At 42.7% G+C, this 1,153,433-nt stretch overlaps 1 protein-coding gene and 1 non-coding gene across 2 annotated transcripts; both read left to right on the plus strand.

The window, feature by feature from the left end:
- Positions 1–25,055: 25,055 nt before the first annotated feature.
- On the plus strand, positions 25,056–645,471 carry LOC126278918 (dipeptidase 1-like). The gene is made up of 13 exons (XM_049979193.1): positions 25,056–25,406; positions 73,025–73,153; positions 181,312–181,447; positions 289,963–290,128; positions 300,094–300,250; positions 308,040–308,169; positions 332,020–332,170; positions 397,658–397,727; positions 438,290–438,466; positions 468,635–468,719; positions 624,073–624,148; positions 639,866–640,004; positions 644,591–645,471. Exons 1-13 carry the CDS (start codon positions 25,056–25,058, stop codon positions 644,690–644,692), a joined length of 1,869 nt encoding a protein of 622 aa, XP_049835150.1. The 3' UTR covers positions 644,693–645,471.
- Trnas-cga (transfer RNA serine (anticodon CGA)) lies at positions 611,436–611,510 on the plus strand. The gene has a single exon. It is a non-coding gene; the product is annotated as a tRNA-Ser (tRNA).
- Positions 645,472–1,153,433: the final 507,962 nt, after the last annotated feature.

Genomic DNA, 1,153,433 nt, shown 5'->3' on the forward strand with positions numbered 1-1,153,433 from the left:
GGCCTGGCCAAACAACGCACGGCGGAGATTTCCTTGCTGCTCCAAGCCAACCGACCAACTGCCCAGGCCTGGAAACGATGAAAGGACCAAATGTACATCGGCTGGTGAGATGACCATCCGAACGACCAACAAACGGTCGTTCCTGCTCCAGTCTCCTTCCGTCGGACTGTAGATGTGTGTGTCGCCAGTGGTCGGCGAGCAGTGACTGTTGGCGCCTCACCGGCCCTTCGTCCCCAACTTCACTGCTGCTGCGTCCCGACTGCACTGCTGGTCCGTCTCCAAACTGACTGCCAGACACACAACGACCCGGAAATTTTGTAGTTAGTTCCAGAGACAGTACGACAGTGCTGCTTCTGCCGCTGACGGGCAAGTAAGGCGGAACTTAGTGTCTCCAGTAAATGGAATAAGAAAACGAGGCGGCAGTACCGTAATAGAACATGACAAACAATAAAAGGGATAAACGCTAGCCGTACAATGCTCAAGAAGACATCTGAAAGAATTACGCAATGAGATGAATAGAAATGTAACTTCTATTCAAAGATAATAACGTCACTGAAGCCATCACGATTCACAACGGCTCCCTTAATACTGCAAAAGTCGGGACATTGTTTTTAAAAGGATGCTATATCACCACGGACAGTAATACATGGTCTGTAACGTGCTCCCTTCTGATCACAGGTTGGTAAGAAAATCTTGTGGCAGGGCGTTTCGTTCCCCCACCAGCATGGTTGACAACTACTTCATGCCTGTTGGTGCCTATGGAAGTGGTGAAATACGTCTCATAACAGAATTTCACAAGTGCACGATGCATTTTAGGTCGGGGATTGGACTGTCCAACGCAATCGCCTAGTATTCTCTCGTTCCAAGAGCTCCTCTTCCTTTCACTCTTCGGTTCGTTGGTGCATCTTCATCCCTAAAAATTAAGTAAGGGCCGAATGCACTCCAGTAAAGATGCAACATGGGGAAGCAGTACACTCTTACAATAACACTGGCCACTGAGTGTGCAGTATTCACAGATTTTCATGTCAATGCACCAGTACAACAGTATGGCTCCCCCACAACGCAACGAGTTGATCTCCAAAAAGATCATGTTCGACAATTTCCCCACCTCTCGCCGTGTTGAGATATGTCCAGAATCACTGCTCCAATTGAATCTCCTCTCACCCGAGATGAGAAGATGACCACCCTACTTGTCGGTCCACGGCCTCTGCTAGTGACACCGTCACAGTCGATACCGCCGATGAGGAGATGTCAACGGAACACAACGTAGTGGTCGTCGGGCAAAGAGACCACACACACGCAGTCGCCGTCCCTCTGTGAAGCGTGAGATAGCGTGGCTTGCAGTCCTCTTTAATGGGCATGCAATTTGCACCCGATGTTTGAACGCGTCATTTCTTGCATTTTCCCCAATGTATCATCTGCTGCTGTAATTGACCGTCATCTCCTACCTCCTCTTCCTTGCACAGCAACGCCTGTCGCTCTGATCCACATGCACGTGAGGCAACGCTCCGAGCAATATCAAATGAAGCGGTAGGGAGCTGGTTAGGGGATGGAAAGGTACTGCGACCACCAAATAAACCATCAGTTAGCAACACTTTATTAAAAACAATCAAACTCCTTACAATGAGAAAAATGAATCGATAAGAGGACCCCAGTAAGCAAAAAATATTTTCAAACCTGAAAACCCTGCGGCACCAGTAGATAACAACGAGTAGGGGTCAAGAACAACTAACTAAAACGACTTAAAGTCAAAGGGAAGCCCAAAAACGCGTAATGGCAGGCAACGACGATGGGATTACAGATTTGCTTCAAACTTTGTGGGCCCTTTGTAGACAAAACAACATAATGTGCAATTAGTAAGGTGCACTACTCTGACAATTTCGAGAAACTCAGAAGTTAAGCTTTACTCGTCTGTTATGCGACTTATGTATCTGTGCGTAGGTGTCGGATGATACAGTTGCTGCTAGTCCAGTGATTAACATCAAGCTTCGTAAGACGAACGCGAATTAAGCGACGGTTTTACTCCCTCTAACACTTTTAATGGGAAGTAATATAATGAAAAAAAAACCATGAAGTATTCGCATGAAGTTTCAATTTATGTTTTCCATGTCTGTGTGGCATGTACCATCCTGTTTGATTGTCGACAGCATATCCGACGAGCAATGTACATTACTCTTGGAACATTGTGACATACTACATTATTGATTGTGAGTAATGTCATTACTAGCGAGGTTTGTCTTGGGCTTTCCAAGCCTGTTCGTCGTCCTCGAAAATTTAATTACAAATAGTAGGTAGTCAAATAACATGCGAAATTCACTACAACTTCATGAAAATGCATATTTTTTTTTCTCAGTATATTACCTCTGAAATGTCATATAAATGCAACAATGTGATCAGTGATGAAAAAATATAGATTAAAAAGTGAGCGCGAGCGTGATTAAATCCGTTGACTTGTCCATGAACATCTTACAAAACTCGAACGCTAACACCTTGACCACAATGACTTCTTACAGCCAGCACCTTCGAACCGATATACGAGTTACATAATAGACGCGTATAACTTCTATTGCGATTTTCTCGGTATTGCCAGAATAGTGCACCTCATTACTTACATTATGCTGTTTTAATGGTCTGCTAAACGTCTACAACGTTTGAAGTAAATCCATGATCCCAACGTCGTGACCTCCCCTTCTTAGTTCTGAATTTCAGTAATACAATGACTTACGATATAAGCCGAATTAAATTACAACCAAAGTACACGATAGTTGCTGCTAAACAGTTGTTCACCTTGCGATTTTGTTCCTATACTGAAAATGTAATAAAATCGGATAACAAATTTAGCAACTGCAAAACTGGCTTAAGGCAAAAAAAAGGTATGTTTCATGCCTAAGCTAAAATAATTTAAGTTACAAATAGGAGCAGTACTGTGCAGTTAACAATGTAATAGTGCAACGCTAGTCCAAATTTACGAAATTTAATTTCAGCAGCTGCACCAACGACTTAAGGAACAAAGATAAAAGCTTGTCATAACAGGTTACGCAAAAATAGAGAGCAAGTACAGATTAATAACACAAATGCTGGAACTAATCATTATACACTCCTGGAAATTGAAATAAGAACACCGTGAATTCATTGTTCCAGGAAGGGGAAACATTATTGACACATTCCTGGGGTCAGATACATCACATGATCACACTGACAGAACCACAGGCACATAGACACAGGCAACAGAGCATGCACAATGTCGGCACTAGTACAGTGTATACCCACCTTTCGCAGCAATGCAGGCTGCTATTCTCCCATGGAGACGATCGTAGAGATGCTGGATGTAGTCCTGTGGAACGGCTTGCCATGCCATATCCACCTGGCGCCTCAGTTGGACCAGCGTTCGTGCTGGACGTGCAGACCGCGTGAGACGACGCTTCATCCAGTCCCAAACATGCTCAATGGGGGACAGATCCGGAGATCTTGCTGGCCAGGGTAGTTGACTTACACCTTCTAGAGCACGTTGGGCGGCACGGGATACATGCGGACGTGCATTGTCCTGTTGGATCATCAAGTTCCCTGGCCGGTCTAGGAATGGTAGAACGATGGGTTCTATGACGATTTGGATGTACCGTGCACTATTCAGTGTCCCCTCGACGATCACCAGAGGTGTACGGCCAGTGTAGGAGATCGCTCCCCACACCATGATGCCGGGTGTTGGCCCTGTGTGCCTCGGTCGTATGCAGTCCTGATTGTGGCGCTCACGTGCACGGCGCCAAACACGCATACGACCATCATTGGCACCAAGGCAGAAGCGACACTCATCGCTGAAGACGACACGTCTCCATTTGTCCCTCAATTCACGCTTGTCGCGACACCACTGGTGGCGGGCTGCATGATGTTGGGGCGTGAGCGGAAGACGGCCTAACGGTGTGCAGGACCGTAGACCAGCTTCATGCCAGTCTACATTTTATATCCTTTCTACTTCGACCATCATCAGTTATTTTGCTCCCCAAAGAGCAGAACACCTTCATTACTTTAAGTGTCTCATTTCCTAATCTAATTTCCTCAGCATAACCCGACTTAATTCGACTACATTCCATTATCCTCGTTTTGCGGCGTTGATGTTCATCTTATGTCCTCCTTTCAAGATATAGTCCATACCTTTCATCTGGTCTTCCAAGTCCTTTGCTGTCTCTGACAGAATTAAAATGTCATCGGCAATTCTCAAAGTTTTCTTTTGTTTGATTTATTGCTTGCTCAACATACAGATTGAATAACATCGGGGATAGGCTACAACCCTGTCTCACTCCCTTCCCAACCACTGCTTCCCTTTCATGTCCCTCGACTCTTATAAGTGCCATCTGTTTTCTGTACAAATTGTAAATAGCCTTTCGCTCTCTATATTTTACCCCTACCACCTTCAGAATTTGAAAGAGAGTATTCCAACCAACATTGTCATAATATCTCTCTAAGTCTACAAATGATAGAAACGTAGTTTGCCTTTTCTTAGTCTTTCTTCTAAGATCAGTCGTAGTGTCAGTATTGCCTCACGTGTTCCTACATTACTACTGAATCTAAACTGATCTTTCCGAGGTCGACTTCTATCAGTTTTTCCATTCGTCTGCAAAGTATTCGCGTTAGTATTTTGCAGCTGTGACTTATTAAACTGATAGTTCGATAATTTTCACATCTGTCAACACCTGCTTTCTTTGGGATTGGAATTATTATATTCTTCTTGAAGCCTGAGGGTATTTGGCTGTCTCATACATCTTGCTCATCAGATGGTAGAGTTTTGTCAGGATTGGCTCTCCAAAGGCTGTCAGTAGTTCTAATGGAATGTTGTCTACTCCCGGGGCCTTGTTTCGACTCAGAGCTTTCAGTGCTCTGTCAAACTCTTTACGCAGTATCATATCTCCCATTTCATAAAGTGTCTAGGTTAATTGAATCAAAGTCTGGTGGCCATATGAAAAAATTTTACAACTGATGAAGGCGCTTTAAGGTTGACCAGAAATTCGCTTACAGCGCAAGAAATTCGTCAGTATGTAGTGAGATTTACAGCACCATACCCAAGGAAACATTAGTCTGCACTTACGTTGCAGATCGCCTCTAGGTGGCAGTTCTTCAATTTACTTAAACATTTGAGAAACATTTATGTGATTAGACATAGAGTCTAGATGACTGACAAATTCTGAGGTCAAATTCCATCGTCGGGCCACAGGGAAGCAAACAACGGCAGCAGCCGATCAAGTACACAAATAAAGTGGGCGAGGCCCGGCGGGCAACAAGGTAAATAAAGGCTTGACAAATAATATCACACAGGTTGCTTGTTCAACATGCTAGAAAATGACAAGCAGTGCAGACTTGATGTTATCGGCTGGTCAGCTGCCTTATCAAAACAGATACCTTTTAGCAGTCGTATTAGAACAAAGTTTCGTGAATGTCACAGTTAAATCGCTGAAAAACCATTGATTCAATAATAACTAATCTGTCCTACAACACACACGTATAAATAGACTTACACATATCGTAGCGAATACACAATAAACCTGAAGCACGTTCGCCACAATTTGCGAAAACGTGCGTTACATGAAACACAAATAAGCGACTTTGGCTTACAAAAGCAGACAGGCGTAATGACACAAATATGAAGAAGACTCGAAAAACAAACAGGATACATCTACAGAGCACAAAATCAATGGCTGCTATAAAAATGAAAAAGGCTGCACTGTTGTTCACGTCACGGCCAGACAACAGTCCACCCCACCCCCCTCCCCCAGCTAACTAGCTTCGTACAGTGCTTGAGAAGCTACCACTTAAATTCCCAATCGGCGTGACGGTGGCAGAAAAAAGCCATTGGCCAAGCCGCTGCCTTCCAGCAATGTTCGATAAAAAACCGAGCCTTCTGACGTCCCTGGTAAACGCAGACCAGTTCCCAATGTTGCCGCCGGCCGGTCACTTCCCCGTAAAGGAAAGTTTGTAGGCGTGTAACTACGTCTGGAAGATGATGGCTATTCAAACATCGAGCCAGTGGCATAATAGTGACGCAGATAGCGTCATTATGAGGATGAAAATAAGGTTTTCTTTAAATACATGCTGTCACCGTCATGAGCGTTAGTTAACTTTGAGACATCTTGGTGAGTTGATGATAGTCGAGATTGCCAATAAGGTGACAAAGACGCCATTATGAACCTGTCACTGTGTCTGAACGAAGTTGTGAAATAGGAGAAGCTTGATGTTCCTACTGCGATATTGCAGAAAGACTTGACACGAATGTAGCCATTGTTCATGACTGCTGACAGCGGCGATCAAGAGAATATACGGTCACAGGAACACCGGACCCCGATGGCACTATCGAGAAGAAAGACCATCGTACTGCATCTGCAGCAGCAATTTGAGCAGCGGCTGGCATCACAGTGACCCAACGAAATGTTACAAAACGGTTCGGTTACTTAAATCACTGCTCCGAGCCAGACGCAATGTATCGTGCATTCCATGACCGCAAGTCACCGCCTTTTGTGACATCAGTGGTGTCATGCAAGATCTCACTGGAGTGCACGGTGGATATCTGTTGTGTTTTCTAACAAATGTTGTTTCGGTCCCAGTGATGGCTGTTTGGTTAGAAGCAGGCCAGTTGGGAACCTGTAACTAGTTTGTCTGTGTGCTGGACGCAGTGGACCTAAGCTTGGAATTATGGTCTGTGGTGCGATTTAGTATGACATAAGGAGCACTCTCGTGGTTTTGTCACTATTCCCGACTACAAATTCGTACGTCAGTGTGGTGATTCGATCTGCTGTGCTGCCATTCATGAACAGCATTCCAAAGGAGTCTCACAACAAGATTACGCCCCGCCCACACACTGCTGTTGTGACCCAACATACTCTACAGAGTGATGACATGTTGCCTTGGCCTGCTCGGTTACCATACCTGTGCCCAATGGATCATGTATGGGGCATCATCGGACAATAACATAAGCATCATCCACAATCAGCATTAACCGTCCCTGTAATGACCGACGAAGTGCAACAGAAACCCTATAAACAGACAACACGATCCATGCACGTCTGCATACTTACATTCAACATTCTGGCGGTTATTATATTACCAGTGTTTCACATTTGCATAGCTTATCTTACGTTTTCACTAACCTTGCAATGTTAATCACTTAAATATGTTACTTAGACAACTGTATTCCTGAAATTTCCGTACTCTACGTTCATTACTTTTTGGTGTTGCGATTTTTTTCGCGTCAGTGGATATCGATGCTTTGTAGAAAATCGGCAGGTTAGCCGTATTCTTCCTCAAATGAGAAAATAGTGTATCTCATTTTGTTGTTCGGACACTCTGTACAACATACAAATTTCTATCTTTTGCACTGCCAATTCTATATGCTTATAACATTTTTCAAGATCAGTACTCCGTTGTACTAATTCTCATATAATTTGTCAGTCCTCTATGAACCATGGACGTTGCCGTTGATGCGGAGACTTGTGTGCCTCAGCGATACAGATAGCCGTACCGTAGGTACAACCACAACGCACAGGTATCTGTTGACAGGGCAGACAAGTATTTGGTTCCTGAATACGGGCAGCTGCCTTTTCAGTAGTTACAGCAGGCCGGCCGGGGTGGCCGAGCGGTTCTAGGCGCTACAGTCTGGACCCGCGCGACCACTAGGGTCGCAGGTTCGAATCCTGCCTAGGGCACGGATGTGTGATGTCCTTAGGTTAGTTAGGTGTAGGTAGTTCTAGGGTCTTGGGGACTGATGACCTCAGAAGTTAAGGCCCATAGTGCTCAGAGCCATTTGAATCATTTTTAGCTACAGTGGCAACAGTCTGGGTGATTGACTGATGTGGCCTTGTAACATTGAACAACATAGGCTGGTACTGCGAAATTTTGAAAGAAAAGGGAAACAGCAGCCACAATTTTTCATGAGGATATGCAGCTTTACTGTATGGTTGAATGATGATGGCGTCCTCTTGATTAAAATATTCCGGAGGTAAAATTGTCACCCATTCGGATCTCCAAGCGAGGACTCCAAGAAGGACGTCATCGGGAGAAATAAAACTGGTGTTGTGCTGATCGAAGGTGGAATGTCGGATGCCGTAATAGGGCAGGTGGGTTAGAAAATTTGAAATGGTAAATGGATAGATAAAAGTTAAATAAATTGGGAATTAGTGCAATTCGATGGCACGAGGAACAAGACTGGTCAGGTGAATGCAGGGTTATAAATACAAAATCAAATAGGGGCAGCTGAGGAGTAGTTTTAATAATGAATGATAAAATACGAACAGCATAGTGAACGCATTATTGTAGCCAAGATAGACACGAAGCCCACGTCTACTACAGTAGTACAAGTTTATATGCCAACTAGCTCTGTGAATTCTACTGCGACATTAAAGTTGGCTGCTTATACGTCCCATTTAGTGGAAAACCTCTACAATGGATACTACTACCGTCTCGAAACAGAAAGTATCTGCGTCTAACAGTGTTTGTTTACATCTATGATTTCAATGCGGTAGCCTACAGAGTGTCGGCAGCGGGGGTGCGGAGAGCTACAAAAACACGAAATTCTCAACTTCCAGGTCTCCACCAACCCTCCAAAAGCAGGAATCGGTGTGGAAGAAGAGAAGGAAGGAATCGTTATCGTGGCAGCGCACCACTGAGTTAAGAACTCCGCCGGAAGAAGGGCGGACACCGCGGATATGAAGACAAAAAGAGGAACACCCGGAGATCCATTATAGTCGACACGCTCCACCCCCAGCTGATGTAGTGGGGCGGAAAAACTGAGTTTGCTGCGTTGCATTATCGAAGCAGCTACTCGCTCTCACACTCACAGTCTTCGCTCGTTATAAACCGCACTAACAGCTTCCCTTTCCAAGACCTCAATTTTTTTTACTACCCGCCAGCTGCGCCAGTATACTGAGGTATCCGTCGCAGCATTCAGCGGCCACACCGTGAAATGCCCGGATAATTCAGAGATATCGTTGGTATTTCGTTGTTAGAAAATAATCTTCCACATTTAGGCAGCCTAAAAAGTAAACTGGAGCTTACGTTATTTATTTAGGGATAGGACCCTTTCTTTTCACCCAGTCAGCTTTTGTTTCACTCGTAATTCCTCTTCTCGTCCAAGAATAGCGACCAGAAAATTCTGAAACTAAATCCAACGCGGTTCCACAAATTTATTTATCACTGAGACACAGGCCGAAAATTTTTAAAAAATTAAACTCTTTTTCACGTTATACGACAGTAGACTTCTACGAAAAAAAATTAGTAACTTTCTGATGGATATGAAAAAAAATAATTAAGAAACACGGACAAAAATTATATGAGATATTCGCATTTTTTGTTTGGTGCGTTCTGCCACGAGTCCGTCTTTTTTGCCAACCTTTTCGTCTCACAGTAGTAATTGCAACCTACGTCATCAATTATTTGGAGGATGTATTCCACTCTCTGTGTCCCTCTATAAATTCCTCTAGTATCGTAGAAGCTGTTCCGTAGTTCCCGACAGATATCTTATCATCCTGTCCCTACTTCATCTTCTCACCATTTTCCATACATTCCTTTGCTCGCCGAACCCGTGGAGATCCCGCTCATTCCTTGTCTTGCAGCCCATCTTATTTTCTATTTTCAGCATTTGTCTGTAGCATCACCCCTCAAATGCTTTGATTCTCTTCTGCTCCCGTTTTCCCACATTCTGTGTTTTACTGCGTATAATGCTGAGCTGCAAACGCAATTTCACAGAAACTTCCTCCTAAAATTAAGGCCTATGTTTAATACCAGTGGACTACTCTTGTCCGGGAGTGCCCTTCTTGCTAGTGATAGCCTGCTATATAGGTCCCCCTTGCATCCGTCCGTTATGGGTTATTTTGCTGCCTCTCTTAGCGTGATGTACTCAGTGTTCGCCAATTCTGATGTTAAGTTTAAGACGTAAAAACATTTACGTTACCCATTTTGTCTCAATAGTTCTGCTACATTAATACAAAAACCGTCATAATTCCATTTGATAAAACAATGTTGATACTTGGGTGTTGCTGATTACACAGGGGAATTACGTTGTCGCTATTCATATGGGTGGAAAAGTCACTACAACTGCCGCTAATCAGTTAAAATTTATATTGGTTTAAAATTATGCCTCAACTTACATAACGTCAAAAGCCCTTCACATGTAATGAGCTATAATCTACTTCTCTAAAAAAAAAAAAACTACGAAATTCATTTCTTTGTGGATAACGTCACGGGAATTTGCAGCAAATACTTTAAAGTACTTTTGTTGCATCAAGGGTTGGGAAACAAATCTATTTTTCATTTTTTTTTCTTATTTCGGCCAGTTTACGTCCTTCAAGCGTGGGACGACACACTATAACTTTTACAATGAGGACAAGATAGCTCTACAGGAATTAATGTCAGTACATTACAGTACGGAAACGATTTACGTTGTAATAAGTACACTGATGAGTCAGAACTTCAGACCATTGCCCATCACATGGTGCTGCTGCGACCACATGAGGCGGTAAGGAGAGTGTTAAAGCGGAACAAAGACGTATGGGGAATAAATCTAGCGACGATACGGGGTTACAAGAGGAAATCCATCAACATAAGTGACTATGACTAAGGACATATTATTGCTCGGCGCCTTACAAACGAAGAAGCTGTTCGGCCTTTCCCGTGCTGCTATCGTGAGCGTCAATGTAAAGAGGTTGGAGACGCCATGAGTGGGCGACAAAGTTTTGGACCTCTACGTCTCATCACAAAATGTGGAGATTGGAAGCTTACCCGTTCTGTAAAGCAGGATAGGCGGCGATCTGTACCAGATGTTATGACAGTTACAATGCTGGGGCAGGCACACGTGTAGTTCAGCGTCTTAAGCATATTGTATGGCACAGGGCTCGCAGATGGCGATATCTACTTGACCCCTTGCTGACACAACCAAATCGTTATTTTCGACTGCAGTGAAGTTGGGGGCCATCGAGATTGGACCGTCCATCATTGAAGTACACCACATTAATGCTCGTGTCTAGATAAGCCTTCATCGTTGGGAATGGCTACTCTATTCCACGGGTCCATAACAATGCGAGCAGTATTATGTACCTGATCTTAGATGAGGCCTGTGGTACTTATCGAAGGTACCATGACAGCTGTGGAGTTAGTGAACTATTTCAGACCAGCCGCATCCCTCCCTGAAATCGATACAATCTTATAGCGCGGTAAGTGTCCATCACACAAGGCCGTAATCGTGCTACAGTGGTTTGAGGAACACGATAGTGAACTCGTGTTAATGGCCTGGTCAACACATTCGCGTAAGCGAACACGGTTTAACACTATCGGGCACCAGCTCCGCCCCCAAAACCAGCCAAATCGTATTTACGACAATTACAAGACCTGTGCATAGACGCCTGGTGCTATATACCACAAGTAAACTACCAGGATGTTGTGGGATCACTGCTTTATTGCATCTCAGACGCGGACCCATACACCTTTACCAGGGCTGTCATAATATTTCAGCCTACCACTTTGTTACTTACAGTGTAATACACCCATAAAAAAGTCCCGCATCACCCCAGTTCCCAGAACTCCTGAAGATAGACGTTGATTGTGGATACTATATCACAGACACAGTCCCACAGTCCGTTTGACTGTTCAGAGATGTCACTTAACCCACACAAAGATGTAAACAGCCATGCATGAGCAGCGCCTATTAGACGGAGGGCGTCCGACAGCCGATGAGTTCCAGTCATTCCACCAGGAAGGAGGTACACGACTCGTGTTGTCTGTAGTTCAACCATGCCCAGACGGTCAATACCGCCGTTCAATCCCGTCCGCACTGTTACTTTGTACCAGGAAGGGCTCTGAACAAGGAAAGTGTCCAGGCGTCTAAGAGTGAACCAAAGCGATGTTGTTCGAACATGAAGGAGATACAGAGAGACAGGAACTGTCGATGACATGCCTCACCGAGCCCGCCAAAGGGCTACTACTGCAGTGGATGACCCTTTACCTACTATGTTTCGGAGGAATCCTGCCAGCTCCGCCACCATGTTGAATAATGCTTTTCTTGCAGCCACATGGCACAAAGAACCTTACGTGTTGACAGGATGTCACCTACAAAACAGCCCAAGCAATCTATTTCTATGCTAATTGATCATATTTTTTTAGAATAACTTAGCTTTTAGTCGTGTTGTACGCACATGGTGCTTTTCGTGACATGTATTTTTTTGCAGTGTTGATCCATGTTTTTCGCAGCTCCACTGTCATCTTGTTTCAATAACGAAAGGAATGGCACAACAGTCTTCAAGTTAACTTGTTCATAGTGGTGATTATGTCTTTGAGGCGATAATTTTGGATGTCTGGTGCGAGTGTACACACCGAGAGTAAAAGTAATCGCATCTCTACATCTACATGTACGTAGTGTTTCGCAGTTCCCAGTATGGGCTTCTAGAGGCCTTAGACAGGACGTACTAGATAAAATTCTGTTAAGAAACCCATGTCCAGATACATATAGTCCCGATACAACATTAACTTGAAGATCGGATTACTTTCAAATCTCACGCTGCACTGTACAGTTCGTAATAGTAGTTGATAACTAGGAATTCTGGCTGGAACGTTTGGAATCAGATCATCTTAATGGAGGGACTGCGGTCCCTACATAACCTCTTAAATTTTCATCATCTTAATACATAATTTACACTCATTAAAGTCAAACGAGTAGTAAAAACAACAAATATTCAATTTGACTGAGCTGACTTCAGAGAAATGACATTTAAACAGTTGCCACTAATTATGACCCACCAGTCATTAACTCTACCTCAGTAATACGAAACTGTAAAAACAGATAACTACAGTTAAAAAATTCACTACGCAGAATTTTTTTAACTAAAAGACCTTTATACAGGTGCCTTTAATTCTGAAACCACTGTCTCTTGGCAGACAGCAAAGGTGTAAATTTTTAAAAACAGCTAACAGCTGCTGAATAATCATATTCAATTAACCAAAGTTCCCTTATCATATTTTAAGCAAACGATTTTTAAAAGACTGTTATTAATTATGAACCCACTGTCATTCATCAGATAGCAAAAACGGAATTTAAAAAATAATTACAGCCACCTAATAAGCAACTGCAGTAAGCTGGAATTCACGAATCAGATTTTAAGCAAATTATTTGCAAACAGCTGCCATTAATTATGAACCCACTGCCTTTCAGTGGACAGCAAAATACAAGGTGAAAGAACTAAAAAAACTATTATAAAAGCAGTTAACTGCCACGGATTATTCAGGTACAATTAACCAAAATTCACTGATGAGTTTTAACCATATTTCTTTTAAGTTGCTGCTATTAATTATGGGTGATGGTTGTATAAGCTCCACTGTGGAAAGGAGGGGGAAGGGAAGTGGGAAGAGGGCACGGAATGGAAGAGCGAGAGATAAGGACAGACACGGAACTTGCTTAACTTCGACAGGATAGCTGCCGTCCGTCCAGTCCTTAAGCCTGCAGGAGATCGGACCGCAGACACTACCGTCGGATCGCCCAAGTAACCTCCAAGTCGCTGGTATGTTTCCCAAAAAACACACATCAAAAAAAGATTTACATGAGATTGTTTCCGAGAGTTCCATAACCTGTGCAGAAAATTGGAACAGAGATCAACCTAAACGTCATTTCCGCCTTTTTTATTGCTCATGAAAACCACGCATTGAATGTTGTACCACCATACAGCGAGATCTACAGATGTGGTGGTGCTGATTGCTCTACACACCGGTACCTCTTATACTCAGTAGCACGTCCTCGTTCATCGATGCATGCCGATATTCGTCGTAGCATACAATCCACAAGTTCATCAAGGCACTGTTGGTGCATTTTGTCCCACTCCTCAACGGCGATTCGGCGTAGATCCCTCAGAGTGTATTGTCGTCTATAAACAGCCCTTTTTAGTCTATCCCAGGCATGTGCGACAGGGTTCATGTCTAGAGAACATATTGCCCCTCTAGTCGAGCGATGTCGATATCCTGAAGGAAGTTATTTACAAAATGTGCACGACGGGGGCGCGAATTGCGTCCATGAAGACGTCCATATGCTGCCAATATGGTTGTACTATCGGTCAGAGGATGGCACTGACGTATCGTACAGCCGTTACAGAGCATTCCATGACCACCAGTGGCGTACGTCGGCGCCACATAATGCCACCCCAAAACAGCAAGGTACCTGTACCTTGCTGTAGTGGCTGGAAAGTGTTTCTAAGGCTTTCAGCCCGACAGGGCTGCCTCCAAACACGTCTCCGACGATTTTTTGGTTAAAATCATATGCGACACTCATCGGTGAAGAGAACATGAAGCCAATCCTGAGCGGTCCATTCGGCATGTTGTTGGGCCCATCTTCACCGCGCTGCATGGTGTCGTGGTTGCAAAGATTGACCTCACCGTGGACGTCTGGAGTGAAGTGGCGCATCATGCAGCCTATTGCACATAGTTTTAATCGTAACACGACATCGTGTGGCTGTACGAAAAGCTTTATTGAACATGGTGGCGTTGCTGTCAGGGTTCCTTCGAGCCATAATCTGTAGGTATCTGTCATCCACTGCGGTAGTAGCCCTTGGGCGGCCTGAGCGAGGCATCTCATCGACAGTTCCTGTTTCTCCTCCATGAACGAACAAACATTTCTTCGGTTCAGTCTGAGAAACCTGGAGACTTTCCTTGTCGGGAGGCTTTCCTGGCACAAAGTAAAAATCCCGACGCTATCGAACCGCGGTATTGAGCGACTAGGCATGGTTGGACTACAGACAACACGAGCCGTGTACCTCCTTCCTGGTGGAATGACTGGAACTGAACGGGTGTCGGACCTCCTCCACTTAACAGGTGCTGTTCATTCATGGTTGTTTACATCTTTGGGCGAGTTTAGTGAGATCTCTGAACAGTCAAAGGGACTGTGTCTCTGAAAAAAAAAGGTTCAAATGGCTTTGAGCACTATGGGACTTAACTTCTAAGGTCATCAGTCCCCTAGAACTTAGAACTACTTAAACCTAATTAACCTAAGGACATCACACACATCCATGCCCGAGGCAGGATTCGAACCTGCGACCGTAGCGGTCGCGCGGTTCCAGACTGTAGCGCCTATAACCACTCGTCCACCCCAGCTGGCTGTGTCTTTGAAAGAATATTCACAGCCAACGTCTATCTTCAGGAGTTCTGGGAACTGGGGTGATGCGAAACATTAATTAATTTGTATATCATGCCCAGTAACGGAAACCGCTTTGCAGGGCAGGCGACAACAGTCAAAAACAGCCTTCACAGGAGCCAACGCATTCTCTTCTGTGCACATCTAGATCTCCAAATCTCTTGCTCCCCCGGCCGATAAGCCCCGCACACCACACACTCTTTGCTCAAAACCTTCCCGCTACTCGGCTGTTGTCCCAACGGATGGCGCTACCGGCGTACCTCCAGGCAAAGATCGCCAACAAGGGCCGAAATCGAGAGAAGGCCGCGCCCGCAAGGCTCAGTAGAGTTGCACAACGCGTGTACAGAGAACAATTTGCAGATCGGCTCTTTCCATCACATACTATATTCGTCCGAGTACAACCGAAATCGAGAGAAGGCCGCGCCCGCAAGGCTCAGTAGAGTTGCACAACGCGTGTACAGAGAACAATTTGCAGATCGGCTCTTTCCATCACATACTATATTCGTCCGAGTACAACAGTGCTTGTAAGAAACTGGTCGTTCGCAATTAGCATGGTTGACTGTGTTACTCCACGGATACGCACTGAAGTTTGTGAGGTTTCTGTATGATACCATGTTTCGCTGACATATCTTGTGTAACAAACAGCAGCCTCCCCACTTGGAGCAACTCCTATAGAACATACAGGCCACAGCTTTTTCTCTCTGTGCTCGTTCCGTCAAGAAGGAGACTTGAAAATCATCTGATCTTCAAACCTACGTTACATCCACACTGTACCTTTACGGACATGTGTTCCCTATCAAAATTCTATCAGTTAACTCCTCTCTACATAAACATCATGTACACTCCATGCGCTACTGTACAGTGTTTGGATACTTCATAAGAATATTATAGATTTTTTGACCTATTTCATTCGCCCTAAGAGCGAGGGAAAAATTACTGCCTAACGCTTCTGTCAAAGTCGTTACCGAAATGGACCATAGTGGTAGAAGAATGATCGTACAGCTTACATCTACTCAACAGCGAATGGCAAGATCAAAGTCATCCTTCCTCGAAAAATTTATGTTTTGAACACTTACGTTAGGTGACCCTCAACAGCCGTCAAGTAACTCATGGACTGCATATTTGACCATAAGTGTTTTATTGAAGAACTGGAGCATCCAGTTTCAGTCTTAGACCATTTTCAACGGAAATAAGGCAAGAAACAGTTCAATGGCTCTGAGCACTATGGGACTTAACATCTGAGGTAAACAGTCCCCTAGAACTTAGACATTACACGCTTCCATGCCCGAGGCAGGATTCGAACCTGCGACCATAGCGGTCGCGCGGTTCAAGACCGAAGAGCCTAGAACCTCTCGGCCACACAGGCCGGCAGAAACAGTTCAAATAAATACATCTGTCAAATCACCACTGGACTGTTTCTAACCATTTGTCCGTTCATGGTGGTCTAAGATCGAAACCGCTTCATGCTCCAGCTTTTCAACAAAACTGTCTATGGTAAAATATCCTTTTGATGAACCGAGCGAGGCGCGCAATGGTTAGGACACCTGACTCCATTCGGGGGGACAACTGTTCAAATACGCATCCGGCCATCCAGATTTAAAATTTCGATGATTTCCCTAAATCACTCCAGGAAAATGCCGGGATGGTTCCTTTGAAAAGGGCTCAGCTGATATCCTTCCACCTCCTTCCGTAATCCGTGCTTCTGCTTCGTCACTAGCCACCTCGCTTCGACCAGACGTTTAACTATAGTCTACTCCTCTTCTTCCTCCACCTAAATTTAATCAATTCCTACTTTAGATTCCCAAGCACCTGTTTTACAACTTCTTAGGGCCTGTACCTACCTACTACAACAGTTCCAGCACCTCTCTGAATTTGTTCATTGTCGGTTATTAGTCCTTCTTGAAAAGGAACCCAAACACTAATTCGTGTTCCTCAGTGTTGTGTGGCTTATTTTGCTTCAGCAGTAATCTGAAGAAAGACATGTAGCTCAGCCGAAATAATTCATGCCAATAGTAAAACACCAAATTTTAGATCTTTTAGCAAAGGAATAATTTATTTTCTTCAAACATTTGAAAATACGGTATGGAATAATGACAATATTATGAAAAGAACCGATTACCAGTCACCATATAATAGAAATGTTGACTTGCAGATAGGCACAACAAAAAGATGTATGATTTCGGCCATAAGGACTTCATCTGAATTAGACTACACACACACACACACACACACACACACCTTCACACATTCACGCACACGCAAATCACTCACACAAGACCACTGTCTCTTTTCTCGGAAGTATGTGTGTGTGTGTGTGTGTGTGCGCGCGTGTATGTGTGTGTGTGTGTGTGTGTGTGTGTGTGTGTGTGCGCGCGTGTATGTGTGTGTGTGTGTGTGTGTGTGTGTGTGTGTGTGTGTTCAGCATTATTTTTGTTGTGCCTGCCTGCAACTCAACACCTCCGCTACATGGTGAGTAACAATGTATCCTTTTCGTAATATATTTTCCTGAGATACGCTCTGCAACACACCTTTTATGCTGTATTTAAAAAAACTCCTATTGCCTCTATATAATTGAATTCATGCGTCCTTTTCACGATTGTAGACGAACTTATATGTAACAAACGATGTTCTAGTAGGATGCACTTCTCATGCGTTTTCGAGAATAGGAGGCAGGAAATTGTACGAGGCGGTTTACACCATACGAGATCGACAGCTACTGAGCAGTGACGTTATCGCAATCGGCTGAGTCTTCAGACTAGAAGCCAGGCCGTACTCCGTTCGAGCCTGGGCTTTTATTCGGACCATGCAGAAGACACTCGTGTGACGATCGTAAGAAAGCAAACTTATATTTGAAGTTATCTACAAAACATCATTTAGGAAAGAAGGCAACCCAGACCCATTCACAAACAGGATTCATAGCTGCTTGCTATAGGTGCTCCAGTAGCAGTACATATATGATGTACATAATTCGAAACAGATATAGCCCAGTACAACATCACTGAGGTACAAGCAAGAATATATCGATAAATAACTCTTCATTTCCTACGATTCTTTATCATACCCTACCACGAGTGCATTGCCATTGTTATCGCTTTTATTTACAGCTTTCTTTTCCGAAGGAAGAAGGTTCGTTGTAGCGATACAATTTGATTTAATATCGGAGAAAAAAATCGAAAGGTTCGAACGCAGTACAGTCGCATTTGTAGCCAGTCACTTTACTTTCATTTCACACTTGTCCGGCAGCTGTCTGAACGCCACCCACACAGAACGTCGCTGCCGTACTGTCACATTCATCCGGTTGCTGTTCCGCACGGTAGCTTCCGCTATTTTGTTACTTCCCCGTATCTTAGCACAGTCCCAACGAAATGGCTAGTGAACAAACGCAAGCATGGGTCTTAGTTCATCGACGCTTAAAATGGAGAAACAGGATACATTGCATTCCTGTAGTTAATGTAAAAAAAAAACGAATGCGAGCGTTCCCCTATTTCAAGAACTCCATCGTGATCGTGAGAAATTTTTCAGTACGTTAGAACGAGTATATTATGAGTCGATGAACTGCATGTGTTCCAGAGGAACTAACATCTTGTTCACTGACACTATTCAGCCTATAAAAAATGTTGGCGGTCGCCATCAGGCAAAGGAAGTACAATTACTATCGCAGTGTATGGTTCAAATGGCTCTGAGCACTATGGGACTTAACATCTATGGTCATCAGTCCCCGAGAACTGAGAACTACTTAAACGTAACTAACCTAAGGACATCACACAACACCCAGCCATCACGAGGCAGAGAAAATCCCTGACCCCGCCGGGAATGGAACCCGGGAACCCGGGAACCCGGACGTGGGAAGCGAGAACTCTACCGCATGACCACGAGATGCGGGCATCGCAGCTTATAACAGAGTCTTTATGATTTGTGTTTGGCACATCATAATTCATTGTTAACCTCCGTAGCTGAGCGGTGAGTGTAGACGTCTGCAATGAGGTGGATCAGAGTTCAGTTACCAGTAATAAGGAGTTTTTCTTGCTGGGAGAACTGGTACAGGGATGCACTCAGCCTTGTGATGCTAGGTTAGAGGCTGCTGAATAAGAAGTAGAAGCTTCGCGGTCTGGAAATTCGGCAAAACTGCCGGAAGAACGATATGCTGACCCCTTGCCCCTCCATACTGCATACGCACAACGTTGAAAAGTAGAGGAAGACACGGCGGCCGGTCGACACCCCTAGGACCTTCGAAACCTCGGCAAAGAACTCATAAAATGCCACAATTCATTACGTAAGTACTGCAGGAATAGAGGAATAAGGAATACGAGTAGTTTGAAAAGCTATTTGTTGATTTTTTATACTTACTGTTGAGTAATAAATTGAGAAATTTTAAATCAATGGTGTTCGTTCTTTTCGAGCGGGCTATACGAGATTGGAAAAATTGAGAATCGTGTAGCTTTGCATCACTTCTCTGCGTGACAAAAGTCGGCTTTGAGGTGGTTGACACTCTGCCGCTGGATTACTTTAATTATTGTAGACAGCTAGATAAGTACGAGGGGGAATATCAGCAAATAATATGAGATACATAACCATGTATTAATTTTTGACTTCAACCGGTTATGTAAACTGGCAGTTTTCTCAAATACACTCCTGGAAATTGAAATAAGAACACCGTGAATTCATTGTCCCAGGAAGGGGAAACATTATTGACACATTCCTGGGGTCATATACATCACATGATCACACTGACAGAACCACAGGCAAATAGACACAGGCAACAGAGCATGCAATGTCGGCATTAGTACAGTGTATATCCTCCTTTCGCAGCAATGCAGGCTGCTATTCTCCCATGGAGACGATCGTACAGATGCTGGATGTAGTCCTGTGGAACGGCTTGCCATGCCATTTCCACCTGGCGCCTCAGTTGGACCAGCGTTCGTGCTGGACGTGCAGACCGCGTGAGACGACGCTTCATCCAGTCCCAAACATGCTCAATGGGGGACAGATCCGGAGATCTTGCTGGCCAGGGTAGTTGACTTACACCTTCTAGAGCACGTTGGGTGGCACGGGATACATGCGGACGTGCATTGTCCTGTTGGAACAGCGAGTTCCCTTGCCGGTCTAGGAATGGTAGAACGATGGGTTCGATGACGGTTTGGATATACCGTACACTATTCAGTGTCCCCTCGACGATCACCAGAGGTGTACGGCCAGCGTAGGAGATCGCTCCCCACACCATGATGCCGGGTGTTGGCCCTGTGTGCCTTGGTCGTATGCAGTCCTGATTGTGGCGCTCACCTGCACGGCGCCAAACACGCAAAGACTGCGATGGAGCTCCGTATGCCTCGGCAAACTGGCTGACACTGACGGCGGCGGTGCACAAATGCTGCGCAGCTAGCGCCATTCGACGGCCAACACCGCGGTTCCTGGTGTGTCCGCTGTGCCGTGCGTGCGATCATTGCTTGTACAGCCCTCTCGCAGTGTCTGGAGCAAGTATGGTGGGTCTGACACACCGGTGTCAATGTGTTCTTTTTTTCATTTCCAGGAGTGTATAATCTGTGGAAAGTCTGTTATTGCTACATTCATTGAAAATTCATTTTAAAGTTGTGTAGTGTGACCTCTTCTAGGAAAATGAGAAAGTACTTACCGTATTCATCTTTCCCTTGTCGTCGTTGGTAATTTTTTTTTCTTTTTTGTAATGATCAACTCAGTTCCTTCAATACATCTATCCTTGCGTGTTTTGTATGAATCCTGTCCTTTATAAATTTCTAGAGTACTGTTGCACGAACCTAACCGTTCATCAGGTGAAGAAATTAATTGCCTATTGCCTGCTTCCAAATCACATGTGGACCTAAGACAAGAAAACAAAAAGGAACGGGAATACCCGTCATCGAATTAACTGATGTACACGCTGTTGTTGCCTCGAAGAATGCTGTGGCGTGCATCAACGCTGCGAAGGCGCCAATATTTACTTAGCCCCTAAGCCAATACCGTGCTAATGCCACGCCAGGTGTCTAGTGCTTCGGAATTCTCCGGCAGAGCCTCGGCTGCCGTGTGTCCTTTAGGTGACGCGTGGATGTGAAAACCGTTCTATGGGTCTCCATAGCATGGCCGTGTGCACGGTTCCGTATGGATGGCTACTGTACAAGTCCAAATTGAACCTTATGCTCTTGGAGCCCTCGTAGATCTGTCAAAAGCCCCTATAACACTGAATCGCGCCTTCTTGAAAATGTGTACAAGTGCGACATGCTATTAATTCATTATGTTGATCTATGGAATGTTCCTGTCGTGACACATTACTGCATCGGACATGCTAACAGCGCATGTGGAAGGCTACATTTCCCAAAGTGGTCTCCTCGCGATGAATGGGAGGGATATGTTTAACTCATATCTTCTACAGCAGTCTCATTGTCCCTACTGTATTCCTTCTCCGTCGATTGCTGGTTCTAACTTCCACTCATTAAATTGCGGATATTTGGAGTAGCATAGGGGAATGCTCAATCTACGGTAATTAAAGTTTAAAATATTACAATTCCACCTGGATTTATTATCTCTCTGTCCCAAAAATACTAACCAAAGCATACTGCTCATTTTTAAGAGGCAGTCTGGCGTCACCGTTCGCGTGAGATCATGGCATCTAATTATTACTCCTCGAGCAACGTAAAAAAATGTCACAACATTCATCACACGAGTTTGTCGATATGTGGAAACCACCGAAAATGTTCCCGAGGTAATTTTAACTAACAGTTCACTTTTGTGCTACATAATTGCTTCCTCCACACACAAGTACTGCCTATCGAAATAATGGCTACAGACCGTGTTGACGTGTTACGACTCTGGCTTAAACTAACTTCTAAGTGCATGATACCACAACTCGTAACACACACATACTATCAGAATGAATGCTAGTCTGAAGCTGCGTGACGTGCTACATTCACCGGACACTCATTTTGCTTCTATGATAAATGTTCTAGACTGCAGAAGTGATTAGGCCTACAGTTTCGCGACTGCCTGTTGAATGCGCGCTAGTGGTAGATCGGTTCAGTTCAACGTTGACAGATGTCGTCGTGTGACTATGGCCTCCCGTCGGGTAGACCGTTCGCCGTTCCAAGTCTTTCGATTTGACTCCAATTCGGTGACTTGCGCGTCGATGGGGATGAAATGATGATGATTACGACAGCACAACACCCAGTCCATAAGCGGACAAGATCTCTGACCAAGCCGGGAATCGAGCCCGGGCTCTTAGGATTGACACTCTGTCGCGCTGACCTCTGAGCTACCAGGGGCCAACACCGGTGACAGATGACATTAAATAAAAGCTTGAGCTAATTTTGGAGTGACAAAGTACAGCCACTGAAATCATAATAGTAAAGCAGCATTGTGGATGAGATCATGAGTCTAGTTGGGATCCTACACAAACATTTAAAAGGTGAATACAAGTCATTAGAAACACGCACCTGGCTGACAGGTGAATCACTGGCTTCTCTGTGTACGCATCATCACGGCACGACATCGCTGCCACGCCTTCCAAGCATTCGTTGTTTGCGAGCTGCCTGGCAGCAATGAGGGACTTTATGAATTTTACTACAAAATATAACAAAATGTCGGCTCGTGTGAGGCATACAGTGTCACACAATGAACTATTTGCTGTCTGCTTCCGCTGTCGTTATCGCCTCCATGTATTTGATTGATGTTGCAGACTGAGATACTGGCAAGATCTCTCTCTTTACCATGTACTATGACTTGCATATTTCTGGTTCCCGTTGTAGCTAGTACACGGCAGGAGCTACAGTTTGAAGCTTTTCCTAAGGGCGCCTACAAGCAAGGCCAACGAACCATAGATAATGGATTCGGCCGAACGTTGGTCGCCAACGCATTGGCGTTTGTCTCTCATCCTCGCCAAACAATGTGGTTGGGACAGCCGAGGGATTAAGGTGTGTCGAATCGCCGTTGGCTCCGATAAACTGCTGAGGTTGCTCCCATCTTCTTATTGTTCTTAAGTGGCGTTTTAATTACAATTTCTTGGCCAATATCACGAAGGTAGAAGAGCATTTAGGAATCATCGCACTTGCAGAATATATTTTACTACTAGAAGCTTTTCATCAGAAGGAGGAACGAAACTGGAAGACCTCTCTTTTAAAATTAGGCTGCTGTGTCATGGGAGTTGGCTTGTGGGCTATTTCATAATTTTTTTCCAAATGAAAGCTGCAGGTTTGAGTCGTTATTGAAATGTGTGAGCCCGAAAACTGCCAAATATGACAACCATTTTGCGAGAACTGTACATGCAGCAGAAAATATTGAGGTATTTAGCTACTCGGGATTAAAGTACACATTTAAAATATTAAAAGAAATCATCTGCAAGACAGTCACTGAAGTTTGTTCAGTTGTACTTAAAACTCTACAGCAATGTAATCAGGTAACTTCAACATGAAAAACCTTTCTCGCGACGTGCATTTCACTTTCTAACATCTCATTCACTTCCCTGTAAGTGATTAATCTTTTCAAATTGTTTCTGTAACCACAGTTCGTAGGGTCGCACAAGGATTTCCTTTGACGAAGGAACTCTCCCAGCTTTAATCCTGCCTGTGTATTCCACTCAATGAACACACACCTACCTACTCGCCTTCGTGATTTAACAACCCTACCACAACAAGGGTCAAAAATTAATTATGATTGTAGTGTTGCTCACGCTGATAAATATTACATTTTCGGGCAAAAATAAAGTTATATTATGTGGCAGGTGTCATTAGAGCACAGTTAATAAAGTAATTTCTTGAAATAATGGATAAACTAGGCACTCATCTTTTCGTGTTTCTCAAGCTGGTCTCGTTGTGAACTCATGACTCAATAGTCGAAAATCTAGGTAGTGATGATTCCAAGCTTGGATGTAGAGTCCTAGGTGTTATTCTGCAATATTCTAAAGTCTTACAGATGTGTTTGATAAACCATTCTTGAAGATTAAACTTTTGCAACTTAGGACAATCGTGCTGTAAAAAATGTAATCAGCACTCAGAATTTAAGTTACACTTCTTTATTTATTACTTTTGTTGCAATATCACGTAACTCGTTCCAAAACATCACTTCACAATATAAAACATACTTGAAAATATCTTCCTCACTGGTAAAGTTCACATTTCATCAACTCACTACAATTTGCGTCTATTTAACATGAAGACCAAAGCTTGACTCTCTAATAACCGCTTACGCCCCCAAAAATCGGAGTTACAAGTACGTCAATGATCATAGTGACAAAAGAAAGAAAACTCATAAGAATAATATCATTGCAATATATACATATCGATGTATCGAAGTACCTAAACATTAATGAAGTCAAATCTGAATGTTGTCAGAGAAATATGTTCACTATTTTACAGAAATACAGTATAATATTGCTGGTATTGAGAGGTTGAGGTGAGTTTCCGTAATGGTTACGCAATGCAAGTACCATTACATTGAGGACGACGGTTCGAACCTGCGTCCGGCCATCTGGTTTAGGTTTCCCGTGATTTCCCGAAATCGCTTCAGGCAAATGCTGGGAAAGTTCCCTTGAAATGGCATGGAAAATTTCCTTGCCCATCCTTCCTTCATCCGTTGGGACCGATGACCTCGCTGTTTGTTCCCTTTCCCCAAACACCCACACACATCTGTTCAACACGCTAGGAGAGAGGTCCACAACAGGAAAGAAGTCTCAAGGCCGATTCACTGCCAATGCTTTGATGTCACCACCGACTGTCATAATTGGATCCAAGCCCAGCCACTTCGTTGGCTTCGATTTGCTGTTTATATATACTAAGTAAATCTTGGCCATCGAAGCATATGGTTGTCATTCATTGGCCTGGTTTGTAGGCGCGTTAAGCTGCGCACTCCTATCAAAAGTGGCCGTAAGGGTGCAGCGGGTTGTTATGCATGTTGGCAGGAGGCAGTGGCGATGCCGTCGCCGTGCGAGCCCGGGCCGTCGGCGGCCGCGCTGGTGTGCACGTGCGAGCGCCGGCGCAGCCAGCCGCTGCCGCTGCCGCCGCGCGCGCCGCCCGCCCCCGCCGCCGCCGCCACCTCCGCCCCCGCGCCACCCCCGCACAAGGCGCCGCCGGCCCCCGTGCGCGGCCTGTGGTACGAGCGCCGCGGCTGCCCGCGCTCGCTGCTGCTCAAAGACGTGGCCGGGCCGGCCGGCGGCTCGGCGCCCTCGTCGGCGGCGGCGCCCGCGCTGCGCATCGAGACGTACCGCGCCGCCCCCGACGCCAAGAAGAAGCGCCGCCGCTGCTCCAAGGGCAAGTCCAAGCAGGTCAGTCGCCAGACCTCACCAGCTGTACTCACTACAGCAGTGTAACCGACTGTAGACGCAATTCAGTTCCCATTACCTGCCCTTAAGAAGGCTGACGACATGACATTTCGTAATGGCGTTAGTTCATACCTATACATTGCCCTTTAGTACTACAAGGATGACCTGTTGACACCCGTGGTCTTTGTAATCTACAAGGAGTGGCGGTGCCAGGTTGATAGGTGTACACAAAACATTCCAAGAAAACTAACATTCTAGGCACCAACATCTGCACAAAAGCACGCACTCAAAACAAAACCCAGCCAAGACAGTTAGCCTTACAATTTTATTACCACAAATAGCTCAGTACCTGACGTTGCCATGGTACAGGCCAACAATTATTGAACTGCACAAAACACACGTAAATTAGTTACAAAATACGGTGTGCACACGCTTTATTCAACATGTAAACGTCACTACAGATATTCTTACACTACTGGCCGTTAAAATTTCTACAGAAAGAACAAATGGAGATAATAAACGGGTATTCTTTGGACAAATATATTATACTAGAACTAACATGTGATTACATTTTCACGCAGTTTGGGTGCATAGATCCTAAGAAATCAGTATCCAGAATAACCACCTCTGGCCATAATAACGACCTTGATACGCCTGGGCATTGAGTCAAACAGAGTTTGGATGGCGTGTACAGGTACAGATGCCCATGCAGCTTCAACACGATACCACTTTTCATCAAGAGTACTGACCGGCGTATTGTGACGAGTCAGTTTCTCGCCCACCACTGACCAGACGTTTTTAATTGGTGAGACATCTGGAGAACGTGCTGACCAGGGCAGAAGTCCAACATTTGCTGTACCCAGAAAGGCCCGAACAGGACCTGCCACATGCGGTCGTTCATTATCCTGCTGAAATGTAGAGTTTCGCAGAGATCGTATGAAGGGTAGAGCCACGGTTCGTAACACATCTGAAATGTAACGTCCACTGTTCAAAGTGCCGTCAATGCGAACAAGAGGTGTCCGAGAAGTGTAACCAGTGGCACCCCATACCATCACGCCGGGTGATACGCCAGTATGGCGACGACGAATACAAGCTTCCAATGTGCGTTCACCGCGATGTTGCCAAACACGGATGCGACCATCGTGGTGCTGTAAACACAACCTTGATTCATCCGCAAAAACAACGTTTTTGCCATTCGTGCACGTTCGTCGTTGAGTACAACATCGCAGGCGTTCCTATTTGTGATGCAGCGTCAACGGTAATCGCAGCCATGGTCTCCGAGCTGGCAGTTCAAACTGCTGAAAAGATCGTCAAACTGTTAGTGTAGATGGTTGTTGACTCAGGGATCGGGACGTGGCTGCACGATCCGATACAACCATGCGGATAAGATGCCTGTCATCTCTACTGCTAGTGATACGAGGCCGTTGGCATCCAGCACAGCGTTCCGTATTACCCTCCTGAACCCACCGATACCATATTCTGCTAACAGTCATTGGATGTCGACCAACGCGAGCAGCAATGTCGCGATACGATAAACTGCAATAGCGATGGGCTACAATTCGTCCTTTATCAAAGTCGGCAACGTGATGGTACGCATTTCTCCTCCTTACACGACGCAACACAACAATTTTCACCAGGCAACGCCGGTCAACTGCTGTTTGTGTCCGAGAAATCGGTTGGAAATTTTCCTCCTGCCAGCACGTTGTAGGTGTCGCCACGGGCGACAGCCTTTTTAGAATGCTCTGAAAAGCTAATCATTTGCATATCGGTTAAATTTCGCGTCTGTAGCACTTCATCTTCGTGGTGTAGCAATTTTAATGGCCAGTGGTGTATTTACGAGTGGGTTATGACATGTTCGATATGCCTGGCATCATTGGCGATTATATGGTGCAGACGAATACCGGAATTCTGCATGACTCGCTGAAGTGCCGGAACACCGATGCTGTCGACGATCTCCTGAATGCCTTTTTTCAGCTCCGCAACGGTTTTGGAGCTATTGCTGTACACCTTGTCCTTACTATAGGGTGCTCAAAACGTAGTCACATGTGTTCAGATGCGGAGAATGTGCTGGCCAATCGAGGCTCATGCCAGTGACCTTTCGGTATCGGAGAGCCCGAGTTCAGTCCCCAAAGTGCTCCTCCATGACATGAAAAACTCTCCTGCTTCGACGGGGTCGAGCTCCGTCTCGCATGAACCACACCTTATAAAAATCGGAGATATTTAGAATAATGGGGATAAAACCGTCTTCCAAAACCTGCACGTACTGTTTAGCTATCACCATGCCACCAAAAGTATCGCATTCGTTATTCCGTGGCTGCACACTGACGCCACACAGTGCTGAGGGTGAAGAGACTTTTCGATCGCGAAATGCGGATTCTCTGTCCCCCAAATGCGCCCATCTAAATTAAAGTGTGCTTCGTCACTACATCAGGTCATATTCACATCACTGTCCGGTTCGTCAATTCTGTGGACAATAGTGTTGGTGAAACACAACCGCTCTTCGAGGGCCCTATGGCTGATGAGTTTGAATTTTGCACGGGACGAGGTGCACGTCTTCAACAACAATTTGTCGTAGTGCCTCCCGTTTCATTCGCACCTCTTATGAATCTCGTCTGATCGATTTCCTAGGGCTGGTTTGAAACACATGTCTTCTCTATGTTTTCAGTCGTTTTCAGCCTTTTTTGACGACCGATATTGCCTACACTGTCATCACCAATGCTACCCTTTCTTTCAGACTGGCTGATCAAATTCTTGATTTTCAGCACACTTGGACCCCCTGTCTTCAGCTTGAATTCAGTGGCACACTTGGTTTGAGCCTCAGTTGGGCTGTTATTGGTCGCATATTATGCTTTCACAAGAGCTATACGCTCACGCACGTTGTATCGTAACATTTTCACATGCATTCCGACAATTCTCATCGTGACCAGCGGCCCACCGTGCAATCTGAACGTCCTAATGCAAACGGTTCAGAAGTTACGAGATTTTATTTCATATAGTTTAAGAATTGTCGCCCTGTACCTATTTATTCCTGTCTTCTATTACTCCAACTCCTCCTCCTCCCTCTCTCTACCTCTGTCCACTTCCCGCACCCCTTCTCTCTGTCCACCTCCTCCAGCCACCACTCTCTATTCATCTCCTCCTACCCTTCTGTGCTCCAGCCCCCCTCTCTCTGTCTATCTGCTCCTCCCCCTCTGTCATTTGCTCATCTCCCCTCCGCCAATCTGCTCCTTTCCCCTCTGTAAATAACCACCCTCCACCCTTTTGATTCCATTCAATCCTCTACTCTCTCTCCATATGCTCTCCTCCCACTCACTCTGCTCGTCTCTATCTCCTCCTCTTTCCTTTTTATGACTGTCCGCTCCTCCTATCTTACTCTCTCCATCTCTTGCTCTCTTCTCTCTCCCCGTCCATTTCCTCTCACCCTTCTATAGCTTCTCCGTGCACCTATCAGTCTGTCCATATCCTCCTCCCCCTTACTCTCTCCATAGTGATCCTCATCCCAATATGAAGCTGGCAGTTCTTACCACTTTACTTTCGTTTTTCATATTTTGTACCAAATTTGGATGAAATCATTGCAAGACTTTAAGATGAGCTTTCTACGCATAGCTTCGACCGCAGACACACGTCAAATATATCATCATCATCATTTAAGACCGATTATGCCTTTCAGCGTTCAGTGTGGAACATAGACCTATTACAAAATTCCTCCATGATCCACTATTCAGTGCCTCTTCTGATGTTAAGCCTATTACTTCAAAATTATTCTTAACCGAATCCAAGTACCTTTTCCTTGGTCTTCCCCGACTCCTCCTACCCTCTACTGCTGAACCCTTGTGTCTCTTGGGTAACCTTGCTTCTCCAATGCGTGTGAAATGACCCCACTATCTAAGCCTGACTGCTACATCTATAGAATTCATTCCCAGTTTTTCTTTGTTTCCTCATTGTGGACACCCTCCTGCCATTGTTCCCATCTACTAGTACCTGCAATCATCCTAGCTACTTTCATATCCGTAACCTCAACCATGTTGATAAGGTAACCTGAATCCACCCAGCTTTCGCTCCCATACAACAAAGTTGGTCGAAAGATTGAACGGTGCTCAGATAAATAAGTCTTGGTACTGACTTCCTTCTTACAGAAGAGAGTAGATCGTAGCTGAGCGCTCACTGCATTAGCTTTGCTACACCTCGCTTCCAGTTCTTTCACTACTTTGCCATCCTATGAGAATATACATCCTAAGTACTCGAAGCCGGCGACCTGTTCTAACTTCGTTTCTAGTATTTGGCACTCACTCCTTTTATATCTGTTTCCCACTGACATTACTTTCGTTTGGGAGATGCTAATCTTCATACCACAGTCCTTACATTTCTGATCTAACTCTGAAATATTACTTTGCAAACTTTCAATCGAATCTGACATCACAACTAAGTCATCAGCATATGCGAGACCGCTTATTTTGTGTTCACATATCTTAATCTCACCCAGACAGTCTATTGTTTTCAACATACAATCCATAAATAGTATGAACAACAGTCGAGACAGGTTATAGCCTTGTCTTACCAATGAAATTACTCTGAACCATGAACTCAATTTACTGTCAACTCTAACTTCTGCCTGACTGTCATTGTAAAGACCTTTAATTGCTTGCAAAGTTGCCTCCTATTCCATAATCACGAAGAACAGACAATAACTTCCTCCTACGAAACCGGTCATATGCCTTTTCTAGATCTATAAACCATAGATAAAATTCCCTGTTCCACACGTAACACTTCTCCATTATTTGCTGTAACCTTAAGATCTATTCCTGACAACCTCTAAGATGCCTAAACCCACAATGATTTTCATCCAATTTGTCCTCAACTAATACTCCCACATTTCTTTCAACAATACCTGAGCAGATTTTCCCCACAGAGCTGATTAAAGAGATACCTCTGTAATTGTTATAATCTTTTCTGTTTCCATGTTTAAAGATTGGTGTGATTACTGCTTTCATGCAATCTGATGGAACCTGTCCCGACTCCCACGACATTTTAATTATCCTGTGTAGCCATTCAAGACCTGGCATTCCACTGTATTTGATGAGTTCCGACTTAATTCCATCCACCCCAGCCTCTTTATTGCACTGCCATATATTGGTCATTTTCTGCACTTCCTCAAATGTGATCCTAGTTCCATCATCATTCGCATCCCATTATACATCGAAATCTGAAACATTACTAATGGTATTTTCACCTACATTGAGCAACTCTTCAAGATATACCCTCCATTTGCCAAAGGCATCAACAGGATTCACCAGCAGTGTTCCTGACCTGTCCAAATACTTGTCATTTCCTTCTTACCTCCCTTTCTAAGACTGCTAATTACACTCCAGAATGATTTTCCAGCAGCTTGACCCAAAGTCTCCAACCTGTTTCCAAAGTCTTCCCCAGTTTTCCTCTTGGAAGCTGCAATTATCTGTTTGGCTTTGTTTCTTTCTTCAACAAAACTTTCTCTGTCTACCTGAGTTTTAGTATTTAGCCATTTTTGACACGCCTTCTCTTTCCTTTTTCAGGCTGCCTTGACTGTGTCATTCTGCCAAACTGTTTGCTTCATCCTACCTTTACACATTACTGTTCCAAGACATTATTTAGTCACTTCTAGTACTGTGTCTCTGTACCTTGTTCATTCCTTTTCCAATGACTGTAACTGACTACATTCAACTAACTGGTACCTTTCTAAGATCACTGTTATGTACTTGTGCCTGATTTCCTTATCCTGAAGTTTCTCCACTCTTATCCTCCTACAAATGGACCTGGCCGCTTGCACTTTCGGCCTCACAATACCAATTTCACTGCCGATTAAATAGTGATCAGCGTCATCAAAGAATCCCCTGGATACACGTGTGTCCCTCACAGCCTTCCTGAATTGCTGATCTGTTATTATATAGTCAATGACAGATCTGGTTCCCGTGCCTTCCGAAGTATACTGGAGAATCTTCTTACGTTTGAAAAAGGAGTTTGTGATTACTAAGCACATACTGGCACAGAAATCCCAGAGTTGTTTCCTGTTCCTGTTGGTCGCATAACCTCTCCAAATTTACCCATAACCTTTTCATAACCTTCTGTTCGATTTCCAATCCTGGCATTAAAATCACACACGAGTAGAGCACTGTGCTTGTTCTTTACTCTAACAAATACATCACTGTGTGCGTCATAAAAACTATCCATCTATTTTTATCTGTCCATCCTTAATGCGAATATACTGACACAATCCTTATTTTCTGGCTAGACACTGTCAAATCTATCCACATCAGTCGTTCGTTCACATACCTTATTGCAACTACGTTGGGTTCCATATCTTTCCTGATGTAAAGCCCTGCACCCCATTGTGCAATTGACTCCTGACAGCTAGACCTTGTATTTTCCCACTTCCTCTTCTCTCTCACCCCTTACCCGAATGTCACTAACAGCTAAAACGTCCAACCCCATCTTACTTGCTGCCTCTGCCAGCTCTACCATCTTCTTAGAGTAGCCCCCATTGATATTAATAGCTCCCTATCTCGTTACCATTCGTTTGCCGAGTCGTATCTTAGGAGTCCCTGGTTTGTCAATTAGAGGTGGGACTCCGTCATCTCCAAAGGTCCGAGGCATTTTGCTCTGACTGCTGCCAGCATCATATTTAAAGTACCAGGGAAGCAGGTTGCTAGCCTTACTTGCCCTGGGTCCCACTGAGTCAAATATATTTCACATATATTTAATATATTTTACACTGATCTCTACAGAATTTCACCCTGTTTCCTTGCCACGACGTACAATGTTTATGACGTCGCATCTCCTGACCTAAGAGCTACACAACGGAATTTTTCTGGTACAGTCAGTAGTATATGCGAATACTTTCGGAAAAACGTGTCACGGAAACATTTAGTAGTAAAGAAGTATTAAACTGAAAAGTCATGCTTCATGTGGCAGTTTTACTACATGAACAGCGCAACTGTAGTAAGTGATAAACATTATTGTGTCGGGACTATCAGTAAAAAATATTTCGTAAATATTTGAAATTATATGTAAAGTTTGTTGCAAGCTACTAAGTGCTCTCTTTCGCAAATACTACATGACTAAAGTACAGGTATTCACGCGGCTTGGGATACACTAGTTTTTCAGCCCAATTCCTGTTCAGGCCTTTCATCTCCAGTTTTATTCTATTCACGTATTAAATTCGCATATGAGACTATCTTGCTTCGTTTACTTTCCGATTCTGTTTCTTCTTGTCATTGTTTCACCGGTAATGCACGCTGATTACATGAATGGTAAGGGGTTGCTTGTAGCAACGTGGGGTACCCACCTCTCTATACCTAAAACATTTCCTCTTGTAGTAATTCCTTCCCATTAAATGTATCTCGGGAGAAAACTGGAGGAGATTTCACACGCTTTGGAAGAGATGGCGGTCACTCAGAAGGCAGCTCCTACGCTAGCAGGCCACACAGACACGCGAGGCTTGTAGGAATTATCTTCCTGCTCAGCCTCCACAGAGAAAGAGCGGCGGAATTAAACACTGATATCCTCTATAGCAGACCTGGAAACTACTGCCGGAAGGGGTGTGAGCTCTGCATGTTAGTAGCCTTTGGGTGTAGGCCTCAGCTCTCCACTATCCGCTATCCTCCTGTGTATGATCTCCAGGATTGTCTATTCAAGCAAACTAAACAGCCGCTCGTGAGTCTGCAAATTTCCAAACTTTTCCATTTCCGTGGAAATGATCCGCAAACAAAGTTTCCTGCCGACAAACAAGTTCATACACGGGAACGGGGGGACCTCGTTTCCCATTTCTTTATAAGAGTATCCCATTGTCCGATACGTGCTTACCTTGACGCTGGGAACTTTGGAACGGACTTTCAGAACACAGTTCATCATTTCTGGGATTGGCTAGAAAAAATGTTCGGTGTGTTTTTCCGGGGTCTAAAGGAAATGTGCCTAACAGTTCAGAGGGGCATTAGGATTCGTATTCGGATTGGCACGGGTTTTCTGATTCGAGTAATGAAGAAGGTGATGAGTTCTGCTATACGCAATGACATAAAATCTGCTCAGTCAGTAACAGCTAGCAGCGGCCGATTTTTGTGCATCCCAACTTGTCGGAAACCACCTCAATGGCGATCACGGTAAGATAACACCTGCAATGCAGGCTTCAGACTTTGGAAATCGTGACATATTGAAGAAAGAGAAGCTCATTCCTGGTTGTTGTTGTTTGATCTTCCTTTCATGATATACACGCTCCACGCACTGCTATGCAAGTTTTTCTGCGGTCTGATTCTTGCTTCAAAGGGGACCCCTTGCGTAACCCTTCATCTTTTATTTCGTAATCGAGTTAGCTCATTGGACCTCACCCGCCTAGTGACGTTTCTTTCTTAGTCTTCCTTCATTCTTTGATCTGTTGTGTGTTTATGTTCGAATTAATACTTTTTCGTTTAATTACATAATTTTACAATGATGGTTTAAAGCGTAATTTAGGCCATACATGTAGCTGGGAACCATCTCGGTTGTAAGCGTCCAGTATCATGACTGGTTGCGACGCTAATAACCATTACTTTTCTTATCATTGCTCTATTTTAATTGTGTAACCTCGACATTTAAGTGTCCTGAGTGATTTTTGCAAGCTGTTTCAATAAATATTACTTTAACAGACCAATCTGTATCCTGTAGCAACCATTAGACTAAATTGTTCTACTGAAATTCCCAGTTTCTCCAACCACAGGCAATAGACGAGGCCCTCGAAGAGAGAAATTTCCTATTAAACTTAAATTGAAGTTATGAAATGTAGCGTATGGCAAAGCGACAGAGGACCAAATCAATACGTGAAATCAGTGGTGCGTACTTAACAACTAACGGAAGAGGGGATACTGTCCTAAAGACTCAGGAAATGACATCAAAATTAATCTGTACGGGAAACAAGCTTATAACAAAAACAAGCTTATCTATTATACAGAGAAAAATGTTGCCTCAGACACCACAGAAATTTTGGGGGGCTAAGCTCATGTACATCTTTCGCAGAAAAGTGCTAGCATCGAATAAGCATTGTGTTTAACATGGAATGTTTAGTAAATGGTGTGGTTACTAGTTGCGTCAAGCATAAGTTTAAAACATTAGCTTGGAGTGCAAACGGTGTTAAAGTCAAGTACGAACGTTTACACGCGATATGTGAGGTTCGCTTGGCATATAAATCCAAGAATTACGCTGGGGCTACGCATATATGAGGGAAATAAATCTGAAAATCGTCAAGTGATCAATATGAGTAATACAGGGTTAGTCACCTAACGTTACCGCTGGATATATTTCGTAAACCACATCAAATACTGACGAACCGAATCCACAGACCGAACGTGAGGAGAGGGGCTAGTGTAACTGTTTAATACAAACCACACAAAAATGCACGGAAGTATGTTTCTTAACACAAACCTACGTTTTTTAAAAATGGAACCACGTTAGTTTTGTTAGCACATCTGAACATATAAACAAATACGTAATCAGTGCAGTTTGTTGCATTGAAAAATGTTAATTACATCCGGAGATATTGTAACCTAAAGTTGAAGCTTGAAACCTCCGACGTTCAGTTGCGTGTTCTAACAAATATGGACACGGTCGGCGAGCAGCATCTGCAGGAACATGTTTACGATGACGACCGTGTTTACGAGTGTGGCTGTAGCGTACTGTTGTGGTTTGGTCTAGCTGTCGCAGTGTCAGCATGTAGCGCTTGCTGCTACTGTTATTCTGCATTCGTCTCCGCACGCAGATCAACTGTAGTACACCGTGTTACCAGATGTCTGTGATAGTGTAGTGTTGTAGGAACTGTGACCAAGGTGTATTCGAACTCTGAAAAGGCGGAGATGATACTCATCTACGGCGAGTGTCGACGAAATGCTGCTGAAGCCTGCAGGGTGTATGCACAACGCTACCCGGACAGAGAGCATACAACGTGCCGCACATTGCAAAACATCTACCACCAACTGTATGCAACAGGTATGGTCGTAGCACGCAAACGGGTTTGTAACAGGCCCGTCACAGGAGAAGCGGGTGCAGTTGGTGTGTTAGCTGCTATTGCCATGAACCCACACATGAGTACATGGGACATTGCGACAGTCGGTGGAATGAGTCAAAGTAGTGTCATGCGCATACTGCATCGTCACGGCTTTCAGCCGTTTCATTTGTCGCTACATCAGCAATTACTTGGTGATGGCTTTAATCATCGAGTGCAGTTCTATCAACAGAGATTGCGTTGCAGTTCTACCTTTTTACTGATGAAGCGGGTTTCACAAACCATGGGGCAGTGATTCTACGGAACATGCATTACTGGTCCGTGGACAATCCTCGCTGGCTCAGACAGGTAGAGCGACATCGACCGTGGACTGTAAATGTATGGTGCGGAATCATTGGCGAACACCTCATTGGTTCTCACTTCATTGCAGGGGCCCAAACAGCTGCAACATACATCGCGTTTCTACAGAATGATATGCCAACGTTGCTCGGAAATGTCCCACTGGAAACGCGTCGACGTATGTGGTATTAGCATGATGGTGCACCTGCACATTCCACAATTAACACTAGGCTGACCCTTTACAGGATGTTCGACGAGCGTTTCATAGGACGTGGAGGACGCATAGATTGGCCAGCCCCTTCTCCTGATCTTACACCTCTGGACTTCTTTCTGTGGGGTACGTTGAAGGAGAATGTGAAACGTCCCCTTAGAAAAATTATACAAGACTGTGCTTACACTGACACGCAATATTTTTAACGCAACGCAATCGGACTTTCAAAAATCCCTAAAAAAGAATGGCCCTGACTAACAATAACCTATACGTTTCACATATCACTTACCTCACAAAAATCTTGGTTACTCGAACTACTGCAATACAGCGAGCGCCACTACTGCCAATTAAATAAAAGATTCAAACTACTGAAGGCACTAACTACTGATAGGCACAGTTAGCAAATGAAAGATTTTGATAGAGAACAAACAATGTATTTACCTTAATAGTCATAATATATATAGCAGTTCATGACATCCAGTCTTACAAATGTATTGTTTCTGATGGACACCAATAAAAATGTGTTAGCATGAGGACGTAATGTGCTGTTCCAGTCTCTTCTGTACCTAAGGTCCATCACCGTTCGCTTGGGATCCCTATGTAATTCGGTGCTCTCCGAGACACACGATCAAACAGCCGAGGAGTGGTACTCAAGCGTCAACTTTAGGTTACAATATCTCCGGATGTAATTAACTTTTTACAATCCAACAAACGGCACTGATTACGTATTTGTTTATGTGTTCAGATGTGCTAAGAAACGTAACGCGGTTGCATTTAAAAAACGTAGGTTTGTGTTAAAAAACATACTTCAGTGAATTTTGTTATGGTTTGTATTAACCAATTACACTAGCCCCTCTCCTCTCGTTCGGTCTGTGGAATCGATTCGTCAGTATTTGATGTAGTTTACGAAATACACGACACTGCCTTACTCTTTCCGAGACCTACTCAACTGTCATACAGTGAAATAAAGATTAGCCGTGAAAAACCTGTGCTATATTGCAGTTCAGAACCCCGCAGGTGATACCATCAGATAATATGGAATACTTGCCCTGGTATGTAAGGGGCTCGAAGACTGAACCCAGTACTCTGTCCTAGAAGGAAAGGGTTCATCAGAGACAAGAGTGTCGTCTGGAGTGCTCCAGATAAGTGTAGCAGCACCGCTGTTAGATTCTAAATACATAAATGATCTACCAGACAGGTAAGCAACAGTCTGTGGTTTTTTGCTGATGATGCTGTGGCGTATGGCTGCAGAATTATACAAGACAGACAAAACTTCTACTTAGTGTGATGAATGACAGCTACTTCTAAATGTAGAAAAATGCAAGTTAACGTAGATGATTGGTAGAAGGTAACCCCCAATGATCGAGTGCAGCATTACTGGTGCGCTAAATGACAGAGTCGCGTCGATTAAATATCTAGGCCTAACGTTCAATGCAATATGAAATGGAATGAGCACGTAAGGATTATAGTAGGGTACGTGAATCCTCGACTTCGGTTTATGGTGCGAATTTTAGGGAAGTGTGGTTCATCTATAAAGGAGGCTGCGCGTAGGACAGTGCTGCGACACATTCTTGAGTATGAAACTTCCTGGCAGATTAAAACTGTGTGCCCGACCGAGACTCGAACTCGGGAACTTTGCCTTTTGCGGGCAAGTGGTAGAGCACTTGCCCGCGAAACGCAAAGGTCCCGAGGTCGAGTCTCGGTCGGGCACACAGTTTTAATCAGCCAGGAAGTTTCATATCAGCGCACACTCCGCTGCAGAGTGAAAAACTCATTCTGATTGTTGAGTATGTTCCTCTGCCGGCCATTGGTGGCCGAGTGGTTCAAGGTGCTTCAGTCTGGAGCCACGCGTCCACTACGGTCGCAGGTTCGAATCCTGCCTCGTGCATGGATGTGTGTGGGGTCCTTAGGATAGTTAGGTTTAAGTAGTTCTAAGTTCTAGGGGACTGATGACCTCAGATATTAAGTCCCATAGTTGTCAGAGCCATTTGAAACATTTTTGAACCGTTCCTCTGTTTGCGATCCCTTCCATGTCTGATTAAAGAAAGACATCGAAGCAATTCAGAGACGGGCTGCAAGATTTATCATCGGTAGGTTCTAACAACCCGCAGTCACCCAATTGAGGAGTTCCTAGATAACAGAACGCTGCATGTTATTCTCAATGGAGAGAAGTCTTCCGAAGTAAGAGTGGTTTCAGGTGTGCCGCAGGGGAGTGTCATAGGACCGTTGCTATTCACAATATACATAAATGACCTGTTGGATGACGTCGGAAGTTCACTGAGGCTTTTTGCAGATGATGCTATGGTGTATTGAGAGGTTTTAACAATGGGAAATTGTACTGAAATGCAGGAGGATCTGCAGCGAATTGACGCATGGTGCAGGGAATGGTAATTGAATCTCAATGTGGACAAGCGTAATGTGCTGCGAATACATACAAAGAGAGATCCCTTATCATTTAGCTGCAATGTAGCAGGTCAGCAACTGGAAGCAGTTAATTCCACAAATTATCTGGCAGTAAGCATTAAGAGTGATTTAAAATGCAATGATCATATAAAGTTGATCGTTGGTAAAGCAGATGCCAGACTGAGATGCATTGGAAGAATCGTAAGGAAATGCAATCCGAAAACAAAGGAAGTAGGTTACAGTACGCTTGTTCGCCCACTGATTGAATACTGCTCAGCAGTGTGGGATCCGTAGCAGATAGGGTTGATAGAAGAGATAGAGAAGATCCAACGGAGAGCAGCGCGCTTCGTTACAGGATCATTTAGTAGTCGCGAAAGCGTTACGGAGATGATAGATAAACTCCAGTGGAAGACTCTGCAGGAGAGACACTCAGTAGCTCGGTGCGGGCATTTGTTAAAGTTTCGAGAACATACCTTCACCGAAGAGTCAAGCAGTATATTGCTCCCTCCTACGTATATCTCACGAAAAGGCCATGAGGATAAAATCAGAGAGATTAGAGCCCACACAGAAGCATACCGACAATCTTTTTTTCCAAGAACAATACGAGACTGGAATAGAAGGGAGAACCGATAGAGGTACTCAGTATACCCTCCGCTTGCGGAGTATGGATGTAGATGTAGATGTAAATGTTTCGGAAACTCAAATTGGAATCACTGGAGGGAAAGCGACGTTCTCTTCGAGGAGCAGTCTTAAGAAAATTTTGGGAGTTGACATTTGAGACTGAATGCAGAACGATTCTACTGCTGCCAAGATACATTTAGCGTTATGACCATCAAGATAAGATTAGAGAGATTAGGGCTTGTACGGAGGCATGTTGACAATTTTTCCTTCGTTCTGCTTGCGAGTAGAAAATGAAATACAACGACTGGTAGTGGTACCATATAGTGACTTGTGGAGTATGTATATAGATGAAGATGTAGATATAGGTCACTTGAAACGAACAAAACCCGAAGTGAAAAGGTCGTTGCTGCGATATATCTAAGTTAACCGATGAATTTTTTAAGAGGCTACACTGATTTTGGATGAACATCTGGAAATGTGGAACTGTTCCACAGGAATGGAAATTTGCACGGATACTCAGCGCATATGCAAATTAACAACCTAAACAATAACGACTAAAGAGGCATATTTATATTGTCATACACATAAAAATGCTTTAAAAACTCTCGTAAGCCGTTTGGACAACAGAGTGTTCATCTGAGTAAGGATTGACAAGTGAGAAGGGTCAATCTTGTTATGAACGGCACTAAGGATACGCCGATTTGCAAGCACATTTGCAACCCTCGTGGACTTCATATCTATGGCAGGGTGACTGATAGCCTGTTCGGAGACTGAAAGAGCTCAACGCGAAAAAGAATACCGCAGAACTTATCTACCAGTTTCTCATAAATACAACATCGATAGTAAAATTATTTGTTGAATTGTGTGACATGTTTGGGTAGGTAGAGATGTTTGACGAGGAGACGGTCGCCCTCTCTGGTATTTAACACAGATCAGAACAGACTAGACGCATTTTTGGTCCATAAATTCATAGTGAGGAAATCCTCAACTATCGGCACTCGTCGTAAAACAAAAATAAACATTCACGAAGAAAGACATATATCACTTCCATCGATGCGAAGTGAAATAAGTGGCCTCCATGGATGTGGGAAACAGTTATGAAAATGTTAGACATATATTCTTTGCATAAGGTACTAAATATGTAAATGGACACTAAACTGAAGTGTAGATGACACTTTTTTGCGTATTAAATCTACGCATGATCGAAGATAAAATCAGTTTAAACACGTATTTACATTGATCAAATTAATGAAACGATGATGCGTAGACGTCAGAATTTACAAAATTCGCTTTCCTTTATATTACCAATAATGTGTCCTGCTTCGATATAAGTCAAAGGAGAAGGATTTAACCAACAATAAATCCATTGGGTGCCTCCTGTTGTTAAGCTTTCTATGGGTGCTGGCAAGTTGTTGAAAATGTGTGCTGTTTTTTTTAAATCCAGCACTTTTTCCAAGACAGAACTGTTAACCGCAAAAGAAATTTATTGTTTACGACAAAGGAATAAATATTTTGGGAAACTGTTCCTGAACAGCCCTCTGCAGGATGTTCTTGGATTCACAACACAAAATGGTTCAAATGGCTCTGAACACTATAGGACTTAACATCAGTGGTCTTCAGTCCCCCAGAACTTAGCACTACTTAAACCTAACTAACTTAAGGATATCACACACATCCATGCCCCAGGCAGGATTTGAACCTGCGACCGTAGCTGTCGCGCGGTTCCAGACTGAAGCGCCTAGAGCCGCTCGGCCACACCGGCCGGCGATTAACAACACAAATAACTTGTATATCCGTTTCTGACTCGGAAATCTTTAGCTTGGCTTGACGAGTTAACCTAAAAGTGATCCCATACGACATTGTATGTTGAAAGTGAGCGCAGTATGCTAGTCGTTTAATTGTTATATCACCTACGGCTGACAACATTTGCGTTGAAAATAAAGATTTCTTCAGGAGCTGCAGCAGTTCAGCAGTTCACTGGTGCGCGGTATTAGCAAGCGGTCAGGCCATGAAAACAATATTCTTAACTTTTTCGCTGTACTTTTCGTTATATTTTAGGCACATACTTTGAGGAAAAGTGTCACAATTTCTGAACTACATACTGTGTATCTACCCACAGTTTAGTGACGAATAAGTGGCTTGGAAATATATATTAACATTCAGAAAAATGTCATTACCACTGTTTCTAAAAGTACGTTGCATTCGCTACTTCTTGATGTGTTTCTATCATCTACATACAACACGCCTCCGTAGCAGTGGTCGCTTACGTTTGCGTTTGCGGAGGCGCTCAAACCGTGGGTAAGCCGCTTCGAATCGTGGTGATGGATGAAACTTTTACCAGGAGTATTTGGTTGGCAAGTGTGGCTGTGAGGAGGGGGTGGAGGGGTAGAGATGGTGGCATGAAGGCCATGATCCATGATCACTAGTATTTGCACCAGCGTCGTGGATAAATTCAAAAACCTCTGCGCAGTGCCTCATGAAGTGAGAGTGTGTTACACTATTGATGATCCGTTCTTCGGATAGGGACGTTAAGCTCTGAAAGCGGTCCCCTTGCTGCCTTTCGAGAGGAGTGCGCCGTATGTCGCCACCGGGTTTCAGCCTCTCCCTTCGCTCATCATCTCCAATACGAACATGCCACTGCACTCCACATAAGCACACAATGAAGTTTCCTTCACTTAACAGATAAACGTATCACACAAATCTCATACTTCACGAAGGATTGGAGAAACCTTTCCAATTAGGGGGCTGTACCTGACCTTCGGAGTCTCCGAGCCATTCATGCCATACGACTTCATTATTAATCTGCAAACAAAACAAACTTCGGTTCTCGTAATGATACTGATGGAAGGTCATTAGTATACAGAAGAAAAAGTAACAGCACTAAACTGGAATCTTCTGGGACTCCATAAGTAATTAGCTTGGACTTGGATTATGACTGCTTCATACAGGTCTCCTCCTTATTTACGCCCTCCGTTTCCTCCCAGAGATACGATCTGAATGATTTTTCAGCATTTTATAGTACACAGTCATATTCTAAGACATTTAAAAGAATATTTTGATTACATAGTCGTAAGAATATGACAAAAAGGCATCAAAAGTTTAATTATAGAAGGCTGCTTTGGATTCAAAATTAATGTCAAATGTAATTATATTGGCCATTAATGCTCTTACTGAATGCGCTACCCTACTTTTTATTTCCTTTCTTCCGTCTAGTGTTATATTTTTTACAGTTTCCTTCCTTCGTCTGCTTAGTGGTCCTCAATATTGATGTTAAGTTCATCAATAATCTCATTTCTATCACTCCTTATTACTTCAGTCTTTCTTCGGTCTACTCTCTGTATTTGTCAGACTGTTCATTTCACGCAACAGTTCTAGTAAATCCATTCCCTTTCGTTGTCGATTGCAAAAGTCATTAGTGAATCTTGTCATTGGTATTCTTTCGCCCTAAATTTTAATCCCACTATTTTATTTCCATCATTGCTTAGTCGATGCATAGACTGAACAGCGTCTTATGCTCTTTTTACTCCGAGAACTTCTTTCGAGATCTCATTGTTTCCTCTTGTCTCTTGTATATATTGTATTTTGTTTGTGCTTCTGTGTAGTTTACTTATCTACTCATTCTCACAATTTAGAAAATCCTTCAACCCTTCAATCGTCGAAAGCTTTTTCGCTGTCGACAAATAATGTGGTCTGCCTTGAGTTTTCTTAATTACCGCATTCCATTATCAAGTGCAACATCAGGACCGAATCTATCCTGATTTTAACTGTAAGAAAGCCAAATTTCTTCATTTAATTTATCGTCTGTTTCCTTTCCCATTATTGTGTACAGCGTTCTTGACAGCAACCTGGACGAATGGGTCATTAAGCTGATTAGTTCTCTCATTTATCTGCTCTTACTATCTTCGCGATTCTGTGGATGTTATTCTTCTAAAGTCTTAGGTTATGTCTCCAGATTCATAGATTCTACACTCCTACATGAAGTCACATGGTTGCCACTTCTCACAACGAATTCAGAAATTCCGAAAGGTTGTTATCCATCCCTTATGCCTTTTTTGAATACCAGCCCTCCTTGGCTCTATTATATTTTGACCCTAACACTGGATCCACTATGTTTTCCATTTCTGTATTACTGAATTTCTCTCGACTTGTTTTTTACTTCCTCCTTCCGTGGCTCTCTTGAAGTATTTCTTCTTTTAATGTTTAATCTCATTTGTCTTCCTTGTACCTACGTGTGTCTGTTCAACTTCGGTTGCCTATTTTGTAGACGTCCATTTCTCTTCAACTCAACTGCCTAGCGTCGCATTCGTTACCGCAATATCTACAACCTTAGAGAACTTCACACACATCCCGTCATTTCGGAGAACTTCAGTATGCCACTTATTTGCTCACTGATTCTTTCGGACGATTTTCTTAAATTTCAGAATACTCTTCATCATTATTAAATCTTGATGTGAGTCCATATCTGTTCCTGGGTACACCTTAAAATACAGTATCTTATTCCAGAAACTCTGACTATGACGTAATCGACTAGGAATCTTCCAATATCTCCAAGCCATTTATTATGGCTCCGAACCCCGTGTGTTCACCTAATAGTGTACGCACTATTAATAGCTGAAATTTAGTTATAGAATTCGATAAGTCTTTCTGTCATTTCTGCTACTCAACCATAGCCTCTCTCAACTGTCTTCTGTTCCTTCCTGTACTACCACGTTCTAATTCCACGTGATTATTAGGTTATTATCTCCCATCACATATTGATTACACGTTGTACATATTCGTATACTTCGTTTTTATCCTTTTCGTGTACCTGTAACATCAGCACATTTAGATGAACTACTAGTACTATTGTTGGCATTCGTTTGCTGTCGAATTTGAAGAGAACAATCCTGTCACTGTTTGCAGTAACATATTCTTTGCCCTACCTTCCAGTTCTCATTATACCATTTTCTACTACTCTTGATATTAACCCTATATTCATCTGACCAGAAACTCTTATTTCCTTTCCATTTCACTTCACTTTCCCCACTATGTCTAGATTGAGCCTTTGCATTTTCCCTTTTGGATTTTCTAGTTCTCCTAAAATTTTCAAGCTCCTGATACTTTATACTCCGAGTAGTAGTATGTTATTCTTTCGTTGGTTACTGAGACTTTTCCTGATGCACACTTTCCCCTTGGCAGTGCCCCACCGGACATCCGAATGGGGGACTAAAGGGAAATCTTTTACCGCTGGAGATATCATCGTTATAACAGCACATTTACATGTCACATACTCTTTGGATACACCTTGCTCTTCTTTGATGGTGTGGTTTCCATTAGCTTCTGATGCTGTTGATCATTGTTGATTCATCTGCCTTTTAGAGACGGTTCCCACACCAAAAGCAATTGCTACAGTCGCAGGTTCGAATCCTGCCTCGGGCATGGCTGTGTGTGATGTCCTTAGGTTAGTTAGGTGTAAGTAGTTCTAAGTTCTAGGGGACTGATGACCACAGCAGTTGAGTCCCATAGTGCTCAGATCCATTTGAACCATTTTGAACCAAAAGCAAGAGGTTGCTCTAAAACTCTGACCACGCCTTCGCTCTCTCTTTCGGGACCGTTCTCAAAGTTTAAAGTGTCGTTGGATTCGAATCGAGGACACGGGAGCTTTAATTAGTAGTCAAATGCACTGGTTCTGTATCACTTACGTTAAGATATGCCATAGAAAAGCCTTACAAGGCAACTTCTTGATATAAGAAAATAAACTAAAAGGGTAGTCTGCTTCAAAAGAGATCTTCAACTGCTGACGTAATATGAGCTTCTGATAATGTACCCTCTTTCAGATAGCTTGGAGAGATCATATTGCCATCTGGGTTGAACAACTGTGTCAACAGGAAGACAGACCCAAACTTCCATATGCGATCAACCGTGTACCTGTTACCTGTTCACGTACATCCATTACGAATATTCGCATACAGGGAGATGACCTTGATTCGTGCTACGATAGCCTAATGGTCAGTTTGCTTTCGGCTGCGGTGGGGCGAGGACGTCCGCTGCGCCCCGCCGTGCGCGACCGTTAGCGCTTGCTTGTGTTTACCTTCTCGCTACGCGAGTTGTATTAGTTCCAAGTTCAGTGCGACTATGGCACACACATGGCGCCACGATACGATCAAAATTACTTTCCAACCTGATCACGCGCGTCCTCGAGCCTATGAAATAGAACAGTTCATACGCGATGATCTACGTTTAGATCCCGCGACTGTCGTCGGAATACATTTTTGTATAACGGCGAGCGTAGTTTATGTTAAAATGACCAGTGCAGACGTCTGCGCGACAGTGGTGTCTAAATACTTCACCTCACTCAGATTAAGTCCGCCCCCGGTAGCTGAGTGGTCAGCGCGACAGACTGTCAATCCAAAGGGCCAGGGTTTGATTCCCGGCTGGTTCGGAGATTTTCTCCGCTCAGGGACTGGGTGTTGTGCTGTCCTAATCATCATCATTTCATCCCCATAGACGCGCAAATCGCCGAAGTGGCGTCAAATCGAAAGACTTGCACCAGACGAACGGTCTACCCGACGGGAGGCCCTCGTCACACGACATTTCATTTTCACTCAGATTCAAACATTCTGACGGGCATATCGGTGCAGTGACGGTGGATCATGCAGGCGTGGGCCTAAGGACTGTAAGGGTTAATGAACTCCCCTTCGAGGTCCCAGAGAAAGTGGTCAAGGAATCCTTCCGACTATATGGCAATGTTATCAGCCACGTTGCAGAGAAGTGGCAAACTTTCTCGTCGTATAAGGTCTACAATGGTGTGCGCCAAATTAAACTTGAGCTCAAGAAACACGTGCCGTCCTATTTGAACATCGGTGGCCGTCGTGCAGTCATCATGTACGACGGTCAACCGCATAGCTGTTCTGGATGTGGGCAGGAAGGCCATGTTCGATCGAGCTGCTTACAACGTCGAATTACGCAGACACCAGTGGGAGACTCCGTTTCCCCGACGGGGACGAGAATCCTGCTCCTCACGTACGCTCAAACGACGATGCGCACCATAGATGAGGACGAAACGGGCGATCAGACACATCCATCGACGTCAGAAGTAGCAAGTGAGGAAGACGAAGGACCCCCGATGCCAACCCATATGTCGCCCCCTCCACACCAACAACAGCAGCAACAGTCCCACAGAATCCAGACGCAACATAACATTCAAAACGCGATGGATGTGGACGCGAACATTGTCCCGACCTCGGATTTCCTAGCGGAAGGTGATACGACGCTGGATTGCCTCCCGCATTCGGATACGGATGTTCACGTTCGAAAGCAACGTTCGCCTCTACGACGCAAGCGACGTCGGAGGGCCCCTTCTGACGATTGACTTCTACACACTGCTGGTCAAGAAGGTAGCATCTCATCAGACTGCATGGATGCTGCGCCTGCTGAGGATCTGAGTGGGGTAGACGGTTCACTTGCCCATACTACGACTGCCCAGTTACTTCTAGCACCACAGACGCAGAAGGTCGTGTCGATGGATGGCGCTCCGTCTACCTCTACCAAAGACGACGTACGTGAGAGCTTTAGGTGCCGATCAGCTACACAGCATCGTGTTGCACCCACTGTGGTCGGACGTTGTTGAGGAAATTCCTGAAGAGGGCACGGGTGGCAGGGGAGGCGATGGCATTCGGGATGCCACTCCTAGCGTGGAAGACTCATAATTTGTAACGGGTTCAGTGGGTCCGGCATCTCTTGCGGTTAGCTTTGATTGCCATGGCGTCTATCCTAGGTGAAGAGGCTAGACAGCACACCTTTCGCCTTGCCACAATCAATATCAACGCGATAAGGACAGCACACAAACTGACAATGCTACATGTTTGGTGTGGTGGACATCGACGTGGCCCTCTTAGAGGAAGTATTTGTCGCTAGTTTCCCTGACTTCTACCGATATACCGCCCATATCTTTCACGCCTCTTCTACCGATTGTGTTGTGGCTGTCCTGCTACGGGACGGCTTGGCGGCTACGGACGTGCAGTACTTACCGAGTGCAAGAGCCATGGCAGTCACTATCGACGGTGTACGACTCATCAATGTATAAGCCCCTTCAGGATCAGGGAGACGGAGAGATCGGGCCCGCTTTTTTTCGGAAGATATTACGCGTCTCTTTATGGGCCGCCTAGACGATAAGGTGATCGGAGGAGATTTTAACTGTACATTATCTCCGTCTGATCAGCAGGCACATCACGTCCCGTGTGAGGAGTTGGAAATGCTAGTGCGTGACCTCCACCTGATCGACACGTGGCGCCACGTCCATGGCTCAGCTCCTGGCTACACCGATTATACAAGTCATTCGTCAAGTTATTCATCAAGTCGGTTAGACAGGATTTACGTCACAAGCACCATTTCGACGGCGACGAGAGGAGCAGAGCTCTGGCCCACTGCATTCACTGACCACACAGCCTATATTTGAACCATTGCCCTCCAACCTGCACTTGTGTGGCGCAGTAGGCCCCCCTGGAAACTGAACGTCGCCCATCTGGGCGAGCCGGCATGTAAAGGTGCTATCGAAGAGTCGTGGAACGCGTCCTTACAGCGTCGTGATCGACCCTCAGTTGGTGGATTGACTGTGCGCAGACTGCTCTTAGGCGCACCTTCATGCGTTACGGCCGGGAAGCGGCGGCATGGAGGAGGAGCACGGAAAATATTTATTACACCGTCCTATGGGAATGTCTTGCTTCGGAGCCCTCCCCTGACAGGCAATCGATCGAAAGCGCAGCTCGTCTCCTTAGCACGCCATTATTTACAGGGAGCTGTTATACGCTCGCGTGCCCCAGACATGATACAATCAGAAAGGCCATCTATGCACCACATGCTCCTAGAACGCAGGAGGCGCAGTAGGGCACAGGTAACCGACATGATAACGGGCGACGGACGACACGTGGTAGAAGAAGCAGATATATCAGAAGCCTTCTATGGGCATTACGCTCAACTTTATTCAGCAGTGCTCCCTGATATGGCGACGGTAGACACCGTTTCAGCACATATCCACGATACAGTTACATCAGACATGATACCGACTTTACTGGGAGAAGTGACAGAAGAGGGAGTGCTCGACACCATTGGTAAAGGTGCTCCCCATAAATCATCAGGAATCGATGGATTACCATTAGAGTTCTATCGAGCATTTAAACAACTGTTGGTACCGTGCTGGGTTGACATTTGTCAGGAATTGATGTCCCCGGGTATAACGTTGCCTGCACCGTTCTTGGAAGGACTGATTGTCGCCATCCATAAGCCGAAGGGACGGAATCATGTGCGCGATTATCGCCCCTTAACGTTACTGAACAGCGACTTCAAGATCTTTTCGAGGCTGCTATCAGGACGTCTTCGCGGCACACTATTGCACGTCGTGTCCAGCGATCAGACGTCCTTGGGGGGACCCAACAACATCAGAACTGCTTAATGTCGTTACAGAGATCTCATCTCCCTTGCACGGGTGAGACGTTTGCCGGCAGCCCTGGCGTCTATCGACTTTAGCCAGGCTTTTGACCGTGTGGGCGACACTTTCCTCACGGCCGTTCTACGGCGCATGGAATACCTCGACCTCTTTATCACAGTGTTGATACGCCATCTGCATGGGGCTACTTCTCGAGCTCTTGTTAATGGAAGACTGCCGATCCGCCGACCAGTACGACAGGGATGTCCATTATCAACAATGTTATTTGCATTGGCCTTAGAACCTTTGTTGCGTGGTCTCCAAGACAGGCTCACTGGGATACAGTTTGGCGGCTCCATCTATCGCTCCACCGCATATGCGGATGACTTGATGATCGTCATACGTGGAGCTGACGATATGCCCGCGGCTTTGGACTGGATTGCAACCTACGATACAGCTTCTGGTAGCCAAATCAACGTTGACAAGTCTGTCGCCTTGAGCATCGGGATTGGGCTACCGCAGGAACACATTGCCTCCTTACGCTTCAGTGATACTGTCCGCTGCTTGGGCTTAGATTTCATGAACGACATGCGACGCGCGACGACGCTCAATTATCGACGCCTTCTTAACCACATTAGGGCCGGAACTGCAAATCAGCGCTTGCGATCCCTCAACATCGTTCAGCGGGCGTATTATGCCAATGTATATCTTGCGTCCCGCATACCGCATGTCGCCCCAACGCCACCCATTCCGAAACCCTTGGCTCGTAGCATTATGACAGCGCTGGGATACTTCGTCACCGCTGGTATGTTACTGAAGATCAGATACGTATCTCTTACCTTCCCCAAGGTAAAAGGTGGTCTCGGCCTAGTCAACGTCCATGATAGGGCCATTGCCCTCTATGTTAGTTCACATTTATGTCTGCCGCGCCGTTGTCCTACGAGCCTCACAAGTCTGCTTCTGACGGCGCTACGACCTGCTTCACTAAGAGCTCCGGTGCCACTACGGGACATCCCAGCGCCCCTCTTTTATATAGGACGTTTCTATTTAGAGCAAAGTTATTGCAGTGTAGCTCTCACGACACCACTAATGGCTATAACTCGACGGCTATATCATGACATGTTCCAACGCCGTCCCCTAAATGTGGCCGAACTAAAATATCCTGACGTACGGTGCCGCTTGGTGTGGAAGACTGTACACGATGCCATGCTTGATTCCGATGTCGTTTCCCAATGGTACGTAGCCGTTAATGGGAAGCTGGTGACGTAAGAACGTCTCAACAATATCCACAAGGCAGAATCTCCCAATGGTGTGGGTTGTAATACCGTAGTTTCTGACGAGCACCGCCTCAGCTGTGGAGAGGCGGAACCGGTTTGGCACCTAGTGCGACAGATGCTGGCTTATCTCTTGCGAGTTAGGCCGGAGCATGTATCTGCACACGTGTTATTGTTTCCGGATGAGACATTTTACCCCAAGACTCGAACCAACTCCGTCACCTAGATACGTGGACATGCGGTCCATTACCTCTGTCGTGACGGACACAAGAATTTCCTTGGCTTCTGGCTCTCTTTTGCAAGAAAGACATCATGCTATTTCCGGACATACCAGATATTGAGAATGCTTCGCAAACTACCTGTGGAGTGCCTTTCACAGCCCGCCGTGTAGCTGGAATGTTTCAGGCAATGACAGGTGAGGTCAGAGCGAACTTCAAACGAGCATATATTGAACAATCTTTAACAGTGGGCGCAGTCGCTGGGAAGCCTAACTACGAAGTGGTAGCTATATTTTCATGTTATTTATGTTCACTACCTTCGATGGTGTCCTCATTCTGTTTTAGTTATCCAGGCTTGATTGACTATGACGGTTCACACGATGATATCTATATTTAAAAAAGTGAGCATTAGACCTGCGTTCGAATCCAAATAAATACACAGGAACAAAATAAGAACAAAATGAGCGCCAATAGAAAAGTATTATACTCTTTCCTCTCTTCCTTTATTTTTCAATGAAATGTTTGGAGTCATATTTAATTTTTGTTCGTGGGCGGAACCTGAAGTGGTGGCGAACGGCTGTCCTAGTTAGCTTCAGGATGAAAGTGGCGGTGGCAGTAGCTTTGCTTTTGTTTTCAGGCTAGATAGGTTTTTGGGGTAGTATGGGTGATAGGGACCAACGCATGAAGTGGAAGAGGTAATTTTCTTTATATATATATATATATATATATATATATATATATATATATATATATATATATATATATATAAGTGGTTAGAAAAAAAATTAAAATAAAAAAATGGTCAGGCGACCGCTCTCAGTAAACGGGAAATACGTGTTCGAGTCCCGGTGCGTCACAAATTTTCATGGTCATCATCCCATTATACAGCTGATGCAGTTCTACATTCGCAAATGCGAATTAATTTCGCGTACTTCATAACGGTTGTAGTCGCTGAAGTGCCTGTTCCTTCGGACATGCATTATACATTTAGAAAATCATTTATGGAGCACAAATCAATCATAAACCAGCACCATACCATATGATTATAAACCTTTTTTTGTCTATCAACACATTATATGTAAAATTGAGATGGTAAAATGTTTTTAATCTGCAAATATTTTTCTTCTTTGTCTGATAAGATTATTCTGTTGATAGGAGAGGCTGATTTTGTCCCTTCTATTACTTCTGTTACAATTGTTCAAATCTTTTAGTAATTGTAAATGGCTCTTCTCAGCGAAATGCAAAAGCAAGTGAAGATCTTTTGCTAGGATGCATAGTATTCCAGACAATTCCCTTAATTATATTAAAACATGGTCAGTGGATCTTTTGCCTTACAATATGTTCCTAAGCTACATATACCTCGTTTCTGTGGAATTGGCCCCGAAAATTATACCTGTGACATCGATGAATGACAGTATTCAGAGTCAGATTTCTTCTGGTTTCATCACAAAGTGAGATGTGGCTTGCAGCGCAAATGTTGCTGAATTCCTGCGTTTGATGAGAATGATACTGATTTACAGTTCATGTTTTCATCAATATTCGCATTCAGAAATTCTGAACGATAAATTTAGCATATTATCTTTCCTTCGTACTGTACTGTTGGAATAAAGTTATCATATTTTTTTCTGAGAATAATGTTTCATAATAAAATGAGAGAAACACGACGTACGTGTTGTGCACCTATCTTACTCCTTTGTTAGAAACGACAACTGAAATTGTTCACAGATGTTGAGAAAATTAACGTCCCTAATTGCTGAATTGCAGTGTCCGCAATTTATTGTTTACAAGTTGAGAGCAGCCGCTCTGAGGATTCCTCACCCAGAGTTTCAGAGTCAACACAAAAGCAGAGATTCTCCCCTCCCACTACTCCCACTCCCTTCCACCCCCATCTGGTTAGACTATTAACGTCGGATTTTCCGACTCTCTGTGTGGAGAGCAAACGAATGGACTTCAGTGCCTTCGTCGGCCGTAGCCCCGCAGAAAGTACACGCTACTAACGGGCTCTTGCAAATACAGCTGGTCGTCGTCTGTGACGCCTCTAAAAAAACCTCTGGAAACATTAGCAGCACTTCGTTTAGTTGATGGCTTTGTATTTCTTTTGTCATTTGAAACATCGTACCGAGGTCAATAAAACCTGCAAATTGCGAAATTTAATCAACGTTAAAGGTTTCTGAGAAAAGTAACGCTCTGCACCAAGGTTAATTAAATTAAATAATGAAGATAAAAACTTATTGGGGTCCGTCGATACCTGCGTCCTTTGTACCTCAACGAGTAGTACGGAAACATTCATAACTGAATATATTTGACATTACTATCTATCAATGTGTTAAGTGAAATAATTACACTTGACACTTTGGTTATATAGAAATTATTTATTGGATCCCTTCCAGGGAAATTGAAAAAACGAAAGACGTTATAAATCTTATTCTTGAAATACTCTCCTAGGGAAAAATCACGCACGACGAAGTAGTTATCCGAAGGAAGGCTGGAAACTGGTGGATATGACGTCCTAGTACAGGCAAATAAAAGATTAATGTTTCAGAAAAACTGGAATATTTATTCAAGAGCAAGAGCGTCAGAAACTGAGCAAGTCAATAACTCGTTGCTCCACCTCTGGCCCTTATGCAACAGTTTGCATCTTGGCATTGATTGAAACAGTTGTTGGATATCCTGCTGATAGATAAAATGATGAATTCTCTCCAATTGATGCTTTAGGTTGTAAAATTTCCAAGCTGGTAAGCCCTGCCCTTAATCATCAAAACGTTCTCAATTGGAAAGAGATCCGGCGACCTTGCTGGTCAATTTATGGTTTAACAGTCACGAAGACAAGCAGTAGAAACTCTCGATGAAAATGAGCGGTCATTATCTTGCTGAAATGTAAGCCCAGGATGGCTTGCCATCAAGGGCAACCAAACGGGGCGTATAATATCGTCGACGTACCGCTGTTCTGTAAGGGAGCAGTGGAGACCAAAAGGTGCCCTGCTATTAAAGAAAACCACTGGTCATCGTGACTCCGTCCGAAGCAGAACTCCAACTGAAGGCAGCTCTACTCCACTGAATACCGACGACGTGTCTGGAGACATCGCGGACAGTGGTGGGATGCCAACCGGGCTGGCGTCCGCCGTATGGCCTGAAAACCAGGACAATCGATCTGGGAACCATTTAATTTCTTAGCAAGATCCCTTTGGTTGTCATCCGTGGCTGTATTACAGCACAGCGTCGACAATATTGTACGCCTCGTTTTGTTGCCCTACAAGACAAGCCACACTGGAATTACATTTCAGCAAGATAATGTCCAACCGTACACGGCGAGCGCTCCTACAGATTATCTTCATGCCTACCAAACCCCATTTTGACCACCATGTCGACGGATATCTATTGAAAGGACAACGTTCGGAGCACTACCATAGGATCCTCCATCCGTCTCGGGACTCTGAACATGTAACGCGCCAATGAGGACAGAATTTGGCATATTATCCCTCAAACTCATGGCTCAATCGTCGAAAATCTAGGTAGTGATGATTCCAAGCTCGAGTGCAAAGAGGCCTAGGTATTATTCTGCGATATTCAAAAGTTTTGTAGAATGTGTTTCATAAACCATTATTGAAGATTAAATTTTGCAACCGCTACGCGGTCGGAGGTTCGAATCCAGCCTCGGGCATGGATGTGTGTGATGTCTTTAGGTTAGTTAGGTTTAAGTAGTTCTAAGTTCTAGGGGACTGGTGACCTCGGACGTTAAGTCCTTTAGGGCTCAGACCCATTTGGTACCTCAACTCATTGGTGCCTCAGGATATGTTCTACTAACCTATCCGCTGGAGATACTACAAGGTATCAAATAGATTATATAATGGTAAGACAGAGATTTAGGAACCAGGATTTAATTTGTAAGACATTTTCAGGGGCAGATGTGGACTCTGACCACAATCTATTGGTTATGAACTGTAAATTAAAACTGAACAAAGCTGCAGAAAGGTGGGAATTTAAGGCGATGAGACTTGGATAATCTGAAAGAACCCGACGTTGTACAGAGTTTTGGGAAGAGCATAAGGGAGCAATTGACAGGAGTGGGGGAAAGAACTACAATAGAAGAAGAATAGGTAGCTCTGAGAGATGAAGTAGTGAAGGCAGCAGAGAATCAAGTAGGTAAAAAGACGAGGGCTAGTAGAAATCCTTGGGTAACAGAAGAAATATTGAATTTAATTGATGAAAGGAGAAAATATAAAAAATGCAATAAATGAAGCAGGCAAAAGGAATACAAACGTCTCAAATATCAGACCGACAGGAAGTGCAAGAAGGCTAAGCAGGGAGGACTAGAGGACAAATGTAAGGATGTAGAGGCTTATCTCACTAGAGGTAAGATAGATACTGCCAACAGGAAAAAGAAAGAGACCTTTGGAGAAAAGAGAATCACTTGTATGACTATCAAGAGCTCAGATGGAAACTCAGTTCTAAGCAAAGAAGGGAAAGCAGCAAGGTACAAGGAGCATATAGAGGGTCTATACAAGGGCGATGTACTTGAGGACAATATTATGGAAAAGGAAGAGGATGTAGATGAAGATGAAATTTGAAATAGGATACTGCGTGAAGAGTTTGACAGAGCACTGAAAGACCTGGGTCGAAACAAGGCCCCGGGAGTATACAATATTCCATTAGAAATACTGACAGCCTTGGGAGAGCCAGTCCTGACAAAACTCTACCATTTAATGAGCAAGATGTATCAGACAGGCGAAATACCCTCAGAATTCAAGAAAAATGTACTAATTCCAATCCCAAAGAGAGAAGGTGTTGGCAGATGTGAAAATTACCGAACTATCAGTTTAATAAGTCAGAGAGGCAAAATAATAACACGAATTCATTACAGATGAATGGAAAAACAGGTAGAAGCCGACCTCGGGGAAGATCAGTTTGGATTCCATAGAAATATTGGAACACGTGAGGCAATACTGACCTTACGACTTGTCTTAGAAGAAAGATTAAGGAAAGGCAAAAATACGTTTGTAGCATTTGTAAACTTAGAGAAAGCGTTTGACAGTGTTGACTGGAATACTCTCTTTCAAATTATAAAGGTGGGAGGGGTAAAAATCAGCGAGCGAAAGGCTATTTACAATTTTTATAGAAACCAGATGGCGGTTATACGAGTCGAGGGACATAAAAGGGAAGCAATGATTGGGAAGGGAGCGAGACAGGGTTGTAGCCTGTCCCCAATGTTATTCAATCTGTATACTGATCAAGCAGTAAAGGAAACAAAAAAAAATTTGGAGTAAGTACTAAAACTCATGGAGAAATAAAAACTTCGAGGTTCGCTGATGACATTGTAATTCTATCAGAGACAGCAAAGAACATGGAAGAGCAGTTAAACGGAATGTACAGATTTTTGAAAGGAGGGTATAAGATGAACATCAATAAAAGCAGAACGAGGATAATGGAATGTAGCCTAATTAAGTCGGTTGATGCTCAGGGAATTAGATAAGGAAATGAAACACTAAAAGTAGTAAAGGAGTTTTGCTATTTGGGGAGAAAAATAACTGATGATGGTCGAAGTAGAGAGGTTATAAAATGTAGACGGTCAATGGCAAGGAAAGCGTTTCTGAAGAAGAGAAATTTGTTAACATCGAGTATAGACTTAAGTGTCAGGAAGTCGTTTCTGAAAGTATTTGTATGGAGTGTAGCCATGTATGGAAGTGAAACATGGACGATAAATAGTTTGGACAAGAAGAGAATAAATGCTTTCGAAATGTGGTGCTGCAGAAAAATGCTGAAGATTAGAAGGGTAGATCACATAACTAATGATGAAGTATTCAATAGAATCGGAGAGAAGACAAGTCTGTAGCACAACTTGACAAAAAGAAGGGACCGGTTAGTAGAACATGTGTTGAGGCATCAAGGGATCACAAATTTAGCATTGGAGGGCAGCGTGGAGGATAAAAATCGTAGAGGTAGGTCGAGAGGTGAATACAGTAAGCAGATTGAGAAGGATATTGGTTGCAGTAACTACTGGGAGATTAAGAAGCTTGCACGTATAGGGTGGCATGGAGAGCTGCATCAAACCAGTCTCAGGACTGAACACCACAATACCAACATACGCTATTTTAGTTGAGGGGGCAGCCCTCTTTGAACAAATGAAAAATAGGCGATTTTCATGATTTTTTTAAGTACAATAAAAGGTAATGCTAAATATGCTGAGGTAGTTTTATTTTTACCAGTTATTTTTATTTACATTTATTTATTTATTATTTATTCGTTTATTGAGTGATCCGTCTTGAGAGGTTTGAAGCAGCTCACTATGAACTCCTCTGTATTGCCTATGTTTTCATCTCAGAATTCATTTTCTGTCTACATCGGACGCTCCCTGTACCAGCCGCACAAGGTGGAAGGGTCACTTGCAGCTATAAGATTGGTCATTGGCGAAAATTCCCGAAACTCTCCTATTGGACCTGTACCAAAATAATTTTATGTAAGTCATTTTCAATATATTTTTATTAGTATACATACGAGCAGTGAAAAATATTAAGTTCCAACAAAATGGCGATGAGTTTAAGGAAATTCCATTTTTCTCGTTCTCAAAATCTAGGTAAAAGCGAGCACCGAAAGTAGACTTGAATATATCGCAAAAAGGCTACGTACGCCGATAGAGATACTAATTCAGAATGCTAGCATCAAGTCCCGATGATAATTGTATTTACTATTCTGAAGCCGGCCGTTGTGACCGAGCGGTTCTAGACGCTTCAGTTTAGAACCTTGCAACCACTACGGTCGCAGGTTCGAATCCTGCCTCGGGTATGGATGTGTGTGATGTACTTAGGTTAGTTATGTTTAAGTAGTTCTAAGTTCTAGGGGACTGATGACCTTAGATGTTGTGTCCCATACTGCTCAGAGCCATCTGAACCACTTGAACTAATAAAAGTAGTAAATCATATGAATTGAATTAATCGTAAATAACGGTACATACCAGGATCTCCGGAATCCATGTTGATTATTTCCGCACTTCAAGTACAACACACACTTTAACACATTCACAAACGCAAAGTTCAGGCCAATAGAGAAGCTTCAGATGCATTGCAAGCGAGACGTAAATGTAGACTAGCTCTACCACGTATCAGATCAGAATAAGCAAATGAAACACGGCATCAGCAATACCCCATCTATCAGACTGTCTCAAGGAAGTTATGCGTTGCGGGAATTCAAAAATGGTTTAAATGGCTCTGAGCACTATGGGACTTAACTGCTGTGGTCATCAGTCCCCTAGAACTTATAACCACTTAAACCTCACCAACCTAAGGACATGGCACACATCCGTGCCCAAGGCAGGGTTCAAACCTGCGACCGTAACGGTCGCTCGGCTCCAGACTGAAGCGCCTAGAACCGCTCGGCCACAGCAGCCGGCTTGCGGTAATTTTTCACATCCGAAAAGTTGACTTTTAGGGCAAAATATCGCTATTTGCACCACCCTTCCAGTTCTTCCCACATCACTCATCAACTCCTTTCGCGCCAGAGACCCTCCGGAGCTTTCCAGGCAGAATAGAGGCCATTGCCGCTTGATAGTCTATACATAAGTGCCAACGTGGCACCTACATTATTCTAAATCACTCACTGAATGCGAATCTCATGACATCGGGAACAGTGGGTATAGATGTGTTGCCCAGTTGTGACACATGAAAATTTGTGCCGAATTGGGTCTCGAACTCGGATTTCCCACTTATCGTGAGTGGTCGCGTTAATCACTTGGGCTATCAATGCACGCTTCCCTACCCGATCCGTATGTCACCGTCCACTTCATTGTGTAGTAGTCTTTTCAAAAATAATTACGTACGTCTCCCATTAAGCTTGAAACATTACCTGATTCCCGCTCAGGGACAATGACACCACTAGGCATCTAGAACTTTTTTATTATATTTATTCTTGTATGCTGCTCGTCCTAGCTAATGATACTCATATATGATTTGATGATCAGCAGCTTCATGAAATGTTATTCCAAATTATTCACTATATACGAATTTCGTGACGCCAGCTGTGACCGGCGTAGATGTACTACATAGGTGAGACACATGAAAATTTGTTGGAAACCATTCAAGAGCCATGATCGCATTAAATATTTCTTTATTTAAGACAACCGATTTCAACAGGCTTTGCTGTCATCTTCACGTCTGAAACTTTCTGTCGTAAAACATAGTAATTTTACGCTGAACTTCGAGCACAAGACAAGCGGATAAAAGCCAGCAGGTTACATAAACTATTTAAAAAAAATAAACGATCTTTTGTAAAATGTCATGTGCATATACACATTGCTCACATATGCTCCAATGTATATGCAGTATCTGTGTCAGTATGTACACTGGTGTCAAAATTAAAGCAACAAACCGATATTTCCCCGTCTTGTGGTTAATTCACGGTACAATCACACAAAATGTTAGCGGATCTCCTTACAACCATGTTCTTCACGGAAGATTTCATTTCGATTAACGGAAAACCACGTCGACGATGACGTCAGGGCACCTACCAAACAGGTAGTGTTTGTTGGGCAGTCCACATCCACTGTCGCTGTGTATACGGTCACAGATGGTGCGGTATGGCACAAAGAAGATTCCTACCAGAATCTCTGCGGAAGTGGTCCATAAGATGAATGGAAGCAGTGCTGTCACATACTGACGTGGCCCGATGACTTAATGTGAATTTTTCTGTTGTTTCTCGGATGTGGCGACAATTTATAGAGACCGAAACAGTATACCGAAGATCAGGGCATGGCCGACCAATAGTGATATTAAAAGGAGAGGACCGTTATTTCACCGTAAGGGCATTATGGCAAGTGTCATCTGACCTCGTAGCATCCACTGGACATGTTGTATCGAGACAAACTGTGTACAGAAGGCTTCCGCAGAGCAGCCTTTATTGTCGGAGGCCATCTGCATGTTTACCTCTGCTGCGAATTCACGAAAGGGACCGCCCAGAGGGGAGTAGTCAACATGCCACCTGGACGGTCAAACAGTGTGCCAATGTTCTTTTCGCAGATGAATCCCGATTTGGTCTGCGGGTGATTCTCAACGCATTCGAATCTGTAGGTAACGTGCAATACAATTTCGGAATCTAAACAAAAGAGGTCGATATCGAGTAGGACGCTTAACGTTGTGGGCAGAAATTATGCTGACAACACCAACACCTCTTCATGAAATTGTACGGGTAAATCGACAGGGTTTAACTACTGTCAGGTATCGAGACGGGATCTTGGGTTCTTAGGTGTGGTTGTAGCGAGGTGGTGTGGACCCAAACGTCGCATTGATGGATGATAATGCTCGACCTCGTACATCGCGCGTGGTTGATGTTTTCCTGTAAACGGAAGATGTTGTACACATGGCGTGGCCTGCTCGGTCTCCCTGTCTGAATCCCATAGATCCTGTGTGGGATGTACTAGGGTGACAGGTTGCATCTCGTCTACATCCACCAACTAGTCTCCTAGACTTGTGAGCAGCTTTGCAGGAAGAATGGGCGTTATTGCCTCAACATGAGACTGTTGACATGATTCACACAACGCTCCGTCGTTGTCAGACCTGTACTGATGCGGAGAGGTTGTCACACCCCATAACGAGCACATTAAACAGTTACCGGAATATACGTGCAAATCCGTTAAGTTGGAAAACACGAAGAACATTTTTGTCTGCCTTTATGTACATTGCCGCTGTTTCGGTTCTGTATCTTTCACATTGTTTCTGCTTTACTATCTCCTGTTTAAACTGTTTTTTGGCGAAATAAACCCAACGTTCCTGAATTTCCATTTCTTGCTTTAATTTTGGACACGAGTGTATACCAACATGCCCTTATGCACAAGGTGATTTACATTTTTAAATAGTTTAGTGATGACAAATCTTAATAATGTGCCCGTTTTATCCACGACGGCTTTTGCGTGAGGTTTAGCGTAAAATGGACTTGTTTTGCAACAAAAAGATTCAGAGCTGGAGATAACAGCAAAGTCTGTTGAAAGCTGCTGTCTTTAATAAAGAAATGTTTTATGCCACGTTGACTGTTGAATAATTTTTAATAATTAAAACTAATCGCCCGTCAGTACTCTCAAAATGAGTAAATTCAACGAACGTTTGTGCCGAAACGGGACTCGATACCGACGAAAGACCCAATACCTTTATATATGAATAATGTTAAACTTGTTTCAAGATACTTAAAATCGTTCATATCCATATTTGTTACTTAAGTGATGTACTGTTAATAAAGATGATTAAACAGCTACAGCAAATAAAACGAAATAGTTTCTAACAATATTCACATTGGAAACAATGGTTTCATAATTCTATCCTAGATATTACAACGCATCGTGCGCTGCAATAACCAACCAGTATTTCGGTCTTCGTTCCAAGTGACTTTTATCACAATATGTACTAAAATATAATGTCCATACACCAGAAGAATTTTATGGAATCTCACTCCTCCTAGAGTCTACTAACGTATTTGTTTAGTCGTTCCAGCAGTTCTGGGGTCAGCTCCTCCCAATAATTTCGCTGTTTGAAGACGATCTAGATGAAGAATTCTTGAATAAATACATTAAGATGTCCGTCTGATCACCATAACTTAGTTTTTCAGTTGTTCTACGGTTTATTCCTTTTAATATCGATACAGAACCGAGATTTTTCTCCATCTCTCATGATCTCTAAGTCTACGGGTCGTTGCACTCAATCCTCGCTGTATCAGATTAGTTTTAGTGAACACTATGGAAACTAGATAGCAGCATTTCGTCACAAAGTTTGCTGAGCGAAAGCGTCTAAACTTCATTAGCTCCTGCGCTTTTACAGATATGAACAAACAATGTGGGAAGGAGTCAGACAGGAAATGGTAAATTCGCGCCGTTTGAACATGAAACTTAAGTGGAAACTACGAAACTTCTCTTTAAGAGGATCATCTATTTGGACAGTAGCCCACAGGAAACTTCAGCGCGGAGCTTTGAATTTAATGTACTTTTGTCTCGCAAGCGCGAATAAATTGCTCCACGTAATATTTACGAGAACAAAGCCAGAGCGCAATTAGAATTATCGTCGCGCGTCGACGCTTTGCGCTTTGTGAAGAACTTGCTAGATGAATGTGGTGCTGTTTGTACGTCACCATCCAGACAGACAACAATGAATAACCGCGTTAGTAAGTACAGATGTAGGCTATCTGTCTCAATAGAACCCCGTGTTGTTCTGGGGTAAAACTGGATTGTATTAGTGCACTGTGTGAGAATCTGGGCGCTAGTTATTCAGCCTCAAATGTAAGCCATTCTGTTTGTTTTTTGTCCACAGTAAATTTAACTCTCAGGGTCACCCATTTATCATGTTGCGGCTTACGTTACATATTATTTTCATCTCAGCACAACTCATAAGCGCTTAATTCCTTCAATTCTTAGTAACGTAACGGTGGAACACGTTTCCTTCTGCGAACTCCATCAGTACCAAATTTTCTGTTTCCTCCAGTTTCATGTCCATGCATTGAAGATCTTGTGCAAAAGATCCTTTCCATATGTTGCGAGGTTGTATCCATTTGATGGTTTCCACAACAGTGTAGATTTGGGAAAACTGCCGTTTCTCATGAGTAGAACGCGCCCCGCAAGCAGCAATGGTTTTGTACAGGATGTTTAACTTCTTCTCAGCGCTTCAACATTTGAAAGTGTTCGCGATAATTGATCATCAAAATTTGCCTCACCTATCATTGGAGGAAAATCATTGGGTATATATGCTAATTCACTGGCATTTTCCGGAATTCGCGTGCGTATATGAGCATCGTGGAGGTGACAGAGGAGTACAGTTGAAGCTTTGTGGACATACTTGCAGAGTGTAGCTGCCATATTGATCGCATTCCTTGGAAGACAGAGGGAGCGTTGCCAGTTCTGCTCATAATGTCTGCACCGAGAGAGGTAACGCAGTGATTAGCACACACGACTCGCATCCGGGAAGAAGATGGTTCAAACCCACGTCGTGTCATCCTCACATAGGTTTTCCGTGACTTCCCGAAATCACTTAAGACGAATGCCGGCATGGTTCCTTCGACAGGGCACGGCCGCGGTCGTTCTCCATCTTTCTCTATTCCTGGATTGTGTTCTGTATCTAATGACATCGCTGTAGACGGGACGTTAAACACTAACCTCTTTATTCTACTAATTTTTGCATCTATTTTTTGGTTACTTTTTATAAGGCTGCAGAGATAAGGTAATCAGTCAGCACCATGTCGTACTTTCCAATGGAGCGCAGTAGATGGTATAAAATTGTACCATTCAGTCTTTCTCTATTCCTGGATTGTGTTCTGTATCTAATGACATCGCTGTAGACGGGACGTTAAACACTAACCTCTTTATTCTACTAATTTTTGCATCTATTTTTTGGTTACTTTTTGTAAGGCTGCAGAGATAAGGTAATCAGTCAGCACCATGTCGTACTTTCCAATGGAGCGCAGTAGATGGTATAAAATTGTACCATTCAGTCATTTGATCCACCCATCAAAGGCCACCCACACCTCGCCCAACCACCAACCTACACCTAAGTCATGGGAGTGAAAAGGTGTATAAGGATCAGTGGGTTGTTTCGCAAGGAGCATAATAAAATGTGTCTACGTCGAAGCATAACAGAATGATACATGTGAGCTGACCTCTTTGAATGCGCCCAAGACCACATTGTGAATGAGTTTGCCATTATTTCATGCATTAATGTGGATTGTACAACTGTCTGGAATGAATGATGTATCACACAAAACTATGTAACATGTAAGTGGTCGTAATAACGTCTAAACTCGCAGATGTTAGCGACGAGTGTACGCCGCATAAACGACAGTCAGTTTCAACCCCGATATGAATTGCTCCAGTCAGTGAATGTAGGTCCATCTGAGCTAGTTGCCGGTCGAACGTTGTGAAGGGGACTACATCAAATGGGTATATGAAGTTCCTATCAAAACGCCGTTGCCCACAACGTCACATAAAGCTGCATATTTTCAATGGGGTATCAGCAAAGAGAACTGACAATATCTGTGTGGAGGCACGTAGTATGGTCGTGCGAAATGTGATTTTTCCGCTTATCAAATGACGTAAAGAGTTGAGTTTGGCGACGACTCAATGAAGCGTTTAGCACGCAGTGTGTTGGGTGAGGAGGGGATACCTGTGTTCTGGCAGAAGATGGTTCTGTGATACTTTCAGGACGTCAGTAGTATCAGGAAAAACGATTATACAAAAGATTACAAGGTCATTATTGCTACGAGCCATGATCCCTCACCAGTACTGATTTAGAACAGGCTGTTAATAAGATATGTCGCTGACGACAGCCGTTCATTCTATTTATGCTCTAGCGATGATCATTGACAATACAGGTGCTTTTTATAATCTGTGGTGGCTGTCTTTCTTAGGTGTCATTAGGGAGAGAGACTGCTCAGGGGTGCTGTACGATTCCCTGATATTCTATTGCGTGGGAGGCATACATCTTCAGTGGTAGCCCGGAAAGAAAGCGACAAAGATGATGTGTAGGCTGTTCGCAGGATACAGCGTGTCATCCAGAGTTTTGAAATGTACCAGTGGAGTCCATTCTGTAGAAGTAACATGACAGCGCTAACGTAAGCCGGCTGGTAACCCTTGCAGCAGAAATGTTAGTCGTCGTAAGCGGTATCTCCAGCAGAATTATAGAAGACAAGTTTAGTGCAGCGCTCCAGTAACTACATAATGTCGGATGTCAGAGTGTCATTAGCACCTCAAAACACTATGATCTTATTGCTGAAAGGGAACCTAGCAACATATCTTAAAATTAAGTGATGTAACGATTACAATAAACTTATTAACGACGACATATCTAAGGGTGTGTCGGGAGGAATGTCGTAATTTTGTGCAGAAACGTACAAAATTATTGCATAAAATTATAACCATCGCAAATCCGCATCTTCGACTTACGATCGAAGCATACCGCCAATGTGTTTTGTTTTGGGTTGTAGGATATGGTGGAGGCGTTTGGGCTCATAGAGTGCATCTTTTGGGGTCCACCTCAGTAGTCAGAAGAGATCAACGAGGGGTGTTACTAAGATCAACGGACGCTTACTGACTGCTCCGAATGTTAGTAATTCATGGACATGCTCCTTAGACATAGAAATAAGGAGTCCGTCACTGGCTAAAGAATGAAATTCAAAATGAAGTACACAGGATACATGTAGCAGAAGCGAATATTATAAAGGTAATACAGGGCCGCACATCAAAATTGAGGTAAATGAATGGGACACTTCAGGCACAGGTAGGGTAATACGCATTTCTCCATGGCGCCAATGAGAGACTTAAAATGAGATTTCTTCACCCATAGAGCGTAGTGATACATGACCTGACTGGTATTGACCTGTATCGTACACATCTTATCAAAGACAAAGAAGAATCATAACCGCGCCTGCAGCGATGGGGCCACTCCAAAGCAAAAGCTGTGGGATAATGTGTCTACGACGTTGAGCTATTTTTGGAAATTCTGCACATAAGGGGGTGAAATAGTGTCATACCGTTTTACTGACTCGTCATCGCCCAAGAGCAAGCGCTAAGGATAGGTGGTTCAAATGGATCTAAGCACTATGAACCTTAACGTCTGAGGTCATCAGTCCCCTAGACTTAGAACTACCTATACCTAACTAACGTAGGGACATCACACACATCCGTGCCCGAGGCGCGATTCGAACCTACGACCGTAGCAGGCTAAGGATATAAACTTGGAGTCTAAAGAGTGTGTGGATCATATATTGTAGGTATCGTTGGGATTGTCCAAAATTCCACACTGTAATGGGTAAAACTGTTGATGAAAGGCGTTTTGAAAGTATGTCACTATTGATAGAATTTTGAAGCTAGAGCAACGAAAACTGGTATTTGGTTTCTTACTCATCAAATAAAAAAAATACGTGTTTCACTATTTTTGCTAATTCAACCATTAAGGGGGTAAAAGAGTGGGTGAAAGTATTTTTGAAAATAAATAATTACTAAAGAACTGCTAAAGCATTTTTAAGACCACATCTTGGTTTTTGAACTTCTCGGTTACAAATTCAAAAAAATACGTATTTCAGTATTTCTGGAAATTCAGTCTGAAAGGGAGTGCTATAGGGAATGAGTCTTCTTTTTTAAATAATTTTTCGTTGCTTGAAAGAAACATTAAATTAAATTTATCAAAACTGGTATTTTAGTTCCCGGTTAGATATGAGGAAGTATTTGTTTGGGTATGAAAGATGCTCCAGAAATATCTCCAAAAGAACGCAAAAGACACGATAAATAAAATCCTTGTACTCAAGCTACCAAAATCGCTGTTTAATCGGAAATAAATTCGGAAAAGACCATGTATGTATGGCCATAATTAGGAAGAAAAGCTTAGAAGGTGTTGCAGGTTGTGAACAACATAAAGATTCGAGTACGTAAAAACAAACAAAAAAATCTGTGCACGTCATACAGTCTACGCGAGCGAATCAGCGGGCTCTGAGCTAGTAAATCAATAAAATAAACCTCACGACTCATCTCCACTCATTCTGCTTACCGCGAACATTAACCAGAATGGCTGTTTCGACTGTATAAATGCTGTCACTTGTTGTACAACTTCCTGATGAGTATACTGGGACACTTGCATTTTCCAAGATGACAGCAGCGGTTTCTATAGCGCTGCTACCAACAAACTTGGTTTAAAAAAGATTTCGGTTTCCCATTGTGCTTCATGCAGCCCTTTATTTCACCTAACTTTAATCCCATAGAATCTGTTTGGGACTGTTTGGAAAAGGAAGTAATGCGTAGTACCTAACAACCACGGGTTCTGGTAGCCCTACGGATCTAATCAGCAATGGACAGCATCCGCTAAATATTTCATACCTAAAAAACTTAAAGATTGTCTTCCTCGCCGAGATGAGGCAACTATTAAGGCCCTCGAGGAGATGTTACACCGTTAGGACTAGTTGCAGCCATTAGCGAAACAGCTAGTAGAGGCAGCGTCGAGCAATAGTTCAGGGTGGATGAGCCACATCAGGCATGTGACTGGCGTGAAGTACTTTGCACTGCTGACTGCGGGTAAAGAAAGCTACTGCGTAGCGGGAGTAGAGAGTACGTATTTCTCGCTGCTCAACCCGGCCCTTTGGTGACAGAACGTCATTTCTGATCGATCAGACCACAGAAGCAATGCAGAACAGGACCAGGCATGGTGTAATTTAAGGCATCACTGAGGCTGTCTGTCCCTCTCAACAGTGTTCCAACGCCAACAGCAGGCAGTGAGGTTCGACTCATGGGAACAAAATTCGCGTTGGTGTCAGTTCGGAGACTTCAGTCGTGTCGTCTCTGCCACTTTACAACTTATGGCAGAAAGCACAGGGACAGCATTCTGCCCGTGTGGTCTCAGGTTTGGACACCAACGTAGTGCTCTAACGACAGATGAAGTACTATCTTATAAAGCAAAGGTGAGCCACACCCGGATAGAATCCGTGCATTGAGTTACTGCGTTTACCCTTGCTGAGGGCAGTGCTTTCACTGACTGGACTCTCTGGGCCTAATTACTTTCTGTCCTCACGGCATCACTTGGGAAAGTGGTACAGAGGTAATCACAGAATTCAAACTACGTTCGTAACTGTACTGTTGAGTCAGTAAGTGAAGTGCTCCAGCAGATTAATACAGTTTTAATTTAGGAAACCAGATCAGTTTACTCGCCGATGCAGTGTGAAAGATTAATTCCATATTGAGCTTTTCGCAGAAATGGCCATTACGGGGCACCAAAGGACATTTTAATTTCCACTGTCTCTACTTTTACAAATAAATTCATACAACTCAGCATGACCAGGAAGGATTCAGGATTCACACTCGTAGCAGTGGATTTTCTAAAACATAACAAAATAAGTTTTTTATATATTATATTTCATCATTTTTTCATTACTATTTGCTGCATTTGTTACTATATGTACAATTTTCTTCATAAGTAAGAGAGATTATTGGATGTACTTTTTACAGCATACAAACCATACTTACAGGTGTATGAAACTCTAGAATTTATTTAATTTATGAGAAAATGAATGAACTATTACATTTTAAACTTCATGTTCTGAAAAAACTCAAATTTTATAGTTAATTATCTCAGTTTTTGCAACAGTTTTTAATAGATTCGGAAAGTTCTAGAGAGTCATACACCTCTAAGTGTGGTTTGCGTGCTGTGCAAAATTCATCGAAGAATCTCTCTTACTTACGAAGAACATTGTACCTATAGCAACAAATGCAGCCAACACTAAGTGAAAAAATATTCAAATTTCAACAGAGAAAAATTATTTTGTTATGTTTTTCAACTTTCACTGCTATGAGTGTGATCCTGAATCTTTCCTGTTCATGCTGACAAACGTTCATGAATTAATTTGTAAAAGTAGAAGCAGTGGAAATTAAAACGTCCTGTAGTACCTCTCCTGCTCTTCTGCCCGTTTGACGTCTTACCCCCCCCCCCCACCCCCTGCCCATAAACTGGGTATCTTTAATTGTGAGAACCCAGGCTCCAAAATGTGTTGAGAAATTAACAAGTAACTTCAGTATTTTACGTAATCATTGCGACTATGGGCTTTTAATGTATCTGTAGATAATCTGTTTCAACATATGACCCACAAAACGAAAAGAAAAAGAAATGGAGGACATTTTTGGGCTTATGATGTACTTCCATAAACAGCAACAAGTAAGTGATCCTTGCATCCGCCAGGCCAACACACCACCACATTTGCGTCATAACTAATTGAGGCACATTGCACGGACGTGAGGAGAATATCAGTCAGGCTTTCGAAAGCACCATAGTACAGCAACTGCATTAATCAAAGTAACTGATCACATTAAACATGCTATGGACAGACGTGTAGCTACTATCCTAACACTGCTTGACTTTAGCAAGGCTTTTGACACAGTTGACTTCGATATATTACTAATTAAAATGAAACAGCTGAATTTCTCAAACAGCGCAATACACTGGTTCGACAGCTACCTCAAAAACAGAAGTCAACAAGTCATTTGTGTGGCGGAAAAGTCATCATGGAAAAATGTGCGCTCTGGAGTTCCCCAAGGCTCCGTCCTTGGTCCACTACTCTTCTCACTCTACATTAATGATATTTCTTCAGTGATTCACTCCTGCAACTACCATCTCTATGCCGACGACATCCAACTGTACATAAGCGCAAGCCCCAAAAACATTGCTGACGCAGTAGCGAGTATGAACGCAGATCTTTGCTCTGTTTCTCGATGGGCAAAGAATCTAGGTCTGAAACTAAACCCCAAGAAATCCCAGGTCATACTTATATCTCATCCCAAGTTAATCAGCCGGTACTTTCGCGAAACAGTCCCTCAAATATTCCTCAATGGTACCCAACTACCATACCAAAAAACAGTAAAAGACCTTGGAATAATCTAGGATGAACACCTAAACTGGGAAGAACAAACAGTAACAGCTTGCCGGAAATCGCTCTCCTCCCTACATGCAATTCAAAAATTTAGAAAAATATTCCCAATCCATGTTAAACAAAAATTAGTCCAAACACTAGTCTTGCCTAATCTTTACTACTGTGATGTACTTCAACACGGCACAACTAGTAAAAATTCTAGATGCCTCGAGCTAGTGATGAATGCTTGTGTTAGATACGTGTGCAATATTCGGTTGTATGATCATATCAGTCCTTCACACTCCCAGCTAGGTTGGATACGCCCACATAAGGCACGCGATCTCCACATGATGTGCTTACATCATCGATTTCTTAGCCACTGGTGTCCCCAATACTTATCTTCTCATATTAAACACCTATCATCATTCCACAATCGCAATACCAGATCGGATACGTCTAGCATCTTAGCTGTACCTTTACATAACACAAAATCTTTCTCCGTGTCATTCTCCATCTCAGCCATTCGACTATGGAACGCGCTCCCCTGTGATCTGCGTCTTATCCAGAACTACTCAACATTCAAGAGGGAACTCTAAACTCACATATTAGGGACGGTATAGCCACCATTGTTGTGCCCCTCTCATCTCTTTCTTTCTCATCACAGCTTAGAATTTTCCCATTCTATTTCTCTTTCTCTAACCTATCTACCTCTTATATATCTCTTTTACCTCATTCTATCGTCTTATGTCTCTGCTCGATGAGAATAACTCACAAGCTACAAGAACATAACGAGAAAATTCCCAACTAACAATAGGACTGAGATTCACAAAAGAAAAGTATGTTTACTTTCATACACATAGTCTTTATTATTATTATTATTATTATTATTATTATTCTTGATTGTTATAATTATTTTTTATTGTTATAGTTATCATTCTACTACTGTTATAATCTCTATTTTTTTCTTTAACAGCAATACTGCATAACACATTATATGTCCTTAATGTTCTGTAGAAACTGTAACTCGTTCAATCTGAGTATGCCTGGTTAGGTGTAAGAGACGGCCTGAAGGCCCTAATCTTGCCAGGTAAAATAAATGCATAAATAAATAAATAAATAAATAAGGGGAATTCGATAAACATAGCTTTGGATTAATCAGTTGCATATTTGCATGCGAATAATCCAGCAAACATTTTAGAAGTTCCACCATTTTATTGAATTAAATACCAATTTCGCGATGCAAACGTAGTAGTCTGCGACAGAAATTCTTCGAATACTGGGCACAACCGACAGAAGGGAAAGGTGGGAGCAATGGATATTCATGGAGCAATCTGTGTCGTCACATTGGCTAAAGAGATCCATTGCGGGCCAGACAGGCAACTTTGATATGTTTCGCTCTGTTGAGCGGGCGCCTATTAACAGGAACCTTCAACCGCTTGTCCCGCTTATCAGCTAGAAACACATGGCGATGGAGATTCCCATACTGCGACAGTACTACCGGTATGAGAGGTACTAATTAGAATAATTAATCGGCTTTCATGATTGTCAAATAAAACAAGAAAATTTTGAGCTGTTGGGTATCCAAACCAATAAATCTTGTTTCGCATTACTAGCGTCTTCAAAAGAGCATGTAGCTTCTCTTCACTAATTCTGACACAGTTAAAGTCGCTTCTTTATTTTAGTTTTCGGTTTTCGGTGTTGGTTATACGATATTCTGACCAGAGTGTTTTTGAAGTGGCAGTGGAGGCAGCTATGAAGTGGTATTGACCTCGCCCGGTCACCAGTCGGCTGTGGAAACTAAAGAACTTGTACTATAAGGCAATCCTATTTCGATGTTGAATAATATTTTGGTCTAAAGATGTTACAGCTGTCATCGGTAATCAGAAAAATAAACAAAGCCACTTTGATCCATCAAAGATTAGTGTTTATTGATAAGTCGCTGAAGATCCAAATACGGCATACTGAAGAAACACATAGGATATGGTATTCTGCTGACTGATATCGAAAAAGAAAACAAGATTCAGTCTACTATTTCATACTCACATGTAGGATAGGATTTCGCTGTCACACTCTAGGGTATATACTGTCGTGTGAACTTAGACGGAAGTGTCTAACATGATTTTTTTTCTTACCACCAATAATTGTAATGATGGCGTGGGTGGTGGAATGCTAGAGATACTTCAAGACTTCAAGTTACATATACATGATTTTCTCCTGCGTTTATTTACCTCATTTAGCAGCAAAAATTCATCTTTTCCTCATTGTATACAGTAATTTCTTAGATTAATAATTTTATTCCATGTCTCGGGATTGTATTCATCATCTAGTAGGACATTTAACTTCCTTCCACTATTTTGTTAATGTTATTAAATATCATAAAAACCTATTTATTCATTATAATTCATTTATTTAAATTAATTATGTAATCAGCTAATTAATAATTACCTAAAAACTGTTCTGGAGGCTACCTTTGCAAATTCCCTTTGCAATTTCCATAGAACCTCCATATTGTGTGTAAAATAGGGGCTCTTGATGAATGTTATTCAGTATTTGAAGCTGGCATACTTGCAGGAAACTTTCTCTTCCAGCTTTATTTCATACGCTGCAGTTGAAGCTCTGGGAAACTGAACACATTTTTGTGGATGAAGATACTGATAAAGCATTATTCCAACAGTATTTAAGTATCTACATATCTTAGAGCTTTTATTGTTTACCCGATCATAAGTTATAAGTTGAATTTATCGAGCACTTCCGTTTTCGGGCAAGAACAGAATCATTAGTAACTGTAATACGTAGTTGTATATTTGAAGGACACCTTTGAAATTGTTAAATCTCCTTTATGTTGATTGTGGAAAGCTGGTTAACACATCACACATGATTTGTTGCCTTTATCGCTATCCGTTTTAATCTGAAAATCTTGTTGTATACTCTACTCCTGTTAATTCTTTTTTTTTTAAATTTTACTCCTGCTAATTTTTTTTCCGCTTCACCCCCATGATAATTTTGTTGTCCTGTTAATTGATGCTAAGTTTTTTGTCCCTGTTGTGGTATGCTTTATTCATTTCGGGAAAGTTGATTGCTAAAACCATAGCAAGAGCTTTTTACCAGCCTGTTTCATGTTACAGAATATATTCGTCGAAGAACAGTCATAGAAAAGACTGTAAATGACGAATAACCTTTAGTGTAAAATACAGATACACACAATGCCTGTCAGTTTTAAAGAATATTTCATTTTGGGAACAAGTATATGCTTTTCTTCCTAAAAAGTTGTTTAAAATGGAGGTATAGCATTAGGCATTTCCTCATAGCCTATCTTCATACCACTTTCCTTCAATAGAGTCTTACCTGATCAAAACTGATTGGACATCCATATGTAATACGGAGACGACCAACAGATGTCATCACGAGAGGCGGGCCCTTCGTCATAGAGGGTATCGGGGAGGGGGTGGGAGGGAGGGATATTGTGTTGTTAGTAGAGATCAGAACAGCAGATTGCGTAGGTTAGAAGAGCTCAGCGACTTCGGACTTGGACGCGTTATTGAATTTCACTACAATAACAGGTTCACAGAAACTTTTCAACTCTTCCAACGGTGCCAAGGTTGACTGTTGTTGCTACGAATGTGTAGTGCGAATGGAAAGGGAAAGCCACAGTGAAGATAAGGTGGACCTGAAGACGTGCCAGATAGGGAACGTGAGCATTACGTAGGGTCCTTCTAAGTAATCACCCGAAAGTTGAAGAATGCAGTCACTCATGAGTTCCAAGCCACTTACATCAGCCCAGCTACAACAGTCAGTGCGCAGGGAGTTAAAAATAATGAGGTAGAGTCGTCGAATGCCTCCTCATGAGCTGCACTTTTCTGTGGTTAGTGCTGAGCTGGAATGAAGTGGTTCAAAAAGTGACGTCGTAGGGGAGTGGAACACACCAAACGAGAGATTTAGAGTAATGAATCACGCCACACGCTGTGACAATCTGATGGAAGGTTTGTGGATTCCTGGAGAGCGTTACTTGTCATATGTAGTGCCAACAGTGAAGTACGGAAGTGGTATTACAATGTGAGAGTGGTTATTGTAGGCCCCTTGTTCAACTTACGAAAACGCTAATTACGGAATGCCGTGAATACGTTTTTACAGCACTTTGTGCCTCGTACAGTGAAGGAGACCTTCACTGTATCGGTATGACAGTGCGCCCTGTCATAAAGCGTCATCTGGGAATCATTGGTTTTTTTCATTTCTAAAATGGACTATCCTGCCCTGAGTCCCGACCTGAAACCAGTGGCTCACATTTCGGGTGAGATAGAACGTATACTTCGCTCATGGACACAGCATCTATAACATCTTCTATCACTTATTCTCTTGAGTCAGTGTGGTTTGTCATTCTTCCACAGACATTCAGACATCTGCAAACTTCCAGCATGCTGGAGTAGCTTGGGTCAGTAACTTCTGGTAATCAGTAGAATGGAAAACCAGTTCAAATTGCAAATTTTTAAATTTTATTCGCTCGATGACTAGTTTCGGGCTGAAGCGTATTTTCGAATCATCTAATAAGGTCGTCAGTGGCATTTGCGAAGATTTCAAAAAAGTGCAAAAAAGCATTTACAGTAATAGTTTGCAACTTGGACTGGTTTTTAGTTCTACTGTTTCAGACGTCTGTTTTAAATCATTCTCAGCATTGTTCATGGCTTCTTGAAAGCGAAGGTTGTACACTCCGTGGATTAATATCCATCAGCAGGTGTCCAGACTCTGTAGGTGAGATTATGTATGTTTGTACACGTGCCTTGCAGTGTGACACTAGTGTTTCGTGTGTCGCCAGGCGGACTGGGAGCCATGGGAGGGGGACGAGGAGATGGTGCTTAAGCACATACGCGACTGCCGCTGCGCCTGCAACCACCTCGGCTACGGCAACTACCTCGACCTGGCCAATGACCGGGATTGGACCAAGGTAACAACAGCCTCTCACCTTTTATCAGCCTGGTACGATATTTTAGAAATGACATCAATTTCCACTTTTACAGCTATTAAAACCATTTATTCACCACGACCAAGATTGTCCGTATTATAATTAGAGAAACTTGTCGACTTTTACTCATCTTTTGAACAAATAACGACTGCAAGTATCAGATATCGAAAAATCTCTCACGATCGTGCATAATGTATGTAGAGGCAGAACGATTAATACACTCCTGGAAATTGAAATAAGAACACCGTGAATTCATTGTCCCAGGAAGGGGAAACTTTATTGACACATTCCTGGGGTCAGATACATCACATGATCACACTGACAGAACCACAGGCACATAGACACAGGCAACAGAGCATGCACAATGTCGGCACTAGTATAGTGTATATCCACCTTTCGCAGCAATGCAGGCTGCTATTCTCCCATGGAGACGATCGTAGAGATGTTGGATGTAGTCCTGTGGGACGGCTTGCCATGCCATTTCCGCCTGGCACCTCAGTTGGACCAACGTTCGTGCTGGACGTGCAGACCGCGTGAGACGACGCTTCATCCAGTCCCAAACATGCTCAATGGGGGACAGATCCGGAGATCTTGCTGGCCAGGGTAGTTGACTTACACCTTCTAGAGCACGTTGAGTGGCACAAGATACATGCGGACGTGCATTGTCCTGTTGGAACAGCAAGTTCCCTTGCCGGTCTAGGAATGGTAGAATGATGGGTTCGATGACGGTTTGGATGTACCGTGCACTATTCAGTGTCCCCTCGACGAACACCAGAGATGTACGGCCAGTGTAGGAGATCGCTCCCCACACCATGATGCCGGGTGTTGGCCCTGTGTGCCTCGGTCGTATGCAGTCCTGATTGTGGCGCTCACCTGCACGGCGCCAAACACGCATAGAACCATCATTGGCTCCAAGGCAGAAGCGTCTCTCATCGCTGAAGACGACACGTCTCCATTCGTCCCTCCATTCACGCCTGTCGCGACACCACTGGAGGCGGGCTGCACGATGTTGGGGCGTGAGCGGAAGACGGCCTAACGGTGTGCGGGACCGTAGCCCATCTTCATGGGGACGGTTGCGAATTGTCCTCGCCGATACCCCAGGAGCAACAGTGTCCCTAATTTGCTGGGAAATGGCGGTGCGGTCCCCTACGGCACTGCGTAGGATCCTACGGTCTTGGCGTGCATCCGTGCGTCGCTGCGGTCCGGTCCCAGGTCGACGGGCACGTGCACCTTCCGCCGACCACTGGCGACAACATCGATGTACTGTGGAGACCTCACGCCCCACGTGTTCAGCAATTCGGCGGTACGTCCACCCGGCCTCCCGCATGCCCACTATACGCCCTCGCTCAAAGTCCGTCAACTGCACATACGGTTCACGTCCACGCTGTCGCGGCATGCTACCAGTGTTAAAGACTGCGATGGAGCTCCGTATGCCACGGCAAACTGGCTGACACTGACGGCGGCGGTGCACAAATGCTGCGCAGCTAGCGCCATTCGACGGCCAACACCGCGGTTCCTGGTGTGTCCGCTGTGCCGTGCGTGTGATCATTGCTTGTACAGCCCTCTCGCAGTGTCCGGAGCAAGAATGGTGGGTCTGACACACCGGTGTCAATGTGTTCTTTTTTCCACTTCCAGGAGTGTATTTTGAAGCAAATACACACTGTTGGTCATCGCAGGAAGAAGGTAGACAAAGCTTTAATCCAAAATAAAGTACTAGTTAACAGTTCAAAGGAAAATTTTCGTCGTGTTTTTAAAGAGACAGCTGCGGCTGAGGAATACTCCGACTGTAATTTCAACTTGGGGTACCACATATCTGGTCTCGTCTGTAAAAGCGGACAAAGAAAATACTGTAAGCGACGCAGGTACTTTAACGGTACAAAATATTTTGTTTTAGTTTTAAGAACGGTTTGTACTACTATATATAAGATTTTACTTCGTAACGAATCATCTGTATTTAAATTGACAGTTTTTAGTACCGAGTTTGTTGCTGAGGTATAATGTCATAAATAAGGTGTGAAATGGTGCTGCTTATAACAATATATACAAAACACAGAAAAGTGTGTAAGTACAAATCATTGGTGCTATTAGTTCTGTAAAATTTTCATCCTATAATAAACACCATCGTCCTTACTTCTTCGTTGAAGTACGATAACTTTGGAGTTAATTAAAAGGTAAATTTAAGGAAAAATTGAAGTTTTTGTTAGTTAAGTTACTATGGAGCCTATACGTTAATTTATCTCTGAATAGAGACAGGATCTTTGGTAGTAGCACGAAACACGTTTGTACAACTTCAGTTTTCAGATGCCACGCCCACGTGAAGGAGGCACAGTGAGAGTGAAGTACGCAGATTATAACAACTCGATAGTAATTATTATAGTAAGTACTACGATGAGCCAATTAATGTTTAGGCACCTGATTTGACATAGTTTTCTCATTTTACTGAAGTATGACGAACACCGCTGTTTTATTATTCATACGTACATAACATGCAAGTGGGGTTGTTGACGCAACTTGTTTGATCCAAAGATGATACAGAATGACCGCAACATTAATCTAACTTAAATGTGCAGCTGAGATGGAAAAATGAGTTATAATTATGTGGAATATTTAAACGTGCCTGACGCGAGAAATCGTTTAATTAAAAACGACTATCATTCATTGATGCGCTTCTTAGTGAGTTACAAGAAGTTATATATCTTCAAAACAACGTTTTCGTTAAAAAATCGCAGTAAGACATAAAATTTGAGTGTGCTAATAGTCGGTTTTGGCTGATTAAAAATCGTTCTTAGAGCAGGAATCTGTGGCATGTATGATTTGTTGTACAATTCAGCAACGTTACAATAAAACTAGTTACTTATTACAAGTGTAACATGAGGTTTCATTTAATCATTGATTTTCCTGGCTGGTGATCGTTATTTTGCTAAAGAAATCTCCGTCTGGGAACGTATAGAGATTTTGTCCGTCAAGCAGTGTAAATGGCACTAAGCTCAAGCACAAAAGTAATCATACACAACCAGCAAATAAGCTAAATGTGTGATAAGTAATCTGAACTTAACAATAATAATGAGTTTTAGTAATTTTCAATGTTGTTGCATAATAGACTTATTACCGCTTGGAGATTGCTTACCGAATTTAACGCTTTTGTTATTAGAGGTGGCGACACTTTCGTTTAAGCAACATGAACTGTTTTGTCACAAAATACCACACTAATGTATTTTTTCCTGTAAAAATATTTCATAAAAGTTGTTACGAAATAACCAGGCTTCATAGATCAGCAGATAAGAATTTATATCACGTAAGATGCTGTTCGCATACATAGAAGTTCACTGTATTCAAAGTCTAACTTGAATTTATTACGTCAGAGTGGGTTCTGGGCCATCAATACACAACTATCATAGCAATTATAACCAACAGCATTTATGTCTGTATAGAAAATCAGTTTCAAACTGCCGCTTCTGTATTTCACTGAGTTGGCGGCTAACATGACAATGATTTATCGATTCTGCTTCAGGTCCTATTTTACTACTAACAAATAATATATACTAAATCTTTTTGTACCTTCACTATATGCATTAAGATTTGAAAATATTTCACAATGGTAATCGCTTGTTATTTAGCTTTATCAATAAACCGCGCTGTAGATCAATAGCGCTAATTGCTAAGCTTTTTCGTAGCTGAGCAGAAAACTTAACGCTTAATTAGGACGAGAATTGCAATGAAATAACACACCAAAAAAAGAAGCTTCATTTGAATGACCCATAAACTCTATTTTTCAAATATTAAATTTTCAATATAATACATTATACACTTCTATGTTACGAGACATCAATCAGATCCTATTTGTGCAACAGTTCGAACAGGAAGGATTTTACTAGAAGAATCATAGATAACAAAAGATTGATATTTTCATTATCTTTTTCCATGGATAATGCCTGAGATACAATTTGTTACAACAGTTATGTCATTAACAATAATAATTTATTGTTTTACTAACGATGAAGTCCTCTTTATTGATGTCACGAGAATACGATTAATGTTTATGCACACTTCACACACAACGCTGTCGTGAATATAATTCTGAATAAAATGTTGGCGTGGATATTACAACTCAGTGTCTGTGTACAAAGTTGGCAAGAACACCCTCGTTATTAAGTACAGCTCATAATATGCTTACAAAAGAATCACTGCCTAAATCATAACTTCATCTCTGTTGGGAAAAGCACACGAAGGTTTTATAATTTCATTTTATTTCTTTACTCGTGATGTATGGCGTCAGTATTATCCACTGATGTAACACATCCTGACTTTTTTCGTATTTAGTGTGCTTCATTCTTGAAAACGAATATTTTTGTAATGATCCATTTCTACTACAGTAAACAGAAAGGCACTTAATGTTCCTAGGCTATGTTCTAATACGACTCTGCGCCGTTCAAAAATTTAGTGGACAACGAGATATTGCATTGTATACGTCTTATTTTTAAGCACGATGTCAAAATGCGAGAGAGTTCAAGAGGAGAAACTTCACTCAGTGGTCTAAGGGTTATTATAGTTATCGTATGGAAATACACATGCAATTTACAGCTGTATTTACACAACACAAAAGAAATATTTATACATAACGAAAGGAATGTACCAGAGTTATGGTCGCTAATTATATTACAAACTGATATCCAGAGTGTCTATTCAATCCAGTGTTGGTGGCGAGGAGTTGATTATGTCGTTCCAGCGTCCATTAAAACATGTATTGGAAAATTCGTCTACAATTTGTTCAACAGACTGTTCTACTCCTCGACAGTCACACATCGGAGAGTCTGAGAGTCCCAATTTGTTCTTAAACGACTTAGTTCTTCCATATCCACATCGGATTCTGTCGAGTACACACCAGGTTCTTATAGATAGTTGGAAGCCTAACATGTACGTAGGGCCTTCGAGGCCACGGCGAAGCATGCTGGTGTCGTTTTCTCATTTCTCCTTTCACACATCTACAATCTTGAATGGTTCGGGTTCTCGAGCTGTCCAGAATGCTTTTCTTGATTTGAGACTCGTGCAGGGTGGATTGAGCAGTATTTACTGGGCTGGTAGCTTCTGGGTAAGCTTTTCGTTATTAATCTTTTCCCATTCGCGGGCCGTTGCTTCTTGTCGTTTCAGATGTCGTGGGGCGACGCTACTGAGAACAGACAGCCAAGGTAGTGGGGTTGATCCCAGGGTGCCCGTTACAACTCTCATGGTGTCATTGAGCTGAACGTCAACCTTACTGGCATTCACCCTCCTGTACCAGCCAAGGGCGCAGTATTCAACCACAGGATATACGACAGATAAGGCTGCTGTACGGAGAGTGTCAGTTTGTGCACCCCAGGAAGGCCCATCAAGTTTCCGGATAATGTTGTTCCTGGTCTTTAACTTTGATGCTAGTGATGTGAGGTGGGTCCTGTACGTAAGTGATCGGTCCAGTGTGATTCCGAGGTACTTCGGTTGTTTATAACTGATTTGTTACAGAAAATGATGTTTAGTGGCTGGTTTGCTAATCGGTTATTGACGTGGAAAGCTGTCGCTTCAGTTTTTGTATGGTTAGGGCAGAGCCTCCAATTTCTGTAATAGTCACGAGTACTCAAAGGTCCTGTGTGAGCACATTTTCTCCCTCCTCTATGTGCTTGCTTTGATACGCATTGGCGGTATCGGCAGCGTAGCAGTAGTCCCTAGATATAGGAATGGCATGTGACGTATGTACAGGTTGAAAAATAGTGGGGCAAGGACAGATCCTTGTGGTAGGCCGTTCTTAAGTTTTCATGACTTGCTCGTTTTGCCATGAAGACGTACTCTGAAATGTCGGTTTTTCAGCATGTAGGACAGCAGTGTTGTTAGTCTTTCAGGGATGAAAATAAGGGACGACGTAACTCAGGTTATCAGCAGGTTACTGAGAAAACGACTATCAGAGTTTTCCAAGTACTTTATGTTGCATTTAAGGAATGAATACTATTATTAGACTTGGGAGCAACAGATTCAAAAATTCAAGCTTAAGTTGAAACGTCCCCTTAGAAAAATTAATGCATGACTGTGCTGATAAACCTCTTACATTATTTGTTTATCAAACAGCTGAGCAAAACTGAACGTACTCAGACATTACTCTCTACTTATTCTGATCAACACTGATCTGACAAGCAATATTTTAAGCGCAACGCAATCTGACTTTCAAAAATCCCTACAAAAGGGTGGCCCTGACTAACAATAACCTATACCTTTCATGAATCACTTACCTCACAAAAATCTTCGTTACTCGAACTACTGCAATATAGCGAGAGCCACTACTGCCAGCTTAATAAAAGATTTTAACTACTGAAGGGACTAACTCCTGATAGGGATAGTTAGCAAATGAAAGATTTTGATAAAGAACAAACAATGTATTTACCTTAATAGTGTTCAAAAGTCATTATATATATATTATCAGTTCATGACATCCAATCTTACAAATTTACTGTCTCTGATGGACACACGTCCCGATCATCCGCTCTCAGAACTCCGCCATCTCACTCCCCACATCCACCACTGCTGGCGGCTCACCTACAACTGCACAAAGCTACGCCCTGTTATCAGCCAACTGCCCAACACTACAATAGCGAATATTACAAGAATGCTAACCAGCCACAGACTGCACAAAGCACAGCCAGTGATTTTCTCACAGAGCGCTACGTGGCGGTGGCTTTACCAATATAAGAACCTAAACAGCCTACTTACAAAGTCTTCTCAGTTTTAAGAACTCAGTCGAAGCGGTGAAATAATGGCTAGCGTCGCGTCTTAACAAGTTTGGCCCCCGTGTTCAAAACCAGATTATTATATTTATTTTGAAGAACACTTGGTCTTTATTCGTCTACTAATTGCATGTCTGGTGAATGAATTAGAACTTAATAAGTAAATGAATGAATAAGGAAATTATTTGAAATTGTTTCCGGTGAAATTTCTTTAGTGCCTCTGGATTCATAATTAGTTACAAGCACAAGTTCTCCACAAAGTGACCCGTTATGCTTGGTTTGCAGCTAAATTACCGCCAACACGTGAAATTTGTAGCAACGTTAACGAAATTTCTTTGACGATTGTGATTCATACGAAGAAGTGTGACTGGTTCCAACCTACCTTCACACGATGATCGTTGGGTTCGAAAACTGAAGCTTTCGAATCTTCCTACGATCACCGTCATCCAAGGGAACACACCACATCTTCATGAATAACAAAAGGGGAATAGAATATAAGAATTTATATAATAATCGATATAAGAATGAAATATGAAAGTACGAGGATTCATAAACATTGTAAGCAATGGAAATCCATATACAAACATGTATTATATAACAAACGTATGACAATTACTGTAAAAACCAGCTGTAATTATACACTTAATATAACGCCCTTGTTTTTCCTACATATCATCATGCGCCAGAACGTCGGCCAGGAAGTAATAGTGGAGAAGGCCTGTAGTACGTTGACTAGGACCGTACCTTGTCAGGAGCGGCCCATCCACGAAGAATACAAGCACCGCTGCGCATTGCCTCCGCACTCTAGAAGATCCCCACTAGACGAGCCGTGATTTGTGATCTATATTAATAATTTGCATGGGAATTGTATATATCGAACGACTTTGATTATTTGCATGTTGCCAATTGCCTGCGACCTCTCTTTGAAAAAAGGAAAAGTGTTGTTGAGCTGTGGTAAAGATTGCTATTTTGAAGAGCGGGCCGCAGCGCGTAGTGTGAAGCAGTCGCCCTCCGTTTCTGGCGGTGGCGCCGCTGTGGCAGTCGCAGCTTTCATGTCTCCATCTGGTGGGAAAGGGGAAAGGTTGCGTGTTCACGTGCATTTAAGAGGCGCTGTGAGCTAACTAGGGAGTCAGTCTGGAGTCAGTCTGGGTCAGTCTCTCCTCCCCAGCTTCCTAGTCTGTCTCTCGTCTGCATTTGTCAGGCAGTGTCTCACGACTGAATTTCTGCGCTGTACGTGGAGGAACAGGCTTGTTCGGATGAAAAAGCGATGTCAAAAGTTTGTGGCCTGCGATTATGGTAAAGTGACGACCATACAAGAAGTCATGAAACTTTGTAACACCAAATACGAGAGCCTATGTTTCTTTCTCGATCTGTGAATACACTCCTGGAAATTGAAATAAGAACACCGTGAATTCATTGTCCCAGGAAGGGGAAACTTTATTGACACATTCCTGGGGTCAGATACATCACATGATCACACTGACAGAACCACAGGCACATAGACACAGGCTACAGAGCATGCACAATGTCGGCACTAGTACAGTGTATATCCACCTTTCGCAGCAATGCAGGCTGCTATTCTCCCATGGAGACGATCGTAGAGATGCTGGATGTAGTCCTGTGGAACGGATTGCCATGCCATTTCCACCTGGCGCCTCAGTTGGACCAGCGTTCGTGCTGGACGTGCAGACCGCGTGAGACGACGCTTCATCCAGTCCCAAACATGCTCAATGGGGAACAGATCCGGAGATCTTGCTGGCCAGGGTAGTTGACTTACACCTTCTAGAGCACGTTGGGTGGAACGGGATACATGCGGACGTGCATTGTCCTGTTGGAACAGCAAGTTCCCTTGCCGGTCTAGGAATGGTAGAACGATGGGTTCGATGACGGTTTGGATGTACCGTGCACTATTCAGTGTCCCCTCGACGATCACCAGAGGTGTACGGCCAGTGTAGGAGATCGCTCCCCACACCATGATGCCCGGTGTTGGCCCTGTGTGCCTCGGTCGTATGCAGTCCTGATTGTGGCGCTCACCTGCACGGCGCCAAACACGCATACGACCATCATTGGCACCAAGGCAGAAGTGACTCTCATCGCTGAAGACGGCACGTCTCCATTCGTCCCTCCATTCACGCCTGTCGCGACACCACTGGAGGCGGGCTGCACTTTGCTGGGGCGTGAGCGGAAGACGGCATAACGGTGTGCGGGACCGTAGCCCAGCTTCATGGAGACGGTTGCGAATGGTCCTCGCCGATATCCCAGGAGCAACAGTGTCCCTAATTAGCTGGGAAGTGGCGGTGCGGTCCCCTACGGCACTGCGTAGGATCCTACGGTCTTGGCGTGCATCCGTGCGTCGCTGCGGTCCGGTCCCAAGTCGACGGCCACGTGCACCTTCCGCCGACCACTGGCGACAACATCTACGTACTGTGGAGACCTCACGCCTCACGTGTTGAGCAATTCGGTGGTACGTCCACCCGGCCTCCCGCATGCCCACTATACGTCCTCACTCAAAGTCCGTCAACTGCACATACGGTTCACGTCCACGCTGTCGCAGCATGCTACCAGTGTTAAAGACTGCGATGGAGCTTCGTATGCCACGGCAAACTGGCTGACACTGACGGCAGCGGTGCACAAATGCTGCGCAGCTAGCGCCATTCGACGACCAACACCGCGGTTCCTGGTGTGTCCGCTGTGCCGTGCGTGTGATCATTGCTTGTACAGCCCTCTCGCAGTGTCCGGAGCAAGTATGGTGGGTCTGACACACCGGTGTCAATGTGTTCTTTTTTCCATTTCCAGGAGTGTAATTTCTTTGCGCAGACGAGAGCAATTTTGACGCAAAGGCAATAGGGCGATCGTGCGAGCCATCTTTGTTCGCAAGCACAGCACCGATCCCGAAATCCGATGCATCCACCATCAACAAAAGGGGCTTCTGGTGATCGAATGGCGTAAGGCAAGTATTGGAAAGAAACGCTGATTACAACCGGCGAAAGGTGCGTCCGCTTTCCGTCGTGCAGACGAACGGAACTCCTTTACGGCGTAAGCGATGAAGCGGAGTTGAAATGGAAGTGGCATGCGGCACATATCTGTGATAATAGTTGATTTTTCCCAGCACACTCTGTAGCTGCTTCAAATTCTGCGAAGAAGGCTTGTATGGCACGGAGGTGCGTGGGACTGGGATGTATGCCTTGGGCATTGAGTACATGGCAAGTCATGAGCAAAAAACACACATTTGTCATTCCGTAAGCGAAGACCATTTTGTCGCAAGACGTGAAATAATGTTTGAGATTGGCTAAATTTTCTTCTTCCGTCTTTCCGGAGATCACAATATCGTCCTGGTAGTTTGATGCAGTAGGGACCTACGCTCAAACAGTTTGTAGATATTGCTGAAAGAATGCAGGGGCCGATGCACACCCGAATGACAATCATTTGAATTGATACAAACCAAGGTGTGTGTAAACCAACAAAAAGCGCTGGCATCCTTTGTCCACTGACATTTTCAAGTACGCATCTGCTAGGTCCAATTTCGCAAAATATGTGCGTGGGGACAGTTTGTCAAAAAGACCTTCCGGGCGGGGTAAAGGAAAAGTTGCAATCTCGAGTTGTGGATTCACTGTTGCCTTGAAGTCCACACAGAGTCTCAATTTCTGAATGCTAGTATGTCTGTAGTTCGGATCAACCTTTAAAGCCGGCAAAATGAGAGTCTTCCCATTACGCCAGTGAGAGAACTCAGCGAGTGGTCGCTCGGCCGGGGCTTAGTTTCTGCATCTGAATCTGCGCGTTAGGCCACCAGTCTGCTCGAGTTTGCTCAGGCAAACGTCATTGGCGGCTGGATCGATTGGTTGGTCGGTCGCGCACTGAGACACAAGATGACTTGTCCATCTTGAGCGTGAGCGTCGGCGCATGTGAGGTGGCCTCGTGAGTCCAGTGGGCCGCGCCGTATTGCAAGGGGTAGGTGGCTTCGCGGTCGACACGAGAGCAACATAAGTCAACCCACGACATCCGTCTGGCCGGTGCGATCTGCGACGCTGTGAGACGCGCCTTCCTGCGCCAGTTGAAGCGGCTGGCAGCGGACGGTTCGGGAGAGCTATTTGGGGGTGCTGCGCCAGGTGTTATCGAAAAATCACAGTTTATCAGAAGTTAAGTTCAAAAATGGCTCTGAGCACTATGAGACTTAACTTCTGAGGTCATCAGTCCCCTAGAACTTAGAACTACTTAAACCTTACTAACCTAAGGACATCACACTCATCCAGGCCCGAGGCAGGATTCGAACCTGCGACCGTAGCGGTCACGCGGTTCCAGACTGTAGCGCCTATAACCGCTAGGTCACTTTGGCCTTCAGAAGTTAAGCGATTGGTGATATTTCGTGTGATTTACTCTTGTTAAAATCTATTTGTTTATCTTGGTCAGTCTCTCGTCCCAAGCTTGCTCGTCTGTCTCTCGTCCGCATTTGTTAGTGAGTTAGTTTATGTCTATCGTTCGGAGCTGCCCTAGTCATGTATGTCGGATTTGGTGTGTTAACGAATTTATTGCTTGGAGTGTAACGGCCTAATTCCTGAAACATGTTTTGATCTAGCCTATGATTTTGGGAGGCAGTATCTGTGTACTGTAGAGCATCTTAACTTGTTTGGCCAACCCTGTAGAATTTTATATAAGATTTTCATGGGCTTTTATTTAAATGATCATTTTAGTATATAAAGTTGCCACCCTTTCACCGTAAGACTTTCTTAGAAGTTAAAATCAAGTAGCTCCTTGGGTGGTAAAGATAATATTTTAAATTTCAGTGTTTTGTACCATTTCCATCTCTCCTACGGGGGTGCATAGTTTGTATGCTTTTGTAAATTATTAAAACTTTTAGTTTAAAGGAATCTGGTGTGTTGCTGATTTGCACCATTGTAGTCGAAAGGCTACGGCCATGTCAAAAGGTAGTGGCAAGGTTCTCTGCCTGAAAGCTCATACAGTCAAAACTTGTTTCTTTCTGTCTCTGAATAAATTGTAACTTGATATTTAGAGGGTGCTTTCTGATTATAATTTTTAATCTGTTTCTTTAAAAAAATGCTTTTAGGCATTAGTAAAGTGAATAAAACTCCCATTTGTTAAAAGCAATTTGGTTATGATTTCATCAGTTACTCCTTGGCAGCTACTTCCATGCTTACATAGTGTGATTAAGTGTGTTAATGTTATTCTTCATACTTTCCCGGCGATCTGTTGACATCTTGGATATTCGGGAATCCAGCCGGATGTTCGCGTCGTTCTCGCACGATATTTCAACAGCGTGCCTCGCTATCTTCTTCAGGTGCTACCTGAGACTGGTCCTTGGGTCGATCGAGTCCAGTATTTATGCCTGGGAGGAGCTGGGCGTTCCCTAATGTTCTTGATGAATCTCTAGTAAATAAATTAAATTCTGAAGAATATTCTTTGAAAATAAATCACAGTTCAATTGTCAATTTACTTCACTGTAATAAACTCCATTATTAAGATTTGCTTGATAGTTTTCTAGATATCGGAGAAAACAGTTTCCGAGGCACCTTATGTTAGACGTGTGGGCAGGGTCTCACACTTGTATCCATTAACTTCATACGAAACATTTGTGTAGTAACATTCTGTAGACATGGGTACAAAAAGGAAAAATGAACTGAAATGAGAGCATAAATAATAAACGACTATTAAACAAGCGGCGCAAAACTGAGGAAGGCGACGCTAGTCACTGTGCCACACAAAAAGGCATCTGAGTCGACTATCTACGGAGAAGCCAATGTCTTCGCTTATTTTGATTTATCTTCCACTGAGCGAACTTTCTGGGAAATCAGGTTATGACACTTGGCTTTTTCTCCACGTCAGTGCTTTCTAAGCGAGCGTAATTGTTGCACATCGACATCGTGAAATTCTACAATGTGACGTCACAAAACTGGACCTGTTTCATACTCGCGTTATGTTTTGCATCCAGTCTGAGGGCACATTAGCAAAGTCAGACGGAGACAGTGAGAGGAACAGTACTGTGAGACGTGGTGCCAAACGGGAAGGAACAGCGTTGCAGTGAATGGTGCCTAAATTCGTGGAAACAGTCTGTCGCGGCAGAGCGGACTTTCGTCTCAGAGGACCGGCGTCTTGCGAAGCTCAAGCCTTAGCAGACCTCTGTGGTCACATCTGGGAGGCCTTCCCCGTCGCATTAACTCGTCACGCCAGATGCCGCCTAATTCACTTCTCGCAGGCGACCCTCTCGAGGCTTATCTTGGAGGGTGCAGCGACCCGAGCTGACGGATTTCGCTGCTAGTCAGAACTACGAATATGTCTCGGGGATGAAGAGACTGGGGAATCCAGCCAACAACCAACCATACCCCGAATGGGCGAATTATCAGATAAGGTGCTATTATTATGGTGCGAAGTCCGATTCCAGTTTGGCTTATATGCTTTTTGAGATCAACCAATGAATTGTTCCCTTTTTTCCAATGACGTCGCAGTAATAATATGGCATCCAAGCAAATCCCAGTCCACGGCTGCAAACGTGAGTATAACTTTGTAGATAACAAGGGATAGATAAGGTCCCATCAGAATTTCTAAAACTGATAGGGGAAAATTACACCAAGAACTGCTATTCATGTTGGTGTATAGCATGCACGAGCCTGGCTGTATACCATCTGCCTTTCGGAAAACATTATCCAGACATTACTGACGATAGCAAGAGCGGTCATGTACGACAGTTATCGCACAATCATTTTAACTACTCGTGCATCCAAGTTGGTTACAAGAGTAATGCACACAAGAATGAAACAGAAAATTGATGATGTTATAGATTATTACTTTGGCTTTAGGGAAGGTAAAGTGGTTGTCCATTTTTCTGCTGTGTGACAAGGTACCTGACCATTGGATGGTAGTGCGGCAATCACGACCTCGACCTTAACCTTAAATAGTAGCTCAAATACTGTGACAGTGTGTGTGTGTGTGTGTGTGTGTGTGTGTGTGTGTGTGTGTGTGGACATGTCCATACCCGTCAGTTTTAATCAGTGCTCTGTCGTTACAATCAGTGTCGGTAATTCCTTTATGTTTCAAGACGTTTTGTCCTTGTACTTCGATTGAAATACCCTACTTCCTTCAAAAGGCTTTTCTGATATCATATCTGGCGTTGCATAGCTGGTTCATAGAAGTTATCTCCCACAATAACTATTGTGTGATCATCAATAAGGGGTGGTCCAGTACACGTTGGTTAGCATTGGGAGGATTTCTAAAAGACAAATGAAGTACGAAAGCTTGAACTACTCGAAGAAAGGTGGTAAAGTAAATGCTAACTATCCTCATCAGTCATAGAGAAAGATACATGTTCCACGGATGGAAATTCCAAAGAAAGGTATTGAGTTAATATGATAAACCGTCATGTTTTTCCTCACCATTGAAATTGTTTCTCTTATTGCGGGTAAAAAACAACGCCAGACCTGACAACGTCATACAGGTAGTTTGAATTTGTGCCGAAAATGAATTACAATAAGCCTAAAGTACCAATAAAGCAAATGAAAGCAGTTGCTGTGTACAAGTGGCCGACAGCACATTCAGTAAAATAAACATGGTTTCCAAAATAAGCCTCCAGCAACTCAGAAAAGGTAAATGTGCAGCTAGTTGAAACAGTTAGTTTTGATTTATGGCAGTGTCACATTGCCATTAACGCGAAAATTATTCAAAACTGAGCGTTCAGTTGAGAGATGCATGTTGATAAATCCTATGGGATTCATCTAATCAACCTAATGAATCAGTTAACTGATTAGTATGGTATGCATAATCATGACAACAACAAAACTGAACTAAAAGTTTGTGGTGTTTGTAGCCAGACGAACTGATAAGAGATGTGCCAAGAAAATTCTTTATCGGATTGAAAGAGGTAAAAGAAAGGAAGACGCAAGAGGAATCTATTTGTGTACAGAAAATTAGGACTTCGTGTAGTATTATACGTTGAAGTGTCGATAATGGTTCTCCTAGTGGTGGTTGTGGTAGCGGTGGTGATAATGGCAGTTTATTAGTCAGGTTGTAATGTATCGTTCCTCATTGGTATTATAAAATTTCGAAAAGAATGCAACTGTTACCAAAATATATGCAGTGCATTTAAGAAACGTTACCTCGTGAAAGACACATGAGAAGTGCGATGATACGATGCGGTTTTTAGTTTAACACACAAAATACCCTCCTGGAAATTGAAATAAGAACACCGTGAATTCACTGTCCCAGGACGGGGAAACTTTATTGACACATTCCTGGGGTCAGATACATCACATGATCACACTGACAGAACCACAGGCACATAGACACAGGCTACAGAGCATGCACAATGTCGGCACTACTACAGTGTATATCCACCTTTCGCAGCAATGCAGGCTGCTATTCTCCCATGGAGACGATCGTAGAGATGCTGGATGTAGTCCTGTGGAACGGCTTGCCATGCCATTTCCACCTGGCGCCTCAGTTGGACCAACGTTCGTGCTGGACGTGCAGACCGCGTGAGACGACGCTTCATCCAGTCCCAAACATGCTCAATGGGGGACAGATCCGGAGATCTTGCTGGCCAGGGTAGTTGACTTACACCTTCTAGAGCACGTTGGGTGGCACGGGATACATGCGGACGTGCATTGTCCTGTTGGAACAGCAAGTTCCCTTGCCGGTCTAGGAATGGTAGAACGATGGGTTCGATGACGGTTTGGATGTACCGTGCACTATTCAGTGTCCCCTCGACGATCACCAGAGGTGTACGGCCAGTGTAGGAGATCGCTCCCTACACCATGATGCCGGGTGTTGGCCCTGTGTGCCTCGGTCGTATGCAGTCCTGATTGTGGCGCTCACCTGCTCGGCGCCAAACACGCATACGACCATCATTGGCACTAAGGTAGAAGCGACTCTCATCGCTGAAGACGACACGTCTCCATTCGTCCCTCCATTCACGCGTGGTAGAAAAGTAATAAAAAGGTTCGACTTTTATGTACACAGTCGTGAAACGACTAGCTACCGTCAGTTTTGCTCCCAAACAATGCATGATCAGTCCTGATACACAGATGTGAAATATTAAATAAACCAGATTAGCGTATGTGATCCTAAAGGATTCTACTAAAAAAAACTGAGTCAAGGAATCAACTTGAACGCAAGAAGGAACAAAATGGAAAAAGAAAATGTCACCGCGACAGAATGTCAATGTTAAGGGACCGTGTTAGATTCCCGGTTGGGTCGGAGATTTTCTCCGCTCAGTCACTGGGTGTGGTGTTGTCCTAATCATCATCGTTTCATCATCCCCATCGACACGCAATTCGCCGAAGTGGCTTCAAATCGAAACACTTGCAGCAGGCGACAGGTCTACACGACAGGAGGCCCTATTGACCCGACATTTATTAAATCAACATCAACTTTGTCCGTTTCAGAGTAAACCCCCTCAGATATAATACACATGTGCCGGGGTTTTTTCAGCCTTCGGAGTACTTCTGGAACTCACGTTTCGTTACGGTGTGCAGTTCCCTCATTTATTCAGTTTTTACCTCAACAATGGCACCAAAACAAAGGCCTTTTATGGTTCTCTTCATCCTAAGGAATAAGAAGAAGACGCAGATGGCAATGTCCGCTTAATGCGGCGGGTGAGGCAACATAATGGTTTTGTCTTTTGCCAAAAATCACGAGGAGGCATTGAGGAGTGAACAGGAGCATCATCGTGATAGTGCGGTTTTGCCACAAAGTTCTTTTCTTGAGACTGCTTGATGCAGACGGCACATAGCTACCAGGTAACATTCCTTCTTCCAGTACCACCATGATGCAGGAGCACATGATGCAATATCCCACTGTAATCGAAGAAAACTGTGAGAAGAACCTTCACATGTGACAGAACTTGCTGATTTTTTCCCTTTTTTTCGGTCTTGGTTATTCAGGCAGTTTGCATTAGGACAATTGGGCGCTGATTTTGACGTCATACCCGTATACTCATGTTCCGTCACTTGTTGTAACATTCTTTAGAAGTGCTGCATTGTTATCGACTTCATCCAGCAATTCTTGAGCGTTGTCAACGCGACGTCATTTTTGATCGAAATTCGCTAATTTCGGAACAGCGTTTCTGCTATGCGTTTCATGACCTAAACATCGGAACAAAAAAAAATGCTTGGCATGAGCGAAAGAATACGCCGACCCATGTGAAATATCACGGACGTTGATTCGGTGACTTTCCAGAATCATTTTCTTTACTTTTTCTACATTGTCGTCAGCAGCTGGCATACAAAAGTGCTCAAAGCGGTCGTCGTCTTCAATGTCTTCCCTGTTCTCTTTGAAACGTGCATACCACTTGTTAACTCTTGTCTTACTCACAGTACATTCGCCAAAAGCCACAGTCAACATATCTCAATGCGATGCCGCACTTTATTTCATGTTGCAAGCAAAATTTAATTCAAATTCTTTGAGCCTTCTTTCTCGACAGTAAGAATCCGCCGAACTCCTGAAAACATGTATAGCCTTGTCGATTGTCGACAATAAACTAAATACTCAAAACAGCTGAAAATGCAAACATACATCAAAAATATTTGTACCAACGAGATAAAAAAAAAATGAGTATTGGCTGTAAAAGGCTTGCTGAATTAAATAATTGCTTCACTAAGGAAAAACAAGGAGTGAAGAAAATGTCAGAAGAGGAAGAACTCATTTCCCTATTTCTTTAAAGTGGGTAATATTTAGATATAATCTCTGCTGGTTTCCGCTATACAACAATCTGTGAATTAAAGTCATCCCCTAAGCTGAGAGGCCAGTGCGTCTGCTATGCAGCGAGCCCGGTTTAGATTTCCGGCAGTGTCGGAGATTTTTTATCTTGGGAACTGGGTGCTGTGTTGTGCTCATCATCATTTCATCACCATCGACACGCAAGTCGCTTAGTGTGGCGTCACTAGGGGACTGATGACCTCAGATGTTAAATTCCATAGTGCTCAGAGCCATTTTGTGGCGTCACTGAAAAGACTTGCAACTCGGCGGCCGAACTTCTCCACTAGGGACTCCGGGACATCAGTGCCATGCGATCACTGTGAGATAAATCCACTCTCCTCTCAATAACATTACATTTATCCCTTGTAATACAGCTGTCATAATGTATCATCATTTCATTATAATATAGATAAGAAAGGAATCTATAACAAACGTGTAAAATTCGTGAAGATATTATAACTGAGGTCTTAAGCAAAGACACTCAATACTTCGTTCATAAGAAAAGTTGTTTAGGAAGTCGAAGGTACTCAGATTAAAAAGTTGCCTTCGTGGACCTGACTTGCTTTCAATTAGGGGTCGGCTAGTGTAGCACGAAGCAAATTGCAAATGCTCGTTGGGATGGCGGCGATAGCAGCCCACATGACGTGTGGCGCCCAGTTCGCGAACGGCAGGGGGCACAGATGTCGCTGGCAGCGCTGTCATGGCGGGCGTGGTCGGCCATTAATCTTGGCATTGCAATTGCATCACCGCGGCTAATCGCTCGCCAAATAAAAGTAGCCGCGCAGCGCTATAGCCCATTGCAAGTGAATTAGCAATCAAATGGCCGTTTTTCGTCAGCCTGCGCGGCGATCCGGTCACGCCATTTCTCACACTGTGAAGTGAACGTCACTGGAATCGTTCAACCAAACACTCAGAAAAACGTTAAAAGTAAAGCGAACGACCAGCGTCGTGTTAGTTAGCTGCTTTTTTAATCAGAAATTAATTAGTGAAAAAGGCACCGGGAGAACTGAAGAAATGCTCACAATACCTCTTGAAATGTGTCCATAGCATGTGAACGTATTTTCTCGCAACGGAACGATGAATAAAATATTTTCGGCGTTCTTACTGCGTCAAATTAGCATAAGACCTCAATTTATCATGTCTAACATAATTTTCATCAGGGATAACCGACTTGCCATGCCCACAGAGACTGAGTCGAATTCTGTAATATTGTAACACACGTACGTACATACGTAAAACAACATCAACAAATCCGCTGTAAACACTCAGCGCTGAGAATTTGCTTCGTTGTTCCACTAAAAGAGTCCAATATCGAAGAGTCTCTTTGATGACAGAGTCCTAATAGTTTTTTCTCTGCCTCGTGATGACTGACTGTTGTGTGATGTCCTTGGGTTAGTCAGGTTTAAGTAGTTCTAAGTTCTAGGGGACTGATGACCATAGCTGTTACGTCCCATAGTGCTCAGAGTCATTTGAACCATCCTAATAGTTTGGTGTACGCGGGAATATTTTCGATTTATCGACACTAACGATGTTTACTGGAACTGCTGCGCTCGGCAAATTTTAATGTGACGTTGGTGTCCTCAAAATTAAAAAAAAATTGTAGTTTGTTCGATGATGTTTAGCTCCCACCAAGAAGCCACACGAGCACGATTTTTAAAACGTTGGTTTGCAGAGCTGTCTGATACTGACAAGTGCCACTAAGATTTCGACACAATACAACTAACGTATGTGCTCCTGGAAGATCGCTCTGGACAGGGATACCACGTTCGGTCTCCGTCGCAATACACAGAGATAGTTCGCACGTGTTGTCCCGGCGGACAGTCCACTTTATGTACAATTTAAACGTCTCAATAATTTCACACAGTTTATACTGTTTGTTAATATTCTATAAAACAAAATGGAAAAAATCTAAAAATCAGCAGAATAGCCCGACATTTTTTCATTATCTCTGTGTATTGCGAAGGAGGCCGAACGTGGTCTCCCTGTCCAGAGCGATCTTCCAGGAGCACATACGTTAGTTGTATTGTGTCGAAATCTTAGTGGCACTTGACAGTATCAGCCCTAAATGAATAGGCACATAGGGAAGACACACGGCACAGATCTGTAAGTCCACAGTATTGTTGATAAGTTGAGAAAACTGTCCCCAAACACATGTGCTACAAAACGCCACTAATTCCTACGTATGTACCCCGACATCAGTATGGGATATGATCGCCATGCACACCTACACAGGCTGGAAATCGAGTTGGCATACTCTGGATCAGGTGGTGGGGCAGCTGCTGCGGTATAGCCTCGCATTCTGGCACCAGTACCTGTCGGAGCTCCTGAAGTGTCGTAGGGGTTGGAAGACGTGCAGTGATACTTCGACCGAGAGCATCCCAGACGTACTCGATGGGGATTAGGTCTGGAGAACAGGTAGGTCACTCCATTCGCCTGATATCCTCTGTTTCAAGGTACTCCTCCATGACGACAGCTGGGTGGGGCCGTGCATTATCATCCATCAGGAGGAAGATGGGACCTACGCACCCCTGAAAAGGCGGACATACTGGTGCAAAACGACGTCCCGAAACACCTGACCTGTTACAGTTCCTCTGCCAAAGACATGCAGGGGTGTATGTTCACCAATCATATTCCCACCCAACACCTTAAAATCACGAGCTCCATACAGGTCCCTTTCAAGAACATTAAGGGTTTGATATTTGATTCCTGGTTCAGACTATACCTGGAGTCTTCTGTGAACATAACGTGTCACCACTGTTCCAGTGACCATATACTGTGTTCTTGACACCAGGCTTAATGGGCTCTCCTGTGACCAAGAGTCAGTGGAATGGACCTTGCAAGTCTCCGGGCGAATAAACCATGTCTGTGCAGTCGTCTCTAGACTGTGTGACTGGACGCAAATGTTCCAGTGGCTGCGGTAAGGTCACGAGCAAGGCTACCTGCAGTACTCCGCGGACGTCTGCGGGCACTGATGGTTAGATATCGCTCGTCTTGTGGTGTTGTGCACTACGGACGTCCCGCACTGTAGCGCCTGGACACGTTCCCTGACTACTGGAACCGTCAGCATAATCTTGATATCATACTTTGTGTCACACGGGAGGCCCGTGCTACGACCTGCTGTGTTTGACCAGCCTCCAGTCGCGCTAGTATTCTATCCCTCATAACTTCATCAATATATGCCCTTTGAGCCATTTTCAACACACAGTCTGAAAATGTCTGCACACTTACGCTCTACGCCATACTCTGACATGCTTATGGGGACTGTTGCCCGCGCAACCGTGCGACGACCGCAGGTCAAATGCACCGCATAGCCATAACCCGAGATGATTTAATCCCGCAAACCACCCGCCAGAGCGTTGTTTCACCATGTATCAGCATTATGTTTAATTGATGAGCATATATATATATATATATATATATATATATATATATATATATATATATATATATATATATATATATCACATAGGAGGCCCTCCAGGTGAAAAATATTGATGTGCAATCACCATCAATAACAAACAAATAAAAAGGGAATTACAGAAATGAAAGAAAGCGCCCTCCCGGTGGAACGAACATAATGGCATCCGCGTCCCGGCAACTTGTGGGTAGACACACACTGAATTCCAAGGGAGTCAGACAAGTACCAGGCAGGTCTTCATGAAGAATATTGCATTTCGCCGGTACATTGGACCGAGTCTCACTGAAATCACCTTCTCATAACTGGGACACTCCAGTTACAGGGGGATCGATGAACGCTTTACCTAAAAAGTTGCATAGTACTGACGGTTTCGCGGAGGGTGCACGAGAAATGTAAAGAGATCTTGCAGGAAAGTCCAAAAATCAAGAATACTTTTATCACCTTCGTGGAACAAATAAGAGATAGAGAGAGCTTTTATCCCGATCATAGCGTTGATCTTCATACGTGGCAAATATGTATCATCTGGGAACAGAAGAGATTTCGGCGTAATGGCATGAGGACCATTAGGCAGAAGAAAGGCAAGCATCTTCTGAATCAGCTGCCACACCTCTACAGAAGATCCACACATCAGTCCATGTTCGTCCGTATCAAGCGTGTGACAGCGAGGACAAAGCGGCGAATCTGTCATTTTTATGGCTTGTAGACAAAGTTGTGTCATGTATTTCCCATTAACGACCAGATACCAGGTCGCACGAGCAGTCGTGTCGTGGAGGATATGATGCACAGAACGCCAAACCACGGGCGATGCGATCGTAGGATATCGGCTTTCCACAACATTCTCAGTATGATTTCTCATTATTAGACAGAAACATCACGTGCCATTTGGCTCTTGGTACTAGGAAAGTCGACATGGACATGACTGTATTCGATGAAAAAGGTCCTGACATGTGAGAGAGAGGAAGAAATGTGGGCTACTGCAACAGGTGCCACTCGAGAGGGAGGGGATAGTTCGTCAATGAGGCTTCCCGATAATCCGGTTCGGCGGCGGGTTCACGATTTATCCATCGTACTTAGATGAAGGGCAGCTGCTCTCGCTTGGACTTTGACAAGGCCGAGACCACCGTCTCGAGGAGGAAGTGTCAGCGTGTGTTAGTGCTGCGGCGCAGTTCTTTCCGTCCCTTTACAACGAACCTGCTCCTACCTGTGAACATTGTCTCAGCATATCATCAGTAGGAAAGCCGAGCGAAATCTACTGTACTTCGACGTGAACCAGGCTGAAATTACAGTCACTAATCTACGTTTCGGGAGAAACACGAAATTAAAGGTTGGAAATTTTGTCGTCAATGAATATTTTCTGAAACTTAGGTGAACAAGATCGCTGCTAAGCCCGTGCTAGTCTTAACACAGTCACTCATAATCCCTTTCACTCACGGTAGCAAGTTTATGGTGTTGGATTTCCCGAAAACGTAATAGCTACAAAAATACTGATTGTTTTTTATTGAGAATGCTCGCCAAATATTAAGTCTGTCGGTACCAAATGCAGTCACAGCTTTTAGCCACCGACCTGCTCAATACGCCACGCGAAATATGTGTCTTATCTCGTCACAAAATTCACTTAAAAAATTCCGAAATTTCTACACACACATCGGAATAATTACGCCGTCACCTTCCAACACTTTTGATGTATGAAACACTGCTAGATCCGGCAACTTATCATTTCCATCGGAACTACTACTGCACACGTCCGATCTCTTTCATGGTTAGCCTTCGGCTCCTCTCTAGAACACTAAGTCTTCTCTACCAGCAGAGAAAGGTGCGCGAAGAATATTGCTTTACCATTGGTCAGTTTACTTAACAGCCAATAGCAAAACAACATTCTCCCACGCCAGCCCACGCTTTTCATCGACAACCAATCGCAAAATAGTAAACCTCACGACTTCACTTTTTGTCGACGTAATTATCTAATATGCTGAAGTTTTGTTCATGCATTAAGTTATTTACTATTGTTATTTATCCCTGAATTAACTTTCCCTTTACCATAAACTTACTTAACAAACCTTTTCCACAAAAATCCCCTTTGTTCATATCCATACTTGTTCGAAATTTTCCCACACTAGATCCTACTACATAATTCGCTAAACAGTTATCTTCATATTAACCTTGAACCACACTCACGCATCATTTATACTGCTAAACACCCTTATAACATTTTACATACACAAAAGAAGTAATAACACTTTATGAAAATCCTAGAACAGTTTATGGAAAAGATTCTATTAGTTTAGTGCACTCTAGTGGGCACAATCGAAACTAAAATCACAGTCCCCTTTTCCAATATTGTCCTCTATCGGTTGATACATAAACTACGTGCGCGTCCAGTCTCGCGTCACCATCTGTCACTCTCCAGCTCTAAGTCACATCTCCCACTTAACTGCTTCCAAGGCAGCATCGTTATAAGGCGCTACACCTCAGTAGCCAAATTGAAGATAAGACCCCTGACTTTGAAGATAAGACCCGCGTTTACATAGTAGCCAAAGTAGCCATTACCTTTGGCATCGGTAAAATCTGTGCTAAATGGGGTAAACGCGAGACTAGATGAGTGTTAACAAAATCCACCCTTTGTAACATGTCCAGCGCTCTCTGGAGGTTGCCCCGAACGTTCGTGTGGATAGCTTGAAGAGGCGTTTATAGTTAAATGAGATTTTGTGCTGTAAATCACGCGCGAAGATGATCCCCAAAACATTGAGCTTGTCCACTAATCTCAATGAAGCCAAACTCTCCGCCGGAAGACCTCTATCGACGGACATAACACTAGTTTTCGTGAGGTTCACACGGCTGCCCGCAGCAGTCCCATACTGGTTGATCCATGTCAGTGCCTCTCGCACTTCATCCTCCGATATGACCAAGAACACAACGTCATCTGCATAGGCGCGGCAGACGAAAGCAAGCTCCCTCAGTGTGATCCCTGTCAGCCGGCTTCTCAAACCGTGTAACATGGGCTCAAGGGCGATGGCGAACAGCAGCATCGACAGCGGACATCCTTGACGAACCGACCGCATGACATTAATAGGGTTCGCCACACGTCCACTGACCAGCATTCGCGACGTGGCACCTCGTAGGAGCCGCAAGACGATGTGTATAAACCAGTGGATGAAGGCCATCCGTCGGAGTACGTCTCCTAGACGGACTCACTCTATCAAAGGCGCGTTCGAAGTCCACTAAAGCACCGCGACTGCGGCAGGCCGTGACCATGGCTAAGACGTCACGGTAATCGCTGACTGCCGTCTGCTTGTTACTGGTACCACCAAAGGACATTTGATCCAGAGAAATGACTTGAGGGATGACGTGCCGAAGGCGAGTGGCAAATATCCGGGTAAAAATCCTGAAGTCACAATTTAACATGGTCACCCGCCGATATTGTTCAATTCCACGACCTCCCGATTGCTTGGGGACCGGGATAAATCTACCAATTCTCAGTGGGAAGGGAATGTCAGGGTTCATCAGTTCGTCGTAGATCACAGTCCAGTCTGGGTCAATGATGTCGTGGAATGTGTGGTAAAACTCCAGCGGAAACACGTCGGAACCTGGGACTCTGTAAACCGCACTCTTATGAAGAGCGACAGCAACGTCATCTGTCGTAATTGTCGCTGTGAGAATCTTCTCAGCAGCCCCGTCAAGGGTGCCCGTCAAGGTACGGAGGACATCAGTCGTTACCAACATGTTCTGATCCTCTGCTGCATAAAACTGGTTGTAGTGATCAACAAAGGTTTTTACGATGACATTCTGGGACGTCAATGGACGACCGTCTGGCGTGTCGAGGGCGTTGGCCAGCTTTCTCAGACACCGCTTCTTCCCTCGGATAATACACTCCTGGAAATTGAAATAAGAACACCGTGAATTCATTGTCCCAGGAAGGGGAAACTTTATTGACACATTCCTGGGGACAGATACATCACATGATCACACTGACAGAACCACAGGCACATAGACACAGGCAACAGAGCATACACAATGTCGGAACTAGTACAGTGTATATCCATCTTTCGCAGCAATGCAGGCTGCTATTTTCCCATGGAGACGATGGTAGAGATGCTGGATGTAGTCCTGTGGAACGGCGTGCCATGCCATTTCCACCTGGCGCCTCAGTTGGACCAGCGTTCGTGCAGGACGTGCACACCGCGAGAGACGACGCTTCATCCAGTCGCAAACATGGTCAATGGGGGACAGATCCGGAGATCTTGCTGGCCAGGGTAGTTGACTTACACCTTCTAGAGCACGTTGGGTGGCACGGGATACGTGCGGACGTGTATTGTCCTGTTGGAACAGCAAGTTCCCTTGCCGGTCTAGGAATGGTAGAACGATGGGTTCGATGACGGTTTGGATGTACCGTGCACTATTCAGTGTCCCCTCGACGATCACCAGACGTGTACGGCCAGTGTAGGAGATCGCTCCCCACACTATGATGCCGGGTGTTGGCCCTGTGTGCTTCGGTCGTATGCAGTCCTGATTGTGGCGCTCACCTGCACGGCGCCAATCACGCAAACGACCATCATTGGCACCAAGGCAGAAGCGACTCTCATCGCTGAAGACGACACGTCTCCATTCGTCCCTCCATTCACGCCTGTCGCGACACCACTGGAGGCGGGCTGCACGATGTTGGGGCGTGAGCGGAAGACGGCCTAACGGTGTGCGGGACCGTAGCCCAGCTTCATGGAGACGGTTGCGAATGGTCCTCGACGATACCCCAGGAGCAACAGTGTCCCTAATTTGCTGGGAAGTGGCGGTGCGGTCCCCTACGGCACTGCGTAGGATCCTACGGTCTTGGCGTGCATCCGTGCGTCGCTGCGGTCCGGTCCCAGGTCGACGGGCACGTGTACCTTCCGCCGACCACTGGCGACAACATGGATGTACTGTGGAGACCTCACGCCCCACGTGTTGAGCAATTCGGCGGTACGTCCACCCGGCCTCCCGCATTCCCACTATATGCCCTCGCTCAAAGTCCGTCAACTGCACATACGGTTCGCGTCCACGCTGTCGCGGCATGCTACCAGTGTTAAAGACTGCGATGGAGCTCCGTATGCCACGGCAAACTGGCTGTCACTGACGGCGGCGGTGCACAAATGCTGCGCAGCTAGCGCCATTCGACGGCCAATACCGCGGTTCCTGGAGTGTCCGCTGTGCCGTGCGTGTGATCATTGCTTGTACAGCCCTCTCGCAGTGTCCGGAGCAAGTATGGTGGGTCTGACACACCGGTGTCAATGTGTTCTTTTTTCCATTTCAAGGAGTGAGGGAGCTCTCCCAGTATACAATCGTGACATCTTGCGAGTACTATTGTGTCTTCAAGGGAGTGACGCATAAGAAAAATTATTCCGGCTTAATCCGTTGAATTTCAACCTGTCGTTGAACAGAGGGGCATGATTATAGAGTTCCCAGAGAATTGTGATATATTATTCCATGGTGTGTCGTTGCCACAGCATTTTGTCGCGACTGTAATTCATCATCGAACGACGTAAAGAAGACTTGGTGCAGTCAATCCCCCACCGGAGTGTTGAAGGATACCCTGGATGACGTCTCACACAGTTGTTGCACGTCGTTTCTACGACCTGCCTGCATTCCGGATTCTTGAGATGGGCGACATTCAGCTTCCACAGGCCTCGACCGAGCCACATCTTCTGCCTCTGGAGCGAAACAGCTCAAATGTGGGCGATGTGGTCGAAAAATGCTGTAGGCCATAATTCTGTGTCAATTGTGGCAGTTACGATTCCTTGGGAAACGTAGACACGGTCAAGACGATTTGCTGAATGTCTGTTGACGTACGTATATCCAGGTGGATCACCATGATCGGGGTCCCCAGTGAGGTTCAGTTGATGCACCATCAGCCTGAATTCCTCGCATGTGGTGCAATGGGGATGTTCCTTCTGGGATAACAGGAGGAGGAGGAGGAGGAGATTAGTGTTTAACGTCCCGTCGACAACGAGGTCATTAGAGACGGAGCGCAAGCTCGGGTGAGGGAAGGATGGGGAAGGAAATCGGCCGTGCCCTTTCAAAGGAACCATCCCGGCATTTTCCTGAAGCGATTTAGGGAAATCACGGAAAACCTAAATCAGGATGGCCGGAGTCGGGATTGAACCGTCGTCCTCCCGAATGCGAGTCCAGTGTGCTAACCACTGCGCCATCTCGCTCGGTATTCTGGGATAACACACAATTGAAGTCGCCGCCAAGAATAATATGGTCTAGCGGCCTACAAACAAAGTAGCGAACTGTTCTGAATAGAAGCGCGACTGTTCCCGTCGCTTGGCCGTGCCCGAGGATACGGACAATGTGAAAAGTCACACCAAGACTCCTAGCTGATGGATAAATCACGTCGTCTACCTCAATGCCTTCCATTAAAAGAATAGGTCCCACTGCCACCGTACGCACATGGCGTGAGGTAGGAAACATAGCCATATATATTAGGAAACCTCGCCAGGCGAACTTCCCGCAGAAGGGCAACATCGAGGTCCGACGTTCTCAACATTTCACGGAGCAATAGTAGTTCGACAGGGGTGACGATGGTGTTGACACTGATGGAGCTAATCGTGTAAGCCTGTCGTAGAATTGTGACTTCTGGGACGGTCATGAAGACACGAAGAGCAGCAGCGAACAGGAACTTTGTCCCAGTAGGCTGCACATCCCCATCCAGTAACCCTGTTGATTAGCAGTTGTGGGCTGGCGCAGCAGCATTCGCTGTTGTCTCAACGATGGACCTTCCGTCGGCTACATCGTCAGACCACGCAAAAGGTGCGTGGATGGTGTGCGCCCAGTGGAGTACCTGTGGAGTCCAAAGGCGGCGTCACGTCGGCGGTGGAAGAGTGGCGCTGGCTCAGCTGCTGTTCATGGGTACAGCGCCTGTACATGTAAAGGTGGTTGTACCTCCGACAGGGTGCAAACTGGTACTTCCACCACGAAATCGTCCATCGGGGGAACAGTTTAATGGGTGTCATCCTCATCGTCTTGAGACTGCATCCTGCAGGGTTCAGACGGGGCTATCCTCCGTTTCCGCCGTCTCTTCGGTGACCGTAGCTTGCGCAGGTGATCTTCAGTGTCCGAAGACGCCTGGGGATCCGGATTGTAAGGCACAAAAGCGTCGGTAGGCACAACCATGGAGTCAAGGGCCAACTCCTGCCCTAGAGATTGCTCACCACTGCACATATCGGGAGGCGGAGGCAAGGGTGTCAGTCAGTCCGCAGCAGAGGAGCCAGCGGTGATCGTGGTCGGGGCTCGCTATGGAAAATTCGACAAACGTCAGCGGGAGCATCGTCGAAGCTGTCGTGGCCAGCAGGTCCCCAGACGGTAACTGTGTGACCCTGCGTTGCAGACAGCTGGAATTGAGGTGTCCTTTTTTGCCACATCCCGAGCTGGCCATCATATATTATAATTGCACGGTAGCCACCAATATATAAGTAGGACTGCACATGTTTGGTTAGCTCAGTGCGGATCTGTCGCACTCCATTGAGAACCGGGTATTTAGTGAAATGTATCCGCTTTCCAGCTCTAAGATAGCACTGCCTGTGAAGGCACCTCAAAATACAGGTATCGGCCGCAGTCCAAGTCTCGCATGTTCCGCAGTTACGTCACCGAACTATCCATCAGAGTGACGGAACTTAGACCATATCGAGTTGCATTTAGATACTTGTAACAAAAGTCTTCGCTAACCAATTTTAGGTATACCACACTGCTCACTATTGACAGGTGGACACCAACAAGATCGTTGCAATCAATCTTGACTTCATCTCTGATAAACTGTTGAATTTCGATTGCTTTTGGTCTGGAATATTCAGGTGCGAGGCCCATCTTCAGTGTCGATTTTCTATGGGCATAAGCTATTACCTTTTGAGAGAAATATAGCGTGCTAGGACGGCAGAATCACGTAAACAACTCCGCGACGTTTATGGGAATTCTCGATCTGAAAAAAAGCGTTCGATAATGTAAAATGGAGGAAGGTTTTCGAAATTTAGAGGAAAAGAGCGGCAAACTATAGGGAGAGACGGTTTATATACGATATGTAGAAGAACCAAGAGGGAATAATGTGAGTGGACGACCGAGAAGTAAGAACTCGAATTAAAAAGGGTGTACTATAGGAATGTAGCCTTTCGCCACTAGCGTTCAGTCTGTATCATCGAAGGAGCAATGATGGAAATAAAAGAAAGTTTCAGGAGTGGACTTAAAATTCAAGGTGAAACAATATCACTGATACGGTTCACTGATGATATTGCTATGCTGAGTGAAAATGAAGAGGAATTATGTCATCTGCTGAATGGAATGAACAGTGTAATGTGCACAAATATGGACTGGTCGTAACTCGAACAAAGGCGAATGTAATGAGAAATAACAGAGATGAGAAGAGTGAAAAACTTAACATCAGGACTGAAGGTTACGAAATTGATAAAATTAATGTATTACACTGCCTAGGCAGCAAAATAACCAATGATGGGCGGAGCAATGAGGACATCACAGGTAGACTATCACTCGCAAAAAGAAGAAATTTCTGAGAAGTACGTTTGGAGCACAATATTGGATGGTACTGGAAATTGGACTGTGCGAAAACCGGAACACAAGAGAATCGATGCTACAGACGAATGCTGAAAATTAGGTGAACAGCTAAGTCCATAGCAGCCCGTCCCAGAGTTCCGCATGAGGAATTAGTCAGGAATTTTTTGCTAATGGAGAAATAATCATTACATTTTTCAGTTGCAGATACGTGTTAACCCTATTGAAGTAACAGCGAGTGAAGTATACATGTCCTAAGAGTTTAAGTGGCTTGCTTAGATTTGTTCTTTGCAAGGTCAATGGTACAAATTTGTGTCTCGTAAGACTTAGAACAAGTGAAGTGTGTAGAGTACTTTGTTCTCGATACTGAAACCTCTTTTACTCAATACTTCTCAAATGATGCTTCTACCCACACCAGTACTTCACGTCAGGTATCTCATTGTATGAACCTACTAATGATTTCATGACTTTTTATTATTTACTCTAAATTTTGGCCGCATGCCTATGTTACAACAGTTTCAGCAATTAAACGAATGAGCTCAAACAGGCCACCAAGTGGACGAGCAGCGTATTGGTGAACGAAGAGTGAGGGTACGAATATGTTCGGTGTTGTAAGCCTAGGGCCAATTCGAGAACATTGATCCATAACAGAGAACGATCATTGGGCACCCATCCGCTAACCATCTCTCCCCTCCACCATCAATTTGCCCTCGTACACTTTTACCAGTGTCAGTGTTTGCCACTAATTGTCGTATGCACCATAAACTAATCATATATTCCTGTTTCGCGGATGGGACACATTCTGTATACGAGCTTTATAGTTGCTGCTGCTTGTGTTGCTTATGCTTCAAACCGGACCTGGCCTCGCCAACATGGGTAGCGTTTCGGTCTCACTTCGTGAACGTGGAATCTCATAGTTTTCAAGATTTCGCTTACCTCCTTGTTTTTGTGTTATTGTTCGAAACAGTTTAAATGCATGATTTACTGAGTCAACAGAGAGAATTGTGTCTCCAAAAAGTGAAACATAGCACTATTTTGGTAAACTGCCTAATAAAGAAATAGGTTGCAAAATTTGTGTTTCAGACATATGAAATCTTCGGTAAGTACAATCTGAAACAAAATAATCGACTGACCACGGAGGAATTACCCAATGCCAATATCGTTAAAGTCGATATGCAGCAGGATTTTAGAACATACATTGTGTTCGAACATTATGAATTACATCGAAGAATACGGTCTATTGACACACAGTCAACATGGGTTTAAAAACATCGTTCCTGTGAAACACACCGAGCTCTTTATTCCCACGAAGTGTTGAGTGCTATTGACAAGGGATTTCTGATCTATTGCGTATTTCTGGATTTCCGAACGACTTTTGCCACTGTACCACACAAGTGGCTCGTAGTGAAGTTGCATGTTTATAGAATATCGTCTCAGTGATTGGATTTGTGATTTTCTGTCAGAGAGATCACAGTTCGTAGTACTTGACGGAATGTCATCGAGTAAAACAAAAGTGATTTCTGGCGTTCCCCAAGGTAGTGTTATAGGCCCTTTGGTGTTCCTTTTCTATAAAAACGATTTGGGAGACAACCTGAGCAACCGTCTTCGGTTGTTTGCAGATGACGCTGTCGTTTATCGACTAATAAAGTCATCAGAAGATCAAAACAAACTTCAAAACGATTAAGAAAAAATATCTGGATAGTGCGAAAAGTGGCAGCTGACCATATATAATGAAAAGGGTGAGGTCATCCACATGAGTGCTAAAAGGAACATTTTGGTTACACGATCATTAGGTCAAATATAAAATATGTAAATTCAACTAAATTCCTAGGTATTACAATTGCGGACAACTTAAATTGGAAGGAACACATAGAAAATGTTGTGGGGAAGGCTAACCAAGGACTGCTTTTTATTGGAAGGACACTTAGAAAATGTAACAGATCTATTGAGGGGACTGCCTACACTACGCTTGTCCGTCCTCTTCTAGAATACTGCTGCGCGGTGTGGGATCCTTACCATATAGGACTGACTGAGTACATCGAAAAAGTTCAAAGAAAGGCAGCACGTTTTGTATCATCGCGTAATATGGGATGGAGTGTGACTGAAATGATACAGGATTTAGGCTGGAAATCATTAAGAGAAAGGCATTTTTCATTGCGACGGAATCTCCTCACGAAATTCCAATCACCAACTTTATCCTCAGAATGCGAAACTATTTTTTTGACACCGACCTACATAGGGAGGAACGATCACCACTATAAAGTAAGGGAAATCAGAGCTCGTACGGAAAGATATAGGTGTTCATTCTTTCCGCGCGCTACACGAGTTTGGAATAGTAGAGAATTGTGAAGGTGGTTCGTTGAACCGTCTGCGAGGCACTTAAATGTGATCTGCAGAGTATCCATGTAGGTGTAGATGGAACGGAAACCATTAGCTGTGATGTACATCTACAGACAAACGAATGAATACAGTTCTAGAGAAATTGGATGATTGATTCAAGTGAAAGAGCATCACAAATTGAGTAAGTCAATATCCTGTTGGTCCACTTCTGCTCCTGATCAAACAGGTATTCTGTTTCGCTTTGATTGACAGATCTGTTGGGTGTCCTGATGGATAACGTACCAAAATGTATCCAATTTGCTTATTAGACAGTGACAGTTACGAGCAATCTGGAGGACCCTGCACATAATTCTCAAAACATTCTAAAATGGGGAGATATATGACGACCTTGTTGGCCATCGAGACTCTCCAGTCAATGAAATTTCAAGTCTAAGACGCCCTAGATAGCGGTGGGACTCCAACTTGTTTCTTGTTCACCTTATTTCCCGACAACCTGGAGTGATGGTCTGGGGTGTCATTTCATTTCATAGGAGGACCCCTTTGGTTGCCATCCGGAGCACCTTTCAGCACAGTGGCACGTGGACTATTTTCTGCGCAGCGTTTTGTTGCTCATCATGGCAAGTCATCCTGCGCTCACATTTGAGCAAGGTAATGCCCCTCCACAATCCCCCTCCCCCCCTACACACACACACACACACACACACACACACACACACACACACACACACACACATGGTGAGAGTTTCTACTGCATGTCTGCGTGCTTGCCAAACCATGCCTTGGGCAACACGGTCGCTAAACTTCTCGCCGAATGAGAACGTTTGTAGCATTACGGGCAGAGCCCTCCAACAAGCTCGAGAGTCTCACGATCTAACGCCCGAATTGAACAGCATTTGGCACGATATCCCTCAAGAGGACACGCGTCAACTCTATTAAACAATGAAAGCCGAGTAACTACTAGCATAAGAGCGAGAAGTGGTCCAACGCCTTACTGACTTGCGCAATTTATGAAGCTGTTTCCTTTGAATTAATCGTCCATTTTTATCTGAAATGTTAACATTTAAATCATAAAGCCGATTTCCGCTCTATTCGGAGAGTTCTTTTGTGGTGCTACGTCCCTTTTTTTGTTTTTTTTTAAGTGTAGTTCGTACACAGCATTTAAAAAGTAAGTTCAAAATTTTGTAAAATTGTAATCCGTGATGAAAATAAAAACACTGCTTGATTTAACGCTTGTATTATTCTGTAAAACTTGTGGAAGTCGGCTCCCTCTCCCCCCCCCCCCCCCTCTCTCTCTCTCTCTCCAAATTATACACAGATTTTAAAAAGAATGATGGTGCAACTGGAGACGATAGAAAATATCTATTGAGGTCTGTTTTAAAAATTAGTATTTTCTGTTTGCGCCAACCTCTCATCCCTACCACCATAAGACTCACAAATAGTCTACTCAATCCACCAATAGTTACGTCATCTGCCAGAGAGGGCGCTGACGTGAGGGATGGTTCACATGGTTCATATGGCTCTGAGCACTATGAGACTTAGCATCTGCGGTCATCAGTCCCCTAGAACTCAGAACTACTTAAACCTAACTAACCTAGGGACATCACACACATCCATGCCCGAGGCAAAATTCGAACCTGCGACCGTAGCGGTCGTGCGATTCCAGACTGTAGCGCCTAGAACCGCTCGGCCGTCCCGGCCGGCTGAGGCATCTACTTATTGTGATTGTTGCCTTAAGGAACGTCGGGCGCATAGTGTGTTCTACTGCAGCAAATTGTACCCTGCTTTCGTCAAGTAACATCGATGTCCTGAACCCTGTTCCGAATGACGGATATTCACTGCATGATACCGTCTGTTAGATGCATTAAACATCTGGAATGCGCTGCAGTCTGTTATTCTACGATTACTAGTTTCGTTTCTGGGATATTCGTTAACCTACGGAAGTTATTAGTACGCAGCTGTTATTTTCCACAGAATCTTTTGACTGGATAGTTATAACGTCCTCCCCAGTTTACGGAACGTATTTTCTGTTCACCACGTGGTGAGATGTTTGTGCAGCTGTGTGACATTATCGGCATGTAGGTGCGCTGGTTACTCAACAACCTGATAACCTTTTTTCTTTTTTGTAAATACCCACCTCCCCCAGAGTAGTTCTATGTTGGGGGTGCTATGAATTGTAATTTATAAGCTGCCATGTTAAGCAGGGCTTGCCTGATAAGTTCTTACTGGTTTGAATGTTAAATCATACAGGAGATATCAGCTGTGTACCCTACAGTCCACTTCCTGTGAGAACTGACAAGAATAACAAATGTATACTATCACTGCGTGGTGTTATTACCGTTCATTTTCAGACTGCCATCTAAATATTAAACTGCCTTGGCTTTGGTTAGAGATGCGTTGCTGATGGACTTATAATCAGGTATCTGAATGGTATTTTGGGTCTAACTAAAGCCTTTAGCGGTATCCCTTAAATGGTAGTGGTCATGATTTGCTTATATTTATATGCATGGAGCCCACAACGAAGATGTCCGAGCATCTCGGTCATTGAAACTTCCTGGCAGATTAAAACTCTGTGCCGGACCGAGACTCGAACTCGGGACCTTATCCTTTCGCGGCAATTAATGTGCCACGAAGTTTCATATGAGCGCACACTCCACTGCAGAATGAAAATCTCATTCTGGAAGCATTCCCCAGGCTGTGGCTAAGCCATGTCCCCGCAATGTCCTTTCTTTCAGGAGTGCTAGTTCTGCAAGGATCGCAGGAGAGCTTCTGTTAAGTTTGGAAAGTAGGAGAAGAGGTACTGGCAGAAGTAAAGCTGTGATCACGAGGCGTGAGTCGTGCTTGGTTAGCTCAGTTGGCAGAGCACTTGCCCGCGAAAGGCAAAGGTCCCGCGCTCGAATCCTGTCCGCCACACAGTTTTAATCCACTGCAGAGTGAAAATCTCATCTCGGTCATTTTTGACGTAATTTGAAGCCCTAGAAGAATTTGACCTTTCAAAGATTTTAATAATTGCTTTTAACTAGACGTTGTGCAGGGGTTATGACTGCTGTGCTAAATTTTCAAACTATTTCATGTAAATTACTATTATGATTTTAAGAGCTTGTGTTTTCATAACTGACTCTTGATTGGCTTTAATTGAGCAGACGTTAGATGTATGGGGTGCTGTTCGCAAATTAAGCTATTGCTATGTTATGACTAGAGAACAAAAACGTATTTATCAGAACTGTCCTCTAGTTTATGTAATTTCTGTGTTTGGAAATAACTGTGTAAAGGAAAGTACAGCCTGTATGTAAATTAGCACAGAATACCGCACCATTTCTTCCTAGTAAGTTTTACACATTGTCGTATTGTTGTCCGTCGCAAAAAGAGAGGGAGTGTGGTAGGTCACAGCTTTTCCTTTATGCGCTCTTTGTACGATACTATTTTTATGACGCTACTCATCCCTAAGTCTTATACTGACTACAGTGATATACAGCGATGTAGGAGGAAATAGGGAGATAATGTCTTCCTGTTGCGTTTACGAGCTACCTTGTGACTATCGTATAGCAACGGCGTAATGCATGTGAGCGTGGAAACCTTGCAGTACGGCTGCGGTCACGATAGGAACAGACGCCAACCTGACCCGTGGACCGGGCAGAGTCCCACAATGGCGTTCTCTGGGGAGAAGTAGGCAGCAGGTGGAGGGGAGCTGTGCTCCGGTAATGAAACACAAACACCGTCCCCGCCTCTCTGTTATAACCTCTGCTGAACTGGCGGTACCAATGGAGCCCAGGAAACTGCAGTTCCGCGGTCGTGCTGTTCCGGTCCCGCGTTCTGTTTCTGCGTCTATGTTAACAGGATCTTTCAGGAAGAGCGTGGATTGTTTGTCACATCTGTCTTCGTTTTCGTTGCCTGCCATATACTGTATTTACGTATTGTGCACAAAATATAATCTGCATCTAAATAGTATTTTTATGTTTATAATAAATGAGTTTTCGAGCAAGTTGTGGTATCGCACAAAGATCGCGCTACCATGAATGCCGGACATTTGCCACTCCGGCCCCTTCACCAGGTAGCAGTAGTAGCGATCCCTCAGGTAAGGGACGCCCTTCCTCGTACTTCTCCTGACCGCTTTCAAACCGCCGTCTCCACATCTTACTCGATTTACTCGATACAACCAATACGTAAGGGCCCTTCCACTTCGACATCTTGCCGAAATACAGAGCTTCTTTTCCGAAATCGAAATATTTGTAACTTTTGGAATACTAAAGGAATACCATCGATTATGGCAGTATGTACTTAGTTCTGCCAAGTATAAATATAGATCCCTCTGTCTATAGGGTAGTTTCCTTTCACGCTTACTGATTGCGATAGAAACAGTCAATCGGCATTGGAGCAACAAGAAAGCAACGATGTAAAGAGAGTTCGAATGTACGCTAATCATTTCTTTTTGGTCACTGCATTTGTGCCTACTCTGATTACTACAACTACATGCCGAAAAGACAGTAAGGAAAGAAAAAAATGGGAATGTGAATGTTTGAAAAGAAGGACGATATACTCCATATTACATTACTCTCTAAAAGCCGATATCTCTAGCGGCGAAACATTAGTTAAGAAAGTGTAGCGGGACGATCAAAAAATGGCTGAAAACACGTTCACTAAATAGAGATAAGAACATCTATGGTTGACATGTCATTTAAAGTCGACGTAGAAATTGAAAATGTTGGAAGTAAGGAAATGAAGTAATACATAATGCTATGATTGAAACGTACGTCTTTGTTCTACATTGCTTACCTCTGGTATTTACAGGGTCGCAGAGAAAGCATCCTATGTTTTGGAGGGAAAAGCCGTAATTGTAATGATCTGCACTACAACAGAAACACGAAGCACAACTTAAGGAAAAATAGTGTTATGTGTTTTTCAGCTCACAAGCGACATTGAAGCAGATAGTTCCTGTGACTTAGTATGGGCAGAGATTATATTCGACAACCGGAATAAATTAATAACTGGCTCCTTTTACCGCACCCCGGTCTCAGATGTAACAGTTGCTGAAGAGTTCAAAGAAAACTTGAGTCTCACCACAAATCGATACGCTACTCATACCATTATAGTAGGCAGTGACTTCAATCTACCTTCCGTATGTTGACAAAGGTACAATTTCAGATCTTATTGTAGATAGAAAACAACTTCCGTAATTGTTCTAAATGATTTTGTAAAATTATTTTGAACAATTACTTCACGAGGCCATTCAAATTGTAAATGGTTACGAAAACACAGTTGACCTGTTAGCCACAAATAATCCTGAGCATCACGACAAATACAGGGATTAGAGAACACGCAGCCGTAGCGAGACTCAATTCCGTAACAAAAAAGTTCACAAAAACTGAACGCGAAATGTATCTATTTATAAAAGCAGCTACAAATTCTGTTGACGTCTTTCTAAGAGACAGTCTCCAATCCTTCCAAACTACGTAGGTGAAGACCATATGTGGCGTAAGTTCAAAGAAATGGTATCAACAGCACTCGAGAGAGTCGTACCAAATAAATTAATAAGAGACAGAACTGATCCCCCATGGTACACAAAACACGACAGAAAGCTGCTGCATGAGCACCGAAAAAGGCACGTATATTTTAGACGAGCGCAAAATCTACACGACTAGTGACGTTTTACTGAGGCTCGAAATTTGGTGCGGGTTTCAATGGGAGATGCATTTAATAGTTTCCACAACGAAAGCCTCTCTAGAAATGTGGTAGAAAATCCAAAGAGATTCTGGTCCTATGTTAAGTAAACCAGCGGAAAGGCTCAGTAAGTACCTTTACTGCGCAAGACCGATGAGGAGGAGGAGAGGGACACAAGGGCCCCAACCGTTCGGAGCAGGGAAAATGGTGGCCAATGTCCAGCGTGGCAAAGGTCCGGTGCGGCAAATGTCGGCACACCACTAACACACCAAACTTGACTTTGCGAATCGATACCACAGACATTAGCCTCAGAGCTATCTGCAGTCCGCAAAGGCACATGGGAGCCGCTCCTGAAGACCAAGTCGGCCTTCTCAGTATAGCAGTGCCATCACTTACAGGTCAATATAGTGTCGACTCCATTTCAAGAAATCAGCTACAACAGTCAACATCAGTAGATGACCAACGTGAAAGTTAGTTTCTGAAGGTTGTATTTATTCAAATGTGGAACATTGTACTGCAAGACAACTTATGTTGATCTGTGTATCAAGTGATAATTTCCTAGTCAGTGACAGCTGTAAGATATACAGTACACTTGTGGCAAAGAAGTGTCTCAAAGTCATGTAAATCTTTTATTCATTTATGTAATAAAATGAATTAATATTTCATGGGTCCTAGTGTGTCGGGTCTTCTCCCAGAGCAATCAAAGAATTCACAACGCAGGTAATAGAAAGGTGTGAACTGAAATACTACTGTGAGCAAACCATTGTGAAATTCGCAGAACCTTTCGATTCCACTGAGTATTGTGCAAGTACTTATAAGTGTATCTTGTCCGACACTTATCAGCTTGCGTATGAAGGAAGTGGAGTATTATAAACTGTAAGGATTAGGCGAAAAGAAAAGATGTTTCAGTTAGTTATCGCGTGATTACCATGGATATTTCGAAGCTTTCTTGTGAAAAATTGGCCTAAGATATATCAGTCAAATTGAATTTTATGCTATGAAGTATAGTCTGTTACTGCAAATTAAAATTAGACTGAACATTTTTCAATTCTTATGCACAATTTTACGGCAGTACATACACAAAGTGTTCGGAAATTGAGCCGCCGCTGTGGCGGAGCGGTTCTAGCCTCTTCAGTCCGGAACCACGCGGCTGCTACGGTCGCAGGTTTGAATCTTGCCTCGGGCATGGTTGTGTGTGATGCCCTTAGGTTAGTTAGGTTTAAGTAGGTTAGGTTTAAGTAGTTCTAAGTCTAGGGGACTGATGACCTTAGATGTTAAGTCCCGTAGTGCTTAGAGCCATTTGAACCATTTTTTGTTCGGAAATTCCCGCTACAAACTTCTAGGACGTGTACCGGGAAATTAGTACGTAATATTTTGAATAGGAACCCACGCACAGAAACTTGGTATTCCGTTCTAGGACGGTTTAGATAAAGATGTGTAACACGTCCACGTCTGCTGAGGGAGAGAGAAAAGTCTCAGAGTTACTTGTCCTCGTATACAGTAGGATAGACACGTGGACGTGCCTTAGGTCAGACGTTCATCTGATCTCACTTAACGTCTGCCTTGCAACGATACTCCTGTAGAGACAGAGGAAAATCCTAAGACGAGATGTGGCAACTGCACTAGAAACTGAAGAGTCACCAAATGGTATGGAGATGGTGTACCAAAATGTGCTGTAAAAACATTGGGGTCGCCACATCTAGCCGCTGCTGTAATGCATCAATACTGTTCTGTGCGTAGGGTATGCTGTGTTCTTTCGTGTTTTGGAATAACGTATAAGACGAAATTTTTAAGTTTTAATACAAACAAATGTCCTTAGGTGATAAATGGATGTTTAGTTGTTTCCTTTCGAATTGTTAAATAATAATTGTATTGCATCACGCGTGTTTAATTCCTCAAGCAGAGATGGATGAGGTAGCATCTGGGCATAGTTTTCTATTCATCTCCCTTCTACAAGTCATGGAAGTTAGTAACGGGAATTTCCCGACCCCTGTATACAGGTTGTTACAAAAAGGTACGGCCAAACTTTCAGGAAACATTCATCACACAAAAAGAAAGAAGATATGTTATGTGGCCATGTGTCCAGAAACGCTTACTTTCCATATTAGAGCTCATTTTATTACTTCTCTTCAAAATGTTCAAAATGTCCTCCGTTAGCGAGGTTACATGCATTCACCCTCCGTCGCATGGAATCCCTGATGCGCTGATGCAGCCCTGGAGAATGGCATATTGTATCACAGCCGTCCACAATACGAGCACGAAGAGTGTCTATATTTGGTACCGGGGTTGCTTAGACAAGAGCTTTCATATCCTCCCATAAATGAAAGTCACGAGGTTTGAGATCAGGAGAACGTGGAGGCCATGGAATTGGTCCGTTTCTACCAATCAATCGGTCACCGAATCTGTTGTTGAGAAGCGTACGAACACTTCGACTGAAATGTGCAGGAGCTTCATCGTGGATGAACCACGTGTTGTGTCGTACTTCTAAAGGCACATGTTCTAGCAGCACAGGTAGAGTATCCCGTATGAAATCATGATAACGTGCTCCATTGAGCGTAGGTGGAAGAACATGGGGCCCAATCAAGACATCACCAACAATACCTCCGCCGGCCGCTGGTGGCCGAGCTGTTCTAGGCGCTTAAGTCTGGAACCGTGTGACCGCTACGGTCACAGGTTCGAATCCTGCCTCGGGCAAGGATGTGTGTGATGTCCTTAGGTTAGATAGGTTTAAGTAGTTCTAAGTTCTACGGGACTGATGACCTGAGATGTTAAGTCCCATAGTGCTCCCCAAACGTTCACAGAAATGTCGCATGTCAACAGAAGCACCGAAGTCAACATTACCTTCCTTCAATTCGGCCAACTGGCGGTGAATCGAGGAAGTACAGTACATACTGACGAAACTAAAATGAGCTCCAACATGGAAATTAAGCGTTTCCGGACACATGTCCACATAACATCTTTTCTTTATTTGTGTGTGAGGAATGTTTCCTGAAAGTTTGGCCGTACCTTTTTGTAACACCCTGTAGATGTAGGCTAACGGCTTGCCGCTGTGGTATTACCGGTTTCCATGAGCTCACCGAAGTTAAGTACTGCCGAGCTTGACTCGCACTTGAATGGGTCACGTCCAAGTCTGCCATTGCTTTGGCGAGCGGGGTGCACTCAGCCCGTGGGACGCCAATTGAGGAGCTAATCGACTAAAAAGTAGCGGCACCTGTCACGATAACTAAGAGCGGTGTGCTGGCCACATACCCCTCTGTATCCATAACCGGTGACACCTAAGGGCTGAGGAAGACATGGCGGCCAGTTGGTACCGTTGGACCTTTAAGACCTATTGTTTGTTTCGTATAGATGTAAATTTTATTTATGGTGGAAATAATTTATGTAAGGAAAGGAAAGAAGCATTAATAACAAAAAATATGATTAATTGGCTCTGAGCACTATGGAACTTAACATCGGAAGTCATCAGTGCCCTAGAACTTACAACTACTTAAACCTAACTAACCTAAGGACATCACACACAACCATGCCCGAGGCAGGATTCGAACCTGCCACAGCAGCAGCCGCGCGGTTCCGGACTGAAGAGCCTAGAACCAGTCGACCACCGCGGACGGCTAGATTAATTCAATAAATGATTTTCATCCTCAATTACCTCTTAAAACATTCATATCTAAATGGTAAGCGTATCTGTTTTTCTAAGTTATAAGAGAACGTACATTTTGAATATCACGATTAAACAATCGTACACGGTCCCGCGTATACAGGGTGGTCTACTGATCGTGACTGGGCCAAATATCTCACGAAATAAGTGTCAAACGAAAAAACACCAAAGAACGAAACTTGTCTAGCTTGAAGCGGGAAACCAGATGGCGCTGTGGTTGGCCAGCTGGATGGCGCTGCCATACGTCAAACGGATATCAACTGGTTTTTTTTTTTTTTTCAAGTAGGAAACTGGATTCGGTTAAGAGTGATTTTGAAGTAAGAGGTTTAACATCACAACAGGCACCAATGTTAGCACTGAATAGGGGATCGTGGAGGAATTTTATAACGGGGCTATGCTTCAGACTGAACGCTGAAAGGCATAATCAGTCTTCAATGATGATGATGATGAGGAACCCTCATTTATTATTACATATTCGTGTAGTACGTAAAGAAATATGAATGCTTTCGTTGGACCAGTTTTTTCGATGGCGCTGTTATAATCACAAACGTATGGCTCACAATTTTAGAAGAGCAATTGGTAATAGGTAGGTTTTTTAAATTAAAATACAAAACATACGTACGTTTGAACATTTTATTTCGGTTGCTCCAATTTCATAAAGGTACCTTTTGAACTTATCATTTCTGAGAACGCATGCTGTTACAGCGTGATTACCCGTAACTACCACATTAATGCAATAAACGCTCAAAATGATGTCCGTCAACCTCAATGCATTTGGCAACACATGTAACGACGTGCAACGTTACCGTTGTTCGTTAATGACGCTTCGTCGCTAAATAGAACGCCTGCAAAAAATCGGTCATCATCCCATAATTTCTCTTGTGCCCAGTGGCACAACTGTACACGGTGTTCAAAGTCGTCGCCATGCAATACCTGGTGCATAGATATATGGTACGTGTGCAATCGATGTTGATGTAGCATTCTCAACACCGATGTTTTTGAGATTCCCGATTCTCGCGCCATTTGTCTGCTACTGCTGTGCGGATTAGCCGCGACAGCAGCTAAAATACCTACTTGGGCATCATCATTTGTTGCACGTCGTGGTTGACGTTTCACATGTGGCTGAACACTTCCTGTTTCCTTAAATAACGTAACTATCCGGCGAACGGACCCGACACTTGAATGATGTCGTTCAGGATACCGAGCAGCATACTTCACATTGAGCATTTTCATCACAATAGCCATATATCAACACGATATCGACCTTTCCCACAATTGGTAAGCGGTCCATTTTAAAACGGGTAATCTATCACGAAACAAATACCGTCTGCATTGCCGGAATGTTACGTGACACCACGTACTTATACGTGTGTGACTATTACGGCGCCATCTATAACAAAGCGAAAAAAGTGGTCCTACTAAGACATTCATATTTCTTTACGTACTACACGAATATGTAATATAATGGGGGTTCATATTTTAAAAAACCCAGTTGATATCCGTTTGACCTATGACAGCGCCATTTAGCGGGACAACCATAGCACCATCAGGTTTACCCCTTCAAGCTAGACGACTTTCGTTCTTTGTAGTTTTCCGTTTTATGCTTATTTCGTGAGATACTTGCCCCGGTCACGATCAATGGAACACTCTGTATATGTGTGCCTCAGTAGTATTCGAGTATGCTTTTCCGTGTACAGGCCGTTTTATGTAGATAATCTTCAGAGTTAATTCAATCTCCCTAATTGATATGTCGCTCACAGGTTGCAGTCCCGGCACTGAAGGAATCACTTTTTGATATCCTTCTAATCTGAAGTTAATGGCCAGTTAATTTCGGGTGAATGTTAAAAGTGTTCTCTAGAAATTACTGGAAGATGATCAGTATATTGATATAGGATTGTCACCAACGTTAAATTAACTCCATTAGTACAGACCTTGGAAGCCCCAGGGGTACCAGCCGGCCGCCGTGTCATTCTGAGCCGATAGGCGTCACTGGATGCGGATATGGAGGTGATCGGAGCCCCTGCTTCTCTGTTAGGTAGCTCCTCAATTGGTCTGACAAGGGCTGAGTCACACCCTCCCTTCCCCTCCCCTCCCCCCCCCCCCCCCTTGAAACAGCGCTCGACGGACCCCAATGATCACCCATCCAAGCGCTGCCCACACACATCAGCGATTAATTTCGGTAATCTAATGGGAAACGTTGTTACCGCTGCGGCCAAGTTGTTGGCACAACATTCAATTAGATCGAGAAACTTTATCTGCTACGATTGTTTGATGCTTGCAAATACACTCCTGGAAATTAAAATAAGAACACCGTGAATTCATTGTCCCAGGAAGGCGAAACTTTATTGACACATTCCTGGGGGTGAGATACATCACATGATCACACTGACAGAACCATTGGCACATAGACACAGGCAACAGAGCATGCACAATGTCGCCACTAGTACAGTGTATATCCACCTTTTGCAGCAATGCAGGCTGCTATTCTCCCATGGAGACGATCGTAGAGATGCTGGATGTAGTCCTGTGGAACGGCTTGTCATGCCATTTCCAAAAGGCGCCTCAGTTGGACCGGCGTTCGTGCTGGACGTGCAGACCGCGTAAGACGACGCTTCATCCAGTCCCAAACATGCTCAATGGGGGACATATCCGGAGATTTTGCTGGCCAGGGTAGTTGACTTACACCTTCTAGAGCACGTTGGGTGGCACGGGATACATGCGGACGTGCATTGTCCTGATGGAACAGCAAGTTCCCTTGCCGGTCTAGGAATGGTAGAACGATGGGTTCGATGACGGTTTGGATGTAAAGTACACTATTCAGTGTCCCCTCGACGATCACTAGAGGTGTTCGGCAAGTGTAGGAGATCGCTCCCCACACACCACTGGTGGCGGGCTGCACGATGTTGGGGCGTGAGCGGAAGACGGCCTAACGGTGTGCGGGATCGTAGCCCAGCTTCATGGAGACGGTTGCGAATGGTCCTCGACGATACCCCAGGAGCAACAGTGTCCCTAATTTGCTGGGAAGTGGCGGTGCGGTCCCCTACGGCACTGCGTAGGATCCTACGGTCTTGGCGTGCATCCGTGCGTCGCTGCGGTCCGGTCGACGGGCACGTGCACCTTCCGCCGACCACTGGCGACAACATCGATGTACTGTGGAGACCTCACGCCCCACGTGTTGAGCAATTCGGCGGTACGTCCACCCAGCCTCCCGCATGCCCACTATACGCCCTCGCTCAAATTCCGTCAACTGCACATACGGTTCACGTCCACGCTGTCGCGGCATGCTACCAGTGTTAAAGACTGCGATGGAGCTCGGTATGCGGTGCACAAATGCTGCGCAGCTAGCTCCATTCGACGGCCAACACCGCTGTTCCTGGTGTGTCCGCTGTGCCGTGCGTGTGATCATTGCTTGTGCAGCCCTCTTGCAGTGTCCGGAGCAAGTATGGTGGGTCTGACACACCGGTGTCAATGTGTTCTTTTTTCCATTTCCAGGAGTGTATATTGCCTAATACGCATGATATGGAAAGTCGGAAAGGTAGAGAACCGAAGCGTTTGCGAAGTGGTGCTACAGAAGATGGTTAGTTGGTGGAAAAATAAAATAAATAATGAGGGTGGAAGTTGGTGTTCCTCAGAGGGATCGGAGAGGAGAGAGATACTGGGAAAAAACTGACTCAGAGTCTGTAACGACGGCACAATATGCGTTAAGTTATCGGGGAATAAGTACTACTATAGGAAGCTGTAGCGGCTATACAGAGGGAAGACAAGGATTGGAATGCACTCAAGGAATAACTGAGGATATAGGGTATAAATACTACTCTGCGATGGAGAGTTTGGGACAAGAGAGCGGAATTCATGTCAGGCGGCAACAGATCAGTCAAAAACTCTTCCCTCGTAAAAGCGATGTAATTGTAAACATAATATCCATGGAACTACATCTGTTTGAGTGCAAAACAGAATCTCACTCGCATTCATATCTTGCCGCTGTTGAATTACGACACGTAATAATCAACGTCAGCATCTATCTGATTATTCTACCTCAGACAGGATTCGTCAAACCACTTTCAACTTTTTCTCCACGTTTTCTGTCACGAATATGGGCAGGTAAAACGATCACTTAAATGTGTCTGTGCGAGCGCCGATCCCTCGTACTTTATTACGTAACCCGTGGTCCAAAGATAGAGCCTTTGATTAGAAATGGAAACATACTACTTTCGACTTCGAAACACACCACCACTGAAATTTTAATTAATAATTAGCGTTGTCGGCCGAAGACATCCGGCATCCCTTATCCTGCCAATGGACTTGTCAAAGAGGGCGGAGGAGCGGACATAGGTTTAGGGCATTCACCTGTCCTTGGGGTGAGAAACTACCGCTATAGGCGGAAGAATCAGCAATGATAAACAGCATGAGGATGCAGAAGGTAATGGAAACCACTGCATTAAAGACACGTGGCATGTATCCAAAGAATATTTGACCTGTAATTGAAATAGTATCATGGTGATCCCTCCATTGGCCAAAGATAGCGGAATAGTCCCCCATTCGGATCACCGGAAGGGGAATGCCAACGGGGAGGTGAGCATAAGAAAAAGATCGAACAACCAACGAAAGGATGGTCTACGAGACAGGCGGAGGAATGTCAGGAGTTCGAACGTGGTAACAAAGATATAAAATCTGAAGAGATAAATGCAGACTCAGTGTAGATAGAGTAGAGGTCAGTGAAGTGAAATAGAAAGAAAACAAGGATTTGTGGTCGGATGGGTATAGGCTAATACCAACAGCAGCAGAAAATGGTATAATAGAACTAGGATATGTTATGAATAGGAAGGTAGGGCTGAATGTGTGTTACTGTGAACAGTTCAGTGATAGGGTCGTTCTTATCAGAAACGACGGCAAACCATCACCAACAACCATTATTCAGGTATACAAACCGACATCGCAAGCTGAATGTGAGGAGGTATAGAAAATATATGACGATACTGAAACGGAAAGACAGCACGTAAATGGAGATGAAAATCTAATGATCTTGAGGAATGGATTGCAGTTTTAGGGGAAGAAGTAGAAGAAAAAGCTACATGAGAATATGGGCATGGGACAAGGAATGAGAGAGGAGAAAGACTAACTGAGTCCTGTAATAAATTGCAGTCAGTAATAATGGATACTCTGTTCAAGAATCACAAGAGGATATAGACTCAGATCACAATGAAGTAATGTTGTAGAGTGGTCTCCTGTTTGAGAGATTAGTCAGGAAGAATCAATCCGTAAAGAAGTGGGATAGGAGAGTACTAAGGAATAACAATATACGCTTGAAGTTCTCTAAGGCTATAAATATAGCATCAAGGAACAGCTTAGCACGCAGTACAGGTGAAGAGGAATGGACATCTCTAAGAAAGACAGTCGGGAAGTTAGAAAGAAAAACGTAGCTGTAAAGACGGTAACTGCTGAGAAACCATGAGAAACAGAAGAAATACTTTAAGTGGCTGATGAAAGAAGGAGGTACAAAATCATTCAGAGAAATCCATGAATACAGAAATACAAGTCGATGAGTAATGAAATAAATAGGAAGTGCAGGGAAGCTTAGACGAAATGGCGGCTTGCGAAAGGTGAAGAAATCGGAAAAGAAATAATTGTTGGAAGGACTGTCTCAGCACATAGCAAAGCCAAAACAGCGTTCGGTGAAATTAACACCAAGGATAGTAACATTAAGTGTACACTGGTAATTACACTGTTAAATTCAGAGGAGAGAGCGGATAGGTGGAAAGAGTACATTCAAGGCCTCTGAATGGGAATATATGTCTGATGTGGTAGAAGAAGAAACAGACGTCGATTTAGAAGATATATGGCATCCAGATTACAATCAGAGCTTAAAAGTTTTGGTGGACTTAAGGTCCAATAAGGAAGAAGCGACAGCTAACATTCCATCAGAATTCCTCGACTTGCGCCATAGGGTGGTGGGGTTTCGGGTTCCGCTGGATAGGTCAGGAGTCCACTACACGCAGCAAGCGGCTACACGGGTAGCAGGGGCTGTGTGGCGTGGACTAGGCGGTTTTTTAGGTTAGATGGCCTCGGGCAAGTTCAGAAACGGCAACAGCTTCAAAGGGTGCAGGGCAAAGTCAGGACATGCGGGGAACAAGCAGCAATCGGTATTGTAATTGTAAACTGTGGAAGCAGCATTGGTAAAGTACCGGAACTTCAAGCGCTGACACAAAGCACCGAAGCTGAAATCGTTATAGGTACAGAAAGCTGGCTGAAGCCAGAGATAAATTCAGCCGAAATTTTTACAAAGGCACAGACGGTGTTTAGAAAGGATAGATTGCATGCAACCGGTGGTGGCGTGTTTGTCGCTGTTAGTAGTAGTTTATCCTGTAGTGAAGTGGAAGTGGATAGTTCCTGTGAATTATTATGGATGGAGGTTACACTCAACAACCGAGCTAGGTTAATAATTGGCTCCTTTTACCGACCTCCCGAGTCAGCCACATTAGAGGCAGAACAACTGAGAGAAAATTTGGAATACATTTCACATAAATTTTCTCACCATGTTATAGACTTAGGTGGAGATTTAAATTTACGACATATAGACTGGGACACTCAGATGTTTAGGACGGGTGGTAGGGACAGAGCATCGAGTGACATTACACTGAGTGTACTATGCGAAAATTACATCGAGCAGTTATACAGAGAACCGACTCGTGGTGATAACATCTTGGACCTACTGATAACAAACAGACCCGTACTTTCGACTCTGTAAGTGCAGAACAGGGAATCAGTTATCATAAGACCGTTGCAGCATCCCTGAATATGGAAGTTAATAGGAATATAAAAAAAGCGAGGAAGGTTTATCTGTTTTGCAGTAACAGAAGGCAGATTTCAGACTACCTAGCAAATCAAAACGAAAATTTCTGTTCCGACACTGACAATGTTGAGTGTTTATGGAAAAACGTCAAGGCAATCGTGAAATGCATTTTACACAGGTACGTGCATAGTGAAACTGTGAGGGACGGGAAAAACCCACCGTGGTTCAACAACAAAATTAGGAAACTACTGCGAAAGCAAAGAGAGATTCACTCCAAGTTTAAACGCAGCCAAAACCTCCCAGACAAACAGAAGCTAAACGACGTCAAAGTTAGCGTAAGGAGGGCTATGCGTGAAGCGTTCAGTGAATTCGAAAGTAAAATTCTATGTACCGACTTGGCAGAAAATCCTAGGAAGGTCTGGTCTTACGTTAAATCGGTAAGTGGCTCGAAACAGCATATCCAGACACTCCGGGATGATGATGGCATTGAATCAGAGGATGACACGCGTAAAGCTGAAATACTAAACACCTTTTTCCAAAGCTGTTTCTCAGAGAAAGACCGCACTGCAGTTCCTTCTCTAAATCCTCGCACAAACGAAAAATGGCTGACATCGAAATAAGTGTCCAAGGAATAGAAAAGCAACTGGAATCACTCAACAGAGGAAAGTCCACTGGACCAATTCGATTCTACACAGAGTACGCGAAAGAACTTGCCCCCCTTCTAACAGCCGTGTACCGCAACTCTCTAAAGGAACGGAAGGTTTCAAATGATTGGAAAAGAGCACAGGTAGTCCCAGTCTTCAAGAAGGGTCGTCGAGCAGATGCGCAAAACTATAGACTTATATCTCTGACGTCGATCAGTTGTAGAATTTTAGAACATGTTATTTTCTCGAGTATTACGTCGTTTTTGGAAACCCAGAATCTACTCTGTAGGAATCAACATGGATTCCGGAAACAGCGATCGTGTGAGACCCAACTCGCTTTATTTTTTCATGAGACCCAGAAATTATTAGATACAGGCTCCCAGGTAGATGCTATTTTCCTACACTTCCGGAAGGCATTGCTTTGATAACGGAAGCAAGGCTACAGAAAAATCAAAACACTTTCGTATAATTTTTCGACCTACAAAAAACGCCCGACAATGTAAAATTTGTAAGATGTTCGAAATTATGGAAAAAAAGAGGAGTAAACTATAGGGGGAGACGGGTAGCATACAGTATGTACAAGAGCCAAGAGACAGTAATAAGAGCGGACGACAAGAACGAAGTGCTACGATTTAAAAGTGTGTAAGACAGGGCTGTAGTCTTTCGCCCCTGATGTTCAATCTGTACATCGAAAAAGCAATGATGGAAATAAAAAAAGGTTCAGGAGTGGAATTAAAATTCAAAGTTAAAGGATATCAATGATACGATTCGCTGAACACATTTCTATCCTCACTGAAAGTGAAGAACAATTCCAAGATGTGAAGAATGGAATTAGCAGTCCAAAACAGCGCAGAGTGGCAGCGCAATTTAAGGCGCCATGCCACAGATTGCGCGGCCCCTCTCTCCGGAGTACGAGTCCTCCCTCGGGCACGGGTGTGTGTGTTGTTCTTAGCGTGAGATAGTTTAAGTAGTGTGTAACTATAGGGGCCGATGACCTCAGTAGTGTCGTCCCTTAGGAATTCACACACATTTGAACACTTTTGAACAGTCTAATGGGTACAAAACCGGGGCTGGGAATATAGCGAAGAAAGACGAAAGTAATAAGAAATAGCAGAAAGGAGAATAGAGAGAAATTTAGCACTAGGATTGATGGTCACGAAGTAGATCAAATTAAGAAATTTTGCTAAGTAGGCAGCAAAATAACCAGTAATGGACGGAGCAAGACGAAGATCGAAAGCAGTCTAGCACTGTCTAAAAGGGTTCCTGGCCAAGAAAAGTCTACATAGGCCTTAGTTTGAGGAGGAACTTTTTGAGAACGTTTGTTTGAAGCACAGTATTGTATGTTAGTCAATCATGGACTTTGGGAAACCGGAACGGGGGAGAATCGAAATATTTGAGAAGACTGTAGAAAATTAGGTGGATTGGTAAGGAATGAGAAGGTTCTGCGCAGAATTCGAAAGGAATATGTAGTAATCACTGACAAGGAGAAATAATGGGATGATTAGGACATGTGTTAAAACATCGGGGAATAGCTTGCATGGCACCAGAGGGAGTAGTAGAGGTCAAAAACTGTAGAGGAAGACAGAGATTGGAATACATACAGTAAATAATTGAGGAAGTAGGTTGCAAGTGCTACTCTCAGAAAAAGAGGTTGACAGAGGAGTGGATGTTGTGGAGGGCCACATCAAACTATTCCGCAGACTGATGACCCCAAAAAAAAAGAAAATAAATAAATAGATAATAAATTCACATTGATCTTTTCTTCCTATGTTCATGGTCATGAACAGGATATACTCACATTCGGAGGAGAAAATTTACGACAGAAATTTCATGGGCAGTTATCGCTGCAACGAAAAACGCGTATTGTTGATGTCCTCAGTCAGTTCTATTTGGCAAGGATACCACACCACACAGCAGTAATCTAGCAGAGGACGGGCGAGCGTGGTGTGGGCAGTGTACTTAGTACCAAATTTTTTTGAGTCTTCCAAGTGTTCCGCCAATGAAGTGCCGTTTTTGGTTCGCCCTACCCACAACATTATAGATCTCAAATTCAGATTTCAATAGTTTTTTGTAATTTAATTTATTTAGTTGAATTGATAATATTTATGGCATAACCGAAATTCAAGAGTTTTCTTTTAGCACTAACGTGGATCACCTCGTTCTTTTCGTTATCCAGCGTTAATATCTAGTTTTCGCAACATACAGATATCTTGTGCAAATCATTTTGCAATTAGTTTTGATCTTCTGATGTCTTTTTAGACGATAAATAACAGCACCATGTGCAAACAGTGTAATTGTCTCTTATATCATTTAAGCAGTGTGTCTCAGAAGGAAAAGACAGTGACAGGAACTATCATTCGAGAAGAAAAGAGATCTACTAAATACGGGCTCCAAAATGCTCAACCTAAAAGGTATGAGCATTTATTGAGTAAAAGAGACTTGTTCCACATTTGCGAAGATGAGGAAATGGTCACAGCTCTTAATGTAAGCAATATTGAACCCATGTTTATTGGACATGTTTGGCTTTTTTGGTCTGTCTGTCCCTTCCCAAAATATTGAAAGGAAAGAGCTTGCACTAGATATTTGCTTCATATTATAGAAGATGAAGAACTTCTCATAGCTGCCGAGGTACGCATCCACACATCATGTTTCTTAGACATTTCCGCTTCGAATGATCGTTCCTGTCATATCCGTGAATATTTACCATTCCTCCTAGTACATCCTGTGTAAATAAGGAAACAGAAGGAAATGTTCAAATGTGTGTGAAATCTGATGGGACTTAACTGCTAAGGTCATCAGTCCCTAAGCTTACACACTACTTAACCGAAATTATCCTAAGGACAAACACACACAGCCATGCCCGAGAGAGGACTCGAACCTCCGCCGGGACGAGCCGCACAGTCCGTAACTGCAGCAGAAGGCATATAATATTTCCTTGGAGAACCCCAGACCCCCTACTGTTTTACTTGATGACTTTAAGTCAGTTGCTATGACCTGCGTCCTTTTGACAGGAAATCGCACAACTTGAACTGTACTTCATAGATATGTAATTTAATTACAATACCCTTTTGAGAAATGGTTTCGAAAGCCTTCTTTAAATCTAAACACATTTAATCAGTTTTCGTAAAACAGTCATAACACGACATTCACCCAAACCACTATGAAACGTGATGCTTGAATGAAAAAATCGGCCTCACAATCTTTCCTTGTGGACTCAATGTCGGTTGCTTTACACCTGCCAACCACACGTGTGGTATACTTCAGCTTGGCGTTCGTTGTAGGCTGTCTGATGTTTTAGTCGTGAGATGCACATAAAATACTAAAACGATAAACGAATAACACAATACATCCCACAGCCTTATAGTGGCTCAGGAACGACAGATGTTTCTGTCCGTAAAAAATATTTGCCCACTCAACGAATGTATTGAAGTACAAATCATGGTACACTAATAAACTAAAACAAAGTAACCAACTACTTAATATGGTCTTTGTCCACCTTTGGAACGCAGGACACTAGTAAATCTGCGTGGCAAATAATTTGAGAAGTTCTTGAGCACGTTTGCCGAACTATGTGGAAAAGGATGTATAAATACAGGTCCTGCAATTCCAATGAATTATGGGCTGGTGGTTACTGAGCGCGAAGCTGTGCCCGTTAATGTCTCATAGACATGGTAATTTAGCTGCCACGTCTGAAGGTCACTTTCGTACGTTTTAGTTCAATTTAGTTCAATAACTAAACAATTATGGTCTCTAGTGAAAAGTTATCTTACTTACTTATTCAATGGTCATACCGGACTCGAGAGTCCATTACCATAGCAACGTATTTTAGCCATCTGTCCCTGTCTTGGGCTGTTTCCTTCCATTCACCTTCAATACCTAGGCTCCTCAAATCAGCCTTCACATTGTCCTCCCATGTAAGGCTCGGTGTCCCCACAGGGTGTTTTCCCTCTAGGTGCCCAACCAGTACTCTGCACGCTTACGTGCCCTCATCCATTCGAGCTGCGTACCCCGCCCATCGCAGCCTGCGTGATTTAATAACACTGATTATGTCGGGGCTTGATTAGAGTCTGTGAACCTCTTCGTTATGCAGTTTTCGTCACTCTCCGCTAATGTCATCCCTTTTTGCTCCAAAAATTTTCCTCAAAACTTTGTTTTCGAATACTCGAAACGGCTTTTCATTTTGCACAGTGAGAGGCCAAGTCTCACACCCATACAGCATAACAGGTAGAATAATAGTTTTGAATAATTTAACCTTTAAATTCCTAGACTATATTTGTGATGAATATAATCTATTCAGTGAGAAGTAGAACGCATTTCCCGCCCGTAATCTCTTCTTCAGTTCGACTTCAATCTCATTTCTCGAAGTGATGTCATCGCCTAGATACTTAAATGTGTTCACTTTTTCAAACTGCATGTCTCCAACTCTTAACATTTCCTGATCTACTGCTCTTGGCATTCTAGTAGTAACCAGGTATTGAGTTTTGTATTCACTTACCCTTAGACCTACATCTTCACTAGCCTTGATTAATGCATTCGCATTTGCTTTTACAGATTCTTTCCTATCGCTAATGATGTTTAGATCATCTGCATACTCAGATATCTTAATATTTCCATTTAACTCTACACCATCTGAATTATCTGCTACCATTCGTAAAACATATTCTAGGACTAAATTAAAAAGTAGCGGAGACACGGCATCTCCTTGTTTAAGTCTTCTTTATTACAAATTCTTCTGACTCCAATTTCCGCAGGCGTACTCTACCTTTTGTGTTTCTCAAACTCGCTTCTATAAGTCTAACATACTTCATTGGCATTCCAAGTTCCAAAATAATTCTGTACAATTTTGACTGATACTGAATCATTTGCTTTAGCCTCCATCGTTTTGTTGAATAATAATGTACGGTAAGTCCTAATTGAGAGCAAACAATTATTTATGAATAAAGGAGACGACTTACTCAAAGGAAGAAGCACTGTGTCGGCGAAAGATACACATATGAAAAGTAAACTTGGCTATGCTAGCTTTCAGAATGAAATTCCCTTCTCAAGTTGTAGGAGAAACTTGCGCGCACACACACACACACACACACACACACACACACACACACACACACACAGGCATATTGCAGGGACACATGCGCGTCCATGTGAGTGGAGCTCCCAACTACCAATAATCCCATCGTCTGTGACTGCCTGGATCTTGCGGGTCGAGATGTTTCCTCTGAACCATCAAAAGCAACTGCATCTAGTTGAGGGACAGATTCAGACACAGATAGCAACTAGAATCTAGAATAAAATAAGTTAGGCATAATAATTTGTTTTATATGGAAACGACTCTAGTTCATTAAGGTTCTTAGGAGCTGGTAGGTTTGTGGCTGCTTACACATGATTCTCTGTTGGTGTGATCCCATCTTTCCTTAATATATATTCCAAATACACTAAACTTCCTTCAAATAAACTATATTTCTCGAGGTGATAACCAGGCCATTCGCTTGGATCCTTTGAAACAACATCTGTAGTCTGCGCAGATGCTGTTCCCGCATGGCCCCAGTAAGTAACAAGTCATTTAAATAATTATTACGGTTGAGGATACCTTGAATGAGTTGCTACAGGTATCTCTGGAATAACGTGGGAGCGCCTCCGACCAAAAGTTACAACTTGTTACAACAATGTGTGCTGAAAAGAGTATTAAATGGTAAAGCCTATATTGAGTGATCATCTGCAGACAGCTGAAAGCAGGCACAAGTGAGATCTATGTTTGAAAGATAATGGCTCGAGCTAATTTTCTCAACAATTGCTCTGACCTAGAAACTGGATACAGATCGATGTTCGCTTGAGAATTAAAGATAGACTTAAAATAGTAAAAATTCTAAGTGATCCACTGGGCTTCTTCACTATGAAAAATTGGGTACTGTTCGATGTTAGATGAGCATTAGTGATAAGCTTAAAATCATCACAGATTTCTAAGTTATCCATTGGGCTTCTTAACTATGACAATGGGTGTGCCAACTGGCTGGACGATACTTGTGGATATTACTCTCATACATTTCGGTCTGTATAGATCCACTTCAAATTGATCACGCACTAGATGTACCCTAATAAATGTAGACACTGTTCGTTGATATAAGCAGACGTGTGCCTTGCGAACCGTTGTGCAACCTAATATAGATTCAAATAGTTCCTTATTTTGCGTAAATAGAGTATCAAGTTCTGTGAATGGAATCACAGCTGGAACTAGATTAACTTGTTCTTGAAACTGTAAATCAAAAGCCCAAAAACATCTAAGCCAAATATGTTAAATGTTGTGTTAGAGTTGACTACCATCAGGGTTATTTGTGGAGCTGCATTTATGTAGGTAACTCGGACGATGACGATCTGACGATACAACGGGGTCACTTGCCCACTTTACGTCACCACTGTGTGCTGAAGGCGCTGTAGTTGTGTTGAGCCAATATGTGGGTATGTGTCCACATTAGTCGGAAACATGGCCACTCCCATGTCCTATGGGGAATCTGCCGTCACTCCATTAATATACAGTGCAACAAGAGGATCTGAATCCGTCTGGTGCTGCTGATAATGGCACTGTCGATGTAGTTAGACTGCACTGACAGCCTTTTCTTGTTGCATGCCGGCCAAGCCAATTGCTACTTAGATATGCCGAATTACGGAATGCAAAACACCCGACTCACGGAAAGAGTAGTGATGCTACTGATACGGTGGACCACAATCTGGACACAATTTGATGTCACGGACTTTTCTAGAGCACAGTAAAAATGTCAGGAAGGAAAATGTTGTGTGAGTGTCCACTTGATTTGAGACACGCCTACAACGAATTGAGCAGTTGTGTTTTTGTGCGTGAGGGCCGGTAGATCACTAACTGGGGCATTAACTGGTGAACCTCATATCGCTGGAATACCGGACGAATGGTGCTAGGTAAATTGGATGATGACAAGTATTGGATGTCATCAGTTGATCGTAGAACACAACTATTACTAAGAAAATCGAGGCAAGAAGTATCATGAAGATTAAGAAATTTTTTGCACATCGCAAAAGATTGGATGAGGTGATCCTTTACATTAATTACCTTATCAGGAGTTAGATGTATAACTTCATTATGGATTGATAATTCCATATATGATGTGCTTCACTGTTGTGTACCAAGTCTTGCAAGCCAGCAACCCATACCGCTTAACCTCCTCAATCCTGACCTGATAGCCAGTCGTGGTGGCCGAGCGGCTCTAGGCGCTTCAGTTCAGAACCACGTGACTGCTACGGTTGCAGTTTCGAATCCTGCCTTGGGCATGGATGTGTTTGATGTCGACAGGTTAGTTAGGTTTAAGTAGTTCTAAGTTCTGGGCGACTGATGACCTCAGATGTTATGTCCCATAGTGCTCAGAGCCATTTGAATCATTTTTGAACGTGACCTGATATTATTTGAAAAAAATATTTGTGTTGATGGTCAGGGCACTGGGTCAAAATAGAGGAAAAATACCCTATTAGAAAGAAATGGCGTGGGACAGTTCAGTTTTAGGACTTGGTCGCAGTGAATACTATTTATGACAGAAAATACCTAGAAAACTCTGAATTATACACTTACGAGTTATGCAAACAAACCATGGTGATATGTGAAGCAGCCGAATGTAAACACAATGTAGCGTTATAGTGTTCTTATGAAATACACAAACACATATTCGATAATGTAGGTATGTTACGATATTACGGCAAATTATAAGGACATTCTGTTTCAAAATTACTGAAAACAGACTGCTTTCTTCAAGCAGATACTGCCAACTACTGGGGAGATGCGGAAACGAAAATAAGTGGTGCACAAAAAACACACGGTGTAAAGTGTATAATACAGTCAGCCACAGAGACTTTAGTTTATTCCCTGAGATTGAAAAAAAAAGTTAGCAGTGCTATATATGCTACATAAGGAGTGAGGAGGTTAACACACTGATTAAATTGGTGTCTAGTTGCAGATACTTGCACTTCGTCACGCTAATATTATTTTAGCAAACCTCAAACATCACAAAAATTTCAAAGTAATGGCGGTGCGAGAATGAGCGGAGCTTCTGCACCAACCCATATGTTTTATAACTAGAAGAGCGCATTGTGCGTCCGTTATTTGAATTGCAGCGCAGCAAAGAACAAAGCAACATAAACAGAGCTCCCAGCTCGTTTATCTAGTGAAAGCAAGCGAATGCCGGAGGGGTAGGCGATGAAGCGGCAGCTGCAGACTGTTGGGTTTTCTGCAGTTATAACAGCAATTTCCCCTATTGTTGTTGGAATTCCCACTGCTGTTCTAGCTGTTTCTGCTGTTCCGCTGCTACAACTGCTGAAATTCTCACTGTAATTCTTGCTGACGCTATTGCTGCAGCCGTTGTTGATGTTGCAGCTGCATCTGCTGCTGCAGCAACCTCGGTAACTCGGGAACCATGCTTCTCAGGAGTAGTGGCAAGATGAGAAATTACTCACCACCACCTTTCTGTTCTGCTCTGCATAGACAGAACACAGTTTATGACCACTCCCACTGGCAGTAACGATGTGACTAGGGCAACAAACAGGCGGCTCCCGTTCCGCGGTTCACGGAAATTTTTCTATCCTCCTCTGCGTACATGGAACACAGTTTACGATTGCTCGCACTGGCGGCAACCGAGAGATTGGTGGAACATAAATGCGCTTCTCATCATAAGCTCACAAAATATCTCCAGGGAGCAATCGGAATAAGAAACGTAATACTAACAATACTAATTAATTGTACTCATTTAAGGATTCAATGAACTAGCAAGACCAAGGCCTTCTTCATACTGAGCCATCGAAAATCACTTCCCAGCGGAGCTTCCGCAGGCAAAGCAGTGGTTTAAATAGGAGCCTTCTCACGTGGGGCGCTACAGGTCTTGTGCGGCTCTCAGTTGCGGATTACCGCCCCTCGGCCACAGTTGGAGGAACATAGCTTCCAGGCAGGGAAGGTAGCGGCCACGGTATTTTACAGTACTCTCCCGTCAGTGGACGATACCACGTGGCCCACTCGCGACTGCAGTGGCTTCGCATCTGGGAGAAATTTGCGACCGATGTACGTAGCATAACTTTTCCTCAATATTGATATACGGTTTGCGCGGGGAACCCGAATCACTGTCGGACACAAGAAAGGAACGATTGCTGTCAAGCCTTCGCACGAACTCGAAACTCCCTAATCTAGCATGTATGCGAAATATGATTAGGAGGAGGCTACGTTCCTTTCCTCGTCGAGAATCGTACACTCTAGGAATTTTAACAGTGGAGTGAGGTGATACGTAACTTCTTCGTATCGTGTAGTGTGGCCAGAATCTCCATGAAGCTTTCGCGGTTATTAAAAGTATCCGTGACCGAATGTGCTGTTCTTCCTTCGATCTTCTCTATTTCCTCGATCAGTCCTCCCGGGCAAAGGATTCCAGAATCACGAACTGCCTTAAAACAAACGTTGAACGACATTCTACTAAGATACATCCTATAAGAATGGTCTATACAGTCCGAGGATTCCTTCAGTGAATTCCAATTAGGCATCTGCCTACTCAGCGACGAGTTTTATATAGTCCTCCAATTTAAAGCATTCCATAACCTTTCTCCAGTTCGTAACCAGTGATCTAGGGAAGCGTCTTTGACTAGTAATCAAAACGCCCTGGTTCCTGGTTTCAAACCAAGCCACTGCTTAAAGTTGGAATGTAAATAATCAGCAAAGGAGGCCGAGGCCTTCCGGCACAAGAGGTCACCCCGCCCTTTCATAGGCCATTTCAAAGAAGGTGAGTGGAGCGGACAGAGCCCAAGGGCAATCTATGGCCCATCGGGATGGGAAATTGCTCCTAAAGGCGGAAGAATGAGTAACGATCAATTAAAAAAAGTGGTTCTAGGCACTATGGGTCTTAACTTCTGAGGTTATCGGTCTCCTAGACTTAGAACTACTTAAACCTAACTAACCTAAGAACATTACACGCATCCATGCCCAAGGCAGGATTCGAACCTGCGACCGTAGCAGCCGTGTGGCTCCGGACTGAAGAACCTAGAACCGCTCGGCCACAGTGGCCGGCGATCGACCAATTCCTTGTGGATACACAAGGCAATGGAAACCATTACATTAGAGACACAAAATGTGTGACCTGCGACTGAAAAAAGCCTTATCATAATCTCCCCGTTGGCAAAATATTCGGAGTTAGTCCCCGATTCGGATGCCAGAGAGGGGACTGCCAAGAGGGAGGTGACCAGGAGAAAAAGATGGAATTTTCAACTGAGAAAAAGATGGAATAACCAACTAGTGTTTGCATTCTACGAGCTGGAGCATGGAACTCAGGAGTTAGAACGTAATAGGGAAGCTAGAAAATCATAAAAGGGAAATGAAAAATATCGCTCTAGACAAAGTGAGGGTCAGTGAAGTGAACTGGGAGAAAAGGTAAGTTTTTTATGAGGTTACCTTCCATTAGGAACGTGGGAGCTCTCAGCGATTGTGATCTTATTTATATATGGTGAAACTCAGTCGTCCACCTCATTACCGTAGCGGTAGCGTTAGCTCCTACCACGCAAGGGGGTCTGGGTTCGATTCCAGGCAGGGAACTGAGTGTTGTGTGTTCTCCGTCATTGTTTTCATCATCAGTGACACGAAAGTCGGCGAAGTTGCGGCAGCTAAAAGGGTTCGCAATACGGCGGTCGAACCCCGAAAGGAATATCTCGCCGAATAAATGCTATACAATTATTTCATTTACAGCAATCAGCCGTCAATTCTTGCAGGTTTTATATTGCAAATCCAGATTTCGGCAAGTAACGAGCCATTATCAATGCACTGTTTCATAATCTCAACGCAAGTCAGTTCTCTGTTGTTCGTACGTCTGTCACAGGTCTTTCAATATTGCTAGTACTGTGACAGACGCCCGAAGAACAGGGAACTGACATGCATTGAGACTATGATATAGTGTATTGATAATGGTTAGGCACTAGCCAAATTCTGGATTTGTTAAATAAAACCTTTAGAAAAGGACGACTGATCGCTGTGCTCTGTCATTTATATATAAGCGTTTCAGGTTGGAGGAACACAAAACAAGATCAACAGCAGCAGAGGATGATACAACAGGAGCAGGAATTTATATGAATTGAAAAATAAGGCAGAAGCCGTGCTGCTATAAACAGTTCAGTGATAGGTTCCTTCTCACTGGATTCGACAGAAAACCAACGCCGTCAACGATAGTATAGGTATACATACTGACGTCGTAAGCTGAAAAAGAGATACAGAAAGAATATGGTATTATTAAAAGAGTAATTTAGTACGTAAGGGGAGATGAAAATCTAATAATATTGGTGGATTAGAACAAGGTCTTAGCGAAAGAGTACAAGAGAGGGTTACGCGAGAATGTCGGCTACGCAGTTGGAAATCATAGAAGAAAGGCTAGCACATATCTGCAATAAATTGAAGCCAGTAAGAGCAAATATTGTCTTCAAAAATAACAAGGGGATGAGACGTACTTGGAAAAGTTCCGGAGACACGAGTATTTTGCAGCTGGAATGCATCATGGCGTTACAATGATTCCGGAATCAGATATTGTACTGTGAGGTGTACCCAGGTGCAGATGTAGACTCAAGTCACAATTTTGTATTGACGTAAAGTGTAACGAAGTTTAAGACAGGCGTACGGAAGAGTCGAAATGGAAGGGTGTGGGATACAGTAGTAACGAGGAATGACGAGACGCGTTTGAAGTTCCCTAAGGATGTGGATGCTGCGATAAGGAACATAGCAGTAGGCAGCTCTGTGGAGGCTTACTGGAAATTCCTAAAAAAGGCAACTACAAATGTTAGAAATATAAAAATAGATACAAGGACTGTAGCTGCAAAGAAATACTTCAACACATCGAAGATAGGAGGAAGTACAAAAATTTTCGGAAAAAGACAGGAGTGCTGCAACAGTCCACTTAGGAAGCGCTAGGGAGCGAAGGTGAAATGGCTGCACAAAAATGTAGGGGAAACATTCGGCGAACTGGAAAACAAGGATTGCAACGCTAAAAGTCCAATTGGAATCCCACTGTTAAGCGCAGAGGATGGAGAGGATAGGTGAAAAGAGTACTTTGGTGGCCTCTGTTAGAAGGAGGACTTGTCTGATGATGCTATACAAGGCGAAACTAGAACCGGTAATAAACATATATTGGTCCTCTATTATGGCGGGAATTTACAAGTGCTCTGGAAGACTTGATACCAAATAAAGCCAAAGGGGTAGATAATATTCCATCGGAATATAAAAATCATTGGGGGAAGTGGCAACAAAATGAATATTCAGGTTGGTGTGTGGAAAGAAGAGAGAGAGAGCGGATAGGCGGAAAGATTGCATTGAAGGGCTCTGTGTGGAGGAGGACTTGCCTGATGACGTATTAGAAGAAGAAATTGTAGTCGATACAGGTGACATAGAGGATCCAGTATTAGAATCAGAATTTAAAAGAACTCTCGAAGTCTTGAAGTAAGATAAGGCAGAAGAAAATAAATAACATTCCATCGGTATTTCTAAAACCATTTGGGGAAGTTTCAAGAATCCATGACACTGGCCATGTACCATCAGACATTCGGGAAATACAATCATAGCTATATCGAACATAGTAAAGGCGGGTAAATGGGAAAACAATAGCACCTTCAACTTAACATCTCATGCATCCAACCTGTTGACAAGAATAATATACAGAAGAATGGAAAACAAAACTAAGGATTTGTTTGATAACGATCAGTAGGGCTTTAGGAAAGGTAAAGGGACAAAACAGGCAGTTCTGACGTTGCGCTTGATAATGGGAACGAGAAACACATTCGACATCACGAAATGCTGAAAGATGTTCGAAATTCGGCGAAAAATAAGAGTAAGCTGCAAGGAAAGATGGGCGATATAGACTCTGCGCAAAAACTAAGAGGTGACCTTACTATTATTCAGTTCGTGACACGGTTGGTACAGAAACCAGTATGTGTGATATGATAATAATAATAAATAACTTAACAGTCTAATGAGTACAGAACATGAACTGAGGATAAATCGGAAAAGACCAAATTAATGAGAATTAGCAGAAATGACAGTAGCGAGAAACTTAACATCAGTGTTGGTGATAATTAAGTACACAAAAATAAAGACATTTGCTACGTTGGAAGGAAAGTAACCCATGGCAGACGAAGGAAGGGGACATAAAAACAACTTAGCACAGGCAAAGAGGGCATTATCTTCAACAGAAACATATTGGTATCAAATTAACTTGCGGAATACATTTCTGAGAATGTACTTTTGGAGCACAGCATTGTATGGTAGTAAATCATAGACTTTTTGAGAACCGGGAAAGAAGAGACTAGAAGAGTTGGGAGGAGGTGCTACAGAAGAATACTGAGTTTGAATGATAAGATAAAGGATGGGGAGGTTCTCCGCAGAATCGGCAAGGATAGGAACATAGGGAAAAGGCTGACAAGAATAAGAGAGAATATGGTACGGTATAAGACATCAGAGAATAGCCTGCATGACACTAAAGGGAACTGTAGAGGGTAAAACTGTATGGTAGGATCAAGATTGTATTACACGCAGCAAGCAATTGAGGACGTAGGGCGCAGGTGCTCCTCTGAAATGAAGAAATTAGCACAGATCAGTAATGAGGGCCATCTCCAACACCTTCACCAAGTGTCGATCCTCTGTAGCTCGTCTTTCCGCATTTATTTACATTTTTTTCTATCTTCCCCAAATATCATTCGCGACCAGCTTCACGGAGCATCAGCTAGGCTAACTTGTCTGATACCTTATTTGTACAGGATGAAAGCTATTTAAATCAACTGACTTTGGGAGGCTGGGAGATTGCATGAGATACCAAATAAACAGTTTCCTGTAATATTATAGTTACCTGTCAGCTTTTTTAATCCGGTGGAGAGCATAATAGTTCTCAGCACTCGTGCAATTGTTCGTATTGTGGGGACGAATCAGACGAATGTAAGAAACGTGCTTCGTGGCCAATTATTCATCCATTTAACTTAAAGAGAGTGCGTGACCTGGAACCACATGAATATCCACTCAGAGCAAAGTTTCGCAGTGGTACCTGGAACGGTGTCAAATGCATCCAACACTTCCGTCCTCTATTCTGTTTACTGTTGAAGCAACGTTCGTGCGACATGGGGGTCTTCAACGTCCCCAATTTGCATCTTTTGAGTGATATTAACACAAATGCCAGGTTTACTTCTGTTAATCAGGAGCAGTTCTGTATATATGCGTGGGAAGGTGTTGTTGATGCCTGTTTAAATGGCCCATATCTCCTGCCTAGGTCATTAATTGACACACATCACTACAATTGTCTCGCCAGAGCATTGGCAGACTTGCAGGAGTTGATACAAGAAGGCAGATGTGGTTCTAGCGTAAAGGGCCCCCGGCACATTCCAAAAAACCAGTGCGTCGATTCTTGAACCGACAGTTTCTACAAAAGAGGAATCTCAGTAGTGGTCTTGTACCATGGCCTCCTCGAGCCCCTGATTTGACCCTTCTGGACTTTTTGCGTGAGGAGAGATTGTTTACAAACTCCTGTTGAATCAGAACAGCATCTGATTGTCTTGATATTAACAGCAGCAGTAAGAACTAAAGACACTCCTGCTCACTTTCATCATGTTAGACAGAACATGACCCACCATTGTAAACTCCATTTATGTCCTTGGAGGCATTTTGGGACCTGTAGTGTACAACAGAAATTGTATTGTGGTGATAAAGAAACAAGAGTTGTTTATGTTATTTTTTTTCATCACAGGAAAACACATCATAAAAAGTATTTTTACTGTCACGTGTAACCTCTGTACAGTTTGTAAGATTAAATAATTTTCATCCAGAGAAAACTCCCGCTACCCGTTTAAAAAATCCTTACATAAAATGGGACATTGTGGTTTCTTCTCTTCCTCTGACCAAACACGCTGCCGGCATTCGGTCCAGAGACTGCTTTGATGCAGCTCTCCATGCTGCTCTATCCTGTGCAATCTTCTTCGTCTCCCGGTACCTACTGCAACATACATCCTTCTGAATCTCCTTAGTGTATTCATCTCTTCGTCTCCCTCTATGATTTGTAGCCTCCAGTACTAAATTGGTGATCCCTTGATGTCTCAGAACATGTCCTACCAACAGTTCCCTTTTTCTAATCAAGTTGTGCCACAAATTTCTCTCCTCCCCAATTCTATTTAGTACCTCCTCATTAGTTACGTGATATACCCATATAATCTTCAGCAATCTGCTGTAGCACAACATTTCGAAAGCTTCTATTCTCTTCTTGTCTAAGGTATTTATCATCCATGTTTCACTTCCATACATGGCTATACTCCATACAAATGCTTTCAGAAACGACTTCCTGACACTTAAATCTGTAATCGATATTAACAAATTCCTCTTCTTCAGAAACGCTTTCCTTGCCATTGCCAGTCTACATTTTATATCCTCTCTGCTTCGACCATCAAAAGTTACTTTGCTCCCCAAATAGCAAAACTCATTTACCACTTTACGTGTCTCATTTCCAAATCTATTTCCCTCATGATCACCTGACTTAATTAGACTGCAATCCATTATCTTCATTCTGCTTTTGTTGATGTTGATCTTATATCCTCCTTTCAAGACACTGTCCATTCCGTTCAACAGCTCTTCCTGGTCCTTTACTGTCTCTGACAGAATTACAATGTCATCGGCGAATCTAAAAGTTTTTCTTTCTTCTCCATGGATTTTATTACCTACTCCAAAGTTTTCTTTGGTTTCTTTTGCTGCTTGCTCAATATACAGATTGAATAATATCGGGGATAGGCTACAAGTCTGTCTCACTCCTTTCTCAACCACTGCTTCCCTTTCATGCCCCTCTACTCTTATAACTGCCATCTGGTTTCTGTACAAATTGTAAATAACCTTTCGCTCACTGTATTTGACTCCTGCCAACTTCAGAATTTCAAAGAGGCCATTCCAGTCAACATTTTGAAAAGCCTTCTCTAAGTCTAAAAATGCTAGAAACACATTTTTGACTTTCCTTAAACTGTCTTCTAAGATACTTCGTAGGGTCAGCATTGCCTCACACGTTACAGCAATTCTATGGAATCCAAACTGATTGTCCCCGAGGTCGGTTTCTACCAGTTTTTCCTTATGAAAAAAATGGTTCAAATGACTATGAGCACTATGGGACTTAACTTCTGAGGTCATCAGTCCCCTAGAACTTAGAACTACTGAAACCTAACCAGCCTAAGGACATCACACACATCTATGCCCGACGCAGGATCGAACCTGTGACCGATGGCGGTCACGCGGTTCCAGACTGAAGCGCCTACTACGGCTCGGCCACTCCCGCCAGCCTTTTCCATATGATATTAGAAAGATATTTATTTTGGTGTCCCGTGCTACCGCCCAGAGTTTCTCGGTTTAATTAATTTTCGCCCTGCTTATGTCGTGAACTGGAATAATGGTCGTGTAATAGTTCAGTGGCGTAGCTTTAATTCTGTAGAATTTCCTTTATTGAAATGACGTGTTATTGCTATTGCTGTTGCTAAGAACTCTTCAATCCAATAACACATTCATATTCCGTACGTAGGTATTTTCCACTTTAGGCGACAGTGGGAAACTGTACCGACAGCATTCTGCGCAGAGAGCGAGCGACGAACGCGTGCAACGCTGTCGGAAACACCGCTTATCCTCGCAGGTCGCAGAGTGCCTCTAACCATTTCAGCCGCAGAAAGCGGTGCGTATTACGTTCTTCCATTAGCCGATCCCGCCTCTGAAATCTGCGGAGCCGTTTTTCTTTCTTAATCTTTATTATTCCGCCCGCCTTGCCCCTGCACTAATGGCCCCGTTTTAATTTCTTCGCGCCATGAGTAATACCGCCTGCCTGTGTCCACCGACGTGACGTCATTAGTGCAGCTCTGTGCTGACAGATCGTTCCAGCTACCGAGAGCCACTAAGTACGTGTCACCCGCCGGTGTAGCAGTACTACCACGCTCTTGATGTACCTGCGGCGCAGAGCGGAACTACAGCACGACGACACCGATGATGTCATTTCACGGAGAAGCCGTAGAAACCTATCTGATGACAGGACTAAAGGTGCACTTCTACGTAAATATAAAGGGGTAATAATATTTGGTAGCGATGTGAAAAAACGAAGAAGCGAATACTTTATTTTGTCCTGTGGCCTACAAACGCGAGTGAGATTCGTGGTAAGATAGTTGGGCCTAAACAATGAGTGCGATCCTGCTTCTTGGTACCTAGTGATTATAATTAAAGCGCAGCTACTCACAGAGGTTGAGTGTGGACTGTAATTATCATGTGTCAGTGAAACATGGTAGATATGCTAATGTGTCAGTTCGCAAGCGATTTACAATTGTGCAGCATCTCGTCGACAACAGAATTTATGGCTGGAAAACATATTTTCGACCTGCTTGCCATACAGTCAGTTGATGTTGTACTTACCTACAAGCTTGGACACCCATTTCAATCAATCTGGATGATGACTTCACTTTACGAATCTAAATACACCCAACATTGTTGAACTTGGTAATAGCTTAAGGCTGAAATCATGACAGTAATGTAAAATATAAAAATTGTGTAGTTAAATGTCGGAAATACCTTTCAAACGCTCGGCAACGTGTTTTCTGACAAAAATGCGACGGAAACGAATCGGTACTCAGAACAGACAATTATCAAAGGAAATACAAAAAATAACATTGATAAGACAATGAACCCTGTCAGAAATAATGCAACAAAAATACACTTTGCATCATGCATAATTGTGGCTCAGATAAAAAAGACAAAAAATCAGACCTGCTGGTCCAGAAGGCCCTCAAGGAAACAGCAATATTCAGGAAAACTATTCCATTGAAAATATTTTGGCAAATCACTATGTTTTCGCGTTTTACAAATAATTATATGAGTTAAAAGATGGATAAATTACGTAAGGTCACGCTTCTGATTAAGTGTTTGAATGAGAATCTCGACTAAATATAATGGAAGTAGAACATCATGATCGATCAATAATTAATAACAATTAAGGAACGCATGTCTTATAAACAAATTAATCTTTCGAAGAGGGTGTAAACTAGTGAGTCAGCATCGGGCTGTTGCCATAATTTTAAAATACACTCTTGTTCAGGAAACGATAGAACAGATTTTGATTACAGTTCATTTATAAGTGACGTGATGGACTGACTGAAGGACACACTTTGTATATGTATAATTGGTATTCTTCGCTGAAAATGTTTGTAACTTAAGTTGAAAATGGAACAAAAGGTGTACGGACAGTTTGTTTTAATGAAAAAATATGCCGGATCATTTTGTTATGGCGAAAAAAAAAGATAAGGGTTTTCCTGTCATAAGGAAGAAACAGAGTTTCACCACGTCCAGACATTAAATAGCCGAAGCATTATTAGAGAATATGCCGTCACAAATTTGGGCAAGACGAGGACCATAATCGCTCGGAGATAATATCAATGAGATGACTAAACGCGCAACATTGGGATCAGTTTCCTAAACCTGCAGATTTCACGCAAAAGAAAAATCATCCAACAAGAGCTTGAAGAGTACGTACAAAATAAGAAACGGAGTGAAACGACGTGGGAATGTAAGAAGTTCCGAGATACTGTAGATGTACCTCAATGTTTCTAAAAATACCACGTAGGTGAACTATTTGTCCAATTATAATTAATTTAAACCAAGTATTTATTTCCAAATTGTTACTGAAATATTATCCATTCTCAAATAAATCATTTCATCCCACTGACTAATCGATAACATTTACTTCCCAGATACCTTAAAAATATTGTCTGTGCCCAACCGTTATTTGATATTTCCCTACGCTGCCCCGGAATACAGTGTACATTTCAAACGATTCATTCATACTGAGCAGGTTCGACCAAACGGCTAAACGGCTCATTGGCTTGACACGAGGTCAGTCTACTTTGTTATTACGACCCAAGCAAGCGGGAGATACATCTACATCTTCATCAACCCTCCGAAAGCCAGCTGACGGTGTGTGGTGGAGGGATTTTTTTATATAGGATGGGGCCCCTCAACGCCCGCACCAACGTGATGACCAAACCAAAAGTTCTACTGTCACCTCCGTATAACAAGTTAGTTTTAGAATCAGAAGTCACAGGCTACAGGCTGTGATGTTATCCATGCGTCTGGGTAAGATTACTCATTTAGATGGTCCATCAGGAGATAGAAGTGGTCGAAAATGATTGAAGGGTAGCGGTTGTCAGGGAAGAGGGAAAAAAGTGCCAAGGCAAGCGCCAAGGGAAAAAAACCTCTGCGATAGTAGGACGGGTAGTAAGGGCAGTAGCGGATTGCTAGCTGTGACAGCGCATGCAAGGTGTGGTTATGTTAGTGCGAGGTATCGTGCATCGTTACCGTTGTCGTTGCTGGCGCTCGTTCCAGGATCTGCTGCTGCTGCGTCCCTGAAACATTTCATTGTCATCATATATTAGTGGGCGATCGGTCATAGATCAGCTCACAGTGTAGGGGGTGTGTGTGGCTGGTTTGCGTGCTGTGTGCAGTACGGTTTCCCTGCGATTGCCGGTATTTCGGCGGGTTAAGCATCTGGGGTTGCCAGTAGTAGCTGAGTTGCAGGGGCTCGCCAGTACTGTCATGTTAGCGTGCTATGGACCATAGATGTTCAGTTTCGTGCTAATAGTGTTTTTGGTCTATTATGTTTCCATCTATAGTTGTGGTCGTAGTTGCCCAGAGAAAGGATAAACGGGTTACGCGAGTGTCTCGTGTTTCTGTACAGTCGTGAGGAGAGTTTTTGGAATACCTGCGAGATGGTATCTAGCCGATATTCCCGGTGAAGGTCCGCGGTGCGCGTGTAGCGCGGAGCGTTGCTTATGATTCTGAGTACTTTGTTTTGTATGAGCTGCAGACGGCGCACACGTGTGGGCGCAGCGTATCCCCAAACGGGAGCAGCATACGTCATCAGAGGTCTGATAAGTGTGGTGTACATGGACCTGGACACCCTCCTATTCAGTGTGCTACGCCTGTTAAGCATAGGGTAGAGTTGTTTGAGCCTCGCGTTTGCTTTGTTGGTCACGTGTTGGATGTGGTCCCCCCAGAGTAGTTTCCGGTCCAGCCAGACACCGAGGTATTTGACCTTCTCTCGGAAACGTATTGGGCTTGCGTGTAGTGTTATTTGATTGCAGTGTTGATGTTTACGCAGTAGTTTCGGTCTTCTGGTGAACAGAACGGCTTCGCACTTGTCGACGTTTACTCTAACACGCCACTTCACCAACCAGGGCTCTGCCGTTCTGAGTGCGGTCTGTGGTCGTGAGTTTATGTTAGACGTCTTCCAATCTTGCGCTAGGATGGAAGTGTCATCCGCGTAGATTGCCATCGTCGTGTTATGTGTATCTGGGAGGTCGTTAATGTAGAGGTTAAACAGTAAGGGCCCTAGGATGCTTCCTTGGGGTACCCCTGCCTGTATACCATGTCGTGTTGATTGTTTGCCCTGCACGTCAGTGTTGAAACTCCTGTCCGTGAGATATGAGTGTATGAGACGTACGAGCCCGTCGGGGAACCCTGCGTCGATTAGTTTGCGTATGAGGCCGTTGTGCCATAGACGATCGAAAGCCTTCTCGATGTCCAGGAACACCACAACAGTTGCTTTGTTCATGTTGTATCCGTGTGTGATGTATTCGACGACGCGGAGGAGTTGTTGTGTTGTCTAGTGGTGATTCCTGAACCCGAATTGCTCCGGCCTCAGGGTGTCATTTGTAATGCAGTGTCTAGTGAGTCGTTTTAGTATTACCTTCTCAACAATCTTGGTGAGCGCGCTCAGCAGGCTGATGGGTCGGTAATTTTGTGGGAGGGAGTGGTCTTTCCCCGGCTTCCTGAACATCAGGACCTTGGCCGTCTTCCAAAAGGCGGGGAAGTGTTGGTGTTTGATTATGGCATTCGTGATGTGCGTGAGATAGGTGGAGGGATCATCTGGTATCACTAACTGATGTCCCCTTCCCGCTCCACTAACGAGTCCAGCGTTGGATGGATGTTTATGTTAGCTCCATTTCACGAATTTTCTCGTCGTGTTCATTTCGCTAGGATGTGTGGGAGGAAGTAATATGTTGGGCGATTGTTCCCAGAAAGTACTCTCTCGATACGTCGATGGTAAATCTCTCTGTGAGCCGCAACGCCTCTCTTGCAGCGTCTGCCACTGAAGTCTTTAGAGCATCTCCGTAACGCTCACGTGCCGACCAAACGATCCCGTGACGAAACGTGGCGCTCTTCGTTGGATCTTCTCTGTCTGTTACACCTGGTAAGGATCTCACGTTGATGAAAATTGCTGAAGAATCGGGCGAACAACTGCCTTGTAAGCCACTTCTTTCGTGGATGATTTACTTTGCCGCAAGATTCTTCCTATGAATCTCAGCTTGGCATCTGCCTTTCCTGCTATTTGCTTTATGTGCCCATGACACTTAGGATCTCTGCGGATAGATACTCCTAGATATTTTACGGTGGTTACTGTTTCCAGAAATTTGTCATCAAGAGTGTGGCAGTACAGCAATAGATTTCCCGGGTTATGTATGGGCAATAAATTGATGTTTACCGTCAACTGCCATAGCCTGCAACATTCATAAATCTGGATAGGTCATTATGTAAATCGATCCTGCCTTCTGGCGTAGCTGTTTTCTTGTAGACTTTCGCATCATCTACGAACAGTGTCATAAACTTTCTGTGCTTTCTATAGTGCGTTTATATAGATTGTATACAGCAACCGTCCTATCGATCTAACATTTTTTTAACTAACCTGCAGTGCGGGACGGTGCGAGGCCTCAATCTGGTCGCCGTTGTTTATAGCGCTATGGATTTCCTGGAGGAACAGAGCGAACTGAGTTTCAAAAGATTTCAGTTCGTGGAATTCATATTGATTTTTATGGAGGAGATTTTCGTTGTCCAAAACAGCAACAATTCTTGAGCATAAAACATACTTCATATCTGCAACAGATTGACGTCAACGATATGGGCCTATAATTTTGTGCGTCTGTCTTACCATTCTTCTTGAAAACTGAAATGACCTGCATTTTATTCCAGTCTCTAGATACCCCTCGTTGCTCCAGCGATCTACAATAAGCTGTTGCTAGAACGGAAGCCAGTTCTTTCCCAATTTTTTTTTAAATCTTACAGCTAACCCATTTGTAGTGCTGCTCTTCCACTCCTAATCGATTGTAGGTGCTTTTCTACTTCTTGCTTCTTGACCATCTATTTCAAGATCTGAGATTTCAATGTTCGTACAGTGGAGGAAAGGAGGGACCGTTTACGACCTTCTGCGGCGAAATAATTTCAGAAATCTGAATTCAGCATTTTGGCCATCCTTTTTGGTGTCAGTATGAGGAAATTTTACTTTCAGTGTTACTGAACGATTCCTTCATTGCTCTCCTTACCCTTATTTTTGCTTCGTTCAGATTTTGTGTTTCAACTGGATTTTGACTTCTCTTTAGTCTGTGATGACGTTCGCGTATCACATTTCTAGCACGGCTATTAAACCACGATGGGTCTTTCACATTTCTTAAGACCTTGCTCGTAACGTACTTTTCTGCCGCATAGTGAACGATGCTATTGAAGTTTTCTATCTGTGCGTCACATCTTCGTCCTCAGCACTGAGTATTTGTCGTTGAGTACTCAGATATTCTGCAGTTAGTGTCCTATCACTTTTGCTAGGCAATAATATTTTCATAACTTTCTTCACATTCCTTGTAATACTCGAAATAATAGATGCTATCACAGCCATATTACCACTAATACCTTCCTCTAGGTGAAGTGGTTCGATAACTTCAGATCTGTTTGTTGCTAGGAGGTCCAACCAGTTGTTTCTCTCATTATCTGTTCTAATTAATTTTCGAACAAGACTTTCAGAATAATGTCAGAAGAATCCCTGTCTGTGGCATCAGTTTCGATGGCATTATTCTCCCTTTCTATAACTGGCGATTTGAAGAGTCTCGCTTTCTATACCTGGCAAGTTTAAGTCTCCTCTCTTTAGACAGAGAGACCAGGGAAGTTATTAACAATATTATGCAAGATCTCTCTGAAGCACTCTACCACTAGAGCTCAAGACCCAAGCGGCGTGGAAGCATCCGATTACCATTTTTGACAAACATTTGATACTCAACATCTGTGATAACTGATTTTTAAAAATATCTTCTTCAACTGAACTGCATACTGTGATATTCCTTATGGCTGTAGCCAAATCCTTAGCCAACTTCAAAACTGTCTTATAGTTCCTCAATATTTCAGCTGCCACTTCCTTCCAAATCGATTGTTGCGGGTGATTCTTTAAACTTAAGTCTACTCTTTCCTAAGACTTTCCTAAGACTTTCCTAGACCGTTTAGTTTCTCTACAATGTTCGTGTCCCATTTCATACAATTTTGCAACACAAAATAAAGTCTGGATACTCAGTCGATATTAATGTGTAAAGCAGCACACATTAATACTGTATTCGAACATTGTACTATTGTTTTTCCTAATTATCTTCATTAATTTAAATTTTTCTACATTTAGAGCAATTACCATTCATCAGAACAACTAGAAATTAAGTCTAAGTCATCTTCTACCCTTCTACAGTAACTCAACTATGATACTCTCTTGTATTCTATATTTTATGGTACTGAGGAAACAATATTCTGGAGTCAAGAAATTTTGTTTCTCCAGCTTTAATATAACATTTACGTGTAATCTTGTTAGTAGCATCTGCTAAGATTTCTCAAATACTTTGAACGTCTTGCCTTGGCCTCAGTTGTCTAGAAGGTTTACTTATACACCCATCAACTTTTGGATATTCTTATTGCCACAGTAGGCAAATGGTAGAACGCAATAAAAGCAACAGAGCAGCTAGTCAGTAAGCTATCTCCTCATTTACAAGATGTACAAATAATTGGCGCAGAGTACAGGGGGCAGATTGTAAACATTTTTTATTGGTATTTCAAACACTTATGCAGTCTTCAACAGCGTCAAACACCTCATCCGTTCCTTAGTTATATATCATGGCTTGGATTCTAGTATTACTATGTTCTTTATCCGAGCGATATGCATCTGAGGATCATTTATAAAATCGGTAAGTTGGTTACCAATACGATTGTTTGCTGCTGGGACTATGATATGATATATGAATTTTCTATGTATCTTCAGCGTACAGATGGAGATCATCAATGTTATAAATCTATTCCAACTGTCTTACAGTTGTCTGTAATCTCATCGTTACTTTATTGGTAGTCTTCCTGCACACATCTCCAAGTAGTTAAAAATCCCAGCAAATTTTGTGCTATATCGTGTTCCATAATGTCATAGTCGTTTACTTGAAGCTGCTCATTCATTAGTATAGCAATTTTAATATTGGGCAATTCAATTTTAAATGGTATAGCTACAGGATTTTCTTATACTTTCTTGATACGGTTTCCAGTGCTTGATTGCCAGTTCTTTCCATTGTGTCTCTTGCTGTCACATTGATATTTCCGTGTTTGAGATATGTAGGTATTCTTTTAACTGGGCGTCTCGCAGAGACGAACTTGGAGAATTTACCATGTAGGTAATAGTTAAACACAACATAAATTTTCCTCTTTAACATTAGAGACCTACCATCTCTAATTGTTTTGGCAGCCCACCTGATCAGAGATTTTAACCACAATAATGTAGCGACAAAGCAGTTCTTTAATATGAGTTTGCCCAATTCAATTCTTCTTGCTATGAAGCGTGCCATTTTTGTGTAATTTACGTTATCAATGTCAGTAACATTGGTAGGTTCTCCAATACCAGCAACAAATAAAGGCATAAGTTGATTGGTCTGATCGTCTTCACTAATATCTGAGCGATATTTGCCACTTGGGAGCGAGATATCTTGACACTTTCTGCTGTCACATAATACAGATCAGTTACATACCCTGGAGATCAAAGATGATGACACTTCCAATAAAGTAATCAAAGCATCACTCCTTGTTATATGTCTTAAATTTAGAATTCTGCTGTGTGCTATCCCCTAGCTTTTCACAGCTAAAAATGGTTGCATAGTTTATCTATAGATAAAATGTGTGGAAAAACAATTATTTTTCAAAACATTTTATGATTTTTGTAATGTGTGCTTTAACTAAAATAACACCATAAATTTAACCTTAAACAGTTTTTTGGGGGTAAAGAGAAACAGTACGCATACAAAACATAAGCAGGTTGCTTATTGCAATGCACAACTTTGATTAATGATTTCTTATTGCAAATGGAAAAAAATAAAATCTTTTGTCCAATATCAAATTTTCTGTTATGTATCAAAATACACAAGTTACTAAATGAAAAAATGAGTGACAATTATCCCATAATTTTTGTAGCGATCAAAAAACACACATGTGTCATATATTGGAACATAGGTTAAACCGCATTTCTCTGGTCTTATTTGAGAGCTTGTGTGTTTACATATTTTATTTCATCTACGCAGTGCGAATCAAGTACGATTTACAATGTTTTATTCTTCCTCTACTAAATTATAGATATATGCTCTCATGTCCCCCTTTTATTGCAGTTTAAGACGCAGCTTTTATGTTTATGCTCCACAGATTCTGTTGTAAATTCTGATTAGTTCCTGAGTATACTGTTTTGCTAAGTGTATCTATTCCATGCGTAAATAAGTGCGTTACTACTAAGGTGAGAACTGTAAAGTATTCTGGAATATATGTGTAGACAGCTTGAATCACCTCAGTTGCTATGTTAGTATTCCAGGAACAAAGAAATATAATAATGAAATTATGGAGGGTTTGTGTGGCTAATGCCATCGTTTATTTTCTGTGGTATACATTAGATAAATTCCTGTACCCTTGAGGCGTTTTTATTATCGATGTTATTTTAATGTGACTGCCTCAGATATGCTTGAACTGAATTCTGAGTGCAGTACTATTCTTTCTCAATGCCAGCGAGCTGTGACTCATACATATTTGGAATATCTCACACGGCAAGGCACTTGTTTACAGATACCAGCGCAGCCCGTGAATTTGTTCTTATTGTCTTCAGTCCTGAGACTGGTTTGATGCAGCTCTCCATGATACTCTACCCTGTGCAAGCTTCTTCATCTCACAGTACCTACTGCAGCCTACATCCTTCTGAATCTGCTTAGTGTATTCATCTCCTGGTCTCTCTCTACTATTTTTACCTTTCACGCTGCCCTCCAATTCTACATTGGTGATCGCTTGATATGCTCTACCAACCGATCCCTTCTCCTAGTCAAGTTGTGCCACAACGAGAAACTTGTTAAATGCAACATAAATTTTCCTCTTTGACATTACAGACCTAACCTTCTCTAATTGTTCTTGGCAGTCCAATTGATCAGAGATTTTAACCACCATAATGTCGCGACAAAGCAGTGCTATAGTAGGAGAAAGCACATTTCAATTCTTCTGCTATGAATCATGCTATTTCGGTGAAATTTATATCAATGTCAGTAATATTAACTGCACAAAACTAGAGGACAGCACAAAGCAGTCTTCTAAATTTGCGACCTATAACCATTAGTGATGCCATGATTGTTTCATTGGCAGTGTCTCCGTCTTCAGGGTATAGAAGGAAGCTTGATCTGTATTATATGATAGCAGAAAGTGTCAACATATCTAGTTTTCAAGTGGCAAATATCAGTCAGATATTAGTGGAGAAGATCAGACCAACCAACTAATGCTTTGGTTTGTTGCTATTACTGGAGAAACGCTTTCCTTGCCATTGCCAGTCTACATTTTATGTCCTCTCTACTTCGACCATCATCAGTTATTTTGCTCCCAAAATAGCAAAACTCCTTTACAACTTTAAGTGTCTCATTCCTTAATCTAATTCCCTCAGCATCACCTTAGTTAACTCGACTACATTCCATTATCCTCGTTTTGCTTTTGTTGATGTTCATCTTATATCCTCCTTTCAAGACACTATCAATTCCGTTAAACTGCCCTTCCAAGTCCTTTGCTGTCTCTGAGAGAATTACAATATCATCGGCGAACCTTAAAGTTTTTATTTCTGCTCCCTGGACTTTAATACCAATTCCGAATTTTTCTTTTGTTTCCTTTACTGCTTGCTCAATATACAGATTGAATAACATCGGGGAGAGGCTACAACCCTGTCTCACTCCCTCGCAACTACTGCTTCCCTTTCATGTCCCTCGACTCTTATAACAGCCATCTCGTTTCTGTGCAATTTGTAAATAGCCACCTCGTGACTGCTACGGTCGCAGGTTCGAATCCAGCCTCGGGCATGGTTGTGTGTGATGTCCTTAGGTTAGTTAGGTTTAAGTAGTTCTAAGTTCTAGGGGACTCATGACCACAGATGTTAAGTACCATAGTGCTCAGAGCCACTTGAACAATTTTTTTGTAAATAGCCTTTCGCTCCCTGTATTTTACCACTGTCACCTTCAGAATTTGAAAGAGAGTATTCCAGTCAACATTACCAAAAGCTTTCTCTAAGTCTACAAATGCTAGAAACTTAGCTTTGCATTTTCTTATACAGCTTTTAAGATAAGTCGTAGGGTCAGAATTGCCTCACCTGTTCCAGTAATTCTACGGAATCCAAACTGATCTTCCACGAGGACGGCTTCTACAAGTTTTTCCATTCGTCTGTAAAGAATTCGCGTTAGCTTTTTGCAGCCGTGACTCATTAAACTGATAGTTCGGTAATTTTCACATCTGTCAACACCTGCTTTCTTTGGGATTGGAATTGTTATTTTATTCTTGAAGTCTGAGGGTATTTGACCTGTCTCATACATCTTGCTCACCAGATGGTAGAGTTTTGTCAGGACTGGTCCTCCCAAGGCCGTCAGTAGTTCTAATGGAATGTTGTCTACTCCGGGGGCTTTGTTTCGACTCAGGTCTCTGTCAAACTCTTCACGCAGTATCATATCTCCCATTTCATCTTGATCTACATCCTCTTCCATTTCATATTCTCCTCAAGTATCTCGCCGTAGTACAGACCTTTATATACTTCTTCCATCTTCCTGCTTTTCCTTCTTTTCTTAGAAGTGGGTTTCCATCTGAGCTCTTGATATTCATGCACGTGGTTCTCTTTCCCAAAGGGCTCTTTTATTTTCCTGTAGGCGGTATCTATCTTACCCCTACTGATATGCGCTTCTACATTCATACATTTGTTCTCTAGCCATGCCTGTTTAGACATTTAGCCTTCCTATCGATCCTATTTTTTAGACGTTTGTATTTCTTTTTGCCTGCTTCATTTACTCCATTTTTATATATTGCCCTCCCATCAATTAAATTCAATATTTCTTCAGTCCCCCAAGGATTTCTACTAGCCCTCGTATTTTTACCTACTTGATCCTCAGCTATCTTCACTACTTCATCCCTCAAAGCTACCTATTCTTCCTCTACTGTATTTATTTCCCCCATTCTTGTCAATTGTTCCCTTATGCAATCCCTGAAACTCTGTACAACCTCAGGTTTTGTCAGTTTATCCAGGTCCCATCTCCTTAAATTACCACCTTTTTCCAGTTCCTTCAGTTTTAATCTACAGTTCATAACCAATAGATTGTGGTTAGAGTCCACATATGACCCTGGAAATGCCTTACAATTTGAAACCTGGTTCCTAAATCTCTGTCTTATGAATATAAAATCTATCTGAAACCTGTGAGTATCTCCAGGCTTCCTCCATGTATACAACCTTCTTTTATGACTCTTGAACCAAGTGTTAGCTATGATTAAATTATGCTCTGTGCAGAGTTCTACCATGCTGCTTCCTCTTTCATTCCTTAACCCCATTCCATATTCACCAACTATGGTTCCTTATCTTTCTTTTTCTACTCTCGATTTCCAGTCACCCATGAATATTAAATTTTCGTCTCCCTTCACTATCTGAATAATTTCTTTTATCTCATACATTTCTTCAAATTCTTTGTCATCTGCAGACCTAGTTGGCATATAAACTTGTACTACTGTAGTAGGCGTGGGCTTCGTGTCTATCTTGGCTACAATAATGCGTTCACTATGCTGTTTGTTGTAGCTTACCTGCACTCCTATTTTTTATTCATTATTAAACCTATTCCTGCATTAGCCCTATTTGATTTTGTATTTGTAACCCTGTATTCACCTAACCAAAAGTTATGTTTCTCCTGCCACCGAACTTCGCTAATTCCCACTATATCTAACATTAACCTACCCATTTCCCTTTTTCAATTTTCTAACCTACCTACCAGACTAAAGGATCTGACATTCTACGCTCCGATCAGTATAACGCCAGTTTTCTTTCTGCTGATAAAGACGTTCTCTTGAGTAGTCTCCGCCCGGAGACCAGAATACTGCCCCTCTTCATTAACCACACATTTGTCTGGCCTCTCAATAGATACCACTCCGTTCTGGTTGCACCTACAGTACCGCTATCTGTATCGCTGAGGCACGCAAGCCTCCTCACCAATGGCAAGGTCTGTGGTTCATGGGGGGGGGGGGGGGGGGGGGAATCAAATGAGTATGCTATAGGAATTCTCATACGGCTGAAGAGTTATTATAGAGTCAGTAAAAAAAATTACAGCTAAGTCGTTTATGCAGTACTTTAGTTCCATGTGTTTCTGAGGTGTAGCAACTGTACAATGAATAAATTTAGGGATACTCCGATAAGACACGATTTATTCAAAATATTAACCACCGTTCTAGAAGCACTGATACTCATTTCCTAATTGCCGAGTGGTTTTCTGTAGGTATGGGTGTTATTAATAGTTCTGCATAAAAAGTATGTGCTTATTGGATCCACGATAAACAGCTTGTTCCACAATTGATCGAAGTGGTTTTGGGGTCCCGTTCAGAATGTGTTGCGCAGTGCGTGCCTTTAGAGCAGCAAAATTTGCACTCGGAACACTGAACACAACATCTTTCAGATATCCCCACAGCCAGAATTCACACGGGTTAAGATCAGGTGACCGGGATGGCCAGGGTATAGGGAAAGGTGCGGCTGATAATTCTAACTTTTCCCAAATGCCACTTCAGCAAGTGCTTAACTGGATTTTCAGTATGCGGAGGTGCGCCATCTTGCATCACATTGATCACATCCACACATCCACGCTGTTGGAGAGCTGGAATGACGGGTGGCGCAAAAGACCCTCATAGCACTTACCAGTATCTGTACAGGTAACAGGACGGGAAGCACCTCTGTCTTCAAAAAAATATCGCCCTATGGTATGTGATGCCGTAAACCCGCGCCACACAGTGTTTCAGGATGAAGTCATACAGGTTGATTCGCATGTGGATTTCTGTTGCCCATATTCGTGAATTCTGCGTAGTGACATATCCTGTTAGATGGAAGTGGGCTTCGTCTGTTCAGAAAATCTTCCACGGCCAATAATTGTCCGCTTCCATTCGAGCAAGAAATTATAAAACAAAGGTCTCTCTTAGCGTCTTGTCACGGTTCGAGCTGCTTTCCCCGTCCGAGGTCCGAGTCCTCTCTCGGGCATAGGTGTGTGTGTGTGACCTGAGCAATTTGGTCCCATAGTCCTTACCACACATTTCCTGTTTCTTAAATGGTCTCTCTTGCTGGCAGGTCAGCAGGAAGCAACTCATTCACATGGTTAATTTTGAATAGATACAAAGAAGGGTGCTTCGTAGGATTTTATGCACCGTGCTCACGGGTATGTTCCAATGTTCGGTCAATTCTCCGTTCACTACACGTTTGCACACCACCACTCGTCACCTCCTACATTACTGTGGTCACTGCTTCTACTGACGTCGAATCAATTCGTTCCCTCCCTCTACTAGGTTGCACACCAGAAGAACCCGTCTTTTCGAATTTCCGAATCATTTTCTGCAGATCAACGGAAGTCATGGGACCAACGCCTTTTTCTAACCCTTCAGTGTCCGAAACGTCTGCAGAGCGACGTGTGCACAGTCATCATCCCTGTAATACGGCTTTAGAAGCACAGAGCGATCCTGCATTGTGACAGTCATGGAGAACGTCACAGATGCGAAAGAAGGAAAAGCCGTGTACCTGACATGTTTATAACAACTCCAATGCGTCGTGCGCATGACAGCTGTTTTCATTTCGTGTGCTGACACATACAGCCCCATATATTGTTCAATTTTAACACTACATTTTTCTTCTCCTCTACGTTTTTCTTTCTCTTATAATATTCGGTTGGAATTTGACGTCATATTGACAAATGGTGTTATTTCTACAGCGTTATTTAAGTTTAACTTTAACTGTTATCACCCTCCACTTCAATACATGAGCTGGGCCTCAGCCAGAATGAAAAAACTGAAAATTCAAACGTTAGAAACATTTTTCGGAGATAATCGTAGGTGATCTTCGGTGTCTGTAGGCTGTGGTGGTCCAAGGCTTGTGAGATCTTTCCTTCACATATGGAGTCCGCAGCTCGTGGTCTCGTGGCCTCGCGGTCGCATTATCACTTCCCAAGCACGAGGTCCCTGTTTCGATTCCCGGCGGGGTCAGGGATTTTCACCTGCCTCGAGATGACTGGATGTTTGTGTTGTCCTCATCATTTCATCATTATTCATGAAAGTGGCGGGGTTGGACAGAGAAAAGGTTGGGATTTTGTACGGGCGCTGATAACAACTCAGTTGAGCGCCCCACAAACCAAACATAATCATCATCATAGTTTCACAAATGGAAGCAATAACTTGGAATGCAGTGTCATGCCCAGTGCACTTTCGGTCAACCACAATTGCAGCAAGTTGTAGCAGCTACTGTTGTCACATCAGGTATCACCAGCTGGCAGACATAATGGTAAGGCGCACTGTAGTAACAAATGTTCCTAAATGTTTAAGGAAAGAGACCATGCGATTCGCAATCTCTTCGTTAAGTTGCGAGAATTAAATGCTACTACACAGGTGCCCTTTAGTGGTAGCATAAGCTACGCTGCTCGAAACATTCTTAAATGTTTAAATATATAGCACATGCTATACGCAACTGCTTAAAACAAGATATCTCACCATTTTAAACGTGTTTTCCCAACATTTTTCAATATACTGTGTCCGCTGAGATGTTATAATGGCAGTGATGATTCACATACTTATCCATCTTGCATTTTAACGTAAATGAGGCATCCATCTCGAACTTGAGGGACTCAGTGGAATAACTGCCCTGTGTAAATAGAAAGTAATGGATGCCTCAACTTCCTTAACCGGAAGGTTAAAGGGGAAGGTACATGTTTCTAAGTTTACCACTACAAACATAACGTCACTTATACAAATGAGCACATTTTTCATGGAACGATGCAACATTTTATAAACTTAATTAAGTAAACCTTGATGAGGTTTTCGTACGTAAGGGAAGTGATGTTACTGTGCAAATAGGTATGGACAACGGGTATGCAAAAGAGTTTTTTCTGAACACACACAAAGCTGTTTTTGATAAACAGGCCTTCCGTTCTCTTTCAATTGATAACAGCATTTAGTATGCTTGCCTTTGATATTCAGATGAATTGTAGGAAAGAATCGCTACAGTTTTCAGGAAACCAAAAGTAAAGATTGGCTTCCATACCTGGGAGAAACTCAGTTCCGTCTTAAGCACTTAAGTAAACCAAACGGAAGATAAGTTTTACAAGTCATGCGTTTCGAAAATTACATGCGGATCATGTGATCTTACATACCTCGGCAACACTGGTCGTGACTTTAAGACAGGTTTAGAGAGCGTAATTATAGGAGCGCTGCTGCCCTCGGCTGTCATTTAGCTAGCGGGAATCATTCCCTCGGACGAACTGAAAGCGCGATGTCCAGCTCATGCTTTCAATCGAAAGGTACAGATTTGGATTTACTTAGAGAACTTTACATTTGCAGACTTCGTATGAAGAATTCACACAACTTGCTGAACGAGCAAATCAACTCGAATCGTAAATGATTATTAGATATTTATAGTGATTTATTGGATGTATGGCCCTGGTTTCGCTTTTATTTCTATCAGTCTCTCGCTTCTCTCTTGTGTTTGCTTGTGAAGATATTATTTCTAACGCCCCTCTCCCCTCACAACATCCACCCACTTAAAACCTACCCGCATCTCATTTTTTATTTCATTATTTACTCTTTGCAGGTACATTCGTAACAGCTAATAGTTATGTTTACGCTTTTAATTTTAGTCTCGGCTAAAGACCGCCGGTCTTTTTAACACTGTTTTGTCTGTTAGAAATAAAATATTACACATGGTCTGTTCTTGCTATAATGCTAGATAGCTCCACAGCACTTATTGATTTCAGTTACACATGTTACTATAAACATTTCTTTTATTTTGGTCTGCTAATATGACGGCACTAAACGTTTAACTGATAAAACATAATTACGTCGTGCGGTATGTAGCTGTATTAGCGCTTTTGCGCGCTACATTTCATTCAGAACAGACAAAGAATTGTGTTGTTCAGGTAATTTGTTTTGCGCTTGTCATCTGTAAGCTGTGCTTTTTATTATATTTTTTCCCATGTTTTATATTTATATGTATCACAAGCTAAAATGTGTGACAGTGAACCGTGACGCTTGCATGTACAACGCTATCTGCCGCCGAACACTATCACACTCGTCAATATTCGTGCTAAGAACATTGTGAATTACAGTGTGTAAATTATTTTGCACCGTGCCTATCTTCTGTACACTATCCTCACATTTATTGTAAACTTCTTCATACTCTGGCGCTATAGAGAGCCATATCCACCTTGGCAACACCATCTAGTTTTCAAAATTTTTGTCCTAGCATAATGTCAGTAGCCTTATAGCAATCTCCTTACATATGTTACCTCTAAAACAAGTAACTATTTGGTCTACTGATTACTTGAAGTTAAGGAGTACGTGTTATTGCATGTCTATGTTGATTATATAATCATATTTCTCATATGTGGTTATGTGATTTATTTCATTTTAACAGATACAGGGTGAAAATTATTAAACTATATGAATAAAACACAAAATTGTTACAAACTACTGCGTGCACGCACTTTATTCAACACGTTATCACATGTTCGATACGCCTGCCATCATTGGCGATCATGTGGCGAAGACGAATAGCGAAGTTATCCTTGACCCGCTGCAGTGTCGGAACGTCGATGACTTCGCCGGTCGGTGTGGCCGTGCGGTTCTGGGCGCTTCAGTCTGGAACCGCGTGACCACCATGGTCGCAGGTTGGAACAAGCCTCTGGCATGGATGTGTGTGACGTCCTTAGGTTAGTTCGGTTTACGTAGTTCTATTTTCTAGGGGACTGATGACCACAGATGTTAAGTCCCATAGTGCTCAGATCCATTTGTCGATGATTTCCTGGATGGTTGTTTTCAGATCAGCAACGATTTTGTGGTTATTGCTGTACACTTCGTCTTTAATACAGACCTAGTAAAAGGAGTCACATGTGTGCAGATCGAGAGAATATGGTGGCCAATCAAGGCCCCTGTCAGTGGCAAATACCTTTATTGCTTGCATACAAGAAAGCAGCAACCCCATCTTCTGATGGAAGTAGTGGTAGCCCTTGTGTACAAAAGAGGAAGTACTAATGATTTGAAGAATTACCGTCCCCTCAGTTTTCTCCCTGTTTTTTACAAAGTTTTGCCTTACGTCTTGACAGAACACATCAATACTACTGTGAAGAACAAGCTAAAGCATGGATTTCGTGTATGTTATAGCACAAATGACATTATACACCCGTTCCATGAATTAATTAGACGAGCAAATGAATAAGAAATTGCCATTATGTACAGCTTTTAGAGATTTTCAAAAATGGTTCAAATGACTCTGAACACTATGGGACTCAACATCTATAGTCATCAGTCCCCTAGAACTTAGAACTACTTTAACCTAACTAACCTAAGGACATCACACAACACCCAGCCATCACGACGCAGAGAAAATCCCTGACCCCGCCGGGAATCGAAACCGGGAACCCGGGCGTGGGAAGCGAGAACGCTACCGCACGACCACGAGATGCGGGCTTAGAGGTTTTGAAAAGGTTTGATATTCTGTCGGCCACACGACAGTTATATGAGCACTGTCCGAACAAGATGAAGAAACGAGGTACATAAATGCATTACGTATCATCTACGATATTTCGGTGGTTTCTATCAGTATAGAAAAACACACTAGGGAATTTCCATTGGATGACGATATTTTTCGAAGCTATTTACAGCAATCCTTGAGATGGCTATGCCCAGAAATTATCTGGAAAGGAAGGGACATGATAGTAGATGGGAAAAAGACTCACTAACTAGAGATTTGCAACTTCCTGGCAGATTAAAACTGTGTGCCGGACCGAAACTCGAACTCAGGACCTTTGCCTTTCTCGGGAAAGTGCTTGCTAGAGAACTTCCCCCGAAAGGCAAAGGTCCCGAGTTCGAGTCTCGGTCCGGCACACAGTTTTAAACTGCCAGGAAGTTTCATATCAGCGCGCACTCCGCGGGAGAGTGAAAATCTCATTCTAGAGATCTGCAGACGATATAGTGGTCCCAGACAACAATGTCATATAATTTTAGTGCTCTATAAAGGATTTATCACATAGCTGCAAAAATGAGGATTAGGATATCTATGTCCAATACAAATATTATGCAAAATAGGTGGACAACTGCAAGACAAAATAATATTGGACGCGAGTGTCGCATAAATGGTAATGAATATGCTTATCTGGGACAATTAACTGGAATCTTGAGAGATTTTCAGCCGAATGTTACTACGTTCAAGTATTTAAGAAAATGGCTCTGAGCACTATGGGACTTAATATCTGCGGTCATCAGTCCTCTATAACTTAGAACTACTTAAACCTAAGTAACGTAAGGACATCACACAACACCCAGTCATCACGAGGCAGAGAAAATCCCTGACCCCGCCGGGAATCTAACCCGGGCAAGTATTTAAGAAAGCAACGCAACAATTTCTAGATATTATAAGACAATATATTAAAAACGTTTCTTCAAACTGTATGATGTTCTTGTACTAACATATTAACAAATGGTTGCGAAACTTGGGCTTTAGACGAGTGCTTTCAGAGAAAATGTCCAACTGCTCTGAGAGCTACGGGAAGTTTACTCTTACGTCCGAGCAGGATCGTAGAGAACGAGAAGACATAAAACGAGATGAGGATATTTTCGAAAATCGGAAAGCCTCTAAAATAGAGTGGGGCAGGACATAAGGCACGAAAAAAGGGGAAATACGAAAAATCACTGTTCTAGAGTGAGGTCCAGGAGAAAGACGAAGATCACCGCTGGCATTAAAAATCGAAGAAAGTCGCAAGTTTCAACAGGTGGACAGCAGGAGACAGAGAGGCAGGCAAACAGCGATGCAATTTATATTTGTTAGCTAAAGATTCGTAAGGAGGCTACAGTATGTAAAGTTTGGATTAGCTGAACAATAAATAACTGTGCGTAACTTCCTTACTACTTTCTTCGCGATGCTAATATTTCGACGTAACATTGAATCCGCAACACTTGTACAACATTTACCCAAATATACCGCATTTAAGCATGCATACCTTTGTACTGAAGTGCCAAACAAACTGGTATAGGCATGTCTATTGAAATACAGAGATATGTAAACAGGTAGAATACAGCGCTGCGGTCGGCAACGCCTATATAACACCACAAGTGTCTGGTGCAGTTGTTAGATCGATTACTGCTCATAAAATGGCAGGTTATCAGGATTTAAGTGAGTTTGAATGTGGTGTTATTGTCGGCGAACGACTGATGGGACAAAGAATCTCCGAGGTTGCGATGAAGTGAGGATTGTCCCGTACCACCATTTGATGAGTGTACTGTGAATAGCAGAAATCCGGTAAAACATCAAATCTGTGACATCGATGCGGCCTGAAAAAGGTCCTGCAAGAACAGGACCATCAACACCTGAAGAGAATCATTCAACGTGACAGAAGTGCAACCCTTCCGCAAATTGCTGCAGATTTCAATACTTGATGACTGCACAACACAAAGCTTTACGCCTTTGTGTGATTGGATTGAAGAGTTCCTAGATAACAGAACGTAGCATGTCATTCTCAATGGAGAGAAGTCTACCGAAGTAAGAGTGATTTCAGGTGTGCCGCAGGGGAGTGTCGGAGGACCGTTGCTATTCACAATACACATAAATGACTTTGTGGATGACATCGTAAGTTCACTGAGGCTTTTTGCGGGTGATACTGTTGTGTATCGAGAGGTTGTAAGAATGGAAAATTGTACTGAAATGCAGGGGGATCTACAGCGAATTGAAGCGTGGTGCAGGGAATGGCAATTTAGTCTCAATGTAGACAAGTGTAATGTGCTGCGAATACATAGAAAGAAAGATCCCTTAATGCCATAAATTATCTGTGAGTACGCATTAGGAGTGATTTAAAATGGAATAATCATGTAAAGTTGATCGTCGGTAAAGCAGATGCCAGACTGAGTTTCATTGGAGGAATCCTAAGGAAATGCAATCCGAAAACAAAGGAAGTAGGTTACAGTACGCTTGTTCGCCCGCTGCTTGAATACTGCTAAGCAGTATGGGATCCGTTCCAGATAGGGTTGATAGAAGAGATACAGAAAATCCAACGGAGAGCAGCGCGCTTCGTTACAGGATCATTCAGTAATCGTGAAAGCGTTACGGAGTTGATAGATAAACTCCAGTGGAAGACTCTGCAGGAGAGACACTCAGTAGCTCGGTACGGGCTTTTGTTGAAGTTTCGAGAACATACCTTCACCGAAGAGTCAAGCAATATATTGCTCTCTCCTACGTATATGTCGCGAAGAGACCATGAGGATAAAACCAGAGAGATTAGAGCCCACACAGAGGCATACCGACAATCCATCTTTCCACGAACAATAAGAGACTAGAATAGAAGGGAGAACCGATAGAGGTACTCGAGGTAGCCTCCGCCACACACCGTCACGTGGATTGCGGAGTATGGGTGTAGATGTAGATGTAGATAGAGTCTACCTAGTGTTAGTCATCTGGGCTACCTAATATTTCCTGCTGGCCATGGGACTGAGATTGCCCACACATCAGGTACAAAAATCCAAGGATTTATTCTGGAAACCTTCTTTATAACACTAAAATCTTGGTTGCACCCCATACAGTTTCAATATGTGTATTTTGGGTAGTGTAATGCCACAACACCACATTGTATTTACTTTTATTTTGACCCAAACTTCTCACTAACAGCTTTGATGTGTTTAACTGACTTGGAAAATCTACTTATACAGTGTAAAAATAAGGAAGCAATTGCTTGGCATCCACAAGCAGATTGACCTTCATGGCAGCTGTACATTGTTACAACTCCAGAGGCTAAACCGTATCTACAAAATTTGTAAGCTCACAACTTTCTTGCATAAGATGCTCGGCTTCAAGAAAGAGCAGGTGTCGCGAATGTCTCCTGTAGGTCAAAGCATAATGCTAATTGCCAACTCTCAAATTTTGAACATTCTTTTGCCATGTCTTTTGCTTCTCCAGCTGTCTGTGTCTAACACCTCTTGAATAGTCAGTGTCTGAACATTTTTTGGTCTCCATGAGCTATCAAAATCTACAAACTGTCGCACGCCACACAAGCATCAGTGCAAGGTGTATGGAAACCCAGCATGGGCCCTGAATTGAAGACAAGTAGGTAGTTGCCTCTCTTTAGCAAGTGGTACATTATTTTCTGCACAAATAAATCTCTCAAGAGTCCAGACATTTGTCACAGATGTGAACTTGTTTTTTATAGTTCAAAAACATATATAACATCAACGAATTATGTAGGAAATATAATAACAGAAATAACTCACGAAGAACCAATATAATAATTTTAAATTAAATTTCTTCTGTTAAAGACTCTGACAGGAAAACAAAGAGATGTTTATAATAATTTGAATTCACTTTGTAGTTAAGAGATACAATTCACTTACAGCCTTTGACTTCCAAAAAAAATTATACTGTCTTCGCGGCTTTCTGTTTACCAAATTCATGTCAGCATCAGACTACTTGTTGCTTGAACCTATTTGTCACGTAGAGTTGTGTCTGCTTTATCTACTGAAATCTACATTTATCTCCAAAATAAAAAAATTGGTCACTTATACCCCTTGGCTCCTAAAGGTCACATATATATTAACTTATTACCATAAATCTCGTTATTTTTTTAAATTTTGAAATTTTGATACAAAATTTGCATTCAAATACGCGCGTGTTTCTATATCTTTCATCAGCGCCAAGTGGTATATAAGTATATTTATTATAATGTTGTTCTACCAAGAACCGACCGAAGATTCTGTTAAAATTATATTTATTATTTGTATTACGTTATCATTTTGCGCGTACACACACACCCACACCCACCCACATGTAAGGTGTCAGGCAAATCCAACACCTTACATGAAAACCGTGACATGATAAGCAAATCCAGTAGTATGTCACATAGATCCGAATAAATCGTGACATTAAATTAACCAAAGTAATACGAGTAAGAGTGAGCAAATGTAATACCACAGACTAACACAAGAATGCATAAATGCATGCCGTACCTTCCCACCGTGAGGCAGACGCAGTTCCGAGGGGAGAAACGAGAACAGAAGCAGAGAGCAGAACCGTGTTAAGCTAGGAAAGAGAGGGGCTGGGCACCCACGCCGCGAGACTACCTGTACAACTATACAACCCGCACGTTTTAGCGTCAGGCTTTTTCGCGTCTCAGGTATGTCAAGGACAACCCCCAGCCCATGTTAAAAGCTAGAGCCCTCCAGAAAAGCAGTATAGATCTTACGATAACACAAAAAGAACCACTACCACCCGCAAGTTTTAGCGTGAGACTTTTTCGCGTGTCTGTTACATTAGAATCACTCCCCAGCCCATGTTAAAAGATAGAGCGTGAGACTTTTGAGCGTCTCTGTTACGTTGCAAACTTTAAAAACATTGCCCCACCACGAAAAGTATAACGTTTCCCATTGGATAGATAGAATTTTTGTAGGCGGAGCGTAAGGTTAACATTGAGACCCTGATTGGTCAGATGAAAACACAGCCAGATAGCTTTTTTAAACTAACTTCGGTAAATTGTAGTAAGGAGAAGTTAGAGGAGAGTTGGTTCCGAGACGGCGAGCTGGATGGCTACCGCGCCGGCCGCTGCCGCCCTGACGCTGCCTAAACACCGACAAGGTAATGAACGCACGCGATGCCGCATTTTTGAGCGCATAAGGCTTCACTCAGAACTGCAGAAGTCTCATCTGTTACAACCCCTTTTTGCGTAATACTAGTGTCGATCGTTAATTAAAACTCATGGTGTTCACATTCGCCACTTGAAGAAAAGATCTGAAACGCGATGATTTTTCTTTTATATAGTTATTGAGAAGCTACATCAGCCACTGTAATTTACGACAAGTTAGATAAGTAATTAAAGATAATTGAGTGTCACTGTAGACCATTTTGATAGTTTTCTCTTTTGTGAAACTTAATTTAAACCTAGATTATAGATGTGATATGGCATAGGTCATCCTTCGATCGATTGTAGAACTTGGAAACCCATTTAGGGAATATTCGTTCACATTTTTGTTGAACGCAGTTGGTTTTTACCATCCTGTATTAAAACATTTCCTTTTATCAATAGAGCAATTTATAAACGATGTTTTGTGATTAGAATAAATTTCCAATGGTAAACTTAACTGCTTTTTCCACGTTATTTTACCAGCTAACTAAAAATAGGAAAGCCTTGAACCCTTTGCACTAAATTTAGTTAGTATTAAGATTCTTTTACAGAGAGTGCAGTGGAGCTGACGCTGAGATCATTTAGTATTTGGTTATATCATCGCTAGTCTCACTGAACTCTTCTGAATTCTACATGTCATGTGTGGTCTGGCGTCTCCTTACCAGCAACAGGTCCCAGGTTCAAACTAGTTAATTCCCTAAAAAACACGCTCAGAGCGTCGTTGCGCGAAAGTGGTAGGGAGACACGATATAGTACAAACAGACACCACCATGAATGTTTAGACACATACACACACACACACACACACACACACACACACGCACACAAGTTGTTGTGGTCTTCAGTCCAAAGACTGGTTTGATAGATCTCTCCATGCTACTCTATCCTGTGCCAGCCTCTTCGTCCACATCTTTATGAAACTGCTTATTGTATTCATCTCTTGGTCTTTCTCTACGATTGTTACCCCCCACACTTCCCATCAGGACTAAATTGGTGATCCCTTGATGTCTCGGTATGTGCCGTATCAACTAATCCCTTCTTTTGGTCAGGTTGTGACACAAATTCCTGGTCTCCCCAATTCTATTCAGTATCTCCCCATTAGTTACGTGATCTACCGGTCTAATCAACATTCCTCTATAGCACCACATTTCGAAAGCTTCTGTTCTCTTTATGTCTAACTTGTCTACTGTCCATTTTCACTTCCATACGTGGCTACACTCCATACAAATATTTTCAGAAAAGACTTCCTAACATTTATAGCTATAACCGAAGTTAACAAATTTCTCCTCTTCAGAAATGCCTTCCTAGCCACTGTCAGTCTACATTCTATATCCTCTCTACTTCTGTCATCATCTGTTATTTTGTTGCCCAAATAGCAGAACTTCTCTACTACTTTATGTGCCCCACTTCCTAATCTAATTTACCCATGATTTACTTCTGTTACAATCCCCTATTTTTGTTTCTATACACAATTTACCATACGCCGCTCCCATACATAACAAATGCACATATTATAATGGAATGTTGTGTGAAAATTTCAAAGGAACCGGTGAATTCTGATATTTAAGATTCTGAGTAAGCTAATTATATGTTTGCTAACAACGTATCTTCTTCAAATACGTAGTGTGTGGCGCTCCACTAGGCATATGAAATCACGTTCGTGTTCGAATGTTGTTTTGCATAAAAATTTCAAAGCAGTCGGTGAAGAACTTTCGGAGAGTTATTATTTTCTGCATTTACATCTATATACATAAATATTGTGTAAATACTCATTCCTACAAAATTGTAAATCTCCAAAAATTCTTCACCGACTGCTTAGAAATTTTGACACAAGGTTGTGTTCGAATACGTGCTTGTGTTTATGTGCAAATTCCTTTAATATGCGTAGTAAGAAATATGATACATAAAGGGGAAACGTTATTATCAAAAAGCTGGGAAGTTTCTTGATTGATTTCTTAAAATTTCACACAATACCTTAATGAACGTCCGGACGGTCGTAGGCTATACACATAATATGCAAATAGCCTATATAACAATGAAACTTTATTAACAGTCACAAATGTTCTACTGATGGTTTATCGGTTTTTGATTTGAATACTGCTTCAGAATCGAATTTGCAGTAACAATAAACAACGCTCATGATCAGCGAGAGGGTCAAGAGGAGATGGACAGAGGGGCGGGAGGAAATGGACATAGTACCCCGGAATTGGGGGATGGACAGAGAAAGGTAGGGGGTGGTAGTCGAGAGAGGGAGGAAAGAGAGCGAGAGAGGAGAAGGAGTAGATGGAAAGAGTTGCGGACACAGTGGTATAAACACCAAAATTCTTCACAAGTTGCCCGAATCTACGTCTCCTTGTCTGCCCTGCACTAACTATTTATTAAATTATTGATTGGTTTATATTGATGTATTCTTGTTTTTACCTAAACGTGTTCGACCTTCCTCCGCTCGTCGATCAATTATAGTATTTCTGCTGTTACGCTAGGTTTTGTCGGAGTTACCTTCCTTGTACATATGTCTGACTGCCTAGTATCCGTGATTGTCCTTTTTTTTAGATATCCGCTCCTTTTCAACTGAACTGTCTAGTATGGTTTTTAGTACTACCTTATCAACATCCTTAATGATCTTCAAACTCGCCTCATTATTTCTCATTTCTTGAGAATGTGACTTCCTTTTACACTGATTCTACTGTACTGTTCTCTTAAACTTCAGTCCACTCGTCACCGCCACTCAATTGTATCTGACCCTATATTTGCTTCTGGGTACAGTTTACAATTCAGAATCTGGTATTTGAATCCCTGTCGGACCATGATATAACACGGCTGGACTCTTCCTGTGTCTACAGTTTTCTTCCAAGTATACACCCTGCTCTTGTGATTCTTGAATAGCATGTGTGCTATTGCCATCTGCATTTATTAGCGAACTTCGAAGTCTTTCTTCTTTTTCTTTCCTACTGCAATACCCGTATTCTCCCATAATCGTTTCTCCTATCCCTTCCCAAACAACCACGTTCCTATCTTCCAATATTATAGACTCTTATCTGCGTTTACATACTGAATTACCCTTTCAGTATCCTCATACACTTTATCTTCATCTCCTGCTTTCGACTACATCATGTATGTCTCTGTACGAGTATATGCGAACTTTCGTTTCCTGTGTTGGTTTCCTGTCAAATCTGATGACAGCAGCCGTATCAATGAAATGTTGAAAGCAGTTCTCTCTTTTCCCTACTTACGTTATACTCCTGTTATGTAATGTTCTCTACTGTTGATATTACGTTATACTCGACTGATGAGAAACACTTATCTTCTCTACCTTTGTCTTCACGGACCCCAGCATATCTACATTGAGTTTTTGCGTTTCTTCATGTTTTCTAGATTTCGCACTACGTTCAGACCTCTTACATTCCATGTTTTGTTTCGCAGAACCTTATCCCTTATTTGGTTATTCATTCTTTTTCTCAGTTATCTCCAGGAGATCCAAATAGGGGACTAATATGGAATCTTTTGCCAACGGAGAAATCATCATGACGCATAGGAATGAGGGGGAAGTTACTCCCTCCTTGACTCTGGATACAGTCTTTTATTCAGTAGATAGTTCTTTAGAATTTATAGCAATTACTGTCTGCGACTCCACTAAATTGTACATTGATTCTGCAGCCCACGTGGGAAAATACTGCTGTGCTAGTTATCGCTATACATCTTACGATTTCTTAGTTTTCAATCAGTCTGTGGGAAATTGTGAGGGCTCTCTCGTGCAACTGCAGGTTTAGGCTGTGTTCTGCACTCAAAAAGCTGGATCCAAACGTTTACAGAACAGTGCCGAAACAGTGATTTCAATCTTTCTCTGTCATTTCGTCAGTCAGCCCTCACCGAACTATAGAAAGTAGCTAGTTCTACTTCCTGGCGTATGGATTCCCAACACACCATAAACGTGGCCGCAATGAACACGACAGTCATCCGTCTACTTCTTGCACAATGAGACCACAACTGTAGTTTATCATTTGTCTGTGGACAAGACTAACATGTGATGACTTACTGATTCTATATTCAGTTCTGTCTGTGGACAAGAGAATGCGTGATGGCTTACTGATTCTACATTCAGTTCTACACGACCAAAACTATTAATTACACTCCAAAGGATCAAAGCCATGTTATACTGTGGGTCTGCACATGTAGATTGTGAATCACATAAAACTTGCAGCTCAAATATTTCTTGAATGGAAGGTGGAACTGATATGCGAAATTCACAGACTGGAATAGTTGGCAGGGATCCGGCTTGCAGACCGTACACTGAGTTTTATCGGTTCCCCGTGTGTATTTATTTACGAAAGGTAATAATAATTCAATGGTACAATGCCTATTGACAGTACACAATCAAAGTAGACTAAATTTGAATACCAGTGGTGTTTGTTGCAGGAGTCTATTGCAAGTAGTTCACGAGAAAACGTAGTCTGCACATGTGAAACACCAACATGTCTTTGTTCCATCTGGTAGGACAAACGAATGTGAACTAGACATGGGTGCTTGTGCAGCGCTATACAGGTTTAATAAGTCACCACATGTCTCGTGTTGTTATATGGGACATTGCCTAGGGCAAATGAAAGACAACCAATGGTGACTACAGTACATCTGTGGGATCTGACAAATAAGAAGCAATGTACTCTCAAAGCCTGTGCTCAAAATAACCACAAGCAGCGTTAATGTATACTTGCAGTTTATATGTTGGAACAGGTAACGTCACTACCATGTAAGCAACAAGAGGGAACAAACAACTGCCTGTGTTTACAATGTTCACAATACGATAGCTTGTATACTACTTGTACTATGTGCAAATACGAGCCCTTGCCAAGAATTAAATTATGCGGAAACCACATTTCGATAGCACCTTCCATGTCCGAAATATCTGTAGAACAACTGGTAGGTGCTTCAGCTATATATTTTATGTGTGGTTCGAAATAAATCAATCAAAAAATTCTAATACCATTTCTCGCAGTAAGGGAGGGAGGAGAGAATGCACCCTTAAGATCTAGAAAACGTCCTCTTCAGGACTAGGAGCCTCGGAAAGCTCATAGGTGAAATAGAGTGTCACATTCAATCACACAGCTACATTCCGCGTTCCTTTTGGCATGCTGCACAGTAATGCGACAACCTAAGCGACGAGGATTGGTAGGTGCTCGGTGCTAGGTTGACAGGAGTTGTTTCTGCCATTTCAGGAGGTCTACCACATTCATCTTGTCGTTTGACTGTCTACATTTTAACTACTAGCCATAAAAAGTAGCTTCGAAACTCCTTCAGTTATGACAGTTCACACTAGAAAATAGGAATGTAAAATGTATACAGTTTTATTGCAAATCCTAATACATGGCATCAAAGTTGACCAAGCCTTTTTGTAAAGTTTTAAAATTTAGTCAGTGTTTCTCCGTCGAGGGGTATTTATCTGGAACTTCCGTTGACATCGAGCAGGATTTTCTCAATCACTCTGGCAGCTTTTTCCCCCGTTTCAGAGTTTTAATTTTCAATTTCAACCTAACATTTAATTACTTTTCGAATATTTCCAGCTTTATTTTATGACTCCTTGCATACCCTCGATTTCATAGTATAAGTACTTAATTTAAAATCGTCGACTCGAGAAGGTGACATCCTTGCTCACATTAATAATATAAAAACCTGTACTCTACATATCTTGTGTAATATGCTTACCAGTTGGGTACCATAGTAATATACTTTAAAAATACTAAGTAGGTAACTATCACTCTTGAGACATACAATAATGTGGTGTTGGACTATTTCTTACCAAATCTAGTTTATGAGAAAAGACGAGTTTTCAGATGTACAGTGACATATCAACACTGGCAACCTTTAAATCTTGCCCTCTGTTAGAAAAATTTCTGCGGACACGCATGACACATTTTCTATTACAAAATAAAAGCCGAGGGCATACACAATATGCAGTGGTTACCATTGCCTTCTTCATCCTAATGCCATTAATCATTGCTACTTCCCCTTTCTTTCCAGCCCATGGCCAAGAGAATGTCCTGAACACTATCCTTTCCTCTGCCCTCTTTGATAATGCCAGTGTCTGAGCGATGATGACTTCGTATGCCGGACGTCTTAGGCCACCATTGCTAACGATTTTTATTCTATAATTTAAGCACACAACTGGTTTCGATCTCAGAACCCGGAACATTTTGACTGATAGTCAAAGACACTACCCATAGACAAGTCTATACGCACCAAATACATCGTATGACACAAATCTAATATATCAGCCCGGAAAAAGACCATTGTGTGAAGAGGAAGAAACACCCTTTGCTACTAGGTGGTTGAACCTGTCCCTTGGGCTCTCGCAGCCAACAGTGCCTTGCGACGTCGTGTCAGTACGATCTCAAAGACCACCATCCAACACAGATGAACGTTACTGTGTAGCTCCTAGGAGATTGGGAAACATTTTGCTATAGGTAACAAACAACTAATGCGCGCCAACTAATTTCACAGCAAGATTAGGTGGCCAATCCTGCTTGGGTGCCTAGCAAAACACCCCGGAGAAATGGAACAGGAAATTCGATATAGACAAAAATTCATGTGTCATGTTTAAATGTAATTAGACATCTCGAACACATTTATCGGATGTTTTTACAGACCACCCGATTGCGCAGTGACAGTTTTAGAATTTCTCAAAGGAAGTCCACATTCAGTAGCGAGGAAATACCCAATTCATGCAATATTAGTTGGATGACTTTCACCGAGTGTAAACAGGAACGTATACTGATACACTGCAGGTAGTACGGACAGGCAGTATAGTGAAATACATCTGAACATGTTTTCCGGATATTGTGTTGGAGGAGTAAATTGTGAATCCTCTGTAAAGGAGACCAAGTATTGAACACTAGTCAGGCCCATTCTTGAGTACTGCTCGTGTATTTGGAATCCCCATCTGGTCGGACTAAAGCAATTGAGAGGCGGTGTAAATTTGTTACCAAAAGGTTCTATCAGCGCGCGACTCTTACAGAGTTGGTGGTTCGTGAAAGGAAATGGAAATCCTTGGATGGAAGACGACGTCTTTTTCTCCGAACACTATTGAAAATTCTGGCTATTGAAAATGTTTGGAGAACCTGCATTTGAAGCTAACTGGAACGATTCTATTGCCGCCAACGTTCCACGAAGGTAAGATAAAGCTGTCGTTTCTTCTTCGCTCTGTTTGTGAGTGGAAATAACTAGTAATGACACTAGGTATCCACCAACTCGCAGTATCAAGTGTATATAGGTAGATGTAAATGTAAATGTAGAATGATATCCTACATTTCAACTAGCATTGATACCGAAAACATCGGTTATATGTAACTCAAGTAGCGCCTTCCTCACACATGAAATCCAGTAAGTCACAGATCAAGTCAATCGCATACGACCAGCATTTCTTGACCTCCGAAAAACATTTGACTTCACATCACACCGACGGGTATTGAAGAGGTGCGATTGTGTGGGGTATGAAGCAATATTAATGAGTGAACTGATGATTTCTTTGTAGGGGGTTGCAAAGTTTTATTTTGGTTGGAGAGCTACGTAAACGTGTCGTCTGCCGTGCTTCACTATAGAGTATTGGCAGCTTTTCTATTTTTGATCCGTATTATTGACATATTAGGCACTATTAATAGTAACCTAAGATTTATCGCTGATGATCTTATCTACACTGAAGCGCCAAATAAACTAATATAGGAATGCGTATTCAAATACAGTGATATGAAAGCAGGCAGAATACGGCGTTACGGTCGGCAACGCCTATATAATACAACAGTTGTTAGTTCGGTTACTGCTGCTACAACGGCAGGTTATCAAGAATTATGTGAGATTGAACGTAATATACAGGGTTTTACAAAAAGGTACGGCCAAACTTTCAGGAAACATTTCTCACACACAAATAAGGAAAAGATGTTATGTGGACATGTGTCCGGAAACGCTTAATTACCATGTTAGAGCTCATTTTAGTGTTGTTCCACCTACCCTCAATGGAGCACGTTATCATGATTTCGTACGGGATACTCTACCTGTGCTGCTAGAACATGTGCCTTTACAATTACCACACAACATGTGGTTCATGCACGATGGAGCTCCTGCACATTTCAGTCCAAGTGTTCGTACGCTTCTCAACAACAAATTCGGTGACCGATGGATTGGTAGAGGCGGACCAATTCCATGGTCTCCACGCTCTCCTGACTTCAACCCTCTTGACTTTCATTTATGGGGGCATTTGAAAGTTCTTGTCTACGCAATCCCGGTACCAAATGTAGAGACTCTTCGTGCTCGTATTGTGGACGTCTGTGATACAATACGCCATTCTCCCGCCATGTTTCGCGGGAAGAACGACTGCCGTAAAGGCTCCGTGAGCGCTCGAATCTCTCTAATTTTACATTCGTGATCTCCTCGGGAGGTATAAGTAGGGGGAAGCAGTATATTCGATACCTCATCCAGAAACGCACCCTCTCGAAACCTGGCGAGCAAGGTACACCGCGATGCAGAGCGCCTCTCTTGTAGAGTCTGCCACTTCAGTTTGCTAAACATTTCCGTAACGCTGTCACGCTTACCAAATAACCCTGTGACGAAAAACGCCGCTCTCCTTTGGATCTTCTCTATCTCCTCTGTCAACCCGACCTGCTGCGAATACCAGACTGATGAGCAAAACTCAAGTATAGGTCGAACGAGTGTTTTGTAAGCAACCTCCTTTGTTGGTGGACTACATTTTCTAAGGACTCTCCCAATGAATCTCAACCTGGCACCCGCCTTACCAACAAATAATTTTATATGATCGTTGCACTTCAAGTCGTTCCGCACGCATACTCCCAGATATTTTACAGAAGTAACTGCTACTAAGTGTTTGTTCCGCTATCAAACATACATACATGTGTAGCGTGTGATGATAACACTACGAATAGGTATAGATTCTTTTATTGTTTCCTATTTTTCTTGTACTTATTTCCAGTTTTATTTTCATCATTCGCTGAGAAGGTGATTTTCTAAATGTAACTAGTGGTACAATTAAATTTCTGTAAATATGAGGTTGCAGTGTCTGTATTGTGAACAAATACTATCCGGTATTCCTTCTGACATGCATGTATGTTCAATGCAAAAAGCACTGCGTGGACTATAACTGCCATGAGAGACGTAAGATGTGTTCGCACTTGCGAATATGAACAACATCTAGCTGTATAGTGGAATGACAACAACGAAAGTTTGAACAGCTCCGGGACTCGAACTCTGATTTCCCGCTGTACGTGACTGGTCGCCCTAACTGCTTCTATTTTTGTACTGTGTATCACGATAAAAATATCTTTCAGTGCAATGTAATGTACTATTTTAATTATTAATCACACCTCCCAATTTTTAACATTAAAAAATTCAAAGAAAAGTATTCCGATTATCAGATACACCGACAAAAATATTGAATGAAAAAATCCTCAACCAAGGTGCGAACACGGACCAGCAGATTGATAGTCTAATGCCAACGCCTAAAGGGAGGGCGGGGGCAAAACGGGCAGGTGTTACAACCCGAGGCCTGAGAACCACGTCCCATTCCCTCTCCAAGACACCAAGGAAAGCATAGAGAAACAGCAGTAGGCATACAAAGCAAATTAATTACATAAAGATAATTTAAAAATAAAGAAAAAAACAGCAGCAAGTACAACGAGAAACCGACATTGCGAGGAGCAGGACGTGTCAATTCGCTACACTCAGTGGGGTATAGTTTCTCGGAGAAGAACATTCCAATGGTCAAAGAATAACCGGTACTAGGAAAGGAGTGGGTCAGCTTCTCATTGCAGTAATACCGTAACTCAGGGATGGGATAAGAAGCAACTACGAAGAAAATCAGAAAATATTGTCCATATCTGGGATTGTGGGAAAGTGCAAAATGTCGTTCATGAAGGAAGCGACAAAAATCAAGGACATTAATGGTATTACCGTAGAGGGGAGATATTTTGTTTGCAAATCACGTGTCCGGTATCGGCCGATAAATACGGAATTGTCGTCGTTCCATTATACAGCTGGAAGTGGATCATACTCGCAACTGTAAATACATTTGATTTCTTTAATTTATATTTTTATTTACTTAATATGTCTGTTATGAATACGATAGTCATTTTCATTTATTATGATACTGTACGCTTTCTTGTTAACATGTTATTTGGTTTCATTTTGTGCAGACAGAGTAATATAAAATTGAGGTTTTGTGTTTCAATGTAAATCGATCTACTCACAAGGGAATATCACCATCTGACCCCCTCAGATTTACTTATAAGTTGGCACAGTGGAAAGGCCTTGAAAAACTGAACACAGGTCAATCGAGAAAACTGGAACAAGTTGTGTGGAACTATGAAAAGAATAACCAAAATATACAAACTGAGTACTCCATGCGCAAGATAGGCAACATCAAGGACTCTGTTAACTCAGGAGCGCCGTGGTCCCGTGGTTAGCGTGAGCAGCTGCAGAACTAGAGGTCTTTGGTTCAAGTCTTCCCTCCAATGAGTAGTTTACTAAATTCATTTTCGCAAAGTTATGATCTGTAGGTTCGTTCATTGACGTCTCTGTTCACTGTAATAAGTTTTGTGTCTGTATTTTGCGACCGCACCGCAAAACCGTGCGATTAGTAGACGAAAGCACGTGTCTTCCCAATGGGAACCGAAAACATTTGATCGCAAGGTCATAGGTCAACCGATTCCTCCACAGGACAACACGTCTGATATATGCTATACGACACTCGTGACGGCATGTGCATCACATGACAGGAATATGTTGTCGACCTACCTAACTTGTACACTTGGCGAATGGGTAAAAAGATTCTTCTACCTTGCCCGATTTAGGTTTTCTTGTGGATGTGATAATCACTCCCTAAAAAGTGATGAAAACGTAAGAGTTTGTCACATCAACTGCAACAAATGAATGCAACAGTCTCACAGTCTCATAGTTTTCCCTGTGCTCTGTCAAAAATATGTTTTTAACGTTTTCAAATATTTCCGCGTGTAGACCGTCGTGTATTTCGATGTTTGTTTAGGTGTAACGTCTCCATACTACGACGCAGTTACCTCGCATCGAACGGACGGACGGACAGATAATAACTGTCTGAAAATAAAAAATTAAACTTCACATCCGAGGGAAGATTTGAACCAAGGACATCTCGTTCCGTAGCTGCTCACGCTAACCACGAGACCACGGCCCTCTTGGACTCGTACTCTACTTCATGTTTGCTATGTTGCACATAGACTACTCAGTTGGTATATTTTGCTTATTTATTTCACAGTTCCACACAACTTCTTCCTGTTTTCTCGATTGATCTGTGTTCAGTTTTTCAAGACCTATCCACTCTGAGGGTGGTGCGATGGAGAGGTTCCCTTGTTAGTGTCTCCGAAAGTTTTATGTGAAGAGGGAAGTACGAACAGTGTGAAGTTATAACGACAGATCGACAGAGGAAGGAACCAACAAAAATCCTAGAGCAGGGGGAACATAGAGAGTGAAGGTGATTCCATGCCACGCGTGTGTTCCTGACCTGTGAAAAATATCGGTGTTTGAATAGTGCTACATTTGTGATATCGACGAGTACACCGATTAAAAATTTAGTAATTTAACGTGCCCCGTTGCTCATTAGCCGCAAACGCAGTTTGTCTCATTATGCTTAAAACTTTTATGTGCACACTGGTGCACGCAGTTAATATATCGTTTTCGACTGTAGGTAGTACGGAATACTTACTGCGTACCACAAACTGTGAAACCAAACACAAAATACAGTAACAACTATTCTTGTCGCATGTTGACACAAAGCACTTAAAAAATGGTTCAAATGGCTATGAGCACTATTCGGCTTAACTTCTGAGGTCATCAGTCCCCTAGAACTCAGAACTAATTAAACCTAACCAACCTAAGGACATCACACACATCCAAGCCCGAGGCAGGATTCGAACCTGCGACCGTAGCGGTCGCTCGGTTCCAGACTGTAACGCCTAGAACTGCACGGCCACTGCGGCCGGCAAAGCACTTAAACTGTGAACACCCATGTATGGGGTGCTGACTGCCGCGTAATTGAAGTGATTACATAGACAATACAATTGTGTACGGCCTCGATTGTTTGCTATAAACGGCGGATTAATTATTCACGGTACAATTAACTTCCGGTGGACGGATATACTGTGAAAACTGCCGCGCAGCCATCTAACAGTAAAACTCAAACCTGAAAGCTGTGGCTAAGCTGTCAAACAAACACTATGACGTCGGGTTACGTCTTGCGCTAATGAAAAGAAACATGTCTCATAATCGTCGTTGCATGGAGATACGCATAATGGAATTAATTCTACGGGCATCGAGTTTTCCTATTATTCCCAAAAGGCACTCACAATCAAAGATACCAGCAAGACGACACTAATTATAGGAATGCACGCTCAAGGATCATGCACTAACGACGCGGACGTCGCCAACTCGCCGGCAGCGTCAGCTAAGTGAAGATTATTTTGCAGGAACAATGGCTGTTCTTCGGATGTCCTCTCTTCATCCTATCTGATATGGACCCCAGACTGTAGGGAGACATTCAAACATCTATTTAACGCCTATTATATAAGGTACCACCATTGTGAGTGGGCTACACTTTCTGAGAATTCTTTCATGTGGCTCATCAGCGATTAGTTTTATATAGTCTTTCCTCTTTAAACCACTCGTTAAGCAGATATTTAATGGATGTGACTGCCTCCAGTGGTTGTTACGCAATTTTGCAGCCATACAAGCAACATTACGCCAATTGGTGTAATAATACAATAACTGGTATTTCTGCCTGTTTATAGTCCTCTGAAGGTGTTTCGACATTTTGCTGTATTGTGTACAACACAATCATCCAGGAAGACTATCAGTGCTATCCACTAGGTCATTTACACATCTTCTAACGGACCCTTGGGGGCCGCAGTAGGCATATGTTACGTCTGAGGATTATTCTCCGTTTGCTAGAAACTATTTAGACCTTTTATATTACTGTTATAATATTCTTTATGTTTGTATTTTGTTCATTAAGCGGCAGTGCAAAATCTTATTGAATGTCTTGTCAAAGTTAAGGAACACATCATCTATCTGGGCGACGGTATCCATTGCTTCCCAGGTTTGGTGGGCGAACAGATACGCCGGATTCCACACGATGATACTTTGCGATAATCATCATTGTTCCTACACATCATATTTTCAGCCTCCAAAATTGTCTTAAATTACGAACAGAAATCATGTTTCAACATTCTAACATACTGACGTTAATAATGTAGGACTTCAATTTTCTGTTACAACACAGTTGTGCCTTCTGTGCTGGGCTGAAGGTCGAGTGTGAGGGATTCTTACTATACACGAGGGCTATTAGGAGCCGGCCGGTGTGGCCGAGTGGTTCTAGGCGCTTCAGTCTGGAACCGAGCTACCGCTATGGTCACGGGTTCGAGTCCTGCCTCGGGCATGGATGTGTGTGATGTCCTTAGGTTAGTTAGGTTTAAGTAGTTCTAAGTTCTAGGGGACTGATGACATCAGCTGTTAAGTCCCACAGTGCTCAGAGCCACTTGAACCATTTTTTGGGTATTAAGAAAGTGAAATCACTGTTTGAATCGGACGAGTATTTTCATAGATGTTTTGGACAGTGTCTCTAGTATGTCTCGATCACATCAAGACTCTCTTTTCAGTTGTGAGCGCACTGTGACTAAGTAAAGGTGCCTAGAACAACGATGTCTCCCTCCAAGTAGAAGGTCCCGCTGAGAGTCTTCGCCTTAATGATTGCAGCCCACCTAACACTACTGCCACGCACTTCCTTCTTGATGGCTATTTTCAATCGCACTGTGCAAGGGCGGTGTAGACGCTCATGCATCCTTTTCGATGGGAAGTGTTCACCCACAACACAGCCCTAATTGTATCGTACTGAGTATCATCTCTGTTCACATGAAACGCTGGATACGAAGACGACACTTGGGCGCAGGCTACTTGCTATAGACCAGCGTAGAGAGTTATCGGAAAGCACAGGTTGCTGCCTTCTATGACGATGGTGTTGGAAATTTGGTATAACGCTCCGACAAATGTCTAAGTCGGAGCGGCGGCTATGTAGAGAAGTACCTGGAAGGTGTAGCTAAATGTGCAAAGAAAACAGCTCTGATTTTCATTGTGGTTTCCATTTCGCTACCTATCGTTCCTTACTTTCCGCACAACCGTCGTATATCATTAATGTCCCTTGGGATATTTCTCTTTTCTCAAAAAGACTGAAAATCATAAATACAAAAAATACAGAACTAGGACCATAAACATCTACAAAGTCTTCAAGGCCTTAGATTAGTAATGTTCTTAATACACTCCTGTAAATTGAAATAAGAACACCGTGAATTCATTGTCCCAGGAAGGGGAAACTTTATTGACACATTCCTGGGGTCAGATACATCACACAATCACACTGACAGAACCACAGGCACATAGACACAGGCCTCAGAGCATGCACAATGTCGGCACTAGTACAGTGCATATCCACCTTTCGCAGCAATGCAGGCTGCTATTCTCCCATGGAGACGATCGTAGAGATGCTGGATGTAGTCCTGTGGAACGGCTTGCCAAGCCATTTCCACCTGGCCCCTCAGTTGGACCAGCGTTCGTGCTGGACGTGCAGACCGCGTGAGACGACGCTTCATCCAGTCCCAAACATGCTCAATGGGGGACAGATCCGGAGATCTTGCTGGCCAGGGTAGTTGACTTACACCTTCTAGAGCACGTTGGGTGGCACGGGATACATGCGTACGTGCATTGTCCTGTTGGAACAGCAAGTTCCCTTGCCGGTCTAGGAATGGTAGAACGATGGGTTCGATGACGGTTTGGATGTACCGTGCACTATTCAGTGTCCCCTCGACGATCACCAGAGGTGTACGGCCAGTGTAGGAGATCGCTCCCCACACCATGATGCCGGGTGTTGGCCCTGTGTGCCTCGGTCGTATGCAGTCCTGATTGTGGCGCTCACCTGCACGGCGCCAAACACGCATACGACCATCATTGGCACCAAGGCAGAAGCGACTCTCATCGCTGAAGACGACACGTCTCCATTCGTCCCTCCATTCACGCCTGTCACGACGCCACTGGAGGCGGGCTGCACGATGTTGGGGCGTGAGCGGAAGACGGCCTAACGGTGTGCGGGACCGCAGCCCAGCTTCATGGAGACAGTTGCGAATGGTCCTCGCCGTTACCCCAGGAGCAACAGTGTCCCTAATTTGCTGGGAAGTGGCGGTGCGGTCCCCTACGGCACTGCGTAGGATCCTACGGTCTTGGCGTGCATCCGTGCGTCGCTGCGGTCCGGTCCCAGGTCGACGGGCACGTGCACCTTCCGCCGACCACTGGCGACAACATCGATGTACTGTGGAGACCTCACGCCCCACGTGTTGAGCAATTCGGCGATACGTCCATCCGGCCTCCCGCATGCCCACTATACGCCCTCGCTCAAAGTCCGTCAACTGCACATACGGTTCACGTCCACGCTGTCGCGGAATGCTACCAGTGTTAAAGACTGCGATGGAGCTCCGTATGCCACGGCAAACTGGCTGACACTGACGGCGGCGGTGCACAAATGCTGCGCAGCTAGCGCCATTCGACGGCCAACACCGCGGTTCCTGGTGTGTCCGCTGTGCCGTGCGTGTGATCATTGCTTGTACAGCCCTCTCGCAGTGTCCGGAGCAAGTATGGTGGGTCTGACACACAGGTGTCAATGTGTTCTTTTTTCCATTTCCAGGGGTGTATATTTGTATTCATGTATTCGACACCTGAAACAACATGTAAAATTAAAGTACTGTTGAACAGTTGTAAAGATCTCCTGCCACTTATAATTTATTTTTACTGTATATTTTAACATCAGGTTACTCAAATGGCATCGTTTCTAGTTTCAACTTATTATTATGTTATAGCAACTACTTTTTAGCTCTTCTCTTGTAGTGCTTTGTGTTTTTATTACAATTTTAGTGCATTTCACTAAATGAGATAGGGTGCTTGTTAGTCTGAGCATGCGTGAAGCTCAGAGGAAGTGAGTGTGTTTCTGTATATTTACTCCTCATTGTTCGAGGAAACTTTAGCCATTTTAATCTTATTCTTTCCCAATTATTTTTAGTATGGGCACCGTTAACCATGCCATTGAGCAGCCATACAGTAAAATTCACACACACGCACACACACACACACACACACACACACACACACACACACACATAGCAAAACTACAATAAAAATTTACTGGAAGTCACTGTCTTTCCCTATGGCATTTTGCCAAGTCTGCTTAAAATTAATATTGTCAATTATTTTGCAATTATTTCTAACTAAGCAATACAATCATATTTCATAATACTTCGGTATTTAATTGAACTCCCCTTAGGTAAAATGTACATATCTGGTTTCTTCTCACATCTGGCGCAGTTTGTAGTTACACGCTCTGAGGCGGAGCCACCCCAAAAAATATATTAAAAGACATCAACAATCATTTCGAATATTTCCGTAACGAATTTACGTAATGACAGTCAACGGCTTTGTATCTAGTGATATCAAACGATGTTTTTCGAACAGTTAGTACCTACTAGGTAAGAGATGTGTCCATGTAGAGGCGTTATTCGGGCGTGGCTGCTAAACAGTGCAGCCACAGAATAGAGAACGGGAACTCGGCTGCAATCTATGAGCCAAAATTTTGTGACCATGCGTAAAGTCGGCAGTACTGAAACCGAGTAACAGACCACCCCTGAAGTCAAAGGCAAAAGATTACGTTTTGTTTATTTCATTAATTGTGTATTTTAGCGGCTTGGCTTGGCTACAGATAAACAGCTCTTTGATATACCGTTAAAGTTAAAAATACATAATGAACACTAATGGGAAAGAAAGTCACACAGGGGAGTGACGAGTGGTTCACACTAAGCGTCAGATGGCAGTACTCGTCAAAATCTAGCTTTCTGGTTTTCGTGCTGTAAACAATAATATCTCATTAAATCGTAACAACACTGTTTTTTAAATGATTCAGAGGTTCATCAACTATTACAGCAAATTTTTCGGTAGGGGTTCTCGATTTCCTTTGAGAAATTAAAAACGAATTCTTTCGAATTTGCGGATTTTCTTCACGACCTTACGTAATACTTCTAATACGATTGTGAGGAAACTAATGGGCGCACAGAATTGATTTTTTTCGTATCTTACGGTTTCATGTCACTGTTAGATGATGAATTGTGAACTTCTTCGGTACGTATCATAGTTATTGCCTTAATTAATTTGCTAATAGTCTGTACCATAAAATTTCAAGTGTTTGCAGTGCAAAATTTGGTGTTTGGGTACTTAACGTTCAGTTCATTTTAGCTGATGTGGTGTTGTGAACTAAACGTAGCTGACATGCTGAAATTGTCTGCAGTATGCAGAAAATTTATTTGAGCGCGCTGCCTGTCAGCATTACTTGCACGTAGTCTGCAGCTGTGTACTGAACTGATCGTTTAAATAGACCCACATTTCTCAAATTAGCGATAGCGATTTATTGATGTACCGGAAGAAAATGATGAAGACATTCCACACCAACAGTAACTTAATGTAAAAGCTGGAGCAGATATCACATTAAAGACAAAGCATGACAGAATGTTCCTTGCGACACTTATCAATCGCAATTTATTAAAGAAATGTGATTCTCATTGCGTAACATGTTACAGTGGATTTATGGGGCTTGGCTAATTCAAAACATTGTATAAATTAAATTTTAATGTGGGTTACTATCATACATATGTAAATTAGAAATAAATTCGTTTATCCTCAATATCTTGGCATCATTAGTCTTAGGTACGAAAATTTGTGCTGGACCGGGACTCGAACCCGGATTTCCCGCTTATAGCGAACGTAAACAAAAACATCAAGAAGTGAAATAAAATTTCTGCAAAGAAAAGAAACGATATTTACAAAACAATGTACCTCATTTTCATCTAAAGTTAAGAGTAGCGGCAATTCACAGTTAGCACACGTGAACAGTAAAGAATTTAAAAGCTTTAGTGATCAGATTTCAATAAAGATTTATTACAACTTTACTAGCGTTTCCTTTCGTAATTTTTTTTTATTTGGTGGGTTAGATTAATTACCCTTCGTAAGAAGTCCATTGTGTTTCTCGCAGGCCTCGTACATCATGTATACGACACAGGCAGAACTTAGGAAACGCCATACTGAGTTTCGTCTTAATGAGTTGAAGCCCGTATTTGGTGGACTTTCGTCATATGAACATACGCTTCTTCAAAGCGGCGGCACATTGAAGATATCTTGTAAACGAGTCGTTGTTGGTACATTTTGCTGTAAAAAAAATGACAGGAAATGTCATATTGGTGGTTAAAGAATAGTACTATTTTGTTGTTTTCGTATTATAAATTGCATGTTAAGAAAGTATAATGTTTCAATTTAGTGGCGCATTGAAGATGAATCAAAACCAGGTCGTTCTTGGTACGATTCGTTATAATTAACTGCAGTTAATGGCACATCGGTGATCCTACAGTATAAGACACTTGGGCGCTGTTGCTTCCACAAGCGTAGCAGAGTTTCGGTTGGTTTGTTGCTGTCTGTTTCTTCCCATCTTGTGATAATAATTCCTTGTACTTCCTGTGGAGCTTGTTTCACTGTTATACGCCAGACATACGCTTCCAGGAAATTATTTCTCATTTTCACACTAATATCTCATTACCAGTAGATCTGTTTTAATGAAGAAAGCCATCATCGCGAATGCTAATTTACTCCTGTTACCATCTTTGCTTCGAACAGTGTATGTAGTGTTAATTCCACAGTAGGAGAATCCGTTGACTACAGTGTCGTCTTCAACGCTGATGCGTTTGGTGAAATGGAAAATAGTATTTGTTACTCGTAGTCAGGCTCTGATATTATGCTCGTACCAGCAACAATGTGCTTTGTACAGTCGAAGTAACTATACCGCGTAACTGACACTGTGTAGATTTAATGCCTAAATGTAAAAGCGCTTTCAAACACAGCACATTTTCACTGCTTGTTTCATATCTGTCCGAGTTGGAAAGGCATTCACGAGTCAAAGTTCCAGTTGGCGTTAATCGACAGTTGTTCACAAAATGTTGTTTTATCCGAGAAAGAAATCGTTGCTCGCTTCAAAGCAACGTATGGTTTGATATCTACTTCTGAGATGGATTAGAAGCTGCTGCTCACTGCACAAGTCGCCTGCAGTCTTCGAGCACTGTAGCCTGCAAACTGCAAACAACCCGAACTTCTAACGCTCCAGTTACGTGGTATGTGTTTCTTTTACAGTTATGCAGAAGTTTGTTTTTACCTTATTCGTCTTACACGGTATTTCTTGAGCTGCATTTTCATTATATGTAACTGAAAGGTCGTCACTGCCGCCAGAACAGCAGGTGCAGCGGCTCAAGTACGAAACTTAGCCAAATTTGGGTACTAGGAAAAATCAGTTACGTGGAACTGTTTCTTCAACGACGGCGTGTCTTATACCTTTTCTAGTCATCTGATATAGCAGACACATAACAGGTTTACTGCCTGTATGAGCGATGTGTTGGTAACATGTTGCTTCGCAGCACCTACGTTGCCATGGAAACGGTTGCGCTTGTTGCAGGTGCCGAGCGCGGCAGGCGTACCCCCGGCGCCCCGCCGACCCAGCTACGGCGCATGCGCAGCTCCCCTCAAGGCGAAGACGCCTCCGGACGCCAGCAGCCTCCACTCGCCAGATCTGGACGACGCCTCCGACAAAGGTCAGCAAGGGAAAAGTTAAAGCTCTAACTCTGGTCGCATGAAATCCGACACTAGACATTATGAGGCAACATGCTTCACAAAAGCTATTAACAAACCGTCAAATTTGATTATACTGTCAGACCTTTCGCACTTCTGTGGAGGCTTTTATGCTGAGATTATGCTGAGAGTAACGACACTCTAGAAAACCTTTTAGTTTTTACATTTCTTTTCACAAGAATTCATTTAATTACTCTTGCTCTAAAGAAAACAATGATAACAAAATACTGCAACTTAATTTAGCTACAAGCTATATTTTCAGCAGTGAACTTGAATTTTTCTTCCACCATTCGTAGAAAGCGTGAAAAGCATTTACTTACAAACAGAAATGGATGTAAGTAGATCCTAGTTATAAATTAAGCTTGTGAAGTTCAATTAGCTTTCAGCACGATATCTTTACTTTTGCGAACTACCATTTATGAAACTTCCTGGCAGATTAAAACTGTGTGTCGGGCCGAGACTCGAACTCGGGACCTTTACCTGCCGGGAAGTTTCATATCAGTGCACACTCCGTTGCAGAGTGAAAATCGCATTCATTAAACATCCCCCAGGCTGTGGCTAAGCCATGTCTCCGCAATATCCTTTCTTTCAGGAGTGCTAGTCCTGCTAGGTTAGCAGGAGAGCTTCTGTAAAGTTTGGAAGGTAGGAGACGATGTACTGGCGGAAGTAAGGCTGTGAAGACGTGGCGTGAGTCGTTCTTGGGTAGCTTAGTTGGTAGAGCACTTGCCCGCGGGAGACAAAGGTCCCGAGTTCGAATCTCGGTCCGGCACACAGTTTTAATCTGACAGGAAATTTCGTATCAGCGCACACTCCGCTGCAGAGTGAAAATCTCATTCTGGTACCATTTATGATTCGAACTGTCAGCTCCTTAATTCCTAGTCTATAATGCTGTAATGCAACTCGTCTTTGGGCTTCAGACAAGATATTAATGCCTCGTTTGTGTTACGAAAAGAAACATCCAAATATTCCTATGTGGAAGACCAGTCTAGATTTGACGCTCGTTTACACCTTTTCTCTTAGAATCAATGAAGTTCTGGTACGTTCTTATCAGTTTGTTAATGAAACAAGGACCATTCCATGGTCAGGAAACACAGTACCAGAAGGCAGGTGGACACTTCTATTTCTTTTACGTAAAAGTAAGTATTTTACTCGTGAATAGAACACGCTTTCTTCATAATGAAGTCTTTTCCTAATTTTAAGTTTTATAGCTATATGATGTCAGAAAAAATAGTAATTATACAACGAAGAAACACAGCATTATAAGCACTGCTACCGCATGATTGAAGGCCCCCTAGTGGTGTTACGGTTAAGTGACACGATACGTAACTTACAAGGTGACAGTTATTGAAACATATGAAATAAAATGGTTCTAACTTCTGAACGCTTTGCGTCATGATGTTCAAACTCCACGGCTGGCCGCGGGGCATGAAGGAAATTAGTATTCGCTGTATGGTTTGAAGCCCTCTTACATCTGTATGGATTCATGAATAACCAAATTTGGCGTAATTGGGTGACTGAGAAGCCGCATTTCGCGTTGGAGAAGTCTTTTCACTCTCGCGGACGACTGCGTTGTGTGCCATGTCTACTGATACCAAACGATGTCTTCCGGAATAATCTGTGCGATATTCTTTGTATGGCATTTTGACTGAAGAACGGTACGTGAAGGTTTTGGAAGATGATTTCGTCCCCATTAGCTAAAGTGACCCTTATTCAGACAATATGTGATTCATGCAAGATGGAGTTCGAATCCATCGAAACAGGAGAGTGTTTGATGTCCTGGAGGAGCACTTTGGGGACCACATTGCGACTCTCGGGTACCTAGAGGTCACTGGAGTGGGCCGCGATTGGCCTCAATATTGTTCGGATCTGAACACATGCGATTCCTTTTAGTGGGGCTATATTAAAGACAAGGTGTACAGCAATAACCCCAAGAATACTGCTTAGCTAAAAATAGTCATTCAGAAGGTGCACGACAACATCGATGTTCCGATATTTTAGTGGGTCATGCAGAATTTTGGTATTCGTCTGGGCCACATCATCGCCTATGATGACAGGCATATCGAACATGTCATAACCTAAAAGCCCATATCTGTAGTGACTTTTATATGTTGAATAAATCTTGTGCGCGTCGTAGTTTGCAACTATTTTACGTTTTTTCTATATATTTCAATAATTTTCACTCTGTCTATAAAAGGGACAAAGACAAATTGACGGTCATTCTAGCGACGATATGGCATGCTGCAATAAAGGAAGAAGCCAACGGGAAGATCTAAGTAAACACCCAGAAAGCTTTTATCGTCTCCATCCTCAAAGACTTTCTCTGATAGAGTGAATTCAAGTAATAGGTTATCAGAAGAGACACCTAATATTTTCAAAATGTGGTAAGATCGTAGCGAAACCTTTACGTTGAATATTGTAGATTAAGTCCACCACAAATATTATTAATATCAATCGGAAGGGACAAATGACTAATGAGTCGCTTGTTTTGAGTTTCTCGCTGCGGTTTGTGGGATTATATCTCCCTCATCACAATCTGTGAATAATCTGTGCACTGTGTGGTAGCAGTAAACGTAGAGATAACTATTTATTACGTGATAATACACATACCTCTAAATATCCACAAATTGTAATATATTTCACCATTGTGGCAACGTCATTACATTAAACGTTCGTAACATTTGTCACGCCCTGTAGTTACTTCAGCTCATAAAAAGTGAAGCATGTGAAAAAAATTCAATTTCGAGAAGGATGTTTTGACCAGTCTAACGAAACAAATCACTTACAGAGCACTGTAGCACAGTGGTAGCACACTGTAGCTACGTTTCACAAGACGATGGACCAAAACACAGTCTTGTAGTCAACATTTAGGTTTCTGAGGCTCCTGTAAATCGCTCAACGGAAATACTAAACAAGCTTCTTTGATAAAAATTGGATTCTTCATTCACTGTCCTTTCTCAAGCTATCTTATGCTTTGTTCCTAGCATCCTTTTGTACCGATGGGATGTTCAACCCAAATGTTTTACATATAAAAATAATCAATTCCGACGGAGAGATAATCTTAATAACCTTATAACCTTATGTCGGATTGTAGCGTCCCAGTCCACTAACCCTGCCCAATAGTCTACCCTTCTGTCACGACTGTGCATCAGCGTGCCTACAGAGGTGTGTGTGTGTGTGTGTGTGTGTGTGTGTGTGTATGTGTGTGTGAAACGTTATTGGACTTAACTGCTAACCGAGTGAGGTGGCGCAGTGGTTAGCACACTGGACTCGCATTCGGAAGGACGACGGTTCAATCCCGTCTCCGGCCATCCTGATTTAGGTTTTCTGTGATTTCCCTAAATCGTTTCACGCAAATGCCGGGATGGTTCCTTTGAAAGGGCACGGCCGATTTCCTTCGCAATCCTTCCCTAACCCGAGCTTGCACTCCGTCTCTAATGACCTCGTTGTCGACGGGACGTTAAACACTAACCACCACCACCACCACTTAACTGCTAAGATCATCAGTCCCTAAGCTTACACGCTACTTACCTACATTATGCTAAGGACAAACACACACACCCATGCCCGAGAGAGGACTCGAAACATCGCCGGGACCTACAGCGAGGTGAGCCCAAAAGCGGTGAGCATTTCGGCCATTGTCCAGGGCTCAACAGTGGCTCGCACGTAATTTCTCCAATCCACGACATGGACACCAATTGGGCTAGACTATTATATCAGCCCGCTTGGGCAGCCTAGGAGCAATGTACCCGTCTTATCGCCATCGGGCTCAGCCAATCACGACTATTACATGTATCAATCCGTGCGCCCTCAAAACTTGGGCCAAGAGAGTCAGTGCAAAGTTTATCAGCCAGTGGAGTGAAGAGTTCGCCTTCAGCACTACTTCAAATCTTCGCTGACGGTAATGGAATTTTTTCAAGAGCGCATGAGCCATACCGTCCAGGGTTCACTGTTTGCAGCCGCCAGTGGGAATTTGTCTGCTTACGGTAAACAGCTCACGAGGAAGTTGGTAATAGACTTGGCCTCTGGCCGGGTGTCTGCTTCTGGAAGTAAGTATTTTGTTAAAGAAATAAGTTCCAAACGTGGATAGAGTCATATATGTGACAAACCCGAACTAAATGTTATGGTTCACGCGTGTGTTGCAATAATTAAGTATTCAGTTATATTAAACTAGTTAATTATTTCATGGTGTTCTAGAAACTAACCATGACTGGCTTGAAAACGCGCATACAGCACAATTAATTCGATAACAAATCATTTTATATCCCAAACAATTATACGTAGTTAGCCAGGAAGGGATAAAAAAAGTACTGTTACAATTACCTGGTTTTAGTGCGATAAATGCTTAGAAAAGAAATGAATGATCGATGGGTATGAAGTCAATAAATATGCAGTGACATATGACATACTGCATACGGATTTAATACATTGAAGCTGCAGTGACATATATATGTCTTGAGAATTACCCTCATCTTAGCGTCTGTAATAGTACTGTCCAGAAAAATAGGTGGAAACGTCAGTGCTGAGGAAACTTTGAAACTGGCTCACAGGCGTGCCCAGATCCTTCCGTGTCCATTTTCAAATCCATAGTACCATAGTAAAACGCTTCTTACTTCAAGACCAAACAGTCATTTCGAATTAGAGAACGAAGCGTCACTCTATCAAGATACCGCATTTGCTGCACCCGGATTACGAATTCTTCTTACATACCAAACACTAAAGTTACGATCGTCTGGCCGATAATTTCGTATGCTCTGCCCTGCGGAAGGTAAACTCACCTTAGATGCCTCAGGTCATTTAACAGTATCTAGTGAAGTGTTTGCGGAGCAAGTACAAACTTGCCTTTCATAATTTCATTCTAATATTCATATATGGACCCACGACGAAGCAGCCTTACCATCCCAATTCTCTTTCGAAAACTCACTCATCTCTTGTACAGAGGACTAAAGTTATTATTGAGTTTTCCGTTTAATTTTATGATTAATTCCGTTGTATTCTCAGTGCGTGAGACAGGTTTGTTTCTTTGGCGGGAGAACTGTAGGGGGTCCACTCAGCGTTGTGACGCAACTGAGGAGCTATCTGAATGTGCAGTAGTGGCTCCAACTTCAGAAGTGTCGATATGACCGGTTTGATGACTCCACGCTATTGCGTGCCGCATCCAAATCACGCAATGGGTTTTGGACGACACGATGCTCGGTTGATCCCTGCATGAGGCCAGAAGGGCAGAGCTTCTCTTTTTGATGAGCGACAGGCCAGGGACTCCATCAGAAATATGAGGTCACTCCAAAAGAAATGAACACTATTTTTTGCAAAAATACGGTTTTCATTCTGCACGTGTGAAAGTTTTACAGTGTGTAGACACATCATTCCTGCTTGTTTTCAAACTTAGTTCAACATGTTCCCATGACTGGCGCCGCCAAAGCATGTCTTCAAGATGGCTGCTACACTGGGCGTACGTCAGAGGCAACATGTTTTCATAGAATTCCCGTGCTGTGAAAACGAGACAGTGGGAAACATCCACAAGAGGTTGAACAAGGTATATGGTGATGGTTTTGTCGATCGCAGTACAATTAGTTGGTGGGCAAGCAGGTTAAGTGATGAAAGCGGGCATGGCTATATTGAAGATTGTCCTCGCAGCGACAGGCCCCGTACAGCATACATTCCACACAATGTGCAGAGAGTTAACGAATTGGTGACAGCTGACAGACGCATCAAGTGAACGAATTGTCACGCTACGTTGGGATAGGGGTAGGAAGCGTTTGCAGAATACTGAAAGTGTTGGCGTTAAAAAAGGTTTGTGCCAGGTGGGTTCCCAGGATGTTGACAGTGTCTCACAAAGAAATAAGAAAAACGGTATGCAGCGAACTTTTGGAACCGTACGAGAATGGTGGAGATGAATTTCTTGATATAATTTTGACAGGTGATAAAACATGGCAGGTAATAAAACATGGCTCCATCATTTTTCACCAGAGACGAAGAGGCCATGAATCGAGTGGCATCACGCAAATTCATCCGAGAAAAAGAAATTCAAGACAACACCTTCTGCCGGAAAAGTTACGGCTACGGTGTTTTAAGATTCCGAAGGACTCTTGCTTGTGGACATCATTCGAAGCGGAACCACCATAAATTCTGTTGTACATGTGACGACACTGAAGGAACTTCAAGCTCGACTGAGTCGTGTTCGACCACATCGGCAAAGGCAGGATGTTTTGCTGTTGCACGACAACGCACGGCCACATGTCAGTCAAAAATCCATGGAAGCGATCACAAAACTCAGATGGACAACACTGAAACACGCGCCTTACAGTCCTGACCTGGCTCCATGTGACTATCATCTCTCTGGGAAACTGAAAGACTTTCTTCGTGGAACAAGGTTTGAAGATGATTACTCCCTTGTGCACGCTGCCAAACATTGGCTCCAACAGCATGGTCCAGAATTTTACCGTGCGGCTATACTGGCGCTGGTTCCAAGATGGCCTAAGGCAGTTGAGAGGGATGGAAATCATGTGGAGAAATGAAAATATTATTCCTAAAGAATGTATCTACACACTGTAAAACTTTCAAACATGTGGAATAAAAGATGGATTTTTAAAAAAAGAATAGCGTGCATTTCTTTTGGAGTGACCCTTCGTAGCTGTGCATCGCGTATTTGATTTTCACGAGGTAGATGAGTTATTTAGCATTTATCTAGTTAAGATATACAACTGTTGTTTCATTTTTGTGTAGCAGAATACTCTTTCGATTTCAACACACCGTATCAAGTCGGAAAGCACTCACTTCGACAGTAGTGGAAAAGATTTCCGTGATGATGAGGACTTAGTACATCTACCCTTCCAGAGTTCAAATACTCTGATGAAACAAAAACACCAGCCATGAAATTTATGATGAAATTAAGCCGGCGATGTAGAGCGACCCCCATCGAGTCACTGTAGTTGTGATTCGAGCTCGTTTCTGGCAGGAATTTTTATTTGTTCTGACGTATTTCGTTATTCGTTTATTTCAAAGGACATACGAGCAAGGCAACTGACAGATTTGTCCTTTCGGCTTTATGCAGCGACGAAGCTGCCAGTGGTAGGCACCAGACACGCGGCAGGTGTGGGGAAGCCAGTTAAATTGACTCGATGGCGCCTTGGAGGGAGCCGCGAGTTACTCAGCTCTCGCAGGCCGGAAGATTGGGTGATAATTAAAGCGCAACAGCGCCGCTCTCACAGCTCGTTAAACTTTGAGCCGCGCTGGCAGCTGCGCTGGGCGGAGATTAGCCCTGCTTCAGCCTCCTCCTCCCCCTCCCTACCTCTCTCCTTCTGCCGCCTTCTTAGCGTAAACAAGGCACACAGCCGATTAGAAAGAACAAGAAACTGTGGAAGAGTAATGGGCACCTCCAGCGCACACCAGAAGAGGGGGCGGAAGTTGCTGGAGTGGGGGGGAGTGAGGGGTGGTTTCTGGTTAAGCCGCCACTTGAAAGGACGGAGACGATCAGCGAATATTCAGTGGATTCGCGCAAGCGAGTGGCAACACACCAATCGTCTGGACATGAGGACGTAACACTGATCAACTTCATCTACAGAGTCCGGCCCTGATCCTAGGGTAAAACTGGACGAAGTGTTAGTTTTGACTCATATACACACAGAAAAAATTGGATGTTTTAATCGAGAAGAGGTGCTTGACAAATTGAGCTAGCCAACAAAGCCCTGGTCCACCTCTGACCCTTACGTAGGCAGGTATTAGGCTCGACAATGATGGACAGAGTTGTTGGATGGCCTCCTGAGGAGAACCCTCGCCGTGTGCGGACAGGCATTACCTTGCTGAAACGGAACCACTGGATTGCTTTTCATGAAGGGCACAGAAACGAGGCGTAGAACATCTTTGTGCTATAAGGGTGTTACAGATGACAGCCAGTGTGATCCTGCTATAAAAAGAACTTCCTCCCCCCCAACCCCCCACACCCCCCCTTAGACCGTTACTCTTGGTTCTCGGGCCTTATAGTCGGCAACAATCAGGTTGGTATCCCACTGCAGTCCTTAGAGTCCCCAAGCATGTCTTCAGGTCTGCCTGGTTTGCAGTTTGCAAAGCATGATGCCCAAATGTATAAAGTCCGTTACCAGTTCTGTTATTGTATTATTCTCTTCATTGGTTGCTGTTGAAAATTTTTTTCAGTTATAGTCTATGTTTATACTTGGCTTTCAGAAATTTTCATTTTTTGTATTGTGAAAATATTTTGAATATTATTTGCTTACCCTTGTAGTTAACTGTGTAGGACATAGTGGTTACGTTTCTTGCACTTACTGTGTGTCTACGCTTCAGTAATGAATCATGAATATACACTCCTGGAAATGGAAAAAAGAACACATTGACACCGGTGAGTCACACCCACCATACTTGCTCCGGACACTGCGAGAGGGCTGTACAAGCAATGATCACACGCACGGCACAGCGGACACACCAGGAACCGCGGTGTTGGCCGTCGAATGGCGCTAGCTGCGCACCATTTGTGCACCGCCGCCGTCAGTGTCAGCCAGTTTGCCTTGGCATACGGAGCTCCATCGCAGTCTTTAACACTGGTAGCATGCCGCGACAGCGTGGACGTGAACCATATGTGCAGTTGACGGACTTTGAGCGAGGGCATATAGTGGGCATTCGGGAGGCCGGGTGGACGTACCGCCGAATTGCTCAACACGTGGGGCGTGAGGTCTCCACAGTACATCGATGTTGTCCCCAGTGGTCGGCGGAAGGTGCACGTGCCCGTCGACCAGGCACCGGACCGCCGCGACGCACGGATGCACGCCAAGACCGTAGGATCCTACGCAGTGCCGTAGGGGACCGCACCGCCACTTCCCAGCAAATTAGGGACACTGTTGCTCCTGGGGTATCGGTGAGGACCATTCGCAACCGTCTCCATGAAGCTGGGCTACGGTCCCGCACACCGTTAGGCCGTCTTCCGCTCACGCCCCAACATCGTGCAGCCCGCCTCCAGTGGTGTCGCGACAGGCGTGAATGGAGGGACGAATGGAGACGTGTCGTCTTCAGCGATGAGAGTCGCTTCTGCCTTGGTGCCAATGATGGTCGTATGCGTGTTTGGCGCCGTGCAGGTGAGCGCCACAATCAGGACTGCATACGACCGAGACACACAGGGCCAACACCTGGCATCATGGTGTGGGGAGCGATCTCCTACACTGGTGATCGTCGAGGGGACACTGAATAGTGCACGGTACATCCAAACCGTCATCGAACCCATCGTTCTACCATTCCTCGACCGGCAAGGGAACTTGCTGTTCCAACAGGACAATGCACGTCCGCATGTATCCCGTGCCACCCAACGTGCTCTAGCAGGTGTAAGTCAACTACCCTGGCCAACAAGATCTCCGGATCTGTCCCCCATTGAGCTTGTTTGGGACTGGATGAAGCGTCGTCTCACGCGGTCTGCACGTCCAGCACGAACGCTGGTCCAACTGAGGCGCCAGGTGGAAATGGCATGGCAAGCCGTTCCACAGGACTACATCCAGCATCTCTACGATCGTCTCCATGGGAGAATAGCAGCCTGCAAGGCTGCGAAAAGTGGATATACACTGTACTAGTGCCGACATTGTGCATGCTCTGTTGCCTGTGTCTATATGCCTGTGGTTCTGTCAGTGTGATCATGTGATGTATCTGACCCCAGGAATGTGTCAATAAAGTTTCCCCTTCCTGGGACCATGAATTCACGGTGTTCTTATTTCAATTTCCAGGAGTGTAGTTTCCACGCTCGATAATAACGAATATGGTAAATATATCGGTGGTAGTAACTTATGCTTAATAATAATTGTATAAGTCTCGCCAAAGCTACAGTAAATTCCTTATTGGCTATTGAACGAAGCGGAAAACACTCGATCGTCAATGCCAAGTCGGGCTGCACTGTTAAACTGAAACACAGTGTCGGGAATACTTTGAATCAGTGCAACACCAAATATTGGTATCGTATCTTCATACGCTAAAGCTGTAACGGTTGGTCACACACAAACAGGTTATTTCACTTTATTATCAGGCCACACCAAACGTCAACGTAGGGATTATTTTGTTGGAAATCATAGGTGACATTAGGAGTCTTCGAGTCCCATATTCTCCACTTGGATTTACGGTGTTCTTATTTCAATTTCCAGGAGTGTAGTTTCCACGCTCGATAATAACGAATATGGTAAATATTAGAGAAACAAATGGGGTTCAGATCATTTGAGAGCGCATGGCAGCAGAAAATAATGTCCGAAAAAGTGCTTACTTTTGTTGAATCCATTGATGTGCCTGGAATTTACGAGGATTACCTGGAAAACATTTGCGGGGCCTTCTATGCATTGTTATTTGTGGAATGCTGCAGGTACAAATTTTCTTCTTGGTCCTCCACACAAAGGCCTTCTCAAAATTAATCCAACCAAAACTCAGCCAATAACTGTAATACGAACCACCCGCATTTTCAACTCCGTGACTTCCACATTATCATCTATGATCGACCATCTGTTCAATTAACCAACGTAGTAAATAATCTTCAAGTAACCCTTGATCGTACATTAACATGGAAAAGCAACCCAATATCCACCCAACAGGGAGCCAATCGGTGAACTTGGGGATTGTACCCCTCTGACACCCTTCACACCTTCAAAGTCTTGATCACACTTGTCCTCTCCTATGCATGGATATCTGCCTCACCGACGTTCTGTCAATCCTTCCAAATCCTTGAACGCCACGCTTTTCTCCTTAATTTCACAATCCACTTACGTTCCCCTGCAAGAATCCTATACCTCTTCATCACTTTTCGGAACCTCTTTGCCCACATTTCCATATATCCTATACTTCGAAGAAACTTGTTTCCCACAATTTCATCGCTTTCACCCAAATCAAAAATTCTGGAGCCCTGATGCGCCTATGTTAACACATTCCCCGCTGTATGCTACATATTCTTCCAGCGCCGTTTTGAAAAACTTCGTGGTATTCACTTGGTATCACACATATAAAAGTAGTAGTGAAAAAAGTTCCTTGCCACTGAAATCCGTTACTGTTACGAGGTGGCTAGTTTGCATGCACCAACTATGCCACCTCCTCAGAAAGCCCAACAGGACTGGGAAACAACCAAAGGGAAAATATGGCAGTATTGATTATCAAAAATTTACAATAATTCTTTAATAGAAATTTTACAGTACTTGATTGAAGGTAGTGTGTCGCACTAGTTCAGTTTTCACTTGTACTGATGTCTTCAACTCTGGTTGGTCCTGAATACAGTGAACCGTAACTACAAGCAGTTGCAGAACTTCCAGTTTCACTCTCCTTGTGGCGACAGTAGACTAGGTCTTGAGGTACTGCTCATACTATCGCTGGTACTAACTGCTGAGTGAGCCACATGTCGACTTATACTCAGCATTTGGCAGTTGGATCTACATCTGCAAACTATTTGAGTAACAGATGGCGTATGAGTAGAACAGTCTTCGCCTTATACGCCCTTTGTTGGAGGCTACCGTTTACTCATTTGCGTCTGATTAATAGGCAGCTCTGCATTCTTCTGTGTATGGCTGTGTTCCATATCTTCCAGAAGACACAGTGGATACTCACATTCCTGACAACCAAATGCATCCTGATATCTATCCATCCTACGAGATTTAACCTGCTCCTCCATATACCTTTCCGGTCTCAGGACTCCCTTCCCTTCCCACCTTCCCGTTCTTACCTCTTCTTCATGATTTGTCCAGTAACGGCGAATCAAAAAAGGCCCTCCCTTAAAAGAGATGGCGTAGAAGATTTCAGTGTTTTAGTTTGTCTATGTAGGTGAGAGTAAGTGGAATCCAAGTTTTCGACCTTCAGAACCATCGGGACCACTGTTTGTGGCCAAAATGAAACAGCATTAAATTTTGCTTCGAAGAACCTACTTCAACGTTATAATTGATGCAGCCTTTTGGGCGCAATAAGTTGTCAAAATTTTACTAGCTTGGCTGAAAAGCCGGCTTCAATGCCTTAACTCAGAAATCTCTACTCCAAATGGAAAATTTCGAGCTATCGAAGCTGTAGAGCATGAAATTTGACGTTACGATACCATCTGGTTTTTCAGTTGTAGGCATTGTTGAGCGTTCACACATTCGAAAGCTAAAGTAATTTCATTTTGTTATTTTTTCTTACTTGAACAATGAAATGAAATTTCAAATAGGAAGACATAAGCCTGCCTCACCTTCGGTTGTAATGGTATCAATTGATATCCCTCGTCTGACATGTCGTAGACAGAAGACGCTGCCATCCCCTCCGTTCGTTTATTATTGCTTCCATTGTTAGCCTTGTCCAGTCTATCTGTGTTGGGAGAGAGACGCATTCGAAACTCCTAGTGTCTTACAACTTTCTCATTTTCTCTTTTGAGTTTACTTTCATTGTGCGGTCAGTGCATTTAACGTAAGGCTCCAGATTATACGGAGGTGTTTTTTATATGCGACGGCAATTTGGCAAATGGTGATATGGTTAATGTGAAATAGGCAGGGCTGGAAACACTACCACAGTCCAATAGGGATAGGATAATGGCAGCACATCGGAAGTTGATAAGTGGTCTGGCTGAAGATGAAGTGCACAGTGTTTGTCAGAAGATGGTTCAAATGGTTCAAATGGCTCTGAACATCTGTGGTCATCAGTCCCCTAGAACTTAGAACTACTTAAACCTAACTAACCTAAGGACATCACACACATCCATGCCCGAGGCAGGATTCGAACCTGCGACCGTAACAGTCGCGCGGTTCCGGACTGAGCGCCTGAATTTGTCAGAAGAAGAAATCCCAAAACTAATAAGACAGTCTTTGACTAAAGGCCCTGCACCTTCAACGCCGAATCTTCGACATACAAGAAGATATTTGATTTTACTAAACACTGCTTTTATACTAGCGGCGAAATTTATGCTAATTGAGAGAAACTTAGCAGACTTCCCTACGCAAAGCGAAATGTTGTTCATCAAATGATGAAACCTGAATTAAGAGATGCTGTTATGGCGGTAGTTGAAAGGCGAAGTGACTGGCCTCGCGAATCCGTGATGAGCACCTTTGTACTAAAGAGCTCACTACCACAGGTTTTGTCCGTGAGATTTTTACCGGGAAATGAAGGGTGGAGGAAAACAAGGAAGCTCTAAATCCACGCAGACAGATTAAGCGATGGAAATGATTTCTTCGTACATCGAACAATCAGATGAAACTCACAGATAGAGCAGTGGAAACGATTTCTTCTACCTATAACAACCAGATGAATGCCAGTTTACTTCGCAGGAGTTAAAGGACCAAATAATTTATGGCTGGAAGGCAGATGAAAGGACCATAAAAATCCGACTCTTCCGAAAGTATGTTGAAAAAATACGAATTGTTAACAGACATGAAAAGACCACAATGGAATGTTTCAAAAGTACAGGCTATAAGATACTGGTTGTTTCTATCACAGCCAACTATCAGATCCACGAGAAGGGTGTCTGAGATTTGTATGCGCTGCTACAGATATACTTCGTGAGGACACGCGTACACAGGTCTATGATACGTCGCAATACTCGCCACCTGATGATATCTTGTCACATGTCCAATCAGTGATCCCTGAATCATTCTTCCATTTCCTAGACTCGCTGGTTATGAAACACAAACGAGGAATTCTATATTAATAGAAAAAGAAGTGCGTTGCTTTGTCACATGCAGTGATTTCTTCAGGAAGGTCACAGACATTTCTATCTTCAGTATTGACTGGAATCACTTCATTCACGCGTAAAAGAGTCTGATCTATATTTCTTGCCCTTAGTGCAATTCCGTACATAGCTCCATGTGTGGAAACTTCCCTGTTTGAGATGTCCCCTATGATACGACGTGAACAGCCCAAGATAACAAGTGACGAGTTCATATAGTTCAGCTTTGAAGACACCAGTTTTAACATCTGCACAATTGACTGGTTGAATACTTACCATTACGTGGGAGGAATCATGGCAGTCACTTCCTACACAGCAGTGGAGTCTGACAAGAACATTGATCGGCATAGAAGACGTTCAGAATCTGAATTTTAGCCTCCAGTTGGTGTATCTATACTGGCCACATGCCAAAAACGAACTGATGTTGGCTTAAACAGTATTATTATAAAGAATCTCAGTTTCGACAACTCTGAGTGATTGACGGTTTCGCTGTCTGGATATGAGATTCCATAGCTTTATGGAAAATGGAAGAAATTTGCTGAGGTACAAGGGTGGAATGACACTGACTCTTTCAGAAACAGTGTGACACCCATTTTTAATTGTCTTCCCACTTTGTACGAGACAATGTGAACATCTCTTTTAACAGCATTGAAAAAAGCATAAAACATGGCCAAAAGTGGTGTTTTGTCTCTTTCAATCAGCCACTTTATCTGTAGGCGACAGAAGCGAAGGCAGTGATTTACAACATGTCACTGTGGGAGCAGGTGGGTTCCACCTTATAACGTCCTTATAAGGGTGCATCGGTATAACAATGTCAGGAAGCGGGTTGAGAGGCTTACTATCCGCAATAATTGCTGAATGGGCATATGTACGCTCGAGCAATGAGACCTCGTACACTGTTTCACATTCAATTGTCATATTACATCTTTCACGAGACAGAGCTCAAAGAAGGTGAAGTGAAAATAACTGATGAACTCTTGCTGTCCCATAACATTGTTCAATTGCCATGAAAATGGAAGTTACATGAAGGTCATAAATAAGATTGAAAATGCGATTTTTAGCATTGAAGGAGGAGGTAAAAGAGCTAAATTCTGGGTGCAGTATTATCGCATGGTTACGCTCAGAGAACAGTTCATTGAGGCTGAGTGATCTGGAAACGGAATCTACATGTCAACACCATGCTACTGGTCATCTCCTGTACCCTAAAAGTGCTACCTTTACTTAAAAGAGAGGTTCACATTAGCAGACCGAATGGACGCTGCTGAATTCGACAAATTTACAACTGAAGGCTACTTCACCATTAGGCAAAGTGATACATTTTGGTGTGGTGTATGGTCTGATACGACAATAGAGCTAACTTTAATGAAGATAATGAAAGTTGGCTTAACTAACTGAAGAGGGTTTCGGAATCTGTTCTCAGAAAGTGCACTTCAGGGATAGCATCCTTACAGGATGTTAGTCATAAAACGTAAATTCTGTGTTATATCATCAGGAACAGGCAGGCAACAAGTGTATTTAAGAGGTTCATGCATAGATCAAAATACAACAGACAGTAAGTAACTGAATGATTGGATTTTAAAGTATCCACTTCTCCAAGATGTTATCCGCTTATATCAATAAGCAACGTAATAATTGATGATGAATCGGTTAACTGTAATGATGCATTAGTAGAAGGAATTACGGGGATCACCAGAATTAAAGGATACAACTTAAAGACTCTCAAGATAGAAAAGAACTGAATTCCTACCATGAACCACTTAATATTGTCTCATAGACTGTGTTATCAAGCAGTCTGATAAGAACTTGAAGTTAAGTTTTGCTTCTCAATGGAATTTTTCCCATTCCCCACGTCGTTGTTTCAAAAAGACGGTCTCAATAAGGGTACAAAGTCTTCTCTCTATGATACATTCACACGTCCCCAACAGAATGAACTACCCAAAGCTTTGGGGTGGATGGAGGACACCTGCTCAATAAGGTTGATGGCACATGAAAGAAAAGTCTTGAACCATCTGTATGAATTATGAAATCTATTGGAGAAAGCAGTGTTGATCCAAAATCAGAACTATATTCGGCGGTTACCCAAAGGTGCTTCACAAAGAGGAAGAAAGTCTTCCAGAGGTCTCGTCATTTAAAGACCCCGGGTTCTTCAAAAGATATCATTTTCCATTATGGTAAAAATGCTGCAGTTACACCGGAGCAGTTTCTCGCAATTGAGGGCAGCACGAACCACTTGATTTTTATGCACATGCGGAAATTTAAAGATAGAGGCAGTCTAGTGCCACAGGAAGAAGAAGATGTTGATATTGCTGCGGTCTTCAGTCCTGAGACTGGTTTGATGCAGCTCTCAATACTACTCTATCCTGTGCAAGCTTCTTCATCTCCCAGTACCAACTGCAGCCTACATCCTTCTGAATCTGCTTAGTGTATTAATCTCTTGGTCTCCCTCTACGATTTTTACCCTCCACGCTGCCCCCCAATACTAAATTGGTGATCCCTCGATGTCTCAAAACATGTCCTACCAACCGATCCCATCTTCTAGTCAAGTTGTGCCACAAGCTCCTCTTCTCCCCAATTCTATTCAAAACCTCATCATTAGTTATGTGATCTACCCATCTAATCTTCAGCATTCTTCTGTAGCACCACATTTAGAAAGCTTCTATTCTCTTCTCGAATAAACTATTTATCGTCCACGTTTCATTTCCATACATGGTTACACGGCATACAAATACTTTCACTAACGATTTCCTGACATTTAAATCTACACTCGATGTTAACAAATTTTTCTTCTTCAGAGACGCTTTCCTTGCCATCGCCAGTCTGCATTTTATATCGTCTCTACTTCGACCATCATCAGTTATTTTGCTCCCCAAATAGCAAAACTCCTTTACTACTTTAAGTGTCTCATTTCCTAATCTAATTCCCTCAGCATCAGCTGACTTAATTCGACTACATTCCATTATCCTCGTTTTATTTTTGTTGATGTTCATCTTATACCCTTATTTCAAGACATTGTCCATTCCGTTCAGCTGCTCTTCTAAGTCCTTTGTTGTCTCCGACAGAATTACAATGTCATCGGCAAACCTCAACGTTTTTATTCCTTCTCCATAGATTTTAATACCTACACCGAATTTTTCTTTTGTTTCCTTTATTGCTTGCTCAACATACAGATTGAATAACATTGGTAAAATGCTACAACCCTGTCTCAATCCCTCCCCACCACTGCTTCCCTTTCATGCCCCTCGACTCTTATAACTGCCATCTGGTTTCTGTACAAATTTTAAATAGTCTTTCGCTCCCTGTATTTTACCCCTGCCACCTTCAGAATTTGAAAGAGAGTATTCCAACCAACATTGTCAAAAGCTCTCTCTAAGTCTACAAATGATAGAAACGTAGTTTGCCTTTTCTTAATCTTTCTTCTAAGATGAGTCGTAGGGTCAGTATTGCCTCACGTGTTCCTACATTACTACGGAATCTAAACTGATCTTCCCGAGGTCGACTTCTATCAGTTTTTCCATTCGTCTGTAAAGAATTCGCGTTAGTATTTTGCAGCTGTGGCTCATTAAACTGATTTTTCGATAATTTTCACATGTGTCAACACCTGCTTTCTTAGGGATTGAAATTATTATATTCTTCTTGAAGTCTGAGGGCATTTCTCCTGTTTTACACAGCTTGCTCACCAGATGGCAGAATTTTGTCAGGACTGGCTCTCCCAAGGAAGTCAGTAGTCCTAATGGAATGTTGTCTACTCCGGGGGCCTTGTTTCGACTCAGGTCTTTCTGTGCTCTGTCAAACTCTTCACGCAGTACTGTATCTCCCATGTCATCTTCTTCTACATCCTCTTCCATTCCCATAATATTGTCCTCAAGTACGTCGCCCTTGTATAGACCCTTTAGATACCCCTTCCACCTTTCTGCTTTCCCTTCTTTGTTTAGAACTGGGTTTCCATCAAAGCTCTTGATATTCATACAAGTGGTTCACTTTTCTTCAAAGGTCTCTTTAATTTTCCTGTAGGCAGTATCTATTTTACCCCTAGTGAGATAACTCTCTACATCCTTACATTTTCCCTCTAGCCATCCCTGCCATGCCACTTTGCACCTCCTGTCGATTTCATTTTTGAGACGTTTGTATTCCTTTTTGCCTGCTTCATTTATTGCATTTTTATACACTCCTGGAAATTGAAATAAGAACACCATGAATTCATTGTCCCAGGAAGGGGAAACTTTATTGACACATTCCTGGGGTTAGATACATCACATGATCACACTGACAGAACCACAGGCACATAGACACAGGCAACAGAGCATGCACAATGTCGGCACTAGTACAGTGTATATCCACCTTTCGCAGCAATGCAGGCTGCTATTCTCCCATGGAGACGATCGTAGAGATGCTGGATGTAGTCCTGTGGAACGGCTTGCCATGCCATTTCCACCTGGAGCCTCAGCTGGACCAGCGTTCGTGCTGGACGTGCAGACCGCGTGAGACGACGCTTCATTCAGTCCCAAACATGCGCAATGGGGGACAGATCCGGAGATCTTGCTGGCCAGCGTAGTTGACTTACACCTTCTAGAGCACGTTGGGTGGCACGGGATACATGCGGACGTGCATTGTCCTGTTGGAACAGCAAGTTCCCTAGCCGGTCGAGGAATGGTAGAACGATGGGTTCTATGACGGTTTGGATGTACCGTGCACTATTCAGTGTCCCCTCGACGATCACCAGAGGTGTACGGCCAGTGTAGGAGATCGCTCCCCACACCATGATGCCGGGTGTTGGCCCTGTGTGCCTCGGTCGTATGCAGTCCTGATTGTGGCGCTCACCTGCACGGTGCCAAACACGCATACGACCATCATTGGCACCAAGGCAGAAGCAACTCTCATCGCTGAAGACGACACGTCTCCATTCGTCCCTCCATTCACGCCTGTCGCGACACCACTGGAGGGGGGCTGCACGATGTTGGGGCGTGAGCGGAAGACGGCCTAACGGTGTGCGAGACCGTAGCCCAGCTTCATGGAGACGGTTGCGAATGGGCCTCGTCGATACCCCAGGAGCAACAGTGTCCCTAATTTGCTGGGAAGTGGCGGTGCGGTCCCCTACGGCACTGCGTAGGATCCTACGGTCTTGGCGTGCATCCGTGCGTCGCTGCGGTCCGGTCCCAGGTCGACGGGCACGTGCACCTTCCGCCGACCACTGGCGACAACATCGATGTACTGTGGAGACCTCACGCCCCACGTGTTGAGCAATTCGGCGGTACGTCCACCCGGCCTCCCGCATGCCCACTATACGCCCTCGCTCAAAGTCCGTCAACTGCACATACGGTTCACGTCCACGCTGTTGCGGCATGCTACCAGTGTTAAAGACTGCGATGGAGCTCCGTATGCCACGGCAAACTGGCTGACACTGGCGGCGGCGGTGCACAAATGCTGCGAGCTAGCGCCATTCGACGGCCAACACAACGGTTCCTGGTGTGTCCGCTGTGCCGTGCGTGGGATCATTGCTTGTACAGCCCTCTCGCAGTGTCCGGAGCAAGTATGGTGGGTCTGACACACCGGTGTCAATGTGTTCTTTTTTCCATTTGCTGGAGTGTATTTTCTCCTTTCGTCAATTAAATTCAATATTTCTTCTCTTACCCAAGGGTTTCTACGAGCTCACTTCTTTTTACTTTTTTCATCCTTGGCTGCCTGCACTACTTCATCCCTCAAAGCTACCCATTCTTCTTCTACTGTATTTCTTTCCCCCAATCCTGTCAATTGTTCCCTTATGCTCTCCCTGAAACTCTGTACAACATCTGGTACTTTCAGTTTATCCAGGTCCCATCTCCTTAAATTCCTACCTTTTTCCAGTTTCTTCAGTTTTAATCTACAGTTCATAACCAACAGATTGTAGTGAGAGTCCACATCTGCCTCTGGAGATATCTTACAATTTAAAACCTGGTTGCTAAATCTCTGTCTTACCATTATACTATGCTCTGTGCAAAATTCTACCAGACGGCTTCCTCTTTCATTTCTTAGCCCCAATCCATATTCACCTATTATGTTTCCTTTTCCCACTGACGTATTCCAGTCACCCATGACTATTAAATTTTCGTGTCCCTTTACTACCTGAATAATTTCTTTTATCTCATCATACATTTCATCAATTTCTTCGTCGTCTGCAGAGCTAGTTGTCATATAAACTTGTACTACTGTAGTATGCGTAGGCTTTGTATCTATATTGGCCACAGTAATGCGTTCACTATGCTGTTTGTAGTAGCTTACCCGGACTCCTATTTTTTATTCATTATTAAACCTACTCCTGCATTACCCCTATTTGATTTTGTATTTATAACCCTGTATTCACTTGACCAAAAGTCTTGTTACTCCTGCCACCGAACTCCACTAATTCCTACTATATTTAACTTTAACATATCCATATCCCTTTTTAAATTTTCTAACCTACCTATCCGATTAAGGGATCTGACATCCATGCTCCGATCCGTAGAACGCCAGTTTTCTTTCTCCTGATAACGGCATCCTCTTGAATAGTCCCCGTCCGGAGATCCGAATGGAGGATTATTTTACCTCCGGAATATTTTACCCAAAAGGACGCCATCATCATTTAATCATACAGTAAAGCTGCATACCCTCGGGAAAAATGACGGCTGTAGTTTCCCCTTGCTTTCAGCCGTTCTCAGTACCAGAGCAGCAAGGCCATTTTGGTTAGTGTTACAAGGCCAGATCAGTCAATCTTCCAGACTGTTGCCCCTGCAACTACTGATAAGGTTGCTGCCCCTCTTTAGGAACCACACGTTTGTCTGGCCTCTCAACAGATACCCCTCCGTTGTGGTTGCACCTACGTTACGGCCATCTGTATGGCTGAGGCACGCAAGCCTCCCCACCAACGGCAAGGTCCATGGTTCATGGGGGGAGGAAGAAGAAGATGTGGATTCATTAACTGTGACTGTTTCTGCAGTTGGTCAGTCTGACAGTGTCGCATTGGTGAGCGTTGACGTGCTTGGTCTCTTAAAGGGCCGAGAAGACAACAACTTGTACTTCAAAAACGGGGAAGAGAGAATTCAGCATAAGTGTGATACTCCAATAATTCTTTCAATTTCCATTCTGCATTTGCCCTTTTCAACCATGCTTCATAGAATGTGATACCACAACCTCTTTCTTTGGCCAACGAAAAGGGAAATTACTAAATGTTATGGAGGAGCAGCCTCACCTCAAGGTGCAAGTTGCTCAATTTGTTAAACCTTCAATCTCCCAAAGTGGAATAACACTGGCAGAAAAACAGCTGATGTTAGCAGTGTACGAAAATTCCAGCTGCGCAACTTTGGACGAGCTCAGATACAAACATTTTGTGAAGTCTGACCCGAAGTCCTCGGAACTCGAAAGGCTACAGCCGACATAGGACGGAGCAAGGTGGCTCTCATTGCAATTCTACTATCAAGTGCAGTATTTGTTGGGGAAGAAAATCGATCCATACCAGTGAGGCTCGAAGGAAAACTTAACAGGCTTGTTTCCCGTGACGATTATGAAAGATGCGGCACCACACACGCTACTGAATATCGTTTCCTGAACCTGCTAAACGGGATGCACAGCAGTACGTGGATGTCGCAAATCTGGATTGATCTGCACACCGACGTGCAATGAGTGTTGTGACGCATCTTGCGAGAACTCCCCAGAGTTGAAATCGACGAGGATGATGAAGAGATCGAAAATATGTACGAGGACAAGGAAGTTCGTGAAGGCGGAGCAATGGATGCTGAAGATCGGATGGTGGACCGGGACCTGCCGCAGTCTCCAAGACGAACACGATGAACACAATGGAACCGACATTTGATAAAATGATACTTAAATTGTGTTTTTTTAATCTTTTCACCACCTTTTACTTATTTATTCCTACAATTTTTTTGGCTATTACTATTTTCTTGGTTTTCATTTTAGCAACGCACTCAAACCAATTAAGGCATTGATAAAAATGAATAAAAATACAAGTTAATGAAGAAAATTTAAAAAAATAGTATACGTAGAAAGAACATATGTACACGTTAAAGAGCAGTCACCCTAACTTTGACTTACAAAAATAAAAATTCAATGAAATGGAATTACTTTGGTTTTCCAGTGTATGAACGCTTTCTGAGATAAAATTTCATGTTCTAAAACATTGATAACGACATTTTTCATTTGGAGTGGCCGTCTTTGAGTTACAGCCATTGTACATGACTTTTCAGCGAAGTTGGTAAAAATGACCGTACATTGAAAACTGATTGCGGCCAAACGGCTGCACCGATTTTGACATTTAAGTAGGTCATTCGATACAAAATTTAATGCTCTTTCATTTTGGTAAGAGTAAAATTTTCAGTACGATGCAAAAATTCCGAGTAATAGGCGAAATGCTGAAAAAGTGTCAATATTTCTTTTTTTTGGCATACTCTCAACTAAATGCAGTAGATACAAAAATAAAATCTTCCATCCCTTTTTTGCAAGCAAAATATAGCCTGTTGATTGACTACATTTCCTGGCTCCATCGTAGTCATCCAAGCCCCAGGTCGTACGTTTTCCTACCAATAATCCTCACACATTACAGGCTACGCAGGTTGCTGAGTATGTGTAACGTGCGCACAATGTTTCTTTCACATTAGGAGACCCTCCATCCAATCCAGATAACGATAGCCGTATGAAACCAAGAAATATTTCTGTAATGTCTAAAGAACTCTCTCCGCAGGTAAGAAAATCCCGAAGCATATGTAAGAATGTACCATTGTTGGAGGCGCTCCTAAAAGTGAGTCGTACTTTGGTAGCTCAGATGGTAGAGCACTTGCCCACGAAAGGCAAAGGTCCCAAGTTCGAGTCTCGGTCGGGCACACAGTTTTAATCTGCCAGGAAGTTTCATATCAGCGCACACTCCGCTGCAGAGTGAAAATCTCATTCTGGAAACATCCCCCAGGCTGTGGCTAAGCCATGTCTCCGCAATATCCTTTCTTTCAGGAGTGCTAGTTCTGCAAGGTTCGCAGGAGAGCTTCTGTAAAGTTTGGAATGTAGGAGACGAGGTACTGGCAGAAGTAAAGCTGTGAGTACCGGGCGTGATTCGTGCTTCGGTAGGTCAGATGGTAGAGCACTTGCCCGCGAAAGACACAGGTCCCGAGTTCAAGTCTCGGTCGGGCACACAGTTTCAATCTGTCAGGAAGTTTCAAATGATTTTTTGCAGGAGAGAATTAATACTGCCTTCTCACAACTAACTGGTAGAATGCACGTTTGTTGTTTACAGTAGTTGCTTCCAGCAGCCACGGCACCTTCACGGTGACATCTGTTACGCGCCTGAAATAAAATCAGTGCCAGAAATTAGTGGATGGGTAGTGTATTTCCTTTGTTGTGTGAGGAACTCACACGTATAGGACGTCGTAGATCTCCGAGACGACCTGGAGGAGAACGAGTGCAAGCGAGGACAGTTACATTCAACGTCGCGCACATACAGGAATTTCATTTATCCATTCCAAGACGACTGCAGGATGCTTTGAATAGCAAAGGGTTTCCTACACGGCAATAGTCACTCGAACTTTTCTTGTATTTTGTTGTTTTCATAATTCTATCTGTGAATGGATCAAGCTTCCCCACCAACGGCGCGATGAAGGACTCGAATCTCCGGCATGGGCGTGTGTATTGTTCTTAGCATAAGTTAGTTCAAGAGGTGTGTAAGTCTAGGGATCAGTGACCTCGGCAATTTGGTCCCTTAGGAATCCACCCATGAACCATCGGCCTTGCCGTTGGTGGGGAAGCTTGCGTGCCTCAACGATACAGATAGCCGTACCGTAGGTACAACCACAACGGAGGGGTACCTGTTGAGAGGCCAAACAAACTTGTGGTTCCTGAAGAGGGGCAACAGACTTTTCAGTCGTTGCAGGGGCAACAGTCCGGATGATTGACTGATCTGGCCTTGTAACACTAATCAAAACGGCCTTTCTGTGCTGGTACTGCGAACGGCTGAAAGCAAGGGGAAACTACAGCCGTCATTTTTTCCGAGGGCATGCGGCTTTACTCTATGGTTAATTGTTGGCGTCCTCTTGGGTAAAATAGTCCGGAGGTAAAATAGTACCCCATTCGGATCTCCGGGCGGGGACTACTCAAGAGGACGACGTTATAAGGAGAAAGAAAACTGGCTTTCTACGGATAGGAGCATGGAATGTCAGATCCCTTAATCCGGCAGTTAGGTTAGAAAATTTAAAAAGGGAAATGGATAGGTTAAAGTTAGATATAGTGGGAATTAGAGAAGTTCGGGGCAGGAGGAACACGACTTCTGGTGAGGTGACTACAGGTTTATAAATACAAAATTAAATAGGGGTAATGCAGGAATGGGTTTAATGATGAATAAAAAATAGGAGTGCGGGTAAGCTACTACAAACTGCTTAGTGAACGTATTATAGTGGCCAAGATAGACACGAAGCCCACGCCTACTACAGTACTACAAGTTTATATGCCAACTAGCTCTGCAGATGACGAGGAAATTGAAAAAAATCAATGATGAGATATAAGAAATTATTCAGGTAGTGAAGGGATACGAAAATTTAATAGTCATGGGTGACGGGAATTCGAGATTAGGAAAAGGGAGAGAAGGAAACATAGTAGGTCAATATGGATGGGGGGTAACAAATGAAAGAGGAAGCCGTCTGGTAGAATTTTGCACAGAGCGTAACATAATCATAGCTAAAACTTGGTTCAAGAATCATAAAAGAAGGTCGTATACATGGAAATATCCTGGAGATACTGAAAGGTATCAGATAGACTATTTAATGTTAAGACAGAGATTTAGGAACCGGGCAGTTGTGGACATTGACCACAATCTATTGGTTATGAACTGTAGATCAAAACTGAAGAAACTACAAAAAGGTGGGAATTTAAGGAGATGGGACCTGGATAAACTGAAAGAACCAGAGGTTGTATAGAGTTTCAGGGAGAGCATAATGGACAAATTCACAGCATTGGGGGAAAGAAATACAGCAGAAGAAGAATGGGTAGCTTTTTGGGATGAAATAGTGAAAGCAGCAGAGGATCAAATAGGTAAAAAGACGAGGGCTAATAGAAACCCTTGGGTAACAGTAGAAATATTGAATTTAACTGGTAAAGGAGAAAATATAAAAATGCAGTAAATGAAGCAGGCAAAAAGGAATACAAACGTCTCAACAATGAGATCGCCAGGAAGTGCAAAATGGCAAAGCAGGCATGGCTAGAGGACAAATGTCAGGATGTAAGAGGCTTATCTTATTAGGGGTAATATAGATACTACCTACTGGAATATTAAAGAGACCTTTGAAGAAAAGAGAGCCACTTGTATGAGTATCAAGAGCTTTGATGGAAACCCAGTTCTAAGCAAAGAAAGGAAAGCAGAAAAGTGGATGGAGTATATAGAGGGTATATACAAGGGCGATGAACTTGAGGACAACATTATGGAAATGGAAGACTATGCAGATGAAGATGAAATGGGAGATACGATACTGCGTGAAGAGTTTGTCAGAGCAATGAAAGACCTGAGTCGAAACAAGGCCCCTGGAGTAGAAAACATTCCATTAGAATTACTGACGGCCTTGGGAGAGCCAGTCGTGACAAAACTCTACAATCTGGTGAGCAAGATGTACGAGACAGGCGAAATACCCTCAGACTTCTAGAAGAATATAATAATTCCAATCCCAAAGAAAGCAGGTGTTGACAGATGTGAAAATTACCGAACTGTCGGTTTAATAAGTCACAGCTGCAAAATACTAACGCGCATTCCTTACGGACGAATAGACAAACTGGTAGAAGCCGACCACGGCGAAGGTCAGTTTGGATTCCGCAGAAATGTTGGAACATGTGAGGCAATATTGACCCTAGATTAAGGAAAGGCAGACCTACGTTTCTAGCATTTGTAAACTTGGAGAAAGCTTTTGACAATGTTGACTGGAATACTCTCTTTCAAATTCGAAAGTTGGCACGGGTATAATACAGGGAGCGAAAGGCTATTTAAAATTTGTACAGACACCAGTTGGCAGTTATAAGAGTCGAGTGACATGAAAGGGAAGCAGCGGTTGGGAAGGGAATGAGACAGGGTTGTAGCCTCTCCCCGATGTTATTCAATCGGTATGTTGAGCAAGCAGTAAGGGAAACAAGAGAAAAATTCGGCGTATGCATTAAAATCCATGGAGAAGAAATAAAAACTTTGAGATTCGCTGATGACATTGTAATTCTCTCAGAGGCAGCAAAGGGACTTGGGAGGGTGGTTGAATGGAATGGACAGTGTCTTGAAAAGAGGATATAAGATGAACATCAACAAAGACAAAACTAGGATAAAGGAATGTAGTCGAATTAAGTCGGGTGATGCTGAGGGAATTAGATTAGGAATTGAGACACTTAAAGTAGTAAAGGAGTTTTGCTATTTGGGAAGCAAAATAACTGATGATGGTAGAAGTAGAGAGGATAAAAAGTGTTGACGGGCAATGGCAAGGAAAGCGTTTCTGAAGAAGAGGAATTTGTTAATTTCGAGTACAGATTTAAGGGTCAGGAAGTCGTTTCTGAAAGTATTTGTATGGAGTGTAGCCATGTATGGAAGTGAAACATGGACAGTAAATAGATTAGACAAGACGAGAATAGAAGCTTTCGAAATGTGGTGCTACAGAAGAATGTTGAGGATTAGGTGGGTAGATCACGTAACGTATTGGCTAGGATTGGGGAGAAGAGAAGTTTGTGGCACAACTTGACTAGAAGAAGGAACCGGTTGGTAGGGCATGCTCTGAGGCACCAAATGATCACAAATTTAGCATTGGAGGGTAGCGTGGAGGGTAAGAATCGTAGATGGAGACCAAGAGTTTAATACACTAAGCAGATTCAGAAGGATGTAAGTCGCATTAGGTACTGGGACATGAAGGAGCTTACACAGGATAGAGTAGCATGGAGAGCTGGATCAAACCAGTCTAAGGACTGAAGACCACAACAACAACATCAACAGGAATCCACACACATTTGAACAATTTTTGCAGTATGTCTTATAGGCCGACATACCTTACCCGTCAGGGCATTTATAGTAAACATCTTGATCAGCAATGACCATGGCACACTGAGATACGGCAGAATTAATCATCTTTTATGACAGTTCGAACGACATAATATATTCTGTTCGCTGAGAAGTCCTTAAAATATGTGGTACTCTTATAAAGTTTTCAGCTGCCAAAATTCATATGACAGAGAATGACAACAGCCGTTTTAGTGGAACTAAGACGCATCGAATAAATCGATAAGTAAGTCTATGAATCTGATTACGTTCCAACGTAATCTTTTTCCGAGTAAACAACGCATATATGTAATATAATCATATATTTGAGCAGATCAGCGTAACACTCGGATATGGAAGTTTTGGTAGAACAAGCAAGTGCCCAGTGCGTAAGATCACGAACAACCGGGTTCCACAAAATACCGCTCCTTCACTTTCAAGTTCTGCATATACTAGCATATTCTGAAATGCAAATATGGGCTACTCCCGCGTTAATTGAGTACTTCTGCGCCAGAGCACTGTTAATTATTCCTAAGGGCCCCTTAATTAAATGTACGTATAACTGTAGCAGTTACGTGAAAGCATTCCATAGGTACTTAGTCTGGCGCACTCTTATACGTCGTATAGTTATGTTGAAAACGCTTTCATTCAACAAAGTTTGTCCTTTCCACTCAATATTACTTGATCAAAGGTTTTGAGGACACTGCACTGACTTTATTACTCGCTTTGTTCTGTTCCGCGTCGTTTATTCTCATTCCTAAGCCATACTTTCACGGATTTCTCAGACCTTTTGGTATTTCATCCACAAGCTCCATCTTGGACGGCAGATATAATTTCTGGTGTGGCTTATTTGAATGTAAATGCTTTACTGTTCCTTCTTAGCCTTAGCACTTTGTTAATTTCCTTTATACAGCGTCTTCCAGACATTCGGGAACGTTTTAAACATTTTTTTCTGTGGCCGATTGAGCAGCATTATAGAGTACCAATATATATAATTCGAAAGAGTTATCTCGTAAGTCTTTAACAACATTCACTTCGCATACACCTCATGTGGTAACCATATGTGATCCTAGAAACACTGACGCGATATTCGAACTCCTGCCACACACGGGCCAAAATATCTTCCGAGACTGTGGTTCTTGCTCGTTCAATTCTCCTTTTCTATTCCACAACATCATCTGGAAGAGGAGGGACATAAACAAGGTTCGTTATGTAACCCCATCAAAAGAAATCCCACGGGATTATATTCGGGGACCTAAGGGGCCATTTTAGCACACGTCGGTCACTTGCTCCACTGCGACCATCCAAGGACTGGCCAGCGCTGTGTTCTGATATGCCCTAACCTCACGATGCGAATCTGAGGGTGAGCATCTAACTGAAGGATAAAGTTCCCTGATTCTCTTTGCAACAATGGCGTGAAACATTTCTGCAACATTTGAAGGACGATCGCGTTCCACAATATTACACGTGTTATCTGATCCCCAAATCCTGCAATTGTGTGTGTTTACCTTCCCATTTGCATGAAACGTTACCTCCTCTGAAAAAAAATCAGCCAATTCCCAGAACGATCATCTTCTACCTGCAATGCATAACAAAACTCGAACCGATGGTCTTCGTCTTTAGGATATAGCTTTCGCACAAACTGTAGTCTACGTGGTTCCACGTTTAATTTTGTACTCAAAACACCTCACACAGTCGTTGTTGACTTTTCCATCTGCCTTGAAACTCTACGTCAACATTTTCCCGGACTATTTGTTAAAGCTTTTCTCACTCGTTTAGTGTCCTTTACATTCACATTTGACAGACAAATTCTCTTTTCATCATACCAGGAACCAGCCAACGTACGTTACATGCCAGCTGTTGGCTGCCTTTCTGATTGGTGCTGCTTTCAAGCACTTCATCCTAAATTTTCGTAGGACATCTCCTGACCTCTTTTCCTTTTTTCCTAGAACTCAGAAAGCCTAATTAACACCAAATAGCGCTACCTTCATTATTATACCACCTACAAACCATACATGCTCTTACATGTCAAACTGCAGTGAGAGAAAAGAAGTTTTACTCTTTCAAATTATATATGTTGTTACTTTGTAATGGTACTCATTCGGCTACAATAATTGTTTTAAAATATTCCCGGACTTTTGCTGCATTCTATGGTTTACTCTGTTTAAGAAGATGGTGTGTAGTAGTTTGAGAAGCGCAGTGATGATTCATTGTGATTATTCTGGTGATTGTAGTTCCTACGGACTATAAACTTTATGTAACATCCGTGTCTTTGTCTCTTTCCTACTTTGACTCCATCGTACTCTATTATAATTGTTGAGGGTATCTTACAACGAAGGTTATAAGTGAAATAATTTATTATTTATACTGTATTCCTACTGAGTCAATTGACTTCGATAAATTAGTGGCAAGCAACCTTTGTGCTTGACATTCTTCTTCTGAAGTATGATACTTCCGTTAAGTAACTGCTAGTTTGTGATTTAGTTCACCTGACTTAAGTATCTCATGAACATCAGATAACTAAACCACAAAACTGTTAAACCTACACTGACCGATAGTCTTTTGTTTAAAAAAAAGGATAAAAGGAAAAATACTTTTGAACTGTGATACAACTGCAAAGAACAGAACTGATATATCCCATCCCATCCCATAACCATGCATTGAGGGTAGGACAGCAGATGCAGGAATCCTGCGTGGCATTTCTAACTAAGGTCCTAGTGGAGTGGCTTGCCGTCTCATTCCTCCGACCTGTTATGGTGTGCAGACTGTCTTATTCGGACGATTGTGATGGCAGCTTGCAGAGAGTAGTTTAACGATTTTGTTCACGAACGGGTGGGACAGAGTGAAACCCAGATAAGGTACATATCTCGAATCCGAGCTTAACAACCGCATCCGACGTACGGATCACATCAATAAAATGAAATGAAATGTCGTGTGACGAGGGCCTCCCGTCGGGTAGACCGTTCGCCTGGTGCAAGTGTTTCGATTTGACGCCACTTCGGCGACTTGCTCGTCGATGGGGATGAAATGATGATGATTAGGACAACACAACACCCAGTCCCTAAGCGGAGAAAATCTCCGACCCAGCCGGGAATCGAACCCGGGCCCTTTGGATTGACAGTCTGTCGCGCTGACCACTTTTTTTTAATCTTTTTTTTCACCCTTTTTTTTAGTACAAAATTTATTTTTTAATACAAATGAGATTCAATTACAAAATAGTACACAAGAAAACAACTTATTGGGAAAAGTCTTACAAAGCTTCACCTTTGTGGTGCAGTACATAACAATTAAGCTCAAATTTTACACTTCAAATGGAAAATAAAAATATTTCAAAAAAAGAAAAGAAAAAATCAGTCTGTGCATAAAATAACCTCCCATCTTTTTGGTTACTTTCATGGAAATGCGATGACAAAGCCACAAAACTGAAGTTGTACTAAGGCACTTATGCAAATAACATGTACAGAAATATGTCAATGAATACTTAAAGAAAATGGTGTTTCTACACACACTAATTATTAAGCTCAACAAAAATATAATCACAGCCTACAATGCTTATTTCACAAACTACTAACTAAATTTTTTTTTGAGAATGCATAAAAAAGCAAGGCAGCCATGCGCAAAAAGTTGCCAATAAAGTGAACTAAAAAGGGCCATCTTGCTTGCCGCGGTCATATTGCTAGGCGGGCGGCCAGGAACGGGCGGTCGTCATTGCATTGCGCATCACCAGACACCAATCGTTGGAGCGCCCGGGGCCGCTGCACACAGTCAGAGACTGTTTCTGTTACCATAGGGGAATCGTGGAAAGATCACATCTACAAGTTAATGTCTTCTCACACCCGGCACACCCCAGCTGGGTGGTGGGTCCATGAATGACGAACCCAAATAGTTCGCAAAAAGGTTCCGGTAATCCTGTCTGTTCGTTAAGACCAGAAACTCGTCGATCATATAGTACCATAAATCGAGGACGTCTTTGTCTCCATCGCGGTATATGTAGTGTATCGCCATTCCTCGTACCCAATTAACCGCATTCATCCGGGTCATAGGGAAATAGACAGCGTCGGGATGAAAGAGTTCTTGGGGTAAAATCGAAACGTAGGGGCGGCGGAGTAGGAAAGCCAGGATCTGGCGGATCAGTGTCCAGCACTCACGCGCGGGGCCACAGTTCAGTCTATGTTCGTCCGTGTCTAACGTCGTGCAACGGGGGCACACAGGGTCGTCAATTAGGGGAATGGCATGCAGCCGTTGTCGGGTTGGAAGTTTCTCGTTAACGACCACATACCACGTCGACCGCACGAAAGTAGACAGGAACGGCGCGTGGATGGCTCGCCATACTCGTGGCCAGTCGACCGTAGGGTGGCGCCGTACAATGTCGTTATCCGGAGTCCAGTGCTGGAGAGCACTATAATAAGTCTTCGCTGTCGGATTCCGTGTCTCCGATATAACCCGCAACACATAGCTATGCTCTACGAAAAACGTTCTAATGTGTAACAGCGAGGGCGATAAATGTCCAACTGGTACCGGTGGGTACAGCGTACGTGGGGCCACTTCTTCAATCAGTAGGCCTGGGAGACTGGCTGTTGGTGAAAGCCAGAGTCGCCTCATGGAACGGAGATACAGTGCCAGCGCTCTGTGCTTGACGTGAGTGAGTCCAACACCGCCTTTGTCGAAGGGTAAAGTAAGCGTAACAAAACGGATCTTGAAAACAGCACCATCGTTCACCACGTGTCCAAACACTGCCTGTATCCTGGAAGCCATCGTGTCCGTTATCGGCAGTACATGGGCGTAATGGTTAAGGTGAGAAGCCATGTACACATTAACGTATTGGGCGCGTTGCAAAATGTTCAATGATCTGAATTTATTGAGACGAGCCTCTAAACGGAGTCGTCGTAAGATCATACGATACGTAAAGGCCGCCGTGCGTTGTATTTGTCGATGGAGTGATATCCCTAAACACTTGAGCATCGGGACCTTTGTCAGAGGTACGGCCAGACCTGCAGGCATTCCTCGTCCTACCTCCATGTAGCGTGATTTCCGAAGGTTGAGCACACTGCCTGCCACCGCCCCATACTGGTGGAGCCAGGAAAACGCCGTGTGTATTTTGTCACCAGACCGTGCTAAGAACATCACATCGTCGGCGTATGCACCACATCGAAAGGTTACGGAACGGAGGGTAAGTCCTTCTAAGCGTCGCCGTAGTCCGTGAAGAGCTGGTTCGAGGGCAACGGCGAAGAGCATGGCAGAAAGAGGACAACCCTGCCGGACGGACCTGTTGACACGGACGGGGGCGGACCGACAGCCGTTGATCATAATCCTCGTGACAGCCCCATGGATCAATCGAAGCACAACAGACGTCGTCAGACGCGGGACACCGATGTGTTCCATAACAGTACGCAGGAAACCATGGTTAACGCGGTCGAAAGCATGGTCGAAGTCCAGCGCAACAAGAGCGCCTTGGAGGCGGCAAGTTTGCATGAGCGCCACCACGTCTCTATAGGTGCTTAAAGTCGTAAACACATTAGTGTCGCCCCCGAGGCAGGTTTGATCAGTGTGAATGGCCGTCATTACCGTTGGTTTGAGCCTCTCACGGAGCATGCGTGTCAACAGCTTATAGTCAGTGTTTAGCATTGTCAACGGGCGAAAATCAAGAGGGCGACGGCCTCCGCCGGGTTTGGGCACAGGGATCAAGAGACCCTCAGTAAAGTCAGATGGTACCTGAAAATCGGCGTCCAGGAGTTCACTGTACATCCTGACCCACATTGGGCCCATGAGATCAAAGAACCTCTTGTAAAATTCAAGAGGGAGGCCGTCAGGGCCAGGCGTTTTGTTGGGAGAGCCACGCAACAGAGCCTCTCGCAGTTCTTCAAAAGTCACCGCCGACAAGAGCGTAGCATCATCTTGTAGGTTCCGAGAGACTGGTAGGTCAGATAGGATTTCCCTGACCCCTACATTCATGTGGGACTCCCTCTCGTAAAGAAGTTTATATGACTGTGTGAACGCTCGGACGATATCCATTTGTGCGTCAACGCGTCGCCCGTCCTCCGTCTCAACCTCGGTAATGAGCTGCCTCTTGCGTCTTCGGCGTTCTTGAATGATATGGTGGAGGGAAGGTCGTTCACCACGAACATCATCAGTCGTCCTCGCTCGCACCCGCACACCCGCAAGACGTACGGCGTTGATACGAAGCAATCGTGCCTTGACGCGTTGTACTGCTGATTGTCGCTCTGGCGACGGCGGTTGTACAGCCAGTTCGCGGAGCGCAGTATAGTAAAAATCAGTAGTCGCAGTATACCAGCGCGCTCGGTCGCGTCCATAGCTGACTAATGTTCGGCACAGTGCGGGTTTTGCACACCGTAACCACCATTGAAGTACAGAACGGTAGGCGGGTAAACGCCGGTGGCAATTGCTCCATGTGGACTCGCCTGCGCGTCTGCAATTTATCTCATCAAGAAGGGCCACATTGAGGCGCCACGGACCCCTACTGCGGCGGGCGCGCTGGCGGGGAAGGGTGAGAGTACACACATATGCGAGGTGATCCGTGAACGCTGCCGGCCACATCTCAGCGTCGACAACGGCCGATCGTAGGCCGCGGGTGACGTAGACTCGATCCAAACGGCTCGCGGAGTGACTAGTAAAGTAGGTGTGTGCTCGACGGTCGCCGTGTTGGATGATCCAGGTGTCCAACAAGGCCAAGTCCTGTACAAGTGCCTGGAGTGCCGGGCAGGTGGTATAGTGTGGCTCCTGGTCGGATGGGCGGAGCACACAATTAAAATCGCCGCCTGCTACCAAGTGGTCGGTATTGCCCTGGAAGAGCGGGGCTATATCTTCGGCAAAAAAGGTGCGCCGTTCTCTCCTTTTGCCGGTGCCTGAAGGAGCATATAAGTTCACCAGACGTACTATACCAATCGTGAGTGCGACCCCCCGGGCCGACGGTAAATAGGAGACATCAGTGGCCATTATCCCTTCCCGCAGTAGAATCGCCGTACCTCCGCCGCACACATCTGCAGGCATAGTGTAGGCGTCATATCCGTAGGCATCGAGACAGAGTCCTGATCGGACTTCTTGAAGGAAAACAACGTCCAGATCCGCAGCGCGTAACGTATCCTTCAGCATACGGGTCTTGACATCAGATGTAATGCCATTGACGTTGATCGTGGCGAGGCGGTATGCCTGGTCCATCAAGTCTCGGGAGGTGACCATGGTATGACAGGAGGGCAGTAGTCGTGACGTGGAGCGCCGGTCTTGCGAAGTGCTAGGCAGCGACAAGAGGTGCTCATGCCGTCCTAGGCGTCTGTCGCCGGCCGCGTAGACGCTGCCATCGGCATCGGTGCATCGTCTTGGTTCTGAAACGCATCCTGCAACTCCATCTCCTGCGCCCAGTCGCCCAGGGACGTTGACACCACTGGATCTCGAGAGGCAGACGGAGGCAAGGGTGCATCCCCGGTGTCGGAGCTGCGGTGATCTCCCGCATCCCCATGTGGTCCAGACCCAGCGGTAGTGGGAGAAGACGTCGAACCGTGTGAGACGGTAGGGTCGCCTGTATCGGCGCGGTGGAGCGGTTGAGGCACCTCGTCATCCATCGGTGTCGCCTCGGGCTGTTCTACGTCGTCGGTTGTCTTGCGCCGCTTCTTATGACGCTTGGGTGATTTCTGCTTACGCTGCCGCGCCTCTGTTTCCGACGTAGGGCAAGGGGAGGACGCTGCATCCTGTGCTTCAACTTCCATCGCACCGTCGGCGAGCCGTTGTGACGGTGCGCCGGGGTCCGACGAAAGGACATCAGTAGCATCAGCACTGAAAGACGCTTGGGGCTCCGTGGAAGCTACTGCAGGGTCCTCCAAAGCTCGCACCAATACAGTGGGGTCGTCATATACAGCTGGCGTCTCCCGTCTCGCCGCCGCAACATACGTAATCGGCAGAGAGGTCGGTGTCGACGGACGAATCTGGTCGGTCGAGGGTGTCTGCGCGAGACGGCGTTGCAGGCATTCGGTACGCATGTGTCCCGTCTGGCCACAACCGGAGCAGGTTCTCGGCTGACCGTCGTAAATAATTATTGCCCTGCAACCAGCGATCGTGAGATACGAAGGAATATGGCGATGCAGGTCAATACGGACTTGTCGCACCCCGTTAAGGACAGGGTAGGTGTCGAAGGTCTTCCATTTTTCGGCCGTGTGGCCGAGAACTGTTCCATAGGGTCGAAGAGCAAGGGTGACCAAATCCGCTGGAACTTCAAAAGGGAGCTCAAACACGCGCACATTTTGGATTCCCAATCCAGCACGTTCAAGCGTCACCACACCCACGTTTCCGTCTGAGTGGCAGAACCGATAACCTGCCGTCGAGCGTCTGAGAAGTTTGTCACATGCTTCGTCGTCAGTGAACTTAAGATATACGACGCTGGAAACAATAGATAAGTGGATACCGATCAGCTCGTTAGGATCAACATGTACCACATCGCGTAAAAAACGCTCTACTTCGTGGGCCTTGGGTCTAGAGTACGTAGTGTCGAACTGCAGCTTGATCGTGGCTTTGCGATACGAAAGAGCCATCGTGTGTCAGGAACGTGACGGCAATACGTAACACTAGAGCGCCGGCGCGGTAAACAACAACACACCCGGAAACGCGACACGGAGCGGCCGGGACGTACCGCACCGCTCCACAGCCAAAGGCCGACTGGCCACTCAGCCACCGGGGGGCGGACATCACATCAATATTGTCATGCAATGGAACAGCCCACAGCTGCAGCCCATTGTCGTATACAGGGCAGTCTCAGCAAAATCAGACCACTTATATGGTTCAGGTTACTACCGTGTAGCAACAGCTGGGCCTAGAACGCTGTACCCCGGCTCAACACACCTCTGCAGGACCTAGAAATGTGGCTCTTTCCACTAGGTCAGCCCATGACAACAGCATTTAAGCTCCTTGGGGCCAGCCTTTCGTGGTCGAGCAGCTGGGCTTTCCCATGACGTCCAGTCTGTGCCAGGCATTGCCGTAGCAGTGACGCAGCAGCCACCACCATCGCTGAGCCTAGAATGTTCGACCGCCGCCTGCAGCTCTACGCTGCCAGTTCCAATGGACTAAGCCACTGGGATCCAGCCATCTCTGCATGTGCCAAATTTCACACTGCCCTATGCCGCTGGTGACGCGACGCAGCCTGCCGTATTCTCGGTGACAGCAGACGCCGCCGCTTCGAGCCGCCTACGGGTAATAACACGAAACTTACACGGACGCAGAGCCGGTGGGCACAGTACGTGCATTAGGAGATAACCACAACGTGAGACCCTGTGATGGTGTAATTTCCATGCGCGCCATTACACTAGCAATATCAAAGACTGAATGAACGAAAATGAATAGCAGTAAAGTGTACCTTGTAGCCACGAGCAGCCTTATTCTACTGCACCAACATCCATCTCCGTTAGAGAAACACTGTCCACGTGGAGCCATAGTTAAACACTTAATTTTAGTCGTACACTTTCCGATCTTGTGACGCAGCAGTGAAGTTTAGTATTTAATCAAAGACATCGGCACAAATTCTGGTGAACGGAAGACTTGCGCCACCATATCTCCTCTCCTTGCCCGCATTGGAAATTTTCCATCACCAGGTTTCGAAGTAGCGTTGCACGGAGTCGACCACCGGCTGATAGGTGTTCTTAGCGACCTTAGCTACCGAGACGAATGTGAGCAGAGCTGACAAAAGTCATCGGGTAGTAGTATGCACATACACAGACTGCAGTAGTGTCGCGTAAGTTAGCTATAAAAGGGTAGTGCATTGTCGGAGCTGTCATTTGTACTCGGGTAACTCACGTGAACAGCTTTCCGACGTGATTGTGGCCGCACGACGGGAATTAACAGAGGCTGAACGCGCAGTGGTAGTAAGAGCTACATGTATGGGACATTTCATTTCGGAAATCGTTGGCGAATTCTATATTCTGAGATCCACAGTGTGAAGAGTGTCTCGAGAGTTCCAAATTTTAGGCATTACCTCTCGCCACGGACAACGCAGTGGCCGACGGTCTCCACTTAACGACCGAGAGCGGCTCCGTTTCATTAGGGTTGTCAGTACTCACAGACAAGGAATACTGCGTGAAATAACAGCAGACGTCATTGTGAGACGTAGGACCAATAGGTCCGTCAGGACAGTGCGCCGAAACTTCGCTTAACGGGCTATGGCAACAAACAAAAGAAGCGAGTGTCTTTCCTGACAGCACGACATCGCCTATAGCGCATCTCCTGGGCTCCTGCCCATATCGGTCGGGTCGGTGGGACCCTATACGACTGGATAACCGTGGCTTCGTCAGATGATTCCCAGTAGCAGTTGGTAAGAGCAGATGCTAGAGCTGGAGTGTGGCGGTTACCCACGAAACCATGATCCCAAGTTGTCAACAAGGAGGTTGCACAGCCCCACGAAGCCATGGATCCAAGTTTTCAACAAGACTTTGTGCAAACTGATTCTGGCTCCAGGATGGGGCCAGCAGATGTGGTCGAGCGGTTCTAGGCGCTTCAGTCTGGAACTGCGCGACCGCTAGGGTCGCAGGTTCGAATCTTGCCTCGGACATGGATGTGTGTGATGTCCTTAGGTTAGTTAGGTTTAAGCAGTTCTAAGTTCTAGGGGCTGATGACCATAGTGCTCTGAGCCATTTAAATCCAGAATGGGGTGGTCTGTGTTTGCACTGGAATGGAGTGAGTTCTCTCCTCCAAATGAGCCTATCGTTGACTAGAAATGGTTACGTTCGGCTACTTGGAGACGATTTTCAGCCATTCTTGGACTTCCCAAACAACGATATAATATTTTAGGGTGACAATGATCTCAGTCACTGAGCCACAATTGTTCGCTATTGCTTTCAAGAACATTTTGCACATTTCTCTGCCTCGTCATGACTAGGGATTGTGTGATGTCCTTAGGTTAGTTAGGTTTAAGTAGTTCTAGGTTCTAGGGGACTGATGACAATAGATGTTAAGTCCCTTAGTGCTCAGAGCCATTTGAACCATTGTGCACAATTCGAGCGGATGATTTGTCCACTCAGATTGTCCGAGTGGTTCAAATTGCTCTGAGCACTGTGGGAGTGAACATCGGAGGTCATCAGTCCCCTAGAACTTAGAACTACTTAAACCTAACTAACCTAAGAACATCACACACTTCCATGCCCGAGGCAGGATTCGAACCTGCGGCCGTAGCAGTCGCGATGTTCCAATCTAGATTGTTCGACATAAATCCCATCGAACATTTATAGGACGTAACCGAGAGGTCAGGTCGTGCACAAAATACTGCTCCGACATCCATTCCGCAAATATGGTGAGATGTAGACGCCGCGTGGCTCGATAATAGGAAGTAGGGCTTTCGCCATCTCATTGTATCAGGGCGAGCCTTGTGAAATGGATTGGATCTTTTATAAGCAACCTGCGTGACTGGTGGCGGGGCATATGGCTAGGCGACTGGATGTTAGATTGACTAAGGGAGTTCATTGTTCGATTCCCTATATAGGAAAGCACTGTGACGATGACCTAATACTTGGAGGATAGCTGATATTAGAAGCGTATCACTGAAGAAAGTAATGCACTTAAAAGCCCATATGAGGCTTTTATTCAGCAGGGGTTGTCGAATTACTGATAAAGTTAGTAGCTTTGTGCCATTCCACAAGCATTCATTCTACTGTCAATATTCACACGATAAAAGGTTGACGTACGTGCTGCTGGCAGCTCAACACCGCATCCAGCAAGTCCAACAACGCTGGGCGGTTACTAGCAGCGGCGACCTAGCCCGCTTGCTCGTTGCTGGAGGGGCTGATCAAAAAACCGTGAAAGATTAAAAAGGCTTTTAAGCGACGAGAGAACCCATTAAGTCGTGGTAATGTACGACGACCGCGCCGCCAGGTCGTTCATAGCGCTGCTTGAATTGGAACAGTGATTTGGCCGGAAAATTTAATGCGAGATTTGCATCGAGCGGAGCAGAGCACGGTGCTGGCTGGGAATAACGAGCGGACCGCCCCCTGGCCCGGATTACGCGCCGAGCACAAACTTGCCGCCGTGGACAGCTCGGCCTCTGGCAGTGTCAACAGTCGGCTGCAGTCCGGTTTAGCCCGTGCATGTAGCAAGTGGCTCGCCCTCCACAATTTCCTCTCTAGCCTTAAGTTTACACCTAAGGATAGCTTGGATTCTCTGCGTAGACACGAATGATATACAGTCATCTTACTGGTTTTGAAAACTCCTGTTATCGGGTTTTCTCATATTTATGAAGTAAGTTTGGCTCTTTATAACTCTCCATTCTGTCAAACACATTGTCTTTCCTTTTTGAATCTCTACAAAAACTTGTTTCCACACCAACGAGTTGTTTTCCGCAAGACTCCTTTTATTTCTATCAAGTATTATTAAAGTAATTGGTTGTCAATTCTACGCCTGAAAGCAATAACGGGCGAATTTAAGTTTTATGACTGTACTTTGTTCAGGTCAACATTCTTCTCAGTACGTTGGAGATCACATACTGTCACGCCACAAAATCCCTAAGAGCAGCCGAACCTGTACAGTGTCGTATTTACAAATGAGGTACTTCCACATCAGCAATCACATCCACCAAATATGCATCAGTTATTCTCAAGCTGCGACAGTATCGTGAATGAAACAGAGACCCTTCTATAGAATAAGTCACCTTTACTTTACGCCTATGGACAAAAAGTTTTTTCAACAGGTGACCGGTCTCGACCTGTAATGACGATCTTAAGTTCTGTAGCAAAATATGGGAACCATAAATACATTAGCAGACTGTCTACAGCTTAAAACAATAAGTAGACCATAATAAAAGTGCTACTGACATAGATATTGATTTTTGCGCTTTATGTCTGGAGGGGCATGACTCGTATATATATATATATATATATATATATATATATATATATATATATATATATATATATATATATATAGGGTGTTTCAAAAATGACCGGTATATTGGACACGGCAATACAAACTAAACGAGCAGCGATAGAAATACACCGTTTGTTGCAATATGCTTGGGAACAGTACATTTTCAGGCAGACAAACTTTCGAAATTACAGTAGTTACAATTGTCAACAACAGATGGCGCTGCGGTATGGGAAACTCTATAGTACGATATTTTTCACATATCCACCATGCGTAGCAATAATATGGCGTAGTCTCTGAATGATATTACCCGAAACTTTTTACAACGGGTCTGGCGGAATGGCTTCACATGCAGATGAGATGTACTGCTTCAGCTGTTCAATTGTTTCTGGATTGTGGCGGTACTCCTGGTCTTTCAAGTGTCCCCACAGAAAGAAGTCACAGGGGTTCATGTCTGGTGAATAGGGAGGCCAATCCACGCCGCCTCTTGTATGTTTTGGATAGCCCAAAGCAATCACACGATCATCGAAATATTCATTCAGGAAATTAAAGACGTCGGCCGTGCGATGTGGCCGGGCACCATCTTGCATAAACCACGAGGTGTTCGCAGTGACGTCAAAGGCAGTTTGTACTGCCACAAATTCACGAATAATGTCCATATAACGTGATGCAGTAATCGTTTCTGATCTGAAAAATGGGCCAATGATTCCTTTGGAAGAAACAGCGGCCCAGACCAGTACTTTGTGAGGATGCAGGAACGATGGGACTGCAACATAGGGCTTTTCGGTTCCCCATATGCGCCAGTTCTGTTTATTGACGAAGCTGTCCAGGTAAAAATAAGCTTCGTCAGTAAACCAAATGCTGCCCACGTGCATATCGCCGTCATCAATCCTGTGCACTATATCGTTAGCGAATGTCTCTCGTGCAGCAATGGTAGCGGCGCTGAGGGGTTGCTGCGTCTGAGTTTTGTTTGGATAGAGGTGTAAACTCTGGCGCATGAGACGATACGTGGACGTTGGCGTCATTTGGACCGCAGCTGCAACACGGCGAACGGAAACCCGAGGCCGCTGTTGGATCACCTGCTGCACTAGCTGCGCGTTGCCCTCTGTGGTTGCCGTATGCGGTCGCCCTACCTTTCCAGCACGTTCATCCGTCACGTTCCCAGTCCGTTGAAATTTTTCAAACAGATCCTTTATTGTATCGCTTTTCGGTCCTATGGTTACATTAAAACTCCGTTGAAAACTTCGTCTTGTTGCAACAACACTGTGTTCTAGGCGGTGGAATTCCAACACCAGAAAAATCCTCTGTTCTAAGGAATAAACCATGTTGTCCACAGCACACTTGCACGTTGTGAACAGCACACACTTACATCAGAAAGATCACGTACAGACTGGCGCACCCACAGACTGCTTTGTCTTCTATATCTTTCACATCACTTGCAGCGCCATCTGTTGTTGAAAATTGTAACTAATGTAATTTCGAAAGTTTGTCCACCTGAAAATGTACTGTTGTCCCAAGCATATTGCAACAAACGGTGTATTTCTATCGCTGCTCGTTTAGTTTTTATTGCCGTTTCAAATATACCGGTCATTTTTGAAACACCCCATATATGACAATGCTGGTGCTGATTTTGCATTTAACTTTTGACGATGCCACTATGTCTGCAGTACATTAGTACATTCTTTTTATAAAATAGGTGTGCCTCTTCATACTTAAAGCTCACAAATGCAAAGGTATGTCAGTAGTACTTTTCATTATGGTCTGTTTATTGTTTTAAACTTTAGACAATCTGCTAAGGTATTTGTGTTTCCCATATTTTGCTGCAGATCTGAAGATGGTCATTACAGACCTGGTCGTGCGGTTCTAGGCGCTCAGTCCGGAACCGCGCGACTGCTACGGCCGCAGGTTCGAATCCTGCCTAGGGCATGGATGTTTGTGATGTTCTTAGGTTAGTTAGGTTTAATTAGTTCTACGTTCTAGGCGACTGATGACCTCAGAAGTTAAGTCGCATAGTGGTCAAAGCCATTTGAACCAACCAACCATTACATACCGAAACCGGTAATCTGTTGACAAAAAAATTTGTGACCTTAGACATAAAGAAACCAAAATTTCCAGAATGAGATTTTCACTCTGCAGCGGAATGTGCGCTGATATGAAACTTCATGGCAGATAAAAACTGTGCTGCACAGGGACCAGTTATTCTCGGTCTGGCACAGAGTTTTAATCTTCCAGAAAGTTTCTAACTGAAATTTATTTTACACTACTTATTGTTTTCAGGTCTTAAATAGGATAACAATCAGATGTTTCATATAATATTTTACGGAAGTAAGACGAGACCCATTGAAGACATCAAACTGGTGGTGACATTACGAATAAGGCAGATGATGGACTGAGATCCATTATAAGTAATCCTGAGGAAACAGCCCATTGAAAAAGGAAGCAGCTTACAAATTGTTATGATGTGAGTCGGTAACAGTTAAGTTCCGAGGTGCCAAATGCTATGGTTCAAATGGCTCTGAGCACTGTGGGACTTAACATCTGAGGTCATCAGTTGCCTTGTACTTAGAACAACTTAAACCTAACCCACCGAAGGACACTCACATCCATGCCCGAGGCAGGATTCGAACCTGCGACCGTAGCAGTCGCGCGGTTCCGGACTGAGCGCCTAGAACCGCATCGCCACCGCGGTCGGCGCCAAATGCTATGTCCTCGTTGCTTGTGATAAATGTGTGGAGGATTGTCAAAGGGATCTGTCGCAGTAGGAACTTTGGCAAACAAGCATCCACATTTACATCTACATCTACATGATTAGTCTGCGTTCACAACTAAGTGCCTGGCAGAGTGTTTACCGAACCACCTCATGATATATCTCTGTTTGTACACTCTCGAAAATCGAGTGGGAAAAACGAACGCTTACATCTTTCTGTTGGTGTACTTACTGCTCTTATTTTATTATGATCATCGTTCCTCCCTAGGTAAATGCGCTCCAACAAAATATTTTCAGACTCTGAGGTCAAAGTTGGTGATTGAAATTTCTCGAGAATATGCTGCCGCTATAAAAACTCCTTTATTTTAATGATTGGCACCGTAGTCCAGTTATCATATCCGGGCGCTCTTTCCCCTATTTCCTGATATTACAAAACGAACTGCTATTATTTGAAATTTTTCAATGTCCTCCGTCGATGCGGACCCCACACCACACAACAATACCCCAATCGCAACGTTGGCAGTCTATTTAGTACAAATTTTATTGCATTTTGTCAGTGTCTTGCCAATAAATCGTGGTATTTTATTTTCTACCAACAACATCGGCTATGTGATCATTCCAACTTAGTGGCCCCTCGCGCCGGAGGTTCGAGTCCTCCATCACGCATGGGCGTTTGTGTTGTTCTTAGCATAAGTAAGTTTAAGTTATTTTAAGTAGTGTGTAAGTCTATGGACCGATGACCTCAGCAGTTTGATTCCTTAGGAGTTCACACACGCATTCCAACTTAGGTTACTCGTGATTGTAATCTCTAAGTATTTAGGTGAATTTACAGCCATTAGACTTCTGTGATTTATCGTTTAACCTAAATTTAGTGGATTCCTTTTGATAATCGTTTTGTTATTTATAGTCTGTTGCCACTTTTCGCTAATTCCTTTTTCCAATTTGTTTTGATTGTGTGATGACTTTTTAAGATGGTAAATGACAGCATCATGTGCAAACGCTCGAGTGCTTCTCAAATTGTCTCCTTTATCGTTTATGTAGCCCATAATCAGTAGAGGGCCTATTGCATTTCCTTTGGGTAAAGTCAGCCGTACGAGGAAGCCGCGTGGTCTTATGCATCTTGCCACGGTTCGCGCGGCTCCTCCCGTAGGAGGTTTGAGTCCTCCCTCAAGCATGGGTGTGTTGTGTTGTCCTTAGTGTAAGTTGGATGTCAGATATTACTACTGTTTCACTTGATGACATTCCGCTAGTTACTATAAACTGTGACCTTTCTTGAGGAAATGTCAAATACAGTCTCACACACCGAGCGAGGTGGCGCAGTGGTTAGCACACTGGACTCGCATTCGGGAGGACGACGGTTCAATCCCGTCTCCGGCCATCCTGATTTAGGTTTTCCGTGATTTCCCTAAATAGCTTCAGGCAAATGCCGGGATGGTTCCTCTGAAAGGGCAAGCCGATTTCCTTCCCAACCCTTCCCTAACCCGAGCTTGCGTTCCGTCTCTAATGACCTCGTTGTCGACGGGACGTTAAACACTAACCACCACCACCAGTCTCACAACTGAGACGACAGTCCATAGGCAAGCAATTTGATTAGAAGTCGATTATAAGGTATGTCAAATGCCTTCTGGAAATCTAAAGACATAGAATCAATTTTGCATCGCCCGTTAATAGCACTGTTTGATTCCTGAGAATAAAGGGCTAGTTGTCTTTCATAAGAACGATATTTTCCTGAATCTGAGTTGGCTGTTCGTCAGTAAATCGTTTTATTAGAGATACATGGTTTGTATGCAAAGGAATGAGAGTGATGATTTGCTAACGCGACTGTCTTCGCAGCACGCGCTCACCGTTGTGATTGGTGGTGGGGGTGTCGGGCCGAAAATGCGCAGCGTCTCAGTCGCCTGCGGGCTTTTGTCGTGGCAGCATCGTGTGTCGAGTGGACACGTTGCAAAGTCGTCAGTCGAGGCGCAACATGCAGCCATCGATCGAGCAAAGTTATGCCATCACGTTTTTCTGTGAATCTAGGAAAATAGGGTACGGAAACGTTGGATATGTGTCGGCAAGCCTATGGCGATGGTCGCCTGCCAAAAGCCCATGTTTTCAGGTGGGTGAAGAGCTTTAAAGAGGGCCAGGGCAGCGGTGGGGCAAGGATAGCTCCTGAAGCCCGTAAACCAGCAAAATTGACGAATACATGACCCGTGTGTGCGTTGCATTAGACACCGACTGTCGGATGAGTGTGAGGATGGTAGCAGACTAACTCGAACTCGATATAGGTCAGTACACAACATCATCACCGATGAACTTTCCATGAGGGAGATCTGCTCCAAGATGGTCCCGAAGATGTTGAGAAATGTTCAAAAACAAGCACGTGTGGTCGCATGCCAAGACAATCTCCACAGCCTTGTAGCGGATCCGCAATTTTTAGATAATGTTATCACCAGGACGAAACCTGGATGTTTCAGTAGGACCCTGATACAAAGTTCCCGGGTGCCGAATGGCACACCGCTGCATCCCCACTCCCCAAAAAGGCTCGCATGAGCAAATCGAAGGTGAAAGCCAAGATGATTGTTTCTTTCGGCATCAGGGAAGTGGTTCATCATGATTTTGTGCTCCAAGGCCAATATGTCAATGGTGCTTTTTTTTGCGAGCTGCTCAATAGAGTGAGAGCCAGGGTCCATCCCATGAAGCCAGCCATTGCCGATGATTGAAAGCTGAATCATGACAACGCTCCTTGTAACACCTGTTTCTTGGTGGCGGGATAGCTGGCGAAGAAAGGGATTCCAATAATTCCCCAGTGTTCCTACCGTCCCGACATGGCCCCGCCAGACTTTTTTTTTGTTCCCCAAACTAAAACCTTCCCTGACGTGGCCCCGCCAGCCTTTTTTTTTTTTTGTTCCCCGAACTAAAAACTTCCCTGAAAGGACACCGCTTGGAACCCTGAGGGAGGTTAACCCCTCCATGAGGAGGGCTTTGAAGGCCATCACAGACTCAGCGTTCACGACAGCATTTGAAGCTTGGAAATTTAGCATGCAGCGTGTTGTTGATTCTCAAGGATCATACATTGAAGAGTACTAAGTGGTTGTAGCGATATCTACAATAAATTTTGATTCAGAAGTTCAGTCTCATTACTTTTCCAATATCCTACTGCAAGACAACTTTAGCGATATGGGTCTGTAATTAAGCGTTTTATCCTATTTCCTTTGTTGGGTATTGGTGTAACTTGCGCAACTTTCCAATCTTTGGATATGAATCTTTCAATGAGCTATCGGTAGTATATGACTGCTAAATATGGATTAAATGTATCAGCATACTCTGAGAGGATCCTGACTGGGATACAATCAGAACCGGAGGCTTTTAAGTTATTTAAGCTGATTTGCTGCATCGAGGAAATCTTTACTATTCATGTTGGCAGTAGGTTTTGTTTCGAATTCTGAAATATTTACTTCGTCTTGTTTGGTGAATGAATTTCGGAAAACCGTATTTACTAACTCTGCTTTAGTGGCACTGCCGTCACTAACATCATCATTGTTATGTCGAAGTGAAGGTATTGATTGTATCTTTCCGCTGATGTACTTTGCATACAAGGATCCCTTTGGATCTTCCACCAGTTTCGTTGTGGAAAGCATTAGGAGTTTCTCGTATTGACGTTCGCGCTACATTTCGAGCTTCTGTAAAAATTCGTCTTTGTAGAGGGCTTTGCATTCTTTTATATTTGGCATACTCGCAGCAGTGTTCTGACCATGAAGGATCATTACTATCTGTTATTAATTTATTCGGCACATGTTTCTTAACAGCTGTCGACACTATTTCTTATGTTTAACCACATCTGGATGGAGTGGATACTGTCCCTTAGGAAGGTCTCAAGCGAATTTTTCTCTGCTTTTGTAAATAGATGTATTTTGCGTTTAACATAGGTGGGTTTTAATGTTATGGTATTCAGTGTCGCTACGACAACCTTGTGGTCACTAATCCCTTTATCTGTCACGATACTGCCTATTTACTCAGAATTGTTTGTTGGTAAGGGACAAAACACGATTTCTCAATCATTTACACTTCGAGTGGGCTTTGTTCAAAATAATTTTTCTGAGAAAGTATTCACACGGCGTTTTATGCCAACCACCATCTTCAAACATATATTTTCGCCAACATGTCGGGAGTGGATTGAAGTCACCACCGATTATCACTGTATGAGTGAAGTAACTATTTGAATTAGTCACAAGTTTTCTTTGAACCGTTCAACAGACAGAGCGTTGTTAGTGAAAGAGGTTTTCTGAGCAAGAAGAAACTCTACGGAACATGTGAGGCGTCAATTTAAATTGCGTTTTCCTGTTTTAAGGTGTCCTCGTCGTGATACTGTACGTGATTTAACATGCAAATTACAGACAACAGATTCCGTTCATGTTGTTGTGGTCTTCAGTCCTGAGACTAGTTTGATGCAGCTCTCCATGCTACTCTATCCTGTGAAAGCCTCTTCATCTCCCAGTACCCATTGCAACCTACATCCTTCTGAATCTGCGTAGTGCAGTCATCTGTTGGTTTCCCTCTACGATTTTTACCCTCCACGCTGCCCTCCAATACTAAATTGGTGATTTCTTGATGCCTCAGGACATGTCCTACCAACCGATCCCTTCTTCTCCCCAGTACTATTCAACACTTCCTCTTTAGTTATGTGATCTACCCATCTAAACTTCAGCATTCTTCTATAGCACCACATTTCGAAAGCTTGTATTCTCTTCTTGTCCAAACTATTTATCGTCCATGTTTCACTTCCATACATGGCTACACTACATACAAATACTTTCAGAAATGTCTTCCTGACACTTAAATCTATACTCGATGTTAACAAATTTCTCTTCTTCAGAAACGCTTTCCTTGCCATTGCCAGTCTACATTTTATATCCTCTCTACTTCGACCATCGTCAGTTATTTTGCTCCCCAAATAGCAAAACTCCTTTACTACTTTAAGTGTCTCATTTCCTAAGCTAACGCCCTCAACATCACCCGACTGAATTCGACTACATTCCATTATCCTCGTTTTACTTTTGTTGATGTTCATCTTATAACCTCCTTTCAAGACGCTATCCATTCCGTTCAACTGCTCTTCCAAGTCCTTTGCTGTCTCTGAGAGAATTACAATGTCATCCGCGAACCTCAAAGATTTTATTTCTTCTCCATGGATTTTAATACCTACTCTGAACTTTTCTTTTGTTTCCTTCACTGCTTGCTCAATATACAGATTGAATAACATCGTGGAGAGGCTACAACCCTGTCTCACTCCCTTCCCAACCACTTCTTCCCTTTCATGTCCCTCGACTCTTATAACTGCCATCTGGTTTCTGTACAAATTGTAAATAGCCTTTCGCTCCCTGTATTTTACCCCTGCCACCTTCAGAGTTTGAAAGAGAGTATCCGTTCATGATGCACTACAAACTGGCAGGCCCACAACGTGAACAGAACGGAAGCTTAACGACATTTCGGATATCATGTCGCGGAATCCAGGAAAGTCAGTGAGGAGATAGGCACAATAGGCTAAAGTCTCTCGTACAAGTGCACATAAGGGAATACCCAAAGGCCTGAGGATCCATTCGTATAAAACTACTACCGTTCAACAGTTACATTCTATGTACCATACACAACGAATAGTAAATTATGAATGGTTTTACCGATTCATAATCCACATGAATTTGGAGTTTAGATCGAAAGGTTTTCACTGATGATGCTTGGTTTCTTCTATCTGTCTACGTTAATTCCAAAAGTTCACGAATCTGGTGATAAGAAAATCTGTATACCTTAACGGAAAATCTGATTGCGGGTTGCCATAACGCGAGCGCGAATTATAGGGCCTATCTCCTCGTACTACCGTCACATCCGATGTCCATTGTCCCCAGATAATTTATCCATTTATTTCCCTTCTGAGTGAAAATGAGATCAATGATTAATTTTTTACTACACGATAACCCTACTGTAACCCTACTGCTCATACGGCATACCAATCGCGACATTTTTGGATACAGACTACTAAACGTAAGTCTGTAGCCGCCGTGCCCACAGATCTGTCTCCTCCCGGCCATTTCCTTTGGGGTGCAGCTGAAGCATTTGTGTATCAATATAATGCCAGTAGATAAATTAAAGACAACGATAATTGATTTCCTGCATTCATTTAAATGTAAAATATTGCTAAAGGTGTTCGAAAATAAATGTAAACGTGTTTAACTATGCCTTCAAGAATGTGGAAAGTTTTCCCATCACTTACTGTGATACTGGTGAGCACAGTGTTTCTAACTTTAATAAAATAAATAAATTAAATTCATTGTTTTAATAGCAATAATGTTGAATCCATCTCCCAATATAACTGCAGCTAATAGCAGTGACTCCCCACCGCTAGCTTACATACAGCGGCAAGTGTGTAGTGTCAACCTTTCGCGCCCCGTAAGGTTAAACACACGGAGCTCGCCGCTGAGAAGAGACTTTGCGGATGCACCATACTTCCTGACGGTAACAAACACTAACTGTATTTTATACATCCTTTCTGAACACAGGTAATTCCTTTGTAAAAATTTCGGCCGAACTTATTTGGGCATTTAATCTGCATTCCAAAGCTATTATAAGCTTCAGTACTGTTTATTAGCGCTTCGAGCTCTGGTTCTTTTCCAACCCAGCTGTATTAGTTTACTACAATACTGATTGTTTCTAGGACTGTTTTGGAGTGTTGGTGCCTCCCTTTTTAGTCTGACACCATTTCTGTAGTTTCCTGAGATCCTCTAATCTAAAACACTACCAAGTACCCTCCACACAGTCCCCATTACCCGTGTAGCCGCTTCCTGTGTGTAGCTGACCTGTAACCTATTAAGCAGAACCTGGCAAGCCACTAACATTTGGCGCAAGTTGAGGAGTCTGCAGCTTACAGTGTAGCAGAACGTTCTGAGCCTATAATTCAGACCCTTCAGTCGGTTCTACACGAAAGGACCACAGTCTGTACTCGACGATGCTGCAGAGCTTCGCCTTCATCTTTCAAGCAAGATTGGCAGTCTTAACTACTTCATTTAGCTCACCAAAACCAGAGATAATAGCTTGTCACACAAAGTGGCACACATCGTTAGTTCCAATATCAGCCACCACCAGCCGTTGGCTGCACCCTTTCCACATCTGCAATGAACACTCTTGGTATGCACACAGAGTGGACTTTAAATTTCTTCCCCTCCTTGGCAGCCATATCCCTAAGGGACCCCATTACGCACATAATGTTGAAGCTCGTAACTACAGTAAATTCACCCTCTGCGAATTCCCAGATCTTGTGGGCTGAGGGACTTCCTCTGGTACTGGGCGAGCGACTTCACCTGGCTCAGAGACTTCGTCAGCCACAGATAGCGGTCAAAACTTGTTTGTCAGATGAGCCGGGGCAGAACACCGACTGCCCCCCTCCCCCCCCCCCCCCCCCCCCCCGGAAAGTCCTTCACTACCTGCCTCTACTTTAGTGCGGACATTACCCACGATGGCCACAGTAGTGGACCGACTGGCGGACAAAGTGATGTGCTGGCCATCCCCTCTCAAGCTGTATGACCAAAGCCAACACCACCCTGGAGCTGCGAACAAAGGGTCACCACCTCAAATTGCATCTGAAACTAGTAATTACAGTCGCTATCCATACTAAATATTTTAAAACTGTATACTACAAACTTAATAGAGAGCTAGACTGTACCTGGTAAGCATTCACAAACACACAAAAAATTAAGTGAGTATTCACAGAGATAACTGAAAATAAGTCGCTCTTGTTTGAAGCTCGTAAATATGATTCGAAGCCGGACGTAGTGGCCGAGCGGCTCTAGGTGCTTCAGTCTGGAACCGCGCGACCGCTACGATCGCAGGTTGGAATCCTGCCTCCGGCATGGATGTCTGTGATGTTCTTAGGTTAGTTAGGTTTAAGAAGTTCTAAGTTCTAGGGTAGTGATGACTTCAGACGTTAAGTCCCATAGCGCTCAGAGCCATTTGAACCATTTTGTTATGATTCGAAGAAACGTTGTACTCGCCTTATCTGGGACTCCTCGCTGACGGTCCAACTGACACTGACCTGATTAAAGCAAAATAAACAAACCAAAGCCTGTATGATACAGGGATCGACACAAGCGTTAATACTGCTATTAACGAGAAAGATTGTGCCTGATAAGCTTTCGAATAAGAAAAAAATTAAGAAAGTAGACTAGTATCCACACAGATAACTTATTAATTTACACGACTGCACTTTAACTATATATATTTTAATCAACTTGTTGCTGACGAATTGCTACACTGTTGACAACGAGTGGCAGCCATGCCCAACTGTAAGAAGAGGCCTGACAAGGGTCTGCGTCTATGTAAAACGAATGTTTGCAGGTATAACTTTCGACACAAACTAGCAACACAGACTTAATTACCTTCAGGGGATTGTAGGTCCACAGTCTCCTTATAGAATGATTGAATCGTCGAGGGGTGTAAGTAGTGTCAAAAGTTGTCAAGAATGTCATCTTGCTGCTCTTCGTATTGAAAACTGTTGTTATAGACCAAGAAATATCTGGGAATCAACGCCCCAGAGGGAATGGGTGGCTCCATTGACGCCCTTTATGCCACCCGAAGGACTTTTCGTGTCGATTCTGAGCGGAAGTGTCTGGAAAGTTTTCCTCGTCCACCCATAAGGCAATCGCGTGATTTTATCACTGGGCGTCGCGGTTGTGACCTAAATCGCAGAGGCTCCAACGGAAGGAATTATATGTAGGTAAGACAGGGTGTGATGAACTTTTCCTCGTGTGACACTTCCACTGTGGTGTTAGACAGAATTGTGGGGAAATTTGGCGCCAATGTGACATCACTAATCCATCTTACACCTCACATGAATTTCTGAAGCGTCACCCAGTCCTTTGCTGACCTAGCAGGGATTCCGCGTTTTTGTACCTTTGCTGAGGAACGCTTGACTCAGTTTTGAGCCAATTTTTGAACTTCTCTGTCAGAAAAGTAGACAGTTAAGCACTTTCGAAAAAATTAACCTTCATTGTGTTGAGTAGTGTAGACCGTAATTCTCTGCATTCATGCCGTAACCGAAAAAGTATATAACCAAATTTCCAAAGGATGGAAAGTGAAGTTTCCATATATAATAGCGAAGTCGTCCAAAGTAGTAACACGTTTTCAGATCCACGGGCAACGGCATGTTTCCGCAGATGAGGTGATGTCATTGGCTGCTGTAAGACCTGACGTCTTGTTACACAGCCGTGTTGTCAGTTGTCATCGTAGCGTGTGCCAGCGACTCGTATTTTTAAAATATAGACTATCGAGCACGATAAGTAGTGTAAGGAAGCTAAGTGACGGACAAAATAGGATGAGAAAGTGAGAGATGCCATTCCAGTTCAAACATGAAAATTTAAAATTGTAACGCTCGATCTGTAGTAATAACATTAACCACGAAGACGAAATGTTAGCGTTCAGTAAAAGTGTCCACAGCTGTGAACTTGTAGCTAAAAAGACGTTAAGGGTTAAGAGTGGAAGCGACTTTGTTGTCGGTTTTGTTGCTGATGCTGTGTACGATTTCGTACACAACAGTAAGATGAGTTAGGCTACAAAGTTTGTATGAGGTCCACAACTAAAGAATTTATTACTAGCGCACTCGAGCAGATGCACTTTCGATGGATTGCTCACGCGCTGCCTGCGATATGTATGCTACAATAGAATCGCAGACCAGAGAGCTGTGTCGGCTGTAGTAGGAGCAGTATGGGCTGCAGTAGTAGGAGTAGTAACTCGCAGTCGGGCGTGCTACCGATATCTGTATATGTGCGTACAGCTAGCCATGGACTTCTGTCACCTAAGTGGAAATTTTTATGCCGATTTTGATAGAAGCTGCTAAGAGAATTTCAATGACGTAGCATGTATGAAACGTGATCAAATATCGTCAAGGTAAATGTGTCGGAAACAAATGTCCAACCCTCGGGAGAAGAGGTTCCACAAATGTCTGTCTTATTACACCAAATGTAAGCTAGCATGTAACTCATCTGTCATACCAAGTGCTCAAAATGTTGATGTTGGGCTGTGGAGAAACAATAGTGCACATTGAATTTCATGTGAAATTAGCGGCAGCACAAGCCCGTCTTGTATGGGATTTCATGCTTTCGGAGTTCGTCCGTGTTTCCTAATAGCACACTTGTTTTGATTTTCACCACAAATAACGGTATACAAATGTTTAGTTTGGTGAGTGTGCTGTCCATTTTGTCTTTACTGAACGACCATTCCAATGCTCTCGAAATGTTCACTGAAGAGTGTCTCTCATTCCGTGTGTAGAAAGGAAGCGACGTCTATCGTGTTGGTAACAATCATTGCCTTACATCCGGCGGGATGCCTTCCAATAACTTAGGAACTCGAGATACTTCAGAGCATTTAAATTCCCATCAGTAAAACAGGAACCAATGAAGTGGGACTTCAAAAGCATACATCAAACTTCGATAGACCAAGAGCGTTGTTTTTATCCGCCCCTTTGAGTCAGCGTGGATTTTCAGTTGACGAATACTCTATATTGATAAGATTGATTTACCCATAGTTTGTAAACAATATTACATCATTAAAGTATATTTGGAATCTATAAGCCGCAACACTATCAAATTTTCGTAGATCACATTCGGAGAACTGTAACCAATTTTGAAACTCATTGACATGAACCTGTAGATTGAGCGAAATTTGTAGAGAATGAAATGCGATGGAATGCATTGTTAGATGAATACTCGTTTAATTAATCCGTCTCGTACTATCTAAATGCCTCTTGTTGACATCAGCGTGTGTGTTACACATCTAAAGTGTTAGTTCATTTTCCTCATGATTTGCTTTCAACTTTCCTGGGCTTATTTCATGTCCCGCATTCCAGTTACTGCAACTTATTTAATTGTGTTTGCAAAGATAGAACGTAGGTGCTTGGCACCATATGGATACTCTTCAACATATAATGGAGCAGCTGCTCTAATAGTTTGGTGACATTAGCTATAAATAATGTACACTTTTTGGTTCAAATGGCTCTGAGCACTATGAGATGTAACATATGAGGTCATCAGTCTCCTAGGACTTAGAACTACTGAAACCTAACTAAACTAAGAACATCAAACACATCCATGCCCGAGGCAGAATTCGAATCTGCGACCGTAGCGGTCGCGCGGTTGCAGACTAAAGCACCTACAACTGCTCGGCGACAACGGCCGGCTGTTCACTTTCTCGTCTGTCGTATACATTCTGAATGTCTCAATAGCTTTGCGAGCAAGTTATCTGATTACTACAACCGCAGAACACAGACCGATGTCCATCAAGCAGACAGGTAAACACAAAAATCACTGATGAGATGTGTGTTTGCATGCATTTGGTATAAGAGTGCAACGTCTGTAGCCTCTCGTTCTTGCAGTGGGATAGTTGCTTGTGACGATGTTATCTTGATACTATTTGTCACGTCCCGCACTTGTTATGTCGCTGAAGTTCTCCTAAAAGCTCCTTTAAAACGCTACAGAAAAATGTAAATAATTTCATTATAGAAAATTTGGCCGCTACAAATGATAGAAATTACCTGCAAACGCCAGGGAATTCACCCCATTGTCCCCTATAAATTGGCGAAAACTGCAACTCGGTACATTTATTCATCCTGGATATATTTGGTGAGGCCTGTCTTAGTTTCGCACCCTTTATAGGCACTTTCTTGCTAAAGTGAACGTATGGAACTGTTATTTGTGCAAAGAAAGAATAAAAAGATGGGCGATACTAAAAGAAAAGATGAACATTTACATCAAATTTGTTTCATTCTCTTCAAGGAGTTCCAAAACGAAAAGTTAAACAGTCAGCAACTCTCTTCATTAGGTGTGTGGACTATCGGGGGCAGTTTGTGCTGCACGTGAATAGGAAATAGCTATGTGCGGACAACGTGAATATTATGATGTACAAAAATGTTCTTCCTGAGCAAAATCATACACAAAATGTAGTCAAGCTGTAGATTCATCCAGCCGAGGGCAGGTTAGCTGCACGTAGCGCTCGGAGACACTAGTACCTGCTTCAGAGTCACGATCGGCTGGAACAACCGCAAGAGACTCACTACGTGACAGGTCACAGGGTCCTATTGTGCATGAAGGCCATTGTGTACATCCTCCAAACTACTGTGTGACAGACAGCTCTCCCCAGGCATGTGGCAACAGCAGGTGTCCACATGTGAGAGAGAGAAGGGGAATGGATTGAGAGACTAGAGGTACGTGTAAATGGAATTGCAACCGAACTTTTCAATGTTATACAGATTAAATATTAATCTATAATTTGATGCAACATGACTCTCTTCTTACCTCCCACTCTTCTTGTGGATCTCTTTTCGCCTATACATTTCGCTATCTCTTTCTCTCTCTCTATCTCAGACACACACACACACATTCCCTTTTTCCTTTGTATGCTCTTTTATTGAAATATTTCCTAATCTTCTTGTTGTTGTTGTCTTCAGTCCAGAGACTGGTTTGATGTATCTCTCCATGCTACTCTGTCCTGTGCAAGCTTCTTCATCTCCCAGTACTTACTGCAACCTACATAATTCTGAATCTGCTTAGTGTCTCCCTCTACGATTTTTACCCTCCACGCTGCCCTCCAATGCTAAATTTGTGATCCCTTGATGCCTCAGAACATGTCCTACCAACCGTCCCTTCTTCTTGTCAAGTTGTGCCATAAACTCCTCTTCTCTCCAATTCTATTCAATAACTCCTCATTAGTTATGTGATCTACCCATCTAATCTTCAGCATTCTTATGTAGCACCACATTTCAAAAGCTTCTATTCCCTTCTTGTCCAAACTATTTATGGTCCATGTTTCACTTCCATACATGGCTACACTCGATACAAATACTTTCAGAAACGACTTCCTGACACTTAAATCTATACTCGATGTTAACAAATTTCTCTTCTTCAGAAACGGTTTCCTTACCATTGCCAATCTACATTTTATATCCTCTCTACTTCGATCAACATCAGTTATTTTGCTTCCCAAATAGCAAAACTCCTTCACTACTTTCAGCGTCTCATTTCCTAGTCTAATTCCCTCAGCATCACTTGACTTACTTTGACTACATTTCATTATCCTCGTCTTGCTTTTTTTGACGTTCATCTTATATCCTCCTTTAAAGACACTGTCCATTCGGTTCAACTGCTCTTCCAAGTCTTTCACTGTCTCTGACAGAATTACAATGTCATCGGTGAACCTCAAAGTTCTTATTTCTCCTCCCTGGACTTAAATACCCACTCCGAATTTTTGTTTCCTTTACTGCTTGCTCAGTATACAGATTGAATAACATCGGGGACCAGCTACAACCCTGTCTCACTCCCTTCCCAACCGCTGCTTCCCTTTCATGCCCCTCGACTCTTATAACTGACATCTGGTTTCTGTACAAATTGTAAATAGCCTTTCGCTTCCTGTATTTTACTTCTGCCACCTTCAGAATTTGAAAGACTGTATTCCAGTCAACATTGTCAAAAGCTTTCTCTAAGTCCACAAATGATAGAAATGTAGGTTTGCCTTTCCTTAATCTATTTTCTAAGATAAGTCGTAGGGTCAGTATTGCCTCACATGTTCCAACATTTCTGCGGAATCCAAACTGACCTTCGCCGAGGTCTTCTTCTACCAGTTTTTCCATTCGTCTGTAAAGAATTCGCGTTAGTATTTTGCAGCTGTGACTTATTAAAATGATAGTTTGGTAATTTTGACATCTGCCAACACCTGCTTTCTTTGGGATTGGATTTATTATATTCTTCTTGAAGTCTGAGGGTATTTCACCTGTCTCATACATCTTGCTCACCAGATGGTAGAGTTTAGTCAGGACTGGCTCTCCCAAGGCCCTCAGTAGTTCCAATGGAATGTTGTCTACTCCCGGGACCTTGTTTCGACTGAGGTCTTTCAGTGCTCTGTCAAACTCTTCACGCAGTATTGTATCTCCCATTTCATCTTCTTCTACATCCTCTTCCATTTCCATAATATTGTCCTCAAGTACATCATCCTTGTATAGACCCTCTATATACTCCTTCCACCTTTCTGCTTTCCCTTCTTTGCTTAGAACTGAGTTTCAGTCTAAGCTCTTGATCTTCATACAAGTGGCTCTCTTTTCTCCAAAGGTCTCTATAATTTTCCTGTAGGCAGTATCTATCTTACCCCTCGTGAGAGAAGCCTCCACATCCTTACATTTGTCCTCTAGCCATCCCTGCTTAGCCATTTTGCACTTCCTGTCGATGTCATTTTTGAGACGTTTGTATTCCCTTTTGCCTGCTTCATTTACTGCGTTTTTGTTAGTAGCGTCTTGTTAATAGATAGATAATATACAACCGCTTTCGGCTGTAATGAGTCGTCATCAGAGCTAAAAATCTGTATTCTGTTACCGAAGTAACACATTGTGGTCTCTTAAAATCAACTGCAGTTCATTCCTAAATAAGTCCACATTTATCGTTCCGATACTCTACCTAGCAAGTGATCGTGTAAATTGGTTGTATTTCATTGTGAACTTGACTGCAACGTAACTCGGTCGGAGGTGAAGTGATTCCTCTCCCAGTCTTATCGTAGGGCCTTCACTGGCGTATAACGTATCGCGATGATAAATATCTTTATTGCTTTATACAGAAGCAGTAAACACCCACCCCTTCAGCCCACCTGATTCCTTACAGAAAATCGAACTTCCAATGGCAAACGTCCGAGTAATTTGAAAACGAATTAATGTGTCAGATATTTGACGCTAAGCATGTTAACCAGAAAAAGGTTGGAAAAGGTTTGTGATTATGTATCAAGTCTGTTCGAATTTACTAAACACTTGATGAGTATTGTGCTGGTAAGTTGCGCTCCGTTTTAAGTATAATACAGTTTTTGACGCATCTCATTGTCCATTGTGTCATACCTCTGAATTATGTGTCGTATAGTGTTATAATTTTGCAGATAGATACCGTCTGCATAAATACCGTATGCATGGTACGGTGGGAGTAGAGTTGGTGGTAAAGAAGTAATACATTGAAACGTCGTGTCTGATGCTGATGTTTCACTGCATGAATAGCGAAAATGCAATAAGTGATAAACTTTTCCCTTTCATCATTTTGCGGAAGGTGTCACTAAGAGAAAGGATCGTCAAGGTTTCAAATTAAGTGTAAAGTTGTAAAGTTAGTTGAAAGTCGCTAAGTGCACTCATCCTCAAATAGTGACTGAATATTGTGGTGGTAATTTGCGCATTGTGAGTTATACTGTTTCGAGATGAATATTAACAGAGTCCCTGACTTATATTTCTCTTAGTGTGTTACACCTCTTAATAAGTAAATTATTACAGGATTTTTAATTTTTTTGCGCGGCGAATAACCTCAAGAAATATTGATAGTCAAATTTTTGTTGGTCTGGCAACAGGTTGGCAACCACAACTAGTACAGTGCATCGCTCACCGAATAAAAGATTTATCAATATTGATTCTGTGAAACTTTAATAGTGTGGTCGAGTTTGCAGATTCGAATCAGACACGACCGTAACCCACAAAGGGGTGAATCAGCCCTCAGTAAATACTTAAAGTCATGTTGGTATTGGCAGCTCTCACTCCCCACGCCCAGGTAGCGCCCCACAGAATGTGACTCGACACAACGTCAAAGAATATCAAGTTGCAGCCGTAGCTCAGTACTTCCGGGAGGGGGATAGTATTACCAGGCAACAAAGTAGCTATTTCAGCAACTCCCATCCAACAGCGTGTTCAGTCACTGCAAGTCGTAAATAACTGCTACGACCGAAGGTGATACAGATCACGCGTATTACTGGAAATAAGAGACAACTGTTTACTCATATCTTTTTCCATATGGGTAGCACACACACATTGCGTACATAGTGTCCATGATGTTTGGTGCATTTCCGAGTGGTCTCAAAGGCTTTTAATCTGGTTGAAACAACATCTACATCTGTACTTCGCAAACCACCATAAAGTGTGTGTTATGGTGCGTAGAACACTAATATCAATACGTCTCCTCCCTCCTCCAACCCTTCCAGTTCTTATTTATCTTGCAGATGGTAAACAGACACAAAAGTATTTGTATCTCGCTGTATGAACAGGAATTGCGCAAATCTAGCGCTCTGTCGTTACGCTGGATGCTGGATGCACTAGAGGATGCAGAAACATTTTTAACTCATTTTGTGAGGGAAAGATACCAGTCCCACACAAACGTTACCTCGTAAAGCAGCGCCGTCTAAGAATTCGGCTCGCGAGCTGCTCCCTGGCATCAGTCCCATAGCTCTCCGTCTGGCTGTACACTTTCCCCGTCGCAACGTCACACCGTCTGAGTGGGAGCAGGTGGAAAAAGGGAGACTGCAACATGTCGCATTTTGACTGCAGTGCTGTCACACTGCATATGACTTGCTTTCATGTCTCATATTTTTCACAATATAGATGACAGACGAACATGTTTTCAGTGTTATTTAATTTTTTTCCCGACACACTGAAGACATGATATAATTTTCATCTAGTACAAACTGTCGGAATACGGACATATGCCGACAGTTTCACAGATTTTCGCAGTCATGAGTAATTTAATTCGTAATAAAAAAATGACTCTGAGCACTATGGGACTTAACTGCTGAGGTCATCAGTCCCCTAGAACTTATAACTACTTAAACTAACCTAAGGACACCACACACATCCATGCCCGAGGAAGAATTCGAACGTGCGACCGTAGCGGTCACGCGGTTTCACACTGTAGTGCCTAGAACCGCTCGGCCACCGCGGCCGGCTCGTAATCTAAATCAGGTCTTTCACACACACACATTGATCGAAGTATTATAGCACATTTGCAGCCTAGTCACGGGGACGTGGAAACTCTACCTGAGGAAAATAATATAGACGTCATTGACAGTTTTAACGTAAAGGAATTACACTGCGGTTAAATTAGCTGCATCTTGATGTGCACAGGGACGCTTTGAACTGAAACGGCAAATCGTCTCAAAAACAGCTCAAAAACACGTTTAAGATTGACAGTGTCCTCAGAACGTTTAGAAAACTACCCTTGTAATTCATTCACTGACACAATGAACTCTTGAAATCACGTTTTTTCTTTAACGGCAGTGAAATTGGAGAATTTATCCCTTCCACAGGACGACTATCTTTTCAAATGCATCCCCATTAAACCATAAATACGTGGTTTCTTACCGTGCAATATCTTACTGTAGGCAGTGTGCAGCCAAGTCCATGTGAAATATCTGCAAACCATTCCAGATGTTCTAATTTTATGTCCTGCAATTCTCTTTCGTTCATTATTGAACGATAGCGGGTTTTATAGTGAAAAAAACATTCCAGATGTGCCACTTGACTTAACGTACTATGCAGGGATATATATATATATATATATATATATATATATATATATATATATATATATATATATATATATATATATACTCCTGGAAATTGAAATAAGAACACCGTGAATTCATTGTCCCAGGAAGCGGAAACTTTATTGACACATTCCTGAGGTCAGATACATTACATGATCACACTGACAGAACCACAGGCACATAGACACAGGCAACAGAGCATGCACAATGTCGGCACTAGTACACTGTATATCCACCTTTCGCAGCAATGCAGGCTGCTATTCTCCCATGGAGACGATCGTAGAGATGCTGGATGTAGTCCTGTGGAACGGCTTGCCATGCCATTTCCACCTGGCGCCTCAGTTGGACCAGCGTTCGTGCTGGACGACGCTTCATCCAGTCCCAAAGATGCTCAATGGGGGACAGATCCGGAGATCTTGCTGGCCAGGGTAGTTGACTTACACCTTCTAGAGCACGTTGGGTGGCACGGGATACATGCGGACGTGCATTGTCCTGTTGAAACAGCAACTTCTCTTGCCCGTCTAGGAATGGTAGAACGATGGGTTAGATGACGGTTTGGATGTACCGTGCAGTATTCAGTGTCCCCTCGACGATCACCAGAGGTGTACGGCCAGTGTAGGAGATCGCTCCCCACACCATGATGCCAGGTGTTGGCACTGTGTGCCTCGGTCGTATGCAGTCCTGATTGTGGCGCTCACCTACACGGCGCCAAACACGCATACGACCATCATTGGCACCAAGGCAGAAGCGACTCTCATCGCTGAAGACGACACGTCTCCATTCGTCCCTCCATTCACGCATGTCGCGACACCACTGGAGGCGGGCTGCACGATGTTGGGGCGTGAGCGGAAGACGGCCTAACGGTGTGCGGGACCGTAGCCCAGCTTCATGGTGACGGTTGCGAATGGTCATCGCCGATACCCCAGGAGCAACAGTGTCCCTAATTTGCTGGGAAGTGGCGGTGCGGTCCCCTACGGCACTGCGTAGGATCCTACGGTCGTGGCGTGCATCCGTGCGTCGCTGCGGTCCGGTCCCTGGTCGACGGGCACGTGCACCTTCCGCCGAGCAACTTCCGCCGACCACTGGCGACAACATCGATGTACTGTGGAGACCTCACGCCCCACGTGTTGAGCAATTCGGCGGTACGTCCACCCAGCCTCCCGCATGCCCACTATACGCCCTCCGTCAACTGCACATACGGTTCACGTCCACGCTGTCGCGGCATGATACCAGTGTTAAAGACTGCGATGGAGCTCCGTATGCCACGGCAAACTGGCTGACACTGACGGCGGCGGTGCACAAATGCTGCGCAGCTAGCGCCATTCGACGGCCAACACCGCGGTTCCTGGTGTGTGCGCTGTGCCGTGCGTGTGATCATTGCTTGTACAGCCCTCTCGCAGTCTCGCAGTGTCCGGAGCAAGTATGGTGGGTCTGACGCACCGATGTCAATGTGTTCTTTTTTCCATTTCCAGGAGTATATATATATCCTATTTTTCATCCACTTCCATCGAAAATTGTTTCACCTAATAGTGGAATAACGCGTACGAGTTCCGAAATTTTACTATTCATTCCACCAATTTTATTATGTGCTCCATGGTTTCAAATTTAGGACAAAGTACTTCTCGATGTACAGAATGATAAATCCCGTGTTTCAATGTATGTGAATTTTTTGCTCTTTCATTATCAACTAAATCTTTAAATTCCTTCATCATGGTATTGTAGTTGCTCTTCGTAGCCAGTTCCTAATTTGCGACGATTATACGACTGCCGGCCGAAGTGACCGAGCGGTTCTAGGCGCTACAGTCTGGAACCGCTCGACCGCTACGGTTGCAGGTTCGAATCCTGCCTCGGCAATGGATGTGTTTGATGTCCTTAGGTTAGTCAGGTTTAAGTAGTTCTAAGTTCTAGGGGACTGATGACCTCAGAAGTTAAGTCCCACAGTGCTCAGAGCGGTTTTTTATTTATTTTACGACTGCATGGCGGTACTGAGAATTCTCATCCCTCTCTTTCGTCATTCCCAATCATTTTTAAAAGACCTTTGAAAACATATCGCTAAAGTGCCTCTTTTTGTGCAAGCAGCCACTTGACCTGTCGAATTCTGTCATATCACGAACAAATAGCGAAGGATAAGCGGTGCTAATACCACGATTCTGCCAAACTAGGGAGAGTGGTAAGGATCCCAGACTGACAACAGTGCTCAAGAAATCGTCTTAGGATGCTTCTTGCCGACTTTATCCGTGCCTAAATTATGCGTTCACATGTTTATTGGAGTAATTGTGCATCTGGAACCTACCATCTGAATGGCTAGATTAGTGTAGTCACTCCTTATTACATCATTTTGAATACACCTCCAAAGATTGTGACTGCTATCGTTGACTGATCCCTGACTGCGTAGTAAAACAATATACCACCGTTTCCCCAATGTACACGCGTCATACTACTTTTATGGTTACAGTATAAAATTTTCACTCTGCAGTGGAGCGTGCGCCGATATGAAACTTTCTGGCAGATTAAAACTGGATGCCGGACCGAGACTCGAAATCTGAACCTTTTCCTTTCGCGGGCAAGTTCTCTACCTACTGAGCCACTGTGACGTCCCCTCTCCCCTTTCTGTTGTCGCTGTTGATGTTGAGCCGCTACTGCTACAGCTCGGACGGTTGAATGGAGACGCGACGTAAAGTGATGGTTGTCCCCGTGGGATAACTTGGAACAGCACCTGAAAATCTCTAAAGAAAATTGTTCCTCGCGTAATGTATGAAAGTCCTTTTTCGAGTCCGCACAGTCTTCTCAGCGATTCTAACTGCTGATTTTAATAGTATATTATGGTTTTATGGTAATTTGTTATGCGTGGTTATTTATTTATTGCAGTATATTATGGTTTTAAGGTAATTTGTAATGCATGGTTATTTGTTTATTGCAGTATTGAGTGAATCATTCATTACCGGCGTCGTTTCACCCCACTGAAGCGAGGAAAACATCATTTGCGGTTCAGTCTCAGTAGCTGTCGATACGTTGCTAGGCACAATTGTTCACTACGGCATGACACAAACCCAGAAATAATCTATAATGCTATGTTGCTTTCGTACGTCGTGATATTATTTCGGCAAAACACGCCTTTCTGTGCTCAATGATCATAAAGTCACTCTTTCAATTAAAATGTTCACAATTAATTAATTTTGATTATCAACTATCACACAGTTCAATTAGTGATGGAACCAAAATGTGAGATTTCCATTAGTGACGAACAATTCTATTTTTCCTTCTTAGCAATTAGTTTATAATCATCACACCACACGCAACCCCATGGATCAGATCAATTACGATTCTTTTCAGTTCGGTGATCGTGACAATCAATACTACTTTTACAATCGGCGTGTTTGTATTATCTTCGTGGGGTCGTATTTATGTTTCCTACTCAAGGCTAATCGGGTATTGCAGTCTTCGATACTATGCCCATTCTTCGTGTAACTGTTTACTTTGATGAAGGTTGAGTCCCAAAATAATATCTCCAGTGATTAGAGTTCATTAACTCATCGTACACTAACAGAATATCACTTCCATTCAAGTTCTCAAGTCAGAATAACTGAGAACAAAGTGCGCGCATCTCTATCACACAACATTACTTTTTTTTTTTAAAGAAACAATCTCGTAGCGTTCCGTTTGTAGTACTATAACAAACGGTGTTCTCTCTCGACTTGATAACAAGCAAGCTAGCAAGCGACTAACATTTCCATGATGGAGTATTGTAGAGGCATTGAATTTCCTTTTCGCCGCGTTTGCAACCCTTTTTCACAGTAAATGTTTTCTCTGACCGACATATTACTTTGGACTTAACTTTCGTCGACTGATTTGCAGTTATTACTAGTAACCTTACTTTCTTTCCAGCTTTATATCACGACAGACTCAGTAATTATTGAAATTGGTGTTCATCAAAACTTTAAAGTGTTATATTATTGTCGAAGTTGTTGTACCTGTCAGGATAACACTGTTCCCTACATTAAGTTATCATGACATTCTAATCTGGGTTTTCGGGTTTCTTGTTACACTATCCAAGCATGACTCACTCGTCGGCCTCACAGCTTTACTTCTGCCAGTACCTCGTCTCCTACCTTCCAAACGTCACAGAAGCTTTGTGCTGCGAACCTTGCAGAACTAGCACTGATGGAAGAAAGGATATTGCGGAGACATGGCTTAACCACAGCCTGGGGGATGTTTCCAGAATGAAATTTTCACTGTGTGGTGGATCGTGCGCTGATATGAAAATCGCTGGCAGATTAACACTGTGTGCCAGTCAGAGACTCGAACTAGGGACCTTTGCCTTTCGCGGGCAAGTGCTCTGCCATCTGAACTACCCAAGCACGACTCACGCCCCGTCCTTACAGCTCTACTTCTGCCAGTACCGCGTCTCCCCTTATTTTCGAAGTGGGAGATGAGGTACGGGCAGAAGTACAGCTGTCAGTCTTGCTCGGGTAGCTCAGATGGTAGACCACTCGCCCGCGAAAGGCAAACGTCCTGATTCCGAGTCTCGGTTCGGCACACAGTTTTAGTTTGCAAGGAAGTTTCATATCAGCGCACACTTCGCTGCAGAGTGACAGTCCCACTCTGGAATAGTGAGGGTTATACGTTTCTCTTGCGTTCCAGTGAAAACGCTCTATCTGTGTGTTGGCGGTATGAGTTACTACGTACTACGGCGACATATTTCGTCGGTTCCCATTTGTTACTTGGAAATTTCCCCAAACCCAGAATTACAAGCTCCTAATGTATTTCATGGTGTTAAATCCGTATGTCCATTGGGCTTTAGGGTGTATTGCCCATCATATCACGTAGGATAGTAATTTGTTTTTAAACAGTTTGTCTGTATGTCCAGTTTCGTTGTGTTAGTTCAAGCGGTTTGAGTAACACGTTTAAAATCACCACGTTTTGTGATCCTAGCTCTCCGAAAAGTCACTAAAGGTCCTTAATTGTACGGGGTGAATCAAAGATAAACGGAATGATATTTTAAAAGATTGCTGAAAAACAAAAGGTAGCTGCAATTTATTTTTCCGCATAGCTTCGCGTCCTAGAAATACATTTTTACCAGTGATATGGAAGGCATCATCGAATAATGAAGCTAATTACAATCGGGAGCCAATTGCACACGAAATCCTCCACGCCCTCGTCATATTCAAATCGATGCTCTCTTAGATCTTCTTTAAGTGCTCCAGACAAATGGAAATCGTAGGCGGGTAGGTCCTGGCTGTAGAGTGGATGAGCTAGTTGAGTCTAGAGCATTCTATAGTTTAGAGACCATTAGAGCTGCAATATGGGGCCTGCCATTCTCGTGGATGAGGAAGACCTGTCGAATCGGTTGGTCTTACCTTCTGCGGCGATATTCATCTCTCACCTTCTTCAGCAGCCCGCAGTAGCAGGCAGCACTGATCGGCCGTTGCTCGTGCAAGAAAATCAACGAGCAAAACCCGTCGAAAAAAAGGGTTGACAGCACCTTGCCAGCTGACAGTTGGATCTTGGCTTTTAGAGGGTTCGTACCCCTTTCCTAACTGGCTTGTTTGATTTAGGGAGTGTATTGGTGTACGCACGTTTCGTCGCAAATGACGATTCGACTCACGTATGCAGCATATTCTTTCGAAAACATTGCTGTAAACTTCTTAAAGACCTGCAAATGTCTCTTCTTCTGATTTTCGGTCAAAAGGCGAGGGACCCATCTGGAACACACTTTATGGAACTGTGGATCATTTGTGACCATCACTTGACAGCTCCCATAGATTTTTTCCGACCTGCTCTCCGACGTATGACATTCTCATCCGTCGATCACCTACAAGAATGGATAGAATCGCACGAATGTTTTCGTCTGCAATTATGGTCCGGGGACGACGATCGTTTTGCCGATTTTCTACACGTTCTCGTTCTTCCTTTAACCCTTTATGCCAGGAAACACACGCGTCCTTAACAACTTTTGATGATACAACTGTGCAGTCAGCCTCTGCAAAATTTCCTTCACTTGTACTTCTTCATGAGCAAGATATTTTTTGCGCGTTTCACAGTGGAAGGTTGCACTTGTTCCGAAATCGTCAGTGTTACTGACGAAGCTGTTGGAAGTATGTAACAGCTCGCTGTCCCCACTTCTAACGACCCTGCGCAGCAATACTAGATGCGTGGGTGCGGTCCTACCAACTATTGACGCTCAGGAATAAAAATCCCGTTTGTTTCTGATTCACACTCGTATACACATTACCCCAGTTATTAATCACAAGGACTTCGCACCCACTAGTTTATAATAAGGAAATTTTATTAAACAGAGTACCATACGTGAAATCACTTCTTTTTCTTTTAATCTAGCTCTCTCAAACATCGCAATAGGCGCTAGATTGTATGTGTTAATCTAATTACCTTGTGGACAGATTTCGCGTCCATGTATCAAAGAGACGCTATGTATTGTCATCGAAGACAGTTCAACAGATCTAGTAATGGAGAACGACAGTCTTCGAAAATTTTCGTGTTTATTACAGCCGGCCGCGGTGGTCTCGCGGTTCTAGACGCGCAGTCCGGAACCGTGAGACTGCTACGGTCGCAGGTTCGAATCCTGCCTCGGGCATGGATGTGTGTGATGTCCTTAGGTTAGTTAGGTTTAAGTAGTTCTAAGTTCTAGAGGACTGATGACCACAGCAGTTGAGTCCCATAGTGATCAGAGCCATCTGAACCATTTTTTTGTTTATTACAACAGTTGCATCAATTTGTAAATAAATAGGTGTCGCCTTTTTAGTTACGTTTTCACTTCTGCAGTTATTATTTTGATGGATTCTGTAAAACGAACAAAGAGCCGTAACTATTTAAAACTGTATTCCATATTTTTTTTATGGATGGGTCACATGCAGTAACCTCTCTTCTAAGCGTATGTGTGAGATGTATTAAATCCAGCCTATTCGTATCTTATCCACTCTAGTCCAATCTAGTGAATTCTAATACTGTTACCGAGCGAGGTGGCGCAGTGGTTAGCACACTGGACTCGCATTCGGGAGAACGACGGTTCAATCCCGTCTCCAGCCATCCTGATTTAGGTTTTCCCTGATTTCCCTAAATCGTTTCAGGCAAATGCCGGGATGGTTCCTCTGAAAGGGCACGGCCGATTTCCTTCCCAATCCTTCCCTAACCCGAGCTTGCGCTCCATCTCTAATGACCTCGTTGTGGACGGGACGTTAAACACTAACCACCACCATCTAATACTGTTAATCTAGTCTAATCTTATCCATCAGAACTGGAATACTAAGTAGACTTTTAGTTCCAGAATGCAAAGCCGATTCGGGGAGCAATGTTGTTTTCTCATTACACGAAAACGAATGTTTTATCACTTGTTGAATAAATTAATACTTTCAAATATTTCAGTACAATGTGTTCTCACGCGAACCAAATCTGTGTTTCCCTTCAATTTTCTTAATTATTGGCCATCAGACAATTTATCAACAGAATAAACTACATAGTCAGAAAAACAAGAAACTATTTTCAGACAAAATATGAAGAGGAAACTTTTGAGCAACCATAAGGAACTCTTCTGCGTACTAGGAGTTTACTATGAAGAAATATTTAAGGCTTTTCAGTTCTAGTGATAGCTCACTGAAAAAGAAATCCTGTTGAATAGCCCACACCAATCTGTATAATGCTTAAGGAAGTGCTATCCCATTTGGTCTATTGTTCACTGAATGTAGATGTAAAGAGATAGCAGAGGGCTCCAATAAATCTTAACAACAACTTACACGAATTTTCTGAACAGGCAATAGAACTTTGGTTGGTCGCACTGTTCTTGGTTGAAAATAATTTTGATAGAACAGAGAAATGCCCTAAAATATACCTTTGAAGAATGAGATTTTCACTCTGCAGTGGAGTGTGCGCTGATATGATACTTCGTGGCAGATTAAAACTGTGTTCCCGACCATTGAAGTTTACAGATCAAACGGAAGCAAAGTAAGCAAGTCGGCATGTTTTAGTGTCGGAGGCAGTGGAGACTATTCTTATAGTGGTAATAGTTTTTGCAGAAGCTACCTTCCATGAAAGCCTTCCATCTAGCATCACCCATAAGAATCCACACTGAGGTGACAAAAGTCATGGGATTCACCTAATACCATGTTGGATCTCCTTCTGCCTGGCGTAGTCCAGCAACTCGGCATGGACTCAACAAGTTGTTTGAAGTCCCCTGCAGAAACATTGAGCTATGTTGCTTCTATATCCATCCGTAGCTGCGAAAGTGTTACAGGTGCGGGATTTTGTGCAATAACTGAACTCTCGATTATACCCCATGAATGTTCGATTCATGTCGGCCAATCCGGGTGGCCATGCCATTTGCTCTAATTCTTCAGAACGTTCATCAAACAAATCGCCAACAATTGTGGCCCAGTGACATGATATCATTGTTTAGGAACCTGTTGTGTATGAATGGCTGTAAATGATCTCCAAGTACCCGGACGCAACCATTTCCAGTTAATGATCAGTTCCGTACGATGAGGATCCAGTCAATTTCATGTAAACACAGATCACATCATTTCAGAGCCAACACCAGCTTGAAGAGCGCCTTGTTGAAAGCGTGGTTCCATGGCTTCCTGGGATCTGTTCCAGTGCTTTGTTGAGAACTTGGGTCCATGGTTTCGTGGGGTCTGGGTCACATTCGGACCCTGCCACAGCTCATACCAAAAGAAATCGGAACTCATCTGACCAGACCATCGTTTTTAAGTATCCTACGGTCCAACAGATATGGTCACGACTCCGGCACTGAAAACCCTGTGGAAACGATGCTGCTCTAGGTCGTTAAGTGGAGGCTGCCTTCCATTGTGTTGTCTTTGGTGAGAGGTTGTGCTTAAAATTTGGTATTCTCGGCACACTCTTGTCACTGTGGATCTTGGAATGTTGAATTCCATAATGATTTCCTAAGTGGAATGTCGCATTTGTGTAGCTCCTATTACCATTCCGCGTGTGGCCATAACCAAGTCGCATGCCTTTCACACGAATTATCTAAGTACAAATGTCAGCGCCGCCAGCACACTGCCATTTTTCACTTTGTGTACGCGATACTATCGCCATATATATATATATATATTTTTGGTCACGTCAGTGTCCAAAATGTTCAAATGTGTGTGAAACCCTGTGGGTCTTAACTGCTAAGGTCATCAGTCCCTAAGCTTACACACTACTTAACCTAAATTATCCTAATGACAAACACACACGATCATGTCCGATGCAGGACGCGAACCTCCGCCGGGATCAGCCGCACAGTCCATGCTGCAGCGCCTCAGACCGGTCGGCTAATCCCGCACGGCACGACAGTGTGAAACAGCAAACTTCACCGATTGCTCGACCACCACAGGACAATAAAATTTCGTTTTCACATGAGTGCATTTCTGTTTTTCAGCGTTAATGTGTTCCTAAAAGCCACGTTGTGATGATGTTACTACTTTACTGTCTCCATCATTTACATTACCATCCACGTCTTTCTCATGCACAGTTCTTTATTCTATTGTGCAAAATGTAACAGTCCCCCTACACACAACAAAATGTCAGCTGGTAGGTTGATTAACTAATTATGGAGCGCTTCAACTGACTACCGTGATTCTACGCCTGTTGTAACAGGACAACAGTGTAATGACAACGGTCACGTTGATGCTGCTCATGGCGATAACTGAGAGCATGTTTCGTGGACGCAGCTAGATGCCGTGTTTCGCGGAAGGACAGCCGCGCTAATTGGGGTGCCGTCGGCAACAACCGGAAAGGAGGCTCCGTTATTGCGCTGCGTGGCCGCGTGTAATTTAACCTGCAAATCCAAACACCGGCGCTTGTTTGCCTAACCGACTGCGTTTGTGTTGCCGCGAGAATAACTGATTCAGTTTGCGAACAGTCCGACCGCCGATCAGAGGCGACCGAGCAAAGGGGTAGCACTGGCCGGACAAAAAGCATCAACTGGTGCGCTACCTGCCTGCCTGGGTCAGAGGGTGGGAAAATTGGTGTGAGAGGAGTGGGGGGTGGAGGGGGGGAGGGTAAAGCATTCGCTGAACGGACGCGGAGCGGCGGCAGAGACACGCAAACAGTGCGGCTGAGCTGCGTAGCCCGAGTGCGCCCGAACAGCGTCATGGGATCGAACAGACGGTCGTCCACTGCCAGGTGCCTGTATTCTCGCCCCTTCCAGCCTATCCCCTGTCGCCAGTGTATCTACTAATTTAGCTGATCCGCAGTGTCAGGGGACGCAATTGTTCTGGAAATAAGATTTTAGTAGCATTGAACACGATATAGTACCTTAGGAAAGTGGTTTGCTAACTGGGAGTAATTATAGGAGCTTGGAAACATATTCTGACAGGTAAAAGATTCACAAAGGTTTACTCTGGACGATAAATAACTAAAATGAATCTCTGTTGTCAGTATTTTGACAGACCAATATTTATTACAATGGGCGTTCAATAAATAATACAACGCAGCCAGTTTCACATTAAAAATGCGTTGCTTCTTATGGGACATCGTGCAATATTTCTCTTCAACCTCTATACTTTCATGAAGGTTCGATAGCTGGCGGCGCTATATGCAGCCTTCGAAACGGCGTCGCTAAATGAGGTGCGTCCCAAGCAGAGAGCTCTCACTGAATTCCTCTTCTCGAAAAACCAGAGATCACAGATAGTCACAGGTGGTCGCAGAATGTCTGTGCCGACCTGGAGGTCAGACTTTGGGCGAGGCATATGTCATCATAGCTGGAGACCTAGCAGTGAACAAAAGCACGGTGAGTCGTTGGACGAGGCGTCTGTCGTCATCGCAACAAGGTCGCGCAAACCTGTCTGATCTCCCGCCTGCCAGCCGACCAAACACGCTCTCACCAAACTGAAGAAACGACTTTAGCCTGTTCGTAGCTACATAAATACAAACGAACCTTCTCCACGATCTCCACGATAACCCAAAGCTTAGCACAAGTCTGCCAGCCAGAGAGGTGCTCACAAAACCTTCACTGGACTGTTCTACCTCATCCACCATCCACCCTACAGCCCGGACTCGCACCTTCTGCCTTCCATGTGTTTGGCCCGCGGGAAACAGTACGTGGACGATGAGCACTTTCTCGATGTCTCAAAACGTTAGCTGCGGCATCGAGAAGTGGAGTTGTATAATGCGGGAATGCAGGCTCTTGCATAAGGTGGAGTAAGGCCGTCCCATTGAATGGAGATTACGTTGAAAAAAAAAGGGTTTTGCAGCCAGAAGGGTGGTGTATAATATGGTGCACGGGGATCCTGACATTCGCTGCCGGATAATTCTTGCTTCACCTCTTAATACAAAAATTCCATGTTTAGGGTTGAATAACAAGTAAACTGCTTTTGTTCCACGGAATTATGTTTACTTATAACTTGATTTCCGCTTATTACGTCATCTTCAAAAAACAACTGACTATCGTCCAAGAGAAACTCTAGTTCTTAGGTAACCAAATGCTATAAGAAGGATACACTGTGTGATAAATAGTATCTGAACACCTAGCTGAAAATGATGGTCAAGTCTGTGGCAACCTTCAACGATAATGCTAGAATATGGTGTTGCCCCACCCTTAGATTTGATGACAGTTTCCACTCTAGCAGGCATACGTTCATTCAGGTTCTGGAAGGTTTCGTGGGGAATGGCAGTCCATCCTTCACGGAGTCCTGCACTGAGGAGGGGTATCGATGTCGCTAGGCCAGTGTATTACACGGATGGTATTGTCATGTAATCACTCCACCACAGGCCGTGAACTACGAACAGGTGCTCGATCGTGTTGAAAGATGCAGTAGCCACCCCCCAAATTGCTCTTCAACAGTGGGAATCAAGAAGGTGCTTAAAACATCAACTTAGGCCTGTTATATGATAGTGCTACGCAAAACAACAAGGGGGGAAAGGCTCCTCCATGAAAAACATGATCACACCGTAACACCACCGCCTCAAAATTTTTCTGTTGGCACTACACACGCTGGCAGATGACATTCACCATACCCACATTCTGCCATCGAATCGCCACATTGTGTACCGTGATACTCCACACAACGTTCCTTGTTCCTTGCTAAGGTTCATGAGTCTACGTCAACCGGAAGTATCCTGCACGTTTTCTTGAGTGTGTCTGCGAGTCACAAAGTATGTGACATAAATGGCCGTATCTTTTTATTACATTGACTTGGAATATCCACTATTTTTCACAGCCAAAAGTTCGTAAACCTTAATATTTGACACAAATGTCATTATGATATGTCGTCCCACTGTTGAGAAAAAGGGATTTTAACACTCGTTCAGACACAGAGGGATGGAAGGATAAAAAAGATGTACTATGATGTTCTATCTTTAAGCGTACCGTCTGAAGTAGGGGCCATAAAAAATGCAGCTCTCCACTGTGTAGCTCCAACTGAACGGACTGATTCATGTTAGCCACGACGTTGCCTCTTGTTCCGACACAACGTCTTACACTTTCACTGAATTCCTTAAAGAAAATGTTAGACTTGGAAATTCATTGCAAAATCGCTCTATTGGCAAAATAAACTGCAAACTAACTTCCAAAGCAATTATTTCTAAATTTGTAGGGAATTTATAAAGTAAATAAATGGGACAGTTTGAAATCGAAACTTGGAAGTACCACTGCAGCAAAAAGTCGGACGCATGAGTAAATCGAGCGAGGAATACGAGACAGTCGTCATGTGTAGATATTCATAATTCAAGATAAAAAGATACGATCATAAACTATTCAACGAACGTATGGATGTTAGAATCATTGGCTAAAGTTACAAATTTCTAGAAGAACACCATGATGATTATTTGGGTCTGTGAAATCTCATCAAGAGTACAACACAATCAAACAAAAATCAAACTCAGTGATTGAGAAATTCCTGAGAAGAAATAAATAAATGCAATTGTTAGCATTTGGAGAACAAAAAAACAACTTAAGAACATATCTTTGTTGTAAAATTGTGAAAGCACTCTGAGCCGAAGGAAGAGGAACTGACAATCGTTCTAGGAAAAATGTGGCATTTGGAGAAGAACTAAAGGTATGGGGACAACTGTACATGTCGAGGGTAATAAAGCAGTTTTGAGCAGCTACAGAGATAACCCCAGTTCGGCATTCATTAATATGAATATACCCAAAGATTTTGAAACTAAGATAGATACAGCAGCTGACAAAGAAGTATGGAAATGTCAGTGCGTACCCATATAAGTACAGCTCTGTCCAATTCAGACTATACCTGTAATCTTGTGAAAAAGGAATATGAACTTAAAAAGAAATTGCGTCACAAATATTAAATAAGCATATGACTCAGAACGAAGAGTGTATTCATGTGATGTCCATGATGTGTTCAAAGTTGACTGAAAGAGAATCATTATAATCAAATAATCGCAGACACCAAATAAAATACAATGTTAACACGAGAGATGGAGGGGGAGACTGTTGTTTAATGTCCCGACAACAACGAAGTCGTTAGAGACGGGGCACAAACACAGAGTAGGGAGAGCGGGTAAGGAAACGGGTGTGCCCTTTCAAACAAAGTATACCGGCATTTGCTTTAAGCGATTTACGGAAATCACGGGAAACCTAAATCTGAATGACCGGAGGCGGGTTTGAACCATCGTCCTGCCCGATGCGAGGCCAGTGTGTTAAGCACTCTGATATCTCGGTCAGTTACACATGAGATCATAGAAATTTCACTAATAAGACCAGCGACAGGGAGCAACCCTCACAGTGGTTAAGAAAAGCAGCAAAAATGTGGTGAATAATGGCTGCATTATGATATGAGACTACAGATATAATTCAAGAATGTGGACACAAACTGGTTTGTCTTTCCCACCATTGTAGCAACGGTGGGAAAGACGTTTCCTAAAATTTTGGTGCTATTTCTCCATTATGATAAGCTACGTAGAAAATGTGACTTCAGTGTTTTCAGAGGAACCTCTTATAGAAACCTTCTTTCAGTGACTTTAAAAAACAATAGGTCATTCACAGTACTTACTATTTGTCGTCAAGGATTGGTACTTTAAGTGATATAAGAAGAGACAGAAATGAGAGATACAAGAAATTAAAGTTTTTAAGAATTAGGACTATTTCAATTTTTAGGAATCTGCTATCAGTATCAAGTGAAAAAAAATAACCGATTTTTCTCAGAGAAGGTCATGTTGCTTCGTTTACCATGGAGTGGGGATGGACAGTAGCAGATTTCTCAAATGAATCTTTGCTTATGTATACGACATCCAAAAAGCAGTAATTTAAATAAATAATCAAACACATAATATAAAAATGGTATAATGAAAGAGAAGACAGATAAATAAACACATTTGGATGTTGACGCCAAATCACAAAGATTTCATCGAAAAGAACACGAAAGTTATTACCGCCAAACGGACGGTAGGAAGGAACATTAACTGATATAATGACCGCTTAAAGGAATATAGTGTTAGTATTCTGGACATACATTACTAGAATCAGAATATTATATACCGGGTGATCCAAAAGTCAGTATAAATTTGAAAACTGAATAAATCACTGAATAATGTAGATAGAAAGGTACAAATTGACACACATGCTTGGAAAGATGTGGGGTTTTATTAGAAAATAAGAAATACAAAAGTTCAAAAAATATGCGACAGATAGCGCTTAATCTGATCAGAATAGCAATAATTAGCAGAACAAACTAAGACAAAGCAAAGATGTTCTTTACAGGAAATGCTCAATATGTCCGCCATCATTCCTCAACAATAGCTGCAGTCGGGGAATAATGTTGTGAACAGCACTGTAAAGAAAGTCCGGAGTTATGGTGACGCATTGGCATCGGATGTTGTCTTTCAGCATCTTTAGAGATGTCGGTCGATCACGATACACTTGAAACTTCAGGTAACCCCAAGGCCAATAATCGCACGGACTGAGGTCTGGAGACCTGGGAGGCCAAGCATGACAAAAGAGGCGGCTGAGCACACGATCATCACCAAACGACGCGCGCAAGAGATCTTCCACGCGTCTATCAATATGGGATAGAGCGCCATCCTGCATAAACATCGTAGGTTCGAGCAGGTGTTTATCAGCCAGGCTGGTGATGATGCGATTCTGTAACACATCGGCGTACTTTTTACCCGTCACGGTAGCGGTATTGCTGTCCAGCGCCATCTGTTGGACGTTTTGTGAACTTTTTTCTTGTTCTAATAAAACCCCATGTCATTCCAAGCATGTGTGTCAATTTTTACCTCTCTATCTACATTATTCCGTGTTTTATTAAGTTTTCAAATTTATCATGACTTTTTGATAACCCGGTATATACAAAATCATATTCCACCTTAAATTCATAAATTGTCACTGGAATTTAAAAGAAAAGTAGAGGATTCGTATGGTAGTTGATTTGTCTGTTTTTCTGCCGAAAGTAGCTTTTGTACCACTAAAGAGCCAGTTGAGCATCGAGAGCGCCGATACCTGACTCGGCGAGCGAGGAGTGCTCTTCCCTACACATAAAGCGATGGCTGCAGAAGGGCGGATACGCGGGGATTAAACTGAAGCGCTGTATCGCGCAGTCCGTGCGTGATTTATCGGGGCTTGGCTCTCGAGCGGACACGAACTGCCCCGCAAAATCGAGCAGATGACATGGTTTTTGGAGAACTGTCCAGCAGTCTGACTGAGGTACGGTAACGCCAGAACAGCGATCTACCTCTGAATCCAATACTACTCGGCATGTGACGCTACCATTTGACATTGTCCCGATGTTACTGGGATTTTTCGCATCGAGAAATCTGTTTCAACATATCTTTTATAATAAATGAAATGCACTATACTTCGTATGTTCTACAGAATTAATTTATTCAGTTCACCACTATTCCGCATAAAAGGGCACCATCAGACTTTGACATTAGTCGTCACATAAATTACAATGCTTTTTAAAAACACTGGTGAAGATATTAGTCATCTATACTGAGGGCCAAATACACAGTAAACGTCATCTTTGAGTGTGCGGTGGTAATTCGATTCAAAAGGTGAGAAGCTAAACAGCAAATGAACTTTAGGGGACCAAGAAAGGAAAAAAAAGCATTAAATTCGAGGAACAGTTAGTTTACAACAGTTCACACATACCTAATACAATAAAATTAAATTAGTATTTGAGAAGACTTCTTCAAAAGGCATTACACATAGAAAGTGATACAGAATCCAAGTAAAAGAAAGAATTAACAAAAAAATGGTTCAAATAACTCTAAGTACTGTGCAGTTTAACATCTGAGGTCATCAGTCCCCTAGACTTATAACTACTTAAGCCTGACTAGCTTAAGGACATCACACACATCCATGCCCGAGGCAGGATTCGAACCTGCGACCGCAGCAGCCGCGTGTATCCGGGCTGAAGCGCTCGAACAAGAATTAACAGTTATAACAACAAAATATAAGGAGTACATAGACAATCACACTGAAATAAAAATAAATCAATAAATACAAAAAAGGAGAGATATGTGAAGGATCAGAGTGTGGGAAGTAACGGAAAGTTTAGTAGAGAGGCAATATTAAGCTGCGTTTGGTCATTTAATACAAAGGGAACTAAATATGTGAAGCTATTCCAGGCAAGTTTCTACGTTTGCCGAAGTTACTACGGCGAGAAGATGACGGAAACAAGGAGAAATTTTCAAACTATTGACTGGATAAAAATCTACAGGGAGAAGGTTAGATGATGATGACGAGTTTTGCCGTTTAGGCACAACCATCACTGCAAAATCATCATTTTTCAGGCCTCCCGCTTTTCCATAACACTTTTTGTGTACCTTGATGTTGACAATTAACTGGCATCTTCTTCTGTTACTAGTTCTCTTTCCAGTCGCCGTTCATGCGTGCATGCTAGTGCATCCTCTGTCATCCAGTCTCTTCTAATCCAGTGTTCTAACCAACTTCTTCTTCTCCACTTAATTGGTTACAATATTTATGTTTTGACGATCACTATTTGTAACTTAGTTTCTTTCCTTTTTTTAATTATTCATTTCACATCTTCCATTCTCCTCCTGATCCACACGTCAAAAGACTCTATCATTGTTCTCTCCTGTTTCAATGGAAATAACATTCGACTGAGCTAAGTACATCTAGCCTGAGTAGTAATGTTTGCCACACTGTCACTGGATAAAACATTATTGTCATTCTTGCACACTTCCTACCGTGAAGCAACGAACGAACGTATGTCAGAAGTTGAAGATTTCTGGCCGTATGACACAAGTATACATATTATAATACCATATAACGTAAATGTTCCGTTCTAATTTATTTCGATAGTACAAAGTGTTTTTGGTTCATTTTTTAACAGTGTGTCATTTATACGTATTCGAGACTTCCCAGCCGAACTTGTTCAGAAATTGACAGACAATAAAGTTTTACCTTATTCACTGTCACTTGTCGGACAATCTGAGTGGGTATTGAAACTGTCGTAAATAAAATAAGTCGATATATTTTGATTGTCATCAAAGTGCAACAAACGGAAACATGCGGAAGTACAAAATATTTTTAAAATACGATCCCGTAGTCTTTTCCTGAGAGCTTAAGTAATATAGAGTTCTCACGTGTCGATTACGGTGAATTCGTGTAAACTGCGCTACATTTAGATCGGTGGAATTAAAATCATCTCAAACAGAAGCAGGCATAAAATACTGAAAATCTACGCATAGCACTATGTCGAAAAGAAGCAGTATCAAGACATACCATAAAATATTTAGTAATAACATCCGAAACCAACCTCATGTAAAAGACAAACCATTACAGAACTTATCAAGAAGGCTAGAAAAGGACTTGGACCCTTGAGACATATTAGAAGAAAATTCAATGGCGCAACCATCTCAGCACATACTTGCACATATTGCAGCTTCATATGGCCGGTTTGTAGTAAGCAACACCAATACGTATAACATCTAAATTACAACACCCAAGACCTTTAGTACAGACAGAATGCTATGAATAACCGTTAAACCAATCCAAGCACCAGTGTGAGAGACTTACACCACCAACTCGACGTAAGCCACCGAAAAAAAAAAAAAAACCTTGTAACATTTTTAGCAGTATACGGGATATCCAGACTAACAAACTTGCTCAAAAGACCCGCTATTAGACTTAACTTTCCAAGGTTCAAATACCCATAAACTCGCACCGCCATTACGCAGGTAATATCCTGCATTCTCTAATTCTGAAGAAATCCTACAGAAATCAGACCTACTTCCACACCTCAGAGAACAAAATGAGTCTAATGATTGACACCAACACCAACTGAGGTTTTTAGTTATGTTTTTCCTCAGTAGCTATGAGGGTGCCGGCGTTGTAGACATCGCTCCCGACTGAAAAAAGCAAAGAATTGGCAACAGAAGACAACAGTACAACCGCAAAATTTAAATAATAAAGTGTGCCACTACAGAAGAACAAAGTCACTTGGTCCGAAACAAATGGATCGATTACAAAAATCGGCCCGCCATCGTAATCTGGAATGAAATGAAAATTGAAGCAAGTCCGTGCCAAGCGAACTCTCGAACAGCCAGAAAGGAAGATGAGAGATTGTGAAACTGACATGCCATCGACGATATGTTTGTTAGAGATCTAACTTATACTCGAGTAGATTAACGGTGAAGTGTGGGTGTGGAAATAAGCCTTTTGCTTTTTGTTGGAAAGGTCACAGAACTTTCTTTAAACGATTTAATGGGAAGTTACGAAAAACTTCAATCTGAATGAACAGAAGAGCAACTAAACCGCCGCCAAGGAGAACGCTAATTAGCCGCTCACTCAGCAACCCAACAAGAGCTCTATTCGATAGTACGAAGTTCCTTTTGCGGTTTCCTTTCTGTTGCATATAGACGTCGCCCACTGAGGTGAACTCGGTGAGACTGGAGGGGGCTTGCACCAGTCGACGAAGCACCTCACCTGCTGTGGCTTCTCGTTTCTGCTTTGATCAGCCGCTGCTACGTGACTTGCACAGTGGGTGTCACTAACCTAGCGAGGCCAAAGCAAGCGGCCCCAAAAGATTTAATTCAATGTAACCTCCAGCGACGCACTTGAACGGATTCTACGTAAAATAGGTTGCTTTCTGTTACGTCGCCTCCGCGTCGAAATCGCCAATAGTAATCAGAGTTTGGATATCAGAATAGCTGCTGTGTCGTCATAGCTATTTATACACTTTCTGAGCATATGGCAACATCTGAACATGATATAGTCACAGCAGTGAAGAGGCTTTGTGACTTATCAAAGGCAGCTGATTGTGACAATAATTTTATTCAAATAGAGAAATTAAATTTTTATGTGATGTATTGTTTAGTCACCTATTATAGTTCATATTTAATAAAAAGAATGCTGGATGATTAGATAATATGAAAAGTGTCACCAAATCATTCGCATGGAGAGGGAACATAAAGGGAGTTCCAAAGGATACGATCATCGGTCCATTAGTGTTCTTCCTCTAATTTAATGATCTGACATTTCATTATAATATACGGATATACGAGGTGTGTGACAAAAGTATTGAGACTTGGACGATCTCGCAACACTGTGCTGTTCTACTTGTGTAGATCTGTTGGTTCCAGATACTCAGCTCGAGTTTTGGTTCCGTACAGCCATCACGTAACTTTTGCGAGAGTCATCAGTGAGGCTTTGATTTTGTTGTGTGTTATGAAAATGGAACAACAGAATTTAGAAGTACGTCATGTTATCAAGTTGTGTCTTAAGCATAGGGAATCTTTTGAGAAGTTGAAAGAGGCCTGTGGGGAAAATTTCTAATCGAAAGTGCAAGTGTTTCTCTTGCACAAATAAGTTTTGGAAGGCTGAGAAGCTGGCCGCTGTGGTCTAGCGGTTCAGGCGCTCACTCCGGAACCATGCGACTGCTACGGTCGCAGGTTCGAATCCTGCCTCTGGCATGGGTGTGTGTGATGTCCTTAGGTTAGTTAGGTTTAGGTAGTTCTAAGTTCTAGGGGACTGATGACCACAGATGTTAAGTCCCATAGTCCTCAGAGCCATTTTCCATTTTGAAGGCTGAGAACATATTTATGAGGAACCTTGCTCAAGGAGACCCCCAACGTTAAACACCGACGACCATGAGGATGATGCGTTACCTGTTAAACCCTTTCACCGAAGATTTGCACATCGAAAGGTTTATTTTAAATTGGTGCCGAAACCTCTCACAACTGTGCAGAAGGACAATCGAAGGAACGTGTATATTGATATTGTTCAGAGGACTGTCAATGACCACGAGTGGTTCAGTCGCGTGATCACAGGTAATCAGTCATGGATTTTTGAATATGACCCTGAGAGAGGAGTGGTAAGCTGAGACACTTCCTCAACCGAAGGAAACTCGATAAACAAATCAAAGACCAAAACAATGCTGCTTTTTGACAGTTAGCCTATCGTGCATAAATAATTTGTTCCTCCAGGGCACTCTGTCAGTCAAGTGCTTTTGAAGATAAACTTGAAAGGCTCAGGGAAAAGAATGAATCGAGTGAGACAGGATATTGAAGAAAAGTGGATGCTTCAGCATGACAACGCGCAACTTCCATCACAGAATTTTTGACATCGAAAGGCATGCCTGTTGTTCCACAGACCCCCCCCCCCCCCCCCCCCCTCTGTTCACCTGATCTGAGTCCTTGTGCCTCTTTCCTTTTCCCGAAATTGAAAACTGTCTAAATAGGACGCCATTTAGGCACTCTTGAGAATATTCAAAAGAATGTGACCGACATGTTAGAGGCCCTACCAGTTGAAGCCTTTCAGCGCTCCTACCGAGACAGGGAACAAAGACTCCACCAGAGTATAGCTGTCGAAGGGAATTACATTGAAGGTATGAATATGGTATCTCTTCTTTTGGACATGGCCAGATACCATCTTCATACAGAAATAGCTTACCGGCCAATGATCTTCATCAGTGCGGATGCACTCTCATGGCCCGAACTCTTACGGAAATCGGTAGATTGACTGCCGCGAATAATGAGTATAGTGGGCAGCGCCACTAAAAATGGTAGTGTGTTGATAGTAAGTTTGAAACGTGGGTCTCACGGGAAGCGTGTCTGAGATAAGAACCTGTAGTCACATTATCCTCTATGTCATCGATAGCTGAAACGGACAGAGCATCTCCCATGTAAGCAGGAGATCCTGGGAGGGAGTCCCGATCGGAGCACACATTTTCAACTGCCGACATTGATATTTATCAACGCCTGTAAGCAACTAGAGGTCTATATTTCAATGTAATTTCATTATATTGAAGGGTACACTAATGTTATTTTAAAGAAAATTAAAACTTTGGTACACAAAAAAATCAATCTCATTACTTTTCTCTCACACTCCGTACTTAGCCCTTTTTAGGAGGTACTGTTTTCATGTCCAGTAAAGAAGCAAAACAAGAGAAAACAGTGTGTAATTTTTTTGTTGAGGTTATTTTGTTTTGAACATATAGACAAGCACAGAACGCGTTTACATGACAAAATTGTTTCAAATGGCTTTGAGCACTATGGGACTTAACTTCTGAGGTCATCAGTCCCGTATAACTTAGAAGTACTTAAACCTAGCTAACCTAAGGACCACACACACTGATGCCCGAGGCAGGATTCGAACCTGTGACCATAGCCTAGAACCGCTCGGGCACACCAGCCTGAGTTTACATGACAAACAGTGTACAAACGAAGGCGTTGAATAGAAGGAGAAGGGTGAATGACACTCGTCATGAAAAGTGTAGTTAGGAAAGTTTCATTATGCAAGTATAATAAGGTATTATGACGGAACATTAGTACTTCAGCTCGTATTATGCTGAAAAGAATCATTTTCTAAACCCAACAAGAAATTGAAAGCATGAGCTACAAAGTAACAAATAGTTTCCGTTTCCAACAAACCAACGAAATTCGTTTCCAATTAACTCCTCGACGGTTCTAAGATGACCACACTTACCTTGTCACGAGCACAACGCACCCCATAACAACAGCCAGCTAGATAGAGCGATGGGTATTCACCCCTTAGATGCAAGCACCAAGTAATGATACAACTGTTGTCGTGATTTATTGCAGATAAATTCATGCTTATATCGCCAGCCGGAAGTTGGCGGTCTAACGCGCTGCTTCCCGGGTGGTAAGGCGTGCCGGTCTCTGGCACGAATGCGCCCTGCGAATTCGTGTCGAAGTCCGGTGTGTCGGCCAGCCTTTGAATGCTTTTTAAGGCGGTTTTCCATGTGCTTCCGCGAATGCGGGCTGGTTCCCCTTATTCCGCCTCAGTTACACTATGACGGCGATTGATGCGCCAGCAGTGTCCACGTACGCGTACACCATAACTAAGCTACCACACAATCATTTGCGGTTACACTCGTCTGATATGAGACGTTCCCAGCGGGTGGGTTGGGGGGTGGGGGGGGGGGAGGAGAAGGTTCCACACTGGTGGACTGGGGGCCCTACCGCATCATAACCCTGGGTCATTGTTGGGCGGAATGCTATGGCCTGTAGTGGGCTTGTGTACCACTGAGGGCTACGGCGGGATGAAGCCTCTCCGTCGCTTTTACGTCCCATACTCAGTACACGACATACACAATGCTGGCGATAGTGTTCTATTACTACTTGGCACTTGCAACTAAGAAATCAAAACCCCTCGTTCTCGTTGCCTGCTGTTATGGTGATCTCAGTCTTCACGTTCAGGTAACTCTTTACGACTCACGAGGAGAACACTGCAAGTGCCATAACCCGATTTCCCAGGTGCGCTCAGTGGAAGAGGATCAGAATAAGAGATCACAAGTTTCGGCTTGTCCGTATATATTCTGTTCGAAATCCTATTACTGTGTTTATTTATTTCATTTTTTCATTGACTTACACATTTCCATAGAACGTTGTGGGGCGAATTTTTCATAACAAGATTGGGGAATATAAGTACGTTATATTAATTGTAAAATTACCACTCGATTGCACTAAGGGTGTCCTAAGGACTGACCTTTATCCAAATAGGCCTCGAATGGGCCAGCGGTACGCCTTACTATCCTCAGCGGATTGGCGTCAGTGGATGCAGATATGGAGGGGCATGTGGTCAGCACACCGCTCTCCCGGCAGTTGTCGGTTTACGAGATAAGAGACGCTACTTCTCAGTCAAGTATCTCCTCAGTTTGCCTCACAATGGCTGAGTGCACCCTGCTTGCCACCAGTGCTCGAAAGATCGGGCGGTCACCCATCCAATTGATAGCCAAGCCCGACTGAGCTTAAATTCGGTGATCTGAAGAGCACCGGTTGTAACCACTGCGGTAAGGCCGTTGGCACTGAGCGTTTCATACATTTATTATATATGTGTGTATGACATTTTCATAGTTTATAATCTTCTTAAATTCTAATATCTACATCTACATCTACATCTACATCCGTACTCCGCAAGCCACCTGACGGTGTGTGGCGGAGGGTACCCTGAGTACCTCTATCGGTTCTCCCTTCTATTCCAGTCTCGTATTGTACGTGGAAAGAAGGATTGTCGGTATGCTTCTGTGTGGGCTCTAATCTCTCTGATTTTATCCTCATGGTCTCTTCGCGAGATATACGTAGGAGGGAGCAATATACTGCTTGACTCTTCGGTGAAGGTATGTTCTCGAAACTTTAACAAAAGCCCGTACCGAGCTACTGAGCGTCTCTCCTGCAGAGTCTTCCACTGGAGTTTATCTATCATCTCCGTAACGCTTTCGCAATTACTAAATGATCCTGTAACGAAGCGCGCTGCTCTCCGTTGGATCTTCTCTATCTCTTCTATCAACCCTACCTGGTGCGGATCCCACACTGCTGAGCAGTATTCAAGCATTGGGCGAACAAGTGTACTGTAACCTACTTCCTTTGTTGTCGGATTGCATTTCCTTACGATTCTTCCAATGAATCTCAGTCTGGCATCTGCTTTACCGACGATCAACTTTATATGATCATTCCATTTTAAATCACTCCTAATGCGTACTCACAGATAATTTATGGAATTAACTGCTTCCAGTTGCTGACCTGCTATTTTGTAGCTAAATGATAAGGGACCTATCTTTCTATGTATTCGCATCACATTACACTTCGCTACATTGAGATTCAATTGCCATTCCGTGCACCATGCGTCAATTCGCTGCAGATCCTCCTGCATTTCAGTACAATTTTCCATTGTTGCAACCTCTCGATACACCACAGCATCATCTGCAAAAAGCCTCAGTGAACTTCCGATGTCATCCACCAGGTCATTTATGTATATTGTGAACAGCAACGGTCCTATGACACTCCCCTGCGGCACACCTGAAATCACTCTTACTTCGGAAGACTTCTCTCCATTGAGAATGACGTGCTGCGTTCTGTTATCTAGGAACTCCTCAATCCAATCACACAATTGACCTGATAGTCCGTATGCTCTTACATTGTTCATTAAACGACTGTGGGGAACTGTGTCAAACGCCTTGCGGAAATCAAGAAACACGGCATCCCCTTGTGAACCCGTGTCTAAGGCCCTCTGAGTCTCGTGGACGAATAGCGCGAGCTGGGTTTCACACGATCGTCTTTTTCGAAACCCATGCTGATTCCTACAGAGTAGATTTCTAGTCTCCAGAAAAGACATTATACTCGAACATATATCTTTCGTGTATCAATTCTTAATTCATATATTTGTATTTTATTCTTACATTCATTCTTCAGGAAGTCATACAGCATCCAGTTGGATGATACCGGTGGCAGAAACATTCAAAACACAAAATTCTGAATACCACCAGCAGCGCGCAAAGGCAGGTACGCTGCAGAGACATTTATTCGTACGGATGTTACTCGGAAAGAAGCTTCGTTAACACTACTGAAGATTTCACGAGTTGGTCATAATGTAACGCAAACCACGCATAAAGTATCACTTTTCAGAAAACGTTCGCTGGCAACTGATTGTGGATCAAGTTACACTGCAGGAATATCAGCGAAAACAATTTCTAATTGTTTTTCCATTCATTTATTGGGTTTCTTTATTAATTCATCGTACAAACAATTAGTAGAACAATACGGACGAAGTTATTGCAACACACGTTGGTAAACATTTGTTTAGTGAACCTCTACAGATAGACAAACAAGAAACAAATATTTTAAAAATCTGGTTTCCATCAAGGGGTACGATAATGTTAAGCCGAGGTGTCACTGGTCTCGCTGAACTGTCTGCTCGCTAAAAGGCGTATAAAGTACCTCGGAAACTTTCACTATCAGTTTCTCAGAATCTGTCGAGTATCTGTGGTAATAAAGGCAGGTATTAGCTCATTTGAAACCCTCTTCCACTGAGTGAAGTTTCTCGGAAATCGGGTTAAGACACGTGTCGTGTTCTCCTGGTTAGTAACGGAATAGTGGTCGTTGAAACGGAATTTCGTTTCAGGGGTTTGTTGGAAGTGAAAACGGTTTGCTGCTTCGCAGCACATACAGCGTGACAATTTTGGAACTATATATATTTTTAAGAAAACGTAAATTAGTTGCAAACCACGGGGTACACACGCTTTATTCAACATGTAAATGCCACAACAGATATTCCGCTTTTACGTTATGACATCTTCGATATCACTGCCATCATTGGCGATGATGTGGCGCACACGAATAGCGAAATTCAACATGACCCGCTGAAGTGTCGGAACATCAATGCTTTCGATGACCTCCTGAATGGCTGGTTTCAGCTCAGAAAGTGTTTTTGGGTCATTGCTGTACACCTTGTCTTTAATACAGCCCCACAAAAAGCAGTCGCTTGTGTCCGGATCCGGGGACTACGGCTGCCAATCGAGAACCCATGCCAGTGGCCTCTGGATACCCCAGAGCCAGAATGCAATCCCCAAAGTACCCTTCCAGGACATCAAATACTCTCATGGTTAGAGGGGTCTAGCTCCGTCTTGCCTGAACCACATATAGTCCACATAAGGGTCACTATGAGTAATGGGAATGAAATCATCTCCCGAAACCCCCACGTACACTTCGGTTGTCACCGTACCATCAAGGAACATCACAGCTATACCAAGATTGTACATTTCAAAACACACAGTTGAGGGAGAAGAGACATCTCGATCGCAAAATGCGGTTTCTCAGTCCCACAAATGCGCCAGTTTAGCTCATCGACAGACCCATGCAGATGAAAGTGGGCTTTGCGTGCTCATCCGCATACCAATTCCCATCACATCCTGCGGCCAACAGTGCGGTTTCAACGTCCTTAGCCTAACCGTTCAGAAGTTATGATGGTTTTGTTTCATATACACTCCTGGAAACTGAAATGAGAACACCGTGAATTCATTGTCCCAGGAAGGGGAAACTTTATTGACACATTCTTGGGGTCAGATACATCACATTATCACACTGACAGAACCACAGGCACATAGACACTGGCAACAGAGCATGCACAATGTCGGCACTAGTACAGTGTATATCCACCTTTCGCAGCAATGCAGGGTGCTATTCTCCCATGGAGACGATCGTAGAGATGCTGGATGTAGTCCTGTGGAACGGCTTGCCATGCCATTTCCACCTGGCGCCTCAGTTGGACCAGCGTTCGTGCTGGACGTGCAGACCGCGTGAGACGACGCTTCATCCAGTCCCAAACATGCTCAATGGGGGACAGATCCGGAGATCTTGCTGGCCAGGGTGGTTGACTTACACCTTCTAGAGCACGTTGGGTGGCACGGGATACATGCGGACGTGCATTGTCCTGTTGGAACAGCAAGTTCCCTTGCCGGTCTAGGAATGGCAGAACGATGAGTTCGATGACGGTTTGGATGTACCGTGCATTATTCAGTGTCCCCTCGACGATCACCAGAGGTGTACGGCCAGTGTAGGAGATCGATCCCCACACCATGATGCCGGGTGTTGGCCCTGTGTGCCTCGGTCGTATGCAGTCCTGATTGTGGCGCTCACCTGCACGGCGCCAAACACGCATACGACCATCATTGGCACCAAGGCAGAAGCGACTCTCATCGCTGAAGACGACACGTCTCCATTCGTCCCTTCATTCACGCCTGTCGCGACACCACTGGAGGCGGGCTGCACGATGTTGGGGCGTGAGCGGAAGACGGCCTAACGGTGTGCGGGACCGTAGCCCAGCTTCATGGAGACGGTTGCGAATGGTCCTCGGCTATACCCCAGGGGTAACAGTGTCCCTAATTTGCTGGGAAGTGGCGGTGCGGTCCCCTACGGCACTGCGTAGGATCCTACGTCCTTGGCGTGCATCTGTGCGTCGCTGCGGTCCGGTCCCAGGTCGACGGGTACGTGCACCTTCCGCCGACCACTGGCGACAACATCGATGTACTGTGGAGACCTCACGCCCCACGTGTTGAGCAATTCGGCGGTACGTCCACCCGGCCTCCCGCATGCCCACTATACGCCCTCGCTCAAAGTCCGTCAACTGCACATACGGTTCACGTCCACGCTGTCGTGGCATGCTACCTGTGTTAAAGACTGCGATGGAGCTCCGTATGCCACGGCAAACTGGCTGACACTGACGGCGGCGGTGCACAAATGCTGCGCAGCTAGCGCCATTCGACGGCCAACACCGCGGTTCCTGGTGTGTCCGCTGTGCCGTGCGTGTGATCATTGCTTGTACAGCCCTCTCGCAGTGTCCGGAGAAAGTATGGTGGGTCTAACACACCGGTGTCAATGTGTTCTTTTTTCCATTTCCAGGAGTGTAGTCCAACAACAGTGAACCTGTACTTTCAGTTCCTGGTTGTTGTTTAGAAATTAATCGTTCTGGGCACCCATCGGACTCCAAAAAATATTCGGCACATTATTTGTACCAGTTCAGATGGTAAAGGATCCTGTAATTTATTGTTGTTTAACACAATCACAATATTTAGAGAAACCTCAGGTACAGTTTATTACTCTTTACTACCCTTAGAGAGAGCTACGATTTTTTAATTCGAATTCAGAATTAAGTAACCTTTTTTACTATTTAACTATTGATGAGTTATTTCTCAAATTTGATGATCCCTTAACCCGTTTACTTGATTTAACTCTGAGTTTACCTATTGTCACTTCATACTAATAAATAAACATTGACGTACCACGTTCTCAATATCTGCACCGTCTCTTCTTGTCACTGTTTATTTGCGTCAAAGACGAGAGCTATGTCAGAGAAGTAGCTTACATTGGGATAACGTTATCTCACAAACATCGAAATAAAATCTGCAACTGCTGCTATGCAATGAGAAAATGGACGATACTGGTACTGGCGTACCGCCAAACTGTCATATTCTTGAATCGGAAAATAAAATTGATATTGGTGCAGTTGCTCACTGGTAGTCCACCTCTAAGGCAGAGACGCTAGTGAAGGAGAGTGAAGTCCAATCAGAGCAAAACTCAGTTAATAATGAACAAGGCACGTCCGTTCCAAGTTTATTTAATCAGCGTGTTGAAATGTATCTTATTCCTCACACAAAACACGCTAAATGAGCCAACGTCAGGTACAATCGGTCACCTTCTGTCTGTTTAAACTTCAGTCCACTGATTGAAATTCCTCATATTCAGAGAATGGGAGAAGTGATCTGCATTTAACTTGAAAAATGTTTTTATAGCCAAGATCGCATTAATTAATAAGTACTATTGACTGACGGTTTTGATGGCTGACGCTGTCATCTTCTGAGCTTCAGACAATGGTTCGATTATGAGTTTATCGCTGAGGCTATGTCGTCATTATGGTGGAGAATACACAACATATTATACATAAGTCCTTTCAAAGTAAAACCTTATGCAGAAGAAAACCACCTTGTGCAAATGGACGTGATCACACACGCAGCTCATCACTGAGGCTTGATGGTTCTCAAAATGCTCAATATGTAGTAAAAATTCACATTTATAGAAATGTTTACGTTTACATGGCATGTTATATAAGCATGAGTCCGTTTATAATTACTCTATGTTCTCCACCATAAACTAATAACGAAATACTATTTACAACCAAAATATTGTTCAAAGATGAGAAGATGACACTTTCAACCATCGAAAGCGTTCGTCAGTAATAAATATTAATTAAAGTGACCTAGACTCTGAACAGTTTTTTTCAGTCTTTAATACAACACTGAGAACAGAACACAGTACGATATTCTTCAGCACCACAGAACATGGTTCACAGTTATTGTCAGCAATTCTCACTTATCAGACTTCCACCTCCCACACAGTTGTAATGCACGAGTGAAACGATAAATAATCTCCGGTTTAAACAAAACCCTAACCTCCATACACATAAAAATGCGGCGCAGGGAATTAGTCTCTTTCACACGTTCCATGACGTATTACAACCGAAGTCACTGCGGAACCAAAACTGTTCGCTGTCCAGACTCAAATTCGTGTCCAAACTATCTCCCACTCATATCAAAAATGTAGCTGCTCCTTAATGGTCGTGAGCATCTTCGCCCCTTCAGCAATAAAATCTCCTTAATCCTCCAAAGTTTTACATAAGTTAAATAACACATCACCTTGGCAATCACATTACCTTAGCCGGCCGCGGTGGTCTCGCGGTTCTAGGCGCGCAGTCCGGAACCGTGCGATTGCTACGGTCGCAGGTTCGAATCCTGCCTCGGGCATGGATGTGTGTGATGTCCTTAGGTTAGTTAGGTTTAAGTAGTTCTAGGTTCTAGGGGACTGATAACCACAGCAGTTAAGTCCCATAGTGCTCAGAGCCATTTGAACCATATTTGAACATTACCTTAGATGCAGTACAATATTTACAGTTCACATAATAATTACATTCTAGAAAATGTAAGCATAGGCTTCCGTGGTCACTGTCACAGTCAATCAAATTCTTCTGGGTATGCGACATCATAATCAATGTTTAAAAATTTCCCACGTTTCCGCCACTATTAAAAATGGCCTTCCCCAGGATCAATGTTAAAAAATATATCGGCTCAACCACTTGTTTATAGTGTAAAACACTAACATTGACGCGTTTCGGGGTCCATAAAATTCAGTGTAACACGTGCAAGGCAAGCTATGTAGGCCAAACAGGTAGGTCCTTTAAAGTGCTTTATAAAGAACATAGCGATGCTTTCCGGCTTAATAATCTCGAAAAGTCAGCTGCAGCCACGCATATTTGGGAAACGGGACACCCCATGTTGGGAACAGATCAGGATTTCGTTATTTTGCATAGACAGGAGAAAGGCAAAAAGCTTGATCTACTAGAAGAGCTGGAAATTACGATACGTAGCGTGGAGAATCAGAACACACTGAATGAACAGCTAACTGGAGATACAAATAACGTTTTCTAACATTTCACTGGTTTCTTTTAGTAACATCATTTTTAGCAATTGGCAGGATACCATCGTTTCATGGGTCCTTGGAACATGTATACGTTATCTGTTTGTGCAGACATCTCTGTGACTTCCTTGTTTACTTGTGCGTGAGCTCACTCGCGTTTCAGTGTCGTGTTTGGCTACGTGGTGTGTGGTATCAACTAATACACACGGGCGGTTTACGACGATAGAGGAGAGAGCCATGTCGTTAGATGTTGAACACCATAGGCGACACCATTTTAGAGTTTTTATATTCTAACGACTATGTAGAGATTCACCTTGGAAGACACGGCTGCAACAAGGGAAGTAGCCACGATGTTTTAATTTTATTATCAATTTTATTGTGCGTGGTGCATGTCCCATTTTAGCGAATTCTAACAGGCTCTTTTACTTTTTATTATTCTGACGATGGAAGCTTGACTTCCGAAACGCGTGAAGCTTAGTGTTTTACACTATAAACAAGTGGTTGAGATGATATATTTTTTAACATTGACATTCACAACCACGACCTCTCATCCAGTATGGATAAAACAAACTTCTTCAGGGTGTTTTTGCTTACTGTTGAATGTGAGAAGTTTTGGTTCTTCTATACTTGCGGGAGACGCTGTTGTCGCAATTTGGTAAGGCATTGGAAATGAGGAGAGGGGTATTACACTGTCTTTATTTCGTGTTTGCGTTATTTCTTTTCATTGGTGAAAACTGACGTTCTTGGTTGGTGTTCGCTTAATTGTTTGCCAGTGGTAGAAACAGGCGAATGGGAAACCGGCAGACGTTGTGACGTAGCCCCGTGTACTTGCTGCCTAATGCCGGGTAAGGCGTGCCGGTCCTGCGTGTACCTGCGGCCGCTGTGATTCCCCGCGCGCCGTGTGTGTTGCTGCGTGTGCGCTGCCGTTCCGCACTTCTGTTCACTGCTGGCAGCCAGGCCGCCGGACGTCGGTATCCGTCATTTTGGCGGGACGTTTGGCTGTTTCGGTTGCCCCTCCATTCTTTCTGGATTAGATTTTGTTAGATTAGATTTACTTTCATTCCAACTGATCCGTAGTGAGGAGGTCCTCCAGGATGTGGAACATGTCAGAAAAACAACAATACATGACAAATATTTACAACTAAAAGAAGTACGCTAATGTACCATTCCACAGGTCCCAAGTGGAATGATAGTCATTTTTTTTATGAACACTATATGAACGAGTCATTTCACAAATACTACTACACTGAATTTAAAGTAAAAAAGTTTTATTTATTTATTTATAAGGTAATAAACATATAATACAACTACTATAATACTTATTTACAAAAACACATTACTCCACTGAAATGGTGGAGAAGTTAAATTGTACTTACACACACACACACACACACACACACACACATACACTCCTGGAAATGGAATAAAGAACACACTGACACCGGTGTGTCAGACCCACCATACTTGCTCCGGACTCGGCGAGAGGGCTGTACAAGCACTGACCACACGCACGGCACAGCGGACACACCAGGAACCGCGGTGTTGGCCGTCGAATGGCGCTAGCTGCGCAGCATTTGTGCACCGCCGCCGTCAGTGTCAGCCAGTTTGCCGTGGCATACGGAGCTCCATCGCAGTCTTTAACACTGGTAGCATGCCGCGACAGCGTGGACGTGAACCGTATGTGCAGTTGACGGACTTTGAGCGAGGGCGTATAGTGGGCAAGCGGGAGGCCGGGTGGACGTACCGCCGAATTGCTCAACACGTGGGGCGTGAGGTCTCCATAGTACATCGATGTTGTCGCCAGTGGTCGGCGGAAGGTGCACGTGCCCCTCGACCTGGGACCGGACCGCAGCGACGCACGGAGGCACGCCAAGACCGTAGGATCCTACGCAGTGCCGTAGGGGACCGCACCGCCACTTCCCAGCAAATTAGGGACACTGTTGCTATTGCGGTATCGCCAAGGACCATTCGCAACCGTTTCCATGAAGCTGGGCTACGGTCCCGCACACCGTTAGGCCTAACGGTGTGCGGGACCGTAGCCCACCTTCAACACATAGTAGTAGGGCGATGTTTTGTGCTTGCTTCTACATTTACATATTGACTCCCAGCCTTCGTCGCCTTAGTTTTGCCCATCGTCTTCATCCCATAACCACTGACTTGACGTTTTGTAATCGAAGTGTCAGATGTTCTTCATCCCTAATCCCCTGAGCCCTCTTGGGTAAAATGTTTTGGCTGGATTTCTTCTGCGTAGGGTGATGGTTGACTTTCTGTATACTCTCTGGCCAAGTTTACCATCAGGCTTTCGGTAAACTTCCTCGTCGTGGAAAGGTAGCGCCACATTGTTTTCTAACGAGAACGGGATTTTGTTGTAGTGTTTACTGAGGTGTTGGTGGACTTTCTGTAGCTCTACTTTACCACGTGGTCAGCTAAAGGAAGTGTCGAAAACGAAACAATCAATGCCTTCTTTGCGCGACAGCAATGGAGATACTATCGAACACAGTGCTGCCAAAACAGAGTTACTAAACGCAGTCTTTCGAAATGTCTTTACAAAAGATGACGAAGTAAATACTCCAAAATTCGAATCAAGGACAGCTGCAAAATGAGTAACGTAGAAGTAAATATTCTCGGAGCAGTGAAGCAACGTAAATCACTTAATAAAAGCAAATCCTCTGGTCCAGACTGTATACCAGTTAGGTTCCTTTCAGAGAATGCTGATGCATTAGGTCCATACTTAACAACCATATACAACCGTTCGCTCGACGAAAGATCCGTACCCAAAGACTGGAAAGTAGCACAGGTCACACCAATACTTCAGGAAGGTAGTAGGAGTAATCCACTTAATTACAGGTCCATATCATGAACGTCGATATGCAGCAGGATCCTGGAACATATACTGTGTTCTAACATTATGAATTATCTCGTGAAAAGCGGTCTATTGGCTCTTAGCACTATGAGACTTAACATCTGAGGTCATGAGTCCCCTAGACATAGAACTACTTAAACCTAACTAACTGAGGACATCACACACATCCATGCCCGAGGAAGGATTCGAACCTGCGACCGTATAGGTCGCGCGGTTCCAGACTGAAGCGCCTGGAACCGCTCCGCCTCAATGGCCGACGAAAACGGCCTATTGACACACAGTCAACATGAGTTTAGAAAACATCGTTCTTGTGAAACACAACTAGCTCTTCATTCGCATGAAGTATTAAGTGCTATTGACAAGGGATTTCAGATCGATTCCTTATTTCTGTATTTCCGGAAGTCTTTTGACACTGTACAAAGCAAGCGGCTTGTAGTGAAATTGCGTGCTTATGGAATATCGTCTCAGTTATGTGACTTGATTTGTGACTTCCTGTCAGAGAGGTCACACAGTTCGTAGTAACTGAAGGGAAGTCATCGAGTAAAACAGAAGGGATTTCTGGCGTTCTCCAAGGTTGTGTTATAGGCCCTTTCCTATTCCTTACCTACATAAGCGATTTGGGAGACAATCATAACAGCTGTCTTAGGTTATTTGCAGATGACGCTGTCGTTTAGAGACTAGTAAAGTCATCAGAAGACCAAAACAAATTGCAAAACGATTTATATAAGATATATGTATTTTGCGACAGTTGGCAGTCGACCCTAAATAACGAAAAGTGTGAGACCATCCACATGAGTGCTAAAAGGAAATCGTTAAACTTCGGTTACAAGATAAATCAGTCAAATCTAAAGGGAGTAAATTCAACTAAATACCTTGGAATTACAGTTACGAACATCTTAAATTTGAAGGAACTCATAGAAAATGTTGTGAAGAAGGCTAACCAAAGACTGCGTTTTAGTGGCAGGACAGTTAGAAATTATAACAGATTTCCTAACGAGACTGCCTACACTACGCTTGTCCGTCCTCTTTTATAATACTGCTGCGCGGTGTGGGATCCTTACCAGATAGGACTGACGGAGTACATCGAAAAAGTTCAAAGAAGGGCTGTATGTTTTGTATTATCGCTAAATATGGGAGACTGTGTCACTGAAATGATTCAGGATTTGGGCTGGACATCATTAAAAGAAAGGCGTTTTTCGTTACGACGGAATCTTCTCACGAAATTCCAATCACCAACTTTCTGCACCGGATGCGAATATCTTTTGTTGACTCCGACCTACATAGGGAGAAACGATCATTAAGATCACCTGACCACGACATTGGGTGTCATGCGTTCCTCTATGATGTTCACGAAGTCTGACACGGCTTAATGCAAATTGACCATGCGGGACATACCCTGAACAATATTATCAATTTAAACAATATTTTACATACGTAAAAACAGAATTTCAAGGTTTTTCCTCATCCTATAATTCACTTCCATACAACGCTGCTGTCAAGATGTAGATTGTGAGGTGTGCATGCCTCCTTGGTCATTACGGAATTGTTAACTTCTTGCTTCCGTATATCAATAAGCATTCCACATTCATCCACTATCTTTGGTTGTATTGTTACACCGTCTTTCCCTGAGGACGCACACAGAAAGAGTTTAGTCGAGATATGTTGAGAAGCAGACGTGGAACTGAATGATCAAGAAATCTGTATCTGGAATTGAGCTTCTAAATATTGCACACATATTTTCTGGAAATGATTGAACAAGCAATGATGAGTGTATTTATCGATTTTGAAAAGTTTTGCCAAGAACTGATTTAAGGTAAATTTGGCGCTTTGGAAACTTACAAGTGCCGGCCCCTGTGACCGAATGGTTCTAGGCGCTTCAGTCTGGAATCGCGTTACTGCTACGGTCGTAGGTTCGAATCCAGCCTTGGGCATGAATGTGCGTGATGCCCTTAGGTTTGTTAGGTTTAAATAGTTCTAAGTCTAGGGGACTAAAGACCTCCGATGTTAAGTCCCATAATGCTCAGAACCATTTGAACCTTTTTTAATACTTGCAAGTAATTAGCACTCTGTTGTAACATTAATTGTCGTACCGAAATTTGGTGGGAACATAACTCATGGATTCCTGCGAGCTACGAAAGTTAGTTCTCCTCCCCCACACGCACATGCCGTGAAAGAATAGAGGTCTTTATAGGTAGGTTAATTTTTTCTGTGGGTAAAGTTTCTATTTAAATTATACATCTGATACAAATGTTCCTAAAATCAGTCATTTTTGTATAAAATTGGTCTTGTTCGGACTCTTGGAAGTCAAGTTATAAAGTAATTGTCCGCTATAAGACTGTTACAGAAAAACCATTTGTAGAACATAGCCACCTTATATTATTCCCATGCAAGAAATACTATGGTGCTAGTATCCGCTTTGAACGTGGCGGTATGCAGGCTTTTGAATGTCATTTTTAGCTGACCATTTTAATTTAGCTTTTCTTGCTGCGTTGCTTCGAGTTTAACTTTCTGTATCGTGGATGGGACCCGTGATCTAGGGGTAGCGTCTTTGATTCGTAATCAAAACGTCTTCGGTCCAGGGATCGATCCCCGCCACGAAAGGATAATGTTCTACGAGTCGAGTCGTGGAATGTCAGAAGCTTGAACGTGATAGGGAAACTAGAAAATCTGAAAAGGGAAATGCAAAGGCTCAATCTAGATATAGTAGGGGTCAGTGAAGTGAAGTGGAAGGAAGACAAGGATTTCTGGTCAGATGAGTTTCGGGTAATATCAACAGCAGCAGGAAATGGTATAACAGGTGTAGGATTCGTTATGAATAGGAAGGTAGGGCAGAGGGTGTGTTACTGTGAACAGTTCAGCGACCGGGTTGTTCTAATCAGAATCTACAGGAGACCAACACCGACAACGATAGTTCAGGTATACATGCCGACGTCGCAAGCTGAAGATGAAGATGATATTGAAAGTGTAATGCAGTATGTAAAGATGGACGAAAATCTAATAGTTATGGGCTACTGGAATGCAGTTGTAGGGGAAGGAGTAGAAGAAAAGGTTACAGGAGAATATGGGCTTGGGACAAGGAATGAAAGAGGAGAAAGACTAACTGAGTTCTGTAACAAGTTTCAGATAGTAATAATGAATACCCTGTTAAAGAATGACAAGAGGAGGAGGTATACTTGGAAAAGGATGGGAGATACGGGAAGTTTTCAATTAGTTTACATCATGGTCAGACAGAGATTCCGAAATCAGATACTGGATTGGAAGGCGTACCCAGGAGGAGATATAGACACAGATCACAATATAGTAGTGATGAAGGAATGACGAGATACGTTTGAAGTTCTCTAACGCTATAGATACAACAATAAGGAATAGCGCAGTAGGTAGCATAGTTGAAGAGGAATGGACATCTCTAAAAAGGGCCATCACAGACGATTGGAACGCAGACATAGGTACAAAGAAGGTAGCTGCGAAGAAACCATGGGTAACAGAAGAAATACTTCAGCTGATGGATGAAAGGAGGAAGTACCAACATGTTCCGGGAAAATCAGGAATACAGAAATACAAGTCGCTGAGGAATGAAATAAACAGGAGGTGCAGGGAAGCTAAGACGAAATGGCTGCAGGGAAAATGTGAAGACATCGAAAAAGATATGATTGTCGGAAGAACAAACTCAGCATACAGGAAAGTCAAAACAGCCTTTGGTGACATTAAAAGCAAGTGTGGTAACATTTAGAGTGCAACGGGAATTCCACTGTTAAATGCAGAGGAGAGAGCAGATAGGAGGAAAGAATACATTGAAAGCCTCTATGAGTTTGAAGATATGTCTGATGTGGTAGAAGAAGAAACAGGAATCGATTTAGAAGAGATAGGGGATCCAGTATTAGAATCGGAATTTAAAGAGCTTTGGAGGACTTACGGTCAAATAAGGCAGTAGGGATAGATAACATTCCATCAGAATTTCTAAAATTATTAGGCGAAGTGGCAACAAAACGACTATTCACGTTGGTGTGTAGAATATATGAGTCTGGCGACATACCATCTGACTTTCGGAAAAGCATCATCCACACAGTTCCGAAGACGGCAAGAGCTGACAAGTGCGAGAATTATCGCACAATCAGCTTAACAGCTCATGCATCGAAGCTGCTTACAAGAATAGTATACAGAAGAATGGAAAAGAAAATTGAGAATGCGCTAGGTGACGATCAGTTTGCCTTTAGAAAAAGTAAAGGCACGAGGGAGGCAATTCTGACGTTACGGCTAGTAGTGGAAGCAAGGCTAAAGAAAAATCAAGACACGTTCATAGGATTTGTCGACCTGGCAAAAGCGTTCGACAATATAAAATGGTGCAAGCTGTTCGAGATTTTGAAAAAGTAGGGATAAGCTATAGGGAGAGACGGGTCATATACAATATGTACAACAACCAAGACGGAATAATAAGAGTGGGCGATCAAGAACGAAGTGCTAGTATTAAGAAGGGTGTAAGACAAGGCTGTAGCCTTTCGCCCCTACTCTTCAACCTGTACATCGAGGAAGCAATGATGGAAATAAAAGAAAAGTTCGGGAGTGGAATTAAAATGCAAGGTGAAAGGATATCAGTGATATGATTCGCTGATGACATTGCTATCCTGAGTGAAAGTGAAGAAGAATTGAATGATCTGCTGAACGGAATGAACAGTCTAATGAGTACACAGTATGGTTTGAGAGTAAATCGGAGAAAGATGAAGGTAATGAGAAGTAGTAGAAATGAGAAGAGCGAGAAAGTTAACATCAGGATTGTTGGTCACGAAGTCAATGAAGTTAAGGAATTCTGCTACCTAGGCAGTAAAATAACCAATGACGGACGGAGCAAGGAAGACATCAAAAGCAGACTCGCTATGGCAAAAAAGGCATTTCTGGCCAAGAGAAGTCTCCTAATATCAAATATCGGCCTTAATTTGAGGAAGAAATTTCTGAGGATGTACGTCTGGAGTACAGCATTGTATGGTAGTGAAATATGGGCTGTGGGAAAACCGGAACAGAAGAGAATCGAAGCATTTGAGATGTGGTGCTATAGACGAATGTTGAATATTAGGTGGACTGATAAGGTAAGGAATGAGGAGGTTCTACGCAGAATCGGAGAGGAAAGGAATATGTGGAAAACACTGATAAGGAGAAGGGACAGGACGATAGGACATCTGCTAAGACATGAGGGAATGAGTTCCACGGTACTAGAGGGAGCTGTAGAGGGCAAAAACTGTAGAGGAAGACAGAGATAGGAATCCGTCAAGCAAATAATTGAGGTCGTAGGTGGCAAGTGCTACTCTGAGATGAAGAGGTTAGCACAAAAAATGGTTCAAATGGCTCTGAGCACTATGGGACTCAACTGCTGTGGTCATTAGTCCCCTAGAACTTAGAACTACTTAAACCTAACTAACCTAAGGACATCACACACATCCATGCCCGAGGCAGGATTCGAACCTGCGACCGTAGCAGTCGCACGGTTCCGGACTGCGCGCCTAGAACCGCGAGACCACCGCGGCCGGCGAGGTTAGCACAGGAAAGGAATTCGTGGCGGGCCGCATCAAACCAGTCAGTAGACTAATGACAAAAAAAAAAAAAAGAAACCGTTGTAAGTGCAAGGATAGTTGACGGCCATAGTCATTCAGTTACACTATACATACAGAACAATGTCAATACGCAATTAATCAGTGATTCGTTCAGATAGCTTACATTCCGTATGGAGGTTAATTTCTAGTTTTACAAAGTACATTTCAGTGAAGAGTGTGATACATTCATGTGGGAAACAGTTTACTTACTCTGAGATTTGTTTCGCTATTTAGCTACGTAAATCAGCAGTGGACTTTTATTAAAGTAATTTGGGTAATTTATTTAGAGGTGAATTAATAGTTGATTTGATGTGTTATTTTATTGGTTTTGTTTTCGGAGTAGCTTTGAGGTGCTGAAAACTGTCCACTGTAGTTTTAGGCAACACACCACTGTTCACTCGAGTGCGCAATACAGGGCGTAAGTAATCACATTTTTCAGGAATTAATTTCTTGCACTTATACTCTACATTACACGCAAAGCCATAAATAAGAAAAGTTAAAACATTCTCAGAAAGTTCTGCTTCCAATTAGGGGTAAATTCGATACCAGTAGATTCCTTTGGCGAGAACCAACCTCTTTGCCTGTAGTTGATCAGTTCTAATGAAATAAGCAGAAATAAAGAGTCCACCACGTTGAAGGGTGGGAGAGCTAGTGAAAGTTTGTTGGCTCCTTCTCTAGTGTGGAGCAGGAAGAAATTCGCCAAAGATGACTTTGGAACCATATACCTTTATTGGCGTTGTCATGGTACAGCGAAGATTCAGGATGAGCATCTGCCATCGTTGGAGGCGGTGTGCTTACAGTATCCAACCCATAGCTTTTAACAAAGGCACGGCTCAGGGATGGAGCGAATCCGTCAGTAGGGCTTCGCTGCCAGCGTCCGGGACCATCGCCTTGGACTAGGCAGGTACAAAACAATACTGCGTCTAATTCAACGGAGCGTACTTACGAGGCTTACCAGTGTCTTTCGCACTACACTCGTCGAGTCATTACTGGAGATTCTCGGGATATGTCCGGTGGATATGGTGGTATGTGACTCCATATCGCTTAGACATGGAGAAAACGATCATGTGGATGAGATCACAACAACTAATATTACTGTTAAAAGACGTTTACGAATCTGAAAGATTGATAAATGGCAGTCTGTCTTAAGCACTTGAAGCACTGCAATGCGGGTACACAATACATTCCAAAGCATGAGCACCAGACGCAAACTGCGTGACATTGCCCCAACTCGAGTTACGGTGCTCCTACTAACAGGTAATGGTGCATATACCAAACGTTTGTATCGAGTGGGTTGCAGCAACACACCAGTCCGTGAATGTGAAGCAAGGCTCCACTGATCAAATCGTTTTCAGCTGCTCCCTTTTCAAGGTAGAGAGAGACTAAAGGTAAATGGACTGTGATCTGCAAACTATAAACAGTAACCGATACTTGCGGACTGCAGCAAATATGACTGCACACCGAATATCTAAATCGCAGCTTCTCAACTTTCAGTCTAAAAGTGGATGCTGCGAATATCAAAATTACGGCGGCGTCAGGGATTGACTGGGTGTTGTTGTGTCGTCTTCATCATCATCATTCATCCCCATTACGGTCGGAGGAAGGCAATGGCAAACCACCTCCACTAGGACCTTGCCTAGCACGGCGGTGCTGGTCTCCTACATCGTTCTCCTGCGCTCTGTCAAGAAGCATGGGACTTCGTTTCAATATATATGTATAAGATATATTTAAAAAAGACGTACGCGTACACTCGAGGATTGCCGGGGCAAACACACACAAGTGTGGGCCATGTAGAATAGTGTAGCAATAATATGTTTAGAAGTAGGTACAGTTGCAGGTAGTCGGCAAACATCCAATTATTTCGAGGCTGCCTGTAACATATCTGGTAATATAGGCTGAAAGTCATTCACTTCGAACCTCAATCATTTACTTTCATTTTGCGTTCTCTTATTGATTCTTATTTGCAATTATCTGTTTTATTTCTACATTAAAATTACCAGTGCATGCTGTTAACATAATTTATTACTACACATATCAAAAAGTTTTGCATCACCTCGGTTCCGATAGTTCCGGAACCTCTGCAGAATATTGGAATAGAGATCATCATAAACATCATTTCCACCCATTTTATTGCTCATGAAAATCACTCATTGCATGTTGTACCACCATACACCGAGACCTTCAGAGGTGGTGGCCTAGATTGCTGTACACAACGGTATCTCTAATATCGAGTATCACGTACTCTTTCATTGATGAATGCCTGTATTCGTCGTGGCATAAAGGTATTGTTGGTCCAGATTGTCCCAATGCTTAAGGGCAATTCGGCGTAGATCCCTCAGTGGTTGGTGGTTCACATCGTCCATAAACAGCCCTTTTCAATCTATCCCAAGTATGTTCGATGGGGTTCATGTCTGTAGAACACGCTGGCCACTCTAGTCAAGTGATATCCTTATTCTGAAGGAAGTTATCCACAAGGTGTACACGATGGGGGCGTGAATTGTCGTCCGTGAAGACGAATGTCTCCTCAATATGCTACCGATATGGTTTCACTATCGGTCCGAAGATGGCATTCACTATCGTACAGCTGTTACGCCGCTTTCCATGACCACCAGCGGCGTACGTCGGCCCCACATGATGCCACCCCAAAACAGCAGGGAACCTCCAGCTTGCTGCAGTCGCTGTTCAGTGTGTCTAAGGCCTTCGGGTTGCCTGCAAACACGTCTCCGACGATTGTTTGGTTGAAGGCAATGCGGCACTCATTGGTGAAGAGAAAGTGACGCCAATCCTGAGCGGTCCATTAGGCATGTTGTAGGGCCCATCTGTACCGATCTGCGTGTAGTCGTCGTTGCAAAGATAGACTTCGCCAGGGACGTCGGGAATGATGCTACGGATCATGCAACCTGTTGCGCACAGTTTTAGTCGTAACACGACGTCCTGTGGCTGCACGGAAGCACTATTCAATATGATAGCGTTTATGTCAGGGTTCCTCCGAGCCATAATCCGTCGGTAGCGGTCATCCAGTGCACTAGTGGCTTTTCGGTGGTCTAATCGAGACATGTCATCGACAGTTCCTGTCTCTCTCTATCTCCTCCATATCATTAGAACATCGCCTTGGTTCACTCCGAGACGCCTGGACACTTTCCTTGTTGAGAGCCCTGCCTGGCACAATAAGAATGCGACGCGATGGAACGGCGGTGCTGGCCGTCTAGGCATGGTTGAGCTACTGACAACACGAGCCATGTACCTTCTTCCTGGTAGAATGACAGGAAAAGACGGACTCTCGGACCACCTCAGTCAAGTAGGCGCTTCACATGCTTGGTTGTTTACATCTTGGAGCGGGTTTAGTGACATCTTTGAATAGTCAGACGGACTGTGTCTTCGGGAGTACTGGGAACCTGGGTGATGCAAAACATTTTATGATGTGTTTATATGCAAATCACTCTATGTCACGATATTTATTGAATATGTATGACCTGTTTAGAGTTTCCGGATAACAGGTAAAAAACTCGTGGCCATGAAGTGAAATTAAAAATGAAGTGGCTGATGCTGTGTCAGTACTTGGATATGCAGTCGTGCCTCACGGCCGAACGACGGGTGAGTGAAGTTGCTGGCCCATCCAGTAGCAGCCTGCTACGGAGACTGTGTCATCCAGGGAGAGTCTCCTCGACATCTAACTGCTGACATTCGCTAAGCGCCTCTTGGTTAGTAGAGTCCCAGTTTCAGTTTCAGGGCCATTAGTGTCAGACTCTGGACCATACGCCAAATGGTGCCATTAAATGATGCTGACTTCCACTGATGCTTATACCAGTGGTCGGTTATGATTATTTTTTGCATTAAGCTTTCATAGGCTGGACCAGCATACATTAATGACAATTGACAGCCGCATGGAATTCTTTTGAAGTAACTTTACTGAAAGCGTATATCTGGCATCGTCTTTCTTAGATATAGACGCACTACCTATTAGTGATATGTGAAATGTGTGGGGACCAGGCATCCAACACGGATTTACAACTAATCGCACGTCTCCCAGGCCGACCTAAATTTCCGTGTCACACTGTCTACATCCGTATACCATAGTCTGCTACAGTCATCACTTAATTGGAGTAGCTTTGCTCTGCATTTCCGTACCTGTGAGAACGAGAGTATAAGGAACTGAGACCTGTGATATTATCGTCTTGTCCATATACTGGCATGTAATGTTTACTTCGATAGCTGGATGAACAGACATTAAATTAATTCGAAATAGAGTCGTTGAATGCGGTCATTTCGCCTTAATCTCTGTTAGGTATGTGTGTTTTACCTATTAGTGACAGGGAAATTTTGGCCTGACTGGGACTCGAACCCGGATTTCTCGCTAATCACGAGCGGTCTCCTTAACGAGTTCGGCAATCTGTGCATGCCTTCTGGACCTGCTCGATAGGTGGTATATCTATGCCTAACATAGCAAATGCGAAGATATTTCCATTCAGCGAATATATTTAGAACTTATGTAATTTAACTGAACTAGATGGAACAGATGAAATTAATCAGAGACTTTTCTTTTTATGGACGTCATCTTTACGTCAGTGACTGTTATAAGTTTTCATTGTAATAAAAACTTATAACAGTCACCGGCGTGAAGATGATATCCTTAAAAAAATTTTGTGACTGTGAATCCCAGCTACAACAACTGTAATCTGAAACGGTTGGCCCGAAAGAATCGGGAGTCATGGATTAACCATCTAGTGATATTTGTAATGAATATCAAGGATATTACCTATTTTTTAGTGAAACAGGATGCCAAATTAATTTGATTTCATTAGAATTTGCATTTAGAAAGTATTAACTTTAATTTAGTCGTAAGATCTGATTGTGGATCAGAAATGGTTAGTTCACGGGCTGAATGATGGTTTATCAAGACTGATACAACTGTCTTGGCAGGGACAGGAATGTAAGGGGATATGCGAGGTCACCATATCATTAATCAACTGTGACAATACGAACTCGCTGTGCCTATTCAGTAGCTGTGAGGTTACGCCGAAAGAATGATTAACTTAAACAAGCATGCTACATCAAAGAATGAATCGAATATTCCCTAAAACTTTACATGATATAATAAGATTGGAAACAGCTACTTGCTTCTATCGTAAATTTTCAATCCTTCATCCCTTTGAAAAAGTTCGGATAATTTGACCTAACTTGGCAACTCGATGAGTAGAAGCCTTCGTCTGCTAATACGTGCTGCTGCTAGAAGTCTGCTATTGTCGGCTAATAGGGAAGAAGTCTCTCTTCGACACCCTCCCTCGGAAGAAATCTATACTTCATCCCTCACAATGGAGAAGTCAGTTCTACTTGCTCTCCAGAGTAAGTCTCACTAATGCATCTGCCCGACTTTCTGTGCGCCAGTGGTACGATTTTACAATATGTTGCCCAAGACACGGCCATAAATAAATGAACATTTTCCGAGTTTGCGATGTTAACCTGTGGAAGCACTCAGTTGTTAATAAGTTGGACTGATGACGACTGTCTGCTGTCGAGTTGCCTCCCCAGCCGGCAGCTGGCTACCGGTTTCGGATTTTCTGGAAACCAGCTCTTGACTCCTACACTCTGCTAAACTGCTGCTTTTAATCAGCAGGGAATGTCGTTCCAAAATCCGCAACAAGTGGCTGGCCTGTCCCTTCTGAAGAGCAGAACCACTCCGTTTCTCATGGAACCGCAAGAAGCCTGCCGCCTCACACCATTCACGTCCGGGACGGCTTTCTCAACTTGAAACCAAACTCCTTTTGTCAAACAGTTTCGCTCGGCTGCAAACCTCCACGAGCAGGCCAAGACTGAAGAGTTCTTCCGTCTGTTATCTGATGTATTAAGGGGAGTACAAAAGGTGGTATGGGTATGAAATGTCGATTTATTATCTTATACAAAAATTGTGCTCTTAGTTTCCTGTTTAATTTGATGTATGTTTCGTTGACTTTAGATGACTTTTAGTATTTTCAATTTACTTTGAAATAATTTACTGCGCAAGTAATTTCTTCAGGTTCCATGACCACTGTTTAGTAACGACACATTTCTTGGGAACTCTTTGCTCTAAAGGGGATAGTTGATTTGTAGTAACCATCCTGCTGTGTATGTCGGCTATACTGGTTGCAGTGGTATCTCATCTGCTTGTGGTATAATGCATCACATCTTCAGTGATTTTTAATGTGTATTATACCTTTCGTTGTATACATTTGGAGTTGTTGCTCATTGAGTTGTGTTTCTCTCCGTAATATGACACCACCAATGAGAAATTTTAGAAGAGAAAAATACGCAAATAGAGTCTACATAACATGACCTGTTGGATGCTTATAACCAGAGAATGACGTAAGGACAAGCAACACTGAACAAAGTAGCTCACCACCAAGTGGTTCCAAGAACAAACTTGTGAGCGATAGTAAAGTGAACAGTGAAACCAGTTCCAGTAATATAAGTATAATATTATGTTTAAGTGCACTATAACAATGTCTAGCTGCTTAAAAACCTTTCTGTATGTAAGGTCGTGGTCCAAGAAACTCTTCTGTTGCAGAAGCTTAATCAAACTGCAGACTGTAACTTCTGTGTGGAGAGATTTTTAAAACGTCTTCAAAAGAAGAGTTTGGAAATCTCTTCTTCGCGTTGTTAGAGTAAGAACGAATTTTGGACATTTGAAAAATGTAGAAGCAATAAAATATTTCTATGAGCAGAGATGCATTGCTAAACACCCTTTGGCTGAATAACTTCGTGTGCTGTTGTGAATCTGCACGTCCCCATATTTCAAGGCACCCAGATGCTTTAGGGAAATAGTAAAAGTGATAGCAGAATAATCAATGAAATCTATAACTGTGGAAACAGTTGAAGAAAATGATAGTAGCAATGAAAACTGCATAGAATGTGACGGATGTCAGTCTAGAATTTCTTGGCAGCTGCAATAAATATTGTTACCGGGAAGGTGCTTGATGCTGGAGTGTTGCCAAAACATTCCCATGAATGCAGTCGTTATCAATAACAAAAAAAACAATTTTTTAACGCAACTACTGGAAAATATATGACGGGTCCACTGGAAGTATCGACCTGTCAGCTGTGAAGACTTTGCAGCGCCCTCAAGAGCAAGATGGAATTCGTTGTTCTACATTCATTGTTGTGGTGATTTCATTTCATTCAAATCAATAAGCGACAACAGGACCTATGATGATCTAAAACCGCATAAATTTGTATGTGGCTACCATGTGCAGAAATAAATGGCTACCTTACTGTGTAAAATGAGGCAGAAATTTCCTAGTAGAAAGCCTGAAGATGGACAGACCATTAGAGGACGTTTGAAAAGCAGAACAACCACCTAAGAAAATATTGTGGCCAAACCACTACACAGAATACAATCAACCTGAAAGGAATGAGAAAAATAGTATGGCCAACGTTTTTCTACAAGTGACAAGGAGCCACTAGATAATTTGTATTCAATACACTGGTTAAATACCGCAAATCTGCGACAGCAGGAACCTAATATACTCGTTGAAAAACCATCTGTGAAGCTGTTGGAGCAGTAAGAAAGCCACTATATAGAAGTCTAGCACATACAAATCTTAAGAAGAAATACCTCACAGGAAAAAATCAAAATGAATATGGACAAGGGTGACCAAAACTGTATTAGTTGGCCTCAGGACATTGAAGACAGGGATCAGTGAACTGTAATCACCTCCAGTGATGTAAACGGGGGCAGAATAAAGGATCTGAAGCAATTTAGAAGTACGCCTAGCCATAACACAGAAGCAGCCCTACAAGAACTGAATAGACAGTGAATCTACTAGCCAGAAATAATGATCAAAAAACATAATAAATGGCAAGTTTCTTTGGACAGAAGAGTGACTGAATTGATTGATCCTCTAGAAGGTTATGGTTACAAAGCTGGAGAATCTCAGGCTGTCCCTTCATTCTATAGTGAGGTCCCCTTTTACTTCAACTTTCAGGTTCGATTTCTGGAAAATGACATTTTTTAAACGTTTCCTATTACCTAAGAATTTATTTAAGGTCAAGCTCTGAAATTTTTACTTCTTATTGATAGCAGTATTATGTCTTCGTGGATCTGCAACGGCACAGAAAGGTCTCATAGTTTGATTATGAAAGTATTATAAAAATTATGTAAATTTCTAAGACATTCATTAAAAGATTCGTATCTTGATTCCCAACAAAGTTATATACTTGATAGCAGATAAGTGAATGTGCAGGATATGACTCTATATCCTGGCAAAGGTTTGTTTTATTACTTTGGGTAGCTCCTAAGAAAACGGAGTATAAGTATGTCACATTTAAGATCATCAGGATAGGCCATTGATACTCCCCTTAAGCCACTCACTCACAGCGCGACTGGTTGGCAGAATCCCCCGCACCAGCGGAGTCCTTCTCCTTCTCTTTCCTGCAGAGCGAATTGCCGACCAGTCTGACTGTGTGTGGACACACTGTGACAAAATGGTCGACCGTACCGACCTGTGCTGACGGAATGTATTACGGTACATAGCGGTCAGGACAACCATGTAGGAGTCTGCCAACGAAATGACTAACCTGCACCTTCGATCCAACATCTGTAAAGTCGTTCACACAAAAATAAACAGATGGTGCCAGACCCCCGTGGCAAAGCGTGTCAGGCGACTGGTCGAATGGTGTATGGGCGCCTTTAAAGGCGCCCATTTACAGCCTGTGTGCTCCATCGGCCTGTCCACTGACACACTTCCCAAACTGTGTGACTACGTGTTGACTGGTGGCGACAGGTGGGGCTCCTTTCCTGTCTCCACCGATGGCTTGTGGGCTGGCAGGTAGCGTGCGGGGAAGCAGGTTGAGGTCCGTCGGTCAAAAAGCCGGACTTGGACACAGATCTGACCATAGACCCATCATCTGCACACAGGGGAACTGGTCGGGACAGACACAGTCGGTGGACGGCTCAGTGATCTCGTCTGCCTGTGTATGTGGGCCTAGAAATGCTACCAGACCGAACATAGCATAGAATATCCTCCAAAGACCATAATGATCTTAACGGCAGGAAATACTGTGGTGTCACCACCAGACACCATACTTGCTAGGTGGTAGCCTTTAAATCGGCCGCGGTCCGTTAGTATACGTCGGACCCGCGTGTTGCCACTATCAGTGATTTCAGACCGAGCGCCGCCACATGACAGGTATAGTCTAGAGAGACTCCATAGCACTCGCCCCAGTTGTACAGCCGACTTTTCTAGCGATGGTTCACTGACTAAATACGCTCTCATTTGCAGAGACGACAGTTTAGCATAGCCTTCAGCTGCGTTATTTGCTACAACCTAGCAAGGTGCCATATTCAGTTACTATAATGACTATCTTCAAGAGTGTATTCAGAACAGATAATAGTGTGAATAATGTCCCGTCAAGACTGATGTTCATCATTAATGGATTGAAGTTAAGTACCAAACTAATTACTTCCGCTTTCTGAATTCTCATTCCTTGTCATGTTCCAGTCCTCACGTCAGTATAGTTCTTCCCTCCTCACGTCAGCCTGCGTGAGCTACGACGCGTGCATTTCGGCCTCCACTCGTAACACTGTGTTGGCTCTTCTGCTAACACAAAAAGTACACAAGACCCCCAAACAATACAGCAGGACACGTGGATTAGCTGCTTGGTCACAGGGGAGTATCTGCTGCCTGACCCTTTACCTTTGAGTACTATATGGTACTTTGCTTCACTGTTCACAAACGATCTTGCCAAGATGACCCAGTATAGAATTCACTACTGAACAAAGATACAGAGAGATCTGCATGCAATTGCCACAAGTGTAATGAGAGACGTAAGAAATATATTTCCGAACTAAATTCTGCATATACAGAAGGTTTATTGATATAGCTGTCTGGATTCATCAACTACCATCGATCGAACTCAAACTAAACGAATTACTCAAGTATGACAATAAATATGAGACCTGTCAATCCAGCAATAGACTGTTATGTATCAGTTGCCCCTGTAGCTGACGTTTGAGCAACTATGCCTCTCTGGATCCTATGGCAGTTGTACACTGACAGCTGTCACCTACTCCATGTCCTTTGCTGATTGTATGGAGGCTATATATATTTCCTGGACCCCCTGTGTTGTTGGTCCCAAGTACCATAACTCTGAGGTTGCATCCTGGATTTTGCTGACGACGCTGGTTGATGAATAGTGGCCATACCGACGTACTCTGAACGGAAGAGTGGGATAAATCAGAAATCACAGCTTGCAGCAGTAAGTGTCGGTTATAGAGTGACCAGGCACTGACTTGCAAGAGCAGACCAGCTTGTGACTGCCCGACGGTTCGCTCCTGTCAGCAGGTGTTGTGACGGTGTTGCAGGCGCCAGCCAGCGCACGTGGTGCGTGGCGTGCCTGCTGGTGCTGCTGTTGGCGCTGACGGGCCTGGGCGTCATCATCCCGCTGACGGCGCGCCTGCGCCACACCTCGCACACCGACCACCTCGCCGCAGTGCGGCGCATGCTGCTCGACCACCCGCTCGTCGACGGGTGAGTCGTCCTCATCTGTCTCGAGATAGGGATAACCGTACAAAACACACTTCCTAAAAAGAAATGGCCAAGAGCAAGTCGGGGAGCCGAATAAATTTTACCTCACTATACATAAAAAGAAATGTTCCGGCTAGCCGACTTACGGAGCCACCATAGCCTAGTCTAAATCTCTAAAGACAGAAACTTGAAATTTGGAGAGGATGTTGTTCTTATGCTGTAGACGTCGTTCAAGAAGGGATTATTCGAAATTCCATCTTTAATGTGGTGAAATACGAGACGAAATGCTTTTCTGAAATATTTCCTTATGAAGGCATTTTCAAAGGTAAAGCTAAATGTGTGAAAATTTGCATTGGGATTTACTACTTCGCTGTGTTAATGTTTTCGGAAATTCAACCCGCAATAGGTTGCAATAGTGGTCGAGAATTTTTCAAAAACATATTTCTGTACAAAAATAAAAATTTAGAGATAAATCTATGAGACGTGATACTTCACTTTTCGCTTCGATATAATGGATTAGGAGATGGAAGTTTCCATTGAAATATCTCCACAAGAACACAACAGGCATGATCAACAAAAACCGTGAAATCCACCTAACAGAATCGGTTTCTGTTGAGAACTACATTCCGAAAATTCGATGCTTCTATAGACACAATTAGAGGCGAAAAATTTAGATGCTACAGCCTGTGAAGAACATTAAATTTCCATTAAAGAAAAACAAATAGTCTATGTAGACTAGACAGATTATGAACGCGTACCTGCGGACGCTAATCTAGTTATGTGTATGTGTGCATTACCGTTCGTTAAAATTGCTAAACCAAGAAGAAATGCAGATGATAAACGCGTATTCATTGGACAAATATATTATACTAGAACTGATACGTGATTACATTTTCACGCAATTTAGGTGCATAGGTCCAGAGAGAAGGAGTACCCGTGATCTAGGGGTCAGTGTGCTTTCGACCGGTGAGCGGCGAGGACGTTTGTTTATGTCCCGTCCGCTGAGTCGCCAGCGCCCGTAGTTTGTTTACTTCCTCGCCGTAGCTAATACTCGCGTCCGTTAACACTGAGTCGCCATGGCTCATTCGTACAGAAAAGCTACCATCAAGATCACCTTCCAGCCCGACTACGCACGACCACGAGCCTTTGAAGTCGAACGATTCATCCGTGACGAGTTCAAATACCAACACGGCACATCATCGGTATCGACCTATCCATCACAAGTAGCGCCGTTTACTTCAAGATGGTCGATGACGAGTTATGTCACGCAGTTGTGAACAGATGCGCGAATACGGACACATCGGAGAGGTTACTGTTGACCATGCTGGACTAGGATTACGCACACTAAGACCCTTCGAACTCCCTTTCGAAGTACCACCGGACGTCGTTACCTCAGCTTTCCGCCCTTATGGGACGGTAATTAGTCACGTGGCCGAAAAATGGAACACCTTCGAGACGTACCAGGTCCTCAACGGCGTCCGTCAAGTGAAAATTGAATTAAAGAAACATGTGCCGTCCTACTTAGTCATAGGTGGCTGTCGAGCAATAGTAATGTACGACGGACAACCTCGTACTTGTTCTGGTTGCGGCCAGGAGGGTCATGTGCGCTCGGCGTGTATTCAACGTCGTGTTACACAACTTCCATTGTATGACACGATACCACCTCCTACGCTCACGGCCCTCCCCCTCAATTACGCAGAGGTGACACGATCGACTGTCATGACAGACGACAACCCCCCAGGAAGACAGGAAGCGTCAGAATGCGCGCCTGTCGCCGGTCCTGGATTGACCAACACCATTACGGTGTCTGCAGAGGTTGCAGAACGCCGCCCATCGACTCCACATGAAGATTCGGACGAGAGAATGGAACTCGACGCTAGGGTTGTACCAACCTCTGCCTTTCTACTTGAGGGGGATGCTCTACGGGAGCCACAAGCTCTTTCGGACACAGAAACCCACGTCCGCAAACAAAGGTCACCGAGAAAACATAAAAAGCGACGTCGCACACCCTCAGACGACTGCCTCCAGCGGACGTCTTCTCCAGTTGACGACCGGACGGCCGACGAAACGACGAGGAAAATGGATGACACGAGATCGCCCTCACCGGTCACTTTGTCTGATTTTGATAAACCCGATTCCGCTCTCTCGGGCAAATGGATGGCCAACACATCACCCGCCGTTGGTACACAACCGGAAACAACTGCGGATTCACCCTTAGTCAGTCAGCCCACAAGTGTTCTACCGCAGCCACCGTTAACTTACGGACCTTGGGCGGATGACATTGAAGACGATTCTACGGCTGCTGTGGTGGATGAGGAGAGGGGTCTCTCCTCCCACAACCCGGCCCCTCCCGAGTAGCAACAGATGACGGCGCGGACGCGGCCAGCAGATCACCGGCCCCACATTTTACTGCGACACTGACGGCGGTCCCCACCGCAGGAGACGATCTACAGACTTATCGCTTAACGACCATCAACATTAATACCATTCGGACACGTACGAAGTTGTCGCTGCTCCAATACATGCTCAGTGCAGCAGACGTTGACATTGTCCTTCTCCAAGAAGTCTTCGTCGCCGATTTCCCGGGTATGTATGGTTATACGGCTCATGTGTCCCACGCCTCGCCAACTAACAGTGGAGTCGCAATTCTCCTCAGAGAGGGCCTCGAGGTGGACGAAGTCCGATATCTCCCCGACGCTAGAGGAATGGCCGTAACGGTGCAAGGCGTCCGCTTTATCAATGTGTACGCCCCTTCCGGAACGAATCGCCGTCGTGACCGATTGCTCTCCTTCGCAGAAGGAATAGCACCCCTTTTTCACGGTAGGCACGATGACTTGATATTAGGGGCGATTTCAATTGCACCCAAGCATCTAAAGATCAGCTGCCACGCCATTCACCGTGCCCCGAACTTGGGACACTCATCGACGATCTCCAGCTGGTAGATACATAGGAACATGTTCGAAGAAATGGACCTGGATACACCCATTTCACGAGTCACTCGTCTAGTCTCATCGATAGGATTTACGTCTCCCGTTCTCTCGCGGCAACGGTGAGTGACGTGGAGGTGTGGCCAGTAGCCTTTTCTGATCACGAAGCCTATATATGTGCCGTCACCCTTCGTCGCCAACGGGTGTGGTGTAGCCGACATCCCTGGAAATTAAAACTTGCTCATCTCGCTTCTCCGGATTGTGGACACGCCATCGAAGACACGTGGAGTTTGTGCGTCCGCCGCCTCCCAAAGTATCCTACGTCGATTAGCTGGTGGTTAACCTGCACCAAGCCGGCCCTACTGCGAACCTTTATTACGTATGGTCATGAGACTGCTGCTTGGAGGCGGCAGTCCTTCGCGAATGCGCCTCCTTGCCACCCACACCGGAACGACATTTGGACAGTTCAGCGTGCGAAAGCACAGATCGTAGCCCATATGCGCCGCCACCTCGAAAGGACGATCGTCCGAGCGCGAACACAAGACAGACTCGCAACGGAACGACCCACCATGTACCACGTCATCCGAGAACGTACACTGCGAAGACGGGCGCTTATACATGCCGTCACCACTGAGGACGGCCTTCGTCACACCACACAACGCGATATTGCTGCAGCCTTCTTCGACCGTTACGCACGACTTTATTCTGGTCAATGTTCTGACCCAACGACGGTGACAGCAGTCTCACAACTAGTTTATGGCGTTGTCCCACAGGATTTACAAACTGAATTATTGAACGACATTACGGAAGACGAAGTTATCGACGCCATCGGTAAAGGAGCGGCGAATAAATCTCCTGGCCCGGAGGGCTCCCTGTGGAGTTTTATAGAACTTTCCATTATTTATTGGCTCCCAAGTTAACAGACATCTGTCGGGAACTTATGTCCCCCGCGGTGCCGCTCCCTGCGACCTTCGTAGAAGGAATAATTATACCGGTTCACAAACCTAAAGGTGGGGCTCGAATACAAGATTACCGCCCGCTAACACTCGTCAACTGCGACATGAAGATATTCACCAGACTGTTAGCAAACCGTCTACGACCGACCCTACCTTAAATCATCTCGCCAGATCAGACTTCCCTAGGGGGTATCAACAACATCCACACAGCACTGTGTTGATACCGTGACTTAATAGCCCTAGCCAGGGCACGCCGCATCCCGGGAGCGCTGGCATCACTAGATTTTAGCCAAGCTTTTGATTTAGTGGATCAGGCGTACCTAACGTCCGTTCTCCAACACGTGCAGTACCCACAGCAATTCACAGACGTCGTGATGCGCCTCCTCCGAGGGGCGACATCCAAACTGCTCGTTAACAGGCGTCCCTCGCAGTCCCTCCCGATTTTTCGCTCCGTGCGTTAAGGCTGCCCCTTGTCGACGTTACTATATGCTCTGGCACTGGAACCGCTCCTCTGTGGCCTCCGTCAACGCCTCACTAGTCTTACCCTACGTGACGTCACATTTCGCTGTACAGCATATGCAGACGACCTGGTCCTCGTGTTCCGCAATCGCGAGGATGTCAACAGAGCACTATAATGGATTACCACGTACGGTGTGGCTTCCGGCAGCTGTCTCAACGTCGCCAAATCCGTCGCCATGGCCATAGGAGACGGGTTGACCCCAGCGTGTGTCGAACCCCTACAGCTTCGTGGCACTTTCAAATGTCTCGGAATAGAGTTTCACAACGACATACGGCGCACTGCGGCTCTTAACTACCACCGCTTATTACAACAAATTCGGGTCCAGATCTTCAACCTTCGTCTGCGGACCCTGGACATTCTCCAAAGGACACACTTCGTCAATGTTTACCTCCCATCGCGCCTTCCACACATAGCGCGTGTTCTCCCAATACCGTTACTGATGGTTCGACGTCTATTAGCGGCATTCGGAGCCTACGTCAGTACAGGCATGCTCTTCAAATTCAGTTATGAGTCACTGACCCTTCCCCCAGAAAGGGGAGGTCTTGGTCTAGTCCATGTCCACGACAGAGCTGTGGCCCTCTATGTCAGCTCACACATCAAGCTGTGGCGTCACCACCCGGAAAGTTTGACAGGTTTGCTGTTGGAGTCCTTAGCTCCGCCCTCCCTTATGCCCCCACTGACTACGCAAGACATACCCCCACCCTTCTATTACTTCGGGAACTTTTACATTGAACAGAGCTATGTCCGTATCGCAGTAGCACCGACGAAACAGGCGTCGGCGCGGGATATATATCATGTCCTACAGCAGAGGCGCCCACCAAACATCGTGGAGACCAAAAGCCCTCAGATTAATTGGAAGGTGGTGTGGAAGACGATTCACGCGGTTACACTGGACACAGCTGTCCGATCCAGAAGGTATATCACAGTCAATGGTAAACAGATCACCCGACCACGCCTCCACAAGATAAACATAGCGGAATCGCCTCTCTGCGTAGACTGCGGGATACCAGACACGGACGAACACCGTCTCACATGTGGCGCGGCAGAAGACGTATGGCGCTTGGTGCGACAAATTTTGTCGTATTTTCTACGAGTGACACCTCAGTTTCTACTATTTCCGGATCAACAGTATTTCCCGCGCGCCAAGACCAACGCTGTTACGTGGATCCGTGCGCATGCGGTACACTACTTATTTCACGATGGACCTAAAGATGTATTCGACTTTTGGAACTACCTACAAGAACGTCATTGCAAGATCGTACGGAAACCAAAATACAGACAGTATTTTCCTAATTACTTAGGGAGTGCCCTACGCGACCCTCCACGCAGCTGGATCATCAACAGGTAGGAGAAGACACCCATTGAGTGAGCTGACAAGACTAAGTTCGATTCTCGGTGGAATAACATGATATACGTGAAGACGTACCTGGTTGATGAAGCGTAAGGAGAGTTGCGACACACCCTTCTACATCCTGTATGAAGCACTCCTTTTTTTCCGTTTTCCCCACATACATTACACTGGTGTAGGAACGTGGCGAGATTTTTTTTTTTACTCAGAGCACGATGCGGTGCTAGATACATTTATTTTTGTTGTGGTATAAAGTAAAACTACATTAACTTTGTATTAAAAAACAGTAAATAAAAATAAATAAATAAATAATGATTCCCACAAAAGATTTCTCCTTCCCATCCCTGATTCCTTGATTCCTTGACGGACGAGGGGGACACTGTGAGCAGGCCTCGGGTTACGACCCCTGATCACTCTGCCTTCCCCGCCCTGGTAGCGGAATTTTTTCTACACGCTGTAAAGGAACAATCACGGAGTTCAACAGCATCCACTAAGGTTAAAATTCATTGTCATTTCTTTTCGTCTCATAGCGTGTTTCAGGCACCACCTGCATTGTGCTGTACTGCACTGTACTGTACAGTACCTTACTATACTTTAGTAGTTCTATGTATTGTTGAAGCTCTATCGAGCTAGCCACTGATACATCGTGCAAAAGTCACTTTCATCCTGAGGTTTTGCACACCAGTGAATGTTTGCTCTTGGAACTTTTCACGATACAGCTGGAATATCTATCGGTACACTCATTTTATTGGGCAAGTCTTCTCTTCAGAATATTTACTGCAACTGTGCCTTACAAAACTGAGTATGGCAGTAAAATAACTAACTACACCAACTAAGGGGAAAACAAAAGATCTCGCTTCAGCCATATCTGGTTTGAATACAAGAAAGGCTTTTCTGCCTTAGGCTTATCGTCCACAAGGCTGACTCGGCTGAATCAGAGTCAGTACGGCTTTCAGAAAGGGGATATCTTTTGACATTGCAGTAAATCGACAGTCAGTGTACCACCTCTCAATGGAGTAAAGCTGATTTTTTTTGGGGAGTTGAGGGAGGGAGAGGAAGGGAATGGTTGTATTTTTTTCACGTTCCTGGTAGTCTCATTTCCAAGAGGTTGTTACTTCCATCTCCAGCATCACTGTAGCCAGCAAATCGAAAAAGTAATCCGCCAGTGTGTTGTATAGACAGATATTCGACGCATGACCACTTTCCAATAGAAACAACTGAAGCTCAATGAATAGTAAAGAAACTTTCTAAATTATCTACAGAACGTCTGCGGGAAAGACAGTCCTTCAGAAGAACGAGTGGAGACCAATATAATAAACCGTAGAACTATCAGCCCCCTCGCCAACAAGCACAAGCTAGTCATCATCATCATCGTGATCGTCATCATCAGTGATTAAACCCGTCTGCTTTCTTCCGTTCTGCAATGTATTTCTCCAGCCATGCTTTTCTCGATCGTCCAGCGTTTCTTCTTCCATGTTTCTGCTCGTAATTTAGTAAAAATGTTGGAATTTCAGCCCGGACTCTTTTTGCCACAAGTCCCTTACATTTTTCCCAGAAGTTTCTGTTACTTTCTGTTTATTTGTGTCGTCAGTCCAGTAGTATTTAAGGAAGCCAAGCATTCTATTAAACTTTATGTATTACAGACATGGCTTTGGCTACTGCGTCATTCTCAAGTAATAATTTAAACAACTTAGAATTATTCAGACCAGAATGGTTTCCTAAATTTGAATTGTTTTGCCGGAAATATGTGTTGTTACAACTATTACTTGATAAATATATAACAGACAAAATGGGGGCAAAAAACACGGTTCTTAACAGTTCATGCGGTAGATGTTGTCGGCTCTACAATACATTTTTTTTTTTTTTATTCTTCGTTAAGGCTAAATGTCTTCATTTCCCTTCTAATGTCCTGCTTTATCGTACTGTCTAATAAGATGAACCTGCCACATTTCTAAGAAGTTCCGTTTCTGCTCTTTCCGCTCTCTAACTGTCTTGTTCGGTAGTGTCCAGCCTTGACTTGTATAAAGAAACCTCGGACCTGTAATTACATGTCATAAATTTAGCAACATCTCCTGTGTGGTACTCTGGAACTTTCTTCTCGTTGTGACACACACAATTATCCCCTGCTGTATAGAAAAAGACGTTCGGATAAAAGTAATAAAGGCACAGAAGAGGAAGGAATGAAGATTAGGATTTTGCCTGCCTTTGGATACGACGTCACGAAAGACGGAACAAAACACTAGGTGAAAATTGCGTGTGTGTATGTGGGGGGGGGGGGAGGGGGGAAGGGATGGTAAATGAAGTAGGTCGTATTCTCCCCGCTCCCTCCACACTACTTTACTTAGTACCAAAATAATTCATTTACTAGGAGTTGTCTCTTAGCTGACATTGGCAGAAGCGATGTTTCCCGGTAAAATCTTGATAACTTGCCACTCTACAGTTTAACGACTGCCTACTCCTACGCCAGCCGGAGTGGCCGTGCGGTTCTAGGCGCTTCAGTCTGGAGCCGAGCGAACACTACGGTAGCAGGTTCGAATCTTGATTCGGGCATGGATGTGTGTGATGTCCTTAGGTTAGTTAGGTTTAATTACTTCTAAGTTCTAGGCGACTGATGACCTCAGAAGTCAAGTTGCATAGTGCTCAGAGCCATTTCAACCAACCTATTCCTATATCCTTCTGACAAGTCAAAGTTCTGCCGACGTCGGACTCGCGTAATATGACGCACAATGAGCCGTATCGCTTCGAAACCTGGACATAATACAAAAATAGATACAAAATGAAAGAAAAACCTGTATTCTTTTTACATTATTTGGATCGCCGATTAGGAATCGGATGTCTGAAAACACAACTAAAAATTGCAGATCTAATCTGGAGAATCAAAAGTTATAAATTTAGCGCATTATAGTAAAACGTCAGGTAGAAAGTATTGCGAGGTTACTGATAACGACTTAGAACTCAACATTACCCTGTTAAAATGTTTGATTCGATGTTTTGCGTTTTTAAATCGAAATAATGGCCACATTTGTTGCTTTTGACATCATTGCTTAGAGAAGAATCGCTGTCCGGTTTCTAACCAGGAGTTTCGAAAAGCCGATCTTTTACCTCAGGTGGCATATGTTTATCTTCTACAACTGTGATTTTCTGGACTCTCAAGATGAATAGATATGAAGTTGCCAGAAGCAACGCATCGTTTTCTCACGGAAATATTTGCGTGTAAAATATTCTCAGTAACGGCAGATACTCTTATTCCGAGTTTCCTCTGCATCTTCAGACAGACGACCAATAGGCTACAGAGCAGCTTCGATATCGCATATTCGTGCATCGAAACTATGTTCACTGATGTCGGCATCGGGTATTATTGCAGAATATTGTGAGCCCGGTAAACCTGGCAATCGACTTCCGAGACATATACATTTTTCTCAAAGTTCTTGATAGACATTTCTAGATTTATCTGTACAATATTTGGATAGTTCTGCAACAACAAAAAAAATTACTCTGGACATTTTTAATCTTGTAATTTTTTTTTCGCCATTGTGTGGAAAAAAAACGATCACAATTTAGAATAGCTCCTAAAAATTTTACAAAATTTTCTAATGACATTTTATGTGCAGCTCATAGTTTGTGAGATAATTGAAATAGTGAGGGACGCATATTCACTATGTGGCACTGCCGCACGGTAGAAATATGATTTAAGTCGATCTACGCCATTAAACCTGTTAAAAATGTCGTAAGCATACCTTCTGGTGTGCTACCCATGTTACTTTATCCTGACGACTAGCCTTGTATTAAATTGCCCACACAAACAATATCTGAAAAAATACATCATTGTCCCATTTACTGTTTGCCGAGGACTGTCACAGCACGTGTCACATAGTTATGAGACTGGAATGAAACAAGAGCACTGCGCAAGTAAGCACCAGTGCAATGTGCACAAGATTTGGTGACACTGAAGTAGGAACGAGCACTTGTTTCCTTTTCTATTCTGTCCACGTTTTGAAGCGAGTTGGGCCACTGTGTGCCGTGACGACTGGATCGTTGTTTCTTCGATACAGCAGTTACGTCCAGTTCAACTGTTTACGGACTTCTTTTGTGTTATACGTGAACGAATTTTCCCCTTCATGCTCATTACTTTAGTGTGATTCCTCAATAAGGCATGGGAGTGGCAATGCATGATGGATGTCAGCTGCTGTAGCGGGTTGTGTTGTCTCGGTGTACAGGCACAACGACCTGGCGTGGAACCTGCGCAGCTTCCTGCACAACCGGCTGTCGCGCTTCAACCTGTCGGCCGACCTTCGGCAGGTGGCGCCCTGGTCCAGCTCTGCCTGGTCCCACACCGACCTGCCGCGCCTGCGCAAGGGCCACGTCGGAGCCCAGGTCAGTATTCCCAAGTACTGCTAACTCACTCACTACGCGTGTGAACCACATGGCAGGGCACAACAATGCAGTGTCTCACCATCATCTAGTTTAGATTTAGTCATCCTTATCCGTTCCCATTTCAAGTAGAACGCAACTCATCTTTCAGTCTCTTCTTCGGACACCCATCATTCCATTTTACCTTGACCTGTATATTTGTATATTAGTTTATATATTCGTTCTCCTGACATCCTTTAGTGTGTTCATGCCATTTCTTCTGTACTCTTCTATTTTCCTACTTACACTTTTCACACCCAGTTCATTCCATATTTCACTTATTTTATTCGATCTATTAATTTCAAACCACCCAGAGGTGTTAGGAGTCTCATCTGTGCTGCCTTGATCCTCCTGCGCTAACTACCTGTTAGAGTCCAAGTCTCTCACGCATACTTTACAAATGGTACTGCAATCATTTTATAAATTTTTGGTACTGTTTCTTTTCTTACTCTTTGTGTAGTACCTACCAGCTGTTGGAATTTTTGCAGTTGGTGTTTTTGATCATTGTGTGTGACATAAGAGACTTCATAGCCCAGGCATTTCAAACTATTTATTTGTCCTAGCTGTGTATCATCAATTATTAATTTTGCTGGTAAATGCTTCTTAAAACGGAATGCCATTATCTTAGCTATACTTTTAGATTTTATAATATTGTAATCTCCTTGCTACTTTGTTCAACGTCCAAACTGCTCTCTGTTATTTATCTTCTTAGTCCACTAAGATTTTGTGGTCAGCACCAAACAGGACTATATTTATAACTTTATTATTAAGCTTATAATGGATCACCCATTTATTCGATCGTGCCTTTACGAAGTCGTCGTTGTGTATATTAAATGTATATTTAGCAACAGAGATGTTATGTAAACTCAAAACACACATATTGAAATCGATTTTAAAAATTTGGACTAGTCCCAAGATCACTATATAGTGCGCGGTTGTCACGGTGCCAATTATCAATTTTGTTCGCAGCGTTGGGAACAACGACAAAAGATAAGCGTCTCCCAATGATGAAATTATATTTCATAGAACTTGGGTAGATGAGTTGGTAGAGCACTTGCCCGCGAAAGGCAAATGTCCCGAGTTCGAATCTCGGTCCGGCACACAGTTTTAATCTGACATGAAGTTTCTTATCGGCGCACACTCCACTGTGAAAATTTCATTCTAATTTAACTTAGTTTTTGCGGCGGCGCGGTGCGGTGCTGTTATATACTCACATGCATCTCTCCTTTAGTGAAATGCAGTTCTCGTCCGAGAAAAGCTATAGAAAAAAAGCAGCTGTACATCTCGTAACCACAAGTCGCACTAAAGAAATGTTTCGTAGGTGTAAGGTTAATAATAGTTAATGAAAGTATTTATCTGTTTAAAATCTCACTCTATTACCGTGAGCCTGCATACATCCATTACTACCAAGCCTTACTCTAAGCTGTACGAAGTCTGAAAAGTCCACACGCACACATCACTCCTAACCGTTGCTAGCTTGTGGTAATTATTAGTTACCCTTCACAGAAGGTTTAGAAACGGTTTGTTTCTTTTAGAATAGCTCGCTTAGATGTTGCTATAATCAGTCTCACCTTACAAAATGTTCACTTTGAAAGTAACCAACACGCCGTTCAGAATTTAGTTGTTTAACATGTCACCAAAGATTATGAATTTTAAATCGAACACTCTTCCACATTAATGACTCTCCTCAAACATTTTAGTATCGAAATATCACAATATTAATAATTTCCAAGGAGTACGTATCAATAAATCTGATCACTATGAGATCGCCGGCCAGGGTGGCCGTGCGGTTCTAGGCGCTACAGTCTGGAACCGCTTGGCCGCTGCGGTCGCAGGTTCGAATCCTGCCTCGGGCATGGATGTGTGTGATGTCCTTAGGTTAGTCAGGTTTAAGTAGTTCTACGTTCTAGGGGACTGACGACCTCAGAAGTTAAGTCTCATGGTGCTAAGAGCCATTTCAACTATGAGATCCAAGCCCTGACTCTACTCATCTGACTGCACAAAATAGTTCTAGTTCCCAAACTACGGGCGAATATGCTGATTTTTGACTGGCAGAGATATATCACAGCCAATCGGAAAGCAGAATCAATCCCTCACAGTCCCGCGCATTTATACACAACTACTCAAAATGTGTCACTAAATCAAAAGAGTAAACTGACATGAGTAAATTTAGAAAAATCCACAAATATAAAATTAACTCCTTTTGACAAAACTACTTTATGGAAGTCATTATCTCATTCCCCCACTATCACAAACTGATCAAATAATTTAAATCAAATTCCCTGAACGAATGACTAACACACACCTCCTCCTCGAACATTCGTCACGAGACCAGATGCTTCAGTGTATACTATAAAAACTTTACGTAAAACATTTCATACCTTCATTCTTTCTCATAATTAAGCACAATTGTAATGGCAATTACCAAACAATTAGAAAGATCAACAAGTAGAACGGCAAATAAAAATGTCAGTTTTATGGCTGCAGCTCCTAACTCTGTCCGTCAGCTAGTGACGTCTACCACGTGGCATAGAAACTACGTACACTCAGCATCAGCCGCCACCTATCCTCCACATGACTCATACGGCACGCCTCTTCACCGTTGGGCAAATCTCAATAGGCACGACGTAAGGCGCTACGCCTCGCTTACTCTTCATCCAGATTTTCATCCAGAACAATTCTGTGTATTGCGTATGCAGCCGGGAACAGTCCTTTATTGTCGTAGTGAGGATACACTCTAGCTAAATCTGTCAGAAAAATTGGGAGACTCTCACAAGAAACTCTTTGTCCAAGGAACTGAAGATTACAGAAGTACAGGTAACCGATCGGCCTTCTCTTTCAATAGAGGATTTCAGACATTTCCACTGGTCCTAGATATTCTGGGTATGAACCGACGGAGTCTCCGCTGAAAAGTTGGCAAATTCGTGGTCAAATAATTCTTTGTACAAACTGTGGTAAGATATCCAGTGGTCAGTAATTATTTAAGTTCCTAACAAGAACAGCAGCCTAATAAGGGAGACTAAAAGTCCGTTTATCCCTATCTACAAAGCACACACGTGACTCCCTTTCAGTACTCCATACACCCATTTCTGTTCAATATAATTTTTCCAACGTCGCCCTTCCCTGTACCTGAGTATTATGATATGCGATTCATCTTCTTCTACGACCGTGCTTTCACAACCTACAGAAACACTGTCGTTAGTCACAATCACATAACATGCCTCACGAACCACAGTAATCACAAATATTGTTGGTGGACAATCCGTTTCCGAAATAGCGGTCTCCAGTGAATATTCGTTAACCCAGGAAGACACTAAACTAATACGTTAATATCTCGAACTCTGTGTTTATTCTAATACTAGTTCTTTTGCAACCTTTTTAAAATATAATTAGAACAGGAAGTCTCCACGTGATAATCCATGCAATTCTTACAATCGTGATTCGGGAATAGATGATGGTGCCAACAGCAATGTAGACAATTTTCCAAACATGCTCAATCCCAAAATCAACTCACGCCATGTGAGAATAGTACAAATCGACATTGCACTGGCTTCACTTATCTTTAGAAGACTAGCGACACTAGATGTCCTGTTGCCAACGGCAGTATATCAAAATCAGTGAGACAGACTCCGCTGTAACCGCTACTGCATAACTGTCAAGTGATTACCCCGGGGGTGGATCTATGAAGTTTGTGGATGGGGGCGGTTGCCAAGAAGACAAAGAAGGCCGAGGGTACCTCTCATTGAAAGGTCAGGAAGAAAATCTTCAAAAAATACTGTTTTAACCTGTTTTGATACTTAAAAATTTTAAGCAGTTGCCAAAGTGTACATATAATATTCTGACAGCTATATAAGCCCTACTAATATTATTTAGCGCCCGCAGTTCGAACTGGAGGAGGAGCACAAGTCACTAGTATAGGTAGTACATTCTCTCGTGCACATTAATATGGCTTGAGGAACACTGAATTAAACATTAAATCCACTGACCAACACTCTACATTGGCGTGCTTAACTTTGGCACAGATTAAAAGAATTACCGTTTGATTTTAATTTAGCTTCACCTTCCGGGAGCGATCGCCCTCTCCAATCCCCTCTTCTCCTCCCCCATCCGGAATCCGCCCTTGTGGCTAGCATGTACAAAAACATTGCTGAAAGGTTTTTTAATGAATATATGGCGCGCAGAAGCAGGTAAACTGTAGCAGCAACAAAAAATATCTCCAAGGTTGAAAAAAGGGCCGTTTTTTTTTGGTATCAAAGTGTGTGTGAAATCCGCAAAGAAACTTCTGTAACGAATTACCGTTGATGCAAAGCATCACTCTTCAGTATGTCCGTGTTACGCATGCGAATATACTAGTAATGAGTTCCTTCAGAACTTCAACACCTCAGGTCACTATTCATATCCCATCTTCAGCGATTACGACTCTGCTACTGCGAATCATATATACCGCTATTGCGTTGCACTGAGATTTTATTTTTATATGTTAACATCAGTAGGAGAGGGATATTAGTTTTTCTTTACATTTTCCTTTTCGTATCTGAATAATCACTGCCATGTTCAGTGACCGTTGACTGTTGAAGCGATGGCAGCGCTCAGAGCGCGACTATTTGACGTAGACTCTGTGCCAGCGTTGTAAACAAAGTCGACATCTGGCGCTGTGACAGTCGCGCGTTCGACATATATCGCTTGCAAATTATCTTAGAAATTAGCAAAAATTAACATATAAACTACCATCATTCAACATAAACGGACACATAAAATTGAGCTGCTGTGATAGTTAATAAAGCAGTATTAATTTCAGGCATAGAAAAATTTGGTCTTCTAATAGCTGGGAGGGAGAGCCCTTAATTACATCTCAGTGAAGATACAGGAAATCTACCGAGTAGATCTCTAAGCCCATTCCATACGTTTACGCAGTGTGGCAGTTAATAACCGTAAGTCAACGCTGCAGCCCCGAACACATGCTACAGGACCTTTTTTCCCTTCATTCCCAGTCAGGACACTTTATCACTGCAGTTTTTCGGTTTTAGTAATGTTCACCCTGTATGAAGGGAAGTCAAATGAAAACCGAACATCCACCACACTGGTACCATGGAATGGTTCTTTGCAACACTAATCACTCAACTCTTAACACATTTATCCCATTGGGAGACGAGATGGACAAACCCAGTTTTGTGGAACACGGTCGGCCTCTGACGGATTCACAATCGCACCCACTCTTGCACTTCCTCTTCCGATTCGCTCAAATGGTTCAAATGGCTCTGCGCACTATGGGACTTACCATCCGTGGTCATCAGTCCCCTAGAACTTAGAATTACTTAAACCTATCTAACTAAGGACATCACACACATCCTTGCCCGAGGCAGGATTAGAAACTGCGACCGTAGCGGTCACGCGGTTCCAGACTGAAGCGCCTAGAACCGCACGGCCACACCGGCCGGCTCTCTTCCGATTGAAACAGACGTCCACACATATCTTCCGTCAGGTCGCCAAAATGTGAAAATCACACGGTGAAGGATCGGAGTTGTACGGACGATCTTACAGAGTTTCCCAACCAAATAGTTGAAGTGTGGTACTTGTCCGTTTGGCAGTGTAGGGGCTGGCACTATCGCGCAGCAGAATGATCCCGTCCGACACCAACCCACAGCGCGAAGGCGAAAGGCAGATCCAACACATGGAAATACGCCTTTCTCCCGCCAAAGAAATCTGAAACTACTCACCCAAAGTCCGGTAAGGTCATGATGACTTTTTTGTTCGACTGCAGGGGGGACCCTGCTCGTCGAATTCCTCGGGCGTGGTAACACAGTCAATGTGAAGCGCTATGAAGATACTTTGCGACGCATCATATAGTCAAAACTAGCAGGAATGCTGTCGGATTGATTCACACTGTTGCAAGATAACGCATTCTCCCATACTCCCATTCAAACGAAGGCTATGCTTCAACGTTTTGGTTGGGAAACATTGCAACATTCTTAACACAACCCAGATCCTTCAGTGTATGATATTTCGCTGTCGGTGACCTGAAGAAAAGCAAGCGTCGACATCGGTTTCAGTTGTACGAGGAAGAGTGAATCAGCTTGTTGACCCGTAGACGACAGACAACGTTCTACGAAACAGCAATCGACCTTATCGTAGCCCACTGGAATAAATGAATTAACGCATGTGGTGATTAGTTTTGAATGGAATCATCCCATGGCCCAGTTGTAACTGGTGTTCGTTGTTAATTTGACTGCCCCTCCTATGTCTACTCACAACAATATTGTCTGTTCTTCTTTGCGATTTGTGAAAGTATCTTACGCCATCACAGCCAAGTACCCTGTTTTCCTAAAGACGTTTCTCATTCCAGAAAAACCCTAGTTGAGGCAGTCTACCTTGATTTCTGTTGTATTTTTAATAGTATTAGTATTACTAGTGTTTTTAATTCCTTGTCAGTTCACTTTTCAAATTGGCGTCCTTTATATGCAAACTGATTTTACCGAATCCGTTCATACCAGTTACTGCTGTTGTTATTTGACCTTTTCTTTTGTTTCACACACAGGTCCCTGATTTTCTGCGGCTGCTATCCCCTGGTCAGATTTCTATTGTTGAATTTTAGGTTGACCAATTCTATTTTCCGAGTCTGGATACCTTTTTATGAGATCTGTGCTATTTTTCTTTGATCTAAATTGCCTATGTTTTGGTTTAATCCAGGTTTAATAAAATACGTCTGTCTTGTAATTCCACGTGGTTTCATTCTTTTGACTTGACCGTGCAATTCTAATCTTAGTTGTCTTACGACACTCTGAATGTCAGTGCACTGTTTGATTTGTAAGTTGCTTCTTTGCCTGAATTCATCGATAGGCCATTTTGGTCGAAAGATTTTTCTTGTAGCTTTTCGTTTCGCTTTCCAGTGTTTCCCGTAACTTCTTTCCATTTCAGAAATAGTTTTCGTGAAGTACAGAGCCAAACTTTTTTTGGTGACACATTGGCTGTATTTCAGTCTGATGTGTTTTGAGATGCATTTGCATGAGGACACAATCTATTTTTCTACTTTCCATAGCTAACTTCATTAACTTTCGTCTAGTTCCATTTTCATGAATGATTTCAGTGAGGTGTTTAAATTATTAAATTCGTCTGATTTTGCCTTGCATTATAGTTATAGATTTTGGTGCTTGTCTATTGCAAAGTTATACATTTAGTATTTTCGAATGGCATCTGTTAACCAACTTTTTCTACAATTTCTTTTAAGGGTTGAGTTTACTTCTTGCTTGTTGTAATGTCACAAGATTCCCAGGACATCTGCCAAACCAAGGCAAGGAATCTTTAATTTTACTCTGTCTGAGTTGCTGATTAATATAAATGATAGATTGTTTGAGTCATTAATCACTTTTTGAAGCACTTGAATAGTAATGAAGAGAGTCCTTCGTCTTCTCTTTACCCAACATTGATCTTGAAGGCGTGTGCAGGTTCCACGTTGAAACTAACTTTGACTTAGTCTTTGTTAGCGACTATTTTAAAATTGCTGGTTTTTTTGGTTATTATTATTATTTAATTAAAGACTGATGCGAAATATTTGTGGGTGAGACCATGGTCCGATGTAAGAGAATGTTTGAAGGTCATAATACGATGAATTTATAGGTATAAAAAATAGATTTGATATTTCCTGTTTTCATGACTCATCCGTGTTGCGAATCTTTTGAGCTATGGTGCCATTACGACTCTACGAGAGATGGCTAGCTGCTGCAGTACTCTGGAACCGGTGCGCCTGTTTCCGCAGTTCTGGGCGGCGTACGTGCCGTGCGACTCGCAGTACAAGGACGCGGTGCAGCTGACGCTGGAGCAGATCAGCGTGGTCCGCCGGCTGGTCGACAGCTACGCTGACCTCCAGTTCGTCACCACGGCCGCAGGTGAGTCGCAGCGCGCTTGCAAGTACCGAAATTAAAGTTGCGCTGCGAAGCTGGACCTAGCAGGAGACATTTATCAGACCCGCCACAGCTGCAGTGACCAGATGAACGCCATAGCTACAGAAAATACGTCTGCACTAATCTCTCTGGTGCTCCATTCTGGACCATTTTTTGAGCTGTATGTAATAGGAAGAAAACTAATCAATCTCAATTTCCGTGCTAGAGGTCTACGAGCAACGCAACGCCCCAGTGAAACATTTGAAAATGTTGGTGTTTCGCACGAAAGGGCTACATCTGGAGGTAAATAATTACAAAAGGGGCTTACAAACATAGATGAAAAAATTATGGAATTCTCGGGTGTCCGCTCGGGTCGCCTAGTAAGTTCTCCATGATATTTCAGCAAACAGACTTATTGTCTTCAGGTGGTTTCGTACGACTGCCGCTCACCTCAGGTCGACGTCTTGTAAACGTTTGTCCTGACCTCTCCGTTCTTCCGCTCCTATCATTGCCCATAGAGCTGCCACGATGGGTGGTGGCGGCGGTGGAGGTGGCGACCCATGGCAGCGAACTGCGGACCGCAGATTCTGCGCTATCGTCACTGGCTGTGGTGGTCACTGTATGGGTTTTCTTTTTAATGTAATGAAAGCTTCGGGCATGAACTTTTTATTACTTTCACCTCGAAGGGAACAAGCTGCCAACATCATATCCTCAGAGTACAGTTTATGAAACCACAATGTGCGATAAACCACACCTTTGTATTCCTGTCAACGTAAAAACAGAGCACAGTAATAAAAACGTAGCTGCGCCGTGTCCTCATCTCAAGATATGTGCAAGTGTGGCACATAAAGGAGTGCCACGTGTGTGTGGGTTGGCTGTTGCATCAAGGTTCGACAGCTCACTAAGTAGCAGGCATCCGTCTTTCTTAAGTAGAGTGGCTTGGATCCTAATTTCAATGTGCTGGTTAATCATGCAAATTCAAAACGGGACATCTTGATAAAGAACCTTGCTTTTGTTCCAATCTATGTTACCGTCCACTGCTGATTTGGTGCTCTGCTGTAATTCAGAGTCACGGCTATGTTCACGGCACCTCACTCTTAGGGCCGTTGCATTTCGCCAGTGATTGCCATGCCGCATTAGCACGGGATTTGGTGGACTGTTAATTCATTAAGACCTAAGGAACGTAGGCGTCGTTCCTGCACTCTTTCTGATGATGCAACTTACAAGAAAACGGAAGATCCGATTGGTCGACTCCAGAATAAAATAACTGAACTTGTTCGCACTAGATCCAATGTTTCCAATTGGCAAGAATTTTCGACCATGAGCTACTGCTCCATCACCAAATGAGCCATGAACGACCATAGAATACAAAACTCGTCATACTATAGGTTGCACCAAAGCCAAGATACTTAAGCAGTATTTCTTCTTCAGCAATAAGATGATTAAAGAGTCTATCGAAATTAGGGTTCGAGATGGTAAAATTAGAACAGATGACTACAAGGGGCGTTCAATAAGTAGTACGACACATTTTTTTTTTCTTGAACCAGGTTGGTGTCATTCAGCATTCCACAACACCATATTATTTCCAACTCTTTTTTATATAAAACCTTATTTTTCAGCATAATCTCTCGGGAAATCTTATTTTACAACTTGACCTCTGATCAGTGTGACAGCCTTACGTCACTATCTGGGAGGGCCTGTATGCCCCCATGGTACCACTTTACTGGTCGACGTCGGAACCGACCTCTTGCTGCTTCAATAAACTCTTTGTTATCCACGCACTGTTCCCCGCAGAGTACATCCTTTATTCAGCCAAACGGATGGAAGATGTGAGATTCGGGCTGTAGGGTGGATGAGGAAGAATAGTCCAGTGACGTTGGTGCACAAACCAACAGACGCGTCCATCTGAGCAGCGAGATGTTTGATTGTGATCCGTCTACCACCTTGAATGAGTGTTCGCACGTTCCACATATGCGGCCGCCCGGTACGCATGTTACCGGACAAGTATTGAGCTGACGATAGAAGTCTCGCCCAACGACTCACTATGCTTTTGTTCACTGCTGGGTCTCCGTAGGCATTCTTCAAGCGTTTAATGTTAACAACAGCTTCCATAACTTCTCCATATAGTCGCCGCCCCGTCTTTGTCGTAGCGTTGTACCAACTTTCTGATCACTTCGTCATAGAAGGCAACCGCCAGTAATTTCCGCCATTTCTCTACCCTGGTCTATAGCTCGTTACCTGGGCCAAAACATTGTCTACGAACCTAGGTGTGAGAAGAGATGAAACGCAGAGGCGGGAAATTACGGGCTTTATTGTTGGTGATCAAACATTTCCCATTAAGTGCTTACTGTGCGCTCAGAACTGAAAAGAGCGAAGTGGCGCGATCGATGGCCATGCTCATTTTCACTGTAGTTTCCATCTCGCGCTGGATGGGATCTCACTTTCCGGATACCCCTTGTATTACTAAGCAACACAATGTAACAAACTCAACCGATCACTTTTGCAAGATCAAATTAACTAATCTGACATTTGTAATTCCCCACTCTGTCCATAAGAAGACCGACTTAGAAAGTTCTTTACGTTAGCACTGAAAGTAAAGCTCTTTTGTGTATCGATGACTTTCTTTGCTATTTGAAAATCATTCTAACTGCCTAGCAGTACCAACAGTGGCCATCAGAGTGCACCCTAAACTCACTTATTAATTAAGTGGACTTAACCTATTCTTCCATGGGGACTTCATAAGTATTCCACAAACAGCCGGAGTATTGGCTTTTGGTACAATGAGAACTATCAAACTATTGTGGTTACCGCCAGATACATCTACATACACAAACCGCAAACCACTGTACAGTGCATTTCGGGGCTACTTCCTATCACTATTATCGTCTTTCGTTCCTTTCTCGTATTGAGTGATGGAGATATTATTACGTGACTCCATAACTCCCTCTCTACCTACTGTACTTCACTGTACTCTACCCCTACCATATATTCCCCTCTGTCTCCGACCCAGCCTCCTCCTTACCCCTACCCAGTCACCACTCCCATCATACACTGGTGCTGCCGCTCACAGTGTGGTTTCTGTTGCCTGAAACTGCAGGAGTTTTCCTTAAGTTATACTAATGATCCATATGAAAGCTTTACGATGATGGTAGTGTAATATTCACACCATCAACTGCGAATACAGGTTCTCAAAAAAAAAAAAAAAAGTCCGTGTACCCGCGACGACTAGACCTTTGTGTAGAATACTGTGTAAACGAACGCCTAACGGTATGCCAACAGTCCCGCAACCCACGTGATAGCAGCACTGTTCTTGCCACCTCATACACAGGCGTTACCCTGTTTACAGACAATTTTAAAACTAGGGCAGCTACGGCTAAAGTAATTACATATAACTGATTGACCATTCATACAGTATAACAGGTGATTCCACATACGTATTAAGGTATCTGAAATACTAAACTGAACGAAAAGTCCAATAGTCTGTAATGGCTGGGTATATTGAAATAGGACAGAGCCTCACACAACTCGTTTCGCCACTTTTAAATTGCATCATCTGGTGTGTATCTACAGAGAAATATTTGTAAATTAACACTATGAAACGTTGCTACTCACCATATAGCAGAGATGCTGAGTCGCACACAGGCACAAGAAAAAGACTGTCACAAATAAGGCGTTTTTGCCATATAACTCACACACATGACTGCAGTCTCAGGCAATTGAAACCACACTTCAAGCACTAGTGGTAGTGCAGGATGGAAGTGGCGACTGGGTGGGGGCAAGGAGGAGGCTGGGGTGGGGAGGGGGAGGGATATATGGTAAAACTGGTGGAGAGTGAAGTGCTGCAGGCTGGATGGAGAATTTCATAAGCTTTAACTTTGACTCACCATCATTCCCTAAATCTCTTAATATGCAAACTAACATTAAATTTGCAGAAAGAGCCGCAGTCCTCCGTCTAAAGACTTATCCCGACCTTATAATCCTACCTGCAGACAAAAGCTCCATTACTTTTGTTTTGAACTGCAAGGATTACCTGGTAGGAAGACTCTGCCAACAGTCAGATACTTCTGTCTACATACCTTACCACATTGACCCCATTTCAGAAATCCAGCAGGATCTCCAGTCACTATTCAAATCTTTAGGCCCAACTCAATACCTCTCCTGAGAGTCCATCTCTCTACTCACCCTTACCACTCCCCACACTTCTATTTCCTATATGCTTCCTAACGTCCATAAACCTAACCACCCGGAACATAGCATTGTGTCCAATTACTCTACCCCCACTCAGGCAATCTCTGCTCTCATAGACCAACGCCTACAACCTATTACCTGGAACCTAGCCTCCTATATAAAAGATACCGATTCTCCATGGTTTCTGTCCCTTTACAACATGGTGCCCTGCTCGTCAGTATTGAAGCCAACTCCCTTTACACAGACCTTCCTAACAACCAGGCATTACTGCCATAGAACACTACCTTCCCAGTGTCCAACAGATTCCCAGCCAATAATCTCCTTGCCAGTCGCCAATACCAACAATATCCTCACCCACAATTACTCCTACTCTGAAGGCATTACCTACAAACAAATCCAGGGCATGGCTATGGGCACCCACATGGCACCATCCTATGCCAACCTGTTCATGGGCCATCTAGAGGAATCCTTCCTAGAAACCAGAATCCTAAACCCCTCACCTGCTTCAGATTCACCAATGACATCTTTGTGATCTGGATCGAGATTGAGGACACCCTATCCACATTCCTCCAGAACCTCAGCGACTTCTCTCCCATTTGCTTCACCTGGTCCTACTCAACACTACAAGCCACCTTTCTAGATGTTGACCTCTACCTCAAAGATCGCTACATCAGTACCTCCATCCAAGTCAAACCTACTAACCGCCAGCAACACCTCCACTTAGACAGCTGGCATCCATTTCATACCAAGAAGTCCCTTCTGTACCTACTACCAAATGTGGTAATCGCACAAATATATCAAGTCTTCAAAGACTATAATAATCCTCCCAACCTTGTACAAAAACAAATCTCCCATTCCTCATCTTTCCAGTCTCACGTCACCTCCCAAAGTCCCACTGTCCAGCCACAAAGGCGCTTTCCCCTCATAACTCAGTACTACCCAGCACTGGAGCAACTGAATTACATTCTCCGCCAGAGATTCGACTACCTCTCATCGTGCCCTGAAATGAGAAATGTCCTCTGCCCACTATCCTTTCCACCCCTCCCACAGTGGTATTCCTCCATCCACTAAACCTACAGAATATATTCGTCCATCCATATACAACCCCGGCTTTCAACCCCTTTTCTCATGGCACATACCCCGGTAATAGACATAGATGCAACTTGTCACATACATCCTCCCACCACCACCAACTCCAATCTAGTCAGAAACATCACCTATCCCATCACAGGCAAGGCTACCTGTGAAACCAGTCATGTGATCCACAAGATAAGCCACACATCCTCCCACCACCACCAACTCCAATCTAGTCAGAAACATCACCTATCCCATCACAGGCAAGGCTACCTGTGAAACCAGTCATGTGATCCACAAGATAAGCCACACATCCTCCCACCACCACCAACTCCAATCTAGTCAGAAACATCACCTATCCCATCACAGGCAAGGCTACCTGTGAAACCAGTCATGTGATCCACAAGATAAGCTGCAATCACTGTGCTGCATTCAATGTGGGCATGACAACCAACAAGCTTTTTGCATGAATGACCACTGACAAACAGTGGCCAAGAAACAAGTGGATGACCCTGTTTCTGAGCGTACTGCCAAACATGACATCCTTCATTTCAATGACTGCTTCACAGCCTGTGCCATATGGATCCTTCCCATCAACACTAGCTTTTACGAATTTCGCAGGTGGGAAATTTCCACGCAATACACCCTACCTTCCCGTAATCCTACTGGCCTCAACCTTCGTTAGTCACTACCCATTCCAGCGCTACACATCCGTCATTCCACCATCACATCTAGTCTTTTTACTTCTCTCCTTGCCCGCTGGTTCCCCCCCTCCCCACCTCTCCCCTCCCTCCAACTAACCTGCAGCACTTCACTGTCCACCATCCCTACCATGTATCCCTCCCCCTCTCTGCCACAGTTTCCTCCTTACCCCACCCAGGCGCCACTCCCATCCTGCACTAGCGCTAGTGCTTGTAGTGTGGTTTCAGTGGCCTGAGACTGCGGTCGTGTGTGTGAGTTACATTTGCGCGCGCGCGCCCGTGTGTGTGTGTGTGTGTGTGTGTGTGTGTGTGTGTGTGTGTGTGTGTGTATGTGTGTGTGTGTGTGTGTGTCTATTGTAGATGAAGGCTAGTGATCTGCTAGGTAGTTCTGGTCTCCACACGAACTATTAGATTCCGCTATCCGTACACGTAAAGATAGAACTTTGGTAATACTAATATAATAATAATTCCTAACAACTTCAGCATTTCATTTATTTCTTCACGTAGACGATTGCTTTTGGTGATCAGATTTTCAGCAATAACATTCTGGGCTTCGTCTGTGGGTACATCGGTATACATATTTTTAATATCTAAAGATGATATTTTGGCGTCAGAGGGAATGTTCAGGTCGTTTTGATGTAAATTAGATGTACGCGGTGGTGTAGATAAAAACTTGATGGATGTATTTAATGCTTGGCTAACAACTTTTCTACTTTGCAACCAACACCATTTTTGGCGCTTACGATCGGACGCGTAGAAGACCTGTCTTATAAAACCTGGGTGCTTGTGTATTCATAGGTATCAGAGATCATTTTTGATGACACCGTCTTTCTGTATTAAATTACATATCGTATTTATTATATACGGATATTCAATTACCTAATTGTACGCCTAATATTGCTTACTTGCTAAAATCTATTCACTCAGCAATTTAAAATATCTCCGGTAGCTTCATTTCGCCATTATCAAAATATTAATTTACAAATATATCCATACGGATATAAACCAGAAGACGCAAATTAAAAATTACTTAACTGGTTGCATCTACTGCGGGCTTTTGGACTTTTCCTTCAGCTTTTATATCTTAATTAATGTAACATAAGTATGTAAACACCCATTACACTTTATGAATAGCCAATTCATTATGTATAGTTACCGCGTTTCACAACGATTCCTTTTTAAAGAAAGTATTTGTTGTCCATAGTATTAAATATGTCGCGACGGAAGACAGCGATTAATAGAGTGCGTTAAGGCAATTCCCTTCATTCATCCTAAAGTGAGATTTCGTCTGGTTCACTAAATGACTATAGCACGAGCTTTTATCCTCGAGGCTACCATCCGAACAGTATGAGTTTTAGGAGTGTCCATGGTGCCAAATGATAAAAATGTGCAAACGTGTAACAAAGTCGAACATAAGATTATAAAGCTATTTTTGTCACTGATGAAATACTTGGGTGAATACATCAATGAACAAACACTTGTTTGGGCAACAAAAATTACAATGTCATGCAAAAGTTTCAGTCAATGGGTGTCAACAAACAAGGACGAATTAAGGCGGCTGTTTGATTTAGTTTTGTGGGAGTGAATGGTGAAGCTTCCATCCCTACATTTATATTGGACCCATGATCTGCTGTTTATTCAAGCGTCCCATTGGAACGTAATGAGTACAGATTGTTTCGAAATTCTCTTGAGAAAAATGAATTTCGCAAACAGTAAGAGATTTGATGCTTAGATTGTCTCTCATAAGTAGAATTCATCATCGACGGAATGGACGAATTATATTCAGGCAAAATTTCAAACAAAAGAGACACAAGCTCTTTTCTTTCACTGAGTCATCTGTCTTCTGACTGGTTTGATGCAGCCCGCCACGAATTCGTCTCCTGAGCCAACCTCTTCATCTCAGAGTAGCACTTGCAACTTCTCAATTATTTTCTGCGTGCTGTCCAGTCTCTGTCTTCCCCTACAGTTTTTGCCCTCTGCAGCTCCCTCTAGTACCATGGAAGTCAGTCCATGAGGTCTTCACAGATGTCCTGTCATCCTGTCCCTTCATCTTGTCAGGGTTTTCAAAATATTCCTTTCCTCTCCGATTCTGCGCAGAACATCCTCATTCTTTACCTTCTCACTCCACCTAATTTCCAACATTCGTCAGCAAAACCACTTCTCAAATGCTTCGATTCTCTTCTGTTCCCGTTTCCCCACAGTCTATGTTTCATTATCGTAGAATGATATGCTCCAAACGTACATTCTCAGAAATTTCTTCCTCAATTGAAGACTTACGTTTAATACTAGTATACTTCTCTTGGCCAGGATTGCCCTTTATGCCAGTGCTAGTCTGCTTTGGATGTCTTTCCTTGCTCCGTCCGTCGTTGATTATTTTGCTGCCTAGGGAGTAGAATTTCTTACCTTCATCTACTTCGTAACTATCAGTCCGGATATTTTCTCGCTGTTCTCGTTTCTGCTACTTCTCATTACGTCCGTCTCTCTTCGGCTTACTCCGAATCCATATTCTGTACTCAGATTGTTCGTTCCATTCAACAGATCATGTAAGCCTTCTTCACTTTCACTCAGGTTAGCAATGTCGCCAGTGAATCGTATCATTAACATCCTTCCACTTTGAATTTTAATTCCATTCTTGAACCTTTCTTTTACTTTCGCCATTGATTTCTCGAAGGATAGATGGAACAGTAGGGGCGAACAGCTACAACCCTGTCCTACAGCCTTTTCAATCCGGGTACTTCGTTCTTCGTCGTCCACTCTTATTATTTCCTCTTAACTCTTATATGTATTGCATATTACCCGTCTTACCCTATAGCTTACCAACATTTGCTCAAAATTTCGAACATCGTGCCCCATTTTACACTTTCGAACGCTTTTTCAATCTTGACAAATACTATGAACGTGTCTTGATTTTCCTTTAGTGTTGCTCCCATTATCAACTGCAGTGTCAGATTTTCTTTTCTGGTGCCTTTACCTTTCCTAAATCCAAACTGATCGTCATCCAACACATCCTCAAATTACTATTCCGTTCTTCTGTATATTAAGCTTGTTAGAAGCTTGGGTGCACGAGCTGTTAAGCTGATTGTGCGAATATTCTCGCACTTCTCAGGTCTTGCAGATGGCCAGTCAGACGGTATGCCTCCAGACTCATATATTTTACATAATAACGTGAATAGTCGTTTTGTGGCCACTTTCCCCAATGATTTTCGAAATTCTGATGGAATGTTTTCTATCCCGTCATCGTTACTTGATTTAAGTCTTCCAAAGCTCTCTTAAATTCTGATTTTGTCTTACTTTCCTGCTCTTTCTGTTTGTTTCATGCCCGAAAGAGCAGATACCATCTTCGTACAGCCGAAATATTCCATGATTACAATAACAAGACCTCTGTGATTGTAAGAATTCTTTTATTGGAGAAGTTGGATATAAATGTTGGGAATGACTTTATCCGGTTTATTTAAAACGTTGAATATTTTACACAGACCTTATCGATTTTATTTCTTCTGTTCGTGGCATGGCTAAATTTCTGATAAGTTATGTTATTCATTTGTATATAATGAAGTGCCTAAAGATGCAGATTTGATTAGCGAAACCTGTATTATTCTCCAACAAAGAATTCTAACAGTTGTAACAGACTTTTTTACTCAAATCATTACAAGCACCGTTAACTATATAATGCATGAAATTATAACACTGTTACTTCCACAGTTGCACAATAAATAATCCTAACGTTGGAGCTTCAATTCTATTAGCAAGTAACTATCGTGAATCAACACAGCTTTTGCAGATATCCGTAATACAGTACTGAGATTTCAATAAGTAGAATCTTTCAAATGAACACTTTAAATCTTCTCTTAATAATTGTACTTTGATGAAACTTTCATCATCCTTTTATGAAAACACATGGATTATTTCGAAACTTATGCTTACTAAATAATTGTGTACTTCACTACTCCAGTAAGTTCATTAACTTCTGTTAAGAGATTTAATTGCTTTTAAGTTCAATAAAGTAGGATACTCGGAATTACGGTAGCGCTTGGGATAGGCGCCAGTCTAGGTGAACGACCAAGAATAAAATACGGAAGAACAACACGAAGTTAACGGAACACAGTCCATATAAGTGGTCCACACAATTTCTTAGTATTGAACAGATAACTTGAGATGAAGTTGGTGACACTGTGAGCTATTAACCAAAAATCGGTAAAATCATCCGTGGCTCTTACTGTGAATCCAGCTCTGAAAATTCTCTTCTTAGAAATTATACCTTGAATAATAAGCCAATTAAGTTCACATCCGAGGTTCTATTTCATCGTCTTGCAGTTCTTCCTTCCTCGTTGAGTTCACTAGACGCAAACACTTTGCTGTTAGCTACCGACAAACTCTTGCCACAAAGACGCCTTGCTTTCGACCGCCAGGTCCACCTTTCCTATGCTGGCCAAGACAGTTTTGTTGGTGAGGTACTTCCATGCAAGGTTTACGTGACTGCAAACCTACTTACCCTATGCATGAACCAGTATTAAAAATAATGTTTTAATGTTTCCAATCTTTTACAGGAAATTATTTTTGAATATACATCTACACATTAATTTCAGTTACATAAACGGTCACAAATAATGAATGAAACATTTACATGGATGTTATTTCAAAGGACATAGTTATATAGAAGTCACATTAAGTAAAAACAGACAAAGAAGTTGGATAAGACAACTATAGATAGTATGGATAACAGTGTTACAAGGTACCATCAGTTTGTGATATTGCAGTTTTAACACACACACATGGAATTACTTGCTACTCGCAACTGCAGTCTCTAGATCGCAACATGCGCTCTACTCTGATCATCGACCTCTGGCAAGCGATCTGTTGGTTTTAGGTGAGATAAGACCAGATAGCCTCGAACTCGAAAATCAGAACGAGAACAATCGTCGTGTCATATCGCCAATATCCTCGCCGCACCTTTGATCTTGCGTATAGCCAATCCGGGCGTGTAATGGCATGGATGTCGTACTAAAGACGGTACGGAAGTAAGTTTATAAAGCGTGAGCAGGACGTTCCATAGCCTTATCGTTTTTTTGGGCTCTAAATTTGTTCAGTAGCTACAGTCATGCCTTATTGCTAAGGACTCCAAGAGCTTGAATTTTACGCAACGTTTGGTCACTCAGGTGTTTGATATCAAATTTCCTTCACGGGTGCCCTACACTGTCTGAGAACAGGCATTAGGGTCGACAAATGACAGTTAAGAACTGCTGTGCTGGTGACATTACCACTTGTTGGGAATAGCAGCTACTCACTCTAGGACGATGGATTCATGGCCTGTTCTAGGAACATAAAGTAAGAACACAGTTACCTATCCTCTCCAGATGACATCAGACAGATCGAGTAGCTCATGATGTTCGACAAGACGATTCAGTTGATTTAGTTTCACTTGTTTCACTTCTTTAGGAGCAAATAATACGGCGCATGGTTCTACAAATATCATAAAAACTAAGCTTGCTATCCGACTGAATGAAGCACTTAACTAGTACAAACAGAAACGTAAGACAGAGATTACTCTTTAAGCAGTAAGGACATAACGAGAGTCAGGGTGGACTGACTAAACTTCCGTTATTAATTTATTCGGTCTTTATACACAGTCCGCTCAATTTACTGTGACCACCCGTCAACAACTGAAGAATCATTCAAATGGGTCAAATGGCTCTAAGCACTATGGTACTTACTGGGTGTTTCAAAAATGACCGGTATATTTGAAACGGCAATACAAACTAAACGAGCAGCGATAGAAATACACCGTTTGTTGCAATATGCTTGGGACAAAGGTACATTTTCAGGCACACAAACTTTCGAAATTACAGTAGTTACAATTGTCAACAACAGATGGCGCTGCGGTCTGGGAAACTCTATAGTACGATATTTTCCACATATCCACCATGCGTAGCAATAATATGGCGTAGTCTCTGAATGAAATTACCCGAAACCTTTGACAACGTGTCTGGCGGAATGGCTTCACATACAGATGAGATGTACTGCTTCGGCTGTTCAATTGTTTGTGGATTCTGACGGTACACCTGGTCTTTCAAGTGTCCCCACAGAAAGAAGTCACAGGGGTTTATGTCTGGCAAATATGGAGGCCAATCCAAGCCGCCTCCTGTATGTTTCGGATAGCCCAAAGCAATCACACGATCATCGAAATATTCATTCAGGAAATTAAAGACGTTGGCCGTGCGATGTGGCCGGGCACCATCTTGCATAAACCACGAGGTGTTCGCAGTGTCGTCTAAGGCAGGTTGTACCACCACAAATTCACGAAGAATGTCCAGATAGAGTGATGCAGTAATCGTTTCGGATCTGAAAAATGGGCCAATGATTCCTTTGGAAGAAATGGCGGCCCAGACCAGTACTTTTTGAGGATGCAGGGACGATGGGACTGCAACATGGGGCTTTTCGGTTACCCATATGCACCAGTTCTGTTTATTGACGAAGCCGTCCAGGTAAAAAGAAGCTTCGTCAGTAAACCAAATGCTGCCCACATGCATATCGCCGTCATCAATCCTGTGCACTATATCGTTAGCGAATGTCTCTCGTGGAGCAATGGTAGCGGCGCTGAGGGGTTGCCGCGTTTGAATTTTGTATGGACAGAGGTGTAAACTCTGGCGCATGAGACGATACGTGGACGTTGGCGTCATTTGGACCGCAGCTGCAACACGGCGAACGGAAACCCGAGGCCGCTGTTGGATCACCTGCTGCACTAGCTGCGCGTTGCCCGCTGTGGTTGTCGTATGCGGTCGCCCTACCTTTCCAGCACGTTCATCCGTCACGTTCCCAGTCCGTTGAAATTTTTCAAACAGATCCTTTATTGTATCGCTTTTCGGTCCTTTGGTTACATTAAAACTCCGTTGAAAACTTCGTCTTGTTGCAACAACACTGTGTTCTAGGCGGTGGAATTCCAACACCAGAAAAATTCTCTGTTCTAAGGAATAAACCATGTTGTCCACAGCACACTTGCACGTTGTGAACAGCACACGCTTACGGCAGAAAGACGACGTACAGAATGGCGAACCCACAGACTGCGTTGTCTTCTGTATCTTTCACATCACTTGCAGCACCACTGTTGTTGAAAATTGTAACTACTGTAATTTCGAAAGTTTGTCCGCCTGAAAATGTACTGTTGTCCCAAGCATATTGCAACAAACGGTGTATTTCTATCTTTGCTCGTTTAGTTTTCTTTGCCGTTTCAAATATACCGGTCATTATTGAAACACCCTGTAACATCTGAGGTCATCAGTTCCGTAGACGTTACTTAAACCTAACTGACCTAAGGACATTACACACATCCATGCCTGAGGCAGGATTCGAACCTACGACCATAGCAGGTGCCTGGTTCCGGACTGAAGCGCCTAGAACGGCTCTGCCACAGCGGCCGGCGCTGAATAATCATCTTTTGCAGCGCGGAACGCGTCAAGACGTACAGGAAGAGAGTCAACGACATTCTGGAAGATACTGACAGGGCTGTGGAGCCTTGTAGAACTAAACCCGTGTACGTCTGCAATAGGTTTCTCGGTCGAGAACGGACCAGTTGAGGTGGACCCATAAATTCCCTGTTGGGTTCAAACCCGAGTTTGGTAGTCATGGGAAAACGGTGGACTGATCCTAGTCCTCTTTTAACCACGCTCGTACACTGGAAGCTGTGTGATATGTTGCATTGACCTGATGGCAGACGGCTTCGCTCAAGGGAGAAACAAACTGCATGTACGGGTGGACATGGCCCACAAGGTGAGATTCATAGTTGTGTTGATCCATTGTGCTTTCCAGAACGACGAGATCGCCTGGGTTTGCCACGAAAACGTTCCTCAGGCCATGACGCTTACTCGATTGTGACTGGGTGTTAGCTTTCAGACGTTCCACCCCGTACAAGCGAACGCCCGTCTTTGCCACCGAGCTTAAAATGTGGTTCATCTGAAAAGTCCACCTGTCAACACTCAGTGGACGTCCGTTTGCGGCACTGGCGTGCAGATTACAGCATTCGTCGTCGGTGAACAGCAGTCACCATGGGTGCGTGAATCACATGAATGCAGCGGAGGCCCATATGCAGCAACGTTCACCTAACGGTTGTTGAGGAGGCACTGTTGGCAACTCTTCGGTTCATGTGGGCGGTCAGTTCCTAAATAGTTACACGTCTATGCACCCGTACTCGTCCTCGCAGCAATCGTTCACCCCTGTCATCTACAGCCCATTGTGTACCTCAGCTGCCTCGCCGTTGATTGTGGATAGCGCCATTTTTCCACGCTCGGTATACTTTAACCATGGTGCCACGCGAGTAATTTACAAACTTAGAAATTTAGAAAATGCTTCCACCCTTGTCCTGAAAACCATCACAGCTGCGTTTCCGCATTACGACAACGACTGCCGTCTTTTCCGCGTCTTTCCAACATTGTTCATATATCCTCCACAGTTAGTGGTGACACTTGCCCTCTGTGAGTGGTTGTGTAAGTAGGCTGTTTCGGTTTTTTTTAATGGTAACGCCAGGTAGTGCTCTTTATGAAAATCACTGGCGGTGCTGTGTGCAGTCTGTGGCTGGTTTTGCATTGTTGTTGGATATTGTAGTGTTGGGCTGCTGGCTGTTAACAGCGCGTAGCGTTGCGCAGTTGGAGGTGAGCCGCAATCAGTGGTGGATGTGGGGAGAGAAATCGCGGTGTTTTGAAATTTATAAGACTGGATGTCATGAACTTTATATATATATATATATATATATATATATATATATATATATATATAATGACTTTTGAACACTAGTAAGGCGAATACATTGTTTGTTCTCTAACAAAATCTTTCATTTGCTAACTATCCCTATCAGTAGTTAGTGCTATTGGTTAATATTAGTCAGGGCCATTCATCTGTAGGGATTTTTGAAAGTCAGATTGCGTTGCGCTAAAAATATTGTGTGTCAGTTTAAACACAGTCATTTATAATGAAACAAAAGCAATACAGCGAGCGCCACTACTGCCTGCTAAATAAATGATTCAAGCGTTGAAGGCACTAACTACTAATAGACATAGTTAGCAAATGAAAGATTTTGATAGAGAACAAACAATATATTTGCCTTACTAGTGTTTATATATATCAGTTCATGACATCCAGTCTTACAAATTTCAAAAACGTCATTTCTCTCACCACATCCACCACTGCAGGCTTCTCACCTCGAACTGCGCAACGCTACGCGCTGTTAACAGCCAACAGCCCAACACTACAATAGCCAACAACAATGCAAACCAGCCACAGACTTCACACAGCACAGCCAGTGATTTTCATACAGAGCGCTACCTGGCGTTACCGATATAAAAACCTAAACAGCCGACTTACAGTTGTTGCACGTCGACGTCCAATGCAGGGTGATTTTTTCCATCGTATTCAATCTCTAGGGACTGATCGATGAGAGGACACGGAACAAAAGAGGTCTAATAAATTTATGCCCAGAAATACACGGTTTCCATGCTACAGACCACTTAAACTATCATACTTCGTTACATAGACTGCGGTCTAATGCGCGCTGTACCGTGCACCCACATTTATAGTACCTGTTGATAATGATTTCCATGTGCCCAAACGCATGCGTGTTTGCGTCGTAGCATGTTCTATCTCACAGTTCACATCGGCCACGTTGCCTCCTAACAGTGTCAAGGGCAGCATGAACAAGCTGCTTCATTATCTCCACATCTGGAATGGGCTCTGCATACAGGATACTTTAGGGATTGCCGCATAACCAGAAATCACATGGGTTGAGATCCGGTGAACGAGCAGGACACTCAACAGAACCCCTCGTCCATTGCGTCGACCAGGAAAACACAATTTAGGCGGTGTCCGGACGTTAATAGCAAAGTGGGTTAAAGCACGATCATGTGGCTGCCACATAACCCTTCTAATCATCAATAAAACTTCTTCCAGCAGGGGAGGCTAAGTCAAATGTACGAAACGCCGAAGTAAGGCTGGTCCCAAAACATGGTCACGAATTATCGCGGCTCACACATTCTGTCTGTTCTGATGCTGATGATTCGCTATCACTATATCATGGGGATTCTCCATACTATCCCACAAATGACTGTTATGAAAGTTGAAAGTGCCACTCCGCGTAAAGGTGGCCTCACGTGTGAATAGAATGAATGACACAAATCCCGGAATCGTGGATGCCTGGTGAAGAAACCGGAGAGAAAACTGTTCCCGTTGTGAATTGTCTGTCGCTGGTAAGCGCTGCACACTCTGTAATTGATCACGGTAGTGACAACTCTCACGAAGAATGTTCCACACGGTCGTTTGCCTTACCCTGCCTGCTACTGACACGGCGGTCGCCTTCCACAGTGTTAATTACATTTTCCTGCAAGTCTGGTTTTCCAACTTTTCCGGTGCGTACTTCATGATTTCCTCTTTTGTGAAACGACCTTGTCTCATACAAACGGCGAAACACTGTTGCAAATGTTGCATGCTGTGGTTGTTGTCGGCGGTGATACGTCTCCTGATACAACCTTGCTGTCCGCAACCTGTTGCCATTTGCCTTTCAGTAAGTAAACACCATGTCGACAAACTCTCGATTCGAATACGGAACCATTAAGTACAGCGCAGTACCACATCCACTACAAGGTGAGTCAGCAAGAGAAGTGGATCGGACACAACATTACCAACTACAATCACGGAAGGGGGCGCTAGGGCATGACGTACGAGGAAATCATCCTCTAAATGCGTACTGTAACGATGGCTGCATCGTACAGCGCGTATTAGACCGCAGTCTCTGTAATAAATTGTGAGTGAATAAATGGTCTTTAGCATAGAAACCAAGCATATCCGGACATAATTTCATTAGACATTTTTTCCGTATCCTCTCATCATTCGATCAAATGGTTCAAATGGCTCTGAGCACTATGGGACTTAACTTATGAGGTCATCAGTCCCCTACAACTTAGATCTACTTAAACCTAACTAACATAAGGACATTACAAACATTCATGCCCGAAGCAGGATTCGAACCTGCGACCGCAGCGTCGCGCGGTTCCAGACTGAAGCGCCTAGAACCGCTCGGCCACTCCGGCCGACATCAGTCAATCCTTAGAGTGTGTACACGGTAGAAAAAATTCAACCTATATAGGAAGTGGTCACATTACCGTGTCCGGGCCATGTAATTGCTACCGGTTGTACATGTTTTCAATGTCATTGGCCAACGAGAAAAGTAAAGTATAGTATGTGTATAAAATATTCATGTAATACTTTATTTTATCACGTGGAACAAAAACCATGCGCAATCAGATACTGGATCATTAATCAACTTGATAAAATCAGTCTTATTAACTTTAGAAATATGTCACACGAACCCACTTAAAGTTAAACAATTAACACCAGTGCCACATGTCGTTTCTCTTACCTAAAAACCAATAATCGCCAGACATTGCACAAATTAAGATCAGGTAGCTTTGTCTTGGCCATCGCCTGTGACGACATTTTCAGATTACATAGTAAATTGACCCTCTTACTGATCGTAATTGAGTTATTAGTTAACATATTTTTAATATGAGCTCCAGATATATTTGCTGTAGGTTCATCGATTTATAAAACAAAACAGAATTTTTCAAAACTGCTCGGTTCTTTGGGTATAATAATCATGTCTATAAGATACTGAGAGAGCTAGGCTGTCATGTGGATGGTAGTGCTACAAATATAAAGACCTTCTACATTACTGCCTAAAAAAGTTGATTGGAATCTAACCATTGTGCGTATGAAAAGATAGCATTTTGTCTGTGTAATGTGAACCAGAAGTGAATGTAGATAAACGGACATTGATTAAAATATGATCTTTAGGAAATAAACAATATTCTTTGCTAGATACAGGCTAAAATGCCTTTCTAAAAAGTGTCAGATTTGATGGGATTAGCTCATTTCATGCTAGACGTATTATCTTACTGTGAATAAAACGTCTTGGTCGTTACGACAGTAAACAAACGGTAGTAGCGATGGATGTACATTCTAAAAACGAAACCGCAAGCGAAACATCGAAACATGTGTTGCCAACTGATTTAATAAAGATATGTTACGTGAGTTGTGTGACGAGAAAAATGGTTATTAAAGTATTCATATGGTAGACATTGATATACGATGGTTGGAACGTTAAAGGCTATTTATTTACAGTTCGTACAAAAGAGATACGTGTTTTAAAGTTTTACTGATCTTCAAAGTAGTCACCAGCATTGTGTATAACCCGTTACCAGCGATGTGGAAGTCATAAGTGGTCGTAGGGTGTGTTCCAAAAAAGAACAGCTTAGAGGTGATGACACTTTCTGCAGGACCAGACCAACATTTTGCAGAACAATGCTCAAGCACGTACAGTGCAAGATGTTACTGATTTGTTTGACTAATGGGACTACTAAGTGCCATACCATCTACTGCACTCCCCTGACTTAAGCCCTCGCGAGTTAAACTCTGCTTCTAAACTGAAGGAAACACTTCACGGCATTCGCTTCAGAACTGCTACAAATTCGTCAGGCAATAGACCACGCCGCTCGAACTGTCAACACAACTGGCACTGCTAAGAGTATCCTACGACTTCCACATGGTTGCCACCCGGTTTTACACAATTCTGGTGACTACTTTGAAGTTCAGTAAAACTATGAAACACCTATTTATTTTGTACGATATGTAAATAAATAGCTGCCACTATTAAAGTTGGCGCCCATTGTAGCCGCGTGGTCTAGGATGTCTGGTCACGGTTCGCGCTGTTCCCCCCGTCGGAGGTTCGTGTCCCACCTCGGGCATGGGTCTGTGTTTTGTCCTTAGCGTAAGTCATTTTAAGATAGATTAAGTAGTGTGTAAGCTTAGAGACCGATAACCTCAGCAGTATGGTCTCATAAGATCTCACCACAAATTTCCAATTTTTATATTACACTAGAATCAAATTTAAACACTTAAAAATTAGGTAAGAGAACCAAAGAGCTTCCAGCAGAAGCAATCGTTAGAATTCTAGCTGTCACTCTTAGAATCCTGAGACTGATGTACTCATGAGAGGTATATCACAGGCTCTTAATTTACTTACCGATTGGGTCAGCACAGTGGAAGGACACTGAGCTCGAATTACAGAGAAATCCAAGTGCCGGCATCGAGGTTTAATTTTTCCTTAGTCCTTCTGAACTGCAGGAAACTCATCTAGCAGTGTCCATCCACCGCTTTCGGTATAATTTATTACTATTTATCTTATTTTTATAAGCTTATTATAACGTCTAAACTACTTTGGCAGCCGGCCGCGGTGGTCTAGCGGTTCTAGGCGCTCAGTCCGGAACCACGCGACTCCTACGGTCGCAGGTACGAATCCTGCCTTGGGCATGGATGTGTGTGATGTCCTTAGTTTAGTTATGTTTAAGTAGATCTAAGTTCTAGGGGACTGATGGACACAGATGTTAAGTCCCATAGTGCTCAGAGCCATTTCAACCATTTGAACTACACTCCTGGAAATTGAAATAAGAACACCGTGAATTCATTGTCCCAGGAAGGGGAAACTTTATTGACACATTCCTGGGGTCAGATACATCACATGATCACACTGACAGAACCACAGGCACATAGACACAGGCAACAGAGCATGCACAATGTCGGCACTAGTACAGTGTATATCCACCTTTCGCAGCAATGCAGGCTGCTATTCTCCCATGGAGACGATCGTAGAGATGCTGGATGTAGTCCTGTGGAACGGCTTGCCATGCCATTTCCACCTGGCGCCTCAGTTGGACCAGCGTTCGTGCTGGACGTGCAGACCGCGTGAGACGACGCTTCATCCAGTCCCAAACATGCTCAATGGGGGACAGATCCGGAGATCTTGCTGGCCAGGGTAGTTGACTTACACCTTCTAGAGCACGTTGGGTGGCACGGGATACATGCGGACGTGCATTGTCCTGTTGGAACAGCAAGTTCCCTTGCCGGTCTAGGAACGGTAGAACGATGGGTTCGATGACGGTTTGGATGTACCGTGCACTGTTCAGTGTCCCCTCGACGATCACCAGAGGTGTACGGCCAGTGTAGGAGATCGCTCCCCACACCATGATGCCGGGTGTTGGCCCTGTGTGCCTCGGAAGTATGCAGTCCTGATTGTGGCGCTCACCTGCACGGTGCCAAACACGCATACGACCATCATTGGCACCAAAGCAGAAGCGACTCTCATCACTGAAGACGACACGTCTCCATTCGTCCCTCCATTCACGCCTGTCTCGACACCATTGGAGGCGGGCTGCACGATGTTGGGGCGTGAGCGGAAGACGGCCTAAAGGTGTGCGGGACCGAAGCCCAGCTTCATGGAGACGGTTGCGAATGGTCCTCGCCGATACCCCAGGAGCAACAGTGTCCCTAATTTGCTGGGAAGTGGCGGTGCGGTCCCCTACGGCACTGCGTAGGATCCTACGGTCTTGGCGTGCATCCGTGCGTCGCTGCGGTCCGGTCCCAGGTCGACGGGCACGTGCACCTTCCGCCGACCACTGGCGACAACATCGATATACTGTGGCGACCTCACGCCCCACGTGTTGAGCAATTCGGCAGTACGTCCACCCGGCCTCCCGCATGCCCACTATACGCCCTCGCTCAAAGTCCGTCAACTGCACATACGTTTCACGTCCACGCTGTCGCGGCATGCTACCAGTGTTAAAGACTGCGATGGAGCTCCGTATGCCACGGAGCACAAATGGTGCGCAGCTAGCGCCATTCGACGGCCAACACCGCGGTTCCTGGTGTGTCTGCTGTGCCGTGCGTGTGATCATTGCTTGTACAGCCCTCTCGCAGTGTCCGGAGCAAGTATGGTGGGTCTGACACACCGGTGTCAATGTGTTCTTTTTTCCATTTCCAGGAGTGTACTTTGGCAATATATATTTCCAGAGTCCGAAGATGACTGTTTCATAGAGTCGAAACCGGTCACTCACTCCAATAAAAAAAAAGTTATTTTAACAAGATCGTTTAAGACTGTTTTAAATTTTAATTTCAACTCCTGAACTACGCTAGGGGAATGGCGGGAACGTACTTTCAAAAAAAGGATGTGGTCACTTTCCTTCCGCAAAGTGCTCATGAGACTCGTGTCTAATGACATTATAGTTTCCAGTTAAGAGTTACGTAGAAATTTTCGTTTACATGTGCATGCTACAACTGTCTTGTCGATATACAGTTACGTAATTAATTTCGAGAGCGTGAATTTCTTAGGATGCAGACTTGCGGTAACGTTAACCACACTTTAATTTGTCGTTCGAGACAGAAATTATAAACATTTCTGGCGTTCATACCTTCGTTGAGTTTATTCTTGCGACCTGTAATACGATTTTAATAATACCCCCAGCGTATGTGGTCGGTAAGGCTGGACGGAGCCTCGCTGCTTCGTCACAAATAATGCAGATAGACCGCTCGACAATTAGCTGCAGCGGAATACCTCCCTCCAGCCACTGCGATATATTCGGCGAGCTTGGCGCGCTCAGGGGCTCTGTTTTCGTCCGCTTCCGATATCCTTGATGTGCAATCCATTTGGCAGGCGGACGCGCGCTCCACGTTCCATTCCGCGCGTGTCTGGGTAGAATTAAGCGCCGGGCGTTCCCTTATTGGAATCTGCACGCGGTTCTCACCTTCTCGACCAAGGCGCAAAGCGCGTCGCTGTTTGTACGGAATAAACCACGTGGCGGTCCAGTTCCACATTGCCGGTGTCAACACGCCAGCAGTTTCCACATCTGTTACTGGGTAAGGCGAACCGTGTACTCGGCCGAGGCGGAAACTACGAGTAACTTCGTCACTGGCCTAGGTACAGCCAAGTTCTAATTCAAAATAGAGAGCCTCGTTACGTCGCAGAGAAAGCGAGGAAGGTTACCACGGGGAATGTCATCAACTTTACAAACAGTAAGAAGGAGAAAGGGGTGACAGTACTGAAGTAACTGCGACGGAACACGGAACCTAGATGTTGACCAGAAGAACTTAATTAACCAAGTCGGTGGTGTGTAAATTGTGGAAGGAGCGCGCCACACCAATGAGGCGTGATTTAGACATCTGCTCCAAAGAATAAGAAGCAAACAGCAAACTATTATTGATTAATTGATAATTTAGATAAGTGTTTCTTTCGTCAGAAGTTTCTGAAATACTATGAGGACCTGACAAAGATACTTGTACTTAAACTTCCCATTATTGACTACAAAGATGTTATCCTGGAAGATCTTTTTCAGAATAGCTAATGGCGTCTGGAACTCCTTATTATTCGTCGTATCTGTGATGTTGAACTCTTTGGTAATACCTAACCATCATATTCACAGCTACTCTGGCAGCGTGCAGACAAGCGCAGATATTTCCATAGCCGCACGGGATTAGCAGGGCGGTCTGAGTAGCTCCAGTCATTGACTGTGCGGCTGGTCTAGGCGGAGGTTCGAGTCCTCCCTCGGGCATGGGTGTGTGTGTGTTTCACCTTAGGATAATTTCGGTTAAGTAGTGTGTAAGCTTAGGGACTGATGACCTTAACAGTTAAGTCCCATAAGATTTCACACACATTTGAACATTTGAAGAAGTTTCAATACTGCCTGCCTTCCGTACTGTTTCATCAATGAACACCGTCCCTCATAGCTCTCGTCGATCTTAACGCTCTTATGTGAACAATACGGTAGAACCGTCTATTTCCATCAGAGAAAAATCCTTTCTGTCCCACTCCATCGTTCAGCGAGCTTCACAAAGTCCTTCTCAGTAGCAGGAACCCTTCTATTGAATAACCTCCCTCATCATAGAGAACCGAACGACATCTCCCTTTTCAGAATACAGTTAATGACGTATTTACTAAGGCAGCAATGATGACTACCATTTCCCTGTATGCACTAGTTAGCCCTGTACATCCTTAATTACAACCAGATCATCCTCATTACCCAGTATTCTAACCTGGTGCACTATTCTTAAATTTTCTTACCCCATATCTCGCTAGATCAGGAAACATCTATTTTGTACACTTATAAAGCCTTTCCTGCTTGTTACTACTGTAATTACACTACTAGCCATTAAAATTGCTATTCCACGAAGACCTGGGTGCACGAATGGCAAAACGTCATTTTTTCAGATGAATCCAGGTTCTGTTTATAGCATCATGACGGTCTCATCCGTTTTTGGCGACATCGCGATGAATGCACATTGGAAGCGTGTATGCATCATCGCCATACTGGCGAAACGCACGGCGTGTTGGTATGGGGGGCCTTTGGTTACATGTCTCGGTCTTCCCTTGTTCGCACTGATGGCACTTTAAACAATGGACGTTATATTTCAGCTGTGTTACGACCCATGGCTCTACCCTTCATTCGATCCCTGCGAAACCTACGTTTCAGCAGGATAATGCACGACCGCATGTTGCAGGTTCTGTAGGGGCCTTTCTGGATACAGAAAATGTTCTACTGCTGCCCTGACCAGCACATTCTCTAGATCTCTCACCAATTGAAAACGTCTGGTCAATGGTGGCCGAGCAAAGGGCTCGTCGCAATACGCCAGTCACTACTCTTGATGAACTGTGGTATCTTGTTGAAGCTGCATGGGCAGCTGTACCTGTATACGCTATCCAAGCTCTGTTCGGTTCAGTGTCCAGGCGTATCGAGGCCGTGATTACGCCCAGCGATGGTAGTTCTGGGTACTGATTTCTCAGGGTCTATGCACACAATTGCGTGAACATGTTATCACATGTCAGTTCTAGTATAATATATTTGTCCCATGAATACCCCTTTATCATCTGCATGTCTTATTGGTGTAGCAATTTCAATGGCCTGTAGTGTACATCATTTATAAGTGAATCTTCATATTATGTTTCTGGAGTGTAGCGTGTGATAACCTGTGGCCCACAGCTTATCCTCTTCAGGAAGCGTTGACGTGGACGAGACGGTGCGTGTTGCAGGCGTGGAGCAGGCGCACGCCGTGGGCCGCATAGCCAGCCTGCTGTCGGTGGAGGGCGGCCACAGCCTGGGCGCCAGCCTCGGCGTGCTGCGCGCCATGTACCAGCTGGGCGTGCGCTGCCTCACCCTCACGCACACCTGCCACACCCCTTGGTGAGTAGCCCGTCTCTCCCACTCCGTTCAGCCTCGGCGTGCTGCGCGCCATGTACCAGCTGGTCGTGCTCTGCCTCACCCTCACGCACACCTGCCATACCCCTTGGTGAGTAGCCCATCTCTCCTCCTCCGTTCAGCCTCGGCGTGCTGCGCGCCATGTACCAGCTGGTTGTGCTCTGCATCACCCTCACGCACACCTGCCACACCCCTTGGTGAGTAGCCCGTCTCTCCCACTCCGTTCAGCTTTGGCGTGCTGCGCGCCATGTACCAGCTGGGCGTGCGCTGCCTCATCCTCTCGCACACCTGCCACACCCCTTGGTGAGTAGCCCATCTCTCCCACTCCGTTCAGCCTTGGTGTGCTGTGCAACGCTGCATACGGCAAAGGTAGTCTTTGATTAAAAACTGTATCATCATCTTTCCGATTACTGAGATTGAAATTAGGCATAATCCTAACCAGGCAAAGGGATTCTGTACAGAAAACCCCTTCAACCCGAAGGGTGTTTTCTCGACTGGTTCTCATGTTTCACGAACTAGGAGGTCCCAACCGAGGCAACACAGGGTCCTTAGAATTCGAACAGATGAAGACACCGAAGTTGCTTTTCTCACTTTTGTTGCAATGAACTCACACCTGAGCACACGGAAGTTACAGGAGACTTTTATTCCTAAGACCAGAGTAAATCTCATCCTAACATGACTATTTTCATTCGAATTATGCTCACAAACAGCAAGATTTGCTTAGGAATGACGTTTCAGAATCATGTCAATTTTAGCAGTGCGCACAACAACACATCCTCGTGAACCAGCACCTCTTTTCCAATGTTTCCTTTATCGGTTGTCAGCCCCCGGTAACGTTGGCACTGTAACTCAGCGTGTTCGGTCAGAGTGTTAGCTGCCCTCTGCAGCAAAAAAAAAAAAAAAAAAAAAAAAAAGTGGGTCGACGACGAACTGAAACGGGTGTCTTGCGACGTCCGCCCCCAGGCAGATGCAACGAACGAAAACGATCTTAATGAGATTAAAAAAACAAGTTGCTGAGTGGTCAGGGCGACAATATGTCAGTCCCAAGGTCCCGGGTTCGAGTCCCGGTTGGGTAGGAGATTTCTCCTCTCAGGGACTGGTGTTGTGTTGTCCTAATCATTTCATCCCCATCGACGCACAAGTCGCCGAAGTGGCGTCAAATCTCAAAGACTTGCACCCGGCGAACGGTCTAGCCCATGGGAGGCCCTAGTCACAAGACATTCACATTTTATCGATCTATATCCCTTCTCAAATAAAAGGCAGTTTAATACAGAGAATATGTATTACTGGGGTAGTAAAAACGCAGGATGGCTTTGACAGATGGAGGTAGTGTGTGATTTGGGATGTTTGGTAGTCCTATTTTAGGCCGTCATTTCATCATTAATACACTAAACGGCAGCTCATATGTCAGTTTTATCACACAAGTGCTTCCTCATTTCTGCACGTCGTGTGTGTGTGGTCGTGGACGAGCATGGGATGGCCTGTCGGTACTGTGCTGGATCATTTTATGTTGGGATAAGATACGCTATGATTAACGCGATATTCATGCACGAACGTATCATTCTTGCTTGTAATGCACTTTAGCAGGCAGCACTGGAAGCAGGGACATATTTTTTCAGCCAATGTGTATGTAACTAAAAATGGCAGTAGAGATCCTCCTTCCTGTTTCTTTTTAAGTATACACTTCACAGAAGTGTCAATATCCACATTTGCAGCGCTGACTGCTGCTAGACGCGGACCGCTGCTAGACGTGCATGAGGAGAGCCACTGAGGCTCTGGAAGATTCCCACAATGATGTGGAACCATACCAACTCCAATGTCGTGCTCAGCTGGGCTAGGGTTCTCGGCTGAGGATTCATAGGTGGTGCAGACCGGTAGAGATGGTCCCACAGATTCTCGATTTGTTTGAAATCTGCGAAGTCAGGTAGCCAGGGTAGTACAATAAACTCACCCTGGTGCTCTTCTAACCATGCACGTACACTGCGAGCCGTTTGAAATATTGAATTGTTGCTAGCAGGTGTCATTGTGTTGAGGAAAAGAAATCTACGGTTACGGGTGGACATAGTCCCCAACTATAGATACATAATCGCGTTGAGCCGCGGTGCCTTCCAGAATGACGAGATTACCCAGACAATGGCACGAAAAATATACCACTCCCTCCTTTTGTTTATTGTTGTAGTGTGTTTGCTTTAAGACGTTTCCGATGGAGCTTGAAACGTAATTCATCTTTACAGCTGCCAACACGAGTGACGTAGAAGTAAATATCCTTGGAGTGGTGAAGCAACTTAAATCACGTAATAAAAGCAAGTCTTCTGGTCCAGGCTGTATACCAGTTAGGTTCCTTTCTGAGTATGCTGATGCATTAGCTCCATATTTATCAATCATATACAAATGTTCGCACAACGAAACGTCCGTACCCAAAGACGGGAAACTTTCACAGATCACAACTAAATTCAACAAAGGTAGTAGGAGTAATACACTAAATTACGGGCCCATATCGTTAATGTCAATATGCACCAAGATTTTTGAACTTACATTGTGTTCGAACATTATGAATTAGCTCGACGAAAACGGTCTATTGACCCACAGTCAACATCGGTTTAGAAAACATCGCTCCTGTGAAACACAACTAGCTCTTTACTCACATGAAGTGTTGAGTGCTACTGACAAGGGATTTCAGATCGATTCCGTATTTCTGGATTTCCGGAAGCCTTTTGACACTGTGCCAAACAAACGCCTCGTAGTGAAATTGCGTGCTTATGGAATATCGTGTCAGGTATAAGACTGGATTTGTGATTTACTGTCAGAGAGGTCACAGTTCGTAGTAATTGTCGGAAAGTCATCGAGTAAAACAGAAGTGATTTCTGGCGTTCCCCAAGGTAGTGTTATAGGCCCTTCGCAGTTCCTCATCTATGTAAACGCTGTCGTTTATCTACTAACAAAGTCATCAGAAGGTCAAAACAAACTGCAAAATGATTTAAAAAAAGATATCTGAACAGTACGAAATTTGGCAGTTGACCCTGAATAACGAAAAGCGTGATGTCATCCACATGAGTGCTAAAAGAAACTTGTTAAACTTCGGTTACGCGATAAATCAGTCTAATTTAAAAGCTGTAAATTCAACTAAATATCTAGATATTACAATTACGAATAACTTAAATTCGAAGGAACACATACAAAATGTTGTGGGAAAGGCTAACCGAAGACTGCGTTTCATTGGCAGGACACTTAGAAAATGTAACAGATGTACTAAGGAGACTGCCTACACTACGCTTGTCCGTCCTCTTTTAGAATACTGTTGCGCGGTGTGGGATCCTTACCAGATAGGACTGACTGAGTACATCTAAAACGTTCAAAGAAACGCAGCACGTTTTGTATTATCGCGAAATATGGGAGAGAGTGTCACAGAAATGATACAGAATTTGGGCTGGAAATCAGTAAAAGAAAGGTGCTTTTCGTTGCTGCGGTACCTTCTCACGAAATTACAATCACCAACTTTCTAATCCGAATGCGAAAATATTTTGTTGACACCGACCTAGATATGGAGGAACGATCACCACGATAAAGTAAGTGTAATCAGAGCTCGTACGGAAAGATATAGGTGTTCCGCGCGACATACGAGATTGGAATAATGGAGAATTGTGAAGGTGGTTCGATGAACCCTCTGCGAGGCACTTTAATGTGATTTGCAGAGTATCGATGTAGATGTAGAAAGACCACCTGTCGCCACCCAGTGGACATTCAGTCCCGATATTCACGTGCCTTCGTCGCCGATGAATAGCAGTAAGTATGGGTGTATGAACCAGACGCCTGCTGCGGAGGCCCACGACCAACAACGTTCGCTGAACGCTCCTTAAGGAGACACTGCTGGTAGCCACTCGGTTCACCTGGACGCCAAGTTGCACGTCTGATCACCGGTGCTCATCTCCGCAGACGTCTTTCGCTCCTGCCATCTATGGCCCATGTTGCACCACAGCTGCCTCTAAAAATGGTTCAAATGGCTCTGAGCACTATGGGACTTAACATCTGAGGTCATCAGTCCCCTAGAACTTAGAAATACGTAAACCTAACTAACCTAAGGACATCATACAACACCCAGTCAACACGAGGCAGAGAGAAAATCCCTGACCCCGCCGGGAATCGAACCCGGGAACCCGGGCGCGGGAAGCGAGAACGCTACCGCACGACAACGAGCTGCGAACCAGCTGCCTCTGCTCCGGTTTTGGGTACCATCACCGCAGGTGGACATTTACACACTTCCCAGTTTCGGAAATGCTTCCACCCTTGGCCCGAAAGTCAATGATCATGTTTTTTAGGACGTAAATAAATCTATCCGTACCCTACAACGACTGCACTGTTTTCCGAGTTCCCCCCGACACACTTCAGTCACCTTCCCCTGCTAGTGGTGCCAGATAACTTCCGTGAGTATTTGCTGCACACTGTCGTCGAACATAGGCGGTGACTACGCTGCGTATTTAAACTCGTATAACGGAGTTATATTAACAATGCAGTTTTTTCTGAGTCTAAATCATATTGGATATCATATCACTCTCCATGCAAGGTTGAGTCATATAAGTGCTCCCTGTTAACTTGTGTAATTCATTCACAGTCATACAGAAATTTTGGTCACTTGTTCAGATTGGTTCTTTTCAGCCACGTCCAAGGAAGCAGAAAATGGGATGGAGAGCTTCCCACACGGAAATTTTTTGTTGCAGACTTTACCAATTCCGGAATTTGCTGACGGAAAATTCCCCAAAACTAAATTCCAGGAAAATTTCATGCGACCCGTAACTCTGAAGCTGATTTCATTTGTTGGTACAACAACACATCCTAGAAAAAATGCATCTGCCTGGCTTTTCTATGTGTACTTGTTAGTGAGTTAGACTGTGTAATAAAGTTAACGACTTGCCTGAAATTTACAGCACTGCATGTCTGTGACTAGTGCCAGTACTCAAAAACGAATCAATAGCCATTGCTATTCTGCTACACACCACCTAGTTTATAACTTCCTATTATTCATCGAAGCAAATAAATAACCATAACTGAATGCATAAAAATATAACCTGAGAATATTCGTTTCGTTTTGAGGGAAGTAATCGTTTAAAATTTCTTTCGGATATTCCTTTCAAATTCTAGTAACAATGAAAGATACAGTCACAGATTCGGAAGTTCAGTTTCTGTACAGAGACATTCACTAAGCCAAAAACGGAGAAAATATAGTTGTGAGATAATGTTACAAGATTATGTGATAACTGCAGAGATCTGTAAACAGATTAGATTTGATTAACATTGATTTAGTCTTAACTCTCCTAAGTCATTACAAAGTGTCATTGGAAATATAGACTGCTACGGAATTTGTGATTGAAACGCACCAATTCAAAGATATCTTCCAGAGAGGTGTGCTTCTCTCGCCAAATATTTACTACATACGCGTTCGTGTCTTACACTGGTCCACAGTGGGTTTTGTACAGAAACCAATGTAGAGCGTATTTATAGACTTCGATGCGCCGAATACGAATTTCACGATAAAAATTGAATACTAGCTCAGGGTTAGACTTCACGTTTCACATTTATTGCTATGGTGATGAACACGACATATACATCAATTGAAATTACTTAGTTCATACACGCCGTTTCGCTGCCCTCCTTTTGTGGATAGTGTCTGGAGTATCTCTCTGTAGCATCCAGCAGAAATCCGCCAACACAGCAGTAATCCCCAGCCCTGTCTAGAGCTAAATTGTAGAGATAAATTGTGGAATTTCTCGCTATGGTCATCACTGAAAGCACCACAGTTCTCTGGGAACACATCGCGATGAGAGTAAACGAAGTGCATCTTCAGTGTCATACAGCCAGTGCACTTATGAACTTGAATGAGTTTGTAAACAAGGTCCCTATAACTTTCGGCTCTCCTGTTCCCGAGCAACAGTCTTGTCACGTTACGAAAACTATGTCTTGCATGCAGGTGATCACTGCTGGAGTGGACTCGGAGTGTGTGCGCCGCACAGCCGGTGCATCTGCGGACCAATGAATACCCGCTTTGTGATCTTTTCTGTGAGTCGTGGAAACTACTTACACAGGTACTGCAATGCTGCTTCGTTCCTGTGCACAGTCTTAACAAATGTTGACACTAGTCACAAATTAATATGTAACGTACGGAAAGAAAGTTTTTTTTTTCGGATCCACCAGAGCTGTCGTCGAGGACATATCCACTGTGTGTAGGGATTTTTTTCTTGCGCGACGGTCCCACTCGCACAGGTAGCAGCAGTACTTAGTGTAACCCTCTTGAAAACCCAACAGCATCACAATAGCTTTAAAATATCTATCCACTTACCACGCATTCATAATTATCGTCATTAACGCAGTCTGTAACGGACTTTTGCCGCGCTGCGTAACCTCCCGGTCTAGGGGCGTCTTGACACGGTTCGTGCGGCTCCTCCCGTAAGAGGATCGAGACCTACCTCGGGCATGGGCGTATGTATTGTCTTTAGCGTAAGTTATTTTAAGTTAGATTAAGTAGTGTGTAAGCCTAGGCACCGATGACCGCAGCAGTTTGTTCCCAAAGGAATTTACCACAAATTTCAATTCTTACAACGGATTTTAACATGGCGTAACTCTCTTTAGGTAAGGCAGCACATGCTATAGGGATTGATGGTCTTATTTGCGTAACAGTACTGCATTAAGGCTTGATTTTGAGTCATCTATACAGAATCTCCACTCGTCTGGCTTGCATGTAATGTTCATGTCTTCCAGCAATCCGTCAGTGTCACTGGACAAGTTAATTTCGCCTTTAGTAATGAAATGACACTCCTACTTTTTTCTGAAGTCGGCTTTACCCTTTGACGGATGTAAATCCCTAATAAGATCGCTGAGCTCACTCTGTGTGATTATGTTGTTCTCCAGACAATGATATTCGTGTAAATAGTGTCAATGGCTATGGATGCACTTTTTGGATTATATGTTTCGGTTCAGCATCATCGCTGTCACTGCTTGATGGCGGTACATGTGGAGTTAACAGGAGCTGTAAATCCTTCGCCATGAGCCACAGGGCAATCACGGAGTGGATATAAGGATACTGAATATTCCTCTTCCTTTTGACATTGATTCCTTTCCTCAAACCAGGTACCATACGAAAATAGCGGTTCGATGCATGCTTTTTGTGTTAATGCCAAATAGAAGGAATCCTGAATTTCATGGAGACCTTTTTCCCAGGCATCCGAGCGATCAATGTAGGCGACCACGATTAGCAACACACGTTTGCAGCCAACGGTTTATCTTAGTCTCCAACTCGACACCAGAAATGCAAGGCGTATGCGTCATTCATTGTTTTAGTCAATTGTCGCCTTCCTGAACCACCAATAACATTTGCACAAATGTGATAAATGTTATCAGGTTTGTTACTGCGGGTGCAGGGCATTTTTGTGGATGTGTACATGCACACAATAACACTGTTCTTCAATTTCAACACTTCACCACACACACACGTTCCATACCTACCGCCAAGACATTCAAGTAATCAGTGAACTACCGTAACACAAGAACACGCAGCCATTAAAAAAAAATTAACATCGCTTCTGGTCTCTAAATTCAATAATGCTAATGCTAGTAGATTATGTGCACATGAGTAATAGTGCAAAGCAGTGTTTCCAAACTGTGTTGGGAGCATCCACCTCACTACCTAGAGCAAAGCAACCTTTGTCACAATGCCTTGGCGTGTAGCACTTGTAGTGTCCCATAAGTGTGACTGCGAAACGTTGACACCTTATTTACTTGTAATCCTGAGCTAGGAGACAACTGACATTCGTGTTCATTGTATCTAAAATGAAAGTACAGCTACTTTCGTTTGTGTAAAAAATAAAATGTGAAAATTTGTGGACATACGTCTACAGCTACATCATGCTCTGGAAACCGACGTGAAAAACACGGCAGAGGCTACGTTACATTGTACCAGTTTTGGGGCTTCTTCCCATTGCATTCAGATACGGGGCGCGGAAGAACGATTGTTTGAATGCCTTTGTGTGTGTTGTAATTAGTATAATCTTATCCTAACGATCCCCGTGTGTGCGATATGTAGGTAGTGGTAGGATGTTCCTAGCGACATCATTTAAAGCCGGTTCTTAAAACATTGTTAGTATACTTTCTAGGGATAGTTTACGTCTATCTTCAAGAGTCTGCCAGTTCCGTTGTTCAGCACCGTTGTGACACTTTCTCACGGATCAAAAAACCTGTGACCATTCGTGCTGCCCGTATCTGTATGCGTTCAATATCCCCTGTTAGTTCTATTTGATACGGGTCCCAAACACTTCAGCAGTATTCTAGGATGGGTCACACGAGTGATTTGCGAGCAATCACCTTTGTAGACTGATTACACTTCCCCAGTATTCTACCAGTAAACCGAAGTCTACCACCTGCTTTACCCATGACTGAACCTATGTGATCATTCCATTTTATATCCCTACTTGGTGTAAACCCAGGTATTTATACGAGTAGGCAGGCTAAAACACTGACTCATTGATACTATAGTCGTAGGATACTATGTTTCTTCGTTTTGTAAAGTGCACAGTTTTGCTTTTATGAACGTTTAAAGCAAGATGTCAGTCGCTGCACCAGTTTCAAATCTTATCAACATGTGACTGAATAGTGATGCAGCTTCTTTCCGAAGTACGGCACTGTAGGTAACTGCACCATCCTCAGAGTCTGAGGCTATTATTGATATGTCTACGGAGTCATTAATATAAAACATGAACAGCAGGGGTTCCAGCACGCTTCCCTGGGGCACACATGAATTTACATCTGCACCCAGTATTATTTACAACGTCAAGGAACTCCACGATATTATTTCATTTTCCCCCGTTACTTCAAAATCGCAGTTCCTCTGTACAGTCCAAGAAACAGATGCAGTGTTCTTCCATTTAGTTCTACTGTCTTCTTCCTAGAAGTTTCTGCAATATCTCTCAGAAGACAGCAAAAATTTAGAGATCTTATAATTAATCGCAATCTCATATGGGAACTTCCGGTAGTTTCCTTTTCTTCACTGTAGAGCCAAAGAAATTGGTACATTTGTCTCATGTCGTTTGGGCCCCCGTGGGCACGCAGAAGTACCGCAACACGTCGTGGCATGGAATCGATAATGTGTCAAGTAGTGATGGACAGAAGTGACACCATGAATCCTATAAGGCTGTCTATAAATCCGTAAGAGTACGAGGGGATGGTGATCTCTTCTGAAAAGGGCGTTGCAAGGCATCCCAGTTATTCTCAATAACGTTTGTGTCTGGGGAGTTTGGTGTCCAGAAGAAGTGTTTAAACTCAGAAGGGTGTTCCTGGAGCAATCCTCGGCGCATTGGGTGTCGCATTGTCCTGCTGGAATCGCCAAAGTCAGTCGTAATGCACAATGGACATGAATGGATGCATATGATCAGCCACGATGCTTACGTATGTATACCCTGTTTGAGTCGTACCTAGACGTATCAGGAGTTCCATACCACTCCAACTACACAAGCCCCACACCATTACAGCTTGAACGGCCCCTCGCTGACATACAGGGTCAATGGATTCATGATGTAGTCTCCATACCCATACACTTCCATCCACTCGATGCAATTTGTTTACCGGCCAGGGTGGCCGAGCGGTCCTAGGCGCTTCAGTCTAGAACCGCACGACCGCTACCGTCGCAGCTTCGAATCCTGCCTCGGGCACGGATATGTGTGATGTCCTTAGGTTAGTTAGGTTTAAGTAGTTCTAAGTTAAGTCCCATAGTGCTCAGAGCCATTTGAACCATTTATTTGATGCAATTTGAAACGAGACTCGACCGACCAAGCAACATGTTTCCAGTTATCTATAGTCCAATGTCTGAGTTGATGGGTCCAGGCGAGGCGTGAAGCTTTGTTTGGTGCCGTCATCCAGGGTACACGACGGGGCTTTCAGTTCCAAAAGCCCATATCGATGATGTTTCGTTGACACTTGTCGATAGCCCAACATTGAAATCTGAAGCAATTTGCGGAAGGATTGCACTTCTGTCACATTGAACGATTCTCTTCAGCCGTCGTTGCTACCGTTCTTGCAGGATTTTTTTCCGAGCTGAGCATGTCGGGGATTTGATGTTTTATTGGATTCCTGATGTTCATGGTACACTCGTGAAATAGTCGTACGGCAAAATTCCCGCCTCATCGCTACCTCAGAGATGCAGTGTCCCATGGCTCGTGCGCCGACTGCAATGCAACGTTCGAACCATCTTAAAACTTGATAACTTTCCAATGTGGCAGCAGTAACCGATCTGACAACTGCGACACACACTTTTTGTCTTATATAGGCGTTTCCGTGCACGGTGCCGTATTCTGCCTGTTTCCATATATCTGAATACACATGCCTATATCAGTTTCTTTGGCGCTTCAGATTATTTGTGCTTATCACGAATGATTTTGTATCGAGGAAGACCAAGAGTGTAATATTTTTAGCAAGTTATCAGCATAAACAAACATGGCCACTTGTCATTTCTGTGGGAAGTGTGATGAGCTATATAAATGACTATCATAAAATTGCAACCGATGTCGTAAAGGGGTGACTCGGTAAGCTATCTCGGATAACGTGACATATAGCGGAATGGAAATCAGTTATTAAAAGTATATAACGCTGAACTCAAATTTCTGTCTTCGCCTAAGTGGTCAGCAGTTACAAAACACACTTCATGTCCAAATTTTGCATTGTATTTTTTTTGGGCTATTGCAAGTTAACCGGTATCACTTGGTCTCCATCATGTACGGAAGACAATTTGACTGGATACAAAAGTAGTGTATGACCATTTCGGATCATTTCAATCAGAGTTAAGTCCATATGACATGAATTATGAAATCATCTGATGAATTTGGAAACAGCAATAAACACCGTAGTCTCTCACAATTGGTATTTGTATTATTGATGTTTTAAATTGTACTGGCATTAGGCCGTGATGTAAGATATTTGCCAGTGCCTAAAGTTACTTACCCTAGTGATGGAGACATCAGATGCTACTACGGCTTCGTTAGTTGATTTTCGAAATCAAACAAGCTCCGCAGGCGGAACTGTTAACGCAAAACTGCGCAGCTGTCGAGAATGGCTTCATTCGTCAGCTGTCACAGCTAGAGTTTGAATTGCAAAAACAGTTGGTGAGGTTTCTTTGCTAGCACTAAGGCCTACAATTTGCGTGATTTCAGTTTCTCTTCTTTGTATTGTAGCATTTTTCGTGTTTTTTAATTTCTGTTTCTACAGCTTCTCTGTACATCGCATTGGAGTAATGAATAGAAAGGTTTCCTTCCATTCGTAAAAGAGTCACAGATGGTATCAATGGAATGTTAAAATGACAACGTATGGGCTAGAAAGGTACATGAGTGCCTGAAAACTGCAAAGGACACACACCCACCTCCTGCCACATCAGGAGTATACTAAATCCCTTGTATATGTAGTCAAATGTACATGCGAACTACTAAAAAAAGCATTAACACGAGTATTAAGGAATACAAAAGAAATTCTCGCCTAGGGAAGACGAATAAGTCGGCAGCAGCAGATCATTAACTGGACCAAGTACCTCTGAATTTTATTGTCTAATACTGTGCATTTATCAAGTATGCCGTCATAAGGCGTCGGTAGGCCGTGGCAGTTACAGAAGCTGCATAAGCAGAGTTGTGGTCGCTCAGCACCACTCCATGAGGGCGCTATCAGTGAGAACGCAATGTCATCAGTGCTGGCGTAAGTCGGCGTGCGAGACCAGCTGGGCACAACGGTCAGAATTGGGAGCACCACTGAGGAGCAGGACGTAGTGGCCGAGCGGTTCTAGGCGCTACAGTCTGGAACCGCGCGACCGCTACGGTCACAGGTTCGAATCCTGCCTCAGGCAGGGATGTGTGTGATGTCCTTAGGTTAGTTAGGTTTAGGTAGTTCTATGTTCAAGGGGACTGATGACCTCAGGAGTTAAGTCCTATAGTGCTCAGAGCCTGATTATATGTTACTACGTGGCTGTTAGGATTTTTTGGAATAGATTACCACTGATTCTGATCTCTTGTGTTGTAATCAGTTTGGCCAGTTGTGCACCAGCAAAATTACTCAGCGAACTATCGGCTTATATTTCTGTACCTTTTGCTGGGTCATGTAAGTAAGTCTAACACGAGGAATGACTCAGACACGGCCAACCGATTCGGCTCAGATTTGGCAGGTCGCTTGTGTACTACCTAAAGCAAAGAACTCTTAACATATTTTTGGTCAACACCCCCTCAATTTTGAGAAAATCACCCCTAAAGATTATAACAACCAATAGACTCAAAATTGGAGGGATCGATAGATAATTGTAAATAGAGTATCTTTCATCATCAGGTATGGGATCAGCAAACGCAAAATTTTCCAGAAATCGAGGAAATAAACTTTTACAACTGCCGCTTCGGTAATCACATGGAAAACGCTTTTCACCCACAGCACGCCTGGACGGTAGCTCAGCGTGTTTGGTCAGAGGGTCTAGCTACCCACTGTAAGAAAACCACTAAGTGAACAAATCAACGAACAACCTGAACGGGTGTCATCGGACGCCCGCCATGAACAAATACAACAAACAACGTAGAACGTAGTGAGATCAACAAATGAAAAATAAAAAAAAAAACAGCGCCGATACCGCAATGGCCAAGGTAACTGGCTGGGAATCGTGGAACCCGGGTTCCAATCTCTAAGAAACCTAGCCGATGTTATTCTTTTCCTTTGTATTTTTCCATATCTCAATTGACAGGGATAGGATGGTTAATAAGGTAAGTAAATCATAACACATTCGTACACTGCTCAATATGCCATCATAGCCTCTGGAAAAGTGTTGCCTAAGGTTTTCCTGTGTTTACAAGAAACCAATGCTACATTTGGTCCTCGGGTTATAGAAGAGGTCAATCGTTTAATCGACTCTCTGAAAAATGTTTACATTTCCTGCTCCAAAACCGGGAAACTGACGAATGTGATTAACAGAACATTTCTTGAGAATTTGTTAAAACCATATGTTTCTGATAACAAGTTTTGTCTAATATTGGTTTCCTGGAGTGGACAAAGTAATACTACAATATCTGACAATGTTTATAGCTGGCAAGGGTCAGCTGCCGTGCACCGTAAAAGCAATACCGACAAATTGCACACCTGTGTGCCAGCCGTGTGATGTTTATTTCTATCGCCAGGTTAAAAACTTTATTTCCAGGCTTCAGAATTGCAGTATGCTTCTGCAAACCGAGCAGGAATTGCACAACCGCACGGATGCAATTACTATTCACAGCATAATTCATAACCAACTTTCAATATTGATTTTACAAGCAATGATATCGTATGCGTGGGACGCTTCAAAATTAAATCCCGAGAAAAACATATTTTTAAATGTAAAGCAAGTTTGTTTTCCGCCGACTCTTCGGAAGGAACAGTGTAGCTGTCGAAAGATTGTATTCATTAGATGTTCTTGGTGCAGTGAGTATATTTGTTTCGAATGTTTGTATGACAAGTACTACCCATCCAGTTGTTCGAAGAAAAGTGAGGACACGTGACAGTGACTGCAAGAGCGATTGTAAAGTGACCTGCAGTAACATTTTAGTTGTTTACTATCCCATGAGGTTTGAGAAATTTATTTTCCTACCTTATTATCATTCCTTATGGATTTACTTACCTTATTAACCCTCATATCCCAATCAATTGGAATATGAAAAAATACAAACGAAAAGAAGAACATCCGCTAGGTTTCTTCGTGGCTCGAACCCGGCTCTCCGATTCCGAGCCAGTTACCTTGGCCGTTGCGCTACCGATGCTGCCAGCCAAAGACGTTTACCATGTGGATAGTTGTGATACAAGTGACAGTTGTAAAAGTTTCTTTCCTCGATCTCCGGAGAAGTTTGCTTTTGCGGACCCCATACCTGATGATGAAAGATGCGCTATTTACAACTATCTATCGATCCCTCCAATTTTGAGTCGATTGCTCGTCATAACCTTTAAGGGCGATTTTCTCAAAATTGCGGGTATGTTGACCTAAATATTTTAGAGTCCTTCGTTTTAGGTTGTACACAAGCGACTTGCCAAATTTGAGGCGAATCTGTTGAATGTGTCTGAGGCCTTCCTCTTCTAAGTAAAGCAAACTCTTCTTAACACTGGTGCGTTCGTTCTAGTGATGTAACTACGATTCTGGTTCCTTTCGCAATGAGTGAGTTATGAACCTTGCTTATTCTTGTTAATTTTGTTACCTACAACGCTGGTTCTGAGTAACAAGCCTAAAGCTAATTTTGGAAGGTACATTGAAACGTTCCCTCATATTGTAGTAATTTCGAACTGCAACGAAATTATTTATGGTTTGTTATGGTGTGAGTTATGAACCTTGCTTATTCTTGTTAATGTTGTTACCTACAACGCTGGTTCTGAGTATCAAGCCTAAAACTAATTTTGGAAAGTACTTGGAAACGTTCCCTCATATTGTAGTAATTTCGAATTACAACGAAATTATTTATGGTTTGTTTCGTTTCTAGTTTCTTGTCACTTTCGAAACGATTACATAGAGCGAACCTTCCATATATGTTATTATAGTTTTAGTAAGATAGAATTTCATGTTGTGGAACATGTGCAGTCATTTTATTTTTGAACATTGTGTGTGTTTCTAAAATGTTCTTATTCCCAGGGTTGCCCCATTTTGATTCTGTTATATTACTTTTATGGTATTATGTTTCGTATCTTTACCTCTATTACCTGGTTTTGGATTTTAATTGATCATAACACTTCTTGTTCTTCTCCCTCATTTACTATTGAGTGTTTGTTACTCTTCAGCTAATTGTTGCTTGATTTTAAAGCTTACCTTCTACTAGTTTTTTTTTTTAGTTTGATTGTGCTATACAATCTCTGTCCTACTGTGAAACAAAAGTTTTAAAATTATGATCACTCAAAACTCAACCCAGCCTTATCACTTCCCGTACGTCACATCAAGGTCTGTTCATTACTGTGCTACGATGTGCAGAGGAGCTACGGGAATTCAATAGCTCAAAAGGAATTTCAACAGAAAAGAAGGAGACCTAAACTGAGGCTAGTTGTTGTCTACAGCGTGAAACAAAGATAACAACAACACCAGGAATTCAACACGTCACATGACGACGAAATTCCACTATCTGTAGTAGCGACCGGAAGTGGAATCTTTGGGGACACTTAACGAATAGCAACTGTTACTCTCTACGATCTATACAAATGATGTCGGAAAATCGGTGAAGCTATTCGCGGGTGATGTGTTTTGTATAGTAAAAGTGAAATGGTGTAACAGGGTAGAGAAATGCTGTAGAGCAGAAGGGATGGACGCTTGGTTCTAAATGAATGTAACGCAATTCGGGTATATAGGGGGTATGATGCACTAAGGTTCGGTCGTATTATTGGTGATGAGCCACTGTCAAGTGTAGCAATCGTAAATTATTCCACAGTAACCATCCATAGTGAGGTAAATTGGAACTATATGGACTACTTTCTTTCCAAGGTGTGGTGTAAATATGAAATGTCTTGTTTGCAACATTTGGCTACTATATACCATCCAGGTACGTTGTACCAACGTTCCTTGCCAAAACGCTGTCCTCATACCCAGAGGCTCATGTGGGAAAAGAAGTGAAAATTCGAGAGAGCCAAGCCCCAGCTGCATGGTGGATGATCAAACACTTTCACATTTGGCCAAACGTTCATTGGATACTCTCTGAGGTTTTAGTTTCGCGACCGATCGTACCCTAAAAAATATCCGCATAGTAAACAACAACTGTTCTAGAAAAGCAGATATCGTACTGGAAGTTACTTACAAAACAATTTCTCAACCACTTTTCAGTACGGCACTTCAATCTGGGGACAGTTATCACGTAGGAATAATAAGGGAATACAGCAGAGCGAGACGCTAGAAGAAAGGTGTTCTTTATTACCTTTATATCTCAGTGCTGTTAAATCTTTGAGAGTATGGAGAGAGTTATCGTAAAGTTTTAATTATCAGCTTGAAAAATATTTGTGTAATTAGTAGTTTGCATTTATTAAAATATTATCTGAGGACTCCATGGCTAACGTGTTCATAGTCATTGTTCTATTGTTTGCAGGACTGCAATCCTGGTACACACTGAAATCTCCATGCCGCAGTCCCATACCGCTTCGCTAGAGCAGTCAAAACAAAATGGCGCAAGTCATTGAGAAAATGAAGATGGCTTCAAAATAGCGAATACCACCTTCATTTTATCAATGAGTTGCGCCATTTGGTTTTGGTTGCTCTGGCACCGTAATACGGCGCTATGAATTTCAGACGTTTATTGTCGTTTTGGAACATAGTATTTAAGCATGCTGTCGCTTGCATATCGATAAGAGTGCATAGGGAAGGCATACCAGTAAGCGCTCTCAACGCACCCTTTCGTGAATGGACCAGAAAGAGATGAAAATTATTTGTTTACCAGAAATATCCATTGCTAAGTAACACAAGTTGGCTTCGAAGTGTAGATGCAGGGAGAGGTGCAAATAACATCAAGAACTATATTGAGCAGGCTCAGCCCACATACTGAAGAAATATTAGATATAGCGCAAACGGTGTTCAGAAAGGGAACACAACAATCGACAAAATATTCACACTAAGACAAATACCAGACAAGAAATGGAAGTCAGGATACCTTCTCTATGTATGTTCTTCAACAAAGCATATGACAGCGTTCTTACGCAGGAGACGTGAAGGATTATGGGATATCGGATAAGCTGACAAAGAAAATTAATATGTGTATGATGGAATCAAAGTGTAGAGCGAAAGTACTGGGGGAGTTCTCAGAAACATCGGAGGTAACAACAGGAGTGAGGCAGGGAGATATTATAACGCCAACCCTGTTCAGTTTGGCACTTAACAAAACCCTGAGGAGAGTAACACAAGAATGTGCAAGAGTCGCCACCGGGAAAAAGATAAATTGTCTGGCTTTCGTAGATAATATTATGGTGGTTGGAAAGAACACGGAAAACCTGGAAAAAATGGGAACTGCACTGATGGAAGAAGTTAAGAAAGTAGGTCTAATAAGGGGACCCTCCATACTGTAAATCATAGATTTTGATGCAGTTCAGATATGTTCTAGAGGCACCTGGCTATCCGCGTTTTTAGCGACGGGCCTTGGTTTTTGAGAAAATCGATTATGAAGTTCAATGCGAGCTTTGTATACACATTACATTCACTCCGGGCTAATTAGGGTAGCGCAGCGGTAACGCTTCTAAAGATTGACGGCTATCAAGTTGGAGATGCCGTGCTCGAATCCTAGAGGGAAACATTCCCCGTGGGAAAAATATATCAAAAAACAAAGATTCTGTAACTTACCAAACGAAAGCGTTGGTACGCTGATAGAGACAATAACAAACACAAACACAAGCACAAACAAAAGACGAAACGATGTGGTTTTTGGGTCTTTCCCTCTCCTTCCCACTTTCCTGATGAAGCAACCGTGGATTGCGAAAGCTTGAAATTCCAAATGTTCGTACAACGGCAGCTCCTTGTATTACCTGAAATCGATCTCCGCCCATTATTGTCCCCTCTCCCGCGAATACCGTTAGCCGTAACAGGAACTCCCAGCATCCAGCTACGGCCAATGAGGATGCAAGTTGCATTCCTTTACGTTCGCGTCTAACTACAGCGTCAGTTGCTCGCAAAGCGTCTCTAGTGCCGTGTGTTAGAAAAATTCTGAGAAATGGAAGAGCCAAGTGTTTCTCAAGTAGTGCAGCCAGAAGATGATCCACAAGTAGAGGAGTTGAACGGATAGTCAAAAGCCGAAATAAAAAATGCCATTAAATACGCCGAATATCTACACGGTACCTCTAGCGCGGTAGCCGTGAACCTTTAGAGCTGCGCTACCCTGACTTGCTCGGAACGTAAGTAATGTTACGGGTACATAAAGTGCGCAATAAATTTCAAAATCGATTTTCTAAAAACCCAAGGCTCGTCGCTAAAAAACCGTATTCTCAGGGTAAGTGCCTCTACAACGTATTTGAAGTACATCAAAATCCGTGATTTACAGTATGGAGGGTCCCCTTGTAACTATAAATGAAAGTAAAATAAAATTGATAGTAGCAGAAAGAAGAGCTCAGTTAGGACCAAACCATCTAACAATCAGGAACCTAACTGTACTGAAAACAGATACATTCACGTCCGTCGTTGTCAACATCGGACAACAACTTATAGAAGAAGAGATAATAACGACAATTGAACCCGTGGCAAGCCGTATAGTAGCTACACATGATCTAAGCTATTATCCACGCAGGCAAAAATATAAATACATCACACCAACATCAAACCAACAGTGTGCAACGCAAGCGAACCACGGACACTGACAAAGAAACCTCATCACTTTCGAAAATAAAGTAATGACAAAAGAGTACGGGCCAGTGAAACAAACTGAACAGTAGAATATAAGGAAAAACAGATAACTCAGCGCAATTATACACACTACCTAACTTCGTAGCGTGTGTGACAAGTACAAGACTCAAGTGGTAGAACATTTACATCTACATCTACATGACTACTCTGCAATTCACATTTAAGTGCTTGGCAGAGGATTCATCGAACCACAATCATACTATCTCTCTACTATTCCACTCCCGAACAGCGAGCGGGAAAAACGAACACCTAAACCTTTCTGTTCGAGCTCTGATTTCTCTTATTTTATTTTGATGATCATTCCTATCTATGTAGGTTGGGGTCAACAAAATATTTTCGCATTCGGAAGAGAAAGTTGGTGACTGAAATTTCGTAAAAAGGTCTCGCCGCGATGAAAAACGTCTATGCTGTAATGACTTCCATCCCAACTCGTGTATCATATCTGCCACACTCTCTCCCCTATAACGCGATAATACAAAACGAGCTGCCCTTTTTTGCACCCTTTCGATGTCCTCCGTCAATCCCACCTGGTAAGGATCCCACACCGCGCAGCAATATTCTAACAGAGAACGAACGAGTGTAGTGTAAGCTGTCTCTTTAGTGGACTTGTTGCATCTTCTAAGTGTCCTGCCAATGAAACGCAACCTTTGGCTCGCCTTCCCGACAATATTATCTATGTGGTCCTTCCAACTGAAGTTGTTCGTAATTTTAACACCCAGGTACTTAGTTGAATTGACAGCCTTGAGAATTGTACTATTTATCGAGTAATCGAATTCCAACGGATTTCTTTTGGAACTCATGTGGATCATCTCACACTTTTCGTTATTTAGCGTCAACTGCCACGTGACACACCATACAGCAATCTTTTCTAAATCGCTTTGCAGCTGATACTGGTCTTCGGATGACCTTACTAGACGGTAAATTACAGCATCATCTGCGAACAGTCTAAGAGAACTGCTCAGATTGTCACCCAGGTCATTTATATAGATCAGGAACAGCAGAGGTCCCAGGACGCTTCCCTGGGGAACACCTGATATCACTTCAGTTTTACTCGGTGATTTGCCGTCTATTACTACGAACTGCGACCTTCCTGACAGGAAATCACGAATCCAGTCGCACAACTGAGACGATACCCCATAGGCCCGCAGCTTCATTAGAAGTCGCTTGTGAGGAACGGTGTCGAAAGCTTTCTGGAAATCTAGAAATACGGAATCAACTTGAGATCCCCTGTCGATAGCGGCCATTACTTTGTGCGAATAAAGAGGTAGCTGCGTTGCACAAGAGCGATGTTTTCTGAAGCCATGCTGATTACGTGTCAATAGATCGTTCCCTTCGAGGTGATTCATAATGTTTGAATACAGTATATGCTCCAAAACCCTACTGCAAACCGACGTCAATGATATAGGTCTGTAGTTAAATGGATTACTCCTACTACCCTTCTTGAACACTGGTGCGACCTGCGCAATTTTCCAATCTGTAGGTACAGATCTATCGGTGAGCGAGCGGTTGTATATCAGTGCTAAGTAGGGAGCTATAGTATCAGCGTAATCTGAAAGGAACCTAATCGGTATACAATCTGGACCTGAGGACTTGCCCGTATCAAGCGATTTGAGTTGCTTCGCAACCCCTAAGGTATCTACTTCTAAGAAACTCATGCTAGCAGATGTTCGTGTTTCAAATTCTGGAATATTCCATTCGTCTTCCCTGGTGAAGGAATTACGGAAAACTGCGTTCAATAACTCCGCTTTAGCGGCACAGTTGTCGATAACAGTACCATCGGCACTGCGCAGCGAAGGTATTGACTGCGTCTTGCCGCTTGTGTACTTTACATACGACCAGAATTTCTTCGGATTTTCTACCAAATTTCGAGACAATGTTTCGTTGTGGAACCTATTAAAGGCATCTCGCATAGAAGTACGTGCCAAATTTCGCGCGTCTGTAAATTTTAGCCCATCTTCGGGATTTCGAGTTCTTCTGAACTTCGCATGCTTTTTTCGTTGCCTCTGCAACAGCGTTCGGACCTTTTTTGTGTACCACGGGGGATCCGTTCCATCTCTTACCAATTTATGAGGTATGAATATCTCAATTGCTGTTGCTACTATATCTTTGAATTTGAGCCACATCTCGTCTACATTCGCATAGTCAGTTCGGGAGAAGGAAAGGAGAGAACCCGTTAACAAAGGCAATAACGGATGGAGAAACCGAAGGAAGGAGACGACTAGGAAAGTCGATAACTAAATGGAAGGATAATACCGTGAGAGACAAGCAGATACTGGGTCTGGGAGGAAGGTGTGAGAGGCAGGACTGAGTGAGGTGAAGGAAGGGCTGCGCTTTGTATGGCCAGCGTAAGCAAGTAAATAAGTGAGATAGATAGCATACGGGTGGAGAATAGTTATTGCTCTATGTAGTGTATTTATATATATGGGTCAAAATATATTTTTGCCCCAAAACACTTATAATATTTCAATAAATGTACGTAGTGTTACGATACGAGTCTTGTGAAATTTCAAGTCAGGTAAGTGCTGATGAGAACAAAGGCATGCCTAAGTTTATAACAGCCATACGCCACTTCTCTCAAGACGGGTTCGATGCTTGCAATAAGACCTATCCGCAACAGGAGCGGGGCGTGTGAGGTGACAAGTTGAGTTCGTGTGTTGGACGGTAACGCACGTAACGGCGTGGAGCGGCTCGGCAGCGCCGCCCCGTTCGGCGCCCCTGAAAAGCCCCATCACGGCTTCCTACAGCGGCGGCCGACGCCCGCATTCTGCGCCGCCAACTCCGTAATCAAGCTGCCCTGTGCCTCTGCAAATTGCGGCAGCAACTCCTGCAAACTGCGCTTTTGTCCACGGGGAGGCTCGTCGAGTTCCTCTTTAACAAACAAGCGGGCCGCGGGAATCACAGCGTGAACGCTCAGGCCGCCAAAGCGGACAGCGCGGTGGACGCACGGTTCTGGCATTTCGGTGGCCGCACTGTCTTTGAAACGTAAAGAATATGACTTCGGCAGTACAACCGAAAAAATTGTCAAAATGAGATACGCGAGTATATCATCAGAAATAGTATTTCGCAATTATTATTTTTTTTGCAACAGTAGTGAAGTATAGCCGGCCGGAGTGGCCGAGCGGTTCTAGGCGTTACAGTCTGGAACCGCGCGACCGCCACGGTCGCAGGTTCGAATCCTGCCTCGGGAATGGATTTGTGGGATGTCCTTAGGTTAGTTAGGTTTAAGTAGTTCTAAGTTCTAGGGACTGATGACCACATCAGTTAAGTCCCATAGTGCTCAGAGCCACTTGAACGATCTAGAACCAATGAAGTATAAATTAGCCTTTTCACTGCTGTAAACGTGGGAAAATATTAGCCCGTAAGAAATGGAAAAATCAAGTAATATAATACAATAATGACTGAGGTCAACGCCCACACAGAGTGCATCCCAGTGTTTTTGTAGGGATGAGGTAAAGGAAGACTTATTTAACTTCTATAATAACGTGTGACATCACCTAGAACTTTTATTTTTTTTACAGTTATGGACACCTTTGACACACACTGCAACAGATACGGATTCAGTTATTCTACGATGATTCCTGGTCCTGACACCCAAAAGCATGGTGTACATGTAATACGATTTACCCATGTCTCTAGTATACGCCACACAAATCTGATATGTCCGACAAGTAACGTTCCTGACATGTCGGTGGCCGCAGTGCCTTTGAAACATAAACAATATGACTTCGGCAGTACAACCGAAAAATTTGTCAAAATAAGATACGCGAGAATATCATCAGAAATAGTATTTCGCAATTATTATTCTTTTTGAAACAGTAATACAGTATAAATTAGCCCTTTCACTGCTGTAAACGTGGGAAAATATCAGCCTGTAAGACGTGGAAACATCAGAAAACATAATACAGCGTGTCCGAAAAGTCTTTCCCTGATTAGATAAATTGATAACTCAGGCTAGAGGTAAGATACAAATATGAGACTGGTGTCCAATTGTTTACAAACCATCAACGTTTTTTTCACACATCAGTAAACTTCCACTTCCATTGTTGGCCAATGACAGTACACGTCCATATGACTTTGCGGTAGAAATGCTGTCACGTATTGAGGACGATGTTGGTTATCTCAGACGAATTGCCTTTTCCGACGAAGCGATTTTTTTTTTGTCAGTGGAGTAGTGAATAGCTATAATGTGCGCATTTGGGGTTCACAACCCCCTGGCGAGGTCATGGAGTGCACCAGGGCAGTCCAAATGTCAATGTTTGGTGCGCGCTATTGCACGATCGAATTATCGGGCCATTCTTCTTCGCTTAGGCTACCATCACATCTGCAGTGTATCTGGAAATGTTGCAACTGTATGCTGTTCCTCAGCTGCTTCAGTATCACCCAGATGTCTTGTTTCAGCAAGACGGTGCACCACCTCATTGGGATTTGAACGTCCGTGCCTATCTCGAAATGACCTTTCCTTGGCGATGGATTGGTCGTGATGGGCCAACGGTTTGGCCCCCACGCTCTCCTGACATAGTTCCATTAGACTTCTTTTTATGGGGTTATGTCAAGGACGAGGTCTACCGAACACGTGTACCAGATCTTGAAACCCTGCGGCAACGAATAACCGCAGTCGTTGAATCGATCCCTCCAGTGATGTTGGCTAATGTGTGGACGGAAACTTAATATCGCCAAGATGTACTACGTGCTATCAAGTGTGCTCATGTGGAAGTTTACTGATGTGTGAAAAAAGCTTTGATAGTTTATAAACAATTAGACACCAGTTTCATATTTGTAACTTACTTCTAGCCAGAGTTATGAATTTACGTAATCAGGGAAACACTTTCCGGACACCCTGTATAATAATAACTGAGGTCAACGCTCACACAGAGTGCATCTAAGTGTGCCCCAGAGAGCTACAACACCAAAAAGAATGGCTTCTCGGCTTTTGGCAAGATCAATGTGTAGTTTTTATTTTCGTAGGGATGAGGTATAAGGAAGACTTTATTTAATTTATATGATAACGTGTGGGATCACCCACAACTTTTATTTTTTTACAGTTATCGACACCTTTGACCCACACTGAAACTGATTCGGATTCATTTATTTTACGATGATAACCAAAGGCATGGTGGACATGTAATACGATTTACCCATGTATCTGTTATACACCTCACAAATCTGAAATGTGCGATAGGCAATGACGTCACAACTGTTAAAACATTCGACCACTGGTACTTTTTCTACTTTAGGCCAACTCACTAGAGCGACGGTAATCCTACCATTTCCATGCTATGCGGTACATTTATTAGTAAGCGTAAAGTTCAGAACACCTCCACAAAACAGTGACAGAGTTTTCGAAATATTGGTGATGATAAGTATTTCATATCGGCCGGAACGCTGTCTGTCAGCGCAGGCACCAGGATCTGACAGGCAGTACAGCCATAACAAAAGTCGCCTTCCGCACTGAACACAGAGAGCATTCTGAAGAGATATTGTAGGAAGTAAAGGACTTGCGTTATGTCGGAATGGCTTGTCACAGACATACGTTACCCACGTGCTGTTGACATGTAAATGCGTGCTACTTCAGTTTTCCTGCAGTGTTATGGACGTCTCTGAGGGTCCCGAGCTGCTGACGTTTCGAGTATTTGTCATGCAACATATGTACCTCATTGCGTGCTGTCAATTGCAAAACACCTCGTTTCAATATCTTGAATGGTTTATCAGACAAGCCGATTGTTACCACCCCATGATTCGCAATGCGCAAGAACGTGAATGGGCAAGTGCTCGCAGCCGTTCATTGGGTATAAATGAAATATCGTTCTGCTCTCAATTTTGAACAAAATTTCGATTTTGTTAACTGCAATGTACGAACGAAAACAAACGATACGCTAATTTGAGGCAATGCGTTTTTACCCCTGAAAATTCTGTAAGACTTCGTGCAATGTTTTACTTAACTCACAGCAACACAGTAATTATGATCGAGAACGAAAAGAACTTCACAGATTGAAGGTATCAGACTGTAAAACGTGCAAAACACATATATTTTCATTCAATAATTTTATATAAAATTGTTGGAGAACAGCGATCATATGTCATAAAGTTATTTCAGAAATAACACAAGTGTCGGCCAATTACACATCCCAAAAATGTGCCGGAAGTCTCGAGTCATAGCAATATTTAAGCCTGGGAAGGAGCCAAACTAGCCGAAAAATTTTCGACCTATCTCCCTTTTATGCCACTCCTTCGAGATATTAGAACCTCCTAAATGTGGGCGTCACCCGATGCAAGACCAACCTGAACAAATGGGGAGTGTCTACACTGCGGAGCTGAAGAAGATCCCAGCCACCTGCTTGTATGCCCCCTCCTGGACAACCCGTCACAATACAAGATGTTTATGAAGGGAATGAGAAAGCTATGTTTTGTAAATGCTGACAGGACAGAGAAATGAAAGAATTTAAGAAATCGTTTAAAAACAGTCTTGATTGCAGCCGATGTTAATTTCTGACTGGTTTCGATCTTTTAGTTACTGGCTATCATCAGAGTTTGCACTGTAATAACAAAGGTGCTATATTACGTAGAGAAGTCAATGGTGTGAAAGTATATTCTAAAACCATGTATCATTACCCATCTGGATGACGGCGATGGAGCCTGACCCACTGTGGATGCGTCAGTCTCTGTAACTGATGCTAGTAAACTAAACAGCCTCGAGATATATGGGTTAGAGAGACGGTGCTCTACAGCCAAAGGCATCGCCATCAGCCAATGGGGAACGACTTACATATCGTTTTGAGTCTTCATTTTTAAATATTTATCTTTTAAATTTAACTAATTAAGGCACGAGTTTATATTCATTTAAGGTCATAATCTATGTTTTACGAATTTTAGCATCAATTAGACATCAAATCTTATAAATGTACGTCATTATTTTAATAGTCGTGACTCTCTCATGTAAAGCATGGAGCAGTCACAGAAATATTAATTTGTAGTACCAGTAACGTCAACCAGTTTCCGAATGACTTGTATAGGATTTTAACATAATTACTACATTTTTACTATTCTTCTTAAGATACATTTTATTCCAAGCTCCAAATGTTTCTAAATTATTTGTAACAAATCGTTTCCCCTTGTGAACAGTGGTGTATTGCGTCATACCCACAATAATACAAAGTGGCTAAACTGGCGCCACTACTAAGAACAACGCCCCTTTTATGTTTGGTGAGTGATACAGACCACCAGTGTTGTACAAGCCTGAAGTACATCTTTGACAACTGACAAATATAGTAACTTGGATGTCTCCATGGAAACGGCGTGTTAATACATTATTACAGACACCAAAAGATGGTACAAATCTACAACGATGCATATAGTTTTTTAAGGTTTTAAATAACTGACTATTAATACAAGTAAGTCAATATATATATAAGTTTCATATTAATACGCCGTACATTTGATTTTGTTACGAATAATTAACAATAGCTATAGAGGTAGCTATGTTATAGTGCTTATTATTTCCTCCAGACGACGCCCTGGATCTCAGTTAGTGAATTACACTAAATTATAATGCATTTTATGAGGCTGGCTGTAACATAGATTTCTAACCATAAATGAATATAAAGGAACAGAAAGGATTTAGATAAAGCTAGAGCACAACAGATGCCATTGTATCTCTAGTACAGCCTGTGGAGATACCCTTAGAAGTTAATAATCCAACCTACCTGTGTTTCGGTGACTTGTCAAATGCCTTTCAATCGAAAAGGCTGTAGGAAATATCATAAAGATGTACGTTATAGAGAACAAAACTAGAATAAAAACACGTGGATGAATGACGAAATTATAAAAAGGTAGTTAGACAAGGAGACTAAACAATGTTACAGAGGAATCTCACGTAAAACATCAAAGAGTATAGTAGCATCAAAAACACGTAATAGATGCAAACTAGAAGTAGATGGTGTGTCATTAGGGGAAGTGATAACCTTTAATTACGTAAGGCCTGTTATGAGGAGCAATAAATACTTGACCATGGGAGTGAAAAAACAAGTGACAAAGGCAGTAAGGATAGCACAATGCCTGCAAAATATTATAAGGAGAATCAAATTTATGACAGCTGAGGGGAAAATAAGAAGATATTAAACAACGGTACGCCGTATTAAAACGTATGCACCAGAAATTAGAGCGGAAACGAAAATAGAAAAGAAATGATAACTGGTATGGAAATGAAGGGATTAAGTAGGAAGGTCCAAGAAGTAACCGCGTGGGACAAGAAAGCAACTATATTGATAAGTGATCAATGTGATATAAAGATGTAAATAAATGCTTGAAGAAAAGATAAATAAATCTGAAGAATCATGTGGAAAGGATGGACCACACATGACTAAAATTTCTGAACACATTACGACTGCATGGGCGACAACTGCCCAAGATATGGGACAACAGTTGGTTCTGTACATTCTCGGAATGACACCGACAAACAGATGAAACCATAATTAGCAGAACAAAATGAAGAAGAAGATGAAAATTTCTTATTGCAAATGGCGGGATGTATACGTTGAATAAGACTTACCCAAATCCCATCCCCATTACCTAAGAATTTTTGCTCCGTCTCTAATAACATCATCGGTGGCTGGTCATTAGCCTGAAATTTTCCTTCCTGAGAAGTTTCGATACTCAGACTCTTCGAATGCATCGGGAATAAACGTTACTGATCAACCCTGCACGAACTTCCATAACTGTAGTCTCTATATATGATGCTCATCTAAAGTATGAATCAATTAGCTATGATTCGAACGGTTGCGGTGTTGCACAGAACATGACAGAGACTACTGCAACAAACTGACTTTGGGAAGATGGTAAATCTAATGTTGTTATTGTGGTCACCAGTAGGAGGATGCGTTTTATGCAGCTCCCTATCCTAGTCTCTCTCTGCACTTAATACCCTCACCTCTCCCCACCGCAGCTTCCACCTATTATGAAGCTGAATACTTCGTGAAACCGACCGGGGTGGCCGAGGGATTCTAGGCGCCACAGTTTGAAACCGCGGGGCTGCTACGATCGCAGGTTCGAATCCTGCTTCGGGCATGGATGTGTGTGATGTCCTTAGGTTAGTTAGGTTTAAGTAGTTCTAAGTTCTAAGGGACTGATGACCTCAGATGTTACGTTGCATAGTGCTTAGAGCCATTTAAACCAACTCATGTTATGGTGTATGGTGGATGCTATCTTTCCCACCCTTTCCGCCTCCATTCACAAATGGCACCTGGGTAGAATGATTTTCGGTGAGACTCCGTATGACATTTACTTTCACAGAAATTTCGTCGTGATCACTCCATTACAAGTATGTGAAGAAAGCAGAACGTACTCCTACTCTTCTTCGAACGTATACTCTAGAATATTTCAACAGAAGGCTTATCCGTAATGCACAACGCCTCTCTCGTAGTGTTTGCCACTGGAGTTCACTAAATATCTGCGTAACGCTTTCGCGAAGAGTACTCAATTCCGTGGCGAAATATGCCATTCTTCTTTGGATCTTCTCTATCTCTCTTACTAAACCGACTTGGTAAGGATCCCGGATTGATTAACAGCAGTCAAAATTCGAATGAATTAGTGTTTTGTAATCCACTTGCTTCGTCGATGAATTATATCAGGTGCGTTCAAAAAGAAACAAGACGCCGGCATAATTACAGAAAGTCCGCCTGTATGTTAGAAGTATTGACCCAGGCTTTTGAGGCACTTATCCCACTGTGACACAAGGCGGTGAATGTCTGTCTGATAAAATTTCAGGGGCTGAGATGTTAACCAGTTCCACACGTACAGCTGGACGTCGTCGTCAGAGGTGAATCGGCAGACCCTCAGAGCCATTTTAAGTGACTAAAAATGGCGTAATGACAGGGAGAGAGGTCCAGACTGTATGGAGAGTGGCCGAAAACCTCCCATTTGAATTTCTGCAGGAGTACCGCGACTGTGTTGGGCGTATTGTCGAATGACCCTACCGGTGCGATTTCCTGGTCGTTTTCATTTGATCGCTTGGCGAAATCTGATCAAGGTTTGAGAGTCACGCTGGGCATTCACTGTTGTTTCGTGGTGCAGGGAGTGAATCAGAAGGCGGCCCCTTAAAAAGGCTCTGTGGGGCAAAGGATTCACCTCGGGACGTCCAGCTGTACGTTCGGAAGTGGTTATTATCGCAGATCCGGGAATTTTATAAGACAGCCATTCATCGCCTTGTGTCACAGTGGGACAAGAGTCTCAACAGCCAGCGTCAATACTTCTAACATACAAGTACTGGTTTCTGTGATTGTGTCTTCAGCTCGTTTCTTTTTAAAAGCCAATTATTTTTACTTAAGATTCTCACAATGAATCTTAATCCGGCATCTGCTTTTGATTTTTATGCAGTCGTTACACTTCTGGTTGTTCAGGACGGCTGATCCTAGGTATTTTATGGTAATTATGTAATTCTCTCATACATGCATGCATTATCTATGCAGAGAACGCAGGGAATTGTAATTATTCTATAAAGCTAGGAAAGTATTTTTTGTTGTTGTTGCTGCATCACCTTTTTACCTTTCCTCGTTGTATGAAGACTTTATGACTGGCACAGTGTACATAATGGGTTTTCCATTATGAGGTCATCATCAGCGTTTGAAGTGTCCTTTTAAATGTCCAGTGTGTCTTACATTTAGTGATCTAATTGCCTCAGCTCTGTCTTTCTGTTGAAATGGCAATACCTCGTACTACTGTGAGACGATTTTGTACAACCTGATTTGTGCCAAAGCTTTGATAGTATCTTTATCGGTGAATAAAATATTGTCTGTAGTATTGCTGTTACAACGTTCCATCTAAGTTCAAAACAGTAGAGACGGTTCATTAGCACTGATTCAGGAAGGAAAGGGTCCATGACCTTTCTAAAGGAACCATCCTGTCACTGGTCTTAAGCTATTTAGGGAAACTAGAAAAAACTGCATGCCCGTCTCTTTGAATCATATCGAGGCCTTTTGAATGGGAATCAAGTATCGTTCAAATGCATCGTCGTTGACCTGGAAGTGGAGCGGAATGGTCTTCAGTTCACAATATTTTCTGAGGTTTACATGTTCCGGTTTTTTCCGGCATTTTCCAAAAACTTCGGTCGGAACTTTCAACTTACCCGTTTAAAAAAATGTACTGATTAAATTATAAGGTTCCAGTGAACCTGCGTACGTGAGAGAGAAAAGCTCATAAATTTTCCAAGACTTACAATGAACCTGCGACAGACTACGGCAGAGATACTTTCCACAATGCTTTTCTACAGGCAGTTCATTTAATGGCAACTAAACTACCCTAACATAGAATATTTTCTGCGACTAACGGATCCACTGTTTAAAGAGTGGTAATTATTTACATCTGCGTGAGTTGCAAGCTCATTGTTTGACCAGAGTAATCTATGACGACCATTTGGCAAATTACATTTCCATGTACATCGAGGAAAAATTTGTTAGGCTAAACTCAATAAAAGCGGCGTATTTAATTAATTATCGTGGACAATGTAAATCTATTGCACTGGAGTTATCGTTCAACGATTAATGGAAGTACGCAACATCAGTATGGGAATTTGCCCACTTTAAATGTTATTGCATTTCACTGAAAGTACACGCACGCAATCAATAATGCAGATATCAATGGTTTAAAACGCGAGATATTATTCTGATTTATTCTCCATAACAAGCTGTGTGATGCAAACAAATACGAACATAAAATCAGTAAATAAAACCAGAGCGATATATCCCCTGTAGTCCAGTATTTTTATGATTGATACAGTACAGTCAACTTCTGCCTTGAACTACGCCTTATTCCTATCAACCTGTCGGGAATTAACAATATTCTGCACAGAGATTGAAGGTATTAAACCATAAAAACCCTGATCGAACGCTACACAACTGAGAAACCAATATTTTAATACTTGGAGTATATGTTGATTAAAATTTCTTCATTGTGGCAACCGTTCCTAAAGATAAAGTGTAAAGTGAGGGTTCTTGTTGTAACTGACAGTTCGCAATTTTTCACAAACACAACTTTTATTGATGTAAGTTCACAAGGTCGATGACTGAACAACAAACGAAAGGTAACAATAACGATACCAGTGAAACACTAGTAACAGTCCAATTCAGAGACGAAGACGTAATCTTCAACGGTCGCCTACGCGATGTCGACATCCGGCGCGAACTGAACTTCGGGGCTGGTTATAGCCCCTAAATAGCTGTCTAAAGTCAATTAGGTTTTGCCGTGGTGATAAGTCGTTCATGCTTTGGCTAGAGCTCCCTCTGCAGGGGTCGTGCTGCGTCAGTTGCACAACAATTCTGGCATCAGTGGAGACGTGAATATTCTGACACCTGTGGACGAAATTCTGACCATCCACGCAGCACAGACACCCGCAGCACCGTTATATTTTAACGGCAGCAGTGAGAGATCGTACCTTTACCATAGCAAGGGATAAGAGGAGTTTTAAACCCAGCTATGTCAGAACGAACTGTTGCGAACTGGATGTTAGCAGTGGGACTGCGAACACTCACATCTGTAGCCCATCTTCCACTCATGTCACAGCATGGACGTGCATGGTTCGACTGGTGCTTCAGAGGACCATTTGGAAGGTAGAATGGCGGATTGTGGTCTTCAGCGATGAAGGCAGATTCTACTTGCACACACCTTTACAAGCATTCGTCCAAACCGACTGGCCCCCCTCCAGGTCATTCTACTGCTTTCATTCACGTTGGTGTTACTGGATTGGGTTGTTTGGGGGACAAGACCAGACAGCGAGGACATCGGTCTCATTGGATTAGGGAAGGACAGGGAAGGTAGTCGGCCGTGCCCTTTCAAAGGAACTATCCCGGCATTTGCCTGGAGCGATTTAGGGAAATCACGGAAAACCCAAATCAGGATGGACGGACGTGGGATTGAACCGTCATCCGTCCGAATGCGAGCCCAGTGTGCCACCCACTGCGCCAACTCACTCGGTGGTGCTACTAGGGGACGCTAACCAGCAATAGGTGCATGTAGAATGTTGTTAGACCAGTTTCTTCCGACAGGAACATGATATGTTGTTCCAACAGGATAATACTCGCCTACACACTGCCCGTGAATATCAAAAAAATGGTTCAAATGGCTCTGAGCACTATGGGACTCAACTGCTGTGGTCATTAGTCCCCTAGAACTTAGAACTACTTAAACCTAACTAACCTAAGGACATCACACACATCCATGCACGAGGCAGGATTCGAACCTGCAACCGTAGCAGTCGCACAGTTCCGGACTGCGCGCCTAGAACCGCGAGACCACCGCGGCCGGCTCCGTGAATATCAAAATGCACTGCAAGACGTAGTGTAACTTCCGTTGTCAGCTCGATCACCGGACTTGTGTCAAATCGAGCACGTGTTGGATATAACGGGACGAGACATGACTCATGAGACTCTTCAAGAAAGATTTCTTACAGGTGTGGATTAATGTATCTCAGAACAGTAATCACAATCTGTACGATCGACTTGATGCCAGAGTCAGCGTCTGTATTGCCCCCTGTGGAAGCTACAAAAAATGGTTCACATGGCTCTGAGGACTATGGTACTTAACTTCTGAGGTCATCAGTCCCCTAGAACTTAGAACTACTTAAACCCAACTAACCTAAGGACATCACACACATCCATGCCCGAGGCTGGATTCGAACCTGCGACAGTAGCGGTCGCGCGGTTCCAGACTGTAGCGCCTAGAACCGCTCGGCCACCCAGGCCGGCCAATGGATACTATACCATATGGAGGTTGTTTCAGCATGAGTCGATACCTGATATATCAGAACCCCCTGTGCCATCGATCTGTAAATGAAATCATTTCATGTACCCAAAATACACTGCTGCATTAATATCTCTTGAGTGTATTGGAAAGCTCTAAAGGGTTGTACTAGATTTTTACTGGCAGTGCAAGTTTCAACATTCTTCTGTAGAGCCAAATCTTAAATCCTTTGGTTCCCTTGTGTTCCAGTGTTGTCACTAAGCATGATTCGTTTCGATACACACTCTGCTCCAAACATACATCCCAAGAAAATTCTTGCTCAAATTGAGAAATGTGTCTGACACCAATATACTTATTTTGGTCACCAATGTCGTCTTTACCTGCATTAATCTGCTTTTTATGAAGTCCTTGCTTCGAGTGACGTGGGTTATTATGCTTCCAAGCTATCAGAATTCCTTACAGTCGTCTGCTTCGTTACTATAAACATTAATTTTAATTTTCTCACTTCTGCGCCCTTCATTACTTTTGTCCTTTGCAGTTTATTCTCAGTTCACATTTTATACTCATTATTCATTCCATTCAACATATCCCGAGAATATTCACTGAGCATAGTAATGTCATCATCGAAAGATGATATTCTTTTACCCTAAGTTTTATTCCTGCTCTAGAAACTTACATTTATTACCATCATCGTTTCTTCGATTTACATATTGAACAGTAGAGGTGAAAACCTCCGTCCCTGTCTTCACCCTCTTTAATCCAAGCTCTTCATTCTTGGTTTTTAACGCTCATTGTTCTCAGTTGATTCTAGTACTATTTTACATTACCCGTCCTTCATTGTAGATGACACCTACTTTTCCCCAGAGTATACCTACTTATCTCACAATTTTGCAAACCTTCTCCCATGTTACATTGTCTAACGCTCTTCTTAGGTCGAAAAATTTAATGAGCCTCTCTTGACTGATCTGAGTACGACATAGCTATTAGGCGTGGTAACGTTACTTCCCTTTAATATGGAGGTCGAAACGCAGCTTGCACAGATTAAGTGTGCATACAGTTTGTCGACATTTCTATAACTTTGGGAGGATGGAATCGTTGACATGAGGGCTTCACACTGATAGATGGTTGAGATAGTTGGCTGTAGTGCACAGATACTAAACGTTTGGTGACAAGATGACGTGAAGACACTAGTGTAGCAAAGAGGGTGGGGCGGGTGCTTTCAAATGAACTACACCACGAAACGACCTTAGATTTGTTCTACTGGCTCTGCTGAACAGGTGGCTGACAACACCTGAAATACAGGAACAGGTTACAGGTAGAATGTCACCACGAACTGCCGGGAGAAAATTACGAGATGCTTGGTTGGGACATGCAATGGTCGCTGCTGGTACCATATAACACAAAGCAAAATTCTATGGCGTAGAATCAGAGTCAGTTCAGGCATTCAGAATTTTTCGTGTAAGAGATTCGTTTCTGTTTGCAGCGATCAGATCGAAGACCAGGTGTTTAGTACACAGCCTACTGAGAAGCTGCAGAAAGCAGCGATTATCGCGATGGAAACCTGCCTAACTTCTGGAATCATAATGTGGGGAAGTGTTGAATATGACAGTAGGACTCATTTGCTAATTTTTAATGAGAAGTTCAATGGTTGCCAGTATGTGTCAAGACGGTTAAATCTGTTGTCATATCCTTCATAAGAGACCAAAGCGCGTATTCCAGCAAGATAAGGCTTGTTCCGTTTGTGAAACTCTTCCTCTTGAACAAATAATTCAAATATTCTCAAATAGTCGTCATTTGTTTGACTATACATACACATCACATTTGCGAGTTTCTGTTTTCATTTGGATAATTTCTTTGTGTTACGTCCCTTTCTTTGTCTTAGATTGTATTGCGGGTTTACTAATAAAGGGCAATTTTCTCTCGAAAATCCATTAAACATTAATAAAGTTTTTTCTTTTATTCTGTCCATGCTACAAATTTCTTGATGTCTTTTTACTTAATCATCGATAGTCGTAATGTTTACTACGTATTAAGTGCTAAATTTTCATGTATTACTCATGTTAACGGAATGGAGATTTTCTGACTGCGTTGTTAACTATCTACGCTACTCAATGTTCTGCTTCTTGCCTTTCATATTCTTTCTATGTGTACTAAATTTAGTAGAAGACATAAAACATAAACGATACTGATTTCAGGAATACCCGACATGAAGGATAAAACTGATCCCATTCGGATACTACTTTCGTGGTGCGTTGTGGGAATTTTTTCTACAGTGTACTGCGGAATTGGTTAGTAAATTCTAATTGGTTTCCCTGGAGGGAAGACGACGATCTTTTCACTTTTCGCGAAGCACTGTTGTGATAATTTAGGGAATCGACATTTGAGGCCCGACTGCAGAACGACTGTACTGCCGCCATCATACATTTCGCGTATGGATTACGAAGATAAGATAAAAAATAAGGACTTCTACAAAGGCTTATAGGAAGTCGTTTTCACCTCGCTCTGTTTACGTGTGGAACAAGAAAGAAAATGACTAGTAGTGATACAGGGTACCCTCCAGCATCCACCGTACGTGGCTTCGAGGATATGTATGTAGATTTAGAAGTAGACACAGGTGTGTAATTATCGAGAAAGCTGTTACAAAATGACATGGTGTCCTTCTAGCCCATCGCTGTTGAAGCTACGTTTTTCATTGTCTGTGAAACAAGTTAGCAAAAAGTCTTTTTGCTTCCACGAAAGGTAAGGATGGATTTACAATTTCACTTCAGTGACATTACGATTGTGAGTAACGCTTAAGGACACGTCAGTAAGGAATTTCTTAACAGCTTTATCTTCCTTCATTATCAATGTCTAGTTTGATAACGTGATTTTTGGTATTACACACATCCTTTCGTACCCGCCGGATAACCGAGCTTTAGCACGCCGCTTTTGGAATTCAGACAAGCGCATTGGCAGGAGGATTAATAACGAGGGTCGTTGTGTTGGCCAGAGTGATGTAGTTTTTAGGCTCTTTCCCTTGTCCCATTGGTGAATACCGGATTGGCATCTGTGTTCCGCCACAGTTACACGATTCGCAAACAATCCGAAACACATCGTCACTCTTTCACATGGGATAACTAGACGCAGACAGATGGATTAAGCAAAATCGTCTTGAATGGTAGTGGGAGGGGGGCGAGGGAATAGCGGAAAGAAGGCCATCTCACCATCTTATACCATTAGCGTTGCCAAATGGTGGATATAACGGGCGAAGCCCAGGAAAAAAGAAGATACATACCCTTTCGGCGATACGTAAGACAGACATGACAAACCTGTTGAAAGAAATAGTCTGCTTAGCACAGAATATAGCGTAAAGATAAAGACACCGAAGATGAATGTTATGAAGGATATTAGAAAGCAGAGTAACCTCTTGCTTCTCAAATGTGGGAACGATGCAATATTGGAAGAGGTGAAAGAATTGACCTACCCTGTAAGTCGGATTACCCGCTTTGGTCGAAGCAAGGAGGGTATCAGATGTTGATAGCCACGGGCAGAAAAACTTGTCTCTACAAAAGAGCGCCACTGGTACCAGCTGATGGTACTGAACTGAGAAAAAATTTCCTGAAACTGAATTGTATGGATTCGTGACCACCATGTTTAAAATGTCGTGATATCAAGAAAATTAAAAAAAATAAGTGGACAGGCAATGTACGAAATGCAGAACTATTAAAATGAAAAGATGATAGTTGAGGACAGGAATTCACAGAAATCTCTTATTAGTTGATGTGATGTGTTAGCGGCGCATTTGCTTTGGTACCTAGAAGTATTGACCTTGGCTCTGGATGGATCAATTAAAGGGAAAGTAGATGAGGCACACAAAATCTGATTTGACTAATTGTAGAGGACGTTTGGTGTAGAAATTATACAGTAGTTGAAGTATGGTATAAAGTAAGATAACTGGAGGCCAACTGACTGAGAGACTATTTACTCTAAAATATATGCAACCAAAGTCCAATTTTTTCATACCCTACTTTCTTTATGTACTACAAATTGGGTGAACCATCTGTATGTCAGGAAATACAGTGAGAATAGGGATAATGAACAGACATGTGGGTGGTTTACAGACATGTACGCTGAAAACACTTCTCTGGGTTAGTCTGCTGTTGTTGGCTATAACTCACAGCAAATGTTCCCGCCCGATCGCTTGGCTAACATCCAGTACACGCTTCGCTGATTTATGACGGGCCGATGCGCTGCACGATTTGTAAGTTGATGGCCACTTTCTGCACCTTTTGCTTATCATTTCAAATACTCTTGCAGGCTGATTTTACAGTGCTATATCAAGTCAGGAGCCTGCAACCCGTAACGACACACCGTTAAGATAGGTAATATAATGCACTCAGTTGTTCGCAGGTAAGGTCAAACGCTTTATCCATTTATTGATGTTATAATAAAGGTGACGTGCAGCTATATACTGTTGCCCGAACTGCAATTATTCGCCTTCAAACATCTGGCAATGTAACACTTCCAGTGTTAATGAATATGTAACGTTTATACAGTTATTTTTCTTAAGGAGCTGTTTCTCTTCGGAATTTGGGTATGATCAAGGCTACTTTTGTTTTTGACTTTGCGGATGTCAGCAGTTGGAGGGAGGTGTTTGCGAACCAGTCTTTCAGTTTCTGTAGCTTCGATGTTCGTCTTCGATTTTTTTCCCTACAACTTTTCCCTTCATTATGAGACTTACAATATTGTACCTTTCTGCTCTAATGATACGGTCATAATATTCTAGTTTTCTGGTTTAGATTGTGTTCCTCAATTCCGTTTTCTTATGGGTTCGCCTTAGAACAAGATGTTTTTAACATTCTTCAATGTAGGCAAATCTGGAACGCCTCAACCTTTTTCATTGTTACCTATTTCTTGAGGCGTCATGTCCCGGATTACGCGATCACTCCCGCAAGAGGTTCGAGTCCTCCCTCGGGCATGGGTGTGTGTTGATCGTGGCGTAAGTTAGTTTAAATAGTGTGTAAGTCTAGGGACCGATGACCTCAGCAGTTAGGTCCCTTAGGAATTCACACACATTTGAACATTCTAATAGGTGGACCGTATACTGCTACGTACTCTTTCAGCTCGTCTCTGACGCCTTCGAAAAGTTATTTAGTGTTCTTCCCATCTTCTATGTTCCTGGGAAGCATCTAGGAACAGGTTTCATTGTGTACTTTTAGTTAAATTCTGGTTTATTTCTTCTTGCCATTCGTGTAATTTCTTTAATCTTTTTGAGGACTTGAGAAGCATCGTATTTTTTATCCAGTTTTTTTATTTCGTCACATTTCTCTTTCACACAATTTTCTCTGGCCTGAATTATCGTCTAACTAGTGTGATGATCTTTATTTTTATATTATCTTTATCTCGTCCATTATAGGCACGAACTCAAGTGTCATCCATTTTTGCTTTCAACTCCGTTTTGTATTAGTGATGTTTTCTTATAGTTCTGACGTAACTGACACTGGCAAAAAAGGCAGACTGTCTGCAGCTCCTGGTCTCGCAGTCGTGTACTCGCTTCCTGAACACGGGACCCCAGGTTCGATACCCGGCGGGGGTCAGGGATCTTCACCTGCCTCGAGATGACTGTGTGTGTGTGTGTGTGTGTGTGTGTGTGTGTTTTCCTCATCACTTCATCCTCATTCATGAAAGAGGCGAGATTGGACTGAGCAACGATTGTAAATTTGTACGGGCACTGATAACCGAACAGTTGAGCGCCCCACAAACCAAACATGACCATTATCATCAAAGGCAGATTGTAATGGCTCATCGCATGGGAAGGGGGGGGGGGGGTCTCAGAAACGTCAAAATTTGTCTGTTGTTCGCGTGGAGCTGTCGTGTGTATCTACGGAAACTAGTTGAACGACATGAAAACCTCGAGTAAATGACAAGGTATTCTTTTTACGTCCTGATGGAGGTTTCAGGCTTTCCTGCTGTGGAAAGTTCAATAGATGGCAATTTCTTGCAAAATGGCCCTAAGCACTATGGAACCTAAGATCTGAGATCATTGGTCATATAGAACTGAGAACTACTTAAATCTAACTAACTAAGGGCATTACACACACCCATGCCCGAGGCGGGATTCAAACCTGCGACCATAGCAGTCACACGGTTCCGGATTGAAGCGCATAGAACAGCTCTCCCTCCATGGCCGGTGATGAAGCTTTGCGAAGATGTGATTTGAAGCATTTCTAGTACGACCGTCGATTACACTAAGACGCTCTTTTCAGTTGTGAGCGCACTGTGAGCGAGTAAAAGTGCCTAGAGCAACGATGTCTTCCGTCAAGTAGGAGGGCCCGCTGAGAGGCTTCGCCTTAATGAATGCAGTCCACTAACACAACTGCCACGCACTTACTTCTTCATGGCAATTCTCAGCCACACTCTGCAGAGTCAGTGAAATGCTCTAGCAGCCTTTTCTGTGTGAAGTGTAGGATCACCCACAACACAGCCCTAAATGGCTCGTCCTATCACCTCTGTTAACATGAAACGCTGGATACGAAGACAACACTAGGGCGCAGGTTACGCGCTGTAGACCACCGTAGAGAATTATTGGAAAGCACAACAAATGTCTAAGTCGAAGCGGAGCGAGGATGTTAGAGAAGTACCAGGAAAGTGTAGCTAACTCTTGCAAATAAAATGTTTCTGATTTTCACTGTGGTTTCCATTTTGAATCTGATCGGAAATTACTGTCTGGACAACCCTCGTAGTTTCGGAGCACTGCATACAGCGAACATTGTTGACATTGGTTGGTTGGTTTGGGGAAGGAGACCAGACAGCGAGGTCATCGGTCTCATCAGATTAGGGAAGGACGGGGAAGGAAGACGGCCGTGCCCTTTGAAAGGAACCATCCCGGCATTTGCCTGGAGCGATTTGGGGAAATCACGGAAAACCTAAATCAGAATGGCCGGACGCGGGATTGAACCGTCGTCCTCCCGAATGCGAGTCCAGTGTCTAACCACTGCCCCACCTCGCTCGGTGTTGTTGACATTGGAATCCGCAGCAGAAGGCTACTAAGTGTTCCAGTCCTCATCAAACGACATCGTCAATAACGATTGCAATAGGTTTCGGATAATCGAAATTGGACAGTAGACCAATGCAGAAGTGTCGCCCGATTGGGTGAATCACGTTTTTTGTTACACCAGGTAAATGGTCGTGTCTGGATAAGCCATCTTCCAGGCGACCACTTTCTCGATACACGCATCACACCTGGACTTCCATGGGGTCTGTTATAGTAATCGAAGGCAGCGTCAGGGATGTCGGCTACTTGATTATTGTTGCAGACGATGTGCGTCCGTTCACGTTCGAATTATTCCGCAATGGCTATGACATCTTCCTGCAGGATAATTGTCCGTGACATGTAGCCAGAGTCGTGCTACAGTAATTTCAAATGCATGATGGTGAACTGACATTGGTGTTTTGTTCACCAAATTAGCCTGACCTGGACCTCATGGAAGCTATTGGGCGCTAGGTCCCGGTCCCCCAAATCACCGGCCCGTAATTTATGGGGATTGCGTGACTTGTGCCTAAACATCTGGTGTCACACATTTCCGGAGACCTAACATCCATGACATGCAGAACCGCTGCTATACTGAGTTTTTGTAGAGCAGCACGTTATTAAGCTGGTGGTCAAAACGAACTGGCTGATCATTCTATATCGGGAAGGAAATCGTGGTTGGGAAGCAGCAGCTAATTGAGGTTACGGGAGCAGAGAACAGTCAAGACATTAATAGCCATCAAAGGTGGACTATGACTGTAATAGCAAGATAGATAAGAGGGTGGAATGTGGGGTACTGGAATTGATTTTTCTGGTTTATATACTAGGTGTGGGAAATCTGATTGGGTACAGGATGCGAGCTGAGGGTATTCATATCACACTACATATTATAAAAATAAGGCATTTCAGTCTCTGGTCGCCATTTTTTTATTTTCAGTGTCCGGTTTTTTGCTCATCTTCGGATCTGTTCGAAAAAGTTAAAAATATAATTAACAATAGAGATGCAGTTAGGGATAGAAATATCTTAGTTTACAAAAAGAAGAAGAATTTTGAAATTAGATAGAGGGAACATTGCAGTCATAGCAATCGGACAGCATTTGGAGCACATGTAAAAGATAGTAAACATGAGGTGAGAAAAATAAATGAACAAATGGAGGTGCTACATAAAGCTCCAAAAAGTGTATCTCAACGTGCTCGAAGAGATTGAAATATACGCTCATCAAAGAAAATCGCCAGACCTACTACGTAATGAGGGAGGTGATTTTATGCACAGGAGATATTATGAGATTTTTAAAGATCTGTTTTAGGCTTACTTTTGAATGCAACAGCACGCTCCAGTAAGAACCAGCTGCAGCGGAACGGCCCTAAGTGCACTGGCGGCGAGGCGGCGGAAGAGGACTTGGTGTGGCAAAGAAATGGTTGAAATGGCTCTGAGCACTATGGGACTTAACATCTGAGGTTACCAGTCTCCACGAACTTAGAACTACTTAAACCTAACTAACCTAAGGACATGACACACATCCATGCCCGAGGCAGTATTCGAACCTGCGACCGTAGCAGTCGCGCGGTTCCAGACTGAAGCTCCTAGAACCACTCGGTCGCCGTGGCCGGCCTTGGCGTGGGGTTGTATACGTTCTGACGTAGGAAAAAAGCTCTCCACCACCTATCAAAACAAAGAAGAGGAAACGCACATTTTCGAAAGAGTATCTACATTTAAATTATATTTTTAAGTTTCTTTATAAAGAAATTTTAAATTAGTGTAAGTTATTTCGGTTCATGGTCCACTCAAAAAAAAAAAATTATTCATATGTTATTAGATTAAAAATTGTTGTATAAAAAGTATATTCGCCATTAATACGTAACCTGAAATAATAACATACACACAATTGTTATAGGTAGAGGGGACTTCTTACTGTTACCAATCAGGTTTCTCTAAAACTGCGGTATAAGGTTTCAACAGATTGAAATTTACTTTAGTTATGACAGCGAACTGATAGTTCTGTACTGACGAGCTATTCTGTAACTGCAATATATGGTATGTTGGAATTTAATACGTTCTTTTGGTAAACTAAGATATTTCTATCACTAACTGTATCTCTCTTGTTAATTGTATTTTTAACTTTGTCTAACAGATCTGAAGGTGGGTAGTTAGCCTGAAACCGGCCATTGGAAATAAAAAATGGCGATCAAAGACTGAAATGCCATATTTTTAGTTAATGAACGATCGCGGAAATCCCTTTAAGACAATCATGTCTAGTTTTGATAAACTATATACTATGTTGGGCTTATTAGTTACATACAAATGGAATAAAATTAGTCACAGACAGTAGCAAGGTAGAAATGTGTCGAGCGAAGGAGGAGGAAGGTAGAGTGTTGGGGTAAGAGATGTGAAACAAAATGTGACTGAAGCATATCTCGCTCTGAAGATTCAGTCTGGAGCGGCCCTGCCAGGACTCTACGAGGACGACTGGCGCGGCTCCTCCACGTCGGCACCTGGTACCGGCAGGTGCCTACGCCTGTCTGTGAAGGTCCGTGCCGCTGTTTGCGCTCCTCCATTGGAGTCAACAGTGGCCGGCGACTGGCGCTATGCCTGTCCGCAGCCAGTGTCCCAGAGGGACGGAGCGGCCAGTGCCAGAGTAGGCAGGCGGACAGCCGTGTGTGGCAGACGGAGCCGTCCTGTGAGGAAGACCGGCCGGATGGCTTCGCGGAGCTGCGCCGCGGCCGCTGACGTATTGATCAAACACCGTCCGATGCGGGACCGGTGGCCACGCTCTCAGCAGCGGCCAGCGTGGGAGGTTACGGCCGGAGGTGGCCCGCGGGTCACGTGGGCCGAGCAGGTGCGGGGGCGTCTCGCCCTAACGGGCTTAATGTCGGGTCACACTTGAAGGGCTGGAACTAAAGATCGAAACGTCCCGCAATGAATTTCAAATCTCAGCATTCACAAAAGACCGTTAAAGGAACGAAACGTTACTGCTACTTCAATGTTTTCCGTGTAGAATTTTTTTTCCTCTCCCTCTCTGACGTATTTGGCTCTGCTTACGTCGTAAAGTATGCTGTTCTCGCCTCCCTCGCTCATGTTATGCTGGTGTATTTTGTGCTACTGTATATGCATAGTGTTTATTTTATTCTTTACTTTGTTTTCGTAGCACGACGCAAATTTTTCCTATCGATTAGGATATTTTAACATGTGTTTTCTACAACAAAAGAGGCCAGATACCTGAAAGCGAAAAGTGAATTATGTCCTACAATATCTGATAAAGATCAAGATTGCACACTCTATAAATAAGAACGTATATTGATGAAACACTTTATATTAAACAGCATATTTAACACTGAAAAACCAGCTTAACTGAAGCGGAGAATTATAGTAGTGTTTTACGGTATTTAGTACTTAGAAAGGACAAAAGCGATAATTTAAAATGAAATAATGTATTCCCTTCCAATTATTGTTTGATACACAGTGGTGCGCAAAACTTAAGACCTAAATTGTCTTTCGATGTCGAGTCACGAACAAGTAACGTCGCTCGAGGAAACTTGGATCATACGTGGAATGAACAACGACATTCTAGTGCAGAAGATAGCAGAAAGAAATGCACAATGGGACGAACACAAATGACACTTTCATTCGAAGACAATAATAACACTTAAGTCATGAGCCGGCCGGTGTGGCCGACCGATCCTAGGAGCTAAAGTCTGGAACCGCGCGACCGCTACGGTCGCAGGTTCGAATCCTGCCTCGGACATGGATGTGTGTGGTGCACTTAGGTTAGTTAGGTTTAAGTAGTTCTGAGTTCTAGGGGACTGATGAGCTACGAAGTTAACTCCCATACAGCTCAGAGCCATTTGAACTTATGTCATCGCGATTTGTGATGGTCCCGGGACATTACAAAAGGTGGGACCATCAATGGAACCAATGGAAGCTTTTCAACGTACCCCAAAGCTGGCCACGAGGTTGATAAGGATTTCTTGTCGTAGGGCGTTCCATTCCTTCACCAGTGCGATTGGTAGTTGGACGATGGTCGCTATTGCATGTGGACGAGCCGAAATACGTCTCCTCGACGCTTCCCACGCGTGCTGAAGTCAGGTTAACGGGCATTCCAGTTCATTCACTGGCATCCACTCGTTCCAAGAGTTCTGCGTGCGCTGTCCGATACGGTCGCTCACTGTCGTCATTGAAAACGGGGCCACGGCCGAATGCATTCCTGTAAAGATGCACATGGAGAAGGAATACAGTGGGACATTAAGGTTGAGAGACAAGTGTACCACATTCAAACCATAACACCTGAACCACTAAACCGATCAAGTCCTACAACGTTCCCGCATGTATTACATGTTCCCACTGCGAGCTAACATCCCAACGATGTTCGGGCTCACATACGGTTCCTCTTAGTCGAAGTGCCTTGGCTCAAACTCGTCTAGGGGTTTAACTGCACGTACCGCATTACGCGGCCTAAATTAGACACTTGTTAGGCTTTGGTTAAATTTCCTGGCTGATGGCAAGTTTGCGAAATACAAACGTGTGTGGGCTATATAACATATAGCAACAGTAATAACAATATAGGGAACTAAATTAATGACCCATAAATGATTAAGCGACAAAGTTGGGATTTGGTTAGAATAATGTTTATTCAGAAAGCAAAACAATAGCGGAAGTGGTCGTATTTAGAGTTACGGCTACACTCGATCGCTATCCATTTGATACAGTTCGATCCTTCACAATCTCATCACGAAACACAAGTCCAGTACTCCGCCTCCTTGACTACGCGAGTTCACACCAGGCGCGCGTCTTGTCACCGCTCAGAGTCCCGCGATACCACACAACGGCGTTCCCCATCCTAGCTGCCTAAAGGCCGACGGTCCGCTTTCGCGTCTCCACAACCACTGTCCACTTTGGTGTCTCCAACAGCACTGTACCTCCTCCCGTCCCCGGCAGCGTTTCCCGCGCTCCGAATATCCTCGCTCAACTGACTAGGGCAGTTCCCTGTCCTGAATCCCTCCATCTTATTGGCTACAGCTTATTATACATTATTTTACATTTCAACATATTTAAACAATCAAAACTTGACCACTTTCACATTATAAATAAAGTAACAATAACATCCACTGTTCAATTCTTTTGCATAAAACCAATACAGCTTCCTTCTTAGCTTTGAATGCCAAGGCCAGTTGCCTTGCACCAATGTGCTTTCTGATAAATAAATGTAGAACAAAAAAAGTACTATGCACTAAACATTACAACAAATACTCTATTACCTAATTATTCAATAAGGTGGCATGCTGTCTTCGTTCAATGTGTTTTTTGTGGAGGAGATGATGATCTGATGCTAAACTTAAAATACTGATACTTTAAATTTAGTACATCTTTTAATCAAATAAAGTTACAGAGTTGATATTTGCACCATTTGTCATTTTATTGATGCGCTTTTGTATAAAAGGTCGATGGTTAAGATCGAACAGAGCATTCAGATTTTGTTACAAAACATGTTAATTTCATTTTAACAGTAAATCCAGATATGATCAGTACTCAAATTTTATTGGGATCACCATGAAATTTTATGAAGGGAGACAGATTAAAATGACTGTGGCTTTTTCCCTGCATTATTACAGAATTAAATAGTTTTCGTAAACGTTTCTCTTTATGGCCGCTCTTAGGTCCGCCGCATTTAACACTGCTACGTCTCCTCGGCCACAAAAGCCTTCTACTGGGTTTCCCTGTCTGTCTCACTCACACACTACAGCGCTTAGGCCTAAGTGGACAGTAGACGCCTGTGAATTTCCCCATATCGTGGTGAACCTTTGTGGCAGACGGACCTGGACGACAGGGTTCGTTTCAAAATTCCTGCAGGCTGACTCTTTCGGCCATTTATTTAAATGAGAGCCCAATGCTCGTTAATTTACGCCAAATCTAACCATCTTCGAACATGGTCGTTTTCGTAGTCTAGGTGCTCTGTTGTGGTGAGGCTAAGTGTAGCACTGGCGTACTGATCTCCAGTACACTTGCCGGTAAATCTTCCGCATGTGCGTCTTTCCAGTAGTGAATTCGGCCCTGACTTCATTTTTAAGGATGGCAATGTGCGATCGCACCGAGCAGCGCACGTGAATTAACTTTTGAAACGAGAATATATTCAGTTAATGCACCATCCTGAACGTTACCCGACTTAAATATCATCGAACTTGCGTGGAATGCTTTGAGGGGACGTATTACTGCAAGTCTGCGTGTTCCAATGACCATCCAGCACTCGCCAACCGCACCAGTGGGAGAATGGAACACCTTACCACAAAACAGCTTAAAAAGGTTAGGGCCAGCGTGGGAGAAGGTTGCAGAACAAGCGTTGCTGTCCGGCTTAATCACATACCCCTATTGAGAAATATGTCCCGCCTTTTAAAATGTCCAGGGGACCTTCATAAATAGCGGTAACTCCAGTGAAATTACTGTCTTCCAATAAAAGAGTCATTTCTCTTCGAATCATTCCACATTTCCATCAGTTACTTTCTGTGCTATACTGTAGCAGGTCTTTCTTCTCGTATGTATGATCCAAGTTCCATCGAGCTACTTTATTTCGTAAAGTCACATCATGAGGAAGTTACATTCAGCCCTAAGTTTTGAACTCCGGTGTATTTAAATGTACAAGCGGACTTCAGAAAGCAACACAGTGTTGTAGCAGGCCAAGTAACTTTTATTGTATACTGTACTACACTTCAAAGTGACACAGATACATTACGCTATTTTTACCATCGTTACCAAGTCTCTGTAAGTGATGGTTCGAACGTTCTACAAGTCGATCAATTGCTCGAGCACAGAAATCCACTCCTTGGACATGGAACCGTTCGAGAACAGCTGTGTAAACGTCCTCATCGTAGCCAAATCTCTTCCCCTCAGATGTTCTTACAGCTTGTCAAAATTATGGAAGTCGCATGGTATAAGTTCTGGACTTCCCGATAAGTATCACCCATCTCTATGAGGCCTCGATCAATTTGTTTACATTATTTCAAAAAATGGTTCAAATGGTTCTGAGCACTATGGGACATAACACCTGAGGTCATCAGTCCCCTACAACTTAGAACTACTTATACCTAACTAACCTAAGGACATCACAGACATCCATGCCCGAGGCAGGATTTGAACCTGCGTCCGCAGCGGTCCCGCGCTTCCAGACTGAGGCACCTAGGACCGCTCGGCCACACCGGCCGGCTTACATCATTTCACTAACGCTGGGTACGACATGACATTTGGTTCATGTATTGTAGAAATTTTGTCGTGAATCAGTGTGCAATTGTGATGTTTGTCCCACAAGAATCTTTATGTCTCACGTACTTCAGCTTTGAAATTTAATTTGTTTATCGTTTCCGCGCCATTTCAACCGTACATTGTAAGTATTGCAGCCATTATCTTACCACAGCAGAACTGTGTCTGCAAGAAATCCAAAACATGTACTAGTAAGTCACCACTTTTGTTCAACAGTAACCTTGATTTCTTTCTTAACTCGTCATGGATATATTTTACAAAAGGAAAAAAATGAATGTCTTAAATGTTGGAACTACAGTTTTCCTATTGTTTCAATACTCAACATTTTTCATATACATTTTGCAAACAACATCTCTTAAGATGTTTGATTATTACGTTGATGATGCAAGATGAGGAAATGAATTAAAATCAATGCTATAGCCATGATTTGAAACCAGGTCTCCTTGCTGACTGGGCTGCTGTGTTATGCATTACACTACTTCAATGGTATATCTGACACACTTGCATGGACTATCCTACTCCAACTCCCTACCTAACACAAACTTCAGTTCCCTTAGCGAGCTTATTTTCTCCTTCTCAGATCGTCGTTATTGTCGAGGATCTCCGGTATAGAAATAGTACCGCAGCATTGGACGTGAATTGAAGTTCGTGCTAGGGATGGCGTTGGACCAGGGTACTCAGTGCAGCTGTCCTACCTGTATTGCTGAGGTGACGTAATGGCTATACACCTGTCTAGTAAGTAAGGAGACCAAGGTGCAAGCTGCTGGCAGAGCTGAAGTTTCAATTCATTTCTTGATTTTCCATCATTATCGTAGATAAAATTGAGACTCAAATGTCTGAAGAAAAATTTAATTATATCAGGTCAATTTGATTTTTGGCCTATGATGAAGTCCTTCATTGGTGTTTTCTTAATTACGGTACTATATCCTGACTTTTGTTACCCATGGAATATCCTTTCCATCCTGGGGTACGCGAAGTCAACATGAGCTGAATAAACCACCATTTGACGATGATATCACCTTCGAGTGCAGATAGGTCTTACCTGGCTGTCAATTTCTCAGTCACTCATCGGGACGCGAAGGAAGACAGACGATGTATCATTTATTGTCTGAAGAAGAATTTATAATTCTCTCCGCTGTATATAATGCAACATGATACATATGGAGCTGCAAATCAGAGAATGAATCAGACACTGCATCGGTGTTCACTGTTAAGAAACTTCTACGCAGATTAAAACTGTGTAGACGACCAAGATTCGAGAACAGAAACGTTTCTTGTACAATAAATGCCCTTATCATCTGAGCTATTTAAGCAGGACTCTCTACCCATACTCTCAGCTCTGCTTCTACCATTGCTTCTTTCCTATTTTTGAAACTTCACATATGTTCTCTTGCTTATCTTACAAGGTTAGCGCTCATGGGGGTAGAAATGGCTTAGCCATAGGGAATGGAGTTGAAAAGCTATGAGGGAGTATCTGGAGTTCTGTCTGGATAGCTCTGTAGGTAAGAGATTTGCTCACGAAGACCGACACAAAGTTTTAATCTGCCAGGAAGTTTCATAAAGCACATATTACGGTGACAATTGTCTGGACATAATTATATGTTGCGTCCAACTTTCTCCTTTATGGCGACTTGTATTTCACTACCGACACTTTAAATGTCTTTCTGAATGTCTGTGGAGATATGACAGCCCAGTCTTCCTCAGGATTCAAAAACAAAGAAGGCACTAATGCTGGACGCTGGGTTCAGGGAAGAAGTCAATGTTCTGACTCATCTCAAAGATGCTCTATGTGGGGTCACTGGTAGGTCACTCCATTTCAGGAGTGTTATTGTCCGCAAACCATTGTCTCACAGATAATGCCTTATGACAGGGTGCGTTGTCACGCTAAAACAATTAATCATCGCCTCAGAATTGGCTGTCTACAGTAAACAGAACACAGTGACGTTAAAAGTGCTTTTAAGCCACAAAGGGACAATGACCTAACCACGAATAACTCCCCAATACCATAACACTACTCCCTCCTTACTTCACTTTTGGCACTACACGTCATTGTCATGCAGCAGCTGCCGACCAAGGCAGAGCAGCGACAGAGATGAAGCCGATTTTGTGACATTTTACGAGTTCATAATCAGGAGTGAATTATACTGTATAGTTTCATCGGCATGGTTTGGTAGTTCATTTCTTGACTTTGTGTGGGGGTTAATTTAATATTTGAAATACACAGTTCTAGCATTTTCGTTTGGGTCGAAAAGTAAACCGATTTTGCAACATTTTAAAAGTTTCTAACCAGGAGCGATATATTTAGGCCCACGAGTGTGATTTCATAGTTTAGCTTTTCAACGTCTGTGTGTTAATGTAATTTTTTAGACACAGTTCTCGCGTTTTCATCAGTGTCTGCAACAGAGTACCGCAGCGCGAGTCGATAGTCGTTTGTTTCAGCAGTGTAATCTCACACGGTCTTTAGTGTGGAGAAGAACTGCGATTGCTGTGTGCGGATGCGAGTCAAGTTGGTGACACTTCGCTCTCAGCCTCAGGTGGTTTTGGCTTCTGTTACATAGCCTGCGAATGTAGCCCGTTGGATTCTCACAGTTGGCCCACAACAGTCATTCCGAGTGTTGTGGGCCAAACGTGAGAATCCAATGGATGTACAGCACGACCCGTAAGTTCGCCGATCGGTCTGCACCGGAGACCAACACAGTTACTGCTCGCATTTAGATTGACCACTCACTTCCCGCCGCGTGGCAGGCTGCGAAAGACTTTACAGGCAGCCGAACGTAAGGCCTCCCCGATTAGTCTGACAAACATGCTCCAGGTGCTGTCTGTGGCTGGAACTGTGCCTCAGCCAGATGCAATCGCTTGTCCTGATTCAGAGGCAACCTTTCAGTCTGCAGAATCCGAGCAGTCACAGAGGGTGGGATTATTCGTAGCTGAGAGCTTCAATGTTAGGCACGTCATAGGGTCCCTTAACTACATGGGTGCCAAGGAGCGGAACAAATCCATTGTTTAGCCGGTGTGAATAATGCTCGGAGTTATTCCAGATGTGGAATGTGTACCTCTGGATGCCACAAAGACCACAGGGTACAGCCACATGCAGGTGGGCGGCTTAAGTAAGTACGAATGATGTGTGTTTCTTTTGATCAGCTCTCTGGTTTCGAGGGGCTATCTGAAGTGGTAAAGGCTTTCAATCTTTCTTGTGAGATTAAAGCAGACCTACTATTTGCAACATAGCCGATAGGACCGATTGCGGACCTATGGTACAATACCGAGTGAAGGGTCTATATCCGAGCTCAGACTGTTCTGCGACCGTGTACGCTGCAGATTCCTCGACTTGCGCCATAGGGTGGTGAGGTTTTGGGTTCCGCTAAATGGGTCAGGAGCCCATTACAAGCATGGGACGGCTACACGGGTAGTGGGGGCTGTGTGGCGTGGACTGGGTGGAATTTTAGTAAGAACGTACTCCTAGGAACCATCGGTATAACTGTTGTAAACTGACGAAGCTGTGTTGCGAAAGTATCAGAGCTACAAGCGTTAAAAGAAGGCACTGATGCTAAAATCGTTATAAATCTTGAAAGCAGGCTAAAGACGGAGATGAGTTCAGCCGAAATTTTTGCGAAGGATCTAACGGTGTTCGGAAATCATAGCCTAATATAGTTGGCGGTGTCATGTTTATTGCAGTTAGAAGACGTTTATGGCATGTTTATTGCTGTTAGAAGTAGTTTATCGTCTAGCAAAACTGAAGCAGATAGTTTGTGTGAGTTCTTACGGGTAGAGGTCATTCTTGGCAACCGGTATGAAGTAATAAGTGGATCATTTTGCAGGCCTCGAAACTCAGACGATAGTGGGCTATACGCCCGTGAGGCTGTCTGTGGCAGGAGGGACAGGACCAAACGGGGATTAGAAATCATTCGTGTTCTGAACTTTCTCTTTATTTGAAAAGAAAGCAATAAGTTAGATTTACTAAACATCTGTTGGTAAAACATTTCACGTGGTACTGATTAGTAGAATACAGACTAATTTACAATCATAAAACCGCACCAGATTAAATACAGTAATAAAAGTTGTAGCAGTACAATAAAAGAGCTAAAACTTCTCTCTCGAAAGAAACATAAAGATTTACAATCCAAAACGCACGTATACTCCGCAAATAAACATCATATAAGATGATTACTTCACCACCAGATAGCGGAAGTGCGAAAGGCACACAACAGAAATGGTCAGTCAAAACTGATGTTAAATATTGCGTCTTGAATTGTACAAATAGTGTGTTAACGGGGCAAAATCTGGGAAACTTCCAAGGCGACCAAAATCTAAACACAGTCCCAACTACAGTGGTGGCCGAGCGGTTCTTGGCGCTTCAGTCCGGAACCCCGCGACTGCTACGGTCGTGGGTTCGGATCCTGCCTCGAGCATGGATGTGTGTGATCTCCTTAGGTTAGTTTGGTTTAAGTAAATCTAAGTTCTAGGGGACTCATGACCTCAGATTTTAAGTCCCATAGTGCTCAGAGCCATTTGAACCAAGCCAACTTCAGTTACCGAGCAGGGCTGGCAACCACGTATCGTATCAACCTCGCGCCACGTGGGCGAGGGTAAAGCAAATAGCCACCACGTGAAGCGGAGCACTAAACCCCAAGCAAAGGCCTTCCTGCCTAACAAATGCCTGGACACTAGCAGATAGAACATAACTTTTTCAATGGATTTACAGTCACCTACTGGACAGTAGTAACAAGCGAAAAAAAATCTAGACTAACTCGAGCGTTCCTTAGCTTTCAATTAAGAAATGTGTGCCTTATGCGCTGCAGTCATGGAGTGTGCGGCTTGTCCCGGCGGAGGTTCGAATCCTCCCTCGGGCGTGGGTGTGTGTGTTTGTCCTTAGCATAAGCTTAAGTAGTGTGTAAGCTTAGGGACTGATGACCTTAGCACTTAAATCCCATAAGATTTCCCACACATTTGAGCATTTTGTGTGCCTTATGCGTAGCTAATTGATCATTATATCCCATTCTTTTTGACTCCTTGTGCTATGTGGTAACGCTTTGCAACTCACGAATGATTTCTTCCACTGGTTTCTTGCGAGGTCATACAGAAACACCTCCCACAGTGCTCGACGGCCACTGCCCGTCTATATATGAAGTTTCCCTGGTCTTGGTTTATCTGTGGTTGTTCTTTCGTGTTTCCAAATCACAATGACACCACCAAACGTCAACCTGGGAGGTTTTTGAAAGGCTGAAATGTCTCTGTTGGTTTTGCTACTCTCAATACATCCTGTGACTAGTCCAAGTTCGGAGTCACTGGTCTCCCCTGTCCAACTATTTCTGCTGTCACTGCTTCTCTACTGACAAAAAAGTTCTTCCCACCTCCTTTAATATTGGAGTGTCAACATCTATTGATTTCTAGTGGCCGATTCCGCAGTACTTTTTATCTGATAGCTTAGTAGTCGTCTATGGGGTAAATAAATCTGTAACGGATAGTCGTAACTCTTGCTCGGTAGGCAATAGCTTTGCGACTAGAGGCATATATCGAGATTTTAGACTAAGCCATACAGGAAGCATCAAATTAGCTCACACTCTGCTCCAGATTGAAATATTAATTTTTCAGTATTCCGAATGACTGAAGAGCAAGACAGTCCCCGAAAACAGGTACTGTTCATTCACTTGAACGGATATAGGCAAGAGACAAAGGAATTCTTCTTTCACCACAGTACAAAGTAGCCACTAAATAAACGCCAATCTCGGTGGGAAAGACATTCTATTTCAATTTTTCAGGGGAGCAACAAGTAACTTTAGCCGAAAAGATCATTTGGAAGTATTTCTCTTCTTCAGTCCATGTACACCTTCACTGAAGTCATAGATTAGATCAGTTTTTCGTTCCATAGATCCGTGTTGAGGAGATCCTCATGGATGTGGAACATGTCACTTTTTTTTAAGCTGACATAAGAATACTAATAGTAGTAATGAATATATACAACACATCATTTGTTTCTATTAAACATTCGTCAATGGAGTAGAAGGAGTTGGCCACTAGTAAGTCTTTCAGGCTCCTTTTAAACTGATCTTTATTTGTAGCTAAATTTTTTATGTTTGCTGGCATGTTATTGAAGATGAGTGTTCCTGAGTAGTGGACCCCTTTTTGAACTAAAGTAAGTGCTTTTAAGTCCTTGTGCAGATCATTTTTGTTCCTGGTATTGGATGTATGAACTGAGCTGTTTGTTGGAAAAAGAGATATATTATTTAAGACAAATCTCATTAAGGAGCAATTATACTGAGCGGCAGTAGTTAGTATACCCAGTTCTTTGAAGAGGTTTCTACAAGACGTCCGTGAGTTTCCTCCACAAATAATACAAATTACACGCTTTTGGACTCTGAAAACTTTTGTTTGACATAAAGAGTTACCCCAAAATATTATACCATATGGCATTATGGAATGAAAGTAGGCAAAGTATGCAAGCTTTTTCACTATTATGTCACCTATGTCTGCTAACACTCGAATTGCAAATACAGATTTGTTAAGGTGTTTCTGCAGTTCTGTGGTGTGCTCCTCCCAACTAAATTTATTATTAAGTTGTAATCCCAGGAATTTAAGACTGTCAACCTCTTCCATCTGCTCTTCTTCGTCCTTTATGCATATGCTGAGTAGAAACCTCTTACAGGTTCTAAATTGCATGTAGTGAGTCTTTTCGAAGTTTGATGTCAGTGAATTGGCTTTAAACCATTTATTAATATCCATGAAAATATCATTAGCAGATCTTTCTAGAACTACACTCGACATACTATTTATTGCAGTACTTGTGTCATCTGCAAACAAAACGAACTCTGCTTCTGGCAGTGTAACTGATGAGAGATCATTAATGTACACAAGAAAAAGCAATGGCCCTAAGATGGACCCTTGTGGGACACCACATGTAATTTCTTCCCATTCTGATGATGACTGATGACTTAATTCACTAGTCCCTTGCACTGACACTCTTTGTTTCCTGTTAGCGAGGTATGACTTGAACCATTTTGCAGCACTGTCCGTGACACCATAGAATTCTAATTTATTTAAACAGATGTTGTGGTTTACACAATCGAATGCCTTTGACAAATCACAGAAAATACCTGCTGCTTGTAACTTGTTCTTTAATGAATTAAGTACATTTTCACTGTAGGTGTAAATAGCCTTTTCCATATCAGAACCCTTCAGAAATCCTAACTGTGTTCTTGATATGTTATTTGTGGTCAGATGGTTGAGAAGCTGCTTGTACATTACTTTTTCTAAAATTTTTGAGAATTCTGGCAAAAGTGAAATCGGTCTGTAGTTTGATGGCATCTCTTTATCCTCTTTCTTGAATAGAGGCTTAACATCTGCATATTTTAGCCAGTCATGAAACGTCCCAGTTATAATTGATTGGTTACACAAGTAACTTAGAAGTATACTAAACTCACAAGAACATGCCTTAATTAACTTTGTTCATATTTCGTCATAACCACTAGAATGCTCTGTTTTTAAGGATTTTATTGTGGAACTTATTTCTTTTTGTGAAGTGAGTGACATATTTATCTATCTGAAGCTATTTGTAAAGCCTAGTTTCAGATATTCAAGGGCATTATTTACTGATCCTGACAATCCCATTCTATCAGTAATGGATGTAAAGTACTTGTTAAATAGATTTGCCACACTATTCCTATAGATTACTGATGTATCATCTACCCTTAGTGCTATTGGCTCCTGTTCCTTTCTGGTTCTACCAGTCTCCTCTTTCACTATATCCCATATTGTTTTTATTTTGTTCCCTGGTATTGCTATCTTCTTCTCGTAGTGTATTTGTTTTGATGTCTGAATTACTTTTTTTAATATTTTACAGTATACCTTGTATTTAGCTAAATCAACGGCATTGGAGGTATTCTTGGTAGACAGATACATTTTCCTTTTTTTTCTTACAGGAAATCTTTATTCCTTGTGTGATCCATGGTTTTATTATAGACTTATGTTTAATTTGAGTAACTTTTAGACGAAAACACTTTTCAAACATGGTACTGACATTGTTCATGAATGTGTTATATTTTTCATTCATGTCATGAGCACTATAAACATATTTCCAGTTCATATCTTTGACCAGTTTCTTAAAACACTCAATTTTTGGTTGATTGAATACTCTCCTGTACTCAGATTTAGCAGTCTTGATAATCTGCTTAGAATTTACATCTAAAACAAGTAGCTGCACGTCATGATCTGATAGTCCATTTATTACAGGTTTTATGATATGATTTTGTTCCTTGGATTTGTCTACAAAAACGTTATCAATAGCTGTCCATGAGGATTTAGTGATCCTAGTTGGAAAGTTTACAGTGTGAGTTAGATTGAAAGACAACATTACTAACTGCAGTAAATGTTTACTGGAAGATTGAATTAGAAAATCTGTATTAAAGTCACCAGCAATCAAAATTTCTTCATTCCTTACTGTTAAATAACCCAAAAGAGCTTCTAGATGATTCATGAATAGATTATAATTTCCTGGAGGTCCTTGGTAAATAGTTACTATTATACAGGATCTGTTATGGAACTCTACTTCTGTTGCACATGCTTCTAGATGCTCCTCTAAACAGAATTTATTAATGTCAATGTTCTTGAATTTATGGCAGTTTTTAATAAATGTGGCAACTCCTCCTCCATCCATATCTACTCTGCAGAAGTAGGAAGCTAGCTTAAACCCTGAAATGTCTAACATATCTATACTAGTGGTCACTTGATGTTGAGAGAGGCAGGTTACGTCAATTTGGTTAGTTGAATTCATTTCATCGATACAAGTGAGTAGTTCATCAACTTTATTTCTGAGTCCCGGAATGTTCTGGTGTAATAAAGATAATTGATACTGCATACTAATGGGATTGTAACTGCTTTGGTGAAGATGAACTGGCAGTTTCTGATTACTTTCTGTTAAACATTGTTTAAATGGAGGCTGTATGTTAAAATCTGTTTCCTGTTCATCTATTTTCTCAAACTGAGTGTGTCTGCCAATCTCTCTTAAAACTTCTCGCCTTTCCTTTCGTATTGATTTATACTTGATTACTTGTTAAAGTAATCTGTTTTCTCTTATTCTGTTATTATTTTCAATCGTGAATGAAATGGGAAGTTGGAGACATAACTATGAACTCGTTTTTGATATTCACAACTTTTTAAAGACTATGTAGAAGCCTCTAATCTCTGACGATTTTCGCAAATGTCCCAGTTTTCCACGGGAATGTGATGTCTTTAGAAAGTTATCTTCTGAGCACAGCTTCGTGCACAGCATTCTATCTTAACAGAACACAAATAAATGTCATTTACCTCGGTTAGCTACAGGAAAGATACGATATAGTGTGATTTTGTGATCGACAGTCGCTCATTAGAATGTCACAGACGTGTCGTATGAAAAACTATCGGACTGTGAAAATACAGATTCCACTAGTCTGTAAACTTAAACTTTAGAAAAGCAGATCACTGCTTAAATTTGCTGGAAGGCTTCTAAGGAAGTGTAGTTCTCGTATCAAAATGATTACTTATAAAAGCATTGCATGATCAGTTCTTGAGTAATTTAAAAATATACACAAACAGTCTCTGCCACAAAAACATTCATTTTCATGGTAACCAGTTTCAGTCAGTTTTTGACCATCCTCAGACCCTCATACCGTGATGGTAGGTGGTGACAGTGAATGGAGCGGGTGTTGAAGCTCAGCTTCTTACCTGACGTCGGTGGAGCTACAACACCCGCTCCATTTACCGTCGCCGCCTACTATTATGATACGAGGGTCTGAGGATGGTCACAAAGTGCCCAATACAAATTACTACCGAGAGGTATGTTTTTGTGGTCGGGTCAAGTCTGCTAGTGCCCATTTTTAAGCACTCTTGGCCAGGCAGATGTGCTCCGAGATAAATGTTCTCAAAAATTTCTAATTATTGAGTACAATACTGTGGCAACACTTCCTATGTGTCAGGAAACTCCTGCAGAACCTAATGCCTTGGCACCATCAGTTACACAAAATATGACAAGTTTCACCTCAATCGGGAATGAGTGGCAGACATTGGTTGGTTCTCTCGGTAGAATTTCTGATCTCATGGCGATTCCAGTACTTCTTAAAATTAGGTATGAGATACCGCCCAGTATTAACAACAGATGTGAGACAAAGCTGAATGCCTCATCTGTTGGGTTAATAGCTGTGTTTTCTAACCAATTCAAACGAGTTCAGAGAATGGCTATATTGGTCATTTTGAGCTCCAACATTAGACATATAATTGAGGTCCCCAGCAAATAGCTGGACGGGTTTTCTATTTTGGTGTGACTTATTGTCATGATGTATGACTACTTCGAGTTCATGTCTAGACCACGTAGGTTCACAGTTAATTTTCTCAAATTCTGCCGGCTTATATGCTGAGTTGGTACCACAGATCCCTGTTCGCCATGTGTTGTAGTTACGGTCACAATGAGAGGATGCAGCGAATGGAACCTTGTGCCTTTGCTGATACCCAGCTTACTCCTCTCGAATACAACAACGAGGACCTCAGAGCTTAACATCTCCATCAAAAGAACTGATGAGAATCAACTGTGTGGAGTAATGTGAGAAGGTTTAAAATTTGAGTCGGAACGCTGTCATAAGCTCTGGTCGTCAAGAATTTTAGGTCGCTTCTTCTTCTCCCATTGCCAGTTACATAATGGCTACAAGAAAATTTTCACTATCCCGATTCAAATCGGCTGCCTCGAAATCTGTTACCACCGCCCTAGCATCAGTTGGGCACATTAGTTTCTGAGGTAGCTCTGCTTTGTTACGTGGAAAAATGGCTTCCAGTTAAGTTCATCGACCTGAAATTCATTGTAATATATCTGAGAATAATCTACACTACGTCGGCGAACGAAACCCTTTGCTGAAATCATTGATAATTTTCGTAATTAAACTAGCAATATAATCTAACACAATTGATTGGTTATCATCGGCAGCAAATTTCCCCACAAAGTTATGACTCATCGTCAGACCACGCGAGAATGACAAACTGCGGAATATTAGGCCCCATCGTTCACCTTTTGACGTTGGAGCTAATTTCGCTGGCTCATCAGGTTAGATGTCAATGTCAGCACATTAATCAGCTGCTCTGAATCTATATACAATGATTCTTTTACGATGTTTGTAATCAATTAAACTGTAAATGAGTAGTTATAATTCATTACTCAGTATTAACTGACTTTTAATATAAATTGTAAGAAGTCATACTTCCTAATAATTATTAAAAACGCTGCACCAGTTGCACTGTTCTTTCATTTCATGTATATGAATTGGAAGACTCTGAATAATCTTGTTTACAAAATTCGGAGGGTTAATAACTTTCCTTGAGGTCACTGTTTTCTAAATATAGAACTGTAGGTGCTGTTTTCTTTGTGTAGAGTAGCAAACCAGTTTGTCATATGAGAGAAAGCTGATAGGCTTACAGATAGTGAATAAGACACTGATTTGTAAACACCTTTCCATTTTGTAATAAAAACTTCAATGAGCTATTTTTAATATGTAACTTATACTGCAAACGATAACCTATATATGCAAACGAAAACTTCGTCTAATATTACAGGACATCCACTGAAGGTACCTTGTAACTAAGGCGAAAAGCGTCTGGGTGTACAAGTTAAATAAAACGAAACTTATTGTGCAGCGTTCAAAAGGAGCGTTTGCAACTTTGATTCTAGGGTACAACCATGCTTCACCGACGAGTACATACTCCTCTTGAACGGCTTCAGCCATTTCAGCGGGGTCGCATAATGGTCCTACGGGGGATGGATTGGGTCTTAACATCTCAGATCATCAGTCCCCTAGAACTTAGAACTACTTAAACGTAGCTAACCTAAGGACATCACACACATCCTTGCCCGAGGCAGGATTCGAACCTGCGACCGTAGCAGTCGCACGACCCCAGACTGAAGCGCCTAGAATCGCTCGACAACCACGGCAGGCTATCGACGGATTATTGCGCTTGTTGGGCACTGTGTATCGGTGGTGGGTCGCTGCTTTGCACACTGGGCTGTGGAACATACAGACACTTGTAAACCAGACTGTGGACCTCTGAATAGTACAGACGCGTCAATGTCGATACATTATGCGAGCTGTGGTGGCCAACCAGGGACGAAATTCTCGGACGTGTAGCACATACTGTGTCATTAGGCAACATTGGGAATTGTCTGCTTGCGGCAGGACACACCATGTGGGCTTCTGGCCAGGCTACAACAGACTCAGCGACACTGTCAAGCATGACTACTTTTGGGTCGTAAAAGAGTTGACTAGATAGTGGAATGGCCATCTGACGTCTTGAGTGACGGGAGTGTTCTTGTATGCAGGTGATATTCATACACCATGGTAGACCTAGTGAGCTCTCTGTTCCTGAATGCGTTCTCCTGTTCCTGAATGGCATTCAGGTCTCATTCCGAATTCATTGTGCGTGTGTGTGTAAGGGGTGGGGGCGAGGGGGAGGGCTATCAGTTAAAACTAGTAGTCACTGTAAAATAACCAGGCGCTAACTGTTGTCACCTAGGATAACTCCGAAAGCATGATAGTAACGGAAAAGTTTGTGGGGACAACGGGGGCCGTAATATGACGTTGGTATTTTGTTGCTAGGTGGGATCGCGTCAGAGATTTGAAGGTCAACTTTGTTTTTTTTTAAATAACATTCTATAGTTTGGTACTTATTTTCTTATAGCGGCTATCGCGACTAATCCAATAATGTGTAACAGTAAGGTCTTTGAAGGTCAACTAATGTAAACAAGGTGCCATGAACGTTCATTCACAGAAGGTGTTCGAAGTAATGACCATTGCTACGAATGCAGTGCTGTAATCTTCTTATCTAGGATCCAGTGGAACTCCTTATCACTTGGGCACATGCTCTGACAATTCTATCTGGTATATCGTGCAAATACTAGATATTTTCAGAATACGGCATATTTATCTAACGTGCCAGTGACATGTAAACACCATTCGACGGTTTCGCAATACAACACTAATAGGAACGGTACAACTAGTATCGTTGAATCAAGCGAATGTGAATGATGTATTCCTTCGAAGAACAAGTCGATATGCTTCTCGTTTACGGAGAATCCCAACGAATTTCGGTGAGGGCTAGAGAGAGACTTACACGATGAAGGTTATCCTCAACGTACTCACCCTACACGTCGTATATTTAAATATGTGTATGATAAATTGAGAACAACTGGATCTCTAACGCATCGGAAACATATTCGGCAAAGGAATCTTACTAAGGAGGAAACGGAAATCGGTGCTTTGGCCACTGTGGTTCCAGATCCTTGTGTTAGTTCGCGTCAATTCGCAAGGGAATCTGGCATGAGGCAGACTAGTATTGTTCGTGTTCTTCATCGCCGTTAATGTCACCCTTACCATATCTATATCCAACAGGAATTAACTAGCACGGATTGTATGCGTCTTATTGAATTCTGCCGATAGGCTCAACTTCAGATTCATAGTGACACACTTATTAACTTGATTTTGTTTACTGACGAGGCTACATTCACGAACCATGGAAATGTTAATTTGCATAACATGCATTACTGGGCAACTGAAAATCGAAGTTGCCTGCGGCAAGTTGCACACCAAAAACCGTGGTTAGTGAATGTGTGGTGTGGGATTGTGGAGGACAGAATCTTAATGGTGGGAAGTACACCACATTCCTGCAAGAAACATGAAGTCTGTTATTGGAAGAAATACCTTTCGGAACAAGGAACAGAATGTGGTATGAACACGATGGGTGTCCCGCACATTTTTCACTGATATCTGGAAATGAGCTGCAGAAGACAAAGCTATCAGAAGTAAACGCTGAGAAGAAAGCTATGTGCGTTACGTGGGCTCTTGGGTGGTATACTCACACATTGATCTTACAGTGTTACCTTCTGCCAAGACAGAAGAATTAGAGTTAAATGTTCTGTTCACATTTAGATCCTTAGAACACTAACTCAATTGGACTGGGACGTCCCAGGGTTCAAACACCAATTTCAGCGATCACAGCTAATAAGCTGTTGTGGAGTAGCTGCAAGTCCAGTAGCATGTCACCTCAATACGGCTGCACCACAGGAGTCTCAGGAACAGCTACACAAGAAGGAGTTAAGAACCATTTATTTTAACACTTAATCTCGTAAGAAAGGAATGCAATGACCGTTCCACGCAGACTTCCAAATAGTCGTTCCGAAGAACCTCTGCGGTAGTATTCGCTGGATTTCTGGCCGCTTCTTGGCTGAAGATTGCCGCATAATTCCGGCGGGATTGCTTATAATATCACGTGGAGGGATGCACCCAGTCTGCAAGATTGGCTGCCACCGGTCCCGTTGACGAGTTGCTCGCTAATTGGCTTGTCGGACGAGATGATGCCATCCGACGTTTGATTGGCTTCTGAGGAAGACTTGGAAAAGTAGTTCCCCCGACTGAAGTACCGTCTTGAGGTGGGCGTCGCTGACTACCTTGGTGAATGGCCGCGCCTTATAGGTAGGCCGCTGGTGAAGCCATGTTGTGCGGATGTCCGGCGAATGCCGGAGAACGTAATACAAGCTATGGGAAACGAGTTTGTGGGCGGTTTGATCAAATCTAAAATAAAATAAATTCCCTATCATTGCATCCCATGTTCCCTTAGCGTTTGTATTCCTGTGTGTCACATAATTATCTCTAAGTTTTTATAGAATTTTTTAAGACGGCACCCATACGGTACTTTGTAGGGACGGGGGAGGGGGGTATGCGGCAAAGCCTATGGTTTATGGAGTACTTTTAATATTTTGGAAGACGAATGCAAGAAGCCACTAAAAAGTTACAGTTACAGCCGTGTTAAAAATATCCGTAACACCAACTTTTAAACAATTTTAGAGTAAGAAAAACAAACCTGACTATATTATAATTTTTCCTTTCCCTGAGAGCTGGGATGGGGGGGGGGTTGTTTCACTCTGTATGCTGCACCATATGTGTTCACGAAATATATGATTACCTCACAATATATATAAGTAACACAACTTAGAACCGGTGTCATTCCGAAAACGAAGTAGGCTGGGGAGTGTTTCAACTTTCGTCACATAATCACTCTTGACCCATCAATGAGGATATACCTGCCGAGGTGGAATATAGGAAAAAGGAGTAGCGGCGCCATATTTTATAGTAGAGCAGATACTTTCATTTATTGTATACAGTGTTGATGCACTTCGATTTATTGTGTATTCCGCGATATAAGTCAGATAACTTGTCATTATATTTATCTGCAAAGTAACTCAATAAGTGTCGTAAAATATATGAAAACATATTAAGTTGCATTTAATAATTAATAGATTGTCTTATAACGGAATAGTCAAAATAAAAATGTTTACAGTATGTATTTATAATAGCCTCATTACTGCATACAGTAGGACAAAGATCAGATACTACATAGAGACGACCATATTCGAAATGAATAGAAATTCAGAGATTAATAATTCCCCCCATAAATTTCTCCGGTATTGTAGAGTTGACTATAAATAAACCTCTCAGAATTCTATTGCACTGTACATAGCAAACAAAGTTTTTTCGTATTTGGCAAGTTATTGGCCATTAATGCTCTTACATACTAGACATATTTATTGCGTCTTACAGTTTGAGCTATGATCGTAGTTTTAATGCACTCGTTCATGATAGGATTTCGTAAGAAAACGGAACTGAGGTGACGTTTTTGAACTAACGTGCTTGTTGGTTGGGAGAAGAACTCAATGCAATGAATATAACTCTAAAGTAATGATGATATTTTGTAATTTCAACGTCTGTGATGTTTGAAATGCATCCTTTACCTGTTCTGAAACATAATCCGTTAGCTGGACTCACACATCTTGTAAGCATCTGCTAGCTGATATCATGGACCGAGCGTCGTACGTTTACTCTCTTTCGACTCTCTGGCTTGTAACACGTTAAATAAGCTTTAGTGAGATTTAATTCCAGTGTTATTCATTTATTCTACAGTTTATCTGTAGAGGATATCGTCGTGTGGTGTCATGTCTCTCAAAGAAACCACTGATTACTTAAATCAGTATGGAAGCAATAAAAGTCAGGATGCCAGCCACTCTAGTTCATTGATATGAGAAACAACGACATCCTCAACACGGGAATCACATCGATATTATTGCCCAGATGCAGTAAACATCGTTATCTTTATTGATAAACGTACTGACTCGAACAACGCTTAGAAGTCAAATGAAGTTTTGGCACTCTGCATAGCTAACTGTGCGCTAATGCTTTCTTTCAGGACTCATTCGGCTAGGTCCGGTCGACGATAGCTTCTTCGATCGTTATATAATTTAATATGTTTATAGCACTTTTAAAGTATGAGACCAACGGTGCTGCAAATACAAATGCTTCCCCTTGGACCATCAACTTTTTCCGTCTGATGTTATAAGTAATTAACAAATGACAGCATGATTTTCAGCTGGATATATATCTTCCCCCTCACTATCAGGTATTTCAGCACTATTAATTTTTTTTCTACCTAAAGTCACCATATCAAGGGAATGTCATTCTGCAAAAGTTATTTGTAGTAAAGTGCCTCCTTGACGGCCAATAAAATTGACATTATTATGTCTAGGAGTAAGACAGAGACGTTTCGCAGTGGTATTGAGAACATCAATAGAATTTGGGAATATATTGTTCTGCTAGGAGATATTGTGCCGTCTACGGGCAGTATTGAGAAAAATCCTTGACACTCTTGCATACCACACAGGCCAAATAGGTTAGACTTATTTTTTGTGTGGGAAATGAGTAGAAAAAATATTATTCTTAAAGTGAATCGAACTGTAAATATCATTGTGGAATGTTAAGGATGAATTAGTATGAAACGGATGTTTTAAAGTGTGTGATTTGTTGCTCGGAAAATACATAACAAGGCCACGAAGGAAGATTTTTACAAAAGAAAAGAAAAAAAATGCAAAGTTATGAATAAAAGTATTTATACATTTTTAGCTGTGTGAATACTCTACTTACCCAGGTAGAATCCTTATAAATAACGTAATAACTTGATAAGTTTCCATAACTTCGTCTCAAACACTGTAATGGGTAACTGAACTTGTGAGTTTCAGGCCTTTGAAAGAAATGCTAGTAACAAAGTCTCGTAGTGTAACAGATAAGCGCTGGCTTGGTGAAACTACGTCTGTCATTGTATTATCTGGTTTCTGATGATAGGGGAAAGGGGTCTCTATACATTTTCATTCGAATAGGGGGAGTAAATGGCTATACAGTGTGTTTCACAATTCATATTACATACCTCTAGAAGTTCGAGAGATTAGATCAAGTTTCACATGGGAACCTACGTCCGAAAAAGTCATCCAACGACGCTGAAGAGAGTCAAAGTTAAAGGCATAGACACGTGATTTGTACTCGTATATATACAGTGTGATTCCGTGACGATGTTACAGTCATTGATGGCGGATGGGAATGGTAAATGTATCAGTTTGAGGTATGGGTACCTGTACAGGAAACGAACGAGTCGAAAGTTGTAAGTGAAAACCGTTCTGATAGTGGAATACATGTATCGGTACTATTGTTGCTAAGATTGTACGGTAGTCAACCTTCAGAGGTAGTAATATGCACCAAGACAAGAAGAAATGTGCAATAAATTTTGGTTATTAGATACATACCTTAAGACCTACAAGTACTTCTTCAATAGACGAGATGTGCTTCATACTAGCGATGATCAACATGTGCCCACAGTTTCTAAGATATTCATTTGAGACCCCATGTTCACGAGGTATTTTTTCTTGTCTTAATCCACATTATCTCCTCTGAAAGTTATATACCATACATTCGCTGTTAGACGTATTGGAATGATTTTCGCTTATAAATGTCGAATCGTTTGTTTCCGGACCAAGGACCTTTACCTCAAAGTGATACATTTACCTGTCTCCATCATCTTCAAACTTTGTATCATCATCATCATCACGGAAACAAACACCCTATACATATATTCCACACTTATAGAGGTTCTAGAGGAAAGTTAGTAGATGAAGTTCCAAATAGGAAAGCATGTCCGCGCCTGTAACGTCTTTGGATGACGTTGTCGGACATGGTTTCCTATATTGAACTTGATCTACTAAGTCTCCTCTACGATCTCTAGAGGTGTGGAACATGAATTGCGAAACAACCTGGATATGGGAAGCCAATATTTGGGAAGATCCATTTCCATTAATGTATGAAACGCTGAACGATCAACACACAAAAGATTATTATAGATTTCTTCTTTGTGCGACGTCAGTACTAACATGTTTTGTGTGTGCTCTTTTGGGCTCCTTGGACCACCTTTTCACCTATCTTTCTTTCTGCTTTCAACTGAGAAAAGCAATTATCACATCAGCAGCGACTTTATCGTCCTGCACCCCTGACTACAGTTCTATTGCACCATATCATTGAAAACATATTTGACTATATTATTGAGAAGACTAAGGGCAACGTCACAAATTCTCCATAATATTATTGTGCAGTATTATTAACCGTTTTGGGCTTGCTCAAAAAAGAACTTCATGTATAAATTACGCATTCTGACGAGAATTCGTTCGAAGGTGGCGAAGAAAGGGCGTTTTAAATTGACTTAACCAACATTGCTGATATGATGCCCAGCAACAAAATCGATAAATGTTCTCATCAAATGTATACCATGCTTCAACGCAACACAATCACTACAGACGCAATACATAGAAAGAGCAGCTTCACACCATTACGATACACGCCCGTATTCCGCTTAGCAAACGCAGTCTTTATTGCTTGCGAAAACTGAACTTCCTCTACACATTACAAGCACAGTATCTTAGGAATTCTCCGCATCTATGAAGATGAGTGATAATTTTGATAGAAAAGACATGTAGGCTACAATGGATAGAATGATTGAACCATCACAAGACTGCATGAAAGTAAGAAGTACAATAAATGATTAGGTGCTCGAACGCAAAATGTACACTTGTATGTAACATATTGTGCAACATCAGTGAAATATTATCAGTAAATAACTTTGGAAACTGAAACATTCTTTTGTTCCAAATTTCTATGTAGCAGAAAATTGGGCAATGTATGTACTTAGTGTTGTTCTTTTACTGTTATTCCTTGTTGGTAAGCGTTCTAAAACTTCCCTTTTTGTTAGGGCAGATTCGTCCTCAGGGTCAGCAGAAGACTCCAACACGAAAGGTCAAGGGCTAACCGACTTCGGGAAGGTGAGTAGTGATCACAGCCTTACATGTTTTTTTCTCCTTTTTTCACGATCATATTTTATCTCTTTCTGTCTGTGTGTGTGTGTGTGTGTGTGTGTGTGTGTGTGTGTTTGTGTGTGTGTGAGGGGCGGAGCGGGGGCGGCCAGAAGGGAATGCCCTGGTACTGGTCATCGCACAGCCATTCTGCCTGGTTTCCAGAGACCTGAGGAATCGTTACATCCAGTTTACCATCCAGGTGTTGACTGAATAACAGTAGCTTTATTGCCTGTAACACTCAAATCATGGTCGGAGAGCTTAGCCATGCAAATTAATCCATGGTATTACTGAAAGTTTTCTACCTAATTCACATATCGAAGAGGTTCCGGGCTTTCAACGGTCCATCTTTCTAGAATTTGGCGATTCTCATCTTCTAGCCACAGAGCAAGTTGATACAAACATTTCTGTGGTCTTCCAACTCGGACAACGGGACTTAATTTCTTACTATATTTTTGCTTTTTGCATATTATTCCGGTCTAAAGCTCATTTCTTTTTATTTTCTTTTAGTCTGTATTGTAATTTAAATGTTTTCACATCCCTCCACATATCGTCATTTTAAAATTATCCAGTGTCCTACAGCCTTAACAGATCTCACGAGTATCACTTCTGGTAGCTACAGCTTACTATTTTGTATTCATCACAAACATTTTTGAGCCGTACAGAAGAACTGCTGCAACAACCATTTTTTTTTTTTAATTTCGTTTTCACTTCCATCGTTTCTCTTTACGATGAACTTCGGTTTGCTACTGACACAATCCGTATTTATTCTGTTTGTGAGCGATGTCATAAGCAGTGTTTGGGGTTAAGTCATAGACGATGCATCTGAAAAGAGACACTTGTTCAGCATAATATAGAGCCGTTTTTGTTGTGAGTTGGTAATAGTCTCTAAGGTAGTTTCGCACAGTATTATTTCTCGGCTTACATTCATCGTTTACAAAACTTATGATATTCATTTGACTACTTTTTTCCTTGTTTTAACCTACTAAGGGCCATCGGAGATGTTCTTTCCTCCTGTCATTCTTAACAGTAGTTTTTCATTCTTTCTCTACGGTTTTCTCTTCTTTCTTGTGTTTGTATTGCGTTTGCTCTCTCTTTATTTTCTCTTGCAGGCTCCTGAAACGTTTTACTTTAATTTTGAACTTTTCTCTTCTTACTAATTCTCTCTCCATAACTATCATCTTCCTCAGGTCTACCTTCAGTCCTTTAATCTAAGTCATTGATGTTTTAGGGTTTCTGTCAAAATGTTAAAACAATTCTGATTAAGTTAATAACAATTTTTCTTCCTTTAACCAATTTTATATAGTTAAATTTATGTGCCCTACTGGTTTTCTTTGTTACAACACTTGCTACTGCCTGTTATGGTTTCCCAGTTATACATCACCATTGATCTTTGTCTGAGACTCACCTTGACAGCGTGTTGGGAACAGCAGTGGAACTGATACAGTCAAAACAGTGATTCAACAGGAGAACTATTCATTTTATGAAAGATGGAGTAAACACATCATACACATCTTGAACACTGTGGTAGATCTGTATCAAAAAATGTATTCCTTAGTGACGGAGTAGCTATTAGAATTGAGTCCATTCTTCAACGCCTTCGTAAATAGACTTAGTTTTCTTACAGTAATAATAATAATTCAAGTACAAAAACCATGAAATTTGCCAGAACATATCACGGAAAGGTAGCACTGTAAGTGAAATAGGACATGAAAATTGTTATTAACAGGAGAGTAAAGTAACCAGTCAAACATTTAAGTTATTTAGGTTGCGGCGTCACATATAAGCATGAAAAAGACATAGAGAGGAAGTTCGCAATGTTTGGGAACATATATGTGGAACAGTAAACTGGTGTCTAAAAATTAAAGCGAAGAAAGAAACAAGACTTATATTTTATGATACAATGGCAGACCCAATGCTTGTTTACAAGGTAAATCACGGATCATAAATAAATACCAAGAAATCAACATCGAAGCAATGGAGGTGAGATTTCTAAGAGCAGTGAAGGGATGCACGTGTGCTGACAGATTTTGCAGGTCAGAACGTATGGAAGAACTGAATATATTTAATATCCTCTACAAAAAAAAGGAACTTGGAGAACGGGGAACGAACAACTGAAAGAGTGAGCGGAAAAGTTATATCTACAGAGGTGAAGATTAATCGACTTGCGAGAACAAGTCAAGGAAGACCGAGGAAACGATGGGACACTGAACAAGTAAGACTCAAAGAGGACTAATAATCGAAGTGAAAACGATGGTGATGATGCTGATTATTATCATTACTACTAGCTTAGCGGCCCCTACATCACCTGCGATGACTGCATGGTCTACTTAGAATTATCTGTTTTCCTTCAATCGAATTTTTATCTTCTTCACAAACTGCAGTTTCTTCTAAGCTTTGCACGCTAATTAACGGCATTGAAGAAACGTCCTTTCATAATTTACTTCTGACTTAATAGGGATTCTGCCAGGTAAAGTCGGAGATCTTGGTTCATGCTGTCTTTTCAGTTCTTGTGGTGATATTGCCATAGAAACGTTCACCCCCTAACAATTATTATTTATTATTAGGTTTAAAGTGTTTTAATATAACGAAATGTTTGCATAAAATTTTCATCCATTTTGTAACTCCCCCTTAGATGCTGAATTCCCGAAAACATTGAAACACATATTTCTGTATTTCTGACCAAGAAACCCCATACCAGTTTCGTAGTTCTAGCTTCATAATTTCTTTGAAGAAACTTTTCATCCCCTATTTACTTAGCCGTCGAATGTCGAGAAATCCAGTCCTAAACGACGCCTGCAATAAAGGTTTACACCCTAAACAAATTTTAAATTTCTATCCTCAGCGTTTTGTACAGGAAGACTTCTCGGTTTGTATTGGTTTTCTCTAATTCCTCCGATACTTCCTCTCAATCATCTTTTTTTCTCTAATTCCTCCGATACTTCCTCTCAATCATCTTTCATTCTTTGAATCAGCAGCGCAAGGAACATGTCAGTGTTACGAACAATGGGAGCGATATGTAGAGTAACATTACTGAATGCCATCGATATTTGCGATTGTATATTGAGATGATTAATAATATTACTGGTTAATATTTCTACTGCAAGCAGAAATCAGATGTTTCCCATTTCACACCCCAAAAACTGAATAATCTTCTCTTCTCTTCCACTCCGTACTGACGAAGTTTTGCGGCATTAGAGTTGCAATAATTACAATAACAGCTAATTGTGTGGAATTTTATGTACGTAGCAGGAAGGAAATATCGCTGTAATATGAGACTTGACTCTTACATTAATGCGAATACATTAACTGCAATAATTACAATAACAGCTAATTGTGAGGAATTTTATGTACGTAGGTGGAAGGAAATATTGCAGTAATATGAAATTTGACCGTCACATTAAATGCGAATACTTTAATTTATTCTTTTACACAGTTTTCGTTCCACGAAGATAACAACGTTAAAAGCTTCTGGAGTTTTCCTCAATTCATTTGGTGATTTCTTTGATAAGTTCACTTTTGTTCGTCAAAACCGAGTTAATTAGTTCTTCGTAACGGCGTTATAGCTTGTTAAACTGCCAGTTATTGTTACTTGGTAGTTGCTTTTTATTTCCAACGCATATCGCTATTACGCATTGGACCGTAGAGTTCATTACGACTGAATCGGCAGCATCTATTTCAGGCCATGAACACTTCAGTATTGTCTCTACCGTCTAAGCGAGAAGTGTACTTGAAAAAGCTAAATTAAATGCGCATCGACCCAAGGTCAATTCGCTCCTCGCTTTTAACTGATTAAACTGTTCGCAGTTCAACCTGCTTACTTACATAAGTTCTCCCGCGCATGAGCAGAACTGCGCTCCAGCAAATAAGCGCTTCCCTTGTGTTTCTCCTTCACTCCACGGGATATGCTGTTCCTTTTGGTCCACTAAACAAATCTCCCTGGTGACCGCTTCACGAATCTGCGCCAAGTTCCGCTTATATCCGGCGCAAGAACACTTCAAGACGTCCTTCTCGCAACAAACTTTTACTGCACACGTAATATTTTTGGAATAGACTTCTTCCAGTGCGGAGCTTAAAAACTTTGACTTCTACTAGACACTAAGAACAAAGGTAGTATACTTTCCTGGTATCTTTATCGGTTTTTGTCTGAGATAACCTCATTTCCAATATTTAGTTAATACATAAGAGTAAAATGGAACGAAAAGATCCCCTGTTGATATTTCACCACGCTGAATGAACACGGGCAGTTCACATAAAATGTATAGTGGCGTTTGGAACGTTTTAGATACTTTACTGAGAAACGAACATTGTAGAAATGGAAGAGCACGTGAAACTTCAAGAAGCCATGACCTTCTCCATTATTCAAAAAATAGCGAAAGATTGTACACCTTCCCCGAAGAACAATGTTGGTTATTGATGGTGCTATTCTTACACAGCAACCCGCAATTCATGAAACACTGGTCTTTGAAAGCTTTATTTAAGGAACCAAACAGCAATAATCACAATTCCGTAGGCAAAACGGAAAGCCAGTTGATTAAACACATGTCACGGGAGTAAACGCGTAGTGCCCTGAGTAGCCTTCACATTCTGCGTTATTGCTTTATATGAAGGAAAATTACATCTTGTGGCAGTCTGCCTGATCGCATTCGTCTATTAGTCCTTTTGAAACTCCTGCGGAGTTTCTTCTTTGCACTGCCCATTGAATGTGATTTACACGTACAGCAAATGATTGATTTCTGAGTGGCCGATCTGGTGACGGATGTTTCCATTTAAGAGCCCAATGCCGTCTGTTAAATGCGGCTATCGGTATAGACAATGCACGACTTTACTTGCTGGGCTGTCACATTACACGAGTCCTCCCTCGGGCATGGGTGTGTGTGTTTGTCCTTAGGATAATTTAGTTTAAGTAGTGTGTAAACTTAGGGACTGATGACCTTAGCAGTTAAGTCCCATAAGATTTCACTCACATTTGAACATTTTTATTTCTGTCTCATTATGATACTTGTATTACAGGGGTCAGTCATGCTGCGCCGCTTTAAAGTCCATGTATTTAGCACAGAAATAAATCTGAAATACTTTTGAGCAACTAGAAAATTTTTTCGAGTAACATATACTATGTTGGGAGGAAAACATAGGTTCGAAGAAGGTAGCTGCGAAGAAACCATGGGTACCAAAAGAAATACTTCCGTTGATTGATGCAAGGAGGAAGTACAAACATGTTCCGGTAAAATCAGGAGTACAGGAATTCAAGTCGCTGAGGAATGAAATAAATAGGAAGTGCGGGGAAACTAAGACGAAATGGCTGCAGGAAAAATATGAAGACATCGAAAAAGATATGATTGTCGGAAGGACAGACTCAGCATATAGGAAAGTCAAAACCACCTTTGGTGACATTAAAAGCAACGGTGGTAACATTAAGAGTGCAACGGGAATTCCACTGTTAAATGCAGAGGAGAGAGCGGATAGGTGGAAAGAATACATTGAAAGCCTCTATGAGGGTGAAGATTTGTCTGATGTGATAGAAGAAGAAACAGGAGTCGATTTAGAAGAGATAGGGGATCCAGTATTAGAATGGGAATTTAAAAGAGCTTTCGAGGACTTACGGTCAAATAAGGCAGAAGGGATAGATAACATTCCATCAGAATTTCTAAAATCATTAGGGGAAGTGGCAACAAAACGACTATTCACGTTGGTGTGTAGAATATATGAGTATGGCGACATATCATCTGACTTTCGGAAAAGCATCATCCACACAATTCCGAAGACGGCAAGAGCTGACAAGTGCGAGAATTATCGTACATTCAGCTTAACAGCTCATGCATCGAAGCTGCTTACAAGAATAATATACAGAAGAATGGAAAAGAAAATTGATAATGCGCTAGGACACGATCAGTTTGACTTTAGGAAAAATAAAGGCACGAGGGAGGCAATTCTGACGTTACGGCTAATAATGGAAGCAAGGCTAAAGAAAAATCAAGACACGTTCATAGGATTTGTCGACCTGGAAAAAGCGTTCGACGGTATAAAATGGTGCAAGCTGTTCGAGATTCTGAAAAAAGTAGGGGTAAGCTATAGGGAGAGACGGGTCATATACAATATGTACAACAATCAAGAGGGAATAATAAGAGTGGACGAGCAAGAACGAAGTGCTCGTATTAAGAAGGGTGTAAGACAAGGCTGTAGCCTTACGCCCCTACTCTTCAATCTGTACATCGAGGAAGCAATGATGGAAATATAAGAAAGGTTAAAGAGTGAAATTAAAATACAAGGTGAAAGGATATCAATGATACGATTCGCTGATGACATTGTTATCCTGAGTGAAAGTGAAGAAGAATTAAATGATCTGCTGAACGGAATGAACAGTCTAATGAGTACACAGTATGGTTTGAGAGTAAATCGGAGGAAGACGAAGGTAATGAGAAGTAGTAGAAATGAGAACAGCGAGAAACTTAACATCAGGATTGATGGTCACGAAGTCAATGAAGTTAAGGAATTCTTCTACCTAGGCAGTAAAATAACCAATGACGGAAGGAGCAAGGACATCAAAAGCAGACTCGCTATGGCAAAAAAGGCATTTCTGGCCAAGAGAAGTCTACTAATATCAAATACCGGTCTTAATTTGAGGAAGAAATTTCTGAGGATGTACGTCTGGAGTACAGCATTGTATGGTAGTGAAACATGGACTGTGGGAAAACCGGAACAGAAGAGAATCGAAACATTTGAGATGTGGTGCTATAGACGAATGTTGAAAATTAGGTGGACTGATTAGGTAAGGAATGAGGAGGTTCTACGCAGAATCGAAGAGGAAAGGAATATGTGGGAAACATTGATAAGGAGAAGGGACAGGATGATAGGACATCTGCTAAGACATGAGGGAATGACTTCCATGGTACTAGAGGGAGCTGTAGAGGGCAAAAACTGTAGAGGAAGACAGAGATTGGAATACTGCAAGCAAATAATTGAGGACGGAAGTTGCAAGTGCTACTCTGAGATGAAGAGGTTAGCACAGGGAAGGAATTCGTGGCGGGCCGCATCAAACCAGTCAGTAGACTGATGACCAATAAAAAATATAAAATACTATGTAATCGGAAGTACCCGGACACCTCCAAAAACATACGTTTTTCATATTATGTGCATTGTGCTGCTACCTACTGGCAGGTACTCCATATCAGCGTATCAGTAGTCATTAGACATTCTGAGAGAGCAGAATGAGGGGCTCCACGGGACTCCCGGACTTCGAACATGTTCAAGTGATTGAGGGCCACTTGTCTCATACGTCTATACGCTAGATTTCCATACCCCTAAACATCCCTAGATCCACTGTTTTCGATGTGATAGTGAAGTGGAAGCGTGAAGGGACACGTACAGTACAAAAGCGTATAGCCTGACCTCGTCTGTTGACTGCCAGAGACAGCCGACAGTTGAAGATGATCGTAATGTTTAATAGGCAGACAAGTACCCACCCCATCACACAGGAATTCCAAACTGAATCAGAATCCATTGCAAGTACTATGGTAGAGGGGAGGTGAGAGGACTTGGATTTCACGGTCTAGCGGCTGCTTATAAGCCACAAATCAAGCTGGTAAATGCCAAATGAGGCAACGCTTGGTGCAACGAGCGTAAACATTTGACGATTGAACAGTGGAAAAACACTTTGTGGAGTGATGAATCACGGCAAACAATGTGGCGATCCGATGGCATGGTGTGGGTATGGCTAATGCCCGGTGAACGTCATCTGACAGCGTGTGTATTGCTAACAGTAACATTCGGAGGCGGTGGTGTGATGGTGTGGTTGTGTCTTTCATGGAGGGGCCTAGCACCCCTTAGGGTTTTGCGTGGCACTATCACAGCACAGACCTACATTGATGTTTTAAGCACCTTCTTGCTTTCCACTGCTGAAGAGCAATGCGGGGCTGGCGACTGCATCTTTCAACACGACCGAGCACCTGCTCATAGTGCAGGGCCTGTGACGGAGTCGTTTCACGACAGTAACATCCCGTAATGGACTGGCCTGCACAGAATCCTGAACTGCACCCTACAGAACTGCTTCGGGATGTTTTGGAACGCCGACTTCGTGCCAGGCCTTACTGACTAACATCGACACCTCTCCTCAGTACAGCACTCTTAGAAGAATGGGCGGCCATTCCCCAAGAAACCTTCCAGCACTTGCCTGAACGTGTGCCTGCGAGAGTGGAAGCTGTCATCAAAGCTACGAGTAGACCAACACCGTATTGAATTCCTAAATCTTTAACATAATGCAGCGCGTACAGCAACTGTGAAATGTACAGAAAATAAACAGTTTTTTCAGCCTTCAGTTGCAAGGTAATGTTTACTCGTTTACCTAGGTTTCGATTCCAGTAATGGAATCTTCTTCAGAACATATAAATTAAACAACATAGGACATATATTACACACTGAAATGCATCATCAGTCTAATGATTGAATAATAAAGAAATCGTGACACTTACGAAATGTCCGTATCTTGTTTAATTTATAGGTTCTGAAGAAGATTCCATTACTGGAATCGGAACCTAGGTAAACGAGTAAAAATTACCATGCAACTGAAGGCTGAAAAAATTGTTTATTTTCTGCATTGAATTCCAGCATTACCGCTGGAGGGACGAACATGTAAGTCATTTTCACCTAGGTGTCCGGATACTTTGGATCACATATTGTATAAACATGATAAACGATTGGATAGGTACCGTAGTACTAAAGACTTTGACAAAACCTTGGACTTCTAGTTTAAATCAAATAACAGTTTATTTTAATCACACCCACACATGTGTACGGGAGGCTCACGTAAAATGTGGATTCAGATAAAAAATTGACATTGTGGACTCAGAGATCCGTACAAACTTAATTATGTATATAGACAGTTCATTTATCCCAGGAGTTGAGAATGTCGACGATTTTTTGCCATTATCAAAATTGATACTGGCAAGATATCGGTCCTGGGAACTCCAAGACTTTTGAGACTGTTTTAACTTTAAGTTTGAAGTCTACTGATAATGACAAAATAAATATATTTTGCGTGATATATAATTTAAAATTTACAATTTTCAGATTTTTTCATTTACCAACACTATGAAACCATGCTTATTCCCATATTTCTTGATTGTAGGCCAACATAATAGGTTTTATTAAGTATTTATGTGAGTCGAAATATGTGGCATAAGTGGCCGTATCTTTTGATTGATGAAAATGTGTGTGAAATAGTATGGGACTTAACTGGGAAGGTCATCAGTCCTTAAGCTTACACACTACTTAACCTAAATTATCCTAAGGACAGCCGGCCGCGGTCGTCTCGCGGTTCTAGGCGCGCAGTCCGGAACCGTGCGACTGCTACGGTCGCAGGTTCGAATCCTGCCTCGGGCATGGATGTGTGTGATGTCCTTAGGTTAGTTAGGTTTAAGTAGTTCTAAGTTCTAGGGGACTAATGACCACAGCAGTTGAGTCCCTTAGTGCTCCGAGCCATTTGAACCATTTTTTTTCCTAAGGACAAACACACACAGACCCATGCCCGAGGGAGGACTCGAACCTCCGCCGGGTCGAACCATGACTGCAGCGCCGTAGACCGCTCGGCTTTGATTGCGTAGACTTAATAAAATTAACTGTATTTCACCGCCAAGTGACTGTAGGCCTTAGTATGTGATATATATTTCAACTCAGTACGTCAACTCATTCGTTAGAAAAGGATAGTTAACAGACATAAGGACAGACACTCTGATAAAAAACGACAAAAGTCTTTTATCATGTAATATTACTAGAAATTAACAATGTGTTAATTTTTTCCCTTGCTTCTCCCATCTAACTTTCTTCTTGCCAAATTGCATGATTATAGGTCAATGGTAAGTACCGTACAGGTTCTGATTAGTGGGCTTACAAGCATCAAAGTATGTGACATAAGGCACCGTAACATTTCATTACATTGCCTTAGACATTAACGTTTTTTTTTTTTTTTCACCGCGAACTGACCATACACTTGGTAACTATATGCCATAAATTAAAACCCGACACATGAACCCATAGCCGCAGAGAGGGGATCTAAACCGACGGACAAACAGAAAGACGGGCAACAGATGACAAAGAAATATTTTTTCGTGTGATATAATTGCAGATTCATGATTTTCAGATATTTTTATTCACTTCTACTGCGAACCCTTGCTTGATGCCATATTTCATTTCTCTAGGCCCGTGGGAAGTACCCTGTAGGTTTCAACGAATGGCTTTTCTGTTTTTATAACGTGTGACATAAATGGCCCAAACGTTCGAATTCACTGGCTTAGATGCTTTTTGTTTCATCAAGGGAGCATATACCTTAGCATGTGACATAAATTTCAACATGATACGTCAACCCGTTCTTTAGAAAACGGGTGTTTAAGTGTCGTACTGACAGACTAAAGTGATCCTTTAAGGATTCAGTTTTTATCGATTGACGTATTGAATACTAGAAACAACTTAACATTGATTAATGTAAATACTGTGATTAGAGAACCGAATACAGGAACACGTGCGTGTAAAGTTGGTGCAGCTGCAATTAAGCAAATGTAGCTCATCCAGAAAGGAAGTGGCCTACAATGCGCTTGTCCGACTGTTTCTTGTGTACTTTTCATCACTCTAAGATCCTTAGCGCTTAGTGGTGATAGAAGAGAAAGAGCAGATCAAACTAATAGCGACGCTTTTCGTCACGGAATCGCAAAACAGAAATGCTCAACGAGCTCCAGTGGTACACCCTATAACGCAGGCCTTTTACATCAAACAGAGCTTTACTACTGAAATTTCGAGAGAGCACATACACGGAAGAGTCAGACAACATGTGTATAACACACGACCCACGAAAAGACCAATACAAGAAAATTCGAGAGTTTAGCGCTAATACAGAGGCTTAGTGACTATCATTCTTCCAACGCACCATTCGCGAGTGAAACAGGGCAGGTGGGGTGACTTAGTGATACCAAATCTACCGACTACCATACACCGTTACGTAAATTGCTGAGTGTGATGTACATGTATTTTTTTAATGAAAAAGTCTTAGCACAACCCTTTTCCTCGTCAACTGGAACTATAAATGCAGAGTCGCAATTTCTAATCGAGTTAATTCACCAGTGACTATTTGCAACAGGATTATCGATTTGAAAAATAATTAAATTACTACCTCAAGTAAGAAAGGAAAACAGTTTTTAGTTGTAACCCATTACCTAAGGTGAAATTGCTCATTGCAAAGAGAATTAGTTTTCCAGTAATCATTGACGCGCTTTTCTCTTACAATATAGTACTATACAGTGGTAAATTGGTTAACCTCAGTTTAAAAAATTATTAGAATTAATGTAGCCTTAACACATATATCTTACCCTAACCGAGCTTACAGACAAAGGAGAGCTAATTACAAGACTCCCGGTCTTGTAGAACAAATTTCACACATACATCCATCCACAGATTGACAGTTAAGTAACTGAGGATACACCGAGCTTATTTTTTTTAAAAATCGAAACAGTCACCACTTTACATTCCACCCATGAGATATGGTGTCAGAAAAATGCTGTTAGGTTCCCAGCAGCTCCACTGCTATGCACCGTCGTCCGTTTGCATCTGTTCTCTTCGGACACTAAAAGCAGAAAATATATTTGCTTTTGCTAACCTATCTGCCCGTTTAAAGATAAATTTTCGATGTGTTTTTAGAATCTATCAGTACCCATATAGGATTTGTAATAAACATGGGAAAAAGAGCAAGTAAGAAAAAATGAAAGTCAGCAATCGATACCAGTTGAGTAGGATGTAAACTTACAATCGATTACACGATACTGCTGTGACTGTGTTATTCCGAAATACGGTGCAATGTTCCATCGGGAATACATACATGCATGCATGTCAGTAGGAACACTGCATCGTAATTCGGAATAAAACTGGACCTGTGGTATCGTATTTATTCGCTGACACTGGGCAAGCTACTTTCGACTAAAATTTGTCCCCTGTACGGGAATACACGTAATGGATGCACGAGTACAGGTTATAGATACACGACGGACGACATATGGAAGTTTACTGGCAGTGAACCGCGCTTGGTTAGCCAAAGGGGGAGGTGACCTGTCTTGATAAGCGGGAAATCCGGGTTTGAGTCCCTATCCAGCACAAATTTTCATTGTCGTTATCCCATTATACAGCTGATGGTTGTCCATATTCGCAACTGCCAATAGATTTCGTGTGTTACAGTTGATTATCATGTCCAGTCTATGGCGAAAGAGGTCCGCCCACTTCGTCGGCAGCTCCGGAGCCTGGTCACACTGCGTGAATACAGTGGCGTGTCTGTCACGTGCTTCCCCACACACGACTTGCGTCTGACGATTATTATCATTTGCCGTCAAACTTACTTTATGCAAAAGTTACAGAATACCACAGTTCACTGAAACCACTAGATGACAAACCTGAAATTGTGCAGATATTCATTTTGCAGATTTCTTGTTAGGAATGGAAAACAACAATAGACTGTGTTTGTAGTGAAGTGTCAAAAATTTCATTTCCATGTATTCGTGAAAACATCTGTGAAATTATGTAACATTTGTATAAAGAAATATGAAGGTTGTAGCTTTAATAGTGGCTACTATTTATTTACTGCTCTTCTACATCTACATGACTACTCTGCAATTCACATTTAAGTGCTTGGCAGAGGGTTCATCGAACCACAATTATACTATCTCTCTACTATTCCACTCCCGAAAAGCGCGCGGGAAAAACGAACACCTAAACCTTTCTGTTCGAGCTCTGATTTCTCTTATTTTATTTTGATGATCATTCCTACCTATGTAGGTTGGGCTCAACAAAATATTTTCGCATTCGGAACAGAAAGTTGGTGACTGAAATTTCGTAAATAGATCTCGCCGCGACGAAAAACGTCTTTGCTGTAATGACTTCCATCCCAACTCGCGTATCATATCTGCCACACTCTCTCCCCTATTGCGTGATAATACCAAACGAGCTGCCCATTTTTTGCACTCTTTCGATGTCCTCCGTCAATCCCACCTGGTAAGGATCCCACACCGCGCAGCAATATTCTAACAGAGGACGAACGAGTGTAGTGTAAGCTGTCTCTTTAGTGGACTTGTTGCATCTTCTAAGTGTCCTGCCAATGAAACGCAACCTTTGGCTAGCCTTCCCGACAATATTATCTATGTGGTCCTTCCAACTGAAGTTGTTCGTAATTTTAACACCCAGGTACTTAGTTGAATTGACAGCCTTGAGAATTGTACTATTTATCGAGTAATCGAAATCCAACGGATTTCTTTTGGAACTCATGTGGATCATCTCACACTTTTCGTTATTTTGCGTCAACTGCCACCTGACACACCATGCAGCAATCTTTTCTAAATCGCTTTGCAGCTGATACCTTACTAGACGGTAAATTACAGCAGCATCTGCGAACAACAGAAGAAAACTGCTCAGATTGTCACCCAGGTCATTTATATAGATCAGGAACAGCAGAGGTCCCAGGACGCTTCCCTGGGGAACACCTGATATCACTTCAGTTTTACTCGATGATTTTCCGTCTATTACTACGAACTGCGACCTTCCCGGCAGGAAATCACGAATCCAGTCGCACAACTGAGACGATACCCCATAGGTCTTCAGCTTGATTAGAAGTCGCTTCTGAGGAATGGTGTCAAAAGCTTTCCGGAAATCTAGAAATACGGAATCAACTTCAGATCCCCTGTCCATAGCGGCCATTACTTCGTGCGAATAAAGAGCTAGCTGCATTGCACAAGAGCGATGTTTTCTGAAGCCATGCTGATTACTTGTCAATAGGTCGTTCCCTTCGAGGTGATTCATAATGTCTGAATATAGTATATGCTCCAAAACACTACTGCAAACCGACGTCAATGATATAGGTCTGTAGTTAAATGGATTACTCCTACTACCCTTCTTGAACACTGGTGCGACCTGCGCAATTTTCCAATCTGTAGGTACAGATCTATCGGTGAGCGAGCGGTTGTATATGAGTGCTAAGTAGGGAGCTATAGTATCAGCGTAATCTGAAAGGAACCTAATCGGTATACAATGTGGACCTGAAGACTTGCCCGTATCAAGCGATTTGAGTTGCTTCGCAACCCCCTAAGGTATCTACTTCTAAGAGACTGATGCTAGCAGATGTTCGTGTTTCAAATTCTTACAAAATATCTTACAAAATAGATACGTGTTTCAAAGTCTTACTGACCTTCAAAGTAATCACCAGCATTGTATATGACCCGTTGCCAGCAATGTGGAAGTCGTAGGATACTCTCAGCAGTGCCAGTTGGGTTGACAGTTCGAGCAGCTTGTTCTAGGACCGACGAATCTGTAGCAGTTATGAAGCGAATGTCGTCTCTATGCTGTTCATTTTTGGAACACAACCTACGACCAGCTTAGAGACAGAAGTGCTGAAACTTTCCTCAGTACCTGAACTGCTGGACAATACTCAAACACGTACAGTTCAAGCTGTTACTGATTTGCTTGACTGATGCGGCTATTAAGTGCTATACCACCTACTGCACTACCCTGACTTAAGCCCTCGCGAGTTCAACTCGATTTCTAAACTGAAGGAAACATTTCACAGCATTCGCTTCAGAACTGCTACAAATACGCAGAGATGCTGAGTACTTGTAGACATAGTGTTTGGAAGGGACTCATAATACATCTGTATTTCGCTGGCAGGTCTAATGGCGCAAAATACAGATTTGCAGGGCACTTGAATGCGACAGCTGCCTGATGTAGGACTGCATGGGAACGTGAGGGCAGACACAAGCGTCCTCAAAGTTCGAGCCGAGCACGACCGACCACCACAAGGAAGGATCCCCAGATTCTGCACCAAGCACATCGTAACCCCTTCACATGCGAGTCTGTAGTCAGAAAACAACAAATTGACTAACTGCAACATTCTGTGTCATCCCACACGCTTGGTCGGACACTGCCAGTAGCTGGACTATGGAATTACCGTCCCATACAATGGCTGCCGTTAACTTCACAACACAAACGGCTGCATATGGTGCCATGACTGGAAAGCCTGGGCTGCTGATGAATGGCGTCGCACTGTGTTAAGTTACGATTCGCCCTCTGCACCACCGCAGATGACCACCGTCAACGTGTATGGTGGTGTCCTGGTGAAATGTCTCATTCCTGATATGTTTTGGAGAGAAATGGTGTGCTATTCCTGGCATCGTGTTATGGGGTGCCTTCGGATATGATTTCAGGCCACAAACAGTAGTGACTGAAAAAAATCTTTACCTGACCTGGTAGGACTCAAGTCACGTTGAGCGATCACTATAATGTACACAGACATTCTCAGTACTCGTGGCACAACGGTATGACACGGGTATAGCTCTTCCTCTTGTGTTACTTCTCCCGTGACAGTACCGTGGTGCCATTCTGTGTTACTTCTCTCGTGACAGTACAGTGGTCCCTTTCTGTAAAGTACAATATTCGTCCACACATGTCATCTGTCTCTATGACAGTCTGTATGGTTGGGATACTGCGTTGGTCAGCCATATCTCAAGATCTGTCGCCATGTATGGATCTAAGTAGGACATCAACTCGATCTCACTGCATGTTACAGTGCCACGGTAGTAAAGATCAGTTACAACAGCTATGTCTCAGGAGACATTCTCTCCAACCGCATTAAGACATTATCCCCAACTGAATCATTGCATGCATCCAGGCCAGAGGTGGTGTAACGTCATGCTGGTACGTGGGCTAGTATTGCCAAGTTGTATTGAAATTTTGCTCGATTCTGCAATTGCTGAAATAAAGGCACAAACCTCTCAACAGTAAACTTTCTTTTCGATTCCTCCTCGACTTTTGGCTGCTTCGCTCTTTTCTGAGATGGAGAATATTACTTGTAGTGAAGGGTAGATCTTGACGCAGTGTCCAAAGGATGAGATGTAATACGAATATTGCGCAGAAACCAGACTTCGACCACAGAAATTACGAAAAAGGTACTACGAAAGTAAACCTACAGCCCTTACTCCTCTAGTTCTGCTGATCTTTATTTCAAAGACTTTTTCTTTGTGGTAATCTGATATTGGTGAAGTGTAGCTAATAAAGAGAACACTTTATTCTAGTTTTCGTCTTTCCCTTAATTGCTTTAAATTCGTGGAGGTACGTACCTTCTATGCAACTAATTGCAGGCAGTTTGTTTACCTGCCATACGCGTTCGCTTCTTTTTTGGGGGGGCATCATCAGTGGCCTGTAACACGTGGTGGCGCGGAGCGACCAAGCGGTTTGAGGCGCCATGTGACGGATTGCGTGGCCCCTCCCACAGGAGGTTTGAGTCGTCCCTCGGGCATGGGTGTGTGCTGTTCTTAGCAAAAGTTACTTTAAGTTAGTTTCTAGTAGTGTGTAAATCTAGGGACCGATGACGTTATCAGTTGGGTCCTAAACATTTAAATATTTTTGTAAGATCTGTTTCCCTTTATACATACAATAAACGTATTATGTGGTAGATATACGATGCTGCTATATAACATTATGTCGTGTCTTTCTCTTTGTGTAGGTTAAATTAACTTTTGTAGCACAAAGTTCGTAATGTGAACTTATCATTCGGTGTTACGATTTCGAGCGGTAAACTCATGTTTGTGGTCCTGGAGATATATGGAAACTACGGAGTATGTAAACTAACGAATACATCTGGAGGCCCACACACATGAGTTAACAGCGCTGGAAGTCGTAAGCAACACCGAACGATAAATTCACATTACGAACTTTGTGCTACAAAAGTTGATTTTAACCTACAAATAAGAGGAAGACATGACAAAATGTAATGCAGCAGCATATCATACCTTCCACATAATACGTTTATTGTAAGCATAAAACTAAACATGTATTGAAGGCCACTGATGACGCTTCCCAAATAAAAGAAGCCAAACGCGTATGGCAACGAAACGTACTGCCTTCAATTAGTTGCATAGACAGTACATACCTCCAAGAAAGAGCTCTTCCTACGAAATTTGACCCTGTTGTTTGAACGAAAACGTGTCTGTTTTATTTACGAGTATTAAAGTCATCACTTCTTCAATGTAAGTGAAGAGGCTGCTTCGGAAGGAAAATAGTTCATTCCGTTTATTTCGCTTATTGAGTTCTCAAGTACTACACTTCCTAACAGTAGAGAGACCCAACAATGCTCACAGAAACAGTTAAACCAGTTCCATTCCATTCCCAAACTGAAGTCTGTCATCGCTGTAATTCTTTTCTCTTTAAATTATCATGTTATGAAACTGCGCTGTCACCTTAGTAATTGTTCAGGGACTATACAGCCCTCCGTCGCATGCTACCGGCTGTGACTGACGATGACGATTAGTCCAGTTATTTCATTTGTAATTAGGTGCCCACTTCTACGAATAAGCCAATTAATCGCTCACTGTGTTTTACAGTTCACCGGTAAGCTTCTTAAACAACGTTCAACATTTGAAAATTCTCCCTAATTTTTGTTTCTAATAGGCTGACTACGACCATTCCGTGCGAATACCGAATGACTCCTCCTTCCCTTCACGTAAAGGCTCAAGAACAGAATTGCTTGAGCATTGTTCAATGAAACGCAAGCCTCTGCCGAAAAAGCAACTCGAAATCTTGCAGGAAAGCAGCCACTACGTCATACCACTACCAACAGTGATACCGAAAATCAGAAAAAAATGTCTTAGAGCTATATTCAGAAGACCACTACTACTTGAATATTGAAATCACGTTACGTTTGTCGTTATTAATTTTTGTGAAATGCGAAAATACTCTCCTGGAAATTGAAATAAGAACGCCGTGAATTCATTGTCCCAGGAAGGGGAAACTTTATTGACACATTCCTGGGGTCAGATACATCACATGATCACACTGACAGAACCACAGGCACATAGACAAAGGCAACAGAGCATGCACAATGTCGGCACTAGTACAGCGTATATCCACCTTTCGCAGCAATGCAGGCTGCTATTCTCCCATGGAGACGATCGTAGAGATGCTGGATGTAGTCCTGTGGAACGGCTTGCCATGCCATTTCCACCTGGCGCCTCAGTTGGACCAGCGTTCGTGCTGGACGTGCAGACCGCGTGAGACGACGCCTCATCCAGTCCCAAACATACTCAATGGGGGACAGATCCGGAGATCTTGCTCGCCAGGGTAGTTGCCTTACACCTTCTATAGCACGATGGGTAGCACGGGATACATGCGGACGTGCATTGTCCTGTTGGAACATCAAGTTCCCTTGCCGGTCTAGGAATGGTAGAACGATGGGTTCGATGACGGTTTGGATGTACCGTGCACTATTCAGTGTTCCCTCGACGATCACCAGAGGTGTACGGCCAGTGTAGGAGATCGCACCCCACACCATGATGCCGGGTGTTGGCCCTGTGTGCCTCGGTCGTATGCAGTCCTGATTGTAACGCTCACCTGCACGGCGCCAAACACGCAAACGACCATCATTGCCACCAAGGCAGAAGCGACTCTCATCGCTGAAGACGACACGTCTCCATTCGTCCCTCCATTCATGCATATCGCGACACCACTGGAGGCGGGCTGCACGATGTTGGGGCGTGAGCGGAAGACGGCCAAACGGGGTGCGGGACCGTAGCCCAGCTTCATGGAGACGGTTGCGAATGGTCCTCGCCGATACCTCAGGAGCAACAGTGTCCCTAATTTGCTGGGAAGTGGCGGTGCAGTTCCCTATGGCACTGCGTAGGATCCTACGGTCTTGGCGTGCATCTGTGCGTCGCTGCGGTCCGGTCCCAGGTCGACGGGCACGTGCACCTTCCGCCGACCACTGGCGACAACATCGATGTGCTGTGGAGACCTCACGCCCCACGTGTTGAGCAATTCGGCGGTACGTCCACCCGGCCTCCCGCATGCCCACTATACGCCCTCACTCAGAGTCCGTCAACTGCACATACGGTTCACGTCCACGCTGTCGCGGCATGCTACCAGTGTTAAAGACTGCGATGGAGCTCCGTATGCCACGGCAAACTGGCTGACACTGACGGCGGCGGTGCACAAATGCTGCGCAGCTAACGCCATTCGACGGCCAACACCGCGGTTCCTGGTGTGTCCGCTGTGCCGTGTGTGTGATCATTGCTTGTACAGCCCTCTCGCAGTGTCCGGAGCAAGTATGGTGGGTCTGACACACCGGTGTCAATGTGTTCTTTTTTCCATTTCCAGGAGTGTATATGACCATCTACATCTACGACAACTGTACAGACATGAGTGTATTGTAAACAGTATATTTTGAGGAAACGAACAAATTGTCATAAGTCATTACAACCGGCTGTACGAGGTCTTGATTGCTGAATATGTGTTTATGTTTCCTTGCAATTATCCTTTTCTATGGCGTCCTCTGATCTGCACCTACATCTGTAATTTGCAGGCCACTCTACATTGTATGACGGAAGCTACTTTGTGTACTACTGTCACTTCTCCCCATTTGTTGTTCCAGTCGTCAGTGGTTCGCAGGAAGAACGTTTCCTGGTAAGCCTCCGTGTGGGATCTAATCGCTCTCATTTTATCTTCATGGTCTTTTCGCGATGTGCCGGCCAGTGTGGCCGAGCGGTTCTTGGCGCTACAGTCTGGAACCGCGCGACCGCTACGGTCGCATGTTCGAATCCTGCCTCGGGCATGGATGTGTGTGATGTCCCTACGTTCGTTAGGTTTAAGTAGTTCTAAGTCCCGGGTCTGATGACCTCAGAAGTTAGGTTCCATAGTCCTCAGAGCCATTTTTCGCGATGTAGACATAGGACGAAGCAATATATTGGGTTACTCTTTCAGCGAAGTACGCTCTCGGAACTTTAACATCATAACACACTATGATGCAGAAGCCTCTCTTGAGGCATCTGCCACCAGGATTAGCTGAGTATCTCTGTGACGCTCTTGTTCTTTCTAAAAGTGCTCCTCTTGCTTGTTTTGTCTATCAATGCTATGTGACACTGATCGCCGACTGATGATTAATATTCAAGTATTGGTTGCCCGTGTTGGTTGTAAGCTACTTCCTTTCTGGGTGTACTACATTTCCTCAGGATTGTTCCAGTGGATCAATACAAAACATCCAGACACTTTGGGACCAAAATGGTACTGAAACAAAGGATGACAGACTAAAGGCCGAAATACTAAACGCTTTTTTCCAAAGCTGTTTCACAAAGGAATACTGCAATGTAGCTTCTCCTCTACATTGTCGCACAGATGACTAAATGGTAGATATCGAAAGAGATGACAGAGGAATAGAAAAACAATTAAATCGCTCAAAAGAGGAAAGGCCGGTGGACCTGATGTGATACCAGTTCGATTGTAGACAGAATACGCGAAGGAACGTGCCCCCCTTCTTGCAGAGGTGTACCGTAGGTCTCTAGAAGAGCGTAGCGTTCCAAAGGAATGGAAAAGGGCACAGGTAATCCCTGTTTTCAAGAAGGGACGACGAAGAGATGTGCAGAGCTATAGACCTATATCTCTGTCGATCTGTTGTAGAATTTTTGAACACGTATTATGTTCGAGTACTATAACTTTTCTGGAGACTGGATATCTACTCTGAATGAATCAGCTTCCGAAAAAGAGGATCGTGTGAAACCCAGCTCGCGCTATTCGTCCACGAGTGTCAGAGGGCCATAGAAACGTGTTCCCAGGTAGATGCCGTGTTTCTTGACTTCTGCAAGGCGTTCGATACAGTTCCCCACAGTTGTATGATGAACAAGGTAAGAGCATATGGTCTATCAGACCAATTGTGTGATTGGATTGAAGGGTTCCTAGGTAACAGAACGCCGCATGTCTTTCTCAATGGAGAGAAGTATTCCGAAGTAAGAGTGATTTCAGGTGTGCCGCAAGGGAGTGTCGTAGGACCGTTGCTACTCACAATATACATAAATGACCTTGTTGATAACATAGGAAGTTCACTGCGGCTTTTGCTGATGATGCTGTGGTATATCGAGAGGTTGTAAAAATGGAAAATTGTACTGAAATGCAAGAGGATCTGCAACGAATTGACGCTTGGTGCAGGGAATGGTAATTAAATCTCAATGTAGACGAGTGTAATGTGCTGCGAAAACATAGAAAGAATGATTCTTTATCATTTAACTACAATATAGCAGGTCAGCAAAAGGAAGCAGTTAATTCCATAAATTATGTGGGAGTAGGCATTACGAGTGGTTTAAAATAAGATGGTCATATAAAGTTTATCGTCGGTAAAGCAGATGCCAGACTGAGATTCATTGGAAGAGTCCTAAGGCAATGCAATCCGAAAACAAAGGAAGTAGGTTACAGTACACTTGTTCGCCCACTGCTTGAATATTGCTCACCAGTGTGGGATCCATACCAGATAGGGTTGATATAAAAGATCCAACTGAGAGCAGCGCGCTTCGTTACAGGATCATTTAGTAATCGTGAAAGCGTTATGGAAATGATAGATAAACTCCAGTGGATGACTTTGCAGGAGAGACGCTCAGTAGCTCAGTACGAGCTTTTGTTGAAGTTTAGGGAACATACCTTCACCGAGGAGTCAAGCAGTATATTGCTCCTTCTACGTATATCTCGCGGAGAGACCATGAGAATAAAATCAGAGAGATTAGAGCCCACAAAGAGGTATACCGACAATCTTTTTTTCCACGAACAATCACAGACTGGAATAGAAGGGAGAACCGATAGAGGTAATCGAAGTACCCTCTGCCATATATCGACAGGTGCTACTGAACTGCGCCCTGTTTCGAGGCTGGATGTCTACTGAGGAGTTGTGAGGACGATATAAAATTGCCTTGTGCAGTTCAGTTGATGTACTCATATGATAATTTGTTAGACAATGGAGGGAGTAGGAATTGCCTTAGCTGCCTGTCTTATTAGGCAACCCGCAAGACGAATATTTGACACAGTGTAGGAAATTTTGTGCACTGAGTATGGTATTCAGCAGTTTGACCAGTTTCTGTAGACTGAATCCGTTATTGTGAAGTGTTCGTTGTAGGTATGTATTAAAAAAGAAACGAAATATACACTTTCAACCACTAGTTTACTATCTAAGACTTCTCAGTTCAGAATCCACTACCGTCTCTATGTGTCCTTCGTAGCCTAGCGCGTAGAGCACTAGACCCCAGTCCTGGAGGTTACAGCCTCAGTCGTGAATAGGGGCACGGATTTTTCCTAGTTCCGTTCCATCCAGGAGTGCCCCTGTTGACTCAGCCTGCTATCAGATGAGTACTGGGGATATCTTCGGGTATTGAAAGGCAGCCCGGAATGAATGCTCGCCCACCCCCCCCCCCCTCCTCTACCCTCCCGCCTCCTAATGCTGCAGCTCACCACTGTGAGCTGTACCGTAAGGTCGAGAGTCATAGGGTTTAACTTAGTGCCTCTATAACCTAAAAGATAATGGTTTGAGACACCCTGTGCACTAGGCCAAAGTCTGTAATCAGCTATTAACAAGAAGCAGCAAATCATCCCTCCACAAGCACCTGTTGTGTAGTTCCATATGGACACGACGGTTGCTTTCCCCACTGCATAGATCTGAATATGATTAACTTTGAACGAATGTAGTCATACCACAAAAACAAATCTGCAACCGAGATGATAAACTGAACGATGAGTTACATATACCAAAACTGTTGTTGAATAGCAGCAATTATATTGGCAATAGTGGAATGAATTCGCCTAGGAAACTACTTCTGCGACATTAGAAGCCGTGTCTTAGAGTCTCTAACCGGTATAGAAACCCTGCAGTGATATCAAATACCTATTAAGGTTCACAATCAAATGAAATAGGTAACTGTGTCACTAAAATTCAATACTGCCGCTGATTTTAAAACGCCACAGAACGGCAGTATTGAATTACAATTTTAATCATCAGCTGACAGTCACAATTATTGGTTTCTTTTATTTACGAGGGTTATTTGGAAGGTAAGGAACGCTCGGTTGTAAAATGAAACGCACAGTGAAAATCGGATGTAGTTTAGCACAGGTTTGTTGGGCAGTGTCTCTCGTATGCCCATCGGTCGCGTTACGTCGTTCTGTTCAGTTCTGAGCACACAAAGATACCTAGAACAATAGTGTCTCCGGACAAGTAAGAAGGCCTGGTGAGAAATTTCTCCTGAAGCTGTGCAGCCGACATTACACAGCTGTCGTGCGTTTTCTTCTTCAAGACAAATGTCAACTGCATTATGCATGGGCAATGAAGATGCACTTTCATTGTTATCAATTAGAAATGTTTCATTACCTACAATTCAGCCCGTAATAGTCACCCTCTGAGTTTCATCTCTATTCACATGAACCGCTAGCTATGAAGACAACATTTTGCCACAGACAACGAGCTGTAGGCCAGCGTAGAGAATTGGCGGGAAACACTGGCGGCTGCCTTCTATAACGAGGGTATTGGAAAGGTGGTACAACGCTATGCCAAATGTCTAAGTGGGATAGGTGACTATGGAGATAAGTAGCTGGAAGTTGTAGCTAACTGTTGCAAATAAAAGAGTTTTGATTTTCACTGTGGCTTCCATTTCGCGACCTATCGCTCCTTAGTTTCCGAACAGCCCTCACATTTACGTGCTGCGTAGCTTTACATACGGGGGCCAACCGACAGCCTCTGAATAAACTGAATATCTACGAGTTATCACAATAAATTACTCATAGATATATAGAAAAACTGTACTCACATTCCACCGATGTTATGTTAAAAGTTCCTTTGACTGGGAAAGGTTGCTGTAATGTGGAATGTATGCGCGCATCTGATGTTACTCACGTGGAATGATTGGTTTGACCTATTACTGTATCCATGTACGACATGATATGTGTTTCACTATTTCAAGTCGCTCAGTGTTTTGTTGCTATGATTAACAGTGTATTTCAGCCATGTTTGCAGGTAAATAACGTGTGGTTTCTTTTCTTTTACACACATTTTTACTAACTTTCGCATTTCGTCACACATCCATGTGTAGGAATGTATTCAGCTGCGATCCTATAATATGTGGTGAAGCGTACTTTATACACTAATGAGCTTTCTCCTTTGGCTGCGTGGTTTAAGAGCCACTGTAGTCAGTCTCTGCATTTGCTTGTATTTCTCCAGCATCCCGTTATGGTCATTCTCAGATATATAAACTGGATGAAGTGCAATTATGCCTGACTTTTCTTGTAAACTATGATTTCGGAACGTTAAGAGATAATTTCTTCACGGATTTTACCTCCCATTTTGCGTATGCATGCGCAACATGTCACATATATTTATGTTGTCAAGTGCCCGGCCCACCCACTAAACTTAATCCTGTTGCAGATCTTCTTGCACCCCATAACATGTTGGCACTACGAATTTCGGATGTACGGCGGCACATATCACGAAAAACCACACACAGCATCCGACGTTATCCACCGATTATTATATATCGTGAACAATAATGGACTATTAGGCTCTCACTACATCAGGGCCTGAAATAGGTAAAACATAAACTGTATAAGAAAACCATAAGAACCATCCAGAATTTCTGCTGAGTGAGCAAACGGATTTTCCTTTGTAACCTTTCATTTTCGAAAAAGTAAAATAAATTCCCAGTCAACCATCTTCCGCCATCCACTATGTGTTCTTCAGTTACATAAATCCTATCTGTTCCCTCTGTTGTATGGTAAACAGCTAATCTCATGATTCTGGAGTTGCAGTGAGAATATTTGTATTAAGACGTACAATGAGCTACATATTTACGCACTGAAGGTTTACCTCGTCACGTTATCTATTTGTCCTACATTGAAGTATTTCGTTGTAAAACGTATTACTGCTTGATTTCTTTGCTAGTTATACATTCTTCGTTTCGCATTACACCAAAGGGTAGGAATATTCTTTGAAATAGTGGAATTGAAAATGAGTTTCTAACCTAAGACCTAGGTTGTATAAAACAGAAACACTGACATGAAAGTGTACTGTGAAATGCTGTACATTAGTAAATATGCAGATAAAAGAAATCTATGAGGTTATGAAAGAAATACATATACGTTTAACAAGCGAAAGGTAGAAAGGGAAAGCTACATTGTTTTATAATTGTAAGAGAAGTTAAGGCGCCAGGTTTTAGTATTGAAATTTACGCAGGCATATTTGTCGCTAAAGAGTCTCCCTTTCAGCTAGATCGCATTGTGTGGTGATGCAGGTTGATCTCCAGTCTTCGATCATTCCTCCCTAAAGTTTGTCGCTACATTTTCATCCACCAGTCTCTGCTCGCGTATTGTCGCTAAGCGCGCGCGATATTGCCAGAGCATGCGAACTATGTGGCAGCTTGGCGGCCCTCATCTCAGATTAAGGTCGCGTTCCTTTATTACACCGTCTTTGTCTTCCTTCCTTCCCCAGCAGCTACCTCTCTCTCTCTCTCTCTCTCTCTCTCTCTCTCGCTCCGTGTCTTTCTCCACCTTCTGCTTTCGCAGTGCAGTACACGATGTTCCTGCCCGAGGCGCCATTTCTGCTCATAAACCTGACGGAAAGTCAGAGAAAAAAAAGTTTGGGTGGAAATAAATATACGAAGTGCGCAGGGGAGTCTGGTCCTGCTCCTATCCGTGTAATTTCGTCGCAGTGCGTCTCGGGCCGCACGCTGGCGGAGCGGGTTCCGCAGTCTGCGAGGCGCGACCAGCAGTTGTGAATTAATTAAAAGAACCGACCGCGTGACCGGAACGGCTTAATCTGGAGCACTTGTTATTTAATAAGGCGGCGGCCGACCGCGACCGCAGACCTACAAATTAGGCGGTAGCAACTGGTCGGCGCGCCAACAGCGGAAACGCGAGGCTAAGCGAGTCGGCGCTGCGGAACAGCTCTGTGCGACACGGCTGCCGGCTGCCGACGTCAAGTCTTCCCGCAAAATTGTTCCGCGTCTGCATAATTAAACCCTGTATGGGAATGTATCACTCGTGTTGCGTCTGCCGCTACTTTTAGGGTGAAAATTACGCTACTGGCCATTAAAATTGCTACACCAAGAAGAAATGCAGTTGATAAACGTGTATTCATTGGACAAATATATTATACCAGAACTGACATGTGATCACATTTGGATGGCGAGTACAGGTACACCTTCAACACGTTAAAGCAGATCATCAAGAGTAGTGAACGACGTATTGTGACGAGCCAGTTGCTCGGCCACCATTGACCAGACGTTTTCAGTTGGTGAGAGATCTGGAGAATGTGCTGGCCATGGCAGCAGTCGAACATTTCCTATATTTAGAAACGCCTGTACAGGACCTGCAACATGTGGTCGTGCATTATCCTACTGAATTGTAGGGTTTCGCAGGGTTCGAATTAAGGGTAGAGAAACGGGTCGTAACACATCTGAAATGTAACGTCCACTTTTCAAAGTGCCGTCAACGTGAACAACAGGTGACAGAGACGTATATCCAATGACACCCCTTACAATCACGCCGGGTGATACGCCAGTATGGCGATGACTAATACAAGCTTCCAATGTGCTTTCACCGCGATGTCGCCAAACACGGATGCGGCCATCATGATGTTGTAAAAAGAACCTGGATTCATCCGAAAAAGTAACGTTTTTCGATTCGTGCACCCAGGTTCGTCGTTGAGTACACCATCGCTGGCGGTCCTGTCTCTGACGCAGCATCAAGGGTAACCGCTGCCATGGTCGCCGAGCTGATAGTCCATGCTGCTGCAAATATCGTCGAACTGTTCGCGCAGATGGTTGTTGTTTTGGAATCGACCCCATCTGTTGACTCAGGGATCGAGACGTGGCTGCACGATCCGTTACAGCCATGCGGATAAGATGCGTGTCATATCGACTGCTAGTGATACGAGGCTGTTGGGATCCATCACGGCGTTCCGTATTACCCTCCTGAACCCACCGACTCCATATTCTGCCTACAGTCATTGGATCTCGACCAACGCGAGAAACAATGTCACAATACTATAAAACGCAATTGCGATAGGCTACAATCCACCCTTTATTAAAGTCGGAAACGTGATGGTATGCACTGTATAGTTCTAGTTTCTCAGCTACCGTTAATGAGCTTCTTACGTTTACTACTGTCTAGGTGCAACTTCTCAGCTAGAAAAATCATCCACTCTCCTTTTTCTGTCAGCGTGGTCGTCCTTCGTTGAACGAGAAGAGCTCAATAAGTATTGCAACACATTTTTCCTCGGAGAATTTCAGTTGAAAAATTTCGGAATTTATTGTCGGACATCGTGAAATATTCCCGCTCCAACTCCTACAGTCTCATGAAGTTCCGATAGGTGGCAGCGCTGTACGTAACCTTCAACGTGGCGTCTGTAAAGGAGGTGCCTTCCAAGCACTGAAGTGTCATTCACTTTCCTTCGGTGGAAAACCAGAGAACTGTAGATATTCAAGAGCTTTTGCAGAATGTCTATCGAGACGTGTCAGTGAACAAACAAATGGTGAGTCGTCGTAATCCTAACAGGTTTGCGCGAAGCTGCCGTATCTCCCATGTGTCAATCGGTCGCGCGCATCCGAGACGGCTGCAATGTTGGGACGTGGAGACACTCTCATTTGAGACGACCGATGGGTCAAAGTCAAACACCTCGCTCCACAACCGGACTTCTGTGTTGTTAGTGCTGACACATTCGTCTACTAGGGTACTCAAAGGAGTGTGTGGCGGTTGCGTTCGTCACCGCCGGCCTCAGTGGCCGAGCGGTTCTGGGCGCTTCAGTCTGAGACCCCGCGACCGCTACGGACGCAGGTTCAAATCCTGCCTCGGGCATGGATATGTGTTATGTCCTTAGGTTAGTTACGTTTTAGTGGTTCTAAGTTCTAAGGGACTGATGACCTCAGATGTTAAGTCCCCTAGTGCTCAGAGCCAATTGAACCATTTTCTGCGTTCGTCGCCACCTAAAAGAAGACCATAAAGAGCAACCATTGACAATCCGTGAGGAATTGCTTGCGCGTTGCCAAAGCTAATTGCGTCAATTTTTTATGAAACGTCATCACAGACGATGACACTTGGGTTCATCACTTCGGACTGGAAACAAATAGACAGTCCGTGGAGTTGCTCCACACAACCTCTCCTTCGAAGAAGGACCCACACTGTCTGCAGATAATGTAATGGCGACGGCTTTCTGGGATTGTGAAGGTGTTATTCTGTTTGATGGCCTTCCTCGTGGTACAACAATCAACTCGGAAGTGTATCGTGCTGCCCTCAGGAAACTGAGGAATGACAGTGTTCAAAATGCAAACGAACTTCTGCTTCTCCATGAAAACGAAAGTGTTGTGGTTGGCAGGAGAGCCAACACAGTGTTACTAAAGGAGGCCGAAAGGCACGCGATTTAGCTCACGCAGGCTGGCGTGAGGTCTGGAACAGGACAAGGAAATTAGAATTTAGATACAACGGACGTAGCTGGTGGAATACTTAACTTTAATCCATTAATGGTCAACGTCGTTCTTGACATTACATGATTCACAGTATCAATAGTAACTGATAATGGCGCCTTGCTAGGTCGTAGCAAATGACGTACCTGAAGGCTATGCTAACTATCGTCTCGGCAAATGAGAGCGTATTTAGTCAGTGAACCATCGCTAGCAAAGTCGGCTGTACAACAGGGGCGAGTGCTAGGAAGTCTCTCTAGACCTGCCGTGTGGCGGCGCTCGGTCTGCAGTCACTGATAGTGGCGACACGCGGGTCCGACGTACACTAGCGGACCGCGGCCGATTTAAAGGCCACCACCTAGCAAGTGTGGTGTCTGGCGGTGACACCACAGAAAGGCCTCAAACACGTCTGCACACCGAAATGAGCTCAAAAAATTTCACTGGACTGTTCTTCCTCATCCACATCGCAGCGCGTATGTCTCATCGTCGGATTTCCATTTGTTTTGTCGCAGTGAAAGATGTGCTCCGCGGGAAGCAGTACGTGCACGATGGAGAGGTTGTTCATGCGGCAAGACGATGGCTCCGACTTCGGACAGTAGACTGATACCATGCTGACATACCAACCCTCCCAGTAAGGTAGCGTAATGCCGTTGTACTGAATGGAAATTATGTTGAAAAATAAGGTTTTGTAGCTAAATGAGTGGCGAATACTGAGATATATTGGAATTCTTAATAAAACCAAATTGCCTTAAGAAAAGAGGTACTTACTGAATGCCCCTTGTATCCAACCAACGGCTTCTGGTTCTTCCTACAGGATGTTCCCCGTCCACCTCTCTTTCCACATTTATTTGAGCTGTTACTGTGGGCTCTGACCTCATTACGTGCCCTGACACTGTAGGCTGGATGTGTAGGTTCCATTTAAAACGGAGTTTTGATGCTTGGTATTGACTCTCTCTTTTAGGGGGCTCATACGTCGATACCATTAGTGACTACAGGCATAAAATATCTGTTGGACGTCACTGATTTTTATTTTTATTGAATCATATAGTCCCATAATGGTTGTTACTGGTTGACAAAATTCAGAACCCTCTTGCTATTCGACGATAGTCTTCTGTTTAATTAAGTTATCCCCGACACCGTACCTCTGAGGTAGGAAAAGTGTCAACAAACTCTATCTGATGGTCGCCTACTTTCACACTTGCATCATGTCCATCTCTTTGATTGCCATGACCACTGTCTTGATCTCGCTGACGTGGAGTCTCTACTTCTGGACCTGGAATGTCTACATCTTGAGCACAATCTTCTGTTTCAAACCAGATCATGGCATCATTACCAGAGGCCTGCACTCCTGCCACCGTTTTTAATGCAGCATCTTCTGCCATTTTATCTAAGCACCACGACTATGTAGCTGTTTTTACGGATGGGTCGAAACAAGGGGATTTCGTTGGTTGCTCAGTTGTTTTTCCAGATCGTGTCTTCAAGGTCCGCCTGCCTCAGACTTTCGCTGTCATTGATGCAGAATTGTCTGCGATCGTGCGGGCAATGGAGCACATGAGACATTCTTCCTCTCCTAAGTTTCTTGTCTGTTAAGATTCACTCAGTGCCCTTCACTAATTGCAACGTTTGTATCCGGCAGACAAAACTGTCCAGACCATCCAGGATGCCCTCCTCCGACTACAGCGACTGGGGAAGGTTGTAGCTTTCTGCTGGGTTCCGGGGCATGTCGGCATTGCTGGGAATGAAAGGGCAGATCTCGCAGCTAAGGAGGCGTGTCTCGCTCCACAAGTATCTCAGTGTGCTATCCCCTTGCACGCACTCACCTCGCTGTTGAGCTCACGGGTTATGCGTCGGTGGGAGGATGAGTGGCTGGAAGTGACTGACAATATGCTCCGTATAGTGAAGCCCACGACGCGTGTGTGGAGTACTTCCTTTCAGCCCCATCGACGGGACGAGGTTCTCCTCACTCCGCTTCGAATAGGCCACAGCCCTATGACGCATGGCTACCTGCTCCGGCGAGAGGACCCTCCAATGTGTGGTGCATGCGGCGTCCAGGTCACTGTGCGCCACGTTTTATTGGATTGCGTTTTATTCTCTGACCGGGCCGCAGCTGACTTGCCAGCGGACCTGCCATATCTTATAGGCAACACTCGGACGAATGTGGCTAAAGTTTTATAGTTCTGTGCCATGTCAAATGTTTTTTACAAAGATTTTAGGGAGAGGATTTTAATTTGCTCACTGTGTGACAAGCTAGCCCATATTTTATGTAAGTGGCCAGCCAATAACAATTTCCTGTGAAATTCTTGTTGCTATGTTTCCCCTTTCCTTAGGTTTTATTTTCTTATGTAGCATTTTCCTTCTTTTCCTGCTTTCTTTGAGTGTGTGCTTTAGTTTTATTAGGTCTGTCCACGTTCGTTTCTTTTAATGTGTGTCAGGGCGCTGATGACCTCGATGTTGAGCGCCCATAAGCCCCAACCCACACACACACTCGTCCACCGCTAATGTAGATAACGGCATTTGTACACTAACAAAACTGTCATCTGCAGAGGAATATCGTCTCTGGACGATCGTAACTAAACGAAGAGAGCCTTGCGCAAATTTTGTCGTGGTACAATAAACGGCAGGTTTATTTAATGGAGGGTAAACAGCTATTGCAGTGAAGAAGAACATGACAATATCCGGTATTGGTAGCGAATATGTTATGAACGTCACGTTATTTAAATATTTAGGGGTGGCAGTAAGATGTATAAAGTGGAGCAACTCATAAGGACTGAAATACGAGTAAGTAGGGCTAGTGGAAGACTGAGCTTTATTCGAAGTTGCCTGTAATAGCCTATTGGATCTATAAAGGAAAATGCATATAAGAACTTAGCATGACCAATTCTTTAGTCCTTATCACCTAGGCATTACAGCACACATCGTAATATCTCTGTCCCACTCTGTCAGTACCAGAACAGGTTGGTGTACTCATATGAAAGTGTGAGATGGTTCACTCAGACCTCGATGATCAGATACCCAGGCTGGTCGTCTTTATAAGGAACGTGCAGCTGGGGTGGTGGCGTTAATAGGTTCAGTGTGTCACTATACGGAAAAGCGCCATTGGTGGCGATTGCAGCGACGCAGCCAATAATGCTCGATGAAGGTGAGACTAAGAACAAGGATCGGGATTAATGCAAGGAAATCACGTGGAAGGTTGGACGAACTTCATGCGTCACTTATCATCCCCAAATACATATTTTTATTCAGTAAGAATTCAGTCATGAGTCATCTGACAGTTATCAAGCTTCTTGCGAAATACATACAAATAGTTAAGATATTTAAATTAAATTAACAACGTATAAGGACACTTGCATTACACATGAAATTACCAATAGTACCCAAAGATGTCAACTGTGCAACACAAATGTAGGACCGACTGCCAACATTTCATTAATTAAATAAATCTGCTGCGGAAGTGTGTTCCCGCAACTATACCACAACTGTGGGCTAACCCCACAACAGGACTTGAATATAAGTTCGACAAACATTAAATAATAAACGTCAGGAAGCATATATCTCCGCTGGTTATTCTGCTCTCATACAGACGAGATACGGCCACGCTGTATTTGAAACGGAAGCCACAGTAGAACTTCACTGATAGGCACAAGCCAGTCCCACAAAAATCACTTTAAGCTACCGAGTCGCTAAAACACAATTAAAATGATAATGACAATTAACCCTTAATTTTTTTAAAGGAAACTCGGTGCTCAGTTTGCCCAACGATTTTCAACACACGCCCAGAATGGCCTTACAATAACAAAATTACCGAGTCAATTACTTCCTTATTCGACAACACGCCCGCCGTGGCACGATACCAAAAGAACAGTCCGCAGCTCTTGGTCGTGCGGTAACGTTCTCGCTTCCCGCGCCCGGGTTCCAGGGATCGATTCCCGGCGGGGTCAGGGATTTTCTCTGCCTCGTGATGACTGGGTGCTGTGTGATGTCCTTAGGTTAGTTAGGTTTAAGTAGTTCTAAGGTCTAGCGGACTGATGGCCACAGATGTTAAGTCCCATAATGCTCAGAGCCACTTGAACCATTTTCAACCAAAAGAATAACCCCAAACTACCCATTTTGAGGCTGGAATGGGAGATCCTCAGTATTGCGTGTGACCTGCCAGTTTTTAGGCTTCGTGAGATGACGGGAATGACGCCGAGGCACAAGAAATAACAGAATTGCTGAGTCAATTACTTGCTAATCCGACAACACGAGCTGTCCCAGACTGGCAGAACAGCAACCCATCAACCGCTGCCGATACACGGCTGTCAGTATATACGAAAGAACAAGAAGCAAAGCGAGTTCCTTAAAAATTAACATACATTGAATTATTTAAACGGGCAATTGAAAATTCAGTTATTTAAATTTCAGTGTGGAAGCGGCTCGCTCGTAACACTGCAAGTTAACCTTGCCAGCAATAGCAAGAATCAATGTACAAGGTCAGTCAAAAGAATAATTATATAACAATTCCCACAAGATTTAAAAAATCATGATATACTTTTATTTGGACCCTGGAGACTGTAACGGATAGGCACCAATGCAGATGGCCGGTTAAACTTTACATCTACAACCCGTGGGTACTTTCAGGCTGAACGCACACAACTTTAGTTATAGGCGAAATCCAGTAACTCGACCCAGGAAGGGCCATGAAGTCTACAACAACCAGAAATTACAATCTGTCGTACCAAATACTCAAGAATAACAAACAACGAGATTGACATTGCAAAATACTAGCTTATCGCAAACAGAAACCTCCAGAGTGAGACACACAGCCACAAAGGGGTCACCGAAAGGCATGAAGGTAGTGAATTCTTGACCAGCTCACACTGGGAACTACTAACACTCTTTATGTACAGTACTTACTAAACGATCATCATCGATGATTTCAAACAAAATGTCAAGGGGGCCAACAGCTTCAGAACTCCAGGTAGGAACCGGATCATACTGCTCTGCTGCTCGTGGCTGCTACCACGTTGTCCGATACATCTCGACGTATTTAGCACGCCTACATTGGCTGATGCACGTCTTACCTGATTGCACGCGACTACAGACGCTCCTTGCCTACTAAACTTGCCGGTACCAACGGTCAGCGCTGCAGGGGAACTCGGGCGCCCTTAGCCCGACGGTGTCCGTCCCCGGTAGCTGAGTGGTCAGCGCGACAGACTGTCCATCCAAAGGGCCCGAGTTCGATTCCCGGTTGGGTCGGAGATTTTCTCCGCTCATGGACTGGGTGTTGTGTTCTCGTAATCATCATCATTTCATCCCCATCGACGAGAAAGTCGCCGAAGTGGCGTCATATCGAAAGACTTGCACCAGGCGAACGGTCTACCCGACGGGAGGCCCTCGTCACACGAAATTTCATTTCAGCCCAACGGTTAACGATGGTCTCTGCAATGGTCAGGACGCCGAGTACTCTGGCACAACTGTCCAGCTCCGTGTCCGACACACCACTCACCACCACACTGCCACAGAGGAAATACATAACCCACCAATCATGATACGATGAGGGCCCGAGTCAATGGAACGAGTGCACAAGTGGCGCCGGTGAAATCACGCATGCACTGGAAACCGCCACGACTCAACAAATATCTACAAAGACATAGTGTTAGTGGAGGTCGCAGGATGACACACGATGCTTCCCGAAAGTCACAGACTCGGCGACCATTACCGACCTATTCGCGTTTCAGCATTGCAAACGAAGGTGTTTCTTGTCATATTCATTCTTGGTTCCAGTGGCCAGTCGGCACAGTGCTCTGTTGGGCAAGTATTAATGCTCAAGCTGAATTGTCTGGAGTCGATTCTGGAGTTGTCACACATTCACAGTATTCAGTTGACAGAAGGCACTGTGTCTTTTCTCACGACGCTACATAAATTACACGGGCCAACAACAATTTCTTTTTAACTTTTTTACTTTGATAGCTGATATTTATAGATTTTTATGAGCTGAAACCAAATATAGCCTTAGTGTTTTTGTATCACCCATAGTTTTCGACCAATGTGCTTTTTACTATATACTATAAAAATGCTATGCTATACGGTAATCGGGGAAATTGATGAAACGCTTTGTAACAATACAAACATAGCTTGTACTTGCTGCAAGCTACTTTAAACAGATATGTGTAACTAGAGGTTTCATCTGGAATTGGTTCGTATTTTATTTCTCTTTTTTCTTTGAAGCTTCTTGTATAGCTTTTACTACGATGAGTTGCCCGCTGAATTTCTTGGTGAAGTAACCAACAGTAGTTCCCCGTCATGTTGGTGTTCCACTGGCGTTGGTAGAGTTTATCCATCACTTCAATGTCACTGTGGAAACGCTCTCCTTGCTCCTCGCTAACATCTCCCACATTTTGTGGGAAGTTTTCAAGGTGAGTGTTCAAAAAGTGAAATTTCAGGCTTATTAAACATCGTAAAGTTTTAAACTTATTTAGCATTGTAGCTATAATAGAAACATATTCTGGGTCTTTTCATATCCTAAGAACTTTGTAAAGACTTGCTTGAATGATACCCATGCTCCTTTCTCATTTAAGGTAATTGTGGATTCAAAGTTAACATCAAACACCAATTTTATAATGTCAAGTCCGACAAAGAAGCCTTCTTTTAGTTTAGCTTCTGAAAGGTGTGGAAACTTTTGGCAGCGATACATAAGACATAGTCTATCTTTAGGCAAAGCCTTTGCAAACTGTTTCACTAGGCCTAACTTCATATGTAGAGGTAATAGGACTACGTTTTTTGGATCTACAAGGTTTTCGTGTAGAATGTTCTTCTCACCAGGTTATAATGACTCTCTCACAAGTCAGTTCTTCCTGCACCAGTCTTGATCCCTAACCCTACTCTCCCATTCACACACGAAATATGGAATTTGTTAGAGCCACCTAATTGACCAAGGAGCATGCACGATACCATTAGATCACCACACCACATTCAACCATGAGCAGAATAGCATAATTTATTTAGCACTATTTCTAGGTTTTCATAGCTTTATTTAATATGTATAGAATGTCCTAGAGGTACAGATGCATACGTGTTACCATTGTGTAACAAAACAGCCTTTAATCTAGTTTTTGATGAATCAATAAACAGCCTCCAGAATTCTTTTTTGTATGTTGCGTTTCATTGGCAGGACACTTAAGAGATGCAACAAGTAAAGTAGAGAGACACCTTACACTACACTCGTTCGTCCTCTGTTAGAATATTGCTGCGTGGTGTGGGATCCTTACCAGGTGGGAATGACAGAGGACATCGAAAGGGTGCAAAAATGGGCAGCTTGTTTTTTATTATCACGTAATAGGGGAGAGAGTGTGGCAGATATGATACGCGAGTTGGGATGGAAGACATTAAAGCAATGATGGTTTTTCGTCGCGTTGAGATCTATTTACGAAATTTCAGTCACCAACTTTCTCTTTCGAATGCGAAAATATTTTGTTGAGCACCACCTACATAGGTAGGAATGATCATCAAAATAAAATAAGAGAAAACAGAGCGCAAACAGAAAGGTTTAGGTGCTCGTTTTTCCCTCGCGCTGTTCAGGAGTGGAATGGTAGAGAGATAGTATGATTGTAGTTCGACGAACCCTCTGCCAAGCACTTAAATGTGAATCATATAGACTTAGATGTAGATGTAGATGTATTAAATACCAAACTCATTCGTCAGACAGGGAATGTTTGAGCAGTGCACTAAATCATCTCCTTGTTGAAAAAGCTTGAAAAATTACTGCTCTCTCTTTATATGCATCTATATGAAGGATCCAACTGCCAATAAGTTCTTTTATTTTAATCTAAAGCCAAGCAATTTAGCTTTCCGTTTCGCAAAGCCCAGATCCCTAATCAAATAGTTTAGCTCGGTCTGAGTAAACGATTTGGGCTCTAGACTTTTTGTATTACAAAGGACTTCATCTTCATCTGGTTCATATAAATCAGACTGTACATCAGAAAATACTTCTGGTTCAGAAACCGGCCAATCTACACCATGTCCTACTGGTCGGATGGCGGACGGATTGTTAGGGTTGCTTATTATCTTCTTGTTTTTCGAATTATGACCAGTAATATCAACACTGCAAAAGTAGCAATCATTGGAATCATTTCTTGTCTCACTCCATATCATAGTAACAGCAAATCTAATGGCTTTTTTTCTCCTTAGTGGACCATTTTCTCAGATCTTCAACACACACACAAAATACCTTACGTGACGCCCAAGATATATCTTGATCACTAAGTTTAGATCCAAAATATGATAGATAAACCTTATTCAGAAAGTCTGTAATTTTTTGGTGTTTTGTAATCAAAAATTCACCACAAATATAACAAAAACTGTCAGCACAGTTTTTACAACCACGATTAAACATTGTACTGAGCACATGTACAGGAAATGGGAAAGTGAGGTTAGGTTGGCCCTAAACAAAACACCATCTGTTAACAGAAAAATAGAATCGACATTTTTGCCAGTAAATGTTATTCAGCAGTTCTACCAACGTCATATACATTCATTACACCCCCTTTTCAATTTATTTTAACTATAGAAGAGCTATTAAATACTTAAAAACGCTTAAATTAATAAATTTAACTATAAAATCTGAAGAAATGGTGGGTGATACAGTTTTTTAAGTATCATATTTGAATTTCCCACCCCAAAAAACGTAAGAATAAGGTATTTTCAGAAAAGAAGTTTTTCCATCGTTGCCCTGCATTATATCAGCGATGGGTGTTGGCGAGATGCTTTGTTGGCCAGATGGTGGTTCACGAGCTGAACGGCTTGGCTGTGGTGGTGGTGGTGGTGGTCCTGTTTTCTTGAAATTGCCGTTTTTACAACCATTGCTGCGTACCATCTCACGGCGCGATGGTCTCATGGTGTGGTAGCTTGGCAGTGACTGATTCTGACGTGCTGCCTGTCTGCCAGATGATGGAGCGCGAACCTAACCAGTTGGATTTGGTAGTGAAACTGTTTTCTTGGGCTTCTTGTTTTGATATCAGCACTATGTACGTTTTAGGTGCATTACCTGGGTTGGCAGTGACAAGTGTCAGCTTACTGCCTGTGGTCAGGCGGTGGCACGTTCATGAGCTTGCAACCTCCCCTTCTCTGGTCGACCTTAATGACAGTGAAAAATTAAACCGCGTGTACCTAAGGGAAGTTTGGTAAAAGTAATCGTCACCGAAGTTAATGTGTCGGTACAGAGGGAGGAAAGGGTTACATCGAAATGCAAATGAAACTAGTGGAAATTAATTTTGAAAAGGAGTAAAGTTAATAAAGAAAGTAAATGTGCGGTTGTTACGTTAACAATTAATTGGCGTTAGTTAGATATTTGAGATTTGGGCAAAATTACAGTCGCCAGTCCCATGAACAACTATTATAACATCTGAAAATGAAAGATTACTGCACATATACACTCCTGCAAACTGAAATAAGAACACCGTGAATTCATTGTCCCAGGAAGGGGAAACTTTATTGACACATTCCTGGGGTCAGATACATCACATGATCACAATGACAGAACCACAGGCACATAGACACAGGCAACAGAGCATGCACAATGTCGGCACTAGTACAGTGTATATCCACCTTTCGCAGCAATGCAGACTGCTATTCTCCCATGGAGACGATCGTAGAGATGCTGGATGTAGTCCTGTGGAACGGCTTGCCATGCCATTTCCACCTGGCGCCTCAGTTGGACCAGCGTTCGTGCTGGACGTGCAGACCGCGTGAGACGACGCTACATCCACTCCCAAACATGCTCAATGGGGGACAGATCCGGAGATCTTGCTGGCCAGGGTAGTTGACTTCACCTTCTAGAGCACGTTGGGTGGCACGGGATACATGCGGACGTGCATTGTCCTGTTGGAACAGCAAGTTCCCTTGCCGGTCTAGGAATGGTAGAACGATGGGTTCGATGACGGTTTGGATGTACCGTGCACTATTCAGTGTCCCCTCGACGATCACCAGAGGTGTACGGCCAGTGTAGGAGATCGCTCCCCACACCATGATGCCGGGTGTTGGCCCTGTGTGCCTCGGTCGTATGCAGTCCTGATTGTGGCGCTCATCTGCACGGCGCCAAACACGCATACGACCATCATTGGCACCAAGACAGAAGCGACTCTCATCGCTGAAGACGACACGTCTCCATTCGTCCCTCCATTCACGCCTGTCGCGACACCACTGGAGGCGGGCTGCACGATGATGGGGCGTGAGCGGAAGACGGCCTAACGGTGTGCGGAACCGTAACCCAGCTTCATGGAGACGGTTGCGAATGGTCCTCGCCGATACCCCAGGAGCAACAGTGTCCCTAGTTTTCTGTGAAGTGGCGTTGCGGTCCCCTACGGCACTGCGTAGGATCCTACGGTCTTGGCGTGCATCCGTGCGTCGCTGCGGTCCGGTCCCAGGTCGATGGGCACGAGCATCTTCCGCCGACCACTGGTGACAACATCGATGTACTGTGGAGACCTCACGCCCCTCCTGTTGAGCAATTTGGCGGTACGTCCATCCGGCCTCCCGCATGCCCACTATACGCCCTCGCTCAAAGTCCGTCAACTGCACATACGGTTCACGTCCACGCTGTCGCGGCATGCTACCAGTGTTAAAGACTGCGATGGAGCTCCGTATATGCCACGGCAAACTGGCTGACACTGACGGAGGCGGTGCACAAATGCTGCGCAGCTAGCGCCATTCGACGGCCAACACCGCGGTTCCTGGTGTGTCCGCTGTGCCGTGCGTGTGATCATTGCTTGTAAAGCCCTCTCGCAGTGTCCGGAGCAAGTATGGTGGGTCTGACACACCGGTGTCAATGTGTTCTTTTTTCCATTTCCAGGAATGTATTTAGCACTAAAAGCGTGGCAACTGAAGGTTCACACGTGTTGTGTGGAAACTGAATGTTTATCGGAAGTAATAAATTTCGGTACACTCTGACTTAATGTAGCAAAAGAATTAATGAAACCGGAAAATTGAAAGTTAATTTAGTGACTGAAATTGATAGTGAGCTTTGTTTCTGAAGCACTACGAAATTCAGTAAAAGGAGGTTAGTTTTGGGCTACCTCAACTATCATTTCAAAAGCTACTTTAATCTACACAATTTAGAAATAAGAGATTTAACTTTGAAGTTGAATTAAATGGTTCTGAACAATTAACAGTAGTAAAATTTAGTACATACCAAGCTGAGGTGCAGTAACAGGTAAGCTATAATATGGTAACAAAACTCGCACTTTTAATTTGTGCTTGTGTAATCTCAATATTGTAGTCAGCTATGAATACTGTAACTGAACCTTGAAATTAAAGCAGTGAAATGGAATGATATTAGTTGAATGCTGGCGTTTGAATTTCAACGACACTCGGGTTCATTCCAGAAAAGGAAGGGACCCTGCTTGGTAATACAGTTGGGTCAAGGAGCAACAAAGGTTCATGTTACGTTGCTGTAATTTACTGAGAAAAATTTAACAGTTTGAAAAGCTGAGGTATGCCATACAGTTCTAAAACTTACGTGCTTTTAGTCTTCCTTGTTGGTTGATTGAAGGTTTGAAATTGTCGATTGGGGAGGTGGCGACCCTCACTCATTGTCGGCTGTCGCTGTTGCAGAAGCTGGATGTTGGCGCGCCTTCTTCTCGACACGGTCACCTGGCGAAACGGGTTCTCGATGTGCGCCAGCTAATGCTTCCCGTCCACGACACCGTGTTTGAAACTATCATAGCAAGTCGAGCGCAATTACATGCCGCCAAACCCTGAAAGCGCGGCAACTCGCGGGAGCGTCACACAACACACCTGCTCCACCGCCCTACTCCAGCTAGACTCTCTCTGCACTTCCCACCAAAGATCCTAAACACTTTGGTTCTCCACACGACCTATCGATGTATTCGTTTGATAGTATAGTTTTCCCTAGGCAAGACCCACTGTAAAAATACAAATTGTATTTACAAAACAAACCAGTTATACATAGACATATATATATATATATATATATATATATATATATATATATAATTACAATATATAAAGACATATATATATATATATATATATATATATATATATATATATATATATATATATATATATATATAAAGACACAGAAATGCCATATCTTCAGGTAACAAATTAAGGAAAATATCTGTAGTACAATAGCTGGAAATAGAAGGTTATGCATTTCCGGCGTTACAAGCTGAACTGCGTTAAGGAGGTGGCTTACCTGTTTGCTTGGGCTTATCGCTGCGTGCGGCGCTGCCTAGCTCGTCTGTGACAGGTGTGGGCGTGCTTCCTGTTGGCCAGGTGGTGGTTCGCGAGCTGAACCGCCTGGGAGTGGTGGTGGACCTGTCGCACGCGGCGCCCGCCACGGTGCAGGCTGTGCTCAACGTGAGCCGCAGCCCCGTCATCTTCTCGCACTCCGCCGCAGCCGCCCTCTGCGACAACCCCCGCAACGTGCCTGACTCCGTGCTCACCCAGCTGGTAAGACACTCTGTCCTCTCATTTCTGTACGTACTTCACTGGGCGCTTCTTTCCAGTTTGAAGCTGCGCTGAGTCCTCATCGGTTGAAAATGAACCAACATAATTACGTCGTCAATTTGAATTTTCTCATGTTATGAAATCAGAAGGAACGATCTGCTTTACCTGGTAAAAACGTTCTTAAGCCGAGATAGCATAAATATTTCTTTACTTACGAACAACCGGTTTCGACAGACTTTGCTGTCATCTTCAGTTCTTCAAAAGTTTTAGATACACAAGACAAGTTGTCATCTAGACAGAACGTGGCACATTCTATAAGGGTTTGCCATAAATAAAGCCTTTATATAGCGTGCAACATTCTATCTAGGCCTACATCAAAAGTTGTCTTGAGGACAACTGAAAATAAACACATCTTTTAACAAAACATTTTGATGACCTGATGATGACAGCAAAGTCTGTCGGAACCAGTTGTTTGTAAATAAAGGAATTTTTATGCGATTTTGGCCTGAGGAAGTATGAGATATAACGAATGTCACCCAGCTGCAGAGACTGACTGGTGTATGTATTTGTCACAATAAGCTGATACTAAATGTCTGTACGTACTACTTCGAAAACAAGTGAACAACTGCTCGTCTACATAACTAAGGTTGCCAAGGTACAAAAGCTCGGTGACGCCCGACTAGAACATGCGATTCGGGTTCTGGTTGCGGAAGAAGTTTTCACAACTGGGTTTTGCTCACAATGGGATGACGGATGATGACGTAAAGATAATGTTCATCCGACAGGAGCAAATATCTTGAGCGAAGTTCCAGATATCTCATCAGTGTCTCTTGGGATGGGAACAGGTAAGAGTTTTTAATCCTCGCTTGTGTATACAGAGCTAAGATGTTGATTTACCGGCACCCTCCTTCATGAACAGCACCAATATTTTAGTAACTCAACAAACACTGCTACCTACATTCAACACATACACTCCTGGAAACGGAAAAAAGAACACATTGACACCAGTGTCAGACCCACCATACTTGCTCCGGACACTGCGAGAGGGCTGTACAAGCAATGATCACACGCACGGCACAGCGGACACACCAGGAACCGCAGTGTTGGCCGTCGAATGGCGCTAGCTGCGCAGCATTTGTGCACCGCCGCCGTCAGTGTCAGCCAGTTTGCCGTGGCATACAGAGCTCCATCACAGTCTTTAACACTGGTAGCCTGCCGCGACAGCGTGGACGTGAACCGTATGTGCAGTTGACGGACTTTGAGCGAGGGTATATAGTGGGCATGTGGGAGGCTGTGTGGACGTACCGCCGAATTGCTCAACACGTGGGGCGTGAGGTCTCCACAGTACATCGATGTTGTCGCCAGACCGAGGCACACAGGGCCAACACCCGGCATCATGGTGTGAGGAGCGATCTCCTACACTGGCCGTACACCTCTGGTGATCGTCGAAGGGACACTGAATACTGCACGGTACATCCAAACCGTCATCGAACCCATCGTTCTACCATTCCTAGACCGGCAAGGGAACTTGCTGTTCCAAAAGGACAATGCACGTCCGCATGTATCCCGTGTCACCCAACGTGCTCTAGAAGGCGTAAGTCAACTTCCCTGGCCAGCAATATCTCCGGATCTGTCCCCCATTGAGCATGTTTGGGAGTGGATGAAGCGTCGCCTCACGCGGCTGCACGTCCAGCACGAATGCTGGTCCAACTGAGGCGCCAGGTGGAAATGGCATGGCAAGCCGTTCCACAGGACTACATCCAGCATCTCTACGATCGTCTCCATGGGAGAATAGCAGCCTGCATTGCTGCGAAAAGTGGATATACACTATACTAGTGCCGACATTGTGCATGCTCTGTTGCCTGTGTCTATGTGCCTGTGGTTCTGTCAGTGTGATCATGTGATGTATCTGACCCCAGGAATGTGTCAATAAAGTTTCCCCTTCCTGGGACAATGAATTCACGGTGTTCTTATTTCAATTCCCAGGAGTGTATATTTTAAAATACAACTTTGACACTTCGCTAAAGAAGATTTCACAGCACTCCAAGAAAGACATTCTTCTCTGGGTCTCTCTGTAAACACTGTAGTACGATTGCTTCAGAGTGCATATGGTAGCGAAACAGGACAAGGCTTTAGCTTGCGTCACTAGAATTCCTAATGTGTAGCATTACGTCCATTTCAGCGGCTAGAACTAACAGCTGTGGGGCTTTTCACGACTCACGCAGTTTTCCGATCATCATCGAAATATCCATGACTGAGAGCGGAATAGGGGGCTTCCCTACAAATACATTTGTGTAGTCGGTAAACCTTAGGTCGTTTACGTGGAGGGTCAGCTGTCAGTCTCTGCGCTGGCCGTTAATACTCGGCAGGTGTAGCTGCGTTTTGCTACAGTTCTCTGGCGTTATTGCTTTCCCACAAGACACAGTAATTCCTGCATACGACGTCACGGAGCTTTACGCGTTATACATTATATCATTTATATATCCGTCGCGAACAGTTACATCCTCAAAACACACTCTTTGTGCACTCTTGAAGCTACGTGACATGTGTATTGTCCTGTTACCAACGACGTATTGATCTTTTACTGTTCTGGACCCTAGTATCCTAACCAAACAGACGTATAGCTTACCACTTCTTTTTACAATCGAGTCAAAATATTTTAAAAAATATTCTTTTTAATTTCAATGCTATATATTTCACATACTATGTCAATTAATAACCATTCGAAATTTAAACTTCTGTGGCCATGTAAAAAAAAGGAAAGAAAACACTCTGTCTCCTTCTACATCGGGACCATTCGACCGCCGTGTCATCCTCAGAGGCGGATGCGGATAGGAGGGGCATGGGTCAGCACACCGCACTCGCGGACGTTATGATGCTATTCTTGACCGAAGCCGCTACTATTCGGTGGAGTAGCTCCTCAATTGGCATCACGATCTGGGTGCACCTCGAAAAATGGCAACAGCGCATGGTGGCCTGGATGGTCACCCATCCAAGTGCCGACCACGCCCGACTTTGGTGATCTCACGGGAACCGCTATATCCTCTGATGCAAGGCCGTTGCCACTGGTTGATGAATATATCTATAGTGACAAACTTCTTGGTTGTTCTCATTTAGCATTAGAAACTCGTGAAGCCGGTAAAATATCTACACGTTAAGGTCGGCGTAATGAAACGATAGGTGAAATTCTTAGTCATAAATGGAGAGTCTTTCACGTATCTGCGTGACAAATTTCGTCATTTATTGGAAACTGTCGTTAAAAAATTATTAACTTTGAGCAATTATTAGTAATTATTAGTAATTATTGACTATTATTAACTTTGAGTAAAATTTTGAAATACTTATCTACTTTGTACAAGCTATAAAATAGTAGTGGCCACTATTAAAGTTCCAACCCTCGTAGACTGGTGTTTCTTTCCAATACTTTTCTTTAGATTTATGGGACTTAACTGCTAAGGTCATCAGTCCCTAAGCTTACACACTACATAACCGAAATTGTCCTAAGCACAAACACACACAACAATGCCAAAAGGAGAACTCGAGCCTCTGCCGGGTCCAGCCGCTCACTCCATGACTGCAGCGCCTTAGAGGGTCAGAATTAAGGCAAAACACAATGGCAAACCTTCACTAACTCAGAACAACTGTCACTTCCACCAATTGCCGTAATTCTCAACGCTGAGATACAAGCGACAACCAACACGTAGGTGTGACCGAGAAACTGTGTGCTCTACGGAAAATAACAGTGAGAACCAACGGGAACGATGGATTCTGCAAATCTAAACAGAACGTTATTTCGTGGCATCGCATCTTTGGTAACGAAGATTCACACATGAGAATCTGGAAAGCGATACATAGATGTCTTTCGACAGACAGCAGCCATTCCATGTCTCACACGGAGAATTCAGAATGAAGGGACTGAGTGCCTATCCGTTTACGTGGGGCTGCGACTTCGCCTCGGATTCTGGACAGTTTTATGGGAACCATGTCCTCTTAGAAGGGACCTTATCTTTTGCTAATCAGTGCAGATGTCGTAGTGGAACGACATCTGTCATATTTAATATCATAACAGAAACAGTGACTCCACATAACAACAATAGTTTATTTATTAAATTTTGTAAGTAGTGTCTGTTTAAGAGACTATCTTCAGGCCAGAAGATCTTTGACGACGTATAGACCTGGTTAATGTGGCAACTGTGCGTACCAAAAGGTACAAATCAGCAGTACCTTCTTGTTTGCACAGCAGCTCTATAAAATGGCTTTTCAAGGAGCTTCTGGACTGAAGGTAGTCACTTAGACTGACACTATTCCCAATATTAATAAGTGAACTGATTTTTTCTGTTATACTTTTTGTCTCTGATTAACAATTACAACCTACATCACCTGTATATTGACCAAGCAGTAAAGGAAACAAAAGAAAAATTCGGAGTCTGAATTAAAATCCGCGGAGAAGAAATAAAATCTTTGAGGTTCGCCGATGACATTGTAATTCCGTCAGAGACAGCAAAGGACCTGGAAGAGCAGTTGAACGGAATGGACAGTGTCTTGAATGGAGGGTATAAGATGAACATCAATAAAAGCAAAACGAAGATAATGGAATGTAGTTGAATTAAATCAGTTGATGCTGAGGTAATTAGATTAGGAAATGAGACACTTAACGTAGTAAATGAGTTTTGCAATTTGGGGAGCAAAATAACTGATGACGGTCGAAGTAGAGAGGATATAAAATATAGACTGGCAATGGCAAGGAAAGCGTTTCTGAAGAAGAGAAATTTGTTAACATCGAGTATAGATTTAAGTGTCAGGAAGTCTTTCCTCAAAATATTTTTGTGGAGTGTAGCCATGTATGGAAGTGAAACATGGACGATAAAAAGTTTCTACAAGAAAAGTATAGAAGCTTGCGAAGTGTGGTGCTACAGAAGAATGCTGAAGATTAGATGGGTAGATCACATAACTAATGACGGTGTGTAGAATAGAACTGGGAAGAAGAGAAATTTGTGGCTAAACTTGACTAGAAAAAGGGATCGGGTGGTAGGACACCAATTTCGTATTGGATGGTAGTGAAGAGGGTAATAATCGTATAGGGAGACCAAGAGATGAATACACAAAGCAGATTGAGAAGGATATAGGTTGCAGTAGGTGCTGGGAGATGAAAATGCTTGCACAGGATAGAGTAGCATGGAGAGCTGCATCAAACCAGTCTCTGGACTCAAGACCACAACAACAACAACAACATATGTAACTTCATTTTTAAGGACATCAGTACACGTAAGAAATTTTCTTTGAAGAATGAAAGTGAGAATATTATTGTAGTTTCGCAATTTGATCAAAATTTTTATGTTCAAGTCGTATGATTTGAACTGAGATCTGCTTTTATTGTCCATATTGTGGATGCAGAAAGACAGTCTTCTTATCGAAGGTACAAACCTTCCATAGTGCTTCTGATGCTCTGTCAATTGTTGGTGATCGAAGTGGTCACTGAAAGTTACGGCTTCCGATATGGACGTCACTGCGCGATGGTGTTGTGTGATCCGTTAACCAGACGTAATTACTTTACTTGACGATGTCGCAATTATTATAAAATAACCATGAAGTTTTCTTTTTGTGTCACATGAATACCTCCAATGCAGTTCCCGACACATTAAAGAGACCGTTAGTCAAAAGCTGGAATAGCCGCCTTTTGCAGCACGGACGCTGCAAGACGCGCAGGAAGAGTGTCAGTGAGGCTCTGGAGCTGCGCTAGGTTTTCGCTTGCGGATCCATGGAGCGAACAGTGCGATCGAGGTGGTCCAAAAAATAGTTCAAATTGCTCTGAGCACTATGGGACTTAACATCTATGGTCATCAGTCCCATAGAACTTAGAACTACTTAAACCTAACTAACCTAAGAACATCACACAACACCCAGACATCACGAGGCAGAGAAAATCCCTGACTCCGCCGGAAATCGAACCCGGGAACCCCGGCGCGGGAAGCGAGAACGCTACCGCACGACCACGAGCTGCGGACCAAGGTGGTCTCACAGATTGTAGACTGTGTTTAAATCCGGTGTGTTTGGTGCTCAGGGAAGTACGGTAACCTCACTCTTGTGCCCTTCGACCCATGCACATTCACTGCGAGATGTATGACACGTTGCATTATCCTGCTGGTAGATGCCATCGTGCCAAGGAGAAACAAACAATATGTAGAGATACAGATAATCCCCATGGCTAGATGGATTCTTGGTTCGATCCATTGTGCCTTCGAGAACAATGAGATCACACAGGGAATGCGACGAACACATTCCCCTGACCAAAACGGCCGGGCGGTTGTCGTGCTATGTTTTCCTTTAAACATGTAATGAAGCATAAGATGCGATTTATCTACTGAGGGCATCAGTACTTCAATATAAAGGATCCCAGTTCCTAATTGGAGGGACATTTGGACTGTGCATTGACCGCATCGCACTGAAATTTAATGTTGGCTTTTACAGAAAACAGACGAAATAGAAATATGGCAATCTTGCTGTTTCCTAAATCAAGATTTAGTCGCAGAAAATAAACAGCGTATTGCCCTGTGTGGCACTATTCCTATTTCTATCTTAAGTGGACATCCCTGGTACAATACTGTCACTTTCACAAACGAGTTCTAAGAATACTATAGCGGTCACTTAGGTTTCGTTGCCTGGCCGATTCTGCATCTACAGCTATACTGCATAAACTATTTTACGGAAGAGAGAAATAACTCGTAACTCTGTCTTTTTCCTCCTTTGCCTGTTCCGTTCCGGAAACAGTGTGTGGCAGAACATATGAAAGAGCTCTAATTTACTTATTTTCTCGTCGTGGTCATTCTGCGAAAGATATAAGGATAAATACACTACTGGCCATTAAAATTGCTACACCAGAACACATGCTGATGATAAACGGGTATTCATTGGATAAAATATATTATACTAGAACTGACATGTGATTACATTTTCAAGCAATTTGGGTGCATAGATCCTGAGAAATCAGTACCCAGAACAACCACCTCTGGCAGTGTTAACGGCCTTGATACGCCTGAGAATTGAGTCAAACAGAGCTTGGATGGCGTGTACAGGTACAGCTGCCCATGCAGCTCTAACACGATACCACAGTTCATCAAGAGTAGTGACTGACGTATTGTGACGAGCCAGTTGCTCGGCCACCAGTGACCAGACGTTTTCCATTGGTGAGATATCTGGAGAATGTGCTGTCCAGGGGAGCAGTCGAACATTTTCTGTATCCAGAAAGCCCCGTACAGTACCTGAAACATGCGGTCGTGCATTGCCTGCTGAAATGTAAGGCTTCACAAGGATCGAATGAATGGTAGAGCCACGCATCGAAACACATCTGAAATGTAACGTCTAGTGTTCAAAGTGCCGTCAGTGCGAACAAGAGGTGACCGAGACGTGTAACCAATGACAGCACGTACCATCGCGCCGGGTGATACGCCTGTATAGCGATGACGAATACAGGCTTCCAATCTACGTTCACCGCGATGTCGCAAACATTGATGTGACCGTCATTATGCTGTAAACAGAACCTAGATTCGTCCGAAAAAAATAACGTATTGCCATTTATGCACCCAGGTTCGTCGTTGAGAACACCATCGCAGACGCTCCTGTCTGTGATGCAGCGTCAAGGGTAACCGCAGCCATAGTCTCCGAGCTAATAGTCCATGCTGCTGCAAACATCGTCGAACTGTTCGTGCAGATGCTTGTTGTCTTGCTAACGTCCCCATCTGTTGACTCAGGGATCGAGACGTGCCTGCTAGTGATGCGAGGCCTTTGAGATCCGGCACCCGCTTTCCGTATTACCCTCCTGAACCCACTGCTTCCATATTCTGCTAACAGTCATTGGATCTTGTCCAACGCGAGCAGCAATGTCGCGATACGATAAACTGCAATCGCGATAGGCTACAATCCGACCTTTATCAAAGTCGGAAACGTGATGGTACGCATTTCTCCTCTTTACACGAGGCATCACAACAACGTTTCACCAGGCAACGCCGGTCAACTGCTGTTTGTGTATGAAAAATCGATTGGAATTTTTCCTCATGTCAGCACGTTGCAGGTGTCGCCACCGGCGCCAACCTTGTGTGAATGCTTTGAAAAGCTAATCATTTGAACATCACGTCTTCTTCTTCCTGTCGGTTAAATTTCGAGTCTGTAGCACGTCATCTTCGTGGTGTAGCAATTTAAATGGTCATTAGTGTAATACATCCTCCGACTACTGCTGGAACATACTCTGTTGCAATTTCGTCACTAAAACTCTCTAAATAACACAAATCTAGTTATTTAACTATTGTTACTAGAGATTGGCCCCATGTCGAATGGCGCAGCTTTTGCTTGCCTGTTCTCTGTCTCTTCAATTAATCCAAACTCATAAATTTCTAAGAGTAGTGAATAATATTCAGTAATTCGTCTTACAGTAGTTTTCTGGGGCTCTGTTTTCGTTGAGGTGTTTCATTTTTTTCAGATTCTTCCAGTGCATGTCACCCTGCATTTTGCTTTTCTGACGTTTGATTTTATGTGGGCATTGCTATACCTCTGATATCTCAATGCGAAATCGATACCCTGCTTAATCCGCTACCAACGATCTTCCTGCGGCTGATAACCGGTGAGAACAGACTGACTCGTTGGCCTGGTAGCTGACGTCAAGCTGGTATACAGTATGCCCTCAGAGCCGCAGCAACACACTTCGAATCCTGCTGTGCTAAAGTCCCTAACTCGCTAACGCAATACCTTCATGACCTGGCTGTTTACTGGTTTTCGGCAGGACTATGTGCTGGATTGCTGTTGGTGTTGTTGACGGGATCATTCCCTTGGTCTGTCCTACAATTTGCGACATCTCGTTGCGAACTGACGTGGAGTATAAAGTGATAACAGTGTATCTATATTTTCTGTGTCGTACAGACTGTGTGACACGGTAGCAGGTGTAACAATCGTTACATTTAGGACCGCTCCAGAAGGTTCCTTCTAGGTATTTTACAGACTTCGCAGTTCCTAGTGATTATCACCTACAGCATAAGCGAAAGGCAGTGGAGCTCTTCCCCTGTTTATACCGACAACTGCCACTGCACAAGCATCCTCTCGATCACTTTGACCAAATGAGCATATTCGAGAAAATTAAAAGGAGCTATGATAAGATACATCATCTAGCGAAAGGACCTCTCAAACTGATGGTGAGCTAACAGATAATGCTGTCCAATTTCTGTCTTCCTCTCCTCTTGGAAAAATATGCAATGTCGCTGTTAAAACTTTAGCTCCGATTAACTGCCAACAAGAGACTACCGTCTGCGGTAGAGATCTCCTACGTTGTAACTTACTGATGTTCCTTGGTTATTGTGGTTCCGGCAATGTGTTCCTTCACAGTTTTTTGTAGTGTGCTGTTTTTTAAATTTTCTTCTTTCATGCGGTCTTTCTTTTCTTGTCTACTCTAGGTCTCAAATGTCAAGTACTGCAGTAAATGATGATAATGATGATTTATGAACAACTCACTGGCTGAACAAAGTACAGTACTTAAATTCAGCTAACAATCTCCGCCCCTTGGCGATATACAGGTTGTAAGTGCAGATATTTCTACAGAGGACGATGTATTTAACAACATTACGGCAGCATTTATATCATATGCAGACTATTAAGTACAGCTGTTACATGTCGTTTGTCTTTAGGTTGGTAGTACCTCGGATTACTTGTGGCAAAAACAGGCCATCAATGCTTGCGTTCCATTGGGCAGTAGGTCAGGTGTTGAAGTGTGAACGCGCACACGCAAAGTGTATACTGACAGGTCAAGTCCATTTAGTGGTGCAGTTACGATCGACCAGAAAAGGAATAACAATAATGTGTGTACATACTAAAGTACTAAATATAAAAATATTTGCTCTCACACTCGTTAGGGTCTGTATAATCTCAAAAGTTTTGGGTGTCACAGTACGACATTGATAATAACAACATGAAACCAATAAAATGGAAGGGCGTCACATACGATACGGCAAAGTCAGCGTGTGGTCAACAGTATGAATTTAATCTTTCTCTCTTTTTTCCGACAGCCGTTTTTCCTCATTTTTCCGTTCCAGTCTGGCGTCGCTGGACTCGAAATGGAAAAAAAATACTAAGAGCAGCACTTTGTGACTGCACGCAAGGAGAGGTATTTTTCATTCAGTGACGCCGCAAAATGTCCACAGCGGAGACGGCTGTAGGGGGCCGTTTGTAATCTCCTATTGGTGCAGAACGCGGACGAGAGCGGCCGCACGAGAATCCGATACAACCGCGGCGACCCAGGGCCGGTGGCGCGGATCGCGGATGAAAAATGCCCCCCTTGCTCCCCATCCTCCGCCCCCCCCCCCCCCCCTGTCCTCTGCTGGCGGCCTTTGTCCACATTGTCGGGCGCCAGCAACACGCGTCCCCAATCTGGGCGCGTCCGCGGCAGACGCCAGACGAGCGCTCATTTCCATAAAACGCGGGGTCACCCCGGCTCGCGAACGGCGGACCGCTGGTACACGGCGCTGCGACGTGCGTTCCTGCCACGCACGAGTGGATTGCTTCTTCCCGGGCTTCAATTTTGGGCCCCTGGAGTCCCCATCCAGGACGGCTTCTCTTTCTTCAGATATCAGAATGGGCGGTGTGTAACGGAGAACTGCGGACCGTAAATATAAATTCCGTGGGCGCTTCTGACATGTTTGTTGTCTGAGCACCAGTCTTCGCTCTCTCTCTCTCTCTCTCTCTCTCTCTCTCTCTTTCTTTCTTTCTCTCCTGACACACACATATACACATCCTCTACAGTTTACAGGTTCATAAACTCTTCTTTGGTTCAAAATGGCTCAGATCACTATGGGACTTAACTTCTGAGGTCATCAGTCGCCTAGAACTTAGAATTACTTAAACCTAACTAACCTAAAGACATCACACACATCAATGCCCGAGGCAGGATTCGAACCTGCGTCCGTAGCGGTCTCGCGGTTCCAGCGTCTGGAACGGCTCGGCCACATCGGCCAGCTCTTCTTTGGTGTAGAAGCAACTGTCAAGCATATATTGCATATACTACCCATGTTTGTGTTTCAAGTCAATTTTATCATCACTTAAATTATTCACTCACTGGGTATTCAGTCACTGGGTATGAGGTCGTTGATTTTTTTTTCATGAATCTCTCGCTAGTTTCTGGACCGCACTCAGCCCAAAGAGTGGGCATTGTAAGTCATTTTTTCCTTTTGTTATTACATTCGCATTGTACAAACTCGGCATTGTGAAGGAATTCATTTAACCAATTTTCTATTACAAACGAAAACAAAAAATTAACTTGCCTTTGCAGTGAAGTACAGAAAAAGTTCCATTTCCATGTATTCGTGAAGCTACGTTTGAAACTGTGAAACAGTCGTACAAAGAAATATACATAATGCACAAATGTTTTAAGTACAGTGTCCAAATTAAGAAACATGATCCAGTACAATTTCTATGCCTTGGGCGAAGGCTGCTTCGTTTCTCTGCAACGCGATTTTTTAATCGCTTCTATGGTAACGCCTTTTCATAGCTCTATAGGCGCATATCGTTTCTGCCTATAGCTGTCTGCGCTTCGCAGTTTATAACTGTCGAGACCTCTTCCTGGTGTCAGGGATTTCGTTAACTGACTAGACTGGAGGAATTTCTTAGCAACAGAGAGTAAATATATTAAAACTTCATGCATGACGCGGCATTTTTTGTCGTATCCAAGTGTTAATTACCTCATACCTCTTGACATGTGTGTCGCACAACGATCTACATCTATATTTACATGGATACTGTGCAAATCACATTAAAGTGCCTGGCAAAGGGTTCATCGAACCACCTTCACAATTCTCTGTTATTCAAATCTCGTATAGCGCGCGGGAAGAATGAACATCTGTATGTCTCCGGACGAGCTCTGATTTCCCTTATTTTATCGTAGTGATCGTTCCTTCCTATGTAGGTCGGTGTCAACAAAATATTTTCGCATTCGGAGGAGAATTTAATAAGAAGATTCCGTCGCAAAGAAAAAGCTTTTATTTTAATGATGCCCAACCGAAACCCTGTATCATTTCTGTGACACTCTCTCCCATATTTCGAGATAATGCAAAACGTGCTGCCTTTCTTTTAACTTTTTCGATGTACTCAGTCAGTCCTATCTTGTAAGGATCGCACATCGCGCAGCAATATTCTAAATGAGGACGGACAAGCGTAGTGTAGGCAGTCTCCTTACCAGGCCTGTTACATTTTCTAAGTGTCATGCCAAAAAAACCCAGTGTTCGGTTAGCCTTCCCCACAGCAAATATGTGTGTATGTACATTCAGCGACATATGTATATACCGCCAATGAAATTTATTGCGAATAGAGTTTGAAGAATAGAAGAAATTGATTTAATCTTCATATATCTGAGTGCTTATGACGTCACATCTCTTTACCTGTATGTCATGAAATGATATAGTTAAGTAGGTAATTCAACGGCATATGTAGATACTGTCTGCAAAATAACTTACGAATAGAGTGGATAGCAAATGAATAATAAATTTAAAAGTCATTCACAATGAGACAGTTTTTCACACATCTAATGTTTACGACGTCATACCTCGTGAACTATTAAGGCTACAAAAACATAATTTTGTAGGTGAGTTTGATGGTATATATGGATACTGTCTGCAAAATTGATTACGAATAAAATTGATGCCACAGAAGTAATAAATATGGACGTCATGCATGATGTGGCAGTTTTTCACGCATCTCGTCGTTTATAACGTTACATCTCCTGAGCTATTGTAGGTAGGTGAATCTCATCTCCCCCCCCCCCCCCTCCTCCATACACATAAACACACACACACCACACACACACATACACACACACACACACACACACACACACACACACACACACACACCGATTGTTACCTCACAGTATGGGACATGTGTACCGAGTTTGGTCGAAATCGGTTCAGTGGTTTAGGAGGCGGTGTTGAACACACACAAGTACTTACATCCATTTTTATAATATGTGTAATTGCTGTGATGCTAAATCATAATTAAACTTATAAGCGAGCAAATGTACTGTACTGTCAGAATCTTGTCGATTTGTTCAGCCGCTAAAAGTGTCGTCTAAATGGGTTCTAGGAGGGACACCACATTCTACCGTTATGATACGGTATTGTGCAATGACCATCTTCTTCCTCAATAGTATACTGTTTTTGTATAACCCATGCAGCTGAGGTACAGGTTCAGTTTAATTCATGTGGTCAGTTTCAAAATTACATCTTTTCATCTTCAGACGTACCTGGCTGTCTCAAAATTTCAAATAAATAAAAGAATTTCAACCGAATCAAACAAGATTTGCTGCGGAGTAGGCTTCTGTAACGCATAAATGATTGAAATGCTTTTCCTTAAATATACGCTTTAAAGGTCGTGAGCTCTAGTCACCATTGAGACTAGACATAGAGACTTGATGTTAGCCACGAGTGCCTTTAAGGCGACAATGACGCAGTTATCAACACCTCAGTGAGTCTGAACAGGGTCGACCAGTAGTGCTACTATAAGCTGGGTGTTCCTTCTGCGGCATTACGGAAAGACGTGGCAAGAATATAGCCACGGTAAATGATTGCAACCAGCGGTGGTCACATGGCACTACCGACAGGTAAGACCGTCGTGTTCGGAGTACGCCGCCGTTCTCATCGTACTGCATCTGAACCAGCAATGAGACGACCAGTTGCCACCACAGTTATACAGAGTACTGTTACAAATCGGTTACTTCTAGTAGAGTTCAAAGCCAGACGACCTGTAGCGTGCATTCCTTTGATCCCGAACCACCTCCAGTTCAACTTCAGTGTTGTCTAGCGAGAGCTTATTGGGGGTCTGTTGCGTTTTCTGGAGAAAGCTGTTTCTCCGTCAGTGCCAGTGACGACGGTGTGTTGATTAGAAAGAGGCACTTGAGTACCTGCAGCCACCCTGTTTGTGTGCTAGACACACTGGGCTTACACCTGGAATTTTGGTCTGGTACGAAAGCAGGAGCACTGTAGTTGTTATCCCACGCACCCTGCCTGCAAATTTCGCTGTCAGTCTTGGGATATTACCTGTTGCGCTGTCTTTCATGAACAACATTCCAGCGATTAATTTCCAACAGGATAACGCTCGCTCACGTACTGCTTTTGTAAACCAACATGCTCGACAGAGTGACAAACAATTGCCTCGGCCTTCTTCATCATGCTGTCTGTCTCTAATCGAGCACCATCGGATGACAACTCAGGCTGAAGCCAGAGATAAATTTAGCCGAAATTTTTCCAAAGGCACAGACGGTGTTTAGAAAGGATAGATTGCATGCAACCGGTGGTGGGGTGTTTATCGATGTTAGTAGTAGTTTATCCTGTAGTGAAGTAGAAGTGGATAGTTCCTGTGCAATATTATGGGTGGAGGTTACACTCAACAACCGAGCTATGTTGATAATTGGCTCCCTTTACCGACCACCCGACTCAGCAGAATTAGTGGCAGAACAACTGAGAGAATATTTGGAATACGTTTCACATAAATTTCCTCAGTATATTATAGTCTTAAGTGGAGATTGAAATTTACCATGCATAGACTGGGACACTCAGATGTTTAGGACGGGTGGTAGGGACAGATCGTCGAGTGACATTATCCTGAGGTCACTATCCGAAAATTACCTCGAGCAAGTAAACAGAGAACCGACTCGTGGAGATAACATCTTGGACCTACTTATAACAAACAGACCCCAAATTTTCGATTCTGTAAGTGCAGAAGAGGGAATCAGTGATTATAAGGTCGTTGAAGCATCCATGAATATGGAAGTTAATAGGAATATAAAAAAAGGGAGGTAGGTTTATCTGTTTAGCAAGAGTAATAGAAGGCAGATTTCAGACTATCTAACAGATCAAAGTGAAAATTTCAGTTCCGACACAAGACCCACCGTGGTTCAACAACAAAGTTAGAAAACTACTGCAAAAGCAAAGACAGCTTCCCTCCAACTTTAAACGCAGCCAAAACCTCTCAGACAAACAGAACCTAAACGATGTCAAAGTAAGCGTAAGGAGGGCTATGCGTGAAGCGTTCAGTGAATTCGAAAGTAAAATTCTATGTACCGACTTGGCAGAAAATCCTAGGAAGTTCTGGTCTTACGTTAAATCAGTAAGTGGCTCGAAACAGCATATCCAGACACTCCGGGATGATGATGGCATTGAAACAGAGGATGACACGCATAAAGCTGAAATACTAAACACCTTTTTCCAAAGCTGTTTCACAGAGGAAGACCGCACTGCAGTTCCTTCTCTAAATCCTCGCACAAACGAAAAAATGCCTGACATGGAAATAAGTGTCCAAGGAATAGAAAAGGAACTAGAATCACTCAACAGAGGAAAATCCACTGGACCTGACGGGATACCAGTTCGATTCTACACAGAGTACGAGAAATAACTTGCCCCCCTTCTAACAGCCCTGTACCGCAAGTCTCTAGAGGAACGGAAGGTTTCAAATGATTGGAAAATAGCAAATGTAGTCCCAGTCTTCAAGAGGGGTCGTGGAGCAGACGCGCAAAACTATAGACCTATATCTCTGACATCGATCTGTTGTAGAATTTTAGAACATGTTTTTTGCTCGAGTATAATGTCGTTTTTGGAAACCCAGTATCTGTTCTCAAGTAATCAACATGGATTCCGGAAACAGCGATCGTGTGAGAACCAACTCGCTTTATTTGTACATGAGACTCAGAAAATTTTAGATACAGGCTCCCAGGCGTTCGATACAGTTCCGCACTGTCGCCTGATAAACAAAGTAAAAGCCCACGGAATATCAGACCAGCTGTGTAGCTGGATTGAAGAGTTTCTAGCAAACAGAACACAGCATGTTGTTATCAATGGAGAGACGTCTACAGACGTTAAAGTGACCGCTGGCGTGCCACAGGGGAGTGTTATGGGACCATTGCTTTTCACAATATATACAAATGGCCTAGTAGATAATGTCGGTAGTTCCGTGCGGCTTTTCGCGGATGATGCTGTAGTATACACAGAAGTTGCAGCATTAAAAAATTGCAGTGAAATGCAATCTGTAGCGGATAGGTACTTGGTGCAGGTGGTGGCAACTGACCTTTAACATAGACTAATGTAATGTATTGCGAATACACAAAAAGAAGGATCCTTTATTGTATGATTATACACTCTTGGAACCTGAAAAATTGAAATAAGAACACCGTGAAGTCACTGTCCCAGGAAGGGGAAACTTTATTGACAAATTCCTGGGGTCAGATACATCACATGATCACACTGACAGAACCACAGGCACATAGACACAGGCAACAGAGCATGCACAATGTCGGCACTAGTACAGTGTATATCCACCTTTCGCAGCAATGCAGGCTGCTATTCTCCCATGGAGACGATCGTAGAGATGCTGGATGTAGTCCTGTGGAACGGCTTGCCATGCCATTTCCACCTGGCGCCTCAGTTGGACCAGCGTTCGTGCTGGACGTGCAGACCGCGTGAGACGACGCTTCATCCAGTCCCAAACATGCTCAATGGGGGACAGATCCAGAGATCTTGCTGGCCAGGGTAGTTGACTTACACCTTCTAGAGCACGGTGGGTGGCACGGGATACATGCGGACGTGCATTGTCCTGTTGGAACAGCAAGTTCCCTTGCCGGTCTAGGAATGGTAGAACGATGGGTTCGATGACGGTTCGGATGTACCCCAGAAGCAACAGTGTCCCTAATTTGCTGGCAAGTGGCGGTGCGTTCCCCTACGGCACTGCGTAGAATCCTACGGTCTTGGCGTGCATCCGTGCGTCGCTACGGTCCGGTCCCAGGTCGACGGGCACGTGCACCTTCCGCCGACCACTGGCGACAACATCGATGTACTGTGGAGACCTCACGCCCCACGTGTTGAACAATTCGGCGGTACGTCCACCCGGCCTCCCGCATGCCCACTATACGCCCTCGCTCAAAGTCCGTCAACTGCACATACGGTTCACGTCCACGCTGTCGCGGCATGCTACCTGTGTTAAAGACTGTGATGGAGCTCCGTATGCCACGGCAAACTGGCTGACACTGACGGCGGCGGTGCACAAATGCTGCGCAGCTAGCGCCATTCGACGGCCAACACCGCGGTTCCTGGTGTGTCCGCTGTGCCGTGCGTGTGATCATTGCTTGTACAGCCCTCTCGCAGTGTCCGGAGCAAGTATGGTGGGTCTGACACACCGGTGTCAATGTGTTCTTTTTTCCATTTCCAGGAGTGTATGATAGTGGAACAAACACTGGTAGCAGTTACTTCTGTAAAATACTTGGGAGTATGCGTGCGGAACGATTTGAAGTGCAATGATCATATAAAATTAATTGTTGGTAAGGCGGGTACCAGGTTGAGATTCATTGGGAGAGTCCTTAGAAAATGTACTCTATCAACAAAGGAGGTGGCTTACAAAACACTCATTCGACCTATATTTGAGTATTGCTCATCAGTGTGGGATCCGTACCAGATCGGGTTGACGGAGGAGATAGAGAAGATCCAAAGAAGTGCAGCGCGTTTCGTCTCAGGGTTATTTGGTAACCGTGATAGCGTTACGGAGATGTTTAGTAAACTCAAGTGGCAGGCTCTGCAAGAGAGGCGCTCTGCATCGCGGTGTAGCTTGCTCGCCAGGTTTCGAGAGAGGGCGTTTCTTGATGAGGTAGCGAATATATTGCTTCCCGCTACTTATACCTCCCGAGTAGATCACGAAGGTAAAATTAGAGAGATTCGGAGTCTTTCAGACAGTCGTTCTTCCCGCGAACCATACGCTACTGGAACAGAAAAGGGGGTAATGACAGTGGCACGTAAAGTGCCCTCCGCCACATACCGTTGGGTGGCATGCTGAGTATAAATGTAGATGTAGATGTAGTTGTAGGCCTTATCCACAACCAGTATTAACTGCCACTGTATTGACCGTCCAAGTGCAATGAAGTATGGAAGTCTGCCCTACGAACGGACATTCGGCACCTATATAACACAATACACTCAAGTTTTCATGTTTAAATTCAACATTCTGGCAGGTAAACCGGTTATTGATGTATCAGCGCTTACATTAACATTTCATCTTGCAAGGTTAACAACTTAAATATATTATCTAGGCAAAAGTATTTCCGAAATTGTATTACTCCACATTAATAATTTTTTGATGGTGCCACTTTTTTCCGTGGGTGTAGTTTTTGATATATCTCTGAAAAGTCTCCACTCCGGTGACGTCTACTCAAAAATTGCCCTGACAGTGAAACTCTGTATCCAGATTTGAATCTCCCGTGGTAAATTTGATTACAATCGCTCACTTCATTGGAAACAACAGACACCCTCTGAAACGTAATTAGTACTCTCTTGATCCGTCCACCTCCATAGCTGTGTGGTCAGTGTAGATGACTTGCAAGTGTAGGACCTGGATTCGATTTCCGGTACTGCCAAAGACTTTTTTTTTCTTGGGTGTACTGGTACAGGAGTGTCCTCAACCTCTTGAAACGAACTGAGGTTGAGAAGTGGCGGCAAAACGACCGGGAGAGAGGTATGCTGGCCACATAACCCTCTATACCGCGGCCGAAGACGCCGCAAGGCATCGTATGACAGGGCGTCTGGTAGAAAACCCTTGGTCTTCCCAGGTCTGGATGACGAGTTCGTTACACTCTTGATCAACACTACAACACTTGTACCAAAAATGTTGAATAACTAAACTTTAAATTTTCATAATGCCGACGCATATGTACTCTTCCTTTTAACGAAAATGTGCACATTTAAGACTGCTAAAAGTAGAGACGGTATTACAGTGCTTGCATGTCTGCAGGACTGTCTCTGCACACATATAGATAACGACGTATGGATGGTTTGGTCTGTCCGTAAAGCGTGTAGGGGGCCTACAGGTTGCTGAGGTGGCTAGGATGACCGGTTACGACAAGCGGGGAATCCAGCTTCGAAACCTGGTCCGGCATAAATTTTCAATGTCGTCATTCCATTAAATAGCTTAAAACTGTTCGTATTTGTATTTGTGAATACATTTCCTGTACCTACATCAAGGTAAAATATGTTACTTACAAGGGAAACTCCCGAGCGCTGCCCCTCAGATTTAGTGGCAAGATGACCCAGTGGGTAGCCCGTCGAAAACAGAACACAGATCAAGCATGAAAACAGGAAGAAGGTGTATTGGACTGTGAAAAAGAAGCGAAAAAGAAACAGTGAACGGTCCAAGCTAAAGATGTCCAACATCGAGTGAATCTGAATTGTATTTGCTTCGTGATTATGTGTTCACTAAGATATGAACTGTCACTCCGGTCATTGGTGTGTCTGTTCGCTGTATTCACATTTGTGTCTGTGTCGTGGTGTAACATCTATTTGCAGCAGCGAGGTGTAAAAAAGGTACTCCCAGACGTACATACCTCCTATTTGTTTTACACAAGTACCACATGTTATCACACTTTCATTCCATTTTGTACGTTTACACCCATTAATTCCTTTGTTGTGAGATATTTCACATCCGTATATTTGTTTTTTGTTTTTATTTCTGTGAAAGGTCAATGACGTAACACGGCTGCACGTCAATGATCAGTTTTGGAAAAACAGAAATGTTGCTCTAGGGAGATTTCAACATGTTACCCCCGCTTTGCAGTCCAACACCGTGACCACACAAACACGTCACCGTTCTTGCAAAATGCTCGATGCTGCACATCTTGAGCTTGCGCATTTTTCTGTTTGCATTTTAGTTCCTTTTCGCAGTTTGGTACAACATTTTCATATTTTCATGTATTATTTGTGTTCAGTTTACGACGGAATATCCACTGGGCCACATTACCAATAAATCTGAAAGCGGTGCATTGGGGAGTTTTCCTTCTTAGAAATGGTGACCTAATTTTTAGTTTTTGCTACTGAACAAGTTTTCACTGTTTAATATAAGCCTATCGAAAAAATTTCCTGTAATGGGTATTTTTTCTGTCATCTTAGACGATATTAGATTATATCCATTTACTACATCTACATCTACATGATTACTCTCCAATTCACATTTAAGTGCTTGGCCGAGGGCTCATCGAACCACAATCACACTATCTCTCTACCATTCCACTTCCGAACAGCGCGCGGAAAAAACGAACACTTGTTCGAGCTCTGATTTCTCTTATTTTATTTTGATGATCATTCTTACCTATGTATGTTGGACTCAACAAAATATTTTCGCATTCGAAAGAGAAAGTTGATGACTGAAATTTCGTAAATAGATCTCGCCGCTACGAAAAACGTCTTTGCTTTAATGACTTCCATCTGCACTCGCGTATCATATCTGCCACACTCTCATCCCTATTAGGTGATAATCCAAAACGAGCTGCCCATTTTTGCACCCTATCGATGTCCTCCGACAATCCCACCAGGTAAGGATCTCACACCGCGCAGCAATATTCTAACAGAGGACGAACGAGTGTAATGTAATCTGTCTCTTTAGTGGACTTGTTGCATCTTCTAAGTGTCCTGCCAACGAAACGCAACCTTTGGCTCGCCTTCCCCAGAATATTATCTATGTGGTCTTTCCAACTGAAGTTGTTCGTGATTTTAACACCCAGGTACTTAGTTGAATTGACTGCCTTGAGAATTTTACTATTTATCAAGTAATCGAATTCCAACGGATTTCTTTTGGAACTCTTGTGAATCACCTCACACTTATCGTTATTTAGCGTCAACTGCCACCTGCCACACCATACAACAATCTTTTCTTAATCGCTTTGCAACTGATACTGTCTTCGGATGACCTTACTAGACGGTAAATTGCAGCATCATCTGCGAACAACCTAAGAGAACTGCTCAGATTGTCAACCAGGTCATTCATATAGATCACGAACAACAGAGGTCCCAGGGCGCTTCCCTTGGGAACACCTGATATCCCTGCAGTTTTACTCGATGATTTGCCGTCTATTACTACGAACTGCGACCTTCCTGACAGGAAATCACTAATCAAGTCGCAGAACTGAGACGATACCCCATAGGCCCGCCGCTTGATTAGATGTCACTTGTGAGAAACGGTGTCAAAAGCTTTCCGGAAATCTAGAAATACGGAATCAACTTAAGATCCCCTGTCGATAGCGGCCATTACTTCGTGCGAATAAAGAGCTAGCTGCGTTGCACAAGAATGATGTTATCTGAAACCATGCTGGTTACGTATCAATAGATCGATCCATTCGAGGTGATCCATAATGTTTGAATGCAATATATGCTCCATGCTATTAAGGAAGCCACTTCTTCATTGTGTGTAGGCTCTACTCATTGTCAAAAGACTATTCAGAATACATATTTTGAGGGTGTTCTAAAAGTAATGCCTTTGAATTTTTATTTGAAAGCTCTTAATGCTTTTTAAATAAAACCAACATTACTAACATACTACATCTTTATTCTGAAGCCTACATATTTGCAGCTCTCTGCCAGTATATGGCTTCGAATTATAGTGTGTAAGATATCGGTGTGTAACATAACAACGTCCGTGTGTGAGGAACAGCGTGTTGTAATCGAGTTTCCAATTCTAAGAGTTCGCCCACATACGCAACACCCTATCCTTCAGTGTGATAATCCCAGACCACACACCAGTTCTGAGGCATCTGCAGCACACGACGTCTCGAGCTTACTATCATTGACCATCCTCCCTTAAGTTGCGACTTGGTCCCATACGAGTTTCATCTGCTTCGTGGTGAGGTGAAGTCGAACATTTTACAGCGAGGGCGTCAACAAATTGGGCTCTCATTGGAAGAAATGTATTCGTCACAAGAGTGACGATATTGTTGTTGTTGTAGTCTTCGGTCCTGCGACTGGTTTGATGCAGCTCTCCATGCTCCTCTATCCTGTGCAAGCTTCTTCATCTCCCAGTACCTACTACAGCCTACATCCTTCTGAATCTGCTTAGGGTATTCATCTCTCGTTTTCCCTCTACGGTCTTTACCCTCCACTCTGCCCTCCAATACTAAATTGGTGATCCCTTGATGCCTCAGAACATGTCCTACCAACCGATCCCTTTTTCTAGTCAAGTTGTGCCACAAACTCCTCCCCAATTCTATTCAATACCTCCTATTAGCCCTGTGATCTACCCATCTAATCTTCAGCATTCTTCTGTAGCACCACATTTCGAAAACTACTATTCTCTTCTTGTCTAAACTATTTATCGTCCCTTTTTCACTTCCATGCATCGCTACACTCCATACAAATACTTTCAGAAACGACTTCCTGACAAATCTATACTCGATGTCAACAAATTTCTCTTCTTCACAAACATTGTAATTCTGTCAGAGACAGCAAAGGACTTGCATGAGCAGTTGAACGGAATGGACTGTGTCTTGAAAGGTGGATATAAGGTGAATGTATAGTGACGATACTTACAAGTAGATATTTTAGACGAGAAGAATAAAGATGCACAATGTTAATAATGTTTGTTTTATATGAAAAGTTTATGAGTCCTCACACAAAAAATTCGTTTTAGCACCTCGTGGTACATTACTGTACTAAGCTTACCTGAATTCTGTGACTTTGTCGCATGCAACTGCTATTTAGCTTCTGATTCCTGTAAAGTGTTTGCCGTATAATGGATAATGGATGAAGAATTGTAGTCTATAGAAAACAAAAATACATACAGCCAGAAAATTTCGTGCTCTGTCTTGTAAGCAAGTAGTGACAAACGCGAAAGACATGTACTGTACAACCCGTTAACCTTTCTTCAAATTATTCCGTCTCACAACAGAGTACTTAATTTTCCATTACGCCGCTCTAACAGATGCTTCAGTTGCAATATATGCATCGCAAATAACTACGGCGAGTAGAGATGTAATAATAACAGTAAAGGCAGGAATATTAAAAATGTAGTACCGGGAGCTTCCTTTAGCGTCGGTTTTCTGTGAGTTTCCAGTGACAGGTTGCGGATTCGTGTAGTCGATGCTTTCAGCGTCGTATTGGTCTATATTAAAAAAACGTATTCTCGTCTTGCGTGACCCAGCGTTGGGGTTTCCCCTCACGATACAGCCACTTGTTTAAAGTTCACTATGGGTTGCGAAAACTTTACTGTCGTAAATCTGTTCAGCAGGACATATGAAGCACGGCTGTTGGTAGCCAGAACGTTATGTCACACATCGCTGAATATCCATTCTCACGTAGTCTTCTCAGCTGTCATCTAAGTTCCTCTACGACAGCAGTTATGTCCTACAGGCAGTATATTATGGATATACATTCCTTCATACTTCAGAATAACACTGTGTAAATCACGAGTATTTAAAATTTAATGCCTCTTCTGTATACAATATTTCGCTTGCATTTTCCCAAGCGCATCAGTTTATATTAAAATATTCTCTTCCACACGATTATTTTCTTTATTGTCCGTGTTAAGCTGTTGCGATAAATGGACTTGAGAGAAAAACGCTCCTTGGTTGCGGAATTTTTACATTAGCCACTTTAAGTATAGTAATTGTTTCAATCTGTAACGTGAGAACATTAGATCCTGTTTCTAACACAACATTTTCATTACTTGATTATAGAGGTTTGAGATATGGGTATCTTTGCTACCTGATCAACTGTTCCAAATGTCAGTGAATCGTGGTAAAGATTTGGAGTATGTGTAACAAGCCACAGTTTGGATGGGAAAGATAAATAATTTTATCGATGTTTTGCTGGAAAACACAAGTTGCTGTTTCGTTTTAATTTGAAGGTATTGTCACCTTATGCGAAGAATTGATAGCGTGCTTTTTTTAATTAATAAACCACCCAGTGAAATTCCTGTAGGTGGAAACTTAAATACGTGTAGTGTAGTGACTCATTGTTTAATTCAACCAGAGCTATTCTTAGATACGGAAAATTTATGCAGCTTGCTAGTATTCGATTTGTATTTGAAATTATACATTTAATGATACTGTTTTGCGATTGAAATTTACAAGCCCAGGTTCGAATGTAGACGCCTATAACCGACTCGCGTTTACGAGAACGACTGTTGAAATATGCCTCCGGTCATCCAGATCTAGGTTTTCCGTTATTCTTCTCCATCACTCTGCCAGAATGATTACTTTGGAAAGAGGATAGGCGATTTCCTTTCCTTTCGCATCCTTCCCACACAAAACAACTAGAGCTCCATCTCTAAGGAGCTCATCGGCAACAGGATGATAAACCATAATCTTATTTCCTTCCTTCCTTCCTTATTTTCATCTTTCAACGCCTATAGTTTTATTCCCAACGGTCTTCTCATTAGTTTTATTTCTATGTTTTTCCAATCTCGTCATCTCAGAGCAGCATTTTCGTCAAATCAGTAAGTAAATCCGCCGTCAATCTGAAGACTGGTATGAAGAGCACAGTACTTTAACGGTTATTGGTTTCACATCCCTGTCTTCTTGCGACCTTTGAACTGACTTACAAAACCAGTAGTCCTCCATTACTTATTCCGCATTAAGTAGAAAAGATATTTATGGGGAACTTCAATAGGAGAAGTAATCGTTGAATGGAATCATCCTGAAATATCAAGGAATCGATAATTTGGTAACTAGCGCGAATTTAGGTCTAAAAATTATGATTGGAGACCACTGCTTAACTACAGTAACAAGATGAGGAACCAGGTCGAAGTAGTGATTTAAAATTTCTATGAAGGCCAGGATTCGAATGCGCGTCTCCTGCTGATTAGACTGATGTACCAATCGCTGCACCACCCAGACACTGCAGCTAATGTCACTGCACGGATTACTCTAGTACGTTTTCCTCCTTAATACAAACTCCAGTTTACTCCTCATCCCGTTTTAATGTTCCTCTCCTTAAGCAGTATTCGAGTTTGTATTGGGGAGGGAGACATACTGGTGTGATCCGTGCACCTGCGTTAGCATCTGACTAGTGAGTAGGACAACAAGATTCGATTGTCAGCCTTGGTACAAATTTTAATTCATTGCTTCCGCCTGTATACGTGATCATAGATAAAGCTGAGACTACATACGTCTCTGAACATATAACTACATATGACCATATCACCGAGCGAGGTGGCGCAGTGGTTAGCACACTGGACTCGCATTCGGGAGGACGACGGTTCAATCCCGTCTCCGGCCATCCTGATTTAGGTTTTCCGTGATTTCCCTAAATCGTTTCAGGCGAATGCCGGGATGGTTCCTTTGAAAGGGCACGGCCGATTTCCTTCCAAATCCTTCCCTGTCCCGAGCTTGCGCTCCGTCTCTAATGACCTCGTTGTCGACGGGACGTTAAACGCTAACCACCACCGCCACATATTACCATATCAAATTTCAGACGGATGTATACTGTAGGTGTTATGCAGATATGAAGTGGATTGAAAGGAAAAACAAGTGTGGAGAGCATCATCAAAGCAGTCTTCCGACTGTGGACCATAAATAGCAACAAAAACTCAGTGTCAGCTGGACCAATAGTTTCAACATGAACTCCAAACCACGGTGCAATGGAGGGTTATCCACATTTGTAAGGCATCGGTTTCGACTGAGGGCACACGTTTGGCGACCACCAAAAATTCCTGCTATAATTCGGAATGGCTGCGCCGAATAGATCTGCAAAAAAGCTTTCCGATATTGTTGGCAACGAAATCATACACTGATGTCGACGAATGGAGTACATTTGTTGAAACCAATTTTCCGAAACTGGTTCCAGAAAAACGCTTAGTGTTTGTTAGAATTATGCAAGTAGTTAGAAGTGAAAACGTAAGATTTCCTAGATGTACCCGGAGGCAGAGGAAAAACTTTTCTCATTTCGCGTATTTTGGCAACCACGCGATTACTGAAGCACCAAAATGAAATATCAGCAAGAACTCTCCAAATTACTCCAGAAATGACAACTCGTTATATGGGATGAGTGTACTACGGGGCCCCAAAAGTCGTTGGAATCCCTTCATCGTACACTCAAAGACTTCGGGGAAATGAAAACCTTTTCAATAGCTCATTTATTTTGTTGTCTAGTGATTTTTGACAAACTCTATCAGTTATATTGCTTTAAACAGCCACTGACAAACTTAACGGATGTCACAAATCACCTCTTTTGTGGTGGTAGGTACACAAACTGACTTTAAATAACGATGTACATGTACAACAGTAACATTATGCATGTACTGAACGTTTGGTACAACAATTGTTGGGTAATGGGAATAGCAAAATGGCAGCCAGTGAATCCACACAACGTATCACATTTGCCAACAAACTTCTGTAAGATTACAGCAACCACAAACGAATTAATTCCCAAAGTTTTTTTCAAATATCCCCCAGAATTACAAAAATCATTAGTGGCACAGCGTACGTGCTATGTTGCCAGCTCAGTATACGAAACGAAACACCAGGTGAAGCAACGACGTGTCTGTCCATTGACACTGCCATGTATCAAGATGAAGTTGTCACTTATCCAATTAAATTCTTGAATTAAGTGCATTTAGAAGGTATACTGTCACACGCTTTAAAACTGAAAATTATCGTGCGTCCCTTTTCTTTCCGAAACATACATGTACCATGACTTGGTAAAGGCATCAGGCTTTCAGTAAAAAATATGATGAACAATGCAAGATGGGAAATTTTCTGGAGGAGACGTGCCGTGGCAAAGCATCCCAATGATTCTTATAGCTATGCCATTGGAATGTAATCGTTTGCAGTTTCTGGTGCGACGCTTATTTGCAGTGACCATCAAGAAAGTACAGGGAGAGTCACTACAGATATGTGTGCTAAATTAGGCTGATCCATGCTTCTCATACAGTCGGCTAAAAAACTTGCGAATATAAAAGCTGTTCAATAAATAAAATTTAAACGAGAAAACCTTTCTTTCTTTGCCTGGCACTGCAACGCATACTAGGTACCCGCTAGTATAGAAAATACATTGAATAATTCAAGTTACGTGTATGTGCTATTCTGAGATGACTAGATTAACACAAGATAGAAAATGTTGGCGGACCGCATCAAAATGGTCTGACACAGACGTGCCAAGGAAAACAAGGTAAACTTTTTTAATAGGTAACCCTAGGCACGACATGGAGACACCTTTAGTACCACATAACTGGTAGCTAAAAAGATATAAAAAGAATTCATATGAAAATGTAAATGCGAGTATTAGTTGAGGACCAATTGGATGAAAATAAGTGTGGGTTTAGGTCTCTTAGAGGTTGTCAGGACCAGATCTTTAGCTTACGGCAATTAATGGAGAAGTGTTATGAGTGGAACAGGGAATTGTATCTATGCTTTATATATCTAGAAAAGGCATATGACCGGTTTCCTAGGAGGACGTTATTGTCTGTTCTATGAGATTATGGAATAGGAGGAATACTTTTGCTAGCAATTAAAGGTCTTTACATGGATAGTCAGGCAGCAGTTAGAGTTGACAGTAAACTGAGTTCATGGTTCAGAGTAGTTTCAGGGGTAAGACAAGGCTGCAACCTGTCTCCACTGTTGTTCATATTATTTATGGATCATATGTTGAAAACATTAGACTGGCTGGGTGATATCAAGATATGTGAACACAAAATAAGCATTCTTGCATATGCGGATGACTTAGTTGTGATGGCAGATTCGATTGAAAGTTTGCAAAGCAATATTTCAGACCTATATCAGAAACGTAAGGACTATGATATGAAGATTAGCATCTCCAAAACGAAAGTAATGTCAGTGGGAAAGAAATATAAACGGATTGAGTGCCAAATAGGAGGAACATAGTTAGAACAGGTGGACAGTTTCAAGTACTTAGGATGCATATTCTCACAGGATGGCAACATAGTGAAAGAACTGGAAGCGAGGTGTAGCAAAGCTAATACAGTGAGCGCTCAGTTACGATCTACTCTTTTCTATAAGAAGGAAGTCAGTAGCAAGACTAAGTTATCTGTGCACCGTTCAATCTTTCGACCAACTTTGTTGTATGGGAGCGAAAGATGGGTGGATTCAGGTTACCTTATCAACAAGGTTGAGGTTACGTATATGAAAGTAGCTAGGATGATTGCAGGTACTAGTAGATGGGAACAGTGGCAGGAGGGTGTCCACAGTGAGGAAATCAAAGAAAAACTGGGAATGAACTCAATAGATGTAGCAGTCAGGATGAACAGGCTTAGATGGTGGGGTCATGTTACACCCATGGGAGAAGCAAGGTTACCCAAGAGACTCATGGGTTCAGTAGTAGAGGGTAGGAGGAGTCGGGTTAGACCAAGGAGAAGGTACCTGGATTCGGTTAAGAATGATTTTGAAGTAATAGGCATAACTTCAGAAGAGGCACCAACGTTAGCACTGAATAGGGGATCACGGAGGAATTTTACAAGGGGGCTATGCTCCAGACTGAACGCTGAAAGGCATAATCAGCCTTAAATGATGATGATGTAAATGGGAGCAAACTTTCCTGACTAAGGGATTTTTCAGTGTGAGAACGTGTAGTCTATAAGGGCGGACTGATTTATATTAGGATGGCGCAGAAGTTCGTAGCGTTTTCCCATAAGTTTAATAAACACAACAGATACGCACAACAGAGACTTTAGTCACCAATAACATCCTCTACTTCGCTATTTGCAGCAGTCTGCCAACGCTTGTGTAACTTTTCTATTCCGCGATTGTATAAATCAAGTGGTTTTAAGGCGAAGAACACCTCCAGCCTTGTCCGAAGCGCATTTTCACCAGGAAAGAAGGTTTCCTAAAGATCGTTCGGTAGGGAGAGAGGAAAAGGTGAAATTTTGAGGGCATAAGATCACGTGAATAAAGAGGGTGCCGAAAGACTCCGCAACCCAACTCCCGTTTAATATTTTCTGTCAGCCTAACAGAATTTAGGCGGACCTGATCGTGGAGTAACATCACTTCATGCATTCTTTCTGATCGTTGTTCCTGGACTGTGACCGAATTGTTGAAAATATATGTCGGCAGTGATGGTTACATCTCGGGGAAGCAGTTCGTTGTACATCACGCGCTCACTGTTCCATCGGATGAATAACATTATCATATGTGGATGCCCGCAAGTCTTTGTACGGCGAGTTGCCGCTTTGTTTGCGCTCAACTATTCCTTTCTTTTTCTTATATTAGCATAAAGACACCATTTATCGTCACCCGTAACCATACAGGATAGTAATGGTTGGTGTTGTTCACGAGGAAGTTGATGACGAGCAAGCAGATTTGCATATATTGCCTCCGGCAGATTTTTGTGATTTTTGCTCAGAACATACAATACCCATACAACCTTCCCTATTGCATGCAAATTTTGCAAGATGGTGGTATGATCACAGTTCGTCACATTTGCCAGTTCTCCAGTACAATGACGTGGATCTTTTCCAATTAATGCGTTTAAACGATCTTCATCCAATCTTGAAGGTCTCCCTGAACGTGGAGTGTCATTAATGTCAATACGAACCTTCTTAAAACGACAAAACCATTTTCTTGCGGTCCTCTATCCGGTGGCATTATCCCCATACCCGTCACAAATATTTCGTACTGCCTACACTGCTGTCAACCCTCCACTGGACTCAATAATAAGAGTATGCAGGAAATGCTCCCATTTCTCCAACTGACATTACATTTCCTACCGTACACAACTCCACTCACTGTCTCCAAATGACAGTATGTGAAATCAAATAGCAACAGAGAGCTACAAAAAACTGACAATCTATAAATAAACCAACAGCAACCGGAGTAGCAAGATGCAAAACCAAAACGCTCCGAACATATATGAGAACCTAATATTTTGACTGTTACGCTGTAAAATGACAATGGCGTTTCTATTGATTTACTTTTACTTTGCTATAAGTCTTCCTCTCTGTTCTCCAGATAATCCATGATTGAGTATTACGTACTACTGGAGAGAGTTGTCCTAACGAATTAAGACGTATGCTGTTTCCATTTCTACTTTTAGCAACCTTGGAAGTTGGTTGTAAAATTTTATGCCTGAAGACAAACATGATTTGTATTTTTTAACAGTAGGTTCAGTTATTCCATGGCTCTTGTGCGAGATATAATTATAGATTTTCTTACTAATGGGCCCAACAGATTGGCAGATGCTGCAGGAAGAACCCCAACTTTATAAACAGATATTTGCGTTGAGCCCAGAATGTATTTTTGGTTATTATTATTAGTATTATGATCTTTTTCTGTAGTTTAAAACTGAGACCATGTTCTGTGTTTGGATATTCTTTGGATACATCCCACAGCTAAGTGTCGAGTGTGTGTGTGTCAGTGTGCTCGCACATGTGTGCATCACCAGTGTGCCGCTGTTGCAGGCCCAGAATGGCGGCGTGGTGATGCTCAGCTTCTACAACGACTTCCTCACCTGCTCCCCTGCCGCTCGCATGGAGGACGTGATGCGTGAGTACCCATCCATATTTTCCTGTTATTTGGTAGTGGTAGGTTCCTATGGGACCAAACCGATGAGGTCATCGCTCTCTAGGCTTGCATACTACTTAATCTAATTTAAACCAACTTATGCTAAGGGCAACACACACAATCACGCCCGAGAGAGGGCTCGAGCCTCCGATAGGAGTAGCCGCGCGAACCCTGGCAAGGCGCCTCAAACCACGCTGCTAACCCGAGCGGCTTTCTGTTATTGCCTACTCAAAAATTTTCCTCTACAACAGAGTGGTCCGATCTAGGCGGTATCTTAAAAACAGCGAGATTTAATAGTACGTCGTTAACAACAGCGAAATGACTCTATGGTTCCTTCAAAATGATTATAACAACAGCTGAGGCTTTCCTCACGGAAATGAATGTGTCATCCTGTAACCTCTTTATCATGGTTGATAATCAACAGGGTAAGCATTGAATTTAATGTGTTAACTTAGATCAACACACATTTACACGACATACCGTTGGCAAATTACTTATCACGCAAAGTGCAATTTGATTTCAAGAAGTAGATGGTGATTCAAAAATGATTGATAAACTTCAGTTGTTTATTAAGGACAAAGTATAAACGATATAAACCCGTTGCGCGTATTATTGGACAGAGGAAGGTTCAAGGTCTTATGCTCGCAAAGACAGTAGACCATAAATTCCACATGAGCACCATGCGTTGTTCGAGAAACATAACAAATGTAGTTTACTCTATTCCTCACACGAATTACAGGTATATTTTTATTGAAACGACAGCTTCAGCACTTGGATTTCTCAGCTCTTTAAATAGTTCTGTCATAGGTGGGACGAAGACTAATTCTTTTATGTACCACCACAGAAATAACTAGCAAATTTGAGGTTTGGTGAATACGGAGGCCAAAAGTAATCAACAATATCTGTGTCCGTCTCCTCCAGTCCGAAGTTGTGGGATGGTGTTGTTAAGATGCCCCTGCACCTCAATGCGAAAGTAAGGTGGAGCGCCTTCGTGCATAGAAATGAAATCATCGGAATCTTCGTGAAATCAGGAAACAATAAATTTTGCTGCATATCCAGGTGTATCATTCATGCCACAGTTTCGTCCACAAGAAAGGAAGTCCAAACCTTCGTCAACTGGAACAGTACAATATACATGCAGTTTCAGTAAATTTCTTTTATGTTCGACAACGACGCCAGGAGTTTGTGACCCCAAATTCCCACTTTGTTGTGGTTTTTATTCACTAAATAGATGAAACGACTCAAATGCAAAATTCGTACCTTCTGTTGTGATCGCCGAGACATAATTCCTGCAGTTATTGTGAATTGTAAGGCTTCATATGCAGGCGTCGTTTAAGAACAGGTCACACCGTAGTTAGAGATCTAGTGGACTCCCGAGCTCTTCGTATGAACGCATCTCGGACACGGTCGACGTTTTCATCACACTTGCGTGGCCGACCAGTACTCTTCCCTTTGCATACGCAACCAACTTCCAAGAATTTTGTATGTCGTAAAAGGCTGCTTCTTCGTGAATCGACGGTGGAATGCAAGTTGCTAGAAGAATGGATTAACTTCACTCAAATTCCAATGCACAAAATGATTTCTCTGGTGTTACAGTCGACATGTTGTTACAAACAAACAACGAGGCTGGGGAAGGAGTAGAAGAAAATGTTACAGGAGAATATGGGCTGGGGACAAGGACTAACAGAGGAGAAAGACTAACTGAATTTTGTAACAGGTTTTAACTAGTAATAGCGAATACTCTGTTCAAGGGTCACAAGATGAGAAGGTATACTTCAAAATGGCCGGGAGATACGGGAGGATTTCAGTTAGATTACATCATGGTCAGACAGAGATCCCGAAATCAGATACTAAATTGTAAGGCTTACCCAGGAGCAGATACAGACTCAGATCACATCATAGTAATGATAAAAAGTAGGCTGAAGATTAAGACATTAGTCAGGAAGAGTCAATACGCAAAGAAGTGGGATTCAGAAGTACTAAGGAATGACGAGATACGGTTGACGTTCTCTAAGGCTATAGATAAAGCAATAAGGAATTGCTCAGTGGGCAGTACAGTAGAAGAGGAACGGACATTTCTAAAAAGGGCCATCACAGAAGTTCGGAAGGAAAACATAGGTACAATGAAGGTAACTGCGAAGAAATTTTGGGTAACAGAAGAAAAACTTCAATTGGTCGATGAAAGGAGGAAGCAACGGAATATTCAGGGAACCTAAGGAATACAGATATGCAAGTCGCTTTGGAATGAAATGAATAGAAAGTGCAGGGAAGCTAAGATGAAATGGCAGCAGGAAAAATGTGAAGACATTGCAAAAGAAATGTTTGTCGGAGGGACAGTCTCAGCATACAGGAAAGTCAGAACAACCTTCTGTGACATTGAAATCAAGGATGATGACATTAAGAGTGCAACGGGAATTCCACCGTTAAACGCAGAGGAGGGAGTGGATAGGTGGAAAGAATACATTGAAAGCCGCTGTGAGAGGAAAGGTTTGTCTGGTGTGACAGAAGAAGAAGCAGGAGTCGATTTATAAAAGATAGGTGGTCCAGTATTATAATGAGAATTTAAAAGAGCTTTGGAGGACTTAAGATCAAATTAAGCGAAATGGATACATAACATTCAATCAGAAATTCTAAAATCAATGGGTGAAGTGGCCACAAAACGACTATTCACGTAGGTGGGTAGAATATATCAGTCTGGCGACATACCACCTGACTTTCGGAAAGGCATCATCCACACAGTTCCGAAGACACCAAGTGCTGAAAATTCCACGAACTATCGCACAATCAGCTTAACAGCTCATGCATCGAAGCTGCTTACAAGAATAATATACAGAAGAATGGAAAAGAAAATTGATAATGTGCTAGGCGACGATCAGTTTGGCTTTAGGAAAAGTAAAGGCACGAGAGAGGCAATTCTGACGTTACGGCTAATAATGGGAGTAAGACTAAAGAAAAATCAAGACACGTTCATAGGATCTGACGACCTGCAAAAAGCGTTTGACGATGTAAAATGGTGCAAGATGTTCGAAATTTTGAGAAAATCTGGGTAAGCTCTGAGGCGAGAAGGGTAGTACACAATATGTATAAGAGACAAGAGGGAATAATAAGAGTAGACGACCGAGAACGAAGTGCTCGTATTAAAAAGAGTGCAAGACAAGGGTGTAACCTTTCGCCCCAACTGTTCAATCTGTATATCGAAGCAGCTATGATGGAAATAAGAGAAAGGCTCAGGCGTGGAATTAAAATTCTCGGTGAGTGGATATCACTGATACTATTCGCTGATGACATTGCTACCTTGATTGAAAGTCAAGAAGAATTACCTGACCTGTTGAACGGAATGAACGATCTAATGAGTACAGAGTATGGATTGAGAGTAAATCCAAGAAAGACGAAAGTAATGAGAAGTGGTAGAAATAAGGCAGCGAGATACTTAACAACGGGATTGATGGGCACGAATTAGATGATGTTAAGGAATTTAGCTACCTAGGCAGTAAACTAACCAATGACGGACATAGCAAGGAGTATATTAAAATCAGACTAGCAAATGGCAAAAAGGGAATTCCTGGCCAAGGGAAGTCTATTAATATCAAATGTCTGCCTTAATTTTAGGAAGAAATTTCTGAGAATGTACGTCTGGAGTGGTGAAGCATGGACTGTGGGAAAACAGGAGCAGAAGAGATTTGAAGCATTTGCGATGTGGTGCTACAGGCGAATATTGAAAATTAGGTGGACAGATAAGGTAAGGAACGAGGAGGCTCTGCAGAGAATCGGAGAGGAAAGGAACATATGGAGAACACTGATAAGGAAAAGGGACAGGATGATATGACATCTGTTAAGACATGAGGGAAATACTTCAATGGTACTAGAGGGAGTTTTAGAGGACGAAAACTGCAGAGGAAGACAGAGATTGAAATACATCCAGCAAATAATTGAGGACGTAGGTTGCAAGTCTTACTCTGAGATAAAGAGGTTAGCACAGGAGGGGAATTCGTGGCGTGCCGCATCAGACCAGTCAGAAGACTGAGAAGACGGATAAATAGAAAATAAAACAAAAAGAAACACAGGCCTGGTAGAATATAAAATGGACGTGAACAACGGTGGAAGCTGTGCGATCACTGTGAAGGACTCAGACATGCCGTGTACTTGTACACAGAGTGTAAGTGTGCTCATTGTGGGGTCTTCATTTGTGTGGCTTGTCGAATAGTTCATTATACATAGTTCTCTGGCCTTCTAATTTGGCAGAGGCCTGATGCTGGACTGCATGTTAACATGGAGGTATACATACTGGTCTGCAAGGTTTCAGTTGAGCACATCTGAGCACCACAAAGGAAGATCGCTGTATTGTGCTCCAAACTCATCGTAACTCCTTCGCATCGACAACTGCTGACCAAGACCAAGTAGAGGACTTCCAGTCAACATCGTTTGTCGTACCTAACCAATGGCCGGAGTCTAGCAGCAGCCAGACTAATGAATTATTGTCCCATGCATAGGCTGCCGTTAAGATCATAATATAAACGGTAGGGTTCGATTTGGTGTCATCACCGGGAGGCATGGACTGCTGATGAATGGTGTCACATTTTGTTGAGCGATAAATCATGGTTGTACACTACTCCACGTGACCATCGACAGTGAGTATGGTGGTGACCAGGGAAGAGATCGCCTTCGTACAATGTTTCGGAGAAGCACAGAAGTTTCACTCCTGGTATTAAGCTGTTCGGTCCACTGGGTATGACTTCAGGTCATGGCTGGGCGTGATTGAGGGAACTCAGATGTGACAACGATGGGTGACGTAGATATGGCTTCCTTTCAAGCGATTGTATCATAGTGCCATTTTCCAACAGGATAACGCTCGTCCACACGTCGTACGAGTTTTTGTGGTCTGTGTGATGTTGAGGTACTCCTGTGGCAAGATCCGCAAGTCTGCCTTTGACTGAACATTTGTGGGACAAGCTCGGACATCGGCTGTGTCCGAGTGCAAGCATCGACGATATCAAGGACCATTTACAGCCATTTATGGACTATCTTGCCTTAGGAGAGGATACAAAGGCGTTATGACACCCTTCCCAACAGAATCAATGTATGCATCCAGACTGGAGTAGGTGCAACGTCATCCTAGTAAATGGGCTCATAGTACCTGTCTATTTGTAAATGTGACTCGATTTTTGATCACTGACTATCACATACTGTCTCAACCCATTAAATGTCATTTCGTTTGCTCTTCCTCTTCTCGGTGCTTCAAATTTTTTGTCAAGTAGTGTATTTCCTCTCCATATGAACCCCCAATCTTGTATGATCGAAATCTATCTTGTATATCCTGCTATAAAGGACAGTCAGTTGAAAACAAGAGAAATGGAAAAAAGTAAAGAACGTGCTTACTACACCAAGAGTAATCGCCATAACTGTTAATGCATTTATGGTGCTGTGAGACAAGATGGTAAATTCCTTCATGGAAAGAAATTTGCGGTTGTCAGCGGAACCACGATTGTACCCAGGCATGCACTTCTTCATTGGAACCAAATCGACGGCCATCAGTGTCATTCTTCAGGGCTCGAAGCCAATTGAAATCACAAGGGAAGAGGTCGGGACTGTATGGAGTGTGTGTAAGGGCTTTGAATCGAAACATCGGTAACGTATAAACAGACATATCAACACGTGGGCCCACGCACGAGTTGTAAACATTTTTTCGAGTGCTGAGAAAAGATATATGGGTAATGTGAATTGACATAAAAGTGGATATAACGACAGGCAAGCTTCTTTCTTCTGCGTTAAGCAACGAAATTTTGCTTTTTCACTGTCTTAGTGCGAGACGCAATGCGCGGGATCATGACCTTATCGCTGATAGTGTACATCAGAGCAATTCTGCGATCGGTTATTGGGTAAGAATAAAGAAGGGCACCTCGAAACCACCAACTGCTGTTGCAGTGCATATTTCTTTACAGTCACTCAATTGCTGTCAAGAGACCATATTCATATTACGGCTTCTTTCACATCAGGCTAAAGGAAGTTTCGTTGGTGTGCACTTCATTGTTGTATCAGTCGACAAAATCTAGCTCGGTACAGGACATTGTAGAAACTGTTGGACCCCAGAAGAACTACTGAAAAATAGCTTATTAAGGTACTCTGAACTTGCTCGGAGTAGAGAATGTGGTTTACCTCAATCAAGTAGTCAAATTCCATAAAGTTGTTGACAAAATTTTGTAAGTTTTTGGTGTTGAGTACTTGACACAGGGAAAAAGGTGCCCTTGTTCTGGTAACCGAATATTTTCCTTTCAACATTGCGCTGGTTGGTACTAATTGTGTCTGTTACCGCCTACCAACTGAAACGAAGTACTTTTCAGATATATGCATCTTTTTTCTTCTAAATGACAGAAACTTTACAAAATTAGAGATATTACTTACTATAATGTCATATATATTTGATTTGATTGGAATTAATGTATCTCTGTTTCCGTTCAGTACTGTAACTAACTTATATCCACATAAAATATTCTTTGGAAGCTTCTTGCAGTAATAAAAAAAGACGATTGATTTACCTTGTCGAAAACTGGTGGTGCCTGTTACTTTCATAATACGATTATTGCATTTCTTATGTACGATGTTATAGAGACGTTCCTCTCATTTTGGATTGAGGTAAAGGTTTTACGTCTCGTAAACTTCACATGGTGTAAATGTTCCACAAGTGGCACGTATATGCATTATGAATCTCAACAACCGATTAGCCACCAGAACGTTCAAGATCACTGAATGCTGAGACGAGATGTTCTGAAAAAATCATCATACTCATCATTACCGTACGTAGAAATTCTACCTGTAGTAAAACGACGCCTGGGAAATTCAGTTTACATTGGCAGCCAATAGTTGCTGAACACCAACCTTCATCCTAAATAATATCACGCCTCTGACCTGTATGATATCGCTTTATAGTTTGAAAGGTTTTTTATGTATATGATATGCACTGCATTCTCTTAATAGAGTAGCACAGATTCCTGGAGAACTTCGCATTGGGCCTTGAACAAAATTAGGAGTGCAATTTGAATCAGTTTGGCAGATTTATATTGTGACCTTATTTTTCGTAGCGAAAAGTGGAGTCTCTTTGTTTACTATGCAACTGTACAGTTACAAGACTTGCTGCTAATCGGAATACCTTACAAAAGGAGAATTTTTATCCTGTGGAGCTAAGGACTATTGAGGTATGACCAGAATAAGAACATGTGTCACTGATGAAGTTTTTTTTTGGGTATCGTTGGGTCTCTGGTTTAACAGTGAAAACAGGGCAGATGACATGAGTTCGATAGTAATTATCACATGAAGAGCTACTTACAGTGTGACAATTATTGAACTGTATGAAATAAGACGTAAATTAGTTACAAACTACAGCGTGCGCACACTTTATTCAACATGTAAACGTCACAACTGATAGTTTGATTTACGTTACGACATGTTCTTGCCATCTTTGGCGATGATGTGGCGTAGCGAATGTCTGCATGAACCCCTGAAGTGTTTGAATATCGTCGCTGTTTATGAACTACTAAGCTGGTGTTTTCATGTCATCAGTGGTTCTGGGGTTATTGCTGTACACCTTGTCTTTAATATAGCTGTATAAAAAGGAGTTGCTTGTGTTCAGGTACGGAGAATGTGGGGGCCAATGGAGGCCGACACCAATGGCCTCTGCGTACTCCAGAGAAAGAATTCGGTCAGCAAAGTGCCCCTTTACGAAATCAAACACTCTCCTGCTTCGATGAGGTCGAGCTCCGTCTTGCATGTCTTGCATACACCACAGCTTGACGAAATCAGGGTGACTTTAGATAACAGGGATGAAATCATCTTCCAAAAACTTCACGTACCGTTCGGTAGTCAACGTGGCATCAGGGAATATCGCATCGATTATTCCGTGACTGGACATTGCTCACCACACAGTCACCCCTTGAGAGTGAACAGACTTCTCGATCGAGAAATGTAGATTCGCAGCCCCCAAATGCTTCAATTTTGGTTATTGACGAACCCATCCAAATGAAAGTGGGCTTCGTCGCTAAGCCAAACCATACATGTGCGTACTAATTTCCATCTTGCTCCGCGACCAACCGTGCAGTTTGACATTCTAAAGTAAACCGTTCAGAAGCTATTACGGTTTTATATCATATAGTTCAGTAAATGTCACTCTGTACTTTGACACAGATGACACAGTATCTCGTCTTTTTGTGCAGATGACATATCTAAAGATGGTTAATACTAGGACAGTACCCTCTTACATAAAACAAACATGCATTGAAATCGCGATCTCTAAATAACAGGCAGGCGGAAAATGTACATATTTCCAAAGTATTTGAGGACTGTATACTCAAGTAAACACAAAATTTTTTTCTTGCAATGTCTTTTTGTTTGTGGCGTATGAAACAGTTACGAGAACGGAGCTATAACAGCAACTTCAAAGCTGCATGGCAGGAAACAAGTTCATTCAAATACCGAGTAAGAGTAGCACAGCCTGTCACTCCACGAACGAATGAGGAAATTTGAACTCAGAGGTGTTTACGTAGGCTACTCACTTCACACGTCTCACAGCTAGCGCCTCGTCAGTGAGGCATGATGGTAATCCTCAGACTACGCACACTCCCTGGCGGCATTGGCAATGCCGTCGAAGGTAGGAGAGTGAATCTCGTCTGTCCAGTCCAGTATTGCACACTCTACACAGACAGCAGGAAATGATCGGACCCCATGCATCACTCAACTGATATCCGGTTTCCGTAGACAATGTGATGCTGTCAGAGATTGTCACAGACTGAAATATTGGTTAAAACGAAAGGATAATGATTTGAAAAGAGGTTACAGGAAGAATACACAAAGTAAAACAAAGGCAATGGAATGCAGGTTTAATCAAATAATGTGATACTGAGGGAATTAGTGTAGGTAACACGACACGGAGGCTGCTAAGTAAATTAACTGACGATGATCAAAGAACACGAAACATCAAGTTCCGACTGTTAATGGCAAGAACTGTTTTTCTACGGAGAGAGTGATGGAGCTGCCCCTACAGCTGGGTTTCATGTAGCCCACAACGCCTTCAAACATCATACACAGAATTTTCAAAATCTCTCACTCACTACATGCAAATTATTACACCTCCATAAAAAAGCAACAAGAACTTTCTGTAGAAAATTAAATGGAATTATATTTTGTACTGGGATACGTTTTCACTAAAGACCGTAGTTTAGGAATCATTCAAGAAAAACGTACAAAAGTGGCCTTCAAAATTGTTTTTCTTGAATAACTCGTAAGCCGTGGCTTCAAGCGAAAACCCATCCCAGCGCAAAATTTAAATTCCTTAAATTTCTCACTAAAATGTGCCATTCATTTCGTCTGTAGGACGAGTACCTTACATCTAGTGAGCGAGAGAATACGAAAATCTTTTGCATGATATTTGAAGGCATTGCGGATTGAATAAAAGCCAGCTATAGGGATAGCTGAATAGTATGAAATCTTTGTGTGTTAAGCGTTGTATGGAAGTGACACATCGATGAGAGAAAAGCATAAATAGGGTGTTTAGAAATGAAGTCCTACACAAGATTGCAGAGGATTAATAGTAGTGATCGGAGTACTAATCAAGAGGAGCTGGACCGAAATGCGGAGGAAATAAATTTATGGCGCAATTTTACTCAAGAAAGTGGTCGACTACTTAGATATATCCTGTCATCATAGAATCTTCGATTTTGCAATAGAGTAAATTGGGATAAAAATGATAGTGACGCATAAGGCTTTACTACATTAAGCAGTTTAAACTCGATATCCATTGGAATATAGTTTGCATCGCTTGTGCAGAGATGTCAGACTAGCATGGAAAGCTGCATCAAAAAATTCTTCGGACTTAAGACCACAACAACAACAACAACTACACTCAAGATTAAGAGGGTGCAGTGTTTGTATCTTCGGATTATTTCATTATGGATTTTAACAACGATGTGGCAAAAGTATTTTGTCGTGCCCTGTTCAATGTCTGGTTGATGTGCAGTGAAGGGACATGGCAAACTTGGTGGGTTACAAACTATGAATTCTGTATTCATGTTCACAGTAACTCTGCAAACGGTATGACCTATATAAGTAACATTTCCTATGTAAACAATAAAGTAACAAGACGGTCATAATTTTTCCTTGAGGCAATATGACTATGTGTGGCTTCGGGTTGATCTTAATTGTAATAACTGGAGGGAATTGAAATTGTTGTAAATATTGTTGAGTGGTATTCGACGTCTTTTACGAGAGCCTGGCAACAATTATTGTGGCCAGCCAAGGGCGACGGAGATCAAAACTGACCGTAGTTTCCAGTCTCCAAGTTCACATTCTTGTCCAGCCCACTGAAAGAAATGTTTCTATTCTCTGTTCTCTGTTTGCTTAGCGGGATCAGGACTACGATTAAAAAATAAGAATTAGAGTTCTAATTGATACATACATTTAGTAAAGTTTCACACGCACAACATTGTAATATTCATTATGTTGGTATTGACAGTAAATCTCTCTATCCTAAACAGCACTATCAGCAGTTCAGAGGCGACCTCTAAGATAAGTTTTTACCAAATTGTCTTTAACTCTGGCTGATGATGATGAGGTCCCATAATCCTCGGAGCGTAGGGGGACGATGCGGGAGACCAGAACCGCCGACTAGGCAGGGTCCTCTAGGGGGTGGTTTGCCATTGCCTTAATCAGACCGTAATGAGGATCAATAATGATGATGAAGACGACACAACAACACCCAGTCATCCCGAGGCAGCAAAAATCTCTGACCTCGCCTGGAATCGAAGCCGGGACTCTGTGCGCGGGAAGCGAGAATGCTACCGCAAGACCACGAGCAGCGGAAATCAAAATATATTCTCGCCACAGAAGTGAAAAATAATTGTCACCACTTGCCACGTGGATTTGTAAGTATCACCGGCGGCACACTAACAGTTACTTTAGCGATGTGTAAGCGATCAAGGACGGTGTACAGTCCTCGCGAGTTCACTGTCTATCATTACAGAAAATCAACGTTTTGTAACAGCGTGTCTCTGACGTCATCCGAGGCGGAGCGTACTCCGGCTTTGAGTGACGCGGATCTTACAGTGGCTGAGTGCGACGTGAAGCGTAGTCGTGCCTTTCGGGCTGTATTTATGTATGTGGCGCAGCGGACGGCCAAGGGAACATCAGCTATCATCCGCTCTATGTACACGGCAGCAGTCTCTAAACGGCCGCTTTCTTGTACACACAATACTTAATAACAATGCTATCAATTACACTAGAATCTTAATAATTTTTGCATGCATGTAGTTAAGTTGGTTAAAAAAGCAGAAAAAGTTTAAGCTCGCTTGCATGAAAACTTTGTCTTCTAGAAGTTTTAGAACGGAAATGACAGAAGATCGTTACTTCTGAATTATAACTTTAAGAGACCTTGCATTGGTTGTTGTTAACAATACGGTCCTACAACTTGTTATAACCCTATTACTTAATAGATTTTTGCATGTGTTACAACCGAAACTTACTAGCTTCAATATAACAGATACTTAATCTACTACAAATAACGACGTTTTAGTTCCAATTCTGGTTTTCATTAAATTAATTGAAAACTATTAGAGGTAGCTTAATGAGGTCACGTAGTTGTTATTTCTAGATTGAACTGAAGCATCATTCAATTTTCACATTTCTAAGTCTAATACTTAGCACCTTCAATTATTCTTAAAAGCGTGGATTCTGACCACAGCTTTTGCTTAATCACGTTGAGACTTGCACCAGTTAATTTTGATATATATCTGCTCATTATGTCCAATTTCTGGCTTCATAGCTTTATTATTTAGCACCACTTTTTTTCTTAAAACGATAAATTTGGGTAAAATATTAATCTAATCAATTTGAGACTTGACATTTAAAACATTACTAGATGAGAGCATATGTTGACAAAGTTTGATAAAGCAACTTTAACTCTTAATTTTATTCTTAATTATGGTGCAGGTGTAAAATACAGGGAGCGAAAGGGTATTTACAATTTGTACAGAAACCAGATGGCAGTTATAAGAGTCGATGGACATGAAAGGGAAGCAGTGGTTGGGAAGGGAGTAAGACAGGGTTATAGCCTCTCCCCGATGTTATTCAAAAAAATGGTTCAAATGGCTCTGAGCACTATGGGACTCAACTGCTGTGGTCATCAGTCCCCTAGAACTTAGAACTACTTAAACCTAACTAACCTAAGGACATCACACACAGCCATGCCCGAGGCAGGATTCGAACCTGCGACCGTAGCAGTCTCACGGTTCCGGACTGCGCGCCTAGAACCGCGAGACCACCGCGGCCGGCGATGTTATTCAATCTGTATATTGAGCAAGCAGTAAAGGAAACAAAAGAAAAATTCGGAGTTGGTATTAAAATCCATGGAGAAGAAATAAAAACTTTGAGGTTTGCTGAAGATTAGATGGGTTGTGGCACAACTTGACCAGAAGGAGGGATCGGTTGGTAGGACATGTTCTGAGGCATCAAGGGATCACCAATTTAGTATTGGAGGGCATCGTGGAGGGTAAAAATCGTAGAGGGAGACCAAGAAATGAGTACACTAAGCAGATTCAGAAGGATGTAGGTTGCAGTAGGTACTGGGAGATGAAGAAGCTTGCACAGGATAGAGTAGCATGGAGAGCTGCATCAAACCAGTCTCAGGACTGAAGACCACAACAACATGGTGCAATACTTGTGCGCTACGCACAGACGCTTTATGGTGACATGACGCTGCTAGCAGTGAACTGGGGTAAGTCCGGCACAATCGCTCGCCTCTCATCTCACAAACTATGCACCGCTTTTATCGCTACAGCTAGTCTACGTAAGACAATGACTTTTTCTATGTACTTTCCACAGTATCCTCTGCCTGGTTTTTGGTGCTGATTAACGGTGCGCTGTTAATCTCCCGGTTGAAAAATTTATTTCTTGTGAATAAATTCTTTATGTGGTCAAGCTGCTTCAGTAAATTATTCCCGCCGGGAAACACACATCCTGCATGCGTAACTGTTTTGAGTATGCGTGTGGTTTTATCTGGCCGTGGCACTCCACGAATGTGAACACCCCCTTCCAGCAACCCTGTGTCAGTTTTTACATATTTACTGGCAGGTGCTCAGCTGATATATTCTTCCCGACAGTAAACTACGACCGGTTTCAGTCCCGAAACACCATGGAATAGTCAGTACTTGAGAAGAAGATCAATACCTGGCATAGATTATAAACGTCTCCTGAAAATATTTATAAATGTTTGCAGTATACATTTAAGGTAGCACCATTCACCGCTCTTGTAAATATCTCTACGAGTTTTGAACATAAAGCGTTTGCGACATCTCAGTATAGAAGTTTTCGTCCCCTTGTAGTGCTATGTAGCGTAGTTCAACGTACATGATGGGTGGTTAGCTATATCCTCTTTGAATATTCCTTCACGGGCGCTATATAAAACGAAATGGGCTAAAAATCAGTACCAAAAACGAAGAGAAACTATCTTCTGGGGCGGGGAGAAACAAGTTATGTATATGAAACACCGATATCGTGTGAACAATGGGGTGATTCGGTCACAATGCAGTGTTGCCTCTCATAGCGGTAGAATTGTATCAGTGGTAAACATGAGACATGGTAGCGGCACTATGTCCCGTTTTCCGATTGTGAAATTAAGGATCTATAGCTTCGGTTACAGCTAAATCAGTTATAAGGGCTCACCGATATTCATCTGTCATAATGTATGTATCTGTATTCAGAGAGCGAAATTCCAGCACGTGGAACGATCTGTAGCTTTACGATGGATTCATAATTCACTGCTGCTATTCATACGGTAAACAGTTCTCAAAACCAGTTCTCCGATCACCCACACAGCTGCTTACGAATGTCAGTTGTCGATATTGCATTCCGGTGTGAAATATTATTGTTCTAGTCCTTCCTCCCAAAACGATTAACCATTCCGCGTGAGTTAGACCGATGCTGTGACAATCAAGTTATACCCAAAGGTATGGACGTTATTCGCACTCGGATGAAACATTTTCAACTTTCTCTATGAAATGTTTCGGGCTACTAAAGGTATCTGAAAATATTTTCTGTTAATGCTGGGTGGCCATTGTAGCTTTGGTCTCTTTTCATTGCTTGTTTTTATAAAATAATACAGCACTAACTATTGAAACTTTATGGTTTTACTGTCAAACTGTTTTCTATAGCAATGCGGTCACTGACATGAATGTCTCATGTTATGTTATAAACAGCATCAGGTAATATACAGAGTGCCCTTGCTAACAATTGTCAGGTGAATTTCTCTCGTATTTCGGCACATATTTTCAGTTTCTTTTTGCAGTGGGTTGCTGTAATCCAATCAAATATTGCTCATCGTGTCTCACGCGAGGCCCAGTACCGACGGAAAGCGACGGTTTGTTTCCTGTTACAGACAAAATGATTTTAAAATTGGAATTTTTAGTGCCAATGCTGTAGATTTATCATAAATTATGGTACTGCTGTGTCGGTTTTGTTAACAACACCAGCTCTGTAAAATCATATTTATGCGCCTATGCGATGCAGCAAATTTCAATTAAGATTTCCTCCTGTGTACGGGAATTACATACTCTGTGTACGAGTACAGGTTGTGACGTAGGAAAGATGACTTATGGAGGTATGTGTCTGGCCGTGACTAAAGCGCGGACAATCAAAGCCGAGTTGGAGACCCGGACGGGCACAAATATTATTCATCCCCTTATACAGCTGCAGGTTGTTCGTATTCATGCATATACACATGTATTAGTTGTATATTATGTCATATTATATTGTATTATATTATGCACACATGTATATGTATAAATATGTATTATATTCACATGTATTACCAGGAAGATCGAAGCACGCAAAATGTCCTGCAGTCCATTAGCAATAGCACCGCCATGGTCCACAGTAAATGCTACCAAAAATGGTTCAGATGGCTCTGAGCACTATGGGACTTAACATCTGAGGTCATCAATCCCCTAGACTTAGAACTACTTAAACCTAACTAACCTAAGGACGTGCCACACATCCATGCCCGAGGCAGGATTCGAACCTGCGACCGTAGCGGTCACGCGGTTCCAGACTGAAGCGCATATAAACGCTCGGCCACAGCGGCCGGCTGAATTCTACCGCCACGTAGCAATGCTGCTGAGTCGCTGCTAGAGTACTAGTCATTTTTCGTGTCCGACTGTACCCCTTAAGATATATCTATGAATCTAATGCCACACTAGACTGATGGGGACCACTCTGTCATTTTGTTTTGCAGTGGGAAACAAGCCGAACGCTTTTCATCGACACTTAAGTGTCGCTTGAAAAACATATTACGCAGAAGATCTTTGAGGTGACTGCAGCTATACATCGTAGCAATGTGACTGAGAATATATGCCGAAACATCAGAGAGAAAGCGCCCGCCAGTTCTTAGTAGGGACAGCAAATACTTGTAACAGCACCTATATTTTTCATATCACATACGTAATTATTAGAGGTACAGGTGCTGTTTACTCATTTGTTTATTGCCCTTTGGGCACTTGAATGTAGGCCATAGGTACAAATGTTCAGCCAGTTACAGCGAGAGCCTTTCTTTTGTGTCATCAGTCTTCGTACTGGTTTGATGTGATCCGCCAAGAATTCCGCTAATTTTCAACCATAACAGAGAAATTACATTAAAAAAATCAAATGTGTGTGAAATCTTATGCTAAGATCATCAGTCCCTAAGCTTACGCACTACTTAACCTAAATTATTCTAAGGACAAACACACACACCCATGCCGGAGGGAGGACTTGAACCTCCGCTCTGATCAGCCGCACAGTCCATGACTGCAGCGCCTTAGACCACTCGGCTAATCCCGCGCACCCAGAAATCAAAACAAAATTGTTTTTTAAAATGAAAGGGAATGATCGTATGGCATTTATTGGCCGGTATATCCCCTACGGGGTTCGACCGCCGTATTGCAAGTCTTTTTACCTGACACCACTTCGGCAACATGCGTGTCAGTGATGATGAAGGAAACACAACACCCAGTCCCCTGCCGGGAATCGAACCCGGGCCCTCTTGTGTGGTAGGTGGTAACGCTGCAGCTGAGCTTTGGCGGCGGACGTTTTTAATATAATTAGTGTTGTAAGAATTTCGAAAGAAACCATGGTTTTATTCATAGATTTTCGGGAAGCTCTTATTCACTTCCCGCAGAAAACCAGTGTTCCGCCTAAAACAGTTGGGGAAGTCCTGTTTTGGAGTACTACTGTACAGTCTAGGACTGTTGCCACACACAGCTGATGTGAGACACAAAAATAGTTGAAACAATGTCAGCTCGTTGTGTGTTATCACAAACATAACGTACATCGAGATGAGATGGTAGTAATTAAAGTGAAATCATTTTCATCGGGATAAAATATTTTCGCAAAATTTCAGTTAAAAGCCGCCCTCTCTGACTTGCCTCCCACCTTACACAGGAATGAAAGACCATTGTGAAAAGTAAGATAAAGCACAGCTCACACGGAAACATTTAGGTGTCCATTTCTCTATGTGTTACTAGAGAGTGCAACAGCAGAAATATAGTCTGGAAGTGGTGTCCTGCATGCTCTTCCAGACTCTTAAGTGGGAATTGCAGGGTAATCGTGAGAATGTGGCTGTTTCAACTTGCTAGCAGACTAACATTGCATGAAATGACGGAAAATATAATTCAACAAAATAATTAAACTTGTCATAAAAAACACCGCAGTTATACAATTTACTGGAAAAAAAATGAAAATTTTCGCTGGACCGTGACTCCAACCAGGATATCTCGCCTTACGCGAGCAGTCACGTTAACTGCTTATCCTATCCGAAAACGCTTCGCGGATAGACAGAAATTTCCTCATGTGAAAGTCCATTGTTATCGCGGCTGATAACATAAATCAGGAAAACGAGGCACCATATCCGGAACATGAAGGAAATCTAATTCAAATGACTTGTTTCGACGCAGAACTTACGCCATTTTCAGGTCCACCATTAACCAAAAGAATACTGGCATTCCATGACCCATTTAACGTTGCTCCTTCGCACAGTCAACACATACATTTGTAATATAGCAAGCCACGATTGTTAGTATTATATGGGTTCTACGAGACAAGGGACAAGGAAGATTGCGTACATGTTACGCCGAAACTAACCGTTTGAAATAAATTCGTTTGATGATATGGCTGCGGCGGTTTATTTTCTTTATTCAGCCTTGTATAGGTTCCATCGTCTGCTTCACACAGTGCTCGCACAGTAATGTTATACAGGGAGAGACCTATTTATTTTTCTCGTGAGACTGACTTGGCTCCGGCTTGAAATACATTACTTTACTATCTGTATTCGACAATGTCTGTGAAGTTCGATGCAATGCAATCACTTCAGAAGCAACAGACGCTGTTGACGATTTATAGCTGTATTAACTCATGAAATTTATACCCATATAACGAATACTCTACCACCACAGATATACAATTTACAGTTTTCGGTACAAATCTTAATTTGTTTCCAGTAAATTATATAGCTTTTGTGGCATCATATTCGAAGTTTGCAAATACATTTCATGACATAATATTCTTATAAATCATCAGTATTATCAGTTACTTCGGACATGCATGCAGTCCAAAGGAGCATTGCAAAGAATTTTACAGACACTGTCCAATACAGACACTGCACTAACCTAATTAAACGTGCTCTTATGTACTGCAGTGTTTGATAGGATCATAGAGTTCCTATAAGAAACCGGAGCATTACCGTACCGAAAATAATGGCCGCATGAACTTGCATGGCGCAAATACGATACCATTTCATCTACAACAATTAAAGTGAATGTAATACAAGGTTTAGAGACTGCCAGACCAAAGTCCTGAATTATGAAACTTCCGTCAGCAGAATTTAGTAATATACGCAGAACAAGGATTCTCATACCTTTCTTAAACGTGGAACGTCCCCGCTGAAGTTACAAAAGAAGATCCAGATATTGCAACAAATTACCTTAGCTGTGGAGAGACGCCCTCTCGTTTCGTCGTGGGTCATTAGGATGAGCTTGTTTGTGCTCAGGCTTTACAAAGTCTCTCTGGCGTAAACTTTTAGCGCTTTAATTAGTCCATTACTCAAACTTTTGCCTGTGGCAATTTAGGAGAACGAAACAAAGTGTCTGGTAGCTCTAAAGAAACCTACTGGCAGGCATCTGTTAACAATATCCCCATGACACTTATAAGAGTTAAGCGTTAATACCTGTACAAAGTTTTATTGGATCACTGAGAATGGAAGTTAAACTATTCCATCACGCATCTTAGACGTATATGGTTCTTGCCTTGAGCGAAGTTCGCAGTTATTAATTTAACCTCTATAGTTATATAGCTCAGAAATGCTACGGCTTATTTCATTCAGTTAATCACATAACAAATATTATTAGTCGTTTCATGGAGAAAAGAACTTGTATGTAAGAAAATAAGTTTATCAACTCACAAACATGACCCACATCTGAGATTCACTAGTGCACACTTGTGTCTTGCAATGCTTACGGAAACGTCCCCTTAGAAAACTTAATGAATGACTAGGCTGATAAACCTCTTACATTATTTGATTTTCAAACAGCTGAGCAGAACTGAACGTACTCAGACATTTCTCTCTTTACTTATTCTGAACAACACTAAACTGACACACAATATTTTTTAGCGCAACGCAATCTGACTTTCAATAATCCCTACAAAAGAATGGCCTTATACCTTTCACAAATCACTTACCTCACAAAAATCTCCGTTACTTGAACTACTGCTATACACGAGCGCCACTACTCCCAGCTAAATAAAAGATTCAAACTACTGAAGGCACTAACTACTGATAGGCACAGTTAGCAAATGAAAGATTTTAATAGAGGTCAAACAATGTATTTACCCCAACAGTGTTCAAAAGTCATAATGTATGTAGCAGTTCATGACATCCAGTCTTACAAATTTCAAAACTCCGCCATCTCTCTCCCCACATCCAGCACTGCTGGCGGCACACCTCCGACTGAGCAACGCTACGCGCTGTTAACATCCATCTGCCCAACACTACAATGGCAGACAACAATGCAAACTAGCCACAGACTGCGCACAGCACAGCCAGTGATTTTTCATACACAGCGCTACGTGGCGTTACCAATAAGAAAACCTAAAAAGCCTACTTACATTACTTACTGCATACATAATTTTTGGTGCGAAAAATCACTTTAACCATATCTACCGAAAATACGATTATTGTCGCTTTAGCATTCAGGGAAGTGTGACAAACATCATGAAGAAGTAACTCTCATCCACGCATGTGTATGTATACAGCGAACTCTGTAGACTTTATTTGATTAATACAAGAATATTACTATATCCAACAGGCTGTTTTGTTGACACGGTTACGGTCAATCCACTGTGAAAAATACGCTATGCAAGGGGGAACACCGGCAAATCTAGAAAAAGCTTCGGCAGTACGGGTACTGGGAGCGAAGTCTTTCGCGACGTCACTGTTGTAGGAAACATTCTTTGGCTTGTTGCCCTGTCAACTCAGGATAAAAACTCGAGCTTTCGGCGATTATCTCCATCGTCTTCTTTAGGAGCAACCTACAGTCAAAACTGTTGCTATAGTGGCATTATACAGCACATAGACGCCTTCAGATTGGTCGGTAATTACTTAAGGCTGCCACGGAGGGTGTCAACGTCTAAACTGGTTGCAGCAGTGTCTAGACGTAACGTAAACATTATGGCGAATATCTCTGGCTCTTCTCTGCACCGACAGCTTGCTTCCAATCAGCACTAAGTTTATATCCACTGTTACGGTTGAAGTTCCTCGTGCATATTCTTATTTCTACAACTTCTTTATTAACGGACTCCCAGTATATATAAGCCTGGTACAAAACAATTGTTTCGTCAAACAATAATTTGTGACTTTTTTTAGGCTGTGGTCAGCAACTGCAGATTTCTCCAGTTCTGAGTTTTTAATATGCTGTTGGTGTTCTGCACAGCGGTCGCAAACGATACAGATGGACTGACCAATGTGTTTCCGCACTCACGAGGGATGTTTAATTTTCATGAAATGAAAGGCCGAGACTGTCCTTAACAGGACGTAGCATCTGCATAATCTTCTTTGGAGGTCGGAAAATAGATCATTTATCTCGCCTTCCTATGCGAGCATCTCTCCAAGGAAAGGAAATGTGTAAGTGTTAAACGTTCATGTGAAGAGCTACTTTATCCATTCCTTCCTTTCTGCGGCACTACATCCGGAAAAATAGGGAGAGTCCTGAAAAGACGAAGGCGTTCGATACAGTTCCGCACTGTCGCCTGATAAACAAAGTAAGAGCCTACGGAATATCAGACCAGCTGTGTGGCTAGATTGAAGAGTTTTTAGCAAACAGAACACAGCATGTTGCAATCAATGGAGAGACGTCTACAGACGTTAAAGTAACCTCTGGCGTGCCACAGGGGAATATTATGGGACCATTGCTTTTCACAATATATATAAATGACCTATTAGATAGTGTCGGAAGTTCAATCCGGCTTTTCGCGGATGATGCTGTAGTATACAGAGAGGTTGCAGCATTAGATAGTTGTAGCGAAATGCAGGAAAATCTGCAGCGGATATGCACTTGGTGCAGGGAGTGGCAAATGACCCTTAACATAGACAAATGTAATGTATTGCGAATACATAGAAAGAAGGATCCTTTATTGTATGATTATATGATAGCGGAACAAACACTGGTAGCAGCTTGTAAAATATCTGGGTGTATATGTGCGGAACGATTTGAAGTGGAATGACCATATAAAATTAATTGTTGGTAAGGCGGGTACCAGGTTGAGAAACATTGGGAGAGTCCTTAGAAAATATAGTCCATCAGCAAAGGAGGTGGCTTACAAAACACTCGTTCGACCTATACTTGAATATTGCTCATGAGAGTGGGATCCGTATCAGATCGGGTTGACGGAGGAGATAAAGAAGATCCAAAGAAGAGGGGCACGTTTCGTCACAGGGTTATTTGGTAAGCGTGATAGCGTTACGGAGATGTTTAGCAAACTCAGGTGGCAGACTCTGCAAGAGAGGCGCTCTGTATCGCGGTGTAGCTAGCTCGCCAGGTTTTGATAGGGTGCGTTTCTGGATGAGGTATCGAATATATTGCTTCCCCCTACTTATACCTCCCGAGGAGATCACGAATGTAAAATTAGAGAGATTCGAGCGCGCACGGAGGCTTTCAGACAGTCGTTCTTCCCGCGAACCATACGCGACTCGAACAGAAAACGACCTACTATGGAGATGCTGCTCCCTGTTAATGACAGTCTCGGCCTCAGGATTTCTAACATCTCTTGTGAGTGCGGAAGCAATTATATTGGTTAGTCCAACTCCACTATTAGCGACCGCTACGCAGAACTTCAACAGAATATTATAAATCAAAACTTGGATGAGTCTGCAGTTGCTGAACACTGCCTCACAAACAAACACAAAGTATTGTTTGTCGAACAAAAGTTTCGTTCAAGGCTCATACAAACTGGGATTTTGTAATTAAAGAGGCTTCAGAAATATGAAGTGCGAGAAATCTTCAACGGTGACAGCAGATATAATCTTAGCGCTACCTCTAAGCGAGCTTTCCGACAACTCTGCGTAATTAACGAACAGTCTGAAGCCGTATATGGGCTACAAAAGGCCACCACAGCAGATGTTTCGACAGTCAGTTACTCCTGACGAAGATGATGGAGGTAATTCTAGAAAGTTCGAGGCTTTACCCTGACCTGACGCGGCAGGAAATCGGAGAATGTTTTATACAATGTGAAAAATGACGCTCGTCACCTAACCACCCTTAAGATACTCCACTGTAATCTGTGCGCATTGGAGTGTCTACACGCATATTAGTAATGGGTGGACCTCGTAGTAAACCCTAAGTTGGCCAGTTTCTGACAAAATAGTAAGTGACCTCAAATACCGTACAGAAAAGGACCACAAATTTTCAAGTGAGCAGGGTGAACTATCTATTGAAATGATGATTGTGAAGAGGGACTTATTACAAAATCAAGCATGGAGTATGACGTTCAGACACGTTAATAAAGAGCAGATGTGCGATTAAAATACGTATATATCACTATTGTTTAAGCACTAATGGACGGTTGGTAAACCTGCGGAAAGAGGTGTTGTCTCTGGACGACGCCTCCGTCTTTGGGTATCAACGTTAACTGTAACTGACTAACCCTATCTTAAGCAACAATGACTGAGAACTCTTAACTGTAAGATTGTGCTACATGTATTAACTAAACAACTCCTGCTGCAGATCTAAAGAACACGTCTTTGAGGGGACGGGACGGGGGGGATTGAAGTATCTCGGAAAAATTCAAGATGTGCCGCATCTGCAATGATGCTCACAAAACACACCTTCTCACCTTGAGTAATCCCTTGCTCATCAGCGCTCCCTTGCCTCGACTCGAATGTTGGACTTCTGCCTCTACTGATGCTCCCTGGGCGAGCACTTCTATCTTCGCTCTACGACGTCCCTCGATGAGCTCTGTGATCTTCATACCATGTAGTTCACAAACGAACTCTCCTATCTTCTCAACACTCCGTCTCTAGACCAACTGTTCGAAATCCTCTCCAGAAACTAACTCATCCAAGAAACGCTCCACACGGACCGCCTTGGATTATCTGACTACCAGTATCACTCAGTAGGATCTCTTCAAGCCACTCACGCAATCATATCTAAGCCCACAGTCTTCCTCAGTGAAATGGGCAGGAATCACTCCCCCCATAGAGTGGCTTGCCACTAAAATTTATAAAAGCAACTCGGTTCATCTTCTGGCGTCACGATCTGATTCCCAGTCCTGACGCTTAGTTTCAGTGCTCGTGGAAAATCGCTTAGCGTGGGAAACCAAACAGATCAAATAATACACTGGCTGTTCTGGCGAGAAACTGTCAGGCACCCAGTAGCTCAGGGCTGTTTCAGACTCTGACGAGAAACGTTTTATAACACTAAACAGATACTAGTCTCTCTAAGAGAGGTCATTTGAAAGCAGGTCTGCAAATACATGCGGACTGCAAAGACGTTTCTCTCCGAGCCGGCCGGTGTGGCCGAGCGGTTCTAGGCGTTACGGTCGCAGGCCCCGAATCCTGCCTCGGCAATGGATGTGTGTGATGTCCTTATGTTTGTTAGGTTTAAGTAGTTCTAAGTTACAGGGGACTGATGACCTCGGATGATAAGTCCCATAGTGCTCAGAGACTTTTAACCATTTTGTTTCTCTCCGGAACAGGAACTATTTCCAAGCCGCCAGCTCATCGTGTAGGAAGGCCTAAACATTGTGAAAAAAGAAGCCCTACTGCTAGCGTTGTGAACAGTACACTGTAGTGCGTTAACAGCGGGACACTCATAGTTGGGCGACTCCCAGCGGCACGTGCCTTCCACGAACCTCCCCAACGACGCGAAAACGGCGACCGAGGTCTCGCATGATTACTGACAGTGTACCTGAGGCAGGTGCTTCCGCCTTCCCAGAACTGCGGCTTTTAACGTGACCCCGCAGTAACTACTCAAGCATTATCTTTCCCTCTCCACACAGTGGCAACCCAAACAGATCAAAAGGTTTCACTCTCCAGAAAGAAAAATCCATCACCTCTAATTATCCAGTATCACTAGATACCGCAGCAACCAATACGCAGTCCTTGTCAGCCCAACTTATTAAGCGTCCTGTGCTTTCCCAATTAGATAACAGAGCATAAAATGTGCACAACAACAGGACCTGAATTAATTAAAATGAAATCGGATAATCCCTCAGGATTTGCCGTCTTTCAAACTCGATAAAATTTACCATACTACGTACAGCAGTCACTACTGAGAGAGAGAAAGTCGTCAATAACAAACCATTTATGTTTTTCTTATTACTTTTGCTAATACTTGTTTTCAGGTAAGTAAAAATGGTTTCTGGAAAGTGAGTGATTGAATGTGAGGGATTACATCGCTGACTTCCTTTTTTTGTAGAATTTTTGGAACATGTTTCATGGTCCTGTATTAAATCAACTTGGATCCACAAACGACTATCATGTGTAATGTGGAAGACATCTTTGTTCCTCTTCACTTCCAGAAGGCATTAGATACAGTGCCACACTGTCACATAATATTCAGATATGAAATTCAAAAAAAAAGCTTTGTGACTGGACTGAAAATTTCCTCATAAACAGAACGCAGCATGATGATCTTGATCGAGATAGATCTTCAACATGGAAGTACATTCAGGCGTACTCCAAGAAACTGTTGTTGGACTATTATTTATCAGTATATACAGCTTGGTTTTGCTAAATGGGTACAAATTACAGAAAACCATCCCTGAGAGGAAAAGGAGCAAAGACAGTCGTACGGAAAATGCGTTCCAAAGAAAGTTCAACCATATGAGAAAGGTGTCAGCAATAGGCAGGTGGCCCACCTTCATACGGTTAGCTCGACGACTGTGAAGAATATTCTCCACTATCCGAATCACTTAAACATGTACAGGCGTTAATACAAACGGACTAGCCTCTGCACCGACAGATGGACACTGGTTTCGTAGCACAGGCCCTGACGGTGCTGGGATTTTTGTCATCCATCCTATTCACAGATGAAGCTACCTTTACGAGAAACTATGTAGTAAACGTTCACAGCACGCACCTGTGGTTTGGTGTCAACGAAATATTAGCTCCAATTCAGACTCATTGTGGGAGGGGATTATTGTCGACCGCCTCGTGGGAGTAGTCAAGCCTCAACAACAATCACAGGCGAGGCTAATCTGCAATTCCTGATCGTGATCCTGTCTCCTGTACTGGAAAACACATCTTTTGTGATACGATGGGTAAGGTGGCTAGAAAGGAGCTATTTTTGTTTATGCAGCCAGTTTCCTACCACTGCTGTTAAACTACGGTGGGTCTTTCCCAATCCTTACGACCTACCATAGCATCTCCATGACTCTTAACATCAGAAAATTTCTTTTTTAGGTATTTTAGTTGATATTATTGTTAACTGTTGAAACATCTTTGTGCTACTTCTGTGAAAAACAATTGTTACTTTAAGAATTTGCGAACTTTGTTGAACAACACTCTTTTAGTCATCTATTCAAAATTTCTCATTTTCCGCTGTTATGGCTGTGGTATGACCCTCCATATTCACCAGCGTGTCCAAGGTTCCGTTTGATTAATGAATGCATCGACTGATAGTGTGATACATTCCTGTACTGAAGGTTACATAATATGGACAGGGTGTAAACCAAAGAACCGAGAAAGTAATAAGAATTAGCAGAAACGTCATCGGATATCAACTTCATCAAAACTGAGGAGCACGAAGTAGATTTAGACAAGAAACTTTACTGTCTGGGGAGTAACAGCAAGGAGAATCAAAAGCTGATTAGGAAGTAGTATCAAACATCAGTCTTTACTCGAGGAACAAGAACCTGGGAAAGTACGTTTGGAGCACAGCACTGTGTGGTAGTGAATCATAGACAGTGGTACAACTGTAAAAGGAAGAGAATAGTTTGATGTGTGGCAATATAGTAGAAAATTGAAAATTAGATGGACTACGAACATAATAAATGAGAGGGTTCCCTACAGTGTAGGGGAATAAGGAAACATGTAGAAAACACTACCACAAAGAGAAGAAAGATGCAGAGATGTCTTAAGGTATTCAAGGAATTAATTACATGTACTAGAGAAAGCTGTAGAGGTCAACACTGTTTGGAAGGGTAGAGATTGGAGTACATCCAACAAGTAACTGAAGGCATTTGGTGGGAAAATATTTCGGAGAAGTGCGAGTCTGATTCACGCATTGAGGGTTTCGTACAAACTTAATTATGTTTATAGATAGTTCATCCGTACCGGGAATAGATGATATCGACAGTTTTTGCTGTTGATATCGATACTGAGAACATTTACCCATTTCAGAGAACTGGAGGTCTTAACAAAAAGGACATTCAACACAGTCAGATAACAAACGTAAAAAATTTTTTCGTCCGATATAATTGCAGTACTTGTACCGTAAGACTTTTCTTCTTACCGAATTTCATGATTTTAGGTCAACGGGAAGTATTGATTTCATTTTAATAATTAACAGCCTCAGTTGCACCGTTTCCTAGAATTTACCTAGGTTTCAGTCGAGATAACCCAACCTTCTTCAGAATAACAGTAACTGCCGCTTGTCGATAGTGGTAGTTACTGTTATTCTGAAGAAGGTTGGGTTATCCCGACTGAAACCTTGGTAAATTCTAGGTAAACGGTGCAACGGAGGCTGTTAATTATTAAAATTAAATTAATATTTACACAGTTGCTGACAGGGCCGTGAAATGTTGAAGATATTCAACGGGAAGTACCCAATAAGTTTTGATGAGTGAGTGTGCAAGTATCGAAATATGTGACACAAATAGCCGTATTTTCAACTGCATTGCCTTACAAGGCGAAAAGTGTTACACTTCCAAGAAACCGTCGACCTTAGTATTTTACATAAATTTCAACTAGATACGCGAAGTGAGAAAAATTTTTTGTTTCGTGTCATGTAATTGCAGATTAACGATTTTTTATCTTTCCCTTTAAGTGTACTGTGACCTTTTGCTTCTTGTTAAATTGCAAGAAAATGGTTCAAATGGCTCGAGCACTATGGGACTTATCTTCTTAGGTCATCAGTCACCTAGAACTTAGAACTACTTAAACCTAAGAAACCTAAGGACATCACACACATCCATGTCCGAGGCAGGATTCAAACCTGCGACCGTAGCGGTCGCGCGGTTCCAGACTGTAGCACCTAGAACCTCTCGGCCTCCCCGGCCGCCTTAAATTGCATGATTCTAGTTCAAGGGTAAGTACGCTATATCATACGACTTAGAAGCTCCAAATTTTCTATCGTCGAGGAACCGTATACTTTAATGTGTGACGTTCCTGAGAAAGAGGGTTTTCAATAGCCAGACTGACGTGCAGCCAGCAAAATTGATCCTATAAGGGTTCCGTTTTCACCGACTGAGATACAGAACCCTGAAAAAGGTGGAGTTTAGTGGTTCATAGGCTGTACGAAACTGAATCTCTTTCATCGGGTTTCAGTTTTTAGAGAAACTGTTTGGACGGGTAGCTGAGCCACCTCAATCACCGCAAAGTATTTGTGGACTATGGTAGTACGGACGCTTAGCGTTGGAGGAATCCAGACCTGGAAAAAGTCGAATCTGTGTGTAGCGGCTCGGAGTTTCTGTGCGGAGATTTTATCCAGCGGGCGGAGCGGAGCAGAGCAAAGAGGCATCCGCTATCAACGGGTGTATCAGGGCGGCGGCGCCGGAAAAATACTGCGACAGCGCACCACAACGCTGTCTGATTCATTGTTTCTTCCGAGTCCCACTTTGCACCGGGGGGAGGCGAGGTGCGTGGGAAGTGGCTGGTGGGCCGCGCCGCTACTAAAAGGCGGCAGGACAGTGAAGCACGACTCGCTTCCCCTCGACAACACGGCAACCACTGCAGCACAGTCTTTTTCCGCCCCTCGCCAGGTGGGAAGCGCCGGCAGTTGTTCAGGATACACAGGAGCTGCCTGCCAGCACCAGAGGTCCACGAGAATAAGAAAAATAAGACCGACGTCCACACCTCAGCAGCAAGTGCCTTATCCGTATCTGTACGTATTTTGCTCGCAACTCAATTTTTCTTATGCTGCAGTCGTACCTGATAAATTCCATGCCACGTATAAAACGATCGAGACGGCATACACATATACTATATAATAATAACAGTAGTAATAATAACAATAATAAAAAGCACTCGAGCTTCAGGCCACGAGTTGCCTACCGGGACCATCCGACCGCCGTGTCATCCTCAGTGGCCGATGTGGATATGAGGGGCGTGGGGTCACCACACCGCTCTCCCGCTCACCGATATATATGCCGTTTGTAATGGGAATTTCCGAGCACTGTATATTGTGTTCGGAAATTCCCATTACCAACGTCCATATCTTGCAGAGAAGAGTGAGTACACTATATATTCAAGAGTAACCAATGTCTGAACGTACCGTTTCCGCATTCTAGACAGTCATGTAATTGGACCATTCCTCCTTTCACCTAAGCTAACGGTTTATGCGTACTTGGCCTTCTTACAAAACGTATTGGACCCGTTCTAGGAAGGCGCACTACTTAAGGTCTGTCAGTAACTGATGTTTCAGCATGATGGAGCACCACCGCACTTCTCACGTGCTGTTTGAAACATGTCAACAGACGATATGATGAAAAATGGATAGGCCGAGGTTGTCCAGTTGCGTAGGATTTAGCTCCTGTGGACTACTGCTAGTGGGGTCGTATGCAGAGTTTAATATACAAATATAGAGATAGAGGTATATCTGCTGGAACGAGTTCTGACCGCTGGACTAGAAACTGAAGGGATATCCAGTCGTGTGGAAAATGCACTGTAAGTACAATGTCTGTGAAAACGATGAAGGTCGCCACATCGAGCCGCTGTTGTAATGCACGAGTACTGTCCTGTATGTAAAGCATGTTGGTTTTTCTTATTTTAGAATAATGCAAACTCACACACACACACACACACACATATATATATATATATATATATATATATATATATATATATATATATATTCCTGAATTTAAACTGTATCCATCCGTACGTGTAGGCTAGACTCAGGAAATGCTGAATGAATTTTGATCCCGTTTGATCGATAGACACACTGATTCACGACGAAGGTTTTTATTCTGTATTGTCTAAATATTTCATACAAATTTTCTGAATTATCATGAAATAAAGTGCATTTTTGAAAGAGACGCCGTTGCCAGCTAGCGAGCAGCTGTCGTAACTCAAGAGAGGAGCACTTACTTGAGAGAAAGGGAAGCGTTACACAATTTGCATCTATTATATTGGTTCAGCGGTAAAGTTCTGGCTACGAACAGAAAGGTTGTATTATCGAATTCCGACTAGATCTATTTCCTCCGCTTTGCCTTTCTAACCAAGTATTCATTTCTCATTGATGTGGAAATTCGCCAGAAACGAAACGTGGGTCGCATTGCACGCTACATTGTCGGTTCCATTTCTCCCTGTTAGGGACATGCAAGTCGCCTAAGTGACACCTAGTTGATTTTTTGGAAAACTGCGTAGTGAAAATAACATGCTTATCACAAACCTGTGGATTTCAATTGTTTATGCGTAAATTATAACGCAGCATGGGCATGCATCTTTGCTTCGCTTGCGTGAGAAAGTTGTGCAGCAGCTCAGCATATAATTCAGTTTTCAATTCTCTGATTCTAACAAAGATGGAGCGAAAGATATTATTCTTTTGGACACCTTCAATTTATGCAGAAGACTGCTATACGGATCGCCACTGGCGAGTAAGGGACTTAGATCATTTGAAGGCCAGAAACAAATGGGTACGATGTTCTTGAAAGCGATTTAGAAATTCCTTGCAGTTGAACACGCACGGTTTTGAAATACTTCTGCAGATGGTTGAGGAACGCATTTACAAACATTACTACGATTTCAGAGAGCCGGTTTCTGCTTACTTCACATTATACATCGCACTTCCCATTCCTAGTTTGCTGCAAATCCTTCGAACAGTGGTCAGTTAGTTACTGAACTTGCAGTACTCAAATATATTTGACCAGTAACGGAAATGCAACCACTTTATCACGTGTTGTTGGACTTGTAAATTCAAATAATTAAACATTTTAACCAATAGTTGCTTTGTAATCGTTTGAAAACCATTACGTAAGGAGGAAACATATGAATACAAAATATGTGGTGTTTAATTTTTTATGATTCAAGTAAAACGTTTCTCGATAAACTATTTCAGAAACTGTGCTTCGTTTATGTGCAGTACCTTTTCAGCAACACAGATGACACAACTTCCAGATTTCTGATTTGCTTCATTCAAACTTAGATATGGACACGATTATCTGCGTAAAACGGCGAAGAAGTCTGCCATAAACAGTCTACGACAAAGATTTGCCGGCCGGAGTGGCCGAGCGGTTCTAGGCGCTACTTTCTGGAACCGCGCGACCGCTTCAGTCGCAGGTTCGAATCCTGTCTCGGGCATGGATGTGTGCGATGTGCTTAGGTTAGTTAGGTTTAAGTAGCTCTAAGTTATAGGGGACTGATGACCTCAGAGGTTAAGTCCCATAGTGCTCAGAGACATTTTTGACAATCAATTGTACCAGCGAATCTCAACGACACCACCTAAACGCTTACATTGTGTGTTTTTTTTCTTTTCTTTTTTCTTTTATTTGTGTCAACTCAACCAGCCTGCGATGCGTATTCAGTCATTCACCCATGTTTCGCATACAAGATTTACAGTCGCTATAAACATATTACGTACATCATTGCCATGAGATATAACTCCAAGTGCCATTTCTACACGGAACACTGAACATTCATGCCTCAGATAACTTTCCTGTCATGTACTGCCTAAATTATGTAAGGTAAATGAAGCTAACGATATTCACTTACTTAACGCTCTTCTCTGAATTATTTCATTCGAGGCACGGAAACAAAATACGATACTACAGTCATGTCGTCATTGAAGCCTTCAGCCGCGTTTGTCTGTCTATATGTGACGGATAATCTCAGTAACTACTGTATGAACTATGATACGGGTTGCACTAATCGATACACTAATTCAGGAGAAAGTTTGTGTACACAATTACAGTGATAATTGTGTAACATACACTGAAGGGGAAAGAAATCGTAACACCAAGAAGGAGTTGTGCGACATAAACGAAAGTTGGTTGGCGTGTTCCGTCACCTGAAAAATTATGTCTGTTCAGATGTCGCTCCAGTCGCATAAAAGAAGCGCTAGTAGCGCCTTCATGAGGTCGTCAATGAGGTCTACTTTGAATACCCGCTGCAACGGTTGTGAGCGTTAGTTACCATTGAGAGTGGATGTGATGTTAGTCATGAATGCTTTTAGAGCAACAAAGACACAATTATCGACACCTCGTTAAGCTGAATGAGGTTGTGCAATAGGGTAGCTAGATGTTCCTTCCGCGGTATTGCAGGAATGTAGTTACCATAGATGATTGTTGCCAGCGGTGGTAACGAGAATGCACGATCGCAAGAAGACCGGGCTCCGGACGGTCTCGTGGAACTACCGAGAGAGATCATCGTGTTCGACGTATGGTACTAGTACGTCGTAATGCATCATCTCAAGGAGCATTCTGAGCAGATGATGGCACCACAGTGACGTATTGAACTGTTACAAATTGGTTACTTCAAGACAGGGAATACTGACCTTACGACTTATCTTAACAGAAAGATTAAGGAAAGGCAAACCTACGTTTCCAGCGTTTGTAGATTAAGAGAAAGCTTTTGACAATGTTGACTGGAACACTCTCTTTCAAATTCTATAGGTGGCGGGGGTAAAATACAGGGAGCGAAAGGCTATTTACAATGTGTACAGAAACCAGATGGCAGTTATAAGAGTCGCGGGGCACGAAAGGAAAGCAATGGTTGTAGCCTATCCCCGATGTCATTCGATCTGTACATTGAGCAAGCAGTAAAGGAAACAAAAGAAAAATTCGTAGTAGGTATTAAAATACATGGAGAAGAAATAAAAAAATTGAGGTTCACCGATGACATTGTAATTCTGTCAGAGATAGCAAAGGACTTGGAAGAGCAGTTTAACGGAATGGACAGTGTCTTGAAAGAAGGATATAAGATGAACATCAACAAAAGCAAAACGAGGATAATGGAAAGTAGTCGAATTAAGATGCTGAGGGAATTAGATTAGGAAATGAAACACTTATAGTAGCAAAGGAGTTTTACTATTTGGGGATCAAAATAACTGATGACGGTCGAAGTAGAGAGGATATAAAATGTAGACTGGTAATGGCAAGGAAAGCGTTTCTAAAGAAGAGAAATTTGTTAACATTGAGTATAGATTTCAGTGTCAAGAAGTCGTTTCTGAAAGTATTTGTATGGAGTGTAGCCATGTATGGAAGTGAAATATGGTCGATAAATAGCTTGGACAGGAAGAGAATAGAAGCTTTCGAAGAAGCTTCAGAAAATGCTGAAGATTAGATGGGTAGATCACATAACCAGTGAGGAATTATTGAATTGAATTGGGAAGAAGAGGAGTTTGTGGCACAACTTGACCAGAAGGGGAGACCGGTTGGTAGAACATGTTCTGAGGCATCAAGGGATCACAAATTTAGCATTGGAGGGCAATGTGGAGGATAAAAATCGAAGAGGGAGACCAAGAGATGAATACACTAAGCAGATTCAGAAGGATGTAGGTTGCAGTAGGTACTGGGAGATGAAGAAACTTGCACAGGATAGGGTAGCATGGAGAGCTGCATCAAACAAGTCTCAGGACTGAAGACCACAACAACAACAACAACAACTTCAAGACAGCTGTGAGCCAGATGTCATGTAGTGTGCAGTCCTCTGCCCTCACCAATCGCCATTTTTGGCTTGAGTGGTGTCAAGCGAGAGCTCATTGAAGTGAAGGATGAAGGTATTTAGTGTTTTGTGTGAAATCTGATTCTGCCTCGGTGCCTGTGATGGCCGCGTGTTTGTTAGAAGGAGGAAAGTTGAGAGTCTGCAGCTAACCTGTCTGCATGCTAGACACACTGGAACTACACCTGAAGTTGTGGTCTCAGGTGTGTACGGCTGTAGGAGCATTCTCTTGGTTATCCCAAGCACACTGACTACAAATTTGTTCGTCACTCTAAAGATTCGACCTGTTGTATTGCCATTTGTAAACAGCATTCCGGAGGGTGTTTTCCTAAAGGATAACGCTCGCCCACTAACCGCTGCCGTAACCCACCATCTTCTACAGAGTGTTTAATGTTGCCTTTGCCTTCTCGATCACCAGATCTATCTCCAATGGAGCACATATGGAACATTATCGGATGACAACTGCAGTGCCATCCACAAACATCATTAAGCGTCCGTGTATCAATCGACCGAGTGCGATAGGCACGGAATGCCATCCCACAAACTGACACCTGTGCAACACATGGCGTGCGCTTTAACATGCTTACGCCCAACATTCTAGTTATCAGCATTTCACATTTGCAATGGCTTATCTCACCCTTACATTAGCCTGTGATTCTGTCTATCGCTTGAGCCTTGTCTCGCAGTTATGCAGGGTAAGCCATCGTTAATCGGATTTGGCATGGCATGTTGTTAGTGGTTAAGGGGTGGCCGGTGCCGCCACCCCGTACCACCCCCCCCCCCCCCTCCCCAGGACGGAATTATTGTACCCCAACTGCCTGCGCCGAGTGTAATCTATGGAATAGTGCGAAATTGTTCAGATATCTGCAAGCCATGTAACTGAGGCAGAACATGGGGACCAGCCTGTTATTCACCTAGTGAGATGTAGAAAACCGCCTAAAAACCACATCCTGGCTGGCCAGCACATCGGCCCTCGTCCTTAATCCGCCGGGCCGATTCGACCCAGGACCGGCGTACCTCCCGATTGCAGGAAGCAGCGCGTCAGCGCTCTCGTCTACCCTGACGGGTCTTACATTAGCCTGTGATCTTAAAATATTGATCACTTAAGTATGACACTCAGACAAAATCATTCTCGACGTTTCATTACTCCACATTAATTATTTTTTGGTGTTGCAACTTTTTTACGCCAGTGTATATGTTGTAATCTGTTCCCTGCTGAACTGGCGTTAATAATGGCATCTCTTGGGAATGATGAGAATTGTGAAGTGGTCAGATACAGAGAAGGTGGTTTCCTGCGGGAAAAGGAGTAAAAGTCGGCGGCTCCAGAGAGACGAGAAACTGGATTAAAAGTCCGCAGATCTTTACATTTCATAAATTCTCATGCCGCTGAGGAGGTTCTGAATGGAACTGGGGAGACAAGAAATTCGTAGCACTACTTAACTAAAAGAGGGGATCGGTTAACAGAAGACGTCCTGTGACTTCGAGGAATGACCAGTTTAGTAAGGAATGAAAGACCGAGAGATGAATGTAGTACGAAGATCCAGAAGGATGTAGATTGCTGCTGTTATTCGGAGATGAAGAAACATGAACAGGATAGAGTAGCATGGAGAGCTAAAATCAAACCGGTTTCCGGACTGAAGACCACAACAACAACATCTGAAAGTGTCTATTGCTTTATGGACTGTAAGGCGGGTACGCCTTCTCATCCTATAATATCGTGGCATCTTCTGTGTGAGCGGCCCAATGCTGTTGCTCGAGCGGCTGCACGAAGACTGACGCCTCTTACCTGATTAATTACTTATATAGACAAAACTGTTGCATCTTTGAGCCCCTGGTTCTCGATGTACATCTACAAGTTCTCGGCTGATGCAGAAATTTTCTAAGTCCAGCGTGTGGGTGCTATGCCGTACGCGTGCTGTTGTCGCTTTAGCAACCAGCTTGCTTGTTTGTAAACACAGAGAGATAAGAGGTTGCTTAATCACTGAGGACAACGCTTACACAGAGTGTGTCCCTTATAGCTGATGCAATATGGTCATTAATTAAGTGATTTGTAGTTTTTTTATAAGGATGAAGGAAAGGGTATAATTTATTTCATTTCTCTAATAATTGGCGAGGTCACCCGTTTTACAATTGTCAATCGGGAATCTTACAGTGGAACCTATAAATATGGTAGCTGTTGCCGTACCAGAACTCATTGGAAACATTCTTTTGTTACATACAGCAATAGAGAAAAAAGTTACTGGCAAAGCATTAATGATGGATGTTAACTTTAATAACACGACTGGACTTAATAATAAGTGCAAATATACGAAGAGTGTTCCATTATTGTTTGGTATCTCTCCCTCAAGGTAAATTAATCTTAAGAGGCTCGATGATCACAAAAGGTGATGATTCGCTATTTTATATTTAAAAAAAAAGAGTGATAAACGTGTGAACAAAAGTAAAGAAAAAGAGCAGTATAGCAATCATGCACTTGAAACGACTGCGGAAAACCCGTAATTACAGAAAATCTTTGTACTGCGCTGAAAGAGCGACGTCCTGAAACTGTTCTGTGTAGCCCTGGACTTGAAACAAAAATTCGCGACGTGTTGCGAAGTACAGTGCGAAAGATATAAAATGGGTGTCTTCGTGCAATGCCCTGTCAAAGCAGATAGCAGATACTACATTTTTGGATGGAAAGGAAAATCAGTCCGGAGGGTTCAGTAACGCACAGTACTGACATGAGTGTCAGGCATGCAGATTTAGGCTTTCTCGGCCAGTTGCTTTAAGGATGTGGCACACAAGACGTTATATCTGTTCACGCAGCAAGCACAGCAACAGTGTGTGCTGCCTACCTACAAGGTAACCGTTTAATGATTTCCCACTCGGAGTCTTTCGCGTCGGCAAGTATGAATAAAATCTCCACTGTTTCTACGCTTCGTCAGTTCGAATAAATGAGACATGAAAACCTAATACATTTTATTTGAAAATGTGATGTTTGGATTAACGATGAGGGCTAGCAGCTAATACGAAGACGTAATTTTCGTTATTATCTGCGTGCTGAGCCTTAAATTTTCTTGAATTCGATGATTCCCAAGTTCCAGGCAACACCTTATTCCGAAGTACTTATGTATGAAGAGGTACAGTCCCCATAATGATGTTTTGCCCAGGTACATGTCTCGTGAACGTTTGCCTTTATTCATCTTCTTGCTGTTTTCACGCTCACAGTTTACCATTTATCACTGGATAAAATGTTAAAAATAAACAGATTTGGGCACCAATTACCAAAATTCAGTCTACACGCTATATTGTAACATGTTTCCCTTTTTATTAGTCCCAAGAAATTCCTGACAGCCAGTTGTGTCTGTGGAAACATTTCAATGCAAGTCATGTAAGAAGGACAGTAATGGCCGGGCTGCTGTCGCCAGCTCTTATGTGAACCAAGTGAGTCCAGTATGTACCTGGGCTTGACTAGTCTACTTTCACACTGGTCACTTGTCAAAGAAGGACAGCAATGGCAGGGCTGCTGTCGCCAGCTCTTATGTGAACTAAGTGAGTCCAGTATGTACCTGGGCTTGACTAGTCTACTTTCACACTGGTCACTTGTCAAAGAAGGACAGCAATGGCAGGGCTGCTGTCGCCAGCTCTTATGTGAACCAAGTGAGTCCAATATGTACTTGGGCTTGACTAGTCTACTTTCACACTGGTCACTTGTCAAAGAAGGACAGCAATGGCAGGGCTGCTGTCGCCAGCTCTTATGTGAACCAAGTGAGTCCAATATGTACCTGGGCTTGACTAGTCTACTTTCACACTGGTCACTTGTCATTGTGCGGGAAGAAAATTTTTGATCCACTAGGGAATTTGCATTAAATTATTAAACTAGTGTTTAGTTATATTTTGAGGAGTTATTTATTGTATGGTTTTGCATGTACTTCAGATGTGACGCATAGTGATGATAGCTCACCAGAAAAATGGTAAAACTGCTTCAACCTGTCATTCATGAATTGCCGTTCCGATCCAGTCCTCTCACAATCTCATATGTGTTTTAACAGAGAGCAGATCACCTTCCAGTTTAGCGTTACTGCAAATTATCTCCATTGTCACGGTATTAATTGTAGATGTCATCTACATCTACATGTACAATCTACTAAATCTACTAATCACTGTGAATTGAATGGCACAGGGCACTTCCCGAGTACCGTGTGTTCAAGTTTCGTCATGTTCCATTCAGATATGGAGAGTGGCAAGAATGATTGCTTAATTGTCTCTGTGGGAGCTGTGATTAGTCTAGTCTTACTTTTGCGATCCCTAAGAAGAGACATACAGGGTGAGTAAAGTGCCCCTAACGCTGGGTTTTATGCAGCCCTCAGAGACTTGAAATACCATACGCTAGATTTTCATATTCTGTTGCTCACTATGTGCTAACTGTTAGTCCCACAGAACAAATGAACAGAACCTTTTTGTAGGAAAACTTATGCACTTTATATTGTACTGGTGCATCTTTTAGGTGGCGATCGCAGTTTACGAGTTATTCAAGAAGAACTTCTGTGAAGGACGGTTTTGACATTTTCTTGAATATTTCGAATCCTATGGCCTCCAGCGAAAACGCAGCCCAGTACAAAGTTTAACTACATACACTTTCCTACAAAAAGATCATGTTCATTTGTTTGTCCAGGACTAGTAGTTTGCATGTAGCGAGCTAGAGAAATGAAATTCTTTTGCATGGTATTTGAAGGCGTTGCGGGCTGCATAAAAACGAGCTGTATTTGCAGATGAATCACTTTATATGAGTGGTTGCCTTGCTCCTCACTTCACGGCGTTCCTTCAGATTTAATAAGGTGTTTTCGTGGGATAGCTGGCATCTATCTTCATGTCTGTCAACATAGCAGGATCTCCTCCAACTGGTCAAGCAAACCTCTCACTATTCGTTGGATATAAAAAGTTGACTGATAATGGCAAGGAAAGCGTTTCTGAAGAAGAGAAATTTGTTAACATCGAGTATAGATTTAAGTGTCAAGAAGTCGTTTCTGAAAGTATTTGTATGGATTGTAGCCATGTATGGAAGTGAAACATGGACTATAAATAATCTGAAGAACACGAGAATAGAAGTTTTCGAAATGTAGTGCTACAGAAGAATGCTGAAGATTAGATGGTTAAATCACATAACTAATAAGGAGGTATTGAATAGAATTTGGGAGAAGAGGAATTTGTGGCACCAGAAGAAGGGATCGGTTGGTAGGACTTGTTCTGAGGCATCAAGGGATCGCCAATTTAGTATTGGAGGGCAGCGTGGAGGGTACAAATGGTAGAGAGAGACCAAGAGCTGAATACACTAAGCAGATTCAGAAAGATGTAGGTTGCAATAGGTGCTGGGAGAAGAAGAAGCTTGCACAGGTTTGAGGAGCATGGAGAGTTGCATCAAACCAGTCTCTGGACTGAAGACCACAACAACAACAACAATTTTTGTGTATGTTCAATATCCCATGTTAATCTTATTTGGTATTGGTCCCACTCACTTAAATAATATTCCAGGATAGGAAACAGAAATGAGGACTCCTCCACATCTGAAAGGAAAATTTTCCTATGCCAATTGACAAAGAAGGGGCGAAGTGTGCAAGAATGTTAATGGGTGGTTGGAAAAAAATGACACGTCTTAATGAAGCTACTATTTTAGTGTTTCCTGTCTGTCACCCTAATGTCCAAGGTAATAGAAACAATTTCCTTCATCGAAACTCAACTAAAATGTCCACCTTCTCATATAAATCGCTAAATAATATTTTATTACAGTTTATCTACAACTCATGTGCTTTCATAGTTGGACAGTGTTGTGCACTCCATAAGGTCCGGGTCACAGTCTTCATAGAAGACGGCGAAGCTGCCTATGACTCACACAAAACTCAGTAATGTTAAGCTCCAAAAGCAATCGTACCAATAAGGTCTGCGTTATGCATCTGCCAGACGCCACACAAAAAGTTCCCAAGTAGACAGCCATCCGCCAAACGTTAATATAAGCTGGCACACAACTCTACTTAGCAGTTAGCCGCTTTGTTATTGCTGCAGGACAGGGACAGGGCTCAGCGAATGTCCCAGGAGTCATCTACAGTCAATGGCAAGGAGAGCCAACTGAACATTATGAAAGTGATGCTAGTCAGCGTTTACTGGATCTGGAACTGCACTGGGTTTTAAAGAGAGATTAGTGAAAGTGAACACTGAGCTACTTAACAATGCTTAATCCTCGTACTATCGAAATTATAAGAAAAATTCTTTCAATACGTCATTGTAAATTGTTGCTAAACTTTGTTGCCATCTACTTTTGCCAAAACCTGTTGCCACAACCTATGAGGAGGCCGCATAGTTACCACGTGCGACTAAGCCACCTCATAACCCCAACTACTTACTGTGGTGCAGGGTCCTCTTCCTATCATATTTATATGTTTCAAGCAAATGAATATGATGAAGATGATGATTGGTTTATCGGGCGCGGTTATCAAAAAATGTGTGTGTGAAATCTTATGGGACTTAACTGCTAAGTTCATCAGACCTTAAGCTTAGACACTACTTAACCTAAAGTATCCTAAGGACAAACACACTCACCCATGCCCGAGGGAGGACTCGAACCTCCGCCAGGATCAGCCGCACAGTCCAGGACTGCAGCGCCAGGACCGCTCGGCTAATCCCGCACGGCCGCGGTTATCATAGCCTGTACAAATTCCCAATCTTTACCCAGCCCAAAGTCGTCACTTTAATGAGAAAATCCCCAACCCGGCCAGGACTCGAACCCAGGCCCCGTGATCCAGAGGCAGCAACGCTAGCCACTAAACCAGGAGCTGCCGACTTTGAAGCCAAGTGCATTTGGTGAATACAACAGGTAGTAGACTTGTTAGACATTAGATGTTACATCAATGATTTCGATATTTCACAATACAAATGCAGAGCACATTCACACCAACACTAAAATTTCTTCCCTAGTGGAAGTGCACAAAAACCTAATCTTCGTACAGAAATACCTCTTGAAAACTTACCTACCTGTCATAACGCATAACATAGTGTTGTCGGTGTTCGTTTGACATGCCTTTATACAGTGTGTTTAAAAGGCTTTGCTTTTAATATGAAGAGATGATAAGTCGTGTCATGGGGAAATATGTTTGTTAGAGACAAGTTGTTCGCATATGTTCCCAGCATATGTTCCCGTGTGTATTGCTTATGGTCCTAAGAGGCGGCATGGTTCACCGTACGAGTTAAAGATTCTTGTTTACTTCAAAAATATTTCCTCCCTTATAGACTTTCATTCTTAAGATATGCTTGTTGAATATCACACTACTAATTTGCTGGAGTAGGTAGTATGCAGTACACCTAGTTAGTAGACCATGCTAGTTTGGTGAAATGTCTTCGCCCAACGACCAACGAATACTGAAGGACTCCTACAGGAGTGTCAGCTTATATTTAGCCTCTGACAAAAGTTGTTCCTCATCACCTAAACGTTTGACAAAATTCTTTCAAACGCACTGTATATTGCACCAGCGACTGTACAGTGTTTGGCGGAGGACATGATGAACCGTTGGTACACGTTCTCACTCTTGTTCCCCTCGTAAATAGAGGGAGGGAAAAACGTCTCTTTTTACCGTTGTCAGAGTCCTATACTTTGCATTTTATCTTTGCGCTCTTTAATGATCAACTCCTTACTCTCGATCTTTGACGGTTCAAGAATGGTAATTCAAATTGAAGCTGACACCTAACGAGACTGCATCAAGTGAGCTTAGCATTACATTGCTTACGTGTTTACTTTTGTCGATGAGGTGACATTGAGGCACAAGTGTGATACAAAGGCGGTCTTACGGAATGTCATCCGTCTGTCGGCGTCAGTATTCGGAGGAACCGCACCAAAAGTCTCCGTGTCGAGTGAGCGGACGTGCAGACCCGTGCGAAGTGCACTCTGCCGGTATGGATGGGCGGGCTGCGATGGCGCTCGATGTTTCAGCGATGCAACGCACGAGCACTCTCAGCTAGAGGTGAGTCGGTCGTGCAGTTCCGTTGCCAGCGAGCTGAATAGACAGCGTGCCGCGCGGCTGCGCAGCGCAGACACGGGGAACAGCTCGCTGCAGGCTACCGCTCGCCGGCCAACGATCCGTGCTTAAGTTACGTCACAGTCTCACATGCACACTCACAACAATCACCGCCATGAGGGTCACCGTCTGGTAGCTGAAGCGAAATTAGTGCCTCAATTGGCGAAAATTGAAGCTGTCACTTAACGTCAAATCTTGCACAGTTCCGAAGCTGAATTTATGAAGCAATTCAAAGAAAAAATTCCTTAATAGCTTTGTTGATTGTTTACAAGACAACATATTGAGGAATAATTTTATTAATCTTTATAATCGTCACACACGCGGTATTATATGAAGACCTCAGAGAGTATGTAAGTAAATGATACAGAAAGCCAATTTCAATAAATTTAGCACAATGATTCAGACACAATGTTATCTATTAAAAAACTAAAAACCCGCCTCCATTGCGAAAAAGCAACTAGTGTTAAGTGTTAACCCAGGTTTCGGCGTAGGTGACTACATCTTCCTCATAACAACAACAAAACCCGCAAGTGCCTAAGAAGACGTTTGTCAATGATTGAAAGAACACCATACCTACACATTTATAAACGAAAATAGAAAATGAAAACACAAGTGGTACATATGTACAAAGTCAAAACCACAACTCACCTTAATGGTGTACGCTCCAACTCACACAGGCCTACGTTCAGTGGGCCATGACCCGCCATAAACTGCAGCTACAAATGGTCGCTCACTTACAAGCCGGACTCCCCGATGTTGAAGGTTCTACAATGTTACGTCCCCCTCCTATTTCTCATCACACGCACTTACAAGAGTAAAAATGTATCTTTCAAATGCTACAAAAACCTCTTTGTAATAAATAACACTATCTAAATCAGCGTTACATGAACCCACTCGGGTGCTAAAGAATTAAGATGAATTTATTTAATAACACATTTTTTTCATTCTAGAACTCTGATATTCAGAATAGCATGACAAATATTAGCTTCCTTTCTAGTTGTAAATCGTTAAACATTATTGCATATTCTGAAAGTAATAACACGTCACTCATGCGGTAGTGGAGGCAAATATTTCTGGGCTTCAAAGCAACAAAATTCAACCTAATTAAACGCCTGTTCTGAAGTATAGTGGACGTATCCACTTCTGTACATAATTTTTAAACTTGATACAGAACGTGGGAATTTTTCTGCCTGAAGTTTTTCCTCCCGAGAACTTCTAGATTCGTTTCTGTTTATAGAGAAATTATCTCTGATCCATGGATCGACTCACAAGAAGTTGTAAAAATAATTAAAAGTGGGAAGCGGTTACGAAAGGAAAAAGAATCTTTCATATCGATAACAAAGCCAGTTGTTAAAGTCTTTGACATTCAGAAGCAGGTTTAGCAAAGGAAAAATCGACTGCATCCTAGTTAAAAGGTTGTAAGTCACAAACAACTGTATAAAATATTTGCTAGCGTAGTAGCTTTAGCCCGCAATACAAAACAAATGTACACTCAAACTTGACTCCTCTCTCAATTAAAATTAACGAGATTCTAACAGCGAAGCTGGTGCAAACTATGAAGCGAAATTTCTGGGTACTACAGCCTTATGTAAGACATTCTCGGATTTCTTGCAGTTTAAATTGTAAGAACCCTAGCCTCCAACAGTCATGTCTGTCGTCTTTGTGAGGAGCAACTCACCGTCACAGTTGCTGTTGTGGTGGGATTAGTATGTGTTGGACGTCATTTCATCTTGCTGCCATAAATTCTGACAATTTCTGCGCTGTTGTCACCACCGATCTCATAGAAAAGTAAACAATTTGGGAATTTCTCTGGATCTCTTCAGCGTCGAGAGCTGCGATCCACACACTAATAAGGATTATAGCCGATACCCTCGTTGAAGCTTTTTTCGCACATTCAACTTCCTATTGCCTGTTTAATAGCAGAATCTCAGTATGTGGAAATATAGGATAAGATTTTCGTTTCAAAAAACAACCGTAATTCTGTATTGTTTGAGGAGCGGTGTTCATAAACGGCTGCTTTTTTTAATTCCAGATTTCCCTTGTACCGTTCGTGCTCTGCAAGGCGGTTAGACATGGCGCGTATAGACTCATCGATACACACTGTTGTGCAAAACTTAAGGACGAAAGTAACCTTCGCACGACGTCACTGTCGAGTACCACACCTCGATGAGGAAAGAACTATTAAACTATAATACAGAAGATAACTGAAATAATTAGGGTATAAGGCGAACACAAATGACACTTTTAATCAATGAAAATAATTACTCTGAAGTCACCGCAGTTCATTATGTTCACCTCGACGTTAGAAAAGGTGGGACATGTTCCTTAATACAGTTCCATGAACAGAAATACTGGGCCAACTCTCGCCAAATGACATTGCGTCCAGCGTTGACGAACATTATAGTTCTGGTGGTCCAGAATGGTAAATGGCAAACGAATCTTTGAACACGATGTTCTTACCGGTCAACGTGTTGTGAACTATATTCCTTTCCCATGTACATCTTCTCATAGGTGCATTCGACCGACACTTCTTTTGTGTGGATGACAATGCGTGACCGCTTCGAACAGTGTAGGTGGAGGAGCTTTTGGAATGAGAGGTTAATCAGCTAATGGACGAGCCTGCCACTCTCCAATCTTAAATTCCGTCGAGGACTTATGCCATGTATTGGAGAGACGTATTGCAGCTCGTCCACACGCACCAACGACCATCCGACAGTTATCAACCGCACCGGTGGAGTAATGGAACGCCGTACCATAGGAACTCTTTACTTACATCATGGATAGCTTGGAAGAGCAATACAGAGCACGCATTTGCGTCTGTGGTGATCACACGCCCTATTACGAACCATGTCATGCCTTTTGTAATGTCTAGGGGAATATCATTAATGGCAATGATTTCAGTGAAATTATTGTCTTTCCGACCACCTCATTGGCGATTTCTTTCAGTTACCTTCCGCAGCATAGTGTACTAGTTCTTTATAAGTATGATTTAGGCTTCATAGAGCTGTGATGCTTGGCAGTCACACATCGAAAGTCACTTTAGTCCTTAAGTTTCACATACTTTGTAGTTGCATCTGAAATCACAACACATCTTCTGAATTCTGTAGACCCTAAGATCGAGACTGCCCGTAGCCGGGTACATAGACTTTACCTCCTTAGTTTGGTTCAAATGGCTATGAGCACTACGGGACTTAACTGCTGAGGTCATCAGTCCCCTAGAACTTAGAACTACTTAAACCTAACTAACCTAAGGACATCACACACATCAATGCCTGAGGCAGGATTCGAACCTGCGACCGTAGCGGTCGCTCGGTTCCAGACTGTAGCGCCTAGAGCCGCTCGGCCACTCCGGCCAGCTTCACTCCTTAGATGGTTGAAAAATAAGTCATGAGTCTACGCAGGGCTTTCCCATTTTGCTGGGGGTAGTAAGGTAGAAAAGAAGCCACACAATAAGGAAACCACCACGTAACTGATCAACATTTTCACGATTTCGTTGCTTGGCGAGCGTTAACTTTATATCTCGGACACCATAGCTATTCTCTTGGAATACATACTTTTTCATCAGGTTACCCTCTATTAGGAAAGTTGGTGCACTATGCGACTGTAATATTATTTAAAAATTATGGCGCGGAGCAACCAGTCGTCCTTTTTTGTGGGTTTTATTTTTCTAATCCAGATTTCCGCTAGTGCCTAGCCATTATCAATGCACTGTTTTCCAGTTTCGATACATGTCGATTCCCTGTGCTGTATACGGTGGTATTCAAAGAACTGTGACTGACGCCCGAACAACAGGCAACTGACACGTATCGAGACTAGGGAATAGTGCACTTATTATGGTTAGGCACTACCTGAAATCTGGATTTGCCAAATAAAACTTTAAAAAAGGACGACTGATTGCTGCGCTCTATAATTTATAAACATACTTCTTCAGTTGTTTGATCTCGGAATCCAAGTGATTCTAGAACGAACAGTTGTAATTCAGAATGCCACGATGTTGTAAACAGCAGTCTTCTAGAAGTATGCTGAAACTCTGTGTGCTGATACGTAAATCTTCTGCTACGCGTCTTTCACGTCCTTCCGTCACCTGTACTTTCTAGTACCCTTGATTTCGTACTTTCTGCGTGCATCAATAATTTCACATTCTTCCATCATACCACCTTCCAAATGATTGCAGTTTCTTCTTTCTGAGTTTCAGATAACTCAGATTTTACTTCGTTGACGTGCTCCATACGTACATTTTCACGAACGAAAATATGTTCAAATGTGTATGAAATCTTATCGGACTTAACTGCTAAGGTCATCAGTCCCTAAGCTTACACACTACTTAAACTAAATTATCCTAAGGACAAACACACACACCCATGCCTGAGGGAGGACCCGAACCTCCGCCGGGACCAGCCACACAGTCCTCTACTGCAGCGCCTGAGACCACTCGGCTAATCCCGCGCGGCTTTCACTAGTAGCTCCCTCATTTCAACAAGAATACGTTACATCAGTTCAGCTCTTTCATTGAAGAAATGTTTCTCTTCCTGTGCCAGTTTACTGATATCTTCACTGCATATGTAATTCTTTGTAATCTTACTTTATGACAGGAGAATTCTTTCTCTTCTTCCACAACTTGGTCGCCTGCGATGTTGTTTCCAAGCAAGTCTTTGCACTGTTTCTGTTCTTACGGTGAGTTTACATCTGACACTTCTCTCCTGAAATGTATCTTGAGTGTGGCACAGGAAATCGCTTTGACAGTTTAGATACTGGCAGAAAGCACTATACGTTCATGTCATGGATATGTATGAGAAAGTTCCCGGAATGCTACGGTTTGTAAGTAATGTATGGCCTGCTTGGGTACGTCTACACCTGATAGTTATTGCACGATACGTGTATCGTATATCTACTTCATTCTTCTTCCCGCGTTGAAAGAATGGAAACGCAAAATCGCGGGCAGAGTAGTTATTCTACAGATGTTACAAAATACAGGATCTTATGACGTAAAAATTCCGGCACTGTGTCAATAAATGTCTGAGGGCCGTTTTCAAATATGCAAGAATGAAACCAGCTGATTTCGAAAAATCATGATTGTAAAACTGGTTCGCTTATATCAAAGCAACAAACCAATTTCAGAAAATCTGTTAGAGCAACAGAACGATTCGTTGTTACATTTCACATTTAAGCATCAAGTAAGTAGCAACACTTTACTTAAAAAAACTGTTATTAAACGTATATTGTTTCAATTATAAACTTACATGTTTACGGATGAATCTTAGGCACTGAGCCTCCTAGCCGGAATAACAGCAATTTGTAGTACGGCCGCTTTGTCACATACAATTCTGCATTACCCTGGCCGGAATTTGGCTTCCTGCGTTTTTTTTACATACGCTTTTAAATTAATTTATGAAGTTAGGAATTTTTCTTTGAATTTCATCTAAATTTTTCCGGCGCTTTTGTTGAGGTATTATGTTTCTTCGCACTGTCTTTATAACTTTTGTATATAATGTTCCACAGTTCTTTCGGACGAGTTTTAACTTGAAAATTAATAGCGATGATGTGTGTTGGTACAGATGTGTGGACACATATCACTCGAGGTAGAAATATGTACCTCTGACATAAATTCTTCACTGTTTACGTGAGATACGGCTTCTGCCTGACATAAATATCATGCAGTAACTGTCAGATTTAAACGAACCTTTAAAATGAGAAGATTTTCCTGCTGTGACACGTTACTACATGAACAAACTAACCACTCAAGTTGTAGTTCGCGATCGGGTGGATGTTGAGGGCTACTCTGAATGAACTGTGAAGGAGATTACACTTGATTCTTTCTTGATTGTGAAGTGGAGCCTTGTTTACCTCATCTTTTCTGAAGGTGTCTCAATGACCTCATTGAATCTCTTCTCCGTAGGCTGCGGCGCATAACATGTGCTTTAAAGACATTCGATTCTGAAATAGCTTTCTGGGATATTGCTACAATGCCACAATGAAGTATTGGCACAAGGGACGTCACCTCATTTATTAATACAAATGAGGAAAATGAATAATCATAGTCAACCCAATATGAGATCCAGTTCGAACTCATTAATCACAGTAACAGTCGCCGAAGCTTGCTAGACCCTTCGAGCACCATAATAATCAGATAGCAATGCACTTTATCTGTTTCTATGTTTCTCCATTCCAAATCGTCACAACATTCAGAATCAAACTTAAAGTGGTTTTCTTAATTGAAATGTGGCACTCTTGTCCTATACGTGTTCACAGTCTGGATGCCAAAATTAGACTGGGTTCAAACGTTCCCTAAGTCAAAGCTAAAATTAACACGCTTTTAATTAAACAAAATAGTCACACTTAGTGCCTCTGTGAAGACAAGTCTTACGCTCCCACCTGGGCTATCCTAACTGTTCCGCACATGCCCGTGAAGGTGTGATTGGTCAGTTACGTCCGCCAGTCACTTGTAACATTACATAAATTCCTTTACTAAACTATTTAGATAATGTTTTCAGTTTTAGTTGTTTAGGGATGGGAGTACGTAAAGTCTTAATCATTTTCCGATTGGTCTCTTAACATTTTAAACATAGAATTTTTGCTCTTGAATTTGTGAATTATCTGATATGGCATTCACTATACTATCTGTCGTCGCTCAGGGACAACTCACCCTATTCTTATCGCTTTCCCACACTCTCGGTACGTACGAGATGATCACATGTTACTACTGGAGTGGGTAGCCTACCTTTTATGCCGATTTGCATAGCTGCATCAGCGTATGCCGTTAGATGCTATATAATAAATCATGGCCCGCAATGAGACAAGATCACATGTTCTGGCTGGCTCTGAGCACCACAGGACCTAACTTCTGAGGTAATCAGTCCCGTAGAACGTAGAACTACTTAAACCTAACTAACCGAAGGACATCATACACATCCATGCCCGAGGCAGGACTCGAACCTGCGACCGTAGCGGTGGCGCGGTTCCAGACTGTAGCACATTGAACCGCTCGGCCACTACTGCCGGTTCACATGTTCTCCTTAATTTTTAATTCACATGTGAAGTTATCTTTCACTTTCTTCATTGCTTTTTCAAGTACTAGTCGAACGACAGTGTTGTAAACTGCGACTCAGATTTACACCATTCTTAGCAAGAATTTTATTGAAAAACTTTTAAATCTCCTGTTGAATTTGGTAGCGGCTGTAGATTAATACACTCTCCTTGTAGTTAAGCATAAATCCTCTGAATATTGTAAACACCTTGGTCCACATTAAATAGTCGAATGACTTATCTAGTTCTACAAAATGTGGGAAGGTATTCTCGTTTTTCTTCAGTAAAAGGTTAATTTCAATGTTCAATGGCAGCATTGCTACCCTTGTATCATTTCCTTTTCGGAAATCGTATCGATCTCCCTCCAGGTGGTCAACAGGGTTTGTTCAAGCCCTAATACTGACTTGTGGGGGGTATCTCGCGCCGCATATGTACCGATCTTATAACTAGTTGGCAACCTACATAAATTGGTATGTCATGAGAATCCAATACGCTACCTATAGTAAGGGAGCGATAGCTTGGCCACTCTGCCCCAAGTGATGTTCACTGGAAGTCTTCAGCATTTGAAACATTTCGTTTCTACTGTTCGGTTTAAAATTGCTGCCATAACCAGCGACCCCAAAGCAGTACCACCGTAACTGCGTGACGAAGTGTTGTTGCGGTCTCTGTTTGAGCAGATGATTAATTGATTGATAATGGCAACTGTAGTTTTATTAACACGCATTGTGCAGTACGAAACACATGGAACACAATTAGAAATGTTTTGAATCTCATTCTTCTACTGTATTACAACATAAATAGTTAATTTAATGACCCTTTATACAAATAGGCCTAAGACTACATTTGAAGATGACTATCTCTATGATGTGCTTTCACTCATTCATCTCACTTTCGTGTCTAAATTTGTGTCATATGTTGCGTACGTCCGTATGTTGTAAGTACTGAAAGACGGACAATAAAATATTCGCCTTCTAACGTCCCCTATAGCTGCAGTGGCCAAGCTACTTTATTCCTTAGCCCCTGAGGTAAGCTACTAACTTATCTTATGTCTAAATACACCAACGTCAATTAAAATTAAGGATATCTTAAAATATTACTGTCTTTGTAAGTATTTTTATTTGTTATTGGTTCAAGTGGCTCTGAGCACTATGCGACTTAACTTCTGAAGTCATCAGTCCCCAAGAATTTACAACTACTTAAACAAAACTAACCTAAGGACATCACACACATCCATACCCGAGGCGGGATTCGAACCAGCGACCGTAGCAGTCGCGCGGTTCCGGACTGAAGCGCCTAGAACCGCTCGGCCTCTTTTTGTAATTGATCAGGGAAACTACTCTTAACAAGTTCTAATGTTAGTTGAAATTATTGGCTTTGGCTGTTAGTTAATAGATGCGTATTATTAAAATATAGGGTTGTGAACCTTGGGCCGCAAGACTCACTGACACGTCATCAGTTACATGCACGACTTACTAGACTAATCGTGAGATAGTCTTTCAACTTGTGACTTCTTTGCGTGTACGCACCTTCACATACACACACACACACACACACACACACACACACACACACACACACACACACACACACACACACCTACTACTCATTTCGGAGTGACTAGGAGAACAAACTATGTAGATATCTGACAGTATAAACATAGATTTTTATTGGACTGAGTAATGTTATGAAACAGTAAAGCAAGTGGTATAGAAGCTCAAATATATGTTTTTCAGATTTTGGCGCACAACAAGACATTTTTTATAACCGTGGGCGAGCGATAGAATTTGCTGTTTGGCAAGTGCCTCCTGCAGTGGGCTTGTTACCGGAGACGTACGCCCCTGCAAGTAGGCTGTCCCGCACTACAGCGCCACTCTCCACCCGCTGGGTTTCGGCCTTCCTAACCCCTTCGCCGGTCGCTCGTCTCCGTGAGGACGCCGGCCCTGATGGGGTAAAATGGAACACGTGACGCAAATTAGCCAGCGCCCCGGGGTGGGCGGCCAACCCATACCGTGCTGCCCTAATTAGCTCACCCCGGCTCTTGTTCCGTCCTGAACAAAAACCCATTCTGCAACCTCCACCAATAGCTCGATGAAGAGGCGGACGTGTTTCTTGTGAACGTTCTGAGTGGGGCTAGTCCCTTCCTGAGAGTATGGAACAGCTTTGTTGCAGTATAGAATTAGAATTTGGAATTATATGTTACAGATTTCCGCATTTATGTGTTACCAGAGATGCACTGATTGAAATTAAATTATACGGTCCTGTTACTGTAACGCTCGCACTTCGTTCTGCTCAGTCATCTGCACCATAATTACGTGTCCCCAATAAATCGGTAAGGTATTTACTACGAAGTACTTTCACCAAAACGTTATGCGAAACAACAAATCACACTTGTAAAACTGCAATTCAGTCATAGACAGACCGAGAATCCTGCTAATATTTCGTTTATAAGTCATGTCTTCCTTCAAAGCCGGCCTCAAAGACGCGATTAACACAAATGCGCAGGCATACACAAAGAGCCACACAGGTGGTAGTGAGCTACCCTACTGCCCCTCTTAATCATCACTCCTTATGATTCGCTCCAAACGTTGCTGATCGGCTTACTGCCGAAATATTAGTTGAAAACACGGTTTGGTTATGTAGCAGTGGGTAGTTTCACGGCGCTTATGGAACGAGTCAAATATAACGCAAAGATTCGGTAGATGCTGGAGGAGGAGACATATCAAAAACTGTGAAAGGACCCGACTTCAAGAATAATGAGGAGTTTCGTAAGAGGTCTTCGCTGGAAGAGAATGTTACCAAAAATCTCCTCCCTCGGGTACCTCGACCACCTACATTGCATGGCCTTCCAAAGGTTCACAAGAAAAACACTCCTCTACGCCCCCATCGTGAGCGCGATTGCCTCGCCGACTTACAGACTCGTGAAACATCTGGCCAACCTACTTACGCCTCACGTTGGTCACTGTGTGCATCACATCAAGAATACAGCCGACTTTATCAGTCGAATTAAATGCCTGCGTCTTGGAGAAAGGGATATTATGGTAAGCTCTGATGTAGAGTTATTGTTCACGCTGGTTCCCATTAAAGACTCTATAGATCTGGTCTCCCAGTTATTTGATGACAATGTTGTGGATCTATTTAAGCATACCCTAACGTCAGCGTATTTCTTGTATGATGGAGAGTATTTCAACGAGATGGGTGGTGTTGCGATAGAAAGCCCATTAGCTCCAGTTGTAGCCGATCTGTTCGTGGAGTACTTCGAAAACATTGCCCTGGACACGGCACCTGAAAAGCTTAGTTGCTTTTGTTGTTAAGTCGACGAGACGTTCGTTGTCCGGTCGCATGGACGTGAAAAGCTGGGAGAATTCTTGGACCACATCAACAACATCCATGACATAGTTGACGGAGAAAGAGATAGATGGTGCGTTGCCGTTTATTGATGTCCTAGTTCGCCACAAGACAAATGGGTGTCTCAGCCACAGATTTTACCGGGAACACACCCACACAGACCGATATCTGCACGCTAACAGTTACCACCGTCCGTCGAAGGAACCTTCTGTTCTGCGGACCTTAGCGCATCGAGCCCAAGCCGTCTAATCTTGAAAACTTGCCGAAGGAACTGAGCTACTTGTGGAAAGTATTGAAGGAAACCGGCTACAACTACCGCCATATTTCGCGAGCTGTCTTTCCGAAAATACGTAAGCAGAAAGACCCTGAGGAGGAGTCGAAGAAGATAGCGTTCTGGCCGTTCTGTGGCTCAATCACAGGAAAGATGAACCCACTACTAAGGGGACATAAAATCGATTGTTCTTCACGGCTCTTCCAATAATTCGACAACTTTTGAGGCCTATGGAAGACGGCATAGGCCTCAGTACGCCAGGAGTATATACAAGTTGTTTCAAAAATGACCGGTATGTTTGAAACGGCAATACAAACTAAACGAACAGCGGTAGAAATACACCGTTTGTTGCAATATGCTTGGGACAAAGGTACATTTTCAGGCAGACAAACTTTCGAAATTACAGTAGTTACAATTGTCAGCAACAGATTGCGCTGCGGTCTGGTAAACTCTATAGTACGATATTTTCCACATATCCACCATGCGTAGCATTAATTTGTCGTAGTCTCTGAATGAAATTACCCGAAACCTTTGGAAACGTGTCTGGCGGAATGGCTTCACATGCAGATGAGATGTACTGCTTCAGCTGTTCAATTGTTTCTGGATTCTGGCGGTACACCTGGTCTTTCAAGTGTCGCCACAGAAAGATGTCACAGGGGTTCATGTCTGGCGAATAGGGAGGCCAATCTACGCCGCCTCCTGTATGTTTCGGATAGCCCAAAGCAATCACACGATCATCGAAATATTCATTCAGGAAATTAAAGACGTCGGCCGTGCGATGTGGCCGGGCACCATCTTGCATAAACCACGAGGTGTTCGCAGTGTCGTCTAAGGCAGGTTGTACCGCCACAAATTCACGAAGAATGTCTTGATAGCGTGATGCAGTAATCGTTTCGGATTGAAAACTGGACCAGTGACTCCTTTGGAAGAAATGACGGCCCAGACCAGTACTTTTTGAGGATGCAGGGACGATGGGACTGCCACATGGGGCTTTTCGGTTCCCCATATGAGCCAGTTCTGTTTATTGACGAAGCGGTGCAGGTAAAAATAAGCTTCGTCAGTAAACCAAATGCTGCCCACATGCATATCGCCGTCATCAATCCTGTGCACTATATCGTTAGCGAATGTCTCTCGTGCAGCAATGGTAGCGGCGCTGAGGAGTTGCCGCGTTTGAATTTTGTATGGATAGAGTTGTACACTCTGGCGCATGAGACGATGCGTGGACGTTGGCGTCATTTGGACCGCAGCTGCAACACGGCGAACGGAAACCCGAGGCCGCTGTTGGATCACCTGCTGCACTAGCTGCGCGTTGCCCTCTGTGGTTGCCATACGCAGTCGCCCTACCTTTCCAGCACGTTCATCCGTCACGTTCCCAGTCCGTTGTAATTTTTCAAACAGATCCTCTATTGTATCGCTTTTCGGTCCTTGGGTTACATTAAACCTCCGTTGAAAACTTCGTCTTGTTGCAACAACACTGTGTTCTAGGCGGTGGAATTCCAACACCAGAAAAATCCTCTGTTCTAAGGAATAAACCATGTTGTCCACAGCACACTTGCACGTTGTGAACAGCACACGCTTACAGCAGAAAGACGACGTACAGAATGGCGCACCCACAGACTGCGTTGTCTTCTATATCTTTCCCAACACTTGCAGTGCCATCTGTTGTTGAAAATTGTAACTACTGTAATTTCGAAAGTTTGTCCGCCTGAAAATGTACTGCTGTCCCAAGCATATTGCAACAAACGGTGTATTTCTATCGCTGCTCGTTTAGTTTTTATTGCCGTTTCAAATATACCGGTCATTTTTGAAACACCCTGTACCATCTGGGTGTCGACAGTTCTATATTGGACAGACTGCGCGTACGATTAAACAGCTCTGAGTAGAACACGAGAGATGTTTCCGTCTACGGTACCCAGAGAAATCAGAGTTACCAGAGCATGCACCAGGAAATGGTCATCGGATTGTATTGGACGAGACATCTGTTATCACACGGACTAACAGTTTTACAGATAGCATAATAAAAGAAGCGACCGAAATAAAAACATGTGACAACACGCTCAATAAAGACGGTTGCCTGCAGCTAAGCACAGCGTGGGATCCGGCCATCGGAAGGTTGAAGCGGGCGCGGCTGCCGCACAACGTAAACATTACCATGTGTGGTGCCGGAGCGGGGACCAGTGACGTCACGGAAGGCAGCGCGCCTGTATGAGGATTGCAGCAGCAACCAGAAGACAGTCACCTACTGACAATGGCTGAGGAGTACTCGGTCGAAAGCTCGTGGATTTTAAACCACTTGACAGAGCTGGAAGCCCGAAACCTTTTATTACTGTTTGGTTACAGCTGAAATCGCGGAGTTTTATTGATCAAGTAATTTTCCCTGAAAATGTGAAGATTTAAATCTAAGCGCGAGAATAGCAGTTTTTTAGAATGTGTTATCATGACTTAATTAAAGGAACCGCAAGTAAGGCTTGGTTTCGTTTGTTTAGCTAGACGTGTGGTTGTTCATATTCCTATTTTAGTGGCATACTATTAATATTATAAAACATATGGTCCCTAGCTCTATAGCAGATGAATAACTTTAGAACTAATTGGTGATGATAGATTCCACACTATGTTTGTATTGCTGACGTCATTCACTATGTGTGAAGTAAATCTTGTGCTTAGGGGATATTTATGTCAAATTTCAATGTCACTAAAGGTTTAATTACTTAATATGATGATTAACAGAGTAATGAATGAATCAAAAACTTCTGTGTGCAGTGCAGTAATAATGACGTTAGGTTACCACTGTGAAACACTTGCTGTCACGAATTATAATGAACAAAGCTTTGTACACCCAAGTAGTATATTTAATACTCCTTCATTGAAACATTAACCCCAGCAATACCGCAACACCAGTGTATTTTCCATCTCCCAAGGGAGATGATGTGGAGGGTCATTATACCAAGCAACAAAACATAAATACAAATAACATTTTATTAACTGTCTTGGGCATTTATTGACAACACACTTCTTAAATGGGGCACTGATGTGTAAGTATGATTCAGATACTCTAAAATATCTTTTAGAATAATCTTAGTAACACCGCAAATTACACATAATCCAAGAGCAATACTTTATGTTGTTAACGAAAAAAAAACAGAAATTTAGTTAATTTTCGTTGACTTTCATTCACAACACACTTTTTAACGAACTGCTGATGTGTAAGGAGGGTCCTGAACCTAAAAATGTAAATATGATATTTGTTGTGAAAAGTTATATTTTACTTAACGTTAAGTTTCAATGAAAAAATTAATACAATTACGGAATGTGGCTGAAGAAATCATTACAAACAATAACAACGTTTTCTACATCTACACCTACATGAATACTCTGGAAATCACATTCAAGTGCCTGGCAGAGGGTTCATCGAACCACCTTCACTATTCTCTTTTATTTCAGTCTCGTATAGTATGCGGAAATAACTCACACCTTCATCTTTCCGTACGAGCTCTGTGTTCCCTTGGTTTATCGTGGTGATCGTTTCTGCCTATGTAGGGTGGTATCAATAAAATATTTTCGCATTCCGAGGAGGAAGTTGGTGACAGGAATTTCGTGAGAAATTCCGCCGCAACGAGAAACGCCTTTGTTTTAATGATGTTCATCCCAAATCCTGTATCATTTTAGTGGCACAATCTCCCCTATTTCGAGATAATACAAAACTTTCCGCCCTTCTTCGATGTGCTCTGTCAATCCTATCAGGCAAGGATCTCAAACCGCAAAGCAGTATTCTAAAAGAGGATGGACGAGCGTAGTGTAGGCGGTCTACTTAGTAGATTTGTTACACTTTCTAAGCGTCTTGCCTCTTTAGTTAGCCTCCACCACAAAATTTTCCGTGTGTTGTTCGTAATTGTAATTCCGAGGTATTTAGTTGATTTTACGGCACCTGAATTTGCGGCCTTTAGATTTGACTGATTTATTGTGTAACCGTAGTTTAAAAGATTTCTTTTAGCACACATGTGGACGACCTGACACGTCCGTTATTTAAGGTCAACTGCCAATTTTCGCACCATACACATGTTTCTTCGCGTCTGTAGGTGTAACCTTAAAATACCTTTCTCACGTGACCACAGGGTTATACTAAGCAAGCAACGAGATTGCATTCTGTACCACCCTCCTGTGGAAGGCAGTCACATAAATGACCAGGAAGTTGTATAAGTAAGGAATTGCATTACAGTGGCATATTAACTCACTGGTTTCACATAACACAGCGAGAAAGCAAATATAGTCAGGGAACATGTAAATTACCAATTAACTAACCAACTAATACATAATCCATAAAGCTATAGATCAGACATTGTGCAAAATGATATACGTTGTGAGTTTTATATCCTGAGACAACAAAATACCTCAAAAACTAGACGTCGAATTCAGAAATGGAAGTATATGTGTTCAATAATTTTAAAAGCTCTATCCGGTGATACCATTGTATATCCCCACCGCCGTGCCTTACACAGAAACATCCCATTTTTATTTTAGAATCAGATTCTACGAGAAAAAATACGTGACTTTTTTCTGTAAAGTTTTATTATTGCTTATAGATCGACAAATAACACAACTGAGTTCCGAAACGGTATTGTCTCTAGAAAATACCTTGAATCAAGAACATGAAAACGGACGTAATTGGCAAATGACTCAGTTTATACAGTTTTCTCCGTGTAGCTGTTCATTCATTATTGAACTTGATATCATTTCGTGTACGTCGTCTTTTCTGCAATACCTTCCATGAGACTGCGTTATTAATTAAGAAGCAGGCTGTTCCGATAGAAGAGAAAGTTGTAATTGTTTATATATATGGAGAAAGTGGTAGGAACGTCGGTTATATTGTAACCCTTTGTGCTTGACTTTTCCAAAACTTTGCATTCCCGTGCTTCTTTTTCGTCCGATTATTCGATCTGCACGGAAAGAACTGTACAACAATGAAGAAAGGAACTGTTGAAGAACAGTTGTTGGGGACAGTAACGAAATTTCGATAATAGGTGCAGTAAATCAAAGCTCTCACATTAGCACATGGCATTTAAGTCCTGACTCGGAAATTACTCAGGCAAGGCTTTGCCGAATTCTGAATCGTTGGAAATATCATTCGTTTCTTATTTTCGTGTTATCGGAAACTTCATGCCAATACCTTCCAGACCCGAGTAACGTTTTGGTAGCGTTTCTTCAGGAAACACAAAGAGACCCCTATTTCTCTGCTTGAGTATTGTTCCCTGAAGATTCGACCTTCTCGAGCCGCGGCATGATTAATAGACGCTACATGTATAGTTGGAATGTGTAACACCCACACTAGTTACGTCAGGCTGAACACCAGCGTACGTGAGATTAATGTCTGATGTCGAGTAATTGTCGACAGACTCATTGGTCCGTTCCTTAACAAGGGCACCATAAGTGGAGAGATATATCACAATTGTTTGGAGAAAGATCGTCCAGTATTGTTTTCAGACCTTCCCTTGGGCTTCCTACAAACGTTGTGGTTCCCATGGTGATTATACAGCACATTATTCTTGAGCAACGCGGGAAGTATGAGATCGTCACTGGATTGGAAGAGGGAAATACATTGAGCTAAACGACTTTAGAAAATGTCACGTTATCAGTCACGCAGAGCCTGTGAACGAGTACGTCGAGAACGGTGAATCTGGTCCAATGTTGACTTGCTACTGTGATGAACTTCCACAGAAAGAGGTAATAGGATAGTGAAACTACTACTAAGCGCTAAATGGTTGGACGGCGACTACTCTTTATACACTCCTGGAAATTGAAATAAGAACACCGTGAATTCATTGTCCCAGGAAGGGGAAACTTTATTGACACATTCCTGGGATCAGATACATCACATGATCACACTGACAGAACCACAGGCACATAGACACAGGCAACAGAGCATGCACAATGTCGGCCCTAGTACAGTGTATATCCACCTTCCGCAGCAATGCAGGCTGCTATTCTCCCATGGAAACGATCGTAGAGATGCTGGATGTAGTCCTGTGGAACGGCATGCCATGCCATTTCCACCTGGCGCCTCAGCTGGACCAGCGTTCGTGCTGGACGTGCAGACCGCGTGAGACGACGCTTCATCCAGTCCCAAACATGCTCAATGGGGGACAGATCCGGAGATCTTGCTGGCCAGGGTACTTGACTTACACTTTCTAGAGCACGTGGGGTGACACAGGATACATGCGGACGTGCATTGTCCTGTTGGAACAGCAAGTTCCCTTGCCGGTCTAGGAATGGTAGAACGATGGGTTCGATGACGGTTTGAATGTACCGTGCACTATTCAGTGTCCCCTCGACGATCACCAGAGGTGTACGGCCAGTGTAGCAGATCGCTCCCCACACCATGATGCCGGGTGTTGGCCCTGTGTGCCTCGGTCGTATGCAGTCCTGATTGTGGTGCTCACCTGCACGGCGCCAAACACGCATACGACCATCATTGGCACCAAGGCACAAGCGACTCTCATCGCTGAAGACGACACGTCTCCATTCGTCCCTCCATTCACGCCTGTCGCGACACCACTGGAGGCGGGCTGCACGATGTTGGGGCGTGAGCGGAAGACGGCCTAACGGTGTGCGGGACCGTAGCCCAGCTTCATGGAGACGGTTGCGAATGGTCGTCGCCGATACCCCAGGAGCAACAGTGTCCCTAATTTGCTGGGAAGTGGCGGTGCGGTCCCCTACGGCACTGCGTAGGATCCTAAGGTCTTGGCGTGCATCCGTGCATCGCTTCGGTCCGGTCCCAGGTCGACGGGCACGTGCACCTTCCGCCGACCACTGGCGACAAAATCGATGTACTGTTGAGACCTCACGCCCCACGTGTTGAGCAATTCGGCGGTACGTCCACCCGGCCTCCCGCATGCCCACTATATGCCCTCGCTCAAAGTCCGTCAACTGCACATCCGGTTCACGTCCACGCTGTCGCGGCATGCTACCAGTGTTAAAGACTGCGATGGAGCTCCGTATGCCACGGCAAACTGGCTGACACTGACGGCGGCGGTGCACAAATGCTGCGCAGCTAGCGCCATTCGACGGCCAACACCGCGGTTCCTGGAGTGTCCGCTGTGCCGTGCGTGTGATCATTGCTTGTACAGCCCTCTCGCAATGTCCGGAGCAAGTATGGTGGGTCTGACACACCGGTGTCAATGTGTTCTTTTTTCCATTTCCAGGAGTGTAGAACGTGGGTCTCGAATCCATGTCTGCTCTGTGAATTAGGGTAGATGGTGACTCGTGGCAGAGAACAATGCTGGTGCACGCACAACTGTTTCGGAGCATAACGTTCATCGTACATTGTCGAACATGGATTTCCGCAGCAGACCACCCATACGTGTTCACATTTTGGCCAACGACAGCGTCAAATACGATTGCAGTGAGGACGAGACCATCGGGGTTCGACCGTCGATCAACGGAAGTGTGTCGGCTCTAAGCGCGAATCACATTTTTGCTACCCTGGGTCGAGGGTCGTTTCCACTAACGCCGTCATCAAAGTGAACGACAGCTCGAAACGTGCAATGTGCCACCGACGCGAGCAGGTGGGAGCCATGTTCTGCTACGGGAGATATTATCCTGCACTTGCATGGGACTTGTAGTAATTCCCCGACCGCGATGTAATCTTTAGATACCAGAATTTTCCGCGTCTCAGAGCCAGAAACTCACTCCAGTGGTTTGAGGAGCATTATAGTGATCTCAAGTTGGTATCTCGGCGATGTAATTCGCCTGACATAAATTCTATGGAACCCATGTGGGTCGCTATCAGGCGCCATCACCGGGTGCGCAAATAAGCATGCCATTATTTAAGCGAATTACATGACCTCTGCATAGACATCTAGTGCCACAGACGTCCGCAAACCTACCAACAAACTGTCGGATCTCCAATACGCGGAATTAGTGATGTATTTCTTTCCAGAGACGAACAAACAAGTTATTAAGCAAATTGTCATAATTTTTTTGTGCTTTTCAGTGTAGATATCTAGGGTGAACTATTACACACAGGGCAAACAATGAAATACGACATAAGTTAACAACGCCATTGGCGCGAAATCTAGTCCGTTAAGAAGAAAAATGACATTAGAATAGGAGCATGTGAAATGAATTTCATTAGATATATGGCTAGATATACTTTGGATCAAAGGAGAAATGATGATATCCGCGATGAACGGAATAATAAAACAGTACCATCGATTAGAATACAAGCTAAAGCAATGAATTAAGATATGTTCCATAGCCGGGAATTGAATCCAGGTCTCCTGCTTTCTAGGCAATTGTGCTAGCCGTTACACCACCAAGTTGTTACGGCTAGCACATCTACATAGTAAGCAGGAGGCCCAGGTTGAGGTCCCAGCTGTGGCACAAATTTGAATTCACAGCTTCAGCTTCTGTTCTTATCGAAGACATAGTTGAGACTCATATGCCTCTAGAAAAATGTTACTCCAGCAGATCAATAGATCACCTATATCTGGGATATAGGCAAGGGTTTCCCCATTACGTACACAGCAAAGGTGCTTTCCAATGCCAGAAAGCCTCGACGATAGTGACAATATAAGAAGGGGAAAATGGGCTGAACGTCTGAATTAGTGTTAGGGAAGGCACTGGACTTACGTAGTTCATGCAGGTGTGGTAGCTACAATGCTGTAGTGGTGTAGTGGCTACCCCTACACCCTAGCTAGCAAGAGACACAGGTTCAAGTCCCCTCCGTTGCAGAGATGTTAATACATTGGTTCAAATGGCTCTGAGCGCTATGAGACTTAACTTCTGAGGTCATCAGTCGCCTAGAACGTAGACCTAATTAAACCTAGCTAGCCTAAGAACATCACACACATCCATGCCCGAGGCAGGATTCGAACCTGCTACCGGAGAGTGTTAATACATTACTTCAGTTTCTGTCCTCATTGAATATAAAGTTCAGACTCACATGTCTCCAGAAAAATTTTATTCCATCAGATCAAGAAAATATCAGTTACGATGGAAGCAACATAAAGGCCATTTACCAAACGTAAAACAATATATACCTAGATACAAAAGATCTTTTAGGCAGACCAATGGACAGATGGCTTGTCCAATTTTGAAGATGGTGGAATGGACCAAACAGCCTAATCCTTGACGTAGATGATGATGATAATGAAGTAGATCCCCCTCTCCACCCCACCTTCACCCTCTGGCGTTGGTGGCAGGGGCATCTTCGGCCAACATTTTTAAAAACAGTGCGCATTTATTTTTCTTTTTTGTTATCTGAGTCGTACTTGTTGACATATTTCGTTGTCTCAAGACAAAAATCTCACTCCAACAATCGTATGATGTGTCACACGTAGCTCGCAGAGACTGTAAAATGCTCTCAACTAAAAGTGCCGGGTAAGAGAGCGATTTATAGCAGCCTATCCGAGACGGTACAAAGTCGCGGCGGCATTGCGGCCGTGAGCGGGTTTTATGCGTGTTCAAGTGGTGAGAGCGGCGGTGGCGGGAATCAATACGCGGACGGAGCGTCAGCTGGCGGTGGAATTGAGCCACGGATTGGGACTTCGCTATACGGGCGGCTGCCACGGCCGACGGCGCCGGAAGCCAACAAAAGACCGGAAGCAAGGGGACGCACCCAATCCCCGCCCGTCGTCGGCCATTACTGGCGCTCCACGGCGATGCGACACGTCCCCCTTAACGCGTCGTCTGCTATATCACGATATGACGCTTCCAAATAAATCACTCCGGAGGTTCTCCGTACCCACATCCTAACGGTGGTACAGATGTCGCAGCCCTACTTCTACGCTACAGCTCTCGATGTAGGGCATACAACAATACTCCACTTATTGGTCACCCTCGAGGGAAATCTGATGACAGAGCGGTACCTCAAAGAAATCCTGCTTCCCTAGAGTGTTACCTCTCACCAGACTTACAACTGCACTGGCGACATCAGGTGACACGTAATTGCGCGTATTAACGTATCGAATCCGTCCGATGGTTTAACGACGTGGGCCAATGTGCCGGCTTTCTTGAATGTGGTTTTTAGCCGGTTTCCCACGCGCTTCTGTATGAATACCGGGCTGATACTTAAGTTCTACTTTAATCACACGATTCGCAAATATTTAGAAGCTTTCGCTTACTTGTGCATAACTAACACTAGACGCAGACAGGGTACACACATTTCCGTCATGGGTGGTAACGGCGTGGTCACAGAAAGGCCATCTGGCCACCCCTTACAATAACTCCTTCATTTGTGTGGCCATACTGTCCGTAGTCGATTTAAAATTCCTGGTGATATTTGCGTTCCCTCGTTTACAGCTACAAGAAAATGCTTGTTTTTCTCACCAGGCACGTTTCGCTTTATTGAGGTGAAGCATCATCGGCGGTCGGTAATTAACGATATTTACAATTTCATTTGTTTTTAAGATCGAAAAACAGTTCGCTAACAAGTTGTTGATCTTTTACGAACGCTGATTTCTTCTTGGTTTATCGGCTACATCAGGAAATGCCATCTGCTAGCACATCTTAGGTATCTTTCTTCATTAGCGAAAAATTAGACTACAAGTGACAGTGTCTATTGAAGAAATACACTGAAGACGTGCTAGCAGACGGCATTTCCTGATGTAGAGGAGAAACAGAGCATAAATCTCTGGGACTAACGAATTGTTAATGAAATATTTTTCGATTCCAAAAACGTGTTGTGAATATCTTCAATTACAGACGACTGATGATGCCTAACCTCGATAAAGCGAAACGCGTCTGGTGAGAAAAACCGACGTTTTCTTTTGTGTTGGCAGAAGAGCCAACACCGTGTTACTACAGGAGGCCGCAGTGCACGCGTTTTAGCTCACGCAGGCTGGCGTGAGGAGGGAAGAACAATACTGACGTGAGGCCTGGAACATGACAAGGAATTAGAATTCAGGAAGCTGACGTAATTAGATTGATACTTAACTTTAATCCATTAATGATGAACGTCGCTCTTGACGGTACATGATTGACAAAATTATCTGTTCAGAATACATTCTTGAAGTAATTGAATATGGCGCCTTGCTAGGTTGTAGCAAAAGACGTAGCTGAAGCCTACGCTAAACTGTCGTCTCGGCAAATGAGAGCGTATGTAGACAGTGAACCATTGCTAGCAAAGTGGGCTGTCCAACTGGGGCGAGTGCTAGGGAGTCTCTCTAGACCTGCCGTGTGGCGGCGCTCGGTCTGCAATCACTGATAGTCGCGAAAGGCGGGTCCGACGTATACTAACGGACCGCGGCCGATTTCAAGGCTACCACCTAACAGTTTAGGTGTCTGGCGGTGACACCACATTTTCATATAGTTGTAACGATGGAACGAAAATACCCTCAGGAGCTTAAAATAGCTGTACCAAATCCGTTAATAACCGTGCTGAGACGGCGCCGATCTTCGGACCGGGTAGAAGAAGAAGAAGAGCGAGAACAAGACAGGCTACGTATTGTGAGATGAATCGTCGCCTGAAATCAAATTGTTGCTCCCTGACCATGAGAGAACAAGCGCACTATCTTAAATCTGTTTATGGATTGTCTGAAAACATAGCAGTGTGTATGTGCACTGTGCACTGTACCCGTATCACACGGCCAGCCTAAGGAACAATCGTAGAATAATATATAAAAGCGCGTAAGTGAAGGAACGTTATTAAATGAAGCTTATAATCGAAGGATTCCTTATGATAATGATGTACTTTTACCATAGGATTAGAGTTTATAACACACAGACTTTCCAGAGACGTTTACAGCAGGTGTCGAATTGTCTAAGGTGGTCGAACACAGTCTTGTACAAAGAGAGGGCGTAAAGTATATCTATTGTCGCACGCTCAGATTCGGATGGTTTATACAATTACTAGTTTAATGGTACTAGGGACGGAGCTGCATACCTTTTCATAAAAAGATGATGAATTTCATAATCTCAATTATGCATTACAAGTAATTCTCTCAACCATGTATAACAACAGATAGCTTTCCTGAACACAGACTTATGAGGTAGCGGGGACAGAGAGGGTTTCTGTGTTCATCAGTCAGTTAATTCATAAATTTGTCAAAATGGCGTAGAATTGCACAAAATCCAGTGGCCGGTGGTTTCAAAAATCCACGCCAAGCAGACGGTTGCGCAGAGAGACCTTATCTCTCCGACGCCCAGTTTCCTGCCACCACACCAGCACATTGCAATCCTAAGGAAGTATTCCCCATTTTGCGCTGCGTGTGTTCGTTTCCACCGCTATGGAAACAAGCAGGCACCATTACACTCAATTTTCATCAACTCATACGTGGTAGAAAGCTCACAACAAAGTCGGCCGTGTTGAAGATGTAAACATTTTGTTTGGAGCGCGATAGATCAACCTTCCAGCTTAACCAATGTTAATTCGGTCGTCTTTGTCGCACTGGCTTTGTATGTGTGCTCACTCTATGTTTCTTCTCCTGGCTCTTTGCCGTAACCAGTGACTCGAATCCGGGATTTTTTCATTACTACTCTGCATTACAACCCTCTATAGCGACTGGAATAGATATCGCTATGTTTGTTCCTATTTTGTTTCTTTCCATACCTCTTTTTTCCATATGTTTAAGAGAACACATCTGCCATTCTTTTAGCTATGTGTTACTGATCTGTAGTGTTTCCATCTTCTCTTCACCAACCAATTAATTTCAATCAGAGATCGATATCCCTGCAATACGTGAAGAAGAATCAGTCTCCATCACGGACCGGAGAGTAGCAAATCATCGCCTGAGATTCTAATCTGATGGTAGGGTAGACGGCGACAGGCAAAACTCACTTACATTTTAATTTCCATCCCTCCGAAGCCAAAAGAAACTAGCAAGCTACAATTCATTATCAGTTAATTTACATCAAACGCAAGTTTCTTGGTGGCCTTAAGACAGACTACCATATTATACACAGTGGTACAAATAAGATACGAGAACTGATCTAACAGAGGAGGCAGAGCGTGTGCACGTAATGACCGATAAAGGCCAGAGGCATTGTGAAGTGCACCAACCTCATCTGTACTACGTAAAATTCCTAATGCTCAGCAATTTCATCCAAATCCATGTGCAATAACCATTTCACCAAAACAAAGTTCAGTCACTAATAGCTATACAATCACTCACTGATAAAAAATTCCCTAAGCTACGAACTGTTACATTGGAAAAATGGCTAAATCCCGAAAAAGTGTGCATTTGAATATTCCTAACGCCATGCACGCGAACACGTGCTGCTCATCGGCATCTCAATATTATCATGAACCTTGCCTAACCAGGAACGATCATCGAAAGACCTAGAAATATGATCTGCTTGTCTCTTTATTTCTTACGTCACGTGATTGAGTATTATGGTCAGCTGCATACTTGGAAATTAGATCCCCATTCTACTAAATACATTTTTTACAATTTTTAAATATTTCAGACATAGGTAAAATATACACTCCTGGAAATTGAAATAAGAACACCGTGAATTCATTGTCCCAGGAAGGGGAAACTTTATTGACACATTCCTGGGGTCAGATACATCACATGATCACACTGACAGAATCACAGGCACATAGACACAGGCAACAGAGCATGCACAATGTCGGCACTAGTACAGTGTATATCCACCTTTCGCAGCAATGTAGGCTGCTATTCTCCCATGGAGACGATCGTAGAGATGCTGGATGTAGTCCTGTAGAACGGCTTGCCATGCCATTTCCACCTGGCGCCTCAGTTGGACCAGCGTTCGTGCTGGACGTGCAGACCGCGTGAGACGACGCTTCATCCAGTCCCAAACATGCTCAATGGGGGACAGATCCGGAGATCTTGCTGGCCAGGGTAGTTGACTTACACCTTCTAGAGCGCGCTGGGTGGCACGGGATACATGCGGACGTGCATTGTCCTGTTGGAACAGCAATTTCCCTTGCCGGTCTAGTAATGGTAGAACGATGGGTTCGATGACGGTTTGGATGTACCGTGCACTATTCAGTCTCCCCTCGACGATCACCAGAGGTGTACGTCCAGTGTAGGAGATCGCTCCCCACACCATGATGCCGGGTGTTGGCCCTGTGTGCCTCGGTCGTATGCAGTCCTGATTGTGGCGCTCACCTGCACGGCGCCAAACACGCATACGACCATCATTGGCTCCAAGGCAGAAGCGACTCTCATCGCTGTAGACGACACGTCTCCATTCGTCCCTCCAATCACGCCTGTCGCGACACCACTGGAGGCGGGCTGCACGACGTTGGGGCGTGAGCGGAAGACGGCCTAACGGTGTGCGGGACCGTAGCCCAGCTTCATGGAGACGGTTGCGAATGGTCCTCGCCGATACCCCAGGAGCAACAGTGTCCCTAATTTGCTGGGAAGTGGCGGTGCGGTCCCCTACGGCACTGCGTAGGATCCTACGGTCTTGGCGTGCATCCGTGCGTCGCTGCAGTCCGGTCCCAGGTCGACGGGCACGTGCACCTTCCGCCGACCACTGGCGACAACATCGATGTACTGTGGAGACCTCACGCCCCACGTGTTGAGCAATTCGGCGGTACGTCCACCCTCCATGCCTCCCGCATGCCCACTATACGCCCTCGCTCAAAGTCCGGCAACTGCACATACGGTTCACGTCCACGCTGTCGCGGCATGCTACCAGTGTTAAAGACTGCGATGGAGCTTCGTATGCCAAGACAAACTGGCTGTCACTGACGGCGGCGGTGCACAAATGCTGCGCAGCTAGCGCCATTCGACGGCCAACACTGCGGTGCCGCTGTGCCGTGCGTTTGATCATTGCTTGTACAGCCCTCTCGCAGTGTCCAGAGCAAGTATGGTGGGTCTGACACACCGGTGTCAATGTGTTCTTTTATCCATTTCCAGGAGTGTATGTTTAGACAATTTTCAGATAGATATTATTTCCTTATACTTTAGAGATTGTGCGATGTCAAGTTTAAGTTTCATTCTGCATTTAGCATAAAACGAACAATAGGTGCTTGTCAAATAAATCATTTTTCTTGCCGCTTTCTCGCTACGCTACTGAGACATCCACCTTAAAAAAATTTCTTACAAAATTTATTATTAAAACAAACATAAAGAAATTGGTAACGAACCTTTCAAGCTGAATTTAATCAATCTTGTGTCTGTGGGGAGCTTGTAGCCCACACACTTTTCCCTAATCTAGAAAAAAAAATGGTTCAAATGGTTCTGAGCACTATGGGACTTAACATCTACGGTCATCAGTCCCCTAGAACTTAGACCTACTTAAACATAACTAACCTAAGGACATCACACACATCCATGCTCGAGGCAGGATTCGAAGCTGCGACCGTAGCGGTTGCGCAGTTCCAGATTGAAGCGCTAGAACCGCTCGGCCACCCCGGCCGGCCCTGATCTACACGTGCAGAATACCCAAATGTAGTCATGAATAGCTTCCAGCAAAGAAGGAGTGATCAAATAAAAATAATGTACACTTGTGAACGTACATTCGGAGTAGCCATAAAATTAGAAATCTATTGACATAGGTCAGCAGCTGATCTGATTGTGCACTACTGGCCATTAAAATTGCTACACCAAAAAGAAATGCAGATTATAAACGGGTATTCATTTGAAAAATATGTTATACTAGAATTGACATGTGATTACATTTTCACCCAATTTGGGTGCATAGATCCTGATAAATCAGTACTCAGAACAACCACCTCTGGCTGTAATAACGGCCTTGATACGCCTGGGCATTGAGTCAAATAGAGCTTGGATGGAGTGTACAGGTACAGCTGCCCATGCAGCTTCAACACGATACCACGGTTCATCAAGAGTAGTGACTGGCGTATTTTGAAGAGCCAGTTGTTCGGCCACCATTGACTAGTCGTTTTCAATTGATGAGAGATCTGGAGAATGTGCTAGGCAGAGCAGCAGTCGGACATTTTCTGTATCCAGAAAGGCCCGTACAGGACCTGCAACATGCGGTCGTGCACTATCCTGCTGAATTGTAGGGTTTCACAGGGATCGAATGAAGGGTAGAGCCACGGGTCGTAACACATCTGAAATGTAACGTCCACTGTTCAAAGTGCCGTCAATGCGAACAAGAGGTGACCGAGACGTGTAACCAATGGCACCCCATACCATCACGCTGGGTAATACGCCAGTAGGGCAATGACGAATACAAGCTTCCAAAGTGCGTTCTCCGCGATGTCGTCAAACTCCGATCCGACCATCATGATGCTGTGCACAGAACCTGGATTGATCCGAAAAAATGACGTTTTGCCATTCGTGAACCCAGGTTCGTCGATGAGTACACGATCGCAGGCGCTCCTGTCTGTGATGCACCGTCGAGGGTAACCACATACATGGTCTCCGAGTTTATAGTCCATGCTGCTGGAAACATCGTCGAACTGTTCGTGTCGGCGGTTGTTGTCTTGCAAACGTCCCCATCTGTTGACTCAGGGATCGAGACGTGGGTGCACGATTCAATACAGCCATGCGGATAACATGCCTGTCATTTCGAATGCTAGTGATACAAGGCCGTTGGAATCCAGCTCGGCGTTCCGTATTAAGCTCCCGAACCCACCGATTCCATATTCTGCTAACAGTCTTTAGATCTCGATGATCTAGAGCAGCAATGTCTCGATACGATAAACCGCAATCGCGATAGGCTACAATCCGACCTTTATCAAAGTCGGTAACTTTATGGTACGCATTTATCTCCTTACACGAGACGTCACAACAACGTTTCACCAGGCAACGCTGGTAAACTGCTGTTTGTGTTTGAGAAATCGGTTGGAAACCTACCTCATGTCAGCACGTTGCAGGTGTCGCCACCGGCGCCAACCATGTGTGAAAGCTCTGAAAAGCTAATAATTTGCATATCACAGCATCTTCTTCCTGTCGGTTAAATTTCGCGTCTGTAGCAAGTCATATTCGTGGTGTAGCAATTGTAATGGCCAGTAGTGTAATTAATTGATAAATAAATGGTATCAAATCAATGTTTCTCGGCAATAGCAGACCACCGCTGGCTTGCCTAAGAAGAGGACTGTCGGTCTCATGGGGTCAGAGTAACTTTGCAAACCCTAGACTAACTATTCCTAATACACTCCCGGAAATGGAAAAAAGAACACATTGACACCGGTGTGTCAGACCCACCATACTTGCTCCGGACACTGCGAGAGGGCTGTACAAGCAATGATCACACGCACGGCACAGCCGACACACCAGGAACCGCGGTGTTGGCCGTCGAATGGCGCTAGCTGCGCAGCATTTGTGCACCGAAGCCGTCAATGTCAGCCAGTTTGCCGTGGCATACGGAGCTCCATCGCAGTCTTTAACACTGCTAGCATGCCGCGACAGCGTGGACGTGAACTGTATGTACAGTTGACGGACTTTGAGCGAGGGCGTATAGTGGGCATGCGGGAGGCCGGGTGGACGTACCGCTGAATTGCTCAACACGTGGGGCGTGAGGTCTCCACAGTACATCGATGTTGTCGCCAGTGGTCGGCGGAAGGTGCACGTGCCCGTCGACCTGGGACCGGACCGCAGCGACGCACGGATGCACGCCAAGACCGTAGGATACTACGCAGTGCCGTAGGGGACCGCACCGCCACTTCCCAGCAAATTAGGGACACTGTTGCTCCTGGGGTATCGGCGAGGACCATTCGCAACCGTCTCCATGAAGCTGGGCTACGATCCCGCACACCGTTAGGCCGTCTTCCGCTCACGCCCCAACATCGTGCAGCCCGCCTCCAGTGGTGACGCGACAGGCGTGAATGGAGGGACGAATGGAGACGTGTCGTCTTCAGCGATGAGAGTCGCTTCTGCCTTGGTGCCAATGATGGTCGTATGCGTGTTTGGCGCCGTGCAGGTGAGCGCCACAATCAGGACTGCATACGACCGAGGCACACAGGGCCAACACCCGGCATCATGGTGTGGGGAGCGATCTCGTACACTGACCGTACACCTCTGGTGATCGTCGAGGGGACACTGAATAGTGCACGGTACATCCAAACCGTCATCAAACCCACCGTTCTACCATTCCTAGACCGGCAAGGGAACTTGTTGTTCCAACAGGACAATGCACGTCCGCATGTATCCCGTGCCACCCAACGTGCTCTAGAAGGTGTAAGTCAACTACCCTGGCCAGCAAGATCTCCGGATCTGTCCCCCATTGAGCATGTTTGGGACTGGATGAAGCGTCGTCTCACGCGGTCTGCACGTCCAGCACGAACGCTGGTCCAACTGAGGCGCCAGGTGGAAATGGCATGGCAAGCCGTTCCACAGGACTACATCCAGCATCTCTACGATCGTCTCCATGGGAGAATAGCAGCCTGCATTGCTGCAAAAGGTGGATATACACTGTACTAGTGTCGACATTGTGCATGCTTTGTTGCCTGGGTCTATGTGCCTGTGGTTCTGTCAGTGTGATCATGTGATGTATCTGACCCCAGGAATGTGTCAATAAAGTTTCCCCTTCCTGGTACAATGAATTCACGGTGTTCTTATTTCAATTTCCAGGAGTGTATTTTGCAAGATCGCGAAAACCACAATGTGTGGCAGAGCCTTTCGTGTGAAATTCTTGCCACGGCTACATCGCGGTGGAGGACAACAGACCGTCCTTCCTTTCTCAGAACTGCCGCCCATCTTCTAGCTGCAGTCTTTGAGCTATGAGGCCTGGTTTCGCTGGCCGCGATAACCTGTACCTGCAACCTTGGTTACATTGGTTGGGGGTGTTCCTTCTGCTAGCTTATGATACTGTGATGCAGTGTTCATGTCAAGGTATTGGACGTGGGAAGAACTTTCCATCACAATTGATGGCTGTTCATGACTGGAGCTATTCTTTATCCTCACTACAGCAAAAGTTGTCGCCTTTTTCATGTCTGTGTGCGTGTTTCCTGTTCTCGGTAGTAGCCACGGACCACATAGCTCATGTTAGGGCAGCTTTGATCAGTAAAACAGCCGCCAGTATTTCGGGTGTGATAGTTTTGCAATCGTTAATATCCCGATCGGTATGCGTGAGAAAAGTACACATGCTTTTGCTGTAGGTACGAGGGCGTTGTGAAAAGTAATCCTCCGAAATGTTTATGCAAGACCTCTTAAACGTTTTTCAGTAAAACAAACGTTATAAACAAGCTACACCTTTATGTAGCGTTTAACATGGCAGCTTGTACCTTAATTAGCGCTGGTGAATGAGAAACAGTGGGCGGTAATCAGGTTTCGGATTCGAAGAGTTTGTTCACACATGGAGCAGCCTCTCCTTCAGCATGTCAATCTGCAAAACAATCGGATCCTTTGGGTTCACTGCCATCGATCGTCGTCCATATAGTCCTGATATGGCCCCATCCGATCCTTAGCTGCTTCCATAACTTTAAGAACATCTTCGAAGACCTCAATTTGAAGCGGTTCAAGCAAGAGGTGAAGTTAGGTTTCTGTCAAAAAAGTCAAGCGGTAACAGTGACAGTATTACCAAATTGACCTCTCGTTGGAAAAAATGCGTTCATCGCCAGATACACTATGTTGAGAAATACATTTGCAGAGAGAAGAATAACGATGCAGAATGTTAATAACGTTTGTTTTACTTGAACACTGTTAAGATCTATTACAAAAACTTTCTTTTCAACACTTGCTTGTAATTTGTGCTGCCCCTGCGTGGTGTCTCAGTCATTTCAGTCCCGTACGATACTACAGTGCCTGCATCCTCAAGAAGAACGAAGCAATGTTCCGTCGGACATGCATGCTTGTCCAAAGGAACATTCCGTTGTTCTTCTAAACAACGCAGGCACTGAAATACTGTATCTGTCACCTGTCCAGGAATTACATAAGGGGTGGAATAGTGCAGGCTGTGTGGCAGGAACGGCGGTGCATGAAAATATATGTCTGGCTGTGAGTCGCGCATGGGTAGCCAAAGTAGTTAATACGACGGCTCACGTAAAGCGGGAAAACCATTCGCAGTTACAAATATGTTTCATGTGCAACTCAGTGCTTCTTGCAGCTAATAAACTCAACGTAACTCTCAGTGTTCTCTCTTTCTAAACAAGGACGGGACGAGTTGTTTAGACGCTCGTTTATGTTTCATTTACTTGTTTTCATTGTTTTCACCTGCAGCAAGATATTCCCATGCCAGGTTTTATTTAATTATGGATCAAGTAATGGTTTTTATACTGTAACAGGCTACCTTGCGTTTCAGTGTGACTTTGGAAGAATATATCTTTATTTTTACCACATCGGTCTGTCTTCTGGTGGGTAGGATTCTCCTGTTGTCTCCAGTGAACGTTATTGTTGCTTTCAGAAACCTCTCTTCGACGAAACAGAGTCCTTTGTCGACCATGATAAAGAAAGCAAATTAACAGGTGAGGCAAACGTTCCAGTTAATTGGTAATCAGGAAGCACATAGCTTTAAGATGGAATGTATGCGAAGTTGCAATACCTCGGAAAAAAAAAAAAGAAACTTATTCAGTCCAAACTTTTCGAGGCACTGAAACCAAGTTTGGTAGAGATGTTAAGGAATGGTGTATGGATATACACATAGGTTTTCATGTTTATTGAAGTTCTATGTTTTTAATTAAAAACAATTGAAATTTTTCCAACAAGGTGAGTACACATATTCTTTTTTGAAAAATCTGTCAGAACGAAATTAATGTATTTTTTATCACGTTTGATTGACATTATTGCAGACATACGAGAAAAAGAATATTGATATCTTCTTTTGCAAGACTTTTCCAGCTCAAAAAATTTTTGGGCTTTTCTCTTACGTAAATGCTTTACCAATGTGGTAAATGGAATTTTCTTCCCCCTGATGTTTCACTATAGTATTGACTAATTGCGTGACGAATTTAAGCGCTATAGTATCAGTGATTATTGAGAAGAGGGTACATTAAGTTGTCAAAATGCAAGTTGCCGGGAAACCTGAATCAAAAATTTGGCAGCGTTTGTATTAGTCCTTACCTCATCTAGGTGAAATAGTGCAAACCACATTCAATCGCTTCTTCATCCTCACTTAGTCTTATCCTTGCTTGTTATCTTAGGTTAACCTGTTTTGCCAACTGAGTAACAATAATTTCGGCTGCAGCAATTTTTCTGTTATCGGTTTCCTTCAATATCGACAGTGTGAAAGCTCATAGATCAAATTATATCCTGTGTAGAGCCCGTAGTCTGCCAAGATTGTCACAGTTAAAAACTGAACAAGTATCATACGCTACAACTTCATAAGCAGTAGGGGAAATAAATGTTGTCTGGGGTCGTGGTTCTCCTATCAGAAAGTTGTAACTGTCATAAGGATATTGAGTTTTTCCATGCACGCACTTTTGTACATGTTCCGAATCAGCTAAACATCGAAGTATTCCCCACATTGTAACTGCATAAAACCTGAAGACATTACAAGCTATCGTTAATTATTATTTTAACTAAGCATAGAAGGGCAATTGGGACACAATATTCAAGAACTGAAATTTCAATACCAACTAGTAAATGAAGATACAATAAAAAAAAATTCACAAATTTAGGCGCTTTTGTTTACGTCCCTCCATAACAGTTCATCAATCTTACTGCCACGTTCAGTTAGCAAAACCACGTAGTCTGCAAACTATTTGTTTGCCTACAGTTATTATCTGTTAAATAATTCGTTTTTATGTTAAGTTTGTTTAATATTAAGGTAAATAGGGACAATTTTAGCTCACTTCCACCCCTACCAGGTAGTGTGTAGTAGCATAACGTAGCTCTTGTTAAGCTGTTATAAACAGAATGAGATTTTCACTCTGCAGCGGAGTGTGCGCTGATATGAAAGTTCCTGGCAGATTAAAACTGTGTGCCCGACCGAGACTCGAACTCGGGACCTTTGCCTTTCGCGGGCAAGTGCTCTACCAACTGAGCTACCGAAGCACGACTCACCCCCAGTACTCACAGCTGTACTTCTGCCAGTACCTCGTGTCCTACCTTCCAAACATTACAGAAGCTCTCCTGCGAACCTTGCAGAACTTGTACTCCTGAAAGAAAGGATATTGCGGAGACATGGCTTAGCCACAGCATGGGGGATGTTTCCAGAATGAGATTTTCACTCTGCAGCGGAGTGTGCGCTGATATGAAACTTACTGGCAGATTAAAACTGTGTGCCCGACCGAGACTCGAACTCGGGACCTTTGCCTTTCGCGGGCAAGTGCTCTACTAACTTTTTTTTATTTTTTTAAATTTTTTTTAATCTCGTTTTTTTTTGTTAGCTTTTGTTCGTTGCACCTGCTCGAGGCGGACGTCGTATGACATCCATTTATGTTCGTTGTTGATCGATTGACTCAGTTTTTTATTACACAGGCCACGTAACCCTCTGACCGAACACGCTGAGCTACCGTGCCGGCTGCCAACTGAGCTACCGAAACACGACTCACGCCCGGTACTCACAGCTTTACTTCTGCCAGAACCTCGTCTCGTACCTTCCAAACTTGTTATAAACAGTTTCACACACATATTTTAATGACTTTGTCATCATTTGTCGCATAAATATGGTGATAATTTCACTGAATTTGTCTCTTTATTGCAGTTACAACTGTGTCAATCACATTTTCTGCAGCTTGTCTGGGAGTAATTTTAGTGTTTTCGGTAAAATATAAGAGGCGTTAGTTTTAATCCAGTCATATGTTGACCACATTTGCCTCGCGTTCACAAGCATGTGGCTCACCCGCGCGGGAAATTCCAGATTACATCCGCTCAGCGGCTGACTGGACAGTATCCTCCAGCTTTTCTTTCAGCTCACAACACCATCTCGGAGCACTTCCAAGCGCTCAGTCACGTACCTGATCCCGACGTCTCGCGGCATCTTGCCAGCTCCGTGATGCTCAAGTAAATCTTCCGTTCTTTGATTAATTCATGCATGATTGTTACACCATTCGTAATGTTATTGACAGAATCCATCTTTCAACAGGAGAATGCTCCCCACACATTTCGCGCCCCTGTATGAACTTCCTAGATGATTTTGAGCTACTTGTTGTCAAGCAGAGTCACGTATTTCCCTGAAAGACAGAAAATGCCCCACTCTAATGTCAATTTCGTCCATGCAATTTCTGTTATAATGGGTGATATCACCTAAACATAATGACATTACCTCTCAACACATTAAGTTCCATTATGATTGTTAAACGTTTTCCACAGTGAGTTTGTATTAAAAACAATATCGATTCCCTTCACTCTGAAGTGAAACTTGGACAGCAAATGTCCGGAATTCCGGTAATCAGTACCTTGGTAACCAACATGAAATCGTCGGTGCTAAGGTATAAAAAGCATACAGTATCTATGGGTACCGTTACACACACGGTGTCATCTCACAACCCAACCTAACTAAGCAGAATCCAAGCAAGCTCAAACCAGTCGGAACCAATCATTCCTAACCGAACACATAAGGTAACACAATTTCATTCAGAGAAAACCCTACTAACCCAATACAACAAAACCCGGTTGTACCCCACACAACGCAATCCAACAAAATAACAACAGTTGTGCTAAAGAGTGCACAAACCTACAGTATTTACATGTCACACTAACTATGTATCGTCTCTCATTGACGCTGACGTAGGCGAGGCACTGCATTCACAATCGGGAGGTGTTCATCCAGATTCTCTGTAGCTTCATTACACTGATTCACTTCCTCGTCCAAACTTAATTTGTACTCCATCTCTAATAATTTCGTTGTAGAAGGACGTCAAAACACATGAATATGCTTTTCCACCCTTTCTGTGTAAGAATATCTTAAATTTTGTTGTCTAAAGAAATGAAATAATCGTATGTTATTATTGGCCGGGGGGCTTTGCCTAGAGTTGTTCCGGCACCTGGTGCAAATATTTCTATTTGACACCATTTCAATGATTTTCCTGTTGATGAAGATGGGATGAAATTATGAGGACGAGACAGTCATTCACTCCTCATGCAAGGAAAGTCTCCGACAGGGTCCCCAGCGAGCTAGAGGAGTGACGCTACCTACATTTCTCGCGTCCTTACTCCATGTCTCCTCCAACGTCCTTAACGCTATCCAATTATGCCTTCATCGTCGAGTTTATCAGTTGTCATCCTTTTTTCGTTATAAGTTCCTTTAGTGCTTATTATTTTATCAAATTTCTAGAGTCTATTTTTAAATACATTTTAGAAAAAGAAATGATACGATTTTCTGAGTAGAAGTAACATATTCTGATTAAAATCCGTCTCCTCTTTGGAGCGACAGTTTTATCATAAAAGAAATTTTTTTTCTTCGTTAGTAATACGAGTAAGACACAATGTTCTTCTCTTCCATTAGAGTAAGCGACCGTATTTGTATCAGATAAGAGATTAGAAAGAGATTATGGAAAAATGTCATTTCCTAGAATGATAAGGCTGATAATTACATGACGTAAGTAAAGTCTATATTCTGTACTTCGTCGCAGCACGTTCAGTATTGTCGCTGAACTATTTACCTGTCATTTTCAAGAAATTTGTGTACTTTTCTTTGTACTGTTTAGCAACATATGAAGCTGTCTAGTGAGATAGATCCTGTAATTATCTTCCGTTCCGTTTCTCTCTTTTAATATAAAGTAAGTAATTTGTCACTCAATCCATTTAGTTGCTGTCTCTTTTGCTGCTGGAAAAGGTATCTTATTTGTGTTCAGGAAAGCTGCCGGCTTTACAACGTTTGGGGACGGTCTGTTGATGTAGGCGACACTTTTTCCTTATACAGTATCGTATTTCGTCCACTATTTTGCCTATAAATCTGTGCTCTTCAGTGTCTATTAAATTAGGTAGTTAACACATCAGTGAATCCACTAAATGTGTACTGCGCAGTTTTGAGTTGATAGCTATTTCCTGTTAACCTATAAATACAAGATAGATTTACCTTTAGATGACAGGTTACAGTTGTTGATGTCTTTCCAAATTGAATTCAAACCAAAACTTAGGTATTTCTGTTCAATTATTTTGCAATCGTTGCCTTCCATTAGGTTAAGGCATACGTCTTTTCCTCTGTCCTCGCCCTTTCCGGAGTTGTTAGCGTGCGGTGTCGGTTGTGGTTGGAGCATACCCCTAGGATGCACAAAAACAAATTTTGGTGCCCAACGTAAAGAGGAACCAACCCAAATGTTAATGCAAATTAAATGAAGAAAAAGGTACTGGCGTGCAACAGAAAACGCCTTAATTAAATGAAGTTTAATGGGGGTGTCCCATTTAACCGACATTTGAAGCTCATTGCCAAATGATTATACAGCCGCCAACATACATTGAGCGTAAGGACCACGAAGATATGTTTCGAGAAATTAGGGCTCACACAGAGGCATCTTGATAATCATTTTCCATCGCTCTGTTTGCGAGTGGAGCTGGAAGTGAAATGACTAGAAATGGTACAGGATACCCACCGCCACGCACCGTACGGCGGCCTGCGGATTGTTTATGTAGTAGATGATGAAGATGTAAGCATGAAACAGATAGGTACAACAACACTATCATAGACGTACGATTATCAATGAGAAGGAGGATCTTCTATATATGAAGGGAAACAAATGTACACTACACCAAACAGATTTATTAACTGAATACGAAAGTTGCCCACTGACGGCTTAAAAAGGTGATAAATGATCGGATAAGGGAATACTACTCAAAGTATAGCCTTGGTGCAGATGGGTAGGGAGGATAAAACACAGTTTCGTTAATAACTCGCTAGCACCGATAGTGACTGCATAAGTTGTTAATTAAGTGTAGAAAGTACATGGAGAGATTAGGAATAAATACCATGAGATGGCCGAAATGTGCCCTGAGAGGAAGAAGCAGGTTGCGTTGCTTTTTAAGATCGCGGACTCGGTTCCGATGGGAGCTACTTACATCCGTTATTAAGCTGCTTCGGCGGGCGCTACGGTGTATCATATTACCATTAGGCAGGTGAGTTCATAAAAGGGCTGGCGCCGGCAACGGCAGGAAGATGTTCCTTCAGACCGCTTTCTGTACTTAGTGCTTGAGTACGGACATCGTCCCAGTGGGAGCAGGGCTCGTCTGTTCTTTCCTCCTGAGGTCTGTACTTTCCAAAGCCTGACAATGAGTCTTTACATTACGAAGACCTACAGCCGAATGTTTTCTGTAAGAAAATATTCTCGGAGAAAATGCTCCTCTATAAGGAACGTAAAGTGTAATAGAACGAACATTAATGGACTACGTTCAGTGTCTTTCGTGAAATGACTGCATCCTCTCTTTTATCGTCACTTCCAAGGAATAGAAAAGCAACTGGAATCACTCAACAAAGTCCACTGACGGAATATCAATTCGATTCTACACAGAGTACGCGAAAGAACTTGCTAGAAGAACAGAAGGTTCCAAATGATTGGCAAAGAGCACAGGTAGTCCCAGTCTTCAAGAAAGGACGTCGAGCAGATACGCAAAACTATAGACCTATATCTCTGACGTCGATCTGTTGTCAAATTTTAGAACATGTTTTTTTCTCGAGTATCACGTCGTTTTTGGAAACTCAGAATCTACTATGTAGGAATCAACATGGATGGGAAACAGCGATCGTGTGAGACCCAACTCGCTTTATTTGTTCATGTTACCCATAAAATATTAGATACAGGCCCCCAGGTAGATCCTACTTTCCTTGACTTCCGGAAGGCGTTCGATACAGTTCCGCACTGTCGCCAGATAATCAAAGTAAGAGCCTACGGAATATCAGACCAGCTGTGTGGCTGGATTGAAGAGTTTTTAGCAAACAGAACACAGCATGTTGTTATCAATGGAGAGACGTCTACAGACGTTAAAGTAACCTCTGGTGTGCCACAGGGGAGTGTTATGGGACCATTGCTTTTCACTATATATATAAATGACCTAGTAGACAGTGTCGGAAGTTCCATGCGGCTTTTCGCGGATGATGCTGTAGTATACAGAGAAGTTGCAGCATTAGAAAATTGTAGCGAAATGCAGGAAGATCTGCAGCGGATAGGCACTTGGTGCAGGTGGTGGCAACTGACCCTTGACATAGACAAATGTAACGTATTGCGAATACATATAAAGAAGGATCCTTTATTGTATGATTATATGATAGCGGAACAAACACTGGCAGCAGTTACTTCTGTAAAATATATGGGAGTATTCGTGCGGAACGATATGAAGTGGAATGATCATATAAAATTACAAAACGCTCGTTCGACCTATACTTAAGTATTGCTCATCAGTGTGGGATCCTTACCAGATCGGGTTGACGGAGAAGATAGAGAAGATCCAAAAAAGAGCGGCGCGTTTCGTCAAAGGGTTATATGGCAAGGGTGATAGCGTTAAGGAGATGTTAGCAACTCAAGTGGCAGACTCTGCAAGAGAGGCGCACTGCCTCGCGGTGTAGCTTGCTCGCCAGGTTTCGAGAGGGTGCGTTTCTGGATAAGGTACCGAATACATTGCTTCCCCCTATTTATACCTCCCGAGGAGATCACTAAAGTAAAATTAGAGAGATTCGAGAGCGCACGGAGGCTTTCAGACAGTCGTTCCTCTCACTGACCGTACGCGACTGGAACAGAAAAGGGAGTTAATGACAGTGACACGTAAAGTGCCCTCCATCACACACCGTTGGGTGGCTTGCGGAGTATAAATGTAGATGGAGATTACCAACAGACACTATTCCAAGCCGAATAGGCGGCAAATCCAACTTGTCTTTCAGCTAACCGCGCCAATCATGTGAGAGTGTGCCCGACACGCCACTGCTAAACATCCGCGAGAGCGCAGTTTTAGCGAAACGTGCAGCCAGTCAGCAAAGGCAACTACAAAGTGGCGCAGCCGGCGGGTGTGTGTTGTTTGTCTGCCCACCTCGCTGCGAGCTGCGCGTGCCCGCGGCCACTAAACTGCCGGCGAGTTGCGGCCGAAAGCTGAATGCGGCGCGGACTGCGGACGCTACAAAAGGGCGCGCATTTACATCGCATTAAAAACGCAGGACAGCTTGATTTGCTCCGCTGACGAAGCTACTCCGCCGGTGGCCACACACGGGATTTTATGGCCTGAGGAGCGCACGTGCCTCGTCGACCTGCACGGCGATAAACGCTGCGTTACGCAGTCCGACTCCAGCCGCAATGAAGCAGCTTTTGCATCCACTGCGTGATGGCCACGGGCGGAGCACTCGGTCACCACTTTGGATCGCACACGATGGCTGTTATTTTGTCGCTCAGAGGTGGTATCCGGTGATCACAAAGTGTCTACCATGTTTCACAAAAAGTTCAGTGGAACATGTGTTTGTTTCCAGAACGAATCTTGCTCTCTGCAGAGAACTGTGCGCTGTTTTGACATTCCTTGCCAAATTTTATTTGTTCGCCTAACCGAGACTCAATCTCAGAAACTTAGCTTTCTTACCCACCCCGCATGTCTCATGAAACGCCTCATAGCTTTACTTCTGGCATCGCTTACTTACCAACATCAAAGAAATTCTCATGCATCCTTTCAGAGTATGCTAATGCAATAGCTCTATACTTTTCAGTCGTATACAACCGCTCTCTCGTCGAAAGATCCGTACCTGAAGTCGGGATGATGCGCAAGTTACAGCAATGCCCAAAAAAGGAAATGGGAGTAATCCATTTAATTGCAGGCCCATATCACTAACGTCAATTTGTAGTAGGGTTTTGGAACATGTACTACATTTCATCATTATGAAATACTTCAAAGAAGACGATTTTTAGACAAATATTTAGGAGGATTCAGAAAATATAGCACTTGCGGAACACTAGTAGCTCCTTATTCTCACAAAATAAAGAGTGCTATAGACAGCCGATGTCAAATTTAGTCCATATTTCTTGATTTACTGAAGTAATTTGGCACCGTTCCTCACAAGCGACTTCTAATCAAACTGCGTGCGTATGGAGTATAGTTTCAGTCTTGCGATGGGAATCATGGTTTCCTGTCAGAAAGGTCGCAGCTCGTAGTTGTCAATGAAAGTCTTCGATAAAAACAGAAGTAATATCTGGCGTTCTCCAAGGAAGTGTTAGAAGTGTTACAGGCCCCTGCTCTTCCTCGTCTATAGAAACGACGTATGAGACCAAATGAGCAGCCCTCTTGTATTGTTTGCAGATGATGCAATCATTGACCGTCAGCACCAAAACACTACGAAGGGAGCTCGAGGAGCACAGAATTGCAGGGCGAGCTGCAATTCCAAAACTACTCTTCAGTGATGCAAGTGCTCGTAACAGGAAAACGTGGTGCCGAAGTCATAAATCCTGGACTGCGAAGCAATGGAAGAAAGTAATTTGATCGGGTGAGACTTGCGTTACACTCTTTCCAACTTCTGGCCCAATTTACGATACAGGAATGAAGCGTGGCGGTGGTTCGGTTATGATTATGGCAGAAATATCCATGTGTTCTATGGGCCTCAGGGTCACCGAGAGAGGTAGAATTACTGCCAAGGATGACGTAACAATTTCGGCTGATTACGTCCATCCCATTCTTTTATGATTGTTACCCAACGGTGATGCTGTGTTCCAACACGATATAGCCCTTGTTCAGACAGCTCGCATTGTCCTGGACTGGGTTTTTGAGCACGAGGATGAATTGTAGAATCTCATTGTTATTGGAGATGTATAGTGCAGGATCGCTATCCTCCTCCATCACTGTTATGTGTAATTTCCACTTTTTTGCGGGATAAGTGGTATAAGATTCCCTCTGTATTTATCCATTCAAAGACGAAAGGATGCTGATTTAAAGCCAACGGTTTTCCTACACCGCATTGAGCATGATAATGTGTTTCCAAATTTTAATCCACCACATGTAGCTCCGGAATCGATCAAGAGCTTTATCCCACGCAGAATCGCTGCTGTATTATGTTCCAGAGGCATACCAACACTCTGTTAAGTGAGTATCATAAAGTTTTCCCCTTATCAGCGTGTTCGTAACGTTAAACAAGTGTAACTATTTGTAATGGTGTAGTCGTCTATATGACAGGGACCAATGATAACTAAAGAAATCATCGTCTTGTCGGGGGATGCTGTCTGAATCGAATCATTTGATAGATGTAATAGCTGAAGAACAACGCTTGTAGATTTGATGGCACGCCGAATGAGTCTTTGCGTTGGCAGAGTGGTTGATCCGGCGTCTGATGAAGGTTATTGAGATACGGAACGCTGAATGAAGGCAGATTCCGCTTATATTGAGGTGGAATGATTGTTTCCTGTGCGCAGACTAATGTGTGACAGACAGAGATTGTGCAAAGATTAGCACACAGGACTCGCATACAGGAGGACGACTGTTCAAACCCGCCTACGGCCATCCTGAGTTAAGTTTCCCGTGATTTTCCTAAATCGCTTCAGGCAGATAACGGGATGGTTCTTTTGAAATGGCACAGCCGACTTCCTTCGCCGTCCTTCCTAAATCCGATGGGACAGTTGAACTCACTGTTTGGTCTCCTGCCCCAAATCTTTGCGGTGAAGAGGTAGTAAGAACGTTTGTTAGACAAGTCCTAAGAGGATCTGTCATGGAACTATAGTAGCACGCGTTTGAAACTGACATGTTAATACTAACTCATCCACTTACTGAGACCATTTGCTCCCGAAAAGTAAGAAAACTGTTGACTGTTGAATGAAAGCATAATATTTTATACATAAATATATTTTCTAGGTTACCAAAAAGTTTTATCACTCTTACGTCTTCACCTATGAAAACCTTCGAACTAGGCAAGTATTAGGAGCGGTCAAAAAATTTCCGTTCGCGTGCGTTGCTGTAACCCAACGTTACTCCCATGCACGTGTATCAGCACCGACATGTAAGCAAGAGGTTCCGAATGGAAACTTCTTGATTGTCCCTTGTAGATTAGAAGTGAGAAGTAGTGCATAATTAGCTCAGTTCTGTCACTCAGTTTGCCAAAATGATAAGTAGTTCTCAAATACTATGTAAATTGCTGATTGTCACATTAACATGTCAGACATATTTCTTCTCAACATAAATTCAAGTCAATTAACCTTGATGCCTACAATGCAATTAAAGTTTCACATTGTTCAGGAGTATGAGTAAACGAAGTAAATCGTCTAAAATATTAACAAAAAAATCCAGTCTCCAGTACTTTCTTTTGGCTAACTGCTTTACTCACGAATGCCTGTAGTTACTAATTCCTCTGAATTCTGCAAATCATTGAAATGTGAGAATTGTGGTAACATCCTTCCAGTACACACTATCCGAAATAGTACCTAAGCAATCCTTCAATACTATGTAAAATTCTCATTATTTTATGAACGTTGTTTCACAGTGGTAAATATTTCAAATCGTATTTTATCGGCTGTAGATAGTCGCAGCGTTGATTATCTCAGTAGTTCGGTATCCTCGTTCAAAAACTGGTGTACCAGAGACGTGGCCTCTGTGAACTATTCGCTCTTGTGGTTGCCCCCCCCCCCCCCCCGACCTCTTCTTGTACACAGTTGAATAGAGATTCAATTTACTTGTTGTAATGAGTTTACAGGGAAGTTTCCGTTTCGCATCACTAGGGCCCCGTTCAGCTGCATGAAGCGTGGTTTGGGAACTCACTGGTCGTAACTGCAGTGGTCAGGATTGGAATTTGCGTTAACATATTAATTAATTTTAGATGCATTTGCTATCTCAGAATGTTATTTGCTGTAACAGAACATCCAACACGCCCAGGACTTTGAGATCTATATGTTCAGAGCCATTGTATCTGTAATCATATTTCTAGATTCTAATAGGACACAGTAAGTAAGTACCACATGTTTACGTGATCCATAGAAACTGCATACTGCCTACTATATGTCAGACAACGTTTCATGTCCAACAACATTACCGGTGACCTTTTCCTCGCAGTGTTAGCAACAATCCATTTCCCGGCCACGGTTCTGTTGCGAAATGCTCGAAACTCTCTTGACATTGCATTAAACAAGTGAAAAAAGATCGAGAAACAGCGATTTTATAATTTCGTTATTTTTCAAGTAATCTGCTTCCAAAAATTTAACTCATGAACTGATGCTGAATACGTATATTTTTTTTAAATTTCAACAGACTGTCGAAACACGGTTCTGCATTCATCGTGACAGTAATGTCCTGCAGAACTAGTACGTCAGTTGCCATTATAAAAGACTGTATAAGAGAAACAGCCAACCGGCTGTCACACTTCAGCTTTTGGGTACGGGTGATCTTTGCAAAAGTTTTATGTGCTTCTAAAGTCCACTACTCACCGCAGTGCCACTTGGAACAAGTAGTTTTCAATGCTTTGGAGAAGGACTCAAGAAATTCATTAAGATCAAATGTTTGTGTTAATATGTTATTATGGTTTACCAGTACTTCCAGAGAAACTCAATCTCATCAGTACTATACATTTACGGCTACAGTTATGTGACAAGCAAAGTACTCTGTATATTGTGCGCAATAAGAAAGAGGATATTTGGACAGTTGCTACTCATAAACATGTAAAGTCACGTGATGAAGTTCAAAGGAAGTTTAATGTATTACGAACCTATTTAAAATACAATTATGGTTCACAGTTTCATGTATTCTATAATAGGACGACAGCAGAGAAACAATGCTTTCTTTAGGTTGCGATCTTTGTACATATTACATCCTTTTTATGTTCCACAGCTTTGCTTGTGGATGGATCACATTTATGGAATATTCCGGTTCTCATGCTTGTCCACTTCCACGTTCCTATTAGCAACAAAGAAATAAAGTGGTTGTAGGAGCCGGTATCAACTTTTGAACTGAAGCGAAACAATCTTCACTGAGACTACATGACCTGGCACTCTAGCGCTGTAGGGGGGAGGAAGAGGAAGCAAGGGTGAGAGCGAGTGGGAAACATTTATAGACAGCGACAGAGTTAGATATGGCAAGGCCATACGAAATGTATGTCTCTCCTTACGATAACGTTGCCTCGTATTACAGCCAAATTACAGTAATACTGACGGCAATGGTAATGCAGCGACACAATGCCGCGGAATAAGGTCGGGGTAAACGAACCATAATTAACGTTCAAACGAGTAAAGCTGTCCGCTATGAAGAATGAAAGCTCATACTTAATGTAATGGATGATGTTGCAATACAGTGTGACGCTGATCCGTGATATTTTTGATGATTACTATTTTATTTAATAGTTTCACACTAAAAATTAAGGGATGCGATACTCATGCAACGGAATTCTTCTTCTAACTATAAAGTCAGAGAACCGAAATGAAGTGTCGGTCACGTACTCTCTAGTAACGTATCACGAAGAATTATTACTGGCTCTTCGATTTGAAGCATAATTTAGCCGTCTGTTTGTGACAGCACCGAAGTGTTTGAAATTGTCATAATCGGCACTATAGAGCAGGAATCACAATTTCCGCAGATGTCCTTCCAGTAAATAATAATGAAAATTCATGTAGATCAACTGAATTTAAACAATGATAACACGCTGCACATGTGCACCATAATTTAGTGAACTGTACTCACAGTTCTTGGACTCTTACGCCGAGACAATATATGTGACAGTTAGCTCAACCCCTCTACATTCAAACGAGCATGAAAATGAAAGGAATGTTCACCGTGCAAAAACTATTCATCATGCCAAAATAATTAGTCGTCCCATTAGTGTTGTATTTGTTATTCGTTCTTTTGCTGGCCATGAATATAATTATTAGAGCCTGAAACAATGTCTAGCGAAAGTTTCACATGCCCCGAGCCATAATGCTACACAGAAATGTGAAACTACGTAAGTTTTCACTATAATGGCCGCCCAGCCAACACTGGCTCCGCTTTGTTTCACATCTAGACTCAGACTTACAGCCATCTATTCCACCTTTGTTGGACAAGGCTAATGAAGAATCACCAACTGAAAGAAAAATACCTACGATTTAAAGAATTTAAGCCATACTGGTCTTACGTATACACCATCTGATCAGATGTATCCGGATATATATTCACTATCATTATCACGATCATATCTAGGTCCAGTTTCCCATGTACCGTTAACAAGTCTCTTCCTCGTTCTTGTGTCCATGTATAGTCTGTCGCAGAGGACGTCGTTCATTGTCCTTTCTCTGGCAGCGAGGTATTCCTAGATCATGTCCATCCACGGGCTCTCTGTCGTCGTTCTGGGCGTTTTCCTCCCACCTGTGTCTCGAAATTTATCAGGCTGTTCTTTTAGTCCCCAGCTTCGTTACTTGCCTCTACCACCGTAGTCTGGATGTGATGATTCAGTCTAAAAGGGATGACTTTATTCCGGCTTTGTTCCTCATCTCCTCATTACAGAACTTACCTATCCTAGCCTTCTGGATGGTTGGTCTATGGAATATCATTTCGGAAAGCTATAGCTTCTGTGAGTCTCTCTTTGGGAGGGTGCATGTTTCAATATTGTAGGTCAATATTAGTACGACGTAATTGCCGAATATCACTAATGTTGCTTTCTGTAGGATCTTGTCATCCCATAAAAGGGTTATTACTTTCTTATAGAGAAAATCACCCTTATGTACTCTGTTCGTAATGTCTTGCCTAATAGCATTATCCCTAGAGAGTATACTTCAGAAGAAAGAAGACCGTCCACACACTCTGTCTAAAGGGTCGCTAGTTTCAGACTTTCGTGATGAATATCTCTGTTGACTGCCATCACCACGGTCTTATTCATGTGGTGGTCATATTCTCCACCAACATCTTTGCAAATCACACTCAAGTGCCTGGCAGAGGGTTCATCGAACCACCTTCACAATTGTCTATTATTCCAATCTCGTATATCGCGCGGAAATAATGAACACCTATGTCTTTCCGTACGAGCTATGATTTTCCTTATTTTATCATGGTGATTGTTCCTCGCTATGTAGGTGGGTGTCAACAAAATATTCAGAGGAGAAATTTGTTGATAGGAATTTCATGAGAAGACTCCGTCGCAACGAAAAACGCCTTTCTTTTAATGATGTCCAGCGCAAATCCTAGATCATTTCTGTGACACTCTCTCCCATATTTCGCGATAATACAAAACGTGCTGCCTTTCTTTAAACTTCTTCGATGTACTCCGTCAGTCCTGTCTGGTAAGGATCCAACACCGCGCAGTAGTATTCTAGAAGAGGACGAAGAAGCGTAGCGTAGGCAATCTCCTTAGTAGGTCTGTTACATTTTCTAAGTGACCTGCCAGTAAAATGCAGTCTTTGGTTAGCCTTCACTACAACATGTGTTCCTTCCAATTTAAGTTGTTCATAATTGTAATACCTAGGTATTTAGTTGAATTTACGGCTTTTAGATTAGACTGATTTATCGTGTCACCGAAGTATAACGGGATCCTTTTAGCAGTCATGGGGATGACCTCACACTTTTCGTTATTTAGAGTCAACTCCCACTTTTCGCACCATTCAGATATCTTTTCTAAATGATTTTGTAGTTTGTTTTGATCTTCTGATGACTTTATTAGTCCATAAATGACAGTGTCATCTGCAAACAACCGAAGACGGCTCCTCTGATTGTCTCCCAATTCGTTTATATAGATAAGGAACAGCAAAGAGCCTATAACACTACCTTGGGGAACGCCAGAAATCACTTCTGTTTTACTCGATGACTATCCGTCAGTTACTACGAACTGTGATCTCTCTGACAGGAATTCACAAATCCAGTCACATAACTGAGACGACAGTCGATAAGCACGCAATTTCACTACGAGCCGCTTGGGTGGTACCGTGTAAAAAGCCGACATCAAATCCAGAAATACGGAATCGGTCTAAAATCCCTTTGTAATAGCATTCAACACTTCATGTAAATAAAGAGCTTGTAGTGTTTCACAGGAACGATGTTTTCTAAACGCTTGTTAACTGTGTCCTGGACTTGCATTTCTATGGGTTTAATCTGATCTGAACTTCCTCTTCTGTTTCACTCTAGGTCCTGACAACATTATGAAAGGTACCCTTCTTGACCTTCTTTGTTATGTCATCAATAACAGCAGTAAGGCATGTTAGTACCTTGCTGAACTCCTCTCTTCGTCTGAAATCCTGAAGATTATCTTCTGCAACTTGTACACAGCTAGTACAGTCCTGGTATAGCAGATGGATTTTCCTTACAGCCCTTCTGGTAGATTCCCTTTTCTCAGGCGCTCCCGGATATTCACCCTTGAAACACCATCGTAAGCCCTTCTTATATCTAAGAACACGGTGAATAGATTTTTGTGTTTGTCTCAGTGTTTTTCCGCCAGCATGGTGCTGAAAATTAGATTCACTTTTAGGTTCTATGATCGTTCTCAGTAATGGCTCTATGAGCTTCTCTAGAATTTTCAGCCGATGTGGCAGAAAGATTATTCCTCCATAATTAGTGGGATTCTGTCTACTGCCTTTCTTAAACAGGGGAATTATAACACCCTTCCTCCAGCCTGCAGGCAACTGGTCTTCCCACGCTGCACTGAGTGCTCTCTAAAGCCACTGTAGAGCCTCTGCACCTGCTGCCTTTACCATGTCAGCATTCACTTCACCTGCACCTGGAGATTTACCTATAGTCCCTCCCAGGGGCTACGCTTTGACTTCATGTGGGGACTCAGTACTCAGTGAACCAGATAACCAATGCGGGACAGTCTACTTCTAAGATCTAGTCATTTAGTAATAGGTGGGACGAAGCTAAGTAGTCAAAACGTGGGAGGGGACGTGGACAAGACGAACGCCTTCAGAGACGAGTGAAGATATAAGGGCGATCAAAAAGTTTCCGCTTGGGGATGTTGCTGTAGCATATACGCAGCATAACGCGACTCCGATGCACCGACACGTAAGCGAGAGATGAGCATGACATTCGTGTCTTTCCGACGTGTCTGCGGCAAATGCAGAAACGTAAACTATGGTGCGTCCAAACAGGACCCACTTGCTGTTATTGTTGTCTGAGCTGCCGAAGAACAAACACTGGCAGTCATAAATCGAAGAATTAAGCAAGTAGTTGGGGCAGCATGTCTGTCGAAAACCAACTTTGTGGTATGGTGCGCCAAGTTCGCTGCTGGTCGCGATTCGGCACAAGACACTAGTCGATCTGGGAGGTCAGTTTCATCCATCATCAAGTGGGAGTACTCGAGCACTGCCGTATAGTTCTCTCACTATGCGACTATGACCACTTGAAGAGGCCAAGGATGGTCGACGATTACGTAGGACGAGGATTTACAGCAGGCGGTCACGGACTTTCTCACGCAGCAGAACACCTTGTAACACAAACGCGTATCTTCAACGTGTTGCCTCGTTGGAATGATTGCCTCAATCCTCACGAAGATTTTGACCGATTCTGCACGGGACGGTCTTTGAATGCAAGTTCTTTGATCAGCCTTTATGTTAATCCGAACGCTAAAGATGGCGGACGTGTCAGTTTATTCTGACACGGAGAACCAACAACTGTGGGCGGAAGAGTTCTACCTGAGGGTACTGATGACGCCTGAGTGGCGGAAATGCCAAGTAAATTTATCAGAATCCTGATGCTTTGCAGATACGGCACGAGACTAAAAATGCCAGGCTATTAACCATGAATGAATATCCCTCAATACCTCACGCCTAGCAAACCAGTAAAACACGTTCGTTTGTAGTTGCTTTCAAAACCTACAAGACTTGGACACCTGTTAGTGAATACGTGAAATGGGGTTTGTCCACCCTTGGCCTTAGTGACGTCTTTACCTCTTGCGGGCATATTTTCTTAGAGATATCTGAATGTATCTCGCGGAATGACAGGCCATCCTTCCATGGAAGCCGTAATCAGAGAAGGGAGTCCGGAGCGAAGTCAACCTTTGACTCACCCCAAAGGTGCTCCATTGGCTTCAGATTGGGACTCTGGCCGACTCAGTCGGTTTCATGAATTTTACTTTCCATAAACCAGTGCACCACACTGGATGCCTTGTCATGTCGATAGAGACAATCGACGCCTCCAAACTGTTTCTCCACTTTTCCAGTGTCATAGAAAATAGTGCACATCTCCATGTACACAAAAGAAAGCCGGTGTCTTAGTTTGATGGCCGCGAGGGATTAGCCGAGCGGTCTTAGGCGCTGCAGTCATGGGCTGTGCGGCTGGTCCCGGTGGAGGTTTGAGTCCTCCCTCGAGCATGGGTGTGTGTGTTTCTCCTTAGGATAATTTAGGTTAAGTAGTGAGTAACCTTAGGGACTGATGACCTTAGCAGTTAAGTCCCATAAAATTTCACACACATTTGAACGTTTTGTCTTAGTTTGGCTTGAAGTGATTGCAGGCCTCAGAAAATATTCAGAGATGCGAGCAAAATCTGGATTGAATCCCAGTGGTGAAATAATGATCAGTTTTCTCGTAGACTGGCTAATCTAAGCTTAGATAGCGAACACAGCTTCATGCCCTTTGGTTAACCAAAGAGTCTGGTGACAGTAAGGGCCTTCAGTCACTAAGTTAAATCAAAACAAATTTTCGAAATAACGAGAAACAGCGAAACCAGCCCTTCGGAATAAAAGCTTGGAATGAGACACACCTTGGATGCCATCGCTGGCCCATAACCGCATTTTCTCTCACTGCTTGTGATAACAGTGGATCAGTGGTTACTTAATTGACAAATTGCGTACTGAAGTGACATCAGACGTACTCTCGGATTGAAACAAGTCCGTAGTGTCATACTTAAAGTGCATAGCTGCTAATGATAAGCTTTCTGTACAAAGGGCAGATGTAAGGGATCTGAAGCTCGTTAAACGTTAAATACCTGTGGCAGGTGGCGGCGCCTGCTGTCTGATTCGGAACTAAAAGGAGGCCTTAGTCACGCAAGAGCTCCGACGGCGCAGAGACACGAGGCCGTAATTCTCTAGATTACAGACCCTGGACTGCGCGCGTTAAAATAATTGCCGCTGCCTCGGAGAACATTCCGAGAAAATGGCCGTAATGGAATTAAATTCGAGTATTCACTGCGCCCGTGGGGGCGGAGTCCGCCCACACGACAAACTCGACGCTTTGTGGGAGGACGGCGGCAGCAGTATGCGGACGCACAACACAGCTTGTTAGGACTCCAAAGGCCGCCTTGTTGACAAATAGATTCCGGCTGGTAGGGTGGCAGCCACAGAGGACAGGTAAGTTTACGAGACCTGACTAGCTCCAGGCTGGCACCAGTGTGAAGTTTTATGTGCTGGGTCGAGTAGACTTCAATTGCTTCTAGTGACCGACTATTGCATAGACCACAGTACAGCGCTTGTGGAATTGGGTGTTCACATCGACTATTATCTTTTTTTATGTCCACAGGTAGAAAGAAAGTGCTTTTGCCGCCAGGGTAGCGTCAAAAGTCAAATGCTGCTGTCATGGGTGATCCATGTCAGGATACGAGACAGCTACAAATGGAAATGGGCAATAAATGAAATACTCAAAATTAGTATTAAATTGATCTGGGAAATGGTACTCAACCAAAAGAAAAACATAGCTACTTTAATTTTATACAGGGTAAGATATGTAACGTGAGCCCAAATGAAAAACGGACTAGAGTTACATGTAAAAAAATTTTAATAGCATTATTATGATTAAAGTTTTTGTGGAACATAACAACTACACATAGTTGCCAATGACTATGATAGACTGATTCCAACGCGAAGGGAGGGAATATATGGCTTCAGTGCAGGAACTCCTGGGTTTATGACGTATCCAGTTCTCCAGTTTTGCACTTCCTTGTTACAAATAAACGTCGGACATTTCAGATGCTGCTTTAAGGGGCCGAAGATACGAGGGTCACATGGGGGGATATAGTGGTTACGAGGAAGATGTTCCAGGACCTCCCATTGAAATTTTTGACGGGGCTAGTATGTCTTCTTGGCTAGAGATCCCACGCTGACACCACCGTACTACTGTGCACCATGTGAGGACACCACTCTCTGTGCTCCTGTTCTATGAGATGAATTCGTGAAGCGTGATCGGGTTTTGCAAGAAAAAAAATTAGACAACCGCTTTTTGTGCTGATGCGGGAGGAATCCATTATACAACCAACTGCGGAACTCTCGAGAAGTGGGGAAATTGCTGCGAAACCGCTAACTTCACTTGTGGAACTGGCAGTACCAATATGTCATTTCTCGGTAAACTTATCCACCTTCCGGGAATACTTAACACGCTGCTGTAACGAAGGTCTCCTATTCAATAGGGCATACCTCGTGGTTAACTTCATCAACAACAATATACAAGACTGCAGGAGAAAAAAAATATAAAGCCGAATGTTCTAAAGTCATTTATTTAAAATGAATTGCTAATCATATTTTATAGATCTTCTGCAGCTTTCAATGTCTAAAAGCCGATTTTGGTAATAAAAGTGTTAGAGCATTAACATACTTCCAGTTATTAATGTCATACGGCAAAGTATTCCAAATACACAAAGTATTTATTACACAGAGACATACTGTAAAGATAATACCTGGCATCTGTTCTCGAAGTTCATATAGGCATTTATTTAAAAAATTAGATGCACAAGACATGTATGTGCTACGAAGTTTGTTGTTCAGGATCAGGCAGAATTAGTCAAGAACAGAAGCGCTAAGTACAACCAAAACATTCACATCTAAAACTCAAGATTACTGATGCACTGAAAGAGCAAAGTACACAATCATAAGAATATTTAAATACATGCTTTGTGGCACAATGATTCTGACAGAAAATGGCTCTGTTCACTATGGGACTTAACTGCTGAGGTCATCAGTCCCCTAGAACTTAGAACTACTTAAACCTAAGTAACCTAAGGACATCACACACTTCCATGACCGAGGCACGATTCGAACCTGCGGCCTTAGCAGTCGCATGGCTCCAGACTGTAGCGCCTAGAGCTGCTCGGCTACTCTGGCCGGCTCTATTTAATTCCTGAACACATGAAAATATAATATGTTTGTCAGTGTCTTACCAAATTTCAATAGACATCAAGATTTTTTAAAAAGAAGCATGTTAAGCTGTATATATGGACAGCTTATTGCCATATTTCCACAGAAAAAATGCATCTCTATTTGAAAACCTCCTGACAGTTCCACATCATGCTAAACTGTTATGAATGTTATCGACACAGTGTCATGAATATTATTCATTGAAGACACAAGTTTTCGCCATCGAAGCTGATACCGTCTTGTCGCACAAGAATCACCAAAAGAAAAATAAATTCCTGTTGCAGGGACATAGGAAAGAGAGAAAACGTTGTATGGCATTGGTGGGAGGGAGACCAGGAGGGGCAGGTCCATCCGCCTAAGCGGAAAAGGTTTTACACCCACCAATCCCTCCATCCGCTTCCCTCACCGCAACAACGTGCAACAATGTCTCATTTCCACGTGCTGTACGAGATTTGTGTCGTAAGCGCATCTGTTGAACGCAGATGACTGTAACATATGCATCCAGAATGAAATTTTCACTCTGCAGTGGAGTGTACGCTGATGTGAAACTTCCTGGCAGATTAAAAGTGTATGCCGGACCGAGACTCGAAATCGGAACCTTTGCCTTTTGCGGGCAAGTGCTCTACCAATTGAGCTACGCAAGCACGACTCAGGCCCCGTCCTCACAGTACGTCGTCTACTACCTTGCAAACTTTACAGAAGGTCTCCTGCGAATCTTGCAGAACTAGCACTTCCTCTGACAAGAAGTTTTATATCAGCGCACACTCCGCTGTAGAGTGACAATTTCGTTCTAGAAACAACCCCCAGGCTCTGGCTTAGCCATGTCTCCGCAATACCCTTTCTTCCAGGAGTGCTAGTTCTGCGAGGTTTGCAGGAGAGCTTCTGTAAAGTTTGGACGGTAGGAGACGAGGTACTGGCAGAAGTAAAGCTGTGAGGACGGGGCGTGAGTCGTGCTTAGGTAGCTCTGTTGGTAGAGCAATTGCTCGCGAAAGGCAAAGGTCCCTATATCGAGTCTTGATCCAGCACACAGTTTTAATCTGCCAGGAAGTTTCAACGTATGCATGTATACTGAGGTCTCATGTTTGCGTTGTATGACACAAGGGAGAGGGTGAAACGCAAAGCCGGGACATAGCTCATTCCTCTCAAATAGCAGCAACGGAGCCGTCGAGAATGAAGGTGAGATAATTTAACTAAGGTCTCCATCTGATGGATTGATTACCACCAACAGTGTCACATGCCACCAGTCCGTGAGTAATTGCAGGGAGGTTTGGAATTTAATCCAGAGCATCGCGGAAATTCAAGTGATCAGGAACTTTACGCCACAATCTGTACTATCTAGCCTTCCAAATATTTGCGGCGAAATTTTCATTCCCCAGCAGGTTCGATCCGATAGCCCAGGACTAGAGATACAATACACAGTCATGCGTTTGAGACCTAGGTTGGGAAACATAAGGAGCTTTGTTTTGGAAACCAAATTTAGTTTCCTAGAAGTATTACGCGCAAGTTTACCTCTTAATTCTTTATTTCCCGCTTAATCTGGTCATTTTCTTCGACTGTACCAAGTATAAAACTTCATTCACTGGTTCTCTGTTCTCATTGGTAATTTGTTTTATTTTCTGTTTGATATGTTGTTAACAAAAGGTTTTATTTACTACAACTGCAATTTACGTCTAATATGAAAAGTAACCGACTGAGGTCTTCCATTCGTTCAAGAATGAAATTTATCTTCTGAAGAGGCAAGCAGAGCTAAACGACGATGATTCCTATACATTTCATTAACAAATATTCTTTCTTTTCTTTTTCCTACTTTAGAGATCTAAAACCATCCTCTATGCAGATAGGAAGATGGGACTATATTCAGTGTCAATCAACAGTTATCTAATTCTTACAACTGTGATCGTAAATTGCAGAAGTTCTCATATACGAGATGGGAGACACATTAATTGCAGTGCAGTGTGTCTATGAATTGTCTTTACAACTTTTGGCTTTAGTAAATTTAAAATTATAGCGAACAGTAACAACTCTGCCTCCGTATCTAAGCGGTCAGCATAGATGGCACCCATGCGGATAACCCGGGTTCGATTCCCGGTACTGTCAAGGACTTTCCCTTGATGGGACAGCTGGTACAGGATGCAATCAGTATCGTGATGCCAACTGAGCAGCTACTTCAGAAAGAAGTAGTGGCTCCATGATCTGCAAAACAGCCGAGAGAGCGGTGCAGGCACCAAATGCTCCTTCATACCGCATCGACATGACGCCACAAGGCAGGGGATGACACAGCAGCCGGTAGACATCCTATGGGCCATAGCGGTGTGGCGAAGTGCTCGTTAAATAACAGCAACTCATTGTTGGAAAATGTGACCAGGTAACTCATAAGAATCTTTGACTTATCTTTTCCTATGTCGAAAATCACTTTTCATTATCTAGCATATATTAAAGTTACTGAAGTCGAAATGTGCAAGATATTTTAGGGACACCCTGGTCTTTGGTTCTTAGAGGACATGATGTTGTTACCTATTGAAGAAGTAATCATGTGCAATAACTGCATAAGGAAAGCAATTGAAGGTCATCGCAATTAAGAGACAGGCGTATCTTTGCACAGGTAGTAACGCTTAATTCCACTTTCGACACTTTCGCTTGTAGAGTATTACGTGGAACTCTGTATTCAAATGGTTAAAATGGCTCTGAGCTCTATGGGACTGAACATCTGAGGTCATCAGTCTACTAGAACTCAGAACTACTTAAACCTAACTAACCTAAAGACATCACACACATCCATGCCCGAGGCAGGATTCGAACCTGCGACCTTAGCAGTCGCGCGGTTCCGGACTGAAGCGCCTAGAATCGCTCGGCCACCGCGGCCGGCGAACTCTCTATTCCTCTGATGCTTTCAGATAACTCTTCTTGCCTAAAATGTCCTCAACGGCGTGATTCACACTTTCCTCTCTTCATGATTGTTGTTCAGTTGTTCTCGTATGTTTTCCCACAGCACCAATCGAACTGAAAAAAATTCATGGAAAGGATTATTTTCCTTGTATAGTACAAATCTGAATTAAGAAAGATAAAAATGACATTAATGGTTGGTTGATTATGTCACAATCTACTTTATTTTCCTATTACTTCACAGATAAATCTGAATAGGAAATGAGACAATATTCCACCTGAGAAATGTGAAATAATTGTTCACATTTTTTCCCTTGACTTGATCTTTTTTAAAAAAGGGAGATATTAATTTTGGTCCATTTCAATAATTACACATTTCTTCACGAACCAACAGAGCCTAATAAAACTATATATTTTCTGGTGATATCTAATAATGAACTTTTGCCATTTTTTACCTTCCCATAGAAATAAAAACAAGTAAACATCATAACCATCATTTGTATAAATAAAAGTTATGTTGTATATTTTTTTTTCCTTTCCATGCTCCAAACGGAAGAAAATACAAGGAAATGCTTTACTTGTAAGGTGTGCAAATTATGGAATTTATTCGGTTAAAATGGCACACTCTCTGATATTTCCCAACCACGTAGTATCCCACATGGGCAAACTCTGCATTGTAAAGTAAATACTCATGCCAATATCGACTGTTCCAACGTTATGAAACATAATTAAGGGCTGAAATTAATTTGTTGCTAACATCAAATAACCTTTTCCCGTTCTTCATTATAGGTAGGTACGAATAGTACTTACATTGGACAGAAACAATTTAGTAGGACTTGCTATTTATTAGTTTTGACGCACTCAAGCCATTAAGCTAAGTACCAAAAAACGTCTGTTTACTGGATACTGAGGTTGCCAAGTGGATGATGATGATGATGATGTTTGGTTTGTAGTCCAATTTTCCACGCAATCCAATCGAAGCACTGTCGCAAATGCTGTTGATAATGATGAAATGATGAGGACAACACAAACAATCAGTTCCGGGGCAGAGAAACTCCCTATCTAGCCCGGGAATCAAATCCGGGATCCTGTGCTCCAGCGGCAGCAACTCTAGCGACTAGACACGAGCTGCGGACCAAATGGAGGATGCGGCAGCGCACAAAAAATGTAGATAGCAGCAACTACTGGAGGTACAGGGAGGATATCCCATTTTATTAAACCACCCTGTTTTGGAAAACTGTCCCCTAAACATTTGCCAATTGAATTAAAGTTCTTCCCGATAAAATATCGAAAAATAAAGCTGTAAAATGTGGGCAGCTCGTAGTCCATTGGTCAATGTCACTTCCTGTAGACTGTGGAGAGCCGGGTTCGATTCCCGGCCGCACTGGAGATTTTCCTCTCTAGGGGACTGGGCGTTTGTGTTGTCCTCATGATTCCATCTTCATCGACAAGTAAGTCTTACATTGGTGTCAAATGAAAACACTTGCAATTGCTTGCCGTACAACCTGAGACTGGGTATGCTGGCCAGTTTCAATTATTCAGTGTTTGTTATTTAATTTGTGGGTGAGTAGTGTATTTGTGGTTACTTAAATAACAGCTACTTAGCCTCCAGTAACAAAGCGTGTTATTTGCATAATATGTCCACAAAAACGTGAAATTGTAAATGAATTATGAATCTGTAGAGCATTTAAACTCTCTCTCACTGAGTCGAGGAAGGTGGTTTGTTATCGGCACTCTGCGACAGTTCCGCCCCCCTGTTCCCCGAAGCGCGTTCTACCGCACGACCGCCCACCCCTGGCACAGAGCGCAACTTGGGCCATTCACCAGCGCCCAAGTTCACATAACTCCCAGGCGCGGCAGCTGGCGAGCGCCCTGCGTGTGCTGAAGGCTAACTAAGCGTCTTTGACCGGGCCTTGTCTGCCGTTTACTAGCGCTCACTGCGCCGTAATTGTGTGGTGCTAATAGGTCCTGAACAGGAGTCCAACAAAGGCACTGAGGGGAAATTCCATGAAAACGGAAACCGGAGTCGAAATTTTGAAATGCAATAGATTTTGTCTTCCTGTCCATCATATCAAAAGCCGAAACGTATAATTTTTTAAATTTTACGGTACTTCAGAGCGTAATAACGTACAATTTATGTACGTACTGAAAAACAACTGATAAAGATTCATTCAAGTGAAATCGAGAAAAATGAATGAATTTTAGTGTATGATATTTTGATACAAGTTAGGTTTCTAAGCTCTTTTATTGTTTCCAGTGAATTATTTAAACAGCACCAAAAACTGAAAATAATTTTCGGAAACATTTTTTACACTTTATAAATAAAAGAATTAAATACATTACAATACACGGTTAATGTTATATACGTAAAAAATCTCATGAAAACTTTTCCATAACCACTGCTTTATATTTAGTGAAACGAAAATTGTTATGTTTTCTTAATTAGCTATGAGGCATAAAATTCTAGCGCATACATGTTTTTAAAAAATATCACAGTTGCTAGAATAATGTTAAAAACCTAAAACTTCTGTTCTAGGGTACTATTTTTATATTTTTTACACAGTCACATTTTATGATAAAATCATGAAAGGGTTCGGCTTTCAGATACAATATTCAGATGCTACGGGCGGTATTTCACGAACAAGTGCCGCTCCATAGCATCTGAAGATGGCCTTTGAAGGCCGACAGCAGCTACGATTGTATCGTACAAAAGTGACGGTAAAAAATATAAAAATTTTACCTTCCAGTAAGTCAATCAGCGTTAACACAAACGGAAAATCGTAGTTTCTTACCTAATGTAACGTTTTCTTTCTAGTGTAACATTTTCAAAAAGATACAGTGTGTAAGATTGGAAATTTTACATTGATATGTTGCGTACACTGGATCATGTTAATTTTCTATTAACAGACGGCAGCGTCTTTTTGGCTATTGTAAAGTCGTGTGTAGCTGTCTGTTTCTATTTACAATTTACAATTACCTTGAGTAGCAGATTATAAAAATTGTTTTGCGCTTTAATTCACACTAGGAAATTGCTCTTATATACTATTGCGATTTCAGCTTAAGAGCGCTTGTCAAAAAGTAATGCCTCCGAATTTCTTCTGTGAAGACTGTCAGAGGCTTTTAAATAAATAAAATAAACATTATTAACATTCTACATTTTCATTCTTCACGCGGACATATTGTAGTCCTCTGCCGCTAACGAGCTCTAAATTGTAGGGTGTAACATGTGATGTGCAAGGTAGCTACGTTGGTGCATGACAAACAGCGTACTGTAACCGAGGCCGGCCGCGGTGGCCTAGCGTTGCTAGGCGCTCCAGTTGGAACCGCCAGACTGCGACGGTCACAGGTTCTAGTTCTGCCTCGGGCATGGATGTGTGTGATATCCTTAGGTTAGTTAGGTTTAACTAGTTCTACGTTCTAGGGGACTGATCACCTCAGATATTAAGTCCCATAGTGTTCATAGCCATTTGAACCATCTTACTGTAACCGAGTTTCGAGTTCGAAGCGTTCGTCGGCAAATGGAGGACTGGGCCACCAATGGGAGCTAGTTATATTCTTCCCTAGGCTGCTTGAGGACGTAGATTGCAAGTCCTCCTCTTTACATTACGAAGACCTAAAATCGAATGTTTTCTCTAAGACCGTCTCAGACTCGTCTGCCCTACTGTCAGACGTGAAAATCACTCAACAATTACCGTTGATATTCCGAATTACGGCCAATGAAATATGCGAACAACGTTAAACATCTCCTACTATTTTCTGTCATAGTGTACCTCAGCCAACAGCTCAGGGGCGGGCATGCAACGCCAGGAGATTTCTTCTGCCACGTGACGTGATTCTGAAATGGAGAAATGGGAATCACTGCACGTAGGCGCAGCAGAAAAGCGGGCACATTGCCGAAATTTACACAGTGAGCCAGGAAGAGGGTTGTGTTCTGAAGTTTGAACTCGACATATTTCTGAGTAGTCGTAACGAACATTCACGCGCCAGGAGAGAAACAAACCTGGCTAGAGATCTGGCTAAAAGAGATTTTGTGGGAAAATCCAAGTTTACGTCGGGAAAGGAATGAGTGTTCCTCATCCCTTCTGCAGAGTGAACTGGGGAAAAGACACGCGGACTGGGCTACACTTTTATGGCGGCAATTTCCTCTGATAACAGAGGATCTAGTCCAGGGGGTCCATGTTTTTAGCTTTCCAGTCTTCTTAACCACGACAAACAACATACGAATGGTAGAAGTGAAGGAGAAAAGAGCCACTGGCAGTGCTAATCCGCCTCTGAAATTACAGAGCAGCGTACTGAACGACTGCTTAATTAGGGGGAATTGCATATCAAGCTCTGAAAAATGATAGCAGTTAATTTAATCAAAACTGGCCACGTTACATTAACTGAACGTTGCTGTACTCGAGGTGTTTGAGGTGAAAGAGTGTGTTGGGTATATGTATGTTGAACACGCTACCTGCTAGACCACGAGCTGCGAAAAGGAAAACGTGAACGACTATTTTCTTCAACAAGGAGCGGAACTAAATTTGTTATTTATGGGATAGAATTATGATTACTTATAAATTACTTCTGAAATAATAACAGGATTGTTAAGTATTAATATAACTTCCCAGGACTAATCATTTTTTTCTATTGCCATAGATAAAATTTGTATTTTATTTTTCTTAACATATTTGCTAGGCTGCATTGTGATTGGAAAATTCTTTTAGTTGCTTTTCATGCCAAAGCATAATGTCAGTCGCGACAGGCACAACGTTTATAATTCATCTGTCATTTTGAGCTCTTTGAAGACGTGAGGTCGTGGTGTTTAAAGGCTTGAAAATGACAGCAAACCTGATTTGCATACTCATAGTGACCCTGCGCTTACACGACTGGGGTGAAACTGGAATACATACCCCATGTCGGATGTAGAAAGACTCGTACCAACTCCTTTCTGGTGTTATCTTTTCTTTTTGTTTTGTTTTTGTTCCGTCGGCGTACTACAATTTCTCATTTTCAATTATAAAAGCACCATAACCACCAACAGAACACGGTTTTGCCACGCCGACGACCCAATGAAGTTCCTCTGATAGCTCAATACGCCCTGAAGATTAATCTGTGCATCAAAATTCACATTATCGAACAGAACACGCAAATGAAAATTTAGCGGGCAGGCTTTGTTACAGAATTTTCCATTGACATTTTACTGTAAACAAACTGATTAAAAACAAAAAGAAAAGTACTGAAAAAAGGAGAAGAGCACGAAACTTCATGGCTTGAGAAGTTACGTGAACCAAAATAGGTTATTACAAGATGAAGTCAAATGAATTACGCATTATGAGCACACTGATCAGAATGATGATGCATCCCGTCTGGCCTGGATGCACCCACTGGTTCTGTTGGGGGGAGGGAGGGGGTCATAAAGCCGCTGTATCGTCTCCTGAGGCAAGATGGTCCACAATTGTTGTAAAAAAAAATGGCTCTGAGCACTATGGGACTTAACATCTGTGGTCATCAGTCCCCTAGAACATAGAACTACTTAAACCTAACTAACCTAAGGACATCACACACATCCATGCCCGAGGCAGGATTCGAACCTGCGACCGCAGCAGTTGCGTGGTTCCGGACTGAGCCCCTTAACCGCGAGACCACCGCGGCCGGCACACAATTGTTGTAACTGGTCCTTTATATCACGTATACTGTGTAAGATCACCACCCCCTTGTAACGCAAAGTTGAGTCGTTAATAATGAAATAAGTTTACATTAGGGCGGTTGGTCACAATTGCACAATTGGCACACTGAGACAGTGACAGACTGCAGAGAGAGGTAGGAACGGCACAATTTAAATAAACTGTTTTTACAGTACTCGTGTATTGTTGTTCCCCTTCGTAGTTTTCGAGAGTCGTAGGTCTGTAGTTCACGTCCAACGCAGATTCTCAAATGCAACTTTGTGTACCGGTCTAGAAGGTGCCCAGCTTCATTTTCTTGAATTATGTGAACACTGGTGGAGTTTCCGTTGTTAAATAGGTATATTTTTAGTCATATCACTTCACAATGCAACGAAGACCAACCTCCATGCTAACTCAACTCGTATATAGTTCGTACTCCCAACTCGTACTCAAAGTCGTACTAAAGAAGAACAAAGGTTTTTCTCTCACAACATAAATCAAAGATAACGCTATTTTATGTCGATCTATCCTTGTAAAAATCATCTTTGGAACCATACATTGCAAAAATAAAGTGGAAGTAATTCTTTATCATCCATAATAATCATAGTAATTAGATAAAGTGTTTACATATGTTGACGTTTACACATTTTCGTATAATTATATGGTACTGGTTTTCTGGATTTTTAATCTTTAGCTTGCGAGTCGGTCATTTCATATGGTCCAAGATCAGTTAGTACATTTATCTCGTCGTACCCAGCTTTATTACAACTGGCACTGGGACATATTTGACGCCAGACCTGGTGCCACATATGTTCTATCTAGGACAGATTTGGTGATATCGCTAGCCCAGAGAGTTCCTCAGCTTTTACAGACAGTTATTATAGGCGCCTGCGAAGTGTGGGCGGGCGTTGACCTATTGGAAAATTGCTCTCCGATACTGTCACTTGAGGGGTAACAACGAGAATGAAAGATGCCCGTGACGTACCGTTGTCACGTCACAGTTCCCTCAATCGTTACCAACCGTAAACGGAAGCTATAAACGAAAATTTTCCACGCTATGGTTGAAATCTGGTTTCACAGGACAGAGCGGATCAGGTTGTGGAAAGGGGCCAAGATCAGTTACTGTTAGTTACACAAGGACACAGAATTTTGTTCCTCGACACACAATGCACAGTTCTCTTTTTAAAACAACAAGGATAAGTTCACGACTGAGGGCTGAAGTAACTTGTCAATAATTAAGTTTCAATAATTAGTTTTAAAAGACAAGGATTTAGAGAAACGGCTGAAGGCCTCACTTAAGTAAAATTAAAATATCTTCTCGGCTAAAGGCCCGATTAATATTTCAGATCAACAAAGGAAATTCTTTAAAAGGCAAACATTTACCAATTTCGGATAAAAGCCATATTAAGGAAAATTTGAATTAATTCTTCGGCTGAAAGCCCAATAATATCTCAACATACAAAAAGCAACCTTTAAAGACAAGCGCCGGCCGGAGTGGCGAGCGGTTCTAGGCGCTACAGTCTGGAACCGCGCGACCGCTACGGTCGCACGTTCGATTCCTGCCTCGGGCATGGATGTGTCTGATGTTCTTAGGTCAGTTAGGTTTAAGTTGTTCTACTTTATAGGGGACTGATGACCACAGAAGTTAAGTCCCACAGTGGTCAGAGCCATTTGAACCTTTTTTTTTTTTTTGACAATTTGACAAGCATTTACACAATTCAACAGGAAACCATGTTAAGAAAAGTTGAAATATCTTAACGACTGAAGGCCCAAACAATTATTCAAATAAAGACAAACCTTAAGATAAGTATTTACACTGTACGTCTGAATGCCATTTTAAGAATTCAAGGGAATTAAAGAGAAACCTTACAGACAGGAATTTACACATTACGATCGAAAGCCACAACTTTTGAAACAAACGCGGCTGGAGGCCTAATCTGAAAATACTACACATATGGTACGGCTGAAGGCCATATACTGAACATAGAACAGACAAAATTAATACACGGCTGAAGGCCCGGAACAGTACTTGTGACAAAAGAAAATCACAGTCGCAAGTAACAGAACAGTGGTGCTCAGAAGTGTTCCAAGGGTCGGCCGTGGGAGGAAACTCTAACCACAGTTTACGTGAGACAGGCAGCCAAGCGTCACAGTAAATAATCTGGTGGCAGCACGACCTAGGGACGGCTGATGAACCAACCAACAACCAAATAAAATCCCTTTCACCCCTCTGTAGCAACCGACCGTTTAGCTACTCCAGTACGCAGTCCACATTGATCTACTCAGTGGAAATCGCAGAAGCTACACACAGTTCCACGTAAGCACTTGCACCAAGAACTCCGAAAATCCTAAAACCAATCCCCGTGGTACAGAAAGGAGAAATGACAAGTCAGACACAGAGAGAGTTTCCATAAGCGGTCGGCGACCAAATACACGTCGTCCGATGAGACGGCCGACCGAACGACCAACCAACGTCGTCCCCACTCAAGTTGGCAATGGTCAGCCGAGTCTTGCTGTCTGGAGCCGACTGCAGCTCCAACCCGACTCAATTTGATGTCCGTCCGGAACTCGGAGACACGACGACCCGGGCACACTGGCTCTGACCCAGCCATACGGAGGGAACTCCTGCCCATCGGCGACGACATCTCTGCACGGGGAAGGAACCGACCGCGTCCGGCAAGATGACCAATTGACAAGGCCCAGAAAAGGTCAAAAGACTAAAACACGTCACCCAATGAGACGACCAACCGACAGTTGTTCCCGCTCCAATCTCCTTCCGTCGGACAGTTCATTTGTGTGGCCAGCGGTCGGCAAGTACTGGCTGTCCGAGTCTCACTGGCGCTCTGTACCCCGACCGACCTCCCGACAGACGACGATCCGGAAATACTAGCAGTCACTCCAGAGGTTGTACGTGAGTACCCTTATGGATAAGCGCAGATGCTGCCACTCACGGGCAAACAAACCAGCAACATAGTGATGCCAGTAAATCGAATTAAGAGAAAAATGAGGCGACAGAACCACAAAAAAAAGAGATGACCGCGAACTGCGCACGGCTCAGTGGCGTCAGGACTAACATCGCCGTACGTCTCCAACACATTGGATTGGTCTTACCTTTCCCAAGCTTGCTCCTAAACTCGCAAGCGGTGGGGTAGCGCAGTACCTCGATTCCTTGTCAAATAAAATGCACAGTTAATTCTTCCCGATCACGGGAACACTCCTGACACAGCCCTTTCTATTGTGGTATTAGCGGTAACCTAAGCGTGGGACGGTAATTCCCTATCCCGGTTGCTCTAGTCTCCGACCAATGGTGCTGGATGACACAGTATGTTTCAGGGCTCCATTACTTGTTCTCTGATGGCAGACGCAGATGTGACTGGATTACAATCCGCTTGTTTCACAGTATGGCGATCATTCCCCTTATGTACTGATTACGCTGTCTCACCCGTGTACATGGCATCTCCTTGTGCTTTAGTGATCATTCAACATGTGACGCTCTTTATGCGCCCTACCAGACCTGTTAACAACACTAAACATTAACAACACCAGTTCAGCTGCTACCCGTACTACCTGTCACAGAGAAGCACAGCTCTAATCATTTACATACTCGCCGATGGTGCGTATATGTACGAAGTAACGTTGGCATCCGACCACATCTTTTTAGTGCTTCACGTTTTTGTTAATCAGTGTAACTTAAGAAGTAGCCCAATAACACAACCAGACTCACAACCGAAAACACGTAGCGATTATACTCAATATTATTCAGTTGTCTCTATGACACACAACGTTTACCCGCAGTGGCACGTAACAGTCGAATGGAAAATTTTTAGTTTTCGGGATTGTATCCGTAGCGATGTTCAGATGTGGACTTGAAAGGTGTGTTCCGCAAAAATCATCGTATTGTGTTTCCTGTACCATCTATATTTTCATTTACTAGTCATTCTTCTTCCCCTCTGTTTCTTGCTAGGGACTTTGTCTTGTAGTTATGGTTTTAAATTATAATTCCGCCTGTAACAGGGCCAGCTAATGCATGATTTTGTCATATTCTCGCCTCCATCCTAAAGGAGAAACTCTTGTGCCCCACGTGTCTACAAATTGGGAATTTTTGTTCTGAGAGTTGGACTGTTTATTGTGTATTATGCAGTCTGAGGTTAATATGGAAGATGATCCAAACCACCTAAAAATTACGTCCTGGCTAACCAGAGGTCGAAATAAATAGTCGTCAATCTGCTGGTTCGAATCGGTTATGAGTCACCTCACTACAGACGTTTACATTCCATTAAAATTTTTCTCATTTTGTTTATTTATTTATTTATGCATTTATTTTACCTGTCGAGATTAGGGCCTTCAGGCCCTCTCTTACACCTAACCAAGGATACTCAGATTGAACGAATTTCAGTTTGTACAGAACATTACGGACATACCACGTGTTATACAGTATTAATGTTAAAGAAAAAAATAGAAATTATAACAGTAGTACAAGGATAATTATAAAAATCAAAAATAATTATAACAGTCAAGAATAATAATAATAATAATAATAGTAATGAATACGTATATGAAGTAAACATATTTTTCTTTTATGAATGTCAGTGCTATTGCTAGTTGAAAATTTTCTCGTTAATTTCTTGATGCTTGTGAGTTATTCACATGGAGCAGAGACATAAGACGGTAGAATGTGCTGAAAGAGATATAGAAGAGGTCGGTAGGTTAGAAGAAGAGAAATAGAATGTCAAAATTTGAAGCTATGATGGGGAGGAGAAAGAAAGAGATGAGAGGGGCACAACAATGGTGGCTATACCGTCTCTAATATATAAGTTTTGAGTTCCCTCTTGAATGTTGAGTCGTTCTGGATAAGACGCAGACCACAGGGAAGCGTGTTCCATAGTCGTATGGCGGAGATGGAGAATGATACGGAGAAATATTTTGTGTTATTTAAAGGTACAGCCAAGATGATAGACGTATCCGATCTGGTATTGCGATTGTGGAATGATGATAGGTGTTTAATGTGAGAAAATAAGTATTGGGGGCACCAGTGGCTAAGAAATCGATGAAGTAAGCACATCGTGTGGAGACTGCGTACCTTATGTGGGCGTATCCAACCTAGTTGGGAGTATGAAGGACTGATATGATCATGCAACCGTATATTGCACACGTATCTGACGAAAGCATTCATCACTAGCTCGAGGCATCTCGAATTTTCAGTGTTTGTGCCGTGTTGAACTACATCACAGTGGTAAAGATTAGGCAAGACTAGTGTTTGGACTAATTTTGGTTTAACATGGGTTGGAAATATTTTTCTAAATCTTTGGATTACATGTAGGGAGGAGAGCGATTTCTGGCAAGCTGTGACTTTATTCTTCCCAGTTTAGGTGTTCATCCGAGATTATTCCAAGGTCTTTTACTGTTTTTTTGTATGGTAGTTGGGTGCCATTGAGGAGTATTTGAGGGACTGTTTCGCGAATGTATCGACTGATTAACTTTAAATGAGATAAAAGAATGACCTGGGATTTCATTTTGTTCAGTAGTCAAATGCGCTCAGGTAACAAAAGTCATGATATTCTCCTAATGCCGTGTCGGACCTCCGTTATCCCTGCATAATGCAGTAACTGGACGTTGCATGGTCTCAACATGTCGTTAGAAGTCCCGTGCAGAAGTATCGAGCCATGCTGCCTCGATAGTCATCCATAAACGCGGAAGGGTTGCCGGACCAAGATTCTGTGCACGAACCAACCTGTACGTAATGTCCCATAAATGTTCGATGGAACCCATGTCAGGTGATCTGGGGGGCCAAATCATTCGCTCGAATTGCCCAGAAGCCTCTTCAAACCAATAGGGGGCAGTATAAATTCCATCGGAGTTTGACGTCGTGAGGTCCATAAATGGCTGCAAATGTTCAATGATTGTTCCGGGTGGACCAAAGTACCCAGTCCGTCTCATGTAAACATTCCCCACACCATATGGTGTCACCGGCAGCTTTCACAGTGCTTTCTTGACGCGTACGTGACTTCGTGGTGTCTGCGCCACACTCAAACCCTACCACCACCTTTTATCAACTGAAATTATTTTTAAAAAAATGGCTCTGAGTACTATGGGACTTAACATCTGTGGTCATCAGTCCCCTAGAACTTAGAACTACTTAAACCTAACTAACCTAAGAACATCACATACATCCATGCCCGAGGCAGGATTCGAACCTGCGACCGTAGCAGTCCCGCGGTTCCGGACAGAGCGCCTAGAACCGGTAGACCACCGCGGCCGGCTAACTGAATTTATATCTCAAGTGAGTACACCACGGTTTTTCAGTCATGTAGGGTGCAACCGATGTGGTCACGAGTCCAGGAGAGGCACTGTAGGCGATGCCGTGCTGTTAGCAAAGACAGCTGAGTTGGTCGCCTGCTGGTATAGCCCATTAACACCAAATTTCGCTGCATTGTCCTAATGATACATACGTCCCACATTGATTTCTAAGATTATTTCACGCAGTACTGCTTGCCTGTTGGTACTGAAAACTCTACGCACACGCCGCTGCAGCCTCCTCTGCATTTTCCGTGGTGAGAAATGCCCAATAATTGGCATTCTCGGTACACTTTTGACAATGTGGAGCCCAGAGTAATGAATTCCCTAACGATTTCCGAAATGTAATGTTCCATGATTGTATCTATAACGACTATTCCGCGTTCAAAGTATGTTAATTCTCGCCGAGCGGCCATAATCACGTCGGACACCTTTTCACGTGTATCGGCTAAGTACAAATGTCAGCTCCATCAGAGCACTGCCCTTTTATACCTTGTGTACGCGATACTAACACTGTCTGTGTATGTAAATAACGCTATCCCATGGATTTTGTCACCTCTGTGTATTTTGTAATGGTTGTTACACAAAATGTTATTTTTGTTCATTTAAGAAAATAGTCCACTTATTGCAAACACCTTACAGATGATGTTAGGATATTAAGGACAGTACCACACTGAGTAAACCATAAAATGTAGGACTGTTGCACGCGATCCACTTTTCATCATTAAGCTCAATGCTCTCCTCAAAGTTACGACATTAACGAATTAGTGGGGACCCGTTTTGTCGGATACCCACAGTCTCTGTTTTGTTGAGAAATCATTAATTGCTTCAAAGCTGGGTCATATTGTAGCCGTCTGTGGGGGAAACACATGTGATGCGGAAGACGCTGGACCACCGGTTTCGGCGGATACGACGCCCTCCGGCAGATAGACGGCAGCCGTGGGACCCGTTCAGACAGGCGTGCGTAGCAGCCAGCACGGGTAGCCTCGACCTAAATATGAAAGAACGGCCCCAGGGGTCGGTGTTTGCTAATTACCAGAGTGGGTCTCGTATCCCCGGAGGCCACGTGCGGAGTAACCTGGGCTGGACGCAAATTACGGCTGTCAGCGCGACCGCTCCATTCCCCAATCGATACCAGGCGCCCCTGCGATCTGGTCTCTGCTTGCTGCCTACCATACATCTGAGATTACGGAGCGCCATGGGGAGTCGCGTAGCCATCTCTCTAATTGGCAGCCACAATTAACAGACGCACCGGAAAACGACACGTTTATGTGCCTCCTCCTCTATTTACTAGTCATGTAAGGAACATACTGAGGTCCTGTGGCGACTTGTGTAGTAATTTCACGTATGTCGTATGAATTTACTTTGTTTACAGTTGTCACCACTACTTGAGCTTCATTTATAGTTGATTTTAAATATCAGTGTTGCAAGCCCCGATTAATTATGTAGATACCCAAAACCACAACTCCCTTGGAAATACTTACACTCCTGGAAATGGAAAAAAGAACACATTGACACCGGTGTGTCAGACCCACCATACTTGCTCCGGACACTGCGAGAGGGCTGTACAAGCAATGATCACACGCACGGCACAGCGGACACACCAGGAACCGCGGTGTTGGCCGTCGAATGGTGCTAGCTGCGCAGCATTTGTGCACCGCCGCCGTCAGTTTCAGCCAGTTTGCCGTGGCATACGGAGCCCCATCGCAGTCTTTAACACTGGTAGCATGCCGCGACAGCGTGGACGTGAACCGTATGCGCAGTTGACGGACTTTGAGCGAGGGCGTAAAGTGGGCATGCGGGAGGCCGGGTGGACGTACCGCCGAATTGCTCAACACGTGGGGCGTGAGGTCTCCACAGTACATCGATGTTGTCGCCAGTGGTCGGCGAAAGGTGCACGTGCCCGTCGACCTGGGACCGGACCGCAGCGACGCACGGATGCACGCCAAGACCGTAGGATCCTACGCAGTGCCGTAGGGGACCGCACCGCCACTTCCCAGCAAATTAGGGACACCGTTGGTCCTGGGGTATCAGCGACGACCATTCGCAACCGTCTCCATGAAGCTGGGTTACGGTTCCGCACATCGTTAGGCCGTCTTCCGCTCACGCCCCATCATCGTGCAGCCCGCCTCCAGTGGTGTCGCGACAGACGTGAATGGAGGGACGAATGGAGACGTGTCGTCTTCAGCGATGAGAGTCGCTTCTGTCTTGGTGCCAATGATGGTCGTATGCGTGTTTGGCGCCGTGCAGGTGAGCGCCACAATCAGGACTGCATACGACCGAGGCACACAGGGTCAACGCCCGGCATCATGGTGTGGGGAGCGATCTCCTACACTGGCCGTACAGCTCTGGTGATCGTCGACGGGACACTGAATAGTGCACGGTACATCCAAACCGTCATCGAACCCATCGTTCTACCATTCCTAGACCGGCAAGGGAACTTGCTGTTCCAACAGGACAATGCACGTCCGCATGTATCCCGTGCCACCCAACGTGCTCTAGAAGGTGTGAGTCAACTACCCTGGCCAACAAGATCTCCGGATCTGTCCCCCATTGAGCATGTTTGGGACTGGATGAAGCGTCGTCTCACGCGGTCTGCACGTCCAGCACGAACGCTGGTCCAACTGAGGCGCCAGGTGGAAATAGCATGGCAAGCCGTTCCACAGGACTACATCCAGCATCTCTACGATCGTCTCCATGGGAGAATAGCAGCCTGCATTGCTGCCAAAGGTGGATATACACTGTACTAGTGCCGACATTGTGCATGCTCTGTTGCCTGTGTCTATGTGTCTGTGGTTCTGTCAGTGTGATCATGTGATGTATCTGACCCCAGGAATGTGTCAATAAAGTTTCCCCTTCCTGGAACAATGAATTCACGGTGTTCTTATTTCAATTTCCAGGAGTGTATCTTGTAGCTGGTTGTTGTCCAGTGCTGGAGGCTCACGGTTCTATCGCACAGGATGGCCAGAAACAGTCTGAAGAGCCTATGTGCATGTTGCAGGGTATGACGTGCTGATAAGTAATTCATAACAAAAAAATTCGGTAGGTTTCGCCATTTCCGAGTTAATGGGCATTGAAGTTAGCCAATCAGAGCGTTCCGCGCCCAGATTCATACGGCCCGCCATATACAAATAGTGTCATTTTATCTCATAGCGTAAAGAATAGCGACAGCGCAGCCTTTACCTCGGGTACGACTCTTACTATCGTCCCGTGTCCTACTTTTCTATCGCTCACTTGTTCTGTTTCAGGAAACCAATCGAAGAACACGTTTGGCGGCGCTGTCTCTGGCGAGCTATTTGAATCAGCACGAGCAACGGCCTGATAGGCTAATTTCAATACTAATTTACTCCTGCAAAATACATCGAATTGTTTTCTTAACAGTTATTTCTCAGTGAAATCTACCACGCAAAACCCTTACACGCTTATCGGACTGTTTCTAACCACCCTGTATATTTATCAATAAAAACAAATCTTCGAATGGTGTTTGGTTATTACTGTTTAGAACAAAAATAGTAACAGCAGTACAACGGACTGAAATGTCTTGCTGCCACAATGTTGCCACCTTCACCCTAAGTGAAAACAATACATCGCCCGTATTGTAAGTTGCACACCTACTGATGCCAAAGCACGATGAATACGGATCTGCCTCGTTCAGATTCGGCTTCAACAATGGTTTAAATGGTTATGAGCACTATGACACTTAACATCTGAGGTCATGACTCCCCTAGAACTTAGAAGTCCTTAAACCTAACTCACCTAAGGACATCACACACATCTATGCCCGAGACAGTTTTTGAACCTGCGACCGTAGCGGTCGCGCGGTTCCAGCGCCTACAACCGCTCAGCCACACCGGCCGGCGATGCGGCTTCTGCTTCTGTTTAAGTATCTTGTTACTTCATACCAAAGCCTAACGTCAGAATTAAGACGTGTCTTGTGAATCGACTTAAGTTTAATACAGTTTTAAGCTATAGTGATGATCACTTACATAAATAATTTAATGCATACAAAGTGCACTGTGAACCCTCGTAAATTAACTGTTCTATATAGGCTACACCTAAATCGTGATGATAATACATTTATTCGACCGGATTGAGACGGAGTGCAATTGCACTAGAAAATATCAAAACATAGGGTGTCCCTTAAAAAATTGTCAGTCTACATCTACATAGATTCACCGTAAGCCACCATATGGCCCATGACGTAGTGTACGTTGTACCACTACCAGTCAATTTCTTTCTTGTTCCACTCGCAAACACAGCGAAGCCCAAACGTCCGTCTATATTCCTCCATACGAGCCCTAACTCCTCTTATTTCGTCTTCGAGGTCTTTACGTAGTACGTAGTTGAGGACACTAAAATCATTCTGCCGTAAGTTTCCAATGCCGGTTCTCGAAATTTTCTCAAAAGTGCCTCACGGAAAGATCATTTTCCCTCCAGGGATAACCATATGAGTTCTCAAAGCATCGCTGTAATACATACTATAGAAAATAATGTAATTGAAATAAGTACTCAAAACTTTAAAGTTAAAAGATCTTAAAATATCAGTGTATTCGGTGGGAGGTTAGGAAAGATTTCTCAGAGCAAAAAGGTCTATACACATGGGCTCTATAATGCATTCCCTAATAGCCATAGACACTTATTCATCCTCGGATAGTATGAAACAAAGCGCTTTTGCTTCAATCTCTTTGCTTGCCATATTGAGACAGGAAGTATTATGTATCAAAACAAACAAAAAACAATCGAATAAACATGAGCTCTAAAGTGACTACGTGAAGAGGCACTTGTTCATCTTCGTTATTGTACAAGTGCTGATAATTTTTAAAGCATGCACATTAGGGCCGGTGATTTCCATAAAATTTCTCTTCTTTTGGTTCCTACTACCCCCACCCAAACAGTATGGAAATCAAAGAGCTTGTAGTAGAAGCAATTTGTTTCACAGCATCCTCATAGTGCTTAAGCTATGCATTGTAGAGTCCATGTATACTAGATTTTTTGCTTCGAATCATCGTTCCTGTCATACCTCTGAATATTGACCATTCCTCCTGCGGCATCCTGTATAAACCGAAAAAAAGTTAATCGTGTTGTATACCAAACGATTCAGTTTCCTCCTGGTATTGGGAAATTGAAATTGCATTCCGTTTATGGAAAGTGTTACGAAAGTTATTGAATCATGTTTATATTTAACTGGTAGCAGTTAACACGCCTTTTGAAAAACTAGTTAACACATGAGGATAATTTCTAAAAGAGAAGCCAAGTACGAAGGCTTTAATCACACGAAGAGAGTTGGTTAAATATACACTCCTATCCTGTGCGATAGAACCGTGAGCCTCCAGCACTGGACAACAACCAGCTACAAGATACACTCCTGGAAATTGAAATAAGAACACCGTGAATTCATTGTTCCAGGAAGGGGAAACTTTATTGACATATTCCTGGGGTCAGATACATCACATGATCACACTGACAAAACCACAGACACATAGACACAGGCAACAGAGCATGCACAATGTCGGCACTAGTACAGTGTATATCCACCTTTCGCAGCATTGCAGGCTGCTATTCTCCCATGGAGACGATCGTAGAGATGCTGGATGTAGTCCTGTGGAACGGCTTGCCATGCTATTTCCACCTGGCGCCTCAGTTGGACCAGCGTTCGTGCTGGACGTGCAGACCGCGTGAGACGACGCTTCATCCAGTCCCAAACATGCTCAATGGGGGACAGATCCGGAGATCTTGTTGGCCAGGGTAGATGACTTACACCTTCTAGAGCACGTTGGGTGGCACGGGATACATGCGGACGTGCATTGTCCTGTTGGAACAGCAAGTTCCCTTGCCGGTCTAGGAATGGTAGAACGATGGGTTCGATGACGGTTTGGATGTACCGTGCACTATTCAGTGTCCCGTCGACGATCACCAGAGCTGTACGGCCAGTGTAGGAGATCGCTCCCCACACCATGCTGCCGGGCGTTGGCCCTGTGTGCCTCGGTCGTCTGCAGTCCTGATTGTGGCGCTCACCTGCACGGCGCCAAACACGCATACGACCATCATTGGCACCAAGACAGAAGCGACTCTCATCGCTGAAGACGACACGTCTCCATTCGTCCCTCCATTCACGCCTGTCGCGACACCACTGGAGGCGGGCTGCACGATGATGGGGCGTGAGCGGAAGACGGCCTAACGGTGTGCGGAACCGTAACCCAGCTTCATGGAGACGGTTGCGAATGGTCCTCGCCGATACCCCAGGACCAACGGTGTCCCTAATTTGCTGGGAATTGGCGGTGCGGTCCCCTACGGCACTGCGTAGGATCCTACGGTCTTGGCGTGCATCCGTGCGTCGCTGCGATCCGGTCCCAGGTCGACGGGCACGTGCACCTTCCGCCGACCACTGGCGACAACATCGATGTACTGTGGAGACCTCACGCCCCACGTGTTGAGCAATTCGGCGGTACGTCCACCCGGTCTCCCGCATGCCCACTATACGCCCTCGCTCAAAGATCGTCAACTGCGCATACGGTTCACGTCCACGCTGTCGCGGCATGCTACCAGCGTTAAAGACTGCGATGGAGCTCCGTATGCCACGGCAAACTGGCTGACACTGACGGCGGCGGTGCACAAATGCTGCGCAGCTAACGCCATTCGACGGCCAACACCGCAGTTCCTGGTGTGTCCGCTGTGCCGTGCGTGTGATCATTGCTTGTACAGCCCTCTCGCAGTGTCCGGAGCAAGTATGGTGGGTCTGACACACCGGTGTCAATGTGTTCTTTTTTCCATTTCCAGGAGTGTTTATAAAAGGATAGATACGGAAATCGACGACTAATTTCAAGCAATTCTATGTTATTCTCGACAGTGTCTATGATGTTAAAACAGAAGAAACTTGTATTACGTAGAATTTCGATTATGGCGAAAAAAGTGGTTTTCTCTAATTTCGTCTATAACTGATGTGACCGTTGGTGCAAAACTCAATATTTATGTGTCGCCTCAACCTCCTGTTTTTGTATGCAGGATATGGCTTTCAAGAAGATACACGGAGTGTGCACGTACCGTACTTGTTACTGACATTGTCAATACCTGTAGACAACATTTGCATCTCCATTTTAATCTATTTTATTAGCTGACGATAATGTGAGTGCACAACTTAAGAAGACACGGGTCTAAGGGAAGCAGCCACTTTATTTTACTATTTTCATTGTTCTTGTTTATGTTTTATATTGGTCGCCGTTTGAGGTTTCTTGTTCAACTGTTCTGAAGATGTAGGCTTGACCTTCGAAACGCTTAGCTTCTGGTGTAAATAGGTAGCTGAGATGACATTTTAACATTAAAGCAGCTGATTTGGAAGAGACTGTGTGGTCCTAATTGATCTCGGAATTATGGAATGTGCAGTCAGTTGTGGAGAATTCTATCGCACAGTGCCAAGGAGATTCGGTACTGCAAGATTTATGATTTAATGCCCACATAAATCTAGCTATAAGCAAGGTAAATTTCGGACTCAGATTAATTGGAAGAGCCGTGAGGAAGCATCATTCACGCACTAAATAGTTTGAACCAGTCGTTGATTATCTGTTACTGTAAAAGCGTGAAAGTCCTCGTCAAGAGGCACATAATGCAAAGCTTCCTGGGTGTTGTAGGGTAACTGTCACTGAATGGAACCGACGTTTCGGTCTCGGCTTCATTGTCCTCCTCGTGGGTCTACTGACCCACAAGAGGCCCATTGACTGACAGTCATTTTAAATATGACGCGATACTATCCCCAGAAAACTACCTTTCTCTTGTCCGTGAGCATAGAAACGCTCCTTCATGTCCTGACTTAGGGGTTTTCTCAGCCTTGGGTGAAAACCTGCTCGCACTGCGGTCGGGAACCAACGTGATTGCAGCAGTGTTCAGTGCATGGACCAAATTAGGGGAAGCAACTTACAGTTCTGGGGCCTTATTCGGAAACGTTTGTTGGCGGACCTGAATTATTTCTGTGCACTGCTGTACATAAATGAATTGAACGGAAATACGAAAACATCATGAGAAATGCGTGATTGAACACAAATTCAGATGCTAACTATGCCTGAAAGTTTCGCTATAGTATTTGACCACGAACGGTACCTACATAGTGTCCTCAATGCAGTCCAAGTATCAGTCGTGGTTGAATAGTGTTCTGCGTAGTTATGGATGCATTATGTCGGAGCTAAGTGATTTCAAACTTGGGCAAATTGTTGGCGCTCGTCCAGTATGTGCTGCAGTAACCTCGGTAGCCGAAGCGTTTGCTGTTTCAAGAGGAACCATATCGAAGATTTATAGTGCACCCAGGGAGAGCTTAAAACCACAGCGCAGACTAAAGTGTGTGTTGAGTGACCTTTACGGATAATAGAACGACAGCTGCAAAAGTCACTGCAGAAACGAATGTCGCATTTCACTAACCATGTCAGCAGAATAAGGACACGAAGGCTGCTTCATAAGCCGCGAATTGCGGGACTTGGTGGAACTGCAAAGCCGCTCATCAAAGATGCAAATCCCCGTAACAGGAAATCGTGATGCCGGAGCCATAATATCTGGACTATGCACCAACGGAGAAAATCATTTGGTCGGATGAGTCTTGTTTTACACTGTTTCCAACATGTGGCCAGAGAGTGAAACATGGGAGGGGACGATATACTATTTAGACAAGTAGAGAATAGCAGCTTTTGAAATATGGTGCTACAGAAGAATGCAGAAGATTAGATGGATAGATCACGTAACTAAACAGCAGGTACCAACTAGAATTGGGGAGAAGAGAAATTAGCGGTACAACCTAATTAAAAGAAGTCTCTGTATTTCCATCTTATTATTTTTTTTTAACGATGGTCACGGGAGTCGGCTGCTCGATTGATGATGTCAAATTAAACACTTATCAGCCGTCAATTTTCAGCCTTAATTTAATAGGTAACCACTTTCGGGGCTTTATTACGTCATATCCAGGCCCCTGATCGACGTGTGGGAATAATCTACGTCGCTTGTGATCGAAGCGGGTGCCAGAAATACTGGTATTAGTAGATATCTACTTGCTACTGTGACCTCTTTAAACATCGCCCGCCGAGTCGGCATCACATTTTCAAAAAATTGGCATATATTACGACGACACCTTAAATTATAAAGTTGTAAGAATATTTCGTACTTCAGCTGAGCACTATGGGACTTAACATCTGTGGTCATTAGTCCCCTAGGACTTAGAACTAATTAAACCTAACTAATTTAAGGACATCACACACATCCATGCCCGAGGCAGGATTCGAACCTGCGACCGTAGCAGTCGCGCGGTTCCGGACTGAGCGCCTGAACCGCTAGACCACCGCGGCCGGCAATGGAGCTGTATTGTGCCTTATTTTCATGTGTTTTGGAAGACCAAAGTAGATGGCATCACAAACAGAACCCATTATTTTAGCAGTTGTTGACGTTGGAGGACAATATTGAGACTCTACATACGAATACGAATCCCACTTGCTCTAACCTTCCTACCTTTGAAACGTCTGAGGTGCAATTAGTGGTTGCTTTCAAATATATTTTGCATTCATCGACCCCGACACCAATGAACGATGTGAGTCGATGCATCAGATTGTCATTGCTTTATTACTGGTTAAAGATAAGTGTAATATAACGATAAGCCTTCACTAATATGATAAGCTTTCTCACTGATGGAAATTTGCTATTAATTGTTGACTGATAGTGATCGCCAGTACACTTTTAGTATGGATTTTGGAGACTCACGCTTGAGTATAACAGTAGTATCAGAGCACTGCCGTCCATCCCCATTTGCTTGGGGTAAGTCCACTAAACGTACTCCTAACAAAAGCAACACTGATTGACAGCGTCCTTTTAGACCAAGCAATCCTATTGTGTGATCGGAATGGTGACGAGAGGCTGCCGCTATCAGTTTTACGCTATTCTATAAAATTAGAAAAAAATATTAGACATTGCGAGGAACTTACGAAATATCATGTAAGCTTCGTTTCAGACTCCGCCCCACCCACTTGCCTCGCTACAGCATCTAATAAAATTTTTTTCTGTTGAATTAGCTATGTTTAACAATTGAAGTGTTGTAGTGACGCCTGAAGATCTCTGAGGCTATATATATTCAAATTATCAATAGCTCCGCAGGTAGTTCAGTTGAGGAAGGACGGGTATCTCTAAAAAGGGCAATCACAGAAGTTAGAGAGAACCTCACGTACAAGGAAGCTAACTCAGAAGAAACCATGGGTGACAGAAAAATACTTGAGCTAATAGATGAAATAAGGAAATACAAAAATGTGCAGTGATATTAAGGAATACAGAAATACAAGTCACTTAGGAACGAAATAATTAGAAAGTGCAAGGAAGCTAAGATGACGTGGCTCCATGAAAAATGTGAAGGAATCGAAAAAGAAATGCTGGTCGGAAGCACTGAGTTACCATACAAGAAAATCAAAACAGTCTTCGGTGAAAGTAAATGCAAGGGTGGTAACACCATGACTACAATCTGAATTCCACTATTAAATGCAAAGGAGAGAGCGGATAGGTGGAAACAATACACTGAGGCCCTTTTTCAGCGAGGGATTTCTCTGATGATGTGATAGAAGAAGAAGAAACAGGAGTCTACAGGGAAGAGGTAGAGGATCTAGTATTAGAAACAGAGTTTCCAAATCTGGTAGAAGGGATGGATAACAGTCCGTCAAAATTCCCAACATCATTGGGGGAAGGGGTAACAAAACTATTCATAAGGTGTAGGCTTTCAGCCGGCCGGAGTGGCCGTGCGGTTCTGGGCACTACAGTCTGGAGCCGATCAACCGCTACAGTCTCAGGTTCGAATCCTGCCTCGGGCATGGATGTGTTTGATGTCCTTAGGTTAGTTACGTTTAATTAGTTCTAAGTTCTAGGCGACTGATGACCTCAGAAGTTAAGTCGCATAGTGCTCAGACTCATTTGAACCATTTTTTTTTTTTTTTTTTGTAGGCTTTCAACGGCAGGCGTCTTCATTAAATAAAATTTCCGAGCTGAGGGGCTGTGGTCGATCTGTCATACTTCTTCTTCCTGACGTTTCGTTTCCAACTGCGGGCAACATTTTCCGAGGTGAATCAACTGCTCACTTCGGAAGATGTTGCCCACAGTTAGCAACAAAACATTAGGAAGAACAAGTCTTACAGATCGACCACGGCCTCTTAGCCCGGAAATTTTAACCAACGAAGAAAATTATTATTCACGTTCCTATGGAGAATGTTTGGGACTGGCGAAATACTATCAGAGTTACGAAAAACATCTTCCACGCAATCATGAAAATAGCAAGAGGCGAAAATTGCGAGTATTAATGCACAATCAGCTTAACAGCTCATATATCCAACTTTCTGACAAGACACATTCATAGGTTTTCTCTACCTCGAAACGAAATTCTGAGGAAAATAGGTACCCGCATAGGGAAAGAAGGGTAATTGACAATATGTACAAGATCCAAGAGAAAACAGTAAGAGTGAAACACCAGTAGCGAAGTGCCCGGATTAAAAAGGGTATGCCAGCCTCAGTGGTCTCGCGGTTCTAGGAGCGCAGTCCGGAACCGTGCGACTGCTACGGTCGCAGGTTCGAATCCTGCCTCGGGCATGGATGTGTGTGATGTCCTTAGGTTAGTTATGTTTAAGTAGTTCTAAGTTCTAGGGGACTAATGACCACAGCAGTTGAGTCCCATAGTGCTCAGAGCCTTTGAACCTTTAATACGAGTATAAGACGGTGGCGTAGTCTTTCGCCCCTCCTATTCAGTTTGTAAGAGAAAGAAGCCCTCACGGAAATAAAATAATGGGTCAATAATGGGATTAAATTTCTAGGTGAAAAGATGTCAATGATACGATTCGCTGATGACATTGCTATCCTCAGTGAATGTGCAGAAGAATTACAGGATCTGCTGAATGGAATGAACAGCCTAGCAATTACAGTACATGGATTGAGAGTTAATCTAAGAAAGACGGAAGTAATGATCAGTAGCAGAAATGAGAGCATCGATAAAAACTTTACATCGTAGTAGCTAATACGAAGAAGATGAAGCTAAAGAAGTCCGCTAGCTACACAGAAAAATAACTTACGACGGCAGAGCAAGGAGGACAGAAAGTAGACTAGCACTGCCAGAAAGGGCATTCCTGTCCAAGAGGAGTATAATAGTATCAAACGCACCACTTAATTTGAGGAAGAAATTTCTCAGAATGTACGTTTGGAGCGCATATGGCAGTGAGACCTGGACTGTAGCAAAACCAGAAGAGAAGGGAATCGAAGCATGTTGGGTGTACTGCTACAGACGGATATTGAATGTTATGTGGATTGGTAAGGTAAGGAATGAAGAGGTTCCCGCAGAATCGGCGAGGAAAAGAAAGTACAGAGAACACTGACAAGCAGACGAATCCGGATGACAGGACACCTGTTACGATATCGAGAGAGTAACTCCCTTAGTACTAGAGGCAACTGTAGAGGGTAAAACTCTACAGTATGACGGAGACTGGCTTACATACAGACTTAGCAAGTGCTACACTGAGAAAAGAAGTTTGGTACACAAGCGAAGTTCGCTGTTGGCCGCGTCAAACTAGTAAAAAGACTAATTGCTCAAAAAAGAAAAAAAGTTATACCAGACTGCGAACCACTGAAAAAAATCAGTTGCTATTGTCTATTTTCTTTACTCCTTCTACCTTGATGAGGACCACAAATACCCACCATCAGCTTAGTAATTTTTGATTCTGACGTACGACGACTCAAATTCTCGACCGGCTTCTATAATTTACACTACTGACCATTAAAATTGCTACACCAAAAAGAAATGCAGATGATAAACGGATATTCATTGGACAAATATATTATACTAGAACTGACATGTGATTACATTTTCACGCAATTTGGATGCATAGACCCTGATAAATCAGTACCCAAAACAACCACCTCTGGCCGCAATAACGGCCTTGAGCCTGGGCATTTAGTCAAACAGAGCTTGGATGTCGTATACAGGTACAGCTGCCCATGCAACTTCAACACGATACCACATTTCATCAAGAGAAATATTAGCGTATTGTGACGAGCCAGTTGCTCGGCCACCATTGGCCAGACGTTTTCAGTAGGTGAGAGATCTGGAGAATGTGCTGGCCAGGGCAGCAGTCGAACGTTTTCTGTATCCAGAAAGGCCCGTACAGGACCTGCAACAAGCGATGGTGCATTATTTTACTGAAATGAAGGGTTTTGCAGGGATCGAATTAAGGGTAGAGCCACGGGTCGTAACAAATCTGAAATGTAACGTCCACTGTTCAAAGCGCCGTCAATGCGAACAAAAGGTGATCGAGACGTGTAACCAATGGCACCCCATACCATCACGCCCGGTGATAAGCCAGTATGGCGATGACGAAAACACGCTTCCAATGTGCGTTCACCACAATGCCGCCAAACACGGATGCGACCATCATGATGCTGTAAACAGAACCTGGATTCATCCGAAAAAATGACGTATTGCACCCAGGTTCGTCGCTGAGTACACCATCGCAGGCGCTCCTGTGTGTGATGCAGCGTCAAGGGTAACCGCAGCCATGGTCTCCGAGCTGATAGTCCCTGCTGCTGCAAACGTATTCGAACTGTTCGTGCAGATGGTTGTTGTCTTGCAAACGTCCCCATCTGTTGACTCAGGGATCGAGACGTGACTGCACGATCCGTTACAGCCATGCGGATAAATGCCTGTCATCTCGACTGCTAGTGATACGAGGCCGTTGGGATCCAGCATGGTGTTCCGTATTACCCTCCTCAACCCACCGATTCCATATTCTGATAACAGTCATTGGATCTCGACCAACGCTAACAGCCATGTCGCGATACGGTAAACTGCAATCGCGATAAGCTACAATCCGACCTTTATCAAAGTCGTTAACGTGATGGTACGCATTTCTCCTCCTTACACGAGCCATCACAACAACGTTTTACCAGGCAACGCCCGTCAGCTGCTGTTTGTGATGAGAAATCGGTTGGAAACTTTCCTCATTTCAGCACGTTGTAGGTGTTGCCACCGGCGCCAAACTTGTGTGAATGCTCTGAAAAGCTAATCATTTACATACCATAGCATCTTCTTCCTGTCTGTTAAATTTCGCGTCTGTATAACGTCATCTTTGTGGTGCAACAATTTTAATGAGCAGTAGTGTACATTTCCTCTAATCTTAAATCGCTCAAGAAAAATATCACAATGTTCTTTTGAAATGCCACGATCGGTATACGTAGACATTGTCCTTCAGTTCGAGCTCTTACTTGGTCCCTAATTACCACACCGTAGACAGAATGTTGAAGCTAAACTTGATTCTTATTTTCTAATCTGTCGAATATTGTGAGTGCGTTGTTAAATTTATGATGCCTGAAGCACACGAATGATATTACCATCATATGGGTTTACTAATCTGTAAAGTACGTATGTTTGCTATCCTACGCATTTTTTTCAGAGTAAAACATTTTGGTTTGGTACCTGCCTAATATCCGGAGAAGTATTTGGTCTGTCTGCGCTTCAGGTCTGTTAAGTGTGATTTTCGATAGGAATCTGCCGCTGACTCGGAATAAGAGGCATCACTGCAGCTGTTTGTATATGTTTTATATCCCTTTCCAAGCCCAAAAAGAGTTAGCACACAATATTAATATTGTTATTATTTTGCTTACCATTATTATTATTGAACGATCAGTGTGTTAACCGTCGATAGCTGCGCATATCGTGTGACGTACTTTACCTCAATCGCGTCATGGTAATGTCAGGGCACAACGTTGAAACCATCGCTTTACATTCAAAACTTTTGTCACTTTTCTGTTTCACTTAGTTCTCATAAAATAACAATCATCATCATTTTCTGCATGTCATTCACTGAAAACATCTCCAAAGGAGACGAGACTCGAGGAGTTTCTAATATAGACAATAAGTTAAAAGCTTTCCGTCGACTTCCAGACACGTAATTACGTTTCGCGAATGAGGTACTAAAGGAAATCTCTTTGCACAACGTAATTAGGTTCGCTCCCTTCGAGTCGTCAGCATAAATTAGTTGTCTCTCAGAGTAGCAGAGCGAGCAAGGGAGGGTGCAGAGAGAGAGTGACTTCGACACTAAAAGTTTAATACTACTTGCAGAGTCAATGTCTGCAATGCTTAACGAAGTTGCGGATCTACCTCTGACATACTACGTATCTATGATCAAAATTCTTTCTTCGGTTATAGAGATAGCCTAAAATCATAGCTTCTTGCCACTGATAGTTAAATGCTGTTTAAATAAAGCTGCGGGTCACCAAGTAGTTACGTAGAACAAAACAGAGTACGCATTTCTCAGCACCGTTTCAACACCAAATTTCATGTAACCATGTCATATCTTTCCTGACTGCACTGTCATCTTCTAGTATGAACGTGTTGTTTGTCTGTAGCTGCCACTTCCGGTTTTCTTAGTTCCCAGGAGGTTTCCTTGAATGTTAAGGACAGTTCAGCCAACCTCTGTGTAGAGCTTTTAATACGGTTACGCTTAATCAGAGAGGCAGTAGTAGTCACTGGTCAGCATCTGTTATGAGGTTGATACAGGTAGAAGCCACTTAAGCTCTCTGAGACCTTCAGTGTTCTTGTATATACCCTGGTGATGGAGCAGGTTATTCTTCCCTTATAGGCTGGTGAGTGAGGATGCTCTATGTACTAAGCTGAAATGTGTGAGAGCTTGGTTTGAGTTCCGTTGATAGTCATGCCACACCAACTAATTCAGTCAGGGAACGGTATTCATTTCATTAATACTCAGTTTATTCGGTGACATGTTTTGTGCAACTACTTGATGTACAGTTATGGCTAGTTTCATGTCAGAATATGTCGTGTGCTTTGCGCAATGCTTGTGGTAAATTTTATTTTAATTTGCCGTCCGAGGTGTGCTTCTTTCCCACGGACTTAGTAGCCCGTACTCTGCTGCACCATGTACGTTTCCTTGTAAAACATGAGACTCCAATTCGAAGTAAACACCTCTCGTCTGCGAACTGAATCCTCAGTTTCATCGCGAATTAGATGTGCTCACGTTTGATACATTTATTTACGAAATTGAAGAGTTCCGCGAAACTTCGCAAGTGAAGAATTTCAGTTGTGGACTTTGTTCTCTGAAATTGACCGTTAAAGCCAGCCGCCGTCTGACCCAGTGAGCTTCAGGTGGAGTAGGGAAACTTACTTCTAAATTCTATATTTTGTTGCGTGAGTTATCAGTGTGAATGTGGTGTGTATGATCCTGATAATCTATAACCAGTAATTTAGAGTTACTTGGAATGTAATTTAGAGTAATTTAACTTAACATCTGCGTGTGTGTGTGTATATATATTGCCTTTAATGAGGAAGTAAACGGTAATTATTGCTAAATTTGTTGCTACTGCATCTCACAATGCCATTCCGCTTCCGAGGCAGGATCTTTAAAATCAGTCAGTTTGCACCTCCCCATTATAATGTTTCAGTGAAATTTATCATGATTATAGTACATTCAACATATGAATTGGTGTTTTATTAGATCATCAAATTATCTGTGAGGTGGCACCCCTTAACAGTTTCATTAATTAATATATAAATAAATTTGGCACAGAAATTTAGGATTTGGTACTTGTTTGAGGGAAGCGACCGTAGGCTCTACTTGTGTAGTCATTCTTTGGATTTAGGAAATCAGAAAAGAGATATTTCGCGAAGCTGATCCTGTTAGTACTTTGTATTAGTAAAAGACGACAGGTGTCATTCAGTGGCTTTGGATATTTAAATGTGGCATTTATGAGTTTTAGTGCGTAATCAGACAAACACATAGTCAGAACTTATAGATAAGGGCATAAATGTATGTATGAGTGTATGTGTGTATGGATGTGTGTGTGTGAGTGTGTGTGTGTGTGTGTGTGTGTGTGTGTGTGTGTGTGTGTGTGTTTGTGTGCGTGCGCGTGGGTACGCTCGTGAAATTACGTAGCAATTAATAAATGGTTACACACTGGTAATCAGTGCCGAAAAGATAAGTTTAGCTGAATGGCCGCATATATAAGATTGAGGAGAGGGGGCTCTCTGTTATCAGCTGTGTTAATCTGTGAGGGAATGTCTGGGATATCGAACCACTCGTGCACATTCTGCCACGATGAAACTCTTCTCGTACCATGTCTATGTTTTCTTGCTCTCTGTCCCCCAGCGAGGATTTGCATGAAGTTGTGCTTCTCAGTTCGAAGTACGTGCCCAAACAATAGAATTTTTCTGCTTTTGGTGGTGGTTAACACTTTAGAGATTTCAGAGGTTCGGTAAGGTACCTGATCTTTGGTCACATTAGTAAATTAATAACATGGTGCATAGATCATTTGAGTGATTCTTTCGGGGAAATGATGTGGGTCGAGTGAGGTTACACGATATGTTTACATGATTAATATTAACATTAATGAACACTTTGTCATTTTCCTACCCCCACTCAAGGAAATACGAGTAAAAATATGTTTCTTTCTGCCTACAAGTTCTTAAATAGAAATTCGTCAATGAAACAGAAATTTTCCTCGAGAAATTATTTTAAGTTAGATTTAAACCTTGCTTCATTACCTGCCAGACAATTTATTTTATTGGTCAAATGATCATAAATTTTTAAAATATTTATTACTACATATTTAACTTCTCTTTAAGTTACTGACAGTATTAATAGTGAGTAATAAACATCATTTTTCCCTGTAGTGTTGAAGGTATGTGAGCCGGTACGTCTCGCTTTTTAATTTTTTTGTTTTTTGTTTATCACCCGCCTTCTCAAATGGTTAAAACGGCTCTGAGCACTATGCGACTTAACTTCTGAGGTCATCAGTCGGCTAGAGCTTAGAACTACTTAAACCTAAGTAACCTAAGGACATCACACGCATCCATGTCCGAGGCAGGATTCGAACCTACGACCGTAGCTGTCGCTCGGTTCCAGACTGTAGCGCCCAGAACCGCACAGCCACTCCGGCCGGCCCCGCCTTCTCATTACTATCCACCATGCCAGTACGGAGATCGGATTGGAGTCTCTGGTCACCGCACATCTTTGGCTAGTTGCCTTCCCGCACGCCGTGAAGTGACAGAACGAGGAAGAAGGGGGTTGCTGTGAATTAGCTCTGGACTGTGTGTGAGAAGCGACGTCGGTGTCGGAAGGCAAGGCCGCTTGGTCGGTGGACCCCGCGGAAGCAATCGGTTTGGGGACGGAACGCCGTGGGCTCGATGGATGTAGTGTGCAGGGCTGGTGTTGTCCCGATGGCGGTCGTCGTGTGGTCATTGAAGGGCTGAGAAGTGATTTCTTGATTCTCCTCTTGGATCTCGATGAAGAATTACGGCAGGTTTGGTGTACGAGGTGAAACTAAGAATTCTGGAAAGGTGCACGTTGGTGGCGCGTATATCAGACTTGTGGGTGGTGTAAGTTTTGCTTCGGGACTGCAGCCTCCAGTTAGAGCGCTGCTTGGGAGGAGAGCGTTGAGATCGGCATTGTCATCTGTTTAGCTGCTTTAAAGTAAATAACTGTTTTGGATCGAAGGTGGATCCAAGTGAGGGACCGAATCATTGATTGTCTTATTAAGTAACCTAAGTCGGACCCCAGCGTGTTAAATCATATTATCTTTAGTTTTAACGAGTAATTTGACACTCTGATAGTGTCCACACTGATTGTTGTAGTAATCGAAAGAATGGATGTGGAGCTTTTCAGTCGGACGCTCATGAATCGTGTTAGTTGTAGTTCACTTCTTATGGTTTTCTACTTGGCGTGGCGAAATCGCATGTAACATTTCCCTAATTTAGCTTGGGACGTCGTTCTGTGGTTTGGTGTGGCCCTCCCAAGAGTTTAAACACCCAAATAATTTCTTGCTCCCTTTTCTAAGGTTGCCTTGCAGCGATTGTTGATTTGTCTCCTGTCTACCCCACCGTTTGGTGCGGTGCGTTATTGTCTAATTGTTCAGTAGTACGGTATCTACTCCCACGTCCGTTTGAGGATTTGCAAGCCGCATCCATATCTACGTATAATCCCAATATGCAGTTTCTATAAGTTGGTTGCGTCCTATTAGCACAGTGGAAAATCTTTCCCTTGGCCTTCGGACGTTGTCTGATGTTTTCCCGGGTATCTATCCCAGCTAACGCCTGCGGGGCCATGTCAGTATGTAAATCAGTGTTTTTCGCAGACTGCGATAGATTATTTGACGGATTTCACTAGCGAAAATATGTATTGTGTTGGGCAGGTAGAAAGCTTAACTCCTTGATGAGCAAAATATGTCAGGAGGTTAAGCTTATTTCCATGATTTGTCATTATACTAAGCTCAACAGTCGCTGAGGTTAATTCCCTGAGATCAGATCTTCCAGATCAGGTTTTCATTAAGTTGTGTGCCCCAAAATTTGCAGCATTCTACACTACTTACTGCCTTCTGGTGATGTGTTATATTTCGCATTTTTTTAAATTTTTCTAAATTTTGTGAGAGTCCATTTTCAGAGAACCATTAAATAAGTGTTTGAAAAATATCATTTAGTAGCTCTTCTGTTTCTTTCTGTTTAATGGGATTTATTACAATGCTTGTTTCGTTGGCAAGAAGTACCAAATTTGTTCGTTGTATGTCAAGTGGAAGGACATTCACATATAAAAGGGTAGGAGTGTACTCAAAATTATACTATTTTGGACTCCTTTTGTGGTTTTACCCTAGCCGCACATTTTTCTACCTCCCCGACTTTGGACCGTTCAGCACAACTTTGGCATTCTGTTTGTCAAGTATATTTCAGACAAGTTGTATGTAAGGCCATCGATTACCTAAAACTTGAGTTTTTGTAAGCTTTTCTTTATGGCCTGTACAATAGAAGGGCTTGGACAGATCAGAGAAAATACTAGCTGACTATAAATTATTATTTAAGGCTTGTACTATTTGATGATCTAGTACATAAATAGCATTCTTAGTCGAGCAACCTATGTGAAATCCAAACTGTGATGTGATAAGTAAATTGTTTCCTCTAAAGTATTCAACTGCTCTTGGGTTTATTACTTTTTCGGATATTTTGGAAAAACATGTCAATAAGGAAACTGAACGATAGTTGTTAGTCTTGTCATCTTTCTTATGAAGTGGTTTAATAACTGCATATCTTAGCCTGCCTGGAAAAATTCCTTTTTCCTGAGATGCATTGCGTGTATGGCGAAGGATATTTGGTTATTAAGTTGTAACACCATTTCAGAAGTCCGTTTGAAATTCCATGAACCCTATAACAGCTTTCATGTTTTAGACTTTTTTTTTTAGTTGTGTTAATTTTAGTAAAGGATATTGGTGCTACTTCCAGCTGCTAAAAGTTTTATGGAATGACATTTTCAACTTATACACCTGCTACTTGAACTGTACCGTTTATTCCTATATTCGCAACTACGATTAGAAAATGACAGTTAAAAGTACTTGCAAGTTGTGAATTGTCTGTTACGACATTCTCATTTAGTTAAATCATTATTGAATCTTGTACACTGACTGTTGTCCTGTCTCCCGTTTTACTATGTCCTTTGTAGTTTTAACCTTAATATTCCCCTGAAACGGTATTTGGCGTGTAATTAGACCCATATTTCTTCCTTTTGCTCTTCAAAAACCATTCGAGAATGAAAATTAAGCACCACAGTGCCAATATTAATAAATAAATTCGTGGAAATTTTGTAGATACGAAACTAGGGGACAGTAGAAATTTCTTTCCTAAACGTATATAATTGTCGCATACACCAGATTTCATTTAGTAAACAATAGTTAGAGAACAGTGGAAATGATAGCAATTTCTCTGCATGTCATTCTTGTTTTTGACATCTGAATTTATTTAACGAAAGGTTCAGCTGCATCTCAGCTTCACTTGAGACACAAGTACGTAACCCTGCCATCGTTCTCAGCTGCCGTTTATCATCCTCTACTTGATACCGACCCCCTCTGGTGTTTCCCAAGCACTGCAGTCAACACTTTCAGTTTGCTTTTGCTTGTTTTTCAAGGTTATTCATTTTCCAGAAATTCGCCGTCTCACTCTTTTAATACCCCTTGCAATCTGCCAAAGAATTAAGAGCGTCAATTCTCATCCATTTACATAGATAAATAAATTGTGTTCAGTTATCATTGAAGAGAACTCGCAAAAATAAGAGGTCGACAGCTGCAAAAGTCACTCCAAAACGGAATGTCGCTCTCGCGAACCCTGTCAGATGCTCCAGCAGCAGGGCTTTGCAGAGCAAGTTGGAATTACAAAATTACTCTCTCGTCAGTGATGACTGGCGGACCTGAGTAGCAGAGCTTGAACAGGATTTTTTCTGCTGTCAATCGGAGTTTAACAGTATCGATTGCTTTGCCTATTTGAATTGGCGGAGTTCTATACCGGTATTGGTAAATGTGATCACAAACGCACAGCTTTACAGGTTTGCAAAGTCATAAAATACATTTCAAACAAACTGTAAAAATACCTTTTATTAAATTTTTCCTGTTTCCTACCAATACTGAACATGACAGTAATTCTTAGTGGACATTTACACAAGTTGATGAATTAAGTGTTAAATCAAAACGAGTAATCCATATTGACTGTAGGCTTTCCCTTACAGTTACAAAAAGGCTTGGGTTTGATACTTAGCGACGTCACAGTTAATAGAAGTTTCCTGTCAGCACCAATACCAGAGGAATGATGTGTAGCTGCTGATTTATTCTTTATGGGATGATACAAGCTACTAATGAAAGGATGTTGCCAGGTAGCCAGAGAAAAATGGAAGTTTATTAATCTTGGAACCCAATGACAGTTTATTACAACACACGACCCACACCTGTATGCTAGCGTAGTCGCTGACATTGCGCAGTCTTTCCTAATAGGGTATCACCTAGGCTCTCCTAATAGGATATCGCTGATATAGTCGGGAAATGTTCATACGTGGTCGATGTGCTCACGATGACTCGACGGTTTGAAAGCGGCATTTGAGGCAGCAGGCTTCGACTTGTGGATCATGGACATGGCTGGCGTGGAGCCTGAGCTCAAGTGCATGCTGAGCCACCATATCTGTGATTCAGGGATCTTTGGCACGGTTGACGTTAAGCCCAGACAACCCTTAACTGTGACCTCCCGATATTGACTGCCTGGAAAGCAGCCGTTCGGCTTACTACTAGGGCTATTCAGAAAGTAAGTTCCGATTCATCTCGAAATGGAGAGCATTTTGAAAATCAGACATATTTTATCTGCAACAGTTAGCTACAGCTTGCAGCCACTGCTCAACATAGTCAACACTCCTAGACATTTGTCGCAATGTTGTACCAACTTTCCAGTACCCTCGTCATAGAAGGCAGCCGCCTATGGTTCCCACCAATTCTCTACGCTCATCTATAGCTCATTGTCTGTGCGAAAATGTTGTCTTCAGAGCCACTAGTTAATGTGAGCAGAGTTGAAATACAGAGGGAGCCAAATACGGGCTGTAGTGCGAGTGATCGAACACTTCCTATCGAAAACGCTGCAGGAGCATTTTCATTGCCCCTGCAGATTGCGACCGAGAATTGTTACAGTGTAGGAACCGAATGAGAGCTCTGTATTGTGAGCTGCATAACATGAGGCGAAATCTGTCACCAGGACCTCATACTTGATGGGAGACACTATTTTCTGCGCATCTTTATGTGCTCACCATGCGCTCAGAACTGAAAAGAGCGAAGTACACATGTGTCCAAAGCTTTGTTAGATTTTCGCAGTGGTTTCAATTTCTTGGTCGATCGGAACTTACTTTCCGAATATCCCACGTATAAACTCGTCCAGCCGAAGAATAACAGGAAAGAGTAGTTATGGCACGTGATAGGCAGACGAGAGAGAGTGCCGATGTAAGCACCGCTGCATACGGAGAGAGTAGCAACACCTAGCACCGTCATGCAGCTGGAAGGGTGATCTCTCGCAGTGCTGTTGCTGGTGTGCTGGAAGGCGGTAACCCGTGGTACTCCACCGTATGGGTGGTGGCTAGGCCGTAGGCGACAGCCGATAGCACAGCAGCTGCGAAATTGTTTGGCCTTGGTTGTGTAGGGCAGAAGTTGCCGAAATTTTTCTCTAGAACTTTGATGGAACACTTTATTATGAATGTGAATAAAATTAATAAAACTTCTGAAATGAGGAAAACTTCTTCTACTTAAGGATTACTTAAATTTTCAATCATACCTAATAAGCATAATGCAATATAAATAAATAACAAAAAATTCAATATTTATTTCAGATGTGTTTTTTTATTTTTTCCTTAACACATAAGAACAAAAAGGAATAAAGTTTTTCATGGCGCCAGTGACATTGGTTCCTTAAATCATAAATCTTCTTGATATCAGCTAGAAAGTTGAATTCTAATACCTGGTGCAGCATCAAGCCTGTTCCCGAACTTTGCCATCATTGCAGCACAATAACCAAATTCTGATTCACGTACGTATGTAATCGCAAAAAGAAAGTAAAACACTACTAGTTTCTGATAACAGAAATATTCCGCTATAAATTCGGCCAGATATTGCATAATGGCCTGGCTTAACTGTTGCGGAGATGGGTTTCTAACTCAGGAATTATCCTCACTAATACTCGGAAGATATTGCAGAAAAGTTTCTTCGATGTCCTATAAGTGCTGTTTTAAAAATGGCTTAGAAAATTCATCTATTTTAATTTTTTTCGTTTAAACATTGAAGTAAATCAGGAAAACAGTTAAAATTGTTTCCTTGAAATGAATAAATTTAAAATTTCAATTTTATTTCAAATGATACAATTTTGTCTATTGTATTAAAAAATATTGATAACTGTAATACCCTTTCCATCCAGTGAAATGTTAATTTGGTCGCACTTTGTAGAAGTGTCTCCTAGGTTTGTGAGTTTTATCAACTATAAAGGATTTCTTAAAAATCAGTAAGATTTCAGACTCAATAATTTTGTGCATTAAAGAAGGCTAATAGCTCATTACGAAGTTCATGAATCATCGGTACGGCTTTTCCTATGGATAGCCATCCCATTTCTGTACGTAGAAGTGTGTTGTGTTCACTGTCCATTTCGTTGCACAGAATTTTCAACACTTTGGACTGTAGTTTATCAGATTTACCGCTTCATCCATAACAGATTTTAAATCAGGAGGCTTTTTTTTTTTTACTAGACGTTACCTACGCAAAATTCAATGAAAGCTCGTGGCTCTAGCAGCTACATACAGTATACGTGACACAGATCCGTTGGTGTTTCCTATCATGGCTGTAGTACCATCTGCGCAAACATCAAGAAGCTTGTAACAACCGATCTAATGTTTTATAGTGTAATCTTTGATGTAACTGAATATATCTCCTCCTCTTGCTATTTAGGTCTCCTTGATAATAGCGTATGACACTTGCTTTTTCCTATCATGGCTGTAGCACCATCTGCGCAAACATCAAGAAGCTTGTAACAACCGATCTAATGTTTTATAGTGTAATCTTTGATGTAACTGAATATATCTCCTCCTCTTGCTATTTAGGTCTCCTTCATAATAGCGTATGACACTGTCTTTTACACATGGCTTAATAACATTTTCTCCAATTAAATGAGGTTCCACATTAAGTGCGATACGATAACTTACACGTTAATATTCTTCCGTTACATTATTAATTTTAATTTTTTTTCAAGTGTAATTACTTGATACAAGTGCTTACGAAGTTTGGCTGGGCTCAAAAAACCGTTTGCGAGTTTTGTTCGACATAAAACGCACAGTACAAAAGGAACATCTGACTCGCCTGTACATGTGAATTCAAATGTTAAATACCTCTCATCATACTTCGGTTTAGGTTTATTTGTCAGGGGGATGTGTTCTTCAATATTATCTTTCGTTAAAATCCCGGTTTGTGTATCCCCTTCTCCATCAATAGTTGATGTGTCAGTGGAATTACCATGACTTCATTCCCTCAAAGTTCGTCTATTTAACCATGAATCCATGATTAATTTTTAGCAATATATCAGGTATGTAAAAAGAGAAACAGTTTTGTTGAAATGCGTTTTTTAAATAATATAATTACAAAAGTACGTCGGGCTATAAATTACAAAGCTGAGGTTTGGTATCAAATGAGCGCAGGAAACGAGAAAGAACATGGCTGCTACGTAGTTTATAATGCGATAGGAGAACTTTGCTGTGTTTGTCTTTCCAACGTGATCATACAGGTGTGCACCCGCTTCACCACTGATGTAGAAATTACAAAACCAAGTAAGAAATTTTGTCAGTGGTCATCACAGAAACGTTAACGTTCAAACACAATCATTACGTTATTTCCCAGTGGATCCATATTACATTACTTCGTCCCTATTGTCCCACATCTATTAGACTGCTGACATTGACAGCAGTCGATGCAAATTGTACTGTTTTGTACCGATATGTGCTACTTTCGAATTCGGGACGTAGCACTCAGCGGATAGCTTTCTCAATATGTAAACGTGATCATTGGCATTGGCAAGCCAGGGCGAAGACTAATTTCAGGATACAACTTTTTATCAAGTATCGTTATGTGAGTTATCATTTTAACAGTAAATTCAGTTCTCGGGAGAATGCTTACTTGAATTTCGAAAAGAAAATAGGAATCTAATACCTTTTCCACTGACTTAGCTCATCTTGAAGAATTTATTCAGCAACGTTCACAACCAGAAACGGACTGCGGGAAAACGAGAAAAGAAGAGAATCTAAGCATCTGAGATGTGCAAAAAAAAAAGAATGTTGGAAATTTGGTGGATTGTTAAGCTGAAAAATATGGAAGTCCTCTGTAGAATGGACGAGGAAATGAATATATGGAAAACACTGACAGGAAGAAGGGGCTAGATGGTAGGTCTCCTGCTAAGACGTCACGACGTAACTTCCATGGTACTGCCGGAGGCTGCAGAGGCTAAAGACTGCAGAGGACGACAGAGACTGGAATACACAATGCAATGGACAATGATAAAATGATAATATAAATGTGTTTTATAAGGCATACTCCAAATATAAACTTATCAGCAGGCTGCACCCGTAATTTCGATAACGTGTTTGGTGGTTTACTTTCCCTGGCTTAAAATTTATCATAGTCCTGTTTTTTCCAGAGAAGATTAATTCCCGGGTTCCCGGGTTCGATTCCCGGCGGGGTCAGGGATTTTCTCTCCCTCGTGATGGCTGGGTGTTGTGTGATGTCCTTAGGTTAGTTAGGTTTAAGTAGTTCTAGGTTCTAGGGGACTGATGACCACAGTAGTTAAGTCCCATAGTGCTCAGAGCCATTTGAACCATTTTTAGAAGATTAATTAGGCCTATAGTTCAAATTTCAGTCCCAATTTAATAGTCTAAAAAGTCAGAAAGCTCCTTTAAAACACTGAAGGTTGTAGAAAGTTCAATTGTAGATGGGTATAATACCGACTGCCGAATCTGATTCTAACATACCGGCACATATTGCGCCGACAGCTACAGTACAGTTACAAGCAAACAGTTCATTTAATACTGTGGAGTGCCCGCCACGAATCCTCCTCTGTGTTAACCTCTTCGATTCAGAGTAGCGCATGCAACCTACGTCCTCAATTATTTGCTTGACGTATTCCAATCTCTGTCCTCGTCTGCAGTTTTTAGCTTCTACAGCGTCCGGCAGTACCATGGATGTTATTTCGTGATGTCTCAGCAGGAGACCTAGCATCTAGCCCCTTCTTCCTGTCAGTGTTTTCCATATATTCATTTCCTCGTCCATTCTACAGAGAACCTCCTTATTTTTCAGCTTAACAATCCACCCAATTTTCAACATTCTTCTGGTGCACATCTCAGATACTTAGGTTCTGTTCTTTTCTGGTTTTCCCGCAGTCCATTTCAGTACCATAGAACGCTGTGTCCCAGCAGTACATTCTCAGAAATTTATTCCTCTGATTAACGTCTATGTTTGATACTAGTAGACTTCTGTCGGACAGGAATGCCCTTTCTGCCATTGCTACTTTGCTTTTGATGCCATTCTTGCTCAAACCGTCATGCGTTATTTTGCTGCTTAGGCAACAGAATTCTTTAATTTCACAGACTTCGTGATCACCAGTAACGATGTTAAGTTTCTTTTTGCTCTCATTTCTGCTACGTCTAATTGCTTTCATCTTTCGTCAATTTACACTCAATGCTATATTCTGTACTCATTAGACTGTTGACTTTATTCTTAGGACAGCAATTTAGTCAGCGGATCTTATGATTGTCATCCTTTCAAATTTAATTTTCATTCCACTCCTGAACTTTTCTTTTATTTCCGTAACTTCTTCTTCGATGTATAGATTGAACACTAGGGGCGAAAGACTACATCACTGTCTTAAACTCTCGTTCATACGAGCTCTTCGTTCTTTGTCAGTCTTACTTTTCCCTCTTGGTTCTTGTGGGTATTGTATGTTACTCGTCTTACTCCTTTTTTTCCCAGAGTTTCGAACATATTACAGCACATTACATTGTCGAACGCTTTTTCCAGGTCGACAAATCCAATAATCTAATGAACATGCCTATAATTTTCTTCAGTCTTGCTTCCATTATCAAAGGCAAGGTCAGAATTCTCTCTCTGGTGTCCATCGTACTCATGTATAAAAGAGAAATGAAATATCAAAGAAAAATTATTAGCGCCATCCCATCGTTAATTCATTTTAGTTGGGATGACTTGATCAGCTCACACGTTCCAAATGTACTGATCACAAGCAGGACATCGATGCTCATCTTAGCAATGCAAATACAGAATTTTAACTAATTTAATCTGTAAAACCCGCTTACAGCGACGGGTGGTGGGGGGTGGGGGGAGGGGGTCGTTTGCGTTCTTGCTAACGTTATGGTTCACTCCAACTACCTCCATATGAGTCTTGTCGATGACCCTTCATTCTGTGGTAGCAGATACATACGTGTTAGGCAGTGTAAAGCAACGTTGAAGAAACCACCAGCTAATACCTACCAAACACAGGCCGTGTAACTCTAGCTGATAGTCAGTTCCTGAAAGTTCATGATTAAAAAATCGATCGTTCGGAATGTTCAGTCTGCTTGCAGAAAAGTGTTTAAAATTAGATGAACTCTGCATGTTATTCCTACTGAAATACATGAAATGGGTACCAAGTTCGTGTTTAATATATTAGCGTGACATCATTCAAGTTTCACTGTCTGTATAACAAATATTCACTCGAAACGCAGCCAGATTATTAGTAAGTCAGACCCGACTAATTGTCTCTTTCTACCAGTCACAGAGTTAAACAATCGGTTGGTACAAAATGGGTCTGAGCACTATGGGACTTAACATCTGTGGTCATCAGTCCCCTAGAACTTAGAAGTACTTAAACCTAACTAACCTAACGACATCACACACATCCATGCCCGAGGCAGGATTCGAACCTGCGACCGTAGCAGTCGCGCGGTTCCGGACTGTGCGCCTTAACCGCTAGACCACCGCGGCCAAACAATCGGTTGTTTCAGTGGTTTTATTCGCAAGAGGTGCTTGCCAAAATATTCCGTACACAGCACGAAACACGCCACGCACAGTTGTTACTACGACCAGAAGGTTCACAAACTCATATCTCTCAAACTCTTTAATTTTGAAACACCAAACTTTAATTAAAATGTTCTTAACTCTAGTCGCTTCAGTCACGATATGTTCGAACGGAAATTTTATCTAAACGACCAATAAGAACGTCCCTTGCACATCATTCTCGTCGCAAATCTTGCCTTATCTAATCACTAATTTGGTTGTGATTAAAGCCAGCAAACTTCAGTTTCTTGTATTTTGTTTAATGAAGGTAAACGAAGTGCGAAGTAGTCTTCAAACTGATGAAACTGATAAATTAACTTATTGCCGCTCTAACTTCCATTCTGGCTACTTTTATACAAAACAAGCACACACCGACATGCGTCACCTGAATCGTGGTTACAACATAACTTTCGCATGGTCCATTTGTACAAGGTTCTACGTAAAATGAAGTATTAAATTTTAACTTATGTTCCACATACACTCTCTCAATCATTCTCATCCACTCACACGACAAAATATAATCAAATAATAATTTTGACCGATTGTTGTATTACATAATGCTCAGTGACCAAACATTTATGCACTGATAACTTTGGAATGGCTTAAGATGATAATGAAAGTCAGTCTGTTATTGTTCCTAGCTTGGTTAGAAAATGAAGGTAGGTTTTAGGAGTTTTAGGTAATTCTCTTTATCTCCAAAATTGTAATAAAGAAAAATCTGAAAATTTTCACAGCATCATTCCATTAATCACAAAGCGATGTTTGCCAAATTTGAACAACATCGGAAATCAACTAATATGGATTATTAAGATTCGTAGGGGGAATGAATCATCATATCGACTGAATGTTACGCTATGCAGTTCTCACGGCAGGCAGCGTCAGCTGTGCTGTGAGCAAAGCGAAAAAATCCATAGCCATCCTGCAGCCACCGTAGCAGACGGCTGCGTGCCTTACTGAAACGTATGTCATATCGCAATAACTTTCCGCTTTACAGCAAATTTTTCTTCCAGAACTTACACGTCCGTATTGTGAACACTAAACAAGTATATTGCTGATGTGTTTTAATCAGATGTAGGAATAACATATCAGCAGTTCTGTGAACTGTCTTGTGGTTCCGTGACAACTAGCCCTTCGTTGCGCAAAATGCTGGAAAGAAAACCAAAGTGATCATAATTGTTGAGTGGGTTGGAGGTGCAGTGAACGACTTTCACCCTGTGACGACAACACGGTCGCGCCGTACAGATCAGCTGGGTTAGATGACGTCCACTACAGAGACACTCCTGTTTCTTGTTCAAGTGTGGTGCTTAGTTATTGTAACGACCGTAGATGGATTATTTGGTCGCCATCGTAACTCGATTATTGAATGAGTACAAGAGTATTTTGAACATCTATCTTACATACTTGTATTTAGGCATCATATGCGCACACTGTTAGATTGTGAAGGTCGGCATTTTTTCCAAAAATTACTACTTGCAGCTTCTGCAGATCATTATTAACAAGAGGGAGGAACCAAGCACACGGCAGCAGCACAATATAAGCTATTTTCATGAAAAATGTAAACAGGAAGAAATGGCTGATGTAATTGGGAATTACGCGCCCATGACGTTCTGTGGCACCATCAGCTGTCGATTACGAAATTTATATTCGTTAAATTGCATATCGTAAAAATAGCATGTTATTAATATTTCGCGGGGCACTGATTCATCGTTTGAGAAACCCTGGTCTAGTAGAGCGAACACAGAGACGCAGACTTTTCCGCAGTTTCTGCTTCTAACATAGGGGTTTATTAGGATATGCGTAATCGGTTCCTAAAGGCAAAACACGATTATTCTCTTAAAGTAGGACTGGAAGTTGTGAGTGAGGCGTGCGACCTTTCCTCATAATTTTTATTGTGATTCTGAAAAAGATGATAAGTTGCAAAAATTTCAACAAATATGAGACTTCGTTTTATATTCCGTCCGATTAACAATAAAGAGCGGCTGTTAATTGAATGGAGTAGGCACATGCACAGGTAACCCTGGTTCACACTGCGTCCGTCAGTCTGAGCGCCATCTCACTATATATGCTAGTCAAAACACTGCTTCCAATTACTTTACTTTGGAAACTAGCCGCATGTTTGTTAGTTGTTACCCTAAACTAATATGCAAGTGAAGGGGAAGAATCATGGTGTATGTAAATCACATGCAAGTGAGTTTACATTCAATCTGCACAATGTGTGTAATGCAGACTTACAACGGCTCTGATATAAATCCTACACTGAATGGCTAGCCTCTCATATAATTAAATCATTAAAGTAACTGAAACTTCCTGGCACATTAAAACTGTGTGCCCGACCGAGACTCGAACTCGGGACCTTTGCCTTTCGCGGGCAAGTGCTCTACCAACTTTTTTTTTTTTATTATTATCAGATTGACTTGGTATATTTCACGAGAATTCAGACAACCATAGTCAAATCATCATTTAATATTAGCTGCAAAAAGAAAATCAACAAATTAGGTGAAACACAAATAAAACATTTCTTCTGAAGGGGAAGACCAACCCGTTACCCCACCCGTATGAATTTTGGGTGTATATATATACATGCAAAAGAGAGAGAGAAAAAAAAATTTACGAAAAAATACAACAAGGGAGGGGACTCGAGCTCAGGGAAGAAACAGGAATCACAGGGGAACTTAACCAACCCCTTGACGGTTAAACACAAGAAAAAGCATATTCGCAAAAAGCGTTCGGTATTGTGGTAACCGCTGCCATTTCCAATGCGCAGTTGACAAATAATGGTGAAAAACGCGGGGATCTGGGTCATTACCGCCTTCAATGACGTAATGGACATAATAACCCAAGAGCCAAACAATCGTGTTCGTTTTCGTCTGAGGAAAATAAGAGATGTCCGGATGTAAGAAGATGTCGTCTGGGAATGCGGTTTCAGGCCCTCTAGTAAGAAAAGCTAATTGACGGCGGACCCAGAGCCAATGATCCCGTCCGCAAGCAACTAGCATGTGAAGTAAGGTGTCAGTTTGATGACATTCCTCACACTGATCAGTCGGACGAAGGCCAATACGAAAAAGACGATCACCAGTAGGTATCAGACGGTAAATGACCTTATACCACGTTGAAACAATCTCCATCGGCAAAATGGGAAGACTAAGATGAGACCAGACCGTTTTCCATGACGTTGGCGGGGAAGCAAGTTCAACAGAAGAAGGGAAACATGCTGTACCCCAACGGATTTGTAGCATGTTGGTAGTTATATGCGTCATAGAAAGTATATCAGCACCCAGAATACCGACAAGTACAAAGTATTCACGAATGTGCCGCAATTTAGGATTAATCCGTCCAACATCAACAGGAGGGGTCAGACTGGCCGGCCGGAGGCGGGAAAGTAAACGAGAGGTGACTGAATGCGGAGCCCGCGTACAGGTTAAAACATTGCGGCGGGCAAATAAGATGGACGTCTTCACTTTGATATCTGAAAGACCCAATCCTCCAAGCTTCCGAGGCCTGGCCACAACTTCATACCGGACACGGAAGACATGGCGGCGCCACAGAAATCGACTAGACAGCTGTTTCAGCCTGCGGGCCATCATCGCGGGAAGCGGGAAGACCTGCGCAACGTAGTATATTTTACTGAAGACATAGGTCTCTAAAACCCGTGCCTTGTGAAGGAGGCTAAGGGAACGGCGGTCATGTTCAAGGATCGCCCCGTGAACACGACTCGTAACCTCACGCCAATTTAGTGCCGCCATTTTGATCGGATTACGATCCACTATGATCCCCAAGGTCTTATGGCGATCGACAACCGTCGCCCAAGGAATGACGACATGATCAAAGCCTCTCAACGGCAGGAACGTGCATTTGCGATCATTAATGCGAGCACCAGCAAGACCACAAAATGAATCCAAGGTATCCTTAAGCCGCGGTATATCCTCGGCATGTCGTACTAAAACCATGACGTCATCGGCGTATGCACGGACTGCAAAAATTTCCCCCAATATATTCCAGCCACGTAAGTGCATGGTGAGATGGCGAAGTAAGGGCTCTAAGGATAGAACAAAAAGTGACATGGATAAGGGGCTTCCCTGGGGTAACCCCCGGGGGGTAGGGTGACCGTTCACAATCACCGAGACACTGATACCGGTAAAAAGATTAGTTAAGACTTGTCGAGCATCATTATTAAAGCCGACAGCGGTGAGCACTCTCGATAAAAAATCATGGCTGACGCGATCGAACGCTTTTTGGAAATCAAGAAAAAGCAAAGCCCCTGGGATATTAGCGGCAGCCGCCACCGAGATTACATCGCGACATTCGAGAACGGAAGTCAGTATCGTGCGTCCAGGCACACAGCTTTGGTGGGCGGCAGTAATGGTATCGAGCAGCTTAGAGAGACGGATATTAATTGCTCGAGCGACAAGTTTATAATCAAAGTTAAGGAGAGTAATAGGACGGAGGGAATCAATTGCAGGTCGACCTGTGGATTTCGGGAGGAGGACCATTCTGCCTTCCTGAAAAGGAGCAGGAAGTGAGACTCCCCGCATCACTTCATTTACCATTGACGTTAAGGTGTCACCAATGAGCGGCCAAAATTGAACATAGAACTCCTTAGGAATACCATCTAATCCAGGCGACTTGCGGGAGTGCGATCCTGCAACAACATCATATATGTCATCCTTCTGAAAGGGACGCAGAAAGGCGTCGTTTAATTGAGGAGTGACGACGCGAGGCAGCAAGGAGGTAAAGTCGTCAAGAGAGGTTTCCGCCGGGACATGAGTATCGTACAGATCAGTAAAATAGGTGTAAACGAAGTCAGAAATGTCACGGTGAGAGGTGAACACGCGGCCGTCAGCGGTTGTGAGGGAGGCAAGGCACCCACGTTTCCGGCGCGACCGTAAACGGACTAGATGGTAGAGTGACGTCAGTTCCTCTTGTAGAAGGGAACGTGGTTGAGACCTCGTCCGCAGGCCCTCCATTTGAATGCGTTTGAGCTGCAGCAATTTGGCTTTGATGCGCTGTATATCAGTAACCCGGAGGGGAGCATGCGTAGCACTATCGTACAGTTGACGTAAGACAGAATAGTAAAATTCTTGCGTTCGTCGATCTTCTGCCACCTTCGCAGCCCCAAAACGCATGAGAGCCCTACGGATGTGAGGTTTTGCATACAGTGTCCACCATGCCACGATAGACGGGTACCGGTCCATAGTACGAGAACAACGAGTCCAAATGTCCTCCAGGACGATACCAAGGGAGGTATCTTGCAAATACGCGATATTGAGCATCCAAGGAGGACGAAACAATTTTACCGGTTGTCGCTCGTAATTAAACGTAACGGCTACAGCGCAATGATCAGTAAAAGAGGCTGGTATCACATCAACAGCCAGAAGTTGCCCACACAAGGAATCGGAAAGGTAAAAGCGATCGAGGCGACTGCTAGACGTGGGAGTAAAGTAGGTATGTCGCACAAGTGTAGGATAGCGAGAAACCCACACGTCACGCAGGTGCAAGGAGCGCACAAGGTCGTCGAGTTCTTTACTGAAATTAAAATTAGGAGACTGATCTACCGGCCGTAGAACACAATTGAAGTCCCCACCTAAAATTATCTTTGTCGGGGATTTACGAAGCAGGTAAATGACTTCTTCTTTATAGAAACTCGAGCGTGCGGTAGTACAACCCGAACCAGAAGGGGCATAAAGAAGGAGTAAACTGAGATCATAAAACGTGCACCCGATCCCCCTTCCACTGTCAAGTACTTCGAAATTCATCAACGGAATGCCTTCTCTATAAAACAAGGCAGTGCCCGTAGAAAGATCGGAAGCGACATTAAAAAACGTCGAGAACCCAGGAATGGAAAACTGGTCGAATAGGACTTCCTGTAAAAAAACAACATCTGCCCCAGACTGATAGATAAACTGTCGCAAAGCGGCGAGCCGAAGCTCAGAACATATTCTGTTAATATTCAGAGTAAGAAATGTATATGCTTGCATGGAACTTCAACCTAGAAAGAAAAACAGAGATCGGTAGAGAGCCGTCAGCTGACGGAGCAGCATACAAGTAATCATACCAGAAACAAGCGCTGAACCACAGAGAGAAAAACTACGAAACAGAACCCTCATCTTCCCACTGCTTTTTCTTCGGCCGTGACGCGGCTCTCCGTGGCTGTTTACGGATTCGACTGCGGCTCCGCGGTGCCGACGCTGCAGCGTTCGGCTGCGTAGGAGCATCATGTAGACATTCCGTGTCAGATTGCGAGAGAGAGGCCTCTACATCCCACTCGTCCGCAGACATGGGTTCACGGTGGGACAGTTGGTGAATAACAACGGGATCCACTGGCTCTGGAGAATCAATCAGTTGTTTGATGGGAGGAGGCTGTGACCCAGAGGGGGCGACAGAAATTCCAGAAGGGGGATGCGAAACAGAGTCAATAGGAGAAGTGTCAGAGAGAATCGGAGAAGACACGTGGCAACCAGAAGCAGGTTCCGTCACGGGCGTCTCCGAAGAGGCTGCCGCGGTAGCAGGAACAACGTCAGATAAGGTGTCAGGGAGCTTCTGCAAAGGCGTGATAGCACCTGTGGCTGCCTCATCCACGATTTCCGACTGAGAAAGAGAGTCCTTTACCGGAGGCCCATCGGAAGGGCGAGCCAATAAGGAAGATTCATCAGCCGCATCATCCTGTGTTCGCCGACGCTTGTTGTGAGAAATCAGCGCGGGAACATCGGAATTATGGGCAGCAACATCCCTACTCAAGGACAACGGGGGAAAATCACGGCCGTTGTCGGGCAACGGATCACTGCGTCCCTCAGTAACAGTGAGCGATTCAGTCCGAGATCCTTGCGGGAGAAGATCAGCTAAAGTCAATTTTTTACGCTGTTCGTATGTAGGTTTTAATACCACCACACGCCGCGGACAATTAGTACGGAAATGACCAGTTTCATTACAATAATAACATGTTCCTTCCTGGCCACTGTACGTGATATGGACCCTATAACCACATACCAGTAGGTGAGAAGGAATAGGTTTTTTGACCACCATTTCCACCGACCGAATACCACTATAAACCTGTAAGCGGTGCTGAGCAGACCAGCGTTCCTTTCGAATATGGCGTACGTCCCCATAAGGAAGCAAAACGGACTTCAGAAAAGAGTCGTCAACCTCGGGCGGAAGGTTAAATACCCGAACATTCGTATATACCACTTCTGCATTTGCCAAGAGAACCATACTAGTGGAACCATCACGGTGCGTAAAGGGTACCTGAGAACCATGACGAGAAAGTAGCCTATCAACCTGGAGCGGGTCAAGAACTTAACAAAAAACACATATTATTCGCTGTCGAAATATGAGGTATGCACCTGATCAGTAGTGACCTTAACTGTATCGACTAACCAGTCATGTATCTCCAAAGAACCGGGCTGGACGTGACGCGTGGATTTGTCAAAGGTAAAACTGACTGTACCTGTACGCGGAACTTTCGTGGGAACCATGGTGGACATCACGGCGAGAGACGACGCCGCGACAGGAAGGGCCGCACGAACACCAAACACCAGCCGACAACCAGCGATGCGACGCGCACGGAGACCAACACGGCACTAAACTGACAGGAGGAAAACACGCTGCGCTACGGTAGAGGCGGAACTAAGAGCACGACCTAGTCGCCCGACGCGCGAAGCGAGAATGACGGAACTGAGCTACCGAAGCACGACTCACGCCCGGTACTCACACCTTTACTTCTGCCAGTATCCGTCTCCTACCTTCCGGGCGTGAGTCGTGCTTCGGTAGCTCAGTTGGTAGAGCACTTGCCCGCGAAAGGCAAAGGTCCCGAGTTCGAGTCTCGGTCGGGAACACAGTTTTAATCTGCCAGGAAGTTTTATATCAGCGCACACTCCGCTGCAGAGTGAAAATCTCATTCTGGAAACATCCCCCAGGCTGTGGCTAAGCCATGTCTCCGCAGTTTCCTTTCTTTCAGGAGTGCTAGTTCTGCAAGGTTCGCAGAGGAGCTTCTGTAAAGTTTGGAAGGTAGGAGACGGATACTGGCAGAAGTAAAGCTGTGAGTACCGCGTGTGAGTCGTCCTTCGGTAGCTCAGTTGGTAGAGCACTTGCCCGCGAAAGGCAAAGGTTTCGAGTTCGAGTCTCGGTCGGGCACACAGTTTTAATCAGCCAGGAAGTTACATTGAAACTGCTGAAATCATAGGGTGCCAAATCCAAAGCAGTATCCACCGACATCAAACATGGCGGAGTTTGCATTTATTGTTCGTCTTGAGCAATATCTCTTACCGTAAGTAAACTTTGACTCGTTTAAAAGAAATCGTTTAAATTAAACATGAGCCCAGTCTTTTGCAAAGGATTTTTCGTGCCCTTCTCACGAAGGTAATCATTTGTCCCAAACTTTAATACGTAGTTCTTACTGAAGTTTCAAATTATTTGGGCCTAAGATTTAAGCTCTAGTGATTTGTAGGAAATATTCCATCTCCATAGCTCAGCGGTCAGTGTATCCGTGTGCAATACTGAGGACAAGTGTTCGATTTCCGACACTGCCAAGGATTTTTTCGTGGCCGAAGGATTGGAATGGGGTGTATACAGCCTCGTGGGGTCAACGGGGTGTTACCTGAACGAAAATTAGAGGTTCCGAGACCAGCCCTGATTGGCCTGGGAGACCAACTGAGGAGCTATTCGTCCGATATGTAGCGTTTGCAATGTCAAGAAATCCGACAACGACTGGAGACCGTTGTGCCCACCACATGCTCCTCCATGCCGCATCAAGTGACGTTACTGGCAGAGAATGACACTCCGGTCGGGAGGGACTGTGTGTCCCGTTTATGGACAAATGCGTAACTTTACCCTTTTTACTGTTTTTTTCATCCAGTGCCATCAAGTACACTCCTGGAAATTGAAATAAGAACACCGTGAATTCATTGTCCCAGGAAGGGGAAACTTTATTGACACATTCCTGGGGTCAGATACATCACATGATCACACTGACAGAACCACAGGCACATAGACACAGGCAACAGAGCATGCACAATGTCGGCACTAATACAGTGTATATCCACCTTTCGCAGCAATGCAGGCTGCTATTCTCCCATGGAGACGATCGTAGAGATGCTGGATGTAGTCCTGTGGAACGGCTTGCCATGCCATTTCCACCTGGCGCCTCAGTTGGACCAGCGTTCGTGCTGGACGTGCAGACCGCGTGAGACGACGCTTCATCCAGTCCCAAACATGCTCAATGGGGGACAGATCCGGAGATCTTGTTGGCCAGGGTAGTTGACTTACACCTTCTAGAGCACGTTGGGTGACACGGGATACATGCGGACGTGCATTGTCCTGTTGGAACAGCAAGTTCCCTTGCCGGTCTAGGAATGGTAGAACGATGGGTTCGATGACGGTTTGGATGTACCGTGCACTATTCAGTGTCCCCTCGACGATCACCAGAGGTGTACGGCCAGTGTATCAGATCGCTCCACACACCATGATGCCGGGTGTTGGACCTGTGTGCCTCGGTCGTATGCAGTCCTGATTGTGGCACTCACCTGCACGGCGCCAAACACGCATACGACCATCATTGGCACCAAGGCAGAAGCGACTCTCATCGCTGAAGACGACACGTCTCCATTCGTCCCTCCATTCACGCCTGTCGCGACACCACTGGAGGCGGGCTGCACGATGTTGGGGCGTGAGCGGAAGACGGCCTAACGGTGTGCGAGACCGTAGCCCAGCTTCATGGAGACGGTTGCGAATGGTCCTCGCCGATACCCCAGGAGCAACAGTGTCCCTAGTTTGCTGGGAAGTGGCGGTGCGGTCCCCTACGGCACTGCGTAGGATCCTACGGTCTTGGCGTGCATCCGTGCGTCGCTGCGGTCCGGTCCCATGGCGACGGGCACGTGCACCTTCCGCCGACCACTGGCGACAACATCGATGTACTGTGGAGACCTCACACCCCACGTGTTGAGCAATTCGGCGGTACGTCCACCCGGCCTCCCGCATGCCCACTATACGCCCTCGCTCAAAGTCCGTCAACTGCACATACAGTTCACGTCCACGCTGTCGCGGCATGCTACCAGTGTTACAGACTGCGAAGGAGCACCGTATGCCATGGCAAACTGGCTGACACTGAGGGCGGCGGTGCACAAATGCTGCGCAGCTAGCGCCATTCGACGGCCAACACCGGGGTTCCTGGTGTGTTCGCTGTGCCGTGCGTGTGATCATTGCTTGTACAGCCCTCTCGCAGTGTCCGGAGCAAGTATGGTGGGTCTGACACACCGGTGTCAATGTGTTCCTTTTTTCCATTTCCTGGAGTGTAGTGGCAACATTTCATTAACCGAATCAATTAATACTTTTTTAATTTGTGCCAGATTTTGTACATGTTGTTTGTATATCATTTTATTGTTTCTGTGACACAGCTTGTAAATAATTTTCAAACGTAACCCACTACGCTCTTTCAACCGTTGTCGATGTCGATGAGCAGATACAGACGATGTTGTGTTAACATTTATTCATCGGTTAAGGAATCTATGCTTCAGTTAAAGCATATCAAATCTTGTTCTAGAGATGTCAAAAACCGTTGTGTTAATGTTGAATCCCCTTGTAAAAATGGCTCTGAGCACTATGGGACATATCATCAATGGTCATCAGTCCCCTTGAACTTAGAACTACTTAAACCTAACTAAGCTAAGGACATCACACAACATCCAGTCATCACGAAACAGAGAAAATCCCTGACCCTGCCGCGAATCGAACCTGGGAACCCGGGCATGGGAAGCGGGAACGCTACCACACGACCACGAGCTGCGGACAATCCCCTTCTATGTTTCCCATGTCTATTCTGAATCTCTGCTTATCATGATAAAATATAATGGCTGTCATAGGAATGGCATTTTTAATCTTGAGCGTATCAACTTAATGTTTAGTTTCTGAGGGCTTGTCAGTATCGATTTTTTTTTAGAAAGTGAGTCCAAAGTTGTCTTAGAATGCACGGCTTTCTGATGTAGTCGTAGTTGAATGTCATTTACTCATTCTACAATTTAGTTCATGTATCAAATGATTCAGTACACTACATCCTTTTCGAAAACCCTCTTGTTCGTTTACATAGGCTTTTGTGAAAGTTTCAATAAATATCATATACATTGTACAGAGACAGCTGAAAGTCAACAGATTTTTCTTGTCTGACTCCTTTCCGTGAAGTATAATTATTAGAACCTTTTTTCCATGTTTTGAAAACGGTGTATCTGTGCACACTTTAAGTAATTTCGGTTCTTCCTTTTGTTTAGATAACATCAAACTTCAATCATTTCTTTTGAAATACGATTGTCTTCAAACTCCATTTCTTTTTCCATACCTGGAAGCGTAATATACACACATGAGGCAATGTACAAGACATCTCGTAAAATTACATTGTGATTTAAAGTTTTTCACGACACTTATACATGTAAATCAATGAAATTGCAGATCAGGTCATTTTAAAAGAGAATATCCGCTCTCATTCAATTCAGTCCCGCCTACACACAAACATATACTCATGCGCACTTGTAGAGAGAAAGGAAGAGGCTGAATTTAATCTGAGTAAAGCATTGAATTCGACATAACGTGAGATATATTTCTTCCCGGAAGTTTGAGCGGAAACGCTTGCAGAGGTTATCCGCAGCACCTAATGAAGTCATAAAACATTCAGCATACCGAAAGCGTGGTCCCATGCAATATTCATAGCATCCAGCTCACATATCCGCCTCGCCGTCCTATAAATTTCATTTCTTTTTGATCTCAATCTGACAGACGTTCCGTAGCAGCTCTTTTGTATGTTTGTACGAAATTTAAACCAGAAAAAAATTGTAATTTAGATAAAATGCTGTAAAGGTTTTTGACGTGTAATTAGTGCGAAAGTTATAATTTTCTTTCCCTCGTGCTCCAGGAGGTGCGTGAGAGTGAATAGTGACAACTATCCGGGAAATATTACTGAAAATACGTTCCATACCAAATACAGTTTTGCGCTGCATGTTACGAATTGCCTCAGATACATTTTTTCACAATACTGATTATTTCCGCCGTGCTGCAGAATCTGCAAAAACTAATATGACATGTTTGGCTAGAATAATTCAGAAACACTAGCTAGTAGGAATATCTTGCAATAAATTGTTTAAAATGGACGTACGACCAGTTTTCACTAACATAGACGTATACCTGTGACGATGTTGCACTCAAAAGAAGACAAAAAAAGATCAGATACATGCTGAAAACTCATGAACTGACAATCGAAATACAATGAGGAATAGGCTACTTTAAAAGTTAATGCTGTACTCTGCTCCTTTCCCCGAAAGTATGTGTTTCGATCACATCTTGTTACTCACTTGATGTTCTAGTAACGATGACTTTCACTACACGTATTACATAACCAACTCCCCTCAGATTTCGCTCACAACAGGGAACACTGAGGGCTGTGGAACGAGTCAAATATGTGTCGACAGAGAAAAGCTCCTTCTATAGACACCATTAACAGTTAAATGTCATCACTATACTGTTGATTGAAACTCCGCCTGATAGCTCCGCGGGTTTGCTCATAGCATTCAAGTTTCAGGCATAAGTGCCGGGTCCGGATCCAATTCCTAGCCCCATGGATTAATGGCGAAGGCCAATGTGCTAGCCATGTTGGAAGTTGTCTTTGGAAGGTTTCCCTTGTCCGAATAAATGAATACTAGGCTGTTTCCCATGTCCCACCTCAGTTACATTATTCTCAAACGCTTCGAAAACGTTCTCATAGTTTTAGATAGCCTAACACTTGACGTAGACAATGGGATTTACCAACTTCGTGCCGAAAGATGAGGGGAAAAAAGGTTTCCGATAGGAAGTGCATCCTGGCACCCTCTATCAATAGCATTGCCAAATCCAGATAAAAATTCCACCTCGTGAATATACGAGACAAGTCCAAAACAAATTTGTGCTACGCTTTGAAAAAAAGAGAAGCAACTTATCTGTGTGGTGACTGAATCGAATCCTGGTTTCAAATCATAATAATCATATATAGTCACAGAAGTGACAGAAGTCATGGGATCCCGATATGCCCGCATCTCGTGGTCGTGCGGTAGCGTTCTCACTTCCCACGCCCGGGTTCCCGGGTTCGATTCCCGGCGGGGTCAGGGATTTTCTCTGCCTCGTGATGGCTGGGTGTTGTGTGATGTCAATAGGTTAGTTAGGTCTACGTAGTTTAAACTTCTAGGGGACTGATGACCATGGATTTTAAGTCCCATAGTGCTCAGAGCCATGGCAGTAGTATTTCGTAAACATGGTGTATCAGGGCAGCAGACTGACGCAGCTTTTACGAGATTATAAGATGAATATAAACGAAAGTGTAATAAGGAGAGCTGACATAAATTGAGAAAAGACAGTAAAAGAAGCAGATGAGTTTTGCTATTTATGCAACAAATTTTTAACGATAGCTGAAGCATAGAGTATACAACTTGCAGACTGACACCGCAAAAGCGTTTCTGAAACAGAGGTATTTGTGTAAGTTGGAATGGCAAGAAGTCTTCCGAAGGTAACTGTAAAGAGTAAAGCCTTGTAGAGTAAATAAATATTAACGAAAAAAAGTTCATGCTAGACTTTTGAAACATGGTGTAACAGACGAATGCTGAACATTACTTGGGTGGGTCTTTCTGAATGTATTTGCATGGAGTGTAGCTCTATACGGAAATGAAAAGTGGGCGGAAACAGTTAAGACACGAGCAGCATCGATGTTTCTGAAATAAGGAATGCTGAATGTTGGATGCGGAGATCGTAGAACTAATGACGAGGCTAGAAATAGAATTAAGGAGAAACAAAATTTATGCCACACATTGACTACAGGAAGAGATCAGTCGATAGGTCACATCCTGAAGCATCAAAGTGGTGTGATTTTGGTAATGGATGGATGTGCGACTCTATTAATTTGCATAGGCCAACTATACAATTTCAGATTCATGTAGGTTGCCGTAGTTACGTAGAGATGAAAACGCTTCCCAAACATTGGCTTGCTGGAAGACCTCTCGCATAAAAACTTCAATAACAACTGATTTCTGTGATCCGGTCTTTCAGAAAATATATTTCGTTGCTGTAAATACACTCCGAAATTCACCAAATGAGGTGACGCAGTGGTTAGCACACTGGACTCTCATTCGGGAGGACGATGGTTCAAACCCGCGTCCAACCATCCTGATTTATCCGTGATTTCCCTAAACCACTCCAGAGATGGTTCCTTTGAATGTGCACGGCCGATAATCTTTCCCTAATCCGAAGAGCTCGCAATTTGGTCCCCTCGCCAAAGCCAAACATCCAACTAGTTCGAAATTCATTTTCTACATCCCACTAACACCTGACATTTGTACCGGAATATCACAGTCTCATGACCGTGTCTTTGCATGTGAACTCGATATTATTCTGTACGCATGCATTGATACCAAATTTTTTGCACTAAAATAACTGAAAAATTTGGTGTCATCCTGGGCCAGCTGAGTAAAACGTGTTGTAAAACTTGCTTTGCGACATAGCATGGCAATCACTGGGTGCTGCGATGAAACACCTCTATTTCATAGACAATACGTACTCTTTCTCCCCTTTTATTTATAAGCTCACTAATGCGCATCCGTCTTGATACTTCACGAACGCTCCGCTGAACAGAAATTTTACATCGCTCAGACGCTCGGTGTAAAATGTTGCATGGATCTTGTACGTAAACAGGTGTCCATTTTACGCTACTTGTAAAGCGAGCTTTAGTCTTAACTCATTTTTATGTTGTCTTTAAGTGGCCTAAGACGTTGCTCTTGCTTGTCACTTTTTGGTAGTCTCCGTTACACTGGACAGGAAATAGAAAAGTGGCCTGTTAATAATTCATGCACCATTAAAGGCGCAACCCGGTTTACATCATCTGCCATGGGTGGAGTCGATGTAAGTTGGGGTGTGCTATCTTACGGTGCATGAAATACTTCCCTGGCTACTCATTTTTCTATTCTCTAATCCTAATCACGACTTCACTACATCGCCACGGATTCACATTCCTGCCATCTACCTGCCGTCTCTGTGGATCAGCAATCTAATTACTGCTATGAGCAAAGGCATATTAATTACTGAACGCAATACGTGTTCGGTTACTACGTCTCTTCACAATGAGCTACCGACTGCGCAGTTCCCGACTGCATTTTACACAAATATCATGTATTTATGTGAACTAGGAGTAGACAAATGTAAAATAATTGCAGTATTTATAAATGATTTTAAGCCACAAAACAATGGGTTTTAAAAGCAGCTTAGGTAGTATGCCTGTTCGCTACTCACACCACCGAAGAAATACAGAACAAGAGTGAGAGAGTGCACAATATTATACACTCCTGGAAATGGAAAAAAGAACACATTGACACTGGTGTGTCAGACCCACCATACTTGCTCCGGACACTGCGACAGGGCTGTACAAGCAATGATCACACGCACGGCACAGTGGACACACCAGGAACCGCGGTGTTGGCCGTCGAATGGCGCTAGCTGCACAGCATTTGTGCATCGCCGCCGTCAGTGTCAGCCAGTTTGCCGTAGCATACGGAGCTCCATCGCAGTCTTTAACACTGGTAGCATGCCGCGACAGCGTGGACGTGAACCATATGTGCAGTTGATGGACTTTGAGCGAGGGCATATAGTGGGCATGCGGGAGGCCGGGTGGACGTACCGCCGAATTGCTCAACACGTAGGGTGTGAGGTCTCCACAGTACATCGATGTTGTCGCCAGTGGTCGGCGGAAGGTGCACGTGCCCGTCGACCTGGGACCGGACCGCACCAACGCACGGATGCACGCCAAGACCGTAGGATCCTACGCAGTGCCGTAGGGGACCGCACCGCCACTTCTCAGCAAATTAGGGACACTGTTGCTCCTGGGGTATCGGCGAGGACCATTCGCAACCGTCTCCATGAAGCTGGGCTACGGTCCCGCACACCGTTAGGCCGTCTTCCGCTCACGCCCCAACATCGTGCAGCCCGCCTCCAGTGGTGTCGCGACAGTCGTGAATGGAGGGACGAATGGAGACATGTCGTCTTCAGCGATGAGAGTTGCTTCTGCCTTGGAGCCAATGATGGTCGTATGCATGTTTGGCGCCGTGCAGGTGAGCGCCACAATCAGGACTGCATACGACAAAGGCACACAGGGCCAACACCCAGCATCATGGTGTGGGGAGCGATCTCCTACACTGGCCGTACACCTCTGGTGATCGTCGAGGGGACACTGAATAGTGCACGGTACATCCAAACCGTCATCGAACCCATCGTTCTACCATTCCTACACCGGCAAGGGAACTTGCTGTTCCATCAGGACAATGCACGTCCGCATGTATCCCGTGCCACCCAACGTGCTCTAGAAGGTGTACGTCAACTACCCTGGCCAGCAAGATCTCCGGATCTGTCCCCCATTGAGCATGTTTGGGACTGGATGAAGCGTCGACTCACGCGGTCTGCACGTCCAGCACGAACGCTGGTCCAACTCAGGCGCCAGGTGGAAATGGCATGGCAAGCCGTTCCACAGGACTACATCCAGCATCTCTACGATCGTCTCCATGGGAGAATAGCAGCCTGCATTGCTGCGAAAGGTGGATATACACTGTACTAGTGCCGACATTGTGCATACTCTGTTGCCTGTGTCTATGTGCCTGTGGTTCTGTCAGTGTGATCATGTGATGTATCTGACCGCAGGAATGTGTCAATAAAGTTTCCCCTTCCTGGGACAATGAATTCACGGTGTTCTTATTTCATTTTCCAGGAGTGTATAAAAACTACATAAGATTCTTAGTACTTCATTTTTTTTTATCGACAGGCCATTTAAACATCGCTTCTATCGCTTGAGCCCTGTCCCACAGTTACGCTGGGTCAGCCATCGTTAATCGGATGCGGCATGTTAATGGTGAAGTAGTGGCCGGGTGCCCTTCCTGCCGCCACCCCGTACCCCTGGGACGGAATTAGTGTACCACAAGTGTCTGCGTCGAGTGTAATGCATGGAATAGTGCGAAAGTGTTCAGAAGTCTGCGAGCCGTGTAACAGAGGCGGAACATGGGGACCAGCCCGATATTCACCTAGCGGGATGTGGAAAACCGCCTAAAAACCACACTCAGTTTGGCCGGCACATCGGCCCTCGTCGTTCGATCCGGGGCCGGCGTGCCTACCCGAGTCCAGGGAGCAGCGCGGCAGCGCTCTCGGCCACCCTGGCGGGTGCCATTTAAACATCGCTGATAACCGATAAATGACCACTGTGGGATTTCATTAAATAACAAGACATTGTGTGAGGTCTTTCTCCTCACGGAGAGGCTATGAAAGAAAAGAACATATCCAAGGAGACTGATTCTTCACGCACGTCAATGAAATTACATTATTCTACAAAAAGGAACAGTTCAATATTTGTTTCTCCCCTATTCCAATAATACAGTTTGAACAATCGTTATGTCACTACAGTCTTGTTTCCAAGGGCTTTAGAACGATGCTACAAATGTATGACGTTCCATTAAAATAAAAGTACTTGCTTCAGTATTTCGTCTGCAGCTCGTGGTCTTTCGGTAGCGCTCTCGCTTTCCGCCCACGGGGTCCCGAGTTCGATTGCCGGCGGGGTCAGTGATTTTCCCTGCCTCGAGATCACTGGGAGTTGCTGTGTTGTCTTCATCATCATCATTGATCCCCATTACGGTCGGAGGAAGGCAATGGCAAACCACCTCCACTATGACTCTTCTCGCGGAGTATGGGACCTCACCATCATCAGTTTCTCTGATGATACAAGAGTTGAGAAATGTAAGGGCCCTTCTGCTTACTGTCATTTGCTGAAAATCGCTATCGATATATGGAACTGGTCACGAAATAAAAGCGGTAATAACTGTGGGTGACTTGCCCTTTATATCTGTAAAATAACTGTATACTGAACATTTTACCTGTGTTCGCCAACTTTAAAAACATAATTTTTTAACGGCTGTGTTTTTACAAACGAAAATCCATAGAAACCAAACTTTTTTTATGAAAGCTGCCCCTCGCTTATTGTGTTTTTTCCCAAATTTATGTCCGCCACGGTGGCCGAGCGGTTCTCGGCGCTTCAGTCCGGAACCGCGCTGCTGATACTGAGAGGCACCAATATGCCTTGCTCATACTGTGGCATCAAGCAGTCAGACCTGCAAGATGAGTGGTCTGCCAAGCGAGTGGATTTATTCTTATTTATCGCAAAACATCAATGATTGATTATGAACTCTAGTACTCACAATTAAACTACAAATTATTCTCATGTTTGAACATTACGCAACGGAAACGGATAAGGCACATCTGACTATTAAAAATTTACACAACTCTGATTGTTCACTACGCAATGGCAATACCACCTTTTCTTTCTTATTCAACGGTTTTGATCAACAAGTGGCCATCGCACTGAATATGAATGGCGCACACATTATAAATTCTGGATATCATGGCTATACATTATTCGAAGAACATGGCTACCCATCTTTTCCTTTTCACTATCTTTTTTATTCGGATAAAATCAATAACCTAAACACACCTTTACATTTTATACAACAATTACACATGAGAAACTCCGCCCAGTGGACATGGCTTTACATTGGTGATTCTCTATCTTACGGTCTCGTTATTATCCAACACTGCAGTGCACTTTGTGGATACGATGGTGGATCTTTTGCTGTATCTCACACTTCGACTCTCACACCCATCATCACGAAAATTTACTCCAGACCGAGCGGTACAAAAAAGAACATGCATATTCCACTACCTCTGAACTTATCTTGCTACTCTCCCATGCAAACCACACATACTTAAATTACATGAAATACATCACACTGGCAACATCCATCACAAAGAATAGTCACAACGTTAGAATCACTTCAAATTCAGCTTTCCGACTTCAATTAGTTTTCATCCCAGTTCCACACGACACTGCCCCACTTCGTAACTTTTCTTTCCTACCACGAACTCTGGAGGATATATGCACGTGTTCCTGTGGAATTCAAGTCAAGTCGTGTTTCTGGATAGACGGCTAACTCACCTCGCTTCGCTCTCAGAGTATTAGAGTTTGAATTTAGCATCACACGGAAACATAACACACAATGGTAATATTAATATCACACTCATCTTTCCTATCACGAACTGTGGAGAATATATGCACGTATTCCTGTGTAAGCCAAGTGGCGTTGCTGGATCGACGGATGACTCACCTTCCTTCTCTCTCAGAGTATTATTAGAGTTTAAATTCAGCGTTACACGGAAACATAACACGCAAAGTAATATTAAGAACATATTCGTCACACTCGCGAGTTCTTAACTGATACCATGGACGAGTACTTCTCTTTATCCTTTGTCTCATACACAGATTGAGACACACACAGTACTCACCACGTGGAAGTACTCGTCTCTAATTTCAAGTCCTGCACACGCCATTTCTTAAATATTTTCAACTTACAGTACACACGCCAGTAATTCAGCTTAACTTTAGCACTCGGAAGTATTTCAACTTAGTACTAGCACCCACAAGTATTTCAACTGATTGCTACACGTGGTGTCACTGTGACCGTTGGTCACTTCCGAAGATTACTATGATCCCCTTAATGTTACCTGCCTGTCATTTAATTCTCCTTCCAAAAGTTCCTGAAATAGAGAAATTATTATTCCAAACTACTGTTAAGTATTTCACACGCATACCATTATCTCCACTCTTTTGTCTTTACGGAGCACACCTAAGACAGGTCTTATCAACAAAGAACCAGCGGCAGAGTGCTGAAACATGGCCGTTCTTCAGGTCATCTCGCACATCTGCCGAAGTGGGGGAGCACCTTGCTACGGTAGTGGTCAGCCACATTTCAGGCGCTCAAAGCTCAGGTAAATTTCATCTCTTTGGTACCACCAAAGGTGACCAAAGGACCGTCTCAAAGATGATCATACATTGCACGTTCACTATCTGTGGTTAGCAGACGACCATACATTCATTCATTTCACAGATCTCACCAAATTGAATGTAGGGATCTATTTTGAGGGAGTGCACATGTGATCAATTAAATAAATAAATTGTCATTCTTTCCTACAATGGTATCCAGCTTCGGTGTATTAAGTGGAATTGAGTTATTATTGCAAAAAATATGTTGCTCTAACAAAAAGTAACGAAGAATGTTGTACCTATTTTCAATGTCGGGCGGTACTGTACCCTTTCAATATGGTCGCAGGTTCGAATCCTGACCCGGGCATGGATGTGTGTGATGTCCTTAGGCTAGTTAGGTTTAAGTAGTTCTAAGTTCTAGGGGACTGATGAACTCAGATGTTAAGTCCCATAGTGCTCAGACCCATTTGAACTATCTGAACCCAAATCCATTTCCTCGAGTGTGTTCCCCGCCCTGCTGACTGCACCGTCTGCTTGCTGTGTGCCCGCAGGTCACCTGACGCACATCCGCGACGTGGCGGGTGACGACCACGTGGGCCTGGGCGCCGGCTACGACGGCATCAACAGGTGGGTAACAAACCCCAAACACGGCCAGCCCGACCTCGCCGCCTCATCAACGCGCCCCTCGGCCATACGTTAGCTCGCGGCGCTGCCAATGTCTCCCAGGGGATGCTCGCCACGCGATAGCGGCATGCTGTCACCACACGCCACTGCTTCCTGATAGTACATTTCATCGTAGCCGTTCCTCCACAGTGCGCGCTGAATGACGTTGGGACCGACGATTCGCTTTTGTAGAGCCACAGTGGAAGAGCCAGGCGCTTACTAACACGCACTTGGCCACTAATCTTCACGAAATTGAATACCTGTCGGCAAAAACGTTGTAACCCTCACTTTTCTAAGAAACAGGTTTGTCACGCTGTAACTAACATGTTTCTATGGGTTATTACGTTAAGAGTGGGAATCGAAATGCTTATTGAATGGGAAATTAGTGTGAGAAGATTAGGATCGCCACCGACTCTAACCAAACAACTAATCAAAGGTTTGGCCGAGTCGGAGAATAAATTAATTTCATCACAGACCAAAAACTCTTAAAAATACGTACGTCGTGATATCGCTCATAGAGGATGCGGTGTAAGTAATAGTATTTCCCGTGCACTGTCCACGAGGATCAACCACTTAAAATAAAATAGTGCATGCGTGAACACTGTGCAGAAGATCAGCTCCCAGCAACACACCTGAAAATAAGACTTAATCTAAAGAATTTGCTTTAAAATAAAATGGGAAACTAATCACTGGGCCTGTGCTGACAGGAAAGCTACGAGGTGAGTGGCTTAGGTGCATAAACGTAACCACGGAATGCAAGAGAAAATTGTGTATAAAGTCATTTATTCCTAAGAAATGGATGTGAGGCATGTACGCAATTCCTGAAAACATTAATTCCAAAAACATTAAAGAAAAGCATCGATACATACACCATTATAACCTACACCTAAAATCATTGGTGTGGATCATTCATACAACTGCTGTTGTCTGATAACTGATAGCAATAACTCGTGAAACGGTACACGTTTCGCAGTACACCCGCGTGCCCACGTGGTTTGTGGAGACGCAATTTCTGGGTATCGTGCTCAAGTTGCAACAATATCACATCACACATTCATGAACAGTTAACATTCTTTAAAGCAAACACGAGACTGGACAGTTAGTGATGACGGTAGCCCAACAACTCTAATGTTCAACCACGTGGTCGGCTGCCCAAGGACGAAAGATACATAATGCAAGGAAAATTTACAAGAAGGCAAAGCTATAAATATTTAGAAAGGTGAAAGCTTATAGAGGCACAGCTGAAGGCAAACAGACATTCATACATAAGCGAGTGCTCACTTCTTATCGACACCTATGTGTGGCGCTCTTCCAGTGGATCCAAGTCTGCTATAGAAACTTACTAAAAGAAAAATCTGCCAAAGTTTTGCATTCCTTGCAGCGACAAGGCAAAGCAATCTTTCAGAGCTGAAAAGTGAAACCAAAAGCTAACAGCTCTCCCCTCGCCAAGTACCAACGCGCCACGCGGTCAGTCTAACTCAGCCTTCTTCGACTGGAGCACAGCTGTGGACGCTTCCCGTACCGGCGGCAGACTCCCTCCCTTTTCCATCTCCAGCCTCCTCGACGCTCCGCGTGGCCCGGAAAACCCAAGGATGCCATTTCCGCCACCAACCTAACGCAGGTGGATTTCTCACCAGTAGCGCAAACCTCTTTGCCTACTTGACCACTACGAGAGTTGGCTATTCTGTACAACTGCTGCTGAATCTGTATTACTATCGCAGACTTTCTGCAGCAGACTACGCCACCTTCTAGTAGCGTGACACACAACCACATTCCTTCAATCACAACACTATGAGAGTTATGAGAAAAGATAAACAAGGAAAAGAAAGAGAAATGCTAGTGAAAATGGGCTACCGGGCTAATGAAAGGTGGCTACAGGATCCTTTCAACGTATAAACGTTGTATGTGCCAAGAGAAAGGCGTGTATGAAGTTACGCTGGCAAACATATACATTAAGCGCCATTTTTCGTTTGTTTCCTATTCGTCGCGTGGCGCTCGGATTCAGAAACGTTGTAAACATTGAGCAGGAATGTTGTGTGACGTTAAATCAGAGAATGTCCGAAGATATAAATACGGGCCCTAAACGAATAATTAAGTACAGTGAATGGAAGAAGAATGCAGAGAAACACAAACGGAATTCGGGGCAACCATATTTGGCCCACAATAGCAAACCAGTACCTGGGAAAATCACTGCTGAACAGGTGGGTGCATAAACGTTCTATGCCAATCTAACACAATATTTCTGTGAAATGGGAGATTCCATACGTTATTCGCAAACATTATACTGTAATGCGCTGTCATAGCCTTTACCATTGACGTTAATATGGTTTACTGTACTGATCATTACGTCGTGCTTCCTTTGTAGATTGTTACCTGCAAATGCAGATAACAGTGTAAAACACTAAAAATGGAGGACAATAGAGAGCTGCTTCAAGAATTCTACGCTTTAGACTACAATGCACAAACCAGACATTTGGCTACGTCGTGCATTGAAATAGCAGACATCGAACGTAGGGACACTGAGGATACCATTTGGCACAGGCACTGCATATTGAATAACTTTTTAAGAAGACGAGCAGAAAAAATTCAAGTATGTCAAAAAACGTTGTGCATGGTATATAGGATTACAGCTAGACGTGTACAAATGCTCCAAGGGAAGATGAAATGTGCCGTTAGAAGACAGAAAGGGTAAGCATGTGAATCGTCGAAATAAGCTGCAGGACAGCTTGAAGGACGTGATAAGAAACCACATTGAGGAGGTACCAAAATAAGAAAACCAAACTTTGCCGACTATTTAAACAAGATAATCCGACAGTACAGTGCAGTGAAAGAGCTTTCAGAGATATTTTCAGGGGACAATAAAATTTTCGCTTTGCAGTAACACGTTCGTATTCATGTGGGTATTGTGACAGACTGTTCCTGCAGTTAGTTAGTTAAAATGACACAGAGAGAAAGAAAATCGACGAAGAAAGCAAACTGTACCATTTACATGCGAAAGCAGCTTGAGAAGGATACAACAAAAGCTAAAGCAAACGAAACCTATGTTGTGATATGCACAGACCTCCAACACATGCTGTATTTTCCTACCCATACCAATTATGTGGTTTTCTATCAGCGTTAGCTATCAACCTACAATCAGGCAATATATAACGTTGGAGAACATAAGGTGTGGATGTGTGTATGGCCTGAAACTGTTACTAAGCGGGGATCAGCGGAAATTACTTCGTGCTTTCTGAAGTACGTAACATCTACATTTTCAGTACTAAACCCGTGTGAAGAAAGAACTTAAGTGGTCCGATCTATGTACAGGACAGAACAATAACTGGAAAACTATGGTTTTGTGTCAATATCTTCCAAACGTGAAGTATTTCACCTCTGTGGAGCAAAAGTTTCTTATCACAGGAGACAGCGTTCTGCCTTGTGACAGGGATTTCGCATTAATTGAGAGAAATAAGAAGAACTGCTCTGTGTATGAACCATTTGAATGGGTTCAGGTAATAGCTACTGCACGACCAAACAACTCGTTCCTGGTTTGTTACATGGAGCAGGACCATTTTATTTATTTAAACGGTATTGAAAAGCACGTCCGCAAAAATCCAAAATGCAAAATATCGGAAAATGTTTGGATGAAGATATCTTCAGACTCCTCAACAGTACTTCAGTGTCGCAAGAGCCATAAATACTTCCAGCCTTAGTACTCAGCCAACTTAGCAAAACGCTCCAGGGGTAAAAATAGTATTACAGTTCCGCCGATGGTGCTTAGCTTGAGTGACCTACCTACACTTTATGGTGAGCCATTGCCTGTCGCTGCGGAAACGAAACCTAATCTGCTAGACATGTGTAGATGTATTCCTGAAAAATTCCGAGAGTTTTATGAAAACCTAAAGATAAAATAAAGTGACAGTGTCATGGTCGGTCACGCAAAATGTACGCAGTGTCATGGTCGGTCACACGAAACGTACGTTTTCAGCAATACGTCTTGTGTGCCGTGAATAATCGTGTTACCAGTGGGAACTATTAATAATGTTTCTTTTAACTTGCGTGTGCAGTATCGATTCTGTTTTGTTACATTCTTGTGAAATGAAAATGTGAACGTTTATCATTGCAAACCCTTCTTTTGTAACCCACCTTCAGTCAAATACCCAGTAGTTCCGACATTGTATAATGCAAATGGTATTTACTCCTAATCAGAATAAAACCAACAAACAGTATTAGAGGTTAAATAATATCTGTGATGTAAAAGTTGTAATCCACAAAAGTGTGCTACTCTCATTAGAGTTACAACGTTTTTGCAGGGATTCCGGACGAAAATCTGTAATATCTTGCTTTTCAGGTCACGTACTGCCACAACTTGTACACATTAATCAGTAATGGACTCATTTCAAGTGATTGTGAATTTTATTTCTGCCGTTCGTAAACCTGTTGCATACGTAATGGCTTTTCGCGCCTCCTGTACGATTTGTATTTTGAGGGTTACAACGTTTTTGCCGGCAGGTATTCAATTGATGGCTGTCGCGCTAAGCGGACAGCTACAGACAGATATCTTTTCGATTACATAGTTTATTGCAATAAAATAAATTTGTAACGAATAACAAGATTCTACAAATTGAGAGTTTAACACGTCACATCAAAAGGTGGATATGAATCACTATTGATGTTAAAATTCCAATTTCAAAATTATTTTCAGTAGCCTATGGCCGGCCGGGGTGACAGAGCGGCTCTAGGCGCTTCAGTTTGGAACCGCGTGACCACTACGGTCGCAGGTTCGAATCCAGCCTCGGGCATGGATGTGTGTGATGTCCTTAGGTTAGTTAGGTTTAAGTAGTTCTTAGTTCCAGGGGACTGATGACCACAGATGTTAAATCCCATAGTGCTCAGACCCATTTTTTAGTAGTCTATGTGTCTACAGGGGGTGGACGACAATATGGAAACACCAAAAGCATGACACTTCACCATGTCTTATACGGGGAAGGAAAACCAGTGGCAGTCAGAACTGTTTCCTCTCGTCTCGGAATGGATAAATACACGTCGGGAATAATTTGCAATGGGACCTTCAACCATTCATCCTGTAAAATAGTGACAATTTCAGGCAAAGATAGTGGATCAAATGAAACTACATGATCCCCAGAGGTCTTTTCAGGTATCAAATATCTATTATGTATAAATGCGGACTGAAGTGACGAATGAAACTTTGTATCAAAGGTACGAATCTAGGACTCTTGCTGACTAGGCAGATGCGCTAACCACTTCGCCACCGCGGCACAGTGGCTTTTCACTAGTGCACAGACCACCGTAGCACATCTCCCTCCTCAATCCAATTTTCTACTAACAGCTTAGCCCACGTGGTGTTCCCCCTAAACTCGAACAACTGTGTTAGCGTACCACCTGAGCATCTAAAGAAATGGGGTATCTTGCCTGAAAACCAGTTATAAGTACTTTTATTAAATGAAGCTGTATGATTCCAGATAACTTCTGAGACCCCAAACATCTGGTATGTATATATGCACTCAACAGCGACGAATGAAAAATCAGGGAGGTATGATGGGATACGAAGTGTGGTAATGCAAAGCCACTGTTACAGGCAATTGTAGTGATTAGTGGATGTCCTACTGAGCAGCAGACCAGGGTTCGAATCCCGGCCTTGGTACAAATTTTCATTCGTCGCTCGAGTTTGCATCTAAACATGCAAATAGGTATTCGTTCTTTCCGCAAGTTATACAAGATTGTAATAATAGAGAATTGTAAAGGTGGTTCGACGAACCCTCTGTCTACATCTACATCTACATGACTACTCTGCAATTCACATTTAAGTGCTTGGCAGAGGGTTCATCGAACCACAATCATACTATCTCTCTACTATTCCACTCCCGAACAGCGAGCGGGAAAAACGAACACCTAAACCTTTCTGTTCGAGCTCTGATTTCTCTTATTTTATTTTGATGATCATTCCTACCTATGTAGGTTGGGCTCAACAAAATATTTTCGCATTCGGAAGAGAAAGTTGGTGACTGAAATTTCGTAAAAAGGTCTCGCCGCGACGAAAAACGTCTATGCTGTAATGACTTCCATCCCAACTCGTGTATCATATCTGCCACACTCTCTCCCCTATAACGCGATAATACAAAACGGCACTTAAATGTTATTTGAAAGATATTCATGTAGATGTAGATCATAGATGTTTGAGACTTCAATAGGTCAGTTGAAGAATGTAGTTATTTATATATTTTACTGCTCAAAAGAAGATATTAATGTTTTTCAAGCTGGTAATATTAAACTCATTGTTATTAAAGTATGTGTGAACTACTGTGTGTAGTGTCTGTCTGTGTGTCCATGAAGTACAAAATTCCGTGCGGCGTCGACGAACCCCACAACGTACGTAATTTCGTTCACGTAGACACGTTACTGTCGTGGTGGAGAAGCAGCTGCCGACTCCGACGGTTGTCTGTAAAATATAAGAGAAATAAAACTTCTGTAGGATCTTATCTAACTGCAACACTGCCATTAGCATGTGGTCATTCGATGACTGTCTGCTAGTGAAATGAGTTCCTTTTAGCAGAGAAAACTTTGTCTATGCTTTTTTATTATATTGAAGCAGGTTCTACAGCAAACATCCACCACGAAATATTGGAAGTCCTATACAAGCGGGTAGTACATAATAGTTCATCACAGAATCCTTTGATCAAAATTAAATATGCGCAGTTACCTTTGAAAAGCAACAGAATGTATTATGGTCGTTACTAAACTCCACATTAACCATTACATATCGCTTGTGAATCTCATAAAACACAAATTATACAATATGGCAGCTAACAATGGCTGTTTCATTGCACACACTTCCTACACCTCCTCTCGTTATCCTGTCTCGTAACAGAGTCGCCTTAGATTCCGAATTTCTTACTTTTCTTCGATCGCCGTGGAAAAATGTATCAGAAGACGTTGGTGGCAGATGGGGCAATGTAAGACCGCTATGCTTATTGCAGCCGCTATATCGCTGAAGCAGGTGATTATTAAGACACCCTACTAGATCCAGGCGCCAGTCCGGTAGCTCTAGGTTCTGCTGAAAAATGAAATTTCCAGCAGATTCTCGTAATTGTGCAGTAATTGCTAGTGGTCGGGCCGGCCAACTAAACGCACCAAAGAGATCTCTGTGGCCAGTCAAATGAAGCTGCAACTTACAGCTGGTTCCAAGAGATCATTTAGATTCATGAGTAAGTTGAAGTCCATCCCAAGGTTCTATTTTTATTCTTGTAGATGCTGTAGTCTTGCGAAATGGAATTAACATTTTTTAAACACTCTACATTTCTGATAAACGTGCTTACTAGTAGCCAAACACGATGACGACTTTTGTTTTTTAATTGGTATTTCACACTTCTCGTCCCATACTGTCGTTAGGTTGGCTATCAGCAGTACAGAATTACGCTCCTCATACAAAAGCTATAAAAACACAAATATACATAAAAATAATTAATAATTGGAAATTGTACATATGTTTTATAGTCTATAAGAGGATAATACTGTTGCAGTAGCAACGGTGACGTTCTTTTACAAACAAACTCTGCACTTTCACTAAAAAGCTGAAGGACTGGAAAACAGGAATGAAGAAGAGTATGTCTTATGCAGGGTTGAGGAGTGGTGGTATAAATGCAAAGGTTCGTGGGGCAATACCCGTGCAGACGAAGTTAGGTGTTGGGAGTGGATAGTGGGAAGAAAGTGACAAAGAGTCTGGTCCACGGCTGTAATAGCAAAGGGAGAATGGGTGGGGAAAGATGGAAAGAGAAGGGGCGAGTCCTGATGTGGAGTGAGATGTATGAGATAGAGTTGTTTACTTTCTGTGTCATCAGTCTTCTGAGTGCTTTCATCTAGCCAGCCACGAATTCGTTCCCTGTATCAGCCTCTTCATCTCCGATTAGCACTTGCAACCCAGGTCCCCAATTATTTGGTGGATGTATTCCAGTCTTTGTCTTTCTCCACGGTTTTTTCCGTCTCTAGCTCCCTATAGTACCACGGAAGTCATTCCCTCATGACCTATCATATGTCTGATAATCCTGTCCCTCCTTCTTGTCAGTGTTTACCACATCTTTTTTTCCTCTCCGGTTCCGCGCAAAACCTCCTCATTCCATACCTCATCAGTCTACCAAAATTTCAACATTCGTCTGTAGCATAATAGTTGATGTTGTTGTTGTTGTGGTCTTCAGTCCTGAGACTGGTTTGATGCAGCTCTCCATACTACTCTATCCTGTGCAAGCTTTTTCATCTCCCAGTATCTACTGCAACCTACATCCTCCTGAATCTGTTTAGTGTATTCATGTCTTGGTCTCCCTCTACGATTTTTACCCTCCACGCTGCCCTCCAGTACTAAATTCGTGATCCCTTGATGCCTGAGAACATGTCCTACCAACCAATCCCATCTTCTGGCCAAGTTGTGCCACAAATTCCTCTTCTCCTCAATTCTATTCAATACCTCCTCATTAGTTATGTGTTCTACCCATCTAATCTTCAGCATTCTTCTGTAGCATCACATTTCGAAAGCTTATATTCTCCTCTTATCTAAATGTCCATGTTTCACTTCCATACACGGCTACACTCCATACAAATACTTTGAGAAACGACTTCCTTACACTTCGATCTATACTCGACGTTAACAAATTTCTCTTCTTCAGAAACGTTTTCCTTGCCATTGCAAGTCTACATTTTATATCCTCTCTACTCCGACCATCATTAGTTATTTTGCTCCCCAAATAGCAAAACTCCTTTACTACTTTAAGTGTCTCATTTCCAAACCTAATTCCCTCAGCATCACCCGACTTAATTCGACTACATTCCATTATCCTTGTGTTGCTTTTGTTGTTGCTCATCGTCCGCAGCTCGTGGTCGTGCGTTAGCGTTCTCGCTTCCCGCGCCGGGGTTCCCGGATTCGATTCCGACGGGGTCAGGGATTTTCTCTGCCTCGTGATGACTGGGTGTTGTGTAATGTCCTTAGGTTGGTTAGGTTTAAGTAGTTCTAATTTCTAGGGGACTGATGTTAAGTCCCATAGTGCTCAGAGCCATTTGAGCCATTTGTTGCTCATCTTATACCCTCCTTTCAATACACTGTCCATTCCGTTCAATTGCTTTTCCAAGTCCTTTGCTGTCTCTGACAGAATTACAATGACATCGGCGAACCTCAAAGTTTTTAATTTCTTCTCCATGGATTTTAATACCTATTTTGTTTCCTTTACTGCTTGCTCAATATACAGATTTAATAGCTTCGGGGAGAAGCTACAACCCTGACTCACTCCCTTCCCAAACGCTGCTTCCCTTTCATGCCTCTCGACTCTTGTAACTGCCATCTGCTTTCTGTACAAATTGTAAATAGCCTTTCGCCCCCTGTATTGTACCCCTGCCACCTTCAGAATTTCAAAGAGAGTATTCCAGTCGACATTGACAAAAGCTTTCTCTAAGTCTACAAATGCTAGAAACGTATGTTTGCCTTTCCTTAATCTTTCTTCTAAGATAAGTCGTAGGGTCAGTATTGACTCACGTGTTCCAACATTTCTGCGGAAAACAAACTGATCTTCTCCGAGGTCGGCTTCTACCAGTTTTCCATTCGTCTGTAATAATAATAAGGTCAGATTAATAGCGGAGCAATTTGTTTGGGGAAGAAGACGGTTAAGTGGCGTTGGGATATTATAGGTAGCACGGACTGTGGGCACGTGTTGGTGCAGGTATCAGCACACTAAAATTGGTGATAAGAGGGGAAACAATGGGATCATCGTAATATGGTTTGCGGGTAATTTAAGATACTTGGTGGTGTTCGCTGTGGATTAGAAGTGCTGGGAAATTGATGAGACTGTACAGAATCCGTGTGGGAGAGGGGAAACGTATGGAGAAAGTACAGTAAAACGCAGTGCTTGGCACTCAACCGTTTAGATGGAATGGTAGACCTGGGCTGAGTGGATATCCAGGCAACATAAGCACAGGACAGCACAGTGGAGTAAGTGGATAGTCACAATCCCTATGTTCGGGCAGTAAATAGTCGGCTTTCTGTTGCGTGGTTAGTGGGCGTTTTGTTGCCAGCTATGGGCCCATAAGGCACAGGCTGATACTTCATCTACATCTACATCTACATCTACATGACTACTCTGCAATTCACATTTAAGTCCTTGGCAGAGGGTTCATCGAACCACAATCATACTATCTCTCTACTATTCCACTCCCGAACAGCGAGCGGGAAAAACGAACACCTAAACCTTTCTGTCCGAGCTCTGATTTCTCTTATTTTATTTTGATGATCATTCCTACCTATGTAGGTTGGGCTCAACAAAATATTTTCGCATTCGGAAGAGAAAGTTGATGACTGAAATTTCGTAAAAAGGTCTCGCCGCGACGAAAAACGTCTATGCTGTAATGACTTCCATCCCAACTCGTGCATCATATCTGCCACACTCTCTCCCCTATAAAGTGATAATACAAAACGAGCTGCCCTTTTTTGCACCCTTTCGAATTCCTCCGTCAATCTCACCTGGTAAGGATCCCACACCACGCAGCAATATTCTAACAGAGGACGAACGAGTGTAGTGTAAGCTGTCTCTTTAGTAGACTTGTTGCATCTTCTAAGTGTCCTGCCAATGAAACGCAACCTTTGGCTCGCCTTCCCGACAATGTTATCTATGTGGTCCTTCCAACTGAAGTTGTTCGTAATTTTAACACCCAGGTACTTAGTTGAATTGACAGCCTTGAGAATTGTACTATTTATCGAGTATCGAATTCCAACGGATTTCTTTTGGAACTCATGTGGGTCATCTCACACTTTTCGTTATTTAGCGTCAACTGCCACGTGACACACCATACAGCAATCTTTTCTAAATCGCTTTGCAGCTGATGCTGGTCTTCGGATGACCTTACTAGACGGTAAATTACAGCATCATCTGCGAACAGTCTAAGAGAACTGCTCAGATTGTCACCCAGGTCATTTATATAGATCAGGAACAGTAGAGGTTCCAGGACGCTTCCCTGGGGAACACCTGATATCACTTCAGTTTTACTCGGTGATTTGCCGTCTATTACTACGAACTGCGACCTTCCTGACAGGAAATCACGAATCCAGTCGCACAACTGAGACGATACCCGATAGGCCCGCAGCTTCATTAGAAGTCGCTTGTGAGGAACGGTGTCGAAAGCTTTCTGGAAATCTAGAAATACGGAATCAACTTGAGGTCCCCTGTCGATAGCGGCCATTACTTTGTGCGAATAAAGAGCTAGCTGCGTTGCACAAGAGCGATGTTTTCTGAAGCCATGCTGATTACGTGTCAATAGATCGTTCCCTTCGAGGTGATTCATAATTTTTTAATACAGTGTATGCTCCAAAACCCTACTGCAGACCGACGTCAATGATATAGGTCTGTAGTTAAATGGATTACTCCTACTACCCTTCTTGAACGCTGGTGCGACCTGCGCAATTTTCCAATCTGTAGGTACAGATCTATCGGTGAGCGAGCGGTTGTATATGAGTGCTAAGTAGGGAGCTATAGTATCAGCGTAATCTGAAAGGAACCTAATCGGTATACAATCTGGACCTGAAGACTTGCCCGTATCAAGCGATTTGAGTTGCTTCGCAACCCCTAAGGTATTTACTTCTAAGAAACTCATGCTAGCAGATGTTCGTGTTTCAAATTCTGGAATATTCCATTCGTCTTTCCTGGTGAAGGAATTTCGGAAAATTGCGTTCAATAACTCCGCTTCAGTCGTCGATAACAGTACCATCGGCACTGCGCAGCGAAGGTATTAACTGCGTCTTGCCGCTTGTGTACTTTACATACGACCAGAATTTCTTCGGATTTTCTACCAAATTTCGAGACAATGTTTCGTTGTGGAACCTATTAAAGGCATCTCGCATCGAAGTACGTGCCAAATTTCGCGCGTCTGTAAGTTTTAGCCAATCTTCGGGATTTCGCGTTCTTCTGAACTTCGCATGCTTTTTCCGTTGCCTCTGCAACAGCGTTCGGACCTTTTTTGTGTACCACGGGGGATCCGTTCCATCTCTTACCAATTTATGAGGTATGAATATCTCAATTGCTGTTGCTACTATATCTTTGAATTTGAGCCACATCTCGTCTACATTCGCATAGTCAGTTCGGAAGGAATGGAAATTGTCTTTTAGGAAGGCTTCTAGTGACACTTTATCCGCTTTTTTAAATAAAATTATTTTGCGTTTGTTTCTGATGGATTTGGAAGAAATGGTATTGAGCCTAGCTACAACGACCTTGTGATCACTAATCCCTGTATCAGTCATGATGCTCTCTATCAACTCTGGATTGTTTGTGACTAAGAGGTCAAGTGTGTTTTCGCAACCATTTACAATTCGCGTGGGTTCCTGGAGTAATTGCTCGAAATAATTTTCGGAGAAAGCATTTAGGACAATCTCGGAAGACGTTTTCTGCCTACCACCGGTTTTGAATAAGTATTTTTGCCAACATACCGAGGGTAGGTTGAAGTCCCCATCAACTATAACCGTATGAGTGGGGTATTTGTTTGTTACGAGACTCAAACTTTCTCTGAACTGTTCCGCAACTGTATCATCGGAGTCTGGGGGTCGGTAGAAGGAGCCAATTATTAACTTAATTCGGCTGTTAAGTATAACCTCCACCCATACCAATTCGCACGGAGTATCTACTTCGACTTCACTACAACGTAAACCACTACTGACAGACACAAACACTCCACCACCAATTCTGCCTAATCTATCTTTCCTGAACACCGTCTGAGACTTCGTAAAAATTTCTGCAGAACTTATTTCAGGCTTTAGCCAGCTTTCTGTACCTATAACGATATCAGCTTCTGTGCTTTCTATTAGCGCTTGAAGCTCAGGGACTTTTCCAGCGCAACTACAACAATTTACAACCATAATTCCGACTGTTCCTTGATCCAAGCACGTCCTGTAATTGCCATGCACCCTTTGACATTGGAGCCCACCCCGTGTTTTCCCGATGCCTTCTAACCTAAAAAACCGCCCAGTCCACGCCACACAGCCTCCGCTACCCATGTAGCCGCCAGCTGAGTGTAGTGAACTCCTGACCTATTCAGCGGAACCCGAAACCCCACCACCCTATGGCGCAAGTCAAGGAATCTGCAGCCAACACGGTCGCAAAACCGTCTGAGCCTCTGATTCAGACCCTCCACCCGGCTCTGCACCAAAGGTGCGCAGTCGGTTCTGTCAACGATGCTGCAGATGGTGAGCTCTGCCTTCATCTCGTAAGCAAGACCGGCAGCCTTCACCAAATCAGATAGCCGATGGAATTCAGAGAGAATTTCCTCAGATCCAAAGCGACACACGTCATTAGTGCCGACATGTGCCACCACCTGCAGCTGGCTGCACCCTGTGCTCTTCATGACATCCGGAAGGACCCTTTCCACATCAGGAATGACTCCTCCCGGAATGCACACGCAGTGCACACTGGATTTCTTCCCCTCCTTAGCCGCCGTATCCCTAACGGAATTTCGTGGTCTGTGGGTAACATCTGGTGCCTCATACCACGAGTAGCCTACCATGTACCTCTTGAATCCGTACCACGCTGATCCGCTGTTGATTTTCGTTCCCAAGGTGCACCTACACGCCATTATGCGAGTGTTCATTATGTTTTAGCTTATCAGTGTATATGAGTAAGTTAATTAACAGTGGCGATAGGAGAAAGTTTAGAGTAATATCCGGATTTGACGTCCAGTCAAAAGGTTATTGGAACCCAACACATGATATTAAAGGACAGAGTGGTTTGTTTGTGAAATAGTGGTTGTTCCCAATCGCATACTTACAGGCCTTTTTTCTGCTCTTCTTCTGCCACTCCAGGTTAGGCCTAAGCCTTGTTCCAGCGTCATCATCTCGTTCTCGATCGTCCCACACTTCTCTTGCTCTATTGTTTTCCTAATACATTGCTAGTTTGCAAAGTCTGTGTGGTGACATATGAAGTATATGTTCCCTCCATTTTCCTTTGTATTGGATTGCCTTTTGAGTCGTTGGTTGGATTCTAATTCTTCCCTCATTACTTCGTTTGTAAATTTGTCTTTCCTAGTAGAGCCCTTCACAGATGTGAAAAATTTCTTTTTGCTGATGATTGTAGCTGCGGTAAATTTATCTTTCTCGGCATCCATACAGTACAGTAGGAATTGTCAAGGACATATAAAATTTCACTTGTATCTCTTTCCTTGTTTTACCTTTAATTTATATTGTTATTGTGGCGCATATTCACTGTTAAGTGTTAGTTTTTTTCCTGTTCATTCATCTCATGATCGTATGATATGTCACATCCTACATACTTAAAATGGGTTACCTGTTCTGGTTTATTTTTGTTCTTTCTGGGTGAATACCTAAAATGACCATAGTGAAGTTTTATTTGTATATATAGAGGCAGACTGTAGCTTGTATGTACCACATTTAGTTTTATATAATGCCATTTGTAATATACATGCTTTTTGCGACTTGTATCAGATGTTTTGTGATTCCTCTCTTTTCCCTCTGTTGCTCAAAACGTCTGTTTGTGAACTCTGTCGGCCGGCCGGAGTGGTCATGCAGTTCTAGGCGCTTCAGTCTGGAACCACGAGACCGCTACGTTTTTAGGTTTGCGTCCTGCCACGGTCATGGATGTGTGTGATGTCCTTAGGTTAGTTAGGTTTAAGTAGTTCTAAGTTATAGGGGACTGATGACCTCAATAGTTAAGTCCTATAGTGCTCAGAGCCATTCGAGCCGTTTTTTGTGAATTCTGTCAGACGCTTTTTTGTAATCCACAACGCTAGTTGCGTTTCCATATAAAATTCTCGTCTCTCTTCCATTATCTCTTTCAGTGCAAAAACATCACCTATGCATGAGCTTGCTTTCTAAATCCTGCTTGTTCTTCCATTGAAATTACTTCCGATATATTTCGTAATCTTTCGTTTACTATTATGATTGAAATAGATTTTGAAAGCACTACTCAGAAAATTTATGACTCTATGGTTCAAGTATTACTTCATTCGCCTTTCTTATATATTGAAATGACGTTTGCTATTTTCTATTCTTCCGGTATCTCATATTTTACGCAGCACATGTCAAAGAGATGTAACATCCTTAGTTATAAGATGATTCTTCTTCGTTTAATCAATACGGCGTTTACTCCATCTATTCCCAGCGATTTTCGGTTTTCGTTTTTCTTCTTAATTTGTCTTCAATTCCGCAGGTCCAGTATAGTCTATTCCATGTAGTTGTTCTTCATCTGCTTCTTTGATTTAGGGATTGCACCAGAGTTCTTTATAATGTGTAATTCAGTTAGGTGGTTGTATTACATTGAGGTTTACAATATGTCCTTCTTCTTTGCTCAGGTATTTCATTAATTTGTATGCTATTTCTTGTATCCCATTGGTTTCCAGTTCTATTCTGTTCACTTCTAGTATTGTCTAGTATTAGCCAATACTGTCTACTATACGAAAATGATACCCTTTTTGAGCACTCTGTTTACAGTGCAGTATATAATAATTATTATAATAACAATAGTTATAATAATAATTATTATTATAAACAGCCGATTGCTGTGCAAATGTAAATGTCAGTTGCCTACAGGTGTAAGAGAGTGCCCAATCGTTCTTAGTGAAAAGGACCCATAAATTAATTAGAAACGCGACAATGTTCCGACAGAGGTTTATAGCCGAAGCACTGCTACTGCTCTCTACTTGCAGGACGCCCCTGGGCCTGGAGGACGTGTCGCGCTATCCCTTCCTGCTGGCGGAGCTGCACAGGAGTCGAGGCTGGACCATGGAGCAGCTGCAGAAGCTGGCTGGCAGGAACATCCTCAGGGTCCTTAGGGGAGTTGAGAAGGTGAGACCTCGACCTATCACATTTTCCTGTCTCTCCATTTTTCTATAACTCGCTTCTACTTTTCTATTTTATGTTAATCCAAGGCCGGCTGCTGTGGCCGAGCGGTTCTAGGCGCTTCAGTCCGGAACCGCGCGGCTGCTACGGTCTCGGGTTCGAATCCTGCCTCGGGCATGGATGTGTGTGCTGTCCTTACATTATTTAGGTTTAAGTAGTTCAAGTTTAGGTGACTGATGACCTCAGATGTTAAATCCCATAGTGTTAGAGCCATTTGAACAATTTTGTTAATCCAGCACTACGAGGATCGTTTAGTATGTGATGGTACACATGGTACACACAGGGATCACCCATGTTCAAGGCTTACTGATGTCTTCCTTCAAAACATGGCTTGTACTTACCTCAAGGAGAATGCAAAAATATTGTGCGCTTCCATCTTGGTGGAAACTGGCCGGACTATATCGACCTAGAAGGTTCGTAGCAGTCTCCACACATAATTTCGATCTCTAGGAGTCCATTACGAACCGTAATTTAAACCCACGGGCACCGTGCTACGCAAAGCACATGAGTAACGGAACGTCTGGAATATAACCTTGGTCATCTTTTTATCGACAAGTGCAAGATTTTTTGTGACTCCTAAAGATTGTCGTAGAACACCATTAGGTATTCATCGTTGGATGGTACTATAACTTACCTGTACTCTACGGTGTATCTAAGGTTTTTATTGACACACGTGTACCTAAAGTTCCGCTGTTAATGGAGACAAGGTATCGAATCCAAAGACCAATGTTCAGCGATGGAATTCATGTAGCTACAACCTGATCCCTATCACTCGACTGTTCAGTAATACATACAACAACGATCTAAATGTAAAATAAGGAATAAAATAAAATAAAAAAGACTACATTAAAGTATAATTTGCCATAATTGTGAATGACAGAATTTATCTCAAAATAATATAACGGTTGCCAGCTCCAAAACGACAGAAGTTAAATGTGGTAAATGATTGTAAATACTTTGAAATTACGTAAGTATCGCGTGGGGAAGACAATGGAGCAACTGAAAAAAATGAACACGTACCATCCAACATGTAACAGACACGTGTAACATGAACACAAAGACGTTTATTTAGAACTCAATGGTGTAACTTACCTTAATTATCGTCAATAATGATAATCAATGACTAGCAGCCCTTTACGGAAAAGTGAATTGTGTTACGTAACTCACGATAATGCTGCCCTGTAGAAAATATGCTGAGTCATGACACAAACTGTTTCTCATTCTTTGCTTTTACTCGCACTTTGCAAATGATTGTGTTTCAGTTTAATGCAGTAAAGACTTATTTCAGTAGTAATATTTTGTAGACGTGTGCACATAATATTTCTTACACGATACAACAAATTTCTAAAACTGTTTTGATTATAAGAAAGTTAGCATACTTTTCTAATTTAATATGAATCCCTTTAAATCACCTTTAGTTTAAACTGTGCGGTAGTAGTGAAATACTCGTATTATTCGAACCACTACAGTTACCACTGCTTCGATTGATAGTCAACTGTAAATTTACTAGATTTATCTATTTTGGACTTTTTGGCTTTCTTGGAAATTATGGTGAAAGGATAGAACGCTGCTGATGGTTAACGACCCTGGTCAGTGAAGAATAAGTTTGTTCTTCGCCTAATCACGCTATAATGTTCCAAGATGCTGGAATGCCTATTACACAACTACAAAAATAATAGATGGATCTTAATTTCCGATGTGATGCTTGTAGTGCTATGAAGTGCTTATTATAAAACCTGTTATTGGCAACAGGCTCCTCTTGATTAGTGATCAGCTTAAATAGTTTTGGGCCAGACAGTATTCTTCAATACTTCGAAAATATGCTTGCGACCGTATACATGGTGTTTCAAAAAGGATATTACACCTTTAAAAATTCATATAAATTTATTCAAAGAAGATTTACAGCTTCGTTTAGTGTTATTTTGTATGGAAACGCACAAACTTTTTTTTACCTTAAGCTAAAGATGTTGTATGTGGCTTCCGTTGGTTATCCTGCCCACATTCAATCGGAAGTCAATTTCTTCCCGATCACGCTGTAGCTTTGCAGTTTAACTTGCTCAGTAAATCTTCCTGTACGTTCGGGTAGAGAAGCCGGCACAGAACTTTGATGAATCCCCATTTTAAAAAAATCGAGTGGTGTCAGGTCTGGGGAACGTGGAGACCATGCAATTGCCGCACCACGCCCAATCCATTGGACTGGAAGGCGGTCACTGAGAAAATACTGGACTTCAGCCAGGTAGCGGGGTTGTGTAGTATCTTGCATGATGTAAACATCTCGTTCTTGGCCATCCTCATCCATCTGGGGTATCAAAAGTTGTTGTAACATATCCAGGTACACTATCCCGTTGATGGTTGTCTCACGGAAAAAAAGGGGCTGTTCATTTTGTTTTTGCCCAATGGACAAGAAAGGTTCAGTTTAAGGCTATCACGAACATGTTGCAATGTTTGACGCGGATTTTTACTGCCCCAAGTTCTGCAGTTACGTATGTTACCGTTGCCACTTAAGCGAAAAGACGACCCGTCAGAAAAGGTGTTCAGATGTTGAAGTGTGTGTGAATTCCTAAGGGACCAAACTCCTGAGATCATCGGTCCCCAGACTTAAACATTACTCAAACTAACTTATGCTGAGAACAACAAATACACCCAAGCCCGAGGTACGTCTCAAATCTCGAGCGGGATAGGCCGCGTGTCCTGTGACATGGCGCCTCAAACCACGCTGGCCACTCCGTGGAAAAGATGATTCTGACCAAGAAATTTTCATCCTCGTGTAATCGATTTAACATATCCGCGCGGAAGTTCTTGCGACCAATTTAATCAATGTCTTTTATTGCTTGTGTGATCGTCAATCTGTACATATTCAAATGCAAACGGTTGCTCAACACACGCCAAACAGTCCTATTTGATATTTACAGTTCGCTAGATGCACGCCGGATCGATTTCGTAGGTCTGTTGGCAAAACGTTATCTCACTTGCTCAACGACGCCGCCAGATGTGCTTGGACGACCTGATTATTTCCGATTTCCTACCGAGCACCCTGCTTCTACAAAACATTTATGCAGCTCATAAAATGTAGGAAAACTAGGAGGATCTTTAAGCGTACTTGGTACAGAAATTATGCTGAATTATTGTCGCCGACTTCGATTCTTCATACAAAAACAAACAGCTAGCACGCCAGGGTCCAGTGAAGGCAGTCATTTTTAACGCAACTGCCGCTAGCGCACATTCTGTTGCGATTCAGCACTAGCGAACTACGCGAGGCAAAACGTGGTGTATTTCCCTACAAATTGACGCTACAGTCACCTTTGTAGGTACTATGAATTAATTTACATGAATTTTCAAAGTTGTAAAGTCCTTTTTGAAACAATCTGTACTGAGTCCACACTTGCTCGCCCACTTACAATTTTCCAGGGGCACGTATTAGAACATTTTAGACCCAACTGCGGCAATTACGCCCCAACACATATATCTGTTCCACATCGCAGGTGTTTCGCAACTACTTCTCTGCTTTCGCCTCTATGCCTGCACGCACTCACGCCAAGAATGTTTTGTTACACGAAAGATACTTTCTGTACTTTAAATAATAACAGCATCCCTGATATTGCCAGCGTATTTACCGCAATAGTATGACATATATAATTCTTACTTATCCTATCAACATAAATTACATTCTCACAAACACTAATTAATGGCAAAATTGCTTAATACATATGTTTTCAAAAAAAGAATGGATATAAATTCCAGAAACTAAGTAGTTGAAAGATACGTGAGGCACTGAGTTATAGTGTTACAGTACCATTTCAAATATTCAAAATTACTTCCAGCACAATCGTCAGCTGCCGTATCGTGTAGTTTGGCGCATTCTGTTTGACGATGATACTGGGCGTAGCTACGAGTTCTTCACGTGTTTCCGTCGTTGGTGAATGACAGGAGATGTTATTATTGGTAGTGCTAAACTTGTCTTTAAAGAAGCATCCAATTCGCGATCTGTGTAGCTTTGTCTATCAATCAGTTTTATAACGGGCCGCTCTCAGTGAAATGATCGTATGGCACTGGCCGACAGACACAGTCTCGGGTAGTTCGGCCACCTGATACAACTACTTCAGCGAGTTGCGCGTCAGTGAAGATGAGAGGAAATGATAGCACACAGAAAATCTCCCACCTGGTCGGGAACAGAATCCGTAATGCTGAAATCTACAGGTAGCGATGGCAACCACTAGACCCCTGCAAGTAACGCCTGCTTTGGCTAAGATTTAGGGTTTCCGTGTTTTCCCTGAACCGCTTAGGGCTTATGCTGGGATGGATATTTCTTGGAGTCTCCACGTGAAGTATTAAATGGCACTCTGTAGTGTCGCCTCACTATACGTCTGCGGACTGCACAATGTAATTAAACCTAATCTCTCAGAATCGAATAAGGGTGTGTTTCTAATTGGTTACTCTATTTGAAGGTGGCGTCACATGTATTTGCAATTACAACTTCCTCGAGTTTTCAAAGTACCGCGACTAATACACAGACCGAACATGTTATGTTGCAGGTAAAGGAAGAAATGCGTCTCCTGGCCATTGAACCGTACGAGGATGTGGTTCCCCCAGCGGAACTCGAGGGCAAGGACGCAGCTGGCTGTCTCGGTAGGTGAGGATCGGGAGCAGACCATCACCGGGAGACTCCGCACGCTCCACCAAGTTAACACACAAAGGAGCAGCCGCTGTGTGCGTCAACCAGATTGCAGTGGGCTACTCTCCTCTGCTGCGGGGGTTTCAGTACTCAACAAGCTCGACTGTTGTGGAAGTTCTATCAACAGTTTTAATACCTATTGTGGAGGACTACTATGCAACAACTTGCAAACTTTTCCTGGACAGTTCAGGCAGCACAATGTTCTGATTGTTTTTCCAAGCTCACAAAAGTGATTTAGTCTTCCCTTCATTCATAATAGCAGATACTGACAATCCATTCAACGATTTATCAATTTCCTCACAGAGTTTACGGACAGCAGATCACTCCGACCGTGGATGTGTTCGTTTCGAGATTATACTTCTGCATTTAATGAACAGCAGTTTCCACGTTCAATCGCCTTGTTACTACTTCGAGTGAAGTGTGAAACGACTGATATCTACGACAAAGTGATAGAAGTGCCACTTCAGGAACATCAGGACGCAAATGACTGTTTCGATTGAAGCAAAATAATGTCAGCGAACAGAATCGGAACGAATAAATAAAGGTAGATAAGCGCGACTAAAAGATTTACTGTGCAAAAATCAGAGTTGTCTATATTTATTCCGTTTTGTTACATGTTGTAGAATGCATAAAATCTTATGTTGGACCAAAGCTATTGGAAAAGTACTATCCAGCGTATACGCATAAAAGAATGTACAGAAGCATATGCATTATATCAGTAAAAAGGAAATGTTTCCTTTATTCTCCTTCCTTACCTCGCTAAAACAGCTCACAAAATTTTCCTACCATAATATCTAGCATGTGCTGGTACAGATTATTCGGCTGAAAGTTTCAAGCAGATTGAATGAATATAAATTCGTATTTTCCTCCTTGCAGCTGTTCTATTCTTAAATATTTCTATATTTTGTTATGTTGAGAGATTGCTGCAACAAATGTGTTTCAATATGCACTAAACCTATTGGTATAAGATATTAAATTTTCGCAAAACAAGTATATAAAATCTACGAACTGATCTGATCTGTTTTAATATACTTTGACTGGAAATATTTCTTAAGTAAAATTTGTGTGTATTGTTTACGTTGAAGTCTGAGTAAGGTTTAGTAATCCATTGCCTTTACCAATCTGACACAAGTAATAATGAAATTTCTTCTGAAATGCAGGTACAAACACTTTATTTACCTATGCACTAATATAACAAGTTTTGGTAAATACATATATTACATGGTTACTAATGCATTGTACGGTAGCGAGGTACAATATGGTGTATGAAACATCATCCACAGCACAGTACAGAAACCAGACGGCAATTATAAGTGCAATAGCTTGGAAAGAACACTGTACTTGAGAAGAAATGAAACGGTATTGTTGCATTTCCATGTTGTTCAGTCGGGATCCTTGAGCAAACAGTAAAGGGAACGAAACAAATTCGGAAAGCTAATAATAGTTCGAGGCGACGAAATAAAAGGAGTGTAAGAAGATTTGGATGATGAGTTCAATGGATGGATGGTGTCCTGAAAAAGATTACAAGACAAATACTTATATACAGGGTGTGTCAAAAGGTACAGTAAAGACTTCAATTATTCACTACATCCAAACTAATTAAATTCCAACGATTTTAGGATTATGTGACACACTATCTCACAAAGTTCTATGCCATTCAACCAATTTCGGCATGTGTACCTGCGGTGCCCTGCACAACATGCAGTCCATACTCAAGCTCTATCCACACTGGGAGCAACATATCCACATATATTGTATTAATGGTAGCAACTATCCGACTCTTAAAATCATAGATGTGCTTCATAAGCGTTTGGTAGTCTTTGTCGTTCACATACTGCTTTAGAGAGAAGTCCATTGGTGTAACGTCAGGTGATCAAGAAGACCAAGGAAATGAACCACCCCTATCAACAGTAACAGTTCTGTGTCAGCTTCACTTGTTCCAGGTCGTCAGTATGATACTTCACGTAAACGCTTCATACCTGCATAAAATTCCTATACCACCGTCGTATCGACGTCCACAATGGTCGTTTCTATGCCATGTTAGAAGTTTCTTTGACACTGTGAGGCCGATCCGGACTGAATAAATCATTCCACACACTGAGATTGTTATTGAACCGTCGTCATTATGGTTGGCTCACGACAAAATGGAACACATACAAACAAAACTTAGAAAAGACACATGAGGCGTTCCTTCATGTGTCAAGTGTGTGTGGCTGTTTGAATATGAAGACACTGCTATATCTTTTAATGCTCTACTCTCGTTTTATGAGTCCGTCACGATGCTACGAATAGAAACGTGTGGTTTATCGAACAGCATGATTTCATAACATACACTCTCTGGATCTGAAGATTGGAGCTTAGTACTGTCGGAACTGGTAACCATGTTACTTTTGAATACATTATGGGAGTGACAGTGATCAATATGTTACAAATATTTACTATTAAAAACAGTCTTGATCATAATTTACTTAGTACGGTGACCGGTTTCGACCACTACTGTGGTCATCTTCAGACCAATGAGTAAGACCGAGCGAGGTGGCACAGTGGTTAGCACACTGGACTCGCGGTTCAATCCCGCGTCCGGCTATCGTGATTTCGGTTTTCCGTGACTTTCCTAAATCGCTCCAGGCAAATACCAATACCGGGATGGTTCCTTTGAACGGGCACGGCCGATTTCCTTCCCCATCCTTCCCTAATCCGATGAGACCGATGACCTCGCTGTTTAGTCTCTTCCCCCACACAACCCAACCCAATGAGTAAGAACCTCCTTCTGCTAGAGACTCACTAGAGGAGGTTCTTACTCATTGGTCTGAAGATGACCACAGTAATGGTCGAAGCGGGTCACCGTACTAAATAAATTTTGATCAAGACTGTTTTTAATGGTAAATATTGTTAACCATGTGTATATAAACGCGGTCTAGGCAATAAAAAAATTATATAAGAAACTTTCTATACATTTTCAGTATTTATGTATTTATGCATGACTCTTCCACTCTGCCTCACTTTAGTATTGTGGATCACAGGCTAGATGTTAGCATCGTCCTATGTCCTTCCAGGCCCACTGCGTTTCGTCCAAGGTTTGAGGGAGCTCAGCGTCTGCTGCCTTACAAAGACTGGAACAAGGTTACATTTGTGTGCGCACCACACAAATGTTAGAAAGGGTACAAGAATATTAGGAAATTATGTTCTCAATTATGTCTCGACTTTGTGTGCTGAGGTGACAAAAGTCCTGGGACAGCGATATGCGCATCTACGACAGTGGCTGTATGTCATACACAAGGTGTAAAAGAACAGTGTATTGACCATGTGAAAAGTTTTCCGACGTGATTATCGTCGCACGATTCTGAATGCGGAATGGTAGATGGAACTAGACGTATGGGACTTACGATTTCGGATACCGCTAAGGAATTCAATATTTTCAGATCCAGACTGTAAAGGATATGTTGAGAATACCAAATTTCAGGCATTCTGTCTCACCTAAGACAACTATGTGGCCGGCTGTCTTCACTTAACGACCTATAGCAGCAGCGTTTGCTTAGAGTTGTAAGCGTAATAGAAAACCACCTCTGCATGAATAACCACAGAAATCCGTGTGTGACATACGAAGAACGCATCCGTTAGCACAGTGCCACGAAATATGACATTAATAGGCTGTGGTAGCAAGCGAGTGGTTTTGCTAACACCACGGTATCACCTGCAGCGCCTCTCCTGGGCTTGTAACCATATCAGACGATTGCAAAACCGTAGCCTGGTAGATGAATTCCGATTTCACTTGGTAAGAGCTGATGGTGAGATTGGCGTGTGACGCAGACCCAAGGAAGCCATGGACCCTAGTTGTTAGCGAGGCAATGCGAAAGCTGTTGGTGGCTCCATAAAGGAGACGGCTGTGTTTACATAGACTCGACTGGCTCCTTTGGTCAAATTGAAACAATCATTGGCTGGAAACGGTTATTTTCGGCTACTTGGAGATCGTTTACAGCCAATGACAATGGAATTTTTATATACTCCTTCTCACTGGGCCTCAGTTGCTCGGGACTGGTTCGAAGAATATTCTGGACAATTCGAGTGCCTACGTAAATCCCACCGAATATTTATGGAACAGAACCGAGAGGTCAGATCGTGCACAAAATGCTGCACGAGCAACACTTTCGCAATTATGCACGGCCATAGAGGCAGCTTGGCTCAATATTTCTGCAAGGGAACTACAACGGCTTGTCGAGTCTATGTCCATAGGTTTTCGGCGCTACTCCTAGCAAAAGGAGGTCTGGCGAGATATGAGGATATATCCATTGTCACTTCAGTATAAATTCATTAGATTACAGGATAGAGCTCACAGGGAAGAAAGCACACTTGGGCGTAACATATCAGGCACGCGTAACTACAAGTTATAGTTAGCAAAACTCCTCACGCAACCATATGATTAAGTAGTGTCACATTAGTGTGCTAGGAGTTATTAAGTCGACTAACTATTACATGCAGCAAAGAAGCGCTAAATCAACAGTGTTGGATGAAACACTGCTACATGGCTTATGCCATACAGGCCTACACACATCGAAAAAAGTTTTGCACGATCTCCGTGACAAAAACTCCTAAAGATAGTCGTTTACTGTGTGTATTATCTCACAGACACAGTTCCTTTGACTGTTCAGAGATGTCGACAAACCCGCCCAAGGATGTAAACAGTCATGCATCGGCAGCGCCTGTCAGGCGAAGAGGGTCAGACAGCTGATCAGTTCCAGTCATTCCACCAGAAAGGAGGTACACGGCTCATGTTGTCTGTAATTCAACCATACCTAGCAGGTGAACACCGCGGTTCTATCGGGTCCGCATTGTTACTTTGTGCCAGGAATATCTCTCAACAAGGGAAGTGTACTGGTATCTCGGAGTGAACCTAAGGATGTTGTTCGGACATGGAGGAGATACAGAGAGACAGGGACTGTCGATGGCTTGACTCGCTCAGGCCGCCCTAGGGCTACTACTGCTGTGGAGACCGCTACCTGTGGATCATGGTTCGGAGGAACCCTGGCAGCAACGCCACCATGTTGAATAATGTTTTTCGTGCAGCAACGGGATGTCGTGTTACGACTCAAACTGTGCACAATAGGCTGCGTTAGGCTAACTATACTCCCGACGTCAATGGTGAGGTAAATTTTTGCAACCACGACACCATGCAGCGCGGTACAGATGAGCCCTACATGTCGAATGCACCGCTCAGAATTGTCATCTCGTTATCTTTACCGATGAGTGTGACATGACTTCAACGAGACAATCGTCGGAGAGGTGTTTGGAGGCAAACCGATCAGGCTGAACGCATTAGACACTGGCCAGCGAGTGTAGCAAGGTGGAGGTTGCCTGCTGTTTTAGGGTGGCATTATGTGAAGCCGCTGCTGTTCATGGAAGGCGCCGTAACGGTTGTACGATATGTGATTGCCATCCTCCGATCGATAGTGCAACTACATCGGCAGCATATTGGCGAGGCTTTCGTCTTCACGGACGACAATTGGCGCCCCCATCGTGCACATCTTGTGACTGACTTCCTTCAGGATAACGACATCGCTCGACTAGAGTGACCAGCATTATTTCCAAACATGAACCCTATCGAACATGCCTGAGATGGACTGAAAAGGGCTGTTTGTGGTTGACGTGACCCACCAACAACTGTGAGGGATCTAAGCCTAATCTCCGTTGAGGAGTGGGACAATCTGGACTAACAGTGCCTTGATGAACGTGTGGATAGTATTCCACGATGAATACAGGCATGTATCAATGCAAGAGGACGTGCTACTGGGTATTAGAGGTACTGTTGTGCACAGCAGTCTAGACCACAACCTTTGAAGGTCTTGCTATGCGGTGGTACAACATGCAACGTGTGTTTCCATGAGTAATAAAAAGAGCAGAAATGATGTCTATGTTGATCTCTGTTCCAATTTTCTGTACAGGTTCCGGAAATCTTTGAACCGAGTTGATGAAAAACTTTTTTATGTGTGTAATTACTGGGAGATATGCGGCAAAGCGTCTCCTAAATCAACTTTCTATGAAACTTCAGGCGCTTGTATGCTGTGTTGTGTTTTTTTTTCGGCGGCCTATTGGAGGAAGAAGAACGAACGAGAAGGGCCTCATTCTTCCTGCACCGCTGAAAACATAAGAACGGCGCATATGACATTGTGTGAAAACTAGACGGAGATCTAAGGGGAGAGTGGGTGGATAGGGGTGGCCGTGGGGGGAATGACAATAATTTCGCTCCTCTCCCCTCAAAAACATTTTAGTGAAACTGTTATATTTCTACATAAGTGCGAATTTACAACTATCTCAGATAACTTTCAGAGAATAAAGGAGTGTGAAAACTAAGCCTGTCAGTAATGGGAAAGATAATAGAAAATTGTCACAGGGTGTGGCTTTCAATTTCTTATCCAAAGAGACAGGCTTGTGTTCTGACCACCTGAGGAGAATTTCTTTCAGATTTTAGTGCCCATTCACAGGCTGATGATACATGATGGTGAAAACAAATTTCACACTGTAGAGTTAGGACTCCCAAAACCACAAGACGATGAGTAAGCCAACACACAAAGGGAAAGATCACCTTCCCAAACAAGAAACAGGGAACAGAAATACTGACGTCCCGAACGTAAACGGAAATATCTGAAAAAATCAACTTTCTCATTATTTATATTCGCACACAGAGATTCATGTACACAGCTGTAGTGCTAAGATACATGCTGATTACTGTTCATAGTTGCAGTGTTAAGTTACATACTGATCATGGTGGCTGACAGTTCGATTTTATAATACATAGAGGGTATCCCATTTATCTTGACCACCCTAAATAACTATTTGCCCAAATTAAAAAATGCTTCAAGCAAACTTTGTTTAGCTGTCAGGGGGAAATCAATAAGCATGATTGCCTTCGTTGTAGCTATGTTTTTTCAAGTATGACTTTTTAAAATAGCACTTTGTATTTTTTATTCGGTAATTCAATTTCTCTCCTAAAGACCTACTCAAAAATGTATCACGCTGTACCATTCACTGAAACACAGCATTATTAATTACATAACAAAACACCCTGTATATATATTGGATGAAATTCTATTTATTGTCTGGAAAGTGCTGTGGGGCTGGAAGTGAAAGGGATTGGTAATCCCTAACATTTAGGCTGCCTGGCAAGACTAGGCAGCAATATCGAGAGGTTTTTCCGGTGGGTTAGCATGGGGATGGGCACAGTTGAGTGCAGAGAGAGGCACGGGAGGTGATGGGTGCTGAGAGGAAGGAGCACAAGGTGGGCAGAGAGAAAGGGATGAGAGGGAGACATGGGAGGAGATGGGCAGAGAAGGGAAACAGAGGAGATAGACAAAGATAGGAGGTGAACAGATGTGTGCAACGTATATGCTATATGTATATACAGGTGAAGCATAGGTAAAAGGCTAGTATATCAATGAAATCTTTCCGGTTCTGTCACCACCTAATATGTTACAAGCATACCAACATTTCAACTGTTATTGTTAGACAGCATTTTATACAGCATAAATTGTAATGATATCTAGGTATGTGAGAGCTTGTTGCTATTATTGCTTTTAAATCAATAGTATGAACAATTCTTGCACAGGTGGTTTTCAGTTGCCAGATTTCTATGAATTGCAATTTCATGCAAAATTATGTTAAAATTATGTACTTAGCACGAAGGATGGGGCAGTAGTTGGTCCAGAGACTGTGACTTCCTGCCATCATAGAACTGAACTGAGAATCAGCCCATGGCAGGGACCACTGCCAGGAAAGCAGACACCCTTCACCACATACACGGCGCTTCGTTTCTCGGACTCTGGCAAATGGCGTATTGGTTTCAGCTGACAGTAACGCTCTTCAGACTAATTTATCAGTTGCATCTGAATGGAGAGCTGTGTGCAAACACAAGATGAAACCTAAGAAGTGAGTAGTACCTACACTGACCAATCTAGATACTGTTTCCCAGCATCAATAAAGTAGCTACTGCGCTCTGTGCAAAACGTAGTGGAAACCAATGAATTAAAGATGCAAAATCTGTACCCACAAGACACGTGAATTGTGACTGGCCAACTTGTAATAGCGATCTCTCAATTTGCAAAAGATTACAGATCAGTCCACCATCGGATCTCCGGGAGCGTACTACCAAGAAGGAGGTGTCCTTAAGAAAAAGATGGAATTAACTACCAAAGGGTAAAATTCTACGAGTCGGAGCCTGGATTGTCAGATGTTTTAACGTAGTAAAAAATCTGAAAAGGCAAATGAAAAGACTCAGTCTAAATACAGAGGGGTGAACGAAGTGAAATGGAAAGAAGATAAGGATTCCTCGTCAGAGGGATGTACGGTAAGGTGAACAGCAGTAGTATATGGTATAATGGGAGTACGGTTTGTTACGAATAAGGAAGTAGAACAGAGAGCGAGGTTCTATGAACAGTCCAGTGGTTGGGTTTTTCTCACCAGAATCGGTCGCAAACAATGATAACGATAGCTGAGATACACATGCCGACATCGCAAGCAGAAGATGAAGAGATGGAGAAAATATATGAGAATACTGAGTGGGCAATTCAGTGTGTAAAGGGAGACAAAAATATAATAATTACGTAGAAATGGAATGCGGCCGTAGGCGAACGAAAAGAATAAACCATCAAGAGAGAATGTAAGCTTGGTAGCTGGAATGAGAGAGGGGAAACACTAAGCGAATTTCATTAAAAATAACAGGCAGCAATAGCGGATACACTGTTCAAGAAACACAAGAGGAAGAGATAAACTTGGAAAAAACCTGACAACGAAAGATTGCAGCTGTATTACATCATGGTTAGAGATAACTTCCGAAATCAGATACTGGATTGCAGGGAATACCCTGGAGAAGATGCAGCCTCCGATCACAATTTAGTAATGACGGAGAGTAGATTGAAATTTAAGGGAATAACCCGCAAGCACAAAAAACTTCAGGGGAAACACTGCAATACAGCGCTTTAAAGCTCTCAGGAATGAAATAAATAGAAAATGGTGGTTATTCTAGACGAAATAACTACAGGAAAATTCGAACAAATCGAAAATTCAACGGTCGTCTGCAGGACTGATTCGGTTGACAGAAAAGTCAGAACAACCTTAGGTGAAATGAATAGAAAGGGAGTGAATGTTAACAGTGCGATGGTAATCTCACCGTTAAACGCAAATGTGAAAGCGGATAGGTGGGGAGAGCGACTACGAACGGAAGGACTTACCTGATTATATGAAAGAAGAAGAAACGGGAGTCGATACGGAAGACATAGGGAATCCAGTATTAAAGTCAGAATTTATTACAGGTCTCGAGGGCTTGAGATTAAATGAGACATAAGATATAGAAAACATTCCTTCGGAATTTCTAGAAACGTTATGTGAAGAAACAATCGAACGACTATTCAAGTTGGTGTTACAGCCTATGAGACTGGAGACATACCGTCAGACTCCCAGAAAAATTTGACTAACACAATTCAGAAGGCAGCAAGAGCAAATAAGTGCAACAAATTTCGCATAGTTATCTGAACATCTCATGTATCCAACATGCTGACAAAAGTAGTATACACAGGAATGGAAAAGAAAATTGAAGGTATGTTGGATGACAATCGGTCTGGCTTTCGGAAGAGTAAAAACACGAGAGAGTCACTTCTGACGTTGCGACAGATGATGGAAGCACGGATAGGAAAAATCAAGATACATATAAACCCTGATATACGCGAATTCGTTATCCCCGTTTTCACATATACGCTATTTTAATTTTAAGTCCAGTGCTGCCATCTGTTAGCAGTAAACGGAAGCAATAATGCGTCAGCGCATCTGAACGAGCATCTCCTATCGTGTTTGTCGAGTCGTGAATCATTATTTCATGTCAGTAGAATTCTGAAGTTGCACTTGACAGGCTCTGCATTTCTAATGTTAGGTAAAAGGAAGGAGGGCGTGCATGTGGAAGGAAAGAATCGTGTTCGAATGCATATTCGTTAGAAAGAAAGTGGGAAGATTTGAATGGCTGTGACAATGGTGAGCGTATTGTAGAAAGTGTGTATTGGGTCTTGTTGAATCCAAAGTTAAAACAATGCGGAATCAATTCGAAAAACTGCTCACTGTTCAACAGACCTAAGTGTGATTAGAGTTACTAAATCTCGATCGGGGGCCATGGAATGAATGAAAAAAGTATTAAGATATTTGACTGAACACCTCAGACAACAGCACATGCCTAACTATGGAGCTGCTATTAAAGCTAAAGCTAATAGCTTGTAGATTTAACGAAAGAAGAGCAATTGGAGGCCAGCTCAGATTGCTTTGATCGCTTCAAGCATCGTTTTGGCGCTCACAACATTAAAATGACAACAGAGGGATCTACGAAGTGGAAGCCGACGATTTTAAAAATAGCTTTAAAGAAATTTGAACAGAAAAAGATTATATTACGAAGCAGGTATTAACCTTGGTGAAACTGGATTATTTTGGAAACGACTGTTTAGCCTCAGGTTCATTTCAATCGAGATAAAAATATCACTTGGATTTGAGGCTGCCGAGACCTGACGCACCCTTAATTTTAGAGGGAATGCTGCCAAAGGTTGCTAATTAAAACCACTTACGATCTACCACTCTTAAAATCCTAGAGCTCTAAAGGGTTGTGACAAGAGAAGTGTAGGAGTTCATTGGAGACGGAAAAATTGTCTTGTTGTTTCAAGGTTAAATTTTTAAATGCATGAATTTTGCATTACAGTGCGTTTCACAGGTATTATAATGCTTAGTTTTCGTAAAAGTACTAAAATACTTTATTTTAAACATAATATGTGCGTGAAGGAGAACCTAATGCCATACTTTACATACAAAATGGCTCTCGATTTACGTGAATTCTGTATTCGCGGCGATCCCGTAAAATGTAACAATCGCGTTACGAGATCTATCTGTAGTTTCATATTATTTGTGGGACTTGTAAAAGCGTTGGATAATATAATATGGGGCAAGACATTCGAAATACTGGGAGAAATAGGAAAATGCCTAATATATACAGAACCAAGAATGAACCATAGGAAAGAGGACTAAGGACAAAGTGCTCGGGTTAAGAAGGATATAAGAGAGGGGTTTAGTCTTTCGCCCACTCTGAACATCAATAAAACATCAAATAAAAGAAAGGCTCATTTGTGGCATTAAAATTCAGGTTGAAAGAACGCCAATGTTAAGATTCGTTAATGAAATTACCATCCTCAGTGACAGTGAACAGGCGTTAGAGGACGTTTCGAATGGAATGGTCTAATATGTATAGAATATGGATTTAAAGTAAACTAAAGAAAGTTGAAAGTAAAGACGCGTAGCAGAAATAACAGCAGCAATAAAGTTAAAATCAAAATTGAGCACTATGAAGTAGACAAATTTAAACAATTCTGCTGCCTAGGAAGCGAAATAACTCAATGACTGGCGAAGCTAGGAGGACATGTAAAGCAGATTAGCTCTAGCAAAGAGCGCATTCCACGTCAAGAAAAGTCTGCTGGTATCAAACATAAACCTAATTTAGGAAGAAATTCCGAAGAATGTACTTTTGAAACATAAAATCGAATGGTAGTTAATCACTAATTGTGGGAAAACCAAAAAGGAGAAGTATCGATGAGTTTGTCCTGGCGTTACATAAGAATGCTGAAAATTACGGGTACTGAAAACATAAAACATTACGTTCTTGCGGTAGGATCGTGGAAGTCAAGATATAGGAAACACCGGCAAGAAGGTGGGATGACATGATGGAACTCGTGCTGAGACACCAGAGATTAATTTCCGTGATACTAGAGGGGTTTTAGAAAGCAATAACTCTTGGGCAAAACGGAGATAGGAATGCAGATTGGAGTGCTACTCTGAGAGTAAGAGCTTATCACTACAAAACAATTCGCGGCAGGCCGCATCAACCCAGTCTGCAGACTAACGACCACAAAAATATGGTTTCCTGATAATGGAATAATTCTTCAAAATAAGAATATTAGAAAAGGATATTTGAAAGTGAGTTTACATCATTTTACGTGGTAAATGCAAGAGCAATATTGGCTTTACATGCTATGTTTTGTATTGTTGCAAACGGAGATGGTATCATGAGATTTGAGCGACGAGCAAGGTTTGCCACACGTGTAATTTGGCATTTGTTGGCGATGTATAACTTTCATGCATTACAATACAAGTTGTATTCATGTTTCCGTAGTGGAAGACCTCATAGAACATTACTTGTAATGTGGTGACACTTCTCGTCATTTAATAAGTGATACTATTGTGAACTATGACCGTTTGCTCTTATCTCTTAACAATTTGCTCCAGGCCATGAACAGGTTTTTCTGTATGTCAGTTCTCACATTCTATCCCGAATGATACAGTACTTCCTGTTCCTCGAAACACTTTTAATCAAGTTTCAGACATTGTAGGTCTACCATATAGCTTCGTCCCTTTCGAAATGAGTAGTAGTTGATATACGATTGAAGGATTCTAAATGTATGGCCATGAAGAGGTCGTTCTCTTATCTGAAGCTATTAAATAGTGTACTGGCACCACCAGCACGTCAGAAATTTCTGGGCAGCGAAACAAATTGAAAACACAGTTTTGTCTATGTCTGGGCTGAAGGAAGAGGTGATGTTGAATCTGCAAGTAATGAATGTGCCTCTTTGATTGTACAAAGAGGCTAAAAAGGTGTATAGTACAAGGGGTTATCTAACAGTTGAAGGTTTTGATGGGAAAGGAGGGAAAAAGAGCATCTACATGTATTGTTATTCCAATCAGGTGAATTTCTGGAGAATGTTTCACTGGAACACCATACTGTTTCCTACTAGACCCCAGAGGTTGGTACTTATCGGGTAATTTAACGACGAAACACCTGAATATAAGGCCAATTTAGATTCTGCTATCAACAGCTCTGTCAAAGTAACATCAAGAAACGTGGCCACAATGTAATTGCTGAAACGCAGAGACAAGTAATATACATTCCAGTAAGAATCGCCCTAAAAATAGGGCGAAGTCATTATACCTTTCCAAGTCAACAGAGACAGACGACTTCTCTCTCAGATTCCGTTTAGAATTTCAACTTGAATACCTCGCCACGTACGTTCATATCAATTCAGATCTCTTGATGAGAAAGTTGTTTTCGGTAATTGGGGTAAGCGGATGTTGGACTCATTTAGAATGAAAGAGATCACATCTGAGATCTTCACTTATGGTATTACTATGTAGCTCAACCCTGTACGGAAACGAAACATGGACGATAATTTCAGACAAGAAGAAAGTAGAGGCCTTATAAATGTGAGGCTACAGAAGAATGTTGAAAATTAAATGTCCAGATCGGATAACTAATGACTTGGTGCTGAATCGAACTGGGTCGCACAATTTAAAACAATAAGAACGGATCGGTTGATTAAAATGTCAGTCTGGTAATGTAAGGAAGCGTGTGTTTTGGGGAGGGGGTGGGTTAAAGCTCTTGGAGAGCTGTATCACACCAGCCTTAGGATTGATGACCACAGGAACGTCAAGGAGACCGTGACTTCCTCGTATTATCAACATTATTACATCAACATTTCCCTCTTCCATTGTTTATTCTGCAAATTCTGTTGAGATGTTTTTTGTTGATCCTCTTTCACGCAAAGAGATAGACGAGGTTGACGTTTGGTTTGTGGGGCGCTTAACTGCGCGGTTATCAGCGCCCGTACAAATTCCCAACCTTTGTTCAGTCCAATCTCGCCACTTTCATGAATGATGATGAAATGATGAGGACAACACAAACGACATCTCGAGGCAGGTGAAAATCCCTGACCCCGCCGGTAATCGACCATGGAACCCCGTGCTTGGGAAGCGAGAATGCGACCGCGAGATCACGAGCTGCGGACACGCGGAGATAGAGCTGAGGTCATATTAAGATATTTTTTCTCTATATAAGCCTTTTCGTGGTTCTGTAACAAACACATTGTGGTGCATATTCTCTTCACATTGATGCTTCTACGTACATCCACATTTTTGTACTTTCACTGTCTCAATACATCCAAATCAAACAAAAAATTTAAAAAATACGGATTAATTTTACGAATTGTATTGTTGTAGCCATCGGTGAAAGAATCGAGCGCAGGTTGAGCAAACACTCTCAATGCAGTGCATTTCATCGTGACTAGATTGTAGCTGCCTAATGCACGGGCCATTCTATCTCCAAGGTAGTGCAGACACAGGAATTTCGGCGTCAAGACACTACCGATTAATATTAGGTTTCGGAGAAACCGTCGGTCACCACAAACGGTTGCTTTTGACGTGTTCGTGACACGAATCACCGTTCGTTGTTGCTTTTTCCAACAGCGAATAGACAGGAAATAGACTTCTAGTGTAGCGAGCAATTGAAAAATTATCAGTCCACTGCTCGATAACAGTTGTGGCAGTCATACCCCCTAGAAACAGCTTCTTGACGAAACAGGAGCCACTGCTCCTCATCTGCACATGTGTCTCCAAGCGTAGCAACACACTGACGTCATTATGAACGCAGAAAGATGGTTATTTTACTTCCAAACAATGGAAAGCAGCCATCAGGACCCATGAGTCACAGTAAACATTTCTATTAGCTCACGGCTTTGTACGATTAAGCCTAAAATCACATAAAGCAAAGAATCACGCATGGCCAAAAGAGTACCATTTGAGTATATAATAGAAGTATTCTAGTGTGGGGTACGTTTACAAGGTATAAGGAAGGTTTACAGCTAATTACCATTATGGTTCATTTATGCATGGAAGAAAACGAGTACAAATCAGAAAGGAAAGGCGTACTTATGTTAGTATTCGTAGAAATGACCCTTCCGCTCTAATGTCAGGAAAATTTACGAGTTCTGTCGGAAGCAACGTACAGCACGTTATATGGCATTTTCATAAACAAGCAATGATGAAGGTGATGAACACTCGTAGAAAGGAGAATAGTGGTTTAATTTAGATCAAAATTATGGAGGTATGCGGTAGTGGAAGAAGCAAAAGATTTCTCCTACGTAGACATCTACATCTACATTTATACTCCGCAAGCCACCCAACGGTGTGTGGCGGAGGGCACTTCACGTGCCACTGCCATTACCCCCTTATCTGTTCCAGTCGCGTATGGTTCGCGGGAAGAACGACTGTCTAAAAGCCTCCGTGCGCGCTCAAATCTCTCTAATCTTTCATTCGTGATCTCCTCTGGAGGTATAAGTAGGGGGAAGCAATATATTCGATACCTCATCCAGAAACTCACCCTCTCGAAACCTGGACAGCAAGCTACATCGCGATGCAGAGCGCAACTCTTGCAGAGTCTGCCACTTGAGTTTGCTAAACATCTCCGTAACGCTATCACGGTTACCAAATAACCCTGTGATGAAACGCGCCGCTCTTCTTTGGATCTTCTGTATCTCCTCCGTCAACCCGATCTGGTACGGATCCCACACCGATGAGCAATACTAAAGTAGAGGTCGAACGAGTGTTTTGTAAGCCACCTCCTTTGTTGATGGACTACATTTTCTAAGGACCCTCCCAATGAATCTCAACCTGGTACCCGCCTTACCAACAATTAATTTTATATGATCATTCCACTTCAAATCGTTTGGGGTCTAATCTGTCCATATGTGAGCGTCTCTGATCTAACTCTGACTCACAAACAGCCTTGAGTACTGGGCGGTAATTGGTCTCGATGGCTCCAGGATGCTTTGTGTTTCCTCCGTCCATGCTACGAAGTGTCAGCGCTGTCTCAAAGAGGACTAACATTGCTACAGAGCAATAAATAAGTCCCGCAAATTCGGTTGTTCATGGGTCTGCTATAGGTGAATAGCTGTAACTCGAGTTTCTCACCACTGTGAGGTGGTGTTTGTCTCATCCCTGTCGATTCTTTTTTTTTTCCTTTTGTCACTTCAGGCTCCGTCAAGCTCAATTTCTTTAAGGCGTTATTGAATTAATCTCTGGGTTATCTGTCTGGCATACTAGAAAGGAAATGGGGTACGATGAGGTGGATAATACTGATTCATCCCACTACGTCGCATATGGCACCTCTCCTCTACTATCCATTTCTACCATATCGTTGAAACAATCATATCTCTTAATCTTTATAAATAAATCAAATGAAAGAGGCATGTGGAGTGATAAACATTGAACACAATGCATTTATGTAGTTCAATAAATAATGTTGACAGAGTGTAGACGTCCACAAAAAAGAACCGTTTGTACGAATTTATTGAAATTCTTTCGCAGCACACGACTTCTTAAACCGTTAATTTCAAAACACAAATGTGGAAGGATACATTATAGAAAGTAATATACGTCTTTAACTTTCACGTGGTACCATATTAAGGTAACAAGCCAATATACCAAGTAAACGATATAAAATTTAAAAAAAAATCAGTTTAACTCACCATAAGTTTCAACTTTCTTTGTTTCAACTAGTTTGAATGACATAATCATCTTTAACCGACCTGTGCCTGCGTGGAATACATACGCCCACATGAGGTCGTGTGATGTGGTCGTAGCCCCAAATAAGTGCAGCAAAGCAATTAATGATGAATCGCCAGGCGATTCGAAACCGGACATGAATAAATAAAAATTGAAGAAAAAACGGCGATTGGTTGCAGTAATTCCTGAAACCTTTAACAAGACAGTCGCAGTGTTCCAAATCCAGACTGGATAAAAGTTTTAATTATACATCAGTTAGGATGCAATTGCTGTAAATCAGTATATGCAGGCTAGACAAGTGGAAATTTTAGGATAAGATACATCAAAGATATAAGAGCATTGAAAAGCATCGGTACATATTTTCAGACCACATCACTGAAAACAATCACCATCATAGTAGCTCTGAAACATAAGTCCAGAACCAAAAGCACAGTAACCATCAGTAATATTTCCTAACTGAGCATACCTTCAGGATCCAACACTTCTTACAGGAGCAAAAATCTCATCAATGGCCAAACAGTACTATACAACAGAACGTCATTCAACACTAAACAGACTATCAAACAACACACAATGAACTCAGACACAGACAGAGAAATAAACAAACAGACTGAAAACACAACTGAACAATCCAAAATTCTGATCGACTATTCCAAACAAAACAGCGATAAAAATTATTGATAATTATACATCTCTATAGTAACTGTTTACCAATAAGTGAATGTATGCCACAGCAGTGAAACTACAACCAGAATTCGTCAACGAATACGAGACAACATTAGTAATCACCGTTACAAATTCACAGCAGAATTTACCATAAATATATAGCACAGCAGACAGTTTCCCACAACAAATGTAATGAAATTTTACCAACGCTCACAGTTCACTTCAAACATAAACGTAGCAACAACCCATTCTGCACCAATATACTAATCAAGTATACTCAGAACAGAACAAAAAAAAGAAATGAATACAGACATATCTGTGACATTCCTGATTGGCGGATAACATGACATATGGCTGATTTGACACCCTCAGGACACACGTTATGTAACAAAGCTGAAATTCAATTGTATACGTTATCTAAACAATAAATGAAAAATATATGATTTCAGTATACATCTACCGTATTCTTAATAAGCCTAAAATTTTATGTGTATATCGCTCAGTTCCTTCAATTCGTTATTCTACAAGCATGGGAACAGAACTTACATTCCAATAAGGTAAATACAATGTGGTTTTAGAGTGTTATACATATCTGTTATACATCTTTACATTTCAAGTAATTGTTAAGATATTACTTTTAATTGTTTTACCAGTTTTACCTGTAACAAAAAAGAGAAGAGGACAAATTGATTTTCCTGCTGTACTTTTATTTGGCGATACATTGGATTCTTCCATTATTTAAGACTGTAATTAGGAAAATGATTTTTTTTCAAAATGGTGAACCTTCACAACAATCTTATTTCAGCTGATAGTGTACTTAAGATATGGCTCCGATATTAGTGCCCGAAAATATTCCCATGTTTACAAAAATTTTATGCAACACATTCCGACTATTGTTAAGTTGTGTGCTGACTTCCAAAGTGCAACGGAATGTTTAAAAGGATCTTTAATATTTGTTAACGTAAGACAAAATTATATCCATTTAACTAAGTCCTATTACAACTAACAAGTGTGAATGCAATGCATCTTTCCTTGCAGAACAGCTTTTTATGTGGCCTAAAGGCAAGTAATAACAGCATGAATTGCTGACATGTAATGCCTCGAAGTTCTCAGCTATTTGCGACTTGCTTAAATGGGCTGAAAATTGCTTTGAGAACCCTGAAAGTAGATCGCTTACAATATGTTGTGCTTGCAGTTCTCACCTGCAACTACTACTCAAGATAAAGTGTAAATGATAACGTGTGCCACCCATTCCCAAAGTTCTACTCTTAATGGATGATTTGAGTAAAAATACATGAGAGATTTTTAAGTTAGTTTCATTTTTTATTCAAATTAAACATGGAAATTCCTGAATCACACAAACCAATGTTCACAATCAGACCACGTCCACATGGCTGTACATATATCACACATCCACAAAAGCAGTAAAGATTCCGATATACATACAGATCTCCGTAACACTATTAAATGAGAGGGGAAATTAAGGTGAAATACGGTCTTTACCCACAAGTGACCAATTGAAAGACCGATATTGGTCCCCGTATATTCGAACAACCTTATGATTGGAAAATAAACCCTAACCTTACACACACATATACACAACTGAACCTAAATAACCAGATAAAAAGTAATCATGCCAATACAGTGCATCCATCATTCTCAGGAAAATTACAGCAAGCTGCACTTGCGTAATGTGCATCTCAAATCACTCACAAGGGTACTTGTCTACACTTTTACTAAAACGTTTGCCTACAGCGCGTCCAGTGTGTCCAGTGTGTCCACCTCCGACTGTTGCGACTAAGGAAGTAGAAGTGAAGAGTTCTTTGTCCACATACACCTGGGTCAGGCGAACTCGAATCTAACGGCCTACCGACCTGATTGGTAGACAACGGCCTGCCTTCAAAGTATTGTTTAGGGTGCACTGCATAACCAAAGATTGTGCTGCCAGATGAAACTAGGAACAAGTTAGTCTTTGCCCCGTGCGAGTGACTCGTCACCTGCTGATTGATACATTATGAGGAAGACGTTTCAATCAGGTCGCTTTTAAATGAGAAAGTATGGCAGTATGTGCTTCTGTGTGCATGGTATATTTCAAGTAATATGTAGGAAGAACTGATACAAGTTCATATACATCGTTTAGTCGTAATATGAGGAGGATGGTTTTTGTATTGATGTACATTTATATACATTTAGCGGTTATCTGTCATGTAAAATGGTAATAGTCCAGGGGATGACTGGAGTAAGTAACAAACACTATTTATGAGACGTTTACAGACCTGTACAAAGACAGAACGTGTACACTTTTGCTTGGGCTATGCGTATGACTGAGGCTCCTAAGGTTCCGATATTCTAGAATAACTATCGCTGGATCCATCTATAAACAGATATAGGTAGATCCAGATCCTAGGCTTTGCGTAAGTCACTAGTGTCACCGCACACTTGGTAACAGCAATATCGTATGCTGGATACAAGCAGTTCATACGACTAACGTGATAGGCTGTACTAGTTTAACAGACAGGTTTTTTTTTTCCTCCAATGCTTTCATCTTGCAGACTTCGCTGGTAAATTGAAACCTCGCGAGGGGATATTTGTGACAATGACGTAACCTTCTGGTTATCTTAAAGTGTTTCACAGATAAAGAATACAACACACCAGGTTTTAACGTAATACAATGTCTTTAAATGCACTCAAACTCTGTAACACTACTCACACAAAATATTTTAACTTAACGCCGTAGTAGACAGGTATTGGACTGATATACGATAGTAGCTCATTTATCAACAGCTGTCACCGTCATGTCATTGATAATTGATCCACTTGCTCTTATGTTTTGCTTCTTTAACGTCATATCACGATATCTTATTTCATGCTTGCTGGGTATATAGTATCTGCATCTGTGAAAGTTAAATGTATTGTGTCTGTATCTTTGATACGCATCGAATGATTCGAAGAGTATCTTCAGTAGCCCGAAGCCAATTAATAATTAAAAAATAACGCGATATTTAATGCTTTACTTAATTTTTTTCGTTACTGCGCTTTAACATATTTATTTGGCTTGGCAGTTAAATCCTCAAAAAGGTCATAAATGCTAACAGTAAATACGATATTGTAAAATACAAGCCATTGATAATTTTAAGGTTACTTCAAGGCATTGACAATTCATTTGGAAATAAAGCAAATCTTGAGCAAGTAAACATAAAGAAATATGTTCAAGTAGGAGTTCAGTTTTGCATCCATGTTTGCTTACAGTTAATTTTGTTTGTGGCTACATTCCCCCTTCAGCAAACACAATATTTTACTTCTTTTTACCCAGACGTGTTCTGTAGACGTTGTAGCGTCATCAGTGGGTTTTATATTAAATAAAATGAAAATTGCTCTTCGCTACCTGACATAGTGCAAGAGAGAGAGAGAGAGAGAGAGAAGGAGAGAGAGAGAGAGAGAGAGAGAGAGAGAGAGAGTTTTCTATGTAAATAATTTTCTGCATTAAGCTCACTACGCTCGCAGATTACAAATTGTGAAATAATAACCACGGCATGTGGTATTAAGGTGTATTATATACAAAAAATTCTCTGCCTTCAAATTTTTGAATACTGCTCTTAAAAACTTAGTTTTCTGTTCGTACAGATAGTAGAGAGAAATTTCACTAGTGATGCTGTAACTTCGTCGAAATATGTCTTGACAAAAACAAGGGAAAATTGTGTATTTTCAAGGTGAAACGCATCTAAAGAAATTGGTAGAAAATTTCAGCTATGGAAGAGATAATAACGTTATTCCAATATGTTATTAAGCCACTAACTTAAAGACAGATAAGTACACTGACGAAAAAATTGCAACAATAAGGAGTTGTGTGACACAAACGAAAGTTCGTTGGCGTATTTCTATACCTGAAAGATGATGCCTATTCGAATTCCTCACTAACCGCGTAAGAGTGTCACTGTTACCGCCACTATGAGGAGACAAATCCGGTTTGCTTTAAGTACACTTTGTAACTGTTGTGAACGTTAGTTACCTTTAAGATAGGACGAGGTTAGTTGATGTTAGTCAAGAATGCCTTTAAGACGACATTGGCACCATAATCAGCACCTCATTGATTCTCAAAGAGGTGGCGTGGTAGGGCTACGAGAATTTGGATTTTCCTTCTGCGGTACTGCAGAAAAACTTGTCAGGAATGTTGCCATTGTACATTACTGCTAGCAGCCGTGGACACGAGAATGTACAGTCGCAAGAATGCCTGGCACCGGAGAGAGGGGAGACCATCGTGTTCGGCGTATGGCTCTGGCGCATCGTAATGCATCTGCTGCAGCAATATCAGCAGCAGTTGTCACCACAGTGACACAACGATCTGTTACAAATAGGTTACTTTAAGGACAGCTCCGAGCCAGACGCCCCCTACCGTAAATTCCACTGAGTCCAAACCACTTGCAACTTCAGTGGTCTCAGGCAAGAGCTCACTGGCAGGCAGGGTGTAGGTCTGTTATGTTTTCTGGTGAAAGCTGGTTCTGCCTCTGCGCCAATAACGGCCGTGTGTTGGTTAGATGGAGGCCATCTGAAGGTCTGGAACCAACCTGTCTGTGTGCTAGAAGCACTGGTCCTGTACGTGATGCTGTAGTCTGCAGTGTGATTTGCTATGGCAGCAGCAGGACTCTCGTGGTTATCCCACGCACCGTGACTACTGTTGTGGATGGGTGCCAGGAAGTGCCGTATTAAAACTCGGCGAAGCTTTACAAATGATTTATTCGTTTCCACTACAATGCTTCGTTGACCTCGGTCCGCGTCACAGACCCCGCAATGCTGAGGCCACTGCCCCAGCGACCTGTGCAACGCGACGCTGTGTCGTGCCGGCCTTGTTCGCCAGCTGTAGAGTTCCGATTACGTCAGGATGGTTGCGCCAGCAGCCGACTCAGCGACTCCGCGCTGCTCCACCGGGAGCCGTAGGCCGGCCCCGCTGCTGCTTCTTCCTCGGCTGGCGTAGCTGCGAACGCGGCGGCAACAGCCACCCGCAATCCAGCATCGGAATCTGCGGCCCCTCACTACGAAAGTCTCTGGCGTGTGTCGGGATCCGAGACGACTGACCGCGGTAGCGAGTCGAAGAGTGGCCTGTCCTGGCCGGCTGCGGACCCCGCGTCGGGCTAAGAGCGTCGAACCAACGACCCGCCGTGGACTGGGATGCTGTCGCCCCATCTGTTGCTGCGTGAAGCCCAGCGTTGTAACACGTGCCACCATCCAAGAGAGCTGCCACACTTGAGTGAATCTCGTTAGAAAACAACACCTATTTATACTGGGCTGCACGCCTCCAGGTCACGTGCGCCCCGCAACCAGTTTGTGGCAGTGGACCCCTTCTCCCTATAGCTTGCGCCGTGCGAACCGCTGCGTTTACTCTTTTCAACGGTTCGACGGCCCTTTGGCATCCATTCCACTTCGCAACCACCGGTCAGTCTAACTTACTGCAATCCGGCTCGCACCTGGCAGCAACTCGTGCTCCCAATATCGCCCAAAACTATCCCTATCCTAAACGGTGGTTCCCCTACACTACAAATGTGTACGTCACTAAGGTGATTCAATCTGTTGTGCTGCAGTTTCACGAACAGCACTCCTGAGGGTGTTTTCCAGCCTGATAACGCTCACCCAGATACCGCTATTGTAAGCCACCATACCCTACAGTGTGTCAACGTTTGTCGTTGGACTGCTCGACCACGAAATCTGTCTCGAATCGAGCACGTATGGCACATTTTCGGACGATATCTCCAGCGCCACCCGCAAACAGAATTAACGGTCCCTGTATTGGTCAACAGGCATGAAACTCCATCCCACAAATGAACGAGCGGCTCCTTTATAACACAATACATATATGTTTGGATGCTTGCATTTCACATTCTGGCGATTGCACCGGTTATAAATGTACCAGCATTTTGCTTATGCAATGGCTTATCTCAAAATTACATTAATCTCTGATCTTACTATGCATCAATACTAGTGTGTGCCCGAAATTTCATCATTCTGCGTTAATTACTTTTTGGTACTGCCATTTTTTTCCGTCAGTGTAGATTTCGAAATTAATGTTTCTTAATTCTTGGTTTCCATTAGACTATTTGTTGTATTACTTACCTTTTTAAAAGAATACTTCTACAGATTTGTTCTACATTTTACGTGGTTTACTATGAACTCCTCCTGGCTATGTTACAAGGCAACATCAGTCAGTCATCGAGACTTGGGTAGTGAAACTGCTGAAATGACTTCTTCTTCCTTGAGGAAACATACGCAGGAAGAAAATATATTTTACTCTACTATTTCAACAAATATAATACATATACAATTGGGCGGCGTCATTATCGTTGAGACGAAAATACCCTATAGCTTTAAGGTCGTATAGACCTCAAAAGCTTTAAGGTCGTATAGACCTCAAAGTGAGCCACTGCCTTACAAGGCCACTATTTCTCATAGCATGTGATCTCTTGGAGGTTTGCGAAACATCCCGCATATATGTCTGCTTCCCACAAATCGCTCGCAAAAGTGCGGAACGGATTTGACATCGTCTGGATGTTTGTCGTGCGTCTGGAGGAGGGTAGATACAATGTTGCTTTAAAAGAGAAAACTTTGACCTTAAGTGCAAATGTAAGACGTACTCCAAATATCTGCTTGAATGTAAAAGTTTATCCTTAATCTACATCTACATCTACATTAATACTCCGCAAGCCACCCAGCGGTGTGTGGCGGAGAGCACTTTACGTGCCACTGTCATTACCTCCCTTTTCTGTTCCAGTCGCGTATGGTCAGCGAAGGAACGACTGTCTGAAAGACTCCGTGCGCGCTCGAATCTCTCTAATTTTACATTCGTGATCTCCTCGGGAGGTGTAAGTAGGGGGAAGAAATATATTCGATACCTCATCCAGAAACGCACCCTCTCGAAACCTGGCGAGCCAGCTACACCGCGATGCAGAGCGCCTCTCTTGCAGAGTATGCCACTTGAGTTTGTTAAACATCTCCGTAACGCTATCACGGTTACCAAATAACCTTGTGACGAAACGCGCCGCTCTTCTTTGGATCTTCCCTATCTCCTCCGTCAACCCGATCTGGTACGGATCCCACACTGACGAGCAACACTCAAGTACAGGTCGAACGAGTGTTTTGTAAGCCACCTCCTTTGTTGATGGACTACATTTTCTAAGGACTCTCCCAATGAATCTTAACCTGGCACTCGCCTTACCAACAATTAATTGTATATGATCAATCCACTTCAAATCGTTCCGCACGCATACTCCCAGATATTTAACAGAAGTAACTGCTACCAGTGTTTGTTCCTCTGTCATATAATCACACAATAAAGGATCCTTCTTTCTATGCATTCGCAATACATTACATTTGTCTGTGTTAAGGGTCAGTTGCCACTCCCTGCACCAAGTGCCTAATCCCTGCAGATCTTCCTGCATTTCGCAACAATTTTCTAATGCTGCAACTTCTCTGTATACTACAGCATCTTCCGCGAAAAGCCGCATGGAACTTCCGACACTATCTACTAGGTAATTTATACATATTGTGAAAAGCAATGGTCCGATAACACTCCCCTGTGGCGCGCCAGAGCTCACTTTAACGTCTGTAGACGTCTCTCCGTTGATAACAACATGTTGTGTTCTGTTTGCTAAAAACTCTTCAATCCAGCCACACAGCTGGTCTGATATTCCGTAGGCTCATACTTTGTTTATCAGGCGACAGTGCGGAACTGTATCGAACGCCTTCCGGAAGTCAAGGTCTGATATTCCGCAGGCTCGTACTTTGTTTATCAGGCGGCAGTGCGGAAATTTATCGAAAGTCTTCCGGAAGTCAAGGAAAATGGCATCTACCTGGGAGCCTGTATGTAATATTTTCTGGGTCTCATGAACAAATAAAGCGAGCTGGGTCTCACACGATCGCTGTTTCCGGAATCCATGTTGTTTCCTACAGAGTAGATTCTCAGTTTCCAAAAATGACATGATACGCGAGCAAAAACATGTTCTATAAGTCCACAACAGATCGACGTCAGAGATATAGGTCTACAGTTTTGCGCATCTGCTCGAAGACCCTTCTTGAAGACTGGGACTACCTGCTCTCTTTTCCAATCATTTGGAACCTTCTGTTCCTCTAGAGAGTTGCGGTACACGGCTGTTAGAAGGGGGGCAAGTTCTTTCGCGTAGTCTGTGTAGAATCGAATTTGTATCCCGTCAGGTCCAGTGAACTTTCCTGTGTTGAGTGATTCCAGTTGCTTTTCTATTCCTTGGACACTTATATCGATGTCAGCCATTTTTTCGTTTGTGCGAGGATTTAGAGAAGGAACTGCAGTGCGGTCTTCCTCTGTGAAACAGCTTTGGAAAAAGGTGTTTAGTATTTCAGCTTTATGCGTGTCATCCTCTGTTTCAATGCCATCATCATCCCGGAGTGTCTCGATATGCTGTTTCGTGCCACTTAATGATTTAACGTAAGACCAGAACTTCACAGGATTTTCTGTTAAGTCGGTACATAGAATTTTACTTTCGAATTCAATGAACGCTTCACGCATAGCCCTCCTTACGCTAACTTTGACATCGTTTAGGTTCTGTTTGACTAGGAGGTTTAGGCTGCGTTTAAACTTGGAGTGAAGCTCTCTTTGCTTTCGCAGTAGTTTCCTAACTTTGTTGTTGAACCACGGTGGCTTTTTCCCGTCCCTCGGCACGTACCTGACTAAAACGCATTTTACAATTGCCTTAAACTTTTTCCATAAACACTCAACATTGTCAGTGTCGGAACAGAAATTTTCGTTTTGATCTGTTAGGTAGTCTGAAATCTGCTTTCTATTATCCTTGCTAAACAGATAAACCTCCCTCCCTTTTTTCATATTCCTATTAACTTCCATATTCAGGGATGCTGCAACGGCCTTATGATCACTGATTCCCTGTTCTGCACTTACAGAGTCGATAAGTTCGGGTCTGTTTGTTATCAGCAGGTCCAAGATGATAACTCCACGAGTCGGTTCTCTGTTTAATTGCTCGAGGTAATTTTCGGATAGTGTACTCAGTATAATGTCACTCGATGCTCTGTCGCTACCACCCGTCCTAAACATCTGAGTGTCCCAGTTTATATATGGTAAATTGAAATCTCCACCTAAGACTATAACATGCTGAGAAAATTTATGTGAAATGTGTTCCAAATTTTCTCTCAGTTGGTCTGCCGCTAATGCTGCTGAATAGGGAGGTCGTTAGAAGGAGCCAATTATTAACCTTGCTCGGCTGTTGAGTGTACCTCCACCAATAATAATTCACAGGAATTATCCACTTCAACTTCACTACAGGATAAGCTACTACTAACAGCGACGAACACGCCACCACCGGTTGCATGCAATCTATCCTTTCTAGACACAGTCTGTGCCTTTGTAAAAATTTCGGCAGAATTTATCTCTGGCTTCAGCCAGCTTCCTGTGCCTATAACGATTTCAGCCTCGGTGCTTTCTATCAGCGCTTGAAGTTCCGGTACTTTACCAATTGCAGCTTCGACAGTTTACAATTACAATTCCGAGTGCTGCTTGGTCTCCGCATGTCCTGACTTTGCCCCCCACCCTTTGAGGCTGTAGCCCTTTCTGTACTTGCCCGAGGCCATCTAACCTAAAAAAACCGCCCAGTCCACGCCACACAATCCCTGCTACCCGCGTAGCCGCTTCCTGCGTGTAGTGGCCTCCTGACCTATCCAGCGGAACCCGAAACCCCACCACCCTATGGCGCAAGTCGAGGAATCTGCAGCCCACACGGTCGCAGAACCGTCGCAGCCTCTGATTCAGACCCTCCACTCGGCTCTGTACCAAAGGTCCGCAGTCAGTCCTGTCGACGATGCTGCATATGGTGAGCTCTGCTTTCATCCCGCTAGCGAGACTGGCAGTCTTCATCAAATCAGATAGCCGCCGGAAGCCAGAGAGGGTTTCCTCCAATCCATAGCGACACACATCATTGGTGTCGATATGAGGGACCACCTGCAGATGGGAGCACCCTGTACCTATCATGGCATCCGGAAAGACCCTTTCCACATCTGGAATGACGCCCCCCGGTATGCACACAGAGTGCACATTGGTTTTCTTCCCCTCTCTTGCTGCCATATCCCTAAGGGGCCCCATTACGCGCCTGTCGTGGGAGCTCCCAACTACCAGTAAACCCACCCTCTGCGACCCCCCGGATCTTGCAGTCTTCCGAAACGGAGTAGTTCTTCTGAAAGTAAAATTCTTTTAGACGCACGCCTAAGTCAAATTTAACCAGATATTTCTATCTTCATTCAGTCAAAATATGTGGTGGACTTGACAATATAAAGTGCTACAAGATATTTGAAATTCTGCCAAAACAGGAGTAAGCTATAGGGAAGGACGAATAATACGCCGGCCGCAGTGACCGAGCGGTTCTGGGCTCTTCAGGCAGGAACAGCGTGACCGCTACGATCGCAGGTTCGAATCCTGCCTCGGGTATGGATGTGTGTGATGTCGTTAGCTTAGTAAGGTTTAAGTAGTTCTAAGTTCTAGAGGACTGATGACCTTAGATGTTAATTCCCATAGTGCTCAGAGCCATTTGAACCATATGAACGAATAAAATACAATAAGCACAGTAACCAAGAGTGAATGATAAGAAAAGACGACTAAAACCGACGTGCTCAAATTCAAAAGGTAGTAAGATGATTATGTGATTTTCCCCTGTTGTTGAATCTATACATCGAAGAAGCAATGACCGAAATAAAAGAAAGGGTAAGGAGTGGGGGAAAATTATAAATGATCAGTTTCGCTGGTGTCTCTGGTATCGCCAGTGAATGTGATGAATTGCAGCAAGTGTTGAATGAACGATCTAAAGTGTGCAGAATAAGGTGAAACCGTAAAAAGACAGAAGTAATGAGGCGCAGCAGTGTTTAGTATAGCGAGTAACGCATATCGAAACTGGTCACGAAGTAGACGATGTCGGGAATTCTTCTCCCTTGGATGTAAAATAACCTGTGGCTGGTGAAGCAAGGATATAAACAGCAGGGCAGCATAGACATAAAGGGCACTCCTCACCAAGAGATGGAAATGGAAATGAGCGTTTGGCGTCATTGGCCGAGAGGCCCATTACCGTGCAGGTCTTATTACATTCGACGTGACATTGGGTGACCTGCGTGCCGGATGGGGATGAAATGATGATAGCAACAACACTCAGTCCCTGAAGGGGGAAAATCCCAGACCCAGCTGGGAATCGAACCCGGTCATCTTACGACGGCAATCCGTCACTCTCACCATTCAGCTGTCGCAGCGTGCGTCACCAAGAGATATCTACTAGTACCAAACATTGGCCTTAATGTGAAGAAGAAATTTCTGAGAATTTACGTTTGCAGCGCAGCACTGTATGATAGTGAATCATGAACTGTGGGGCAGTGGGGCAGAAGTGAATGGAATCGTCTGGGATGTGGTGCTACAGATGGTTGTTGAAAACTAGTTGAACTAATGAGGTAAGGAATGAGGCATTTCTACACAGAATAGACAAAAAAAATGGTTCAAATGGCTCTGAGCACTTTGGGACTTAACATCTGAGGTCATCAGTCCCCTAGAACTTAGAGCTGATTAAACCTACCTAAGGATATCACACACATCCATGCCCGAGGCAGGATTCGAACCTGCGACCGTAGCGCTTGCGCGGCTCCAGAGTGAAGCGCCTAGAATCGCTCGGCCACACCGGCCGGCAGAATAGGAAAAGAAAGGAACATATGGAAAATACTATGAAGGTTAAGAGCGGTGACAGGCGTTTAAGACGTTGCAGCTCCTCATTTTGCAGGGAAAGATGTACGGAGGCGCGGTCTTCGTCCCGCGTGTCGCGCGCCCCCTTCAGAACGGGCCGCTCGGCGCCTCCGGAAGCCCCACGCAGAGCGGCTAAGCCGCCGAGATTCCCGCCCCTCTATCGACCGCCGAGTGCCGCCGCGCCGCGCACAGGCGCCGGCATAAACACCTCGCGTGTCTGCGAGAAGCGTGGCCTACTCTGCTTCCCCTGTCTCTGCCTTCCTGTGTCCACAGGCTCAGCACACCCTACAACATTAGCTACGTTTGCTGGGTGCACAGCGAGCGTCAGATTACGAGCTGAGGCTCATACCGAAATTTTTAATTACTACGTTTACACGAGGCTACCAAAACTCGATTTCGTAATGTAATGGCTCTGAGCGCTATGCGACTTAACTTCTGAGGTCATCAGTTGCCTAGAACTTACAACTAATTAAACCTAACTAACCTAATGACATGACACACATCCACGCCCAAGGCAAGATTCAAACCCACGACCATTGCGATTGCGCGGTTCATGCGACTTTACTTCTGAGTTCAACAGTTGCCTAAAACTTACAACTAATTAAACATAACTAACCTAAGGACATCTCACACATCCACGCCCGAGGCAAGATTCAAACCTGCGATCATTGCGGTTGCGCGGATCCAGACTGAAGCGCCTAGAACCGCTCGGTCACCACGGCCGGCCTCGATTTCGTAAACCGATTTCCAAATACCCCTTTTGGCTGGTCACTAAACACTCTTACTTTCGATTCTGGAAATGCAGTTTTCAGCTGCCGGACTTCCCCTTCCGCAATCGATTTTCGCTCCCATGTAAACTCACTGTGGTGTGCATACTCTAAGACCTTCGGTACACACACCATCACATTATTTGACTTGTCGCTGTAACTAAGTAGGCGAGTGTCAGCATTTTATCTTCTGCCGTTAGGTCAGACGATAGAAATGCCACTTGCACGCCTAGTGGTCTCGCGGTTCTAGGCGCGCAGTCCGGAACCGTGCGACTGCTACGGTCGCAGGTTCGAATCCTGCCTCGGGCATGGATGTGTGTCATGTCCTTAGGTTAGTTAGGTTTAAGTAGTTCTAAGCTCTAGGGGACTAATGACCACAACAGTTGAGTCCCATAATGCTCAGAGCCATTTTTTGCACGCCTAGAGTAGCAGATTGATGGTGACCAACTTTACACAGAACTTGATTAATTTTCACACATATTTATTAAAATAATAACAATCATAAACCTTACTAATCTTGATTCTGGATGCTACTTACAATTGACAATCTGAAGTTTCTTTGATCTTGGTACGTTAATCTTATTCTCACATATCTCTGATACTTCACAAAGTGCCTATACATTTCTCTTCATGGCTATGAACAGGAATACGATAATCTTACTAGGCGCAGACTGAAACTTGACTATAGACTGGTACAGAAAGGTGCAGATAAATGCAGGCTAATGGAAACTGACTAATTGGAGGTCTGTACACTTGTTATAATACCTCGAGCATTCAGGTATCACTGCGCGAGTGATCCGCGAGGAGAAAAGGTTCTATGTTAGCAGCAATCTCATTGGCTGCATTACATATTAATACGCGGATGGGCGGAAGCAGAATTTGGTCTGTCTCTGAGTCAGCGCCATCTCGTAGTGTGGACACCGACGAGCCATGCGCCTGCGCTGTTGTGCTTAGCGAGGCGCTCTCTATTGGGAAAGTTGTGTATGCGCTGATAACACGGAACTATGTACACAACACTCATAACATTTTCTCAAATGTCTGTACGTCCATCTTATGTAGCTGGTTGCAGGATCTCGGCTGTTCAGTACAGAATGTCAGGTGAAAACACCTTTCAGAGAGGAGAGGAGAGGAGAGAAGAGGAGAGGAGAGGAGAGGAGAGGAGAGAAGAGAAGAGAAGAGAAGAGAAGAGAAGAGAAGAGAAGAGAAGAGAAGAGAAGAGAAGAGAAGAGAAGAGATAGAGATAGAGATAGAGATAGAGATAGAGATAGAGATAGAGATAGAGATAGAGATAGAGATAGAGATAGAGATAGAGATAGAGATAGAGATAGAGATACAGATAGAGCAAGAGATAGAGATAGTGAAGATCCACGGAGAGAAGCGCGCTTCGTTACAGAATAATTTAGTAATCGCGAGACTATATGGAGACTGTAGATAAACTCCAGTGGAAGATTCTGCAAGAGAGACGCTCAGTAGCTCGGCACAGGCTTTTGTTGAAGTTTCAATAAACATACCTTCACTGAGGGCTCAAGCAGTATATTGCTCCCTCGTACGTATATCTCTGGTAGACATATCAGAGCGGTTAGAGTCCACACAGAGGCATACCGACAATCCTTCTTTCGGCAGACAATATGAGACTGGAATAGAAGGGAGAACCGACAGAGGAACTCATGGTACGCTCCGCCACACACCGTCACGTGGCTTGCGGAGAGTGGATGTAGATGTACATGTAGACTTGTGGGAGGATTCCCACCTCTTTTCCGGTCAAAATAGGTGCCAGCATTCAATGACTGATATTCGTAGACTTCTGACACAGCGGTCACTTTAATCGCTACCTACCAACCGGTCGGCAGGTGATGACAAGTGGTCACTTTGCCAAAAATCTATCGATACTAGTCGCCTGCCAACCGGTTGGCAGGAGATCACTGAAGTTATCACTGTGTCAAAAATCTACGGATACCAGTCACTGAATGCTGGCCCCCATTTTGTTGGGATCAGAAGAGGGAATCTTCCTAAACGTCGGTCAGTGGACCTTAAGATGGCAGGCATAATATAACGCCGAACCTGATAGCCAATCAAAAAGCAATTGAGAAATTTAGAATGATGAAAGGTGTTTTGATCTGACATTATATTTCTGAAATGTGTTTAAATTCATAAACATCTACATACTTACTCCATGCTCCACCGTATGGTGTGTGGCGGCGAGTATTATGTACCACTACTGGTCATTTCCTTTTCTGTTCCATTCACCAGCAGAGCGAGAGAAAAACGACTATCTATGTACCTCTCTCTGTATGAAACTGTAAGTAGGCTGTTTAGGTTTTTTATTGGTAACGCCGCCGCCACGTAGCGCTCTGTATGAAAATCACTAGCTGTGCCATGTGCAGTCTGTGGCTGGTTTGCATTGTTGTCTGCCATTGTAGTGTTGGGCAGCGGCAGCTGGATGCTAACAGCGCGTAGCGTTGCGCAGTTGGAGGTGAGCCGCCAGCAGTGGTGGACGTGGGGAGAGAGATGGCCGAGTTTTGAAATTTGTAAGAATGGTTGTCGGGAACTGACTATTAACGTAAATACATTGTTTGTTCACTATTAAAATCTTTCATTCGCTAACTATGCCTATCAGTAGTTAGTGGCTTCAATAGTTTGAATCTTTTATTTAGCTGACAGTAGTGCCGCTCGCTGTATTGCAGTAGCTTGAGTAACGAAGATTTTTGTGAGGTAAGTGATTTGTGAAACGTATAGGTTAATGTTAGTCAGGGCCATTCTTTTGTAGGGATTTTTGAAAGTCAGATTGCTTTGCGCTAAAAATATTGTGTGTCAGCTTAAGCACAGTCTTGTACAATTTTTCTAAGGGGACGTTTCTAAACCTTATCACTTTAATCTTTTCTTCGCCGGCCGTTGTGGACGAGCAGTTCTATGTGCACGTCTGCATCCTGCCTCGGGCATGGATGTGTGTGATGTCCTTAGGTTAGTTAGGTTTGAGTAGTTCTAAGTCTAGGGGACTGATGACTTCAGATGTTAAGTCCCATAGTGCTCTGAGCCATTTGAACCATTTTTTTCTTCTCTTCTACGTCCTTCCGCCAAATGTACGTTAGCTGCTGTAGAATCGTCCTGCAGTGAGCCTCAAATGCCAGTTATCTAAATTTTCTTGGTAATGGTCATCGAAAAGAACGTCATCTTCCCTCCAGTGATCCCCATTTCAGTTCCCGAAGTACCCACGTAATACTTGAATGTTGTTCGAATCTACCGATAAGAAATCCAGCAGCTTGTCTCTGAATTTCTTCGATGTATGCCTTCAATAAGACCTGGTGCGGATCCAAAGCACTCGCACAGTACTCATCAATGGGTCGCAATGGTGTACTATATGCGATCTCCTTTACAGATGAACCACACTTCCCTAAAATTCTCCCGATAAACCGAAGTCGACCATTCTCCTTCTCTACTACTCTCCTCATATGCTCGTTCCATTTCATACTGCTTTGCAGCGTTACGCCAGATATTTAATCGGCATGACTGTGTCAAGCAGAACACTACTAATATGGTATTTGTACATTAACGGTTTGTATTCCAACTCATCTGCATTAACTTATATTTTTCTACATTTAGAGCTAGCTGCCAAGCTTCACACAAACTAGAAATTTTTTCTGTGTGGTCTCGTATCCTCCTACAGTCTCTTTACTACCACACCTTCCCATACACTGCAGTGTCATCGGAAAACAGCCGCAAACTGCTGCTTATTCTGTCCGCCATAGAAAATGACAGCGCTCCTATCACACTTCTCTGGAGAAATCATGACGATGTTAGATTACATCTTATGTTTTTAAAACAATTGCATAATCCGGACGGTGTGACGTTTTGTGCAGTGAAAGACAAGAAAAATATTAGACTGAGCATGAAACTGACAACCGCCGATATTTACCTAAAGTGGTATTGTGTTGACTCAGTCAGAAAGCACAGCAGCTGTTCTTCACAGGTTATTTGTGTAAAATAACTGACGATCGAAAAACTGATATTTGTCCGGGGAAGGAAAACCGCTTCAGTCTTTAAGGTGTAAACACAGCAGCAGAGAACGCTTTCCGAAATGTTGCTTTCGCCTTCCGTAAGTAGTGAGACATACAAACTTCCCAGGCCAGAAAAGCCAGCTTCATCGGTAAAGAGAATTCTTTGAATAAAGAGCCTTCCGATCTGAACCGAGCGACAGAATTCCAAGTGTCCTCTGCAGGCCTCCTGATTGCTGTCGTAATGAAGTGACGTATTATGTGAACGGTAGCAGCTTGTACGCAAAATACGAACAAAGCTGGGCTGATTTATCCCAGAGGTTCTAGCAATTTCACTAGATTTAACGCGGGTATTACGAGCAACAGTTGCCAAAACATCTGTTTCGCTCCCTCAGCTCTGCACAGAGGTAAGTTTCCTTTTCGTTTTTTCCCCCCACATTCGCTGATTCCTTGGTGCGTACAGCGTAACTGTTCTTTTCACGTCCCTCCTTCATACTCTGCAAAGAAATACACCATCTGTCTAAAAAGTTCCGAGATAAACACTAGACGTGCAACTTCCTGGCAGATTAGAGCTGTTTGCTGCACTGAGACTCGAACTCGGGACCTTCACTATTCACGGGCAAGTGCCCCCCCCCCTTCCCCCCCAAGTTCGAGTCTCGGTCCAGCACGCAGTATTAATCTGCCAGGAAGTTTCACATCAATACACACTTTGCTGCACAGTGAAGACTCATTCAGGACACATTCGCCAGGCTGTGGCTAAGTCGTGTCTCCGCAGGATCCATTACCAGAGGAGTGCTGGCCCTGCAAGTTTCGTAGCACAACTTCCGTGAAGTATGTAAGGTAGAAAATGAGCTATAAGCAAAAGTGAAGCTGTGAGGACGGGTAGCTCAGTCGCTAAAGAACTTGCACTCGCAAGGCAAAGATCCCGAGTTTGAGTCTCAATTCAGCACACAAATGGTTAAAATGGCTCTGACCACTAAGGGACTTAACATCTGAGGTCATCAATCCCCTAGGACATAGAATTACTTGAACCTAACTAACCTAAGGCCATCACACACATCCAAGCCCGAGGCAGGACTCGAACCTGCGACCGTAGCAGTCGCGCGGTTCCGGACTGAAGCTCCTAGAACCGCTCAGCCACCCTGACCGGCTCCAGTACACACTTTTCATCTGCGCGAAAGATTCATATCAGCGCTTACTCCTCTGCAGATTGGAAATCCCTTCACAAAAGAGGCCTGCATTCGACCAGTCAAAATATGAGAAGGCAGTATTAAGCAGTGAACGTGCGACCAGAGTGTGTCAACGTTATTGTTTCACCAATTGCAGTGGAGCAAGGAACGAGCACGAAATGAAAAAGAGAAATGTGTGTCCAAAGTTTGTCCCTTTCTCCCTGATGTTTTCTGTAAAAATCATCAAGGTTGACGAGACATAGTGTTACTAAGAACTTACCACAAAACGATAAAGAGCAGAAATTTAGATGATCGGTCAGCGCCTGACGACATAACCAACATTCAAGTCATTGCGACGCGTGACTTGAACAACACCACCAAAAATGAATTTTCTGTTGGGTTCACAAATGAACGACTCAGGCCGAAAACAGCTAGATTTTCTCCGTGCTCCTTTTAACCTCTGTCGTGTCGGAGCAACTGTTCTTCCTTATCCGATGTCACGTATCTCTTCATGTGGGTACGAATAAAAACTTCTGCATAAGACAGCAATATGTTTCATTCTCAAAACAGATAAAACCTAAGTTATAGATACCACAGTCCTTAAGGAATAACTAATCAGAGTCTGAAGAATTAAGCGTCGCCTTCACATTTAGAACTGCGATACTAACAGCAGAAAACAGACCTCCTGCGGTTTCATTAAAATAGCGAAGTTGATACCGATCTCTCAGTAAACCATACAGCTACAAAGGAGACTAAACGACGTTTACTGAGGACTTTCTCAAGACACATCTCATTGAAAAGATAATTATTATATCTTAAGCGACTCCAGAAATTTCTGAAATGTATAGATTAGCTCATTTGTAGATATGAGTAGTATCTCTGGACGTGACGGCTGTCCAGACTCCTACGGGAATCAAAACTCTGCGAGTAGGGAGTTACTGGACAGTGGTAGTTGCGGTACGGCGTTGGGGAAGTTGGGAATTTGGGTCCAGATGCCCGAAGCCGGCACGGTAGGCCTACCTCAGCGTGTTCGGTCAGAGGGTTAGCTGCCCTCATTAACAAAAACGTATTCAAAGACGGATTTAAGCAGTGTCAAGTAATGTCCACCCAGACCAAATGCCGAGATCAGTAACGAATAACATGTAAAAATGTAGGAGGCGATTAAAGCAACCTGAATGGTATATACACAGGTTAAATGAATTCAAGTTTTGTAAGAAAACATTGTACTGAACCAGAGATGGTCAAATGTAGCATCCATCGTGTAGCAGCGTCGCTGCTCAACAGCGATCGCTGATTCATGATGTTATGGGTATTGTGTTAGAATAACTTTAGATCGAAAGATATATGGAGGACTCTCAAGTGTAAAGACGTTTTGTATCTAGTGTGTGCCGGATATGTACTTACTCACTACGGGCATTTATGACTTTTTTAATTCCAAGATACTATAATGTTTGCTAATTGTAAAATGAATCTCAACACAATTTGGAAATAAGGTAAAGAAAGTTGTTTTGTTACTATTGCAATGCGCATATTCATAAGTGATGATTGAGACAATGTACAGGAGTCACATCCAATGATTTTGTAAAGTAATTGTTAACGTATAATGAGTTTGTTGAGTGTGTTAATTGTGAGCATTATTAGTTTCCAAAGAGTCAAAATAGAAGTTTTAAAGTTAGTGCCATATTGTTACTTATGCCATATTGTTACTTACCCCATGTCAATACCTGTTCCCATGTCACGTCTTTTGTGATCAACGATTTTCTCAAGAAGTTGTTGTCTCTGTCATATACGATTTAATGAAAATGAATGCTATGAACATCCTTGCACGATAGCTGTTTGCTAACTATACAATTTAAATAGTAACAGAGAGCTATGTGGTGCTACAGACGAAGGCTGAAGATTAGATGAATAGATCACGTAACTAATGAGGAGGTACAGAATAGAATTGGGGAGAAAAGGAGTTTGTGGCATAACTCGACTAGAAGAAGGGATCGGTTGATAGGAATATGTTCTGAGGCATCAAGGGATCACCACTTTAGTATTGGAGGCAGCGTGAAGAGTAAAAATCGTAGAGGGAGACCAAGAGACGAATACACTAAGATGATTCAGGATGTAGTTTGCAGTAGGTACTTAAGAGATGAAGCAGCTTGCAACGGATAGGGTAGCATTGAGAGCTGTATAAAACCAGTATCTGCTCTGAAGACCACAACAACAACAGAGAGCAGTGCAAAGAGCATTACCACTTGACAGATAAAGGTAAGAAATTCTATTATTTTAGGGGTGGCATTCATTAGCACAGAGACCATTATTTTTAAAACTAATAAAGTTTTGTTTCATTACATGGGCCAATTTGAAATCAATAGTCAGTTTCTCTTTTACGTAAATTTATACAGTTTTGCTTTGGTTTAAAGTTATTGATTGTTTACATTCTCGCAGCTAAATTAAAATTACATTCTCCCAGTCAGAAAAGTGCAGTACATAGCTTCGTATGCCATTTCCATTGTGTTTCAGACTACTGTCAGTTAGGTAATTTCAGCCAAATTTCAAAAGTATATATTCAAATCGTTCTAGGATAAGATTACCCGGAAACCGGCCCGATACAAATTTTCAACTCTCGCCATTGCATTTCCCCAATGTTATGTCTGGCTAGAAGTCACTATTTACTTTCCATCTCTTTCCCATTCCGTCTCCTCTCCATACTTGCTAATTTTTTCATCAAAAATGATTTTAAATTTTGCGTCATACAGTGCGTTACGTGACGTGTGATGAAGTAGCAGTGAGAAGACAATCGTTTACTTTTCCTTCCAAATACATCAGCCGTATTGTGACTACCGTGATTACTGTTGAAAAATACGAATATAGTTTTGGAAAACTATACAGGCATGGGAGAAGGTAGCAGTTTCCACGCGTGTTTTCAGTGGTGTTTTGTCAAAAACATTTTTTCCTGTACCTTTTTATGTGCGTGTGTGAACGAAGAGTTTGTCGGTAATGACTGTGAAAGCAATGCGAGCTCCATTGGTGCTAATGCTGATAATGACGTTGATTGGGACGATGACAATATGAACTTCACAAAAAAGCCATTTTCATTCTCATGAATCGTTGTATATTTGGAATTATAGCACCGCATTGATAAATTTGCGAAAAGCTGCTATTTTACCTCTGTACCAAGCAATTTATCTGCATGATAAAATGGAATGGAATTTATCGCTCTGGTTTTTTTTTTTCACTGTTATTAATTTATCTACATTGGTCAAATAAAGTTTCTGATACTGCTCTAGTGAGCTTCATATGATTTCTGTTTTCAGGTTTTCCATAGTGACAGAGGTATCAGCTGCTAAGTACTGATATATGTATAGCTCCGTTGAAGTTCATTGTGCCCTGTGAATTTTTGATGCAAATGTTTCCCAGATGATGTCAGCACGACATACCCATACATGGGTAAACCATTTCAAGTACACTGAAACAACTGTCTATATCGCTCTCTAATCTTCCATATCAGCTGTAAATTATACGTATCAGCTGATGTCCAGTTGGATTCAGTGCGATATACCTACGCAGAAGGTAAATACACTGAAAGAACTGTGTAGATCGACCTTTAATCGTCTATATCAGTTGTAAATTACACATATCGCAAAATTCCAACATTAGACACAAGAGGAGTCCAGTAATCAGTATACAATACACTGTCAAATTTTTGTACGTGGTAGGATTCCGCACAAAAATTTGAGCAGACCTTATGGATTGATTACTGTTGTCTTCTTCATTGTAATGATGGCAATATACCGAAACGTGTGACTAGCAGCTGGTGAAGATAATTAAAGACTACATCTGAACATTTATATAGTTATGCAAGTGCACTATGGTCGCTGGCCAGTATTGTATATGTGCAGTACGATCTCGGCCGAGTGTTCCAACACGAGTAACACGATCTAGTGAAAGGGTTCTGATTACTTTGTGTAGCACACAACAATATCAAATCCATTCAGATATACAATGCTATATGACTTCTGTCTCTTACAGTCCACTGAGAGATAGCAATTGGCTCCCAGATAACCTCCCTTGTCCTCTGTCTGCGGGTTATGGCGATACGAAAAAGAGTAAAAAGCCTAAATACGAAATGTGGCATTTTTAATACCCTAGTGAGGGGAAATGCCAATATATCTGTAGCCATCATTAACAGCAAATGAAAATAAGATAACCACCCTTCATGTATCCCATGGGAGAAAATTTAACCCCAAGGAAACTACTCACAAACAAATTAGTTCCATGAAATGGCTATAGCGCAGCGAAATGGAAATAGACATTGACTAAGTGAGAATGGTGGATTAAGACTGAAAAAATACACTCATGAAAGTGCAGCCGTTGGTCAGACCAAGTAATCTATTATTCAAGATTTCTCTATAAGAGAATACCCTCGTGTCCCCCTCACTGTCAGTTATAGTTTCTGATCAGTTTTAAACACATATATCGTTGAAGATTCTTGAAGGATTATAGCTGTTTGTCGGACTGGTATTCGAACCTGTATCATTTTATCTCGTGGCCGTTGCTCTTAGTCGACAATCTATCCAGGTAGAGAAAATTTTAATCTATCAGTAAACTTCAACGCAGACAATACTCCGTCACAGAGTGAACGGTTCATTATGGGAACAATCACCTGTTCTATAGCTAACACATTCTAAAGAAAGAAGGTGTTCACATGTGCGAATAATTCATATTAGTTTAAAAGGTTATGGTTGCAATACACTAACATGAATCCTTTATAGAACAACGGAAAATTATTTATAGAAGCCGGTCTGGTGGAAGAGCAGATTAGATTCCGGAGAAATGTAGGAACATGCGAGGCAATACTGACCCTACGATTTCCTTATAAGATAGGTTAAGGAAATGTAAACCTGCTTTTATAGCATTTGTAAACTTACAGAACGCCAGAACGCTTGTGACAATGTTGACTGGAATACGCTCTTTCAAATTCTGTTACAAGAGTCGAGAAGCAAGGAAGGGGAGCAGTTGTTGAGAAAAGAGTGACGCAGGGTGCAGCCTCTCCAAATGTTATTTCGTCCGTACACTGAAGAAGCAGCAACGTAAAACGTGGTAAAGGAACTAAAGCCCAGGGTGAGGAAACAAAAACATTGACGATACCGATGACATTGTAATTCTGCCAGAGAGAGCAAAGGACATGGAAGAACAGTTAAATGGAATGGCCAGTGTCTAGAAAGGAGGATATAAGGTATACATCAACAAAAGTAAGGCCAGGATGATGAAATATAGTCGAAATAATCAGGCGATGCTGGGGGAATTAGATTAGAAGACAAACACTAAAAGTAGCAGATGAGATATGCGTTTTGGCAGCAAAGTAACTGGTGATTGTCGAAGTAGAAAGGATATAAAATGTAGACTGGCAGTGGCAAATTTAGCGTTTCTGGAGAAGAGAAGTTTGTTAGCATTGAATATAGATTTAGGTGTTAGGAAGTCTCTTCTGAAGATATTTGTCAGGAGTAGACGCAACATTGTGTGGAAGTGAAACCTGGACGATAAACAGTTCAGACAAGAAGCGAAGATAAGTTTAGAAATGTCGTGCTACAGATGAATGCTGAAGATTAGATGGATAGATAACGTAACTGATGAGGAGGTACTAAACAGAATTGGGGAGATAAGAAATTTGTTGCACAAGCTGACTAGAAGAAGGGATCAGCTGATAGGACACATGAAGATACCATCAGCATTGTATTGGAGGTGTGTGTGTGTGTGAGAGAGAGAGAGAGAGCGAGAGGGGGGGAGGGAATTTAAAGTTACACCAAGAGATGAATACAGCAAGTAGGTTCAAGTAGTGTAGGTTGCACAGTTATTCGGAGGTGAAGAGACTCGCACAGGACAGAGTAGCAATTAGAGCTGTATCAAATCAGTCTTCGGACTGAAGACCACAACAGCAACATCATTTCTTCCATAAGGTCTTGTGTCATGTGCTTCTCAGGGCAGTTTGTGTGAAGTTTGCAAAGCAGCAGGGAGTACCGGCCATGCTATACTTGTTCTCAAATAGTACTTGCTTTTAAACTTCGATAAATACGTTCGCGTTACCAGATCACGTACATAATATGGCGTTCGAAGTGTTATTGTTCGTACTTGCTTCACGAAGGTGCAATTTACCTGCCTTTAGTTTGCATTTACAGTTCTGACACGGTTACACGCATTTTTTAATGATACTGTTTACTTTGACTACGCAAGTCACTTCATTTTTATCAGATGGCGTGTCAGTAGCGATCAGATGCACTTGTGCTTTTGTATGGAGGTATTGCCTACCTCTAATATACATTCGTGTTTTTACTCATATTAGCCATTTAGATAAATATACATACTTTTATGTAACAAGCCGTATGATATCTATTCCATATATTAATAGTTGAGTATTCCCTGCCTCGCACACTGTGTATTTACGTCCTTACCATTCTATCACTGTTGTAGCACGACAACCAGGTTGGTTACACTAGCTGTTAGTTTCTATGTACATTGTGGATGGATTTTTTATTTTTATGTAAGTGGAATGCTTTTTTCGTTCTCATCACATGGCTCGTGGTCACTGGATGGGTGTAAATGCGGGTACAGTTATAACTGCACAGATATTTACATTAAGACGTATCCCTCAACCCCGCTGTGCTACGTAAACTGCCCGTCTCCGCGTCCGTCCTGCACACCTCCTGGCTGGATGTCTCGCCTCGTAGCGTTGTGTCCTGTTCACGCGTGGGCGAGCTGCAGTTTGCCGCCATCTGTCTTATCACCAACTACAGGATCACTGCACTCCGAACATCTATCCTTCCTCTCATATTTTATTCTCTCCTCCCTACGCCTTTCCGATTTCAGGGCTACCCTCCCTTACCAAGGGCTACTCTCCCTCCTCTTCGCTCTACTCTCTTTCGTCCGCTTCACCGTGGCTCTCCCCCTATCCTGGATATATGTATGCCGAATCCGATGTTATATTAACAAACATCGTTCCACTTTAAACGCATCCCCATAACATAATCCACCTGAGTCCTCTTATCTCATGCACAATTTAAATACTCAAATGGGCTAATCCACCTTCTCTCTTCTCATTATCCTTCGTCAATGCAGTTCCTTCCTATCGCGTGTACTAGAATGCAGTGTCTGTTTTTGAGCAAGACCCTCTTTTTAAATATCTTGAAACGTTTCGCTGCGTGTTGTTTTAAATAACGTTCGCGAAAACCGTCCTTCTATGTGTTTTAAAACGCCTGTATATAGTTCATCCTTTTAAAAATTTCATCGCTCTTTGTTTTTTTTAAACTTTTTTGGGTGATGAACGGAGTGTTGTTCCGCTACCAACCCATTCTCGCCATCTGGGTTAGAGAGTGAAATTACAATAAATAAGAAAGGAACAGATAATGATGGGCCGGCCGGTGTGTCCGTGCGGTTCTAGGCGCTTCAGTCCGGAACCGCGTGACCGCTACGGTCGCAGGTTCGAATCGTGTCTCGGGCATGGATGTGTGTGCTGTCCTTAATTTATTTAGGTTTAAGTAGTTCTAAGTTCTAGGGGACCTGTGACCACAGATGTTAAGTCCTATAGTGCTCAGAGCCATTTGAACCATTTTTTTATACTGATGGAATTAATACTGCAGCATGTCACGCCTTAATGTTGTAGAATGGGCTGTACCTTACCGCGTAAGTACTAGTTATGTTTTCAGCTACAACATGTTCTACGTCATTTTTAACGCAAGATGGTAATTTTTCTTTTGAGTAAGCTTGAGAATGACGAAGTGTCAAAATTGTAATCGCAGTATTTTCAGCAGACATACACGGACTGACTAACGCAATACGCAGTGGAGAAACTGAAGCTGTAAAGATGGTCCGTGAGTCGTGGCTGAATAGCTCGTTTACTTCTACATACGATTTTATGTCTACAGAACGTTGGTTCTCAAGCCAGTATAGTTGGCTAAAGAGTTTCATTTGTGAAAAGATTTTGGTTTTGAAGAAGAAGTTCCTTTTCCTATAAGAGCTTCAGTTATGTTAAGGAATTATGTGTTTTCAAGACCATCTCATTTCAAGAGGAATTACAACATTTAATAACACTCTCGTGGATCCTTTGAGAAGAGAATTTGCACAGTTCTAACACAGCCGAAGGGCACTTTGGGAACGTGTCTGGGATAGAAGTCGGTAACAAATACACACGAAGAAAAGGCTCCGGGTTTCAGTGTCATACCAGTTCAAATGGTTCAAATGTGCTCTGAGAACTATGACACTTAACATCTATGGTCATCAGTCCCCTAGAACTTAGAACTACTTAAACCTAACTAACCTAAGGACATCACACAACACCCAGACATCACGAGGCAGAGAAAATCTCTGATCCAGCCGGGAATCGAACCCGGGAACCCGGGCGTGGGAAGCGAGAACGCTACCGCACAACCACGAGCTGCGGACGTCATACCAGTTCATAATTTAAAACTATCAGAGGTTTTCAAAGTAATCGAACACTCCTCTCCATGGAGAAAAGTTCATTACTGGCAGTGTGAATAAATTAAAATTTGCATCGCAAATATCGCGGAACTGGATAGTGCTATTGATAGGTGGCATTCACATAGTGTATTGTTCACCAACCAATACTCTATAACAATACTTAAAAACTGTATTTCTGTACAAACGTACACATTTTTGAATGGAACAATTCCAGTTAACATTTATAGATTGAAAGTAGGGTAAATCAGAATGTAAGTGATATACGTCGCAGGATTCTATTGGTAGTCGTTTACGAGATATCGTATTTTGAAAAGTTCCCACATCAAAACTTATACAATACCTTCGGAAGCACTGACTAAAGAGACACAAGCGCATACACTAATTATGTGGATTATGAGCAGTAACAAGACAACTGATTGTCACAGGTTGTGTTCAAAATGACCACCGGCAGCGGCAATACATCCTTCCAACCTGGTATGGAACGACTGCTGCACACGCGCTAGTATTTCAGATGAGATGTCAAAGCAGGCTGCAGTAAAGCGTCGCTGTATATCATGGGGTGTAGATGGTATGTCCTTGTAGACAGTATCTTTCAGTCTTTCCTACATATATAATCTGGCTAACAGGGTGAACGAGGTACATATCCCCTTCGTCCAATCCAACGATCTACAAACAATTCTTGAAGATATTTTATACTACTTCGTGCTTATGGGCTGGACAGCCATCATGTTGGAACCGCATGTTCCTTCTACCCTCCACAGGAACGTTTTCTAGCATCCGTGGAAGATGGTCGGTTACAAGGCTTCAATACTTCTGTGCGTTCCGTCTATGGAAAATGGGCCTATGAGCTAATAGTTTACTATCCAACACCACACGTTTACTCTCCACTAACGCTGACGTTCACCCAACAAAGCCAATGGGAATTGTCAATAGAGCAGTGGTGAATGTACCGACGGTTTACGTGTCCATAATGACTAAATATAGCTTCAAAGCTACGTGATACATCTGGAGTGTCCTGTCTTAATGCCCACGTGCAGAAGTTGACACATTTCTCATACTCATTTCCGTACAGCTCAAGATAGAAAGAGATTTGATAGGGATAGAACCTATGTTGATCGAGAATTCCTAGGATACTTCCCTAACTCATGTCACTTCCTCGTATCTCGTACGACTGTGCAGGACCAACTGCAACAGCAGCAAGAACATTAATTCCCGCCTCTTCTGTCATCACTTGTTTCCTTCTATTACATTGTCCAGGTATTACTCTACCAGTTACACATAACTGACTGAAGAGGTTGATAAACAGTTTCCCCGAGCGTTGCCGTCTGTTGGGATATCTTGCAGCGTACCCAGTACAATAACGAACTGCAGTCTTCCTACACTCTCTATACGCTATGGGCATGTCGGCTTTTTCTGCACAGATAACCCCCATCGTCCACTCACAGCCTACTCATTGGCATAAACAACTGTCAGTGTGGAAACTACCCGAAATACGATATGTTGTAAATGGCTCGCACTAGAATCATGCAACAAACACTGCAGGCATCCTAATTTCCCCTACGTCTTGTTCGTTAATGTGAATAAGCATTGTTCTCTTTAAAAAAGTGTATGTTTGCGCAAATGTAGACTTTCTAAGTATTGCTACAATCTGTAGATTGGCTAACAATACGAGCCCCTGACAACCAATCCATTCTGCGAAAACTGCATATCAATAGCACATTCCATTACCACAAATTTTGCGGTGCAAGTTTTAGATGACTCACTCTGCACTTCATTTTGTGTTTATTCTATATTTCCCAAAACCATACTATACTCTACGTACGAGAAGTAACTGTCCTTTACTTGAGTGTCACAGTCTCTGTATCTTCGGATGGTCCTGTCAATAAAAAAAATGGCTCTGAGCACTATGGGCCTCAACTGCTGTGGTCATCAGTCCCCTAGAACTTAGAACTACTTAAACCTAACTAACATAAGGACATCACACACATCCATGTCCGAGGCAGGATTCGAACCTGCGACCGTAGCAGTCGCCCGGTTCCGGACTGCGCGCCTAGAACCGCGAGACCACCGCGGCCGGCGGTCCTGTCAATATCTGTGTATTACTATTTATTATCTGGCTTACAGTAAGATGTGATATGATGCACTCCGTAAGTCATTTATACAATTTTTCTTATCGTGCGCGATAATTACGCCTGAATAAAAAAGAAAACTTACTGGTACACAATCTCCTCCACAAAAACTCCCTTCTCCGATAGTACTTTTTGTTACTCGACGCTCAAACTTTATTTTTTATCTCGAGTAATTACACTTTGAGAGTTTCCCTAATTGCCCAAGTCTTTCCCCCATCGGCAATTGCCACACAGCCCTTCCTCTGTCGAGTCTACTTTCTCAAAGTTTGGCACCATTTCTAATTGCAACACCTTCAGTCGACTGAAACCCAACTTCCTCGATTACTGTCTGTTTGCCTCTCTGTCACTTTATAACTGTACAGTTTGTCCAACCTAGATTGAACCATTAAAATTCTACCCCAAATTTCTACCTTCTTTCATTCACACAAAAGATACATTCTTGAAAAATGGGATGCATCGTTTTCAAGAACGTTATCTTCCAATAGTCGAGTCCAATTTTTGCTCTCGTCAATGTTATGATTGTCATACGTACGTTCCATTTACCTTCACCCTGGGTCGTAATGATATAATCCTGCGCCACTGGCAAACCTACCAAAGCTGAGCCCCCTCCCCCCCCCCCCTCCTCGCATTCTTTCCACCTATAAAACTAACAAGTATTTCTATACAGATTTACAAGTTCGTTTATAGTTCTATTAGCAGGTTTAAACTGAACTACACTTTATTAAAAATACTACATATATGAACTATACTTACATAATACGTTGCAGATAAAAGATTGACTGTCTCATCGTAGTAGTGAAATTACAAGTTCCATAAACTTTCTAAGAAAATTGAAAGTAAACCAAAATCCATTTCTTATTGTTCATTGCAGCTTCTATACAGTGCTTTAAGTGTGATGTATATTAAGTAAACTTTTGTCTTTAATAAATTATTAATAGTGCACAAATTACTAATTTATATATATTATAAAAATTTATGTACATATATGTATGACTGTGTGTGTTAGAGTACGTATGTTAGACCTTTCCTCTCAAACTACTGGATCGATCTCAACCAGACTTGGTGAAAATGTCACTTACCGAATGCAAGTCAAGGCTGCGGGCTATAATCACCTACCTATCAAAAGAAGAGGAGTGAAAAAGAAATGTAGCCCATGACGCCTTAATACCCACACCTTAGTCATCCAGTATCTCTGAATGAGTGCATTTACACACTTGCAACAATGTTCACAAATAATTTCTAACCTTTTCGAAGCTTTTTCTCGCTGACAACTCCAGAAAATGATGAAAGGAATCAAGTTGTCGCTTACATTTTCACTGTTGGCGCAGAAAAACTGCGACATGAAGCACGACGTTTCAATTTATTACTTCTTTACTAGCAATTTTTTTCGCAATGCATTTTACAGACGATGTTCACATATGCCGCTGAACGTAACTCAAAAATTACATCATTTTACAACTCATAATTTAGGACATATGATGTCATAAACAGTAAGACGCATGAGAAACTGCCAAATCATGCAAGACAATTAAATATGTTATATCGTTGCTACTAACTCTATTCGAAACACTTTCCCTGAATGTACATTGAAATATTTCATAGTACAACTTACAGTTCAGAAGATGTGACGTAAAATACACAAATGCGCGAAAAGCTGCCACATCATGCATGACATTTTAATTTATTACTTCTCTACTATTAACTACATCCGTAACACATTTTTCAGACGGTATCCACATATATGCCGCTGAATTTACCTAGAAAAAAATATATTACTCTACGATAGATAGTTCATACCCACTGAAATGCACCAGAAACTACCGTATCTTTAATGACTCTTTAATTTATTACATCGTTACCACAAACTCTATTCACAACACACTTCATAGGCAGTAGCCAAATATAGCTCTGGCTGTACGTACCTGCAAAATTATATCATTTGTGCAGCACATAGTTCGGGAGATACCATATCGTACATAATGGGCAGCATGAAAATGAAACTGTAGTATAAAATTAGCTAGAAATGTGTATGGAATATGTGTATAAATGTGAAATATATTTGAGAAGTGCGTCAGCGGGCAAAGCCACAGGTAAAAAACCGATCCTAAAACCATGGCACAATTTTAACTGAATTCGGTACAGATTTTTATTACAATCTGAAGAAAAACACAGTGTTGCTAAGAACCATGCGCCATCTATTGGAGTGACTGTGATAAAGGAGAGAAGGGGGAAGAAGATGATGGACAGGCAGCGAGAGGGAAAGAGGATATAGGCACAGGATGGGCAAGGAGGGGGGGGGGGGGGTGGAGTAGGAGATTGAATGAGAGAGGGGGAGGAAGAGACGGACAGAGTGAGGATGGAGAAAGAGATGGACAGAGAGAAAGACGGGAAGATAGAGATAGAGAGTTGCGATGGGAGGAGGTTGACAGAGATGGGGTGGAGGAAGACGTGAACAGAGAGAGGGGAAAGGCGACGATGGACTAATGGAACCTAGGAATAAAAATGTGACCAGGCAATGCTGGGTACTTATGTAGTTATAAACAAAAGAAAAAGGGGCTATACCTAAGATATGAGAAAGTACGCCTTTCGAGGAATTGTTTAAAAATGTCTTTGAGCACTATGGGACTTAAGTTCTGAGGTCCTCAGTCCCCTAGGACTTAGAACTACTTAAACGTAACTAACCTAAGGACATCACATACATCCATGCCCGAGGCAGGATTCGTGGCAGCATTCGGACCTGCGACCGTAGCGGTTGCGTGGTTCCAGACTGTAGCGCCTAGAACCGCTCGGCAAACCCGGCCGGTTCCAAGAATTGTGTTTTATTATAGTTTTACTAAGCATTTTCTTGCTTTGAGAGGACGTAACTCATTAATTTTATTATTGAAGTAAATTTAGCAACCGTGTTGCGTTGTAACGATGAGATAGGTAAATATGGCAGAATGATTTCACGCATACTCGACATAAAGTACACTACTGGCCATTAAATTTGCTACACCACACACAAAGATGACGTGCTACAGACGCGAAATTTAACCGACAGGAAGAAGATGCTGTGATATGCAAATGATAAGCTTTTCAGAGGCGCTTGTGGCCTGTGGTGACACCTACGACGTGCTGACGCCAGGAAAGCTTCCAACCGATTTCTCATACACAAACAGTAGTTGACCGGCGTTGCCTGTTGAAACGTTGTTGTGATGCCTCGTGTAAGGAGAAGAAATGCGTAACATGAGGTTTCCGACTTTAATAAAGGTCGGATTGTAGCCTATCGCGAGTGCAGTTTATCATAACGCAACATTGCTCCTCGAGTTGGTCGAGATCCAACGACTGTTTGCTGAACATAGAATCGGTGGATTGAGGAGGGTAATACGGAACGCCGTGCTGGATCCCAACGGCCTCTTACCACTAGCAATCGAGATGACAGGCATCTTATCCATATGGCTGTAACGGATCGTGCAGCCACGTCTCGATCCCTGAGTCAACAGATGGAGAAGTTTGCAAGACAACAACCATCTGCACGAACAGTTCGACGACATTTTCAGCAGCATGGATTATCAGCTCGGAGACCATGCCTACGGTTACCGTTGACGCTGCATCACAGACAGGAGCGCCTGCGCTGGTGCACTCAACGACGAACCTGGGTGCACGAATGGCAAAACGTCTTTTTTTTTATGAATCGAGGTTCTGTTTACAGCATCATGATGGTAGCAACCGTGCTTGGCGACATCGTGGTGAACGCACATTGGAAGCATGTGTTCGTCATCGCCGTACTGGCGTATCACCCAGCGTGATGGTATGGGGTGACATTGGTTACACGTCTCGGTCACCTCTTGTTCGCACTGACGGCACTTTGAACAGTGGACGTTACATATCAGATGTGTTACGACCCGTGGCTCTACCCTTCATTCGATCCTTGCGAATCCCTACATTTCAGCAGGTAATGCACGACCGCATGTTGCAGGTCCTGTACGGGCCTTTCTGGATACAGAATATTTTCGATTGCTGGCCTGACCAGCACATTCTCCATATCTCTAGATCTCTCACCAATTGAAAACGTCTTGTCAATGGTGGCCGAGCAAACTGGCTCGTCACAATACGCTACTCACTACTCTTGATGAACTGTGGTATCGTGTTGAAGCTGCATGGGCAGCTGTACCTGTACACGCCATCCAAGCTCTGTTTGAATAAATTCCCAGACGTATCAAGGCCGTTATTACGGTCAGAGGTGGTTCTTCTGCGTGCTGATTTCTCAGGATCTATGCACCCAAATTGCGTGAAAATGTAATCACGTGTCAGTTCTAGTATAATATATGTGGCCAATGAATGCCCGTTTATTACCTGCATTTCTTCTTGGTGTAACAATTGTAATGGCGAGCAGTGTAGTTTTATATCTACTTATATTTGGAGAAACGTCATTCAGCAGCTGCTAGAGTCACCTGCGTTATTAAAAATGTTCTGGAGTAACCCCAAGCGCCAGAACGAAGATGAAGAACGCAAGAGAAGAGAAGGCAGTGAAATGACGTCGGCCAATGGTGCGCTGATTCGAACCGCATCACGACAGGAGCTGCGTCTATAGGAGGAGAATATAAGCGCCACTCCTGTCAGCCTCGGTCGCTCAGTATCGGCTCAGTATTCGGACAGTATACGGCCAGGCCTAGCAGAGAACCCTACGATAACAGTTATTAGTGTTCCATAAACTCTGTGTCAAATTTGCATGAACTTCGTATATAGCACAGGACTCGGATTCATGTTGCTTGTAGCGCATAGCTTGAGACTCCACTGTAAATACTCAGTTACGTACTGTCTGTCTTCTTATTTGCAATAAAAACTACTATGTTATTTGCTTGAATTGTTGTATGGCATTCAGAGAACAGAGCATCCCTTAGGCACCCTATGCGTGATGAGTGGGCATGATACCACAAAATATCTCCTTCATACAATTATTATTATTTTTTTAATAGCAGAAGCTACTCTTACTGCAGTCACAACCCTTCAAAATATCCAAATCGGGAACAGTGAAAATGCTCTTCATCAGTTCTTTCACGTGGTGCTTGAAAGCAGATATTTCAATAGCTTACTCTATTGTGTCAATGACTCCTCTACACTTCACACCAACATCAATTGAGAGTCTTTCTTTCCAAAATCACATACTGATCTTTCATGTAAGCATTTCCTGACATACAGTGTGACAATTATTGAACTATTTGAAATAAAATTGTCATACTTCTGAAGTGCTTGCGTTAGGACGTTCAAACTGCACGGTTGGCCGCGACGCATGATGGTAACTAGTGTGATGTGAATGTGGTTCGGTTTAGTGACATAGCGCACTTTCATTCGGAAGGGTTTCACGTTTGGGAGACTGAGAATCCGCATTTGGCGATCGAGAAATCTCTTCACCCTCAACGGGTGGCTGTGTGGTGTGCAGCGTCCAGTCACTGAGTAATCGCAGTGATAGACCTTGATGGCACGGTGACAACCGAACGTGCGTGAAGGTTTTGTAAGATGATTTTATCACCATTATGAAAAGTGTCACTGATTTCGACAAGATGTGGTTCATGAAAGACGGAACTCCACCCCATCGAAACAGGAGAGTGTTTGATGTCCTGGATGAGCACTCTGGAGACCCATGCTAGCTCTAGGGTATTCGGAGTCCACTGGCATGGGCCTCGAGTGATCACCACATTCTCCGAATTTAAACAGGTGCCACTTCTTTTTCTGGTGCTATATTAAAGGTAAGCTGTACAGCAGTAAACCCAAAACCATTGCTGAGTTGAAAACTGCTCTTCAAGAGGTCATCGAAAGCATCGAACGTATCATAACCTATATCCTAATATCTCTAGTAACGTCTGTAGTGACGTTTATATGTTGTATAAAGTGTGTGCACTCCGTCGTTTGTAACTAATTCACGTTTATTCACGTAGTTCATTAATTGTCACCCTGTATGTTGTGACATATGGGAGGTCTGTTTTCCATTTGACATATCAAATACTTTGAAGCACTCTAGTTTTCAGTCGACATAATTAGGTAAAAATCATGAACTATAGGTGAAATAGCAAATTTACGTCAGAACCCGCTCACCGACCTTCGGGAGGCTTCAATACCGTAGCGAAGTGGCATCAAGAACTGCACTGTTGAACATGAGTGAGTTTTGTAGGCAGCAGCTGTGTGAACCGCTAACAGTGTTGCCACATTAACTATGTTAGTGATAGACGTATGTTTGGTAGTAGTCGAGTAGTTAAGCTGCTATCTGGATGAAATGACACTGTGACAAAAGTGTGCGCTTACAATCACAGGCCAAGTCAATAGCGTCATCAGGTAGGCAGGAGATAGCGGCATGAGGGGTAAGAGAATTATGGTACACGAAACAGTTAATTCCTAATCCTAAAATCGTCTTGCTTTGGTTAAATTCCTCCCTTTCTGTATGCCTCTCTCTAGCTCTCTCTCTCTCTCGCTCTCTCTCTCTCTCTCTTTCTCCCTCTCTCCCCCTCTCTCTCTCTCTCTCTCCTCTTCTCAGGTTTTGTGTTTCTTCTGTGCTTGTGCCCTGTCCCATGACGCCCTCGGTATGGCCTTGTCTATGAATGCGGTTAATCTTGTCTCTTCATCATCATCCTTCATCCCCATTACGGTCGGGGGAAGGCAATGGCAAACCACCTCCGCCAGGACCTTGCCTAGTGCAGCAGTGCGGTTCTCTCGCATCGTCCCCTGCACTCGTCGGAGAATGAGACTTCATCATCATTATCATCATCATCATCACGACACCAAATGATTCTTGACTAAGGCTTGTAAGTAGAATTACTATGTGGGGTGGTGTAGTAGTTAAGCACAATGATTTACTTTCTTGTAGATGGCAGTTGAAACCTCCAAGAAGCCATCGAAATTTAGGTTTTCCAGGAATTCTTTGAAATGGTTCAAATGGCTCTGAGCACTATGGGACTTAACTTCTGAGGTCATCAGTCCCCTTGAACTTAGAACTATTTAAACCTAACTAACCTAAGGACGTCACACACATCCATGCCCGAGGAACGATTCGAACCTGCAAGCGTTGCGATCGCGCGGTTCCAGACTGCAGCGCCTAGACACGCTCGGCCACCCCGGCCGGCGGAATTCTTTAAATCACATATTTCTTTGAAGTGGGCGAAGCCACTTTCCTTCTCAATTTTTTACAGAACCGAGTTCTCTAGTTACCCCGTTGCCGGATTTGCTCTTAACCCTAGCCTACTTCCCTGCAACTTCGCTGCAAGCATCGTGCAGTGAGGAACAGTGCCATGCAAGCTTTAAAGAGTGGGCAATTGAGAGCCTCAGAGTAATGCGTCCTTGACTTGGGAGCTCCTTTCCGTGGTCGGCACTGCTGACAGCAATACAACATCTGTCATGAGTAGTCTTGTATGTAAGTGAAACTTAGACGATACGCAGTTCAGACAAGACGAGGAGAGAAAGATTGAACTGTGGTGCTTCAGAAGTATGTTGAAAACTTTGATGCATCCAGGAAACATGTTTGGATGCCAAGGTACACATCGTCTGCGTGACACACAACATAAAACATCCACAACGGAGAGAAGAAAACGAAAAGAACCCTTTTAGGTTGCTAAGGTATCTGGTTTTATTTCATTGATTACAAAGGGGAGTCAGATTTACATAGAACGTGGCAATGTGAGTACCCTTATCAGTATGTCGCAGCACACTTTCTGCCCTTGACGCTTGCACCGATTCGGTTGGCAATAATGCCATAGAGACGTTGTATCCTGTCGTGAGGCAAGCTGACCCACAGTTTTTGTTACTGGTTTTTGATATCCAGGGTACTGACCCTGCTGACTTGTTGCACACATGTTCTGTTGGGGAAAGACTTGGGAATCTTTATCGCCACAGGAGTTCTCAGTAACACGTAGACAATTCATAGGTACACACTAGTGTCCAAAATTAAAGCAAAGAACCGTTATTTCCCCGTGTTGTGTCTAATTCACTGTGTAATCATACAAAATGTCGACAGATGCCCGTACAGTCACGTACTACACGGAAGATGGCATTCCGTCCAACGGACAACCACGTCAACGATGACGTCAGGGCACCTGTCAAACGGAGTAGTGTTTGCAGAGAAGTCTCACATCCACAGTCGCCGTGTACACAGTCACATGTGGTGCAAAGACGACGCCTACCACACTCTGCGCTGGAGGGCCATAAAAGAATTGAAGCAGGACAGTCGCGAATTAATGTGACCCGAAGGTTTAATGTGAATATTTCTGTTGTTTCTCGGACGTGACGTCAATTTATAGAAACTGAAACAGTATAGTCAGGGCCGACCGCGTGTGATATCAGGAAGAGAAGTCAGTTATTTGCCCGTAAGGGGAGGACGGTACCGTCTTAGTACTGCACGTCAACTGTCATATGACCTTGCTGTATCCACTGGAAATGTTTTATGGAGACAAACGGTGTACAGAAGGCTTCGGCAGAGTAGCTTTTATTGTCGGAGAGCTTCTGTACATGTACTTCTGATGCGTCTTCACAGAAAGGAACGTCTAGAGTGGAGATGTCAATATGCTACCTTGACGATCGAAGAGTGAGCCGATGTTCTTTTCGCGGCGGCGACCCTATTTAATCTGGAGAGCGATTCTCGACGTATTCGCATCTGGAAGTAAAGTAGAAAACGGTTTCGGAATCCAAACATTGTCAAAAGAGACCGATATCGAGGAGGATCCTTAATGATGGGGACAGGGATTATGTTGACCACTCGGACACCTCTTCATGAAATTGTATGATGAATCGGCGAGGTTTAACTGCTGTCCGGTATCGTGATGAGATGTTGACACCTCACATGCGGTTGTTTTGATGTGTTGTGGACCCAGACTTCGTTTTGATGAACGATAATGCTCGACCTTATAGGGCTCGGGTGGTTTAAGTTTTCTAGGAAGCGGAAAAAACTGCATGCATGACGTGACCTGCTCGCTCTCTCGATTTGAATCCCATAGAGCATGTGATAGGGAAATGGGATGCATCACATCGGCATCCACCAATCGCTCTCAAAGACCTGCGAGCAGTTCTGCAGGAAGAACGGGCGTTCTTGCCTCAACATGAAACTGACTATATCACTAGCAGCACACCCCGTCGTTGGCAGGCCTGTATTGCTGCCAGAGGTTGTAACATTCCATGCTGAACACTTCAACCATTGTCGGAATGTGTGTGGAGATGCGTTGGGATGGAAAAAACGAAGAACATTTTTGTTTACCGTTACGTAAGTTGTAGCTGTTTACGCTCTGTGCTCTTTATATTGTTTCTACTTTAGTGTCGCGGGATTACCCGAGCGGTCTTAGGCGCTGCAGTCATGGACTGTGCGGCTGGTCCCGGCGGAGGTTCGAGTTCTCCCTCGGGCATGGGTGTGTGTGTGCCCTTAGGATAGTTTGCGTTAAGTAGCCTGTAAGCTTAGGAACTGATGAACTTAGCAGTTAAGCCCCATAAGATTTCATATACACTCCTGGAAATTGAAATAGGAACACATTGAATTCATTGTCCCAGGAAGGGGAAACTTTATTGACACATTCCTGGGGTCAGATACATATCATGATCACACTGACAGAACCACAGGCACATAGACACAGGCAACAGAGCATGCACAATGTTGGCACTAGTACAGTGTATATCCACATTTCGCAGCAATGCAGGCTGCTATTCTCCCATGGAGACGATCGTAGAGATGCTGGATGTAGTCCTGCGGAACGGCTTGCCATGCCATTTCCACCTGGCGCCTCAGTTGGACCAGCGTTCGTGCTGGACGTGCAGACCGCGTGAGACGGCGCTTCATCCAGTCCCAAACATGCTCAATCCGGGACAGATCCGGAGATCTTGCTGGCTAGGGTAGTTGACTTACACCTTCTAGAGCACATTGGGTGGCACGGGATATATGCGGACGTGCATTGTCCTGTTGGAACAGCAAGTTCCCTTGCCGGTCTAGGAATGGTAGAACGATGGGTTCGATGACGGTTTGGATGTACCGTGCACTATTCAGTGTCCCCTCGACGACCACCAGAGGTGTACGGCCAGTGTAGGAGATCGCTTCCCACACCATGACGCCGGGTGTTGACCCTGTGTGCCTCGGTCGTATGCAGTCCTGATTGTGGCGCTCACCTGAACGGCGCCAAACACGCATACGACCATCATTGGCACCAAGGCAGAAGCGACTCTCATCGCTGAAGACGACACGTCTCCATTCGTCCCTCCATTCATGCCTGTCGCCTGTGTCCCTAATTTGCTGGGAAGTGACGGCGCGGACCACTACGGCACTGCGTAGGATCCTACGGTCTTGGCGTGCATCCGTGCGTCGCTGCGGTCCGGTCCCAGGTCGACGGGCACGTGCACCTTCCGCCGACCACTGGTGACAACATCGATATACTGTGGAGACCTCACGCCCCACGTGTTGAGCAATTCGGCGGTACGTCCACCCGGCCTCCCGCATGCCCACTATACGCCCTCGCTCAAAGTCCGTCAACTGCACATACGGTTCACGTCCACGCTGTCGCGGCATGCTACCAGTGTTAAAGACTGCGATGGAGCTCCGTATGCCACGGCAAACTGGCTGACACTGACGGCGGCGGTGCACAAATGCAGCACAGCTAGCTCCATTCGACGGCCAACACTGCGGTTCCTGGTGTGTCCGCTGTGCCGTGCGTGTGATCATTGCTTGTACAGCCTCTCGCAGTGTCCGGAGCAAGTATGGTGGTTCTGACACACCGGTGTCAATGTGTTCTTTTTTCCATTTCTAGGAGTGTACATTTGAACATTTTTTTCTACTTTAGTATAAACTGTTTACACTGTTTTGTGGTAAAATTAACATAACCTTGCAATAACCACAGTCATTTTTCCACCTGATCAACTCGCCTCACAACCAATCCTGTTGTATCTCGGAAGAAATAGTCCAGAGGGTTAGGCAACATGGGAAACATAGCATGTAACTTGACAGAGGATGTAACAGTACCACCCCCGTGCTGGCTCTAACTCTCTCCTCGACAGCGCAAGTAACTATCTTCAACCTTCCTCCTATCCAACTCAAACACGTAAGCTCAAATTGTAATGCGCTTACCAAAATTCCCAACTCAATGGTTAATTTTTTGTTATGACCTTCCAAATCTAACGCGCTTAAATCCGTAATCCGTTTAGTTAAATACACTAATTATGCCTACACCCTATCCAGCTGACTGTTACTAGATTGGGTTCCCTCCATAAGACAAATAGTGTCTCAAGGCCTTCAACAGCCTCAAACAAAAATTAAGTTGCCGCTCCTGTCTCACCCACGAAGCTTGACATCAAACGGGTGAAGAACGGCAGCACGCAAATGGATTACCAATTCTGGAACACTGCCCTAAACCGGTTGGCATCTTATTGCCAACTCGTAAACAAGGTTGTCCATTCTCAGCAGGCCGACCCCGGACTCTGACTGCCACAACGATAAACACCTGAAACAAGTAACAGCCAAAACAATATGGTGCCACAGAACACAAACGAAACAAGAGTGAAACTGACAGCAACTAGAATGGCAAGCGCAAGCGCAACCACGCTCTGCTAGCAGTGAGACGCCATGCTAAGCCCGCAGGACAGGGCAGGTAGTTTAAGTTGTGGAAAGGGGCCAAAATAAGCGGCTGTCAGATACACTAGAACATACAACCTTTTATTTGATCAAGCATAACAAGAGCCATGAATTTTTTTTTCAAATGCGCCTTACAACCACATGCCTTAAGGCCAAGACCAATTTAGCTTAAAAACGACGGAAAGCCAATAACTTAAAGCTCAACCAAAATCAGAAATTTAAAAGGCAAAGCCTTATCTCAAAACATTTCCTTAATTAGGCTGAAGGCCCAAAGAATCTAACACTTTAAGAGCAACACAACTTAAATTCAAAATCGGCTGAAGCCCCCACACTTAAGACTCAATAACATAAATTTAAAAATTCCAAAGGCTTTACGTAAGACAGTTCTTAAATTAGACTGAAGGCTCAAACCATCTGACGCCTTAAGGGCAAAACAGCCTTAATCTAAAAATCGGCTATAACCCATTCAAGTACAAACAAACAAGAAAAGGCAGTACATCTAAGGGTGCTCAGAAGTTTCGAGGGTCGGACTGGAATTCAAACACTAACGCTCGATTAGGTGAGACAGCCGGCCGAAGTGGCTGAGCGGTTCTAGGCGCTACAGTCTGGTACCGCGCGACTACTACTGTCGCAGGTTCGAATCCTGTCTCGGGCATGGATGTGTGTGATGTCCATAGGTTAGTTAGGTTTACGTACTTCTAAGTTCTAGGGGACTGATGACCTCAGATGTTAAGTCCCATAGTGCTCAGACCCATTTGAAACATTCGTTTGTTGGTGAGCCAGGCAGTTGGCCAAACCATTGTCGATCCGACGACAACCCAACTGACAGACAGCCAACCGCCCCTCAGACAAGATAACCTCCGCTTCACCTGACCAGCACACAACAGGGTGTTCAATGGGACAGTGTAGAAGGTATTGGCGCCCACAACCAATTATACATTGAGCCGCGAAACTACACACCGTGTTGGACAGCGACAACACGATGAGGAAATTACACTGCCTGAGTTTAAGTCAACCGCCAAGGCAGGTAACCGGAACGTTGGCGGCCACAAGGCAGAAGAATCCGCTGGTGGACTTCAATTCTAATAACCGAGTACAGTTAAACTCAACCGGAAGGTGCTAAAATTTTCCAACTTGAAAACATACGTTATTGCTCACGGGACTATCCCAACAGCCGACAACGAACTCCAAACGACACACTGTGAACAATCGTGACTTTCTGGTAGATTAAGTCAAAACTCAACTTTCATGTCCAGGATCGGTGAGCCACAAATCTCGTAGCAATCATAACAACACCACACACTCCAACACCGCATAGAGGAGGCCAGCGGGACCAGCGAAATTACGCGCCGTGGATATTTCCTCGCTTCTCCATGCCAAGTGACCAGCTGCCCGCACACAGCCCAGCCGGAAACGATAAGCGCCAAGCCAAAGATAGTACAAGGTGCGGATATCGATACACACCGCTACTGCCACCTGCGAAAAGAGAGACTAAACACAGAATAGCAACCAAGGATTATAACGCATAGCATGAGCCAGACACAGCTCACAGACTGAAGTGGAATGAAAATTGGTACCCAAGTCGAGATTGGAACTCAGGTCTCCTGCTCACTCGGCAGACTGATAACCACTATGCCACCTCGGCAGTGTTGTACTGCCAACTGTACGGATTACCCTGGCACGCCTTCTCGTCAATCCAAATTCCTGTTAACGTCACAGCCAAATTCGTATTCCTCCTAAACTCGAACACCACTTCAGGCGCTCTCCAATTATATTTGAATAACACCTCAATATTGAACGAAACGGCGGATCCTACATGAAACTCCGCCATAGGTGATTTAATCAAAGGAAACCATATGATTCCAGCGACGTTTTCTAGTCTCAGACATGTATCATGTATGTGTGGAGACTGAAACTACGAATGAAAATTTGTCTCTTGATCACTAGGCAAGTAGGCTAACCACTAGAGTGTCCCCCTGGTCGACACGCTCTCGTATGGTTCACACCCAAGACGAGCAGTCAATGGGACAGGAAAGGCGTTCGCTTAAAAGGGTCTCTGAGCCGACAGTGGTGGTGTTGCCTCAGTCCCGTTCACCTGTCTTTCCCTGTCCCATTCGGTAGCGCGGCAAGCGGTGTCCGCCCGCCATCGAGGACTGCTCTGGGCAACCGCTTTTGTCATCGGCTAGGCGGCGACCTCTTCGCCTCCGCTTTGTGCTGCAGCCCTGACCGCCGGCCGATCTCCTTCTTCCCTCGCACGGCATTACCAGCAGTGGCTCCGACGTACTTTTTGTGTCCACGTCGGTCCTGCAAGGGGTGGACAACACCCGGAGTCAGGCAAAATGTAGCTTTGAGAGATCATTCAGTAGTACACCCTAAAGCCGTCGGCACACGGACCGTGCTGTCGAACGTTAACGTTGAGCGTGCCTAGTTCAACGTGCTGATGAACGCTCAGGAACGAAGCGACTCGTGCATACGGTACGTGGGCCCCAACATGGTATACGCGATCGCAACGCACTCCAGCGGAAGTTGAGGCATGTTTCTAGTTCGTAAATCACACTGCTTACTCAACGGGCGAGAGTAAAATTCCCACGTTTTCTCTATTAAAACGCACATTTCCTCCATCGGCTACGAAAAGTAAAGTACCATGTCCAATCAATAGGTCACAGACTTATAGAAGTTCCATCACAAACAGTGCGGTACAAATTTGGAATAATTCTCCCCATAAGGTAAACATTATTTCATCATACCCACATTTTAGTAAAACCCCAAGATTAGTCTTACTTGATCACTGTTCCTACCCAGTAGCAGAATCTTTCTACCATGTGAATTACGAAGCGTAAAAGAAAAAGGAGCAAGATATCTTCATACAAGTAGCGCAAGCTGTCCTGTAGATTAAGCCAATCGAACAAAGTCACCCCTCAAAAAAAGGTGTACTCATATTTACATAACATATTATAGCATACACTTATTTTAAACTAATAATAAAGTATCAGAACCTAATAAAACGCGAATGTTAGGAAAAAAATTTGAAGTGTTAAGACGTGAACCACCTCCTCAACAAAAACTCATGAATAAACTGAGACGCTACCCATTACACCAAACCAACAATTCGTTCTTTGTCTATAATCGTATTGTATTACCCTTTGCTGAAAGCGTCAATTGTAGATAAGTATGCTACTAACTGAAATTTAATTATAACAAAGTGTACCAAGAACGATGCGTTTTGGGTGGATCTTCAGTGAGTCGCTGCTTTCAAATAGACTACTCTCATAATACTCAAGTTACAATAATTTTTGCCACAAATTAGATGTTTCTCAATATTTTATTGTTACGAATCACACAACTAACAACAGGTTTTCCAGTGATTCTCAAGTTGCTGGTGCTCAGAAGCGGCATATATATATATATATATATATATATATATATATAGGTTTGAAATGAATTCCAATATGGCGTCACAAAACTCTGTACTGAAGGGAGGCGGCGTGCGTGTGACGTAGGTGGCGTTGTGCCATCTCATTGGTCAATGCTCAGACGCACGCTGAGATTATCTGTCATGTCAGCTATTGCTCTGCACGTTTGAAAGACTCCCGAACGTGCTATTCCACGCTATGAAGTCAGAAACTCGGCACGCTCAACGCTCAGCGTTCGGATGCAGGGTCCGTGTGCCGACGGTTTGGCTGTTGAGCGACGAGATAAATACGACGCTGTTTTTTTGATACGTTACTTATATTATATAGATACTACGAGAGCTATTTGGAAAGTAAGGAACTGTCGGTAGCGAAATGAAAATAACAGTGAAAAGCAAAAGAGTTTAGTTTGGAATAGTTATCCACGCCTTCCAGCTACTTCTCTACATAGTTGCTAGCGCTGAACGTACTTTCCAATATCCTCGTCAGAGAAAGCAGACTCTTGTACATTCCGACAGTTTTATAACCTAGACTGCAGCTCATTTTCTCTGTCAAAAAGTTCTCTTCACAGCCAGTGTTTTATTTGAGCAGAAATAAAAATCAGGGGCTGTTTCGTGGGTGAACAAACACTCCACGCCGAAAACGCTGCAGGGGCATCCTCATTGCCCCCTCAATGTGCGGTCGACAACTGTCATGAAAGAAGGAAATGCATGATGGATGCGTTACATAGGGGTGCATGAAAGCAGGTAATATATGTCGACAGGCACCCACACCTGGCCGCAGACATTATTGTCTAAGCACCTTTACGCGCTCACTTTGCACTCAGAACTGTGAAGAGCTAAGTGAAGCTATGGATGAGCTTATTACAGATACTTCCCAACTGTGCAAAGCTTCATCGGATTTTCACTGTGGTTTCCATTTCGTGACCGATCGTTCATTACTTTCCGATTAGCCCTCGTCAATAAAATACAGAAATTACGAGTTATCTTAGAAGCCAGGCATATGGAAGGCAAACATAACTATACAGACTGTATCCTTTTAGAATTTTTTTTTTTTTGACAATATAGACTGAAATACACCCTTTGAAATTCTTAACGTAGCAAGCGTTAAAAAAATGCAGGGAGTAAAGATTATTTACAACTTTTTCAGAAACTTGACTGCGGTTATAACAACCTAAGGACGTGAAAAGGAAACCTACCACTGATGTTATTCAATCTACACGTAGGACAAACAGTTCAAATGGCTCTGAGCACTATGGGACTTAACATCTATGGTCATCAGTCCCGTAGAACTTAGAACTACTTAAACCTAACTAACCTAAGGACATCACACAACACCAAGCCATCACGAGGCAGAGAAAATACCTGACCCCGGCGGGAATCGAACCCGGGAACCCGGAGGACAAACAGTAAAGAATTTGCAGCAGAAATTATTCGGGGGAAAGGAACAAAAATTTTCACGTTTGCCGATAGCATGCGATAGCATGGGCAGTGATGGAAGGGGTGTGGCATTTGTCCACCCGCCCCTCCCCCCCCCAGAAGACCTTCAAGGTCCGGGCAATCGCAGAGGGTGGGCTTACTGGTAGTTGGGAGCTCCAATGTAAGGCGCATAATGGGGTCCCTTAGGGATACGGCGGCTAAGGAGGGGAAGAAATACAGTGTGCACTCCGTGTGCATTCCGGGAGGAGTCATTCCTGATGTGGAAAGGGTCCTTCCGGATGCCATGAAGAGCACAGGGTGCAGCCAGCTACAGGTGGTGGCACATGTCGGCACTAATGATGTGTGTCGCTTTGGATCTGAGGAAATTCTCTCTGGATTCCAGCGGTTATCTGATTTGGTGAAGGCTGCCGGTCTTGCTTACGAGATGAAGGCAGAGCTCACCATCTGCAGCATCGTTGACAGAACCGACTGCGGACCTTTGGTGCAGAGCCGGGTGGAGGGTCTGAATCAGAGGCTCAGACGGTTTTGCGACCGTATTGGCTGCAGATTCCTAGACTTGCGCCATAGGGTGGTGGGGTTTCGGGTTCCGCTGAATAGGTCAGGAGTTCACTACACTCAGCTGGCGGCTACACGGGTAGCGGAGGCTGTGTGGCGTGGACTGGGCGGTTTTTTAGGTTAGAAGGCCTCGGGAAAGTGCGGGATGGGCTGCAATGTCAAAGGGTGCTTGGACATTACAGGACGTGCTTGGATCAAGGAACAGTCGGAATTTTAGTTGTAAATTGTTGTAGTTGCGCTGGAAAAGTCCCTGAGCTTCAAGCGCTAATAGAAAGCACAGAAGCTGATATCGTTATAGGTACAGAAAGCTGGCTAAAGCCTGAAATAAGTTCTGCAGAAATTTTTACGAAGTCTCAGACGGTGTTCAGGAAAGATAGATTAGGCAGAATTGGTGGTGGAGTGTTTGTGTCTGTCAGTAGTGGTTTATCTTGTAGTGAAGTCGAAGTAGATACTCCGTGCGAATTGGTGTGGGTGGAGGTTATACTTAACAGCCGAATTAAGTTAATAATTGGCTCCTTCTACCGACCCCCAGACTCCGATGATACAGTTGCGGAACAGTTCAGAGAAAGTTTGAGTCTCGTAACAAATAAATACCCCACTCATATGGATATAGTTGGTGGGGACTTCAACCTACCCTCGGTATGTTGGCAAAAATGCTTGTTCAGAACCGATGGTAGGCAGAAAACGTCTTCCGAGATTGTCCTAAATGCTTTCTCCGAAAATTATTTCGAGCAGTTGGTCCACGAACCCACGCGAATTGTAAATGGTTGCGAAAACACACTTGACCTCTTGGCCACAAACAATCCAGAGCTGATAGAGAGCATCATGACTGATACAGGGATTAGTGATCACAAGGTCATTGTAGCTAGGCTCAATACCATTTCTTCCAAATCCATCAGAAACAAACGCAAAATAATTTTATTTAAAAAAGCGGATAAAGTGCCACTAGAAGCCTTCCTAAAAGACAATTTCCATTCCTTCCGAACTGACTATGCGAATGTAGACGAGATGTGGCTCAAATTCAAAGATATAGTAGCAACAGCAATTGAGATATTCATACCTCATAAATTGGTAAGAGATGGAACGGATCCCCCGTGGTACACAAAAAAGGTCCGAACGCTGTTGCAGAGGCAACGGAAAAAGCATGCGAAGTTCAGAAGAACGCGAAATCCTGAAGATGGGCTAAAATTTACAGACGCGCGAAATTTGGCACGTACTTCGATGCGAGATGCCTTTAATAGGTTCCACAACGAAACATTGTCTCGAAATTTGGTAGAAAATCGGAAGAAATTCTGGTCGAATGTAAAGTACACAAGCGGCAAGATGTAGTCAATACCTTCGCTGCGCAGTGCCGATGGTACTGTTATCGACGACTGTGCCGCTAAAGCGGAGTTATTGAACGCAGTTTTCCGAAATTCCTTCACCAGGGAAGACGAATGGAATATTCCAGAATTTGAAACACGAACATCTGCTAGCATGAGTTTCTTAGAAGTAGATACCTTAGGGGTTGCGAAGCAACTCAAATCGCTTGATACGGGCAAGTCTTCAGGTCCAGATTGTATACCGATTAGGTTCCTTTCAGATTACGCTGATACTATAGCTCCCTACTTAGCACTCATATACAACCGCTCGCTCACCGATAGATCTGTACCTACAGATTGGAAAATTGCGCAGGGCGCACCAGTGTTCAAGAAGGGTAGTAGGAGTAATCCATTTAACTACAGACCTATATCATTGACGTCGGTTTGCAGTAGGGTTTTGGAGCATATACTGTATTCAAACATTATGAATCACCTCGAAGGGAACGATCTATTGCCACGTAATCAGCATGGCTTCAGAAAACATCGCTCTTGTGCAACGCAGCTAGCTCTATATTCGCACGAAGTAATGGCCGCTATCGACAGGGGATCTCAAGTTGATTCCGTATTTCTAGATTTCCGGAAAGCTTTTGACACCGTTCCTCACAAGCGACTTCTAATCAAGCTGCGGAGCTATGGGGTATCGTCTCAGTTGTGCGACTGGATTCGTGATTTCCTGTCAGGAAGGTCGCAGTTCGTAGTAATAGACGGCAAATCATCGAGTAAAACTGAAGTGATATCAGGTGTTCCCCAGGGAAGCGTCCTGGGACCTCTACTGTTCCTGATCTATATAAATGACCTGGGTGACAATCTGAGCAGTTCTCTTAGACTGTTCGCAGATGATGCTGTAATTTACCGTCTAGTAAGGTCATCCGAAGACAAGTATCAGCTGCAAAGCGATTTAGAAAAGATTGCTGTATGGTGTGTCAGGTGGCAGTTGACGCTAAATAACGAAACGTGTGAGATGATCCACATGAGTTCCAAAAGAAATCCGTTGGAATTCGATTACTCGATAAATAGTACAATTCTCAAGGCTGTCAATTCAACTAAGTACCTGGGTGTTAAAATTACGAACAACTTCAGTTGGAAGGACCACATAGATAATATTGTCGGGAAGGCGAGCCAAAGGTTGCGTTTCATTGGCAGAAGATGCAACAAGTCCACTAAAGAGACAGCTTACACTACACTCGTTCGTCCTCTGTTAGAATATTGCTGCGCGGTGTGGGATCCTTACCAGGTGGGATTGACGGAGGACATCGAGAGGGTGCAAAGAAGGGCAGCTCGTTTTGTATTATCACGTTATAGGGGAGAGAGTGTGGCAGATATGATACACGAGTTGGGATGGAAGTCATTACAGCATAGACGTTTTTCGTCGCGACGAGACCTTTTTACGAAATTTCAGTCACCAACTTTCTCTTCCGAATGCGAAAATATTTTGTTGAGCCCAACGTACATAGGTAGGAATGATCATCAAAATAAAATAAGAGAAATCAGAGCTCGAACAGAAAGGTTTAGGTGTTCGTTTTTCCCGCTCGCTGTTCGGGAGTGGAATAGTAGAGAGATAGTATGATTGTGGTTCGATGAACCCTCTGCCAAGCACTTAAATGTGAATTGCAGAGTAGTCATGTAGATGTAGATGTAGATGTAGATGTAGACTCGCGCAGATCCGGATGTAATTTTTTCGTCTTCGGCACGTTACTGTCTGCAGGGCAGTTTATAGAAATAATAAATTTACCAATAATCAATCCGCTCTGCTATTCGCAGGCATGTTACGTCGCCAAGGAACAGCGTATTCACTTGTAGGCAGAAGGGAACATGATTATGTGGAGTTTCTAACGAACAACATCGTTTCTCCTACCATATTTAAATGTAAAATAATTTTCTGCTCCTAAACTATTAATTTTTTAGTTACAGCTGACGCTAACTGTAGATTAATAGCAGTTGACCTGCAGGTTATGACAAGCAGTAGATGGCGAGACATTTAGTCAAGTGATTTATAAACTAATTTTTAGAACGTTCCACAAAATTGGCCATCACCGAAAAAACTACTGGGCACTTCAGCAAAAGCCCCATTAGGGCTGCCTGAAGCCCTTGCTCACTAGCATAATTTAATGAGTGTATTTTCTGGATTGTTACTAAGTGACGAAGAAAGATTATTTACCAAGAAATTATCGGCGGCTAGAGTGCTAGTGCAACGCACGTTCGGATTTTTAACGAGCAAGTGGCATATTCTCCCAAAGAAAAAAAAAACTCCTTTAGAACACGAAGACATTGTTGTTCAGCGCATCTCCTTCTTTCACAACATATTAATCGATAAAGGTATACCCAGAATCGCCCTTCAGTTGAAATTTACCAGAACATAATCGAAAACAGCTCTTTGAAGCCTGCTTTCAGAAGCAAACAGTGGAGCTTCAAGAAGGATGAGGAGCGGAGGAGAGGTGTTCAAAACCCGTCAATTATCATTATTGCAAATTTACCTCATGAATCGTTTATTGAACACTGTAACTACTGGGGCTATTATTTCTTTATTAAAATGATAAAATTTGTACGCAACTCAAATATGATAATATACCAAAGTTTATGCGTTTCTTGTCTGTAGTATTTTTGGTAATTATTTATTTTAATTTTTTGTACTTATACAGTTCATTCCAAGCTTGGCATACAAGACTTCTGTCGTGGCAGTGTTTGTTTTTCTGTTCCCACAAGACGGGATGTTGACGTACATATGGGACTTTCGATGTCCATCGCAAGAAACCACATCCAACGATCGCACGAAACAAAACTCGGAGCTACCGTGCAGCACTGCTCACCCCGCAGTCTAAACGGGCACCTCGCTATGCTACTGTTGAAACCAAGATGCCTCCTCATTACACGACTTCAGCTTCCATTCCATTGTCATCGCTCGGTTCGACTCGACATCGGATTGTATTTCATCGGGGGAGCAGTGTAAATTTAAACTAAGCTACCAATTTTGTTATTGTTCCATGGATTTATTGTATTCATGAAATGGACATCTGGAATTTTTTTAAAGAAGGTGAATTTAATTACATTACCCACTTCTTTGCTCTCTTTTTTTTAAGAGGCATGATGATTAACTAAATTTATTTTTTCTGTGGATATTATTTTATTATACTGTAATCTGTGAAGCAATAATAGTGGCTATTAGTATTCGATGTTCTCTATAGAAACTGCGATATGGTGCATAAAAAAATTCATGCTATTTATGCTGGAACAGCTCTGATGACATGTTCAACGAGTAATGTATAATGAAATGTTTTATTTAATAAGAAATTCTGCATTTTTTCTCGGATTGTACAAGTGCAGTCTTGTATTTAAAATGTTTATGAAAAGCAGCTTTTCACTGGTTTACTGTTTTATTTAATAAGAAGGGTTGTATGTTGTCTCGAGTCCTTGTTTCCTGAGACTATTATGACCTGCCCCCCTCCCCCCTCCAGTTCAGATCCTCGGTGTCAGTGACATCAAAATATTTGGAAGAGAAACTGAACGGAATAGATAGTCGAGAAAAGCGGATACTGTATAAGATGAACGAAAGGAAAAGAAAGGTAATGCAATGTAGTCGAATTAAATTAGATGATGCTAAAGGAATTAGACTGGGAGATCAGACACTAAAAGTAGTAGATAAGTTTTTCTATTCGAGGAGCGAAACATCTGATGATGCCTGTAGCAGGTACAATATAAAATGCAGACTAACAATAGCAAGAAAATCGTTTCTGATAGAGAGGAATTTGTTAATACAGAATATTATTATGTTGGGACATATTTTCTGAATGAATTACTCTAGAGTGTTGGCTTATTCAGAAGGGAAACATCGACGGTGGGCATTTCAGACAAGAAGGGAAAAGAATATTGTAAAATGTGGTGTTGCAGATGAGATGAGAAGATAAGATCGAGTAAGTAATGGATTGATAGGAAACACTCAGAGATATCAAGAAATGGTTTAGTTCGTTATGGGGGGGGGGGAGGGAGTGGTGGTGAAATTTGTAGACAGAGAACGAGAGACGAACACTGTAAGTAAGTTAAAATGGATGGATGTTGCAGTATTTGTTCGAAGATGAAAAAACTTTTGCTCAGGATGGAGTAGCGCGGAGACCTGCATCTAATCAGCCTTCGGAATGAACACCACAAAGTTTCTGAAAGATTCATCTAATTTCACGTGACTGTATCTTTTTCATTGATGGACATAGAGACTTGGAGTCAGTTGTAACTTGAGCATCAATTCTAAATGTTTACCTACATGACATTCATACTTTCAATGTTAATGCCAAGCATATGCCGGTAGTCTCCCTATTGCAGCTAGCATATTCGTTCGTGCGCTCGTCCATTAACCACTGTGCGTCGTGTTGATGTGGCGATAACAAAGTAGCAAAATTGATTGACTTTCTCCGTTTCAGTATGTTGAGTTCAATGACAGACGTGTGGAGTAACTTTCGTCGACAGTACGGCACTGCATTTCGGGCAAAAGGAGCGTACACATGTCACATTGCACCATTGGTTTACAAGGCTACCTGATCTCTAAAATTATTTTATCTTTATTGTGGAATTTTGTGAAATAAAGTGTGTTCGTCCTCCCTTCCGACAACTTCAGGTGGACTGACGTGTCACACAGCAACAGTAATGTATGTAGTAACAGCAGAGATGCCCTCAAAAGTACAGGACGAGGTTCACTGTCCAATGGATGTATAGTGGAGGGCACACTGAACATTTATGAAAGGGAGATGAAAACTTTTATTTTAGACGTAATTGCAAAAAGTTCTCTAACAGTGGATGTGAATGACCGTGAGAGACACGTCCCCTTAAATTTATATAGTTCTTTTGAATATAAAAAGCTAAGTCCACGCGTAAATTAAAGTTCAGTCCAAGTCTTTATGCATGTAGATGATAAAATCTTCCAAAACCAGTTTCCTCTTTTTTTGACATACCTTGTAATTTAATTACAGCAGCACAAATCCTCAAAGTGTGCTACAACCGGTAGCCCTCTCTAAAACTTTTTACTTGTTTTATGAGAAGGCATTCCTTACAGTTCTACACCATCGCCATGCCCATGCATCGTGAACAACCGGAATATCAGACGGGCTACGTGATTTTGTTCAGCATTTGCAGCAGACAGAACACAACTGATTGTCCATGATATAGCCCTACATACTAGGTGCTAAATCTAAACTTCTGCCACATCTATTTCCGAAATGAAACAAAACGTTGTCAGGGGCTCACACAATGGGCAGGAACGCACAGTACCTACAAGTAAAAAAAATCTCATTCTACACAAAGTTTCTTCTTAAATGGCACATGTCCTTTCTTCCCTACCAAAATGAAAACTAGAGGTTCAATTGATGATGGCAGACTTGGTTTCACTGCTCTAAACCTTATACTTTCTGGAATATTTAGTCTTCAAAGAATGGAAAAGCTGCCACCGTTTGCCACTGTGCAGTAAAGACGTAATGCGAATTACCTACACCGTTCCGATGCATGCTGTATGTAACCCTTTTTCTGCACTTTACGACAGAAACTCTGTCGCCGTTGCCATTCTACGTATTTCAGAAGGTATGGGGTTTAGAAAAGTGGAAGAAGTCTACCATCACAAACTGTACCTCTGATTTTAATTTCTACAGAAAATAAATGCATGTACCATTTAAAAAATGTAGCTTTACATTTTTGGATTGTGCATTCCTGCCCATTGTGTGAGCCCCTGACAGAGGTGCATTCCTGGCCAGTTACATTTTTCACATTTGGTTTCGTTTCGGAAATATATGAGCTGGCAGAGATAGATGGGACACCGTGGACATATATGTACATCCATCAGACGTTAACCACCGATTTTGTGTTAAAAGTTAAAACGTAGTTCATGTGGAAAATTTTAATGTAAAAGAGACTTTTAACTATCGCCGGCAAAAGGGCATCGTGTATGGTCAGCTTCATACTTATATTTTAAGGAGCTAACATACATAGAGGTCCAGAATAATGTAGAGACTCTTTGATAGTTAATATCCTTGGATCAAAAGTACATATCGTTGTAATTTTTCGTGGTAGTGTAGTTCATTGTTTTCTCTAAAGATCTTGGTGTGCGATTTCCAGCAAAGAAAAGGACAGCAATGAATGAAGTAAGATTGTCGTTTCCTCAACGCAAGATCATATTGAAGTGGTTCAGAAAGTACGAAAACACGATGGAGGTTGAACAACATTGGCGTAATGTGTAAAAAACTCAGCCGCCAACATATACAACAACTAGCTTAGCACCCGCTGCTTCAGTTGCGTTGACTGTATGGCTTGCGGAGAATTTTTTTGTTTTTAGTTAATCGAATTTTGATGTTGTTCACAAACTGCAACACCTTCTAAGTTTTTCCCGGTAATTGAGGCCATATAAGTATGGTATTTTCCGGATGCACTTCTGACCAAAACGCGAATCTGGTCGCTCGATGCTAAGTTTTTGTTAATCATGTTTTTTGAATTCATGTGGAGATATTTCAATAGCAACTTTCATCCCCTAACAAATATTTCTTTGTATCTAACCGAGAAGTAACATGCCAGTTTTTATAAATTTAGCTTAATTTTTTTTAATATAACAAAATATTTTCTTAGAAATTTTCATCCCCTGTTGCACTTGCTGGGGGGCTGAATTTCCATAAACATTGAAACACTTACTTTTTTTAACTTCTAAGCGAGAAGTCAAGTATCAGTTGTCATACATGTAACTCTAAAAATAATTTAGTAGTTCTTTAGTAATTATTTATTCAAAAAACTTTCACACACGATTTAACCCCCTTAGTGACTGAATTTCCAAAAACGCTGAAACATCTGTAGTTCTAGCTTCAAAATTCCCTTCATAGCGACGTGCTTTCAAAAGGCATTTCAACGACTACTTCACCCCCTTAAGAACAAAATTTTTGACACTGCTTCCTTAAACGATACCTATAGCATAAGAGGTGGTGGTGGTTAGTGTTTAACGTCCCGTCGACAACGAGGTCATTAGAGACGGAGCGCAAGCTCGGGTTAGCGAAGGATTGGGAAGGAAATCGGCCGTGCCCTTTCAAAGGAACCATCCCGGCATTTGCCTGAAACGATTTAGGGAAATCACGGAAAACCTAAATCAGGATGGCCGGAGACGGGATTGAACGGTCGTCCTCCCGAATGCGAGTCCAGTGTGCTAACCACTGCGCCACCTCGCTCAGCATAAGATCCACACCCTCTACAAACTTCAAGTTTCTATCTTTACCGGTTCAGACTGGGCGATGATGGGTCAGTGAATCAGTCTCACCCTATTTCATCCTCATAGGAGCTGAATTTCCAAATACAGTAAAACAGGTGTTTTTTCCATTTCTAACCAAGAACCCAAACACCAATTTTCAAAGATTTAGCTTTAAAAATGAAATGAAATACTTTCATACAACTTTTTACACCGTATTTCACCCCCTTAGGGGTTCAATCCTCAAAAACAGTGAAGGAAAGAATTTTTAATTTAGTACTAAGAAGCCAAATTCAGATTTTCATAGATTTAGTTTTAAAAATACTTTCGTGATAAAATATTTTCATAAAAAATCCCGTCACCTATTTCACCCCCTTAGGGTTTCGTTTTCAAAAAACGCTGAAACACATACTTTTATACTTTTTTATTTGCAATCTGGAAGCCAAATAACAAGGTTCATAGATGTAGTTTTACAAATACTTCAGTACTTCTTTAAAAATGATATATTTAAACAAAAAAAAAAGTTTCACCCACTGTTTCCCCCCTGTCGGATAATTTTCCTAAAATGCTTGAACATGTATTTCTATATTTCTGACCGAGAAACCAAATACCAATTTTCGTAGGTCTAGCTTCAAATTTTTCCTAATAGTTACATTTTCAAAAAAAAATTCATTCCCTGTTTTATCCCCATAGGCTCGGAATTTCGAAAAATCCGTTCTTAAACGACGCCTACACTATAAGATTCACAGCTTCTCCAAGTTTCAAGTGTCCTTCCTTAGCAGTTTGGGTTTGGCAATGATGAGTCAGTCAGAACATTGCATTTTATATACCGAGGTTTATCTTATTAGAGATAAATTTTAAGCCGACGGTATTGATCAGGACCGACCAAAAACATAACAAGTCCAGTTTCCGGCACTGCAGTGTTACACTTTACTAGGTCACCTGAAAAACTATGAAGCAGGGTGCACGTGAAAACAGGATAAGTCGATCAAGTGTACGACGTATTCTGAAGGCTGCAAAGTGGAAAATGTACATTCCAAGATCTTTGCACGCTATGAACGAGGATGATGAAGGTCGAAGGATGGAGCAAAGCGAGGGGTTTCAAGGCATACCTCACGAGGATGAATGGTTTGCAGGGATGATTATCTGGTCTGAAGAGGCACAGTTCAAACTGAACGGTACTGTAAACGTCCACAGTTGCGAGTACTGAGAATCTGAAATCCCTCTCGTTCTAGTGGATAAACATGTTCATCTACCAGGTGCTCATGTGTGGTGTGGTCTCTCATCGCGCGGTTTGAGTGGTCCATTCATCTCTGACGGCACCGCAGCTGGTGAGGTGTACCTCCATATGCCATAATCGTCGATTTTACATGCCATCTGAGAGATGTTTGGAAGTGAAAGAAGATTTTACGTGCAACAAAATGGCACTCCGCCTCACTACCACATGTCAGAGCTTACTTGATGAAAATCTACCTGGACGATGGACAGATCGAAGAGGAGCTGTTGAGTACCCACCACTGTCTCCAGACCGAACATCACTTAACTTATACCTATAGGGGACCTTGAAAAATGAGGTTTATCGACGGAAGCCAGCTACACGGAGCGCGCTGCGAGAAACCATTGAGCCGTCCTGTGCGGCTATCGCTCCGGCAACACTGATACACGTAGTCCGGCCAAGAGTTCAGAGGCATCGACGCTGTTTGGCTGGTAATGGGGGCCACTTTGAACACATAAAATAGCCTCCCCGTGCAATAACTGGAACGGTATGTCATTTTGTTCCATTAATACTGATTATCAAAGAGTGTTTACATTTTTCTGACGCCTCTGTATTAATCACGAACAAGAGACTCCCTTTGCTCCTGCCTTAATCCAAATGGCATTTTATTTGCTTTAAAGTATTTATTGACTGGATAATCTGTGTACAGCATTGTCATAGATAATAACCATGACCAATGCGGTAGTCTCTGTCCTTTGTACAAGTTGACTTTTCTAAACAAATATTCTTTCCGACACGATAAATATTTTCACCAGTGTTACCTTGAATGGTGATTCACCTATTATTGCTACCGTCTAACGTGCTTATATGAAGTACGAAGTGCAGTTAAAATATTAGAATCAAGTTAGAGAATATAGGCCTAGTGTCCTTAGTGACATTCCAGGAACGAACACTACATACTAATATACATATTTACGATTTATTTATTTCTGCTTATCTTATATTCGTATTTCTCATTGAACTTCTCTTCAACGACAGGTAAATGTTACTATTACGATGGAAAGTCAAAAATTACAAGCAGTAATGCGTGAGAATATACAAGGTGTACATATTGTATCTTGAAGAGAAACTCTGAAAGGTTTTTCTTCCCGGCAGACGCCAATATGGCAATCGAATTCTTGGCATGCCCGTCCCAGCATGGCACCGTCGACTGTGGCAGTCGCTTCCCGGATTCCCTTCCGGAGCTCTGCTACATCACGTGGTAGAGGTGGTACATACACGGGATCTTTAATGTGTCCCCACAGGAAGAAAGTCACATGGAGTGAGATCTGGTGATCGGGTTGGCCATTACATGAAACACTCACTTCACTCACACTGGGACATCTGATTGTCTTTACCAGGCCAGCCAGAAGCAACCCGTCGTAACGAATTTGGTGTGCGAATGGTAAATGGCCTTTGTTGTTGGTGGTTTCTTATCATACTTGGTTCTAAACATCCGCTGAAAGGCTGTAGCACAGTTCTTTTTGTCAAACTCCAACACACATAAAGCTTGCTACGCACCTAAACACGCCTCGTTTGCGACTAACGCTGACTACCGACAAATTACCAAACTACGATGTGGCGGTATACACGACAAAAAAAATTTCAGGGTTTCTCTTCAAAATGACATATGTATGATATCTGTACAATGTTTGGTTCAAATGGCTATGAGCACTATGCGAACTAACATCTGAGGTCATCAGTCGCCTAGAACTTAGAACTACTTAAACCTAACCAACCTAAGGACATCACACACATCCACGCCCCAGACAGGATTCCAACCTGCGACCGTAGCGGTCGCTCGGATCCAGACTGTAGCGCCTAGAACCGCACGGCCACTCCGGCCGGCCAGTGTTTGGTTCTTGTGCAATAAATAATTGAAAGTGGTCCTGGACTTCATGTACACCCTATATATACAAGGATGTGTCATAAATTTATGTTTATCATTTCACATCGTTCTGTTGGTTTTCACATATCTTTTCTCTTCATTCCCACAAATAGGCTTATGCCGACGACTACACCCTTTTCATTATTTACAACTTCCGGATATGTCCCCTGTTTACTCTGTATTTAACAAATTTCTACAGCTGCTACAGCTATAGGCCCGTCCTCTCGGCTCGTGGACTGCCGCTACACTCTAAATCAAATTTTCTAGACCGCTCCGGAACGTTTTGAAGACGAGAATAGCGTGAGCAAAATTTGTCATGCACACCTTCACTACCGAACAAAGACAACATTGCGTAAACGCCTGCTGAAACATGATTGAAATGAAATACGGGAACAGTTATTTTCTGGAAAAACTCATCTCAGCTGACGAGACTTGATGTTGTCAACACAAACCTTCCAGAAAGAGACAGTGCAGAAACCGTACATAGAGGGCCACTGCTTTAAGGACACGTCCGACATTCAAGCTACTGTGAGGCACGAGCGGAGCAACAGACTAAAGAAGGACTTTTCTCACAATTTTTCATATTTGTAGGAAATTCCTGTGCGTTGTTCTCAAGTGTGGTTGGACGGGGGTGGGGGAGATTATGTAGGACACCTTGTGAGGTAACAGAAGAGAGGCCAGCCGGTGAGGCCGAGCGGTTCTAGGCGCTTCAGTCTGGAACCACGCGACCGCTACATTCGCAAGGTCGAATCCTGCCTCGGGCATTGACGTGTGTGATGTGCTTAGGTTAGTTAGGTTTCAGTACTTCTAAGTTCTAGGGGGCTGATGACCTCAGTAGTTAAGTCGCCTAATGCTCAGAGCCATTTTCTTTAACGGGCGAGTTGTGGCACCCTGGAAGTAATCTAAGTTCGGAGTTGGCGTGGCCGAACGGGCCGCTTGGCAAGCCGGTGCACAGCAGCGACCACGTGGTGCCGGACGTTATCTGAGCAACAGGGGTAGCCCCAGCGCGTGGTCCAGAGAGCACGTGGCTGGGAATTCCTTGGTGGCGCTGTGTCGATGACAAAGCCTTATACGATGGGAGTGCCAAAGATGGCGAACTTTGTGAAACCTTAGTGGCAGACATTTCACAGTTCGTATGCAAATTAATAGTAGTCAGATGAATCATGATACCTCAAAAAGAAACATGTACATTACCACTATTTGCACGACGATTCTCATGGTGCAACCAGATTTTCAATATCTTTCTTAGTTTAAAGTTTAGTATCTGACAGTAACTCATACGAGCAATGATTTCCAAAATCTAACGATTCATCCGATTTTGTCGATCGACGTGTGTTTAGAAAGCTATTAGTGGAAATCTAAATTGGTATGAATTACGAGCATGTAACTTGAATTGTACATGAGTTATTGGAGGTCAAAGTGGCCGATTACTACTGATCGCGTCAGATCATAAGTACTTCACAGTTACACGAAAAATCGGTAGCAGCATTCTTATAAATATATTTATTGGTATATTTATTGGTCTATGTCTTTGTTTATGTCCGATATATGCTATTCATGAAGAAATTGGTCAATTATTTACTGTGTTTCAGAAAGCACAGAGACATTATGCTACTGGCCTACTTTTGCTTGCTGTTCCTTTGATATATGTCTATCTAATTTATATATGCTTTTAATGTTCTGTGTTGGAGTGTGTTTATGGTCCAGGCGCAGGAATATTTATTTAGTTTCAAGTTATTTAAATGTAAATCTAGTATTTCTAAAGTGTTTTATTTTTGTGAGTGTGGCAAAAAAATGGTTCAAATGGCTCTGAGCAGTATGGGACTTAACTTCTGAGGTCATCAGTCCCCTAGAACTTAGAATTATTTAAACATAACTAACCTAAGGACATCACATACATCCGCGCCCGAGGCAGGATTCGAACCTGCGACCGTAGCAGTCGCGCGGTTCCAGACTGTAGCGCCTAGAACCGCTGGGCCACTCCGGCCGGCTTTGTGAGTGTGCACTGGCTTGAAGACATGGCGGGAGCGCTCTAGACAATCACAGCGGTTGTGAATTGGGGAGACTTAATGGAAGTGGGAAAACAGATGGGGACAGGACACGGCGACGCCACGACTTACGCATGGTCACAAGAGAGGTGATTAGAGTGTGGAGCGGTATGGCCGTGGTCGCGTGACTTCCGTGGCTTCTGCAGTGTAGATGTAGTATGCGTTCAGAATTGAATATCTCGCAAACTATGTTGTTGTTCATAACTAATTACGTGAAGTAGGAATATATTGTTTCCCTGTTATTCAGTTTATATTCAACTTAATTTTTGGACAATCGACAACTATAAGTGTTTTGCAGAAATATACCGCATTCTCAAAAGTGTTTCTACTATTGCACCCACCATTTCAAGTCGTTAAGATAGAACCTACAGATTTTATTTAATTACAATCTTTCATTTATAAATTTACATGTTACATTCATAATTCGCAATTGCCGAGTGATATAAAACTTCGACCATTGAATTCATGTGTGTAATCGTATCGTATACTGCAGACTCAGCAGTATTTGGCCTGTAAGGCGGCAACTACGTATCCCAGCCCCTAGACAAGGAAACCAGCCAAAAATTGTAATGTTTCAAGTCTGAATCAAAGGGTACGTAGTTGAGGGCCACACCAGACCATCATTTCACATCGCATTAGAAAGCCCACAAGCTGCACTATTTAAAACACAATCTCAACTTCTCTTTGCTTTTGGTTGATCCAGCCGCCCAACTTTTTCGGGCTGACAGCGTACTTTGTATACAGAAGTATGCACCGCGTATCGGTGCAGCTGGTTACGGGGGTGGCACCGACTGCCAAGCATAGCGGGGCAGCTACCTGTCCGGCCATTACGGGGCCAGAGTGCCTAAATTACGGCCTCCGACGCACCGGAGCGCGCCCGCTCCCAAATTAGTAGCTGGCACGTGCTCACGTGTGAGTGCGTGTTGTGTGTGTATGTGACTGTGCGCGCGGCATGCGTGGGCGTGCCGTGCCGTGCTAGCCGCTCCGGGCAGTCACCATTCCGTTCATCACCTCCTCCCCACCCCGGCAGCCCCACCCAGCTAATTAGCTGCGCGATTAACACCAGGTCAGCGCGATGAATATTTATGAGAAGAACCGACGAGAGTCTAATTAAAAGGCGTTCGCTCGTCCACCGTTCCGAATTGTTTTAGTAAGACCGAGCCTTTGATCTTTATGAAAGCAATTTTCAAGGAAAAGGCGAAGTATATTAAAACGTCTGGCCAGATTTGCTGGAGGAGCAGGGAGAGGGTAGGGCTGGAGATCTGGAGGAGGGTCTCAGAACCTGCCCCGCAATCTCCTGCCCTTGGCAGCGGCTACGGCGACTTCGACGGCGTCATTAAGCGACGCACATCGCCAACGAAGGTACTTCAAAAATTTCATTTGACGCCTACATCGCTTGTGCTGGCACTGTGTTGGAGCAGCGAAGTAAGCCTTTCTCTGCTTCAGTGAACTTTCCCTTTACGCGTAGAAGAAGGGGAAAAAGGTCAGCAAGCCGACAAAGACGATATTTTAAATGATGCAAATGAGTGGCACACATTTTCTGAAAAACTTTCATTTGCTCTCTCAATCATAAGACCTGAGATGAATAACATAACAAAACTTGAACTTATTTTTGTCGCTTGGATAATTGCCCGCAAACTGTGTAGATTGCAACTTTTTGTTTATTAGATACAGCAGGGTATATCATATACTAGCCGCTTCGTGTTAAAAGCACTCCGTCTTGAAATACGTTTGGGGAAAGCAAAATTGGTAGAGATTCGTTTTACGAATCCTTCGGGAAACTTAATTTGCAAAACCCTTCTTCAATAGCCCTGACTCATGCATATTCAATCATTTCTGGAAGTCCTTCGATATTGTTTTCCACAATCGCCTGATTAACAAAATACGACCAGCTTCACGAATAGCGTGATGTGTCCTTAACAAACAGGTCACAGCATGGCGTTGTAAATGTTTAGAAGTCTACTAACATAAAAGTAACTCGAGTGTACCTCAATGGACTGTTTAGCCAGAATTTGTGGCCGATTACCGAGCGTTTTTACTGTCGCCTAGTATGTTGTGCGTAAGGACCACAAAGATACGATTCGAGAAATAAGGGCTCATACGGAGGCATATAAACAGTGGTTTCTCCCTCGGTCTATTTGCGGCTGTAACAGGAAAGGAAATACGAAGTAGTGCTACAGTGACTGCAGATTCTCTGCTGTGGAGTATCTATGTAGATGAAGATGAATATATAGGACTAGTACGATTCAGTATACACTAGGATCCAAAATTAAAGCAACAAACTGCTATTTTTCCTCTCCTGTGTCTAATTCACGATATAATCACACAAACTGTCAACAGATGTCGTTACGATCGTGTTCTGCACGGAAGACGGCATTTCGATCAACAGACAACCACACCAGCAATGACGTCAGGGCATTTGTAAAGCAGGGTAGTGTATGCAGGCTAATCCTACATCCACAATCGCTGTCTCACAGACGGTACAGTATGGTACAGTGAAAACGCCTACAGAGTCTCTTCTATGGAGGGCCACAGGAAGAATGGAAGACGGAGATTCACAAACTGATGCGGCCCGATTGCGTAGTGTGAATCGTTGTGTTGTTTCTCGGATGATGCGACAGTTTTTAGAGACCGACACTGTATCCCCGAGTCCAGGACACGGCCGACTAAGTGTGACATCAGAAAGAGTGGACCATTACATGGCTGTAAGGAAACGACGGAATCACCTTAGTATTGCACTGCAACTGGCTTCTGATATCGCAGCGGCCCCTGGACCTATCGCATCGAGGCAAACGGTGTACAGAAGGATTCAGCAGAGTGGCCTTTATTGTTGAAGACCTGTTGTCTGTTTACCTCTGGCGTGTCTTCACAGAAGGGAACGACATTAGTGGAGCCACTGTTCTTTTCACAGATGAGTCCCGATTTGCTCTGGGGAGTGATTCTCGACTGTTTCGCATCTGGAGGGCACGTTGAACACAATTTCGTTGCCCACACTGTGTGGAAAAAGTCCGATATCGAGGAGGATCCTTAATGGCGTGTGCAGGAATTATGTTGACCACTCGAAGACTGCTTCACGAAACTGTAGGGGTGAAGATTCAGCTGCTGTCAGATACCGTGAAGAGATCTTGGGATCTCATGTGTAGTTGCTGCGAAGTGCTATGGGCCCAGACTTCGTACTGATGGATAAAAATCTCGAAATGATAGAGCGCGGGTGGATGACGTTTCTTTCTAAACGGAGGATATTGCACACATGACGTGGCCCGCTAACTCTGCCGATTTGAATCCCACAGAGCATGTCTGGGATGCACTAGATAGACGGGTTGCATGACACCAGCATCCAGCAACTACTCTCCAAGACTTGTAAGCAGCTCTGTAGGAAGAACGAGCGTTACTGCTTCAACATGAGATTGAAGACAGCATTTACAGCATATTCAGTCGTTCTCAGGCCTCTATTGATGCCAGAGGTGGTGACATTCCATACTGGGAACATTAACCAGTTGTCATCATTTGTGTGAAAAAAACGAAGAACATATTTTTCTGCAGTTATATATGTTGCAGTTATTTGCGCGTTGCATTATTTACATTGTTACTACTTTAATATCATCTGTCTATACCGTTTTGTGGCAAAATGAGCACAACCTTGCAAAGTTTCCGTTTGTTGCTTAAGTTTTGACCACCAATGTGTATAATCTGCCAGGCGAAAAGTGATTCTCGAGAAGACTCGGTAGGATGTCGAAGTAACATGGTACATGTACGCAGCGTCGTTGAGTATGTAAAAAGCTAGGACTGCAATTCTCTCGGACAGGTAGAACGACAACAACGTCTAATAATGTTACATGTCCTGTTACGGTATATAATGGGCGTGATCAGCATCAGAAGTCAAATGACCGCTGCCAATGAGATGGAGCATACTCACATGACAGAGTGTTATTAGCTCCTGACAAAAGCAGGAAACGGTGCTTATTGGGGAGCAATATTCCTTTGCCTGGTCGAATCGTGCAGTGTCGAATTTTGCAGGGCATTCGGTTGTGGCAGTGGCGCGATGTTAGACTGCATGCGAACGTGAGGTCAAGCCTAGTTACCAAGGTTCCAGCCTACCACGTCAGGCCCCAAGAAGAAAGGATCGCCATATTACACACTAAGCCCATCATAACCCCTTCACTTCGCTGCCTGCCACTGAACAGCTAGTACTCGACCCCTGCTACGGTCTGTGTCATCCTACACTATCCACTGAGATTAGTAGCAGCCAGAGTAGAGTAGAACGAAATTTTCACTCTACAGCGGAGTGTGCGCTGATATGAAATTTCCTGGCAGATTAAAACTGTGTGCCGGACCGAGACTCGAACTCGGGACGTTTGCCTTTCGCGGGCAAGCGCCCTACCGACTGAGCTACCGAAGCAAGACTCTCGCCAAGTGCTCACAGCTTTAATTCCGCCAGTACCTCGTCTCCTACTTTCCAAACTTCACAGAAGCTCTCCTGCGAACCTTTCAGAACTTGCACACCTGGAAGAAAGGATATTGCGGAGACATGGATTAGCCACAGCCTTGGGCTTGTTTCTAGAATTGAATTTTCACTCTACAGGGGAGTGCGCGCTGATATGAAACTTCCTGGCAGTTTAAAACTGTGTGCCGGACCGAGACAAGGAACTCGGGACTTTTGCCTTTCGTGGGCAAGCGCTCTTCCGACTGAGCTACCCAAGCACGACTCACGCCCCGTCCTCACCGCTTTAATTCCGCCAGTACCTCGTCTCCTACTTTCCAAACTTCACAGAAGCTCTCCTGCAAACCTTGCAGAACTAGGACTCCTGGAGGAAAGGATATTGCGGAGACATGGCTTAGCCACACAGCCTTGGGGTTATTTCTAGAATGAAATTTTCACTCTACAGTGGAGTATGCGCTGATATGAAACTTCCTGGCAGATTAGCTGTGGCTAAACCATGTCTCTGCAATACCTTTTCTTCCAGGAGTGCTAGTTCTGCAAGGTTCGCAGGAGAGCTTCTGTAAAGTTTGGAAAGTAGGAGACGAGGTACTGGCGGAATTAGAGCTTTGAGGACGGGGCGTGAGTCGTGCTTGGGTAGCTCTGTCGGTAGAGCGCTTGCCCGCGAAAGTCAAATGTCCTACTCACCATTCCTTTAAAGCACAAAGACGTCATTATCAGAATCTCACTGATTTTGAACAAGGCCGTGTAATAGGGCTACGAGAAATTTGATGTTCCTTCTGGTATAATGGCGAAAGACTTGGCAGTAATGTAGCCACTGTGCATGATTCCTGGCAATGGTGATCACATGAATGTCCGGTTGCAAGGAGACTGGTCTCCTGACGACCTCGTGGCACTGCCGACAGAGGAGACCATCGAGTTCGCCATATGGCTCCAGCACATCGTACTGCACCTAAGTAGCAAGTTGAGCGGCTGATGGCACCACAATGGCACAACGAACTGTTACCAATCGCTTACTTCAAGGATAGTTCCTAGCAAGACGCAACCTGGCGTGCTTTCCATTGACCCAAAACCACCACCGCTTGCTACTTTGCTTGTGTCAAGGGAGATAACAGGGCGGTGGTCAGTTGTGATTTCTGCTGCAAACTGCTTCTGTCTCGGTGCAAGTGATAGCCGTGTTTGGTTACAAGGAGGGCCTTCAACAAACCTAGACACGCTGGACGTACAGCTGGAGTTATCGTCTGGAATGCGACTTTGCAAGGCAGCACATAACGTTTCCGTAAGTAGGAGAATGTGGAAACAAACTTTTCTTTAAGTAACGTTTGAATTTCTATTTAGGATATGGGAGGGCGGAAATGTTATAAGTAGCAGTCCTGTTACCTAAGTTTAAAGTACCTAATTTGGCTTTAATTATACACAGAACTGCTGAAATTTAAAACGATTCCTTAACTGATTATTTTGATTGAAAGTTAGAATAAAACCTCTGCATACTTTTTATCCAGCTGTGCCTGGCAGGGTGTAAAATACATGGTTGGCAGTACGTCAGTCACTGACTACGAACGGGAGATTTAACCTGCCGCACTGAATGAACATTGACTTAGAAAATATATATTATTATCTGCTGCATAAAAGGTGAAGTTCCCTTTTGAACAAGATTTATATTTTAAGAAGATTCGATCTCGTGGCTGTTGCCATCTTACTGAATGTTCTAGTCAATGATACCAAATACTGATGAGGTGCAAAGGGATTCTTGTTAACATTCATCAACAGCACAGGTGCCGACTCCATGGGGTCTGAGGGGTCCGGAGCCACCTCATAAATTCGTTTAGAGGGGCAGAGCCCCCCCAACAATTTAAAAAATTATTAGTTATTTTATGCTTTGTAAAATCACAAAATTATCTTGGAATTTTTTACTTTCCTTGTTTGACAATAGTTACATTTTAAAATACATTCACTAATGAGTTAGAACAAATAATTACTATGGCCGTAAGCAGGTTAACTGGAAACGAATGGTGTGAATCATGATAGCGTAACGGTGCTTTGGGGACACTTAGAACTTGTCCCGGAGTACGAACCTTTGGGTAAAGTCTGGCGCCGGCGGGTCAGTGCTGCGGCCTCGGTGACATCAAAAGGACTGGAGCAAATGCGCCTTGAACCGTCCGCCTTGGGTCGCCTTGACACTTCTTGACATTGCGACGTCGCAGTCATTTAGTGTGGATAGTTTCGTTCAGTCCATGCTGCAGACGTGTTTAGTGTTCTGAATTTAGTGTCTAGTCTTATTTTCCTACTATAGTCTCTTTGGGTATTGTGAATTAAGTTTGCAATGGATAAATTTGTTACATAAAAGGCGCGCTTTGAAGTTGATGATACTGCAAGTCAACCTCCAACAATTATTGTGTCGTCAGTTGCTTTGTCGTTTTCAGGCAAGGATTGTTCACAGCCGAAACCTGGACAATCCGGTAAGGGAAGTTTCATAAGTCTTGGTTGATCAAATATACATGGTTAGAACATGAAGCAACAACGGAAAAAGTTTTTTGCAAAACCTGCAAAGAACCAGATGCTAAAGATCTATTACAATTTTCTTCAAAAACACACACCGTCAGGTGGCTTGCGGAGTACGGATGTAGATGTAGATGTAGAAGATGCTTCCGTAGAGTTTTATAACTGAAAAAAAGGCTTTGGAAAAATTTTGTCTTCATCAAAATAAATTTATACATAAAGAAGGTGCTCTGATACTAAATTTTATCACTAACCGAAGTGTGGCCTCCCAATTGAATGAACAGTTAGATGGTGATATGAGGAACGGCCGTTAAGCCCTTGAGACAATTTTTAGTGCTGTGCAACTTCATTGCCGACAAGAACTAGTAATTAGAGTACATGAAAATGTAAACTCATTTTATTTCGGTTGTTGGAACTTCGAAAGAGTGACTTACCTTAGTTTAAAAACTGGTTAGGGGGTTTGGGTTATAAGTGGATGTCCCACGCTATTCAAAACAATATAATTGATCTACTAGGAAAGTCAGTATTGAGAAAGATATTGGTTTCAATCAAGAAGACTGAACATTTTTCTATTATGGTTGATGTAACAAGTGATTCTTCGATTTGCGAACAAATTTCATTTTGTACCAGTACTGTCACTGATTCCTTAATCATCAACAAAGACTTTATTGGCTTATACAGGATGCCAAAAACTGAATCACAAACTCGGTGTAGTATTTTAAAAGACGTTTTTGCTCGTCTTGATTTGTCAATGGAGAACTTAAGAGGACAGTGTTATGATGGCCCTCGAATATGAGAGGTAAGATCAAACGACAGAATGAGTTAGTTTTGGATATACGACCAAAAGCACATTATGTGCACTGCAATGCTCAGAGTTTAGACTTGGGAGTTGTTGACAGGCTCCGACATCTTACGTCTATGAGGGATGTTATGGCTTTAGCCAAGGACTTAATAAACATCATAAGGGCATCCAACAAAAGGATGGGACTTTTCAGAAGAAAAGGCTGCGAGAGCACTAACAACCAAGCTGGTCTACAACCCTTCTACCCGTCTCGATGGACTACGCAAGCTTCTAGTATCTTGAGAATATTGAAAAACTTTGAAGAACTTCTCGAATTTTTTTTGAAATATTTTCTGCGGAGGACAAAACAGAGGCAGGTTATAAGTGTCAATGTTAAATTCAAGACTTATTTCTTTTTACGTCTTTATTGCCATGCAATGAACCCACTAGAAGACGTCAAAGAAAAAATTCTGTGCCCTCATCTAAGTGTTGCTGATGTGGAGAAAATACACTCCTGGAAATTGAAATAAGAACACCGTCAATTCATTGCCCCGGCAGGGGAAACTTTATTGACACATTCCTGGGGTCAGATACATATCATGATCACACGGACAGAACCACAGGCACATAGACACAGGCAACAGAGCATGCACAATGTCGGCACTAGTACAGTGTATATCCACCTTTCGCAGCAATGCAGGCTGCTATTCTCCTATGGAGACGATCGTAGAGATGCTGGATGTAGTCCTGTGGAACGGCTTGCCATGCCATTTCCACCTGGCGCCTCAGTTGGACCAGCGTTCGTGCTGGACGTGCAGACCGCGTGAGACGACGCTTCATCCAGTCCCAAACATGCTCAATGGGGGACAGATCCGGAGATCTTGCTGGCCAGGGTAGTTGACTTACACCTTCTAGAGCACGTTGGGTGGCACGGGATACATGCGGACGTGCATTGTCCTGTTGGAACATCAAGTTCTCTTGCCGGTCTAGGAATGGTAGAACAATGGGTTCGATGACAGTTTGGATGTACCGTGCACTATTCAGTGTCCCCTCGACGATCACCAGAGGTGTACGGCCAGTGTAGGAGATCGCTCCCCACACCATGAGGCCGGGTGTTGGACCTGTGTGCCTCGGTCGTATGCTGTCCTGATTGTGGCGCTCACCTGCACGGCGCCAAACACGCATACGACCATCATTGGCACCAAGTCAGAAGCGACTCTCATCGTTTCCATTCGTCCCTCCATTCACGCCTGTCGCGACACCACTGGAGGAGGGCTGCACGATGTTAGGGTGTGAGCGGAAGTCGGCCTAACGGTGTGCGGGACCGTAGCCCAGCTTCATGGCGACGGTTGCGAATGGTCCTTGCCGATACCCCAGGAGCAACAGTGTCCCTAATATGCTTGGAAGTGGCGGTGCGGTCCCCTACGGCACTGCGTAGGATCCTATGGTCTTGGCGTGCATCCGTGCGTCGCTGCGGTCCGGTCCCAGGTCGACGGGCACGTGCACCTTCCACCGACCACTGGCGACAACATCGATGTACTGTGGAGACCTCACGCCTCACGTGTTGAGCAATTCGGCGGTACATCCACCCGGCCTCCCGCATGCCCACTATACGCCCTCGCTCAAAGTCCGTCAACTGCACATACGGTTCACGTCCACGCTGTCGCGGCATGCTACCAGTGTTAAAGACTGCGATGAAGCTCGTTATGCCACGGCAAACTGGCTGACACTGACGGCGGCGGTGCACAAATGCTGCACAGCTAGCGCCATTCGACGGCCAACATCGCGGTTCCTGGTGTGCCCGCTGTGCCGAGCGTGTGATCATTGCTTGTACAGCCCTCTCGCAGTGTCCGGAGCAAGTATGGTGGGTCTGACACACCGGTGTCAATGTGTTCTTTTTCCATTTCCAGGAGTGTATATGAGGGCTTGATTTTTATATTGAATGGAAGAGGTGATAGTTTTGAATATTTTTGGGAATTGTGTTGATAAGGAAAACCTTCACAAGTTGATGATCCTTCGCGTTCTCGGAATCGAAGTATACCAAAGAAGTAGGAAAACATTTAAGCCAGCTCACCGCACACTTTCAAAACCCCAAACGAGTACTGCAAAGCTATTTACATTGAAGTTTGTGAAGGGGTGCAGTCTTGCAGTACTGAGCGGTTTGCTTCAACTGGACTCAGATAGGTCATTGCAGCTGAACATGAGTGTTTGCTTTTAGTAAACAGAGGTGGAACAAATTTGGAAAAATCAAACTGAGTTTTTCAAAAATGACCTAGACATTGGGAGACTGCGCTTACACTTGGATATCTTAGCCATATCGCAAATAAAAAACAACTGGTCTCAAAAAACATACGTGATGTAACAAAGTACATTACACAAGACCCTGCAGTTGGGGAAATGATATGTGAAGCAGGGAAGTGCATTAAGCTTCTCCAAGTTGTTCCAATCACGACAGCAACAGCAGAACGGTCATTTAGCACCCTTAGACGTCTGACGTCATATCTCCGATCAACAATGGGACAGAAGTGATTAAAAAAATTGGCTGTTCTTCATGCCCACCGAGATGTTTTGAATGAACTGGATATCCGACCAGTCATCAACGACTTCATATTCAGTAATTCAGTCAGACGGTCGACATTGCCACCTTTCTAAAGACGCTATAGCCCTAATAATGGCATTTAGAGCAACATCAAAAATCTTTATAAAATAGAGAATTAAAGATGTACATAATGTTAAATTTTCAGTTTCGAAATAATAGTACTAGTTTAGTACTGTATTGCTATATTACTATAGTACTGTAGTAATTATTTTCAAAGAGTTAAATATTTTTAGAGTGTTGGCCTCAATTAAAACCCACTATTTACATACTTTTTGACTGAAAGTATTAGGCATACTGAATTGACTTTATTAACTGTATTAAAGCATTAACTTAGATATACTGTTTCTATTTAATGAAGCTCGAGCCTTATTCAAAGTAAGCTTAAATTAGCTATTTCACTTAATAATCAAAGAGCTATTACTGTTCGACAGCAATCGTTTATGTTTTATTCTTTTAATGATAGTTTATGATTTATTTAAACATGATTTCAGTCTTTTCAGAGATATATATTCACTGCTCTGTAATAGACTATAAGCATGACTATTACTGTAAATTTTAATTTTTTCTACGAAAATATCGTGTGTGTTTAGGTTTTGTTTCTTTTTTCAAAGCCAAAAAAAATGTGTCAGGCTCGTCGAGTTTCCCGGAGTGTCGAGTTATCGAGAGTCCAGTTTCCAGGGTTCTAAGGTTGATCATATGAATCTAAAATGTTTTATAAAACCTTAAAAGTCACTATTTTTCATCTAAAATTTAGAGAATTTTAAGGGGCAAGATCCCCAGTATGCCCCACCCCCCAATATTTTTTAAAAGTTGGCGCCCCTCATCAACAGGATACAGTGTCATACCCCATGAAATCAAAAAAAGTTATTCTATGAACTAATTTATATTCAGTTAATGCAATTACAGGGGTAGACTGAAGCAGTGTTCATAAACCACGGTTTTATAGAGAAATTTGTAGGTTCGTTTGGAGGCGTTATTCCAATATGCTCTACGGAGTGTCCACTTGTTGTCTTGGTCTGCTTGATCATCATATCTGCCTCCAGTGGAGCACATAGGACAGACAACTCCAGCATCGTCCAGCATTAACCGTCCCTGTATTGACCGATCATGTGAACAGACACGAAACTGATATCTGGCACCTGTACAACACAATGTGTGCACGTTTGCAATCTTACATTCACCATTCTGACGGCTACACATTTGCCGTGGCTTATCTCGAGTTTACATAAATGCTTGATCATGCAATGTTAATCACTTAAATATCTTACCGAGGCTAATGTATTTCTGAAAGTTCATTACTCCACATTGTGGTTTTGCGAGTTCCTACCGTCACTCTGTGTGTAAGTTGACTCGGATTTTAATCAACAAAATTTCAGATATTGTTCAGGGATATTATATGAGCATTTTTGTACATGGGCCTGTGGTCTCCGGTAGCTAGTTATAGAATAAGTACAGTATGTATCTGTGTTGCAGTGAAACTATCAGCACAACAACATGAATGTCAACGCTATGTGCTGTGTGTCTTACTTGGAATCAAACTTGTTCCATTCGCTCGCGGTTCTTGCTATCGAACAGTAATGTCCACTATGCTCTCTGCCGTCGCACTTGCATTCAGTACTGTTCAGTCCTGTCTCTGGTTGTTTGTAAGGCAGTAAAGCTCTACGTTAATAGTGATACACAGCGGTATGGATATGTTTACTGACATTAGCTGACGAGGACCTCGTGTATGGACTCATGGAATGAAACGGAACAAAAGCACTATCCGGTACAAAAACCTTATCAAGTGTTCGTCAAAGACTTGTTGCGTTAATTTTCTTTTCTGTGGTGTTCTCCGTTGAATTTTACTATCGGTGAGATTGAAGTACCAACAGCATTGGCACACGCAATAACTCAACGTCTTCAGCATTCTCTGATGCAAATATAAGCACTATTTTGGAGCCTCTACTTAACCAAACCATTTGGTGGTGATGTGTAGTGAGCCAACAACCCTTCTCATCGTTATTATATGTCCTCTCTGGCTTTATCATGAGATCTTTCGCGATCAAAATCTTTGAAAAAGGCCTCTCATAATGAATTTATTTAATTTATTTGAAAAATCTGTGGTTATTATCTGGGTTTTTCTTCCAGCTATATCCGTATGATGTTTCAGGAAAAGTCTGAACCACTTCCTGCCAGGAGACCCCTGTGACATATCAAAAGGTTGTAGTAAACTGTTGAGCAGGCAGAAATTGAAGGCAGAGACAAGCAAAACTTTCGCAAATATTGGCTTACCAATCTTCCTGAAATGAAATATACGAGAACATTAGTTTTTCTTTCATTTCCTTACTAAGGTAAGGATTAAGGCTAAATATCTTGGCACGTGATCCGGTGTGGTATGATTGTGTAAATTGTATAGTACCCTCCAAGGAATATTATATACTTCTGAAGCTCCTTTCACACTAATCCCTTGGTTTACTGCATTCACTGCAGCTTAAGCTGTTCTTCCGATCATAGACCTTTTTCCGGTATATAAAATTAAAGAAAATACCATTTACAGCTCCTATAGTAGTTTTACGCAAAACGATTGTTTTAATAATATGTTTTTGTTGTTGTGGTCTTCAGTCCAGAGACTGGTTTGATGCAGCACTCCGTACTACTCTACCCTGTGCAAGCTTTTTCATCATCGGGTACTATTGCAACCTACATCCCTCTGAATCTGTTTCGTGCATTAATGCCTTGGTCACCCTCTGCGATTTTTACCATTCAGTACTAAATTGGTGATCTATTGATCCCTCAGAACGTGGCCTACCAACCTACCCTTTCTTCTAGTCAAGTTGTGCCACAAATTCCTGTCCTCCCCAACTCTATTCAGTAGCTCCTCATTAGTTACGTGATCTACCTATCTAAGCTTCAGCATTCTTCTGTAACACCATATTGCGAAAGCTTCTATTCTTTTCTTGTTTAAACTATTTATCGTCCATATTTAACTTCCATACAAATACTTTCAGGAAAGACTTCCTGACACTTAAATCTATACTTGAATTTAACAAATTTTTCTTCTTCAGAAGCTCTTTCATTGCCATTGGCAGTCTATTTTTTACGTCCTCTCTACTAATAATATAAATGTATAAAAACAATATATTTAGGTAGTGTAGCATAAATCTAGAAACAAAAATCTTTTGTATGTAGACCTATAACGCCATTATATTGCTGTTAGTACATCTATAACGCCACCACGGCATTAAAGTGCTACCACGAACTTCTCTAATATTACAAATATTATTAAAAATTATGGTTTGTAGTCTTAAAGAAGAACCAGGAAGAAGTATCGATTTATATAGATATTCCTTAATACAACGGCAAAAACAACCAATAATGCTTACCTTAATCCAAAAGCGACTATTTTTATGAGTGACACAAGACTCAATGGCGTGTGTAACTTTGAGATGAGCGATTATGGGTAAGTTGCAATACCTTTTCTTTTTGCCGCTTCTTGATACGATAATACAGACCCGTACTAGCTCTGCTTCGTACGATTACACGAAATTACTTCCGTGATGTTAAAGGTGTACGTGGCGTAAATCTGGTCGAGGTACGTTTATTATAAACATAATATGAAGTCACGCTGACGAAAGGCTGTCAGCAGCTGCAGCAGAAACGTTATTGGTTTTGTAACACATAACGCTGACACACACACACCCAGAAGGATTTTACTGAAATGTCATCCAGGCATGGAAACCATCGCTTTTACGGTACGAGCAGATTAAGTTGAAACATGTATGTTTGAAATAACTGAAACACGTACGTTTGAAATATGATTGAAATTACATAACAGACAGTATTCTGAAACACAACCGTTTGAATGGTAATGGTATGTGAACGTGTATTTTATCTCGTCGCTTATGCGCTTTGCCCTGTACTGAACATTTCTGACTGTGAGAATGCATATTTAATTTAGCTGCAAGAATGTAAACTGTCAATAACTTATAATCAAACCAAAACTGCATGAATTTGCCCAACACAAAAACTGAATGTGATGCAACACTATGGATTTGAAATCGGTCCTGGTAGTAAAACAAAACTTGATCAGTTGGAAAATAATGGTCCCTGTGATTAATGAATGCTAGCCCTGAAATAATAAAATTGCTTACCTTTATCTCTACAATGCTAACGCTCTACGCACTGGTCTCTGTTAGTACTTTAAGTTGTACAGTTAGCAAAAAGCAATTGTGCAAGGCTGTTGCTTAGCACACATTTTAGTTAAATCTAATTGACTGAGACAATATTTTCTTCAGAAAAATAGTGAATCAAAAATGACATGAATCTGGGAACTAGTATTGACTTGGGATAGATACCAAAATGGCACTAAGTTTAAAACTTGTATTTTGACCGTTTGAAACTTATTAATCTTCACAATTAACATACTCAACAAACTGATTACACTTTAACATCGAGGTTTACAAAATAATTGGATGTGAGTGCAATACATTGTCTAAATCATCACTTATGAATAGTGTATTGCATTAGTAACGAAACAAGTGTCTTTACCTTAATTATTTCCAACTTCTGTTGAGATTCCTTTTACACTTATTAGAAATCATAGTCTCCTGCAAATAAAAACCATTACTGCCCGCAGAGACTGAGTATAAATCCAGCACATATCAGAGAAAACATGTCTTTACACTTGAGAGTCCTCCATACAACTCTCGATATAAAGTTACTCTTACACATTACACGTAAGATATTGGATCAGCGATCGCTGTTGAACAGCGACGTTACTACACTGTCGAAACTAAATTTGATCGTCTATGGTTCAATATAATATTTTCTTACAACACTTGAATTAATTCACCCTGTGTATATAACGTTGAAAGTCACGAACAGAGTTTTCAGCCATTTGTTGCAAACAAGGACCTTCTTTATCTTTTATTTCTTTACCACCGTATCTTTCAGTAAAATGTGTATTAGAATGGCCAGGTAACGCAATTATGACCGCCATGATTATGCGTTCGTGTACAGTGACCCCGAAACACAAACATTCACGCAGCATATAGCAAAATGGAAATTGCTAAATGCCGAATGTTGTCTTTGATGTGATTAATTATAAAGCAAAACACCGATCTGGGAAGGTTCTTTGCTGGAGGCACGGCATGTAACGCGAGTCCTTACATTTGCTAATGAGTTTATGAGTTTACGCCCGACTTGCCCCAGGCTATGAGCGGCGGCTGACCTCTGACTTTACCCACATTCTGCTCCACTTGATACCATGCACACAACAACTTACTTCCATTTACGCAGTTACCTGACCCTTCAGCTACAGAAACTACTCTCTCGTTCATTTATTCAAAGACAAAAAGGTAGCACACAGGGAACTACACAGCTACTCGTCTAGTAATGTCGCCTTAGTTTGGAAGAGACACTTTCATATGACAAAATAAATTTTTACCGCTTGGATACGTCCACAGAAATCTAGTCAGCACTGGATGAAACTTATCTCTGCTCCTACAAAATTCATATCAATAATTGCATTTCTGTTACGTTTCTCATGCAGAGAAGAAAAAATCCGTCATGTGGAACTGAATATTTATTTTTTTCAATGAATAATTAAGTGATTGTCTGTAAATGGATTCTCTCTTAATTCTGAGAAAACACACTATATGTAGTTGTGCAAACAAACAGAGACATACCAGCAACTTATGTACCACATAAACAGGAGTCAGTAAATGGGATTGAATGCTCCCCATTAGCATGTATATATGACTGAAAACTTTAACTGAAAAAAAGCATATTACTAAATTCCTCAAACAATTAAGTTTATTTACTTTTGCTCGCAGTCTAATTGCTGGTCTTGGAAACGAACAAAGAAACCTCCTAACATATTTGGCATATATCCGCTCAGTAATGTTTTATGGAATAATTTTTTGGGTAACTTATCACATACAAAGACAGTATTGATTGTGGAAAAGCGAGCAGTATGAATAATGTCTGGTGTTCATCCGGAGTCATCGCGTATGCCTTGTAACTCTACCACCCTAACACGTATATTTCGCAATGAAATTCCTCAAAGATAATCCATCACAAATTGCAAAGAATAGCGATGTCCATATGTACAACACTAGGAAAATTATTATTAAAGAGGTCAGTGACTCAGAAAGAAACTCATCACGCAGCAAAAATATTTACTTATTTGCCTATGACTATTAAATATCTGACAGGTAGCACAGTAAATTTTAAATCTACCCTAAATTATTTCTCCTGAACAATTCCTTCTATCTCACTGACTAGGTTTTAGTTAAAAAATGGTAGTTTGTATAAAAAGCCCTAGTTTTTAAGTGCAGTTGAATTTGTAGGGCAAAATTGTATATTCAGTAATGTTTACACTAACCCCTTATACTCACCCTGTACACTGACCCGTTCCACATCAACACCGCAAAAGAATAGCTCAAAAGATCAGTGGAACATGTAATTACTGTCTCTCCTACCGTTTTCTACAGGACATGTTTTGCTAATTTATACCAGGCTTCATCAGTGGTTTCATTTTTTATTATTATTTTTTTATGAATCCATGGGTTCCTCGGTAGATACTAGACGCGCACGGTATGGATACCCAACTGACAGTAGGTCATAGTTATAAAATTCGCTACACACGACTTGCCCTGCTGCGCAAAGCGTGTGGTCTCGCTCACTTACTGTGGAGCTCATTTCGATACCTGCGATGCGTGCATTTGGTGTCTACAGAAGAACCCAAGGATATATGAAAACAACAGAAAAATAAAAACTGCTGCTGATGAAGCGTAATAAAAATATATGACGCGCGACTGCTACGGTCGCAGGTTCGAATCCTGCCTCGGGCATGGATGTGTGTGATGTCTTTAGGTTAGTTAGGTTTAAGTAGTTCTAAGTTCTAGAGGACTGATGACCACAGCAGTTGAGGCACATAGTGCTCAGAGCCATTTTTGAAGAATATATGACACTCACTTGAACAGAAACAAAACAAACGTTCAGTTGCAAAAGACAGAGTTTTTACTATTATCCTAGTAAACATAACTGAAGTAACGACTGAGGAACAACGCTTTAAAATATTAACAACATAATTGCATTGCTTTGTAGAGTTTTGTACATATTTCAACTGAGGAAGACAGGACTAGGAAGAGCTTACTCTTAACTATGGCAGATCATCGTGTACCGCTTCAAATTTTTTGTAGTAGAGTATTGCGGGTTGTAGTGTCTAGGAAGCTTGTATACTCGGTCCGCTGCAAAAACATTCAAAGAAGTCGTATCAATGAGTTTTATTACAATAAGAAAATTATCAGGAGATGACATCGAGTATAGATTTAAGTGTCAGGAAGTCGTTTCTGAAAGTATTTGTATGGAATGTAGCCATGCATGGAAGTGCAACGTGGACGAGAACTAGTTTGGACAAGAAGAGAATAGATGCTTTCGAAATGTGGTGCTACAGAAGAATACTGAAGATTAGATGGGTAGATCATATAACTAATGAGGAGGTATTGAACAGGATTGGGGAGAAGAGATGTTTGTGGCACAACTTGACTAGAAGAAGGGATCGGTTGGTAGGACATGTTCTGAGGCATCAATGGAACACCAGTTTAGTATTGGAGAGCAGCGTGGAAGCTGAAAATCGTAGAGGGAGACCAAGAGATGAATACACAAAACAGATAGAGAAGGATGTAGGTTGCAGTAGGTACTGGGAGATGAAGTAGCGTGCACAGGATAGAGTAGCATGGAGAGCTGCATCCAACCAGCCTCAGGACTGAAGACCACAACAACAACAACAAGAAAATTAGAATACTTAACTTTCGCAATTACACAGATGTGTGGGAAGCAAAATGACACATACAAAATATTCTTCCTCAGTATAAACAATCCCAAGTCTATGCTACATAGAGAGTACAAGCTAAATGACTAGAGTTAACGTGAAGGTGCTATCGAACTGGCTGTCACCAGAAGGTCGCGGCGCTTATCTCCTCTTCACGCTGTTGTCACGTTGTCGTACTGGAGGCAGGTCGGGCTAACGTGCGATTGGCTGACTTCGTCTCACAGCCTTCTCTTCCCTGTCATTTCCGACTAGCGTGCCGGCGCTTGACTTTACGCCGCAACATTCCTGCTCTTCACAGCGACGGATCGTCGTCGTATGTCTCATAGGGAGCACGACAACGGGAGGGGAGGATGGAGCGTGGACACTGCGATGGATCGGTAGCTGTGGCTCCAGGGAGCGTCAGATTTCCGGTCGTACCTAGCCGTGCGGCCTGTTCCTTGGTCGAAGCGCCCCATGAAAATGCCCAGAAGGGTACGTGTCCACCCCCTGAGGCCCGAGCGAAGATATAGAAGGCGTCGGCTGCTGCGGCGTGGGCGGGTCCAGCTCCATCGGTATCGCGAGAGGAGGTGGAGGAGCGATAGCTCTGTCTCCATGGGGTCGCCCCGTGGTGTCTTCTGGCCGCTGCTGTGGCCGCGCTGTCCTCGGGATCCGTGAATCTGGGGTAAGAGACATAGAAGGATTATCGCGCACATGACAGTGGCAAATTTGATTGTGGTGTCGACGCTGCAATCCGCCTGGACCTCAAATGAGATATATGCATGCGCTATGTCGACGAAGAATCTTGCATCGTGCCCACCGTCTGCTGCCCCTAAGAACCCTTAAAAACAAATATCATGCGGCGCGAAGCGATACTTGCGGCCTCCCTTAGGCGCCAGATGCTGAGGAGGATGGGGCAAGTGGAGCAGTGTCCGATGGCCATGAAGCAATTAGGCCGAAGACCGTCCATCACGTGGATGCGAACAATAGGAGTCGAGGAACAGTGGCAATGCTTCATCCCTGGCGTGTGCGCTGTGAGGTTAGGTCTCTGCTGCTTGAAGGTTCTAACAGAACGTTCCGCTTCGCCGTTGGACTGTGAATGGAACACTGCACTAATTCGATGTGGTATACCATTGCGTTCACAGAATATTTCAAACTCATTTGAAGTGGACTGAGCGTCGTTGTCCGCCACTATGACATCAAGCAAAACTTCGAGGCAAAAAAGTAGAGGACGACGCCTGAAGTGTGCTACGTGACGTTGTCGAGGTCACTGGCACAGCAAAAGGAGACTTGCTATAATAGTCCACCACAGGCCAACCAACGAGTGTTCCAGAATCGTCTCGCAGTGCCTATGTGCACACGTTTCCGTGGTGATTACGACTTAGGCCAGGCAGAGAATTTTTTGTGGCGGAGCGGACTGATTTTCCGAATATGCGTGACACTGTGATGTTTATTCGATTTTGGTGTCCACAATCTGCCACGTACAGTGTCGACGTGCTAACTGTTTCGTACGAACAATCCCACAGGGTCCTTGGTGAAGTAACTGCAACACTTCTGTTTTCAAAGCACGTTACTGTCCACTGTCATTTTGAACAGAAATCACATCTTGCTGTATAGCGAGGCTATGCCGACATGCAAAGTATCGGCGCACTATAGAGTTCTGTATGCTATGCAATGAATGAGGCCGAGATGTGCGAATGTATTTTAGTGAAACGTTAAAATCTTAATCAGCTTCCATTTTCCCATAATTCAGAGAAAAGGATTGGAGCAATTGAGAATCCTGAGCATCGACGTGAGAACAAGATGCAGCAGGAGCGTCGAAGTCTGTATCAGGCGAATCGGACGACGTGAAACCGCATCCGCATTACCATGTTGAGCTGTCTTACGATACACAATCTCGTACTGGTATTGAGGCAACAAAATAGCCATCTTTGAAATTTTTTGGCAGTTCGCACAGGAAACGGCTTCATCGAATGAAACAAGGACTGCAATTGTCTGTGAACCGTTACTATGTAGTATCTTCTGCCACACAATGTTGGTGGAGTTTGGTGACACAGTACACAATGGCCTGTACGTCTTTCCTCTATATGTGAATAGTTACACTGAACTTTGGACAACACCTTTGATGCGAAAGCAATAGGCCTGCCTTTGTCATCAAATCTGTGAGATAGCACTGCACTCATTCCGTAAGAGGTATGGTCAACTTGCAAAACAACTAGTTTATTACGATCAGAATGAACCAAGCATCGATCATTCAGCAATGCATCTTTAAATTTTTGGGATTCGTCTTGGCACTGTGCAAATAAATGGGACGCTCTTGCTACGCAAGCGATGCAATAGAAGTGAGATTTGCGCAGCATTCAGTACGAATCGAATATAACAGTTCTTCTTCCCTAAAACTGACTGCAATTATGTGACACTGCAAGGAACCGACAGACCACGTATGGCTAACTAATGTGACTGAAGAGGATGTGCACCTTCACTTCAACAAAGCATACAAATCTGCAATGTGTTCTTCAGGTGTACAGTATGCTTCGACAATATCGTCCAAATAGTTCGAACAGTTGGGTACTTGAGCAGTCAGCTGTTCCAATTACTGTTGGAAAATGGTGGGTGCGAAGGCACTGCCAAAAGGCAAACAAAAATATTTAAACAAGCCCTAATGAGTCTTCACAACACACATGGTTTGTAATTCTTCACGTACTGCTATTTGAAGGCATGTGTAGCCCAAATCAGTTTTTAAAAAGCAGCGCCCAGCGCGTAATATGTGAAAGAGATCCTCTGGGCTTGGCAATGGATAACTATCACAGTTTGTGGGTTGACTGTAGACTTATTGTCAACACAGAGGTGAATGACACCTAAAGGTTTGGGGAGCAAAACCAGAGAACTTGCCCTTTGACTAGCTTGTATGGGTGTAATAGCTCCACTATTATGCAATTCTTTAAGTTCACCAGCCACCTTCTCTCGTAATGCAATGGGAAGAGTTCTGGCTCGGTAAAATTTCGGCTAAGCATTGTCTTTCATAGTAATATGTGCAAAAAAATTGCTAGCCTTGAATAAACCTTCAGAAAATAGTTCAGGGAATTCTTTCAGCAACTTAGCTACACTGTCTTTGCCGTCGAATGCTGTCACTGACAACACAGTGTCCTAAATATAAAAGCCAAAGAGATCAAACGAATCAAGCCCAAATATGTTCTCACTATCGCGTGAATGTAGCACAGTGGAAGTCACAGTTCGCGTATGTTACCGGCAGGTAATGTACATTTTCCGAGAACGGGAATGTCTTGTCCATTATAAGCCATCAGATTCGTGCTAGTTTTAGATAGGCGTGGCGAGCGTAACAGTTAATATACACTACTGGCCATTAAAATTACTACACCACGAATATGACGTGCTACAGACGCGAAATTTAACCTACAGGAAGAAGATGCTGTGATATGCAAATGATTAGCTTTTCAGGGCATTCACACAAGGTTGGCGTCGGTGGCGACACATACACCGTGTTGATATAAGGAAAGTTTCCAACCGATTTCTCATACACAAATATCAGTTGACCGGCGTTTCCTGGTGAAACGTTGTTGTGATACCTCGCGTAAGAAAGAGAAATGCGTACCATCACGTTTCGCGCCTTAATAAAGGTCGGATTGTAGCCTACCGTTATTGCGGTTTATCGTATCGCGACATTGCTGCTCACGTTGGTCGAGATCCAATGACTGTTAGCAGAATATGGAATCGGTGTGTTCAGAAGGGTAATACGGAACGCCGTGCTGGATCCCAACGGCCTCGTATCACTAGCAGTCGAGATGACAGGCATGTTATCCGCATTGTTGTAACGGATCGTGCAGCTCCGTCTCGATCCCTGAGTCAACAGATGGGGACTTTTGCAAGACGACAACCATCTGCACGAACAGTTCGACGACGTTTGCAGCAGCATGGACTATCAGCTCCGAGACCACGGCTGCGATTACCCTTGACGCTGCATCACTGATAGGAGCGCCTGCGATGGTGTACTCAACGACGAACTTACGTGCACGAATGGCAAAACGTCATTTTTTTTCGGATGAATCCATGTTCTGTTTACAGCATAATGATGGTCGCATCCGTGTTTGGCGACTTCGTGGTGAACGCACACTGGAAGCGTATATTCGTCATCGCCATACTAGCGTGTCAGCCGGCATGATGGTATGGCGTGCCATTGGTTACACGTCTCGGTCACCTCTTGTTCGCACTGACAGCACTTTGAACAGGGGGCGTTACATCTCAGATGTGTTACGACTCGTGGATTTTTTTTTTTTTTTTTGTCATCTGTCTACTGACTGGTTTGATGCGGTCCGCCACGAATTCCTACCCTGTGCTAACCTCTTCATCTCATAGTAGCACTTGCAACCTCCGTCCTCAATTATTTGCTTGATGTACTCCAGCTCTGTCTTCCTCTACAGTTTTTGCCCTCTACAGCTCCCTCTAGTACCATGGAAGTCATTCCCTCTTGTCTTAGCAGATGTCCTATCATCCTGTCCCTTCTCCTTATCAGTGTTTTCCACATATTCCTTTCCTCTCCGATTCTGCGTAGAACCTCCTCATTCCTTAATCAGTCCACCTAATTTTCAACATTCGTCTATAGCACCACATCTCAAATGCTTCGATTCTCTTCTGTTCCAGTTTTCCCACAGTCCATGTTTCACTACAATACAATGCTGTACTCCAGACGTACATCCTCAGAAATTTCTTCCTCAAATTAAGGCCGGTATTTGATATTAGTAGACTTCTCTTGGCCAGAAATGCCTTTTTTGCCATAGCGAGTCTGCTTTTGATGTCCTCCTTGCTCCCTCCGTCATTGGTTATTTTACTGCCTAGGTAGCAGAATTCCTTAACTTAATTGGCTTCGTGACCCTCAATCCTGATGTTAAGTTTCTCGCTGTTCTCATTTCTACTACTTCTCATTACCTTCGTCTTTCTCCGATGTACTCTCAAACCATACTGTGTACTCATTAGACTGTTCATTCCGTTCAGCAGATCATTTAATTCTTCTTCACTTTCACTCAGGATAGCAATGTCATCAGCGAATCGTATCATTGATATCCTTTCACCTTGTATTTTACTTCCACTCCTGAACCTTTCTTTTATTTCCATCATTGCTTCCTCGATGTACAGATTGAAGAGTAGGGGCGAAAGGCTACAGCCTTGTCTTACTCCCTTCTTAATACGAGCACTTCGTTCATGATCGTCCATTCTTATTATTCCCTCTTGGTTGTTGTACATATTGTATATGACCAGTCTCTCCCTATAGCTTACCCCTACTTTTCTTCAGAATCTTGAACTGTTGCACCATTTTATATTGTCGAACGCTTTTCCCAGGTCGAAAAATCCTATAAACGTGTCTTGATTTTTCTTTAGCCTTGCTTCCATTATTAGCCGTAACGTCAGAATTGCCTCGCTCGTGGCTTTACTTTTCCTAAAGCCAAACTGATCGTCACCTAGCGCATTCTCAATTTTATTTCCCAATCTTCTGTATATTATTCTTGTAAGCAGCTTCTATGAATGCGCTGTTAAGCTGATTGTGCGATAATTCTCGCTCTTGTCAGCTGTTGCCGTCTTCGGAATTGTGTGGATGATGCTTTTCCGAAAGTCAGATGGTATGTCGCCAGACTCATATATTCTACACACCAACGTGAATAGTCGTTTTGTGGCCACTTCCCCTAATGATTTTAGAAATTCTGATGGAATGTTATCTATCCCTTCTGCCTTATTTGACTGTAAGTCCTCCAAAGCTCTTTTAAATTCCGATTCTAATACTGGATCCCCTATCTCTTCTAAATCGGCTCCTGTTTCTGCTTCTATCACATCAGACAAATCTTCACCCTCATAGAGGCTTTCAGTGTATTCTTTCCACCTATCTGCTCTCTCCTCTGCTTTTAACAGTGGAATTCCCGTTGCACTCTTAATGTGACTCGTGGCTCTACCCTTCATTATATCCCTGCGAAATCCTACATTTCAGCAGGATAATGCACGACCTCAAGTTGCAGGTTCTGTACGGGCCTTTCTGGATACAGAAAATGTTTGACATCTGCGCTAGCCAGCACATTCTCCAGATCTCTCACCAATTGTAAACGTCTGGTCAATGGTGAGGGAGCAACCCACCCACGATAAGTTTGTTCTGACCGTTCCATGCATCAAAAGAATTGGTACCTATCTGCCACCACATTCACATGTTGGTCATAATAGTTAATGAGAGAATCTACAACCTGATCAGAGAAAAGGGAGAGAAGCGTTACAGAACAATTTCTGGATGAGGTGAGAGACTGTACTTTCTACCGTTGACAAAAGGTAGTGTAGTGTCTCAGTACCTGGTACTTTGTGAGCAATGATGTGGGCTTCATATTGACGCAACCACTCGAGCTATTCCTCTACTTTTACATTAAACTGGCGAACAGGCGGAATGACACTTGGAGCTACCATTGTTGCATATTGCACTGTATTTGAAGCTTGATTGGCGAGTAGCTGCTGTAACATGTTTAGCAACGTTGCTGTCTCCTGCGTCTGAAATGAGACATCTGTGTTACCTGCGTCGCATATATCGCTTGTAGCTGTGGCGTCTGAGCGTGAACTGGGTTTCTCATTCTGGAATACGCAAATGCGATAAATAGGCAATCCAAGGAATAAAAATAAGCACACAAGCGAACAAAAATTCGGCAGCCCGCACCTGAAAACACTGAACAGATATAACACTATAAGACACATAATTAAAACACGTAAACACACCCCTGCAAAGAAAAGACAAGGTAGAATTAAGGCGCTAGCAAAACACAAAAGCCGATGACAAAACAAAATTATGGCAGCTAGGCTCAGGGTTTTCTCGTTGGTGTTCGATCTCACCCTCGTCGCCAAATATGTAGTTAAAAAAAGAAATGTTCAAATGTGTGTGAAATCTTATAGGACTTAACTGCCAACGTCATCAGTCCCTAAGCTTACACACTACTTAAACTAAATTATCGTAAGGACAAACACAGACACCCATGGCGGCGGGAGGATTCGAACCTCCGCCGGGACCAGCCGCACAGTCCATGACTGCAGCGCCTTAAACAGCTCGGCCAATCCTGCGCGGGAAATACGTAGTACCTAGCAAGCCTGCATACTTGGTTCGCTACACAAACATTCAAACAAGTCGTATTACTGAGTTTTATTAGAACAAGAAAATTATAATACTTAACTTCCGCAATTACTCAGATGTGTCAAAGCAAAGGGTGACATGCAAAAGTAATCTTCACTATAAACAGTACCAGGCCTGTGCTACATACAGAGTACAAGCGAAGTGACTAGCGTTGACATTCCTACGCAAGTCGCTATTCTTGAAGCTGCTATCGAGCTGGCTGTCACCAGTAGGTCGCGGCAGTTATGTCCTCTCCACATAGGGGCCCCTGCTGTCGCTTTGTCGTTCTGGAGGGAGGTCCGCTCAGCGTGCGATTGGCTAACTGCTTCTCACTGCCTTCCCTTACCTGTCATTCCCTACTAGCGTGCTAGCGCTTGACTTCACACCGTTAGAAGGGTATTATTTATGTACTGCTTTTTCCATTCTTTCCGAGTTCATGACTCAGTAATAGTAATATGTTACAAAGTTCTTTGTTTTTTTAGTTCATTCGATATGTATTCCTCATCTTCATGTGAAAGTGTGTGCTCCCGATACATTGTGTTCCACATGTCAAGTATTCTCTGGTTCAATTGAGAGAGGATGTGATTTTATTCGTAGGTGAATCCTCGTAAACAAAACTTACACATACACTACTGGCCATCAAAATTGCTACACCACTAAGATGACGTGCTACAGACGCGAAATTTAACCGACAGGAAGAAGATCATGTGATTTGCAAATGATTAGCTTTTCAGAGCATTCACACAAGGTTGGCGCCGGTGGCGATACCTACAACGTGCTGACATGAGGAAAATTTCCAACCGGTTTGTCATACACAAACAGCAGTTGACCGGCGTTTACTGGTGAAACGTTGTTGTGATGCGTCGCTTAAGGAGGATAAATGCGTACCATCACGTTTCCGGCTTTGATAAAGGTCGGATTGTAGCCCATTCCGATTGGGGTTTTTAGTATCGCGACATTGCTGCTCACGTTGGTAAAAATTCAATGACTGTTAGCAGAATATGGAATCGGTGGGTTCAGGAACGTAATACGGAACGCCGTGCTGGATCCCAACGGCCTCGTATCACTAGCAGTCAGGATGACAGGCATCTTATCCGCATGGCTGTAACGGATCGTGCAGCCACGTCGCGATCCCTGAGTCAACAGATGGAGTCGTTTGCAAGACAATAACCATCTCCACGAACACTTCGACGACGTTTGCAGCAGCATGGACTATCAGCTTGGAGACCATGGCTGCGATTACACTTGACCGGCGATGGAGTACTCTACGACGTACCTGGCTGCACGAATGTCAAAACGTCATTTCTTCGGATGAATCCAGGTTCTGTTTACAGCATCATGATGGTCGCATCCGGGTTTGGCGACATCGCGGTGAACGCACATTGGAAGCGTGTATTCGTCATCATCATACTGTGGTATTACCAGGTGTAATTGTATGGGATGCCATTGTTTACACGTCTCGGTCACCTCTTGTTCGCATTGAGGGTACTTTGAACAGTGGACGTTATATCTCAGATGTGTTCCGACCCGTGGCTGTACCCTTCATTCTATCCCTGTGACACCTTACATTTCAGCAGGATAATGTACGACTTCAAGTTTCAGGTACTGTACGGGCCTTTCTGGATACAGAAAATGTTCGACTGCCGCCCTGGCAAGCACATTCTCCAGATCTCTCACCAACTGAAAACTTCTGGTCAGTGGTGGCTAAGTAACTGGCTCGAGATCTCTCAACAATTGACCATGTCTGGTCAATAGTGGTCGAGCAACTGGCTCGTCACAATACGCCAGTCACTACTCTTGATGAACTGTGGTATCGTGTTGAAGCTGCATGGGCAGCTGTACCTGTACACGCCATCCAAGCTCTGTTTGACTCAATGCCCAGGCGTATCAAGGCCGTTATTACGGCCAGAGGTGGTTGTTCTGGGTACTGATTTCTCAGAATCTATGCACCCAAATTGCGTGAAAATGTAATCACATGTGAATTGTAGTATAATATATTTAGCTAATGAATAACCGTTTATCATCTGCACTTCTTCTTGGTGTAGCAATTTTAATGGCCAGTAGTGTGTAAACGAGCCTGCGCGTGAACGCTACTCGAGTTTTCGAGATCCCCTTGGGTCGGATTAAAGGAAGACATCGAAGGAATTAAGAGGCATGCTGCTAGATTTTTTTTTCGATAGGTTTGATCATCATGTGAGTATTACCGAAATACTTCGTGAATCAAACTGGAACCCCTTCAGGGAACACGGCTTTCATTGCGTGAAAGACCATTGAGAAAATTTAGAGAACCGGCATTTGATGCTGACTGCAGAACGATTTTACTGCTGCCAACGCACATTCCGTATAACGATCACGAAGACTAGAGAAGGGAAATTAGAGCTTGTACTGATGTGTATAGACAGTTACTTTTCGCTAGTTCCATTTACTACTGGGACTGGAAAAGGAATGACTATTATTGGTACAAGGTACTGTCCGCCACGCACCGTATTGCAATCTGGGGAGTATGTTCGTATCGCAGATGTAGATGGTGCTGTTGAATGTGGTGTGGCCTTGACATCTTCTTTTCCCTAAGCTTATTTAGTCGCCCAGTGACAAGGGAGACCCACAGTTTAACGTGGGCCGCAAATCACGGTGCAACTTTGCATTTCACACACATACAAGTCGTTGTCGGAGGTGCACGAAGCTATAAACGGCAGAAAAATTTCTGGGACCAGCTGAGGATTTAATCCATGAATTTTTGATTTGTAATCTTCCATTTAGCGACCAGGCCACCATAAAGACTATATAACAGCAATGGAAGAAATACTTAAGAGAAAGAAAGCATGGACTGAGAAATGTGTCTTTAGCGTCCTTATACTGCTGATACTGCAGCATAAAAATAGTGAGAACTTTGGTTTACACAGTTACAAAAGTGGGACATGTTACACCATGAAGTACCAGGTTAAAGTTTATCATCGGAGAGAAGTTCATCGCAGACGGTTTTGCAGCAGTGGTAACACTGGTTCCAGTCAGATCATTGAAGTTAAGCGCTGTGGGGCTTGGTTAACGCTTGGATGGGTCACCGTTCAGCTCTGCCTCGTGCTGTGGGCAGGATGGGTGCACTCAGTGCTTGTGGGGCCTTTTGAGGAGCAACTTGGTCAAAAGATAGCAGCTCCGCTCACGAAATCTGACAACAGCCGGGAGAGCGGATATGCCCGGCCATTTCCGTATCCTCTGACGCCTATCGATTGTGGATGACACGGCGGTCTGTCGGTATCGTTCTGCCTTCCAACACCTGTTCTGGCGGAGCTTACTTTAGAGATGTTCATCATACAAATGGTTTTAAAGGATTAAACAGTACTGTCGTTCGATACTAAAGGCCGTCATCAATATCAGTATGAAGTGTGATCCTCTTGTACAGGAATATGCTCTTGTACTCGTGGTGACATCAAAGTAAACAGCTTCAGCATGTCATTCTGAGTAATTTCTTGCAATATCTGGAACATGTGTTATGTCACTTCATGAAGGGCACTGGCTGCAGGTTACATTGAATGTATACATCTTCCATTAACAACTAAGCTGAGCTCTGTAGAAATCAAAACAAGGGACCAGGTAGGTCTGTTAAGGATCCATATATTCTTTTAGGCAGTTTTGGTAAGAACTGCTACCCAGCTGGAATATGATATTTGGTACCCTCGTCGTCAAGAGTACACCATTTCGTAACACGCTCAGTATGAAAACAGAATTTACTGTTCTTGCCGTATTCATTCATTTACTTGGGCCTTTGTCCCACTTCAACTATTCATTTGGCAATGATAATGTTGGAGGGTGGCCGGATGCTGTTCTTGTCACCATCCCGTACCCCCCCCCCCCCCCCCCCCCCCCCCGGGACGGAATTAGTATACCCCAGATTTCTGTTTCTAGTGTAAGCCATTAAATACTGAAAGCGTTTTCCGAATGTCTACGAGTCATGGAGCTGAGGCGGGACATGATTACCAGCCCGCTATTAACCTAGCGAGGTGTGGAAAACCGCCTATAAACCACACCAGGCTGGTCAGCACACTGGCCCTCGTCGTTAATCGGCCGGGTGGATTCGATCTGGGGTCGGCGGGTTTACTCAATTCCAAGAAGCGGCGTATTAGCACCCTCGGCTCAACTGGCAGGTTACTATTCCTGCCATATACAGGCGAACATTCGATCTCCTTCCAATAGTTACCACGGCAGTCTTCTTGTCACTTCCACTAGGTTCCCCCTCACTGGTTCCAGGACTTGGATAAGCAGGGGTCTCGAGAGTTACAGCTTCCTGTGACGTTTCATGAGGTCGTCTATAGACACACTAGCAAATAGGAACGATTCTTGTATCATAACACCTCACAATGCCAAACGATACCCCAAGTGTCTCTGATTGTATGCTACGCATAACTCTGTTGTATGTCGTACGTCGACACTGACAAATGACGCATGGCCACTCAATGTAACATTCAGTAATATCAAATCAAATTACATCATTCTAAACTATCAATTATATATCCAAACGGAAGCGACGAATGAAATATTATATCAAGGCCTTGATTCGGACCCACGTCCGTGCTTTATTGGCAGATGCGCAAAGCTTTAGCCACCTTGACGCTTGACTTTGCAGAACTGGGTGGACTATGCTAGCACGTATCCCTTCCTCCTCAATCAAAACTTCCATTCATGTCTCAGTCCACTTGGTATTCCCACTAAAATTTATGCGTCAGTCCACATGCTATTCTTACTAAACTCGAACAGTACTGCAGACGCTCTCGAACTGTACTGGAATATCACCTCAGCAGCGAACGAACTGGATGCAATAGAGGGGCGTTGTAGTTAAGGCATCTGCTAAGTGAGCAGAGGACCTGGGTTCGAGTCCCAGCACAAGTTTCCATTCGTAATTTCCGTATGCGTGTATACATCACAGATGTCTGAGACTTGAAAAGGTTTCTGGAAGCATATATATTTTCACTTGATTAAAAATATATGCCTGGGTTTCAGGCAGGATCCTGAGTCCGTTCGCTATTCAAATACAGTTAGAGAACTTTTGCAAAACTGTTCCAGCTTAGGGGGAATAGTAGGCTGCGGTGTGGGTGGGAATTTGGATTGACAAGGAGGCGTGGTTATCGTATCTGCCAAGAGAGCAGGAGACGTGGGTCCGAATCCCAGCCTCGGTACAAATTTTCATTCGTCGCTTCAGTCTGCACCTATACATGCAATAACATATTCCCGAAAGTTCATGGGCCGTTGTCTGCAAACTCTCCCCAGAATCACCTGCCGTCATCTATAAGTCACGCGACCGATGCGGTCTCAGGTTCGAATCCTGCCTCGGGCATGGATGTGTGTGGTGTTCTTATTTTGGTTATGTTTAAGTAGTTCTGAGTCCTAGGGAACTGATGACCGCAGAAGTTAAGTCCCATAGTGCTTAGAGCCATGTTTTTATACGTCACGACCACTCGATCAATCCCATTATCTTCTAATGGAGTAGTCATTCAGCATGAACTAGCGCCGACTGCTCTTGCCATACCGAGCGAGGTGGTACAGTGGTTAGCACAATGGATTTGCATTGTGGAGGACGATGGTTCAAATCCGTGTCCGGATATTTAGATATAGAGTGCCAATGATTTTCCAAAATCGCTACTCTCAAATGCCAGGTGATTTCTTTGAATGCGCACAACCGATTTCCTTCCTTATCCTTGAAACGTTCCGAGCTTGTGCTCCGCCCGTAATGAACTCATTGCCCACGGGATGTTAGAAACCTAATCGTCCTCCCTCTTGATATACAGTTGTCATAAGTCCATCCCGTCGACAATCGATCTGCAGTCACTGCAATACTACCAACTTTCTTGAAGTCATGTCGGTATTTCTTTAAAGTCAGTACCTCCATTAGACTGTTGCTTATTTGCAGTGTTACATTTACACTTTAACGATCATGATATCGGCTTCAAAGTGCCATTGTCAAGTGTTTTCAGAAAGGATATTAGACAATAACAGTGAAATACATAACAAATGATATAACCATATAAGAATCCGTATTTATAATGCTTACTTAAAAGTGTTATACAGTGCCTAAGATAGCATGCTGTCGTATTTAAAATACACAATTAGACACATTGTCTAAGGGTCGGTATTTGTGGTAAAGCCTATTGCTTTGTTTCATCACAGAGTATACCATCTTGACTGAATGACAGTTGGCTAAGTGTCAAATTGTATTGGTCAAAGAAATTCTTGTCACAAGCAGGTGACTATTTCTTTTAATCTTTGGACTCAGTGTCCGCTAGGATAGGAAAAATTAGGAGCAATTTATTTTCTATGGTAGTTGTTACATATTTGCAGCACCTGTTTGCCTTAGTATACAATAACGTTTTCTGCTCATAAACAGTAACAAACCTCTCGATAATATTCACTGCATCCATAAACGTTGTTTCAAGTACATTTTATTAGGTAAATATACAGCTTTGTATGTGAAATTAACACATGCCCAACTCTAAGTTCTGTAATTTTGCCTCAATTTAGAATTAATATAATACTACTCACTCAACAATTAACCAATGAGATTTGAGGCGATATTTATGATGTACATATCATCAGGCATTAAATCCTTTTATATGTGGTAGAACATTACTTAGGAATAAATGCAAATAACTCAGGTATGTGAACCATCTCTTGTACATAAAAACATTTAAGCAAATAAAAGAATCAAACCATTTCATGTCTTTGACCCACTGATTTAAACTTCATACTAATTACTGCCCGCCATGCCCGCCATCCATATGGAGCACGTGTTGATCTAACCGCGGACTTCTAGACTGAGCCACACACAACTGATTTCAGCAGAGTGTACGGGCCTGAAGATGGCGTTGACGCAACACCGAAACTAGTACCGAAGTGAATAAAAAATCTTAAGTACAGCAGGAGGAATTGCATTTTAATAAAAATTTTATATTTATGGATACAGCGAATATTATCGAGTGGTTTGTTAATATTTATGAACAAACAACTTTATTGTATACTAAGATAAACAGGTACTGCAAGGATGTAACAACTACCAAAGAAAATAAATTGCTCCTAGCATTTCCTATACTACCAGGCACTGAGTCCAAGGATTAAACGAAAAAGTCACCTGCTTGTAACAGGAGTTTCTTTGACCAAGACAATTTGACACTTAGTCAACTGTCGTTCAAATCAAGATGGTATATTCAGTGATGAAACAAAGCAATAGGTTTTACCAGAAATATCAACCCGTAAACAATGTCTCTAATAATGTATTTTAAATACGACAATATGCCATCTTTGGCACTGTATAAAACCTCTAAGTAAGCTTCATAAATATGGATTCTTATATGGTTATACCACATGTTATGTATTTCACTGTTATTGTCTAATATGCTTTCAGAAAACACTTGATAACGGCACTTTGAAGCCGAAATCATGGTCGTGTAAGTGTAAACGTAACCCTGCAACAAACAACAGTCTAATGGCGATACTGACTTTAAATGGATATATTATGACTGTGTCGATATGATGTTCCTTTGTCCCTCATTACAATGATTCGACCATTCTCGAAGTCCGAAATGTAGTAACAACCTGAAGTGCACATATTCTGAGCATGCTGCCTAGCAATCTCCTATTGAAATGTCAATATTAGATATATCCAGAAGCCAGCATGAACCAACATCATTCTTAATCTGTAGGATTAGCTTTCTTTGTGCAGAAATAATTGGAAATGAGCTTAGCTTGCTTCTAGGCGTGGAAGTACTGGAGTATCACTGCAGAAACATTCGCTTAAGGTGTTCATGTTTCAGTATTTTACTGTATGTTTCCGTCAGTCTAGTTGCAAGACATTTGATCAGTATATTAAATTTGCACATTTCTTTCATAGGGGATAGTAATATTATCTTCTTTGAGCTTTAGCGCCTTTGACACGCGTAAACAAAAGGGTAGGTAGGTGATTGGTTTTTATCTTCTACTCAAGATAATCAGTATATACTTCCTTGGCAAGCACTTACACACATAGAACAACTAAAGGACATTTACTTCATTGGAGTTAAGCATTGCCAGTAGCATTAATAAACAATACTTAGGCTTTTTCTAACTGATTAGTTAAACAACTTTTACTTCAGAAATTTAACGAGATACTTGTTGGTACTACCAGACAAAACTACAATCGTCCGACCATAAGTGTGAATTCCTTAATTCCTCTGGGAGATGGTTTAGTGGAACAACGTCCGAAATATTAGTTCACTTTATTATATAAATGAATAAAAAAATTTACTTAATTTGACACAATCTTTTGCCACAGAAGTGCTTGAATATTTACAACTATCATTGACTACTACGACATCGCTTTATGCATGCAATCCAACACTCTGTTCTTAAAGCACAATGTTCAACAGTTCCGAAAGCACTTTTCCGTCTGCGACTTTAATAACTCTTTAGTCCTACTCAGTGATGTTAACTGCTTTCACTTCTATGCTCGTCTCTATGTCGACATTTGTGCGTGGGTGCTGCTGTGCATAGAGAAAGGGTGTGTCTTCTTTAACCTCTCCCATTCATTGTTGCGTATTGCAGTGAAACATCTAATGCCTGTGGTGTACATGGGCGTTACCGACTTCCGTATGGCGCCGCGATCTTTGGACAAAACCACATTTCCGTTTCACTGATTTTTGCGTAACTAGCCAACTGGAGGTTTGGAATAGTAAAAGGAAATAAGAGATAACACGGAACTATAACAGAAAGAAAGGAACACGATTAAAATGAGTATTTAGAACATTTCAAGGCCAGTACAGGGAAGTGATATTTGATTACTAAAATGCAGGAGGAGCCAACTAGCTAGCTTGGAAAACAATGGAATAACGGTTAAGGTTCAAATGGCTCTGAGCACTATGCGACGTAACTTCTGAGGTCATCAGTCGCGTAGAAATTGGAACTAATTAAACGTAACTAACCTAAGGACATCACGCACATCCATGCCCGAGGCAGGATTCGAACCTGTGACCGTAACGGTCGCCCGGTTCCAGACTGTAGCGCCTAGAACCGCACTGCCACTCCGGTGGGCCACGGTAGAAGGACGGCAGGAACTATGTTCTGCTTTGAGACTCCCAGAATTATCGAGTAACTTGAGAAAAACATGACGATTATTGAAAGGCCGTAGCTGAAATATAAATTTACAGGGCTTAGTAGGCTACTATGTTCAACTGTTATCATCCGAACCAGATATAGATAAGAAAAACGTCTTCATTGACAGTAAATAAACTTGATAAGCACGCACAAGGAATATTAACCAAGTCAAGAGGCAGTATGTGGATGTTCAGCGCCACTTTCCGGTGAGATCCACAGAAACAGTTTTAGTACAAAGCTCTCACCAAATAATCGTTTTTCCTCTTTGATAGTCTTAGAGTAACAGTTTCATATAGCTCGATTTTGTATGCATAAAACTGATCAACTTACGCAAACTTCCTTCTTAAGGGGCTTCTCTAGTTAACTGCCAGTCCTCGGCTGCAGGGACCGTCCGGAAGCAGAAGGCGCCAAGTAGAACATTTCCATTTTTTTCCCGTGTTTCTTTCTCGCTGTCAGTTTAATGTTACATTACAGGAAAGAACGGACACAGTTTCAAGTTGGGTGGAGGTAAAGTGGGCAGGAGTCGAATCCCGAGCCCCAGCCACGATGCCTACCTGCCTTTCCCCTCCCCCTCCCCCCCCCCCCCCCCCGCAGCCGACGTGTACGGCACTAGTAAAGGTTTTTATTTCACATTTTTTATTTTTCTTGTAAAAGTAACAAACAAATTTGAACAATACCCTCACGAATAACCAAAAGGTGTAACATATTTGCAAATAAAGTACGATAACGTAGAATCTTCTGCCACTTCCAATAAGCGTTCATTATATATTGGCGAAAAATACTGGGGTCGGAATTGCTGTCACTCCCGAATACGTAGTGGAGGAGGGGGGGGGGGGTGTAGTGTTCGCGGAGCTATACGATCGAATTAGTCTTCGTCCGAGGGAAGACAGAAAAGTACGGACACAGAAGAAGTTCAACCGAGAAAGCAGTTTCAACTGATCGGGAAAGGGAAGCCAGTCGTCGGCGAATCCAGTTGTAAGTAGTCTGTTTGTATGTTGTCAGCGCCATAGACTGTGTTAATATCGCTGACAGCGCTCTCCACCCTCGGCAAGAGAAATGGCTCTGAGCATTATGGGACTTAACTTCTGAGGTCTTCAGTCCCGTAGAACTTTGAACTACTTAAACCTAACTAACCTAAGGACATCACACACACCCTTGCCCGAGGCAGGATTCGAACCTGCGACCGTAGCGGTCGTGCGGCTCCAGAATGTAGCCCCTGTAACCGCTCCACCACTGCGGCCGGCTCGGCAAGAGACCCGGTGGTTGGACGGACTAGCAGTTAGCGAGCGGATAGGGAAGTTTATGGACATGATAGTCGTAGTGGAGGCTCAGTGTTGGTAGGCTATCCATTGTAAAGTGAAATGCAAGGAAATGTATGATAATGCATGTATGTTTGGTAATGTTTGGGTACTGGAATTATTGACAACTACATAATTTTTGGAACTGGATGTTACATTAATAAGGTAAAATTTTCTAAATACTTTGTTTTCTCTTCAACAAAATCTTTCTTTTGCTAACCGTACGCCTCCTAGTAATTAGAGTCTATAGTATTTCGAAACTTTTTATTCAGCTGACTGTTGTTGCTAACTTGCTGTAACTGCTGTAGTTCGTGTTATGAAGATTTTCTGTGAGGTAAGTGATTTATTAAAAGAAATGGAGTTTCCACTATCGGTATTCGTGATTAACATGAGTTTAGGCAATTAACAGAGTTGGAGGTAGTTTCATATCTCTTTAGTTTCATATTTTTTGGATTTGTATTATTGTTAGGATTTCTTGCAATTCAGGGCCATTCACTTGTGTTTATTATTGGAAGTCACGTTGTCAACGTACAGCGGTCAGATTTGTTGGGCTTGTATATTGTGGGTAATAAACGAATACGTTAAGTTTGAGCTGTCTTTGTCAGAGAAAATTCGGTAGGTCAGTGTATAATAAAAATAATTTAAGAGTTAGTTTCGCAATGCCGTTGTTCTCGTCAGGAAGGGATAAGCCTTTGTAGTAGTGTATCAGGTTCACGACATGTGGCTCAGAGATCAGTAGGACTAAGATCAATGCGGCAGAGGCGTTCGCTGATTAGGGTCAGATTGTGAACGGCCTTACACCACGATGAGGTGATTTCCGTCGGGACGATAGGAAGATAAACGTGATACCACACTGTGAAATGTTGTTCACGCTACCTTTAAAGACCTTGAGCCTGTTGTTATCCGTCCGCGCGTGCGTAATCCCTCGCACGAACTTCACATCGTACGTATCACGGAGGATTATTCAGTCAGTCATTCTCAGGAGGCTCATTGATGCTTCAGTCATACTTAATCAGCATATTTCGATTAATTCATCACAGTCAACATACTTGAATTCTTAAGTTCTGGAAACAAATACGCATCAGTCAGAGTAATGTTAGCAGATAGTGCTGTTCCCGATGAAAAAAGTTTTGTTCTAAATATCAGCTTTAATCTAGATCCGGATGAACAATGTCAATTGATAAAACGACAAGTAACGTGGCTATATAACCAGTACCAACGTTGCAAAGGTACTCCATTTTAGTCAGAGATTTGTGTACCTGACAGTATATGTGCGAACCGAATTGTGACTATCAACTACTGGATGATATAGTAAGTCAGGGACTTGAGACCACGGAGAAAATTCTAACCACATTTAACCGTTTATGAGGCAAAATGGTTTATCCAGCATAGCAGTGAACTACATGTTAAGATGTACTCTTTGGGAACAGTAATCAATAAAACTGCTCAATTTATGACCTATTTTTAAGGCCAATATGAGTTATGGATTGGTGAATATTCATACCAGTTCATACCAATGAATCAGGGGCACAAAGTCTGTGCTGACAAAGTTTGAAAAATGTGCATCAAATTTGTAGTACGAAATTCTGTTGGTATACGCTTGCTCACAGAAGGAAGACATTTTCCAAAGGATTGGGGTTCACAACTAACTTCAGACATGCATACAAATCTACGTTTGCTGCGGCGTCAGTGTCAGTTTAGGTATCATCATTTTCTGAAGTGTTTCTTTAAGCACAGGTAAACAGTATACTCTACCTACTGCTTCTGTACCAGACATTTCACCAACAGCTCCAGTTGACACTGTGTTATACAGTACACCGTCAGTTATTGGAGTACCCTTTGAAACTATAGACAAAGAACTACGTCATCTGCTACAGTCTCTCCTCCAAATTCTGAATCTTCTGCGTGTTCTTCTGTAGCCGTTTTCCAACAGTTTATTACACGATCAGCCAGAACGTCATCTGTCATGGAACTCTGCCACTCTTGCAGTCATTCGTACAGATTGAAAAGAAATATTAGTAAATGTCAGTGTGATGTCTCTAACTATAAAAACCAAACAAAAATGAGTGAATAATATGCCTATTATTTTCAAGTGTGCGCATGAATTGTTTTCTTCATATTAAATAATCTCAGTAAATGTCCTTCGTCTGAACTGTCAGCAGAAATAATGTACATTATGTCTGCGGTAACATTCTCTAACAAATTTGTGGAACAATATTTATATGTAATATTCATTCTTCATTAGAAGAAGATATCAAGGCATACAATGAGCAAAATTGGATGTAACTATGAACTGTTTTCACAACAATCTTTCACAGATGCGGTGCGGGATAAAACTCTACGCAGATTTGCTTACGAACGACTTCCGTATGATGGCACTGTTAGTTGAAAGTAGCGTCGTTTATATCAGAGGATATTAGAAGAGTAGATCGACAGGTGACAAATGCTAACAGGACACTAAACCAGCTCTGAAGACGAGTGTCTCAAAGGCCATAAGTACTCATACCATTATTCACTTGTTCACTGACATCTCAAGCCCATCGACTTGGAAACATAGAAATTGTATTCATACTTTTCACAGAAACTGTTATGAATACATTAATACCAATACCGTCGACTATTTGCAGTAAATTAATTAATAAATTTGGACAGCGGTTTATGTATTTTCCACTCTCACTTACTGGTTACAGTTACCATGAAGAGGAGTGTCAGTGTTCTAAACGATTTTGTCGTTATATCGTTGTTAATTGATAATAACCAGTGAATAAATGTGATGCAACGATTCGTAGTACGGAGCCTTAAGCAGTGCTTGTTGCATGACTTGGAATAATGACATGGGAACATCTAGAAATTTCTTTACGAGGAATGCTTTCGCCGGGACAAAGACACTGCGTACAAAAATACGAGACAACACACGATTTCCTTAGGAATGAGCTATACCAAAAAGAGATAGTGAAGCGGTAGTTAAGGAGAAAATAAGGAGGTGGCGTATGATTTAAAATGTTTCTATAGGCATTTTTCCATAAGAAACACTTCATTCTGTGTGATACCGTATTAAAACTGTCTGTGTATCGTATTTACTGAGGCACAGATGGGGATCACACCACCTTTTGCTTAATCAAGCGTGGAAAACAGCCTAAATATCATAAACCCTCACTCACATTATCCATTTTGACAGACGAACTTCCGTTAAACCGTCGCTTTGAACGATTTAAGCGGTTTCAGCAAACAGAACTTAATGTTGTTTTCAGAAAAATTAGAACCGTGCTATTAGATCTGAGTGCTTCTGAGGGAGCACAGACAAACAAATCTCCTGTGAACTATGGAGAATACACATTACATTGCCAAGTACTTTCCGGGACTACCAGGGGGAAAACATAGGGGTTAAAACTCTGTTTTCGACACGGGGTATTAGACCAAGCAAAAAGATAGTTATTTTTCAAATTATTTAGCGTGGCATACATTTTTATTTGCAATTTTGAAAACATTAGGTATCACAAAAACTCATGCCGTAAGCTCAGGAAACTTTTCAATCTTGTAGTGTGCGTTTCAAAATTATTTTCACGAGATGGGAAAAATTTCTTGAAAAAACGATTAATTTCACAAAAATAGTTCAAATAACTCTGAGCACTATGGGGCTTAATATCTGAGGTCATCAGTCCCCTAGAATTTAGAACTACTTAAACCTAACTAACCTAAGGACATCACACACATCCATGCCCGAGGCAGGATTCGAACCTGCGACCGTAACAGTCGCGCGGTTTCCGACTGAAGGGCCTATAACCGCTTGGCCACCGCGGCTGGCATTAATGTTACAACTTGGGTTCACACGAATAGTTTCATCGCCGGTTAGCGCTTCTTCACAGGTCACCAGAAGACATTAGATTCTGACATGCTAAGCGTTCGCGCTAAAGAAATTACTCGTGTGAGACGGGGCTGTAAAGAATTACGCAACAACTTCGTTACAAAACGTCAGTGTGTTCCCTCAGGCATACAGCACACAGGCCTGGGATATCGTGAGCAGTTTCTTGAAGTTGCAACTGATATAGATGAAACGTACAGTACAAGTTAAAACAGGACTTTTATGAAATATTCCGACGTAATCTGCCAATAGCTAAAGTGCGTATATGTTTACGGATTTGACTTTGTCAAGTCGTGACGCGTTGTAGAGTCCTCTACACCGAAATGGATTTTTTTCTTTCCTTGCCAAGTATACTCGTCTGCCCTAAGTCACCATTGTGACTTTCGTGTTGTCAGTTCAGTCAGGTTACGTTTCACACTTTATGTGGACTATCACTCGATTTGTAGAAAAGCAAATCGATCGGACGAATTAATTTTACGGTTAATGCATAATTTATTGTAACTGTGTCTGTAACTCAGGTGCGAATACTTACACAGAGATTTATATGCTGTTTATTGCAACCAACAGAAATTCGAATCTTTCATGTTACAAAGAATGAACACGATGTAGAATTCCGATTCTGTTTCAAAAGCGAAGCGTATCGACACCATACAGGCGTACACATGAATTCCAACAAACTCAAGTGCTGAAGTGCCGCTGGTCTTTCTGCTTATGAAAAAAAGTTACATTTTTTTAACGAGAGTTGCCACGAACACACTCACTCACAATAGAGTCTAAAGAAGGGCTTGTTGAGTTAAACCTGATTGCCGATACTGGAAACGAAGTCATTGCACACTAAATGGTGTTAAATTAATTTTATCAGGACACACTACACACGCAGTTACGGACAGAAAAGTTGTTGAATTTTAATTCTCCTTCCTCAAGATCTAAATCTACAACAGACGAAAAATTTACAGGTTTATTTCTTTATCCGAAAATCTCAGTCCTGTCACCACCGCAGATATACAGTGTTGCATATATATAACATTGATAGATAACCCTTTACCCGGCGTTAACAAAACTAATATTCCCAACAATAAATTCGAAAACGTCGGAGCAAACGTCTTCGTTGTAGATGTAACTGTAGAATTGCATCAGTGAAAGAAGCATGCAAAATAAGTTTCTGTGAAAGTATGAACGTGTTTCTCTGACTGCCAATACCCATCAACCATCATAGCCATTGCCGTGACCCATCACGAAGACGAACTGCATAGGGAGATAGTTTTCAATTGTTACTGAACAGAATATTCATCAATAAAAAAGATAACTTCTACGGCAATAAAATCATGTTTTCTGTTGAAACGTGATAGCACCAAATCGTTTATAGTGAAAGCCACATACAGTGAATAACTAAACTGAAGCTTTATTTAATGACTACGTTGTTACTGGTTGCTGCCATCAACTGCATGATATGAGAGCTGAAACAGTCTTGTCTGTTGAAATAGTTCAGCGGCAGTTGCAGAGCCGTTAAGGCACCAATGTGGTCTAGTCTGAGATTTCACTCACTACCCAATTATATGGTCGTCAACGTAACATTGCTTCCTTTCTGTTATAACCAGCAATAACACAATAAATATATAACCGTTTTACTTTTTATTGACACAACACTGATACAGATAATTCTTTTGCCAAGGGACGAGTTGTAGATGAACGGTTTATGGGAAATTACGAGGTGCGACAATAAAGTAATGAGACTGAAGTGAAAAAATGTTAATTACAGTTTTTGTCAAATTTAATATTGTCTCCTTCATAGTAGTTTCCTTCTCATTGCACACACTTTTTTTTAGCGCTTCTGCTATTTATGTTAACATTTCTGGAACTCATCTTCTGTAATATCCTCCTAGACCCTCGTCACAGCTATTTGGACATCTTGTGTTGTTTGAAAATGGTGTCCCCCGACCGCCGTTTTGACTCTTGAAAATAGACAAAAGTCGCACGGAGCGATATTTGGTGAATAAGGTGGCTGTGTTAGTAGTGAAATTTGTTAGTGAAATTTGTTTTGAGGTTAAAAATTTCTGTACTGACAGAACAGTATGGGATGGCGCATTATCGTGATTCAGAATCAAATTATCAGCAATGTTGGCATGGACACGAAGAACTCATTTACGAAGTCTTTCTAAAATTTCTTTGTAGTAATATTGGTTAACTGTTTGTCCAGGAGATATCCACTCTTTATGAACAATTCCCTTGGAATCAAAGAAGCACGCAAGCATACATTTCACTTTTGAGTTTGACATGCGAGTTTGTTTTGGTCTGGGTGATCCCTTTGAGCACCATTGAGAACTTTGGCGTTTTGTCTATGGATCGTACTTTCGTCACGAGTGAAAACACGGCTCAGCAATTCTGGATTGATTTCCGGTTGCTCGAACAGATCGGCTGCCTAATTTTTCCGTGTTTCTCGGTGTTGTGGTGTGAGTTTTTTGGGGACAATTTTTGCACAAATCTTTCTCATATGCCACTTTCAGATATTATTAGACGAATCGTTTCTCGATTGATGTTCAGTTCTTCTGCAATCATTTTCACGAATAATCTTCGATGAGATCGTACGAGTTCACTCACCCTGGACAATTTCACATCCGTCCGTGAGGCTCATGGCCGTCGACTACAGTCTTCATCTTCAACATTCGTTTTGCCTTCACTAAACGTTTCATGCCAACGAAAAACCTGAGCTCTTGAAGTAACCTCCTTTCCAAAAGCCTTCTGAACCTTACCGTAGCCGGCCGCTGAGGCCGAACGATTATAGGCGCTTCTGTCCGGAACCGCGCTGCTGCTACTGTCTCAGGTTCGAATCCTGCCATGGACATGGATGTGTGTGATGTCGTTAGCTTAGTTAGTTTTAAGTAGTTATATGTCTAGGGGACTGATGACCTCAGATGTCAAGTCCCTTCGTGCTTAGAGCCATTTGAACCTTACCGTAAGTTGTCGTCGCGTTTTCGCCCAATTTAACGCAAAAAGAAATGGCATACAGTTGCGCAATGTTATACGGTTCCATCTCCGTGACGAGAGACACAAACGCGTGTTAACTTATTACAGCACAACTCACGACTGATCAGTTGCAGTAGAAAAAGCTTATAGACCAAGGTCAAAGATATTGAGCATATACTAGCGTGCAAGGTTGCCACATCTTGCTATGAAAATCGGTCTCATTATTTTATTGTCGCACCTCGTTTATAAATTGATGGTGTTTATTGTTAGGGTGTAAAGTCAACCGCCTGCATGCCAGTCGGGAACGAGAGAGAAGAAAGGGTGACACCTTGAAGTTCAGGAACGGCATCCCCTTGGGCTGGGCGACGTTAGGGGTAAGTCGCTTTTGCTGGGGTGTTGGTCAGTGGCTGTGGACAAAAGGCATGCATAAGTCTGGTGTTACACCAGCTAGGTGGCTTTGGGTAGGATGGGATTTAGGTGACTGGTAACAGTAGAGTTGAGTGGGGGGACGGAAAGAACTGGTGGGATGCTAGACAGAGATGAAGTTGATTGGCATATCGCGGAACCTCCCGGTTCGGAAGCTGCAAACAGAAAACCTTCCAGCCTCGGTGCTGGGCGATTGATCGAAGAATCCAGGCTGGTTGCCAGTCAAACCCTTTCGCGCTCACTAAGGTCCGAGGTTGGAACTTGCAAGCAAGCAATGGTAGAGCTGGCTGTGACATTGGCATTAGCAGGCTGAAGATGGTCGAGGGCTTCCATCTGCCCATCTGTGGAGAAGCTCCACAGGACCTTTGTCGCCGTCGGGTGGGGACGTGTAACTGCTTTAAAAACTCTTGACGTATTTCTTCATCTGAGTTTTAAAAGTCCGGACCAGCCTATCAGCATCTCCTTTAGATTGTGGATGGAAGGGGGGCGTTAGAAAGTGCCGAATGCCATGCTAGGCACAGAGCCCACAAATCTCCTCAGTACGGAATTAGGAACTGTTGAGCGTTATAAGCACTTCCGTCTCAATTTTTTTTCCAGGGATGTGATTGTGTAGATGGGAACAATGGCAGGAGGGTGCGCACAATGAGGAAATCAAAGAAAAACTGGGAATGAACTCTATAGATGTAGCAGTCAGGGCGAACAGGCTTAGATGGTGGGGTCATGTTATGCGTATGGGAGAAGCAAGGTTACCCAAGAGACTCATGGGTTAAGCAGTAGAGGGTAGGAGGGGTCAGGGCAGACCAAGGAGAAGGTACATAGATTCGGTTAAGAATGATTTTGAAGTAATAGGTTTGACATCAGAAGAGGCACCAATGTTAGCACTGACTAGGGGAACATGGAGGAATTTTATAAGGGGGCTATGCTCCAGACTGAACGCTGAAAGGCATAATCAGTCTTAAATGATGATGATGATGATGATGATGATGATGTGATTGTGTTGGTGGTTGACATGGCATTTCAGCGGAAAATGTATGGAAACCAGTAGTAAGCATCAAGAACATGCAGTGAAAGACTGTCTCGGCATTATCAGTGTGTACCCTCTCCCAAGAGCGAGCACATGGTGGCCAAGAAGCAAATGAATGTGTGAGTCATTCAATCTCCTGGCTCATGCCTGGCTAATATGTGAACGTGTGAGCCATGAGTTTAGTTTGGGATACCCAATAATGACTTGGTGCAATAGTTGCAGGACCTGCTGACGTAAAGAATAAGGAATGTTGTCATCTTCAAGTCTTAAATATTTTACGCAGAAAAACATCTTCTTTTACGCCGAACGCCTTGCATAAGAGGACGAGTGGATAAAACTCGGCACATTATAGTTTTTTTTTTTCATTGGTAACATATTTAGAACCTCACAGCATCTTTTGCATGAGGCTCAGCGTAAAATGGACATAAAGTTTAAGACCTGAAGATGACAGCAAAGACTGTTGAAACCGGTTATCTTGAATAAAAGACATTTTGTGTGCTCTTGGCTTTTGAATGGTTTGTAATGATTAAAACAGATCGCATTTAAGTATTGTAGTAGTGACAAAATTCAATAATTTTTTTTCTATTTTCGCACTGTGCAGCGATGTAGAAGCGTACATGATTGTAATTTTTTTTTGTGTGTGTGTGCACAGTCTGCACAAATTTTGTAAAGAGGAACATGGTCCGTAGTATGCAGGAATATTCTTCAAAACTTGGCTGTCTTGGTTACGGAAGCATCCACCATACGATTACTAACTACTCGTCCACGTTCGAATTCACGTACCTCCGACATAACGCACTCACAACTACGCAGAAAACCGGAACATCGTTATGGCCAAGACTGACACTCTCGAAGTACTAAGGATACTGCACAAGTCAAATACAACAGTGCGATCTGCTGCCTGGGCTATCTTCTGCATTTATATTCAACCATGAAAATCTTACGGGGTTTCCATATTTTTGCCAAGCACATGTACTTGTTCTCTGACGACATAGTTCACAGGTGAATAACCAGGTATCAGTGTCCAACGAGCACAATATTTCGGCAAGCTACCACGTAGTTATCAGCAGTTGAGCTGATGAACAATTGGCATACGTTGATTCCCCGTTAATTCTACCAGGGAATGAGGAAAGTAATTACGCTATACCTACGTTCCTCTCTAGAATTCTGTAAGTTATGCATGTTATTACACTTGTTTCCTTTATTTTTATTCCTTACGTTCGGTTTGACACTATCAGGGTATAAGTAGCCTTTTCCTGTGTTTATATGTTGACAGCTGTACGCACTCTGTAAGAGACTCTGTTGATGGTCGGGCTCAGCTGTTGGAAGTTAAAAGTCAGCGGTGATGGAAGTTGGAGGTGAACAGCCAGCAGTGATGGAAATTCGGAATGAGTATTCAGCAGTGACGGAGATCAGAAGTTAATAATTAGCAGTGTTGGAGGGATGCAGTATTAGCACGAGCGGACTGTCTGAATGTGTATCCGTCACGGAGATTTATTACTTATGATTATAGAATTTTTTTGAGGTAGTTGTCACTTGATTATGATAAAATTTCGTAAATACATTGTTTGCTCTACAACAAAATCTTTCCTTTGGTAACCTCATGCTTATCAGTAGTTAGAGCATTCAACAGTTAGAATGTTTTATTCAGCTGGCAGTATTGGTGCTTGCGGCATTGCTGTAGTTCGGGTAATGAAGATTTATGTGAGGTAGGTGACTTATGAGAGGGATAGGTTATTATCAGGATTTATTCCAGTTTCGGACCATTCTTTTGTATTAATTATTTGAAGTCAAGTTATCATTTTTGAGTAGTCAGATCGCGCACCATTGAATATTGTGAGTAATTGATGAATAGGAAAAGTTTGAGTTCTGTTTCTCAGGGCAAATTCTGTAGGTCAGATATGAAACGATAAAAAGAAGCAAAATCACAGTACGTTTATTTTCACTCAGCAGTTGAAGAAAAAAAATTTGTTAAGTTTCATGGGAAAACATCTTCATCATGTAAAGAGCTCCCCATAGAACATGAAAATAAAAGGTAAATTTAGAATGGCATTTTTAATAAATAATATGTTACATGAAACTCTCTAAACAACGGGCAGGAACGAGTGTGACTTTTAGTGTAGAACTGTGAATGTGGAACTGATGATAATTTATTTCATTTCTGTTCAAAGCAATGAACACAGACGTGTTGTCTAAATGAAATTCTTTCCTATGTCTATTCATTGAAGCTATTATCCACTGACTGAATGTCTCCTCGCCATTAACCATAGCTTTCACCAGGGAATAGATGTCACGGATGACAAAGTAAGCATTCAGAGACGCTTGAACATAACAGCCCGTACCAAGTTCGTGACTGACATCGCTTATCGCCCGTACCAAGTTCATGACTGACTTGGCTAATCATTTTGACTACGCTTTTCTGCGCTAAGAAGACACTGATAAGCCAAAAGATTATGACCAAAGTCCAGTGCAAGTTAGGATGCCTCCTGGCGACTTTGCGTTCATGTGACGTGATATCAAAAGTACGTAAGCATAGCAGAGACGACTGTGGATCGCCCTAGCGAAGATATGGGCTGCAAATGGGAAAAATCCATTGCGATAAGCGGAAACGGTGAAGCCGGTCGACTACTCACGCGCTACTCTCTTGAACATCTACGATAGGATGTAGGACACTATAACTACCGCTAGGCAGTGGCTGATACAGAGAAGTCTCAAGGAGGGCCGCTAAAGGTATCTAGAGCTACCTTTACTTTTACCATAATAAAAAATAATCAAGTCACATGCAAAGTTTAAGGAAGTTTCATTTAAAGTGATTATACACATATACAAGGCAATGCCATCTTATGATATAAAAAAGTTACAATTGTGCTTCTCTGCCTTAAGCGATAAATCCTGTGCGCCTATTCTTCCTGCAAAATTGGTTAATTACATCGACAATAGGACAATCAATGTCAGGGTGAGTGTTCAACAGAGCTAACCCATTAAGTATATCTCCTCCATTGTCGACCTCAGTCATTTCTCTGTACGCCGCAATTTTGAAAAGCTTCTTACTACTGTAGCAATAGATGCAGGTAGACAATTAAATGTAAATACTTTGTACAGAGTGTACAAAGTAGGATAATCAGATATAGGGCAAACAGAAAACGCTTGTATAACACAATCACAATAATTAAGGGCGTTTATGTTCGTTTTCTTGTATTGAAGAATCTCTCCCATTAGACTCTTTTTAATCACGAAGAGTGATTCTTCTTCAAAGAATGGTGGTTCAATTAAGCACTGATTCAATTTATGTGCCAGATCATTGCCATCATTTTTCAGTAGTTGTGAGAGCAAAAGTATGTTGAATTTAAAATGATAAACACTTTCTTCAGCAAAATGTTCTCTCATGTCAGTCGTAATATGGTCGAGTATTGGAATGGAAACAGTTCTTTTCCAATATGTCATAGCACCATCATTGTGATCGCAGTTTCTCCTGTGTCTTTGTTTGCCCGTAAGACGAGGAAAACTCAACTCCACGTCTAGCTCTTCCCTAACTGCCTTCGCCTCTTCAACAATACTAGCAAAGTGGCTATCAGCATTAGTTCTCACCCCGACTTACACCATGAGCGTGGAATGTAATTTTGCTTTTGTCATCGCGACGTGCAAGTTGAGGTCTTGTAAAATTTTGCTGACTGGGTATGTTATGCCCATAATGTCACTCAGTGTAAACCGAATGATAATAAACTCGAAATTAGAGAGAGCTCCAAGGAAAATATTGGCTTAGGCAGCCTTTGTTCTATCCATACAACACTTTATTTATTTTATAAATTTGCAAACTGTTCCGAGGTCAGATGCAAATTGAATAACAGCATCATGTCTCTCAAATGACTCTAAGCACTATGGGACTCACCATCTGAGGACATCAGCCCCCTAGACATAGAACTACATTAAACCTAACTAACCTAAGGACATCACTCAAATCCATGACTGAGGCAGGATTCGAACCTGCGATCATAGCAGCAGCGTGGTCATGTCGCTCAACCTATTTCGTTTGACGTGACAGCAGCGAGTGCTTTAGGTGACTCTTCAGTGTTACGAACCGCTTACTAAATGCTGTAAAGATTGATAGTACTTCTTCAGTTGTACCAAGTGAGTTACTCACACTTATAACTTTGCAACTGCGAGAGACGACGCGATTGAGCTGATGACTTCGACACGGTGTTACTTGCGCGTTGATAGCTTTATTTTTTATTGTAGCTACAGCTCCTTTCAGTTCTGACTTTCGGAGCAACCATCACGGCCTATGCCCACATAGTTCTCCAGTGACAGAGAAATGTTTCCCATTCTCCTTACAATAGTAGTACCTAATACTTCACCAGTAAAGCTACGCTCTTCATCTTGACTCTGTTGAGGTTCATCGTCAATGTTCCCTCTACAAATCTTTCGTATAGTTTGCCGTCACTATCAACATCCCTTGCACCTAAACTCAAATGGGCGATGAGTGCTATGTCCGTAGTCTCATCGAAGCGTATGCTGTAATGAAGAGAACCTTTGATTTCCTGAAGTATTCTCGTAACATCAATGTTTCAAAGCATGAAATAAGTTCGTTACACGTAGTTTTACTTATCAAGTGGCGTTCGTTTGAGGGGTCTTAAGGTGATGTTTTAGTTGCAAGACTCCAGCGTCAATTCTAAATCTTAGAATACTATACTTCCACGATCATTTTCGTTTGCTACTAGACTCCCATCATCTCTGTGCCCCGCAGAACAATATTTTGCTTTATGTGAAATATGATTGTTTTCATTATAGGTACAAGACGGACTCTGCTTTCCCTAATGCCTTCCTTTCTCTGTCTTGACAGTTCATTTATGACCTCAAGTTCGCGGTTGTCTCGTGTCACAAAACCATTTTGCATCTTTTGACGCTTCAACGTAGTACTTGGGCTGAGAGTGTATCTCAAGGTCACAAACTTTACCAGTAAGTTTGGCAAACTTTGCTAGTGATTCAGTCAGAAATTTCTTGACGATAATGGATTTATAAACCAGAGTTTGTACATAATTTCAGGGAGAGCATAAGGGAATATTTGACGGGAATGGGGGAAAGAAATACAGTAGAAGCAGAATGGGTAGCTTTGAGGGAAGAAGTATTGAAGGCAGCAGAGGATCAAGTGTGTAAAAATACGAGGGCTACTAGAAATCCTTGGGTAACAGAAGAAATAAAGAATTTAACTGATGAAAGGAGAAAATATAACACTGCAGTAAATGAAGCAAGCAAAAAGGAAGACAAACGTCTCAAAAATGAGATCGACAGGACGCGCAAAATGGCTAAGCGGGGATGGCTAGATTTGTGGATGTAGAGGCATGTATCACTTCGGGTAAGATAGATACTGCCTACAGGAAAATTAGACAGACCTTTGGAGAAAAGAGAACCACTTGTATGAACATCAAGAGCTCAGATGGATACCCAGGTCTAAGCAAAGAAGGGAAGGCAGAAAGGTGGAAGGAGTATATACGGGCTCTATACAAGGTCGATGCACTTGAGGACAATATTATGGAAATGGAAGAGGATGTAGATGAAGATGAAATGGGAGATACGATTAAAATACTGCTTGAAGAGTTTGACAGAGCACTGAAAGACCTGAGTCGAAACAAGGCCCCGGGAGTAGACAACATTCCATTAGAACTACTGACGGCCTTGGGAGAGCCAGTCTTGACAAAACTCTACCAGCTGGTGAGCAAGATGAGTGAAAGAGGCGAAATACCCTCAGACTTCAAGAAGAATATAGTAACTCCAATCCCAAAGAAAGCAGGTGTTGACAGACGTGAAAATTACCGAACTATCAGTTTAATAAGTGACAGCTGCAAAATAATAACCCGAATTCTTTACAGACTAATGGAAAAACTTGTAGAAGCCGACCTGGGGGAAGATTAGTTTGGATTCCGTAGAAATGTTGGAACACGTGAGGCAATATTGACCCTACGACTTATCTTAGAAGAAAGATTAAGGAAAGGCAAACCTACGTTTCTAGCTTTTGTAGACTTAGAGAAAGATTTTGACAATGTCGACTGGAATACTCTCTTCCAGATGCTGAAGGTGGCAGGGGTCAAACGCAGGGAGCGAAATGCTCTTTACAATTTGTACAGATACCAGATGGCAGTTATAAGAGTCGAGGGGCATGAAAGGGAAGTGGTGGTTGGGAAGGGATTGAGACAGGTTTGTAGCCTATCCCCGATGTTATTCAAGTTGTATATTCAGCAAGCAGTAAAGGAAACAAAAGAAAAATTCGAAGTAGGAATTAAAATCCATGGAGAAGAAGTAAAAACATTGAGGTTCGCCGATGACATTGTAATTCTGCCAGACACAGAAGAGGACTTGGAAGAGTAGCTGAACGGAATGGACAGTGCCTTGAAAGGAGGATATAAGATGAACATCAACAAAAGCAAAACGAGGATAATGAAACGTAGTCGAATTAAGCAGGATGATGCTGAGGGAATTAGATTAGGAAATGAGACACTTAAAGTAGTAAAGGAATTTTTCTATTTCGTGAGGAAAATAACTGATGATGGTCGAAGTAGAGAGGATATAAAATGCGGACTGCCAATGGTAAGGAAACCGCATCTAAAGAAGACAGATTTGTTAACAACGAGTATAGATTTAAGTGACCGGAAGTCGTTTCTGAAAGTATATGAACGATAAATAGTTTGGACAAGAAGAGAATGGAAGCTTTCGAAATATGGTGATTCAGAAGAATGCTAAAGATAAGATGGTTCAAATGGCTATGAGCACTATGGGACTTAACTTCTGAGGTCATCAGTCCCCTAGATCTTAGAACTACTTAAACCTAACTAACCTAAGGACATCACACACACTCATGCCCGAGGCAGGATTCGAACCCGTGACCGTAGCGGTCGCGCGGTTTCAGACTGTAGCGCCTAGAACCGCCCGGCCACCCCGGCCGGCTGAAGAGTAGATGGGTAGATCATATAAGTAATGAGGAGGTATTTAATAGAATTGGGGAGGTGTTTGTGGCACAACTTGACTAGAAAAAGGGATCGGTTGGTAGGACATGTTCTGAGGCATCAAGGATCACCAAATTTAGTATTGGAGGGCAGCGTGGAGGGTAAAAATCGTAGAAGGACACCAATAGATGAATACACTATGCAGATTCAGAAGGATGTAGGTTGTAGTAGATACTGGGTGATGAAGAAGCTTGCACACGACAGAGTAGTATGGGGAGCTGCTCAAACCAGTCTCAGGACTGCAGACCACAACAACAACAACGGATTTCTTGCCTCCAACCATTTTATTATTCACCAGAATTAAACAGTTATTGCAGAGAAGTCCCTTTTTAACTTGTGAGACCCACAGCCATGGATACTGTTCAAAGTGACTATTGTGCACTTGTATGCATTCAAACCATGCCCTCTTGTTATGATCAGAATTAGGGAGGATATAGCAGCACAGATTTCCTTGGAGCTGTGAGAATCCTGTGTTTCATATCATCACAAATATTTTCTGATGTTAATATATCCAAATAATTACCAACATCCACGGTGTTGAAAGAATCAGTCATTGAACTTTTTTGTTTAATTTTCGGCGAAGTGCTGGGCTCCGCTTGTACATCTGGTGGTGTTTTTGTGGCTGAATGATGACTGGAATCTTTAGATGATCTACTTTTTTTTCTTATTACCTAACGATCGATTATGTTACGTTGTTACGATGTAGGCAAACTAGATGCCAATTATTCTCGAATAAAAACTTCATTCGCACTGAAAAAAGCAACACTAGTACACTTAGCACTAAAACACAAACGGTCACATTCAGCGTATTTCTAGTATCACTAAGCACAACGCTGACTAAAGTCCGCGGTAATCGCCAATAATCGCAGTTGTTCACTTGGTATCACTTCCAAGTTATCGCGACGGTTGTAGCTTTCAAACTGACTACCTGCCAGCGACTCTGCTTCCGTTATATATGTGGCTCAGTTTTTCTAAGAACATTTGCTGCCAGAATGTTTGCTTCCAGACTTTTATGGTGTGTGAACAAATACCAACTGTGAAAGCGACAAGCCAACATGTACCTTACGAAGTATAATATAATGACGAGTTTTCAATGATGACGTCATCCGGCAGTTTCTGTGTGAGGAACTTTCAATGTCGACTCCGTTCCTTTCTAGTGCATTCAATACAGAGCGTAGATAGTAACAGTGCGTTTTTAGGAACATTCTCGAATGTCACCGGAGATATACCCATCAAAACTATTGTTACGTTATTAGTAAAAATATTGTTACGGGTCTAGCCGCCCGGCGTGGCCGAGCGGTTCTAGGCGCTACAGTCTGGAACAGCGCGACCGCTACGGTCGCAAGGTTCGAATTCTTCCTCGGGCTTGGATGTGTGTGATGTCCTTAGGTTACTTAGGTTTAAGTAGTTCTAAGTTCTAGGGGACTGATGACCTCAGCAGTTAAGTCCCACAGTGCTCAGAGCCATTTAAACCATTTGTTACGAGTCTCGTAATAGTGACTGACAAATTACTATTTTAATAATTCACAATCAACTGATCACTCTCACTCTTGACTAATCTTCACACTTATCTATTCTTCAGTCTCAATATTTCTCCTTCTGAATGTAAACTAGCTTCCTGTTCGGCGAATAGTCCGTATTTACAACGCTACGTATCGGAGGATCTCTGTACAAGAAAAAGAGTAGAATATTCGCGACTTTTCTCGAACAAATTCCAGACAGAATAACGAATCGAGATCACTAGAATGACCGCGACTTTTCTCGTAGGTGTGTGTTAGCTATCTATGTGCCAGACAGAAACGTACAAAATACGATGACGCTGACGCGAGTGCTACATAGGAAAGTCCAACTTTTCGATTACTCGATTCAGTCGAGTCGACTGACAAAAGAAATGAACGAACAGGGTGCGGACTGACTGTTGGGGGCGGCGCGGGTGGTCCAGCAAGGGGGGAGCGACCCCCGCTCACTCCCCTCCCCTCCCAGTAAGTCATCACCACTACCCCTAGGAGCTAAATGGTTGGACGTCTACGACGCTTCATACAACGTGGGGTTCGTAGGCTTGTCTGCTCTATAAAGTAGAACAGACGGTGATCAGCGGAATCTCTGCCAAAGAGCGTAATGTTGGTACACAAGCAAGTGTTTCGGGGCATACCGTTCATGGAGCTCCGCAGCAGACCACCTCTACGTGTTGACATGGTTGACCCAACGACATCGTCAACTACACTCCTGGAAATTGAAATAAGAACTCTGTGAATTCATTGTCCCAGGAAGGGGAAACTTTATTGACACATTCCTGGGGTCAGATACATCACATGATCACACTGACAGAACCACAGGCACATAGACACAGGCAACAGAGCATACACAATGTCGGCACTAGTACAGCGTATATCCACCTTTCGCAGCAATGCAGGCTGCTATTCTCCCATGGAGACGATCGTAGAGATGCTGGATGTAGTCCTGTGGAACGGCTTGCCATGCCATTTCCACCTGGCGCCTCAGTTGGACCGGCGTTCGTGCTGGACGTGCAGACCGCGTGAGACGACGCTTCATCCAGTCCCAAACATGCTCAATGGGGGACAGATCTGCAGATCTTGCTGGCCAGGGTAGTTGACTTACACCTTCTAGAGCACGTTGGGTGGCACGGGATACATTCGGACGTGCATTGTCCTGTTGGAACAGCAAGTTCCCTTGCCGGTCTAGGAATGGTAGAACGATGGGTTCGATGACGGTTTGGATATACCGTGCACTATTCAGTGTCCCCTCGACGATCACCAGAGGTGTACGGCCAGTGTAGGAGATCGCTCCCCACACCATGATGCCGAGTATTGGCCCTGTGGTCCTCGGTCGTATGCAGTCCTGATTGTGGCGCTCACCTGCACGGCGTCAAACACGCATACGACCTTCATTGGCACCAAGGCAGAAGCGACTCTCATCGCTGAAGACGACACGTCTCCATTCGTCCCTCCATTCACGCCTGTCGCGACACCACTGGAGGCGGGCTGCACGATGTTGGGGCGTGAGCGGAAGACGGCCTAACGGTGTGCGGGACCGTAGCCCAGCTTCATGGAGACGGTTGCGAATGGTCCTCGCCGATACCCCAGGAGCAACAGTGTCCCTAATTTGCTGGGAAGTGGCGGTGCGGTCCCCTACGGCACTGCGTAGGATCCTACGGTCTTGGCGTGCATCCGTGCGTCGCTGCGGTCCGGTCCCAGGTCGACGGGCACGTGCACCTTCCGCCGACCACTGGCGACAACATCGATGTACTGTGGAGACCTCACGCCCCACGTGTTGAGCAATTTGGCGGTACGTCCACCCGGCCTCCCGCATGCCCACTGTACGCCCTCGCTCAAAGTCCGTCAACTGCACATACGGTTCACGTCCACGCTGTCGCTGCATGCTACCAGTGTTAAAGACTGCGATGGGGCTCCGTATGCCACTGCAAACTGGCTGACACTGACGGCGGCGGTGCATAAATGCCGCGCAGCTAGCGCCATTCGACGGCCAACACCGCGGTTCCTGGTGTGTCCGCTGTGCCGTGCGTGTGATCATTGCTTGTACAGCCCTCTCGCAGTGTCCGGAGCAAGTATGGTGGGTCTGACACACAGGTGTCAATGTCTTCTTTTTTCCATTTCCAGGAGTGTTTGTTTGCAGAATAACGTCGGGATTCGACCTTCGATCAGTAGGAACGTGTCTGCACTTCGAGATAATCACATGTTTGCTACGCTGTTTCATAATCGTCTCCATAATCGCCATCATCGAGGTAAACAGCGGCTCGAAACGTAAAGCGCTCTATGGACGCAGGCTGGTGGGAGCAGTATTGTGCTACGGGAGACATTCACCAGTACTTGCTGGGACCTGTGCAGTATTCGAAGACACACTGATAGCTGCGAACCACCAGCATCCCTTCATACTTATGGCTTCTCCGACGGCGATGCCATCTTTGCAGTATAATCGCCCATGTCTTGGAGTCAGAACCGTACTTCAGTGGCTTAGGGAGCATTATAGTGAATTCAGGTGATGTCCCGGCGACCAAATTCGTTTAACGTAAATCCTAGTGAACCCAATTGGGTCGCTATTGATGGCTCAGCACACAGGCAAATCGGTGGCCCGTTATATACATAGATCACATTACGTGTGCATACACACCTAATGCCACATACCTCCACAAACCTACCAACAGACTGTCGTCCGTTAAACACAGAATCAATGATGTATTTCGTTTTAAAGACAGACAAACAAGCTATTAAGCAGGTGGTCATAATGTTGTACTCTGGAACTAAAAACCTGTATCCCGCAACATTTTTTGAGCATACGAAATTGCTAAGATAATCACTGCAATTTCGTAGAGAGGGTTGTCTACAAATGTCAGCCGAACAACGTAGACTGATTACACTGTTCGTCTATCAATATTCCTCGAAGGAATATTGCAAACTGAGATCGTACTCTCCTCGAATAGATGGTTTGTTGGTGTGGGAAGATACCCACTGTATTAACAAACACCAAAGCTATGTTGTGTAATCGTTCATCTGTTGTCATGAGACACAAAACTTTTAAGATCTGCTTGCAGTTAACAGCTCCCCTAAGTGAAAAATTTGGTTCGCAAGCAGCCTGAGTAGAATCTGAGCGAAGTGCACACTGCTGTTTTGAGGTGTCTGTGTTGGCACGGACAAAAGCAACCATCTACATATAAAAGATTTTACCTTTGGGCGCCCATTACGAATAACAGTTCAGCCCCCCCCCCCTTCCCCTAAATCTATGGTATGAAAATAAGTGAACACCTGGCGTATTGTCGTCGAATTCCATCACGGAAAAATGGGGGCGCTAAAAGATTGTGGAGGCGATCAGGTAAACAAGATGCGTCTCAGAGGTGTAATTCCAAGATTTCTGCAACGCCGGTACGTACGGATATCGGATGCCTCTCATCACTGTTAAGGCTAATTTGATGGTGGTGCACACTTGGGACGTGGTTTTTCAATCTATAGTCAAGCCAAACAGTTAATATTTTATCGACAGGTTCGTCTTTTAAGAAGATAATGAGAAAATCAATAACTACACGGAAAACCTAAGTTTAAAACTTTTCAGGACTACAGACTTTTTTTTACAGTGTCTACTGAAATTAATCTTTGAGATTCCTAAGGTACTCGGAGTAGGATATAGAGGGCGAAAAACTATTTACAACTTCTACAAAAATCAGAGCGCCGTTGTAAGAGTCAAATGGTATAAAAAGTAATCAGTAGTTGAGAAGAGAATGGGAGAGGGCTGAGGCCTATCCTTCATAACCTCATTAAGAATTAACAGAAGCTAAAGAGAAATTTATAGAGGCACTTAAGGCTTAGGGAGGAGAAATAGAAACGTTAACGGTTGAAGAGGGCATTTTGATCAGAGTAAGCCAAGGAACTTGCGACGTGGGTTGAATGTAATGAATAGGGCTTCAAGTGAGGTTATTATGACAACGTCAACAGACGTTAAACAATTTGTATAGAATGTACTACAATTACATCAGATGATACTGAGCGAAGTAGGTCAACAAGTGAGGCTGTGGAAGTAGTAGGAGATATTTGCTATTTGGGGAGTATATTAAACTTGGATGTTCTTAAATTAATACTGCCAATGGCAACGAACGCGTTTTTGAAGAAGTGAAAAAGCAATAAAGTGAGCAAAATTATAGGAGTTTAACAAGTGGGGGGTCGCCATGTTTCTGCCACGGAATAGATCTCTTTGGCATCCAGAGTGATTCGAGGATTTTGCACACTATGAACAGTGTAGTATTGCCCAGAGACAGCGGTGCCACACCAAAGACGGCAACGCGAAGCGATAGCAGAGACATTAGCGAGGACTCGCTGCAACCTACAACGAAGTTTGGGAGGCACTCCAGAAGATCACACCTCCCTCTGAGTAACAGCAGTACCCTCTCACTGTGATCAATACAGTACAAGAGTCTGCCCAGTTTGTGGCCTCAGCTACAGCATTCAGCGTCACCGTGTAGGACAGTGACAACTGTTAAAGTTTCAGATGAACTTATACTATTGTTAACGTCCCATATTGTATTTCAAGCGAACAGTTGGTAACTTAGTGCATCACTGGATGCTTTCGCAGTCGATGACAGTTGTAAACTATTTAGCACTCCTGTGACAAAGAACTATCTCAAAGTTAAGTAAATCTTTTATTCATTTGTGTAATAAAGTGAACTAATATTTTATCTGCTGTAGTTTGATGAGCCTTCTGCTAGAGCAACCAAAAAACCCACAGCTATGGCCTAACGAGGGTAGTTTCGCCTGGTCAAAACAGTTAGGAAGTTATTGTCTAGCTAGACAGTCAATATTCATACAGGTGAAAGACATCAGTTGAAATGTAATATCTTGCACGCAATATTCATATGAATCCGAGGGAACACGTTTGGTAAGTACTGAAAATTGTAGTGCCTCCTTGCAGGTACTATCCTCACACTGAAGACATCACAAAACTGTACGAGCCTAAAGTAAACCAAGATTTCGACTTATTTTGTTGTTACTCGTCTGGTCAATCTAATAAAACATATCCCAGACATTTAACTGCAGTAGTTTCCCAGAATCCAGAGAAACGAAGATTATCATACAAGTAAATTTGTTTACTTTCCATTAAGAATATAAGGAACGCTTATGTCATTGTTGGCAACTGTTAGTTAGTTATTTCAGTCGTTTCCTAACTTTGAAACGAGTTAGTTTTCTGTATTGTTCAGTGAAAGAATACAATAATCTTAACAAGCTGTGGCCGTGCGATTCTAGGCGCTACAGTCTGGAACAGCGTGACCGCTACGATCGCAGGTTCGAATCCTGCCTCGGGCAGGGATGTGTGTGATGTCCTTAGGTTAGTTAGGTTTAAGTAGTTCTCAGTTCTAGGGGACTAATGACCACAGCAGTTAAGTCCCATAGTGCTCAGAGCCAATTGAACTTAACAAGCTGCAACATTGTCGGGAATAAAACAGGGAGCTGAATATAGAATAAATGTCCTTTTCTTTATGTCTATGGTCAGAAACATTTTGTCAAAAGATTACCGGATTCGGTCTATAATAACCATCTTCAGATCTGTTTTATGAAAACAATGTCCTAATGTACTGTACAATAATAACAGTGTATTTAACTGGCACCACATAGTAACTGTTGCAGTTTATGAGATTATCTGACACATTCATACAGTTTCAGTTAACGTTATTGCCATCATTTATCCAAAATTAAATTCCCTACAACTTCTGTTGAAAACTTTGGGCAGTTGTCTGAAATTTAAAATACAAATTTTGTCAAGAAGTTTATAAATTAAAAATTTTACCAAATTACGTCTTTGCTTCTCTGGATGTTCTGGAAAACTACTGCAGATACACGTCTGGGACATGTTTTATTACATTCACCAGATCAATAACAATAAAATAAATAGGAATCGTGATTTACCTGAAACTCGTACAGTTTTGTAAAGGCTTCATATTAGCGAAGTTAATAAATTTAAGGCAAAATATTTTATTAAGAGTAACTCCGTTACTAACCATTTGTGGACCGACGTTTATATGAACTTTTTTCTATAGTTTTACTTGTAGAATAACATATTAAAACATTTGCATATCTTCGTGAATCGCGTTCTGGACAGCATACCTGTGAGTTTGGTAACACGTTACAATGCTCACGGCATAGCCACAGAACAGTGAGAGTCACTCAGAAGCACATTTCTAATTCAGTGACATTCACTTTGGAACAGAATACTATTCGTTTGGTTGTGTTCCAGCTATTATTTCACACTTCGGTACTTTTTTTTATATCAGAAGGCTTATTCTTTCAGTTCCTGCTTCCTTTCAGCACAACACTATAAACGTTCACATATGAAGAAGTTGCGCAAAACTACAATCTTATGTTCGTATTCAGTCCTAAGGTAAATCCAACTTCCCGAATTATTTGAGAACTTTGTTACATTATAATTTCGCATTAACATTATTAGGGTATCACTGGTATTAACCTGTAATTCCGTGCAATCCTTCTAAAACTCTTAGTCATAGGAGCTACCAGAGTTCTTTTGCACTAACGTGGTCGTGTCACAAGCGAGAAGCACTCCCAATAAATATGATAGAGAATAGAAGAGAGCCTGATTCTATTATGTGTCTAATCTTGGAATTGGGATTTGACTGCGATAAGTCTTCTGATAGTTGCTTTCTGCTTGCCCTCTCTGCTAATAGCGGTGTCGTCCAAACGTTCTGGTGATGCGCCCCTCTTGCCACGGGTCCTGAAGCCGAAGAGTCTCCTCAAGACTAAGGTTCGCAGCATCAACTGACATCAGCGTCTTTTGCACCTCGAATGCCCTTGGAGGATCATCTTCCCCTCGATATGGACCCGAACAGTATTGCAGTTGCGCCACATTGCAATCCTGTCGGAGCTCTCGATTCATCTTCATGTGTTCGTTTATTGTTTGTTTCTGGCCGGTCGGTGTGGCCGAGCGGCTCTAGGCGCTTCATTCTAGAACCGCGCGACCGCCACGGTCGCAGGTTCGAATCCTGCCTCGGGCATGGATGTGTGAGATGTCGTTAGGTTAGTTAGATTTAAGTAGTTCTAAGTTCTAGGGGATTGATGACCTCAGATTTTAAGTCCCACAGTGCTCGGAGCCACTTGAACCATTTTTTGTTTTTTTCTGATTTATTTCCCAGTGCATTGGTATTGGTTCAGTACGCGTTCTGCCAGCTTTGTATGACGATGCGGTCAACGGTAATCGCTCATTGAATTCTGGAAGTAGCTAGAGGCAACCACAAATGGATGAAAATTCAATATTTACTTCGTTTTCCGTCTGGCGTTTAGCTGAGTGTATTTTGCGCACCACCGATATTTCCCCCTTTTCCTAGACTAGCTGCGTATAGTTAGCGGTATGAACTCGAATCTCTGTGATTTTTGCCTTCACGATCTTTTCACGAAGTATGTGAAGGAGGAAGTAAAATATTGATTGTCACTGAGGAAGAGAAACGGAAATCAATCTACAGTTTACATGTCCCTGTTGTAATCTCATCAAAACTTTTCAAATAGATTAAAAATTTCGCTCACACAAGACTAAAAGCATAAAATATTCATTTAAATAAAAAACTTTTTAATACATCACATATTAAAGCTGACAAAAAAGTACCTACTAGCCCCGTACAGATTGTCCTGAAAATTTGTGCTTGTAAATTTTTGATAGCTAACACAACAATTAATTTTAAAACGAAAATGGTAGAAAATAGCAGTTGTAGAGAAAAGTAACGCAACAGTTTATATCATTTACGGTGAAATAAAACTGTCGGTGACTTTCTTGAATTATTCATGCATCATTTATCTATTGCACGGCCCCCACGTTTTTCGTTAAATTTTACAAATGTCGTTGTACCTATTAGAAATTTAGAACTACAAATTTTCAGGAGTATCTGTTTGTGATTAGCAATAAGGCAGTGAAATAATTTGATGGTGTTTGTCAGTTTTAAAACGGGCTATTTTAAATAGTTTTTATTTAAATAGGAATTAAAAAATTGCAAGTAAACATTCAAACATTTAGTGAGCTCTACAAAATTCAGCAACAGATTTTCTAACTGCAAGACATGTTAAAGCTTTTTACTCTATATTCGAACCAAAATCTTTGGCTGTTGGCTGTAACAATGAGTAAATAGCTTTTGGGGAATGGTAAAGATATGAGAATGAATTTTTCATTTTGCGACGACCGCCTCAAACTGAAGCCTGAAGTATAGCCTGGAGATGTTCCCGGTTAGCTCAACTTGTAAAAGCGTCGCAAAAGAAATGAACAGCTGCAGTTTCGAGTCAACGCCTTTCACACGGTCTTAGCTTGACTGAGAGTTCGATTACAGGGAACACTTCGCTACTAAGTGATGGATTGGAAGTTTAGGCACTGTTCACTATTTGCTACATAACCTGTTCAGGTATCTGCCTACTGTAATCACATAGCACATACATTGTGCTACGTCATTTATCCAGCGCAGTGATACGTGGGGCCATTGTTTTAACTGACTCTGTAACACTTTTCCAAAGTCTTGTTTACCACACTGGAAGTACTATTTCCAACGAAGATACCGCCATTTATTTCTGTGAGAAAAGAAAGAGGGGAAACTAGCATCGCACGCGGGCTGCAGGCTTGGCTGTCTAATGGTAGATTCGTACGCAGGATTGATCGCTGTTCTCTGGTTTGGAGCAGAGTGGAAGGTCTAAACCAGAGGCTTAGAAGACTCTGCGACGGTATGGATGCGAATTTCTTGACCTCTGCTATCGGGTGCAAACCTGTAGAGTTCCCCTTAATACTACAGGCGCACACTACAAGCAGAAAGCGGCTACTAGGGTAGCGGAATACGTGTGGCGTGCACATAAGTCTTTTTTAGGTTAGTGAAACCCTTTCTTGGGCTCAAAGACGATTCGCCTGATAAAGCAGCAACAATGTCCCTACAGTATGTTCGTCGTCGCAGATCAGAGGTAGAGGAGGGTAGTATGATTTTAGTAAACGGCGGGAGCATCCAAGGGAAGGTCAGAGAAATTGTATGGCTTACTGACGTTTATACCGTACAAACAGTATTAGGAACAGAAAGTCGATTGAAACCAGATGTTAATGACAATGAAATCCTAAGGTCACATTGGAATGTTTATCGTAAGGACAGGTTAGTCGCCAATATGGCGGCGTTTTTATTGCAGTAAAGAATTCGATAAACTCTAACGAGGTTATCACACATTCCGATTTTGAATTAAAACGTGGACAAAATTGGTAATCGGATACCAGTCTCAGTTTCATAGGAAGAATCTTAAGGAAATGTGACTCATCCACGAAGGAAATGGATTATAAGACGCTTGTTCGACCTATTCCTGAGTACTGTTCATCTGTGTCGGGTCTCTGCCAGGTAGGACTGATAGAAGAGAAACAGAAGATCCAACGAAGAGCAGCATGTTGTGTCAGGCGATCGTTTAGTCGGTGCGAGAGCGTTAGGGAGATACACAGCAAATTACACTGGCAGTCGTTACAAGAGAGGCGTTGTGCAGCACATAGAGATTTAGTACTGAATTGTTGAGAGATCACTTTCCGGGAAGAGTCTGGCAACATACGTTTTGCTTAATGACCGCGAGGATAAAATTGGAGAAACTAGAGCGAATACAGAGGCATGCTGACAATCATCCTCCCAAGCCCTATTCGCAAGTGGAACAGGGTTGGAGGGCTCAGCTAATGGTAGAAAAAGTACCCTCCGCCACACACCACAGGTGGTTCGCGGAGTATGATATAGATATTACTTGTTGTGTTTCCTGACATCCTCTATTCCCATTTTTATCTTTTATCTATTGTGCGTGAAATTTAGACATTATGTGACCGGATGTGAACATGTTCACGAAATAAGGGTGTGCGTAAATCCCTCCTAGTAACGTCGCCGTAACAGCTGTCTCATCCGCCTTCACTATTTCAGCTGTGAATAACGATTATGTAAGGATAGTTGCTGCGAACCGGCTCTTTTGTTAATGGTGAACTTACAGCAGTGCATTCGAATTGTGGTTCCTTTCAAGCATAAAATGGAAACAACAATTCTAATGAACACTCGCAAATACACCACTAGTCAATTAAGCTGAGGAAATCTCGTTTATAAAGGAGTGATCCTTTAAAGCACTGAAACAAAAACATTTTGCGTTCCACCTGAATGTTACAACGAGAAATGAATTCTGCGTACTTTAAATGTCTTGAAATTAATTTTACCAGAACACAATGTACACGCAGTTGTCAAAAGAGAAACGTAGCCAACATTTTGTCCTTCACATTACATACAGGCGTGCAGAAAATTCTATTACAGGCTGCTAATTAGTAGCCGAGTGAAAAAGTCACTTGTTTCTTTACTCATCAGAAACTGTGCGACTTACCACCACAGTAGGCAAATGGCTCTGCGTGTTTGCTACTCTGATACATGCCGTCTACCTGGGGTTACCAGTACTAACATTTACAATAATCATACCAGCAACCTTCTGAACAAAAATTTTAGCGATGCAAATGTAACACAGCTGTAGAATTTATTTAGTAAAAGGAGCTTCTTACATAGATGATGTGATTTCTCTGGAAGTATGAGCGTATTTCCCCGACTGCCATAAATGCTTTCTTTGTGAGCAATCAAGAAGTGGAAGTGTGTGGGCAAGTAGGTATAAAACGCATGTGAACAGATATTAATAAATAAATAAAAATGGGGAAAATATGTATAGCAATAAAATCATATTTTTTCTATTCATGTGTAATATCGACAAGTCGTTTATCTACAGCTTATTAGGAAGTATATGTAACAGTTAACAGACGCAAGGTATCATGTAATTGTTCCACTCGTACTATATTTCACCTTCACCTACGAAGTGTGGGAGGCTGTATGATTTGTATAATTTATTTAAAGGGGTTTATCCATGAAAGAAGGAAGTACAAAAATATTCAGTAAAATTCACAAATACAGAAATACAAATTTCTGAAGAATGAAATAAATAGTAATCGCAGGGAAGCTAAGACGAAATGGCTGCATTAAAATTAAATCGAAAAAGAAATGACTGTCGTAAAGACTGACTCAGCACATAGAAAGTCAAAACAACCATCGGTGAAATTAAAATCAAGGGAGATAACATTAAGAGTGCAAACGAAATTCCACTATTAAATGTAGAGGAGAGAGCGGATAGATAGAAAGAGTACGTTGAAGTTCTCTAAGAGGAGGAAGATTTTTCTGATATGATAGAAGAAGAAACAGTAGTCGATTTAGTAGCAATAGGGTATCCAACATTAGATCAGAATTTAAGAGAGCTTTACAGGGCTTAACATCGAGTAAGGCAGAAGGGATAGATAACATTCCACCAGAAATTCTAAAATCATTGGAGGAGGTGACAATACAACGACTATTCACATTAGTTTGTAGAATATGTGAACCTGGCGACATACCATCTGACTTTCGGAAAAATATAATCAACACAAATCCGAAGATTGCAAGAGCTGACATGTGCGAGAATCATCGCACAATCAGCTTAATAGTTCATGCATCCAAGTTACTGGCAAGAATAATACACTGGAGACTGGGAAAAAGAATTGGAGGTGTATGATGACGATCAATTTGGCTTTAGGAAAGGTAAAGGCACCAGAGAGGCAGTACTGACGTTGCGGTTGATAATGGATGCAATACTAAACAAAAATCGAGACAAATTCATAGGATTTGTCGAACTGGAAAAATCGTTCGACAATGTAAAATGGTGCAAGATGTTTGAAATTCTATAAAAATAGGGATAAGCGATAGGGAGAGACAGGATCTTCTTCTTTTGCTTGGGCTTTATTCCCTTGGTTACGCAGGGTCAGCATAGTTAATCGTATTTGACAAGATTAGTTGATATGGTGACCGGATGCTCTTCCTGCCGCCATCCTGTACACCCCAGGACGGAATTAGCGTACCACAACTATCTGCGACGAGTGTAATCCATGAAACAGTGCGAATGTGTTCAGATGTCTTCGAGCGGAGTAACTGAGGTAGGACGTGGGGACCAGCCAGGTATTCACCGAGTGGGATGTGGAAAACCACATAAAAACCGTATCCAGGCAGGCCGGCACACTGGCCTTCGCCGTTTATGCGCCAGGCGGATTCGATCCGGTGCCAGAGCGTCTCCGCGAGTCCATGAAGCAGCGCATTAGCCCTCTCGGCTAGCCTGCGAGGTCCTGTACCGAGAGACGGGTAATATACAATATGTACAAGAGCCAAGAGGGAATCGTAAGAGTGGACGACCAAGAACGATGTGCTCGGATTAAGAAGGGTATAAGACACAGACATGTATGTCTTTCGCCCCTATTGTTCAATCTGTACATCGAAGAAGCAATGATGGGGATAAAAGCAAGATTGAGAAGTGGAATTAAAATTCAAGGTGAAAGGATATCAATGATACGATTCACTGATGACATTGACTGAATAAGAATTACATGATCTGTTGAATGGAATGAACGGTCTAATGAGTACAGAATACGGACTGAGAGTGAATCGGAGAAAGATGAAAGTAATGAAAAGTAGCAGAAATCAGAACAATAGGAAAATTAACAACAGGATTGATGGGCACGAAAGTAGATGAAGTTAAGGAATTTTACTACTTTGACAGCAAAGTAATCAAAGCAGACTAGCACTGGCAAAAAGGCATTCCTGTCCAAGAGAAGTCTACTAGTATCAAACATGAGTCTTAATTTGAGAAAGAAATTTCTGAGAATGTGTGTTTGGAGCATTGCTTTGTATGGTACTGAATCATGGACTGTGGGAAAACCGAGAGAATCGAACGATTTGAGAGGCGGTACTATGAATGAGGAGCTTCTACGCAGAATCGGAGAGGAGCGGAATATGAGAAAACACTGAAAATTAATAGGGACAGGGTGATAGGACACCTGTTAAGACATCAGAGACTGACTTCCATAGCATTAGAGGGAGCTTTAGAGTGCAAAAACTGCAGAGGAAGACAGAGGTCTGAATAAATCCAGCAAATAATAGAGGATGTAAGCTGCACGTGCTACTCTAAGATGAAAAGGTGTTCATAGGGGAGGAATTCCTGATGGGCCGCATCAAACCAGTCAGAAGACTGACGACAAAAAAAAGAAAGTATTTCGAGAAACTTTATATCTAACTAGGTTCTCATCTCACTAAAATATTTTCGTCTGACACCAGTTTCTTTCTGAGAACTGGAAGTCCCTTAAGAGATCTGACGGACAGGGTGAGCACAGCAGTCTGCGGCTGTTTGCTGATGAGACAATGGTGCACGCGAAGGTATTGTCGTTTGAGTGACTGTAGGAGGATACAAGACGACTCAGGAAACAGTTTCTAATTGTTGTGTTGACTAGCAGCTTTCTATAATTGTAGAAAAATTTAAGTTAATGCAGGTAAGTATAAAAAACTATCTCGTAATATTCAAATACAGCGTTAGTAATGCACTGCATGACACAATCACATCGACTACATATCTGGGCGTAAAATTGAAAAGTGACTTGAAAGAGAACGAACACATAAGAACGGCAAATGGGAAAACGAATGGCCGACTTCGGTTTGTTGGAAAAATTTAATGTGTGGTTCATTTGTAAAGGAGACATCGCGTAGAACACTCGCGCGACCTATTCTCGAGCACTGCTAGAGTGTTGGGGATCTCCACCAGCTCAGATTAAGGGAAGACGTCGGTGCAGTTCAGAAGCGGGCTACTAGAGTGTTACCGGTAGGTCAGATCAGCAGGCAAGGATTAGGGGGACGGAAGATGACATTCTTTTCGTGCAACACTAATGAGAAAATGTAAAGAATCGGCATTTGAAGCTGACTGCAGGACGATTGTACTGCCTTCAACGTACATTTCGCTTAGGGGCCACGAGAATAAGAGAAATTAGGCCTCGTAGGGAGTTGTGCTAGCAGTCATTTCTCCCTTGCTAAGTTTGCGAGTGGAACAGGAAAGGAAGCGGTTAGTAGTGGTATAAGGTACCCTCTGCCAAGTAGCATACCGTAACTGGCAGAGTATATACGTAAATGTAGATGCTGATATAGGTGAATGCCTTACTGAGTAATTGGTCCAGGCGTCCATCTCCTTCCGACTATGTTGGATTGTCTTCCTGAAATAATGATTTTCTTTCCATTACAATAATACCTACACATATTCTTTACTAAGATAACGTGTCAGTGAAAGTGCGTGAGACGGCATTATCATGGACAAACAATAGCATTTCAGAAAATAACATGTACTCTACTGCTAGTTTCTTTGGATATCAGTCCTTTTTACTGCTACTCCGGAGTACACGCTACAACGGTACCACAACGATGATGTTTGGTGGCCCTGAACCCATTAAGGGAGGTCACTGGCATATATTTTATGTGCACATCAAATTTAAATACACGTAGCTAGCAGTGCACATAAAATTCAAGTGCACGTAGCTAGCAGTATCCTGGATAAACCTTCTTTGTGGCTGATTCATTGTTCTGTCAGAGTAGTAATGTTAATAATTTTGTTCTAGTACTGTAAGCAGGCTGTTTAGGTTTTCTATATTGGTAACGCCACGTATCGCTCTGTATGAAAATCACTGGCTGTGCTGTGTGCAGTCTGTGGCTGGTTGGCATTGTTGTCATACTCGCCATTGTAGTGTTGGGCAGCTGGGTGTTAACAGCGCGTAGCGTTGCGCAGTTGGAGGTGAGCCGCCTGCAGTGGTGGATGTGGGGAGAGAGATGGTGGAGTTTTGAAATGTGTAAGAATGGATGTCATGAACTGCTATATATATTATGACTATTAAGGTAAATACATTGTTTGTTCTCTATTAAAATACTTCATTTGCTAACTATCCCTATCAGTAGTTAGTGCCTTCCGTAGTTTGAATCTTTTATTTAGCAGGCAGTAGTGGCGCTTGCTGTATTGCAGTAGTTCGAGTAACCAAGATTTTTGTCAGGTAAATGATTTGTGAAACCCATAGGTTAATGTTGGTCAGGGCCATTCTTTTGTAGGGATTTTTGAAGGTGAGATTGCGTTGCGCTATAAATAATGTGTGACAGTTTAAGCAGTCTTGCACAATTGTTCAAAGGGGACGTTTCAGGACCTATGTTCGAAGTACTACGTAAGGAAATGAGGGTGGGAGTTCGATACCCGTTGGGGACGGGACCATTAGGTACAGAGTGAATTTTGCTTGATTTTTTCTAGGAATCCAACATTGAGTGAATGAAATGTTGTGTTCACAATTTCTCTGAAATGTTTAGTCAACTGATTTCCAGACAAAATTACTACTTCTTCTCTGCAACATTTTGCTTCATGTCGTAGTTTCCATTATGCTAGTACCTACTGTCATATAGAAACTATGTCAAACAGTCTGTTAACGCTGACTTCAATCGAAGGTGTATGACTTTTTCTGTCTGAACTTTGTCCCACATCTGTGCAGTATTATGAAGAAGTCTTGTCGGAATGATTCACTTGGCAACAGTGATTTTGGCTGTCACTTTTAAGCTTTTCGAAATGACTGTCAGAGGTTCTAATAAGACCACTGCTGCTGCATGCTGACACGCTTTCCTGAGCCATCAGATTCCTAGAAAAAGGAAGCCTACAAGCAGATTCTGATTCATATATTTCACAGAACTTCTGATAGATAGTGGCACTACACAATAATGCGCATCTTACAAACGGTTTTCTAGGTAACAGATAATGTAAAAGTCAAGTACATTCGCTAAAGATACCTTGTTAAAAGGAAGAAGCCATCTGCATGCATAAATAAAAATTGGAGTGTAATATGCGATAAAGGCGTTTTACTGCTAACCACTACAGCTTAATTAATTTCCTTTGGTTAAACACTTAAGTAGGTAAGGATATCTCATCATATACTCCAGGAAAATGATACAATTATTTTCTGTGTTGGACGGAATTGACGGCGCAGCAGTTGTACGAAATGCTCCGACATGGTGATCAACGAATCATTGCTTATCTTTAACTTTGATCCAGTACGTTATTACGACCAGTAATGCAAAGCTCTGAAAAGAGCCATGTACGAATACTGCTTATCGCAAAATGTGATCATTCATGCATGGAATCTTCAGCAAAGTTCATAGATGTATACTGATATCGCGTATGGCTCATGGCCCCCATAGATCTATAACACCACTAAATTCCGGTTTCCCCGCTCAAGATAACTAGTATTACAACTAACTTATTCAGGAAACAAATTTTCGAATCAAGGATCCAGCTAAAAGTCATGTAGGATTCGAAAACATATTTGAATTATGTAGGAACGGTGTCTGTCCTGTCGGACATGCCTGTCTGTCACCACTGATACGTATGGACACTGTTAGTTCGATCAGCAACTGTATTCAAAACATGGCTTAAGAACTTTATGCAACCGCACTGGGACATCGTATCTCGATATGGCGTGTATACTTTATATTGGCCAAATGGCGTTGTTATGTATCAGTTTGGATGCACAACAGTATCCAAACACTTGAGATAACACACTTAGACTACGAGAAAGTGGATTAATACTTAGGGGACGCTACTCGGCAGCGTGTGCCATATAGAGATTTGGGTCAGGTGGGTGACTTACTTGGATAGTCGAAGCGGTTATAGCGAGCACTCGCGTAAAGTGGGAAACCTGGGCAATTCTCCCGGTCTGACTGACACAAATTTTCATATGTCGACGTTGAGTTCGCTCAGTGCCCAACTGCAGCTAAATGTCTGCGATTTCTTCTCTCAAGTGTGGAACTAAATGTCTAGGGTTTAGTACTCAGTTGTAGGTATCTTGCTGTCACTTGCGGTTTCTTTCACCTCGTAATATTCTATTAATTTGAAAAAGTTCAGTTACCCTGTGCTTTGGAGTCCACGACAAAATCTAGGTCCACGTTTATATACTGGGTGATCAAAAAATCAGTATAAATTTTAAAACTGAGTAAATCGCGGAATAATGTAGACAGGGAGGTACAAATTGACACACATGCATGGAATGACACGGGGTTTTATTAGCACAAAAAAATACAAAAGTTAAAAAAATGTCTGACAGATGACGCTTCACCTGATCAGAATAGCAATAATTAGCATAACAAAGTAAGACAAAGCAAAGATGATGTTCTTTACAGGAAATGCTCAATATGTCCATCATCATTCCTCATCAATAGCTGTTGTCGAGGAATAATGTTGAGAACAGCACTGTTAAGTATGTCTGGAGTTATGGTGAGGCATTGGCGTCGGATGTCGTCTCTCAGCATCCCTAGAGACGTCTGTTGATCACGATACACTTGCGAACTCTGGTAACCCCAAAGACAATAATCGCACGAACTGAGGTCTGGGGATCTGGGAGGAAAAACATGACGAAAATGGCGGCTGAGCACACGATCATCACCAAACGACGATCGCAGGAGACCTTTCACGCGTCTAGCAATATGGGGTGGAGCGCCATCGTGCATAAACATCATATGTTCCAGCAGGTGTTTATCAGCCAGTCTGGGGACGATGCGATTCTGTAACGTAGCAGTTACAAAACCAAAATCACGCATTTCCTCGAAGAAAAAAAGCCCGATAACGGTAGATGAGGTACATCCAACCCATAACGTGACTTTCTCGTCGTGCAATGGAGTTTACACGACAGTTCTAGGATTTTCGGTAGCCCTAATTCTGCAGTTGTGGGCGTTAACAGACCGTCGGAGCGTAAAATGAGCTTCGTCTGTCCACAACACGTTACTCAACCAATCGTCATCTTCCGCCATCCTATGAAACGCCCACACCGCAAATGCCCTCCGTTTCACTAAATCGCCAGGTAACAGGTCATCATGCCGAAGGATTTTGTACGGATAACACCGAAGGGTACGTCTCAGTGTAAACCAAACAGTGGTGTATGGAATGCCGGTGCGACGTGCGACTGCACAAGTGCTGACTTCCCCGTGCATAGACGAACCCGCTACAGTCTCCATTTCTTCCTGAACTGTCTCAAGAGCATTACGCCTTGTGCGCGGTCGGCCACTACGGGGTCTATCGCCTAAACAACCCGTGGCTTCGAACTTCGGAATCATTCTCGCCACAGCTGCATTTGTGAACGGACATTTACCCGTTCGAATCCTCTTCCTATGGCGATAGGATCGCAACTCTGAACTAGCACATTCCCCATTCTGATAATACAGCTTCACTAAAAGTGCCTATTCAGGCAATGTTAACATGCTGCTAGTGCTGGCGCATCTGATTCTCTCTGTCATTACAGCTCATTTTATACACGCAGTTACTGACGTTTTGCTGTCCAGCGCCATCTGTTGGACATTTTGTGAACTTTGTTTTTTTTTTTTTTTTTGTTCTCATAAAACCCCATTTCATTCCAAGAACGTGTCAATTTTTATCTCTCTATCTACATTATTGCGTGGTTTCTTAAGTTTTCAAATTTATACTGACTTTTTGATCTTCTAGTACTTGGGTATATCAAATGTAAGCGTAGTTTTCCGCGGCCGTCCACACCGTCAATTAAATTCTTCTGCGCTGTTGACCGCGTTGTCAATATATAAACTTGTCCGCTCAACGCTGAGGAAGGTCATTTGCAACAATGGCCGAATCGTCGGACAATTGTGCACATTGGCAACGCTCTTAAAAGCCCAGAAGAATTTTGTTGACTCTTGGGTATGTCAGTTGAAAGACTAGAAGAAGACAAGGGCATATTACCTGCAGAAGTAATGTGCTCCTTAGAGCTGTGTAGTGTTCAACATTTGGGTTGAGGACAACTTTACCTTCCACCTGGTACGCTGTTGGCCGCTAGAATCCGTATATCCACGGTCTAATGCAAGCACTGCAAAAACCCAATACAACTTTGCAGACTGCAATACCAATACCATGTAGAGGTATGGAATGAGTTGACCTCCACAGTGAGTGGTACAGCAGTTTTTGTAATGGTGGCATCCACCTCTTCCCCCTGTCACCATTTTCTGCGGGTTATGAAGACCCAATACAGCTTTGCAGATTGCAATACCAATACCATGTACAGGTATGGAATGAGTTGACCTCCACAGTGAGTGGTACAGCAGTTTTCGTAAGGATGGCATCCACCTCTTCACCCTGTCACCATTTTCTGCGGGTTATGAAGACGGTGCTTGCAATCACGTATCCCGTTACTGGTTGTCGTGTGGTGTTTCGATTAGCAGGATGGCGTGTTGATGGAACCAGGAGAGTGTCAAACCATAAGTCACAGAAACAGCAGTATCATAGATTGCTTAATTCCATGCGAAAATACTGCAGTTGTGGTGTTGGTAGGTGGCGGCCAGCATCATGAGGCATTGAGTTTGTCTCGCTCAGGGAAGTGGCCTCGAGTCACTACCAGCATGCGTCATCGACTCGATCAGAAGGTGGCAGGTGAGGAGAGGTTAAGTTGTCAGGGCCGCACAGCTCCAAGGCAGTCAGTCGCCACACCTTTCTGACAGACTCCGCAAAGTAACTCTCGTTAACTGGGCAAAACCGCGATTCAGTGCTGAAGGCGCTTGAGGAGTAGTTGAGGGGCCCCATCGGAGGCAGCAATGACACAAGCCAACGAGCAGCATTAGAGTTTGCATATACAAGGCAGGCCAGTAGCAGTAGAGTATGCCTGGACAAGGTAAGCACTGGTTCGGCAACTAGTAAGGCCTGGGAAGACCCATGGATGCCCAGGTAAGCACCCAGCAGTCCGCCACAGATGGTCATCCTGGCTGTAAGGCAACTATTCAACTCCCTATGGCATTTGGCACAGGCACTGCCCTCTCAGGACGACGTAGCTGGGTGCAGGATGTAACGGACACTATATGACTAAAGTAAGCGTGTTCATCCCGGGTAGGACTGCCTCCACAGCTGAGTGGTTGGTACTCTGCCTGCCATTCGATTACCAGTACTGCCAGGGATTTTTCCATGTTAAGAGGTCTTAATGGGGTGCATTAAGCCTTGTGATGATAACCGAGGATCTGTATTGTGACTGAAGCGTCACATGTCGCTTGTGATAATAAGTAAAGTTGGCAGCTTAGTGTTCTTAACTGTGCTGGAGGAAAATAGTTAGTGGCTTCTGGAATAAGATTCATGAATTCCTCTTCCCTGAGACAAGCCTGAGAGGATTTGCAAGAGAGCTGGGTGGCCTCAGCGCTATGAATACGACACAGTTGAAGACGCCTGGTGGGCTAATAGTGCGTAGAAATTCTGGGGCAGAAAACAGGCCAGTTTCCATTGTCTGTTAGGCATACGGTTATTGGAACTTATAGTAAAACGACTGCAGGTCCCTTGAGTATTTCTGCCGCGACGAATCTGCATGTTCCGTCGGCGGTTGCAAATACGCGACACCGATACTTTGCAGCTTCCATTCGGGAAATGTTACAGAATCTAACCGTGCAGTTTTTGGTCGCTAATCAGAACAGTCACTAGAATAAGCGGTGTGGCATGAATGTCTGAACCAATGAGCGGCGACACAGCATATACCATGCACCAATCTCTGGCCAGTTATTGGGAATATTGTAAGCGATAGTGGACAGGTTTTCGTAGGCTTCTCCTGCGTTGCAATGTGTTGAAAGTAATTCTTGGTCGCCACTGTGGCGAAAGTTGTGAATCATCACATCCAAGTCGTGATTATTTGGGAGCAGAGAAAAAGACAATTTCGAAGAGAGACGGTGCTATAACGCATGGCCGTGACGTCACATCGATAGAGAGAGGCGCCTGGTCACAGCCTGACGAAGTTTTTGCTGAAACGTTGGAGTATATGTCCCTTTTTAACGCTAGTGATGCCTTTCCTCTGAACAGTTAACAATTTGAGAGGTCAGTTCCACAGGTTGTGTTGCTGTTCTAGTGTCTTTACGTATTTGGATTTTCTTTTCTTCCTTGAATGTTAAATGCTGTTGGTTGAAGTTATATTTGTTATTATTATTTTATCCGTGACCCCCTTCCAAATAGGGCATTTTAACTAAGTGCATTTTATGCATTTCCCGTAAGGACACCGAAGTTAAACACTGTCGGGCTTGACTAGCACTTGGATGGCTGACTATCTATGTCTACCGACTGTTGTTGGCAAGCGAGATTCACTCAGGCTTTGTGAGGGCAATTGAGGAGACCTTTGATCCAGAAGTAGCGGCTACGGTCACAAAAACTGACAGCGGCATCGAGAGCTGTGTACTGACCACATGCCCTTTCATGTCCTCTTCCAGTGATGCCTATCGGCTGAGGATAAGACGGCGGTCAGTCGACTTCTGTGAAGAGGCTGATGTCCAACTTACGCTCTTAGGGTCTTGGAGACTTTAGTGTCTTGCAAAGTGGATAGCTCATGGTCTTGATTCTAGCTGTCATCAAGCCATAGTTACCTGCTATACTATTTTCAGTCTCAACTGTGATTTTTCCCTGTTTTACTTTAATTCAGTAGTTTTGTATGTTTCTTTGTGTGTGTGTGTGTGTGTGTGTGTGTGTGTGTGTGTGTGTGTGTGTGTGTGTTTATTTCAAGACTTTTATCCACACTGGTATCATACAATTTTAGTACAGGAGCTAAAGACCTTAGTGCCGTGTGCCTGCACCAATATTCTTGCATTATCGTCATCGTCATTATCATCATCATTTGTGCAGCATTGAGTTCATTGTTGGCAATTTATAGAAGAGACTAAACATAATAAAATGCAGAGTGTCCACAGGATATAGAGACCTAAAGTACCACCGGTCTGTTTCCATTGAGATTTGTCAGTATCAAGTCTCTTGATTTAATCAAACTGGACTGTCATCTTACATTTAAAATGCCCCCGGCTCTCTGATCCACAAATATTGGGAAAGGTGTAACTTGTCAATAGTTTGCAGTCACTACATCGTTCAGAAGCCTTGCTTCAACAAACTGTGAACCTCTGACGCCTTTCCCGGGAAAACGTCATGTTTCCCTTCACTGAATGTAGGTAAAGGCTAAGAAAATATCATGAATTCACAGTGAGGGAAAGAGGCCGAAAGGGAAGAGAGAGAGAATGAGAGGGGGAGAGAGGGTCAATGGTTCAAATGGCTCTGAGCACTATGGGACTTAACTGCTATGGTCATCAGTCCCCTCGAACTTAGAACTACTTAAACCTAACTAATCCTAACTAACCTAAGAACATCACACACATCCAAGCCCGAGGCAGGATTCGAACCTGCGAATGGCCTAGAACGGCACGACCACGCCGGCCGGTAGAGAGGGTGTGAAAAGGAGAGTGGCAAGAAATGAGAGGGGGGGAGGGAAGGGGTTAGCGGGTGCGAGAGTGAGGGGAAGGGAAGAAGAATGAGACAGATAGAGTGGTGGAAGCGAAGAGAGAGAGAGAGAGAGAGAGAGAGAGAGAGAGAGAGAGAAATACTGCAGTGATGTTACATTGAGATGGCACCTGTAAGCCCCTTAATGCTAGAAGTTTCCGCAACAGAGGGGTAATTCACATTGGTACCTGTTCTGTAATCAAGCACGAATTCAAAAGCGTGCTGTTTGCCGTGATAAATTTGTACTTGGTGTTTGCATGTCAAGTGTTACAAAAGAAATCAGCTAATTACGCTTCTGATTCCCGTGGATGAAATAACGGCAATTAACTGTTCATTTTGTATGCGTCCAATGTCAAAAGAACCACATACGGTCAATATCTATTAACTCGCATTCTGTACTGTTCACTACGTTCCTAAACGGACAGAATTTAAATTTTACTAACCGAAGAGTGGAATGACCTCACAGATAAAAACTCCATGCTCGACAGCCACCGCAATCCTAGGCCTTGCCTTGGCGAGAGGACTGTCCACGAAAGCAAATATCTAAATTCTAATACTAGCGTCGCACATAGTTTCAATCCGGGAGGGAATTTGACAAGAGTGCACACTATGCTGCTGAGTGAAAGATTTGTTATTGATGTTTTTTGGCAAGGTATCATACCGTTTTCGTCCTGAATTTTCTTAAACTCCTACAACTGAAGTCTAGAAATATGTCTTTTAGAATGAATAAAAGACAACAACTGTTAAGACTTGTAGAAGGATTATACCACCATGGACACTGTCCCTCTCCGTCAGTAAACACATATCAAACGTGTATAAGGCAAGTGATGAAATACGCAGCCACTCCCTTGTCAGATACAGCAAGACTGACGAAAGATGACGACCTCAAAACGTATAATGAAGTGAAGTTATTAGTCGGTTAATATCATCATAACATTTAAGCGTCTTGCCACTTTGGGTGGTCCACGTTGTACCAATAGTGACAATACGCTCTGCGAGAAAGTAGTTAGCAACTGGCTAATAACTTTAAAACGTAATAGTTATCCAGTTTTGAGATCATTATAGTACAGTATAAACGTTATGCATGTGGTGCGAAGAAATTCTGGACATTTATCTCAAGACAACTTTATTTCTACGAAACAGATTAAACCTTCATCATCATTGGTATCATGTAACTCTGATTTCCAATACACACTATACTAACACAAAAATAGTGGCTGTTTTGCCGTCAGCCATCCACTAGCTCGGGGAGGTAGAGTGCGCGCGTCTCCGTAGTGCGGTATTTCGCCACAAGATGGCGCATACAAGCCGGCTTAGACGAGACCTGAGCGCTGTTGTGTTTTATAAACATGCAGAGTGACACCTGCGTTTTCCTCATAATTTTAAAACAGTTCATAGGAAAGGGCTACTCACGTTCCGATCGCTTGGAATTGATATTCCATTTCAAGTTCGGAACAGACACTTTCCAGATAATTACTGTACTTCCATCTTAAATATTGCTTCCTATATAGCAAAGGGGTTTCGCTGCTTACAAATTGTCTCCCTCAACTCAAATGTTCATTTGGTTATCGTTTATTCTTCACTGTTCTATTCTCAAGCAGAGTAAGAGTTTAATTCTTATATTTTTTGTACTGCAGTCGTTATAGACAGCACGATAATAACAAATTCTAAGGTGGATATTGTTACATACCACTTCCACTTTTATTCCCACTCTCAAAATGTGGCATTCAGTTCATTCTTGTAGTCAGAATGCGAAAAATCTTACGCCATTATTAATACGAGAGTATCATCATTTCCTTCCATTTACATCATTACATATGTTCCTGAAGATACTGGGTGATCAAAAAGTCACTATAAGTTTAAAAACTTAATAAACCACGAAATAATATAGATAGAGAGTTAAAAATTGACACACATGCTTGGAATGACAAGGTTTTTTTTTATTAGAACAAAATAAGTATTGATAGACGCATGAACGATGTTTATGCAGGATGGCGCTCCACCCCATATTGCTAGACGCGTGAAAGGTCTCCTGCGAACGTCGTTTGGTGATGATCGTGTGCTCAGCCGCCACTTCCGTGATGCTTGGCCTCCCAGGTCCCCAGACCTCAGTCCGTGTAATTATTGGCTTTGGGGTTACCCGAAGTCGCAAGTGTATCGTGATCGACCGTCATCTCTAGGGATGCAGAAACACAACATCCGACACCAATGCCTCACCATAACTCCGGACATGCTTCACAGTGCTGTTCACAACATTATTCCTCGACTACAATTATTGTTGAGGAATAATGGTGCACGTATTGAGCATTTCCTGTAAAGAACATCATATTTGTCTTACTTTGTTAAGCTAATTATTGCTACTCTGATCAGATGAAGCGCCATCTGTCGGACATTTTTGAACGTTTGTAGTTTTTTGGTTCTAATAAAACCCCATGTCATTCCAAACAAATGGGTCAATTTGTCAATTTGTACCTCTCTATCTACATTATTCCGTGATTTATTCCGTTTTCAAATTTAAACTGAATTTTTGATCACCCGGTATGTACACATTACTGTAGTGTTCCGTATTCGCTTCTGCTTTCAGTGTGTCCTACTCTAAATTACACTGCGTAAGCTTTCTACTGGTCTGCCCACCAAGAGGGTCTTACTTATGTCATGCCTTTTAGGTTTATACAGAGATTTCAATGTGCATAACGTAATTCGGATCTCCATTCTTCACTGCATGAGGGACTCAAGATACTCTGAGCGCTGTCACGTTTTATGAACGTACGGACGAATGTTTGCAATGTTTTTCTCTCAAAATTTCGAAACAGTTACGAGTAAATGATTCCTCGAGTTCCTATCACTTTCCATACGTATGGAAACAACGCAAGAAATGCATCCTCCAACATAAATGAAGGTGATGGACAAGTCTTCAAGTGGCGCTGCTGTATTTACCACAAACGGCACATGTCCTCAACACGTCGCTGTGTCAGTAGTGGTCATAAATGTTCAATGTAGTTCTGAATGCATTATGTCGGAGCGAAGTGAACTTGGGCGTAGCCAAATTGTGGGTGCTTGTATGGTCGGTGTTCCATAACCAAGGGAGCCCAAGTGTTGGCGTTTCAAGAGGCACTTACCGGAGATTTGTACCGCACACAGAGAAAACGAAAAAACGTCATCCGCTAAGTCACAACGCGGACGAGAATGTGTGCTGACTGATAGTGATAGAGCGTCATTGAACAGTCAAGGTGGACCGGTATGAAATGAGCGTTAAGATACAATGTGTCCATAGGGAACGTTTGTTGTGAACGAACTTAATTTTTTTTGTTTGGTTGGTATGACATATGTCAAAGATATTTAGTATACATCAAGTCATGGAACAAACAACATCATATGTTTCCATCGTGTTGTAAGTAGGTTTTTTTATTGGTAACGCGACGTAGGGCTCTGTATGAAAATCACTGGCTGTGTTGTGTGCAGTCTGTGGCTGGTTTGCATTGTTGTTGGCTATTGTTGGCTGGATGTTAACAGCGCGTTGCGTTGAGCAGTTGGAGGTGAGCCGCCGGCAGGGGTGGATGTGGGGAAGTGAGAATGGGTAATCTGGAGGTGTGTTTATCAGAAACAGTACATTTGTAAGAATGGATGTCATGAACTACTATATATATTATGACTATTAAGGTATATACATTGTTTGTTCTCTATTAAAATCTTTCATTTGCTAACTATGCCTATCAGTAGTTAGTGCCTTCAGTAGTTAGTGCCTTCAGTAGTTAGAATCTTTTATTTAGCTGGCAGTATTGGCGCTCGCTGTATTGCAGTAGTTCGAGTAACGAAGATTTTTGTGAGGTAAGAATTCATGAAAGGTATAGGTTAATGTTAGTCAGGGCCATTCTTTGGAGGGATTATTGAAAGTCAGATTGCATTGCGCTAAAAAAATATTGTGTGTCAGTTTAAGCACAGTCATACATAATTTTTCTAAGGGGACGTTACAGTGTTAACAGTGTAGAATTTTGTACCAGAATGTGATGATTTGCCGAAAGCATTAATTTTTTGTTTTCGTTTGAAAAAAAAGGGCTGCAGAGTCTCATCGAATGCTTGTCGGGGCATATGGTGATCATGCTCTTTCAGAAGCAACATGCAAAAGATGGTTTCAACGTTTCAGAAATAATGATTTTGATGTAAGAAATGAAGAACGTGGAAGACCACCAAAAAAGTTCGAAGACGTCAAATTGCAAGCAATATTGGATGAAGATGATATTTTGAGTCAGAAGCAAATGGCAACAATGCTAAGTGTTGCACAAAAAACAATTTCTGACCGTTTGAAAGCTATGGGAAAGATCCAAAATTGTGGAAAATGGGTGCCACATGAATTGAATCAAAGACAGATGGAAAACCGAAAAGCCATTTGTCAAATTTTGCTTCAAAGACATAAAAGAAAATCATTTTTGCATCGAATTGTCGCTGGCGATGAAAAATTGACTTATTTTAAGAACCCTAAACGGAGAAAATCGTGGGTTAATCCGGAAAAACCATCAACATCGACTGCAAAACCAGGTCGATTCGACAAGAACACAATACTCTGTGTTTGGTGGGATCAGAAAGCTGTGGTGTATCATGAGCCTCTAAAACCCGGTGAAACTGTGATTACTAATCGCTACAGACAACAAATGATCAATTTCAACTATGCATTGATCGAAAAAAAAGACCAGAATGGGCCAGAAGACATGACAAAGTAATTTTTCTTACACGACAATACACCTGCACATAAAGCAAAACTGCTTCAGGATACAATCAAAACACTTGGCTGGGTGCTGATACCCTATCCACCGTATTCACCATACTTGACCCCTTCCGACTACTATTTGTTTTCATCAATGGAACACGAATTGGCTGAGGAACACTTCCATTCCTACGAAGAAGTCGAAAATTGGGTGTCTGATTGGTTTGCTTCAAAAGACGAACATTTCTACTGCCGTGGTGTTCACAGTTTGCCAGAAAAGTGGTCGAAATGTATAGAAAGCAGTGGTCAGTACTTTAAATAAAATGTTTTTACTTTTCAATTCAAAATTAGTGTTTCATTTTCACAAAAATAGCGCTCATTTCATACCGGTACACCTGGTAAGAGGACAACAGCTGCGAAAGTCACAGTAGAAATGAACGTCGCACTCGCGAAATCTGTCAGCAGAAAAAGAATGCGAAAAGACAAAGTGTGAAACTCCATGGCGAGGTTGAATTCCAGAACCACATATCAGTGTTACAAATGTTTGTCATCGGCGAACGTGGTATTGCGTCCATAATACTTTAGCTGTGGAACAATAGAAGAAAGTCGTCCGGTTGGATGAGCCTTATTCAACAGTGTTTCTAAATTCTGAGCGAGTTTATGTCCCATGACTATCGTGATATTCTATGGGCTCTTGCGACCTTGCATTACTGTCAAGGATTATGAGACCATTTTGGCTGATCAAGTCCATCCCATAGTACAGAGCGACGATAGACCAGCTCACAGAGCTTCCAGGGTCCAGGGCTAGTTTTGTAACACAGAATAATGAATTGTTGCATTTTTCCTGGTCACCTAAGTCAACAGATCTCAGTATTATTGAGGCTCCATGTCTCCTTAGGAGAGAGGGATGCGTAACCTTATGGAGGAATAATGTTATAAGATTCCCTTGAAAACCATACAGGACTTGTACCCATTCCGGGACGACTAAAAGTTGTTTTGAAGGCGAAACTGTTTCCCACGACGTGTTAGAAATGCTGCGGTCGCCACAGACTCCTACAGCAGCGGTAACACCGCAGACAGACCAGTGATACGGGTTGCCAACCACAGTTGTCAACAAACACGTTGGTGTGGCCAGCGTCCATCAGAGGGCAGCAACCAGCGGCAGAGGAAGGGGGTGCGACGATCGACGAACTATTTACCGGCGATCACGTGTGTGCAAATAGTCCCGAAAATGTCGTTCCGCCCGGGTCTAGATAAGCTGGCTCTCGTTCAGCAGGCACTTCTCGACTCGCCGAGTGCGGAGAAGATCGGCCGGTTTCAGGTGTGCCAGCCCGACCATCCTCAATTTCGCTACGACTGTGATACGTCGCTTTCGCCGTGTTGGGCTATCTACTAGCTGCTAAGAGCCGACGTCGACTTGGAACAGTTGTATTGATACAGAGTAGAAGGTAATTCTGATTATAGTTGTTGTTGTTGTTGTTGTTCTTCAGTCCTGAGACTGGTTTGATGCATCTCTCCATGCTACTCTATTCTGTGCAAGCTTCTTGATCTCCCAGTACCTACTGCAACATACATCCTTCTGAAACTACTTAGTGTATTCATCTCTCGGTCTCCCTCTACTATTTTTACCCTCCACACTGCCCTCCAATACTAAATTGGTGATTCCTTGATGCCTCAGAACATGTCCTACCAAACGATCCCTTCTTCTAGTCAAGTTGTGCCACTAACTCCTCTTCTCTCCAATTACATTCAATACCTCCTCATTAGTTATGTGATCTACCCATCTGATTTTCAGCGTTCTTCTGTAGCACCAGATTTCTAAAGCTTCTGATCTCTTCTTGCCCAAACTATTTATCGTCCATGTGTCACTTCTATACATTGCTACACTCCATACAAATACTTTCAGAAAACACTTCCTGGCACTTAATCTGTACTCGATGTTAACAAATTTCTCTTCTTCAGAAACTCTTTCCTTGCCATTGCCAGTCTACATTTTATAACCTCTCTATTTCGACCATCTTTAGTTATTTTGCTCCTCAAATAGCAGAACTCCTTTACTACTTCAAGTGTCTCATTTCCTAATCTAATTCCCTCAGCATCACCCCATTTAATTAGACTACATGCCATTATCCTCGTTTTGCTTTTGTTGGTGTTCTGATTATAATAATTAGTTGTTATTTCCTTGATCCGCAGAAGGGATCCTTATTGTTTTTTAGATTCGAAAGTATGTTACTGTTGGTGGTTTATTGTAGTTTCCTTACAAAAAAAATCAAAGTAAACAAACGGGTTTTCCTGCTCTGTAGATTTAGCAATCTCTACGCCGTGTTAATAATGCGTTGTGTTCTTGGTGTTTCCGTTTTTCTTTTTTTTTTTTTTTTTTTGTCCAAACCTTGTCTACGAATTCGTATTCTAAGTCGCTCCCAGGAGACTAACATTATAAGGGGTGAATTCTCTTTAATCGATCTGGTTCTGAGACAAGGAACAAGACGGTGTTTCATCAGTCCCTTGCTAAAACAAAAGTATTCTGACTTACTGTAGGGGCGTTTCTGAGCGATTATCTTCAATCATCTTGCCACCAAATCGACCGAACCTGCTCATGATGAAACGGAAAACGATTTAGTCTCCAGGTTCGCTAATCCATTTGGATATATGCGCCGCAGAGATCACTGACAGAAAGGTAGTCACTTGGATGTGTGGTCAGTGAGAGTATTGGACGATATGAAGCTAACCTGCATCCAGTCATAGTTCAAGAGCGAATGGATCGCGCTGGTAACATAAACAGTCGCGGCACTCATGATTCAGTCTTAGTAATTGTGGCATCGTAACCTCAATCATTTGATACCATACGGAGGCAATCTTTTAGTGTACAGTTTTTGGCAATAGAGGTTCCGCAATTGTCTGACAGCGGCAACGACAGCGACCGGTGCCAATTGCTGGTCGCACGAGTGCCACGACCCTTAGCCGGCGGCGGTGGCCGATCGGTTCTACGCCCTTCAGTCCGGAACCACGCAGGTTCGAATCCGGCCAATGGCATGGATGTGCGTGATGTCCTTAGGTTAGTTAGGTTCAAGTAGTTCTAAGTTGTAGGGGACTGATGACCTCTGGTGTTAAGTCCCATAGAGCTCAGAGCCATTTGAACCTTTTTTTGAGCCACGCCCCTTGAGCGGAGGCCCCAGCGACGCCACGGACCACATGGTCAGGAGACAGCCCAACTGCACCTCAGCCAGTTCTTACTCAGTTATTCCCCAGTTGTCGAGCGGTGACAGTCAGAAACAGTCGAGGATTGTTAGAATGCAGCCGCAAGTTTCTCCACGAACAGTATTAAACATTGCTGACAGTAGCAACCTCAAACAAACTTTCAATAAATGAAGTACAGGCCCAGCCGGTTGCATAAGTTTATTGTAAAAGCCTTGACAAGATTTCAATTCCGCTACTGGTATCTTTTTCTGAAGGAAAGTCTCATAAATTGCATGATGTTAATTTTAACGTCACGTAATTTCTGTAACTTTCCTTCTGAAGAAGATAGCCTTAGTGGTTCTAAAACCTGGTTAATTTTACTACAATCTTACACAATCAGTTGGCTCTATATTTTTCCCTACGAAAGTAGTACATCAGAACTGGTCTCATGAGTTACCTTTATTTCTGTATTCCGAACCACTTAAGAGATTCATTTATCCTGTCATTGGCAAGGACATGTGTAACGATTTCATAAAGGATATTTCGTACTAAACTTGAGTATGTTATAAACATTTTTCTCACAGCTTGGCTTTCTCAATTTTTTTGATTACTGCCTCAGAACCCACACACAGTCCCTACGGACTTCAGTGCCATATCAGATAAGGAGATCATTCAAATGAAAAACAAACATCGGAACCTCGTTAAGACGCATGTTTTTGCAAGTGAAGACTAGTCTCTTACCTGCCTAGGCCCGAAAAATGCTACGTAATGAACAAGGGCTATTACACACCGTGATAGGCGTTGTTGAATCACTCCACTTAAACTCTTATTGAAAGAGGGAAGTCGAAGTTACTCAGTTGATGCTGGTTTAACAACTGGAAGTTCGTAGTTCTGAAGCAAGACATTGTTTTGAAAGAATGAAAGAAAATTAGAGTGCAACTTCTCTTGGCCAACGAAGTCATTCCGGAGGGAGTACAAACTCGGAAAAGGAAATGACGATGGAAGAAAATTCCAAGGAATCACTCCGCTAGTTGCCTAAAGAACATAGGGAACTGACTGAGAACTTAAATCTGGTGGCCGGACAAGGATATCAACCCTTGTCCTCTTGAATGCAATTCCAGTATGCTAACCACCGTGGAAACTCGGCTGGGCATAATATCCGAAACTATTGCAAAAATTACCACCAGAACCATCGATTAGGTAGAATGAAGAAGATGAAGAACAACGATGAGTGGAATTTCAATGCCAGCAAACACTAAAGAAATTGTTGTCAATGTTTTTAACGTAGTTTTGCAGACCTTTCACCTCTGATATTTTTCCGCTTCCGGGAGTGACTTAAAATAGGAATTCGCATACGCCGGCTGGACAGAAATATGTAAATATCAAAAATACACACGTAACTAATACTCGTAAGAAACCTACTGACTTTCAAAATACCTTCTACTCATCTCGGAATGGATAAGAACAGGTCCTTTGTGGTTTTCAATGCACTCGTATTCCCTTCTTCCTGCAAAGCAGTGGCAAGATTGGGTGACAATGATGAAGGAAGTTAACGATTACGCACCCTTTCTCCAAACACGACACGAAGGCTCAATAATATTGAGATCTCGTGATTTCGGTGACCAGGGGAGATGCCACAATTAATCCTCGTACTCACAAAATAAATTCTGGACGGTGCGAGCTCTATGAGCTGGATCCCGTCATACCATACGATTCACCTGATCGGCCAAAATGGTCACACACTCTTTGGCAGTAATGCGACCATGCAGAGTATCCATGGGGCCCATGCAATACCACCTATATGGCTGTCCAGATCATCACCAAATCTGCTCCATGTTTCATTCTTGAAACATTAACTCGTCCATACTCATGAAACAATACTTATCTGATCAAACGACTTCTTTCCATAGCTCTGTAGTCCAGGTATTATAGATACACGTTTTGCTTTTACGGCCATTTGGAATACTGAATTCCACCTCTCCATTTACTTCACTGCTAATGGAGTTTGGTGCTCTCTTCCTGTTGTTTTGGTGATGGCAGGGTTCGTGAGTGCGAAATTCAGTTCTGCAGTCACTTATGTAGCTGTCGTCGTCTGTTTTTCAACGCAGTCATCTTCAACAGGGGCGGATCCGAGGGGGCTCATTACTTGAAGTCGAAGATGTAAACAATGGCACGCAGTTTGATGTAACAATTCAAAAAGAGACCTGGAAGCAAATAAACTACAGAAGAAACAACTATACGTATGAATAAAATGATAATATTCGCTGAGGCATGAGCGATCTGTGTCCCTTTTTTAGCACTTTCCCTGCAGTGCGTATGTAACATTTTGTTTCTAGTGGCAATTTGCAAAGAGATGGTGTTGATAACTAAGCAATGAACACCGAATGAATGTTTGAAAATATTCTCATTAGTTGCAAATAGTGAGAACCTTATTTCATTAAACACACTTAACACATAGCGATACACATTTAAACTAAAAACAGAAATATATATTCGCGCAAGATCTTTTCCGTTTTCTCTGTATGCCGTATTATACTTTGGATCGACGGATCTTGAAACACCAAACACTTCGACTACCTTGCTTAAGGAAGCTCCATACGAGCGCCAATAATTTGTCAACGTTTGAATTCATTTTGCTCCGAGATAACGTATTTTCAGTTATACAGGACACTGTTATGACCAACGCTGACACTCGCAGTATTTAGAGGACATGACAAACGTGCCATTCGTGGTCAGATAGCGCAGCGCATCTATTTTTACGTACGTTCATGCATTTTACGCGGTGATTCCACATGTACAGTAAGCGATACGAACACGGGGAACCATTTACTCGGAACTGTTTCAATATTTTGAGAAAAAAAATCGATGAATACGATCGTCTATACGAGTATAACACACGACAGCTTTCGAGTGTCGTGTGACCCTGCATGTATGTGCCGCCTTGTGGCGAAATACCGTATTACAGAGAAATGCAGAACTACTGCCGCTCGCTAGTGAATGACTGACTTTCACCACATCGGGTTGCTTGATATCCGGTGTCATACAGGATTTTATGTTTTGCTTACATCGATTTTGTACAGTCGATGTGTATCGATTCCTGTAGTATATCCTACGGGGTGTTGCCAATCCTGTCTCGTTAAGCAGTTACGCTTTGTATATTTTTCGCAAACATGTGTTGGGAGTATTCGGTTTTATTATGGCAACCTACCAATGTGGGGTGACTCTTAACGTGGATAATTTCCCGAATGTTGGGAGTCCGTTGTTGTCGATTTACATTCTGAAAATAGAACCATTATAAAACCAGAAGATGTGGGTATAGTTATGTATAACCCATAGTTACGAATAAAGCACCTTCGTACACTTACGTGGATCTTTAGTTTTTAACTGTTACAGCGTTTGCGATAACTTGAATGGTTGTTGAGTTTTGAGTTTTTTTTATTGTTATTCACAATGTTTGTGAGTTGTAGTTGCCCTCCCCAGAACGTTTCTTCTATCAACTTGTCTGGATTGCATTATAACATCGATTGATGAGACTGGCACGCAAGAGAAGTCTTTACTACGGTTAGTATTACATCGGATTCATTCGTATGTTTCGGTAGAATAATAACTGCCGTCTGTTTCTCGATGTAAATAGTTTACGCTGTAGTGGCGAAGCGTTAATGACACTTAGGGGCACCTAACAGCTAATACGCCAAAATTTGACCTATACAGTTGATATTTGGTAACTAAACTGTCTTAGTTTTCCGATTAAATGTTGGTGAGCTCTCGTCGTTCAGAATCGCCGAATACGATCCATCTCCGGTAGGGTTGCCACGTCCAAAAAGAGAAGATCCGAACACGGCGTTTCATTCACTGGTTCATTTTGCCCTAAAAGCCGGAATGTCTGTTTTAAATAAAAATAGAGACCGTTGGTTGTTTTCAGTCGTTTATTATGATTAAATTACAGTCACTTTTCTGCGGGATCAACCATAATCGTAATTAGACTAAAAGAATCAGCAAACAGGCTTATAATTTGGCAATTACGATAGCAACCAAGCGCTCAGTCTTCTTAGTTTCTCAGGCTTCTTCATAAAATATATGTTAACGTAGGTGACTCAACACGGACAGGACCAACGATTGGGAGTGGTGGGGCTGGTTAGTGTCGGTAAGTCGGCACTTGTGCCTCGCCAGCTCTACGCGTGCCAAGTTGGTGACACTCTGTGTTAGACTCGTTCGGGCTGCAAGGGAAAACATAAGACACATACCTAAGAATAGCAGAGATTAGTATATTTACACATCCTTGTGCTCTATCTCCATTTTCCGAGATTGGTATATTTACACATCCTTGCTATATCTCCTTTTCCCGCACCATAATTGTTCCTCACGCTTACCTCATTAGCTTGGAAGGGGAATTATTAGTCGAGCGTTCCTTACACCATCGTTAGAAAGCCTAACAAGAGGCGGACATGCCAGATATGTATATGTTTGACCGGACAAGACCTTGAAAATCATGTCACGTCCCGCTGAAGTTGTACAGGTGGCAACCCCACTCTCAGGGCTCAATCATACACTCCTGGAAATTGAAATAAGAACACCGTGAATTCATTGTCCCAGGAAGGGGAAACTTTATTGACACATTCCTGGTGTCAGATACATCACATGATCATACTGACAGAACCACAGGCACATAGCACAGGCAACAGAGCATGCACAATGTCGGCACTAGTACAGTGTATATCCACCTTTCGCAGCAATGCAGGCTGCTATTCTCCCATGGAGACGATCGTAGAGATGCTGGATGTAGTCCTGTGGAACGGCTTGCCATGCCATTTCCACCTGGCGCCTCAGTTGGACCAGCGTTCGTGCTGGACGTGCAGACCGCGTGAGACGACACTTCATCCAGTCCCAAACATGCTCAATGGGGGACAGATCCGGAGATCTTGCTGGCCAGGGTAGTTGACTTACACCTTCTAGAGCACGTTGGGTGGCACGGGATACATGCGGACGTGCATTGTCCTGTTGGAACAGCAAGTTCCCTTGCCGGTCTAGGAATGGTAGAACGATGGGTTCGATGACGGTTTGGATGTACCGTGCACTATTCAGTGTCCCCTCGACGATCACCAGAGGTCTAAGGCCAGTGTAGGAGATCGCTTCCCACAACATGATACCGGGTGTTGGCCCTGTGTGCCTTGGTCGTATGCCGTCCTGATTATGGCGCTCACCTGCACGGCGCCAAACACGCATACGACCATCATTGGCACCAAGGCAGAAGCGACTCTCATCGCTGAAGACGACACGTCTCCATTCGTCCCTCCATTCACGCCTGTCGCGACACCACTGGAGGCGGGCTGCACGATGTTGGGGCGTGAGCGGAAGACGGCCTAACGGTGTGCGGGACCGTAGCCCAGCTTCACGGAGACGGTTGCGAATAGTCCTCGCCGATACCCCAGGAGCAACAGTGTCCCTAATTTGCTGGGAAGTGGCGGTGCGGTCCCCTACGGCACTGCGTAGGATCCTACGGTCTTGGCGTGCATCCGTGCGTCGCTGCGGTCCGGTCCCAGGTCGACGGGCACGTGCACCTTCCGCCGACCACTGGCGACAACATCGATGTACTGTGGAGACCTCACGTCCCACGTGTTGAGCAATTCGGCGGTACGTCCACCCGGCCTCGCGCATGCCCACTATAAGCCCTCGCTGAAAATCCGTCAACTGCACATACGGTTCACGTCCACGCTATCGCGGCATGCTACCAGTGTTAAAGACTGCGATGAAGCTCCGTATGCCACGGCAAACTGGCTGACACTGACGGCGGCGGTGCACAAATGCTGCGCAGCTAGCGCCATTCGACGGCCAACACCGCGGTTCCTGGTGTGTCCGTTGTGCCGTGCGTGTGATCATTGCTTGTACAGCCCTCTTGCAGTGTCCGGAGCAAGTATGGTGAGTCTGACACACCGGTGTCAATGTGTTCTTTTTTCCATTTCCAGGAGTGTAATTTCTCATATTAATGATGAACTACAGTAGCAAATGGCGCCGCCACTTTCGCTGTATGTGTTCCAAACGTGGGAAGCGCTACGTTCACGTCGCTGTAACGCCCTAATTTGCTTGCTTGTATACTATCGAAAAAAAATAGTGCATTGTTTTTCACTCCTAATGTACACACCAAATTTTTATACACCCGGGCTGGTCGGAGAAAACCTTCACTAACACTCCCTTTAGTATCTTTTTTCTTTGACTGGCAACTTTTCTGCCACTCTGCCTTCGTAATTATTTTTAAAGCCGCTATCCTAGAGGTCTCTTTATTCTCCGCATCTGGCCCTTCTAACAGTCCTTCCATATCAAGTGTATTCCAAGTACCTACCTAACAAACTCTGTAGGAAATGCTTTTTACTCAAGCCTCACTTACTACGCCTTCCAAATTCAGCTTAAAATCAGTGTCATCCACATGAAGTTTTCAAAGTCCGTAGTTAACCCGTTGTCTAGCGATAGCGTCTTTAATTACTAAATGATAATGTTGTTGTTTCCCGTTTCGAAATCCGCCACCCCTTGAATTTAGAACGAACACAATCAGTTTTGGTGGCCGAAGACTTCCGGCGTAAGAAGCAACCCTCATTCTGCCAACGGCCCTGTCAAACAAGGCAGAGCAGCAGAGAGAGTTTCAGTGTACTCTCTTGCCCTTGGGGCTAGGAAATTGGCTCTAAAGACAGAAGAATCAGCAATGATCAACGGCATGAGGATACAGAAGGCAACGGAAACCACTGCATTAAAGAGATATATTAGGACATGTGGCCTGTAATCGAAAAAGTGCCATGATGATCTCTCTATTGGCAAAAGATTCCGGAATAATGCCTCATTCGAATCTCCGGGTGACGCTGGTGACAATAAGAAGACAACTGAAGAACCAACGAAAGAATAAAGTTTTAGGAGTGGGGGCGTGGAATGTCATAAGTACGAAAGTGGCAGAGGAGCTAGAAAATCTGAAAAAAGGCAAAGGCTCAGTCAAATGGAAAGAAGAAATGCTTTTTCTAGTCAGCATCAGAGAATGGTACAAAGGGAGTAGGATTCGTTATGAATAGGTAGGTAGGGCAGAGAGTGTGTTACTGTGAACGGTTCAGTCACACGGTTATTCTTAATAGAATCGACGGCAAACCAGCACCGACAACAATAGTTTAGGTATACATGCCTACGTCGCAAACTGAAGATGAAGAGATAGAGGAAATGTTTGAGAATATGGAACGGATAATTCAGAACGTAAAGAGAGATGAAAATCTAATAGTCCCAGGAGAGTGGAAAGCAGTTGTAGGGGAAGGAGTAGAAGAAAAGGTTACAGGAGAGTACGGTCTTTGGACAAGGAATGAAAGACGAGAGAGTCTAATTGGATTATGCAATAAATTTCGGCCAGTAATAGCAAATACTTTGTTCAAGGATCTCAAGTACAGGAGGTATACTTGGCAAGAGGCCAAGTGATACGGGAAGATTTCAGTTAGACAGAGATTCCGAAATTAATTACTGGGTTGTTAGCGTCTCCAGGAACAGATATAAACTCAGATCGCTGGCCGGAGTGGCCGAGAGGTTCTAGGCGCTACAGTCTGGAGCCGAACGACCGCTGCAGTCGCAGGTTGGAATCCTGCCTCTGGCATGGATGTGTGTGCTATCCTTAGGTTGGTTAGGTTTGAGTAGTTCTAAGTTCTAGGGGACTGATGACCTCAGAAGTTAAGTCCCATAGTGCTCAGAGCCATTTGAACTATAAACTCAGATCACAATTTAGCAAAAATGAAGATTAAGTAGAAATTTAAGAGGCTAATCAGGACGAACTAATGTGCTAAAAGGTGGATTACGAAAGTACTATGGAGTGAAGAAGTACGTTTGTCGTTCTATAATGCTATAGATACTGAAATAAGGAATAACTCAGTAGGCAGTTCAGTTCCAGAGGGATGGACCTCTCTAATAAGGGCAGTCACAGAAATTGGAAAGAAAAACACAGGTACAGAAAAGGAACTGCGAAGAAACCATGGGGACAGAAGAAATAGTTCAAAGAAGGAAGCACAAAAATGTCAGGGAAATTCAAGAGTACAGAAATACTATTCTCTTAGGAATGAAATAAATTGTAATTTCAAGGAAGCTAAGACGAAATAGCTGTACGAAAAACTTGAAAAGATCGAAAAAGCAATGATTGTCGGAAGGGCTGACTTAGCATATAAAAATGTCAAAACAAGCTTCGGAGAATTTAAAAGCAAGAGTGGTGACATTAAGAGCGCAATTTCAATTCCACTGTTAAATACAGAGGAGACAGCGGATAGGGGGAAAGAGTACCCTGAAAGCCTCTACGAGGGGAAACTTGTATGATCTGATTCAAGAATAAACAGGTTTCGATAGGAAAGAGATAGGGCATCCAGCATTGGAATCAGAAATTAAAAGAGTACTGGAAGACTTAAGATCAAATAAAGTAGAGGGGATAGTTAACATTCCGTCAGAATTTCCAAAATCATTGGGGTAAGTTGCACCAACGTGACTATTCACGTCGGTGTGAAGAATATATGAATCTGGCGATGAACCACACGACTTTCGGAAAAATATCATCCACACAATTCCGAATATTGTAAGAGCTGACAAGAGCAAGAATTACCGCACAATCAACTTAACGGCTCATGCTTCCAAGCAGCTGCCAAGATTAACATACAGAAGAATGGAAAAGAAAACTGAGGATCTGAAATATGACGATCTTGGTCTTAGGAAAGGTAAAGGTATCTGAGGAGCAGCTCTGACGTTGCGGTTTGTAATGGAAGCAAAGGTTAAGAAAAATTGAGACGCGTTGGACAAATCCTATGAGGGTGCCTTGATTTTTATTCAGTCTTCCTTCGATTATCAACCGAAACGCTAGGACTGTCTCTCTGGTGCCTTTATCTTTCCTAAAGCCAAACTGATCGTCGTCTGACAGACCACGTCATCAGACAGGTCCTCCCAGTCACAGATGTCTTCAGTGTATTCTTTCCATCTATTCACTCTATCCCCTGCAAGTAACAGTGAAATTCCCATTGCACTGCTTGTTTTATCACCCTTGCTTTAATTTCACCGAAAGTTGTTTTGAGTTTTCTCTGTGCTGAGTCAGTCTTTCTGACAATCATTTATATTGCGGTTTCTTCACATTTTTTACGCGGCCAGCACTTCCTATTTATTTCTTTTCTAAGAGCCTTTATTTCTCTGTCACTGAATTTCTCTCTACATTGTTGAACTTCATTCTTTCATCGACCGACCGAAGTATTTGTTCTGTTGCTCATGCTTTCCTCCCCATTACCTTCCTTGTATAGATGAGTTTCTTTTCAACTTCTGTGATTGCTTTTAGAGATACCGATTCATCTTCATTTGAAGTTCCTACTGAGCTATTCATTATCACAATATCTAGAGCCTGATAGAGTTTTAAGCAGAACTTAATTACACTTTCACCTCCCTCATTCTTACTACCAAGCCCATATTATACCGCAACCATTTCTTCTTCTCCTACAATCATATTCTAATCCTTCATGACTATTAGACTTCTCCAATCTCCTTTTACATACTGAATATCAGGAGAAAGAAAACTGGCGTTCTACGGATCGGAGCGTGGAATGTCAGATCCCTTAATCGGGCAGGTAGGTTAGAAAATTTAAAAAGGGAAATGGATAGGTTAAAGTTAGATATAGTGGGAATTAGTGAAGTTCGGTGGCAGGAGGAACAAGACTTCTGGTCAGGTGACTACAGGGTTATAAACACAAAATCAAATAGGGGTAATGCAGGAGTAGGTTTAATAATGAATAGGAAAATAGGAATGCGGGTAAGCTACTACAGACAGCATAGTGAACGCATTATTGTGGCCAAGATAGATACGAAGCCCACACCTACTACAGTAGTACAAGTTTATATGCCAACCAGCTCTGCAGATGATGAAGAAATTGAAGAAATGTACGATGAAATAAAAGAAATTATTCAGATAGTGAAGGGAGACGAAAATTTAATAGTAATGGGTGACTGGAATTCGAGTGTAGGAAAAGGGAGAGAAGGAAATATAGTAGGTGAATATGGATTGGGGCTAAGAAATGAAAGAGGAAGCCGCCTAGTAGAATTTTGCACAGAGCACAACTTAATCATAGCTAACACTTGGTTTAAGAATCATGAAAGAAGGTTGTATACGTGGAAGAACCCTGGAGATACTAAAAGGTATCAGATAGATTATATAATGGTAAGACAGAGATTTAGGAACCAGGTTTTAAGCTGTAAGACATTTCCAGGGGCAGATGTGGACTCTGACCACAATCTATTGGTTATGACCTGTAGATTAAAACTGAAGAAACTGCAAAAATGTGGGAAATTAAGGAGATGGGACCTGGATAAACTGAAAGAACCAGAGGTTGTACAGAGTTTCAGAGAGAGCATAAGGGGACAATTGACAGGAATAGGGGAAAGAAATACAGTAGAAGAAGAATGGGTAGCTCTGAGGGATGTAGTAGTGAAGGCAGCAGAGGATAAACTAGGTACAAAGACGAGGGCTGCTAGAAATCCTTGGGTAACAGAAGAAATATTGAATTTAATTGATGAAAGGAGAAAATATAAAAATGCAGTAAATGAAGCAGGCAAAAAGGAATACAGACGTCTCAAAAATGAGATCGACAGGAAGTGCAAAATGGCTAAACAGGGATGGCTAGAGGACAAATGTAAGGATGTAGAAGCTTATCTCACTAGGGGTAAGATAGATACTGCCTACAGGAAAATTAAAGAGACCTTTGGAGAGAAGAGAACCACGTGTATGAATATCAAGAGCTCAGATGGCAGCCCAGTTCTAAGCAAAGAAGGGAAGGTAGAAAGGTGGAAGGAGTATATAGAAGGTTTATACAAGGGCGATGTACTTGAGGACAATATTATGGAAATAGAAGAGGATGTAGATGAAGACGAAATGGGAGATACGATACTGCGTGAAGAGTTTGACAGAGCACTGAAAGACCTGAGTCAAAACAAGGCCCCCGGAGTAGACAACATTCCATTAGAACTACTGACGGCCTTGGGAGAGCCAGTCATGACAAAACTCTACCAGCTGGTGAGCAAGATGTATGAGACAGGCGAAATACCCTCAGACTTCAAGAAGAATATAATAATTCCAATCCCAAAGAAAGCAGGTGCTGACAGATGTGGAAATTACCGAACTATCAGTTTAATAAGCCACGTCTGCAAAATACTAACGCGAATTCTTTACAGACGAATGGAAAAACTGGTAGATGCAGACCTCGGGGAGGATCAGTTTGGATTCCGTCGAAATGTTGGAACACGTGAGGCAATACTGACCTTACGACTTATTTTAGAAGAAAGATTAAGAAAAGGCAAACCTACGTTTCTAGCATTTGTAGACTTAGAGAAAGCTTTTGACAATGTTGACTGGAATACTCTTTTTCAAATTCTAAAGGTGGCAGGGGTAAAATACAGGGAGCGAAAGGCTATTTATAATTTGTACAGAAACCAGATGGCAGTCATAAGAGTCGAGGGGCATGAAAGGGAAGCAGTGGTTGGGAAAGGAGTGAGACAGGGTTGTAGCCTCTCCCCGATGTTATTCAATCTGTATATTGAGCAAGCAGTAAAGGAAACAAAAGAAAAATTTGGAGTAGGTATTAAAATTCATGGAGACGAAGTAAAAACTTTGAGGTTCGCCGATGACATTGTAATTCTGTCAGAGACGGCAAAGGACTTGGAAGAGCAGTTGAACGGAATGGACAGTGTCTTGAAAGGAGGATATAAGATGAACATTAACAAAAGCAAAACGAGGATAATGGAATGTAGTCAAATTAAATCGGGTGATGCTGAGGGAATTAGATTAGGAAATGAGACACTTAAAGTAGTAAAGGAGTTTTGCTATTTAGGAAGTAAAATAACTGATGATGGTCGAAGTAGAGAGGATATAAAATGTAGACTGGCAATGGCAAGGAAAGCGTTTCTGAAGAAGAGAAATTTGTTAACATCGAATATAGATCTATGTATCAGGAAGTCGTTTCTGAAAGTATTTGTTTGGAGTGTAGCCATGTATGGAAGTGAAACATGGACGATAACTAGTTTGGACAAGAAGAGAATAGAAGCTTTCGAAATGTGGTGCTACAGAAGAATACTGAAGATAAGGTGGATAGATCACGTAACTAATGAGGAGGTATTGAATAGGATTGGGGAGAAGAGAAGTTTGTGGCACAACTTGACTAGAAGAAGGGATCGGTTGGTAGGACATGTTTTGAGGCATCAAGGGATCACAAATTTAGCATTGGAGGGCAGCGTGGAGGGTAAAAATCGTAGAGGGAGACCGAGAGATGAGTACACTAAGCAGATTCAGAAGGATGTAGGTTGCAGTAGGTACTGGGAGATGAAGCAGCTTGCACAGGATAGAGTAGCATGGAGAGCTGCATCAAACCAGTCTCAGGACTGAAGACAACAACAACAACAACATATCCCTTGAACAGCCCCATACACTTTCTCTGTCTTTTCATCATCCTCTTGCGACGTCGGCAAGTATACCTGAACTGTCGTTGTCGGTGCTGGTTCGCTGTCGATTCCGATGAGAACAACGCTATCACTGAACTGTTCGCAGTAACACACTCTCTGATCTACCTTACTATTCCTAGTGAATCTTATTTCCGTTTTATCATTTTCTGCAGCCATTGATACCATCCTATACTCGTCTGACCAGGAATTCTTGTTTCCCTTCCATTTTATTTCACTGTCCCTGTCCACTGTCTATTTTTCAGCTTCCCTATCACGTTCGAGCGTTTGACTTTCTACGCCCCGACGTGTGGAACGTTATTCTATAGATATTTTTCTCATGGATACTTTTCGCTTGGCAGTCCCCTTCAGAAGATAAGACTGGAGACTAGTCCGAAATATTTCCCTAGTGGAGATATCATCCAACATCATGACACCTTTTCAGTTACAGGCCACGTGCCTGAGAACTTGCACTATTTGATCAGTAGTATCCGGACACCCCTAAAACAAACGTTTTTCATATTAGGTGCATTGTGTTGCCACCTACTGCCAGGTACTCCATATCAGCGATTTCAGTAGTCACTAGACATCGTGAAAGAGCAGAATGGGGTGCTCCGCGAAACTCATGAACGTCGAAAGTGCTCAGATGATTGAGTGTCACTTGTGTCATACGTCTGCACGGGAGATTTCCCTAGGCCATTGTTCCCAATGTGATAGTGAAGTTGCAACGTGAACGGACACGTACACACAAAAGCGTAGAGACCGACCTCATCTGTTCACTGACAAAGACCGCCGACACTTGAAGAAGGTCGTAACGTCTAATAGGCGGACATGTATCCAAACCATCACACACATTCCAAACTGCATAAGGATCCACTGCAAGTACTATGACAGTTAGGCGAGAGGTGAGAAAACGTGGATTTCATGTCAGGCGGCTGCTTATAAGCGACACATCACGCCGGTAAATGCCAGACAACGCCTCGCTTGGTGTAAGGAACGTAAACATTGGACCATTGTGCGGAGTGACGAATCACGGTACGCAATGTGGCGGTCCGATGGCAGAGTGAGGGTATGGTGAATGCCCAGTGAACGTCATCTGTCAGCGTCTGTAATGCCAACAGTAAAATTTGGAGGAGGTGGTCATACGGTGTGGTCGTGTTTTCATGGAGGGGGCTTGGACCTCTTGTCGTTTTGCGTGGCACCATCACAACACATTGATGTTTTAAGCACCTTCTTGTTTCCCACTGTTGACGACAAATTTGGAATTGGTGATTGCATCTTTCAGCGCCATCGAGCACCTGTTCATAATGTACGGCCTGCGCCGGAGTGGTTACACAATAACATACCTGTAATGGACTGACCTGCACAGACTCTCGACCTGAATCCTATGGATCACCTTTGGGAAGTTTTGGAACGCCGACTTCGTGACAGGCCTCACCGACCAACATTCATGCCTCTCCGGTGTGCAACACTCCGTGAAGAATAGTCTGCCATTCCTTAAGAAACCTTCCGGCACCTGATTGAACGTACGCCTGCGCGAGTGGAAGCAGTCATCAAGGCTAAGGGTGGGTCAAAACATATTGAATTCCAGCATTACTGATGGAGGGCGCCAGGAACTTGTAAGTCATTTTCAGCCAGGTGTCCGGATACTTTTGATCACATGGTGGACGTTGTTTGTTTTTATTGCATTTCTCTGTTCTGCCTTCTACATACTCATGCCTTTCGACATTGGTGATTATATCGTATTTTAGGAGCAATTTTGCACCCCAAGGGCAAGAAAGTGCCTTGAATTTCTGTCCACTCCTCTGCACTCTGTGACAAGGCAGTTTTCAGAATGTGGGTGGCTTCTCATGCCAGATGTCTTGGATAACCTATTTCAAATGATTTTTATTCCACGTTTAAGCAGTTGCGAGGTTTAAATCCGGAACGCCACCTGTAGACCTACACCACTTAACACCAGTTTTTTGAAACGTGGACATGGCAATGATTATAATGATGATAATGATAATTATGATAGCAGGCGTGATATGGTGGGCGGGCTACAGGATCCAGGTGCGTCAGACCGCAACTGACGCCCACCGACGATCGCTCGCTCGTGCGATAGTTTCCTCGCTGCCGTGGACAGCAACACCTTTCTCCCTAGCCCAAGTACCCATTTCTCATTACCGGACTCAGCATGCTGGTAGCTGAAGGCAGGACCCAATTGCTCAAAAAGAAGTGTCTACCAAGGTCCAAGGACCAGGGGCCAAGTACCGGAGGCCATCGGCCTTGCCGCAGTGGTAACATCAGTTCCGTAGCGGGATACACTCAGCACTTGTGAGGAAAACTGAGAAGCTAGTTGATTGAGAAATAGCAGCTCCGGTCTCGTAAACCGGCGCACGGCCGGGAGAGCAGTGTGCTGACCACATGACCCTCCATATCCGCATCCGATGACGCCTGTGGTCTGAGGATGACACGGCGGCCGATCGGTAACGATGAGCCTTCATGGCCTCGTCGGGTGGAGTTTAGTTAGGGACGTTCTGCTATGCATGTTCCAGGAAGATACCCGTCCCATCCACACACGTACAGCCTGTGCCCACTCTATAGCGTGGCTAGTACACTGGCTTTCAAAATGCATCACTTTCTATTTGTCCGGAGGTCGACAGGACGCTGTGTGAGGAGCAACTCACGTGAGAGAGAGCCGTCAGCAATAAGACGACGCTCAAAATACCTAAAGAGACTACTACTTCCGGCATATCCCCGGGCGAACCAGCTTCGAGCTGGTTAAAGGCTGATTTTACTGTGACAGTGGCACTCGCCGAGGAATCATTGTTCTCCAGTCCTGGTTATACGGACATAAGAGAGACAGTGTCCCCTCTACGATACTGTTTTCGGTGCTTATCAGTGTATTTGTTATTGATCTTGTACTCAGTAATGAACTTTGGGGGTTCTAAATTTTCTGTCAGAGAAGTTTACCTTCTACACAATAAACAATTTGTTCTGATGGTAATGCCGGCTTGTTAGTGAGTAAAATTCCTAATATTAGCCCGCATCTCGCTTCCCACGCCCGGGTTCCCGGGTTCGATTCCCGGCGGGGTCAGGGATTTTCTCTGCCTCGTGATGGCTGGGTGTTGTGTGCTGTCCTTAGGTTAGTCAGATTTAAGTAGTTCTAAGTTCTAGGGGACTGATGACCTTAGATGTTAAGTCCCATAGTGCTCAGAGCCATTTGAACCATCCTAATATTAAAAGCTTGCCCTATATCTGTAATTTTTGCAGATTTTCTGGTTGGTCATTAGCTATGTCTAAATTTTGGACAGTGCAGTGTGCTATGTTGTTTTAAAACTGAGAGTGTGTAAATTGATCTATCTTGTACTTTTCTTTCTCTGGGTGGGTCGACACTCGTTTTTTTTCACTTATATGGAATATATTTCTTAAAGCACCATGTGTAGTTGCTTTAGGAATATCCTGCGTTGACGGTACCTGACTAGTGTATACTGAGGCGCATCATGACTAGTGAGCGAAGTCGGAGTTTGAAGCCAGCCTCCCGAGATGCCACAGGGGATCAGGTTGATAGTTTATAACTCCATCAAATGCCCCTTGCTAATGTGCTGTTAATGTTGGCCTAGTTGTACGGCACGCCGGGAGGCTTTCACGGCCGGCTTTCACGGCCGGCATCGTCAGTAGTTAAATCTTCCGGGCTGAGAGGCCGTGGTCGAACAGTAGAACTTCTTCTCCCTGACGTTTCGTTGCCAGCTGCGGACAACATCTTCCGAGGCGAGGCAACTACTGTGTTGCTATTGTAAATGGTGTTCGTTATCGTTTTGCCGTTCCTTCCACTTCTGAAGTAACCACACATAGGCTGAGCAAGCAAGCAGTCGCTCGGAATGATGATGTCGCTCCACCAGGTCCGCTCATCCTAGCTGCTCCTTCGACTCACGAACTTCTCTCGACATCCCTTGAAGACTTCTGTTCTCAGGTTCTCCACATCGCCGATCACCAGGATATTTAGGCTGGGCCCGCTATAGACACTCGGGGACGTATGTTGTCCCAGACTCGTCACGCGTTGTACCATCTGTCTGCTCCTCTACAATCAGTCCACCAATAGAAATTTGTAAAACTGAGTCGCCAATGTGGTGATATCGTTGTCAGTTGACCTTGTATCTAAGCCCACCGTCCAAACTACTTAAAAACCTTACATCTTCTAGTTGTAATCAATGCCTCAGGGGAAATCCACACAAATCAGGGGCTAATTTACGAAGATGTAATCCCTTGCACATAAAAGACTTTAGCCTCCCCTTTATATGACGAATTAGAAACAGTATAATGTAAAAGAATTCTGTTCTAACCACACGTGAGGAAATATTCACAAAAGGCAAGTAGTAACCAACCTGCTTAGAATAAATCAGAGTAGCTAGCGAAGTAATCATTAATTCAACAATGGTAATTAAATTCAGGTTAGCATCACTTAAATATCCTAGCACAACACACTAGTCATCCATTGCAATAAATATTGTCTGAACTACTAAATCATGTCCAACACCACTTAACTATAGCACTCTTATTTTTTATCATACGTAACACAAGTTTGCGTCAACCAAACCCAGACTAACTATCATGTTCATTAATCAAAACAAATTTTCTACGCGATACTAGAAAATTGCAGCAATAGTAACGTAACAGATGAGACAATCTTTAGTGTCCCGTACGTCAGTCGGTAAAAACCCTTATACACTACAGGCCATTAAAATTGCTACACCAAGAAGAAATGCAGATGATAAACGGGTATTCATCGGACAAATATATTATACTAGATTACATTTTCACGCAATTTGGGTGCATAGAGCCTGAGAAATCAATATCCAGAACAAGCACCTCTGGCCCTAATATCGGCCTTGATTCGCCTGGGCATTGAGTCAAACAGAGCTTGGATGGCGTGTACAAGTGCAGCTGCCCATGCAGCTTCAACACGATACCACAGTTCATCAAGAGTAGTATTGTGAAGAGGAGTATTGTGTGAGAGGAGTATTGTGACGAGCCAGTTGCTCGGCCACCATTGACCAGACGTTTTCAATTGGTGAGAGATCAGGACAGCAGTTGAACATTTTCTGTATCCAGAAAGGCCCGTACAGGACCTGCAACATGCGCTCGTGCATTTCCTGCTGAAATGTAGGGTTTCGCAAGGGTCGAATGAGGGGTAGAGACACGGGTCGTAACACATCTGGAATGTAACGTCCACTGTTCAAAGTGCCGTCAATGCGAACAAGAGGTGACCGAGACGTGTAACCAATGGCACCCCATATCATCACACTGGGTGATACGCCAGTATGGCGATGACGAATACACGCTTCGAATGTGGGTTCACCGTGATATCGCCAAACACGGATGCGACCATCATGATGCTGTAAACAGAACCTGGATTCATCCGAAAAAATTACGTTTTGCCATTCGTGCATCCAGGTTCATCGTTGAGTACACCATCGCAGGCGCTCCTGTCTGTGATGCAGCGTCAAGGGTAACCGCAGCCATGGTCTCCGAGCTGATAGTCCATGCTGCTGCAAACGTCGTCGAACTGTTCGTGCAGATGGTTGTTGCCTTGCAAACGTCCCCATCTGTTGATTCAGGGATCGAGAGGTGACTGCACGATCTGTTACAGCCATGCGGATAAGATGCCCGTCATTTCGACTGCTAGTGATACGAGGCCGTTGGGATCCGACACGACGTTCCGTATTACCCTCCTGAACACACCGATTCCATATTGTGCTAACAGTCATTGGATCTCGACCAACGCGAGCAGCAATGTCACGATACGATAAACCGCAATCGCGATATGCTAGATCCGACCTTTATCAAAGTCGGAAACGTCATGGTACGCATTTCTTATCCTTAGACGAGGCATCACAACAACATTTCACCAGGCAACGCCTGTAAACTGCTGTTTGTGTATGAGAAATCGGTTGGAGACTTTCCTCATGTCAGCACGTTGTAGGTGGCGCCAACTGCGTCAACCTTGTATGAATGCTCTGAAAAGCTAATAATTTGCGTATAACAGCATCCTCTCCCTGTCGGTTAAATTTCGCGTCTGTAGCACTTCATCTTCGTAGTGTAGCAATTTCAATGGCCAGTAGTGTACAATCACTTTTTCTGTTCGACTACGAATAAATCCTTTTCTCAGGAATCCGCATAGGTATCACGTTGGGTATCAGGTTGAAATTTATGTTACTTCCAAAGGTCTATGGTACGTTGTCGGAGAGAAATCAGAATAAACAGCCACTGTTGTCACATATTCCGATGCATGCAAACACGGTCATCAATACCTATAGCGGACCTGATCAACAAAAAAATTGGCAAAAATCATGGGTATGCCGTAAAACTAAAGGAAAATATCAGACAAATTGTTAGTCACATCACATAAAAATATTTTTGTGTTGTCAGTTGACCGTCTATGTGCCTGTTCATTTATTAACACCCAGTTTTATTTTAGGAACGGGTAGAGGTTTCAAGTTGAAATTATGTCAAATACTGAAGTCTACGGTCACAGGATGAATCGCCTAAAATTTGCACCGCGGAATTGTAAAGTCCTATTGATGTGCGGTTTTCACTGAATGGATTGGTAGTAGGGGATCTTATTGTTAGCCAGCCAACAGACTGTAACAATACTTATACAGTTTATTTTTTGCGCAAACGTACACTCTTTTAAATGAACAATGACATTGATGTTAACAAACTAAAAGTAGGGTAAATTAGATAGTAGGTGAATGTGTGAGGACTCCACTGTGAGTCATTTATGAGATAACGTATACTGATTATTTCCCACGCCGAAGCTTGTACAATATCTGTGGTAGCACACACTAAAGGGCAACACAAGAGTATACACTAGCTAGGTGGATTCTGTCCAATGATGACACAGCTGAACATCACCAGCTGTGTTCAAATGACTGTCGGCAGCGCCAATAAAAGTGTCCAGTATGGAATGGACCGACTGTTGCACACGCGCTAGCATTTCAGCGGAGATATCCGAGCAGGCTGCAGTAATAATTCGTTGCCTATCATCGGGTGTAGTTGCTATGTCCTTGAAGACAGCGCCTTTCAGCTTTCCACACAGAAAAACTACAAGCGTCTAAGGTACAAATCTTCTACATCCAATCAAACGATTTCGAAACAACTCGTGAAGACACGTTGTAGAACTTCGTGCGCATTATGGGTGGATAGTCTTCATGTTGGTACTACAGGTTTCTCCTAGTCTGCGGAGTAACGTCTTCTAGCGTCCGTGGAAGACGGTCTGTTAGTAGGCTACGATACTTACGGGGGTTCAGTCTATGAAAAATGGGGCCTGTGAGCTGATGGTTCATTATCCCACGCCACACGTTTACACTCCATGTAAGCTGACGCTCCACCTGACGAAGCCAACAGGGATCGTTAGCAGACCAATAGTGCATGTATCGGTGGTTTACCTTGCCAAGATGAGTAAACATGACTTCATCATCAAAGAAGGTGCGTGATACGTCTGGATTGCCTTGACGTAATGCCTTTGTGTAGAAGTTAACACAATTCTCACAATCGTTTTCGTGCAGCTCTTAATGGAGAGAGATGTAGTATGGATGGAACCTATGTCGGTAAAGAATTTTTCATTATCGAACGCACATTCCACGTAGACAGTTACTCTTGCTTCAATTATCAACCACAACGTCAGAATTGCCTCTCTGGTTCCTTTATCTTTCCTGTCGCCAAACGCGTCGTCATCTAATACCTCCTCAATTTTCATTTCTGCTCTTCTGTAAATTAGTTTGTAAGCAATTTGGATACATGAGCTTTTAAGCTGATTCTGCTATAATTCTCGCACTTGTCATATGTTGGCAGTCTTCGAAATTGGGTGGATGATATTTTACCGAAAGTCAGACGGTATGTCGCTGGAGATACATTCTACACACCAATGTGAATAATCGTTTTGTTGCCACTTTCCTCAGTGATTTTAGAAATTCTGCTGAAATCTTATCGAACTTAAGTCCTCCAAAGTGCTCTTAAATAATGAATGTTTTATCTCTTCTAAATCGACTTGTTTCTTCTTCTGTCACATCAGACAAATATTCCCCCTTATAGAAGCCTTCAGTGTACTCATTCCGCCTATAGGCTCCCTGCTCTGCATTTAACAGTGGAATTCCCGTTGCACTTTTAATGTTATCATTCTTGTTTTTATGTTCACCAGAGACTGTTTTGACATTCCTGTATGCTGAGTCAGTCCTTCCGACAATCATTTCTATTCCGATTTCTTCACATTTTTAATGCAGCCATTTCTTCTTAGGTTCCCCGTAATTCTTGTATTTCTGTATTCCCGAAATTCCCTGAACATTTCTGTACTTCCTTCTTTCATTGACCATTTGAAGTATTTCTCCCGTTACCCATGGTTTCTTCGGAGTTGCTTTCTTTGTGCCTATGTTTCTCTTTTCAACTTCAGTTATTGCCCTTTTTAAAGATGTACATTCCTCTTCAGCAGTACTGCCTCCTGAGCCATTCCTTATCGCTGTATCTGTTTCATTGGAGAACTTTATTTCCTTAGCAGTTCTGCATCCCACTTATTTGCGTAAATATTCTTCCTGGCTAATGTCTTGAACTTCAGCGTACTCTTCATCACTACTATATTGTGATCTGAGTATATACATGCACCTTACAATCCAGTATCTGGTTTCAGAAACTCTGTCTGTGTATGATGTAATCTAATCGAAATCTTTCCGCATCGCCCGACCTTCTCCAAGTACACCTCCTCCTCTTGTGATTCTTGGACTGAGTGTTCGCTGTTACAAGCTGAAATTTTCTACAGAACTCAATTAGTCTTACTCCTCTCTCATACCTCATCCAAAGCCCATATTCTCCTGTAACCTTCTCTTCTACTATTCCCCCTACAACTGCATTACAGTCCTCCATGACTGTTAGCTTTTTATCTCCCTTCACATACTGTATTATCCTTTCAGCGTTCTCATATAATTCCTCTATCTCTTCATCTTCTGCTTGCTACGTCGGAATGTATACCTGAACAAGCGTTGTGGGTGATGGTTTGCTATCGATTCTGATGAGAACAAACCTATCGCTGAACTGTTCACGATAACCAATTCTCTGCCCTACATTCCCATTCATAACGAATCCAATACCTGTTTACAATTTCTGCTGCTATCTGACCAGAAATCTTGGTCTTCTTTCCATTTCACTTCACGGACTCCTGCTATAGCTAGACTGAGCCTTTGCATTTCCCATTTCAGATTTTCCAGCTTCCCTACCACGTTTAAGATCCTGATATTCCACACCCAGTCTCGTAGAATGATATCCTTTCGTTGGTTATTCAATCTTTTTCTCATGGTCACCTTCCCTTTGACAGTCTCCTGTCGAAGATCATAATGAGGTACTGTTTCGGAATCTTTTGACAATAGAGAGGTCATCAAGACACGGTTTCCGTTATAGGCCACATGTCCTGTGGATACACGTTATGTGTCTTTAATGCAGTGCTTTCCATTTCTTTCTGCATCCTCATGCCGTTAATCATTACTGATTCCTCCGCCTTTAGGAGGATTTTCGCACTCCAAGCGCAAGAGATCTGACAGCTATACCTACTTGTATCGCACCACTCTGTAAAGTGTTGTTAATACAGTAAAACATATAAGTTCCACGTTTTGGACCATATTTACTCTGGAATGTACACCCACATCTAGTAATGATCTTATCACTGGAACGTCACATATGATGCAATAACGTTACGGCAATAGGATGTCCTGTACAAATCACAGTCCATGACTCAAACGATGCCATTTTACATGATACATTAAAACATAGAAGTTCAACGATTTGGACCATATTGTACTCTGGAATGTACACCCACATCTAGTAACGATCTTGTCGCTGGAACGTCACATATGATGCAATAACGTTACGGCAATAAGATGTCCTTTACAAACTACAGTCCATGACTCAAACGATGCCATTTTAAAAAATTTTCTTCGAATGTGTGTCTGTGTGTGTGTGTGTGTGTGTGTGTGTGTATGTGTGTGTGTGTGTGTGTGTGTGTGTGTGTGGTTGTGTGTATGTGTTTTAAACGTTTGTTATCATTCGTCATTCAAGAACTCCTCTTCGAACTTCTGCTCATGAATGAACGACAACCCGAATCCCCTGATAATCGATACGTAATAAATACGCTATCTGATGTAAAGTATTCGAACACCTCTGTGTAATGCGGAATTGCCCGCTAGATATCAGGAGAGTCGGACCAGCAGTATGAAACGAGCGTGGATTATTAAGGTGTCACTAAAGATGCACTATAGCAGAGTGGGTCGGCGATGGCAGGACAGAGACTTCGGTAGTGGACTAATCACTAGCTGCCACCTGAGTAACACAATTATTGGGCTTATTTCAACACTTCTGATGCAACTCAGTTCGACTGTTGGTGATAGGATTCTGAAGTATAAATACGATGGAAAAATCACAACCACGACCAGGCGGTTCTCATGTAGTAAATAACAGGGATCTTAGAGCAAGGTTGGTGTAAGAAATCGTGTGAAATCAGAGGGAAGAAGAAAGTCCAAAGTGCTGGCAGCAACATAGCTAACATAACAAATGTGCGAAGGTAGTTAAAAACAGTAAGGTACAACGGTCGAGCAAGTGGTCAGAAGTAACCCATTTCTGTAGCGACTGCTAAGCGGTCATTAAGGTGGTGAAAAGAACAATGTCACTGCACAGAGGGTGAATGGAAACGTGATATTTGATGAAATATGCTATACCCTTTGAACACCTGGAGAACGTTACCTATCACCAAGTGTAGTGCCTACAATGAATTACTGTGGAGGTGATATAACTCTGTGGGTATGTCTTCTTGATTTAGGGTGTAGTCCCCACATTGCACTTACGAATGCACAATGTGGTCTACGTGCAGTAGCGGAACAGATCTGAGACAGTCAGTGTTTGTATCAGCATCACAATGCACCCTTTTATAAAGCAGCGTGATTTGTGGCTAATAACAATCCTGAAATGGACTATCTTGCCCAGATTCCCTACTTGAACCGAGTTCAACATATTTTGGGATGATTTAGAAGATCGAATTCGTTTCAGATTCCAGTGTCCAACATCATAACGCCCTCTGCTTTCCGCTCTCAAGGAAGAATGGAGTGTTACTCTTCGACGGAGATTTACACATCCCATTTCAACAGCAGAGTTCAAGCCATAAAGGCGAAGGGTGGATAGTCTTCACTAACAAGTGTCCGAATGCTTTCGATGAGTACGCAGAATGTTTGACCCCCGTCTTATTAGACTTACACTAGATGTATCGCCTCCGACTGCAGTTAGACTGTGACGTCTCTACCGCAAAATGCCAAAGAAATATTATGGAACTGAAATACACTCCTTGAAAAAAAAAAAAAGGACACGGCGAACCACGAAGAAATTATCTGGATGGGAGGAAAATCGATAGAGTGATGCACATGTGCAAACAAACACGTTATTACAGTTTCAGAAAAATTGGATGATATATTCAAGAGAAGGAGATTCGCAAATCGAGTAAGTCAATTACGCGTTGGTCCACCTCTCGACCCCATACAAATACACTCCTGGAAATGGAAAAAACAACACATTGACACCGGTGTGTCAGACCCACCATACTTGCTCCGGACACTGCGAGAGGGCTGTACAAGCAATGATCACATGCACGGCACAGCGGACACACCAGGAACCGCGGTGTTGGCCGTCGAATGGCGCTAGCTGCGCAGCATTTGATCACCGCCGCCGTCAGTGGCAGCCAGTTTGCCGTGGCATACGGAGCTCCATCGCAGTCTTTAACAATGGTAGCATGCCGCGACACCGTGGACGTGAACCGTATGTGCAGTTGAGGGACTTTGAGCGAGGGCGTATAGTGGGCATGCAGGAGGCCGGGTGGACGTACCGCCGAATTGCTCAACACGTGGGGCGTGAGGTCTCCACAGTACATCGATGTTGTCGCCAGTGGTCGGCGGAAGGTGCACGTGCCCGTCGACCTGGGACCGGACCGCAGCGACGCACGAATGCACGCCAAGACCGTAGGATCCTACGCAGTGCCGTAGGGGACCGCACCGCCACTTCCCAGCAAATTAGGGTCACTGTTGCTCCTGGGGTATCGGCGAGGACCATTCGCAACCGTCTCCATGAAGCTGGGCTACGGTCCCGCACACCGTTAGGCCGTCTTCCGCTCACGCCCCAACATCGTGCAGCCCGCCTCCAGTGGTGTCGCAACAGGCGTGAATGGAGGGACAAATGGAGACGTGTCGTCTTCAGCGATGAGAGTCGCTTCTGCCTTTGTGCCAATGATGGTCGTATGCGTGTTTGGCGCCGTGCAGGTCAGCGCCACAATCAGGACATACGACCGAGGCACACAGGGCCAACACCCAGCATCATGGTGTGGGGAGCGATCTCCTACACTGGCCGTACACCTCTGGTGATCGTCGAGGGGACACTGAATAGTACACGGTACATCCAAACCGTCATCGAACCCATTGTTCTACCATTCCTAGACCGGCAAGGGAACTTGCTGTTCCAACAGGACAATGCACGTCCGCATGTATCCCGTGCCACCCAACGTGCTCTAGAAGGTGTAAGTCAACTACCCTGGCCAGCAAGATCTCCGGATCTGTCCCCCATTGAGCATGTTTGGGACTGGATGAAGCGTCGTCTCACGCAGTCTGCACGTCCAGCACGAACGCTGGTCCAACTGAGGCGCCAGGTGGAAATGGCATGGCAAGCCGTTCCACAGGACTACATCCAGCATCTCTACGATCGTCTCCATGGGAGAGTAGGAGCCTGTATTGCTGCGAAAGGTGGATATACACTGTACTAGTGCCGACATTGTGCATGCTCTGTTGCCTGTGTCTATGTGCCTGTGGTTCTGTCAGTGTGATCATGTGATGTGTCTGACCCCAGGAATGTGTCAATAAAGTTTCCCCTTCCTGGGACAATGAATTCACGTTGTTCTTATTTCAATTTCCAGGAGTGTATTTATTTGGCTTGGCATTGTTATAATTGTTGAATGTCCTCCTGCGGAATATGGTCCTAAATCTGTCCATCTGTCGCGTTATATCGTCACATTCTCGAGTTGGTTGGAGAGCCCTGACCATGGTGCTCCAAACATCCTCGATTGGCGAGACAGCGGCTCCAGACACATCTTCGCTGGTCATCGTGGCTTATTTCGGAGGGTGACTCCTAACTGAAGACAGTTCTACTTCAGCCAACGAGATTCACGACGAAGATTTGTGTGGAAACGTCCTGGACAGCGGTGGGATATCAACCTAACTATCCCGCGCATTACAACCCGACAACCAGTATTGAAGAACTGCGACGTTATTTCTTTTCATAGCAGAATCTCTTTGCTTGTCATCTGCGGCACCCTTACAGCACAGCGGTACTTCGATGGTATTCTATGTCCCGTTTTGTTGCCCTTCGTGACAAGTCATGCAGGACTAACATTTCAGGAAGTTAGTACCAGTTCGCACACGGCGAGAGTTTCTATTGCTTATCTTCGTGCTTGTATAATGGCCAGAGGTGGACCAACACTTCATTGACTTCAATTTGCGAAGCTCTTTCTCTTAAATAATCCACACATTTTTTCTTAAGTTATAATTATTTGTAGGTCTCAACCTGTACTTTTTCCCCTTTGAACCTATAATAAGACTAGTTAAGAAATGAAAGATAAAACTTTCTTGACGTTTCCTTATTGTTTTGCTGCATGGCAGTTACTTATATTGATGTAGATTTAGGGAATAGTTTAAACTACTTGCTTACTTTTAGTGATTTTCACGTTTGCGATTAGAAGGCCGCAAATCTCAGACAAATACTGCAGTATGCTATAAGCATAATTGCAGGTCAGAGCCACGTCTTTAAGCTTACATCAATACCTTCCACTATACATTTGACACTGAATCGTTTTGCCGCGCTAGATTTTCGATGTTTAGTATACACCGAACACCTCTGAGTTTCATACGGAAAGCCGTTTCTGTAGTAGCATGCTTCGGTTCCAGTCAGCTGCGTCGCCTTCACTCCTGCACATATGAATTGCCTTCGCTGGCGGTTACCGAATACGGCCTTCTCCTCTTACTCTCCTGCTGCCCTCACTCCCTCTTACTATCCCACCCCCTTCCTGTTCCCATATACCTCGGTGATTTATTTCGGAAGTTCTCGGGATCCACAACGGCCCCAGCCGTTTCTGATACTGACCGCCGTATCCGCCCAAACGCCCAATCCATATCCTCCGTGCACTCACGTTAGAGGCGCCAGAGCGAGGCAACACAGAGTTTCTGCCTACATAATCAAATCAAACTCGCTATAGCGTGTAATTCCGCCTGTGTAAGCCCACATATCGCAGATCAGGTGACGGATAGCATCCGCCAAGTCTTCCTAGCGGGAGTATATATATACTGAATTGTGTCTTTAATGTTTGGTGTCTATATAGAAAAGACGGAAGGATTAAAAACCATTGTAATTCGAAAGAGCTCTTCTTGAAGAATAAACGGCGAATGTAATCATCGTCAGAGACAACAAAATAGGGAAAGGTGATGCATTCATTTAAAAATCAGACACTTCACATAGTACATTATATATGTTTAAGTTTTACCAGAAATATTTTCAATCTGTGGCGAAAGTACTTTCAAGAGCTTGCATCGAATTTATAATAACACGGATCAAAAACACTGATGAGCGACATTCTCTTTTCTCAAAAGACGTGTATTTATTCTCGCTACAACGATTAAGGATCTGCTGCCATTTTCATTCCCATTCCGTTTTTCTTTGAGTTTGTGGAGAACTATCAATACTAAATCGTCGATCGCCTTGGATCGACTAGGCCGAGATTCAGAAGAAGAATTCATCCTCCAGCGAAACTACATTGCTCGAGATAAAAAATATTAATAATAATTATTATTTTTTCAGAGAATCTTTCAGATTTTTGCTAGGAAAAGTCCTACTATTAACTCCACAAACATTCATAATATTCGTGTTTTTTTCTTTTCATTCTTTTAACTGCACATTCGCCCACAACTACAGTATACATTCATTCAAGAGAGAATTGGTTCATCATTGCAGTTAATTTTGGGAATTATAATCTGCAATGATAAGATAGCTTTAAGAAAATATGTAATTAATTTGGAACTGCGGAAGAAAATGTTTTCTTCGTTCTGCCTAACAGGAAGTTTTCTTTTTCTATCCCAACGCAGAACAAATTGTCAACAGTTTGATATCGGGACACTTCACATACTAGGTGGTGAATACCAGAGTTATAGTACATTCTGTTACTGCTCCATTGGATGTTGAAGCGTAAATTGAGGACAAGCATGGTACAAAATTCCACAGATACAAGTGTCATTTATTAAGTAGTACAGCACTTTTTTTCTCGGTCAGTTTTCTTGTCGGAAATCGTGTAATATATCCGCTTTAGTCCCTATAGTTTCATGAAGTTTCGAGAGGTACCGGCGCTATAAGTAGCCTTCAAAATGCGTCTGCAGCTCAGTTGCGTTTCTGGTAGAGAGCTTCGGAGATATTCATACACGCTTCCAGGATGTTTACGGAGACGTGGCAGTGGTCAAAAACACTGTGTCATTGGGCGAGGCGTTTGTCATCATCGCAACAAGATCCCGCAAACATATCCTATCTCCAGGCTGCTAGCCAACCGCACACAGCTGTGACGTTTGCAGTGTTGGAAGGTGCGAACACTCTCATTCGAGATGATCGATGGATCACAATCCGACATCTCGCTATTCAACTGGACGTCACTATTGGTAGCGCTAATACGTTCTTCCACCAGTTGGGCTACTGAAAAGTTTGTAACGGCTGGATTCCTCGCCACCTAGCAAGAGACCACAAAGAGTAAAGGAACACGATCTGCGTGGAATTACTTGCGCGTTACGAGGCCGGTCGGGACCTTTTCTTTTTTTGTTAAAAATCGTCGCTGGCAATGAAATACGTGTTCATCATTTGAACACGAAACTAAACGACGATTCATCTCGCACATTCCGGTTTCTGTTTGGCCCAATGACGGCTGTACTCCATGGGGAGCAGCACGTAGATGATCGAGAGGTCACTGACGAACCAAGAAATTGATTCCAACATTGACAACTAGAGTGGTACCACGCAGGCATACACAACCTCACAGCAGGGTGGCGTAAGGCCGTCGCATTGACCGGAGATAATGTTGAAAAATAGGGTCTTGTATTTAAAAAAAAAAAGAATAATAAGGGGTACTGGAATTCTGAATAAAACTAACTTGCTTTCAGAAAAAAAAAAACGTTCCATTACTTATGAACGCCCCTTGTACTTATACATAGCCGTAATAATAATGGTATTAATTCCCATTAGATTCCGAAGACCACTGTTGCGAAGCAGGTGTTCATTTCAGGAGACGACATTTAGTTCCTAAGATTATTTACATCACCAGAACAATTTTTAGTACGAAAGAAATACCTAGTATTCAGCAAAATCGCAATTTCTGAAGAGCAGTATTACGAAAGAAATACCCAGTATTCAGCAAAATCTCAATTTTTGAAGAGCAGTATTAGCTCTCAAGAGTTTTCTTTAAGTTTTATGATGAATGAGTTTAATTATTCTTTTTATATTATTCTTTTTAAAAACTTTGATTCCATTAAAAAGATAGGCCTGTTTATATGATTCCAGCATTGGTTGCATGTGGTCTCGGTTTCAAGTGCCAGTTGAGAGACAAAATATTTAAGACTTTCTCGTTTGCTTTCTATGTGTCTCAGTACCTTTAAAAAATAAAACTCTATTTAATTTCTCTATTTTTCTACATTACAAAATACAAATCTCGGTAATATGTGTAACCACAAATTTTTTAATCAGGTACTGAAAATTACAGTATTTAAGTAGATTCAAGTCATATTATAAGTGTAACCAATACGTAGTCGACTACTACATCTAAAACACTTATATCCAAACAGAAACTCTATTACAATAGTTTATATGTTTAAGACTTTTATCCACAATGGATGAGGAACACTGTGACTGTAAAGAATAAATGTTTCTTGAAATTACTGCATCCAGTCGCTTGTTATGGGATTACCGAGTAAAGTGGCGCAATGGTTACGGATATCCAGTAATACAGGTATAGGTTTATGTATTCTCCCAAAACCTCTGGAAGCATACAGTGGGACAATTATTTGAAAAGAATATAGGGACATTCTTACCCCTCTTTTTTTAGTCCTTGTCCTACGTCCCGTATTTATAAATCTCATAGTCAACTGGATTGTAAGTAGTATCTTCCTTCCTTTTTTCTAAGAAAGATTCAAATAGCACAGAAATTAAGCCTTTAAAATCAGACGACATACGTTTTTTTCCCCTTTCTTCTTCTTATCCTATAGCAGCACAGTAGGAATCTCACTTTTTGTCTAAAACGGTAAGCAGAAAGGAGTAAAGTCACGTATTGTTTCCTGTTTATCTTTGTGACAGACTTAATGATGAAGATTGACAGACGTAATATATTTGTACTGACAAATCATAGAGAAAACTGAACTATGGAAACAAAAATAGAATTTATAAATAAACTACCTATTAAGTGTTTTAATTGGCTACCATTTTGGAGCGAATGACCATCTTTAGCTGCCATTCATTACAAAATAAAAATAACAGAACTGTGAAAGATCTTCCATAGAGATTTCGTCCTCAATTACTTACGTATTCGTTATTACTTACGAGTGTGGTTTTTCGCCATTGACCCCGGACCAGTAATATGTATATTACATCTAGGAATCTTTGCTACCTATTTCAACGCCATTTTATCTTGTGCAGTCGTGTGAGCTTCATTATTGACGCATTCATGGAGCTTTCAACAAAACACACATATTTCATTGAGTCTGTAATCGTCTCTGATTTAAACAGAGTTGAGCTACACTGTTCCGTCCTTAATCTATCTTCACGTCTGATCTACTTCACTGTCATTTTGAAAACAAGGTCGAATCACACTTGTAGTAGAAGACGTATTTAAGGCTTTAGGCATGATTGTGACAGGGAGAAGCATTACATGTTTTTCAAGCCACACAGCAGAGAAAGCCGAATCACCTGGACTCTTACCAGAATGTAGATCAATAGGATTCACGTACCTCAAATGAGACTTCTAGCACATCTGATTCATCTCAGGGTAGCACTTGCAAATAACGTCGTTAGTAATTTGCGAAATGTATCCAACCTCTGTCTACCTCTACAGTTTTTACCCTGTACAACGACCTCTAGTACCATGGAACTTATTCCGTGATGTCTCTAAAAAATGTCCTACCATCCTTCTACTTCTTACTGTTTCCCGTGTATGCCTTTCCTCGCCGATTCTCCGAAGAACCTCCTCGCTCCTTTCCTTTTTAGTTCTCCTAATCTTCAACATTCTTCCGCAGCGTCACATCTCAAACGCTTCAGTTCTTTCTGTTTCAGTTATCCCCCACTCCATGTTTCACTACCATATAACACTGTGCTCCAAACGTACATCCACAAAAGTTTTTCAACAAATGAAGACCTATGTGTGATGCTAGTAAAATTTTTTGCGAATGATTGTCTACTACTTATGTCCTCCTTGCTTAGACCGTCATCGGCTATTTTGTTGTCTATGGAGCACAATTCCTTAACTTCATTTACTCTAATATCAACAATCATGATGTTAAGTTACTCGCTGTTCTCATTTATGCTACTTCTCATTACTTTCGCCTTTCTTCGATATACTCTCAATCCACATTCTATACTCATTAGACTGTTCATTTTCTTCGGCAGATCCTGTAATTCTTCTCCACTGAGGATAGCAATGTCATCAGCGAATCTTATCGTTGACTTCCTCCCACCCTCAATTTGAAATCCACTCTTCAACCTTGCTTTTATTTCTGCCACTGCTTCTTGGACGTATAGATTACATCCCGAAGGAATACATTCCTATCTTACACCCTTTTTAATTTCATCACTTCGTTTTTGTTCATCCAGTCTTATTATACCCTCTTGGATCTTGTACATATTGCATTATCCCTATTTTTTTGAGAATTTCGAACACCACACACCATTTTACAATGTCGAACCCTTTTTCCGGGTCGACAAATCCTATGAACGTGTCTTGATTTTCTTTAGTCCTGCTTCTATTATCAAACACAACCTCAGAACTGCCTCTCTGGTATGTTTACCTTTCCTAAAACAAAACTGATGGTCTTCTAACACATAATCAAATTGCTTTCCAGTTCTTCTGTATATTATTCTTAGCAGAAACTTGAATGCATGAGCTGTTAAGCTGATTCTGCTATAATTCTCGCAATTGTGGGCTCTTGCAATCCTGACAGTTGTATGATTTATGTTTTTCCAAAAGTTTGATGGTATTTCGCCAGACTCATACATTCTACACACCAAAGTGAATAGTCATTTTGTTGCCGCTTCCAACGATGGTATTAGAAACTCTGATGGGATCTTATCAACCCATTTAGCCATATTCGACCCTAATTCTTCCAAAGATCGTTTAAATTCAGAACCTGAGCCTCGATCCCCTATCTCTTCAATATTGAGTCCTGTATCAGACTCGTCTTCCCCTTCGTAGAGGCCTCCCATGTACTCTTTCTACCTGTCTACTCTCTCTTCTGTATTTAACCATTGCATTCTTAATGTTACCGCCCTTGATTTTAATTTCATCAAAGCTTATTTGGACTTTGCTATCTGCTGTGTCAGTACTTCTGACAGTAATTTCTTTTTTAGTTTCTTCACATGTTTCTTACCAGCTTTTTGTTTTATCTTCGCTGCAATTCCTATTTATTTCATTCCTAAATGACTTACCTGAATATTTTTGAATTTGTTACTTTCAATGACCAACTAAATATTTGTGCTTTTACCCATGGTTTCTTCGTAGTATCTCCTTTGTGCCTATCATTTTCTTTCCACTTGTGTGATTGTCGTTTTTGGAGATGCCCATTCCTCTTCAAGTGAACTGCTACTGAGCTGACCCTTATTGCATTATTTATGGCCTCACAGAACTTTTTATTCCTTTGTACTTCCGTGTCCCACCTCATTGCCCGCTGATTGTCTCTTAAGCTTCAAGCTATTCTTCATCACTATTACATTGTGATCTGAGTCTATATGAACTCCTGGGTAAGCCTTGAAATCCACTATCTGATATCGGAATCTTTTCCTAACCATTATGTAGTGTAATTCAAATCTTGCTGTAGAGCCTAGCCTTTTCCAAGCATATCCTCCTCTTGTGACTCGAACAGTGTATTCGCTATTACTAGCTGAAATTTATTACAGAACCCAATCATCCTTTCTCTCCTCTCATTCCTAATACCAAGCCCATATTCTCCCTAAACCATCTCTTCCACTCCTTCCCCTACATGGGCATTCCAATCTTCCATGGCTATCAGATTACAGTTTCCATTTACGTACTAAATATCCTCATGTACTTCCCCTATCTCCTCATCTTCATCATGCGATGTCGCCAGGTACACCTGTACTACCGTTGTCGTTGTTAGTTTGCTGTAGATTCCTACAGGTACAACCCTATCACTGAACTGTTAGTAGTAACTCACCCTCTGAGCTACGATCCTATTCAAAACTAATCCTACTCGTATTTTACCATCTCTACTGCTGCTGTTATTACTCTGCAGTCATTAGATCAGAAATCATTGTCCCCTTTCCATTTCACTTCACTGAACCCCTACTGTACCTAGTTGAGCCTCAGAATTTCCTTCTTCACGCTTTCCAGCTTCTCTGCCACTTTCAAACTTCTGACCTTCCACTGCTCTGCACACAGTGCGTTATGCTTTCGATTTTTTTCTCATGGTGACTTTCCCCTTGGCTGTCCTCTTGCGGAGACTCGAATGGGGCACTAGTCCCGAATCTTTTCCCAACTGAGGCATCTTGCATCATCATGAAATTTTTTCATGTGCTCCTGTTAGCTGATACTTCCGCCTTTTAGGGTCAGTTTCCCTGCCCAAGGGCAAGGACAGCCCTGAAGAATTTGTAAAATTAGACAACGTAAAAACTTAACATACTAAGAGTTACAAGTTGAATTACGAAACAGTGCAAGGGAAGATCGTGGAGATAAGCAGGGAGTCCTCTGGATGAATGTGGAAATAATGTGAGAACAGCAATTAACACTACACGCAGCTAAATACGTACCACATCGAGAAAGAAATCTTGGAACACTAAGGAAGGTATGATATGAAAGAGGCTGACCCACGAACGCGATGCATGTGCCATGTCTAAGACCTGGAAACCTATTATTGTACTTAATACCAGCTACAGGAGGTGGACAAAAATATGCAAACACCACTTACACAAGACATTCCCATGCCTAATAAGATGTTGGAACATCGTTGTCACTGAAAACAGCTTTCAGTCGTCTCGGAATGGTAAGATAAAGGTCCTATGTGGTATTCAGGGGAATCTTGTAACATTCTTCAAGTAAAATAGTAGCAGTTTTAGGGAACTAAGAGGGAAGTGCCAGCGATCGCTCACACTTATCTCCGAAGTGGACCAGAAAGGCTATTTAATTATGAGATCTGGTGACTGTGCTGGGCAGAGGGAGTGCGACAATTCATCTTCGTGCTCACAAAATCAGTCTTGGACGATGCGAGCTGTGTGGTTGGTTCAAATGGCTCTGAGCTCTATGGTACTTAATTGCTTAGGTCATCAGAGCCCTAGAAATTCGAACTACTTAAACCTAACTAACCTAAGGATGTCACACACACCCATGCCCGAGGCAGGATTCGAACCTGCGACCATAGCGGTCGCGCGGTTCCAGACTCTAGCGCCTAGAACCGCGAGACCACCGCGGCCGGCCCCAGCTGTGTGAACAGGCTTCCTGCAGCCTCGGAAAATGACGTCACTATTGGGCAACAAACCGTTGGGCAACAATCACTGTACATTGAGATGGTCCTCATCAGTTAAGTGATCACATAACCCTTTGCAATAATGTGACCTTACTAGGTAGCAGCGGAGTCCATGGTTTCCACGATGTTGCTACCAAAATTATCATCGAACGTCCGCCATCCAATATTCTTGGGACGTCATCTAGTCATAAATTAGTTACAGTGAGCAACTAAGGTCCATCAGACCAAATGTTCTTCAATTTTTCCATAGCAGGTTTTATGGCTGTGGCACCACGTTCCCCTACCGCGAGAGTTGGCATCATTGTTAGGTGGATTTGTAATTCCATCTAGGCCAGCAATTGCCTGTTTATGGAGTTCCCTTCGTGTTATTTTGGTGCTGACAGGGTTCACTAGTGCGACATTCATTTCTGCAGTGACTCATGCAGATGTCGTCCTGTTATTTTTCTTCGAAATACTCTTCTGTGAGCGTCTATCACGATCACTCAAAACTGAAATTTATCGGCGTTGTGACTTAGCGGGTAATACAGGTACTTTTCCTTTTACTTGTATACGAAAAAATTTTGATATTCTCAATCTTTAAACACCAAACACCCTCGGTTAAGTTGATTTCTGAGCACCCACCATACGAGCACCAATATTTCGCCCAGTTTCAAATTCACTCAAAAAATTGTTCAAATGGCTCTGAGCAATATGCGACATAACATCTGTGGTCATCAGTCGCCTAGAACTTAGAACTAATTAAACCTAACTAACCTAAGGACGTCACACACATCCATGCCCGAGGCAGGATTCGAACCTGTGACCGTAGCAGTCGCGCGGTTCCGGACTGAGCGCCTAGAACCGCGAGACCACCGCGGCCGGCTCAAATTCACTCACCTCAATCTTAATGCACTACACAGAACACTGTTCTGATTATGGCTGGCACTTGTAACGTATTGAGGACATTGCGCAGGTGGTCAAATGGAAGATAGTAACCCGTACGCTTGTCTGGCATCTGCATTTATGTTGAAGCACGCATTTCTCACGGTGTTTCCATAGTTTCGTCACACCCCTGCAACTTTTGATAATTACTGTAAGACCTGGCTATAGTATATTCTTATTTGACGTTTTCCGCGAATCTCTTGGATTACTTTAGACGTGTACGATACGATACGGGGTCTGGAAAAAAGAAACCTTATTTCAAAAGGCCGGTGTGTGACTTGTGGGTGCACTATGTGGAGATGATATGGATCGACAGCAGTGTACGGTCCGCAGCTCGTGATGGTGCGGTACCGTTCTCGCTTCCCGCTCCTGGGTTCCCGGGTTCGAATCCCGGCGGGGTCAGGGATTTTCTCTGCCTCGTGATGACTAGGTGTTGTGTGATGTCCTTAGGTTAGTGAGGTTTAAGTAGTTCTAAGTTCTATGGGACTGATGACCATAGATGTTAAGTCCCATGGTGCTCAGAGTCATTTGACAGCAGTGTACAGCCCATTTTCGGTAGGCATCAATAACTTAGCTAAGTGATAATCTTGCTCTGGGTGTGGTGTATATTCATAATGTTGGTTCTGTGAGTATTACTCAGTGATCATCTCGCATTCGGTTCGAACTTGAGCCACATAATTCAGTTCCTAATACAAACGCTATTCCATAAAATGTTCTCGGGTTTCCAACCGAGTCAGTTACTTAAAACTACACGAGCTTTCAGCCGAGCACTCCTTGGCCATTGTCAAGTGATATGATCACATGAAAATGGCCAAGGAGTGCTTGGCCGAAAACTCGTGTAGTTTTAAGCAGTTGACGCTGTTGGAAGCCCGATAACATTTTAGTCAATGTTATCGCCGCGAGACTGCATTCATACAAAAGCTATTCCAGTTTGCGTATCAAAGTTTAGAACGTAGGGCTCTATAATGAAAAAAAAATCTGCTCGTCGACATCGAACTGTAATAATGCCGGAAAATGAGGCGCGTGTGAGAACATCCGTCCAGCAATCCCCGAAGCGTTCATCACTTAGACATGCAGCTGCCCTGGAATTGTCTGAGCGGAGATTCCTGCACAGAGGTCTTCACATGCATTCACGGACAATCGTGACTACCCACAAATTAAGTTAGAGTGGTTATGAAACCTGTTTAGCTTCGTGTCTGGACATTCATTTTGCAGTCCTTTTCTGCTGGGACTCACTTCCACTTGTCAGGTACTATGAGTAAGTAAAACTTCCGCTATGGGGCAGCAGGAAACCCTTAGGAACCTCACCTAAGACCACTTTGGTGTTACTGTGTGACAATTTGGCCCGCCGGTGATGAAACTGTTGTGTGGGGTCTGTATTTTTCGAAAAAGATAGCGCAACTTTAAGTGTTCATTCAAATCGCTTCTGTCACAAAGTAGAGACCTTCCTGTGACATAGGTTAAACCACTGCAACAAGAAGGAGCAACACCCCACTTCTCAGCGTTCTGTAGTAGTTTTGATACGTTTCCAGGGCGTCTCCTCTCTTCACAAGGAGACATTGTCTGGTCTCCAAGGTCACGTTGTGACGTTTTCCGCGCTCTAAGGCGCTGCAGTCATGGACTGCGTGGCTGGTCCCGGCGGAGGTTCGAATCCTCCGTCGGGCATGGGTGTGTGTGTGTTTGTCCTTAGGATAATTTAGGTTAAGTAGTGTGTAAGCTTAGGGACTGATGACCTTTGCAGTTAAGTCCCTTAAGATTGCACACACATTTTTTGATGTTTTCCATTGAGGACACTTAAAGACTGAAGCAAAATCGCCACAGAATCCTGTAAGCTCTTAACGCGGCAGTAACCCACAAAGTGGCTGCCATGCCACCGATAACGACACAAAGAATTTCAGGGATGGGTTTCGTCAATGTGTCAGCAATGGGGGCGCCATTCACCAGACGTAAGTTTTAAAACCATCTAACGTAAAATAGCATATTATTCGTTGCTCACAAATAAAGATATTACCTTTGCATCTTTATTGGCTTGTTTGTAGCTGCCTTTTGTAGGACCCTGAATAATTCGCCAAGAGTTGCATAAAATTTCAGTTGAAACTCACACATACGTTGCATGATCTTGCTTGGTTGTTTGTTCCCTTCCTGATCTAGAATACGAGGAATCTGAGCGAAAGACAATCTTCTCACTCGTGTCTGAACCACACACGCCCAACACACTTTTGAGATCGATACCGCCTGCCTCTGAGGCTAACAAGGTTGTGTATACGAGGCGGAGAGCGCGCTGCAGGAGGAGAAAGTTATGATCCAGATAACAGCTAAGGACCGTAGGACCTAGCCTCCGGCCGTTAAGAGCCGCGCCATCCAAATAAACGGGTTGCGAACTGCCCTTAGATTAACGCGCTTCTAATATAGTTCGATGATAACGGCTACCTTTACGACGCCGAGGAGACTTCCTTAACGGTCGCTCGCAGAGAGGTGAGAGGAGGTCCGGCGCCTTGCACAGCCTCCTGCATCACGCCACCGACGCCGTCACACCCAGTATGACGCCTTAGCGCTCACTCCTGCACACTTACCTCTTAGTACCACTTATTCCATAGTTCCGCATAAATCAGGCTTGGGGCCTTTTCATCTTGATATTTATACCGAGCACCGAAAACAAATAGGAACTTACGTGATATCGGCGATTGGCTGCTAAAGGCTATGCGGCGCACATTTCTCTGTACATTCGTGGCAGAAATTATGCGTGACGCCCCACACTCGAATCGTCGGTGATCCAACGCACAGCAGACTGCAGACCGGACCGTATGACAATGTGGAGACTACGAGACATCTGTAAGTCAAACGCTTGTGATTGTCCTGTGTGGCTGTATAGGCTTGTGAAATACTGTTCTGCGATATTGAAGACTACCCTAAATACCGAAGCCTTCGGAAATCCCAGTTCTTCTGTGATATCCGATGTACTACAAGCCACGCATCTTGCACCGATTATCCTTCACTATTAAAAGTTGTTACTGTTGTGTTGGCAGAAGAGCCAACATGGTGTTACTAGTAGAGGCCGAAATGCACGCGCTTTAGCTCACGCAGGCTGGCGTGAGGAGGAAAGAACTATACTGACGTGAGGTCTGGAACATGAAAAGGAATTAGAATTCAGAAAGCGGACGTCATTAGTTTGATACTTAACTTTAATCCATTAATGATGAACGTCGCTCTTTACGGCACATGAGTCACAATATTGTCTGTTCATAATGGTAACTGAATATGGCGCCTTGCTAGGTCGTAGCAAATATAGCTGAAGGCTATGCTAAACTATCGTCTGGGCAAATGAGAGCGTATGTAGACAGTGAACCATCGCCAGGAAAGTCGGCTGTACAACTGGGGCGAGTGCTAGGGAGTCTCTCTAGGCCTGCCGTGTGGCGACGCTCGGTGTGCAAGCACAGATAGTGGCGACACGCGGGTCCGACATATACTAACGGACCGCGGCCGATTTAAAGGCAACCACCTAGCAAGTGTGGTGTCTGGTGGTGACACCACAGTTACCTAATTACGTGCAGCCGTACTCACTGCACACCTGCTCATACACTGAGGTGACAAATGTTATCTCATACCTTCTAACATCCTCCTCGTAACTCGACGTGGCATGGACTCAACAAGTCGCTGGAAGGCCCCTGCAGAAAATTGAGCCATACTGCCTCTATAGCCGATCATAACTTAATCATGGATAACGCTTAGTTCAAGAATCATGAAAGAAAGTTGTATGCATGGGAGAAGCCTGGAGATACTGACAGGTTTCAGATAGATTATGTAATGGTAAGACACAGATTTAGGAACCAGATTTTAAATTGTAAGATATTTCCAGTGGGCAGTTGTGCACTCTGACAACAATCTATTGGTTATGAACTGTAAATTAAAACTAAAGAAACGGCCAAACGGTGGGAATTTAAGGAGATGGGACCTGGATAAATTGACAGAACTAGAGGTTTTACGGTGTTTCAGGGAGACCATTAAGGAACGATTGACAAGAATGGGAGAAAGAAATACAGTAGTAGAAGAATGGGTACCTTTTAGAGATGAAATAGTGAAGGCAGCAGAGGATCAAGTGGATAAAAGGCCGAGGGCTAGTATAAATCCTAGGGTATCAGAAAAGATATTGATTTTAATTGATGAAAGGATAAAATACAAAAATTAAGTAAACGACGCAGGCAAAAAGAAATACAAGCGTCTGAAAAATGAGATCGACACGAAGTGCAAAATGGGTAATTAGGGATGGCTAGAGTACAAATGTAAGGATGTAGAGGCGTATATCACTAGGGGTAGATAGATACTGTCTACAGGAAAATTAGAGAGACCTTCGGAGGAAAGAGAATCACTTGCTTGAAAATCAAGAGCTCAGATGGAAACCCAGTTCTAAGCAAAGAAGGGAGAGCAAAAAGGTGGAAGGAGTATATAGACGGTCTATACAACGTTCTTGAGGAGACTATTATGGAAATGGAAGAAGACGCAGATGGAGATGAAATTGGAGATATGATACTGCGTAAAGAGTTTGACAGAACACTGAAAGACCTAAGTCGAAACAAGGTCCCTGGAGTAGACAACATTCCATTAGAGCTACTGATAGTCTTGGGAAAGCCAGGCCTCACGATACTTAGTTTAGACAAGAAGAGAATAAACGAAATGTGGTTCTACAGAAGAATCCTTAAGATTAGATGGGTAGATCACATAACTAATGAGGAAGTATTGAATACAATTGGCGAGAAGAGGGATTTGTGGCACAACTTGACTAGGATAAGGGATCGCTTGGTAGGACATATTGCAATGCATCAAGGGATCACCAATTTAGTATTGGAGGGCAGCGTGGAGGGTAAAAATTGTATGGGTAGACCAAGAGGTGAATACACTAAACAGATTCAGAAGATTGTACGTTGCAGTGGGCACAGGGAGATGAAGAAGCTTGCACAGGATAGAGTAGCTTGGAAAGGTGCATCAAACCAGACTCTGGACTGAAGACCACAACATCAACTGTAAATGTGTTGCCAGTGAATGATGTTGTGCAAGAACTGTCGCATACATGTTCGACTGGCTTCATTTAGGGTAATCTGAGTGGTCAAATCATTTATTCGAATTGTCCAGAATGTCCTACAAACAAATCACCGGCATGTAGCATGGTCACCCATAAAAATTTCATCGTTGTTTGAGGACATGAATTCTATGAATGACTGCAAATAGTCTCCAACTGAGCGAACATGAATATTTCCACTCAGTGATCTGTTCGGTTGGACTAAATGATCCAGTTCATTCCATCTAAGCACAGCCCATACCATTGTGGACCCACCACCCTCTTGAAGCCTACAGTGCTTCTTGACACCTTGGGTCCATGGCTTCATGGAGTCTGCACTACACTCGAATCCAATCATCATCTTTTACCAACTGAAATCGGAAATGATCTGACAGGCCACAGTTTTTCAGGCCGATATGGTTACGAGTGGAGGTGAGGTGCTCGCTGCTGCTACAGCCCATTAATGCCAAATTTAGTCACTTTGTCCCAACGGAGATGTTCCTCGCACGCCCACATTGATTTCTCCTGTTATCCGTCGTAGTGTTGATTGTCTGTCAGCTCTATGTCGCAAAATGAAGGCCGTCGGTGACAGCATTGTCCGTGATGCAAGGTAATGCCTGAAATTTGATATTTTCAGCACACTCTTGACACTATGGGTCTCGGAATATTGAATTCAGTAACGATTTCCGAAACTTTCCATTTCCAGCTCCAACTACCATTTTGCGTTCAAAGTCTGTTAATTCCCTCTGTGCGCCTAGAAACACATCAGAAATCGTTTCACATGAATGACCTGAGTACAAATGACGGCTCCGGCAATTCACTGCCGTTTTATACCATGTGTTCCGCCATCTGTATACGTGTGTACCATTATCCCATGACTTTGGTCACCTCATTGTAAATTGTGTTTACACTGGTGCCATACGCCACTTATAGCCACAAACCTTCGAATGGGTCAGAACTTCCAATGACCTTTCCCCATTCCGTTTACGACACTACCTCTGCTGATCTGGTGGAACGGAACTACAAAACGACAAACTACAGTTTTACATGTACACTTGCCCAATAGCTCCATAAAAATAGCTCTATAAATAATGAAGACGTTTGGGAAAAATCTATGTTGAAATAAAAGCAATCAGTCCATACACTGTCGGTAAATTTTGGTCTTCTGGTTATCACTGCTGACTCTCGGTCATGGGGCGCGACGCTCGATGCCCAGCTAGAGCACGCATCGTCTACAATCCGGAATCTATGTGCGGACTCTATGTGTATGTGTATATGTGTGTGTGTGTGTGTGTGTGTGTGTGTGTGCGCGCGCGCACGTATGCGCACTGTCTGCACTCCGGACACTGTGTGTGTGTGTGTGTGTGTGTGTGTGTGTAAGTTACCGAAGTGGCGTCAAGTAAAATGGCATTCACCCTGCGGCCGGACTCCCCAGAAGGGGTTCCCGGCCAATATTGCTATACCCATATTTCGCTTTTCATTCCATGCGTTGTAACGACTGGAATTTGAATGAGGACCCCTAAATAAATAACCCTGGAAGAAAGGTGTATAAGTGACAGTGACTTTGAAACATTGAATAGCTTCAGATAAATCATATAATGGTGAGAGATAGTTTTAGGGAACAGAGTTTGGCTACAAAACTTGTCTAGGGAGAGGTTTCGGCAGCGACTATAATTTATTAATTATGAAATGTAGTTTCAAACTCAATATTACACAAGAATAACAAATTAAGAGGATGAGACCAGACGTTACTGAAAATTTGAAAAGTATCATTAGACGATAAGAGACTGGAACAGGTTAGAGAAACATAAAAGGTGTTAGATGAGTAGGGCAGCAGAGTAACAAGAATAGAATAAGGTAAGACCCATTATAAATCCAATATTGCAGTGCCTTTGTTATTCTGATGACGATGCACTGCGACGACCACAGCTGGTACGAAACACATCGGGTGAATTAGCAATTGCGAATAATGACTACAATCATCTGTAGAACGGAATGACAACAATGAAAATTTCTGCCGGACTGGGACTCGAACATGGATTAAATGCTTATCGCGAGCGGTCGTCTCACAGTTTGGCTGTCCGACGCTGAATCGTGCAACGATAGTCAGAACGTAGCCCGCACGGTAGCTCAGCGTATTCGGTCAGGGGGCTGCTTGCTCTCTATAACAAATAACAAAAAAAAAAAAAACTGAGTAAAGGAATCGACGATCAACTTGGACGGATGTTTTGTGACTTTCGCCCACAGGTACACTACTGGCCATTAAAATTGCTACACCACGAAGATGACGTGCTTCAAACGCGAAATTTAACCGACCGGAAGAAGATGCTGTGATATGCAAATAATTAGCTTTTCAGAGGGTTCAAACAAGGTTGGCGCCGGTGGCGACACCTACAACGTGCTGACATGAGGAAAGTTTCCAACCGATATCTCATACACAAACAGCAGGTGACCAGCGTTGCCTGGTGAAACGTTTGTGTGATGCCTCGTATAAGGAGGAGAAATGCGTACCTTCACTTCTCCGACTTTGATAAAGGTCGGATTGTAACCTATCGCGATTGCGGTTTATCGTATCGCGACAGTGCTGCTCGCGTTAGTCGAGATCCAATGAATGTTAGCAGAATACGGAATCGATGGGTTGAGGAGCGTAATACGGAACGCCGTGCTAGATCCCAACGGCCTCGTATCACTAGCAGTCGACATGACAGGCATTTTATCCACATGGCTGTAACAGATCGTGCAGCCACATCTCGATCCCTAAGTCAACAGATGGCGACGTTTGCAGGACAACAACCATCTGCACGCACAGTGCGAAGTCGTTTGCAGCAGCATGGAGTACCAGCTCGGTGACCATGGTAGCGATTACCCTTGACGCAGCATCACAGACAGGAGCACCTGCGATGGTGTACTCAACAACGAACTTGGGTGCACGAATGGCAAAACGTCATTTTTTCGGATGAATCCAGGTTCTGTATACAGCATCATGATGATTGCATCCGTTTTTGGCGATATCGCGGTGAACGCGCGTTGGAAGCGTGTGTTCGTCATCGCCTTACTGGCGTATCTCCCGGCGTGATGGTATAAGTTGCCTTAGTTATACGTCTCGGTCACCTCTTGTTCGCATTGACGGCATTTTGAACAGTGGACGTTACATTTCAGATGCGTTACGACCCGTGGCTCTACCCTTCATTAGATCCCTGCGAAATCCTACATCTCCGCAGGACAATGCACGAGTGCATGTTGGAGGCCCTGTACGGGCCTTTCCGGATACAGAAAATGTTCGACTGCTGACCTGGCCAGCCCATTCTCGAGATCTCTCAACAATTGACCATGTCTGGTCAATAGTGGACGAGCAACTGGCTCGTCACAATACGCTAGTCACTACTCTTGATGAACTGTGATATCGTGTTGAAGCTGCATGGGAAGCTCTACCTGTACACGCCATCCAAGCTCTGTTTGACTCAATGCCCAGGCGTATCAAGGCCGTTATTACGGCCAGAGGTGGTTGTTATGGGTACTGATTTCTCCGGATCTATGCACCCAAATTGCGTGAAAATGTAATCACATGTCAGTTCTAGTATAATATATTTGTCAAGTGAATTTCCGTTTATCATCTGCATTTCTCCTTGGTGTAGCAATTTTATTGGCCAATAGTGTACTTTGCGATGCCCACTGGGCGTTCTAGCGCGACGCTAATAGTTTCACTTAGCATCGCGCACGCTATTGATCCCAGACCGGCGTTGCTGTGGTAAATGGCAGCTATATAAGTGCCGTTTCTGTTAAGATGTCGTCAGTCGTCGAAAAGACGCACGTGCTGCACCATCGATACAGAAAGCTATTCCGCGTTATCTTAGGAGGAGAAGGTGTTGGCGCTCTACAGTGTATAAAACAATCGATAATACGTGGTGTTCAAAAAGTCTCTGCGCAGTGCAATATGATTGTTAGCCACGAGTGCCGCATGTCGCAGTGTATAAACCGAAATGAATCTCAGTGAAATACAAGTTATTGATATATTGCATATTCGTTTTTACTTATAAATTTTCACGTTAATTGTTGAAAGTGTCCCCCTCTCCTCCCCCCTGTTGTTGAATACACAATTCAATTCGTCTAATCATGTTTCCAAACACAAGATGTAACATTTCGTCTGTAACAAAAGTAGTGAAAGTAGAAACTGCAGTTTTCACTTCATCGATGGATTTTGGACAGTTTTTATAGACATTTGCTTTCGCTGCACCCCAGAAGTAAAAGTGTTCAAAAACGTGGTGTTAGGTCAGGCGATTGTGGAGGCCAAGTCCCTGTGAAATTATGCGATCACAAAAAAAAAAACATCAGCAAGCAGTGACTTTGAAATGTGATCTGTTAGCGCGGTTGCACCATCTTGTTGAAAATAACCGTTCAGTATTTCACTTAACACAAGTTCTCCTATGAATGGGTACAGGATATCACTGCAGTATCGTTGTGCGTTTATTGTTTCGATGGAAAAATATATGGGACCCATAATCCGACGTCTAGAAATTGCAATCCAAACTCCTGTTTCACAGAATGAAGTGTTTCGTCATGAATACACAACGGATTTGTAGAATTTTGCGACTTCATGTACCCGGATACATGAAACCACGCCTCATCAGTGAAAAACTTTTCATTGAGAATATCCCTTCCACTTTCCTGAACGAAATTTTTGGACAATTGACAATAATGCAGTCTCTTGCCACGATCAGTATTTTTCAGTTCTTGCGGGACTGCCACTTTGTATGGAAAAAGTTTTAATTTTTTGCCTATAGCTGTGTGGACCGTTCCGAAACTAACATCGATTTCCTGGGCGAGTTTTCTTACTGACTTATTCGGACTCGCGGACATTTTATCGGAAATATCGAGTAGTGTATCGCGATTTGGGTGTGTTGTCTCCGGGAAAACTGAATTAAATGTTTGACGAATTGGAACTGTGCATTTACCGCGAGTTTTGAACACTTGTTCGACTAAAAACGCAAGTTCTTCAATCGTTAGTATTTTAACACTGACGAAAACGAAACAAAAGAACAAAGGAACTAAACCTAAACGTTCACGTCAACACGTAAAGACACACACACCATCGATACTACTGATGCTGGCTAAGATAAACGAAACAGTGGAATGTTGGGAGAGTCCACGCGAGGGGACGTAACCCAGGCAGGTGAACAATCATAAGGCACGCCCGGCTAACAATCATACGGCACTGCAGAGAGATTTTTTGAACACCCCGTTTATCTACTACTACTGAAACGTCCCCTTAGAAAAGGTAGTGAATGATTGTGCTAATAAACCTCTTACATTATCTGATTTTCAAACAGCTGAGCAGAACTGAACGTACTCAGACATTTCGCTCTTTACCTATTCTGATCAACACTAAACTGACACACAATATTTTTTGCGCAACGCAGCCTGACTTTGAATAATGCCTACAAAAGAATGGCCCTAACTAACATTAATCTACACTTTCACAAATCAGTTACCTCACAAAAATCTTCGTTACTCGAACTACCGCAATACAGTGAGCGCCACTGCCAGCTAAATAAAAGATTCAAACTACTGAAGGCACTAACTACTGATAGGCATAGCAAATGAAAATTTTGATAGTGAACAAACAATGTATTTACCTTAATAGTGTTCAAAATTCATTATATATATATATATATAGCAGTTCATGACATCCAATCTTACAAACATACTGTTTCTGATGGGCACCCGTCCACATCATCCGCTCTCAAAAATCCGCCATCTCACTTCCCCACATCCACCACTACTGGCGGCTCACCTGGAACTGCGCAACGCTACGCGCTGTTAACAGCCAACTGCCCAACACTACAATGGCGAATATTGCAACAATGACGATCAGCCTCAGACAGCACACAATACAGTCAGTGATTTTCAACAAGAGCGCTACGTGGCGATGGCATTACCAATAAAAGAACCTAAACAACCTACTTACACTACAAAGAGCGGAGTGGGTGCACAAGTTATTCTTCATGGTCCTTCAGTGTTATATGGATGCGTCCTGAATTTTACACTTTCTAATGCATATGCAAGTGCACATGGAAATGATTAGGTTACTGTGGCTATGGGACCGGTGGTCTAGGGATAGCGTCTTTGATCCCTAATCAAAACGTCTTACGTCCCGAGTTCGATCCCCGTCACTGCCTACATTTTGATAAGTAATCAGCATTGGCCGCCGAAGACTTCCGGCATAAGAGGTCAGCCTCATTCTGCCAACGGCCTTGACGAAGAGGGCGGAGGAGCGGATAGAGGTTCAGGGCACTCTCTTGTCCTAGGGGTGGGAAATTGCCCCTAAAGGCGGAAGAATCAGCAATGATCAACGACATGAGGATGTAGAAGGCAATGGAAACCACTGCATTAAAGACACGTAACATGTATCCACAGGACATGTGGCCTGTAGTTGAAGAAGTGTCATGATCTCTCCATTGGCAAAAGATTCCGGAATAGTCCCCCATTCGGATCTCCGGGAGAGGACTACCAAGGCGGAGGTTACCATGAGAAAAAGATTGAATAATCAACGAAAGGATAATGTTCTACGAGTCGGGGCGTGGAATGTCAGAAGCTTGGACGTGGTAGGGAAACTAGAAAATCTGAAAAGGGAAATGCAAAGGCTCAATCTAGATATAGTAGGGGTCAGTGAAGTGAAGTGGAAGGAAGACAAGGATTTCTGGTCAGATGAGTATCGGGTAATATCAACATCAGCAGAAAATGGTTTAACACGTGTAGGATTCGTTATGAATAGGAAGGTAGGGCAGAAGGTGTGTTACTGTGAACAGTTCAGTGACCGGGTTGTTCTAATCAGAATCGACAGCAGACAAACACCGACAACGATAGTTCAGGTATACATGCCGACGTCGCAAGCTGAAGATAAACAGATAGAGAAAGTATATGACGATATTGAAAGGGTAATGCAGTATGGAAAGGGGGACGAAAATCTAATAGTCATGGGCGACTGGAATGCAGTTGTAGGGGAAGGAGTAGGAGAAAAGGTTACAGGAGAATATGGGCTTGGGACAAGGAATGAAAGACGAGAAAGGCTAATTGAGTTCTGTAACAAGTTTTAGCTAGTAATAGCGAATACCCTGTTCAAGAATCACAAGAGGAGGAGGTATACTTGGAAACGGCCGGGAGATATGGGATGATTTCAATTAGATTACATCATGGTCAGACAGAGATTCCGAAATCAGATACTGGATTGTAAGGCGTACCCAGGAGCAGATATAGACTCAGATCACAATATAGTAGTGATGAAGAGTAGGCTGAAGTTCAAGACATTAGTCAGGAAGAATCAATACGCTAAGAAGTGGGATACGGAAGTTCTAAGGAATGACGAGATACGTTTGAAGTTCTCTAACGCTATAGATACAGCAATAAGGAATAGCGCAGTTGAAGAGGAATGGACGTCTCTAAAAAGGGCCATCACAGAAGTTGGGAAGGAAAACATAGGTACAAAGAAGGTAGCTGCGAAGAAACCATGGGTAACATAAGAAATACTTCAGTTGATTGATGAAAGGAGGAAGTACAAACATGTTCCGGGAAAATCAGGAATAAAGAAATACAAGTCGCTGAGGAATGAAATAAATAGGAAGTGCAGGGAAGACGAAATGGCTGCAGGAAAAAATGTGAAGACATCGAAAAAGATATGATTGTCGGAAGGACACACTCAGCATACAGGAAAGTCAAAACAAGCAACGGTGGTAACATTACGAGTGCAACGGGAACTCCACTGTTAAATGCAGAGGAGAGAGCAGATAGGTGGAAAGAATACATTGAAAGCCTCTATGAGGGTGAAGATTAGTCTGATGTGATAGAAGAAGAAACAGGAGTCGATTTAGCAGAGACAGGGGATCCAGTATTAGAATCGGAATTTAAAAGAGTTTTGGAGGACTTACGGTCAAATAAGGCAGAAGGGATAGATAACATTCCATCAGAATTTCTAAAATCATTAGGGGAAGTGGCAACAAAACGACTATTCACGTTGGTGTGTAGAATATATGAGTCTGGCGACGTACCATCTAACTTTCGGAAAAGCATCATCCACACAATTCCGAACACGGCAAGAGCTGACAAGTGCGAGAATTATCGCACAATCAGCTTAATAGCTCATTCATCGAAGCTGCTTACAAGAAAAATATACAGAAGAATGGAAAAGAAAATTGAGAATGCACTAGATGACGATCAGTTTGGCCTTAGGAAAAGCAAGGGCACGAGAGAGGCAATTCTGACGTACTACATCTACATCTACATGACTACTCAGCAATTCACATTTAAGTGCTAGGCGGAGGGTTCATCGAACCACAATCATACTATCTCTCTACTATTCCACTCCCGAACAGCGAGCGGGAAAAACGAACACCTAAACCTTTCTGTTCGAGCTCTGATTTCTCTTATTTTATTTTGATGATCATTCCTACCTATGTAGGTTGGGCTCAACAAAATATTTTCGCATTCGGAAGAGAAAGTTGGTGACTGAAATTTCGTAAAAAGGTCTCGCCGCGACGAAAAACGTCTATGCTGTAATGACTTCCATCCCAACTCGTGTATCATATCTGCCACACTCTCTCCCCTATAACGCGATAATACAAAACGAGCTGCCCTTCTTTGCACCCTCTCGATGTCCTCCGTCAATCCCACCTGGTATGGATCCCACACCGCGCAGCAATATTCTAACAGAGGACGAACGAGTGTATTGTAAGCTGTCTCTTTAGTGGACTTGTTGCATCTTCTAAGTGTCCTGCGAATGAAACGCAACCTTTGGCTCGCCTTCCCGACAATATTATCTATGTGGTCCTTCCAACTGAAGTTGTTCGTAATTTTAACACCCAGGTACTTAGTTGAATTGTCAGCCTTGAAAATTGTACTATTTATCGAGTAATCGAATTCCAACGGATTTCTTTTGGAACTCATGTGGATCATCTCACACTTTTCGTTATTTAGCGTGAACTGCCACCTGACACACCATACAACAATCTTTTCTAAATCGCTTTGCAGCTGATACTGGTCTTCGGATGACCTTACTAGACGGTAAATTACAGCATCATCTGCGAACAGTCTAAGAGAACTGCTCAGATTGTCACCCAGGTCATTTATATAGATCAGGAACAGTAGAGGTCCCAGGACGCTTCCCTGGGGAACACCTGATATCACTTCAGTTTTACTCGATGATTTGCCGTCTATTACTACGAACTGCGACCTTCCTGACAGGAAATCACGAATCCAGTCGCACAACTGAGACGATACCCCATAGCTCCGCAGCTTGATTAGAAGTCGCTTGTGAGGAACGGTGTCAAAAGCATTCCGGAAATCTAGAAATACGGAATCAACTTGAGATCCCCTGTCGATAGCGGCTAATAATGGAAGCAAGGCTAAAGAAAAATCAAGACACGTTCATAGGATTTGTCGACTTGGAAAATGTGTTCGACAATATAAAATGGTGCAAGCTGTTCAAGATTCTGAAAAAAGGTAGGTAAGCTATAGGGGCAGACGGGTCATATACAATAGGCACAACAACCAAGAGGGAATAATAAGAGTGGACGATCAAGAACGAAGTGCTCGTATTAAGAAGGGAGTAAGACAAGGCTGTAGCCTTTCGCCCCTAGTCTTCAATCTGTACATCGAGGAAGCAATGATGGAAATAAAAGAAAGGTTCAGGAGTGGAAGTAAAATACAAGCTTAAAGGATGTCAATGATTCGATTCGCTGATCACATTGCTATCCTTTGTGAATGTGAAGAAGAATTAAATGATCTGCTGAACGGAATGAACAGTCTAATGAGTACACAGTATGGTTTGAGAGTAAATCGGAGAAAGACGAAGGTAATGAGAAGTAGTAGAAATGAGAACACCAAGAAACTTAATATCAGGATTGATGATCACGAAGTCAATGAAGTTAAGGCATTCTGCTACCGAGTCAGTAAAATAACCAATGACGGACGGAGCAAGGAGGACATAAAAAGCAGACTCGCTATGGCAAAAAAGGCATTTCTGGCCAAGAGAAGTCTACTAATATCAAATATCGGCCTTAATTTGAGGAAGAAATTTCTGAGGATGTACGTCTGAAGTACAGCATTGTATGGTAGTGAAACATGGACTGTGGGAAAACCGGAACAAATGAGAATCGAAGCAATTGAGATGTGGTGCTTCAGACAAATGTTGAAAATTAGGTGGACTGATAAGGTAAGGAATGATGAGGTTCTACGCAGAATCGGAGAGGAAAGGAATATGTGGAAATCACTGATAAGGTGAAGGGACAGGATGATAGGACATCTGCTAAGATATGAGGGAATGACTTCCATGGTACTAGAGGGAGCTGTAGAGGGCAAAAACTGTAGAGGAAGACAGAGTTTGGAATACGTGAAGCAAATAATTGAGGACGTAGGTTGCAAGTGCTACCCTGAGATGAAGAGGTTAGCACAGGGAAGGAATTCGTGGCGGGCCACATAAAACCAGTCAGTAGACTGATGACCAAAAAAAAAAGTTTGTGGTAGAAAATTGGAGACTGTATCAGGGCTGGAGACTTTTGACAGCCGAGAAGTTATTGCTTATCGTACACTTCAGACATGTGAAGTGTATAACAGAGGTCGTGGTGTATCTTACTATACGTCTGTGCCCGGTCCGGCACAAATTTTCGTTGTCATCATTTCATTCTACAGCCGACGGTAATCATTTTTCGCAGTTGAGAATACACCTGATGTGCAATGTACTTCTACAACACACAAGATATTGAGAAAAAATAAAAGAGCAACACATGAAACAGGCAAATGACAACACACCCGTCTAAAATTTAAGAGCTAGGGAATGTGCAAAATGGTCAATAGGAACGGCTGGACAAGAAATGCAAAGCTTTTTAAACACGTATAACTACTGGAAAAAAGCACATCGCTTATCGGATGATTTAAGACAGAGTCGGCTGACTGACAACTAAATCTCAGGCTTAAAGCAAGTGCTAAGCAAAGTGTGGGGCGGCGAAGAAGTTGTCGAATGAGTTGTTTGAATGTTCATTTCACGTAACAGACTATTGCCGATGCAACATATGTGGGACGGCGAAGAAGTCGTTGTTTAATGTTGAATGAAAGTTGAACATTGCCACCTTAAATCACGCGAGCCTGGCAACTAATTTGGTGGCCAGTCAGAAAGCGAAGGGAAACTTACTGACCTTAGTTCCCAGTCTGCACGGCCACATTCCTGTACAGCCCAGCTAAACGAAAAATATCCATAGTTCTTCACGGGATTAGGGCTGCTTCAATAAAATTTAAAGTTCCAAACAAGATTTTATTATCTTAAAGGCTCACACAAATTACTCGAAACTTCTGAAAATGCTAAAGACATTAAATATTGTTAATTCAGCCAATCGTTTAATAGTTCAGAGGCGACTTCTACAGCAAGTTCCTCCCGAATAGTTCATTACTCTAACTAACGGTGCTCTATTAATAGTTCGCAATAATGTTAAAAAAAAAAATTAATGCTCGCCTTAAAAGTGGAGTTAGTCACCACTTGCCACGCGGAATTATACTTCACACGGACGGCACAATAACAGTTTGTTACCGAAGTCTAAACGATCCAGGACGGTGTACAGTCCTCGCGATTTTCAATGTCCGTTTACATTGCTAAGTACGCGCATGTCACAGCCCGCTATGACGTCACCCGAGGCGAGGCGCGATCGGACGTTAAGCTCGCGTGGACTAGGCATTGGTCTAATGCGGAGTGAGCTTCCTACTGCCTCTGCCGCTCTTTTTATATAGCTCCGGCGCGTACCGCCAAGAGAGCATCTGTTCTTTCCGTTCCTATGCAGATGCCTGCAGCCTCCAAATGATCACTATTTCAGGCACATAATCTTAAATATCACATTTAATAATAGCTTTACAAACTTCTCAATTTTTGTATACATACATCTGAGCAGTACAGAAGCACGTAGAAAATCTCAGCCCGCTAAAATTAAAACTTTACTCTCTAGAATTTTTACAATGGAACTAACGGTAGATTGTTACCTCTGAACCATAGCTTTATCAAGACTTGTATCAGCTGTTAATTATGCTACAAGACTAAAACTTGGTGTAGCTTTGTTAATTGTCCTATCTGATCATTGGTCTTAAAGAATTTGTTTTATCATTAAAATTTAAAGTACTTAATCTATAATGCTTATGTACATTTTACTCACAAAAGTAGTTTTTACTAAATTACTAAAAAACTAGAAGAGGTAACTGATTGTGGTATTTCCATTATTATTATTAGGGTGAACTGAAGCATCCTACCAATTTTCAATATTGTAGCTCTATTATTTCGCGCCTCTGATTTTTCCGAAAAACGCGGATTCTGGAGTCAATTTTAGTTTTATGGTTTTGGAAACCAGCACCACTCATTAATGACTTCTTACTGCACCTTCTCACCAAATTTTGGCTTCCTAGCGTCATTATTTAGCGCCTCCTATTTTTCTTTCAAAACGTGAATTTTACGTAAACTACTAATTTTATAACATTAAGATTTGTTACCTGAAACATTATTACATAGAACTATACTTTAACAAAGTTTTACACACAAATCTTAATTTTTACTTTTATGTTAAATGTGGTGCAATACTATATGCAGGCGCGTTACGATGACGTGACGCTACTAGCAGTGAACTAGAGTAAGTCCCGTGCACTCGCTCGCCTCTGTATCTTATACATGATACAGCGCTTGCTTTGCTTCATCACCCCCTTTTTAATTTTCGTGAAAATCTATTTTTGAACAAAATTAAATTTCTAAAAGAATAAACAAGCGATGGATTACTTTAGTATACCTCTTTCAACTTAAGTTGCTTCTTCTTAGGAAATTCCTTATTACTACATACACAAAATAACCATACTCATATACACATAGAAAACCTAGTACAGAAGACATTCACAAATTATTTACATACATTTACATGGAAATATAAATTTTTCAATGGTTACAAAATAGTTATTTTTTTTCTTTAAAATCAGTCTCTTCCTGAAAAAGAAAATACACACGACTTTTATCACTGCAACGCACTCACATTTTTCTTTTACTATAATACTCGGCACTGTGGTGGGTGTCCTATTGTAACACTCATTTAATTTCACTGATTGACAAAATTGTGGGAGGAAATTGTATTCACTGTGGTTTGCGTCTCTACTTCCAATCTCCCTACCGCTTGTTGTCAGTCATTCATGCAGCCTGCATGTCCCTGAGAAACAGACAATACAGTCTAAGTTTCTGTTTTCAACTTATATCTAAGGTAGGACAAAGTACATTTTATAGTTTATATTCTGGCACTATTTTACTAATTGTGAAGTTGTCAGAAAGACATTTAGCACTAAGTCGTATCTGATACAATAGCTCCTACTTTCTTCTTTCATAAATAATCTTTTAGGTTCCTAAATAGTGAAAATTCTTTTAGCAAATTAATATATTAAGATCTTGCTTCAACTTAGAAAATTGAGTAACCTTTTAGTTTTAATGTACTCTGGCTTAATTATCGTATGGATTAGTTCATCAAAGAAGTCATTTGCTGACCAGCACTTTGCTTTATTGTATGAATTACTAAAGAAATTAGTTATTTTCAGTATACCGATTCCAAATTTCTGCATTTTCCAATATTTGTGTGTTTCTGTTGTCTGTTTAACTATTTATTTGCCTCAAGCAAGATTTAGCGTTTTTCACCATTTCACGAGACGTGAGGGAATTATTCTTTAATCCTACATCATTTACTTCAATTTACTTACTTCACTTCTTCACCTTATTCATTTTCTCCCTTTTCTTCCAGATTCAAAAATACTTCATTTCTCCACTTCTTTCTCCCTTTTCCTTTTGTCAGCCTATTGACGTCCTGTTTCTATATATTTGGTGCGATCCTCACACCACTTCCACACATCTCCATTTATTTAATTCTAAAACGCCATTGCTTGCCTCTATGAGCATTACCTTCTTACGCTGTTTTCCTTCAGACAACCTTATTTCTAGCAACATACTACCTTCTGCATAATCTCATGGATTATTCATATTCATACCGTACTTCGTATACTGCAAAGTGTCTCTCTTAGTTGTAGTTTCTAACCCTTTACAATTACATGAAATATTTTAATTTATTTATTTTAGCCATGTTTGCCTCTTATTGGTACTCAGACTTTTGTTTTGCCATTCACTAGGTAGATCCTTACTAAGAATACTTAAAACCTAATAGCATATATACAACATGAAGACATATGTGATTCTTACCTGTTATGATAGACCAGAAGAAGGGAATGAAACTTGAAAAGGAAATAAAGTTTCACCCAGCTGGGACTGCACGGTACGCCAAACCGTGTATCCGCCAAAGAGTGGCAGACTCCCTACAGTAATTAATTACTGTTAATTTTAAATTCCTTTAGATCCACAATATTTCTTAGACCTAGTTCTCTCTTACTCTTTGGATATTCCAAACGATAGGCATTTGCATGAGGTTTACTTACTATTCTAAATGGTCCATGATATACATGCATAAACTTTTTAGTTTCTGCAGAAATTTTCTTTGATTTTTCTTTTGTTTTGACCAGCACTAGCTCACCAATTTTAAAACTAGTGGGGGAAGCCCTTGCATCATGCCTCTTTTTCCTATCTAAAGCTCTTTTGCGTATATTTGCCCTGGCCTGTGCTTTCTTCTCATCCAATGTACTCTGACTTAGAACTGGAAAGTCAATCATACTCGGAATGATATTATGTGGTTCCTGATTGAACATCAGCTCACATTGAGCAAAACCTGTGGCATCGTGTTTCAGATTATTAATTATCTCTTCAAAATACTTAATATGATCAGCCCATGTTGAATGCTTCCTAGCACAGTAGGTTCTACATAGTCTATTCAGTTCTCGCATAACCCTTTCACTCATATTTCCTTGCGGAAAGTATGCTGAAATCCTTATATGCCGAGTTCCGCTCCTTTCAAGACACAACTTAAATTTTTCTGATACAAATTGAGGACCATTATCTGACAATAGGTTCTTTGGCTTGCCAATTTTCACAAAATAATCTTTCTCCAATTTATCTACAAGTGTTTTGGCATTGGCTCTCTTAATCGGATACAGTTTAACATATTTACTAAACCCATCAATCACCACAAAAACATGCGTACATCCTCCTTTAGATGTCGGGAGAGGTCCAAAAAGATCAACTGCACATAACTCTAAGGGTTCACTTGGGTCTACGTGATGCATATCCCCTTGCACTATTTTATTTACTGCTCTTACCTTTTGACAAATAACACAGGATGCTAACCTTTCTGCAACTCTACGATGCATGTTATCAAAGATGACTTTCTCATTTAGTTTAGCAATGCACTTTTTTGTACCATAATGACCATACCTTAGATGTACATAATCTATTAGCAGATCTACGTGCTGTGAAGGAAAACACACTTTCCATTCTGCTAAAGTTACCTTCCTCCTACGGAACAAAATTCCTTTGTGTAGACAGTAATATTGTGCTACCTTTGGATAATTAGGGTCCCCTAAACAGCTTTTAACTAGCTTCAATTGATCATCCTCATTCTGTTCTCGTCTTAAATTCTTAAATACTTTCTTTAAGGCACTCTCCTCTCTGAGCTCATGTACTGTCAACATACTTACCTCATTCCTTTCTGCCAAAGGAAGTTCTGATTCATTCCATAATTCAGCACTTGTTGATAGCCCATCTGCTACCAAATTGCTCTTTCCCTGTATATAATTAATTTCAAGATCAAACTGCTGAAGGTACATGGCCCACCTTGTCAACCTTGGATGCCTTAGTTTACAAGTCTTCAAAAATGTAAGTGCTTTGTGATCACTATAGATAATTACCTTCTGTCCTAACAAATAGTGCTCAAACTTCTGCATACCAAATACTATGGCTAGTGCCTCTAATTCTGAGATAGCATAATTTCGCTCAGCAGATTGTAATGAACGACTTGCAAAAGCAATAGTTTTATGAACCTCCTGGTCGCCTTCTGTTTCTAGCTGAAACAATTCTACAGCAATCCCATAACCACTTGCATCCACTGACATGCAAAAGGGTCTTGTAAAATCGGGATGGTGCAAGAGCGGACTATTAATTAAACAATCTTTTAATCCCTCAAAAGCAGACTGGCATTCTGGAGTCCAAACCCATGGGGTATTCTTTTTTAGCAGGTTGAGTAAACATGGATCGTTAAATAAATGATCTTTAACAAAACGTCGGTAGAATCCAAACAAACCGAACATTGACCTGAGTTGCTTTTTATTTCGGGGCGCTTCAAACTTTTCAATACATGATAATTTGGATGGATCAGGTAATATACCCTCTCTGCTAATTTCATGGCCCAGGAATTTTATTCTGTCCTTTACACATTCAGTCTTTTCTAACTTTAATTTCATACCTCCATTTTCAAGAGCTTCTAGTACCCTGTCCAACAGACTGATATGTTTTTCCCATGTGGGAGTTGCCAACAGAATATCGTCTACGTAAATGGTTACTTGATCTAATAATTCCTGTCCTAATACATGAGCCATAACTCTTACAAAGGCACACACTGAAATATTCAATCCGAACGGAACTACTTTATACTGGTAGCATACTCCTTCATACAAAAATGCTGTATACTTACGTGATTCCTTAGCTAGCGGCAAATTCCAGTAACCACATGTTATGTCCATGGAGGTAAAGTACTTAACCCCTCGGAACTTTTGAATTAACTCATCCATATTTTGAGGACGATCACTTTCTCTGATGACAATTTCATTTAACCAGCGTGCATCCAATACTAATCTAACACTTCCATCACGCTTAGGCACTACAACAAGAGGACTATTGTATTCACTAATTGCTTGCTCTATGACACCCCATGCCAACATACGTTTAATTTCATTTCGCACTGCTTGTTTCCTTGCAACATGTATTGGATAAGGCTTCTTAAAAAATACCTTCCCAGGCTTGATATTCAAATGGCATTCATAACCTTTAACTTCACCAGGTGCGTTTGAGAATACATTACTATGCTTAGTTAACACACTCTTTAACTCTGATCTTTGTTCGTCAGCAATTTGCTTTGTTGATTGTACCTTTTCCTCTATTTCCTTTAGGATGTGTCTCTCTTCAACCTTAGCACTTTCCTCATTCTCACTGAAAACCAAATTTTCCTGCAAGTATCCTTTATTCTTTATTACTCTAATAGGCAGTTCCCAAGTTTCATTACTACCGCCTATATGACTTCCTATAAAAGACTCTCTTATCACTTTAGAGTCAGGTAAAGTTAAAATTAAGTTGTTCTGATCAAAATTGATCTTTCCCTGGTACTTTGATAAGAAATCAGTACCAATCAACATATCAACACTTAAGCCTAGCACAATCAAACAAGGATGATCTATTACTACGTCATTTATACCAATGGGTATCAAAGCTTCGTGTTGAACTGGTCTAGAGGCTTTTCCAGTAGCACCTATAATCTTTAAGCCACTTACTTTCATAACTGTTAACTTCTCTTTATTGGGTATGGTGTCAAAAAATGTTTGTGATAAAGCACTTGCTTCACTGCCACTGTCAAGCAGACAACGCACAGTGACTCCTGATATGTTTACTTTGATAACAGGGTGAGTTATTTTACATTGAACAGGTTGCTCACACCTCGTCTAATAAATCTCGTTCTATGTTCTTCCAGCTAAAGTAATTCTGATCAGTTGCAATTACATTTACATTTACATCCTGGGGCTCATCATGCTCTATAATCTTAGCTGCTTTCTCTAATCTGTCCACTAACTTTAAATCGAAGCATCTGACGACTTTTTCTACTTTTGTTTGCTGCACATCAGCCAAACTATCCTCTACCTCTGAGCAACTGCGTCCCTGCGCAATATTGCTGTTCATAAGAATGTCGTCACCTTCAACCATTTGTGGCACGTTTACACAGCTACTAGATTCTTTCACCTCGTTACTATTTCTACCCCCTTCATTCATCATTTCCTCCTCTCTAAAGTTTTGCAGTACTGATTCTACTTCTGCTACTTCTACTTCAGCTTTTAGATTGCCATTTTCATCGAAGATGTAAGCTTTTACTTCATCATTATTCCCATCAGACTCAAACCCATTATCTATTTCTTCCCCATTACCTACCTTGAGTTCCTGTTCTTCCTTGACCCATTTTTCTAGTGTATCCAAAATACTATCCACTATTTTGTGAGAGTGGCTTAACACATCACTGGTATTATCTGTATTTATTTCGTCATCCATGTTGTCTGTCTGTGTATGTTGGCTGATTGTCTGTGTTTCCGTTACTGGCTGTGTTACTGTTACCGCCTGGTGAGCGCCAGTTTCCTCATAGACGGGATTTAGTTTCCCACACGCGGCCTGTTGTGTTCATCTGTGACACCACTAGATATAGTAGCATCATGACTCCCTTCTTGTCTTAATGGCATAGTATTTACTTCTCCACTTTCGTCATAGTAGTTGTTACGAAAGCGTGGTGAGTATCTACCCCCTCTTCCTCTGCCACGGCTTTGGTTTCGATAGTTTGTTTTGGTGTGCCTAACTTCCATATTTCTAACGTTCACGTTTCCATTATTTTGTACGTGATTGTTAGAAGATTTGTTATTCTGCTGCACCTGCTCCTCAGCAGCAGCTACTCTTTCCACTCTTTCCAGATATTCAATAAATTTGTCTATATTATCTCTAGGGGCGGAAATGATCCTCTTCTGCCAGTACCACGGCAGCTTACCTTCTAAACCCATAATGATCATATCTGGCTTCATCTTTTCTGTCAAATGTGACAGTCTTGAAACCCACTTCCTAGCGAAATCCTTTACTGATTCACGCCCTGGGAAAAACTTCTTACCACTCCAGAATTCCCTTAACACATCATTTTGTTTGTTATGTGACCAGTATTCGTTGAGAAATGCAGACTTAAATTCAGATAAAGTTTTACATTTGATCATTACATCCGCTGACCATCGCAAAGCATCACCTGACAAATGACTTCTTATAAATGAAATTTTTTCTCTTTCTGACCAAGTGTTGGGGAGAACATCCTCAAAGTCATTCCAAAATTCAAGAGGGTGAATGTACTTATCAGGATCAAAGCGCAAAAACTGTCGACACCCTATAAAAGCGGCGTCAACTGAAGTCACATGCTGTACAGTAGAATGACTAGAATTAACAGAGGTTACTCTATTTTCTAGGTTAGCAATGTTAGTATTTAATTCCTCTACTTGTGACTCTACTGCTTCTATCCTGGCAGAACATCTTTGTTCCACTGCACCACGAATTTCGGTACAAGTTTCTTTTACTTTCTCAATGTTTTTCTGACAAGTATCTACTTTAATTTGTACCTCTTTAACTTTGTCAGAGCAAAGTTTGGACTCGTTGCTCAATCTTTCGGACAACCTCTCTTCCAAAAGTTCATCTGCCTCTTGATAATTTTTTTGAATTTGATCTATTTCACATTTGAAAGTACTATGCATTTTAGTTAACTGTTGCCCTACTTTTACTTGAATGTCATGATGAATAGCATCTATCTTATAATTCAAACTATTCCATTTTGATTGCAGTTCTTCTTTTAGTTCTTTATTACTATCCTCAATTTTAGCCTCAATTTTATTTTCCAACCCTTTATTACTAACCTCAATTTTATTCTCCAACTCTTTATTACTATTTTCAATTTTAGCCTCAATTTTATTTTGGTTTGATTCGAGTTTGGCAAACAGTATTTGCATCCAATCCGGAGCTTCTACCTTGATACTTTGTATCTCTTGACTTGACTGAGCTGGAGATATATTGAGCTCAGTTTCACTACCTGACAAAGTTAGCAACTCTACTGGCTCCCTTTTGACTTCTATTTCACTTATTGATTGCATCCCTGCACTCTCATTTAAATTAGAGTCATAATTTACTGGTGACAAATTACGTTCTAGTTCAATATTTGAGGGATTAATGGAACCGTCCTCATTAAACTCAATTCCTGATCCTGAGGATTCTTGGTCAGAGACCGGTTCCCTTCTGAAATGTACACTACTTTCCATATCTTTTAGTTTGTTAGCAGCAGTTAATAAATATTTTAAAAGTCTTTGACTTAACTTAAATGCTTGATTTCGACGAATGATGTCGTCGCGGTGTACCAGCAATCGTGATGCGACGCGTCGCGACGTATTGAAGGCAGCAGCAGCAGCTGTAGCGTCGAGTACCGCCACAGGAATCGCCTACTGCAATAGCTCCAGGGGGGGGGGGGCAGCAAGGCACCGTTGACCGCTCGGCGCAGCCGGCAGCTGTCTCGCAGATCAGCGCAGCTCCGCGATGACGCACCGTCTTCCTTTAGTCTCAGCGCCGTCGGCAGCCGCGATCCAGCATCGTCGCCTTCCTCACCATCGTCACTAACCAACGTACAGCGGTAGACACTTATTGTTTATACACTACACCCACCTTTACTGGTAACACTGTTCCCACACTAGTTCAATTCAGTGTCCTGTTATTGCCTACCGAGTTCGTTAATTTATACCAATCGCTTTCACACATCGAGCACTTTTATTTGCTTTTAATTCAGTTTTCCCGGCCGATAAGCACCATATGTGGGGCGGCGAAGAAGTTGTCGAATGAGTTGTTTGAATGTTCATTTCACTTAACAGACTATTGCCGATGCAACATATGTGGGACGGCGAAGAAGTCGTTGTTTAATGTTGAATGAAAGTTGAACATTGCCACCTTAAATCACGCGAGCCTGGCAACTAATTTGGTGGCCAGTCAGAAAGCGAAGGGAAACTTACTGACCTTAGTTCCCAGTCTGCACGGCCACATTCCTGTACAGCCCAGCTAAACGAAAAATATCCATAGTTCTTCACGGGATTAGGGCTGCTTCAATAAAATTTAAAGTTCCAAACAAGATTTTACTATCTTAAAGGCTCACACAAATTACTCGAAACTTCTGAAAATGCTAAAGACATTAAATATTGTTAATTCAGCCAATCGTTTAATAGTTCAGAGGCGACTTCTACAGCAAGTTCCTCCCGAATAGTTCATTACTCTAACTAACGGTGCTCTATTAATAGTTCGCAATAATGTTAAAAAAAAAAATTAATGCTCGCCTTAAAAGTGGAGTTAGTCACCACTTGCCACGCGGAATTATACTTCACACGGACGGCACAATAACAGTTTGTTACCGAAGTCTAAACGATCCAGGACGGTGTACAGTCCTCGCGATTTTCAATGTCCGTTTACATTGCTAAGTACGCGCATGTCACAGCCCGCTATGACGTCACCCGAGGCGAGGCGCGATCGGACGTTAAGCTCGCGTGGACTAGGCGTTGGTCTAATGCGGAGTGAGCTTCCTACTGCCTCTGCCGCTCTTTTTATATAGCTCCGGCGCGTACCGCCAAGAGAGCATCTGTTCTTTCCGTTCCTATGCAGATGCCTGCAGCCTCCAAATGATCGCTATTTCAGGCACATAATCTTAAATATCACATTTAATAATAGCTTTACAAACTTCTCAATTTTTGTATACATACATCTGAGCAGTACAGAAGCACGTAGAAAATCTCAGCCTGCTAAAATTAAAACTTTACTCTCTAGAATTTTTACAATGGAACTAACGGTAGATTGTTACCTCTGAACCATAGCTTTATCAAGACTTGTATCAGCTGTTAATTATGCTACAAGACTAAAACTTGGTGTAGCTTTGTTAATTGTCCTATCTGATCATTGGTCTTAAAGAATTTGTTTTATCATTAAAATTTAAAGTACTTAATCTATAATGCTTATGTACATTTTACTCACAAAAGTAGTTTTTACTAAATTACTAAAAAACTAGAAGAGGTAACTGATTGTGGTATTTCCATTATTATTATTAGGGTGAACTGAAGCATCCTACCAATTTTCAATATTGTAGCTCTATTATTTCGCGCCTCTGATTTTTCCGAAAAACGCGGATTCTGGAGTCAATTTTAGTTTTATGGTTTTGGAAACCAGCACCACTCATTAATGACTTCTTACTGCACCTTCTCACCAAATTTTGGCTTCCTAGCGTCATTATTTAGCGCCTCCTATTTTTCTTTCAAAACGTGAATTTTACGTAAACTACTAATTTTATAACATTAAGATTTGTTACCTGAAACATTATTACATAGAACTATACTTTAACAAAGTTTTACACACAAATCTTAATTTTTACTTTTATGTTAAATGTGGTGCAATACTATATGCAGGCGCGTTACGATGACGTGACGCTACTAGCAGTGAACTAGGGTAAGTCCCGTGCACTCGCTTGCCTCTGTATCTTATACATGATACAGCGCTTGCTTTGCTTCAAAAGGAGGGAAGGCTGAACATGATAGATGGGCTACGTAGAGGCAATAGAGTCTAATATTATGGAATGGGAGGAGGAAGTGAATGCTAACGAGAAGCAGGATGCGATACTGTGAGAAAAAAAAAGCAATCGCAGTGAAACACGTAGCAAATTATCAGGGCTAGATGACACTGCTTTGGAATTATTACGATTCTCGGGACGACTAACCATGGGAACTGTTCCATTTGCTAAGTGTGATATATTACACAGGGGAAATACCCTTAGACTCCAAGAAGAATAGGATTATACCAACACCAAAGACAGCAGGCTCTGAAAAGTGTATTTCAGATTCATTAAGTTAATAATCCACAATTATCACAAAATATCTAAAGAAGAATAGAATGACGTAGTGACCCACGAGTGGGAGATCACTTTGATGTATGGGCAGTCTGGGAGCACTTTCCAGTGTTAGGTAACCGAAGGAAACTTCGCAAGCGAGGATCGCTAAATAAACATTTTACTAGATTACCTATTTCGGAAGAGCTATGTGTCATCATCGGAATTTATGCATATCAATCGACATGTAAAATTTCGAACGCATAAGATCCGATGATGACAGCATAGCTCTGTCGAAACCGGTCATCCAATAAAACGTTTCTTAACGATCTTTGCTTGTGAAGTTTTCTTCAGTTACCATATTAGATAGGGTTTCACAGAAGCGTAGAAACATATGAGACAAAATCATACGACTAATCTTAAAATATAAGCTAATGAAAGGTAAACCTACATTTGTAGAATTTGCAGATTTGGAGGAAATCTTTTGACAAAAAAAAAAATTCAATTGGCTCTAGCACTATGGGACTTGACATCTGAGGCCGTCGGTCTCCTAGACTTAGAAGTACTTAAACGTAACTAACCTAAGGACATTACCCACATCCATGCCTGAGGCTGGATTCGAACCTGCGACCGTAGCAGCAGCGCGGTTCCGGACTGAAGCGCCTACAACCGCTCAGCCATAACGGCAGGCTTTTGACCACGTAGAGTGAAATAATCTCTCAAAACTGTAAAGTCAGTAGCGGTAAAATGGCTAGAGCGTAAGGTAATTTACGATTTCTTTAGAGAACGTACTGATATCACAAGAGCGAAGGGTCATGAAAGGGAAGCATTAGTTGATCGGGGAGTGAAACAGGGCACAATAATTAGTATCGGAGATCAAGGAGAAATTCGCGAAAGTAATTAGAGTTTACGAACAAAGAAACAGTTAGGTAACGTTGTAATTCTGTCAGTGTTATGTTACAGTTTTCTGGAACAGTCATGCAGAGTATGCAAATTCATATGAATTTATATTAGAGACCTACCTTCGACTTGGATAATTGGTTCGAATCCTGCCTCGGGCATGGATGTGTATGATGTCCTTAGGTTAGTTAGGGTTAAGTAGTTCTAAGTTCTAGGGGACTGATGGCCTGAGCAGTTAAGTCCCATAGTGTTCAGAGCCATTTGAACCACTTTTTACTGTTTCCATACTAATATAAACCATATTTTCAAGCTGAGTGAAAACAAAGAGAATAGTTTGTAAGCACTCTGGGTGACACATGCACAGATCTGAGCACTGGATCAGTCAGGACCCTGCTGATCCCTTCTTAGAAGGCCAGCAAGAGGAGGAGGTCATTGCTACGAACTGGCCCATCACGCACCTTTGTGCCACCCCTTGGGGCTGTCGTGCAGATGGTTAACAGTTATGACATCCTGTACAGTTCGCTCGTGCAAATATTTTTAGGAGGGGGGAAGAGGAGGAGTTTTTTAGTGATACTATTGTCAGCCAAAGGTAGTAAGACAAATTTTAGGGTGGACGCTAGAAACTGCTGTCTTCCAGGTGATAAGAAAGCCACAAGCTAGGCCAAAGAAACCCGTGAGACGCCGCCAAACACATAGCTGTTACAAAATTCTTTGTTTAAGGATATAAGACCAAAGGACACCGGTTCATCCAAACCTTTTCCAGAGTGGCAGAGAAACGTATCTACGCCGAAGGGAACTTGCCTCAGCTGCCAAAGTGAGAAACCGGAATAGCGAGAAACGACTTTTTTCAGGGGAGAATGATAGCCAAGAAATCAATGTTTAACCAAGTAAAACATAGCCCAGAGAATGGAACAGGTGCTCTCTGAGGAGTATGGCCATTCGAAGCTCAGAAGATTCAGACCCCATTCAACGAAATACGGCATGTATTGAAAAACGCGGCGAACCCATGTTACCTTTTTTGTCACATTCACGTAGGAATAACTTCACTTCTGGTCCTTCTTCCTTGTTAGTTAACTTTATATGTTATCGTCTCACTTCTCATCTTGAAGCACTCATCTACTCAGTCACATTCGTCAGCCTCATCCGCCCCCTAATCTGACATGTTTCGATTAGTTGTAAGAAACCCCATGAGTGCGAGGTCGCAAAAGGCCTATGATGTTTTCGGCATTCGAGGTCTCACACATTGTCTACGATGCTCGAAATTATTGGTTGCTATTGGAAAAAGGAGCCAGGACTGGAGGCATCCAGTGTTGGGTGAGCACAGCAAAAGACTACAGAGCATAGTTGAGCTGCCTAGTCGACGAGTAACTCACAGTGCTACAGTGCTAGTGTTGTTGAAATATAAAAGGGCTATGGTGAAATAAACAAAGCACACATTGCTATTATATCTATGCCAACAGATGTCGAAGTTGACATTTCGTAAGAGAGGAACCCAAGGAATTTCGCAGGTTAAGAAAGAAGTTCCAGATTAAACATCAGCGTTTATGCGAGGTGAGTCAGTGGAATATGCGTTGTTGTATCCGCTTGATTGTGCAGACAGTGTACACGAGGAAAACAATGCTGAAGATAAGTGATTAACAAGTGGAAATGGTACTGAAATAGGCGTAGAGCCATGTGTTTCATAATCCTTTTCGGACATCATGTGGCAAAGCCTGTCTTCAGTGAAACCTAGTGAAGGATAATCGTTGGCAACGACGGGGTAATAATTACGCGTGTGGAAGATCATTCTATCCTTAACATCGGTTTCTTCCAGGATTCTCGAACATATTCTCAGTTCGAAATAATGAATTCCCTTGAGACAGAGAAGTTGCTGTCCATATATCAGCACGGCTTTAGAAAGCATCGCTCCTGCGAAACGCAACTCGCCCTTTTTTCACATGATATCTTGCGAACCATGGATGAAGGGTATCAGACGGATGGCACATTCCTTGACTTCCACAAAGCGTTTCACTCGGTGCCCCACTGCAGACTCCTAACTAAGGTACGAGCATATGGGATTGGTTCCGAAGTATGTGAATGGCTCGAAGACTTCTTAAGTAATAGAACCCAGTACATTGTCCTCGATGGTGAGTGTTCATAGGAGGTGAGGGTATCATCTGGAGTTCCCCAGGGAAGTATGGTAGGTGCGCTGTTGTTTTTTATCTACATAAATGGTCTTTTGGATAGGGTGGATAGCAATGTGCGGCTGTTTGCTGATGATGCTGTGGTGTACGGGAAGGTGTCGTCGTTGAGTGACTGTACGAGGATACAAGATGACTTGGACAGGATTTGTGATTGGTTTAAGATATGGCAGTTAACTCTAAATATAGCTAAATGTAAATTAATGCAGGTGAATAGGAAAAATAATCGTGTTATGTTTGAATACTCCATTAGTAGTGCAACGCTTGACACAGTCACGTCGATTAAATATTTGGGCGTAATATTGCAGAGGGATATGAAGTGGGACAAGCATGTAATGGCAGATGTGTGGAAGGTGGATAGTCGTCTTCGGTTCATTGGTAGAATTTTGGGAAGATGTGGTTCATCTGCAAAGGAGACCGCTTATAAAACACTAATACGATCTATTCTTGAGTACTGCTCGAGCGTTTGGGATCCCTATCGGGTTGGATTGAGGGAGGACATAGAAGCAATTTAGAGGTGGGCTGCTAGATTTGTTACTGGTAGGTTTGAGAATGACGCGAGTGTTACGGAAATGCTTCAGGAACTCGGGTGGGAGTCTCTAAAGGAAAGGAGGCGTTCTTTTCGTGAATCGCTACTGACGAAATTTAGAGAACTAGCATTTGAGGCTGACTGCAGTACAATTTTAGTGTCGCCAACTTACATTTCGCGGAAAGGCCACAAAGATAAGATGAGAGAGATTAGGGCTCGTACAGCGGCATATAGGCAGTCATTTTTCTCTCGTTCTGTTTGGGGGTGGAACAGGGAGAGAAGATGCTAGTTGTGGAACGAGGTATCCTCCGCCACTCACCGTATGGTCGATTGCGGTGAATGTATGTAGATGTAGCAGTTATGAAAAGATTTAGAATAAGTCTACAGGAATATGACCATTCAGTGCTTAAGGAAAACTGGTGTTTGCACGTTTCAAGGACACTCGATACAGTTTACAGCATGGGCATCGTAATGATCTACTACGGTATGCACATAAAATTGCGCTTGACATACATTACGTGGTTTCAAGGAAAGTTCAAACAGTGCTAGGGATGTAGAAGACTTAAGAGAACGAAATTTCAAACAAAGGGACAATTTGACGATGGACAGTCATTACGTTTCCATTTCTTGAAAAAGAAAGACTACTTTCGCTGTGTACCAATAGTCAGGGATCTTGCGGTTCGTCCAACATTCATTTATTAAAAATAAAATAAGCTGAAGAACGTCAGTTTTACAGTCTTTCGGAAATCTATGAGGAAGCATTTAGGGGAAAAAGTTCCAACGAGTAAAGGACTGTCCTGGACGGCAGGGCACAAATGCTCCTGATAGCTGCGGCGCTCATCTCGCATTCCGCAGGCGCGCGCAGCCCTCGGCCGAAGTGGTGAAACAGCGGCGCCCCCACCCGCATCCCAAACAACGCAGCCCCACTGCCACCCCCTTTCTTTTGTCACCGCTTGTTTCCTTTTCCTTTAGCGCCGACTTGTTGTGCCGAAGCCGGGGAAATGGGCATCACACTCCTCCTGGCTGAGCTGTATTCTTCCGAGCCTACACACCAGGCGTACACATCTCGTTGATTCTGCTCTATTGACGACGAAAGGACTTATCGGAAAGCTGAAAAACAGTTCCGCGTCCAAAAGAGAAAAAAACAGCGACCTCTAGAGAGCCCTCACTCGTACCGCCTTCACTCGTACTGCTCAATGAATACGCCATGCAGTTCAATCTTCCTTGTCAACTCTGCTCCACTCTTGCGAACTCTTCTGCGGTGTCTGTTTTTCCATTTACCGTCTCTCCGCCCGCTAATAACATATTCCATCGTTACAGCGAGGGGCACCAACATTCATGTTCTCTGATCTAAAAGACTTTTTTTTTTCTTACACTTAAAAATTTATTCAGCATTAACAACTTTCTTTCTTTACAGAAAAGTCTTTCTTGTTACAGCCACAGTGCATTTTAGTTTCTCTTTACTTCTGCCATAGTCACTTACTTTGTTACCCGAATAAAAACACTCGTCTGCCATTCTTTGTGTCTTCTGTCTTCATTACTTTTTCTCAACTTCATCTGGTATATTACAACTATACTTCTCACTACTTCAATTCACTTTTGTTTATGTTGTGTCCGCACTATAGCACAACAAATATTCAGTGATAGCCAAATTTATTTGATCTTCTCCCCCCTTCGACTACACAAGACTTCGGTGGCTCAACAGCCAAGGAGAAATGAGAGTCACTAGTAGAGAATACAAGTCCAAACCACTGCCAACCAGTCGATACCGACGCGTCGCAAGTTTCCAGCCAGGAAGGCCACAGTACGGTTCCGTCTTCGTGAATCCAGCAGCCGGGTAGTAACACAGTCATCGGCGAAGATTGAACTGGTTAAACGGGCCAGGGAACTCCCTTAAATCCGCAGGTCCGGCCAATCAGAGTGTTGGTAGATGGCGCCCTTACACGGTTGCTCACTCTGGTGGGAAGGGCAGCGCCGCCAGGGTAATCCGTATCGATAATGGTGTGTACGCTGCCGCTAACCCCTGCGACGACGTGTTCACTTGCGCTAGTTGTTGACATCGTGTGTGGCGCCAGCGGTACTCGCTGTGTGCCGGGCGTGTTGTAGCACGCCACGCCGAGTTGACGGCTGCTGCGCGGCGGCCGATACGACAGTTTATGTTCATTTTATAATTCCTTAAGATAGTACATAATCCATTCAATTGATTTTACAACTCTTTTGCTGTTTTTGATGTAAAGGTTGTGGAAAGCCCAAAAATGTCACTTGAAACACGTAATCCAAATACTTTAATTTATTCGCATACGAAAAGTTAGAGAGTTAAGAATTATCATAAAATACTATTCAGGTACTCTCTTTGGGAAATGATTCTTCACACAATAACGGAAACGTATGGCAACTTCTGAATAAGCATTTAATAACAATATTTGCAAACGCAAATATGATGAATCTGACATGTGGATCAAGGTCAAAATTGAGGATAAACTGCGCAGGTATCGCGTTATTCTCGCGGAACTGGTTAACAAAGAATAGAACTACTGAAGTTAATATGTAGACCTATTGAAGGTAATACGCCACACATGTTGTGGATGTTGCAAACCAGTGGGTCATGATTTCACAAGGCATATTTTCAGAATGAGGCTCTGAGACTGTGAAATTATAACTTGACTTGAAAGTTCCTACGTCTGACATGGTAGTGGCTCGGTCTCACAGTAGTAATGCTGTGCTCATTCGGTGGCAGCGATAACAGCCCTTTCCTGCATCTAAATGTTGCGTGGTTCGAAAATTTATTAACAAGGGACCCCCTCACTACGAGGTCGCAAATTCATCTTCAGTAAGGCTGATTTGAAAGTATTGTGTTAACAGAACAGGAAGAAGATTAGCTGCTAATTAATCATCATGTGCGTTAGGGGAGAGAAAGAAACTAAGCGTCCGGGAGGCGCAGAGGTCGACTTTCTGTGAGATGAATGTATAACAAGTGTCTGTATGTCCATCTCAGACGTGGGACTTAGGGAAAGCAGGAAAGGTGGGGACGGGGCCTAATCAGCTACCGATGGTTGCACAGAAAACACATACACTTTATTTTAAATAAACAAATCTCTCAACAATCATTTTTAAAGATTTTACTACACTGGCGGCTGAGAGCTTTATTAGAAGAATTGCAAATTATTGTCGGCTGCAGGCCACAGGCAATCGGCTGAAGGCCAGAAGCAGTTTCAAGATACACAACGGCTGAAGGCCTGAATTACAAGCAAGGAAGGCAGTTGCATTTTAATAAATACCAAAACCACTTTTAACAATCCTAATAACTGTAACTAGTTATAGTGATGGCAGAAGGCCTTATCAAGACAGAACTGAAACTATTTGTCGGCTGAAAGGCACAAGGAATGTTACAAACAATTAACGGCTGAAGGCCAGCAGCAGTTTCAGAATACATAACGCCTGAAGGCCTGAATTACAAGTGAGGGACGCTGTTACACGACAACAAATACAAAGATTAAATTAAAAGGTAGGTTAGCGTTGGTCGTAATATTGATATACCAGATTCGATTTTCGGTGCTGTACACATTAAACTCAGACAGAATTGTGATCGATTGTCAGTTTTGGTTATTGATAACTTGATACCAGTGTCTGAGTTTAGTGTGTACAGCACCGAAGATGATCACCATGTGATCTAAAATCGATTCTGCTATTCATAAAACATCAATATTACGACCAACGCTGACCTTCCTTTTAATTTGACATATATGTTCGTTGTGCACACAGCACTCCATGAAGTCGCCAATCAATAAATACAAAGATATTTTCTTCTTAACAATGAAAACGGTAACAAGTTATAGTAACGGCTGATGGCCTTATTAAGAAAAAATTGCGAATTATTGGCCGGCTGAAGGCCACAACCAGTGTTACAAACAATTAACGGCTGAAGGCCGGAATTACAAAAATGGTTGAAATGGCGCTGAGCACCATGCGACTTAACTTCTGAGGTCATCAGTCGCCTAGAACTTAGAACTAATTAAACCTAACTGACCTAAGGACATCACACACATCCATGCCCGAGGCAGGATTCGAACCTGCGAAGTAGCGGGCACGCTGTTCCAGACTGAAGCGCCCAGAACCGCTCGGCCACATCGGGCGTCGAAGGCCGGAATTACAAGTGGGTAAGGCAATAACATGTTAAAACATTAGGGTAAAATTTAATCAATTATGACAACTTGTCAAAAAAAGACGGAGTGATCCACAAACAGTGCCCCCTGGATCGACCTGAGGAAGGTGACTACAGCTGTGTAAGCGGTGAGACAGGCAACCAAGAGTTGTATTCACGTAACAGGATGGAAACTCACACTAGGGGTAGCTTAAGCGCCGACCGCCCGACTATCCAATCCGCCTAACGTTCGATCACCGGTAAAACTATGGAATATTTTTAGGCAAGGGCGAAGAGGACAGCACCACGACTTCAGAAACACCCCCAAGGCCGAATGAAATATTAGAACCAAGGTAGACCTCCCAAAAACTTATGTACAGTACAGTTCAAGAGGCTGTCGAACTGGCTGCCGTGTCGGACAGCATCAACATGACGAGGAAAGGTACACTGCCAGAAAAGTACGTTAACCTATAGGGCAGGTAACTGGGGTGTTAGCAGCCACAAGGCAGAAAATACAGCTGGTTGCACTTCACTAATAAAAATAATACTAAATCCAAACTAACATCAAAGAGTAGAAGGCGGCTAACAGCTTCTGCCAACCTGATAGACTACACTTGCTGCAGTTGGTCTTATCGACCCTGGGAGCACAAAACACTTAAACAACAGCGAGGTCTTAAACAGTGGAGGTTTCAGTACTGGACACGGTTCACTTAACTTCAAACGTCCTGGGTTCAGACGTCGGCTACAGTCCCTCAGCCCGACAGCGCCTGCACGCCGCCAGCTGTCCGGGACTGCCCTCACGCTGCGAACCTCCTCGCTGCTCCGTCCGAAGCCGAACTACCGACACCAGAACGCAGACAGCATCTAAATAACTGGACATTGAAAACCACTCAAGATACACACGGATCCGTGAAGACAATACCACAGTGTCTCAACCCATACTAACACCAGTCACTGTGAAACAACACGGACGAATTATAAGTCGGCACAAACACAGAGAAGCCAGAAGCGGTCGGGAAACCAAATGCACGTCGTCCGCTGCGACGAGCGACCGAGCGACCAACCAATGGTCGTCCCCAGTCAAGTCAGTCATTGGAAAGATGCCAGTATAAATCGTCGACTGACAACTTACAGCCATAAGGGCAATTTGACGGGCGGACACGCACAAACAAAAGTGAAAGTTGCACTACTCGAATATCACGGTCCATTCTACTAAAACTCGCTGAATCCGGTCCTTGATGCGGTCGTGCACTCTCGCGACCACATCCGTCCGTCGCACAGTGCATGTGTGTCACCAGCGGTAGGAGAGTACTGGCTTGCTGACCCTCACTGCTGCTCCGTCCCAACCCACCTCGCTCGACACACGACCATCCGGAAATACTACAGGCCGCTCCAAAGATGATGCCACAGTACACGCTATCGACAAGCGCTGCTGCTACCACTCATGGACAGACAAGGCGAGGAAACTTAGTGTCGCCAGTGAACACACTAAGTAAACGAGACGCCACTCTCGCTATTACAAGATGCCAAGATATGAACGGCATCAACGGTAGCCGCACACGGCCCACATGCTTTTGACTGAAGGTTTTGGGGACCACGGCCGTTCACTATTGTAAGAAATTGAAACATCTACAAACGTCCTTATGATCTTATTTGTTGTGGAACTAAAAGTTTCGGCGCCTCAATGAAACATCTTCAGGCCCTAGTTGATGCTGAAGGAGTTACCACGATCCATATATACGATGCCTCAGTGACCAACATAACTGGTTTAAGCAGACTATCTTTAACTGTGGTGTCAGCACTCCAGCCATCAACTGCCAGTAAAATCACAGTTACAGATAGCCTTCTTAAACCAGTATGTTGCCCGCTGATGCAACGTATATATGGATTGTGACAACGGCTTCAGCATCAACCAAGGCCTGAAGATGGCGCACTGAAGCACCGAAACTGGTAGCTACACAATAAATAAGATCATAGGGTAGGCTGTATCCGTTTAATTTCCTTACAAGTATTCAAGAAATGTTCAATCAAGCCATTAACGTGCCATGAACACCCAATGATAATGCCGCTCCACAGTGATCACAAACGTTCGCACCAATAAGATAGAAAGGCCAACTCTCAGAGAATGCATACTACAGCATATTGGTGTAATGGAGTGGTGGAAACTGATTTAACGTGATGGCATGCAATAGAAAACCAAACAGTCTGTTGCGGAGCTTATCGCGAAACAGGACATCCTTTAAGGCGTAGCTGCACATACTCCGATAATATATTTTACAGGCACGGGAAAAACAAACAGTAAGAGGCTGAATTTGTCCAGTGGTTTCAGATGGTACGAACTTTAATGTCACACACATTTTCAAGAACTTATATACGGACCAGGAATCAAGTGAAAGCAAGTCATTTTGAACAGCTGTTGTCTAAAAGCAGTGTTCATACCATAGTTGTAGTTCACGTACGCCCATTTTCCCACTCGTGCGTGCTGTGGCGTAAATATTTGCTACTACCCTTGCAAGAACAAGCTCACGAGAAAGAATTGCAGGAGACAGAGTACCTCCAACTTCTCGCAGCGCAATAAATAACTTTCCATCCAGATTAACATTCGACATATTTGCATACGAATACTTTAGTTGATTTTGTTACATATCTCGTGGTACCTCTAATTTCGATGGCTCCTTTCATGTGCGTTTTCTCTTCAAACCTCGAACAAGATTCGAATTGAACAAAAATTCCTTACTGAACGGTGAGATAAGTTTGTCTATCTCATCTTACAAGGATGTATAATACTTCACAAATTCGACATGCCGCAGTCTTCTAAACGCTGGCTACAAAATAACCACAAAGATAATTAATTAAAGCCGGCCGGTGTGGCCGTGCGGTTCTAGGCGCTTCAGTATGGAACCGCGTGACCGCTACGGTCGCAGGTTCTATTCCTGCCTCGGGCGTTAACGTGTGTGATGTCCTTATGTTAGTTAGGTTTAAGTAGTTCTACGTTCTAGGGGACTGATGATCACAGGTGTTAAGCCCCATAGTGCTCAGGGCCATTTGAACCATTTTTTTATTAATAACTGGAAGAATAATATCACAGCAACTATTATATCTGAAGGACGAAATGGATTTAGATCACATCGTTCATGCAGATTGTGCACACAGAGACAGTGTGTTTCTAATCAAAAGCGTTATAGAAGAACACAGAGTACTTAATGGTCTTTATCGATCTTGAGAACGCTGTTGACCGTGCGAGCCGTGATAACCAATGGCAGATTATGTCTAATGTGGACATGTGGACATCCTTATTACCTAATAGAGCTAGTGAAAAGTTTTTACAAAACTACAATCATTGTAAAAAAAACATGGGTACGAATCGACTAGAAGAAATAATTATTAATCAAGAGGTTAGGGAAGGGCGTGGACTATCAGCTACACTTTTTAATATTTATATTAATTTCATTCTTCGCAAACAGAAATGTAAAGTAAACAAAGGAATGAAGATAATGAATGAGGAATACCTGAACGTATATTTGTTTGCTGGTGGCGTCGTTATTATTCAAAAGAATAAAGATGATCTCCAAAGATCAGTATACTAGGTGAACGAAATTTGCAAGAAGTACAACTTTAAAATTTCTAGTAATAAAACGAAAATATTGACATTCTGAAGGAAATATCGAGCCCGATCAAAAATTACTTTGGATGATTTAGTTTTAGAACAAGTGTCTCAAATCTCTTATTTAGGATGTGTTATAAGTTTTGATTTTGAGTCTGATATTGAAAATAATCGCCGTCTGTGATAGCACCGGCCATAAAGCACAAAAAGAGATGATTACTAAATTTTATAAGGTAACGGCACTTCCTGTGATATCATATGGAACTAAACGCTGGGTTACTACAAAAAAAATTAAAAATAGAAAAAAAAACAAGCAAATAAAATTATAAAAAGGGCTGCGATGAGAGTCCTAAAAAAGGCAAAAGGCGGCACAAGAAACTATATGATTAGAAACGAAGATACTAGAAAGTATTTTAATATTTTCAACATGCATGAAAAAATTCAAGAATATCTTGAAGATTGAAGAATGCCAGGTCACACAATCTCCCAGATACTCAACTACAAGCCGAATGTGAAAAGTGATACTGTAAGACCACGAAAAAAATGGGAATGATTTCGTTTGTTCGTTCGGAATAGGTAATAGCCTAATCCTTGAAAGAAAGATGATGATGATGACTGTGGTTCTTTTGAAATCGACTCTGCAAGACGTTGTTTGCTTTTGTCATAAATATATGTCCGAGTGATGCTAAATATTATAGTTTATACAAAATAACCATCAAATTGTGACCTACACCCTTAATTTTTATATAAACTGAAACGATGAAGAAACTGGTATAGGCATGTGTATTCAGATACAGACACATGTAAATAGGCAGAATACGGCGCTGCTGTCGGCAACCTCTATGTAAGACAACAAGTGTGTAGCGAAATTGTTAGATCGGTTACTGCTGCTACGACGGCAGATTATCAATATTTAAGTGAATTTGAAAGCGGTGTTATAGTCGGAGGTCGACCGATCGAACATAGCATCTCCGAGGTAGCGGCGAATTGGATATTTTCCCGTGCGACTGATTCACTGGTGTATCTTGAATATCAGTAATCCGGTAATACATCAAATCTCCGCCACTGCTGCGGCCGGAAAAACATCCGGAAGAGAATGATTCAACGTGACAAACGATTCAACGAAACATCAACGATATGGGCTTTGGAGCCGAAGGCCCACTCGTGTACCCTTGATGACTGCACGACAAAAACCTTTCCCCTCGTCTCGGTCCGTCTGTTGACTGGAAACAACTTGCCGGACGAGTATAATTTGAAAATCTATGCCGGCCACGGTGGCCGTGCGATTCTAGGCGCTTCAGTCCGGAACTGCGTGAGTGCTACGGTCGCAGGTTCGAATCCTGCCTCGGGCATGGGTGTGTGTGATGTCCTTAGGTTAGTTAGGTTTAAGTAGTTCTAAGTTCTAGGGGACTGATGATCTCAGATGTGAAGTCCCATAGTGCTCAGAGCCATTTGAAAATGTGTCCAGTGGATTGGCATGTATTGGTATGGAGACAACCTCGTGAATCCATGAACCCTGCATGTCAGCATGGGAAATGTTGAAGGTGGTGGAGGCTCTGTAATGGTGTGGAGAGTGTACAGTTGGAGTGACATGGCACCACTGATACATCTAGATACGATACTGACATGTGACACGTACGTAAACACCCTTTCTGATCACCTGCATCGATTCATGTCCATTGTGCATTCCGGACGTAGTTGGGCAATACCAGCAGTACAATGCGACACCCAACATGTCCAGGATTGCTACAGTGTGGCACCAGGAACACTCTTCTGAGTTTAAACACTTCCGCTGGCCATCAAACTCCCCCGACATGAACGTTATTGAGCATATCTAAGATGCCTTGCAATGTGCTGTTCGGAAGAGAACTCCACATCGTCATACTGGTGTGAATTGCCTGCAGCACTATTTTAGACATAAGTCGAGTCCATGTCATATTATGTTGCAGCACTTTTGCAAATTCGCGGGGTTCCTACACGATATTATGCAGGTGTATCATTTTCTTTGTCTCTTCGGTGTATGAAACTAGTGAATTTACTCAAGGAACTTTTGTTACCTATGACTCCAGTCACTTTCACAACCCAAACCAGCAGACAAACAAAGCTTGGTAGGAATGCAGGTTCTCGCAGTGGTAAAACTGAAGACCTGTGCTTGCACGTCATCAGTCATTGTCACCTGCGACAGCAGTGCACTGTGAAATAGTTGTTTGCAGAATGTGCAAGAGCGACATCAGACGCCGGTAACCACGGCGTGCACTGAGCCACGCACCCAATATCTTGAGAAACAATGACTGCAACGAACACCAAATAAATGATCTCAAGTAATAAATGCAATGGGACCACCGACAAGGATCGGCAAAACGAGTAAACATTTTGCCCTGCTGTGGCTCCTTGTAGAATGTGCATCTCCTGCTCAAGAGAAACAACCTCAGATCGATCTTCAGACCGTCGAAAATCCGAGAGTTACAGAGAGCAGTTAAAGACGTGGCACTGAAAAATCCACTGTAGCTCAGCATGCTACAGAAAATAGTCATCGGATCAAATATGCCGGCAGCTTCTTCATATGTCCCACTAAGGTTTTCTGACACAGTATAATTAAAGAAACCACAGAAATAAAAACCACTGAGAACGCTCGTAAAACAGTGTTCCCCAAGAGGAATTGATAATATTCAGGGGTATGACACGGATGATCATCTGGCCGAAGTGGTCGAGCTGTTCTGGGCGCTTCAGTCTGGAACCTCGCGATCGCTACGGTCGCAGGTTCGAATCCTGAATCGGGCATGAATGTGAGTGATGTCCTTAGGTTAGTTAGGATTAATTAGTTCTAAGTTCTAGGGGACTGGTGACCTCAGTTGTTAAATCCCATAGTGCTCAGAGCCAATTGAACCATTTTTTATGATCGTTTTAAGCAAAAATGAGTAGTAAACGTACCCTCTAAAATGGTTACCTGAAGAGTCTAACATTCATGGTGGTGTCTGTTTGATCTATATCGTTTCTTCCTACCACTTTCGCGCAACGACGCTCTGAGTTTTTTTTTTTTTTTTTTTTTTTTTTTTTTTTTTTTTTTTTTTTTTTTAGGGAACTGACTAGTTTGTACCTGGGACCTGTTGCTGGTAAGGAGACGCCAGACCACACATGACATGTAGAATTCAGGAGAGTTCAGTGAGACTAGCGATGGTATAACCAAATACTTAATTATTTCAGCGTCAGCTCCACTGCACTCCCTGTAAAAGAATCTTAATACTAACTTAATTTAGTGGAAGGGGTTCAAGGCTTTCCTATTTTTAGTTAGCTGGTAAAATAACGTCAAAAAAGCAGTTACGTTTACCATTTGAAATTTTATTCTACTCACAAAACATAGTTTATAAAATGCACCATTGATAAAAGGAAATGTTTTAATACAGGATGGTAGAAACCAACTGCGTTCAACAAAAATGTGAACTAATATTCCCTGAATGGGTTTTCAAGTTCTACAATGGACCGAAGGATGACCTATGCCATATCACATCTATAATCTAGGTTTAATTTAAGTTTCACAAAATAGAAAACTATCAAAATGGTCTACAGGGACCCTCAATTATCTTTAATTACTTATCTAACTTTTCGTAAATTACGGTGGCTGATGTGGCTTCCCAGTAACTATATAACAGAAAAATCATCGAGTATCAGATTTTTACTTCAAGTGGCAAATGTGAACACCATGAGATTTAATTGACGATCGACGATAGTACTACGCAAAAAGGAGGTGTAACAGATGACACTTCTGCAGTTCTGAGTTTAGCTTTATGCGCTGTTATGCGGCATCGTTTGCGTTCATTACCTTGTCGTTGGTTCGGCAGCTTCAGGGGTGCAGCGGCCGGCGCAGCAGCCATCCAGCTCTCTGTCTCGGAACTAACTCACCTCCTTAAATTCTCCTTACTACAATTTACCGAAGCTGGTTTAAAAAATCTATCTGGCTGTGTTTTCACCCAACCAATCATGGTCTCAATGTTAACCTTAAGCTCCGCCTACAAAAATTCTGTCTATCCAGTGAGAAACGTTATACCTTTCGTGGTGGCGCAATGTTTTTAAAGTTTGCAACGTAACAGAGGCGCGAAAAAGTCTCACGCTAATACTTGCAGCTTGTGTGGTCCTTTTAGCGTTATCATAAGATCTATACTGTTCTTCTGGAGGGCTCTATCTTTTAACATGGGCTGGCGGGGGGGGGGGCTAACGTAAAAGAGACGCGAAAAAGTCTCACACTAAGTCTCACACTAAAACTTGTGAGTGGTGTGCCCCTCTTGGTGTTATCGTGGTCTAGGGGTAGCATCTTCGATTCATAACCAAAACGTTTTCGGTCCCGGATAGATCCCCGCCACTACCTAAACTTTGATAAATAATCAGCATTGGCGGCCGAAGACTTCCGGCATATGAAGTCAGCCTAATTCTGCCAACGGCCTTGTGAAAGAGGGTGGAGGAGCGGATAGAGGTTCAGGGCACTCTCTTGTCCTAGGGGTGGGAAATTTGCCCATAAAGGCGGAAGAATCGGCAATGATCAACGACATGAGGATGTAGAAGGCAATGGAAACCACTGCATTAAAGACACGTAACGTGTATCCACTGGACATGTGGCCTGTAGTTGAAGAAGTGTCTAGATGATCTCTGCATTAGCAAAAGATTCTGGAATCCCTTTCAGATCTCCGGAAGGGGACCGCCAAGGGGGAGGTTACCATAAGAAAAAGATTGAATAATCAACGATGCACTACGATGTTCTACGAGTCGGGGAGTGGTATGTCAGAAGCTTTAACGTGGTAGGGAAACTATAAAATCTGAAATGGGAAATGCAAAGGCTCAATCTAGTTATAGTAGAGGTCAGTGAAGTGAAGTGGAAGGAAGACAAGGATTTCTGGTCAGATGAGTATCGGGTAATATCAACATCAGCAGAAAATGGTATAACAGGTGTAGGATTCGTTATGAATAGAAAGGTAAGGCAGAGGGTCTGTTACTGTGAACAGTTCAGTGACCGGGTTGTTCTAATCAGAATCGACAGTAGACCATCACCGACAACGATAGTTCAGGTATACATGCCGAAGTCGCAAGCTGAAGATGAACAGATAGAGAAAGTGTATGAGGAAATTGAATGGGTAATCCAGTATGTAAAGGGGGACGAAAATCTAATAGTCATGGGCGACTGGAATGCAGTTGTAGAGGAAGGAGTAGAAGAAAAGGTTACAGGAGAATATGGGCTTGGGACAAGGAATGAAAGAGGAGAAAGACTAATTGAGTTCTGTAACAAGTTTCAGCTAGTAATAGCGAATACACTGTTCAAGAATCACAAGAGGAAGAGGTATACTTGGAAAAGGCCGGGAGATACGGGAAGATTTCAATTAGATTACATCATGGTCAGACAGAGATTCTGAAATCAGATACTGGATTGTACGGCGTCCCCAGGAGCAGATATAGACTCAGATCACAATATAGTAGTGATGAAGAGTAGGCTGAAGTTCAAGACATTAGTAAGGAAGGATCAATACGCAAAGAAGTGGGATACGGAAGTTCTAAGGAATGACGAGTTTCGTTTGAAGTTCTCTAACGCTATAGATACAGCAATAAGGAATAGCGCAGTAGGTAACACAGCTGAAGAGGAATGGACGTCTCTAAAAAGTGCCATCACAGAAGTTGGGAAGGAAAACATAGGTAAAAAGAAGGTAGCTGCCAAGAAACCATGGGTAACATAAGAAATACTTCAGTTGATTAATGAAAGGAGGAAGTACAAACATGTTCCGGGAAAATCAGGAATACAGAAATACTAGTCGCTGATGAATGAAATAAATAGGAAGTGCAGGGAAGCTAAGACGAAATGGCTGTAGGAAAAATTTAAAGACATCGAAAAGATATGATTGTCGGAAGGACAGACTCAGCATAAAGGAAAGTCAAAACAACCTTTGGTGACATTAAAAGCAACGGTGGTAATATTAAGAGTGCAACGGGAATTCCACTGTTAAATGCAGAGGAGAGAGCAGATAGGTGGAAAGAATACATTGAAAGCCTCTATGAGGGTGAAGATTTGTCTGATGTGATAGAAGAAGAAACAGGAGTCGATTTCGAAGAGTTAGTGGATCCAGTATTAGAATCGGAACTTGAAAGAGCTTTGGAGGATTTACGGTCAAATAAGGCAGAAGGGATAGATAACATTCCATCAGAATTTCTAAAATCATTAGGGGAAGTGGCAACAAAACGACTATACTCGTTGTTGTGTAGAATATATGAGTCTGGCGACATACCATCTGACTTTCGGAAAAGCATCATCCACACAATTCCGAACACGGCAAGAGCTGACAAGTGCGAGAATTATCGCACAATCAGCTTAACAGCTCATGCATCGTAGCTGCTTACAAGAATAATATACAGAAGAATGGAAAAGAAAAATGAGAATGCGCTAGGTGACGATCAGTTCGGCTTTAGGAAAAGTAAAGGCACGAGAGAGGCAATTCTGACGTTACGGCTAATAATGGAACAAGGCTAAAGAAAAATCAAGACACGTTCATAGGATTTGTCGACCTGGAAAAAGCGTTCGACAATATAAAATGGTAGAAGCTGTTCAAGCTTCTGAAAAAAGTTGGGGTAAGCTATAGGGGGAGACGGGTCATATACAATATGTAAAACAACCAAGAGGGAATAATAAGAGTGGACGATCAAGAACGTAGTGCTCGTATTAAGAAGGGATTAAGACAAGGCTGTAGCCTTTCGCAGCTACTCTTCAATCTGTACATCGAGGAAGCAATGATGGAAATAAAAGAAAGGTTCAGGAGTGGAAGTAAAATACAAGGTGAAAGGATATCAATGTCTCGATTCGCTGATTACATTGCTATCCTGAGTGAAAGCGAAGAAGAATTAAATGATCTGCTGAAAGAAATGAACAGTCTAATGAGTAAACAGTATCGTTTGAGAGTAAATCGGAGAAAGGCGAAGGTAATGAGAAGTAGTAGAAATGAGAACAGCGAGAAACTTAACATAAGGATTGATGGTCACGAAGTCAATGAAGTTAAGCCATTTTGCTACCTAGTCAGTAAAATAACCAAAGACAGACGGAGCAAGGACGACATAAAAAGCAGACTCGCTATGGTATAAGAGGCATTTCTGGCCAAGAGAAGTCTACTAATATCAAATACCGGCCTTAATTTGAGGAAGAAATTTCTGAGGATGTACATCTGGAGTACAGCATGGTAGTGAAACATGGACTGTGGGAAAACTGGAACAGAAGAGAATCGAAGCATTTGAGATGTGGTGCTACAGACGAATATTGAAAATTAGGTGGACTGATAAGGTAAGGAATCTGGAGGTACTACGCAGAATAGGAGAGGAAAGGAATATGTGGAAAACACGGATAAGGGGAAGGGAATGGATGATAGGACATCTGCTAAGACATGAGGGAATGACTTCCATGGTACAAGAGGGAGATGTAGAGGGCAAAAACTGTAGAGGAAGACGGAGATTGGAGTACATCAAGCAAATAATTGAGGACATAGGTTGCAAGTGCTACTCTGAGATGAAGAGGTTAGCACAGGAAAGGAATTCGTGGCATCAAACCAGTCAGTAGCCTGATGACAAAAAAAAAAGATCTATACTGTTTTTCTGGAGTCCACTAGCTTTTAATATGGGCTGGGGGCGGTCCTTGACATAACTGAGACGCAAAAAAGTCTCACACTTAAACTTGCAACTGGCGTTGTCTTAGTGGTTAGCTGGTGACGTTGGTGTACAGTCCGTCCCTTATCGTAGGGCCTTCTAGCTTAACACGGTTCTGCTCTCTGCTTCTGTTCTCGTTTCTCCCTCAGAACTGCGTCTGTCTCACGGTGGGAAGGTATGGCATGCATTTATGCATTCTTGTGTTAGTCTGTGGTATTCCATTTGCTCACTCATTACTCGTATTACTTTGGTTAATTTAATGTCACGATTTATTCGGAGCTATGTGACATACTACTGGATTTGCTTATCATGTCAGGGTTTTCCTGGAAGATGTTATATTTGCCTGACATCTTACTTATCACCAGCCTTCGAACTTAATTTTTGCACTATATTTATGCAATGATTGAACTGTTGTCTAAGTCAGTCAAAAATTTTCTAATTTATCTGATTGGTTGCGTACTGTTCAGCCACGTTATTCTAATCTATGCTACTTTGTATTACTAATGTATATTTTTATATTCTTCCACATTATAATTAAAAATGTCAAGAAAAGAATATTTTTATGCTATTATTAATTTTTAATTACATTCTTTCTTTATTTAAGTGTGAAGTTTGTTTTTTAAGAAGTTTGTTATCGAAAGTGAGGAGTCTTTCGCATCGATTTTCTTAGAAATATTGTTTACATAAATTTAGGAATTATGTAGAATCTCTTCCTAACACATTTTCTAAATATCATATACAAGTTAAATGTTTTTGTTTCTAGACGCTCATTTCAACATTGTTACACTAACAAATAAGAATTATTTCCAAGAATTGCTTTGACAAAGAAATATACATACACAAGTATTGAGATATTATCCTAACAAATGATACAAATGATAAAAAAAGGGAAAACATCCAACAAGATAAATTTTTATTCTTTGTTTTTATAAGGAGAAAATAAGTAAATTATTGTTATTCTTTTATTTTTATTGTTGTAGTGTTTATTATGCCTTACTTTTTATCTTTATATACTGTCCATTTCAGGACTAATGACTTATTTTTATCGATAGTATATTTTTTACTTAAGTCCATAATCAATGACTGTTATTTTGTAGTTTATTAGCTGTGTGGGGTGCTTAACTTATTTACTTTTTCACACATTTCTTTTGCACAATTCCTACATCACATAATTTGATTTCACACGTTCACACAATCCTATGAATATTTAAGCATGACATTGGCGAATGTTTTTGCACGAAGGTGATGGACTAGAGTGAGATGGATGTGGGCAAGTATTTGATGTACATCTTCGTTCGTCGCTCCTTGTTGGCTTTGCAAGTGTGTGTTGCTGTTGTGGAGGTCAAATAATGGAATGGAGCTGTGAGTGCAGAATCTTGTGGTTTACTGGCTTTGTATGCTTGAAAGTCATCGTTATATGTCCCTGAAAGCGGTCGTTATTCGTTGTAATACTTCGCAGACGACTAGTTTACAATAGGATTGGGATTTGGGAAGGTATGTCGTCTATTCTTCACCCATCTTCTTTCTTGGTCTCAATCTTGCGAATCTTCAACTTCTGTTCTTCCTGCTTTTTCTCTGCTTCTTACTTGATTCTTGGTTCTTCTCTGGGCAGGATATGGAATTATTTATTTATAACTAGTCGCTTTGAAGTTCTATTCTTAGTAACAGTTTGATAAATTGTTTGGACGCAACATTTTTACTTTGTGGAAGTTTTTCTTCAGTTTCGTGCATCAGCATGCTATTTAATAGCAGTAGTGTGACATTTACACATAGTTTATGCCAGTGGTGGCTTGCCCTAGTGATCTTCTCGTGGGGCCGTTTTTTGCTCACGCCGTTCATTCTGGGCTCAGAGACCCTTCCGGCATTCGGCGTCCCGTCGCTTCTCTGCAGGGCTCTGTCACTGTGCGGCTCCGTGTTCCATCCCAGCGGGGTTCCACCTAGCGAGCAAATTTATTGCCCACTGTCTATACAAGGGCCTTCTGTTGGTCTCGCTGTTCTTTCCTGTCTCTCGACGCTTCTGCCTTGTAGGAATCGTGTCTTTCTAATTACGTCCTTTTCTTTCTTGACACTTCTCGCATTGCAACTTGTGGGTCGTTGCATCTGGTCTTTGCTGGAGTTTTTAGAATGGTTCTTACAAAAAGTTTAACTTATAATCATCTAACACAAGTCTAGTACCTACTTGTTTTATGCCTTATTAAAAAGCTTTACAAATTTTGGGGCCCTTTCTATGTTACAATTCTAAGATATTTGGAGTCTTGATATCTACTCAAGAATCCTCAAATTAGTTTTTTATTTTTGTGTAGTGTCATGCTGTTAGACTATCTATGCTTTATCCCTTCACCTTAATCTATGGTAGTATTGGTGTTATTATTGTAACTACTTTCTTCTTCCCACCTTCCTCTCTCTTCATTCTTCTTTCTCCTGACAATCTTATCTGCAACATAATCTTGAAATATTGTGCTGATTATTTACCAGTAACAAAATTAATCTTCAAATTTGTACTGAAAGTGTTTAATACTGCCAGCCTTAGGTAAAAATACCTCTGCTTTATCTCGTGAAATACCCTCTAATTCTCTTTTACTGTGTTCCGAAATACCTTGAACTTCTTGCAATTTTTCGTCTATTTCTTTATGGACTTCTAACATGAGTTGAGGCGATTCCCCCTTTTGTGCATACCATTCTAATTCTTCATCCTCTTTATGTTGCATCATTCTTAATTGTTTGTTTATAACTGGTATTTCTTCTAATTTTAGCTTTTGCTCAAAGAGAAGTGTGGCATTCCCGAATGTTACGCTACCTTTCCCCATATCTATTATCGCTCGTCTCTCATTTAAAAAATCTGCACCTATAATCAAATCTACAGTTAATTTAGGTATAATCACGAAGTTGGCTTCGATCTTTTCACCTTGGCACGAAAGAGTTAACCTTGTTTGTCTGGTACCTTCCGCTGCATTGTTTCTAATAGGACTTCTTACTTTAATCTTACATGTTTTCAGAACTGGCAATTCCTCATTGGCATTACACTGCATGAATAAATTTTCTGAGATAACAGTCAGTTCACTTCCGTTATCTACTACACTATTGACTGGGATATGCTTTATCATGTCCTTCACAATTGGTTGAATTTGAAAGGGTTGGTTCTGTTCTTCTTATTCTTGCATACACGAATCCTCCACTGAATCATAAATGAGTCTTTTTAGGAATTTCCCTTGTGAATTCGAACTTTTTGTATGATAAGCTTCGATTGCTACTTCTCTCTATTTTATTTCCTCTTCTCTATTTCTTCCTTCATTTACGCTTTCTTCAACATCCTCTAATTTCTCCTCATCCTTGTCTATCTTATCCTTCTTCGTCGCTACTTCCACATAATCGCATCTAAATGCTCTAATTATCGCTTCACAACTTCCTTCATTATATACGTTGGGTTGTGTGCCCACTTGTAATTTATTTTCAACTTCTGTCGACTATGCATTATCCTCATTGAATTCTCTGTCCCTGGTTTCCATCTCAAATAGCTCTGAAATACTCATTACTTCGTCCTTTCCTCCTACATTCGATGTGCAGACTTCTGGTAATTCATCTTCCTCGTGAGTATTCTCCCAATTAATTTCGTCCCAACACAATATTGTTATTCTCTTGTCTTCGTTTTCATCTGGTCTCTGCGGATTTGTTTCTTCGTTCTTCTCTTCTAGTGATAAGATTTTTACTTCTCTATTCAAGGTGCTGCAATTGTTCTGGGTCAGTGCGTCATTCTTTTTGGCAAGGGCACTTAGCTGTCAATTCGAACGTTTATCGGGGTTTGGTGGTCTTACCTCCACCTCTGCTTTCTATATTCGCTTTTCTTGTTCAGCTTGTTGATAGTGGTTCCTTTGTTGATAATTTGTCGGTCTATTGGTTCTCCAGTACCCGTTCCAGTTATCGTTATTCCCTCAGTAATAGTTGTTGCCGTTCCTGGGCGAATTTTAGTTATTGCCATATTCTATTCTAAATCCACAACCGGTTCTTTGTTGAAATCTATTGTCGTTTCTTGGTGCAAAGTTATCACATGGTTCGTAATTATTGTTTCTTCGTACTGCGTCTTGTGGATTCCACTGCTTTTTGCTTTCGTTTTCACGTGCGCTCCGTCTTTTTCCTGCGTCATCTTCCAAACATATGAACTCTATTTCCCTTAGAATACCTTTAAATACTACGACGTCATTGCCTCCGCGACCTACTAATGATTGCTGGTATTTCAATGGTAGCTTCATCGCGCATAATTTAATCAACTCTCCGTCACTGTATGGTACATCTAAGCAATGATTTTTCTTTGCCATTAATTCGAAAAATTTCACGGGACTCTTCTCTCCTGAATTTTCAAAATATGGGTTCTGTAATAATTCGTACTTCACTCTGTTCTGTGCTCCGCTGGACCAACATCGTGAGACAAACTCCTCTCTGAAATCTTCGTACGATCGGCATGTCACTGCAACATTCTGCATGGTTTCTGCGACTGTTCCTGACATGTGTGCACATATAAAGTCTAATTTGTGTGCTAGCGTCCAGTGTTCTGGTAATCCTACTCGCAAGTGATCAATAAAAGTTCGTTTATGTAATGAGTTTCCTTCTCGAAAGTGTTGAAACTTTCTGACTGTGAGGAAATGATCGTTGTCGTACTTCGTTATACTTCCATATGAAATTCGCTATTCTTCAGCACTTTTGTTTCTGATCGTTTCTCCCGTCGTTCTTTCCGGTTGTGGTAGATCCATTGGATATTGTCCACTGTAACTTTCGCCTACCCTTGCGTAGTATCGTTGGAATGGTACGCAATAATTTTCTTCCATCGGTTGTGAACGTGTAGCTGAATGCATTGCACTGTACTCTTCGCGACCTGGCTTTCCATTGTCACGTATTGGTTGGGTATCTTGTCTGGCTAACCTTGCTGTTTCAATCCACGATACTAACTGTCTTGAAACATACATTTGTGGTTCCGCATGTGTTTGTGATGACGTTTGTTCATCAAGAATTTCGAAACGTGTTTGTTGCTGTGCAGACTGTCTGATTTCTCGTATGTTACTTTCCGCCTGTGATTGGAATCGGAAATGCGTAATATCTTCCTTAATTGCTTGTTATTCCGGTGCTGTTACAGATATGAATGTGGCTGCAGACTCTGTGCTTGTTCGATCTTGTTCCCTAAGCTCTTCAATGGTTTGCAACAACTCTGCTCGCAATTTCTGAAATTGTTGCTTCGTTTGCGCTTCTATTTTGACTATGCGATTATCATACCTTTTAGCGCTGCTTTTGTGATACGTTTGTGTAACACACTGTTTTCAACAATTTCACGCGCTGTACCTGCTACTTGTCTAGTAATTTCGTTTATCTGTTTCTTTAGTTTCTTCACTTCTCCGTGGGTGTTGTTACGTAATGTTTTGATCTCGTCTTAAATGTCATTACGCAATGTTTGTACGTCCTCTTGCACCTTGTCAGTGTCTGTTCTCAATTGATTGTGATCTCTTATTGGGTTTCCTATCACTTCTCGAGATTCTTTTGCCTCGTCTTCAATATGACTTAGGTGTAACAGAATTATTTGTTTTGTTCTTTAATCGCACGCATTTATCTCGTGGTTTCTGCAATTTGTTTCGCCATTTCTGCATTCTGAATTTTAATTTGGTTCGCAATTTCTTTATATTGCCTTGTCTTGGTTTTCGTCATTAATTGTAATAATTCTGCCAGATTAGTGGGTCCTATTGCGTTTTCATCCGACGTCCTACGCTCTGTATTTTCGCCCAGTTGTTGGTTTGCAACCGATTGCATTGAACTGTGCTGTGACACGTTTCTGCTCGCATTCCTTGTACTCTGTGGTGAGGGAGCTCTGATTACTTGTACTATGGGTTCTACGTATTCAAGACGCAAGTTAGAATCCTCATCGACTGTCTCACTACTTTCCTGCTCCTCTGTCGTATGTTGACCTAAGTTTCCTGTGCCTTGGCGTACATTACCCTCGTTATGGTGCGTTATATGTCCTATTTCTCGCGATACTGCATCGTCTGTTGTACTGTCCTCTATTCTCTGTCCTTTTTCATGCTGGGTCTATACCTCAATTCAGTCAAGGTCTCGATCTGCCATTGTTAATCTTTCCGAATCACTTATTTTCTGTTTTAAAAGCAATTCACGCGCCCTACTTCGCGTCAACGTGCGCTCATACGATCTCACGCGTTTCATTAACTTTTTGTTCACACGTCTTGACAAACCATTCACTTACTTGTTGGGTCAGAACCAACTTGTCAACTATGTATCCGCCACCTGTGCCCTTGCATTGGAGAGAAAACTTAATTCTAACAATATTAAAAATCATAACTTAATTATGCTATTGTCTCTGCTACAATGTCTCACTATTTATTGAATACTTTCTTACTATCTATCGCTGCAGCTACTGTTTTCGACTGTGTATAACTTTAAGAAAAAAATTTTTACAACGAAAATTTTTCAGCAGGTATTTTTCTGACCTAGTTAGGCACGTGGTCGACCTTCAATTATGGTACTTTACCATACTGGCAGGGTCGCCATTTTCTAACATTCATGGTGGTGTCTGTTTCTTCTATATCGTGTCTCCCTACCACTTTCGCGCAACGACGCTCTGAGCGTTTTATTTTTTTTTTATTTTTTTTTTAAGTAATTGACTAATTGACTAGTTTGGTAAGGAGACGCAAGACCACACATGACATGTAGAATTCAGAAGAGTTCAGTGAGACTAGCGAGATATAACCAAATACTTAATTATTTCAGCGTCAGCTCCACTGCACTCCCTGTAAAAGAATCTTAATACTAACTAAATTTAGTGGAAGGGGTTCAAGGCTTTTCTATTTTTAGTTAGCTAGTAAAATAACGTCGAAATACAAGTTACGTGTACCATTGGAAATTTTATTCTACTCACGAAACATCGTTTATAAATTGCACTATTGATAAAAGGAAAGGTTTTAACACAGGACGGTAGAAACCAACTGCATTCAACAAAAATGTGAACGAATATTCCCTGAATGGGTTTCGAAGTTCTACAATCGATCGAAGGATGACCTATGCCATATCACATCTATAATCTAGGTTTAATTTAAGTTTCACAAAATAGAAAACTATAAAAACGGTCTACAGGGACCCTCAATTATCTTTAATTACTTATCTAACTTTTCGTAAATTACGGTGGCTGATGTGGCTTCTCAGTAACTATATAAAAGAAAAATCATCGCGTTTCAGATTTTTACTTCAAGTGGCAAATGTGAACACCATGCGATTTCATTGACGATCGACGCTAGTATTACCCAAAAAGGGGGTGTAACAGATGACACTTCTGCAGTTCTGAGTGAAGCTTTATGCGCTGTTATGCGGTATCGCGTGCGTTCATTACCTTGTCGTTGGTTAGGCTGCTTCAGGGGGGGCAGCGGCCGGCGCAGCAGCCATCCAGCTCGCCGTCTCGGAACTATGACACCTCTCCTTACTACAATTTACCGAAGCTGGTTTAAAAAAACTATCTGGCTCTGTTTTCATCTGACCAATAATGGTCTCAATGTTAACCTTAAGCTCCGCCTACAAAAATTCTGTCTATCCAGTGAGAAACGTTATACTTTTCGTGGTGGGGCAACGTTTTTAAAGTTTGCAACGTGACAGAGGCGCGAAAAAGTCTCACGCTTAAACTTGAAGCTGGCGTTGTCCTAGTGGTTAGCTGGCGACGTTGATGTCCAGTCCGTCCCTTATCGTAGGGCCTTCTAGCTTAACACGGTTCTGTGCCCTTGCATTGGAGAGAAAACTTAGTGGTTAGCTGGCGACGTTGATGTCCAGTCCGACCCTTATCGTAGGGCCTTCTAGCTTAACACGGTTCTGCTCTTGGCTTCTGTTCTCGTTTCTCCCCTCGGAACTGCGTCTGTCTCACGGTGGGAAGGTATGACATGCATTTAGGCATTCTTGTGTTACTCTGTGGTATTCCATTTGCTCACTCGTTACTCGTATTACTTTGGTTAAATTAATGTCACAATTTATTCGGAGCTATGTGACATACTACTGGATTTACTTATCATGTCAGTGTTTTCATGGAAGGTGTTAGATTTGCCTGACACCTTACAGGAGCTATGGGCACTTCTTCGGCTTTGTGGAAAAAATTTCTTCTACTGTATCCTATTTACTTTCCATATGTCAAAGTGAGTAATATGCAGCGTTACAAGAAAAAATTGTATTGTAAACATGGGCTCTAAAATGCTTACCTTACGAGCTATGAGCGCTTGTTCAGTAGAAGATATGAATTTCACAATAGCAAGGGCTTGTATCTCCTAAAGTGTGAGTTTTAAAGCCCCTGGTTACTGGACATTTGTGCATTGAATGTTTTGTTGCAACCAGAACCGAAGTTGTGCTGCTGTCAGGAGATCTAGACAAGAGTGGGATGATTGATGCTGTGGAGCACTGGAGTGCTAATGAAACGTCCTTCAGTTACAACGTTTCCTGGCGAAAGCTTTACAATCATTCCGTCTACTTCCCGGTGTTGCCTAGCGGAGACATTTTGAGTTCGCACTGAATGAAAGCGCCAGGTGCACGACTGTGCCCGGCGGGGAACTTGTTGAGCGCAAGTCCTGGCGTTGTCTGTGGTCAGTACCGCGGTCTATAGAAGGGTGCGGCGACCGTTTGTCTCCACAGACCAGCGAGTTTGTGGGCGTCCTTTGGGAGCCTCAAAGCACTCGATGAGTGGAGCTGCGCCTGGGCTCGATTCCCAAATACTGCATACCGTTGTAGTCGTTATTGAGATGGCGTGAAAGTGGAAAATTCAGCAACGCGAACGACGCCCCGAGCCCATCGCTAAAGCTGAACGTCTCACAAGTGGGAAGAACGGTTCTTCATCCGCAGATGATAAGCCCGGCCTCTGTCCTCAGTCAGTCACCACTGTTACACGCAGGAATGCGGCTGGCAAATCAGAAGTCACCACCACAGACGGACAGCTGTAGAGTGGCTGGACTAACAGTTATCGGCAGCTTGCAGACAGGTGTTGAAATTACCATAGTATCCTGCAACTTAGTAATGTATGGTATGTTTTGTCTGCCGAGTTATTGTTTCCAGTTTATGGAGAATATTTCGACGCCCGATCTAGTCGTCTACTTCACGTGCTGTGATATACGTTAATGCAGTAAGTTTGTTAAATTTTGTCATTTTAAAGGAACTACACGATACGGTGGCGGTGAATGTAGGAAGGTACACCCGGCTTAGAATAATTTCTATTTGGTGCGATCAATAGCAGCCTATCTCTAAATGAGAAAACATGTAAGTAAATGAGTATGAGTAGGAAGAACAAATCTTTAATGGTCGGATGCAATATAACTCGTGTCGTGCGTAACGTTTGCAAAGCGACGTGAAATAGAACGAGTCTGTGAGGACAGTGGTTTTTTTTTTTGTCTTCAATCTACTGACTGGTTTGATGCGGCCTGCCACGAATTCCTTTCCTGTGCTAACCTCTTCTTCTCAGAGTAGCACTTGCAACCTACGTCCTCAATTATTTGCTTCACGTATTCCAATCTCTGTCTTCCTCTACAGTTTCTGCCCTCTACAGCTCCCTCTAGTACCATGGAAGTCATTCCCTCATGTCTTAGCAGATGTCCTATCATCCTTTCCCTTCTCCTTATCCGGCTTTCCACATTTTTCTTTCCTCTCCGATTCTGCGTAGAACCTCCTCATTCCTTACCTTATCAGTCCACCTAATTTTCAATATTCGTCTATTGCACCACATATCAAATGCTTCGATTCTCTTCTGTTCCGGTTTTCCCACAGTCCATGTTTCACTACCATACAATGCTGTACTCCAGACGTACATCCTCAGAAATTCCTTCCTCAAATTAAGGCCGGTATTTGATATTAGTAGACTTCTCTTGGCCAGAAATGCCTCTTATACCATAGCGAGTCTGCTTTTTATGTCCTCCTTGCTCCGTCCGTCATTGGTTATTTTACTGCCATGGTAGCAGAATGCCTTAACTTCATTGACTTCGTGACCATCAATCCTGATGTTAAGTTTCTCGCTGTTCTCATTTCTACTACTTCTCATTACCTTCGTCTTTCTCCGATTTACTCTCAAACCATACTGTGTACTCATTAGACTGTTCATTCCGTTCAGCAGATCATTTAATTCTTCTTCTCTTTCACTCAGGATAGCAATGTCATCAGCGAATCGAATCATTGATATCCTTTCACCTTGTATTTTACTTCCACTCTTGAACCTTTCTTTTATTTCCATCATTGCTGCCTCGATGTTCAGATTGAAGAGTAGGGGCGAAAGGCTACAGCCTTGTGTTACCCCCTTCTTAATACGAGCACTACGTTCTTGATCGTCCACTCTTATTATTCCCTTTTGGTTGTTTTACATATTGTATATGACCCGTCTCTCCCTATAGCTTACCTCAACTTTTTTCAGAAGCTTGAACAGCTTGCGCCATTTTATATTGTCGAACGCTTTTTCCAGGTCGACAAATCCTATGAACGTGTCTTGATTTTTCTTTAGCCTTGCTTCCATCATTAGCCGTAACGTCAGAACTGCCTCTCTCGTGCCTTTACTTTTCCTAAAGCCGAACTGATCGTCACCTAGCGCATTCTCTATTTTCTTTTCCATTCTTCTGTATATTATTCTTGTAAGCAGCTTCGATGCATGAGCTGTTAGCTGATTGTGCGATAATTCTCGCACTTGTCAGCTCTTGCCGTCTTCGGAATTGTGTGGATGATGCTTTTCCGAAAGTCCGATCGTATGTCGCCAGACTCATATATTCCACACACCAACGTGAATAGTCGTTTGGTTGCCACTTCCCCTAATGATTTTAGAAATTCTGATGGAATGTTATCTATCCCTTCTGCCTTATTTGACCGTAAGTCCTCCAAAGCTCTTTTAAATTCCGATTATAATACTGGATCCCCTATCTCTTCTAAATCGACTCCTATTTCTTCTTCTATCACATCAGACAAATCTTCACCCTCATATAGGCTTTCAATGTATTCTTTCCACCTATCTGCTCTCTCCTCTGCATTTAACAGTGGAATTCCCGTTGCACTCTTAATGTTACCACCGTTGCTTTTAATGTCACCAAAGGTTGTTTTGACTTTCCTGTATGCTGAATCTGTCCTTCCGACAATCATATCTTTTTCGATGTCTTCCCATTTTTCCTGCAGTCATTTCGTCGTAGCTTCCCTGCACTTCCTATTTATTTCATTCCTCAGCGACTTGTATTTCTGTATTCCTGATTTTCCTGCAACATGTTTCTACTTCCTCCTTTCATCAATCAACTGAAGTATTTCTTCTATTACCCATGGTTTCTTCGCAGCTACCTTCTTTGTACCTATGTTTTCCTTCTCAAATTCTGCAATGGCTCTTTTAGAGACGTCCATTCCTCTTCAACTGTGTTGCCTACTGCGCTATTCCTTATTGCTTGATCTATAGCGTTAGAGAACTTCAAACGTATCTCGTCATTCCTTAGAACTTCCGTATCCCACTTCTTAGCGTATTGATTCTTCCTGACTAATGTCTTGAACTTCACCCTACTCTTCATCACTACTATATGGTGATCTGAGTCTATATCTGCTCCTGGGTGCGCCTTACAATCCAGTATCTGATTTCGGAATCTCTGTCTGACCATGATGTAATATAATTGAAATCTTCCCGTATCTCCCGGACTTTTCCAAGTATACCTCCTCCTCTTGTGATTCTTGAACAGCGTATTCGCTATTACTAGGTGAAACTTGTTACAGAAAATTAGTCTTTCTCCTCTTTCATTCCTTGTCCCAAGCCCATATTCTCCTGTAACCTTTTCTTCTACTCCTTCCCCTACAACTGCATTCCAGTCGCCCATGACTATTAGATTTTCGTCCCCCTTTACATACTGCATTACCCTTTCAATATCCTCATACACTTTCTCTATCTGTTCATCTTCAGCTTGCGACTTCGGCATGTATACCTGAACTATCGTTGTCCGTGTTGGTCTGCTGTCGATTCTGATTAGAACAACCCGGTCACTGAACTGTTCACAGTAACAGACCCACTGCCCTACCTTCCTATTCATAACGAATCCTACACCTGGTATACCATTTTCTGCTGATGTTGATATTACCTGATAATCATCTGACCAGAAATCCTTGTCTTCGTTTCACTTCACTTCACTGACCCCTACTATATCTAGGTTGAGCCTTTGCATTTCCCTTTTCAGATTTTCTAGTTTCCCTACCACGTTAAAGCTTCTGACATTCCACTCCCCGACTCGTAGAACATTATCCTTTCGTTGATTATTCAATCTTTTTCTCATGGTAACCTCCCCTTGGCAATCTTCTCCCGGAGATCCGAATGAGGGACTATTCCGGAATCTTTTGCCAATGGAGAGATTATCATGACACTTCTTCAACTACAGGCCACATGTCCTGTGGATACACTTACGTGTCTTTAATGCAGTGGTTTCCATTGCCTTCTGCATCCTCATGTCGTTGATCATTGCTGATTCTTCCGCCTTTAGGGGAAATTTCCCACCCCTGGACAAGATATTGCCCTGAATCTCTATCAGCTCCTCCACCCTCTTTGACAAGGCCGTTGGCAGAATGAGGCTTACTTCTTATGCCGGAAGTCTTCGGCGGCCAATGCTGATTATTTATCAAAATTTTGGCAGTGGCGGGTATCGAACGCTGGACCGAAGACGCTTTGATTAGGAATCAAAGACGCTACCCCTAGACGACGGGTAAGAAAGGCGAATAGGTGACTTGTGTTTGTTGTTGTTGTTGGGTTATTCAGACCAGAGACTGGTTTTATTCAGCTCTCAATGCTACACTATCATGTGCAAGATTCTTCATCTCTGAGTAGCTACTGCAACTTACACCCTCTTGAATCTGCTTAGTGTATTGATGTCTTGGTCTCCCTCTACGATTTTTGCCCTTCACGCTTCGCTCCAATATTAAATTGATGACCCCTTTGTGTCCCAAACCGTGTCCTAACACCGACCCCTTCTTCTAATCGAGTTGTGCCACAAATTTCTCTCCTCCACAATTCTCTGTTAGTTGCGCGATCTACCCATCTAATCTAAACTCTTCTTCTCTAAACAATTTGTCGTTCATGTTTCACTTCCATTCACGGCTACACTCCATCCAAATACTTTTAGAAATGACGTCCTGACACTTAAATCTATACTCTATGTCAACAAATTTCTCTTCTTCAGAAATGCTTACCTCGGCATTGCCGTCTTGATTTTATATCCTATCTACTTCTACCACCATTAGTTATGTTGCCCCCCAGTTGCAAAACACATCTACTATTTTAAGTGTCTAATTTACTAATCTAATACCTTCAGCATCACCTGCTTTAATTCGACTGCATTCCATTATACTCGTTTTTCTATTGTTGACTTTCATGCTTCTTTCAAGACATTGTCTATTTCATTCAACTGCTCTTCCAGGTCCTCGGCTTCAATTACAAAATCATCGGGAAACCCCAAAGTTTTGATTTCTTCTCCATGGATTTTAATTCCTACTAAAAAAGTTATTTCTTTTGTTTCCTTTACTGCTTGCTCAATATACAGATTGAATAACATCGGGGATAGTCTACAACCTAGTCTCACTCCCTTGCCAACCACTGCTTCCCTTTCATGCTCATAGATTCTTATAACTGCCATCTGGTTTCTGTATAAATTGTAAATAGTCTTTCGCACCCTTTATTTGACTCTTGCTACCTTCAGAATTTGATAGACATTATTCCAACCAACACAGTCAAAAGCTTCCGCCAAGGTAGGTTTGCCTTTCCTTAACCCTATCTTGTAAGATCAGTCAGTATTGCCTTACGTGTTCCGTTTCTACAGAGTCCAAACTGATATTCCTTGAGGCCAGCTTCTACCAGTTTTTCAACTCGACAGTAAAGAGTTCGTGTTAGTATTTGCAGCCGCTACTTATTAAATTAATAGATCTATAATTGAAACACCTGTCAACACGTACTTTCTTTAGGATTGGAATTATTATATTCTTCTTGAAGTCTGAGGGTATTTCGCCTGTCTCATACAGCTTGAGAGCCAAATGGAAGAATTCTGTCATGGCTGGCTCTTCCAAGGCTATCAATAGTTCTAATGGAATGTTGTCTACTCCCCAGGGCCTTGTTTCGACTTCGGTCTTTCGGCGTTCTGTCAAATTTTTCATTCAGTATCGTTCCTCCATATCTTCTTCATCTACGTCCTCTTCCATTTCCATAGTATTGTCCTCAAGTACAACGCCCTTGTATAGACCCTCTATATACTCCTGTCTCCTTTCTGCTTTCCTTTCTTTGCTTAGAACTGGCTTTCCATCTGAGCTCTTGATTTTCACACAGGCGATTCTCTTTCCTCCAAAGATCTCTTTAGTTTTCCTATAGGCAGTATCCATCTTACACCTAGTGAAAATTTTCTACAGCGTTACATTAGTCATCTAGCCATCCCGGCTTAGCCATTTTGAACTTCCAGTAGATCTCATTTTTGAGACGTTTGTATTCCTTTTCGCGTGCTTCATTTACTGCATTTTTATATTTTCTCCTTTCGTCGATTAAATTCAACATGTCTTCTGTTACCCAAAGATTTCTACTAGCTTCCGTCTTTTTACCTACTTCATCCTCTGCTGATTTCACTATTTCATCACTCTAAGCTAAACATTCTTCTTCTACTGTATTTCTTTACCCCATATTTGTCAATTGTTCACTAATGCTCTCTCTGGAACTCTCTAAAACCTCTGGTTCTTTCAGTTTATCTAGGTCCTATCTCCTTAAATTCCCACCTTCTTGCAGTTTCTTCAGTTTTAGTCTACAGTTCATAACCAATAAACTGTGGTGAGAGTCCACATCTACACCTGTAAATGTCTTACAATTTAAATCCTGGTTCCTAAATCTCTGTTTCACCATTATATAGTCTGCCTGAAACCTTCCAGTGTCTTCAGGCCTCTTCCACGTATATAACCTTCTTTCATGATTTCTTAAACGAAGTGTTAGCTATGATTAAGTTATACTCCGTTCAAAATTCTACCAGGCCGCTTCTTCTTTCATTCCTTATCCCCATTCCATGTTCACCTAATCCTTTTCCTTCTCTTCCTTTTCCTACTGGGTATTAAATTTTCGTATCCCTTCACTATCTGAATAATTTCTTTTATTGCATCACACATTTCTTCAATCTCTTCATCATCTGCAGAGCTAGTTGGCATATAAACCTGTACTACTGTGGTGGGCGAGGGCATCGTATCCATCTTGGCTACAATAATGCATTCACTATGGTGTTAGTTTATTTGGAGAATTTTAGGAAAGAGTGGTTGATCTGTAAAGGAGACTGCAAATATGACGTAGGTGCAACCTATTCCTCAGTACTGCTCGAGTGTTTGGGATCCGTACCAGGTAGGATTGAAGGAAGACATCGAAGCAATTCAGAAGCCGGCTTCTAGATTTGTTACCTGTAGTTCGAACAATACTTAAGTATTACGAAGATTCTTCGGGAACTCAAATGGGAATTCCTGGAGGGATAGTGGCGTTCTTTTCCAGAAACGCCATTGAGATAATTTAGAAAATTGGAAATTCAAACTGACTACCGCACGATTCTATTGCCGCCAAACCCCACTGATCCTAAGAAACACGAAGATAAGGCAACAGAAATTAGGGCTCATGCGGAGGCATATAGACAGTCGCTCTATTTGCAAGTGGAACAGAAATGGAAGTGACTAATAATGGTAAAGGGTACCCTCCGCCACGCACCTTACAGTGGATTGCGGAGCATCTGCATAGATAAAAATGTAGATGTAGATGTAGGGGCAGTGATACTATGGAGTAATGACTAAAATACCACCCCTTAAGGCCTAGGTTCGATTCCTGGATGGGTCGGATATTTTCTCCACTCAGGGAATGGGTGTTTTGATGTACTTATCATCATTATTTCATCCCCATCGACATGAAAGTTGCCGAAGTGGCGTCAACTCGAAAGATTTGCACCAGGCGAACGGTCTACCAGACGAGAGGCCCTAGCCAAACGGCATTTCAGTATTACTCAAAAATGGATACAATAATTATGACTGTAAAATGTGTAGATACCTATGTTCAGAGCCATACACCAATTATGAAAGTGAAGATTTGTGCACCGTAAGTTAGCAGAGTTCTTAGCTAGTTGTGCATTATATCTCTTCAGGTAGTTACTTTGCCAGATAGACTTCTATACTTCCTGGTAATGCCCTTACACCAGATATGTGCAGATATGAATATAAAAGCAAGACACTATTACATTTACCTTCATATAATTACGCAGCTATTACGATAGATTTGTCGTTCAGTTTCAGAAACGGGTCTTGGTTGGCCATGTAGTAAACGTCTCGCATGAGACAGTGTTAGGTATTGCTAAAAACTACATCCATTTGGTATCTAATGTGGCCTAACAAAGCCTTTTGATTGTGTAGAACATAAGACTAAATGCATTAGAGCATATTTGACGTGCCCCCTAGGCTCCCTATAGTACCATGAAAATTATTCCCTGATATCTTCACATGCCCTAACATCGCGGCCCTGCTTCTTAACAGACTTTTCTTTGGGGCTTCTTAGAAGAATCTACTCATTCATTATTTTGTGACTCCACCTAATTTTCTGCCGGCCGATGTAGCCGAGTGATTCTAGGAGCTTCGGTCTGGAACCGCGCTACCGCTACGGTCGGATCCTGCCTCGGGCATGGATGTGTGTGATGTCCTTATGTTAGTTAGGTTTAAGTAGTTCTAAGTTATAGGGGACTGATGACCTCAGATGCGTTTCCATTGCCCATGATACACTACCATACAGTGCTGAGCCCAAGACGTACATTCCGACAAATGCCTCGCTTGGAAGACAAATGTTTGGTACTAGTAGGCTGGTTTTGGCCGCGAAGGGCCTCCTTGCCTGTTCTAAACAGCTTTTTATGTCCTCCTTAGTTCGTCCGTCATGTGTTATTTTGCTTCTAAGCAAGCAGAATTCCTTAAATTCGTCCACTTCCTCATCATCCATTTCTGTATTAAAATTATCGCCAATCTCATTTTTGCTGAACTTCAGTTTTCCATCTTTCCGATAATTATCAATAATAATGCCATTCTCATTATTCTGTTCAGTACATTCAGCACTTCTGGAAATTCTTTTTCGCATTCTCGGAGGACAGCGATATTATATGCAAATTTTGTCGTAGATATTCTTTCACTTTAAATACTAATCCTACTCTTGAACCTTTCCTTTCACTTCCATCATTGCATTTTCGATTTATAAACTGAACAATAGGAGCGAAAAATACATCAATCTTTTCCACATTCGAGCACTCCGTCCATGGTCTTCCACTCTTACTGTTTGTTCCTACCATACAGCATGTTACCCGTCTTTCCACACAGCTACTCATATTTTCCTCAGAATTATCAACGTTTTACACCATTCTTCATTGTCGAAGACTTTTTTGCTAGATTAACAAATTCTATGAGGAAGTCTTTGTTTTACTTAAGCCTTGCTGCCATTATCAAATGTAAGGTCAGAGCTGCCTCTACGGTCCCTTTACCTTCCCTAAACTCAGATTGATTGTCATCTAATAAATCCTTAATTTCCTTTTCCTCTGTATGTTATTCTCGTCAGCAACTTAGATACATAAGCTGTTAAGCTGATTAGGCTATAGTTCTCTCCCATATCGACCCTGTACTGTCAGGATTACGCACATGATATTTTTCCGAAGATCTGATGTAATGTCTCTGGGTTCATAGATTCTACATACCAAATTGAACAGTCGTTGGTTTCACTCAGTGTTCTAAGATGTTCCAAAGGGAAGTTATTTACAGTTTCTGCTTTACTGATCGCAAGACTTCCAAAGGTCTATTAAACTACGACTCTCGTACTTACATAAAAGAAAGGTATCTTCCATCAGATTCGATTACTATAAAATTCATTGTTCGTCGGGGTTGGATGCGAAGAGTTTATTCCTCCGATATGGAATAGTAACTTGACTTCAACTGCGGCGTACTACTTTAATGATTACCTTTCGCCGACAGTGCTTTTCTTCAGTTGAACCTTCTACACATGACTCAGGGCCAGGCACTAGAACTTCCACTCTTCCAATACCGCTCCGTCATTTTCCATTTTTCACATCTCTCCTGTAAATCTTAATGAACTATTACTACCAGAGTAGATGATATTATGGAGCTACAATCTCTCCACAGACAAAAGTTTGTTCAAGGACGAAAGTGTTGTTCCTTAGCGAAATGTGCGCAGCTACTTCCTGGCAGATCAAACATGTGAACTGAACCTGAAATCTAACTCGAAACCTTGCATTAATCCTCTTTCTCATTGAGCTATCTAGGCATGACTCATATGTCAACCTTCCACCTTCAGATCTGCCTGTAAATCGTAATTTTCTAGTTGAGGGTTCGATTCCTCAGGGGAGACATAGAGCCACGTGATAAAATAGTTCTGGGTAGATGTCTCAGGGGAGATATGGAGCCATCAGAATAAAAGGAACTTGATGCATATGGAATATTTACCACTTCTGATTTATGCAGTTCACGGAAACTATTATTATATGGGTTCTACGATATATGAGCCAAGGAATGAAAGTACTCTTTTGGTTTATAGTGACCAGGAGATGGTATAAGTGATGCGGCAAAATTAGTCGTTTTAAATAAATTTCTCTGATGATACGGCTTCGATGGTTTGTTGTCTTTATTTAATTGCAAAATAATTTGGACAAAATATGTGCATGGTGTAAAAAGTGCCAATTGATTCTAAAGAATGAGAAATGTGAAGTCATCCACATGAGTAATTCTTTTTTTTTTTTTAATTAAAGGACCAATCTGCTGAGGTCATCTGTCGCTAGACTTATGCTAAGAACAACACACACAACCATGCCAGAGGGCTGGAACCTCAGGCGGGAGAGGCCGCGAAAGCCGTGTCATAGCGCCTCTAACCGCGCGGCCACTCTGCGTGGCATGAGTACTAAAAAGAATCCGGTAAATTACGGTTACACAATAAATCACGCAAATATAAAGACCGTAAATGTAACTAAATGCCTAGGTTTACAGTTACGAATAACTTCAAGTGAACGATCATAGAGATAATTTTGTGGGGAAGGCAAATCAAAGACTGTAATTTATTCGCAGAACTCTTAGAATCCTTCTGGAGTACTGCTGTGCGGTGTAGGCTCCGCATCAGATCGGATTGTCGGAGGTCATCGAAAAAATATACAGCTACTCCACTGTGATTTTTGACAGAAAAAGAGTGGATACTGTGCACTCTATTACTTAAAAATACCAGCTCACAGTTTACTGGTCAAGCGCATATCTGTTGTTTAAGGTTTTTATTTCAGGCTGACACAGGAGTTGACGTCTTTTATATGCCAGGAATAAAATGAAACTTTTTCGTTGGATGGTGAATGTGTGTGTTGCGCATATTTCTTCAAAATATGCGCCAGTAAACAGTAGTTTGAGAAATACTTGAGACGCAGTTAAAAAAAGAAGCTACGAGAGTAACGGTTGTACTAGCCATGTAAGGTATGAAGTTTCTGTAATATGAGGGGCCTCAATATATTGTCGACAAGGATGTAAAAGGGTACTACATTCTCCAAAAAATATTCGGAATAATGAGGCTGTGTAACATGGAATGCCAGGAGGAAATAACATCCTGTACACTCATCTCCAAATGATCGTGAGAGGATGTTGATGGTGGATACTGTGTGCTTCGAAATCAGTTACGAGAACATAAAAAGTGCAGAAAGGAGGGTACATTTAAGTAGGACACAAAGAGATAAAACCTTTACCCAAAAACGACTTTCATTGTTAACCTCTACAACTGACCGGAGTATAGCCAAAAACAGGGCAGACACCTCTTGACAATGTGTAAGATTGATATTATATCGTAGTCTTCCACAGTCGGTGTCATTTCGGATAACATAATTTTGGGTTTTGGGCCGCGCCATTGTAAACTACGAAAAAAAAACCAAAATTTCCGACGGTTCGGCCGACTTCTTGTTGCTTCAGTGGTTCAAATTGCTCTTAGCACCATGGGACTTAACATCTGAGTTCGTCAGTCCCCTAGACTTAGAACTACTTAAACATAACTATCCTAAGGTAGTCACACACATCCATGCCCGAGGCAGGATCCGAACCTGCAACCGTAGCAGCAGTGCGGTACCAGACTGAAGCGTTTATAGCTGCTCGGCCACAGCGGCCAGCTTGCTTCAGTGAACCACTCAGAAGAGTAAAGCAGAAAGTCATTCGAAAGGCCAGGAATTTAGTTGTTTTAGTAGTTTACAATGACGCGGCCCCATAATCAAAGTGATTTTACACTTAGGCCTCTAAAAATGAATCAGGAGCTAAATGACACTTTTGAGGTAGTGCTAAAAATTGCACCCGTTTAGCATCTAATCTGACTTGACATAGGCATTCCATTGCGCGGAGCACATATACGATTAAGCAGATCAAATTACATTGGACTTCCAGTTTTTTTGGATTACCGGAGCAGTATGAACCAGAATTTAGCAATAGAGTCTATCTAAACAAAAAATTGGGACCAAAAATATATACGGGAGAGATGAGGGAAGACAAGCGTAAAGAGCGTAAGAATGGTCTAAGTGGGAACTTCTATCTAGAAATTACAATGAAGACGTTCGAGATGACAAGATTACTCCAAGAAGGGAACTAGTTAGCTGTGATAAGAGCTAAAAATAGGAAAGCGAGTAGCGCGGTAAACGACGGCTGCTTTGCAGCATATAGATGTTTACTGTGAGGCAAAGTAATAATCAAAGCAGTGGCGTAGAGACACCGAAACAAAATTAAGTGCGCCGTGCCCTTTTGCGACGTAATTGACTAGCACGCCCTCAAGTTGGGGATGGTGCCCGCTCGTGGGAGCCGAAGCCGCCTCTGAACCGTGTCGCGAATTCGTAACAAACGGCTAATGGAGAAGCCTATCAGTGACAGGAGCGAGTAGGGAGCAGCCACGTGATTCGTTCAGAGCGCGGCAGCCCTGCCGCTCAGATAAATTTACACGGCGGCCACTCCGTTATCAACAGTACGCTGTTTGCCCACACCCTGTCCCTTCCCCCTCTGCAGTCCCTACTCCCACGCCTGCTCTCACCCTTCGTTGGGCTTTAGGTGTTCCGGTTAAAGTGGAGCAGCCAGTTTATTTCAGTAGTAGAAAGAAAGAATGAACGTTTCTCAGGGAGGCTACCAGACATAGGCAGTCACTTCATAATTACATTTCTTTAAAGCCATCACTCCTTCAATCGGTTTCATTATAACCTCAGTCTTATCCTATTTCGTGTTAATCTTTTCGTCTATACGTAACTACTACTTCCAACATCCCAAGTCTTGGTCTCTGAATACTCTTTTAACCCAAATGATTTTTCCTTCGTCAAGTTTCTCTGGGTGCCGTAACGCGTTCCTTCATTTGGTAAGGGTATAGAGCCCCTTCTCCCTACTTTATTCATAGTTATTCCCCATTTTTCATATCTACATCTGCATTTATAGTTACGCTGCGTGACGGAGATTATTTTTTGTTCCGCTGTCCTTCATAGCAATCGCGAATGGAACCAGGGAAAAACGATTACTCAGCTAACCATTGACAAACGTGCTGTCCTTCAGCGGGTATCTCTTTTCCCTATATTAATCATATCAGGTAACTGTCTGACTAGCAACGATCATTCTCTCAGTAAGTTAATAGACATGACTGCTTCCAGTGTATGGCAGCCGTGTAACCACAAACTAACGAGTCTTACCTGTATTCATTCACAATATTTTGCATGTTTTTCAAACTCGACTGCCAATCCCTGCATCAACCTTCGATCCCTTGTAAGTCGCCCTACATATCGCTACAATTCTGTAGATTTGCAGCTTCCATGAATACAACCGCTATTCATAAATTAACACTCGTCTGACTATTACAACTGAAGAAATGCTTGCAGCTTCATGGCGCTTTCGTGGTTGCAAAAGGTAACATTGAAGGTCACGAAACTCAGTCAGATTTTTGTTGCATTCGTCATTCTATAAGGAGCAAGCGATTGAAATGTACGGTTTACTGCATCTCCAGCCAGTTGCGAGGTATGATCCGTTGTTCGTTTTCTGCACCCAGAATATATAAGTGCCGCCGAGATTCAACGTAGATTTTGTCGTGCGTGTGGGGGAATGTGGATGCGACTGATGGCATTGTGAAACAGGCTAGTTGCACAGATATGGGTTATAATATTGGTCGGCGAAGACAGGTACGGCTGATGAACTTGTGCAACGTTTTGACGAAGTTACTCGTGCGAGACGTCGGATCACAGTTTATGAATTTCCTGAAGAGGTGCCACATATTTTGAGGACACTTTTCTTTGAAATTGTCGCACAAAGGCTATTGAAATTAGTTTTGTGCACGTTGGGTACCGCAGTGTTTAATCGAAATTTGCGAAACTGAAAGAATGACTTCAGCATTGACATCCCTTCACTGCTATTTCTGAAAAGAATCATGATTGAGGACGAGACCTAGGTGCAATATATGATCTACGAAACTATAGAACAATCCAAACGGCGGGCCCGCACACATTCTTCCAGTAAGGCCAAAAAATTGTTGCAGACGCTCTCAAATAATGGTTACAGCTCTTTTGGAATCGCAGTTTTGACAGAAGGTTTCATAAAAGAAAGATGTAAATTATTGAGATATCACAAATTTTTTGTGAGACGCTTAAGAAATTCCGAAAGTCACTTCAAAACCCACAGAGTGACATATGATTTCGAATCGAACGAAGGAAAACTGATATTTTGGTTGGGAGATTTTTCAAGATTCTACATATAGCCCCGACGTGGCATCAAACGACTCTCTTGTTTTCCACAAGGTAGTCTGAGTGGCACTCGGCATTACATGACCGACGCTGTCAACGGGAAACTGAAACACCAGGCGGCACAATTCTTTTATGAAAATATAACAGAGGTGGTGTCATGGTAGGACAAAGGTATGAATTCAATGGTGGCTACGTGGTGAAGTAATCTCTATGCCTAAGAATAGAACATATTTTTCTTAGACAATCGAGATTAACTTACTAGGCACCCTCGTGGGACAATATTATTGACAACCTCATGCAACAGTTAGGCACTAGGTCATTCATATATAGGCCTGCTGTAAACACTAATTGCTCCATTTTTCCATTGGGGTATGCACGAAAATACGTTTTCGTCACACTCTGTGTGCTATTTGTTGGGAATTCTTCTTAGGAATTCTCACAGCTGGTCTGATATTCCCAATGTTCACACTTTGTTCACTAGGCGACCGGACGGAACTGTATTAGACGCGCTCCAGATGTGGAAAAACATAGCTTTACCCTGGCACAGTTATACAGGATGTTACAAAAACGTACGGCCAAACTTTCCGGAAACGTTCCTCACACACAAAGAAAGAAAATATGTTATGTCGACATGTGTCCGGAAACGCTTACGTTCCATGTTAAAGGTCATTTTATTACTTCTCTTCAAATCACATTAATCATGGAATGGAAACACACAGCAACAGAACGTACCAGTGTGACTTCAAACACTTTGTTACAGGAAATGTTCAAAATGTCCTCCGTTAGCGAGGATACATGCATCGACCCTCCGTCGCATGGAATCCCTGATGCGCTGATGCAGCCCTGGAGAATGGCGTATTGTATCACAGCTGTCCACAACACGAGCAAGAAGAGTCTCTACATTTGGTGCCGGGGTTGCGTAGACAAGAGCTGTCAAATGCCCCCATAAATGAAAGTCAAGAGGGTTGAGGTCAGAAGAGCGTGGAGGCCATGGAATTGGTCCGCCTCTACCAATACATCGGTCACCAAACCACTTGTAAAGGCACATGTTCTAGCAGCACAGGTAGAGTATCCGTATGAAATCATGATAACGTGTTCCATTCAGCATAGGTGGAAGAACATGGGGCCCAATCAAGACATCACCAACAATGCCTGCCCAAACGTTCACAGAAAATCTGTGTTGATGGCGTGATTGCACAATTGCGTGCGGATTCTCGTCATCCCACACATGTTGATTGTGAAAATTTACAATTTGATCACGTTGGAATGAATCCTCATCCGTAAAGAGAACATTTGCACTGCAATGAGGATTGACACATTGTTGGATGAACCATTCGCAGAAGTGTATCCGTGGAGGCCAATCAGCTGCTGACAGTCCCTGTACACGCTGTACAAGGTATGGAAACAACTGGTTCTCCCGTAGCACTCTCCATACGGTGACGTGGTCAACGTTACCTTGTACAACAGCAATTTCTCTGACGCTGACATTAGGGTTATCGTCAACTGCACGAAAAATTGCCTCGTCCATTGCAGGTGTCCTCGTCGTTCTAGGTCTTCCCCAGTCCCGAGTCATATGCTGGGATGTTCCGTGCTCCCTAAGACACCGATCAATTGCTTCGAACGTCTTCCTGTCGGGACACCTTCGTTCTGGAAATCTGTCTCGATACAAACGTATCACGCCACGGCTATTGAACCGTGCTAATCCATACCTCAAATGGGCATCTGCCAACTCCGCATTTGTAAACATTGCACTGACTGCAAAACCACATTCGTGATGAACACTAACCTGTTGATGCTACGTACTGATGTGCCTGATGCTAGTACTGTAAAGTAATGAGTCTCATGTCAACAGAAGCACCGAAGTCAACATTACCATCCTTCAATTGGGCCAACTGGCGATGAATCGAGGAAGTACAGTACATACTGACGCAACTAAAATGAGCTCCAACATGGAAATTGAGCGTTTCCGGAAACATGTTCACGTAACATCTTTTCTTTATTTGTGTGTGAGGAATGTTTCCTGATAGTTTGGCCGTACCTTTTTGTAACACCCTGTATGTTGCCTTATGGGTCCGTGCATGAACTGGATTTCATGCGATTGTTGTTTTCGGAATACATGTTGCTTCCTGTAGAGATTATTTGACTCCAGAAGTTTGCAGTCCGAAAGATCTTTACACACGAGCATGTAACGTGTTCCAAAGTTCTCCAATAGAGTCCAGTCAGACATTTATGCCTGTAATTTTGTGTGTCCGTACGACGACACATCTTGGAAACGGAAATGATCTGAGCACTTTTGCAGCCACTAGTGCGACTGTAGTACTATGTCCACTAATTCCTACGTCCACTGCCTAACTTGAAAGTGAAGTATGTCCAATAGATCATTCAAACAGCTCCGTGTACCGAGCGCTACTCTGAAAATTATCTACTTATTAAAGTTCTGGTTAGTGGCACTCCATCATGGGTCATAGTGAAAGGTTGGATTTTTTAAAGACTGGCTGCGTTAACCTACAGGAACCAACCATTCACTCGTTTCATTATTCATGAAGATGCAGGCACAGATATGTGTAATGAATTTCTCAACTCGCAAAGATCTGAATTTCACGATATTGTTATATTTATTTTCTTATGACCCGCAGCAACAAGTTTAATCAATTTCCAGAGATGAATATTTATCCTATGCGAGAACGTAAATAACCAGACAGTACCTCAGCTAGGTCCCCGCCTCCTCCATAGTCTCGAAAGGTGCAGCTTGGTTCAGATTCAAGCTAAGGTTCTCAGGTGCCAAATGGCAAAAATTTCAAGTCCGAATCCACATCTATATAAGCAGTAAAATTTCAGACTTCTGAATCGTTCCATAACGGAAAAGTCCCTAAGACCACAACTCGAAAATATTACCAAAGGCCGGCCGGTGTGGCCGAGCAGTTCTACGCACTTAAGTCCGGAACCGAGCGACTGGTACCGTCGCAGGTTCGAATCCTGCCTCGGCCATGGATGTGTGTGATGTCCTTAGGTTAGTTAGGTTTAATTACTTCTAAGTCCTAGGGGACTTATGACCTCAGATGTAAGTACCATAGTGCTCAGAGCCATTTGAACCATTTATTACTAAAATTTCACTGGCGGCACACGAAAATTTTCTAATTCAACAAGTCGGCACTTAGAAAAATGCCAATACTTTCACGAGACGACCATCTACTTGCCCATCCAACAAAAACAAAGAATGCTCACGATTACCACCCATCATGTGTATATGTGTTCGTGTGTGTGTATGTGTATGTGAGTGTGTGCGTGTGCGTGATTGTATGTGGTGAATCTAAAGTTCTACCAACGCAGTGGCTAGACTTCTGTGTGGCAGATAGAAGAGTCACTATATCTTTATTTATACCTTATAGCAGCGCGGGATTAGCCGAGCGGTCTAAGGCGTCGCAGCCATCGACTGTGCGGCTGGTCGTGGTGCAGGTTCGAGTCCTCCCTCGTGCGTGGGTGGGTGTGTTTGTCCTTAGGATAGTTTAGGTTAAGTAGTGTGTAAGCTTGGGGACTGATGACCTTAGCAGTTAAGTCCCATAAGATTTCACACCTTTATACCTTATAAGGACTGCTTAATCCACTGAGATATGTATGTTACTGTAGTTGGCGTTACTGAGCGACTTCAATGATGGCACGAGGCACCTCCTAACGCGCTATCAGCGCTGAGGCGTGACAGAGCCTGTGCATTCCAAGGTGTCGAGTGCGGACGCAGGGGTTCCATTATCCAGCAACCTCTGTGTGGTGCTTGTGATCGACTACTGAACAGTCGGTTGGTTCAGATCAGGACTCGTGCCCACCTCTGTGCACCCAGGATGAGACGCAAGCACCGGTCCTGTTGTCGTTGGTCGAAGATTGGAAGGATATGCTGTTCTCCACGAAGAGCCGTACAATATCGTTGCGAGGACAGTAGCTCGGAAGAGGCGAATTTTTGCGTATCGGTGCTGGCAAGCACAGGGTAAATTTGTACGATGAGGCGAAGGAGCTGCACCCGTTTCACCTGGACATCTTGTTTAAAAAGGAGATCGCTGTTGAGGATGTCCCCCAAGTATTTGAAATTTCCAGCACATTCAAGTTCTCCATGTGAAGTATGAGCCTGCCGCGCAGATCAGAATCCGGCGCTGGTCTTGAGAGCATTAGGGCTGGTGGTATTGTCTGCAGCTCACCGTTCGGTGGCAATGAGCTGTTGCTGAAGATGCCTGATAAGTGAAGCCACTTGACGACTGCTCGTCAGTAGGGCATTATCACCAGCGAACTGGACCAATAGGATCCGCGGCAGAGATGGGAAATGGTTGACATAGATCACGGCTAGTGATGGTGGGGGATGCCGTCCATGAAGCGTTTCAAGCTAGAGCGACGACCTTCTTTCCAAGAGTTGTCTTTGTTGGAATGAGACCAATGCAGTAAGGCGGAATTATTCCCGAACCGTGAATTTTGACCAGTAATTTGTACTTCCATAAACCATCATAGCCTGAGTCAAGATGGCTACCGGATATTTACACTCTCGCATAGGTCACATGAGTCAAATCGAGTGTATTTGCTTCCTGAACATATAAAAACAAATCTATTGGTATACACAGGTAATGTATATGAAATCACTTCCAGATTCTATCAGCTTTTCAGTTCCGAAATTAGATTTTTGCTCCATACACTGATTTTAACATAAATTAGCCTTTTAACATGAAAAACGGTACTTTTGGTGTCATTATTGTTAACAAATGTAGAAAATTAATTGTGATCCTTTTTCTACCTTCCTAACTACCGTTATTCTTTCTCGCTGCCGCTACTTTCACGATATAAATTATTCTTGTGGCTGAATTTTCCGGTTTTGCATCACGAAATGCATATTCCGGCCTATATTGCAAAAATGTTAATGTTAATCACAATTTTTGTTTAATTCTCTGATACGTCTATACGATATCTATCCATTGAAACTTCGTTTATAAAAATCTATGTAGTTGTCATCGAGTTACAATTTTTAAAATTTCATACAGTGTATAGGTTTTTTAACACAGAATATCTCAAAAACTGTTCATCGCACCTTAGGCGCACTTCTACTCTCGCACTCGCTATAATTTTCCCTTCATTTCTGTGGTATTGGCTTCGCAACATCTTTCTGGGTTCACATTTTATAGGAACGTATCTAATTTAGCAATCTTTAATAAGGTTCTTTAGTTTCTCGTGGAGGCCCTTTCCACCATTTTCCTCCCCAACAGCTTTCGAGCACTGGAAATACCGGCCACGTTCCTTCAGAGTGAGTTAGTCGTCTGCTAGCATCAGAATTTCTCATACATGGTGTCTGTTCCAATAACAAAGCTCATAGAGCGCCCACACCCAGCCACTGTGGGCGCCCAAGCTCGGCCAAGTGGCTTGCTACAAGCCCCTCTTATTTGTCAAACGTGAGCTCGCGTGTCGACAACTTTCACACAAAACATAACAAACTCAGCGCTCTCTGCTGTGTCCGCTCCCAAAGTCTATAAGGTGCTTTCTTGGGGGCTGCACCGTCACACTAAGAACAGTTCGGTCTCCCAGAGACATATCACAGGCTGCTGCAGGAAGAGAAGTTGTTTGGTATGCTCTACGTCGAATATTATACACTGCGGAAAAAAGCAACGCCGTAAAGGAATATGAACAGCGGCACCAGGTCATAACATGTACATAGAGAAGGGATTCAGTGTTAGTGTTTCATTTGTCACGGTCTTTGGCGATCAGATGACGATCGGGGGGCCACCTTGTGCACACAACTGTTTTGAATCTGCAGATAGTAACTGAGCTGTGTTTAGAGGTCGCACTGTGTGCAATGTTCTTTCTAAGGTACAACCATGCCCCACTGTCGAGTACGTATTGAGTAGCTTCAGATATTTGAATATTGTCGCTCTGTTGTCCTGGTGGAAGCTTGGATGGACGTGCCGATGGGTGCCGGTATGTTTTGGGCACAATGTGTCGTTGGTGTGTTGCTGTTTCCAACGGTGTTCTGTGGAACATCCCCAGATCTGCAGGCCAGGTTCTGGACGACTGCGAAGTACAGACGTATGTCAAAATCAACACATTATCTGAACATTATCCAGGGACGAAATCAGGGAAAAGCTATACCTGCTGCATTATCAGGGACCGTCTGCTTGCAGAAATATTACCGTCACATGTGACTCTGGCAAAGCTATTACTGACATCACGACACTGCCAATCACTGATACTCTGGTATCATGGTAGAGTTGACTGAAATAGTACTCTGTTGTCTTCAGTGATGACAGTAGTTCTATCTGTACGTCAGTGATGGATGTACATGTGTATGGCATAGACCTGGCAATGTGCCTATTTCAATTTATTAGTCCATGGCACGCAAGTGCCATCCCAGGCTTCATGCTGTGGGGAGCCATCAGTTACAATTTACAGTCCCAGGCGTTTCTTCTAGGCAAAGTAACTCATGGCCGCTACATTGCACTGGCTGTTATCCTCTGCGATAGTGACATTTTTTCGAGACGAAGGTGATGTGCTCTTGTAGTAGGACAGCACACACCCACAAATGGCTGCTCCGATTGTGAGACAATGGGCGAGTAACGGCGCCCTGGAAATATTCTAAGTTCAGAGTTGGCGTGGCCGCGCTGGGGCCTCTCGTCAGTATCCTCGTGGTGCCGAATGTTAGCCGGGGTCCATCGGCCGTGTGGCTGGGATTTCCATGGTAACACCGTGTCGATGAAGGAGACATGCAGGGAGCGCCATAGATGGCGGACTTTGTGAAACCTTAATGGCAGACATTTCACAGTTCATATGGAAAGTAACAGTAACCAGATGAATCACGATACCTGAAAAACAAACATGTACATCACCATTATTTGCCCAATGATTCTGATGGTGTAATCAGATTTTCAATATCTTTATTAGATTAAAGTTTAGTCTATGACTATAAATTATATAAGTAACACCTGGAAACGAATTTACAAAACTTGAACGGTTAATCCGATTCTGTCGATCGACGTGTCTTTAGAAAGCTATTAGTATAAACCTAAATTGGTATGATTTACAGGCATGTCACTTGAATAGTTCATGAGTTATTGCATGTCAAATTGGCCTATTACTATTGATAGTGTCAGGCCATAAGTACTCCACAGTTATACGAAAAAGCGGCAGCAGCATGCTTATAAATATATTTATTCATCTATGTGTTTGTTTATATCCGATATACGTTAGGCTACTGGCCTACATTTGCTTGCTATTCCTTTGATATATTTTTTATGTATTTAATAATTTGTGCTAGAGCGTGTTTATAGTCCAGCCATAGGAATATTTATTTAATTTCAAGTTATTTAAATGTAAATCTAGTATTTCGAAAGTGTTTCTTTAAGTTTGTGAATGTGCGTTTACTTGAAGACATGGCAGGAGCACTCTAGCCAATCACAGCGCTTGTGAATGGAGAGACTGTATGTACGTAAGTGTGGGAGGAGGAGAGAGACTTGGAGTGTGGAGCAGTTTGCGTGGGGTCGCAAGAGATAGAAATACTTCGGAGTACGGACTTGTGAACTTGTGATATTTCTGAGGATTCTGCAGAGAAGACGTAGTATGCGTTCAGAAGTGAATATGTCATGAGCTATGTTGTCGTTCATAACTAATTACGTGCAGTAGGAATCAATGGTTTCCTTGTTATTCAACTTACATTTTATTTAATTGCTGAACCATCGACACCAGTAAGTGTTTTGCAGAAATATACCACATTCTCAAAAGTACCCGCTGATTTTATTTATTGCAAATCTGTTATTTATAAATTTCTACAATACAATCGCGATCGCCGAGTGACAGGAACCTTCGACCATTCAATTCGTGTGTGTATTCATATTGTACACTGTAGACTCAACAGTATTTGGCTTTTAATGTGGCAGCTACGTATCGCAGCCCCTAGAAAACGAAACAAGCAAGAACGTTTAATACTTCAACTCTGAATCTGAGGACAAGTAGTTGAGGACCACCACACCATTTCATTTTAAATTCTGGAAGCCCACACTACTTGGCCAGCAAGATCACCTGATCCCTCGCCAAATGCATAACTATGCGATATGATAAAGTGTGAACTTATTCGTTCTCCACGGCCTGCAGAAACCATTGGCGAGCTACCACAAAAGGCGGAAGGTGTTTAGGACAAATTATCTCAGGATGCCATAAGGCACATTCGTGGTCGTCTCCAGGTGAGAATACTCGCCAGCCTTCCGCCAGAGGGAGTACACAGTTTACTGACGCATTTGTTTTGGTACCCCTTACTGTGACATGCATGTTTCTTTTAGTCTGAATTTTTGATTATGTACTCCCAAAATAATGAACTAGTTGCCACCTCATTTGTCAATAAAATGACCTCATCCTTGAGGATGCTGCATTTTTGTTTTTCCTGCGGTGAATGTATCGCGTCTGTTGAGCCTTTTCAGTCTACTTTCTTTGTGTGATAACCGCGATATCCGTCACTTTTTCATTCATGGATGATTGACAACCTTCGTGACGGTAGCTTTGTGGTCAATGAATGTGCATAGAGGTATTTTTAGATGCCTTTGATCCATTTACTGAATCAACGGAAGGGTTAATATTTTTTATGAGTTCGCCTCGTAGGCTAGAGTTTCTTTTCTCACTTCATTGAATGCATCACACATCGTTTCCCTTAGAAAAATTTTCGATTTATTTCGTTTTTACAAGTCTCTGAAGACAAACTTTTGAAACCGCGATGAAACATTTTTTTTTGTTTTCGAGGAGTTTCCTCACAAGGTTGTTGAGCCACGGAGTGTCTTTCCCCACTCTCACAACTTTACTGGGCCACTTAATTTTTAACCTGTTCTATAGAACCACAATTAAAAATTCTTCTTTTCAATATTTAATTTTCATATCATGGTGCACTTTAGACGTATTCATTCGGTTATTTCATCCTCTGAATCATATCATTATCTGACACTAGTAGAGTTCTTTCACTGAATTAAATTCGCAAGACGGCGATGTGGGCCTGGATTTAAATGGTCTGTTTAATTCTTGATTCCGTCTGAACTACAGGGAATCAAGAAGTCACACATGTATTCAGATAAGTAGTATCATAATCTCACGCAGTGGATAACACACAAAAGCTCACTTAAGTTAACAATATGTACTTGCATAGAATTAATTGTTTAAATTAATAATAAATAGTAAATAAATAGTTTAATCTAAGTAGGGAATAATTACTGTAAGGCAACATTTATCCAGTTTAACTTCTCTCTTGAATATACAAATGAGAATGGAAATCTACTGGATATTTACATATCAAAGAGGAATAGAACTGCTAATAAGCCAGTCCAGGTGGCCCAGCGGTTCTAGGCGCTTCAGTTCAGAACCGCGATGCTGCTAGGGTCACAGGTTCGAATCCTGCCACGGGCATGGATGCGTGTAATGTCGTTAGGTTTAATTAGTTCTAAGTTTAGGGTACTGATGAACTCACCTGTTAAGTCTGATAGTGCTTAGAGCCATTTGAACCATTTGAACTGTTTAACGAACACGGAAAAGATGCACTTGTTAAACACTTGAGGATAAGCCGCAGGGAAATTTGTAGGACAATCGAAAGTTCTCAACCCTAAGGTTCTCAGTCTAGCTTACATTCTACTGTAGTGCAGAAATACACAACTGGCCATAAAAATTACTACGTCACGAAGATGACGTGCTACAGAAGCGATATTTAACCGAAATGAAGAACATGCTGTGATATGCAAATGATTAGCTTTTCAGAGCATTCACGTAAGGTTGGCGCCGGTGGCGACACCTACGATGTGCTGACATGAGGAAAATATCCAACCGATTTCTCATACACAAACAGCAATTGACCGGCGTTGCCTGGTGAAACGTTGTTGTGATGCTTCGTGTATGGAGGAGAAATGCGTACCATCACGTTTCCGACTTTGATAAAGGTCGGATTGTAGCCTATTGCGATTGCAGTTTATCGTATCGCGACATTTCTCCTTGCGTTGGTCGAAATCCAATAACTGTTAGCAGAATATGGAATCGGAGGGTTCAGGAGGGTAGTACGGAACGCCGTGCTGGATCCCAACGGCCTCGTATCACTAGCAGTCGAGATGACAGGCATCTTATCCCCATGGCTGTAGCGGATCGTGCACCCACGTCTCGATCCCTGAGTCTACAGATGGGGACGTTTGCAAACAACAACTATCTGCAGGAACAGTTCGACGACGTTTGCAGCAGCATGGACTATCAGCTCGGAGACCATGGCTGCGGTTACCCTTGACGCTGCATCACAGACAGAAGAGCCTGCGATACTGTACTCAACGACGAATCTGGCTGCACGAATGGCAAAACGTCATTTTTTTTGGATGAATCCAGGTTCTGTTTACAGCATCATGATGGTCGTATCCGTGTTTGGCGACATCGCGATGAACGCACATTGGAAGCGTGTATTCGTTATCGCCATACTGGTGTATCACTCGGCGTGATGGTATGGCGTGCCATTGGTTACACGTCTCGGTCACCTCTTGTTCGCACTGGCGGCACTTTGAACAGTAGACGTTACATTTCAGATGTGTTACAACCCGTGGCTCTATCCTTCATTCGATCCCTGCGAAACCCTACATTTCAGCAGGATAATGCACGACCGCATGTTGCAGGTCCTTTACAGGCCTTTCTGGATACAGAAAATGTTCGACCTCTGCCCTGACCAGCACATTCTCCAGATATTTCACCAATTGAAAACATCTAGTTAATGGTGGCCGAGCAACTTGCTCGTCACAATAAGCCAATCACTACTGTGGTATCGTGATGAAGCTGCATGGGCAGCTGTACCTATACGCGTTATCCAAACTCTGCCTGAGTCAATGCCCAGGCGTTTCAAAGCCTTTATTAAGGCTAGAGGTGGTTGTTCTGGGTACTTATTTCTCAGTATCTATGCACCCAAATTGAGTGAAATTTGAAACGTCCCCTTAGAAAAATTTATACAAGACTGTGCTTAAACTGACACAATATTTTTAGCGCAACGCAATCTGACTTTCAAAAATCTCTACAAAAAAATGGCCCTGACTAACATTAACCTATACGTTTCACAAATCGCTTACCTCACAAATATCTTGGTTACTCGAACTACTGCAATACAACGAGCGCCACTACTGCCAGCTAAATAAAAGATTCAAACTACTGAAGGCACTAAACTACTGATAGGTATAGTTAGCAAATGAAAGATTTTTATAGAGAACAAACTATGTATTTACCTTAGTAGTCATAATATATATATCACGCCATGACACCAATTCTTACAAATTTCAAAACTCCGCCATCTCTCTACCCACGTCCACCACTGCTGGCGGCTCACCTCCAACTGCGCAACGCTACGCGCTGTTGACATCCAGGCGCCCAACACTACAATGGCGAGTATTACAACAATGCCAACCAGCCACTGTCTGCACACAGCACAGCCAGTGATTTTTCATACAGAGCGCTACGTGGCGGCGGCGTTATCAATAAAAAAACCTAAACAGCCTACTTACATAGCCCCCATGCTCCCCACAAAAAAATTTACAAATTGTTTTGGGCAGTGGCCAATACAGATTTGAATTTTTTTTCATAATTACAATGACAAAGAAATGAAATGCACACACTTATCGATACAATGTTGGTCAAAAGCTAAAATTTTCTCACAGTCCATAAAGACAGTCCTGATCATTCATCAAAGTAAAATTGCAGTGTTTTTCTCAAAGTCTGAGTAGTAAAAAAAAATGCACACGGAAGTAGTGGATTTCCATGCAGTCTTGAAGAAGTAGTGTTGTCCTTCCAATGGAAAGACAGTGCTGACTCTTGACATGCAGACAGGTAATGGGCCACAACAGAGCAAACCCACAGCAGAGTCAGTCGAAGTTTTAAGGAATATTGGTAGGTAGGTCGTCACAGAGTACACCCATTGTAGTCCTGGTAAGGATTACGGTATTGGTGGGCCATCAGAAGTGCAGACCCACTGCAGTCCTTGTAGAAATAATGGTATTGGTGGGTCATCAAAGGTGTAGACCCACTGTAGTCCTTGTAGAGATGGCCAGCAGCCATCTGTTTGACTGTGCAGGCGCACAATCACTATTGAAGAGTCTTGCGGATAATATAGCAAGTCCATAACCACCACTTGTGCACTCACAAAAATTGTTTTTGAAATGTCCTTACAACCAGCAATGCTGTTATCCAGTCCCTTACTGAATTATTAACACACGTGCAAACACTATCAGTCCCTACTTCTCACATATTGTCCATATACTATGACCAACAGAAACGTGTGCAATGAAATGTAATTTACAAGTTACTTAATTTGATGAACTGGTGTCAATTACAATTTTAAAATATAAGAATACAATAACAAAGGTACAAAATATATCATTAAAGAACATAACAATACAGATGACATTTGTAGTAGTACTGGCTTTACAAAGAATCGAAATAGCAAATACATCAGTGTTACAAAAATTACGACATAAGTACATACATAAAAGATCAGAATAACTTTTGAAACATCAACTTCACACATGAGCATTAGAACAAAACAGAATAAATAATGTGTAAACATCTTTACAAAGTAAATAACATGTTATTAATGCAAATTATATTTGAGGATAACAGTATTCTTCATCATAGTGAATGTCGCTTAGTATTAGAAAAATTCTGCAACATAAGTCTTATCAGATAAACATATAAAGACAGGAAGAACATAAATACACAAGGGTACACAAACACATAGTGGGATAACACAAGGAAAGGGCAGGGTTTGTTTTACTGCAGTATTTTGCAAACAAAACTTTCTTTGCTTCTCGGAGATCTCCCTTCGTTCTTCATTATTTCCAAAAAGTCCTATCTATACCTGCTTTCTGTACTTTTCTCATATAACCTCTCAGTGCATTTCTTCAAATCCATCGCAATTCATTCTCTTATATAGGCTACCCCCTCTTAAGCTAACTTAAATCTACTGAGCTCAGATGCTTAACTAAGGGACGAGGCAATACAGCAGCACAAAACAATTAATACAAACAGCAATGAAAAAAGAGATGCAGGTAAGCAAAGCAAGCAGCAGTAAATGTAATAACTTATGTCTAAACATGACAAACCCACAAGCAGAAAAAATAGTACAATGAAGACAAGAACGCAGATAAGGGAAATGTATATTCACATCTTAATGCCTATGTAATTATAATGGTGCACCACTACTTATTCAATGAAATGAATTACCAAGTACTTGAAAAGAAACTTATATATGCAGTTCCTGTGAAGGGCAATGTCTTTTTGTGCTCCCTCATTTTTTTGGAAGTATATCACGAAGTTATTCTTTACTGGGTCTGTAGGCATAAAATATTTATATTAGTACATCCATAAAATTTTGCTTTAACCAATGCTGCAGGGCAGCTAGAAACTAGATATTCAACAAAATAGGCAAAGCAAGCGTGAAACGTCATTCAGAATACTGGCAAGTGATCTTTCAAAGAACACAAATTCTGGTCATATGTAAAGGCTGTTAGTGGCACCACAATTAGTGTTCAGTCCATAATGAATGAGAAAGGAACTTAAATTGAAGGGATCAAAGCAAAAGCTGAAATGTCATTTCTCTAGCCATAAGGCATTTCATTTCGCTAGCAAGACAATAGACGTGAAATGTTTCTCATCATTTCATTTCAGTAAACATCATAAATTAAGAGCTCCACAGTGTAATCATATGTTTTCAAGTTTGGGCGTGTCGTATTTGCGATGCTTTCTACAAAGGAGTGAATGTCAATAGCGAGGATAATGGCCTCTTTTTTTTTTTTTTTTACCTGTGTCTCTGAAAGGCACACACTAATGCCTTTCTTTTTGTCAGGTGGTTGTCGCGCAGCTGGGTGCCCACGACGCATTACGTGCAGGTGGTCACTTAACTGTCTTATCGAAATATTTACGACACCAGTTTCCGCTACAGTGGCAGTCTCATATAAAAAAATTCACAGGTCAAGAATTTGCGTTACACATCAGTAGAAACAAAATCCTATTGATATAACAGTGTCCAAAAAATTTTCGTCGGCATTGTAATACAATACATTCACGCATTTACATACATTCCATAACTCTTAAAGTACGATTCTTGGTTTCCAACAACCTTTTTCACAAACCAGAGTCCCTAACCTCTACTCATTATTTATTACCTTATTCGTCGACACTTCTTCAATATTCCATCATAACAGATAAGTAGCATAATCAAATAACTCATATAGCATCAGCTTATTGATCATAAACATACCGCAACAGCATAATGCACATAGTCATCGTAATAATATCATAACACCTCAGTCAACTCTCAAAATCGTCGTAGCTTCCTCCAATAATTTCAAAACCTAAAAAAAAATTCTCTGCTCATGTCAAAAGTGTCATTTACCTCAAATGTACTTTAAAAATCATGATCCCATACCGAATACATCATCCAAAGCTCTCATAGTATAACAATGGTTCCGAAAAAATATGAACAGTTCACAAAGTACAGACAAATACAATTTCATAAGGTTATTTTGTTACCTGAGTTACGCAGACTATGCAGTCGTAAGTATGGACGATAGTTTCCTTCATGACTGCCTTTAACATCGTCTACATAGTACCTACTAATGCAGAGCAACGGATGGTGAACGAACGTTGTACTGAAGTAGGTGTACATTAATTTGCAGCTTGTTTCACTCAGTGCTAGGGAACATTTTAACACCGCTCCGCCGCACCATCAACCGACAATGACACCAGTCACTGTCCGTTTGTAGGATCTTACCATCTTACCAGAGGCAAAAGAATCAGGGCACACCAGACTCAGATAAAACCTGGTTAACGGGGCTGATACCTGAGTGCCTTAGGCAGATTGCCTAAAAGCAAGGGAAAGTACGTGCCGTGTAAGACATTATACACTCCTGGAAATTGAAATAAGAACACCGTGAATTCATTGTCCCAGGAAGGGAAAACTTTATTGACACATTCCTGGGGTCAGATACATCACATGATCACACTGACAGAACCACAGGCACATAGACACAGGCAACACAGCATGCATAATGTCGGCACTAGTACAGTGTATATCCACCTTTCGCAGCAATGCAGGCTGCTATTCTCCCATGGAGACGATCGTAGAGATGCTGGATGGAGTCCTGTGGAACGGCTTGCCATGCCATTTCCACCTGGCGCCTCAGTTGGACCAGCGTTCGTGCTGGACGTGCAGACCGCGTGAGACGACGCTTCATACAGTCGCAAACATGCTCAATGGGGGACAGATCCGGAGATCTTGCTGGCCAGGGTAGTTGACTTACACCTTCTAGAGCACGTTGGGTGGCACGGGATACATGCGGACGTGCATTGTCCTGTTGGAACAGCAAATTCCCTTGCCGGTCTAGGAATGGTAGAACGATGGGTTCGATGACGGTTTGGATGTACCGTGCACTATTCAGTGTCCCCTCGACGATCACCAGAGGTGTACGGCCAGTGTAGGAGATCGCTCCCCACACCATGATGCCGGGTGTTGGCCCTGTGTGCCTCGGTCGTATGCAGTCCTGATTGTGGCGCTCACCTGCACGGCGCCAAACACGCATACGACCATCATTGGCACCAAGGCAGAAGCGACTCTCATCGCTGAAGACGACACGTCTCCATTCGTCCCTCCATTCACGCCTGTCGCGACACCACTGGAGGCGGGCTGCACGATGTTGGGGCGTGAGCGGAAGACGCCCTAACGGTGTGCGGGACCGTAGCCGAGCTTCATGGAGACGGTTGCGAATGGTCCTCGCCGATACCCCAGGAGCAACAGTATCCCTAATTTGCTGGGAAGTGGCGGTGCGGTCCCCTACGGCACTGCATAGGATCCTACGGTCTTCGCGTGCATCCGTGCGTCGCTGCAGTCCGGTCCCAGGTCGACGGGCACGTGCAACTTCGGCCGACCACTGGCGAGAACATCGATGTACTGTGGAGACCTCACGCCCCACGTGTTGAGCAATTCAGCGGTACGTCCACCCGGCCTCCCGCATGCCCACTATAAGCCCTCGCTCAAAGTCCGTCAACTGCACATACGGTTCACGTCCACGCTGTCGCGGCATGCCACCAGTGTTAAAGACTGCGATGGAGCTCCGTATGCCACGGCAAACTGACTGACACTGACGGCGGCGGTGCACAAATGCTGCGCAGCTAGCGCCATTCGACGGCCAACACCGCGGTTCCTGGTGTGTCCGCTGTGCCGTGCGTGTGATCATTGCTTGTACAGCCCTCTCGCAGTGTCCGGAGCAAGTATGGTGGGTCTGACACACCGGTGTCAATGTGTTCTTTTTTCCATTTCCAGGAGTGTATGTACGTTGGCTATGCTGAGGGGACCTCTTTGACTGTAGTGAGGCTCTCTCTGTGGCAGCGTAGCGGGAGGAGGGCAGCAGTGACCCGGATCAGTGACGCCGAGTAAGCAACAAGTGCGCGTCCCGATGTAAGCACGGTCAGCGCGGATAACTTGTGTACTTGGCTATAGACGGAAGGCGTTGTGCTCTGTCTTACTGGATGTCACTGTGCATAATAGTCTAAAGCGAACTGAGCAATGAAGTTTGTGAACGAGTAAGACATCTAGAATTTGTTTACCTTAACGGCGTTGGAGACTCAGTCTTCTCAGGTATTCTGTAATGATAATTGTGTTTCAGCCGGCCGTGGTGGCCGTGCGGCTCTAGCGCTGCAGTCCGGAACCGCGGGACTGCTACGGTCGCAGGCTCGAATCCTGCCTCGGGCATGGATGTGTGTGATGTCCTTAGGTTAGTTAGGTTTAAGTAGTTCTAAGTTCTAGTGGACTGATGACCTAAAATGTTAGTCCCATAGTGCTCAGAGCCATTTGAACCATTTTGAACCATTGTGTCTTAGGATAGCCGGCCGGAGGGGCCGAGCGGTTCTAGGCGCTCGGACACACCAGCTTGCCTGTTTGAATGTAACGAACGGCACCTGGAAATTTAAAGAACATTACAAAAGGGAAGAAATTGTTTCTAGTAGTTTTGGTTTATAACAAAAGTCTTTAATGTTGAGTTGGCTGCCAGATAAGGTGGGCAGAATTTGCTCAAAAAACGATTATGCTCATTACTGGTTGGTGTTCTCTGTAGAAACGGTGTAATATAATGAGGTGTTAAGATTTATTTGATGGTACCATTTATTACGTTTATGGTACAGTTTTCTTTTAAAACGGCAACCTTAGTAGAATTATTAGCTGTACAATTAGATTATCCAGAGATCTGGACTTGTGATATTCTGGGATTTGTAACATAATTTCAGTTCTGACATCTTACTTGATACTATTGTGAATAACTGTTTATTGCGTTCAGCTAATTTCTAATTCGGTCAAGTTCTTTACTGTTGGATCAATAATGCTTTTAAGAGCAGTTTAATAATCTTGATATTCTGCATGTTTGAATAATTTTCATGTTTCAGCTTATTAATTTGTTCCTGTGAGATGTTTGATTACAAAATTCAATTGTTCTGTGGAACACACAATTTTAATTTACTGAGTTGTGAAATTGTTTACATAAATGTCGTTCATATAATGTAGCTGTGACTCAATCAACTGTGTCCACTCTTTCTTAATCAATGGATCCCACTGCTTTTGCCCACACTTTGAATAATATTCACAAGCAACTGGTTTATCGTAAACTTTGTACTATTTGTAACAGGCCCTCGCAGTAAAGTAGCATTTCTTTACGTATTTTCACTCTCAGGCTTATTCCATTCCATCATTAGCTGACTTGCTCATACTGAGTAATAAATGGCGTACTCTAAATACTCAGTTTGTAGGAAGACAGCTTGTCAGCCAAGATCACATTTGCCGATTTTGGCTGAGAAGTTGTTTTCCTTCAAGTTGACCACTCCTTCATGGTGAACCATTCTGGGGTCGCTATTCTCGAATACCAGCCAGCCAGTGACAAGAAAAGGCTATCCCTATAAGCGCGTGTTTGGAAAGCCGATGATCAACCATACAGCCAGTGCTGATGCCATTGCCATTGTTGTCGCCCAGTTGACTTTATCTCATGTTCCGCAGCATTACAGTTACCACACATACCAATACATGCAAATACATCTCACCCAGTTTCCGAGAGAATATTGCAAAGAGAACAGCATGCGGTGGACTTTTGTAGCAGGGGTACCCGCGAATGATCATTGCTCACACTCGCATATAAAGCTGCACTTAAGGCTTCAATGGGCCAAACTACAAAGAAAGAGCACTGCGCCTGAGTAGATGCGAATAGTGTGGTCCAATAACTCGTGGTGTGATCCAATAAGTCGCGATTTTTCCTATTTTCAAATGCTGCAAGGCGTCCAGTGTACGGACTGTTCAGTGAGGCTTTTAACCCACGGTATATGGAGGGTGCTAATTTCCAGCTATTACAAGAAGCAAAAGAGTATCGTGCATTGTGAGGCTTCCGCTACTAATGCACAAGCAAAGTGTGGAAGGCTGAAGACTGTCGAAGACAGTGACTGAGACAAGGCTGTGTAGCTGCCGCGGCCATCGCACATCGCCGCGGCAGAGGGAGCCCGTAGTCGGAGCCACCGAAAGAGTGGCTCAGCAGCCATGCAGAACTGGTTCCTCCAGTTCCTCGCTCCACGGCTATCGACGTCGGTTGGAAACGAGCGTTTCCGTTGAGTTTGGCATCTGTCTATGACACCAAAATACACTCCTGGAAATGGAAAAAAGAACACATTGACACCGGTGTGTCAGACCCACCATACTTGCTCCGGACACTGCGAGAGGGCTGTACAAGCAATGATTACACGCACGACACAGCGGACACACCAGGAACCGCGATGTTGGCCGTCGAATGGCGCTAGCTGCGCACCATTTGTGCACCGCCGAAGTCAGTGTCAGCCAGATTGCCGTGGCATACGGAGCTCCAACGCAGTCTTTAACACTGGTAGCATGCCGCGACAGTGTGGACGTGAACCGTATGTGCAGCTGATGGACTTTCAGCGAGGGCGTATAGTGGGCATGAGGGAGGCCGGGTGGACGTACCGCCGAATTGCTCAACACGTGGGGCGTGAGGTCTCCACAGTACATCGATGTTGTCGCCAGTGGTCGGCGGAAGGTGCACGTGCCCGTCGACCTGGGACCGGACCGCAGCGACGCACGGATGCACGCGAAGACCGTAGGATCCTACGCAGTGCCGTAGGAGACCGCACCGCCACTTTCTAGCAAATTAGGGACACTGTTGCTCCTGGGGTATCGGCGAGGACCATTCGCAACCGTCTCCATGAAGCTGGGCTACGGTCCCGCACACCGTTAGGCCGTCTTACACTCACGCCTAAACATCGTGCAGCCCGCCTCCAGTGGTGTCGCGACAGGCGTGAATGGAGGGACGAATGGAGACGTGTCGTCTTCAGCGATGAGAGTCGTTCTGCCTTGGTGCCAATGATGGTCGTATGCGTGTTTGGCGCCGTGCAGGTGAGCGCCACAATCAGGACTGCATACGACCGAGGCACACAGGGCCAACACCCGGCATCATGGTGTGGGGAGCGATCTCCTACACTGGCCGTACACCTCTGGTGATCGTCGAGGGGACACTGAATAGTGCACGGTACATCCAAACCGTCATCGAACCCATCGTTCTACCATTCCTAGACCGGCAAGGGAACTTGCTGTTCCAACAGGACAATGCCCGTCCGCATGTATCCCGTGCCACCCAACGTGCTCTAGAAGGTGTAAGTCAACTACCCTGGCCAGCAAGATCTCCGGATCTGTCCCCCATTGAGCATGTTTGCGACTGTATGAAGCGTCGTCTCACGCGGTCTGCACGTCCAGCACGAACGCTGGTCCAACTGAGGCGCCAGTTGGAAACGGCATGGCAAGCCGTTCCACAGGACTACATCCAGCATCTCTACGATCGTCTCCATGGGAGAATAGCAGCCTGCATTTCTGCGAAAGGTGGATATACACTGTACTAGTGCCGACATTGTGCATGCTCTGTTGCCTGTGTCTATGTGCCTGTGGTTCTGTCAGTGTGATCATGTGATGTATCTGACCCAGGAATGTGTCAATAAAGTTTCCCCTTCCTGGGACAATGAATTCACGGTGTTCTTATTTCAATTTCCAGGAGTGTATTTTATCCAGCATTCTCCATGACCCACAGCTGTTTTTACATGGCTGTACACATATGCAGGGACATTATCACAAGTCGACTGTCCAGCTAAATCAGCTGATAATTATTCCATGGAACATCTGTGGGACAACATAGCATTCGAGATGAAAAGTGGCAGTCAAACTCCCACCACTAGATATGTCTAACGGATTAAGACCTAGTAGATAGTGTCGGAAGTTCGATGCGACTTTTCGCGGATGGTGCTGTAGTATTCAGAGAAGTTGCAGCATTAGAAAATTGGAGCGAAATGCAGGAAGATCTGCAGCGGATAAGCACTGGTGCAGGCAGTGTCAATTGACCATTAACATAAATGTAATGTATTGTGAATACATAGAAAGAAGGATCCTTTATTGCATCATTATATGATAGCGGAACAAACACTGGTAGCAGTTACTTGTGTAAAATACCTCGGAGTATGCGTACGGAACGATTTGAAGTGTAATGATCATATAAAATTAATTGTTGGTAAGGCGGGGCCCAGGTTGAGATTCATTGGGAGAGTCCTTAGAAAATGTAGTCCATCAACAAAGGAAGTGGCTTACAAAACACTCGTTCGTCCTATACTTGAGTATTGCTTATAAGTGTGGGATCCGTACTAGGTCGAGTTGACAGAGGAGATAGAGAAGATCCAAAGAAGAGCGGAGCGTTTCGTCACAGGGTTATTTGGTAAGCGTGATAGCGTTACGGAGACTCAAGTGGCAGACTCTGGAAGATTGGCGCTCTGCTTCGCGGTGTAGCATGCTGTCCAGGTTTTGAGGGGGTGCTTTCCTGGATGAGGCTGGATGAGGTATCGAATATATTGCTTCCCCCTACTTATACCTCCCGAGGAGATCACGAATCTAAAATTCGAGAGATTCGAGCGCGTATTGAGGCTTTCCGGCAGTCGTTCTTCCCGCGTACCTTACGTGACTGTAACATTAGTGGGAGGTTATGACAGTGGCACGTAAGGTGCCCTCCCCCACACACCGTTAGGTGGCTTGTGGAGTATAAATGTAGATGTAGATGTAGAAACCTCAGATCTTCAGCTGCACATGATGTACCCACATAAACATTTGGACTCTCTTGCTAGCTGAACTGAGACCAATATTAGTGCGTTGGAAGTTGAGTGCCACTCTTAATGTAATTCTTTGAAGCCAACTGTTGCGTCCAGAATTTGAGCAACCGACAATTTTGACAGTCTTAATTGTTTCCGATAGTCATTTCTGCCTATCTGATTACTGATCTGTTACGTACCAAATCTGTATAAGGCTGATGACTGCAGAATTTCGTAATTGCGTGACCTTGTTCACTTCATGTTCCTTGCGGCTGTGTCAACAAGCGGGACACGAAACGACAGCGTTTCATCACGTTAGCAGTTCAGGCTGGAAGTAGGACATCAGCGCTTTGCGCGAACTGGGTACCTACCATCAGCAAGAGCTTAGTAAAGCAATACGACTGAGAAGCATCACGTCGACGTCACCTTGTTACATGAGGTAAGAAGCCATGTCGCTAACGCAAGAAGGCGTACTGCATTTTGTTACCGACAGTCTGTCGGCATAACAAATGTGTTGAGCAAATAGGGTGCGATGTGAATCACTGATACATTCGTATCAGAAAAGCCTATGCGGTTATTACAAGTGACTTTGAGTCAACACCAGACGATATTTCATTATTACACTATTGGCCATTAAAATTGCTACACCACGAGGATGATGTGCTACAGACGCGAATGTTAACCGACAGGTAAAAGATGCTATGATATGCAGGTGATTAGCTTTCCAGAGCACTCGCACAAGGTTGGCGCCGGTGGCGACACCTACAACGTGCTGACATGAGGAAAGCTTCCAACCGATTTCTCATACACAAACAGCAGTTGACCGGCGTTGCCTGGTGAAACGTTGTTGTGATGCCTCGTGTACGGATGAGAAACGCGTACCATCACGTTTCCGACTTTGATAAAGGTCGGATTTTAGCATATCACGATTTCGGTTTAACGTATCGCGACATTGCTGCTCGCTTTGGTCGAGATCCAATGACTGTTAGCAGAATATGGAATCGGTGGGTTCAGGAGGGTAAAACGGAACGCCGTGCTGGATCCCAACGGCTTCGTATACTAGCAGTCGAGATGACAGGCATCTTATCTGTATGTCTGTAACGGATCGGCTCGCATCTCGTGGTCGTGCGGTAGCGTTCTCGCTTCCCACGCTCGGGTTCCAGGGTTCGATTCCCGGCGGGGTCAGGGATTTTCTCTGCCTCGTGATTGCTGGGTGTTGTGTGCTGTCCTTAGGTTAGTTAGGTTTAAGTAGTTCTAAGTTCTAGGGGACTGATGACCATAAATGTTAAGTCCCATAGTGCTCAGAGCCCTTTTGTAACGGATCGTTCAGCCACGTCTTGATCCTTGAGTCAACAGATGGGGACGTTTGCAAGACAACAACCATCTGCACGAACAGTTCGACGACGTTTGCAGCAGCATGGACTATCAGCTCGGAGACCATGGCTGCGGTTACCCTTGACGCTGCATCACAGACAGGAGCGCCTGCCATTGTGTACTCAACGACGAACCTGGGTGCACGGATGGCAAAACCTCATTTTTTTCGGATGAATCCAGGTTCTGTTTACAGCATCATGATGGCCGCATCCTTGTCTGGCGATATCGCGGTAAACGCACATTGGAAGCGTGTATTCGTCATCGCCATACTGGCGTATCACCTAGCGTGATATTATGGGGATCCATTGGTTACACGTCTCGGCTACCTCTTGTTCGCACTGATAGCACTTTGAACAGTGGACGTTACCTTTCATGTGTGTTACGATTCGTGGCTCTACCCTTCATTCGATCCCTGCAAAACCCTACATTTCAGCAGGATAATGCACTACCGCAAGTTGCAGGTCCTGTACGGGCCTTTCTGGATACAGAAAATGATCGACTGCTGACCTGTCAAAGCGCATTCTCCAGGTCTCTCACCAATGGAAAACATCTCGTCAATGGTGGCCGAGCAACCGGCTCGTCACTACTCTTGATGAACTGTGCTATCGTGTTGAAGCTGCATGAGCAGCTGTACCTGTACACACCATCCAAGCTCTGTTTGACTCAATGCCCTGGCGTATCAAGGCAGTTACCACGGCCAGAGGTGGTTGTTCTGGGTACTGATTTCTCAGGATCTATGCACCCAAATTGCATGAAAATGTAATCACATGTCAGTTCTACTATATTATATGTGTCCAGTGAATACCCGTTTATCATCTGCATTTCTTCTTGGTGTAGCAATTTAATGCCCAATAGTGTATAGATAATCCAGCATTTGAGTTCAGAAGGGAGTTGGTCAGAAGGATCAATAGTGTACAGGACGCGCGTACTCGTTTTTCTGACACGGTATTGACGCTGGGTATAAGTCTGTTGTAGATTTCCTGCATGTACTCTACATTGCCAACAGCCGCCGGAGACATCTCTTCCTCTCTGTAAGCACCAGTCACAAGTTCGGCGCTGCTGACAGCTTCCAATGCAGATGGGAATGGCTGGGGGTCTTCCATGTCGGGCAAGGACACCATCGTTCCTGGCACTTCAGCGGAGCCTTGGGCCCTACTTGAACGGCAGGCCACGTTGGCGCACTTCTCGGCCACAAGACAACCGTCATTGCGGTTCAGAGAGCAGAGATGAGGCACAGTTACGGCAGGGGATCGAGGACCTCCTAGGCCGGCGTGCGTAAGCCACATACACACGCGCCACCTTCTTCGAGTGCGGAAGGTGGAGACGCAGCATCCACTTCCTGAGTAGCTGCCGGGCGCTCCCGGCGCACCCGGACAACAGCGACAGAGGACCGCCGTAGCATGGCTAAAGGAGAGGTTTTATTTGCAAGAATAAATGGTTAAAAGTCACCCTTCTTTTCCTGCGTCCACTGGAGTACACAGGTTACAACCACCTCTTCTTCACAGAGGAACCGGCAAGTGGCCAACTGGGAGAGCCTCCTAACACACCATCCATCTGCCATGCCTCCCAATAGTCGCCACCTGCGTATCTATAGGTTACGTTTTTCATCTTGAGGCAACGAAATATCTCAAATAGCATCCATCACACTGTTGCTACTGTGGTCTTCAGTCCGGAGATTGGTTTCATGCCGCTCTCCTTGATAGTCTGCCCTGTGCATGCCTCTTATCCTCCGAATAACTACTGCAACCCACATACATCTGAATCTGTTTACTGTACACGCCTCTTGGTCTCCCTCTATGAGTCTTACCCCCCCCTTCCCCCCCCCCCCCCCCCACACACACACACATTTCCGTCCAAAACTAATCTGGTATCCCTTGATGTCTCAGAATGCGTCCTGTCAACTGATCCCTTCTTCTTGTCAGGTTGTGCCACAAATTTCTTTTCTCCCCAGTTCTAAGCAGTACCTCCTCATTTGTTACGTGACCTACCCACTCATATTCAGCATGCTTCTGCAGCACCGCATTTCAAAAGTCTAAACGGTTTATCGTCCATGTTTCACTTCCCCACAAGACTCCACTTCAGACAAATACCGCCAGAAAATACTTCCTAATACTTAAAATCTATTTTCGAGATTAACAAATTTCTTTTCTCCAGAAATATCGTGGCCATTACCAGTCTGCATTTTCTATCCTCTGTACTTAGCCATCATTAAATATTTGGCTCGCCAAATAACAAAACCTACCTCCTTCTAATCTAGTTCCTCCATTAATTTTTACCTTACTTAATACGAGTACCCTCCATTAATCATGTTTTGCCTTTGTTGATGTCCATGCAATACCACCCTTTCGAGACCCTGCCCATTTCCTTCAATTGCTCCTCTGGGCCCTTTGCTGTTTGCGAGAGAATTTCAATGTCATGGGAAAACTTCAAAGATTTTATTTCTTCTTTCTGAACTTTAATCCCTACTCCAGATTTTTCTTTTGTTTCCTTTACTGGTTGCTCAGTGTACAGATTGAATAACATCTGGGCTATGCTACCACCATATCTTTCTCCCTTATCAACCACTACTTCCCTTTCATGCCACTTGATTCTTGTAGCTTCCGTCTGGTATTTGTACAAGTTTTGAATAGCGTTTTGGTCATTGTATTTTACAACTGCTACCTTCAGAATTTCAGAGAGAGTGTTCCAGTCAACACTGTCCTTGTTAAACCCATTTAGTGTGAGGTCGCAGTTTCATTCTTTAGTAAGACTCATTGGAAAGTATTGTGTTAATAATTATGACAGAAATAACAATATCTCCTAAGGAGTCACCATGAAAATCTAGAGGGCTACAGTAAATGGGTGCCCGAGGGGATATACGTATCACACTTCACAAAATGGACACTGTCGATATTCTTGAAATCTTCAAAACAAACCATTAACTTTCACCATGAACAACGAATGGAAAATGGTGAGCCACAATGATCAGAAAGATTCGCACCATAAAGATCGGAGACGAACTCTTTAAAGGCGTAGCTGGAGATAGTGCAATAATGTTTTATCTACACGGAAAAAATAAACATCCAGAGGTTCAATTTGTCCAATAGTTCTAGGTCGCATGAACTGCAATGTCACATAATTTTCCTCTATAGGAGTATGATTTTTATACGCCCAACAGGAATCAAGAAAAAGCAGATTGTATTCACCAGTTACTCGCGAGAAGCAGTGCTCATACCATAGTTGTAGTTCTATTACGCCTATTTTCCCACTTTTGCTTGCTGAGACGTAAATATTCGCTACTGCCCTTACAAGATCACGTACACGTGGAAGGTGGAGAGGACACTTCGAGCTTCTTGAAGCTCAATAATTAACTTTCCAGGCAATTTAGCATTCAGATTCACAGTACGCCTAATTGCATACGAATGAGTTAAGGCACTGATGTTAGTTGCTCTTGATACAACTCTTGTGGTACCTTCAATGTTCACGGTTCCTGTCATATGCGTTTACTCTTGTATCTCGATTAGCCGAAGGTAAATTCCTTACTTAATGATGGGGTAAATCTGTGAATCTCATCTTCAAATCTGCCAGCCGATTCCGCAGTGTGCTGTTCATCGTCAACTTGACACTTTGTTTGAAACTTCGTTATCTTACGTCTGCAAATTCTGTATCACTGTTTGAAGTTATGCAGCCATCCATTGATTTCCTTTAAATTATATTAATTTGTGTTGCGCGCAATGTGACGTGCGTAACGTAGTAGGTCAGTATCATGCACATCCTTAAGCTGGATAGAGCATTCTTGAGACGCACAGACACCTTGCCCTTTTTTGTATATCCGTAGTTTTTCTAATGTGATACACGGTCGCGTTGCTGAGGACTTATTCGAAATCAGTTGATAATTGTTTGTTTACTATGCTTAGGATTATCTTTCATGTACTTTCTGTTTAGCACCTTGGACAACTATTGTTCTTTTCTGCGTGTCAGTGGCTCCCTGTCCGACAAGGATGTGAACAACATGGCTGAACACCTGTTTCAGTATAACGTTCACTCATTATGCATGTTTCGTCATCATTGTACTCATCATGTATATCGTGCGTCCAGTCGAGAGTAAACGACGCCATACATTCCACTGACGCATCTTGCAGAAACGCTCATATTTCATCTGCCACTTCTTTTTCACTCTGCGAAACTCCTTCGGTTCCTCTGTGGCTAAACGTCAACATGCTTTCTTTGTTTATCGTTACAATTGCTCTTCTTTGTGTCAACACCACTAGCACTGTAGCACTACTGCGAGTTACTCGTCGACTAAACAGTTCAACTACGCCCCATAGCCTCATGCTGTCCTCACCATAGGATACCTCCAGTCCCACCACCTTTGCCTTCAGCAACCAAAATTGAGGTTGGATGGTAGACAATACGTCACTGGCCTCCTACAACATCACACTCGAGATGTTCCATGTAAGTCTAGAAATCCTGTAAACGTAGGTTTGCCCTTCCTTAACCTATATTCTGAAATAAGTCGTAGGTTCAGTATAGCCTTACGTTCTGCATTTCTCCGTAACCGAAACTGGTCTTTCCACAGCCAGCTCCTACCCGTCCCTCCATTCTTCTGTAACAAATTCGTGTTCGTATTTTGAAGCCACGACTTATTACAGTTACAGTTCACATATGTCAGCATCAACATTCTTTGGAATTGGAATTATTGCAATCTTCTTGATTTCTGAGCGTGTTTTGTCTGTCTCATACACCGTGCTGACCAGATGGAGTGTTTTTGTCATGGGTGGCTATTATGAGGCTACCAGTGGTTCTGAGGGAATGTTCTCTACTCCGGGGGCTTGTTTCGAATTAGGTCTTTGAGTGCTCTGACAAATTCTTCTCGTAGTATCGTATTTCCCATCTCATGCTCATCTACCTCCCTTTCATTTATATAATGTTGACTTCATTTCCTTTTTGTAGACCTTCTACATACTCCCTCCACCTACCAGCTTTCCCTTCTTGGCTTAGGACTAGGGGATGTTCGTCTTCTCTGAGGACCGTGTTTCGACTACAGTGTTTCATAAATTTGTTAAATTCTTCCGGCAACTCATTCTCATCTCTTCCCTTTCCCCTTCAAGTCATTTCAAGTGTGTAACACTTCTATATTTTCCTCTACCATGCAGCTAACCCATCTTTCCACATTCCTGGTTTCATGTGTGAGGTCCTGATATTCAAACATATGCTTGTCTTTTCTCTAAAGGCATCTTTCATTTCCTCTAGGTGTTATCTATTCTTTCCCTAGCGATACATGCCTCTAAAACTTTACATTTGTCCTCTAGCCTGTTTCGCCTAACAGTTTTGCACTTACTTCAAAAATGGTTCAAATGGCTTTGAGCACTACGCGACTTATTTTCTGAGGTCATCACTCTCCTAGAACTTAGAACTAATTAAACCTAACTAACCTAAGGACATCACACACATCCATGCCCGAGGCAGGATTCGAACCGGCGACCGTAGCGGTCGCTCGGTTCCAGACTGCAGCGCCTAGAACCGCACGGCCACTCCGGCCGGCTTGCACTTACTTTCAATCTTACGTTTTAGGCGTTTGTATGACCTTTCGCGTGCTTCATTTGTTGCATTTTTATGTATATATTTTTTTCTTTTCAACACTTAAATTCAATATTTCCTGTGTTACCAAATGGTTTATACTAGGTCTTGTCTTTTTTCCTAGTTGATCATTTGCTGCCTTCATTATATCATTTCTCAATGCTAGTCTCTCCTATTCTACTGTAACCCTTTCCTCTTTTCTAGTCAGTTGTTCTGTTGCTAAGTGTATGACATGAAGCCCACCACATTTCGGTATAATGTCACCATCCTCTCTAAGCAGATCCAAGGACATACGGAGTTTGATAAGCAGATTTTAGGCGTGTCCATTTAACATAGGAAATGTGCTCCAATTCAGCATTTCCGGGCAGTACTCCAGCATATGCTATTTACCGTAAATGCTGGAATCATATATTCCCCAGTCCAGTAGATTTCTCCATACAGTGTATTTAAACCCATATGTAAACCTGGACTGCACATCCGCAATAGCTTCTCCCTTATCCAGCTCCATAATACTTTCTTCCTTAATGGTAGGTGTCTTCTCCATATACGTCAATATTCTTTTCTTTACTTCGATTTCATCCATTTCCAGTTTCCTTTCCCTCGCGCATAACACATTAAATGCGCTTCAGGGTGTTATTTCTCTGTTTGTCACGTTGGTCCTTTTCCTTACGGCTCGTGGTATAACATATTCTGTGTCAACGAACCCTAATTCTGCAATATCTATATCGGACGGTCCTAGTGTGAGGAAATAAGTTTGTCTTTCTTTAGTATAACACTTCTGTGTAATAGTTGTATCGTCTTTTTTGCAGTCAGAGTTAAGAATCTCCTCGTAGCTTATAGGTAGATAATTAAAACTGTATGAGGACAGAACATAGCTGATGAGCTTTTATCGCTCAAGAGTATCTCGGAGACTTACTTGTACACCTGACATTTTCCGGGTATTCTTATTACCCCATTTCGCAAACTGCAAAACGTTATTAAACACAACACAACAACTGTTCTCTACGTTATCCATTAACCCAGGCCACATGCCAGCAAGTGGAATAGAGTAAAGTGGCGCACATTGTAAGTACTGTTTGTTGGCGTCTAATACACGTAACCACTCTTGCACAATGTCCAATACACGATCAATTCCGTAGCTGTATACTGTAGCCTCCAACCTGTCAATGTCATGCTGCTTAGCCAAGGAAGACCAGAACGTTTCTCGTAGTCGCATGTCTGGACACTTTACAAAATCTGTAATGTTGTTACCAATATCTTTGTACACTCCCGGACTTGTTATTTGACATATAAATTTGTAACATATCCTTACAGTTGGAATTTAACCAAGTTACACAGTCTATTCCAACCGTCGTAACGTTGTGCACAATCACATTGTGTTTCCCTGACGATTTAATTCCATTCAGAAGTTGTGGGTCGTTTTTAAATGGTCGCACATCTCCATTTTGTTAAAAATTCCGGCAAAGTCTTGCGTTATGTCCAAATCCGAAAGGTAATCGTCGTCTACACCTACGTGATGCAGTATTCCAGGTAGCTCTTCCATTACAACACCCATTTTAACGTCAGCTAATTCAACTTTATATGGTGTAACCACCGGATTATTATATTTCCTCGAAATAGTTTCCAGTACTTTCTTGCCAATTTTTTCCCGTATCCCTCTTGCCGTCACACTGCCGTTCCCGTGTAGGAGTAAAGGCAGCTTCGCCTTGATGCCATGTCTGACAGTGACGAATTTCGAGAATTTACTATGTAGATAATAATTAAATGACCCATACATGTCTTTCTTTAACATTACATACCGTTCTCTTTCTAATTGTTCTTGACAGTCTATCCACTGCTTTGAAAGAACACGTTATACTGCCCAAAATACGATAGATAGTCTACTATTTACGAAAATCCATACGCGTCTTTTGTATAGATATACTGCAAAGATGCAAAAATGCGTAGTTCGATGACGCTGAAAAGTTGTTGAAACTAGGTCGTTGAAAGGGTAGCGACCCTCTTCTCTTATCTAAATGAATGGATGGTACAGCGGAGTATTCGTACAGTTGCGTATAACACTGTACTTGGAGACAGTTTCTGGAGGGAACACGATTTCGGGAACGCTGGTTTAGTGCAATAGGCGGAGATAATAGTGTAGTACTGTACCCGACCATGATAGTGCGATTATGTGGTGTGAGAGAGGATGGTGCTTGCGGGAGGCAGTCTCTCACCGTTCCACGGACACTTTGCAGACAAAATAGCGCTACTGGGCTAAGTAGAGTGTATGACCGAAAATCACGTCTTGGATCTTTAGAGTATAAAAGGAAGTCTGAGAGCAGCAACTGATCAGTCTCCACGGTAGTTGAAAGTGTTAACATGGATTCCCCTAAAATGCTAAACATCCTCCAGCTATTAGGGAGAAAGACAAGACCAACAGACGAACGCTTCGATTTGTGGTTACTACAGCAGAACCTGCATAATCTGGTTACTGACATTGAGAACATAAATTACACCGAATATTGTATACTACCTAGCAAGAAGACTGTAAATTGCCTACACACACTACAGAACTGTTTTGAGATAAGGTGATTAAAATCTGTGATCAAATTTACTGTCAAGAACAATTAGAAAGAGGACGGCCAGTAATGTTACAGAAGAGGATGTATGGGTCATTTTACTATTATCTACGTAGTAAATTCTCCAATTTCGTCATTGTGAAACATGGGTCAAGGAGTAGCTGCATTTTCTCGTACATGGGAATGACAGTTACACGGCAAGAGAAAAAAAAAAATCGGCAGTGAAACACTGCAAACTATATCAAAGGAACATAAAAATTCTTTCGTTATACCATGTAAAGTGGAATTAGCTGACTTTAAAATGGAAGTTCTAATGGAAGAGCTGCCTAGAATATTGCAGCAGTTGCGTGTAGACGACGATTACCGTTTTGATTGGACATAAAGCAAGACTTTGCCGGAATTTTTAACAAAATGGAGATGTGCGACCATTTATCAACGCACAAGTTCTGCTTGGAAAGAGACCGCCATGGAAACAGCGTTGTGACTGTCGACAACTGTAAGGCAATTGAAATAGGCTGTCTAATGTGGTTACGTTCCAGCTGTCGAGTAAAGATATATTACAAATTTGTATGTCAAATCACAAGTAATGGAGTGAACCTAGATATTGATAACAACATTACAGATTTTATAAAATGCCCCGATGTACCACTACTAGAAACTTTGGCTGAGCAGCTGGTTGGAGTTTACAACTACAGAATGGATCGCGTATTCGACACTGTGCAACAGTGTTTACGTAAATTAGATAAAAACAAACAGTATCTACAATGTGCTCAAAAATTTTCAAATGTGTGTGAATTTCCAAGGGACCAAACTGCTGAGGTCATCGGTACCTAGTCTTACACACTACTTAGACTAACTTAAACTAACTTATACTAAGAAGAACACACACACGCATGCCCGAGGGAGTACTCGAACCTCAGGCGGGAGTGACCGGCAATCCGTGACATGGCGCCTGAAACCGCTCGGCCACTCCCCACGTCACAATTTGCTCCACTTTACTCTGTTCCACTTGCTTCCAAGTGGCATCGGTTAACAGATAACGTACAGAACAGTTGTTGAGTTGAATAATGTTCTGCAGTTTGCGTACTGGGGCAATAAGAATACTCGAAAATTGACACATGCACAAGTAAGTCTTCCAGACACTCCAGACCGAGAAAAGCTCGACAGCTGTGTTGTGTCGCATACTGTTTTAATTATCTCCCTTTAAGCTACGTGGAGATTCTTAACAGTGACTCCCATAAAGATGATATAACTACTGAACAGAAATGTCATGTTAAAGCACGAGAAATTTATGTTCTTCACTCTAGAACATTGCTCTCCGTAATACCGTCCGGTATAGGTATTGCAGAATTAGGATTGGTTGACAGAGACAATGTTATACCACAAGTCCTAAGAAAAAGAACCAATGTGTAAAACTGATTTACAGCATTGCCCGTAAAAGATTACAGTTTCAAGTACAGTTAATGCGTTAAGCACACGGAAAAGGAAACGGGAAATGGAGGGAAAAGGAAACTGGAAATGGAGGACATCGAAGGACATAAAAGGAAACTGGAATATATGGAGGAGACAACTATCATAAAGGAAGAATAGATAATGCAATTAGAAAAGGAAGCAGTTATTGCGGATATGCAGTCCAGATTTACAGATGGGTTTAAACATACTGTATGGGTTTAAACATACTGTATGTATCTAGCTACGACTGGGAAATGCAAGATAATACCATTTACTGAAAAGAGCAGCAGAAAATGGCCATATGTTGGGATACTGGCCGAAAACGGCGGATTGCAGCACGTTTACTATGTGAAAGAGCACACGAAAAATCTGTTTATCAAACTCCATTCGTTCTTGGATCTGCTTAAAAAGGATGGGTACATTCCATTGAAATATGGGGGCTTGATATTATACACTTAGCAACAGAACAACCGTTTTCAAAGATTAAAACCGACGGAATAACGACCTTTAACGGCAATCTGTTTGCAAAATGCGCACTGTACCGAAGTTCCACAAGAGAGTGCAGCAGAAGAACTGGCAGCCTACGCCCTGGAAGATGTGGAGTGTTATAATAACATAATATGCAGGAAATAAGAGGAAAAATTAAGATCACCGAATGCTCTCATTTAGAAGAACTGCCTGAAGGAGCAGAACTAATTGTTGAAGACATAAAAAGGATAACTTACATGAAAAGAAAAATAAATATGTACTGTAATTGGAGAACATGTCTTCCCTGTATTTGTCATATTACTGGCTGGAGAAAGAAACAGACGACTCAAATGTGGATTTAAGCTATATGTTAAAAATTAAATTGGTCTTTATTAAAACTGCACCTGACAAAAGCAAGGAAAAAGTTGTTTTAGGTGTGTAAATGTATGTGCAAAAGTTAATAAATATTTTGTACTAGAATATTTACTCATCTTATTCACCATCCTACCTAAAATCCTAAATTATTTCCTATAGACATTGATCCATGAGCATGTATTTCGGATGGGGAATGTGTGTAGTTGGGTGGCCTTGAAAATGTGTTGAAACTGCGTATTTGAAAGTATAGTAACCTTTTCTTACCTATATGACGGTTTAAATGGAGGAGGAGAAGGTGAGGGGTGGGGGGACAGTAGGGTAAATACCTTTCAATCAAAAGAAATGATTATCGACAGGGGGTAATAACCTGTCAATCAAATAAGAACAATCGGTTTGGTCCTGAGTGCACACTTGCCTGTGATGTAGGCAACTCGCACTAACAAAAAGCACCAATCCCACTTTATTGTAAGCGCCACAGTCTGGAACTGAGCGACCGCTACGGTCACAGGTTTGAATCCTGCCTCGAGCATGGATGTGTGTGATGTCCTTAGGTTAGTTAGGTTTAATTAGTTCTAAGTTCTAGACGACTTATGACATCAGAAGTACAGTCGCGTAGTGCTCAGAGCCATTTTTTGAACCACTTTATTCCCCTGCTCATAGAATGTGAAAATTAGCCCATTTATTTTATATATCCTATAATTCACGTTGTGCCAATTAATCATAAAATAGCTCATGAAGGTCGACTCGTTAGAGAATAATATTGAACAAAGGCACTGGGGTTTCTGTAATTGTTGAATCGATCACTGACTAAATGTAACTATCTTCTCAAAATCATTGCCATGAAGTTCCAGATCAAGGTAAATATGAACCTGATATTTTTTACGTTTCATGATTCAACAAATAACAGACTAATTCTCAGTTCACGACTTAATTGACGGGTGCTTAAGGTGGAGGTTATAATTTACTACAGCAAATATCGCAGTTTAGTTTCCCCTCCAATAAATGTTCTTCGGCGATTCCTTTTTCATGGCTGTACAGTACCTGACGAAAAATAGCGTGATTACACCCTGTTTGGAAAACGTTGATTATTAATTATTACAGTAGTATCGACGTTCGTGTTAATTTCCCCATAAATGCAAAACATTTAAATTTTTCAATTGCCAGACAGCATTTTTAAAAATAATAAATACATGTTTTCCCGTTTTTTAATTTGTCCGTATATTTTGATATATTTCGTTGTCTAGAGATAGAAAGCTCATCTTGTATTTTACAGAATTGCTACAGTTTACGTTTGTTGCATGTAACTTATTTCATAGTTATTCGATGTCTGGGACAGATGTATTTATGTTTTACTAAATATCACATGGTATATTGCTTTGTAAAACCTTTTGCCCTTGAAGACAGTGAATATTTGTGTGATCAACTTCATATATTGTTATACTACGAACGTTGGTAGTCGACATTTTTACGCTCCTTTAGAGTAGTTATCATAGCTTTACCATGACACTACCACGCCAAATGCAAAAGAAAATAAAAATAATACGATGGCTTTTAATCGAAGTTGGATGCGTATTTAGGAAATAAGCATTAGGTCAGATGCGGGAACACCACGCTACCATCTTCCTCAAGGGCCTGGTTGTAGTAGATCGCCTTTGCCTTTCTCCAGCAGTTACGAAGTGTCACGTAGAGAACTGTGTTTGCTCGTACATTGTTGCGTTGTGTTTGTGTTTTATTGTAATGAGAGATCGTCAAAGCTATTCCCACTCATAGCCTGTTGCTGTCGGATAACACCAAGGCGGCTGCCGAGTTTAACGTCGCCATAGGACGTACGGATGACCACTGAGACTTACATGTGAGCTCGCTACCTTCATGAGGCACAGAGGAGCCGTGCGGAAGTTAATCTCAGACTTCGGCACGACGTCAGGTGATGAGGGAGTTCACGCCAAAAGTCTCTTCTCCTCTCGTCCGTCAAATATTGAACGTTAAAATTTCTCCTGCATCCAGGATCCGAACCAGCTACGTACTGCACATAGAATGCCACTGTTTAAGTGTGTGTTAGCGACGCTGACTGCGGAGGCTTTTGCAGAGGGCTAACGTTAACTATCGTCTACGATTCTGATACCAAATAGAGTAATTTATACCATAGTACTTTCATTATACGAGGGTCATTCCAAAACAAATACACAATATTTTTGTAAAAATATACATTTCATGTACGTGAGAAAGTTTTACAGTGTGTAGAGACATCCTTCCCGCTTGTTTTCAAACTTAGTTCCACCTGTTCCCGAGAATGGTGCCGTCACAGCATGTCTTCAAGAGGGCTGCTACACTTGACGTTCGTCAGAAGCAACGTGCTGTCATAGAATTCCTGTACTGTGAAAACGAGACAGTGGGAAACACCCACAAGAGGTTGAAAAAGGTGTATGGAGATGCTGCTGTCGATCGCAGTACGGTTAGTCGGTGGACAAGCAAGTTACGTGATGAAAGCGGGCATGGCAATATTGAGGATTGTCCTCTCAGCGGCAGGCCTCCTACTGCACACACCTCAGACAATGTGCAGAGAGTTAACGAATTGGTGACTGCTGACAGACCCATCACAGTGAACGAATTCTCACGGTACGTTGGGGTAGGGGAAGGAAGTGTTTGCTGAATACTGAAAGTGTTGGTGTTAAAAAAGGTTTGTGCCAGGTGGCTTCCTAGGATGTTGACAGTGGCTCACAAAGAAACAAGAAAAACGTTATGCAGCGAGCTTTTGGAACAGTACCGGAATGGTGGAGATGAATTTCTTGTAAGAATTGTGACAGGTGATGAAACAACATGGCTTCATCATTTTTCACCAGAAACAATCAATGGGGTGGCACCATGCAAATTCACCCAAGAAAAAAATATTCAAAACCACACCTTCTGCTGGAAAAGTTATGGCTACGGTGTTTATCGATTCCAAAGGACTCTTGCTTGTGGACATCATGCCAAGTGGAACCACCATAAATTCTGATGCATATGTGACGTCACTGAAGAAACTTCAAGCTCGACTGAGGTGTGTTCGACAACATCGGCAAAAGCAGGATGTTTTGCTGTTGCACGACAATGCACGGCCACATGTCAGTCAATAAACCATGGAAGCGATCACAAAACTCGGATGGACAATACTGAAACACCCACCTTACAGTCCTGACCTGGCTAAATGTAACTCTTATCTCTTTGGAAAACTTAAGGACTCTCTTCGTGGAAAAAGGTTTGAAGATGATGACTCCTTTGTGCACGTTGCCAAAAGTGGCTTCAGCAGGTTGGTCCAGAATTTTACCGTGCGAGTATACATGAGCTGGTTCCAAGATGGCGTAAGGCAGTTGAGAGGGATGGAAATTGTGTGGAGAAATGAAAATATTGTTCCTATAGGATATATCTGCACACTATAAAACTTCCAAACATGTAGAATAATAGATGGATTTAAAAAAATAGTGTGTATTTCTTTTGGAGCGACCCTCTTAAAAACATCGTTAGCTACTCTATTGGATCTGACATGTGAAATCTTGTTTCGCTGGACAGAGCGGATCAGGTTGTGGAAAGGGGCCAAGGTCAAATGCTCTTAGTTATACAAGAACACACACCACTTTATTCCTCAAAACAATGCACAGTTTTCACTTTAAAACCAATCAAGATCAAGTAACTGCTGAGGGCTCAAGTAATTTCTCCAGAATAAGTTTACGTAATTCCTTTCAAAACACCAGGATTTAGAGTAACGGCTGAAGACCTTACTTTAGTAAAATTGCAGTATCTCCTCGGCTGAAGACCGAAATAATATTTCAGACCAGCTAAGGAAATTCTTTAAAAGCCAAGCATTTACAAATGGCCATATTATTTATTTAGCGTATGGCTCATAACATCACAGAATAAATTACAGAAACAGCACAATTAAAAAAAAAGAATTGCTTACGTATATACAGAGCAATAAATAACAGTTCGTATATAAGGACACTGCCAATTTGCAAATTTACACTCACAGAAGAGCAATCACAAACAGACGTCCAGCTTAGATAATAAATAGCCAATTGCGTCTTGGGTCGCCATTAGGAAATCCTGTGGGACACCCTCGTATGCCCTTAGTGGACATTCCTGCACGATGTGTTTGACCGTCGGGTAGCAACACCACCTAGGAACGGCTGAAGAACCAAGCAACAGCCTAATCAACTCCCTTCCACCCGACACACTCACTGCTCTATTTCAACCGACCGACTGACTACTCCAGTACGCTGACAGCACTGATCTGCTCTGTGGAAATCACCGAAGCTGCACACGGTTCCACGTAAACACACCTGCACAAGAACTCCGTCAACCGTAAAATCAATCACTGTGAAACATCAAGGACGAATGAATTCGCCACATAGAGAGTTTCCATATTAAGGCCATATTAAGGAAAATTCAAATTAATTCTTCGGCTGAAAGCCCAGTAAATAAATATTTTTCTACATAATAAAGAGATGCTTTAAAGACAGATTTTTCCATAGTGAAACAGAAAAACATCTTAAAGAAACTTGAAGTATCTTGTCGGCTGAAGGCCAAAACAATTACTCAACAATAATTAAAGACAACCTTAACTTAAACATTTACAGAACATGGCTGAAATTCAAATAGCTCAAATGGCTCTGAGCACTATGGGACTTATTAACATCTGAGGTCATCAGTCCCCTAGACTTAGAACTACTTAAACCTAACTAACGTAAGGACATCACACACTTCCATCCCCGAGGCAGGATTCGAACCTGGGACCGTAGCAGTCGCGCGGAACCAGATTGTAGCGCCTGGAACCGCTCGGCCACTCTGGCCGGCGCCGTTTCAAGAATTCAAGATAATTAAAGAGAAAGCTTACAGACAAGGATTCACATGTTAACGCCACAGATTCTAAAACAAACGCGGCTGAAGGCCTAAATACAGAGCAACAAGAATTTTAAATAAAACTAGCCTGATGGCCTAATCTTAACATAGCTGACATGAAGGTCGGCTGAAGGCCATATACTACACATATAACAGACAATATTAAAACACAGCTGAGGGTCAAGCATAGTACCTGCGACCAAATAAAATGACCATCACGAACAACAAACAATGGTGCTCAGAAAAGTTCCAAGGGTCGGCCTGAGGAGGAAACGCTGACAACAGTTTAGGTGAGACAGGCTGCCAAGCGTAACACTAAACAATCGGGTAGCAACACGACCTAGGGACGGCTGAAGAACCAACCAACAGCCTAATCAATTCCCTTCCACCCGACACACTCCCTGCTCTATTTCAACCGACCGACTGACCACGCCAGTACACTGACAGCACTGATCTGCTCTGTGGAAATCACCGAAGCTGCACACGGTTCCACGTAAACACACCTGCACAAGAACTCGAACAACCGTAAAATCAATCACTGTGAATCATCAAGGACGAATGAATTCTCCACATAGAGAATTTCCACAAGCGGTCGGCGACCAAATACACGTCTTCCGATGAGACGTCCGACCGATCGACCAACCCCGGTCGTTCCCACTGGAGTTACGTTTGTCGGCAACGGTAGGGCGAGTCTTGGCTGTCCGAAGCTGACTGCAGCTGCAACCCGACTCAACTCGATGTCTGCTCGGAATTCGGAGACACAGCGACCCGGGCACACTGGCTCGGACCCAACCGTGCAGAGGTAACACTTGCGCATTGGCCGCGACATTTGTGCACAAAGAAGGAACCGAGCCACGTCCGGCAAGATGACCAACTGACGAGGCCTAGAAACAATCAAAAGACCAAATACACGCCGCCCGATGAGACTACCAGCCGAACGTCCAACCAACGGTCGTCCCGCTCTAATCTCCTTCCGCCGAAAAGTTCATGAGCGGTTGGCAAGCAATGACTGTCCACACCTCACTTGCGGTCCGTCTCCGACCTCTGCGTCCATGTCTCGACTCCGTCAGACCACGACAGCGAAATAGTAGCGGTCGCTCCAGAGATAGTACGACAGTGCATTTATCGATAAGCGCTGCTGCTGCCACTCACAGGCAAGCAAACCAGCAACTTAGTGACGCCAGAAAATCGAATTAAAAATAAAAGAGGCGACAGAACCATAATAGATGATGACGAGCAATAAACGTCATAAGCCGAGCACGGCTCAACATGTGTATCGTAATATACAGTTCACTTACATAACAGTGTAGTGTAATAGGTTTCCAGACATTATCCGATGATTTAATATACATATGTATGAAAGATCATTATCTTACCAATATTTCTCAAACTTTTATCAGTGATAATACACTCCTGGAAATTTAAATAAGAACACTGTGAATTCATTGTCCCAGGAAGGGGAAACTTTATTGACACATTCCTGGGGTCAGATACATCACATGATCACACTGACAGAACCACAGGCACATAGACACAGGCAACAGAGCATGCACAATGTCGGCACTAGTACAGTGTATATCCACATTTCGCAGCAATGCAGGCTGCTATTCTCCCATGGAGACGATCGTAGAGATGCTGGATGTAGTCCTGTGGAACGGCTTGCCATGCCATTTCCACCTGGCGCCTCAGTTGGACCAGCGTTCGTGCTGGACGTGCAGACCGCGTGAGACGACGCTTCATCCAGTCCCAAACATGCTCAATGGGGGACAGATCCGGAGATCTTGCTGGCCAGGGTAGTTGACTTACACCTTCTAGAGCACGTTGGGTGGCACGGGATACATGCGGACGTGCATTGTCCTGTTGGAACAGCAAGTTACCTTGCCGGTCTAGGAATGGTAGAACGATGGGTTCGATGACGGTTTGGATGTACCGTCCACTATTCAGTGTCCCCTCGACGATCACCAGAGGTGTACGGCCAGTGTAGGAAATCGCTCCCTTCACCATGATGCCGGGTGTTGGCCCTGTGTGCCTTGGTCGTATGCAGTCCTGATTGTGGCGCTCACCTGCACAGCGCCAAACACGCATACGACCATCATTGGCACCAAGGCAGAAGCGACTCTCATCGCTGAAGACGACACGTCTCCATTCGTCCCTCCACTCACGCCTGTCGCGACACCACTGGAGGCGGGCTGCACGATGTTGGGGCGTGAGCGGAAGACGGCCTAACGGTGTGCGGGACCGTAGCCCAGCTTCATGGAGACGGTTGCGAATGGTCCTCGCCGATACCCCAGGAACAACAGTGTCCCTAATTTGCTGGGAAGTGGCGGTGCGTTCCCCTACGGCACTGCGTAGGATCCTACGGTCTTGGCGTGCATCCATGCGTCGCTGCGGTCCGGTCCCAGGTCGACGGGCACGTGCACCTTCCGCCGACCACTGGCGACAACATCGATGTACTGTGGAGACCTTACGCCCCACGTGTTGAGCAATTCGGCGGTACGTCCACCCGGCCTCCCGCATGCCCACTATACGCCCTCGCTCAAAGTCCGTCAACTGCACATATGGTTCACGTCCACGCTGTCGTGGCATGCTACCAGTGTTAAAGACTGCGATGGAGCTCCGTATGCCACGGCAAACTGGCTGACACTGACGGCGGTGGTGCACAAATGCTGCGCAGCTAGCGCCATTCGACGGCCAACACCGCGGTTCCTGGTGTGTCCGCTGTGCCGTGCGTGTGATCATTGCTTGTACAGCCCTCTCGCAGTGTCCGGAGCAAGTATGGTGGGTCTGACACACCGGTGTCAATGTGTTCTTTTTTCCATTTCCAGGAGTGTATATAACTGCATCCTTAGCGTATGAAAATTTTACATTACGGTTCTGTTATATTAGCGCGGAAAGTGCTGATTTCTTCCCACTTGCTTTTTGTTATTTTTAGCTATTTGCAATTCATGTAAGTGTTTACCGTGCGTGATATGTTATTTCTATGAAATGCTGCACTACGCTAATAGCGTTTCAGTTAATTATCTATTTAATTGTTATCATTTGTAGAAGAAATTAATCATATGTTCAATTTTTTTTTCTTTTGTATAGTGATCTAGAGTATTGTGTCTTTTCTGATGGCCAGAAGATCGAGCTTTATTGCCGCTCTATTATTAAAGGTGTTGTATCAATGATACGATTCGCTGATGACATTGCTGTCCTGAGTGAAGCTGAAGAAGAATTCAATGATCTGCTGAACGGAATGAACAGTCTAATGAGTACACAGTATGGTTTGAGAGTAAATCGGAGAAAGACGAAGGTAATGAGAAGTAGTCGAAATGAGAACAGCGAGAAACTTAACATCAAGATTGATGGTCACGAAGTCGATGATGTTAAGGAATTCTGCTACTTTGGCAGTAAAATAACCAATGACGGACGGAGCAAGGAAGACGTCAAACGCATCTTGCTATGGCAAAAAAGGCATTTCTGGCCAAGAGAAGTCTACTAATATCAAATACCGGCCTTAATTTGAGGAAGAAATTTCTGAGGATGTACGTCTGGAGTACAGCATTGTATGGTAGTGAAACATGGACTGTGGGAAAACCGGAACAGAAGAGAATCGAAGCATAAACGAATGTTGAAAATTAGGTGGACTTATAAGGTAAGGAATGTGGAGGTTCTACGCACAATCGGAGAGGAAAGGAATATGTGGAAAACACTGATAAGGAGGAGGAACAGGATGATAGGACATCTGCTAAGACATGAGGGAATGAAGACCGATGACAAAAAAAAAATTCAGGCAAGATTGTTTTTATTAGGTGTTGCCGTCCGTTTATTTGACAAAAACAAAATTCTACCCTTCATGAAGGGTAGATTACCAGATCTGTAACAGTTGCAGTGCATATCTTTGACGACTAGTTTCAAACGAAATGGTTCGTAGTCAAGCCTGGCCTACTGATGTCACACTGAAAGTGGCTGATGTTGATAAGAAACATCAGAATGGACACACATGCTTCACTAAATATTCGAAAATAACTTTCATAATTAAAATGTGCTTAATTAGAAAGTCAGAAATGAAATGATTAACTGAAACTGGAAAATTGTGACCACTTATTTAAATTTTGCCCATACTAACGTCCTCAGCTAATACCCTCATGCAGTACCGATACCAATACGTCGCTGACATAAAGTTAAAAGAAAAGTAGTTGCAGAATTTACTACGTTGCTTGAAAGTGAATAGCATTCAGTAACACAATAGTCAAATTATTTTGATTAAATCAGAAATATATGTCAGAATCAGACTAATTTGATTCTCACTTGCTACGCCAGGACATTTTGATTGTGACAGTCATCTGGCAACATTTTATAGTACATGTATTGCCATTATGAAGTTTGCGATTAGGATGTGACACTTTTAGTGTAACGTCAGTAGGCCAGGCTTGAGAACGAACCAGATGGGGTGAAACTAGTTGCCAAACATATGTACTGAAATTGTTACAGATTTGTTAACAATCCTTTCTAGATATTTTACAAAAGTTTCCAGTCCTGCGTCAAAAAAAACGTTAAAACTGGAAAATTAAAACTACTCACTTAAATAAATTTTGTACACACGAACGTCCTTAGATAATACACACATGCTATCTCTATGCTACCATGGACGCTAATAGCAATCCGAAAGTAGAGTGGTTGACAACAACAACGACTCTGTACTATTGTACATATAAGTAATTGTTTTCATCTGATTTGACGGGAAACTTGTGCAATTGATATTCTGATTTCATTTCTTTTTGTTTTATGCCATTATGTTAGGGAAACTGTAAATAAGTTTCAATGTGAATGTTAATGTTTATATCAAATGTCAAGTAATATTGTAATATAATTGAAATGTAACAAATGTAGAAACTGTTGTAAGATGTTTAAAATTGTAACTGTGCGTCTGGTCCATACGTAGGCAATGTGTTAGGATATGTAGATTGCAAAACCTCGGGTGAATACCCGGTCTGTCAGGGAGCGGTAAAATGTGGATGGCAGGCGAGCGCGGGAAATGGCGCGTGGGAACGGCTCGGTACAATGAGCTCAGTAGTAGTTGCTGTAGTTTGGCACTGGTTTGAGCAACACCTTCTGGGGCGAGGAGGCTCTCCTGGAAGACATAGCTTCACTGAGCCTCGGGTATGCCGCTCCAACGCCCACACAGCATGGCAAAATTCCATAGGCACTAAATGAAAAGTATTGCCACGCTAAGAACAATTTAAGTGCCGATACGTCAAGAGTGATACGTAGCTGTGATTGAATCTGTGCTCTGTGCCTCGCCAGCTTGCCGCCCGCCAACCGCCGCATCGATACTAGCAGGTTGAAACTTTTAGTACTGTATTCGCATGCAACAGAGAGTGAACTGTGTTTGTTTGGTGTAATAATAACCTAAATTTACCAGAACTTTTCCATCATTTAATTATCCTCACAACTAACCTAGACAGGGTCCTTTCCAAATGTGGTGCAATCCGAGTGTCCCGAAAAGAAAATTAAAAAATGTGTTAATAATCAATATTTGCAGATCTAGCTATATTAGACCGGTGTTTAAAGAAATACTTTGTTAATGGACCACAAAATGAATAGCGAAGGTCTAACGAAGACGAAAGCTAACTTTAGTATTGATGTAGTAATGAAGTTTATTATTTCGAGACAGAGTTAAAGGCATTTAAATGAGCAGTAAGTAAGATGAAAAGAGTAGTAACTTATATACTGGAAATCTTGAAGGAATAATAACTTAAGTAATCATTTATTTAAAATACAGCAGCGATCATAACAGTTTCAGTGTACCCCCTTCATTCATTTGAATTCTGAAGCGTGCTAAATTGGTTTGACCACCAAAAGTTAAAGTTAATATAAAAGTCAAAATTTATCAGTGTTTTATTTTTATCAAAATTGACATTATGTGTGTGGCATGAAAGTACAATTTATAAGGTAACCTATTGCCGAATTTAATCAAATTAATATACAGTATAAAATTTTGTAGTGAATATTATAGTGTAGTGTTATGTATTCATGATTTTCCGTATCAGTACAGAACGTGAAACTATCAATTTAATAGATTTTCTGGTTCTAAAATTCTAATATATTATGAAGTGTTACAACTTGTTGTTTTGCATGAATAGCCGGTCGGGTGGCCGAGCGGTTCTAGGCGCTTCAGTCCGGGACCGCGCGACTGCTACGGTCGCACGTTCGAATCCTACCTCGGGCATGGATGTGCGTGGTGTCCTTAGGTTAGTTAGATTTAAGTAGTACTAAGTTCTAGGGGACTGATGACCTCAGATGTTAAGTCCCATAGTGGTCAGAGACATTTGAATTATTTTTTTTGCATGAATATATACAAACTTGTACAGGGAAGATACTCAGTTAATGCCTAATTAGGCTGGCGACCGTATTATTGTCATATTGGTAACATCTTCCGGTTTGCTTTTGGTCCATCCTGACGTGTGACTGCATTTCGAACTTACTTGACGTATCATTGTTAGTACAGAGTGGATGTAAGTCTGATTTGCCACCATTCAGGTGCACGCAGTCGATATCTATGCGAAAATCCTTTCTCAAAAGGAGAATCCTACTCACATACCATACCACAGGCTTCAACGATTACTGTGTCAGGGATTACAGTACCACGTTCCTGAAAAGTGCATTTCACTTAGTAAAGACTCGTGTTGCATTATTTTCATTAAATCAGAAGCATTAGTGAAGACCTCCGCATTGAAAGTCAGACATTTATGCTATTAATGAAAGGTAATCTAATAAGCTGAGAAATTTGTTCTGTCAGAAAGCAAATTACCTTCAGAGAGAAAATCCCAATAAGTGAAACAAAGGAGATAAACCCATGTCAGTTCTAAAAAGATGAAAGGTAAATACTTCAGTAGCATAGTAAGCAAACCAATATGTTTCACGATTGTCTGCAATGCATAACCCTAAAATTCCTTGCTGTGACACCTTTTAATACCTTTCTGATCAACATTGCTCTGTTCGTTTCGCTGTTGTCTTTCGAGTCTTGGGGTTATCAAGTTAGATAACGTGCGAAGTAGTTACTGTGGCTGGTCGTCTGGACAGAGGACACGTCCAGCTTCTATGGCCTATTACGTGCTGGAGCTATCAGAGACCCAGCTAGGTGTGGTGCGAGGTAGTTCTCCGTGCATTAGCGGGCGCTGTCCCACGGCGCCGAGCGGCGCGTGTTTGCCGCAGGTACTGTGGACACACTGGTCCGTCTGATTGCTCTCTGCCGGTCGTGAGTGGAATCGCATTTGCGCGGCGGGCTACTCGGCATTCGGCGCGCTGCCCGCTTGCCCTCTCTGACGCGCCCCACACCTCAATAGAGTGGACTACTTGCGCACATGTGACTTCCATCGAGAGAAACCACACAGCGCGCATAAGCGCAGCCGTCCAAGTTCCGCAGCGGCGTTCGTGATGTTCCTCACACCACCCTGATATAGGCGACAGGTTCAACACGAATTAACCCTAATAATACCAATGCATTTTCTCTAACCTGTAGTACAAGCTGGGGGTACTGTGGGCCCATCACCAAAGAAAACCTACAAACAATTGGGTAAGTATGTTGAACTCTTATTAACAATAGTCTTTTTAAGTAGGTACTGATGTATAATCAAGATGAAGAACCAGAAGATATCATTTACCACAATCTGAGGAACACCAACACATTTCTCTCCCACCGAATGGAAGGATCCTTATGACCATCACAAAAAATTTAAAAGAAATACAAATTTCGATAACTGTCGTTGATCTTCATATCATCATGTCCTTTTTAAAGTCATACAGATGTGTATGAAGTGTCCTGAACCTGAAAACGTAAATATGACATTTGTTGCGAAAAGTCACATTCACTATTAAGGCTTCAATTTTTTATTTAAATTTTACTGAATAATTTAAAACAGCTATTGTATCTAAATAAGAAATCATTAAAAACAATTGTTTTCAAAATTTTAAGGCACCCTGTAAAGAACGTAGACAAATTTATATTTTCGAAAGGTGGGCATAAAGTAACCACCCCCGCCCACCAACACCTCACCCTTGCTATTGTGAAATTTAAGCTACAATGCTACGCCAGGTACTGTAGTGGGATGCGAATTTGAAACATCACCCACCGACCAGTGTCAGCCCACTTTGCAGGTGAATATAAGATTAATTTAGTATTTTGTTTATGTATTTTGTCATGTTTTTAATGCTTGTGTGTTATCTAAGGTTTTGTACTTATTTTTATGTTTCACGTACGGAGAGGGCGGCGCAACAAACGCAGACAGCATCTTGACTGTCTGGACCAGAGAGAAAATTGCTGGCCACCATACGTCGCGGGTCGACAGCCAAAGAGCAACAGAAGATCCTGAAACCGAGTTGTTGCGTCGTGCTTCTAAAAACTGAAAAAATAAGTATTTGTAATGTTTCCACAACAACGACGTCATAGAAAGTTTAATCGTGTTGAAAATGTTAAGTCCTATCTTGTCAAGGCTCATGTTCACTTCTATATGTAGTATATATGAAGATAATAAACTAGTGTATACTACAAAAGTTGAATTACGTTTTCCGAGAATTTGTTTATGAAGCATTATATTAAGGAAGAAGTATTACTGATTTATTTGACAAGCTTATTAATTTTTGACAACGTTCATAACGAGTTTGAGTCTTAAAAGATTATTCATTGTGGTTTTAATATTTATTAAAGCAGATAACTTGTGTTAACATAATTTATGAGAAGAAACAAACGACATCTAAATTGAAAAACGTTTGCGCCAACCAATTGGACTGAGTGACGTAATTCTGCGCAAATAATGATGTTTTAATTACAGTTTCGTTCAAGAACCATTCAGAGACAACTTTAAAAAGAATTTAAATAATTTTGAAGTGTTTTGTAACTGACGTAGGTGACGAAGTCTGCACATGGCCATATTTCAAAAGAAAATCAATTATACAAAACTTACGTCGTTACACTACAGTACTAGGCGCAAACTTCTTTGAAATGGTGGTCGTTTTGTCCACTAGCAGGTTTGTCGGAACACCACGAACCCCAGTATAATGTTACTTGGTTTCCACATTTATTTTATTTTTATTGGGCATTTTTAACAATATAGAACTGTGCTTGTGTTTCATTGGTAATATAATTATTATCATAAAAATGATGGGACAAATAACAAATAAATAGGAAATTACTATAGTAGCAGTCGGCTTTGATAAATGACGTAGTGACCCAGCGACTAACGGTGCAAACAACTTGGTGACTATAATGTTACGTCAGGGGCGATATAGTAAAACTTGAACAACACTGACTATCCTGTTTACGAGAACGAAAAGCGTCGGGAAAAATAGCTGGTCATTACACACAAATACGAGAAATATTCCGGGAAAACAAGTTCTACAGACGTAATGGACATCATAACACACAGTACGAAACGAAACAAATATGTGATAAGTAAATCTTGACTTGTATTGGAAAATATGCTTTCGCTAATCTTTTCACCTCAAGACTGCAAGAAGCAGTTTGGAATATATTACTTCTCAGTAATAAGTCGTAAAAGGGTTTAACAATAAGAAATTACTGTTTGTCTGAAAGAGACCGAATTCAGTACATAAACCACTTCTGCAACAGTAGTAGAGCCCGTAATACACATTGCGAACCAGAAAGGAAACATTTTTGGTAAATAAATCGAATGTGGTGCAGGAAAATACGCTGTAGCTATGTAGTCCAAGTAGAGACTGCGATACGCAATTACAATTATACATACTCATCAGTAGTGAGTCGGAATGATTATCACAAGTAGCAAACTAACTATTTATGAGGAAGAAAACGAATTGAGTATCGTAACAAATTGTACAGATATAGTGGATACTTGATGCACAGTACGAACCAAAACATAACATATGTATCATGAAGAAAAGGATTCTGGTATCGGAAGGTACACTTTACCTCTTTAGTTTAAGTAGAGACTTCAATCCCTGGTTAGGAATATATGTATGTATTTGTAGTAAATCAGATAAGAACGTTAACAAATTAATTTTATCCATATTTCCCAGCTTCAAACGTGACTGTATTCAATTCACTGGTGGTATAAATTAAAAAACGCCTTCGGACACAACTTTTCGTGTTTTATTAAGTACATGGTGCATTTCGTACCATGTGGGTCCATCATCAGGTATAATTTGTCTTAACACATGCTCTGCGTTTCCTCTTGCATGAGGTGTAATGCATATTCCTGTCACGAAAAGGTTTGATATTAGGTTATGAATTTCATAAGTCAAATGCAGAAAATGTGTGCTAAATAGTGGAAAACATGAACAACTGCATCTCAGATTGCCAAAAGAAAATGTGAGATAACGTAGATGAAGTCAGAAGTAAAATCTCAGTATAAGAAGAAACTAGATACTATTAAGTGCTGTTATAACACATATTTAGAGTTAGCTAATACACTACACCCATTAAAACTAAAAGCTGCTGAAGAGTCTGTTGAAAGTTTTGTAAACGAAATGCAAACTGAAATAACACAAGCCACCAAAAGAAATAAGAAGCCATACAAGTAGAACTGCATCAGCAACAGTACACCAACCATCCATGAAAACACAGTTTTATGAGAGAGTTATTAACTAAACTGACATCACAATCAGGGAAAAAAAACATCTACTTAGGAAACCCAGATTAAGTTCCATTAACCTAATAAACGTCACCATACACACCAAGAAAGCAGCTAAATTAGCTGACCTAAATAACACTGAACAGACTCTAATTCTTCATGCTTTCCCTGCGATCTGTTGACATCTTGGATATTCGGGAATCCAGACAGATGTTCGCGTCCTTCTCGCACGATATTTCAACAGCGTGCCTCGCTGTCTTCTTCAGGTACTACCTGAGACTGGTCCTTGGGTCGATCGATTCCAGTATTTATGCCTGGGAGGAGCTGGGCGTTCCCTAATCGGTCCGCGCTGAGTCTAGTGTTCCATCTATGGTCCGCGCCCGCCAGACGCGGCTACATTGTCCGTCTCTGGTCGCCGGTGTTCCCTCCGCCGTCCGCGCCCGGCCTGGCCGTCTTCTGAAGTCGAGTACATGATCAGGGGCGTGTCAGATCTGGTCTCTAATGTCCGACACCTTGTCTCGTGGCTGTTCTCTCGGTCTCCACTTCTATTTCTTGTAGAATCCCGGAGTGTCCTGCTTTGAGTTTTCACAAGCTGAAGCGCTGGATTCCAGGCGGTGCTGATTTGGTATCCTGAGACACGGTTGATTAGATTGTCTGTGACCTTAATCTCAATGGCTTCCTTAATGACACTGTCCCAAAATTGTGAGGTCTGTGTCACGATCTTGGTGTCATTGTAATCCATTGAATGACCAAGTTCCAGACAATGCTCTGCTATGGGTGATTTAGTGACAAGCAGCTCGATGAGGCCACCTTAAAAGTACTTAGCAAGGGCCTCAATTTCGCAGTGACTCCTAGAAACATTCCTGTCACAGCCTTTGTCAGTGCAGGCGAGCAAGTGGCCAACACGTTACCATGTAGTGTGGCCGAAGAGATCCGAAGAGAGACCTGCAGGGCGCTCACCAAGATCAAGCCACCCAAACCCGACATTTCAGGTGATGAAAGGGTGGCACTGAGGCGACTCCGGGAGGATTACAGCATTGTGGTGATGCCTGCAGACAAGGGGAACTCCACAGTCATACTAAAGAAAACAGAATATGACAGAAAGGTGCAACAACTTCTGGAGGACCCTTCATACAGGTCAATAGCTAGCGACCCTACAGAGAAAGCGGACAAAAAGACCAGGGCTCTGTTGAAGGAGACGGGCCTGTCTGAACAAGTCATCAAGAAGCTGCGTCCCAAAGCGCCAGCACCACCTAGACTTTACGGACTCCCCAAGGTTTACAACGATGCGGTTCCACTGCGACCTATTGTCAGCAATATTGGCGCAGCAACTTACCCCACTGCGAAATACCTGAAGATGATTTTGACGACACATGTGGGTAAATGTGCACATCATATCCGGAACTCAGAGGATTTCCTGCAACGACTGGGCCGCAAAACATCACAGACACAGACATCATGGTTAGTTTCGATGTGGTGTCTCTCTTTACAAATGTACCACTGAAGGAGTCACTTAAGCTTATTGGAGAGAAGTTCGATGGGGCTCTTCTTGACCTATTCAAGCATGTACTGACCTCGACATACTTCCTATATGGGGGTCAGTTTTACGAACAAACAGAAGGGGTGGCGGTGGGCAACCCTCTATCACCAGTGGTGGCCAACCTATTTATGGAAAGGTTTGAAGAGGAGGCACTCTCTTCAGCCACATATCAAACCAAGTGCTTTTTTAGGTATGTGGATGATACCTTTGTCATCTGGCTCCATGGTAGAGAGAAGTTAGATGAGTTCCTGCTACATCTGAACTCTTGGCATCCGAACATTCAGTTCACGATGGAAATGGAGAAGGATGGACTACTTCCATTCTTGGATGTTCTGGTGAAGAGAAAGGCAGATGGCACATTTGGACATAGAGTGTACCGCAAACCTACTCGCACTGACTTATACCTACAAGACAGCAGTTGCCACCATCCAGCACAGATGAATGGAGTGCTCAAAACACTGGTCCACAGAGCACAAACTCTGTCAGATCCTGATAGTCTGGCCACAGAAATAGAACACTTACAATCAGTGTTCAGCAGGAATGGGTACTCCTCTAGAGATATCCAGAAGGCACTTCAACCTGCCAACCGGCCAAAGGATCTAGAAGAAGAACCAGAAGAGGCAAAAAAGATGGCATACCTGCCACATGCCGGACCTATCCCACCCAAGATCAGCAGGATTCTCCAGAAATATGACATCAACAGCATATTTTGTCCACCCACCAAAATTGGTGATATGCTGGGGAATGTAAAAGATGACCTGGGGCTACGCAAGCCAGCTTTTTCCAATATACCATGCCAGTGTGGGATCTCATACATTGGCCAGACCACCAGAACTGTTGACATCAGGTGTAAAGAACACCAGAGACATACCAAACTCAGGTGGGCAACTAAATCAGCCATAGCAGAGCATTGTCTGGAACTTGGTCATTCAATGGATTACAATGACACCAAGATCGTGACACAGACCTCACGATTTTGGGACAGTGTCATTAAGGAAGCCATTGAGATTAAGGTCACAGACAATCTAATCAACCGTGACTCAGGATACCAAATCAGCACCACCTGGAATCCAGCGCTTCAGCTTGTGAAAACTCAAAGCAGGACACTCCGGGATTCTACAAGAAATAGAAGTGGAGACCGAGAGAACAGCCACGAGACAAGGTGTCGGACATTAGAGACCAGATCTGACACGCCCCTGATCATGTACTCGACTTCAGAAGACGGCCAGGCCGGGCGCGGACGGCGGAGGGAACACTGGCGACCAGAGACGGACAATGTAGCCGCGTCTGGCGGGCGCGGACCACAGATGGAACACTAGACTCGGCGCGGACCGATTAGGGAACGCCCAACTCCTCCCAGGCATAAATACTGGACTCGAGCGACCCAAGGACCAGTCTCAGGTAGTACCTGAAGAAGACAGCGAGGCACGCTGTTGAAATATCGTGCGAGAACAACGCGAACATCCGGCTGGATTACTGAACAGACTGTTTCTGCCCACAACATAAATAAAAATATTCAGAAGCGCATATGTAACCATAAGGAAATATCCGAAGTAGTTTATCAAGAGAGAAAGATAGTAAACAGCATAAACATGATGCTTTATAATAACAATGCCATGATTCTGAAAGCAGATAAAAGCAGTTCTGTAGTAATTATGGATAAAGATTGATACATCACTATAATAGGGTTTTTCTTTTGTGAAAACAATGTAACAGAACTGAAACAAGACCCAATTACAAAATTCCAGGACAAAATCAGAAAAATAATAATAAAGCAATTTCCTCTTCACAGAAAAACAAGCAAAATCATGCATTTTAATGAATCCCACAGCCCCAAGACTGAGAGATCAACTTAAGACCCATAAACCCCATGTCCCATTGAAGCCTTTTCTTAATTCTAAATATACACCTGGCTCCTAAGTCTCTCAATTAATGAACGAAATTCTGAAACAGTACTATACGTTTTATAAATCATACTCAGTTGAGCATACAAACGAATTAGCAACTAAAATTAAAGATATAAATATTCCTGTAAGTGCCAGGTTTGCATCTTTTGATGTGACTAACCTACGAGGTCCCAACTTAAATAGTGACAACTATTTATTCACAACCGATACAAAAGAGTCAGATGATAACAGCTGTTACTGTCATTCAGAGCAGTCACCAGCGTTGTATAGAAGCCGTTGACCGCCATGTGGAAGGCGTAATATACAGTTAGTAGAGCCTTTTGTGTTGATGATGCTAATAGAGCGGTCTCAAGTTATGGTGATTTTCGTGTACAACTGTTACTGCTTTATCCTAACGCATTACGTTTCTCCAACCACTCTGAGGGATCTACGCCGAAACGCAGATGAGGAATGAGACAATCTGGATCAATTGTGCCTTGATGAAGTTGTGGATAGTATGCCACCTCGAATACAGGCATGCATCAATGTAAGAGGACGTGCTGCTGGGTATTAGAGTACCGGTGTTTACAGCAATCTGTACCACAACCTCTGAAGCTCTCGCTGTCTGGTGGTAGAGTATGGAATGTGTCGTTTTCATGATCAATAAAAAAGCGGAAATGATGTTTATGTTGATCTCTATTCCAATTTTCTGTATAGATTCTGAAACTCTGGGAACCGAGGTGCTGCAAAACTTTCTTTGACATGTGCATTTTACACACCAACTTGAATAGTCGTTTGGTTTCGCTTCCTAACTTCCCTCTTCCTAACCAGCCTATTGAATTGCGATTACCGTGATGGCGTATGCCTAATGAAATTTTACAATGAAGAAGACTATCGTTACCGATGGAAAATAATACCTGTTAGTAGGGGGGAAATGTATAACAGGTCCTTCGGATGGAGGAAACTAAACTAAACCCAATCTAAATACTAACAATAACTTTGAAATGGGTGCAATTTAGTGCAATCGCTTACGATCCACACGGTGTGGAGAACGTTACCATGTAATACTTCACGCAAACGGTCGCTAGCCCACTGTGGCAATGAATAAGCTAAATCCTGAGAATGGTAATGGCAAAGAAAATCAAGAAAATAACCACTGCTGCGGCAATACAACATTGTTACGCATTTCACCATACAGAAATTCACAAGAAAATAAGTAATTCAGAAAGTACTGAGTATACTTGTACTTATTCTGAAATGCTAAACTTAAGAAGGAAATTTAAATGAAGTTCCTGGTTATATAAATGACTGACTGTAAGTGAAACCTTGTTACGTAAACAATGACTTACAGTAACCTCCGCGTAGCGTAATGCAGAATTTGGAAAAAGGAAAGCCATTTGCTTTAAGTTATTGAAACACTGAAATGAATTTACTTGAAACAAAGAAGTAATTGATTTATTTTTAATATTTTGTTATTGTTGTACAGAGAGTGGTTTGATGCAGCCCTCCATGCTAATCTATGCACACAAGCTTCTTCATCTCCAAGTAACGACTGCGAATCTGCTTAGTGTATTCGTCTCCTGGTCTCACTCTACGACCCTCCACTCTGCCCTCCAGTAGGAAATTGGTGATTCCTTGATGCCTCAGAACATATCCTACCAACAGATCCCTTTTTCTAGTCAAGTTGTGCCACAGGTTCTTATTCTCTCCATTTATGTTCTGTACCTCCTCGTTAGATACGTGATCTACATATCTAATATTCAGCATTCTTCTGTAGCACCACATTTCGGAAGATTCTGTTCTCTTCTTGTCTAAACTAGTTATCGTCCATGTTTCACTTCCATACATAGCTACACACGATATAGATACTTTCAGAAATGACTTTCTGAAACTTAAATCCATACACGTAGTTACAAAAATTTCTCTTCTTCAGAAAAGCTTTCGTTGTCATTAGCAGTCTACATTTTATATATTCTCTACTTCGATCATCATCAGTTAGGTTGCTCCCAAAATAGCAAAACTATTCTACTAGATTAAGTGTCTCATTTCCTAATATAATTCCTTCGGCATCACTTGATGTAATTGGACTACATTCCCTTATCCTCGTTTACCTTTTGTTGATTTTCATCTCATATCCTTCTTTCAATACACTGTCCATTCCTTTTAACTACTCGTACAGTTCCTCTGACAGAATTACAATGTCACCAGCAAACAGCTAGGTTTTTATTTTGTAAGTAGGCTGTTTAGGTTTTTTTATTGGTAACGCCGCCTCCACGTAGCGCTTTGTATAAAAATCACTGACTGTGACGTGTGCAGTCTGTGGCTGGTTTGCATTGTTGTCTGCCATTGTAGTGTTGGGCAGCGGCAGCTGGATGCTAACAGCGCGTAGCGTTGCGCAGTTGGAGGTGAGCCGCCAGCAGTGGTGGACGTGGGTAGAGAGATGGCGGAGTTTTGAAATTTGTAAGAATTGGTGTCATGAAGTGATATATATATATATTATGACTACTAAGGTAAATACATTGTTTGTTCTCTATTAAAATCTTTCATTTGCTAACTATACCCATCAGTAGTTAGTGCCTTCCGTAGTTTGAATCTTTTATTTAGCTGGCAGTAGTGGCGCTCGCTGTATTGCAGTAGCTTGAGTAACGAAGATTTTTGTGAGGTAAGTGATTTGTGAAACGTATAGGTTAATGTTAGTCAGGGTCATTCTTTCGTAGGGATTTTTGGAAGTCAGATTGCGTTGCGCTAAAAATATTGTGAGTCAGTTTAAGCACAGTCTTGTATAAATTTTTCTAAGGGGACGTTTCAATTTCTTCTCCATGGATTTTAATTCCTACTCCAAATTTTTCTTTTCTTTCTATTACTGCTTGCTCAGTATACAGATGGAATAACATCGGGGATAGTGTACAGCCCTGTCTCACTCCCTTCCCAACCACTGCTTCCCTTTCATGCCCCTCGACTCTTATAACAGCCATCAGGTTGCTGTACAAAATGTAAATAGCCTTTCTCTCCCTGTATTTTCCCTTTGCAACTTCCAGAATTTGAAAGAGGTTATTGAAATCAACATTGTCAAAAGCCCTCTCTAAGTCTATAAAAGTAGGTTTGCCTTTCCTTAACCTATGTTCTAAGATACGTCATAGGGTCAGTATTACATTATTTGTTCCAACCTTTCAACAGAATCCAAACTGATCCTCCCCGAGGTCAACTTTTACCAGTTTTTGCATTCGTCTGTAAACATATCGCATTAGTATTTTACAGCCATGGTTTATTAAACAGATAGATTGGTAATTTTCACACCTGTCAATACCTGCTTTCTTTTGGACTGGAATTTTTATAATCGTCTTGAATTCTGAGAGTATTTCGTCTGTCTCAAACATCTTGTTCCCCAGATGGTAGAGTTTTGTACAGGCTGGCTCTTCTAAGGCCATCCGTAGTTCTAATGGAATGTTGTCTACTCCCGGGGCCATATTTTGACTTTAATCTTTCAGTGCTCTGTCAAATTCTTCACGCAGTATCATATCTCCCATTTCATCTTCATCAACGTCCTCTTCTATTTCCATAATGTCTCCCTCAAGTCATCGCTCTTGTATAGACACTCTATATACTCCTTAAACCTACCTGCTTTCCCTTCTTTGCTTAGAACTGGTTTTTTTCCATCGTAGCTCTTGATATTCATACAAGCTGGTTCTATTTTCTCGAAAGGTCTCTTTAATTTTCCTGTAGGCGATATCTGTCTTACCCCTTGTGATATATTCCTCTACGTTCTTACATTTGCCCCTGCTTAGTAATTTTGCATTTCCTGTCGATCTCATTCTTGAGACGTTGTATTCCTTTTTGCCTACTTCATTTACTGCATTATTATATTTCCTCCTTTCATCAGTTACGTTCAACATCTATTCTGTTACGCTAGGATTTCAAGAAGCCCTTATCTTTTTTACGTATATGGTCCTCCGCTGCCTTTACTATTTCATTTCTCAAAGCTACCCAATTTTTTTCTACTGTATTTCTTTCCCCCGTTCTTGTCAGTCGTTCTCTAATGCTCTCTCTGAAAATCTCTACACCCTTTGGTTCTGTCAGTTTATCCAGATCCCATCTCCTTAAATTCCCACCTGTTTTTGCAGTTTCTTCAGTTTTAATTTACTGTTGATAACCAATAAATTGCGGTCAGAGTCCATATCTGCCGCTGGAAATGCCTTACAATTTAAAACCTGGCTCCTAAATCTATGGCTTACCATTATATAACCTATCTGAAACCTTCCAGTATCTCCAGACCTCTTCCATGTATACAACCTTCTTTGATGATTCTTAAACCAAGTGTTAGCAATGATCAAGTTGTGCTCTGTGCAAAATTCTACCAGGCGGCTTCTTATTTCGTTTCTTATCCCCATTCCATATTCACATACCACTTTTCCTTCTCTTCCTTTTCCTACTATCGAATTCCAGCCCCACATGACTTTTGCATTTTGGTTTCCCGTCACTATCTGAATAATTTCTTTTATCTTATGATTCATTTCTTCAATCTCTTCGTCGTCCGAGGAGATAGTTGGCATATAAACTTGTACTACTGTAGTAGGCGTGGGATTCGTGTCTATTTTGGCTACAATAATGCCTTCACTATGCTGTTAGTAGTAGCTTATTCATTCTCTCCTATTTTTATTCATTACTAAACCTACTCCTGCGTTTCCCATATTTGATTTTGTATTTACACTCCTAGAAATGGAAAAAAACACATTGACACCGGTGTGTCAGACCCACCATACTTGCTCCGGACACTGTGAGAGGGCTGTACATGCAATGATCACACGCACGGCACAGCGGACACACCAGGAACCGCAGTGTTGGCCGTCGAATGGCGCTAGCTGCGCAGCATTTGTGCACCGCCGCCGTCAGTGTCAGCCAGTTTGCCGTGGCATACGGAGCTCCAAAGCTCCATCGCAGTCTTTAACACTGGTAGCATGCCGCGACAGCGTGGACGTGAACCGTATGTGCAGTTGACGGACTTTGAGCGAGGGCCTATAGTGGGCATGCGGGAGGCCGGGTGGACGTACCGCCGAATTGCTCAACACGTGGGGCGTGAGGTCTCCACAGTACATCGATGTTGTCGCCAGTGGTCGGCGGAAGGTGCACGTGCCCGTCGACCTGGGACCGGACCGCAGCGACGCTCGGATGCACGCCAAGACCGTAGGATCCTACGCAGAGCCGTAGGGGAACGCACCGCGACTTCCCAGCAAATTAGGGACACTGTTGTTCCTGGGGTATCGGCGAGGACCATTCGCAACCGTCTCCATGAAGCTGGGCTACGGTCCCTCACACCGTTAGGCCGTCTTCCGCTCACGCCCCAACATCGTGCAGCCCGCCTCCAGTGGTGTCGCGACAGGCGTGAATGGAGGGACGAATGGAGACGTGTCGTCCTCAGCGATGAGAGTCGCTTCTGCCTTGTTGCCAATGATGGTCGTATGCGTGTTTGGCGCCGTGCAGGTGAGCGCCACAATCAGGACTGTATACGACCAAGGCACACAGGGCCCACACCCGGCATCATGGTGTGGGGTGCGATCTCCTACACTGGCCGTACACCTCTGGTGATCCTCGAGGGGACCCTGAATAGTGCACGGTACATCCAAACCGTCATCGAACCCATCGTTCTACCATTCCTAGACCGGCAATGGAACTTGCTGTTCCAACAGACAATGCACGCCCGCATGTATCCCGTGTCACCCAACGTGCTCTAGAAGGTGTAAGTCAACTACCATGGCCAGCAAGATCTCCGGATCTGTCCCCCATTGAGCATGTTTGGTACTGGATGAAGCGTCTTTTCACACGGTCTGCACGTCCAGCACGAACGCTGGTCCAACTGAGGCGCCAGATGGAAATGGCATGGCAAGCCGTTCCACAGGACTACATACAGCATCTCTACGATCGTCTCCATGGGAGAATAGCAGCCTGCATTGCTGCGAAAGGTGGATATACACTGTACTAGTGCCGACATTGTGCATGCTCTGTTGCCTGTGTCTATGTGCCTGTGGTTCTGTCAGTGTGATCATGTGATGTATCTGACCCCAGGAATGTGTCAATAAAGTTTCCCCTTCCTGGGACAATGAATTCACGGTGTTCTTATTTCAATTTCCAGGAGTGTATGTCCCACACTGACTGGGGGCAGCAATGAAGTGGGCGCTAGTACATCGCCCAACGCACCCGAGATATCGCGAAATTGACCGCGCCACTGTCGTAAAATCGTACTGACGTATAATGCCCGTGCCTTTTCATATACGTTCACTAGACCAAGTCCACCCTCTCCAGGTGGTAGCGTAAGCGTTGTGTATTTAATCTTAAAAAGGTGTCCCACACTCACGTAGGTTCCGAAAGTTGCTTGTATCCGTGATGCCATTGTGCAGGACATGCGCTACGTGAGTGAGTCTCGGTGCTAGGTATACGTTAACATAGGTCACCCTCTGAATCATATCCAACGCTCTTAATTTCTGTAACAGCACCATTGTCCACATCAGCTTCAATATGCGTCGGCAGTTATCCGCTGCTGTCCGCTGCACATCCGTGTGGAACGTAACACCGAGACATTTTATAGTCTTAACTAACATGACGGGTCCTTCCTCCTCCGGTTGTAATCCTCGACCGACATTCGTGGAGCGTGGCTTCTGTAGATTAAGCACGCTTCCTGCCGCCATCACGTGTCGCTGTATCCATGGCAACGCCGTACGTACTTCGTCGCCTCTCCTAGCCACCAACATCACATCGTCAGCATAAGCGCGGCAATGAAAGGTCAGTCGTGGCAACGGCACTCCCTCCAACCGTCTTCGGAGACCATATAGACAGGGTTCTAAAGCCCTTGCATACAAAAATATCGAAAGGGGGCACCCATGGTGAACTGACCTGGAAATTACAATGTACTCAGTGCCTCGCCCATTCACCGAGACCTTTGATCGCACGCCGCGCAACAGTCGCATGATCACTAGAATGAAGGCCTGTGGGATTTCCAATCTGCCCATCACTGCGTGCAAAAAGATATCTTCCACTCTGTCGAATGCATGATCGATGTCAATAGCGACTAATTTCCCACGCACTCGGCTTGCTGCTGCTAATGCGATGATATCTCGGTAGTCTTACCGTCGAGGAAAGTTTGATATATGAGGAATCTGTCAGAAATTGAAGACCGCAGGCGAGCCGCAACGCTGATTCCGTTGCCTTGCTTCCGCATCGGCTGTTTGGCTTGTGTATCCTCCGTTTTGGTCCTGGCCTATCACGCTCTCGGTGGAAGCACTGGCAGCCACCACGGATGAGCCTGGAGCGGCCGTCAGCTGCATCTCTTGTATGGTGTCCTGTGTCTGTTGTGGTGGATCTGGTGGTCGGAGTTCCAGTCCGTTGGTGTCCATGTTCTCCATAGGGCGCAGCTGCTGGTGCCCATCGGGAATCTCCCTCACCTCTCCTTTCAGGGCTTCCACAAAGGTCAACGGTAATACAGTCATCTGTTGTGGCACCTGAACGTCATCCCGTGGGGTTTGCACTAAACGTCGCTGGAGGCATTCCGAGTGGACGTGACATTCTTTCCTGCACCCCGAGCAAGTGCGAGGTTGTCCATCATAGATTATATCCGCTCGACAACCTCCTATGTACAAATAAGAGAGGACGTGCTTTCGCAGTTCAATCAGTATTTGTCTCATCCCATTTAGGACGGGGTACGTGGTAAAACTAGTCCATTTTTCGGCCACATGGGATAGAACTGGAGGATATAAGACGAACATCAACAAAATCAAACCAAAGATAAAGGAATGTAGTCGAATTAAGTCGGGCGATGCTGAGGGAATTAGATTAGGAAATGACACACTTAAAGTAGTAAAGGAGGTTTGCTATTTGGGGAGCCAAATAACTGATGATGGTCGAAGTAGAGAGGATGTAAAATGTAGACTGGCAATGGCAAGGAAAGCGTTTCTGAAGAAGAGAAATTTGTTAACATCGAGTATAGATTTAAGTGTCAGGAAGTCATTTCTGAAAGTATTTGTATGGAGTGTAGCCATGTATGGAAGTGAAACATGTACGATAAATAGCTTGGACAAGAAGAGAATAGAAGCTTTCGAAATGTGGTGCTACAGAAGAATGCTGAAGATTAGATGGGTGGATCACATAACTAATGAGGGAGTATTGAATAGGATTGGGGAAAAGATAAGTTTGTGTCACAACTTGAGCAGAAGAAGGGATCGGTTGGTAGGACATGTTCTGAGGCATCAAGGGATCACCAATTTAGTACTGGAGGGCAGCGTGGAGAGTAAAAAACGTAGAGGGAGACCAAGAGGTGACTACACTAAGCAGATTAAGAAGGATGTGGGGTGCAGTGGGTTCTGGGAGATGAATAAGCTTGCACAGGGTAGAGTAGCATGGAGAGCTGGATCAAACCAGTCCCAGGACTGAAGACCACAACAACTACAACGGGATAGAACTGTACCGTTTGGTCGAAAGGCGTCGGTAACAAGTTCAGACGGGACCTCAAACGGAAGTTCGAAGACTCGTGTAGTGTGGATCCCCATTCCCGCGTGATGCACCGTAACCGCACAAACATTCCCGTCGGCATGGCAGAAACGATACCCGTTCGGTGACCGGTGTAGAAGTATTTCGCAAGCAGCCTCGTCAACAATCTTGACATAGACGATGCTTGAAACGACCGATAAATGGATTCACACGATTTCCTGTGGATAGATTTTTACATCTTCTCTTAAAAGACGTTCAATCTCGTGTGCCTTTTGTCGTGTATAGTCGTTCGCAAAACTGAACTTCAAAGTCGTTTTTTTGTACGAGTGTGCCATCTCGTTCTAGACTCACAACACCGCACACGCGAAGCCGCTCCGGCGTAAACAAACAGTCGCGCGCACCAAGACACGGCCGCCAGGTAACACGGATCGTAGTGTGTCACTGCCGAAGGCAGACTGCCAGCTGAGCCACCCAAGCACGACTCACGCCCCGTCCTCACAGCTTTATTTCTGCCAGTACCTCGTCTCATACCTTCCAAACTTTACACAAGCTCTTCTGCGAGACTCGGTCCGGCACACAGTTTTAATCTGCCAGAAAGTTTCATATCTGCACACACTCCGCTGCAGAGTGAATGTCTCATTCTGGAAACATCCCCCAGGCTGTAGCTAAGCCATGTCTCCGCAATATCCTTTCTTTCAGGAGTGCTAGCTCTGCAAAGTTCGCAGGAGAGCTTCTGTAAAGTTTGGAAGCCAAGAGACGAGGTACTGGCCGAAGTAAAGCTGTGAGGACGGGGCGTGAGTCGTGCTCGGGTAGCTCAGTTGGTAGAGAGCTTGTCCGCGAAAGGCAAAAATCCCGAGTTCTTGTGTCGGTCCGGTACACAGTTTCAATCTGCCAGAAAGTTTCAGTATACTACAAGTTATCGAAGGATGTCAAACGGCGAAAAAGTTTGGATGGTGCACAAGGTATTGTATCAGCATTTCATGAGGGTTTTTTTTTCCTGAAGGGAAAACAGGATCAGGGTACGTCCGAAGAAATGCAAAAGGAAACGCAGATGCATAAAATCATTCAGTATTGTCTACATAGATTTTGTTAATCGTTCATTAAGTTTGTCATTAATCATCATAACTATGTGTGTGCACGTAATTAGGATGGCAACAAAGGATAACTATAACTGAAAACATCGTAGTGTGCCGAACAATTTTAAGCAACAAAATTACGTCTTTCAACAAATCATTACGTCTGAAATGTTTCAGGTGTTACGAGCAAGCGTCGAGATACAACTTAAATGCATACATCGAAGGATTACACTGGCTGCGCTGAAAAGAAAAAAACCGTTGCGTTCCACCCGCCTATTTACAGAGGTAGCCGTAGCATTCTAAGAGACAGTAGCGGCTCCACAGCAACACGCTTAATCTCTCTGTATGCTTGTGCTGTGGTATTCCAGAACGCCCACCCACCTAGCGTTCCTTGAAAACACACTCCCAAGTAATCTCAAGGATTCCTTATGTTTCTATCATAGTGGATAAGTAACTCAATATTGTCCATATGCTCACACATACATAGATCTGAAACTTATACATCGTCTGAGAGCATCGGTATTCTCTTACATAATACATGATATTAAAAAAAATTACAATTTATTGTTTACCAAATTACAAAATATACATATACCAGAGTGACGTTTATAAACATGCCTTGGGTTTTTCTGTCTTTTCAGTAGGTTTCAGAACATTTATTCCGTAAGATAAATTTCTCGTTATACTTTTTTCCAAATTCGTTGATGACCGTCAGATCCAAGAAATAAATTTGGACGAAAATTTGAAAATTACAATGATTAAGTTTTCTGGAAATTCTTTCTCCGATTAATGTGCTCTTGATTGCTACGAATTTAATTTCAAAAATGTTACGTACACCTAACAGCTTGCCAGAATTAGGAAAAGATACTGAAGGCGTTAGTGTGAGCTATATCTTAAATGGTCCATTATAAATTAATTTAAATTTATCGTTCGCTTTAGCGAGATCAAGGTCACTGGCTGCAGATTTAGCAAACTACGCCTTCGCGTCATGATGCCGTTGTCAGTCACCAACTGAGCTAGCCGAGCACGACTCACGCCCCGTCCTCACAGATTTATTCTGCCAGTACCTCGTCTCCTACCTTCTCAGTGTTAACACTAACTCTCAGAGACCGATGATCTCGCTGTTTGGTCCCCTCTCCTAAATCAACCAACCAAGCAGTTAACTCGTAGGGGGAAATAAATTACCTCTTCCACCAAACTGTTAGACTTCTGGTTTAATAGTATTTCCTCCGGTGTGAATCCTGGTAGATTCGTGCCTCAAAGCATTCCAAATCTTTAAAAATCGTTTATATATTGGCCCTACACCTTATCAGTGTGGTGACGACACGTTCGGCAAAGTCGCCCCTGCTCACGCATGTATCGTTCCGCTGGATTTCACTTCACTGTGTATCACTTCAGTCCCATTACTATCCATACCTTCATTCCGTAATATGGCCTTAAGCTGTGCCCCATTATCGGACAAAATCCCTTTTCGTTTGCCGATGTGCACATAGTAATCGTTTGCAAGTGTGTTATAATCCGCTTTATCTGTTGCCTTCCTCATGGCATAAAGCTTAATTAACTTCGAAAAGGCTTACAGCACTATTCACATGTAGGCGGAATTATCTGAGATCTCTGGCAGGGGGCAAGAGGTCCGTACACACTAACGCTAGGGCAACACTGAATCTATTTACTATGGATACGAGGAAACCTTTAAGAAAGAACCAGACATTGCCTCAAAACCTGAAATAACTGGACGTATACACGATCTGTTGAGCATGTTGATCAGTAAAACTAATGCTCGGTCCTAATCAATAAAAACTCAGTCCGACTCAATTAATACTCAAAATAATGTTCAATCCGAATCACTTAAGAGCAAAATTTAAAAATGAACATGAACAGTCACAACCGAAACATACTTCTGAAGTTACCGGTTTCGGTCTGCTTTAGACCACCTTCAGACCTCACACCATGACTGTAGACGGTGACTGTGGAGGCTAACTGTTCAGTAAGGGTTCGTGGAATGTAGCGCGTGCTCCGTTCACAGGAGTGGAAGGAGTATATAGAGTGTCTATACAAGGGCGACGTACTTGAGGACAATATTATGGAAACGGAAGAGGTGGTAGATGAAGATGAAATGAGAAACACGATACTGCGTGAAGAGTTTGACAGAGCACCGAAAGACCTGAGTCGAAACAATGCCTTGGGAGTAGACAAAATTCTATTAGAGCTACTCACGGCCTTGGGAGAGCCAGTCCTGACAAAACTCTACCACCTAGTGAGCAAGATGTATGAGACAGGCGAAATACCCTCAGACTTCAAGAAGAAGATAATAATTCCAATCCCAAAGAAAGCAGGTGTTGACAGATGTGAAAATTAACGAACTATCAGTTTAATAAGTCACAGCTGCAAAATACTAACGCGAATTATTTACAGACGAATGGAAAAACTGGTAGAATCCGACCTCGGGGAAGATCAGTTTGTATTCCGTAGAAGTATTGGAACACGTGAGACAATACTGACCCTGCGACTCGTCTTAGAAGAAAGACTAAGGAAAGGCAAGCCTACATTTCTGGCATTTGTAGACTTAGAGAAAGCTTTTGACGATATTGAGTGGAATACTCTCTTTCAAATTCTAAAGGTGGCAGGGGTAAAATACAGGGACGAAAGGCTACTTACAATTTGTACGGAAGCCACATGGCAGTTATAAAAGTCGAGTGATATTAAAGGGAAGCAGTGGTTGGGAAGAGAGTGAGACAAGATTGTAGCCTATCCCCGATGTTACTCAATCTGTATGTTGAGCAAGCAGTAAAGAAAACACAAGAAAAATTCGGAGTAGGTATTGAAATCAATGGAGAAGAAATAAAAACTTTGAGGTTCGCCGATGACACTGTAGTTCTGTCAGAGACAGCAAAGGACTTGGGAGAGCAGTTGAACGGAATGGACTGTGTCTTGAAAGGAGGATACAAGATGAACATCAACAAAAGCAAAACGAGGATAATGGAATGTAGTCTAATTAAGTCGGGTGATGCTGAGGGAATTCGATTAGGAAATGAGACATTTAAAGTAGCAAATGAGATTTTCTATTTGGGGTGCAAAATAACTGATGATGGTCGAAGTAGAGAGGATATAAAATTTAGACTGGCAATGGCAAGGAAAGCGTTTCTGAAGAAGAGAAATTTGTTAACATAGAGTATAGATTTAAGTGTTGGGAAGTCGTTTCTGAAAGTATTTGTCTGGAGTGTAGCCATGTATGAAAGTGAAACATGGAAAAGTTGACGCTGTAACCGACTAGTGGGCGAGGGTAAGCGATTGGGCTTAAACCTTGATGTTGCGCACTTGGGCTTTCAAGAATTTAAGAATGCGTCCTTGAAAGAATATTGGTCAGCAGGAGACTGTATGGCACGATTTCGTAGTGTTAAGAGTCCCACAACGCAAACTCGCGCGGCTGAATGAAATAGTTTTGCGAAAATTGAGTCCGCAAATTAGAATATTTACACCGTCGAAGGACTGAGTCACAGATTGTCTAGGAGTTGTGGAAGAAGCTTCCAGATATCCCAAGAGGTACATAGGCAGTAGTTACAGAACAATTACTGCAGTCTTAGAAAAGGTCGAAGGTGAAGATAATTTAAGGAATTTAAAATTCGTGGTAATGGTAACAATTATCTCAACAGCAACAACTGTAGTAACAAAAATCATGGCAATAATGGTGGTAATCACCATCTTGGTACTAACAGCTGACACCAGTATAAGAATAGTCAGAGTGGGAGCAATATTAGTAGAAATGAGAGAGTCCAGTATCAAGTGAATATGGTACGTGGTTCTGAGCAGTATGATAGCAAATGGGAGCAAAATCAACAATTGTGCCGGTCTGACAGAAATAAGCCGGTCATACGTAACAGGTAATAATTAATTCTATTTGCACATGTTACTAAATCCTGATATGCTAGTTATAGACTGCAGGTTGTTTGAAATTTGTGTTACTGAAATCATGGTTCCTGTGTATCGGATAGATACTGATTGCATTTTATTTCTAATTAATCTAGAGGTTACGGTTATTATTTTCCCCGACACCAGCTGAAACTTTAGAAACTGACAGTCTGACATTTCTTACGTTACTACGAACTTATCCAATACTTGGCATCGATTCCGAATGCTTAGGTACTGGAAAAACAGTATTAATGCCTACTAATGTCAGTAATACTAGAAATTTCTTACACAAGAAGTGAATGCAAAAGTGGAAGTGGAATACGAAGAGATCTGTGATGTTATAATGAGGAATTTCTCATTGTGGAAGATCTCGAAAACGAAATATATGTTAATCTTTAATGAATATTCGTAGAGTAAAGGGTTATCTTTTATTTACACACAGGACAGAGAATTTGTGAAAACTCATCTTAGTTTGCGGTTCACATGGATGGATGTCATACACAGTTCCGCTCACTTTTCGCACTATTCTGTGAGCTGACGACAAAGAGAGCACCTTTCAGTAGATGGTGGGACACAAGTCACGTGAGGACGCTGGCATGCGACCTAATTTTCGTAATCTGTTTGCAACAAGTACAACCATTCACTTCGCTGAGAACAGATGAAAGTAATCATTTTACAATTGGAAGTTTTAACAATAAAATCTATGTACGTTGGTGCGCCTTAGTTGAGTTCTATATTTTGTCACATGTTATGATCATTACGTACAACTATTAAGTACAGTTCCATGATCGCTGGAAGTGCTTACTGTTTGAATGTCGAATGAGAGACATGCAAAACTTTTGTTGTGTACACCTTCCTGACGTAAGTGTTTGCTGTATCAGCTTTCGTACGCATCGTTTTCATAATGTAATCGAGAAATGAAATTTCTTGGCTTTTATTCGAGCCCTCAGGTGGGTGGAAAATACGATATTTGCTACTTATATAAAAGAATGTTGTTCAACGAAGCTATTGATGAAATGAAGAACAGTATATGTCAGTTAAGTGCATGCAGAAACCCACTGAAAATTTTTCTGAAAGCTACTGGGGACATCCTCAAAGTTCCAGACACTGATGCAAGCATTCAGGACTGTTAGGATTGTTGTAAGACACTGAACTTCTCATCCACCCGAAGCTTCACGTTTGGGCGCACTGGCCATCAGCTGCAGTCATTGACACTAACACTATAAGCACACTGATGCCTGTGACATAACCATGCTGTTGCAATCACCATGTTCACGGCCACTACTCGACATACCATTGGCTGTCCCTCCTTCTTATACAGCTGCTGTCCCCCACAGGCTCATCACTGCACGGTATACACACTTAACCACTACTGTCAAAGTTTGAGTGCTAGCCTGAAAGCAATCATATCAAAACATTGGATATCAAATCTGAGGATTCTCATTAAAGTAACTAACATAGCATTGTTTTCTCATTTTGTTCATAGTGATGAAGAAATATCATTTGTTTTGTAATTGTATGCTGTAACTTAAATCAACTAGCTTTGGTACAAAACAGAAAATTTTTGCAAAAATAAGTTTATTCTAATGTACCCATTTCGCATTCGCGCAGATGGCACACCTATTCCTTTTATGAAAATGGTAACGAATGTCACAGTGAAGACTTAACATATCGCAATTAAAAATGTAACCGACGAAACTCAAATGACTTCAGACATTAACACAGCAAAAATTCCACAAAATATTCTCAAAAGGTCGATAAAATAATTCCGTTCAGAGCTTCAGGAGAATAAAGAAGCATTTGACGACCCCATAAGAAATGGATCGATCGTGTCAATGGGGCTCGTTTGATAACAATGGTCTCTGATGACTCAGCAATGAATTAAATGGACGAATATGCAGCAGTGAATGGATAATTGTTGAAGAGGAAGATATGGGCTAAAGTGTGGAACTGAAACGAAAGCTTTCTGGACAGCATAGAGTCATTCTTGAGTTTCTCCCGGCATATTTGATAATCATAATATCCACGTGTGTACTGCCGGTCTATAGTGCCCAACGGGCACAATATTTCGGCGATCGTACATGTCGCCATCATCAGGTGAACTGACGGACTGAACTCCTGTGAACGTGCCGGTACAGAGATCCTTACGCTATGGCTGCTCAGGCGGAACTGGGTTCGGTCGCGGCGGCGGCCGATTTAAATACCCTCCGCCAGCGGCGCACTCCCTCCGCCGTCCACGCCCCGCGCCACGGTCGCGCAGTGGAACAGCAAGTCGGCGGGCACTGAACATTGTTTGTCGGAAAATCACGCTATGGAGTATGAACGCACGAGGATTCTGGTAGAGACGTCAAGATACTGGGACAGCGTTGTTGGAGAGGCCATAGAAATTCGCACCTCATAAACCGTGACTGTGGCAATAATCTTAGCAAGGCTTGGGAACCAGCGATTGGGTTAATCAAGAGTAAATCGAGCAAACGTATGGTTGTGAGTTGTGACGACCACGGCGGACAGAGCCATCACACCGCCGTTATCTCAGACGCCGTCACAATCTGTTGCACCCCGCTACCGTGGCGCGGAGAGCGGACGGCGGGGAAAGTGCGGAGTGCGCCGCGGGCGGAGGGTATTTAAATCGGCCGCCGCCGCGACGTAGCCCAGTTCCCCCTGAGCAGCCATAACGAACGGATCTCCGCACCGGCACGTTCACAGGAGCTCAGTCCGTCAGTTCACCTGATGATGGCGACATGTATGATCGTCGAAATATTGTGCCCGTTGGACACTGTAGACCGGCAGTACACCCGTGGGTATCTTGAACATAGAATCAGTTCATTCTCCACTTGCTACTTCTTACTTGATCTCAAGGTCGCATTAAAATACCAAGGTGTGTTGACCACGGGACTGGCTCTTTGGCACGATATCACGTATCTAAAATCTGGCTTAGTGGCAGTGAACAGATTGTAGAACATCTGGTTTGTGTGCATTGCAGCAGGTCACGTCTGATCCGTTTCACAGCTGTGAGGTAGGCAGCTGAGCGGCGACTTAGGTCCCAGGTGATCCGCTCCTCAGGTTGCAGTCGGGACCACGTGTCGCAGTCTAACGAGAAGCAAGTGGAGTTAAGCCCTGTGGGGCTCTCCCTCTTCACCCTCACGCCACCTGCCACTGGTGACCCATGACTCTGCACATCAAAGGCGCCCGCCGCTGCTGCCACCTAACGACCGGATCAAACGTCTAACTCACTTGCACCCGCGCGCCATATTTAAGTTGGCGTAATTCAATAATCCCGGTATTTACCCGCCAAGGCCTCCGCGGTTGAGCCACAGGAGCCACACGGCAGCTCAAAGCCCCTCTCTCTATCTCTCTCCAACGCTCGCTCCCTCCCTCCGTCTCTCCCCCCCATTCACCTTCTCTCTCTCTCTCTCTCTCTCTCTCTCTCTCTCTCCCTCCCACACACACACACACACACACACACACACGCACGCACGCACACACACACACACGCACATGTACGCACACAGAGAATACTCTGGCTGCTCGTCCTTTGAACACATTTAAGCGTCTGCTGGCCGTTGATGAAACTACACCGAGTCAAGTATATCTCGTTCCGCCAGGGCATTACTTTCAGTGTGGACTCTTTGCTCTGCCATACATACGAAAATGTTTCATTAATATTCAGTGGCACAAGCAGTAAAGTTCCTTACATGCGATATGGTGCGTGTGCATGTGCGCGTGCGCGAGCATGTGTTTGTGTGTGTGTCTGTGTGTGTGCGTGTGTGTGTGTATGAGAGAGAGAGAGAGAGAGAGAGAGAATGTTTTGATAATCTTAAGGAAATCCATAAGTACCTAGCAAAATTTCGCTTCGTGTAATGAGCAACAACACATTTTAAATGTCCCGATTCGGCAAAATAAGGCAATCATAACAATAATGGGTCCGAACTAGACGTAAGGAACATATAAATACATTTATGTTATAACACCCTAAATAAGTCTGCCATTAATGACACAAGACATGGTTGTGACAACACAAATGACGATCTAAGAATACTTCATAAAAAAAATTTATATGAAAAATTTATATGAAGAATTCAAATTTTTTTATTCTTAACACACAACATCGGCAGAAAACACTTAATGACAAATCTGTGATGGAGGCAGTGAACGTTTTTAGAAGTCTCTTACATATACTAGGCACAGAAAAATGGTTCAAATGGCTCTGAGCACTCTGGGACTTAACATCTATGGTCATCAGTCCCCTACAACCTAGAACTACTTAAACCTAACTAACCTGAAGACATCACACAGCACCGACTCATCACGAGGCAGAGAAACTCCCTGGCCCGGGAACCCGGGCGCGGCAAGCGAGAACGCTACTGCACGACCACGAGCTGCGGACTACTACAGACAAACAGGAAATTTTATCGGCATTTGTTTTTTATTGGAAACAATTATTAAAATCAGAAGTCTATGTCGATATCACAAAACCGACTCATGAACTAATAAATATACTGAAATCTTTGTATATACCTATCTTTAATCAGACTATATTCATCTTCAAATATTCTGAATGTATAAGCATGTAAATCCTTGTTGTCTGTATCTTTGATTTTCAATGAAAGCTATTGATGATCAATAACAAGACAGTATTTCTACACTTGACGTCTTGGGTAAGTTTTCGTCTCTCGTTTGTGAGCTGTTTAGTGACAAAAATTTTATTTATTATGATCTACGGTGTTCTTCTTGGTAGAAGGTCTTTTAAGTAGCTTTGTTGTAGATTATCCGTATGAATTAAGCCCCGCCGGCCGTTGTGGCCGATCGTTTCTAGGTGCTTCAGTCGGGAACCGCGCTGCTGCTGCTGTCGCAGGCCTCGGGCATGGATGTGTGTGCTGTCCTTAGGTTAGTTAGGCTTAAGTAGTTCCAAGTCTAGGGGACTGATGACCTCAGATGTTAAGTCCCATAGCGCTCAAAGCCATTTGAACTTAAGTCCCATATTACGATAACAGGCGTCAAATAATAACTTACTTGTGAAGAAAGTTGTAGTCACATAAAATATATTTTTCTATCTTTCTTTATAGTTGCTAGTCTCGCAGGATTAGCAGAGCGGTTTAAGGAGCTGCAGTCATGGACTGTGCGGCTGGTCCCGGGGTAGGTTCGAGTCCTCCCTCGGGCATGGATGAGCGCGTTTGGTTCAAATGTCTCTGAGCACTATGGGACTTAGCTTCTGAGGTCAGCAGTCCACTAGAACTTAGAACCACTTAAACCTAACTAAGCTAAGGACATCACACACATCCATGCCCGAGGCAGGATTCCAACCTGCGGCCGTAGCGGTCGTAGGGTTCCAGACTGTAGTACCTAGAACCGCTCGGCCACCACGGCCGGCTTGTGTATTTTTCCTTAGGTTAATTTAGGTTAAGTAGTGTGTAAGCTTAGGCACTGACGACCTTAGCAGTTAAGTCCCATAAGATTTCACACACATTTGAACATTTTTGATAGTTGCTTACGCAATAACAGCCCTTAATGTCAACCAGTCCGTCTTCTATTCCTAAATCTCCAATGGGCTATTCATTGGCATTCTTATTTAATCTGTTGGGGTAAGACATCCACAAGTTTCTTTTTTTCAATTGCTATTTCATTTATCTACATCTACATAGATAAACCGCAACCTAAAGCACTGTGCGTGGCGGAGAGTACGCTGTGCCACTATTAATAGTTTTCCTTTCCTGTTCCACTCGCTGATAGTGTATAGGGAAAAACGACTGTTATTTTAATACATGATATAATGTGTGCTGTAATTGCAAGCAAAAATATACAGTATTTTATCTGCTTGTTCCAAATGGCGGATCAAGGAAGGAAGCAAAGCCATTTTATTGCAAGCTGTTAAGAAATATCGGGAAGAGGAGAATCAAAGTATTTGAGATTTAGTGCCGTAGACGATCGTTAAAATTAGTTGGACTGATAGGATGAGGAAAGAGGAGGTCCTGCTCAGAATCGAAGATGAAAGGAATATATGGGAAACACTGACAAGGACATCTGTCAAGGCATCAGAGAATGACTTCAATGGTACTAGAGGGGGCTGTAGAGGGCAAAAACTGTAGAGAAAGACAGAGATTGGAGAACGTCCAGCGAATAATTTATAATGTATGTTACATGTGCTGCTCTGAGATGAAGAGGTTACCACTGGAGTCTAATTCGTGGCGGGTTACATCAAACCAGTCGAAAGACCGATGACTCAAAAATAAATAAATAAATAAATAAAAATTAAAAAAATTAAAACACCTTGAGAAGATGCAGGTTCGAATTATTGCCATAATAAAAGTGGTCGTATATCTTATCAATTATTAGCCCTTCCAGACAGAAACTTAAATATTTGTGCACTTTGATATTTATCAGTAATATTTTTTGCTGTATAAAAATTGATTTCATTGATTGATGTCTCCTTTCAAATAAGGAAAACAGATGTATGAATCTCCTTTATTAATAACATTTATTCAATGAATAATCCTTAAGTGTATCAGCCACAATGGCTAAATGGAAGTTAAAAATGGCTACCCTATTCTTTCACGAAGCGTTACAACCAGCGGTTAGAGCCGAAAGACAACTGGCAATTTATATTTTTCACCCAAAGCGCCTCTGCATTCCCACGCTGCAGAGATAATCACTCAAGTACGACACGATATATTCGATCGCCCCTAATGGCAACAGCCTTTTTTACTAGGTAAACAAGATTGCCGCTGCTCTGATTCTACTCATTTCATTACTGGATATACCTTTCATGGTTTTTCTTTTTTCTATAAAACGACCATGTTGTAGTTTATATTTTTTTTCAGAGGCTATTTTGGATATCGTTGGTTCAGATAGAAAAGTGGGGTCTGCCAGTCGTGGTCTAACGGTAGCGCTCTCGCTTCCCCTTCACGGGGTCCTGGGTTCGATTCCCAGTGGGTCAGGGATTTTCACCTGCTCCGAGATGACTGGGTGTTGTTGTGTCGTCTTCATCATCATCATTCAAATCCATTATGGTCGAAGGAAGGCAGCGACAATCCACTTACATTAGGACCTAGTACGGCGGTGCGGGTCTCCCGCATCGTTCCCCCGCACTCTGTCAAGAAAGTGGGTATAGGATTATACCAACCTGAGGAAATCGTCGCAAAATGGTTCTGGCAGAGCCACGTGTACCGGCAGCGATTTCAAGGTCTACAAGACTTCTGCCTATGACTGAGACGTTCCTTTGCGGCACTACAGATACATGTCGAGCGTTTTGAAGTGTGATGGTTCCTCTGCCACAACTGGCATGTTTTCGCCTAGCATTTACGCCTTCAGCGGCCATTTTCTATCGGTTGATGACACTTTTCAAAACACCTACAATAGTGACACCGTACCCGACTTCCATCAGCGAAAGTCCTCGTCCCCCGTCGTAAGCATCCAAGTGACGTCTTGAAGACATATTTCCGTTTGAAACGGAGTGTCACACTAATTGGTTTCACAAAAACTTTCATCAAACACAGTACTATATAAACTCGAATGCATACAGAGAGTTTGTGAACAGGCTTTGCTGCAGTTAACAAGTCCCGCCCTCTACATTTCCTGTTAATATCATAGGCTGGATGTTCTGTAGCAATTGCTGGTTGTTCCATAGCAACTGGCAGTTGTTCCTTAGCAGGTGTCAGGTGTTCCTTGGCAGTTGCAAGGCACTGTAGTTTTCTTTACAGCATTTTGAACAAGTAAAGTTGAATATTCATATGTGAAAGCTTTTTGCCTTTTCTTCTCTTTACAAAATACCGACAAAAGTTCGTTGCTCCGTTAGTTATTATTGTTTTAAACTGGTCATGATGGTTACAGAGAACTGCTTTGACATAGTTCGTTGTATTATTGTGCCAGCAAAGAAACATGACATTACATAACGTTTTTTCAAGAATTTGCCAGTAAGAGGATATAGATCGATACTGGTCAGATACATCACCCTCCAGTACAGACTGTTACATACACTATGGCTATGAAATAGTTAAAGTTTAGATTGTACAGTGGCAGTTATTGTATGAAATGGTTCACTGAAAAGCTGTATGTAATAATTGCTCAGAATGAATAAGTTTTTACTGCAAAATAAGAAGACAGATGTAAATTCCAAAGAAGAATTTGTATTTCCATCAGCAGAGGCCTGCCATATTGGCTGACACCCATTTAAGGCAGATGATGTTAAACACAGGAATTACTGCATTTAGCAAACTGCAGCTTCCCATACTAGCTTCCTTTTACACTCCCAGTCGTATTTCAGAAGTTGAGCAATTTCGATGATAATTTCTTGATCACAGATATATGCAGACAAATGATGACAGACGGCAATGAAGATGTGAAAATGCTCTAGGGTCATATTTGTCTGCTGCCATAGAATATGGAGAAGTATTAATTATTTACAAAGAGTATTGCATCAAGAGAGTAGATTAACTAAAGTTGAAAAGGTTGTAGGCATTCCAGTACATGGTTCAAGAAGCTGTCATTAGTTAACACTACAGTCAGCAAAGCCCAAGGTGGTGGTAATCGAAAATTTAAAACGTAATAGATGGCATTGGCAGAATATTTAAACAAGTAAGATGGCGGTGCATAAATTCAAAAGTATCCAACATGGTGGAGGTGGGAAACCCAAATAACCCCAAGATGGCGGAAATAACCCAGCTGTGCTAAATTTAAAATTGTAGGATACATAAAAAATCCAAGACTGAGGCACTATCCCATCTGAGCTACACAACCCCTCTGATTTTACGATCCAAGATGGTGCCATGCTCAAAGCTACCAGAATCCCCTAAATTTTAAACCTTGGTGAAAATCATCCAAATGACCCGATTTTTGTGTAAGTTGATCCCATATTCGGAAGTACTAGAACGATCTGAATTTTTTGTAAGTTAGTGACATGTACAAAAGTATGCTAATGCTCTGAAGTTCGTGCCACATTCAAAAGCATCCAAAGGACCAGAAGTTTTTGTAGACTTACACCTTGCTCAGAAGTATCCGAATGTTCTGAATTTGCACTATGTCTGAAACAATCTAAATTGTCTGAATTATCAAAAATGTGTAAAGAGCATAACTTACAGTAAAGCCACATTGGTATTATGTCTGTGGACACTCAATCAAGTACCACAATGTTATTTCTAAGTCGAAATTGTCTGTAATAGTTATCAAAATATGTATAGATATTGGCATTCCAATTTGAAACCTACTTGAAGCTATGTTATGGTGGCACAAATATCTAACTTTCGTCACCCAAGGGGTTCAAAAGTTTTTCAACAATTTTTTACCTCATCAAGCATCAGTTCAGATGAAGACAAAATGATGTATCATGTTCCAAGGAACCGGCCGGGGTGGCTGTGCGGTTCTAGGCGCTACAGTCTGGAACCGCGTGACCGCTACAGTCGCAGGTTCGAATCCAGCCTCGGGCATGGATGTGTGTGATGTCCTTAGGTTACTTAGGTTTAAGTACTTCTAAGTTCTAGGGGACTGATGACCTCAGACGTTAAGTCCCATAGCACTCAAAGCTATTTGAACCATTTGCTCCACAGAGGAAAAATGTAATCGACACTTTTGACTGACTAATATAGCTTTTTAATTACATTTCATGTGGGATACACCTGTGGTAATATTCTTATTCATTGATATTGCATTTCCCTGCCACTTTACCATACCCACTTGGCCACTACAAATCATACAGAATGATGCATCTCGACGAGGTTTTTCATGTGTTGTATTACTTAAACCATATGTTTTCATAGCTCACGAGGATAAATTCTTTTGTGGCATATCACAACGCCAAGGAAAATCAGGGTATGGTGTTACACCTATCAACCCAGTAGCATGGAGCTGATGTCACAGCTGACAGGCAAACGCACTTCACAAGTTATGCCAATGTGTGCCAAGGCTTTTGTAGCTACCTGTTGACGCAGCATTGTGTCATTCACCAGTGCATTCCTTAGCCACCAGATAGCTGAAGAGACGGTCAATGGATATTACTTACATGTACCATTCAAGCCAGGAAGCAGAGGTTTGACCCACATACATCACGATACATCAGTGTCACACACATCAGTGGGATTTCAAGGCTCAAGATGCATAATACAGTGGATAGGAGTTTAAGATTTAAGTAATAGTTATCTGTTTCTTATGTGCTTTATAACGCAGCTTCGTGAATAATTCAGCTGATTCCTTCTCTTGAATATGTGTGAAAATTAATTATTTTAATGCTTTTGGGGTTGCACATATCAATTTCCATTCATGATAAGATATATTAACTATACTTACCTATTACTATAAGCAACCTGCATGATTTTTGTCCTTAAAATCTTTATGTATTTAATACAAATTATACATTGGTGCAAATATCGTATTTTTGAGATGCAGAACTTGTATTTCTCTGTGGACACTTGTCCATCATTATCTTTTCGCATATTATGTCTATATATTTCGTATTTGGAGTACTGCAATGTTATCCTTAAGCATAATGTCATTCAAATTTACCTAATACAACATATTAAATATCTCATTATATAGACCATCAGGATAGTTTGTTGTTGCTGCCTATGTTAAAGTGCATCAAAAATTTAATGTTGCTAGACAAACATGCTACCAAAATAGGTTCCAGATCCAATGCAATAAAAAAGTTGTATTAGCCCATCAGTAACATCAATTATATTTTTCCAGTGTAAAACGTGATGCAATGGTGCATTTTCGTGTTTCTCACAAAATAAATTTTGTTTTTTCAGACATATCATAACTGACAAACATCTAAAAATGTCAGTTGATGTAGATCATTGTACCACCAGTAACAAACCTCAAGTAGGTCTAAGATTGAAAATTCATTACTTTTACATAGTTTGATTAAAAGAGAAAACAATTAAGACATGGAAATGGGATTGTGGTACATAATTTGGAATTGCACAGAGATGTTTTAGGCATCAAGTGTAAGTTGCACATTGACTGCACTCTCCCAGCAGCAGCAGTTATAGAATAGTAAGTAATGTATCTTTGATTAATAATACAGACTGCTTAGGAATTTAAATATTGAATTTGAGGGGCCATTGTGCTTTGCGAAATTGATAAGTGCTGCTTAATTTGTAATTTTAGATATGGAAACGACATTGACATGAACATTTTGCATACATGTTTCTGATATATTTTGGATGTGAAACCACAACAAGTTACACCCTTTATGTAGCTTTTTTAATAAATGCTTTTGAACTTGGTGCTTAATTCATATCATTTGGATACTTTTGAACATCTTCTAAGTTTAAGCAAAATTCAGATTGTTCAGATGGTTATGAGTATGGCAGGAAATTATGCCAAATTCAGATTCCAATACTTCTGAGCAAGGTGTGAACTTACTGAATTCCAGTCTTTCTGACACTTTTGAACATGGTGCAAAATAAAGGCCATTCATATACTTTTGAACAAGGCATCAGTTTACGCAAAATTCCAGTTAATGAGATACCTTTGAGCATTGTACAAAATTCAGGGAATTCAGATACTTTTATATATGCCATCATTGTGGAGTACACATCAGAGATGTTATAATGCGCAATGCCTTTTTAAAACGTCCTGTCACCCACATCTAGGATTTCTTAAATTTCCTGCAACTGCGATACCGTATTTTAATGACAATAACACTGACTAGGGGAGCTGCACAAATTGTATACTAGAATGCCTACAGCCATGGTATTAACATAAATTTCTGAGTTATAGATTCGATGAATTTTTTGACACGTTTCCTCAAAAAATGTGCATTGTATTCGAAATCAGACAAACTCAACATAATGAGTACATATTTTCCTGGCAATTGCGAGTTTAATTTATTCATCCTAAAACCATTTTCGCCAAAGTCTTTCTCAGTAAAGGAACACACACACACACACACACACACACACACACACACACACACACACACACACACACACACACCCAAGCACACATGATGCACACATGAACACTAGCTCTGGCAGCTACGGTGGTAGTGGTTATGTGTGCATGAGGTGTGTTTGCATTTGTGAATGTGTGTATTTTCTTTGCTGAAGAAGACTTTGGCAAAAGCTATAATATGTAACAGTCTATTCACTGTGCCTGTCTGCAGCTCAAAGGGTCACCTATACAGTGAGTGTCAGCCTATGTTTTTCCTAATAATTTTCATATTCCAACCTGAATATTTATTGTTTAAACCTTATTGACATATGTGTACAAAAGAGCTTGCTTCAAGTGTCAGAAACTACGGGAGTGTTCTTATCTGTATTTGGAAATTGATGTGGCACTGTGTGCTGATGTACAGGATGTCCCAATCGAAAGATGTTCCATATATGTGTAATAATTCTGCTAAAATTGCACTGTGTAATTTGTGACGTTTGATGAGGCAACACTGCACTCTGTACTATCGTTTGTCGCTACAGTGTGTTTCCATGCGATGCTGGCTGAATCTTAGTGGTCAGTGTTTAGTGACAATGTATCACTATTCTGTCGAAGAGCGTGTGTTTCTTGTGAACCAACATTGGATTACTGGTTCCATCTAGACATGTCGGTGACTGTCTGTTGAAAAGTTTGGATAACCAGCATATAGTTCTCAATACTGCATACAAAAGTTGGTGAACAAGATGGAGAGCAGTGGAAAGGTGTCGAATCTTCATGGTAGGGTACAGCCGCCATTACCAGAAGAAAAAGTGATTGTCGTGAAACACCAATAGTTCACCTTTCCTGCAAAGTGTGCTCAGCGTTTATCTCCCATGTCACAGAGCAGTGTAGAAAGCTGGCAAATATCTCTATAGATTTACAGTTGCTCAGAAACGCATTGCACTTTGCAGTTGATTTCAGCAATTTATTGCTCCAAGGATACCAATATTGCAGTACACATGAGCCAGTGATGAGGCGTGTTTCCAACTCCCTGGCTATGTAAACTATCAGAATAAAGGCTTTTGGTGTAATGAACATCATATGCAAAAGGTTACAAGTCGAGGGCGCCGACTTCCAGAACCTTTTGTGATTCATCTTTATTTCTCCATGAACAAGGTACGACTGGTTCATTGCATTTTCCAGATTTTTGTGCAAAGTATTTAAGTGTTTAAGTAAATGTTTGTGTGGGGGGAGGGACTCTTTCGAATGTGACGCCCTGCATGTCTCAATTTCTTACGTTACACATTAAAACATTTGTCTTGGATCCTGATCATTGCATTACTTCACTTGGCTTGGTGTGAGATGCTCTGCCGAAAATGACTGAAGCAGAATTTCAACTTGTTAATAACAATGAACAACTTCAACTTATTGAAGTAGGCATATGAAGTGGTATTTGTGTAGTTTTCATAGAGACCTACAATTTCAAACAGTAGGTCCATAGCTAGTTACTGACGAACCTCACATTCTATATCTTGATGCATAGCCTTCACAGCTCAGCAATGATGCAATATCTACCAGTGCCTAATTTTGTGTGGCTTTCTCAAGATAATGTTGAAGCTTTTGATACGAAATGTGTGCCAGGTGATTCTGATGTCGGAATCATTTTAGAGGAGGATGTTGTTATTATGAGTGTATTAATGATTTTCGTTGAGAATTCGCTTTATGTCCTGAAAAACAGCACCACCATCTGATAGTAAAAAAAGAAAAAACCCAAAGAAATTAATTTGTACATTCTGTGACAAGAGGAACTATCATACTCACTACAGAGGTCAAAAACCATTTTAGCACATTCTAACACAAAAGATTCGATTCATAGAATTTTATCTTTCAGAGACAGTCCCTAGATGAAGCCCTGCATTGAGATTAACCCAAAGGAATGTTTGAGAGCAAGCAGTGATACTAAGAGAATTTTTTTAAGCTTATGAATAGTAGTGTGTTTAATAAAATTGTATGAAAAACGAGTGACATAAACCTAGGGACATCTTCAGAAGGTAGAAACGGACCAGCTGCATCAGTTGCAAAAAATATAATTTCCAAATGAGCGTTATTTAGTTTCTGCTGAACTAAATAGACTTGCTGTAGTGTTTGGTATGTCACTGGCAGTGAGAATAGTTATTTTACTTCCTTCCCTTAGTACTTCATTGCGGATATATACTAAGCAAGTTTCCAATAAAGCACTGAAAACTGTATCACATCAACGATCATGCTACTTAACATCCCTCTTCATCATGGATGTACACCAAAGAAGTTCCAATAAACCATTTAAAACTTGTCACATACACTTTGATAAAGTTATTGGGTGCATTTTGTGTTTCACGACCCGACATATGTGGGTATGTCCAGTACCGTCAAACATGATCGTTTTGGTGGTCCATATGTTGAGTGAGAGATATAAAGTTGCATGGGTGTTCTGTCCTTGAACATAGCAAATTCACCGGTCAACATGATTGTGAGAGTGTACTACTTCTCCATGTGTGTCCTTTTAGGGTGATTTTTCGCCCTGTCTCTCTTTTCATGGATGATAATGTGGGACCGCACTGTAAAGCGCCAGTGGAGAAGTTCCTGGAATCAGAGGATATTCGTTTAATGGACTGGTCTGTCCTTTCTTCTGACTTAAATCCCATTGAGCACACATGTGGTATGCCTTTGGGAGGTGCATTGCGGCATGACAACATCCACCAACGACCATTCAGCAATTATCAACTGTGCTGTTGAAGTAACGGAATGATGTACCACAAGAATTTCTTATCAACAGTGTAGCCAGCCTGTTAGCATGTAGCAGATCATTCAGTGCCATCTGCCGTGAACATAGACCCTATTAAGAACCATCTTCCACCATTTGTAATGTCCAAGGGACCATCTTGACACGCGGTCACTTCAGTATAATTAATGACTTTGGATAAAAGTGTTTGTTAGTCACATTGTGTTTTCTTTTTAATTCCTTTCTGTACCAAACTGTAGCATTTCATGTTCCAGTTTTAATCGAGCTATATTATTTTGCACTGACACATCATGCAAAAGTTAGTATTGTCCTTAAGTTTTGCATACCAGCGTATAAAATTATGATTTAAGAATGAAATAATGTATGTATGTTTCTGTGAGTTTGCGTGTGTGCGTGTGTCCGTGCACGCGATTTGAAAACTGTAGAATACAGTCTTTATGTACATGTTGTTAAATAATACATATCATTGTGATACTTTTACACTCGTAAACGTGGTGCGCAATTCAGGTCTTTCGGATTCTTTCGAACATGATGCCAGTCTATGGAAGTTGGGGGAAACTTACATATTTTGATAAATATATCATTCAGCTACTTTTGAATGTGGTGCAAAACTCTTCTTGTTCAGATACTTTTCAGTATAGAATCTAGATACTGATTTACTCTTTCGTTTTAATGGCTATTAAAATATTGCCTTGTGATTAGCTGATTTACTTCCATGGCTAGTATTCTGAATTTCATGCCATTGTTGAGTGATGTAAATATGGCGTGATATGTGACACCATCATTATGACGTCATAGATGGGAGGCATTTCTTGTGACTTCATGCGTACATAACAGACCGATGTAAGTGACGTTACGAGTTCAGGGCCAATGACCGTGCGCTATGTCGTCAAGGCCCGTCAAACCGTACCAGGCTCGCCGTAGTCCTTCTACTCTAATACCATAGCGACCGTCACGAAAATAGGCACCTCAGGGTCATCTCACTAACCTTTATCATTGCCTCTAGGTGAAAATTTCAAATGTTAGTAAAAACGTGGAAAATAATCAATTTTCAATCTAGAATATGATGGAATAATTTCCACAAGAAAATTCTAATTTCAGCCAGCTGCTGCGAAAAGAATAAAAACTAATGTTAAAAGAAATTTTGATGTGAAATATTTTTTAAGTCAATGTGTGTTAAAAACAGAACCACTGACATGTTTGGACTGCAAATAATATATGAACATTTTCAAAGTTCATATATGCGCGTGATATATACTTTATCGTGAAAACAAAAATATTCCTAGATAAAAAGTAACACATCGTAAGAGAAGTGATAGCGTTCGCCTGTGTAACGTAAAATGTCGTCACTGATGAATTTGCGCTCTGTTGTGCGTAGAAACTTTCAGCAAGAAAGTTATTAAGAAAATAATTAAATTAACATTGGTAAAATCTAAGACATCATTATTGTATTGTGTTACATATGAAACCATTTTACTTACGAAAAACGTCATGAGCGACAATTCGCAAGTACTTGTATGCCGCCGTCACAGATTTAGTACCAACAGCTCGCATTAATACCACCGAGAACATTCCCGACCTCTGATTTTTTTTTATTTGCAGGTCTTACTGACCCTTCACCAGTGATCCTACACCCGAAACAAAACTAACTGTAGATACTTTCCAGCCAATATTTACGTCAACGTCGAGTTGCTGCAATGTCTCTAGACTTCTTAGCTTTTTTCTCCATTGTTACACTTTCTGAATACAAAACCACCTGGAAGAAGAGGACAAACAAACTCTGTATTTTTCTAGCCATCTGGTAAGCCTACTCTCCTGTATTATAGTACCGAAGCACACTTCTTTGTCAAAATCTGTAATTTCCATTTTCTTTTCTACCTCTGTCTTGGAGAATCAGAATACGTGCTCACTCCTAGAAATTCTGCCGTTGTTGCTGCAGTTTTTATATAGAGTACAGTCAATTCGGAAAGAGCACAAGGTTTTGTAGTCATTTTCTGAAATTGTGCAAAATATATATTACTCTTGGCTTCATCAGTGTTAGCCAGATCAGTAAATACCTTCAGCACGTTCAATACGACAATTTTAAATTGTTTTAGGATGTATTTTCGCCCTTTACGCACACAAACTGGAGTAGCACTAAAAGAAGGCCACTGTTCCTGCATTTCATTCAGTACAAAACACACGTCAAAGTACCGTTCCACGGCAGACTCAAACCACATGTGAACACACGGTATCGCACAGAAACACAGATCATTCAGGTGCAGCAGACCTCCTGCACTGTTAAAAGGGCACATGCGGCAATTAACCTGCTAGGCGGGCGAAACACAGCGCTTAGTGTCGGCGGTCTGCAGGAAGCGGGCGTGACCATTAGGGGCCTAATTTCGTGATGGCCGCTCTAATAATGTGATCATTAATCTTGATGATAAATTGTCAAGTAAGTCTAGTCTGAAGAGCTTCTATTGGTCCTTTATTTCAGTGAACAGCACAGGCACAGTATTATTTATTGAGTCATTCAAATTAGTTTCGGCCTGCAACTGACGAAAGCGTAGGAATAACTTTTTATATAAAACTAACCTCAAAACTAGGAATCCTCACCATCAAACAAAATGATCGAAACGGATTAAAAATACTAGCAGGTGACACATGTGGTCTACGTACTTCTACCATAAATCATCACCAGATTCCCTCCCTGTAGGAACGCTGGTCCACTCAACGACTGTGATATGAAGAATATTTAACACCGCGTTGTCACGTCAGCAACTGTGATAATTAAACATATAACACGTCAGCCTCAGTTGCAGTGAGAAACCAATCTTTACCTAGGTTTCGGCCAGTATAATTTGGCCTTCTTCAGTAGTTATTGACACTAAACTAATGCATGCCAAAGATTGGCCATATCAAGTATAAAACTATAGCACCGTAGTACCCAGTCATAAATCTACATTACTTATCTGAGGAGAAACAGCAGGCCCCACTGCGCGGACGGTGTCAGTAGGCCGCGAGAGCTGCGCCGGAAATCGGTAGATGAGATGTATATACACCAGACAAACAAATAATTACATTTTCAGAAAATTAAAATGATTTATTATAAAAAAAGAGATTCACAAACGGAACAAGTCAATATCAAGTTGGTCCACGGCTGGCCCTGATGCAAGTAGTAATTCGGTTTATCGTTGATTGCTAGAGTTGTTGGATTTGCTCCTCAGAAATACCGTGACAAATTTTGACCCACTGGTGCGCTACATTGTCAAAATGCTGATTTGGCTGGAGGGCCGTGCCCAAAATGCTCCAAACGTTCTCAATTGGAGAGAGACCCAGCCACATCGCTGGCCAAGGTGGGATTTGCCCAGCATGAAGACAATCAGTGAAAACTCTCGTCGTGTGCAGGCGGGCGTAATTTTTCTGAAATGAAGGCCCAGCATGCCTTTGCAAAGAAGACCAACAAAACGGGGCGTAGAATACTAACGATTTACAGCCGTGCTTTAAGGATACCTCGGATGAAACCCAAGCGGATCCTGTTCAGAAACGAAACGGCACCCAGTAAGGGTGGTGTGCTGCTTGACACATTCACGTTGATTAGATACGTAGGCATAATGTCCCATAGTGACATTAAATAGAATTAGAGCATAAAGTTAGTTGTGGGGAAAGCGAAAGATAAATAGATTTATGGGAAGAATTCTAGGAAAGAGTAGCTCATTTGCACAGGAGACTGCATACAGAACATTTGTGTCACCCATTCTTGAGAACTTGTCGAGTTTCTGAGATCCACAAGAGGTCGAACTAAAGGGAAATACCGACGTGGTTCAGATGCGTCCAGTTAGATTTGTTATCTCAACCTTCGATAAGCAAGTGAGTATTACAGAAATGGTCCATGAGCTCAGAAGGGAAAGAACAAGACATTCGTCTAACGAAATACTATTAAAAATAGAGAACAAGGTTTGCGACACTTTGCTGCTATTGGCACCAACATACATCCCTCGTAAGCACAGTAAAGGAAACATAAGAGAAACCTGTGTTTGTAGAGAAGTGTGTAAACAGTCGTTTCACTATCGATATTTTTGCGAGTGGAACAGGAAAGGGAATGACCGACAGAGTATAAAGTACCCTTAACCATGCACTGTATCTTAGTACATAAGTTGATGCAGACGTAGACTCCAGCCTCCACTGCCGAGTAAGTATCGGGCATGCCAGCTCTCGCGGCCTACCGACTTCGTCCGCGCAGTGGGGCCTGTGGTTTCTCTTCAGCTTAGTAATGTAAATTTATGACTAGGTACTACGGTGCTACAGTTTCATACATGACATGGCCAAACTTTGCCATGCAATAGTTTATTATAAATAGCTTGTGAAGAAGGCTACATTACTTTGGCTGAAACCTAGGTTAAGATGGGTTTCTCTTTGCTACTGAAGCTGATGTATTACATGTTTACTATGATATAACTTTCAAATGATAGAGCACAGAAATCAGTCATCCTCTTCTTGCAGGTTTTATTCGGTAAACCTAGATTCCGGCTATAGCGTCGTCATTATCGATGCTAAAAAATACAAGAAGTACATAGTAAGCCGCGCGGGATTAGCCGAGCGGTCTGGGCGCTGCAGTCATGGACTGTGCGGCTGATCCCGGCGGATGCTCGAGTCCTTCCTCGGGCATGGGTGCGTGTGTTTGTCCTTAGGATAATTTAGGTTAAGTGGTGTGCAAGATTAGGGACGGATGACCTTAGCAGTTAAGTCCCATAAGAATGAACACACATTTGAACATTTTTACATAGTCAGGCGATAGTATAAAAAGTTACAACTCGCAGCCTAACCTGTATGGTTTATTCATTTGATAACATACCACCATTTCATAGTATCAGTGCGTGTTTTAGTACGCCAGTCCCATGTTGTTCGGGCTTCTGTCGCAGTTCTTTCAAGCCTCCTCTATAATGAAGTTATGCTTTGCGGATCGATTGGCTGTATGGCGCCCTCTATGTGCACTACGAAATGTATAAGACTCAAAAAATGCAGCTGTGGTTTCTACTAGAAAACTTCAAATTGTCATACGAATAGCACAAAATAAAATACACGTAAACTTATTTACGTTGTTGTACGACACAAACAAAGAAAATATAAAAAATAGTGAATATGGAATTTATTTACGTTTTCTATGTTTTCTGTTACATGTGGAAATAAGTCGGACAGCAACGTAAATAAATTTACGTGCATTTAATTTTGAGTTATTCCTACGCAAATTTGAAGTCTTTTACTAGATACCACAGCTGATTTCCTTTGAGTATTATACATTATATGGTTTTTGTAGACGGCCCCATACAGCCAATCGATGTGTTCTCCGCAAAGCGTACCTGCATTATACAGTGAAAGAACTGTGACAGATGTACGAATAGCAGGGAACTGACGTACTAGAACATGAACTGATACGATGAAATGGTGTTATGTAATTTAATGTATAAACAATGTAGATTATGCCGCGAGTTGTAACTGCTTACACTGTCACCTTACCATATATAGTTCTTGTATGTTTCGATAATGGCTAAGCAATAGCCGAAATCTAGGTTTGCCGAATAAAACATGCAAGAAAAGGACGGCTAATTGCTGTGCTCAGTCATTTGAAAGATAAATCATCACCTCTTAATCCCTCATCCATCCCATGTACATCTATACGTATGTTGCCTGAATCTGCGTTACGTGTAAAATTAACTTCACTTCTTACTAGATCATAATTCGAGTGATTTTGTTTAACATGGTTTATTTACGTCTGATACGTAAAACCTCATTCCTTCCACATATTTTAATTTTGATTCGTTTCCCTACTCAATGAATAGTCTGATAGTTGATTGATGCCTTATGTTATTTGATTACTTGAACTGTTTTATTACTTTTCACTTGCCAGTGAAACTGGTTGGTCACTGGAGATGTTAGGATCTTAAGAAGAAGACATAAAAGACGGGTCTTCTTTTTAAGTAAGTGTCGTTTTTAAAATTAAAATAAAAAGTCAAACTATTATTAGTAATTTTATTTTTAGATGAAAGCTTATACTTTAATCCACTTTTCTACTCGTTTCCCCACCTTTATTAAAGAACCTATGGTACCGCTCAAACAGCTTTAGAATATGATCCTTGTAGAAATGTGTCACCTAAGTAGGTAACATTTGCATTAAGCACACTTCCTGAGAATTGAGAAAAGTCATCAAGTAACCTCTAAATCGTAAAGCGTCTGTTCTCTCTCACATTTTCATGAATGTTCTGCACTAAATCGTCAGTAATGACACGAGGTCGCCCACTTCGTTACTCATCATGCACATTCCTACTGCCAGCTTTAAAGACTCTCACTCACTTACGTACCATCCCAGTGCTCATAAAGTTTTCTCCATAAACTTCATTGATTTTACGATGAACTTCTGACGCTTTCACGCTTCTTGCACCAAGAAAACGAATCAGAGCACGTTTCTGAAAGTCGATGGGAGTCTTTCTGAGGAGGCTTTTCAGATACAAACAAACACAAAGCTGCCGAACATAAGTGGAAATTACGTATAAAAGTAGTTTAAAGTACAGACTTCCACGTAAAACTAAATTTCTAAGAAAAGTCCACTTGCTTTATCTTTTAAAACGGCCTGCACTTAAAAAACGCTTCGTATTTCTACTAACCTCTTTACCACCATCTTCTGTCGCTTTCTCGCGACGCATTATCTCCTTACGTTTCGCAACTTCGTAACATGTCCCAATCGCATGATTTCTCTGACAACAGACTGGCAGACCTTAATCTATCTCTAAATTCAGCAGATACTGAGAGTACAACGGGAACCCGTATCAAGCGGTTTGGAACAACTGATAATGGCCGACTTCTGTGCAAACGGTAGTATAAACCACTTACTTAAGGGCGGAGGAGGGGGTGGAAAAACATAGAGTTTCGTTTGATCTTGTCCATTGTCTGTATGGAGACTGGGACTATACATTCAATACGATGTCACTATTTTATCTACTCACCGAGAGGATGTAGCAGTTACGAAACTGGGACCACAATCCGACAATTCAACGTTCAAATCCACTTCCACCAAAGCTTGTATAGCTTTTCAGTAGTTTCCCTAAAACGGTCTGCACTAACGCCGGTATGTTTCCGTTGATAAGTTTAGGGCCGATTTTGTTTCCCATTTTGCTTAAATAGACGGACCACCCTATAATGCGCTTCCCTGTTGGTTACATCTGTAGTCGGTTCGAAACAATGGTCTTTAACACCCATTATTTTTTGTTCATATAAAGATTCTGTCTAACACGCAAGCTGGAACCTAAAATTAATCTTACTTTTTGCCCATGTATGGTGAGCCTTAGATAACTTTCCTTGTAGTTCAAAATGGTTCAAATGGCTCTGAGCACTATGCGACTTAACATCTGTGGTCATCAGTCGCGTAGAACGTAGAACTAATTAAACCTAACTAACCTAAGGACATCACACACATCCATGCCCGAGGCAGGATTCGAACCAGCGACCGTAGCATTCCTTGTAGTTCCACGTTTTTGTTTTAGACAATATGAATCTAAACTGCGGAATATTCTTGCATAAATAAAATGGACTGTTCATGTGACGACTGTAATACAAACTTCCGTGCTACATAATCTGTCTTTCCCTGAGCCAATAAAGCAGACCATTGCCTCTTCATGAGCTTGATAGGAGGAGATATTTAGCAAAGGTAGATGTTGATTATATACGCCTACGGAGGTAGAAGATGCAGGACACCAATGTAACATCCGAGCATTTGCAGTGTATCTCTTAGAGTTGAATTGTAATAAAAATATTTATACGACAGACGTACAATGAGGAACGCAGCACACCTTTTCTTCTCTTTTCTCAAAGCAGGTTGCTTATATTTGGGATTAGAATACTTCACATTATTCTCCCTCCCCTTTGGCTACAAAACTGTGTATCGCAACATAATCTCCTTTCAGTACGCCGGCTTTACGTAACTTACAGTTGGGCCTGTAAGCCCGCATGGTAGCACTCTATTGGTCGACGTAGGAGCCAACGTATTGCTGCATCAACAAACACATCATCCACATACTGCTTCCCGCGGAGTGCATCCTACATTGTGCCAAACGGATGGAAGTCGGAAGGTGCGAGATACGGGCTGTACGATAGATGAGGAAGATCAGTACAGTGTAGTTTTGTGAGCTCCTCTCGTGTCCGCAGACTTTTGTAACACTACGCGTCGGCATCCAGAAGGAAAAGTTCGTTTATACTTTTGTGGCGATGATCACGTTGCAGTCGTTTCTTCAGTTACCTGAGGATAGCGGAATATACTTTAGAGTTGATCGTTGCACCCTGAGGGACAACGGCACAGTAACTCCTTGACAGTCGCAGTAGACCGTCCCAATGACTTAAGAGGCTGAGGGTGCAACTTACAACTATCTCTTCAGAGGAGAGGTAGTGTGACTCTACATCATGGGATTACCGTTTAGTTTCTGGTTCGAAGTGATATTTTATCACCTGTGACGATGTTCGACAGAAACTGTCACAATCAGTCTCGTAACGCGCAAACTATTCCGCACAAATGCTCTTCCGTTGCTGTTCATAGTCTTCCGTTAGTCGGCGAGGAAAGCAGCAAACACACACCTTTGACTACCCCAACGGGTGGTCGAGTGCGTCAGCACTACCAAAAGAGACGTGCAGCAAGGCATTTGACTGTGATCCTTCACTCATCTAGAATGAGAGTCTCTTCCGCAGATTCCAACAGTGTGGGAGTCACAGCAGTGTACGCCCGGCCGGTGCGCAGGAGATCGGATTGTGCGACCTTGTTACGATGATAACAAACGCGCCGCCTGACGACTCACCGTGTTTTTGTTCACTTCCAGGCCTCCGACAACATTCTTCAAGCGCGTATGAGTATCTGCGACGCTCTGGTTTTCCGCCAAAGGAACTCAATGACTACCCTCTGCTTGGAAACCACCTCCAGTACAGAGGCCATTTCGAAGGCTAAATACAGAGCCGCTAACTGTCGGAATTTCATGAAACTATACGAGAATTAATGCAATTTCTTCATCAAAGATTAGAAAGATTACAGCAATTAAGATGGGATTCGTGCTGATATTTTTGGGTCAAATCCACATTCAAATGGTGATCTTTTTTCTCAGTCATTAGTTAATTTTTTGATAGTGCTGTTGCGAGGAGTATAACCATTATCGAAATAATGGAATCCAAAATTTTCGGGTCTGGTACTGCCATCTGGAAAGTGGGAGTACTAGATCCTTCACCGCTACGTGGCTAGAACTGCATATCAGATGTGAGAGTGTACGGAGCGGCATTCAGCCTGGAGGATGAGTTGCGTGTCCACAGTGATTTCCGTAATTGTGTATGGCTGTAGCGATTTTACGATGGAATCGCGAACAGGACAGACCTTCGTCAGACAGCATCTGTTGGTCCAGCCTTCTTGTCACGGCTTATAACCGGAGACGAGAGCTGGATATACGGTTATGACCCAGAGACAAAGCAACAATTGTCCCAGTGGGAGAGCCTGGGCTCTCCAAGACCCAAAAGAGTGATACAGCTGAAGGGTAAAGAGAAGAGCACAATCATCGTTTTGGTTCAAATGGCTCTGAGCACTATGGGACCTGACAGCTGTGGTCATCAGTTCCCTAGAACTTTGAACTAATTAAACCTAACTAACCTAAGGACATCACGCATTATCCATGTCCGAGGCAGGATTCGGACCTGCGACCGTAGCGGTCACGCAGTTCCAGACTGAAGCGCCTACAACCGCACGGCCACACCAGCTGGCTAATCATCTTTTCTTTGATACTAAGGGAATTGCGGAAAAAGAATTGGTCTCACCCAACCAAACACTGAATTCAGCGTACTTAAGTGACGTTTTGCGACGGCTCCGTGAAAACGTGCGGCGACGACGGCCCTAACTTTGCCGTCAAGGGAAATGGCTGCTGCATCACGACAACGCGCCCTGTCACATGTCCCTGCTCACCAGAACCTTTTCGGCAAAAAAAAAACATGGTGGTTGTACCCCACCCACCGTACTCGCCGGATTTGGCATCTTGCGATTTCCCGCTATTCCCAAAACTGAAACTCAAGTTGAAAGGCCGTCATTTCGACACTCTAGACAAGATTCAAAAAGTATCGCAGACGGTGATAAATACTCTCAAAGAACTGGACTTCCAGAGAACGTTTGACCAGTGGCAGAAGCGCTGGGACCGGCGTGTACGTGTCGATGGAAACTACTTCGAGGGTGATGGTGACCATTGGTCCAAAGGTAAGGTTTACAACAGATTGCAACACCAGTCCCGAAAATTTTGGATGTCTCACAACAAATTCCATATTTTTTACGCGAAATTTTCCGAGAAAAAATGTGTTGCATTAATTATTGAACGCCCCTCGTATTAAAGTATTTAGAAAAAGTTGTTACTTTGAGGCCTGGGAGCTAAAGCATGATTAAGAAGTAGAGAGAGATTAGAACACAGATACCTTGTCCAGAGACAGGGGACATGTAAGTGTAAATGTTGCAATGGCAAGAATGTCCAGTTTTGTTCAAGTGCAGATTCTGTTTGGACCAATGGTATTCGGGACACTGTCTTAAAAGTATGTGATGCAAGCCTGTGACCCGGCTATTGACCTGACTATGTAGAGTGCAGCCACGGCTCTAGGGTGGGGTGGGCGGCGATCCCAGCAAACTGAGTGGGCCTGGCGCCCTCCTGAAGAGTCCGGAATGAGGAAAGGTCCTCACCGCTATCCAGTATTGAATCAATATGTTCAGGCTCGAAGTCAAATGTTGGAACCATTATACCACCAAGAACAATCTGTCTTGGTAGGATCGGTAGAAATACAAGTAAATGAGTATCCTTCAAAACTTACAGTGGTATGTTTGGGAAGCGGCATTGGCACAGATTCACAGAGAACGCACCCGAGCTTGGAGCAAACAGGTGATCGGACAGGAAGTACTGCGGTGACTCACAGGCCAGCACACTTTCTTCTGGAGGCATTTGATTGGCCTGCCCGATACTTACTCGGCAGTGGAGGCTGGAGTCTACATCTGTATGAACTTACATACTCCTACTTCGGAAGCTAAGATACGATGTGTGGTGGAGGAGACTTTGTACCACTGTCGGTCATTCCCTTTCCAGTTCCACTCTAAAAAACAAAAAGCGATAGTAAAACGACTATCTACACACTTCCGTACAGACAGAGGTTTCTCGTATCTTGTCTTTACTGTGCTTACGCGGGATGTATCTTGGTGGCAATTCGGTCCTGCAGCAAAGTGTCGCAAGTGCCGGTTCTATATTCATAATAGTATTTCGTCTTGTTCCCTCCAAGGATTCCCTGCTGCGTTCACAGACCAGTTCTGTAATACTCGCATGCTGATCGAAACTCGAGATAACAAATCTAGCAGAACGCCTCTGAACCAAGTTGGAATTTTCCTTTAGTTCGACCACTGTGGATCTCAGACACTCGACAAATACTCAAGAACTTGTGACACAAGTGTTTAGTATGCAGTCTCCTGTGCAGATGAGCTACACGTTCCTAGAACTCTTCCGATAAATCGATCACTCTTTCGCTTTCCCCACAACTAACTTTATGCCCTAGTTACACTTCATGTCGCTCTGCGTCATTACGCCTTCGTATCTAATCAACGCGACTGCGTCATGCAGCACACCACTCTTACTGGGTGCCATTTCATTTCGGAACAGGTTCCGCTTGGGTATCATCCGAGGTACCCTTACAGCACAGCCGTAAATCGCTGATAGTCTGCGCCCTGTTTTGTTGGTCTACATTGCAGAGCCATCCTGGGCCTACATTTCAAAATGATTACGCCCGTCTGCATACGACGAGAGTTTCTGTTGTGGTTGGCAGGAGAGCCAACACCGTGTTACTAGAGGATGCCGAAAGACACGCTATTTAGCTCACGCAGGCTGGCGTGAGGTCTGGAACACGACAAGAAAATTAGAATGTAGAACCAACGGACGTATCTGATGGAATACTTAATTTTAATCCATTAATGACCAATGTCGCTCTTGATATTGCATGATTCACAATATCAATAATAACTGATAATGACGCCTTGCTCGGTCGTGGCAAATAACGTAGCTGAAGGCTACACTAACTATCGTCTCGGCAAACGAGAGCGTATTTTGTCAGTGAATCATCGCTAGCAAAGTCGGTTACTCAACTGGGGCGAGTGCTCGGTAGTCTCTCTAGACCTGCCGTGTGGCGGCGCTCGGTCTGCAATCACTGATAGTGGCGACACACGGGTCCGACGTATACTACCGGACCGCGGCCGATTTAAAGGCTACCACCTAGCAAGTGTGGTGTCTGGCGGTGACACCACAGTTTCTACTGCTTGTCTTCACGCTAGCCAAATCCCATCTAGAACCAAAGTACCATAGGGAACCTTCGCTAATATATCTGTACTCTCCGCTGTACTCCAAGTATGCCAGGCCAAAATGTTTGCATCAGGGAAATCTTCAAGGTTACCATAGTCTGCATGGTTCCCCCATACGAAAGCCAAGGTCAACCATGTACTGCCTCCAAACACAACTGATACATCACATGTGAACTGCATTCTCAGTCCATGAAACACATTTGGACCACCAATAAGGGGCTGCTTCTATAACTGGCCAGCAAGATCAATATCTGTCGATTACAATTACTTGTACACAGGAACACTGCGCTGCCAACGGCGACGATAACCACGTCGCATAGGCATTTTACAGGTCCGTATCACAAGTGAACGTTTGTAGCATTATGGTAAAATGGTTCAAATGGCTCTGAGCACTATGCGACTTAAGTTCTGAGGTCATCAGTCGCCTAAAACTTAGAACTAATTAAATCTAACTAACCTAAGGACAACACACACATCCATGCCCGAGGCAGGATTCGAACCTGCGAACGTAGCCGTCGCCCAGTTCCAGGCTGAAGCGCCTAGAACCGCAAGGCCACTCCGGCCGGCCATTATGGTCAGAGCCCTGCAGCCATATCAGCATTTTGACAATCTAGGGCACCAGTGGGACAAAATTCGTCACGATATTCCTCAGGAGAAAATCCAACAACTCTAGCAATCAACGCTAAGCCGAATTACTACTTGCATCAGGGACAAACGTGGCGCAACGTGATATTGACTTGTTCCGTTTGTGAATCTCTTTCTCTACAATAAATCATTTAATTTTTGTGAAAATTTAATTATTTGTTTGTCTGGTATATATACACCTCGTCTAACGATTTCCGCCTGCCGGAATGGCCGAGCGGTTCTATGTGCTACATTCTAGAACCGCGCGACCGCTACGGTCGCAGGTTTGAATCCTGCCTCGGGCAAGGATGTGAGTGATGTCCTTAGGTTAGTTAGGTTTAATTAGTTCTAGGTTCTAGGGGCTGATGACCTTAGATGTTCCATAGTGCTCAGAGCTATTTGAACCATTTTACTGATTTCCGTCCCATTAGCAAACCTCGTTCGTGGTGGATCAGTTTTTGTTGTCATGGCCTGTTGTAACGGCTCCATGTGAGTCGCTACGTGGCTTGATACAACAATCACTTGTTCAAGACACACCTGTGTGCCCTTCCGATACTAGGGGAATTTTTATTGCGCGGGATTAGCCGAGGTATCTAAGTCGCTGCAGTCATGGACTGTGCGGCCGTTCCCGGCAGAGGTTCGAGTCCTCCCTTGGGCATGGGTGTGTGTGTTTGTCCTTAGGATAATTTAAGTTAAGTAGTGTGTCAGCTTAGGGACTGACGACCTTAGCAGTTAAGTCCCACAAGATTTCACACACATTTGAACATTTGAACTTACTGCAGCCACGTTTCCTGTTTGCTTGGGCGACCTCTGTTTAGTATCAGCTTATCCAGTGCGCAACGCCTGTAATGAAATTTACGTCAGCGACCAACTATTGGCAAGGTCACCCTTTACAGCTCTTTTCGACATCCACAGGGTAATGTCATGGATCAGCAGTAACCTCACACTACCGAGTGCGTTGTGTCATGGTACATTCGTTAGTTATAAGTAATTTTGATGGCTTCAGTATAAACTGAATGGATTTAGCCCTGATCATACTCGCCACAATTAACGTCATGAAATTTATCAGTTGATGGAATGGTGTACCTATAAATGTCTATTGAATTTTTGTAAGTCCATAGGGCCAGCTGAAATAAATACACAGATATATAAATTACTGCTTTGTATCTTGTCAGGAGTGCGGTTAACATACGTCTAACTTTTTGCATTGGTCTTTAAAGTAAGCCTACCCTAGTCAGGCAGCAGTATGTCATAAGAGATTTAGTCCGCAGGTTTTAGACACTACAATCGCCGCACTCCATTTGACGTTAATCCATATTATCTGACCCTCACTGTACCCACCGTCTGTTCGAGCGACGTTCCACCATTCGAATCCAGTAACATCGAAACTACAGTTTTTATATTATTTCTTAACGTATAAGTTCTGAAAAGGTTATTACAAAATAAAGTGTGCAGTTCAGTTAATTTTCCATATGGCATAACAGCTATTACTACCCTTTGCCACATATGACTGTCAGCTTCCAATAGGAGCTGGGAAGGATGTAAAAGGAGACCAAATTATTCCCACCGAGACTTGTCCGAGTAACACATTGATCTTATCTTCTATCAGAAGATGAACGAAAGAGAGATGATAAATATCTTTAAATATTTCTTGTTATGTCCCACGTTGTAGTATCTGAAGTTGAGACAGTTGTTGCTAATGCATGTGTTTGTGTGATTTGTAATTTGTTGTCGTTCTTAGATTTTTGAAAACGACAAGACCAGTAGAAAACAAAGTGAAAGAATGCCAAATACTACAATATTTTAAGTTCGCTTCACTATCTGGAAAAGTACATTGCAACTTGAATAGAGTTCAGTCGTTGAAAATTACACAAGATTCAGCAACGTGATGTAAAATTGTGCAACGTTGACAGAAGCACTTCGCATTGGGAACACGAAACAATTAAAAGACGGATTAAGAGATAAATATGCTTTGTATGAGTGGTCAAGAGAAGAGATATAGGTTACGAGCGATCTATCATCTTATCTGTGGTTACTCACCCATCTGTTACAGCCCACAAGAGCTCGCGGAGTTGTGCAGGCTGTCTAGATTTGCTTCTCCGTTCTGCTTCTGCATGTTAATGGAAACTGAAAGCAAATGATATACGGATACACAAATATTGTCGATAGCAACTGAACTTACCTCTGAATTGTTTAGAACCCTGTAGCCATGATTGCCGCAGTAGCTGCTACCCACTGTAAAATATTTCTCTACAGACCTTCAAGTATAGTAGTCAAGTATTTAATATCTTGAATTTCTTCCCTTGAAAATATTTAAACATCACCGGTAATCAGTATGTGTTACACAAGTGCATTTATTAAAAGGAATATATGCTTTTACACGAAATGTTTATAACGTGCAGAAAGCAGATTTTGTAGAATGAATGTAAACGCCATTTACGACCAGGTACTTCACCGATTTCTTTGCTTTTTATTTTCATTTGTGACACTAGAGAGTATTATTGCTACTATATGATATACTTTTGAATAAGTGATATGTACTTTCTTCATTTATGTAATTTTTTCTTTGTTATAAATAGTCAGTTTCCTTACTGTGTAAATTTTATTAAAGAAAATATGAGAAATGTATTTGTTATAAACGATTAACACAAATTTCGTAACTTCTGTGTAGAAGACACACTGACAGTGTCACAGATTTAATTTTTTATTGAATCAATGATAAAGTTTGAGTGCATTAAAGAAACTCTTTGGTGTATGCGTGGAGAGTAGCGGACAACAGCGAGCGGAGAAAGACGTGACACAGCTACGAGTGAGAGGGAACGTCGAAATGTGTGGCGCTGGTGCAGTGACTATGTGTACTTCAGTCTCTCGTGGTTTTGAGAAGCAATGCAAGCTCAAAGGACCACAGCACAATGGCGGTCTATAATGAGGCTTCAAAAGATTAAAAGGAAAAATACTGCTCAGCCACAGTGACAATAAAGAAGGGGAAGAGACACGATCCCTGCAGTTCTGTCTGCAGAGTTACTACTTCGCGCCTGCAATGTCTTAGAACGTAAGATCGAAACATTTCAGACTTTTATTTTTGTAAGCAGTTTGCCTGTGTTTCTAATTGGGACAAAATACCACTTATATAAAATTTTACCACAGGTTCAAGGTCATCATTAAGCCATGTCTTTTTCACATAGATTAAGTTGCCAAGTTTGCTTCGAGCACGCTGTAGATGTTTCTCTGGAAAGCCCTTCCACATCCCTCACACAATCCCGATCTTTCCCTAAGTACTTTCCCTATTTTTCGAGCCCTGAAGAAAGGCATCCGTAGCCATCGGTTTGCTTCAGAATAAGATGTGGAAGCCTGAGTACAATGATAATTCGGTAGGCAGCCGTAAACTTTTTTCCATGAAGACACTAACCGTCTTGTCTCACAGTGGGATACATGCGTTAACAGTTTTGGTGATTCATTATGAAACAATAAACAACTGAAATCCTAGTTTTCTATCTGTCTTGTTTTCATTTGAGTGCCCTTTGAATAAACATTCAACTGTCCGTACCATATACGACTGTCGTAAGACTCAGTCGAGTGATACGCTTCGTCGAATTCTGCTGGTAGATTCTTGATACCACCAGGGAAATGTCTATCAGGACATTCATTTATAATGTTACTCATTGTTTATCACCACAGTTTTTTCATGCTGTAGTTGCACATGCCTTCTGCAGTTCGGAATCTATTGGACTATACCCAAAAGTCCTTAGGACGATGAAAGCCTGGACTGTCAGTAAGTCCATAGTTCCGGGTTTTCGTAGCTTGCCACTCATGTTTCCATTCAGCATCTCGATTGAACCCAGCGGAGATCATTTGGGCTGCTTCTTGCTATGCTGATACTATGCAGATTAGACGTTTCCCAGGCAGCGGCAGTAAATCTTCGTGACGAGGGGATGATTAATTCACAGAAATTTGCTGATTAGCACTTATTGCAACTACGTCCCCCATTATTTACCCGATGTGCCCCAATCTCTGTCTTCCCCTCTAGAGCTCCTTCTCCTACTATGGAATTTATTCCGCGATGTCTTAATGCATGTCCTATCATCCTGTCTCTTCTTCTCGTTATTGTTTCCCGTATATTTCTTTCCTAATTCCTTATTAGCCCACGTAATTTTCAGCATTCTACTCTAGACCACATCTCATGTGCTTCTATTCTCTTCTGTTCCGGTTCTCTCACAGTCCATGTCTCCCTGTCATACAGTGCTGTGTTCCAAACACACATTCTGCGGAATTTCTTTCTCAAATTAGGACCTGAGTTTGATACTAGTGGACTTCTCTTGGTTCGGAGCGCTCTTTTTGCCTGTACTGTTTGCTTTCTGTCTCATCCATACTTGCACCATCCACCGTGGGTTATTTTGCTGCCTGGGTAGCAGAATTCCTTAACTTAATTTACTTCCTGATCACCAGTTCTCGTTTCTCGCTGTTCTCATTTCAGCTACTGCTCATTATTTTCGCCTTTCTTCGATTTACTCTCAACCGATATTCTGTACTCACTGGACTGTTCATTCCGTTCAGCAAATCCTGTAATTTCTAACTTGCACTGAGGATAACAATGCCATCAGCGAATCTTGTCATTGATATCCTTCCACCTTGGATTTAGTTCCACTCTTGAACCTGACTTCTATTTTCATCAGTGTTTCTTCGACGTACAGATTGAACAGCAGAGGAGAAAGACTGCGTCCCTGACTTATAAGCATTTTAATCCGCGCACTTCGTTGTTGCTCTTCCAGTTTTATTTTTCCCTCTTGGCACTTGTACATCATGTATATTACTCGTCTGTCCTATACCTTATCCCTGTTTTCCTCAGAATTTCGAACATCTTGCACCACGTTTTTCTAGATCGACAAATAGTATTAATCTGTCTTGATTTTTCTTCAGTCTTGCTTCCATTATCACTTGCAACGCGAGAACTACCACTGTGACGCATCTAACGTTCCCTGAGTCAAAGTGATCGCCATCGCACAGACCCTCAATTTTCTTTTCCGCTCTTTTGTGTATTATTCTTGCCAGCAGTTTAGATGCATGAGCTGTTAAGCTGATTATGTGAGAGATCTCTTACTTTCCAGTTCATGCAATATTGAGAACCGTCTGGATAACGTTTTTCCAAAAGTCCGATGGTATACCGCCAATCTCATACATTCTACGCACCAAGTGAGCAATCGTTTAGTTGCGACCTCATAAATGATTTTAGAAATTCCGAAGGAATGTTATGTATCACCTCTGCCTTATTTGATTTTAAGTGTTCATAAGATATGTCAATTCTGATTCTAATACTGGATCGCTAATCTATTCCCTATCAATACCTGCTTCTTCTTTTCTATGTCACCAGGCAAGTCATGGCAATCATCAAGATCCTCAATGTACTCTTTCCATCAATCCGCTCCCTCCTCCGCATTTAGCAATGGAACTCCCATTGCAGTCATAGCTGCATCCAAAAGAACATCAGTTTTGTTACGGGCGCTGCGTTATAGTTAGCAGACTGTTATGGCCTGGCAGAGAGCATCGTGGAAACTAGTGTTACAGTTGTGATCGTCAATGGAAAGTGACTGAAGGAAGATGAAACCACCAGAACGTGAGACGATTTTGAATGTCCACACTTCATCACAGAACGTGGAGTTCGTAGACTTCCTCTCTGTGTAAACCAGAATAGGTGGCGACCTATTGCATATCTGACTACAGATTACATAGATGGTGTACGCACAAGTATTTTAGAACACACCGTTCACAGCACTTTCCTTGTCCAGTGGAGCCTGCTGTAGATGATCCCTTCATGTTTTCAGTTCGACCGATGACAATTTCAATTGCGACTGCTACAGGCATGGGATCATCGCTATTGGACCCTGGGTTAACGGAAACGTGCCGCCACTGGCCATTATGCAAGCATTAATTGGGCTTGCCATTGATTGGCAGAGTTGTCTTTCTGAGGAATAACGGTGCAAATTCATTCCAAGTGGAGCATTAGATCGTCAAAATACCGATCTCGTTGGAGGGCCCTGTGCTCAATGATACAAACGTTCTCATTTGGGGAAATATTCGGTGATCTTATGTGGAGGGTCCGTATGCCCGCATGGTGTCACTGCACTGGTCGACGTCGGAATCAACGTCTTGCTGCATCAGTAACCACCCCCTCATCCACTTACTGCTTCCCGTGCAGTGAATCATTCATTGGTCCAAACAACTGGAAGTCGGATGGTACGAGATATGGGCTATGGGGTGGATGATGAACTCACCTTTGAGTACTCAAACTAGTGAACCAGTGCGTCAGCACTATCAACAAAGATGTCCACTTGTGCAGTGAGGTGTCTCATGGTGATCCGTCGATCACCTCGAATGAGAGTTACTGCACATTCCTACATTACAGGAGTTACAGCTGTGTACAGCGAGCTGGCATGTGGGACATCGGACGGATTTGCGTCACTTCTTTGTGATGATGACAGAGCCTCACCCAACGACTCAACGTGTTTTTTTTAACTGCCAGTACTCCAAATACATTCTGCAGACGCCTATGAATATCTGCGATGCTCTTGTTTTTCGCCAAAAGAAACTCCGTAAAAGCTCTCTGTTTAAAGCACATCTCGTTACAGATTCCATTTTGAAGGATACGTGCAGAGTCGCCACCTATCGGAGCTTCATGAACTACACGGGCAGAAGCGGAAGTACTTCACGTTTTCCCACAACAAATTCCGCACATTTTCAATTGAAACTGTGTGAGAAAAAAGTGTTGCATTGTTTATTGACAACCTCTCATACAAGTAAACAATGGCATTTAAGTAACAGTACCTAGGCAAAGATCGGGTAATGACGTGTATGTGCAGTTAAGTTAGTAGAACTCGCAATGCGACCGCCGGATGTTAAGCGGCGGGGAAATCAGAAAACTACAGAAAGAATCAAGCATATACGCACTACCCTGATCATGTCTGATTACGAGAGTGATAGTGACGTACCTGAATTAGAAATATCGAAGCCCTGACGTTAGTGTGAAAGCTCTGCATACTTCCTATCACCTAGTTTTCGGATACTGTAGTAATTCACGGTACTTGCCAAAATCTGTGCCGGCTGTGGTGAGCGTCCCTTCAGCGCCAGCGGACTGTCCACATTAAAAACACGACACAATGGCTGTTTGTCGTTTAGGAAAGAACAGCCAGTGACTTTCTGCCGGAGTTCGTCCACATGCAATATACTGGTCCGAACTTTCTACCTAGCTTTCCTCGTTCCTCTAGTGGTGTTTGTCTTTGAAAATGTCTGTCCCTCTTAATGGCCGGACACTGGCTGCCTCTTCCACTTAGCTGTCCGCTGCTCAGCCTGTACTCACTCAGACTTCCAACTACATATAAACAGACTTCTAGAAGAAGAATTTAATATGGAAATGTATAGGTCGACAATTATTGAACTATATGAAAACAAACGTAATCCGGCTGGGGTGGCCAAGCGGTTCTAGGCGCTACAGCCTGAACCGCGCGACCGCTACAGTCGCAGGTTCGAATCCTGCCTCGGACATGAATGTGTGTGATGTCCTTAGGTTAGTTAGGTTTAAGTAGTTGTAAGTTCTCGAGGACTAGTGACCTCAGAAGTTAAGTCCCATACTGCTCAGAGCCATTTTTGTACAAACGTAAATTAGTTACAAACTACGCCGTGCACACACTTTCTTCAACAAGTAAACGTCTCTACAGAGATTCGAATTTACGTTACATGATGTTCGATATGCCAACCTTTCTTGGTGACGATGTGGCGCAGACGAATAGCGAAATTCTGCATGACCCGCTGAAGTGTCGGAACATTGATGCTGTCGATGACCTCCAGAATGGCTGTTTTCAGCTCAGCAATGGTTTTTGGGTTATTGTTGTACACCTTGCCTTTAATATAGACCCAAAAATAATTCGCATGTGTGCAGACCCGGAGAATATTGGGGGCTAATCGAGGCCCATGCCAGTGGCCTCTGGGTACCCCAGAGTCAGAATGCGTACCCCGAAGTGCTCCTCCAGGATATCAAATACTCTTCTGCTTCCTCCTACTTTTATGGGGTCTAGCTCCGTTTTGCACGAACCACATCTCGTCGAAATCAGGTTCACTTTGGACAATGGAGACCAAATCATCGTAAAAACCTTCAACGTGCGGTCAAAGAATATTGCATCGATTATTCCGTGACTGGGCGATGTAGACAAAGCCCCTCGGGATTGAGAAATACGGATTCTCAGTCCCCGAAGGGCGCCAATTCTGCTTAATGAAGAACCCATACAAATGAAAGAACACAAACCAAACCAAACATACGAACTGCCATTATGCCTCGCGGCCAACCGTGCCGATTGAAAGTCCTAACGCAAACCGTTCAGAAGTTATTACGCTTTTATTTCATGTAGTTCAATAATTGTCACCCTAGAGAAATGGATGTGGCAGTCATTGCCATTAACTTGTACACTCCTTTCTAGCTTGGGTTGATTTAGATTGGCTGGACTTTTTAATTTATTAGAATTTAATTTTGGTACATGACAATTTCACTAAAAGAAAACAATCGTGTAACAATAACAGAAAAACATATGGATGGACATAATAGTAGAAGTTTTTACAAGTAGTTGGGGCACTGTGCATTATATATGCATTTTTTTAAAAACAACCAGAGACCAATCTCTATAAAACTTTCGGCGCTAACGAGCGCACAAAAATTTTCTTTTCGCCGGCACGGTAGCTCAGGGTGTTCGGTCAGAGGGTTAGCTGCCCTCTGTAATAAAAAAAAACTGAGTTAATCGATCAACAACTAACTTACACGGATGTCTTACGACGTCCGCCACGAGCAGATGCACGAACAAAAGCGAAAAAAAAAATGCCGACACGGTAGCTCAGCGTGGCCGGTCAGAGAGCTGATTGGCCTCTGTAATAAAAAAAAACTGAGTTAAAGGATTGAACAACGAACTTAACCGGAAGTCATGTGACCTCCGCAATGACGAACCACAACGATCAACAACGAACAAATTGAAAAAAAAAAGAAAAAAAAAAGATCAGTCTGCGACGGCTCACTTGAAGCTGACTGACAGGTGTCCAGTTGAAATATCGTGCGAAATATATTCCAATGAATATTAGCTTTCATAAAGTATCTGATCATCCAAAATCTTCCTCTGCGTGGTCAAGTTAAAATCTAGCACTTAAAGTTGGTGCAAATGTCGGTAACCAATTATCTTTACTTAAACTTGTACGTCGCAAATCATCTTAAAAATGTCATGGAAACACGTTCTCATACCTATCACTAGTACTTCCAAATGAATTTATTCATCTTCCGGCGTCCATAATTCGAAATCAGCTAATAAGTGACATAAAAAAAGAAATATTACAGTCTTTTTTTGATTTGACTCCTGATGTCGCTCATTGAAATCGAATGTCGCAAGTCTTTAGCTGTGTAGGTATGGATTTTACCAACAGAGAAGTTTCTGTAAATGAATATTTTTGGGAATTTCTTAAAATACATGCGAAAGATGCATCCTCAGTTGAAAATACGAGTTTTGAATAACCAAATTGAGATCAGATTTCACTAAAAAAAATAAGAAACTGTAGGTCACAGTATTATGGCAACCCTGCCGGGATTTCAGATCACATATCTAGTGTTCAATAAATAATTAGAAAAAAATGAAACATTATAAAAAACGGTCAACGTGACGCACTGCAGTGTTAAGGGGCCCGGGTTCGATTCCCGGTTGGGTCGGGTGTTTTCTCCGCTCAGACCTGGGTGTTATGTTGTCTTCATCATGAATTTATCCCCATCAGGCGCGCAGGTTCCCCAATGTGGCGTCGAATATACAGTAGTAAGATCTGCACCAAGACGACCGGACCTGCCCCGTAAGAGGCCTTCCGGCCAATGACGCCAAACGCTCATTTCCATTCATTTCCACTGTAATAGTTTAAACATTAAAGCCTAGAAGCTTACGACAACTAGCGGACCGTTCATCAGTGCCCGTCTGCAAAACTGTTGCGTACTCTTCTCCAACTTCCTAGTTCGCCCGGGTAATTCAATCTGAAACAGAGAGGTTCCGCTACACAGGAACAAGGGTCTCACCAAGCTATTTCGACTTTTGTAAACCCACATCAAAATGCCTTACGTGGCATAAAGTTAACGACAATATAAGAACATATGTGTGCATCTGGAATAGCTTGATTGACAAATATGTTAGCGTTCTATTAAACAATTAAAAAAGTCAAAATTTTCGAACGTGTCCAAACAAAAGCTATTTGATGCCGGATAAGTAGGTGATAGTCAATACAATGAAATAATTGGTGATATAGCGTACTATGTGCTGCATTAAATTTGAATTTCTGTTTTAAACTCGAGAGTAAGTGAGAAGGAGGTTGCGTTTTGATGAATTATTTTGTTAATTATCTCTTTATTCATAAGATGACAATTGAGCATTGATCAGGCCTTCTTCAGTAGCTCTTTACAATAAGTTACTTGGAATTTTACTGGTCACAATACGTGTTTCACCAAATCAGTAACTTTACACTTACTGGTGAAAAGAATTCACGCGCACGGAAATATTTGCAGTGAATAATAAATGAAATTAGATAATCATATAAATTACGAGGACCTCAGCAGAAATTATGAATTATCTCCATCATCAATAACAAAATTATAGTCTTCATTGTGATATAGTGAGCAACTTCGTTGGGGTCTTTGAATGGTATCGTGATGCATTCCACTAGTCCATTCACTTTGTGTCATGTATGATTGAACAGTCTCAACCTTTGGCCACTTTAAAGTATCTGGAAAGGACACATTATATAACTGATGCATTAGTATCACTATTTCATTTAATATAGGAACTAATCATATCCAAAGACATACTAGGCGGATTATACCTTACTTTATGGATGATTATTTAATGGTATATTATGCCCAGTTCGTCCTTGCTCCTGTCGCTGCATGTTATTGTTACAAAATATATTAGAAATAGTCTCCCGTTATTGTAGGAGCAAGTTACTGTTGAGCATTTGTTGAAAAGCTCTTACATATAAGATCGATGTTTTAATAGAAGATGATAATTCTTTTACAGAAATTTTGCTAAATAAGCTATATATGACTTAATTCACAATTATATTTAATTATCGTTCATCATTGGTGTAAAATATAAAGTTTCTGATATGGATAAATAACTGCTAATATAACTTAAGTTGCAGAAAGGAGAAATCATGGATGTAATGGAAAAAATTGAAATTTACACCCATCTAAAAGCCCAATCAGAGTTTTAAATGAACAAAAATGCTACCGAAATGGAGAATTCTAGACAACTTTCTACCAGTTCTACTATGAAGCATTACAGAACCATAAAAGGTATAATTATCTCTATACTCACATATATATGTGAAATATATGCGAAAGATCACGCAACTGTGAAGCAAGTCAGTTTTCAGTGCTGTTTCATTACAGTATTGTGAACGACTTTATGCATAGTTTATTAACAACTACCGTATTTGAAAAGGACAGGACAAATATTTACGAGTTATATTAAATAAAATACATACAGTCATATTTAAATCTATAATGAATGATAATTAAACATAACTCAGAACCATTTCTGTAAAATAATTATAATCTTCCTAGTGTAAGTATGTCAAAACATCGACCTTATACACTCCTGGAAATTGAAATAAGAACACCGTGCGTTCATTGTTCCAGGAAGGGGAAACCTTATTGACACGTTCCTGGGGTCAGATACATCACATGATCACACTGACAGAATCACAGGCACATAGACACAGGCAACAGAGCAAGCACAATGTCGGCACTAGTACAGTGTATATCCACCTTTCGCAGCCTTGCAGGCTGCTATTCTCCCATGGAGACGATCGTAGAGATGCTGGATGTAGTCCTGTGGAACGGCTTGCCATGCCATTTCCACCTGATGCCTCAGTTGGACCAGCGTTCGTGCTGGACGTGCAGACCGCGTGAGACGACGCTTCATCCAGTCCCAAACGTGCTCAATGGGGGACAGATCCGGAGATCTTGCTGGCCAGGGTAGTTGACTTACACCTTCTAGAGCACGTTGGGTGGCACGGGATACATGCGGACGGGCATTGTCCTGTTGGAAGAGATGCTGGATGTAGTCCTGTGGAACGGCTTGCCATGCCATTTCCACCTGATGCCTCAGTTGGACCAGCGTTCGTGCTGGACGTGCAGACCGCGTGAGACGACGCTTCATCCAGTCCCAAACATGCTCAATGGGGGACAGATCCGGAGATCTTGCTGGCCAGGGTAGTTGACTTACACCTTCTAGAGCACGTTGGGTGGCACGGGATACATGCGGACGGGCATTGTCCTGTTGGAACAGCAAGTTCCCTTGCCGGTCTAGGAATGGTAGAACGATGGGTTCGATGACGGTTTGGATGTACCGTGCACTATTCAGTGTCCCCTCGACGAGCACCAGAGGTGTACGGCCAGTGTAGGAGATCGCTCCCCACACCATGATGCCGGGTGTTGGCCCTGTGTGCCTCGGTAGTATGCAGTCCTGATTGTGGCACTCACCTGCACGGCGCCAAACACGCATACGACCATCATTGGCACCAAGGCAGAAGCGACTCTTATCGCTGAAACGACACGTCTCCATTCGTCCCTCCATTCACGCCTGTCGCGACACCACTGGAGGCGGGCTGCACGATGTTGGGGCGTGAGCGGAAGACGGCCTAACGGTGTGCGGGACCGTAGCCCAGCTTCATGGAGACGGTTGCAAATGGTCCTCGCCGATACCCCAGGAGCAACAGTGTCCCTAATTTGCTGGGAAGTGGCGGTGCGGTCCCCTACGACACTGCGTAGGATCCTACTGTCTTGGCGTGCATCCGTGCGTCGCTGCGGTCCGGTCCCAGGTCGACGGGCACGTGCACCTTCCGCCTACCACTGGCGACAACATCGATGTACTGTGGAGACCTCACGCCCCACGTGTTGAGCAATTCGGCGGTACGTCCACCCGGCCTCCCGCATGCCCACTATACGCCCTCGCTCAAAGTCCGTCAACTGCACATACGGTTCACGTCCACGCTTTCTCGGCATGCTACCAGTGTTAAAGACTGCGATGGAGCTCCGTATGCCACGGCAAACTGGCTGACACTGACGGCGGCGGTGCACAAATGCTGCGCAGCTAGCGCCATTCGACGGCCAACACCGCGGTTCCTGGTGTGTCTGCTGTGCCGTGCGTGTGATCATTGCTTGTACAGCCCTCTCGCAGTGTCCGGAGCAAGTATGGTGGGTCTGACACACCGGTGTCAATGTGTTCTTTTTTCCATTTCCAGGAGGGTATATAAGAGCCTTGCAACAACTTCTCCCGCGTAACTAGTACTTAAATAGTGAAAAACTATTTGTAATTAATGCATGGCAGGTTAGATTAGATACAGTCCTAGGAGCAAGGGCGTACATGGTGTAACATACATTTAAATAATCGTCCATAAAGTACGTTATAACCCGCCTAGTATGTCGTGGGATATGACCTGTTCCTATGGAAAATTCATTTGTGATGCTAATACATACCTTGTATAATGGCCTAAGGCCTATCACAGCTAAAGGTACTCTGTGTTTCCATTACACCCTCCCTAACTCATGCCGTAGGTCAACCCTCTGTCGTTTCACTGCACATGATGACTGAAGAGCTAAAATCTCCATCTTCACCAGTAAGACTATCGAGCGTATCAGCACCCATCATCGCAACAGCAACCGTTGTCATCGCCTGGCCTTGCCTCTGCATTGCTGTACCTCTAGTGGTCATGGATAAACCACTCCGTGTCATGACTTGGGCCGTGTTTCATCTCACCATCTGCCATCACAAGTGACTTCCTCTCTGGCCTCTTAATGCATCTTTCGTCCCACCGTCATATGGCGTTCTTTCGTGCCATCTCCCTGTGCTCTGCTATAGTGTGCTGCTGGTCTCTTAACGCCGGTAGCTAAAATAATCAGCCATGGATTTCCCCACTACCGCAACATCCACAGTCTAACTGCCACTCTCCCTCTCAGTTCCATTCCCACCACTACATATACACTACTGGCCATTAAATTGCTACACCAAAAATAAATGCAGATAATATACGGGTATTCATTGGACAAATATATTATACTAGAACTGTCATGTTATTACGTTTTCACGCAATTTGGGTGCATAGATCCTGAGAAATCAGTAATTATAACAACCACCTCTGGCCAAAATAACGCCATTGATACGCCTGGGCATTGAGTCGAACACAGCTTGGATGGCGTGTACAAGCACAGCTGTCCATAAAGCTTCAACACGATACCACAGTTCATCAAGAGTAGTGACTGGCGTATTGTGACGAGCTAGTTACTCGGACACCATTGACAAGACTTTTCAGTTGGTGAGAGATCTGGAGAATGTGCTGGCCAGGGTAGCAGTCGAACATTTTCTGTATCCAGAAAGGACCTGCAACATGCGGCAGTGCATTATCCTGCTGAAATGTAGGGTTTCGCGGGGATCGAATGAAGGGTAGAGCCACGGGTCGTAACACATCTGAAATGTAACGTCCACTGGTCAAAGTTCCGTCAATGCGATCAAGAGGTGACCGAGACGTGTAACCAATGGCACCCCATACCATCACGCCGGCTGACACGCCAGTATGGCGATGACGAATATACGCTTCCAATGTGGGTTCACCACGAAGTCGCCTAACACGGATGCGACCATCATTATGCTGTAAACAGGACCTGGATTCATCCGAATAAAATTACGTTTTGCCATTCGTGCACCAAAGTTCGCCGTTGAGTACACCAACGCAGGCGCTCCTATCTGTGATGCAGCGTCAAGGGTAATCGCAGCCATGGTCTCGGAGCTGATAGTCCATGCTGCTGCAATCGTCTTCGAACTGTTCGTGCAGATGGTTGTTGTCTTGCAAACGTCCCCATCTGTTGACTCAGGGTTCGAGACGTGACTGCACCATCCGTTACAGCCATGCGCATAACATGCCTGTCATCTCAACTGCTAGTGATACGAGGCCGCTGTGATCCAGTACGGTGTTCAGTATTACCCTCCTGAACCCACCGATTCCTTATTCTGCTAACAGTCACTAGATCTTGACCAACGCTAGCAGCAATGTCGCGATACGATAAACCGCAATCGCGATAGGCTACAATCCAACCTTTATCAAAGTCTGAAACGTGATGGTACGCATTTCTGCTCCTTACACGAGGCATTACAGCAACGTTTCACCAGGCAACGCCGATCAACTGCTGATTGTGTATGAGAAATCGGTTTTAAACTTTCCTCATGTCAGCATGTTGTGGGTGTCGCCATCGGCGCCAACCTTGTGTGAATGCTCTGAAAAGCTAATCATGTGCATATCACAGCATCTTCTTCCTGTCGGTTAAATTTCTCGTCTGTAGAACCTCATTTTCGTGGTGTAGCAATTTTAATGGCCAGTAGTTTATATTGAACTTCATTGTATTGTATTGTATGGTGTGTTAACCGGGGACCTAGAAACGACGGAGAGGTTCCGTCCCCGCCGCAGGCGCAGTGATCCACAACCCCACGTCGACTACCGCAGTCCACTTCACCCCTCCGACGCCCCACACCGAACCCAGGCTTATTGTGCGGTTCGGCCCCCAGTGGACCCCCCAGGGAACGTCTCACAGCAGACGAGTGTAACCCCTAGGTTTGCGTGGTAGAATAATGGTGGTGTACGCGTACGTGGAGAACTTGTTCATTGTACCTCATACTTACCCCTGTACCTCTCCCAACAACGCCTCTGCAAAGATGACATACTTCGCGAATTTTGTGATTTATTCAGAATAATTTGTTGAGTATCTGTTGGATGGCAATTATTTACTAATAATCTGCTAGATAAGAATAAATTTGGCTTTACCCAAAGGCAAAAGCCCCTAAGAGACTATTCTAACGTTGCGCTTGATAATTGAAACAAGCTTTAAAGAAAATCAAGAAACTTTAATGGCATTTGTCAATCTACAAAGAGCGGGTGATGATGTAGAATGGTGCGAGTTGTAAGTAAATGTGTAACACATAATATGTACAAAAACCAGACAGGGGGCAACAAGAATGTAACACTGAGCCGACGTTTTAAACTGTAATGACGACCACCTCGTAATCATTATAAATAAAATCACAGTCAAATGTTTGTCTTTTACATGAGGTGTTAAGTTATTTCTTTTTCTGTTTTTGTTTTGTCTACGCAATAATTTTCTTTCCAGTTATTTTTACGTCTCTCTCTTATAGTGATTCCACTTTAAGTGTACTGAAAGACTAAGTGTCTTCTCCCACATTTCCAAATTCATATATTTTTTTGTATTCAATCTTGAACGTCCTACCAGTTTGTTCCATACAGCTCCCGTCACAAGCGTTATAATATATTGGTATATTTCTGATTTGGTAGATGTGTCTTTTATTAGTTTTGGGACATACTTTACACGAGGGTCCGCGTTTTTGTGTTATTGTGGACTATCTTATTTCATTTTATCTTGCGTGTCACATGTTGTTTTGTCACTGCATGTACTTGTTTGTGTAGCGTAATGACATACTATTGGTTGTGAATGCGAGTAAACATAGAAAGTTGTTCACTGATTGTTTCCTCTAATTTTAAAATCAGATTTCTACTGTTCTCATTGTTTGCTGTTATTTGTATGATGTTACGCAGTTCTTTTTGGTGGCTCCTAGTGCTGGACGTTACTGTGTTAAGTCTACAGTGTGTGTATCATAGTAATGCTTGTTACTGTACATGTTTTTGATTTCAGGTTTGGTATATGAGTTTGTATGAATGTATTTACCATCAGTTCCCCAATTGTGTTTATTCTCTCGTTTCTTAATTGTAGCACCTAACAAGTTTATTTGATTACCATGTTCGTTTTCTATGGTGAATCTAATCTTTCAATGTATTTTGTTTTTGTCTGAACGTAATTCGTAATTTTTTGTTAATGATTTATTTACTAGGCACAGAATATCGCTATATATCTGATACACCGTAGTATTTTGCATCTATTGGCAATTATGTTTTCAAAAATAATTTGATCTGTATCGTTTGCAAAAATATAAGCTAAAGCTTCTGTATGGTAGTCAGATGTCATATACATCTACATCTACATGGATACTCTGCAAATCAAATTTAAGTGCCTGGCAGAGGGCTAATGGAACCACCTTCACAATTTTCTATTATTCCAATCTCGTTTAGCGCGTGGAAAGAACGAACACCTATATCTTCCGTACGAGCTCTGATTTCCCTTATTTCATCGTGGGGGTCGTTGCTCCCCATTTAGGTCGGTGTGAACGAAATATTTTCTCATTCGTAGAAGAAAGTTGGTGACAGGAATTTCGTGAGAAGGTTCCGTCGCAACGAAAAACGCCTTTCTTTTAATGATTAACATCTGAGATTATCAGCCCCTAGACTTAGAAGTACTTAAACCTAAGCACACAAAGGACGTCACACACATCCATGCCTGAGGCAGGATTCGAACCTGCGACGGTAGCAGCCGTGCGGTTCCGGACTGAAGCGCCTAGAAGCGCCCGGGCACAAAGGCTGGCAGTAACTGCGTCTAAGACGGTATTCCACACCATGCCATGAAGTGAAGTCATGTCGCACAAATTCTCATCAAGGTTGTGAAACGTCCCCTTTGGAAAATTATAATTACTGTGCTGGTAAACTTCTACGTTATTTGATACACAGACAGCTGAGTAAATCTCAACCTACTCAGACAGTTGTCTCTTTACTTATTCTGATCATCCCTAAACTGACACACAATATTTTTTAAGCGCACCGCAATCTGAGTTTCAATAATCCCTACAAAAGAATGGCCCTGCCTAACAATAACCTATACCTTTTATGAATCACTTACCTCACAAGAGTCTTCCGTACTCGAACTACTGCAATACTGCCAGCTAAATAAAAGATTCTAACTACTGATAGGCATAGTTAGCAAATGAAAGATTTTGATAGAGAACAAACAATATATTTACCTTAGTAATGTTGAAAAGTCATCATATAGTTATCAATTAATGACAACCATCTTTACAAATTTCCTTTTTCTGACGGACACACCTCCAGATCGTCCGCTTGTAGTAACCTCTCAAAACTCTACCATCTCTCTCTCTCCACATACACCACTGCTGGCGGCTCACCTCCAACTGCCTAACGCTAAGCGTTGTTCACATCCAACTGCCAAACGCTACACAAGCGAATATTCCAACAATGAGTCCAACCAGTCACAGACTGCACAGCACAGTCAGTGATTTTCATACAGAGCGCTACGTGGCGTTACCAACATAAAAACCAAAACAGCCTACTTACAAGGTCACCTCAGCAACCGCCGCTACGCCACAACCGGTTTCCTATTTCGAAAGATTGTGAAAGTGGTCATCATGAGCTTGATAGAGAGGTGAACGCAGAGTTAGATTAGTGTAATGGACAGCCTTTTGTCTCTGTGTTAATGTTACGAACTTCAAAACAAAGGCAAAGTGTACGTGGAGAGCTTTTCGGTAACAGGAAGTTGCAGCTCGCGCTTTGGCCTTGCTCCCCCCCCCCCCATCCGCCACCCCCCCTCCACCCCCAAGGATTTCCCCGCCAGTGACGATGCCCAGGCCGGGATTGGTGCAGAGGCAACGCGAGTCCAATCAAGGGGCGTCGAGTTTGCCGACACCCTCTGCGCACTGGACTCGTCCAGAGATCCGATTACCACCCCCGGCCAACACCGCAATCAGGGACGTGTGGACCAAACACGATAACGAGCATCTCACCAGTATTCACACCCTAACTTCACGTAAATTTCCAGCTCCACCCCCACCATCCTTCACGTTCCCATCCATACGACGTACGTTACTGCATAAATACATCGTACACGGTCTGCCTGCTTAGCTGGGTGGGAACGTGCTAGCCTCCCATGCAAACGGGCCAGGGTTCGATTCCCGGCAGGGGTTGCCGATTTTCTCCACTCGGACACTGGTTGTTGTTCTCATCATCATTTTGTCCTCATCACTGGTATGCAAGTCGCCCAATGTGGCGTCGAATGAAATGAGACTTGCACTTGGCGGCTGAATGGTACCAAAGTAGGGCCTCCCAGCCAACGGTGCCATACTCTCAATTCCTTTTTTTTTTCATCCTACACGAGCTGTAGTCAGCTAATTTTTTGAACAAGAAATACTCCAGAAATTATGTGAGCTTGTAACGCCACAGTCCCATAAGCGCTTAGTAAGGTTGTACTGTGCTCCTTGAAAAAGGTGTCCTGTACTCTTGTATGCGATTGTATACCTTTGTTTAAACACAGGATAATGTGTACGATAGACATACAGTTCCAGCACAGCTGAATTGGATGAAGAAGTCACGGCCTGACGCCAAAAGAACCATGGAAGTAAGTCAGACGAGAGCCGGCGAAGTTGTCTTACAGTGCTGTCTAGGGATCGTAGTAACTGTCACACATCCGGGTCCCGACAGTGACTTCAGAACCGTAATATCATTGACACAGTGTAAAGGTAGAAGCTACTATCGCGTTGATGACCTGACAACAACATGGCCTGACACCATTTCTCTGTTGTTTTTTTTTAAATTTTTGTTGATTTTATTTTACTGGTCTACTGCTGTACGACCAAATAGACAAGCAAATCTCTTTGGTCATGGAACGAGTCAGTACACGAAATTAATATAGTTAAACTGAATATCAGATAAAATTAAATTCACAGGAATTCTATGCAGAGAAGAAGCTGGTTATTATGTAAGAGGGACGTTTAGTAATTAATGCAATACATTTTTTTTATTTGCTTGTCAATTTCGTTTAAAAAAAACCATGAAATTTGTTGTGGGACATAGGGAATATTCCCACTTCTGCTCCTATAGTTTCATGAAGTTCCGTTAGGTGGCAGCGCTATACGTAGCCTTCAGCAGAGATGCCTTATAAGCAGAGAGCTTTTATTGAGTCTCTTTTGGCGGAAAATCAGAGGATTCCAGATATTTATAGGCACTGGGAGAATGTCTACGAAGACCTGGCAGTGAACAAAAGCACGGTGAGTCGTTGTGCGAGGCGTCTGTCAACAAGGCGACAGAGACGGCCAAACATATCCAGTCTCCCGCCTGCCGGCCGGTCGCACACAGCTGTGACTTCTGGAATGTTGGAACGTGCAGACATCCTCATTCGATTGTAAGAAAATGAAACACCTACAGCCGCCCTTAGGTTGTCATTTATTCTGTACCTATCAGTTCCGGAGCTTCCATGCATTATCTTCAGGCCTTAGTTGGTGCTGAAGCGGTTATCACGATCTGTATATACTATAAATAAGTTGCTATCTGTAAATGTGATGTCTCTCCAAATATCAACTGTAAACTGACTGACATACAAAGGATGGATGTACAGAAAGTCTCATTCGAGGTGAACAACGGACCTCAATCAAACACCTCACTGCTCAACAGCACTTCTGTTGGTAGTGCTGGCACACTCGACCACCAGTTGGAATACTCAAAGGCGCAGTCCGTTTGGTACCTCGCCATCTAAAGAGAAACGAAGAATTATCTCTGCAGAATTGCGTGCATGTTACGAGGCTGATCGGGACAATTTTTTTCGCGAATTTCGTCACAGGCGATGAAACAGGGTTCCTCACTTCGAAACAGAAACAAGATGGCAGTCCATGGAGTGACATCACACTACATCTCCTTTAAAAAGGAAGTTCAAAGACACGGTGGTCTGAGACTCTGAAGAGGTTATTCTGTTTGATGTCCTTTCTCATGGCGCAACGATCACCTGTGAAGTACATTGCGCTACCCTCAAGAAATTGAAGAAATTACTTCAGCGTGTTCGTCGCCACAAAAATGCAAACGAACTTCGCATTTTCCATGACAATGCAAGGTCTCTCACAAGTCTGCGCATCCGAGAGGAACTCATAATTTTTAATGGACATCTCTTCCTCATCCACCCTAAAGCCCGGATGTCGCAACTTCCGACTTCCAATGTTTGCCACAATCAAGGATGAACTCTGCGGAAACCAGTACGAGGCTGGTGGGGATGTTATTGATGCAGCAAGACGCTGGCTCTGACGTCGGAGAGCAGAGTGGTATCAAGCGAGCAGACAGGGCCTGCTAGTAATATGGCGTAAGGTGGTTGCATTGAACGAAGATTATGTTCAAAAATAGGTTTTGTTGGGTTGGGTTGTTGTGGGGGAGGAGACCATACAGCGAGGTCATCGGTCTCATCGGATTAGGGAAGGACGGGGAAGGAAGTCGGCGGTGCCCTTTCAAAGGAACCATCCTGCCATTTGCCTTGAGTGATTTAGGGAAATCACGGAAAAACGTAAATCAGGATGGCCGGATGCGGGATTGAACCGTCTTCCTCCAGAATGCGAGTCCAGTGTGATAACCACGGACCCACCTCGCTATATAATAGGTTTTGTAGTCATGGGAGGCTGACATAATATGGTGTACTGGAATGCTGAATAAAACCAACCTGCTTTCAGAAAAAAAGGAAATGTGTTATATTAGCTATTGAATGCCCCTCGTACTAGCATGATCATCCATGATCTGGCTAATTTCATAGAACTCCCCAGTAAAATAGAAGCATAAGTCGTGGGATACAATGGGCTGCCAAAACTGTGACGATCCATCCTCGTACACATACTACCCATTTTAGACAGATAGTATCGGTCACGACCTAAAGCTAGCTGCCCAGACGAAGTCTACGCCTGTCATCGTCCTGAAATAGATCGTCTAGCTGCTGCTGTTGGACGCTGCCTTCACTAAGTTGCGCCTGCGTCCAGATGCCGCTGGGAGTCGAACTGGCGCCTTCTAGGTAGAACGCCTCTTCCCGGCTGACAGCCGTCAGCAGCGGGTGCCGAACTTCACGTCCCTGTTTCATACCTTGAACCTGCCTGTCTGCCTTGTATGAGAAAACTCTGTTCTTGCTGATTCGTCTTACCACTGCCATCCACTACTGCTGCTGCTCCCTGCGATGGGACTCTCGCTTCAACACGTGGTCAGTGTCTCCCGCACTTAGTCGCGCATCTTACCAACTTATTAGACCGATTTTGCGGAGTGTAATAACGGCGCGCTGACCGACTGACTGCCTGGGAGCTGTTGCGGCGCTACTCCGCCGCAGTGCTGACCACGTAACATCGCCTCGGCTGTCCCCTACTGGACGATGTGCCGTCACACACTCGCCATGACAGGAGGCCACTTTCTGATCTACCCACACACCACCGACCGAGAGCGCTGACTGCCACCTGGCAAGACAACAACTGTTGGCTCAGAATAAACGTATCTATGTAACTGCCGTTACTCTGACTGGACGTCGTACATCCATCTGGTTCCTATCAACCGCTTCGCCGCAGACACGCCCAGGGTGGTGAGTTGAACGGCGTTCTAACCCCTAGAAGAACGGTTCTACTCCCTCCCTTACCCCGTAGAGGTCGGATAACTCTCACAAACGTGACGTCATTTTGGCGCCACGCGTAATACCAACAACCGCAGGAGCTGCTATGGACTTTCTGACAAGGAAGAATATGAATGTCATTGCTCCTCGTTTCACTCGCAGGAATTTAAGCTGTCCTGATGTTCCTGCTCAACCACATACTCGGAAATCGACAAATATTTATTTAATCCCTTGTTTTCTAATCAGGCGGAAATGTAAATAACATCGAAATTGCAGAAGACACTTGCATTATATTGAGTAGAAAGTCCAAGGACGTGTTAAAAACGCTAAGCTAAAAAAAAGTTGTTTGTAGCAGGATTCGAACCTACATTTTTCGACTCCGTAACCACGATCTTCTCCATTACACCAGTATTTCGTCAGGAGCTGCTAGTCTCCAGCCTTGGTTATCATCGTATCTCTTGAAGGTTTACACTCCTGGAAATGAAAAAAAGAACACATTGACACCGGTGTGTCAGACCCACCATACTTGCTCCGGACACTGCGAGAGGGCTGTACAAGCAGTGATCACACGCACGGCACAGCGGACTCACCAGGAACCGCGGTGTTGGCCGTCGAATGGCGCGAGCTCGCAGCATTTGTGCACCACCGCCGTCAGTGTCAGCCAGTTTGCCGTGGCATACGGAGCTCCATCGCAGTCTTTAACACTGGTAGCATGCCGCGACAGCGTGGACGTGAACCGTATGTGCAGTTGACGGACTTTGAGCGATTGCGTATAGTGGGCATGCGGGAGGCCAGGTGGACGAACCGCCGAATTGCTCAACACGTGGGGCGTGAGGTCTCCACAGTACATCGATGTTGTCGCCAGTGGTCGGCGGAAGGTGCATGTGCCCGTCGACCTGGGACCGGACCACAGCGACGCACGGATGCACGCCAAGACCGTAGGATCCTACGCAGTGCCGTAGGGGACCGCACCGCCATTTCCCAGCAAATTAGGGACACTGTTGCTCCTGCGGTATCGGCGAGGACCATTTGCAACCGTCTCCATGAAGCTGGGCTACGGTCCCGCACACCGTTAGGCCGTCTTCCGCTCACGCCCCAACATCGTGTAGCCCGCCTCCAGTGGTGTCGCGACAGGCGTGAATGGAGGGACGAATGGAGACGTGTCGTCTTCAGCGATGAGACTCGCTTCTGCCTTGGTGCCAATGATGGTCGTATGCGTGTTTGACGCCGTGCAGGTGAGCGCCACAATCAGGACTACATACGACCGAGGCACACAGGGCCAACACCCGGCATCATTGTGTGGGGAGCGATCTCCTACACTGGCCGTACACCACTGGTGATCGTCGAGGGGACACTGAATAGTGCACGGTACATCCAAACCGTCATCGAACCCATCGTTCTACCATTCCTAGACCGGCAAGGGAACTTGCTGTTCCAACAGGACAATGCACGTCCGCATGTATCCCGTGCCACCCAACGTGCTCTAGAAGATGTAAGTCAACTACCCTTGCCAGCAAGATCTCCGGATATGTCCCCCGTTGAGCATCTTTGGGACTGGATGAAGCGTCGTGTCACGCGGTCTGCACGTCCAGCACGAACGCTGGTCCAACTGAGGCGCCAGGTGGAAATGGCATGGCAAGCCGTTCCACAGGACTACATCCAGCATCTCTACGATCGTCTCCATGGGAGAATAGCAGCCTGCATTGCTGCGAAAGGTGGATATACACTGTACTAGTGCCGACATTGTGCATGCTCTGTTGCCTGTGTCTAGGTGCCTGTGGTTCTGTCAGTGTGATCATGTGATGTATCTGACCCCAGGAACGTGTCAATAAGGTTTCCCCTTCCTGGGACAATGAATGCACGGTGTTCTTATTTCAATTTCCAGTAGTGTATATTGTTGATTCATTATTGACTGACATTTAATGATCATGGTGACATGTCTGTGATAAATTTTCAATCCGCCGTTACCTTGAAGCGTCATGTTGCAAGATATAATACAAGTGTGTTTCATGAATATTTTGTAAATTGATGAGAACCGCGCAACCGCTACGGTCGCAGGTTCGAATCCTACCTCGGGCATGGCTGTGTGTGATGTCCTTAGGTTAGTTGGGTTTAAGTATTTCTACGTTCTAGGGGACTGATGACCTCAGAAGTTAAGTCACATAGTGCTCAGAGCCATTTGAGCCACTTTTTTTGGGTAAATTGTTGACAACAGCTCCCTCCTGGAGAGCACTCTTGTATGAAAGCATTAACCGTCTGTAAATCATTACTTGACGTTTAATTATAACAATAATTGTAGTAAATCGCACCCAGAACGGCGTGTTTTTATACATCTTCCACACGCGTACATGAAGTCTTGTGACAGGCCCGTATCGAACGCTACGAACGTCGTCAGTAGTTCCAGAGTGCGACGTCAAAACGACATCACATTTGCAGAAAGTCGTTTGAATCGAGTGTTAGCAGTAGATGTCAAGTTATCCACGACTTCCGCAATACGACTGTTGAGCTGTAGATCATTTAACGTGTGTCGATAACAAATTAGGAAATTTGCGGTAAGATCTTATTGGACCAAACCGCTCAGGTCATCGGTCCCTACGCTTACACACTACTTCACGTAACTCAAACTAACTTACACTAAGGACAACACACAGACACTCATGCACGAGGTAGGACTCGAACCTCTGACGCACGGAGCTGCGCGGACCGTGACAAGGTGCCTCAAACAACGTTGCTACCCAGCGCAGCTGTCGATACTAGCCAGTACTTTCATTTGAGGTTCGTTGCTTCTTTCTTATTGCATGATTTTGTAACTGTACTTCACCCTCCGCCTGTCCAAACTGATTCAAATGGCTCTTAGCACTATGCGACTTAGCCCCGCGGGATTAGCCAAGCGGTCTACGGCGTTAAAGTCCTGGACTATGCGGTTGGCCCCGGCGGAGGTTCGAGTCCTCCCTGGGGCATGGGTGTGTGTGTTTGTCCTTAGGATAATTTAGGTTAAGTAGAGTGTACGCTTAGGGACTGATGACCTTAGCAGTTTAGTCCCATAAGATTTCACAAACATTTGAACATTTTTGAACAATGGGACTTAACAAATGAGGTCATCAGCACCTAGAACTTAGAGCTACTTAAACCTAAGGACATCCATGTCCGAGGCAGGATTCGAACCTGAGACCGTAGCGGTCTCGCGGTTCAAGACTGAAGCGCCTAAGACCGCTCGGCCACCCCGGCCGGCCCTCCGCCTGTTATACAGTCGTCCGACACGACACAACTAAGCAGCCATTCGGTACATGTAACTTCGAGAATCTATAGGCTCCATCACCACCCCAGTGATTTCGACAGCCGTTGTAGCCGAGCGGTTCTAGGTGCTTCAGTCTGTCGAATCCGTTTCTAACTGTTGTTGCCTTGCCTTCCCTTCATAGCTGCTGGGATACTTGTTTCTTCTTCTTTAGAAACAGGCGAGATAAGGGCCAAGGTTATGCCCTTTTTCTCGGGCGCCTTATCACGGTCGCGCGGCTCCCCTCGTCAGGAGGTTCGAGCCCTCCTTCGGACATGGGTGTGTGTGTTGTCCTTACGGTAAGTTACATTAAGTTATGTGTAAGCTTATGGACCGATGACCTTAGCAGTTTGGCCGCATAAGACGTTATCACAACTTTCCAATTTTTTCCTTTTTTCAATACTTCTTCATCTGTACGTTGTTTTTTTTCCTCTCCTATGTCACACATTTTCTTTCCTGCCGTTTTTCAACTGTTATGTCTAGGAACACCTTCACATCTCTTAATTTTGTTTCAGTAATATGGTATGTCTTAAATTATATTACTTACCTATTCCCTTTTCTTCTGGATTTATATTTACATTTGAGATAGTCATACTTGTGTTTAAATTTCAAATATGAGTAAACAAAATTGTCAGTCTCCTATGTGGCATTCTTTGGCTATGCCAGTATAACATTAGTCTGCTTTCCCTAATTACATTTAACTTTTTCTATATACTGAATACTTTTTTACTTCTTAATTTAAATTGTTTTACTGATGTACTGTTTCCTAACAATGTTTCTTTTCTTTTTCCTGATATCTTCATTTCTTTTTATTGGTCCCAAAATTAGTATGTCTGATGCTTATTACTATGTTGTAAGGGCATTTTTTTTTATTCCTGGAGAATTTTATTGTGAACAGCTTTTATTAAGTGAAACACGAAGTTCCTCCTTCGTAATCTCGCTGATGGTACCTTTCATCCCATTGTTAGGCTAGGTGACTTCTAATCGATCCTTATTTTTTCTGTTCTTTTGAAATTTCCACTTAGATAAAGATTTCTGTAAACTGATGGGGCAGAGCTGTAACCTAATAGATTGAATTTAATTCATAAATTGAAAAAGAATCGGAAAACAAATCGACATTAGGTTAGCACCCCTCGAGAAGCTTTGGTACCTGGAGTTGACGAGTGTAGGCGAGACGCTGGGCCAGGGCTGGTGCATTAGCCTTTCTCGTCTCTGTGAGTGCAGCAGTCACTTCTGAAGTAGGATGGTAAGTCCGTGGACTGCCAAGAATGGGAAGCCTTCTCAAAAGGTGTGACCAAGGGCCAAGTTCGAGACTTCGCTAAGGGTCAGCATACAGCATGTCCGATTGTTGACGCAAGCAATCGAGTGGACCTACTAGTGTGGTGTCCCAAGCGAGAGTCAGATTGAGAGTCGGATTGAACCCGTTATTTTATGCTGAGATCACGACTGATTTTGTATGTCCTGTATGGAAAAATATTATTATTATTATTATTATTATTATTATTATTATTATTATTATTATTATTATTATTAGTCGTAAAGCTCCCATGTGGAAGACGCTGAGTAAAGCTGGTTCACTTTCCGTTCTTCTTGGTCTTCTGGTTCTTTTTATTTGCCCACCAGTTTTTCATTGTTTGTGAAAATTTAGTTCTTCTTTCTTCGCTCCATTTTGTTCCGGTTCTCGGTGCTTTTGTCTCTGGTTTAACCTCCCACTTTTCAACTTTTATTCTAAAATTGTTCCTTGCAGCTATTTCTTCTTTAGTAATTTTTGCTAATTCCAAATCTTTTTTAACTTTTTGGATCCATTCTCCTCCATTAACAAGAGAATCTACGTATTTTACAATTCTTTTTGTTAATTTGTGTTCAGGAAGTCTCATTATGTGGCCATAGAATTTAAGGCGTCTCTTCCTCATGTCTATCTCTATGTTAGAATATTCTTCAATTTTTGATGTTTTCTGTAATCTATATCCATTCTCGGTCCTTCTTGGTCCCAAAATTTTTCTAATTATTTTTCTCTCTTCTTTCTTTAGATTTTCTAGATCAGTTTTCCTGTTTAGTGCCAAGGTTTCGCTGGCATATAACATTGATGGTTTGATGACTGTATTGTAATGCCTAATTTTTGCATTTAAAGATAAACATTTTTTATTTTAGAGGTTTTGCACTAATCCTAAACCTTTACGGGCTTTTTGTATTCTTTCTTGTTGTGCAAATTTTTCCGAGATAATTTCTCCAAGATATTTGAAGTATGGTACTTTGTTGATTTCTCCGTATTTCGTTTGTAATTTGGAAATTTCTAAATTTGTTGTTGTAAACACTGTCTTTTCAAATGATATCTGCAGGCCGACTTTTTCTGCACATTCTTTTAGAATTTCTACCTGTTTTATAGCCATCTCACTAAAATCTGCCATTATTGCGAGATCGTCTGCAAAGGCTAAATAGGGGATTCTTAGGTTATGTTTCTTGGTTCCTAATGAAATTGGTTTCCAGCACTTTTCTTCTTCAAGTTTCTTCTCCCATTCTTCCATGACTCTATCCAGAACTACATTGAACAACAAAGGCGACAACCCATCACCCTGTCTAACCCCAGTTTTTATTTCAAATGGTCTTGAAAGTTTTCCCATAAAATATTATTATTATTATTATTATCATTATTACACTATGAACGTGACTGGGAGTGTACTCGTATCTTCCGTTTTAGAGAAAATAATCTTATTATTATGTAGCGAGTGTTATAGATCTGTACATGCCATTATATAGAAAATTCCAATTGCGAAATACGCATAGACAGTATTTAGTGAGTTGATAGTAACGTTTCCTTGCTGAATAGCCGGTATTTGGTGATCAGAGTGCTTGTAGATACATATTTAGTTGAGTACTGATGTAACTAAGCCATAATTAAACCAAGGGAGTGCCTCCTTATTTTTCTTTGTTCTAGGTGGTTATGTGATAAAGCTGTTTTCTTTTGCAACTACATATCTGTGCTAATTGTGTTAATACCCATTTAATTGAATAACTCTTTTTATTGGCCCAGTTTTCTTACTGGGGCGAAGTCTAACTCCAATTTTGGGACAGTGTGCTCAAGGAAATTTATGTTGCTATCCTCCCGTTTCAAGCACTGGTTTCAAGAATGGTAAGTGTCCAGCAGATTTTCAGCTGTATTACTTATTGTCAGTTATCAAGAAGGATATTTCATGTTAAATAAATTGTTTGTAAAATTTAGCTCTCACCTACACAGCCCATAGATCAAACCCCGCTTCACCCAAATCCTACACTACAGTTTGTAGCAGAGTATAGTATTTTGAATTCCGCTATTGTGATGCCCGAAACCAGATGACATTAGATCAGTGGTTCCCATCCTGGGGATATTTACCCCCTGAGGAATGAAATGAATTTTCTGAGCGTAAAAACTAAATGATTCGATTCTGTTTCAGTCAGGAAACTACGTTGTTTTCAAAAGACCATTACTATTATCACAATTTTGTAAGACTCTAATACTGATTACATAAGTAATCAAGAATTAATTTTTCTCAGCTAGTAGCATTAATGCGGTGGAGGTTACAGGTTCCTCACATAGTCCACCCACTACACACATAGTTGTGGTTCATGCTGTATATCGCTGAAAATAAAAGTGAGACATGTAGGTAACTAGTGATACATATCTCAAGATGATATCTTTTCCAAGTTGTAGATAGTACCTGTAGTAGTCCAGAAATTGCTTCATTACTCCCTTCGAAACAGATAAATGAATTAATTGACAGCACGACACAGCAGTAACTACGGAATGGTTGCTATACTGCTGTAGACAGTTTTTATTATAAATATTTCTGTTACTATCAGAGTGGTCAAACAACAAAGCATTAACAGCCTGAAGTCGTCCAATTTCTGTCAGTTCGGAAGTAAGCAGTCCAGCAACGACGTAATTCACCAACGCTAAATATAGTGCGCACATGTGAATTTGTTTGATTTTAAATAGGGTTGATGTGTGCAGGTCAATCAAGTGTCGTAACGGAGAGGAGTAGTGCAGGGGAAGCATGTTTTGTAACAACTTTGTAGCCTAACTGTGGATAGTTAGCTTTTTGTCTGAGAAGAAATTGTCAGTAGCACTTACTATGCATCACGAATTCCTTCGCCACACACATACCGGGTGATCAAAAAGTCAGTATAAATTTAAAAACTTAATAAAGCACGGAATAATGTAGATAGAGAGGTAAAACTGACACACATGCTTGGAATGACATGGGGTTTTATTAGAACCTAAAAAAAAAGTTCGCAAAATGTCCGACAGATGGCACTGGGAAGCAAAACGTCAGTGGCTACGCTCGACAATCGTGTATAAAATAAACTGTAATGAGAGAGAGAATCAGATGCGCCATCAGTCGCAACATGTTGACGTTACCTGAAAAGGTGCTTTTAGTGAGGCTGTATTATCAGAATGGGGAATGTGCTAGTTCACTGTCACGATCCTATCGCCATAGGAAGGAGATTCGAACGGGTAAAGATCCGTTGACAAATGCAAATGGCGAGAATGATTTCGAAGTTCGAAGCCACGGGATGTTTAGACGATAGACCCCGCAGTGGCCGACCGAGCACAAGGTGTAATGCTGCTGAGACAGTTCAGGAAGAAATGGAGAGTGAAGCGGGTTCGTCTATGCACGGGGAAATCAGCGCTCGTGCAGTCGTACGTCGCACCGGCATTCCATACACTACTGTTTGGTTGGCACTAAGGCGTACCTTCCGATGCTATTCGTACAAAATCCATCGGCATCATGAACTGTTACCTGGCGATTTAGTGAAGCGGAGGGCATTTGCAGTGTGGGCGTTTCAAAAGATGGAGGAAGATGACGATTGCTTAAGTAATGTGTTGTGGACGGACGAAGCTCATTTCACGCTCACAACTGCAGAATTTGGGCTACCCAAAATCCTAGAACTGTCGTGAAAACTCCATTGCATGACGAGAAAGTCACGGTATGGGTTGGATTTACCACATCTACCGATATCAGGCCTTTGTTTTTTTTTCGAGGAAATGCGTGATTCTGGTTTTGTAACTGCTACCCAGACGGGTGAGAGGTACGCCGATATGTTACAGAATCGCATCATCCCCATCCTGGCTGATAAACACCTGCTGGAACGTACGATGTTTATGCAGGGTGGCACTCCACCCCATATTGCTAGACGCGTGAAAGATTTCTTGCGCGCGTCATTTGGTGATGATCGTGTGCTCCGCCGCCAATTTCGTCATGCTTGGCCTCCCAGGTCCCCAGACCTCAGTCCGTGCGATAATTGGCTTTGGGGTTACCTGAAGGCGCAAGTGTATCGTGATCGACCGACATCTCTACGGTTGCTGAATGACAACATCCGACGCCAATGCCTCACCATAACTTCGGACATGCTTTACAGTGCTGTTGGCAACATTATTCCTCGACTACAGATATTGTTGAGGAATGATGTTGAGCATATTGAGCATTTCCTGTAATGAACATCAAATTTGCTTTGTCTTACTTTGTTGTGCTAATTATTTCTATTCTGATCAGATTAAGCGCCATCTGTCGGACATTTTGTGAACTTTTGTATTCTTTTGGTTCTAAAAAAAACATGTCATTCCAAGCATGTCCGTTAATTTGTACCTCTCTGTATACATTATTCAGTGATTTATTCAGTTTTCAAATTTATACAGACTTTTTGGTCACCCGGTACATTTACACACATAATTCGCTCTTCATTATTTTAAAGACAAAAGTGTTCCAAGAAAAGTCTTCCACTCCATAAAGTTAATGATAATGTAGGAGAGGGGGTAACAACAGATGACTGGGGGAGGGAGGGCGGCAATACTAACTAATGTCTACTTGCACTCGTGGTTAATCGTCTAAGACAGGTTGGCAAACAGTGAATTAGATTATGGACTAGATGGTTGCATCTTATTTCCCTGTGTGCTGGTGCGGTAAGGGCCACTACGTATATCCTAGGAGCAGCTTGGCTGCACAAGGAGGAGCTCTCATATGAGGTGAAAATCCATGGGTGGCCCCTGTGAGCCTAGTGGCTGAGCTATCCCAGCAGCTTCGGCAGGTCATGGGTGAACCAGTGCATGTGGCGGTGTGAAACTACATGGACGATTTGAGAGAGGAAAATTCAATTTGTTTGACAGTCTTGGAGTTAGCGTTTCTATCGTGCCCTGAATTTCTAATTCACAGTGAGTCTTTCTTTCTCCTTTGTCCAGCCAGGTATATCAGTATCGCTATCGCGGTAGTGCTTAACTAGAGAGCCCACAGTCGGCAGCATTTGTGGAACGTCTTGCGCCACTCTGACTTTGATAGGGTGGCTCAAGAAGGATGTGGGTAAGTAGGCCGTAATAAAGCCAGAGATTTGCCTCCTGATGTTTTGTTTGTTGTAAGTGGTTATTTCTGCACGCTATTTGTTTTTGCCATCTTGTTGTCCGTGGCCAAGGGATATATATATATATATATATATATATATATATATATATATATATATATATATATATATATATATATAAGTGGGATTTTTAGCCACATATGTAACAGCTCTCTGAAGCAGGGTATTTTCTTCCCAGATAGACTAAAGTATGCCATTGTTAAACCACTGCATAAAAAAGGGGATACGTCTGATGTCAACAACTACCGCCCAATCTCTCTTCTGACTGCCTTATCCAAAATTCTTGAAAAAGTAATGTATTGTAGAGTAGCCTCACACTTTTATAAAAATAAAGTTTTAACCAAATGTCAGTTTGATTTCCAGAAGTGTTTTTCAACGGAAAATGCTACATATACTTTCATTAATGAAACATTACATGCTCTGAGTAACTGGAAGACACTCGTTGGGATTTTTTGTGATCTATCAAAGGCTTTTTATTCTGTAAATCGTGGAATACTTCTAGATAAGCTCAAGTACTGTGGTATGAATTGGACAGTGCTCAATTCCTTTGAATCATACTTTACTGGAAGACTGCAGAAAGTTGAAATAAATAATTCACATAATATGCAAAAAACTGATGATTTATCAAACTGGGAAACAATCATGAATGGGGTGCAGCAAGGATCGGTCTTGGGGCCTCTGCTGTTCTTAATATATATTAATGACTTGCCATTCTATATTCACAAAGATGCAAAGCTGTTACTTTTTGCCGATGATACAAGTATAGTTATCACACCCAAAAGACATGAATTAACTGGTGAAATTGTAAATGATGTTTTTCAGAAAATCATTAAGTTGTTCCCTGCAAGTGGGCTCTCATTAAAGTTTGACAAAACACAGTATATTCAGTTCCACACAGTAAATGGAATGGCACCATTAATAAATACAGACTTCGATCATAAATCGGTAGGTAAGGTACAATATTGAAAATTTCTAGGTATACCCCTTGATGAGGGGTTGAACTGGAAAAAACACACTGAGGATCTGCTCAAACGTTTGAGTTCACCTACTTATGCAATTAGGGTCATTGCAAATTTTGGCAATGTACGTCTGAGTAAATTAGCTTACTACGCCAATTTTTATTCTCTGCTTTCGTATGGCATCATATTCTGGGGTAACTCATCATTGAGTAAAAGAATATTCATTGCACAAAAGCGTGTAATCAGAATAATTGCTAAAGCTCACCCAAGATCATCCTGCAGACACTTATTTCATGAGCTAGAAATCTTCACTGTAGTCTCACAATATATATATATATATATATATATTCACTTATGAAATTTGTTATTAACAATCCGAACGAATTCAAAAGTTATAACAGGGTACATGGCTACAACACTAGGAGAAAAGACGATCTTCACTACTAAGGTTAAATCTAACTTTGGCTCAGAAGGGAGTAAATTATGCTGCCACAAACGTCTTTGGTCACTTACCTAATAGCATCAAAAGTCTGACAGATAGCCATATAGCATTTAAAAGGAAATTAAAAGAATTTCTTAATGGCAACTCCTTCTACTCATTAGATGAATTTTTGGATATAATAAGTGGGTAATTTCCCAAACCGCAAAAAAAATTAAAAATATTGAGTGTCATGTAAATTTTGTCTAATGTAATATCTTGTATAGACACCTTTTATTAACCTGAAACGTTCCACATCATTACGTAGTGTTGTATTCATGATCTATGGAACAAGTACTAATCTAATCCAATATAATTATGTATAGTCAGTTTTCGATAAGATTATTTTGTTTTTACTAAATTATTTGCAAAATTGAGCCCACACCGATGCAAATCCCAGCCTGATCACCAGTCCACGCAAATGTTACGCAACCATCAAACCTCTACAATTTCTAGAAGATGAGAATATAGTAAAGCCAGTGATCCAACACAAAGATAATAGAAAAAATACAGAAACCTCAAAAGCAATGTCACACATATTCAAAAAACAAAAAATTAAATGGCTGTGAGAAAAGAACCCCAAGATAACAACTTTAAACATACTAACAATCCATAAGCGGCTTATTCTTGTCAGGCGGCTTGTAAATTTTAAAATCAGGTTTACAAATCACTAGACAGAGATATACACACCTACTTACAGAAGCAGTATATATTCACAGACAACAGGAGCTTATAAAAGAGAGAGGAGTTGATACAAAACATCAAAGATATCAGTGTAAAAACAACAGTTACACTCACATCTTTCGATACAGCATCCTCACTTCAGAACTCATCGATAACTTCAAACAACACTTAGAAAACAAAGTGACGTTCCCAACCACATATAGAAGAAATAACAAATGTTCTAAAAATAATCATAGGACAAGTTTACTTCTCACCTAACAACCAGTTATACTCACAACAGGAGAGACTCGCCTAGAATAACTAATCCGAGGATTCCTAGGCAAAATTACACTGAGAACAAAATATTTGAGATTATAATGAAACCCAAATAAAACACAGTAATGTAATGACATCCGCATGCAGATTAAATTCGCAATCATCTACAACAAGACCACAATGATATAAACACAGTACACCCACAGATAAACAGACGATGACATAAAGTTCATGTCTTAAACATCATAATAAACAGTTTAACCAACTACACAAGTTTTCCTTGTATACGGAACCTACAACCACCAACACAAAGCACATACAAAAATTCAGAGCACTCTACACCATGCAAAGAAGTCATTTTCGAATACATGCTATACAGGCCAAATAAAACTCCAGTCAGCGAAGTCAACTACAAGAGTGAGCTGGAGACAATTAAATAAAAAATTCAAAACAAACATGATAGACAAACTAAACTGCAAAATTAAAACAAAAAAGCCAAGAAACACACAACATACAGCAACAAACAGAGCAACACTAACACACAGAATGCAAACAAACACAACACATCTGAACAGGAAACATTCTCAACAACAAACAGATGTTATGCATTCACTTACAACAACAAATCAGCTCATAAGATTGGCAACATAGTAAAAAAGCGCTAACACATATAAATATATTTGAAATTTGTTGGTTCACGTGTGAAGACTACAGCTCAGTTTATATCAGACAGACAAGTAGATATTTCAGCATTATATAAAGAGAAGACAGAAGGGCACAAGAGTAATAGCAGACATTTCACATTAGCGGAGCACATTGTGGACACGAGCCACAGGGCAAACAGCCATGAACAGTGACCTAAAGATTTTTAAACGCATAAAACAGCTTTCTACAGAAACTTACAATAGAGGAAAATTAACTTATACCAAAAGCCATATTAGAAGGAAAATTAAATGAATACACAGCACTCTGCACTCTAACCCTGTTCTCAGCTGTAAATCAATTATCAGAAGACGAGGGAACAATTCACGCACTATGTAGAGGCGTGAAAAAAGGAATCAACGAAAAGTACACTCAGTTCACTTACACAAACCCCCTATTCCAGTAATCAGTTTAAAGTGCTCATTCGTAATCAACATACTCTGCATCATTTTAGAAAATTATTATTTTAAGCTAACAAACGATAAATAAATGATAAAACAAATCAGTGTTGACAGAAGATTAGAATTTAATGACAGTACTATAATGTAACATTAAAAGTGAGAGAAAGAAAATAGCTCCATTTTAGGTCTAGGCATATTGGTGAATATATGTAACATAATGTTGAAAATCCTGAGCAACTGCAGATGACGAACAACCTGCAGTAAAATATCAGCTGAACTGCAAATTTCAGAGATAGACATAAGCAGCAGAATGTGATACTAAGATAGGTTAAATATGTTTTTGTTTATAATTTTATAAATGTACGTATCACAATCTCTAATCTATATATTATTATGCAAAATTTCCTTACATGTTACCTGACGGAAAACAGATGACGCGACTGACGATGGTGAAACTTCACCGAAACGTGTTTGCGGATTTGTGTTTGGTCAGGGCAGAACCGTATTTCCGTGATTATACAGCGTGGTCAGAAACACGCGCGTCACGATGACGTCGTTCGTACATCATTGCCGTCTAGAATTTTTCCACAGACTGCTCTAATACAGGGGGAGAAGTGGAGGCCATGGACCGTCACCTTTGAAACTGTACGATGTGTGACACTATTCCACAGTTCCACTATCACACCAGAATCGAAGAAGACGCTGATCCGTCCTACAATAGCATTCGGATGAGCTGTCGATCTCTTCGTGGGGTGGTCTGGGAGGTGCGACCTGACCCATGTCGTCGTATTCTACGGCCTTCCAGGAACCATTCTGCACTCACCCTTTGTACTGTTGAAACACTTCGTCCCATTCGAGCAGCAATTTCTCGTAAGGATGCATCGCATTCTCACATGCGAAAACGGGCCCTCTTTTAAACTCACTGACTTGACGTTAAGGTCCGTGCATACGTCTGCGAAGCACCCTGCACTTCTGCTCAGGTCACAGTGATTCATTACCTTCAGTTTATTGCGAGAGCGAGAGCCGCAGGCACATTTTACATGTAGGTAGTGTTGGGCCGCGATGTTTACCTTGAACCAGCAGACCGACATTGTGCAAATTCTAGTATTTTCTCCAGAACATATAGATGTACATGTCCTGTGAATATGAATGTGCTATCTCTAATCGTTCAAGGTGTTCTGTCTTTTTTTCCTTTTCTGAAGTTGAGTGTAAATCAAATATCGAAAAGTTAATACTGTAGTTTTAACGCTTCAGATGTCTCCCACCACTTGAGTACAAAGTACACAACCTTCATACGTTCATGCAGAACTGTCAAAAACTCATTCTTTAAGATGTTGTTGATCTCACTTCACATTGGCTTGTATGTCGGTTATGTCGTCAAAGCGTTGATAACTTGACATTCTGCACTTTGTCGTTTTTAGGTAGGTTTGTATTGGTAACATAGCGTCTCTTCACCCGTGATGACTGTTGTTGTAAAAGTCGCGGCAGGCGTCCACTGGCTGTTGGTTTTGTTCTGGAGTCCAGGTGCGTGGAACATATTTTGCACATGAAACTTCCTGGCATGTTAAAACTGTGTGTCGGACCGAAACTCAAACTCAGGACCTTTGCCGTTAGCGGGTAAATGCTCTACTAACTGAGCTACCCAAGCACGATTCACGCCCCGTCCTCACAGCTTTACTTCTGCCAGTACCTCGTCTCCTACCTGCCAAACTTTACAGAAGCTCTGCTGCCAGAAGTATAGCTGTGAGGACCATGTTTCAATTGTGCTTGAGTAGCTCAGCAGTCTGCCTTCGGCGGTGCTACGGCAGGACGTCTGTTTACGTCCCTGCCGGAGTAGTTCGCGCTCGCGCAGTTGTTTACCTCTTCGGCGTACTCGCGCGTTTAGACGACTCGATACAGAATGGCACATGCATACCGAAAGTCGACTCTCAAGATTAGTTTTTCGAATGTATATGCGAGACCGAAAGCCTACGAAATAGAACGGTTCCTACGAGACGAAGTTAAACTTGAGTACAACGAACTTATCGGAATCCACCTCTCCATAGTGAGCAGTGTCGTTTACGTCAAGCTGATTAACGATGCTGTATGTGACAGAATCATCCGAGATACCAAACATGGACTCAAATTTCGTCACTCTGATGGACATGTTGGAGAAGTAACTATTGATCATGCAGGACTGGGCTTATGAAACATACGCATTTTCGAACTTCCCTTCGAGGTTCCGTCTGACTTGGTCATTGACGCCTTACGCCCGTATGGAAGAGTGCTCAGCCACGTTCAGGAAAAATGGTCCAACTTCACGACTTACCCCGTTCTCAATGGGGTGCGTCAAATCAGAATAGAACTGACACAACATGTACCCTCGTACTTGTTCATCGGCGGATGCAGAGCTGTAGTCATCTACGATGGACAACCCAAAACATGCTCAGGATGCGGGAAAGAGGGCCACGTGCGTTCCGAATGTATGCAGCGGAGGATAGTGCAAGTTCCAAATGGCGAACCTGTACCTACGTCCACGTTGACGCCGCTGCCACTAACGTATGCGGACGCATTCCGAACAGATCCCATCCCGAAGAATGACCAGGTACAGAATCCTGACAGTTTACGGCAACCGACTGCAGCAGAGACCGCCTCCAGTGACGAAACGACGCACACTTCTGCCGCTCCGGCGCCGACGACGCCCTTAACCGAGCGGAAAGGATCGGTAGGAGATATGGAAATTGATCCTGCGGTTGTGCCGACAGCTGCTTTCGTCCCTGAGCACCGGGAGTCACTTCCGCACTCGGATACGGAGGCGCACACGCGCAAACAACGGTCGCCGAAGCGCCACAAGAAACGACGGCTAGCGCCGTCGGATACCTGCTTACTGCAGTCATGTCAGACGATCTTGCGTGTAACGTCGATACAGAGCATCCGGAGGCGCAACGGGAGGTTCTACCCCCCACACAGCAGTACGACGCGAATCACGCTAGACAGGGGTTGAATACAGACACACCGGACGGAAAGCCGACGGAAGGAGACCCTCCACCCACCGCAGCAACGCCACCGCCTTCGGTCAGCCCGGCCGGAGAGACGCGACGGGAGCTGGACCTCCAGCACAGTAACTGGGCCGACGAATCCGATGCTGACCCACACACTGACGACGCACCCGCAATGGCGAGTGCTGCGTCCACAGGATGTTAACCGCGCAGAAGATGCAGATTGTCGCACAGACAGCAGGTCACCGGGCAGCAGCACACAAATTAACATAAGCGTTCATGTGCGCTTTACGCACTGAGGAACAGCGGCAGGCATATCGAACAGCCTCTATTAATATCAATACGATCAGAACGCCTGTAAAATTGCAGTTATTACGAGACATGTTGCATGCGTCAGACGTCGACATCGTTCTGCTGCAGGAAGTATGTGTTGAGAGCTTCCCCGACCTCTATGAGTACGATACGTACATTACACCTACTACCGACGGCGGCAGCGGAACAGCGATACTTCTACGTAGTGGCATAGTAGCCGAGGACGTTGTGTACCTGCCGTCAGCGCGGGGACTGGCTCTCACAGTGCTGGGAGTACGGGTCGTTAACATTTACGCACCGTCGGGGTCCGACAGACGGCGCGACCGATCCCGATTTTACGCAGAGGAGATTGCAACACTATTCTTAGGTCGGTATGAAAATGTCTTATTTGGAGGCGACTTCAACTGCGTGCTCGCACCAAAGGATCAACACCCACGTTATACTTCATGCCCGGAGCTGCGACAACTCATACAGGACATGAATCTCATTGATACATGGGAGAAGATACATGGCGACAGACGTGGATACACCTACGTCACGAGTCACTCTGCAAGTCGACTCGATCGCATTTACGTAACACGTCGTCTCGAACCTGCGATCCTCGATGCGGAATTGTGGCCTGTCGCCTTTTCAGATCACATAGCATATATTTGCACGGTCTCCCTGAGTCGTCAACAAGTTTGGAGGAGTCGCAGTGTTTGGAAACTGAATACAGCACACCTCAGGGAACCTGAGTGCAGACGCATAGTCGAAGATGCTTGGCACGTGTGTGAACGACGCCTCCCGACATATCCGACGACGTTGCAGTGGTGGCTGGAATGCGTTAAGCCTGCATTGCGCCGAGCGTTAATTGCATACGGAAGAGAGCAGATGATGTGGAGGCGACACACGGCGGAATTTTATTTCACGATGCTCCGCGAACTTTCTGTACAAGCACCTTCACAGGAGCGTCGAGCCGGTATAAAACGAGCACAGGCCCAAATAATTTCCATAACGCGCCGCCGTCTGGAGGGAGTCGCAATCCGTGCAAGGGCCTTTGAACGAGTCCGTGGAGAATCACCGTCGATGTATCACGTTATCAGAGAAAAACAACGTAGCCGCAGAACCTTAATACAGACGGTCGTACTGCCAGATGGTCGCCGCATGACAACGCAAAAAGATATTGCCAACGCTTTCGTGGAACACTACGGTCATCTCTATGAAGAAGCGGAACACGATAAGCCAGCCTTTCAGGAGGTCCGACGAACGCTCTCCGCGTGTCTCGACGAGCCGGCCAACCTGGAGTTAACAAGTGAAATCACAGTTGACGACGTAATGGAAGCGATTGATAAGGGAGCGTCGCACAAATCGCCGGGGCCCGACGGGTTTCCGTTAGAGTTCTATCGTACATTTAAAGATCTCATGATTCCACGATGGACTGCCATGTACTGCGAATTGATGTCTCCCAACGTGCCTCTTCCACCCGCCTTCGTGGAAGGAATGATCATCCCCATCCACAAACCATCTGGCGGCACAGGGATACAGGTCTACCGGCCACTGACCCTTCTTAATTGCGACTACAAGATCTACGCCAGGATACTTGCAGCACGTTTTAAACGCGTAATACGCCAAGTGATTTCACTCGACCAAACCCAGCTAGGAGGAGACAGCAATATACAAACGGCTGAGTCATGCTTATCTCACGGACGTTATGACAAAAATGAAGTTTCCGGAAAGTTTTGTCACCGTCGTTAAGAGACTACTCCACGGAGCCGCATCCAAAGTGCTCATCAATGGACGCTTGGTGGGGCCCATAACCATCTCACGATCGGTCAGACAAGGGTGCCCGCTGTCAACGATATTGTATGCCATCGCTGTCGAGCCCCTGCTCTGCGGGCTCCGGAATCGACTCCAAGGAATGACGATAATGCACAACAAGTTTATATGCCGAACATACGCAGATGACCTAGTGTTTTTAGCACGGTCAGGAGACGAGGCAAGAGCCTCCTTGCATTGGATTAATTTGTATTCTATGGCTACGGGAAGTCACCTGAACATGGCAAAGTCGGGAGCGATGAACATCGGGAGAGGACTCCCGACAGGAAGTGTAGCACCATTACAGCCGATCAACAAGATGAAATGCCTAGGAATAATCTTCACTACAGACGTTCGACGCACGGCGGCACTGAGTTACAGACATCTTCTGCAAACAATTCGTGCGAGTGTCCGAAGTCACAGGTTAAGGGCACTGGATATGATACAACGGGTCACCTTTGCCAACACTTATCTAGCCTCTCGCATCCCCCACCTGGCACAAGTTCTTCCTATGCCGGTGGTGCTGGCCCGCCGAATCCTGGCGGCACTAGGATATTTTGTGAGCACGGGTCTGCTTTTTAAGGTAGGATACGAAACCCTCACCCTTCCTCGTAGTCGTGGAGGTCTTGGACTAGTCCACGTACGCGACCGAGCAGTGACTATTTATGTAACCACAATGATAAAGATGTGGACACGACACCAGACATGTCTGACGGGCACCTTGATAGACGAACTCGCCCCACCTTCGCGTTCGGCTCCAGTAGCGGTGGCTCACATCTCACCATCGCTTACCCATATGCGAAATTTTTTTGTGGAACACAGTTATGTACATATGGAACTACCGACTACCAGGACGGCAACGGCACGTGATATATATCACATCTTAACTCGACGACGGCCGAACAATGCCGTGGAGCGCCGCCAACCAACAGTTACGTGGTCAGTGGTATGGCGTACAGTGCACCATCCACACCTTGATACGGGAACGCGCGCACTGTGGTATCAGGTGGTAAATGGGAAATACGTGACTCGTTCCAGGTTGCATACAATTCATATGGCGGACGAGCCACTGTATCCGCAGTGCAATGTTATAGACACAGAGGAGCATCGCCTGATATGCGGTCCTTCGGCGGACGTATGGTGTTTGGTCAAAAAAATGATCGCCCTCCTCCTTCGGGTGGGGCCGCAAACAGTAGGACCACGCACATTACTTCTCCCAGATAGGGCATATTATCCCCGAACAAAGACAAACGCAGTGACTTGGATTCGAGGTTTGACTGTGCGTTATCTTTTCCGAGACGGCAGTAAGAATGTGCTTGACTTCTGGGCCTTATTACAGGAACATCACTCACAGCTTATGAGACATCCGAGATATAGAACATATTACGCAAATTTTTTAGGGAGTGCCTTGCTTGATCCCCCACCCAGTTGGGGTGTCCCGGGTAGGAGAATGTAATTATTACCTATAAGTATTAGAACAAGAAAGGACCAGGACAGTGGAGAGGATCCACAAACACACGTGAAGACGTACCCGACACCAACGCGAGGTATGACGGGATTAGCGAGGTACGCGCCTGAAAGAGGAGCGTAGACCGTTGTTGTTTTGTCCTGACGGAAGCAGGATTTTTTTTATTTATTTTTTTTTTCGCACTTATGTAAAAAAAGGTGGAAAGTCCACTTATTTACGTTTCCCAGGAAAATTTATGTTATGAAGTCATCGTCTTCTATATTAAAAAAAAATGCTAGAAGCAGTTAAAAAAAAAATTGGTAGAGCACTTGCCCACAAAAGACAAAGGTCCCGAGTTCGAGTCTCGGTCCGGCATACAGTTTTAATCTGCCAGGAAGTTCCATATTAGTGCACACTTCGTTGCAGAGTGACATTCTCATTCTGGGAACTTTGCACATACTTTTTTCTTCTTTAAAACATTCCGGAGAATGTCTTGAACACTATAGTTAGAAATGTCGGCCAATTGCGATTTTCGACACTAGAAAGTCGACACACAACGGCCGTACCTCCACTACTGAACACTCTTTCTCAGAGCTGACTGGTCGAATAGACACTCGTTGTTCAGTGTTGTTAGTTTAAGCTAATAGTACAGTTTATTTCTGACGTCGCTTCTACGTCAGAAATAAAATCAATCTCCAAATTTTTTGGCGGATAGAGAACGTAGATACGCTTACGTTGGAACACACAAGGGATAAATAGGGAGAGACTAGTGCATGTTTTGACGAAATGGGAAGAAGATGGTAAATCGCTCAACAGAGATACAATTTGTCGACATCGTTTCTCGCTAAGCCAATTGCAAGGCGGGACGCAAATTAAGTTTGGTTGGCACAAACAATGCGCATTATTCCATTTACTCTAATTCCCTTAAAGGGCACAGACGGGACACAGATTTGGTTGCAGCTGCTGTGCTATCCAAACCATGTCAGCGCTATTCGAGGGTAAGGAGCTGCTTTCTTGCTGCTCGACGAACCTGTTGGGGTGTCTACTCCTTAAGACTGAATAGTATCACAAAGCAACCACCTGGAAGGAATGAGAAAGAGCCTTGGCTTGGAGAAACGTTGAGACGCCGTGAGAGGCAAGTATCTGGATTCTGTTCCGACTCTTCAAATCTCTATCTTCTCCTATCATTACCCTCTATGGCTCCCTCCGGCCTCACAGAAGCTATTTTCCGGTATCTTTTCCCACGTCCTATGTTTTTTTTTTTCCTTTCTTGTATTTCGATTCCCTCCGAAGGGGGCGGGCTGGCAGCAGCTCATAACGCAACTCTGCAGCCTACAGACTTTTTAAAACGTAAGAAAGAAGATAAGAAACAATAAAAGCAAGCGATAAAACGGTGACTGAAATTGCAAAACGGCTGAAAATTGTGGAAGGTTAAAACGTAAAGCAAAGGGTTGTAAAGCAAATAAAACACACAGGAAGCAGACAGGGAACATAGTAGACAGAGAGTTAAAAAACATGGCGACAGTTTGGTTTCTGTTCGCCAGAGAGATAAAAATCGCACCCAGCGATAGTATGATGTCCGTTCGCAACACTTTGGAGAAGACACACAACACTGAACACTCACTGTAAACACTGCACGAAAATGTCGGCACAAAGATAACACACCATAGCTGGGGGCAGATGGGGGGGGGGGGGGGGACGTGGGCAGATGGAGGGGAAAAACAAGGAGGGATAAAAGGAAAAACGAAAGGGGGGGAACCAAAGGAGGGCGGGAGTCATAAGGGAGTGAGCGGGCAGGGCAGATGTGACAGGAAATGGGAAAAGGCAGAGGAGGGAAATGCAAAAGGACTCGGAGAAAGGGGGGCAGAGAGAGGGTAGGTGGGGAAAGAAAAGAAGATGGAAGGGGGAGAGGGATCCCAGGAAAAGGAGGGAGGAAAGGAGGGGCTGAGGATGTGAATTGATAGGAGGGAAAAATGGAGGGAGAGAGGGCATCATCCGGGACGGGGAGTTGATGGAAGCCACCTTGGGAAAGGAGATGAAGGGTGTAGAGATGGAGGGTAGGGGTGACACAACAGTGAACACGTGACAGGGGGCGGGGATGGGAGAGGAGAGGAGCAACCAGGGGTGAGGGGGATCGAGGCAGCGGGAGGTGTAGAGTATGTGGATATGCTCGAGGAACAGGAGCAGATGGGGGAAAGGAATGAGGTCATAGAGGATCAGCGTAGGGGACGGGAGGCGTATACGGAAGGCGAGGTGGAGTGCATGACGCTCAAGGATCTGGAGGGACTTTTAGAATTAAGGAGGAGGGGCAGATACCCAGGCGGGATTGGCATAACAGAGGATGGGACAGATTAAGGATATGTAAGTGTGGAGCATGGTAGAGGATTGCAGCCTCCATGTTCTGCCAGAGAGGAGTTTGAGGAGTCGGAGGTAGTTGTGGGCTTTGGATTGGATGGAGCGGAGATGAGGGATCAAGGTGAGGTGACGGTCAATGGTGGGCCAAGATAGGTGAGGGTGGGGGTGAGGCAGACAGGAAGGGCGTAAAGGGAGAAATCCAGGAGCTGGAAGGAGCAAGTGATACGACCTCCGATGATTGCCTGGGTCTTGGAATGATTGATTTTCAGGAGCCACTGGTTACACGATGCGGCAGAAAGGTCAAGGTGATTCTGGAGAAGGCGTTGGGACCATTAGAGGGTATGAGCGAGGGCAAGCAATGCAGGGACATCAGCATATTGCAAGAGGTTTACTGGAGGGAGGGGGGGGGGGTTGGGGCATATCTGCCGTGTACAGGAGGTAAAGGAGGGAGGAGAGGACCAAGCCCTGGGGCATACCTACAGAGGGGTAGAAGGTGTGGAAACTGGCATTATGGATGGTAATATAGGAGGGGCGGCGGGAGAGGAAGGAGGCCATCAAACGGATGTAGTTGACAGGAAGGACGTGGGTTTGGAGTTTAAACAGGAGACTGAGATCAGCACTAGTTTCAGTTTTTCATGTATTACCTTGTGCGACGATTCTGAAGAAAATTGCATTGTAATTTCGCTTCTTATTCCGGCTCCTTGGTACTCCTTGGTGCTCTACGATTGGATGCTAACAGATAGCAATGCGATCGCTTATACAGGGTAGTCCATTGATCGTGATCGGGCCAGATATCTCACGAAATAAGCGTCAAATGAAAAAACTACAAAGAACGAAACTTGTCTAGCTTGAACTGGGAAACCAGATGGCGCTATGGTTAGCCCACTAGATGGCACTGTCATAGGTCAAATGGATATAATCTCCGTTTTTTTAAAAATAGGAACACCTATATTTATTACATATCCGTGTAATATGTAAAGAAATATGGACGTTATAGTTGGACCACTTTTTTCGCTTTGTAATAGATAACGCTTTAATAGTCACAAACATATGGCTCAAAATTTTAGACGAACATTTGGTAACAGGTAGGTTTTTTAAATTAAAATACAGAACGTAGGTACGTCTGAACATTTTATTTCTGTCATTCCACTGTGATAAATGTACCTTCGTGAACTTATCATTTCTGAAAACGCATGCTGTTACACCGTGATTACCTGTAAATACCACATCAATGCAATAAATGCTCAAAATGATGTCCGTCAACCTCAATGTATTTAGCAATACGTGTAACGACATTCCTCTCAACAGCGAGTAGTTGGCCTTCCGTAATGTTCGCACATGCATTGACAATGCGCTGACGCATGTTGTCAAGCGTTTTCGGTGTATCACGATAGCAAATATCCTTCAACTTGCACCACAGAAAGAAATCCTGGGGCGTCAGACCCGTTGAACGTGCCGGCCATGGTATGGTGCTCGACGACCAATCCACCTGTCATGAAATATGCTATTCAATACCGCTTCAACCGCACGTGAGCTATGTGCCGGACATCCATCATGTTGGAAGTACATCGCCATTCTGTCATGCAGTGAAACATCTTTTAGTAACATCAGTAGAACATTAGGTAGGAAATCAGCATACATTGCACCATTTATATTGCCATCGTTAAAATGGGGATCAAGTATGCTTTCTCCCATAACGCCGCACCATACCTCAACCCGCTAAGGTCGCTGATGTTCCAATTGTCGCAGCCATCGTGGATTTTCCGTTGCCCAGTAGTGCATATTATGCCAGTTTACGTTACCGCTGTTGGTGAATGACGCTTCGTCGCTAAATAGAAAGCATGCAAAAAATCTGTCATCGTCCCGTAATTTCTCTTGTGCCCAGTGTCAGAACTGTGCATGACGTTCAAAGACGTCGCCATGCAATTACTGGTGCATAGAAATATGACACGGGTGCAATCGATGTTGATGTAGCATTCTCAACACCGACGCTTTTGAGATTCCCGATTCACGCGCAATTTGTCTGCTACTGATGTGCGGATTTGCCGCGACAGCAGCTAAAAACACCTACATGGGCATCATAATCTCTTTCTGGTCGTGGTTGACGTTTCACATGTAGCTGAACACTTCCTGTTTCTTAAATAACGGAACTATCCGGCGAACGGTCCAGGCATTTGGATGATGTCGTCCAGGATACCGAGCAACATACATAGCACATGCCCATTGGGCATTTTGATCACAATAGCCACACATCAACACGACCTTTTCCGCAATTGGTAAACTGTCCTTTTAACACGAGTAATGTATCACGAAGCAAATACCGTCCGCAGTGGCGGAGTGTTACGTGATACCACGTACTTATACGTTTGTGACTATTACAGCGCCATCTACCACAAAGCGAAAAATGTGGTCCCACTAAAACATTCATATTTCTTTACGTACTACACGAATATGTTAAAAAAATGGGGGTTCCTATTTAAAATAACGCAGTTGATATCCGTTTGACCTATGTCAGCGCCATCTAGATGGCCAACCATAGCGCCATCTGGTTTCCCCCTTCAAGCTAGACAAAGTCTCTTTCTTTGCAGTTTTTTTTTTTTTTGTTTGACGCTCATTCCGTGTGATATTTGGCCCGGTCACTATTAATGTATCACCCTGTATATTCCCCCTTCTTTGTATTTTGAAGAAGAATGAAATTGGTGCAGGGTCAGAGTTGTAATTGCTCCAGTGAGATCCTGACTTATCACTAATCCGGTCGTTTAAAATGGGCATTCTTCTTAAAAACGAAACACATTTATCCCAAGCTCCTAATTTAGAACAGAGATTATGACGCTGACACTTTCCCTGGAAAAAGTCTTTCTTGCGACGTGAAGGCGGAACTCACCATCGGCGACAGAACCGACTGTGGACCTTCGATTCAGAGCCGAGTGGAAGGTCTGTGTTAGAGGATCAGACAGTTCGGCGACCGCGTAGGTTGCAGATCCTCGAATTGTACCATGGGGCGGTGGGTTTTCGGGTTCCGCATAATCGGTCAGAGGTCCACGTCACACAAGAAGCGTCTTTAGAGGGTATCGGGAAACTAGAGTAAGGGCGTTAGTCTAAAAGGGTGTAGGTCAAACGCAGGACAAAGGTAGACATAGCAACAATCAGTACTGTAGTTCTAAATTGTCGTAGCTGTGTTTGGAGAGAACTAGAGCTCTAAGAGTTAACAGAAAGCACTGAACCTCAAATCGTTATAGGTACGGAAAGCTGGCGACAGTTAAGCCGAAGTTTTTACGCAGGGCGTAATAGTGTTTACGAAGGATAGATTAAATACAGTTTGTGGTGTTTACATTGCTGTATGAAGTAGTTTACCTCCCAGTGAAACTGAAGTAGTTAGTTTCTGGTAGTTAGTATGGATAGAGGCTATATTCGGCAAATAAAGTAAATTAATGATTGGTTCCTTTTACCGGCCCAGATAAAACAGTTTCTGAACGCTCCTAAGGAATCTTGGGTTTCATTCCAAACAGGTACCCCACTCGTACAATTATAGTTGAGGTGATCTCTCCTCGTCAAATTGACGGAAATACATGTTTTAACTCGGTGATAGGCATACAACGGCATCCCGAATCGTTCTCAGTGCCTTCCCAGAAAATGGTTTTGAAGAAATCAGCAGTCCAATGGAAATGGAAATGCATGGAAAAACATACTTGACCTCTTAGAAATAAATAAATAATCCTAAGCAAATAGGTAGGAATATGACAGTTACAGGGATTAGCGAACACAAGGTCGTTGTAGCAAAACCGAATCGTATAACATCCAAACCCACCAAATACATATCAGTTAAAAATTAACTTGACACCTTTATAAAAAATAATTCGAGAACAGTCTTAATCGCATTTATTATTTTCTATAATACCACCAACTGGTTTCAACCCGACGTAGGGGTCATCTTCTGGGCTTTTACACCATTGGTCAACTGCTGGTGGCATCACTCCTGTCTACATAAAGGCAGGAAAAGGATAGTTTCCCGCCGTCATTTAGACAGGACTGACACCACCAGCAGTCGACCAATGGTGTTAAAGCACTGAAGATTACCCCTACGTCGGGTTGAATCCGGTTGGCGGTATTATAACAATAATAAATGAGATTAAGCCTATCGCTGCTTCTCTACACAACCATGTTGTCCAAAAAACCTTTATAAGAGACAGGCTCCACTCTTTCCAATCTGAATGTGTAGGCGTAAACATTCAACTGAGAGATATAAACAACATAAATTAATAATAGGTGCTACTAATCCCACATCATACACAAAATAAGTCAGAACATTGTTGCAGAAGCAACTACAAGAAGCACGCCAAATTTTAAAGTAATCAAAATCCTGTTGATTAGCGGAGATTTACAGAAGCTCGTAATTTAGAGAGTATTTCAGTGCGAGATACTTTTAAGAAAGGAAAACCCTGTCTCCAGATCTGGCAGAAAACTAACAGATTCTGGTAGTACACCAGCGACAAGACGCAATAAATATCTTCCTTGCGTGGTAGCTGTGGTGATGATATCAAAGACTGTGTGGAGTTAATAAATACGGTTTTCCGACATTCCTTCACCGGAGGAGACGAAGTAAATATTTCACAGTTCGAATCAAGAAAAACCACCAACATGACCAACTTGGATGTAGATGTCAAGGGTGTAGTGACACAGCTTAAATAACGCAAAAAAGGGAAGACTTCCAGTCCAGATACTATAACATTTCGGTCCCTTTCATAGTATTCTGATACAATGGCTCCATGCTTAGTAGTCATATTCAACCGCTCGCTCTTGGCTAGGCCCGTACCGAAGGACTGGGAAGTTGCACAGATCACACCATTACACAAGAAAAGAAAATGAAGTGATACGTTGAATTACAGACCCACCTCATTGGCGTCGATATGCTGTAGTGCTTTGGAACGTGTACTGTCATCGACAATTGTGAATTACCTGGAAGAAAATGATTTATTGACAATTATTCAATACTGATTCAGACAATATCGTTCTTGTGAAACACAACTAGCTCTTCATTCTCATGAAGTAAAGAGTGTTATCGACAGGGATGTCAAATTGATTCCCTATTTTTAGATTTCCAGTAGGATTTTGACACCATTCCTCATAGTATTCTGATACAATGGCTCCATGCTTAGTAGTCATATTCAACCGCTCGCTCTTGGCTAAGCCCGTACCGAAGGACTGGGATGTTGCACAGATCACACCATTACACAAGAAAAGAAAATGAAGTGATACGTTGAATTACAGACCCACCTCATTGGCGTCGACATGCTGTAGTGCTTTGGAACGTGTACTGTCATCGACAATTGTGAATTACCTGGAAGAAAATGATTTATTGACAATTATTCAATACTGATTCAGACAATATCGTTCTTGTGAAGCACAACTAGCTCTTCATTCTCATGAAGTAAAGAGTGTTATCGACAGGGATGTCAAATTGATTCCCTATTTTTAGATTTCCAGTAGGATTTTGACACCATTCCTCATAAGCGACTACTAATCAGATTACATGCGGAGTATCGTCTCAGTTGTGCGACTAGATTCGTAATTTCATATCAGGTAGTTCATAGTCCTTAGTAATTGCCGGAGAGCTATCGAGTAAACCGGAAGTAATATTTGGCGTTTCCCAAGGAAGTATACAGGCCGTCTGCAGTTCCTGAATTATATAAATGATTTAGGAGACAATCTGAGCAGGACTCTTAGGCTGCTTGCAGATGATGCTATCATTTACCGTCTCTTAAAGTCATCAGATATCAAAAACACTAACAAAATGATTTCGAAAAGATAACTTTACGATGCAAAAAGTGGCAGTTGACTCCACATAATGAAAAGTGTGAAGTTATCCTAGTAAGTACTGAAACGAATTCACTGATTTTCAGTTACGTGATAAATAACACAAGTCCAAAGCTTGGGAATTCAACTAAATACTGAGGGACTATAATGTTGTGGGGAAAGCGTATCACATAATGCGATTTTTTCGCGGAACAATCAGAAAATGCATCGGGTGTACTACAGACTGCTTACACAATGCTTGTCCGTCCTCTTCTGCAGTAATGTTGCGCAGTGTGGTCTGCGATCCACACCAGATAAGATTGACGGAGGACATCAGAGAGTTCAAAAATGGCTCTGAACACTATGGGACTTAACAGCGGAGGTCATCACCCCCTAGAACGTAAAACTACTTAAACCTAACTAACCTAAGGACATCACACACATCCATGCCCGAAGCAGGATTCGAACCTGCGACCGTAGCGCTCGCGCGGTTACAGACTGAAGCGCCTAGAACCACTCGGCCACTCCGGCCGGCTCAAAAAGCTCGATTACGTACAGCACGATTTGCATCATCGGGAAACGGGGGAGAAAGTGCCACGGATTTTATACAAGAATTGGGCTGGCAATCATTAAAAATCTTCTCATGAAATTTCGGTAAGCAACATTCTCCTCCGAAGGCAAAAAAAAAATATTTTGTTGAAATGATCATCACAATAAAATAAATCTGAGCTCGCACGGAAAGTTTTAAGTGTGCGTTTATCTCGCTCGCTGTTCGAGAGTGAACGCTAGAAAAAAATGGTTCGAATGGCTCTGAGAACTATGGGACTTAACATCTGAGGTCATCAGTCCCCTGGCACTTAGAACTACTTAAAGGACAGCACACACATCCATGCCCGAAGTAGTATTCGACCCTGAGACTGCAGCTCCTAGAACCGCTCGGCCACTTCGGCCGGCAGTGAACGGTATACTAATAGTTTCAAGGTGGTTCGGTAAACTCTCTGCCGGACACTTAATTGTGAATTGCAGAGTAATCGTGTATATGTAGATGTTTGATGGCTAGTCTTTCTCCCTGCTTTTGAAAGCAGTGAACAAATGTTATCATCATCAATAAATGAAAAAGTGGGACTAAATAGATTCACGTCCTTCCAAAGGCGTAACAAGGGGAGCAACTGAGATTAGCTTCGTAGAAGGGATAGGGATGGAGAAAACTCAATAGAATTTCTTACGAGCCAAATCTCAAAATTATTGAAAAACTGAGTTTCGTAACCACCAAACAATTAAAAACTACCAGAACACAATAAGACCCTCTTGCTACAGCATATCTACTTAAGTGAGAGATTATTGAAATTCGCACATGTAATTTTTCTTGCAGGCACGTAAATTTCTGTTAGACACGAATACCTTCTATATTTATACTTTAGTTATTTTTGACAAAGACTGGTAACATGAGAATAAGCGACAAGAATTGAAGGCACAACGTTTTTAGCAATTTTTAGGATACAAAACCGACTGGTATTTTCATTTGGTAGGAGCAAACAGGGGGTATTTCATAGGCAGAAAAGTTACGTGAAAACCCCTACAGTCTTTAAATAAAAAAACTGTAAGTAATATTCTGTAACTTTATTCTTCATTTCTACATATCTGCACCTCACTCCCGATAGAGGACTGTGAAGTCTACCCTGTGTTTAGTGTAACTATTTAAATGCGTGAGAAACAGCGAGCTGCAATCGAGTTTCTAATTTGAAGTGTTCATCCACAAATGGAACATCCCCTCCTTTAGCACGACAGACCACATACGAGAGCTGAGACATCTGCAACAATCTGAGGCCTTGGGTTCACTATCGTCTATCATCCTCTATACAGTACCGACTCGGTCCCATCTAATTTTCATTTGTTCACAAAACATAAAAACCACCTTCGTGGATTTCACTTTGATAGTGATGAAGTGTTGCAGGCGGAGGTGAGGTTTGATTCTCCGTCAAAAAGTCTATTCTCCGTCAAAAAGTCAATTCTACAGTGACCTTGTCAACAATCTGGTCTATTTCTAGAGGAAATGGGTTCGCCGCCAGGATAACTATTTTATTTAAAAAAAATTTAAGAGCTTTCACACTGAAAAAAATTAAGAATTACTTTTCAACAGGCCCTCATGCAGGGTGGGGCAGTTAACACAGGCCGCCTCAAATATATCCAGAATTGTTGAATATAGCGAGGTGTGGTTTTCGCGAAGTTATAGCGGACAACATGGCGAACTTCCTGAAGTTCACAAGTAACTCTTACAGACGCTCAATTCGACACCAGCACTTTTTCTATATGGTACTTTTTCTGTGGTATCTTAAAAAAGCTTCTGAGAGAACTTCATTGACATCTGTGTATGTGCCTTGATCAGAAAGTATCTAGACAACAGCGCGTTGACTTTCGTCTGGAGTTAACGGCAACAAAGGCCCTCGTCCTCGGTGTTTCCTCATAGATCTCCTGTTTCTATTATTATGGGTATGATCACATTATGGTATATAATTGTTAAGTTTAACGAATGTGCAGATCTTCTTGCGTTTCCTGTACGACAGATCCAGTGTTGTCCAAAAGTTCAAAAGTGGTTCAAATGACTGAGCGCTATGGGACTTAACTTCTGAGGTCATCAGTCCTCTAGAGCTTAGAACTACGTAGACCTAACTAACCTAAGGCCATCATACACATCCATGCCCGAGGCAGGATTCGAACCTGCGACCGTAGTGGTCGCGCGGATCCAGACTGTAGCGCCTACAACAGCTCGGCCACCCCGGCCACCTGCAAAAGTTCTCTTAAGAATGTCTGTCACTGAAGTTCCCTGACAAGCTTGTTTCAAATGCCAACAGAAAAAGTATACGCTTTCATTGTGAAACTAAAACGTCGGTGTCGTAATTTAGCTACTATAAAAAACAAATATTACTTGCGAATATGAGGAGATTCGCCATATCGTCTGCTATAAAATGGCGAAAATAGCACGTTGATGTTTTTTTTCATTCTAGATATATTTAGGGTGCCCTGACATAGCTGTCTAACTCTGCATGTGCGTATATAATGGATATTGGCTAGTAGCGAGTGCACGCGAAGCTGTTTATCGCTAAATCTTGAAACTATTTCTCATGTGTGTGTCCGTGTGTTTCTTCCGCACCATCCCCCTCCTAGTGAGGCATTTACCCTCCCCTGTCTCCTGCTAGATTCCTTCTTGTGTCACCCTGTGCTTTTTATATCAATATTGATTTGAAAACACAGATATTTTCAAATACAATAAATTAGATTTTGCTGGAGGCATCATATATTAATAGATTACACTACATCTCGAGAAACGTTTCAGTGGTTGCCAAGATTCTGACAGTCGCTAACGGTACAAGACATTGCTTGAGACAGCTATCGCAAATTATTTTTGCCGAATGGAAGAGCACAACGTCCGTAGCATAAAATGTGAAAGACGGAATCCTATTTCCGACGTGCGAAAGTTCGCTTGCCCCGGTGATCTGTCTCCGCAACAACGGAAGTGAAGCTATAAGCGTCTTGCGACTGCAAAGTCGTGAATATATCACAGTAATAGGATTTCTCGACGGAATAGCTTCCTATTTCCGTCCCATGGGGATGATTTACTTCTCGCTTCCACAAAACTGACAACGCTCGGCTGGAAGTGAATTCGTGTTTAAGAGCGCAGCACACACCAGCTCACATCCCGTTTGACGGCTGTCTGGTTGACAGGCCGTATGTGTTGCGAAGTAAATCCGTACACTCGGACTACGAGATCCTCTATTCCACGTCACTGAGAAGTATTTTTGAGTTTCTCGCATTGTGAAAATTCATTACTTACTTATCCATTTATTTTAAATGAAAAGATTAAGGCCTTAAGGTTCCGTCTCTTACCACTAATCAAATGCCCTCAGAGAGTTAACATCGAAATGTAGTATATGAGCTTTACATCCTGATAATGACAATAATAATCAATCACTCCAAAGCAGCATACCAGTCGTAAGGAAAGGTCGTTTTATTTAACCTTGGTTCAAAATGGTTCAAATGGCTCTGAGCACTATGGGACTTGACATATGAGGTCATCAGTCCCCTAGAACTTGAACTACTTAAACCTAACTGACCTAAGGACATCACACCCACCCATGCCCGAGGCAGGATTCGAACCTGCGACCGTAGCGGTTGCACGGCTCCGGACTGAAACGCCTAGAACCGCTCGGCCACAGGGGCCGGCAGCAGTTTTATACTTTTGTTTACGTTTTATGATACATGTGAGATTCCCACTCCTTTGTGGGATCTGGTCTCTGAACGACGCATAATTTTGACAGGAATGTTTCCGAGTTTGTAGTTACTGCTGTTACACTGTTTTCAGGTTACATGTCTTTCTGAAGAAGATGGGGTTACATCCATCGGAACCATGATAAAATGCTGAATGAAACCACCTTCCGTTGCCACTGGTGGCCTGTTTTAGATTCATTTACTGATTCATTTACTGAGCGTTACTGAAGCGCACTCATGTTCAAACAATCGAACAATATTAATAATAGCAAATAAATGTTAACAAGGGATTTCTTCGGTGCCACTCAGCTTTAAAGTCGCTGTAATTATTTAGCCCACAAATACACAAAATGTTAGCCACAGCTTAGCCGTTCGGAAATCAGATTCCCACTATCTGACACTCTTATTTAAACGCTCATAAATACGCACTTAAAAATGCACAATTCCGTTAATATAGGATCAAATCTATGTTGACTATACGTTAATTCTCGTAGAAGAAATTGAAGATGACATAAATGCAGCAGTAAATTTAAGGGGTTACACGTGAAGACTGACTGCAATGTAGAGCTCGAAAGTAATAACTGTACTTAGGTTTTGGACCTGGAGGTAATGAGAGAAGGCAAATTGCATATCACTCAGATCGTCGGAAAGCAAACAGCAACAGGTATTCCAGAATGAGATTTTCACTCTGCTGCGGAGTGTGCGCTGATATGAAACTTCCTGGCAGATTAAAACTTTCTGCCCGACCGAGACTCGAACTCGGGACCTTTGCCTTTCTCGGGCAAGTGCTCTACCACCTTTTTTTTTAGTTTTTGATCAAAGGCCTTCTGCGCCCCGCTAGTAATATGTTGAGTCACGTACTCTCGACATTGATGTGGTCCGTTCAATTGTTCAGAAATGTTCATTGGTTCAAACAGGAAACCTTCTTCTCTCTTGGCTTAACACATTCCAGTTGCGAGGCGCGTCGTAGAAAGCACTCCCAAGGAAGTTCGAGCAAAATTGTCTGTATTTTGGGTGACGGACAACGACATAATGATGGTCATTGAGGTATGTCCAAAAATCGAGTACAGAGTTTACAGTTTGGTAGTGAATGGCATGTCCGCGAATCCAATTCACAGCATTGGTCTTTGTCCGAGGAAAGTAGTCACTTTCCGGAAATAATAATGAAAGGGGAGTAATCCGATCCGGAATGTTCCGCGTTAGAAAAGCCACAGTACGACGAATCAAGTGCCAAACCTCTGCCGCCGGTCCGCAAACAAACCGATGTTCGTCATTGTCTGGGTCTCCACACGTGGAACATACAGGTTATTGGTCCAGGTGGATACGATGAGGGCGAAATTGGTTGATTTGCTTACCATTGACATTTAGATACCAGACAGATTGAATATTCCTGTCAACGTAACAGGCGAACACCGCACGCCATAAATGACGCCAGTCAACCTGGGGGAACTTTTGTTCAGTCGGGTTAGGTGTACGACCTAATTGGAGGACATTGTATACTGACTTTGTCTTGAGTAAAAGCTGTCTTGGTAAGATGAGGCGTAGATAACTGAGTTAAAAAAAGAAGTATCGTATATACTAGAACTGGGCCGGAACATCCGAGATCATCACTGGGGCTGACAGTGAAACTGGCGTATATGCCGACAGGAGGAGACCAGTGAGGCTCGTTGGGCAACGTGTCCATACCGTCATCTGGGAGCTGACTAATAGGGTGCCATACTTGTGAAAAATCATGCAAAATTGGTGAATATGTTTATAACATGCAGTACCCATTCGTCATTCTAAGCGAAAAACTTAGTCGTATATAGGTTGAGGGATCACGTTGGCAGTGGTGAAACTAAACAAGAAATAGTGGTAACATAAGTATGTAAGATATAGTATGCATCATGCGGAACGAGTTATATACCACAGGCAGCATTAACATCGCCGATAAAGTATAGCCGGCCGCGGTGGTCTCGCGATTCTAGGCGCTCAGTCCGGAGCCGCGCGACTGCTACGGTCGCAGGTTCGAATCCTCCCTCAGCCATGGATGTGTGTGACGTCCTTAGGTTGGTTAGGTTTAAGTAGTTCTAAGTTCTAGGGGACTGATGACCACAGATGTTAAGTCCCATAGTGCTCAGAGCCATTTGAACCATTTTTTGATAAGGTATAAAGAGTGCAAAGAGGCTGTCAAAATTATGAAAATTTGTAATAGCCAAACATATATACGAGTCATATGTACTGAATAGGATTTAGTGGTGGTACACATGCCCAAGTAGTTTAGAAAGGAAGGAAGAGAGAGCGTTCTTTTTTTTTAAAAAAAAAAAATAAAGCGCTTGCAAGTGTATGTGTATGTGTATGTGTATGTGTATGTGTACATACACAGTTCACAATATTGTTCCTTCATGTCCACCGTGTCATCACTGAAACAGAGTAATGTAACAGTTAGTGGCTCAGTGCAGTCAGCTGACACCGTATACTTACTGTTTGCAGAACAAACCATTGTACGGAAGGTAGCTGGCGCGACGTTAGGTAGACGCGATCGGTGGCAATGCAAAGAAAAGGAGCACTTCGGTGAACGAGCGGTGGCTCAAATGAATCGGACCACTATGTGACTTAACATCTGAGGGCATCAGTCCCCTAGAACTTAGAACTACTTAAACCTAACCAACCTAAGGACATCACACACATTCATGCCCGAAGGAGGATTCGAACCTGCCACCGTAGCGGTCGCGCGTTTCCTGACTGAAGCGCCTAGAACCGCTCGGTCACACTGGCAGGCCTAGCGCTGACATGATGAAGAAAAAGATTAGGGCAAGTGATGCCAATTTTAAGTTAAGGCTTGTACTTTATGGCTGAATTTTCTTATTTTATAATTGTTTTTATGCATTTATAAGAGCACATATTCAATTGGTTTTAACGCGTACAGCCAAGTGATGAGAACCTTACTCCCGAAACGCTTAGCTGCGAATAACACTCCTGATATTTGTGAGTGTTAAGAAAAATAACTACCGCAATTAGCTTCGCAACCGCTCCCTGCGGTCCGTACAATGGATATTAGGTCGCCTCTTAATACGTACCAAATTAAAGTAATAAAGGAAATGCATAATTGACTAAGGACTTCCGACAATGACGTCAATAAAGTTTTGCATCACCCCTTCATTTTTAAATTCATACGCAAAAAACAAAAGCCGGCTCTGAGGCAGGCGTATATATTTGGTTGCAATGTGTCCATATCACCAAATAAGAAAAATAAGACAAAATAGCCTGTTGTCCATGGGGTGTTTTCACAACCCTCCTGAGCAACATCACTACCTGGTGGAACATCCCATAGCTCGGATGCTGGCTTGAATTTGTCGTGGCATACCACCAATAAGGTCATCAAGGTAAACCTGTTCCAAATCGTCCCACTCTTCACTGACTATTCTTTGTAAGTCGCGCACAGCACTGGTCGTTGTCTAAGTCCAAAAACAGCTCGTTTCAATCGATTCCACACACGTTCAACTGGGTTTGTCTCCTGCGAGAAGGCGACCCACTGTACTCAGGTGATCCTAGTATCCTGAAGGAACTAATTCAAGAGAACAGCATTAGGACCGCTCGAGTTGTCATCCATCAAGACAAAACTGCCACCAAAATGTTGGCGATATGGATCCACTATTGACCCCAGAATCTCGTGCCTGTACAGGTCTATAGTCTCCGAATGTAACGCCACACCGGAACATCACTCCACCACTACCTATTTGCACATGTCGGTAAGAGTGTCGTAGGTGTTCCACATTACAAAAAAATGGTTCTGAGCACTATGGGACTTAACATCTGAGATCATCAGTCCCTTAGGACTTAGAAGTACGTAAACCTAACTAACCTAAGGACATCACAAACATCCATGACCGAGGCAGAATTCGAACCTACGAACGTAGCGGTCGCGCGGTTCCAGACTGTAGCGCCTAGAACCGCTCGGCCACCCCAGTCGGCTCCATATTACAGGGTGACCCCTAAACACGTTGTCTGGATTTATGAGGGAGGAAGCAGGACAGAATTTTGTTCTCAAACAACACATGACGTCAGTCTTGGGCGTCCATTCTGCATGATTTCTTCCCCAGTTCTAAAAGAGCCCACGGTGTTGTGGCGTACGACGTGATGCCCAGTATGCTCGTCAGGAAAGTGGATTTGTATCGTTAGTTTGATGAATTCAGTTTGATGAACTGAACTCTAAAGCCAAGTTCCGTTCTGGATCACTGAGCCTACAGTTCCTTTGACTCGAAAGTCAGGCTCTGACCGTCAATGGAGCTGTTTAACGTGTACGGCTCGTGCGGTGTATGTTCGCAACATTACCTGTCCGCACTTCATCACTTTGTTTCCGGAGTACGTGTATCTTCCCTGGTCGACAAACATTCTGTGCGTAAAGCGATGATGCGGGCCGATAGTTGGTCGCGTCTGTCCTTCTTGGCATGATGGATATTTACTCTACTGTTTCATAGACGTCTCTGACGCGTCCGTGTTGGTGCTTTACTATCAACTGAAATTCTGGAATCAATTCGCGTACAAACAACCTCAGGGGTGACGTTGAGATGTTCCGATCGGTACAGGAAGAGTCATAACTGAAACATATCTCCACTACATACAGAGGTGATGCAATACATCTGTTGATGTGCGTAGCATATTTGGAGCCTCACTGTGATCCTACAGCACAGTAGTGGATTTGGGAACTGCCGATATGGTTGTTTAGGGTAGGAAGTCACTCGCTGTTTTATAGCTACACGAGCAAACGTGTAATAAATTGTGACGTACTTTTTGAATTTTCTGCCTCAAATAGCCATCGTAATTTATTGATTTTTCTTCAGTGCTACTATCATTATTGAGCACTGCAGGGTGCTTAGGTTGATAGAATAGAAACATCCTCAAAGAAATGTCCACTAGTAACAGCAGAAAACCCTTACAGGTGTAGATGTTCGTACGTTTTTACATTTTCATACAAACTGAAGCGTTGTTCAGAGAGAGCGTGTGCCAGTGATGCAAATTGATGATAATCAGACGGAGCGAATTCTGGAGAATGAGCCGCATGCCTTAGTATTTCCCAACTGAATGCCCCCATCGTTTCCCTGAACCGTTTTGCTGTGTGTGATGGGGCGTTGTCATGGAACAATATCACTTTGTGCTGCCTTTTCGATCATTTACTGTTGGTAACGATCAGTTGTAAGTGTTTCACCAGGTTTTAGCAGCTCTTCGTAGATAACACCCTTCTGATCCCACCAAACTCAGAGCACTGTCTTCTTTCCAAAGCGATTTGGTGTTGCAGTGGATGTCGACGATTAGCCTGAATTGACGCAGGATTTACGACGCTTAAGATTCTTAAAATATACCCATTTTTCATCAACTGCCACTGTTCGATGGAGAAATGATTTTCTTTTGTGTCTGGCGAGCAGCACTTACCAAGTGGTCTTTCGATTTGCTTGCTGTCTTCCATTCAGTTCATGCGGAACCCATTTTCCCGCTTTCTTCTCCTGTCCCTTAGCTCTCAACCGATGAGAAACGGCTTTCTGGGTCACATTCTATTGATCCGCGAGTCCCGTTGAGTCTATCATCTTCATCCAGTAAGGCCTGCAATTCATGGTCTTCGAACTTACTACATCTACATCTACATTGTTACTCTGCAAATCACACTTGAGTGCCTGGCAGAGGGTTCATCGAACCATTTTCGTAATACTTCTCTACCATTCCACTCTCGAATGGCGCGTGGGAAAAAGGAACACTTAAATTTTTCCGTTCGCCCTCTGATTTCTCTTATTTTATTATGATGATCATTTCTGCCTACGTAGGTGGGTGTCAATAAAATATTTACGCATTCTGAAGAGAAAGTTGGTCATTGAAATTTCGTAAATAGATGTCGCCGCAAAGAAAACCGCCTTTGTTTCAGTGACTGCCACCCCAAATCGCGTGTCATATAAGTGACACTCTCACGCCTATAAAAGAAACGAGCTGCCCTTTTTTGCACTTTTTCGATGCCCTCCGTCAATCTTTCCTGGCAAGGACCACATACTGCGCAGCAAAATCCAGCAGAGTACGGACAGGTGTAATGTAGACTGTCTCTTTGGTGGGTTTGTAGCATCTTCTAAGTGTTCTGGCAACAAAGCGCACTCTTTGTTTCGCCTTCCCCACAATATTATCTATGTCGTTTTTTTCGGTGGTTTACTGCGCTCGTCATTTCTCACGTCAAAACCACCACTTTTGAATTCTTTGAACCAGTCGAAACACTGTTTCCCAAAGAGCTTGTTCGCCGAAAGTTTCGACAAGCTTTCGATGCGATTCTGCAGCAGTTTTCTTCACATGCTAACAGAAGACCAATACTATCCGCAAATTGTAGTTCGTAGGGACAAAACACGACATGCTTACGGGTTTGAAACAGATACCGATGTATGGAACGCGGATTACTATGTGTTAATAGTCGCCGTTACCCGTTGTAGGAAGCAGATGGCACTGCAGACGCGGTCTCACGGGTCCTACATTGACGGCTAGCTCCATCTATATTGGAACTCCGGTTTCATACTTCTAAACCTGGTGTACAATATCCCCACTTAAATGGTTCAAGGAACGAAACGTCCTAAAGATACCGAAGGGATAATATAACTGGCTAGGTTTCTCATCGAAAACTTCACAGCAAAGAAAATACGATGTCGAAATAGGGGAAAATACTACTCCACTGATAGAAGATAAGGCAAATAACCTGAGGTTGTGTACTCTGTTTACGAGGTTTCTAGTCAAAGTTTTGTTCTATGATTAGCCTACTACTACTACTGCATCTTGAAACCAGTTTAATTAATACGGAACATAATTGTAGAAAGTACATCAGGACGAATTATCTATAAATCTTTGAATAAAAGTTAAGTGATTAAAATTACACGGCATTGAAATGACAGTCATTGGGCTGCTCGTACATCCCTTATACACGCTACAGTAGCTGGCGGCTGTGGCTTCCTCGCGCTCGCTGCTGCGCCAAACATGGGGATACGTTTTTTCGGCGTTAGATGTGCCCGCTTCAGTTGCTCGATCGCAGCCACAAGTGCTGTACTGGAACTCACGAGTCCCGCATCGCGGTAGCGAAGTGGGGCCGAGGCAGCACCATTTAAGTTTTGCAGTCTGACTATAATTTATTAATTTGTAGTTTTAGCTTGACAATGTCCACTACGGACTCGTAAGGCTAGCGGAGTATTTCCATCCCCGCTCTGGACTCCGCCACCATCTACATGCAGTCTGACTATAATTTATTAATTTGTAGTTTTAGCTTGACAATGTCCACTACGGACTCGTAAGGCTAGCGGAGTATTTCCATCCCCGCTCTGGACTCCGCCACCATCTACCAGGACAGCAAGCCGCCTCGTCTTCCTTGGTCTGTGATCGGCGACGCGCTAACTGGTACTCTGTATAATTTCTGCTGTTTGTTTCCTTCACCGGCAAGATAGAGCCAAGACGTCACTTTGTGTGTCTATCCTTAGAAATTTTTTCTAAGCTGTTTGACCATTTATGCTTTTCCGTGTTACTACTACAAGATACTTTGAAAGTGTTTTGTTTCTCCGACTCAAACTAGAGTGTGGACATTGTTTCCAAACCCAAGAACTGAGGACCTTGCATCCTGCGGAACTCTACTCAGAATTCAAAATTTGGTTCACCTTTAAGAGTTTTGTGACTAATTACACGCGGTGAGGTACTTAACTATTTGTTTTTCGGACTCAGGAACTTAAAGTCTTTTTGTCATTGAAGAAATATTGTTTGTTGGTTCGCCTGTGGAAGAACTGTGTTCAATTTCAGACTTTGCAAAAACAGACATAATGTCTTATGGGACAACAGCAATCAGTGAAATTATAATGTTACTTAAAAACCGTCTTGATTGCAAATATTTTTATTCATATGACCGGTTTCGGTTCATTCAGAACCATCTTCAGATCTGATATTTCAGTTACAGGAGTAACCCATCCAAATCCAGCAGTTTTCACATGCTACGTCTTGCAATCAAGACGGTTTTTAAGTAACATTACAATTTCAGACTCACAGGTATTTTACCTCCATAACATATTAAAGACTTTGTTAATGCTGTGTTAGAGAAATAAACGTGTGCTATTGATTTTACTTGCGACTTTAACGGATATCTCTGTGGAACCGTATATATCATTTACAAGCAAAATTTTTTCGTTGGTGACAAAAGAATTCAGACACTAAGTAATTCGAAACTGTGTGTGTGTGTGTGTGTGTGTGTGTGTGTGTGTGTGTGTGTGTGTGTGAGAGAGAGAGAGAGAGACAGAGAGAAACGGGAGGGGGGGGGGGGGGTGTCTTAAGATCGTTCACACATGAGGTTATCGGCGCCCTCGAGACAGTAGAAGGAATTGATACGGCAGGGACCCTGGCTTGGAGCAGAAAGGCACTAGTTCCCATTTAAACAAAGTCCACAACTAACGATCAGTTTACTTACACAACTAAAAAATTTACTGACAGCAAAATTTTTCAGAAGTCCGTACAAAGACCATAATAAATCTTTATAATACTGTAATATTACAGCCAAATAATGTTATTTACATAAATTGACAATTAATAATGTGGGGAAACTGATCTAAATTTTACTCTCCTTTAAAAAACAATTGATATAACTAAGTGGCATAGTATTACGAATTAACGCCTTGAAACCAATATTATGTACTTGTGGCCCTTAACGCTCACACGTATGTGGGATAGTTACCCTTAGTTCATAAATACTTTCAGGACCATTAAAAAAACTTAAAATTGTATAAAACCTTGCAGTCACGGACTATGCAGCTGGTCCCATTGAAGGTTCGACTCCTCCCTCGGGCATGGTTGTGTGTGTTTGTCCTTAGGATAATTTAGGTTAAGTAGTGTGTAAGCTTAGGGACTGATGACCTTGGCAGTTAAGGAGAGACGGTGGCAGTCTTGCACTGATATTTTTTTAAATCCATATCTTTACCATTTTTTGTTCAATCTCACTGAAATTTTGCACACTTATATTAGATATGTAATATGATTTTTTTTAAATCAGAATTTTTAATAAAAATCTAATGAAGTGAGATAATTTTGAATTTGTTATTGCATTATTATTTCAAGGTACACTTCTTCATAATTTCGAGGCAAATTTGGCAAATTTTTCAATAGTAAAATAATCTACACTAATAGGTGTACAATTAAGTGCAGTCACTTTTGGTAAATTAATGCTATTATTTTCTGTGATATTTTGGATTCGAACATTTTTATAAGCAAACTTTTCAATATATTACAAACCACAGACTGTGATACTGTGTATAATATCTCGATTAATATTTTGTTCCACTTAAATGTTGCTTCAAAGTAAAAGAGTAGGTGTGCCAAATTTCATTGCCTTACTTCCAGTAGTTTCTGATATATGTGTTCCTGAATGCAGAAAACCTTAAGTTGCAGGAAAATCATTTTAAAGTTTGGATGAAATCATCCGCCTCTTCAGCTCTTTTAGCTTGTCTGCTCCTTTTCCTAGCAACTTTTTGTAAGTTCTGGACTGAAGTCTCCCCCTTCGTGATTCTTTGCTTATCGAGGATCTGCAGTATCTGCTCAGTGAAGACTCCACGTGTAAAGCCCAACTTGCTGAGGATGTGAAGTCTTGCCACATTCCCATCTGCAACTTCCAAAGCAGAAATCTTCACCACCAAATTGGAAACAAACACAGTCTTTGGACATGTTTCCAAACAAGAGCAGTGAAATTTTTATTTGGGTTCTGTGTTTTCCCATGCAGACATTTTTCTAGCAGTTCTGGTGAAGCCAGTGCTGTAAAAGCTAGTTTAATGGCCATTGAAACCTCATAAAGAAGGTTATTTTTATGGGTATAAGCTTCCCCACTTCCCTTACTTTTCAAAAATTTGCAAAATTCATTCGAACAGAGGCCATGTTGAGGTGTAGTGTCTGTCAACAAGTAATGAAATCAAATGGCCCAAACTGCTTTCCTCATACTATCCAAGCTTGTGAGGTTAATTCTAATTGCAGCACCATAATAGACTTGTAGGCTGTCAATTCTCTTCTTTGTTAGTCTGTTTTTACATCCCAGTGGATTCCCTTCCTCTAGTAGCAGGCCTTTATTGTCTGCAACAAGTACTCGGAGTCGTCCACCCATCCTCTTCTAAATGTGGCCTAAGCACTCCAGTTTCTCAATAGTGCAATCTTTTCCATAGGGCTGACATTCAACTACATTCTTGAAAGCACTAGAGTCTCCATCCACTAAATACTGTATGTATCTTACTCCATACTTTTGCAAAGATCTCTGGAAAATGAATTTCATACCTGCAGCTTACATCCCACCACTGGAGCCTGCATAATTTCTGCTACAAACAGCTGTATGGGCTTCTTGCCATTCTGTTTCTTTATCTGCATCAATATATTTCTTGTGCAAGGAACATGCAGAACAATATTCAGACATCACCTCTAAGTCTAATACTTTTCCAGTGTTGACACTAATGATTGTTGAAACTCCTTACAGTGAAGTATGCTGCCCTCTTCATCCAGGAGCTATCACAGGAATCTGCTATATCGTTGCTATTAGTTCCTTCACAATTTTCTTGAATTGCCCCGAGGACTGCCATTTTATGCTCTCTTCACTTACTTCTGCAACTGCATTGAGGAGAGCAGTATTCATTGCAGACAATTTTAGGGGAGGACCAGGCACGTTCATAATACCACATAAAAGTTTTCCACCATCTCTTCCTGTCCCTATACATCTTAATCCATAAGCATATCCCATATTGGCTTCATAGATTCTATTACTGATCTTTGATGTCTTTAATGGTCTGTCAGCATCACAGTTTTGACACAAAATGTGCAATGTGCAAACCAAACTTTCTCTCTTTCCATCATCAACCAAATCAACATTTCCTCCACGAACAAAGCACTTGCAGACTTTTCTAAGTGCTTCTGCCACCATTTCCAGATCCACAATGTTGAAACCTGTACTTCTGTCATGATTTGTTTCTTCTGACACAATCCCTGTCCCAAGTTTTATTTTAGTTGTACTTGGAGACAGGCTAATGTTTGCATCTGCAGGCCTGACCCTAACCTCAATGTCAGCTTTTCGCTTTATATTGGAAATATGGGACTTACTTCATTTTTAAATACTTTTTCAGGCCTAGGCATTGGAAAAGTGGATCAACAGATTCAGCCTCGCATAAATAATGGCACAATAAATCAAGCGTCACTCGAATTCCACTGAACAGCACAAAACTTGTTTACAACACTCCACAGCCTTCTACACCACACTGATTGAACCAGAAAGTGACTCCACAGCCTTCTTTACAACACTGCTGTTATGTATACAAAAATTTACAGCCTTCTAAAGCTGTAGTTTCTAGGTTCACTGGCCAAATTTTGCAATAAAATTTTTCCTCCATTTGGTACATTGAATAGCAGGCTTGGTGCATTACATTCCTTAGGGTTTCAATTTTTTATGCCATTTGTAATTCGAATTTTAAGGAAAAAATTTGGGATAATAATCTCAATTATATTCACTATCAAATAACAAAATAAAAATAATTTGTAAATTTTTCATTATTTCTGCCACCGTCTCTCCCATAATATTTCACACACATTTGAACAATAACATAAAACCTATAGCGCAACTACCAGTAGTTATGCCAAAGTAGCTGAATCATCATACAGACCGTGGCAGTGGTGGCACCAACAACATACAGTAGAAAGTAAGTTCTATTTTTAGACACTTCTGCTGAGGCCAACACAGATTTTCGTCAAACCACAAGCAGTAAGCTACAGTCTGCTATTTATGATATTATTTAAGAAATACCTCACCTACGTTTGTTCCTATGCACATACACAGTCAAGCATTAGAGTAACAAGAAGTTAAACACTCGTAGACACGCTAGTCCAAGTTCAAACAATCATTCACAGTTTTCCCAATTGGCCAAACCTTTGCAGAAATTTTCATTGCACTACCAACAGCCCGATCCCAATGGATACATCAAGTCAAAAGGAAGCTAATCAAAATCATTTATGGAATTTCATAGGCTCACAGAAATCAAAATTCCAATAGAAAGAGACCCTTACCAGAAAACTTACATTTAAAGTATTCTTTAAATTTAGATGGGCCACCACAGAATCCCCCCCCCCCTCCAGGGTAACACTTACCATCGAGTGTGACGTTTCTGAAAAAAGTTAGTAAGATACATCTGTGTGTGCCTCAGACAGCAACGCACACTAACTTCAGAGATTAAACAGCACTAAATATGCTCTACCTATGTCACTCAAATTTGCAACAGAATCGACAAATCAGAAGATTATCAGTAATTAGTACGGGCCCATGTCACATAGTTGATCATTCTTGATTCAGCGATATTCTCCCTATTCATTATATTTTCAGCTACATTAATCCTGTTTAATCAAATAAACTTCTTCTCATTTAAGCCTAATCTTATTAAAAGAACAGAAAAAGGAACAATTGAAATAAAAAACTTAAATTGAAAATGATAACAAATTTATTCTCAACATTTGACCCATCAACTAACATCTTTAACTTATCATTAAATTGAACATTTCTAGGACTATTATTAATCCCATCAATATTTTGACTTAGACCATCACGAATTAACATTACCTGAAATAAACTAAACTTAACCCTACACAATTAATTTAAAACACTACTAGGACCAAAATCATTTAATGGAACAACATTCATTTTTATCTCAATTTTTATTATAATACTATTTAATAATTTTATAGGATTATTCCCTTATATTTCTATTAGAACAAGACATTTAGCATTAACATTTGCAATTGCTCTACCTGTATGATTAAGATTTATATTATTTGGATGAATTAACCATACTAATCATATATTTACACACCTTGTACCCCAAGGAACACTGCCTGCATTAATATCATTTATAGTATTAATTGAGACAATTAGTAATGTCATTCGACCAGGTACATTAGCAGTACGATTAGCAGCAAATATAATTGCAGGAAACTTATTATTAACCTTATTAGGAAACACAGGACCATCTATAGCAATAAACTTAATGTCATTACTAATTATTGGACAAATATTTCTATTAATTCTAGAATCAGCAGTAGCAATAATTCAAGCTTATGTTTTCTCAATTTTAAGAGAAGTATATAAACTTTTGTTAACAATGCACTCAAACCACCCATTCCACTTAGTAGACTATAGACCTTGACCATTAACAGGAGCAATTGGAGCAATAGTCCTAGTATCAGGACTAGCAAAATGATTCCACATATTTAACATTAACTTATTCATAATTGGATTTGGAATTACCTTATTAACCATAATTCAATGATGACGAGATGTAGTATGAGAAGGGACATTTCAAAGAATTCATACAGGATTTGTATCAATTGGATTACGATAAGGAATAATTTTATTTATTGCATCAGAAGTATTATTCTTCATTTCATTTTTTGAGCATTCTTTAGAAGAAGATTAGCACCAACAATTGAACTAGGAATACTATGACCTCCAATAGGAATTCAACCTTTTAATCCTATACAAATTCCATTACTTAATACAGCTATTCTTTTAGCATCAGGAGTTACAGTAACATGGGCACATCACAGTTTAATAGAATCTAATCATACTCAAGCATTACAAGGATTATTCTTCACAGTATTATTAGGACTATACTTTACAATACTTCATATGAATATTCAGAAGCACCTTTTACCATTGCAGATGCAGTTTATGGATCAACATTCTTTGTTGCAACAGGATTCCATGGTTTACATGTAATTATTGGGACAATCTTTTTATCAACATGTCAACTTCGACACTCAATAAATCAATTCTCACCAAGACACCACTTTGGATTTGAAGCAGCAGCATGATACTGACACTTTGTAGACGTAGTATGATTATTCTTATACATTTCTATTTATTGATGAGGTAGATAATTGTTTTTCTAGTATAAATAGTACATTTGACTTCCAATCAGAAAGCTTGATATAAATCAAGAAAAACAATCCTAATTATATCTACAAGAGTTTTAATTAGATTTATTATTCCAATAATCATTATAATCCTTGCAACAACACTATCAAAAAAATTAATTAATGATCGAGAAAAAAAATTACCATTTTAATGTGGGTTTTATCCAAAAAGATCAGCATGAATACCATTCTCACTACGATTCTTCCTAATCGCAGTAATTTTTTAATTTTTGATGTATAAATTGCACTAATTCTACCAATTGTAATTATCTTCAAAACATCAGTCATTATAATCTGAGTATCAACAATATTTTTTATTCTAGTCCTGCTAGGTGGACTATATCACGAATGAAATCAAGGAGCCTTACAATGAGCAGAATAAAGGTTTGTAGTTAAATATAACATTTGCGTTACATTCAAAAAGTATTGATATAATCAATCAACCTTAAATAGAATAAGAAGTGAAATATTGCAGTCAGTTTCGACCTGGTAGATTGGTATATAACTACCCTTATTCTTATTAATTGAAGCCAAAAAGAGGCATATTACTGTTAATAATATAATTGAACTGTAAAGTTCCAATTAAGGAAATGTAAAGCCAATATGAAAGCTGCTAACTTTTTATATTAGCGGTTAAACTCCGTTAACATTTCTAAAATTTATATAGTTTAAATAAAACATTACATTTTCACTGTAAAAATAATATATCTATATTTATAAATACCTAAAAGTAAAAATACTTCCTTAACATCTTCAGTGTCACGCTCTAATTCTAAGCTATTTAAGTATACGAAAAATAATGTTACTAAAATAAATATTCAAGAAATAAAAGTTATAAGATAAATCTTGAAATTAGAATCATATCAACCCAGAATATAACTAATTAAATAAATAAATAATCTATATAAACCTTGACCACCAAGTAATTCACCTCAACCATAATCAAATGACTTAGAAGAATAATAACCTATTTTTAAAGGAATATATCTAATAAACTTAGTTGAAAGAAAAGGTATAAATTATATAGAACCAGCAAAACTGACAAAAGAAAGTATACTTAAAGAAAATAAATTATGAGAAAAATCAAATTAGAAATAAGATAACATAAAGAAGCACCTAAAACAACAACTCTAATAATAAAAAACTTTAAATAATAAGGCAAAGCAATCACATGAGGAATAGGAAAAATTAATCAAGATAAAAGACTACCATCAAAAACAGCAACAAACAATAAACCAACTATTCCAAACAAAATATAATAACCCTTATCATCAAAGGAAAATCTATGATAAAAATTATTATCACCAGATATTGAATAATAAAACAAACGAAAAGAGTAAGAAGCAGCTAAACCAGTAGAAAAGAATAAAGAAAAAAATTAAACAATTAATTCATCTTAAACAAACCATCTCAAGAATTAAATCCTTTGAATAAAATCCTGCTAAAAAAAAGGTATATCACACAAAGACAAACTATAAACATTAAAACAAACTGAAATTAAAGGTATAAAATTAACAATTTAGCCTATAAAACGAATATCCAAAGAATCCTTTAAATTATGAATTATTGAACCTGCACATATAAATAATAATGCCTTAAATAAAGCATGAGCCAATAAATGAAAAAATGCAAGCTTTGGGTAACCTATAGCTAAAATTCTTATTACTAAACCAAGTTGTCTTAAAGTAGAAAGAGCAATAATCTCCTTCAAAACAAATTCAAAATTAGCACCAATTCCAGCCATAAATATAGTTATACAACCAATTAAAAGTAAAAATCAACCGCAATTATAAGTATCTAATATTGGTCTGAAGCGAATTAATAAATAAACACCAACAGTAACAAGAGTAGAAGAATGAACTAGAGCAGAAACAGGGGTAGGGGCAGCTATAGCAGCAGGAAGTCAAGAAGAAAAAGGAACCTGAGCTCTTTTAGTTATAGCTGCCAAAAAAAATTAATATAGTAATAAGCTTTATTTCAAAAGAATTAGAAATAAAATCATAATAATAAATATAATTTCAACCACCGAAATTCAACATTCAAGCAATAGAAATTAACATAGCAACATCACCAATACTATTAGAAAATACAGTTAATATACCTGCACTATAATATTTTACATTTTGATAATAAATAACTAAACAATAAGAAACTAAACCTAAACCGTCTCAACCTAGTAAAATTCTAATTAAATTAGGGCTAATAATTAAAAAACCTATAGAAAGAATAAACATTAAGAGAATAATGATAAAACGATTTATATTCTTTTCGCCAGACATATAAGCCTCTCTATAATAAAAAACCAAAGAAGAAATATATATAACAAGAGACATAAAAATAAGAGATATTCAATCCTAAATTAAAGTTATAACAACTATAGAACCATTTAAATTAAAAAGCTCTCACTCAGCTAAAACTCTATAATCAATTTTTAAATAATAAATACCTAAAATAAAAATTATAGTTCTTGAAAAAATAAAGAAAAATGCTTAAAGAACAAATAGAAAATAAATTCATGGCCTAAGATGAAAAACTTCATATCATTGATTCCACAAAACAATATTTTTAATTAAAATACTTAAGCAAACTAAACAAAGAAATATTTACCCTTCAAACAAAGAATATTTAAAGGCCATCAATTTAAAAGTAAAAGATGATATTCACGAAAATAACCAATAAACACCAGAATAATAGTTACCATGCTGAAAATAAGAATATATATATATATATATATATATATATATATATATATATATATATATATATATATATATATATATAAAGTATAAACAGCTCTAAAAGAAAGATAAAAAATTAAAGCAAAAAATCTAAAAGAAGATCAAGATATAATTCTATTTAATAATCTAATTTCACCTACTAAATTTAAAGAAGGAGGAGCAGCCATGTTTGATGATCTTAAAAGGAATCATCACAAAGCCATTCCTGGTATTAAGTTAACCATACCCTTGTTAATTAATAATCTTCGTCTACCTAAACGTTCATATATAACATTAGACAAACAAAATAAACCAGAAGAACATAAGCCATGGCCAACCATTAAAGAAAGAGAGCCTACACAACATCATCAATTTATAGTCATCAATCCACCAATAACCATTCTTATATGAGCAACAGAAGAAAATGCAATTAAAGATTTTAAATCAACCTGACGAAAACAAATAAATCTTACAATAACACCTCCATACAAGCCTAAAGATAATGAAAAATAATTAAACTATAACCCAAATAAGAAATAACCTTTATAACACGAAAAATACCGTAATCACCTAACTTCAATAAAACACCAGCAAGAATCATTTTACCTGAAATAGGGGCCTCTACATGAGCCTTAGGAAGCCATAAATGAAATAAAAATATTGGTATCTTAACTAGAAAACCAATAAAGGAAAATACAAAGTATTAGAAAATTCATAAACTTTAAATAAAATTAATAATAAAGGCAATCTAGCAACTAAGGTATAAAAAATGAAATAAACACCAGCCTGTAAAAGCTCATGTTGATAACCTCAACCCAAAATTAAAAGTAAAGTAGGAACTAATCTAGCCTAAAAAAAATATAAAAAGAAAGAAGACTTAATCTAGCAAATGAACAATAAAGCATAATTTAGAATGATATGCACTTAAATAAACTGAACAAATCCAAAAACTAAGCAAAATTAAACTAAAAGAATAATAATCAATACCAAAATAATATCTAATTATATTCAAATCAGCATATGAATAAACACAAATTATAAACACAAAACTCGACAGAAAGATTAAAGAATGAACCAACCATCAACAATTATTCAATAAAGAAAGAAGGATCAAAAAATACTTTAACATAAAGATGCACCAAAAAAATTATAAAAAAAATCATTACCATAAGAACGAATAATTGAAACTAAAGTAGGATGACCTAAAGTACCCTCACAAACAGAAAAAACTAAAAAATAACAGGAAAAAAATAATCATAATCAAACTCAATAAGAAAAACAATAATTAATATAAATAAAGAAAGAACAATATTTTCTAATCTCAAAAGAACCATTAATAAATGTTATCGTTTAGAAGGAAAAACATAAACACCAGCGAAATAAATCAATAAAGAAGTAAAAACAGAGAATATAAACATTAGTTTTAATAGTTTAAAAAAAACGCCGGTCTTGTAAACCGGAAATAAGTCAAGCCCTCACTTTTAAAACTTCAGAGGTGGAAAAGTTTCCACCATCGGTCCCCAAAACTGATATTTTAAATAAACTAACCCCTGAAATGATTAAAATAATAATTATACCACTATCAAATGTAATAAATATTAATTTTATTAAATTGAGACACCCAATATCAATAATGGTTTTTATTATCCTTTAAACATTCCTAGTTGGATTAATAACAGGAACAATAATATGAAGATTCTGATTATCATATATTTTATTTTTAACGTTTCTTGGTGGTGTATTAGTCCTATTTATTTACATTACAAGAATTGAATCAAACGAAATATTTCAACCTAAGTCAATTACTATAATTATTACATTAACAATATGGGTACTTATCATATCAACATATATATAGATATATATACCTGAATAATTGGTACAGTGATTTTATTTTTAGTTATAGCAACTGCATTTGTAGGATACGTTTTACCTTGAGGTCAAATATCTTTTTGAGGTGCAACAGTAATTACTAATTTATTATCAGCAATTCCATACTTAGGAACAGAATAAGTTCAATGTGTGTGAGGAGGGTTTGCTGTTGATAATGCAACATTAAATTGATTTTTTTCATTCCATTTTGTATTACCATTTGTCATTGCTGCTATAGCAGCAATTCATTTATTTTTTCTTCACAAACAGGGTCTAATAACCCTCTAGGCCTAAATGGGGATATTGAAAAAATCCCATTCCATCCATACTTTACTTTTAAGGATTCTGTTACATTTGTATTTATAACATCACTATTAATTATACTATGTTTAATTAATCCTTGCCTATTAGGAGATCCAGACAACTTTGTACCTGCTAACCCATTAGTAACACCAGTTCATATTCAACCAGAATGATATTTCTTATTTGAATATGCAATTTTACACTCAATTCCTAATAAGCTAGGTGTTATTGCATTATTCTTATCAATTAGAATCTTAATGATCTTACCATTTCACAATAAAACACCATTCTGAGGTATTGCATTCTATCCTATTAATCAAATTTTATTATGAATCATAGTATTTGTTAATTGCTTACAAACATGAATTGGTAAACGACCTCTTGAAGAACCTTATATTATAACAGGACAAATCTTAACAATTATCTATTTTACATACTTCTTAATTAATGTCCATGTTGCAAATGCATGAGATAAATTAATTAAGGAATAATAAGTTAATTAGCTTAGGAAAAGCATATGTTTTGAAAACATAAAATAAGAAGTTTAACTCTTCTATTAACTTTTCTCAAAAAATATCACTAAATAAATGAGATAAATTAAATCTTTAAACCAACAAAGAAAATAAAAAAATTTTAAGATAAGGGTAAAAAACTTTTTCAAGCTAAGTACATTAATTTATCATAACAAAATCGTGGTAATGTCCCACGAACTCAAATAAAACCAAAAGATTTAATTGAAAGCTTAATAAAAAATATAAAAGAATATTAATCACCACCTAAAAAATTAAAGCTAATGATATTCTTATAAAAACAATTCTAGTATACTCAGCTAAAAAAATTAAACTAAAACCACCTGCACCATATTCAATATTAAATACTGAAAATAACTCAGATTCACCCTCAGCAAAATCAAAACGAGTATGATCATTTTCAGATACAAAAGAAGCAAAACATACTAAAGCTGAAGGAAAAGAAATAATAATAAATCAACAATAAAGCTCATAATTTATAAAATCAAACATTTTAAGACAAACAATTAAAATAATTAAAGATAATAATATTAAAGCTAAACTAACTTCATAAGAAATTGAATGAGCAACAGAACGAAGAGAAGCTAATAATGAATAATTTGAATTAGAAGATCAACCATCAATCATAACTGTATAAACACCTAATCTAGTACAACAAAATTAAAAAAATAAAAATCCATAAGAAAGAGAACATATATAAGTTAAATAAGGAAAAATTACTCAAACAGCAAAAGAAATCACTAAATTAAAAACAGGGGAAAAATAATAAAGTAAGTTATTACATATAATAGGAATTGGCTGCTCCTTACGAATTAGGATCTCTAAATGGTTGTGGAATTCCAAGAAATCCTACATTATTTGGACCCTTTCGAATCTGAATATTACCCAAAACCTTATGCTCTAACAAAGTTAAAAAGGCAACACTAATTAAAACACAAATAACAAAAAAAGAAAATTCAAAATAAATATAAATAAATCATAAAGTATCAATACTATTTGTAGAAAAAATCTACATAAATGAATTCTAAATTCAACACATTAATCTGTCAAAATAGTAAATAAATTAATATTAATCAATATAACAAAAAATATTTCAACCTTATGGTCCTTTTGTACTAATATGGATTAATAGTCTTAGGATAGAAACTGATGTGGCTCACGCCGGTCTGAACTCAGATCATGTAAGAATTTGAAGGTCGAACAGACCTAATCATTGGGCTCCTGCACACAAAATTTTTCTTAATCCAACATCGAGGTTGCAATCTGCTTTGTCAATATGAGCTCTCAAAAACAATTAAGCTGTTATCCCTAAGGTAACTTAATCTTCTGATCATAAATTATGGATCAAAACAACAAACATAAATCAGTGATATAAGAATGAAGAGTTTATTTATTCTTCATGTCACCCCAACAAAACATCATCATTAAATATAGAAAGACAAACAAAAAACTATATAAAAGTAAAATGTCAAGCTCTATAGGGTCTTCTCGCCCTAAATAAGAATTTAAGCCTTTTGACTCAAAAGTTAAATTCAAAAATTTATTAAGAGACAGTTGATTTCTCGTCAAGCCGTTCATTCCAGCCACTAATTAAGAGAATAATGATTATGCTACCTTTGCACGGTCAAAATACTGTGTCTCTTTAAAAATACGCTCAGTAAGCAGGCCAGACCTCAAAGTATTTTCAAGAGGACATGTTTTTGATAAACAGGCGGAAATCAATTTTTCCTAGTTGCTTATAATAAGTTCACAAGCTAAAAATTTTATACAAATATACTAATTCTATCATTATTACAAAAATTTTAAAATTAAATTAATAATCTTAATAAAAAACCTAAAATATTTATAAAATCAAAAGAAAAATAATGAACTAAAACGTAATCTTAAAGATAGCTGGTTTAATGCTTACTATTATATTTTTATAAAATAAATTATAGGTTATTAACTTCAAAGCTTATCACTTAAAGAATAAATAAGTTAATATTTATACTTAAAAAATTAAATAAGAACAAGTAACTTAAAAAAATTAATTTTTTTCTTAAGAAACTAGATATCTTGGGAAACAATTAACATCTCATTTCTATAAATAACTTAATAATAATTATGATACATTAACTATAAATTATTTATAAATCAACCCAAATCGAGACAAGTAAAATAAATACTAAAATTTTGATAAACCCTGATACAAAAGGTACAACAAATAAAATCTACAAAAAAAAATTTATAATAATATTTCATAAAACACTTACATTACCAATACACTATAATTTAAAAAATCAATTCTATAAAATATACTAAGAATAAATCCAATAAAATTATTTATATTAAATAAGTAAATAAACAAAAAATAAATATAATAAAATAAATAATCAAGATATCCTGATTTGCACAGAAAAATTATCAGTGTAAGTGAAACACTTTACTAATAAGTTATATCTTGAACCTCTTCCTAGATACACTAACCAGTACATCTACTATGATACATCTTATCTCATCTAAATTGAAGCTACTTTAAAATAAAATAGAATAATCAATAATGAGAGCGACGGGCGATTTGTACACACCTCAGAGCCAATATCAGTTAAATCAAATAAATTAAATTATTATCAAATCCACCTTCATTAACAGTATTTCACCATCAAATCTGTTATAAACAAAAATCTATTGTAACCCACCTCCTCTTAACTATGAACTGCACCTTGACCTGAAATATTTTATAATTATAAATCTTGAGAATTTTAACTCTAAAAAGATTCTCTGATAACGGGGATATCCAAACAAATAAATTAAGTAGAGTAAATCACGGGTTAGGTTCCTCTGAATGGAATGAGATACTGCCAAATTCTTTGGGTTTAAAGACCATAACTAATAGTACCCTGGTAAATATAATTAACATTTAAAATAATAGGGTATCTAATCCTAGTTGATTATTTAAATTTCACAGATTCATAAAAAGAGCCACAAATAAATTTTAACATGTCACCTTACAAATTTATATTTTAACCCTAATAATATAAACAACTGTTTTAACCAATAATATTCACTTGTATCAATCGTATAACCATGGCTGCTGGCACGAATTATGCCAATACTAAATCAATTGCTAAATCCAAAATCACTTGATAATTAAATAAAATTTCTGCAAAAAGAACATTTAGTTTAACCAAACTTACATATAAGACAAAGAAAACGTGAATAAACAACCAAGAATAAAACTTTTAGGAATAAAAATAAGAAATTTAAAAATTTATTAAACTAAGAAAAAATAAAAGATTCAAATATTTAAACCCCCGTATGACCACAACAACTTCTCTATTATATATAATTAAAGATTAATATGGAACATTTATAGCAATAAATGTATTATATTCTCTTATTTAATCTTTCTTTTCAGTAATAATAAAGAAAGATTAAATAATTTAATAAATATATTTTATATAATTATGTAAATTAATATAATATGGTATTAATATGATTTTTTTAATATTAAGTTAACTTAAATATTTAGTAATTAAATAATTATAGATAATTCTTTTAGCTATATTATTATAATTAATATAATTATTTACATTAAAATAATATTTTATATTTAATATTAATTATTTTACTTATTATATCCAATTATAATAATATTAAATATTAAATAACACATTATTATATATATTATATTATAATAACCTATTTTGAGCTAAAAACATAAGTAGCTATAATCCTCAGTAAATAAATGTATAAAAATAATCATTTAATAATAATAAAATAAGCTTATAGGTATTTCAATTTAATTAAATGTAATATAATAATATAAATTATTTATTAGATACATATATAAAAAAATTAAAAGAACCACGATAAATTTATCCACTATAAACAAAGTAATACATAAAAGAATTTCAAAAAAAACTTTCAATTTATACATTAAATAAATGAAGTGCCTTATTAAAGGGTTATGCCGTGGACGTTTTCGTCCAGATGCAAGCCACGCGAGTTGGCCTCCTGGTCTCGGGCTCCTTGCCACAGTTCGCACAGCTTCGCCCGTCCGAGATTTGAGTCCTTCCTCAGGCATGGGTGTGTGTGTTGTCCTTAGCGTAAGTTATATTAAGTGGTGTGTAAGCCTAGGGACCAATGACTTCAGTAGTTTGATCCCATAGGAACGTACCACTAAAAGAAACAAGCATTCAATATTTACAGTCCACCAATAAGCCCAATGTGTCACTGCCTAGCCTGTAAGCGACAAGCACTCGCCAGACGTGTACACTGGTCACCACTGTAACACACAACGAAAAATTACTCGACTAACTCACTAATCAATTATTAAGAAAATGAAAACATAAAATCTCTGATTCTTGAGACTTTCAAATAGAACAAGCAAATGTGGCCTTGTTGATGCATAGGAAATTAGCGGTTTTCAACTAACCATACATGAACACCTTACTACGCTGTGAGGGTTCTTGCCCGTGCACAAGCCTTCGATTTCCTAAATACCGATGGCACACAACAGTCACGCGACTCATCAGTAATTGAAAAACCATGACGCAAAGAACAGTAGTTTTCTCATTAATTATGGACACAGGTTACTACTGCGACATACACAGAACAGAACGTTACTCAGCAAATTAATAAAATGCAAAACACACACAATGATCTTAATGATCAATAGAGCAAAATGTTTACAAACTGATGTGGACTTGCATTATGAGCAGATCAGGCCTCAAGAGCAGACAAAAATATCATGCTTACTCTTTACACAGCAAACATGTATGTCTACATAAATTGGACGTGTTGCAGCTCATTATCAATAATTGGTACCATGTCGGGAAAGCACAAAAGCGAACTCAAATGAAGGAGCTACCAAATTTAGTACACACAATTTTGTGGCTATGAACAAGGGACGTTCTGACTGAAGGAAGAAGGAGAAATTGATCGTCTTCCACCGGACGGCTAAATATTTCCACAATTACACTAATGTCCATCAAAATTGCTACACCAAGAAGAAATGTTGATGATAAACGAGTATTCATTGGCTAAATATATTATACTAGAACTGACACGTGATTACATTTTCACGCAATGGGTGCACATATCCTGGGAAATCAGTACCCATAACAACCACCTCTGGCTGTAATAACGGCTTTGATACGCCTGGGCATTGAGTCAAACAGAGCTTGCATGGCGTGTACAGGCAAAGCTGCCCATGCAGTTTCAACACGTTACCACAGTTCAAGAGTAGTGACTGGCGTATTGTGACGAGCCAGTTGACCAGACGTTTTCAATTGGTGAGAAATCTAGAGAATGTGCTGGCCAGGGCAGCAGTCGAACGTTTCCTGTACCCAGAAAGGCCTGTAGAGGACCTGCAACAATGGGTCGAGCATTATCCTGCGGAAATGTAGGGTTTAGGAGGGATCGAATGAAGGGTAGAGCCACAGGTCGTGACACACCTGAAATGTAACATCCACTGTTCAAAGTGCCATCAACGCGATCGAGAGGTGACCAAGACGTGTAACCAATGGCACCCCATACCATCACGCCGGGTGGTACACCAGTATGGCGATGACGATTACACGCTTCCAATGTGCTTTCGCGGCGATGTTGCCAAACACTGATGCTACCATCATGATGCTGTCAACAGAACCTGGATTCATCCGAAAAATGACGTTTTGCCATTCATGCACCCAGGTTCGTCGTTGAGTGCACCATCGCAGGCGCTGCTGTATGTGATGCAGCCATAGTCTCCGAGCTGATGGCCCATGCTGCTGCAAACGTCGTCGAACTGTCGTGATGGTTGTTGTCTTGAAACGTCCCCAACTGTTCACTAAGGGATCGAGACATGGCTGTACGATCCGTTGCAGCCATGCGGATCCGCTGCCTGTCATCTCGACTGCTTGTGATACGAGGCCGTTGGAATCCACCACGGCGTTCCATATTACCCTCCTGTACGTACTGATTCCACATTCCGCTAACACTCGGATCTCGAATAACGCGAGCAGCAATGTCGCGATACGATTAACCACAATCGCGATAGGCTACAATCGGACCTATATCAAAGTCGGAAACGTTCAAATGGTCCAAATGGCTCTGAGGACAATGGGACTTATCATCAAAGGTCATCAGTCCCATAGAACGTAGAACTACTTAAACCTAGCGGTTCTAGGCGCTCAGTCCGGAACCGCGCGACTGCTACTGTCGCAGGTTCGAATCCTCCCTCTGGCGTGAATGTGTGTGATGTCCTTAGGTTAGTTAGGTTTAAGCAGTTCTAAGTTCTAGGCGACTGATGACCACAGATGTTAAGTCTCTTAGTGATCAGAGCCATTTGAACCATTTAAACTACTTAAACCTAACTAACCTAAGGACATCACAGACATCAGTGCCCGAGGCAGGATTCCAACCTGCGACCGTAGCAGTCACGCGAATCCGGACTGAAGCGCCTAGAACCGCTCTGTTACTGCGGCCGGCCAGTCGGAAATGTGATGGTACGCATTTCTCCTCCTTACACGAGGCATCACAACAACGTTCACCAGGCAACGCCGGTCAACTGCTGTTTCTATCTGAGAAATCGCTTGGAAACTTTCCTCATGTCAGCACGTTGTAGGTGTTGCCACCTGCGCCAACCTTGTGTGAATGCTTTGAGAAGCTAATCATTTGCATATGACAGCATCTTCTTCTTGTCGGTCAAATTTCGCTTGTTTAGCACGTCATCTTCATGGTGTAGCAATTTTAATGGCCAGTAGTTTATAACGACTGCACAAAGCACTTTCGTGCTGTAGCTACAGTGCCCGGTAGCTCCTTCTTCAAGCAGGCGCCGCCTCGGGGATCCGCTCGGCTTGGCAAGGCAGCCCGGCACCGTGCCGCACACAATGTAGCTCCACTCAGTCGCAATAACGGAGTAAACACCTCCCTCGGGCACGCTGTTCGCTGCTCCGCTGTCACCTCGCCTCTGCCAAAGATATAACCGGGTCGATAGCAGAGTCACTAGCGTCCGGCACGCCAGAAAAGCTGGCGCGCACAGCACTGAGACGAATGTCGTTAAAATGGAGAAAATGCAGGAAAAGAGATCAAAATCAGTGTGAGATAAAATCACATTTACTGTAACCCAATCCACACATGATACCGTGCACAATTACACAAGCTCACACCATAGACGTTAGCGTTAAAAGTGTTCAGATATTCTATTAAGTAAAACCAACGAACCTACATATACATCTACATGGATACTCTGCAAATCACATTTAAGTGCCTGGCAGAGGGTTCATCGAACCACCTTGACAATTCTCTATTATTCCAATCTCGTATAGCGCGCGGGAAGAATGAATACCTATATCTTTCCGTATGAGCTCTGATTTCCCTTGCTTTATCTCGGTGATCGTTCCTCCCTATGTAAGTCGGTGTCAAGAAAATATTTTCGCATTCGGAGAAGAAAGTAGGTGATTGGAATTTCGTGAGAAGATTCCGTCGCAATGAAAAACGCCTTTCTTTTAATGATATCCATCCCAAATCCTGTATCATTTCTGTGACACTCTCACCCATATTTCGCGACAATACAATACGTGCTGCCTTTCTTTGAAGTTTTTCGATGTACTCAGTCAGTCCTATCTGGTATGGATCCCACACCGCGCAACAATATTCTAAAAGTGGACGGACAAGCGTAGTGTAGGCAGTCTCCTTAGTAGGTCTGTTACACATTCCAAGTGTCCTGCCAATAAAACGCAGTCTTTGGTTAGTCTTCCCCACAACATTTTCTGTATGTTCCTTCCAATTTATATTGTTCGTAATTGTAATACTTAGGTATTTAGTTGAATTTACGGCTTTTAGATTAGACTGTTTTATCGTGTAACCGAAGTTTAACACGTTCGTTTTAGCACTCAAGTGGATGCCTCACACTTTTTCTTATTTAATGTCAAGTGCCACTTTTCGCACCATTCCGATATTTCTTCTAAATCCTTTTGTAGTTTGTTTTGATCTTCTGATGACTTTGTTATCCGATAAACGACAGCGTGATCTGCAAACAACCGAAGAGGACTGCTAAGATTTTCTCCCAAATCGTTTAGATAGATGAGGAACAGAAAACGGCCTATAACACTACCTTGGGGAACGCCAGAAATCACTTACGTGTTCAAAAAATGGTTCAAATGGCTCTGAGCACTATGGGACTTAACATCTGTGGTCATCAGTCCCCTAGAACGTAGTACTACTTAAACCTAACTAACCTAAGGACATCACACTCATCCATGCCCGAGGCAGGATTCGAACCTGCGACCGTAGCAGTCGCGCGGTTTCGGACTGAGCGCCTAACCGCTAGACCACCGCGGCCGGCACTTATGTGTTACTCGATGACTTTCCGTCAGTTACAACGAACTGTGACCCGTCTGACAAGAAATCACTGATCCAGTCACAGAACTGGGACGATATTACATAAGCACACAATTTCACTACGAGCCACTTATGTGGTACAGTGCCTAAAGCCTTCAGGAAATCCAGAAGTACGGAATCTATCTGAAATCCCTTGTCAATAGCACTCAGCATTTCACATGAATAAAGAGCTAGTTGTGTTTCACAGGAACGATGATCTCTAAACCCATGTTGACTATGTGGCAATAGACCAAACTCTTCGAGGTAATTCATTACGTTCGAACACAATGTATGTTCTAAAATCCTGCTGCATATCGACGTTAACGATACGGGCCTGTAATTTAGTGGATTACTCCTACTACCTTCCTTGAATATTGGTATGACCTGTGCAACTTTCTAGTCTTTGGGTACGATCTTTCGTCGAGAGAAGGAAAACTAAAATAGAATCGCAGCAATACGTGGCTGGCTGTTCACTTACCAGAAACACGTCGCCCTAAAATTTTGGGATACGAATTGAACAATAATCAAAATTTTAAAAAGCGTACCACAGTCATTTGATTGCCACCTAAAATAGATGGCAAACCTGTCGGTGAATGAGCTGGCGCCATATGGTCCGAAAATGAAAGACAGTCCAATAAAATGTAGCGCACTGTGATCTGCACGCCTCAACCACCACACATTGGTGGGTCCTCTCCCCGGAACAAGTAGCCTCGCATCATATGGCTGCTGCCCAGGTGAATACGAGTAGGGGGGACTTCAATTATCCTGAGTGGCTGGAAAGATGTATTCCACGGTCGCGACTACTGGGCGCTGATTATTGTCTGCCACTTCCAGCGACTCTTCTTCCCGTCGAGCGTGACTCTGTGTATCTCAAGGGCAAGGTGATAGCATGCAGGGCGATGGCACAATGAATTAACTGAGGACCAGCTGTTACATCCGACCTTCCGTTCTTCGCAACATGGACTCTGGCACACACAGAAAGACACCTCTGACCCCGGCCTTTGTGGTTGGAAGAGGGCGTCCTGGTTATACTGGACTACTTAACTTCTGGGTACAAGCGCTGTAGAGACTGAATGGCTCTCGGTGAATCTGAACAGACAAAGAATTCAGCACTCCAAATTCGCTTCGTCTGTTCCAGAGCCCTCAGTTCACTCATAATTCCGTTTTGAAGACAGTAAAGTCTCGAGGCAGTCGGACCTTAAGGACACAAGTGGGGAGAACAACAGAGCTACCAACGGAGTCATCCCGTTTAGACCCACCCGTAAATACGGCTATGGAGTTGAGAAACTCAGTGAAAGTGTCACAAAATGGCGTATTAAAAACATGTGCAGGAGGTCACCCCTCATGTACTGCACTAAATCTCAAATTACCCTGGGCCTCGGCAGTAACCAGGGTGGCTGGCCATTGAAATCCTGGATTTACGGTTGTGTTTGCTCCACAGCAAACCACTCTAGCACACATTGATCATGAGTCCAAATATATATGTATACTGATGACATGCCATAATGCCGAAATAAAATCTTCTGGAAATATGAACTGACAAAACAATAACAAAAAATTCAAACCAAATGTGTGTTGATTACGAGTCTATGGGTGCAGTGAGAAAATGTAACATGCTACTTATTTCCGAGGAATGTGTTCGTAAAATATTGAAATCGTACAAAAAACATTTCTCTACTCCTTAGATACGTGAGTTTATAATGTTCATACTGAAAATAATACTTCAGTCGTCGAACTTCTTCCCAATCTCATTCATGAGATTTTGGAGGAGTACCACCGAGCAAAGAAAGCATTGGCAGGACGTCGATCAGAAGAGGAAAGTCCTCTGCTACTTCGAGAAAGGCACCTTCCAAGAACCGTTGAATTACCGTGAAAACACAGACCTGTAAGTAGATGCATCGTGTTTGACTAGAACAAAAACAAATATGAATCGTGTTACTGCCGTGAAAAATGTACGGTGGAACGACGCAGCACGAAGGAATTATCCGAAAGGGGCATATATCGATAGATGTGACGAACATACCGGAAAATAAATTAATAAAATTTAACAAAAGTTGGATTAATAAAACGTTCTTGGTTTTCAAGCCGCGTCAATTGGAATAAAATCCTAGAGCTTTCAGTGACCATCTCCGCCATCGTCGTCAGGAGTTCACTCACTGCCGGGGCTGGTATGGTTTCTCGCTTATATAGGCATAATGACATAATCAGCAGCCAATCAGATAGACCCAATGTGGCGCGCGCTCGTAAGTCGACCCGTGCAGCTAGCGGAGCTATTGCCCGCGGCAGCACCGGTGACGTAAGGTGGCGTCAGTGGCAGGCGCCTCGTCTGCCGCTCTTTCGTCGCACATTTATCTTTGCTTTCTTTCGATGTCCAACGTCCGCCGCCATGCCATGCTGAGTGTGTACCCCTGGTCTCTGTTGAAATTGTTGTTGTTTAAACGAATCTCTGCCGCTTCCTTTATAACCGAGTCGCAATATTTACAACATGAGCCAACACTTTTGTATTTTCGAACTGTATTTTATGTCCGTTTTCTAATCGATGATCCACTATGGCCGACTTGTCAAACTCCCTTTGTTTTGTATGAGACTTGTGCTCAGTACAACGCTCCGCAACCGTGCGAATAGTTTATCCGATATACAAGCTGCCACACTCACAGGATACACCATACACGCCGGACACTCGAAGATCAATGTCGTCTTTAACAGGGCCCAACGTATCTCGTATCTCGTATCTTGGTGGCCTCTGCAGCAGACGTCCTAACTTGGTGCCAGTTGCTCCACAGTAGGGCAGGAATGCAGTCCGTTTGGCCTCTGCTACTGATTCACAAGGTGTCTTTCGTCGGCAGTCCTTGAAAGCGTTTGCGGTGTCTCTTTTGCTGTATCCATGTTCCCCGAAAACACGTTAAAAGTTCTGCAATTCAGACTGTAGGTGGTTGTTGTTGTCAGAGATAATCTTGGCTCTATAAGCCAACGTGTTCTAGACCGCTTTCTTGTGTACAGGGTGGTGGAAACTATTGGCGTTCGAGTACCGATCAGTGTGTGTTGGTTTCCGGTACACGGAATGAGCAAGCTGGCCTCCTGCCTTCCGCTCAACCAAAACATCCAAGAATGGTAGCTTGCCGTGTTTCTCCATCTCGACAGTAAATTTAATGTTGGGATGGACACCATTCATGTGGTCGACGGACTGCTCTAGTGTACCTTCACCATGAGGTGAAATCAGGTAGGTGTCATCAATGTATCGTAGAAAGCAAGACGGCCGTAATATCGCAGTTTGCAGAGCTCCTCAAAGTACTCCATGAAGAAATCTGCGACTGTTGGAGAGAGTGGTGATCCCACGGCCGTGCAGTACGGCATCTCATAATATTCATCGCAGTACGTTGTTGTTAGGACGTGACGGAACAACTTAATGATTCCAGATGGAAAATGTTGAGCCAGAAAATGGTGCAAATGGCTCTGAGCACTATGGGACTTAATTTCTGACGTCATCAGTCCCCTAGAACTTAGAACTACTTAAACCTAACTAACCTAAGGACAACACACACATCCATGCCTGAGGCAGGATTTTAGGCCAAAAGATCCAGCGTATCTTGTATTGGCACTCTCGTAAAAAGTAACACAACGTCCAGGCTAACCATTATGTCGTTCGTGATATCTTCATTGGCTTGAGGATCTAAATAAATTTCTGTGAGTTGACAACATGGGCTTCACAATGTCGCAATTTCGGTGATAATAATCCAGTCAGATGTTAAGCAAGTCTGTAGGTGGGCGAACTCATTGCAATAACAATGGGCCTCAGAGGAAAGATTTCCTTGTGTATCTTTGGTAATCCATAAAGCCTGGGAAGTCTGGTGGCACGAAGCGTAAATTTCTTCATCACTTCATCCTGTAAATCAGAATCCTTTAATAACTTCCCTGTCTTTCTGACAGTGGCCTGTGTGGGATCACGACTAAGCTTCCGGTACGTGGCGTCTTCTAATAACTGTAGCATCTTTAGCATCTTCAGATGGTAGTCTGCAGAGTTCAGAACCACGGTGGCAATAAGCGAGAAACCGTAGCAACCCCGCCCCGGTAGCCATGAACTCCTGACGACGATTGCGGAGATGGTCATCAAAACCTCGAGGATTTTAATCGAACTGAAGCGGATTGAAAACCGAGAAGATTTTTCTCGTGTATGCCGTCGCGAAAGACTCCGAGGACACAAAAGTTGGATTATTTTTCTAGAGAAAGGGATTCACATACTGATGAAGTTAGTAGCGTGATAGTCCATCTCTGGTCCTGATGCAAGTATATTCGGTTTACTATTGGTTGGTGAGCTTTCGGATGTTCTGAGCGATATCTTGACAAATTCTGTCCAAGTGACGCATTACATCGTCAAAATCCCAAGGCGACTGGAGCGACCTGCCCATAATTAAACATTCTCAGTTGGGTATAGATTTGGCGACCTTGTTGGCCGAGGTAGGGTTTGGCAATCTCTCGTCGTGTAAGCCTAGGATGGCTTGGCAGGAAGAACGGAGATTACCACCTACGTACTGCCGTGCAGTAAGGGTGCCGTAGCATAACCAAAGGGCTCCTGCTATGAAAGGAAGTGGCTCTCCACAGCATCACTTCTGGTTGACGGGCCGCATTCTGGGCGAGAGAGAGGTAAGGTTGGTATCCCACCGCTGCCCAGCGCGTCTTCACACATGTCTTCGGCATGGAATCTCATTCACTGGAATAGGATTGCTTACAGCGATGAGCCCCGTTTCGATTTCAAGTGAATAAATGTCTGCAGACGCCCCGGATACTGGTCGGATGCCAACCTGATTGTCGTCTGCCATACTTACGACAATCAGGAGTGATGGTTTGGGTGTCATTCCTTTTCATAGCAGGACCCCTTCAGTTGCCACCTGCTGCATCCTTAAAGCACAGCGATACGCCGACGATTTTTTACGACAACGATTCTTTTCCTGACAATACAACGTCCCAATAGGACAGACTTTGGCTCGATTTCCCTAAGGACACCCAACAACAATCAATGCCACGCTGAAAGCATAAGGGCCACAGGTGGACCAAAGCGTTATTGAATGTCTCAATTTGTGAATCTCTTTCTCAAGAGTAAATTATTCAATTTTTGAAATTGTAATAGTTTGCTTATCTGGTACGTGTTCTAACAATACCATCACTTGTAAAGTAGGCTAGAAATCAGATTAATAATGTTGCTCACGCAGCTTATGTTCGCTTTATGGGGCAACAACGAAGTTATTGACTGTGGATGGTATCGTCAGAATGGAAATAATGAAGTCACTGTAAAAAAGTCATTTATTTTGCACTTACCTTGAATGGATTCCCACGTAGATTTCATGGAAGTTGTTATGGCTCATTTTGTTGACTGCTAGAAGGTCCAGATCTGTATTTTAGCAGTATTTGAAGCTCTAACAAATGCGTTTTTTAGGAAATTCTTAATGATCAAACAATCCCATATCATAACAATGGTATGGTAGAAATAATTTTTGACTTGGTGTAGACGATCCACATTTTTATTAAACTTCTTGTAAATTCGCATATACTTCTTCTTAATTGTCACATCATCAAGAAATCAGTTTTATATCTATCTATCTTCATATATTTAATTTCCACTTTAACCAAACATATGACTTGACTGTACTTATACAAAGCAAAATAACAACTTAACTTCTGAAAAGTGAAACTAAGACTGCCAAAACGGTTACAAGTAAGTCAAAGATTACGACAGTCTCACAGAAATGAATACACACAAGAACCATATCACTGTAATATAACGATACATCGGAGTACCTATACATTAATAAAGCCAAATGTGAATATTGTCACAAAAATATGTCTGTTACTTCACAGAAAATTACTACGATGTTTTAGAGAACTAGGGTTGGATTGCTGTAATGGTCACGTAAATAAAGAACCATTACAGTGTTCACCACATCTACCGGATTCTACCCTTCGTAATGCGCCGTTTTCTTCCAGAAACGTGCTTCCTTTTTCATGCAGCTCACGATTTGAAGATTGTTGAAAAGGTAATACATTTCTTTACGTACAGATAACAACATTCAACATCTAGCATCAATTGGATATATATTTATGATTAAAGCAAGCGAACTCTTGCAGTTGGCAACCATCGGCCAGGAACTCGAATAGAATCATGGCCTTTTTTTAATTTTTTTATTTTATTTTTTTTATTTTTTTTGACGTAGTTAGTGCGTTATCTTGCAGAACAGGTGCGTGTGTTTCTTTTTTTCTTAAAGTGAGAGTATGGTGCACTGAGAAGATTGAGACTCTTTTTTTTTGGCGCTATGCTTTCTATCTCAGTGATTTGTAATATGCTGTAGTCTTCTTATTTCAGTGTATGAATTGTCTTTGTCATCTATATTTGTTTCTCTTTGCGTCTTGTCGGTGACTTCTACGTCACTTCTTGTCTGGTGTTGCGTCGTTGCTAAAAGCGTTGCGCAACTTTTGTGGGGCTAATTTCTTTACGGGGATGCGTACGACATTTTACAGTAGGTTTTGTTTCATGGGCTTGGGCATAATGTGTGCATTATTTGGAAGAAGGTCGTAGCAGAATTTTGGCTCTCGATGCATGAGAGTCGGACACATTCGGAAGTAGTAATTGACCTGAATGCTTACGAGAAGCAATGCTCGTGTGTGTAGTGAGAAAGGCTGCGCTCTAATGTCGTGCCAAATGGAACACTAGCGAGTCATTGATGCAGAACAAGACAGGACAGCGGAAGACATTCATTTAAATCACTCTGCAAACGGGACTCAAACGTCCAATGCAGAATACTCCGAGGATCAGGGTTCAGTTCATTCAGGACACGAAAGTGAAAACGATGCTGAAGTCGCAAGTCACGTAGGTTCTGTAAATACGGGAAGAGGAACAGTGAGGGAAAGCAATAGTCCGATATTGCGGACACGGGTCAGAAAGAAATTAAATAGCTTGGGTCTAGTCCCGAGTATGTTACAGGAAGTGCGCAGTTAATATCGATTATTCAGTTTACGTAAGAGGCAGAGAAGGGACGACAGGAAAGCGAAGATGAGACGACAGGAAAAGATTCAGAGACTGGAGATCCTCAATAATGACATTAGGGAGATTTAGAAGCGACTAGACAAGGGAAAAAAGAGACAGGACGAAGTAATGAAAGAAATTAAGGTAATTCAAAGGAAGGTTGATCAGTCTGTCGAAAACGTAAATGAGATAATGAATGAAGTTATGGGTGTAATAGCAGAGATGGAAGACATTAGGAAAAGCCAGGAGCGAGAAATATTGGTAGAGTACAGAGTGAAGACAGCCAGATTAGCAGCACGAAATGCACGGAAAAATGCCCAAACTGCGCGAGATAGGGCAGCGCAGGCAAAGTTCGAAGTGAGTGAAACCATGAAGTGTTTTTCTGCCCTTAAAAAACAGTGACAGAAGCTGAATGGACACAGGAAAAGACGTTTCACCACCCAACAGAATGAGCTGGCGGATGGCACGAGAAAAGTGCGAACCGTTCGCTCGTGTAGAAATTCAGGCAGAAGCAAGAGCTCGTCGCTGTAAGCTCGTTGGTCACCAGGAATGTCAAAGACAAAGTGGTGAAATCCAAGATGGAGCCACATCCGCGGCTCTGGCAGGAGCGCTTGCTAAATGGGGGCCGAGCGCGCGCATCAGTGGTGTGTAGAACAAATTGTTCGAATGGCTCTGACCACTATGGGACTTAACATTTGAGGTCATCAGTCCCCTAGACATAGAACTACTTAAACCTAACTAAACTAAGGAATTCGACAGCAGGAAAAGGAAGAGAAGGAAACGTAGTAGGTGAATATAGATTGCGGATAAGATATGAAAGTGGAAGCCGCCTGTTAGTGTTTTGCACAGAGCATAACTTAATCATAGCTAACTTTTAGTTCAAGAATCATGAAAGAAGGTTGTATACATGGAAGAACCCTGGAGATACTAGAAGGCTTCAGACAGGTTATATAATGGTAGGACAGAGATTTAGGTACCAGATTTTAAATTGTAAGACATTTTCAGGGACAGACGTGGACTCTGACCACAATCTATTGGTTATGAAATGTAGATTAAAATTGAAGAACCTGCGAAAAGGTGGGTAATTTAAGGACATGGGACATGGATAAACTGAGTAAACCAGAGGTTGTACAGAGTTTCAGAGAGAGCATAAGGGAATAATTGACAGGAATGGCAGAAAGAAATACAATAGAAGAAGAATTGGTAGCTCTGAGGGACGAAGTACGTAAAAAAACGAGGGCTAATAGAAATCCTTGGGTAACAGAAGAGATAATGAATTTAATTGATGAAAGGACAAAATATAAAAATGCAGTAAATGAAGCAGGCAAAAGGGAATACAAACGTCTCAAAAATGAGATCGACAGGAAGTGCAAAATGGCTAAACAGGGATGGCTAGAGGACAAATGTAAGGTTGTAGAGGCTTCTCTCACGAGGGGTAGGATAGATACTGCCTACAGGAAAATTAAAGAGACCTTTGGAGAAAAGAGATCCACTTGCATGAATATCAAGAGCTCAGATGGAAACCCAGTTCTAAGCAAAGAAGGGAAAGCAGAAAGGTGGAAAGAGTATATAGAGGGTCTAATCAGGGGCGATGATCTTGAGGACAATATTATGGAAATGGATCAGGATGCAGATGAAGATGAAATGGGAGATACTATACTGCGTGAAGAGTTCGACAGAGCACTGAAAGGCATGAGTCGAAACAAGGGCCCGAGAGTAGACAATATTCCATTAGAACTACTGACAGCCTTGGGAGAGCCAGTCCAGACAGAACTCTACCATCTGGTGAGCACGATATATGAGACAGGCAAAATACCTCCAGACTTCAAGAAGAATATAATAATTCCAATTCCAAAGAAATCAGGTGTTGACAGATGTGAAAATCACCGAACTATCAGTTTAATAAGTTATAGCTGCAAAATACTAACTCGAATTCTTTATAGACGAATGGAAAAACTGGTAGAAGCCGATCTCGGGGAAGATCAGTTTAGATTACGTAGAAATGTTGGGACACGTGATGCAATACTGACCCTGCGACTTACCTTAGAACAAAGATTAAGGAAAGGCAAACCTACGTTTCTAGCATTTGTAGACTTAGAGAAATTTTTTGGCTATGTTAATTGCAATACTCTCTTTCAAATTCTGAAGGTGGAAGGGGTAAAATACAGGGAGCGAAATACTATTTACAATTTGTACAGAAACCAGATAACAGCTATAAGAGTCGAGAGACATGAAAGGGAAGCAGTGGTTGGGAAGGGAGTGAGACAGGGTTGTAGCCTCTCACCGATGCTATTCAATCTGTATATTGAGTTAGCAGTAACGGAAACAAAAGAAAAGTTCGGAGTAGGTACAAAAATCATGGAGAAGAAATAAAAACTTTGAGGTTCGCCGATGACATCGTAATTCTGTCAAAGACAGAAAAGGACTTGGAAGACCAGTAGAACGGAATGGACAGTGTTCCCCAGGGAAGCGTCCTGGGACCTCTGCTGTTCCTGATCTATATAAATGACCTGGGTGACAATCTGAGCAGTTCTCTTAGATTGTTCGCAGATGATGCTGTAATTTATTGTCTAGTAAGGTCATCCGAAGACCAGTATCAGTTGCTAAGCGATATAGAAAAGATTGCTGTATGGTGTGTCAGGTGGCAGTTGACGCTAAATAACGAAAAGTGTGAGATGATCCACATGAGTTCCAAAAGAAATCCGTTGGAATTCGATTACTCGATAAATAGTACAATTCTGAAGGCTGTCAATTCAACTAAGTACCTGGGTGTTAAAATTACGAACAACTTCAGTTGGAAGGACCACATAGATAATATTGTCGGGAAGGCTAGCCAAAGGTCGTTTCACTGGCAGGACACTTAGAAGATGCAACAAGTCCACTAAAGAGACAGCTTACACTACACTCGTTCGTTCTCTGTTAGAATATTGCTGCGCGGTGTGTGATCCTTACCAGTTGGGATTGACGCAGGACATCGAAAGGGTGCAAAAAAGGACAGCTCGTTTTGTATTATCACGTTATAGGGGAGAGAGTGTGACAGATATGATACACGAGTTGGGATGGAAGTCATTACAGCATAGACGTTTTTCGTCACGGCGAGACCTTTTTACGAAATTTCAGTCACCAACTTTCTCTTCCGAATGCGAAAATATTTTGTTGGGCCCAACCTACATAGGTAGGAATGATCATCAAACATCAAAATAAAATACGAGAAATCAGAGCTCGAACAGAAAGGTTTAGGTGTTCGTTTTTCCCGCTCGCTGTTCGGGAGTGGAATAGTAGAGAGATAGTATGATTGTGGTTCGATGAAGCCTCTGCCAAGCACTTAAATGTGAATTGCAGAGTAGTCATGTAGATGTAGATGTAGATGTCTTGAAACGAGGATATAAGACGAACATCAACAAAATCAAAACGAGGATAATGGAATGTAGTCAAATTAAGTTTGGTGATGTTGAGGGAATTTGATTAGGAAATGAGAGAGTTAAAGTAGTAAAGGAGTTTTGGTATTTGGGGAGCAAAATAACTGATGATGGTCGAAGTAGACAGGATATAAAATGTAGACTGGCAATGGCAAGGAAAGCGTTTCGCAAGAAGAGAAATTTGTTAACATCGAGTATAAATTTAGGAGTCAGAAAGTCATTTCTGAACGTATCTATTTGGCTTGTAGCCATGTATGGAAGTGAAACATGGAGGATAACTAGTTTAGACAAGAAGAGAATAGAAGCTTTCGAAATGTGGTGCTACAGAAGAATGCTGAAGATTAAATGTGTAGATCACATAACTAATGAGGAGGTATTGAACAGAATTGGGGAGAAGCGGAGTTTGTGGCACAACATGACTAGAAGAAGGGATCGGTTTGTAGGACGTGTTCTGAGGCATCAAGCCTCATCAATTTTGTACTGGAGGGCAGCGTGGAGGGTAAAAATCGTAGAGGGAGACCAAGAGATGGATACATTAAGCAGATTCAGAGGGATGTAGGCTGCAGTAGGTACTGGGAGATAAAGAAGCTTGCATAGGATAGAGTAGCATGGAGAGGTGCATCAAACTAATCTCAGGACTGAAGACCACAACAACAACAACAACAACAACACTATTCCGTTGCTAAATTATTAACAAGGTCCGACGTACCTCCAGAGATAATTTATGTTGGAGTAAATGTTTTTTAATGTGCCATAATACTGGTTTAAACTAATCACTTTTCACTGTCCATTTATCACGAACTCACTTAGTCACCTAAAATGTTTAAAGACTCAGTCAACTTGCATTAATACACATTGTATTGTCCGTTTATTGAGTTAGGCGACACGTAAGTTTTATCTTTTGACTCAGATTTTATTGTTCTTTCTGTAATTAATTGTTTGTCCCTACAACACACGCACACCTAAATATCATTCAAGATTAACTTCTGTTCAGTTCAGTAATCGTGACGCTGACGACAACATTTGACTACTCGGCGTACTTGTCTTTCTTCGTGTCTTCGTTTTATTGTGTCCTACTCAAGATTACGAATTGTTTTTCTGTCTGTGATCCATTGCTCTCAAGGTTTGTAACTGTTCATCAGTACAAAGGCTACGTCCGATGGACCAGTATCACTCAATTTAAGTCTAACACTCGTCTTACCCCACCGCCGTTTTGAGAACGGTAAACATTAACTTTCATCAGTCGAATGACTGAGCAATACGTTAGTCTCCACCTCACGAATTATCAAACTTCCAAAACAGAAACAATCTAATAGCGTTTGCGTCCAGACAACTATCGCAAGAGTACTCTAGAGCGACTCAAGAGCAACTAACTAACTGAACATTTCCATATCCGAGATGCATTGTAGTCGCATTGAGTTTCCTTTTCGATGCAGCTACAACTCTCTTCCGTGGTAAATGTTATCTTTGACTGATTTACTTTCTTGGATTTAACCTTCGTTCAGGTGATTTTGAATTTACTCTACAAATGTTTGATAAAGAATCTATGATTCTCATTTTACCTCCCCTTTTTGTATGCTATTCTCAGTATTTAATGATAAGACTGTTAAAATATTACCAGTGCAGATTTTACCGTCAACAGTTGGCGTCACTGTCAAGATGACCCACTTCCCTACTTTAAATTTCCACAATGTTTGTTAATTTGGGTTTTCTGTCCTTGGGAGGTTACGCAACGCTTATATCAGACAAAAAGCGTCTGGCGCAGTTATTAGATCCGTTACTGCTCCTACGATGGCAGGTTATCAGGATTGAAATGAGGTTGAACACGGTGTTACAGTCGGCGCATGAGCGATCAAACATAACAGCTCCGAAGCAGCGATGAAGTGGAGAGTTTCTCGTACAACAATTTCATGACTGTGCCGTGAATATCAGGCAACGCTGGACCATCAGCAAGTGTCTGCGTGTGAACAGTTCAACGAAACATCATCGTTATGGACTTTTGGAGCAGAGGGGCCACTCGTGTACTCTTGATGATTGCACGACGCAAATCCTTACGCCTCGCCTGGCCACGCCAACACCGACATGAGACTGTTGAATGGAAACATGTTGCCTGGTCGGACGAGTCTCGTTTCAAATTGTATCGAGCGGATGGACGTGTGCGGTCGTAGAAACAACACATGAATCCATGGACCCTGCATGTCAGTAGGGAACTGTTCAAGTTGGAGGAGGCTCTGTAATGTTGAAGGGATATGGGCCCCCTGATATGTCTAGGTACGATTTGACACGTGATACTGAGGACTGTTCAAGTTGGAGGAGGCTCTGTAATATTGGAGTAATATGGGGCCCCTGATATGTTTAGAGACGATGTGACATGTGACACCTACATAAGCATCCTGTCTAATCACCTGCATTTCACAATGCGACATCCCACACGTCCAGAATTGCCGTAGAGTAGCTCCAGGAACACTCTTCTGAGTTTAAACATTTCCGCAGGTCAGCAAATTCATCAGACATGAACATTATTGAGCATATCTGGGATGCCTGGTATCGCGCTGTTCGGAAGAGATCTCCAGCCCCTTATACTCTTAGGGATTTATGGACAGTACTGCAGAATTCATGGTATAAGTTCCCACGAGCACTACTTCAGACATTATTCGAGACCATGCCACGTTGTGTTGTGAGACGCGCCAGCCGCTGTGGCCGAGAGGCTCTAGGTGCTTCAGTCCGGAACCGGCTGCTACTACGCTCGCAGGTTCGGATCCTGCCTCGGGCATAGATGTGTGTGATGTTCTTAGGTTAGTTAGGTTTAAGTAGTTCTATGTCTAGGGGAGTGATGACCTCAGACGTTAAGTCCCATAGTGCTAAGAGCCATTTGAACCGTTTTGTTGTGACACTTCTCCGTGCTCGTTGGGCCCTACACGATATTAGACAAGTGTACCAGTTTCTTCGTCTCTTCAGTGTATCTATTATGATTTTATATGTACCTGTTTTTGTAAGCGTTTGTTGTAAAAACACGGCTCTAAAAAAAACATTTGCTAAGGACTGCGCAGGGGACTACGGTGTTCCAAACGGTAACCGAGCAGAAGACCGCGGCTTTACGTGGCTCAGCACAGTTCAGCCACCCATGTCACAATGTGACTGGCAGGGATCAGATATCGTAGTGAGAGACCGGGCACAGCTGCCAGTATCTCACAGCTGGGGAAACGTTCTTGGGCAAGAGCCCAGCTGACATGACTTCACTGCAGGGCTAGCTCGGGAGCAGAGAGCTACAGACGAATCGTCCACCCACCCTGTGGTGACATCGCAGGCAACCGGCGGACATGATGACACTGCGGAAGCTCAAGGGCGATGAAGGTGCACACACAGTCCTTCTAGTCCTTTTCACTCATGCCAGTGAAGAGTGGAAACAACTGCAGGGGTGCCTCGTCATCAGCCAGCAGGTAATGGATACCACGCGACCACCTGGGATCTCCACAGTCTGATGAAAAAGTCTCAATGGACACTACCGGAATGTAACGCGTCAGTTGACCAGAAAGGAGAGACTGATTAGCGGTCGCCGTCTCCAAGCACTTGTCACGACACTGACAACTGCTGTTAGAGGACTGTCTTCAACAAGAGAAACCGTTTGTCATCTCCTGCCCCATCTCTGGTCTGGCAATACTCCAGATTCCTACCTGTTGCTGCCGTAAACTGGAGAGAAGTACTGCGCCCAACACTGCGGCTACCACTGGTGACGTTAGGTAAAGACGTAATCCGTCTCTTAGCACCAATTCACCTGCTACATCTGCCAAATCCAACCAACTACACACCTCTTGAGTGCAGCACTATATTTATATGTCCATCTAATGTTAAAGTTAATTTTTGGACCCTCCAAAGACCTTCGGAAGGGAGAAGTAAGAACCCTAAAATATATTTGTGTTTTTAAATTCTTATTTTTGTGTGCCTTGATATACTTATTTTATTTGGTTAAAGATAATCTTTAAGGAACAACACAATTTTTAGATGTATATTGTGCTACAAGGTCACTTTAACCTAAAACCTAAAATTGACAAAAGATGACACACAACAAATACACTAATGTTGAAACCACCTTTTCAAACTGACTAACGTATTTATTTTGTCTTTGTCTTTTGTGTAAAAACTCACTTTATTATACATCATTTACATTTTCTTTTTTTTCTATTAACACCATTTACTCTTTTGCACTAAAACAACTAATTTTGCTGAATGCTTGTCATGTTATAGTCTCTATGCAACATTGAGCCACTGTGAACGCTTGGGCAGGTGTAACAAAATTACAGATTCAGCGGACGCGCAATGCTCAATGATAATGTATTGTGGTTAGAAAAATCAATCATCTCTGACTTCAAGTTCAGTTTGAATGGGTTAGTTAAATGTCTGCATGACCTTTTAAACATCCAGTCATTTTATTGGGTGTATGTCAAAGATGTGAGGGTCCACATGAACAATCCCGACGCCCAGCGAACCACAAAACTTTCGCCGGCATGCAGCAATATGTGTGTGTGTGTGTGTGTGTGTGTGTGTGTGTGTGTGTGTGTGACAGCTGGTTGAATGAGGGCAAGACTGGGAGTGGCCTTTCTGGCTTTTGGTTGGCAAGGGTGTCATAGTCTGGCATGTCATTCACAAAGACACAGATAGTGTCATAATTTCTACTGCTCCATGTCACACTAAACTCTTTATTGAAATGTGACACTTCCCATTCAGAAATTATTCGATAACAGTGAGGTTATGTTATGTTAAACGGGGACCTAGAAACGACGGAGAGGCTCCGTCCCCGCCACAGCCGCAGTGGTCCACAACCCCACGACGACTACCGAAGTCCACTTCACCCATCCGCCACCCCACACCGAACCCAGGGTTATTGTGCGGTTCGGCCCCCAGTGGACACCCTCAGGGAACGTCTCAGACCAGACAAGTGTAACCCCTATGTTTTGGTGGTAGAGTAATGGTGGTGTACGCGTACGTGGAGAACTTGTTTGCGCAACAATCGCCGACATTGTGTAGCTGAGGCGGAATAAGGGGAACCAGCCCGCATTCGCCGAGACAGATGGAAAACCGCCTAAAAACCATCCACAGACTGGCCGGTTCACCGGACCTCGACACTAATCCGCCGGGCGGATTCGTGCCGGGGACCGGCGCTCCTTCCCTCCCGGAAAGCAGTGCGTTAGACCGCACGGCCAACCGGACGGGCTTAACAGTGACGTAGTGAGAGGTTGCACCTCACTCTCTCTCAGATTAATATTCATATTTTAACTCATGATCTCAGTTTGCCCCAGTACTACAACTGGTATGTGTGGTTTATAATACTGATGTACGTGAGGAAATTCTGATCAGAATGTTCATATAGCTAAATGTGAAACCTGTAGAGAACTTTTACCTGAGAGCGTGACGGAGGTGACGGTAAACAGGAAGAAACATGGACTGTGGGTCATAAAAGTCGTGTCCAGTGACCTGCATATGCAGTTGATTCGGGGAAGCAGCACTCTGTGAACTCTAACTGCAGAGGTACTGTGAGCCGTGGTACTGAATTCTTTCCACTTAGGGTCCTAAAGGGGTAGTGCTGGTTCACAAAATATTTTACCGGAACCAGTTTACAGACTATTGTGAAGGCCGCCGATGGTGGAAAGTGAATGGGGAAAGCCATCTAAGAGATACTGCTGTAATCTGAGCTTCTGTGCAAACCGTGGGACTGTCATAAGACCACAGGCATTCTCATGTTAGAAGCTGGGATGATACGAACAGAGCAGCTGGTGCACGTATTTAGTGCACACGAGATGCCAGGAGCTCCACAGGTTCTTTCATCAAGTGGCAAAAACATGTATTTCACCGGAAAGACTGTCTGGGAAGCTTAAGAGTCTTCTTTTGGAAAGTGGAAATAGACTGGGAAGATTAAATCTCTCCATAAATGAGGGACTGTGGTCTCCTCTAGACAGACATTTTTTTTCGAAACATGGCCATGCGTACCGTGAGGACGACGCCTCCCTAGACCAAAATCTTCTTTTTTCGGACAAGAGAGATTTTGAGTCGCCGATTGGCTCTTGTCAGGCTTGCTCCCACAGCATGAGAACCTCGGTGTAGTGTCTGGATTGGCTACCAAGCCAGCAGAACAGTCAAAAGGGGAGATTCAATGAGTAGAGGATAGTTGGAGTGGTTTGTACAATGTGGAGGCTCACTCCTGTACCAAAGGCTTGGCGGAAAGTGATTGTGATTCGTTGCTCTTCTTCGCCTTTTGGGTCTGCCCTCGTGGAGAACTTCAGGTCTTTCCCTAGTGGGTGAGACTTGTGGTCTACGACTTGTGTTAGACAAAGGGCTGGTGGGAGTTTCCAAGTGTACTGACAGTGGAATTTCGTATCATCTCGGGCATACCGTGTGTCACAAGGGTGAACGTACTCGTCCTGAGTCGGCCGACTGCCATTTCACAGTTCCAGTACACGCTGTCGTGTCTATGAGCCAAATTGTTTGGACAGACCAGCGAACGTGTGCTCCACACACTGAAATCTGCCGTGGTATCAGGGTTCTGGTAAGGAAATTTCCGGCTTTTTAATAACGCGAACGATAGTCCTCGTAGTTTGCAAGTTTTCGTGGACGCTTCAGAACATTACTGCTGTCACAGCGCGCTGCTGATCGCCCACAGCGTTTTCAGCTTTCAAGGTGAATTGGTAAAGTATTGCTTCGCTTCCATAGGGCTGTTAAGTGATATTCATATCTGCCTGTTCTCTGTGAACCACAGTTTGTGTTGCACTTGATCGTAGTTCATACCGTCTGAGTCGAATTGGGCCCCATATAAAGGAAGTCACATTGTGTTGTGAGAGTGATTAATTCACGGAAGAATTTGTATAGTTTCCACCCCAATAGAGGCTTCATAAGTCAGACATCATATTTTTCCCGTTTTATGTTTGTCATCTTCTGTCCGCTCAATTGCAGTCACCAAAGGATGAATAAGAACTTGTTATTATATTTGTAAACTTAAATACGACGCTGTTATCATTCATACTTCTCCAACAATTCAATGTTTTTACTTTATTGTGATACATGGATACATCAGCACTTCAGAATGCCATCCTATTAAATTAGTTTGATTACTAATTTGAGTTCTGAAAATGATGACAGACATAGGCGACAAAAGCGCCATGAGTATTTTCACTAATTTCATACATAAAAATTAAAGGTGAAGCCCACTATTTCAAGGATGAATGGTGAAGTGTGGATAACCCCATATATTTGTTCACCAACAGGTGCCTGGATACTTAGGACAGTGCATACCCTTTTGCATTAATACCGTTTCATACTTTTCACGAATTAAGTTTTCGTTTGTCATACCTTATTATACAACATTATATCATATTTTTGTTATTTACTGTTTTAGATTGTATTAATTAATTTCGACTGCTTTTATTTTTAATGGAAGAGGTTAGTCTCGTTAGTTGAATACAAGTTTTCAGAACAAATTTCATTGTATTTCATCACTATTTATGTTGGATAGTATGCAGTATTTGATATATGCAATGTTGTAGGAACTAACAGCTCAACAGATATTGACGGATTAGATGAAATATGTCTAGAAGTGCAGTTTCATGACTAAAAATGAAGCAAACTGTTTTCCGAAAAACATTCCTGGTTACTTCACGTTTTGAAAGAAGTGTGGGAGGAGAGCACTTAGGGTGTTAACATAGTAGGTTGGAGGGACAGGAGCGTTGGCTCCGAGGGCAGAGGTGAGGGTGAAATTTTGAAAGCTGGTGAGAAGGGAGAGGACGGGTGTCCAAGTTAGTGGCTGTGGCCCACTGTAGAAACTTGCCCAAGGCTATAGCAACGACAATGGGGTTGCCGAGAAAATCTTATCCATTGTACATTCGGCATTGGAAAAGGAATGGTGGTGATTCACAGTGATCTGAGAAGTGCCCTCCACCTCACACCTTAGTACTGCAGAATATAGACACAAGAGGATGCAGCTGCCCCTACCAATCGATTTTATGCAATCCGCAACACCTTCAAACCCATGCGCGTTGTTTCTCTCCCAAGAAACTATTAGTCCTACAGAAAAAATGAACAGTACCATTTTATAGGAAATTTAATTTAGTTAAATATTATACTGGAATACGTTATCGTTGAAGGCCACGGCTTTCAAGATATTCAAGGAAACCTCTTTGAGGGTTACTTCTATACTTTTTTCCAGAATAACTGGAAAGCTACAGCCTCTTGCAAAAGCGTACCTCAGAATAAACTACAGTGAATTTCCTACATAAAGGCTTTGCTAATTTTTGCTTTATGCCTAATAATTTGCGCAAAGTGGGCGAGAGAATATGAAAATCTGGCGGGTGGTATTTGAAGGCGTTCGAATAGCTTAAAACTGATCACAAGGAGCAGCTGAATCGCTCTGTATAAACGTAAATACGAGTACCTTTTAATTTTGTGTTTGAAGTGAGTATGCCAGGCGCAATGACTCGGTCGCCCGCTTCGTCTGCAGATAAGATAAAACTCAATTCGTGAACAGCACCAGCTCCAGTACCAACTACCATTTGTGTGACCTCGTCGCGTCGCATTTTTAGGGAAAGCAGCAGGGGCGACATGGCCCGTATCGCTGCCTGTCGTAGCGATGAGGCGCAGCTTAGGGCGTAAAACGGTGTCGTAAATCGCTCAGGCCGTCTCGCGTTAACGCCCGCTCCTTAATCGCTGCCTTAAAGCTCAACTAAGTAGTCGATTATTTACTGCTCGCGCAAGCTGACATAATCAGCTCTCCTGCTCCTTAGGTACACACGCGCCCATATCACATACACACACACACAGAAAGGAAGAAGTTGATGGTTCCGTTAAAACACTTGACAAAGAAATAAATAAAGCTAACAGGTTCCACATAGATCGTGAAAGAGTACGAACGCTATGCTCTCCTCTTGGAAGCGATTCTTAATGCTCAAAACTCCGGCTCAGAGGGACGCTGAGAATCTTACCTGCTCTGCACCCGAACTCCGCAAATTGTCCTAAACTGCCCTGACCACCAGTACCGAAACCCCGAAACATGCAGAACTTCGGATTTTCTTTAGATAAATAGAGGCCTGCAGACCTTCGGTTTTTTAGTCAGGTATGGGCCTCCGGATACTCCATGCTGAGGCAAGAGGGCATGAGCTGGAGATATTAGAGGAATCAGACATCTTTATACACCACTCGTGAAACCCATCATTAATTTTCAACGAACAGCTGTGTTCTGGACGCAAGTGCTTCTTTGTGAAATACTAGGCCAGAGGTTCCAAGCATTCCCTCATGTACTATCCCAGTCTTCATATCTCTACCTCCATACTGATGTTTCCAGAACTCCACGCTTTTGTTGTGTGTATTTGTTGAGAGGTCAAGTCCCCAGTACCCTTGTCATTTAATACTATAACAGTTAATTCTAATGGACCGAATAGGTTTTTGCTACCACTTAGCCTAATGCTTCCTTTGCGTTCCTGTAGTCTTTTATTGTTACATTACGTATTTTATCTTCCAACGACTTTTACTTGAATCATCTCCCTTGCCTAATCTTGCAAGGATTTGTGTTCTTGCCCTGTCTTACAATAGCTTTTATTATTTCTATTTTTTTGTACCATTTTAAACTGTTTCCCTTCACTTGTTTTATTTATGCGGCTTTGTATGAAGGTTTGAATTTATGTAACTGTTCTGGAATTTTTATTCTGTTTATCTGTCACTTTAGAAGTATGTCTTTTTTATCGACGGTATTTTTTATGTAACTGTAAATTTTCATCTTTTGTTCATTTTAATATTCACACTCTGTAAACTTTTGTAAATGTTTAATTTTGTATACTATATTTCTTACGAAAGAGAAAAAGAATTCTGCTTTTGTCGCTACGTGTCGTTAGTTTTGTATTAATCAGCGCCCTGTGGTGGCTTAAATTGTCGTCTAGCCTAATGCGTTGTAGCTGCTCAGTTAGTCTGGCGTGACAGCATTTATTGTTACATATTTTCTCAGTATATCCGTTTGCCAAGATGTTTATGGTGTGCATTTCTGCTGTTTAATTTAGAAAGGTACTTGTAGTTTCATATTCTTGTCTACTAGAATTTTCTGCTATTTGATATGTATTTTTGGTTTGCAGACAAGCTGATAATGGATTCCACCCGCAACGCATCAATTAAAACCATTCCTTAATCATCTAGTGACTTCTTATTTATCTATCAGTACAACAGCTGTGCCGCACCCCTACTGACCTTAGATTATTTCATGGTAATTGCCCGTAGCACGTCATATTCGAGGAGTTAGGTAATGTTAACGTAAAAAGTGCTATTAAATTTCTTTAAGGATGAAAAGCAAATAGAGTTAATGTTCTACTTATTTTTGTTTATTTAGAACGAGTTCTTGGCTTATTGGCCAACAAGAAACAGCTATTGTCCGCCAGAGAGCCTAGCATGTAGGAAACCAAACATCAGAAACAAAGTTACTGTCAACATATACAGAATCTTCAGTCATGACATTAGGTGAGAAATATCAAACTGAGCAGTCAGCACTTGTTTTGCACCAAACATGTTAAATACCATTGCTAAATTATAATTTTTCAAGAATGATAGTATCCAACACAACACATAACGCAATCACACAATATTAAAACATACAATTTGTATGAATGTAGTACTAAAGAGTGTCAAGGAAAACAAACTGGGGTACAATTACTCTTTTTCCGGACAACTTTCAGTATTACATATATTCAGTTTGTATATTTTAATATAGTGATTTCATTATGTACTGTGTTTGATGATATCAGTACTGTAAATTGTAATCTAACGTTGCAAGTTAACATGTTTAGTGCTCAACGTAGTAATGAACTCTCCATTCGACATTTAGCACTCAATGTCATGACTAAAGCCTCTGTATGTGTTGACAACATCTTTGTTTCTAATTTTTTGTTTCCTTCACATTGGTGTTGCTTGTGTATACTAGTCATTATTTCCTGGCGATGCCGCAGTATTCCGAAAGCCGACTCGAAATTAACGAATGGTAGTAGAACAAAAGCGAAGTTTGTTCGTTACTAAGCCTTAAATATGAAATTGTTCTACCAAGAACTGATTCGAAACTCATTAAGTACGTTACATTTTAATTAAAAAATTTAGAAAAGGAGTAAATTGTTATATTGAACATCGTAGCTGATGGAAGGGTGATGCAAAAGTGTTCAGGAAAAAGGAAGTACGTAATAACGTGATTTAATTGCAGGCACTCATAAGAAACACATTTTAATAAGTTAACTCTGTCCATTTCACGAATTTGTCATTGTATAATTTTGTTCTGGATGTATATCAGATAGATTATATAATGGTAAGACACAGATTTAGGAACCACGTTTTAAATTGCAAGACATTTCCAAGGGCAGATGTGGACTCTGAGCACAATCTATTGGTTATGAACTGTAGATTAAAACTGAAGAAATTGCAAAAGGTGGGAATTTAAGGAGATGGGACCTGAATAAATTGAAAGAACCAGAGGTTGTACAGAGTTTCACGGAGAGCATAAGGGAACAATTGACAGGAATGGGGGAAAGAAGTACAGTAGAAGAAGAATGGGTAGCTCTGAGGGACGAAGTAGTGAAGGCAGCAGAGGATCAAGTAGGTAAAAAGATGAGGGCTAGTAGAAATCTTTGGGTAATAGAAGAAATATTGAACTTGATGAAAGGAGAAAATATAATAATGCACTAAATGAAGCAGGCAAAAACGAATACAGACATCTCGAAATTGAGATGTTGTCTACTCCCGGGGCCTTGTTTCGAGCAGGTCTTTCAGTGCTCTGTCAAACTCTTCACGTAGTATCTTATATTCCATTTCATCTTCATCTACATCCTCTTCCATCTCCATAATATTGTCCTCAAGTACATCGCCAGTAATAGTGATAATAGTAATAACAATAATAATAATACGGGCAGATGTACGACGGACGTTCAGTAAGCATGCAACACTTTTTTTTCTCGGCTCATTTCGATTGAAGAAATGCGGAATTGGTTGTGCGACGTAGCAGAATATTCCTGCTTCAGCCTCTGTAGTTTGATGAAGTTTCGACAGGTGACGGCGCTACACGTATCCTTAAAAACGGCGTCTGCAACGAAGGTGGGTTCCAAGCAGAAAGCTGTCGATAAGTTTCTTTTAGGGGAAAACCAAAGGTGTCTGGAGAACGTCTACGGGGACATGCCAGTGAAAAAAAAGCACCTTGTGTTGTAGGACGAGTCGTCTGCTCAAAATGGTTCAAATGGCTCTGAGCAATATAGAACTTAACTTCTAAGGTCATCAGTCCCCTATAACTTAGAACTACTTAAACCTAACTAACCTAAGGACGTCACACACATCCATGCCCGTGGCAGGATTTGAACCTGCGACCGTAGCGGTCGCGCGGTTCCAAACTGTAGCGCTTAGAACCGCTCGGCCACTCCGGCAGACTGAGTCGTCTTTCATAATCGCAAAAAGGTCACGCAAACGCGACCGCTGTCCCACCTCCTGGTTCACCTCACACAGCTGCCGCAATGTTGAAACGTGCGGACAGTCTCATTCGAGGCGATCGACGGATCACAATCAGACACCTCGCTGAGCCACTGGACGTGTCTGTCGGTAGTGCTGACATATTCGTCAACCAGTTGGGGTGCTCAAAGCTCTGTAGCCCTAGTTTCCTGCCGGTCGTTGTGGCCAAGCGGTTCTAAGCGCTTCAGTCTGGAGCCGCGCGACCGCTACGGTCGCAGGTTCGAATCCTGCCTCGGGCATGGACGTGTGTGATGTCCTTAGGTTCGTTAGGTTTAAGTAGTTTTAAGTTCTAGGGGACTGATGACCCCAGATGTTAAGTCCCATAGTGCTCAGAGCCACCTAACTATAGACCATGAAGAGCAACCAAGGAGCATTTGTGTGGAATTGCTTGCGTGTTACGAGGCTGACAGGGACAATATTTTTGTAGGAAACCGTCACAGGCGATGAAACTTGGTTTCATCACTTCGAACCGGGAATAAAACGCCAATCCTTGGAGTAGCAGCACACCATCTCTCCTCTGAAGGAAACGATCACAATCTCACTTGTCTAGTTATGGCCAGTAAAGGTACGGCCACGGTCTTTTGGGACTCTTGTGTTATTCCGTTTCGACTCTTCCCTCATACTGCTACCCTAAGAAAATTGAAGAAATAATTTTACCGTGTTCGTTGCCACAAAAATCCGTACTCTCTCCGTTACAATGTACAAAAGTCTGCGTACCCGAGGGGAGTTCAGAAAACTATATTGGACTGTTCTACCTCATCCGCCCCACAGCCCGAATCTCCCACCTTCCGACTTCCATATGTTCCGGCCAATAATGGATGCACTACTCGGGAAGCAGTACGTGGATGAAGGGGATCTAATTGATTCAGCAAGACATTGGCTCTGAAGTCGACCAGTGAGTGATACCGAGTAAGGCAGTCGCACTGAAAGGAAATTATGTTGAAAAATACGGTTTGTTAGTCAAAATGTGGGGAATAATATGATGGTGTATCTGAATCCTGAATACAACCAACCTGGTTTCAGAAAAAAATGTGTCGCATTACTTACTGAACGCCCACCTAAAAAAGAATTATAGGTGTTTCATGATATAGTGAGCTCTGGTGAAAGGCAATTTAAAGAGAATGCGCGAGCTAAGAACACTGGGAAAGGAGGAAGAACTGATTTGAAAGATTGGTGTATAAGGGTAACGATTGGGCACAGGGACGCTGGTAATCATCATATTTGCTTTAATAGATATGTCATAAACTGTCTTCAGGAGCTGGAGATATTGCTTAGTTCTCTAATTTAATGCGAGAGGTTATTCCAGAGTCGGGTTCATGCTACGGAGAAAGACTTCGAGATAGTGGCTGATCGATGGAGTAGGACAGAAAGGAATTAGCTGTGGTGGAAGTGGGTGTTACTGCCATGTTGCTCAGAGAAGAACGTTAAGGTTGAGGATAGATGTTGGGGACAGTGTTCGTTTATAAGATAGCAGCAGAAATCTATGCAAGCAGACAGCATAGTTGTGTTTTCTATCAGAGTCAAATACACTGCTGGAAATTGAAATAAGAACACCGTGAATTCATTGTCCCAGGAAGGGGAAACTTTATTGACACATTCCTGGGATCAGATACATCACATGATCACACTGACAGAACCACAGGCACATAGACACAGGCAACAGAGCATGCACAATGTCGGCACTAGTACAGTGTATATCCACCTTTCGCAGCAATGCAGGCTGCTATTCTCCCATGGAGACGATCGCAGAGATGCTGGATGTAGTCCTGTGGAACGGCTTGCCATGCCATTTCCACCTGGCGCCTCAGTTGGACCAGCGTTCGTGCTGGACGTGCAGACCGCGTGAGACGACGCTTCATCCAGTCCCAAACATGCTCAATGGGGGACAGACCCGGAGATCTTGCTGGCCAGGGTAGTTGACTTACACCTTCTAGAGCACGTTTGGTGGCACGGGATACATGCGGACGTGCATTGTCCTGTTGGAACAGCAAGTTCCCTTGCCGGTCTAGGAATGGTAGAACGATGGGTTCGATGACGGTTTGGATGTACCGTGCACTATTCAGTGTCCCCTCGACGATCACCAGAGGTGTACGGCCAGTGTAGGAGATCGCTCCCCACACCATGATGCCGGGTGTTGGCCCTGTGTGCCTCGGTCGTATGCAGTCCTGATTGTGGCGCTCACCTGCACGGCGCCAAACACGCATACGACCATCATAGGCACCAAGGCAGAAGCGACTCTCATCGCTGAAGACGACACGTCTCCATTCGTCCCTCCATTCACGCCTGTCGCGACACCACTGGAGGCGGGCTGCACGATGTTGGGGCGTGAACGGAAGACGGCCTAACGGTGTGCGGGACCGTAGCGCAGCTTCATGGAGACAGTTGTGAATGGTCCTCGCCGATACGCCAGGAGCAACAGTGTCCCTAATTTGCTGGAAAGTGGCGGTGCGGTCCCCTACGGCACTGTGTAGGATCCTACGGTGTTGGCGTGCATCCGTGCGTCGCTGCGGTCCGGTCCCAGGTCGACGGGCACGTGCACCTTCCGCCGACCACTGGCGACAACATCGATGTACTGTGGAGACCTCACGCCCCACGTGTTGAGCAATTCGGCGGTACGTCCACCCGGCCTCCCGCATGCCCACTATACGCCCTCGCTCAAAGTCCGTCAACTGCACATACGGTTCACGTCCACGCTGTCGCGGCATGCTACCAGTGTTAAAGACTGCGATGGAGTTCCGTATGCCACGGCAAACTGGCTGACACTGACGGCGGCGGTGCACAAATGCTGCGCAGCTAGCGCCATTCGACGGCCAACACCGCGATTCCTGGTGTGTCCGCTGTGACGTGCGTGTGATCATTGCTTGTACAGCCCTCTCGCAGTGTCCGGAGCAAGTATGGTGGGTCTGACACACCGGTGTCAATGTGTTCTTTTTTCCATTTCCAGGAGTGTAATACAACTTCTCTTCTCCTCAATCCTATTCAATCCCTCCTCATTAGTTAAATGATCTACCCATCTAATCTTCAGCATTCTTCTGTAGCACCACATTTCGAAAGCTTGTCTAAACTAGTTATCGTCCATGTTTCCCTTCCATACATGGCTACACTCCAAATAGATACTTTCGGAAATGACTTTCTGACACTTAAATCCATATTCGATGTTAATAAATTTTTCTTTTCAGAAACGCTTTCCTTGCCTTTGCCAGTCTACATTTTATATCCTCTCTACTTCGACCATTATCAGTTATTTTGCTCCCCAAATAGCAAAACTCTTTTACTGCTTTAAGTGTCTCATTTCCTAATTTAATTCCCTCAGCATCACCTGACTTAATTCGACTACATTCCATTAACCTCTATTTCCATTTGTTGATGTTCATCTTATAGCCTTCCTTCAAGACACGGTCCATTCCGTTCAACTGCTCTTCCAAGTGTTTTCCTGTCTCTGACAGAATTACAATGTCATCGGCGAACCTCAAAGCTTTTATTTCTTCTCCACGGATTTTAATTCCCACTCCGAATTTTTCTTTTGTTTCGTTTACTGCTTGCTCAATATACAGATTGAGTAACATCGGGGAGAGGCTACAACCCTGTCTCACTCCCTTCCGAACCACTGCTTCCCTGTCATGTCCCTCGACTCTTATAACTGCCATCTGTTTTCTGTACAAATTGTAAATAACCTTTCGCTCCCTGTATTTTACCCCTGCCACCTTCAGAATTTGAAAGAGAGTGTTCCAGTCAACATTGCCAAAAGCTTTCTCTGAGTCTACAAATGCTAGAAACGTAGGTTTGCCTTCCCTTAATATAGCTTCTAAGATAAGTTAAGTTAGAAGGTCTATATTAAGATAAAACAAACAAGGCATTTCTGAGAACGTAATTAGCACGGGAACTAGTTCTGCCCTGCAGCTACTGGATTAACGACATACACAATTACTTTCCTATTCAACACTTAGTCAATGCTCACTAGGCTGAATTATTATTTTGCTTTTATTCTTTCGAATTTCAGTCTTCTGATTTCGTTCTGGATCACTTGTGTATGCTTTCTCGTGTCCCCCGTACTAAAGTCATTAGGTTCCTCATTGTCTCATTTGCATCGATCTACGTTTCTTGTCTTTTCCTTAGAGAATTTTCGCTAACAGTTTTTAAATCCTATCACGAAATTCTTTCGTTTCCTTTCCTCCAGAAGACATCCTCCTGTAATCCTAGCTTCCACTGCCTGTCCAAGATCATCTGACACAAACTTCCTTATCAGCTACTTTCCTCAAATATCTTCTCAAATTCCTTATTACTTTATGATGAATTCATGCAATCTTCTATTATTGTGATCTACGTGGAAATCTTTCTATGTTGAGAAGCATAACACTGTCACTGTCACAGGGTTATTTGTAGTGGCTCGTTCTGTTACGCATCTGCATCTGCCTGATAATAGCATTTATCCTATTGTTACCATTTGATGACTATATATCATTACGTAACTTCTTTAAGTCACCTATGGTTTCGTGGGATCATGTGCTTCAAAACTAGTGTACATGTAAGAATATTTAAAATGCTGATGATAACAGCCAAAACCGAAAGAGAAGACTATAAAATAAAAAAATTGAGAGAAAAGGATGTACAATAATGTATACAACACATTATAAGTTACAATGCAAAGATTTTCTCTATATGGTGAATGAACTGTTTCACAAGAAAACCTTTCTACTTGAATATGAAAATCATAAAATTATCATTCGGATACTTCATTTCTGATCGTAGTCCATTGAAAATGAGGTTTTCAGAAGTGTGTAAATCGTTCTGTACAATAATTAAAGAGGTTTAGCTGGTGAAAATCATTTTTCTTTGTTGTGTTCACTGACTGACGAAGCACGTCTTTTTCATCACTCCTCATTGTTTACCATAAATCCCAGAAGTGGATGGCTGAGATAGTTTAACATGCCCGTGACGAGGTTCGTAAAGTTACACTTTCGACCGTTCTAAATGCTCTATCCTAGACTATAAGCTTTCTTTATAAGTATACGAAATAGTCGAAAACATTATACCATAATATATAATGAAGAGGGCAGTCTCTCAGCTATCATTGTCAAAGGAAGTGGAGATTATTCATAGAGTTTAATTCTAAAAATGACAGTATACTCACATCAAAGGGAGCTTTCGCATCAATGTTCAGTCTTATGAAATTATAATGTGGCAGAGGGAGTATGTACTGTGCTTTGCTGCAGTTTATTGTGAATCTGTTTTCTGTAAACCTCGAGCTGGTGTTTTCCACAACTCAATTTGTTGTTTATGTTACATACAACGGTGTCACCCGCACATATTCATTTTCAATGTCCTTTAATGAATCCCTTACATACAAGAAACCATATTTATAACAGACTTCTATGACTTTTAGAATTTTATAGCATGCACAATGGTTGAGCCATTAATTCATTTCCTGCAAACTGTCAGTATAGCGTCGTACTAATAGTCCATGGGTCACGTCGTTTGAAAACTCTATTTACCTTAGCCCAAACGACGGGTATCCATTTCACCAACCGGCTGAATTGATTACTTTATAGTGAGCGAAACAAGTCATCCTTACAAGTCTGTTTCGTCGGCGGATATTACGTAACCTAGGTCGTCAACTCCTGCAGACTTCCAATCTACGAAGTCATGTTAATACTCACTCACCAGGGTGAACTTTGAGACGGGTATTGTTTCAGATCCGCAGTGAGGCATTCACGCTTTATCTGGCGTTCAACCTTTAAATGTTTGATCAGACTCTAGTACCGCAATGTAATCTGAAAACAGAGATGGATTTGTGATAATCGCCCCGGTTAACGGTTTTAATCTGCCGGATATGGCCAGTTACAGAGAACGGCGTGTGAGGCTCATGATATTTCATCTGTATCACGTGGAATTAATCATTACCACAACTGCGATTCTATCTGATTTAGTTATGGCTTCGATGCGCTTTGTATTCTCGTCCAGCACATTTTATTCCATGTCTCCGAAACGACGCTTACGTCCCCATTTGAATACTGCTACACCAAGCCACAGTTTGACTGCACTTAATGCTGCTGTAATGCATAGAATAGTGTGTATTCAACTAGTATTCCGAGTATTTAACAGCACACGCATGGCGCACGTACAAAAATGTGGAAATTTTAAAATCGGTAACAGAAATACACGATGAACGTGTCGCACAGAAATGTGCCTCACGTAACTTGTGCCCACATTTCGTGCTTTAACTTTAAGGTCAATCCATGTGTGTTTCCAGGAAGTGAAAAAAAGGAAAGAAATTCTCTGTTAAGTTTGTCGACATTTGAACGGTAAACTAAAAACAAAATTTGTACCAAGGCCGAGATTCGAAACCACAGGTCCTAGTTACCAGGCAAATGAGCTAACCGTTACGTCACCGTGGCATAGTGGCTTTGCACAACAGCTTAGTAAGCCGGCGACCCAAGTTCGAATCCCGTGCTTGGTACAAATTTCCGTTCGTCACTTCTGTCTGCATATATACGTCATAGATGTCTGAAACTTGAAAAGGTCTCTGGAACCACTTTGTTTCGTTTAATTAAAGCATGTATGCCTGGGTTTTTGGCAGGCTCCCCAGTTTCGTTGATACCGAGGTACTTCTCTAGCACAGCAGTGAAGCCTCTGCAATAGTGTTCGAGTTTAGGCGTGAATGATGGGAATTTGGATTGATGGAGGCGTGCTACATTCGTCCGAACAGTTCTGCCAAGTCGCTGTGCCAGGGTGTCGTAGTTGTTAGTGCATCTGTATAGTGAGCAGGAGACACGGGTTCGAATCCCCCGGCTTTGGTATAATTTTTCATTTCAGTCTGCATATAGACATCGTAGATGTTTGAGACTTGAAAATGTCTCTGCAGCCATATAGTTTCATTTGATAAACTATTAGCTCATTTTAGTACAGAAAACCAATAACAACAATAAAAGGTTCATCCAACAGGAAAAGCCTGCAACAGCCATCAAAGATGGATTTGTAAGAAATTCGGAACCTGTATGATTTGTTCTCAATAAACTTTTTTTAAAGAACCATTCTTGTGGCTCGTTGCCGTTACAAATTCTAAAATGTTACTCCGTTCAGCATGGCGTTTACACTTAAATTAGAGAACTTCGGACTCCTAATGACGAGTGTCGACAGTCTTCATTCCTGCATATCATCAGAAGGAAGGGAGAAAAGGAGATTAGATTTTAGGGTTCCGTCGACATCGAGTTAATTTGAGACTGAGGACAAGCTCGGAATGCATCAAGGATGGAGAAGAAAGTATGTCGTGCGTCACAAAGGGACCAATCCTGCTTATTCCTGAACGAGTTACCATCATACTGGCGGTTCATAAATCACAGAAAAATCAGGATTGTCGGAAGTGGATTTCAGCCGCCATCGTCCCGAACGCGAGTCCACTGCGCTAAGCACTGCGTCACTTCACTACGTCCTACCACCCGAGAATGGAACAGACGGAAGATGGAACTGTCAATGCGTATAGCACGACCTCTGTGGATTACTAACTTTTTCCTTTCAATTTTGCTGTTACCATGTGCATTCTCTGTAAACAAAGAAAATGGTTCAAATGGCTCTGAGCACTATGGGACTCAACGGCTGTGGTCATCAGTCCGCTAGAACTTAGAACTACTTAAACCTAACTAAGGACATCACACACATCCATGCCCGAGGCAGGATTCGAACCTGCGACCGTAGCAGTCGCACGGTTCCGTACTGCGCGCCTAGAACCGCGAGACCACCGTGGCCGGCTCTCTGTAAACAAAGGTTATAAATAATTGTGGTAACATTTTTTCTTGAGCAAGGTTGAAGTGTTATACAACTTAATAGTGTAAAATGTGATGAACATTAAATGTAAGCTAGTTGTATGTAGACACGCCAGCTTAGACAGGCTTATACGTTGTTGTTGAGGAGTTTCGTGAAGTACCAGACACATTATCGCCGGGCGTGCGAGAGTATCGGCAGTACAGCGTAAGACAGTGTTAAGAAGTCTGAAGAATCGAGTCGATTCGCAAACGTAGAAAATAGGAGAGAGAGTTAAGTGAGACAGCGGAAGTTTTGTATTACCAGGCACAGTATAAGGCATTAAGCGGGAGCAGTAGAATCACTACAAGAGGATTCCAATTGACATGAAGGGTGCTGTGGGTCAAGTTTCATTTACTGTGGAGCTGCAAGAAGAAGATCTTGTGCCACAGATCGTCAACACACAAGATCTAACCAATTACTTGAAAAGACGGCTAGCTATCATCGTAGTTAGTTTTGTGACTGAATAACAGCAAGATATTTCAGAGTGTTGATTATCAGTTCTGCCGAACAAAATTCGCCAAAGTAGGTTCCAGCCTATTCATTATTGCCACACCGAGAAATCCTTATGAATGGGAAGCAATTACAATGTTTTACTACAAAAGAATTAAGTCAAATAAAATAACTACGCAGTTAGTAACTTCTTGCTATGCTGAAAGAAGTAAAATTAATTAAAGTTTTCAAGACAGCAACTAATCAAAGTGTGTACATCTAGCAACTTGAACAGTAATTTCAAAAGCAGTGCTTCAGAAAGTGAAATTCAGTGAAAAATAATTTTAGAGTATTTTTAATGATAAATAAGTTTTTATTTTACGCAGTCAAATTGTTTTTAAGTCTTCAAAAATAATATTAGTAAATGTACAAGGTGATATTCAGTAATTGTAATAAATCACAGTGAAAGCTGAAGTTATTTGAGATCAACAAGTCAAATCATTTCTCGAATTTTTACTTACTTTTGCAATTGGAACTCAGCTTAACAGATTATATAACAGTAACTCACATTAACATGGTTTGTAAATTATAGATTGCAGCGATCAGTCGTCCTTTTTAAATTTTATTGTGCAGATTTTCTTTATTAATCAACTAAATTCATAACAATTTCTTAAAAATTTTGCTAACTGCTATGATCATGTTTCATTCTTTACTTTAATTTTATTCTAACCGAAATTCTTTTTCTTATCGTCATTGTTTAAAGCAAAGACCATTGGCGATTCAGTTATAGTAGCACTGAAAATTTGTAGATTTCATTGGAGATTTCATTTGTTCTTCGGAGTAAATGTTTTTCCCTCACAACAGGGAACTTTAACTACACAGTTCATTTAAATCCTAAATAACTGGAAGTATGCCGGCCGGTGTGACCGAGCGGTTCTAGGCGCTACAGTCTGGAACCGTGGGACCGCTACGGTCGCAGGTTCGAATCCGGCCTCGGGCATTGATGTGTGGGATGTCCTTAGGTTAGTTAGGTTTAAGCAGTTCTAAGTTCTAGGGGACTGATGACTTCGAATGTTAAGTCCCATAGTGCTCAGAGCCATTTGAACCATTTTTGAAATTGAAGTATAAAGCGTTGTTATACGTGGCTCTCTGTGACAGGTGACTGCACACCAGTTACTACTGACAGGAGCCTTGCAAAATTTTGAATGCAAAATAACAGTGGTTGGGAAATTGCAGTACACAATAGTAAAGGCAATGCAGGCAAAAATGTAATACAAAGTAAGAATCTGAGTGCGGATAAGTTTGAGTGTGAGATACCAACTGTGAAATAAATAACACTGCAAAAGGAAAAACATGAGTAGTGAGTATGAATACAGAAAATCATTGATTGTAGTCAGGAGAATTTAGAAGAAAGTGATACAGAATGCGAAAGTCTTGTAGAACAAACGGAAATGGAAGTAAAACCAGCAGTGGGACAGGAGGGTAGTTTGAGCCCGATTGGTGCGAGTGCAACACTGCAGATTATTGAAAAAATTGGCAATGAAATAATACAAAATGTGAGTGCTGAAATAGATTCTGTGAATATAAAAATAGATTCTTCATATCAGTTGCTAAATTTGAAATTAGGAAATTCTGATCAGTCATCGGATAAGAAAACAGCTGATATGTATAATTCAACCGAGAATGAATTGAAAAATGAAATTAATTCTTTGTATGAATCGACACAGAAAGATTTAGATACCAAACTTAGTGGACAAATAAAGGATTTAACCCAGCAGATGAACAGTAAACATGTAGAACTAGACAATAAATCCAGTGATGACATGAAGAAGCTTGTAAACTTATTTACTAACAAAGTGAACAGTACAGAGCGAAACATAGAACAACATTATGAGAAAATGAGAGAGGTAATTGACGATATCAAGCCGAATGTAAATTGTGAGATCAGACTGACGATTCTCATGTGAAGCAGTCTTTAGATTATTTACACTAAAAAATCGAGGGCGTCAAAATGCAGACGGCAGCTGTAACTAACACGGGTGTGCAGAAATAGTTCAATAGTTAGAGGTGACGCTGAAAGAATTTGATTAGGAAATGAGACGCTTAGAGGAGGTTTCTAGGACAAGTAACTGATGATAACTGAAGTGGAGAGAACCGCCTCCAAGAAGAAAATAATTAAAAAAAATATCGAATATAAATTTAAATACGAGGGAATATTTCTTGAAAGTACTTGTCTGAAGTGTAGCCTTCTACGGAAGTAAAACGCTGCAATAAACATTTTACATAAGATGAGAGTATACATTTTCGAAATAGTGTGCTGCACGACATAGCTAAAAATTATTCCGGTAGATCAGCTAACTAATGGGGAGACTAAAGGAAGGGACTGGTTGACTATTGAATCTCAAATATGGGAGGCTACTCTTGAATACATTACTTTCTCAAAAATTTTTGATACAGCTGCCCAATCTCTCTTCTGACAGCTCTATCAAAAGTTTTTGAGAAAGTAATGTATTCAAGAGTAGCCTCCCATATTTGTAAAATCAAAGTATTAACAAAATGTCAGTTTGGTTTCCAGAAAGGCTTTTCAACAGGAAATGCTATATACGCTTTCACTGATCAAATATTAAATGCTCTGAATAACTGGACATCACCCATTGGTATTTTTTGTGATCTCTCAAAGGCCTTTGATAGTGTAAATCATGGAATTCTTTCAGATAAGCTAAATCATTATGGTTTGAGGGGGGCAGTGCACAAATGGTTTAATTCATACTTAACTGGAAGAATGCAGAAAGCTGAAATAAGTGGTTCATGTAACGTTAAAACAACAGCTGATTCCTCAAACTGAGGGGGGGGGGGGGGGGGGCTAATCAAGTATGGGGTCCCAACAGGGTTCGGTCTTGGGTCCTTTACTGTTCTTGATATACATTAATGACTTACCATTCCGTATTGATGAAGATGCAAAGTTAGTTCTTTCTGCTGATGATACAAGTATAGTAATAACATCCAAAAACCAAGAACTAAGTGATGTAGTTGTAAATGACGTTTTTCACAAAATTATTAAGTGGTTCTCAGCAAACGGACTCTCTATAAATTTTGATAAAACACAGTATACACAGTTCCGTACAGTAAATGGCACAACTCTAGTAATAAATATAGACTTTGAACAGAAGTCTGTAGCTAAGGTAGAATTTTCAAAAATTTTAGGTGTGTCCATTGATGAGAGGTTAAAGTGGAAGCAACACATTGATGGTCTGCTGAAACGTCTGAGTTCAGCTACGTATGCTATTAGGGTTATTGCAAATTTTAGTGATAAGAATCCCAATAAATTAGCTTACTATGCCTACTTTCATTCACTGCTTTCGTATGACATCATATTCTGGGGTAATTCATCGTTGAGTAGAAAAGTATTCATTGCTCAGAAACGTGTAATCAGAACAATTACTGGAGCCCACCCAAGGTCATCCTGCAGACATCTATTTAAGGATCTAGGTATCCTCACAGTAACCTCACAGTATATATATTCACTTATAAAATTTGTTGTTAATAATCCAACCCAGCTCAAAAGTAATAGCAGTGTGCATAGCTATAACACCAGGAGAAAGGATGATCTTCACTGTGCAGGGATAAATCTGACTTTGGCACAGAAAGGGGTAAATTATGCTGCCACATAAGCCTGACAGATAGTCAACCAACATTTAAAAATAAATTAAAAGAATTTCTGGATGACAGCTCCCTCTACTCATTGGCTGAATTTTTAGATATAAATTAAGGGAGGGAAAGAAAAACTATCTTAAACATTAGTGTCATGCAATATTTTGTGTAATGTAATATCTTGTACAAACATCTTTCATTAACCTGACACATTCCACATCATTACGAAGTGTATTCATCATCTATGGAACAAGTATTAATCTAATCTAATCTCGACGCAGCAAGGTAAGGTCAGTTTGATAATGGAGAGAAGTGTAGTTGTATACATTGTAGGCCGCGGCCTAAGTGGTGTACTTATGTTCAAGTGGGCGTAGGTTCTAGTAGTTATAATGACAAAAATTAGACTGCAGTGGACAGACAAGAGTGGGCGAGGTATGAAACCATTTTTCGCAATAAAGACTATGACAAAAGATTTATTAGTAGCTTTGTTTTGTTATTTGAAATGATCCACTCTGTGTATAATTAGGCTGGCGGCAGTATTATATTCTGAGCAACTGCTTGGACAATTTGTCAGAGTCTCTCCAAGTATATTTGGAAATTTTGTTATAATTTACAATCAATTCGCCTAGAGTTCCTTGCGCGCTTCGCGTTTAGTGTTCAAATTAGGCGCATCAGCTTATCCGTACATCGCACAGTCAGTTAATAAGTCCGGCGCACAATCCGCTTCAGAGTGAAAATTTCACTCTCGCCAGTTAATAAGTCAATTTGACAGTAACATCGCATGCTGAGAGGATCTCCTCGGCCTCAATCTGCTTCTACACTTCAATCGGCTGCCTGCGTACGGTCACGGAGAGGCATTTGTCTCTCCACTATCGGTCACACTGCCCTTGTAACTGCCATGATGATTTCAGGGGCGTAGTGGATCCCGTCGTAATACGAATCTCGCGTTACTGGCCAATGCCTTTGTGTTCGAACACAGTTAGCTCTAAGCGTGCAGCTTACTTCACTGAGCATCTCTCGTAACGGATACACGCCTGTCTGACAGATGAATCCAGATCTAGACTGCAAATCATCGGGCACTTACCACTGAGCACTGCATGTGGATATTGGAGAGCATACTGAGAGAACTATGGTAGACCTCGTCTCTACTGCAGTGCTCCAGCACGTGGTCTTCCTCATTGCAACAGACGTGTATTTGACGGTATTAATCGGCTCTCACCACCTCTCTACTACACACTTGACGCCTTCTTCAGAGACAATCTCCATTTATTCCAGATAAATTATACCAGTGTAGACCGGATGTGGCTTGAATTCAAAGACATAGTATCGGCAGCAATTGAGAGATTTATATCAAATAAATTAACAAACGACGGAGCTGATCCTCCTTGGTACACAAAACAGGTTAGAACACAGTTGCAGAAACAACGAAACATGCCAAATTTAAACAGACTTCTTTTACAGAATTTCGAAATTTAGCGCGGATGCAAGATGCATATAACACTTTCCACAACGAAGCTTCGTCTCGAAACCTGGCAGAAAATCCAGAGATAATCTGGTCGTATGTGAAGTATGTTAGCGGCAAGAAACAATCAGTGCCTTCTCTGCGCGACAGCAATGGAGATACTATCGAAGACAGTACATCCAAAGCAGAGTTACCAAACAGTCTTCCGAAATGCCTTCACAAAAGAAGTCGAAGTAAATATTCCAGGATTCCAACAGCTGCCAACATGAGTAACGTAGAAGTAAATATCCTCGGAGTAGTGAAGCAACTTAAATCACTTAATAAAAGCAAGTCTTCTGGGCCAGTCTGTATACCAATTACATTCCTTTCGGAGTACGCTGATGCATTAGCTCCATACTTAACAATCATATACAACCTTTCGCTCGACGAAGTAACCGTGCCCAAAGACTGGAAAGTTGCACAGGTTACATCAATATTCATGAAAGGTAGTAGGAGTAATCCACTAAATTACAGGCCCATATCGTTAACGCTGATATTCAGCAGGATTTTGAACATATATTGTGTTCAAACATTATGAATTACCACGAAGAAAACTGTCTATTGAAACACAGTCAAAATGGGTTTAGAAAACATCGTCCTATGAACCACAACTAGCTCTTTATTCACATGGAGTTTTGAGTGCTTTTTACAAGGGATTTCAGATAGAGTCCGTATTTTTGGATTTCCGGAAGACTTTTGACACTGTTGCGGCTTGTACTGAAGTTGCGTGCTTATGGAATATCGACTCAGTTATGTGACTGGATTTTTCGTTTCCAGCCAGAGAGATCACAGTTCGTAGTAGTTGAGGGAAAGTCATAGAGTAGAGCACAAATCATTTCAGGCGTTCCACAAGGTAGTTTTATAGGCCCTTTGCTGTTCCTTATCTGTATAAACTATTTGGGAGACAATCTGAGCAGTCGCCTTCAGTTGTTAGCAGATGATGCTGTCGTTTATCGACTAATAAAGTCATCATAAGATCAAAACAAGTTGCGAAACGATTTAGAACAGATATCTGAACTGTGAGAAAATTGTCAGTTGACCCTAAATAACCAAAAGTGGGAGGTCATCCACATGAGTGCTAAAATGAATTCGTTAAACTTCGGTTACACGATAAATCAGTCTAATCTAAAAGCCGTAAATTCAACTAATTACATCTACATCTACATCTACATGACTACTCTGCAATTCACATTTAAGTGCTTGGCAGACGGTTCATCGAACCACAATCATACTATCTCTCTACTATTCCACTCCCGAACAGCGAGCGGGAAAAACGAACACATAAACCATTCTGTTCGAGCTCTGATTTCTCTTATTTTATTTTGATGATCATTCCTACCTATGTAGGTTGGGCTCAACAAAATATTTTCGCATTCGGAAGAGAAAGTTGGTGACTGAAATTTCGTAAAAAGGTCTCGCCGCGACGAAAAACGTCTATGCTGTAATGACTTCCATCCCAACTCGTGTATCATATCTGCCACACTCTCTCCCCTATAACGCGATAATACAAAACGAGCTGCCCTTTTTTGCACCCTTTCGATGCCCTCCGTCAATCCCACCTGGTAAGGATCCCACACCGCGCAGCAATATTCTAACAGAGGACGAACGAGTGTAGTGTAAGCTGTCTCTTTAGTGGACTTGTTGCATCTTCTAAGTGTCCTGCCAATGAAACGCAACCTTTGGCTCGCCTTCCCGACAATATTATCTATGTGGTCCTTCCAACTGAAGTTGTTCGTATTTTTAACACCCAGGTACTTAGTTGAATTGACAGCCTTGAGAATTGTACTATTTATGGAGTAATCGAATTCCAACAGATTTCTTTTGGAACTCATGTGGATCATCTCACACTTTTCGTTATTTAGCGTCAACTGCCACCTGACACACCATACAGCAATCTTTTCTAAATCGCTTTGCAGCTGATACTGGTCTTCGGATGACCTTACTAGACGGTAAATTACAGCATCATCTGCGAACAGTCTAAGAGAACTGCTCAGATTGTCACCCAGGTCATTTATATAGATCAGGAACAGTAGAGTTCCCAGGAAGCTTCCCTGGGGAACACCTGATATCACTTCAGTTTTACTCGATGATTTGCCGTCTATTACTACGAACTGCGACCTTCCTGACAGGAAATGACGAATCCAGTCGCACAACTGAGACGATACCCCATAGCTCCGCAGCTTGATTAGAAGTCGCTTGTGAGGAACGGTGTCAAAAGCTAGAAATACGGAATCAACTTGAGATCCCCTGTCGATAGCGGCCATTACTTCGTGCGAATAAAGAGCTAGCTGCGTTGCACAAGAGCGATGTTTTCTGAAGCCATGCTGATTACGTGTCAATAGATCGTTCCCTTCGAGGTGATTCATAATGTTTGAATACAGTATATGCTCCAAAACCCTACTGCAAACCGACGTCAATGATATAGGTCTGTAGTTAAATGGATTACTCCTACTACCCTTCTTGAACACTGGTGCGACCTGCGCAAATTTCCAATCTGTAGGTACAGATCTATCGGTGAGCGAGCGGTTGTATATGAGTGCTAAGTAGGGAGCTATAGTATCAGCGTAATCTGAAAGGAACCTAATCGGTATACAATCTGGACCTGAAGACTTGCCCGTATCAAGCGCTTTGAGTTGCTTCGTAACCCCTAAGGTATCTACTTCTAAGAAACTCATGCTAGCAGATGTTCGTGTTTCAAATTCTGGAATATTCCATTCGTCTTCCCTGGTGAAAGAATTTCGGAAAACTGCGTTCAATAACTCCGCTTTAGCGGCACAGTCGTCGATAACAGTACCATCGGCACTGCGCAGCGAAGGTATTGACTGCGTCTTGCCGCTTGTGTACTTTACATACGACCAGAATTTCTTCGGATTTTCTACCAAATTTCGAGACAATGTTTCGTTGTGGAACCTATTAAAGGCATCTCGCATCGAAGTACGTGCCAAATTTCGCGCGTCTGTAAATTTTAGCCCATCTTTAGGATTTCGCGTTCTTCTGAACTTCGCATGCTTTTTCCGTTGTCTCTGCAACAGCGTTCGGACCTTTTTTGTGTACCACGGGGGATCCGTTCCATCTCTTACCAATTTATGAGGTATGAATATCTCAATTGCTGTTGCTACTATATCTTTGTATTTGAGCCACATCTCGTCTACTTTCGCATAGTCAGTTCGGAAGGAATGGAAATTGTCTTTTAGGAAGGCTTCTAGTGGCACTTTATCCGCTTTTTTAAATAAAATTATTTTGCGTTTGTTTCTGATGGATTTGGAGGAAATGGTATTGAGCCTAGCTACAATGACCTTGTGATCACTAATCCCTGTATCAGTCATGATGCTCTCTATCAGCTCTGGATTGTTTGTGGCCAAGAGGTCAAGTGTGTTTTCGCAACCATTTACAATTCGCGTGGGTTCGTGGACTAACTGCTCGAAATAATTTTCGGAGGATGCATTTAGGACAATCTCGGAAGACGTTTTCTGCCTACCACCGGTTTTGAACAACTATTTTTGCCAACATACCGAGGGTAGGTTGAAGTCCCCACCAACTATAACCGTATGAGTGGGGTATTTATTTGTTACGAGACTCAAACTTTCTCTGAACTTTTCCGCAACTGTATCATCGGTATTACGACTACGAACAACTTAAATTGGAAAAAACTTAGAAAACTTAGAAAACTTTGTGAGGAAGGCTAACCAAAGACTGTGTTTTATTGGGAGAACACTTAGAAAATGTAACAGATCTGCTAAGGAGACTGCCAACACTACGCTTGTCCGTCCGCTTTTAGAATACTGCTGCCCGGTGTGGAAATCATACCATATAGGAATGACATCGAAAAACTTCAAAGACAGGCAGTACGTTTTGTATCATCGGGAAACATGGGAGAGAGTGCCTCAGAAACGATACAGGATTTGGGCTGGACGTCACTAAAAGAAAGGCGTTTTCCGTTGCGGCGTAGTCGTCTCAGGAAATTCCAATCACCAAATTTCTCCTCCGTGTGCGAAAATATTTTGTTGACACCGATCTACGCAGGGAGAAACGATCACCACGATAAAATAAGGGAAATCAGAGCTCGTACGGAAATATATAGGTATTCGTTCTTTCCTAGAGATTGGAATAATAGAGAATTGTGAAGGTTGTTCAATGAACCCTCTGACAGGCACTTAAATGTGATTTACAGAGTAACCATGTAAACTTAGAAGCCAGGAGATCGGTAAGACCGTTTGAGGACAGAAGAAGTTGCTACAGAAGCTTTTGCAGGATTTCCATAGACCACCTTCAAGCACATAGTGGTTTCTCTCTTGCGTGTCCAGCCGGCGCATGTCACTCATATGAAGTCTGTTACACTTTGGCATTCACTAATATCCTCAGCTCTTCCGCCGAACTGTAAATTTCCTGTTTCACCAGACTACTCATCTGACCGTTAACTTGCAAATGTGGCTTATTATTAGTGCTACCTACCATGAATGCCTGGTTTGGGGTATTAGGACTCAAACAAAACGGTTCAAAAACATTTTGCAAGATCCTCATGACCTGCAACTTATTTTTGTCGGTACGTACAGTGACCTGTGTAAGTGAGGTAAAATTAGACCTCAATTATCAAGGCAACAGTGAACAGAATATATTGTATACAGGTTGTCAACCTGGAAGGGTTATTTCGATCTTATACATGGTTGGTAGTATCTATAGGACTGTGTTCCTCGGAGTGTCGATACTATTAATCACTGTTTCGTGGCCTTAGCATCTTATGTGTCCACTTACTTTTTTTTCGGCCGCTTCTGCCACAGAAAAAGAACCATAGAATTGCACCTGCTCGTTTTCGGATTTTTATTTGCAGATTCGAGATACCAAATTTTATACTTGGTCTGGAAGGTGGATGCCAATTCTTTTCACTATCATTTGTGCATGTAAGGCCTGCTTCACGTGTTTCCGCTTCAGTTTGTCGGCAACGCTCAGAGCCCATCATTTATACATTGCTGGCAAAGTAAAACTGCCACGAAAATTTTTACAAAGAGACTGACGTGAGATACTTCAAGATGCGACAACATGTCTCACAGGAAGCATGTAATTGGAACAGTACTGCACAAATGCTGAATATGTCACTTATTAAAACGTCATCGACTGGCGAGCGAATGACTTTAACACTACACGTTACGGGCAAACTGACCATCAGACATCAGGCACATCGAGTTGTGCAGGTGAAATTATATTATGCATCCATAACTGACATAGATATAAGTGGGATAGAACGTCGTTAATAAACAAGATGTTGGAAATGGCCATCGCTGATGTCGATGCTCGATTTATCAAACTGAGAGTCATGTATATCAGCTCTACAAGGGGGATAGCAGCAACATCATTTTAATTTTTCTGCTGTAGCTCTTCAAGCATATGAGGATTATATAAGTACACGTGATCCTACAGTCTGCCCCACACCTAAAAATCACATGGAGAGAGATCAAGATGTCCAGAAGAGCTCACTGCCTCTGCTCGTAGTTCTCTCTTCACTAAACATCTCATGCTCTCATGGCCAAATTGTTGAGGAGTTATCCGTCTTGCGGAAAATATCTATATACAGCCATATATAGCCGTTCATCGTGTGTTGATGTAGGTTCGTGGTTCTCAAAGTCGTCCCGGTGGACCCCCTGGGGTCTACAGGACACCAGACGGGGGTCCACGTTGGCGTTAAAGAAAATGTGCGTTTATAAGTTGTAACTGGGACTCCACGGAAATATTTAACTAACTTAATTTTTTTGTGTATCTAGTGTATTTTAAGAAGGTCAGCGACTGCTACCTCTAAAAACACGCATATTCGATATTCAGTGCATCGCATGTAGAGACTTATCCTTTCGCCCGGAATGCTTCCTTAGACGAGCAAAGGGACGAAGTGGGACTTGTGATGTGCTTGCAAGCTTCACTAACATGAATACTAATGCCAAGGGCAAAACGTTATTCATTTGTTTCCGGAATTTTGAGAATAAAAGTGTTGAGTGAATCGATCTCAGTTTTTGCCAGTGCCGAAAAAGAAAGTACCTGCCCATTTGTTATTCACATTTTTATTTTATATTTTAATCATATTGTATTTGTTATATCAGCATATAGTAGCTACTTTACAAAAATTAAATACTGAGAGGAGCGATTATTCGATACTTCTATAAAATAACAAAAAGCCAAGAAGGATTGACCTTTTAGTACATTTTATCATAAAAATATTTATTTAGGCGACAGTGGCGATTCATTAAAACAAAGATGTATGTCTGACCTGCATGTTTGTACATATTTCAGTATCCTCGTAGCTGCTAATACTTAACGGCAAAAAGTATTTGCAAATGTATTAAAACGTAATTAATCAATCATATTTTATATTACAATAAAATAGTTTCAGCCTTTTTTTGAAAACCTCTATGTGGGTGTCAAAGCACAAGTGCAATTTAACGCATGTTTCCGCTATTAGCAGACGCAAGGACTATTCTAGTTAAAGAATGCCCCGTCAGGTTCACGAAACGTGGTCTATCTCGCCAAGTAATTCTCGACATTTTTGACGATCATATCCGTTTACATGTGCCTTGTACGATACCAGTTTATTGTATACTTGGTTGTTTATAAATTTAGCGATATACTAAATTTATAATAAATAGCTTTTCAAGCATCTCAGTCTTATTGTTTGTTTTAACAATAAGAATCAGTACTAATCAATAAGGCGTGCAGTACAACTAAATAATAATACAGTCCACTAATACAGAGAATCTATGCTTATGAAACGAGGCATTGGTCTCGTTAATTAGGTATATATTTTCTTTAATCATTAATTAAATACTGGCTATTTAATCTCGTGACTGCTAAAGCTTCGACGATTAAGCAATGGGTCTCAGCATCTTATTGTTTTTAATAATTAAAAACAGTTTTTCCGCTGGCCTTTTGGTTTTTTCATTGCAATAATTAATTCTGTTCTGTTAAAATAGCCATATCCTCTTGAAATCGCCTCATGATTACTAAAACAAAAATGTTTTTCTTTACAGGTTACAACTGATACGAAAAATGGTTGAATCTAAGAAGAAATGTGAACAATACAGTGATGAATATTTGAAATTTGGTTTTCTTCCCGACAAACGATTCGCCAGATGTCTTTTATGCGATGAAGTTTTGACCAATGACTCTACGAATCCATGGAAGGTAAAGATTTGAAATATTTTCAAATATTGAAGTAAAATATGAAAAGAGACTCACTGTGGACAGTACGTTCGCTTCAACATCTCAAAGTAACGAAGACGGCTTGCGGGTATCTTACAATATCACATTGCTTATAGTGAAATCTGGAAAACCGCACACCATCTGAGAACACTTAATTTTACACGCTATTGAAGAGGTTTTAAAAACTGTTCTGCAATAAGCTCCATTGAACGTTCTTAAAATAATTTCTTTGATTAGCAACACTTTACAAAGACGTATTGATGAAATGAGCTCTGCTATTGAAAACTTCTTGTGTAATTATCTGCAAACTACTCATTTTTATATTCAACTGAACGAGTCGACTTTACCTGATAATGGCGCATTAGTATTGGCATATGTTCGACTTGTTGTGGACGAAGAAATCCATGAAGAGCTGCTATTCGCAAAAACTTTGAAAACCGACAGTAAAGGCGAATCAATATTTAATGTCCTGAGTAATTTTTTAAGGAAAAATCGATTCCATTTGCAAACATTATTTCGGTGGCAGCAAATGGAGCTCCTGCCATGTTCGGACGATATCGTGGATTTATAATCCATCTTAAAAGAATGGTACCACGACTAACTCCAATTCATTGTGTCATCCCCCGACAACACGTTGTAACGAAAACTTTGAGTGATAAGTTGCACGAATCGCTTCAATTTGTGATTAACGCAGTTAACAAAATAAAAAGCAATGCGTTGAATACCCGTTTATTTGCTGTATTGTACGATGAAAATGATGAAGATTTCCAACGATTGCTCTTACATACTGAAGAACGCTGGTTGTCGAAAGGTGCATGTTTATCAACATTTTGCTCGCTTTTAGAATCAGTATTTTCTGGAAACTAAATATCCAGATTTAAAAGAAAATTTGATCAAATTAAAAGCAAACATTGCGTACTTGACAGATTTATTCAACAAATTTAATGTCGTTAACTTGCAGTTAGAAGAGGACAGCCTAAATTTAATAAAAACAAAGGGTGTAATTTCGGCTTTTCTTGGTAAATTGAAATTTATGAATCAAAATATCAGTCGGCGCAAATTTAATTACCGTCCAAGAGGACTTGAAAATACAGATTTGTAGATATTCTGACTATGGAAATATTACTATGGATCATAAATTTATTTGATGAAATGGATGTGGAGAATGTGGGCTACTTGAGCGTAGCACCAATGAGGAGCTGAAGGTGAAATTTTTTTAAGAAAAAGGCTATCAAACATTTGTCAGCCGGCAGAAATACCCGAAAATTATCCTGGGCTATGAGAAACTGCGAAAATTTTTTTGATAGTGATCCCTTCGTCATATCTTGTCGAAAAACGTTTTTTTGTCGTTACCAACCAATTAACAAAAAAAGGAGCAGAGTGAAAATTACAGAACAGGGAGATTTGAGGGTATTACTTACTAAACTAAAGTCAATTATTGATAATTTGCTGTCAATTCATGAAGTACATCCGTGTCAATAAAATTATGACAATTTTTAAAATGGTTTATTTACATTTTAGAGTTGATTGATGATGTTTTGTCGATTGTTGTTTAGTACGTTATCAATGTTTATTTTTAATCATATTAAGTATATTTTAATAAATAGGACACAAGAAAATGTATTATTTCTCGTTTTATTTTTACCACTTCGAATTTAGGGTTGGACTCGACAATGACATCTTTTAGGAGTTTTGGAATTATAGTAGAAATGTAGCAGCAGGGGGTCTACCCGAAACAATTAAACATTGAAAGTGGTCTACGCGAAAAAAAGTTTGGGAACCTCTGATCTAGGTATTAATTGGACCGTATCTGGAGGTACCGATTACCACTAACAGCGAAAAACTGTGTTTCAGTGCAGAGACCAGGCATTGCGTGCCACACACCAATCCTGCAATTATGCGACGGCTCTTCAGAATACTGACGGGGATTTACTAATTAATAACGTCGGATTTACTGTCAGTTCATACATAGGACAGACTAAAGCAGGCGTCATATGAAGAACTGAAAAACTAAGGATCCAAAAATGCTGATTCCACTTTGCTCAGAATCCACCAGCAGAGCTCAACGCCGACTGGACACTTCACTTCAAGCACGACCAGATCTTTTGCTAACATACAGGTGCAGGTCGCTTTCGATAATGTTTGTACATGACTTCCTCTTAATTCTACCTCTACAGTTAAACGGAAACTGATATTCGTCTGACTGTAATCCAGCTATTGTTTACTCGATCAGTTTCCTGGGCTCCCAACACTATTCGGGTAGTTACGGTTTTATTCGCTTCAGAGCCAGTTTCATGCCAATTTGACATTAAGTTTTGCATTCGAGAGATTGCTGGAGTTTTTCCGAAACCAGGTTCATTCTTAAACTCTGCTCTGGCTATAACCTGACAAAGTTAGCTGTAGTTTAAGCAAACGACAAGCTATAGTCAACTAGTAGTATTCAGGGAAAATGAAATTATTCTACAAATAAGACTGCTTATTATATTGTAGTGTAGGACATCTAGATCATAAACTGGTAAGGTGATGGGCATACAAGACTCAAACTTTTCGTACTTTTCTTATCATTGTTACTTTTAAAAGTGTATACCCTGAAGATACGGCGCCCTTTTCATACTTTTGTTATCATTATTACCGTTAGTTTCAATTTTTAGCATAAGTGAATTGTCGGATGTAACAAACTTTTAAGAATTTGCCCCAGAGGCACCCAATAATCATAACAATGATTCAAGAAAGAAGTTCTCTTTGAATGAATCTTTAACATCAAAAGTTTTAATAAAAATCAGAAGCGTCTACGAAAATTTACATTTAAAATATAACCAATTACCGAAATTTAAAAAACTCCAGAAACATTTAGCTGAGGTAATCTTTGTAATTGACTGAAACAACAAAAGTTATGGAGTAGCAAAAATGTTTTAAATGATTGAATCACCACAAGCCAAAAAGTGAATGCTTTCATTAACAGGTCCATAGCGTAGCTGAAAGGAACCTGAAATGTAACTAACCGGCCCATCTCAGGCGATTCATGAAACTACGGTTCGGGGTTCAGCTCAGACTCTAAAAGATACATAGCACACTCATTAAAATTATGTAATAGACGCAAACTAGACATCAGTAAGTGCCAGCCCACAAAACAAGAAAACTGTGGCCATTAAGCCCATCGAAACAGACAATTGAACACAAAAATATCTGAAAACATTTGAACACCTGAACATTGAGAATGAAAACTTTAAAAAAAATTCAAAGAAATAACCTACGTGTGCTTTAAATACCAAAGATATGCAAGGTTTGAACCCTTAGCGTTCTATATAAAGTACAGGTACAGAATTTTAAAGATACACTGTCTGTACTTTATAAGGTAATAATGGAACTAAAGTCGGCAGAACGTGAGCACATTTGGAACTGTTTAAAAGTAACTCATGCATAGTCAGGTTACCAAGACTGCAGATCCTCTTTCAATATCACTGTCCCATAGTAGGTACTAGCGAAAACTACACTATGTTTCATACTTGAACCCAAAACAAGTCTCAGCAAGGAACTGGGGCTTCCGAAAATCCAATTCTTAATCACACAAAACTGAAATAGTCTCAGTTTATGTCTGCAGCAGACCCTGGAAGCACAAGGCATGTAGGCAGCACAACATCCACCAACCATGGCACCAGAAATTAGAACTGATAGAATACCCGCATCCGTGAACGCAGAGGGAAGCAATGTTTCTTCATAAGGCACCGGCACACTCTCCAAGGTGACTATCTCCTGCAGCCAAGGCGAGTAAGCCCTTTTAGCATACGGAAGAGACACAAAGACTGAGAATGTATGTTGTTAATATCTCATCAAAATACCGCAAGGCTACCGCCTAGCGAGGCACCGGACTGAGGAGGTTCTGCACAGATACGGAGAGGAAAGCAATACGTGGAAAACACTGACAAGGAGAAGGGACAGGATAATTGGACACTTGTAAAGACATGAGGGAATGGCATCCATAGTCACTGAGGAAGCTATAAAGGGAAAAACTGTAGAGGAAGACAGAGATTCTGATGCATTCAGCAAATAATTGAGGACGTGGGTTGTGAGTGCTACTCTGAGATGAAGATGTTGGTACAGGAGAGGAATTCGTTGCAGGTCTCATCGAACCAGTCAGATAACCGATGACGCAAAAAAAAAGGAAAAGTCACTGTACAATCAGTGCATACAGTGGATATCTGCATTCAACAGATCCTGATTACTTTTTTCTACCAAATGAGAGGGGTAGACAACTTTGAAGTACCTACTACCGCCTTACGCCAGTCCATTCCCGTTTTCTAAAGTCCTGCTCCATTCACTCGGTGAGACGGGCACCAAGCTGAACTTCAATACCTACAAGGGGACGGTTTCTGTCCCCAGTGTCCAAGAGTAGAAGGGCAACACCATCGTCTTAGTCGAGAAACCCAGTGGAGTGATCCATTTGTAGGGACAACATCCAAGCACAAATGGTCGCCAACTCATAACCAATCCCCAAAGTTGAAGACATTATGACTCACCTCACTGAGATAGAGTGTTACGTCCGCAGCTCGTGGTCGTGAGGTAGCGTTCTCGCTTCCGACGCCCGGGTTCCGTGGTTCGATTCCCGGCGGGGTCAGGGATTTTCTCTGCCTCATGATGACTGGGTGTTGTGTGCTGTCCTTAGGTTAGTTAGGTTTAAGTAGTTCTAAGTTCTAGGGGATTGATGACCATAGTGCTCAGAGCCATTTGAACCATTTTTTTGATAGAGTGTTACAGACTTAAAGGATACCTATCTGTAGCTCTCCCTCAACTGCGATTCTAAGAACAGTGTGTTTTCTGTTCTTTTTCGATGTAATCGAATTTCTTTCGGCATTTTCAGCGCACTGGCCATATGGCAAAGGTATTTAGAACAGCTAATCGGACAAGTTTCAAGCATGGCCAACTGCCTTGAAAATGTTTTGGTGGTGGGCAAAACTATGGAGGACCTCATTTATAATTTGGATTCATTATTTCCTATATTTAAAAGAGTTAATTGACAACTGTAAATCAAGTGGAGTATTTGGGACATATATTCGATACTTTGGGTATCCACCCCACCCAATTTACGTGGAGGCTGTCCAAAAGCTGCTTATCTCCAAGAGAAACTAATATTAGTCCTCCTTAATACCGCTGCTTCATTATCCAGGTGGCAGCCATAGTGGAACTATCGCCTTTTATGAGAAAACGTACCATGTAAATGAATTGTCCATTGTGATGGAGCCTTCGCATTTTAGAGCATGCTTTTCGCAAACCTTCCTGCCGAATAGCGTCTGAATACAGGATGGGTGTGGTGCTCCCACACGAGGTGGAATGCCCTATAGCCTTTGTTTCCAAAACATCGCCAACAGAAAAATTTCAAACAGATCGAGAAGGCGGCGCTTGCCATCATATTCACCGTGAAAAAATTCCAAGAATACTTCTATGGCCCCACTTCACACTCCTCACAGTCCACAAGCCCTTCCTTCCGCTCTTGTACTCTCGGATGCTCTTACCACAAACACTGTTCGACACTTACAACGCTAGACCCTCTTCTTATTAAGTTAATCATAGTATATCCAGTTTCATTCCATAAAGCATCATGCTACAGCGGATCTTCTCTCCAGTTTACCCATAGGACTGGATCCTGCCATCAACGAGGACCCAGAGGTCTGCTTCCACCTGGAAATTGCAGTGGAGGAAACCATCAACAACCTCCCTCTGGGTACTAATAGCACAGAGAACCACATAGCGCCGGCCGGAGCGGCTGAGCGGTTCTAGGCGCTACAGCCTGGAACCGCGCAACCGCCATGGTTCAGGTTAGAATCATGCCTCGGGCATTGATGCGTGTGATATCCTTAGCTTAGTTAGGTTTAAGTAGTTCAACGCTCTAGGGCACTGATGACCTAAGCAGTTAAGTCCCAAAGTGTTCAGAGCCATTTGAACCATTTTTCAACCACATAGCACAAGAGTCATTCCTTAGCGATGTCTTCAGATGTGTACGATTTGGGCAGACAACCAAGAAATGCAACTATAGAACACAGAACTACAGACCTTCTGGGATGACTGGCACGATCTCTCTACACTAAAGAGGGTCGCACTGCTCCAAGGGGACAACAAGCGAACATGTGTCATAATCCCAGTTCACACAAACAAGGGCCCTGGAACTCGCCTCCATGTCACACGTACTGGCGAAGAGTGGTCACAGCCATCATAAACGTGGTTTCTGCTTACACCAGTTGCCAATCCAAGAAAGTGGACCGTAGCCATAGATGTTTCTCGAGGACATCCACGTCGTTGCTTGGTCAAGGATTGATCAGAATTTCCACCACTTCTACTGCCGCAAAACTAAGCTTCACCAGGCTCTCCAGGAAACTATAAAAACAGGTAATGGTCGCCAATTTACAACAACTGAAATCTTGGAATTTTGATAATTTAACAAATTAGTACGTATATCGCTATTCCACCCAGCTTCAAATGACCTGGCGGAACATTTTCTAAGAAATATCAGAACTCAAATGTCTAAACTCTGACAGCATCACTCAGTCACCAATGCATTCTCTCTTTTTCTATCCTCTTACTGGGAGCACCTTCACTAGTGGGTGTCACCTGACGAGAAACTATGTGGTCTGCTGGTATTTTCACAGCTAGCCATCATTCACCTGACACTTCTACCATATAAGCAGTCCTGCTGATGACATCACAGGTGTGCCCCACAACACTCAGTCTGGACAAATCTATATACCAGGGAAGACAACAATTTGTCCCATACACCATTCAGTGCCTCCTAGGAAGGTCCATGGTAGAAATCTCTTGTGATGATGGTTCCAGACACATTTGATATCAGTATGCTGTTTGTGGTTTGGTGATGCATATTTATTCCTTCTCTGAAGTGCTGTTATTGTAACGGGTTAAGAAGGTTAAGTTTTTTATGCAAAACGCAGTGGCTACTGAGAAGAAAGACCGTTTATTGCTGGTAATATTGTTTTGTGAGAACGGCAGCATTAAACGCTCAAGAAACTGTGAATTAGGTGGTGCAACGTGGAGAGGGAGGTGGCCCATGCCAATGGCAGTTGCTGATGAAGCTGCTGTAGCTACAACTGACAGTGCGGTTCGTGTGTCAGATTCTGCAAACAATGCTCAAGCTCTGTCACAGGAATTATCTCTCCTCTGGTCAACAGTTCTGAAGATTTTGCGGCTCATTTCACGCAGGTATCCCTAAAAAATTCAGAATGTGCGCCAAATGAAGCCCCACGACAGACTGCAACGCCGTGCCTTAGCCCTTAGGTTTTAGGACACACTTAAATGGATGATATGTGCACAGGAAATATTCTTTAGAAAGACGAGGCACATTTTTCTTTGCCCTGTTCCATGAATGCACGGAACTGTCACATATGGTGTTGTGTTCCGCCACATGTACGTTGAACCCAGTACGTTGTCCTCGATGGTGAGTGTTCATCGGAGGTGCGGTTATCGTCTGGAGTGCCCCAGGGAAGTGTGGTAGGTCCGTTGTTGTTTTCTATTTACGTAAATGATCTTTTGGATAGGGTGGATAGCAATATGCGGCTGTTTGCTGATGATGCTGTGGTGTACGGGAAGGTGTCGTCGTTGAGTGACTGTAGGAGGATACAAGATGACTTGGACAAGATTTGTGATTGGTGTAAAGAATGGCAGCTAACTCTAAACATAGATAAATGTAAATTAATGCAGATGAATAGGAAAAAGAATTGTGTAATGTTTGAATACTTCATTAGTAGTGTAGTGCTTGACATACGTCGATTAAATATTTGGACGTAACATTGCAGAGCGATAGGAAGTGGGACAAGCATGTAATGGCTGTTGTGGGGAAGGCGGATTGTCGTCTTACGTTCATTGGTAGAATTTTGGGAAGATGTGGTTCATCTGTAAAGGAGACCGCTTATAGAACGCTGGTGCGACCTATTCTTGAGTACTGCTCGAGCGTTTGGGATCCCTGTCAGGTTGGATTGAGGGAGGACATAGATGCAATTCAGAGGTGGTCTGCTAGATTTGTTACTGGTAGATTTGATCATCACACGAGTGTTACGGAAATGCTTCAGGAACTCGGGTGGTAGTCTCTGGAGGAAAGGATGCGTTCTTTTCGTGAATCGCTACTGAGGAAATTTAGAGAACCAACATTTGAGGCTGACTGCAGTACAGTTTTTCTGCTGCCAACTTACATTTCGCGGAAAGACCACAAATATATGATAAGAGAGATTAGGGCTTGTACTGAGGCATGTAGGCAGTCATTTTTCCCTCGTTCTGTTTTGGAGTGTAACAGGGAGAGAAGATGATAGTTGTGGTACGAGGTACCCTCCGCCACGAACCGTATGGTGGATTGCGGAGTGTGTATGTATGTTATGCAGGAACATCTGACACCTCGTGGGCCTGTTAGATGGAAAATAAGCAAAATTCTGTATGTAGATCAGTTAATAATTAATGTCCCCACTAAAACTGGTAGTCAAATAAAGGCTTTGAACGGTCAGATGGACATTAAACAAGGTGATTTAAAAAGCGAGACATATTTAATGAAACAAAAAAGTAACTGAAGTGAACAATAAAAGAGAAAATGTAGTAGATAAATTTTCTGAATCGATAAGCAATAGCCTGTACATACAGTTAGATGCGGATACTGAAACAGCTAACAGCAAACTTGATAGTAACTTCAATGCTTTTGCCGATTATTTAGTTACCGAATCAATAATTGGTAATGTTGAGGCAGAAATAGTTCAAGAAAGTAAAGCATCCGTATTGAAGTGAATCAGTCTGTAGACAGTTTACAGGGACAGGTTATTCAGGTTCAAAACGATACAGAAACGCTGGCACAAAATTTAGAGGTAACTGAAATTCCACCTTTCAGAGTGTGGCTTAACCCAAATCTCTCACACGATAGGACTGAGCAGGGGTTTCAAGTAGACTTTATTCAACATTTGACAAACGTTATTATCATTAAGAAGCAATATTTACATATATGTACTAAGAGAAACATTTTCTGAGATCAGCAACATTCATTTTAAACATCAATTAAAAAGGAAACAACAGTTTGGGAACCAACAGTAACTTAAAATGGTTTATCAAATTATAATCTTTTACAGAAAAGTTAAAAAACTAGAAATCTTTAATGTCTTATCACCACCAAACATTGTGGTCATTTATTTTAAGAAAGGGCACAGCTTGGGAAAACAGTAACAGGCGCAAATAAATTAAATACAGCTTCTCATTACTTTTGTCGAGAAAGTTACGAAGTTGCCCCGCCGGTCTGACTTATCATTTAAACAACCATTAAGTTAAAACGCCACGGCCTGAATTTTATAACAAAAAAAAGTAACAAATATGAAAATTCAGGACTAGACGTTGACCCATATCTCTAGCGAGAAAAAAATTCCGGTGCCATACCTAACCTTAGAATTCAATGAGTGAAGAAACAAATTTCATATTTTGCGATGTGGCCTTTTCTTTTTCTCTGTTTTCTTTTTTTCTCTAAAAAAATTAGTATCAAGGAACGCTAAACCACGCAAGAGCGGTCAGACTTGAACGCGCGGTCAAAATGTTCGACAGAGATAAATCTCTTAAGTGCGAGGTTTATGCCACGCAACGCAGATTATATATTTTTTTGTCTTACGATAGAACTCAAAAAAAGTGACACAATAAGGAATAACTAAAAAGAATTCTGTTTGAATCTAGGGACAGCGCCTTCGAAGCACCTCAACTGTGGCCAAACCAAGCACGAGGTTCCTGAAGCCAGAGTCGTTACAGCCCCCGACGTTAAAGGGAAAGGGGGCGGTGGACGGTGGGATGTCTGTCGCACTGAACTACAAAAACAATAGAATGAGCAGTTTACAACAGGAGTAGCTTCCCACAGAAGTTAAAAAGAACTTGGCCAAGTTTAAAAATATATATCACTGTTAAGAAAAGGAGGGGGGTAACAAACTGGCATAGAATAATTGGCTATTTAGGCTCTTACAAGCAGTTACATAAAAGAGCTACTAGATTGTAATTGCTAAAGTTAGCGACTGGCGACCTCCACTGACTGCTTAGGCCTGTAGAAAGAAGAAAACCGCAAATACACGAAACACTTAATAGATTACAATTAACTTGGCGACCTCCTCGGCAAAGATGGTGGAACTCAGCGTGGCGTGTAGAACCATAGTTGTGAAGGCACTACGGTCCGAAGGGTCCCATAAGGCGGCATGCTACAATGACCGTCACGCTGGAACAGACTAAGGGCGAGTTTAATTTCGGGCCAGCACTACAACCTCAACACAGCCTCAGTTACATCGCTAGGTACTGTGGGTATCACAAACAATCGTAGAATAGAAAAATAATTTCAGAAGTACTGACGATCACTGATGTAGAAACCAAAACAGCAAGAAATGTGCAACTCAACTCGGTTCCTCTCCTATTTTCGAAAGCACTAGGAACGACACAGATGGGACAATGAGACACTCACACGCACACTTGAAAAGATCGATCTAGCCTTACAGACACGAGGTGGGTTTCCCGGAGGCAAAATTCACTCTAGTCGAACATGCAACAAGAGGGTTTAATCCCGCGGCCACGAATCAGCTGTCAAGCGCAGCTATACTACCCAACGGCAATTAATTCTAGGATGCCTAAGGGGGGGGGGGGGGGGGGGGGGGTGTTTCGCTGAACCCACAATTCTTTTATGCCCCTGCTTTTTCCCAAGTAACTTTCATACTACATATTCCCTTTGAGTTATTGTTTGTTGACTACTTTATGAAACGTTAGTGTCAATATATTTGATAGAAAATTCCTGCTTTGAAAGAAAAAATAAATAAACTTATTATGGTTCCAACAACCCCCCCCCCCCCCCTTAGGCTTCCATGCTATAGAAAATTTCCCTTAGTAGGATTTCGTATTTCTCATCTCTACAACAATGCAAGTTAGTTTCTTGTTGCTTGGTATTCTTGATATTCACAACAATAGGTTTACTTTCAGAGGAAGTGATTTTTGATGTCAGTCAGCTGTTATTTATCTTGCAGTTCCCAACATGTAGGCCTGCAGTAACTTTGGTGTCCTACACAGCAAAAACGAAACCAAGTGAAAACTTACTGATGTTGTCAACAGTGCACCAAGATAAAGGCACTGATGGAGGAGAGAAGAATAAAACCGATATAAATGCATATTATAATTCCGCGAGAGTGGAATTGATACCATTGATCAAATGGTGGTTATGTACACCTGCAAGAGGGGAACAAAGAGATGGCCTGTATCTGTATTTTAATCTCTCATCGACATTTGTGCTATCAATGCAATCACCATATTCATCCAGCAACATCCAAGATGGAAGGAAAAAAAAACACAATAAACGGAAATTTCATCTCCTCCAAGCAGGGATTCGACTAGTGAAACTGCAGGTAGAAGAAAGAAGTGCCAATGCAAGAGTGTTATCTAATCAAATTGTTCAATCAGTGGAGACTATTCCACAAAAGAAAATCAAAGAAGTGAGAACAGAAGCACGTCAGCCTCCTGCAGGGAGGTCGGTATGGATTCCTCAGAAATGTTGGAACATGTGAGGCAATACTGACCTTACGACGTATCTTAGGAAATACACTCCTGGAAATTGAAATAAGAACACCGTGAATTCATTGTCCCAGGAAGGGGAAACCTTATTGACACATTCCTGGGGTCAGATATATCACATGATCACACTGACAGAACCACAGGCACATAGACACAGGCAACAGAGCATGCACAATGTCGGCACTAGTATAGTGTATATCCACCTTTCGCAGCAATGCAGGCTGCTATTCTCCCATGGAGATGATCGTAAAGATGCTGGATGTAGTCCTGTGGAACGGCTTGCCATGCCATTTCCACCTGGCGCCTCAGTTGGACCAGCGTTCGTGCTGGACGTGCAGACCGCGTGAGACGACGCTTCATCCAGTCCCAAACATGCTCAATGGGGGACAGATCCGGAGATCTTGCTGGCCAGGGTAGTTGACTTACACCTTCTAGAGCACGTTGGGTGGCACGGGATACATGCGGACGTGCATTGTCCTGTTGGAACAGCAAGTTCCCTTGCCGGTCTAGGAATGGTAGAACGATGGGTTCGATGACGGTTTGGATGTACTGTGCACTATTCAGTGTCCCCTCGACGATCACCAGAGGTGTACGGCCAGTGTAGGAGATCGCTCCCCACACCATAATGCCGGGTGTTTGACCTGTGTGCCTCGGTCGTATGCAGTCCTGATTGTGGCGCTCACCTGCACGGCGCCAAACACGCATACGACCATCATTGGCACCAAGGCAGAAGCGACTCTCATCGCTGAAGACGACACGTCTCCATTCGTCCCTCCATTCACGCCTGTCGCGACACCACTGGAGGTGGGCTGCACGATGTTGGGGCGTCAGCGGAAGACGGCCTAAAGGTGTGCGGGACCGTAGCCCAGCTTCATGGAGACGGTTGCGAATGGTCCTCGCCGATACCCCAGGAGCAACAGTGTCCCTAATTTGCTGGGAAGTGGCGGTGCGGTCCCCTACGGCACTGCGTAGGATCCTACGGTCTTGGAGTGCATCCGTGCGTCGCTGCAGTCCGGTCCCAGGTCGACGGGCACGTACACCTTCCGCCGACCACTGGCGACAACATCGATGTACTGTGGAGACCTCACGCCCCACGTGTTGAGCAATTCGGCGGTACGTCCACCCGGCCTCCCGCATGCCCACTATACGCCCTCGCTCAAAGTCCGTCAACTGCACATACGGTTCACGTCCACGCTGTCGCGGCATGCTACCAGTGTTAAAGACTGCGATGGAGCTCCGTATGACACGGCAAACTGGCTGACACTGACGGCGGCGGTGCACAAATGCTGCGCAGCTAGCGCCATTCGACGGCCAACACCGCGGTTCCTGGTGTGTCCGCTGTGCCGTGCGTGTGATCATTGTTTGTACAGCTCTCTCGCAGTGTCCGGAGCAAGTATGGTGGGTCTAACACACTGGTGTCAATGTGTTCTTTTTTTCCATTTCCAGGAGTGTAGATTAAGGAAAGGCAAACCTACGTTTCTAGCATTTTAGACTTGGAGAAAGCCTTTGACAATATCGACTGGAATACTCTTTTTCAAATTCTAAAGGTGACAGGGGTAAAATGCAGGGACCGAAAGGCTATTTACAATTTGTACAGAAACCAGATGGCAGTTACAAGAGTCGAGGGGCATGAAAGGGAAGCAGCGGATGGGAAGGCAGGGTTGTAGCCTCTCCCCGATGTTATTCAATCTGTATATCGAGCAAGCAGTAAAGGAAACAATAGAAAAATTCGGAGTAGGTATTAAAGTCCATCGAGAAGAAATAAAAACATTGAGGTTCGCCGATGACATGGTAATTCTGTCAGAGACAGGAAAGGACTTGGAATCGAAGTTGAACGGAATGGACAGTGTCTTGAAAGGAGGATATAAGATGAACATCAACAAAAGCAAAAAGAGGATAATGGAATGTAGTCGAATTAAGTCCGGTGGTTCTGAGGGAATTAGATTAGGAAATTAGACACTTAAAGTAGTAAAGGAGTTTTGCTATTTGGGGAGCAAAATAACTGATGGTGGTCGAAGTAGAGAGGATATAAAATGTTGACTGGCAATGGCAAGGAAAGCGTTTCTGAAGAAGAGTAATTTGTTAACAACGAGTATAGATTTAAGTGTCAGGAAGTCGCTTCTGAAAGTATTTGTATGGAGTGTAGCCCTGTATGGAAGTGAAGCATGGACGATAAATAGATTTGACAAGAAGAGAATAGAAGATTTCGAAATGTGGTGCAACAGAAGAATGTTGAAGATTAGATGGGTAGATCAGATAAGTAATGAGGAGGTATTGAATAGAATTGGGGAGAAGAGGAGTTTGTGGCACAACTTGACAAGAAGATGGGACCGGTTAGTAGGACATTTTCTGAGGCATCAAGGGATCACCAATTTAGCATTGGAGGGCAGCGTGGAGGGTAAAAATAGTAGATGGAGACCGAGAGATGAATACACTAGGCAGATTCAGAAGGATGTATGTTGCAGGAAGTACTGGGAGATGAAGAACCTTGCGCAGGATAGAGTAGCATGGGGAGTTGCTTCAAACCGGTCTCAGGACTGAAGACAACATCAACAACAACGTCTCTTGCCTTGAAGTTGATGACTCAGAGTAGACTGTCGCATATGAACACATCTGTATTTTGTATTGTAATATGTGAATTTTTTATTCACTCAATCTAATAGTTATAACAATTAACAACATTTAGTTAAAATATGTAATCCACTTTTAAAGTTGTAATTTTTCGTCAGTTAACTTATTTAATACCTGTGAGCTCGTCGAACGCCCTCCGCCCCCCCCCCCCCTTCCCCCATTAAGCATCCAAGTTAGAAAAAAAGGCTTGGGCGTCCTAGGGTTAATCATTTCCGGACGACTTGAGTGAGCTTTACACTGAGAAAGCCGTTGTACACTCACAAACTTTCCCATGCTCAACGTCAGTATGCCTCACTACAAATTCTAGCCACGTGACCCGCTTGACAGTGAGAGAGCAATAGGTCGTCGCCCAAACACCACAGGCGCCAGATCGCAAATCTCCGCGACGGCGCATCGCTTCCCCGACAGCGAAACCACCACCACGCCCCCTAGACAAACAGCGCACACTACACTGCGGCTGGGAAATCACGTGGACGAGGTGGACAGATTGAAAAAGGAAAGAGAGCCGACGCGGCCCAGTAGCAATTAACAACAAATTTTCCGAAACTTAACGGCACTAACATAAATCAACATATCATGGAGCCAGAAAGCCGGTCGTTGTAGCCGAGCGGTTCTAGGCGCTTCAGTCGGGCACCACGCTGCTGCTACGGTCGCAGGTTCGAATCCTGCCTCGTGCATGAATGTGTGTGATGACCTTAGGTTAGTAAGGTTTGAAGTAGTTCTAAGTTCTAGGGGACTGATGACCTCAGATGTTAAGTCCCTTAGTGCTCAGAGCCATTTGAACCATTTGGAGCCAGAAAGCAAAGAGATACAGAGTCTGAGACACGCCTGAAATAAGATCAACTAGCATACTAAAGGACAGAAAAAATCGGAAAGACAGTTACAACTTGTACACATAAGATAAAAGCGAAAGCAAAACAGATAATGAATCAGACGTGTCACAGGAAGATTATATGCTCACTGGTTTCATAACAAATTAACGCTAATCCTCAAACGTTCCAGATTCCAATTGACTCAAATACCGTCTGCCGGAGGTCACTTTAGCCTCATGAATCCAAGTCCAAAGAAATTTATGGACACTGTTTACAATGAATGTCTCCTACTTTTAAAAACGGTAATAACAGTAGGAATAGAAGGTTATTCCATTCTTCTTGCGAAGCTAGCTGGAGTCACCAGCCACAGTTTTCCAGCACTGACATGATGGCACACGCTGCGAAGATCAGGAACGGCATAAGGTCAGATAAGTTTCTCGGATTTTTCGCCTTGTCATACTTGCAAACTCAGCTTTCGTCGACTTCCTCTTTCATCACCGTCAAGGTTCAAATGGCTCTGAGCACTATGGGACTTAACTTCTGAGGTCATCAGCCCCCTAGAACTTAGAACTAGTTAAACCTAACTAACCTAAGGACATCACACACATCCATGCCCGAGGCTGGAGTCGAACCTGCGACCGTAGCGGTCGCGCGGTTCCAGACTGTAACGCCTAGAACTTCTCGGGCACTCTAGCCGACTGACCGTCAAGGGTTACCAGCTGTACTCACAGTCGGTTAAATACCTTCGTATTTCGTTGCCGAAAGTAAGTCATGAAGACGTCACGAAGTCACCAAATTTCCTTATACTACCAGAAATTATACCGATATCGGTGATATTGATACCGTTCAATGATGGATAACACCTTATTTCTCTATAGCACCGGGAGCCCGTTACCATGCACCACTATGGATATTGGTGCGGTCACAGCTGAGGTTGTTCTTATCTCATTGGCTGTTTGGTGACATCAGATGCTGTACAAATATCACCACATGCAAGAGATACATCAGTCGGTGGTTTGGCAGAGAATCTTTATTATAGAAAGTTTTCTTTAGATATTATATGTATTTGAATTTGTTACGACTCCTTGTGTGTCCAATAAAAGAAAATACTGAATAATCGTCACCTCCGCGTTTTTTTATGCCCATAAAATATCCGCAGTGGTAACCCCGATATGACTTCTTGAAGATTACATTCAAAATTGAGGTATTTTTTTCGATAAATGTAGACATGACACAGCAATTGCCTGGGACTGGTGTTCAAGTGGAATAAACCACGTCTCCAGATAATACGCCCTACACGCAGCACAGACATCAATCGGCGAAACATATACTTCATGACCAGTTCTGGTCATATCTACCTTCCGTTCTTACGGCCTAATCGCCCACTAACGTGTTTCACGTGACATAGATTGCATGCTTCAACCTGTTAGACAGGATAAGTTCTTTGCTGGTTTCAAAAAGGGATGATAAAGTAGCGGGAAGACAACCTAACTGTAAGTGGGACGTTAATTTTAGAAAACATAAAAACAGATACACCAGATATTGCCATTAAAGTTGATGCGCAGCCCCAAAGCAGGTAGAAAGCTCGTATTAATTGAAGGCCTATAATTGGTCAAACAGGTGAAGAACATGAGAGTATTAGAGTAGCAACAACGCTATTTGGCCACAGTTTGCCTCAGCCAATCAGATAAGAGACCAGTGCCGTTTATTGTGGACGGTAGAATCCCCGCGTCGAATAATTAACAGTTAGTCAGGATCTGGCTTCCGTTTATGGGACATGTTTCCTTTTACTCTCAAAATTTGAAAGAAGTCCTCAGTCGTGTAGTTAAGGAAATATCAGTGTGATACGTCGGTATAAATCTGGTAAAACAATGGATATTCCATCTGGATGATTATTATGAGAGTTTTTGTTGGCTATATTGAATATTGCCTTGAATGAGAAATAGCGGCACTAAAGCCTCGCTAGCTGAGATTCCGGTTTGCTGACACCACGTTATTCCATACAGCTGCCTGGGAAATTAGACAGTTTTTCTCGCTGCGAAATAAGGAATCGTTTAATATTTCGGCAAGCATTTCGTATAAATGAATACTGAGTGAACAGTTAAATAGTAATTAGATTAAATGTAAGTACTTTTTCTTATCGCTAGTTCATTGGATCGATATGAATGCAGATGAAAATGAAAGTGGACAACTTCAGTGAAATGAATAGCAAAAGAACATCGACAATCTTGCGAAACTGAGCACACTCTCTTAGTCTATAAGATACAAAGCACTGTAGACAAAGGCACTGAGGTTGGCGCTGATTCGTTGATTTCAGGAAGGCATTACATACAGTTCCGGACTGTAGCTTAGCGAGAAAAATGCGAGCTTACATACCATAGGACCAGATTTATGATTGGATACACGATTCCTTTCGTTGGTTGTTCAATATTTTTCTCATGCTGCTCACCTTTCCCTGGCAGTCCCGTCATGGATATCCGAACGGGGTACACTTCCGGAAGCTTTTGCTAGTGGAGAGAGCAATATGACACACGAAGAGTGGAATGTCAGAAACTTGAACATGGTAGGGAAGCTAGAAAATAAGAAAAAACGCAATTGCTCAATGTAGATGTAATTGAGGTGAGTGACGTGAAATGGAAACAAGACAAGGTTTTCTGGTCAGATAAATTACAGAGTAATTTCAACAGCAGCAGAAAATGATATATCGAGAGTAGCATTCGTTTTCGATAGGAAGGTAGGGCAGAGAGTGTGTTACTGTGATCAGTTCAGTGATGGCGTTGTCCACATCAGTACTGATAACAAACCTCCACGAACAAGGATTGTTCCGGTGCTCATGCCGGCGTCACAAGCTGAAGATGAAGAGATAGGGAAGGTATATGAGGATATTGAACAGGTAATTCGGTACGTAAAGAGGATGAGAATCTAAGTCACGGGGATATGGAAAGCGATTCTAGGGGAAGAAGCAGAAAGAAAGGTTACGGAAGAATATGGGCTTGGTACTAGTAATGACAGAGGAGAAAGACTAATTGAGTACTGCAATAAATTTCAGGGAGTAATGACGACCATTCTGTTCACAAACCACAAAAGAAGGAGGTATAATTGGAAAATGGAGGGAAGTACAGGAAGATTTTAAGCTAGACTGCGTCATGGCCAGCTGAGATTCCGAAATCAGATAACGGATTGTAAGGCGTACCCAGGAATAGATATAGACTTTATCAGAATGTAGTAGTGATGAAGAGTAGACTGAAGTTTAAGGTATCAGTCAGGAAGAATCAGAAAGCGAAGAAGTGGGCTACGGAAGTATTAAGCAATGAAGAAATAAGCTTCTCTAAGGCTGTATATATTGTAATAAGGAGTGGCTCATTAGGCAGCACTGTTGAAGAAGAACAGACGTCTCTAAGAAGGGTAGTTATAGAAGTTGCAAAGAAAAACACAGGTAAAAAGAAGGTAACAAAGAAATACTTGATCAATGAAAGCAGGAAGTATAAACATGAAATTTAGGAATACACAAATACAAGTTGTTGAGGACTGAAATAAATAGGACGTCTAGGAAAGCTAAGACGGAATAGCTACATGAAAAATGGAAGAAATCGAAAAAGAAATCATTGTCGGAAGGAGGCACTCAGCGTATAGGAAAGTCAAAAGAACCTTCGGTGAAATTAAAAGCAAGAGCGGCAACATCAACAGTGCATTTGGAGTTCCACTTTTAAATACAGGGCAGAGAGTGAATAGGTGGAAAGGGTACATTGAAGACCTCTACGAGGGGAAGATATAACTGATAGAAGTAGAGACAGATTTAGAAGAGATGGGGGACCTAGTAATAGAATCAGAATTTAAAACAGTTTTGGAAAACTTAAGAACAAATAAGGCAGAAGGGATAGGAAACATTTCATCAGAATTTCTAGAATCACAGGCGGAAGTAGCAACGAAACAACTATTCCCGATGATGTTTCTGGAGATACCATCTGACTTTTGGGAAAATACCATCCACTCAATTGCGAAGGCTGTAAGGGATGATAAATGCAAGAATTATGGCACAATCACCTTAATAGGTCATGCATTCAAGTTCCTGACAAGAATAATATACAGAAGAACTGAAAAGAAAAACTGAGGATGTGTTATATGACGATCAATTTGGCTATAGGAAAGGCAAAAGCATCAGAGAGGCAATTCTGACGCTGCAGTTGATAATGGAAGCAAGACTAAAGAAAAAATGAGACACGTTCGTAGTATTTGTTGACCTGCAAGAAGCGTTCAACAATGTCAACTGGCGCAAGATGTTCGAAATTCTGGTGAAAATAGTGTTAAACTATAGAGAGTGACGGGTAGTACACAACATATCCGAGAAACAAGAGGAAATAATAAGAGTGGAAGACGAAGAACGAAGTGCTCGGATTAAAAAGGGTGTAAGACAGTGCTGTAGTTTATCGCCCCTACTGTTCAATCTGTAAATCTAAGAATCTATGATGGACATAAAAGGAAAGTTCAGGAGTGAAATTAAAATTCAGTGTAAAAGGATGTTAAGGACAAGTCTTGCTGATGACATTGCCATACTCAGTGAAAGAGAATAAGAATTACATGATCTGCTCAGTGAAATGAACAGTCCAATGAGTAGATAAAATGGAATGGGAGTAAATCGAAAAAAGTCGAAAGTAAGGAGCAGTAGCAGAAATAAGAACAGCGAGAAACTTATCAGGACTGGTGATCTCGAGGTTCATGAGGTTAAGGGATTCTGCTACCATGGCGGCAAAATATCACACGACAGTCGAAGCAAGGAGGACATAAAAAACAAAATAGCGCTGACAAAAATAGCATTCCTGCCCAAGAAATATGTACTAAGATCAAACATAAGCCTTAATTTGAGGACGAAATTTCTAAGATTGTACGTTTGGAGAGCACAGCACTGTGTGGTACTGAAACATGGACTGTGGGAGAAACGCAACAGAAAAGAATCGAAGCATTATAGATGTGGTGCTACAGCCGAATGTTGCAAATTACGTGGATTGATAAGGTAAGGAATGAGGAGGTTCTGCGCAGATGCGGAGAGGAATGAAATATGTTGACAACATTGACAGGTAGTAGGGACAGGAAGATTGGACATCTGTTAGGACAAGAGAGAATAACTTCCATGGTACTAGAGAAAGCTGTGGAGGGTATAAACCGTAGAGGAAGACAGAGGTTGGAATACATCCACAGGAAAATTTAGGACATAGGTTGCAATTGCTACTCTGAGATGAAGATGTTGACAGAGGAGTGGATTTCGTGGATAGCCATGTCAAACCAGTCGGAAGACTGACGAGTTAAAAAATTACGAACGAATGTTAGAAATGTAAGGCTAACATTGATAGTACCGCAAAGTAATGTTATGGCACATTTCATTATTTACAAATTCTTTTACCGATCTAGTGGATGACGTTGGATGCACCGCGGAGCTTTTCGAGTGCTCTGCTGTTGCCTATAAAAAGCCTTGAAACATCAAGATATAGTGAAGTGCAGAAATACCTCCTGGGGATCAACAATTTGCGCAGGGACTGACTGTTGACCCTGAACGTAAAAGTACAGTTTTATGGTTACAAGTGTACATTCTGTGATCATTGGTCGCTTAATGCGTTTCCCCTGCTAAGCCTTAGTTACGAGGGTTGTTTTTTAAGTAAGGGCCGTTTTTATTTTTTGAAAAAGATACAAACACTTTTGTAAAAAAACTTTTATTTTCTAATTCTACACACTTTTACCTACACTCCTGGAAATGGAAAAAAGAACACATTGACACCGGTGTGTCAGACCCACCATACTTGCTCCGGACACTGCGAGAGGGCTGTACAAGCAATGATCACACGCACGGCACAGCCGACACACCAGGAACGGGGGGGTGTTGGCCGTCGAATGGCGCTAGCTGCGCAGCATTTGTCCACCGCCGCCGTCAGTGTCAGCCAGTTTGCCGTGGCATACGGAGCTCCATCGCAGTCTTTAACACTGGTAGCATGCCGCGACAGCGTGGACGTGAACCGTATGTGCAGTTGACTGACTTTGAGCGAGGCCGCATAGTGGGCATGCGGGAGGCCGGGTGGACGTACCGCCGAATTGCTCAACACGTGGGGCGTGAGGTCTCCACAGTACATCGATGTTGTCGCCAGTGGTCGGCGGAAGGTGCACGTGCCCGTCGACCTGGGACCGGACCGCAGCGACGCACGGATGCACGCCAAGACCGTAGGATCCTACGCAGTGCCGTAGGGGACCGCACCGCCACTTCCCGGCAAATTAGGGACTCTGTTGCTCCTGGGGTATTGGCGAGGACCATTCGCAACTGTCTCCATTCAGCTGGGCTACGGTCCCGCACACCGTTATTCCGTCTTCCGCTCGCGCCCCAACATCGTGAAGCCCACCTCCAGTGGTGTCGCGACAGGCGTGAATGGAGGGACGAATGGAGACGTGTCGTCTTCAGCGATGAGAGTCGCTTCTGCCTTGGTGCCAATGATGGTCGTATGCGTGTTTGGCGCCGTGCAGGTGAGCGCCACAATCAGGACTGCATACGACTGAGGCACACAGGGCCAACACCCGGCATCATGGTGCGGGGAGCGATCTCCTACACTGGCCGTACACCTCTGGTGATCGTCGAGGGGACACTGAATAGTGCACAGTACATCCAAACCGTCATCGAACCCATCGTTCTACCATTCCTAGACCGGCAAGGGAACTTGCTGTTCCAACAGGACAATGCACGTCCGCATGTATCCCGTGCCACCCAACGTGCTCTAGAAGGTGTAAGTCAACTACCCTGGCCAGCAAGATCTCCGGATCTGTCCCCCATTGAGCATGTTTGGGACTGGATGAAGCGTCGTCTCACGCGGTCTGCACGTCCAGCACGAACGCTGGTCCAACTGAGGCGCCAGGTGGAAATGGCATGGCAAGCCGTTCCACAGGACTACATCCAGCATCTCTACGATCATCTCCATGGGAGGATAGCAACCTGCATTGCTGCGAAAGGTGGATATACACTGTACTAGTGCCAACATTGTGCATTCTCTGTTGCCTGTGTCTATGTGCCTGTGGTTCTGTCAGTGTGATCATGTGATGTATCTCACCACAGGAATGTGTCAATAAAGTTTCCCCTTCCTGGGACAATGAATTCACGGTGCTCTTATTTCAATTTCCAGGAGTGTATTTATCTACATGGTTGCCTTGTTTATTTAAGCACTTGTCATACCGTACAACTAAGTTTCTGATTCCCTCTTCAAAGAATTCGGCCGCCTGCTCCGACAGCCAAGAGTTCACGGCCGCTTTCTCTTCATCGTCGTCATTGAAGCGCTGCCAGCCAAGATGGTGTTTCAGGTACGATAAAAGGTGAAAATCGTTAGCAGCAAAGTCGGGGCTGTATGGTGCATGGCCAGAACTTCCCAGCCCAAAGAATCAATCAAATGCCGAGTCTTTTGAGAGGTGTGAGGCCTAGCGTTATGGTGCAGGAGCAAAACTCCTTTTGTCAGCATGCCGCGCCTTTTGTTTTGAATTGCTCTGCGGTGCTTCTTCAGAGTTGCACAGTAGGCATCTGAGTTGATTGTCGTTCCTCGTGGCATAAAGTCCACTAACAAAACACCGCGCCGGTTCCAGAACACAGTTGCCATAATCTTGCGCTTTGACAGCGTCTGTTTGGCTTTGACCTTGACGGATGAAGTTGTGTGTCGCCATTCCATCGATTGTCGTTTGCTTTCTGGAGTGATATGGGATACCCATGTTTCATCTCCAGTGACAACTTGACTCAACATGTGATCTCCTTCTTCCTCGTAACGAATCAAAAAGTCCAATGAAGTGGCAAATCTCTTCCCTTTGTGGTCCTCTGTGAGGAGTCTGGGTACCCACCGAGAACACAGTTTCTTAAAGTTTAGGTTATCAGACACAATTTCGTCCAAAGAAAGAGTGGAAATTGTGAATCTTCTGTCCTCACGAATCTTTCTTTCTACTGCAGCCACCTAATCATCAGTGATCACAGAGGGCCGGCCTGAGCGTTCTTCGTCATGGACGTTTTGACGGCCATTTTTAAACTCTTTAACCCATTGACGCACTTCACCTTCACTTATTGCATTCAAGCCATAAATTTCTGTTAACTGACAAAGAATTTCTGCAGCCGATATGCTTCTCGCGGTCAAAAAACGTATCACTGACAGTATGTCACACGCGGCGGGCGATTAAATAATCGTTAACATTATAAAGTATCACAGCGATGAGTACACGTCAGCTACAGAGCAGCAACTTGCATCAGTGTGAACGGGAAGGATGCCGGCAAGTGGCGCGGTGGCTTGTTGCGGCGTCCGCGCGAACTACGGGACTATATGCGCGAACGGCCCTTACTTAAAAAACAACCCTCGTATTTTTTCTCTATATCCGATAGACTTCCCACAAACGTCTCACATAACCTGATGGTTCCCACACTGCTGCAGCTGCACCACTGGGTGGACTACCCCTGTCAGTATAGACTTCAACATCTGACCCGCATCCCAGGGGAAAAGAAGCATATGACTTGCTCTTGGTTCTAGGCGCTTCAGTCTGGAACAGCGCCACCGCTACGGTCGCAGGTTCGAATCCTGCCTCGGGCATGTGATGTCCTTAGGTTAGTTAGGTTTAAGTAGTTCTAAGTTCTAGGGGACTGATGACCTCAGATGTTAAATCCCATAGTGCTCAGAGCCATTTTTGAACTTGCACTTGCCACATATACTTGGAGGTATTAACCAACCCAAAAACATACTGCACCTAACAGCTACAGTTATTAGCCTGGAAATGAAGTGAATACTTACGAAATTGTGTTCAGTATGCTGTCCTCAGTCATCAACAAAAATGTCTTCCCTTTTACCCCTAATACCCTGTATATGTAACTTATTGAGCAAAAACAAATGACAAATCGCCAGAAACAGTAACTGCCGTAAAGTACCAACGAGGAACCATCCAGAGCGACCTAAAGGCACTTAACTGTGAATTGCAGAGTAGTCATTTAGATGCAGATGACAACTGAATGACCACATAAAACAAAGAGTACGTAACGCAGACGCCGGACTGAGATTCATTAGCAAAATCAAAGGAAATGCAACTGATCCACGAAACAAAATCCATACAAAACACTCCTTCGAGCAACTCTTGAGTACCAACTCTTGAGTACTGTATACAAACACATCACAATTTGACTGTATTCTTGTTTATTTAATTACGACCTAGATTTCGGTCTTCTATGACACTCTGAAGTGATGAGTTTCTGTCATTAAGATATATTGCACGACATCAAGCTCAAAATTGTCCATAATTGTACTTACGACTCAAGGACATGTGTTCGTCTTTTATATACCAAAGTAAAGCTGTTTTTATCAAATATGACGTGTTCCCACTATTATTCGTTGACCTTTTTACAAGATGATGACTGAGCGAGGTAGTGCAGTGGCTAGCACACTTGACTCGCATTTGGGAGGACGACGGTGTACATGGAGTGAGAGATTTACGAAGATGCTCAACAAACTCTGGTTACTCTTAGTTCTTAAGTCGACAAACAAATACAGTTAAAAAATACTGTTGCTACTTTTTCGAAACCATGTAATTGTCTCCCAGTGCGAAGCATAAGTTTGAAATTTGCTTCATAGCTGCTTACAACTTTGCTCTATAATGATGCAAACGGGCGTCGAAAGGATTGCCTACCCTCAGGCGGTAGAGCTGCTTCTGGGCACCTCTCAGTCTCTAACAGTATATTTTTAATGAGCTCAACGAAGATGCTTCAGTGGCACCGAAGGTGTTGCTCAACTGGGAGGTTTTAGAAGGACCCGTTCCCGGTTTTATTCATGGACCTAACAATGTTGTACCCCTCTATAATCATGCCACAGAAGGGCTTAAAAGAGGAGGGCTGAAAAGGCATAAACACCCATTATTGCTGCTGATTTTCAGTTGTCATCAATTATTTCGAATGATCTCTAGTTCAAAAATGGTTAAGATGGCTCTGAACACTATGGGTCTTAACATTTGAGGTCATCAGCCGCCTGGAACTTAGAACTACTTAAACCTAACTAACCTAAGGACATCATACACATCCATGTCCGAGGGAGGATTCGAACCTGCGACCGTAGCGGTCGCGCGTTTCCAAACTGAAGCGCCTAGAACCGATCGGCCACAAGGGTCGGCGAATGATCTCTAGTGGTTCCACACTGTGTACCAGAGCAAAATATTGACGTTGCATTAAACTCCAAAGTGTGCTGATCACGTTCAAATGGCTCTGAGCACTATGGGAGTTAACATCTTAGGTCATCGGTCCCCTAGAACTTAGAACTACTTAAACCTAACTAACCTAAGGACAGCACACAACACTCAGCCATCACGAGGCAGAGAAAATCCCTGACCCCACCAGGAATCGAACTCGGGAATACGGGCGTGTGAAGCGAGAACGCTACCGCACGACCACGAGATGCGGGCTGATCACGTTCAATGGGGATCTCCTTAGGGTAGGGCTTAAGCGTTCGGGAGGCGTCGGCAGTGTCGAACGTTCTCAAGTGCATGGTCCTGTTGCTCATCGCACTACGAACTGTAATTTCTGACCGCGAAATGTGTGGCAATAAACGCCCCAAGAGAAGGGATGGTTTCACTGACGCCCTTTGCGATACTTCTTGAAAGCTTTTTGTGTCGGGTCTGAGAGGCCGTGTGTCCCAAATGTTTTCCTCGGCCAACCGTAAGAAACCGCGAGATTCCAACGCTGCGTGTCGATGTTCTGACGTCCATCACAGAGGTATATAAGAGGAAATTTTGGGTAAAAGGGGGAGTGACGACCTTCTCATCATGTGACGCAACCACGATGGCGTTGGGCAGAATTGTGGTGATACACAGTACCAATGTGACGACACTCACCCACCTCAGACCTCACATGAGTTGAGCTGTAGCCTTGCTGTTTGGAATGTCACCGAGCCTGATGGCCACGTCGCAGGGCTCCCAGTGTTTTCAACATTAAAAGGGAAGGTTTTAGGCACTTCTGAGCCAAATTTCAAACTTCTGCTTTGCAGTTGCAGATAGTTCTAGGGTTTCGAAAAAACAACTTTTTTTAATGCTTTACATGCCTAGATATAAACAGAGAGAATTAACGAAATTGTGTATCCAGAGAAGTAATTAATTTTAAGTTATGTGGCAGAGGGTACAAGAGAGTTGTTGTGCATCACGGAGAGGTTTACTGTAAAAATTACAAGAAATTACTTCTTAGGAAACGTTAGGAAACATATTAGGTCCTACCGCATGCGTCTCACGAAATGATCACGATGAGAAAATCAGAGACGTTAGAGCTCATACCAAGCTTTATCGACAATCGTTCTTCCCACGCAGTCTTCCTGAATGAAACAGGAAAGCCGGTAACGGAGGACGGGGGAGGGGGGGCCGATGACAGTGTTACCAAATATACTCTCCGCCACACACCGTAACGTGGCTTGTGCAATTCAGATGTTGCTGTTGAAGATACGTGCGTTTCAGTTTAGTACGGGCTTTGTGGCTTTATTTGTGAATTGTCAGTGATAAAGTTAGTTTTTTAAGAGCTCACTTCATATGGGTGCTAACTCAAAAATAACATTCTGATCAGACTTACAGCAGACTAACATTCAACATTATGTCGTTTAGGGAGACATAAAAAGCAGTCTGTTTTACTACAGATATTTCTGAGCCAGTAATAGTGTTCGGCATCCAAAAGTCGAGAGCATGTTTGTGGAATGTGCAGAGGTAAGGGACATAAGTAGAAAGAAAATTATTCTGCCACAATATTCGACAGCTGTTCATAAATTACCTCTGGCAGATTATTAAAAATAACAAAAACTTGTGATACTAAGACTATCATGGTTCGAAAGTTTTTGTTGTCATGGTGTCAGTCCGCGTGAGATAATTACGTGTTGGGCTTGGAAGGAAGCAGA

The sequence above is a fragment of the Schistocerca gregaria genome, chromosome 6 (genome assembly GCF_023897955.1).
Source record: "Schistocerca gregaria isolate iqSchGreg1 chromosome 6, iqSchGreg1.2, whole genome shotgun sequence".
In the NCBI taxonomy this organism is placed as follows: Eukaryota; Metazoa; Arthropoda; class Insecta; order Orthoptera; family Acrididae; genus Schistocerca; species Schistocerca gregaria.

Coding starts and splice junctions, on each gene's coding strand:
- LOC126278918 (XM_049979193.1), top strand. CDS start 25,056: ATGCCGTCGCCGTGCGAGCCCGGGCCGTCGGCGGCCGCGCTGGTGTGC. Junction 438,467..468,634: donor ACTCCGTGCTCACCCAGCTG/GTAAGACACTCT, acceptor CCGCTGTTGCAG/GCCCAGAATGGCGGCGTGGT. Junction 640,005..644,590: donor TCCTTAGGGGAGTTGAGAAG/GTGAGACCTCGA, acceptor GTTATGTTGCAG/GTAAAGGAAGAAATGCGTCT.